This window comes from Lissotriton helveticus, chromosome 12, assembly GCF_964261635.1.
Source record: "Lissotriton helveticus chromosome 12, aLisHel1.1, whole genome shotgun sequence".
In the NCBI taxonomy this organism is placed as follows: Eukaryota; Metazoa; Chordata; class Amphibia; order Caudata; family Salamandridae; genus Lissotriton; species Lissotriton helveticus.
The window spans coordinates 609,909,975-610,863,622 of NC_136073.1; the positions used below are offsets into that span (position 1 = coordinate 609,909,975).

General features: G+C 46.9%; 2 protein-coding genes across 2 annotated transcripts; one reads left to right on the forward strand and one right to left on the reverse strand.

The window, feature by feature from the left end:
• Positions 1 to 1,769: 1,769 nt before the first annotated feature.
• Positions 1,770 to 776,987, reverse strand: HASPIN (histone H3 associated protein kinase). The gene is made up of 16 exons (XM_078671435.1): positions 776,796 to 776,987; positions 690,189 to 690,406; positions 607,644 to 607,877; positions 575,936 to 576,053; positions 541,019 to 542,140; positions 539,600 to 539,786; positions 532,456 to 532,610; positions 506,751 to 506,957; positions 476,208 to 476,293; positions 341,913 to 341,975; positions 231,146 to 231,237; positions 177,833 to 177,912; positions 177,611 to 177,699; positions 153,520 to 153,662; positions 68,657 to 68,759; positions 1,770 to 2,434 (listed from the first exon to the last, which is right to left on the reverse strand). Exons 2-16 carry the CDS (start codon positions 690,383 to 690,385, stop codon positions 2,227 to 2,229), a joined length of 3,084 nt encoding a protein of 1,027 aa, XP_078527561.1. The 5' UTR covers positions 690,386 to 690,406; positions 776,796 to 776,987; the 3' UTR covers positions 1,770 to 2,226.
• On the forward strand, positions 91,742 to 92,139 carry LOC144799254 (eukaryotic translation initiation factor 5A-1-like). Its single transcript, XM_078670505.1, has 2 exons — positions 91,742 to 91,906; positions 91,990 to 92,139. Exons 1-2 carry the CDS (start codon positions 91,742 to 91,744, stop codon positions 92,137 to 92,139), a joined length of 315 nt encoding a protein of 104 aa, XP_078526631.1.
• Positions 776,988 to 953,648: the final 176,661 nt, after the last annotated feature.

Consider the following 953,648-nt stretch of genomic DNA (forward strand, 5'->3'; position numbering starts at 1 on the left):
GTGGTCTTTCAATCCTTGGCGATAGAGTTTCACCTTGTAGTCCTGCATGGCCTTCAGTTTTATTGACAGGCACTCACTGCAGAACTTAAGAGTTGTTTTCTGACCCCAAGCAAATTTGATGAGGATCTGTCATATAATTATGTTTGCAGCAGTCCTTAATGGGTTTAAAATCTATTGTGGTGGGAACTGACAGTCCCTTGAACAATGAACTATAGAATTTTGATTGGGGTAAGGGTTTCAAAGAGAAGGCCTCGCTCCAGATCCATGGCTGGTGGTGCAGAAAGAAAGGAACTGACGTCAGTGTGAGAGTTTATTTATTTATAAAGTTTTATATAGAGCAAACAAGATCCCGAAGGATATCAGAGCGCTTTACAAAAGGATGGAAGGACAAATGCAATATCGACATCAAGTAAGAATACAAAACAGGAATAATCGCATAATTACAGGACAACTGGTTTAAGGAGAGTAATACAATAAACAGGTACGAGGCACCTATATGGGTTCTGCATGTCATTTCCGGAGTGTAACAGAGTCAGCGAGGAAGCATACAGCGCCACATACAAGGGATAAGAGGTACTGCTGAAAAGTTTCAGGATTTAGTCTGATACCTAGGACATATTCAAAAGTTAAGGAATTTGCAGCTATAAGTCTGTCTCAGAATGCACGTCACAAAGACTTGATGCACAGTCAATGCATCACCAAGAGTGCCCTTATAAAAGGGGAAAAAGGGGTCCCCTTGACAACTAGATATCTTACTGTAGGTGGGTGTAGTCACTGACTGGACACTCCTGTAGAAGGATCTCGGTCGCGCTTTGTAATGCAGCTGGCGATGTAGCCTGCAAAGAAAAGACAGACCAGCTGCTTCAAACAGTCCCCTTTCACGAATGCCCTGCCCGCCGGGCAACTGCAAGTTTCATTATCTGTAATAGGGTGCATTCTTTCTGTTTGCTCCAGGCGCACCTAAACTCAACCATAACATTATAGTAAATTCTCAAATATTTCTCCAACACCTCATGCTTATGCACAGGTGCGAGCTTGCTGACCCGTGATTAGAACACAACATTCCCAATCCTCATGTTGCAAACCCTACACTTCCAGTTTTGGTCAAAATAAAATTCATACTATCCATTACACTTTGAACTCTCCAGGGTCCCAAATGTGAATCAATAACAACCTCAGGCTATCAGTAATTGTAAATACTTTAATCACCCACTTTTCCTGAACTGGCAGACAAGTGCAATCAGTACACGACTGAGCAATAACGCCTTCAAGGCATCTGTGAGGACCAGCAATGTCTAATCTAATAAAATAAAAGTGTTGTCTTATGGTTGCTTTACTTTACTTGTTTTCCAGTCAAAGAACTGATAGTTTAAAAGAGCAATATCATTATACTACAATGAACACATCTTGGCATATACCTAAAAAAAGTATTTGTGCTTTATAAGTGATCCCATTTGCTGCCACGCGAGTGGCGGACCGACCGTATTTGTACCCTATCTGTCCACCTGTTTTGTTTTAGAAAATAATGCATCATCACATGCTATGCCTGAAAAGCTTTACTGCCACGGTCCATCATATTGTGCCAGTGGAAAGCATATGTGTTGGCCCGCTGGGCAACCAGGACCGCTATGAACCTCCTTGGACCAGTCCCTCATTTGCTTCCAGGGTTAAGGGGACTTTTAATTTGAAATGCTACACATGCTCCATAGCAGAATGGCTCTTTGTGTTTTAAAGTACATAGGTACAAAGAAATGGGCAGGCCAGAGGCATAATGATTCACTTCCCTTTTATTGTATATAAAATAATACTCAGATTATGTTTCTTTGCACAAATTTTGCACTTTTAAGCGTGTCTTCTGTGAAGCTGGTCTGTCACTGCAGAGGCCATTTATTATATTAAAAATATGCGAAGTCGAAATTCATCGCCATCTACAGAAGCCCAGGTCCATTTCTAAAAATAGGAATGGCCCAACCGTAGGAGTCAGCTCCTGCTAGGTGCAAAAAAGGGCACAAAGAACACACCCGCTTGTGCTCACTGTAATGAAAAGGTCTAGTGAACTGCAACTATGGTTGCTTCTAAAAATTATTCTCTTGATTGATTTATTCTTTGACTACTTGTTATAATCTGAGTTTATACAGACATAAGAGGTTTGCTGCCAGAAGATCCTGGGAGTGCTTCTGCCTCACCAAAGTCCAGCTGGTGAGCACATGGCAGCTTCTGCGGATGCTACTGGAAGAGGCCGCTCATGTGAAGCACATCTCTGGCAGAGTGGAACTTGAGCACCTCTTTGTGAAAATGTAGCAGTTTCTTATGTGTGCTCTTCATCAGTGGGGTGGTCGGCTTCTTTTTGTATTTCATTTCTTTGATTAATTTGTCTGCCACATAGTGAAGCCAGAGGACGTTCGTGTGTGGGTGATATCCTGACCAACAGTTCCTGCAGAGACAATCAAATAAAAAATGTCAACACAAAACAACAAATAGGAACATTTGAAAGAAAAGAGGAGCAGACATTCCATATTCAGCAAGAGAAGACTAAGAAACTAATTATAAATAATCAAAACAAAACGGAACCGTTGTTTTAGAATACTACAACTTGGATTACTAGTGCCGAGGTGGCAATGAACAGTATGTGAAAATCTACTGCAGATATTTGTTTTGTAATGACAAACTATATAACAGACTACCAACAATTTGCATAAATATCTTCATACAAAACAAGCATTGGAAAAGCCAATAGATCACACCTTTGGGCAGTAGTGGATGCTATGGGGCAACAGTAGTGGGACGGGGGGGGAGGGTGGGGGGTCTTAAAAACAAAATATAAAATGAATTTACTATACCAGCAGCCGCCTCTCCTCCGTGCTTCTTTTCACAATGCAGGAAACTGGAAGCACACAGGCTCCTAGACTCTTTTAGGAAATCACGACGCTGCTGAGCGAGTGTCGAGGGTCGGCGCTTAGACAGGGACTGGGGGCCTGGCCATGTTCTCCACCCAAGCAGTGCATTACAGTGGGTGGAGAATATACAAAGTGTGCATGACTGTTTAACTGGCCCAAGAGGGCATGCCAAACCGTCATGTGCACTTGAAGTGTGCCTACCACTCCTACCTTGTGCAAGCCACTGGTAAAATAAAATGGCATCGCAATGCCATTTCATTTATTTGTGTTTGCCTGTTGCACTTGCAGCAGGTGAGGCGATGCTCCTCCGCCCTTTAGGAGGAACTGCCCCTGTAGGTAAGTGTAAAAAAATCCCTATTTTTCGCATAATCATTCCCAAAATTATGGACTGATGCTGCTGGTTTTTCTACTCTGACAATGCAGAGGTCTGCTAACCAGACCTCAGTGCTCCAACACGTTTGCTGAATTGGCTTATAACCATTGGAATAAATTAACTTACCTATAAGGCTGGTGTCAGGCACAAAGAGGGGAAAACAGTTGCTAAACTGCTTTTCCTATGGGTGTTTGGCTCTCAGGTAGCCACACACCCCGGGTGGCTACCAAGATTCACATACCGAGAGAGGAGTCATGCTATCTAGGGAGCGTGTAGAATGTTGCACTCTACGATAGCTAGATGCCTTATCTTGCAGGAAGTAGTCTTCAGGCAGGAGGGGACAACTAGTAACCCATTGGCTAGTAGTCACCACATTACCAAAGGAAAAGTTGTGGGCTTAAAAGTGACACCCATTCCTCCGATCACATCAGCACTGGAGAGAGGACCAAAGAAAGACTGCTCTGCTGTTCCCTGGCAAAGATAGGCTGCATTAAAGACTAGACTGCACCTGTTGCTTCTAGGCTAGCAAAAAGAGGACTGTGCCTGTGGCACCCTGCTAAACCAAAAGTTGCCTCAGACAGATGAGGTGAACTCCAAGAGTCATTATGGCTGACTTCTTGTTGCAGCTACAGGGCCACAAAAGCTGAAGAAGCCACATAGGCCGAGTTGGTAACCACAATTTCTTGATCACTGCTGACTGCTAAAGTGCAGCCTAGGAGACCTAACCCCGACACTCAAAAGTAGCCCCCGAGGCTGCCTGGAACTGGCATCAAATTCCTAAATTGCAGTTTGGTCAACCAGGATGGACACAAGCCGCAAGAAAAGGAAATCACTGGTTTTGCTGTGGCTGAAGACCAGTGGCAACTGGCTTTTGGCGGGACTTTTAGGGACATCGACAACTCAATAATTACTATGGTGATTGCCCATACAGTCTGGAAATGGACTGGACACTGCTCTTATACTTATACTCAGTTTAGGGGTTGGACTACCTGGAAGGTCCCTCCAATGGGTGGACCTGAGAAGGGGGTGGTTACACCCCTTTCTCCAGTTTCGCGCCAGAGCAGGGCTGGAGTGCCCCAGCAACTGGTTTGAACCGGGCTATGCATGGAGCACCTTGTGTGCCCCAGGCAGTGTCTGAAATGCATTCACTGAATAAAGCCCTTCCTGCCCCAATACACATAAGCCTGTCTAAGGTGGTGCTAGCACCTCCCTTGACAGGAAACCTATTGTCCAGGCCTCCCCTGCCAGAGTTTCGTCCATCAGCAGGAGGTCAGACTCGTGTCTGTGGCAGCAGCATCCATTTTGTGATGCTGAGGCTCTGTTTAACTTTAGCCAGGTTGTACAGTAACTATATGTCTTCTACCTCTAGAAGGGTGGAATGCTACCCCCGCCACCAGGACTGGTGGGGAGGGGGGGTAGTAGTATTCCAAAGTGTTTGATACCATATACGACATGTTTTGATAAAGCCAAACCAAAGTTAGCATTAACCGCGAGGATTATAATGCACTTAAGAGTATATGTATGGCTATATCACAGAACAGCTATAAGGAGATGATCCCGAAAGCTGCAGAGAGCTCAGCTCATGCGAGGGCACCCTCTCACATAAAACCAAGCACTCTGCCTCCAGGATTAATAAGGCCTGCCGTAGGAGTGGCTTATATGTTACTATGTGTCTATATATAAGGTAGATATAGTTATACTATATCTAAGTAAGGGGTGATTACACCACCTTCCCCAGGCTGTGTGCACAGACCTGTGGTGTCAGTTTGGAGGGCCAGCCAGGGGTGGCATAATACATGCTGCAGCCCCTGGTAGGCCTTGGATGCACCTATGCCCTGGGTACCTATGGTACACTATACAGGGGCTCACAAAGGTGACCCAATACCCAATCTGGTATGTACCTAAAGTACATGGTATCAATTTAGAGAGAGAACAGCTAAGCTGTGGTCCTGATTAGCAGGGCCACAGCCAGTCTAAAGTAAAAAAAAACAGAAAATCACAGCAAAAAGAGGGGGTGACCATAGGAAGCAGACCCTACTCTCCTACAATATGTAAGAGGCGCTTTGTGTTATCAGCTAAAAGGCGGTTGGGCACAAAGCCCGCTTGATCCGGGTCTATCAAAACCAGAAGGAGAGGGGAGAGGCGCTGCCCTAGTATCCCTGTGAATAGTTTGAAATCCACGTTGAGGAGGGAGATTGGCCTTTAGGACTCACAGTGTCTCCTATCCTTACCGGGCTTCGGTATCACCACTACTGACGCTTCCAGCATTGTTCGTGGGAGTGCAGGAGAGATCCTGATGGAGTTGTACACCTTCATGAGTACCAGTGCCAGCGTGGTGCAAAAGGTTTTGTAAAAAAGATAAGGGAAGCCCTCTGGGCCGGGGGACTTGAGCAGTTTCAGTCTGGAGATGACTGTCAGCACCTCCTCCATTCTGTTCAGGGCTTCGAGTGATTCAGCCTGGTCTGGCTAAAGCTTTGAGCTGTTGACCCCTTGCAGGTACTGGGCCAAAGTGGTCTGAGGGAGTTGTTGCGCTCCATAAAGCTTTGCGTAGTGTTGGCCGAAAGTTTCGGCAATGTTCTGATAGGAGGCCTGTTCCTGCCCAAGCGAGTTGACCACAGATGAGACACCGGAGGCTTGCCTCTGTACTCTAGGCTTGTTGGCTAATAGTCTCCCACTTCTGTCTCCTCCTGTCTAGAAAGTGTGCTCAATCTCAGTGCTGCGTATTTGGCCCTGTCTGGATCTAAACCCGCTAGTTGGGCGCGAGCGGCCTCTAGTTGTCGCCAAATCCTAAGGGCGCCTGTCCTTTGGTGCATGTGCTCTTGAACTTCCTGTGAGAGTAAGTCTCTCTTCTCCCGGCGGATCCAATTGTCTGATGAGGCAATGGCAATAAATTCACCCCTAATAACCGCCTTCAGGGCATCCCAGAGAATTGCTATGGGGGTTTCAGGAGTGTTGTTTGTGTCTAAGTAATCTGCTATCGGTTTTGTGACTTGCTTTACAACTTCTGGGTAGTGAAGCATAATTTCTCTAAGCCGTCAGGTACGGGGGAGGACGGTTGTCTGGAAAGGCTAGTGGCAGACTCAATGTGGAGTGGTCAGCGCGAGCGAGGCAGGATGTCTATCTGTTGTACCTGATGCAAAACAGCCACCGTGGCTAGAAAGTAATCTATCCTGGCATAGGTCTGTGAGGTTGGGAATAAAAGGTTTATTCGCGGTCTGAGGGGTGAAGTTTCCGCAAAATATCGGCCAGTCTCGCGTTCGCAAGCATGCGCTTACCATTGTTTGCGAGGGCTCTGGATTGCCCTTGACGTTAGGCCAATCTGTCTGCATCATTGTTGAAGGCCAAATTGAATTCGCCCCCATTACTATCATACTGTCAAGAGATCTAGTCATCTTGATTACCGCCTTGCTTAGGAACCCCTCCTGACCCTTATTTGGTGCACATACAGAGCCTATGGTAAGATTGTGAGGGCCTAGCTGGATTGTGTGGGCCAAAAGTCTACCCTTGAGTTCAGCCTGCATGTGGCCTTTTCGCCGGTCAACTTGGAGGAAATGAGGAAGGCCACCCCGTCAATTTTGTAGTATGCGAAAAGTTGGCGAGGGAAAGCTTTGGAGCGTAGCCTAAATGTGTTCCCGAGGAGTAGGTGTGTCTCTTGAAGGAGACGTGCACTCCTGTGTTTTCAAGGTAGGATAGTTGGGGGTATTGAGGCCCTTCACATTCAGAGAGACTATTCTGAGTTGTGTGGTCATCTAGTAATACTGCAAACTTTAGTCTGTGGGTTAAAACAACAAGGACTGCCCTGGGAGTATTGCTGGGAAGGACTAAGACCAATGGCATAGACTTGTGGGAACTCCTACATTCTGGGTCTCGCGTAGCTGGATCGGGAGGAGGACGATTGCTTGAACAACATAACTAACAAATAACAATAACTAGTGAACATATAGTGTCCTGGGTGGTTAGAATCATGAGTGAGGGTGTGAGAGATCAGCAGGGTACGCTCTGCTCCCCGCCGGTGCTCCCCCCACCGTCAGAGGCAGGGTTTACAAGAAGAAGGCCGCAGGGCTACAGGTCGACCTCTTCATGGACGCTGTGCTGTTCATTCAGGGTGGCCAGTGTCCTCTACCAAGGAGGCCAGCACCGCTTTTCTCTCCCTGGCGATCGTTTTAGAGTCTGAATCGGTGAGTGGCTCACTATCTGCCATTTACAGTCGTTTGGAAGCCTGGCTCTGTTGCTGAGCGGTAGATTCTCCCCTCACACCTCCTCCTTGATGTTCAGTAGCTGCCCAGCTTCCTGTAGTGAGCAGATCTGGTGGGTCTTTCCTTCTCATCGGAGTATTAGCCTGAATGGGTGGCCCCAGGAGTATTGTACCTGCTTGGCTCGCAAGTGGAGAATGATTGACGGAAACTCTCTCCTTTTTTTTGCTATGTAGAAGTTGCGAGGTCCTGATAGAGTAGGGGTCAGTGGCAACAGAACTCAACTGGGTGGTTGTCTCTTGCTTTCCGCAGGATTCTTTCTTTGAGCTAAAAATCGTGGACAAAAGAATGAATGTCAGTTGGTGGGGCCAGGGGTGGCCTTCTCTGGCCAGCCTGGTGCGTTCAGTAGAGCTTGATTTTTTTACTTGTTTTGGCTCCAAGGATAGAGAGGAAGAGCTCCTCCACCAACAAGGCAATGTCTTGACCCTCCGCCCCATGTGCAACACCCCGGATTCGTATGTTGTTCCGGCGGGATCGGTTCTCCAAGTCCTCCGCATACAACTGTAGATCCAGGTGCTGGTCTCTGAGAATCTCTTGTTGTAGTTGCTCTATCTCCTGGTCTCTGGTAGTGCGTTGTGTTTCCAACGAATCCACTGTGTCGCCCAGCGAATCAAGATTCTTAAGCACCACTCTAATTTCTAGAGCCAGTTCCTTCTTCATTGTCTGCAAGTCATCTATCAGGAAGGCGAACAGTGTTTCCAAGAAGGAGCGTGTAATAGGGGCCTCGGTCTTTCCCCCCGCATCCGTTGATAGCCCCAATAGGGGTTCTGTGTTTCGGTGATGGTGGAGGGTGTTTTAAGAAGCTCCTTTACTGAGCGTTCCTTCTACCCTTTTCCAGTTGCCAACTTGCTGATCTTGGGGCTTCACCCCCGTTGCGGGTAGGTGATTTGATGTGATTGAGGACACTGCGTGTGGTACTCAGCGTGGCTATCACTGGTTCAGTGGAGAATTCCCCACAGCCTTGAAGCAGATTCAACACAGATAGCGGGGGCCTGCGGAAAGATGTTACTTTCAGGTGCAGTGCAGGCCGGACCAGTCTCTTCTCCACTCCCCAGGCGTGGATGGTCTGTTGGCAGGCCTCAGGCCCATAAGGGGCAGGGAGAGCCATCAGTATCTCTACCACGCACAGCTTAGGAAACTCAGGTGAGGCCTTTGTGCCTGCTCTCAATGTTTACGGGGCCGCAGTGTTCCTCTCCGCCCCATCTGTCGGGAATCAACTCCGCACTCTTCACCTCTGAGCCCGCTAGCCAAGCCAGGGCCTCTTGCTAGATGCAAGGACATCGGCACCCTGCAGCGCCCCACATCCAGGGGGCTGCACGTTAGGCCTTGAATGCACAAAAGTATGGCCGTCTGTTTCCCCGGGCTTCCTGCCCGTGTGCCGCGCCCTTCGCTTGTAGTCAGGCTGTTTCCAGACCCACCCCGACCCCATAGGGAGCGCAACTGACCTCTATCGGAGCTCCTCAGCAAAGGGGGTTCGCCGTTCGGCCATGGATTCCGCTTTGCTGGAGTCTCCTCTACAGCGGGGATCAGGGCCGCCAGCTCCCAACAGTTGCTCTCCAGGGAGGTGCCACTTGCTGCCGCTGGTCTTGGCCATACTTCCTTCCTCACCGCTCTGCTGCAGGCCCCGCCTACGCACAGGCCGCGCAGCCCGGGCCTGTCGTAGGCGACTCTGCCCGGCTCTCGCACTCGCACCGGCAGGAGAAGCCGGTGCGGTATGATGCCCTTATGGGGATGCCCTACTGCACTCCAGATCGGCTCCGGTGCATCTCAGGGGAAGAGGAGGCCCAGTTTCTCTCCCCCAGTCCAGCTAGTCGGTGCTTAGGCTGTGGGTCCGGTCGGCGGAACGGAGCGACGAGCAGGCCCGTCCTACTCTGTCGCCATCTTGGCCATGCCCACGTTTGTACATTTTTTGGACCAATAGTATGCAGGTCCAATTGACTTTACGTGGGGTCATTGCAATCATCCAACACAAGGCCAGTAGGGAGCCTCGGGTCAGGTGATATCCACCCCATGTGTTTACCACTGTTTTTGTATTGTGGGTTTTGGTTAAGTCCCTCAATGGGCACACAGGGGAAGTTGTTGGAGGGTCAATGTTCAGCCAAGCAGAATTTGTATGCTAATGGCATGGGAGGGGCTTTTTTGGGAGTTTTGTTGTGTTTGTTATCACAAAAAATAAGTGAATATATTACTGGACCAAATTCAACCGATAGTCACACATTAGGATACTACGCAACACAATATGGGCCATGACAGATAGACAACAGGACACCACACAGATACGGTTTCCTACATGGAAATATAGAGGACTTAATGATCAAAGGAAAGTTTGCAAGGCTGTGGCATATCTCAGAAGGCACTCGGTACAGGTGGTGTTTCTTCAGGAGACACATCTAGCAGAGAGCAGCAGTACATTAACACGGCAGTGACTACGGGGGTCGGTACTGCGCAGTGGAATTTACTACACATGCCCGGGCGTCTTAATATGGGTAGATGGTAGATACAAGATATAGATACATGAGGTGTATGTTGACCCGGGAGGCAGATATGCTATAGCCTGTTGTAACACAGGTCAAAGGGAAGCAGTGCTAGCTCAAGTGTCATTGACTACATTCTAGTGAACGTCAGATTGTGGGCCTTGGCAAGCGATATGACTATTAAAACTAGGACTGGCAGTGACCATAATCCCCTTCTTCTCTCCCTGGCCGGTACTCTCCTTTCCAAGGGTGTCTGGTAGCTGTACAATGGAGCAAGAACCCCTAATTTCTAATAACTCCAGAAGTGTTCTGTGGCCTAGATTCCAGAATGATAGCGGATGGCAAGCAGAAATATATGATCGGTTTGTTTAACATCTTTCCAGTCTTGACGCAGCCACATTATTGCTTGACCAAGTATTAACTGCTCACCTAAGGTTTTTTAAAGAGTTGAAAGGAATGTTCCTAATACAACCCGCTGCTAAGAAAGTAAGGGTGCTGAAGACTAGTGCATGGTATAACTGATTGTAAAAAGGCAAAACTGAACCTAAAAATAATAATTTGCGGGGGTAAACGAACAGCTATGGCCCAATCACGTAATAAGTTTAAAACTGCTTTAGGAAAAGCCTAACGTGACTGGGCTGATGAGAATTGGCAGGATCTGTTGAATGCTGCTAGATGCAACGATGATTGAGCATTTTGGCATATTATATCACACGGGAGCTCAAAAGGGGTTAACACCGGATTACTTTATCCAACCTGAGAAGTAGGTTGATCACTTCTCCGTACTATATGAGAAGAGGGAAGTAATCACTTGTTTGGATGACAGTGAAAATTTGCCTGTTTGCATTTTCAATGAAATAAGGAGGGGCACCGGTAGCGAGGGATCTCTCTTTAGCCTGGACGACACACTCAGAGCGATAGAGAAGATGCAGCCAGCAAAAGCCCCTGGGTCCGATAGGATACCGGGTGACTTATACAAGTCTAAACCACTTGTCTGGGACCCTTATTTAAATCTTGTGTCCACTGTAGTTGCCAATGGGGGAAAAATATCTGAGACTTGGAGAGGGGCGGAAATAATAACTACATACAAAAAAGGAGATGCCTCCACCCCATCAAACTATAGGCCGATTAGCCTGCTAGACAATATGCAAAAAATCTTTTCCAGACAGGTTCTGGATAAATTATTAATTTGATGAACGAGAATGAGATTCTGTCGCCATATCAAGCAGGTTTTCGCTTTAAACTAGTACATGCAATCAGGTGTTCAGCATCATCCTACTTATTTGGAAATACGTGCAACTTAAAAAGCAAAAACTGTACGTAGACTTTCTTGACCTTTGTGCTGCCTTTGATTAGGTACCTCTGTAAATGCTTTCGCTAGTTTTAAAAGAAATGGGAGCCCTGGAATAATTGGTGAACCTGCTGGTAAGGTTGCACGAGCATAACTATGCACAGGCCCGCTGGAGGAGATCAGGTGAATTAACTAATAAAATTCCAATTCTGCAAGGGGTACGCCAAGGCTGTGTCCTTGCGCCCACGCTGTTTTCCCTTTATGTAAACAGAGTAGTCAACGAACTGCTGGTTTGCGAAAACAACTCTTCAATGTTGAATGGTGGGAAAGTCCCGATCCTGCTGTTCGCGGAAGAGTCGCTACTTATATCCAGGTCCCCAATGGGACTCCAGAGGTTAATTGACAAATTTTGGGGTTTCTGTGAGGCCAGGGGCTTTGAACTTAACACAGAAAAGACAAAATATAGGATATTTGGCAAGGCTAAGGGGAAATGCAGAACAGTAAAGATAATGGGGATGCCACTTGAGAGGGTGTCTACATTTGAATATTTGGGTGTAAGATTAACAGAAACCCTGAGTTGGGATCCCCAAAAAGACAAGTCAATTAACTATGCTAAAAGTCTAAATCCACATTGCTCTTTCATAAGCATTCTTGGTGTCTAGGTCAATTACTCCTGCTCTAGAGATTTACTAAAGGAAAGCGCAAAATGCTGCACTTTACGGTGCTGAGCTTTGGGGCATGAGAACTTGCATAAGCTAGCGAAGAGTGAAAATATATTTGCTAGGGCCCTGATTGCAGTGCCAAATAGGCTCCACTGGTTTTTGACCTAGGGCTAAAGAGAATTGGTGATGTGGCAGCAATTAAACCACTTACCTACTGGCTATGTAGTTGGTCAACTTCAGAGATAGCCCAGTACTTTGAATCACTGAAAGAAGTCCTGAATCTTAGTGGTGGTAAACGGATCCCCTTGTTTAGACACAAAAAATCCTGGGGTAGATTTTTGGGGATGACTCATTTGTGGGAAAGCCTAGAATGTATCAGTAAGAACGATATTGGTATAGTGAAAGCGAAGTACTGGGCATATGTAAAATAACAGTATGTGACTAACAGATCAGCGGGGCATTTGACTACTGAGTTCCTAAATATCAAAACCTTTGCAGAATTTGAGCTGTTCTGTGACCAGATCTCACCATGCATGGCGAAAAATATCTATGTGAGTTTTAGATTTGGCTGTTTACCTTTAAGGCCATTTACTGCAAGGGAAACACACTCAGCAATAACTGCATGCAAGCCTGTTGCCACGCACAGGAGACAGTGGAACACATCCTTTTCTTTTGCACTGAAAATTCTTTTTACCGCAAGAAATGGATTTGCCCCATTTGCTGTAGACTGGGAATCAGGCAACACAGGGTGGTTCTGAGAATACTAAGATCTGACACTACACCTCATTATATTTGCTGTGAGCAGATGTTTGCTGAGCTTTTGGTTCCGGCATCAGAAGTTCATGTCCCCGGCTGTACGCGAGTTTCCTGTACTAACTTACTCTATGAAATTTATACAGGAATACTGATGTCCTGAGACACATAGCACTTTATGGTCCTTAGTCAGAATGTATGAGGCTATAATGATCATTATTGTTATTTGGCACCCTGTAAGTCTGAGGATGAATATTGTTACCCATTGCACTACTTATATGAAGGATCATGAATGTACATAGACAATAATATCCTCGGTCAGATATATATGTATCATACTGATTTTAAGGAATCCATAACCGTGTTCAAATTGTGTACTGGTGTACTCCCTACATTTAGGCCTGATGTGAGAAAGAAGAATTACCTTGCGTCTACTTACTGATAAGTGGGTATTGCCCCCAGACAAATCAACTCATTTTATCATTGTATATATTGATATCGATGACATTTTTAATGTGATCTGTAAGAGTCTTTAATACGTTATAAATGTATTTATTACTGTACACTTTTATGGTCTTTGACCAAATAAAGAGAGATTTAACAAGTGAATATATTACTGGACCAAATAAAACGGATATTCACACATTAGGATACCATGCAACACGATGAGGGACATGACACAGATAGACAACAGGCCACCACACAGATACGGTTTCTTACATGGAATATTAGAGGACTTAATGTTGAAAGGAATGTTTGCATGGCTGTGGCATATCTCAGAAGGCACTCTGTACAGGTGGCGTCTCTTCAGGAGACACTTCTAGCACACAGCAGCAGCTCACTAACACTGCAGTGACTACGGGGTCGGTACTTGCAAGCGGGATTTACTACACATGACCAGGGTGTCTTAATATGGGTAGGCGGTAGATCCAAGAAACAGTTACAAGAGGTGTAGGTTTACCCGGGAGGCAGATATGCCTCTCCATTGTAACACAGGTCAAGGGAAAGCAGTGCTGGTAGGGGTGTATAGCCCGAATTATGAAGACATGCATTTCTACTGTGCACTCAGTACATGCCTTTCACAATGGAGCCCATTACCGCAAATTTGGGGTGGAGAGTTCAATTGTATATTGGATCCTGCGCTTGACCGATCCAGGGGCCTATATGCTTCTGCCCATGCAGTCAGTGACATGATGGAAACACTAGATCTCAGACATATGGAGACATCAAAACCCCCAAGGGGCTGGATTCACACATTACTCAGCAGCACACAATACACACACACACATAGAGACTACCAGCTGATATCCACGGACCTGACGTTGTGGGTCTCAAGATGCGGGTCACTACACGTACTTACTCTGATCACTCACCCATAGTGCTCTATTTAGAACTCAAAGGACAGAGGGCAGCCCGTACACATGGAGGTTCCCCCCCATACTCGCAATTAAACCCAGTGTTCAAGGCCAAAATAGAGACAGAAATAGAAGGCTTCTTTATCAACAATGTGAGGACAGTAGAGAGGTTGGCCACGGTGTGGGAAACACTTAAGGTCTACATTAGGGTATCATGATTTCCAAATGCTCGACGTGTTTAGATCTCTAAGAGGAAGACTTTCTCTCTTGGAAAGAGAGCTAGCAACACTAGAATCAAGATAACAGAGCACAGGTGACAGCAACATAATGGATGAGCTCAAAAACAAAATAATAGAATACCATGACATAGCCGATAGTGAAGTGGTGCAAATGAGTAAATATGCCACAGCATTTGCATATGAGTAAATATGCCACAGCCCGAATAGATGGCAAGGGAAATGCCCCAGGGCAACACTAGCAGCCCATATGCGTCGTGAGTCTTGGGGGGGGGGGGGGTATGACATTACTAGATGAGCAAGGGAGATCGATACAGGACAAAGCCAATATAGCAAGGAGGTTTCTCCGCTATTACATGGACCTTTATAATACAATATCCCCTGACGAGGAAGCTACGGAAGATTACTTAGGGCATATATCCATGACATGCCTCACTAAGGAGCACAAGGAACACTTGAGGGCTCCATTGAGTACATCTGAAATAAGGGCTGCACTTGCGGGCAGGCAGGCTGTTAAGGCACTGGGCACGGATGGCCTCGCGGTCGCCTTTTATAAGACCTACCAACACCTCATACCACATTTGATTACTCTTTTTGAAGAAATGGAGTACGCGGGTACCATGCCTTCCACTATGAGCGAAACAATGATGATCACTTTACTAAAACCAGGCTAGGATCCAACAGATTGTGCCTCATACAGACCCCTTTCTTTGTTGAACGTGGACACCACGCTATACGCTAAGATATTGGCGAATAGACTAGCTCCTTTATTACCTGGAGTGATAAGACAAGCGCAATCTGGGTTTGTTCCTGGGAGTAGCACCACATCCAATCTTCGAACCCTCTTTGGCGCTACACAACAGATCAACACGGAGGTGAGGACCACGGCATTCTTCCTAGATGCAGAGAAGGCCTTTGACTCAGTCGAATGAGCAATTGGGGAGCTTTTTCTAAGCCTCATTGATCTACTATACTCTGACCCTGTGGCCATATTGGTACCTCTGTTTCGCCACTGCGGAGGATCTCCAGAGGCACCAAGCAGGGATGCCCCTTATCGCTCTTACTCTAAGCCTTGATAGCGGAACCTTTAGCAAGTGCCATACGAGAATACCATAGCTACAGAGGTATATGCTTGCTGAATTATTATCCTATTATTTCAGCGGATGCAGACAGCACACTGATATATATTCAGGACACGGAAAATAATCTCTCCACGGACCATAGAGGGGTGGTACGCTTCGGAGCCTTGTCAGGACACCGCATTAACTGGGAGAAGTCCATGGTGTTCCCCCTCACCCCTGCTAGGATGCCAGTCCCCCTAGAGCTCCCGTTGAGGTGGATGACGGCTTCGGTCCAGTACTTGGGATACAGATTCACACAGATCCCACGACGGTTATAAGAGACAATAATGGGAAAGCAATAACTAAACTTGAGAAGGACGTTGATTGTTGGATCAAACTCCTGCTGTCATTAATGGGACACATCGCCATCATGAAAATGTTGGTCGTCCTGAGATTCATTTTCTTATTTCAGACTATACTAATCCTATTAACGCACTTATTTTTCACCACATTATGCTCAATCATGATTAAATTTACCTGAGCCGGGAAACAACCGCTTGCGAAATGGGAAACTGTTACCATGCAACACGACATGGGGGGCCTCAGAACTCCGGACCTCGAACTATACTATAAAGTGGCACAAAGCTCCTTTGCGCTCTATATGATCCACGGTCCACAGGACTTACCACATCTATGTATAGAAAGATGCAGCTAACCCTGATACGCTCCCCCAGACGATATTTTCCTCCCCATAGAGGAGCCATGGTTATTTAAACCCCTTAAACACCTCATATGTTGACAGATTGGAGTCCGTGGTTCAAAACTGGAAAAGAGAGAGAGGGGTTGCTGAGGCCCTAACGCCATTGCAAATCACAAAAATTAGGGATTTATTTACAGATGGAACGGTGAAGAGCTGGGAAAAGATAAGCATAGTCGGAATCTCCGATGATTATGGCTTGTTTCCACTATTTCACAGTTCGACACTCGTTGCTTGCACTCTTAGGTGATGACATGCTAGAGCCCCCGAACATGTCAGCACTATTTTCCTTGAAAAAAGAAAGGGTACATATCAAACTGGTTACTAAACTCTACTCTTCTGCACAAGAAGTTCGCAGACTGTCCATGACTAAGGTGAGATAAGATTGGCACAGGGAGCTGGGGATAGTCATAGACGACGGAAGCAAGGTGCATTGTTGTGCCATGATTTAGGATATTTCACAAAACAGGAGACATAGACTAATATAGTTCAAATATATCAACCGGATATACTATACCCCTGAAAGGTTATACAGATATGGGCTTCAAGATACAGCAGCACGGGACAGATGTTCACAACAGAGAGCTAATTTTATACCACTTGCCTGGTACTGTCCTAGGGTGTTTGCTTTTTAGAGGGCGGTCATTCGGTAGCTAGGGTGCATAACCAGCACTACATTAGTGATGGAACCTCATACGGCTTTACTAGGTTATACTAAAAAGATAGAGAAAACATACCGTAAACTGATAGCTAGAGGGCTATACTGGCAATAGTCGGGTGGTGGTGAGATGGGCCAGGTGCCCAACGTTGGAGACTTGGCATAGCAACATGATTTATTGCATCACGCAGTCTGAGGTATATAACAATTTACTCCCCTAGCGGAGTCGAGCTAAAAATATTTGGGAAACTTACCTGACATACTCAGTAGGGAAAGAGACTGGTGAACCAGTAGGTGTGAAAACTCTGGCTTAATGAGATGTGTTAGCAACAGAGAGAAAATGGCAATAATGCGGAGTATACACAACACAGGGGCAAAATTTATGATGTCTCAGTAGCAAAAATTTCGGAAAGTAATGGATTATGCAGATACGACTGAGAACCATGGATAGTACATTATGTGGGTATACTATGTAAGGAGGTCACAACACTATGTCTTAATCAAATAACAGCAAAGTGAAAGAACAATGTACTTATGTCAATTGTATGCTTGAGGAGATGTATTGCATGGTTTTATGTATGTTACTGGGACCATCCAGTCATTTGACCCACATTTCTAATAAAAAAAAGAATAATACAAAAAAGAGCTTTTATTGTACCTGTGATTATAACAATATTCACATTTACTCCCCCCAAAAAAGCCTCTCCCTGTGTCCTGCCTATAAACAATTTTGGAGGATGGATGACTGGCTGCCACGATGACCTAAATCCCTTCAGATCGAAAGTCAGTAACTGTTGCCATTCAATCTTCACACATGGAGGTGTAGGTTGTGCACACTTGAGTGCAGGACCAGTCTTAGCTGCTGCAACATGAGGTCCTCTCGAAGGTACAGCTGGATTGGAGGACAGGAGCTCATAACCAGAAGTTCCATATACCACACATCCCTCGCCCAATCTGGGGCCACTAGGATGACTTGGGTCCTGCCTTTCTTGATTTTTCCAGCACATTGCGCAGGAGAGGCAGGGGTGGAAAGGCGTAGAGGAGTCATAAACCTCAATTTTGAAAGAAAGTGTCTCAGAGGGAGAACTAACTTGGGAACTCCCAGATTTTGACACTTTGTTCTCTGCAGTGGTTAACACACAAAGTCAGGATTCTCCTGATTGCTAAAAGACGCCCCATACCACATCCTAGTGTGATTGCCATTTGTGATCTACTAGTCAACGTCGGCTGAGTTTGTCTGGCATGGTGTTTTAAAGGTCCTGCCAGGTGCTGAGCACTCAGGACAATGCTCTGAACGTTCAGCCACTTAGAGACATATTGCGTCTTAGCACCAGTCACAACCCCACCCTGTTTGTTGCAGTACTACATAGCGGCTGCGTTGTTTGTGAGAACCTGCAACCCTTCCCCCTTGATGGATCGGAGGAAAGCCTTCAACATCAAGCGAATCGCTCGTAACTCCAGGAGATAGATGTGGAGGTGAGCCTCCGCTGGAGACCAGAGTCCTCTGACTTTCACCTCTCCCAGGAGAAACTCTTACCCAGCAAACAACACATTGGACACAACAATGCATCAGTCATGACAATCAGCTCTGGGTTGGGTATGGAGAGGGGTCTGCCGTTGGTCTAATTGTTTCAGCAGCCACCACGGCAGGTCTTTTACAGTGTCCTCAGACTACTGGATGGACTCTCACAGGTCCCTTCGGTGCTGCACCCACGAAGACTTCACATCCCAATGCAGAGCTCACATGTGCACCTGGTGTGATCCATTAACAGGATGAAGGGGGCCTCGGAAGCTGCAGAGCTGCTCTCACTGAGACCAAGGTCAAGGGTTGAAACATATGGATCACAGTCCGAATGTCCTTGACTCGTTAAGGCAGAGGAAAATCTTGTAAAAGCAGCGGGTCTAGGGTGGCTTCAATGAAGGGGAGCCCTTGTTAAGGAGTCAGGAGACACTTTGGCACGTAGATGGATTAGCCTAACAACGTCAACAGAACGGCCGTCGTCTAGAGGTGGCTTATAAACTGCTTGAGGCAAGCCTACCTTCAGTAGCCAGTCATTGAAATATTGGAAGACTGGTATTCCCAACCTCTGCTGTTGGTCTGCAACCACCAGCATGAAGTTTGTGAAGACCTGAGGTGTACTGGCAAGGCCGAAGGGGAGCAGAGTGAGCTGAAAGTGCTATTGGCCTACCTGAAACCACAGGTAGCATTCATGGGATTGCAGGACCTGAATGTGGAAATAGGTGGACTGCAAATCCAATGCCACTACCCAGTCTCCTGGGTTCAGGAGAGAGAACTCAAGCCAATGTGAGGATTTTAAACTAGTCATTCCAGAGGAAGCAGCTTAAAGGGTGTAGACTAAGTATGGAGACCTACATCCTTTTTCGGCACTACAAAGTAACAAAAGTAATGCGTACTGATCTCTGATGCTGGGACCCTTTCTATAGCTCATTAGGCTAGGAGAGCTTGAACTGCCCTGTGAATTATGGACAAGTAGTCCTGACCATCTAAAACGTATTTATTTATAAAGTTTTGTATAGCGCGAACAAGACCCTAAAGGGTATCAGAACACTTCACATTATAGGGTAGGTAGGATACAATTGTAAGAAAAGACATTCATGACATATATATATATATATATATATATATATATATATATATATATATATATATATATATATATATATTCACTGAAAAAACCATAGGTTATAGACCATATATAGTTAGGAATTAGCATTTACAAAACCTTGAAAATTCACTGAAAAAACCATAGGTTATAGACCATATATAGTTAGGAATTAGCATTTAAAAAACCTTTTTTTACTCACACAAAACCATTGAAATTCCATATATAGTTAGTTGTACTAACTATATATCGCGCACCCGCAATCCACTGCTGATCATGTCACATATTACATCATTCATGACATGGTCAGTGACATCACTGATGACATCACTGATGACATCTCAAATGACATCACTGATGACATCACTGATGACATCTCAAATGACATCACTGATGACATCACTGATGACAACATCCAGTGACTGTATGTTTCTGTAAAGTTAAAATATGTCTTACATATTGAAGAATGAGTGGATGTATAAGTGTCTGGATGAAGGATTTATTAGGTGCATGATTGACTGTATGAGTGAGTGAATAAATGTGTGTCACTGAGTGCATGAGTTAGTGACTAAACTGTCTTAATTTGTGCATCGTTATGTCTGTTGTTCTGTAAACTGCTGCATGTGTTGATCAGTAGCTATATGAGTAAGTATATGGGTTATTGATTGGTTGCCCAAGTATTGGTATGGGAGACTGAGTGTGTGTGGGTGGGTGGCTGGGAGGTGTATGACTCTGTGCATAGATGTGTTAGCAGTTAATTCAATAGATGTATGGGTTCAAAAGTGCATGTGGAAACACCTGTATGGGCGGTTAACTGAGTGCATTGGTGAGTGAATGGATATCTCAGTGCTACATGTCAAAGTAAGTACATATGTAAAACACAGTACATGTGACAGTTGACATATATAAATAACTGTGCATAAGAGCCAGTGAATGTGTGAGTGGCTGTATGGATCATTGTGTACTTGTATCAGGCATTGTAAAAGAGAGTAAATATGTGTTAGTATATGTTTGAATAAGTAAGGTGTGTATAACTGTATAGTTGAGGAAATGGAGGTGTGATTGATTCTTTGCATGACTGACTGGGTGTGTGAGTAACTCCATGGATGAGTGACAGTCTGTGAGTGTCTGTTTACACTGAGTGTATCTAAGGTTATATTAGAGTCTGAAGAGGTTCATCGTATTATCACATGAATGATGTCATCAGTGATGTGATCAGTAATGTCAAATGAGATGTCATCAGTGATGTCATTTGAGATGTCATCAGTGATGTCATCAGTGATGTCATTTGAGATGTCATCAGTGATGTCATCAGTGATGTCATCAGTGATGTCATTTGAGATGTCATCAGTGATGTCACTGACCATGTCATGAATGATGTAATATGTGACATGATCAGCAGTGGATTGCGGGTGCGCGATATATAGTTAGTACAACTAACTATATATGGAATTTCAATGGTTTTGTGTGAGTAAAAAAAGGTTTTTTAAATGCTAATTCCTAACTATATATGGTCTATAACCTATGGTTTTTTTCAGTGAATTTTCAAGGTTTTGTAAATGCTAATTCCTAACTATATATGGTCTATAACCTATGGTTTTTTCATTGAATTTCATTGGTTTTTTAAAAGCTAATATCTATAGCTGTAAAATGTATTTTTCTTTAAATCAAAAAATTTATTTTATATGTTGATTAATATTTTTTATTATTATTATGCTTTGGTTCGCTCCCGGTTCGCGAACCGGGAAGCTTCCCGTTAGCTTAATTTGGTGCCGCGACCCGGTCCGCGAACCAGTAAACGTTCCGTTTGCGCAACTGCCGTGTTAGAAATCAACATCGTGACGCGTCGCGGAAGCGCGACGTATCACGTTGTCGCGTAATGCGTCTTATGACGCGCCGCGTTAGCGCACCCGGAAGTGCTCCGGAGCGCGAACCGAGGCGCGAAGCGCAGCTCCCGGAAGCGATCCGGGGCGCGTTCCGCAGCGCGTAACATAAGCGTAACAGGTCATGTGACTTGTTAATAAAACTTTTCATTGGTTCATTTCACTTTTGGTTTCCTAATGATGTAAGGCTAGGTCATGTTATCTAAAAATAACACTTTTCATTGGTTTAGACCTATTTTTTTTCCAAAATGATGAAAACCCCTCCTTCTTTCCTCACTCTGACTTTCATCTTTGTGAGAGGAAGACCCTTTGTGATCACTGAGCAATGGCTTCATTGGTAGCTTCAGCTGGTGCACCCCCACCACCACCACCATCTCCTCATGGGAAGAGAGGACCACCTCCACAGTTCATTAGCAACACAGAGGAGGAAGAGGATGAACAAGAGGAAGAAGAGATACAGGCACCACAGTTTTTACAAGAGGAGCCCCGGGTTTCTCATCGGAAAACTAGTTTCATTTGGCAGTTTTTTTCAATCCCTGAAGGGCAGAAAAAAGTTAATGCTCGATATGTGACGTGCCTGATATGTAAAGAGGACTTATCTAGAGGCACCTTAAAGAAGTATAGCTTCGGCAACTACACCATGCACCGTCACATGCAGAGGTGGCATCCACTAAACTACAGCCGGGCAGAGATTCGTGACCTTCAGGACAATCCTCCAACTCCTGTGGCCAGGACATCAACACAGATATCTTTGTCAGGGCCAGAGGCACGGGAAACTGTGACAAACATTCAGGACAACTTTGTCCATATGAAGTTTACCTGTTTATATTGCGGTGCATTACTCTCATGTGCCAATATGAGCATTAACTTAATCAACAGAGTATTTGAAAACCACAAGTGCTCTAAACGCCTCAGAAAGTAAAAAAATTTTTTGCTCCTGTTGAGCCCTTTCCAATGCCTGTTTTTTGTTGTTTCCCCTCCAAAAAAAACAAAAAAAACATAAAACTGTTCAAAAAATACAAAAAAAAACAAAAAATGTTCAGAAAAATAAAAAAAATATATAAAACAACAAAAACATTAAAAAAAAAGTTCTTTTCAGAACTACCTCCCCTTTCAAAAAAAATTGCTAGAATGTTTAGCACTCTGGCAAGCTGTATTTCTTTTGGTTCGCTTCCTGGTTCGCTCGCCGGTACGCGAACCGGGAGCGAACCAAAAAGAATTAAAAAAAAAAAAAGAAGAGTAAGTATAAGGGAAGTAAACAGAGAGTAATGTTAAAACAAAGACAGCTATAGGGTCTAAACCAGAGATACTGTTTAATAGATTTATTTACCGAAGAAAAGAGGGAAGAGGATATAATTGTGAAAAACAAAATAGATAAGGAAGTGAAAGAAAAAAAGGAGAGTAGAAGAATAACAAAGAAGATTTTCTTGGAGAATGTGAGTGAATGTTCAAAATAAGATTAAAACATGTGGAATAACAGAGAGAAAAAACAGAAAACAGAAAAGAAGAAGTAACACAAAAAGAATAATTGAAACAGCAAAGAAATGTAAATAACATAGGGCCATATCATCAACATAGGCAATAAAAGTTTTGCAGCTTTTATCGGCAGAAATGTGTCGCTAAAGCCGCTTTTGCGGCAGAAAACTGCCGCTAAAACCACTTTAGCAGCAGTTTTCTGCCAATAAAAACAGCAATAATTTTATTGGCTGTGTTCATAATATGCCCCTTAGTGTGCTTCAACTACACAGAGAAAGCATAATGAACAAGTAGTCAAAGAGTGATCAGTCAAAGACACTAAGAGTAATAGAGACGGAGTGAGTGAACAAGAGTGAGGAACTATGAGAAGAGAGGGACTGAGAAAAGGAGTGGAAGGAGTAGAGTAAGTAGGTAATAGAGAAAGGAATGAGGGAAGTAGCAAAGGCAGGAAACTGAGGGTTAAAGAAATAAAGCTGTGGAACTAATAGTAGGTGAATGTGATAGAAATGTAACAAAAAGAGTACAAACATTTACCTTATAATTGTCGTTAACTTACTCACTTTTTATTTTTATACTTTCAATCTGTGAAAGAGAGAACAAACATTTGAAAAATATTAAAACATGTATTTAAAAATTAGAAAAGACAACGGAAAAGATTGAAGGACAAACAGTTTTTCAACAACTTTGACACTTACAGAAGCTTCTGCTTCTCCAGGCCCCCTACACAGTCCTAAAGATATACATTTTAAACTAACAGTATCTTGATGCAGATGAAGTGAGGCCTATCTTAAAACATGGTGCATCTTTTGCACTGCTGTTGTCTCACAAAAGTGTCGCAAGACACTAACATTTTAAATGATTGTTTCAGGATGCCAATAAGATGTGTCCTATCCAGAGGTTTGTTTGAGGTGAGGCCTACTCAGGGTTCCAAATGAAATTTCGAGTTGTTGAAGAGAACAGAGGACATAATACATGTGAAGGTCTACCAATGAAGTAAGTCATGTCCACTTCACTCTTGAACAAACGCCAGACCTCTTCTGTGTCCGTGGACAGACCTAAACTTCATCTGCACAATGTCATTGGTAAACTTAGGAAACACAGGTGATGTAATTGAAAAATGTGGAGTTTCTTTTCCTCATTTCACAATCACATCACCTGTGTTTCCTTTGCTTAGGTACCTCATAGTGCTGATGGAGTCTAGCATATCAAAGAGTACACATAAGTTGAGCAGTGTATACAACAATTTTGACATTTACAGAAGACTCAGCTTCTTATATTGTTGGAGATGAAGTGAGGCCCGTCTTGCAACATGGTGCATCTTTCGCATCACTGCTGCATCGGTTTCATGTGGCACGGGTTTTTTACAGCATGACACATATGCCTAGATGCATCAATTTGTAATTTTGTCGCCTCATAGCAAATCTTTTCCACCGCCACTGCGTCACAAAAGTGACGCACAGTGGCGCAAAAGAGGCATACACCTATCATAAATCTGTCCCTAACATTTTAAATGATTAATTCAGGATGACGATAAGGTGTGGCCTCTCCAGAGGTTTGTTTAAGGTGAGGCCTACTCAGGGTTGCAGATCAAATTTACGCTTGTTGTAGAATACAGAGGAGATAATACATGTGAAAGCCTACCAATGAAGTAAGTCATGTCCACTTCACTCTTGAACAAAGGCCAGACCTCTTCTGTGTCCGTGGACAGACCTTAACTTCATCTGCACAATGTCATTCGTAAACTTAGGAAACACAGGTGATGTAATTGAAAAACGTGCAATTTCTTTTGCTCATTTCACAATCACATCACTTGTGTTTCCTTTGCTTAGGTATCTCATTGTGCAGATGTAGTCCAGCATATGAAACAGTACCCAGAAGTGCAGCACTGCATGCAACAACTTTGACACTTACAAAAGCTTCAGCTTCTGCATGCCCCCTACACAGTGCTAATTATATACATTTTAAACTGATGGTATCTTGCTGGAGATGAACTGAAACCTATCTTGCAACATGGTGCATATTTTACACAAAAGTGACCCACAGCGGCGCAAAAGAGGCGCACGGCCATCATAAATCTGACCCTAACATTTTAAATGATTGTTTCAAGATGCCGATAAGGTGTAACCTATCCACAGATTTGTTTCAGGTAAGTCCTACTCAGGGTTGCAGATGAAATTTAGGTTTGTTGAAGAATACAGAGGAGATAATACATGTGCAGGCCTACCAACGAAGTGAGTCATGTCCACTGCACTCTTGAACAAATGTCAGACCTCCCCTGTCTCCTGGAACAGGCCTAAACCTCATCTACACAATGTGATGTCTAATGTTAGGAAACACAGGTAATATAATTGAAAAACGTGCAATTTTTTTTGCTCATTCCACAATCATATCACCTGTGTTTCCTTTGCTTAGGTATCTCATTGTGGAAATGTAGTCTATCATATGAAAGACTACGTAGAATGTGAGCACTGTATGCAACAACTGACACTTACAGAAGCCTCTCCTTCTCCATGCCTCATACACAGTTCTAAATGTACATCATAAATTCAAACAGTACAGAATTAATTATACATGTTAAATGGTTTATTTTTGCTGTTCTCAGAATGTATCAAATTTCACTAAAAACAGTGACTTGAAGGTATTCATCATATAACAGCGGGGAAAAAAAACACAATCAAAATGATTGTGTTTAAAAAACCCATACAACATAACAAATCAGAATTCAGAACTCCTTAAAATTAACTTACTTCCCATGACGTCGAAGGATGTCCTATGAACAGCTTACACTCTGTTGTGCTGTTATTACTTTCAGCCCGCCACTTTCTGAAAGAAAACCTCCATCGTTTTGAAAAATATGTTACATACAATAAATGACTTCTCGCTCTCTACCACACGTTTCCACAAGGCCAAATCATGTAAGAGCCATTTATAACTCTTGGAATTCTTGTAAGCCAATCCCGTCATTTTGTATTTCCGCAACTTTCAGAATTAAAATGTTGAAGATCATTTTCACAATCCTGGACTAGTAATATCTTACCCTTCTTGCTCACTCATGTTCTACATTTCCTATGACACTGATACTGCTTACTATGAAGCAGACTTACACTACCTCTATGACTACTACAATTATTTAATTCTGTACATCACTTTTAATCACAAAGCAATATAAAACAGTAGACAGCATTGCAGACTTACATTCCCTCTACTCCATGTTTTGATTGGCTGCTTCAATTAGCTTATAAAAAGAAACAGTTTTTCTGAACTCATTCAAAGTGCAGTTATTTTTCCATGACGTCAAGTGTTATGGTAAGAAGTTATGTCTCTGTACTACACTTATCCTCAAAGCCAAATCGTGTAGGAGCCATTTGAACCTCTTGAAATTCCTCAGAGCACATCCCGAGATTCTTTCCCTAAAATTTTGGTTTTAAAATCACCAGGTAAGAATTTTTAAGGTCATACGGCAATTTTTTTTTGAAAGTTAAAACAGAATCGTTGCAGAATGACCAGCCATTTCTAGACTTTAAATAAGCTGTGTAATGTCCTGATGTTATTGAAGGACCGTCATGATATATAATTGCTGCAGTTACAAATGTCCTTCCTGATATTGACAACTGTGAAGCCACAAAATTTTTAATTAAAGTTGTCAATTTTGTTCCATCAGGCCTACATCGTTGGAACATTAAAATGACATACTGGCCATATGTTCGTATAAATAATGTGGACAGCATTGCAGACTTACATTGGCTACACTCCATGTTGTGATCAGCTGCTTTTACTAGCTTATTAAAGGACACTGATTTACTGTCTGGCAAAGTTAAATATATAAATCTTTCTGAGTCTACACTAGTAGTACTTGATACCCTACAGTTCTCGCAGTCATGCTGCCATTGATAAGAAAGCCCAAACAGGTGATCTACATCTACACCTTCAGCATGCAATACATCAAGCATATACATTAAAAACTCCTGACAATCTTGCTGAATATTTTGAGAGAATTGTGTTTGACCTGAACATCTGTCTAACAGATTTCGAATTTCAGACACACTTTCTATTTTTGTTCTATCAGTGCTACATTTCTCTAACACAGAATTCAACAAACTGCAAAATCTTTGATCAGAATTGACCACAATCTCTTCTTTTACATTTTCTAGAGAAAACAAAACATTAACCACTACATTAGCATAGCAGTTGACACCAGAACTGTTTTCAAATTGAAAACCAACAACATCTTCAACAGAATCCTTTTTCTTTCTGCTTATAACTTCAGGTTCATCGACTTTTCGTCTTTTTGCTACAACCTCTCTACTATTGGTCACATTTCTTCGTTTCCGGCCTACCACACGTTTCTCCAACAAAGGATATTGAGGCAAATGTGGCGCATACTCTCTTCTTAACCTATTGTATTCCTTAACACAATCTAGATCCGCACAAATGTTTGTGACATCACACTCAATCAAGTACAATCCCGATAAAGTTCTAACTCGTGACAATGCCACATATGCCATACCCTCCTTGAACACAGAACTGCCAATATTCACCAATGCACTGTCTACACTTAAACCTTGCGATTTATGGATTGTCACCGCATATGCCAAGCAAACAGGAAACTGCTTACGGCGAACATATAAGTCTTTTACAAGCAAAAATCTAGCAGAACAACGACCAATTAGCTGTACTTCCTCAATGCCATCAAATTTAATTTTTAAAAATTCAATTCCATCTCTATTTCTGTATTTCACAAAATCAACAACATTACCCATTGATCCATTTACCAGACCTCTTTCAACATGTAAATTCCTTCTTAAAATTATACGGCAGTTTAAGCACACATTCAGAGTCTTTTCAAAACCTGCAGTTTTAGATATAGTCTTCTCTAATGAATCCAATTTTGATTTCAAATTCTCAGACAAAATAATTGTTGATCCCATATGCTCTACTCTGTCAATAGCTTCCAGTTTCACAATCTCTTGGTTTTCTAAATGCAACATTTTGTTGTTGAAGATGGCACATTCTGCAAGAGTTGGCATCAAACATATTCCAGATTTCTTCTCAGTAATTTTCTGAAAAATATTCTCAGGCACAACATCTTGTTCTGGATATAAATTTGACAGTAATCGTGCATGTAAAGCTTCTTTCCCATGCTCGGTCACTTTTCCAATTCTAACATCTTGTAGAATATTCTTGTAAACTTCATCCTTCGCCTGACGCATATTTTCATGCAGTTCAGCATAATTGAAGTTTAACCATATATTGACGTTGCCAATGCTCCCTAGGCACTTCCTGGTATCTTCATGCGTGAGCATTTTGAACACAGGTTGTCCTTTCACTGGTGTCAGCTGCAGAAGATCTCCGAAAACAATGATGTGTTTGCCACCAAATAACACATCATACTCTGTTTTGAGAACTTCTTGCATTCTCAAATGCACAAAGGCAAGCATGACATTGGAAACCATGCTTACTTCGTCAATGATAAGAAGTTTCATTTTCCTCAAGACTCTTGAAACTTCACAACAAGCATCTCCAGATAGCTTGTGATATTGTAATTTGTTGTCATGCTCCACTGGCAGCATCAGTAAACGATGTAAAGTAATCCCTTTAATGTTATGTGCTGCCAGTCCAGTTGGAGCGGTGACAACACAAGACAGCGATGACTCAGTCCTTTCCTGCAAATAACATGAAATTGCTTTAATGAGGAAACTTTTTCCAGTTCCCGCTTCTCCACTCACGTACAGTCGGACAGGCTTCAACGACGTACATGAGCACTCTTTCTTCTCATGACTTAATCCATGATCAATTTGCTTGGTAACTTCGTCATATATTTTCCTCTGCTCAACGTTGAGTTGTCTTTCCAAGTCTTCTAAGTTAACCGCATCCTCCTGAGCATGTGCCATGGCTCTTTCCACTTCATTCATGGCAGTGGCAGCTTCGTTTTCGATAACAGGTCCTCCTAGTGGATCCTGACTCAATGAAACAGAACTCTGACTGTCCTGAGAACTGTCTCTGGCAATCTCGGCTGCAATCGTTGCTTCCTGCTCGATTTCCGCATTCAACATTTCTACATATTTGGGAAAAGCAGGACATTCTATGGTCTCCTTGGCGGCAGTGAAAGAGTCTTCGTAACAGAGGAAATCTCCAAGCAGTTCCTCTTCTGCACGCCAAGGCTTGAAAAGTTGCAAAAGTGCTAAATAGAAAAACTCCTTTTTTTCAGGAGATTCGCCACTCAATTTTCGATGGTTTACCAAGTGGCATTTTCTTTGCTTGACCAGACATCCCTCACTTCCAATTACAGCATACACTCCTTTCTCAGTATCTTCTTTGATGTTCCTCTTGAATATGTAATTTTGTAGAACCTCATACAGACAAACATTCTCGAGGTGACTGCTTCGATTTGGATAATATGTATCCAACATGTTGGTCTTCAAAATGTCGGTACTGTTTGGCTCCTTTTCCGCCAAATACTCAATTTCCCGCACAGGTTTCAGAACTCGATTACGCGTTGCAGCAAGACCAAGACTCGCCCAAACGATACTCCTAGATTTGGCATAGAGACTTGCTGAAGACAACTGGTCAGAACATTCGTAAGCTCCGATTTCTCGATGCGACAACATCTTCAGACTGAAACTGTACAACTTCTTACTGAGGCTCTTTTCATGGGAAATGTCCTCCCACATATCCTTCAATTCTGTCTTTTCTTTTTTGGTGATGTAAGATGTCACATACCGAGCCACAGCCATACAGTTATCAGCCACAAACTGTATATCCATGTTAGCATTCCACATGGACAAAATCACTGGGTTGTAGTCGATGTACTTGGACTCTTCATTCCTCTTCAAATTGTATGTGTTTTTAGGTGATTTCTTCATCACATTATGTCGCAGCGAAGACATCAAACTGTTTACTCTTCCTTTAGAAATCACCGGTCGTGGAAAGCCGAAACGACATTTGGTGTAGAACTTGTCCTTGTTTCGGAATTTACGACGACAGTACTTTCCACAACGATGGCTTTGGAAACGTAGAACTTTTTCTCTTAGGTTTTTCTTCTCCTTTGCGTTTGGAACAGCACACGTAGAATACTGTTGTATGAAACTCATCACTGAGTCTTCTGGATCTGTTCCAAATGTAGGTGCATCCTTGATCCACAGCAGCATATGTATATGAGGAGCACCTCTTGCTTGGTACTCCTTTCTCCAGAAGAAATCCAACACCTCTCCAAGAGGTGGATTCTTCTTATTCATGATGAAAGACATCATAGCTTCAAATCTATGATTGAAGTACCTGCATACATTGACTGGATCCAAAGAGCACAGTTCTCCGGGTGTCTTGAATTCGATGTTTTCAATGTTTCCATTTGCCTCTCGTAGAAATTCAAGTAAGTCTTCCCAGCCATACTCTGCACAGCTCAGAGTGAGGAACCATGTGGGACTTCCTAAGTTCCTCAGCATACATTTTAAATCACCATGGCGACGGTACCAGTACTCATTAGTACCACGCTGACACGCCATGAGATTAATCAGGTGACAATCCAAAATACTGTCTTGGACATTGACTTTATCCATAAAGTCACTTGCCGAGATGTTTTGCATGTGTATACCACTTTTCAAGATGTGGTTCACTGCATATGACAGTCCAGACAGATCGCTTTCAAACAGGAGATGAAACAAATAGGGAATACATTGTCGAAACCTAGCATCTCCTGCATACAATCGCAAAGTCCGGTATTCAGAAGCAGGAATTTGATGAGGTCGCTCATCATATCTTCCTCCCTGACCTGTTGGAAAAAGCTGTGGGAAACACCGAGCTTCCAAACTTTCCTCCCAAACACTAATGGGACTCCCTTTGGCTTGTTTCATTTGAAACAACTCAATAGCATTCCCCATGACTTCCTTGGAATGCAAAGGATGAACACTATAATGTTCATATATTTCTTCACTAGTAGAGGGTTCTACTTTCTCAATTTGACCAGCACACAAATCGCTATCCTCTTCCTCACTTACTTCCTCTTCTGCAACATATACATTCTTATAGTACTTATTATTTTTTTTCAAATACAATGTTGCCTTTTTGACTTTCCTAACATCCACTAAATCTTGCCATATTTTCTTATTCTTTGTCGGAACCCCATTAACTAAGATAACCAGAGGTTCCTCTTCCACTTTTTCTACTCCAATTGTGTTAATGTTTTTCTTCAAATCTAGAGGCAAATAAACAACTCTTCCCTTTAATCCTCTCTGTAAATCTGATGGAGGCAATTTCCCTGTCTTTGGCTCCATTCTTACAATAGCCTGAAAGGGATGGATACTTTGAATCAAAATAGATTCATAAGTATTTAAATCCTTCAATTCAGAAGGAATCTCAACCAATTCCAGATTATTATGAACTGCTCTAGCAGGCATCTGGTTTTGATTTAATTTGTTACAACAATAAGTACACACACGTTGATCCGATCCCAAATCAAAACAATTTTCTACCATCAAGTATGTTGTGAAATCCTTCCATTCACTATTATTTTCCCTTTCACTTTTTGGATATAAATCCACTAACTTAGTCTGATTCTTATAATAAGTGCGTCGACAACACACGCAAGTGAAATTAGGCCTCTCACTTGATTTCACCTGAAACGTCGCAATTTCCCTCTGAAAATTATCTGTACTGGAAACCTGTACACTATCTTCCACATTACCCTCTTCTTCTTGGTCAATTTCAACATTCTCCTCTTTACTTCCAAAGTAACAAAACTCAATTTCTGCACAAATATTCTTCACATCTACTTCTGAACCATGCAAAAGAGCAGCGCATAATTGTTTAAGCATAATTGCTGGACTCTTAGCATAATACAACATTCTAACTAATTTCCTCACTTTATTATGATGCACTGCTAGCATCCTGAAATGATGAAAAACACTCTGGCATACTCTCCTGGAAAGACAAGCCAGTGAATGACCATGCAAACCTGTCACTTCTCTCACTCTGCAAGGATCTAATTCTTGCAACAACTTCATTTTCTGCTTCAAACTTTTCTTATTAAATGTCCGTACAAAATCACAAAGCAAATTGATGGAATCCTGTCGCACACTGCAAATACTACTACACTTCCAGGTGTACACAGGACCCTTAGGATGTCTTCCTAAAACCTCATTACCTAACACCTCTTCTATCTCTGTTGTCACAAGTTTTTCTTTTTCAACTGGACAACCATCTTTCACCTCATAAGCTCGACCGCTGGTGTCAACTGCATGCACCAAATCATTATCCTGGAAATAACTCTCCTCATTGAAAAATGCCTCACAACTTGAACTATGCATCCATTCTCCGGAAAAAACTTCACAAAAATTACTACGATTAACTATTCTCTTCCATCTACTATTTCTTTTGAAATCATAAATTGCCTTGTTTAGCTTCCTAATTCTATTGATTATCAAAATAAATAACTTACGTTTAATTTCAAATGCCTGATCAATAACTTTCTCAACTTTTTTTTTTCTCTTATAAAAAACCACTTTCTGTTGACCTTTCTTAATATTTTTTAACAAATTGCCAATTATCCTGTTGCGGAACATTCGTTTACGAATGTCCCTAAACTGTTGTTTCCTTCTACTATCATGCACAGAGTTATCTCTTGCTCTAGCAGTAACATTTTTCACTGGCCTTTCCTTTCCGTTTAAATTGCTTCTCTTTTTCTGGACTGAAACATTTTCTGTAGTAATACTTTTTTTACTACAAATATTACTTATGAATGATTTCGTGGTCTTACCCGGTGCTTTCTTGGTGACTTGACAACTTTTTTTTGTAGAGGACTGCTGCAGTATTTGATACACCTGCTGTCTTTGACGTTTTGTAGCCTAATTCGAGCCTTAGTTGGCATTTTCAAATTTTGAAATGGTCTGCAGTTGAATCTGTGGTAAAATATAATAAAAAATGTTATTAACCACTATTACCAAACAGTAAATCAATAACAGTTGTCAAAAACTTAACACACTACTTGACATTTTTACATAGAATATTTTTTAGTGCGTTGGCAAATTTAGAATACACAAATAGCAGAAAAGAAATGGAATTCTTCTTCATTTACCTGTCCTGTTTTATATGTGAATCTGATCTAATTTTATGAGCATATTTTAATATTTTATTGAAGACACTACACATAACCTGTTTTTGAAGGTGTGTTTAATTTAAAATTAAACAGTTTACATTTTTACTTTTCATTTATTGTAAATTTTAAAAATAAATGTTTATAGTTCCATAGGCTCAAGCAGGTCAGCTTCCCACCCTATGTCATACAATTCTGACAAATCTGCATCCTCATCATGTTCTTCTTCATCCTCAGGATTTAAATCATCCAAGGGATCTACTTCCACTGATGTTTCAATTATGAGTTCAATGATGAGGTCGAGATCAACTGATTGCTGATTGTCGCTCATGTTGATGTTGTCGTTATCTTTAAAGAAAGATAACAACAATGAGATGTTGCAGAGTAAAAGACAAATCTCAGAGATTATAATAGTAAAATTGTTTAACAAGAGTAACATTTTGCAGCTATTATTTATCCATGTCCAGCGATGCTGAGGAGGTGAGGCCTATGTCCAATTTTTCAGTGAACAGGACTCATCTCTTCTTAACCTTGGATAAGCCTCACCGACTCTGTGTCCCCTGCTCATACTTAAATGTACAGGGGCAGATTTATGCTAAGTGGCGCATCCCCACGGATGCACCAGTTAATGTGCACCGCTGCTCTGCCAGCCATAGTGTGCCGAATTTACAATGTGGAGCACCATTGAGCAAAAACAGCACAGATGCGTCACACATCTGTGCCGCAAAAGCAGCACATTGCAGGAATCACGTCATAAGCGCGACATGTCTACTGCAATGCACAGGAGGAACCCTCACATTGCATGGTGTATCACTTCTTATGCCTGTTTCAAACAGGCGTAAGGATTTGATTCAGCAATGCTATAAAGCTGACTCAGTGAAATCTTCTAAATTTCACTATGTTAGTTTTACAGGGCTTTCTTGCAAATTAATGCATACCATGCAACAAAACACCTATATGAAAACTGACGCAGGTTTCATGTGGCACAGGACTTTACAGCATGACACATCTGCCTAGATGCATCAATTTTTAAATATGTTGCCACATAGCAAATCTTTTGCACCACCGCTGCGTCACAAAAGTGACGCACAGCGGCGCACAAGAGGCACACGCCTATCATAAATCTGTCCCTAACATGTTAAATGATTGATTCAGGATAATGATAAGGTGTGGCCTATCCAGAGGTTTGTTTAAGGTGAGGCCTACTCAGGGTTGCAGATTAAATTTACGCTTGTTGAAGAGTATAGAGGAGATAATACATGTGAAGACCTACCAATGAAGTAAGTCATGTCCACTTCACTCTTGAACAAAGGCCAGACCTCTTCTGTGTCCGTGGACAGACCTAAACCTCATCTGCACAATGTCATTCGTAAACTTAGCAAACACAGGTAATGTAATTGAAAAATGTGGAGTTTCTTTTCCTCATTTCACAATCACATCACCTGTGTTTCCTTTGCTTAGGTATCTCATAGTGCAGATGGACTCTAGCAATGAAAGAGTACACAGAAGTTGAGCAGTGTATACAACAATTTTGACATTTACAGAAGATTCAGCTTCTTATCTTGTTGGAGATGAAATGAGGCCTGTCTTGCAACATGGTGCATCTTTTCCATCACTGCTGCATCGGTTTCATGTGGCACGGGACTTTACAGCATGACACATCTTCCTAGATGCATCAATTTTTAAATATGTCGCCACATAGCAAATCTTTTGCACCGCCACTGCGTCTCAAAAGTGACGCACAGTGGCGCAAAACAGGCATACACCTATCATAAAGCTGTCCCTAACATTTTAAATGATTAATTCAGGATGACGATAAGGTGTGGCCTATCCAGAGGTTTGTTTAAGGTGAGGCCTACTCAGGGTTGCAGATCAAATTTATGCTTGTTGAAGAATACAAAGGAGATAATACATGTGAAAGCCTACCAATGAAGTAAGTCATGTCCACTTCACTCTTGAACAAAGGCCAGACCTCTTTTGTCTCTGTGGACAGACCTAAACTTCATCTGCACAATGTCATTCGTAAACTTAGGAAACACAGGTGATGTAATTGAAAAATGTGGAGTTTCTTTTCCTCATTTCACAATCACATCACCTGTGTTTCCTTTGCTTAGGTATCTCATAGTGCAGATGGAGTGTAGCATATCAAAGAGTACACAGAAGTTGAGCAGTGTATACAACAATTTTGACATTTACAGAAGACTCAGGGGCAGATTTATGAAGGCCTTGCGCCGCCGGTGCGTCACTTTATTTGACGCAACGGCGGCGCAAACAATGCGCCCTATTTACAACGTGACACATCTAGGAGATGCGTCACGTTGTAAAACCCTGTGCCATAAGGAGGCGTTCCTGCGCAGGGGGGGGGCGTTCCTGCGCAGGAACGCCTCCTAAAAGTGGCTCACTCAGTCACTTTTAGGACAATGCTGCGTCAAAACCCTGCGCCTGCTTGAAGCAGGCATAGGTCTTGACGCAGCATTGTGGAGATGGGGCACCCCTGAGCCTTGCTGGAGCTGCGTCGCGCTTGTGATGCAGCTCCAGCAATGCACCACCTTTACGGCACAGATGCGTCACACATCTGTGCCGTTTTTGCCCCATGGTGTGCCGCATTGTAAATGTGGCGCACCATGGGTGGCGGAGCAGCGGCGCAGGATGACTGGCGCATCCCTGGGGATGCGCCAGTCATCATAAATCTGCCCCTAAGCTTCTTATCTTGTTGGAGATGAAGTGAGGCCTGTCTTGCAACATGGTGCATCTTTTGCATCACTGCTGCATCGGTTTCATGTGGCACGGGTTTTTTACAGCATGACACATCTGCCTAGATGCATCAATTTGTAATTTTGTCACCTCATAGCAAATCTTTTCCACTGCCACTGCGTCACAAAAGTGGCGCAAAAGAGGCATACACCTATCATAAATCTGTCCCTAACATTTTAAATGATTAATTCAGGATGACGATAAGGTGTGGCCTCTCCAGAGGTTCGTTTAAGGTGAGGCCTACTCAGAGTTGCAGATCAAATTTACGCTTGTTGAAGAATACAAAGGAGATAATACATGTGAAAGCCTACCAATGAAGTAAGTCATGTCCACTTCACTCTTGAACAAAGGCCAGACCTCTTTTGTGTCCGTGGACAGAGCTAAACTTCATCTGCACAATGTCATTCGTAAACTTAGGAAACACAGGTGATGTAATTGAAAAATGTGGAGTTTCTTTTCCTCATTTCACAATCACATCACCTGTGTTTCCTTTGCTTAGGTATCTCATAGTGCAGATGTAGTCCAGCATATGAAACAGTACCCAGAATTGCAACACTGCATGCAACAACTTTGACACTTACAAAAGCTTCAGCTTCTGCATGCCCCCTACACATTGCTAATTATATACATTTTAAACTGATGGTATCTTACTGGAGAAACTGAAACCTATCTTGCAACATGGTGCATCTTTTACCCAAAAGTGACCCACAGCCATCATATGCATTTGAATGACGCATTTCTGGGTCACTTTTAACATGGCTATGTTAGTCAAAGAATTAAAATCTAAATTTGCCAAGCACAGATGGGGGCATATTTACAAGGACCTTGCTCCACGGGGAAAGGTCTTAAGTTAAAATGGGAAAAATAAAATCAGAGAGACTCAAATGCCTTATAAATATGCCCCAAGCAACCTATGAAGCTCTAACAGGAAAGTATTAATGCAGTATGGGTTTAGAGAACGCTTCCTCAGAGGTATACAGGCCATATACAGGGATCCTAATGCTAAAATCAGCTATGCAGGGGCACTTTCATCAACTTTCACAATATTAAGGGGGACTCGACAGGGGTGTCCACTTTCACCCCTGTTGTTTGCCCTCTCTATGGAGCCTTTTATAAATGCCTTACAGAACCAAGAGAAGATAACGTCGGTAGAACACGAACATAAAACTCTTAAAATTACTGCATATGCAGATGACTTAGCTATATTTACCACTAATGTAATAGATGCTCTATCAGGAATTACAGAAGAAGCGGAAAAATTCGGTGACATTTCCGGTTATAAATTAAACTTTAATAAGACCCAAACTATTATGAACTATCAAACTAACCAATCAGTCACTGGGCTATGTAAGTCGGCTGTTTATTTAGGGGTGACTATATCTTCTAAAATAAATGAAATAACCAAACTGAACTATGAACCTTTACTTAAGCAGGTTACATCAACGCTTAAAAAATGGCACAAAATCCCATTGAATATTCTGGGGAGAATTAATTTGATAAAAATGAATATCCTGCCCAAATTCTTATATTTTTTTCGTTGTATTCCCCTCCGAGTTAATAATATATTTTTTAAGAAATTAGAAGGAATATGCAGTAGCTTTATTTGGAGCTACAAAAAACCCAGGAGGTCTATGGCGATACTAAAGTTACCCCTAGAGAAGGGCGGATTAGATTTTCCGGACTTTAAGTCATATTATTTTGCATCTTTTATAGAACGCTTTAGGAGTTTATTAAATAGGAATAACATTTTTTTCTTTCACCAATTTATGTTAGGCATTAATTCATCACAATTCTTAACAAGAATACAGGACCCAAATTTTTTCAAACGCGTCAAATTTAAGACCGCAAAGGACGTGGTAGCGATTTTTAAATTAGTTATGAAATTTTGTGACACCACATATTTTCACTCAGACTTACCATTGTGGGACAACCCAGGGTTACCTGGTATTTTTAACGATAAAGCCGGGAGAGAGTGGGCTAACTATGGGATTAAGAGATTGGGAGACCTATATGGCCCTGAGGGCTTTCTACAGTTCTCGACTTTACAAGTAATATATTCGCTACCAAGTGAAATGATACTCAAATATCTGCAAGTAAGGGACTATTTTTTACGGAAAATGAACCTGAAAAAAATTACTAGCTCGGACATTTGGGAATTTTTGTACAGCTCTAAAGAGAAATCACTAATTAGCACAGGTTACAAACATTTAATCCAGCATAACTTGGATGACTGCCCTCGACTGTCCCAAAAGTGGACGCTTGAATTAGGAATCAATGTGACACCACAGAATATCTCAAATGCTTTAACAATTCTTAACAAAATGGTTTATTCTTCGAGCTTAAAGCTTCAATTATACAGGACGGTCAGCCAACTTTATCATACGCCCCAGATTATTGCCAAATGGTCCCAAGATATTGAACGTACCAAATGTCCTAAGTGCGACCTGGTGGCAGCAGATCTTATTCATATGATCTATTCCTGTCCAGCACTGAAATCGTTTTGGCAAGAAATAGAAATTATTTTATATCAAAAACAACTGATTAGTTCTCCACTTAATTTACCTATGGTTTTGCTTTCTATACATGAGAGCAGCAAAAATAATCTAAATTGGTTATACATAGCAATTTCATGTGCTAGATTGGTAATAGCTAGAGCCTGGATATCACCGAACCCACCTCATAAGAGTGAGTGGCTAATGTTATTACATGAGATATACACTATGGAAAAAGCTCTTGCTAAGAACAGGAGCCGGAAATCTGTAGATAGAATGGAAAGGATTTGGGCTAATTTTGTATAAAAGTTAAGTGTTATAAGATGAACTTTTATGTGTAAAAAGTCTTTTTGTTAGGCTGAAGCTGTAATATCTAAAGAATACTGGTTTAATTTGTACTTTGATGCTATCCCTGATATCACTCTAAATTATGGTATGTTATTTTTTTTGCTACATTGTCTTTCAGTTGTGACTTGTCTGCCAAATAAAAAATTTAAAAAAGTAAACTGATGGTATCTTACTGGAGATGAACTGAAACCTATCTTGCAACATGGTGCATCTTTTACCCAAAAGTGACCCACAGCCATCATATGCATTTGAATGACGCATTTCAGGGTCACTTTTAACATGGCTATGTTAGTCAAAGAATTAAAATCTAAATTTGCCAAGCACAGATGGGGGCATATTTACAAGGACCTTGCTCCACGGGGAAAGGTCTTAAGTTAAAATGGGAAAAATAAAATCAGAGAGACTCAAATGCCTTATAAATATGCCCCAAGCAACCTATGAAGCTCTAACAGTACATTTCAAGAAACCTAATATTTTTCAAAAAACGATTTTAAACACATCAACAAAATCAATGATATACCTACATTCAAGGGGAAATGACTTACAATGCCCTAAGACACATGAAAGCGTTGTTTTAAGGCCCTTGCACCATTTCTGGGTCACTTTTAACATGGCTATGTTAGTCAAAGAATTAAAATCTAAATTTGCCAAGCACAGATGGGGGCATATTTACAAGGACCTTGCTCCACGGGGAAAGGTCTTAAGTTAAAATGGGAAAAATAACATCAGAGAGACTCAAATGCCTTTATAAATATGCCCCAAGCAACCTATGAAGCTCTAACAGTACATTTCAAGAAACCTAATATTTTTTAAAAAACGATTTTAAACACAGCAAAAAAATCAATGATATACCTACATTCAAGGGGAAATGACTTACAATGCCCTAAGACACATGAAAGCGTTTTTTTAAGGCCCTTGCACCATTTCTGGGTCACTTTTAACATGGCTATGTTAGTCAAAGAATTAAAATCTAAGTTTGCCAAGCACAGATGGGGGCATATTTACAAGGACCTTGCTCCATGGGGAAAGGTCTTAAATTAAAATGGGAAAAACAACATCAGAGATACTCAAATGCCTTATAAATATGCCCCAAGCAACCTATGAAGCTCTAACAGTACATTTCAAGAAACCTAATATTTTTTAAAAAACGATTTTAAACAGCAAAAAAATCAATGATATACCTACATTCAAGGGGAAATGACTTACAATGCCCTAAGACACATGAACGCGTTTTTTTAAGGCCCTTGCCCCATTTCTGGGTCACTTTTAACATGGCTATGTTAGTCAAAGAATTAAAATCTAAATTTGTCAAGCACAGATGGGGGCATATTTACAAGGACCTTGCTCCACGGGGAAAGGTCTTAAGTTAAAATGGGAAAAATAACATCAGAGAGACTCAAATGCCTTATAAATATGCCCCAAGCAACCTATGAAGCTCTAACAGTACATTTCAAGAAACCTAATATTTTTCAAAAAACGATTTTAAACACATCATAGAAATCAATTTTATACCTACATTCATCGGGACAAGACTTACAATGCCCTAAGACACATGAAAGCGTTTTTTTAAGGGTCACTTTTAACATGGCTATGTAACTCAAAGAAACAAAATCTATTTGTAAAACACTTGACACAAAGCAACATTTTTAATACACAACTTTCTTCATAATTTTCTCCCTAAACCATACTATTCTCTATCTAAATTAAATGAATCTTTTCTCACCTTAGCAAATACTTTATGAGTTTCAAAATAGTCTCAGAAATACACCAATTTGTCTTCAGCAGAACAAAGGGTATGCACTCCAGAGGCTGCAGATATAGAAAGCACAGAAATGCTGTAATTCTTCACACATATCCCTCATGTCACCCAATCAAAACTCTTCCCTCACTTTTTTCAAATCAAAACCCTTCCCTCCTCTGCCCTTTCTGCCTTTTTTGCATAGCAACCACCTCCTGGAAGACCTCTGGTGTTTGCAAGTTCACACAACAATGTTTCAATTGAACTCTGAACTCTCAGTGCACCTGCGTATCCAGTGCAATCTTTCATTAAATGATTTTTTTTGACCATTCAAATTACATCTTTCAAAGAACTCATCCATGCACCCTAACTTTCTGTTTTCAGCAATCAAAATCCACCAATCACTGTTACTGCTTCATTAACACAGAAACTCCACCGTTTTTTTCATTTTAAACTCTTATTTTTTCAACTGCCATTTCATTACCACACTTCATCTGACTGCAGCAGAACCTTCTCTCACCATGTTTTCTGTCTGGATTGTTGGACATAGTTACATTTATTGGGCTCAGAGGTATGCTGAGAACAGAAATTTACCTAACCTCAATTTACAAGATGTTGAAATTAAGTGGTTTGGCCACAGAGGATTAAAATGTCACCAATTGATACCATTGGTGAAAACCTTTATGCATTTGCCAAAACCTGACCTGTTAATTGTGCACTGTGGAGGTAATGATTTGGGCACTTTGACTGGAGTAGGTCTGGAAATGCTTTTAAAGGACACCTTTGAGCAATTAATGGCACTTTTTCCTCAAACTGCCTTGGTATATTCAAATATATGCCAAAGACAGAAATGGAGGTGGTCGAACCAATTTTGTCCACAAATTGAGAAATTGAGGAAGCATGTAAACAAATCTGTTTCAGCTTACATGAGAGACCATGGAATGGGCTCCGTGTACAACAATAACTCGCGTTACTACATGCAAGATATCTACAGAGGAGATGGAGTTCACTTCTCAGATGAAGGGAACAGAGTTTTCATTCTGAATTTAAAAATGTGCATTGGTACCTACTTATAAGTACCTAAATGTACCATAAACCCAAAAGTTCTTCTCAGAGCTACCCTACATCTGATCACTCACAATTATTATTTTACTCTAACTTTTTTTACTAATTTTCAACAAAGTACGCTCCCCGGAGCGCTACCCGGTACGCGAACCGGAAGCTAACCGCGCGAAATTTTTTAAAAAAATGTTTTTTTTTCGCACATATGGGCCTCCTCAGCCATCCTCAGAAAACCTAGGGGGTCAAAATACGTCTACCGTGTCCCCTTCTACCCATTCTGAAAATTATGTGCCCTCCATCTTGTATCTTAATTCGACCGAAACACAAAATGGTGGACTCCCGTAACGCTTAAGGTTCGCGTACCGGGGCGCTCGCCAGTTCGCGTACCGGGGCGCTCCCCGAGAAGCGCTCCATTAAAAAAGGTGGGAAAGTAATTTACAGAAGAAACCCTTGAGACACTTTCACCAAATATAGATTTGCTCATACTACATACCAATCCTTACCATTTTCACAAATTTTGTTGAAATTCCATTTAGCCATTTAGCCTGTAGACCTCTCTAAATACCCTGAGGTAAATTACTTCACAAAACACATCTGAAGTGTTGGAATTCACAACCAATTAAAATGTTACTTTCATTTTCTATTTTTTTTTTACCTGACATTTGATTGGTTATGTACCTGAATATATATAAAGGAAGAGAAGGAAACACAGCCATTTTGACTACTACTTCCTGGTGTACATTTCAATAGGATTTTCACTAATCACTTCAACTTCTTTGTAAAGGTAAGTTGTTATTTTAAAAACTGAAGTATATTGTGCACTATAAGTAAGTTGTTATTTTAAAAACTGAAGTATATTGTGCACTATAAGTTAATATGGTAAACTTTTTCTGATAGTTATATACTATACCTCTGTAGTAGTTATAGGTTTAGATAGACTTCTCTGTTATAGTTATGGATGGAGTTAGGTTTCTCTTGTATAATTATGAATTTACTTACGTTAAATCACATACACTTTTTTATATTCCTACTTCCACTCTGATACTATACACTGCCCAAAGATAAATTCACTGTTAAAAACTGCCTATCTAAAATTAATCCCAACAGTGCCCTATCTCTACTAATATATTTTTTATCCAAATTTCAGACAAAATGGAAGGCGAACACAAAGTTTCATTTGAAATTGTCCTGCAAGAGACCAACCAAGAAATAATTGATCCAAATTATGTAGAATTTATGGATGAAACTTGGGACCAAGAACTACTGCAATGTGTGCAAGCAGTAGATGTCCTCCTTGAAAATGAGGACATTTTACACACTCAAACATTACAAGCTATGTTCAATGAAAATAACGACATTTCAGACAGTGAAATGTTAGACATTTTATTAAATTTTGAAACACAATAAATAATTGCTTAAAAAAAAAAAAAATAATAATCAACAAAACCAACAATCAATTAACATACAGTATTTGAAAAGTCTATCATTCTTTTTTCCTCATAGTACGCTCCCCGGGCCGCTTCCCGGTTCGCGAACCGGGCGCTATCCACGCAAAAAAAACATTAATTTTTTTTTTTTTAAAGTGTCGATTATGTCTAAATTATCCCGATCTTCCTGTGTGAATTGTGTTGCCTCTCCTGTATTGCGGCCCCATACCCCCTTATTATCGCTGAGGCTGGTTCTGGGACTTCGGACGTCTCTATATTGAGAGTGAGCCTGTCGTATGGCTTATCCCCATATTATAAAATTAACCTTTTTTGCTCCTGTGTCTTGGCCCTCTGGTTCCTAGGTATATTCCCCCTTTTTACGATTGTATTGCCTCTGCTTCTTGCTGATTGACTCTGTAATGTTTGCCTTGGAACTTCTGATTGCTTTACGTATTGAGGCCGGCCGATTTGGTTGTAGGCCTAGACTTGTATATCCTTTTGACGCTAATAAAGGTTTAAAAAAAAAAAAAGTACGCGAACCGGGGCGCTGCCCGGAGCGCGCTTACAGATATATATCTTTTTTTGAACGTTAATTTCTCAAAATCCACTGGAGCACATATATTGAGACCTAGCAAAGGCACATCGGGCTAACAGTCCCTACAATTTTGCCAAGTTTCGTGCAAATCCATTCAGCCGTTCGGGCTAAAAGTGAGGCCAACCGCCCTATGGAAATTAACATGGGAAAAACGCGTTTTGGGACCCCCCTTTTTTCTCGGCCCCCCCTTGACGAAACCCCCCCAAATTTTCAGGGGCTGCTCAAAAACAAAATGTTCCATTTTCCTGAAAATTTCAGCCAATTCCGTCCACAAACGCCAAAGTTATTAGACATAGAATTTTCAAAAATCCCATAGAGAAAAAATCCTAACTATATATATACCTACTGGCGACCGCCAGTAGGTAATAAATATATATATATATATATATATATATATATATATATATATATATATATATATATATATATATATATATATATATATATATATATATATATATATATATATATATATATATATATATATATATCAAGGTAACGCTGGAGTTTATGGTTTCATATCAATGCAATGGTCAACCAGGGTATCGGGATAGTCGGCAGTTGAGTAAACAATAGGACCTAAAGTCACTTAGGGCAGAATTTGTTGAAAAGTATTGTTTTCACTTCTTTTTTTTAATGAAGAGGTAGATGAGATTCGGAGGACATCCAGTGGCAGTGAGCTCCATATCTTCAGAGCGATGCCCGAGAAGGCTGTAACTTGTTCTCTTTTGTGGAAAATCTGTGGTCTCAGTGGCAGTGAACTTGCACTTCGCGAGGATCTGCATCTCCCGGATAACTCTAGCTTTTGAGCTAGATCTATGGGGGTCTTGAGATGTAGGGCTTTATGAGTCATGCAAGCAATCTTTAGCTGTATTCTGGTTTCGTACGGCAACCAGTTTAAGATTTTTAGTGCTGGGGATATGTGACCATTTGTTTTTATACCAGTTATCAGTCTGGCCGCGGCATTAAAGGAAGCACTCAGTGGGGCCAAAATGTATTGAGGAAGGCCTCAAAGAGTGGAGCTTCTGTTATAGAAGCCGCCTTTATAATGTGATACAAAATATCTACTTTAAAGGCCTGTAGAATGTTGACACAAAATAATTAATTAAAAGTTACTGAAGCTGCTGAAAGTAAAGATGCTTTTGTAATGCAATGCTTGCTCAAGAACCACTTTCAGACAGTACATAGCGCTAGCTTAGCCACAGGCATATGGACACACCAAATGTGGAAGTGGCACAGTCTAAGTGCCCGGTACTAGAACAGATGTCGCAAATGACTTCTGTAGAAATTACTGTTACTGGCACATTGCATTATGTTGGGCAGACCCAAAATGTCCCGAACAAAGATCACGGGGGTAGCAACAAGTCACAGCATCTCAGACCATGCAGGTACCACGCAGTGTTCGCATCTTCTGATTAGCCTAATATTCTATACTTGTGTAACTTGCTGAGGCTAGGCTACTGAAGTGTCAATCCTGTACTTTTCCTGAATATAATGCAAGAATAGTGATGATTTTCTTTCTGTGGTTTGTACCAATAAAAGCTGTCAGAAAAGTCACCTCTTTGGACACTCAGCGGCTATGCTGACTGTCTCCGTGCTGCACGTATTTGTATTATCTTGTCATCTATATCAAATTTTCTCTATCATATGTGCTGATTGCTAATATTTAATTTAGGCTACCACATTTGGTGAGAGAATGAGACTCCAGAATGCATGTCTTCTGCTGCAGCGGGCTGCTGCCTTCCCCTTCAAGAAGAGGTCTTAGGTCCAACCACAACGTTTCCCTGCCTTCGAGGTCTCTCTCTCTTCCTCTGCTCTGGGCTGGATGTTGCTGCTAGACGTGAGCAGTTGTCACATCTCTTGTTGCCTCTAGTCTCTGAGGGACACTAATGCCGTCTGCCTGCGTATTTCCCTTCGGTTGTCCCTGGCGGTGGGCCAGTTACAAGGGGGAGGAGTATTTGTTTTGTTCTCGGTTTTGGGTTTCCTCTCATGTATATCCTCTGATTGTGCTGTCCTTTGTTTTATTCCCTCTCTTTTTCCGTCTGCTATTGTTGCCGCTGGGTGACTGTTGGGTCACAGGCCCCCATTGATTTTACACTACTGGTACAGTTCTCTCCGTCTGTGCTGCCTGACCATGTTTACTCAGGTGCGTTTCAATTTGGATTTTACTTACTGAGCTGTTGCCTTCACTCCTGGGCAGAGGGGACAAATATTCTGCATTTTCCATACCAGCAGTGACTCTGATTCTAAGCAGCCCTTTGACTGACGGTGAGTCGTAGAGGGTGAAGTACTGCAGTTCCCTGTCTCGCCGGCAGAGACTCCCCAGCTAGGGGTCTAAGGCTTCAGCCGTGAGTAGCGCAAGAGGTTGGTGGGCATCCCTGGACAGGACGTCGCTAGGCGAGTGCTGGGAAGAGGTTTCCTCTGATCAGATTTTGGGTGGTAGCAAGTATTGCTTCGCGTTGTAGAGATAGCAGGTAGTGCTCCCCAGGTTTAGGGTTGATGCAGGAATTGCTCCCCGGTTTGGCACTGGTATTGAGTGCATGACGATATTGTAGGGGGCTAACAGGAGGTGCTGTCCCCTGTTTGTTGCAACAGGTATTTTGGCGCTGATTTTTGTGACAACCCTAGTGTTAGAGCTGGTAGCCACACTATAGTGTGGCCAGAAAGAGGTCGGCTCTGGTGCACTGCCTCCTACTGGACACCAAGGGTGGTCTCCAGATGCGAATAGGTGTCCACCTACTCACAACAAGGAAGGGGTTGATATTGAATTATATGCATTCATTTGAAGTACTGTTATTGTATGCATTTAGTTGAAGTGCTTTTATTTTTTGATATGCTGTGTTTGATTGTCACATAATGTATTGTGATTCATTGACATTCTTAGTATTTTGCGGCTGACCTGTCATATGCTGTTACATGTCAAATGACTGATTGCCAGCCGCCTTACTACAAATGTTTCTTTGAAATGTCACAATGCTATGTTGATGCTATGTTATTTTGATACAGACTGTCGATTTGACTAACATACCTCCTGACGTTTACTTTGTATTGGACAGATGAGCCTCTGCCTGTGTGATATTTCTTATCGCACTTGAGGTCCCCATTATCCTCTTCCTGTTCTATTACTATTATTTTGGGACTGGGTTGGTAATACATCACTGAGCCATAGCGCACAGTACAACACAGCGCCGCTGTGCAGGGACTGAATTCCTGCTTCTGTATTTCATGTGTATACCCGTCACTTTCTATACTGTCCAAAGAACGTCAGTACTCACGTTTCTTTCCCTTCCAACTTGTGAATGCTTTTGTTAACCAACAGCAATTGCATTGTACGTTGAATGACGGACAGCTTCCTCTGCTTTTCCAAAGGCTGCAGGCTCGTCGAAAAGTGTGCGATACCGTTTGTCCTTCCTATTGTGTCACTTTGTCCAGTATAACTGAAATGTTGGTAACGAAGGTAGGGTCAGCGCTTTTGCACACACAGTCAACAGGACACAGAAGGGAAGGGACAGCTAACTCCTTCGCACAATGACTTAAAAAGAGGAATAATTGGGGTACAAGTGCCTTAAAAGTAACAGACTGCATTACTGTTTTCTCTACTTTAAGGATTGTGGATGAAAAGAGGAAAAAAGAATGTATAGTACATTTAATGCACCACAATCTCTTTATTGTGACAGTTATTAGTTTCTTAGAAGGATTGAATAAATAGGTTTAAGACTGAGGATGATGGTCAGGGATGAATAGCATTGCATATAACTATAGACAGGTTAAAATAAGAAGAAGGGACCGGCCTACAGTGGAAAGGAGGAGGGATAGGGCCAAGAGTGGTGCAACTTGTTTCAATTGCCACCAACAAGGCCATCGAATTGACACCTGTCCCCATCCACATTGGCGGAGACACCACTTCAGAGGACCACCTCCACCTTATGTCCAGCAGGTGGAGCAAGGGATACATAGTATAACATATGCACAAGGTGGATGCATGGATAGGGAGAGTGAGGAGTTCCTAGAAGAATGTATAGTTGTTGAAAGAATTAAATAGCATAACTCAGTTTGCATGTGAGATTATGAACAAAGAAAGGGGATTGTCAGATATAATGCATCTGAATTCAGGAAGGGAGCACTTTGAGGGCAGGTTACAAAGTGCTGAAATAGGCATTTCCCTTCGTCCTCCAATGTGCAGCATACAACTGAAAAATGACAGGCAGGAAATGGACCGGACACAACAACAGGTGTTCACAGACAAACACGAGAAGTACTGAACGGTGTAGCACTCTCCGCCACCGGAGCATTCCACACTGAGCTAAAGGAAGACAGGGGCACAGAGAGCAATTCAGGGGCTCTGGCGGGTGAGGAAGATGAACTAAAAGGAGTGGTGCTATGCAAAAGGCAAGGACTTAGTGCATGGACACTAAACAGATGTTTGTAAAACATTTAATTATTTAGTGAAAGGGGAACTAGCAGAACATAACTTCCACGACTTAAAAGATAGTGTAACATTATGTAAAATATTCCATACTGCACACATTGTATCCTAGTCGATACAGGACAAGCTATGCGTGATATCATCTGCCAGTGTTCACAAGAGGAAAGTAAAAGTACGTATTCAAGAACATAAGAGTACTATTAGATGTGGCAAACGATCTACGAAATTGACCAACCATTTTCTTGACAAAGGCCATACTGACAATGACTTAAAATGGGTGGTGTTAGAGAAACCCTGGATTCCACCATACATGACGGACCCCACTAAATTACTGTTTCGTAAAGAACAACAGTGGGTATATAAATTGAAAACGGACATCAAAGGTCTAAATGACGAAATACCCTGGACCCTAATCTGACAATATGACAGCCGTCTCTAATCAATATAAGAAATCACAAGATATCAAGGGTACGCCAAGACCTATCCAAGTATATAAGGGCCACAATATCGATAGAGATGGCCTGCATGAGCATCACTATTACACAGATAGTTTGATAGGGATGGGACCTATACTAAGCATAATTCACAAATGTTGCCTAAGTATTGATAATCTCCATATACCTGGTCCTATTAATGCACACACTTGGGAGACAAATTTGAGCCAGTATAGACAACATCTTGTTTGGCCCCTCACATTATACACCCAGTGGGAAGAACCATTCTAATAAATTGAACACTCCCAGCCCACATTATACACCTAGTGGGAAGAACCATTTTAATAAATTGAACACTCCCAGCCCAGCAGTCATAGGGAGTAAGAGCAACTTGTCACGATCAGCGCGAACACAAACAAGCAGTGTTTTGTGCATAGATGTGAGCTACTTAATTATGGAGACACTGACCCATGAATTCGTTTGGCATACATTATGCATTAGGAGCTCGTTCCGATACACTATAATATCAGAACAAAATATGAAAGCTTTAACGCAATTTAGCCTTACACGCATGCTATACATAAAAAAAAAAAGTGTTGAATGCTGACACATGCGCACCTTAGTACTGCGCATAACATTGGATTTCAGCGTTCCGCTCATGAGCGAGGAAACATGGTTAGCTTATCGGCACATGCGCATAAACGGCGTATTACAAAGAGTAGACGGCAAAAAATTAATAGCACTCGCCCATGTGCGAGTGAATAGCATCACATAACCCGCACATGCGCACTGACAAAATATCGCACAGGCATTAGCATAGACGACTGGGACTAAGAGTGTGAGAAGTTGGCCTGATATGCAGTGCTCACTATTCTAGTGATCACTATGTATCATTCCAAACGACCCTTATTGATGATTGGTTGTAAGTCAACCTGATAGACCAGCTATCCTAGTAGCATGGACAAGAGCAGTCTTTAGGCTAAACTCTAGAGGGCGTGTTAAGCCAGCTGTTTTACCATCACCTTTACCCCTTGAACACCAAGTGAAAGGACACCACACAAGTTGTTATGAAAATAAAGTATTTTTTTTTTTAACAAGACTACCCTGAACTCTTTATGAGTCAGGGAGCTAAGCACAATACAAAACTCTTTAAGAAAACACTTTAAGTTGCACAATTTACACAAATGCCCGAGGGGCACGAAAAACCATATACTACAAAAGTGGAATGCGAATTACTAGCAGGTAAGTAACTATTCTCAGAGGCTTTGGGATCGCTAGGACTATACTACTGAACCTTCAGATTACGAGCAGGAGGCCTAGGGAGATCGGGTGCAGAGTGTGCACTCTCACGCGGGATGCGGGACAAAGTCTATGGAGGCTAGTAAATGCAAAGTTAGTGTTCTCGGGCGAACCCGACTAGGTAGGTCAAAAACGAAAGTGGATCTAGACACTTAGAGAGTTGTTCTACGCTGGAGCACTGTGGTACTCGGTTTACCTAGCCCAGGGGCTGCGGCTGCAGAGGGTTCAAGTGTCGTCGGAAACCCTCGTTGACGAACCAGGAGCCTGAAGTAAAAGTTGCTGGCAGGCGACCAGTGAAGATGTTCCGGGCTGATCCAAGGATGGGATCAGTGAAGAAGGATACCTGTAAGCAGAGGAGACCAAGTTCTGAATCACTAGCCAGTGATTCGGTGGGCACCAGGATGGCACCGGACGAGGTCACTCAGTCAGGTGAAGAGGTGACACTGGAATCTGCTGCTGCACGGACCAGGGCGCTGATGTTGACCAGGCTGGAGGTCTGCGAGCTGTCCCACGACGGATGTCTGCTGCTGGCGATGCTGGATCCGTTGAAGGAGGCAACAAGCCTTGGCTAAGGCAATCCCACGTGGTGACACAAAATGGCGTCTGGAGTGGATCAGGAGGGTCCGAGGAAGTTCCCCTTCAAGAGGAGACAAGGGCCAGTCTAGAGGAGCTAGACCAGCAGTGAAATAAACGTAGGTCGTCGTCTGGAGGGTCACTAGCCAACGGGCAAGTGACCGGACAACGTGGCAAGCAGCGCAGAAGAAAAAGGGCCCCACGCAGATCTGGAGGATACTGGGGGGCTGGACTTCGGTGCTCGTGCTGCTTGGGGTTGGGGCCTCTCTTACCCCAGTGCACCCACTCGAGGGTCCCTCGGCGGTCGTGCTGGGTCAGTGTCGTACTGGTTCTGATGGTCGCCGGGTCCTCTGGTCTCGTCGCACCCACGGTTCTCAGCTGTGCTGTAGAGGCAGGTAGAGGTCAGAGATGGCAGGGAGTCCGGGTCTCGTCGTGCTGGTCGGTCTGGTTCCGGAGGAAGGACGGGCAGCAAACCGCAAGATACTTAGTTGGTGCCTGCTGATGCAGGGTGACTACTCCTTAGTCACAAGGGAGAAATCTTGAGAAGAAGTCGAGAGTTCCTTTCGTGGAAAGTAGTTTCAGGATTCAAAGATGATCTAATTTGGAAGGGTCCCCGCTCCCACCTTTATACTAAAGAAAGGGGCTGGTACGGGACTAGGTCCTGCCCATGGGTGGGACCAGGAAGGGGGGTGGTTACACCCCTCTCCCATGCCGGACTTTCCCCAGCTCAGGGGCTGGTGTGCCCCTGGAACTGGTTCTAGCCGGCCTATGCATAGTGAGCACCGGGGTGCCACTTGCAGTCACCTTCCTATTCAGCCCTGCCTACCTGGGATACACAAAACCCTGTCTGGGATGGTGCTGGCACCGCCCCTGACAGGAAACCCTTTGTCCAGGCCTCCCTCGCTGGAAGGACTCCCAGCAGCAGGAGGGCAGACTTGTGTCTCGGTGGCAGCATCCATTTTGTGGAGCTGAGGCTGTGTTCAACTTTAACCGGGGTTACAGCTACCAACATGTCTTCTCCCTCTAGAGGGGTGGAATGCTACCCCCGTCGCCAGAACTGGCGAGGGGGTAGTATTCCAAAGCGTATGACACCTTACACGACATGTTTAGATAATGTCAGGCCAAAGTTACCATAACCGCGAGGATTATAAGGCACTTAAGAGTATATGGTCTGACGGTATCATGGAAACGGCTAAGGGATAGATCCCGAAAGCCGTAGACAGGCTCAGCTCATGCCAGAGCACTATCTCACACGATTCCAAGCACTCTGCCTCCAGGATTGTTAAGGCCTGCCATAGGAGGGACTGATAGGAGATCTGTGTGCCCATTTTAGGTTTAGATATAGGTATACTATATCTAAAGCAAAGGGTGATTACACCACCTTGCTCCCAGCTGTCAAGCAGCCAGTTGTGTCTGTTTAGTTAGTCAGCCCAGGGGTGGCATAATACATGCTGCAGCCCCTGGGAGACCTCTGGGTGCACCTCTGCCCTGGGTACAGGGACTCAAGAGAGGGCCCAGTGCCAATTCAGTACCTGGGTACAATTTGGAATAGAGAGAACAGCTAGGCTGTGGGTCTGATTAGCAGGCCCACAGCCAGGGAAAGTCGTAAACCAGTGAAGCAAAAAGCAAAAATCTGGGTGATCATAGGATTGCAGACCCTACTCTCCTACAAAGAGGACCCGGTCCCCGGCACAGCGGAACCCAATCAGTTAATAGACTATAAAAAGATGGGTTTACCTGCCGATCGGTACCTCCCGGGGCAAGCTCATTCCGTGAAGAGGTACCGACAGACAGGTGAGTTGATCTTGTTCTTAGATGGTCTATTTTGACATGTGCTACCTCCCAGATAACTAAGGGCTCTACATTGGTTTTTTGAAGGAGCTAAGATCTAGTTGGCTATCCTCAAGAGTTAACCATAGTAAGAATTGCCAACATAATAACACTTTCTGTTCTGAATGCAATTGTGGATCTCGATTTCCTTTCTCTCTAACCTGTGGTGTGTGTCTCTTGTAACAGAGAAATTAGTTCTAATAGGTAGAAGTCAGTGTAGCGAAGCTTACTACAGTGCCTTCTTCTTCCCGCAGTGCGTGGCCTCCTCCCTGAGCGGTTTACAGGTAGAGGTGAGGCTGGGCTATCCAACAATTGTGGGCAAGTCCATACACTTATATAATCTTAATATAAGAATTAACTACTGTGACATGATGACTTACAGCACAGTGTACAGTCCAACATGGGTTCAGTTTACATATAATTTGACGTGCCTCTTGATTTCTTTTCTCTCCTTTTCTCTTTTCTAAATAAACCGCCTTTGTACTTTGTGTTTCTTTCACAGATACCCAGAGTATAGCCTGACATGAGGAAAAGATTTGAGCAGGAATACTGGTGGTGTATTATTTATTTTTTGTATTATTTACACAACTATTGCAGCAGCATTGTTAAATACCTGGTCCTAAAGAAAGCCGCTGATACATACAATTGATCAACAGGGTGAAACATGTCGACCTATCACTAACAGTGGTTTAAATCCATACCACTGTGCTGTTACACTTTTTAACCCTATCAGGTAGAACACAAAAATAAAGTTAATTGGTGATTCTATCTAGTCAGTTTTAATTCACACCCTTCCTTCATACAGCGCTGCATAACTCCTCACTACAACCATTACACATATGGGATTACCATCCTACCCTTGTAAAAAACATCCCTGAGCTCCTTCCTTAATTATCCTGAAGTAGTAGCTCCCAGTGGCGACTAGGCTTTCCCCACTGGTAAGGAGGCCCCATATGATGAAGCATGTCACCCTCGGGTGAGTGAGGGGTCTTATCCTTAAGGGATGCCTTCCCCTGTGTTATAACACATTGAGAGATGAGAGATAAATCAGGGCACGTCTTCTAACGTTGTACACACATGTATAAGACTGTATGTGCATAGTATGTTTTTTCCAGTATATATGAGGGAATATACACTTACATGTCTATAAACATTCCCTCCAGACCCCCAATCCATGGTAGTATTTTCAGAGATTCAGGTACCACCATGGGTAATAATAAGTATTTCCGGGCTTCAAAAATGAGATAACCAACACGTCCTGCCCACTCTAATTGTGTCTGCTCTTAATAGCCTCATTCGGATGATGACAACTAAAGTATGAAAATGGGAAAATATATAAGTATGGTTTGATAAGAGTAATAAGTGAAAAGAGAAAAATTAAAGGGAGAGAGGACAAGTATAGAGTAAGTGAACAGCAACAGTTACTCACCAGCACCAATATCATGGTTTGCTTAATGTTGCTTTACAAATTGACTGACCCCAAAATTAATGGGAGTGAATGGCCTTTACATGTCTGTTCAAAAGAGCAGTTGATTGAAATACGATACCTCACATATGATGGAATGGAAAAGGACACATTTATTTTTTGGCCTCTATGAGCAATACTGCAGAATATCAGACACAGTGTCTGAGGTTCGCATTTTAGAAAAGAATATGTATGCGGCACACAACACAACGCAGGAAAGGTTAGACAGACTTGATCCTAATTGGGATGGAGGAACATGATTGGCAGACAAATTAAGTTATTAAGGCTCTAGGATATGGATGAACTGAGAAATGTTCTGTCCAGCAAGGCTTTTAATATCATGATATATTGAAGGGTTAAAAGAGAATATTGTGGGCTGCCTTTGAAATAATGATCCTGGCTGGCCACAGGCTCTGGGCATTGCGCCAACACTAAACCACACTACAACAGTTTTCTGTAGGTAAGAACAGAACTGGTTAAAATAAAATGTATTCTTCGCAGCGGAGAATAGAAAGGAATGCAAATACTTAAATGTATATTAATAAAATAGGATTGAATAACTGTTACAATTTATAGTTGTTTAAAGTTCATTTACTGTTATATGTACTCAGAATTTGGAGCGTAAAAATCAGCGAATGTATTGATGGTTTGGTATCCTTAGCGCACAAATGCACTTCCTTTCTCCTCACTACATGCCTTGTTCCTACGCCGCCCAGCCTCCGGGATGTGGGCCTTATTTGGCTGTGCATTATTTTGGAGATGGCATGTTGTTATTCCTCCTGCGTATATGCTCGGGGTGTCATTGTAAGATGTGCATACTCTATATTTTCGCAATAAAAACATATTTTCAAAAAAAAAAGTTCATTTACAGATTGACGAAGAGAAGTGTTATTTTGTGTACATTCACTTTAATAAGGTTCGTTTCCTAGCATTTTCATTTTCAGATGCAAGAACGTCGGAGAAAAGATGTTTGTTTGTCATATGTGTCTGCTGTATGTCTTGTTTATATCATCTTCCTTAAAGCAGGTCTTAGCCGATCGGCCGCAATGTAAACTCCTTAGGTTCACGATGGAACCACAACCATCCGTCCTGGTGCTCGATCGCGCCTAGGCGCAATCGAGCACCAGGACGGATGGTTGTGGTTCCATCGTGAACCTAAGGAGTTTACATTGCGGCCGATCGGCTAAGACCTGCTTTAAGGAAGATGACCCCCTCTCCCTGATACCGCCGACCCTGACGGGCGCATTATCTGTTTATATCTTAGTACTTGGGCTTATTTTAGACCGATTCCACAGACGTCCCTTCAATTCCTTCTACCTTCCTGGGTCAGGACAATTTCCAGGCTCTGTACATTCAGGCTGATATTGAAAGTCCTGATGATGATCCATTAACACAATTGGATCGAAACGCCGTCGACATTTATGTGGGCTAAACATTAAGCGTACTACTATGTGCCAAAATTGTATGTTTCCCGCATATGTGAAGCAAGTGTATGCTAAACAAACTCCTTGCTCACGATCTCTAATTGCCTGAAATACCACTGTGATTATATGTTTGAATGTATGTGCAGCATCGTGGATGCAGGACTGTGTCCCACTGCTTTATTGTCTGTTTTTCTGATTTAAGTACAATTTTTCTATACATTGAATTAAATTTTAAGTCCGGCTGGACTTTGTTCTTGTTATAGAGTTCATTGTGGCCTATAATTATTACACAGTTTTTATTCCCTGATGTCAAGGACCTCTTGTTCACATGTTAATTGATACCCAAGGTCCTTGGTTACCTAGTGGGTTCCCTTGTTCTTTATAATAGTATGTCTTGTTTATGGTATGTTTGTTGTCATTTGAGATTGTAACGGTCAGAGAAATGGCCTAGGCCCCACTTACCCCATATCTCACAGATGTACTTTACAACAGGAGACATTTGTTGTTTTAAAGAACAAGAGATTGCATTACATTGCACTATATAGCTACTTAATTAAAAAGTAGGGGGCATGTTTTATAGGAAATATACATTCAAACATTTGGTGAAAGGCAACTGCTCTCATAGTGAAAGGGCAGCCCAGGAGCCACATACAGCCCTCCTGCCGGTGACATCCAGGCCCATGACCAGCAGAAGGGTGCTGTTTTGACAACTAAGTGCTGGAATAAGAGAGAAGTTAAGATAAGGAGGCAAACATTTGCTTAAAGGACAGGTTACGCAATTGAAGGGTGATAGCCAGAGTGCCCTGTACAGCATCACTTTCAGGACAACAGTCTACAGCAGAAATGTTAAAGACAGTCTTGTAAAGTTCTCCAGGTTCATAGAGTATTTCATGAGCATGCAGAACTATTTCCTTTCTGTACATTAGGTTATTTCAGTGCATTGAGAAGTATCACCCCTGTTTCAAGTGCTGGTTTTGAAAGTATGCATTTGAACATATTAACTCTCTCCCCACCATGACAACAATGCAAGTATTGCACTAAGATATGAATGATCTGGATGGCCTGGGTTCCAATTATACAGAAAGATGTTGTAAGTTGCAAAGTTACTAAGTCCTATATTTTCTTGTATGTGATAATTCTTTTTGTATATATGTATGTATATGTACGTATATGATATATATATATATATATATATATATATATATATATATATATATATAGGAACACACTCCTCCGAAGAAAGAGATGAGGCCCGTCTGGGGAAACAAATGAGGACTTTATTCACAGCATCAGCATGGAAAAACAGCACAGCAATATGTACGGCGTATGCATTTCGGCTCCTGCCTCTTCAGCGCCTGTTGTGCAATTGGGATGAGGGCGCTCACTCTCGGATATAAATATCCCGCCCCATCTCTCTACTGACGTGCCGCTCCGCCCACAGGTGAGTGTAATCAACACCTTCAATTAATGTAGCGCGCCTGGGATGGTTGCGCCTACAAGTCCCAAGATGCAATGTTGTTGCAGCAATCTTGTAGTGGGGCAAAACGAGCGTGCACCTGAATGGCTGGGCCACAAAGCAAAGTCCCCCGAGTCCCCATGACCACACCAACCCCCAAAGTCACAGGGATCCATCTCCGCGGGGGTAAAGCATAAGTATGCCTCACCCAGCGTGCAGTTAATAACTGCAACACCGCTCCAATTCATCCCGGTGTGTGGAGGTGGGCCAAGGTCCATCCAGTAGCCTGGAAACAAAAACAAAGTCCACCGCAGCAGAGGGGTCCACCGCAGCAGAGACCAATAGGACCGAGGCCAACTTGTAGTGTGGGGGCCTCACGAGCGCGATACTGGTCACTCGCGCTGAAATATAGGAACACACTCCTCCGAAGAAAGAGATGAGGCCCGTCTGGGGAAACAAATGAGGACTTTATTCACAGCATCAGCATGGAAAAACAGCACAGCAATATGTACGGCGTATGCATTTCGGCTCCTGCCTCTTCAGCGCCTGTTGTGCAATTGGGATGAGGGCGCTCACTCTCGGATATAAATATTCCGCCCCATCTCTCTACTGACGTGCCGCTCCGCCCACAGGTGAGTGTAATCAACACCTTCAATTAATGTAGCGCGCCTGGGATGGTTGCGCCTACAAGTCCCAAGATGCAATGTTGTTGCAGCAATCTTGTAGTGGGGCAAAACGAGCGTGCACCTGAATGGCTGGGCCACAAAGCAAAGTCCCCCGAGTCCCCATGACCACACCAACCCCCAAAGTCACAGGGATCCATCTCCGCGGGGGTAAAGCATAAGTATGCCTCACCCAGCGTGCAGTTAATAACTGCAACACCGCTCCAATTCATCCCAGTGTGTGGAGGTGGGCCAAGGTCCATCCAGTAGCCTGGAAACAAAAACAAAGTCCACCGCAGCAGAGGGGTCCACCGCAGCAGAGACCAATAGGACCGAGGCCAACTTGTAGTGTGGGGGCCTCACGAGCGCGATACTGGTCACTCGCGCTGAAATATAGGAACACACTCCTCCGAAGAAAGAGATGAGGCCCGTCTGGGGAAACAAATGAGGACTTTATTCACAGCATCAGCATGGATAAACAGCACAGCAATATGTACGGCGTATGCATTTCGGCTCCTGCCTCTTCAGCGCCTGTTGTGCAATTGGGATGAGGGCGCTCACTCTCGGATATAAATATCCCGCCCCATCTCTCTACTGACGTGCCGCTCCGCCCACAGGTGAGTGTAATCAACACCTTCAATTAATGTAGCGCGCCTGGGATGGTTGCGCCTACAAGTCCCAAGATGCAATGTTGTTGCAGCAATCTTGTAGTGGGGCAAAACGAGCGTGCACCTGAATGGCTGGGCCACAAAGCAAAGTCCCCCGAGTCCCCATGACCACACTAACCCCCAAAGTCACAGGGATCCATCTCCGCGGGGGTAAAGCATAAGTATGCCTCACCCAGCGTGCAGTTAATAACTGCAACACCGCTCCAATTCATCCCGGTGTGTGGAGGTGGGCCAAGGTCCATCCAGTAGCCTGGAAACAAAAACAAAGTCCACCGCAGCAGAGGGGTCCACCGCAGCAGAGACCAATAGGACCGAGGCCAACTTGTAGTGTGGGGGCCTCACGAGCCATATATCAGGGGGGGGAATTAAATGCCCAGGATCACACAATTTGGTCAGGTTAGGTAACTGGCCATCCCCACAAGCACATATGGAATAGCCCAGAATATATTGAGTTCTAGCGGGGTTTTGCCTAATCAGTGGGGCGAGGAGAAATATTATTTAATGTATGTATCTAAATGAGAGTTGCAGAAAATATTATTATAACAAATTACATTGTAAGGTGGGATGCACTAAAATGCATCTTGATGCAGTGTATTTGCCAGGGACTACCAAGGATGGATAATAAGTAGTAATACTATGTTTTTAGGGCTCGGCTGAACGCGCGGAAGCGCGTCTCCGCCGAGAACCCTATTGTGGCCGTGTCTGCTTCCCAGGAGACAATCCTGGCCACGCGCATGGCGATTTGAAACTGCCACGCGAACGCGCGCTGTGGCCAGGCGCTGTCTCCTGGGAAGCTCGAAACACCACACGAAACACCACACACGCATGCGCATACACACAGACACAAGCGCCCATGCACGCATGCACATACATACAGACAACCCCCCCTCCCCTCCCCGCCGCCGTCACCGTCGCACACATACATACACGAGCATACACACACACACACACACACACACACACGAGTGCACCAAGCCCCCCCAGCCCTTTTGTACTTACCTGGCTCTCCGCACGCGGCGCACAACCTCCGGCTGGCGCGGACCCGGGGCTCTCCACCGCTCACAGGAGCCCCGGGCGAGACGCATGGAGTCCGCCTGCCTCCTCTTCGGTCTGGACGCGGCCCCGCCTCCGTCACAGGCGACCTTGCCTGACTTCCGTTTTTCCGCTTCTTGTTTTTCACTGCCGCAAGTTCTTTCACAATCTTCGTCAGGACTCATAATGCAAGCAAGATTATTGACTTTGTCAACGCTAATAAGTCTTTTTACATCGGTCAGGTCTTGAGCCCACGTGGTGCTGCTTCTCTGTCCGTAATTTGTTAGTGTCCACGTCTGACTTCGGAATGCTCAAGTGCACATATTTATTTCTGGCGCTAGCGATAAACCGGACCATGGATGAAAGAGAAAATTCAGTCTTGCTTTCGCCAGTATTATCTCTTTGATCTGCATTGGAGCAGACGCTGCCTTTTCTGTTGTGCTACAACTTTGTGTACACGCCGATAACTCTTCCGAGACCCCTTTCATGTTGCATCTATCCAAGCTGCATACCTGTATGTGGCACCCTCACAACGCGCGCTGCTTTGTTCGGGCCCCTCTGCTCTGCTGGACTCCAGGCCTTCAGATGGCACCTATCTCCGGATCTATAAATAACCTGCCGCAGTAATGGCTCCCTGTGCGACAGACAACGCAAGCATCTGCCTTTGTACCGTAGAGCAGGTACCGCTCACTGCATTCAGCCGTAAAGAGTGCGCTTAGCTACAGGTCTCATGCCAGGCATCCGCCACAAGGCACGGTGCCAGGCGGCTGGTACTGTACACTTCACAGAGCAGCAGGTATGCCCTGTGGCTGACAGTGCGCAGCGAACACATGACTGGCACCGCTTTGTGAATGTGAAGGTGGTAGGGCACACTGTGACCACTGGCTAGCACTGCCTACTGAAATCTAAGGCTGGCACTGTACATGGGACGTAGCAGAAAGGATTAGATTTGTTGCTGGTAAAAGGCACTGCACCCGGATCTGAGCCGCTTCTTCGCACTGCAGCTAGCTGCTGGTGCCGGGCACTGTGCCGAAAACCAATGTGCTGTGCCACTGCATGCTGGTTGTGTGTACTGTCCCAGGGGCTGCTAATGTGAACCACGCTTCCTGCTGGTACTATGTAGACTGGGGCCGTTAGTGTGCACTGTGGTAGGCTCCTGGTACTAGGCACAGCCCCTTGGCTGCTGCTGTACACTGCAGCCGTCTACTGGTTCTCCTCTCCACTGTACCTGAGGCTCCTCTGCACAGTCACTGCCTGTGGGAACTGTGCACTACAGCTCCCGCTGGGATGGTGTGCGCTACACCCAGGACACTTACTGCACACCACAGTTGTTTGCCAGCACTGCGCTCGTGGCTGCCTGCTCTCGTGCCCTGCGTCCAATGAATGCACATGTGCAGACCACTGTTTGCCAGTCGAAGGGCCGGCATTGTACTCTCTATCAAAGCACACACCACACTGCTCAGCGACGGGTAGTGCAACGCTCTAGGATTCATATCCGACTGTAATTGGTACCTAGCATTCACACTGTATCCAGTACCTGTGCCCGAGCACTGTGCCACCTGCCTGTAAGGTGGAAGGCGCAGCAAGCGCTGCTAAGGGGATGATCGCTGGCCTCGGCCTGTAGGGGGTGAATGTTGTGGGTTGCAGTCTAAAAATGGTCTACCTCGTTGTTTTTTGGTGACCGGGGGCCTCTCCTCTCGATGCACCCGTGCCGTATTGCAACCTATACTGATAAAGGCACAATTTGTGGCGCTAAGGATCACATCACATCAATATTCATTCTCACTCTCTCACACTCTCTCACACTCTCTCACTCGTACTCTCTCATTCTCTCTCTCTCTCTCTCTCATACTCATTCTCTCTCTCTCTCTCACCCTCTCTCTCACCCTCTCTCTCACCCTCTCTCACACCCTCTCTCACACCCTCTCTCACACCCTCTCTCACACCCTCTCTCACACCCTCTCTCACACTCTCTCTCACTCTCTCTCTCACACACTCTCTCTCTCACACACTCTCTCTCTCACACACTCTCTCTCTCACACCCTCTCTCTCTCACACCCTCTCTCACACCCTCTCTCTCTCACACTCTCTCTCACACTCACTCTCTCACACTCTCTCTCTCACACTCTCTCTCTCACACTCTCTCTCTCACACTCTCTCTCTCACACTCTCTCTCTCACACTCTCTCTCTCACACTCTCTCTCTCACACTCTCTCTCTCACACTCTCTCTCTCACACTCTCTCTCACACTCTCTCTCTCACACTCTCTCTCTCACACTCTCTCTCTCACACTCTCTCTCTCACACTCTCTCTCTCACACTCTCTCTCTCACACTCTCTCTCTCACACTCTCTCTCTCACACTCTCTCTCTCACACTCTCTCTCTCACACTCTCTCTCTCTCACACTCTCACTCTCTCTCTCTCACACTCTCTCTCTCTCACACTCGCTCTCTCTCACACTCGCTCTCTCTCATACGCTCTCTCTCATACGCTCTCTCTCATACGCTCTCTCTCATACGCTCTCTCTCATACGCTCTCTCTCATACGCTCTCTCTCATACGCTCTCTCTCATACGCTCTCTCTCATACGCTCTCTCTCATACGCTCTCTCTCATACGCTCTCTCTCATACGCTCTCTCTCATACTCTCTCTCTCATACTCTCTCTCTCATACTCTCTCTCTCATACTCTCTCTCTCATACTCTCTCTCTCATACTCTCTCTCTCTCATACTCTCTCTCTCTCATACTCTCTCTCTCTCATACTCTCTCTCTCATACTCTCTCTCTCATACTCTCTCTCTCATACTCTCTCTCTCATACTCTCTCTCTCATACTCTCTCTCTCATACTCTCTCTCTCATACTCTCTCTCTCATACTCTCTCTCTCATACTCTCTCTCTCATACTCTCTCTCTCTCATACTCTCTCTCTCTCATACTCTCTCTCTCTCATACTCTCTCTCTCATACTCTCTCTCTCATACTCTCTCTCTCTCATACTCTCTCTCTCTCATACTCTCTCTCTCTCATACTCTCTCTCTCTCATACTCTCTCTCTCTCATACTCTCTCTCTCTCATACTCTCTCTCTCATACTCTCTCTCTCATACTCTCTCTCTCATACTCTCTCTCTCATACTCTCTCTCTCATACTCTCTCTCTCTCCCTCCCTCCCTCCCTCCCTCCCCCAGGGGGGAGCTCGAAACTAAGAAGGGGTCAGGCGAAGGTGTCGTTTGCTCTCCCTGTCACCTTTTACCTAGCCCTGATTTTGGACACCCCTGGCAGCAGAACGCTAAGTCAGCAGACACGTCCCACCTCTATAATTCTCACCCTGTTTTCAGGCACTTTAATTAAAGGGGCCTCCCTACTCCCCCCCAATGGCCTCAGTGTCGTGTGTCTCAGAGACACAAAGCGGCACTAAAAGATGAACTGGGACACCCTGCATAGCTCTTTGCTGCCAAGGCGATCGTCTTTGCGATGAGAGGCCCTGGCACCAGCAGGGCCCTGTGAAGGACCCTTCACAGACAACCTGCCCGCTTTTTGTTTGGTTTCTTTTACTAGATTGAATTTAATTACATTAAACAGCAGTTGAATTAAAAAGACATCCTGTGCATTTGAAGGCCGCAATCACCGGAGGAACGCCTGGCCAACCTTTCAACGCAACCACGGCACAAGTTTTCACGTTTTACAAATTATGCTTAATTTTTTTGTTATTATGCAACAATACTGTATCCTGGCGTCGAGATGGAGAGAGTAATGAAACATTTTACGAATGTTCGACCTGGCACCCCATGACCCTCACGTTAAGCAATTCCATTGGTTGGCATTGGAGTCTCGAGCTTGTTGCTTTCTATTGAGAGTGATTTTTGTGTTGATCGTTATTTTTGTGTAGCTGTCTGTTGGCAATAGGCCTCGCATTACTAATAATTTGGGCTATTGGGCTTGCATTATTATTTGCAACGCCAAAAGCTCAAACTTTTACTAATGCGAGACATATTGCATTGCAGCTCTCTCTGGCTACTGTAGTTAGCCATACACATTACGCGACTTTGAGCTATTGGCATTGTAAATGACAATGACTTTTATTTATGTTTTTGTTTTTAAAACATAAATAAAAGACCTTGTCATTTACAATGTCAAGACCTTAAACTCGCGTTCATGTACAATGCTAATAGCTCTAACTTTTGCAATGCCGAGACCGTTGCATTGTAAATGCTTGTTATATATTGACGTTTAGTAATGAGTATATGCAAATGCAGAAGGATCGTGTGCAATGAACAACTGTGCTTCGTATTATAATTATAACGTTTTCAGGATACAATGTGTACAGATTTAAGATGACTTTAGATTTACAAGTGCAGTCTTTAGGGGTGATTTCAATTATTTTTTAGGAGTATTTTGATTCCCAAAAGTGTTACTGGGACAGAGAAGCTTCCAGTATTCGAAAATGTTTGCCTTCGTGTGCTTAATGATAACTTTTTCACCTTCTCATATCTGGTGAGGAAGCTCCACTGGTGCAAATGTGTTCTATATTACTGACAATTTTGCCCACACAGTGCACCACTACTGATTTCACACCTAGCAATGGGCCGTAGACAAGGAGTGTTTGGTAAAGAATAGTCCATGTGTGCTAGCCACAGATAAGTATACAAATGTTCGATAGCGGAAAGACGTTGGTGGAAATGTACTGTTTGCACACAATACAACACTGGGAAGAGTACACCAACTACACCTGGCCACTTTCCACCTCCCCACAGACCCTTTGAGAGTCTCCAGATGAACATGCCCCCACTAAGAAGTACAAGTATGTGTTGGTAATAGTGTGCAAGTTCAGCAAACGGACTGAGGCATACCCATCAAGGAACTGTGATGCACAGACTCTTGCCAAATGCCTCCTGAAAGAGTTCATTCTGTGCTTTTAAGTACGTATGCTTTTGAGTTCTGACAATTGACTGGTGTTCATCTCACATGTGATTGAGGGGTTGTGCACGGGGCTAGGAGCTACACAGAAACTACATTGTGCCCATCATCCACCAGCAGCGGGCGCGGTTGAGAGAAATAATGGAGTGTTGAAAAACAAGATAGGGAAGATTTGGGCATCCACTGAACGGACCTGGATTGATGCACTACCACTGGCTCTGTTGTCCATGAGAAGTATCTCAGACAGAGTGACAAAGCTCAGCCCACATGAAATAGTGTTTGGACGGCCCAAAAATATTCCAGACCACATGTCTATTGTCCATCTGTCCGTATCTAATGATCTGCTTCTTCAATACTGCAAAAGACTAACATCGTCAGTTGCTGTGGGCCATTCCTGAAGCAGAGACACCCGCAGCCCACGGCCTCCAGCTAGGGGATTGGGTTTGGTAAAAGCCCACAATAGACGGCACTGTCTCCAACTTTGGTGGTAGGAGCCATAACAGGTCCTTTTGACAACAGCAATAGCGATCAAGTGTGAGGTCCTGACTTCCTGGATCCATGGCTCTCATAGAAAGAAAGAAGTGACACCACCGCCACCAGAGGAGCCTCCAGTGCCTTCCCCTACATCACATCAAGGACAGCCTCCTTACAACCTGCGTCCCATGAAAGGCACCAAGTGAGAAAGGTACCCAAGCTCATCCTGAAGGGTTGCGCGTGCTGCACACAGCAGAGAATGGAAGTGTGTGTAAGCCGGCCCCAACGATACATCAACTAAAGACTTATGAAACATCAACGCCCCAACCCCTCAGCCAACAAGCTGTAAAAACAAGACACCTTTACCTTCCTCATCACTTTGTTTACTTCATATTAAAAGTGTCTAAGTAATAGAAGTGCTTGATAACCTCTCAAATTACTTGAAGACAGGCACTAACGGTTACTTTCCTGTTTACAAGTATCATCACTGAGGCTCGGCATCCTTCCTCAGCAGACTTTTGAAAAGAGTGAAAGTGCAACAAAAGATAAGACATTCTTTCAACTATTTACACTAGCCAGACATACCAACGACTGGAACTATGCCTCAAGACTTTCAGAACAATGAGCGAAAAAGGCCAGCGGTGATACTAGCAATATTCACCCCCATTGCTGCCATTATAAGGACTACTGCCTAGTAGATAATAACATGCAGAATAATAGGGGACATCACATTTTGTCATCTACAACTATAGAATAGATACACTTACCTTAAAGTTCCTTTGCCAATGTTACAGACCACAACATTTAGAAATAGCATTAGGAAAGGTTAAAAAAAAGTACACACCACAAATATAATTAAGGAATGACTAGGTTTGATAGGGCACAAATTGCAAAGAATACAATAGAAAGGGAACATATTGCAAAAGGCCACCAATGATAGTGCTGCATAGCAGTGTTAGTTGTCAGAGGTTCGCAAGGTTTAGAGTAGTGGGTTGCACTGCGGTTAGGATAATTGCACTAACTGGGCACAATACAACTGTACTAGTTACAACACCCTGCCTACTAAGGAGTCATTTTTAGGTACCAACATGATGCTGGGGAAGTACTGCGAATAAGATGTAATGATTTGGTATCTGATGGAGTAATGTAGAAGCCGCCTTTATAATGTGACACCAAATATCTATTTTAAAGGCCTGGAGAACGTTGACACAAAATAATTAAAAGTTACTTAAGTTGCTGAAAGTATAGATGCTTTTGTAATGCAATGCTTTTTCAAGAACCACCTTCAGACAGTACACAACGCTAGCTTAGCCACAAGCGTATGGACACACCAAATGTGGAAGTGGCCCAGTCTACGTGCACAGTACTAGAACAGATGTCACAAACCATTTCTGTAGAAATTACCGTTACGGGTACATTGCATTATGTTGGGCAGTTCCAAAATGTCTCGAACACAGATCACATGGGTAGCAACAAGTCACAGCACCTCAGACCATGCAGGTACCATGCAGTGTTCGCATCTTCTGATTGGCCTAGTATTGTGCAACTTGCTGAGGCTAGGCTACTGAAGTGTCATAATCCTGTACTTTTACTGAATATATTGCATGAATACTGACGATTTTCCTTCTGTGGTTTGTACCAATAAAAGCTGTCAGAAACGTCACCTCTTCGGATACTCAGTGGCTATGCTGACTGTCTCCGTGCTGCACATATTTGTATTATCTTGTCATCTATATTACATTTTCTCTATCACATGTGCTGATTGCGATTATTTCATTTAGGCGACCACACCGTAATCTAGGCTCGGCAATACAAGAGCTTGAATCGCCATCTTGAAGACGTCCTGTGGTAGGAAAGGTTTGAGTTTCCTTAGTATACTCATCTGGTATTTAGCTCCCATGGAGGCATTGCTTATTTGATTCTGCATGTTCAGGTGTTTGTCTAGTGTGCTTCCAAGGGATTTAGCAGATTCAATAATGTGAGGAGAACAATTGAAGGCTGTTAGCTGTTTAATCCAGAGGTTGATCTTGACAGAGTGGTTAGGAGAAGCGATGAGGAGGAATTCCGTTTTGGAGGTGTTGAGCATGAGGTGGTTATCAATGAGCCAATTCTGAGTATTCAACAAGGTAGAGTTGAGTGAAATTAAGTTTTCTGGGGAGATATTCAGATACAGTTGTGTCATCTGCATACATGTAATAAAGAATGTTCGGAGACTTCAGTGCATTTGCAAGTCCATGAATAAGTTGAAGAGTATGGGTAACAATCAAGTGTTGTAATGTTGGTCAGATTTCCTCTGAGACAGCTGACAAGATGTGTGCCACTCTGACCCACAAAGCATAGGGGCACCCACCCAAGAGGCACAAGGGATTTATGCACCTGAGTGTGAGGCTGGCAGAGGAGAACATTCTTGTGGCAAATATCTTCATTTAGTTTCCACATTAGGGGACGTCATGGGGAATGATTTCGGGTTGAGAGGACTTGTGGATGTCTTAAACAACAACCTCTTTAGGGTGGGATTCTGGAGTAGAAATTCTGGGACCGGGTCTCTGCTGGCTCATCACTTACCTATTCACTAGGGAAGGGAAAGATTCTGGTTTCGTCCAAGTGGCCACCAGGACATCTGTCAAGGACTTAAGGGGTGGGGGGGGGTGGGGGAGGGAGGTCTTGAGGCCACTGGCATCACAAAGGTCATCAAATATATTGCCTTCATAATCATGGTCTTGGCTCCCCCAACACACAAACAATAGTGAGGCGCATGTGTATCAGGATCTGATTGGGCATATTTTCGAGGTCTGGGCGGAAGGGGATGGGTTTCAGAGTCCAATAAGATGATCGCTCTTCTCCCAACTTCAGTACTGCGGCGTTGCCCATGATACTGAAAGCAGCATTTGGAGTGGCATTGTGGATGGTGCCAGAGTCAGCAGAGCTGAGCATGAAGAAGGGAGTGGGACTCCAAATGGAATCAAAGGCCTGTTTGAGCTCTTGTGAACTCACCGATGGCCCGGGAATTCTGGGCACATCGGGACCAGCACAAGATAGGTTAAAAAATGGAGGGCTCACTCCACGGTTTAATTGTGTCCCTGGCGTTGTGTGACTGAGTGGTGTGAGTAGTGGGGCTGACGGAAACCAAAGCCTGACTACGTATGTTTCTTGGTCTTTTCTGACCGAGCCATGTTTAGTGCCAGAGATACACATCTACATGGTGTAAGTCAGTCACTGACATTTGATGACAGTCACAACACAGCTTAAATCCTGTTGTTTTAGGGGGAGACATACTGCACACTGACATGTTTTAGAAGGAAACAAGTCTGTCAAAATGACAGGACTCAAAAGCTCTGGATACGCATTAGAAGGTGCAAAGAGAATGTAACAGATGTCAGAGCGGGGAAGTGGTGCAAATATAGGGGCCCTGATGTCATATCCTGGGTGGAACAGATCAGATGCGGAGCCGCACAATGCCACCTGCTGATGCATATGGGAATTCATAGCAAACGTTTCCGGAACCAGTCTGGTGCACATAGAGAAACTCACAAGGTGAGGAGTCTGCCTTTTGAAGCCTCTATCAGAAATGAATTTACTGAAATGCACCATGGCATATGAATGCGTATTGCAAGCTGGCAAAGGATAGAATGGAGAAGCAAAGGGCGTTGTTAACAATGCAATCATTTAAAAAAAATATATATATATATTGACTGGGCAAAGAGACTCAACTATTGTATCACTCAAAACTGATTTTTCTATTAGGCTAAAGGTTGATTAAGCATTGCCACTAACCTTTTCTCAAATTTGATTTAATCAGCAATCATTCTGAATATTAAGTTGAGATGAAACTTGCAACTGTACATCTGGACTTTGTGAATTTTTCTCCCTCTGTGCATGCTTACTTGTGGGCTATGTGTCTATATATGTGTGCTGTGGTACCATATTTGTACCTGCATTTTTATTCCCTGTGAGTCAGCCTGTGAGTGTTGGTTTGTAAACATATTAAAATAAGACTCTCACTGCCTTTCCATGGCATCTCGATAATAGTTTAACAATCCAAACTGTCCATTAAAATCGGATTCATCACACTGTTGTCCCCTTCCACCAACTGATTTAACACTCTTATTTCCACTTGCTTATAAGTTAGCTTAGTTTAGCTATTGACCAGCACTCCACTTTGAGGAAGAACATCCTAGCTACAAAGCTCGGTCCTCACTCTCTTCTTTTCACCTTCTCTGACATCTAGTAGTTTATAGGTAGCTTTATACAGCATTAAGGGCTGTATGTGCAACCAACATAACGTGTCTCAGACTCTGAATGGATGAAGGAATATCAATTAGTCAAGATCCTGAGGGGCTTGTAGATCTGGGTGACTTTATCCGCTGGTCTATGTACGTTGCTGGCAGAAGTGTTGCTCTGTACATTCATGGATGTCCACAGGTATTTTACTCTGTATATTTACTTGCATGAGTCATCTATGGTACTACATGCATGATGTGTGCCTGCATGTGTGTATGCCATACATTGGATTTGTCAATGTTGGTTTCTTATGAAAGCCCTGGTTAACATAAGGATAGCAAGTATTTAGAATATATGGTATCTTAATGTTTTCAATGTTAGTCCTGAATTCATAATCAAGGGCATTGTTGTATATATCCCATGTATTGAATATTATTAATAATAAAACGGAAGCAAGTCCATTAAAAAGTGAATACATAGCAAGTACTTTGAGACCAAAATCAAGGTAAATGTTTCACTACATACCCGTTCTCCTCTTTCATGGAACGATAGATGTCAAACTGATAGTCTCCTTCTCCATGGAAAAGCTCCTCATCCGAAGAAATGTCACAAAACACAGTCAGTCCATCTTAAAAAACAATAATACTGAATTAAACCTCAATCCATGTAAATGAGCAAAACATTTCCAAGTACTCCGCTTTGTTCCTTGAGGGCTTAACTTCCTTCCCCCTGCCCACTTAAGATTTACCTTCTATAGTTAGTGAATCAAACTTGGGCCTTAGGTGTTGTAATGCAAAAGTCTTTTGCAAAGACAGACCCATCCTCCTTCCCCCATGCTGTCTATTATCTGCAAGCATTGGCTTTGACCACAAAAGTAGACTTAAATTCTCAGATCTGAGCTCAGTCCTATCTATACATTGGTCAGCCTTTGACACAAGGTTAGGCAGTGGTAAAGTGGGCCAGTGATAGAGGATCTCTTACCCAACTGGAGAAGGAAAAATAATTTTGGGATGATTTGCCTCCATTGATATAAAAAGCTTTCACCCCCTTAAAACACACAGGTCAGACTTTTGAAAAAGAAGCAGAAATGCAATGCCTCTTCCTGATAAATAGAAAATTGAGACAAGACTGTGGTACAAAGTCTTACAAGTTAATTTATTAGTCAATCATTAACGGGGCTCCGTCTCTTCAGGGATTCAACGTTTTGGAAGAGACAACTACTATGGCAGTGCATTTCAGTATATTAGGAATAATTATTATTATGGCAACTTGATGGATCACGTCAGTCAAGGTTTATGAATAAGAATCTCTAGAAATTGGGATGGTTGCGCTTGTGAATTTCTGAAGTATAGCCATAGCAAAGAAAATAAATGCAACTAGTCAAATAAATGGTATACAGAAGAAATGTTAGGCTGTAAAGAGCGGAACTGGCAACTAAGCTTCCAATGCATTTGGAGTTAACTGCTTGTGACTTCATACCTCTCTAACCTACTACTGCACGCAACAAACAAGTTACTTACCTTCAGTAATGCTCTTTGTAGTGAATAATCTGTCTGATGGCAGATTCCTTACCTTTGAATATACCCCAGTGTTAGAACTGGGGGTGTCTAGTTGGCAGTGGTTTGCACCTATGGCCAAATAGGGACCCTTGCTTCTAGTCAGGGTAAGGGGGCTACACTCCTAAAATAACCCCTGCTCAACCCTGTGGTAGCTTGGCACGAGCAGGAAGGCTTATCTCAGAGGCAGTGTATAAAGCATTTGTGAACACATACAGTAATACAGTGAAAACACGACAGATGAACACAGATTTTATAAATATAAGTATTCTTTTATATAGACTTAACACAAGACCCAAGCGACAAAAATCCACAATACAGTATTAGAAAAATAACTCTTAGATGGTAAAAATAGCTTAGTTCACAGTTGATGGAAAATGCAACACGTTTCTCACAAAGTACCTTTGGATGCGTAACGCAAGATAAACAAAAGGCTCGCAGGGAGAATGATGCGTCGGTTCCTTGCTTCGAGGGTGGGAGCGATGGGTCTGTTCCTGCTTGCGCAACGTAGGCGTTGCGACAAGATGGCGCCTCGAAACGATACGACAATATGGCGTCTTTGATGCGATGTGAAGACGTGAAGGCGATCTGTGCACGCCCGTCAGCCGTGCAGCGGCTCTGGAACTTATGAGCTGCGACAGGACCTGCGACACACTTCTTACGGTGATGCGACAGCTGCGGATGCGACACGCTTCTTCTCATTGAGTCGTGCTTTCAGCTCCCTACAATACGCAGGCCTCTGCAGACAGAATTCCCAGCAAGGAAATTCAGGGGGGGAGCTGGTGGTGAAGTCTTGTATCCCTGATACTTCAGCAGGAGGCAAGCACAATTCAAGCCCTATGAGATTCTTCTTCAAGATGATGAAAGTTCAATAAAAGTTCCTTCTCCTTTCATTGGCAAATAAGCAACCACTGCAGGCCAACCCCAGAAAATAGCACAATGGCACAGGGGCAGTCAACTCCTTCAGCTTCTTTGGGTTCCCCTCCTTGGCAAAGGTTTGTCTTGATTCCCAGAAGTGATCTAAAGTCTTGGGTCTGAGCCCCAATATTTATACCAGTAAATCCATTGAAGGCATAGGGTGTCTGTGCCCAGCCAAAAACTGTTATGTGCAGCTTCCTGGCAGGAGGTGGACACAGCATTGTTGAAAGCAGACCTGGCCCAGGTAGCTGAAAGGAAATCTGATCCCCCCTACTCTCTATTCTATGAGGGCTCAGGGGAGTGAAAGGAAATCTCCGCCCCCACTCTATTCAACCAAGGTCCTATTCAGCCCAACCCTGACCCATCAGACTGCTGGAGCCCAAGCCCACCTGTCACTCACAAACCAGAAATGCAATACACAACCTAGTAGAGGCAGGCTGGATGGTTAGGTAAAAAAAATACCTACTTTCTAAAAGTGGTCTTTTCAAACACAGAATGTAAAAATCACCTTCACTAAAAGATGTATTTTAACATTCTGAGTTCAGGCATACTAAATTTGTTTTTCTACCATGTTCCCTGGGTCCGTTAGGATTATAAGATGTTATAATCAAGCTGCCCATTCTGGCCTATGGGGACAGGTAGCCTTGCAATAGTGAAAAACTAAATTGGCTGTAATTCACTATCAGGACATGCCAGACACATCAGGGCATGTCCTACCTTTTACTTACAATGCACCCTGCCCTTGGGCCTACCTTAGGGGTGGCTAACATGTAGAAAAGGGAAGGTTTAGGAACTGCTAAGTGGGTGCACTTACGAAGTCGACATGGCAGTACTAGACTGCACACAGGTTCTTCAATGGCAGGCCTGAGGCACACTTTACCAGCTGCTTCTGTGGGTGGCACAATCAGTGCTGTAAGCCCACTAGCGGCATTTGATCTACAGGCTCTGGGCACACATGGTGCACTCTACTAGGGACAAGTAAATCAAATAAGCCAATCTTGGAGTCACTAATCGATTACAACAATGTACAATAGGGAGCACTTGCACTGTGGCACTGATAAACCTGGTAAACCAGCAAAAACATATAAAAAACAGAGTAGACAACAGCGAAAAATGGAAGGGAGACCCACGCCAATGGTGCTAGGTCTAACACCCAGGAACCAGACTCAATAAGGTAAAGTTTCTTCAGCAACGCTCTGATGTGCCACTACATGGCGCCATGCAGCTCAGTACTGCCCTGGAAGTGACGAAGAGGAGACGTGTATAACCACCACTACTGCAGGCATTTATCAATTCATTTTTCGCCTTTAGGTGCCCTTACACATGGTATGTTAACCATTGTTGACACCAGTGTGATCACTCTTAATTTGGGTTCTTTTTATATGTTAAAAAGAGGCCACTCCACAGAACAGGAAAGTTAGGAATCTGCAGCTACATAAAATATCCACTATAAAGAGTGCGGCTGAATGTAAGTAATTTGGTCTTCTGATGGATGCTTCTAACCACAGATTCCTCACCTTAGAATAGATACCAAAGCAGTACCTCCTCAAGTGTAGGGTCTGCCAAGAGGACTCAGACCAAAGGGTCTTGCAGGAGTGCCTTTGCACATACGCCCACGATGCAGCCAGTCATATGTCAAGGACAGGTACTTAACATGCCAAAACTGAGGTAGCAGCCTTAGCCATGGTGGAATAAGATCTAACACATTCCATCTGCTGCTTTTTGACCAGTGGGTAGCCTACGCTATTTCAGAGGACTCTCAACCTCGACAGGGTCCTCTTTGGCACAGCACACTTACTTTGCACCAGAGAACCCCAGAAAAAGCTGATAGTCCACACAATATTCTTTAGTAAGATCAATATAAAAATGTAAAGCGCTTTTGGGGTACCACCAATGAAGCCTCCCCTCTTTGGATATGTGAAGGGAGGACAATAAAAGCTGGCAGGATGATGTATTGTCCAAGATAGAAAGGAATCATAACTTTAGGCAATAAAGCCGCCCCTTTCCTCCTTACCAGTTAGTCCAGAAAAAAGTGTTTAGGGTAGTTGAACCAACAGTGCCGGAAGCTCACTAACACAACAAGCTGAAGTACTTGTGATGAGGAAGACAGTCTTTAAATCATGCGACGCAGTGAGGAACCATACATCAGTTCAAGGGGCGTACACGAGAAATGTCAAGACAAATTTTATATCTCATGAACGGCCTAGAAGGACACGCATGTCAAAACTTTAATCATCATCATAGAAGGTGATCTAAACAAGGCCCATTGATTTGGTAAATAGGCTGAAAGGGCTGACAAGTAACCTTTTAATAATGCCCACTGCAAGACCATGCTGGGCCAAAGACAAAACTAATAAAAGAACATTTAACAGCTTGGCTTGTAAAGGGCCAACTTTGCAGAAACCACAGTCAAGACACAAATTTGTCCCAGGGCACGACTTAAATGGACTTTGTGTAAGGGCAACTGGTGGCGAGAACGACTTCCACCACTTTGGCTGGCACATCAAAAGCAGTCAACTGCTGCAGCTCAATCTGCATGCATGGAGGTGTAGATTGCACAAGTTCAGGTAAAGCACCCTGCCCTGATGATGTGAGAAAAGATCCTTCTAAAGTGATACACAGAACAGAGGGAGGGCTCATGCCCAAATGCTCCAAGTACCACACCCTCCTGGCTCAATCCGGAGCCACAAGGACTTTCGCCTGGTCGTTTTCATCTTTTTCAGAACTCTGGAAGGAGAAGCAGGAAGAAGTACCGAAATCAAGTGTTCTATTCCAGTAGGAATGCATCTCCCAGTGAATATTCTTGTGGAAACTAATAAAAAAAACAACTAGCCAGGCTTCTCCCCCACTCCTGGAAGATGACCTGCACCACCTAGGTATTTAGACTGCGTTTTTCATTTGCCCTGGCATTCAAGGAGTCCACCAGGTGGTTTGCAATTAGGGAAATGCCCTGTTGCTCCAACTCCAAAGGTGCTGATCCTCCTGGCACAGGGCCCTGAAGCCCACTCCATTCTGCTTGTTGGAGTAACATTAGGCCGTGGTGTTTTTATTGTGAGAACCTGCACCTGCCTCCCCTTCATGGACCAAAGCAAGGCATTCAGAGATAGATAAATGGCAAGCAACCCAGCCAAGCTTCTTCTGGAGACTAGAGTCCACTGAGCTCCACCACCCACATTCAGAAGTAATGCATCCGTCAACACCGTCTGTTGTGGCTGGGGGAGGGAGAAGTCCCTGCCACTGGATTTGAGCAGCCACTACTGCAGATCATGAGCAAAATCTGGATGGAATTGAATAGCCTTCCTTGAAGCTGGGCCCATTAGGACATTGGATTCGTTTGTAGAGACCGCATATGCCATCTGGTGTAATCGACGAGGAGAATGCAGGAGGCTAAGAGGCAAAAAGACTTTCTATTACTGAGACCAAGGCTGAAACATTGGAATCGTAGCTCAAATGCAATGTCCTGTGTTGGTTGCATGGAGAAAAGGTCCTGAATTGCATTGTATCCAGGATAGCTTCAGTGAATGGAAGCCTCTGCAAAGGAGTCAGGTGAGACATCTGCTGATTGATTGTGAACCCCAAGAATAACTGGAGCAGGGGTCTTAAACCTTTTCTGTAACAAGAGCTACTTTTGTTGAATTAAAAAATTGACCCAGAGCTACTAATAGTGATGTAATAATGACCACACCAGACTAGTTTAAATCAGTGACCACCATGTGAGAAGTCAGCCTGGCATATGATGTCTACTAGTTGTAGTGGGCACCGTGCACCAGTCTAATCGACCCTTATTGATGGTGGTTGTAAAGTCAACCTTATAGAAAGCTATCCTAGTGGTAGCATGGACCAGCAGTCATCAGGCTAAGACTTCAGAGAGCGCATTAAGCTAGTTGTTTTACCAAATATAATCCCTTGAGTACCAAATGAAAGCACACCACACAAGGTATATATCAAATATATATGTATTTATTCTAAACACAACCCCTTTGCACTCTTTATGAGGTCAGAGGTAAAAGTACAATACAAGGAACTTAATTAGCATACAATAAGTTGCACAGTATACGTTTTGCCCTAGGGGCCTCACAAAACATATACTAAAATAGTGGTATAAGAACCACGTCTGAGATAGAAAGCAGGCCTAGGGCCTGTGGAATCACTGGGGCTTCTACGAACAACCAAGGGTTAGGAAGTAGGAGGCCAATGTGAGACACGTGCAGAGTCTAAACACAGCCGCGGGTTACCATTGACAATTTACAATTTAAGGACACTTCTAAATGAACTACGATGGAACCCTTTTAGACTTAGACACTAGGAAGGCCAATACCCTCAAGACTACCAGATTACTCGTGTTACCTCACCCACAGATGCCGGGTGCTTAGGTGTCCTTTGGTGTCGGGTTTCGTCGTCGATTTCAATGGAGATCTGCAAAGAAGTGCTGCAGGCGACCAAAGGAAAAGTGTCTGGGTGGATCCAACGGTGGATCGAAGATCGAAGATCTGAAGAACCAGAAAGCAGAAGGGACAGAGTCTGGGTCACTTGCCAGTGACCAGGATGGCTATGGAAAGCTGCCAGCCAATGTCGGGTGATTTCAGGTGAAAAGGTGAAGTTTGTCTCTTCAGCCACGAGGTCCAGGAGGCGTCGACGACAACCAGGAGCTGGATTCGAGCTGTCCCACGAAGGATCTAGTTGACTGCAGTGTCGGTATCCGGATTGGACCCAACAATCCACGCAAGATGTCGAGATTGGCTTTGTTGCAGACCAGCAAGGTCTGTGGTGCTTCTACTTTGTACGGAAGCTGTAGCAAGCCTGAAGCAACCAGGAAAGCAAGTTAAATTCAAACGTAAGTCTTCAGGGGACTCACTAGCCAACGGATTAGGAACCGGGAAGACATGTCGAGCTGAAATGCAAAAGCGGGGCCCACGGGACCCTCGTGGAGTGTGGGCCTCTGAGCTTCGGTGCAAATGGTGCTCGGGCTGGGGTTTCAAGCACCCCAATGCACAACTTTGAGTTACCTTGGGAGTCGATGCAGCTTGCAAAATGCAGGATGTCCAGGAGTTCCGGTCCCACGTCTCGCGTGTCCGCCACAGGTCTCAGCTTTGCTGTGAGCGAAGGTCGGGGTCAGAGATGTCTGGAAGTCTGTGTTCTGTGTCGCAGATTCTTCGGGATCTGGCGGGAGCCTCGAAAATGCAGACCGGCAAAGTTGCTGTTGGTGCCTGTTTGAACAGGGTGGTCAATACTTGACCACAAGGGAGATGTCTTCCGTCTTCCAGTCAAAATGGAATGTCGAAGGTCCAGGATATATGTTTCAGAGTTTCGTCCAGGTTAATCTAAAGTTCTAGGGACTGAGATCCTATACTTATACTAAGTTTAGAGGTTGGACTAACTTTAAGGTCCCTCCTATGGGTGGACCTGGGAAGGGGGTGGTTACACCCCTTTCCCTTTGTCGAGTTTCGCGCCAGAGCTGGGGCTGAGTGCCCCAGGAACCGGTTTGAACTGGGAAATGTACGGAACACCTTGCGTGCCCCAGGCAGTGTCTGGAAAGCATTCACTGAATGCAGCCCTCCATGCCCCAATACACAAAAGCCTGTCTGGGGAGGTGCCAGTAACTCCCTGGGAAGGAAACCTATTGTCCAGGCCTCCCCTGCCGGTGTTTCGTCCAGTAGCAGGAGGACAGGCTCGTGTCTGTGGCAGCAGCAACCATTTTGTGATGCTGAGGCTCTGTTTAACATTAACCGGGTCTACCAGTAACTATATGTCCTCTCCCGCTAGAAGGGTGGAATGCTACCCCCGCCACCAGAACTGGTTGGGGGGGGGTAGTATTCCAAAGTGTTTGACACCTTACACAACATGTTTTGAGAAAGCCAACCCAAAGTTAACCGTGAGGATTATAATGCACTTAAGAGTATATGGTATGGCTATATCATAGAACAGCTATAAGGAGATGGTTTCGAAAGCTGCAGAGGAGCTCAGTTCTTGCTAGGGCACCCTCTCACATAAAACCAAGCACTCTGCCTCCAGGATTGTTAAGGCCTGCCATAGGAGTGACTTATAGGTTACTATGTGTCTATATATATGGTAGATATAGATATACTATATCTAAGTAAGGGGTGATTACACCACCTTACCCAGCCTGTAAGAACAGACCTGTGGTGTCAGTTTGGAAGGCAAACCAGGGGTGGCACAATACATGCTGCAGCCCCTGGTAGGCCTAGGGTGAACCTATGCCCTGGGTACCTATGGTACACTATACAGGGGCTCACAAGGGTGACCCAGTAACCAATATGGTATGTACCTAAAGGACATGGTATCAATTTAGAGAGAGTACAGCTAGGCTGTGGGCCTGATTAGCAGGGCCACAGCCAGACTAAAGTCGAAAAACCAGAGAATCACAGTAAAAAGTGGGGGTAACCATAGGAAGCAGACCCTACTCTCCTACACAACCCAACCCCCCCCCCCAAACGCGGGGACATTAAACTGACCGTGACCAGTTGAGTCTTCATGTTCTAAGAGGAAATATCTGGAGAGTCCATTGGCATTGTTATGGTTACTACTAGTTCTATGTTCCACTGTAAAGTCCATTCCCTGTAGGGAAATGGACCACCTGAGCAGTTTGGGATTTTCACCCTTCATCTGTTTTAGTCACAAGAGGGGCTTATGGTTGTCTGAACTTTGTAGTGAGTACCAAACAAGTATGGTCTCAGCTTCTTCAGGGCCCAAACCACAGCAAAGGCCTCCCTCTCAACAGCTGACCAACGTTTCTCTCTAGGGGTCAGCCTTCTGCTAATAAAAGCTACTGGCTGGTCTTGACCATCTTTATTCAATTGTGATAGCACAGCCCCTACCCCCAACTCAGAAACATCTATTTGAACAATGAATTCTTTGGAGTAGTCTGGACTTTGCAGAATTGGTGCAGTGCACATGGCCTGCTTCAGGTCATCAAATGCCTTTTGACAGCTGACTGACCACTGAACTTTCTTAGGCATTCTTTTGGAAGTTAAGTCATTAAGGGGTGTCACAATGGAACCATACCCCTTGACAAATTTCCTGTAGTACCCAGTCAGGCCCAAGAAAGCTCTGACCTGAGTCTGGGTGGTTGGAGCAGTACAGTTCATTATGGTCTAAATTTTGCTCTACAATGGTTGAAACTGGCCTCGAACTACCAGGTGGCCAAGGTATACAACCTGACTCGGCCCTATCTGGCATTTGGTAGCCTTGATAGTTAGGCCTGCCGTATGCAGGGCCAAAACATTTTTCAGGTGGATCAGGTGATCTTCCCAGGTGGAGCTAAAGACAGCATTATCATCTAGATAAGCTGCAGAGTAGTCATCCAGGCCTGAGAGGACTTGGTTCACCAACCTTTGAAATGTGGCAGGTGCACTTTTCAGACCAAAGGGCATTACCACAAACTGATAATGTCCACTAGGGGTTGAAAATGCGGTCTTTGGCTTTGCATTATCAGCTAGCAGCCAGCTGTCAGGTCAAATGTGCTCAGAAATTTGGCAGATGCCAACCTATCTATGAGCTCATCTGCCCTGGGTATTGGATGGGCATCTGTCCTAGTGACAGCATTGAGACCTCTGTAGTCCACACAAAAACTCATCTCTCTCTTACCACCCTGGGAGGGAGGTTTAGGCACAAGGACTACTGGACTGACCCAAGGGCTCTCTGAGGGTTCAATAACTCCCAATTCCAACGTCTTCTGGACCTCTGTCCTGATACAGTCCCTGACATGATCAGGTTGCCTGTAAATCTTACTTTTAACAGGCAGACTGTCCCCAGTGTCCACCTCATGAGTGCACCAGGTAGTCTGACTTGGAGCCAGCAAAAACATATGTCTGTAGGCCTGCAGATCTTGTCTGCAGTCATTCTGCTGTTGGTCATTGAGGCTGCCTGCCAAGGCTACACCATCAACTGAACCATCATCAGGGTTCTGAGAGAGCAGGTCTGGGAGAGGGTCACTCTCTTCCTCCTGTCCTTCATCAATAGACATGAGCAAGCCCATGTCTGCCCTGTCAACATATGGTTTCAGTCTGTTCACATGAAGCGCCCGGTGGGGGCTTCTGTGAGTTCCAAGGTCAACCAGATAGGTGTCTTCTCCCTTCTGTTCAACAATAGTGTGGGGTCCACTCCACTTGTCTTGGAGAGCTGCTGGGGCCACTGGCTCCAACACCCACACTTTCTGTCCTGGCTGGTAAACAGTCAGTACAGCCTTTTGGTCATGCCAGGCCTTTTGCAATTCCTGACTAGTCTCAAGGTTTGTGGATGCCTTTTTCATGTACTCTGCCATCCGGGAGCGGAGACCAAGTACATAGTACACAATGTCTTGCTTGGGAAGTTTGAGAGGTAACTCCCATCCTTCCTTCACCAGACAAAGGGGTCCCTTACAGGATGCCCAAACAAAAGTTCAAAAGGGCTGTAGCCAACCCCCTTCTGTTGGACTTCTCTATAAGCAAACAAAAGGCAGGGCATTAGGATGTCCCATCTCCACCTGAGCTTTTCAGGGAGACCCTTTAAGGTCATGTTGAACCTCTCAACTAGACCATTGCATTGTGGGTGATAGGGTGTGGTGAACTTATAGTTCACTCCACACTTCTTCCACTTGCAGTCAGGTAACTAGACATGAAGTTTGCACCTCTGTCTGATACAACCTCCTTAGGGAAGCCCACTCTTGAGAAAACTCCCAAAAGGGCTCTTGCCACAACAGGTGTTGTAGTGGTCCTAAGTGGAATAGCTTCTGGGTATCTGGTGGCATGATCCACTACCACCAGAACAAACCTGTGCCCAGAGGCTGTTTGGGGATCCATTGGTCCAACAATGTCAATCCCAACTCTTTCAAAGGGAACCCTCACCACAGATAGTGGTATAAGGGGGCCTTTGTAGTGCTGACAACAAGGGGGTGACTGGGCTGTTCCTAAAAGAATAAAGAGAAGAAAAATATAAAAGGAGGAGAGGAGGGAAAGTGTCGGTCACGAGGGAAGGGTATGTGCTCAAGTGGACAAACACCCCTGGGTATCCAATTTGTTGGATGTAATGGCCTCACACACCCTTGCGAGTGTCATGCTTCATCATCGGCATTGCTCCTCGTCGGGCAGGCGGTGCAATGCCCAACGGGCTCACCTCAAGGAGGGGCTCTTTATCGGAGATCTTTTATCCAACTGCCTTATGGTGAAGTGCGGGCGAGGGGCCAGAAATGAGTAGAATGTGCGGGTGAGAGTAAAAAGTGGCTCGGGGTACCGGAGACAATTTTATTCTGGTGGTCCCCTGCCACTAGTAAAATCAGGGATAGCCGGTATTCATGGGAACAAAAGTTTCCCAGAGTGAACCAGGGCTAAAGGTGCAAAAATTGTGGTCAACATGTTTCTCGCATCTAGTTTATTAACTGCGATTCTTCAGGACCTATATACAAAGAAACCTACAATCTACTTAAACATGATCTAGTCATAAGTATCAGTTTAAAAAAGACACATTTGTTGTACTACCTGTCTGACACTGTTCTTACCTAAGGGTTAGGATTGAGGGGTGTCAACAGTACCCGGCGGATCTGGCATCGGGCATGAAGCCAATGTATTTGGGTTCTAGATGCCTGTGCCGTAGCCTGCAGCGCCTACCCTTCACACCGGGTCCGGACCGATGCCAGATCCGCCGGGTACTGTTGACACCCCTCAATCCTAACCCTTAGGTAAGAACAGTGTCAGACAGGTAGTACAACAAATGTGTCTTTTTTAAACTGATACTTATGACTAGATCATGTTTAAGTAGATTGTAGGTCTCCACATTTGGGGCTGAGACTGTGGCAGGACCTTCCATTCCTCTTCTTGTGAATGGTAATTTCAGCCCGACTGGATCGCAACTGGTCCCATCCTCTACCCTACTTGTTGCTATGCCTTTGTAGTGCTGCCTGCTTTGCCACTGGCTTGGCAGATCACATAGGAGTGACAAAACTCCTTGGTGTCTTCTGACATGTGAGGCCAGTGAAAGTGAGGGACAAGCCTGTCATAAGTCTTGTTCTGGCCAAGATGTCCTGCAAGGGGAATATCATGGGCTAGTGTCAAAAGGAAGCCCCAAAATGCCAAAGGTATGACCAACTTCCTGGAAGTACCAGGCTTGGGGTCTCTAGCCTCTGAATACAGGAGCCCTCCATCCCAATAAACGTTATAGGTTCCGTAGCATTCCCTGCAGCCTCAGCCGCAGCTTGCTGTCTGAGGGGTTCAAGAGAAAGGCAGTCCAACTGCGCCTGCCTCAGATCTGCCCTTGAAGGTCCCCTTGTCCCAAGAAACTCAACCTGATCAGGCTCAAGCTCTTCTAGGACAGTTCCTTCTTGGGTCTCACAATCAGCTTCCTCAGAAGGCTGATCCTTATCCTGAGGCAGGGGGAAGGCAAAGCCTTAACCCTACTGCTTCTTTTCCTGGTAGGCAACTGGTCCATTATTCCAGAATCCAGTGCCTGTTCAGTGTTGCAATTTTTGACCTGTGACCTAGTCACAGCAGGCACATGTGCGGAGATGCCTAACATTTCTGCATGTGTCCTATACTCCACTTCAGACCAGGCTGAGCATTCTAGGTCATTGCCAAGCAAACATTCTACAGGGAGGTCTGAGCTAACAACAACCTTCTTAAGGCCAGTTACCCCTCCCCAGGAGAAATTAACAACTTCCATATCATGTGTGGTAGTGACATTGCTGGCATTGGTCACTAGATACATTTTACCTAGCATGATCTGTCCAGGGTCCACAAAGTTGGGTGTCACCATTGTGACAATGGCACATGTGTCCCTGTAGGCCTGAGCCACTTTATTATTGATTAAAGGAGTTTGTTTGTACTTGCCCAAGTTATTGTGACTCACAGTAGAGGACATGTATATGTCCCCATGAAAGATCAACACAGCTTGAGTTGGTATTCTGACTAGGCCAGAATCCATCTCAGTTCCCAGGGTTAACCCTACTACACCCTTCTGTTGAGAACCACCACTTGGAGCTGAACTAGGGGGAACAGTTGCCTTAGGGGCAATGGTGGTCGGAGCAGTTCCTTCTTGGTGCATTCACTGGTCCAGTGAGTATTAACTTTAACTTTACAAATCTTGTACCATGGTTTCTTTGGACCTTCTTTCTTTTTGGATTGTTGGGGACCCCCACCATTAGAAGATTTTTGGGGACCTTGAGAAGACGTCTGGTCTTTTGCTTTCTCCCCACCCTTTTGGTCTTGCTTCTTCTGGTCACCACCTTGGTTCTGTACCTTCTGCTTCACCCTGGTTCTGACCCATTTATCTGCCTTCTTACCCAATTCTTGGGGAGAGGTCAAAACAGAGTCAACCAAGTGCTGATGCAATAACTGGTTCTGACAATTATTAAGAATCTGTTCTCTCATTATAAGGTTATACAATCCTGTATAGTCACTTACTTTACTGCCCAGTAACCAGCCTTCCAGAGCCTTAGTAGCACAATCTACAAAGTCTGTCCAGTTCTAAGTCTGTGTCTTCTGGGTGTCTCTGAACAGCAACCTGTACTGCTCAGTGGTTAAGCCAAACCCATCCATCAGAGCACTCTTCAGGACATAGTAGTTGTCAGCATCCTCTTCTTTAACAGTGAGGAGCTTTTCTATACCTTTGTCTGCAAAGGAGAGCCACAAAATTGCTGCCCACTGACTTTGGGGTACCTGCTGTACTTTGCAGGGCCTCTCCAAAGCAGTTATCCACTTGTGGATGTCATCCCCGATCTGATAGGGAGGGACAAGTTTGTTCAGGTTTCTATGGTCATGAGACCTATCCCTACCACTAGGGATATTGCTGCCACCAGTAGGCTCAAGCCCACACAATTTTCTATCTCTTTCAAGAGCTAGGGTCACTTTTGCAAGGGCATCTTCTTGCCTCTTGAGCCTAAGCTGGACTTCTTTAATTCTAGCTTTGTGCTCTCTTCTCTGAGGGAAAGCCATTCTCCTTTGAGCTGAGGCAGAGGTCCCTACTGACGAGTCAGAATGCCCAGATTCTCCTGAGAGAGATCTGTGCCTTCTGGGCTCACCATTAGGCCTGACTGGAGGAATAGAGGGAGGCCTTCTTAGGCCCTCTCCACCCTCAGGTAGTCCTGTGTTTCCCAGGTAAGGTTCATTAACCTCATCCTGGTATGCATCCTCATCATCTTCATCATCCTGGTTGGGAATCCCACTAGGATCTTCTTCTGATGAAGGATGGCCCCCCTCCCTGCTACCATGTGCCTCTGGGTCTGATGCTTTTTCTAAGTCATCTGCCACTAAAAGATTTACTAGGTGCTAAGTGGTTGGACTCTGTCCTTGCCTTAACTTTCTGACTACACACAAGCTTCTCAAATCTTGAAAAGTGAATGTACCATACTTAGAAGGCAGCACTGGGCTGTCTTCTTGCAAAGGCACACTAGGACCTGCCTTTAAAGCCATGACTAGTGTGGTGTGGTGCGTGCACCTACCTACACTACTTGATACCTACTAGAACCTCTCTAGAAGTTTTAGTCAGGGTGTGCTAAGCCCTTACCACCTACAACTGCTAAGTGCAGTAGAACTTATGTATTATAAGACTTGATTCATATGTACCTACAGGTACCTTGATGTGATTTTTCAAATGATATTTGCAAGATTATTTGGTAAAACAATGCAAGCTCTTATCCCATCCGCTGCACACCAGTGTGAGAAGTTAGCCTTGCATATGATGTCCACTAGTTCTAGTGGGCACCTTGCACCAGTCTAATCGACCCTTATTGATGGTGGTTGTAAAGTCAACCTTATAGAAAGCTATCCTTGTGGTAGCATGGACCAGCAGTCATCAGGCTAAGACTTCAGAGAGCGCATTAAGCTAGTTGTTTTACCAAATATAATCCCTTGAGTACCAAATGAAAGCACACCACACAAGGTATATATCAAATATATATATATTTATTCTAAACACAACCCCTTTGCACTCTTTATGAGGTCAGAGGTAAAAGTACAATACAAGGAACTTAATTAGCATACGATAAGTTGCACAGTATACGTTTTGCCCTAGGGGCCTCACAAAACATATACTAAAATAGTGGTATAAGAACCACGTCTGAGATAGAAAGCAGGCCTAGGGCCTGTGGAATCGCTGGGGCTTCTAGGAACAACCAAGGGTTAGGAAGTAGGAGGCCCACGGGAGACGCGTGCAGTGTCTAAAAACAGCAACGGGTTACCGTTGACTTTCTATGGGAAACGAACAAGTTACAAATTTACAATTTAAGGACACTTCTAAATGAACTATGATGGAACCCTTTTAGACTTAGACACTAGGAGGACCAATACCCTCAAGACTACCAGAGTACTCGTGTTGCCTCACCCACGGAAGCCGGGTGCATAGGTATCTTTTGTTGTCGGGTTTCGTTGTCGATTTCAATGGAGATCTGCAAAGAAGTGCTGCAGGCGACCAGAGGAAAAGTGTCCGGATGGATCCAAGGGTGGATCGAAGATCTGAAGAACCTGAAAGCAGAAGGGACAGAGTCTGGGTAACTTGCCAGTGACCAGGATGGCTATGGAAAGCTGCCAGCCAATGTCTGGTTATTTCAGGTGAAAAGGTGAAGTTTGTCTCTTAAGCCACGAGGTCCAGGAGGCGTCGACGACGACCAGGAGCTGGATTCGAGCTGTCCCACGAAGAATCTAGTTGACTGCGGTGTCGGTATCCGGATTGGACCCAACAAGCCTTGGCAAACGCAATCACGCAAGATGTTGAGATTGGCTTCGGAGGAGACCAGCAAGGTCTGTGGTGCTTCTCCTTTGTAGGGAAGCTGGAGCAAGCCTGAAGCAACCAGGAAAGCAATTTAAATTCAAAAGTAAGTCTTCAGGGGGCTCACTAGCCAACGGACTAAGAACCGGGAAGATGCGTTGAGCCGAAATGCAAAAGCGGGGCCCACGGGACACTTGTGGAGTGTGGGCCTCTGAGCTTCGGTGCAAATGGTGCTCGGGCTGGGGCTTCAAGCACCCCAATGCACAACTTCGAGTTACCTCAGGAGTCGATGCAGCTTGCAGGATGTCCAGGAGTTCCGGTCCACGTCTCTCGTGTCCGCCACGGGTCTGAGCTTTGCTGTGAGCGAAGGTCGGGTCAGAGATGTCTGGAAGTCCGTGTCCTGTGTCGCAGATTCTTCGGGATCTGGTCGGAGCCTCGAAAATGCAGACCGGCAAAGTTGCTGTTGGTGCCTGTTTGAACAGGGTTGACGACAAGGGAGATGTCTTCCGTCTTCCAGTCTAAATGGGATGTCGAAGGTACAGGACATATGTTTTAGAGTTTCGTCCAGGGTAATCTAAAGTCCTAGGGACTGGGATCCTATACTTATACTAAGTTTAGGGGTTGGACTAACTTTAAGGTCCCTCCTGTGGGTGGACCTGGGAAGGGGGTGGTTACAGCCCTTTCCCTTTGTCCAGTTTCGTGCCAGAGCTGGGGCTGAGTGCCCCAGCAACCGGTTTGAACTGGGAAATGCATGGAGCACCTTGTGTGCCCCAAGAAGTGTCTGGAAAGCGTTCACTGAATGCAGCACTCCCTGCACCAATACACAAAAGCCTGTCTGGCACCTCCCTGGGCAGGAAACCTATTGTCCAGGCCTCCCCTGCCGGAGTTTTGTCCAGCAGCAGGTTGGCAGACTCGTGTCTGTGGCAGCAGCATCCATTTTGTGATGCGGAGGCTCTGTTTAACTTTAACCGGGTTTACCAGTAACTACATATCTTCTCCCTCTAGAAGGGTGGAATGCCACCCCCGCCACCAGAACTGGTGTAGTATTCCAAAGTGCTTGACACCAACACGACATGTTTTGAGAAAGCCAAACCAAAGTTAACCGTGAGGATTATAATGCACTTAAGAGTATATGAACTTCTCAGAATTGAAAAATCTAAATGCAAAGCATTAGAAAGGAAATGGCGCAAAGATTATAATCATGAAAATAAGAAAACATACAATAAGGCAAGAAATGCATATCACTCCTCCTGTATCAAAGCGCGGGCCCTGTACGTGGCAAATTCCATTAACAATGCCACTAACAAAGCAAAGACTCTATTCAACACAGTGAAGGACCTAGCAGGCGCTCAAACAACGGCTACTACCCGCCCTTTAACAAAAAACAATGTCAAGACCTTGCGACATTTTTTAATGATAAAATTGAAAACATTATCCTCAACATCACTACCAGGCCCTATGATAATTGTTCACAGCAGGATGTCCATAGGCCACCGGGAAAAGGGAACTCCCTTGAGAAATGGCCCCTTGTAACTATGGACTCTCTAAAAACATCCCTGAAGTCCATCTCATCAGGCTCCCCTTGCGATCCTCTACCTGTATGCATCTTAAAACAACTTGACACCTCCCCTCTGAGCACGATAGCAGACATGCTAAATGCGTCCCTCCAAGCTTCCACAGTCCCGTCAAGCTGGAAGCACGCTATGGTAACCCCACTATTGAAAAAACCATTAGCTGACCCCACGGTTCTTTCCAATTATCGACCAATATCTTTACTCCCCGCATTTTCCAAACTCATGGAAAGGCATATCCATTCCGCCCTCACTACCTTCACAGAGGAAAATAATCTTCTCCACCCATCCCAATCAGGCTTCCGAGCAGGATACTCTACGGAGACCACCTTGCTGAGTGTAACCGAAAAAATTCGCCAACTCCTGGATGAGGGTCAAACGGTCGCACTCATTCTTTTAGACTTGAGTGCGGCGTTTGATACCATATCACACAATACTCTTCTGGCAACTCTAGAGAGAAACGGCATTCGTAGTGATGCCCTACAGTGGATCAAGTCCTTTCTCACCAAGAGAACCTTCCAGATCAAATCCAGTATTGCATGTTCAGACACGTTTCCCGCCCCACATGGAGTCCCACAGGGCTCCATCCTAAGCCCGTTGTTTTTTAATCTGTACGTTAGACCATTGGCAGACTTGGCGGACTGCGCAGGCCTGACTTTAATGTCCTACGCTGACGACTCTCAAATCATCTTTTCACTATCAGAGTCTAATTCCTCAGCCCCTTCTCTACTCAAAATTGGCCTCAAGAAAATTTTCAACTGGATGACCACCAACCAGTTGAAATTAAATGGGGATAAAACAGAGGTCCTCCTTCTAGGGAAGAATAAGGAGCTCTGGAGTCCCTCCCATTGGCCACCTGAGCTGGGTAATCTTCCCTCCCCAGCTACACAGGCAAGAAATCTAGGAGTCATTATTGACAATACTGTCAATGAATCAGCAGGCAAACAAAGTCGCTGGCCTCTGCTTTACCATAATAAAATGGTTGAAGAAAATCATTTGGATGCTGCCCCTAGACACCCAAAAAACCGTAGTAAACGCACTAATAACATCGCGTATTGACTACGGAAACATCCTCTACCTAAGCTCGAACCTAACAGTGATCAAGCAACTCCAAATGATCCAAAATTCTGCTGTACGACTCCTGTGTAGGATACCAAAGTCAGAAAGAGTATCAAAACATCTGAATGATTTACATTGGCTCAGGGTAGAACATCGGATCAGTTTCAAAACCCTGAGTTACATGTTTAAAATCAAAGCCAAAACTGCACCTACCTATATACAAGCCTTGGCCTCCCCCTACCTGCCAACAAGAAACCTTCGCTCCCAAACTGCAGCAAACTTCGCTGTTCCCAGATTCAAACTGCAAAGAACTGGCGGGAGATCGTTTTCTGTCAGAGGGCCTATCTTATGGAATTCACTCCCCCCACATATCCGGAAAGAGGAAAGCTACGTCCATTTCCGGAAACTTGTAAAAACCTGGCTTTTCCAGAAACAACTGTGCTAAAACACAACTCAGCATATTCCTTCAATCACAAGTAATGTCATAGGCGCCGGGAAACCCTTGTTGGGTAGCTGAGCGCCATACAAATGGAAAAAAATAAATAAAAAATAAAATAAAAAATGGTATGGTATGGCTATATCATAGAACAGCTATAAGGAGATGGTTCCGAAAGCTGCAGAGGGGCTCAGCTCATGCTAGGGCACCCTCTCACATAAAACCAAGCACTCTGCCTCCAGGATTGTTAAGGCCTGCCATAGGAGTGACTTATAGGTTACTATATGTCTATATATAAGGTAGATATAGATATACTATATCTAAGTAAGGGGTGATTACACCTCCTTACCCAGGCTGTAAGAACATACCTGTGGTGTCAGTTTGGAAGGCAAACCAGGGGTGGCACAATATTTTGCCATTGTGCTACATTCCGTCCATCATCTTGTGTGTTTTGCTGTTCACCCTATGTGGGAAGGGTATGCCCAGACGTGGGTCCCATGCTCACCACACCACTGGAGTCAAGCTATCCTGGCTGAAGATGGCTGATAGCCAGAAACCGGTCCTAGGATGCTTGATTCCGGTCCAGGGAAGACATGGCTTGGCAGTTCAGTCTGGACTGTTCCCATGAGGCACAGGGTCAAGACTGATTTGCCAATGGCCATGTCTGAACTGGGGTGGCTTGGTAAGAAAAATAACGATGGATTAAACCCAGATCTGTGACTGGGGGTGAATGTTTTGCCATTGTGCAACATTCCGTCCATCATCTAGTGTGTTTTGCTGTTCACCCTATGTGGGAAGGGTATGCCCAGACGTGGGTCCCGTGCTCACTACGCCACTGGAGTCAAGCTATCCTGGCTGAAGACGGCTGATAGCCAGAAACCGGTCCTAGGATGCTTGATTCTGGTCCAGGGAAGACATGGCTTGGCAGTTCGGTCTGGACTGTTCCCATGAGGCACAGGTTCAAGACTGATTTGCATATGGCCATGTCTGAACTGGGGTGGCTTGGTGAGCAAAATAACGATGGATTAAACCCAGATCTGGGACTGGGGTGAATGTTTTGCCATTGTGCAACATTCCGTCCATCATCTTGTGTGTTTTGCAGCCCCGGGTAGGCCTAGGGTGCACCTATGCCCTGGGTACCTATGGTACACTATACAGGGGCTAACAAGGGCGACCCAGTAACCAATCTAATATGTACCTAAAGTACATGGTATCAATTTAGTGAGAGTACAGCTAGGCTGTGGGCCTGATTAGCAGGGCCACAGCCAGACTAAAGTAAAAAAAAACAGAGAATCACAGTAAAAAGTGGGGGTAACCATAGAAAGCAGACCCTACTCTCTTATACACCATATGCAAGATTACTAGCAGCAGTGATATCAGTCAGGGTTTCCTGTCATAATGTAAAAAATGCTTGTCAGTTGTCAATCAATAATATGTATTCCCAATGCCATAGGGTTTATCACTCAAATATCAGCTTCAAATTTATTTTGGAAATTGAGCTGTTTTTTCTAAATGTCAGCTTATGAATTCTGAAAATGCAAACATTTTCATCTTGAATACATACTCTTAATGTTATTAGACATATTAATTCAGACAAGCTAAAGCTTCTAACTGCATTGGACTGCACACAGGAGAGCTACTTAGAGGTAGCTGGCGATCTACTAGTAGCTCACAAGCCACTCTTTGGAGAAGGCTGGCTGGAGGTTGACGTTGAAGGTGGTCTACGACTCACTGCCAGTTGCCGAAGTAGGGAAAATCTGTTATCCCGGACATCCGAAGGTAGGCACCGGCCACTGACATCACTTTTGTGAAAACCCAAGTGGCGCTGGTGAGGCTGAAGAGGAACACGGCAAACTGAAAATGATTCAGGTCAAACATGAGCCACCCTTACCATCTGTGGGACTACAGGACAGGTATTTGAAAATGTGTGTCCTCTAGCTCCAAGGGCATCATCCAGACCCTTGAGTCCAGAGCCGGCAGGATCTGGGCTAGTGTAAGCATTATAAATGTATCCTTATGCTCGAAGGCATTCGGAGGTCAAAGTTCCAAAATTGTCCAGATGCCTCTGCACTTCAGCACAAGCAAATAGAAAAAGTAACAACCCTCTCCCCTTAAAGAGTCCGGGACGCTGTCAAGATCAGCTTTGAAGAGTAACACTTGTATCTCTAGAAACAGAATAGACAGGCGTTCCTCTGAGTGTCGCTCCTCTGATATGGGTGGAAGATTTGGCAGGGCAAAAATCAAGATAAAGCATAGTCATGATGAATGGTTTGTAGGATTCATCTGTTAGACATGAGGGATCACCTTTCAGTGAGGAAGTGTTGAATCCTGCCCCCAAGATTGTTGTGTGCCAATAAGGGCAAACTAAAGCCGCTTGGTGGCTGCTACTGCAGGGAAAGAGGTCTGGTGCCCCTGAGACCTACACTTTGCCTGCCTTACCCACGACTCCGGCACTGAAAGGACTTGAGTCACTGCTGGAGTGGCTGGGGAGACTGTTGTTGGCTAGATGCCAACCTGATAGATTACCTTCCAAATTTTCTAAACTGATGCAGGAACGGCTTGTACGATTTCAACAGACCCAGGGAGCACCTTGTGGTTCTACTGTTGTTGAAGCGCTTCAAGGCAGAATCTGTTTTTCACCAAAATGGCAGGAGCCATCAAAGGGCATATCAATGAGGCTTGTAGATCTCCAGAAAATTCTGTAGAACATTTTTATGAGTCTTTGCGGCAAATATTATTGTTGATAACCTTCCTTCCCACGCAATCAGTAAAATCTAGTTCAGCACTAATTATGTAATTGGCCGCCTCTTGTCATCATGAATTTCCTGAGAGGGTTGAAGATTTTTCTGGACAGCTAAGATCTTGTTGGTCATCTTTCAGAGGCCATGTATACAGCAACCTAATAAACAGCAGTGATTAATCTCAATGCAAGGCCAGTAGAAAAGAACACATGCTTTCTAAACACTTCAGTCCCCTTGGAGTCCATGTCCGGAGGAGCCACGAAGAATGAACTGAGGTTTACCTTGCTGGTTGAAGCCTCACCCACCAGGCTCTCTGAAGTAGGATGGTTAGTGAGAAAACCCGGATTGCTCTGTGAAGCCTAGCTAGCTGCCTATTCACACGTGGGCCTCGACAGGTCTTTGACCAAGTGCCCATCAAGATATCAGCGATTACCTTGTTAAAAGGGAGCAGAGTGCTCAGAAGTTGCTGGGCCAGGCGATAAAATTTCCATAAGGATGTTCGCATTGGTGTCGACTGAAGGCAACTACAATTGCTGAACCAAGCTGCCTGTCACACCACTGCTGCAAATGAGTCAAACCCTATTCCAGGGGAGGTAACCAAGCAGACTGGCCTGTGATTAGTCCATGCAAAAGTTGTCATTTGTATAGTGGAGTGAGAAAACCATCCCCGCTTCCCAGCAAAATCATCTTCCTCTTGGGGTGTATCTTGCAGAGTCAGATAAAAAAACATAAAGAAGCCTATGTTGGCACGTCTAACCCAGGTAGAGGTACAGGTTCAAAGTCAGGCTGCATGTTGACAAGTTCAACATCAAGAAGCGGCCCAGGCAGCAGATGACAAGCGCGCCGCAGCCCGCAAACCGCAACCCGAGGCCTCAGCCCGCTCGACATCAGGATAGGAGAGATGCCCAGCAGAAAGGGAGATTGGGCAATGTGGGCAGAGGGACGTGCCATCGGTTCGTCGATGGGAGCGCCCTGAGCTCCTGGGGGACGCGATTCGCGAGACGCTGCTAGAGCCGGGGAAGACGGAGTGAATCACCGCGAGACTATAACTTCCACTCGCCGTCTCGACATGCTATCTCACCCCCCTGCTGGTGAGGGAATTGATAAATAAGGCGACAATACTGTATTATACAGCGGGGTAAAGCAGCAAACTGGGAAAGCAGGACCCACCCCGCCTGACTCTAAAATGGCGGCCGCCGCGGACAAACGAGACCGGGACTATAACAATTTTCTCTAATCAAGGGGCTGTGGCTGACCATCTCCCCTCCTCTGCTGGTGAGTAATGCATTACACTGAGCCAGAGCATAATTGAAGAGAGGGGGCTACAATACCATTTGAATTGGTGAAAACAGCAAACTGGGAAGACAGGTCTCGCCCCGCCTGACTCTAAAATGGCGGCCACAGCGAACAAACAAGACTCCGGAAACATAGAAAATTTCTAATCATGGTCAGTTGCTGGCCCCCTCCCCTACCTAGCTGCTGAGAAAATCATTACTTCGGAGGAGGAGTATAAAGGCAAGAAAAGGGATCTACAATTGATCTCAACACAGCAAACAGAAAATAGGACTCGCCCCGCCTGACACTAAAATGGCGGCAGCCGCAGACGTCCTGATAGGAGTATAACTTCAATCAAGCCCATGGCTGATGACATTGACTTCACCACTGGAGATGCTGGGGCTTCCACCACTTTCCCTATGCAGTGCTCTGCACTGCGCAAAAATGGGCTTGTGGTCCTGAAGGGACGTCCCTGCAAGATAGTTGAAATGTCAACTTCCAAAACTGGCAAGCACGGACATGCCAAGGTTGCCATTACCAAATATGTACGTTGGGCCTCTGGTGCGTTTGTCGGAAGAAACCAAGCTTTCTTCATGAAGCAACAATGTAGATGGTTCACCTGGTTGGCATTGATATATTCAGTGGTAAGAAATATGAAGATATCTGCACTTCCACTCACAACATGGATGTTCCAAATATCAAAAGACAAGATTACCAAAGATGTTGGACTGGGTTCAATAGGGGAGAGAGGGGGCACTAGTTTTTACCTACCACGGAGCCTGAGCAACCTTGGCCGATGCCCGGTGGAGCTGTCCTATGCAGCTATAGAGGAGTCTGGCCCCTTGGCCGTCACCTACCCAGCCGGTCATCTGACATTGTTTTTCCTCGTCTCCTCATTCAGGTCTACTTCTCTTCCCCTTCGATGGAACGATGACGACGCCCCTTGGGTGGATACCAATACTGTTTGTACCCTCCGCGGAGACCGAGCAACCTTGGCCGATGCCCGGTGGAGATGTCCTATGCAGCTAAGGAGCAATCTGGCCCCTTGGCCGTCACCTACCCAGCCGATCATCTGACATTGTTTTTCCTTGTCTCCCCGTTTGTGTCTCTTTCCCTCCCCCTTCCATGGAACTATGACGACGCCCCCTGGGCGGACCCCAAAACAGTTTTTACCTACCGCGGAGCCCGAGCAACATTGGCCGATGCCCGTTGGAGCTGTCCTATGTATCTATAGAGGAGTCTTGCCCCTTGGCCGTCACCTACTCAGCCGGGCATCTGACATTGTTTTTCCTCGTCTCCCCATTTGTGTCTCCTTCGTCTCCCCATTTGTGTCTCCTTCTCTTCCCCTTCGATGGAACGATGACGACACCCCTTGGGTGGATACCAAAACTGTTTGTACTCTCCGCAGAGACCGAGCACCTTGGCCGATGCCTTGTGGAGCTGTCCTATGCAGCTATAGAGGAGTTTGGCCCCTTAGCCGTCACCTACCCAGCCGGTCATCCGACATTGTTTTTCCTCGTCTCCCCGTTCGTGTCTCCTTCCCTCCTCCTCCTCCTCCCACTGTGATTCTTTGATTCAAATTGATGTAACTATGTAACCTGTAACTCGCTGATTCAAGTGATATAACCATGTATCCTGTAACTCTCTGAACCTCATGTAAAGCGCTCTGATACCTCCGGGTCTAGCCAGCGCTATATAAAACTTTTCAAATGACTAAAATAAACAAATAAAAAATAAATGCTCTTCTGGTGCCGTTGATACTAGTATTGAAGAGGACAGACCTGGTGCAGGTCTTGGAGCTGGAGTGGATGTCTGTACCAGAGTCAGTAGGGGACCTGGAGCCTGTTGCAAAGGGTCAGACAGTGTTGAGGACGAATCCACAAATGGTAACCCAAAACAGGGACTGGAAGGCATACCAGAGGGAGATGGAAGTGTACCAAAAACCTGCAGCATGATGTCCTTGAAGGCATCAACCTTTTGTCCAACAACACAAGGTATACCTATAGTCAAGGAAATGTGTGAATAAGCATAAGTAGTGTCTCTCTCAAAATTAACCACAAGTGAAACAAAGTTATGGGGGAGACATCCCTTAAGGATAAGAACCCTCACTCACCCGAAGGTGACATGCTTCATCATATGGGTCCTCCTTACCAATGTTGAAAACCTAGTCAACACTGGGAGCTACTACTTCGAGGTTATTTAAAGAAGGAGCTCAGAGATGTTTTGATTGGTAAGGAATAGGATGATAATCCCATATGAGAGCTGTAAGGTGTAGTGAGGTATGCAGCGCTGTGTAAAGAGTGAGTAGTGAAGTTAAAACTATCTAGGTAGAATCACAAGGAAAACTTTAATTGTGTGTTCTACCTGACAGGGTTAAAAGAAGAACAGCACAGTGGTATAGCTTTAAAACCACTGTCACTATGTCACTTATTCACACATTTCCTTGACTATAGGTATACCTTGTGTTGTTGAATATGTATTAGGGAATGTATACCTAGTGGTCTATAAACTTTCCCTTCTGACCCCCAATCTACGGTAGTGTTATAATATCAACCTTTTGTCACCTTACCCTTGGCCTGGGAAACTCAGGGCGCACCGGAATAAGTTGGGGAATCGGCCCCACAACTAGGGACTTGGAGGAAAATTAACTGGAATTGTGATAACCTGGCACCTTATCTTTGGATTCAGAGTGGTAGGATGAGGTAGAGTCCTACTTCCCTTTTTTGGATTGTATTTGGACTTAGATTTAGACTTACCGTAGGACTTCAACCGCAAAGTTGACCTCTTGTTGGAACTGCTTCCAGAGCAAGATAGAGTCTGTGCCCATAATCTGGTGTTAGACTTAAGCAAGGGCTGTGACTACTTATTATGTTCGGCAATGTACAGCTCTGCTTCTCTGTCTTCGATCACCTTTGGGTGCATTTAGTGCACAACTTCGAGTCGTACGTAGAGCCCAATCATGAGAGGTGTACCTCATGTGGGTCTGTTACTGATATCAGCTTTCTATAGTCACGGCATGGCTTGAAGCCTGTCAACTTTTGGAGGGGACATCATTTCATATCATGCTAGACTTCTTTTTGTAAATCACTAGAAGGCTGACAAAACAGGACAGAGCAACAGACCAACGCTTGAAGGTGCAGAAAGGAAATAATCAGGTTAGAGAGCAGGTGTGGCACTTATATGTAGTTCCGCTCTGTCACTTCAGGGGTGGTATAGAGCCAACACGGATTTGCGCAGTGCAACCTAGTGGCGAAATGGAGCATTGCTGGAGAAAAGTTTCAGGATCCAGTATTGAGTCTGGGGAGTAATCTAAGGGGAGGAATCTGCAGTTAGAAATATCCATCAGAAACTTTTATCACCAAGCAAGAGACTGGTGGTGTGGGGTTCGTTAGACTCAGCAATCAATCAATAAAGGCATTTATAGAGAGCGCTACTCACCCGTAAGGGTCTCAAGGTGCTGTGAGGGGAGTGCTGCTACTGCTCGAACAGTCAGGTCTTGAGTAGCCTCCAGAAGGTCTGCCGTAGGAGGATGGGGAGGGTGTTCCAGGACTTGGCGGCGAGGTAGGAGAGTGATTTGCGACCGGTGGTCGTTCTTCGGATGCGGTGGCGAGGGTGAGGTCGGCGGAGCGGAGCTGGCGATTCGGGGTGTAGAAGGGGAGTCGTCTGTTGAGGTATGTTGGTCTGATGTTGTAGAGTGCCTTGTGTGCCTGGGTGAGGAGCTTGAAGGTGATCCTCTTGTTGTTGGGAAGCCAGTGCAGGTCTCTCAGGTGGGGTGTGATTTGGCTGTGGTGAGGGATGTCAAGGATCAGGCGTGCGGCGGCGTTCTGTATGCGTTGCAGTCGTTTCAGCAGTTTGGCCGGGGCTCCCGCGTAGAGGGTGTTTCCGTAGTCCAGCCTGCTGCTAACGAGGGCCTTGGTGACCGTTCTTCTTGTGTTGGTGGGGATTCACCTGTAGATCTTTCGGAGCATGCGGAGGGTGTTGAAACAGGAGGCTGAGATGGCGTTGACTTGCTTGGCCATGGACAGTGTTGAGTGAATCCCAGGTTGCGTGTGTGGTCGATGGGTGTCGGTGCTGTACCCAGGGCAGTCGGCCACCAGGAGTCGTCCCAGGCTGAGGGGGTGGAGTCGAGGATGAAGACCTCCGTCTTGTCCGCGTTCAGTTTCAGAAGACTGTTCTTCATCCATTCGGCGACGGCTTTTATTCCTTTGTGGAGTTTGGTTTTGGCGGTGCGAGGGTCTTTGGTGAGGGAGAGGATCAGATGTGTGTCCTCGGCGTAGGAGATGATGTTGAGGTCGTGCAGTCTGGCGACGCGGGTGAGCGGGGCCATGTAGATGTTGAACAGGGTCGAGCTGAGGAATGATCCTTGGGGTACGCCGCAGATGATCTTGAATGCTTCGGATCAGAAGGGGGGGGGGAGGCGGACGCTCTGTGTTATGTCAGAGAGGATGGAGGAGGTTCAGTCCAGTGCTTTGCAGCGGATTCCTGCATCATGGAGGTGAGTGCGTAGGGTGCGGTGGCAGACCGTGTCGAACACGGAGGAGAGGTCCAGGAGGATGAGGGCTGCGGTCTCGCTGTTGTCCAGGAGGGCCCTGATGTCATCGGTGGCGGTGATGAGGGCTGTTTCGGTGCTGTAGTTGCTGCGGAACCCGGACTGGGATGGGTCCAGGATGTAGTTCTCCTCGAGGTAGTGGGTAAGCTGTTTGTTAACGGTCTTCTCGATGACCTTCGCCAGGAACGGGAGCAGGGAGATGGGCAGGAAGTTCTTGAGGCCACTCTGGCCTGCCTTTGGTTTCTTGAGCAAGGCGTTGATTTCGGCGTGCTTCCAGCTCTCTGGGAAGGTCGCGGTCTTGAAGGAGATTTTGATGGCCTTGTGGAGGTGGGGTGCGATGGTGGCGCTGGCTTTGTTGAAGATGTGGTGAGGGCATGGGTCTGACGGGGAGCCTGAGCCGACAGTAATCATGATTTTTATGGTGTCGTCGTCGTTGATGTTAAACCATGTGAGCAGGGGGTCGCTGTGGGTGGTGGCCGTGGGGTCCGAGATGTCGTTGGCTGCCGTGGTGGTCTGGTTGTCGAAGCTGTCGTGGATGTCTGCGATCTTGCTGTGGAAGAAGGACGCAAGGGAGTTGCACAGGTTTTGCAATGGTGGGATGTCGTTGGTGTTAGAGCTGGGGTTGGAGAGTTCCTTCACAATGTTGAAGAGCTTTTTGTTGTTTGCGCTGTTGTCAAGGTGGTCCTTGAAGGAGGTCTTTTTGGCAGATCTGATGAGGTGATGTTGGCGTATGGCGTTCTTGTGGGCTGCTTGGTTCTCCGGTGTCTGGGGCGCCATTTCTTCTCCAATTTTCGGCGGTTTTGTTTGGAGGTCTGGGGTGAACCAGCTGGCATTCCTGTTGGTGCGTCTGTTGGAGGGGTTAGTAACAAAGCGAGGGTGTTGGCGCAGTCGTCGATCCAGCGTCTGAGGTTGCTGGCGGCGGAGTCAGGGTCGGTGGGGTCGGCTCCGGACGAAGGTGGTGGTTAACTGGTCTTCGGTGGCTTTGCTCCAGCAGCAGCGGGGATCTGTTGGGTGCGGTGGTGCGTGGTGGGTTTCCGGAAGGTGAAGTGAATGCAGCGATGGTCGGTCCAGTGGAGTTCGGTGGTGTGGCTGAAGGAGACGTGGGAGCTTGCGGAGAAGATGGGATCCAGCGTGAGGCTGGCGGAGTGGGTGGGCGTTGTCACCAGCTGTCTGAGTCCGAGGTTGGCGAGGTTGTCGATCAGGGTGGTGGAGTTGGAGGTGGTGTTTTCGAGGTGGAAGTTCAGGTCTCCTAGGAGGATGTAGTCCGTGGATGCGAGGGCGTGCATGCTGACGAAGTCGGCGATGGAGTCGCTGAACTGTGGTCGCGGTCCGGGGGGTCTGAGGGTGGTGTTGGGATCGGTGTGGATGTGGAAGTGTAGGTGTTTGGCGGTGTTTAGGGTGCCGTCGAAGTTGGTAGAGACATTGAGGGTGGACTTGTGGACGATGGCGATTCCTCCTCCAACTCCATTGGTGGGGTCTCTGCGGGTGATATTGTAGTCATCCGGGATGGCTATGGCGATGTCGGGTTCATCCAGGTCTCTGTCAGGAAGGCGACGTTTGGGGAGGATGTGTCAAGCAGGTCCCAGACGGCATATTTGCGTGCCGAGCGGGTGTTCAGAAGTATGCGACGGAGGTGGTTGAGTCCTGTCCTGGTGGGCGGATTGGCGGCTCTGGTGCTGGTGAAGCTGTAGTTCTGGCAGGAGAAGGGTCCTTGGGTGCGCTCTGGGGCGGCCTGGAAGCAGGTGTGTTCTTGTCCGGTGTGGAGTGTGTGGAGTGGGCTGGCATCGTAGCGGAGTCGGGCGATGTGGTGTTCGCGGGGGCCAGGGGTTCTGGCGCTGGGCGAGGTCCAGGCGCGGACGGGCACGGAGCGGCTTGCCTTAGACGCACCTCCGGCGTGGCAGCTGCGCACGTTTGTGCATCGGCCGCCATAAGAAGGGGAGGTGGGAGGGAGCAGCAGCAGGGAGGGGGAGCGGACAAATGGGCGAGCGGGGGGCGGGGCCGCATCGGCTGGAAAAATGGGAGGGGGGAACGGCGAAGGAGAACAGAAAGCAAAAAGGCACAGAGTAATCGGAAGGAAAGGAAACGATCACAGAACAACAAAATAACAAAATACAGTACCAATGACAGAAGCAATTACACAAGAACAGTGCAAATACAAAAAACGCAAACCTACGGCCTACCGCTGGCCACCAGGGATGAGGCGCAGGTGGTAGCCTGCGGATGGAGGCAGGCCTCCAACTCGGTCAGCAGCAGCGCCAGCTGGGCACTGAGCACGGGCGCAGACTTATGGAGCTGCGCGGCGTGGGGAGCAACCTACCTGGAAACAGGGTCAAGGGTCGCTCAACACGCATTAAACAGTAACATATTCTTACTTACAAAATTAGAAATACTTTGCATAATTAACAAAGGGCATTGCTAACGGGTCTAATGGGAAGTTGACACAGGTACCATCAATGTGTCACATGGATGCGTGAAGGAGAGGTTGCAGGGGACTGTCAGATACACTCAAAAAGGAGATGTCGGCAGGCCTGTTCCTTAGCATGTGACAGATAAAAAAGGCCTGCTCTGATGACATGCTCCTCTCTATCACAGGCCCCCAAGTTCTTATTGGAGGGCCTTGTGGTTTAAGATCAACACATCCAAATCTGAGAACTTGAACAGATCTATACCCCAACCTCTCACTAAACCAGGGGTCTCCAACCTTTTCTGTAGTGAGAGCTAATTCTGCTCAATGAAAGTCCTGCTGAGCTACTAGCATATTTTATCACTGTCAAATGCTGATGATATGTATTAACATTACACTATGACCACCCTAAGCACCATTATCAGTATTAACCACCAAAAAATTCCAGGTGAAGCTATCAGCAGAATGCTAGGAAAACGTTTATCAATATTAAATGTTTCTAATCAAGTAAAATTCCACTCATCACATGCAGTGTGCTACAAACGGTATTACCACAGCAGTAAGTCTCCCCAACTCAAATTGAATTATCATTCAGCTAACAACTTTAAATGTGTTTTAGAATTGCAATATTCTGTCGTCATTAGCATATTAATTTTTGAAAATACACATTTTTCTATCAAAACCCCTTTCCACTTTTAGCAATCAAACTCAATTTTCCAGAAGAAAAACCTTTTCTGAAAAAGCATAATTTTTCCTTTAAAAATCAAATCAGTTTTCATTGTCAGAAAATACACAGTACCTAAACATCAGCGTTTTGTTTTCATTGAGTACCGCCATGTACAAATGCCTCTCATGGACAAATTATGCTTCAAATACCCAGGTATTGGAATCATAGGCCATGCTTCCTCACCATAACACTAAGAATGCCTCTGTTATGCCAATAATGCCAACCTTTAAACCAGGGCTACCACTGTGCCACAGCTGGATGCCCAACGTACATCAGTTATGGCCATTGTTATTGGAGAAGCGGTTGCCACTCTGTCAGGAATGGCTAAAAGCAGGCCAGTCATGCTCTTAATATGTCAGTGATGGCAGCAAGTATGTAATTACTAGAGTTGTGTGCCCAAAATAGTCAAGGACGAATATATTATGGCTATGGCAGAATTATACCATGAATGGGCACAATTTTGTCAAAGAGAATACTCTTATGATGGAGACCAGCATACATATTTGGCAGTTCTTGATGCTAGGAGTAGCTTTCAGGAATCAACACTGTTTATTTGGGAAGGACACAATGTTACACACCCACACAAAAATGAATGTGATGCTTTCAATTTTTTCTGCCCTGGATGCATACTCTCTTCTCCTCAGCTCTTTGGTTGATCATGCTCCCAACTAACACATTTTCACTCTAGTTCTTGCAGTCACACCCTTTGGTGGGTTAGCCCTCCTTACTGCTGCTACTATTCTTTGATGTCACACACAGTGCGACTGACCGAGCAGGGTGGACAACATGGCAAATCCCCTTCTTAGGTAGATTTAAAGTGGATAAAGATGGTTCATGTGGCAGACCCATAGGCCAACGCTGCAGCTTCCACATGCTTCAACACCCTCCGCATACTCAGCAAGACCTTCAAATGGACCCACCCCCAAATCAAAGAAGACCGTCACCCATGCACTAATCACCAGCAGGCTGGACTACAGGAACGCCATCTATGCCGGAATCAACAAATCTCTACTCCACAAACTTCAGACTATCCAGAACAACGCAGCCAGACTCATCCTCAGCATCCCACGACAAGACCACAGTACCCAGCATAAACGAGTACTGCACTTGCTCCCCGTCGAAAAAAGTGACCTTCAAGCTGCTCACACACACCTATAAAGCCCTCCACAACACAGAACCCCAATACCTCAATCTCCTTCTACACCCACAAAAGAAACCCCTGCTCCGCTGACCAGGCCTTGGCCGAAATTCTCTGCATCAACAGAACCAGACAGGAGGCACACCCTTCTCCTACATCATGGCCAAGACCTGGAATGAACTACCCCTCAGCATCAGATAAAGCCCCACACTGAAAGCATTCAGGAAGAGCCAAAAGACCTGGCTTTTCAAATGATCAGAGCTGCACAAATCCCCCCACACAGTCCCCCAGCGCCTGGAGACCCTCACAGGTGAGTAGTGTGCTCTATACATCCCTGACTGATTGATTGATAGGCCACCACAGTGTGTGTTTGAGTGTTATCAACAGGCCCTGCCATTGGTTTGGCTGTCTAACTCTTAAGGGTAGTGAAATGAGCATTGCTGCCTTCTTTAATATACACAGAATCTCTGAGATTGGCTTGGCTTCACCTCTGAGAGCTACTTTGAGGGTGCTGGTGACCTACCAGTAAGCTCCCGAGCTACTGGTTGGAGACCCCTGCACTAAACACTTGAGGACCCTGACTCTGTTCCACTGGTCGTCAGATAATATAAACTATCTGGGATTGGCACTGGCCCAACTCTTGACAAAACAAGGGACATCAATCTACAGTGGCTGCGGCAGGGTATGAAGAAAGAATTAAATAGCTTGAAATTCAAGACCCTATCCCTGTTGGGGCACATAAAGGCATACAAAAGGACAATTCTACCTAAGATCATCTACATCTTTAAGACCCTATCCTTTCGCATACTCAAAGATTATCTCAAGGACATGCAGGAAATGTGTAATATATTTGTGTTGGAGAATAAGAGAGAACGCTTAACCAGAAATTTAGTTTCCCTTTAACCGGAAAATGTTTTCTCTACGCCCGCGTCAAGGGGGTTGGGGATCCTAGAACTGGCTAATTACTAAGTAGCAGCCTACCTACAATATTTGTTCCACTGGACCTGTAGAGAAACTAGCAAAGGGTGGAGCTTGATTGACCATAAATGGTGGCAGGCCAGCTATAGGAGATCCCCTGGCAACTGAAACCTTACTGGACCGGTTACGCTCTAGCGATCTGCAGTAATGAGGGCCACATTAGAGGTGGCGACATGAAAAGGGCTCACATCTTTCCCATCCTGCTTCACCCCCTGTGCGGTAACCCTGAATTTCTGCCTGGTGTAGATAGAACCCTCTTTGAGGTGGGCAGAGGTAGGCCGCAAGACCCTTAGAGATATGTTTGCCAACCAAACGATCAAAACTTTCATTCAGTTACAAACTAAGTTTACACTGGCAGAGTCAGAGCACCTCCGCTACTTACAGGTCCAAAATTGGCTTCAGACCCCAGTGATAAAAGAAGGGCCTAGTCGTCCCTTAACTCCATTTGAAAAATACCTATGACACAGAATACAAAAGGACCGTGCCATATTCCACATATACAAGATACTGAGCACGAGGGGTGGGAATCTGAAGCTACGTTTCCAATGGCCTAGGAGAGGGAGTTGGGCATTACTCTTGACCACAATTAATGGGGAGAAGTGATGGACTGAGCTACTAACTTTACCTCCCAAGCAGGAGCTATAAAGGCCACCCTGAAAATATTGTACTGATGGCATTATACTGCATAGAGCCTGGTGAGAATGGGAGGGCGGAGAAGCCCTCAATGTTGGAGGGGGTGCAGAGAAGAGTAGAAACTGACATTTTGTGGCTGCACCCTGAACTGAGGAGCCTTTAGTCGACGGTCCTAACATGAGTGGAAGCCATCACTGACTCAGCTTTGGCCCCATGCCCGGAGGTAATTTTACTGGGCCACCCAGCCCCAGATACCTTCCAACGATATGGCACAGGAGGACGCTTGATCTTCCCCTTGCCACTGACGGCGAAACAACTATTCTTGCCCAGAGGGGACAACATAGCCCGCCATAGGAAAGGAAATGGATAGATAGACTGTGGTGGACTTTAGGCATGGAGAAATTGGCAAGTCATGCAAAAAAAAAAAAGGAACGGATGTTTGCCAAACAATGGAGACCACTACTTGCCTATTTCTGCACAGACTATAACAAACTTACATGCCCAAAGAGGCTTAGAGCGCTAAATATTCTGAATGCTTCCAAAGTGAATGCCTATAATGCAGCAATATGCCCACCCTACAGCTCTCAGCCAGAGGTCTGATCTCGGTATTCAGGTTGCAATGGGAAACCACACCTCATTGACCTGGACATGGGTCCTGCAGCTGATGGAGGGAGAGGGAGGATGTTGGGTGGGGGGAGGTGTGGGGGTGAGCCACTGGAGCAGAGAGGGGAGTTGGGGAGGTTGGGGCTTTCTCTGTTCTGCTGCATATGTCTTATTGTTCAAACAGGTGGCCCAGTGCCCTGGAGCTCCAAGATGGTTGTATGGCAGATGTTTAAAAAAACTGTATTCTATAAACAGAGGTTACCCAGCCCGTACGATTAAACAATCCTATAAACGGGCCATGAATAACCCAAGGGAGGCTATATTACAGGGAAGGAACAGGGGGAATACTGACAAACTCACCTGTGTAACCTCCTTTACGTGCAACTCAAATTTGATCAGAAACACGATAAATAGACATTGGGGTATTGTGAACACGTGGGACCTGGATATCCCTATACCCAGATTCGCGTTCAACGCACATCGAACCTGAAAGACTCACTAGTCTATACTAGACCTAGGACTAGGGAAGTGAGCATCTAGAGGAATCTCTGGGATTTGCCACCAGTGGTTGGCCACTATCCCTGCGGCAAATGCACTGTTTGTACCCAGGCTAACCCATGTAAAGAGGCCCAATTGTCAGACACTTTTAAGTGGCACCTAAAAAGACACACGAACTGCAACACAACCAAGTGCATCTACCTGCTCTCTTGTCCCTGTGACATGAAGTATGTAGGTATGACAATGAGACAGGTGAAACTAAGAATAACTGAACATAAGAGCAATGTCAGGTTCTTGAAGACTACTACTAAGCTGTATGCACACTGCAGGGAGCTCAATCACACAGCAGACAGCCTTAGGTGGCTGGTGCTCGAGGCACATCAGAGCATTACACAGAAAGCACTATTTAGGATTGAGCAGAGATGGGTGCATCGCCTTAACACAGACAACACTGGTCTGAATGATAGTATACCTTGGGCTGCACTTAACAACAATTAGTGCCCATACTTTTGAGGCTGTCCCTTTACCTGCCACCCCTTTCCCTTATTAAGACTGGTTTACTAGCTCTTGGATCCAACACAACAACACTGTGGCCATACCAACTTATATCCAGACATGACACAGATCTTTAGCCACTTTATAGATCACCAGATAGAGGTTTTTAATGGGCCACGTGTGAGACACAATATAGACTTGGCATAGGTTACATGCACCAACCCGCGTTGGTATGTCATAGGCTACATGCGCCTACCGTCCCTGAGCACAATTGCGCAGTACCAGACCTCTCTTGTTTCACACCACCGTGCAGGACTCACTGGGTACGTCGACTATGGCGTTCGCTTAGTGGGACCTCCTATACCTCTGATTACCCCCCCTCCCCCCCAGGCTGGCCGCCTGAACTACCTATGGCGCCATATCTACAAGCGCTAGTCCTGTCCTTAATATAAACACAAATAAACCATGAATATTAATATCAAATAATTCATGTTTTACCGCCCACTATCTCCAGGCGTGGCCATTAACCTCGACCATGATACTAATCATTGGGTACCAGGAATATATTACCCAGCGGACTCCGCATGCCACTCTTGCCTATTCCATGACATACTCCTTTCCAGAGTACTTTGACTGTTCCAAGATGGCCGACACTCTAGCCGACAACCCGGCTGGCGTAATGCCGCACCTCCCTTTAGCGCGACGGCTTGCACGTACACTGATGACGCAACGCCATGATCGGGTTATAATGAATGCAGGCACGACCCTGCACTGCACGGGATCCTCGGCAGAAGTGGTGGTTAGGAAGCTGGCGTTGGTACCATCGTGGACAGGTAAGCATTGTGGGGTGGGTTGATTCAGCTTAGCCCCTGTTGTTCACCTAATCTAGTTATGCGCTGTAGTAGTTGCACCCGGGAACTCGTTGTTGCAGGACGGTGGTTTTCACGGGACACACGCTGCTCTAAACACTGTTATTGGAGGAGCGGACGACCGGCTGGTATGGGGCCCGGCAACCCGCCCACTTTATGGGGAACTTGCGGGTGATCAGCCACTGTGCTGGCTACATCCGTCTTATTTGAAAGGATTGTGAAGATAGAGATTAATGATTGCTTAAATTCACGACATGGTTACATGAACAAATTGCCCCAAAACCAGAAAGCAGCTTTAAAAAGTTTACAGGACTGCACCCGGATAATTATAAAACCGGCGGACAAGGGGGGTGGCATAGTGGTCCTCAATAGTTCAGATTATGATCGGAGGATGCAGTCCCTACTGTACGTTGTGGACCACTATGCCCCTGCCTCCTTTAGAATGCTAGATAGGCTTAAAAAGGATGTGTCCAGTTTTTTAAATCAAGGTAGGGAAAATGGGTACATCTGTGAGGACGAGTACAAATTCCTACATAACAACGATCCCATAATCCCTGCAATATACGGATTACCTAGAATCCATAAGAGCACATCTAATCCTCCAATGAGGCCTATCGTGAGTAGCTTAGGGTCCCTATTGGAACCTTTGAGCAAGTACGCTGATTTCTTCCTACGCCCATTGGTACAGGTCCAAAAATCGTACCTCAAGGATACATTTCATACCATCTCAATCTTTGAGGGACTCTGCTTCGACAAGGTGACACAGGTTCTGGTCACCTTGGATATCGAAGCATTATATTCAAACATCCTACAGGACGACACGATCACTGTCATATCCTCCATTTTAGAACAAACTGATTTACATGGTGGCAATATAGGATTCATCATGGGATGTGTAGAGTTGGTCCTAAAAAACAATATCTTTTTGTTTAAGGAAAGCCTATACAAGCAAGTCAAGGGGACCAGTATGGGGGCCACCTGTGCCCCCAGCCTGGCCTGCCTTTACGTTGCAAATTTTGAAGACAGACATATATACAACGAGATGGCACCCTATTATGAGAACATAACCCACTGGCACCGTTTCATAGACGATATCATCTTCGCGTGGAACGGTACCAGTGATGATTTGGCCTCTTTTCTTGAGTGGTTAAATTTGGGGGACAAAAACCTCAAGTTCACCGCCCATTACAGTGATAGTAGTGTAGACTTTCTGGATATAAAAATAAAAGAACAAGAAGGCAAACTAAATGTAGAACTTTTTACAAAACCGACAGACAAAAATAGTCTGTTGGAATATCGGAGCAATCACCCACGTTCCCAAAAGGATAACATTCCTTTTGGAGAATTTTTAAGACTTAGGAGAAACTGCACAAACCTAGAAGATTTTTATTTTCATGCAGACATAATGGAGAAGAAATTGCATAAAAGAGGATATCCAAAAAACTGGTAAAACAATCTCTAAAAAGAGCCAGGTTTTACAATCGAGATGCTCTGTTAGATACCAATAGACAAAAAATAAACAAAACAGACAATAGAATAGTTTTCGTTACTCAATACTCGGGCTTAAGTAAAAGGATCAAGAATATCGTGAACCGAAACTGGAAAATCCTAAATAGCGAATTAGAGACGCCAATGCCGAAGCCTATTTTCTCTTTCAGACGGAATAAGACCCTGCGCACTGCCTTGGTACACACGTACAATAACCAAGTGACCACAACCCAATCCACCCTCACTGGAGAGAGACGGGCGGTGGGTAATTACAGATGTGGGTCTTGCTCAATCTGTCCAAATTGCATGGAAAGTAAGACCTTGAATTTTAATGGTAAAACCATGACCCCGAAAAATCGGACAAACTGCAGAAGCAAGAGCGTGGTATACCTCATAATCTGCCCCTGCGGGCTAGGTTATGTGGGTGAGACAGGGAGAGAACTGCGTATAAGAGTACAAGAGCATAGATCTGCCATTAAAAATAAAAAGGAGAATGCCCCTCTCACTGAGCACTTCGTAACAAGCAACCATGACTGCAACCAATTCACATGGTTCATTTTAGAGAAAGTGAGTATAAGCAGAAGGGGGGGGCAATCTAGAAGCCCTGAGAAAGAAACGCGAACAGTGGTTCATATGCCACCTTGACACTATCAAGAGAGGCTTGAACTCCAGAGAGGACTGGATGTCCATAGTAACCCATAATTAGCATACACCAACATCCGTTGTGGGCAACCATCAGAAATACCATATTTAACCTAATGCAAAACAATCCCATCAAGGGATGGATAACATTAAAAGAAACAAAATGATTCCAGATAGCGCTACACAAGTACCGGGAGAGGCTTAATAGAATAGATTAGGGCGATGTACAATATGAAATGAGAGGCCATACTAACATCCGGATATTAAATAAAATGACTCTGCACAACGCAATTGCTGGGGAAGGTTTAATATATAAAATAATAAAAGAATAATATATAAAATTAGAAAAAATAACATGGAGCTAATACCTTTTCATAATATTCAATTTTGCACAAAATTACCGAGGGTACAAGAAAACTGCACTGTTAAGTTGCACCAATGCGCGATGGCATACACAGCCCTAAAGGGAGTGCGCTTTCACGGTGTTTTGTATCACAAACTCGTCATAGGCAGAAGATAGGAGCGAGACGAGATTGGTAAACATCCATAACAGTGAGGCTTGAACCGCACGATCCAAAACGAGGCTTGTACTACGCGATGCAGGAAACCAAAAGAAAAGAAAAAAATGCAGGAAAAAAACCGACGATACAAGCATTAGAACCAGCTGTAAGGCATTACAATAGAGCCAATGAGCGAGTGCCTTACAAGTTTAAATAGGGACGCAATCGGCATCGGTTGACTCAACATTTTTCACCGATGCCGAGCCGCCAGAGCTGAATCGGAAGCGAAAGAAGGGAGTGGAACGCGGATGCCCCTAAGATAGCCGGTAAGATCAGCTGCCCCTCGTTGCTCCCACATAGGACATCACACAAGGGAAATTCGAGAACTAAAACTCTTTCCCGCCCTCTCTATCTTTACTATCACACCCCAGGGTCTGCCGATATAGCCTGCCGATTTCATCTCAAGAAACCGGACACTGATACCACTACCCACCAGGGGGGTCACCCACTGTTGAGAAGGTAAGAAGTAGAGTAGAGATCAGTTAATATGAAAGGCAGAAACAAATAATCCTAAACAATCCTTCTGATAACATATCTCCTTATACATCATAGAAAGAAACAGGGAGGCTCCTTACCCACGGGAGTTATCCAGAACAAAGAACTAGAGTCCGTCAGAGAAGATACCTCTAGGAAGATCTTTTAAATACGAGTGGTAAGGAGCAATGCCCAACCTTTTTGTGTTAAAGGATGCTATGAGAATAGGATGGCGCTTTAATAAAACAATACATAATATATGTTTTAGGACAAGCAGTCTGTAGGAACAGCAGCCTGTGCAATAAATGAAACATAAAGAAAGGTGGACTCGAAGAACCCTGTTCATCAAAATAAGGTACTTGTCTATCCAATATATTGTAAATCCTGCAATGACTGCTTAAAGTCATAGATTTACTGCAGAGAATTGAAATGCTCTATTTTTGCCCTCAAGATTGCCGCTTCTTTAGAGGAATTAAATGTCCGGAGCATCGAGAAAACATCCTTCTAAAATGCTAATTGTCATATGAAAAGGTAAACAACAGAAGAAACCTTTTTTGAGTTAAAATTGTATTTGAGATATCAAAAGAAATAAAAGAAATATGGACCGAATATAAAATGCCCCCCCTGTATGATATAGCAGTATAATAATTTTTGGGTAGGATTTTTTGAAATTAAAGAACAGCAAATAAGGTCCTTGGGTCTGAAAAAGGAAATTAGAAAAATAGACGAGGACAACTGTAACCAACCTAGTCAGCACAATATAAAGTGTTGATCAGTAATGTGATAAAACTCTTTTAGGTGTCTGATAATATTAACATGACTCTGGTTCTTATAATTGAATAGCATATCGTTTTTTCCCAGGTAATTATTTGACAGTGGCAACTATCCAGTGCCCAGAATACAGGAGAGACTAATTATGAAGTCTTGAAAAAGATGGCAGCATATCATTAAATCGCCATCGAAACGCGTCGACGCAGGATAATACACAATCGAGAGAACCTATCTGACCTGGAAGTCTAGAAGATATTAGGCCTAGGTTCAGATTTCAAATAAGGAGGTTCCCAGAGGTGTAACTATGATGACTAAAAGTTGATGTCTTTTGTTTGTCTCTCCCCCAATGTGATTTTTATTCTGTCTATAATTGAGTGGAATTTTGTGTAAAAAGTTTATAATTGTTTTTTTGTTTACTTTTATTGTATTAAATTGTGTCAATGAATTGTTTTTAAAACTGTATTGTAATTATGTTATTCATGTGAATGTGGTTTATGATCATGACTTACTAGTTTCACATGTTTTAATCAAATGTGTATTTGTATATAAACATCTGTTCCCTCTCATTTACAAAATAAAAATCTTTTTTGTAAATTTTCAATAGAAGTGTGGATAGTTTTGGAACCCATACAGTTTAGTGTGTATACAAGAACGTATGTGCATGAGTATGTAAATACCAATACGCTAGCCAAGGGATAATCTCTACTTTACTGTCGAAGTACTCCAATCCCCTGGTTCATAAGGGGTCTCTCTCTCTATATTTTTAACAAATACATCCGTCTTCTCACAGGGGACCGAGCATCTACTATTTGGAGAGCATGTCATCCGCGCACTGTGTTTGATGTCGCCGTGATCGTCCAAGTGATTAACCGCCCCTATGGTAGCCTGTATCCTCATACTGCACCCTATTACACTGGGTGATTGCCTAAGCCTCAATGAGAGTTCAAGTACTCTAATCTTATACAACCTTTACTGCTTAACCACAACCCTCGCTGTGGCTTTCCTGTCTACTTTCCACCCCCATACAGGACATCTACAGGGAGGTGTCTAGACGCTCGGGGAATCTGTTGAAGCACACGTTTCTTGTGATGCGGGTGAGTCACACCAATAGCACCCGTCATGTGTAAATTAATCTAACACGTCTTACCACCTGTGATCCTGATACCAGTCATCAGGAATTTTTAAAGAATTTTAAAACTCTGATTAGCTTACGTTGGAGAGGTACATCCACAGCCTTTCCTTGTTGACAGTTGTTGTGTATAAAGTGAGCACATATTGGATGACACCACTTTCCTATGTTTATGTCATCCTCTCCAGGTTTCAACAAGGCGGAACCCGGCACACATTATATAGTAATAGGGTGCGAACAACCAGTAGTGTAGATAGTTTCACTTGGTCCTGAAGAAATGCATAGTATCGCTTTGAACACAATAGCATGAAACATGTCGACCATCACTATATAGAGTAGTTTTCTGCTTCCACGGACCCTTAAGCCTGAGAAGCAACCCCTCTCCCCGTTTTTAGTGAGGTGAGTTACCACTTTATTAAAATTTAATTGTGGACTACCCAGCCACTTTTAAAATCACCTACACACATCTACACCCTTCACTGTTGTCCCCTAGGGCCCTCACACCCACAGCACCAAAAGGCAGGAAAAAAAGATCTCCGCCAAAGCGCCTCTTTATGGGTGCCCGTCGGGTATTGCACCACTGACCCGACAAGGAGCGAGCTCATATGATGAAGCACGACACCTAGCTTGCTGGGTGTGTGAGGACTCTAGATCCGAAAAGGAGAACCCCCCCTGCTGTGTGCCTTCACTTACTTTCGTTTTCAACTGTCTAATTAGGTTTTTTATCCAGGGGAACTGCGTACTCTTTCTTTTTAATACTCAGATGTTAAAATGTTTAATAAAAACTGTATTTGAACCTAAAGAGGTCTGTTCTCATAATTAAAATTGGTATTGCTGCCATCACTGTCAGTCCTCTACAGCCGAACGAGGTAAAAGTAGTCACCCTTGTTCAAGGAGGGTGGAGAAGGTGCCCCCCTCCAACCTCTTCACACGCTCTGGATCTCACTCATGTCATGGAAGAAATGCCCCTGTACACCTGCATGAGCACCAAAGTAGAAGCCAACACACTATGGCTTTCTAAGGTGAATCAGAGGCACCTGTGCACTCTCCAGAGCAATGTAGGGGGACTTTTGTACGCCCCAAGCGAGAATAACCTTTGACCATAACATATTTGGTCAGGGTGAAGTAACGGAGGAAATAAGAGGAAACAAAATTAAATATAAGGAAGATGTGCTCGAGTGAGTATACATGTTCTAAATTACAGAAGGGATGGGTTCCATAGACTTTGGGGAGTTGCAGAAATTCCTCTTAATGACAGTTAAAAGGAGTGGGATAAATCCTGGGCAAAAAATGACAAACAGATTGAAAGACAACAAATGTTTTTCTGGATCTCGAGAGTTTTACCTGCCCTTAAGGAGGAAAGTGTTGTTTTTGGTTATTTATGCCATTGAGACAAAGGTAGGCAGCCACAGGTGGTCTTCAGAGCATAATTATGGAAACTAAGTATATCTTATTAGACAGAATAAAGGCTCTATTGAATGGCAAATTTTGGCAGAAGATGATGGGTGTGCCCTATTCATTTATCTACTCAGAACTGGACTTTGTCTCTTGATTCACTGTAGAGGTTAGATATATGGATTCCAGTCTGCAGAAGAGATCTTGGGAGAAGGGCAACCTGACAATACCGGAGTAGGAAACCAGCAAGCCTCTGAGGATGGGCGAAGGGCTAGCACTACTTGAACCTCTTAAGAAAACACGGCCAGTTTACCTACATGTAACATACGTGCTCGAATTGCACAAGGGCATACTAAAAGAAGTGTGTCAAGATTTCAGCTTTAAGCATGGCCAGGCATCCAATAGTTTAAAGACATAGAAATCTAATCTGGGCATTAGGCAGCAAAGCTATCTTAAGCTGGTGCTAAGATTGAGCAAGACATTGGTGTTTTGATAGCAAGGCATTTAGCAACACTTGTTAATGTCTCACCTTGAATAATGCTCTTTTTTTCAGATTTTGAAAACGGAGTTTCAATCACTCATTTGATAATAGTTCCAAATTCTGATGTATTATATTGTATATGATTAGAAATAATCTTTGTGAGAAAGTGCCCCCACTTTTTTCTGACTGCTGATGTGCTTTGACTAAGTGTGCCCTGGGCTCCTGCCAACCAAGTACCCAGGGCCTGTGTTCCTTCCCTAAAACTGTGTTGAAACTAAAACCCAATTGGCATCTCTGGCCACCTGTCAGCCCCTAGTAAATGGTACCCTAGGTAACCAGGGCATGGTGACCAGAGACGACCCCTAAGGACTGCAGCACTTATTGTGCCACCCTTAGGGGCCCTGTACCCTGGCACCCACACACTGCCTTTGCAGGCAGAGTGCCTAAGTACAGAACTAAACAAAGAGTCGACATGGCACACATCCCTGGGTTCCATGCCCACAAACCCACTGCTGTGGCATACATCAGTCACCCCTCTAGCTGGGTGCCCTATGCCAGTGGTGTGGGCACAGGTGCATGAACCTTGTGCCCCTACAGTACCCAGGGCCATTCCTGGGCACTGCAGCGATGTCATTAAGAGTATATGGTGCTGGGAGGTCGACATTACGAACTCACAACACCATAATGGCTAAACTGAAGACTGACAAGTTTGGTATCAAACTTCTCAGCACATTAAATCCACACTGATGCCAGTGTGGGATTTAATGAAAAATGCACCACAGAGGAAATCTTAGAGATGCCCCCTGAAACCTAACCACAATCCACGTCTGGACTGAGAGGCTGCCTAGGCTGCCACACAGCAGACATGTTGCTGGACCCCTGGATGGAGAGCCCCCGCTCTTCTGGGCCTGCAACAATGCACATCCTGGGCGAGGTGCTAGGTGTCCTCCCCAGGATGGGCATGGGGAAGCTTCAAAGGCCTGCCGCCTCTGTGAGCTTCTCCAGACCATTTGCTGTACCCAGCAACTGGCCCCCCACCAGTCCTGACCCCCACTCAGGCAGGAAGACAAGCGGGAAAAACTGCGTCAGGAAGGGGGGTGTGCCAGCCTGTGCCAACCCCACCCCTCAGGTGGGGGAGACGAGGTGAAGCACAATCCCGGGCTCCGGCCATCTTGAAGATGGGGAGCCCTGCCCAATCACATCTAGGCTCCTGCCCCCCTCCCCCAGGAGAGGAGCAGGCTAGGGGGTGTACCCACCCCAGGACAGGGACCTATTGGTCCCTGCCCTATCTGTAACGCCCCTAAATTCAGTATTTAGGGGCTCCCTGAACCTTCTTTCCTCAGATCCCGATAAGAAAAGTAGAAAGAAGATCAAGAAGAAGACCCGCCGTGCAGCTGCTAACAACAGGACGACAACAACTAACATGGCCCCAGCCCTACTGGCCTGTCGATCCTGGAACCTACTCCTGCCTAATCCGGGCGACTCCTGCGGAAAGCAACCTTGGGAGACCCAGAGAACCTGCCTGCCTTGACCCTCTCGAAGATTGGGACTCCCATCAGCAGAGGCTCTGCTGCAACAACAACCCTGGTGCCAGCCAGGAAGCTCCGGACCAGCCCACTCTGCACCCGCCGTGCCCGGCCCGTGCCCGAGTGATCACAGACCACAAGGACGTCCCCCAGGCGACTGGGACCCAAAGTCCAGTGCCCAAAGACCCTCCTCGACGACCCAGACGACGCCTGTAGACTCAGAACCAGGCCCCCCCCAACCACGACCAGATGAGGGTAAGCTTTTCCGACACCCAAAGACACCCCTGCACCCGGCGCCCTGCAACCCCCTGTGCCTTCCTTTGGGGTACCTACCTGTGCTCCAAGATCCCAACTTACCTCTGGAAGTGGTGGTCGCCCCTGAAGAGTCTCCGTCCCGAGCTGTTCATTTTTTATCTTTCCCATTGAATAACATTGAGCGCCCGACGGCGCAAAAGCACCCAGCAGCCCAAGCGTCGCTGGCCGTGCCACCTTTGCCCTATCCTACTTCCCCATTTGCCCTGAGCAAGTGATCAGGAGCCCAGCTCCCACAGCCGCATTGGCCTGCTAGCCAGCAGCCACCAACCGGAGGCCCCCTGCCCTTCATTGGATAACATTGGGCCTAACTACCTCTGCACCCGGCCGCCCCCGTGCCACTGAGGGTGAACAAACTGTACCTACCTGACCCTGGGGGACCCCTGAGTCTATGCCCAGAACCTTAACTTCACCAGTCGAGTACTAATCTGGAAACCGGTAACTCACTTACCTGCCATTGGATAACATTAACCGGCTTGACTTGAAAAATCTTCTAAGTGTGAAGTTTTGGAAACTTAAAGAATTCATATAAAATCATCCGAATTCCTAAGTACTCACCTGTGATCAGGGGAGAATCCAGTATTGTACCTTGTAGCCCAGTACTGAACCGCAAAAGTAATCCTTACCGGGTTTACTAGTAATCTGTATTTTCTCCATAGGAATCCATTGTCTGCTTTTCTATGAAATCTAAGTGTCTACTTATGAAAACTTGAAATATTCTTTAATAATCATACGAAATACTGAAACAAAATTACTTACCTGTTTTAAGTTGAGACCCCAGTGCTGGACCTAGGAGCCCGTACTGGATTACAAAAGTAACGAGACCATACTTTACCTGCAACCTGAATTTTTTCCCATTGGATAACATTGACAGGTTTCTGTTGAAAAGTTTCAAAGTGTGAACTTTAAAAAAAGCTTTATATTCCTGAAAAATCACTGCAATAACTAAAAGTTTTTACTAAATTGTTTTCAGCTTAGACCCCAGGACTGAATCTAGGATCCAGTCCTGGAACTACCAAAGTAATCTACTAAGTAATCAACTGTGTTTATATAGGATAACCCATTGAGCTAAATTGTGTGTAGATTTGTGTTGCCTACTGCAACCCCTGTACCTATTGTACTTACAAAGTTTATTGCCTTACTGCAAAGTACTCATCTGAGACCTCTCATATTGAGAGCAGTATATTTTGATACCTGTTGGTTCTAAAAATAAAACAACTATATCTTTGATATAAAAACAATTGGCCTGGAGTTCAGTCTTTGAGTATGTGAAACCTTTTGCTGACTGAGTGTGTACAACAAATGCTTTACACTGTCCTCTGGTACTGCCTTACTGATCGACTAAGCTACCACTTTAGAGAGTAAGGTCACACCTGGCTTTAACCTCTGTTATACCACTGGAGTTTGTGGACTCTATACACACTGTACCTTATTCTGGTCCAGTATATATAGAGCCACTTTCTCACATTGGTGGATTAGCGGTGGGATAAAAACTTGCATTTGTTGGACTACTTGGCTACCATCTGATCACACGACAGAACTCATGAATTGCCTTTAGAATTCTGAAATTGTTTTTTTTCCAAAATACTAAAAGTCTGGTAGGGCCTTGCTTAAATCCCATTAGAATTTTTGAAAAATAAAAGTCACTATAAGTTAGGGTAGAGGGTTAGAACTGTCAGGTTAGAATGTCTCAACAGAACCCAGCTATTAGTGGCGATACAATGGACCTGGTTGAGGAGCTCGACCTCACACCTTACTTGTACTTGAATTGTAAGGAATTTAGGTCCTTATGCAAACTTAAAAATATAGTCATGGGCCTGCATCCAACCAAACAAGGGCTCCAGGAGTTCCTGGCTGAGTATGCAAAAGGCCACCCCTCTGAACAGGGTGACACCAGGTCAGAGTAAGAAGTGGAGGAGGAGGAGGATAACACCAACCCCTCCCCCCCATCTCTAGGGCGGTAGGGATCTCTGTACCCTTATCTCCAAGAGTCAACTTCTGCGAGCCTAGGAACCACACAGGTGGACTAGGCCCCAGAGAACACATTGGGGAGAGCCCCAATGAAGAGACAACTTTTTAGCAAAGTTGGCCAAGAGATTAGACCTAGAGTCCAGACTCCTGGCTCTGGAGAAAGAAAGGAAAGAGATGGGCTTAGCCCCCATCTCTGGTGGCAGCAATACCAATAATAAGGACAATAAGCAATCTTATGATCCTAAAATCCCCAAAGGGATTGTCCCTAAATTTGAGGAAGGTGATCATATCACCAAGTGGTTCACAGCCTTTGAAAGTGTTTGTTACATCAGAAGACTAAAGAAACCTCTCTGGGGGCACTCCTGTGAGACCTGTTCTCTGGTAACTGCAGAGACAGGCTTCTGACCCTCTCTGGGACAGATGCAGGGTCTTATGACCTCATGAAGAACACTCTGATTGAGGGACTTGGACTCACTACTGAGGAGTACAGAATTCAGTTCAGGGGTGCTCACAAAACCCAGACCCAATCCTGGATAGATTTTGTGGACTACTCAGTAAAGACACTGGATGGTTGGTTAACTGGACACAGCGTGCATGATTTTACTGGACTTTATAATTTGCTTATGAAGGAACACATTTTGAGTAATTGCACAAATGAAAAGTTGCATCAGCATTTGGTAGACCTAGGTCTAATTTCTCCCCAAGAATTGGGAAAGAAGGCAGCCCATTGGGTCAAGACTAGGGTGACAAAACAGCCACTGGGGGTGACCAAAAGAAGGTGGTTACAAAACCTCCCCAGGGGAAAGGTGGTGAGAATCTCCAAGATAAAAAGTATGAGTCTTCCAAAAGGCCCCAAAACCTGTACAGGTGGGTGGGTGGGTCCAAAACTACTCCCTATGTGCCTCAGCCCTATAGGGGGAAGAACTTTGATCCTAACAAGGCCTATTGTAACAACTGTGAAAGGTGGGACAATTAACTGTAGACAAAAACTGCCCCTACAATAAAGCCCCTAAGTCACCCAATACAGCTACTCCAGGGACAGTGAATCTTCAGATGGGATCAGAGGAGTGCCCAGAGCAAATCTGGGAATACACTCAAGCTAGTCTAGTCTCCTTGGGGGAAATGGAGTTTGCCACTGTAGCTGGTTGGCCACCCAACTGTAAAGTATTTGCAATACCCCTCCATTAATGGAACTAGAGTAGAAGCCCTGAGGGATACATGTGCCAGTATCACTATGGTGAAGGAAATGCTGGTTTCCCCAGAGCAATAGTTGGTTGGGAAAACTTACCCAGTCACCAATGCTGACAGCATTACCACCCAACGCCCTATGGCTATGGTGACATTAGGTTGGTGGGAGGTTACTGGCCTGAAACTGGTAGTGGTCTCTCCACAATTGCCAGCTGACTGTCTGCTTGGAAATGACCTGGAAACCTCAGCCTGTAAGTAAGTAACCCATGCAGACATGCATGGTATCCCTAGACTGGTGTGTGTGCAAACCAGAGCACAGAGCAAAAAGAAGGGTGAACAAGTAGGTTTGGAGCCTGAGAGTATGGCCCAACCAACCAAGAGAAAAAGCCAGAAGACTGGGGGACCAACTTCTACACAGCAAGTCTCTCAGGGCCCCTCTCCTCAGGGAGAGGACTTGGAAACCCTAGAGGGAACTGAGCCCACGGAGCTTGAGCCTTACCAGGTTGGACTCCTGGGCCCAGGGGGACCCACTAGGGAAGAGCTGTGCCAGGGTCAGCGAGACTGCCCCACTCTTGAAAGACTGAGGCAGCAAGCTGTTTCAGAAGCACAGGGAGATGTGAGTTATACCCACAGAGCTTATTGGGAAGAGGGATTACTGTATGCTGAGGCAAGAAACACCAATCCTGGAGCTACCAGGAGGGTGGTAGTGCCACAGAAGTACAGGGAGTTCCTCCTAACTTTAGCTCATGACATCCTCCTAGCTGGACATCCGGGGCAGACCAAAACTTGGGAAAGGCTAGTTAGCCACTTCTACTGGCCCCAAAAGGTGAAGGTGTTTGTAAGCTCCTGTGTTACCTGTCAGGCCAGTGGCAAGACAGGTGGCAAACCAAAGGCCCCCCTGATACCACTGCCAGTGGTGGGGGTACCCTTTGAAATGGTAGGTGTGGACATTGTAGGTCCACTTGAACCTCCCACAGCCTCAGGGAACAAATTAATTCTGGTAGTAGTGGATCATGCTACTAGGTACCCTGAAGCAATTCCCCCTAGGGTTACTAAAGGCCCTGCAGTAGCCAAGGCCCTCCTGGGTTTCAGACAGAGGTTCCAACTTCATGTCTGCTTACCTGAAACACATGTGGAAGGAGTGTGGTGTGCAGTACAAGTTTACTATCCCATACCACCCACAACCAATGGCCTTGTTGAGAGATTCAACAAGACATTGAAAGGTATGATCATGGGACTCCCTGAAAAACTGAAAAGGAGATGGGATGTCCTGTTGCCATGCCTGCTTTTCACTTCTAGGGAAGTGCCACAGAATGGAGTGGGGTTTTCAAACTTTGAACTTCTGTTTGGTTATCCTGTAAGGGGACCACTTTGTCTGGTGAAAGAGGGTTGGGAGAGGCCTCTCCAAGAACCCAAGCAAGACATCGTGGACTATGTGCTTGGCCTAAGGTCCAGAATGGCTGAGTATATGGAAAAGGCCAGCTGCCAGGAGCTTCAGAAGCACTGGTATGACCAAAAAGCTGCCATGGTTGAATTTCAACCTGGACAATAGATGAGGGTTTTGGAGCCAGTGGCACCCAGGGCTCTCCAAGACAGATGGAGTGGCCCTTACCCTATCCTGGAGAAGAAGAGTGAGGTCACTTACTTAGTGGACCTAAGCACCAGCAGGACATCCAATAGGGTTATCCATGTGAACCACCTTAAACTCTACAATGACAGGGCTGACCTCACCATGCTGATGGGGACTGATGAGGAACAGGAAGCAGAGAGTGAACCTCTCCCTGATCTTCTCTATTCCAGCCCAAAAGATGGGTCAGTGGATGGAGTGGTCTTTTCAGACACCCTCTCTCCCCAACAGCAGACTGACTGCAAGCAAGTCTTGCAACAGTTTGCTAGCATCTTTTCCTTGACCCCTGGTCTGACCAGCTGGTGTACCCATGATGTGGACACTGGTGACAGTATCCCTGTCAAGAACAAATTCTATCGACAATCAGACCAAGTCGAGGAAAGAATCAAAGCTGAAGTCAGCAAGATGCTGGAGCTAGGGGTGATTGAACCCTCTGAGAGCCCCTGGGCTAGCCCAGTGGTTCTGGTCCCCAAACCTCATCAACAGGGTGGAAAGAGAGATGAGGTTCTGTGTGGACTATAGAGGACTCAACTCTGTCACCAAGACAGATGCTCACCCCATCCCAAGAGCAGATGAGTTGATAGGCAAGCTAGGGGCAGCCAAATTCCTCGGTACCTTTGACTTAACTGCAGGGTACTGGCAGATTGGCATGGCCCCAGGAGCCAGAGAAAAAACAGCATTCTCCACCCCTGATGGGCACTATCAGTTTACTGTAATGCCTTTTGGGTTAAAGAATGCCCCTTCCACCTTCCAGAGGTTGGTGAACCAAGTCCTGACTGGATTGGAGTCCTTTAGTGCAGCTTATCTTGATGATATTGCGGTCTTTAGCTCCACCTGGCAGGATCACCTGATCCACCTTGGGAAGGTTCTACAAGCCCTGCAATCTGCCGGACTGACTATCAAGGCATCAAATGCCAGATAGGGCAGGGCACTGTGGTGTACTTGGGCCACCTTTGTTGGTGGAGGCCAGGTCCAACCCGGACAGCCCAAGATCCAGAATAACATGGACTGGGCAGCTCCAACCACCCAGACCCAAGTCAGGGCATTCCTTGGCTTGACTGGATACTACAGGAAGTTTGTGAAGGGATATGGGTCCATTGTGACTCCCCTCACAGAACTCACATCCAATAAAATGCCCAAGAAAGTAAACTGGACTGTTAGCTGCCAAAAGGCTTTTGACACCCTGAAAGAAGCAATGTGTTCAGCACCCATTCTAAAAGCACCAGACTACTCCAAGCAGTTCATAGTGCAGACTGATGCCTCAGAGATGGGGATAGGAGCAGTCCTCTCCCAGATTAATGAGGAAGGCCAAGACCAACCTGTTGGTTTTATAAGCAGGAGGATACTCCCCAGAGAGCAGCCTTGGAGTGCCACTGAGAGGGAGGCCTTTGCTGTGGTTTGGTCCCTGAAGAAGTTGAGGCCCTATTTGTTTGGAACTCACTTCCTGGTTCAAACTGACCACAGACCTCTCAGATGGCTAATGCAGATGAAAGGGGAAAATTCAAAACTATTGAGACGGTCCATCTCCCTTCAGGGAATGGATTTTGAAGTGGAACACCGACCAGGGACTGCCCATGCCAATGCAGATGGACTTTCCAGGTTCTTTTACTTAAACAATGAAGACTCCCTAGGGCAAGGTTAGTCTCATCACCTTTCGTTTTTTTGGGGGGGGGGGGGGGGGGGGGGGGGGTTGTGAAAAAGTGCCATCTTTCTTGCATTAGTATGCCCCCACTTTTTCCTGACTGCTGATGTGCTTTGACTGAGTGTGCACTGGGCTCCTGCCAACCATGTACCCAGGGCCTGTGTTCCTTCCCTAAAACTGTGTTGAAACTAAAACCCAATTGGCATCTCTGGCCACCTGTCAGCCCCTAGTAAATGGTACCCTAGGTAACCAGGGCATGGTGACCAGAGACGACCCCTAAGGACTGCAGCACTTATTGTGCCACCCTTAGGGGCCCTGTACCCTGGCACCCACACACTGCCTTTGCAGGCAGAGTGCCTAAGTACAGAACTAAACAAAGAGTCGACATGGCACACATCCCTGGGTTCCACGCCCACAAACCCACTGCTGTGGCATACATCAGTCACCCCTCTAGCTGGGTGCCCTATGCTAGTGGTATGGGCACAGGTGCATGAGCCCTGTGCCCCTACAGTAACCAAGGGCCATTCCTGGGCACTGTAAGTGGAGTGATGTCATTAAGAGAATATGGTGCTGGAGGTCGACATTACGAACTCCAAAACACCATAATGGTTACACTGAAGACTGACAAGTTTGGTATTAAACTTCTCAGCACATTATATCCATACTGATGCCAGTGTGGGATTTAATGGAAAATGCACCACAGAGGGAATCTTAGAGATGCCCCCTGAAACCTAACCACAATCCACGTCTGGACTGAGAGGCTACCTAGGCTGCCACACAGCAGACATGTTGCTGGACCCCTGGGTGGAGAGCCCCCCGCTCTCCTGGGCCTGCAACAATGCACATCCTGGGCGAGGTGCTAGGTGTCCTCCCCCAGGATTTTGCAGGGGGATGCTTCGAAGGCCTGCCGCCTCTGTGAGCTTCTCCAGACCATTTGCTGTACCCAGCAACTGGCCCCCACCAGTCCTGACCCCCACTCTGGCGGGAAGACAGGCGGGAAAAACAACATCAGGGGTGTGCCAGCCTGTGCCAACCCCACCCCTCAGGTGGGGGAGACGAGGTGAAGCACGACGTGGGCTCCGGCCATCTTGAATATGGGGAGCCCTGTCCAATCACAGCTAGGCTCCTGCCCCCCTGCCCCAGGAGAGGAGCAGGCTAGGGGGTGTACTCACCCCAGAACAGGGACCTATTGGTCCCTGCCCTTGCCCTACCTGTAACGCCCCTAAATTCAGTATTTAGGGGCTCCCTGAACCTTCCTTCCTCAGATTCCAATAACAAAAGAAGAAAGAATATCAAGAAGAAGAAGACCCGCCGCGCAGCTGCAAAAAACAGGATGACAGCAACTGACTTGGCCCCAGCCCTACTGGCCTTTCGATCCTGGAACCTGCTCCTGTCTAATCCCGGCGACTCCTGCGGACAGCAACCTTGGGACACCCAGAGGACCTGCCAGCCTTGACCCTCTCTAAGATTGGGACTCCCATAAGCAGAGGCTCTGCTGCAACAACACCCCTGGTGCCAGCCAGGAAGCTCCGGACCGGACCAGACCACTCTGCAACCGCCAAGCCCAGCCGTGCCCGAGTGATCCAAGACCACGAGGACGTCCCCCTGGTGACTGGGACCCGAAGTCCAGTGCCCAAAGACCCTCCTCAACGACCCAGACGACGGCTGCAGACTCAGAACCAGGGACCTCCCAACCGCAACCAGCTGAGGGAAAGTGTTTCCGACACCCAAAGACACCCCTGCACCCGGCGCCCTGCAACCCCCTACGCCTTCCTTTGGGGTATCTACCTGTGCTCCAAGATCCCAAATTACCTCTCGAAGCGGTGGTCGCCCCTGAAGAGTCTCCGTCCCGAGCCTGCAGCCTTTGTTCATTTTTTACCTTTCCAATTGAATAACATTGAGCGCCCGACGGCTCAAAAGCACCCTGCACCCAGCAGCCCGAGCACCGCTGGCTGTGCCACCTTTGCCCTATCCTACTTACCCGTTTGCCCTGAGCAAGTGACCAGGAGCCCAGCTCCCACAGCCACGTTGCCTGCTAGCCAGCAGCCACCAACCGGAGGCCCCCTGTCCCTCATTGGATAACATTGGGCCTAACTACCTCTGCACCCGGCCCCCCCGTGCCGCTGAGGGTGAACCAACTGTACCTACCTGACCCTGGGGGACCCCTGAACTATGCCCAGAACCTTAACTTCAACAGTCGAGTACTCACCCAGAAATCGGTAACTCACTTACCTGCCATTGGATAACATTGACTGGCTGGACTCGAAAAATCTTCTAAGTGTGAAGTTTTGGAAACTTAAAATATTTATATAAAATCATCCGAATTTCGAATTCCGAAGTATTCACCTGTGATTAGGGGAGAAGCCAGTACTGTACCTTGTAGCCCAGTACTGAACCGCAAAAGTAATCCTTACCGGGTTTACTAGTAATCTGTATTTTCTCCATAGGAATCCATTGTCTGCTTTTCTATGAAATTTCTTCTGTCTACTTTTGAAAACTTGAAATATTCTTTAAAAATCATACGAAAGGGGGCGTGGCCAAGATGGCGGGCTAGGAGGTCGCACTCTCTGAGAGCTCCGACGTCCCTGAGGCCCTGCACCGTTTCCCAGCCGCTGATCTCCCCCGGATCGAGGGTGCTGGAAGGTCGCCGCTACCTGGAGCTCCGCTGCGCTAACCGGAGCTGCTGGACCTCGCTGGGTGCCGGTCAGGACTGTCGGAGGGACGGGGCCCTGGGACGCGGCCGGAGGCCCGGAGCGCGCCGCCCCGGGTCTGCTGTGGACACTCTGCTGTGAGGACGCTGTGGCGGCGGCCGGACCGGGGGTGCACCCGGATCGGCTCCAACTCCACTGCTGAAGCGGTAACTGGCGAGGCGGACAAGTGAGCCCAGCGAGCGGACGGGCCCGCCGAGGTGAGGAGCCGGCGGGGGAGAACTACGCGAGCCCGGGGATTCAAGGGCCGGCTAGGCCGCGAACATCACCCGTCTCCCGGGCCCGCCCCCTCCGGCCCGGGTGCTGCCGGACCTGGGTCGAGTGCCGCACCGGGGGCCCCGGGAGTGAGAATTTGCATTTGGGCCCGCTCGGCCACATTCGCCGGCCCCGAGGAGGCGGTTGACTGTCTGCACCCGGAGCCCGGTCCAGATCTGGGGCGCGAACACTGGGCCTTCATAGACTTCCGAGCTGGCGCCGGGCGGGGGTGTAGCCTTCAGCCCCTGACATCTGCCTTGGCTGACCGGGCCCGCCCCCCCCCCCCCCCCCAAGAACGGTGCTACTGGATCGGGCCCGGCTGCTATTCCGTGGGCCCCCGGAATTGTGAGACTGCTCTGGGCCCTGCTCGGCCGCAATCAATGACCCTGGCGTGGTGGCCGCCTGCGCATGTTTGGAGCGTGATCCCGGCCTGAATCTCGGCCCCCTGGGCCCCCACTGACCCCTGGCGCGGCGGCGCCGTGTTGGGGCCGGCCGTGTGTGTCGCCCTCGGCAGCGCGGCCCTCGTGGGTGAGGCCTTGACGACTTCCATGGCGGATCTGGTCGCATGACCGAGTAGGCGAGAGTGGTGGTGGCGCACCTCGAGATTGGGCCTGGAGCTGGGGGCTATTCACCGGGGGAGTTTCTCCGGCTGCTGACGCGCTCCGCGCGGGAGTCATATGCCCCTGCGGGCCCTGCAACACGGCACCCCCCCCATGTCATATCTGGACGCCCGACCGGCGGATCTAGGTGAGGAGGTGGCACAGGTGGGGTGCACCCGGAGCACTGAGATAGCACCCTGCCTCGCCGTTCAATTCCCGGGTGACTCCGCCGGGTCTGCTGCTTGACTGGGGGCCTCGAGATGTCGGGATCCAAGGGAGGCAAAAAGGGAGACCGCACCCTTACGGAGATGTTGGGCCGAGGGACTCCTCGCCAGGACAGAGGCCAGACCAGCACCGGTCTTCCATCGGGCTCGAGAGGTGCGGAAGGCGGGGAACCCCCTGTGACCAGGTCATTTCTGGAGTCGCTGTTTGGCACCCTTAGAGAGGACTTCCAGGCGCTGAAGCAAGAAGTGGCTGGAGAGGTCCGCGAAGTGCGTAGGGAGGTCGACTCGCTGGGAGAAAGGGTGGCCACGGTGGAGGAAGCCGGTCACTCCAGAGATGAGGAGATAGTCCACCTACAGCAGGAGGTCCTACGGCTCACTGAACAACATATCGACCTCCAGACGCATAATGAAGACCTCGAAAACAGGTCCAGGCGCAACAACATTCGCGTCCGCGGCGTCCCATCTAAAGAGGAAGGTGAGGATGTGGCCGCCTACCTGATGGCCCTCTTCCGAGATATATTGGGGGAACCCGACGACTTCCCGATGAGAATCGACAGGGCGCATAGAGTGGGCCCCCCGCGAAGAGCCTCGGCGCCTCCACCGGACATCCTGGCCTTCCTCCCGGATTTCCCCCTGAAGGAACGGATACTCCGAGAGGCCCGCGGGAAGCAGCCCCTCTCGTTCCGTGGACACCAGGTGGCCCTGTATCAGGACTTATCAACCATCACCTTACAGAGGCGCAAATCCTTTAAGCTTGCCACGGACTTCCTACGGGAGCATAATACGCAGTATTCCTGGGGCCATCCCTTCAGACTCATTTTTCGTTGGAGCGGGAGGTTACATCAGCTGCGGTCCCTGCAGGATGTTTGCGAGGTGCTGGGCCTCACGACCGCTGAAGGAGAGACTCCCACGCCGGAGCACCGGCGGCCCAGCGGAGACGGCTGGCAGTCGGCCCGGAGGCGGCGCTCCTCGGCTCGGCCCTTGCGACCTGATCCGCCCACGATCAGAGCGGAGATGGAAAGTGCGCTCCAGGAGGTGGCACGAGAGACGACGACCGCGGAAGTGGCCTTGACGGCCTAATCAGACTCCGGGGGGAGATCGACATAGCCTCATCATCACAGCAGGTGCGAGGGTTCCGGGGACGGGAGGGGGCGGAGGGAGTGGGTAGTGGCTGGACGTTCACTTTACAAACTTTCCACGGCCTTGTCCGCTAGGGACCGGACTGGGACAATGGAGTTCACTGTGGGGGCGGGAGGTGGAGGAGGTGGGAGAGTGGAGAAAGGGTTGGGGAACCATCGGCTGATGGCCTCCAAGGGCGCATTGAAAGGCTGCTTGCTGTGCGAGGCATCTGGTTTGTTGGAGGGGTTCGAGGGAGTTGAGGGTCAAGGGGTGGAGTCCTGGGTGTTGGGGGATGGGGAAGGGGGAAGGGGAGTTCTGAGTTCGGGGGGGTTGTTACTAGGGTGGGTGAGGGGGGGACTGGGAGACCGTACTGTGCTGTAGTATTGCTTACTTTTATTGCGTTTCACTCATCTGTGTTGCTGATTGCGGGGCCTCCCCTGCACTGTCTGTCCAGAATGACTTTGCTTGACCTCCGTGTCCTTCTCAGATGGCCCTCAAGATTTTGACTCTAAATGTGAAAGGGTTGAATAACCCAGTCAAGCGCAGGGCAGTGCTTTCCCTGCTAGAGAACGCCCAGGCAGACATCTGTCTTCTACAGGAAACACACCTCTTAGCTAAGGATTGTCATAGGCTGCGCACACCGAAATTCCCCACACAGTTCTTCTCTTCTGACACGTCTAAAACTGCAGGGGTTGCTGTTCTGGCCTCCGGGAGGTTCAAGGGGGAGTTCTTGCACAAGGTGGCTGAACAGAAGGGGAGACTCTTAGCATACAGGGTTCGACTGGGTAGCCTGGTGTTCACGATAGGCACGATCTACAGCCCCAACGACCGACAAGAACGATTTCTGCTTCAGGCTCTGGAGGAGGTGACGACCTCCCCTGATAGGCATGTTATCCTGGGGGGAGACCTGAATATGGTCTTCGATGCACCCCTGGATAGGTCGGTTCAGAGACGCTCGCAGGCGGGCGAATTCTCTCAGACGCTCAGGGCCCGTATGGGAGACCTTGACCTGCACGATTTGTGGCGGCGGCTTCACCCTACGTCTAGGACGTACTCCTATTTTTCCCATGCCCACCGGTCCTATGCGAGGCTGGATCACTTGTTGGTCTCGGGCCCGGTCTGCGGGCTCGCTCTGTCATCCGAGGTCGGGGTTCTCTCCCTGTCGGACCATGCGCCGGTGGAGGGCGTCTTCCGCCTTCCCCCCGTCTCCCCCTCCAGAGGGGTTTGGCGTCTTAGGGACACCCTACTCCACAGAACCTCGGTGGTCGCAAGAATACGGGACTCCCTGTCTGAATTCCAACGCAACAATGATAACGGGGACACCACCCGGGCGACACAATGGGCTGCTCTGAAGGCGGTGCTCCGGGGCGAGTTCGTCGCGGTTTCCGCAGCGGAAAATAGGGAACGCCGTGCGAAGCGAGAGGAGCTCACGAGTAAGGTGAGGGAATTGGAACAGGTACACCAAAGGACAGGGGCACCCAGAGTCTGGCGACAGCTCAAGGCGGCCAGGAAACTCCTTTCCGCATTGGACATGGACAGGGCGGAATATGCGGCGTTACGGCTAAAGCACAAGTATTATAGTGGGGGGGATAGATGCGGCCGCCTTCTTGCGAACAAACTTCGCGTGCAGCACCAAAGGCACCGGGTGAAAGAACTGTCTGTCCCTGGCGGGGGGACGGTGACGGAGGATGACCAAATAGCGGAGGGGTTCCGCCGATATTACGAGGGCCTCTATGAGGGGCAGGCCCCCTTGGCACAGGAGGAGGATGACTACTTGGATGCGGTTACTCTGCCCTCCCTTACCCCGGAGCAGGCTCAGTACCTGGAACGTGATATCAGACCCGAGGAGGTGATCTCGGCGATTTCCCGACTCAAACTAGGGAAAGCCCCTGGCCCCGATGGATACACCCCCCTCTTTTACAGGACGTTTTGCCAGGAGCTGACGCCGATTCTGACGCGCCTTTTTAATTCGTTCGCGGAGCCTGGGGCCATCTCCCGGGACCTGCTCCTGGCGACGATATCAGTAATCCCCAAACCTGGCAAGAACCGATCGGAGTGTGGGTCCTACAGGCCGATCTCGCTCCTGAACACGGACCTTAAACTTTATACGGGGATCCTCGCGGCACGGTTGGCACTTCACATGCCGGGGCTTATCGACCCAGACCAAGCGGGATTTATTCCGGGCCGGCAAACTGTAGACCACACCAAACGGGTGGTCCACCTGTTGGAGAAGGCCTCCAGAGTCCCTGGTGAACGTATGCTACTCTCCATCGACGCTGAGAAGGCGTTCGACCGGGTGCATTGGCCATACCTCGAGAAAGTGCTATGCAGGATAGGCATAGGGGAGAAATTTCGCACCCTGATATTTAATTGCTACAGGTCCCCTTCCGCGGTAGTGCGCGTGAACGGCTATAGTTCTGGTGCCTTCGGGATAGAGCGGGGTACCCGGCAGGGGTGCCCGTTATCGCCACTCCTGTTCGCCCTTTATATGGAGCCTTTCGCCCACCGGATTCGTGCCAATCCGGCGGTGACAGGCATTCGAATGGGGGGATTTGTACATGTCCTTAGTCTCTACGCGGATGATGTCATATTGACACTGGACGACCCAGGTCGTTCTCTTCCCGCATGTATGGACGAACTGGCCTGCTTCGCCAGGGTGGCAGGCTTTAAGATGAACCTGGGGAAATCGGCGGCTCTTGACATATCCCTGTCCCCCTCTACGAACTCTGCCCTGCAGAGGCTTTATCCCTTGAGCTGGTCTAAGGACCTGGTGCCATACCTGGGCATTCTCCTGGCACCCTCCCTCCCCGCCATGGTATCGGCCAACTACACAGCTATGGGCAAGAAGATTAAGGATGAACTCGCCCGTTGGGATAAGGGGATGCTGTCGCTGCTCGGCAGGATAGCTGCGGTGAAAATGACCCTCCTCCCGCAAGTTCTATATCTCTTTCGAGCCCTCCCGCTTCAGCCCCCTAAGGGTTGGATACGACAGGTCCAGGCGGATGTTGCTCGTTTCGTCTGGCAGGGCCGTAAACCCAGACTTAAGAGGGCTCTCTCTACGCTGGCGCCTGAGTCCGGTGGCCTGGGCGTACCGGACCTGACCAAATACTTTCAGGCGGCGCAGCTCCGCCATCTAGTGGAGTGGAGTAGGTGGGAGTCCGACAAACCCTGGTTGTTCCAGGACCAAGCTGTAGCGGGGCGTCCGTTGCAGGAGATACCATTCTTGCGTAGGCCCCACCGCCCGCCCAATCTCTACGCTTCCTATGTCACGAGGGTCCCGTTGCAGATATGGGATGCGGTGAACGGCAAGCACGAACTTACTACCTTCCCGTCGCCGTTCACTCCGATAGTGGACAATCCGGACTTTGGCCCCGGCATGGAGCCTGGCGCATTCGCGCGCTGGCGCGCGGCTCGTTGCTCGGCATTGTTCCACATGTATGGCCCGGAAGGGGCCACCCCCTTCCAAGACCTCCGGCGGGAATATGCGCTGCCCGAAACGGAACGCTTGCGATACATGCAGGTGCGCCATTGGGCGCTCCACCCACAGGTGCGGGGCTCGGCCGATCGGACTCTCACGTCATACGAACACTGGTTGGTCTCACGATCCTCGGATGTCAAGCTCATCTCGGACCTGTATAAATTTCTGCAACCCCCCTCGACACACATCTATAATCCTGGTCGTGAACGCTGGGAACGAGAACTTGGTAGACAACTGGGACACACTGACTGGGAACGCATCTCATACCGAGCACGACACTCCGCTTACCACACAGGGCTCACCGAAACATTCACGAAACTTTCCACTTACTGGTACTACACCCCCGCCCGGCTCCACGAGATGAATCGTAATATCCCTCAGACTTGTTGGAGAGATTGTGGTCAGATCGGGACACTCACACATGTACTCTGGGACTGCCCCTTATTGAGCCCCTACTGGGAGGAGGTATTAGAGGAGGTTGACCGATGTTTTGAGATTGAGCTCCCCCGATTCCCCGCTTATGTCCTGCTGGGTCTGCCTAACGACCTGATGTACCCGTTGAAATCTAAAAAGGGTAGGCAAATTGCGATTGCATTGGGCTCGGCAGTCCAGAATATTCTTATTCATTGGCGTACCACTACCCTTCCCACTGTAGTTGGCTGGTTACACAGGTTGTGGCATGTCTTGGGGATGGAGAAGATGTCCCTGGTGGCAGCTGGGGAGATTGACACCTTTGAGGAGTTATGGCTCCCCTTTCATACTCTGCTGCAGTCGGAATTCAGAGAGATCACTTGCCCAAGGTACCTCAGACTGCTGCGTCTGACGTCCCCGACCACCTGATCTGCCACTGACTGTGGAAAGGCTGGGGGCTCGGACACTCTTTTACTTTAATGATACAGGGCACTTTCAGCACAGTACGGGGGTGGAGGGTGGGGATTGGAATGGGGGGGGGGGAGTTGAGTTTTGACTATGTCTCACTCGATGGTGCACCTGTCATACCACCTGAAGTAGCGTTGCCCCCCTTTTTTTTGTTGTAGCCACAAGCCGCATTTCTATCCCTTATTGCTTGCACTATTCTTGTTGAGACACCTGTCTTTGTTGATTTGTTTGGTACTGTATTTACCCTTTTCGAAACTGCAATAAAATACTTTAAACCTAAAAATCATACGAAATACTGAAACAAAATTACTTACCTGTTTTAAGTTGAGACCCCAGTGCTGGACCTAGGAGCCCCATACTGGATTACAAAAGTAATGGGATCATACTTTACCTGCAACCTGAATTTTCTCCCATTGGATAACATTGACAGGTTTCTGTTGAAAAGTTTCAAAGTGTGAACTTTAAAAAAAGCTTTATATTCCTGAAAAATCACTGCAATAACTAAAACGTTTTTACTAAATTGTTTTCAGCTTAGACCCCAGGACTGAATCTAGGATCCAGTCCTGGAACTACCAAAGTAATCTACTAAGTAATCAACTGTGTTTATATAGGATAACCCATTGAGCTAAATTGTGTGTAGATTTGTGTTGGCTACTGCAACCCCCTGTACCTATTGTGTTTACAAAGTTTATTGCCTTTCTGCAAAGTACTCATCTGAGACCTCTCATATTGAGAACAGTATATTTTGATACCTGTTGGTTCTAAAAATAAAACAAATATATCTTTGATATAAAAACAATTGGCCTGGAGTTCAGTCTTAGAGTGTGTGAAACCTTTTGCTGACTGAGTGTGTACAACAAATGCTTTACACTGTCCTCTGGTACTGCCTTACTGCTCGACCAAGCTACCACTTTAGAGAGTAAGGTCACACCTGGCTTTAACCTCTGTTATACCTCTGGGGTTTGTGGACTCTATACACACTGTACCTTATTCTGGTCCAGTATATATAGAGCCACTTTCTCACAATCTTTCCAATAAAATAATCGATGAAAAAATAAGTGTTTTTACTATAGTGACTCCCATACAAGTTTTATCCTCCACTCACTTAGACAAAAGTATCTTACACAGCGAAGTTAAAAGAATTCTTCGAGAGAAAAAAACCCATGTGCACCCAAAGTCTGGCCTTACGTGGCCTCCAGCTACTCATGAATCAGTCCTTTATAGGTCTGCAAATAGACAGTGTTATCTGTCTGAATGACCAACTGTTAGTAATTTCTTAAGTTTACCTAAAGGTGTCTTCTGCTTTTGGATAACAGGATAATTACTCCGGCCAATTACAATTGGCTATCTGTTGCATCATTCAATCTCTTATATAGTGATGGAACTGGCATACATGAGAGATTATTGTACATCTAAGAAGTACACTTATCATACATTATATAGGTCATATAAGTATTATATAGAGAAAGCAATCCTTTTTGTTTTACTTTAGCAACCTTTTATGAATGATTTTATTCAGGACAAGTGTGCAAACTTCACTTTAAGATGGTACCTGTAGGAACATGGAGTATTATGTAGTGAGGCTGGTTAGGCTTCACTATGCAATATTCTCACAATAACTCAAAGATGGATCCTTTGGATTCACAATAATAAATCCCTAGCTCATCCCCGGTTGTGTGGCACAGAGCAGTCAGGCTTTACCTGAGGCCCGTATTAAGCATTTCAGACTAACAACATAGATGTGTAATAGACACGATTTGAAAGAAATCAGACACAAATTTATAAAAATAGAGCAGACTTTATAGCAATGTAGACACCAAAACTAACACTAGTTATGGATTTCAGAAGGAAAAATAAATCAGCGAAATTCACAACAGCAAAACTTTAAATTTGCTCTCAATGGAAAAAATTATGAGTGATAATCAGCCACTTGCGGGTCGAGACCAGTGGAAACCACTAGGGGTTAAGCTGCTGCGGGTCCTAGGACCGAGCCACAACACTCAGCTGAATTTTACCTGTCTTGTAGAGCCAGTGTGCCGACTTGTGCTGGCTGTTCTTGATGCTGAAGGAGCTGCAGGTTTGCTGGTTTTACAGTTAGGCTGTGCTGTTGAGGAAATGGATACAAGAACTTGACAACAGGGCCACGGAGGTGACCAGGTGAAGGTGTTGCGGAATTCCCTTGTGGCACAGCGTGAAACAAAGCTAGTGGTAGCTGGACTGACAACCAACAAGCCTTGGCAGCGGAAAGCTCAGTCTAGGGTTACTACAACATCTTGGAGTCTGGAGGAAAACAGTGGTAGCGGCCTGAAATTTTCTGGAGATCAGGACTAAGTGTCCAGCAATGCACTAGAACATTTACTTTTGGTCAATCTCTTGGAAGGCCCGATAGACATGGATTCTTTAGGTCTGGGAGCAGGCTTTTATCTGCCGGCTGGGGGGGCTGGAAACTAGAAGCTCTAGCCGAAGGGAGTTCTGGAATTGCCTTTGCTGCTCAGAGAGGTTCCTCATGCCACCCAGAACCCTCCATTATGCTACTTTTAAAAATAGCAGAACCCTTCTGAGGCTGCACAGATCCGGTAGCCAACACTAGAGGCGTGGCTAGCGTTCTGTGGGTGTATACCTACTGACTATTTTATTTTCCTGCCTGCCCAAGAGTAAATGTGCCTGGGGGCAGTAAGAGGGCCGTTTTCCCCTTTGTGAGGCAGCTTGGCTGCATATCAGATGCAGTGAAAGCTTTGAAGCTCATTTCCTTGATGAGCCACTTCACTAGCCAGCCTGTCAGGGAGGGAGGTGTCACCTCCTTCAGGCAGGCCTTTGTTTCTCACTACTGGGAGTATTCACACCTCCTGGCAGGAGGTCAGATTCCTGTCTTGGCTGTAGCAGCTGCAGGCAGCCAGGGCAAAGGAAAGGGTGGGACAAAGCAGTGGGCAACCAATAAGGTAGCCACTTGGGTGCATGTCACAATAAATCTGACTTTGGGGAAAAGTCGGATTTAACGAGACAAGGTGTCTGATACCAAACTTGACAATTTTTAGTGGGACAATAATGAAACTGGCAACATCGGGTTGCCCGGGTGCCAGACTATGTTAGACTATGGCCCTGTGCACATTTATGGTAGACTTTAATGGAAAAAGGCTACTATAGGGACATATAAGCTTGCACTTATATGTCCACACCTTTAATATAATACACCCTGCCTTCTGGGCTCAGGAGGCCTACCTTAGAGGTGACTGATATATATTAAAAATAGTGCTTTGACCTTTCCATTCTTGATAAGGGAAATAGCTAGTCTGAGCAGTTTGCACTGCTCATGTAGTCTGCAATGGTAGGACTTCTATCATCTGTTTACTTGGGTCACTCATGGTGGCAGGGTTAGTGCTTCAGGCCCTGGTAACCCCTTTAGCTCCCATGCCCTGGGCACTCTTGGTACCACTTTCCAGAGACTTAGAAGGTGTTAAAGTTCTTGCAAATTGGGGTTGCCAATTCACAAACATCAGCACTGCCACTGGGGCCTGGGTTCTGTCTTGATGCTCCAAACCTTTTCCACAGTGCCATGATGATCCTTTTTCCATATTACACAAGCAATGACAAGCTTATATGCATGTCATTGGCTGCCAGCCTTTGGGTTTTGCCAATGCTTCTTCCGTTATGGTTTTTGCAAAAGTTTGTTTCGCAAGCCGTCAACCACTCGTCAATCTAAAAAATTAACAGATTGTGAAGAGAACTACAGCGTGTGTGGATGTGTGCTTTGCGAAAGGGCTAATAGCCACAACTCACAGTGATATTAGCCAATGGCTAACCCACTACCTCATGCTGTATGCTCTAGCAGAGGGAAGCAATATGAATGACAATAACAGATCAACTGGTCAAGAGGGCTGGCTGAAAGTTGCTATGAGTAAGAATATGACACAGTGATGGTCACCATTGGGTAGTTGTAGTAAGGATCATGTTCCCATAGGAAATGCCTTTTTGTGTTGGTAACAACTTTGGCGCCATTTGATGAATCTACACAAAACCTTCTGAAATAGTGCTACTTTTTTAAGACTTTGCATGGGAAGTTTCTGGGTGATCTTCAAGAAGGGGCTGAGAAAAGAGGGCAGGGGGTTTCCAAAACATGTTTTCCCTATTAATTTTTCAATAAGAATTTTAGGGCCAGATGTAGGTAATTCATATTTACCGACTCTTAAATACCGAATTTTACCGATTCGGTATTTAAGAGTCGGTAAATATGAAGGGGGGAGATGTAGGTATTACAGATTCTGTAAATACTGAATCATTAAGATTCGGTTTTTACCGATTCTGTAAATGCCGAATCGGTATTGCCCATTGATTCCTATGGGCCTTGAAGCCCATAGGAATCAATGGGCAATACCGATTCTGTAATTACAGAATCGGTAAATACCGATTTTACCAAGGGTGCAGGGGGTGTCACTTTGACACCCTCTAGCACCCCAAAGACGGGCATGTGTGCCATGTGGCACACAGACATGCCCTAACGGCATGTCTGTCTGTCACATGGCTAGGTGTGCATGCACACATGTGCATGCACACCTGGAATCGGTATTTACCACCCAATTGGATTGGGTGGTAAAATACCGATTCTGTAAGGCCTTAGGGACTCTGAAGAGTCCCACCTACATCTGGCCGTTACCGAATCGGTAAAAATACCGATTCGGTATTTTACAGATTCGGTAAATTTACCGAATCTGTAAAAATGGCCCCCTACATACCAAATACCCATTTACCGGTCGGTAACGGCCGAAATCGGCCGTTACCGGTCGGTAAATGGCCTCCTACATCTGGCCCTTAGACAGCTATAGCCCACTCCGCTGAACGGTTTTACAACAAATTTAGAAGAAAGCTAGCTCATAGTCCAGAAAGAGTGATGTGTTTTGTTGTAAATTTGTTCAGTAGTTTCGAAGAAATTAATGTTAACAAAAATCATATTATTATTATACATATATATATCTCCAACAAAGAGTTGCCTGTAATGAGAGGGCCCACACAAGAAAGTTTATTTTGCCGCTTCTTTAATAGAGGATGCAGCTAAAAATATCAGTCCAGCCCAACAAGTTTCGTTCCGAGCACACTTCCTCATGGGCTCCGGGTTTAATTACTGAGGGCAGTCTAGGGCAGTTTTATCCAGCATGCTGACCCGGAGACTACCACCTCCCTTGGACATTGATAATAAACTGGGGAGGGCACGCAGTCTCCCCCGCAGCCCCGGGGACCATCATCTCCCCAGGGCTCTGTTTTAAAATAAAAATTATATGTATGGGGAAAAGAGCCCCCCCACACGCCCCGGGGACCACCACCTCCCCGGGGTACTTAAAATTGAAATTCGGGGGTCCGTTACGGACCATCAAGCCGCGGGGACCACCACTTCCCGGGGCTTTAGAAATCCTGGAGCCCATAGTGGCTCTAGGGACCGCCACCCACCGGGGCCGGCTCCTGCAATGTCCCGGGGTGCACACACTGCTGTTTGCTGTGGCAGGGCGGGAGCCATGCAGCTGACGCCCTGCCATAGCAAACTCTGCTTTGCTTTACTGAAGCAAGAGCAAGGAAACATGATCTCGCTTCAATGAAGCTAAGCAGGATTGCTTTGGGGAAAGGGGAGCTGCATGTGAGCAGCTCCCCTTGCTCAAAAGCAATGTTAGCTCCCGCAGGAGGCGGGGAGCCGGTGGGACAGTGGGGGCATTGGGGCTCCCCACACGGTCCCTAATGAGTAGCCATGCCCCGGGGGATGGGGTCCCTGGGGTCACAAATGGCCCGGGTGGGCGGCCACTCGGTCCCTCTCCTTTTAAAAAAAACAAACATTTGGGGTGCCCCGGGGGATGGGGGTCCCCGGGACGAAAATAATTTAATGGAAGTAAACAATTTGTTTTTCGCCAAAGTTTGGAGTCGCGACCTGAGCGCTGCGCTCGGTGTGGGCCCCTAGTGTGAACGCGATGGGTGTGCGGCTCGAAGCTAAAATAATTACGATTTTTTAAAAAAAGCTTGGTTATATGTTGGATTATTGGGTGGCTCTAAAAAGAGCTCTTGTTTTCATTGGGAGATTGTTGTAGCTACATGTAAGTGCAGATGCACAGTGTTGAGAAACACTCTGTTGCCTTGATCAGTGAAATGTACTCCATCACGTCTGTAGATGCCATCCATATGGAAACGTAGATTGTTGTTCTAGATGGAGCCCATCCTATGGTCTCTGAAGTAAGCAGAAACAGCTTTATTGACATTTTTTCTAGCTTTCTTAATCTGAGAACAAAATTGATAGGACCAATTCCATTTCTGTCTTTGGCATATGTTGGAGTACAAAAAGACCGTTTGGGGGAAAGCAACATCAATTCTGCAAAGGTGTCCTTCATTAGCATTTCCAGACCTACCTCAGTCAATGTGCCTAGGTCATTGCCACCACAGTGCACAATCATGTAGTCAGGGGGTTGGAGATGCAAAAAGTTCTTAACCGAAGGCATCAATTAATCCTCTCTGTCCAATCCATTTAATGTCTACATTTGGCAAAGCTAGGACTTTGTCAATACCTCTGCGTTCAGTATACCTTTTGCACCAGAAAACATGGCAGTGCCAAACAATCCACACTGAAAGCATCTTGAAGGAATGACTGAAAGTAATGAAAAGATGTCTTACAGGGAATGAGAAAAAGGCGGAATCAGTCCAAATACTGCTTTAAATCGAGTCACTAGACCAGATCCTATGTTCTTAAAATGATGCACAACACCAGTTGTGACAGATGAATTAAATATCATATGCACAATATCTTTAAAATGTGTTGGGTATTGTGTGTGTAACAATCACTGAATTTCTGAAGCAGTCATGGCTGTCGTCAGATTATAAACTTCAACCACTGAAGTCACAGGGACTTCTTTTGTAAGAATAAATAATAGTTTGTTCAACTCACCAAAACGCATAGATTTCATACTTATACTAGGCCAAGGGATGTTCCTAACAACATTTCTAGGCAGAGAATGCAAGCTCCTCCCACAACACTGTATTGTTTCAGACACCGTGATCAGGTATAGCTCGCCAGGTTCCAACCCACATCAAGTAACATTTGTTAAGAACAAATAGGAGCCGTTATTCAAAAGTTCATGATGTAGGGGAATGAATGCAAGGGAAAAAAACATAAGATACAGCTTAACCCTAGCATTAAAGAGCTACACAATCTGTGCAAGGATATGGTGTCACACAGAAGGGCACTATCTGAGAGAATTCCTGCAATTTGCTGTTCTGATATACACAAGGTCATTCTCATTCTCATTGAAACAGATATGTTAAAAAGAAATTTACATGAATGGAACAGTTGTAAATTGTGCATGGTTTTATACCAACCAATGGATTTTATATTTTTCACAATTATGAAAATGAAAGGCTATTATGGGTAAGGAAATAATATCATGCATTAACCAGGTAACAGGTTACGTGTCATTGACTGTAACTGGTTCATCGTTGTCTTGTTCTATACTAAATAGTGTGTATACTAATTATTTCATTGCAATTGAGAGGCAGATTATATGGTTAAAAAAACATAATCATTAAGAATTTGGCAAGGCACAAACCTGATATAAGGGTTTGTAATGCCCAAATCAGTTGTATGATTGCACTTAACTGAGCCTGCCCATGTTGTAACAAATTCAGATCTCCTTTCCATAGGTCTAGGGCAGAGGGCAAAACGCAACTTAAGAAGTACACTCGTTTCGAACACATGTGTATTCCATTGTTGATAACTTTAAAAACTGTTTGCATGTTTTCCTGCTCTATGTGCCTAATTCTTTTGCAGATTCTTTTTCAGGATATTTCATTCATTTTAGATGGCATACATTTCTGTAGCCAAGAATCTTATTTCTCTTGGATGTTGATCCAGAAGAAAGTCCAAAAAATCCATATTTTCAATAATGGAAGAAAAGTGTTCTTTCAAAGCTGAGAGACTAGGATGCTCTGGTCATCGCTGGCATAACCTGCCTACACTGTATGTGGTAACCATTGCAGGTGTTTGTATATTATAACGTGGATCAGGACAACTACTTTTGGGTCCTGGAGTATTGGAAAAGAAACGCTGCATGCATGCTGTTGAATTATAAGACCATACGGCCAAACCTTCAACAGAAAACTTTACTGAGTTATAGGTTTCGTTCTGTATCATATTATTTATGACTATTTCAGACATGTTCATAGGAAATTGCCAATTAGTTAACAAAGACAAATTGACTTTTGGAGAAGAAGCTTTCTTTAAATATTTCACTGTTCTGAATCACAGAGTCTGCTAGGTAGTTTTGTTTAGAAGGATAATTTCTTTTGGAACTTTTAACAGGCTTGAAATAAGGCCAGTTACCTTGGTTCTGCCAGCATTTGGTTCCCCAAAATGCCTTTTTCATCAACATCTGCATTCCAATACTAGCCAGAGTTTGACTAACATTGGTGGAGTAAATCAGCTTGTTGGTAGTGATTAGATTTTTCAGGAGCTGTGGCTTATGTGTAAGACAGAAGGCTGGGACCTGTCAACACTCTGAAAGTAAGAGAATTTCTTTAGGAAATTGAAATGACTCAGGAGGCAGAGCCTCAATGTTCCCATTGGGTGCAATTGTGAAGTTCTCTACAATAACTAGTCCTATGTATGAAGTAATGTGCATAGTGATAACAATACTTTTTTGAAGTTTGCTGAAAATTGAAATAAGGATTTTCTTTATTTAAAGTAACACCCCAATCATCTGACAGAGAACAGGGTATTATAACATCATTCATTGAAACCTTTATCACATAATGCAATTGCAATGTGTCAGTAGGTCAAGGTCCCATAATCTGACATGGAAACTTTTCCACGGCTATGCTCTTGGGTACCGAATTGGCTGTAATGTTTGCAGCATAGTGGCTCAATGGTTAGAGCGGCAGACCCTGATGCAGAGGTCTGGCCCGGGAGCAGGGTTCAATTCCCGCCTCGGCGGGTCTTGGGCTCAATTTCCTCGGACCTGATAATTCTCGCCTCGGTGCCTATTCTAATCATGGGTCCCACTCTGCAACTCTGGGCAATAGCTTGCTTAATCTCCACAACGGCCCCAACAGCGCTGGGATGCCTGGCTTCACCTTGAGGGTGCCCAGGAGTGGACATTTCACAGGGAAAAGCCAGGAAGGGTTCCACAGCGGTATGCGTTACAGCGCCAGGAAACCCCAGTTGGGGTATTAGTGCGCTTTACAAGTACAAATTACATTACATTACATAGAAAGCTCTTCGGGGGCAGTGGAATGATGGGTGATGCTGTCATTCAAGAACCACAGTGGATGCAATTGTTCTTGCAGGGACATAATGTCTGTTAAGTGGCAGTAGAATGACGAATATTGTTGACAAGCACATGATTAAAAGAAAAGTTCTTAAAGTGTTCCAGTCAAAGGACCACTGAGGAATCATACTTGTCATTGAACAACTGACAAGCACAAAGCAATCCCCAGCAATGAGGAATTGTAGAAGGGGTTGAAGAAAAAAAAATCTTTTGAGAAATATCTGGAGTCATTTTTAGGTCTCGCCTACGCAGCACGCATTCACTGCATAGGAAAGAGACCTTTAGGAAGCGGCACACCTTTGCGGGAGCGAGCAGCAAGGCGCCATATGTTCTCAATTATAGCGCCTTGCTGCTCGCTCCCACAAGGGAAACGCTTTCACTTTTGGTGACAGTCTTGTTTTTACTTGCGGCGCGCACGCTTGTTCTATTTCGTCTGTCATTTCACAACAATTTGCCATCTGTGAGCCGTCGAGTTCTGCTATGGTAAACATTTCAAGTTTTCATTTCATGTGCATTTTTTCATGTTATTGATTCTCTGTAGACTGTCCCATTTTCCTTTATTTCGTGTTTTTTAAACTTCGTGTTTTACATGTGTGTAATACCCCCGATTGTCTAAATGTTCGCATTGTTGCATCACAGATGTCATTGCCAATTTGTGTAAATAGCTGTTCTCTTCAGTGACAATTAAAGCACTTATAAAAAGAAACAGTGTCACCTATTCACAGTACTAATTCTCGTGTATGCGATATGGTTAAGATTGATATGTATCACTGCTGCCAAAGAGATTGTAATATTAATGTTGTAATATTAAAATATGTCATTTGTTGAATCGATTTTACACTTGCTTGGATGTACAAAAGCAAGTATTTAACACAATTGTTAATGATATTAAGAGATGTGAAATGCATTTTAATTGCAATACGCGTTTCAGCTGCAGAACTTAAAGAAATGGTACATGGTTCTAAGCCGAAAAGAGATGAACAGAATACAGGGACTCAAACATTTATATAAATGGATGCTCATTGGTATGGCAGATATATTTTCTCTGGCAGTATCTTTCTACAGCATTTCCACGCATCAAATACTTTTCACATTGTCTTTGTTACGTCTGTTAGGCACACATACGTTCATTGCTTGAAAAGTTTGCTACATAAATGCACGCACAAGGGGGGGCTGCGGAAGTGTGCAATCTGTTGTAAATAATTTCTACTAATTAAATGACAAAAAAATAAAATACATTTCACTAATATTAGCAATCAGTTAAAGGAAATAATTGCCATAAAACCATTTATTTGCAACACTCGTCAAGAACTAGAATTTTAGTGCAGTATGGAACTGTAGCTGAAGTATATATTGTTTTGCTAGCTATACAATGAGGTGCAAATTTCGGTCTGTCATGGCATTGACACCATGCACACAAATCATGCACACACCACATCCGTGGTACATTGCAAATTGTTTAGAGTAAGACAGGACGCTGGTCATCCAGTTTGGTCAATATTCAAGGCAGTCTTTGAGGAAAACACGTCCTCATGAAAGGCCCTAAAATTCGCGAAAGAGGATTTATTATGCTCCGGTTCTTTATTGGTACTACATGTCATCATAGTCCTTAAAATGGCCCCCCTTTATGAGTATGCTACTTAGTTTCATCTTGGCAGAACACATTTCCAACTCTGGTCTTTTTAGCCGCAAAATCTTTGGCATCAGGTGTGCTGTCAGTAAAGTACTATTAAATGCCCCCGACTTCAACTTCCAGAACACTTGTGGTGGTTTGTCAGATAGAAACCTAGGACTGGAAATATAGCGCCTCGACAAAATAGAGCTATGTGGTAATCCGCAACTCATTCAGAAACATTGCTGCATAACCTCTCATAAATAAAAATTATCATATTTTTTTTTCATTTAGCAGCTAAACCTTATGTTTAGGTTCAGCTTATGGCATTCGCACAGCACAACTCTACGCCACCACAGCAACACTCAGCACCACCATAGCTTCACACAGCAACACCACAGCATCACTCAGGGCCAACACTGCATCACCATCACTGCATTACTCAGCACCACCACTGCATCACTCAGCGCCACCACATCACTCAGCGCCACCACAACATCACTCAGTGTCGCCACAGCATCACTCAGCGTCACCACAACATCACTCAGCGTCACCACAAAATCACTCAGTGCAACTACAGCAACACTCCGTGCCATCATAGTGTCACTCAAGCACACAACAATATCGCTCAGGGCCACAACAGCAACACTCTAAGCAACCACAGCAACACTCTATGCAACCACAGCAACACTCTATGCAACCACAGCAACACTCTATGCAACCACAGCAACACTCTATGCAACCACAGCAACACTCTACGCAACCACAGCAACACTCTACGCAACCACAGCAACACTCTACGCAACCACAGCAACACTCTACGCAACCACAGCAACACTCTACGCAACCACAGCATCACTTAGTGCCACCACATCACTCAGTGCAACTACAGCAACACTCCGCGCTACCTTAGTGTCACTCAAGCGCACAATAATATCGCTCAGGGCCACAACAGCATCACTCAGCGCCACAACAGCATCACTCAGCGCCACAACAGCATCATTCAGCGCCACAACAGCATCATTCAGCGCCACAACAGCATCACTCAGCGCCACAACAGCATCACTCTACGCAACCACAACACTCTACGCAACCACAACAACACTCTACACCACCACAGCAACACTCAGCACCACCATAGCTTCACACAGCAACACCACAGCATCACTAAGGGCCAACACTGCATCAACACCACTTCATCACTCAGGGCCACCACAGCATCACTCACCTTCACCACAGCATCACTCAGCGTCACCACAGCATCACTCAGCGTCACCACATCATCACTCAGGGCCACCCCAGCATCACTCACCTTTACCACAGCATCACTCAGCGTTACCACAGCATCACTCAGCGTCACCACCGCATCACTCAGGAACAACACAGCATCACTCAGGAACAACACAGCATCACTCAGGAACAACACAGCATCACTCAGGAACAACACAGCATCACTCAGGAACAACACAGCATCACTCGGCGCCACCACAGTTTCACTCGGCGTCACCGCAGCATCACTCAGCGCTACCGCAGCATCACTCCGTGCTACCGCAGCATCACTCCGTGCTACCGCAGCATCACTCCGTGCTACCGCAGCATCACTCCGTGCTACCGCAGCATTACTCAGGAGCACCACAGCATTACTCAGGAGCACCACAGCATCAGTCAGGAGCACCACAGCATCAGTCAGCACCACCACAGCATCGCTCAGCACCAGCACATCATCGCTCAGCATCACCACAGAATCACTCAGGGCCCCACAGCATCAGTCAGGGCCCCACAACATCACTCAGGACCACCACAGCATCACTCAGGACCACCACAGCATCACTCATGACCACCACAGCATCACTCAGGACCACCACAGCATCACTCAGGACCACCACAGCATCACTCATGACCACCACAGCATCACTCAGGACCACCACCGCATCACTCAGGGCCACCACCGCATCATTCAGGGCCAGCACAGCATCACTCAGGGCCAGCACAGCATCACTCAACAACACTACAGCATCACTCAGTGCTTCTTACACTTTTCAATTATAACTACTCAGCATGCTGCACAGCAGCCACACTTCTCTCCAACACAGCTTAGAAACATTTGCAAAGTCAATAGCTCTACCTAAACACTTATAAGGCCCCCCAATGCATAGCCAATAGGTCTCGCCGTTGGGACATTATAAGAGTTTAGGTATCCAGCACAATTCCTTGATAAAACAACATCAAGTGTTGCATGGCTATTCACTTATAAGGTCCCAAAAGCAAGACCTATTGGCTATGACAATGCTTGTTAGTATTGTTGGTTTCTTGGTACTGTCGAAAGGGTGCCAGTCCCAATACCATTGCATTGGGCGGCATTTCATAGTAGATATAGGAATTGTGTTGGACAGTAGCCACTGTCATACTGGCAGCATCAACAGGGCTGCTGCACTTAGTGTTCTGCGCAGCGTTAAACTCAAATATCCCTGATGGGAACTTAGGGTAGGAATGCTACTGCTTTTGTTCAGGGGGTAGGGTATGGAGAGTAAGGAGAGGTTGTGAGGCAGTACTCTGAATCCTTCTTAGTGTCTGCGGCAGTCCGCTGTAGAGGACTAGCCACATTGTGTTTTTTTAACATGGTCGAGAAACACCGGTCTGTTTCCTCTTGGTCCCTGCAGAGGAGGCAGGATAACATATCTGTTGCCTTTTACATCGGTGGTCTGTGGAGGATTTAGAAGCTTGATGTTGTGGATTTTTTCCCTGAACTAGGTTCTCAACTTTTGGAACCCACCTGTCGGCAGCAGTAATAAACGTCTCTTCATAAGTGGGATCATCAGATTGATTTGTGTTAGACAGCTTGTTTCTGACTTATTAGATACTGTGCAAAACAGTCAAACGTTTCTCCAAGTCAAATGTATCTTCATCGGCCACCGTCCCAAAATTATCTAAGACAGGCATATGCATAGAAACTCTGAAAAGAACCTTATAGGGACTGCGTCCTCCCGATTCTCTTCTATGCAAGTTGTTTAAAGCTCTCTGAACTCAATACAGATTATGGTATCAACTAAGACCTGAACGAACACCCTAGAAATCAAAGCTTGCTTAATAATGCCATTGGTCCTCTCTACAATCTATTCAATTCAGCTTTGAACGAATGGGTTGCTGAATTGCTGATAAATTACAAGAGCAGACACTGAATCCCTGTAAGCATTGGAGGCAAACACAGGCCCGTTTTCTGAATGAAATGAATGAACTGCGGCATTGACACTAGGCACTGCAAATCTTTTACGACTGATGAAGCATTTCAATTTCTTTGTGGACAAATCCATAAACATCGAGAACATTAATCAATAGGTCCCATCATGTACTTACATAGGTTAGCTGAATTCAGGGGACCGATGTGGTCCAAATAAATCACCCAGAAGGGGATCATTGAGATCATGAAACTGGTGAGGATCTTTGGACAGTGGAGGGTTTCATCTGCTGACAAATATCACATTGCCTAATGTATTCCATAGTTTGTTTATAAAGATTGGGCCACCAGTAGCGTTACTGTAGCATTGCTATAATTGCATTTATCCCTACATGTGTAGAGGACAATCCCTCATGAGCTTCTTTAATTGATTCTCATCTAGACAGATTATTAGGTATTGTTCTGTCTCCAGCTCCTGGTATTTTAACTACCGGAATATTATCTGAATTAAGGGTGTATGAGTATTTGGGAGGAAAACCTGCAGGAGGTTTCCTATCTTGCTTAGTTGTAGTTATGGCTGTTTGAGTATTTGTGTTGATCTTTGTTTGAGATTTGGTCAGGACTGCCTCTTGGACAGTCAGATCTGCAGCTTTTGCCGCTTGGTCAGCTGTGCAACACCATAAAAGGACTGCTTTTACGCCCTGTAGGGACTGTCACAGACAAATGTCTGACATATCTCCATCGGATTTGTAACATCCCTTGCACACTGTAGGTAAATTTGGTGAAATATTGAGGTAAAGTGTTTCTGAGAGAGCAAAGAGAGCCCCGGATCCGCATCTGGTGGTGTAGAAAGAAGGGAACTGAAATTAGTATGCTGCTTTGTCATCTATTTACGCTCTGCACATCATTTCCAGAGCAGAACGTGTCAGTGCGGAGCTGCACGGCACAACCTACAGGAAAGCAGAGGTACAGTCGGAAAGTTACCAGATCCAGTCTAATGCCGGGGAATATTTAAAATGCGAGGAACCTACAACTAGAAGTCTCTATCAGAAAACCTGCTTCTGTAGTAGTAGCCCCTTTACTTCCCAATGCAACAGCTTTCTTCTTCTTTGTAAAGTTCTCCTGTGGTTTCACATTTGGTTGTTTTCCTCTTAGTTCTATCCAGTAACCATGGTTTCATTATTTTAAACAACCACTTGACTGATTCTTTGATGGCTGGGTATTTGCCTCCAGCTCTGCCCCGAAAGGGTTGTCTCTGGTATTGCTAGTACTGCCATGATGTACCTTTTTCATGAGTAGCAGTGGGCTGTGGTAACAGTCTGTTTTGGGAGTTAGTTTCTCCTATTTTCCTTTTGCTAGGTATACATTTATTTTTCTGAAAAAGCCTCTACACTGAACAAGCTGTATCACTTTGGCTGTGTCATATTATTTCTTCACTTTCTATGGACAGTCATAGACAACTGTACTCAACAGGCTCTCGCCTGTGAAGGGTATGTTTATGATAGAGGCTTGAACCCCTTACTTGAAACCGGAGACCTTCAGTTTATTATGCCTCCTCAAGGTGCTGCTGTACACATTTGTCTACAGGTAGTGTCTACAGCATCAAAGTTCAATTTCAGGCATGTAATTGGCTTCCCATCCTGGGAAAGCTCATTGCCTGCTTTTTATTATTCTGGTCAGTGAGGTGCTGCATCAGTTCTTTGATCTTCTCCCATTGTTAGTAACCATACATGTTGACCATGGCTTTAGAGTTTGCAGTCTTCAACTGCATGGCTGCTGTTCTTTCCATCTTACTTCCCAAAATCTGATTCTTCTTGTTTTCCTTGTCTGGTGATGGATGAGAGGAGAAGGATGAATTGGTCTTAGACAGTGTTGTTCCTTAAAAGCCTCCCTGACTCAATCTAGTGTGCTGGGCAGGTTGGTTAGGAACTGCTTCTACGCAGGTAGCAGCGTATCCAGGAGGAAGCACATTTCTGACTCATCTTCCTCTAACTGCAAACCATAAGTGTCTGCACCTCTTCTGATAAGGCTGCTATAAAGGAGGTCGGTGTCTACTGATCAGGGTCTCAAGGGCTACAATTAAAACACATTTTCAGGTGAGTCTGCATCCATATCTTTCCACGCATCCCGCTCTTGGTGTGCTTCTGACACTGCTTACTCATCCCTCTTTGTAGAAATTCTCCTGTTCTTCCTCTTGCTTGCTCCTCTACTGTGACTATTTTGGAGAGCTTTGCGGAAATTAAAAAAGGCTTTATTGAATCATTGAAGCTTTTCTTGTTTTGCAGGAGAGCGTTCCTTTCAGCTTCAAGCCCCATTTTTGTCTTTTGACATCGAGCATCTGTGTTTGGTGTCTGACCAGGTGTTTATTTAACTTTGCAATACCCTTCCCCTTTGGAACGCTGCCCACCATCACTTCTCAGGGCAGGGTATGCCCCAGTAGGTTTGTCTACTTTGGTATCCTTTGTCTTGGATCCATGGGGTTCTTTGGACTTGGTCTAACTGAGCTTTGGCTTGAGTCCAAATCTTTAGGCTCAATCTAGTTGCCCAAGTGTGTGCTCATCTTTTTAGTACTTCAGTGACTTTCGGTAACCTTTTCAATGCTGCTTGATCCTTCTGCCATTGGCAGCATGTAGTTCCTTAGTCCTTGAATTCTTGATCTGCCTGTTCGTCCTTTCCTTCCTGAATGACTTCTTCATGCCTAGACAGCCCCAGATCTTTCAATGAGCCCTTCTTCAATTTCATCATTGCATAGATTGCCAGATTTTGCTTTTACTGTACCTTGATTGTCCTGCACACATTGAATCTCCACAGCTTGCGGTCCTTGGATACCCACAATTTGCACACCACATGCTGACCCTTCAAGTCTGAATTTGTGGCAACACTTCGGGCAAAATTCTAAAGGATCCATTTTCTACTCTTTACAGGTTTGTTCCGGAGTTCGTGGTAGACATCAATCCCCCCCACTACGCATTCTTCTACCACATGGTTGAAGTCTCTGTGAAAAAACATGGATGGCTTGTGGTTATCTGAGTCTTCTGCTCTGCCTTGATGTCCCTTGACTTAGAAACCAACATTCTCCTTTGTGGTTTAATCTTTCTCTTTGCTCCAGGTTTTAATATTAGCTGATCAGATTTTGTGGACACTGCTTCAAGACCCAATGACAGATAAAACCATTGTAAGATGGCCAACATGCATAAGGACTTTATGAGCATAGGTCAGATGTCATATTGGAAGTACAGACACTAAATTGTCGACGATACAAGGAAAAAAAAATAATGAAAATTCAGAACCTAACCACTAGATAGCAGAATAATGTACAGCATGTGAATACTGACAAAATTCATGCTACAAAAAATGTATTTATTTTAGCACCTCAATGCTTTAATGTTAAAACAAATTCACTAATACAAAAAAAATCCCTTTTCTTGACATTCATTCACTGACTCATACCATCTATACAGGATAACTTCTATTTGGAAGGTACAACCCTTCATGCCAGTTAGCATGTATGCGCTTTCAATAAACACCTAACACTTTATCATGTCAATTCAATTCATGAAGCTTAATTCGGTGCATACAAGATGACCATAAAAGCACAACAGCAAATAAAAGACAGATAAAACATGATTACAATCAAGGATTAGAACATGATTCTTAAAATAACATACTCTTACGTGCCCTAATAGACTGATTTAAAAAAGTAGCAGTAAAGAAACAAATATCGACAGTTTCCAGATTAAATAACAGACTCATTGCCTGGTTCACTGTACATACACCATGATTTAAAAACAAGGGCTTCATGTAAGCTATCCTAAAATTCATATACAATTTACAAATCAGTAAAAAGTGCAGGGTGCTTTGTTTGGTGATGCCATCACATTGGCACGGCCCTATTGGATGTTTCTTAATACTTGGCTGGGCCACTAAGTGGTGTGCTACACCAAACCTCAGTCTTGTTAGCACAAACTTGTGGGATGGTCTTGTCACCAAACATAGATATCTGGGAAAACCTTCGTTGATTTTGTATTTACTAAAGAGCTTACCAGTGGACAGAGAACCGTTTACTGACCCCCGTTTCCCGGCCTGATGTGCCATAAAGGTTACTTTCAACTCGGCTTTTGGGATCAAAGAAGCGGCACCCGGGTCAGTCAATACGTTTAAATTAAAAAAAATTAGTAAACAATCAGCCACATATCTTAACCAAGGAATATTGCGATATTTATCCAAAGATAGACAATTCTCGATGACTGATCTATTTAACAGCTTCTCATCCTGTAGCCAAATTGACCGCCAGATCATAAGTGGCCTCAAGAATAAGACATCAGCCAGATAGTTAATATCCAATTCCCGGTCAATCAGCTCCGTAGGGGCAGATTTTGGCAAACATAAAAGCTTTTTTAGGAAGGATTTTTCCTTCACCTGTAACTTATGATTGCAAGTATAGCCCCATAATCCTGCTCCATACGTTGCAATGCTAACACATCTGGATTGATAGATATGGAGCATATCCTTTGTACGTCTGTCCCGGACTTTTGCCGCAAATCTAAAAACACCATATGCATTTCTAGCTATTTTATTACTAATATTCATAAATTCATTTGTCCACTGTCTGTCTTTAGAAAAGGTAATACCAAGATAATAAAATGTACCCACATCTTGCACCTTATCCCCCTCAATAAAAAAGGCCATAGAGGTCCTACTTCTGTGCCCATATGCCATAGTATGCGTTTTCCCCTTATTGATGGAAAGTTTCCTATCCTTAATAAAAGTCGAAAATCTGTCCATCAGACGCTGTAATCCAATAGGGGTTCTAGAGAGAAGAACAGCGTCATCGGCATACAATAACACTGGGACAGAGTTGCCTTTAATCTTGGGTGCATCCGCATTTATAGTTTTTAAAATGGTATCTATTTCATTGATAAACAGTATAAAAAGTAGAAGGGCTAGTACACACCCCTGCCTTATCCCTCGCTTAACACTGAACTTAGGGGTGCATTCTCCTTTAGTGCCGTAGCGCACACAGGTTTCTAGCTTTCCGTATAACCTAGCTAAAAAAAAAAGATTATACCCTCCGGCGCTCCAAGCTGTAGCAATGTTGGCCATAATATAGAATGGTCCACCATATCGAAGGCACTACTAAGGCCAGCAAAACAAAGGTATAATGAACCCTCCTTAGCTTCCGTATATTTGCCAATCAATAATTCAAGGTTAATGCACTGGTCGAGAGTACCCCGACCCTTCCTAAATCCATACTGGCTGTCTGCCACAATACCTTCTTGTTCGACCCATTCTTCTAATCTAACCAGCATGACTCGGCTCATGATCTTTACTGACGAGTCAAGGAGAGATTGGGCAGTAATTTTTTGCGTCTGCCCCGGCTGCCCTTTTTATATATTGGGATTATGATGGATTCCCCCCATGTATTAGGCGCCTCTGCTCCCACAGCCGCGTTAAAGACTTTGGTCAGCACAGGGCTCCACATCTTTGGGGCGGCTTTATAGACATCGATCGATACCCCATCGGGCCCCTGGGCCTTGCCCCCCTTACTAGCTCCAATGCCAGATTCCACCTCTTGGACAGAGATGTCCAATGGGATAACAGGCCAGGCATTATTACTACTAGCTTCGCAGTTAGCAGATCCAAAAATCTGAGAAAAATGGGTAACCCAACCCTCACTAGATACATTGGATGTTAATACGGGAATATTATCCTCTTTAAGGAAGGCTGAGTTTACCGTTGCCCAGAACAAGGTGTTATCGGATAGCTCTGCGGCCTGGTTAAGTGAGTCCCATGCCTGCTGCTGTAGTTCACCATTTCTCCTTTTTAAAGCATACTTGTACTATAACCTTAATTTGGTAATATGGTCAGAGTCCCTAGGCTTTTTTGCAAGAGCCTGTTTTAGCTTAGTTAACAGGCTGGTACATGTATGGTCAAACCAACCCCGGCCTTTTCCACAGTGGGCATTTTTAGGTCTAGTGAACTTGGCATTAATAGATTTGTTAATGGATTTAAAAGCAGCTAAAACTTGCACATTGTCAGTGCCGTGAACCAATATGAGGGTAATATCTGTCAGACTCTCACTGACAATGGAGTTTAGCAATTCACTGGCTTTCTCCCCTATCCATCTGATCCTTACGCCGTTAGTTCTATGGGGTTCTACATTGGTAAGAATGTTACCTACTTTAACAGTGCTACTCCCCCATAAAGTACAATCTAAGACTATATAATTATGGTCACTTAGGGAGCTCACCTCTATCCTAGGAGAGGCACAGTAAGGGATGATATTAGATGAGACAATCACATGGTCTATAACTGAACTACTATGCCTGTTTTTAAACGTAGGGATAGTCTAACCAAATTCATCTTTAGCGAAATCCAAGATTTCCAGGATATGACATCCCATAAACTTGTTCAGTATTTCGGCATAACTATTATGTTTAAAGTGAGAATCATCCATATCATCATTATTAAGAACCCCACATTCCTTTTGGGTAGACAATTCACATAAAGATAGGTTAAAATCACCCACCCAGATAAACTCAAACACGACATTAAATTCTGTAATGATATTCTCAATTGCACTGGCCAAGTTATGGACTACTGCCGTCCTGGAGTTATCAAACAAGTTATTATAGTAGTTGACCAGTAGTACATTACAGCCCTGGTCTGCGGTTAGCCAACGAATCTGTACATGAGCACCTACACACCAATACCTTTTCACTATAATCTGTCGCCTGATAGAGACCAAAATCAGGAGGCCCCCCCTTTGCTCTCCCCGAGGTGGAATCTTGTGCCAACAGATTGTATGAGACGAAACCATCATATTTAACTTCCTCCCTGCAACAAGTTTCCTGGAAACAAAGAATGTCATAGCTATTGATAAAATCATTCCAGCCCAAAACATTCCCCTTGGACTTAAGTCCAGCAAGATTCCAACTCACAATTTTAATACCATTAGTATACGTAATATTATGCATTGTAATAGGAGCAACTGGGGCGGCTATTACCATAGCACTATCCCCCATCATTACATTCCCCTTTGCTATACCCCCACATCTATTAAACTCAGATCGTTCGCCCGGTTGGATTTGCTCCGGAACTAGATTTTTATTATTTAATTCAATATCCAGGCTTATAGACCTTGCCGTTTTAGATGACCCACGGCCTTCGGTATGTCAATCATTAGAATCTAACGAGCTTAAGGCTTGGAATCTGTTGTGCGTGGGGATTTCAAAGCCGTGGTGTTGTAAAGGTAAATTAGGTCTAAAGTGTCTGCTCCTATCATTATTGGGGGTACGTTAATATGTTGTCTATAAAAGTAGCCTAGTGGGCGTACACAGACGCTGTCCTCAGCATAGACTAGTGAAGCCGCCCTTAGCAAAACGGTAGCTACATGTTGGGGATGTTTACAATTTACTATAACGCAATCACCCCTACAGGACTTTCTAGACTGACTTATCCAATTCGTCCTCGTGGTTAAAATTTGGTCAGAAAATGTTATCGGGGAACCACATTGCTTATTCAGCCACGAAACGATCTTATTTTTAAGTGAACTGTGGGTTTCCTGGGGGGCTGGGTTGAATGACTATCTAGGGGGGGAACATTTGTCAAGACAACCACGTATGGGGCACAATCAGGTGGCAGATTAGTCGGGCGATTATTCCTTTTTTCTCTAACAGGTGAGATATTCTCATGAACTACGGTATTCTGCGGGTTCACACACTCCAATGGTCTCGGATCAGGCATGGCAGGTTCAATTTCCGTTGTTCGGTTACTTAGAGACCTAGGTACGGCTTCAGGAGCACCCCGATTTAAAATCAGCTGTACTCCTAACGTCACACCTAGGTCTTTCAGTTCGGGCCATGTATGTCTCCATAAGACCACCTAGTCTTTTAACTTCAGCAGAGATGGAATCAAGTTTGGACACTAGGGGTTTAATGAGCCCTTCTAATTTTGAGTCTATAATACTCGCTAGTAGTTCCATTTGATTGGCATTAATACTAATTAAGCCTTTACTTCTAACCGGCTAAGGGTCCTCCACTGGGCGTTTTGGTGGGGTTTCCAATCTAGAAGCCCTGGAAGCTCTAGGTGGGGGTGAACACAACTCCTGAATATCATTGTTTGGGGTGTCAAGAATTTCATTATTGGATGTAACTGAGGTGTCCTGAACATTTTCTGCGTGGACCTGAACATCCACGGATACCACTGCCTGATTCCCCTGGCCACAACTATCCGATGATTTTGTTACGTCCACTGGTATAGGTGAAGTTGGAATAGTGACAGGAGAGCTCCCCCGCCCTAATGATGCTCTTCTATCACTATTAATTTTGTTAACAACTTTCACCAGATAATTATCTAATGTGGCCATTGCAGTAGGCGTCTTATCATCTTTATGTTTAGACATGGTTGTTTCTTATAGTTAAAACCACAATAATTAAACTTTAAAAAATAAAGGCTATCATGAATTGACAAAAACTTAAATATAATACTTAGGTTACTCTCCTATTAGCATAATATTTTAAGTTCCATAGGATAAAAAACGAAGTCCTAAGTCAATAAAAAATGCCCGCTATATACACAAGGCCAATAGTAAGACTAGACCGTGATTTTATCAATCACTTTCCATATATAGGGACCCACAGTAATAATAGGCACAAGTCTCACGGTCTTCGGCGCCGGGAAACCCTTTCTGGGTAGCTGTTGCGCTTTACAAATGGAAAAAATAAAATAAATAATAAATAAATAAATACGGGTAGATGACGGGGGGGGGGGGGGGGGTCGCACAGCCCAGCCACGTCCAGCCACGGACTGTCACAGACTGTCCGCCCTTTGTTCGGGCTTCGTGCGGCTCGTCATAGGATATGATATTATACACCGGTGGGCTGGGTGCGGGCCTCCTCGCAGGTGTTAAGCACGCACAGGCTCCTGGTCCTTGGAGTCCCGTGCGGCGTGTGCTTGTTGATTGTGACCCCCTCCGCGGCAATTCCAATCGGTGAAGAACACCACCAGGGGTTTTAGCAGCACTCTGGACAATTGCGCAATGCAGGACCCGCGCCAGCGGGTCCGGCGAGGTCTCTTAAAGTGCCGGTGGGCTGGGGGCGGGCCTCCTCGCAGGTGTTAAGCACGCGCGGGCTCCTGGTCCTTGGAGTCCTGTGCGGCGTGTGTTTGTTGATTGTGACCCCCCTCCGCGGCAATTCCAATCGGTGAAGAGCCCCACCAGGGGTTTTAGCAGCACTCTGGACAATTTCGCGATGCGGGACATCATCATGTAAAAAAAGACTAATTTATTGTATTTAAAATTACAATATAACATGTACAATATTGTATTATACTGGATTAAAAAGATTTTAAAAAACATTTTTTATCTTGAATTTTAAAATTGTTGATGAATATTCAAATATCAAAATACAAAAATTCCATCATAATCTGATTAATTTCTTCTGATTATTATAAACATAAATAGAAATAAATACAACAAACCCAAAATTAAAAAACAATTAAAATGATGAAAATATTCTTTCTCAAGTTACATCAAAGTCAAAACAATGGCTCAAGTTGTGGACACATCGTTTTGGTGGTTTCTTTATTGAGTCTCTCCACCTTCTTCAGGACAAACAATTATAGTAAGAGACATGAATATAGATAAAAAATAAAGAATTCATGTTTACACCTATTAAATCCAGTATAGTAATTAAGACACAATTTACATAGCCAGGTTCAGTTTTTTCCCAATTTCTATAACTAGTCCAATCTCCATTCATAATCATATTGTACCTATTATCCATTCATTCATTCCTTCATACTAGGTTTGTTACACACAATGCGGTGTCCCACTCATTCATTATCCATAAACAAAAGCCTTATTTGAGGGCTCAAGTGTGTTTTCAATCATTTTCTATTTATGGTCCCTGTTCTTAAATGAACAAGTCATGGGACTTTTGTTGCTCTACATTACAAAATTATTCAAAATACTTTAGTATAGGAAGGGGCATTTGTTACAAAACCCACCAAAATAATATTTTACCTACCCAAAAAACAGGGAAACTATTTTCTCCTTCTACGCTTTTCTTAATTGAGTCATCATAAGAGTACAATTTTCTTTGTAGGACCATTCTAAAAGGAAAAATACTTCCATTTACTTCCATTACATAGTCTAAAATGATCGAAAACATGCTTGAATTTAAGAACATTGAAGCCCTCGAATACGGTATCCAGTATAATACGATATTGTACATGTTATATTATAATTTTAAATATAATAAATGAGACTGTTTTACATGATACAGTGTTTGCATATTCCTGCTAACCGGCAAGAAAGGTTGTACCTTCAAAACAGAAGTTATCTTGTATGGATGGCATGAGTCAGTGAATAAATGTCAGGAAAAGGGATTTTTTTTATTAGTGAATTTACTTTGAGACCCTGCTCCCTTTTCAAATAATAGGGTATCCCTCCCATCTTTAGTGGAGTTGATGTTAAAACAGCCTATTTCACAGAACGTAAAGTAGAAAAACTATGAAAATCTTACTTTCAGAGATTTGTCTATCAGTATTGGAATTTTGTCTGCTTGTGCAAAGAAAATATTAAGTTAAAAGTTCTGAGGCTCAACATTTGGTCAAATAGATGTTCTCAGGCAACAAAATAAATGTAAGTCATAATATACTCTATCTCATCTTTCTTTTATAGTACATTGGTCATCCAGTTACCTTTTTCCAGCCGCGATAGTGTGTAGTCTATGATGTTCACTTCAATTTTGTGAGTTGGAATCTGAAGAGTTGAACCATTAAGCTTGAACTTTATTGTGCTGACAGATGTTTTTTTCACCAGAACGTTGCCCCAGTGAAGGTCTCTGAAATGATGCAAATGCAAAGAATAGGTAACAATTTTCAGGAACCTGTTTCAAGAGGCCTCAGGTGGACACCAAAGGGAAATTAAGAGACATACCGAAAATACAGTAAAATGTGCTTAGGGAAGGAATGAGTCTAAGAATCAGACAAGTTGCATGAGAGACTGATGAATTGAGAAACTTGGAGGACGAGTAGGGTTAAGTTCACAAATAGGATTATAGACAAAGGAACATAATTTGCAAAAGGAGATTGGGGAAAAGAATCAGAAAAGGGAATGTGGATTATCACTAGAAAATGATTATTATGTGAAGGAAAACAGGTCATAAAGAAACCAAGATTAATCTCTTTGAAGGAGAATAACCACAAAGCTAGAAAGCTTGAGTTAGAGTGACCATATGAGGGACAGGGACATAGAGCAAGAAGGTGAGACATTCATGCACTAAACATGGAGAGAAGAGAATTAAAGTAAGAGTCAAGCTGGAAACTGAGTAGAAGAAATCTGAAGCGAGGGGAGAGGCATAGTAAAGGCAAGTACCAAAATGTGGGGAGTAAAGCAGAAAAGACCGGCAGAAAAAGGAGACAAGATAAAATTCATTTATAACGCCAGGTCTCCACTAACGGTATTTACTATTATTTTATTAATAAAGAATATTTCAATGTAAATGCGAGATCCCCGAAACAATGTTCAATACTCATATTTCATTTCTGAAAACTAATTCATTAAAGAAATAACATCTGGATATGTTAATATTTTCTTAAATTAATTACTAAATATTCAAGTGAATTTGAATGAATTCACAATTCCCAAATTGACCAGTCTAAAAGAAAAACAGTTAGTCATGGTAATTCTAAACCTTCCAGACAACAAGGGTTTTAGTGATTTGATAGGAAGCATGACATAAGCCAAGATCTAGCTGAACTAGTTTCAGGATCAGACACCAGAATTGGAGCTGGGTCTGGAACAGGCACTTCTGGAGTCGAAGTCAGAGCCGAACCGGCAAGAAGTAGCGTGGCATGCTGTAAGGGTGTTGAGGCGTGGGCAGAGGCCAAGAACCTTGAACAAGCTATGGGAAGGCCCATCCAGCAGCAGCCTGATTGAAGCCTGGCAAATCTTGCCAGCGTGACGTATAAACTCCTTGAAGACTTCAATCTGCAGCAGGGTCTACATTGGCTGGGGAAATGTAGCCCCATCAGTTCCAACGGGCTCCGAGTTGGAGACCACTGCTGGAGTCAGTATGATTTCTCTGGACTGGTGAGGAGTGGATTTCCACTTGGGTGGCTTCTTCTTTCATTTGGACTTGTCTTTTGACCTCAGCCTTGACTATTCAAGAACAGTGACATGGATCAACAACAGGAGCAACCCCTGGAATTTGAGTGGGACTAACCTTACTTTCTATGTTTGGCGACATACAGCTTTTGCACTCCCTGATAGCTTAACAGTGCATTAGGGAGCATTTTCACAGGGTTTCCAGTTCTGCATGGTACCCGAGCCCCAAAGATCTTTTGTGACCTTTAGATACTGCATAGTTTAGTATCTGTAGTTCTCCGAGAGAACATTTCCCTAGCACAACACCAAAAATAATAATTTGGAATTTTGTAAAATATCTAGAAAAAGTTGGGAGTGGAGCTCTCGATCTGAAACGTAATGCATGGAAAAAGAGGAAGTGATGTCAGTGGTGGAACAACTACTCAGCTCCATGTCTGTACTTCCGGAGGCAGAACAGTGCCACTGAGCCTGGAGGTGCCACCTGCCATTGCATAGAAGCTAGTGCAAGAAATGTTTTTGGATCCAGTCTGGCACCTGGGAAATTCAAAAGATGAGGAATTTGTAGTTACAAGTATCCATCAGAAAGGATACATAATTTTTTCACATTGGTTCTGATGAACACTGTCTTCCATTTACTGATTTGCAGATGGAAATCCTAGAAAGCTTCAACACAATGCTTTTGCAAAGCTGTATGAAGGTCACAAATATCATCATGTTGTGAGACACCAGAAAACAGTGAAAACAGCATGCATACATCGTGGTCTGTGCTTCAATTTCTCTTTCAGGAGAGAGACTGAATCCGGAACTATTTTTCCGATCAACAGCTCTCTAGTGCCACCAGATGGTGCCAAGTTATGCAAATAGCAGCTTCAGAAAACGTCATCACTGTGTGAGCCACAAGACAGTAATTTTCTACACAGGTGTGCAACAAAGATCAAGTGGCTGCAAATTTCAGCCAACAGGACACCGCTGGGAAGAGCAGTAAAATCTGCCGTTAACCTCAGTGAGGGTTTAAGGAATGCTAGTTGGAGAAGGTTAGACAGGACACCCATAGTATGGTTTTCTCCCAGACATTTTGCCTACACTACTGTATTTTTGCTGAACCTGTTTTCGTTAGAATTTAGAGTCTGTGCACTTTACCCTTGCTAAGAAGCAATAAAGTACATGCGCTCTTTCCTTTAAAACATGGTAAAATTGAAATATACCCGACTGGCATAGTTAATGTACTGATAAGTCCCTAGTATAAGGTACCATATATACTCAATGTCTGTAAAGTAAATGCTACAAGTGGCATGCAGTACTTATTGTGCCGCCCAGTAAGTAGCACTCGAAAACAATTCTCCTGCTGCCACTGCAGCCTACAACTACCATTTCGATCTGGCAAAATAAACCATTGCTAGGTCAAAACCTTCCTTTTCAATACTTACAAGTCCTTCCAAAGGCTCATAGGGCAGGGTGCATATTATTTAAAAAGTAGGGCATGTGTACTTAAGTTTTACATATCCTGGCAGTGAAAAAATGCCTAGAGTTGTTTAACCCTGTAGCAAGGCTATCTCTCCTATAGATGAACTCTTGTTTACCGTATTACACCTCATAAGTGATAACACCTGTTTGGGAGCTGATAGAGACAAACTCCTTCCATGTATTTGAAATTTAATTCAAAATCCTCTCAGATTTTAAATTGCTTATCTGAAAATGTCACTTTTAGAGAGTTGGCATTTTCTGACTAAAGCAAAAGTGCCTTTCTGCCGGTGTCACAGGACTTTTAATGGCTCGTCTGCGGTATAATGTTTATTCCTTCCAGACTGGGGACATAACGGCCTTGGGTGTGGGGAAGTGCTCCCCTTCTGAGCAGGATGGCCTGGGGGGGGGTTCTACTCGGGAAGCGCCCACAGCATCGGAGTCAAAACCTCGCCAAATGTGTCAACAAAATGGAGCAAAAAGGAACATTAATATGGGCGGAGCTACAAGGAACATTATTATGGGTGGTTGCTGGGGATGGGTGGATGTGTGGCATACTGCATGGATGGATGAGTGAATGGATGGGTGATGGTGGATGTTGCAGAATGTATGGGTGATGGTGGCTGAATGTATGGCTGGGTGGTTGCTAGGGGATGGGTGGGTTTATGAGTGGCTGGATGCGTGCATGAAGGATGGATGGATGGAAGGATATTGGTGGATGAATGGATGGGTGAATGGAAGGATATTGGTGGATGAATGGATGGATGGGTGGCATTTAACATGGGCGGAGCTACAAGGAACATTATTAGGGGTGGTTACTAGGGGATGGGTGGATGTGTGGCATACTGCATGGATGGATAAGTGAATGGATGGGTGATGGTGGGTGTTGCAGAATGGATGGGTGATGGTGGCTGAATGTATGGCTGGGTGGTTGCTAGGCGATGGGTGGATGGGTGGGTTTATGAGTGGCTGGATGCGTGCATGAAGGATGGATGGATGGATGAATGGAAGGATATTGGTGGATGAATGGAAGGATATTGGTGGATGAAGGGATGGATGGGTGGGGGCTCACATGCCGTTTCACAATGTAACTCGGGTAATCCAAAGTCCTTTTGTATTGCAACTGGTACTTTTGTAAAGCGCCTTGACACCTTCAGGTAATGTTCGCGCTATATAAATCCGCATATCTCAGCTGGACGGAGGCGCCCTGCCCTTTCTGAGCAGTTTCCATTATGAATCACGCCGCCCTCTGGAGTGTAGGCAGAGTGCTTGGCGACTAGCGGCCGATGGGTGGGGCACGTGCTGCCTCCCAGTCGGTCACCCACCGGCGAGCAGGAGGCGTGCCCAGTGGTGGGAAGTGAAGCTCAGCCCTGGCTAGGGAAACATTGGGCATTAAGGCACACAAAAACAAGGAAACATAGGGCAGATGGGCACACAAAAACGAGTGAAACATAGCGCAGAGGGGCACGGAAAACGTTTGAAACATTGGGCATTAAGGCACACAAAAACGAGGTGAACATAGGGCAGATGGGCACGAAAAAAAAGGGAAAGATAGGGCACAAGTGCACAAAAAACGAGCGAAACGGGCATTAAGGCACACAAAAACGAGGGGAACATCGGGCAGATGGGCACAGAAAAACGAGTGAAACATAGCGCAGAGGGGCACGAAAAACGTTTGAAACATAGGGCTGAGGTGCACAAAAAACGAGGGAAACATTGGGAATTAAGGCACACAAAACCGAGGTGAACATAAAGCAGATGGGCACACAAAAACGAGTGAAACATAGCGCAGAGGGGCACGATTATATGATTATATGATACAACACAAAAATTGGAAAGGGCCCTAAATAATCGGATGAAATATTGGGCAAATGAGAACTCCATGCTTTAGATCTAAGAATCAAGCTATCCTGGCTGATGAGGGCTGAAAGCCTGAAACCACTCCTAGGATGCTTGTTTCTTTTTTATGTTGCTGATTTATGTTTTTTTATGCATTTTAATCAGAAACATAAAAAAAAGCACTTGAAAGTTTCTTGTTTTTTTGTGGATTAGGCGAGGCTCGGACCTTAGTTCCCAGCACCAAAGTCGGCAGCGCTATTTGTGTGGCCACATCCTCTCCCGTAGTGCGGGGCCTGCATTTTGCATGTATTTCACATATTCCCCTGCTGTACACCCCACCAAAATCCAAATCAGCCTCCAGATGTACTTTTATTTATGCAAAGCAGTTAATCTCCCTTAAAAAGGTTGCCTTCCCTGTACAATGTAAACAGTAGCATGAATTACCCCCATGTCACCGGAACAATGTTACAAGCAGAGATTACGCAATATCTGCCATTTAAAATGTTATCAGTCGGTCTAAGAGTTGAAATGAAGACTGCCGAATGCGCTGGGGTACAAGCAGGTTCACGCGGCAAATAAAAAAAATGCGTTGTTTTGCCCTGCGACGTGATGTTCTGCGGGGTGATGTTCGGGCCAATGGGAAGCAATGCAGTCGCGTTGCAAAAGTCGGCGATGTCTTTCTTCACGATGTAATGGACGGGGCGATGTGACAGACGCGATGTTACAGCGCGCGATCAGTGTGGCCGCGATGTAACGTCATACATCCCTACGCAATGCTTTAGTTATATTAAAAAATCGCCTGGCTCATGTCCATTAAAGCTAGGTGGGTTGTAAAGTTTGCCGTTATAAACATTGGGCTGTGGTTCTAAAAATGTTGGGAAGCCACGGCTTAGATAATGGTAGTAGTGTGGCTGATGAGTAGATTGGTTACAATCAGGTTGTTCTGCATGATTTGGGGGGCTTGTTACATTTTTGCAAGTAAGCATCTATATTGTCCGTTTTTTTACTTGGTGACCTTGAAGCTTTGTCTTTTTTAGATAGCATTTTATCTGCACTTCTTATTAAGCTTATCCATGCCCACCAAATGGGGAAGGCTTTGTACTTTTCCTTGGGCTACCAGAAGATTGAGGAGTAGTTGGTCTTGAACTAAAACTACTTACCCTATCAACATCTGAACGTTGGTTAACATTCTCTTAAATCAGCTCTTTCCATCAAATGCTCCTACATTTTGACTACAGTTACAATTGCCTTAACAGTGGAGGCTTTGTTTTGTTCATAGATCAACTTACAACCTGCACCTTGTACTCTGTCTAACTGTATTATTTTATTCAAAGCAAATATAAATCTTTGAAATTAAAAGAAGTATCTATAAGAACCTGTTCCCTTTCCTTCCTTTAATTATGATCTTTCTGGTAAATAATCTATTTGCCCTGTTACTTCTCTGTTCATTGTAATGGCCTCTTTTACATCTAAGAACGTCCCAAGTTAGAAATCCAGCACACTGTCTCAGACTATGGTTTGCACTCCACTTCTGAGGGCACGAAAAGAAAAACATACAAGAAATTGTCATAAGTGTGCGGGTGACAATTATATGCGGCTACTTTAGGACACCTTTTAAGTCATACAGAGTAACTGTGGAGCTGCACAGCGCCACCTAATGGAACACAAGAGCATTGCTGACGAATCCCATGTATCCTTTGAGGTACATAGTTATATTCTAAAGGTGAAGAATCTACAGTTAGATCAGGTATACCACAAAAGGAGTATTTATGAACCTTTTCTTTGCTGCCTTGTCTGCCTTCATGTCTCTCCCTGGTCAACACTCTATTTTTTAGGTCAGCTTTAGTGGTGTTTTCTCACAGGTCTGCTTTATTGGTTTTCTCCCACTCCTTTGGCAATGGGATTTGAGTTTGGTGTTAACCTTGCTAATGGCTTCACCAATTGACCCAACACAATATTTACTTAGTTTGTTTGCTAGCTTTCTATACTTCTTTCTCACTCCACTAAGGTGGAGGAGAACTTCCATAGATTGGACCTCAGGGGTGCTTGATCTTACTGCAGTGACTGCACAAGACAGGACACAGTGGATGATACGTTTTTCACTGGATTTGTTGGTCTCAAGAATTCCAGTCAGTCACCATATGTGCAATTTAACATTGAGACTCTTTGTGTTTAAAGATCTGTTTATGCTTTGGCCAAAAAAGATCCTCTGTAAGAAATTGGGTTATTAGTTGAGAAGGGTGTTAGCTCGGCTCAGATAATAAACCTAATCCTGGTCAAGGTGAACCACAAAAGACACTAAATAAACCTGTGCTTAGCCTTCGGGTAGCTTGGCAGAAGCAGTCCGTTTTAACTTAGAGGCAATTTTTAAAGTAGGTTCAAAGGTTCAAAATATGCTTTATTCGATATTCAGCAATGAAATATCATATAAGCGAAGAGTTTCATAAAATATCATACAAACATATAATTACAAAAATAATTTAAAACAAAGAATTTGGTCAATTCATTAAAATAAGTAAATGGTAACCAATTAAAAAGCAAGAACTGGAAAACCAAACTTAGAGTGATAACTTAAAAAAAGGAGCAATCAATTAGGCCTTGATGCATAGCATGTACGACAGGATACATATATACAATTATTAAGAACAAAATGGGCTTTTTCCATTTTACATGTCTGAGTAGAACACATGGTGGAGTCCCCTTTCACCGATTGTTATTGTTCATTACTCTGGGACCCGGGTAAAAATCGAACAAGTCCCAAGTGGAAATAGGGGCATCACCGGGTTTTGATTGAGAATGTCTTAAAAAGGGGACAATGTTCCTGTGTTTAAATCTGATCAATATCAGATCTCCCGAGATGTCTTTAGGCAGTCTGCCTAACCACCCCACCCTCCTGACGCTCACAATTCCGCCATCTAGGGCGGGCGGCAGCGGTCTATTGTTGTGAAGCCAAAAGATGGTCTTATTTAGCAGCTCCTCGGTTGTTTCGTGATTTCCCTGGCCAAGTTCAGGCACCCCGGAAAGAACGGACACGTAGGGGGCAGCTTCAGGGGGTAAATTAATTCTATGCCTTCTTGGCTGAGGATATCTAGGGGCTTTAAAATGGGCACTAGTGGGGTTAGGAGCGTTAATATGGCCCCTTGGGAAGGGTATACTCAGGGCAGGGTCAATTGTTCGTGCTTTTCTGAGTTCAATAGGAATAGGCTTGTCCGGGTTTATACAGAGCGTGGAACGTGGGGAAACAACAGAATTTGCAGTGGGTGGATAAGACCTTTTTACTATTAGTTCAACACTGGTCAACCTGTCTCCCAACTCCTTAATTTTAGTGACCAGAGGTAGCAAAGCAGCATGCAACAATCGCTCAAATTCGGCCAATAGGGTCGATTGAAAGGGGGAAACAGGATTATTTAATGTAGACCCTGCTTTATGTGGCGTTAACAGATTTGGATTGGCAGGGAGGGAAGGGGAGCTACGACACATTAGGTTAACATTTAATGGAATTTCCTCATTGTTAAATTGGATTAAATCAGGGGATACAGGCACAATCTGGGTGGTACAGTTTATGAGATCATTGTCTTTGCCCAGTCTGGGGGGAGTTAATGTATCAGGGACATAGTTAGTGCCGCACACGACATTGAGCTCTTCCCAAAAAGACATCATGGGAGGACTATGTATGGCCCGTCGACGACACTGGACAATGGAACATAGATAAGTAAACTGTCGTCTGTACCTCTTATGTTAGGACCAAATGGGGTGGCCCGCCCCGGCCTCCTCTGGCCTCCGAGGGCCACAGAGGGCCCGCCCTTTGCCCGGGCTTAGCCCGGCGCCCGCCCCCGCGCGCGTCCCGCGACGCGGAGGGAGTGTCCTCTTCAAGTAGCGCCTCCGGGCGCGCTGTGGGCGGAATCAGGAAGTGGGCGCTAAGCTCCCTGGGAGCTGTAGTCTCAAGCCGCGAGATGGAAAGCGGTGGCGGCGAGACTGCAGCGTCAGGGACCCAGGAGCTACTGTGCCAGCATCCACCCTCCGGTAAGAAGCCCTCCGGCTGGATTTACAGTATTTACGCAGCTCTCAAACAGTAATAACCTAAAAAGGCAAGATTCATTCCAAACAAATAAAAAGAAAATAGAAGATACTTCAATCAATAAAATAACACCAAAATTATCACTACAGCTGGAATATCAGTTTTCTAAGTTTAAAGACAAATAGCACCAAAAAGGTGTAAAGCACCAGCTGGTGGCATCTGATTGTGCCAGACTGGGACAAAGTCACATGTTCAGGCCAACCGTAATGGAGCACCTGCCAGGTATGGAACCAGGTGCAGCCTACTGGAAGTTGTACCTTTTGCACTTGCTGCTGGAGCTGCATGGTGCTGTGATGCAAGACTCTGCTATGAGCTGTGTCGAGTCCTTGAGGCCGCTATGAAGAGCTGCATGGTGCTAGGATACAAGATCCTGCATCAGTTTGTGCCGCAAAGCGTCACCTCTGGTGAATTAGTCAACCAGGAGCTGCAAGGTACTGCACTTCAAGGTCCTGCATCAGTCTGCACCATGCTACGTCACACCTGGTGAAAAATCTTCATTTGCACAGGGATAAGTTTACTCTGACTACAGCCAATGGGCCCATTACATTTGGGGAAGCTCTAGGGTTAGGTCAGAACTCACTTCCACAGAGGCAACCAGTTCAGGTCTGGTCAGCTGGGAAGGAGAAACTCCCTCTGGAAGCTTGTTGTGTACCTGCACAAACATGTCGGCGAACTGTCCCTGGGAGTAATTTCTAGGGATCCTGAGTTGAAGGCAAGCAGGTGCATTCTTACTTATTCAGACAGAAGGGCAGTTTGTCTGAATCTTCCATAGGTTCAGGAGTGTTCTGATGAGAAAGAATCAGGGTGCCACTTTTGTGTCCAGTTCCTGCCTTTGTGATGGGGTCCCTCTTTTTGTCTACCCTTAAACTGGTTCGGGTCAGTTCTTCCCCTGGGTTTGACTCCAAACTTTCTAAGTGGTCATAGGGCAGGACAGCCCAGGTGTGAGAAGCAATTGCGAGTGGCTGGACAGGCAGCTACAGAAGTCAAGAAAGGGCTAGGCACAGCTCCCAAGCTACTATTTGAAGCTCAGGAAGAGTGAGAACGGATGTATGACGTTACATCGCGGCCACACTGATCGCGCGCTGTAACATCGCGTCTGTCACATCGCCCCGTCCATTACATCGTGAAGAAAGACATCGCAGACTTTTGCAACGCGACTGCATTGCTTCCCATTGGCCCGAACATCACCCCGCAGAACATCACGTCGCAGGGCAAAACAACGCATTTTTTTTATTTGCCGCGTGAACCTGCTTGTACCCCAGCGCATTCGGCAGTCTTCATTTCAACTCTTAGACCGACTGATAACATTTTAAATGGCAGATATTGCGTAATCTCTGCTTGTAACATTCTTCCGGTGACATGGGGGTAATTCATGCTACTGTTTACATTGTACAGGGGGGCAACCTTTTTAAGGGAGATTAACTGCTTTGCATAAATAAAAGTACATCTGGAGGCTGATTTGGATTTTGGTGGGGTGGACAGCAGGGGAATATGTGAAATACATGCAAAATGCAGGCCCCGCACTACGGGAGAGGATGTGGCCACACAAATAGCGCTGCCGACTTTGGTGCTGGGAACTAAGGTTCGAGCCTCGCCTAATCCACAAAAAAACAAGAAACTTTCAAGTGCTTTTTTTTATGTTTCTGATTAAAATGCATAAAAAAACATAAATCAGCAACATAAAAAAGAAACAAGCATCCTAGGAGTGGTTTCAGGCTTTCAGCCCTCATCAGCCAGGATAGCTTGATTCTTAGATCTAAAGCATGGAGTTCTCATTTGCCCAATATTTCATCCGATTATTTAGGGCCCTTTCCAATTTTTGTGTTGTATCATATAATCATATAATCGTGCCCCTCTGCGCTATGTTTCACTCGTTTTTGTGTGCCCATCTGCCCCATGTTCACCTCGGTTTTGTGTGCCTTAATGCCCAATGTTTCCATCGTTTTTTGTGCGGGAAGCGCCCACAGCATCGGAGTCAAAACCTCGCGGTGCCATCGCAGCGCGATTTTCACATCGCATCTTCGTTCACATCGCATGCAACGACTTCGCGATGTCATTAACATCGCATGCAACTACAACGCATGCGATGTTAGACATGACAGTGCGATGCGATGTCGGAAAACATGGTGGAAAACATGACACATTGCCAACTGTGTCAGAAAATGATGCAATGCGAATGTTGAAATTTATAAAGCACAGCGCGATGCAAAACATGACACATTGCCGATGCGAATGGTGAAAAACATGACAAATTGGCAAATGTAGATAACAAAGGCGTGTACATTGGCAAATTGGCAAATGTGTCAGAAAATGTTTCAGAAATCACAGCGCCAATGGTGAAAAACATGACAAATTGCACATGACAAATTGGCAAATGTGTCAGAAAATGTTTCATAAATCACAGCGCGATGCAAAACATGACACATTGCCAACTGTGTCACAAAATGTGTAATAAATGACAGTGCGATGCAAATGTTGAAAAACATGACAAATTGCCAAATGTGTCAACAAAATGGAGCAAAAAGGAACATTAATATGGGCGGAGCTACAAGGAACATTATTATGGGTGGTTGCTGGGGATGGGTGGATGTGTGGCATACTGCATGGATGGATGAGTGAATGGATGGGTGATGGTGGATGTTGCAGAATGGATGGGTGATGGTGGCTGAATGTATGGCTGGGTGGTTGCTAGGGGATGGGTGGGTTTATGAGTGGCTGGATGCGTGCATGAAGGATGGATGGATGGAAGGATATTGGTGGATGAATGGATGGGTGAATGGAAGGATATTGGTGGATGAATGGATGGATGGGTGGCATTTAACATGGGCGGAGCTACAAGGAACATTATTAGGGGTGGTTGCTAGGGGATGGGTGGATGTGTGGCATACTGCATGGATGGATGAGTGAATGGGTGGGTGTTGCAGAATGGATGGGTGATGGTGGCTGAATGTATGGCTGGGTGGTTGCTAGGCGATGGGTGGGTTTATGAGTGGCTGGATGCGTGCATGAAGGATGGATGGATGGATGAATGGAAGGATATTGGTGGATGAATGGATGGATGAATGGAAGGATATTGGTGGATGAAAGGATGGATGGGTGGGGGCTCACATGCCGTTTCACAATGTAACTCGGGTAATCCAAAGTCCTTTTGTATTGCAACTGGTACTTTTGTAAAGCGCCTTGACACCTTCAGGTAATGTTCGCGCTATATAAATCCGCATATCTCAGCTGGACGGAGGCGCCCTGCCCTTTCTGAGCAGTTTCCATTATGAATCACGCCGCCCTCTGGAGTGTAGGCAGAGTGCTTGGCGACTAGCGGCCGATGGGTGGGGCACGTGCTGCCTCCCAGTCGGTCACCCACCGGCGAGCAGGAGGCGCGCCCAGTGGTGGGAAGTGAAGCTCAGCCCTGGCTAGGGAAACATGGGGTACAAGCAGGTTCACGCGGCAAATAAAAAAAATGCGTTGTTTTGCCCTGCGACGTGATGTTCTGCGGGGTGATGTTCGGGCCAATGGGAAGCAATGCAGTCACGTTGCAAAAGTCGGCGATGTCTTTCTTCACGATGTAATGGACGGGGCGATGTGACAGACGCGATGTTACAGCGCGCGATCAGTGTGGCCGCGATGTAACGTCATACATCCGTTCTCACTCTTCCTGAGCTTCAAATAGTAGCTTGGGAGCTGTGCCTAGCCCTTTCTTGACTTCTGTAGCTGCCTGTCCAGCCACTCGCAATTGCTTCTCACACCTGGGCTGTCCTGCCCTATGACCACTTAGAAAGTTTGGAGTCAAACCCAGGGGAAGAACTGACCCGAACCAGTTTAAGGGTAGACAATTCGCATCGGCAATGTGTCATGTTTTGCATCGCGCTGTGATTTATGAATTTCAACATTCCCATCGCATCATTTTCTGACAAAGTTGGCAATGTGTCATGTTTTCCACCATGTTTTCCGACATCGCATCGCACTGTCATGTCTAACATCGCATGCGTTGTAGTTGCATGCGATGTTAATGACATCGCGCAGTCGTTGCATGCGATGTGAACGAAGATGCGATGTAAAAATCGCGCTGCGATGGCACCGCAAGGTTTTGACTCCGATGCTGTGGGCGCTTCCCATTGCGTAGTAGTGCACTGTGGTTTACAAATAGCTCATTTTCTTTGGAAACGGCCACTAAATCTGCAGAGACATACAGTTTTACTGACAAAACAATATGGCACACAAATGAAAATGTATGGCAATTGGGATTCAGTGAATATTTATAATGTATGAATCCTTCATAAAGTAGTGTCTGATTTTGTTTTGATCTTAAACATTTTGTTTCCATCATGTTCAGAACTATGAAAAAAGTGCTTCATTTTTGCTTTCCTAACTGCTAAAGTGGGAAAGTTCATTTACAGCTATGTATATTTCGATGTGAGTTATAAAAAATGAAATCCTGCAGCCTTTGCTTTCACACGATTTATACCCCAGCAAGATTGTCACATAATTCACTTCACTTTTCTTTCTCTGACTGCAAAGTGAAAGAAGTTTGTAAACATTAAGACCCATGTTAAATAATAAGCAGCAATTTGTCAGAAGACAAGGCCTGGCATTTGACATATGTCACTGAAGAGCAGCAAATGTGACAAGATAAGTACAGAATTTTAAGGTATGTTTATTTATTGCTTGCACTATCTACCAAAATTGGCTTGTGACCCACCATTGGATCGCGACCCAGTAAGGGCAACACTTATCAAGAACATCCCCATATACACTTAGCCATCAAACGTATACTGACTCAGTGCTACCCTGTCACAACGCAATTAGTATCTGTGCTTTTCCTACAATATTCCTTTCCCTCCACCTTTACCGTCCAATTTGTCTTTTCTGTCTTTACCCCTTAACTTTTACTTTTGGTTATGCCCGGATACATGACCAACAGATACTCTACATCTGTCTCCTTCCCTCATGTGCTACTACATTAAATTATCAACAGAACTGATGGGTTCTTCTAAGCACCCTCTGTCAGAAAATAGAGGCCTCTGATCTCCAATTTTCCCAAATGGCCACCCAACTCAGAAGAGCCACTCTGAGAGGGAGAGTGGTGTCCATTAGTTACAAAAGCAAATCCTGCATCTCATCCCAAGAGATCTGAATGAAGTCAGAGGTGCATCCCTGATGGTGGGACATCCAGGATCTGATGATCCTCTGCAGGACCTGCATGTGCCATCTTCCATTTGGGATGATAAAGATGCAGAGGAAAGACCTTGAAAACTACCTTGAAATAGCCCTAATGTATGGACGTCTTTGAGTGGGGCACAGGTGGGAATTTGGCTTGTTGAACATGATCGCCAGACCTAAAGGATCATGCCGACTTCATGGGGAGTGGCACTGAAGGTTGCAGGCCTTCCTTAAAAATATCGAACATGCCCTGTGGGATTGCGTCTGGAAACTCCAACTTCATATTTTCAGAATTGAAATTGGCTTTGACAATGACTAGACTGGGTCCCTGAATTCTCCCTTGAGAGAACAACCTCTTTGAGCAGTGTTTGTTAAGTGAGAGCCCCTTGTGTTGTAAATAAAACAACGGTATTATTAAGCATTAGCTGAAGCCATAATGCATCAGTCCAAATATCTAGTATAGGGATTCCATTTTGTATTTCGAGTCCGCCATTTTTCATGCCCTACATTGCCATGTGCTCAATGTTCTGATTGTCCTACCTCTCTGCCAGTTACACTGTGGATTCTACCTAGCAACAGTTAATATTAGTCCTTCTTGAGAGTGTAGCGCATGCTCAGCAGAAGTAACAGTTGTTCCTTATTAGCATAGCCCTCCCATGTTCTAGAAATACTGTTAGCTCCACCCACTGATATATTTGGAAATGTCCTTACGTGGTTGCAACCTCTGTCTAAGCTGTAAGCTGAACCCCTTCCACTGTGTATAAAAGGGGCCATGTGCTTGTATTCAGTGTGCTACTCTGTACAATACTGTAGAAGTGTTGTGGAGGTTGTATCACCACCTTTAAAGGTTTATTAAACTATGTTTTTGTATTTCCAGTTTCCTTGCCAACTTCATTTGTAAGTCTAAGGACTTTGTACACAGAAGGGCGAACCCTTTCGGTACCTTTGGGCCTTGCTGAGGCCTGAACTCATCAATTGGCGCCCGTCACGTGGGGCTCATCGGCGACTCGGAGGCTCGAAGGACTGGTCGTGACGAAGGAGTGGAACTCTGCCGGGGAAGTGATCACTGCCAGCGGCGTCTTTAGTCCTGGCATCCTGAGGTATTTCTTCCTTCCTTCCGATCTGACCATCTGGGTGGCGCCGGTCTTCGACTGAGACCTCTTCTGTCGGTTTGCTGTGGATAAGCTGTTTGAGCAAATTGTGGAACTTGGCAAGTGGAATCTGGACGCTCGTGCTTGGTAAGGACCAATGTATGGTAATTACTGTGAGTGTTTATGGTAGCCAGTGATTAGCAAGGCAGTTTTAGGATACGCTTGCTGTGGCTTATGGATATGGATATGGATATGGAGATGTTTGGATGATCGATCATATTATGATTATGAATATGGGTATATATGCGTTGCAACACATATAGGTAGGCAATGTGGAGATTTTTCTCCAACATATGGTTGTGAGCGGCGCAACGATTAAGTGCCATTTTTCTGTATAATATTGCGTATTTCGCACTATTTCTAGCATGTCTACTTTTAGCGCACTACGTAAGTGGTGCTGCTGTGGAAACCGGTTAAGTCTTGAAGAATCGCAGCCGGCTCCCCCAGAAGGGACGCCGAATAGGGATATGTACATTAAGTTTGGTCTTTCCCCTATAATGTACAGCACATTGTGGAGGAAGTATACCAAGAAGGATCCTGAGTTGAGATGGCCTTTGTATGGTTCGTTTGATGTGCGCAAAATTGAGTATGTGGAACAGTGCCTGTGTAAGCGCCGAGCGAGACAAGATATGTTTGAGAGTGTGCGAATGTGGGTGAAAGAAGTACGTGAGCGTGAGAAACGTGAACATGCGCTGATTGAGAAAGAGCAGAGGAAGAATGTGCGTGAGAAGGCGCAAGAAATGAGACAACGTGAACAAAAAGACGCGGAAGAAAAACGGGAAAAGGAACGTAGATTGCAGATATCTGGCCAATATCCCATTCGTCGGCCTCTTTATCCTGTCCTTAATAATTCTGATGATGATTTTTCATTACTAGATCGTTCTCCGCCTCCGTATGCTGGCCCGTCTGCTCCGAAAGGGGAAGATGAGGATTCTGGATCATTTAAAGATAAGGTAGACACGCGGTCTAAGCTAACATCTGATCGTATGGCGGAGCTCCGACAAATTTCTTATCGTATTCTTAAGGGTACAATTCCTCTTGCTGAAATATTGTTGTCTCTTGAAAAATGGCCGGACAGGGAAAAAATGTATTTTCTTGAAACCTTTTCTGATGAAGTAGTCGGGGCTTTTCGAAAATATTCTCCTGTTCTTGAACCTGATGACATAATACAAGATAAGAAAGAATTGCGTAAAGGTCTCTTTTCTCCTTCCCAGGCAGCTGATGCAGTTCGACGGTTATTCGTATTGCGGGATGAGGCGTCTCGGTTACGAGAAGAAAAGCGACAAAAGACGGTGGACGACAAAGAGACGGGTTTGAGTGGCGACGGGAAACAATCACCTATCTTTTCTTCAGATAAGGTCGATATTGTGCATGTTAAACCTATGCGAGAGGCAGCGCCTTTGTATGTTCCTCCTAAAGGAGCGGGTACTAGTTCAGATAAAGATTCAGCTGATGCCCGAGGGTATTTTATCTATAATTGGGTATATACTCCTTGGAATAGAGCGGATGTTATGGCCTTAAAGAAAGCGTTACCTGACCCACGGAAAAATCCTGCTGCCTTTTATGAGGAAGTTGAGGGGGCTTTGAATTCCTGTACTATGACATTAGCTGACGTTGATTTATTCTTTGGTCTTATATTACCCCCTGACATGTGGAGATCAGTACGGAAAATTGATGATTTAGTGACGTTTAAAGCTAAATGGGAAGACATTGAGGAGGAGGACAGAGCTAGGAAACCTGCGCAGAAACCACCCCAGCTCATTCTAGACCTCCCTGCTGCTATTTTGATTAAATTAAAGACGATTATTCCCCTAAAAAGATTGACTGGACTATGTTAGCGTCTTGCAAGCAAAAGACAGATGAATCAGTTTCTGACTTCTTTACGCGATTTGAAGAAACTTTTCATGATTTTAGTGGTCAGTCTCTGACGGATGACACGGGTCGACATCTGTTTGTAGACAAATATGTTTCAAATTTATTACCGGGAGTAGCAGCTCGGTTGAAAGCGAGTGAAAGCTCCTGGACGACTTCGACTCCGGCATCCCTCCTGACTATGGCTCAGTATTACGAGCGTCAGGAATTAGAAGCAAAAAGTAATGAAGATAAGAAATCTAAGGATTTGAAAACAAAAGTTATGTTAGCACAAGTGTATGGACCACCCCAGAGAGGAAATAATAGAGGTGGTCGGGGTTTTTATGATTCTACATATAACCGCACAGACTTGGCTAAAGATCAATGTGCATATTTTAAGCAACGAGGCCACTGGGCCAATGAGTGTCCTTTAGCGCGAGAACACAGGGCTATGGGACGGGGTAGAGGTTTTGGGAGAAATCGTGGGGGGTTTTCTGGCCCACGAGGTAACCTAAATGACAGGGCTAGATTCGAATCTAGGGAGCAACAACAAGGAGGGTCTAATACCTTTGATAGACGAAATCAGTATCAGATGTCTGACTATGTGCACCCCGAAAGTCATGATTCCCAATATGCATAGGATTGCGTAGGATGGGGGGAGGAATCAGTTGAAGTACCAGTAGATCAGAGGGGTCCTTATGTTACAGCACATGTTTTGGGTTCTACTGATCAGTTTTTGGTTGATACAGGGGCTACTCGTAGCGCTTTGTCTAAACAATTGGTTCCGAGGGCTCCCCTGTCTGGCTTAACGATCACATCTGTAGGGTTCGATGGAACACCTTCTCTTAGCCCATTATCCCAACCCCTTGCATTTCATGTCGACAAATTTACAGCACCATGTCCATTCCTGCTTTCCTCAAACACGCCTGACAACATTGTGGGTCTAGACATGCTGAAACATTTTAGAGCCACAATCCGCTGCTCCCCTGAAGGAGTACGCGTGATTTTAAATGACAATTACCCTGCAAAAGAGAGAGTGTGGATGGTCGCTGAAAGTGCTGCATTAGCCTCTTTACCTCACACGTTGTGGGCTACTTCAGACACTGATGTGGGACAGATGGTCATTCCTCCGGTTCACATTAGTGTGAAGGAGGGAGCTGTGTTACCACGCCTGCCTCAATATAGGATTTCACAGGAGGGTGAGGAGGCGCTCATACAGATTGTGCAGGATCTCATTCGAGTGGGGGTGGTGGAAGAAGTCCCATACAATGTTTGTAACAGTCCTATTTTACCAATCTTGAAGAGGGACACTGATACTAGGGTATATCGATTTATTATTGATTTGAGGGAAGTGAACAAGATAGTGGTGCCCCAATACCCTGTTGTTTCTGACATCACGACACTCCTTACCTTGGTTCCACCAACAGCGACAACATTCTCGGTTGTCGACCTGAAGAACGCCTTCTTTTCGATCCCTATTCACCCTGATAGCCGTTACCTTTTCGGCTTCACTTTGAATAATCGATCGTATAGATTTTGTAGAATTCCACAGGGCTATACTGAGAGCCCTAGTATCTACAGTCAGGCGTTGAAAAGACAGTTGGATTCCTTTGTCTTGCTTGAGGGGGTAGTGCTTATTCAATATGTCGATGACATTTTGTTGGCTGCTGACACCCCTGAGCAATGTGAGACTTGTACGTTGTCCTTGCTTTCCTTTTTGGCTTCTCACAATCATAAGGTATCTATGAAGAAATTGCAATTCTGTAGACCTAAGGTGACCTACCTAGGCCACCTTTTGTCTAAGGAGGGGCGTGCACTTACATCAGATCGTATCCAAGCCATCCTGGACACACCAACACCTTCTACACAGAAAGATGTTCGAGCATTCTTGGGTCTTACGTCCTTTTGTAGGCAGTGGATACTGGGGTTTTCACATATAGTCAAACCACTGTTAGCGCTATTGACAAAAGACACTCCAATTCCCCTTCCTTGGACAGATGAATGTGAAAACGCTTTCCAACAGTTACGTCAGGCCCTTTGTTCAGCACCAGTGTTAGGCACTCCTGATTACACGAAACTTTTCACATTATATGTACATGAGAGAGATGGATGTGCGTCATCTGTGTTAGTACAGATGCACGGGGACAGGCAGCGTCCGTGTGCATATTTCTCGGCATTGCTCGATCCTGTCGCTCGGGCATTGCCGGGGTGTTTTCGTTCGGTCGCAGCGACAGCTGTGTCAATACGTCAGAGTGAGGGAATAGTGTTATCTCACAAGCTGTTAGTGTTGGTTCCCCATGCTGTTGACGCCCTTTTGAATCAAACAAAGACGCAGCATTTAACAAGTGCCCGTCTGACCGGATATGAACTAACGTTGCTGGCTCCCCATATCACATTGAGGAGATGTGCTACGTTAAATCCAGCAACATTGTTACCATTCCTGACGACTCAGCCTGAGGCACAAGAAGCACATGATTGTATTTTTGTGACTGAGGAACAGACAAAGGGTCGTATCGATCTCCAGGATACGCCTTTCTCAGATGTAGATGGAGAATTATGGGTGGATGGCTCCTGTCTGAAGCTACCGGATGGTACGACTTCGGCAGCATATGCCATCACTACTTTGTATACTATCGTGGAAACAGCACGCATTCCACAGAAATCAGCCCAGGCAGCGGAGTTGATAGCATTGACACGAGCATGTGAGCTTAGTGCAGAGTTGTGTGTGAATATTTATACAGATAGCCGCTATGCTTTCGGAGTAGCGCACAACTTTGGCCTGCTCTGGAAGGAAAGAGGTTTTCTGACATCACACGGAACACAAATTATGTATGGAGAATTGGTGCACAATCTTTTGACTGCCCTGACATTTCCTAAGAAGATAGCTATAGTGAAATGCAGTGCACATAAGAAAGTTATTGACAAAGTAGGGCAAGGAAATGCTTTCGCTGACCAAGTAGCACGAGAAGCTGCAATGAGACCTGACTCCACTTCAATGTATGTTGTGAAGTCACAAGCAGAACGATGGCATGATGCTAGGAAAGAAGTGAGGGAAATACAGAGAGTTGCTTCTGATAAAGAACGAGAGCAATGGTCTGAAAATGGAGAACTGGATGATGAAGGTTGTTGGCGCAACAAACAAATGGATAGGTGGAAGTTGCCCACAGCTTTTGTCCAACCTATGGTTCAAATGGCACATGGGCTAGCACATGTTGGAGCTTCAGCGATTGTGAAATTGCTTGCGCAAGTTTGGGAGCATCCAGAGATTGCTAGCACGGCCAAGAGAGTGGTACAGACCTGTATGATCTGTCTTAAATACAACCCAGGGAAAGGAACACGGACTCCAGCAGGAGGATTTGAAATACCTACTGCACCTTTTGAAGTCCTGCAAATGGACTATATCCAACTTGAACGCTGTAATAATCTAAAGTACGTCTTGGTAGTGGTGTGTGCTTTCAGTAAATGGATTGAAGCCTACCCTACTAAGGACAATACTGCAATGACTACAGCAAAGGTGCTACTGAAGGAGTTTTTCCCTAGGTATGGTGTTTGTAGACTATTATGGAGTGATAACGGGCCTCATTTTATAGCAGACGTTATCAAGTACGTTCTGAGAGGTCTGGGGATAAAACAGAAGTTTCATGCAGTGTTCCATCCACAGTCGGCTGGCTTGGTGGAACGCTACAATGGAACACTGAAGCTTAAACTAGCAAAGATCCAGGCTTCCACTTCTCTGACTTGGCCCGACGCTTTGCCTTTGGCATTGTTGTCAATAAGATCAGTACCACACTCCCGAACCGGCCTTACACCGTATGAGGTGGTGTTTGGTCGTCCCATGAATATTTGGGGAGTGCCCAAACCAAGTTCCGTATATGATGTACCTTGTGTATTGATGAATGACTATCTGGCACAATTAACTGATAACTTGGTTTCTATTCATCAACAGGTTTGAGAAGCACTCCCTGACCGGTCCACAGGTGAGGGTCATAGTCTCCGACCCGGTGACTTCGTCCTCATCAAGGCGTTCGAGAGGACGAGTGGCCTGGAGCCCCGATGGTGCGGTCCCGAGCAGATTCTGCTCGCAACAAGAACGGCCGTCCGAGTGACCAACCGGAAGAACTGGATTCACTCCCTTCATTGTCGCAGAGTGCAACCCGGATTGGTGGAGCCTGCCGTGTTGACTGACCATCGAGAAATCCTGACTACAGAGAAAGGCCCTGCTGTGGTACCTGATGAGCAAGAGGAGTTCTTCCCGGACCCGACGACTTCTGGAGTAAGAAGATACAACCTTCGACCCAGGAAGAAGTTTTCTGCTGTTTAGACTGCTGTCAGAACGGCCTCTTGGTTGGTGCAACGGAGAGCCGATGAGGCAAGGGGGGGGGATCAGCCTTGCATTAGAGTAGTGACACCCGTCTTGGCCCGTTGGTGAAGAAAACAACAGCCCCCTTGGGGGAAGTGTTCTGACAGCCTTTTTTTTAGTTTCAGGAAGATTTGCGAGACATTTGTTCAACATGGAGAGAAAGAAAGTGATCTGCGCCTTCGGATTTATTGCTAGTGTGGCAGTTGTTGCCATTATCACGTGGTTTGTTGAGGATGTAATTCCTGCCCGTGATCTATATGTGGTTTCTACAACGGTGCCAGAGGAGCATTTCTTTTATACGCTCCCCTATCAGGAATCAAAACACCGCTTGTCCTTTGTAAATAACACCTTCATTCAGATGCTACATCATACCCACACTGCTACAAATGAAACAAATTGCTGGATATGTGATATGATGCCAGCGCACCAGAAGAAGGGGGGAACACCGTTTATACCTCTCCCTTTCTCTCATAATGGTTCTTGTCGTGCCTGTTATACTCTTCTATTTGCCACAAGAAAGCCTGCTGTTGGAAGATTACTTTTTAGACTAAACAAAGAATGTCACCAGAATAAAGACGGCTATCCACAAGCCAATGGAACTATATGGGAGTGGGAAGAATATCGACCAGACAATGAGTCTACTCCCTACATTTTTACGAACACTAGAGACACTGTCGAAAGTGAAAAATTTGTGATCTCAGTTGCACAAGCACAAGCGGACTTATGCGTACAAAGTGTTGGGAACATCCCTGTAGGTGTTAGTGATTGTATTAAAGTCTTAAATATAGATGGTCTGAATAATAGCACATTTTTAGCATCCCATAATACATATTTTGTATGCGGTAATAGAGGATATTATCGATTACCAGCTGGCTGGTCAGGAGTATGCTATGTATCGTTTTTATTACCACCAGTGTTTTTAGCACCTGCCACTTATCATAAAGACTTGAAATTGTTGAATAATGCCACTGTGAATAGATACAAACGTACTTTATCTATCGATGATGTGGACCAGACCGATACTAGTTTGCAGCAATATGTAGATTTTAACCTAGGGTTATTCTTTTTTGTTGGAGCTGCCCTAAACAGTAGAAAGATAAGAAGATTAACTAGAGTTGTAGAGGCAGTGACCAACCAAACTGCTGCAGCACTAGGAAACGTAACTGAAGAGTTGCAAATTACTAGAATTGTTGCCCTGCAAAACAGAATGGTGTTAGATGTCATATTAGCAGAAAAAGGAGGAGCTTGTAGACTTATTGGAAGTAGCTGTTGTGTCTTCATCCCAGACAACTCGCCTTCTGTTTATAATGCCATAAATAAACTGCATAAAATAGCTGCTGACATACATGTTGATAATGGTACATGGACCTTCTCTAGTTGGTTTTGGACCTTATTTACTACATGGGGTTGGAAGATCCTCACTGGCCTTTGTATAATAGTAGTAATTCTTTTTTCTTGCTGTATGTGTATTCAATGTGGTCCTATGATATGTTCCCTTTGCATTACCTCTTGTATACCCAATAAAAAAGCTGTTTCCGAAGCTGCTTATCAAAAGAGTCTAACTAAAGAGATTTCTAACATTATGAGCATTGATATTCAAGATGAGTTTGATGACTACCCTATGAAATGGAATGGCTTCAGCTAACGCTGAAAGGGTCGTCTGTTGTAAATAAAACAACGGTATTATTAAGCATTAGCTGAAGCCATAATGCATCAGTCCAAATATCTAGTATAGGGATTCCATTTTGTATTTCGAGTCCGCCATTTTTCATGCCCTACATTGCCATGTGCTCAATGTTCTGATTGTCCTACCTCTCTGCCAGTTACACTGTGGATTCTACCTAGCAACAGTTAATATTAGTCCTTCTTGAGAGTGTAGCGCATGCTCAGCAGAAGTAACAGTTGTTCCTTATTAGCATAGCCCTCCCATGTTCTAGAAATACTGTTAGCTCCACCCACTGATATATTTGGAAATGTCCTTACGTGGTTGCAACCTCTGTCTAAGCTGTAAGCTGAACCCCTTCCACTGTGTATAAAAGGGGCCATGTGCTTGTATTCAGTGTGCTACTCTGTACAATACTGTAGAAGTGTTGTGGAGGTTGTATCACCACCTTTAAAGGTTTATTAAACTATGTTTTTGTATTTCCAGTTTCCTTGCCAACTTCATTTGTAAGTCTAAGGACTTTGTACACAGAAGGGCGAACCCTTTCGGTACCTTTGGGCCTTGCTGAGGCCTGAACTCATCACTTGGGGGATTGCCAAGTCTGCTAATTTACCTTAAAGAGGGAAGAGAGCCAGGTTAGAGGTATTCTTGCATACCCCTACCAAAAATAGCTGGGCTTACAGCCCCTAAATAAACTTAAGGTGCATTGACTAGCAACAGTCACAGGCTCATCAATCCTAGACATCACAAAGAGATGTCTTGTAGACCGAAAACGGACAGTTTGGAGCACTGTCAACTGAGGAGAATAGAGATTCATGTTTTAAAAGGGGAGAGAGGAAGAACAAGTGGGAATGAGAGACCTACATACACTGAAGAGAGATACTGTATGCGGACTACTGCATGCATTAATGAGAAGAAAAACAGATGGTATATGAGGTACCGAGAAATCAGAACAGAGTAAGATTGAAGGAACGGTTTACAGGTATCACTGGTACAGTAAAAAGGTTGGCAGACAACAATGACAAAAGTAAAGGAATGTTAAATATTTTGTAATCATTGTTAGCATTCAACTACTAGGATTGTTCTGCAAGGAGAGATTTTTTCTGTTTGGCCCACAGCTTACCTGTGCTCAAAACACAAAGCTTCTTCTGCGACCGCCAGGGCTGCGGTGAGCTGGTGCAAGATGCTCTTGGCCGAGTGGACAGATGTGAGCTGTGGAAAAACGAAAGCAAGACTGACAAAATCTAATCAGAGAATGCCATGTAAATAACAAAAAAGGTTTTCTTAGTAAATGGGGATGGACATCGAAGCCCTAAAACAAGAGCATACACCCTTTTCTTCATACCTCATTCTTCATGTTTTCCAGATCGCGGCCTCCAAATTCAAACTCCAGGATGATAAATAGTTGATCATCTCCAAAAAAATCTAACAAAGAAAAGATAAATAACATCTAAATACACATCATAAGAGCAAAATAACACACACACATATACATACACACACACATATATATATATATATATACATATATATACATACAGATAAACCCATCATGTATAGTTCACAAAACGGATGCAAGGGAATCTAAGACTAGAACATTTCTGGCAGACCTCTGCATTTTGGGTGGTTTTCACAAGTCTAGTTGTCTTGCAAGAACATTTGGGGAACTGTACAAAAAGTAAAGATGGTTAACAGAAGGACCCCAAGGATTCAAGAAATTCAAAGTGAGCTCAAAACCAAAATAGAATCACCAGCGATGTTATAGGATCAGGGTGCCTTTGCAGTTCAGCGCCAAGACGCCTCAGCAATTGTTGTGCTCTATAAATGCTTTCATTCATTTCATTCCAGATGTACAACTGTTTTTAGCAGTTGCAAACGGAAAATCAAGCAGTTTGCGATAGCTAAACATGGTTGTAGCAGGTACAAACAATATTTTGTGAGTCAGTACCCTATTACGACACGCAAAATAGAGTTTGCGCGTCACTAATAGGAAGGGCCGTGCCAAGGGCGTCCCTTCCTAATAGAGATTCGCAGGAGAATGTTTGATTGTTTTGCGACCACAAATGCAGTTGCAAAACAATCGCAGTTACCACCAATTTCATAAGTCGCAAATGGGAAGTGGTCCGCAGGGGATTCCTTCCTCTTTGTGTTTGGCACTGAAAATATTTTTTAAGATCAGGCACCACTGCCTGTACTCAAAAAATGAAAAGAAAACTTTTCCTTTTTATTCCTTTAAACGCATCCGGGTACCCTTTAAAGAAAATATGCTGCATTTGAAAAAATCGTTGCTTTATTTAAAAGGCAAACAGACATGGTGGTCCGTTGTTCCAGTTTCCCAATGGGCCACAAATTGCCCCCTGCCTAATGAATATTGATGAGGCAGGTCATTTGCGACTCAACTGGGTATCGTTAAATGTGTCCGACACATTAGTACATTCCATTTTGCGCGTTACAAACTGCAAGTCGTAAAAAAGAGTTTTCCACTTTTCGGTAGACTAATTTCTTCTGCAACATGAGAGGGGAGACAGGCCTGCTGATTATAAGGGAAACAGAGCTCAGATTGGAGAATCACAGCTGTGCACAACATACCATTTACTTGTGAATTTTCAATATGTTGAATGTGTATTTTCACTGCACGACTCGAAGGACGTTGTAGAATACAGAATTAAGTTCTATATTTTCAGGGGCCCCATATAATTAAAACATGTGCACCACCTTTGGCCATGTATAGCCAAGATGGAGCTCAGGGTCTGATCTTTGGTTCTGTTATATTCCATATAGGTACCCTATATAGGCGCAGGTAACATTATACCTTTTCACCTATATGCTTCCCTACATTACATAACGGTTCTTGGGGACTGACCTTTTACCCAGATATGACACTGCATTCAGAAAGCAGGTTTTCCCTAGTTCGATTCTCATACATCATGCACGAGGCTTCTTGGAAGCACAGCAGGACTAACAGCAGCATTACCATCTCCTGTATAACATCTCTGTATAACGTTCAGGCCCAACGCCATCCTTTAGGCCGACACAGCAAGGTAGGACCCCTGGAGAGACCTATGGGCATAAATACATCACATCTTGCTTGGGAAGATAGAGGAGACAGAGACCTCCCGGCTCACACACTGACCAGACGCGCTGAGGTTCCTGCATACAGACACTCCAGCTAGCAGTGGTCTATCATCCCTCGTGGGGTGCCCAACTCGAGACCAGGACAGGGTCCCATATTCTCTCATTTTCAGGTAATGAGGTGGACTAGATCCCAGAAAGATTCTTGGCATAACACCTACGTGGATGCTAGTTATATGTAGGTACATCTAGTTGGGGAGATATCGTAGGAGTACGCATTTTTTTATCATGTGTTTTATATACTTGTATGTATTCATGATTATTGCAAGAGGGTAGCGCTATACCATCCATTTACTTTATTAGTGCTTCTAATCATATATCTCTGCTACTGTCTAATGGTTGTTGCAGCTCATATATTCTACACTAGAATAGCAACTGTTCAATAAATCCTTATTGACAAACGCCCGGTATGTTTATTCTGAGTATCTCTGAGACGAACTAAGTGAGCACGAGCGACTGAGCGAAAAGTAGTATATTGTTTCCACGATCCTGGGGGATCAGGGTTTTCATGTTCCGAGATAGCCAAGAACTGTTCTCTCGCCGATAAGAGGAGATTCTAGTGGCACTGTGAGCTAGCTGATACAGACAGGCTAACGTATCCGGTGGGGGTTCACAGAATCAGTCTGCCATCAATCCCAAGTTTGTTATCCAAACGTGCAGATCTTGTATAGGGTATATAGGAACTACACGACATGCCGCCGCCAATGTTGGTTGGGTACTTATTTAACAGTAGAATCTGAGAAGTTCAGTCCTGCTATTCTCAGAGACCCCTACTCACAAAACACCAGAGACATCTGGAGTGGATGGGCACAAACTCCGCCACAGCTGAGTAGGCTGAAAAAATCCTATTTATTGGCTGTTGGTTAATCAAGCTTGAAGGATACAGTGTTCCTAAAATCCTGCATACACACCGCATCTTGGTTCCCTTGAAAAATTATTCAGTGTTCTAAAAACAATGACTAACCAGGAGTTAGACCCAATGCAAGAAGCATGCCCATCTCTGAAAGGGAACATGCGGATGCAATACAAATTGCACAGAGTTTTAGAAACACAATCACCCTGAAACTGCTTGTGCATGGTTTATCAGCTAGGGGTGGCTTAGTAGTTTTCGTGATTGAGGTGCACAAATCAAACAGAACGGAGGTATTTTATTCGTGGGTTACGTTCCCAGCAGCAAATGCAAGAACAAAAACATTTCACTCTTACACAGAAGGAGATTCACCCGCGGAATACTGTCCATTTTAGGACATTGAGGTTCCGCTCATGTACCAGGAACACTTCTACTGGTTTAAAGGACCCCTACCCCACATAAGAAAGAGAGTTAGACTCGGCCTGCTCGGAACAGAAGGGGCAACATGGCCATTATTAGCGGCCTTCACACCACATCCTGACATTGACAAAATGCCACCAGGAGACTTACTCACACAACACAAAGATGTAATTAAAATCTATAGAAACTTAACGTCATTCGTCATGAGAACACTTACAGTCCAACCAGCAATAGTTGCAACAAATGAAACTCAAGCTCAGGGTACAGCAACTAAAATCACACCACAAACACTACACACGGTGATGGGTAAAATGCCCTCTAAATGTGAACAAATGCCATTTGGGCTGCTCAGAAAATAAAACAGCTAGAGGCAGTATTCCTGAATACTACCCTGTATGAAAAACACAGAATGCTAACAATCTGCTTGCCCATGGGGATAACATCACAAGTAGATGATTGTACCACTTGTGGTACAGTCTTTGCTGCTACATACACCAGAACTCATGGTATTCCTTCATTACCAGTAGTACCAGACGTATTGAGACAAATACAAAACGAGTCCGGAGCAGAGCCTACCCTGAACTTAGGGATGAAGTTACTAGGTACATATGCCCAAGTATCAGCCATAATAGTAGCTAATATTAAAGAGGAAGCAGCTTCAGTGGCTATCCGCCAACGCCTAAGGGAGTTCAGACCTGTAGAACAGGAACACAAACTACCCAAAATAATTGAAACTGCATATGCAGAATTAGGCAGAGACAGTTTGGGTGGGAAAGCTTTAAAACCACAACTGATGGGCAGTCCTGAAAAGGACACTTCCAAGCAGACAAATGATCCACTAAGAAAAAGAGGGACAATAAAAAAAAAACTTTAAAGTTAACAGATCTCAATCACAAGGTAGATCTCCTCCACAGGAGCCCTCCGAAAAGAGATATAACCTTAGGAATAGGAATAATATTAGGAAACCTGACGGGTATCAGTACGTTCCTCTCCATCCTTTCAGGGTTCATCGAAAAACTCTGAGAGGGAAGGACGGTTAGACAGACAAGGAGAGCGTACAAAATCCAGAGACAAGCAGCACGCTCAAGATTACACTTCTAAGAAGGAAGAGAAACCAAAGCAAAAGCCACAGTTCAAAAAGAAGAAGGTTGCAGGTCTAAAGATCAGACATGCCCAGAATTCTGAGGACTCGACTACTGAACGGGAATGGGCTCCGACGATGCTAGACAGTGCAGCAGAGGTAACAACAACTTGCCAGAACCTGATGGAATTTCTGGTGACAGCGGACTTGAATGATCATATCACAGCAGAAACACCTGATACTAGGATACGTGTCCCACATAAGTTATATTAATTAACACTCCAGATGGAGGGGGACAAATGTAGAACAGTGAAGGGTCTCTTTTGGGAGAACCCGACGTTTGGCTATGACATTTTATTAGCTGAACGAGATTGGCCACCGGCATTCGCCAAGGATAGCCCTAGAGGAGAAACTGTAGTTTTACCGGCATTCTCAGACCATATCCCCAGGCACTTAAAACACACATATGCGCAGGAGTGGGGGGTAGCCCAGGCTCCAGCATTATACAAGAACCATGTTGGATGGGATGAGGATTCAACCCACCACATAATTCCTTCAAAAAATACTCCAACTGCATAAAGGCAGTATCCAATAAAGCAAAAGCTAAAAAACAGGTCAGGGACATTTTAGATAAACTTGAGTACCAAGGTATGATCGAACATTGCACCTCGTAAATGAATAATCCTTTGTTTCCCGTATCGAATCAGACAACACATACCATCTAGTTTTAGATTACAGACATTTAAACACTTGCACTAAGACGTTTGCAGTTCTAAATGCACACAGTGCTGCATTAATGAATAACATTGTGCGGAAAAAATATAAAACACTTGATATCTCAAATGGATTTTTCTGCCAAAATATAGTGCCTGAAAGCAGGTATCTAACAGCATTCTCAGTGATAGGGCCCCAGCTGCAATTTAGTCAACTCCCCCAGGGGTAAAAGAACATCCCAGGGTTGTTTTCGGCCAGAGCAACTGAATTACTTCAAAATTTGGATGTAGAGGTATTTTCCTATGTGGATGACAGTTATCTAACTGACTATGACCTAGAGGAGCACTTGAACAGAGTGATACAATAATTTTAGGTTTTGCATCTGAGGGCTACAAATTTATCTTTAAAAAAAAAAAAATCAATAATCACCCACCTCAGTGTCCGTTTTTTAGGATATGAGCTTCCAAGTAAAGGGGAAAGCCTGGCAGCAAATGTTTTAGAAAAATGTGCGCTGCTCCAACCTCCAAAATCACAAACATTTACAATTCTAGGTATCCTAAATTTTGGTAGAACATACATTTTAGATTACGCAGAAAAAGCAAAACCTTTCTACAACTTAATAAAACCAGATTTTTCAGTAAGACAACGGACACAGGAACACACAGATATACGTCGTTCCTTACAAGCTGACATGATAGCTTCCAAACACTTAGACACGCGTAAACGTACACAACCTGGTGATCCGTATAGTAGCGGGTCAATCTGGGACACCTATCTGACATATAATGAAGGTGAAACAATACCGACTGCATACAAATCACATTTGCACACAAATGCTGAAATGCATTTCACATCTACAGAAAAGATTCTAATAGCAGTACAGACAGCTGTAGTGCGAGAAAGAGCACTGGCTCAGGGGAAACGCATAATAGTAGTGACTCCAGTTCCAGCCTTAGAGTCTGTGACAAAAGCAAGCATTCCTAACGCTAAAGCCTTACATCCAAGATGGATACAATGGGCTAATTCTCTCACTGCAACAGATGTAGAATACAGGTACGAGCCAAATCTAAAGACACAAGCATTTCAGCAATACGAACAAGAATATCCTCTACCAAACAAAATAATGCCTCTAGATCAGTATGAATATTTAATTTACAGTGACGGATCTGCTCAACCAGCCATAGGAAGTAAGCAACAAAATAGCCCAGCATGCGCAATCGTTAAAGGTCGCATGCGGGATGGAAAGTTCCACCCCAGTTGCACAAAACAGTCTCTAGGAGACTGCCCGGCACAGCTGGCAGAATTAAAAGCTCTGATACTGGCACTAGTGAATAGGGATCGGGAATTCCCTACACTAAGTGTGTGCGATTCCTTTTACTGTGTGCAGTCATATAATGAATATTTGCAGTACTGGGTTCAAAACTGGTTCAAAGATGCAAAAGGTGGCACAATTAAGCACAAAATGCTATGGGAACAGGTAGTGGAGTTTAAAACCGAACTACCAAGGGCTCACGTGATACATACACTGAGTCATCCGCATGATGGCGTTCACGGTGAAGGGAATTCATTCGCTGATGAAGCCGCAAAGGGGGCTGTACGCACGGCTTCCGTACTGCAATCACTCGTTCTAAAACGCGAATAGATGGTGAAATTATGGTGGCTGTCATTGCTTCACGCAAAAACAGCAAGGCATTAATGAAAAAGTTTCCACTCAAGTGCTATCACAAGTTAGATGCCAATAACATTCCTTTTGCTCAGATTCCTGGAGTGGGGGATAAAGTAATTCCAAAAATGAATTGTAGGTTAGGTTTAATCCTAGCGGCACACAAAGGGATACGTTCTGCACATGCAGATGTTACGGCAATGGTTTCTTTGTTAAAACAACGCTATTGGTCGCCTGGGTTAACAAAGCAGACTAAAGGCCGTCTTGAAATGCAACATCTGTCAGCAGATGAAAGGTTCCACCGTAACACGTCCAGAGCAGACACCTTTAGTTAATATCTGACAAACCAATAGCGTGTGTTTATTTGGACCACTGTCATCCCTTACAAAGAGATGGGGCTTACAGGTATATCATGGTTGCAGTGGATTCCTGCTCAAGATTCCTATGGGTGTGGCGCTGACGCTCAAACTATCATCAAAGATGTGCGAGTCTTTATAGGGACATACGCAATTGGCACATTACATTCTGACCAGGGCCCCGCATTTAGCTCTAGGGCTAACAAGGAAGCCGAGGAAAATTCAGTTATGGAGAGGAAAAACCGAGACTTAAAGCAGTCTTTGACAGCTAGAGTATTAGGAATAGGTAAGAGTTGGGTAAAACATCTGTATGGAGTGCAGCAAGCTTTGAAAAATATGACAAGAAGTTCTCTAGGGGGGCGGGGGGCCACTCCATATGAGGTCCTATTTGGGACTAGAATGTGGGTACCTGATCTTGATTGTGAAGGCGCTGTGGCGGCTGAAGAGCCTTTTGACATCCATGATCGTTTAGCTGTTTTACAGGATCTAAATGAATCCAGGACACAGCTAAGTAATGTCCACCTGAAGCAAACCACCACTGGGGAATTTAAATCAGTCACGGCAAGACCAGTCTGGATTCCAAAAGTCGGGGACCTGGTCAGAGAGAAAATAGCGGACAAGAAAGAATTTGGGCCATCATACAGAAAGCCTATATCGGTCCTAGCAATTTACGGAACAAGAACTGTACTTCTACCGCCTCTTGCCAGAAAAAAGTAGAAACGATTTGTCTCAATTGGCCTTATCAAACCACACTATGTGGCCGATACTGAGTAGTCTGCCACATAGACTCTAAAGTAGAGGACGCTCTCCTCTCGCTACAATTCAAGAAGTTCAAACAGAAAACATCATCATGTTAGAAGAGTCTCCTGCACAGAATGATGGACTATGCAACAATGCTATGGAACGCGTTCCTCATGAACCTGAAGTTCAACTTCAAAATCAAATTCAAAATGCCAAACAAATTGCTATTCGACCAAATACAGATGTCTACGTCAACATGCCTCGGCAAGAGCAAACTACGATTTCAACAAATCCTGATGCAATACCAACAACGGATCGAACTGCTTCTGGCTACTTCATAAACTTTGATAAGTTTTCTTTGGATCCAAGTGAACCTGAAACGACGCCAGCCCAAAGAACACACATGCAGCAAGTTAAAGACTTTCTCAACTTTCTTAAAAAGACTTACCTGGTATCACCTTGGGTAAAAGTATGAGTAATTACCAGGATACTTTTCTTTCTTTCATGGTTAGGCTTAGTAATAGTTTTTAACATGCTTATTAATGGACAATATATTCGGCAAAGCTCTACAGCCCAAAGGTGAATTTAATTTTAAAACCACATCAATTATCTCATCTAGAACAAAGAGACTTGTCATCAGTGAACATGACTACAATTCCTATACAAGGCAATAAGGAATCGTTGCTTACAACAGCTTTGTAGGAAGCTTGGAACTTCCCACTGCTCACAGGCTTATAGGATTCTAAAATATGATACTGGTTTGCCAATTGTATATTTAGTTTTCCTGTTACCTGTTTTAAATGTGGTGTGCACGCCATGCAGTTTTAAAGATAGATCACGTTTAAATCACCCACTCTATGCCTTTACTGTGACTTGGGACTCTGTATTCTAATCTGTTTTTTAATCACATGATTTTGTACCACATGCTCGAGATACCTAGCGCCTCAGGATATTTAATACTCTTTTTAACATTTTATTGTTCTCATATTTTAATGTGTATAAAAAAAAAAACTTTTATACTGACAAATTGCACTGGATTTGTAAATGTGTTATTTGTGCTTTTATGGTCTTGTGATGCCGAAATGAAGTATTTCTTGACTCGACTATACCGGATGGTATAGTTTGGGACAAGGTTGATTTTGATATATTTGGTCCAACCGAACTTTTAAAGATTCCACATTTATTTAAAATATCATTAAGTGATATCATTACCTTAAGTACATTTTCAGATGATTGGGATTTTGAAACTGTAAATAGTATGTTATCTGATTTGGAAAAATCTGCTGCATTTTCTAATAGTGAAACATTGGAAAGCACATCAGATTTCGAAATGATGTATTGTTATCCACATTTTGGTCATCATTTTCTGCATAAATCTGCTAATCCTAGAAATGTGTTCACATACCACCAGTGGGAACATTACCCAACACCGCCAAAGGTCAGTTAAAAAATATTTACACAAACGTTTCCATATTTTTCAGGGTTTAATATGTCTGACCCAGCCTCATATTATTATAAGGTTGCACCATCAGCACAGAAAAATATGTTAAACACCAAACAGATTTACTCTGCATCCTTTATTGCCCAGTTGTCTGAACAAGGTTTCAACTTATGGAAAGACACCATAGACTTAAAATCAGTCTGGGGTGCTAGGGAATAAAAGCTTTATTTAGAGCATGCCTCATCCCACAACAGATTATGTTTTTGAATGAGGCAGTGCAACAGACGTCTTGCCTTGGACTAGCCAAGAACAAAGACTCGAACACACCTAGGCTGCCAACTCCATTGCACACCAAGGGCAACAAAACATCACAGAATGGGATTACAATAGATGACATCATACAATACAATAGATCAGTCCTCGATTGGAATCAATCAATCAATCAGGACACTTGTAAAGCACACTACATACCCGTGAGGGTCTCAGGCTCTGGAGGGGGGTTGCTGCTACTGATCAAAGAGCCAGGTCTTGAGGAATCTTCTGAAGGCCAGTAGGTCTTGGGTCTGCCGTAGGTTGGTGGAGAGGGTGATCCAGGTCTTGACGGCGAGGTGGGAGAAGATCTGCCGCTGGCGGTTGTTCTCCGGATGCGGGGGATATTGGTGTGGGCGAGACCGGCGGAGCAGAGCTGGTGGGTGGGGGTGTAGAAGCTGAGTCGTCTGTTGAGGTATGCTGGTCCGGTGTTATGGAGAGCTTTTGTGAGCGTGGATGAGGAGCTTGAAGGTTATCCTCTTGTTGACGGGGAGCCAGTGCAGGTCTCAGGTGGGGTGTGATGTGGCTGCGGCGGGGGATGATGAGGATCAGACGTGCAGAGGTGTTCTGGATGCGTTGCAGCCACCTCCGGAACTTGGCCGGAGTACCTGCGTAGAGGGCGTTTCTGTAATCCAGCCTGCTGGTGACGAGGGCCTGGGTGACCGTTCTTCTCGTTTCGGTGGGGACCACTTGAAGATTAGAAGAAATGGTTGATTTGGAACACAGACACCAATAGTTGTCAGTCAAGATTCATGGGTAAAATCGAAGGGTTTAGTATCCATAGGCCATATCAGCGTTATGTACAGAGAGAACATCCAGGGGTAGTGACATCCTTCAGTGTTGGGAAGTTGTGCCTTGATTGGTTAATAACCCCAACACTCACACAGGTGAAACAACACTTATCCTTACTGTCACACGATGTGGATCTTAGGGATGTTTTACTAGGTCCAAGGAAACCACGTCAGAAACGTTTCATATATGCTGCCTACAATGAAATATGGAAAATATAACAACAAGAGGCTGCAGGGAGATTACGGGAAATAGACCGTTTAAATCTTGAAAAATCTCTAGCAGTGGTAGACAATGATTTTTAACAACATTGACCTCCAGGATATATTCCTTAGACAACATTGTATCTTCTGCGATAGACATACTAGAACAAGATCTAGCCATACTACAACACGGGCAATATCAATCACGTTCTATTGTGTTCTTAAACTGGGTGCTGCAATCTTTGTGTGCTGGCTATGTGCCTTGGCGTTTTATCAACAGCACGTCTCGGTTTTCCGAATACAATCTGACAGATAAACAGAAATGGCACAAAGGGGAGCAAAATAATATACAATGCTGTGTATCGAAAAACTGGATAGATTAAAGTTCACAAGTTTATGTAGTATCAAGCAGCAGGGTCCTAGATGACTGCACTACCAAGACTAGTCACAGATTTGGTAAAGTATATTGCCCACCTCAAATGGCCTGCTGCAAATAGACCATAAAAATATCACAAGCTAATTGTATGAGAGGCAACATATACAAAACAAAACAATGTGTAGAGCATTCAACAAGACGATAGCATCTGGTGTAGTTATTCGTCTTTTATTTTCAGCTGTTCAGGGCATGCAGATGTTAAAACCAGCCAACGCGTTTCATCCAAACATGGGCTTCTTCAGGGCATTAAGTTCAGTGAAATTATTTATGCCACAAAAAGTAATCCTTCAGCTGTACTTAAAGTTATAATGATAATGGTGATTTCTAATTTGAGAATCACGAATCTCTGGTTTAAGAAGAAGGGGATTCGTGCTGTGTGGACCCGAATCCCGTGTGAGCAGCAAAGTATAAAAGGAGCCGTGTCCTTACCAAGTAGCGCTACTTGGAAAAACGTCCACCGGACACGGCTCCTTTGATACTTTGCTGCTCACACGGGATTCGGGTCCACACAGCACGAATCCTCTTCTTCTTAAACCAGAGATTTGTGATTCTCAAATTAGAAATCACCATTACCGTTCACAGTGGCAGAATCCCAGACAACGGAATGGCTAATCCATGGCCACATAACTCTACCGGTCACTACTTTTCAGTTTCAGTATTGCCTTGAACAAAAGCAGGCAGGCAGATATGAAAAAATGGGTAGGGAATACATTAAGGAATCATGGGAATTACCATACAGATTTCGATGCCGGAGTGGGGATCGAGAAGAGTTTCTAGGCAGTACAAGCTGTGAGAACGCTTTTAGTGTATCACTCATATGTCGGGTATAATGCTGCACGGGCTTGTAATGGTTCTGTAGCGAACCTGTCCTGACATCTGAGGGGTGCCCCAGCTGCAGTGACTACTCCAGCATTCGGGCCACTTTCAAATGGGAGTTACTTGATGCTGAACAGTCATGGCTGCTGTGGAATGCTCCTGGGCATCGCATATCTGGTAACCGTGAGTTCTAGGGTTACTTGTATGCAAGTATTGTTTCCACTAACACATACAGTCAGGGAGGCGCTGTAATGGCCGTCACTGAATGTTTCTCCAATACGGTTTGATACTCTAAGTAGAATGAAAGCCATGCTTCTACTGAAGTCTATGCCCTTAACCTCTGCTCGAGAGACTTTGATCTCCAGATCGCAAGGTCTTCAGCAGAGATACAGACGCTTATTCATACGAACTGCCCTTGCCATTTTGCAGAAATGGTAAATTGTATCTTTAATATGTCTGATACGAGTGGCATTGTTCACCTATTTAAAACCACAGGTTCTGGACTTATAAGCACGTTTCAGACGGAACTTGGAGTTATACCAAACTTCATTTACTCCGTATTCGTAAGCATCTTTGGAGGACTTACGCTGATCTGGTTTCTAATAGTAGGAATCCTGATTGTTATTTTCCTGCTAAGCAATGGACGTCCCAGTCACCAAGGAGATGGAAAAAGCACTCCTGGAGCGTAAATACCATGACTGCACAGTACAACATCTTGGCACGCCTCGCATCTTGGTTCTTGTCATTTCGACCAGTCTGGATGGACTGCATCTTACCTGTCCTCCGATGCCTGTTTTGCGGAGAAGAATGCGTGTTAGACCTTTGTTTGACACTCCCATCATGTGCTTTACCGGGCATGAATGCTCTACTGGACCCGATAACGGCCCATGTTGTGCAGTGTCCTCAGTGTATTTCAATGTTGATGGCGGCATTCCTTGAGCCAACGTAGGTAGTAACTGCACCAGTTAGTATGGACACCGGCTCCTCCACTGACACCCATGCTTTGGACGGCGCACATGCTAACCCAGCACCAGCTGCGGACAGTGTGGAACATCATCTGTGCTCAATTGACGTACTCTGCGAGGGGCTACAGGAGCAGTCTACTGCGGAAGCAAGAAACAAAATTGTGCGTCTACCGGCCAGGACACAAACATTTGACTCGTCGTGCGCTGGGAAGAAATTTGCCCTTTTTTAAACAAGCTCAAATTTGGAACTCAAAAACAAAATTGACATTCCTTTCATTTTCTGGGCATACATGGCTTTCAAATGGCTTTAGAAATTTTATAAATAAATGCTTATACTAGTGCGAACTATAGCTAAGGACACTTTAGAGCTATGGCTTGCAGGAATTTTTTTTAACATCTAAGTTTTTTTTAGAAGTTTTTAACATTTTTAACAAAATCAATGTTTTTAAGAATTTTTTTGAGTATGCGTTTTACTATCTAGTTAGATTAGTATCACAGTACATAGTAATTTATGTCGTCCAGTCTGAAGAGGAGTGGGTGTTATATTCCATATAGGTACCCTATATAGGCGCAGGTAATATTATAACCTTTCACCTATATCCTTCCCTACATTACAAACATAATGGTTCTTGGGGACTGACCTTTTACCCAGATATGACACTGCATTCAGAACGCGGGTTTTCCCTAGTTCGATTCTCATACATTATGCATGAGGCTTCTTGAAAGCACAGCAGGACTAACACAAGGATTACCATCTCCTGTATAATATCTCTGTATAAAGTTCAGGCCCAACGTCATCTTTTAGGCCGACACAGTAACACAGCAAGGTAGGACCTATGGGTATCACATCTTGCTTAGGAAGATAGAGGAGACCAAGACTTCCCGGCTGACACACTGACCAGAGACGCTGAGGTTCCTGCATGCAGACGCTCCAGCTAGTAGTGGTCTAACATCGCTCGTGTGGTGTCCAACTTGAGACCAGGACGGGGTCCCATATTCTCTCATTTTCAGGTAATGGGGTAGACTAGATCCCAGAGGGATTCTTGGCATAACACCTACATAGATGCTAGGTACATTTAGGTACATCTAGTTAAAGAGACATCATAGGAGTACACACTTTTTATCATGTGTTTTATATACTTGTATGTGTTCATGATTATTGCAAGATGGTAGAGCTATACCATCCTTTTACTTTATTAGTGCTTCTAATCATATATCTCTGCTACAGTCTAATGGTTGTTGCAGCTCATATATTCTACAGTAGAATAACAACTGTTCAATAAATCTTTATTGACAAATGCCTGGTATGTTTATTCTGTTTATCTCGGAGACGAACTAAGTAAGCACAAGTGACTGAGTGAAAAGTAGTATATTGTTTCCACGATCCTGGGGGATCAGGGTTGTCATGTTCTGAGGTTGCCAAGAACTATTCTCTCCCCTATAAGAGGAGATTCTAGTGGCACTGTGCGCTAGCTGATACAGACAGGGTAACGTATCCGGTGGGGGTGCACAGAATCAGTCTGCCACCAATCCCACAGTTTATGTTATCCAAACGTGCAGATCTTGAATAGGGTATATAGGAACTACAAGACAGTCCTGACTTGTGCTGATCCCATGTGTGGACATAACCCACTGTGCACATCCTTAATCCACGATGTCTGATGCAGTCTGAAAATACACAAATTATGCATAGCCACAGTGATCTAATTCCTAGGCTCGATGGAAACAGCACACTGAACAAAGACTTTGTCTTGCATGTCAGGGCTTTAAAGCAGAACCTGGCCTTGTGTTGACATAACCGAATGAAAGACCTTAACCTTTGGGAAAGGAAGGGTATATATGGTGAGCATTATTTGGACGGCACCCAGAAACTGACAATGACCATGCCCACTGAAGGACTTTATCCCTTAAGAGATTGAGCAAGTCCTTTCCATTGAAATGGAGGCTAGAGGTGTTTTTGGGTAGGGGGCACGCCGCTGAAGTCATGGTCTTTTCAACTCTGTGAAGGATATCAATGTCTTATTTGGCACTGTCTCTGCATAATAACTTGTACGCTTCCTTAGCATAGTCTAGGAACAGACAGGTGCTTTCACCCAGTCTCTGTTGCAATCAATAAACCCCTGTGAAGGTGCGAGCAGAAAAACAAGTTACAGACCCTCTGTATCAGTTATTCTGGTAGTTTGTCTAACAGTAGATTCCGCGCCATGTAAATAATCCAGAGGCAACAGACTGGATACGGAAACCTTTAGAGCACTTCTTCTGCACCCACTAGCAGGTGGTATGCTGTTCTGTGCCGACGTTCTGCTCCCGAAGTGAAAAGCATGAATGATGAGGACCGTTGCTGTGTAGGCTGTATAAGCCCGGAGATGCAGAACTCATCAGCAAATTGGTATGACCAGTAAGCAGTTCTCTAGATCAGGGCATTTTTAGATGGAAGCGGCAGTTAAATAGATTATCCACCAGAAATATAATTACCCAAAGTAATTAACTGAAGGATACCTCTAATTGCGGATTCCTCACCTTGTGAACAGATACAATAGCAGTAAAGCCCAAAGTGTTGGGTTTGTGAACTGGCTCAGACAAAAATATCCTGTAAGGTAGAAAGGGCAAAAATGCACCTCTTGGCAGACCTGAATTTCAATGCAGCAGCTGTTCGAAAACATGTGTAACGACACTCAGGTAGCCACTTGACGGATATACAGGACAGGCACTCTGCATGGTAATGCAATGGTAGTAGCCTGAAATGAGCCTGCAAACTTTCTAGGGGCTGCTTTTTTGGTGATGATTAGTAGATTTTTTTTACAGAGAACAATCCATTAGGAAGATGGTCCACTTTGCACTGCTTTGCCCTTCTTTGCTATAGAAAGCCATACAAAGAGCTGATCATCCCATTGGTAGAGTTTTGCTTCCTCCTTAGAGGGATGAGGGTGAGCAGGGGATGCCAGAAGGGTCACAGCCTAGCAAAACTGAAAAGGAGCACCCACTTTCAGTAGAAATGAAACTCATGCCCTCAATACCAACTTATCAGTAAAGGAGAAGGAAAAAGGTGGATTGGCACAGAGCCAGAAATTCATAATGGCAATGAGAAAGACTATGGTCAGAAGTTTCAAGGGAGAACTATACAATGGCTCGAAAGGGGTGGGTGCACACCAAGAATGCGAGGATTGTGTTAAAGTCCCACTGGGGCATCACAAACTGTTTTGGTTTAAACAAATGCCTTGTAGCATCAGTCAGTATCACAGAAATCCTAGATGGAGGCTAAAACATTGGTATTATTGCCTGAATGTTCGGGATTTGCTGCTCAGGAGGACAGGCCCAAAAACTGCAATGTGTTTTGAACAGCTCGAATGAAAGGGAGCTTTTGAGCAGGAGTCTGGTGCGACTTCGGCACATTGACAGATAACCCCAGTGAGAGCAGAAGGTTTGACGCACTCTGAAGGTGGGAGAAGACTGGCTGGGGCGAGCCCGCCTTCAGCAGCCCATCATCGAGGTAGGGAAAGACTGAAATTCCTGACTTTGGCAGATGAGCTGCAAACACTACCATCATTTTCGGGAACACCCAAGGTGCACTGGTAAGGCCGAAGGGGGGCACAGCAAACAAAGAGCTCTTGGCCAGCAGGACAGGGACATGAAAATAAGCGTCCTGTAAATCCAGTGATACCATTCAGTTGCCTGGGCCTAGGGCAGACAAGACTTAAGCGAGCATTTTGAATTTCTCCTTTTTCAGGAAGAGGTTCGGAAGGTGCAGGTCTAGTATAGGATGAAGGCCTCTGTCCTTCCTGGATACCAGAGGGTAACCGGAGTAGCAACCACAACCTCCCTCTGATGCCAGCACCTTCTCTATAGCTCCCATTTCCAAAAGAGCTAACACCTCCTGACAGAGCAAGGAGAGGTGGTTCTCAGTTAGCTGGTCGTTTGGGGGTGGCATAGGTGGTCACAAAGAGGATAGAGTAGTCCCATTAGACAATCAGTAAATTCCAACGTTCTGTTACAGACCTTCAGTGGTGCAGGTGATGGCACACCCTGCCCCCTACTGGATGCTAAGATAGTAGGAGCGCACACTAAATTAGTTTGGAGGTTTCAGCTTTGGCGGAAAAAGGGGGGGTGGAGATGATTGGCATGACCACTGGCAGCCTGTCCCAAGTCTGTGGGGGCGGTTCCTCGGCCACAAAAAGATTGTGCGGTTTGCTGGTCGTGGTGGCTGGGCATGTAAAGATTCAGTTGGAAGCCTCTCTCGTGGCCATGACTGCTGAATTTGGAAACTGGGAGCCCCTGGAGTGGGTGATGGCGGATGGCAACCGTCTTATTCACAGGCGTCCCTGTGCAGGGCTTGGGTCAGGCCCCAAGAAGGGCACCTGTAATTACTTCATTAAAAAGGAGTAAGGGTTTGAATGGGGTAATTCCTGACTGAAGCACTTCATCGTGACTGCCACCGAGGATAGCTGAAGGCCCAAAACCTCAGATGCCCTCCTCACCACCACAGCAAATGAGGCACCCCCCTCTGTAGCCACAGTAGGGGGAGAGACCTAATCAGTGTATGGTGAAGTATCTAAACCCTTGGCATCTGCCATTTCCTCATACCAGTTCTCCTCAACGTCTTCAGCAGGGTACTGAAAAACATAAGGGTCTCAGACCCCTCCCACTTACACCAAAAGTCCAGGTCTATCAAAAGAATAAGGCATTGTCGCCGACATGAGAGGTCTGCCCCGGCAACGCTGCAGCTGGCGTCTGACAGTTGCAGTCCAGCTCCATGTCCGAGTCAGGGATGAGCCAGCCATGGGGCGTTGGCAAGGGAGCAGACACGAGGGAAGGTCGAGAAGCTCCATAAGCGCTGTTCCAGATCCATCAACGGATCCAAGTGGCTCACTGGTCCCCTGGGTGAACCCACCAACTGAAGACCAGAGAAGTTCTTCCCTAGCCAATGGGGCCCGAGGGGCTCCACTGGGGACCGTCAGTCCAGACATGAGGCGAATGGCCTCATAAAAGTCTTGCAACTGGGCCAGGGGGGGGGGGGGGGGGGGCAGAGATGGCCCTGATGCAGGCTCCACCACAGAGCTAGGCCTCAAATGCCAATGCTGCTTCATTTTCTTCGATGACTTTGATGGACGTGATGAAGTCTAAGATCTGACTTCTTGTGTCTGTGGGGCTTATCCAATTTCTTCGATGACTTCGACTACAATGAAGAGCGTCACAAGTGGCTCTGCCAACCATCTCTGGACCTTCCTCTCAATCGAGATCTTGAGCGTTAATGACAGGCACCATAAAGTTTGAAACCAGCTTTCCTAGCCGACATCCTGACGCACCAGGAAACAAGGTCTCAAAACATCTTGACAAAGTCGATAAAGGTCAGTCAAAAAAGACTGGGAGTAGCTCTTTTCTACGTCTGTGCTAACTGGCGCGGAAACAAAAGAACTGCTGTCTTTGCGCTGGGGTGTTTCTATACAGGCACTGCACACATCACTTCCGGCTCAGACAATGCTGGTGACGCCACGTGGTATCAACAACGGCACCTACTAGTGCGCAAAGGGACTACTCACAAAATATTTTTGGGGAATATTCTAAGGTGAGGAATCAGCAGCTGGAAGTCTATCAGATAAGTGATTTTAAGTGTCAGAAACCTGAGCCCTATTTTGTGCATTGTTTCAAAGGGATGTTTCATAAGCTGTGCCCGTACCTGGTTAAAGTTCCACATGGCGGCTGGGACAAGCATTTATGGTAAAACCTTTACAATGCCTCTGTGACCATTTAATTGCCAGCATAGAATAGGGACCCTTCCCTTGTATAGGGGACTACAGCAGGGGGGTACACTTGCATAGACACATATGTGAGTTTTGCATCAAGTTGATGAATCCGGTATCTGACAATCGTTGCAAACCCAGTCAGGTCATGCAACATGTTTTCTTTTGTGCATCAGTAAATAAATCTGATTAATTTAACAGCACAGCATTTGCATAAAGTCTGCAGTCTTTGCTCCCTTATTACTTCCATGCACCTATACAGTATGCAGAGGTGGTTAAAGTCTTAGGGCCTGATTACAATGTCAGGTGGGCCACCACCGACCGGCCATCAGTCCACCTGACAGACAGCCCTTCATTCCGACCGCCGCATTTCGATGCATGCGGTCAGACCATCAGCAGTCAGGGGGAAGACCACAACCTCTGCCAGGATCTTAGATCTAGACAGGCTGGCGGTCGGAATCGTAGTCCAGACAAGAGACGGTGCAGAGGCAGGCACCGCCGTAGGGATTGCGATGTCACTTTCCAACAGTTTTTCATGGCAGACAAAAGTTGTTGCAAACAGACTTTGGGGGCATTAAACAGCAACCCTGACCCTTGTGGGCCACTGTAAAGTGCCCTGGGTACACATGTAGTGCCCCCCACGCAATTCCATGTGCCATTCAACACATGATGCATGGCACAGTGCATGGATGTGCAAAACGTGCTAATTTACACAGAGGCTTGTGCTGCAGCCTTTTCCTCGGCCACAGCACAAGCGCAGTACAAATGAGTGCTTTCAAACCGCAATCCAGGCGGTTGCATCGTAATTGGGTGGTCGGACCACCGACCGCCCAATATCGCAATCAGCGTGTTAGTCTTCAAAAGCCACATTGCTAGGCAGATGCTGGTCGACTCCATGAGGCACACTTTCCCCTCTTTTAGGATTACGATGTTTTGAAATACTGATACTTTTCACCTTCTGTTGGATGTTATTTCAATGAGGTCTGAGTAACATCACTGGCAGGCCCACTGTGTGACTATTAAGATCACAGTCATTCTGTCTGCTAGTACTTTTGTTTACAAACTCTGGTACCAGGGGTGGGAGTGGTAAATCAATGGAAAAGTGGAGGCAATTATGCTTGACTAGTCTATATGCCTTGCAATATGTGGTAAGGGTAGCTGGATGCAAACCTTTGGCATTCTGCATGTTCTTGTATGGCAAACAGATGTCCCCAAGTTTTGAAGATTGTGTCCACTACGCTTTCGTATTTACTGGTGTAAACCTACTAAAAGGATATTCCTTTGAGTTGCCCTGCTCACGATGTCCTGTGCTAGATTGAATGGGTCATTTAATTTTCTGCTCCCTGGCTTGTTCAGATACAAAATTGTGGTTGTATTATCTGCTTAGTTTTGTACTGCTTTCTCTGATATATATATATATATATATATATATATATATGTCCAACAATTAATAAAGTTATTATATATTCTATTTTTGAATTATTCTAAGTGTGTCTTTCCCCTTTAAGACATACATAAAGTTCTTTTTTCAAATTGGTGATGGAAAAGGGAGCCGCTGTCCCTTTAAAAGACACTCTGTGCACTGAAATCTATGAGCCAGTATGGCCTAAACAAGTAGGTCTGACTTGGGGTATACATGCACCTTGCACTTTGCCTAATTATTGCTTGAAAAAAACAATGGAAGCTGTTCAAGTCTAATAAACTGCTCTTCTAAAGATTCCTGTGTGCCGTCCTTTGGTTTCGTCCTGGAATATGGAAGTCTTGCAAAGCAGGGCAGGATCAAAAAGCTTTCACAAGTTTGAACCTAGAGTCGGTCTATGAGAGAGGTGCACCTGGAGTGAATTGACTCCCGCAGTATCGGCGTGTTTGGCAGTGGTGTGGGGAGCTGACTCTGACTGACCAGCCACGGCGGAATAAGGAAAATGCTCAGGAATTTTCCTAGACAAAAACGGGCCGGTAAGAGGCTGGGCGGTAGCAGGAAGTGGGACAATGTTTCTGGGTTGGTTGGTCCAGAGCGCACGCAAAAGTGTCCCGTCAACGCGCTCCCTTCCTATCCAGTTTGCCGTATCCAAGCAACAGCCCGACTTTTTACAGTGTAGCCGCGAAAGGATTGCAGGGTTGACTTCTGTTGTTTTCTGGTTGCACTGCAATTTGAAACAAGTGAGATAACAGTACATTGAGGTGGGTTGGGAGTCCCGACGAGGAGCTGGCTTCATATTACTTATATAAAAGTGCATGCATATCCATAATCTCAAAGGGGATTACTGAATTAAAACATAAAAAACTTTGTTTTGAACGTGAAGGCAACATGGCAGATAGATGGAGTAAATGGGAACTACTCCTAAGGGACATGTTTAGTGATAGTGGAGACATCAACGAAGGACATAGTAACAGCCAAGGTCCCAATGTTACTACTACACTGCGACAACAGTCGAAAGATCTAGAGCAGGATAGAATAATAGAGATCAATAAGTGGTGGGAGAGCGTAACCTTAAAGAAATATATAGAATGCAAACACATTTCCAGGGGCCTGAGAATTTTTGTCCTGCCAACCCTAAGTGATCTGGATTCTGACCTGCTCCTAAAATGGCAAAGTGACACAACTGATTGTTCTATGAAACTGATAGATACACTTATAACACATGCAGAGAGGAGATGGCCATCTGCATTGGAGATATATCGCTACCATTGAGAAATCATTGGAAAAATTCTTTGAAACCCCAGAAGGGAAGAAATCATCTGAAGATTTGGAAAAAAGGCTGGACAAACATGAGAAAGAAGTACAATGAAAGAAAATGAAAAAACTTAAATAGAGACAGAATTGATTATGCCTCAGGAAGAGTTCGTCCGCCGCTATGATGTAAATTTCAAGAAAAACCATGGACCAAATTCAAGAATGTGAACAAATGAAACTCAAATGCAGAAAGCTCCGAGGTCTGTCCGGGGGACGAAGGTTCCTTGGGTAGCAGACCAAGGATGGATTTTTCAGAAGATATGTGGCTACTACAAATGACAACCCAGGGAAGAGGGAAGGGAGTGGCAACTACCCCCCCCCCCCGTGGGAGAGGAGTAAAAAGAACCATACACAGCAGGAAGAGAGAAAGGGAAAGGAAAGAGGGGGAAAAGATAAAGGAAAATAACCCAAACAACAAGGAAGAAAATCTTGAATGTCAAACACATCAATTTACTAAACAAAGGACTCATGTTTTGCCCTGATGCTGGGATGGATCATCTAGCCTCAGCTAGATTAGACCTCTATAAATTCTGCAGGAAACTGAAATTAAAGAAGTTTTTTTGCCACAAAGCCTACAGTAAAACTAAAATCTGCACCATCACAACAATTACAATTATCAAACCAAACCATGGAAGATATTGACCGACTGAGAGCCCTACATAGTCTCGTAAATGAAGGAGACCAAAGTAACACCGAGCAGGATGGTGCATCTAATCTTGAGTACTGTGCGGAAATGGGCATAAAGACTGACAAATCTGTGAGTAGCAAATGTAAAGGAAAATCTAAATTTTGTCCAAAATTGCCACCATGTAACAGAATTGATGTCTACCAGGAACTTGTGACAGAAGACCTGAGGGACATCTATGTCAAAGAAAAGAAACATCTGAACCACGAAAACTCTAATATGAGAGCTGAGGACTGGTGGGCACTCACGATTTGAGCAGGGATGACAATATCATAATTAAACCTATGGACAAAGCTGGGAATATTGTTGTAATGGACCACACCAACTACCATCAAGCGATCAGGAGGCAATTGGGCGATTACACCAAATATGAAAGGCTCAAAAATAATCCTAGCAACCAAATCATGTTAACCTTTCATATGAAATTACAAAAATGGCATGACCAGGGTTTGCTGAATGAGGATTTATTGCAATATCTACATCCAATTGTCCCTACCCTATATATATTACCAAAAGTGCATAAGAGCCTAAAAAATCCCCCAGGCCATCCGATCATAAGCTCATGTGGCTCTCTCCTGGAGAACACTTCCAGATTTATCGATATCTTCTTGTTACCTTATGTAGCCGACCTGCGATCCTACATTCGTGACTCTATGGATTTTCTTAATCGCATCGATGGCATTCCTTTGAAATCAAGGTATATTATGGCCACAACTGACGTGGTCTCACTTTATACCTCGATTGTCCACAATGATGGTATATAATTATTTCAAGAGATGTCCCTTGCTGAGCTTACTTAGCCACATGCAAATGCTTTTAGAAATGATGTCCTTTTGGCTTATCAACAATGTTTTTATCTTTGGTGGCAGAATTTATAAACAAAAGCAGGGCACAGCCATGGGCACCTCATTTGCCCCGACGTATGCAAAACCTTCTGGGAGGCAGAATGCTTGTGGTCAGAGAATGTACTTCTCTCACCACAAGCACTTCTCTTATAATGCACTTAATGGGATGGCTATATCATAGAACAGCTATAAGGAGATGGTTCCGAAAGCTGCAGAGGATCTCAGCTCATGCTAGGGCACCCTTTCACACAAAACCAAGCACTCTGCCTCCAGGATTGTCAAGGCTTGCCATAGGAGTGACAGGTAGGTAGGTAGGTAGGTAGGTAGGTAGGTAGGTAGGTAGGTAGGTAGGTAGATATATATATATATATATATATATATATATATATATATATATATATATATATATATATATATATATATATATATATATATATATATATATATATATATATATATATATATATATATATATATATATATAACACCTCCTTACCCAGGCTGCATTTGCAGACCTTTGGTCTCAGTTTGGAAGGCTAACCAGGGGTGGCACAATACATGCTGTATCCCCTGGTAGGCCTTGGGTGCACCTATACCCTGGGTACCCAAGGTACCATATACAGGGGCTCACAAGAGTGATCCAGTAACCAATCTGGTATGTACCTAAAGTACATTGTATCAATTTAGAGAGAGAACAGCTAGGCTGTGGGCCTAATTAGCGGGACCACAGCCATACTAAAGTCGAAAAAACAGTGAATCACAGTAAAAAGTGGGGGTAACCATAGTGTAGTGTAGTTCCTATATTCCCAATAGGCTCTGCGCATTGGAATAACATAAACGATAGTTTAGACGTAAGACTGAGGTCGACTAGGTCTCTACTGAATATGTTAGACTTAATTATGAATGCCAGCTAGCTCAGAGGTCACTAGAAACTTTCTCGAGTAAACAAGAAGGTGTTAACTTTTCAGAATAGACAAGAAGGGATTAGTTTCTGACAACCGCATAAACATGACAACTGTGCTCCCTCCAGAATAAGGAGTATATCTCCAGAGTCGCGGAAACAATAGACAGCTATTTCACTCAGTCAATCGTGCATGCTTAGTTTCACCAGGAGTACAGAGAAATAGAGAGACGGGCGTTTTCAATAAAAGTGGTTATTTATTGAGCAGTCTTCTTTCTCATGCAAGAGAAGTGAATTGCCACAATTGCAATACTTGTCATAAAGTAAAGTGCATACAGTAAAAGGAGTATTATGAAATAATGCTGTAAAAGCATTTATATGGTTTCTAAGCCATAAGATACTTAAAACGGATAAAATACATACAATGATAAAAGTTGACTAAACGTGCTCAACTGGTGTTTCTAAAATACGCCTACCCCGGTGTACCTAACCTAAGCCTAGTACGGGGGAAGGAGTAAGTGAGATATAGTTTTAGTTAAGATAGTTTTGCCAAGAATCTGAATCAAGAATTCTCTAAGGATCTAATCAGCTCCGTACCTTGGTTATAGAATGAAGGAGGTCTTGTATCTCTTTCTCAGGACTCGATCTCCCAGCAACCTGCAAGGGTGACTGGAAACACTGGAGCTGAATTTCTCGGCAGGAGAAAAGACAGCGTCTCTCTCAGTGCGTCAATGGGAGGGTCGGCTTCCTTCGGCACTCGTTACAGCAGGGCGTTGGGTAAGTAGATAGCCGATCTGCTCCAAACCACTGTGTGTTTGCTAAGGCAGATGCTGGTATATTTATACCTGGAAGGTGCTGAGTTTGACTTAAGGTTGGACATAAGACGTCACTAAGAACTTGCAGTTCTTTCAGGACTCCAGAAGTTCTTGGACAAATCAAAGCAGAAGCTGGGGGAATTCCCGGGCTGTTGGAGGCTTGGTTTGTTTAAAGAACGTGTTGTACTTTCTAGGAGTCTATGGGAGTAGCCTTGCCGTATTTGGACTGCATTGGCTATGACTAAATATGGATATGATTCTTATGCCTTTATAAGGATATGATTTGTTATAACCACATAAGGGCATGAATCTGGAATATTTAAATAGGGTCCTAGATACGTTCACAACAATAGGAAGCTGATCCTACTCTCCTACACAACCCCCACCCCACCCCCCAATGCAGGGACATTAAACTAACCTTGACCAGTTGAGTCTTCATGTTCTAAGTGGAAATATCTGGAGACCATCTGCATTGGCATGGTTACTCCCAGGTTCCACTGTATAGTCCATCCCCTGTAGGGAAATTGACCACCTGAGTAGTTTGGGATTTTCACCCTTCATCTGTTTTAGCCATAAGAGGGGCTTATGGTCTGTCTGAACTGTGAAGTGAGTACCAACCAAGAATGGTCTCAGCTTCTTCAGAGTCCAAACCACAGAAAAGGCCTCCCTCTCAATAGCTGACCAACGTTTCTCTCTAGGGGCCAGCCTTCTGCTAATAAAAGCTACTGGCTGGTCCTGACCTTCATTCAATTGTGATAGCACAGCCCCTACCCCCAACTCAGAAGCATCTGTTTGAACAATGAATTCATTGGAGTAGTTAGGACTTTGCAGAATTGGTGCACTGCACATGGCATGCTTAAGGTCATCAAATACCTTTTGACAGCTGACTGCCCACTGAACTTTCTTAGGCATTCTTTTAAAAGTTAAGTCATTTAGGGGTGTCACAATGGAACCATACCCCTTGACAAATATCCTATAGTACCCAGTCAGGCCCAAGAAAGCTCTGACCGGAGTCTGGGTGGTTGGAGCAACCCAGTCCATTATGGTCTGGAATTTTCTCTACAAGGGTTGAACCTGGCCTCCACCTACAAGGTGGCCCAGGTACACAACCTGACTCTGCCCTATCTGGCGCTTAGTAGCCTTGATAGTTAGGCCTGCCTTTTGCAAGGCCTCCAAAACATTTTTCAGGTGGATCAGGTGATCTTCCCAGGTGAAACTAAAGACAGCAATATCATCAAGATAAGCTGCACAAAAGTTTTCCATGCCTGTGAGGACTTTGTTCATCAACCTTTGAAATGTGGCAGGTGCATTTTTCAGACCAAATGACATTATCACATACTGATAATGTCCACTAGGGGGTTAAAAATGCTGTTTTTGGCTTTGCGTCATCAGCTAGTCTGACCTGCCAGTAGACAGCTGTTAGATCAAATGTACTCAGAAACTTGGCAGAGGCCAAAGTATCTATGAGTTCATCTGCTCTGGGTATTGGATGGGCCTCTGTCTGTCTTAGTGACAGCATTGAGACATCTGTAGTCTACACAAAACCTCATCTCTCTTACCACCATGGGTGTGAGGTTTGGGCACTAGGACTACTGGACTAGCCGAGGGGGCTATCTGAAGGTTCAACCACTCCCAATTCCAACATTTTCTGGACTTCAGTCTTGATACAGTCCCTGACATGATCAGGTTGCCTGTAAATCTTATTTGTAACAGGCAGACTGTCTCCAGTGTCCACTTCATGAGTGCACCAGGTAGTCTGACTTGGAGTCAGTGAAAACATATGTCTATACTGCTGCAGAACTTGTCTGCAGTCAGATTGCTGCTGATCAGCGAGGCTGCCTGACAAGGCTACACCATCTACTGACCCATCATCAGGGTTCTGAGAGAGCAGGTCTGGGAGAGGGTCACTCTCTTCCTCCTGTCCGTCATCAGTAGCCATGAGTAAGCCCATGTCTGCCCTGTCAACATATGGTTTCAGTCTGTTGACATGAAGCACCCTATGGGGGTTCCAGGGAGTTCCAAGATCTACCAAATAGGTAACTTCTCCCTTCTGTTCAACAATAGTGTGGGGTCCACTCCACTTGTCTTGGAGAGCTGCTGGGGCCACAGGGTCCAACACCCACACTTTCTGTCCCGGCTGGTAAACAATCAGTACAGCCTTTTGGTCATGCCAGGCCTTCTGTAATTCCTGGCTAGCCTCAAGGTTTTTGGATGCCTTTTTCATGTACTCAGCCATCCTGAAACGGAGTACATAGTCCACAATATCCTGTTTGGGAAGTGTGAGAGGTAAATCCCACCCTTCCTTCACCAGACAAAGTGGTCCTCTTACAGGGTGCCCAAACAGAAGTTCAAAAGGACTGTAGCCAACCCCCTTCTAGAAGGCAGCCTAGGACATCACTTGTGGGCCACCCTCCAATCAAACACATGGCGAGCAGGCCATGATTACTGGTTAAAATGGCTAACAACCCTATGCCTAAAGGGTCTTTGGAGCATGCACGCAAGTCAGAAGGAATTCAAAAGGCTGGCGAAAATAAGCACCAAACAACTTTCAATAGTCGAAGACAAGGCACGCCTAGCTAAAAGAAGTCACGGGTGTCTGACCCTGCAATCCTATTCCTCGTTGATCCCACATCAGAGTCTAACTGTATCCTTCACTGCACGAACAAAATTAAGTTTTTTTAAATTGAGACTGGGAGTTTTTAACTTGTTGGTTCATTTGCCAAAATGGAAAAGAGAGCAAGGACGAGACTCATGCCGACTCTTTTGGGAGCATAAAGAAGACATAATACACATCATTTGTCTTTGCCCAAAGCTGTTGACTGAAAGACGGGCCCTTTTGAAGCACCTCTGGAATACAAAAATTATTAGAACATGTAGGGCAGCAGTCCTAGCTTGCTTCGATCCTAGGAACACTAAACTAAACTGTGCCCTTGTAAGATTTATGGATCACGCAGCAAAAAAACTTTGTGAGGGACCCACAGTCTGTGGTCACTCGTTGGCATAAGGTCTTGGCAGACTTCACCTGTCATTCTCACCCATATAGGACATTATTTATCTCCTCTTTTAAACAAACTTTTAATGTATTTTAAATGAAACTTTTTGATATCTTCTAAATTCTGTACTTGCAATGTTTTTTTTTAAATCACGCAAGTTATTATACTCTTTGGAAAAAAATATATATATAAAAACCCATCTGTGGGACCTCCCTGTATGCAAACAAAAGGCAGGGTAGCAGGATATCCCATCTCCGCCTGAGCTTTTCTGGGAGACCCTTAATCATACCCTTTAAGGTCTTTTTTTTTTGTCCTCATTTGCCGAACCCTTATGTGTGCTTGAAGCAACCACCGACCACCATATTATGCTAACTTGTCCTGCCCACCAGAAAACTGTAGTGTGCATCAGACAATTGCACAAAAAGAACATATCTTAGATTGGCGGAAGAAGGAGAAAAACCACACACAAAGAGGGGGACCTTTAGAAAACTCCATCTAGGCATATTTCGGCCTGTTGGACCAGAGATTCGGAGAAAGACCCTTGTTGTAGGTCCATGGAGCAGGGAAGCCGGCATAATCATACCCTTTAAGGTCTTGTTGAACCTTTCAACTAGATCATTGCATTGTGGGTGATAGGGTGTGGTGAACTTGTAGTTCACTCCACACTCCTTACACATTGCAATTAGGTAACTAGACAAAGTTTGCACCTCTGTCTGAAACAACCTCCTTAGGGAAACCCACTCTTGAGAAGACTCCAAAGAGGGTCCTTGCCACAACAGGTGCTGTAGTGGTCATAAGGGGTATAGCTTCTGGGTACCTGGTAGCACGATCCACCACCAGGCTAAACCTGTGCCCAGATGCTGTCTGAGGATCCATTGGTCCAACAATATCAATCCCCACTCTTTCAAATGGAATCCCTACCACAGGTAGTGGTATAAGGGGGGGCTTTGTAGTGCCACCTGCTTTGCCAATGGCTTGGCAGATTACACAGGAGCGACAAAACTCCTTTGTGTCTTCTGACATGCGGGGCCAGTGAAAGTGAGGGACAAACCTGTCCCAAGTCTTGTTCTGGCCAAGATGTCCTGCAAGAGGAATATCATGGGCTTGTGTCAAAAATAAGCCCCTGAATGCCAAAGGTATGACCAAGCTCCTGGAAGCACTAGGCTTGGGGTCTCTAGCCTCTGAATACAAGAGCCCTTCATCCCAATAGATTATATGGGTGTCACCAGCATTCCCTGCAGCCTCAGCAGCAGCTTGCTGTCTGAGGGGTTCAAGAGAAGGGCAGTCCAACTGCGCCTGCTTCAGATCTGCCATGGAAGGGCCACCTGTCCCAATAAACTCAACCTGATCAGGTTCAAGTTCTTCTAGGACAGTTCCTTCTCAGGCTCACAATCAGCTTCCTCAGAAGGCTGATCCTCACTCTGAGGCAGGGGGAAGGCACTGCCTTAACCCTACTGCTCCTTTTCCTGTGAGACAGCTGGTCCATTATACCAGAATCCAGTGCCTGTTCAGTGTTAGACTTTTTGACCTGTCACCTGGTCACTGCAAGGACATGTGCTGAGATTCCTAACATTTCTGCATGGGTCCTAAACTCCACTTCAGACCAGGCTGAAGTCTCTAGGTCATTGCCAAGCAAACATTCTACAGGGAGGTCTGAGCAAACAACAACCTTCTTAAGGCCAGTCACCCTCCCCAGGAGAAATTAACAACTGCCATACTATGTGTGTTAGTGACATTGCTAGCATTGGTCACGTGGTAAGTTTCACCATGTATGATCTGTCCAGGGTCCACAAAGCCAGGTATCACCATTGTGACACTGGCACCTGTGTCCCCATAGGCCTGAGCCTTTTTCGTATTGACTAAAGGAGTTTGTCTGTACTTGCCCAGGTTACTGGGACTCACAGAGGAGGACATATCCATGCCTCCATCACAGATCAAAACAGCTTAAGTTGGTATTCTGACTAGGCCAGAATCCATCTCAGTTCCCAGGGTTAACCCTACTACACCTTTCTGTTGAGAACCACCACTTGGAGCTGAACTAGGGGGAACAACTGCCTTAGGGGCAATGGTGGCTGGAGCGGTCTCCTTTTTGGTGCACTCACTAGTCCAGTGAGTATTATTTTTACAAACTTTGCACCAGGGTTTTCTTGGACCTTCTTTCTTTTTGGAAGATTGGGGACCCCACCACTAGAAGCTTTTTGGGGACCTTGTGAAGACTTCTGGTCTTTACCTTTCTCCCCACCCTTTTGGTCTTGCTTCTTCTGGTCACCACCTTGGTTCTGTACCTTCTGCTTCACCCTGGTTCTGACCCATTTGTCTGCCTTCTTACCCAATTCTTGGGGAGAGGTCAGATCAGAGTCAACCAAGTGCTGATGCAATAACTGGTTCTGACAATTATTAAGAATTTGTTCTATCATGATTAGATTACACAATCCTGTATAGTCACACACTTTACTGCCCACTAAACAGCCCTCCGGCGCCTTAGTAGCACAATCTACAAAGTCAGTCCAGTCCTGAGTCTGTCTCTTCTGGGTATCTCTGAACTGCAACCTATACTGTTCAGTGGTTAGGCCAAACCCATCTATTAGAGCACTCTTCAGGACTTCATAATCATAAGCATCCTCTTCTCTTGACAGTGAGGAGCTAGTCTCTACCTTTGTCTGCAAAGGAGAGCCACAAGATTGCTGCCCACTGCTCCTGGGGTACCTACTGTACTTTGCAGGCCCTTTCCAGTGCAGTGATCAATTTGTGGATGTCATCCCCAGTCTGATAGGGAGGGACAATCTTGTTTAGGTTTCTATGGTCATAAGACCTATCCCTAACACTAGGAATATTGCTGCCACCAGGGGATTCTATCCCCATCCCTTTTCTCGCTCTTTCAAGAGCTAGGGTCTCCTTTTCTAAGGCAATCTCTTGCCTTCTGATCCTGAGATTGACTTCTTTCATTCTAGCTTCATGTTCTATCTTCTCAGGAGAAGTTCTTCTCCTATGAGATGAGGCAGAAGACCCTATTGATGAACCTGAATGGTTAGTTTCCACTGAAGGTGATCTTTGCCTTCTAGGTACACCAGTAGGCCTACGTGGGGCGATGGAAGGAGGCCCATTTTGGCCCACTTCATCTCCAGGTAGCCCTGTTTATTCCAGGTTGGGTCCATTGACACCACCCTGGTCTGTATATTCATCATCTTCAGAGTCCTGTGGGGAACCCCACTAGAAGCCTCTTCAGTTGATGAATGCCCCCTACTACCATTACCTAGTCTATCTGGATCTGATGCTTTTTCCAAGTCATCTGCCACTAAAATATCTATCAGGTGTTGGGTGTTGGGGCTTTGTCCTTACCTTAATTTCCTTATGGCACACAGACCCCATACCTAGTGGAAGGAGAATGTGTCTTATTTAGATGGTAGCACTTGGCTATCATCTTGCAGAGGCAAACTAGGCCCTGCCTTTAAAGCCATGACTAGTGAGGTGTGTGCACCTACCTATACTACTTGGTTTCCTACTAGAACCTCTCTAGGAGGTATAGCCAGGGTGTGCTAAGCCCTCAACACCTACAACTTCTAACTTCAGTAGAACTTATGTATTTTAAGCTTGATTTATATGTACCTACTGGTACCTTAATGTGATTTCAAATGACACTCTCAAGATTATTTGGTAAAACAATGCAAGCTGTAATCCCAATGGGAGAAGTTGGCATGGTATATGATGTCCACTATTCCAGTGGGCACCTTGCACCAGTCCAAACGACCCTTATTGATGGTAGGTTGTAAAGTCAACCTTACAGAAAGCTATCCTAATAGTAGCTGTGGAGAGCAGCCTTCAGGCTAAGACTTAGAGGCGAGTTAGGCAAGTTGTTTTACCAATTATAATCTCTTGAATGATCAAATGAAAGCACACCACACAAGGTATATATCAAATATATATGTATTTAATCTAAACACAACCCCTCTGGTCTCTTTATGAGGTCAGAGGTAAAAGTACAATACAAGGAACTTAATTAGCATACAATAAGTTGCACAGTATACATTATGCTCTAGGGGCCTCACAAACCATATACTAAAATACTGGTATAAGAACCACGTGAGAGTTAGAAGCAGGCCTAGGGCCTGTAGAACCGCTGGGGCTAGCTGGAACCACCAAAGGTTAGGATGCAGGAGGCCCACCGGAGGATGCCTGCAGTGTCTAAACACAGTCGCGGATCACCATTGACTTTCTATGGAGAACGAACAAGTTACAATTTTGAAGATTAAGGGCAATTCTAGGTGAACTACGATGGAACCCTTTTAGACTTTGACACTTCGAGAGTCAAGACCCACAGGAGCACCGGAGTACTCGAGTTACCTCACCCACAGAAGCCGGGTGCATAGGTGTCTTTTGGTGTCGGGTTTCGTCATCGATTCCAATGGAGAGCTGCTAAGAAATGCTGCAGGCGACCAGAGGAAAAGTGTCCAGGTGGATCCAAGGGTGGATCGGAGATGTGAAGAACCTGAAAGCAGAAGGGACAGAGTCTAGGTCACTAGCAAGTGACCAGGAAGGCGATGGGAAGATGCCAACCGATGTCGGGTGATTTCAGGTGAAAGAGGTGAAGCTTGACTCTTCAGCCACGAGGACCAGGATGCGTCGACGACGACCAGGAGCTGGATTCGAGATGTCCAACGAAGGATCTGGAGTGCTGCAGAGTCGGAATCCGGATTGGACCCAACAAGCCTTGGCAACAGCAATCCACGCAAGATGTCGGGATTGGCTTCGGTGCAGACCAGCAAGGTATGAGGACTCCTCCTTTGGAGAGGAGTGAGAGCAAGTCTGGAGCAACCAGGAAAGCTCAAGAAGACGACTCTTTGTGGGGGCTCACTAGCCAAAGGACTAGGAACCGCGAAGGGGCCTCGACCCGAAATGCACAAAGCGGGCCCACGGGACACTCGTGGAGTGTGGGCCTCTGAGCTTCGGTGCAAAAGGTGCTCGGGGCAGGGGCTTTAAATACCCCAATGCACAACTTCGTGATACCTCGGGAAGTAAGTGCAGTTGCAAAAGTGCAGGATGTCCAGGAGTTCCGGTCCCACGTCTCTCGTGTCCGCTACAGGTCTCAGCTTTGCTGGGAGTGCAGGTCAGAGATGTCGCGAAGTCTGTGTCCTGTGTTGCAGATTCTTTGGGATCTGGCGGGAGCCTCGAGAATGCAGACCGGCAAAGATGCAGTTGGTGCCTGTTTGAACAGGGTGGTCACTCCTTGACCACAAGGGATATTTCTTCCGTCTTCCAGTCGATATGGAATGTCGAAGGTCCAAGATATATGTTGCAGAGTTTCATCAAGGGTAATCTAAAGTCCTAGGGACTGGGATCCTATTGTTATAGCAAGTTTAGGGGTTGGACTAACTCTAGGGTCCCACCTATAAGAGGACCTGGGGAGGGGGTGGTTACACCCCTTCCCCTTTGTCCAGTTTCGCGCCAGGGCTGGGGCTGAGTGCCCCAGCAACCGGTTTAAACTGGAAAATGCATGGAGCACCTAGTGTGCCCCAGGAGGTGTCTCAAAAGCATTCACTGAATGCAACCCACCCTGCCTCAATACACTAAAGCCTGTCTGGGGAGGTGCCAGTACCTCCCTGGGCAGAAAACCTATTGTCCAGGCCTCCCCTGCCGGAATTTCCTCCAGCAGCAGGAGGACAGACTCCTGTCTGTGGCAGCAGCATCCATTTTGTGATGCTGAGGCTCTGTTTAACTTTAACCGGGTTTACCAGTAACTACATGTCTTCTCCCTCTAGGAAGGGTGGAATGCTACCCCCACCGCCAGAACTGGCGGGGGTAGTATTCCAAAGAGTTTGTCATCTTACACAACATGTTTTGATGAAGCCAAACCAAAGTTAGCATTAACCACGAGGATTATAATGCACTTAAGAGTATATGGTATGGCTATATCATAGAACAGCTATAAGAAGACGGTTCCGAAAGCTGCAGAGGGGCTCAGCTCATGCTAGGGCACCCTCTCACACAAAACCAAGCACTCTGCCTACAGGATTGTCAAGGCCTGCCATAGGAGTGACTTATATGTTAATATGAGTCATATATATATATATATATATATATATTGTCACTCACATCCCTCACCACTGCAGAGGGAAAAGAGCACCACGGCAACACAGGTGAGATGTCAAATTCCTTTAATTCAGGCGTTGTGCATGACGCGTTTCGTTTTATGTAAAAACTTCCTCAGATGCCGCCCGGAATCTTGCAAGTGCATCTCCCGCCCACATTTAAAAGCAAATTGTCCCGCTACGATTGGTCAGAACACTGCTGGTCACGATGTGCTGGGTAGCCACAAAAACCAGAACCTGGATTCGCGTGGAGCAGAAACTTGAAGTAAGTACGAACCCAAGTGGGCGTGGTCTGGAGAAGTGAGCAGACCACGCCCACTTGGGTTCGTACTTACTTCAAGTTTCTGCTCCACGCGAATCCAGGTTCTGGTTTTTGTGGCTACCCAGCACATCGTGACCAGCAGTGTTCTGACCAATCGTAGCGGGACAATTTGCTTTTAAATGTAGGCGGGAGATGCACTTGCAAGATTCCGGGCGGCATCTGAGGAAGTTTTTACATAAAACGAAACGCGTCATGCACAACGCCTGAATTAAAGGAATTTGACATCTCACCTGTGTTGCCGTGGTGCTCTTTTCCCTCTGCAGTGGTGAGGGATGTGAGTGACAATAGTTTGGGGTGCAGCCACGAGCGCCCCTTTTGAGCACCCAGCCCGAGAGAGTCCGGCGCAGTCTTGTGGCAATTTGGAGGTTCTTTGTAGAAGCGCCAGGACACGCCACATGCCCGAGACCAGCCCAACCGCTTCACAGTGGACTATGACTTCGTGTGGACATACTGCTTACTTAGGCGGTATGCATGGGCTCTATGGGATTTTCAGCGGTGGCGTGAGGCACACGGAGAGCTGTCACATCGCCCATTCAAAACAAAGGTCAACGCTGGGGAGAAGTGAGCAGACCACGCCCACTTGGGTTCGTACTTACTTCAAGTTTCTGCTCCACGCGAATCCAGGTTCTGGTTTTTGTGGCTACCCAGCACATCGTGACCAGCAGTGTTCTGACCAATCGTAGCGGGACAATTTGCTTTTAAATGTGGGCGGGAGATGCACTTGCAAGATTCCGGGCGGCATCTGAGGAAGTTTTTACATAAAACGAAACGCGTCATGCACAACGCCTGAATTAAAGGAATTTGACATCTCATCTGTGTTGCCGTGGTGCTCTTTTCCCTCTGCAGTGGTGAGGGATGTGAGTGACAATAGTTTGGGGTGCAGCCACGAGCGCCCCTTTTGAGCACCCACCCCGAGAGAGTCCGGCGCAGTCATATATATATATATATGTATGTATGTATAATATATCTAAGTAAGGGGTGATTACACCACCTTACCCAGGCTGCAATTGCAGACCTGTGGTGTCAGTTTGGAAGGCTAACCAGGGGTGGCACAATACATGCTGCAGCCCCTGGTAGGCCTTGGGTGCACCTATGCCCTGGGTACCTAAGGTACCATATACAGGGGCTCGCAAGGGTGACCTAGTAACCAATCTTGTATGTACCTGAAGTACATGGTATCAATATAGAGAGAGAACAGCTAGGCTGTGGGCCTGATTAGCAGGACCACAGCCATATTAAAGTCGAAAAACTAGTGAATCACAGCAAAAAGTGGGGGTAACCATAGGAAGCAGACCCTACTCTCCTACACTAATCATCTGAAAACCCCAGCTCCTTAAAGGACACTAGCTTTGCCTGGGACATGGCTATTGCCTTCCCAGCGTTTCAAAGTTCTTGGTAGAAAGACCGCTGAGGATATTTGTCTTTAAGAACAATGGGGCGTTCCACATCTGCTGCCCGGGTAATGTTGATGTTTGATCAGCCACGAATGTTCCAGGTAGTTTGTATCCTGGTGCTTTCTGGGTGAGTGGTGAATAAACCCTATTCATTTATTTGAGTCAGTTCGGTCAGCAGAGATTTCAAACTTATGAGAATTTCTAGTGGCAGGTGGGGCAAAATCTAAATGGAGTTTTTTTCCACCAGGTCTTTTTGTCAGAGGAGGAAAAGGAATAGCTTACACACCTCACTATGCGTTTACAGCACCCATGGTCAAGCCCAACAGAAAAATCTGGTCTCCGTGCCTTTTTTCAATCTTGTTTTCCATATTTGGTTGATTCATCTATGCTTTACCTCCGTCCTGTGCACCTTATCTCATTTCCTCAATGAACGTTGGCCTGGAGCACTGGTCACCATTTTCAAACTCAATGGCTGAAAAAAAGGATATGTTGATGGTGAACTTTCACTTGTGTACTGTGGGCTTACCATTGATCAAACGGTGGCTGGCCCTGCTCAAATTTGGGTGAAAAGAAAATAGAGCAAGTTCCAGACCCAACCACTAGATGGTGGTATAATGCACAGCTTGCAAATGCAGAAGGTAGTCACGCTGCAATCATTTAGCAACACAGCCCTGATGAAATATATATAATTGAGCTGTCCGATATCTATGTCTGGCAAATCATGGCTTATCTAGCAGATTTTAATAGCAGCTTCATGCAGACATGCGTGACAAAGCACTAATGCACGGTCAAAGTGTTGCTAGCCGCCCAGGTCGCAATTTTGCAGATGTGCGGCACCGGAACACTTATAGCCAAGGCCATAATGACTGGTTTGGCTACAGCAAAAAAAGGCTGAATGCCTTCAGGGCTCTGTTTTGGTCATAACACAGCACGTTTTTATACAGAGGATGTTATATGGACAAGATTATTAAGCAACAAAGGTCCTTAATCTAACAAGATAATCAAAAATGATTTATAGACAACAATCTGTACTATAAGGAAAAAACGTGTCCAGCCGGACACTGATTTAATTAATGTAAAGTTTTGCATAAGATAAGGTGAACAATTATACAGTGGGATACAGTCCTGTATCCAGTACATAAAACATACAAGGGACAAACCAAAGAAATACGGGGGGTATTTACAGGCAATTAAGAAAAGGGGGAGGACGATATTGTAAGGTTATGAGTTAGCCTAGCTGTCCTCATGTAGTATACACAATTGAGTAACACAATGGGAAACTAGTGTTGACTACACAAACTTCGATGGCGTTTTGATCCTATATAGAATAAAGGATCATCATCAGGACTAACAATACATTGCCTGAATATGCAAGCCTGCGATGCGAGTTCCTACCGATCAGTTCCTTGGATGGGGTAATTAGATCACGCAGTCGATGGCCGGTGACCTGAGGGTCCGGACCGAGAGGAGGTAGTTAGATGAGGATGTTGCCAGATCCACGACTGCCTATAACAAAATCCCCATTGGTTAGGAATGTTATGTTATTTTAATTTATAACGCGCACGGATACTCACGAGTGTCCCAGCGCGATACCAACAAAAGGGGAGAGGTGTCTGTTTAAATAAATAGATGTGTTTTCAGATGTCTCTTAAATATCACTGGGTCCTGAATATTACGTAGGGCATGGGGCAGGGCATTCCAGGAGGCAGCCGCCTTCCTTGTCAATGAATTACCACCAAGCCTCTGGTATTTAAATCGAGGAACCAGCGCCAACTGGAGGGAAATGAACCAGCGCCAACTGGAGGGAAATGGAGCGCAGCTGTCTGGAAGGAACATAAAAAGAAAAACGTTTTTGTAGATATAATGGTCCAAGCCCATGCAGCGCTCTGTGAGCCACGACCAATGACTTGTACTTAACCCGTTCCGCTATGGGAAGCCAATGCAGTGAATATAGATGATGACTGTGAGGGGTTTGGCGACCCGACCCAACCCAAGATGGCCGCCGGACAGATCGACACCGGAAGCGAGGTCGGCGTCCTAGGTGCGCGAGCACCAACAACCACAACTCCATCCGGTCTGGGGATTCAAATGGCCGACTACGCGGGGAAGGAGGTGTGTACGCCGGAGCCGACGTCTCATGACAAGGACCTGGAAGCCGAGAACGAGGACGGAGAGGAGGACGTGGAGAAGACCGCGAATAGCCCGAAGGAAGAGGAGAACGTAGAGAAGATCGCGAATCACCCGGAAGAGGCGGACAGAGCGGTAACTGGGAGGCTACCCAGTGTATGGAGAAACTCGAGCATTTACCCCCCCGAAGAGAGTGAATAAAGCATTCAAACCGTACCCTACGACTCGCTCTTACCTTCATACCACCAGGGAGCGGGGCGGAGTTCACCACAATGACGCACACGGCTCCTGGTAGAAATACCCAGAAGTAGTCTGGCCGCCGAGTTTTGGACAACCTGCAGCTTTTTCAGTAAGTAGCGCGGGATGCCAATGTAGTGCATTAGCATAGTCCAACCGGGACAAAATAGGTGCGCAGGTCACCGTTTCTCTTGCTGCCTGGGGTAGAAGAGGGAAAAACTTCCTCAGAGTTTTGAGGAGGGCAAAACAGTTGCCGGCCAGCTTCTTAATATGGTATGAGAAGGACAAACTCTCATTGAACCATACCCCCAAATTCTTGGCGGGTTTCCCTAGGGAGGTTGGCACTGGGGAGCTCAGGAGGCGAAAAGAGAATCTCAGAAATTAGGAGAAAATGTCCTGAAGAGAAGAATTTCGGACTTCTCCTCATTGCACTTTAGCTGTGCAGCTGCTAACCCTTTAAAGATGGATGAGAGGCAATGATGGACCGAAGAGCCCACCTCATCGTTATTATTCCAAGTAAATAGCAGCTGGGTATCGTCAGCATAGGCCATCACTTTGGCTCCCAAGCTCTCTGCCAGGTAGACTAATGGTGTAACATCAATATTAACAAGCATTTACAATGCAATGGTTTCGCCTTTGGAAAAGTTAGAGCTATTGGCATTGTAAATGAAAAAATTTGTATTTATGTGTTGGTTATGAAAACAGATAAATAAATGGCATTGTCATTTACATTGCCATTAGCTTAATCTCTGCAGTCACTCTGCACTCCCTAGTCACTCTGCACTCCCTAGTCACTCTGCACTCTGCACTCCCTAGTCACTCTGCACTCTGCACTCCCTAGTCACTCTGCAGTCACTCTGCACTCTCTAGTCACTCTGCAGTCACTCTGCACTCCCTAGTCACTCTGCAGTCTGCACTCCCTAGTCACTCTGCAGTCTGCACTCCCTAGTCACTCTGCACTCCCTAGTCACTCTGCACTCCCTAGTCACTCTGCACTCCCTAGTCACTCTGCACTCTGCACTCCCTAGTCACTCTGCAGTCACTCTGCACTCCCTAGTCACTCTGCAGTCACTCTGCACTCCCTAGTCACTCTGCACTCTGCACTCTCTAGTCACTCTGCAGTCACTCTGCACTCCCTAGTCACTCTGCAGTCACTCTGCAGTCTGCACTCCCTAGTCACTCTGCAGTCACTCTGCAGTCTGCACTCCCTAGTCACTCTGCACTCCCTAGTCACTCTGCACTCCCTAGTCACTCTGCACTCCCTAGTCACTCTGCACTCCCTAGTCACTCTGCACTCCCTAGTCACTCTGCAGTCACTCTGCACTCTGCACTCCCTAGTCCTAGTCACTCTGTAGTCACTCTGCACTCCCTAGTCCTAGTCACTCTGCAGTCACTCTGCACTCTGCACTCCCTAGTCACTCTGCACTCCCTAGTCACTCTGCACTCCCTAGTCACTCTGCACTCCCTAGTCACTCTGCACTCCCTAGTCACTCTGCACTCCCTAGTCACTCTGCACTCCCTAGTCACTCTGCACCCCCTAGTCACTCTGCAGTCACTCCCTAGTCACTCTGCAGTCACTCCCTAGTCACTCTGCAGTCACTCCCTAGTCACTCTGCAGTCACTCCCTAGTCACTCTGCAGTCACTCCCTAGTCACTCTGCAGTCACTCCCTAGTCACTCTGCAGTCACTCCCTAGTCACTCTGCAGTCACTCCCTAGTCACTCTGCAGTCACTCCCTAGTCACTCTGCAGTCACTCCCTAGTCACTCCCTAGTCACTCCCTAGTCACTCCCTAGTCACTCCCTAGTCACTCCCTAGTCACTCTGCAGTCACTCCCTAGTCACTCTGCAGTCACTCCCTAGTCACTCTGCAGTCACTCCCTAGTCACTCTGCAGTCACTCCCTAGTCACTCTGCAGTCACTCCCTAGTCACTCTGCAGTCACTCCCTAGTCACTCTGCAGTCACTCCCTAGTCACTCCCTAGTCACTCTGCAGTCACTCCCTAGTCACTCTGCAGTCACTCCCTAGTCACTCCCTAGTCACTCTGCAGTCACTCCCTAGTCACTCTGCAGTCACTCCCTAGTCACTCTGCAGTCACTCTGCAGTCACTCCCTAGTCACTCTGCAGTCACTCCCTAGTCACTCTGCAGTCACTCTGCAGTCTGCACTCCCTAGTCACTCTGCAGTCACTCTGCACTCTGCACTCCCTAGTCACTCTGCAGTCACTCTGCACTCTGCACTCTCTAGTCACTCTGCAGTCACTCTGCACTCCCTAGTCACTCTGCAGTCACTCTGCAGTCTGCACTCCCTAGTCACTCCCTAGTCACTCCCTAGTCACTCTGCAGTCACTCTGCAGTCACTCCCTAGTCACTCTGCAGTCACTCTGCAGTCACTCCCTAGTCACTCTGCAGTCACTCTGCAGTCACTCCCTAGTCACTCTGCAGTCACTCCCTAGTCACTCTGCAGTCACTCTGCAGTCACTCTGCAGTCACTCTGCAGTCACTCTGCAGTCACTCTGCAGTCACTCTGCAGTCACTCTGCACTCCCTAGTCACTCTGCACTCCCTAGTCACTCTGCACTCCCTAGTCACTCTGCACTCCCTAGTCACTCTGCACTCCCTAGTCACTCTGCACTCCCTAGTCACTCTGCACTCCCTAGTCACTCTGCACTCCCTAGTCACTCTGCACTCCCTAGTCACTCTGCACTCCCTAGTCACTCTGCACTCCCTAGTCACTCTGCACTCCCTAGTCACTCTGCACTCCCTAGTCACTCTGCACTCTGCACTCCCTAGTCACTCTGCACTCTGCACTCCCTAGTCACTCTGCACTCCCTAGTCACTCTGCACTCTGCACTCCCTAGTCACTCTGCACTCTGCACTCCCTAGTCACTCTGCACTCCCTAGTCACTCTGCACTCCCTAGTCACTCTGCACTCCCTAGTCACTCTGCACTCCCTAGTCACTCTGCACTCCCTAGTCACTCTGCACTCCCTAGTCACTCTGCACTCCCTAGTCACTCTGCACTCCCTAGTCACTCTGCACTCCCTAGTCACTCTGCACTCCCTAGTCACTCTGCACTCCCTAGTCACTCTGCACTCCCTAGTCACTCTGCACTCCCTAGTCACTCTGCAGTCACTCTGCACTCTGCACTCCCTAGTCATTTTGCAGTCACTCTGCACTCCCTAGTCCTAGTCACTTTGCAGTCACTCTGCACTCCCTAGTCCTAGTCACTCTGCAGTCACTCTGCACTCCCTAGTCCTAGTCACTCTGCAGTCACTATGCACTCTGCACTCCCTAGTCACTCTGCACTCCCTAGTCACTCTGCACTCCCTAGTCACTCTGCACTCCCTAGTCACTCTGCACTCCCTAGTCACTCTGCACTCCCTAGTCACTCTGCACCCCCTAGTCACTCTGCACTCCCTAGTCACTCTGCACCCCCTAGTCACTCTGCAGTCACTCCCTAGTCACTCTGCAGTCACTCCCTAGTCACTCTGCAGTCACTCCCTAGTCACTCTGCAGTCACTCCCTAGTCACTCTGCAGTCACTCCCTAGTCACTCTGCAGTCACTCCCTAGTCACTCTGCACTCCCTAGTCACTCTGCACTCTGCACTCCCTAGTCACTCTGCACTCTGCACTCCCTAGTCACTCTGCACTCCCTAGTCACTCTGCACTCTGCACTCCCTAGTCACTCTGCACTCTGCACTCCCTAGTCACTCTGCACTCTGCACTCCCTAGTCACTCTGCACTCCCTAGTCACTCTGCACCCCCTAGTCACTCTGCAGTCACTCCCTAGTCACTCTGCAGTCACTCCCTAGTCACTCTGCAGTCACTCCCTAGTCACTCTGCAGTCACTCCCTAGTCACTCTGCAGTCACTCCCTAGTCACTCTGCAGTCACTCCCTAGTCACTCTGCAGTCACTCCCTAGTCACTCTGCAGTCACTCCCTAGTCACTCTGCAGTCACTCCCTAGTCACTCTGCAGTCACTCCCTAGTCACTCTGCAGTCACTCCCTAGTCACTCTGCAGTCACTCCCTAGTCACTCTGCAGTCACTCCCTAGTCACTCTGCAGTCACTCCCTAGTCACTCTGCAGTCACTCCCTAGTCACTCTGCACTCTGCACTCCCTAGTCACTCTGCACTCTGCACTCCCTAGTCACTCTGCACTCTGCACTCCCTAGTCACTCTGCACTCTGCACTCCCTAGTCACTCTGCACTCTGCACTCCCTAGTCACTCTGCACTCTGCACTCCCTAGTCACTCTGCACTCCCTAGTCACTCTGCACTCTGCACTCCCTAGTCACTCTGCACTCTGCACTCCCTAGTCACTCTGCACTCCCTAGTCACTCTGCACTCCCTAGTCACTCTGCACTCCCTAGTCACTCTGCACTCCCTAGTCACTCTGCACTCCCTAGTCACTCTGCACTCCCTAGTCACTCTGCACTCCCTAGTCACTCTGCACTCTGCACTCCCTAGTCACTCTGCACTCTGCACTCCCTAGTCACTCTGCACTCTGCACTCCCTAGTCACTCTGCACTCCCTAGTCACTCTGCACTCTGCACTCCCTAGTCACTCTGCACTCTGCACTCCCTAGTCACTCTGCACTCTGCACTCCCTAGTCACTCTGCACTCCCTAGTCACTCTGCACTCTGCACTCTCTAGTCACTCTGCACTCCCTAGTCACTCTGCACTCCCTAGTCACTCTGCACTCCCTAGTCACTCTGCACTCCCTACTCTGCACGCCCTACTCTGCACGCCCTACTCTGCACGCCCTACTCTGCACGCCCTACTCTGCACGCCCTACTCTGCACGCCCTACTCTGCACACGCCCTACTCTGCACACGCCCTACTCTGCACACGCCCTACTCTGCACACGCCCTACTCTGCACACGCCCTACTCTGCACACGCCCTACTCTGCACACGCCCTACTCTGCACACGCCCTAGTCTGCACACGCCCTAGTCTGCACACGCCCTAGTCTGCACACTCCCTAGTCTGCACACTCCCTAGTCTGCACACTCCCTAGTCTGCACACTCCCTAGTCTGCACACTCCCTAGTCTGCACACTCCCTAGTCTGCACACTGTGTGTAAAAAATTATATGAAGTAATCTTCCTCGAGTTTTTCTAGCACCCGATTCTCTCCCTTCCGTCCCCCTTCTAGCTCCCCACCTCACCTTCTGCCCACACTTTTTCAGATTATGCTGTGAATGGGTGCAAGTATTTATTTTACTTAATGCAGTTTTATATAGGGTAAACTTTTCTAGCACCCGATTCTCTCCCTTCCTTCCCCCTTCTAGCTCCTCACCTCACCTTCTGCCCACACTTTTTCAGATTATGCTGTGAATGGGGGATGGCGGGCAAAAAGATGGGGTGAAGGAGGGACGAGGGGGTCGTAGGGAGGGGGGTGGGGCGCCAAGGACGGATGGTGGACGTGGTATACAAGGACGAGGGAGGGATAGAGTTATTGGGTGTAGGGATAGGGAGGGTCGTAGGAAGTGGGTACGAAGGGAAGGGGCCGGAATGGAAGGGGGGAGACGAGGGAGGAGATGAAGAGAAGAAACGGCAGGAGAGCTGAAGGAAGGGGGCCGGACAAGCTGGCTGCAGAGGGAAGAATGGCTGAGTGAAACCGGGTAGCGGAGAGAAGGAGGGACGTAGTGAAGGAGATGTGAGAAGGATAGGATGAGAGGGTTGGAAGGGAGCCTGGCTGAGGCTCGGCAGGGGCTGGAGCTGAATAACAGACGGGATGCAGCGGGGGTCTGTGTGGAGTGATGGAGGGGTAGGTGAGGCGAAGGGTCGTGAACTGATGGTGGGAAGAAGGGGCACCAGAGGAGAAGACGGACTCAGGAGAGACCGGCAGGGAGGAGGAAATGAAGGGGAGGTGGACTGAGAGATTGGGGTAACTGGAAGGCGTCTTGGAATGAAGGTTTGGCAAGTATAGAGCTGAGACAAGAGTGAAGGGATGGGTGAAAGGGGCTTAGGGGGTCGTGGTAGATGACACTCAGGAGGGGTGGTGTTCGAGGTGATGTAGAAATGACCACACATCATTGATAGGCTGGTGCAGACGAAAGAGGCATATCTATGTGTGAGCAGAATGCAGACATAGAAAAGCTGCTGGACATGTCATCATGGACATCCACAAAAGCGGTGAGCAGGGTTGTACTATGCACACGAGTACACAGTGTGATTATTTTGTCGTTTTATATAGCGCAACCTCGACCCGAAAGTATCAGTATCAGCTTATAATCGTTTCAATAATGCACAAAACTGAGGCTTTCTTTAAAATAGTTCAGTGATGAAAAAAACGAGGCTTTCTTTAAAATACTTCAGGGATGTAAAAAACGAGGCTTTCTTGAAAGTACTTTGAGTTCCTCCTTAAATGCTTTACCAATATTTTACTTTCCCCCAACTATGCAGTTCTGGATTAAGGGCGCCCCGAGGGGGTACAGTACAGCTCTTGCTGCCTTGGAAGGAATGCCCAGTACCTGTTGATGCGCGGTACACACGGGGTGCGGGGTGGGCTCTGGATGCTGGTCTTGTCGAGCCGGTCCGGCTTGGGGCAGACGTCCTCTCTGGCAGGCAGATTCCCCCAGAGGCGGCAGCGGCACGGGGCGGCCTGTACTTAAGTACAGTGCGGCTCTCGGGTGCGGTGCGGCCTCGGGGACAGGTGCGGGGCCAACGCGTACGGTTCAGGCGTACGACGCGAACCTCTACCAATGCAGGCTCGCAGGATCAGAGGTGCTGTGCTTTAATGCGGGCAGGTTGGTGCGAGGCGTACGGCCGCAAGGCGGTACGTCTCGCAGGGGGGCTGAAAATCAAAGGCTGGTGCGAGGCGTACGCTTCTGGCGTATGACGCGTATTTCAGTCGGGGCGAGTCTGAGCGGGGAACTGCTTCTGGGGATAACGCGGTGCCGGGGAGAGGGTACGCTGTGGCGTATGCGGCGTCTCCACAGGCAAAGGGCGAATCTCTCGAGTTTCTCCCCCCTGTGGGGATACAGCAGGCAAATCAGGGCGTCCTTCAGGAGGGTGAGGCGGGTGTGGGCAGCCCAGCTTGGCAGTGTGAAAACGGCTCGTGGTCAGAGCGGGTCACACGGGGTGGGCAGGCACAGGACAGCCGCGCAGCAGTCCCTGCAAAGGACACTTCCGAAATGGCGAAAACAAAGCTTTACCAAGAAAAAAACACACGCCCACAGCCGTATGACGTGTGAAAAGGGGCAGGATGAGAAAAAGATCGCCGGAACGCCCACAAATCGCCTCGGAGCGTGACGGACAGATCTCACTTCCAATGGCTAGCCTCCATTTATGGAGCTAGCCAATGGAAGTGAGAGGCAGTGACCAAGCCACATACTCTTCTCAAAAGTTTTCGCCTGCGCCGAAAAGCCGTGCGGTGCAGCTTTCGACGAGGCGACACCTAAAAAGGAGGGGACTAAGACAAGACCCCTGAGGCACCCCTGTGGGCACAAACTGGGTAGAGGAGGAGCAAGGGGGCAACCACATTTGTTGGGCCCGGTCTTCTAAGTAGGATCTGAGCCAGTTCCAGGCAGTGCCCGACACACCTATCTCGTCGCGTTGTGAGAGGAGAAGAGTGCGGGCCCGCGTCGAATGCCACAGAGAGGTCCAGCAGGATCAGTGCTGCCCCCCCCCCCGCCGGCGTCCAGACACTCCTGAATGGCCTCCTCAACCTCCACCAAGACCGACTCGGTGCTAGGGACAGCCCGGAACCCAGATTGTGCAGGGTGCAAAATACCCTCCCTCTCAATAAACTCAGTGAGTTTATTGACAACCTTCTCACACACATTAGCCAGCCCCGGCAAGAGGGAAATAGGTTGATAGTTTCCCAGATTGAGGGGGATCAAGTGATTTTGTTTTTTATAAGTGGCAAGATCCCAGCCTGCTTCCAGGCCGCTGGAACACTGGCTGTCTGGAGAGATAAATTGACAATGCACTTTACCTCTGTGTTGATAGTTTCTGCTGCTGCAGGAAGCAGTCTAGCAGGACAAGGATCAGAAGGTGAGCCCGATTTTAAGCTCCTGATAATTTTGAAAGAGTCAGATCCACCGCCTTAAACGCATCCAGGCAGTGTTCAGCCCTGGGTTTAGAGGCAAGGCAGATACCACAGTCTCATTAACATCGTATAAAAAGGGCGCTTGAATAGTACGGATCTTATCTAGAAAGAAATTTGATAAAGTATCACACCAGGTGTCAGAGGGTAATAACACACTAGCCTGGGCCGAGGGAGACTTAAAACTCTGAACAATCGAAAATATTTCTTTTACGTTGTTTTTATTCAATTCGACTGGAGTAGAAATGCCTTTTGGCAGCCACTATAGCCTCATAATAAAATTTCTGTTTGATTCTGAGCTTCAACTTAGCAGCCGAACAGTAGTCACTGCAGCGCCACGCTCGCTCAAGAATCTTACATCCATGTTTGAGTATTTTTTTAAAATTATTATTATTTTTTTTTTTTTAAGAACCTTTATTGTTTCAGCAAGGAAATACAAACATGGGCCTACAACCAATCCGGCCGGCCGCTATTCAAGTCGGGAAAATATCAATGCAGTATAGAAAAATACAGCGGCCCGGAGATCGAGGTCTGATGAGCGTCCAGGATATAACATACATTAAAATTCACCATGTGAGAATAAGGATCCAAGAAGGTTCATTTTACAATAACAAAAAATAAATTTAGAATCAATGCCATACAGTCATACACGCCCCTACGATAGCTAACTAAAAGCAAAAAATCCGCCAGAGATGCACATATATTTGAAGTGACGGAGGATAGGGCATAGGAGTCAGGATAGATTAAAAAAAAAAAACATACATTTCGTAGCGAACTAGCCCCACCCCTCAAGGCGAAACACACTATAGGAAACATGGAAGACGACGACATTGAAAAAGGAGAAGGTCAAAGTGCCATAGAAACAGAGAAAGAACAAATTAACAATCCCATCCCCCAACCCCCCACCTTGCACCCCTGCAGAAGGCTACGGCCTACCCCCCCAGCAGCGTGCCTGTCGCCCTAAATAAGAGACCCGAAATATAGGGAAGAAAAAGGGAAAAAAGAAGAAAAAATGTTGGAGAAGGGCCATCGACCCAGCCACCCGGCCCCTCCCACCACCGCGTGCAATAATCATCTGAACAGCAATGGTAGAAGAACTACGAAAAACAGCAATCACTTATAGCGCAATCAATTACATCCCCGCTAAGTGTCCCTTAAATCACCATCAACCAACAATGAGTTACTCCATGTCCCAAACGGTCTCACCCCTGGCCTCTTCTATCAATATTACCAACATATGTCCACCTCTCAAACGGAATACAAAATAGAATGAAGGGTCCGAATGTACCGGGAGGATCAGGCCGTGTCGTTGCTCCATAGGACTTTAGCCACCAAAACCCCGCCGATGATGTATGGCGGAAACCTGACTGCGTCAATATCAACACCGCTAACAATCTTAAGTCCGAACACAGTCCCGCCAGCCATGGAAAAGGAATCACACGATGCGGTAAGCGCCGAAACCCCGCCGGGGCCGCCCAAACCATGGGTCGATGCTGGTCCTTCACTCGCCGATCAGACAAAGGCCCCGATGAGACAATCACATGTGCGACAGGTTTATGCACAGCAATCTCATGAACCAAGTCTATCCGCGTCTCCACGAATGCAGACTCAGCCGAGGAGCTCGGCGATGACACAGAGGCAGACACATCGGCGCCTCCTTGAGACTGATCCATGCCAATATGGAATGATGGGACAACAATGGCGGCCATCCTTCTTCCCAATTCCCGGGCCTACCGGACCAGGGTAATCTGCAGGGTTGTTAGTGCAGCCAGTATGTCTCTGGACGTGGGCTCTTTCTCGTGTTGCCAAACCCCAGGACTCCCTTGTACAACGGTTTCTCTGCCCGGATGAGGAGTACGTAAGAGGGTGCCATCCGCCATCTTAGCCGTTCCGGCCTCTTCCTTCTCCACCTCACCTTGGGACCGGGCCCAACACCTGGATGTAGCAGGATTCACAGAGGCATCGCAATAGTCAAAGCAGGCATCTCAACGGAGGGCCACCAAAAGGCTAAACAAAATCCCCGCCGCTCCCCGGGAGCCTTCCGACGGTTCCTGGAGGAGTTGTTAATATGCCCGGGCATCACACCGAAGGGGGGCTGGGTATCATGGATTCTCTCCGGTCCAGCTATACCGCACTTCCCGCAGGGTAATCCGCTATTTGGAGTGGGTCAGCACTATCGCTTTTGGCCCGCAGATCTCAGGTTCCCTCCGACCGGCTTCCCACCGCAACCAGAGGCCGCTGTTGTTGCAGTCGCGGCCGGATACTCTCCTCACTCGAGATCCCGGTCCCGGCACCGCGAAGGCCGCCAAACAGTCGGGGACATTTCTTCGGGTCTACCGCACAGAGAAGCCTCAGAAGCAAATGGTAAGTGAATGATTTCCTTCACCTACTTATATATGCAATCACTGCTCAGGATAGTTGCCAGGATATATGTGCGGGGTGAGAGGGCTCACAGAGCCGAGCGTTTATGCAGCCATCTCGGTCGCCATCTTGGCTCCTCCATGTTTGTTTGAGTATTTTAAGCTCGGGCTGAACCAGGGTTTGGAGAGAGAGTCTCTGGATCTCCTAGAGGTGCGCTGTGGAGTAACAGTAGTGACTGCCTTGGAGATCCAACTGGAAAAACCATCAAGGCGATCAAGGTCACCTGTTAAAGTAGGTCTAGTGGTCTCCAAAGCTAGTTTAAACGCACCTGGGGCAATTCTGCTAAAGGCAGGTTTGCAAGAAGACCGTGCTGCAGGTTCTATTTTCCTAATGTCCCATAAAAAATATGTGATAAAATGATCAGACCAAGAGACCGGACATGGGTCTCTGCTCGAAATAAGAAAGTTGCAGCAGATAGGGTCCAATAAGTGGCAAGCCTGATAGGTAAGAAGATTAACCCGCTGGACAAGTTGGGCCAAATGGAGGGCATCCAGAAATTCGCACTGATCCTTAGCATCAGCGTGGTCAAGATGAATGTTGAGATCCCCTAATAAAATGTAATGTGATAATCTCAATGCCCTAGACACAATGGCATCCCCACAAGCGTGATTAAATGAACTAGCCTGGCTGGGGGGGCCTATAAATCAAAGAGCCACCCACAGAAAAGTGGTCTGAGAAGCAGATACTAAAGTCGAGATTCCCCCCTACATAGATCCCACTTACTCTTATAGAAGATGGCAACCCCACCCCTCTTTCCTTCTGGACGGTCTGCTCTAATGATCTCATATCCCTCTGATGTGGCAAGAGTAACAACGGGGTCTGATGAGGCATCTAGCCAGGTCTCCGTTACAAACAATACATCAAGCAATCTATCATCAAGAAGGTCAAACACTTTCAGATGATGCTTCCTAAGGGAGCGAACACTGATTAATGCTCTAGTAATGGGGGGAGGGGGGGCGGGTCCTAGGAGAACTATTGGGGGGGTTGCTTACTTGTTCCATAACAGCAGGTCCCCGGTCCAACCTAAAATCGCAGGTCTGGCATACATCATTTCTACAGACATTCACATCCCAAATTCCTTGGGCAGGGCATGTGGGAGGATTAAGAGCCTGTAAGACACTGACAGGGCGCAGATGGGCTTGCCTTAGGCGCAGTCACAAAATTAAAACAAACAGCAGTATACGTCAGCAGCTGAAATAGCTCTGCAGAAAATCGGATGGCAACACTACAAACGTGGGGAGAAAGCTGGGTAGCTGCTGGTCTTTCAACTTAGACAACGGACACACAGAGAGCACTTCAGAGACACCCACTGCATAGCGGAGGACTCTGCCTCCTACTATGAAACACTATATGCTGCCTTTACCTCACGAAACCATAAATAAGAGGATGCTTTCCTGTGTTCATGCCCCATACCTGCTCTCTTTGATGAAGGACGGGTACTTTTGGAGGATGAGATCACGCCGGAGATCAATGAAGCAAAATCTAATTTCCCCACCTGCAAATTGCAATTTGAGGATATATTTCTGGGGGAATTTTATAAAACCTGCGAACCCCTGATTGCACAGATGCTGCGTGGAGCCTTTATGGAGGCAGAGACCACCAACTCTCTAGGTACCATCTCTAACAAAGCCATCATTATCCTTCGGCCAATGGATGTTAAAAGCTCTCTGGACTGAGGAAGTTATTGGCCCATATCTTTGATCAATGTCGACATCAAGGTCCAGGCTAAAATCTTAGTGAACAGGTTGGGTAAGGTTATCCCCGTACACAGTTAGTACCAGGAGGCTCATTGAAGAGCCACCTTTGAACTCTTGCATACCTGTTGTGTGCCTACTCTTCCTGATCAGGAGACCACGGCAATTACCTTTGACACGCAGGCCTTCGAATGCGTGGAATGGCCCTATCTATTCAAAGTACTTCTGAGGTTTGGCCTGGGGCAGCAATTTATCTCTAAAGTGGGATGGCTCTATCAAAAGCCAGATGCCAGACTCAACTGTGGCACTTTTCTGTCTTGCAGCATCCTGATCAACTGTGGGACACGGCAGGGATGCCCCCTCTCACTGTTCGGTTTACTGGACATTGAACCCTCGGTCGTGGCGAGACAATGTGGTGCTGGTTGGTGTCATGGTAAATATTCTTATTAGTAGCAGATAATATCCTTATGGCTGTGACCAAACTAGGGGCCTCTCTTGCGGCCCTTACTCGACTAATGAATACCTTTTCCAAATTTTCAAGCTACAAAAGTTAACTGGGACAAGAGCCATGTGATGCCAATGTCCTGGATCTCTACCAGAGCCTGTGTTGAGGGCTTCAAATTCTGATGGGTGCCCAAAGGAATGAAGTATCTTGGGATATGGATGAGCAAGGGCTTATCACACATTGTAGAAAACAACACACTCCCCTTCCTTAATAAGATCTGGACACTTTTCGCAAGCTGGTCGGCCCTCCAGCTCTCCCTCTGGGGCAGATTTCAGGCCTTGAAAATGGTCATTGTGCCCACTTTAATTATGTGTTCGGAATGCTTCCGATCCTGATCCCCCAAGGCCATATTTTCACAAATCAGGACCACAATCAAAGCCTTCAATCTGGGGTGGAATGCAGCTTGATTGAAGCTGCACAAGCTCTATGCCCACACAGATTCTAGTGGCCTTCGTTACCCCCACATGTCTTTGTACTACACAGTAGCTCACCTGTTGGCTGACCCAGACCTCACTCGCCCATGTGGGTTACTATTGAAAAAAGCCTTCTAAGCTGCAGCAGGTCCCTTGGTGTTATATATCAACATAAGGCTGGCACACTGCAGCCAGACAACCCAATTCTCAAGGCTATGATGTTCATTTGGCAGATCTCACACACCCTACTATCAACCAACCCGGGGTTCTATGCCTCTGCTCCCATCTGGAAAAATCATGGGATGCGCATCGGCTGCCAAACAGTCTCCTGCCTTCCAAGAAGAGGGCGGGGATAGTGAGTTACTTGACGGGTTAAACTTAGTCATTTGTATCATTCTGATCAGTATTTGGCCTCCCCACATCTCAACAATGGTCCTATGCCCAATAACACCATTGTCTCAGAGGGCGCCTGGGCACAGCCCCCAAGATTCTCTGCTCCCCCATAAGACACTATCTACAAACCTGGGGTTGACTCATGGGGAGTGGGGTGATCAGTGGCTTATAAAACCTCCTTATAGATAACCAATTGGCCATGCCTAGCAGAGGACAGACATAATGGCAACTCCTAGTAGCCAGAGACTACACAGACTATGACTGGCAGATTCTTCTCCACACACATTGCACTCTCCTGCAAAAAGCCAAACTGAAATTCCACTATTCCAAAGAGCTGCATGGCAGGCATTGGACGCCACAAAAGCTGCAAAGAGCTGGCCTTTTACTGCATGCCTCGTGTTGGAGATGCTGCGTCTGGGACTCTCACATATCCTGTGCATACTTGGCCCTCCTACATGTCATGGTTGACTATGTGAACCCCTCCAAACACATGGAACGCTGGTTAGTCAAAGCCCTCACGTCAGCCAAAGAGTGCATCATTCGACACTGGAGGCAACTCTGTCCCCACTTCTTCAGAACAGCTCACAGAACTGGCACGAGTGGCGGACTGTGAATGTTTGACCTACAAATTTGATGATCAAATTGGAGTGTTTTAGGCCGTCTGGGAGCCCTTCCTATACCAACATCCTTATCTAGGGATGGTACCACTTGATAGTGTGTTTGGGGAATGTGTACATAGAAGCTATCCCAATCCACCCTTCTTGGGGCACTGTGAATGTAGTGACCTCCTCTGCGCTTATACACGGATAGGCCCATAGTTGCCCTTGGAAGGGTCAACTGTAGCTGAATGTAGTCCCAGCGTCATGCCTAGTTCCAGAATAATGGCCCAGATCACTCTGGTTAATGGTTGTAGTAAGTATGCTGCACTGTTACCCGTTCTTAACTGGTTGTGCATTGCTTTATGCAGTAATCGCTTACTAGGTTTCATCTGTACTTGACCCAAATGGCTCTTTTCTTTATTATGTTTGCCTTCATCTTTGATACGGATTGTGCATGGGCCATGAAAATGTCAAAAGAAATGTTTTTTTTTTTAAAGAGGAAGTGACTGACTCCACACTACATAGACCTAAAGCAATAGAAAAAACTACACGTCACATGGATCAAAAGTTCCCATTTACAGACAACCAGTCTACCTTCTCACCTCACCTGCCCAAATATTCTGAATTTCAAGAAGGATGAACGGCAGATATTTTTCTGCATATGTTCTTTTGGGAATCACTCCTAGTTCGGTTGACAGAGCAGCAAGGGGTGCCTGCTCTATTCTTTTTCTCCATAAACCATGGTCATGCATAGCCACACCCATAAACACACTACTGGGCATTATTTGGGATGTGATCCCAGGCAGACCGATGGCAGCCATGCCAAATCACCATGGCATGGTGGACAGACCGGAGTCAATTGAGAAAAGTACCCAAGAGTGGATGTCCTAATCCATCATTGGACAGCATGGATTGTTACAATAAAAAGTATTTTCTAAAACATCATTAAAGTAATTCAATTAATGTAGCAGAGAGGCGAGCTGTGCCCTTGCAGAGAAAATCTAGGTCAATGGGAAGAAGGTCCAAATCTACTAAGTAGGAGTTTAATCTTTGGTGAAGAATTAGGGATCCAGAATAATGAGCAGAAGCCCCATATTCCTCAATCTGGTCACAAAGAACCTGGGCTAAAAGCTCAGCCACAAGCTTCCCAATTTGAAAGAACAAGGGTGAAACTAGTAGAAGATAAGTACAGCAGGAGTCAAGGAAAAGCGCAGACTACTAACCTGAACATAGATCCTGGGTGATGACCTTTACCTCATGAAGGTGCAAGGAGGCCATTCGAAAGCCGATCTCAGCAAAAGTGTCAACCAAGGGAAAAGTGTGTACTGCTTAAACTCCTAGACCTCAGAAGTCCTCACAAGAGTACTCTAGATGCTTCTATAGTTTGCTACTATTTGAACTAAGCCCTGTGGCTACTACAGATGGTAAAGCCACATTTGTGGAAGAATATTTGATTTATTTACAAGGCATATACTAAAAATAAATTTGCCTCTAGGCACCAGAACCCAACTTACCAAGTCAGTTGGATGATGTGAAATAGTGTAGACGAGAGCATCTCATGGAATTTGTCTCACTAATTTGAAAACAGCGACGCGTTGACTGCCTCTATTAAGCTTATTTGATTCGGAGAATCTCTTATTTCTAAATTACGTGTATTTCAAAGTCCTGGACTTATTGCTGAAGCTCTTAGACACCCTTCCTTTACAAATTCATATTTATAAAGAAAGCAGTGTATCAAATTTACCATTTAATGCCAGGCCATGTAAAAGATACGCTTCCATTGGTTCTCTCACCTGGACGTTCATTTTCAGAGCCTTTGTCCTGATTATAATTATCCCAGGCTTGAAGCAGATGCTTTGGATAGGAACCTTTTACACAATGTACTCTGAAAAGCAAAAGTAAATACATTATTCAGAATAATGGCACTATATCTCAAAGAACAAGGGAGGTAGAAAGAGGTTAGGGATGCTGTGGACTCGGCCTCCTTGGGAAATTATGGAAAAATAAAGGAAGTCCACAGTTCATTCATGAAAACCTTCACTCAGTGAACAAATAATATCCTTCCAGTGATTGCTACCAGTGTTCCCAAGAAAAATATATGGATTTCCTCAGGGAAAAAGATAACTTTAAAAAAAAAATAACCCTCACCCACCAAAAAGCCCATTGGTGGCATGCTTCATCATCGTTTTCTTCCCGCCCTGCTGCAAGATGGGGCGTGCTACGACCGACGGAGACGTCGGAGCATTTTTCATGAAGTAATACTATTTAATATTGTGAGAGTGGAAGGGTCAGAAAGAATAGCGAGTCTAAAAAATACCTGGATACACAGAACCTACACTTTATTAATTCCTATAGTTGGTATCAGTAAAATGGGTGTTGGAAAACTATGCACTGTGATGAGTGAACTTCTCCCTGGTCTAAATGTTTCAACCCTTCTCCTAGGCTTTTCCTCAGGATCAAAATAAATGGTCCCTCTAACCACTCTTGGTTATCCTAATAGGTGTCCCTGATTATTTTCCAGGTATAATGTGCCATGCAAAAATACAATACACAATCGGTGTTAACTTTTCTATGAAATATGTTCGTAGGCTAAGTAAAGCCCCATGAGCTGTTCACGGGAGGGGAGAGGCGCTTGCAGTTAAACAATTGTCAAAGCTGCCCTCTCACCCATTACTTGCCTGCCCGTGTCCACTGCATAGAAAAGTTATACCGAATGTATTTGCAATTGCAATCCCATATACAACGCATTACTAGACAGACTGGCACCTCATGTCCTGAATACTAAAAATGTTTTATTGATATGAGACCTGAACCATCACTTAGAGCTGCCTTCTAATCCGGATTGCGCCAGCCTAATTGCAGCGATGGAATCTCTGGGGCTACCACAGAGTTACCAGCCGTACGCATAGTGCAGGCCACATGTTAGATGCCATCTTTTCCAATATATCGGACTTGGCAGTCGAGCCTCCTCAAGTACTTGGCTGGAACGACCATATGGCACTGAGTTTCTCGGTGTCGCCTGTTCATCCAGTACAGCGGGCGCAGGGTCAGAAGAGTCTTCGAAGACCCTGGGCGAGAGTAACCACCTCTGCCTTTAGCCAGGCTTATCGGGATCCCTCGTTTGATCAGGATATGGACCCTGACTCGGACTGGGAAAAACTGGAGGAAGCGATTCAGATAGCCTTAGATACCATAGCCCCCCTGAAAAGGGTCACTACTCAGAAGAGGGCAGCTCCTGCCCCCTGGTATTCGGGCAGTCTTAGAAAGGAGAAGTCCAGGTGCAGGGTTCTGAAGAGGAGATAGAGGAAGTCAAGGGGGGAGCTAGACAAATTATTATATCGGAAAGCACATCGAGCCTACCTGAACAGCTGTAATACAGCAAGGAAGACACATCTGGGTGTACACATTACAGAGGCCAAAAACTCCTCCAGGGAACTATATAGGATCCTGACGGAATTTACAAACCCCAGGACGGATAATGCGGCACCCCCTCCTACACAGGAACTATGTGAAGATCTAGCCAGGTATTTTACAAACATGATTGACCTGATCTATCAGTTATTTGACGCTGCGAGAGAGGAATCGGTTGAGGGAGACATATCCAGAGATGCCTCGCAGGAAAAGGTTTCTTCCTGTGGGCTTGATTCTTTCGCCAACATAACTAGAGAGCAAGTAAGCTCCCTATTAAGCCGCGTAAAATCGGGCTCGTCATCTGATCCTGTACCACCGGCGGACATGTCAATACTTAGCTTAGCCCGGTTTTAGCAGAGACGCTTTCTAAAATATATAACATCTCGTTGGAGAAGGCTATAATTTAAGAATAAGTGGAAAAGCGCGCGGGTTAAGCCACTTCTAAAGAAGGCATCAGCTGACCCGCTTGAGTTGCAGATTTACAGGCCAATTTCGCTCCTCCCCTGTTGTTCGAAGGTTCTGGAGACCCTGGTGAACCAACAGCTTTCCTGCTATCTGGAACAAAATCATCTCCTGGATCCCTCGCAGTCCGGATTCCAGGCATCACATAGCACGGAGGACGCACTGTTAGAAGTGACGGATACCATCAGGATGACATTAGATAGAGGGACCCAGTGATCCTAGTCCTCCTTGATCTGTCGGCAGCGTTCAATACTATTTCACATCGGACACTGCTGGACAGATTAGAGGGGATTGGGGTGAAGGGCAGGGCTCTTGAGTGGATTCAGAGCTTTCTTTCGGGTCGTACGCAGAGCATCCAGCTGGGTTCATTTGTATCGCAGACCATAGGGGTGGACAGGGGTGTTCCGCAGGGGTCTGTGCTGAGTCCTACCCTGTTTAATACATATGTGACACCCCTGGCAGATATCAGAGGCTATGGCTTTGAGACCATCTCGTATGCGGACGACATGCAGCTAATTGTTCCCATTGGGGAAGACATTATGTCAACTCAGTGGAAATTCAGACGCTGCATGTCCAGCATCGCCATCTTGATGAGGAGGATTTGTTTTACAACTTAATTCCTCAAAAACTGAAATTCTGCTATTCGGGAAGGCGGAGGCAATCTGGTCTCCAGAGTGGTGGCCAGCCAAGCTGGGTGAAGCCCCTCCACCCAGGAGTTGGGCTAAGAATTTGGGTATCAGGATAGATGATAAACTATCTATGGAGGAGCAGGTCAAGACAGTGTCAGGCATGTGTTTTGGCACAATGAGGATGCTCAGGAAGATCTTTCTCTGGATCCCTTTGTCAGCAAGGAAAACCCTAGTCCAGTCACTCCTGGTGAGTCGGCTGGATTATGGCAACGCGCTGCTGGTAGGTGCCAGGGAGCATCTACTATTACGGCTACAGGTGGTGCAGAATACTGCAGCTCCGTTGCCCTCAACAAGCCGGTACGGACCCCGTCTGCTCCTTTGTTGAACCAGCTACATTGGCTCCCGGTAAGGAAATAAGCTATCTTCAAGATGCTCTGTGTGGTTTTAAAATCACTTCAGGGGATAGGCCCTGTCTATCTCAGTAATAAACTCAGGCGGTATCAACCGGCTAGGAAATTAAGATCTAGCAATGCCAACCTTTTGTGTATCCAGAAGATACAGAGGGTAAGAAAGGGTGGTAGAGCCTTTTGTTATTTGGCTGCGAGCCATTGGAACAAACTGCCACAAAATATCAGGGCCTGCAGTGAGCTAATTAACCTCAAGAAACTTCTAAAGACATGGTTGTTTTAGAGGGGTATGCCCAATACTTACCTTCTCCTATAGTGCCGAGTGATCCCTTCGGGGATGATTTGTTGCGCTTTATAAATCCACACAGTAAAGTAAAGTATATGCCAAGAGGGGGACCACTGAAGACTGCCAGGATCATCCCTTGTTATAACTGAGACCTTGTGGGCCGACGCCCAGGGCAAAGAAGGCCTTAGGCTGGCCCTCTTGTCTAGGAACACACCCCCCCCCCCGCCGTCCCCACTATTCCCTGTGTGCCAGGAGGAGGCCACCAAAGATGGTAGGGGCGGTTGCCTTCAGGATTCAATCACATCAGCTCTGTTGCTCATACCCGTGATTCTCAGGTGACAGGAGTGGGCACTAGAACTGATAGAGCTGTCACTGTATCGGAGGAGTCCCCCCAATCAGAAAAGGTACTTAACAAAACCAGAAACTGCTCTGTCAAAGGTCTCTGCTTTTTTTCTGATTACTTGTTAGAGCAGTTAAGTAGCTTCTATGCCAGGAGGTCGCCACCTGCGACCTCCTTCTAGGCATTGCCTCCATTGAATGCAGGAGAACTCAGTATATGCTACTTGCTGTGGGAGCTCAGGGTGGGGAAGAGTGGTGGGAGAAACCCTCCGGCTCTGGGGCATTTGAGACAACTCAGTTGATTAAGACTTACGCAGGGCTGCGGACCCTTCATGGAGACATGCGCTAGCTCAGCAGTGTTCCAGCTGAGAGCTGATTTTTCATCTGGATGAGGAGCCATCACCTAGAAGCCAATAACCCATTGGCCTGTGCCTGGAGCACCAGCAGTCTGCTTGCCTGAAAAAAAAGCAGCCCCAGTGAGGAGGAGGAGAGCACTTAGAAGCCTGCCTGGCAAGACTGATATTGTGATGAGGCAGAGAAAGCCTGGAGGGAGCAAAGTACAGCTGGAAAGTCGTGTCATTTTCCTCCCCTAGGGGCAGAATGGGAGGCCCTGGCCTAGAAAGACCAGTAGAGACCAGCAATTTCCACATGTAATAAAATCAAGGCAGTGGAGGTGGGCCATTGTGGCATCGGGGCAAATAGTCTTTCTAAACCCGCTCCCAGAGGAAGTTGGTTGAATTCCGCGTAGTTGGACAGATAGGCTAGCAGTGTTGGTAAATACCAATTTCCTCTCAATAGCCTGCTGAATGTTTACATTATTAGGGCCAGTGGTCAGCCGCCAACCACGGATCCAACTTAATCCAAACATTTCTGAAAGCCAGACACCCAAGGGAGCCCAGAGTGTTGTGACTTTTGTAGATCCCACTAGGTTTTCTTACCCAGAATGCACTGCAATCCTAAAAACGTTGCCTACAATCACATTTTCCACGCATTTTCATTAAGAAAACAGAGAATGTGCAGAGGTCCACAAGATTCTACCAAACAGCATTTCCACACTCTCCTAGTAGGAAGGGCACCCCACTTGTGCAGCTAAGCCTAGTGCCTGCGACAGGAAAGCCCTGAAAAATGCAACATAGAGACATCAAATTTTCCCCACAAAATCGACCATCTTTGGTAATATGGATCGGCTGTGGTATTTTGGCCCGGGCTCGACCCCCACCCATGGAAACCTACCAAAACCAGATATTTCTCAAATGTAGCTACCCTAGGTGGTGGATTCCACTATGTTTTCTTACCTAGGATGCTATGCAGGTCTCTACAAAAAATACCCCTTGCAGTATTCAGATTTCTGTTTAGTTTTCAGAAATACATTTTTCAGAGATCACCAATGGGCTTTACACCGGTTTCCACCACAAACTGCTAGTAAGTTGAAACCACAAATAGAGAAAATGGACTACCACTTCTAACAATGCAAAAATCTTGGCTTTTTTTGTTTGCTTTTGTTTTTACAGCTCTGCTTGTTCCTGACAGCTGGGAAATTAGTTATACTAGCACTACCAACCTTTCGTTGATGCTGTCTAAAAATAATAATAGAAGAACATATGCTTTCTTGCACAGCACTTTTTCCCATAAAACTAAAATGTATCTATATTTTGACTTATCTCTGTTCGTTCCAGGGAAATCCCAAAACTGTGGGTACTTTAAGATTCCATAGGATTGCGGAAAGGAGAATGCAAATTTGGCAGGCCTACCTTTTATGGTGAGAAAAAAGTTATGAAGGCATCAAAAATGACTGAAAAATAGTTAATCGTTTTGATCAAAATTTTAAGAAAGGTTTTTTGTTTTCATTATTTAATAGTTTTAAGTGATAATTCAAAGTTCTTTATCCCCTTCGCTCCTAGGCCTCTTAACCCCCTGTGCTAAGCTTTTTTTGGCTATTTGGGGTAGTTCGCGCTTAGGCCCTTGTAACTTTTTGACCACATAAGGTATCAATGCCAAAGTTGCGTCCTTTTTTTCCTACATCAAGGGGATTCTAAAGGTACTGAGAGAGTTTGTAGATTCCCCTGGAGGGGACCCAGAAATTAGCCAAAATACAGCTACATTTTGTTTTTTGGGGGGAAAAAATGGGAAAAAGGGCTACAGATGAAAGCGTCTGGGCTTTTCCCTGCAAATTGTATCAAACAGGGGTTGTGGTGCTGAAATCACCATTTTCCCAGCTTTCAGGGACGAGCAGACTTTTGTCATGAAACCAAAATATTTTACACAGTTTTGGCTTTTTTCTGGGACATAGCCTATTTTTGGTGCTTTCAACCTCTTTCCAGTTAATGGTAGAAATGGGTATGAAAGCAATAATGGATCCTGGAAAGCTATACATTTTAGAAAAATAAACAACATTCTGAATTCAGCATGGGCTGTGTAGATCCTTCAAGGTTATATAGAAACTAACCGTTGAATATAGGAAAAATTGAAAATAAGTTGAAAAAAACAGCCATTTTTTCACCTGTAACTTCTTCTAATTATGACAGCTGTTTGAAAGCAATATACTTTTACATTCGCTGGACCTTTCTGGTTGTGGGGATATATAGGACCGGTAGGTTCACCAAGAACCAGACGAACCCAGAGCCAATAACTGAGCAGCGACTTGCAAAGGGTTTTTATTATGTATTGGGTATATAGCAATTATTCTGGGAAAATATATACATGGAAAAATCAGTATGAAAGACACCTATGTATTTCTGAAATGGGAACAAAATTTAGAGTTAGAAACAGTAAATATTTGCACATTTCCAAAATTGGGAATACCCATACTAGCATGAGAATTATAGGTCCATTTTTAAAATGACTTCTTTTTTACACATTGTCTTTCATTTGGAAGGAAGTAAAGCATCGAAAGTCAATAGGTAATAACAGTTGCTCTACAATTCTGTGTTGCCCTAAGTCTCCCGATAAAAATAGTACCTCACTTGTGTGGGTAGACCTAGTGCACCCTAGCTCTGCCGGCACCTAGGGAAACCTAGCAAACCTACACATTTTTGAAAATTAGACATACAGGGGAATCCAGGATGAGGTGACTGGACTGGCTCTCAACAGGTTCTGTTACCCAGAATACCTTGCAAACCTAAAATATTGTAAAAAAAAAAAACACATTTTCCTCACATTTCTGTGGTGAAAAGTTCTGGAATCTGCATGGATCAACAAAATTCCACCCACCCCGTGTTCCCTTAAGTCTACCGGAAAAATGGTACCTCACTTGTATGGGTGGGCCTACGGCCCGCAACAGGAAACAGCGCAAAATGCAACTTGGACACACCACAATTTTAGTGGGAAAAATGACCCTTTTTTTGCAAAGTGCCTAGCTGTAGTTTTTGAACCCTAGCTCTGGCACCTAGGTAAACATAGCAAAGCTATACATTTTTGAAAACTAGGCACCGAGGGGAATCCAGGATAGTGTGACTTGACTGGCTCTCACTAGCTTATGTTACCTGGAATCCCTTACCTACCTAAAAAATTGTCCAAAAAAACCACATTTTCCTCACATTTCTGTGGTGGAAAGTTCTGGAATCTGTGTGGATCCACAAAATTCCACCCACCGCGTTCCCCAAAGTGTTTCGAGAAAAATGGTACCTTACTTGCGTGGGTGGGTCAAGTACCCGCAACAGGCAAGGGCCGAAACCTATTGAGGCGACATCAAAATTACGTATCACAAACCAACCTGTTTTTGCAAATTGGGTCCCATGAGGTTTTGGCCTTGGGCTCGGCGGCCATCTAGGGAACCCCACACATTTCCGGAAACTAGACACCCGGAGGAGTCCAGTGAGGTATGGCTTGTGTAGGTCCCTCAACATTCTCCTACCCCGAGTCCCCGGCAAACCTCAAATTTCACTGAAAAAAATCACTTTCTTCTCAAATATCTGTGTGGGAAAGTTCTGGAATCTATGTGGATCCACAAATTTCTTCCCACTCAGCGTTCCCTCAGGTCTCCAGATAAAAATGGTACCTCACTTGCGTGGGTGGGTCAAGGACCCGTGACAGGCAAGGGCCCAAAACCTATTGAGGAGACATCAAGATGACCACCTGGGTCTCTAGTTTTCAGAAATGTGTGGGTTTGGTAGGTTTCTCTAGATGGCTGCCAAACCCAGGGCCAAAAACTCATGGGACCCCCCTTGCAAAAGCAGGTCATTTTCAGATACATAGGGGACATCTGAGTTTTTGGTCCCGATTCGGCAGCCATCTAGTGGCAGAATGACTGTGGCTATTTTTTTGGTGTTGGTGGTGGGGGCATTGGTATGCAGATTCTGGGCATCCCCCACCAGCACGCATAAAAAAAGGCAGTGGCGCCTATTGGGCTTTCTGCCCCCCCTCCCTGGGGCAGATTAGAGGGCCACTGCCCCCATCCGCTCCCCGGAGGGCAGAAAGACTGTGGCATTTTTTGGAGGAGATGTGAGCATGCCCATTCTGGGCTGACCTCACCCCTAAATAAAAAAAAAAAACCTGAGGCCTAGTGGCCTTTCTGCCCCCCCCCCCGGGGGGCAGATAAGGGGTTATTGCCCCAATATGCCTTCGGGGAGGGGCAGAAAGACTGTGGTAATTGTTTTTGGGGTGGGGGCATTATCATGCCCATCCTGGGCAGCCCCCACCCCAACATTATTAATACATTTAAAAAATCCCTGGTTTCTAGTGGGCTTTCTGCCCCCCCCCCCCCCCCAGGGGTAGATTAGGGGCTGCTGCCCCGTCTGCCCATTGGGGGCTACTGAAATTTCTCTGGAGGCGGGTGGGGGATTGTCATGTCCTTTTCGGGAAGCCCCACCCCAACATCAATAAATTATAAAATCCCTGGTTTCTAATGTGGGCCCCGGCACAACTGACACCAACACGAACAGGGGATGGTGGAAACTCCCCCCTCCTCCACCTACCGTCTGAAGCCTGAGAGGGAACGGTGAGCCTGATCTGGCTGGGGCACGAGGCCGATGAGAGAGTACCTGGCCTGATACAGAATATTGGAAACTAGAGACCCTAGCGACGGTCCCCATGCCCAAGACAGCCGGAAGACGCCAAAGCACCCCACGCTGCCCCACAGCACAAGTGATAAGGGGTAAGCGCACGCTTTGGTGAGGTCTGGGCAACCAAGCAGGGCGGGGTACCGAGGACTGGGGAAGCCTGGTGTGAGTCCACCCCTAGCCCCACAAAATCACGGAGTGGACTAATACACATTGACATAGGGGAAACGACCTTTACAACGCAACTTTTACAACGAACTACCATTACAACGCAACTTTTACAACGAAAACTATTACAACGCATTGCCCTGGGGGGCGCTCTAGGATAGGGAATAGGTTAATTTACTATCCAATAACCTTCCCTACTATCCACGGGGACTGGAGTTGGAATAGTAAATTAAACTATTCACTATCCAGCGCCTAAAAGCATTATGCGATGTAATGGTATGCGTTGTAAAAGTTGCGTTGTAATGGTAGTTCGTTGTAAAAGTTGCGTTGTAACGTCATACATCCTGACATAGGGTGTCAGGCCTGGGTCCCCCACACAGGCCCCTGCAAGAGACCCCACATAACGTGCCAGAGAGCCCATCAGAGAAGAAACAGGTTTGGCTCCCAAGCGCAACGGCGATAAGCCGTGGGGAGGCCCCTCTCACGGAGAGTCAAGAAGCTGGACTAACAGGCAGCGAAACCCCGCAGCCCCATCGGCCCGTAGCTATCCATCAGCATTGGGGCAATAGTAGACGTGGTGCACCCCGGCCACCACACAGGCGACCAAGTTCACAGATTCATCTGCGTCTTGCCAGGACAGGGGTTTCCCCCATCAGCTGAAGAGCCCCAGACAAGCCTCCCACCCGACTGACAAACCACACGCCAGATGCTGATCACAAGTCTTGGATCAGCAGCCTGCCACGCGGCTTTGGGCCTACCTCGAAGGGAAGCTCCTCAATTCACCTCAAATAGGCCCGGTCCTGCGGAGGGTGTCGGGGAGAAACCCACCCTCCCCGAAAGGGACCTCACCACAATCCTCCAGGCCATCAGCTCATCACAGACCTCAGTCGAAAACAAAATCAGTGAAGTTCAGGTGAACATGGCCCTCATACGGCAGGACCAGCGCAACGCCAAAGCCCTCATCTAAGAAGAAGAATCTCGCCTCTCCAGGTCGAAGACGACGTCCACCACCTGAAAGAGCAAGTAGCCCAATTGGGGACCCACACAAAAGAACTACATAGAAGGGCCGAAGATGCCGAGAATTGATCAAGGCGTAATAACCTACGACTGGTTTGGTTTCCAGAAGGGGCGGAGCAAGGCCAAGCGGCGACTCTCCTTGAGAGGTGAGTCAAGTCATGGATGTCCGAGGACGCACTATTGGCATGATTTGCAGTGGAGCGGGCACACCGATCCCTGGCACCCAAACCAGCCGGGCGCCCCACATAGGACCATCATCGGCAGGTTCCTTAACTTTAAGGACAGAAACGCAATTTTAGGAGGCGCCCGCTCCCTGAGTGCCCTGACCTACCAAGGCCACAATATACTGATTTTCCCCAATTACACCAGGGATGTCCTGGCCCTGCGGTGCTCATACACGGACATCAAACAAAAATTACATGCCCTAAACCTCCAATACAGACTGCTCTTTCCGGCCCGCCTTACAGGACAAGGCCCTCTTCTTTGATTCCACAGAGTTGGCCTGGACCTGGCTGACGGAAGAACGCCCAATCAGACCTCAGACCTCAACCTCCCCTCCAAGACCCCAGACCGGAAGTAACTCACATGTACCCCCTGGAGCCCGAAGAAGAAGAACACGCACGCGAAGGGGCCACGGCATCCGTTGAGATGTATCAGCATCACCTGCCATGGCCACCCAAGGCCCTGAGAGCCAACCTGAAACATCACACCCCCAGACTCAACAGAGCCGATCCTTGGATGGACCCCTCGTCTGGGGCAGCCCCCCCCAAAGACACTAAGCATCGCATCCACAGACACAGACCTCTCAAGAAGCCCGGCGATGTGAAGGAGTGTGGCCTAGCCTTGGGGTCATATGAAACTGCCGAAAGACTTCCCGGGAACTCAGGTTAGACTGTCCTATTAGTTCCATAAACTCAAGAGAGGTTGTACCGATGCAAAAGTCATATCCTGATTCAAGGAGGGATCGACCACGCAACTTCCACACTAGGTACAACAGTATAGCTTGTTAACTTTGAAGTTATTATGGGGAGAGTTGCTTCCGTTACTCAAGTATGGGGGAGCGGGGGGAGGAGGGGTAAAGTTTTGGTTCACCTCGGTTAGATTCCCACAGCACTCAACCAGTCCACCAGCGCGAGCACACATGAGACCTGCACATCAAACCTTAGGAGTGCAATACACACCTGCCACTGGCCCAACCCAGTCCTTTTGGGAACCAGTGCAGCAGACCCCCTTGGTCCCAAAGCAATACTCATGGCGCACACACCACATAAGGAGGAGCTCCTACGGGTCACATCATGGAACGTCAATGGCCTGCTGGACAGAGTTAACCACACAGCAGTCCTGAGATACACCCACAGGCACCCTCTCGATGTACTTTTGCTCCAGGGGACTCACCTGCTGGGAAATCACTGTCCCTTACTAACATGATATGGATTCGATAGAGCCTGGCACTCTGCTTTGAATGGGGCTCACGCGAGGTGGCGATCCTCCTTAGACAGAACCTTCCCTTTGTACTCACTCACACCACTAGAAGAAAATAATGCCACACAGCTTGCACTATTGAGAGATGTGATCAAGCAAATTTCGCTAGACTCAGCTAAATTGTTATGGAGGTCCTCCATTGTCCGGGTATATGGCTGGGGTGACACAAATTGAAAGATACTACATGGATTGGCTTCATACCCCCTTGCAAACCACATAGCCCCGGCGGTCCAAGACTCATACGGAGTTACCCATCGCAGGTCAACCACAATAGCCCAAGCCTTTGCTAACTATTACTCCTGGGTTTACTCAGCCCAAGGTCCTAGGGCCTCACTTTACGAGCTGACTAACCTGGGAGGGATTTATTTTCCCCAACTCCATGCAGTTGAGGCGGCCAGCTTGGACCTTCCCATCACATGAGAAGAAATAGGCAACGCCATCTCCCTCGTCGCGGCCGGGATATCTCTGGGCCTGGATGGGTTCCCACAAGAGTACTACGCCACATACGGGACATATTAATTCCCCCAACTCCGCGACCTATTCGCAGAGGTCACGGAGACAGGGACATTCCCTCCTGAGACTGACGCAACAACCGTAGTTGTCATCCCTAAAACATAGCCGCCCTCGTCCTCCTGTGCAGACTACCGCCCAATTTCATTTATAAATACAGAGGTTAAGATATACTGCACGATCCTGGCCCAACGGTTGCGACCCTGCCTCTGTAAGTTGGTCCACCCGGACCAATGCAGCTTTATGCCAGCACGTAGCACAAGACACTGTCTCCGGCGACTTTACCTGGCCCTTGAGAATCGTCATTCACCAACCCCTTATCTAGCACTCCTGCTAATAGACTTCGAAAAAGCCATCTATATGGTTGCTTGGCACTAACTGCATAGTGTCCTGACTGCAACTTGTCTGGGTCACCATTTCCGTCACCTCGTCCGGATTCTATACTCCAAACTTAGGGCAAGAGTACTCATAAACAGAACTCTATCAGAGATGTTCCCGATCCGAAGGGGGACGAGGCAGGGATGCCCCCTCTCCCTCTTTGCCCTAGCGACGGAAAAACTGGCATGCATCATCCGAGCGGATGACCGAGTGCTAGGCTGGAAATGGAAGGGTACCTACGAGGACAAGATCACCCTTTACGCAGATGATGTCTTGCTCTTTCCAGCGGACCCAGAGCAGTCCAGGCCCAGGTGCCTCCAGCTCCTCTGCACCTTTGAACAGGTATCGGGGCTGCGCCTTAACCCCGCCAAGTCGAGCTCAGTGCCTCTCCACATATCACGGGAATGCTTCGACTGGCAGTGAACCATCCCCATAAGGCAACAATCATTCAAATACTTAGGGGTCTAGGTTGCATTGCTCCCAGACCTGGCATGGTCACTCAACATCACCCTGCTGGTCAAAAAAGCCAAAGAGGACCTCCGAGGATGGCACACACTGTCACTCAACCCTCTTGGGAGGACAGCCCTATTTAAAATGATGATTCTTCCCCGCTTCCTATATATTATCTAAAACACCCCCATCCCACCTTCCCCGTAACTGGTTCAGGGAACTTGGACAGCATGGCCACAAGGTTCCTTTTGGGACATTCGAGACCAAGACTGGCCCTCTCCCATTGCCAGATACTGCCCTATGACGGAGGTATGGGAATGGCCAATCTTTATCTAGACTACCTACCAACTCGACTGCTCATCCTGCACGATTGGTTTAATGGCGGCTGGTCTGACCCAGCCAATAGGATTGAGCTGATGGAGCTGGGACTACTGCAAATCCTGACAGTGATGTACAGAGGCCCAAAACCCACTGCCCTACCAACGGGGACCCGAGCAGTCCTGCTAGCCTGGTGCTCAGCCCTATGCCACACCTGCTGGGATCATAGACTGACACAGCAAACACCCCTCTGGCATGGCGCCTGGCTTGGGAAGGTGGGGGCTCTAGAAGGCTTCAGGAGGTGGGATCTCATTGGTATCTCGCTATTAGGAGATGTGTGGGTGGGGGAATCACCTACGTTCATTCCAAGACTTACAGACTCGCTACATCGTCCAACCATCACTATTCTATAAATACCTGCAGTTATGTCACACTCTTAACTCCCACAAACCAATAGGCACAACACTGCCAGAGTTCAGCCAAACAGAAGCACAGGTTTTAATGGGATACCTAGGGAAAGGAGGGGTCTTGAGGATTTATCGTTCCCTGACCAACAACAGTCCCGCAACACTAGACCAGCTTTGACTCAGATGGGAGGTCTGGCTGGGTCCATTGGAAGACAAGGACTAGCAGGACAGCTTGATGGCTCTTAAAACCATTACTACTCCAGCCAAGCTCTGCCTAGTCCAGCTATGCTACCTTCATTGCGCATATCTCACCACCAGTCGCCTGCATCAGGCGGGACTAAGAGCCAACCCATCCTGTACACAATGTGGACTAGAACCAGAAGACTTCTTCCACATGGTGTGGAAGTGCACGCATCCCACCCCATACTGGGAGGCGTTGGACTCTGAGTTGGCGGGAGTCCTGGGCTGAAAGGTGCCACATAAGCCCTCAAACTTACTCCTGGGTATAATGGACGGCCTGGATGGGAACAGGGCAGATCAGATCTTCCTGGGCACCACCATCATGGTGGCCAAGCGGGATATAGCGGCCGCATGGAAGAGTCCTACCCCACGCAGCATAGTCAAATGGTGCTAAGGCGCTGACAGGTGCGCGGCGCAGGAAAGACCCCCTGTATGAGGCTAGAGGATGCCCAACTAAACATGGAAGGGTCTGGGGTAAGTGGTTGGGCCAGGTGGAGTAGCAGGCTCCATTTCCCCCCATGGGGCGAATTTGTGTGCGAAGCTGGCACCTGGAGTTGGTCGCTAGATGTGCTAGTGCATAAATGGTGACAATAATCAATCAATGTACCAAGCTTGTACTGAATTATCAGTCCTGTTTTTTGTTTTTCCTGTTCTTAAAACTCAATAAAATTGGTTATCTTTAAAAAACAAACCAAAAAAAAAAACAGGATTTCACTGTAAGAATCTAGAACCCTGTGCCATATTTACATATGTACATGGGCAAAATGCAGATCTATGACAGATCCTGCGCGGTGAAAAACAAAAGAGGGGAAAAATCAGTTATCTGCTAAGGACAGAAAGACAGGAGGTTATTAGACAATGTTACCCATCTACAGTAACCCAGGCACCCTAAAGACTACTGTGGCATTCTCTATTATCAATTCTGAGAAATATTTACCACCTCGTTGTAAGAAAGTAACTTTCTGCAAGAAAGACATAGCATGTTCTCTTCACTGCGGTCCAGTGCCATGGCCATACTCTAATAACAAGAATGGTTCCATCATGAGGTATGTGAGTTGTGCAGAGTCGTATTATAGATGACAAAAAGAGTGAGGTCAAATAGGGTAAGAAAAAGATATATGCAGGGTTAGGGTAGACTAATCAGTCCCTTGACGGACTTCCCTGCTTGAGGCGATAGAACAGAGACATGGTCTATAACAGCGGGCACGTTCTGGTTCAACGCCTTGCTGAAACCTGTTCGATCCCTCTCTCTATACCCTCAGGGCCCACCAAGCTAACCCATGGGGAACCTTTCTCCTCGCGTGTGGACACGATCTGTGCAGCACGTAACCATACAGAACCACCACAGCCAAACAAGTGGTATCGCCTAGTCCACCCCTGAGGTGTGACCCCAGGGGTGGACTGGGCACCTCAGGCCACCAGGACAGCAAGCCACAGAGGCCACTGCCAGCTGTCAGTGCCGAGAGCCAGGCCTCATGCCTCTCAGGGCCCTCTAACCTCAGTGGTGTTCGAGAGTGGGGGGCGGTAGCCCCAGGTGCGTGGCAGGCTTTGTCCACTCTCCCTCCTCTTAGGTCAGGTATGGCATCCTGAAACTGACCCACCAGCCCAGAATCTGTACCCTGAGGCTGGACAGAAGACTGGGGAGGGCTCTTCCCTACCCTGCACTACTCCATGGGGCTCTGCACTTTCCCACCTGGAGCGGTACACCCTAGCTCCAGAATTGTCAGGGCACCCGTGGTAGGTGTCCCTTACGTTTCTCCCACAAGTTCAGGGGTGCTATTCTGCAACTGGTTACTCCGCTCAGTTTTTGTACCTGGAAGTGTACCAGGAGACTGGGGTTGGCTCTCCCACACCCAGTCTTCCCTCCTTTGGTCCTGTACACTCCACTGTGGAGATATACCCCCAGGCTAAAGAAATGTCAAGGCGACTGGGCCAGCCATCCTGCACAATCCTCCGACCGGTTCAGGGATGCTATCCTGCAACTAGTTTGCCAGCCTAGGGTCTGTACCCTGAGGCGGAACAAGGAACTGGGATGGACTCTCCCACACCCTGTCATCCTCCCTGGGACTCTGCACCCTCCCACCTGGAGTGGTACCCCTAGAATCCAAACCGGTAGGGGCACTGTTAGTGGTCGCTCCTTCCCCCAGGTCAGGGGAGACACCTTGAACCTGGCCCTCCAACCCAGGGTCTGTACCCCTCGGCTGGTTCTGTGCCTGGCAATCCAGGACTTCCTGGGTATGCACCCCCACCCCCTTCTAAGGGAAACACCCTCCTCTTGAGTTGGGCAAGAGTTTGCCTGGTGCAGGTCTCCTGCCTCCTTCCACCTGACAGTGCATGAAGACCCCACCCAGGTCAGAAGTGGCCTCACCAATGTTAGCAATGGGGGTCTCTAGTTAGCAATGGTTTGGAGCTTTGCTCAAGTAGGGACCCTAACTTCTAGTCAGGATAAAGGGGATACACAACTAAAATAACCCCTGTTCACCCCCTTGGTAGCTTGGTACGAGCAGTCAGGCTTATCTTAGAGGCAGTGTGTAAAGCCTTTGTACATAACCAACAGTAATATAGTGAAAACACAACAAAAGGACACCACATCAATTTAGAAATATAACCAATACTTTATATATTAAAAATAAGACCAAAACGATAAAAATCCAACATACAGTACTTGAACATATGCACTTTGCAAGAATAATCTTAAAATGCAGTTCCTTGAAGTCGGTAGCACTGACAGTGCTACAGAGATACTGAAAACAACAGAATCCAACAGTTCTGTCAGACCGTGTCGGTGGTGGTGTCAGCAGACTCGTAAACCGTACCTTTTCTTTGCGGCTGATCACATTTGGACAAGTCGGTCGTGGCAACCGTCGTGGTTGCAATGAAGTGAAGAGGGGTGGTGTTCGGTGCCCTCAAGGCGCAGTGCAGGCAATGGCACAGTGAAGGTCGTCCAGCAGCGTTGCGGAGCGAGGCGGTGCTTGTTGTGGTGCCGACAGATCAAGAGGCAAGCGACAGAGCCTGTTGGTGGGAGCTGGCATTGGTCGGCCCAGAGTTAGTTGTGGGACTAGGCGGTGCATTGCGAGACTTTCGAGCGGTGCCCCCAACCACGATGCGGTCAAGGGTGTCGAAGTCAGCAGGCAGTGACAGCACCTGTGAGGCCAGGGTGGCGTAGTGAAACAAGGCTGTGCAGAGTGCAGTGCCCACAGGTTACGGTGCAAGCAGCAGATCGGTGGCAGCGGTCTTCAGTGAGACCAGGGTTGCAGTGCGAGATGCAGTGGTGCCCTCTGTGATGCCGTCAGGACATAGAGTCAGTGACTGATTCAGTTTGCGGTCCCTGAGACTTCAGAACAGGAGGCAAGCTCTACTTCAAGCCCTTGGAGATACTCAGCACAAGTAAAGAAAATTCAGTCCAGTCCTTTCACTGCCCAGGGCAGAAGCAGCAATGGCAGGCCAACCCAACAAGGCAACAACACAGCAAAGAGGCAGTACTCATCCTGGCAGTTCTTCAACCTCTTCTTCCTGGCATGTTCCTTGATTCCAGCGAGATCTTAAGTTCTGGGGTTTGAGCATCAATATTTATAATCCACTTCTCTTTTGCAGAGAGTGTCTGTACCAAATCCAAACCAGTTTTGTCCTATCTGTCCCTGATTCCCGACAGGAGATGAATACAGAATTGTCTAAAGCAGAGTAGGCCCATTCAGGTGCAAGGAAATCTCCTCCCACTACTCTAAATGCATCCCAGGTCTCTTAAGCCCGGCCCGACTCATCCAGGAAAGGCAGGGAACACCTTGAACCTCCCCCCCCTACCCCAGTGGCTGCCTGAAAAGACTGCACAGCCCTGTCACTCCAAAGCCAGTCAATCCACAAACCCAGTAGAAGCACACAGGATGGCTGAGTAATAAAATACCTATTTTCTAAAAGTGGTATTTTCAAACACAGAAAATAAAAAGATTTACTAAAAGATGAATTTTTACATTCTGAGTCCAGGCATACTAAACTCCATTTCCCTATCTTGTCCCAATGGGAAGTTATGAGATGTTATAAGTAAACTCCCATTCTATCCTATGGGACAGGTAGGCTTTCTATAGCAAAAAACAAAATATACAGTAATCCACTACCAGGACATGTCACACACACTAGTACATGTCCTACCTTTAACACACCCTGCATCTTGCCCACAGGAGTACCTGGAGGAGAAGGGGGGTGGGGGTTTGATCTATGTAAGAAAAGGGACGATTAGGGCCTAGCAAGTTGGTGCCCTTGCCAATATGCATGGTTACAAACTGTGCACAGACACTGCAGTAGAAGGTCTGCAGGCCCACTAGCAGCATTTCATTTGCATGCCCTGGCAGTCTCAGTGCACCTTACTTGGGACTTACTAGTAAATCAAATATGCCAATCATGGAAACACCATCCATATACACAATTTATATGGAGAACATATGTACTTTAGCACTCATTAGCAGTGGTAAAGTGCCCTGAGTCCTAAAACCATCACAAACCGGGTATAAAACAGGAGGACAAAAACCTGCTGAAAAAGCCAAGCCTAACACATCTCATGCTGCTTAGCATTAGAAATATGCAAACCATTAGTGAAGCAACATACTGGCCATGTTAAAGCATGGAAATTGTAGAGGATTCTGTTCCCAGATAGGAACAGTGAAGGTGGTGTGACAGCGCAGGGTCAAAAGAAGTTCATTTCTGAATGGGCTAAAACTTAATTCTGGTTTATAGATGAAAAGCAGGATGGCTAAAATGTCCGGTGCAATTCCTGATCTGTAATACTACTTTTAAAGGTTACCAACTTACATAGTAAATGTTAAAACTTTTTTTTAATAAACATCCACTTCATTTCACTATTGCGCAACATCAAGGTTGTGCACCCTTGGCCTTGTTTTGAATTAAAAATTGATATGATGCCTTAAACCATAGTTTGCCTCAGAAGGGGAGCTATCAAAATGTTTAGCAAACAGATACTGGCCCATCTAAATTGTTGGCTATAACACACAATATCTTGTCCCAATTCTAAACGGGTCTGTGCCCTAAAACTAGTACTTTGGACCAAGTCTTCAGTAATCTTTTCTGCACCAAAAATGCATTAGACATTAACACCAACAAAACCAAATTCATGGCAATTCACCCTTATTGTAGATTTTGTGGGATGGTGAGACTGGGAGGACAAAAAACTGAAGAGAGTAGCAGTCGTTGACTACTTGTGTATTTGCCAATCTTGGTATAGATAATGGTGTAGCCAGTTAGCTACGAGCTTGCTTCTTTTGAAACAAGCAGCCGCCATGATGAACTTCACAAAAAACCTCACATTCCAATCAATGTCCTCCCTGTTGGACATTAGGAGAGTCAAAGCAGTGGCTGCCGCCACCTGTGGCTCAGAGCTCTGGGACCATATCAGTGCAGAGGCCCTAGTAATGGCCAACAACAAGTTCTTGAGGGCTGTGTTAAAACTCCCCCAGAGTATGTCCCTGGTCTTCTTTCGAGTGGACCTGGATATCCAACCAATCATTGCTCAAGTCCGGCTGTAACCAATCTTGTCCATGGCTTGGACTCTGGGTTATCCCTGAGCTGGAACCCTTTAGAATAGTGCTGAAAGAAATTCTTGGCTTACCTCAGAGTACTACCATCCTGCCATGGCTGGCTGAAGTATGTAAAAAAGTCCCCCATGCATTGGGATTGCCTGACCTGTGGCATCACATTGAGTCTATTTCATCTTCTGCTGCCAAAAAACTTAAAAACCAGTGTTCAGGGATAGCGAATGGCCGAACAATATCTTATTAATAAACAAAAGGAGACGGCCAGGAGCAATTACTGTCTGACGTGTGTGTTTTAGCACCTCTAAGGTTTGTTAATAAAACCCTCACACACCAACCTGGTTGGTGTCATGCTTCATCATCGGGTCCCAGCCAGGCAGCCGAATGCTACCTGGCTGTGCTGCGACACCTGGTTACAGTGGAGCGGGTTCTTTTGAGGTGATGTGATGTGCGACTAAGTGTGTGAATTTACTATTAAAAATACCTCCAGATTACTGCCTGTTACTTTATTCTTGGAGTTCTGGGGTATGGTTAAAATACATTAGAGAGTGGATAATATATTACAGACACTATGTGTAACTGTATGTATCATCAGATGGTCGACATGTTACAGCCCAAGGGAAAAAAATAAGGTGGGCTTTCTGGTGTATATAAGTGAGGAAAAGTGAGTCAAGCGAAAGCACTAACCACTAAACTCAGTCAACGTGGTTACCCAGGCAAAATTACTAGGAAAGCGGAAAAAAGAGCCCGCAACCAAAATCGCGATGGCATTTTGGAGCCTAAAACACCGGGCGATAACACAGTCCAACTAACCTGTGTAACAACGTACAACCCTGTTTCAAATGAAGTATCCAAAATAGTCCAGAAGCACGGGTCAGTACTGAATTCGGGGACCCTCAATTGGGAAAAACCCTTATTCTCTTACCGCAGAGGCAGGAGTCTGAAAGACACATTGGTTCACACAAGACCTCCACTACCCTTTACTGAAGAAAACACCATAACCAGCACATGGGGTCTGCCCAAGATAACGGGACACTACCAATGCGGAGATTGCAGCGTCTGTCATTTGACGATAACTACTAAAACGCTGAACCTAGAGGTTGGCAAGGTCTGGGATATACGCAAACACACTAATTGTAACTCCCAGAATGTGGTTTATCTAATAACCTGCCCTTGCAACCTTAGATATGTGGGGATGACAAGTCGCAAAGTCAAAACCAGAATTGTCGAACATAGAAGTAACATCCGCTGCAAGCGCAACATCTCACGTATGACAAACCACTATCTGGAAAAGAACCACACTCCTAACGATATGCAGTGGGTGGTCATCGAACAATTACACCATAATACCAGCAACATCCAACAGGGCTCTGTTGGATAAAGAACAGAGATGGATATATCGTCTGTCCACTTACACCCAAGGGCTCAACGATAATATCCCCTGGAAATCCTTGAATCAGAAATATATCCAGTTGCACAATGAACTTAGTTATTAACCCCTTAACTAGTATAGACATCTAATCACTTGTCCTGTACTGCTTTTCCGCAATTTCATGGCGTCCCTAAAGCTCCCAAGGACTCGCAGATAACATCCCCTGGAATTGCTTTAATCAAGGTTAAATCCAGTCGCACTATGAACTTAGTCTTAAATCTCATAACTACTATGGACAACGTATCATTTGTCCTGCACTGTTTTTATGGTGTCTCTCTAACATTTAGATACATTTTCTGACATACTTTTTCCACCATCTGTAGTATTAGTGGTTACACGGATGTTATTATCCGCTAAACTCTACCTCATCCCTGGCTTCCATTGAACCATCTTATTACAAAACTAAGTAACAGATAACCCGCGGGGGCTTAGTCCGCCACATATGCCACCCGGTTTATGACACAACCCAACATGGACGCTACGTCTGTACTGAACGAATCTTACGTAGCACAGTCAGTGGTCTAGCATTCAGAGGTGCGGGCCTCGTCACATGAGCGTGATGCCGCTTTTCCAAACACGGAAGCGGGAACATCCTTTTACTTCCCCCTAAAGAACGCTCCAGGGCGCCAGCACTTCTCAGCCTTTGCCCCGCACTAGGTGACATGGCGACTACCTTTGAAATATCAAGTAAGGTCTTCCGTGAGTACAGGGGTCTTTTACCGCTGGGTTCACACCACCGGCCAAACTTCACTATTTCTTTTTCCACCTAATAATAAATGCCGCTGTTTTAATCTCCCACGTTTTCTGGGACTACCCGTTCTTCCTTTAGATTGTTATTGACCAAGGCAACATAAAAATTCTTCGTTCCCCCCAACCCCGGGACAAGATTAGAAAACATAACACTAGACAAATGTAAATACAAGTGTTATGTTAATTTGGTTTTGTGGTGCATGCCTTGTGTAAATACATGTATTGTTATGCACACGTAATTAAATCTCTGGGTTTATTTAACCTTATACAATCCGTATATATTTCCAGGAGTGTATATAGCACTGACTGAATGGTCATTGCGAAATGTAAAGGCACACATTGTTTTCCACGCTAACCAGGATACATCGAGACACGAGCACGTATTTAGCTTATATTAAGTTTTGCATGCCTATTTTGTGTGTCCGTGTGCATGGTATGACATGTCTCAGTAAACAAGACATGGTAGTCTGACATTTTGACATGTACTTAGCACCAGTTACTTACCACAGTACTGTCGATATCCACAGCATGACTGAATGTTCACCGGATATCACAAGCCAGCACTGGCGATAAAAGAGGCATGAACACCGCCTATACTAGAAGCATATATTTAATGCCACTGTTTCTATTTGTATTTTCCCTTACAGATATTCTACATTTTTGTGAGGACATACAAACGGTCAGTCCTCTATGCATGACAAACATTCATTAGCGTGAGTTTAAAAATGCTATTCACGTGGTAATTATTTACCACTCACTTTTCCTCATTTATATACACCATTCTGGAGAGGTCCTGAAGAAAGCCCACCTTATTTTTTTCCCTTGGGCTGAAACATGTCGACCATCTGATGATACATACAGTTACACATAGTGTCTGTAATATATTATCCACTCTCTAATGTATTTTAACCATACCACAGAACTCCAAGAATAAAGTAACAGGCAGAAATCTGGAGGTATTTTTAATAGTAAATTTGCACACTTAGTCGCACATCACCTCAAAAGAACCCGCTCCACTGTAACCAGGTGTCGCAGCACAGTCAGGTAGCATTCGGCTGCCTGGCTGGGACCCGATGATGAAGCATGACACCAACCAGGTTGGTGCGTGAGGGTTTTATTAACAAACCTTAGAGGTGCTAACACACACACGTCAGACAGTAATTGCTCCTGGCCGTCTCCTTTTGTTTATTAATATATCGTTTGGGACTCAGACGGCTGTCTTGTAGTCCTAACTCTCTTTTTTGGTTTCGAACCATATCTTATCCACAAGCAATAGCAGGGTCGCAGAGTTCCTCTTAAACCACAAGTACGAACCAAAGTATGAAACAGCTGCTTCTCCCGTGCATAAGGTCTAATTACAAAAAGTATCTCTTAGTTTCTGTTGGGTCTTATAGTCTATGAACTGTGCCACCTTAAAAAGAATTATTAAAATTGCGATCATTTGTTGTCTACATAGAACCACTCCTTTTAGACAAATGGCCGATTCTTACCTTTTGGACAATTGCTCTTTTAAGCACTTTTATAAGTCAGCTATTTTATAACTCCAATGGATGTATCATTGTATATTTCATTGTTTTGTATTTTGTTTAAATTTGGCAGCATCTTTTGTATAAGGCTTGGAACCTGCAAAAAAACTTTTAAACAGTGTTATTTGGCATTGTTGTACTGCTGATTTCTAAATCATGTGACAATGTTTTTATATTCTGCCACTTTTATGGTCTATACGCCTTGTGATTTGGCCAGCACTCCACTCTGAAAAGTGTTCTAGTTCTAGTGAAGCTCACCATCTGCCACATTCATGGGCAGATTGATATATTTACCACAGGCAGATAAAGACCTATCATAGGGCATGGCCAATCTTGTGACATTTTCACACAATTACTGTTAGAGAGGAATGTAAAAGAGTTGGAAAGAGTAGGTTATTTGCTAATTCACAACATTTTGAAAGCATTTCTACTATTACATTTAATAATTTTAAAAATCCAAAAATAAAATAATCAACCATTTGTTAAAGCTGGGTGGGTTGGGAAAGTTTGCTGTTCTAAAAATGGGTCATGGTTCTAAAGGTTTGGGAAGCACTGTCCTAGTGAGTGCTCCTGTGCAACCTCCAGTGGGCAAAACCTGTGACACTGCAAGTTCTTGACAGTGGTGTAAAAAATCTATCTGGGATTCTCTCCATTGTCAGAAGATGCCCTGTGCCACCACAGGATGTGGACGCCACTTGTGATCTGCTGGTCACTGCCTGCTTAGCTCATCAACTATGGCATTCAAGGACACCTCCAGGTAATCTGGGACCAGGGAAATACCCTGATGCTTCAGTGAACTCCAGAGGCACAAAGCATCCTGGCACAGGACCCAGTAAACCACTCCACCCTGCTTGTTCCAATACCACATGGAGATGTGGTTGTCTGTGAGAACCTGCAGCAACCCTTTACTGATAGATGGCAGGAAAACCTTTAACACCAGATGAGTGGCCCACAACTCCAAAAGACTAAAATGGGGTTGGGCTTATATCAGATAAGGATGACCAGAGACCTTTGATCTCCACCCCCACCCCCCGATGATCTCCTCATTCCAGTAGTGAGGCATCCACCAACACAGACAGCTCTGGTTCGGAGAAGGAATACAGTCCTGCTGCTGAGCCAACTGAGTTCAAGTAGCCCCCTCTGTAAATCATAAGCTCTCTGTTCCGAAATCTGGATGGCATTCAATACAGTCAGTCAGTCAAAATACTTTATTGCGATAACTTAATATCATATAAAGACAATGGCAAAGTACAAACATACATATACAACAAATACAATCTTCTAAAAACAGTTAAGATACAGTTAAGATACAGTACTATAAAAATCATACATCAATTTATAATTCATAATGATGTAATGATACAAAGTGCAAAATGCTAAAGTGCTAAAAGAGCTACAAAGAAATACTAAGAAGGGAAAATCCCCAGACAAATAAGCATTACTAACACCAAAAAGTCCCTGTGAAAAAACCTCATATGATTACAAATCCTAACATAGATACATATAAGTGCATATAAGTGCATATAAGCATATAAGGATATAAGGTGCCTAATTAGGGGAAATAGCCGCGTTTTTTAATCTAACATTCCTACTCCTAATAGCTCTAACCAAGAAACTAGCTACATAAAACATGATCTTGGGAGTCTGTAGAAGCTGTAAATAAATAAGAGCAGGTTTAACCTGGATAAATCCAGCTTCCCTAAGAATAGGCACCAACAACTTTCTCCTAGCATCAAGGTAATGACTACAAAACATCACAAAGTGCATAGTATTTTGTTCGGAGAAATGATCACAAGAACATGGTGACGCCTTATCAGGGGTACTCCATACAGGATAAAAACCAAGATTAAAATGTATCAAGTTAAAACGAAAACGAGTTCAAATAAACCTGTGGTATGGATAGGTCACCGTATTCAAATAATTCTCTGGGCCATCGGGTATGGACAAAATTAAGCTAGCCCTAACACTGGGTTTTTTCAACTCACGTTCTTCCCTCTCCAGAGATAAAAGCTCTTTCATTGCAAATTTTATAGACTCTATATCTTTAGATGTTATAGAATCTATTTCAGAATAAAGCTCAGGCCTCCCCAGCCTTATGAAATTTTCCTTGATGTATGTCAACCACCTAATGTTATTAACTTTGTCCAAACACAAACAATCTCTCATAATGATATGGTTTAAGGGGATTTCCTTGTTAAGCCACAACCTCAGCCAAGCAACTAACGGTGCTGTTTTTATTAGGTCTGTGATGTAGCCTTCCCCTAATTCCATATGAACAGTGTAGGACGGGGTTGACTGTGGAACACCGAGGACGGATCTGAAGAATTTATTTTCCATCGTCTGTAAGGGATCCAGTCCCCTATGTCCCCATATCGAACCACCATAAGATGCCACTGAAATGCATTTGGCTTTATAGATTTTCAATATGGCTGCGATTGGCCTACCCCCGAGTTTCTTAGAAAACCCCTGAAGGGCTGCAGATGTTCTAGCTAACGAGGTTGCTCTATTCTTTACGTGGGGTCCCCAGTTGCCCTTCTCATCAAAGGTAATCCCTAAATAGGGAAAGAAAGTTACACGAGCAAGTTTTTCTTGTCCACAGAGAAAAGTTTTATGATAATTTTTTCTAGCTACCCTACCCATAAGCATAATTTGGGATTTTTTCGCGTTTATTTTCAAGTCAAGTGAGCCCATAAAGGATTCAAAGGCATCCAGGAGGCGTTGGAGTCCCACCCCGGTACGCGCAAGAAGGACCGCGTCATCCGCGTAAAGGAGAACAGGGATCCCCTGCTCCCCTGCACGCGGAATGTCGAGGGTCACGTCCCTAAGGGCGGGCTCCAAGGCGTTCACATATAATGTAAACAGCAGAGGTGCCAAGATGCACCCCTGTCTAACTCCTTTTTCAGAGGCGAAAACATCAGTGCACCTTCCGTTTGAGGAAACTCTAATTTTTGCAGTAAGGCCAGAGTGCAGGTCAGCCAATAAGTTGACTATTGACCTATCCAAGCCCATTTCCAGTAATTTCGACCAAAGCTTTGATCTATTAACCAGATCAAAGGCTGAGGAGAGGTCCATGAAACCAAGGTACATGGACCCCTCCTTAGCCCTGGTATATTTCTCAATCAACAAGTGGAGATTAAGGCATTTGTCCAGGGTACTTCTTTTAGGTCTAAAACCATATTGCACATTTGTCAAAATGCCATTCTCATTGACCCACTCATTTAGTTTTACTAATATAACTCTTCCTAAGATCTTAACAAATGAATCAATCAATGAGATTGGTCTATAACATGCGGGGTCCTGCCTGTTTCCCTTTTTAAACACAGGGATAATTATAGATGATTTCCATGACTCGGGAATGTTGTCATGATTTAGTACATTAAAGACCCTGCAAAGTAGTCTTGACCAAAAATTAGGAAAGCATTTAAAGGCGTCTGCAGGAACACCATCGGGTCCTGGCGCCTTTTTCTTCAGGGTACAATCAATGGCATGTAAGACTTCTGATACTTCAAAGTGCAAATGATTCCCAATAGCATTAGTGTCAACTACCTGAGCCCCAAGATCTCCACTGGTATGATCAGAATAAATATCACTAAAGTGTTTGATCCAACCTTCATCAGGAATATTATTTTCAAGGGGCGAGTTTTCCTCTCCTGTAAATAGAGGTTGATTGACAATCTTCCAAAATTCTCCACTATTTTTCAGTATTACTGGATCTGAGAGCTGTGTCCAGGCCTCATCTTTAATCTGTTTTTTTCTATCTGCTATGGCCTTTTTATACTGGGCTCTACAAATGGTAATAAGTTCACGATCTTTCGGGACAACTTTTAAAGCATTTAACAATGCAGAATGTGCTTTTGAACATCTGCGATCAAACCATCTTTTGATGGGCATTTTCTTAGGTCTAGAGCCAACAGAAAGCCTACAATTAATCTTACTACATATACTAGCGAATGCAGATATCACTTCCCTGTCTTCTGATTCACTAGATAGGCACACTCCAACCTCACTCTCGGCCTCAAGGAGTACCTCTTGTACGAAGGATTCCGGAATTATACTATCCCATTTCAGTCTGCGTCCTTGGTCTTTAGCCTCAAATACATGTTTAAAACTACAAGGGCCATATTTTCGCCCTATAAGATCTGAAGCCAAAAGATCCAAGGAGACAGGATTATGATCACTGAAAACGGAAACCACAGTTTTATACATTAAAACCTTAGCTAAAAAACATGCTGAAATAAATATGTAATCAATAATAGAGCCATTGTCAGTTCCCTTAAATGTAGGGACCCTATCCCCCCCCTCCCCGCAACCCGACTCGTATAAGTTCCATCTTGCTAAAAAGTTCTCTAAACATTCCCCCTGTTTATTATGTTCAAGATGAATAGGCAAACAGTTTGGGGGGGGATTCTGCATCATCGCAAACACACATTAGTGAACACGGGTGTATATTGAAATCTCCCAAAAAACCAATTTCAAAAGAATTAACGTCTTCACTATAGACTGACAAGAAAAAATCCAATCTATCTAGACTATATAAAGTACCATCAGATGCATTGGAATTATAAAAATTTATGAATAAAATGTTAGGGAATTCTTCCGAGGAAAGTTCAACAATTAAACATTGCTCGGATCCCGAGTCACATTTCTTTAAGCTTCCTTTGATATTCAATTTAAAGAGGCTTAACAATCCTCCCTTGGCTCTTCCTGCAGGTCTAGACACTGCAGGTATACAAAAATGGCTATAGCCATCTAAGGAAAAGCTATTGTTTGTGTCCCATGTTTCCTGCAATGCAATAATGTCGAACTTATCCATAAAATATGACCATGCCACATTGCCAACTTTAGCCTTAATTCCTGCAATGTTCCAAGTAATTATACTAAATACTGGTGGGTAGTTCTCATCGCAACTTATGTGTTCAGGCAAAAGTCAATCATTATGATCCAAAGAGGATAGAGGTGCATATCGATTGGACAACAAAAGGGGTTGTACAAAAGGATTTTGGTAAATGGGAAGAGCTGGATGGTTTGAAGTATTTCGGTGTTGTTCTCGACCCCATCTGTTGTTTGTATCCCAGTTGTTATCCCACCCAAAAGCTGGAGTCCTAGGGTAGGTGACATTCTGTTGTTCTCCATAAAAGAATTTTAAAGTTAAAGGGACAACAGTACCCTGCCTGCGTTGGGGCGGGAGTAGGTTAGTGAGGATGTTTGGCAAGACGCCTATGTGTGAAAAACTTACTGCCACACAATCCCCTTTAAATTTTTTGGGGCGCTTTCCTAGCCAGGAAACCCTTTTTGCATTCTTAATCTCCTGAGCCAGTTGCTGAGCCCCCCTCCCTGGGGCTAGCCTCGTATTATTTGTGAGCCATTGCAAAGCCTTATTAGATAAAGTGGTGGGTGTTTCTACTATGCCAGCTTCTAGAGAAGGAACATTTGCTAGTACTAGGACAACAGGTGAAGCTTCCACTATAAATTGTAAAGGGTCCGTTAACTGAGGCTGTACTGGGGGAATTTCAACTGTTAGGGGAGCATCCCCTTTACCAACTGTTTCATTAGCTTTTGAAGCCAGTAACTGCGTTGGGGGGTTATTAGAGGATAATTCATCTGTAGCATCACCCTCAGAAACAACATGCTCTCCATAATTATTGCCCATGTTAACGACCAAAGTGGTAACATTTTCAACACTCTCGACTAGCTTGTTTTGCTGGCCACCTAGCTTTTTAACCTCAGTTTGTAATTTGTCTATTTTAGCAATTAGAGGTTTAACAATGGCTTTAATTTTACTTTCAATTAATTCAGCAATTTTGAGAAACAAATCATCATCAACATTAAACGTTGCCCTTCCCTCTCCATGATCCTTTAAGTTGACCTTAGGATTATTTGCCCTCTTCTTCCTTGCCCTCGATCTTAACCCTCCCCGTTTTGGCTGGGTTTTTGCCCTAGAGTGTTCAGACCGGGAGGCCTGATCAGATATCGACTGGTCTTCATCTGAAAGACAAGCCTGTGTCTCTACTTCATTGTCACTGTCTATATGATTTACAGGGTCCACGATGAGTAACTCAGGGCTTGGCACAATATTTTCAATAAAGTTGCCGTTATCCTGAATAGCGGGAGAGATGGGATGAGCTTCAATATCAGTTTCCATAGATGTAATATCATCTGTGGGGGAAGGTATGGTAGGACTCAAAAGTCTTAAGTCTGGTGATTGACTCAACCCCAATGATTCTCTCCTCTGTATATTGATTTTTTTCACAGTTTGGACCATATAGTTGTCCATCGTATTTGCAGTAGAAACAGCACCTTTTTTTGGCATCCTACCACTGAAGACAGAAAACTATGTCCACAATCAATGGTAGATGAAACAATGAGTACAACAGTATCTTAGTTGAACAGTGGTATTTACCACAGGCGTCCAACAGAGTTTCTGGCCCTGTCCCTGTCGCCTCCTGCCGCTGAGGGCCGTAGAGGGCCCGCCCTTTGCCCGGGCTTAGCCCCGGGCGTCCCGCTCGCGTCCCGCGAAGCTGGGTGCAGCGCTGCTTATCTGCGCCTCCTGGCGCTCTCGCGGTGTCAGAAAGCGCGCCGCCGCATAGGCTGCCGGGAATTGAAGTCCCGGAGCGGCGGCGCGTGTTACCAGCTGCAGATTGACTCCTGGCGGTGGCGGCGTTCTCCTAGGTGACTGGCTGCCCCTGTATGACTCCTGGCGGTGGCGGCGTCTTTTAGGTAAGTGGCAGTGCTGGCAGTGCTCGCGTTCGTCTCCCCCTCTCCGCCGGGTGCAGCGCTGCTTATCTGCGCCTCCTGGCGCTCTCGCGGTGTCAGAAAGCGCGCCGCCGCATAGGCTGCCGGGTATTGAAGTACCGGAGCGGCGGCGCGTGTTACCAGCTGCAGATTGACTCCTGGCGGTGGCGGCGTTCTCCTAGGTGACTGGCTGCCCCTGTATGACTCCTGGCGGTGGCGGCGTCTTTTAGGTAAGTGGCAGTGCTGGCAGTGCTCGCGTTCGTCTCCCCCTCTCCGCCGGGTGCAGCGCAGCTTATCTGCGCCTCCTGGCGCTCTCGCGGTGTCAGAAAGCGCGCCGCCGCATAGGCTGCCGGGAATTGAAGTCCCGGAGCCGCGGCGCGTATTACCAGCTGCAGATTGACTCCTGGCGGTGGCGGCGTTCTCCTAGGTGACTGGCTGCCCCTGTATGACTCCTGGCGGTGGCGGCGTCTTTGAGGTAAGTGGCAGTGCTGGCAGTGCTCGCGTTCGTCTTCCCCATTCAATACATTTCTTTGGTGCTGGGTACACTGGAAATTCAGATTCAAATGCAAAGTCCACCAGTGCTACATGGGTTAGTACAACAGGAAGATGCAGGAGACTAAGAGGCCAAGAAGACTCAGAACTGCTCTCAACAAGATCCAGGACCGAGGCTGAAATATCAGGATCATGGATCTAATGACCTGGACTCGTTGATGTAGATGGAAGACCTGAACTGCACTTTATCCAGGATAGCTCCCATGAATGGCAGCCTCTGCAAAGGAATCAGGTGCAACTTTGGCTTGTTCATCATGAACACCAGTTATGTCAAGAGGTTTGACATCGTCTGGAAGTGGTCTACGACGGACAGTGGTAGCCTGCCTTCGGCAGCCAGTCCTTGGGAAAAGGGATAACTGGTATACCCAAACACAGCCTTCACTTTTTTGAACTCTTGAGGGGCACTGGTGAGGTAAATGGGAGGTACTCCAAACTGAAAGAGCTCCCACCTGGCATTGAATCACAGCTAAAGTCTGGGTGACTACAGGATGGATACAGGAAAATACGGGTCCTGCAGATCCAATGACACCAACCAGTTTCTAATGTCCAGTATAGGCGATATCTGAGCCAACATGAGAATTTAATTTGTTCTTCCACAAGAAGGAAGTCAGGAGACAAAGTTCTAATATAAGCTAGACGCCTCCATCCTTGTAGGAAATCCTGGCACCCAGTATTTTTCACCTTGTGCTGAAGCCTGTATTTTGCTGGCTTTAGAACTGTGCGCACTTTAACCCTGCTAACCAGTAGTAAAGTGCCCGTGCTCCGCTTTTAAACATGGTCAATTTGGCATATTCCAAATGCCACGGAGCAAGTGGGGACACAACACAGTCCCCTGCAACAGTCCACACAGCCCTACGCTGTGTGGCCAGGCCCCTCAGCACGGACCAGGGATCCTCCGTCCTCGCACCCAGCGCACACCTGGGATCCAAAGATGTGCACAGAGAAGGAAAGGGGAGGCAGTGTCTCGGGGCTTGAATGCGTGAACTTGGGTTGGTGTTTGAAGGCACCACACCTGCTGCCAGAACAAGTGAGCTGCTGCGATGGCTTGCAAAGTTTTCTTTAGCAGATCTCTTGAGGATCCTCCTAGATCCATGGTACACTCGAGTGCACAGAATCTTTGAGACAATGCAGTTATCCTGACACTGCGAGCCAGCGTAGGCTCGCAAACGTGCCAGCTCTTCCAATGTCGCAGGCGGACGGACTCCGGTAGTCTGCAGGACAGGACAACTCTCCTCTCCCATGGGGGGCTGATTATTCTTCTGACCCATAGTCACTTTCTGAGCAGGGCTCGCTCACACGCAGTAGGCAGAGGCAGCTGCACCCCTCGCTGCTCTGTGTCGTCAAGACGCTGTCCCGCAACTACACGTGCCCAGCCGTTGACTCCTCCGCCACTCCGCAGTACTCCGGTCAGATCCTCGTGGAGGTTGGGGCGAGCGGCCTATGCTGGCACAAGCGATGCTTTGTTGTCCCGCTCGAATCTTGTTGATGATCCTATGGTAAGCTTCTTCCTCAAGATGCTCTCCCAGCTCCACAATGATAATAATGAGCTGCAGTGTGGTGAGCGGCACCTTATAACCCTCCGCAGCTTTCCCGCCACCAAAGGAGGTTTCCCTCCATTAGGGGGGTCGAAAAAACACAGGTAGCTCCCAGCTAGCATTAAGTAGGTATCCTGTAAACAACCCAGCCTACGAAATTTAGAAACTTTTGCTTGGTTGGATTAATAAAGGTATATCAAAATTGAAATATTTTTCACAAAAATGTATTTTCAGAATCCATTACTGATATTTGGAGAAGAATGGCTGCATTTCCAAAATAATTGTAAAGCTGATATTTGAGTGAAATTATGTGACATTTGGGAGACCTTTTACAAATGTTACAATCTTGAGTCAGAGATATTGCAGCTGTGGCTGTTATTTACTAACCATGTGGAGGCATTCTATTTAGCAATGATATTTTTACATTACTGTTCGCAACCAAGCCTGGTTACTGGTAGTGATCTTGCCTGTGGAGGGCACTAATGTAATCTTGTCTGAGGTGGTCACTATTACAACACTAGTAATGAACAAGTTACTTACCCTTGGTAACGATATATTTGTAAGAGACATATATTAGTTATAGATTCCTTACCTTAGAATTACCCCCAAGCAACAAACTGGATCCGGAGGAATTTTCTTCAGCAGTACCCCTGTGCGTTGACTCCGAATTCGTCATAGTGGTCGCCGGAAAGACGTCCCGGTATCTACTTAGACGCCGCCCCTGCGTGCTGACATCAGTTCTTTACACGACATTCCACGGCAGAAGCGCAGAGCCATGCAAGACACTGACCACTGATGCACAAAACTAGGACCCTGAAAGCGAGTCCCTTACTCTAGAAGTCAGTTCGCAGGACGGGGAGGATGGGTGGGGCAGTAAGGAATTTATGACTAATATATACCTCTTACAGATATATTGTTACCGAGCGTAAGTAACTTGTTCATTTGAAAGAGACTATTATAGAGTCCTTACCTTAGAATAGATACCCCAGGTATACCAACCCCGGAGGTGGGTCTGTGAATCAAGTTCAACCAGAAAGTCCTGGAGAAGTGAACCGCCAAAGAAGCCGTCTCTCAGGACTTGGCTATCCAGGCGGTAATGTTTAGTGAACGTGTGCAATGATGCCCACGTGGCTGACTGACAGATGTCATTGAGGGGGGACTCCACGTCCCAAAGCAGTAGTGGCAGCAGTCGCCCTGGTGGAATTGGCATGCAAACCCTACTTTGAATGCAAAGAACAACCCATCGAGAGCTGGTTCGTTTTTGCACAGCCGGAACTTTCTTGGCACCCACATAGCCAAAAAAGAGCTGATCAACCAGCCGGAAGTGTTTTGTGCAATACAGATAAAATGAGAGCGCACGTTTTGGATTCAGACGTGGAGCCTTGCCTCTTTAGAAGGATGCCGGGGGAGAAGGTGGGCGAAATGATGGTCTGTCCTATGTGAAAGAGGTAACAACTTTGGGGAGAAAAGAAGATCTAGTTCAAAGGACAACCATGCCTGGATGAACAGCAAGGAAAGGAGGTTTAGAAGAAAGAGCCTGAAGCTCACTCACTCTGCGAGCAGAGGTGATGGCAACCAGAAATGCAGTCTTCAAGGTTAAGAGTCTGAGTGGACAATTATGTAGCGGCTCGAAAGGAGCGCACATAAGGCAAGTCAGAACAAGGTTCAAGTCCCACTGGGGCATGACGAAAGGAATAGGAGGAAACAGGTGAGAAATGCCCTTAAGGAAACTTAGGCTGATCTGGAAGGCGAAGAAAGGCCGAAATGTCAGAAAGATAGCCCTTAAGGGTGTCCACAGCAGAGCCCTGATGGATCAAAGAAAGCATGAAGAGGAGAATCTCAGAAAGGGGGATCCACAGCCTTTGCTGAGCACCATGCCACAATTCTTTTCCATTTACAGGTGTATGCTGTTTTAGTAGAGGGACGCCTGTCTGCCAAAATAACATTACAGACTTTGGAGGAAAGTCGAAGCCTGCCAACTGGCGAGAGGCTCTTGACATCGGGTCCACGACCCCAACCCACACTGTTTGTTGCAGTAGCACATGGCTGTGATGTTGTCCCTGAACACCTGCACTACCCTCCCTTTGACAGAAGGAAGAAATGCTTTCAGTGCAAGACGGATCGCCCGGAACTACAGCAGGTTGATGTGGAGCCCGGACTCCGAAAGAGACCAAAGGCCTCTGATCTCTGTCTCTCCAATGTGGCTGCCCCATCCCAGAAGTGGCTCATCTGTCACCACTGTGAAGTCTGGTTAGGGAACGGCGAGATACCTGCCGTCGACCCAATCCTGGTTCTTTAGCCACCACTGCAATTGGTGTACAGTGCCCTCCAGGATCTGGACGACATTGGAAAGATTACCCTGATGCTGCGCCAACTGGTACTTCAGGTCCCACTGCAGAGCCCGCATATGCCACCTGGCATACTCCACCAGCAGGATGCATGAGGCCATGAGGCCCAGCAGCCTCAGGGTCATCCTACCAGAAACTTGGGATAGAGGCTGAAACATCAGTATCACAGCCCGAATATCCCAGACTAGCACCTCAGGAGGATAAGCCTGAAACTGTGCTGTATCCAGAACTGCTCAGATGAAAAGGAGCTTCTGAGAGGGAATCTCATAGTTACACATTGATAGTGAACCCCAACGAGTGCAGGAGGTCCACCGTAGTCTGGAGGTGGGAAACAACAGCCTGGGACGAACTTGCCTTCAACAGCCAGTCGTCGGGATAGGGGAAGACTGGAACCCCTGACCTGCGCAGATGAGCTTTGACCACTGCAATCACCTTAATGAACACCCGAGGGTTGCTGGTAAGGCCAAAGGGGAGCACGGTAAATTGAAAATGCTCGTGGCCTACTGTGAACCCAAGCAATGCCTGTGGGCCCGGCAGGACGGGGATGTGAAAATAAGCGTCCTTCAAGTCCAACACTACCATCCAGTCTCCAGGCCCAAGGGCAGACAAGACCTGAGCCTATGTCAACATTTTGAACTTCTCCTTTGGAGGAAGAGGTTGATGTCCTCAAGGTGTAATAAAGGACGCAAGCCTTTGTCCTTCTTGGGCATTAGAAAGTACTGGGAGTAGTAACCACAACCTACTTCTGTCACAGAGATTCGCTGGATAACTCCCTTGGCCAAGAGAGCTGCAACTCTCCTGATGGAGAAAGGTCAAGTGATCCTCCGACATGCGATGGAGTGTTGGTGGCATGGAGGGAGGGGTAGTCTCCAAGGGGTGGGAGTATCCCCCTCAAACTATCTGCAAAATCCACCTGTCTGACGTGATTTTGTGCCAGTGGGGAGGTGTACGGAGCTGATTAGACCCTTAGAGAATTTTTGGTGAGATTCTTGGCAGAGAAATACTAAACTTAAGCTCCCCCTTACTTACTTCTTCCCTTGTACTAGACTTAGGTTAGGTACACCGGGGTAGGCGTATTTTAGAAGCACCAGTTGAGTACTTTTAGTCAATATTTTATCACTGTATGTATTTTATATGTTTCAAAGCAATTTATGGCGTAGAAACCATATCATGCTTTTACAGTACTACTTTATAATACTGTTCCTATTATATGCCTTGTACTTTATAACCAGTATTACGATTGTAGCAGTACATTTCTTATGCTTGAGAAAGAAGACTGTTCAATAAATACTTTTTATTGAAAATGCCCGTCTCTCTATTTTCTCAGCAACTCTGGTGAAACGAAGCATGCACGATTGACTGAGTAAAATAGTTATCTATTGTTTCCGCAACTCTAGAGATTGATTTCTTATTCTTGGGAAACAAAGTTGTCATGTTTATGCGGTTGTCAGAAACAAATCCCTTCTTGTTTATTCGAGAAAGTTTCTAGTGACCTCTGAGCTAGCTGGCACTCACAATTAAGTCTAATATATACGATAGAGACCTAATCGACCTCAGTCCTACGTCTAAACTATAGTATATGTTATTCCAATGCGCAGAGCCTATTGGGAATATAGGAACTACACTACATGGTGCCCAACATTTGGTAAGGCGATAACTTAACGCTAGATACTAGAGTAACTCAGTCGTGCTTTTCACACAGACCCCTTTTTCCCCGTAAAATACTCCAATAGACGTCTGGAGTGGGTGAAAGGATAATATCCGCCAGAACTGAGTAGGACGAAAATCCTATGTATTAGTTTTTGGTTTATTCAATGTTGAAGGATACAGTGTTCCAAAATATTGTGCACCTAATCTTTGTTTCCTTGAAACCTGTTCTGAAAACTCTTCAGTCAGTAAAACAATGATTTCTGACGAAGAATTAGCTTCAGCAGCAGCACAAGTAATTTTAGATGACAGAAATAGGCTACAGAATAATCCGGATGCTATAATCATCCCGGTAAACGTAAGAAAAACTATAACTTACAAACTCATAAATAATGGGGTACAATCGAGAAGTGGTAAATAATCTTTGTTATAGAGGTACATGAATATCGGCAAACAGAGGTATTCTATTCATGGTTTCACTTTCCTCCAGCAGATTGACAAACACACGAGTTTCACTACTACAAAGTAGAGGAACCTCCAGAGGAATATGTTCCTTACGAGGATATTGAAGTTGCATTAACTTACCAAGAGCATCAGCTCTGGTTTAAAGGCGCCCTAAAACATGAAAATCACAACCAGGCTCGGTCCACTAGGAAGACCAGGAGCTACATGGCCGGTACTAGCCAGCTACACACCACATCCTGACATAGAAAATATGACAGGTCGAGAACTGTTAGCTCAGCTGAAACAGTTAATCAAAATACATAGACAATTGGTTCAATATGTCATGTGTACATTAACAGTGCAGCCTACTGTAAGGATTCCACAGCATACCCCTCACCAGGGGAACACAAACAAAATCTCACCACAGACTATACAATCAGTCATTGGTAAATTGCCTGCCAAAAGGGAACAAATTCCGTTTTGGTTAGCACAAAAAATTACTCAAATTGAGGTAGTATTCCCTGATAGTACACCTCATGAGAAACACAGAATTCGGACAATCTTTTTACCAATGGGGATAGCACCACATGTGGAGGACTGTGACACTTGGGGTACAGTCTTTGCTTCAATCTACACAAAAACACATGGTGTACCGTCCATGGTGGTAATACCAGACATTCTGAGACAGTTTCAAAATGAATACGGTCCAGAACCGGCCTTAAATCAGGGTATGAAATTACAGAAAGATTTCAAACAGGTCTCAGCTATATTATTAGCTAACATTAAAGGTGAAGCAGCATCGGTGTCAATCCGCCAAAAGTTAAAAGAAACAGATATAACAGACCAACCATATGAGCTTGCAAGAATTATTGAAAAATCATATGAAGAACTAGGAAGAGATAGTTTGGGTGGGAAACCAGTAAAACCTGAATTAACAGAAAATCCTGAAAAGGCGTTTATTAAAAATAATCTCACTACTGGGAAAATACTAAATGTAAATGTAAATGTGGGTGTACTTGTAAAGCGCACTGCGACTCCATGGAGTATCCTGGCGCTGAAGACCGCTGGGGAACCCGTCCTGGTTTTCCCTGTGAGATGGTCCCTTTCTGGGTATCTCCAAGGTGAAACCAGGCATCCCCGGCATCTGTGGGGGGCCGTTGTAGAGATGAGGCAAGCTTAATGCCCAGAGTTGCCGAGTGTGTTCCCTGGTTAGAGTAGGCACCGAGGCGAGAATTATCGAGTCCGTTTTGACCCTGGTCCACAACCCTGCCGCGTCGGGAATTGAACCCTGGTACCAGGCCGTTCTCTGCTTACGGGTCTGCCGCCTCTAACCAGTGAGCCACACCACTCCACTAACCAGACACTTCCTAAAGAGAAACATTCTCAGTCCAGAGGAAGATCTCCCCAAAGGGGAGGTAGGTCTCCCCAACGGAAGCCCTCTGAAAAAATGTATAACCTTAGAAATAGGGATACTTTAAGAAAACCTGATAGTGTCAGATCCCGTTTTTACCCTCACAAGATTCCATTCGAGCATTATAAATGTACCACCCCCTCTCTATCTAGCTGGAGCTGGCGGGAGAGAGTTGCTCAACAGAGGTCAATTGGGGTGTAGAGAGTTCCTGGTTGCGCCACCTGAGTTCGTTGGTCAGCGTTCTAGCGTTCAGCTGACAGTCCGCCATTTCGTGCGCGAGAGCTCTCTGCTCTGCGCACTTCAACTGTATTTTTGAAACGGAAGGTTGCGTCTCCTCAGCGCTTCCGTGCTTTGAGTTAAAATTAGCGTTTTGAAGCCAAACTACTGTTCAGGGCTTCCTAGCTTGGTGGGACCTTTCCCTAGCACACTCGGCAAGTTTGTTAGTTAATTCTGGTGCCGTGGTGTAAGTTCGTCACAGTCCGTTCCTGGAGGCTTTCTTTCCGGCCTCGCCTCAACTTTAAAGCTGTTTCCTTTCTGACTCCGTGCAACATTCAGCAATTCTTGTTCTGGACTTGTTCTATGGCGTTTGGTTCCTGGCAGCAACCCCGGCGTCAGAGGAATTCATGGGCATGAGGTTCCTGACAGCAGTCCTGAATAACCGGCAATGCAGTAGGATTGCTCCTTGTTTATTTCATTATTTATAGAACTCTCATGTGATAATCTGCCTGCATTTACCTCTGTGAATTCCGCTCTTAGCATCGTTCTGTGGGCCTTCCAGTATTTCATAGAACTTTTGAAGAGTATCATCTTCTGGAACATTATTCAGTATTCTTCTCAGCTTCCTGCATTCTTACAGCATCTTAGTGGTTGAACTCTGTAAATGGGGGTATTAATTGTATGCATATGATTTATACTACTGTCTACCTACATTTCATAATCCTACAACTGTCAACCCCAGAACTCAGATCTGAATGCATGGACTATTAGAAGAAGCTAGTTCTATTATTTGAACAATTAGAGAGCGGCAAATTCCACACTGAAGCAAGGTAAAGAGAGAAGTCAGTGGATAACAAGTAGTGTAGGAAGGCAATCTCTGTGGGAACTGTATTAATGATGTTCTTAATATTTTAGGTGCAGTTGGGCCAGAGTAGAAGAGTCCTTAGGCACCCGTGTGGCAGTCTCTCTTGTCTTTCCACTTCCCCTTTCCCTTCCGTTCCTGGCCTTGGAGAAATCCGGGTCCAGGGAGGTGAGGGAATTAGGAAATATTCAGCAGGGCACCTCCCTCAAGTCATCAGCTTCCACGGAAAAGCCAAGAATTCAGGTACACTTCTGACAGATAGATATCAAGACACTGATACACGTTCCTCTCGTACCTTTCAGACTTCCTCGCAGAAATCCGAGAGGAGAGGACGATCAGAACAGAAAGAGGAATGCGTGAAGTCCAAACAAGAGCAGAACGTTCCAAAAAATAAGAAAACACAATTCACCAAAAAGAAGGTAGCAAGCATAAAAATCAGACATGCCGAGGATCTTGAGGACACAACTCAAGAACGGGGAGTGGGCCCAGACAATGCTAGACAGCGCAGCAGAAGTCACCATAGTTCGCAGGATCCTGATGGATCATCTGGAGACAGTGGACTTGAATGAATGCATTCAAGTTGAAACTGCCGACACCAGGGTTAGTGTACCCCACAAGTTATATGAAGTAACACTCCGAATGGAGGGGGACATAACTAGAAAAATAAGAGCACTCTTTTGGGAAAAACTCTCTAAGGGCTATGACATTCTTCTAGCTGAACAAGACTGGCCACCTGAATTTGTCAGGGAGTGCCCACATGGCGAAGAGATAATTATGCCAGCATTCTCAAATCACATTCCAATTCATAAAAAATACACATATGCTAGGAAATGGGCAGTAGCTCAAGCTCCGGCATTATATAAAAATCATGCAGGATGGGATAAGGACTCTCCTCACCATAAAATCCAGTTAAAAAAATCAACCTACTGCACAGAGGCAGTATCCAGTTAAGCAAGAAGCTAAAAAACTAGTCAGGGAGATTTTAAATCAACTTGAATACCAAGGGGTGATTGAAACATGCACCTCGTCAATGAACAATCCTTTGTTTCCTGTCTCCAAGCCAGACAATTCATATCGTCTAGTTTTGGATTACAGACACTTCAACTCTTGTTGCAAAACATTTGCAGTACAAAATGCACATAGTGCAGCACTGATGAATAACATCGTGCGGAAAAAATATAACACCACATTTGATATTTTGAGGGTTTTTCTGTCAAAACATTGCACCTGAAAGCAGGCATTTGACCGCTTCCTCAATTATGGGGACACATTAACAATTTTGCCGTCTCCCTCAAGGATTCAAGAATAGTCCAGGGTTATTTTCAGCCAGAGTAACAGAGTTACTACAAACGTACGATGATGAGTCATTATCTTATGTCGATGACATCAATCTTGCAGATGACGACTTGGACAGGCACTTGAAAAGAGTGAACACCATAATACTTGGGTACGCTTCTGAGGGCTACAAATTTAATTTTAAGAAATCACGAATTGCCCACCTCAACGTTCTATTTCTAGGCTACGAGTTATCAAGTGAAGGAAAAAGACTGGCAGCTAACTTTCTAGAGAAATGTGCGCTGCTCCAACCTCCAACAATGCTGAAAAACTTACAATCAATTCTAGGTTTCCTGAATTTCGGAAGAACTTATGTTCTGAACTACGCAGAAAGGGTTAAACCTCTCTACGAACTAATCAAACCTGATTTCAAACCAACTAATTGGACTCAAACACACACAGAAATGTTGCATTCAGTGCAAACAGACATGTTCGCAAAAACAAAGTTAGAGACACGCGACAATGTGCGCAACCTTGTGATCCGAATCATCCCAGGGAGATGCGGATTCACATACCTGACCTTTAATGAAGGTGAAAAGGTACCAATAGCATACAAATCACACTTGTATACAAAAGCTGAAATAAAATTCACTTCTATAGAAAAAATTCTGACAGCAGTTCAAACTGAAGCAGCAAAAAAAAGAGCCCTAGCGCAGGGTAAACGCATAATGATTGTTACACCTGTACCTGCCTTAGAGGCAGTGACAAAAACAAGCATTCCCAATGCTAAGGCTTTACATCCAAGATGGATACAATGGGTTAACTCTCTTGCTGCAACAGACGTTGAATACGTCTTTGACCCCTACTTGAAGACACAAGAATTCCTACAATACGAACACGAATGTCCTCTGCCGATTGAAATTCTGCCTCTAGAACATTACGAATGTATAATTTATACAGACGGATCAGCACAGCCCGCAATTGGGGGTAAACAAGCCTATAGTGCTGCGTGCACGATTGTTAAAGGTCGCTGGCGCGAAGGTAAATTTAGACCTATGGTCACTAAAACTCATTCACTCTCAGACTGTGCAGCTCAGTGAGCTGAACTACAGGCTTTCAAGATGGCGCTTGAAAATACCGATCGCGAATTCCCCACACTCAGTGTGCGATTCGTATTTTTGCGTTGAATCTTACAAAGAGCACTTGCAGAACTGGGTTCGAAACGGTTTCAAAAATGCGAAAGGTGGAACAATAAAGCATAAAATGCTTTGGGAACAAGTAGTTCTTTGGCAGAAAGAACTACAAAAGACTCACTTGATTCACACACGGAGTCATCAACGTGATGGCGTTCACATTGCAGGGAATTCATTGGCTGATGAAGCCGCGAAGGCAACTGTGCAAACGGCTTCCGTAGCTACAATCGCTCGCTCAAAAGGAGTAATAGACGGTGAAACGTTATTAGTAGTAAAAGCCTCAATGGAAGGCAATCATTCAGCGTTACCTCTAAACTATCCACTCATGTATACATACATAATTGATGCAAACTCCGTTCCTTTTGCTCGAATCCCTGGAGTGGTGGACAGAGTAATTCAAATGAGGAAATGGAGAGCTTACTTGGTTCAAGAAGCACATATGGGAGAGGGTCTGAGACATCACGGGATCTTAGAATCTCTAATAGAATTAGAAGAGATGTACTGGTGGTCAGGAATGAGCATCGAAGTTTACAAATTCGGAATTAACTGTAACACCTGTTACAAAGATCATAGCTTTGAAGACCATCAGATACCTGACTACAGTGTAGCCAGCCCAGTTCAGGTACCTTTGTTAGACAGCATTAGACTATCTACACGCAGACGTCATCATGGACAGATGCGGTCTCACAACTACTAGGACAAGATTTATTTGGATGTGGCCCCAGCGCTCGGCTGATGCCAGAACTGTTATAAAGGATTTGTGAGTCTTTATCGGCCCATATGCAATCGGCACGCTACGTTCTGACCAGGGTCCTGCGTTTAGCTCTCGAGCTTACAAAGAGGCCATGGCTAGCTTGGGCTTGCATAGCGGTATTCTAGTCCCTTCCATCCGGAGGGTAATGCAGTAGTGGAAAGAAAAAAACGTGACATAAAGCAATCCATAACAGCTATGGTATTAGGTTCGGGTGATGGGTGGGTCAAACATCTGATAAGTGTCCAACGTAGTCTTAACAATCTGCCAAGAAATTCTCTGGGTGGAATCACTCCATATGAAATACTATTTGGTACTAGAATGATAATCGAAGACCTCGATTGTCAAACTTCAGTGGTGGAACAAAAACTCTTTGATGTCAAAGATCGTTTGGCTGTTTTACAGGACTTAAATGAAACAAGAAGTCTGAGTCACACAATACAGTAACCAACGACCACTGAAGAAAAACCACCTGTCCCAGCAAGACCTGTCTGGCTTCCAAAGGTTGGGGATCTAGTCAGGGAAAAGATCGCGGTGAAGAAGGAATTTGGGCCTTCTTACAGAAAAGCAGTACATGTCTTGGCAATCCAAGAAACAAGATCAGTAGTACTACCGCCCCTTGCTGGCAAAAGGGAGAACAGAGTTGTGTCCATCGACCTGGTCAAACCACAACATGTGGCCAAGAATAAGTAGTAGGCCCAGTGGACTCCCAAGATGTAGCAGAAGACTAAATCTCGCTACTATCCAAGAGGTTCAAACTGAAAGGCTTATCACCTTTGATAAACCTGCAGTAAGAAAAGAAGGACTATGTAACAAAGCCATGGAACTCGTGCCCCCTGAGACCCAAATAACAGTTAGTCAAGAAACACCTGTCTACAATGATGCAGCCTCTGACTATACCAATATGACAAATGAAGAAGCAACTCCAAATATTAATAACAATCCTGAAGCAATTCCGACAATTGACAGAACTGCCTCTGGCTATTTCATCTACTTCAATACCTTCTCTGAGGATCCCAGTGAACAGGAAGAAACGCCAGCAAATTAAACTTTCAAAGAAAAAATAACAGAACTCTTTCATCAACTTGAGAAAACATATCTGGTTTAACCATGGGTTGAGTTTTGGATTGTGTTAGGTGTACTTTTCCTCCTGCTCTGGCTCATTCTGGTTTTAAGTTTGGGAAAAATGATAGATGGAAAATATAGTACAATGGACACAGCAAGTCAGAAAACCAACTTGGTCCTGAAACCTCACAAATCATCCCATCGTGAAAAAAGAGACCTGTCATCAGTAAACATCACAGCCGTTCCTATACCTGGTGGTATAGCATGAGACAGAACTGATTATGACATCTATGGCCCGGTAGAGCTGCTGAAGATTCCACACCAGTTCAAGGTTTCTTTGAATGACTTTGTATCACCCAGCACGTTTTCTGATGATTGGGACTTTGAAACTGTTAATAACATGATGACAGATTTAGAAATGTCAGCAAAATTTACAGAACATGATTACTTAGAAGGTTCATTAGATTATGAACAAATGTATTGTTTTAATCATTATGGTCACCATTATTTGCATAAATCTGCAAGCCCTAGGAATGTTTTTACATATAATCAATGGGAACATTGTCCAACGCCGCCAAAGGGCAGCTCAAAAACATTTTATGAGAAGTTTCCATACTTCACAGGGTTTAATGTTACAAATCCAGAAACGTTTTATTTCAAAAATGTAAATAAGACAGGAATGAAAACGATGTTGACCAATACTAAACAAATTTATTCTGCAAACTTTTATGCTCAGCTGTCTACATTAGGTTTTGACTTTTGGAAAGACTACATTGAGACAAAAACTGTCTGGGGCACGAAAGACTGGCAGGTGCAAGGTTTAGAAGCCCTGTTCAGAGCCTGTATTATACCAGAACAAATAATGTTTTTAAATGACACTGTTCAACAAACTTCTTGTCTTGGCCTGGCTAAGATAAAAGATTTAAATAAACCGTCTATACCTAAACCCACATCTGAGAGTAATGATACTACAGAAAAGGAGGTAGACATACCATATATCTTCAAACAAAACAGAACTAATCCTGATTGGAGAAAATGGTTAATCTGGCCCACACACACTAATAACGGTCATGATAGATTCCTGAACAAAACACAGGGGTTCAAAATGAACAGGCCAGATCCAAGATATTCCCAGAGACAACATCCAGGGATAGTAACTACATACAGTGTAGGAAAACTATGCCTCGAGTGGCTACAGACATCCACACTTCCGGAAATCAAACACTTATCTTTACTTAAAAAAGGCAATGATTTGCAAGATTTCTTAATGGGGCTTCGCAAACCACGTCAAAAACGTTTCATATACGCCGGTATATACGCTGCGTACAACGAAGCTCGGAAAATAACGCAAATAGAAACTGGAGAAAGAATACGAGAAATTGATCGTATTAATTTAGAGAAAGCTCTCTCTGCAGTGGACAATGGGTTAACAACTGTCCTCCAGAATATATTCTTTGGACAGCATTGTATCATCTGCAATTGACATAATAGAGCAGGACTTGCTAATGTTACAACATGGCCAGTTTTAATTACGTTCTATAATGCAGCTAGGCTGGACGTTACAAAATCTTCGTTCAGGCTACGTGCCATGGCGTCTAATCAACACAACGTCATTGTTTTCTGTATTCAACCTTACAGATAAACAAATCTCTTTGGCACAAAAAGGAGCAGACTATACGGTGCTGAGCATTGAAAAACTGGAAAGATTACCATTGACAGTTTCTGAGAAGCCTGTCCCTGAATGGATAATACATGGCACCATTACGATACCAGTGACGATTTTCCAATTTCAGTATTGTCTACAGCATATACCAGCGGGCCTGTATGAAAGGTTGGGTAAAGAATACATTAAGTCGACCTGGACTTTACCGTACACACATAAATGTTGGAATGGGGGAAAGGAGGTATTCCTTAGTGGTAAAAATTGTAAGAACTCACTAAGTGGTACACTTTTGTGCCAAGGTATTAATACACGGAGCCTGCAACGGTTCTGCAAATAACCTCTCTTGCCACCTGCACGGTACACCCTCCACAGTGATCGAACCAATTTTCAGGCAGCTATACAATAGCAGCTACGTTATGCTCAATGACCACAGCTATTGTGGCATGCTGCCAGGAAAAACTTATTTCGTTAGTATGTCATCCAGGGTCACTTGTTGTATGCAAGTATTGTATCCAAAGAGCAAGACAGAAAGGGGGACGGCATTATGGCCTTCACTGAATATCTCTTCTATACGAATTGATACTTTAAGCCGAATGAAAGTTATTCTTTTGCAAAAAACTGTGCCACTGACCTCGTCTAAAGAAACGTATGATCTGCAAGTTGCAAGGACTTCTGCAGAGATACATGCCTTATTATCAACAAACTGGCCAGTACATTTCGCAGAAATGTTAAGTCAAATCTTAAATATGTCTGATACCGGTGGCATCGCACATGTATTTAAGACGATTTTTTCGGGACTGTTAACACCATTTGAAGCAGTCCTCTGCATTTTTCCAAATTTCATGCACTCTGTGTTCGGCAGTCTGCCTCTCATTTTGGGACTCGTAGCAGGAATTCTATTTTTATTCCTTCTGCTCCGATACGGCAAGTGCGGTCACCAGCGATACTTAGAATACCAATGAACAATGCCTCCTTGCCATGAGGTATCGTGAGAGAATTACACAGATTCTTGGCTAGGCTTGTTTAAGAGATCTGAACACAACCTGGTTTCTTTTGTTCTGACCAATCTGGCAAGATTGCATCTTACCTGTTCTACGATGCCTGCGGAGAGGAATGCGTGTTGGACATTTGTCTTACACTTCCATCAGTCCTGCTATCGGATGTTGACGCTTTGCTAGGTCCGGTAACGACTGCGGAGAGGAATGCGTGTTGGACATTTGTCTTACACTTCCATCAGTCCTGCTATCGGATGTTGACGCTTTGCTAGGTCCGGTAACGACTCATCCATCGTGTTGCCCCCAACGGCTGCCAATTCTGATGACGGGATTCATTGAGGTCTCACCGGCAAGTCTAACTGAGGGTGAGATACGAGAAACTACAGGTGTACAGGTACCATCTACTACGGACAATGCTAATGCATCAAACGCTGACGGCAGTGATCCTCACTTTTGCACATTTGACCTGCTAACTGAAGTAGTTCCACTTTCGCCTACTATGGTAGACGGTTTCTTTGCCAGCCTAGACGATCTGATGTTTTCTCCTAACACCGAGAATAACTTTTGATTCATGCACACTGCGTTCCCTGAACTCTGAAATTCGGCCTTCATTGTTTAAAAACAAACCATCCTACTTGAGAACTTTCCTGCGATAAAAATTTGAACTTTTTACAAAATAGAACTTTTTGGCACAGGGTAATCTGCTTAAAGTAGAACTAATCTTAGAGAACAATATTTCTTTTGAAAACTTCCTAAATTACAATATTTGGCCTAATCATCATAACAAAAATGGTTTAGATATTATGCTATGGGACGGTCTCGATTTCTTTTCTGTAAAACTCGAGAGACATTTCATGAATGTAAATTTTATATTTTATGCTAGAATGTATGCTCTCACACTATGCTACATATCTGTTTGAGAACTGCTTTTTTTATACAATTTATACTACTTTCATGTAAAGAAGCCTTTTCAAATGCAAATAATATTTTTGTATTTTGGGTGGGATTGTAAACCGTAGCCTTAGATATGTTCAGTGCTTATACGTTTAGTCTTATTGAACTTAAAATCGTGGAGTGGGTGTTGTAAATTAATCTAGGACACTAGAGTAATTTTTCCAGATTCATGCCCTTATATAGGTATACATTATCCAATCCTTATATAGGCATAGAAATCATTACCATATTTAGACTGAGCCTATGCAGCCCAAATTCGGCATGGCTACTTCCACTAAGTTCCAAGAATCAACAACGATTTCTTAGAGAAACCCGCCTTCAGCAGCTAGGGGCATCCCCTTGCCTGAATACTAATTTATCTAGGAAATCATGGAGTTTTCAAAGAACTGAGTCTTTGATGACGTTATTAAGTCCAATCACACGTCAAACTTGGCACCTTCAAAGTATAAATATGCCTAGATTTGCCCTGACAGACACACGGTGGTTTGGAGCAGATCGACTAACTACTTCCCCGACGCCCTGCAGCAGCAAGTGCCGAAGGAACCCTCCAGCTGACGCACTGAGAGACGCTGTCTTTTCTCCTGCCGAGAAATCCAGCTCCAGTGTTTCCAGGCTACACTTGCGGGTTGCTGGGAAATTGAGTCCTGAGAGAGAGATACAAGACCTCCTTCATTCTAAACCAAGGTACGGAGCTGATTAGACCCCTAGAGCATTCTTGGATAGATTCTTGGCAGAGAAATACTAAACTTAAGCTACTCCTCACTTACTTCTTCCCTTGTACTAGACTTAGGTTAGGTACACCGGGGTAGGCATATTTTAGAAGCACCAGTGGAGTACTTTTAGTCATTATTTTATCACTGTATGTATTTTATATGTTTTAGGCAATTTATGGCTTAGAAACCATATCATGCTTTTACAGTACTACTTTATAATACTTTTCGTATTATATGCCCTGTACTTTATAACCAGTGTTACGATTGTAGCAGAACATTTCCTATGCTTGAGAAAGAAGACTGTTCAATAAATACTTTTTATTGAAAACGCCCGTCTCTCTATTTTCGCAGCACCTCTGGTGAAACGTAGCATGCACGATTGACTGAGTAAAATAGCTATCTATTATTTCCGCGACTCTAGAGATTGATTTCTTATTCTTGGTAAACAAAGTTGTCATGTTTATGCGGTTTTCAGGAACGAATCCCTTCTTGTGAATTCGAGAAAGTTTCTAGTGACCTCTAAGCTAGCTGGCACTCACAATTAAGTCTAATATATACGATAGAGACTCAGTCGACCTCAGTCCTACGTCTAAACTATAGTATATGTTATTCCAATGCGCAGAGCCTATTGGGAATATAGGAACTACACTACGCAGCATGTATTGTGCCACCCCTGGTTAGCCTTCCAAACTGACACCACAGGTCTGCAATTGGAACCTGGGTAAGGTGATGTAATCACCCCTTACTTAGATATAGCATACCTAGATCTATCGATATATATAGACACATATTAACCGATAAGTCACTCCTATGGCAGGCCTTGGCAATCCTGGAGGCAGAGTGCTTGGTTTTGTGTGAGTGGGTGCCCTAGCATGAGCTGAGCCCCTCTGCAGCTTTCGGAACCATCTCCTTATAGCTGTTCTATGATATAGCCATACCATATACTCTTAAGTGCATTATAATCCTTGCGGTTAATGATCACTTTGGTTTGGCTTTATCAAAACATGTCATGTAAGGTGTCAAACACTTTGGAATACTACCCCACTCCCCTGTCAGTCCTGGCGCGGGGGTTGAATTCCACCCTTCTAGAGGGAGAAGACATGTAGTTACTGGTAAACCTGGTTAAAGTTAAACAGAGCCCCAGCATCACAAAATGGAGGCTGCTGCCACAGACACGAGTCTGCCCTCCTGCTGCTGGACGAAACTCCGGCAGGGGAGGCCTGAATAATAGGTCTCCTGTCCAGGGAGGTGCTGGCACCTCCCCAGACAGGCTTTAGTGTATTGGGGCAGGGTGGGTTGCATTCAGTGAATGCTTTTCAGACACTGCCTGGGGCACACTAGTTGCTCCATGCATTTCCCAGTTCAAACCGGTTGCTGGGGCACTCAGCCCCAGCTCTGGAGCGAAATTGGACAAAGGGGAAGGGGTGTAACCACCCCCTCTCCAGGTCCACCCATAGGGAGGGACCTTAGAGTTAGCCCAACCCCTAATCTTACTATAAGAATATGATCCCAGTCCATAGGACCTTAAATTACCCTGGATGAAACTCTGCAACATATATCTTGGACCTTCGACATTCCATATCGACTGGAAGACGGTAGAAATCTCCCTTGTGGTCAAGAAGTGACAACCCTGTCCAAACAGGCACCAACTGCATCTTTGCTGGTCTGCATTTTCGAGGCTCCCACCGGATCCCGAAGAATCTGCGACACAGGACACAGACTTCCAAACATCTCTGACACTGACCCGAGCTCCCAGCAAAGCTGAGACCCTTAGCGGACATGAGAGACGTGGGACCGGAACTCCTGGACATCCTGCATCTTTGCAACTGCACCTACTTCTCGAGGTATCCCGAAGTTGTGCATTGGGGTATTTGAAGCCCCTGCCCCGAGCACCTTTTGCACCGAAGCTCAGAGGCCTACACTCCACGAGTGTCCCGTGGGCCCGCTTTGTGCATTGCAGCTTGACGCACCTTCGCGGTTCCTAGTCTGTTGGCTAGAGAGCCACCTCGAAGGCCAATCTTTGATTTCTTAAGCTTTCCTGGTTGATCCAGGCTTGTTCCCACTCCTCTCCAAAGGAGGTGTTCCTCAGACCTTGCTGGTCTGCACCGAAGCTAATCTCGACATCTTACGTGGATTGCTGTTGCCAAGGCTTGTTGGGGCCCATCCGGATTCCGACACCGCAGTCAACTAGATCCTTCGCGGGACAGCTCGAATCCAGCTCCTGGTCATCGTCGACGCCGCCTCCTGGACCTCGTGGCTGAAGAGACAAGCTTCACCTCTTTCACCTGAAATCACCCAACATCGGCTGGCATCTTCCCATCGCCATCTGGTCACACACTGGCTAGTGACCTAGACTCTGTCCCTTCTGCTTCCAGGTTCTTCACATCTCGGATTCACCCTTGGATGTATCTGGACACTTCCCCTCTAGTCGCCTGCAGCACTTCTTCGCGGCTCTCCATTGAAATGGACGACGAAACCAGACACCAAAAGACACCTATGCACCCGGTTTACGTGGGTGAGGTAACTCGACTACTCCGGTAGTCTCGTGGGTCTTGACTCTCGAAGTGTCTAACGCTAAAAGGGTTCCATCGTAGTTCACCTAGAAGTGCCCTTAATCTTTAAAATTGTAACTTGTTTGTTTCCCCATAGAAAGTCAATGGTGATCCGCGGCTGTGTTTCGACACTGCACGCCTCCCCCGTGGGCCTCCTGCATCCTAACCTTTGTGGTTCCAGGTAGCCCCAGCCGTTCTACGGGCCCAAGGCCTGCTTTCTAACTCAGACGTGGTTCTTATACCACTATTTTAGTATATGGTTTGTGAGGCCCCTAGGGCATAATGTATACTGTGCAACTTATCGTATGCTAATTAAGTTGTTCCTTGTATTGTACTTTTACCTCTGACCTCATAAAGAGTCCAGAGGGGTTGCATTTAGAATAAATACATATATATTTGATATATACCTTGTGTGGTGTGTTTACATTTGATCATTCAAGAGATTTTAATTGGTAAAACAACTTGCTTAACTCGCCTCTAAGTCTTAGCCTGAAGGCTGCTCTCCACAGCTACCACTAGGATAGCTTTCTATAAGGCTGACTTTACAACCTACCATCAATAAGGGTCATTTGGACTGGTGCAAGGTGCCCACTAAAATAGTGGACATCATATACCAGGAATACTTCTCACAAGCGCCAAAGCCCCATTGTTTGTGTTGACTTTTGTATTTATCGGTAGAGCAATGGTAAAGCATAAGGTCCCTGGGGATCGGGAGCAGTTGGACGCCAATGTTAAGCAAGTTGGTGGAACAGTGACAACACTAACTTTCTTTTAACACAGGCAGTGGGTGTTCTCACTAAAGAAATTGATTTTGCTGAGTGACACCTCTCCCTTAATCTGAGAGGCTCTTAGTTCCATCCCTGTTCTCATAGTGGACCAATCAGACCCATTTGTGGCAGATAATCTGGAGGGATTCTCCGAGTCTGTGCTATGTGACCAACAGCCTAGCATGCAGGCCTACCAAGTACCAACTCATGGACCTGTCAAACCAATCAACCCTGCTTCAGTAACCAATATTATTAACAGCTGCCCTGCCAGTGGCCCATTAGCTAATAGAAGTGCAACACCAGATTAAGGACTCCTTTCTAATCAGAAGAAGCTCAAAGGGTTCTTTCCAAAACATCAGTGTCTACCATGACAGAGTGCGATCAAGTTTGTTCAGCTGTGACTTCTATCCCCAATGTAGCCAGAGCTATTGTCTCCCTTGACCGCACCAGGTTGTTGGATTTTATAAAATCTACAGTGGCTGATTCTTACCTAATGACTCGGCTTCAGAACTTCGAGGATGCTATAAATCGGTTATCCTCATCAGAGGCTAAATTATTCACTCAGTCGAATGCTGTGTAACTACAAACAACCTAGCAATGCCACCATTCTTGACTACTGTCCCTGCCCTCAGTCTTACCATCTCGCGTTGCGCTCCATCTACTTATTTTGTGCAGCTCCTCCCCGTGAACAATGTGGGAGCCCTGCCTGCTGTTACCTCGAGTGCGGGGAACTTGACCAACCTGAGGCTCGATCCGACTCTCAACAAAGAGGAACTGCCAAGGGCATCAATACACTTCCTATCAAGTCCTACCATAATCTTCCACCTAAATGTTGCCCACAACTAGCTGTACTAGCTGGCTTCCTGCATCAGCAAACCTCCAGAGAGGAACACGCTCTGGAACTCAAATACAATTTTGTCATTGGTTGTCTTGTAACTGTGATTTTAAATCTAATGAGTACAATGACATTCTGTTTGTTACGAGGGTTGGCCCTGAAAAAAACCCCATCCTAATGGGGACTGTGAGGTTATTAATTGTAAATATCCCAGCCTAAGCCAACGGCTAATACAGACTGCTGCTAATAAGAATTTACTGGGAGGGGGCGCTAGGTGGCGCACAACTGTGATGGCTGCTGTTCTGTGAGGCTCTGGTAGCACGGCCTCATGATCCGACATTTCTCCTTTGTTAACCAGGAGAAAATTACCCACAACGTTTGCCACCTGTGTGGTCAGGTGTCCTCCAGCTCTGGTACCGAACTCTGCCTCCTCAGAAGTCCAGAACACTCCAAAAAGCGGACTCTTGGCCGCGGCGGGAGATGGGCGTGGGACTGCGAGGTGTTCCCTGCGGCTGCTGATGCAACGCAAGTCCCTGGCCTCACATGTGACGCTTGGCCCCGGGGAAGGACTAACGCCGCTGCACGGAAACCGCTCACCCTGCGCTCTTAAGCGGACACACGGCACATTACTGGCTTCCTGCTGCCAGGGTGGCTATATGGTGGAGGAGGCGGAGACAATTCCATCTTGGGGCTGAATTGGACGCCCGAGGTGAGTGAACGCAGCAGCCGCGTTAGCGAGTGGCGGCCTGGGCGGGGGCTCGGGCCCTCCCCGCTGTCTGTGCTTCGCCCTCCGGGTTGAGAACTCTGCTCCTCATCCAATACCATAGGAAAGAGCGGACGTGCTTCTACCACGGCCCCGAGTGAAGCCTGTGTGGCGCTGTGGTGAGCCAACGCTAGCGACCTGCTGTAGAGGTGGGGAAATATCGCCACGCATCCTCGCCACCTTTCCACCCTTCCTAACTCTGCAGCGTGCGGTCTGCCTCTTCTTCAGTGGGGCACACCACTTATTATAGAAGCCTGCGCTATTATTGGAACCTGCTACCTATCCTTGTTATAGCTCCTCCTCAATGCAGCGAAGGCACTTAGAGTTGACTAGCGGCGAGACTCCAGAGCTTCCCACGGGTGGTGGCACATGCCTGATACTTACAGCTTAATCTACTGTATGGACCTCAGCTACCACTCATGCTGTGACGTTTGAGCTCGCACCAGCTCAGCTTCTTCTGCTAAAAGACTTGGCATCAACACCCATTGTCTCCTACTACTTTCACCCCTCCTGCTGTAAGGGTGAGGTCTTCTCTGGCCCTGGATTTGGGACCTTCTTTATTGCTTACCACATGGCCTGGCCAAGACGGAGTACAGACTGCACTCCAGAACACAAAGACCATGCAACCTGAAATTGCTAACTTGGGGAAGCCAGAAGGCCGGCAATCCAAGCTGGTATTCGATGCAAAGAAGACAGTTACTCGCTCAAGCGCGGAGGAGCAGGCCCAAAACGTTGAGGTTTCCTCTGAAGCACAATCTTCTGCTCCGGATGAGGAGGTAAAAACGTTGATGCTGGTAATGCAGCAAAGTCTCACGGCCTTGTCAGGCAAGATGGACACGTTGAACAGTCGCTTGGATTTCCTGGTGCTAAAGGTAGATAAACATGATGACCAAATTAAGGAGGCAGAAAGAAGGATCTCAGATACAGAAGATACTACATCCCAAGTCCAGCAACACATGACAAATGGACAAACTCCTGAAAATAAAAGCCTCCAAGAACGAAGATTTGGAGGCTAGAAGTCGCAGAAATAACATACGAGTCATAGGAATCTCGGAAACCACAAACACTGGGCTTTTGGAAGACTACAATGAATGCCTCTTACGCGACACCTTAGGAGCAGGCGCCTTATCCCCACATCTGACTATGGAGCGCGCACACCGGTCTCTCGGCCCTCATCCACCTACGGGTAGCGTCCCACGTCCTATAGTCGCACGGCTCCTTAACTATCGCGACAGGGACACCGCACTCTGGTTGGCACGTGAGTGGAAGACACTGTCATATGAAGGCATGGACTTCACCATCTATCCCGACTTCACTGTGGTGGTTCAGGAAGCTCGCCGTAAGTTCCTCACAGTGAAGCAGAAGCTCCGTAAAGCGTAAATTGACTTGCACTCCTGTACCCAGCGCGCCTAAGGGTCACTCATCAAGGCAAGCAGAGCATATTTGTGAACCCGTAACAAGTTGACGAGTTCCTCAAACTCACCAATCGACCGTCACCTCTTCGGGATTCCGATGATCATTCCTCCATTTCACACTCTCAGGAAGCTAGTGGCTCCTTGTAGCAGTGAAAGTGGTTGGTACACTCCGAAGCACCTCATTCTTCAGAACATTCCCTGTCATGCTGTTACCCTACGAATCTTCGTCCTACGGGCAGCAGGACAGTCCTGGTGGCTTGATCTACAATCAACTAGACGGCGAAAGCTAAGTATAACATTGCACCCTTGGTGCATCTTCTTGTCACAGTGGAGAAGTGTCCTAAAATGTCCATGGACTTGACAATTCTCGCTCCGGTGCCTACTCGATTCACGGGTTCACACTCTGCGACTCTGGGCAATAGCTTGCTTACTCTCCACAACAGCCCCTTGCGGCGGGATGCCTGGCTTTCACCTTGCGGATACCCTGCCGGGGTTATCTCACAGGGGAATACCAGGACGGGTTCCCTAAGCAAGCGCTTAGAAACTTCTCGGTGATTTGCGCTATATAAATTCCTGTACATTTACATTTACACACAGTGGGATACACATGACGTTGGCATATGTACTTCTTCCTCCACGGTGTAGCGCTGAGCACCCTCCCACTGTTTCTGTGTCCCCCTGCTATTGCGGCAGGAGGTGGACACTGGAGGGACAGGAGGTAATTGTGGCCCACCAGCGTTCCCCTTCTATGGGTGATCCCCCACAAGACTCTCTTCTAGGTTGGTCTTAGTTAGCCTGTTTTGATCAGTTTGGGTATTGTTGGGCACTGTTCGGGAAATGTCATTCCGGCTCAATTGGGGTGCTGTTGTGATGAGGAGGGGGGGGCTAAAGACCATGCGTTTATGTTCACTGTTAACTATATAGCTGCATCACGACAAACCGACATACAGTATCACACTGCTTCTAACACACAGTTCATAAAGGGCACGCAGTCACTTATAACACTCCTTTGGCACCTATGGTTGACTTGACGGCTCATCGGAGCTTACAAATTGTCACTTGGAATGTGAGAGGGCTGGGGGACCCGCGAAAGCGTCGCCAGCGTCTAGCGTATTTAGATAGGCATCGCATACACATAGCGCTACTTCAGGAAACTCCTAATAATCCCTTGCATCCTACTACATTGGCCACTAAGTGTGGAGTTCACAGACTATTCTCCTCATACTCTTCCTATGCCAGAGGCACGGCTTGTTGTGAACGTATCTAGGACCCTATTTAAATATTCCCGATTTATGCCCGTATGTGGTTATAACAAATCATATCCTTATAAAGGCATAAGAATCATATCCATATTTAGTCATAGCCAATGCAGTCCAAATACGGCAAGGCTACTCCCATAGACTCCTAGAAAGTACAAGGCGTTCTTTAAACAAAACAAGCCTCCAGCAGCCCGGGAATTCCCCCTGCTTCTGTTTTGATTTGTCCACGAACTCCTGGAGTCCTAAAAGAACTGCGAGTTCTTAGTGACGTCTTATGTCCAACCTTACGTCAAACTCGGCACCTTCCAGGTATAAATATACCAACAGCTACCCTAGCAAACACACGGTTGGTTTGGAGCAGATCGGCTAGCTACTTACCCGACGCCCTGCTGTAACGAGTGCTGAAGGAAGCCGACCCTCCCATTGACGCACTGAGAGAGACGCTGTCTGTTCTCCTGCCGAGAAATCCAGCTCCAGTGTTTCCAGTCACCCTTGCGGGTTGCTGGGAGATCGAGTCCTGAGAAAGAGATACAAGACCTCCTTCATTTTATAACCAAGGTACGGAGCTGATTAGATCCTTAGAGAATTCTTGATTCAGATTCTTGGCAAAAACTATCTTAACTAACACTATATCTCACTTACTCCTTCCCACATACTAGGCTTAGGTTAGGTACACCAGGGTAGGCGTATTTTAGAAACACCAGTTCAGGACGTTAGTCAACTTATCATTGTATGTATTTTATCCGTTTTAAGTATCTTATGGCTTAGAAACCATATAAATGCTTTTACAGTATTATTTCATGATACTCCTTTTACTGTACGCACTTTACTTTATGACAAGTATTGCAATTGTGGCAATTCACTTCTCTTGCATGAGAAAGAGGACTGCTCAATTAATAACCACTTTTATTGAAAACGCCCGTCTCTCTATTTCTCTGTATTCCTGGTGAAACTAAGCATGCACGATTGACTGAGTGAAATAGCTGTCTATTGTTTCCGCGACTCTGGAGATATACTCCTTATTCTGGGGGGAGCAAAGTTGTCATGTTTATGCGCTTGTCAGAAACTAATCCCTTCTTGTCTATTCAGGAAAGTTAACACCTTCTTGTTTACTCGAGAAAGTTTCTAGTGACCTCTGAGCTAGCTGGCATTCATAATTAAGTCTACCATATTCAATGGAGACCTAGTCGACCTCAGTCCTACGTCTAAACTATCGTTTATGTTATTACAATGCGCAGAGCCTATTGGGAATATAGGAACTACACTACAGACTATACTTCTAAAAAAAAAAAAAAACGGACTCTGTTTGCCCTGGCAGTCGATAGATCGAATCCAGCACCACATCATTATAACAGGTCATACCACGCCCTGCAGAGTATCATGACGGAAACTGGTTTACTGGAAGCTTTGCGTCATTTTCACCCACTCACGTGGGAAGGCACACTCTTCACAACACAAGCTGCCTCATGGGCCCGTTTAGATTACTACTTACTATCTCGTGGTCTTGGTCCCTTAATAAAAGATGTAACACAACCGGCCAGAAAATATTCCGACCATTTTCCGGTTAAACTCACAATTGCCCCACCTGGGTATAATAAAACACACCACACTTGGAGGTTACAGCCTTTAACACTACTTGATGCTGTATTTCACAGCGAATTGGGAGGTGAAATTCTAGACTTCTTTCGATGCAATAGCGGCTCTGTAGACGCTGTGGAAACTATCTGGGAAGCCTTTAAGGTGACAGTCCGGGGGTTCTGTATCTCCAAAGGTTCGGGAGTCCTCAGAGACATACAGGGTACACTCAGACGGGTGGAGGCAAAACTTAAAGCCCTGGAGTCACAACTAAGCATGGGAGGCGGTACAGACATCCAGCATGCCTTCTGGGAAAAGTTGTCGGAATACACAGAGACAGCTGATCGGGAAACAAAATTTAAAGGGAAATATTGAGTTGCCCGACGCTACGGAGAGGGGGAGCGCCCTGGGAAGGACCTAACCATAACCAGACGCCGCCCACGTTTATCCAATTATGTCCTGGAGATAACTGGTCCTGGAGAGACATTACAAAGCAACACTGCTGACATACTTACGACATTCACTGCCCACTATGCTGCGCTCTATATTTCACAGCGCAGAGATCACTTCGAACTTTACAGCTTTCTAGGGGACGTAGCCCTTGGGTGGTTAGGTGATTCGCAGAGGGAATTTCTATGCGCCCCCTTAGAAATAGACGAAATCCGAGAGGCCATCATGCAGATGCAGTCCCGGAAGGCCCAAGGTCTCGACGGGCTGCCTGCTGAATTTTATTAAACGTGCATTGATCAGTTAGCCCCTATCTTCAAGGAAATATATGAAGAATCGCTAAGCTAGCACCCACCCCCCTCCATGACAGAGGCACTAATCACATCCCTGCTTAAACCTAGGACACCTTCTATTCATTGTGATTCCTATAGGCTGTTATCCCTTATTAATTGTGACACTAAAATGTTGGCAAAGGTTATTGCAAATCGCCTAACCCTATTAATGGAAAAGTTAGTACTACCTGATCAGGCGGACTTTGTCCTTGGCAGAGCGACCACACACAATCTTTGTACTTTATTTTCCATTCTGTAGAACGTTGCTCCTGAACTGCCGCTAGCTGCGGGTTTTTTGGACACCACTAAAGCATTCCGACTCTGTGGAATGGGATTATCTGCTCGGGGTACTGCAGCACATGGGGTTCCCTCCTTTATTCCTGTCTTGGATACGCCTGCTGTACCAACTCCAGACGGCAAGAGTTCTAATTAATGGTCACCTGTCGGATGTGTTCCCCATATCTAGTGGCACCCGGCAGGGGTGCCCCTTCTCACCTCTACTTTTTGCACTCGTAATCGAACCCTTGGCGTCTAAACTGCGGCAACATCACCAAGACAAAGCTCTGCGATGCAACCTACAACAAATCCTTGTATCTTTATATGAGGATGACATCACCCTCTATGTAAGGAATACACAGGATAACTTAAACCCACTCCTGCGAGAATTTATAATTTTTGGGAAGCTCTCTGGGATACACATAAATTGGGGGAAGTCGCAGCTATTTCCCTTAACACCTGCAGCCTCTCGATTCTCCTTAGACTTCCCACTGGAATGGTGTGAATCCGACCTACGCTATCTCTGTGTTGTAATATCTAGAGACAGGGACGAGCTGATGCGACTCAACTATGGCACTGCTATAAATCGTATTACAGACAATGTTAATAGATGGATCTCCTTGCCGCTATCCATGGCAGGGTGGGCTGCCTTGGTTAAAATGGTGGTCCTTCCACAACTCCTCTATCTCTTCTTAAATGTCCCATATTATCCAGCTCAACACTTTTTCCGGACACATCGGTCAGACATGATTCGATATTGGGGGGGGGGAACAAACGCAGGTACAGTACAGTGGAAAGTTCTTACACAGTCATATGCCCAGGGGGGCTTTGATGTACCAGATTTCGAGTTGTATTACACATGTGCACAGGCCCATTATGCCTTTTACTGGTTCCATCCCCCTAGATATATGCCAGAGGTTGCAGCGGAGCATTGGCTAGCGGACCCCATCCCGTTGGATGGCATGCTGAGCACACCCACCTGCAAGCATGACACTGCGCCTACCATGATTACATGTACGGTGGACACCTGGCGGCGCATTCTAACCCTCCTTCAAGGCCCAATATTGTACTCACGGCTCCTCCCGCTATCCTATCATCCACGCATGCCACTGCTGCGACAAGCAGGATTCCTTAAACTCGGAGTGCACCAAAAGTTCCACTTGTGGGGGGATCTCTATCACAATGGGAAATTTCGTACCTCTGAGCAATTCTTTCAAGGGCGGCAACCCTCCTCGCTAGATGTTTTCCTTTATGTCCGGCTCCGCCAAGGCATACGATCCATCACCCCAGAGTTTCCCCAAGAACCTACTACCTTTGCTCCCTTACTTACGCTGATCCACGTTGCCTCGCCAGGGCAATTGGTCTCCACGCTCTATCATGCTATACGCATGCAACGTGTAGTCTCCACTAACTTAGAACGCACGCACACCCCGAACAGCATTGTTAGGTTACACTAAACATATACCCAATGCATCTCGCAAATATATCGCCATTGCATTCTTTTTTTTATAAAAAAAAAATTTTACTGAGTTCATAGACATAGAATAAAACACATAGGAAACTTCATATAAAATACCAGCAGAATCGGCAATTAACACAGCATATAAAGTGCAGCAAGTTTTCCAGTACATTTTTTCTAACTACATCTTTAAGAGTGATCCCCTTCTTTAAAGTGCCAAGTGCTAAAACGGATACATACATTCCTGACCATTGGCATTGCATATATAGTGCAACAAATTTATCAAAACACTTTTTAAATACATCTTTAAAAGTGCTCACTAGCACAATCACCAGATACATATTATTCTGAGGGAGAGGCCTTCCGTAGGTTATAATCCAGAACTTATTTCAATAAAAGACCTGACAATAATCCAATCATGGTTCCTATAGTCTAGAAGGAAGATCTTTTTCATTAATGTGCCAAGTGCTAAATAAGATGCTTACATTCACAATGGAATCCTAGACCTATCGAAAAATATAGTTAAGATCTTATTTTAAATAAAGTGCAAAAAGATATCCAAAGATCTAGGGTTCAAACATGTAATCACTGTTCCTGTTATCAACAAGAGGATCATTTTCAATAAAGTGCAAAGTGCTGAATGAGGTATATACATAGAGAAGTAGAGAAAAAAAAATACAATTTTCAGTCTTGTTGGCTAAGCGCAGTGTGGCTTGCAGATGGGGAAGAGGGCGATCGCCAAAATTCAAGGAGTTGCTTGATGACTTGATATATTGCCAGGACCAATTGACCCTGTACGCTGAAACGCTGCCACAAGCCTCGCAGCCAAGAAATATCTGGAGTCCCCTACAGGGCTACCTTCTTCGCACGCTTGGCAGTATCACCGCATCACATAACGGAGGCGGTGACGCAGTAAAGGTCCTCACTTTTGCAGAACTGTGCTACATGCAGGACACTCATGCCGATTTCATTGCTTGTTCTGTATATTATCACTCATGCCGATTTCATTGCTTGTTCTGTATATTATCATTCTATCGTACCCACTGTGATGTGCGCCACGGCTTACTATCCATTCGTGATTATATTGCGGTTTCCACAGCGCTACAGAGTATCTCTGTGGGTTTCTGTAAATAGCGCAGTGGCTGATGCTTTTGTTGCCAAATAGGTGCCTTTAACTTGATATGTAAAGAGCAATCAGAATGTAAGTATGAGGTACCGAATACATATCCCAGCTAAATGTACTATATTTTATGTACTCACCTGTGTGAAGATGCCAATGATCCTATTTTATATCCTTCTATGTCTGATGATTGCTGTTATTAACAGTTTTGAGATTTACCTGTATTAAAACAATTCTAAAAAAGTAAAAACTAAAAAAAGAATTTACTGGGAGGTGAAATTAAAATTGTCCCTTTAGGTTACTTTTGTCAGCTTTTACAACCTGAGAGGGGGCGGAGACCTGTGTCGTTTAGACCAGACAAGTTGCTTGGCCATGAAGTCACCATTTCCAATCGCTTTTTTGCTTTGTCTGACCTGTGATATATAGATTGACGCCGCAACCATTTGTGGAACATTTTGACCTTTGTGTAGCAGAGCCTGTTTAGCAGGGGGACAACATAATTGACATAAGTTTATTACCAGCACTTGTGTGGCAGATAGCACAACACATCCTTGGTCCTCATTTGTAGAAGTATTCGCACTAGGTATTAACAGGGACTATCTGGGTTCTAGCGTTGCAGTTTGGACTTCAAGGGAATAATTGCATCTTGTCTGCATTTGGCACCAGTAGCCCTGTGGCAGTAAGCTCAATCCCTTCTAGTACTCCTACTGTTGAAGATTCAGCTGTAGCCCCTACTAGGCTGCTCTCTTGGAATATTGCAGGCCTAGCCTCCAAACTAGTGTTATGAGTGGTGTAAGTTTGTTAGTATATTTTGCATATCCCTTTTTCAGAAGACTTGAGCTTTATCCCCTTTGTTCTATCCTGGTTACGTACATTTTTCTAAGAGCCACTTCTAAAGGGAAGGGACAGCCCTCTGGTGGGTTGACTACCTGCGTTAAAAATAACCTAAATTGCACTATTGCGGTTGTATTGGTGAGATTGCCCGACATCTTATGTCTCAGCCTGCAATTCTCTGCCAAAGCGACATACTATGATTATAATGTATATCAAAGGCTAGGGGGTAGAGAGTCGGAGTCTATCATTATTGGTGCGTTGAACACTCACCTGGCAGCCCTTCTCCCAGACGCCTACAAAATCTTTGCTGGTGATTTTAATTGCCAATTTGAGCCACTGAGCACCACTACTAAGGAGGACCTTGTCTTCCAAGAAGATCAAGGTTGGCTAGTCCCCCCGGTTAACCCTCCCTCCTGTCAGGAGGGGGACAGCTATTGTAGTTCAGCTCAATGTGCTTAGTTTAAATCAAGGCCTTCAAGCTTGCAATGGGAGAGCCCCCTCCGACAAAGAAGGGATGCATACCTTTAACCGTCCAAACCACACTAGTCTCATAGATTACATACTGCTAGATCTTAAGACTCTGGCCCAAATTGGTCGATATGTACATTGTCTCTCGACAGGATAGTGAACACAATGCCCTAGATTTCTTATGAAGCCCATTGGGGATTGCACTCACCAGCACCTGCATTGACCCCTTTGGCAGGTTGCTTAGTTTTTCTAAAAATAGGTGCAGACTCAAATGGAGCTCGGTAGTGGATCCCCCTATTATAATCAAAAAGGTTTATAGCATAGTGGCAGCAGGGTTTGGGGCTCGGCAATCACTGACCCAAACCCAGGCAGACGCGTCTAAGACATAGTCTATCTGTACTGTTCATAATGCTATGTTTACATCACTGAGGGATATTTTCTTTGTGGAGTCTGTAGGAGAGTAGGATCTGCGTCTTATAGGTACCCTCACGTTTTGCGGATGTTTCACAGTTTTCAACTTAGTCTGGCTGTGATCCTGCTATCCAGGACCCCAGCCTAGTTGCTTTCTCCTCTAAATTGATGACATGTACTTTAGGTACACTCCAAATTGGATTCTGGGGTACCCTTATAAGTCCCTAGATTATGGTATACTTTGTACCCAGGGCATTGGTACCCCAGAGGCCTCCCAGGGCCTGCAGCCTGAATTATGCCACCACTGGAGACCATTCAAAATGACACAACAGGTCTGCTATTGCAGCCTGTGTAAGGTGGTGCATGCACCCCTTACTTATATATAGGTTCACTATACCTACCTTATATCACTGAATATATAAACCTAGCAGTCACCCCTATGGCAGGCCTTACCCATTCTGAAGGCAGGGTGCTGGGTTTTGTGTGAGAGGGTGCCCATGCATGAGCAGAGCCCCTCTGCAGCCTTCGGAATCTATTCTCCGGGGTTGTTCTGTGATGCAGCCAACCATATACTCTTAGGTGCATTATAACCTCGCGGTAAATGCGAACTTTAAAACGGCTCCAAGGAAACATGTCGTGTTTGGTGTCAAACACCTTGGAATCATACCCCCACACCAGTAACTGGTGTGCGAGGTATGATTCCACCCTCTTAGAGGGAGAAATATGACAACACCGGAACACCTGGTACCAGCTTTCTCGGCTCTGGCATCACAAGATGGATGCTGCCCGCCACAGACACGACTCTGCCCTCTGCTGCTGGACGAAACTCCGGCAGAGGAAGGCTTGACAATAGGTTTCCTGTCACAGGGAGCTGTAACCTCCTCCCAGACAGGCTTTAGTGTATTAGGGCTGGGTGGGTGCACTCTCAGAGTGCTTTGATGTCTGCACTGGGGGCACAATTGGTGTCCCTGTGCATAGTCCTGCTCAAACCGGTTGTAGGGGCTATCAGCCCCTGCTCTGGCGCGAAACTGGACAAAGGATATGGGTATAGCCACCCCTCTGTCCTGACCCTCCCATAAGTGGGTCCCAGAGTTTGTCCCTCCGATTCCTTGTGAATAAAGTAGGAACCCCTGACTACAGGACTTTGGATTTTAACTGGACTAAACTCTGCTATAGAACCCAAGTATCCTTCGATGATCTACGCTTTGCTGGACAACTGAAGAATCTACCTTGGAGTAAAGGAGTTACTCCCCTACAAGGCAGGCAACTCAACGCATCTGACCGGTTTGCATCTACGCAGCTCCTGAAGAACTCTGAAGATTTTGCAACACATGAGGTGGGTTCCTAAGCTTCCCCGAGACCGACCAATGCTCTCAGCAAAGCTGAGACCCGCAGCCCTCGTGGGGACCGTGCAGCCCGAACCCCTGGACACCGTGCACATTTGCAGCAGCAGCATATGCTTTTTGGCGATCCCTGAGGCTGTACTTTGGGCTACTGGTAGTCCACGCCCAAAGCAGTGTTTTCACTGAAGATTATTAGCCTACACTCCACGAGTGTTCCGTGGACTGGTATTTTGGGATTCCTCTCAAGGTCCCTTCGCGATCCTGGTCCGCCGACCTGTGGGTCCCTGTGAAGGTAACATTGACTTTCCGATGGCTTTCCTGGTTGCTCCAGACGTGCCCTGACTCTCCATAGCTTGGGGAGTCAAAAGGACCTTTCTGGGCCTCACCAAAGCATCTTTTCTCTAACCGCGTGGGTTGCAGTTGCCAAGCTTGCTGGTCTCCAATTCGGACACTGACCCCCCAGCACTCGACATCCTTCGTGGGACAGCTCGCCTGCGGACTTTGGTCGTTGTCGACGTCTCCTGGCACCCGTGGCAGCAGAGTCGAACTTCACCTCTTCGCACCTGAAGCACCCGACACCGGTGGGCATTCGTCTACCAAGGCCCTGGTCACTGACAAGTGACCAAGACTCTGAACCGTCTGCTTTCAGGTTCTTCACAGCTCCGATCCAGGCTTGGATCACACCGGACACTTTTACTCTTCACGGCAGCCGCACTTTGCAGCATCACGCCATTGAAAACGTTGAAGATTCCTGACACAATTTGACACCTATGCATCCGGCTTCCCGGTGCTCACATGGGTGCTGGCCTTAGAACCTTCTAAGTTCGAAAGGATTTGCTCAAAGTCTTCTCCTAAGTGTCCTTATTCTTTAAAATTCCAACCACGACTTTCCCATTGGATTGTACAGAGCTCGCGGCTGTGTTCTCACACTGTGCGTGTCCCCCATGGGTCCCCTGTGTCACTACCTTGGGTGGTTCCTTGGGGTCCCAGCGATTCTACGTTTTCTAGGCACTGTGTTTAGTCAAGTCGTGGTTGTTATACCACTTTCGTAGTAGATGGTTCGGTCTCCCCCTGGAGCCAGCTGTGTATTGTGCTATTTACTGTCGTTCTAGTACTGTAATATTGTGTGCCTTGTTCTCTAATCTCATAAAGAGATTAGTAGAGAATGTTTAGTAATAAATACATATATTTTATATATACCTTGTGCGGTTCTCCTTTCATTTGGTCATTCAGGAGGTTATAATCTGGTAAACCAAGCTGCTTTACATTCCTTCGAAACGTAGCCTGAAGGCTGCTTTCCAAAGCTACCACTAGGTTAGCTTTCAATAAAGGTTGTCTTTAACCTAATCATAAATAAGGGTCGCTTGGACTGGTGCAAGGTGCCCACTATAACCAGTGGACAGCACATATGAGGCCAAGATAAAGTTAGCAAATCATGTTATAATAAGTCATGTAGGGCCGCCAGGCACTCTCTAACGCCATTCAGGTCCGGGATAGGCCATTGTTATCAGAAGCTAGGTAAGTTTATAATGTCATTGTAGCCCGTGCTGAGAAAGATGGAGTCTTTACTAGCTAGGCCTCCATGCTCCCCGCCTTTAAGGAAAGAGACCATAGTTCCCTTTGGCATATCTTAGCCAATTAAGGTCTTGAGAATCCTCCTTCCCTGGAAAATAATATCGCAGCAACAGATTGGGGTGCTCATTTTTCAGAGCTCTGTTCTCCTGCTTCTGATTTTGACAAGAACGTCATTAATGGTTGTGGACTGGTGGGTGCTGGGCCAGTTTATGCTCCACCCGACCTCCCTGATTACGACATCAATCTTATGTACTCAGCTGACTGAGAATAAGGCACCAAGCTTTGCTGATGTTAAGATCGCACCCCTACTGTTTGTGGACGATACCCTACTGATTTCTAGATCTCTGATGGGGCTCCAGAACATCTTGGTTCAGTTTAGGGGGTTTCTACAAGCAAATTACTTGGGGGTCAACATTGCAAGACAAAGTATATGGTCCTCAATCCTTGTTGAACATCTAGGGCCAACCCTGAAATTCATGGAGTACGGTTGGAGCGAGTTCCAAACTTTGATTATCTGGGGGTTACACTTACCAAACATTTTGATTGGGCTTCACACGTTGCAAAATTTCTAATTTCTAATTTAAAATACTTGTAAAGCGCATCATACACCTTGCGGTTTCTTGGCGCTGGGGGGATCGGCAACTGAGGTAAAAACAAAAAGACCAGGAAGAGAAGAAAGGGGTATTTGAAGGGGTTTAAGTGGGGAAGGCTAGGCTGAAAAGAAACGTTTTCAGATCTTTGCGAAAGGGGAGATACTGAGTGGCAGAACGGAGGTGGTCAGGAAGTGAGTTCCAGAAGGTTGGAGCTAGGGTGGAGAAATTAGCCCCGCCCCACTTTTTGCGAGTGAAGCGAGGGATCTGGAGGAGGGACCTGGAGGAAGATCGAAGTTCTCTTGTGGGTACATAGGACTTGATTAATGAGGAGATGAAGGCAGGGGCAGAGCCCTGGCGGGCCTGGAAGACCATGCACCCGATCTTGAATAGGGCCCGTTCCTTTATGGGGAGCCAATGAAGCTCTCTAAGAAGGGGGGTGGAGTGGTGATAACGAGGGAGGCCGTACACAAGCCGGGCTGCTTGATTCTGGACGGTCTGGAGTCTACGCAAACTATAAGCGGGGATACCGTGGTAAAGAGCGTTTGCGTAGTCCAATTTTGATATCACGAGTGCGGCCATAATGATCCTAAGTGCCTGGGGGGAAAAGAAGCGGGAGACAGTGCGGATAGTGCGGAGAGAAAGGAAACAGGAGGACACCACAGAGCTGATTTGTGAATGGAGAGTGAGTTGGCTGTTTATTTTGACACCAAGTGTTTTGACCGTGGTGGAGGGGGTCGGTGCAGAGCCAAGAGAAGGGGGCCAGAAGAAAGAGTTCCAGGGACTGGATGAACCACCGGTGAGAACCAGCTCGGTTTTATCCGGGTTCAGCTTAAGGTGGTTGTGGTTCATCCAGTCACTGATGAATGTCATGGTTGACTGGAAATTGGAGACCGAGAGAGGAAAAGGGGACAGATCAAAGATGAGCTGGAGGTCATCCGCGTAGTTATAGACGGTGACCTCCAGCTGCTGTAGTGCAAAGATGAGAGGAAAGATATAAAGGTTGAAAAGTAAGGGGGAGAGCGAGGATCCCTGGGGAACACCGCAAGTGACAGGGAGGGGAGTGGCCGTGAAGTCGCCTAACCGGACCGCCTGAGTGCGTTCCCTCAGAAAGGAGGAGAGCCAGATCAAAGCTGATCCCCCGATACCGGCCGCCTTGACACGGGTGAGTAGGATGGTGTGGTCCACCGTGTCAAAGGCGGCGGAAAGATCAAGGAGGACCAGTGCCTGGTGTTTATTTTCGTCCATACCCTTTCTGAGTTTGTCCAAGACTGAGACCACGACTGACTCGGTCGAATGCCTGGGACGAAACCCGGCTTGGCGGGAAGCCAGTCCCCCATTTGCCTCAACATGGGCGCTGAGCACCGCGGTAACATGGCGTTCCATCACCTTGCCCAGGAAGGGTAGCAGGGAGATGGGGCGATAGTTAGCCGAGATAGAAGAGTCAGCGCCAGCTTTCTTCAGGATGGGCACTATGGTAGCTGCTTTAAGCGAATCGGGCACTACGCCCTGTGCCAGGGAACTGTTGAGGAAGGCAATGGGGGGGTCAGGGCAGCTGGAGTATATTTGCTGCAGGACTCGTGCTGGGCAGACGTCCGCGGGAGATCCCGACTTCACTTTAGGGAGTATCTCCAGAAAGGAGTCCTGCGTGAGGGGGGGGATAGAGGTAAGAAAGTGGGGAGGGGAGGGGGGGCGGGATCGACGAAGACAGAGGAGGGTGGAGGGATATTAAGCTTGATGGTTGCTATTTTATCTAAGAAGTAGGTATTGAGCTGGTCGCAGAGAAGTTGGGAGGGAGGAATAATGGGCGAGGTTCGGTCTGAGAATGCCAGGTCATTCACTAACCCGAAGATTGCCCTGGGTTTGTTTCCGGCGGAAGTAATTTTGGACGAAAAGTAGGTGGACTTAGCAGCCAGGATTGCTGTTTTATATTTGTCCAGTGCTGATGAGAAGTGGGTTTTTAATAGGGGATCGTAATTTTTCCTCCATTGCCTTTCTGCCTGTCGGGCGCTCAGTTTGAGAGCTTTTAGGTGGTCGTTGAACCATCTATTAGAGTCCTTTGGTCGGCGGATGGAGATGCGGCGTAGGGGTGCCACAGAGTCGCAGCCATCCGCCAGCCAGGTGTTAATGGCCTTGGCTTGAGAGGTAGATGTTAAGCCAGTAAGAGTAGGAGTAGAGTCGCGGAGCATGGAGGACAAGGAGGGGTAATCCAATCTATTCCAGTTCCGTGCCCAGGTGTTTTTGGCATACGGAATTTTAGGTATCACGTTGCGGGGAATAGAGAAGGAAATAAGGGCATGGTCGGACCAAGGGCACGGCGAGACAGTGGCCGAGGCCACGGGGAGGTTGAGGGACCAGACCTGGTCCAATGTGTGCCCATGGGAGTGAGTGGGGACGGATATGTGCGACACGAAATTAAGGGTTGAGAGGCAATCTGTAAACTCTTTTGAGGCTGAGCACTCGTGTGGGTCAGAGGGCCAGTAATTGAAGTCCCCTATCACCAAGACCGAGGCGTAGTTGACCGCCAAGTTGGCCAATAGGTCTTGAAAGGCCGGCAAAAATGCAGGCGAGGGCTGGGGAGGCCGGTACATTAATGGGCAGGTGATAGGGGGGGAAAATAAAAGAGAGCGGGCTACCAGGAAGTCAGCAGGGGGAATGGGAGGTGAGGGAAGTGGTTGGAAGTTCAACTCCGACCGAGCGATCAGGGCAACCCCACCGCCTGCCTTGCCCGCCGGCCGGTCGGCTCGAAGGGCCACATAGGAGGAGGGTAGGGTGGCCAAGAGAACGGGGAGGGAAGTGTCACAATACCAAGTTTCGGTCAGGAGCAGTAGGTCCGGTTTCTCAGAATCGAGTAAGACGAACAGCTCATGGTGGTGCTTGACCGCTGACCTGGTATTGAGTAGAAAGACAGACAATGCCGGCGAACGGGGGGGGAGGTCAGGGGGAAGGGGGCAGGGTAACGGGGGAACGTGTAGCGGGGGATGGGGGGCTATGGGGGAGGTGGGGGCAAGGCCTAAAGAGGAAATCAGGCTGCGGGTGGGAACTGGAAGTAGCCATTTACCTTGAAGGGCAATAAGATCCTTAGAAGAGTAGGAGGTAGGTTTAGCATGGAGTAGTGCCCCTAGCCCCGTCCGGCCGCGTACGGGCGCAGACGGGCTTGCCTTAGGCGCGCCTTCGGCGCGCAAACGTCGCGCCCGCTGCGCTCGTCCGCTGCGCTTCCTACCAAGACACATACTTTATACCGGTGGGTGAGGAGGTTGGAGGGGGCGTGTCTCGCCTCGCCCTCGGGAATGGCGACTGAAGGGAAGAGGTCGTTGCAGCGAGAAGCGCTGTTCTAAGATGCCAAGATGCAGGTGAGGGTGGATGGCAGTTTAAAAGCACAGTGAATTATACACAAAATACAATTTTTAAAAATCGTCCCTGCTCCCGGCTTTCCGCCTCAGGAGCCAATCAGCAATGCAGCGCCTAGGTTGACGCGCGCTATTTGTAGTCGTGGCGGGGGGGCGTGGCCAGCCGAGGGGGCGTGTCTCGCCTCGCCCTCGGGAATGGCGACTGAAGGGAAGAGGTCGTTGCAGCGAGAAGCGCTGTTCTAAGATGCCAAGATGCAGGTGAGGGTGGATGGCAGTTTAAAAGCACAGTGAATTATACACAAAATACAATTTTTAAAAATCGTCCCTGCTCCCGGCTTTCCGCCTCAGGAGCCAATCAGCAATGCAGCGCCTAGGTTGACGCGCGCTATTTGTAGTCGTGGCGGGGGGGCGTGGCCAGCCGAGGGGGCGTGTCTCGCCTCGCCCTCGGGAATGGCGACTGAAGGGAAGAGGTCGTTGCAGCGAGAAGCGCTGTTCTAAGATGCCAAGATGCAGGTGAGGGTGGATGGCAGTTTAAAAGCACAGTGAATTATACACAAAATACAATTTTTAAAAATCGTCCCTGCTCCCGGCTTTCCGCCTCAGGAGCCAATCAGCAATGCAGCGCCTAGGTTGACGCGCGCAATTTGTAGTCGTGGCGGGGGGGCGTGGCCAGCCGAGGGGGCGTGTCTCGCCTCGCCCTCGGGAATGGCGACTGAAGGGAAGAGGTCGTTGCAGCGAGAAGCGCTGTTCTAAGATGCCAAGATGCAGGTGAGGGTGGATGGCAGTTTAAAAGCACAGTGAATTATACACAAAATACAATTTTTAAAAATCGTCCCAAAATGCAGGCTGAAGCTTGAAAAGTACTCTGGTGGAATCACAATGATCCTGAGGGGGGGCCTATTTCCCCTGATCTTCAAATGTATAATGCGTAGACTGTGGGGGCTGCATCATATGGTGCAGAACTTTGGGCCATAAAGATTGCAGCTCATTGGAGAAAGTTGAAAACTTTTATGGGTTCACTTACCAACCTTTCTTTTAGCACCTCGCTATTTCCCTGCTTTTAGACCTGGGACAGAGAGCGCGCAGAGCAAAAATAGGGCTTAGGACACTTTTGTATTGGCACAGAATTCAGGTGACCCTGAGCTTCTTCTCTATTGGCAAGTTCTAGAGGATGTCCTGAGCTCACCTGGTGCTTTAAAAATACCATGGGTTAGGTATATCAAGCAATCTTTTATACAGCTATGCTGCAAGAGTCTTTGGACTACCCTTCGGTATCTCAGTTGTGTAACCAAGGTTGCCTTAAAGAGTTTGTATTGGCAGCATAAGTCAACCACATATTTAGGGCGAGTGGGAACAGGCTCACAAGCTTCTGCATTCCTTGATTTTGAAGTCAATTTTAAACTAGAACTCTTCCTTGAAGTCATTGTACTTGAAATTCCATTGTAGGACTCTCCCATTATGTTCCTTTACTTACAAATGGCAGTGCGCATCAAGGGATCTGGAAGGGTCCTGTCCTTTCTGTGCTGAAATCAATGAGACCATCGAACATGTTCTGCTTTTCTGCCCAGCGTATACAGGATATCGAAAAAAATCATTCTCCCCGTTTGTCGGCTTGTGGGTACACATGATTATGGAGTAGCGATAAGGATACTGAGAAGTGACAAGGCAATTTATAGCTTTTGCGGCCTCGCAGTTTCTGTTGTGTGTGTTGAGACTAGTTTATTTATTTATTTATTTTATTTCGGATTTGTAATGCGCATGGCTGCCTCAGCAACGAGGCGTCCCAGCGCAACCAGAGACCGGAGACTGGAGACAGGAACCTGAGAGTGCAACATAAAGATTAAACAACAAGAGTAGGGAAAAGCTAGGTCTTTAAGGCTTTTCGAAATGCCAGATGGTTCAGAGGTTTGTACTAGGGTACAAAAAACTGCAGTTCAGGTATTCTGTTTTTATTGCTGCTTGATTTAGTTTATATTCTGCATGTAAACTTGCTGCTAAACTACATTGTTGCAATGATCGTACGAACTCACCGATTTATGTACCGCACAAATTGATTTTAACAGAAATTACATGTTCTTTTAATGCACTTTTATGGCTTTGTGCCAAATAAAGATTTTAGGTAAGTAAGCCTCGGCAGCCTTTATCCAGTCGGCTACTCTCTTGTTGCTTGTGGTGGATTCCATAGAGACCCATACAATCAAACACAATAATAAATTCATGTAAATTGCAAGGGTTCTATCTTTCACTCCTCTTCCCGTTGTCACAAGCCTAGACACAGCAACCAAAACAAAATAAAACTACCACTCTGGACACTCAAGTGACACACCAAAACGTTTCCCATCCAGGCCACATTGCAGAGTTCAACACATCCAACCACATAATGGTGTTGCAAACTTACTGTCTGCTAATGTGCTTCGGCACCTCGTTGAGGGTATGAAAAGCTAGATAAATGCGATTACAATACCATTAGATCTCTTGGATTCGAAGCTAGGAAAATAAATCAGCTACTGCAGTGAAAATTCCTCATACCATTTGTTCATTTGAGTTTTTAAATGTGTTTCAGAAGAACTGGTTAATCAAAGCAGTTATACACAAGAAGAAATACTCCATGCCAAAATTACTGAAATTATTGACTGAGAATTGGATTAACATTTCATCACTGGCTTTGCTGAAAAGGTAATTTTCCGCATTCCTGAACAGGGAGGAACAATGAGCTGATTTGAAACCACGATTTACATCTCTAGGATTGAGAAGTTCAAGTTCAAGTTCATGCATTTATAAAGCGCACTACTCACCCAGAGGGTCTCAAGGCGCTGGAGGGAGGGGTTTACTTTTTATCGAATAGCCATGTTTTCAGTTCTTTTCTGAAGGAGATGTGATTCTGATTAAGGCGGAGGTGGGTGGGGAGTGAGTTCCAGGTCTTGGCAGCCAGGAAGGAGAAGGATCTGCCACCCATGGTGGTTTTTCGGATGCGCGGGACTGCGGCGAGGGCTTGATTGGATGATCTTAGTTGGCGGGTGGGATAGTAGAAAGACAGTCGGGTGTTGAGGCATTCGGGTCCTAGATTATAAAGGGCCTTGTGTGCGTGGGTAAGAAGGCGGAAAGTAATTCTTCTGTTGACGGGAAGCCAGTGGAGGTTTTTTAAGTGACCGGTGATGTGCTCTTGGCGCGGGATGTCTAATATGAGTCTCGCTGATGCGTTTTGGATGCGCTGGAGCTTTTTCTGCAATTTTGTTGTAATTCCTGCGTAGAGTGTGTTGCCATAGTCCAGTCGACTCGTGACCAGTGCATGGGTGACAGTCTTTCTTGTTTCGAGGGGGATCCAGCGGAAGATCTTTTTGAGAATGCGAAGGACGTTGAAGCAGGAGGACGATACGGCGTTGACTTGTCTGGACATTGAGAGGGAGGAGTCTAGAATGAAGCCAAGGTTACGTGCATGGTCTGTGGGTGTGGGCGCAGATCCCAAAGCGGAAGGCCACCAGGAGTCGTCCCAAGCTGAGGGGGAGGATCCTAGGATGAGCACCTCAGTTTTGTCTGAGTTGAGTTTTAAGCGGCTCTGTTTCATCCATTCGGCTACTTCTTTCATACCTTCGTGAAGGTTGTTTTTGGCGGTGTTGGGGTCTTTGGTGAGGGAAAGGATTAGCTGGGTGTCGTCGGCGTAGGAGATGATGTTGAGGTTGTGTTGACGTGCGATGGAGGCGAGGGGACTCATGTAGACGTTGAAGAGGGTGGGACTGAGTGAGGAGCCTTGAGGTACGCCGCAGATGACTTCGGTGGGCTCTGAGTAGAATGGGGGGAGTCGGACTCTCTGTGTTCTCCCGGATAGGAATGAGATGATCCAGTCCAAGGCTTTACCTTGTATGCCAATGTTGTTGAGGCGTTGTATGAGGGTGTTGTGACAGGCAGTGTCGAAGGCGGCGGAGAGGTCGAGTAGAATGAGGGCCACTGTTTCACCGTTGTCCAGGAGTGCTCGGATGTCGTCGGTCGCCGCAATGAGGGCGGTTTCGGTGCTGTGTTTGGCTCGAAAGCCGTTCTGTGAGGGATCCAGGGAGTTGTTGGATTCAAGGAAGGCTGCTAGTTGGCTATTGACGGCTTTCTCGATGACTTTGGCCGGGAAAGGGAGGAGGGAAATGGGTCGGTAGTTTTTCAGATCTGAGGGGTCTGCTGTTGGTTTTTTCAGAAGGGCGCTGAGTTCGGCGTGTTTCCATATTTCTGGAAAGGTGGCGGAGTCGAAGGAGCAGTTGATGACATCGCGGAGTTGGGGAGCGATGATGGAGTCAGCTTTGTTGAAGATGTAGTGGGGACAGGGGTCAGAAGGTGAGCCAGAGTGGATTGAGTTCATGAGGCGAATGGTGTCTTCAATGGTGATTGGGTTCCAGGAGTTGAGGTAGTTAGTTGGAGGGGTGGGATCTGAAGGGGGTGGGGTGAGTTGGTCATTGGGAGTGTTCTTGAAGCTGTTGTGGATGTCGGCAATTTTGTTGTAGAAGAAGGAGGATAGCGCATCGCAGAGGTCTTGGGAGTTAGTGATGTCGTTGGATGCTGCGGGAGGGTTGGTGAATTCTTTGACGATATTGAAGAGTTCCTTGCTGTTATGAGAATTGTTGTCGAGACGGTCCTTAAGTGCTGATTTCTTGGCAGATCGAATCAGTTGGTGGTGTTTGCGGGTGGCTGTCTTGAGGGAGGCCATGTTGTCTGAGGTTGGTTCTTTTCTCCAATTCTTCTCCAGTGTGCGGCATGTCTTCTTGGATTTTTTAAGGTCATCATTGAACCAGGGAGCTTTTTTGCTGGAGGATTTCGACTGGTGTTTTTTCAGGGGTGCTAGTTCGTCCGCACTGTGGGTGATCCATTGCCTGAGGTTGGTGGCCGCTAGGTCTGGGTCCGTTGCCAGGGTGGGAGTGTTTTGGCTGAGTGATGTGAGGAGTTGTTCGGTGGTGATTTTGTTCCATTTTCTTCGGGGAATTGGTTGTGGACGGTTGTGGGTCAGGGTTGTTTTGTAGCTGAAGTGAACACAGCTATGATCCGTCCAGTGGAGGGCTGTAGTATGATCGAAGGAGATGTGCTTGCTGGAGGTGAAGATAGGGTCGAGCGTGTGTCCGGCTATGTGAGTGGGGGTGTCAACAAGTTGTTTGAGTCCGAGATTGGACAGGTTGTCCAGAAGGGTGGTGGTGTTGTTGTCGAGAATGTTGTCAAGGTGGTAGTTGAGGTCTCCTAGAAGAATGTAGTTCTCGGAGGCGAGGGCGTGCGGGTTGACGAAGTCAGTGATGTCGTCGCTGAATTGAGATCGGGTGCCTGGGGGCCTGTAAATGAGGGTTCCTCTAAGTGTGGTCCTGGGGTCGGTGTGGATCTGAAAGTGGAGGTGTTCGGCGGTTGCAAGATTGACGTCAGAGCTGGTTGTAATTTTGATGGTGTTTCTATGGACGATGGCGATGCCTCCTCCAGTTTGATCGGTGCGGTCTTTTCGAATGATCTTGTAAGTGTCCGGTATGGCTATGGCGATGTCGGGGGCAGAAGAAGCATTCATCCATGTTTCAGTAAGGAAGGCGATGTCAGGTGACGCAGTGTCGATTAGGTCCCAGAGTTCGGTTGCATGTCTGTGGACCGAGCGGGTGTTCAGTAGGATGCATTTCAGGTTGTTGGGTTCGGAGCTGTGTGTGGGGGAAGTGTGTTTGGTGAGGGTCCTGACGCAGTTGAACTTACAGGAGAGGCAGGAGAATGGGCCGTGGGTACGTCCTGGGGTAGCTTCGCAGCAAAGTGGGGTGCGTCCGGCGTTGAGGGCGAGGAGAGTAGCGGCATCATAAGTTACTCTGGGGGGTTGGGAGCGGCATAGAGCAGGGGGACGGGCGCTGGGCGCGGTCCAGGCGCGGACGGGCGCAGACGGGCTTACCTTTGGCGCACCTTCGGCGCGGCCGCAGCGCGTGGACGCTGCGCGTTGGGGCATTCGACATAAATGGATAGTGGAGGGGACGGGGCGTGGGAGGGTCAGCTGGGAGGTGTTAGCGGGGAGGGTAGGCGGGACAAGGGAGTAAACAACAAACCAGGTTACAAAATGGAGTTTGGAAAGTGAAACTTGGACAGACTTTGGTTAGTTAAAAGCTAATTCCACAATGTAATGCACACAGTCGAGGTGGCACAAAAATGCAGATTATAGATGGCGGCAGTAGCTACAATCACATGAAGTTGCACCAAAATGCAGACAATAATGCGAGGTACGGCGCTAATAGTCAATGCGCTATGTTCAAATTACAATTTCTATCGTGCGCGATGTTACCAAGTCAAATACACTCAGGCGCTGTGTATATATGTCGAGCGCGATGTTGAGAATGCAATTTAAATGCAATTTAAATCGAGTCCGGTGTTGAAAGCTACTTTCAATCACACGCGAACTTCAATATGCTAATTCAGTCGAGCGCGAAGTTAAATGCTGCTTTTCAGATACGCGCGATGAAAAAATGCAATTGCAATCAAGCGTGATGCTCAGATGTCTACGATACCACAGAGTGCAGCAGATATCTTTGGTCAGGGAGCGTGGGGGGAGCGACCGTCCAGGATCAGAGAGAACACATATTGCAATTCATTACTGTACATTCTTTCACTAGGAATTCTCATCTATTGGCCCGATTGTTTCAACCATAGTGTGCTATTCGGTGTAAAACCTGCTTGATATTCTGTTAGACTTGGCATCTTTTGGGGTGTTTCCCCTGAGTTTTTGCTTTCTGACCTCCCGGTTTTGACTCTGTTTTTGCTGGCGTAACGTTTCTGCGCACTTTTCGCACTGCTGATCAGTGGTAAAGTGCAGGTGCTCCTGTGGTAAAGTATGTTATGGATTGAAGTTTTCCCGATTGGATACTTGATTGGCATGTCAGTCCCTAGTAAAGTATACTACGGGTGCCGGGGCTTGTGAATCCAATGCTACTCGTGGGCCTACAGCACGGATTGTGCCACCCATGCACGTAGCACGGAAAAAGGTATCTCGGACCTGCCATCGCAGAGTCTGCGCGCAGTTGACACAGCCATGTTGACGCGGCCCGTGCCCTCACTGGCCCGTCACGGAACCTTCCCTTTTCTTACATGTCGGACACCCCTAAGGTAGGCCCAAGGTACCCCTATGGGCAGGGTGCATTGTATGTGAAAGGTAGGACATGCCCAAGTGTATGTGTGGCGTGACCCGATAGTGAAGACAGCCAAATTCGCTCTTCACTATTGTAAGGTCCCCCCTCCCCCCGTAGGATGGATCGGGCCATTCGTTTATAACATCTTATAAACCCAACGGGCCCGGGGTAGGAGGTAAGGAAATTAAGTTTAGTATGCCTGAACTCAGAATCTAAAGATGCAGCTTTTAGCGAGGGTGCCCTTTTCGTTCTGAGTACATAAAGGCCACTTTTAGAAAGTGGGTATTATTTTGCTTTGCCGTCCTGTGTGCCTCCGCTGGAATGTGGATTGCCTGTCTGGGTTTTGGATGACAGAAGGCTGGGGAGCAGGTGTGACTCCAGATAGTCTAGGTAGGTCAGGAAGGGGCTGAATAGACCTGGGCTGCGATGGGGGAAGAGGAGGGAGATTTCCTTGCACCTCAAAGGGCCTGGTCTGCCTCTGACAATGCCGCCTCCACCTCCAGCCAGGAAATCACACCAGAGTTGGCCAGACTGGTTCAGGCACCCTCTGCCTGAAAGATCAAAGGATTTTTGTGTACAAATACTGGGGCCCAGAACCCTGAACTTTAGAACTCATCTGGAACAAGAAGACTGCCAAGAAGAAGAGCCGGAGAAGCTGCGAAAAGGAACGACTGCTTTGCTGGGCTGACCTGCAGTGGCTGCTTCTGTCTTGGGCAGTGAAAGGCATGGAATGGACTTTCTGCAACCTAATTTGAGAGTCTCTCCAAGGGCTTGAGGTAGAGCTTGCCCCCTGTTCACTAAGTCTCAGGAACCCCAATGACTTCAAGCTCTTCTGCCCGCAGCACAGGGGACTGTGTGTTTTGTGCTGCAAACAGAGGAAAAGCATCTCGACGACGTCTACGACGAAGCTGCCGAATCCGTGTGCTGATGGCACCGCCACACTGCAACCTTGGTCTCACCGACGACGCCTGTTGATGCCGCCATCGAGCCGCTGCTTGCACCGTAACCTGTGGGCACCGCACTCAACACCGCCTCGCTTCACGCCGAAACTTTGGCACCTCCACAACGAGACCCTGGTCTCACCAACAACGCCTGTTGATGCCGCCACCGAGCCACTTGTCACACCACAACCTTTGGGCACCGCACTCTGCACCACCTGGCTTCACGAGGACGCCTTGGCCTTCCTAACAACCCCGCTCCACACCGAAGTCTACGCCGCTGCTTGCACTGTGGTTTGAGGGCACGCTCATAAGTCACACAACGAACCGCCCTCATCCCGCATCGTAGCCTTAGCCTACCGACGCCGGTGCCATCGACTCCCGTTTGTCAGCCGACAACAGCACTTCAGCGATGACGCTGCTTGTACCGTGACCTGCTAGCACCGTGACTAGCACCGTCTCCATCTCACAACGCGACCCTGGTCTCACCGACGACGCCATCTGACGCCGCCACCTAGCAGCTGCTCGAAATGCAACCGGAGGGCACCACACGCCGCACCATTGCACTTCGCACCGCAGCACCCGACACCTGTCAGCACCAGCTCGCCTGGGTCCATCAGAGAGGAGCTCGACCTGCAACGCGAGTGACTTCAAGGGCGCCATCGCCCTGCATTTCTCACAGGTACTGTTGGCGTGTCTTCCCGACACCGTAGCTGGCCCGCGACCAGCCAGAACAGTTTGATTTGTTGTTCACGACGCCGTGATAGCCCACACGGAGCTATCAGAATCAAGGAACTGTGTTTTGAAACTTATTTTGCTAACAGCAGATTTTTAAGTATAGTATAGTGGATTTTTATCGTATTTGATCTTGTCTTAAAGTATATAAAAACACTGGCTATTTTTCTAAACTGGTGTGGTGTCCTTTTGTAATGCATACACAATATTACTGTTGGTTAGGTGCAAACGCTTTACACAGTGCCTCTAGGGTAAGCCTGGGTGCTCGTGCCAAGCTACCAAGGGGGTGAGCAGGGGTAATTATAGGAGTGTAACTCCCTTATCCTGACTAGAGTGGTGGTTTCTGCCTCACTTTGGGGCAAGTCTTGCCAAGCCAGAAATCCAATTTCTAACATTCATATATTAAAGAACGAGTTACTTACCTTCGGTAACGATGTATCTGGTAGAGACACAGTCTAGCAGCAGATTCCTACTTAGACTATCCCCAGGCGTCAGACTGTATCCGGAAAAGATCTTCAGCAGTACCCCTGTGCCGGGAGACGGCGTCGCATGGCTCCGCCCTGACGTTGTCCACGGATATAATGTAAATTGAGCCATTTTAGTCCCTCTCGGTGCGCGGACGTCAGTTTTTCTACTTTGAAACTTTTCTGCACCACAACGTAGAGCCACTTTTAAAACTGTGAGAGTGCGGGAACAGAGTGACAAAAAAGATAAAAAATCATTGAAACAATGACAACAAACAACAGAAATGGTGAAAAACAACACCATGCACGACAGTGAAAGAGCACTTTATACTGTAAGGAAATGAAGGGAGAAAGCAGAGTATCCGCTCTAAGAAACAGTCTTGCAGAAGTGGAGAAGCATGCCCTACCATGAGGCAAAACGGCACCGGAAATTAAAGTCATGGTAAACGATAGGCAGTCTGCAACCACAGGATGCAACTGTAAGGGGCAACAAGACTGGAACAATAGGACCAATGGTAATAGACCACATCTCTGCCACACAGAGAATGTGCAACCATACACCGTAAAATGGGCTTATGGACTGTAGCATAGGCAAATAAACCCCCATCAATTGACTGCAGCACAGTCAAAGAGATATCAAGTAATGGATAAATAAATAGACGAGGGAGGGAGGAAAGGAGGGGAAATAACATCATTAATCCCACAAAAAACACTGGAAGAACCAGGGTGTAGGAGCGTGAAAGGATATAGGAACCTACCACCCAATACGAGAATGGGTGGAGATGCAACAGATAAATACAGAATGAGCCATTCTGACCAGTAGGGAGGTGAAGTAGACCACCCCACAGGAAGACAAAGGCCACCTATAAGGAGGCAAGTGGGTAAAACCCAACCTGAAAAGTTCTTCGCAGAACAGGGAGGATGGATGGGAGTTAAGGAATCAGCAGCTAGACTGTGTCTCTACCAGATACATTGTTACTGAAGGTAAGTAACTCATTCACCTGATAGAGACATCTAGCCGCAGATTCCTTGACTTAGAACATATACCAAAGCCATACCCCATTGGAGGAGGGTCTGCAAATAAAAACCCACCAAGTTGCAAAGAGAACAAAGCTGTCAATAACACTGACTAAAACAAGGTAGGGACTGCAAATGCCAGTGCGGCTGACACCAGACCTATGAAGCTCTGTAGGGGAGCAATAAGGGGAGGCAAAGGCACCACAACCCGTCAGAGGACGGACAAGACCTCCCTTGTCCAGGCAGGAACGAAAGGAAGACACAGAACCAAAAAGGTAAGCACATAATGGAAGAAAGTGTATAAACTTCTGCAAAAAGAAGTTCAACTGAGCACCAGGTCCCATGGAATCGCAAGAGAGACAGTACCAGAGAAGGGACAAGACAGTATGACAACGTCAGAGCATACATCACAGTGGATGCCAAAAAAGAAAGGTGAGGGAACAACATCATTTTGCCGAGATGTACAGAGCCATGACTATCAGGAGATACATGTATGTGAAACTATGCCACACCTATGCAAAAGCCCAAGAATTGAAGCATCAACCGCACACATGCAGCGGCAAAGAAAGACAGGCGCATCATCAGGTAGTCAAGCCGCCAACAGTCCCCCAGAGGAAAAAACAGCAAGGTAGAAACTGGCAAAACCGAGAGACAGAGACAGAGACAGAGAGACAGAGAGAGAAAAAGAGAGAGAGAAAGAGCGAGAGAAAGAAAGAGAGAGAAAGAAAGAGAGAGAGAAAGAGAGAGAGAGTGAGAGATAGATATCTCTATCTGGGGTAAAGACCCCCAATACTAGGCAAGGGAAAAGCTAGTAAGCGTGCTCTCTCACTGTGGATAAGCTCAAGACATACATACATATATACATACATACATATATATATATATATACACATACATACATATATATATATAATTTTTTTTAAACAAGCATTGAAAATGCAATAGGTCGCGCCTTTGATTAGGTTAACCACTTGCATGCTAATGACAAGGTGAACTCGTCATGAGGCACACTGGAGCTGTGCTCATGACAAGGTCAACTCGTCATGTATAATGGGAAACATCAAAGCTCAGCGCAGGAGGGGAAAACCCCTTAGCAGCCAAGTGGTTGAAGCCATTTGCTTTCCTAATGGTATTATGCAGCAAAGCAAATGCCTTTAACTTAATAAAAGGCGAGACCTATTGCATTTATAATGTTTGTTTAGGACTTATGTCCTGCTTGTGTGGGAGTGTTTTTAGTTGCAGAAGGTTTTTGTTTATCACAGCTTAAAGTGGCCCCTTCACGAGCGGGCTCTTCCAGAAGGGTCCCTTAGGAATGGCAGATGAGCAGGGCCTCTGACGCTCTAATATTGAATATGAGGGGCGTGGCCAAGATGGCGGCGGAGTAGGACGTGTTTCAGAGTCCCTCCTGCGCCACGAGTTGCTTAGCATTGATTAGCCCCCTCTCCGGAGCCCACCCGGATGCCGATTTGAGGTGCCCGGTGCTTCTGCTGTGTCCTGCTGTGGCTCGCTGCGGTGGCGGAGGTCAACGGCCTCGCTGAGCGCGTGGAGAGGAGAGTGCAGTCTGCGGCCTAACAGCGCGGCTGGAGTCGCCTGGAGCGGGCGGCGGGACCGGCGAGGGGCAGCGGTGGTGTGGTCTGCCCAGCAGCTGCGGTGAGCGGCGAGGCCCGGTTCCGGGGATAGCCGCGGGTGACACTGAGGAGGGCCCCCCACCGCCATCGGTGTGAGGCAGCATCGACCAGGAGTGTTGACGGGCCCCGGCAGTGATCGCCGCCCGTCTGGAGCTCGCTGCAGCGGTGGGGGACTGTGCTCGCGTTGATCGCGCAGCGAGAAGGAGGGAAGACTGAGGTCTGGCGAGATTACTGATGGCAGGAGCAGAGGGAAGATGACGGCAGAACGGTCTGCCCGGCGCATAGCGGTGAGCGGCGGGGCCCGGCCCCTGGGGATAGCCAGCGTGAGGAGCAGCGGTGAGCCCCTGGCCCCCACTGAGCGGTGACGATCTTGCCTGGGAGCTTCTGCGGGACTCGGAGGAGGTGGCGGCCTGGCAGGGAGTCCAGAGAGGAGTTTGTCTGGCGGCAGAGTGGAGGCGGCGCCTGGAGGGCACCGGATCCCTGGGCCGGTACCTGTCCATATCGGACGGCGAACGGAGGCAGCCGGTGGAGTGCTGAGACGTGCAGGTCAGGAGTTGGTGGACTAAAGTGGGACGCTAACTGTTGGTACCTCTGGGATCCCTTGACGGGCGGCGGAGGGGCCCGAAGCAGTGAGACCTGAGCCGCCGTTGGATTGGGGTGAGGCGTGTGGCGTAAGGTCTGACAAGGCTGCGAGGACCTGGGAGCAGCTGTCGACTCCAGCGACGGCACGGCCTAGAGAGGCCTGGTGGGCCGTGGCGGCGGGGCACCCACGTGGCTGTTGCAGCAGTGGAAGGAGAAAGAGGAGATAACTGCGTAGAAGCGCCTAGGCTGTGGCCCTGCGATGGAGGAGGGGTGTCTGTGCCGGCGCCGGAGAGTGGCGTGGGCAGCTGAGTAGGTCGGTGGTAGATATCCCCCTCTGGACTCGTGGTGGTGATCGGGGGGCCTGAGCGGAGCCTGGTGGAGGTGGACGTGCTTGGTGACCCTGCCCACGTTTGCTTACGAAGGTTGGCGTGGGTGTGCCCTGGCCCGGGACAGATTTGCTCAGGCGGACTAGCGGCCACCACGGGGCGGAAGAGTGGTGGAGGGGAGCACTTCGGCTGCGAACTGCACTGTGGTGAGGATCGGAGGTACCCAGCAGTTGCCGGCGGGTGTGTGTGGAGGTGCTGGTTCTCGGGGCTGTGGCAGTGGTCAAGATGGCGGCGGCCAGGTTGAAGAAGGAGAAGCCAGTGAAGGACGGGGCAGTGAAAGTGGCGGTGCAGTCGGCCTCGCCTGGTGCGGATAAGTTCCCGTGGAGGACTGATGCTGAGGAGCCTGCGACTAAGGCCTTCATGGTAGAGTTATTCTCCGCCATCAAGGAAGATATTGCTGCGCTGCGATCTCAGTTGGCTTCGGATCTCCGAGAGGTGCGACGAGACTTGGATGGAGTAGGGGAAAGAGTGGCGACGCTAGAGGAGCACGACCTGAGCAGAGCGGAGGACATACATCGACTCCAACAGGATGTGATCCGCCTCACAGAGCAGAATCTGGATTTACAGGCCCACACTGAGGACTTAGAGAACCGGTACCGCCGCAACAATATCCGGTTCGGGCAGTGTCATGGAAAGGGGAATCTTCGGACCTGCGCAGCAATGTACAGGATCTCTTCAAGCATGTCCTAAATGAGGACGACCTGGGGGATATACGCATGGATAGAGTGCACCGAGTGGGGCTGCCTCGGGGCCCCAAGGCCCCTCCTCCGGATATTTTGGTGTGTGTTCACGATTTCCAACTCAAGGAAAGGATCCTAAGGAAGGCGCGAGACTTTGATCCCCTTCAGTTCCGTGGCCACCATCCCTTGCTCTTCCAGGACCTTGCGGCATCTACGCTAGTAAAAAGGAGGGAGTTCAAACCTGTTACTAACTTCCTTAGGGAGCAAGGGGTGCCCTACTCCTGGGGTCACCCGTTCAGGCTGGTCAGATGGAAAAATAAGTTGGTTCAAGCCCGATCATTGGCAGCGACTCTGTCCATGCTGGGGTTAGATGAGCCCAGCCCCGCGTCGGGTGATAATGGGTCACCCTCCAGGCGAAGACGGCGGTCCGCAGAGTGGCAGAGAGTCAGCAAGCTAACACCGGTGGTGAAACCGGACATGTCCACGAGCCTACAAGAGAGGTGGGCGGCGGTCGCTTCGGTGGCCCAGGTGACCGAGGCGGTGGTGGATGCTGGCGATGCGGATTCCAGGTGGGGCCCTGGGAGGGCTAACAGCAGGCGCCGTAGGGAACTGCTTCTGAGCAGGACTTGATTGGTACCTACTTGTCCCTCTTCGATGGTGAGTCCTGTGTCAGGATATGGATGGTTGGAGAGTGGTGCCATGTTCCCCTGCCCTCGAGGCCTGTTACACGAACTGTTCGGTGCTGCTGTTTCTGACATGTGTATGTTTTTCCTTTTTCTAGTTGTCACGTTGTGGGAGGGTCTGGGGAGGGGTGGTGGGGTTTCCGCATCAGCGCTCAAGGGAATTGGAGGGGGGTGGGGAGGACGGGGTGCAGTGTTTGGGCCCTTAGGGAGTCAGTTCAGCCTGCCCCACCTGGTGCAGCCTTTCCCCGTGGGTGAGCATGGGTAAGGATCTTAAAATTGTTAGCTTGAATGTTCGGGCCTCAATATCCCGGTTAAGCGTGCGGTCATTTTGTCGATGTTGGAAAGTGTGGATGGGGATGTGTGCTTGCTATAGGAGACTCACCTCCTCTCTAAAGACACTAAGAGAATGCGAGACAGGCGCTTCCCAGTGCAGGTGTTATCCTCATGTCCAGCAAAAAAGCAAGGTGTGGCTATTCTCCTCAGCGCCAAGGGTCACTGTAAAATTTTATCCCAGGTCTGTGAGATTAAGGGTCGTTTGCTAGCGGTTCGAATTCAGTGGGGGTCTACGTCCTTCACAGTGGGCTCTCTGTATGCACCGAAAGATCACCAAGAGGCCTTCCTACAAGCAGCCCTAGCGGAGGTGTTGGCTTCCCCAGATACTTATGTACTGGTGGGGGGGCAACCTGAATTTGGTAATGAACCCGGTGCTAGACAGGTCGGCTGCGCGTTCAGGGCAGGCGGGGGCCATGTCCCGGGGGGGGTAAGCAATGGCTAATGGAGGGGGGATTGCATGATGTTTGGAGGACCCAGCACCCATTAGAGCGCGACTTTACTTACTATTCGGCAGTGCACAAAACGTATGCTCGCTTAGATCACTTCTTAGCTTCATCCCTGCTCTTGCCCCACTTGTCAACAGCTGAGATAGCTCTGCGCGCCTTGTCAGATCATTCCCTCATCTCAGTGTACCTGGCTGCGGCGGGTCAGCGTCCGCCCTCGGCGGGATGGCGCTTGTGAGACTCGCTACTGAATATGGGGTCTATGGTGACCCGAGTTAGGGCCACCATTACTCAGTATGTGAAAGATAACGACACAGAGGGCATGTCACTGGAGTCCATATGGGAGGCGCTCAAGCTGGTAGTCAGAGGAGATTTCCTGGCGGTGTCTGCGTCACTGGCGCGGAAGCGTAGAGAGAAGCGCGAGGAGTTAGAGAGAGATGTGGGGGCCCTGGAAGCGATACATAAGCGGACCGGTGCTCCACGCATTTTGCGGGAATTGGAATCGAAACAGCGCATGCTTAGACACCTTGATCTTGATCGAGCAGAATATGCCCTCTTGCGCCACAAATTCTATCTTAGTGGGGACAAGGGGGGCCGTATGCTAGCCCATAGGCTCAGGGCTCAGACGCAGAGATCTGCGGGTGAGTGCACTACAGATACGCTCATCGCCAACGCTTTCCGGAGGTTTTATGAAAACTTATGTTGTGAGGAGCGCACAGATCTGACGCGGGTGGAGGAATACTTGGAGTCGTGTGGTGTGACTCCGTTTTAGCAGGCCACGGCGCAAACGCTGGAGTCGGAGATACGTATAGAGGAAGTCATTTCAGCAATTGCCCGTCTGAAGTTGGCCAAATCGCCTGGTCCAGAAGGCCTTCCGGACGTTTTTTATAAGACGTTTTGCGTGGAGCTGGCGCCCCTGTTGACTCGCCTTTTTAATTCTTTTCTGGAGACTGGGAGGGTTACCCCTACTATGGCGGATGCCTCGATTTCGATCATCCCCAAGGCGGGAAATGACCCCATGGACTGCGGCTCATACTGCCCGATTTCGCTTTTGAACGTCGATGCTAAGCTGTTTGCCAGTATTTTGGCGGCCCGGCTTAATCCCTACATGGACGGCATCATAGAACCGGATCAGGTGGGGTTGAGGCAGGGGGGCGAGAACACGAAAAGGTTGTTGCATCTTATGGACTCGGTGCATCGGTCACGCAAACAGGCCTTCTTCCTGTCTATAGAAGCGTAGAAGGCCTTTGACCGCGTCGACTGGACTTATTTGTTTGCGGTATTGAAGGCGTTTGGCTTGGGTCCGAATTTTTTGAGGTGGGTGGGCTGCTTGTATGCGGCGCCAAAGGCGACAGTGCGAGTAAATGGCTGTAGGTCTGCCCCTTTCTTCATCACGCGAGGGACGCGACAGGGGTGCCCCCTGTCGCCGTTGCTTTTTGCGCTCTATATGGAGCCCTTTGCTCACAGAGTGCGGTCTAATGACGGCATTGAGGGGATACGATTTGGGGCGGACGTGCATAAAATCTGCCTCTACGCGGACGATGTCATCCTTTCGCTTGCGAACCCTCCTTCTTCCTTGCGTTGCCTTTCCGGGGAGCTGCAGGTATTTGGCGCAGTTGCAGGCTTTAAGGTGAATTTCACAAAGTCCCAGATCCTTAATATAGCGGTCCCGGCTGCAGAGGTACAGGATCTGCAACAGGATTTCCCCTTTCAGTGGGTGCAGTCGGACATGCCATACCTGGGAATTCGTCTGGCCGCGTCTTTGGCGCGGACGGCTCGCTGAACTACAAACTTCTGATAGATGGCACAACTAAATCTCTGTCTGACTGGTCCCGCCTTCGGCTGGCGTGGTTCAGCTGGCTGGCGGCGGTCAAGATGACGGTCCTTCCTCGCATCCTCTACCTTTTCCAGCTCCTGCAGTTGAGCCCCCTCCCGGGTGCTCTACGGACGCTGCAGGGGTTGCTCACTAAATTTTTATGGGGCGGCAAAATGGCCTTGAATAGCTGCCTCGCTCCTTACGGTTCCGAAAGCCAACGGAGGACTAGGTTTCCCTGCGCTGCGGGCATACTATCAAGCGGCGTGTCTGCGCTTTATCCTTGAGTGGAACAGGCCATGTTTCTAGTAAGCATTGGCTCTTCATGGATCAAGCAGTGGCTGGCTGTAACATCTGGCGTGAACTGTGGCTCCCGCGGAAGCATAGGGCTTGGGGCCTGTACTCTTCTCCGGTGACCTCGCCGACTGAGGGCGTGGGACCAGTTGGCTCTGCAAAAAGGATGGACCACCTTCCCGTCGCCTATGACGCCGATTGTCGATAATCCGGACTTTCCGCCTGGTTGTGATTTCCCCCTTTTCCAACGTTGGAGGGAGGTGGGGTGCAAGAGAGCGGGTCACCTTTTTGATTTTAACAGGCTGCGCTTTTCTTTTCGTCGCTGTGCTGGGACTATTATGCCATCCCGAAGTCGGACGCCTTCGCATATTCCCAGGTGGCCCATTGGGTCACGCAGGCCCCTAATTGCGCCAACATGTCCCGTCCATTGACGGCCCTGGAAAGGTGGGTGGCTTATAAAGATGATGTCCGCAAGGTGATGTCCAACTTGTAGGCTATGATCATTGCGCGGCATAAAGCACCGCGCACTAAGGCTCAGGTTCGGTGGGAGACGGAGTTGGGGCACCCACTGTCACATAAAGAATGGGAGAGAGTGTTTTACCGCGCGCACCACACGGCTACTAACGTTGCGGGAGCTGAATCGCTCTATAAGATGTTATCTTATTGGTACTACACCCCGGCTCGTCTTAAGTCCTGGGTCCCAAGTTGTTCTGGTTTGTGCTGGCGTGGTTGTAGGGCACCGGGCACCTTGACACATTTGCTCTGGCATTGTTCGAAGCTGGAGCGGTATAGGAAGCAGGTACTTGATATCGATGAGGCTTTTCACATTACCTTTCCTAGGGCTCCTGAACACGTGTTGCTTGGACTCCCCCATGCGAGAGCGTTTCCCTTACGTTCGTTGCGAGGCAAACAGATCACCCAGGCGTTATTGGCAGCACGCTTAGTTATCCTGGTGCAATGGCGTACTACTGCTCTACCGGATCCCAGGGATTGGGTCCGACGGCTCTCGTTGGGGGTGGAGGGCAAAGGAGCGAACTATGCAGAGTTGTGGGAACCCTTCCTTCATCTCCTGTCACGGGATATGCGGGAGGTTACGTGCCCAAAGTTCTTGCAGATTCTGCAACTCATCCCGGTGGAGCCAGGGGGAGTAGCGCGTTAGGGGACAGCGGGGGCGAGGGGCCAAGCGGGCGATTGGGGTTGCTGTTTGGGGTGCTGAGTGGGTAGATGAGGCTGATGCTGAAGGGATGGGGGGAAAGGGGGGGTTTAGGGGGGAAAGGGGATGGGGGGGAAGGGGGTTTTCTTTGGTTGTTTTGTCCTTCTAAAATAAGTGGTATGGTGGTCTCGGCTGCCTGTTCCTTCTGGTGCAGTAGTTATCCTCGCCGGGTCGCCCCCCGGGGTGTAGGCCCATAAGGCTGTGTAACATGTGACTGTACTTCGCTCTGCCGGCCGATGGATGTAGGCAGCCCAGCTATGTTAGATGCATAATTGCCACGTAATAAAAACGATTGATTCCTAATAGTGAATATGAGAATGTTTGTAGTGCTAAGTATGTGTAGGAGTGGCGTGTGGGGGTGCTCACCCCCAGTAGTGATTGCAAATGTGCAGCAGTACTAGTAACAGCGCGTGTAAATAGCTACTTGTGAGTGTAAAAAGTAGTTTGCACCATTTGCGTTAGGGAATATTATAATATTTTCAGCATTCATTGTGTGCACATCTATGAATGTGTGGGTGTCATGTTTAGTGAACACTCGGGTGTAAGAATTTTTGTTGTACTAAAAGTGAACGCGTTAGAAAGTTTACAGTGGTAATTGTGAGTATAGGGACATCTGTAACACACGCGAGGGCTGGAGGGCACGTTTCACTATAGTGAGAGCTGTTGTCTGCACATTGTGGCAAGTCAGGCCATTCTCCGTGAACCCTGACCTCTGAAGCCCCTTGTTTTGTTTCGTGGTCATACGCACAGGCCACACTTCGCCAATCTCCTGGAAGCAGGACCCGTGCGCCTTGTCACTGTCCGAGGCCGTGAGCAGTGACACGCTGGTGGTTTTGGGGGTGCGTGCAGGGGGAGGGGGCAGTACACAGGCTTTCTGAGCGGATGTACCTACGCTTCAGAGATAAAGGCACCACGTTCAGAGGAGTCTGGCAGCGAGCTTTGTGCCGAGGAGCAGGGCACGGGGGCAGCAAAGGGGGCACTGCCGGGTGGAGCTGAAGGTACAACCAAGAGGAGAGGGCATTGCCAAGGAGAGCAGAGGGCCCGGTCAGGGAGAGAGGGCACTGCCATGGAGAGGAGGGGTTACTGCCAGGTATAGAGGGCACTGCCAGGGCAAGCTGAGGGTACTGCAAGGGAGAGAGGGCACTGCCAGGAAGAGAGAGCTCTGCCAAGGTACAGGATTCTGCCAAGGTGAGTGAGCACTGCCAATGAGACAGGATACTGCCAGGGAGAGAGAGCACTGCCAGGGAGAGCAGAGGTTACTGTCAGGGAGAGAGGGCACCACCAGGGAGACAGGGCACTGCCAGGGAGACAGGGCACTGCCAGGGAGACAGGGCACTGCCAGGGAGAGCGGAGGGCTCTGCTAGAGAGAGAGAGCCTCAATGCCAGTGAGAGCAGAGGCTATTGCCAGGGAGAGAGGGCGCTGCCAGGGAGAGAAGGCTCTGCCATGGAGAGAGGGTCACTTCCAGGGAGAGCAGAGGGCTCTGCCAGGAAGACGGGGCACTGCCAGGGAGAGAGGGGCACTGCCAGGGAGAGAGGCAGCGTTGCCAGGGAGAGAGGGAGCGTTACCAGGGAGAGAGGGAGCGTTGCCAGGGAGAGAGGGAGCGTTGTCCGGGAGAGAGGGAGCGTTGTCCGGGAGAGAGGGAGCGTTGTCCGGGAGAGAGGGCACTGCCAGAGAGAGAGGGGCACTGTTGGATAGAGGGGGCACTGCCAGGGTGAGCAGAGGGCTTTTCCAAGGAGATACAGTGGCATCGGGTAAAGTGGGCATTGCTGCTGTACAGAGTGAAGGAAAGCCTCACTCTGGAGGGAGAGAGGGCAGAGGCTGGGCGCTGCAAGGGGCCCAGTGCAGCTCTGACAGCAGCAGGATTGGCCCCCGTTGCTCCCCCTCAATGGAGCTTCCTCGTCTTGCTAGCCGCAACTGGGCTCACAGCCCTCGGGGCACTGCCCACACCTGTGACTCATACAGGTAAGAACAGGACTGTAAATAAATACATTGTGTAATGAATAGCGCATGATGACGCCTTCCTCCGGCTTCCTAGCACCATAAAATAAGGGGTAATCTCCCAATGTCCTTGTTACCTGGTCTGCAGAGGAGCGGGAGTCCAGACGCCAACAGGGGGTGCCTTTCAGCATTACCAGCCATTTGCGGGGGTCACTGGGACTGGGCAGTGAGGGGTAGGTTGCGCCAGGAGCTGTCCAGCAACATATTACAAGTGCCTGTGGGGTGCGCCGGGGCTACCGGCCACCAAGAACGCTGGTCGTGGGGACCGCAGAAACGTGTGGCGCTATTTACATGTATGACATCACATGTGCTAAATATGGGTCCATCGTGTGTCCTTATCCTGCACCTGTCCTTACTGGACCAGGGCCTCTCCAGAGCATCTAGCTTGATTGGCGGGAGTGAGGGTTAGCGCGGAGAGGCCAGTCAAGGCATGGGCTCATTAGTGATAATCAGTCGGGGGAGGGAGAAGGGGGGTGAATCTTAAATTGCAACTAAACTAGCGCTGCCCGTCATGGGACGTCTATGTGGCAGCCATTTCTGCTGGCGTTTTTGAAGATGAAAACACTGTTTATTGCAAAGAAACAGGACTGTGAAAACTGCGGTGCAACCCACGCATCATGTCCGCTATCACTGCTCCAATCGTCTGATAAGGGGCAACTCTCCCTTCTTTAGTATAATTGCTGTTACACAGCAATTTAAACACAGGAAAACGAAAGGCAGGACAAGCGCATCCTTACCTAGTTCAGGAGAGGGATGCTCCCAGCCCTAGCTGTAGGGAGGCGTGCTGGCTGCTTCTTTGTGCAGAAGAAATTGGAAAGTAAAAGTAATGGCACTCCCAGCACAAATGAGCAGCCAGATTAGGAAAGCGCTCTGTGCTGCGGTAATGATAGTAAGCCCTATACAAATGACCATAGCGCAGCATGCTAGTAAGGCCAGTATGTATAACACTGCCGCTTTACAAGGGGGACCACGGACCCCGAAATATGCTATGAGAGCACAGAAGGGACAGCGCTGCATAATACTGTCCTGAAACACTGCTTGAGGGTGCGCAGAGGCTGTGGACGCGAGGTGTGCGAGACCGGGCACAGACAGGTCCATGATCCCACGCGGCCCATGGGGGTGTCGAGACAGGGGAGGGGTAAGCCGCAACTATGCAGCCCCTGAACTGTAGCTGAGGTGCTGTGTCGCCGTCGGAGGCAGAGATCGACGATCAGGAGCCTGAGACCGGTGAGCTGGGCGGACGCTGCGAAGGGGACCGCAGGAGCGTGCCAGGTTGTGGTTGCCGGTACCGTGCGGCGTCTGGCCTACCTGCTGGGGCTTAGCCTGGAGGCGCAAGACGGTTTGGGCTGAGGCACGGCTTGCCGGCTCTGGGCAAAACATCTGAGCAGGCAGACGGAACCACTCTGCTGCATACAGATAAAGATCATTGCCGGTCGCGAGAGAAGCGGCCATTTTGAGGCCAAATCTAACAAGCGGCCGCACAGAACGAGGGAGAGGAGGGGGACACGCCCCCAAACAGATGTCACACTGCATGCAATTAAGTGCGAGTGGAGCGAAACTGTAGTTAGGCGCCGCTGCCTCGGGACTACACAGACGTTACCATAGGGGCAACAGAAATCAGTAAAACAACAGCAATGCCAGAGTTAAACCGATCGCGAGGGGCAGGAGAAATTACACAGAGTTGAAGCCAATATACAGATTATTTTAAGTGCCACTCTGAGAGCGAGGACAAATTGCTGGCCGAAAACGGGCTGCTTTCCACGGCCCGAGAATTCTATTTGTTTGGGAGCTATCGTCCGATGCGGGCTGCGTGAGCGCCCGAGAGTGCTTTTTCTCTGAAGCGGGCTGCCTGCGCACTTGAGAGTGCTACCCACTGTGACTGCACCTGGGCCCAGGACTACATCACCCAGGGTGCACTGCTACACCACACCTGCCGCGACTGAAACGGGAGGCGTTGCCTTGCGCTTAAAAGCGCTGCCTCTCTCCCAGCTGTGTGGGTGCCACTCCGAGAGCGAGGACCAATTGCTGGCCGAAAACGAGCTGTTTACCTTGGCCCGAGAATTCTATTTGTTTGGGAGCTATCGTCGGATGCGGGCTGCTTGAGCGGCCGAGAGTGCTCTTTCTCTGAAGCGGGCTGCCTGCGCACTCAAGAGTGCTACCTACTGTGACTGCACCTGGGCCCAGGACTACATCACCCAGGGTGCACTGCTACACCACACCTGCCGCAACTGAAACGGGAGGCGTTGCCTTGCGCTTAAAAGCGCCGCCTCTCCTTCCGAGGCGCGGGTCGCGGCGCGCGACGAAGCTGGGGACAAAGGGCGGGCCTGTTTGTGCCCGTTAGTGACTGGACTGGGCCACCCCCCTAAGCAAAAGGTACTTCCATGGGCTGAGACAGCCCGAATACACTTGTCAAAAAAATTTTGTCAGTCATTGACCATGTCATAATTACATTCTGAAGCATTGTTTTATAAGGCCTCGTATATTTGTTGACCTAATATCTCATTTGTTGTTTTAGTATATGTGAGGTGTTTAATTTTTTTTTTTATTTCCATAACCCCCTTCCTTTTAATATATCCCGGAACTACACAAAGTGATTCGAATATGGGGAAAGGTTTGGTAGCACGAGGGCGCCCACAAACATGGCAAAAAACGTTAGAAACTGGCACTATCCCCAACGCAACTGCTATTGATAGAATGTTGCAGAAAGCACTGGGTGCAGTATCGTCAGCCATAGAATCTACAGAGAGACGTCTCTCACTCACTCCCGGTAATTTTATTGCTCCAGCTCCCCAGGGTTCACCAGATTTGACGGTGTCTGTCCCTTTAGTAGCCTTGTCTGACTATTAGCACTGAGATTACGTGTGCCCAGCCACGAATACATGTATCCACACCTTCCCAATCCCCTACGAATAAAGGCCCTAAACGCATTAAGCGGACATATAAGCGCTCTTTGGGCTCTAAGAAACTTAGACCTTCTAAATCACAACAATTATTGGTCCCCGAAGATCAAGGGAATACTCATGAGGATATAGGTTCTGCCAATGTTTTTGCCCCGCCGGTTTGGGTTACCCATCTTCTAATAGATATACAGTCACAGATTGAACAACTTATTAAATCCCAGTTCAAACTAGTGACTAGTCGACTGGACAAGGTGGTTTCACTGTTGAACAGCAAAGGTGTGGGCGGATGTAATACTCTTGTGACCAATGGGGCCAAAGGGATCGTTCATAACCCGCCCCAAATACATCAGGAGCCCCGAACGAGTCCTCCCACAAATGGTTCCCAAACTAGTATTAGCACTTCTACTACTCACCATGTAAACCCCTGTTCTCATGTTTCTGAGCCAAGGCAAGATGGACGAATCAATCTACCCTCTATATGTCCTCCACGTCAGAGAACTAACACTTAGGTACGAAAATTGAACCAAACTCTGCAGCCACTAGCTCCCTAAGTCACCGGGGTTACTGATGAAAACTACCAACCCCAGTCCCCTTTGCCCTGCTTACATCTGCCCCCGGCTGCCTCTCCATATGTAGTGGTTCTTGCCGGAGTACCACCACTGGCTTCCGAGCAGAGTGAATCTTTCCCGGAGCTAAAGAATAAGATCATACATTGGCTAACTGGGAACAGACCACTTACCAGCTCGACACCGGGGGAAATACTCTTCGCACGAAGAGTCAGATGGTTAGGGATTAAACATAAGGACATTACAGGGGATGCTGTGGTCGTCAACTTCAGAGATCCTGGGGTGGTGAATCATATTCTTGATTGGGGAGGTTTAGATTCAAAGGGCACAATTATTTCACTCCCTTTGGGTTATTTTTACCCCCCAGGAAAATGGTATGGAGGTAATGGTTTAAATTTACAGACGAACAATCAACAAGGAGGGGGCTGTAATGTTACCCTGGAAAACAGATTTGGTCCTCTATCCCTTGTAGATTGACTACCATCTGCTTTGTTACCAGGACGTGGCTTGATTGAGATGGATGATGAAGGTTTAGACGCGGTGGCATATGGGCCATTGGGAGAGCCTCCCCCCAATGCCAATGGAGACTCTGAAGGGAGACAGATCATTACAAACCCACCTATAGACCCCCAATGCCCAGTTACTTCAGCTGATCTATCTGGTTGCAGTATTGATGGGACAATGGGGATAGGGAGTTCTTTGCCCCATTCAATACTCCCTCAGAGGTGTCTTGTAATACCTTCCTTTGTTCTTGGAATGTGGCAGGGATAGCAAACAACTTGGATGATCCAGAGTGGGGGGCACTTATGGACAAATATGATCTCTGTCTATTTCAAGAAATGTGGGCTCTGGGATATGCAACCTTCCACATACCAGCTTGTCAGGGAATGAGGGGGAGACCTTATGGGGGTCTCTGTATCTGGGTGGGTACTCACTTGGGTTGCTCTGTTAGGCAGCTGGAAACTCACTACCCAGACATCCTTTGTATTTCTCTTGGTTTTCCAGATGGTCGAAAGATCGTACTGGTTAATGTCTACTTATGTCCCCCTCCCCCCTCGGAGGACTCGCCTACCTTGACTGGTCTTGATGAATTACTTTCTGCATTACCAGTTAAGTCCCACAAAATCATAGGTGGCGATTTCAACTGCCACTATGACCCCTAGATGGGACTTCGTCGGTCACTCAGGAAGAGGACTCTGTATGGTCCATTCCTGATTGCTCGATGTACCCAACTAATGGGTGGACGTCTCTTGTTCGTAAGAACAATAGGTTTACCATATCTCACTCGCTCAGAGCGTGTAATGGAAGATTTCCAGCAAATTCTCCAGGAAAGGTCACCTATGATGGACAAGGGAGAGGAACCACTATAGATTACCTTTTGGTTAATGTAGAATTTTGGTAACACATAAATGCCTTTAGTGTTATGCCGAGGATTGACAGTGACCACAACTTACTGTCAATGGGACTCAAGTACCCACTGGGGCAATTCTTAAGCACGACCACTGGGGAGCCATCCCCCCCCCCTCCAAACTTGGTTACGGTAGGAGCTGGTAGACGTATCAGATGGGGTAGCATTATACAATCAGCTGACAAGCTTGCTGATGTTTATATCCATGTTGTTCGAGTTTTTCAATTAGTGTTCAATCTCACAGTGGATAATTTTGGCCTCACTCACCACAAGGCATTACTGGATATCCATTCTGACCTTATGACCAACTTGGCATCTCATTTTTTTTCATCTTCCATTACCAAAAAATGGTCCACTACCAAAACCCAATGGTTCACAAAAACCTGTAGGCTGGCAAAAAGAGCTCTTGTAAGCGAGATGAAGCGAGGTACCAGTGACTATTAGAAAGGCACAAACTTTTTACAAATAGACAGTGCTTGAGGCTAAGCGAGACTGGGAGTCCGAGAGATGGGAAAGTATTCTGGGGACCTTGACCGCAAGAGACTACAGGGCATTCTAGAATTTGGTAAGGAATGGTACAGTACAGGGACCATCAGCTATAATTCGAACATAAGTGAGGAGACCTGGATTCTGTATTTTAAATCCTTGTATTCCCAAAGACACAGCCCTTTAGCCAGTGAGATTCTTAGTCTTCCCCAGGAGTCTTTATCCACCAACGTCTTAGGCAATCCGGCCTATGAGCTTCCACCCTGCACTATGCCTGAGGTTCTTGTGGCTCTAAGGTCATTACTGTCTGGGAAAGCGCCGGGCCTGGATAGAATTCCGGGGGACCTGTTTCGAAGTGAGCAGAAGGTATGGGTTCCTTATATCTTGCTCCTGTTTAATGCTATACTCCAGGGCATGGAGATTCCACATACCTGGTTAGGAGCAGAGATCATACCTATATTCAAAAAGGGTTCCCCTCTGAACCCGGCAAACTATCGCCCAATTAGCTTAATTGACATTCTGCAGAAATTTTTCGCCCGATTCCTGCTCTTAAGGATCCAGGCCTGGATCTACGAGTATCAGATCCTTACCTCCCTACAGGAGGGATTTCGCGCCAAGGTTTCAACAACTGACAGACTTTTTAGACTCCAGTTGGTCCACTGGAAAGTGGTAGTGTTGGGGGGAGGCAGTTTGTATCTGATATTCGTGGATCTAAGATCTGCATTCGATCTGGTCCAAAGAGACAGGCTTTGGGCCATACTGCAAGAAATTGATATCCCTCCTCATCTTTGCCACATGCTACAATGACTTCACCATGGTAATTATGCAAGGGTGCGGTTTGGGAAAAACGGAGAACTCTCCGCGAACTTTCCCTGTAGAAAAGGGAGTTAGGCAGGGGTGTGTGTTGGCCCCTACCCTTTTTTCCCTTTTCCTCAACGGCCTGATAGCTCATCTCCTAGGCACAAAGGACATGGAATCCCCGGTTCTAGCTGATCACAAGATACCAGCTCTAATGTTCGCTGATGATACGCTCCTTCTCTCTAAGTCATCTATGGGTATTCAGCGAACATTAGATGCGTTCTGCAATTTTTGCAGAAACAGAAATCTTGAGATCAATCTATCTAAAACCAAGTACATGGTTTTTCACGCCAGAACTGTAAATTGTCCACATCCTCATATGGGGGGTTTGGCTCTGGAAAGAGCCTCCAAGTTTGATTACCTTGGAGTAACATTGAATGACAGGATGGATTGGGGGACTCATCTAACTAAAGTAAATTTGAAGTTAGCTCAAGCCTCCGGGGGTATACTAAGGGTGTACAAATATTGCACATTTAAAACCTTGGGACCCCCGGTGGAAATCTACAGGTCCCAAGCTATGGGTGGAGCCCTTTAAGCTGTTGAGCTCTGGGGCCATATCAACGCTACTTCATTGGCAACAATAGAGAACGCCTTTTTGAGACGTCTTTTAAAACTTCCACAGAGTACCCCATTACTACCTTTACGCCTAGATCTGGGTTTGGTCTCTATCAGGGACACAATAGCAAATCGCCCTCTGCTCTATTGAAGACGTCTCTGGAGCACTCCAGAGCTTATTTGCTACAAGGAGGAATTAAGGGATCTTTTGTCCAAACTGAGTGTGGGGAAGATCCCATGGCTAAGTCATGTGAAACAGCTCTGCCATGCAATAGGGAGGGCAGATATCTGGCTAGTACCGGAGGAGACATGTCCCCTTATTACTAAAAAGGAACTCACCCAAGGTCTTGAGGAATATCGGTTGGCTGTCACGATTCAATCTGGCCCTCTAGGGACCTTGAGCTTTAGATTCCTAGACGTTAAGGCCAACTATTTCTTTGAGCACTTTATGGACTACATCCAGCCCCTACTGGCAAAAAAACTTTATGTCCAATTTAGATAGGGGACCTTGCCAGTGAGGGAGCACACTAATAAGTGGTCGGGATCCCGTTATTCCTCCTTGGGTTGTCCAGGATGTGACATCAGAGTGGAAACTGATTTGCATGTTCTATTATTCTGCCCCTTATACACCAAAATCAGAGTTAAGTGGATTCTTCAGTTTTGCAAGAACTTGGCCCTCAGATTTTCGGGAGGTTTATAGAATTTTAAAATACGACACTTCCCCTCTGACGGTATTTGTGACTTCCAGATATTTATATGCAATATGCAATGTGGTGTATCAGAAGTGCTGGAATAGAACTATTGAAATCGAAGGAGTAAAGGTAGTGACTCTTATGCGACCCTCTGCTAATCTAACTGGGGTGTTATGTACCTCTCTTTTATAATTGTGACAATTATGTTAAATTTAACCTTTTTAGAATCTTGTGAAGACTGGTTTTTGGGATGATTTTTAATTTTTTTTTATTCAGCTTGACAGCTGAATCAAAAGTACAATAACAAAGAGCTTAATCATGGGAATCAATTCGGATAAACAAATATGTACAGTGTTCAAAGTAAATAAGAAAAGAATACAAAAGCAGAGAATCACACCTGTCCCAAGAAGACAGGGGGCATAGCATACAAACACTGTGGCCCAGGTAGCTCCTTCAATCAATTATTCAACCATTGTGTAAATGGAGCCCAAATTTTCGAGCCCTTCTCACGCCTCCTCTTGCCCCCTCTTAAAAACACAGCTGATTCCAAATTGTGGAGTGCTAGAATCCTTGCTCTCCAATTTACAAAAGTGGGGGGAACCGGACTAATCTATTCTGACGTTATACACAACCGAAATAACGACATGGCACTACATAGTAAGGCAGAGACATGAGTTGATCTAGACAGCAAACAGTCAGTTTCGCAACCAGTTATTACTAATTCAGAAGATAAACCCACCGGAATCTTAAGGCAAATGTTAATAAATGATTGATCATCCTGAAGAAATAAATCCAGTTTAGGACAAGAAAAAAACATGTGTACATCATTAGCTGCTGTTAAGCCACATCTTGGGCAACAATGACCACCACTACCTCCCCATTTAGATATTTTTACCGGAGTATAGTAAAGATCGAAAAGGGCCATATAACTTTGGGAACGAAGGCTCCCGGAAATTAGCACCGAATTGGATAATTGCTATGCCGAATAGATATCTATACCAACCGTGCCTAACTTGGAATCCAATTTAGTGTTCTGAGAAGGGAGATCATCTGGAAGGCCCGACAATAGATTTTGATAAAGGGCTCCAATTCATGCCTTCCTCAAAATCAGTTCCATAAGTGTGTTTTTAGCAAGCACGGTGGGGGTGTTATGCAAAAGCGTATCAAGATAACTACGTATCTGTAGGTATTTGAAAAATGGTGTATATCCAAGGCAAACTTATCTTTTAGAAATGAAAAAGAAGCCATATTGCCCTCGTAAACTAAATCGCCCAAAACAAAAATACCCTGCAGCCTCCACCTGATTGTAATCTGGTCTTGGAAAATAGAGGGTAGCAATCTAGCAGCACCCAAGGGTGTGTAATAGTTGATATTAGGAATTACACATTTCCGGCGCACCTTCCTCCAAACTGAATGCATGGCTAAAATAACCTTGAACTTAGTTTTTTTTATAGTAACTGGGCTCAAGGACCGAAAGCAGAGTCCCCTTGCAATCCTCTCCTAAACCAATCTCAAAGATAGATGGACTGCATGCTGGTGGAAGTATAGCTCTCTCACCAAAAAGTGGCACAGCAAGGTGTTGGAGTAAGGCTGACCAGTTATAAAGCAGCAGGTTGGGCACTGACCACCCACCCCTGTCCAATGGCAAATGCATCCATTTTGCGGCCCTTCGGGGTTGATGATAGCCCCACAAAAACCTGTTACAGCATCTTTCTGCAAGACTAGACTGAGCAAATTCCAACGGAATAGTCCTAAAGATGTATAAAAATTTTGGTAAGATCAACATTTTTAATACATTCCTCCTACCAAACAAAGAAAGATGTAGATTATCCAGCCTGCGCAGGGTGGAATTTGCCGTATCTATAATAGGCAAAATGTTCAGTTCTGCTAGGTTTTCTACTGCAGCTGTAATCTTAACCCCTAGATACGTCGCGCTTTGCACGACTGGCACATCAGAGGGACCCATAGCAGTAGATTGAACAAACTGGGTCTTCTGAACATTGAGTTTATAGCCTGACAATTGACCATACTATTCCACCAAGTTTTTAATAGCTAAGAATGAGGTTTACACATAGCTAGATATAACAATAATATCATCGGCGTACGCCAGAACTTTAAATTCGAGCACATTGATCTTGACAGGAGATATATTTGGAGAAAGCTCAATTTATTTATAAACGGATCTATATAAACAGCGAATAGCAGGGGCGGACAGGGACACCCCTGTCTAGTGCCCCTGCTAATATCAAACGGTCTTGAAAGCAGCCCTGATATAGATGAAGTTGCTTGGGGGCCATATAAAATGACTGTAGGGCCTGTATAAATTTTGGACAAAACCCCTTCCAATGCAGGACTTTCCACAAAGATCCCCAGGCAACCCTGTCAAACGCCTTTTAGGCTTCCAACAGGATCGCACCGAGGGGAGATTTTGTTACTTGGGCCCAGTCCAGAAGTGCTATAACACGGCGGACGTGGTCCTCCGTGTCCCTTCCAGGAATAAATCTGTGTTGACGAATAGAGACCAATGGGATATCACTGATGCCAATCATGCAGCCATAATTTTTGAAAACATGTTGCTGTCCGTATTAATCAGTGATATCGGACGAAATGAGGCAGGATCTAGCTCCGGCTTATATATATATATATATTTTTAAACAAAATGATGGTTGTATAGCGCCAGGAGTCAGGAATAATACCAAGCTGAGCGTCTCTAAGAGTTGTTAAAAGGTCCTCCCGGATCTCTGACCGGAAAGTACTATAAAATTCCAAAGGAATAGAATCCGGTCCGGCCGCCTTACCGTTAGCCAATGAATTTAAAGCTAATTACACTTCATCCCACCCTATAGGTGCGGCAAGAGCGGCATTCTGATGACCCGGGATTTTTAAAGTATTGAGCTCCTCAACAAAAGCCCCAAATTCAAGGTCTATATTAAGAATACTAACTTCCTTTGGGTATAAAGCACAATAGAATTCAGAAAAGACCATCAAGACCCCTTCGGGAGTGTCATGAATATAGCCCTGGGAGTCCTGGATCTTAATAATGCGATTAGCCAGACTACGCTGCTGAAGTCGCTTAGCAAGGACCCTGCCAGATTTTTCGCCAAACTCGAACATCGAGCGATACTGTAAGTATTTAGCGGCAAGGTCCTTTATATTATGGTCCTCCATATTACTGATAATGGCATAGGCCATTATCAGTAATATGCCCTGAAGGTGATAATAAAGCTTACCTGATGTACCGTCGAGCATGTGTCAGCCCGTTTTGAACGGAAGCGGGATTGGTGGAGTATGTAGTCAGGCGGTTGGTGCCTGACGACTGGCACGCCTCTCGTTCTGGAGCTCTGCGCAAAACCAACAGACCTGTGGTGAGAGCGTACCAAATACGCAGCGCTGCGCCCCCCCAGCAGGAGCTTTCACGAGACCCAGCAGGCGAGAGAGCGGCGGATCGTCCGCCGTAAGACGAGTCTCCAGGTGAGCAGAATCACCTTCAAAGTGCAGCGACAGGAAGAACACGACCGGCTTGCTGACAACGTCAGGGCACTACACAGTTTGCTTGGTACATAGACACTGGACTATGTTCACAGCCTGGACGAGTGTTTTTCCTTTGTTGTGCTGCATGAGAAAGAACGCATCCTACTGACTGAGTGGGGGCTTGGAAGTGTGCGAGCTGAAACGGACCCAAACTACCAGCATGCAGTGAGAGGCACCGACCGGATCCTGCAGTCTGTTTTCTGTGGCCGCACAATAGCATCCAATAGGATCAATACAGTGGACTTTCAAAAGACCCTCACCAGTGCACCCTGTCACACTGAAGAGGCAATCCAAGCCGAAACGCGTCTGCCAGAGGGACAGTCATGGCGATTGGCCATTATCAGTAATATGCTCTGAAGGTGATAATAAAGCTTACCTGATGTACCGTCGAGCATGTGTCAGCCCGTTTTGAACGGAAGCGGGATTGGTGGAATATATATATATATATATATATATATATATATATATATAAAATCCACCGCTCCAAAGGACACCGCAGAACGCCGCACCCTCTCGGAGAAAGAACAGACAACAGTCTCAGGTAGCAGATTAGTATCTTTTTTCTTTATTTAATTTTCTTCATAAAGTGCAGCAGTAGTGCCCTAGACCGGACGCGTTTCGGCGACCCTGTCGCCTTGTTCACCGGAAATAACGAGTGTTTGCCATTACACTTATATTGGTTGGTTGGTTGATTGCTTTATTTCGATATGCAAGTATCATAAAAGCATTACAAAAGTATATAAAAACAGCACATCGTAAAAGACTGTACATTTTAAAAGCAAACAGATAAAAAGTAGCAATTAGATCAGGAATAAATTAATTAAAAGGTAAATTAAATAGATATGGACAGTCTTTTTAAACGGATCAACCAAGCCCATTTTAAAAATTTGGATACAGCACAAACGATGGGAGAGGATGTATCAGTTAGTAAAATCCGTAGAGCCACCAGATGCTGGCGAGTACCCACTTGTCTGCAAAGTGGTTTAAGCCAGGGGGATCTTGGACGGGCGTAATCTGGACATTCAAAAAGGAAGTGGACCACAGTTTCGGGCCTATTTGTACATAGGGCACAGTGGCGTGATGCCTGCGCAGGCATATCCCATCTAGAGAGGAGGTCAGCTAGAGGTAAAGTGCCTAGTCTAAATTTAATGAAAAGTGCCCGGTCCACAGGTACTGTAATTATGTCCAGATAAGGCTCAAAGGCAACAACGTCTTTTATTTGCAAGTAAGCTGCGGTGGAATTGCAGTGACGCTGGTTGCTGATGAGCTTGGCAGAGACCCATTCCCAGTATAGTTTTTTTAGGGTCGCCTTCGGGGGGGCACAGTGGGTGGACCAACACGACCCCAAGCCTAGGTCCCCTAGGAGATTTTTAATGTCCCTAAGCCATTTGATCTTGTGCCAGCCGTCCGAGCCCATCACCTCTGACAGCCCGCCTGCGTATGATTTTAGTTCCGGAACCCTCCACAGACGAGCCCAAAGGAGAAGAGGCCGTAAGCGGGCCTGGTCCTTGATTGCTTTACAACCCGTATCCAAAAGCACCGGAACTGTCGGGGTGCTCATCGGGATGGCCAAGAGGTCCTTTAGAAATTTGTTCTCTGCCTTGGTCAAAGCCTCCATGTTACGTAAGCCCCAAAGCTCAGCCCCATAAAGTGATGCGGTTACAGCTCGGGCTTTGTAGATGTCTATTATTAGAGCTACACATTGTTTAGATGAGTTATTATACTCCTTCAACAAAGCTCCCCCCACCCTTTTATGGCTGATGGTAATTTTGTTTATATGGGGAGTCCAGCTCATGACATCGCTCATTCGAATTCCCAAATAGTCAAATTCTGACACTCTTTCAAGAGGGATAGAGTTCAGAATAGGAGGGCGGCCAAGCTTACGGGGTGGGTGCATAATTAGATATTTGGTTTTATCCACGTTGATGACAAGTCCTCTTTTTGCACAAAAGTCCTGGAAGCGGTTCAAGAGCTTCTGAAGGCCCTGGGGGGTTTTGGAAATGAGGAGGGTGTCGTCGGCAAACAACAGGGTTGGAATCCTAACGCCCCCCCAAGGAGGGAGCGTCTGCTGGTTCGCCAAGCTGGTGCTCTACCACCCCATTCACGTACAGGGAAAATAAGGTGGGAGCTAGTACACAGCCCTGCCGGACGCCCCAGACGACCGGGATCCTATCGGTCTTTTCCCCGTTCAGTCCCCATCGCACCTGAGCATAGTTGTCGTTATGCAGTTTGATGAGGAGCATTAAGATGTAAGGGGGCATCCCAAGACCATACAACACCCTCCAGAGTTCCTCCCTAGGAACCAGGTCAAAGGCAGTCTTCAGGTCTATGAAGGCCAAGTAAAGACTGCCTTTGCCCAGCTCCACCACCTTCCAGTAAAGTAACAGGAGTCTAAAGACTTGCTCGATAGTTCCTGTACCTGAACGAAAACCGGCTTGCATATCGGACAATATGTGGTTGTCATCCACCCACTGGAGAATCCTCCCTAGAATAGCTTTGCCCGCCACCTTCTGGGTTGAGTCAATGAGGCTTATTGGCCTATAATTCCCCGGTGAATCCCGACAACCCTTTTTAAAGATTGGGACTACCTCTGCCCCTTTCCAAGACTCCGGCACAGAACCTCCCTCGATGATAGCATTAAGAAGGACAGAGATCAACACCCCCCATTCGCCCGGGTAGGCTCGAAGAAGGTCCCCTGGCAACCCATCTGGACCAGCTGCTTTTAGAGGTGTTAGAGAATTAATCAGGTTCGTAACCTCCCGTGCGGAAAAGAGGTCAGTGCCTCTGTCCAAGGATGAGGGGGGAAGGGAAAAGGTGTCATTGAGTGTGCCTTCTACGGCAGAATAAAGAGCCTTAAAATGGTTAAACCACGCCTGGGCAGTGATAGTGCAGGTCCTCAAGGTGTCATCTGGACGGTTTCTACTACCCACCAGGTCCCAGAACCCTTTGGCGTCTCTCCCTCGACTAGCGGCCAGGAGGTCCTGCCAAAAGCTATCCTCCCATGGCATTTTTTAAACAGTGTGAGTAAAGCCTTCTGGCCTCCCTGGTCCTGGTTTGTGATTTGGATTTAACCGCTTCGACAAGCAGTGTCTTTGCTTCCCTGCAATTACGATTAAACCAGCCCTGTCTGGCCCGGGGACGTAGTTTCTTCCCGTTGGGACTGGCTGGGACAATAAAGAGGTTGCTTAGAGCCTGAGTTAGATTACAAAACCTGTCGGACACCCCCACCACCCCACCCTCAAGAGAGTCAGAATTATCTAGGGCTGCCGCTAGGAGCTGCGTTATGGAGGATATTTTCTCAACTGAGAGCGACAGCTTGGCCCACTTTAGCCGTCGTCCACAGTAAGAGACAGATGACAGGTCCGGGACGGTGGCACATGGGGTTCCACTCCCTATACCTTCTAACCACCAAGGAGTCAAGGCGAGCGAGAGCAGGTTGTGATCTCTCTCGACGGAGGGTATAATCTCCATGTCTTTGACCGAACTCCATAGGTGGACGTCAAGCAGAATGTAATCGATTCTTGACGTATGGCTGGGTCTATTGTATGTATGTGCTCCCTTTTTGTCAGAAATAGTCCTACCATTAAGGGCCCTCAAGTCAAACTCCATTGATAGGGAATTTACCTGGAGCGCCACTTCCGTCCATCTTTTAATGGGGCTAAGCTCTAGAGCCGGTATCCCCCTCCTGTAATCAACATCCTCTTGATCTTGGGTGACATCCGAGTCGAGAGGCTCAAACGTGCAATTGAGGTCGCCCGCTACCAGGGTACAGGACTTGTAGGGAGAGGATCGAAGCAGGCCCTCAAGGCGGGCTATAGTGGGGGATTCTCTACCCCCCTTGGTGCCTCGTGCATAGATGTTGTAGATGTTTAAAATAACACGACCCTTGGGGGATTTTAGGATTATGTTAAGGAGATCCGGACAATTTGTGTCGTGCTCCTCCACCCTACAATTAAGCAAGGAGGCTACCCAAACGAGGAGGCCACCCGAGGGACGACCCCTGCCAGTCACTGAGGGTACAGCTGGTATATGAAGGGAAGAATATCCTACCTTATGAGGGGGCTCCCTACTCCAGGTTTCCTGGAACAGACATATGGAGTACTCCTCCACAAGTGCGTTCCAGTCGAGCAGGGCCAGTTTCCTGTCCAGACCAGCCACATTCCAACTGAGAACCCTAACAAGTGGGTCCGCCACAGCCGCAATGCTACAGGGCTCGACAGGGCCATCCGTGACTGTGTCTCCCAAGGGAGGACAGACAATGGCAGGCTCAATTTGGACCCTCGCCACCCCTGGTTCCCCTGTATCTACTGGGGCGACCTGCTCCCCTGGGGTAGTCAGGGGGTCATTACCTACTACGGATTTAGAGGACTGGACATCAGATGTTCGGTCCACCCTAACCTCATAAGTGGAGTCAGGGAGTCTGTACCCCATAGGGCCCTAGCTCGACAATGGCCAAGCTGCATGTGGCTGGGCTACAGTTGTGGCTAGATGCCATTAGCCACAAGTACTGTTTTGGAGGGTATACATGGGGGGTTGGCCTGAGCAGTTCATGGCCGGCCGCGGGTAGAAGTATGTTAAATCAACTGCTTCAACACCAGAACCCGACATGGCCTGTCCTATGCTACATATTGTGTGGGCAGCTCTCACGTCTTGGAAATTAACCACCACACAATCCCCCTCAACCAGTTTTTTCCCCTGACCAATCCATCCCACCCTGCGCACGCCAAGAATCAAGCCATCCACTCCCAAGGGAAGGGGTCTGTTGGCTTTCAACCAGTGGATGACTTTATTCTTCAGTGCCTGATGGGTTTCCTGCTGGTTGTCCCTCAATGCGGGAACCTTGATAAGGACAACAACATACGGGTGACACTCAGGGGGAAGATTAACTGGGGGACACTTTCGTGCCACCTTTTGTGGTATAACCACCGGGCTAGGGATTTTAGGTTGGCAAGTAGTTGGTTTTGCCTTTAGGACCGTGGCTACTCCCCTGGCTTCAGTGAGTAGAACAGCTGGTGGTTTAGGCTTAGAGCTGGTCACTCCCTCTTGCAGCTTCTTTTGGTCAGATTTAGGCTTTACAGTCCTCGCTACTGGGGGAGTACTGGCATGGACCTGGACAACATGAATAGTTGGAGTCGACTTTGCACTAACAGGAGGTGCAGATATCAAAGCCTTCCCAGTGGCTTGTGCAGGAGCGGACGTTGATGGTGAGGTTCCCTGTATTAGGCCCCCTGAATCCCCTTTCCCATCATTCCCATCCGCAGTATCCTCCCTGAGCTTAGACTGTAGTTTAATTAGGGTTTTCAGGGAGAAAAAATTGTCCCGGGTGGTCTGTTCAAATCTGTCTAGCCTGTCCCCCAAACTCTTGACTTGGTCAATAAGCGGTACCAGCAAAGACTTGACCAGTTTCTCAATGAGCTCGGGGGAGGGCGCCTCGTGTGGTATTGTGGGTAATGCCGGGACCGAGTAATCTGACAAAGAGTATCTGCCCCTGGTACTATAGGAACAGTACCCACAAATAGTTCTGGCCCTCCACCATCCAAATGAGTAGAACCTCTGGGGACATTTTTCCTTGGTCGCTTGTGTAGCGAGGAGTAACTCCCCTTCCGTGTGCTGATAATCCTTTTCCTCTTCTTGCGAACCAGACAAGCTCGCGCCAAGGGCGGCGGGTTATGAGCTAGTGGAGGAACCCGAGAGGATAGTTGGGAATTTTGGCCGGGGGATGTAGTTGTAAGTGTGACAGGACGGGGATCAGCAGCCACTAGGCTAGGGCTGGGGGGCAGGGGATTTATTATTAAGCTTTCCAGCCTATCAATACTTGCCCCTATGGCTGCAATCCGTGGCTGTACGGACAAGTCCCCTGACAAAGGGGAGACAGGGTAAGTGGAGATTGGAGACATGGCATGTGCAACAGCTCCTAAAGAGGAGCGTTTGGAAGGGAAGAATTCTTGTGAAAGGCGCCGTTCCGTCATCACAATCTCCTTTTCAATAACCGCTGCTACCCTTGTGATGAATTTGTCCATTGTGCCCATCATTGTGCTCCCCGTGGCACTTTCGCTCCCACCCCTCAGTGCTTTACCAGAACGGGTAGACATGTGGGCCGCTCTACCCGCAAGGAGAAACCAGGCTGATGGGCCAGAATTGGTGGATGAAAGTAAGGTGGCCCAGCCCAGCCTCTGTCAGCCCCTGACTGCCACAGACTGCCCGCCCTTTGCTCGGGCTTCGCTCGGCATCCCGCTCGCGTCCCGCGGAGTGGCTGTCCAATAGTCAAATAGGGAGCGTTGCAGTCAGGGGTGCGTGTCTTGGTGGGGGCGCGGCCGAGCACACCTGTGCAGCGCAGGGACTCCTGGTCTTGTGAGTCCCTGCTGGAGCGCTCTCGGCAGACTCGCGGTGTTCCCTCCTCCTTCCTGGGATCAGTAGTCGCTCCTGCAGCCTCTACCCCTCGCCACTCGCCGCGCAGCGGCACCCGCGAAGCGGGTGCTGCAAGTTGTTGACAAGCGGCAATATATATATATATATATATATATATATATATATATATATACACACACCCACATATATAGAGGTATATATAAACATATATATATATATATATATACATATATATATATAGAGGTATATATAAACAAAATTGTGAAAAAATGAAAAGCAAGGGGAAGAACTCTAAGAGCATGCCCCAGGTAAAAAGAGACTCCACAAGAGGTACCAACAGCACCAGTGTGAAGCAGCGCAGGACACAACAATGTCAAGATACCTAAAAAGCAACAGCATCCCCTCAACGGGGATGGAACCCTGGCCTCCTGTGAGTCAGGCAGGGACACGGACCACTACACTCATGAGGTAAGAGTGAGAAATACACAGACGTAAGTCTGACAGAAAAATAAAGCAAAATCGCCTTTTGTGTTGACTGAGAACCCACAACCAGTGAAACACCTGGAGTGGAACACATAACTTTTGGAGTAAGAGACAGAGACCTCAATCACTTGGCCACAGTGGGTCCGAAACAGCAGCAGAGACCAGTAGCGGAAGCACCTAAACCTCTGCATAGCAATAGCAAAGGGACCGGAGTCCCTGCCAGGGAAGTGCAGATGGAAATAGAAAACAAGGCAATACACAGCAGTGACATAGCTGGCGGACATTCCACCGCCTATAGGCAAAATTCCTACCGGGCCCGAGCCATGACGGTAGACGTAACAACTTCCTCACTCCAGGAATGGACCAGAATAGAACGCCGCCAAGACATGGGCAAAGGAACACCACCGGCACCCTGTGACAGCGAATATATCCTATGTGTGTACACATGTCGAAGCCACACAGAACACAGAAGAAACAGTTCCAGAATGGAACAGAACAACATGCCCCCAAGGGCATGTTGTTCTGTTCTGCACACACCGGGGAGAGCCAGGCATAGCAGAAACCCAAACAACACTTTGGGGAGGTGTGCCTCCACAGAGGCAGGAGAGAGCTACAGACCAACCGCAGACGACAACCCAGAAGCCCTAGGAGAGAGTCACACCAAACCCGTGGGTCTCACGAGAGGGGATGTCCTACCACAGTAGGAAGAGCGGGACGAATCGGGAGACACGGAGTATAGACCAAAAATAAACATTCCGCAGGAGCCTTCGAAACTTCCTGTGCCAGGAAGAGCAGCTATACAATAGCCAACAAGTACCCCACATAGGGTATGGCACAACCCTATAAAAGCACCTCTTGAGACGAGTTCTTAGGCAGAGGGCTAAAAAAGAAATGCAGAAACAGCTGGCCAGCTGTAGCAAAATAAGGACAAGACGAGAAAAGCTGCACAGTCCATCTGGGCAATAACGTCTTGAACCCAGAGACGGAGGACCAGAAAAGTGACAATACTGCAACTAAAAGCCAAAGTCCACAACAAGGACCATGGAACTCAAGGAAACTCAGACATGAGATGTTGAACCGCCGAGTCAGCATGTCTGTCGAACAAGGTGACCCCATCAAAAGGCAAATCCCTAAGACGCTCCTAGACATTGGCAGGGAAACAGCCATTGCGCAGTCAGGCATGGCGACGCAGAGCAACTGACCAGGCCATAGCTCAACCCACCGATTCAGTGGTGTCCATGGCCGACCGAATGGAAAACGGCACCATTTCCCACCCATCACGAATCAACCGATCCAGGTCAGTCCGAAGACCCTCCGGAAGAGTGGGAAGGAGGCGCTCGACCGAGTCCCGAAGGGCAGAAGTAGCCTGTGCAAACACGCAAGACATTTTCAGGGATCTAAGGCCTGCACTGGTGGATGCAAATACATGGCGGCCACTCAACTCCAACCATCGAGACTCCCAAGTGGGAGCGAGTAACGGAGATGGGGCAGAAGGCAGCGAGACGGTAGCCGCCTGAATTATCAGCCCTTGAGCCCTAGGATGGAGGGACAAACAGACAGATTCATCTGGAGCAGGGCGATGTCGATGTGCAATAGCACGATCCACAGGTCCCCCGAAGAGGGCCTCTCCCAAGTCCCCAGAAGAGTGTTGTATAACGACTCACCAAAAGCAACAAGGGCTCCACTTCCATGGTGCCCTGGTGGAGCAAATCCAGCAAGGGATCATCGGGCAGAGGGACTGAGGGTGGCTGCACTTGTAAAATGTCCGTAGACCTGCGAACTACAATCGCAAAAGTCGCACTAGCCACCATGGCCATTTGCGTTAGTGACAACAGGTCATCCGTAGGGGACGGCATGAGGCTAATCCTGCCAAGAAAACGTGGGGGCTCTACAGCCCAAGGACATCTTTGGCCCTGCCAGTGCATGGGGGTTCTGCCCAGAGGGACAGCGAAACAACCATGGGGGTGACCAACCTCCACATCCTCCACCAACCGATGAACGGCCAGGGATGGTACCGGCATAGTCTCAACGTCTATGATCCCCGAAGGAGCCTCGTCTGTCAATGCGACCTCCACCGAGGTGGGAACCTGCAGAGAGGAAAGGTGTCCACTCGAGTCGAGCACTGAGCTGCAGCCTCAGCCGGCGTTGGCGCAGGGAGCCTCACAGGGCTATACGGAGACCACATGGAAGGCTTGTACCGGAGTCAGGGTGCTTGACCTGCGCAGAGGGGGAACCTGCCGGCGAAATCCCGATCTGAGTCCCTACCCCGTCTGTGGGGCCCGAAGGTGCGAGAGGGGGAGACCCAAAGATGGCTAGTAAGGCCCGAGAATAGGCCTCCATCTGGGCCCTAGTCGCCCCAGCCTCAGGAAATGGCGGGTAAGTGGGGGTCGACTCCTGAGGGCCCGTGTCCGGTGGAGACCGGGAGCAGCGGGCGCCGTCGTTGCGTGAAGTCGGCGACCTCTGTGACTTTTTTCTTGTGCTTACCTGCAGCAGGAGAGCGACGTCCGCAGGAACGACTACGTGACCTGTCCTTAACTGACCGCCCAGCACGAGGAGACCGACGGTGTAAGGACTCCAAACGGGACTTCCGGGCAGACAACAAATTCATGCGACGTTCCCACAGGGACTTCGTCTTCAGCCATCAGCAGGCGTCCTACTCCTCGGAGTCGTGTTGCTCTCCCAAGCACCACATACAGATCGCGTGTGGATCGGTCGTCGACATCTGCAGCTTACAGGATTCACATGCCTTGAAATGCTCCGTCCATCATCCCCTTTTGTATCGCTTTGTTCGCCCTAAGTGTGGCAGGGTATGCTCAGACGTGAGTCCCTTGTTCACTTGGCCACTGGATTCAAGATAGCCTGGCTGATGAGGATTATGAATCCGAAACCGGTCCCAGGATGCTTGTTTCCGGTCCAGGGAAGACATGGCTTGGCAGTTCGGGCTGGACTGTTCCCACGAGGCACAGGGTCAGACTGATTTGCATATAGCCATGTCTGAACTGGGGTGGCTGAGTGAACTAAAGAATGGTGATAGATTAAACCCAGATCAGTTGACTGGGGGTGAGTGTTTCATTTGTTCAAGCGCTCCGTCCATCATCCCCTTTTGTATCGCTTTGTTCGCCCTAAGTGTGGCAGGGTATGCTCAGACGTGAGTCCCTTGTACACTTGGCCACTGGATTCAAGATAGCCTGGCTGATGAGGATTATGAATCCGAAACCGGTCCCAGGATGCTTGTTTCCGGTCCAGGGAAGACATGGCTTGGCAGTTCGGGCTGGACTGTTCCCATGAGGCACAGGGTCAGACTGATTTGCATATAGCCATGTCTGAACTGGGGTGGCTGAGTGAACTAAAGAATGGTGATGGATTAAACCCAGATCAGTTGACTGGGGGTGAGTGTTTGATTTGTTCAAACGCTCCGTCCATCATCCCCTTTTGTATCGCTTTGAAGCCCGAAGGCAGCACACACTTTTACCGGTCGCCGAAGGCCTGAAAAACAAAAAAAAAACAAGCGAGAGGCAGCCGCTTCTCCGGATCTGCGTTGGGATGGGGAAAAGAAGTAACCTGACATCAGCACGCAGAGAGGGACTTATATGGTTCCACTGATGTCATATCCGTGGATGACATCAGGACGGAGCCATGCGATGCTGCCTCCTGGCGCGCAGGGGTACTGTTGAAGATTTTTCCGGATCCAATCTGACGCCTGGGAATATTCCAAGTTAAGAAATATGCGGCTAGATGTCTCTATCAGATACAGGTTTCAATATAGAATGCTCATATTTTTCTTTGTAGATGTATTTTGGTTTACATTTTGATTGTTTGCTAATGCCATAGTTCATTGACTGCCGACCTGTATATTCTCTTGTCATTTAATACGGTTCAAAATGGAATTGAAAAATTGAAAAAAAGTGTAGATACTCACGAGTGCAGCTTTATAAATCCCTCAGTGACATTCTCTCCCTCTTCACACAACAGACTCAGCTCCCTGTGAGAAACATTGAACATATTAACACCTAAAATGACAAGCAATTAAAAATGATATGCCTGTATTATGCAATCTGAGTCAAGGGATGAATTCCTCAAAGTTTGTCGTAAGATAGCATTTCAAAAGCAGAAAAACAAATCAGATCGTTCAAATAATTAATTGGCAATTATTGTTTTTTTCATTTACTTCCCATCCATCCCTCTATGTGCTTTAACTCATTTGTGAGTTCTGCTAGTTCTAGCTCTTTGGCCAAAATAACTTTCAATTTCGACCCTAATTGTTCTCATGGCAAGTTCAGGTTAGAAAATAGCAGCATGCAAAATGTTCAGGCAGAAAACCCATTCCTCGCTGAAGGGGTCAAATATAACATGGGACCAAAATTCGTTTTTATTTGGATTAAAATACAGAAGAGCGTCCAACCTCTTGGACCTGGGTGCGCAGTTTTTTCTTCTTTGATGTTAGCCATGGAAGAATAAAAAGTAAAGACTCTCCTTGGCAGCTTTCAACAACGTACCAACTGTTTTTACTCCGTATGGAGCACCGCTCTAACACGTGAAAGACATTGCTTTAAAAGATCTTTGTTAAACTGCGGTTTTCTCTTTAACATCCTCGACTGAGTGTTTCTCGGTGTTAACCATTACTTTAGGAGGAACCAATACAGAGGGTTTGAAGTATCACTGCTTGCCTCCGAATTTGTCTGCGCCTGTTAAACAAATTGAACATGTCTGCAAGAGTGCTACTGCATTACCTGCATACAGATGTGCTTGTACAAAAGAAGATGCTTTAAATGTGCCATATTTTAGAATAAGTAGTTTTATGATCTTTAAAAGGCTTAAATGCATTACAATGAAAAACCCCACCTCTAAAACTCACATTACTTTAAATATTCTGGTCATTGTGGCCAGGCATTTATGATGGCTACATCCAACAAGTCTGTTCTGTGGCCAGCGTATGCTGGGGTACTACACCCCTATGCTCCCGAAATCCCACTGGGGATGATAACAGCGATACCCCATGGTGGAGATTGGACTCCCCTGTTGGAATGGGAAAAGTAGGGATTCAGGCATTGGGCGACCTATACGAGGATGGTGAGCTACTGACCTACCAGGTGCTGCAGGAGGGGTATGATCTACCAGGGGGGGGGGGGGCGGGGGGGGGTTGCAGCCCTGGTAGCAGCAATTAGGAAACACAGGAAGGAGGGAACAGTGGAGCCCAAAACAACTATGGCATGTCAGTATGCAGTGATGGTGGCAGGGACTTTCAAGGCAGTTACATGCCTCTATTCCAGGATGCTCAAAGAGAAGCTTAAACCACTAGATAAGCTAAGGGCAAAATGGGAGACAGGCATTGGGAAGCTCATACCGGAACCCGCATGGGGACATATTCTTCGCAGGGCCTGGAAAAGCATTAAAAACCTCCTGTGATTCTGGGCAAATCACTTAATCTCCCCGTGCCTAAAATGAAAGCGTGTCCTCATGTAACGTAACTGGTGCTATGTAAAGCGCTCTGATACCGGATTCAGTTCGGGTCTAGTTCGCGCTATATAAAACTCTGCAAAAAAAACTAGGAACGCACGGTTCCAGCTGGTGCACTTCTTCATACTGCACAGAGCATACTTAACGCCGGGTAAGATTCAGAAATACTTTCAGGTAGAAGATGCAGCATGTCCTAGATGCGCGAGAGAGGGGGTGGAATTGGAGCACATGCTGTGGAAGTGCCTGAGGTTAGGAGGTTATTGGGAGGAAGTGGGAGACCTGTTAAATGGAATTAATGATCGAAGATTAGATTTTGACATAGCTACATGCTTACTACATTGGTTTCCCCACACTCCCAAAACGAAGGTGACCAGTAAATTTGTGGACATGGGATTATTGCTAGCAAAATGAGAAATAACAATGCACTGGAAGTCGAGGGAGAGCCCCAACAGAAAGAGATGGAAAGCTGAGCTAAGAAAATGGGCCAGTAGTGAGAGTGTTATTAGATTCCAACAGGCACGACGCTCGAACAATGAGAAAGCGCTGGAGACAGCAACAGCATGGGAGATGCTGGTGCAATTGCTGACTGATCAGATGACGGAAGAAGAATGAATGGAGAGTGTTGTTACATTAGGAGACCTTGTACATTGATGCTATTAATATGCTAGCATTGCAAGGGGCCATGAGACGTGTTTTAGGTTTGTGCTTCATGTACTACACACCAGTGGCAGGGGGAGGGGTGTGGGATGGTAGTTGGGGTTAAATATAGAGTAGTGAGTAGGTCAGCTGTATACAGAAAGAAGGGTGAAGGGCATGAGTGGATTATAATGCCATTATCGAGTTGGAGAACTGGTGTGATAATTGATCATTTTACTGTGATGTAACGTAACACTTTTTGACATTGATTCGATGAATTATGGCGTGACCTGTGATGTATCTTGCAAGTTAATAACAAACTACCAATAAAATATGTTTCCAAAAAAAATTGAAAAAAATAATTAGAGAAGTTAGCTTGTGTAGACATTGCTAATCTGGGCCGAATTTTTCTAGTCGATATTTTTAAAAATAGCGTTTGTGTTGCTGTGATAATGTAATATTTCAGGAACCATGAGACCTATATGCTACATTTTAGTGTCAAAACATAGGTTTTAGGGTCAAGTAGTCTTATAGAGACAGAAAATAGAAACCCTCTAGCTTTTTCCAAAACGGCAGCTCTATGTGTTTTAGCCATCATTTTGGTAATGTAGTTTCATATTGTTTTTGTTTTAGGTTTTCCATTGATTCAAATTCGTATACATGAGCGATAGGAGGTAGCAGAGGATCTTTACCTCCTGACAGTGTGTCTCCAACTACACAACCTGAGGACTCCTTCAACGAAGAAAAATGTGTCATAAGCCAAACCAATCCGAAAGAAAGGCTAACATTAACTGCGGTTGGGCAAAAGAGAGTTCAAGCTGCTCCAGAAATACGGCAAGAGGAAGTTCACAAAATACTGAAACTGACGGGTGAAGAGGATAAAATATTTTATCACTGTAGGAAGTGCTACAAGTCATTTACAATGAAAAAGAGCCTGTAAAAATGTGTCAAAAAATTGCAGAAACCAGTGAATCACAATAAGAATCAGTCTTCTGCGAAAGAGATGACAACCAAACCCAAAGCCCATCCACTTAGATCAATGGCTACCCCTCGTCCACCTCCAACAACTGATCAGAAAGCAGAGGCTATTTAATGTGTTATCTGTGGTTTAGCCAGAACAAGGGCCAAAGGTATTGACAAAAGAACAAAGGACAAATTATTTAAGTCTCAAAGGGCAAACATGTTTTTATTTGCAGCTAGTTTCTTCCAATATGAAGTTGTCAGCCGAGTAGCTGATCTAAACAGCAAGGTGAATGTATTTACAGCTGATTTGTATGCCCACCCGAAACGCATGCGGGCATACATTTGAAAATCTAAATGTAAAATTTTCTCCTGGCAGCAACATAACCGCCAGCCTTCAGTTAAGCTTGCACTCTTTGAAAGAGCAAATTCAGTTTTAAAGTAACTCGAGTGCTGGCTACAGGTTCACGTTCAGTGAGATCAGGGAAATAATGGTAAACATCGATGAAACTATTGATCCATAATAATGAAATTAAGATTTTTCTGGTGAGAATGTACAATGACAGAATTTGTTTTTCTCAGTCTTAACAAAAAGAATGAGCCACTTCTGGTGTTCAGCTGGTTTGACTCCTGAAGTTCTTGCTGCTAAAATAGGATCACAGGGTGTAGTAAAAATCAGCAGCAACGATTTAAGAAACGTCCTGAAAAAGTTAGATTTTTGGACTTCATGACAAATTTTGTGATGCCCCAGACTCCACAAATCAAGGGAGTCAACAAGAATGCCTGATGTTTTCTTAACATTTTTTACATCATTGTTAAATATCAGCAGATCAAAACTGTTACTAACTACAGTTCTGGAGTTTGGAACAGAAGCAGACAACCTCGTTGATGGCTTTGAAGATCTATGCGAAGAAATGAAAAACAATCCATGAACCGACAGTCTTGTGCTGTGCAAATGTACAGTCTTTTCCAGTTCATGCTTTAGGAATTACATCACAGCAAGAAGAAAACCCCACTACTCATGATGACTGCTCACGCAATCTAAAACAAGTGCACAAGCTGAGAGCTAATCACTTCAATGAACAGGACTGGTGTATCAACAACTCAGAATTACATAGTATGGAGCAGAAACTTCTTAGCTCATTCTGCAAAAGCTTGTGAATCAGACAGCACATCAATTCCAAGTCACTTCACCAGGAAATGATTTACAAATGCTGCTCTTGATAATTTTTATTTTATGGTTTAAATCTCTATTGAAATTTCAGACAAAACAAGAAAACAGGACCTCATGCTCCTTTTTAGACATTGCGATACAGGCTTCAAGTCGGCAAAGACAATTTTACCAAGTAATTGCTAGGAGCTGGTCTAGAGTACAGGTCGTGTAAAACACCTAAGAATGAGCCAACACGCCCCCCCCCCTTCCCCCTCTGTCCAAAAATCAAAAAGAAAAACCCACAAGAAGGAAAAAAGGGAGGTGGTGGAGAAATCAACGAGGTTCGGCTATCCGCGGGCGTGCAGATCGCCTCTGCTCTGGGATAGGGGTGTCGAAGGCGCAAATATCGGGGACAACTCAATTCTCGAAACTACCCTGTGAGTAGTGTCAGAAAGGGCCGCCACAATTCCGGGAATTCCTCCCCTCTGCCCGCTAGCACATGCGACAATTTCTCCATGCCGAGCACCATCCACAACCGATGCAACCAACCTGTGTGTGGGGGGGCCTGCGGGGACCTCCAGTGGGCTAAGATGTTTTGTGTGTCTGCCCCTAGTGCTATGGCAATGAGGCGACCTCTTCGTGATTTCAAGGGATACATCAAGGCGTTGGGCAGCCCTAGAAGAATATATGCTGGGAATCGAGGGCGCTGAGTGTTTAGATGTGAGTCTATGTCATCCAGAATTGTGTTCCAGTACCCCTGCAGCCGGTCGCAGCTCCAAATCAAATGTTCTAATGTGCCTAGTTCCCCACACCCTCTCCAACAGAGATCACTAATGCGGGGGTCGAAATGATGAAGGCGCTCAGGTGTATGGTACCAGTAGGTGGCCACTTTAGTCAGAGTTTCGGTGAGGCCTGCATGATATGCGGAGTGTCTAGGCCTGTAGTAAATGCCCCGCCATTCTTTTGGTGTGAGTGCCCTCCCGAGTTCCCGCGCCCACCGACATCTGCCAGCATTGTAAGTGTAGAAGTTTGCAACAAGGAGGTGTTGGTACAGGTCGGAGATTAACTTTTTGTCAGATGTGCGCGTGACAAGCCATTTCTCGTATGGAGTGAGAGGACGTTGTGCTCCTGGCCTAACCTGTGGGTGAAGAGCCCAATAACGAACCTACATGTAGGATAGCCTATCGCCCTCTGGGATGCCATATTCCTCTCTCATTTTCTGGAATGAAAGAATACCATCCAGGTTAAAAAGATGCCCTAAAGACCTGCAAAGGGAGTGCCGCCAAGCCGCGAACTCCTTAGGTTCTAAGCCCGGGGTGAAGTCAGGGTTGGCAAACAAAGGGGTCAAGGGGAGGGGAAGGATGTTAATTCGTGTTTGGTGGCAACCCGATCCCACGCCTCCATGACAGTCCTGGTGATATGGGACGCGTATAGATTAGGCGGCCGATGGTGCTTCGGGAGGAAGGGGATTCCTTGTAAGGGCCTTCAAGCCACTGCCTGGTCCTGGAAAAGCAAGTGTTTACCAGACTCCAACTGGTACCATTCCACCAGACTACTGAGCTGTGCCGCATAGAAATAGAGTTGCAAGTCAGGTACTCCCACCCCACCATGCTCAGGCGGAAGAACAGCGATGGACTGCTTAAAACGTGGTCTACGGCCCTGCCATATGAAACGCGCCAATTCAGACTGCGTCTGCTGAATCCAGCCTGTCGGAGGACGCAGGGGAAGGGTCTGAAACAGGTATAATATCTGTGGCAGAAGTGTCATTTTGGTGGCTGCTATCCTCCCCAGCCAGAAAAGGGAGTGGCGCTTGCATCTCCGGAGCTCTCCGCGAAGTTGCGTGCGGAGTCTAGTATAATTCGCTTCGATGGTGGCTGGGACGGTGGGGCCCAGAAGGACACCCAGTTAGGGGACCGTGGTGCTAGACCACTGCACAGAGTGCTCCTCTTGAACCGAGGTAAACGTCTCGGCCGACAGGGAAATATTGAGGGCAATTGACTTATCGGTGTTAATCTTAAACCCGGAGGCCAGTGCGAAACTGTGCAGTTCAAAAAAAAGGGATCGGTGAGGGAAAGTAAAATATCGTCTGCGTACAGGCTAATCTTGTGCATGTCCCCCCCCAAATTTGATTCCCGTAATAAGCGCATGTTGCCGAATCCTCTGTGCTAACGGGTCCATATACAGAGGAAACAGGATAGGGGAAAGGGGACACCCCTGTCTGGTCCCTCTGCAGATCGGGAAGCGGGAGGACGTGTGGCCATTAACGTGCACCATGGCATCAGGCAGCTTGTAACAGTCTAGGATACGGGTACAGAGAACGTCCCCCAGTCCAAAGAGATGCAAGACCTGTTCAAGATAGGGCCAGTGAACCCTATCGAAGGCCTTTTCGGCATCAATTGCCAGTAGCATGCAGTTCCGTCGAGTGCGCGACCCAGCTTCAATGAGGTGGAGGACCCGCCAGGTGTTGTCGCTGGTTTGGCGCTGCAGGATGAAGCCGGCCTGGTCCGGTTCCACCAGTTGTGGCATGTAAGGTGCTAGCCGTCCTGCCAGAATGCTCGTATACAGTTTGAAATCAATGTTGAGGAGCAAGATCGGTCGATACGAGCTACAGCGGGTTGCGTCCCTTCCGGGCTTCGGTATGACCGTAATCGACGCTTCCAAGAGTTCCGTAGGTATCGCGCCAGGTTGTGCCAAAGAGTTAAAAAGATCTCGCAACAGGGGGGCCACCTAGTGGCAGAACATTTGGTTAAAAACTGCCAGGTACCCATCTGGGCCGGGGGATTTACCAAGTTTAAGGCGCGAGATTGCGGACACCACCTCTTCCAGGCCGATTGCTCTGTCCAGGAACGCCGCCTGTGCTGGATTCAAGGAGGGAAGGTGCGCTCCCCTTAGGTATCCCTGGCCTGTGGGTCAAGGGAGTGGCCCGCATATAGGGTCTCATAGAACGCCCGAAAGGCCTCCGCTATTGCCACATCGTCTGAGGCCAAGTTGCCCTGGGCGGTATGTATGGCCTGCACCACTAGCCTCTGACGCTGCTCACGCAGCTGATTCGCTAGCAGGTGTCCGCATCTATCCCCCCCAGCGTAGTAAGCGTGGCGGAGGCGAAGGGCCGCATATTCCGCCTTGTCTTGGTCCAGGGCTGTCAGCATTTTCCTCTCTAAGCACAGTTGGCGTCATGACCGCGCGGCTCAAGTACGCTTGTTCCAGCTTGGCTACCCTCTGCGCAATCTCCGCCCGTTTCTGCGCTCGTTCTTTGTTATAGGCCGCAGCGATAGATATAAATTTGCCCCGCAAAACGGCCTTAAGGGCGGACCACTGCAATGCCCGCGAGGTCTAAGAGTTGGCATTGTGGGATAAGAATGGTGGATTTAATCCTGTCTACCGTTGACGGAAGATGCAGGAGGGACTCCCTAAGGTGCCAGTGTCGCTGCGGTGTCGGTGCGGCTAGTAGCGAGAAGGTGGCGACCATCGGGGAGCGGTCTGACAGCGATGCGGGTAGGATGTCGACCTCCCTTGCTCGCGGCACGAGCGGGGAGGAGCAGAGAAAGTAATCCAGCCTGGCATATGTCTTATGGGCCCCGAGTAATAGGTGTAAGCTTTACTGTGTGGGTGTAGGTGTCTCCACAAGTCAATGAGGCCCAGATCCCGGAGGTGAGCAAGTACAGACTTGGAAATAGATCCCACCTGACCCGACCTTTGGCAGGAGCGATCCGTCGTGTTATGGAAAACTAGGTTAAGGTCACCCCCTAGCAGTAAGTATCGTTCAGTGTTGGCCGTGGCTGCTGATAACGCTTTCTGGAGAAAGACCTCCTGCCCCTAGTTGGGTGCATATACAGAGCCCACCACCAGGATCTGGCCCGCCACTAGGAACCGGTACACCAGCAGGCGCCCTTTTATCTCTGCCTCCCGGTAAAGCACCTTGCCCGGGAATGATCTGGACACCAGTATCGCCACACCTGCAGTTTTCTTGGAGGAGGCCGAGAATAGCTGTGTGGGAAAGGCACGGGACTTAAGTCGGTGCTGGTCTTTAGGTAGCCGGTGAGTCTCCTGGAGGAGGCAGAGATCGGCTGTGGAGTGCTCTAAAAGGGACAAGCTGTTAACAAAGGGGGAGGGAGAGAATAATCTTAGAATGGATTCGTTCTCCCTGGGCTAGTCTTTATAAACAAAATGAATCCATCAAATAAAAAACGGGGAAAGTGTCCCTACGATGGCTGGGAACACCCTGGTTGTTTTTGGTACCCCTCACACACCAACAGGCCCCTTGGTGTCATGCTTCATCATTGGGGTCCTCGCACCCCTCTACGGGATGCGGCGTGGTGCGACCTACGGTTACGTGGGAGCACTTATGACGGCTATGTGTGGTGTAGGTGAGGGAATTTTATGTGAGTGCGTGGTGGGGTTCTTAGTAGGTGATGTTAAAAAGTGCCTGGCACGTGGGGTGTCACAAAAAACTTTATTTGGCCCCCGGGATGGTACTGTTAAAATGGTGAGAAAAAATAGGTAAATTGCGCAAACAATGTGCGCCACCTCCTATGTGTGTGTCAATATGTTTCGGTGTAAAAACACCTTCTTCAGGACTGGGGTACACAAATCCCCACCTTACTCACGTTTTTCTACTTTTTCAGAATGTATTACTAAAAAAGTGAGATTTACAAGTGCAGGTAATACAATGTACCTACTAGATATCCGCTATTTAGCTGAACTGTAAAGGAAAGGGCCAACATTTTTTTTCAGGTGGTCCATTCCTTAAAAACCATAGGTATAGTGACCTGTGGATACAGTCAGAAAGTGTGCGGCTCGGATTCCTAGACACGTTGGTGGGGCAAGACCACTCGCCGTTTTATGGGGTTGTTTAGCCCTTGCACGTTAAGGGAAAGAATCTTAAGTCGCGGGTGAGTCATTTCCTTCAACCACCTACTCGTAGCATGGTGTGCCGTCCACAGGCCGAAGCCCGGGAGGAAAGGGGCCGACAGCCGCCATGTGTAGCTTGTGGGAACAAGAACAAAAAAGGATGGACGGAGGAGTTCCCCCCAAAACAACCCCCCTCCCGGAAAGAACACCCCAGAAGAGACCCCCACCACCGCCTCCCACCCCCCTTCAACCACCCCACCCAAACCCACCTGGGAGGCATGAAATCAAGAGTCCAATTCTTAGAGCCATAGCCAACAGGTGCCCTCCCAGAGGGCCCCCTCCCCCCCACCCAACCCCCAAAACCCAACATGAAACCAGAGAAAATGCCTGTCGCCCAGGGGCGTCCAGTAGGTATGTCCAAGTAGGAAACATGGTCAGGTCGGAGAGGACCAGAACACTCAGCCGAGTAAAGGATGAGACAAGTGAGGAAAAAGGACCCTCCCGCCGCCCACCAACTCGACAGAGATCAATCAACAAGTGGCCAGCGTTGTCCCGGCTCAGATCTTAAGTTCCCTCCGAGGACCCGCCAGCGAGGGCCTCCACGGCGGTCGCCAATGCATCATGCTGACTCTGCGCTATCTCGGAGGCAGGTGGCTTCCGCTGGCGTCACCTCCTGGTCTATCTTGTCCAGCCTGACGGAGAGACTGCAGGTCTCACGCTCTTGCCTCTTGCGACCTCTTCAGCGCCCGAGGGCGCTAGACCCAGCAGGCAGCAAGCGTTCTCCAACGAGCGGAGTTGATGGACTTTGTTGTTGGGACAGAAGATGAGGCGAAAGGGATGTCCCCAGGAGTAAGCGATTCCTTGCTGTCGCAGGTGGTCAGTCACAGGCCGGAACTGCTTGCGTCTTTGAAGCTTGAGGAGCACCAGGTCTTGATACAGGACCAGTGAGTGTCCCTGGAAGGAGATAGGGTGCATTACTCGTGCTTTAGATAGGATAAGCTCTTTGGTCTTAAAGTCCTGCACACAAACTAAAATGTCTGCGGGAGGTGCCTGGGGGCCGCGGGGTGGGCCCACTCTATGTGCTCCGTCCAGGACAACTTCTGTTGTGTGGGAGGCGCCCAAGATATGGCAAAAGATGCCTAAGGTGAACGCAAAGAGGTCCTTGGTATTGTCGGTAGTTTTCACTCCTCTAATACGGATGTTATGCCTTCGCGAGCGGTTTTCCACATCCTCAAGGTGTAGCTGCATGTCCATATTCTGGTCCTGAAGGCGGAGGACCTCCTGCTGCAGGGTCGTCAGATCCGCGACCGTGGTGTCGCTGTTCTCCTCTAGCGTGGCATCCCATTCCCCTATGGCGTTGACATCTCGGCGCACTTCTTTGAGCTCCGCTTCTTACCGACTGTATATCTTCGCGCAGGGTGAGAAAAAGCGACTCCAAGAAGGCCTTCGTTATGGGCTCATCGCCAGACGCCGCAGGTGGTTTGGGCGCCGCCACCCCAGGGGCCACAGCCGCCATGCCTGGATTGGGTAGGGTGCGTCCGAATATGTCTTTCAAGGGATTCACTTTCGCACTCCGGGTTTTGGACATGCTCCTCTGCGGCCCGCCCCCAGTCGTGACCAGAGGCACACCCGAGCGCCCGGTTGCGGCAGTGTTGTAATGACAATGGCAGTCCGGAAAGACAACAAGATGGCAGAGGAGGCGCTGGCACATAGAGACCAGGGCAGGCAGCGTGTGTCCACCACCGTGATCGGCAGATCTTCACGGGCAGGGTGATGCGGTCGGGAAGGCAGCCTAAACCCCTTCAGCACGAGGTGCAGGCTAAGGCCTAGGCGGGCCTATCTCTTCCTCTCCGGAGTTCGTCCAAACCAGGTCAGGAAAAGGCTTCGGGTGCACAGCCACCGTTCCAAAATAACTCCACAGGGTAGCGCGTGGCCCGTCTTCCCCACCTGTGGCCGAGGATCTGCACGACAGGCCTTCCACTATCCAGGCCGGCCGCCGCAGTGTGGAAAAGTAAATTTTGCCATGTTCTGTGTCCCTACGTGTTCCCCACCTTATGTTATATGTGCATGATTAATATGCATATGTATTCCCTTATGATCGATTAAAGACGCAATTCTAGTTGTGTCCAACTCTAGTATGCCAGTTTCCAGTTCTCGTGATAGCTACGAGTATTAGGCCTATGTAAAGTTATGTTGCCACGTTTCACAGTGTGCACGTTATTTCATTGTAAAGTCCCCGTTTCTAGGCCTCAAAAGGGCCCGGACTCAGATTCAGCTCCTGTCTCCTGAACCCTCGCTGAGGAGCGATACAGCCCCCACCTGTATCCCTGACCCTTCACTTACTTCCTGCCTCACAGTGCCCGGCTCGGCCTGGCTCTGCCTGCCAGTCTGCCAAGAGTATGTTATGATTCTAGTTATCAGTCCAGCTCTCCTTCCCTGCATTCCTAAGCTACTGAATCGCATCAATAGTTTCAGTCATCGTCTAGCCTTTACGTCTCCATGTAAGAGAAATACTGTATTTATGGTCATTTAATATTCCTCAACACGCACTACATGTAGAATAATGCATGCACCAGTCTTAGTGTCTGTTAGCCTTTGCCCTGATAACTTTTGGATTCTATCAACATGTTCTCTAAACATCAGATACTAGATAGTGTTTAGGTACATGTCGCTCTGACTCTCCAGACTTTCGTCTCTCCTTCTAGCGCAGAAGTCATAGCCCCCAGCTTCTCCTAGTAACACGTCATTGCCAGTTTGCGCGCACCACTAGGTCAGAGGTCCCGGCTCCTTAGGTAGCCCCCTCCATGTTTCCGCCCCATTTATGACATATTCTGTTACGTTTACATCACATGTCTATGTTCACGCCTCTTGTTACACCTACTTTCTGCCTTATCTTTCGCGACTGCTACAAACCCCACCCACTGCTACGCCTACTGTATGTACTGTAATGCAATTGTTTTAGTATATATACTTGTGTACTGTTATTAAAGTCAGCGCGCTCATCCCAGACCCTGCCCCGGCAGCTGCCGGGCCCTGCCATCCCATTCCCGTGCAGGTTGTCCTGTTCCTGTCCTTTATGCTGTATTAAAGCCTGCAAACTCAAGTTACCTCGAATCTTGACTCTTATTTATTGAGCTATCTGTTATTATATATCTAGTCAAAAATAGAACAGGTATTTAATTATTTATTTACCACATAATGGCGCCAGAATAGGGACTTGCCCTTTCCCCACGCGCCGGAGAAGCCACGCCAGCCCCCTGACCCTCTGCAGCCGTGACGGAACCATACCGTGCACGTGCAGATATTTCTGCTTCAAGTATCCCTCAGGCCCACGGAGGAGACGGAGGTTGCGGTCCAGCATCCAGACGAGGCGGTGGAGGAACGCGGCGAGTCCCGACCAGAGCCCAAGCCGAGAGTCCAAGGTCCGAGGTATCCGGAGGCCCACCTGTAACTGAAGTCCGAAGTTTGTCCGTCCGTCGTCGTAGCAGTCTAGTCCAGTGCGAGGCCTTCCGTTCTTGCTGCCCGGTGAGTACCGTTGCTGGGGTAGTATCTAGACAGGGTCAATTGCATTGTCTCTGGTCCGTGGGTTTGGGTACACAGATCCAACACGAAGTGTCCACTTAGGTGGATGCGGGTCCTGACGTGTCTCTTTATGAGACCGGTAAGTTTCGTACTGTTTCAGCAGTGCATCTAGTAATTCTAGTAAGTTCTGTTTCTCGAGAAATTCACGTGTTTCTATTTTCAAGTATTCCAGGTAATGTTTCTGTTCGAACTGTTATTTTAAATGTCATTTCAATGTGTTTTTAATGTCGTGGTATGAGTGATCAGTCTTAAGTCATTATTGTGTTCATTGTGTATTGTATTGTGTCCAGATCTCAGTATAGTCATGCCTCTGTTTTCCAAATTACGTCAGTTAAAAACTAGAAAAGTTCTGCTCGAAGAAGCAGTTCCTGTCCCGTCTAGGGACAGTCCAGGTCATTTTATGTATCAAAAGCATGGCATAAGTGCCATATTGTATCTAGATTTATGGGTGGAGTACACCAAACAGTTAGAAGAAAAGTATAGATGGCCCGTATCGGGTACATGGGATGCCGAGTGCATCATGCGAGTAGAAGAAGCATTATGGAAAAAGAAAGCCAGACAGTCACAGAAAGATGCCATCGAGTTATGGCGCAAAGAATCCCATAAAAGAACCGAAAAAGAAATCAGGAAGTCAGAATTAAGTAGAGAATCCTCAGAAAGAGCCCAAGAAAGGGAATTAATCAAAATAGGTGAACGAGTTAAAACCGAACAGTCAGACAAGACAGAGGAATGCCCTTATTAAGGGTATGTACCCTCTTCTTGCCGAGGACTTGCCAAAAGCAACCCCGGAGGCATCCAGTAATTTTCCGCCACCCTTAGTTCCGACCAAGCTACGTCACAAACCGACCGCAGCTGATATTTTTCTCTCGTCCTACTTGGACGACACAGTCCCAGAATATGCAAATCCTGCTCCGCCAGCTCCTGTAAATAATGTAATTCCTGCTCCTCCAGTCACCGGGGCACCTGTTACAGCACCTGTTACGGTACCCCCGGTCCAGCCTACATTACAAGTTCCCGCTACACTGGTCACTCTGCCAACACGAAGGGTATCAGTCGACGATTCCAGTTTAGGGGCCGCGGGAGGAGGTCCTCCGGGAACCCCGCCGGCACACAAACGTGTAACGTCAGTCGAGTTACATGAACGTGCGTTACAGCGTACGCCCAAACATCAGTCCGTTGCAGATATTAGGCGAGCTCTTACCGAATGCCGTTATGATCCAGTCCCAGGTGATGATAGTATGGTTATATATTCATTGCGTGTAAGACGGGTGACCGAGTATTTGGACACCCTACCGAACATGAAAGAAGATCTAGACAGAATATATCGTTTCATTCGTACAGGAACAGATTCAGAAAGTATTGGAGAAGTCATGTCTCTAAGGAAAGCTGAGACCCAGCTCATACTATTAAAGTTTCTAATTAATTGTTTAATAAGGGAACAAGATTATCCGACTAAAGATCAGACCGAAATGAAAGTTCTGACAAGGTGGAGTGATAATATAGCCGAGGGTAAACACAAGACACTCAGTAGTATAGAGAGTATGTACAAGAAAATCCGTAAAGAAATAATAAGGTTACACGAGAAACGCAAGGCAGCACAAGTAAGCGAGAAAGAAAATGACTCTTCTACTGAAGAGGTAGACGACGAGAATCCTTCCAGAATAGCGTATGTAGGTAGAACTAGACTTTCCGACCGACATTCACGTCTAGACTACAAGAAAACTGTTCCTCTTCCAGCACCAGAACAAGGTTCTCTGGAGCAAGTATTTCAAGCTACCGATCACATTCTGAAATCACGAATCGGTTATAGTGAACTTAGTACTATGCATGAACAAGAACTAGCCCGATCAGCAGTCCGATGGGCTACTGATTCTACCACTTTTCCAGACGAAATAGTGGCACAAATGTTTCTGAAACTGCCCCCAGCCGAGCAGCGACTGGTGGGTATGTATATGATCCAGCACCTCATTACTCTGTATGAGGGTCAGCATTCCGATCCAGGTCCGTTACACGATGTCCTGAACGAGTTACTCCAGTATAAATGGAAAGGTCTAGGTACTGATTTAATTAGTATCATTCTAGAACAGCGCCACAAATACCGAACGTTCCTGAATCCGCATTTTGTTCACATCTCACCCCCAGAAAGTAAACCGTTTTACATAGACAGACAGCATCCGTTACGAGAAGTACACCCAGTTAGGACACCAGCTGGTGAAATGCAACGAGTATTTGTTTACACCCCAGTTACCAAGATGGAACTCTTAGAAATGAAGAAGTTAATTCCCTGTCACGACAAAGATCCAGCAGGGTTCCACCGTGAATTAAAAGACATGCTCCGTATGGGAGAATACACGTATCCAGATATAATTAAAATGTTAAAGGTTCTGTTGCCTGCGGGCATATATGAAAAACTCAAGGAAAAAGAATGGGAGGTGGGAGAGAAAAAGATAGATTGGACAGCTCTAGAAACTGAAGATAATGCACGTGTACCAGGTACCGGTCTAGGAGATAAATGTAAAGAATTACCCGAACTGTTAATACAAGTTTTGCCAAGATTACTAGCCACGAAAAAGGAAGACTGGGATGCAATCTCAGCCTGTAAACAGAAACCAGACGAAGATACTAGTGATTTTTATTCTAGGTTTGAGAAATGCTTTAGCATTAACAGTGGTCTCAAGACGAGTAGTGAGTCATACCCTCATCTTTTTGTTACTAAACTAGTCGAGAATTCAAGTCCACAAGTTAAAAACCGAGTTTTGAAAGTCGAAAGTACCTGGCAAGCTAATACTCCGTCCCAAATGTTACAGATGCTTCAGTATCACCAGAATAGAATCAGAGAAGAGCAAGATCATGAAAGGAAACGTATGAAAGACACGAAAATGAAAGTATTAGTTGCACAATCTGTTCCTCAAGACAGTCAGAAGAGGGGTCCGAATCAAGCCAGTCATCCTGCAGTTCCTGTTAAAGGGACCTGCAATTATTGTAAACAGCCAGGTCATTTCATAAACGAGTGTGCAGTTCTGAAACACAACATAGCTACCGGTAAGACTAAAGAAAGACCACGTCTGCCTAGACAAGAACAAGTTTCACAGACTTCTCAGCCACCACAGAATGCACAACAGACAGTTACAGTACCGCAGCCTATTGCTGCAACACAGCATGTTACACAGCAGATGTACCAGTATGCACAGTCCGAGTATCCAGAGTACCAGCAGTATTCATGAAACAGCCTAGAGAGGGAGGTAGGCTTGCCTCTCATCGAGATACCTGTAGATCAAGAGGGTCCCTATGTTCACAGTCAAGTATTAGGGAAAGACAGAAAGTTTCTGATTGATACAGGGGCAAGTAGGACTACTATAAGTCATGACGAGGTTCCAGGGGCTCCGCTCTCAGGCTCTAGAAATGTTTCCCTTGGATTTTCAGGAAAGCCAATTGTAAACGAGATATCAAAGCCAGTTACTCTAGAAGTAGGTCCATTGTCCCGAACTACTGACCTGCTACTCACGAAATCATGTCCAGAAAATTTGTTAGGCATTAAGACACTGAAAGAATTAGGTGCAGTTATATGTTGTTCCCCAGAGGGAATACGTTTGTTTTTGCGTGACTTCAAGGGTCACTATGTATTACGTGATTTTGATCCAAGATTGTCTAATGTTCCGCAGCATCTATGGGCGCAAGGTCCAACTGATGTTGGTTTTATGCATATCACACCCCATCGTGTGACTCTCAAGCAAGGTGTAGTGTTACCACGAATCAGACAGTACAGATTGCCACCTGAGGCTGTAGCAGCCTTATCCAAAATTATTGACGAGCTCATTGCTCAAGGAGTGGTTGTAGAAACTGACTCCAATGTATGTATTTCTCCTATCATTCCAGTCATGAAACGTACTGATCCAAATGCACCTCCAGTATATCGATTAGTGATTGACCTTCGAGAACTTAATAAATGTATTATTCCTCAGTACCCAGTTGTTCCAGATATTTCTTCCCTATTAACAGCTATTGATTCTGAAGCTGTATTTTTTACTGTAATCGACCTCAAGAATGCATTTTTCAGTGTTCCAATTCATCCAGACAGCCAGTACCTTTTCGGTTTTTGTTTAAATGGAAGGAGCTATAAATTCACACGAGCTCCTCAAGGTTTCACAGAAAGTCCTAGCATTTACAGTCAAGCACTTAAGAGACAACTAGACAATATTCACATGCCAACTGACACTGCCCTGCTCCAGTATGTCGATGATCTACTGATCACAGCCCGTTCTGAACGTGATTGCGAGCGAGCGTCACTTACAGTTCTGTATTTCCTAGCCGAGATGGGGCACAAGGTGTCCCCTTCGAAGCTTCAATTCTGTGTCCAGCAAGTGGTCTACTTAGGACACTTACTGTCCAAGAGGGGTAGGCAGTTGACACCTGACCGTATCCAGTTAATAGCGAGTCTTCCTCAGCCCAAGACCCAGAAAGAGGTACGAGCTTTTATCGGCCTCACTTCTTATTGCCGACAATGGATTCCCCAGTATGCATTCCTAGCCAAGCCACTGATACAGTTAACGACACAGGAGGCAGCCGTATCGACTGTCCTCCCTTGGACATCTGAACATACACTTGCTTTTAATGAATTAAAGAAAGCCTTATGCCAAGCTCCTGTTCTAGCTACACCGAACTACAGTAAGCCTTTTACGCTTTTTGTCACAGAACGTGATGGTACAGCATTATCTGTTCTCACACAAGATCAAGCAGGACAATACAAGCCTTGTGCTTATTTTTCAAGCACACTAGATCCAGTAGCCCAGGCTCTGCCTGCGTGCCTCAAGTCAGTTGCAGCCACAGCACTAGCTATCAGACAAAGTGATTCCATAGTGTTAGGACACTCCCTGACAGTACAAGTTCCACACTCCGTGGAAGTTCTTTTAAACCGAACACAGACTCAGCACTTGACAATTGCACGTTTAACAGGTTATGAATTGACACTGTTCCAGCCACACATAGAAATCAGACGCTGCAACGGTCTAAATCCTGCTACACTGTTACCGTCAGTTACTTCAAATCCTGCCACACATGACTGTGTGGAAGTAGTTAACACCATGACGAAGCCAAGACAAGACTTGACAGATATTCCATTACCAGATCCCGACCTGACACTTTATGTGGATGGTTCATGTACGAGAACTAGTACAGGAGAACTAGTAGCCGCGTATGCAGTGACTACTGACACTGAAGTTATAGAGACACACCGTATTGACACCCTGTCCGCTCAAGCAGCAGAGCTAGTCGCTCTGACCCAAGCCTGCATACGTGCCAAGAACCTGAAAGTTAATATTTACACAGATTCACGTTATGCATTCGGAGTCGTACACGACTTTGGAGTGCTCTGGCAGGAGAGAGGTTTCATGACTTCTCATGGAACCAAGATTCAGCATGGTCTCCTGATTCAGGCTCTGTTAGATGCAATACATTTACCGACAGCTATCGCTATCATGAAGTGCAAAGCACATACGAAAGTTACTGACATTATTTCCCAAGGTAATGATCTAGCAGATCAAACAGCCAAGCTCACAGCTCAGACTCCAGACATTCCAGTTAACACGACACAGACAGACATTCCAGATCAGACTACTTGTATGACAGTTAAGGACCCCACTCAAGATGTCATAGATATCCAGTCACATGCCACTCCCGATGAAATCAAGAAATGGTCCGAACAAGGAGGGGTCCAGACAAATCAGGGATGGTTGACGAAAGGAAAAGCCACATGGTTTCTCCCCGACTCAATGGTTCAAGTCATTATTAATACCGCACATAGTCCTGCACATTTAGGAGAAAAAGCCATGTTAGACAGTATCCAGAACATTTGGTTCAACAAGCATTTACAAGCTGCAGCTAAGCAGAAAGTCCGTACCTGTATGATATGTTGCCAGTTCAATCCAGGTAAAAGTGTCCCGGTGGAACAAGGGGGATTCCAGCCTCCTGACCACCCTTTTGAGATCCTCCAAATGGATTATATTCAGATGGAGCGATGTCGAGGTTTCAAGTATGTCCTTGTAGTTGTATGCGCTTTGTCCAGGTGGACAGAGGCATATCCAGTCCCAGATTACACAGCCGCGACCACTGCCAAGCAGCTGGTTCGTGAATTCTTCCCCCGTTATGGACTCCCTAGGGTCGTGTATTCAGATAACGGCCAGCCATTCTCATCTGAGTTAATGAAACATGTTTCCCTTCTGTTAGGGTACCAGTGGAAGTTTCATTGTGTACACCATCCTGAAGCAGCAGGTCTCGTAGAGAGACATAATCAGACCCTGAAAATCTGTATTGCCAAAGTCTGTAAAGAGAAAGGAGTAGACTGGCTAGTAGCTCTGCCAGTCGCTCTGTTCTATATGCGCATGATCGCACATTCCAGATCAGGTCTGTCCCCCTACGAGGTCGTATTCGGCCGCCCCCCGAACATGTGGGGTACACCTAGACCCCGAAGTATTACAGATGTTTCCAGTAATATGCTGACAGATTACCTAGCTTCCTTGATGTCTGCCCTACACTCTTGTCGTTCACAGGTCGCCGCCGCATTTCCAGACAATACCGAGGTGAAACCGCATGAAATCGTTCCAGGATGCCTGGTCCTCGTCCGCAATTTTGATCGTTCAAGTCCGCTGGAGCCTCGCTGGAAGGAACCGAAGCAAGTCCTTCTGACCACCCGTACTGCCGTCAAGTTGGAAGGCAGGAAGGGGTGGGTGCACCTGTCACATGTCAAGAAATTTCACGGACTCCGACTAAAAACTGTTTCCAAGAACATTTCCAAGGATTGTCAAGATTTTAAAGACTGCCAAGATACTATTCTTAAGGACTGTCCCGCAAATGACATTGATACCAAGCCCTCCCTGTTAGAGAAAACTCCGCAGCAGGAGTATAAAAAGAAGCTTCGGTCTAGTAAAATAAGTCAGCCAGTTTAATTGTCTAAGTCCTCCCCTAGGTGAAACGGTTAGACAGGTATCTGACATGTATGAGATAGACCCCCATAGTGAGAGAGTTAGTCAAAACTCTATCCGATGTATCGTCTTTCTAAGTTTTATATTGTTTTTGAGTTTGATGATTACCTGCACAAGTTATGCATTGCATTTATGTTTTTCAATTTCTCATGTAAATAAGTTTTCTAATGCTACAGTAGAGCACACGTTTAGTGATCTGCCTCCTCACGAGCTATCCTATCGTCTTGCTATGCGCAATAATACATTTATCAGAATGCTACATTATTCACACCAGACCAGCAATGCCACTAATTGTTGGGTGTGTGGTCGACTCCCCCCTTTCCAGACACCGAAGGGAGTTCTGCCACTCTTTCCTTATCCATTTTCACATAATGGTTCGTGTGGAGCGTGGTCCACGTTAACGTCATCCTCAACTGATATGTCCCTTCTGAACAGTACATGTTTTCCAGACAAGCAAGGTCTTTCCCATAGAACAGGGTTAGATCTAGAGAATGAAGTTTATGATTTAGGTAACTATTCTTCGAATTTTATGGTCCTGAATGTTCAGTCTGATACTACTCCAGATTTACCTGCTATTTCAGTACTACCAGTCAAAGGTGAATTATGTGTCAGAAATAATGGTTCTGCACATGTAGGACATAGTGATTGTACTACTACTGTCGAGTATAGTGACAGTGGGAAATCTATTTTCAAAGCTTCACGTCATTCTTATTTTATTTGTGGTCAGACCGCATATGTTCGTCTGCCCCTCGATTGGGATGGAACATGTTACATTGCCTTTCTACTGCCACCAGTTTTCCTAGCCCCATCTGATTATCATAGAAACACGCATCTAGTACACGTTAGACATAGAAGAGAGATCGAGTCCCCGATTGTCGATCAAACTGAAACTGCTCTAGAACAGTATACAGACTTCAATAGAGGTTTCTTCTTCTTTATAGGACCTATCCAGAATAGTAAGTTAATCCGTAGGTTAACCAGAACCCTTGAAGCAGTAGTGAATGAGACTACTTCTGCCCTAGGTAACTTAACCGAAGAGCAATCTGCTATGAGATTTGTCGTGCTCCAAAATCGTCTCGTTCTTGACGTCATACTGGCCGATAGAGGAGGAGCATGTAGAGTCATCGGATCTAGTTGCTGCATTTTCATTCCTAATAACGCGCCGTCTGTTTATTCAGCTATAACCAGACTTCATAAAATTGCCCATCAGTTACACCAGAATCCAGGCACCTGGACATGGTCCGGTTGGTTTTGGAGTATAATTTCTGCCTGGGGATGGAAAGTATTGTCATTCCTAGGTATAGCAGTAATGATCATTTTCAGTTGCTGCCTCTGTTTACAATGTGGCCCTGCGATTTGCGGCATTTGTGCTACATCCTGTATTCCTAGTCTTAGTCCCCGTCCTAAGTCCCGTTCCAAGACAATTCGAGACGAGCAAATGATACTGTATGAAATGATAGATGGTATCATGAATATTGATGTTTCCTGATGGAAACGTAGTGACAAGGAGGGAATGTGGAAAAGTAAATTTTGCCATGTTCTGTGTCCCTACGTGTTCCCCACCTTATGTTATATGTGCATGATTAATATGCATATGTATTCCCTTATGATCGATTAAAGACGCAATTCTAGTTGTATCCAACTCTAGTATGCCAGTTTCCAGTTCTCGTGATAGCTACGAGTATTAGGCCTATGTAAAGTTATGTTGCCACGTTTCACAGTGTGCACGTTATTTTATTGTAAAGTCCCCGTTTCTAGGCCTCAAAAGGGCCCGGACTCAGATTCAGCTCCTGTCTCCTGAACCCTCGCTGAGGAGCGATACAGCCCCCACCTGTATCCCTGACCCTTCACTTACTTCCTGCCTCACAGTGCCCGGCTCGGCCTGGCTCTGCCTGCCAGTCTGCCAAGAGTATGTTATGATTCTAGTTATCAGTCCAGCTCTCCTTCCCTGCATTCCTAAGCTACTGAATCGCATCAATAGTTTCAGTCATCGTCTAGCCTTTACGTCTCCATGTAAGAGAAATACTGTATTTATGGTCATTTAATATTCCTCAACACGCACTACATGTAGAATAATGCATTCACCAGTCTTAGTGTCTGTTAGCCTTTGCCCTGATAACTTTTGGATTCTATCAACATGTTCTCTAAACATCAGATACTAGATAGTGTTTAGGTACATGTCGCTCTGACTCTCCAGACTTTCGTCTCTCCTTCTAGCGCAGAAGTCATAGCCCCCAGCTTCTCCTAGTAACACGTCATTGCCAGTTTGCGCGCACCACTAGGTCAGAGGTCCCGGCTCCTTAGGTAGCCCCCTCCATGTTTCCGCCCCATTTATGACATATTCTGTTACGTTTACATCACATGTCTATGTTCACGCCTCTTGTTACACCTACTTTCTGCCTTATCTTTCGCGACTGCTACAAACCCCACCCACTGCTACGCCTACTGTATGTACTGTAATGCAATTGTTTTAGTATATATACTTGTGTACTGTTATTAAAGTCAGCGCGCTCATCCCAGACCCTGCCCCGGCAGCTGCCGGGCCCTGCCATCCCATTCCCGTGCAGGTTGTCCTGTTCCTGTCCTTTATGCTGTATTAAAGCCTGCAAACTCAAGTTACCTCGAATCTTGACTCTTATTTATTGAGCTATCTGTTATTATATATCTAGTCAAAAATAGAACAGGTATTTAATTATTTATTTACCACAGCAGCACTGGACCCACACTCCAGGGGCCTCGGCCAAGCCTCTCTCTTCACCGGAGGGTCTCCGGGATGTTCCACTCCGAAGCGCCGCTCTCCTGCCGATTAGGAAGGCACCACCACCGTCTATACAAGTCGAGTGTCTCCACCAAGCGTTTCCGACGCGCAACCGGTGGGGAGACCCCGATGCATGGCTCCGGAGCAGGCCTACGAGGCTGAGGATCTGCGCGCCCTGCCGCCACGGTTCCCGCGCAGCACTCAATGCAGGGCCTGCTTCTGATGTAGGGAGCAGGTGTCGTTCTATGCCCTCGCGTTGGATCCGCTGCAGCCTCCAAGTCCTGTCTGGGGGTCTAGGGCCCGCTGCTAGTGTGAGCGCCCCGAATCCTGGACCCCTGGTCCTCTCTTAGACCGATCCGTGTGCACCGGCCCCCCGCGTTGATCCTCCGCGCGTCAGAGGCCGGCCGGGGCTCACGCGATATCGGTGCCTCCCTGCACTCCTCGCCGCCGCTAGGCCCCAGCGCTCACTCGATATCGGGGTTTCCTTGTGCTCCTCGCCGCCATTAGGCCCCAATGCCGCAATGCTGGCCGCGCCGGACGGCCGCCACCACAGACCTGCAATACCCCTCTACCACCGCTGACCAGGTGAGTGCCTCGGGGTGTAGATGGGCTGACGACTGGAACGGGCTTATCTAGCCCCGGTTGCCGCCGAGCAGCACTGCGTTGTCGAGGCCCCGCGGTAATTGCGGCCGGAAGGTCCCTCGTCTGCCGCGGTCCCAGCGCCTTTGCTCCCGCCGGTGCGGGTCACCCCTGGGCCGCTGTGCTCTCCGTGGGCTCCCTCGCCGAGATCCGTGCCAACCCGGACTCGGGGGAGCCGTGCTGTGCCGCGTTTGGTGAGCGGCGGGCAGGAGCTCCGGGAGACACGTCCTAACGCTTCGCCATCTTGACCACGCCCCCATAATTTTTATTTTAAAGAGAGCTCTTCCTTGTCTGGAACATACAGCACAAACATACAGCACAAATGATGCTGCCATGGTGCTTTTTCAAGACTGCACCAATGAACTAGCTACTGGAAAACAAGCTGCGGCAGCTGTAGGCATAAACACACGAAGTTGCAAACTTATAACCCAACTGCCTTGCTAACAAGTGCAAAATCAGCGGAACCTCCTTGCATATAGTGAGGATTAATGGGTGAAGGTGCAAATCTTAACATGCACTAACACTCACAGAGGGATCAAATAGCACAAAAGCTCATCCTTGGGTGTGTGTGGCTGTTCACCAGGGACATGTGAATAACAGTAGATGTTGTAGCACCCAGGATAATATGCTGCATGGTTAAATACTTATAAGGTCCCAAAGACGTCTCCAGACCTATTGGCTATGCCAATGCTTATTTCTGTTTGTATAGGTTTAGGTGACACAGTAATTCTTAGGCCGTTTGACACCATTCTTAGAAAGGACACATGAAATATAGAATGTATTTTTAGATGTTGAGGTAATTTTAATTTGTAGGTCACTGAGTTTTTCTTCTCTATTGGGTATGGATCCATGAAACAAGGATTCAACTTTCAATTGGCTTCAAGTATAAGGTTTTTTGAGTTGAGCCAAGTCTTGTCTCCTATTTTCAATTCTGGTTCCTTCCTTATTTTCTTATCTGCGCATAACTTGTAGCATTCCTTGGCTTTCAATGAGTTTCCTGTTACTGATTTGTGAATGGTAACCAAGTACTGTACTATGTCCCTTACAGCTGAAACTGCAACGTCTTGAGAATTCACAGAAAAATGAGGATGTCTTCCATAGTTTAGGTAAAAAGGGGACAAACCGGTGGGTGCATTCTTAGCATGGTGTTCAAACTTAGCTGTCCAAAGTTGTTCAGGGAAATTCCCTTCCTGGTCGAATTAAATACTATCCAAGCCATTGTTCTAACTCTTGATTTGTTCTCTCTGTCCATTAGTTTCAGGATGGTAACTACTGGAATACTTTGTTTGAATATTTAACTTATTAGTAAATGCCTTCCATAAGTGTGACAGGAACTGAAAGCCTCGACCTGAAACTATCACTTTTGGAATTCTGTGCGCCGGCACTATGTTTTGACTAAAAACATGTGCCAGTTTCTTGGCGGTAGGCCCTCCCTTTAAGGGAAAAACATCGTCATTTTAGTGAAGGCGTCTACAAAGACTAATATTGTATCAAAACTCTGACTAGAGGAGAAATCTATCAAATCTAGGGTCTTAGTATGCCAAGGATATGGAGGGGGTTAGATAATGGTTGTAATAGCCCTTTAGGAGAATATCTCTCTGATTTTCTCTCAGCACAGACTTCACAAGTGGTTATATACAGGTAAATGTCCTTAGTCATCTTAGGGTACCAAAATCTTCTCTTCACTAGACCCCCTGTTTACTAAAGTTCTTTATGTCCAACAAGCAGATTGCTGTGACAATCATACAAGGCCTTGTAACTCTTGAGTTGGTAGATACAGAGTTCCATCATAAAAGGGCAAATTTACTCAAACTTCCCTTGCTGGATCTTGACTTTCCCATTCTCCAATTTCCTCTACAGTCATCGATTTATGCACAAGTTCTTCAAATGATTCTTATACACTGCCCCAATGATACTCGTCTCGGCAACTATGCTTTGGTTCTCTACGGACCTTTGTGAACTTTCTGTATCTATTCTCAATAATGCATCCGCTTTTCCATTCTTGGTTCCTGGTATGTAGGTGATGATGAAGTAATAATCCGTGAAATACAAGGACCTTCGAAGTTGTCTTGGGGGTAGTGGTGTTGCTGATTTCAAGAATGACAAGTTCCGATGGTCGATATACATTGTGATGGTGTGTCTAGCTTACATGAGGTAGTGTCTCCACTCTTTGAAGGCATCTTTAATTGCAAGTAACTCTTTTTCCATGATTGTATAGTTCACCTCCGCTGGTGTTAACGTTTGTGACCGATAAGCCAGTGGATGCAACTGCCCTGTTTTCTTGTGCCGTTGTGACAACACTCGACCCAAAGCTAAGCATCAGTTTCCGCAAAAAAAGGCTCAGATGGATCAGCATGAACCAGGATGGGCGCAGTAGTAAAGGCCCTCTTTAAGGATCCAAAGGCCCTTTCGCCATCTCCAGACATATAAGAGGAATCTGTTCTCTCGAAAAATCCTCTAGAGAAACTTGCAAAGCCTATGAAGCTTTAAACCGTTTATCACCGTTCTTGGAGACTTCCATTCTGTTACTGCATTTATCTTTTGCTCATCCATAGTTACTTCTGTCGGGGATAGGAAGAATCCCAGGAATTCCACAGAACTCACATTGAAAAACACATTTCTCCAATTTTACAAATAAGCTGTTTTCTCTTAGATTCTGCAACACTCCTCTCACGTGCCTTTCATTATCCTCCTCTGAGTCTGAAAATATCATAGATACAAACTATGGCACATTGGTCGATAAACTCTTTCAAAACATCAATATTAAAATGCTGAAAAGCAGCTGTAGCATTGCAGAGCCCATAGGGCATTACCTGGTATTAAAAAACCCAACATTTTGTCCTGAAGGCTGTTTTCTATTCATCTTTCTCGAATGGAAATTTCGATGATAGGCTCCTTTCGTATACAATCATGCTCCCTTAACGTGATATCTCAAGATGGAAATCAATAGTAGACACATTTTTTTTTACTGTGATTCGATTGATGGCTCTATAATCTACGCATGTCCACAACTCTCCCTCTTTTTAGGCAACGGAAAAGAGTGGCAAAGACACAGGAGATTGGGATGGCTGAATGAATCTGTTGTCTAGGTACTTCTTTGTGTAATCCCTAAAGTGCTGGTTTTATTTTTCGGTTAAGGCATATATTCTGCTGCAAAGTAAATTGGAGCCTAGTTCGAACTCTATTTTGCAATCGTAGGTTCTGCGTAGTGGTAGTTTTTATGCCTCAATTTCACGAAAAACATCTTGGTAGTTTGCACAATCTAGAGGAATTTCTGTAGTACGGATAACAGACTGAAGCTTCTCCTTGACAGTAAAGTTGAAGGAGTTTTCTCTTGGTGAAATTCGTCTTTTCTAAAAGACTTTTCTTTACAAAATTCTGACTACATCACAATTGAGCTGAAACTCCAGTTTATTGTAGGATTATGCTCTGTGAGCCACGGAAATCCTAAAATAAGTTAAAACTGTGGGGCGTCTATTAGGTCAAACTGCAGGGTCTCATGATATCCTTCCAGGGATACCAACTCTACTAGATCAGTATGGCTTGTTATGGGGCCAGATGAAAGATTTGTCCCATCAACAGCAGGCACAACTTCACTCTGAAAAGCTGAATGCACTTTATTGTTTCATTTAATAAAAACGATAATCTCCCAAAGGAAAATTATTTCCGCATCATAAAATTATTTAAATTGAATTTCATAACACAATCTAAGTCGTTGCTATAGTTTCTAGTATCAATATAAAATACAATACATTAGGTCCATTTAAAACCAATCTGTGGATCATTTATCATACCTGGAATATTAAAAAACAAACTAAATGATCCAATTCCTAAGAAAGCATAACATTAAACCAAACTTCCACTACTATCTTTTTCAATCCCAATATAAGGTCCATTAATGCAATTAAAGATCCCATCCTATACAAAAAAAAAAAGAAAAAAAAGAAGGGTCTTAGAATTCCAGTACTCAATCACTATTCCGTCAATGAAACAGCTTCCCTCTTATCCCACGCAGAGCCTTCAGCCCGATTTGTTCAACAAATTTCAGGTCGCAAACATTTCCAGTAGCACCAGAGTCTATCATTACTTAGATTTCCTTCAACTTGGTTTCTCTAAACTGGAGGGTCATGGACATAACCAGATGAGGATAGGAGGATTGGAAAGTGTTAGCCAATTGGTGGTTCTTATGAGTTGTATCAGAATCTGCACTCATCAGTGCAACTCCTCATACTGATGATGCTGCAAGTTTTCCTTTGGGGGTTGCTTGGGCTTTTTTGAGCAATTCCTCATAAAATTTCCACTAGCACAATAAAGACATTGTTTATTTACTCTTCTCTTTTTCATCCTTTTACAGTGGTCCCCGGATGGTTCCCATTTCCATAGGTTGTACTTAATGCTGACCTCCTTCCTCAACCTTGGAACGCTGTTTTAACATGATCAAATCTTGGTATACTGGAGCAAAAATCTCATTTTCTTTCTCCTCTTTTCATTTTGGTGAAAGTGGTAGGATAGTATGAAAGCCACTCGAGACTGCATCTGGGAAAATCACAGGATGGCACATGAAATGTAGAATAAATGGGGTCAAGAAGATCTGTGCCTTCTGGGGGTCCCCAATGAATCACTAGGGAGTGGGGGCACATGAGAAATCACCGGGGATAAGAAATGAATGACCTGAGTAGGGACCTTGGGCAATCAATCAATCAGGGGTTTGTTAAGCTCAATTAAAGGCGCTGGCATTGGATTTGAAGTGGCACTAGTACCTTCTTCTTCGGGCAAAGGAAACCCCAAACCAGTTTCAGCTGCACTTCTATTTATTTTAATGGCTAGGTCTGAAGTTTCTCTTCTGGAAGTCACTCGGTATTGTCTTAGATTTTTGTTTTGGTCCCGAAATGCCATCAATTCTTTTTTAATTACCTCTAGAATCTTTCCAATTCTTTGTTTTTTTATTTTTTTAAATCGAAGCTTTCCTCCATTCTGTTCAGGTGCCAAACCCATGTGGGCACTTCACTGCATCAGAACTCTCACCTGAATTCTGCATGGGAGCAGAATGTCAACTTTTACCAATGCCCCTTTCCAAACCCATCTGTCATAAGGTATGTCTTTGAGTGATAGGAGAGCTCAAAATGGGGAAAGGGGATGGGGAGAGATAAGAGACAGTCTGGTCTATATTCAGTTTGTCTCTTTATTGTTTACGCAAGACACCGACTGGTTGCTGTTAGATTGTCTACAGTACTTCATTGGAGTAGGAAACTGCAAGAAGCATGCACAGCAAACACCAGCTTACCCTAACAACTCTTAGATCTTATGTATTCCTTTTTCCTCTGTTACCTTCAAGTCTAACTAGTTCACATACCCTAAAAGACTGACAGTTGTCTTTCTTCTGTTGTCTCCAACAGTGCAGTAGAGTACTTCTTATGAGATTGGACAGTGTTGAAGTTTTAACACAATATGCATATGAACGTAATTCTAAAATAACAGAGTTCACCTTTTAAGAACAACAACTTGAACCTATTTATTTTCTTTTTTTTGTCTCTAGGGTGCAGAGAGCTGTCAAGAACGAGAAGAAATGAATTATGAGCCCCACAGGAACTCAGGTAAGTGAGGACTCAGTCCGGAGGCACTAGGGGGCGCACAGCGGAATGGCTGGGTGAGATCGCAGCTCCGCAGGGCAGACACGAACATTGCGGGATTTGAGATACCCAATGCCCGAAATTAACGGACCCGATCATCGGAACATGCTGGGAAGGTGCCAGGACTAATGCGCACTAACTAGGCTGATTAAAGAACGGCGGATACTAGCGTTTTTAGCTGCGGAGACTGGAAGCGCCCGGAGAGTAAAATGGCGGACATCGGACGCGAGACGACCGGAATGATTTCACATCGGCTCCAAGTATGCTACCGAATGACATTATCTGGCCTCGAGAGGGAGAGCGATAGACTGATGCAGCACCAGTGCACTGGCGACACAGCGGTAAGCTCATGGTTACGCACCGCGTTATGCCGAGAAGTAAAGAGCTAAACCGGCACGGTCGGACAAAATGGCGGCGCCCGTAGCTTTGGGATAAAAACCCATGCAGAACTGTAAATAATCGGCACTACGTTGCAAGCGAGGTTCGTGATATTGGGTGCCGGGGGCTGCCATCCCTATCATCAGAACTACATGTACTGGCGGTGAAGAGAGGAGCTGGGGAGGAGAGGCTAAACCGACAGTTGCAAACAGCACACAGGAAGGTAAACACGTTGGAGGCAACGGCATGCGGGCTGGGAGGCACAAGTACGGACAAAGCGAAGCGGCTGGAAGACTCGGTGATGTCTGGGAAGAATAGTTTGAAGCGCTGACAAACGTATGGCTATTAGCGGACAGCACTGCTGACAGAACGTGGAGTATACGCAACATAAAGGAGAAATCACGACGTGTGGGGTTCTGGTGATGTGCTGATATACAAATATCAGCAAAAAGAGGCTAGAGGCATCTAGGTGCGGGTCACCTCACAGCGTGGTCTACTAATACAGTTGGTACAACAGGCACGCCAAATACGATCTGGTACAGCGGTGGAGGCGTTGGGGGCTGCTGCCGGTGTGGAGAAGGGGAAGTGGCGAGGATTGGGATCCCAGACAGCCTTGCAATGCAACTAAGGCATAGCTACCCAGGCCACTCCTAGCACCACGACGGCGGCGCATAACAGGCAGACTCGCTCCGCGGCACACATCAGCATAGTCGAAGCAACGCAAGTAGCCACCATGGTGCGACCAGACAAGCAACAACCCAAGATAACGTTTGAGGCAAAAAAGGCGCCAAAGGGCACCGAAGAACAGGCTGAGGGCGAAGCCCCCACAGAACAACAAGCAAGTAGCAATATGAAAAATGTTTACAAGCCACGCAGTCAAATTTACAAGATATAAATGCGAAGTTAGATCATTTGACGTGTCGTATGGACAGCATGGCGGCCAAAATGGAAAAACACGGCGAACGGCTGGAGACGGCAGAAACACGCATATCAGCGGTGCAAGACGAGGCGCACGCAACTACCAGCAAGTGCACTGGCATGGAACGAGTTCTGGACGTCATAAAGGCCAAAGCGGAGGAGTTGGAAGCACGATCCAGGCGCAACAACGTTCGAATAACGGGGCTGCCAGAAGCGACAAGCACAGGCCGCATGGAGTCGTACGTTGAGAAGCTATGTTCAGACATATCTGGAGCAGAAGCACTATCACCAATCTTCATAGTCGAGAGAGCGCACCGGTCGCTGGCACCTAAACCGCCAGCAGGGGCTACACCACGGCCAATTGTAGCGCAAATTTTGAACTACAGGGACCAAGATAATATATTGAGACTCGCGCGAGAAAAAGGACCGATAACGCATCAAGGAAACAAACGTGAATTTTACCCTGATCATACCGTGGCAGTCCAACAAGCACGGAGAGAATTTTCAGCGGTGAAAGCGAAACTACGTGACCTACAAATAAATTATGCTATGCTGTACCCAGCCCGTCTGAAAGTAACGTGGGAAGGGAAATCAATACTTCTAACAAGTCCCAAAGCAGCACAAGACTTTGTAAAAAGAATATCGAAACAGAATAAGGCCGCAGCAAGGAGAGATCAACAGCAGGACTCGGACTGAGCGGTTGATAGCAGGAAATAAACTGTGTGGAAAGACTGCAGTAAGGTCAAATATTGTTGGTAAAGAGATGGATATCGTTCTCCCAGTGGTGGGCTATGAAGGGGACGCAGACGGGGTCTCTGAACAATGTACGGGACATACGAGACGACCCTGTTGTACTTTAAGCGTACTGGTCTCCTTTAAGAATAGCCATAAGTAATGGGGCAGAGATCACGGAGGTGCAGATTCGTATGGACCGAGTGATTTATATTCGGGAACATGAGAATTTGCTTTATGTCGTAACTATCCCCTGTATGGAGGGTACAGACTGCTACCGAGATGAGACCTGAATGTTACAGTTGTGCACTATGGGGGCAACGATGTTGAAATATAAGGGTGAAATACGTATATAGCACAGTTATTGGGATGTACATAATGTTGGAGGTAATATGTTGATGCTAGGCGACTAATTGTTCTGCATTCAGTAGCTAAAGCCTAAACTGGTGGCAAACGTGTTCTTGTTAATCACGGACAGTCTCTTGGGCGCATAGATCAGAGTTACTAAGGGGTACTGTCAAATGATCGAAATCAATGCATGCTGTTGTATTACGTGGCATTGGGGAAAATCCTGCACTGCACGTTTAGGCATCGAGGAACAGGTCTGCCCACATCCATTCAGTTGGGTGGTGTGGTGTGCCCTCAGCAGACCTCTGGAAGGGTGATCCCCACTTTTATGTTACGGAGGGGTGTTACGCGGGGTATGCGGCTTCGGCAGGATTGGGTTGCTGAAGTGGGTGGGATGGGGTGGGGGCAGGGTGTTGTTCAAGTTCAGAGGAGAGGGCATTTGGGATGCATTGTTGTTCTGCATGTTGTACGGCAGAAGGTAACAAGGACAATTGAAACCGAACATCATCATGTCAATTACGAGTTAAGACAAGCTTACACTAGAACTGTTATTATTATATGTTTGAACACTAAATGGCGCACAATGTGAAGAGTTCCGGTAGAGCCAACTTAAACCTCCTCACGTGGAACGTGAGAAGTGTTACATAGCCCAAGAAAATTAGGCAGATATTTGCCTGCTTGAATAGGTGGGAAATTGATATAGCTTTCTTACAGGAGACACACATAGCGCCTAACACACATCAGACTATTGGGGCGAGATGGGCGGAATCAACCTATACAGCCAATTACTCATCATACTCAAGAGGGGTAATAACATTGATTCGGAAGGGCAAGAATTTCATAATAAGAGAGGTGATATCGGACCCAAATGGTAGGTATATTATAGTCTCAGGGACATTACGAGGGCAGAAAATGACTTTGGTGAACATATATGGGCCAAATGTGGACGCACCAGAATTTTTTCAGGGACACATGCATGCACTGCAGGATACACAGATCATATGGGGAGGGGATTTGAATATAGCCCTGGTGGACCACGAAGACCGAGCTACAAATTTACAAAGAACCGCACAAGAAAGCTAGGGCGAAAGTTTTAGATATAATGGAAGATATATCATTGACAGACCTCTGGAGACACACATACCCAGACATACCAGGGGCGACGCACGTGAATGTGATCCACAACAGCTGGTCCCGTATTGATTACTGGCTAGGTACTGATAACATTGTGTTGTGGTCGGAGGAATTGCGTACTCTTCCTAAAACGCTGTAAGATCATAATCCGATTCTACTGAAGCTTCAAATACCACACTATTTGCCGCTCCCATTCCAATGGAGGTTCAACACTCAAGCACTAACAGACACAGTGTATGCTGACACTATTCATACGGCGATAAAAATATTTTCAGTTAAATGAAGCAGCAGTGGAGGATCCGGGGCTATTATGGGAGGCGTTTAAGGCCACAATAAGAGGAGTCTGCATGGGTACCACAGTGGGCAGCAAATTAGGAGATGTGAGGAGCGTATGAAAGAACTGGAGGCGACTTATGAAACTTCACATGACCCAACACTGTTAGGAGACTTGCGACAATTAAATACAGAACATCAAACCTACATCGAGGATGAGCTAAAATATATTAATAAAAGACACATAGCCAGGAACTTTGGGGAAGGGGGTAGGCCAGGGAGAATATTGGCGACTAAAATATGTGAGGGTAAAGGACATAAAGCAATCCTACAAGTAAAATCGGAGGATGGCACGCTGAAGACGCAGGCGAAGGATATATTACAATGCTTTGTGGACAATTAAAGTGCATTATATACATCGCAGTCCACAGCTTCGTCTACAGAAGTTCTGACATATCTCGAAGACGTAACCATTGCGTGGCTATCAGATGGTCAGAGGGAATACTTGGCGTTGCCAATAACGGTAGAGGAAGTGACAGAAATAATACAGTACTTACCGAATGGGAAAGCTCCCGGCCCAGACGGATTCACTTGCGAATTCTATAAAAAGTATGTTGACATACTGGCTCCCCATCTGGTAGCACATGTATGGCGCCGCATTTGATCAAGCAGAACTACCACCAACGCTTAGAGAAGCGGTAATAATAGCCCTTTTGAAACCGACTAAGGACCCAGAGATATGCGAATCCTATAGGCCCTTATCGCTGATCAATGTTGACTCAAAGATTTTAGCAAAAATACTAGCAATGCGGTTACAGCCACTAATGACGAATCTGGTGCTCCCTGATCAGGCAGGGTTTATACCGACAAGAGCCACATCTCATAATACTAGGACACTGTTTGCCCTCTCCCACTATCTTACACCATCTACGAAGGCAGTGGCGGTCATGCTAGATGCTGCCAAGGCATCCGATTCCATAGAATGGCGCAACCTACTATCTATACTGCAGAGAATGGGCTTCCCCCAGAGATTTATTCAGTGGGTGTCCTTATTGTACACGAAGCCGAGGGCAAGAGTGAGAATAAATGGGTATATATCGGATGCATCTGTCATTGAAAGAGGGTCTCGGCAGGGGTGCCCCCTTTCGCCATTGTTATTTGCACTAGCCTTGGAACCGCTAGCTTGCCTTGTCAGACAGAAACACAAACCCTCGGCCTTACCACTCCCATCCAGACCCCTACACATATCCCTACATGCAGACGACATGCTTTTGTATGTACGTCATCCCGAGAAGTATCTGGACCCTCTATTAAGGGAATACATCAAATTTGGTAGGCACTCTGGTTTGGCCATAAATTGGTCTAAATCATCCATCATCCCCCTGACAAACACTACCACGCCACATGAAACTGAATTCCTGTTAGACTGGCAGACTGACCCTATAAGATACCTGGGGGTGTGGTACCATAGAAACCCGGCAGTGGTAATACGCTCAAATTATGGACGTACTATCTCAAAGCTGGAGGACAAAATTAAACGTTGGTTGCACCTACCACTATCGTTAGCAGATCGCATTGCGATTGTAAAGATGAATATCCTACCTAAATTCCTCTACCTTTTTAATAACATTCCCATCCCGCCCCCAGGGGTGGTTTTTAAACACATAAAATCACTAGTGTTACAGCTGATATGGGCGGGCAAACAGGCACGCATAGACCTCAGAACGCTGTCCTATGACAGGTGAGGATTTGGGGTGGCGGACTTCTTATTGTGTTATTTATGCGCCCAAGGACAGTATGCTGCCTACTGGTACCTTTACGGTGCCATATCTTACACACACTGTGGAAGAGGGGGACGCTGCGCCGATACCACTGATGGCAATTCTGACCCATAGACGACCGCCTTTACACGCAGAAGACATAAATACTATTGACACTACGGCGAAAGCATGGCAAAAACTAGTGCACCTGGCACATAAGGTCCCACTATATGCGCCGGCATTGCCATTACACCATCATCCGGAATTATCAGTCACTGGTGAAACGGTGGGTATGGATCTACTGCGCCAGGTAGGCATAGACAAAATGGGAGATCTCTTTCATGAAGGGGAGTTTAGAGGGACGGTGGAGCTGACGTACATCCAAAACAAGACGCTACTGTTCCGCTTTACATATTACAGACTGCAAAGAGCAATGCAGAAGTTATACCCAACCTTCCCCTGCGAACCGGAGAGCCTAAATACACTCCAGCTCATAGTAACGACCTTGGATACATCACACCTGGTATCAAGACTATACTCAACAGCGCAGGCAGAAATTCCATATAATGCTGATAAGGCTAAATCGAGATGGGACTCATGGCTAGTAGACCCTATAACGGAGAAAGAATAACAACAAACATGTGCATTAGAACAAATACTCACTCCCAACGGCAATTTGCGTAAGCATGGGCGTAAAATCCGTTCCGCTCGCGGATTTTGCGGATTTTCGGTAAATTCGCAATCCGCGAACTCTAGCGAACTTGCCGTAAAATCCGTGCGAAGCGGATTTTTTGCTTGCCAATTAGAATACTATACAATTTCGCGGGAGTAAATACTTGCGAACACGTAGATGCGGCGGGCAGCGACAATCTCGCAATTGCGAGATTGCAAAATTTGCAATTTCGCACAAGAAATCCACCAGCAGGCAGCTTAAACCTTGAAAATTATGATTTTTATCAGAATAACTCCTCAGGTTGACATTTGCCTGCACTTTTTCTTTGCAAGGAGTCCATTTTGGGGGGTGGGGGTGGGAGGAAGGAAGTGCCCCACAGTCTCCAACTTCCTGTTCCTGTCCACCAGGCTCCTCCCAGTGCTTTCTTCATGTGCTGGTCACTTTGATTTGGATCTTGACCTGGAAGGATTACTTTTGTGGATGCTGCTGGATATTTGGATTTTTGCAATACTGAAAGCACTCAGCAGGTGCAAAAGTTCAATCTTATCATTAGTAACCATTCCCTGTAGTGCTTCCTGAGGGGCCGCTTCAGAGTTCATTTGCCTACTTGCAACTATTCTATGACCCTGCTCTGACCCTCACAGCAGGCTCAGAGAATAGCGACAAGTATACAACAAAGGTCCTGTTAAAAAAATTACACTGCAACAGAAAGCAATTACAGACAATACTGAAAGCACTCAGCAGGTGCAAAAGTTCAATCTTCTCATTAGTAACCATTCCCTGTAGTGCTTCCTGAGGGGCCCTTCAGAGTTCAGCAAATTACAGATAAGGAAGCAGGTGCCAGCCAGACTGGAAGTTTAAATTCAGTGACACATTAATCAACCCCAAATTAATTCATGTCAGTTGAAGCAGGGCAGGTGTGCTTGCTTTTTTTCACCCCCATAATCTACAGTGATAAACCAACCAGAGGGTGGCAGGGATGTACCTGAGGGTGGCATGGGTGTACCAGAGGGTGGCAGTGGTGAAACAGAGGGTGCTGTGAACCTGTGATGATGAACCAGATGTAGAAACAACATAGTCGCGGTCGTTGCGAGCCGACAAGTAAGTTCGCAATTGCGAACTGGTACAGAATCCTCGCGAACTGGCAAAATTCCTTGCGAACACAAAAAAAAAAAAATTCGCGAGAGTTCGCGGATTTTGCGGATTGCGAATCCGTAAATACGAAAGTTCGCGGATTGCCAATTCGCAAAATCCGCCCATGCTTAAATTTGCGCATCATACACTACAAATATATCCACCAGGCATATTACACACCAGTCAAACTACAAAGATATGGATTACAAGAAGAGGCAACATGCAAAAGGTGTGGGGGGGATGGAGCGGATTTTGTACATCTAGCTTGGAGCTGAATGAAAATACAAGAATTTTGGAAGGAAATCACAGCCAAACTCACTGTTATGGTAGGGGCGGAAATAGAATGCTCGGTGAGAGCCTGCTTATTTGGTCTACTAACACAAGTACAAGCAGAAAAACGCAAATTTTGTGCCGTATCATTGCTGTTAGCTAAACGCCAAATTGCGCTATGTTGGAACAGTAAGAATGCGCCTACAAAGTCCCAATGGTTACGAGATATGACTAGATGTCGAGATAGGCTTTTGACATATGAGGAGGAGCTACCGACCCGATCCAGGCCGAAGGATTACTGGAGATTCTTCACGAATTATATAAGAACATTAGAAACAGATGAGGGATTGTAAATTTAAACACTGCATAAAAATACATGTTTACTACTACATTGATATATGTTGCCCTTGAGGAACCGGCTGTAAAGAAAGGACATGTACTATGTAAGAACTGACGATGTATGTGAGGATGTAATGGTCTCAGTTAATGGTTGTCAATTGAGGTTCTTTTTTTGTACTTTTTGAAGAAAATCAATAAACCGATTGAAACAAAAAAAAAAAAGTGAGGACTTAGTCCTCTCTTTACAGAGCAGTCCCTGGCTGTGTTCTAGGTCTCGCCTGGCCAAAGCAGCGCGAAAGCGCTGTATCGCCAGCGAGATCTATTGTTGCTGACTTGCCTCGGATGCGGGACAGGAGATGGGCATGCTCAGGTTTTTTTGCGATTGGAGTCTGTAGACGCACTTGTGAAGACTTGCTTGCATTTAATGTATCAGACGTGTACGCTGGTGCTTGGCGCCGCGTTAAGTAGGCTCAAGGCGGAAGTTAACTAGTGAACGTGCACACACACACGCACCAGCCGCCCCCAGCCAGTGCACGCGTACTCGATCACTGAACAACAAACACATGCACCAGCCCCCACGGTACAACTGAGCCCCACTCACCAGGCTCTTTTGTGGCTGCTACAGGCTCTGTCCCAGGACTCCCCTGGTCTCATCTCCTCCGCCTCGCATTACCTGGCACACGCGGGGCTTTCCTCACTCATGGGAGCTCCGCACTTGCATCGGTGGCCTCAGCCGCCACTTTTGACCCAGGGCTTCTCCTTACATCTGCCGCCACCGCGGGGCTCTCCCTCCGGCATGGGAGCCCTGCGTCACCACTTCTCCTCTCGGCCAGCCACTTTGTGGGCTCGAGCTTCCCGCGGAAGTCTCACCCCACGACAGGTATGACGCTGCCTGACTTCCGGTTTTCGCATCAAATCGGGCCGGCGGCGGTGAAACTGTCACTCCGGGCAAAATGAGGGGTAGGCTCCTTCTTCACGAAAAATATGAAGCGGGGTGGGACTGCCGTTTATAGTATGTTGTTTTTGTCTCATTAATCAAATGTACTGAGAGGAAGTGTTTTTGTTCTTGTTAGATCTGCCGATGCTGATCACCGGCAGAACCCGGCCCACTTAAAGCCCTGGGTCTTGCTTAGGATTGGATGTCCCCCACTATGTAAGGAGAGGGCCTGCAGATGTAACTTTTAACCTCTGTATATGACTATTAATGCGTCAGCGGGTGTCCCCGTCTTGCATGGCTGGTAATCCAGTAGAGAGAGACTAATTTGGCACTAATATTATTTCCTGGGTGGTTTTTCCACGGCGCCAGAATAAGTGCAGCCTCTGTGGCTGCTCCTTATAAATTGCAAAGTGTCACATAGTTTTTTATTTCTGACCGAAACCTCAATTTACTTTTTTGGGGGGCAATGACCTGCAATCACTATATCAGTTCAATTTAATAATAATCTTTAATGCATGATTCCTTATAAAACTATTGCAATTACATACACAGTAAAACATTGATAACATTAATAAAATGTGTATAATAATGGATTTATTTATCATGCGTTACCAGACTAAATACTAGTGCAGGGTTCCATTGCCCCACCACTTCTTGCCCCACAAACAGAGTAGGTGGTGCCTTAGAGTAATACGAGGCAGACGCCCCAGCACCGCAATGATAAACTGCCCTTAGACGTATCAACTACTATGAACCCATTGCCTGGGGAGGTGGGATTGAAAATGTCAATTTGTGAAGACAACCAACTTCATTGCCGCGGCCCTGGAGAGCCTCAGTGACGTAATAAAAGGTGGGCGGTTCTGACCTTCCAGCGGAGGCCACGGTTCCAGACACGGAGTCCTGATCTGAAAGAGATCAATGCACGCGGCGGCCTCCCGATGGATGTTTGCTCACTGCCGATGCTGCAATGACACTCGTCACCGGACAAAGGTCCCCAGGGGTCACTGCTGCAAGATGAGTCACGAGACCCCATAGATCGGGCAAAGTAATTTTATTTATTTTATTTTTATGTTATGCGTTTTTACAGGAACAGCTCGCGCACACGGAAATTCAAGTTTGCAAGACTGCCAGAGGCACGGAATTAATTCAGGACATGCAAAAAAGTTGGGGCAAAATCAGTATGGCCTTGGTGTAGAATTTTCAGCTTTCTAAATAAAGGAGGCTCGAGTCAGGCATGTGATTGACTTTTCCCCAGCCCTCTCAACTACCAGACAAACTCTCCTGTCAATGCACCTTCCCTTGCCTGGGCGTTCCTTACGCAGGGATACATAAATCATCACTCAGGGTCTGATTCGCAGAACAATTTGCAAACCTCCAACTGCAGGTGTACTACCTCACATGGGCACAGAGCTACAAATTCTTAGAACTCACAAAGGTTTCCAAGAGCAGTACGAGGAAACATTCCTTAATTCTGAATTACAACCATGCAGAGCTATTTGGGCGTTCTTGCACGTCTCTTCTCCACCTGGAAATTATTCTTCTCTGTCACCATATCTGATACCGTTGGAGCGCTCATCGCCCTTTAGCTGCCATAAGGGGGTGGGGGGTGAGGAGAGGGGGGGCTGGCATAACCTGGAGTCCATATTCTCAGCAGAGGCCACTCCATCACCATTCAACCATCTGTGACTTGAAATCATGAGACTTCTTGCAGACTTCTTGATGGATACATTATTTTAGTCTCTCTTGTTCAATATTTAACTGTAGACACACCTATGGCTTCAAATTTTAGACACTGAGGTCCTTGTCTGTCTGCGCAGTAAGGAACCAGCGAGAAATGGCACCTTGCTTCCAGGGTTGCTTTGCTGAAATAAAGCACTATTTCTTAATCAACAAGCATTTGCAATGCAATAGATCTCGCATTTGTGAGTTTGAGCTATTGGCATTGAAGATGACAATGCCTTTTATGTATGTGTTTTAAAAACTTTCGAGCAGTCGTAAACTCACTTTTATACTTATAGTCGTTGCTTATGAGAACCAAGGCTTACAGTAACTGCGCCTTGTTTGCTGACAGACTTGCTTGCCCTAAGCAAGGACTACAATTACAAAGTGCTTATTTACGCACCGCTTTCAAGTTTTCAAAACACATAAATAAAAGGTATTGTCATTTACAATGCCAATAGCTCAAACTCTCGCAAATGCGAGACCCATTGCATTGCAAATGCTTGTTTTATTTTGCCTGAGAAATGAATCACTACCGTTCAGTAGTCTTGGGGGATTGTCTTTGGGAACGCCTCTTCAGTAGAAAACAATATTTATCCTTAAAAGTCTCTTGCTTGTGCTGACACTGGGGTTGTGGGCAGGCTTAATACATAAGAAATACGACACTAATCTGTCAAAGCGCTGCCCACAGCCTACTACTCTCTTTAGGAGGTTCCTTAATTCACAGGCGGAGACTCGAGACACTAACTGTCACACAACATCTGTGACTTACTTTAAACAAAACTTAATGAACTAAACGTTGCCTTCAACACAACACAACTACCCTGACTACCTTTCAAGGAGATACTTAAAAATGCGGCCTAATCCAGAGTCTCTTCTGGTGAAGTGCGCGGTTCTGAGGGAGAGCACACTGTACATTCGTTCTTGGCCTCCTGATCTGCAACACTAGTAAGTTAACCTGAGGGTGGCATTTTAGCTGCCATATTGGAATTTCTCGCATTCCAATTCAGACTCCAGCAGGCATTACTGTAACAATTGGTCTTAGGGAAATCGCATTAGCAGATTTCCCTTCTGACTGGTCAGAAAACTGCTGGGTTCTGACATCATGCACATGTCTGCCGAAGTTTGCCAAGTACAAACGGAAGCAGGGGGAGAGGTGGAAAAGCACAAGCAAATATTCCTGACCAACTCATCAATGATGTGTTGCCCTTGGACTATGGAAACCTGGAGAAGTTTGGGCACTTGAAGTATCGTAGGAGGACATGCAGTTGGAGTTCTCAATCCGAGGACTTGTCATCTCCTACTGAGGAGATCAGCAAAGTCGATGTCCAGTCCCTGTAGGTACTCATCTAACAGTTGAATGTTGAGTCGAAGGGCCCACCTCCAAATGATGTGGACTAAATGAGAAAGCGGAGGGGATTTGGTGTCCCAATACTTTTGGCGATAGTACATGGCTTTATATTGTCAGTTTTGATGAGGACTACTTTGCCGATCAGGTGAGGAAGGAAGGCTTTTAGTGCTAAGTGAACAGCTAGTAGCTCTAGATGATTTATATGGGGACCTGGTTGTTTTGGTGTCCACTGGCCGCCTCCCTTATGGGATGGGAATTCCCCATCCCATAAGGGAGGCGTTCGTTGTTATGGTCCTCTGCAGAACTGGGTCTAGTAAAGGCGTCTTCTTTTTTTTTTTTTTTCCAAAAACCTTTATTGATGGCAATCACTGTTAAAGACGGCAAGGTTCCTACAACTCTGGTAGGGCCTGCAGCGTAGGGGTTAACAAGGACATCAGTGTGAGAAGTTGGCCTGGTATATGATGTACACTATTCTAGTGGCCACCTTGCACCAGTCCAAACAACCCTTATGGTGATGGTTGTAAAGTCAACCTTATAGACCAGCTATCCTAGTGGTAGCATGGACAAAGCAGTCTTAGGCTTAAACTTCAGAGAGCATGTGAAGCAAGCTGTTTTACGAAATGGAACCCCTTGAATATCAAATGAAAGGACACCACACAAGGTATATGTAAAATATATATGTATTTATTACTAACACAACCCCTCTGGACTCTTTATGAGGTCAGAGGTCAAAGCACATAACAAGTTACTTAATTATCATACAATAAGTTGCACAAAATACAGTAATGCCCTAGGGGCCTCACAAACCATATACTGAGTAAGTGGTATAAGAACCACTTCAGGAATAGAAAATAGGCCTAGGGCATCGCTGGGGCTACACTGGACAACCAAGGGTTAGGAAGTCGGACACCCACAGGAGGCGTGTGCAGTGTCTAAACACACATGCGAGATACCATAGGGATATAATGGGAACGTAAAAGTTACAAACTAGTTGATTTGGGACACTTCCGGATGGACTAGGATAAAACCCCTTTAAACTAGCATACTTGGATAGTTAATACCTACAGGAGCACCGGATTACTCGCGTTACCTCACCCAGGGAAGCCGGGTGCATAGGTGTCTTTTCGTGTCGGGTTTCTGTGCTGTATCCTATGGAAAGCTGCAAAGAAATGCTGCAAACGACCAGGAGAGAAGTGTCCGGTTGGATCCAAGGGTGGATCGAGGATGAAGAGTACCTGAAAGCAGAGGGGACAGAGTCTGGGTCACTAGCCAGTGACCAGGAAGGAACCAGGCGATGTCCAGTGATTTCAGGTAGAGATGTGAAGCTTGTCTCTGCAGCCACGAGGACCAGGAGGCGTTGACGACGACCAGGCGCGGGATTCGAGCTGTCCCACGACAGGTCTAGTTGACAGCGGTGTCGGTATCCGGATTGGACCCAACAAGCCTTGGCAAATGCAACCCATGCAGGCATCAAAGATTGGCCTCAGTTCAGACCAGCAAGGGCTGGGGAGCTTCTCCTTCGCCGCAGGGAAGCTGGAGCAAGCCTGGAGCAACCAGACCAGCAGTGTAAATTCGATGGATCGCCTTCAGGGGGGCTCACTAGCCAATGGGCTAGTAACCGGAAAGGCGCGGCGAGCTGAAACTCAGGAGCAGGCCCCACGTGGCACTCGTGGAGTGTGGAGGGCTGTGCGTCAGTGCAAATGCTGCTCGGGGTTGGGGCTTATCAAACCCCAATGCACAACTTCGAGGGTGCCTCAGAAGCTGCACAGGTAGCAAAATGCAGGATGTCCAGGGTGTCCGGTCCCACGTCTCTCGTGTCCGCCACAAGTCTCAGCTTTGCTGGGGATGTGGATCGGAGTCAGAGAAGTCTGGAAGTCCAGTTCCTGTGTAGCTAAGTGCTCGGGCTCTGGCGGGAGCGGCAACAAAGCAAACCGGCAAGTTACTGGTGGTGCCTGTTTGCACAGGGTGGTCACTCCTTGGCCACAAGGGAGATTTCTTCAGTCTTCTAGTCGAGTAGAACGTCGAAGGTCCAGAGTTTCATTTCAGAGTTTCAGTTCAGGATGATCCAAAGTCTCTAGACACAGCTCCTAGCTTTATATGAATTAAAGGGGCTGGATTACCTGCTAGGTCCCTCCTATGGGTGGAACCTGGGAAGGGGGTGGTTACACCCCTTTCCCTTTGTCCAGTTTCGCGCCAGAGCTGGAGTGCCCCAGCAACTGGTTTGAATCGGGCTATGCATGGAGCACCTCCCCTGACAGGAAACCTATTGTCCAGGCCTCCCTCGCTGGAAGGGCTCCCAGCAGCAGGAGGTCAGACTTGTGTCTGTGGCAGCAGCATCCATTTTGTGATGCTGAGGCTCTGGTTAACTTTAACCGGGATTAACAGGAACTACATGTCTTCTCCCTCTAGAAGGGTGGAATGCTACCCCCGTTGCCAGAATTGGCGAGGGGGTAGTATTCCAAAGTGTTTGACACCTTACACAACATGTTTCGATAAAGCCAAACCAAAGTTAGCAATAACCGTGAGGATTATAAAGCACTTAAGAGTATATGGTATGGCTATATCATAGAACAGCTATAAGGACATGGTTCCGAAAGCTGCAGAAGGGCTCAGCTCATGCTAGAGCACCCTCTCACATACAATCAAGCACTCTACTTCCAGGATTGTTAAGGCCTGCCAAAGGAGTGACTTATAGGTTACTATGGCTCTAGATATACACGCAGGCCTGCACTGCCCCCCACCTACCACAGCCCACGGTGGGCGACGATGAGGCTCCTCAGCTGCAGATAATAAAGTTCACATGCTTTAGCCCCCAAAAGCTGAGGGCCCTGCAACTTTTCCCAAGTGATTGAAAGGCATCTATGCTCTACCTGCGTGGGTGGACCCAGGCACCATGGTTGTCGACCACCCCCTTCCCCCCACACTCCACCTGTACAGTTACTACTACCATTATTGTTACTGTTCTTTTTTCTGTCCTAATGCCACCCTGGCCTTATCAAATATGCACACAAACACATAGGACATCGGTCACAGCGGGACAACAAGGACTACATAAGTCGCTTAGTGACGGCACCCTTGCGGGGTTAACGTCCACAACCCTCGACCCCACACATTTAGTTGTATCCTCCTGGGGCCCGTATAATTGAACTACCAAGCTCCTGATTACACTATATTGCCTCACGCTTCGCATGGCCTGTAGGCCTCCCTACAACTTGATCAGTTTTTCTTGGCAATGTTTAACCTGACGTGGACAGCCCGGAATGGTTGTAGGCGGCTTGCTGTGTACTCGCACACTGGTTATACTGATTGTAGGAAGGTGGATATCTGACTATGGTTACCCCCACCTTTTTGCCTAGTGTTTAGCTGGTTTTCGACTTAGTTGGCCTGGGATCCTGCTATTCAGGGCCCCAGGCTATCTGCTCTCATTGTAAAATGGACTCCATGTACTTTAGGTACATACCTAATTGGATATTGGGTCACCCTTGTGAGCCCCTGTACAGTGTACCATAGGTACCCAGGGCATAGGTGCATCCAAGGCCTACCAGGGGCTGCAGCATATATTATGCCACCCCTGGCTGGTCATCTAAACTGACACCACTGGCTGATCACTCAGCTGGGGTAAGGTGGTGTAATCACCCCTTACTTAGATATAGTATATCTATATCTGGCATTAGGACAGAAAAAGAACAGTAACAATAATGGTAGTAGTAACTGTACAGGTGGAGTGTGGGGGGAAGGGGGTGGTCGACAACCATGGTGCCTGGGTCCACCCACGCAGGTAGAGCATAGATGCCTTTCAATCACTTGGGAAAAGTTGCAGGGCCCTCAGCTTTTGGGGGCTAAAGCATGTGAACTTTATTATCTGCAGCTGAGGAGCCTCATCGTCGCCCACCGTGGGCTGTGGTAGGTGGGGGGCAGTGCAGGCCTGCGTGTTTGGCGTGCGCAAACCTGACTGCCTGGGCCTCCCCGCTCGCGCTGGATGAGTGAGGGAGAGAGACCGACCAAGTGACATCATAATCTGGGGGCCCTCGTTTTAGTGGATTGGCCCCTTTGAGACTTGTGTTTTTGCGGAAGGGCTGTTGGGGGCTCGCTGTGCAGCTTCAGGTGGATGGCGCTCCCCCCTGCTGGGATAAGTGGAAGACAACGGGACCGGCGCTGGCCCCCCACGCATCTCCTTCTGCGCTGGGTGTCCCTGTGTTGCCTGAGGGGGGGCAGACTGATGGAACATACCTTTCCCCCCCCCCCTCAGCGTGGGGTTCCTGAAGATGTGGAGACCCTGTTGCCCCTGTGTGAAGGGGGATCGTCTCTGTGGTAACTTTTAGCGGCCTGTGGTGAGAGCCCGGCTGTGTGGCGGCGCTACCCGACTGCATGCCCCTGGTCTCCACCCAACCGATAGGACCTGGCCTGACTCTGTGGAAGCAACGAGCTGCATGCTGGCTGAGTGTTACTTACTGGCGGGAGCACCACAGGGATTGTTCCTGTTCAGCAGCAGTTTCTATGTCTTTGGGCAATGTGGGAATGTCAAAGCAAGATCCAACAGGAGGGCTGAGACACCACCTCTCTTCCTCAAAGTAGTTAGACTGTCAGTGTGCACTTATGTCACCAAAGAAGGCGACAGGCAAAGTCTCAACCTGCTTTAACTCCCCAGCTACGATGTATTCACCCCACACAGTGATCGCTCCTGAAATACTGCCTGTACCTGCCTAAAATGACGGCTGCAACAAACCCTCATGCGCCTCTCCTGACCTTATCTCCCTCCTCCTGCTACCCCCTACCCCTCTCCACTCTACTCTACTCTTCTCCACTTTCCTGCTACTGACCTTTGCCCTCACCTGTCCTGGCCCTTAGTCCCCACCCTATTTATCTGTGAATTTTCCCTCGTCAATTGAGATCTAGCTATTTTGTCTGATGCCCGATGGAGTTACCTGGTTTAGCTATAGGGGAGAAAGGCCGGGGATTCCCTCCTTGGACGTCACCTACCCGTCTTTAGACAGAATTCCTTTCGTCTCTCCTGTCGTCTCTTTCTGTATCCTCCCTCTATTTTTGTCTCTCCTCTTTCAATGTATTGAGGCTGAACTATTTTGTCTGATGCCCGATGGAGCTACCTGGTTTAGCTATAGGGGAGATGGGCCGTGGATTCCCTCCTTGGCCGTCACCTACCCAGTCGGTCTTTAGACAGACTTCCATTCGTCTCGCCTTGTTGGCTCTTCCTTTCTCACCTCCCCTGCCCCCTCCACTACTTTTCTTTCTCCTTTCTCTCCTGTCGTAATGTATTGCCTATTTTTTGATGTACTGTGTAATTGTCGATCTCTTTCTGTTACATTGTTGATTCTCATGTAAAGCGATCGAATACCTTAGGGTCTAGCAAGCGCTATATAAAACTCTTTAAATAAAATAAAAAAATAAAAAAATAGGAAATCAATGGCTGCCAAACGCGTTGGAATTTCTTTTCAGTGCTCGCTGTGTTATGAGAGAGTCTCTACATAGCCAGTATGTGCCACACTCAGACGAACCACTGAGCTATCTCTATAGAGGCAGAGGTCTGTTTCCATATGCACGCTATGAGCTGTCGCACTGCTAATAGTAAACGGCTGATGCGGGCCCAATCCGCCCCGGTCACTGCCGTTAGGGTAGAGGGGCGTATACCCAGGACCACCACAACGCCCTTAATGTGTCCCAGGACCTCCTTCCAAAAGGTGGCTATCACGTGGCATCATCATCATATGTGGTAGAGAGTGCCTTCTTCCTTCCCACATCTCCAGTAGAGATTGAGACTGTGCAGTATTTGGTTGCAAGACAGGAGGGCGTATAGTACCATTGGAGCAGTAATTTGTATGCGCTTTCTCGGGAGGCAAGTTCTGTGGTATGTTTTGGGGCTATCTTGCCACAGTCTGTCCCATTGCTTTGGAAAGAGTCCTCCCGGGGTTGCATCCTGTCATGTGGTCTGGGAGCGGTGAGTGCGCGTCGAAGTGGAGTGTTGTAACATCTGATAGGTCTTAGAGATAAGATCTCTAGTGCCCTCAAAGGCCCGCACCAGTTTTTCTAACAGAGTAAAAGGTTGAGTCGCTGCAGCACGGATCTCAGGAGCAGAGAGCCAGTGTCTCCGTTGAATGTATTGATGGTGTGACGTGCGGGATAGCGTAAATTCGGACCTGAAGTCATCAAATGACTTGATGGTATCGCCTATAAATAAGTTGTGAATCATACAACACTCCCCATCGCTCCATACACCAAAGCCTGCTTTGGCAAGCCTGGACAAAATTCTGGGCTGCGCACGATATGAGTGTTTAGGGACAGAAACGCTGTCAGTCCCTTTTTGACCGCTATTTTGTCCTATATTTCAAGGACTGTTTTAGTCGGCTCCGCGACATACGCACTTCGGGGTCGGGCATGCTTAGGCAACCAAGCAAGGTCCCACAATGGCCGACACGCCACCACATGGTCCATATGGAACCAAAGCTTCTCACTCTTCAGCACAACCCACTCAGAGATGTACCTCAGATGTGCTGCACAATAGCATTCCTGTAGGTTTGGGCATTCCAGACCTCCTCTATCCCACGGGCGCATCAGTAGTGAGTGCGCCACCCACGGTCGCCTCCCGTTCCACACAAAGGCACGCAAGTCTCCCTGGAGGCGCTGAATATCCGCCTGTGGGATCGGGATCGGCAGTGTCAGAAACAGATATAGGACCCGTGGCAGAATATTCATTTTAATTATGTTGATGTGTCCCAGTATTGAAATATGAGGGGTTTCCATCTTTGAAGGTTGACTAGCACCGAGCGGTGCAGTATCGCACAGTTTATACAGGTCCAGGAGGCGAGTGTGGGGGTAATTTGGAGCCTTAAGTACTTGGAGTCCCCCGTTCACTGGAAGGGGGTCAGCACTTGTAGCATTCTGGCCTCAGGGACCGGGATATTGATGATGAGGACAAATGATTTAGAGAGGTTGATTTTGAAGCCGGAAACAGCTTCAAAGGACTGCAGATTTACGACCACTCATGGGAGCGATAAACAGGCTGAGTCAGCGTGAGCAGGAGGTCATCAGCAAATAGGTTGATCTTATGTATTTGGCCTCCAAAGGTTTAAGCCTTTGATCCCCTCTAGCTCCCTCATCCGTATGGCCAACGGCTCTACTGCTAACGCAAAGAGAAGGATTGAGAGTGGACACCCCTGCCTTGTGCCCCGATGTAATGATATTGGCCTTGTAACCCGTCCATTGAGTCGGATGCAGGCTGTGGGGGCCACATACGACACCATGATCTTCGAGATGAACTCTGGCCCCAGGCCTATTTTACTCAACACGGCGAGGAGATAGGACCAGTCTATCCGGTCGAATGCCTTCTCCGCATCGAGCGAGAGGAGGCATGTAGGGATGTTCAGCCGTCGCACTTTTTCAACAAGGAGCGGTTTGTGACGGACATTGCCCCTACCCTGCCGGTGATGGATAAACCCCACCTGGTCGAGATTAATGAGGCAAGGAGGGTGTGGCTAGATGACGCAATACCAATATTTTAGTGAAGATCTTGGCATCAGTATTGAGCAAAGCTATCGGGCGGTAAGAAGAACACTGCGCCGGGTCTTTGCCTGCCTTAAGGAGCAGGGTGATCCCCACCTTAGCCATGGTGAGGGTGAGGCCTGTATCTCCCATGAAGGAATCATACACTCGCAGAAGGTCTGCAGCTGCAGGAGGAAGAGCAGTAAAATTGTACAGGCAGCCCATCTGGTCCAGGGGCTATACCTAGGGTGGAGACTCTTGATAGCTGCACCTAATTCCTCCATTGTAATGGGTCTGTTTAACAGGGACGTGTGATGTGAAGACAGGGGCTCCCATTCACAATCAGATAGGTAGGAGTGGAGTTTCGTGGGAGAGGGGTCCTCCCAGGAGTATAGCGGCTGATAAATAAAACACAGAATGACTCCGCTTTATCCTTTTCTGCCATTGCCCACGTGGCATCACCTGTCTGAATTTTGGCAATGTGCACTTTTGCCTGGCGCTGTCGTAATTTACAAGCCAGAAGTCTGTCCACCTGGTCCCCCCTTCATAGTATTTCTGCTGCAGGGACAGCAGGGCCCGCTCTGCCTTTCCCGTGCGATGTGCATGTGTCACAATGGACCGCCCCTGGACACAGAAGAGGGTGATGGTGACACCATAACACCTTACATTTCCCCTGTGTTTCATTTGCAGTCACCCGCGATAGGAAATGGTGTGGAGCCCTTTAATTTCCAAGGCTTCCTGGAACCTATCTCCTGTCATGTGACGGGGTCACATGCTCCAATGGGTGACGCCATAACAGAGGAGACCGGCTTTTTAATGAACCTGCACTGGACGGAGGACGCTCGACGGGAGTCGCAAGGAGGAGAGAGTTCCTACCCAGATGATCCGGAGTGGAGGAGAAGCGGAAACATGACGCGACCAGCGGCCTCGGTGGTGGTGAACCAGGAAAAAGCGTCATCCGCAGTACCCGAACACCAGGACCCAAGGGAGCACAGCAGGGAGTCGGACCCAATCAGACATTACCCGCTGACCAGCCGCGCTCATGGAGAAGCGTGCCTACCCGAGGTACGTGGCCGTATCCGGGAGAGGTTTGGGAAGGAGAGACTTGTGGGAAGAATCTCCGTAAGCAGGGAGGGGGAGGGGTAACCGATCCCCGTATCACGGGCTGCAACAGCTGATTGGGTTTTTGACCAAAGACGGAACATGCGGTGGTGGTTTATGGGTGATCTCCCCTCACTCCCTTTTTCCCTTTTCACCCACTAAGGCAAATGTATTGATTCCTTAAAATTCCTTTTTGTTTGTTTCTATTATTTCTATGTCGGGCTAACACTGAGGTCCATCATTCCCACGAAAGGACGAAGACATTCACAGCATTTCCTCCGGAGAGAAGATGGAAGCTGTTGAGATTCCTTTATTTTGTTTGCAACACCAATACCATTAATAAAACACTTACTTTTGAACCAGAAAACCCTCTCTGTCCCTCTGTGCCCATTACAGTACGCAACTGGTTATGCAGCAGGGCTAGTTGCCTTTTGATACGGTGGGTGGGGGCCTCTTTGTCCGTACGCTCTAACCGTTTGATCTCTGCAGTGAGTTTAGATTCTACAAGTTTCGCTTCCATCCCTCTGGCAATGGCAATGGACGATATTATGCCCCGGATCTTTGCCTTGAACCCATCCCACAGAGTGTGCAGAGAGATGTCGGAGGAAGCGTTAAGATGAAAGTATTCCTTTATACCCTTTCGCATCTCATCCACATAAACCGGGTCTCGCAACAGATGTGAAGGCATATGCCATCAGGGCAGGCTGGTCAGGCGGGAAGTTCGATTCTCCCATGGTGCGCATGATCAGAGATATAGAGAGGTCAGAAAGCTCCGCAGAGTGTAGGCATGTGAAAAGAGATTGTGTGACGAAGGCGTAATCGATGCACGAATAGGAAGTGTGTACAAGTGAGTAGTAGGAGTAGTCCCCGACGCCTGGTTTGTACTGCCAGGCATCAATCAAGCCCCATCCTTCAATGGCCCTCTTAAGATGTGCCGACATTACCCCCACATTTGATATGTTGTATTGCTTCTATCCATGGTAGGGTCCCACATTAAATTGAAGTCCCCACATACCACCACGTCCCTGTCCACCCCCTTGAGTTGTTCAGAGTACGCGCCGGATGTATATGTTTTAGGCGGTGTTTGGCGCGTAAACATTAAGCAGCATCAACTGTTGCTGTCTCCGTAGCAGTTGCACTCTCAAGCAGCGGCCCTCCTCATCCCGGGACACATGGACTACAGAGGTGCAATAGTTGGCCTTGCACAGCACCCCCACCCCCAGGGACTTAGAGTCCGCATAAGCCCAGTAACGGAGTGGATACTTCGAATGTGTCGTGCGGTGTAGATCTGCCTTCATCAGATGGGTCTCCTGTAACATCACAACGTCTGGATCATGCTGTGAATGTACTGCCATATTTGCTTACGCTTGTTTGGGGAATTCAAGCCTCAGACATTTAGTGAGAGCAGTTTAGTGTCTCCTCTAGGTAGGGGTTGATCAAGGGGGCAACCCTGTCCGTTATAGAAGGTCTAACTGTGCGAGGTTAACAGAGGTTGCATTGCAGGCAAAAGACACTGTCCCCGCACCAGGCACCTGCCCTCCCACCTCCGCAAAGTTATGTGATCCCCATCCCGCTGAACTGCCACCGATGTGGCCCACCCATTTATGGAAAGGAAAGGGGAGCGGCTGTTTACCTGTGGTCCCCGCACTTCCCATGACTACATGTGCCCCACTACCAGTGTTACTGGTGGCGCCACAATCGACCTGTAGGAACATCAAAAATAACATAAAAACCAACAGCAGGCCAAGTGAGCTCAACAAGTCCTTCTCCCGTGCCGGAGATTGGCACCGAGGTGGCTCTGGTCCCGCTGGAGGAGTCACCCTCTGTAGGAGAAGGTTCGGGGAGGCGGGTCATCAAGGGCCCAGGTAGAGTGACGGAGTACTGTCAGGGCAGGCCACGTGCGTCCCCGGGGACCACCAGTTACCTCTTTAGGTCCCGAACAAGGGACCCCTCGCCACCCTCCATCGGATGGCAGTACCGCTGACCGGTCTAGCTCGCTCTGGGCTCAGCTTGTCTGACAGATGTGCTCAGAAGGACTACTATCCTGGTTTGTCGCTTGAGTCTATAATTTTGCACATTGTTTAGTGGGGCAGCGCTAAGGCACTGCGGGCGTATTGCATATATTGAAAGTAGTCACTTCATAGAGTCTCATCCTTACATAGTGTCTCACCCTTATATAGAGCCAGCGGTTGAGTGTGCAGGCAAGGGCCCCCCGCTGAGGCTTCGCAAGTGGTTGATAACATCCTTCTTGCCTCCTGGGACGATAGACCTGCATGTTGCTTATTTGAGCGTTGTGGAGGAACTGTGGCCCACCTGGGCTTAAGATCACAGCCCAAGGAAGAAGAGCTGCCGTCCGCCTGGTGATCATCAGGTATACCCAGTAGGGTCTTGGCCTCCACCAATGAATGCAGTGATAGGCGTTGCCCTCCCACTGGAACAAGAGCACAAAGGAATGGCCCCACTGGTAATGGACGTTCTGCGCTCTGAGTTTGTAAGGAACAGGCTTAAAGTCATGCCGTTTACAGAGAGTGACAGCGGAGCGGTCCTGATGAAGTTGAATTGTGGGCCCCTGATATTTGATCTCTGTCTTGCAGGTCGCCTACATGATCGCTTCCTTCGCTGTGTAAAAGTGCACCCTGGTGAGGATATCCAGACCACTATCTTTATGAGCCACTCCCCTGCGAACTCTGTCGGCCCAATCAAGGGCGGGCGGAGAAGCATTGTCGTCTCCTCGCACCGGCTGCAGTAATTCAGCAGTAAACGCCACTATGTTTGCACCTTCGGCACCAATCGGGACCCCCGTATGCAAATATTGTTTCACCGGCTCCTATTTTCAAGGTCCTCCTGCTTGGTCTGAAGTTCAATGTGCTGGTCTTCTAATGTACTAATGCACCAAAATAGCATCTTGTGGTCTTCTGACCGGGCATCAACAGTCCGCTCTAAGTCATCAACCCGGTCTCCAACCTATGTTACCTCCCTTCAAGTATCGCAGAGACCAGTCTTAAATTCCTCTTTAAGAGAAGAGATATCGGTGCGTATCTCCTGCAAGAACCGGTTCATGTAGCCTTGTGTGACCGGTGCGGAGGGATCCCCGCCCATCTGACCGGCGTTGAGGCCGCGGGCTGCATCTCCACTTCTGGCTGGGTGATCTTGCTCCACAGAGTTGCCACAGGGTCTCCTTACGTGCCTGAGAGCGCAGCATAGCTGGAATTCAGAGGCGCGGGAATTATGCAATCTTACATAGGGGATTGCGGCTGCAGTGTAGCTCGCCCATCCAGCGCGCTGCACAGAGGTTGTGGGATCGGCACTTCCTACGCCGTAAGTTCTCATGCCCATATCCGTCAAATAGCTCCAGTCCGCTGTCGCTATGCCAGGGCTAGTCACACAGCCAACGTCTGCTGTATTGGCGGGCCCCCCTCCACAGCCACACAGCCACTGTACCCGCTAACCAGGTGAGGGGGAGTCCTCCCCCAAGGTCCACCACCCAAACGTCTTCCGTATGCTGAGGGAGGGGGGGTGTTGCTAGCTGGCCCAGACGAGGCATAGAAGAGCATGGGGTGTGTGAGGTCACTCACTCTAAGGACTAGATGCACCATGCGAACTGCGCCCTGGTATCAACAGCGGTCCCAGGGCCCAGTCCAGGCCCGTTCAAGAGGTCGCCGCCCCAGATTTGCCACCGGAAAGCCCCCAAGAAAACGAGTGCCAGCTCCCACCGGCGCGTCAGCCAAACAGGTCACAGAGCCTGCATGATGAGAGAAGAAGCAGGCCTGCCGCACATGCCCGTTTAACGATGGCAGCCCCCGGTCTCCTCCTCAGCTATTTAGGGCCCAGAGGTGTAGGGTGTTGCCTACCTGAGGAAACAAGCAGGCAGACAGGCTTCAGGCAGGTTGCGGCAATGTCCTAAATGAGCTTATGGTGTCCAGGGGCCGCCAAGAACTCCCAGGTGCCGATTACAAGCCACGAGCTCCAGCACCAAAATGGCCACCGACGATCACCTCTCGCAGCGTAAATTCAGCCATGTGCAGGCAGGCCCCCACAGCGCCCAGGAACAGGCACCAGCACCCCCAAGCATCTACCCTGGAAGAACGGGCACGCGCTCACCTCCGGGACGCTGGTCCGATGGGCCACTGTATTGGTGCGTTGGCAGAGGGGGCGAGCTCGCCACGAGTGCCTGCTGGAAGATGGCGTGTATATATAAGGGGGTTTACCCAAACAGTCACTGGGACCTGGGTTCTGAAAGTACTAGGAGGAAGGGGTCCCAGTGTAAACAAGGAATAATGTACACAAATCACAAACTTAATCTCACAAAACACTGAATGTATCCACACGGTTTAATTCACAATGGGATAAAGTATATTAAATATACAAAACAATTTATCAGGCGCTATTAGGCGGTTGTGCTGTGCCCCGGGGGAGGAGAGGGAAGGGAAGTGGTAGTCAGGTGAGGATGTGGAGGTGAAAGGAATTAGTGACAGTAAAATCAGTCAATTAGCAAATCTATATTGACGAATTAAATACAAAACAAAATGACCAAAAGTTCGGCATTTAAATCAAGACGGCATACTTCACAAAATACAATTAATGTTACAATGGTGGCGTGAAGTTGACACAATGAAAGGTGGTTGTCGACGTTTCGACCCTCTGATATACGCAGGGATAAGTTGTGCCCTTGCTGTGGGGTCTTCTTCAGGACCAGAAAAGATGGGGCAGGCAACCTAATTAAAGTGTGTAAAGGGAAACTATGTTATTCAAGGAGGTATGATTCTTCCCTAAGTAAAATCAAAGTAGGCACACAATGGACAATTGGAAAATAATCGTTAACTGCATGTATTAATTACTCCACAAGCGTAGACAAGTAGTGCCACGACAGAGCATAGATAGTGTTGGCATACCTGTACAATTAAAGAATGTAACAGTGAGTAAACATCTTAGTGGCGTACAGGAATTATAGACCGGAGCGTGGTGGTCAGAAAGCTGGCACGTGATAGGGTGGGGGACACCCTCTAAACCAAGGTATGGAATAGTAAGTAAGTCAAGGGTACCTGAATTTTTAGAATCGCAAAGTGGTACGTGATGACATCACATGGGGTTCTTTTATTTGGTACGTGTCTGCAAGGAAACACGCAACATTTAAAAAGGAATCATTTAGCTTTGTGCAATGTAAAGGTTTCATCGACATATGGTCAAACAGGCTTACCCGCTGGATGAAAGTGGTGGAGAATGTATAGGTGTCGGTAAACCGATCCCGCCTGAAAATAAGCAGACAAACTGATCACTGTGGGGTATTGCAAATGGACAAATACAGAAAACTGTGTAAATAGACCATTTTCACACATTGGCATGTTGTCGGGGACTCACCGTCAATAATGCGGTATCGGGGCGTCTCCGCCTGTGAACCGCGGGTAGTGAAACTTTGTGGTGTCTGTTGGAGAAAAGTGCGGAGATATGTTGTTAGACGCCCGTAAGTAAAAATCGGATGCAGTTCTAGAAGGGTAGATAAGAAAGGGAGCAGTAAAGTACTCACTAGAGCCGAATCAATCGGGACTGGAAACGCCACTCAAACTAGCCGTGGCGGGCCTGGTTTCCTGATAGTAAAATCACCTAGGCAACTGAACCATGTGACGCTCGACAAGCGTTGAGGACTAGAAGAAAGACTACGATGGTTCTCTGGTTCCAGTGTGAATAATCCAATGACAAATTTAGTTGCAATCTGGAGTCAATGTTAATAGATTCAATAAAAGGACTGCGGTAGTGGTAATACCCGAGGTGGGACCGGGCGCGATATAGACTCGATACAAATTGTGGTGTGTCAGGACATATTGCAGTGCAAGTAATAGATAAAGACCATTGAAGAGTCATAAGTGAGAAAATAGAAAACAGCATAATCGGGACAATATAGTCTCAGTATTGTGATGCAAATCAACAGTACAAGTCATATAAGAATGCTGTGTATCGGGATCTCATCAGAGATGAGATTCAACAAAAGATGGACATTACATTGTCAGGGTGCAGCACCCTGATGTTTGTAAATATAGACACAAAAGTATGGCGTACGAAGGAGGAGCTACGCGGGCATCCAAGATGGTCGCGTGAGCACAGAGCTCCCCGGACCCGTGCCGCCCCTGATGATTATCCTGGCTACATCCTGATTTCATCGACGGGCTTTTGTTCGCTAATCCTTGCTGATCATTGAACTCTTTGAAAAATCGAAATCGGACTTCGGGGTCCACTTTTACTCCGTTTCTACATTCTGAGGCCCACCCCGAAGCAGACCGGGGGTCCGGATTTGGAACAGGCCGTGGAGCAGTTGATCAACAACGGCCACTAGGGTCCCTGCAGGGTCGGCCCCTCCTGAGTTTCAGTTTCGGTTTCCTGACTTGCAGGGGCTCGGCTTCTTCTTCTTCAAGACTGGCCCGTTGTTTTTTCCCTTGTGTGGGGTTCCCCGGCCGCCTGCTCACGGCTCTGTCTACTTTTGTTTGCAAAGTCCGGACTTGGTCTTATTGATTCTGCGGACATTTCCACCAGGCCATTTTCACCAGGTCGCAGGGACCCCTTTGGGGTCCCTTTTTCAAGATGGCCACTGGCCTGCCTCTCGAGAAGCGGAAGACTAAGGCGCCTCTACGGGGCGGTCAACAGCAGACCAACACCATGGATCACTACGCACATGCCAAGGGATCGCCCGGTGCTGTGAGCCGTGTCTCAGACACTTCTAAGACCCTCTCTCCGGAGGCCCCGGACCCGTCATTGAAGGATGTTATGGGAGCCATTGCCGCCATGCAGGCCTCTATGGGGCAACAATATGAGGCCTTGGCGACTAAGATCGACACGGTGGCCATCGATATCACGCTGATTAGAGCGGATCTTTCGAAAACTAACGAAAGAGTGGAATCGTTGAGCCTGAAGACCTCTAGTTTGATCACCGATGTCTCGGATGCTCAAGCGGAAATTGGTAACCTTCGGTCCTCACATGACCTCATGGCTCGCCGTCTTGAGGATTACGAAAACAGGGCCCGCCGCAACAACGTGCGCCTTATTGGTGTGCCGGAAGACTCAGAGACTGAAGGGGTTGATCTCCTGGTTGAGGACTTGATATCCAACCACTTGGCCCCCGCGGGACTTAGTAAATTCTTTGCAGTGGAACGTGCTCATCGTGTTCCCGGCGGGAAGGCCAAGCTGGGTGCCCCTCAGAGACCCATCATCGCAAGGCTGTTCCATTTTCGTGATCGGGACGCAGTGCTTCAGTCTTCCCGAGACAAAGGACCGGTGAAATTTGAGAATGCCTCCGTTTCTTTTTACCCGGACTATTCGCCTCTTGTCCAGAAGCAGAGACTCGGATTTCAGGGTGTCAAGAGGCGGTTGCGAGACTTGGGCTTGAAGTACTCCTTACTTTTTCCTACCAGGCTGAGGATTGTGTATCGGGACCGTACTTTCTTTTTTGACCGCCCTGGTGATGTCAGTGACTGGCTCGATACTCTGCCTGAAGGTCAGGATCGCTCCGGACGCCCTGGCGGCGCTGAGGGAGGAGTAGCCGAGTGATGACTTCGTCGGTGGACCCCGTCATCTGGACTTTAATCTGCTGTATCAGCTGAGTTTGTCCTTGGGACTTATTGGACCTTGATCGGCCTGGGGGTGGCGGGGGGGTGAACGGGGACTCTTCCTCCTCCTGGGTTCTTAGCGTAGCTTAGTTTAATAATGGGGCGACGGGCACACTGCAAGTTGGGGTGGCTTCTTAGTCTTATGCAGGGGTGCAGGGTGGGGGGTTTGCCACAGGTTAGTTTGGGGGTGGGGGGGGTGTTTGTGTGTTTTTGTTTCTTCGCAAGGCACCGTATTGATTATTGTGTTCTATGTGGGTCATGCTCCTTTCGTGCATCGGGGATGGGGGGCGGTGAGTTGAGACTTTTATCCTGGAACGTTAATGGTTTGGGAGATAGGATTAAACGGGGTATTGTTTTGAGGTACCTGTGGCGGCACTCCCCCGATAGTCCTCTTGCAGGAGACCCATTTAATAGGTAATGCTTGTCAGGCTCTTAACCGACGTGGTTACCGCCTCGTGGCCCATGCGGGGTTTACTTCTGGGTCTAGGGGGGTTGGCATCCTTTTTCGGTCCTCCCTCCCTTTTGCTGTTGACGAGATTAAACTTGATGATAGAGGGCGCTACGCCCTGCTCACCGGGAGGTGGGAGGGGAAGACCTTGTCCATACTTTCGGTCTATGTCCCCCCCGGCTTACAGACCTCAACCTTCGCTGACTTGTGTGGTGTCCTTTTGGATCTTCCGGAAGGGCTCCTGATCATGGGGGGGGGGCTTTAATTCTGTTGTCTCTGGCACTTTGGACCGACATCCACCCAGAGACCTGCCTAGGGCGCACGGGTGGCTTAGCGACTTTTTGGAGACCTTTGGGCTTGTCGATGCTTGGAGGTTGTTGCACCCCACGCAGTTACAATACACTTTCCACTCTGGGGCCCATGGCAGCTTGTCCAGGCTTGACTATTTTTTATTGCCTGCAGTTCAGTCCACCGCCATCAGGGACCTTCGTCTGCTTCCTAGGGGAATCTCGGATCACTCCCCTTTGTGGCTCCAATTTGAGGTTGGTGTGGGGATCGAGGGTAGAGTGGCTCCGATTAACTCGTGGTATCTCCATGACCCCCTGATTCGTTCCAGCCTTGTTAAAGCCATTGAGAACTACTTTGATGAAAATGTGGGGTCTGTCTCATCTTCTGTCACGTTGTGGGAGGCCTTTAAAACTGTGATCCGTGGTCAGTCCTTATCCCTGATTGCTGCTGCTACTGAGGAGGTGGTGCGGGTGGAATCTGAGATTGCTACCCTGGAGGCTGATCTCAGTCTTGGTGTGTCTAGCGCAAAGTTACACTCCCTCGCTTTGAAACAGGCGGACTACAAGGCTCTTGTTACGGATGCAGCTAAAGTGATGTACAGGGAGCAGCAGGGGCGATTGTATGACGTTGGTGATAAAGCGGGCAAGTTGTTGGCTTGGTTGGATAAGAAAGAGAGAGTGAATCGTGTGGTACCAGTGTTGGAGATGCTTGATGGTGAGTGCGTCACGGACCCTGTTGGGATCGTTCAGTGCTTCGCGAACCACTTTGAGACTGTGTATACCTCAGTCTGTGATCGAGACGAGGAAGATTCTCATTTATTGTTGCGGGATATCGCTTTGCCTCGCCTTTCTGATTTGGATAGGGACCTCTTGGATTCCCCGTTCACTGTGGACGAGATCGCAGTGGCGATCCGTTCACTTCGTTCGGGTAAGGCGCTAGGCCCCAATGGTTTGCCTATCGAGCTATACAAGCTACGGCCCGACAAAATGGCGCCTCACTTAAGAGATATGTTCCTGAAGGCCCGGGAGGTGGGCTCCCTTCCTCTGGACCAACGGCTTGCCACCATTGTAGTCATTCCTAAGGAGGGTAAGCCTCGAGACCGCTGTACCTCATACAGGCCTATCTCTTTGCTTAACGCCGAACCCAAGATACTGGCAAAGACGCTGGCTAACAGATTGGTCACTGTGATCGGAGACCTGATCCATCCGGATCAGTCCGGCTTTATCCCGCACCGCAACACTGCATTAAACCTGCGTAGACTCCACGGAGTTCTCGTGAGAGTTGGAGCGCTTATGGAACCAGCCATTTTGGTCTCTCTCGACGCTACCATGGCCTTCGACACGATCGAATGGCCCTACTTGTGGGCAGCCCTCTCGAAATTCGGGTTTGGGCTGGGATTCATATCCTGGGTGAAGCTCCTTTATGAGACTCCCCTTGCCCAGGTAGTGGTTAACGGACGAGTCTCTAGCGTCTTTGAACTTGGACAGGGGTACCCGGCAGGGCTGTCCGTTGTCTCCATTGCTCTTTGCTCTCGCTCTTGAACCGTTGGCGGCATGGCTCCGTTGGGAACCGTCCATACGGGGCATTCGATGGTCCCCTGATTTCGAGGATCGCATCTCTTTGTACGCAGATGATATCCTCCTATACCTTACGTCACCGCAGAAGTGCCTCAACGTGCTTTTCGACGTTCTTGCCTCCTTCGGCAGGAACGCCGGTCTCGTTATCAATTGGGCTAAATCCTGCATCTACGTTTTGGCGGGAGATCTCCCTCCGTTGCCGCGTAGATTTCCAATTCAGGTGGCGAGTACCGGTTTTAAGTACTTGGGGATTTATGTTTCCGTGGATCCCGTTATGACCTTAATTTGTTGCCCCCTCTTCAGCGACTTAAACTTGATGTTGCTCGCTGGCGTAGGTTGCCCCTGTCACCCCTTGGCAGAGCGGCGCTCTTTAAAATGATGTCTTTACCCCGTTTCTTGTATGCGCTACAGAACTCCTTTGACCTTATTCCCTCCAGTTACTTCCGTGAAGTGGAAACTTTGCAGAGGCAACTTGTTTGGGATGGACGTGCTCGTATCGCCCTCTCCAAGCTCACGCTTCCATGGTTTGTTGGTGGCATAGCCCTCCCAGACATCAGACGTTATTATTGGGCGTCCCAGCTCAGCGCAATCAATCATGCGACCTACGCTGCGGGCCCTGCCCCGGCTTTTTCCATGGATAGGCATATCCTTCCGGGAGGATCTTTCAGTAGAGCGCTGTACTCTGGTGTTCGCCGTGGAGCACTGACCGGTCCCACTAAGATTGCTGTGAGAGTATGGCGTGACGCGACTGCGGCCTTGGGTTGGAGTGGTAAATTTACTCGAGCCACCCCCCTGTACGACTCGGAATGCTTGGGTTCTCTGTGGCGGACAAAAGGGTTTGATAAATGGGACATGATTGGCATAAGTAAGGTTGGCGACTTGTGGTCAAAGGGGACGGTCAAGTCCTTCGACGCGCTGCGTCTGGAGTACGACCTGGGCGGCACTGAATTCTTCCGGTACGCTCAGGTCCGTCATGCCTTGTTGTCGGTGTTCCCAGTGGGCACCGATATTCCTGAATCCTCCCCTTTGGAAGACCGCATCCTGGATGGACATGTACCCGACAGTACGATCTCCTTAATTTACAAAAAGCTTATTAATAACAATGCAGACCTACTGATTCGCCTTAGAGACGCCTGGTGCTCTGATGGCTTGGAGTTAGATGACGAGGACTGGCAGTCAGCTCTGTCTTCGCCCTAAGAGGTCGCTATCCCCGCACGACTGCGATTTGTCCAATTGAAGATACTGCACAGAGTGTATGTTACTGGGCCTTGTTTGGTTCGTATGGGATTTTCCGTGGATGGATTGTGCAAGCGTGGCTGTGGTATGACTGGTACCTTTCTCCACATACTGTGGGAATGCCCGGAGATGGTACGATTCTGGGCCAGAGTGCATGATGTTATGAGGAATGTCACGGGTGTGCCCCTGCTGCCCGAAGCCAGGCGTTGTCTGCTCAATGTTTGGGAGCCTAATGACTGCAACACTGCGCAAACTAGATGGGCTACCCTTGGTAACATGGTCGCCAAGAGAGACATTGCTCAGATTTGGGGTTCACACAAGCCACCTACCCTGTCCGCTTGGAAGGAAAACATGGATTGGTGCATGTTTCGAGAGAAGACTGTCTACCTATCCCGGGGACGTCCCAGACAATGGGGTCGTATCTGGTCCCAATGGAATGCATATCGGGGTAATATCTGTACTCCCCCTAACGATTTGTCTACCGAAGTGTCTTTGTCCCCCTAACCTGACGTTCACTTGTTACCTCTGATCCATTTGCTGTTTGTCCCCTCACTTGCCCCTACCCCTATTTCCATCGGTTGTCATATACTGATCTGTTTTGAGCCCCGCCCATTTATCATGTATAATTTTATGCCTTGTGAAGTTTTGTTGCTTCTGTATGTCTGTTACTTTCAATAAAAGTTTATTAAAAAAAAAAGAAAAAAAAAAAGTATGGCGTACCTCCCGAACATGGGGGTAAAGGCCATATCACTGGTTATGACAAAGATGTAGTTACCATGGCGTACCTCTCGTATGAGGGTACGGCCCGTCAAGAAGGTGTTTGACTGTTATCTAATATGGCATCTCGCTCCCAGCCGGGTAGGACCAATCAGAATACAGTTATACATTACATATTGAATACAGAGGGGCCTCAAGGTAGTGTAGCCAGTTGTGAAAATGAACTGTCATGCTCATTAAGACCAGTGTCGATAGAGTCAAAGAAGTACATCCACTTAAGTTTGCGTGTGTTGAGGATACTGGAGATGTTACCCCCGCGGGGTCCCAGGACAGCCTTTTCAATTACCACCCATCTAAGGCTATCTGGAGAGTGTGATGCCAACTTAAAGTGGTCCACTAGGGGTGCGCCCTGTACATCACTCACACCTGATCCTGCTCATGTGCTGTAAAATCCTTGCTTTGGCTTTCGGTTGAGTTTGCCCAATGTAGATCTTCTGGCATGGGCAAATTATAGCATAGATAATGTTAATAGAGTTGCAATTACTGACAGTCTTTAACTTGATTTTGTGATGACGGTATTGGAATTCCTTGATCTGGATAGTCGAATCACAGGCTTTGCATTGGCCACATTTGAAATGTCCCACAACTGGTGGCAGATCCCACATAGATGTAATAGTGGGCTGGTCTGGTGTCGGTAATAGTGATCGTACAACATAGTTCTTGATGCTTTTGGCTTTTTTGAAAGCATGTAGGGGTGTGTCGGGCTGGTTAACATCGTCTGATATCAATTGCCAGTGGTGGTTGATGATACGTTTGATCTTGTTACTCTTGGTATTGAAAGTAGTTACGCAAACAATGCGTTGTTCTTGTTGGTTGCTTTTGTCTCTAGGTGAGAGTAATTCCTCTCTGGGGTAGAACCAGACACGTTTGCGTGCTTGCTTTACCAGACGTCTGGGGTACCCTCGTTGTTGCAGTCGGTTGGCCAGATCCTCTGATTCCGAGAAGTAATGTTCTTTATTGGAGCAATTCCTCCGGATTCGTAGGAATTGCCCGAAGGGCAAGTTGTCACAAAGAGCTTGTGGATGGTGACTGTTGTATTCTAACAGAGAATTTCTTTCAGCGGGTTTTCGATATAGTCTGGTAAGTAATGTTCCAGATTCCTCATAGATGGTAATGTCCAGGAAGTTGATAGTTTGATTGTCGTATTGGATTGTGAATTTCAAATAGGTGGATTGTTGATTAAGCCATGTGAAAAAGTAACACAATTCATCCTGATTGCCATTCCAAATCAGAAGAATATCATTAATGTACGCATCCAGAGACCAACCTTTTATTGAATCTATTAACATTGACTCCAGATTGCAACTAAATTTGTCATTGGATTATTCACACTGGAACCAGAGAACCATCGTAGTCTTTCTTCTAGTTCTCAACGCTTGTCGAGCGTCACGTGGTTCAGTTGCCTAGGTGATTTTACTATCAGGAAACCAGGCGCGCCACGGCTAGTTCGAGTGGCGTTTCCAGTCCCGATTAATTCGGCTCTAGTGAGTACTTTACTGCTCCCTTTCTTATCTACCCTTCTAGAACTGCATCCGATTTTTACTTACGGGCGTCTAACAACATATCCCCGCACTTTTCTCCAACAGACACCACGGACTTTCACTACCCGCGGTTCACAGGCGGAGACGCCCCGATACCGCATTATTGACGGTGAGTCCCAGACAACATGCCAATGTGTGAAAATGGTCTATTTACACAGTTTTCTGTATTTGTCCATTTGCAATACCCCACAGTGATCAGTTTGTCCGCTTATTTTCAGGCGGCATCGGTTGACCGACACCTATACATTCTCCACCACTTTCATCCAGCGGGTAAGCCTGTTTGACCATATGTCGATGAAACCTTTACATTGCACAAAGCTAAATGATTCCTTTTTAAATGTTGCGTGTTTCCTTGCAGACACGTACCAAATAAAAGAACCCCATGTGATGTCATCACGTACCACTTTGCGATTCTAAAAATTCAGGTACCCTTGACTTACTTACTATTCCATACCTTGGTTTAGAGGGTGTCCCCCACCCTATCACGTGCCAGCTTTCTGACCACCACGCTCCGGTCTATAATTCCTGTACGCCACTAGGATGTTTACTCACTGTTACATTCTTTAATTGTACAGGTATGCCAACACTATCTATGCTCTGTCGTGGCACTACTTGTCTACGCTTGTGGAGTAATTAATACATGCAGTTAACGATTATTTTCCAATTGTCCATTGTGTGCCTACTTTGATTTTACTTAGGGAAGAATCATACCTCCTTGAATAACATAGTTTCCCTTTACACATTTTAATTAGGTTGCCTGCCCCATCTTTTCTGGTCTTGAAGAAGACCCCACAGCAAGGGCACAACTTATCCCTGCGTATATCAGAGGGTTGAAACGTCGACAACCACCTTTCATTGTGTCAACTTCATGCCACCATTGTAACATTCATTGTATTTTGTGAAGTATGCCGTCTTGATTTAAATGCCGAACTTTTGGTCATTTTGTTTTGTATTTAATTCGTCAATATAGATTTGCTAATTGACTGATTTTACTGTCACTAAATCCTTTCACCTCCACATCCTCACCTCACTACCACTTCCCTTCCCTCTCCTCCCCCGGGGCACAGCACAACCGCCTAATAGCGCTTGATAAATTGTTTTGTATATTTAATATACGTTATCCCATTGTGAATTAAACAGTGTGGATACATTCAGTGTTTTGTGAGATTAAGTTTGTGATTTGTGTACATTATTCCTTGTTTACACTGGGACCCCTTTCTCCTAGTACTGCTGGAAGATGGCGGCACCCGGTCCCCTCTGCAGTTTTCCAAGGTTCCAGGACGTAGGCGAGCACCCACCAGCCCAGGCGTGGGTCATCCTTAAAGAAGCTGCAGCAGGATTCTGAATGATTTTGAGGCGCCAAGGCACTGCCTACGCTCTCTCGAGCCTGTCCACAAGCCTCCATTTCCCTGCTCTGAAACCACGGCTGCCAGTTACCTTTCTCCGTCGCGGGGCATCACCACTGCACTGTGCCGGGAATACAGCCGCCCGGGGCACGATTCGTGTGCAGGCAAGCCCCCACTGCTGTCAGGAGACGAGCCTCCCAAATTGCATCGGCAGAGGTGGCGCAGAATCGCTGCAAGTGCCTGCTTGAAGATGGCGGCCGCCGGCCCTCCCCAGCAGTTTCTCAAAGTTCCAGGATGCAGGGGAGCGCCCGCCGGCCCAGGCGAGGGTGAAGTCGTCCTCAAGGAAGCTGCAGAAGGATTCTGAAGGCTCTTGAGGCGCCCAGGTACAGCCGACGTTTCCCCGAGCCTGTCCATGAGCCTCCGTTGCCCAGCTCCAGAATGGCAGCTGCTAGTCACCGCTCTCCGTCTCGGGGCATCGCCACTGCGCTGTGCTGGGAATCTGCCCGTCTGGGGCACGATTCACGTGCAGGCAAGCCAACACTGATTCCGGGAGCCGAGACAAGCATCCCAGAACGCCTTCAAAGGCACGTCTTACTCCATGGCTCCTGTGACCAAGCACCCAAGGCAGTCTTTTTAACAGGTTGCTGGCGTTCCACCATTGCACTGAGTGGCAAGCTTGACCACCGACCAACACCAGATCTTCCCATTGCCCCTCCGCTTGAGTCCATTGGTGCACGTAGCACTCCTGTAAAGGGTGCATGTTTAGTCTGGCATGAGGTACTATGGCAATGCATGAAGCCATCATACTGGAGAGGGGAATAACTGTCCGAACTGTCAATTGTAAACTTGGTTGAAATCAGAGAATGAGTGCATCCTAGCAGTATTTGGATATGCCATTTCTAGTTCTGAGTTGAGAATTGCTCGTAGATACGGTTGGATCAGAATTAGTTAGAGGTGGGGTTTTAAGTCATTGATTGTGAAGCATAATTGGTGAAGTCAGTTTATGGTGACCTGAGTAGGTTGGTAACATTTTGGGCGAGTCGCAATTTTGATGAGCTGGTCGTCTAGGTATGGAAAAACTTGTATGCTGTGCCTGAGGAGGCGAGCTGCTTCTACTGCAAGACATTTACAAAGACCCTGTGTGCGGTAGTGACCCTGAAGGGGAGCACTATGAATTGGTAATGTTGGTTATTTATGTGAACCCTGAGATAGTGGTGAAGTGCCGGGTGAATAGGAATATGTAAGTCAGCATTCTTGAGGTACAGTGCAACCATTAAGTCGCCATGTTGTAATAACAGGATGACATCTTGAATCAATCAGTCAATCAATCAGGGTCTTCTAAAGCGAGACTACTCACCTGCGAGGGTCTTAAGGGGCTGGGTCTGCGGTGTCTAGGGCACAACATATAGTTGTTTTGGATATTATTTTACCTCAGAGGCTATTTGGAAATTTCGCAGCTCAAAGAGGCCATAAAAAGAAGGGCGACAGCCATGGCACTAATAAATCTAAAACACAAGATATCTGGTACAAGCTTCTAATCGCTAACTGGGGTGATTCAGTCAAAACCTATACCGTCTATCACCTACGGAAGCGAGGCCATGAGAGGGAGGGATGCAGATACACCGGATGGACCTTTATCAAGAGCATTATGGATGATCTTTGGCTTGCCAAAATACACCCCTCCCCCCTCACCCCCCCCTACCCCCCTGCACAACTGAGACTAGAATTTGGGATTCAAACGCAAGAGTTGGCCCGTTAAGGAGCATACATCAAAAGCTGGTACAAGTTTAAAAAGAAAGAGGGATCCAGGGACCTTAAATGCCCACCTACGGAAAGAACTGCAAGCCAGGAGATGGGTCTAGCCAGACGTTGCCTGGAAGATTCATTAGAGCAACTAGGTCTACGAGGCCTCTGGGAGACATCTAGGACAAGTGAGAGCTTCAAAAAGCTAGTAAATGAAACCATTGAAAGTCTCCCTAATGGAGGACAAACGCACAAGTTACTACTTGTGTAACGATATATCTGTAAGAGACATTCGTTAGTGATAGATTCCTTACATTAGAATATCCCCAGGCGTCAGACTGGATCCGGAAATTTTTGCGTAGCAGTACCCTTGCGCGTCGGTAGGCGTTGTCTGCGGCTCCGCGTCCGTCGTCGGCGCCGTGATGACATCGTCGGAGAACTTAGACGCCGCCTCCGCGTGCTGACGTCCGTTCTTAGACACAGCTTTTCCGCGCCAGAAGCGCTGAGCCATGTTAAAAACCAACACTGGTGCCATTGAAACTAGGGCCCTGAAAGGGGATAACCCTAACCCTAGATATCGGTTCGCAGAACGGGGAGGATGGGTGGGTCGGTAAGGAATCTATCACTAACTAACGTCTCTTACAGATATATCTTTACACAAGTAGTAACTTGTGCATCTGAATGAGACAGGTTAGTGATAGATTCCTTACCTTAGAATAGATACCCCAGCAATACCAACCCGGGTGGTGGGTCTGCGAACCTATAATCACACCAGAAAGTCCTGGAGGACAGAACGGCCAAAGAAGCCATCCTTCCGGACTTGGCTGTCCAGGCAGTAGTGTCTTGCAAACGTGTGCAGCTATGCCCACGTAGCTGCCTGACAGATGTCTTGTAAGGGCACTCCCCGGCCCAGGGCAGTTGTAGTCGCCATGGCTCGGGTGGAATGAGCCCGCAATCCAACAGGGGGCTCCTTCTTAGCCAAAGAGTAACATGCCTGGATACACAAGATGATCCACCGGGAGATGGTCCTCTTGTGCACCGCTTTCCCCTTCTTAGCGCCCACGTAACCAACAAAGAGTTGGTCATCCACCCGGAACTGGCGTGTGCGATATAAATAGAACGAGAGCGCACGTTTTGGGTCCAGACGGTGGAGCCGCTCTTCCTCTTTAGAGGGATGCGGTGGCGGAAAGAAGTTTGGCAAGGTGATAGACTGCCCGATGTGGAAGGCTGTGACAACCTTGGGCAGGAAAGATGGCTTAGTACGCAACACAACTTTGTCCGGATGGACAGAAAGAAAAGGTGGAGTACAAGAAAGGGCCTGGAGCTCACTCACTCTCCTGGCAGAGGTGATGGCAACCAGGAAAGCAGTCTTCAGAGTAAGAAGGCATAGAGGACAGTTGTGAAGTGGCTCAAAGGGAGCGCACATCAGAAATGTAAGAACAAGGTTCAAGTCCCACTGAGGCATCACAAACGGAACAGGAGGGAACGTGTGTGTGATGCCTTTCAGAAATCTATTTACAATAGGGGACTTGAACAAAGAAGGTTGATCAGGCAGCCTCAGAAAGGCTGAAAGTGCAGAAAGGTAGTCCTTGATAGTGCCCAGAGCAGAGCCCTGCAAGAGAAAGAAGGAAGAGAAGAACCTCAGAGAGAGGGGCAGCAAGAGGATCCACAGCCTTTGCTGTGCACCATGCCACAAATCTGTTCCACCTGCAGGCGTATACCGACTTTGTGGAGGGACGCCTGGCTGCCAGAATGACATTACAGACTTCAGGAGGCAAGTCAAAGGGCCTCAACTGTCGCCGCTCAATCTCCAAGCATGGAGGTGGAGACTGGACAGGTTCGGGTGGAGGACCGTCCCCTGCTGCTGCGACAGAAGGTCCTCCCGAAAAGGCAGACGAACCGGAGGATCGACTGACATACTGAGTAGCTCTGGATACCAGTACCTTCGTGCCCAGTCCGGAGCCACAAGGATGACTTGGGCCCAGTCGCGCTTGATCTTCTTCAGCACTCTGGGCAGAAGTGGTATAGGCGGGAAGGCGTACAATAGATCGCAACTCCACTCGCAACGAAAAGCGTCTCCGAGCGAGTGCCGCCTTGGAAATTCCAACGCGCAGAACTGATGACATTGCGCGTTCTCTTCGGTGGCGAATAGATCTAACCAAGGCTCTCCCCATTGCTGAAAGAGGCCTTGCGCCACGTCCGAGTTCATACGCCATTCGTGATCCATCATGCACCGACGGCTGAGCTCGTCCGCCCTGGCGTTCAGAGAACCTGCCAGGTGTTGAGCCACCAGGGTCACGCCCTGGCGTTCCAGCCATTGCCAGAGGCCAGAGCCTCCTGGCAAAGGGTCCACGACCCCACCCCGCCCTGTTTGTTGCAGTACCACATGGCGGTGGTGTTGTCCGTGAACACCTGCACTACACTCCCCTGGACAGTGGGGAGGAATGCCTTCAGTGCTAGACGAATCGCCCGTAACTCTAACAGGTTGATGTGGAGCCGGGCCTCCGCCGGAGACCAGAGGCCTCTGATCTCCGCCTCTCCCACGTGGCCTCCCCAGAAGCCGCAGCGTCAACCTGAACGAGACCCGGGATAACGGCTGAAAGATGGGAATCAGAGCCTGAATATCCCGGACCCGCTGTTCGGGTGGATAAACCCGAAACCGCGCCGAGTCGAGAACCACTCCGATGAAGAGGAGCTTCTGAGAGGGGCACAGGTGTGACTTTGGCACGTTGATGGACAACCCCAGCTGGTGCAGGAGATCTGCCGTAGTCTGGAGGTGGCTGACGACTGTCTGGGGCGAGCCCGCCTTCAACAACCAGTCGTCGAGGTAGGGGAAGACTGAAACCCCTAACCTGCGCAGATGAGCTGTGACCACCGCCATCACCTTTGTGAACACCCGTGGGGCGCTGGTAAGGCCGAAGGGGAGCACGGTATACTGAAAGTGCTTGTGGCCAACCGTGAACCGCAGGTAGCACCGGTGGGCCGGCAGGACGGGGATAGGGAAATAAGCATCCTGCAAGTCCAACGCTACCATCCAGACTCCTGGGTCTAGGGCAGCTAAGACCTGAGCCAGTGTCAGCATTTTGAACTTCTCCTTCCGGAGGAAGCCGTTGACGTTCTGTAGGTCCAAGATAGGGCGTAGGCCCCCTTTGCCCTTCTTGGGTACCAGAAAGTAGTGGGAGTAGCAACCACACCCTACTTCTGACCCAAGAACGCGCTCGATGGCCCCCTTGGCCAAGAGGGCCGTAACTTCCTCCTGCAGAAGTCGCAAATGATCCCCCGATACATAGTGGTTCTGCGGTGGCATGGCTGGAGGAGTCGCCTTGAATGGGAGGGAGTAGCCCCTTCGGACGATCTGCAGCTCCCACCTGTCCGATGTGACAGTGCGCCAGTGGAGGAGGTGATGGCGAACCCTGCCCCCCCACTGGCGTCACATGGGCCTGAAAGCACGGACTAGGAGGGTTTTGAGGTGGATGCTGCGGGGGAAGGTGGGGACTGACCTCGCCGTTGTCACCGACTGCCGCCACGGCGGTTTCCACGGCCGCCACCGCGTTGGGTATAATTACCCTGCGGAGCGTGGCTGGCAGCACGTGTGGGTACACACCTTCCGTGGCCACGAAAGGAATGAAAGGCAGCAGATTGCTGGCGCGGGGCCGAGAGGCCCAAGGACTTGGCTGTAGCCCTGGAGTCCTTAAAGCGCTCAAGCGCATGGTCTGCCTTGTCGCCAAAAAGGCGACGACCATCAAACGGCATGTCCATCAGTGTGTTTTGGACATCGGCAGAAAAGTTGGCGGACCTCAACCAGGCGTGACATCTGACCGCCACCGTCGTTGCCATCGCTCTACCTAGTGAGTCGGTGGTATCCAGCCCGCACCGGATAGAATATCTGGCTGCATCCCGGCCCTCCACAAGGGCTTGGCCGAGTTTGGCCCGTACCTCCAACGGGCACTCTGGCAGCACTGCCGCAACCGTATCCCACAGAGAGTGGGTGTAGCGGCCCAAGAGGCATGCGGTGTTGGAAGACCGCAATCCCAGACTAAGGGTGGGAGAAGATCTTTTTACCGTACTGCTCGTATCTCTTGGATTCCCTGTCCGGCGGAGCCGACGGGAATGCGGTCTGGGAATTGGAGGCCTGGCTGACCAGGCTCTCGGGGGTGGGGTGGGTGGACAGGAAACATAGGTCGCCCGGGGCCGGGCAGTGGCGTCTGGCCACGTTCCTATCTACGGGCGAACCCGTAGTGGGCTTGGACCAAGTGCCCAAAAGAACGCCGGTTAAGGCCTCGTAAACGGCAGCAGAGGCTCGGCTGAGCATGACTGCGGCTTAAGGACCTCGGTGAGGAGGTTAGTCCTCACGGCCGCGACGGAGAGCTTGAGGCCCAAGGCCTTGGCCGCCCTCATCAACACCACACTATAGGTTGCCCCCTCCTCCGTAGCCACGGTAGGAGGCGAGACAAAGCCAGTGTCAGGCGAAGTGTCTATACCACTGGCCTCCCCAAGTTCACCTGCCCAGCCCTCTTGAGACTGGCATTCACGTGCCAGAGGGTCCTCAGACCCCTCCTAATCCTCCTCATCACCCATCTCCTGGTACTCAGGGTTAGCAAAGGATGGGGCCGGTTCATGGAAAATGAACATTCCGAACGGCGTCTGAAGCGACGCCCAGCGGCGCCGCTCCGGCGCCGGTACCGGGTCGAGGGAGGCGTCGGGGACGGCGCCGCCCGAGGACGGTGCCGGTGGTGACACCTGAGGGGCCGGCGCCGGGGAGGTCGTTAAGTCCACCGGCGACGACCCGGATCCGGAACCGGATCCAGTGGGGCCCTGCGGCGCCGGGCCCGAAGGCACCGGCAGCGGCAGAGCCGAAGCACCCGACGGTGTCGGGACCGAAGCACCCGACCCGCTTGGACCCCCAGACGGGTCTGCTGGGCCCGAAGGCGCCGCTGAGCCCGTCAGAGGAGAGAGGGACCTCATCGCCATGAGGAACCGCGCGATCTCCTCCGGTGCCGCGTTAGGCCCAGGGACCGGAGGGTATGAGGCCGGACGCGGCGCCTGCGACTCCGACGGAGCCGCGTGGGCGGTGCCACCTGAATTCCCGGCCGCGTCGCGCGAGCGTCGGGGGGGAGTCAGAAGAGCGATGACGCCTCTTCGACTTCTTGTGCTTACCTGACGACTTCGACCCTGAGGAGTGATGTCGACTACCGGAGCTATGATGGCTCCCCTCCCGCGACCGGTCCCTCGACCTCCGTCCGGACCGGGACCTCTCTTGGCGCAGGGCCGACTGCCGGAGTTCGAGTCGCTTACGGGACCGCTCCCATCTAGCCTTCGAAGTCAGGGCCCAGCAGTCAGAACAGGTCTTGTCGTCGTGGTCGACGCCGAGACAGTGGAGACACCGACGGTGAGGGTCCGTGACCGACATCAGCCGGTCGCAATCCTCACAGGGCTTAAAACCAGGCATCCCTACCGGCACCGTTCGGAGTCGAAGACTCGAAAAAGGATGATCAAAAAGATCAAAAAGTTTTAGTCAAAAAGTGACTAAGGTACCATTTCCGGACCTGCGCTGCTGGCGCGGAAAAAAGAAGAACGGACGTCAGCACGCGGAGGCGGCGTCTAAGTACTCCGACGAAGTCATCACTGTGCCCACGACGCCGACGACGGACGCGGAGCTGCAGACGACACCTACCGACGCTCAAGGGTACTGCTACGCAAAAATTTCCGGATCCAGTCTGACGCCTGGGGATATTCTAAGGTTAGGAATCTATCACTAACGTGTCTCTTTCAGATCCACCCTTTCAGGAAGAGCACACGGCTGGTTCACCAAACAGAGCTACACTAAGGCCATGCCACAAACATACCTTTGCATTAACTTCTCCAAAACCACGAAAGAGAAGCTCCTTAAGTTCCGACTATAAATATTACCACCTGCACTCAATCTACCACTGTGGCTACGATCCCGACTTCAACAACTTGTAGACTCTGTGGGGAAGGAAAGTTAGACATTCTGCACTTGCTATGTACATACAGGGAGCTTCTAAGAAAACGGTGAGTATTACTCAGATCACTCTACCAGCAAAAAAAAATACGTTTGGGCAGACAAACGGTGAAAGCTAGTTTTGCTGAAGAGGATGTCCAGCAGAGTTACCGCCTGATTAAATTCCTGAGTATAGTGGAAACAAGGATAAAAGACAAAATTAAATAACAAAGGTCAACATAGTGGAATGACTAAGAATCTCAAGGAAGACCACACGTGGTGGGTGCTATAACCAAAAGAGCGGAAAATTAGCCAATCCAGAAACAACTCCAAGATTGCCTTTCAATTAGACAAACTGGGCCCTTAAACCCAATCACTGCTAATTTTGCACATACATTATGCAGTCACTGTTTCTATTGTCTGGGATCTGGTGCCACAACACCTTAGCGACTACACAAATCTTACTTTGTACAATTTTTTTTAACACTTCTTTCTATGTGAACTTTTGCTTTTTAATCTCCCAGGAACCTGGCTAATCTACTAATTTTAAAACCTTGAATTAGAAATTGTTAACATTTTATTTTTATCCATTTTTATGTAATTTATTGCAACAGTTTTTTATTAATCGTGCAAAAAAACAATTACTTATTTACTCAGAGACTATTTGGTAGCCTCTTTTCGTATGTTCTTCTCAGAGGTATTGGGGGATATCCTCCATTGTCGTCCCAATGGTCTGGATTATATTACGATTAGTCCAATAGAATTAGCGATAGCCCAAAGATGGGCCAACTGTGAGGTGTGGGAAGGTGGAGCATTATGTGGCGATGCTGGTTAGGCTTCACCACGGAAGACTCAAACCCCAAAGATAATCATTGGATTTATAATAATAAATCCTCAACTCTGTACTGGTAGAGTGGCAAAGCACAGTCAGGCTTTACTAGAGGAACATGTTAAGCATTACAGAGTATGTTATAGTGGCCAGGTTTTCATCACCTGGACTCAAGCATGCATTGCTATATTGATATACTTCAATGCATTGCTAGTTTTGTTTGTGTATTCTTTAGCACAATTTATTTTCATCTGCTATCTTTACTTCATAAACACAACATCATCATAATATGATGCATTTGTTTTTCACAAAACACTTGTGATTACAATACAATCATTGTATTTAACAGGCAGTAAACCTAATGTCTGTTAATAAATCAGGTATCTATTAATAAATCTTCGCCCTCGCCCAATGCATTTCGGGATGGGCAGTACCTTCGTCAGGGGAAAAACACCTGTGAATAAAACACAATATAAGCTATTTGTGCTCAAACTAAGGCATTAAGTACAGCAACTTAAGTATACATTCAATTATGCCACAAAATATATTAGTTATTTTGATGTATTAGTCCATGTCTCCTTCTCCACCTTCCAGCAGGTGCGTCAACCACCAGAAACATAGTCAGGCTAAATTGTCCAAGTCAAATAAGTCATATGAAGTGAATTCCAAAAACCTTATTAAACAAAGCCTCCACCACACCCATAGTGTAGCGTGTATATCCATGCTCCTTTGTCCATTGTTTGTGATAATTCGCTTTTGGTGTTATGAATTTGTTCCTCTAGGTCATGTATAGTTTTTGACAGCTCCTCAATCAAGAGTAAAATGAGATCAAGAGAACATTTATTTAATATTGCAAACCATTTTCCATGAATATATGGTTATGCTGCCATCTGAAGAGCATTGGTTTTATTGCTAGACTTAGTCAAAAACTATACATGCATTTTTTTATTTTGAAAGAAGGAGTCCCAGCACTTCTAAGTAGTAAACAGGTACTCTGGAATCACTTGTGACAGGCACTACCTTATTAACATTTCAAGCACTGAATAGATTCACGTATAGAAATATGTCAAGTTATGGGGTGTGTCAAATTTGTGTAATTTGCTTTCACGTAACTACGCAAAATTTTCCAAACGTTCTGCAAAATTAAAATACAGCATTTAGATTTTTTTTTTTTTAAAGGGCTAAAACCACGTGCCTAGAACAGAGCATTGTGTGTTCTGGTCCTTCATAGTGTCCCAGAACTCCTCTACTAACATTTTTCCGCAAACTCAACATTATTACACCCTGCTGCTTAGTGTTATTAGGAATTTCGCTTAACAAGGGTAATGCGATATTCACAAAATTACACCAGTGCCACTGGAATTTTGCCGAAGCCCACTGGAGTTTTGAAGCAACGTCCATTATTACCCATTAGTGTACGAACATGTAATGTTATCGTTATGTGATCTGAAGTGAGAATACGTGACCATTTAGTGTTTCACCTTCAGACGGATCAGAGATACACGAAGGAATTAACAGCAAAGCTGTGCTCTTCCTCTCCACCAGTGTTCAAAATGAGCTACAAATTAAGGGGTTTTTCCTCCCCAAAAAGAAAGTTAAATATAATAATTCATAGATGTGTTCCTTTGTAGATCCTATTACAGTACAGATTGTTGTGAATCTATCTAGGATCCTAATCAAGATATCCCCGATACATGCCCTTATATGGTTATAACAAAACATATCCTTATAAAGGCATATGAATCATGTCCATATCTAGTCATAGCCCATGCAGTCAAAATACGGCAAGGCTACTACCATAGACTCCTAGAAAGTACAACGCGTTCTTTAAACAAACCAAGCCTCCAGCAGCCCGGGAATTCCCCCTGCTTTTGTTTTGATTTGCACAAGAACTCCTGGAGTCCAGAAAGAACTGTTAGTTCTTAGTAACGTCTTATGTCCAACCTTACGTCAAACCCGGCACCTTCCAGGTATAAATATACCAACGTTGCCTTAAGCAAACACACGGTGGTTTGGAGCAGAGCGGCTATCTACTTGCCCGACGCCCAGCTGATGAGAGTGCCGAAGGAAGCCCACCCTCCCATTTGATGCACTGAGAGAGACGCTGTCTTTTCTCCTGCCGAGAAATTCCAGCTCCGGTGTTTCCAGTCACCCTTGCGGGTTGCTGGGAGATCGAGTCCTAAGAGAGATACAAGACCTCCTTCATTCTAGAACCAAGGTACGGAGCTGATTAAAACCTTGAGAGAATTCTTGATTCAGATTCCTTGGCAAAAAAACAACTTAACTTAAACTGCAACTTACTTACTCCTTCCCACGTATTAGGCTTAGGTCAGGTACACCGGGGTAGGCGTATCTTAGAAGCACCAGTTGAGTACGTTAGTCAATGTTTTTATGTATGTATATATTTTATCCGTTTTAAAGTATCATATGGCTAAGAAACCATATCAATGCTTTTACAGTATTATTTCATAATACTACTTTTACTGTACGCACTTTTCTTAATGATAAGTATTGCAATTGTGGCAACTCATTTCTCTTGCATGAGAAAGAAGACTGCTCAATAAATAACAACTTTTATTGAAAACGCCCGTCTCTCTATTTCACTGCACTCCTGGTGAAATTAAGCATGCACGATTAACTGAGTGAAATAGCCGTCAATTGTTTTCACACGACTCTAGAGATATACTCTTTATTCTGAGGGAGCAAAGTTGTCACGTTTATGCGTTTGTCAGAAACGAATCCCTTCCTGTCTAATCAGGAAAGTTAACTCCTTCCTGAACATTTGAGAAAGTTTCTAGTGACCCCTGAGCTAGCTGGCAAACCTAATTAAGTCTAATATAGTCAGTAGAGACCTAGATGACTTCAGTCCTACGTCTAAACTGCTGTTTATATTATTCCAATGCGCAGAGCCTATTGGGAATATAGGAACTACACTACAAGATATTACTATCACCACAACCGTTCTTTAGGGGAAACATTAAAAAATTTGTATCAGACGCGTGTCTAACTTTAGCATCCGGGTTATTACTTAGAGAGGGGAATAATGTAACGGAATATAAGTGACTTTGGTTTTCACATGATCTATGACCTGATATTTATAAGGAAGATTTGAATCTTTGTATTGGCAAAGCAAGGGAAATTACAGGAAATAAAGGTGGAAAGCCTCCATCAAACTTACTAAAAAAATGTCTTTCTTTATGTGCAACTCGAGCTCCTTCTCCAGCTCCAGGGTGAGCGTCTCCAGCCTCCTCTCCGCCTGGCTGGGCCCAGCCTCCATGCACGGGGTCACCTGGTAGGGGAGCTTGAACCTTTGCACGGTAGCAGAGCTCTTGGCGGAGCTATAGCTGAGGTGGCCAGGGCCCCCAAGGCGTACTCCGGGCTGTACTCGCTAGGAGGCTGCTGCTCTGCTCTGACTGGGTAACGAGCCTTGGGTTGGCGAGCATCACCCAGTTCGTGCAGGCTGCCCTCCTCCTGGAACAGCGTGCCCAGTATGGACAGCAGGGACGAGGGGAGCGAGAGCTCCGTGTAAGCACCCATGGACCCCCTGGATCTGCGAGAGCTGATGGAGTTGAGGCTAGAGATGCTGGACCGGGGGCTCTTCTGGCAGCCCGGCATGCCAGGTCCTGCTCTAGCTCCTCCATGGGTCTCCGTTAGCCCAGGACTCCCTGATTCACTCCTGCAGCGGGAGAGTCCAGTGACTCACACCATGCTCACTCGCAGTGTGCAGAAATCACAAGAGTGCGCCAGATACTCTGATCCGCTCAGCAGCTGCGAGGCAGAAAACCAGCCCCGATGGTGATGCTCCACGGGCGGCGGGCACCTTCACCAGCAGCCTTGGTTATGCTCCACCGCTAGCCAACTTCTTCCCTGGCTCCTGCCTGGGTCACATCCCCTTCAGCTCAGCTTGTAGTGTACCAGGGATCCAGAGCCTCCTCTTCTGTTTCCTACGGCGCCTGGATCCGCACGCCCGGCTCACTTGTTCCTGGACACTGAATCTCGTGGAAGCTGGCGCGAGACGCCTCACTTCCGGTCTTAGTGGCAGCTGTAACTCTCCCTACCAACTACTGCTCCACGGAATGATAGGGCCTCCGATGCCACCCACCAGAGCGGTGTGTGTACTTAACAGAAAGGCAAGAGTGCGCTCTAATAAAGTTAAAATACGTAATAAAAAAAATAAATGGTGGTGGTGGGCAGAGAAGTTACAGACTGTGGGAGGGAATGGTGGAGGCAGAGGAACAAAAGGGTTTTAAAGTAAAGGGGCTGATAGCCGTGGAAGGAGAAAAATGACAACATGACCATCAGGAGGAGGGATTAACAAGTCGAAAACAAATGAGAATGCAGTATTTACAATTTAAGCCAATGGAAAAGATGTGTGGAAAGTGGGCGAGCTTCCCCTCACTATACTGTATACTACATGCCTTGCAAAGCGAGCAGTGCATTCGCTGCACGCTAGGCGAGACCTAAAAAGGGAAGGTTTAGGCATGGCAGTTTTGCCAAGTCGACATGGCAGTGTGGAATTACCCACACATACTCTGCAATGGCAGGCCTGAGCCATGGTTAAAGGCCTACTCAAGTGGGTGGCACAATCATTGCTGCAGGCCCACTAGTAGTATTTCATTTAGTGACCCTTATTACATCTATTACCACTTTACTAGGAAGTAAATGAAATATGCCAATTGGGGATGAACCAATATTACCATGTTTAGGGGAGAGAGTGCAAGCACTTTAGCCCTGGTTAGCAGTAGTAAAGTGTGTAGTGTCCTAATAAAAGCCAAACGAGGTAAGACAAGTGGAGGAGGAAGCCATGGATTGTGAAGTGGTCTTCTCCTTAGGGTTGGGCTCAGCTTTCTTCAGGCATGTTTTCAGGTCATTTGTCCACTCTGACACTTTCCCTATTTGGTGCTATGCCTGGATTGTTCCCTGTGTGTTCTTGTTTTTCTTATCAACGTTTTAGGGCCGTCACCTGATTGGTGTTCCATTTTATTCTTGTCATCAGGACATGTTCTTCGGCGCCTGTTGATTTGGAGACCGTTGTAATTTTTTCTCGTTCTTTGATAGGGACATTGAGCTCTACCTGGAGTAATGAGTGATCGCTTGTGTCGTCTGTCTTCATTTCAAAGTCCTCAATTTTGGGGACTAGCTGGTCAGATAGAAATATGTAATCAATTGTGGAGCTGTTCCTAAATGTAGTTCTCATTTGAATGTTTAATACTCAACTGAAGTAAGTTCGTAATCTAGTAAAAAGTTTTAAAAAATTCTTTTGTCTCTAGTTAGGTAATTCCTTTCGGACTGGATTATTCCTAAGTGGTGCCAGTTGAAATCACCCGCAAGCAATTTCACCGGTGACCGATGTGTGCATAGAGTTTCCTGCATTGTTGTAATCATCTGTTGTGTAGCCTTTAGTTTCCATTGGGCTGATGTATTTAAATATACATTAATTATAAGCAAAGAAACACTGTTTTCCTTCCTGCTATTTCCTTCTAATAGCAGTGCTTGTAACATATTTGAGTTGGTGTTTATATTCCTGACAGTTAGTTGTTTTGCATGCTTAACATATGTCGAAATCCCACCTGATGGTCTTCCATAACGGTTGTGTTTGGTTGCAGGTTGGTGTACCGGTTCAATGGCCCAGGTTTCTTGTAGGCATAAGATGTCGCCCTCTAGCAATTTGTTTTTGCTGTCACTTGTTTAAGGGTTTTCTGTAGACCAGCCACATTCCAGGATACAACTTTGAGACTTTGGTGTACTTTGCTGGTGTTTCCCTCTGTTAACGGGTTTGTTCTGGACTTAGCTTTAAAAAAAAACCCGAAGAGTCCACCTTGTACTTTTTTGGCATCAGGTATAGTGAGTAGAATTTCGGAGTGTCACTGTGATTCCCATTGTAATTCTCCCTCCATTGGGTTGTTTGGGGTGCCTCTTCTTTTATAGTTCTATGTGTAGTTTCTTCCCCCTCGGTACCTACAATGATGCTTAGGTTAATATATTTCTGTTCTAGTTTGTTTGAGGTGCCTTTCAATATACTGCGCGGGTGTTGCTTTACTTTCTTTATGTCATTGGCCATGTTTGATATTTCAAGTAAAATTTGCGGGTATTTTTCTTGCTCAGGTGTCAGCGATGTAATGATTTATCCATGTCACTACTGTGTTTTCCTGGTTGGGGTTTTCGTCCCTTGATTCGAAATGAACACTCTCCATATCAGCACTTGTTATGTTCGACAACGAAGGAATGTGTTGTAGGAGCCTTAGTAGATTGCTCCTATTTATGATGTCATGCCTGCCCTTTGATTTATAAGATGGCTGGAAGATGCTTCGACGTGCGTCTCTTCTATCGGCCGGGAATGAATTGTTGAAAGTTGTGTTGCGTGGGGATTTAGTTACATCGAGCATAGTCTCAACTGAAGGCTTAGATGTAGACACTTGTAGTTGGGTATTTCCTTCCCCCATTTTGTTTTTGGGATGTTCTTTTTGTTTTTTATCCAGGCTGAGTGTTGTTGTGTCCTTGAGATCCCTCTTTGCTGACTCTTCTTGCTCGAATTTCTTCTGAGTTTCTCTAATGGCCAGATGTTCAACTTTCTTCTGCTTTTCTCTAATCGCTGGTTCAATTGAACTATTCACCGTCACCTGCTCGTTACCTGATTTTTTGTTTACTTTTGTCTGTTTGGAGAAAATTGGGTATGGTTTTTTATTTAATTGCTGGTCCTGTTTCTGTTTAAATGTTGTTGCTGGTTCGTTTGAGCCATGTGTAGTCTGTCCCCACCTTATCTTTAGTTGTGTTGTCTTCTCAGCTTTTTTTTGTTTCTTTTGGGTTTTTTTCCATACGTCTGGTCATGTTTAATTGTGTTGATTGAGTTGAAGCTCCTTCGTTTTCCTCCAGATTTAAATTTAATATGGTAACTATTGATTGATTGTCCTGGACTGAGTCAGTGACTACGCTTACTTTATTTGGTTAATCTTCTCTGTTGTTTTTCTGAGGACATACTAGAATATTATCGGGCTTATTGTCTTTGATTGCCCTGTTTTTAGGTCCTCAATGAGGGTAGTCAGAACTTCCGGAATAGTTGCCAGTTTGTCAATTGTTGGGCAGCAGGCACATTTCGCGTTTAATGTGGTCGCGTAGGCCTGAGCTCGCTTGATTAAAGAGTTTAGATCAGCCAGTTTTTGGTCAATCCATGAAATTACATTGACCATGATGTTTAGCAGATCGATTTGCACATCCATCTTATTTGAGTGGTAGTTTAGTGCCTCCAAGGTGAGTTAAATGTAAATGTAAATGTCATGGTACTTATAGAGCGCACTGTCACCAGACGGTCACCTTGCGGTGTCACCTATTCGGCTTTCTGGTGCTGATACTCATACCGCTGTGGAACCCCTCCTGGCTTTCCCTGTGAAGTGTCCACTCCTGGGCACCCACGGGGTGAAGCCAAGCATCCTTAGCGCTGTTGGGGCCGGTGTGGAGGCTAAGCAAGCTATTGCCCAGAGTTGCAGCGTGGGGCCCATGATTAGAATAGGCACCGAGGCGAGAATTAACAGGTCCGAGGAAATTGAGCCCGAGACCCACCGAGGCGGGAATCGAACCCTGGTCCCTGGCCAGAACTCTGCATCAGGGTCTGCCGCTCTAACCATTGAGCCACACTCCTCCAGTTGTGATGTTTTGAAGAAGATGTCCCATATTGTCTCTGAGTCGGTTGATGATGCTATTTTAGCTGTTAGTGCTGGCTCGTGGGTGTGAAAGCTATGGTTGATATTTGCTCCTTCAGGCAATTTTATTATTGGAGATGATTTTATGGATTGTGAGGTTGCTTCTGGTGCTTTGATGTTCTGGTCTGCTTCCTCATGGTACGCTTGCTTGGGTGTTTGGTTAAGAATGTTTACCTGGACCTCTATTGGTTGTTGAGCCTTGGTGCTGGTAAAATGTTCTTGTCCTTTTTACCCAAGACCTTTAATGTTCTGATCTCCTTCCTCGTCGTATGCATGCTTTGCGGTTTGGTTAGGAGTTTGGTTAAGAGTTTTTGCTTGGGCCTCTATAGGTTGTTGAGCCTTGGTGCTGGTGCATTGTACTTGCGCTTTTTGCCAGAATTAACTATCAGGCACCTCATGTGGGCATTCTGTCTCGTGCGGCGATTGTTCTCTAGATGTAATTAGTTCCAGATCTGTTATGGACCCCCATGAATTGTCATGACGTTCCATTAGTTCTTGATGTTGCATATGCTTGGTTGGGCCCATAGCAGTTCTTGGGTCTTTTACATTGTCCAGGGCCTTCATATCATATACACTGTTTGTGTCTTTTAGTTGGATGTTCCTAGCATTCTTGTTTGTTGGTGTGATTGGTGGGGGTAGTTGGTTATCTCCCTCTTGTTTGGTGAGAAATATACCTGCTGGGTCTTTTAAGAATTCATTCTTACTTGGTCCATTGTTTGTTCTTATAAAGGGGCGAAAGATTGGCGATATTAGTGTTTGCGCCTTCCCTACTGTTTTTGCTTTGTTGTTGCTTGCCGATATTCCTTGCGCTTTTCTTTTCCTTTTTGTTGCCAGGAAAGGGGCTCGATCTCTTCCAGACCTCATATTTTATTGTGTTGTGTTATGTTATGTTATGTTATGTTATGTTGTGCACACACAGCACGCCAACCTAGGGCTGGGAGCCTTGGAGTCAAAGGGCTGCAGTCCTCGCCTCGCCCATACCTGCGCGCCTCGGCCGGGCGCGCAGGTATGGGCGCCGTGAGCCAAGAACCAAGAGCCAAGAACCGGGGGGGAGCAAGCAGAGATTCAAGCGCTTTAAAAAGTTTTGACAGTTGCACTAAACCTCCGTACTCCACTCAGTGATTCTGCGTAGTCTGCAGCGGTGCCAGAGTAATGTCAGAACAATGGATGCTAAAAATCGTTTCGCTGTTCAATGAATGAGACCTTTATAAGTGGTGGGTGTCCCCCTTTTTGAGCGCCAGATGCAAAACTCAAATGTTTAGGTGGTTTTTGTGTTTTGAATATTGGGCGCCATACAGGACACGGAGCTTGCTATGGTTATTTCTTTTTCAAGTAACACCAGAGGGAGTGGCTTGGGGCTTCACAGATCACATTACAGTTTTATGACCTTTTTTGTGTCAACCCGGTGCCTCCAGTGCCTTCAGTATCAGTGTCTGCCCAGTCCCAGCCCATCCGAAGAAAGAACTACTCTCCCCTTTCTCACCTTCAGCCGCCTAATCCGGACTTGCTGAGCAGCAGACTCCCTCTCTTTTGGTGCTCCGCTTCGCTCGCACTGCTCACTCTGGCCAGCCACGGGGGTCACGTAGCTTTCCTCGCAATAGAGGAGGTGAAGGCTCACCTGCTTTGCCCCCCCTCGCACTGCTCTCACTGTCCCGCACACTGGCGATGTTTGGCATGGGGTCTCCTACTTCTCCGCCTTCCCAAATAGGCTGTATAGCGCAGGGGAAAGTGCAGAAAACGTTGTCCTGCCGAATGCATCGTCCTGAGCCCTGTGGCGGTGTGTGATTGACAGTTAGCTCCCCGCTAGCCCCCCCAATACCAGTGCGTGCTATCCGTGCTATCCGGAGCACCTCTGGGGCCAAAGGGTAGAATCCTCGGTGAGAGGCAGTGCGGCGTCCTCACTCCTGCTCCCCACACCTCGCCTCTCGGTCTCACTCAGTCTCATTCTGCACTCAGCAAACACGAAAGCCTGAACTGGATCACAGCCACAGTGAAATTGCTTCTGAGGACTCATGTGGCTGTTGCAAGTTGAAAAGCCATAGTGATCAGCTACAGTAGGCAGATGCAGTGAGTGGATGATGCAGATGGTGGGGCCACGTACTAAAAAGAAGAGTTGTGCAAAGGAGAAGTAGTTGAACTGAGGTGCTGTGACTAAAAAATGGCCAAGTAGAATTGACACTTTCTGATGACTTATGATGCCTAGCAGGATGTTGGATTTAGGTTAACATGACTGATTAGGGTGACGTTTTTTGGGTGGTGGTGTGGGTCGTCTATGACAGCGTTTCCCAAACTGTGGTCCGCGGACCCCCAGGGGTCCGTGAGACATTCCCAGGGTATCCGCAGGACTAGAGTGCCTGTCGTAGTGAAAAATGAAACGCCCATGCGTCATCACAGCACTCAAGAGCTATGAATGTTGGCGCAGGGGCAGCGAGACCACAACAATACAATCGGGAGGCGAGGGCAGCGAATGGGCAGTGGGCAGTCAAGGGGGCACAGCAGCTGGCGAAACGAGCGGAACAGAAGGCAAAAGGGACACAAAAACAAGGAAAGAACGAGTGGAACAGAGGGCAGAAGAGCACAAAAAACGAGGGGAAAACGAGTGAAACAGAGGGCAGAAAGGCACAAAAAACAAGTGGCACAGAGGGCAGAAGGGCACAAAAAAATCGAATGGAACAGAGGGCAGAAGGGCACAAAAACAAGGGGAAAACTAGTGGAGTGTTTTGGAGTAAGGAGGACAACGGACTTTTTTATCATGAAAGATCGCTAGCAGGTATGCGGGAAAGTCTGAAGAAAATACGAGCGCATAAACACAGTGGAGGTGGGTGAAAAACGGGAGGTTTTTTAGAATAATGAGCTACAAGGGAAGGAAGGTGATAATGTGCGCAGCTTGCAAGCCATGAGCATAAACGCACGAACTGGTAGTTTCATTAAGGGTGAGGAGGGAGAAAACAAGTGCACTCAAGGGAAGGCGCAGCATTGATAGAAGTGTAGCAAGAGAGCATGTGTTTTGGGATGTTAAATATGCCGGTCACCAAAAAGTAAACATTTAGGGATGAGCAATAAGTTATGAGTATGTTTGTATAAACGTGGGAGACATTCATTCAGTTTTAAATGATTAAATGATAGCAAGAGACATAGAACAAACTGCACATGTTAAAATGGATGTTACATTAATACTCATGTATATTGCTATTTACAGTTACCCCTGACGAAGAGCCTGGTTGGCTTGAAATGCATTGGGTTTGAATAAACTGCCTTTTATGAACTTGGCCTTTATCGTGTTTTTGAAGAAGGTTCGGAAGACCCATCTTAAACATAAGAAATTTGGAAAATTGCCTCTTTTCCTTGCGTGTGGATTTGATCAGTGTAATTGAGTACTAAAACGTGGTGAATATACGGACTAAAAAAAGAACAGCATTCAAGAAACGATAAAATGTGAAAAGGTTTTGACTGCGTTCAGCAGGAGTTGGCTGTGACATCGGTTTGGGACCTACTGGTGTTCCATTTAGGATGTGATTACAGAGGGCAGAAGGGCACAAAAAAATCGAATGGAACAGAGGGCAGAAGGGCACAAAAACAAGGGGAAAACGAGTGGAAAAGAGGGCAGAAAGGTACAAAAAACAAGGGAAAAACGAGTGGCACAGACGGCAGAAAGGCACAAAAAAACAAGGGGAAAACGAGTGGAACAGAGGGCAGAAAGGCACAAAAAACGAGGAAAAAATGAGTGGAACAGAAGGCAAGAGGGGCACAAAAACGAAGGAAAAACTAGTGGCACAGAGGGCAGAAGGGCACAAAAAACAAATGGCACAGAAGCAAAATACAGAATGCAGAAATATAGGGGCAGCTAAGAACAGAAGGCAGAACAGGCAGAGAGGCACGGGGGCAGTGAGGGGAACAGAAGGGAAAACCGGGCAGAGACACGGGGCAGCGAGGGGTACAGTAGGAAAGACGGGGGATGACAGACAACAGCAGTCACAGACACAACAATAAAAATACAGGCAATACAATAAAAGCAATAAAACGTTGAAAGGCACATGTGTATAGGTTACCGTTACTTGGCAGGCAGGTAAAAATAGATGCAGCCAGGATCAGCAGTACGATTTTCGTGCTGCTGTCTGATTGCCCACTTTCCACAAGCCCTTGGGTACCACTAAATAATACACTGCTGTATGCATACATGTCCATGCCAATAGACCCAATTCAGGCTCTCTCCCTCTTGAAATGGCCTTTGCTTCAAAAGGAGTTTTTAAAAAGAAATTTAAATTGTACAAATTGCTTGGGGGTCCCCGGCTTCCAGTAGTGATTCAGTGGGGGTCCTCAGGAGTCAAAAGTTTGGGAACCACTGGTCTATGATATTGGTGAGATAAGTGTATTTTCCAGGTTGTACTGGCTGGTGCCAAGATAATTTCCAGTGATGTGGCAAACTCCATAATATGAACTTCTCCCATCCCTTGAAAGGTGGTATTTCACTGGCCTAGGGGGTCTTTTTGCAGGTTTCAAATGTTTCCCATCATTCACCAAATGCACGTGAAATACATACAGTGTGCTATACATATTCCGCACTTCAGAAAAGCAAGGCATCCTATTTATGGTGACAGGGCTAACCTTTAACTGAGGCGAGCCATTGGACATTCTCCTCACAGGGTAACAATTAAAGAGGTTGTTGATCATGAACTACAAATCACAGTCACCATGGCCATTGACCACGTAGCTTGGGAACAGAGTAGCTACATTCACTCGGAATGAGGACATGCTTTGGGTGTGTCCTTGCCATCAGGGCAAACATTTGTTCGTCAACAGTGAAGAAAATGGCGGAGCACCTCCAGTGAAGTTCAATGGAGGAAAACCACAGGAAAACAAAGAGGGCTGGAGAGAAACCACTTTTCAAACCGTATACCTGGGTAAATTTAACTTGAAATCTTTTCTGAACAATTTTGAATCTCCTTAGATTTTCTGATAAGGGAGAAAAGCTCATGCAAGGAGTTTAGCCTCAACCCGCTAATTCAAGCTTGATCCAGCCAAGACCCATTGGAAGGTATTTCGGTAGAGCATGGTTACTCTTCCTCTGAGATATGACTACTGCTGGATCAATTCTAAGGCATCTAGTGTCATGCTCGGCTTTGTAGGTGATAGCACCCCTCTATTTTGAAGTAAATGCCCGCAGCCTACGACCCTCCTCTGCTAGGTTGGTGACAATACCTGGGTTTAAGAAAACCAAAGCAGGAGGAAGATCGTTTGCCGTAGCCGCGGCAAAATTGTGGAATGCCCTTCCGGCTGAGCTTAGATATATCTCCGGTCTCATCCTGTTTAGGAGGAGATTGAAAACACTACTCTTCCCAAAATGTTAGCTTGCCACTGGCTGACTTTGTTGTTATGAGTCTGTCAGCGCAAGGATGCCTTTTCTAGGTGACAGCTGCGCTCTACAAATGTAATAAATAAATAATAAATAAAAATAAAATAATGCCAAACAGGTGCTTAAGTAATTGAGGATATGAAGGTTTTCTGGTCAAGTGACCTGGTCTATATTAGCATACCAGTATGGATAAGTGCCCTCTCAGTGATGGCCAGGAATAAAGAGGTGATGACTGACTCTAGGGACTCGCTTTTCAACCTGTTCTTAAGAGTTCTTTTTACAGTAGCAATTGAGAAAGTCAATAGTCTCCAGATGGGTTCTCTTATTTCTTTATTTCTGCAGCTGTTGAATATGTTGAAACACCTCAATGAAATACCAGAACCTTGAACCCGCAAAGCACAAAGACGTTCTGCAAATTCACAAATGGAGCCACACAATGAGGCAAGAGAAACAATGCTGACTGCTACTCACACAAAGTTAGAAAATGCTATTGAGAAAAGTAATTTCTGAAAGTATGTTGAAAGAAGCAACCCTAAGCAATGGTTCATAAGTAGGCAGTAAAAAGTACAAACCAGGCGGAATCTAGGCAAGCTACTTTTAGTATCATAGCTTGTGGCCTCTTCTACATAGGTTTAATTCAACAAAGGTGGAGCCTTTCCAAGAAGACGTTTGTGTACAAATATCTTAATCAGTGGATTATTTTGCTGCAGCCAATAGGTGCAACAACTTGTGACATAAAGGTCTGTTCTCCGATAGTTTTTGCAGCTGTGCTGTTTGTATCACTATTGTATATAGCAGAACCTATCCCACACTCCTTTATTTATCAAATGCTTATCGGCATACTACATTCTGACGAGGGTCGTGCGTTTAGCTCAAAAGCTTAAAAGGAGGCCATGGCCAGCTTGGGCGTTATATTGCAGTTTTCGAGTCCCTTCCATCCTGAGGAAAAGGCGGTAGTGGAAAGAAAAAACCGTGACATAAAGCAATCTATAACAGATAGGGTATTCGGTTCGGGTGACGGGTGGGTCAGACATCTAAATAGTGTCCAAAGCAATCTTAACAATCTGCCAAGAAGTTCTAGGGGGGGGGGGGGGAATCACTCCATATGAACTATTATTTGGTACTAGAATGCTAATCCAGGACCTTGATTGTCAAACTTCAGTGGTGGAATAGAAACCCTTTGATATCAAAGACCGTTTGGCTGTTTTACAGGACTTAAATGAAACAAGAAGAAGTCTGAGTAACTCAACACAAAAGCCGACGACCACTGAAGAAAAAACACCTGTCGCAGCAAGACCAGTCTGGATTCCAAAGATTGGGGATCTAGTCAGGGAAAAGATCGCGGTAAAGAAGGAATTTGGGCCTTCTTACAGAAAACCAGTACCTGTCTTAGCAATTCTTGAAACAAGATCAGTGTTACTACCGCCGCTTGCTGGAAAAAGGGAGAACAGAACAGTATCAATTGACCTGGTAAAACCACATCATGTGGCCGATAATAAGTAGTAGGCCCAGTGGACTCCCAAGAAGTAGCAGACGACCAAATCTAGCAACTATTCAAGAGGTTCAAACTGAAAGACTTATCACCTTTGATAAACCTGCAGTGAGAAAAGAAGGACTTTGCAATACAGCCATGGAACTCGTCCTTCTTGATACCCAAATATCAGTTTGTCAAGAAACTCTTGTCTACAATAATGTAGCATCTGACTATACAAACATGTCGAAGGAGGAAGCTACTCCAGTGATCTAAAAAAATCCGGATGGCATACCAACTATTGACAGAACTGCTTCTGGCTATTTTATCAACTTCGATGACTTTTCTGAGGATCCCAGTGAACCGGAGACAACGCCAGTAAATAAAACTTTTAAAGAAAAAATAACAGAACTCTTTCATCAACTTGAAAAAACGTATCTGGTTTCACCATGGGTTGCATTTTGGATAGTGTTAGGTGTACTTTTTCTCCTACTATGGCTCATTCTTGTTTTAAGTCTGGGAAAAATAATAGATGGAATATATATTACAATAGACACAGCAAGTCAGAACATCAACTTACGGCTGCAACCTTACAAATCATCTCATCGTGAACGAAGAGACCTGTCATCAGTGAACATCACAGCCGTTCCTATACCTGGTGGTATAACATGGGACACAACTGATTATGCGCGTATTAAGAGAGAGAGAGGACTAGAAAGCTAGTGTAGTGAAGGTTAAAAGGAGTGTAGCTACCGGAGTACGAGGACGGTGCAACAGGTACAAGGCAGGCTCTGACCAGAAAAGCTGGTCAACCCCTTACCGCTTCACTCCTGGAAGCATTGGCTGTAAAATCTAAGCGCATATATGAGAAGGGAATCCCCCCTCTCACACTTAGAGAAACACCTTAGTGAGTGTAACACATAGCCTGGATTACACTTCTTTTTAACCTGCACTACACTCTATTTTAAAAAGGTCCTGAGGAAAGCCAGATTTAGTTTAAGGCACTGGCTGAAACATGTCGACCAACTGATGGATGTAGGAGGTAGTAACTCGCCTCCCTTAAACATCCCCAAGCCTTATTCTAACCGCTGACGGGGGCCCAGTTATTAAAATGTAATTTACCCTCGGGTACTGGGACCCTCGCCAAGCCGTTTTAACTCACACTTCATTTTACACCTCACACTGCACTCTCAGTAAAATACCAGCTCCGCTGTAATCAGGCGTCGCAGCACACCCGGGACACATTAGGTGTCACTGGGTGGGCCCGATGATGAAGCATGCCACCAACCAGGTTGGTGGGTGAGGGCTTCATGAACTCACCAAAAAGGTGCCCATGAAAAATCTAATCAGAGTCCTAACAATATTGGTCATATTTAAGCTAGTCTCTTTTGATAACACACACAACTGATTATGACATTTATGGCCCGGTGGAATTGTTAAAGATTCCACACCAGTTCAAGGTTTCTTTTAGTGACTTTGTCTCACCCAGCACATTTTTTGATGAATGGGATTTTGAATCTGTTAATAATATGATGTCAGACTTAGAAATGTCAGCAAAATTTAAAAAACATGAACATCTAGAAGGTTCAACAAGTTATGAAGAAATGTATTGTTATAATCATTTTGGTCACCATTATTTACACAAATCGGTAAATCCAAGAAATGTTTTCCTTTATAATCAATGGGAACATTGTCCGACGCCGCCAAAGGGCAGCTCAAAAATATTTTATGAAAAGTTTCCATACTTCTTAGGTTTTAACGTTGCAAATCCAGAAACGTTTTATTTCAAAAATGTGAATAAGACAGGAATGAAAACAATGTTGACCAACACTAAAATGTATTCTGCAAACTTTTATGCTCAGCTGGCTACATTAGGTTTTAACTTTTGGAAAGATAACATTGAGACAAAAACTGTCTGGGCACAAAAGAATGGCAGGTGCAGGGTTTAGAAGCCTTGTTCAGAGCCTGCATTATACCAGAACAAATTATATTTTTGAATGGCACAGTTCAACAACCGTCATGTCTTGGCTTAGCTAAGATAAAAGATTTAAATAAACCGTCCATACCTAAGGCCACACCTGACAGTAATGACACTGCAGATGAGGAGGTAGATGTAAAACAGATTTTAAAACACAACAGAACCGATCCTGATTGGAAACCATGGTTAATCTTGCCCGTAGACACGAATAACTGTCCAGATAGATTCATGAACAAAACAAAAGGGTTCAAAATGAACAGGCCAGATCCAAGGTACTCCCTGAGACAACATCCAGGGATAGTCACCACATACAGTGTAGGAAAACTATGCCTTGATTGGCTACAGAAATCCACACTTCCAGAAATTGAACAACACTTGACTTTAATTAAAGAAGACGTTGACTAACTAGACTTCTTACTTGGGCCTCGTAAACTACGCCAAAAACGTTTCATACACGCCAGTATATACGCTGCGTACAACAAAGCTTGGAAAATAACACAAGTGGAAACTGCAGAAAAAATACGAGAAATTGATCTATTTATTTAGAGAAATCACTCTCTGTAGTAGACAATGGGTTAACGACTCTGTCCTCCAGAATGTATTCTTTGGACAGCATTGTATCATCTGCCATTGACATAATAGAGCAGGACTTGCTAATGCTACAACATGGCCAGTCTCAATTACGTTCTATAATGCTGCTAGGCTGGACGTTACAAAATCTCCATTCAGTCTACGTGCCATGACGTCTAATCAATACTACGTCATTGTTAACTGTCTTTAACCTTACAGATAAACAAATCTCTTTGGCACAAAGAGGAACAGAATATACGGTGCTGAGCATTGAAAAACTGGAAAGATTACCATTAACTGTTTCTGAGAAGCATGTCGTTGAATGGATAATACATGGCACCATCTCGATACCAGTGACGATTTTCCAATTTCAGTATTGTCTACAGCCTATACCAGCAGGCCTGTATTAAAGGTTGGGTAAAGGATACATTAAGTCAACCTGGACTTTACCATACACACACACAGATGTTGGAGTGGGGGAAGGAGGTATTTCTTAGTACAAAAAATTGTAAAAACTCACTAAGGGGTACACTTTTATGTGAAGGTATTAATTTACATGGAGCCTGCGAAGGTTCTTTATATAACCTTACTTGCCACATGCACGGTACGCCAGCGGCCATGATAGAACCAATTTTCAGGCAGCTTTCCAATGGGAGCTACGTTATGCTCAATGATCACAGCTGTTGTGGCATGTTGCCAGGGAAAGCCCATCTGGTTAGTGTGTCAGCCTGGGTCACTTGTTGTATGCAAGTATTGTATCCAAAGAGTAATACAGACAGGGAGACGGTGTTATGGCCTTCACTGAATGGCTTTTCTATACGAATTGATATGCATTATTATCAACAAACTGCCCAGTACATTTCGCAGAAATGTTAGGTCAAATCTTAAACATGTCTGATACCAGCGGCATTGCACATGCATTTAAGACAATTTTTTCAGGACTGTTAGCACCGTATGAAGTAGTCCTCGTCATTTTTCCAAATTTCGTGCACTCCGTGTTCGGCGGCTTGCCTCTCATTTTGGGATTCGTAGCAGGAATTCTATTTTTGTTCCTTCTGCTCCGATATGGCAAGTCCAGTCACCAACGATACCTAGACTACCATGGAACAAGCCCTCCTAGCCATGCGGTATCGTGAAAGAATTACACAGATTCTTGGCTTGGCCCGTTTAAGAGATCTGAATACCACTTGGTTCCTTTCATTCAGACCAATCTGGCAAGATTGCATCTTACCTGTTCTGAGATGCCTGCTTTGCGGAGAAGAATGCGTGTTGGACATCGGTCTTACACTTCCGTCAGTACTGCCATTGGACGTTGACGCCTTGCTCGGTCCGGTAACAACTCATGCATCGTGTTGCCCCCAACGGCTGCCAATCCTGATGACGGCATTCATTGAGATCTCACCAGCGAATCCAGCTATTGGTGAGGTACGTGGAACAGGCACACAGGTACCATCTACATCGAACATTGCTAATGCGACTGATGCTGACGGCGATGCTTCACAACTATGCACATTTGATCTACTTGATGAAGTAGTTCCACTTTCACCAACTGTGGTAGACGGTTTCTTTGCCAGTTTAGATGATTTGATGTTTTCTCCTGACACCAAGAATAACTTTTGAAAGTGCATACAGCGTTCCATGAACTCTGAAATTCGGCCTTCGGTTTTTCAAAACAAACCCTCTAACTTGGGAACTGTATGTTTCGGCAATCTACATTAGAATTTATTTTTTCCCTTTTTCAGAATAGAACTTTTTCTCTTGGCACAAAGTAATTTGCTTAAAGTAGAACTATTCTTAGAGAACAAGAGATTCATTTGATACTTCCTATTGACAAATATTTGGCCTTATCTCATGAAAACGATAACAGTTTATATATCATGTTATGGAATGGTTTCAACCTTTTTTCTTCTGTAAATTAAGAGAAATTTCATAAATGTAATTTCATGTTTTCATTTAGATAGCATTTTTTGTAAGATGCGTGCAAGAAAAATACTCGTGTATGTGTATAAACCATGTTTAATGCATTTCATGTATTTTGGGTGGGATTATTAACACATGCTTTAGTTATGTTTTTTATGCTTATAGATTTAGTAATATTAGACATAATACGTGGAGTGGGTGTTGTATTGCGTTTTAGGACCCTAGTGTAATTTTCACGATGCATGCCCTTATATAGGTATAAAATACTGTATCCTAATATAGGCATAGAAATCAGAACCATATTAAGACATAGCTCAAGTAGTGGCTACTTCCACTAGTTCCGGAAATCTACACTTGGAAAAACCCGCGTTCAGCAGTCAGGGACTTCCCCCTGCATGAATATTAATTTATCCAAGAAATCATGGAGTTTTCAGAGAATCAAGTCTCTAATGACGTTATTATGTCCAATCTTACCTCAAACTCGGCACCTTCAAGGTATACATATGCCCACACTTGTCCAGACAAACACACGGTGGTTTGGAGCAGTTGGACTATCTACTTGCCCGACGCGCCCTGCTGCTGCAAGTGCCGAAGGAAGCCGACCCTCCAGCTGACGCACTGAGAGACGCTGTACTTTCTCCAGCCGAGAAATCCAGCTCCAGTGTTTCCTGGCTACCCTTGCGGGTTGCTGGGAAATCGAGTCCTGAGAGAGAGATACAAGACCTCCTACATTCTAAAACCAAGGTACGGAGCTGATTAGACCCTAAGAGAATTCTTGGAATACATTCTTGGCAAAAGAATACTAAACTTAAGCTACACCTCACTTACTTCTTCCTTTGTACTAGACATAGGTTAGGTACACCGGGGTAGGCATATTTTAGAAGCACCAGTTGAGTACTTTTAGTCATTTATCACTATGTATTTTATGCATTTTAGGTATTCTATGGCTTAGAAACCATGTCATGCTATTACAATATTATTTTGTAATACTCTTTTTACTGTCCGCACTTTATTCCATGCTAAGTTTTGCGATTGTAGCAGTTCATTTCTTATGCTTGAGAAAGAAGACAGTTCAATAAAAACCCTTTTATTGAAAACGCCCGTCTCTCTGTTTCTCTGCACCTCTTGTGAAACAAAGCATGCACGATTGACTGAGTCAAATAACTATCTATTGTTTCCGCGACCCTAGAGATTGACTTCTTATTCTTGGGAGACAAAGTTGTCATGTTTTAAGCGGTTGTCGGAAACTAATCCCTTCTTGTTCGTTCGAGAAAGTTTCTAGTGACCTCTGAGCTAGCTGGCACACACACACACAACTAAGTTTAGTATATTCCGTAGAGACCTAGTTGACTTCAGTTCTACGTCTAAACTACAGGATACACTATTCCAATGCGCAGAGCCTATTGGGAATATAGGAACTACACTACAGTAGGTGCTGTTTAGCTTAAGTTTAGTTTTACCAAAAATTTGCCAAAGGTTTCTCTAGGTTTTAATCAGCTCCATACCTTAAAATGAGAGTGGATGGTATCTCTCTCTCGGGACTCGATTTCCCAACACCCCGCAAGGGGAGTCAGAAACCCTAGAGCTGGAGTCTCAGCAGGAGGATGACAGCTTCTGGTCAGTGCGTCAGCTGGAGAATTGGCTTCCTTCGGCACTTGCTGTAGCGAGCTGCGTCGTGCAAGTAGGTAGTCGAACTGCACCGAACCACCCAGTGCTTTGCCATAGCAAGTGAAGGTATATTTATACCTTAAAGGTGTTTAGGAATGGCAGTATTGACGTAAAGTCGGGCATATGAACGTCATGAATGAACCCCTAAGGAATAGATGTTCATTCATAATAAATGAGTTCTTGGAGAAATCAATATCCTAGCAAGTGGAAGTCCCTAACAGCTTAATTGTCTGGTTTTCCAAGAAATCGTTGTGACGTAGATGAACGGATGGAAGTAGCCATGCCTGTATTTAGGTAGCATGGGCTATGCCTAAATAAGGACTGGATTTCTATGGCTCTATAAGGGCAATCTGAATTGAACCTATATAAGGGCATGAATCGGGAAAATCCATACAGAATCTAAATCGACATACAACACCCGCTACACTTTCTTATGTACGACATTACTATGTTCTAAACATGTTAAACATATCTAAATCATATCTATACATGAAGTGCTAAAAGCATGTTTCGAATACATTGTTTAAATAATGCATTCAAACTATTGCATTGGTGTTGTACACATTAAAGCAAGTATTCATTCTAAGCACATGTTGACATTTTTCAAATGCTCACTGAATGAATGAATCACGAAAATATACATGTATGAAATGGCTCATTAGATACAGAAGAGAAAAGCGCTGAAACCATTTCATGTCAGACTACATAAAACTGTTTGTTTGTGGACAAGGTCAAATATTGTCTCTGGAAGTATTTCAAATAATTCTTGTTCTCTAGGACTAGTTCTACTATAAGCAGAGTACTTGTGCCAAAAAATGAAAAAAACAAATTTGGAGAAAAAAAACTTAATCATAGGAAAAAGAGTTCCAAAGTTAGAAGCTGGTTTTGAAAAAGTCTCAGAACACTGTGTGTCAAAATTAAAAGTCAGTGTTAGGGCTTGGAGAAAACATTAAATCTTCTATGTCTGTCTACAAAAATTTGTCTACCATTGTAGGTGAAAGTTGGATTACCTCATTTAGAAGATTAACCGCACACAGATGTGAAGCATCGCCGTCAGCAATGGTCGCATTAGGTATGTTCGAACTGGATTGTACCTGCGCCCCTTTTTCCTCTCGTACCTCAGCAGTTGCAATTTGCGTCTGTGAGATCTCAATGAATGCGGTCATCAGAATTGGTAGCCGCTGGGGACAACACAGAGCATGGGCCATTACCGGTTCAAGCAAAGTATCAACATCTGTTGGCATGACTGATGGGAGTGTGAGACATGTTTCTAACACGCATTCCTCTCTGCATAGCAGGCAGCGTAGAACAGGTAAGATGCAATCTTGCCAAATTTGTCTAAATGACAGAAACCATGTGGTATTTATTTCTCAGACTAGGTAGTCCCAAAATTTGGACGATGCGCTCACGACACTTCATCGCCAGTAGTTTGCTCCATGGAGAACTGGGTGTCACTGGTGAATTGGCTTGCCATATCGCAGCAGTAGGAGCAAAAATAGTATCCCTGCAACGAGTACCAAAAGGAGGGGCAGTCAGCCAAACACAGAGTGCACAAAGTTTGCAAATATTCCTAGGACTGCTTGAAAAGGTGCTAATAGTTCAGAAAATACGGTCTTAAATACATGTACAAAACTGCTCGTATCGGACATGTTTAAGATACGACTTCACATTTCTGAGAAATGTATAGGGCAGTTTGTAGCCAAAAGGGCATGTATCTCGCCAGAAGTCCTTGCGACTTGTAGATCATAGGTTTTTTTGGCCGAGGTCAGTGGCACTTTTCTTTTTACAAAAGAATGGCTTTCATTCTGCTTAGAGTATCAATTTGTATAGAAGAGATGTTCAGTGTAGGCCACAAAGGCGACTCCCTGTCTGTCTTCATTTTTGGAAACAATACTTGCATACAACAAGTGACCCAGGATGACACGGTTACTAGACATGGTATACCTGGCAACATGCCACAGCAGCTGTGATCGTTCAACATGAGGTAACTTCCATTTGAAAGTTGTCCAAAAATTGGATCAATTACCGCAGCTGGTGAACCTTGCAGGTGGCAGGATAAATTGTTAGAGGAACCATTGCAGGCAAGTTTATACCCTGACATTTGCCACACTAGCTTGGGACTCCTGAGGCGGAAGCCGGGAGCCTTTGGTTTTTAAATATTTTGTGTTCTTGCCTTATTTGCTTTTTAATTCGCATGCACACTCTTGACACTACACGTGTTGTTGTAACCTACCTCACTCCGTCGACTAGGTACTGAGCAGGGACGCTGGGAACACTCGGGACCGCCGCCATAAACCGCCGCCATCTTAGAGGTAGCGGAGCGGGCAGCGTGCTAGTTGTCTGACACAGGGAGGCTTAAAATGGTTCCCTCAGAGAGGACGCGCAGCGGGCTCGCCAAAGGCCAGCCCTTCTGCGCCCGTCCGCGCCTGTACGTTTCCTCTCGCCAAGACCCCTGGGCGGAAGCTATGCTACGATAGGGAGGAACTCTTGGCACTGAATTTAGGGACTAGTGTATGTGGTGAACCTCCGATTAACGTGGGGGGCTACACAGCTGAAATATTCAGCGTGTAGCTTAGGCATTCCTGCCCCTGACCCCTCCCGGCAAGCAGTGGATAGGCAATCACAGGCCCTGCTAAAAATACTTCAATAGAATGTGAGGTCACAAGTTAAACATTACCTGCAAGTTTATGACCTTGTTTCAGAGGAAAGTCCTGACTTATTTTTTTATATGCGAGACTTGGTTGAGGGAGGACATGACAACAGAACCTAATCTCGCTCTCCCCTCGGACTATTCCATTTACACTATAAATAGGGACTCCAGGGGGGGGCATTGGTGTAATCTTTAAATCCCGCTATTCCTGCTCGCTCATTAAGGAAGACATTGAGGGTTGTGAATGTGCTCGCTTTAGGGTGTCTATAAGCCCGCACTTGACCCTCTCGGGACATTTGGTCTACCGCCCTCCAGGGCCGGCTACTAAATTTATAGATGCTTTCCTGGAGATTGTTAGTACGCTTGTGGTGGGATCTGCCAATTTTAGTATTTTTGGAGATCTTAATCTCCATTTTGATCTTACACATGATAGTGCTATCTGCAGTCTACTAGCTGGCTTGGACGCTCTACAGCTGGTCCACGCAGTGTCAGGCCCCATGGATGTAGCTGGTCATCTGCTAGACCCTATTTTTTCCAACATACAATCCATGAAGGTCGAAGTGCCTAACCCCATGGGCTGGACCGATCATTCCTTGGTAGAGTTGTCGGTACCGGTCACAGAGCCTTTTAATTTAGATACAGGCAAACCGGTCTTTAGACGTCCATGGCGTAAGCTGAGGCTAGAAGACCTTCATGCCTTCCTCACTGCCAACCCCATGGGAGACTTGTCGGATCCCGAGGTGGACTATAATTCGTTTTGCAACTGGATTACAAAGGGTTTAGACACTTTCATTCCTGCAAGATGGGTCAAGGGGCGCACTTCTAACACCAGTCCCTGGTACAATGACTCACTGATTGCTCTTAGGAAAGCATGCAAAACAGCTGAACGAGACTGGACTATGAATATGAGAAAAAAACTACGCTATCTTGCTAAAATTAAGCTCTATCATAGATCTATTTGTACTGCTCGTGCAGCTTTTTATGCAAATGAAATAAGGTCAAGTCCCAACCCGGCGAAATGCATTTTTAAGATCTTTAAAGATCTCAGGACTAAGAAAGCGACTATGCCTGTTCTAGTGTCTGAGCAGCAGCGTGATGAGCTTGCGACATTCTATGTGGAAAAAGTACGAACCATCTATCAATCTTTTCCACACGTTCCTTTGTATTCCGTCTCCTCGTCTTTTTTTGATGGGACTCGTCTGATGTTATCTGCAATTCCGAACATCTCCGAGGAGGAGTTCACCAGACTGAGTGGAAGAATTAAAACTGGTCACCCTCTGATCCTCGGAGGCCTTCTCAATTTAGTGAGTCGCTCCCGATTTTTCGGGAGCCGCTTTGTCAAATACTTAACTCGTCCTTTGCTACCGCTACTGTTCCGGTTTCATGGAAACAGGCATGGGTGTCACCCATTCTTAAGAAGCCCACGTTAGACACCTCTAAACCCGAGAATTTTAGACTTACATCTCTTCTCCCTTGGGTGGCCAAGATTGCAGAAGCGCATGTCAATAATGTGCTGACTCAATTCTTGAGCTCCAATAAGATCCTGGACCCATCGCAGAATGGTTTTCGACCGGGCCATAGTACGGAAACGGCTCTTTTGGCTACAACTGAACATCTCTGGTCCATTCTTGATGTTAGATCTCAGAACCGCCTTTGATATGGGGTCACATGGCATCCTTCTTCTGCGATTAGCGGCAGCGGGGGTCACTGGGTCGGCCTTGGAATAGTTCAGATCTTTTGTTTAACCTCTATGTCCAGCCTCTGGCTGCTGTTGCTAAACAGTGGTACCTTACTATGGTCTCATACGCAGACGACACGCAGCTTGTTGTTAGCTTAGCTGAGGGGCCCGCTACAACGGCCACCAGATTTAGAGATGGGATGGCGGCGGTAGCCCAATGGATGGCCACCAATTGTTTGCAATTAAATGCAAACAAAACTGAGATTTTGTTGTTTGGAAAAAATGCTACACTGTGGAGTGAGCATTGGTGGCCGTCGGCCCTAGGAGACATGCCTACGCCCAAGACGGTGGTTAAAAATCTTGGTGTCTGGATGGATTCTACTTCTTAGTTTCCAGACCCACACAAAGAAAGTAGCCGCCACCTGTGTCGGTCTGCTACGAGGTCTTAAACCTCTTCTGAAATGTTTTGATCCATCAGTACGACAGCTAATCGTACAGGCAACTATATTATCGCGCTTGGACTATGCGAGTTCCCTTCTTTTAGGGGCTAATAAAGCGGAGATACTTCGGCTGCAACTTGTTCAAAACTCTGCAGCTAGAATGTTGATGGGTCTTCCGCACTCTTGTCCTGTGGGTGCCACCATTCGAGGGCTGCACTGGCTTCCTATGGAGAAGCGTATTCATTTTAAATCACTATGTCTATCCTTCAAGATCCTGAAAACTGCCAGCCCTGAGATACTGAGCGAACTTCTGATTCCTTATGTCCCCCCCTCGCCAGCTTCGCTCGTTGGGGCAACACTTGGTTGTTGTCCCTCGGGTCAAACTATGCCGTGTAGGTGGGCGTTCGTTCCACTGTCTGGCCGCTAGGATATGGAGCTCGCCGCCTGTACAAATTCGGGGTTTGGACTGCTTGCTCGCCTTGACCTGCTGTGTGTGTTTTTCGATCTCTTGCAGCGCCGGTACGCCCCTTTGCTGGGGCAGCTGTGCACTGTAGAAAACTGTTTAACATAACATAACAAAGGAGAGAACCACTTAGTGCGTTTGTACAGTTTTTAGCGCTAAGAAACAGTTCACACCCCCCACTCCAACATCTGTGTGTGTACGGTAATTCCTAGGATGTCTTGATGTATTCTTTACCCAACCTTTCATATGTGCCTGCTGGTATGTGTTTTAGGCAATACTGAAAATGGAAAATTGTACCAGGCAGAGTGATTGTTCCATGTATTATCCATTAGTAGCTGACTTCTCTGCTACCGTAAACTGCAATCTTTCCAGTTTTTCAATGCTCAGCACCGTATAGTCTGCTCCCCTTTATGCCAACTTAATCTGTTTATCAGTGAGATTGAATTCTGAAAACAGTGACGTAGTATTGATTAAACGACAAGGCACATAGCCTGAATGAAGGTTTTTGTAATGTCCAGCCTAATAGCATAATGGAACGTAGTTGCGACCATGTTGCAACATGACCAAGTCCTGTTCCATGATGTCTATGGCAGTAGACACTATGCTGTCCAATAAATATATCCTGGATGACAGAGTGGTTAACCCATTGTCAACCACAGAGAGAGTTTTCTCTAAATGAATACAATCAATTTCTCGTATTCTTTCTGCAGTCTCTGCTTGCGTAATCTTCCATGCTTTATTATGTTATGTTATGTTATATGGTCTTCTATAGCGCACGGCTGCCCCAGCAAAGGGGCATCCCGGCGCTTTTCCAAAAAGGAAGAGAGTACGTCACAACAGATGGAACAGTGGTAATCACATAATGTAACAGTCTAGCAGAAGAGATGGGTTTTACTGGCCTTTCTGAATGGCAAAAGATCAGTTATTCCACGAATCCGGACATTCCAAAGCTTAGCCGCAAGTTACCGGAAGGAGCGGCCTCCCATCCGGGATTGTTTAATACGGGGGACCACTGCTAGGTTCTGGCCCTCAGAGCGGAGAGTGCGTCGAGGCATGTATGCGGTCAAGAGAGGGCATAACATGGGTGGGGAGGTGGTTTTCAGAATTCTGAATGCGAGGCACAAGGTCTTAAAATGAATCCTCTTCTCCACCGAGAGCCAGTGGAGTTTGGTAAGTGTATTTGCCACCGAGTGATGACGGGGAGACCTGTCAAGGCTCTCACTGCAGTATTCTGAACTCGTTGCAGCCTTGCTTTCTCAGCCTGGTTAGCCCCTAAGAGTAGGGAATTCGCATAATCCAGCCGCGAAAGGATTGCAGACTGTATCACGAGCTGGCGCGTCTGGGGATCGAAAAACTTTAGGATCTGCTTAAGGTTCCGAAGGATCCCGAAGCACGAGGCAGCAACCTTTTTAGCATGGTGGGTGAAGTTGAGAAAGGAGTCAATCCAAACTCAAAGGTTTTTCACCTGGCTTTTAGGCTCAGGGAGCTTACCAAGAGTCTCAGGCCACCATTTGTCTCCCCAAGCCGCCACCTCTTTACCTACAAGTAAGACCTCGGTCTTGCCCGCGTTTTGTTGTAGGTAGTTAGCTGTCATCCAGCTAGTTATGGCTGTAAGGCCCTGTTTGAAATTTTGTGCACTCAGTCCAGCTTCGTCTCTCAAGGTCACCACTAACTGAGTATCGTCAGTGTACGATACTAACGATAGTCCCCATCTCCTGGCTATCTCAGCCAGTGGTAGGACGTGTATGTTAAATAATGTTGGACTGAGTGCAGATCCCTGGGGCACTCCCTGTTTGATCTACTGTTATTTAGAGAGGAACGGAGGAGTGGAAACCCGGAATGACCTTCCAGACAGAAATGCCTTAAACCAGTCCAGGGCCTGTCCCGATATTCCTACCTCCTCTAGCCGAAGTAACAGCACCTCGTGTGAGACCGTATCGAAGGCAGAACTGAGATCTAATAATATCTGTGCTGCCGTCTTGCCGGAGTCCTAAATGGTCCGGAGGTGTTCAGTCACACTCAAGAGTGTCATTTCGGTGTTGTGGCCCGCACGGAAGCCATGCTGGGATGCTTCCAGAGTGGTATTGGACGTAAGGAATTTCTTCAGAATGGTATTGACATGGGACTCGGCCACCTTAGCTGGCCAGGGGAGCAGCGAGATAGGCCGATAGTTCTCGGGCGGCGTGGGGTCTAACGTTGTTTTTTTTATAATTGGAGAAACCCAAGCCTACTTCCATCTAATGGGTATGATGGCAGTGGTGAACGAGGAATTTATGATGTCTCGGAGGGGGTTGAGAACCGTCCGTCAAATCAGCTGCTCTAAATTGCGGGTGTTTTAGTGGGTCTGCAGGTGAGCCTGATTTGACTTTTTCACAAAGTTTAGGAAAATCCTCTTGGCTCATCACAGGTATGTTAGTGAGTTTAGAGTTAATCTTAGTGGTAGAAGCATTGAAACAAAGGGTGGTTGGGAAGGAATTATAAATTTTCTGAATTTTATCAATAAAGAAGGATGCCAAGTTCTCACAGTGTGTAGGAGAGGTATGTGACTCCGCGACAGCTTTTTTTACGCTGAGATCTTTTAATATTTTAAAAATGGTTTTGGAGGGATTCTGACTAATCCCAATTTCATTAGCGTAGTATGCCGCTCGCGTCCTACAAATGTTTCTGTGGTAGTTTTTTTGTGACTGGACATATTGGGCCTTAAGTGCAGAGTCATAGGTCTTTCTTCATTTTCGCTCTGCGACTTTACATTCTTTCCTGAGGGAAGTGAGCGCTGCATTGTACCAAGGACTAGATTCCTGGGAACGTGCCCTAATCCAGGCCGCCGGAATAAAAAGTATCCAGAGCCTGGGCGATCCAGTTACAGAAATCCTCATAATTCAGGTCAGGGTTTTTGTTAACTTTCGTGGGATTAGTTTTAAGTAGTGCGTGAAATTCTTCGAGATGGAGTTTCCTCCCAGGGCGTTTCAGCGCTCGTTGGACATACCTCGTGTTGGATGCAACGCAAATAGTTAGTGTCATGATCACTAATAAGTGGTCCGTCCAAGTCATAGGAATGGGAGCTCCCACAGCTACTCCTTCTAAGTTAGAAAAAATGGGGTCTAGGAGGTGTCCACCTCTATGAGTAGGGCCACTGACCAGCTTGCAAAGTTGGAACGCGGCAAGGTCAGCTAGCAGATTGCTGAGCTTTTTGTCCGCGGTGAGATCAAAGTGGATATTTAGATCTCCAAAGATAGAGAAGTTGGCGTTCCCAGCAACCAACGAACAAACAATCTCGAGGAGGGCTTTAATAAAGCTGTTGTCCTGCCCCGAAGGTCTGTATATCAAGATACCGGATAGAGTTAAGTGTGGGTTTATCTTGATATTATAACGGGCGCATTCGCATCCTTCGATGTCGAGTTTGGTAAATAGGCATGAATATTGCGACTTAGCTATCATCGCTATCCCTCCACCCATCGATTGTCTATTTAGCGTGTATGTGGAATATCCTAATGGGGTGGCTAGGTTGATAACAGAGTTCATATCCTCTTGCAACTAGGTCTCCGTGAGGAATAAGATGTCTAATGAATGATTAGTAACTAGGTCATGGACTTCTAAATGATGTTTTGTCAGGGATCTTATTTTAAGCTGTGCTACCACAATTTGTTGATGGGGGCAGGTGGTCGTGAGGGACGGGAGTGTCCTGGGTCTGGGAAGGGTAAACCCACATGAGCATTTAGAGCTGCCTTTCCGGTGACTTAAGGAGATCTTGTTACATGAGGCAGCAGAGTTATTGAGGCCCACTAGGTCTTCCCTGGTATAGACAACAAAATCCCTACCCTTTGGGCCAGGGTCCCTGGCGAGAGGCGAGAGGCGACGTGCAGGCGCGGACGGGCGCAGACCGGCTTGTCTTGGGCGCGTCTTTGGCACGTCTTTGGCGCGCTGAGAGGGCGCCCGCTGTGCGCGTCCGATGCGCGCCTGTAGGGACATCCTCTTAAACGCTCAGGGGCCCGTCTGACTGGTGCAGGATGCACAGCGGAAGTCGTAGTCACTTCCGGTGTGCTCCTGTACTCGTCCTCCCTCCACAACAATCTGAGCAGGTCAGTGGTGGACCGGGGAAGCGAGATACGTGAATTAAAAATCGGCGAAATAGACAGAGTTAAAAAATAGAATTGCCACACTGCTAGGTCACACAAAAGGATTCAATAAAGCGCTGCGCGCCACTCCTTACTTTCAATCAGCTAGGGAGTGCGTGTTCTGCTGCTGCTTTATAGTGCCGGGCCCCTGACTGGTGGAGGATGCACAGCGGAAGTCGTAGTCACTTCCGGTGTGCTCCTGTACTCGTCCTCCCTCCACAACAATCTGAGCAGGTCAGTGGTGGACCGGGGAAGCGAGATACGTGAATTAAAAATTGGCGAAACGACAGAGTTAAAAAATAGAATTGCCACTCTGATAGGTCACACAAAAGGATTCAATAAAGTGCTGCGCGCCACTCCTTACTTTCAATCATCTTACTTATAAGCAGCATACATACCGGCATATATAAAACGTTTATGACGCGGTTTTCTTGGTCCTAGCAAGAATTCCCTAGGATCAGTGCCATCGTTAAGTAAGGAGTAGTTTCTGTCCTGTAACTCCAGTTCTGTAGTAGGGGTATCTCTGTTATAGTCATAATCTAGTGAATAGTCCCGCCCATGTGCGTGGACCCCGGCAATCAAAAATAATCTCTTAAGTTGTCAAAATCATGCAGAAACTGCAAAGACACTTAAGAGAGAATTTAAAGACAAATAATGCAGCCTATAGCACAGGCTACATTGTCCAGCACTTCAACTAGAAATTCCACCAAACAACACCACACATAAGAAATCCAGCCCAGTTTCTACCAAGAGAAACTTGCCTCTACCCTTAAAAACACTCAGGAATGATAGAGAGGAAGGCATGGACAGACAAGCCCCATAGGCTGCCATTATGTGGCTTAAACAGGATACTGTGCCTTCAAGGAAACCTTCTAGAACCTTCTCCCAGTATCCCAGAATGCATAGCAGGTCCAACTGACTTCAGTTCTTTTTGAAGGCGTAAAAACGCCAGACCTGTAGCATTACTTACATGAACAATTCTCCACCGGGGAGGAGGGCGGGCGCTTATGACTATAACAGAGATACCCCTACTACAGAACTGGAGTTACAGGACAGAAACTACTCCTTCTGTAGTAGGGGATCTCTGTGTATAGTCATAATCTAGTGAATAGAATGGCAAGCCCATCCCCACACCAAAACGGCGGTGGAGAAAAAACAGAACGCCACTACTGTGCGAACAAATTCCGCAGCGAAGCCTGCCCAACCTGAGCGTCTGCCCTGGCATCAGAGTCCAGGCAGTAATGCTTAGCAAAGGTATGAACCGACTTCCAAGTGGCGGCCTTGCAGATTTCTGCAATCGGCACATTACGGAGCAAGGCTGTCGTGGCAGCCTTGCCCCTGGTGGAATGAGCCTTAGGCTTACCTCCTACGGTCTTATTAGCTTTTTGGTAACACAATTGTATGCAGGACACAATCCACCTAGAAATGGACTGCTTAGAGGTAGCAAGACCCGTCCTGACTGATCCATAATTGATAAACAACTGGTCTGACCTACGAATATCTTTGGTCTTATCCAGATAAAATTTCAACACCCTCCTCACATCCAGGGAATGCAAAGACCGTTCCGCCGGAGAGGAAGGATTCTGAAAAAACGTAGGCAAAGTTATGGTCTGGTTGACATGAAAATCAGAAATAACCTTGGGAAGAAATTTAGGGTGAGTACGCATCACAACCTTAGCAGCATGAAATACAGTATAAGGTTCAGTACAACACAACGCCTGAATTTCACTCACCCTGCGGGCCGATGTAATGGCCACGAGGAACGCCGCCTTCCAGGACAGGTGCTGCAACGAAGCCTTGTGAATGGGTTCAAAAGGCTCCTTCATCAATCTGGACAGCACCACATTCAATTCCCATGAAGGCAAAGGAAGCCTGACAGGAGGGAACACCTTCTTCAATCCTTCCAGAAAGTCTTTGATCACAGGGATCTGGAAAAAAGAAGTCTGTGAAGGGCATTTCCTGTAGGCAGTCAATGCAGCAAGATGAACCTTAATGGAATGAACATTAAGGCCGGACTGCGCCAAATGTAAAAGGTAAGGAAGGATGACATCTTCCTTGCAGGTTGTAGGGTCATGGTTCTTAGACTGGCACCAGATACAAAACCTCTTCCACTTGTAAGCATATGAAGTCCTAGTGGAAGGCCTCTTAGACTCCTTCAGTATGACCATGCAATCTTCGGGCAGATTCAGATGGCCATATTGCACTATCTCAGGAGCCATGCCGCCAAACTCAAAGACGAGAGGCTGGGGTGCAACATCCGCCCCCCGAACTTCGTGAGAAGGTCCGGCCTGCACGGCAACCGAATGTGAGGAAGGAGAGACCGGTGAAGCAGGTCCGTGAACCACCACTGCCTGGGCCACTCCGGGGCAATGAGTATCATCCGAGCCCTGGACCGGGCCAGCTTGATGAGCACCGCCGGAATCAGGGGAATGGGTGGAAAAGCGTACAGAAAGCTGTTCGACCAGCTGATCCATAGCGCATTCCCCAGCGTCCCCTGCTGGTAGTACCTGGAGGCGAAGTCTCGGCATTTGCTGTTTTCGGCGGTGGCGAACAGATCTATGTCTGGGGTTCCCCACCTTGCGAAGACTTCTCCTAGTACTTCGTCGTTTATGACCCATTCGTGGTTTTCCTGAATCAGTCTGCTCAGTGCGTCTGCCTGAACATTCTGCACACCTGGCAGATGGGTAGCCGTCATCGTCAGTCCTCTGGCCAGGAGCCAGTGCCAGATCGCCTGCGCCTCCTGCGACAGAGTGCGAGATCTCGAGCCCCCCTGCTTGTTGAGGTAGTACATCGTAGTAGTGTTGTCCGTTTGCACAAGCAGGGAGCTGGTCTGGAAGGACGGCAGAAAGGCCTTCAGTGCCAAGTGAACAGCTCTGAGTTCCAGGAAGTTGATGTGATACGTGGCCTCCACCGGAGACCACGTTCCCTGAATCTGTAGAGTCCCGGAGTGCGCTCCCCATCCCAGGAGAGAAGCATCCGTCACGACAGTCTGCGTGGGAATGTCCTTGTGAAAAGGAACCCCTCTGAGGAGATTCCCCGCCGAACACCACCACTTCAGAGACTGAAGAGCATGCAGAGACAGTCGTATCCTGTCGTCCCAGGATCCCTTCCTCTGATCCCACTGGTCTTCCAAGCACTCCTGCAGCAGTCTCATGTGCAGTCGTGCATGCGGCGTCAGGAAGATACAAGAGGCCATCGATCCCAGTAGAGAAGACACCGTCCTCACTGTTGTAGATGGAGTCGTCAGAAGAGCCTGAACCTTCTGAAGGAGAGATAATCGTCGCTCTTCCGAAGGAGACACGCTTGCTGACAGCGTATTGATGGAGGCTCCCAAGTACTGTATGCATTGGACCGGAGTCGGGACAGACTTGGCCATATTGATGTGCAACCCCAGCTTGTTCAAGAGAACGCACGTCTTCTGGAAGTGTGCTTGCGCTTCCGAGAAGGAGGATGCCTTGATCAACCAATCGTCCAGGTACGGGTAGACAAACACCTTGTTCTTCCGCAGGTGCGCTGCCACCACCGCCATGCACTTCGAGTACGTTCTCGGCGCAGACTTCAGTCCGAATGGGAGTACTGTGTATTGATAATGATTGGTGCCGACTTGGAACCGCAGGAACTTCCTGTGTTTGTGTGCAATGGGCACATGGAAGTAAGCATCCTGTAGGTCTATAGCACAGAGCCAGTCTCCCCGTTGCAACTGAGGATAAATCTGATGCAACGACAGCATGCAAAACTTTTCCCTGCGAATCCATTTGTTTGCCTGTCGCAAGTCCAGAATGGGCCTGAACTCGTTCTTGTCCTTCTTGCGAACCAGGAAGAACCGGGAGTACAGACCTCTTCCCCTTTGAGACAGAGGTACGTCTTCTATCGCCCTTTTCCGTAACAGGATATCGGCCTCCACCTGGAGCTCTAGCAGCTGAAACCGCGAGCTGACCGGAGGAATCGATGGAGGCGGGCTGGTGAACCGAAGACTGTATCCATTGCAAACAATATTCAGCACCCACTTGTCCTGAGTAATTTTTCTCCACTCTGCCAGAAAAGATTGAATGCTTCCCCCCTACCGGAGTGGGTAACGGATCCGGGGGAAGTAAGTACCTAGGGCCTAGACCCAGCTTGGCCCTTGGGCGCCGGAGCCGACTGCTGGCCTCCCCTGCCCCTCTGGCGCTTCTGGAACGGCTTACGGAACTGTTGTTGTTGCTGCGATTGTCCCGAAGCCTGGCCACGTCCACGGCCTTGCCCACCGAACCGCTGTTGGAAAGGGCGGTACGCCTTCTTCGCCTCCTTAGGCTTCTCGAGGCCCACAGCCGTGAGCGTCTCGGCCTCCGCCTTCATGCGGGCCATCTCATCGTCCGCATGCTTCCCAAAGAGAGTTTTGCCGGAGAACGGCAGGTTGGCCACCCTCTGCTGTGCGTCCGGTTTCAGGGACGTAAGACGGAGCCAGGCGTGACGTCTTTGGTTGATTCCATGGCAGAACCCATGAGCAGCCAACAGGGAAGAGTCCGCCGCAGCGCTGATGATCTGGTTGGCCACCAGCATCCCTTCACTCAGCACTTCCTGAAAGTCCGCACGCTGCTCGCGAGGCAAGTGCTCCGCAAAACGCTCGAGGGAGTCCCAGAGGGCGCGGTCGTAACGGCCCAACAGCGCCGTGGCACTCGCAGCCTTCATGGAGGTAGCGGCTGTTCCACAGACCTTTCTCCCTGCCGAATCCATCCACCTGGACTCCTTATCCGGGGGAACCGTGGACGACGGTGTGGCGGCATGTTGTTTGCGTGCCGCCGTCACAATTACAGAGTCCGGAGGGGGTTCCGCTCTCAGAAAGGCCGGATCCGAATCCGGGGCCCGGTACTTCCTCAGCAACCTCGATGGCGCCGCCTTCGTCACCGCGGGGGTGAGGAAAAGGTCCATAGCTGGTTCCTCCAGGCCTGGAACCAGAGGCAGGAGAGGGCGAGACAGGTGTTTTTGGTGCAACGTCTCAAATATCACTGATGTTTTAGGCGTGGGCACCGTCAGGGGTATGCCCAGCTTCGCAGCGCCTCTCAAGAGGACATCCTGAAACGCCACCAGGTCATCAATCGCGGACACCCTCGTGTCCGGTGATCCCGACAGGGTAGGAGAATACTCCCTGGAACCAGAGGATCTCGTGCGGGATCGAGATTTGCGCCTCCTATGGCGGCGTCTCGACCGCGTGGACGATCTGTGTCGCGATCTGTCCCGCCTTCCAGAGCGAGAGCGAGATCGAGACCTGCCAGCCCGTGGCCGCCCCGCCGGTTTCCGCGGCGGGTCTTCCTTGGAGCCTCCTAGGGTGCAGGTTTTGGGGTCCCCTTAGGAGGTACAGGCAAATACGGCAGCGAAGTGGACCTCGGCGGAGGAACCATCGGCTGCGGGGCGGGCCCATGCGGAGGGACCGAGTGTACACCGCCGAGTACACCGAGCCCGGTGACCCCTTAGGCGAAGGGGGCTGAGAGCCCGCCCCTTCAGCTGGTGATCGCTTCCTCTTGCGTCCCCCACTGGAAGCAGCGTGATTTCTGGGACTAGAATCCCTCTTGCGCCGCTTTGGAGAGACTGAACGACTCCCAGACGCCGACCTCCGTCTGCCCGACGTCGAGCGTCGCTTTTCAGGCGTCGAAGGACGTTTCCGGGACTCCGGCGTCGAACACCGCCTCCGCGACGTCGACCTCTTCTTCCTCGGCGTCGAACGCCGATCCCTCGACGTCGACCTCTTCCTCCGCGACGTCGAACGATCCATCCTCGACGACGAGTGTCGACGCCGCCGTCGAGATGCTCTCGACGTCGAGGAGCCCCTCGACGTCGACCGGTGCTTCGCCGGCGACCGGCGGTGTCGCCTCGACGGCGAGCGCCGATGCCTGCTCCGTCCATGACGTCGGTAAGAAGACCTCGACGTCGACGGTGAAGATGACGTCGACGGCGGCTTCGTCAGCGGCGCCTTCAACGTCGAGTCGTCACGGCGTCTCGACCCGGAGCCCCGGGGAGAAGGGGAGCACACCGCCGTCATCCCTCTCGACGTCGATGCCACCGACGTCGACGGAGACCGGGACCGCTTGCCGGACTTCCTGCCCCTGGGGAGCCCCCCAGAGGCCTCGGCAGAGGCAGAGGGAACCTTCCCGGACTGCCCAGACCCACCTGCAGCCTGCAGACGCCTCTCCTCAAGGCCAGACAGCCTGATCTTCGCCCTTTCCTTCAGAGTACGAGTGGTAAACTGCTGGCAGATGACACACGCCTCAGGGACATGATCTACAGGGAGGCAGACAATGCAGACCTCATGTGGATCACCCTTGGCCTTCTTCCTCCCACATGCTGGACACTTCACAAAGAGTCCAGGCATTTTAGAGCCCTAAAATACCTGAAGCAGCACACAGAAGAGAAAGAGAACACCAAGAGAGTAAACTGCAACACTTTTAAAACACAAAAGTGCCAAAATATGCAAGAAACCCTTGAAACAAGGGAGAGCTCAATGCCAGGGTCCTGTAAGCAGGAGCCGGAAAAAAGAACTGAAGTCAGTTGGACCTGCTATGCATTCTGGGATACTGGGAGAAGGTTCTAGAAGGTTTCCTTGAAGGCACAGTATCCTGTTTAAGCCACATAATGGCAGCCTATGGGGCTTGTCTGTCCATGCCTTCCTCTCTATCATTCCTGAGTGTTTTTAAGGGTAGAGGCAAGTTTCTCTTGGTAGAAACTGGGCTGGATTTCTTATGTGTGGTGTTGTTTGGTGGAATTTCTAGTTGAAGTACTGGACAATGTAGCCTGTGTTATAGGCTGCATTATTTGTCTTTAAATTCTCTCTTAAGTGTCTTTGCAGTTTCTGCATGATTTTGACAACTTAAGAGATTATTTTTGATTGCCGGGGTCCACGCACATGGGCGGGACTATTCACTAGATTATGACTATACACAGAGATCCCCTACTACAGAAAGATAATTGTTGTTTTACATCCTTTAGTGTAGATCTATGTAGCCAATCAAGGCAAAGCTTCCCTACACTATATGTTGTTACTATTCCAGGATGCTGTCTATGAACATATCTTGGGTCTGGCCTATTAAACGTGAAACCCTGTGTTTTGTTCAGGAATCTATCTTGACAGTTGTTTGTGTCTGTGGGCCAGATCAAACCATTTATTCCAATCTGGATCGGTTCTGTTGTGATGCAAAATAGTATGTACATCGACCTCCCCCTCTGAAGTTGTGTCACTATCAGGTGCAGGTGTAGGCATGGACGGATTGTTCATGTCTTTGATCTGTGGAGAAGCGTGGCTTAATGGTTAGAGCGGCAGACCCTGATGCAGAGGTCTGGCCCTGGACCAGGGTTCAATTCCCGCCTCGGCGGCTCTTGGACTCAATTTCCCAAACCTGATAATTCTCGCCTCGGTGCCTAGTCTAATCATGGGTCCCACTCTGTGACTCTGGGCAATAGCTTGTCTAATGTCCACAACGGCCCCAGCAGCGCTTGGATGCCTGGCTTCACCTTGGGGGTGCCCAGGAGTGGACATTTCACAGGAAAGCCAGGATGGGTTCCACAGCGGTATGAATACAGCGCTACGAGACCTCTGGGTAGAAGTGCGCTATATAAATACAAACACATTTACACATCTTGGCTAACCCAAGGCAAGACGTCTGTTGGACAGGGTCATTCAAAAACATAATTTGCTCAAGGATGATACAGGCTCTAAACATGGCTTAAACACCCTGTACCTGCCAATCTTTTGTACCCCAGACAGTTTTTGTCTCAATGTTGTCTTTCCAAAAGTCGAAACCTAGTTTAGACAGTTGGGCAAAAAAGGCTGCAGAATAAATCTGTTTGGTATTTGTTGACATACTTCTCATTCCTGTTCTGTTTACATTTTTAAAGTAAAACAATTCTGCATTGGATACATTGAACCCTGAGAAGTATGGGAATTTCATAGCAAATGTTTTTGAGCTACCCTTTGGTGGGGTAGGACAATGTTCCCATTGGTTATACATTAATACATTTCTAGGATTTGCAGATTTGTGCAAGAAATGATGACCATAATGATTATAACAATACATTTGTTCATAGTCTGATGAACCTTCTAAATATTAATGATTTGTGAATACTGCAGACATTGCTAGGTCTGACATCATATTATTAACAGTCACGAAGTCCCAATCATCAGAAAAGTTACTAGATGAAACAAAGTCACTTAATGAAATCTTGAATAAGTGTGGAATCTTCAACAGCTCGGATGGGCCAAAAATGTCACATTCCGGTTTTGTCCTGTCACGGGTCTGACTGTCAAGAGACCTCTGAATATAAAGACTGGTGGTGCGCCACCCACCTTTCACCTTGCGTCTTGTCTCAACAGCCGCAGACATCTACGTGGCGTGAGGAAGAAGGAGACCCCGACACGGAATGGCCATCAGGCGTGAATGTATACGGCTCCTTTAAGGCCGACGGCTGGGATTGTGGAGTCACGCCCCTAGTGACGACAAAAGCAGGAAGCACGGCATCGAGGACGAACGGCGTTTCCCCCGCGGAGGAGATCGAGGAGGAGAGCAGCGCGGAACCAAGTCCAGGAAGAGAAGCAGACGGAAACGACAAGCCAGGAGGCCAACGGTCGGACGAGTCGCCCTGCCACGCGCCCACGGGAGGAGCGTGGCTTAAAGAGGTACGGGGCCGGGTCGCGGATTGGGTTGGGAGGCGGAGACAGCCCCCGGTGTAACACTTCCTGCAACCAAACCCTTCCCTGAGCACGAGCACCTTCCGTCACTCCCGTTGTTAACTGGAGCACTTCACGGGGTTTGCGTGTCCCTCACTCCCGGTCCTTGTGTGTGTCCAACCAGAGTGCAGGCAGTAATTCGCCTTCTCTTGATTTCCTTTGTCTTTCCGGTACCACGTGGAATCCTGTTGTTGAGACGTATCAAGATAAAGACTTCCACGACCAGAAGGCACCGCGGCATTCAGCGATACCCAGAGACTAAAGACTACTTACCTGTTCATGAAGAAAACGTATATAACAATAAAGCCCTCCTTAAAACCTTTAATCAAAGCCCCAGTGTTTCTCTTTGAGCCTGCCCCTCCCACTCCAGTGGTCGAACCTCCAATCCTTCCTGAGCCCCCGGGACATGTCCCAAGCTATACCATCTGGTATAGGAACGGCTGTGATGTTCACTGACGACAAGTCTCTTTGTTCACGATGGGATGATTTGTGTGGCTTGAGGAGTAAGTTGACATTCTTACTGTGGCCATTTGACATATCTTCCATTTATCAGCATACCCAGAGTTACTACCAGAGCTAACCAAAGTAGAAGAAAAAGTATTCCCAACACAATCCAAAGTTCAATTTATGGTAAAACCAGATAAGTCTTTTCCAGGTGATGAAAAAAGTCAGTTACTTGTTCTTTGAAAGTTCTTTTGGCTGGCGTCGTTTCAGGTTCGCTCGGATCCTCAGAAGACGTATCAAAGTTAATGAAATAGCCAGAGGCAGTTCTGTCAATGGTTGGGATTGCAACAGGATTCGTTGAAATGGCTGGAACCACTTGATCACTTATTACTTTTTAGCAGACAGGTGCTACTTCGTTGTAGACGGGCGTTTGACGAACTGTTATTTGGGTCTCAAGAGGTACAAGTTCCATAGCTTTGCTGCATAGTCCTTTTCGTGCTGCAGATTCCTCAAAGCTGATGAGTCTCTCAGTTTGAACCTCTTGGATAGTAAGAAGCTAGAGGAAGTGCGTCTGCTACTTGGACGGAGTCCACTTGGCCTACTGCTTAGTATCGGCCACATTGTGTGGTTTAATCAGGTCGATGGACATGAACCTGTTCTCCCTTTTTACCAGCAAGGGGTGGCACTAATACTGTTCCTGCCCCGTGGACGTCTAGGACTGGTACTGGTTGTCTGTAAGAAGGCCCAAATTCCTTCTTGTCCGCGATCTTTTATATGATTAGGTCACCAAGCTTTGGGATCCAGACAGGCCTTGCTGGGACGGTTGGTTTTTCCTCAGTGGTGGTTGGCTTCAGGATCACATGGCTTTGTTTCGTTCTTAGTTCATTTAAGTCCTGTAAAACAGCCAAACTGTCTTTGATATCAAATTTCTTTTGGTCCCCAACTGATCTGCACCTTTTAAAAATTTTAAAAATCAATCAATGTTGAAATCCTGTGCATCTCCTTCCGCCCCGGCCTGTCACGGCGTGTTCTGTGCCGGTTGAACAGAGGGAAGGAAGGAGGGGTACTTCCGGTCTCCCAGTTCTAGACCCAGTCAGCGGTCTAGTATGGAGGCAGGAGGGGACTACTTAGCGCGCATGTTAGGAAGGACGCGCGCCGCCGGTGCGACAAAGACATGCCCGTCTGCACCCGTCCGCGCCCAGGGGCCATGAACCCTGGCAGTTTTCAACAAACTTTTACTTATAACGCCCAGACACTACTTAACCTGCGTGGAGTTACGGGCACTAAATGCCTACACTCACTGACCCTCACTAACAGTCCCGCCAATTGCCCTCACTGCGATTTTAAGTTCCAACCTAATAGTAAGGCTTCTCAGGAGGCTGACCCCTCTCTAAACCTCTTTCTTTTAAACTGTCGCTCTCTCCCAAAACACTCAGTCGAATTGGCCCTTCTCATTGAAGATCTTAAACCTGATGTTTTATTCCTGACAGAGACCTGGTTACAGGATGAAGCTGATCCAGCCATCATCCAGTTCCTGCAATGAGGGTACTTAATATATAGAGTGGATCGCAAGATAGGAAGAGGCGGAGGGCTAGCTATTATCTTTAAAGATAATTATTGCTGCCGGTCTTCTACAGAGCATTTACCTGATGTTGAGAGCATGATTTTCACCTTAGAACTCTGACCTACCAATTCTTTCTCCGGCCTGCTACTCTACCGCAGCCCTGGTCCCTTAGGTCAGTTTCTTAACTCACTTCCCTCTTTTGTTGCTGATTTAGCCTTAACATCTGCTAATTTCAAAGTACTAGGTGATCTTAATATCCATCTGTACGACCCCTCCGACCATATGGCAAAAGACCTACTAGCTAGGCTCTGAGCACTCCATTGTGCAGAAAGGCTTTGCCCCCGCACACGTCAACAGTCATCACCTTGATCCGGTGCTCAGCAATGATCGGGCTCTGTCAGTAGGCTCCCCCATCCCTCTCTCCTGGACTGATCATTTACTAGTTCCCTTGGTTTGGGAAACTGCAGTCTCTCCTCCTTCGCAGAGTTTTACTCCGCAGCTGGAAAGGAAATGGGCAAATTTGTCCTCTAGCCAGTGGTCTACGACTTTAGCTGCCACTACCCCCTCTGCTGATCTGGATCCAGAAAGGGCAAATAGCAACTTCAATTCCTGGATCCAAAAATCATTGGACACACTATTCCCAAAAAAGCTTTCCTGGAAGAAACCAAACAAAAGCTGGCACCTTGGTTCCCCCCCAAATTAAGAGAAATTCAACAAACATGTAGGAAACTTGAAAGGAGTTGGAGACAGAACCTAGCAGACCAAAGGAAACATGTTTACAGAGGCGCAATAAGAAATTATAAGGCGGAAATCAAAATCGCTCAATTCTCATTCTACGAGGATAAGATTGGTGTAGCTGCGAACTCACCCAAATAAATCTTTCCTATTGTCTAATCTCTCACTACCATACCACACAAAACCCCCAACTCAGACGATGCACAAGTCTGTTGTGATAACCTGGCAAAATATTTCCATCAAAAAATTCACTTGATATTCCAATCCTTCCTTCCCCTCGTGAATGGGTCTGTAGTCTCCAGCAGCAAGAGTTCCTTCTCCAAACCACAGTGTTCACAAGCTGAGTTTCCACTGTTAGAGGAGGTGACGCTGAACACACTCATCTCTAAGGTCACCTCCGGTTCACCTGTGGACCCGGCTTCTCCGCAACATCTCACTCTAGTCACGGAAGCCATCTGCCCAGTAATTCTGAGGACCCTAAATGCCTCTACCAACACGGGAAAGGTACCCTCAGCCTGGAAATGTGCCCAGGTCAGAGCCCTCTTGAAAAAAACAAACCTAGATACCTCCAACCTGGCCAATTATCGACCCATTTCTCTTCTCCCCTGGCTGAGTAAGTTGATTGAGAGACACAAACTCTACTTTAGTCCACTACCTGGAGTCAAACAATCTACTCCATGAGTCCCAGACAGGGTTTTGTCCTAAGTTTGGGACAGAGACTGCCTTACTGGCAGTAACAGAAGAGGCCAGGAGACTGGTAGACCAGGGCGGCTCAGCAGCAATCATTTTGCTGGATCTCAGTGCAGCTTTTGACATTCTTGATCATACCATCTTGCTTGAGCGTTTAAAAAATCTTGAAGTGGCGCATATGGCTCTCATTTGTTCCAGTCCTTTCTAAACGATCGATTCTTTCAGGTCACCAAGGATACGGTAACATCTAACCAATGGCCTCTTAGTTGTGAAGTCCCCCAGGGCACCTCCCTGAGCCCCACGCTTTTTTTTTTATATATATTTTTATTATTATAACACAAGAGAAGAAATATACATATCGGGTGTCATTAAACGAAACACAGCACAGCTGTGGACGGGCAAATAAAGAGAAGAAACACCATACAGTCATGAGCAGCAGAGAAATCAATACCAATGACAGCTGAAGCGAAGCAGTTAAACAGCAATGAGCGCAGGCATCCCCCCACACCATCCACCCACCGGAAATACAGGATATACGAAGCGTACATGTGACACCCAGATATGATGACGAAAAACAGGAGAATACGCCACAGCTCTTGTGAAGAAGGGAAAAGGGAATAGAACGGTCATAGAAAATAAAGAATTTTTTTTTTAAAAAACACGACCCCCCACCCTACACCCCTGCAGATGGCTACGACCTAACCCCACTGGCAGTGTGCCTGTCGCCCCCTAAACTACACCCCAAGGAAGGGAAAAAGGTGGAGGAGGAGAATGTACAATACGATAGGAGCTCCCAGACTCCCATCCCCCCGCCAAAAGCAGACACCCCCTATCGTAAGAATAGCAAGTCATAGCAAATCAAGAGACAGTCTGTAGGGAAGCCGCAAACAGAAAAAAGGGGGGACATCCCGTCTAACCCCGGCACCACAGAAATAGCAAACCCCGTCTCAGGCACATCAGAAAGACAGTAATCAGAATAATCAGATACACAACCGGCCCCGCTCCCACAGATACAACCCAGCAAGAACAAAAGGAACATTGCATCAAAGCCCAATCAAGTTCAGCCCAAACCCTCGCGATCCATCACGTAGACTCCTTCAAGAACAAACAGGTCGCCGCGATTCTCCACGTCGGTTACATCCATTCGATCCGCCAGCACAACAAGAATATCCGAAAATAGTAGAGTGTCAAAGTCAATTCGAAGGGAGGGACAGCATGATAAACGTTCACAGAGTTCAAAAGTCAGAGCAAGTCCACTGCCCACCAGCGATAAAGCATCAAAGCGGTGTTGATCGCTCACCGAAAGAGGCGAAGGTGTAATTCGGTAGTCGTAGGAGAAGGCACACTGTCTCATAAGGGTAGTCACATCCAGCTCGGGCGGTGTCGATATAGGGCCAAACCCACATCCAGTCCTTTCGGCTTCGATCGCCGCCATCTTAGGGTGGCGGAAAGTTTCAAAATCAATATTCCGCACGGGGTCCCCGGTGTCAATCAAGACGTTATCCGCGGGTGGAGTGTCTCGGCTTTCTAGTAACAAAGGGTCGGAGTCCGGTCCCAGGCTAATATGGTCAACAGTCACGACCATCCCCTGGAAGGTGGCGGTGAATCGTTTGTGGAGCTCCAAAATGGCGGCCATTACAGTGCGTAGCGACTGTGTAGTGTCAGCCCGCTCCATCGCCCCTCAATGAGCGACAGGGCGGGTGTCAAAACCCCAGAGGTCGACTTCTCCGGGGCACAGGGCAGAAGCAATGTAGAAACCACTGTAAACACGGCCAAATCACGATAGTTGCACCGTCACCGCCCACGAGGAACCAAGCCCAGAGAACCTCCGGGAGCTCAACGGGGTCTCCGGACATCGGATCCCCGAACAAATGGTCGGTACTAACAGGCCACCATAGGTGCAGGGCACAGCTGTCACCAGAGCACCGTCCAATAGGGAGAAGAAAAAGGGCCACTTCGGGAGACCGGATCCACCCACTTTTTACAGCCGATGTTGTTCGACTCCTACCCGGCCAAGTTGAAACTCGAGGCCCCGGCGTCAGATCAGGGTTAGGCCAAGAATGGCGCACAGCATATCTTCGCCGTCCGAGCCGCTAGAATTTTCGGGGTGGCACCTTTCAGATCAGCCGCAGTTCATCTGCACGGGAGTCCGGCGGGAAGGCAGAATGAGAGTCAGGATTTATGAGCCTCTGGCGGAGGTCGGCAGAGCCGGGAGCTTATGCGGCCATCTTGGTTACGAGCGTAGCTCCTCCCAGCCCCACGCTTTTTAACACCAACTGGTGTGGGCATTAAACCACCCGGAGGGTTCATATTGCACTTTAGGCACTTGCCTAGAGGCGGTAGCCGAATGGATGGAACTATCTCACCTTAAGCTAAACGGGGACAAGACAGAACTAATGTTCCAGGGCAATTCACCCTCACCCCCCTTAACACTATCCTAACTGATCCGTCTTGGCACCATGCCTGTTCCAAAGCAGCAGATTAAGAGCCTAGGCATATGGTTCGACAGTTCCCTCTGCTTCAACCATCAAGCCGCCAAGCTCTCAGCTACGTGCTTTGGCCTTATGAGGATGCTAAGGAAAATCCTACCTCTACTCCCCTTTCAGGCACGCAGGATCTTGGTGCAAGCCCTTATCCTGTCCCTATTGGATTATGGGAACGCCCTATATTTGGGCGCCCCTCTTGTCACGGTCAAAAAACTTCAAGTGATCCATAATTGTGCGGCCCGCCTACTCCTCCAGATCCCTCGGAGGCAGTCTGCGAGCCCCGCACTGAGGACACTTCACTGGCTTCCCATCCAGTCTAGAATACATTTCAAGGCTATGTGCCTTGCCCATGGAGCTATTCGGAAAACTGGACTGGCCATTATCCATCCTCTGGTATCCCCCTACCTGCCCGCCTTCCTTGCTTCTACAAGGAGGGTTCGAAGATCCAGATGGGGCGGCAGTTCCTTCTCTGGAACTCTCTTCCCCTTACTCTCCCATAGGGAATCCAATTTACCAATCTTCCTTAAATTGCTTAAAACCCACCTCTTCAGTGCCACTCACTAACTTGCTGTGCTCTCTTCTGCCTGATCATAAGCGCTACGAGGCCTCAGGGTAGCTACGCGCTAAAGAAAACCTATTTAATTCATTCATTCATGTCTGACAATCAAGGTCCGCGACCAACATTCTTGTCCCAAAAAGGACCTCATATGGAGCGATGCCCCCTAGAGAACTTCTTGGCAAGTTATTAAGACTACATTGGACACTTATTAGATGTTTGACCCACCCGTCACCTGAACCGAATACCCTAGCTGTTATAGATTGCTTTATGTCCCGGTTTTTGTTTTTCCACAACCAAATTTCCCTCAGGATGGAATGGACTAGAAAACCACAATGCAACGCCCAAATTGGCCATGGCCTCTTTGTAAGCTTGAGAGCTAAACGCAGGACCCTGGTCAGAAAGTAGTGTGCCGATTGCGTATGTGCCGATAAAGACTCACAAATCTTTTATAACAGTTTGAGTGTCAGCCGAGCGCTGAGGCCACATCCAAATGAACCTTGAACACTAATCCACTGCGACCATGATGTATTTATAGTTACCATCCCTCTGTAAGGGACCGCAGTGGTCCAGGTAAACGCAAGCTAATGGTTTATCTGAAATTAACAGGGGCGTCTGCGCAGGACGTTTCACTGTAGAGACTTTCATCTTTTGGCATATTTCACAATCCAAAACGTAGTTTCTGGTTTGTTTCCTCATGCTTGGCCACCAATATCTTTGATTTGATAATGATACCGTGGCGGAAACACCTGCATGTGCAGAGGCGAGCCCTTCATGTGCTGCTAGGGTTAGTCCTAATCTATGTTCCATGTTTGTAATTACTCTATCCCCCCCACTCCAGGGATTCGAGCAAACGGAACATTATTTGCATCAGTTATATACACGAGTATTTGAGTTGAAACACTTTAGGTAATATTTTACCGCTGTCCTTGCTTCAAGCATTGACAGACAGCATTATTTCACGGTCTATTTTCGTTTTTTGAACAAGTGATTGCAGCTACAGAAGCCGTTTGCACAGCTGCCTTCGCGGATTCATCAGCCAATGAATTCCCTTCAACGTGAACGCCATCACTCAGCGTGTGTATCACGTGAGTGTTTTGAAGTCCTTCTCATAACTGAACTACTTGTTCGCAAAGCGTTTTATGCTCGATTGTGCCACCTTTTGCATCTTTGAAACCTTTTTAAAGCCAATTCTGTAAATATTCATTGTAAGATTGGACACAATAGAAAGAATCGCACACTATGAGTGTGGGGAATTCGCGATCCGTATTTTCAAGTACCATGATGAATGCTTGGAGTTCAGCTCGCAGAGCTGTACAATCTCCTAGAGATTGGGTTTTTGTGACCATAGGTCTGAATTTAGGCGTTTTTACCACCCGAGGATCATCTGAGTGATTCGGGATACTGTTCCAACTGTTCCCAATTGATCGCTGATTATAACATCGCTGCCGAGTCATATATGAATCTGTTGGATTTGTTTGATTTGAGGTGTATGCATGTTGATATGAGAGTGCTGTAAGGTGTGTGGGCTATGGTGACGATGTAACTGTTTTATATATTTTTTGTATTTTCCCTATATTGAATAGTTATGATTTATATGTAATGAATTTATCTTGATTATGTTTATGAATTGGAAAAATATTCTCATAAAATAAAAAATATCTTTTATATTTTTGCAAATATGTGTTCAAGAATCTCTTATGTGGTTCGAGGCTAGCATAAATATATTTGGACCTTTTTTGGGGCCTTTCTTTTGAATATAATAGGCAGGTATCTCTTCTTCGCCTTGATCCATAGGTCTGAATTTGCCATCGCGCATATGACCTTTAACGATCGCGCATGCAGCACTGTAAGCTTGTTTACCCCTGTAGCGGGTTGTGCTGATCCGTCAGTATAAATTATACACTCATACTGGTCTAGAGGCAGAATTTCAGTAGGCAGAGGACATTCTTGTACGTATTGTAGAAATGCTTGTGTTTTTAAATAGGGATCAAAAACGTATTCAACGGAGGAGCTTCGCGCGTATCCAAGATGGACGCGTGAGCGCAGGGCTCCCGAGACCCTTTCCGCCTCCCGAATCTATCCCGTAAAGAATCCTGATTTGGACGACGGGTACTTTTCGCTGATGCCCTGCTGATACGCAAACTTTTTCCGAAAATCGAATTGGCTGCCGGGAACCGGACTTACTGCACTTTGAAATTTGCGGCCTATACCGAAGACCATCCGGGGGCTTGAGTCCCCGAGGTACCCAGGTGGCAATTGAACAACAACGGCTGGTGCGACACGTCCGCTGCCCCTGTGGTACTTTCGGTTTCGCTCTTGGTCATTGTTGACGGCGACTTGCTGCCGATCGGCACGGCTGCCCTGGTTCTGCTGCCAGTCCTACGCCGGCCTTTGATCCTCGCCCTCTCGCCTCTACAGGCTTGCCACGAAGGTAATCATTCTGACCAGATCCCAAAGGTTCCGTCAGAGCTCGTCGTCCATCATGGCGGGCAGGGCGGATGTCGAGAAGCGTGCCACCAGAGGCCCATTCCGAGGAGGGGTTGCCCAATCTCAGACCATAGATTGCTTTACTCGCCCGAAGGGATCCCCAGGCGGAGCGAGCAAGGTCCTTGAGGAAACTGGTGATGGTCCTCCTGAGACTGAGGAGCCAACTTTGAAGGATGTTATGGGCGCCATTGCAAGTGTTCGGACTACTATGGGCCAGCAGTATGAAACCCTGGCAGCTAAGATAGACACGGTGGCGATCGAAGTCAATCTTATCAGGACAGACTTGGGGAAAACCAATGAGCGGGTCAAGTCCCTTGATATCAAGACCGCGAGCCTGACCACGGATGTCTCGGATCTCCAGACCGAAGTCCGCAATCTCCGAACGTCCAATGACTGGTTTGCCCGTCGGCTGGATGATTTCGAGAGCCGGGCCAGACGCAACAACATCCGCATCGTAGGTGTTCCGGAGAACTCCGCAGACTTGTCTACAGACATTCTGGTGGAAGACCTTGTTTTGAATCACTTGGCACCAAAGGGCCTCAGTAAACTTTTTACGGTGGAGCGGACTCAGAGTCCCTGGTGGGAAGCCCAAGCTGGGAGCCACTCCGAGGCATAAAATAGCCAGGATTTTTAATTTCAGGGACAGGGATGCTATCCTGCAAGCCTCACGTACCAATGGTCCCACTAAATTTGAGAATGCGTTGATCAGTTTTTACCCGGACTTTACACAGGCGGTGCAGAAACAACGTATGGGTTTTACGGGGGTGAAAAGGCGACTCAGGGACATGGGACTAAAATACGCCATGCTTTTCCCGGCCCGCCTGAGGATTGAACATGGAGAACGTGTGCTCTTTTGAATGCCCCGAGGTGGCCAGTGACTGGTTGGACACTTTGTCGACGCGCCATACCAGCCCGGAGAGTTCGAGGGGCGCCGAAGGCGGCTTGGAAGAACAGGAGTAGTGAGTCTAAGCCGGCGAGCCCAACTTTATGGCAGTGGCTCTGTGACTATTATGTCTATACAGTGTGGATACCCGGGGGTGGGGGGATTCGGGACTCTTCCTCCTTTGGGGACTTTTTTCTCTCTTCTTGTAGGTTAGTTTAATGGGGAGACAGGCACACTGCAAGTTGGGGTGGCTTTTTGGTCTACCGCAGGGGTGCAGGGTGGGGGGTGTGTGTTTTGAGGGTTCTTTTGGGGGTGGCGGGGGGGTCTTTTCTTTCTTGTTTGTATCGAGGCTGCGCTTTGTTCCATATTTTCTGCTATGTGCCTGTTTTGTGGCGGGGGGGCAGAGTGTTCATTTCTGGGATGGGAGGTAGGGGGCTGAGGGTACTGAGCTGGAACGTCAACGGTCTTGGTGATAGGATAAAACGGGGGATAGTTTTGCAATATTTGAAACGATGCTCCCCGGATATAGTTTTACTCCAGGAGACACATTTAGTAGGAAATACGTGCCAAGCACTGAATAGACGGGGCTAGCGGTTGGTGGCCCATTCTGGATTTACCACTGGGTCGTGGGGGCGGGCGTCCTGGTCAGGAACTCCCTCCCCCTGGAGATAGATGACACGGTGCTGGATGATAGAGGCCGCTATGCGGCTATTACGGGTCGGTGGGAGGGGAAGACTATCTCCATTTTGTCTGTGTATGTTCCGCCTGGTCTACAGTCCACCACATTTACTGATTTGGGTAGGGTGGTCCTGGGGTTCCCTGACGGCTTGTTGGTAGTGGGTGGCGATTTTAATTCAGTTGTCAATGGGGAGGAAGATCGTAGCCCCCCCAGACTCCTTCCCACATCGCAGCTATGGCTGGGAAATTTTTTGGACATGTTGGGTCTAGCGGATTGTTGGAGGCAACTGCACCCTGGGCAGCTCCAGTATACCTTCTACTCGGGAGCTCATGGGAGTCTCTCGAGACTCGATTATATCCTCGTACCGGCGGTGCAGATGGTCTCTGTAAGGGAAATCAGGCATTTAGCTAGGGGGATCTCAGACCACTCCCCACTCTGGCTCACTGTTGACGTACAGCTGGGGGCCGGGGGTCGGATTGCCCCGATCAATCCATGGCACCTTCGTAACCCCAAAATTAGAACGGAGGTGGTTAAGTGTATAGATTTCTATTTTGCTGAGAATGAGGGGTCGGTGTCCTCCCCTGTCTCCTTGTGGGAGGCTTATAAAACTGTGATCCGTGGTCAGACTCTGTCCTTGATTGCTAGCGAGAGGAAGCGCAAAAATGAGGAAGTGGTGGGCTTGGAAAATGAAATCACTGGGTTGGAGGAACGGATGGAGTCTGGGGTTACACCTGAGGGACTGCACTCTTTGGTTCTTTAACAGTCTGAATATAGAGCTCTGGTAACTGACGCGGCCAGGGCAATGAATTGTGAGCAACAGGGGTGTTTGTATGATGTGGGTGACAAAGCGGGAAAGTTGATTGCTTGGATAGACAAAAGGGATAGATTGAATCGGGTGGTGCCTGTTGTTGAGAAAGTGGATGGAACGCGAGTGGTGGACCCGGTTGAGATAGTCGAGGTCTTTGCCCAGCATTTTCAGAAGGTTTACGCGCCGGTCTCGGATAGACCGGAGGAAGACTCTCACTTGTTGCTCCGGGATATCGCGTTGCCTAGCCTGTCAGAATCGGACAAGGAGCTTATGGAGGCGGAATTTTCCACCGATGAAGTTGCACTCGCTATCCGCTCACTTCGCTCGGGGAAGGCCTCCGGTCCGAACGGTATACCCGTCGAACTGTACAAGCTGTGCCCTGACAAAATGGCGCCGTATCTTCGTCGGATGTTCTCGGCATCGCGAGACCTTGGATCCCTTCCCCGGGATCAGAGATTGGCGTCCATTGTGGTCATCCATAAAGATGGCAAGCCCCGTGTTCATCGTATCGGCCGATATCGCTTTTTAATGCGGAGCCCAAGATCCTGGCGAAGCTTTTGGCTAAACGGCTGATTGCGGTGATCAGTGACTTTATACACCCGGACCAATCTGGCTTTATCCCCCATCGGAACACCGCGCTCAATCTTCGCCGTCTTCATGGCATCTAAGCGAGAGCGGGGTCTCTTGACGAGCCGGCCATCTTGGTTTCTCTTGATGCCTCGATGGCCTTCGACACGGTGGAATGGCCATATCTGTGGGCTGCCCTTGCTAAGTTTGGTTTTGGCCCTAAGTTCATCATGTGGGTCAGACTTCTGTATGAGCAACTGCTGGCTCAGGTGGTGGTCAACGGCAGGGCCTCGGAACCCTTTGTTCTCGGACGCGGCACGAGACAGGGGTGCCCTTTGTCGCCACTCCTTTTTGCGCTTGCGCTTGCCCTTGAACCCCTTGCCGCGTGGCTCCGCTGGGAACCCTCGCTCAAGGGCATTCGATGGTCCCCTGACTTAGAGGATCGTATATCGCTATATGCCGACGACATATTGTTGTACCTGACCTCTCCCCGTAAGTCAATGGGAGTCCTATTTGACGTCTTGAGTTCCTTCGGGAGGAACTCCGGTTTAGTTATCAATTGGGCCAAGTCCTGTATCTACCCACTTACTGGAGAATTATCTTCTCTGCCCCGCATTTGCCCGATACCCGTTTCTAGAGGCGGCTTTAAGTACTTGGGGATCTACATTTCATTGGACCCCACAGTACGCTATGAGCGTAATTTATTACCTCCACTTGCCCGGCTTAGGTCGGATGTTGCGGCGTGGTGTGGCTTGCCTTTGTCCCCTTTAGGAAGAGCGGCCCTGTTCAAGATGATGTCTCTTCCCCGATTCTTGTACGCCGTCCAAAACACACTTGATCTGGTGCCGGCTAGCTATTTTCGTGAAATTGAGGGCCTCCAGAGGAGACTGATGTGGGGCGGGCGACCCCGCATAGCATTGGCAAAATTGACTTTGCCCTGGTACGACGGTGGTATAGCGTTGCCTGATATTAAACAATACTACTGGGCATCTCAACTGAGCGCTGTTAACCATGCCATGTACGGTCCTGTTCCGAATCCCGCATTCGAGATGGATAGGTGGCAGCTGCCCGGGGGCGACTATAATAGAGCGCTCTATTCTAGAGCCGCCAGGAAGAACCTGACGGGTCCCACTGGGGTGGCGGTGCGAGTGTGGGGTAGTGCAACTACGGCTACGGGGTGGACGGATAGGCTGACTAGAGCGACCCCCCTATATGCTGCGGAGAGACTGGGTGGTCTATGGACGTCGAAGGGATTCGATAGATGGGACCTTATTGGCATCAGTAAAGTGGGCGATTTCTGGGCCAAAAATAGAGTCAAGACTTTTGATGAACTGAAACAGGAATATAAGTTGAGTGATAGGGAATATTTCCGATATCTCCAAGTCCGTCACGCACTTGAATCGGTTTTCCCAGCTGGAACTACGATCCCGGAGTCTTCTCCCCTGGAGGACAGAGTGCTGGACGGACACGTCCCTGACAGCACTATCTCTCTTATCTATAAAAAACTTATTAATGACCGTTCGGACCTCCTTGTACAGCTTCGGGGTGCATGGACTGGCGATGGACTGGAATTGGACGATGAAGACTGGCAGGCTGCGATGTCCTCCCCTAAAGAGGTCGCGATTCCGGCGCGTCTCCGACTGGTACAGCTGAAGATTCTGCACCGTGTCTATGTCACGGGTCCACGATTGATACATATGGGTTATTCTGCGGATGGGCTGTGTAGGCGTGGCTGTGGTATGCTTGCTACCTTCCTCCACATTATATGGGAATGTCCGGAGGTAGTGGTTTTTTGGACGCGAGTGCATGCGGTGATGGGTGAGGTGACGGGTGTTGGGTTATTGCCTGAGGCCAGACGCTGTTTGTTGAACATTTGGGAGCCGAATCAATGCACTGTTGCTCAGACTCAATGGGTCACACTGGGCAACATGATTGCGAAAAGAGACATTGCTCAATTGTGGGGATCTCAGAGGGCACCATCAGTCCTAACTTGGAAAGAAAACATGGACTGGTGCATGCTTAGAGAAAAAATCGTGTATGTTTCCCGTGGTAGGCCCAAGAAATGGGGAAGGATATGGGGTCAATGGAATTCGTACCGAGGAGAGATATGCACTCCCCCCCTTACTGAAGCTCTCGACACTCCTCAATTTCCTTAACTGTACGTTTCGGCTTCCCAGTTTCCCGTTGTATGCGATGTATTGCTTGCTCTCGGCCCCCCCCTCTCCCAAGATCTCTCCTTCTTCGTAGCAATACTTATTATTCGCCTTTCTCCCCCTGCCGCATGAGACAGTCATTACATTGCATGGTACCGCCTCGACTTCTTTTTGTGTTTCAATTTTTGTTATTTATAATATATAAAATGTGAAACCTTTTATGTATCCTCTTATTGCCACGAGCTCTATATAACATCGTGCCTTTTCGCTGCCGGGCCCTCGGGTTGTCGGCTGATGAGCTGTGTATTATTGTGCTACTGTTATTGCGTATAACTGACCAGCCATGGTGGTTGTAGGTCTGTAACTGTATTCCCTTTCTTACAAAATAAAGGTTTTTGAAAAGAAAAAAAAATAACTTTTTCAACATCAGTTGCAGCAAGAGAATTAACCCATTGTATCCATCTCGGATGTAAAGCTTTAGCATTTGGAATGCTCGCTTTTGTCACTGCTTCTAAGGCAAGTACAGGAGTTACGATCATAATGTGTTTTCCCTGTGCGAGGACTCTCTCTTTTGCTACAGCAGTTAGAACAGCTGTCAGAATTTTTTCTGTAGAAGTGAATTTCATTTCTGCTTGTGTGTACAAATGTGATTTGTAAGCTATTGGTACTTTTTCACCTTCTTTAAAAGTTAAGTACGTGAATCTGCATTGTCCTGGAATGATTCGGATCACTAAACTGCGTACGTTTATGCGTGTTTGCAAATGTTTTGTTGCTAACATGTCTGTTTGAAGTGAAAGCAAAATTTCTGTGTGTTCTTTTTTCCAATGAATAAGTTTAAAATCAGGTTTGATTAATTCGTAGAGAGGTTTAACCCTTTCTGCGTAGTTTAGAATGTTAGTTCTTCCGGAATTCAGGAATCCCAGAATTGACTACGTTTTTCAGCGTTTTTGGAGGTAAGAGCAGCGCACACTTTTCTAAAAATTTGGCTGCCGGGCTTTTTCCTTCACTTGATAACTCATGTACTAGAAAAAGGACTTTGAGATGGGCAATTCTTGATTTCTTAAAATTGAATTTGTACCCTTCAGAGGCGAAGCGAAGTATAATGGTGTTCAACCTGTTCAAGTGCCTGTCCAGGTAATCGTCTGTCAGATAGATGACATTGACATATGACAATGCCTCGTCATCATAAGTTTGTAGTAACTCTGTTACCCTTTCTGAGAATAACCCAGGACTAATCTTGAATGCTTAAGGGAGGCAACAGAAGTGACGCTGTGTCCCCATGATTGAGAAAGCGGTCAAATACCTATTTTTCTGGTGCAATGTTTTGACAAAAGAAACCATTTGAAATGTCTAATGTGGTTTTATATTTTTTCCCGCACAATGTTATTCATTAATGCTGTACTGCGTGCATTTTGCACTGCAAATGTTTTGCAAAAAGAGTTTACATATCTGTAATCCAATACTAGACTATATGTATTGTCTGGTTTGGAGCTAGGAAACAAAGGATTGTTCATTGATGAGGTGCATGTTTCAATCACCCCTTGGGACTCAAGTTGATCTAATATCTCCCTGACCTGATTTTTAGCTTCTTGCTTAACTGAGTACTGCCTTTGTGCAGTTGGTTGATTTTTTAACTGGATATTGTGGTGAGGAGAATTCTCATCCCATCCAACATGATGTTTATATAATGCCGGAGCTTGAGCGACTGCCCATTTCCTGGCATACGTATATTTTAAATGTATTGGAATATGATTAGAGAAGGCTGGCATAATGATGTCTTCATAAAACAGAACAGTTTGTAAGGGATGCACTTTCCACAAGCCCTTACGGTGCAAAGTATATTCTATTCATTAGTATACAATGCTATGTTGCAAGTATCAGCCACTTTTATCACAAAACATTATATCTATTCAAACATTCCTTTTGTAAAATCTACTGTCAAAAATAGGGAAATTAAAAATCCGAATGCTTCCTGGTCTTCATTCTTGGAACTGTATTCTGATTCTTGTTTATATCGTGAACAATGATCCATATATGATAATCATAGCAATCTCACCTCTCCCAATGCATTTCAGTAAGTACCTTCATCAGGGGAGCACTAAAACAATGAAAACATTCCTTGTAATCAAAACAAATTATAACATTAGGCTCTTTATACACAAGTCATTAGGGATAGACCCTTCCGCTCACACAGAGCGTATTACAAAAATTTCCTGATGCGTTCACTGAACAAAGAGTCCAACTGAATCCCATGTAAATGATTCAGACCTTGTGGTATGTGTCAAAGAAAACGAATGCAAAGTGCCGTGCAAATTAATAAGTGCCCCTCTCTCCCTGTGCTCAATCTCGGTGCTGGTTAACACACAAACACTCACCTATGGTGAAACGCTCAAAAGAATTTGGACTAAATATGACCACTGCCTGTAAGAGCCAACGAAACAGATAAGTATATATCAATCATGTTTGTGCCACTTAAAAAAGCATCTGGCCGGTATAAAATTAAAGGCCACCTACTTTAAACCGCTGGTTGCAATCTTCGAGCGATTGATTCTCCAATAATCGATATATATATAATATTCTACAAAATAAACAACAAACGAAACAGCCATCATGTAGTCACTAGCGTTTCCGAATTACTACTCCAAAAACCATGTCTCACTGCTAACTTCCAACGCCATCGTACCTGGCAAACAAACGCCAACTTCTCCTCGCTTTCTCCTACTCCTTGATGTGTACGTCTGCGCGACAGCGTTCACCACGTCAAGGCCCTAAGCCAGGTATTATGAACGTTTCTAAGAACAGACATAGAAGACAGACTATGCTGCTCGTACTTCATACTTTAATGTCTGTGGCGTAACAATGGTCAATAAACTTTAGTGAATTCCTACTTTTCTATTCAAAAAGTGACATCATTGCACTTACTCAACCATTATAAAATAAAATCCTATCTCCTATGAACAAAAGTAACTAATCTTCCTGCCGTCTAATAAACGACCAATGAAAAAATGAGATAATAATAGTGCACATATGAAAAAACGTGTCACTAAAAGTACCTTATTAACTTATGTGTGTGTAATTACGATTGTCATTATTATAGATGACCCGTTGTTTAAACCACCCCTCGTGCACTCGTTGTTCAGTAAACCAGGCAGTTAATTTCCTGAGTTGTACATGGCCATCTGGGCACTCCCTGACAAATTCTGATGGCCAGTCTTGTTCAGCTAGAAGAATATCATAACCCTTAGAAAGTCGCTCCCAAAAGGGTGCTCTCACTTTTCTTGGTATGTCTCCCTCCATCCGGAGTGTTATTTCATATAACCTATGTGGAGAACTAACCCTCGTATCTGCAGTTTCAACTGGAATACATTCATTCGAGTCTACTGTCTCCAGAAGATCCTTCAGGTTCTGGCGAGCTATGTGACTTCTGCTGCGCTGTCCAACATTGTCTGAGCCCATTCTCCGTTCTTGAGTTGTGTCCTCAAGATCCTCGGCATGTCTGTTTTTTAGACCTGCTACCTTCTTTTTGCTAAATTGAGATTTCTTGCTTTTCTGAACGTGTTGATCGTCTTTGGACTTTGCGCGTTCTTCCTTGTTTTCTGACCGTCCTCTTCCTCCGTATTTCTGTGATGAAGTCTGAAAGGTACGAGAGGAACGTGCATCAGTATCTTGATATCCATCAGGTTTTCTCAAATTATCCCTATTCCTGAGGTTGCACCTCCTTTCAGAGGGCTCCTTTTGAGAAGACCTACCTCTGGAATGAGAAAACTTCTCTTTAGAAGTTTGTTTGCTATTTTCCCACTTCTTTTTAGAAGGAGTAGGAGTGTTTTTAGTAAAGGCCTAATTAGGACTTTCAGACAGTTGGGGTTTCACTGGTTCCCCACCCAGACTGTCTCTGCCTAATTCTTCATAGGATTTTTATTCTGGCTAGTTCTTGTGGTTGCTCAGTTACGTCAAATTCTCTTAATTTCTGGCGGATCGCCACAGATGCTGCTTCTCCTTTAATATTAGCTAATATTATTGTCGAGACCTGTTTGAAATCTTTCAGTAGTTTCATACCTAAATTTAGAGCAGGCCCAGCCCCGTCCATATTAGTTTTGAATCTGTTTCAGGACGTCTGGTATTACCTCCATGGACGGAACACCATGTGTTTTAGTGTAGATAGCAGCAAAGACTGTACCCCAAGTGGTGCAGTCCTCCAGATGTGGTGTGATCTCCATTGGTAAACAGATTGTTCAGATCCTGTGTTTCTCATGGGGGCTAGTATTAGGAAATACTGCTTTGATTTAAGTAATTGTTTGAGCTATCCAGAATGGAATTTGTTCACGTTTTGCAGATAATTTACCAATGACTGAGTGTAAAGTCTGTGGTGTAATTTTAGTGTATTTCCCTGCTGAGAGGTATGTTGTGGAATAACTATTGCAGGTCGGACAGTAAGAGTCTGCATGACATATTGGACTAATTGTCTGTAGATTTTGATTAACTCTTTGAGTTGAGCTAGTAATTCTACATCTGACATGTCGTTAATGTCAGGATGTGGTGTATAGCCAGCTAAAACCGGCCATGTAGCTCCTGGTCTACCTATTGGACCGAGCCTGGTAATGTGATTTAAATGTTTTAGGGTGCCTTTAAACCAGAGCTCATGCTCCTGGTATGTAAGTGGAATTTCAATATCCTCTAAAGGAATATATTCCTCTGGTGGTTCATCTTCTTTGTAGAAGTAAAACACGTGTGTTACTGGATTTGCTTCTGGGAAGACTATCCATGAATATAATACCTCTGTTTGGTGATATTTATGTGCCTCTATCACAAAAACTGCCCTACCACCTCTTGATGTTAGGCCATGTTTTATAAGTTTTATGATGATGGCTTTCCTTAAATTTTGAGGAATGACTACAGCATTCTCATCAGTTTCTTGGAAACCTGTGAAGTTAAAAGTTGCATCGGCCGGATAAGTCGCAGCTCCACCGGTTTCGGTGTTGTTATCCCCGTTTAGGGACATTTTTGTTTAATGAAAACTGCAGAGCAAGTTTCAAGGGAACAAAGATAAGGTGCACAATATTTTGGAACACTGTATCCTTCAACGTTGAACAAACCAAAAAGCTAATACATAGGATTTTCTCGTCCTACTCAGCTATGGCGGATATTGTCCCTTTACCCACTCCAGACTTCTATTGGAGTATTACAGAAAAAGGGGTCTCTGAGAAAAGCCTGACTGAGTTACTTTAGTATCTAGTGTTAAATTAGTTCCTTACTAAACCCTTGGGTGCCATGTAGTGTAGTTCCTATAGTCCCAATAGGCTCTGCACATTGGAATAATGTACACTATAGATTTGACACAGGACTGAGGTCAATATGTCTCTATCGAGTATACTAAACTTAATTGTGTGTGCCAGCTAACTCAGAGGTCCCTAGAAACTTTCTTGAATAAACAAGAAGGGATTAATCTCTGACAACCGCATAAACATGACAACTTTGTTTCCCCTAGAATCGAAACGATATCTTCAGAGTCGTGGAAACAATAGATAACTATTTCACTCAGTCAATCGTGCATGCTTTGTTTCTACAGAGTTGCATAGAAATAGAGAGACGGGCGTTTCAATAAAAGGGGTTTATTGAACAGTCTCATTTCTCATGCAAGAGATATGAACTGCTATAATCGTTACACAGAATGCGAATTATAATGCGTACAGTGCAAACAGTAATATAAGATAATACTGTAATAGCATTGTCTGTTGCTAGGACATATATATAAATACATACATAAATAACAGGCTAAAATACTCAACTGGTGCTTCTAAAATACGCCTATCCCAGTGTACCTAACCTAGGTCCAGTACGAGGGAAGTAGTAGGTGCTGTTTAGCTTAAGTTTAGTTTTGCCAAGCATCTGCCAAAGGTTTCTCTAGGTTCTAATCAGCCACATACCTTAGAATGAAAGAGGTTGGTATCTCTTTCTAGGGACTCGATTTCCCAACACCCCGCAAGGTGAGTCAGAAACACTAGAGCTGGATTCTCAGCAGGAGGATGACAGCTTTTGGTCAGTGCATCAGCTGAAGAGTTGGCTTCCTTCGGCACTTGCTGTAGTGAGCTGCGTCGTTCAAGTAGGTAGTCGTACTGCACCGAACCACACCGTGCTTTGCCATAGCAAGTGAAGGTATATTTATACCTTGAAGGTGTTTAGGAATGCCAGTATTGACATAAAGTCGGGCATATGAACGTCAAGAATGAACCCCTAAATGAATAGACGTTCATGCATAATGAATGAATTCTTGGAGAAATCAATATCCAAGCAAGGGGAAGTCCCTAACGGCTCAAGAGTCTGGTTTTCCAAGAAATCGTTGTGACGTAGATGAACGGATGGAGGTAGCCATGCATGGACTATGCCTAAATAAGGACTGGATTTCTATGCCTATATAAGGGCAATGTGGATTGAAACTATATAAGGGCATGAATCGGGAAAATCCATACTGAATCTTAATCGACATACAACACTACCTACTAGCAATTGCCAGTAGGATGGATGGATAATATTTATATATGGTTCGGGGGACACGTGGCCTCCCCTCTCCTATTTAAAGAAGGCCAGGCCCCGGGGGATGGGGTCCTAGGGGCCAATATCGACCCAGGGAGGGAGGCCAGATGGCCCCTGCTTCCCCATTAAGTTTGTTTTCTGGGCAATTCCATGGACACCACTCACAGACCCAATGAGACACTCATGCATGCACTCACAAACCCACTCAGGGGCCTACGCATCCCCTCACAGACCCACTCAGGGGCTTATGCACCTACTAATACACCTACTCACGCTCTCACATCCACTCACAGATAGACTCTCACTCATAGAGGCAATCACAAACCCACTCATACACTCTCACATCTACTCAGACCCAGCCAGATACTCACACACCCAGTCAAACACTTATGCAGGCACTCACACACCCATTGATACGCTCTCACTCGCACATCCACAGAGAATAGCATGGACACACACTCATTTTCACAGGTTACAGTTAGCAAATAACATTATAAAAACTTTGAAATTCACTGAAAAAAACCAAAGGTTACAAGGATGTTATAGTTAGGAAATAGAACAAAGAAAGGCTTAGAAATTCACTGAATAAAACAAACGTTACAGGGATGTTATGGTTAGGCTCAGAATTAAATTGTACAAAACCAGTGAAAGTCTGCAGTTATAGTTACCTGAGCTAACTATAACTTACACCCCAGGAGCAGGCATATACTGACTTGCTGGAGAGATGCCTGGCCATGAGAAAGCGTTGCCAAAGGGGATGATGGACGGAGCGTTTGAGCAAATCAAACATTCACCCGCAGTCACCTGATCTAGGTTTAATCCATCACCCTCTTTAGCTCACTCCACCACCCCAGTTCAGACATGGCCATATGCAAATCAGTCTGACCCTGTGACCCATGGGTACAGTCCAGCCCGAACGGCCAAGCCATGTCTTCCCTGGACCGGAAACAAGCATCCTGGGACCGGTTTTGGATTGATAACCCTCATCAGCCAGGCTATCTTGAATCCAGTGGCAAAGTGAGCAAGGGACCCACGTCTGGGCATACCCTGCCAACTTAGGGCGAACAAAGCAATACCAAAGGGGATGATGGACAGAGCGTTTGAGCAAATCAAACACTCACCCCCAGTCAACTGATCTGGGTTTAATCCATCACCATTCTTTAGCTCACACCACCACCCCAGTTCAGAGTGTCAGACAGGGTCGAGCTGATTTGCCAGCCAGCAAGAATCTTTCGTTATTCTGATTGGTGTAATCAAATTGTTCAATGACTGTCCATGACATGTCGTTCAGAGTGTGTCCATGTTGTATGTAGTGGTCCGTGAGGCTACTGATTTTTTTTTTTTGCATCATATTGTGCTTCTGTGTTCGACTATTCTTGTCCTGACTTTGCATGTTGTCATGCCTATGTAGTGGAGGCCACACGGGCACTGGATTAAGTATACAACATTAGATGAGTTGCAGTTAGTGTGAGGGGATGCAGGAGTTCCCTAAATAAAACTCCACCTACATCCGCTGCCTAGTTTTTACTGCTGCCAGAGGCCCAAATATTAAAATTAAATCCCTTTGGATAATGGGACCACTGGACAGTTTTTAAATGTCACTTTCACATCACCTACAGTGCACACTCAGTAAGCATACCAGCTCAGCTGTAACATAGGCATTGTAGCACACCAGGGAAACACTTGGTGTCAGCAGGTGGGCCCGATGATGAAGCAAGCCACCAACTAGGTTGGTGGGTGAGGGCTTCATAAAAAAGAAAGAAGATTTTTTCATTCCAGCAACAATACACGGCTTTGAGTTTCTCATCAGGTATTGACAGACTAGTTCTCATTGATTTAACATATAACCTAGGGGATAAGGACTAACTCTCTAATCCTCACTCTCCCTTGGTAATTATATTGATCCTTTTTAAATCAAGTAGTGTACATAGGTAGGAAGTCTTATTTTGCACACATGAGTAGTAGGAGGATAGAATATTTTTGTTAGTTACTGTAAATAACAAGCTATGTTGACAAATGTGGCAAACATGCTGATATGTGTTTTTGAATTTCACAGCCCTGGTGAAGTCCGCTAGGACGAAACGCTTTGGCTGGGGTGCTATTGCTACAATTAATAAACTTCAATAAACTGGATTGAAACTCATGTGCAAGTCTCCTGAGGCATTTGATTGGATATGTAATCTTCAAAATTGGATGATAGCATATTGTTTGGAACTTTTTGTACTGCTGCTAATTGAGCAAAATTGATTGATTAAATACCTATATGCTCCTTTTCATGTCTGTTAATTTAGCATGTCTAAATCTGTTCATTTGAGATACCAAAGTTAATATATTGAAGTATGCTTTAAACATTACACAGTGGCAGATGAATGGGTCTAACTTACTTGGAAATTATGATTTCAGGAAGAATCTCTCCAAAGCTTTTTTGAACCTCACCATTCACCTTCTTGTCGCCTTGGATGGGGATTATCTATAAGAACAAGTGGAGCATTGAAGATAAACTACATTTTTGATTCTTCTATTCGACAAATTGAAGAGTATGAGCAAATACCATTACCAAAAAGAACAAAGAAGTTCCTTTCTGAGATGTGCAGACAGACGCACACAATTATCGTTCAAACCACAGAGAACAGCAAAGCTTCTCCAACACAAATTAACTACTGGTTACTTACTTCAGTAATGTCAGCAATCTTTCCAACTCAAGTAATAGGCTTCTGTTGACTGAGGGGACTTGAGCAGGTTTCACAGTAATGAGAAGCAAAGTTTGTGCTGAGTTGTTTCACACACTTCTGTGGTCTTACGTGCAAAATGGATTTCAGCTTCTAAACAGAAAACCAAAACATATTTGAGCAGGCAGGACGTCAGGTGACTTCAGGCCAGGTACTAAGCCGACCACCCATGGGCATACAGCTCCCAATGTGCACAGCCTTTGTTCATATGGAGCAGGGTAAGGAGGTGACTCACCCCTGCTGTGCATTCCCGTTGGCAGTATGCAGCATAGAGTGACACTCAGGGCCTGCCCTGTAGCGTAGACCTGGAACCAACCTACGAGAGCTGCTGAAGCTTTTATTTGGTCACCTTTTTTATTTCATTTTTATGACACCATATTTTCCTAACATTTTTTAAGATGGTCATTGATTGCCTGCGAGATACATTTTTATTCATCTCTGTGCAAAATTAACTGTTACAGCAGTTACTGCAGTTCGAAGTCTTTCTGCTCTTCAATCTTCTGGTGGACGACTTGAGACGGAATTATTCTTCATCCCTCCCCCTGCTGCTTTACATGCCCATCAAAGAGAATTCATTTGGGTGCATGGCCTGGAGATGTTTCCTCATGCCATGGTTCCCAAATGTGGACAACAAAAGATATCCTCTTTGCAGCAGATGATGACATAGGCAACAGGTCAGTTTCCGGGCATTCATTTTTTTCTGCTCTGCTGGGTAGGACTACATGCCTGCTCACAGGGTGAGTGACAGCAGAAGCCCTTAAACTTAAAGAACAAGTTACTTACCTTCGGTAACGCTTTTTCTGGTAGATACAATATCTGCCTGTGGATTCCTCACCTTGTGAATATCCCCTTGAGTCAGCAACATTCAGAAATTCTTTTTGTAGCCTCGCGCCGACGTGGACTCGGACGTCATAGAGACACGACATCGCTCGCGACTCCGCTGACGTCACCGACGCCTACAATAGGCCCACGCCGGCGTGATGACATAGTTCCGCCCTTTTTTCCGTGCCATCGAGGCACACGGACGGACCAATGACAGTAGAAATGTACACAGTATACACAGTACACCATAGTCAAGGTAAAACACACAGTGAAAAGCAAATGCAGGAAAGCAATTGAAACATTACCTTGACAACAAAATAAATATATAATACATTACAGTAACTCTGGTATAGAAGAGTGGACAACGGGGAGGCGGGTGGGTCAGTGAGGAATCCACAGGCAGATATTGCATCTACCAGAAAAAGCGTTACCGAAGGTAAGTAACTTGTTCTTCTGATAGATACATCTGCCGTGTGGATTCCTCACCTTGTGAATAGAGTCCCACAGCAGTCCCCACTCCCGGAGGAGGGAGTCCACTCTTCTAAACCAGGAAATCCTGGAGAACAGAGCGTGCAAAGTGACCGTCCCTCCTCACTTCGGAATCCAAGCAGTAATGCTTCGCGAAAGTGTGGAGGGAAGACCAAGTTGCCGCTCTACAAATATCCTCTACAGGAACACCTCTAGCTAATGCTGAGGTCGAAGACTTAGCTCTTGTAGAATGAGCCCTTATACCCTCTGGTGGTTCCTTACCGGCCAAAGAGTAGCAGATCTTAATGCAGAGGACAATCCATCTCGACAAGGTTCTTTTACGGACCGCTCTTCCTTTCTTGCAGCCAGCAAACCCAATGAAGAGCTGGTCATCCAAACTAAAGTCTTTAGATCTGTCCAAGTAAAAAGACACCGTCCTCTTGGGGTCCAGACGGTGCAGTCTCTCTTCCTTCTTAGAAGGGTGAGGGTGAGGATAGAAGGTAGGTAGGGTAATGGACTGTCCTAGATGGAAAGGAGTTATCACCTTAGGCAGAAAAGCAGCCCTGGTCCTAAGAACCATTCGATCAGCATGAATGGTCAAGAATGGGGGCTTGTAACTAAGAGCTTGAAGCTCACTTACCCTCCTTGCCGAGGTTATAGCAACGAGGAAGACTGTCTTGAGAATCAGAAGCCTCATAGGACATTTGTGAAGAGGCTCAAAGGGAGCACCCATCAAAAAGGTCAATACAAGATTTAAGTCCCACTGAGGCACAATAAAAGGAGTAGGAGGGAACTTATTTGTGAGGCCCTTCAAAAAATCTTAAAACCACAGGAGATTTAAAAAGAGATGGCTGGTCAGGCAAGCAGAGAAATGCCGACAGCGCTGAAAGATAGCCCTTCACTGTGGCAACAGCAAGTTCCTGTTGTGCCAGAGAAAGGGCAAACTGGAGAACATCAGACAAATGGGCTCTCAAAGGGTCAATAGACCTTTCCCCACATCACGTGACAAATTTTGACCATCTATAAGAATAGATGGACTTAGTGGAGTCACGCCTGGCTGACAAGATGACATCCACAACGTCAGGTGGGAGGGAAAAGGAATTCAGGTTGCCCCGTTCAATCTCCAGGCATGAAGGTGTAATGTCTGGAGGTGGGGGTGTAGAACCTGCCCCTCCATCCGAGAGAGGAGGTCTGCCCTGAGAGGGAGACGGAGCGGCGGGTGAGAGGAGAGGTGGAGAAGATATGTATACCACACCCTTCTTGGCCAGTCCGGGGCGACCAATAGGACTTGGGCCCGGTCTTGGCGAATCTTCCTCAGAACCCGAGGAATCAAGGGTATGGGAGGAAACGCGTAAAGGAGTTGATTTTCCCAACTCAACTGAAACGCATCCCCCAAGGCTCCTTGCAACGGATACTGGAGACTGCAGAACGACTGGCAGTGAGCATTCTCGCGAGTGGCGAACAGATCCACCCGAGGAGTCCCCCACATCCGAAAGATGTTGTGAACCACCTCCGGGTGAAGCCTCCACTCGTGGTCGGCGGAGAACTGCCGACAGACTGTCTGCACGAACGTTCAGAACTCCGGCCAGATGATTTGCCATCAGACAAATCTGATGGTCCTGAACCCAGGACCAGAGACGCAGAGCCTCTCTGCAGAGACACTGCGACCCCACTCCTCCCTGTTTGTTGATGTACCACATCGCAGTCGTGTTGTCCGTCAGGACCGGGACTGAACGACCGCGAAGGGAAGGAAGGAAGGCCTTGAGCGCCAAACGTATCGCCCGCAATTCTAGAGGGTTGATGTGAAGCAACCTTTCCTCTGGAGACCAAAGACCCTTGACCTCCAGATCCCCCAGATGAGCACCCCACCCGAGAGTGGATGCATCCGTTATCACTGTGGCTACCGGAGGAGACAACTGAAAAGGCTTCCCCTGAGACAGGTTGCCTTCCATGCCCCACCAAGATAGATCCGCCGCAGCTTCTCTGGAGATCCTCACTGACTCCCTGAGATCTCCGTTGTGCTGATACCACTGCCTGCGGAGGCACCAATGGAGCGCCCTCATGTGCCAGCGTGCATGGTTGACCAACAGAATGCAAGAAGCCATCAGACCGAGCAGACGAAGGACCTTCAGGACTGGAACGACCGCTCCATTGTAAAATAAAGGAATCATTTCCTGTATGTCGCGAATCCTTTGAGGAGGAGGGAATGCACGACATACAGTTGTGTCCAGTACAGCACCTATGAACAGGTTGCGCTGGGAGGGCACCAGGTGAGACTTGGGTACATTTATCGAAACACCCAACCTGAACAACAACTGGGTTGTCTCTAGCAGATGATGAAGCACTCTCTCCGACGACTCCGCTTTGATCAGCCAGTCGTCCAAATAAGGGAATACAGGAATCCCTGATCTTCTGAGATGCACAGCCACCACCGCCATCACCTTGGTGAAGACTCGAGGCGCAGTAGTAAGTCCAAACGGAAGGACCGCAAACTGATAGTGCTGCGAACCCACCGTAAAACGGAGATACTTCCTGTGCGACTTCAGGATTGGGATGTGAAAGTACACATCCTGCAAGTCGAGCGACACCATCCAGTCTTCTTCCAGCAGTGCCTGAAGGACCTGAGCAAGGGTGGGCATCTTGAACTTCTCCTGCTTCAGATAAAAATTCAAGATCCTGAGATCCAGGATTGGACGAAGTCTGCCATCCTTCTTGGGTATCAGGAAATACCGGGAGTAGCATCCCTGACCCCTTTCCTGCTTTGGGACCACCTCTATCGCACCCTTTCCTAATAGAGTTTGAACTTCCTCCTGAAGGAGTAACAGATGTTCCTCTGAGCAATATCCCTGGCAAGGAGGGTAATTGGGAGGGAATTCCCGAAAGGGAAGGGCATACCCATTTTCTACGAGATTGAGAACCCAAAGATCGGATGTAACCGATTCCCAATCTCGTAGAAAGTGGGTAAGCCGACCCCCCACCGGACCCACATGATCCTGAATGGCGGATCTAGGGCTGCTTTTCTGTGGCTGGGGGGTTGGAGGAGGTGGAGGAGGAAGAGGCTTGACGCCCTCGAGGACGTGCCCTTTGCTTTCCCCTGTACGACCTATACAAGGTATTTTGCTGCTGCTGCTGCTGTTGTTGCTGCTGCTGACCTTGTCTAAATGTACGAAAAGAAGAGCGACCAAAGCCTCTGAATTTCCTGGTCGCAGAACCTCTAACTTGAAGACCAAGAGATCTAGCAGTCGCCCTGCTATCCTTAAATCTCTCCAAGGCTGTATCTGCCTTCTTGACAAAGAGTCATTCACCATCAAAAGGCAGATCTAACAAAGCAGACTGTACATCAGCAGAAAAATCCGAGGATTTTAACCAAGCTGAACGCCTTGTGGCAACAGCAGTGCCCATGATCCTTGCCACAGAATCTGCAGTATCAAGGCCGCTCTGGATAACCTGACGAGCCGCCGCCTGAGTGTCAGATAAAACTTCCTCAAAGTCACCCCTAGAGTCCATAAGAGCGTGGACATATCTTCCCATAAGGCAAGTGGCATTTGTTGATTTTAACGCCATACTCGCGGAAGAGAAAGTCTTCTTGGCCACTTGATCCTGCTTTTTAGCTTCCTTGTCACCAGATACCTGTGGAAAAGCACCAACTGACTTCTTTGAACATGCCGCTTAATTCACCAAACTTTCCGGAGAAGGGTGAGATGACAAAAAGGCAGGGTCCTCAGGAGACACTCTATACCTCCTAGCCACACCTTTCGAGACAGCAGGAGCAGAAAGAGGCTTCTTCCACACCTCCATAATGGGCTCAGTCAAAGCATCATTAAATGGGAGTAATGGCTCCACAGCTGAGCTCGGAGAATGAAGAACCTCAGTAAGCAGATTCGATTTAAATTTAACAGTAGGCAATGTTAAACCTAAAAGTCCCGCTGCTTTTCTCATAACCACATGATATGGCGAACATCTTTAGACGGTACATCAGGACTTGATGGTAATACCCACTCTGGGGAAAATTCAAGACCACTAGCCTCTGCTAGATCCTCAAAATAATTTTCATCCAGCTCACCTTCTTCCAAGTCAGAATGAGACTCACAATACCTCCGCTCTTCCAGGAGACGTTGAGCCTCTCTCCTAGATCTCTGCTTAACACGAGTGCAGCCGGATCCACTGTCGACTCAGACGGCGCCGGAACCGACGTCGGAATCGAATCCGAAGGCTTAGAAGGACGTTCCATAGATTTGCTTGGAGCGGGCGACGCCGGTGCTGGAGTCGTCGACTTCGGACGAGCCGGCGTCGACATCGGCGTCGACCTCGGTGGAGCCTGGTACTGCCACAGCGGGGTCAGGGCTGGCATATTCGGCATGAAAGGTGCCGGACATAGGATTGAGGTACACCCAAATTAAATGCCATTGGACCCATGGGACCCGAAGGCGCTCCGGAGGGGTACCATGACCTCGAGAAAACACCATACATAGCGTTGAGAAACGCTGAAGGATCCTGACCTGGAGCTGGAAAAGGTGGATGCTCAGGTCGACCTCGAGGTAGATTCGAATCTGTCTCAACAACAGGAGTCGATTCTTCTTCCTCAACAGGAACTTCACCGACCTCTTCTTGAGATGGAGAGGGAGCCGTGACTCCGAAGGCGAGGCCTCGCCTTCTTGATCCGAAATCTCTTGTGGAGGAATTACTTTCGATTTTACCTTCTTGGGTGACCTCGACCTAGAGTCAGACTTGTCACCCGAATGACGTCGAGACTCATGTCTCCTCTTCTTATGCTTCTTACGTGACCTCGAAGCATGATCCGACGAAGACCTTAAAGCCGACGCCTCTCGAGACCTTGATCTCGACTTTTTCGAGTGGGACTTCGCAGATTTCCTAACCTTATCGGCCTTCAGCTTAGCCACAAGAAGCTTAGACTCCCTTTCTCGCAGGGCCTTTGGATTCATCTTTTGACACGACGAACACCCATCCACGTCGTGGTCGGAGCTCAAACACCAAATACAGTCTTGGTGTGGGTCTGTAACGGACATCATCTTCCCACATTCCCTGCAGGGTTTAAAACCAGTCTTCTTTGTCGACATATCAAAAGAACAAAGAGGCAAGAGAACGGAGAAACGAAGAAATACAGTAACAGAGTTACTAGAAGCTACAGAGTATCCCGAAACCGTTTGCGTCGACGACACGGAAAAAAGGGAACTGATGTCATCACGCCGGCGTGGGCCTATTGTAGGCGTCGGTGACGTCAACGGAGTCGCGAGCGATGTCGTGTCTCTATGACGTCCGAGTCCACGTCGGCGCGAGGCTACAAAAAGAATTTCCGAATGTTGCTGACGCAAGGGGATATTCACAAGGTGAGGAATCCACACGGCAGATGTATCTATCAGAACAACCACTACAACAGTCACCCTGCTGTGGCTGTGCAGATTATGGTAATATGCGCCCCTGCTTGCTTTTTCCCAGTGGGCTGTGCCACTGGATTCAAGATAGTCTGGCTGAAGGAGGGTGACATACCCTGAAACCGGTCCCAGGATGCTTGTTTACGGTCCAGGGAGGACCTGGCCTGGCAGTTCGGTCTGGACTGTTCACATGAGGTACAGGGTCAAGACGGATTTGCATATGGCTGGGTCCAAACTGGGGTGGCATAATGGGCAAAAGAACAATGGATTTAACCCAGATCTTTTGACAGGAGGAGAATATTTGCATTGTCAGAAAAATTAATGGGCATTCAAAAAGACAGGAATGTTGAACCGTGTCTGCCTGCTAAAGAATAAATTAAAGACATGACACCGTTGAGTGCTCTGTGTCGTCCTTGTGGGGACATTTGGTGTATATATATATATATATATATATATATATATATATATATATATATATATATATATATATATATATATATATATATATATATATATATATATATATATATATATATATATATATATATATATATATATATATATATATATATATATATATATATATATATATATATATATATATATATATATATATATATATATATATATATATATATGTATGTATATTTATGTATATGAATTTGCCACTGAAGTTGTGATGTCTATTTTCTTCTAGAATATTTGATTGATGATACAAAACAATTTTCCTGATTTTGAAATAATTGATCTATTATGGATATGATTTTAAACCGCCCTATTTATATTAAGTTTTGAATGATGAAATTTTATGATCTCTCTAATGACTCGGTGTGGTACGTGCGTACCTTGTTCTAAAGGAATAATCATAATGGGATGGATTAGCCGATCCACGGCTTTATGAACTGTTTATTATTTAAACTTTTGATGTAACCAATACCCTCCTGCTCATGGTTAATAGCCCATCAGTGGGCAGACTATGTGTTTTTACATGGTGCCATATAGTTTTGTGATTACACTCCAATATGGCGCGCATTGTAACCCTAGGAAGGTTAAGTCCTTTGTTGATTCCTATGATCCATGAGAGAAAAACTTTATTAACATGTCGACTGTTGTTGTTGTGCCACACACACTGACGAAGGCAGCACGCCGAAACGTGTCTGTGCGAGTCCCCCGCGAATAAATCGCTTGTGGTTGACACGAACTCCTCGAGTGCTGTCTTGTTTCTTTTTGAAGTAAAGGAAAAACCGAGCGAGATATATATATATATATATATATATATACACAAACACATATACAGGAACAACTCGCACCAACAACTCCAGCAGTCCCACATGCAGCAGGACTCCGCCAAAGAAGGAAACGAGAGCCGACCCAGACTTGAAGGTGAATTATTTATTTTGGTATTTTCTCGCCACCAGCATAACGTTTCGGCCTACCCAGAGGCCTTGATCATATATATATATATTCACTGAAAAAACCATAGGTTATAGACCATATATAGTTAGGAATTAGCATTTACAAAACCTTGAAAATTCACTGAAAAAACCATAGGTTATAGACCATATATAGTTAGGAATTAGCATTTAAAAAACCTTATTTTACTCACACAAAACCATTGAAATTCCATATATAGTTAGTTGCACTAACTATATATCGCGCACCCGCAATCCACTGCTGATGATGTCACATATTACATCATTCATGACATGGTCAGTGACATCACTGATGACATCACTGATGACATCTCAAATGACATCACTGATGACATCTCAAATGACATCACTGATGACATCTCACTTGACATCAATGATCACATCACTGATGATATCATTCATGTGATAATACAATGCATCTCCTCACACTGTAATATAACCTCCGTTACACCCAGTGTTAAATAGAGAGTATCATTTTTGAAACCATTGACACACCAATACTAGTTACTACATACGCACTCACTGATTCCTATGTCTACACACACATTCACTCATACAATCATTCATACATACAATCACTCATCTTTACAACACTATCATATGCACTCATACACCTATACAGACACTCACACTCTGCCACTCATCCATGGAGTTACTCACACACCTAGTCAGTCCTGAAAAGAATCAATCACACTTCCATTTTCTCATCTATACAGTTAAACACAGAACACCTTACATTTTTGAAACATATACTAACACATAGTTACTCTCTTATAGAATCACTGATACAAGTACACATTGATCTGCACAGAGTCACACACCTCCCAGCCAGCCATACACACACTCAGTCTCCCATACAAATACTTGTGCAACCAATCAATAACCCATATAGCTACTTATATAGCTACTGATCAACACATGCAGCAGCTTGCACAACAACAGACATACTGATGCACACTTTCAGACAGTTTAGTCACTAACCCGTGCATTCAGTAAGACGCATTTAATCACTCACTCATACAGTCAATCACGCACCTACTAAAACCTTCATTCAGACACTTATACATCCACTCATTCTTCAATATGTAAAACATATTTAAACTTTACAGAAACACATAATCACTGGATGTTGTCATCAGTGATGTCATCAGTGATGTCACTGACCATGTCATGAATGATGTAATATGTGACATCATCAGCAGTGGATTGCGGGTGTGCGATATATAGTTAGTGCAACTAACTATATATGGAATTTCAATGGTTTTGTGTGAGCAAAATAAGGTTTTTTAAATGCTAATTCCTAACTATATATGGTCTATAACCTATGGTTTTTTCAGTGAATTTTCAAGGTTTTGTAAATGCTAATTCCTAACTATATATGGTCTATAACCTATGGTTTTTTCAGTGAATTTCATTGGTTTTTTAACAGCTAATATCTGTAGCTGTAAAATGTATTCTTCTTTAAATCCAAAAATATATTTTATATGTTTATTAACTTTTTTTTTAAATATTTTTTTTTCTTCGTTCCCGCTTCGCGAATCGGGAAGCTTCCCGTTAGCTGACCTTGATGCCGCGAAATAGACCGCGAGCCGGTAAACGTTTCTTTACCGCAACTGCCGCGTTAGAAAACAACATCGTGACGCCTCCCGTCCGCATGACGTTTCGCGTTGTCGCGTGATACGTCATATGACGTGCTACGTTAGCGAACTCGTACGCTTACCGAGTCGCAATGCACAGGTTTCTGGAAGCAAACCGGGAGGCCCTGCAAAGCGCGTAACATACACACAGCAGGTCATGTGACTTGGTAATAACACTTTTCATTGGTTCATTTCACTTTCGGTTTCCTAATGATGTAAGACTAGGTCATATGATCTAAAATGAACACTTTTCATTGGTTGAGAACTATTTTTTTTCCCAAATGGTGAAAATCCCTCCTTCTTTCCTCACTCTGACTTTCATCATTGTGAGAGAAAGACCCTTTGTTACCAGTGAGCAATGGCTTCTTTACTAGCTTCAGCTGGTGCTTCCCCACCACCTCCACCACATCCAAGGAAGAGTGGACCACCTGCTAAAGTTATAATTCAGCAAGAAGAGGAAGAAGAGGAACAGGACGACCTAGATAATCTCCCTATTATGGCCAGAAGATCTGTTGTACCGGAAGTAACGGGACCAGAGGGCAGGGAGATGGTGCCAAATATACAAACGAGATTTCGTGAAGTAAAACAAGTCTGCGTACATTGCAGTGGATTCATTTGCTACGCAGAAAGTAGCATCACTCTGATCAACAGAGCTATTGACAATCATGCTCATGTTTGTCCGAAACTCCCCAAACAATAAATTCTTTTTTTTTGTTTTCTTGCTCCTGTTGAGCCCTTTACAATGAATCGTTTTCGTTGCCCCCTCCGAAAAAAAAACAAAAAAAATATAAAACTGTTCAGAAAAATTCAAAAAAAGTAAAAAAATGTTCAGAAAAATAATAGAAAAAATATAAAACAACAAAAACAATTTAAAAAAAAGTTCTTTTCAGAACTACCTCCCCGTTATTAAAAAATTGGTACAATATTTGCAACTGTGCCAACCTCTATTTCTCTTAGTTCGCTTCCCAGTTCGCTCCCCGGTACGCGAACCGGAAGCGAACCCAAAAAATTTTTTTTAAAAAAAGAACAGTAAGTATAAGGGAAGGAAACAGACACTTATGTTAAAAGAAAGACAGCTATAAGGGAGTAAACTAGAGATACTATTACCCGTAATCCACTGCTGATGATGTCACATATTACATCATTCATGACATGCTCAGTGACATCATCAGCAGAGGATTGCGGGTAACAGTATCCCTAGTTTATTCCCTATAGCTGTGTTTCTTTTAACATAACTGTCTGTTTCCTTCCCTTATACTTACTGTTCTTTTTAAAAAAAAATTTTTAGATCAGTCAGAAACAGTGAAAGTAATGAAATATAAAAGACTACGTAGAATATGAGCACTGTATGCAACAACTTTGACACTTACAGAAGCCTCACCTTCTCCATGCCTCCTACACAGTTCTACATGTACATCATAAATGCAAACAGAACAGAATTAATTATACATGTTAAATGGTTTATTTTTGCTGTTCTCAGAATGTATCAAATTTCACTAAAACAGTGACTTGAAGGTATTCATCATATAACAGCGGGGAAAAAAAAACACAATCAAAATGATTGTGTTTAAAAAACCCATACAACATTAGAAATCAGAATTCAGAACTCCTTAAAGTTAACTTACTTTCCATGACGGCCAAGGATGTCCTATGAACAGCTTACACTCTGTTGTGCTGTTATTACTTTCAACCCGCCACTTTCTGAAAGAAAACCTCCATCGTTTTCAAAAACATGTTACATACAATAAATGACTTCTTGCTCTCTACCACAAGATTCCACAAGGCCAAATCTTGTCAGAGCCATGTATAACTCTTGGATTTCTTGTTAGCCAATCCCGTCTTTTCGCATTTCCACAACTTTCAGAATTAAAATGTTGAAGATCATTTACACAATCCTGGACTAGTAATATCTTCCCCTTCTTGCTCAATCATGTTCTACATTTCCTATCACACTGATACTGCTTACTATGAAGCAGACTTACACTACCTTTATGACTAGTACAATTATTTAATTCTCTACATCACTTTTAATCACAAAGCAATGTAAAACAGTAGACAGCATTGCAGACTTACATTCCCTCTACTCCATGTTTTGATTCGCTGCTTCAATTAGCTTATAAAAAGAAATAGTTTTTCTGAACTCATTCAAAGTGCACATATTTCTCAATAACGTCCAGTGTTATGGTAAAAAGTTATGTCTCTGTACTACACTTATCTTCAAGGCCAAATAGTGTAGGAGCCATGAGAACTTCTTGAAATTCCTCAGAGCACATCCCGAGATTCTTTCCCTAAAATTTTGGTTTTAAAAACACCAGGTAAGAGTTTTTAAGGTCATATGGCAATTTTTTTTTTTAAATTAAAACAGAATCATTGCAGAATGACCAGCCATTTCTACACTTTAAATAAGCTGTATAATGTCCTGATGTTATTGAAGAACCATCATGATATATAATTGCTACAGTTACAAAAGTCCTTCCTGATATTGACAACTGTGAAGCCACAAAATTTTTAATTAAAGTTGTCAATTTTGTTCCATCAGGTCTACATCGTTGGAACATTAAAATGACATACTGGCCATATGTTCGTATAAATAATGTGGACATCATTTCAGATTTACATTGCCTACACTCCATATTGTGATCAGCTGCTTTTACTAGCTTATTAAAAGAGACTGATTTACTGTCTGGCAAAGTTAAATATATAAATCTTTCTGAGTCTACACTAGTACTACTTGATACCCTACAGTTCTCGCAGTCATGCTGCCATTGATAAGAAAGCCCAAACAGATGATCTACATCTACACCTTCAGCATACAATACATCAAGCATATACATTAAAAACTCCTGACAATCTTGCTGACTATTTTGAGAGAATTGTGTTTGGCCTGAACATCTGTCTAACAGATTTCGAATTTCAGACACACTTTCTATGTTTGTTCTATCAGTGCTACATTTCTCTAACACAGAATTTAACAAACTGCAAAATCTTTGATCAGAATTGACCACAATCTCTTCTTTTACATTTTGTAGAGAAAACAAAACATTAATCACTACATTAGCATAGCAGTTGACACCAGAACTGTTTTCAAATTGAAAACCAACAACATCTTCAACAGAATCCTTTTTGTTTCTGCTTATAATTTCAGGTTCATCGACTTTTCGTCTTTTTGCTACAACCTCCCCAGTATTGGTCACATTTCTTCGTTTCCGGCCTACCACACGTTTCTCAAACAAAGGATACTGAGGCAAATGTGGCGCATACTCTCTTCTCAACCTATTGTATTCCTTAACACAATCTAGATCCGCACAAATGTTTGTGACATCACACTCAATCAAGTACAATCCCGATAAAGTCCTAACTCGTGACAATGCCACATATGCCATACCCTCCTTGAACACAGAACTGCCAATATTCACCAATGCACAGTCTACACTTAAACCTTGCGATTTATGGATTGTCACCGCATATGCCAAGCAAACAGGAAACTGCTTACGACGAACATATAAGTCTTTTACAAGCAAAAATCTAGCAGAACAACGAGCAATTAGCTGTACTTCCTCAATGCCATCAAATTTAATTTTTAAAAATTCAATTCCATCTCTATTTCTGTATTTCACAAAATCAACAACATTACCCATTGATCCATTTACCAGACCTCTTTCAACATGTAAATTCCTTCTTAAAATTATACGGCAGTTCAAGCACACATTCGGAGTCTTTTCAAAACCCGCAGTTTTAGATATACTCTTCTCTAATGAATCCAATTTTGTTTTCAGATTCTCAGACAAAATAATTGTTGATCCCATATGCTCTACTCTGTCAATAGCTTCCAATTTCACAATCTCTTGCTTTTCTAAATGCAACATTTTGTTGTTGAATTTGGCACATTCTGCAAGAGTTGGCATCAAACATATTCCAGATTTTTTCTCAGTAACTTTCTGAAAAATATTCTCAGGCACAACATCTTCGTCTGGATATAAATTTGTCAGTAATCGTGCATGTAAAGCTTCTTTCCCATGCTCGGTCACTTTTCCAATTCTAACATCTTGTAGAATAGTCTTGTAAACTTCATCCTTTGCCTGACGCATATTTTCATGCAGTTCAGCATAATTGAAGTTTAACCATATATTGACGTTGCCAATACTCCCTAAGCACTTCCTGGTATCTTCATGCGTGAGCATTTTGAACACAGGTTGCCCTTTCACTGGTGTCAGCTGCAGAAGATCTCCGAAAACAATGATGTGTTTGCCACCAAATAACACATCATACTCTGTTTTGAGAACTTCTTGCATTCTCAAATGCACAAAGGCAAGCATGACATTGGAAACCATGCTTACTTCGTCAATGATAAGAAGTTTCATTTTCCTCAAGACTCTTGAAACTTCAAAACAAGCATCTCCAGATAGCTTGTGATATTCTAATTTGTTGTCATGCTCCACTGGCAGCATCAGTAAACGATGTAAAGTAATCCCTTTAATGTTATGTGCTGCCAGTCCAGTTGGAGCGGTGACAACACAAGACAGCGATGACTCTGTCCTTTCCTGCAAATAACATGAAATTGCTTTAATAAGGAAACTTTTTCCAGTTCCCGCTTCTCCACTCACGTACAGTCGGACAGGCTTCAACGACGTACATGAGCACTCTTTCTTGTCATGACTTAATCCATGATCAATTTGCATGGTAAGTTCGTCATATATTTTCCTCTGCTCAACGTTGAGTTGTCTTTCCAACTCTTCTAAGTTAACCGCATCCTCCTGAGCATGTGCCATGGCTCTTTCCACTTCATTCATAGCAGTGGCAGCTTCATTTTCGATAAGAGGTCCTCCTAGTGGATCCTGACTCAATGAAGCAGAACTCTGACTGTCCTGAGAACTGTCTCTGGCAATCTCGGCTGCAATCGTTGCTTCCTGCTCAATTTCCACATTCAACATTTCTACATATTTAGGAAAAGCACGACATTCTATGGTCTCCTTGGCAGCATTGAATGAGTCTTCGTAACAAAGGAAATCTCCAAGCAGTTCCTCTTCTGCACGCCAAGGCTTAAAAAGTTGCAAAAGTGCTAAATAGAAAAACTCCTTTTTTTCAGGAGATTCACCACTCAATTTTCGATGGTTTATCAAGTGGCATTTTCTTTGCTTGACCAGACATCCCTCACTTCCTATTACAGCATACACTCCTTTCTCAGTATCTTCTTTGATGTTCCTCTTGAATATGTAATTTTGCAGAACCTCATACAGACAAACATTCTCGAGGTGACTGCTTCGATTTGGATAATATGTATCCAACATGTTGCTCTTCAAAATGTCGGTACTGTTTGGCTCCTTTTCCGCCAAATACTCAATTTCCCGCACAGGTTTCAGAACTCGATTACGCGTTGCAGCAAGACCAACACTCGCCCAAACGATACTCCTGGACTTGGCATAGAGACTTGCTGAAGACAACCGGTCAGAACATTCGTAAGCTCCGATTTCTCGATGCGACAACATCTTCAGACTGAAACTGTACAACTTCTTGCTGAGGCTCTTTTCATGGGAAATGTCCTCCCACATATCCTTCAATTCTGTCTTCTCTTTTTTGGTGATGTAAGATGTCACATACCGAGCCACAGCCATACAGTTATCAGCCACAAACTGTATATCCATGTTAGCATTCCACATGGACAAAATCACCGGGTTGTAGTCGTTAATGTACTTAGACTCTTCGTTCCTCTTCAAATTGTATGTGTTTTTAGGTGATTTCTTCATCACATTATGTCGCAGCGAAGACATCAAACTGTTCACTCTTCCTTTAGAAATCACCGGTCGTGGAAAGCCGAAACGACATTTGGTGTAGAACTTGTCTTTGTTCCGGAATTTACGACGACAGTACTTTCCACATCGATGGCTTTGGAAACGTAGAACTTTTTCTCGTAGGCTTTTTTTCTCCTTTGCGTTTGGAACAGCACACGTAGAATACTGTTCTATGAAACTCATCACTGAGTCTTCTGCATCCGTTCCAAATTTAGGTGCATCCTTGATCCACAGCAACATATGTATATGAGGAGCACCTCTTGCTTGGTACTCCTTCCTCCAGAAGAAATCCAACACCTCTCCAAGAGGTGGATTCTTCTTATTCATGATGAAAGACATCATACCTTCAAATCTATGATTGAAGTACCTACATACATTGACTGGATCCAAAGAGCACAGTTCTCCGGGTGTCTTGAATTCGATGTTTTCTACGTTAGCATTTGCCTCTCGTAGAAATTCAAGTAAGTCTTCCCAGCCATACTCAGCACAGCTCAAAGTGAGGAACCATGTGGGAGTTCCTAAGTTCCTTAGCATACATTTTAAATCACCATGACGACGGTACCAGTACTTATTAGTACCACGCTGACACGCCATGAGATTAATCAGGTGAGAATCCAAAATACTGTCTTGGACATTGACTTTACCCATAAAGTCACTTGCCGAGATGTTTTGCATGTGTATACCACTTTTCAAGATGTGGTTCACTGCATATGAAAGTCCAGACAGATCGCTTTCAAACAGGAGATGAAACAAATAAGGAATGCATTGTCGAAACCTAGGATCTCCTGCATACAATCGCAAAGTCCGGTATTCAGAAGCAGGAATTTGATGAGGTCGCTCATCATATCTTCCTCCCTGACCTGTTGGAAAAAGCTGTGGGAAACACCGAGCTTCCAAACTTTCCTCCCAAACACTAATGGGACTCCCTTTCGCTTGTTTCATTTGAAACAACTCAATAGCATTCCCCATGACTTCCTTGGAATGCAAAGGATGAACACTATAATGTTCATATATTTCTTCACTAGTACAGGGTTCTACTTTCTCAATTTGACCAGCACACAAATCGTTATCCTCTTCCTCACTTACTTCCTCTTCTGCAACATATACATTTTTATAGTACTTATTATATTTTTTCAAATACAATGTTGCCCTTTTGACTTTCCTAACATCTACTAAATCTTGCCATATTTTCTTATTCTTTGTCGGAACCCCATTAACTAAGATAACAAGAGGTTCCTCTTCCACTTTTTCTACTCCAATTGTGTTAATGTTTTTCTTCAAATCTAGAGGCAAATAAACAACTCTTCCCTTTAATCCTCTCTGTAAATCTGATGGAGGCAATTTCCCTGTCTTTGGCTCCATTCTTACAATAGCCTGAAAGGGATGGATACTTTGAATCAAAATAGATTCATAAGTATTTAAATCCTTCAATTCAGAAGGAATCTCAACCAATTCCAGATTATTATGAACTGCTCTAGCAGGCATCTGGTTTTGATTTAATTTGTTACAACAATAAGTACACACACGTTGATCCAATCCCAAATCAAAACAATTTTCTACCATCAAGTATGTTGTAAAATCCTTCCATTCACTATTATTTTCCCTTTCACTTTTTCCATATAAATCCACTAACTTAGTCTGATTCTTATAATAAGTGCGTCGACAACACACACAAGTGAAATTTGGCCTCTCACTTGATTTCACCTCAAACGTCGCAATTTCCCTCTGGAAATTATCTGTACTGGAAACCTGTACACTATCTTCCACATTACTCTCTTCTTCTTGGTCAATTTCAACATTCTCCTCTTTACTTCCAAAGTAACAAAACTCAATTTCTTCACATATATTCTTCACATCTATTTCAGAACCATGCAAAAGAGCAGCGCATAATTGTTTAAGCATAATTGCTGGACTCTTAGCATAATACAACATTCTAACTAATTTCCTCACTTTATTATGATGCACTGCTAGCATCCTGAAATGATGAAAAACACTCTGGCATACTCTCCTGGAAAGACAAGCCAGTGAATGACCATGCAAACCTATCACTTCTCTCACTCTGCAAGGATCTAATTCTTGCAACAACTTCATTTTCTGCTTCAAACTGTTCTTACTAAATGACCGTATAAAATCACAAAGCAAATTGATGGAATCCTGTCGTACACTGCAAATACTACTACACTTCCAGGTGTACACAGGACCCTTAGGACGTCTCCCTAAAACCTCATTACCTAACACCTCTTCTATCTCTGTTGTCACAAGTTTTTCTTTTTCAACTGGACAACCATCTTTCACTTCATAAGCTCGACCACTGGTGTCAACTGCATGCACCAAATCATTATCCTGGAAATAACTCTCCTCATTAAAAAATGCCTCAGAGCTTGAACTATGCATCCATTCTCCAGAAAAAACTTCACAAAAATTACTACGATTAACTATTCTCTTCCATCTACTATTTCTTTTTAAATCATAAATTACCTTGTTTAGCTTCCGAATTCTATTGATTGTCAAAATAAATAACTTACGTTTAATTTCAAATGCCTGATCAATAACTTTCTCAACAATTTTTTTTCTCTTATAAAAAACCACTTTCTGCTGACCTTTCTTAATATTTTTTAACAAATTCCCAATTATCCTGTTGCGGAACATTCGTTTACGAATATCCCTAAACTCTTGTTTCCTTCTACTTTCATGCATAGAGTTATCTCTTACTCTAGCAGTAACATTTCTCATTGGCCTTTCCTTACCATTTGAATTCTGTCTCCTTTTCTGGACTGAAACATTTTCTGTAGTAATATTTTTTTTACTACACATATTTCTTATGACTGTTTTTCGACTCTTACCCGGTGCTTTCTTGGTGACTTGACAAATCTTTTTGTTAGAGGACTGCTGCATTCTTCCATGGTCCTGCTGTCTTTGACGTTTTGCAGCCTTTCTTACTCTTTCTTTGCTAGGCATCCTAAAATCTTGAAATAATCTGCAGTTGAATCTGTGGTAAAATATAATAAAAAATGTTATTAACCACTATTACCCAACAGTAAATTAATAACAGTCATCAAAAACTTAACACACTACTTAAGTATATAATATACTGAAGCCTATCTCCAATTTTTCACTGAACAGGACTCATCTCTTCTTAACCTTGGATAAACCTCACCTACTCTGTGTCCCCTGCACATAATTAAATGTAAAGGGGCAGATTAATATTAACTAGCACATCCCCAGGGATGCACCAGTTAACGTGCACCGCTGCTCTGCCACCCACGGTGTGCCGCATTTACAATCAGATAGGACAAAGCTACATCAAAACCCTGCGCCTGCTTGAAGCAGGCATAGATCTTGACGCAGGTAGGCTGAAAGCTAAAGCAACAACTAAGTATCGTGTGCAGAAGTTACAAAAAAGGAAAAATGGCGTTTAAACCAGTAATGAGCCCATGCTAACGTAACACAGTGTAAAAATATCCAGGATCTACATCAGTTTGGGGTTCACGAACCTGGCAGGTACAAGGCACTGAGGCTTTCCACCGTGCATGTCTCATCCCAAATCATATGTTGTTTGTGAATGAAACAATTTCCCAGACCAAATGCTTTGGATTGGCTACTTCTAAAAAATTAAACACCCCTACTATCCCGGAGTTAGAGGAATATGATGGTTGGAGTAATTTTACTCGTTGTCCATTAAAGATTTACAGGCCCTACTCCGTAATTCTTCCTTTAACATTTCCAGTATAAATCCAAAAGGTTCACTGCTTTGGCAACGTGCCTTATCCACGGTTTAATAACGCTGCCTTTTGCTTTATATAAGTTTTCAAATTGTATGAAATATATACCAATAGGTCGTTATTAACCTTTAGGTAGTGGTTTTCTTCATGAGGTCTGGTCGCTTCCATACACATACAGATTTTCAAAGATGATCAAGACCTTTATCTGAATGGAGAGGAATGCACTGAGACGCCAGATCATTCACTAATGTGTAGGCACATACAGTTACACGGTTCATGCAACAAACACCGACCAAATATGGCTTGCGTGTTGCAAGGCACGCCAGTTCCTGCTATCATCCCCACGTTCAAGTTCTTGGAAAATGGTAGTTATTTGATGCTCAATAATGAAGATTGTTCTGGGTTAATTAAAAGTATTCATTTTATCGTAACAGTAAATGAACGGGTTATTTGCTGCAGAAATGTTCTATTTCCTCCCACACATGAACATAGGGAGTTTTCAATCTGGCCACAAATACCAACCTTGGGAGCACATTTCAACGGCATGGCAAGAATAAGAGCTCTTTTGTCTCAGAGAGAGGTGGCCTTGAGTTCGGCCCGTGAAACTTTCGTGCTTCACATAGCGAACACCCGTACAGAGGTGCAGACCCTTTTAAATACAGATTCGACTTTGCATTTCAGCAAGATTACCCATTCATTTCCATGCAGCAGGAGGCCCATAGGAATGAAGGTGCAATTTGCGATTAGCAATTACCTCATCGCAAATTACGAATTTTTCCGACGGTGCAGGGGTGTCTCAAGAACACCCTGCTGCACCCCTGAAAAAAAAAATTGGGGTCACATGGCGCACATAAATTTTGAAAACATTCCTTTACCTCAAAAACGATTTTCAACTCATAATTTGAAAACACTGCACATGGGGAAATGACTTAAAATGTCCTTAAGACACATAAAAGCATTTTTTGATTGCCTTTGCAGCATGTTTCAGTCACCTTTAACATGCCTATGTAACGGAAACATTCAAAATCTAAATTTGCCATGCACAGGTGGGAGCATATTTACAAGCAATTTGCTCCACAGACAAACTTCTTACATTGAAATGGGAAAAATAACATCAGAGACTCTCAATTACCTTATAAAGAAGCAGACACCATTATGTCCTTCTCATCAATATTAAAACCATTGCTTTTTCTCAAAAACGATTTACAAGTCATAATTTGAAAACACTCCACAGCTCCTATGCACATAAAAGCCCTGTCAGTACTAATACTTCACATTTTCTCCAATTACAATTTCTCAAAGAAACAAAATCTATTTGTGAAACACTTGAGACAAAGCAACATTTGAAAAACACAACTTTCTTCATAATTTTCTCCTTAAAGCACACTATTTTCTATCTAAATTAAAGAAATTTTTTCTCACCTTAGCAAATACTTTGAGTTTCAAAACAGTCTCAGAAACACACCAATTTGTCTTCAGCAGAGCAAAAGGTATGCACTCCAGAGTCTGCAGCTATCAAAAGCACAGAAATGCTGTAATTCCTCACACAGATCTCTCATGTCACCCAATCAAAACTCTTCCCTCACTTTTTTTCAAAGCAAAACCCTTCCCCCCTCTGCCCCCTCTCTGCTTTTTCTGCATAGCAACCACCTCTTGCAAGACCTCTCACACAACAATGTTGCAATTGAACTCTGAACTCTCAGTGCACCTGCATATCCAGAGCATTCTTTCATTTAATGATTTTTTCTTCGCCACTCAAAATACATCTTTCAACGAACTCATCCATGCACACTAACTTTCTGTTTTCAGCAATCAAAATCCACCAATCACTCTTACTGCTTCATTAACACAGAAACTCCTCAGTTTTTTTCATTTTACACTCTCATTTTTTCAACTGCCATTTCATTGCCACACTTCATCTGACTGCAGGAGAACCTTCTCTCGCCATGTTTTCTGTCTGGATTGTTGGACATAGCTACATCTATTGGGCTCAAAGGTACGCTGAAAACAGGAATTTACCTAACCTCAATTTACAAGATGTGGAAATTAAGTGGTTTGGCCACAGAGGATTAAAATGTCACCAATTGATACCATTGGTGAAAACCTTTATGCATTTGCCAAAACCTGACCTGTTAATTGTGCACTGTGGAGGTAATGATTTGGGCACTTTGACTGGGGTAGGTCTGGAAATGCTTTTAAAGGACACCTTTGAGCAATTGATGGCACTTTTTCCTCAGACTGCCTTGGTATATTCAAATATATGCCAAAGACAGAAATGGAGGTGGTCGAACCAATTTTGTCCACAAATTGAGAAATCGAGGAAGCATGTAAACAAATCTGTTTCAGCTTACATGAGAGACCATGGAATGGGCTCCCTGTACAACAATAACTTGCGTTACTACATGCAAGATATCTACAGAGCAGATGGAGTTCACTTCTCAGATGAGGGCAACAGAGTTTTCACTCTGAATTTAAGACTGTGCATTGGTACCTACTTATAAGTACCTAAATGTACCATAAACCCAAAAGCTCTTCTCAGAGCTACCCTACATCTGATCACTCACAATTATTATTTTACTCTAACTTTTTTCACTAATTTTCAAGAAAGTACGCTCCCCAGACCGCTTCCCGGTTCGCGAACCGGGCGCACTCCACGCAAAAAAACTAAAAAAACTGTATATTTTTTTTTGCCCTGCGAGACCCTTTCAAAGCCTTCACATCAAACCTAGGGGGTCAGGGAGGATCTACTATGCCCCCTTATGGTCATTTGCCCCTTCGCTTTGGCCTCCTCTTGTCTCTCGATCCTACCGAGAGACAAGATGGCGGCCGCTACGGACTGTTTGGAATGTTTACAGACGCCGAAAAACCAATCAGCTTCGCAAACCTCCGTAACGCGAAAAGTACGAGAAGCGGAGCGCTGTTACAGATATATATCTTTTTTTGAACGTTAATTTCTCAAAATCCACTAGAGCACATATATTGAGACCTAGCAAAGGCACATCGGGCTACCAGTCCCTACAATTTTGCCAAGTTTCGTGCAAATCCATTCAGCCGTTCGATTATTATTATTATTATTTTTTTTGCCCCGCGGGGCCCTTTTAAAACCTCCACATCAAAAGTAGGGGGTCACCGACGATCTACTATTCCCCCTTATGGTCATTTGCCCCTTCGCTTTGGCCTCCTCTTGTCTCTTGATCCTACCGAGAGACAAGATGGCGGCCGCTACGGACTGTTTGGAATGTTTACAGACGCCGGAGAGCCAATCAGCTTCGCTTCGCAAAGCTCCGTAACGCGAAAAGTACGCGAAGCGGTGCGCTGTTACAGATATATATCTTTTTTTGAAAGTTAATTTCTCAAAATCCACTGGAGCACATATATTGAGATCTAGCAAAGGCACATCGGGCTACCAGTCCCTACAATTTTGCCAACTTTCGTGCAAATCCATTCAGCTGTTCGATTATTATTATTTTTATTTTTTTTTGCCCCGCGGGGCCCTTTTAAAACCTTCACATCAAACCTAGGGGGTGAGCGACAATGTACTATGCCCCCTTATGGTCATTTGCCCCTTCGCTTCGGCCTCCTCTTGTCTCTCGATCCTACCGAGAGACAAGATGGCGGCCGCTACGGACTGTTTGGAATGTTGACAGACGCCGGAGAACCAATCAGCTTCGCTTCACAAAGCTCCGTTGCGCGACAAGTACGCGTCCTGGGCCGCTGCCCGGTCCGCTGTTACAGATATATATCTTTTTTTAAACGTTAATTTCTCAAAATCCACTGGAGCACATATATTGAGACCTACAAAAGGCACATCGGGCTACCAGTCCCTACAATTTTGCCAAGTTTCGTGCAAATCCATTCAGCCGTTCGGGCTAAAAGTGAGGCCAACCGCCCTATGGAAATTAACATGGGAAAAACGCGTTTTGGGACCCCCCTTTTTTCTCGGCCCCCCCTTGACGAACCCCCCCAAAATTTTCAGGGGCTGCTCAGAAACAAAATGTGCCATTTTCCTGAAAATTTCAGCCAATTCCGTCCACAAACGCCAAAGTTATTGGACATAGAATTTTCAAAAAACCCATAGAGAAAAAATCCTAACTATATATACCTACTGGCGACCGCCAGTAGGTAATATATATATAGTTTAGGCCCTCACAAAGTGTAATCTTATTGACAGGGAAACTTTATTGAACAAAAAAGCTGAACAAGCTACTCCTGATGAGACCGTAAGCAATTTCAGGTTTATTCTGGAATATAATCGACAGGAGGCCGCAATGAGAAAGATTATCAATAAAAATTTGTATCTCATAAACCAGGACCCTGTAATTGGTAAAACAGTTCCCAAACAGCCCTCCATAACATACAGGAGAGGTGTATCCATGAAAGATACGTTAGTGGATAATGACCCATGTGGCCTTAAATTGTAAGACGGACCATGTGGTGTATGTTTTGGAATGCCCGTGTAAACTAAGATACATCAGAAGTACCATCCCACCGGGGCACAAACGGGTACTCCAACACATACGAGCCATCAAAAACCATGATCAGGCGTATCCAGTGGCACGCCACTTTCAGGAACCGCATGATGGTAATCCAAAAGATCTCAAATATTTCCTCATTGATTCAGTTCCAAAAAACAAAAGAGGAGGTGATAGGGAAAAATCCCTCCGTTTATTAGAGATGCATTATATTTTAAATCTAGATAGCAAGCACCCTAATGGGCTGAATAGCTCGGAGGAATTGCATGCAAGTCTATGAGGTTAACGGTGGTTGCCTCGATCATTAAAATATGGTCAGTCAAGATCCTCAAGCAGTCATAAGTCACTTTAAGATAAAGCGTACATGATTCAGTCCTGTTTTGAAACGTGAGAAGCATAAGTCCGTTTGGAGTATTCATACTTAATGTAACAGAAAGATTCTCCCTATAGTTTTTTTAAAGTCACCATTTCTTTTAACTAGGCACAACTCTCACTATTTTTTGCACAAGCACTTTTTGCACAACTACATCCATTTACTGTAATGTCAACCACTTTGGGCATGATAATTATAATATAGACTTAGGTCATGCCAGAATGCATATATATTAAGGCATACAACTAATCGATAATATGCAACCATAAGAGATTAGGCAATTGGGTAACCTGATGGGTTAAAAGAAAAGACAACATATCAAGTAGATGAACCTTAGACATAACCAACAGGGATTTATCCCAAAACTTCAAATAGGTGGTGTTGCCTTGGATATTGCGATGTGTATATATATTATATATTTATTTTTGCGCACAACAACAATATTTATTTATTTATATTTATATATGTATAGTTGTTTATAGATACATATTTATTCATATATATTTATTGATGTGTATTTATATGTTTATATAGTTAGTCAAGGAAGTGTGACCCAATTGCATACATAATCAAAAATTAATATGGTAACCTATTATCTTGTTGCAGAATGAACAAAGCTCTACCTGGTTACTTACAATATGTATTTAATAGCATTGTTTGTACATTATGAAAGCTAGGTGAATATAGTCCATTCAATATTCATTTACCATGGAGATTATTCAACTAAACCAGTGACACTAAGTACTATGTATATATAGGCGCTGTTTAATAATGTGCGGAAAAACGCTACGAAAGCCACCGCAGCGGTGAGTCAGCCCAACAATGCACAACTGAATGTAAAACAACTAATGAAGACCCTAGAAAAAAAGACTAAATCGGAAATCACCAAGTGGTGGGAACATAAGTCGCTTACCAAGTATGTGGAGGCAGGAAGAATACCACGCGGCTTACGTATTATGCTGGCGCCGAGTTTTGAGGATCCTAACCTGGCAATGCTGAAGAAATGGGGCGAGTTAAATCTAGACGCTTCAATGAATTTGGTGAAACTACTAATTGAGTACGCCGTGATAGATCGTGACAAATTACTGGAGGAGATAAAAAGCCTAAATGACCAATTAAATGCCTTCGTTGAATCTGACATTAAAGAGCTGATAAGAACAACACGCATAGAAATAAGTGAGAGGCTCCGCAAACATGAGGAGCGCATCAAAGTAAGGAAAATCCACAAGTTTGCAAGGGATTTAAATGATTATGCAACTGGTCAAATATATACATTCTCCCGCAAATTTGATAAAGCAAGACAATCTAAGCTGGCAAAACAAACGGTCAGGAATGAAGTGGCAGGAAGTTCCAACCAAGTGGATGTAAATGGTGAGCAATCTGATGCAGACTCCGTTTCTTTGGCAAGTATGTCAAGTACTTCGAGTATATCGCTTGTTGAATTCAATGGGGCGGAAGGCGGTGATTCTGGTAGAGTTCTTAACCTTGCGGAAGAAATTGATTTTTTAGTAGAGGACCGGCTGCAAACATTACGGCCCAGGACGAAAAAGAATCAAAACGCAAGAGAAACAACGCAAAGCGGAACGCAAGGCGAAAAAAGCGAAAAGCCTCAGCAGCAGCCGCAAAAGAAAAAGAAGCAATGGTACAACAAGAAGAAATATTAAAAGATTGTACCATTACAAATCTCACCAGTGTCACTCTGTCAACGGCAGAAGAGCAGCTTTTAGCCTTAGGACTTAACTTTTGCCCTGAGAGTTCTTTTAATTATACGAACACCAGAGCGGATGTTTTTAAATTCATTCGCAAATTGAAGTTGAGAAAATTCTTCGCATCAAAACCAGCCAGCAAGGAAAAAGAAAAAGACAGAACCACCAAACGATTGACAAAAACTACTGGTAATGCCACAGTACCAGCAGCGCGAGATGCTAGATTGCTTCTTAACCTGTGTAGCTTGGAGGACTCCAGCAGTTTGGGTGAACCATCCACTGGGGAAGTGCCATCGACACAACGCGAACTTTACAATGTGGACATCTGCCAAAAAGGAGCGGGTGATAGTCCTTTTAAACCGGTAAGCACGTTTTTGCCTGTAATGCCAAAAGATGCGGTAGACATCTACCATGACTGTGTCATTGAAGATCTGAAAAAGTTAAACCGCACAGTGCAAACGCAAACCTATAAAAACAATGCTAAGATTAATCAATATAACATGTTAATGAAGAAACTAAGTCAGAATCACGAAGTGGTGATCAATAAGTCAGACAAAGGTGGTAATATTGTGTTGTGGAATAAGGAGGAATACATCACTGAGGCCATGAGACAATTAAATGACACCTCTTGTTATGAGCGATCGAATGGAATGGCATACAAAAGGGCAAAGGATGAGGTGAAAAAAATGCTGATGTCGTTCAAAAGAAACAATTTGATCTCACAAACTGAGTATGACTTTTTGAATATAGAGCACCCAGTGATACCTATACTATATCTGATTCCTAAAATACACAAACAGAGAGTTCCAACACCTGGCCGTCCAATCATTGCGGCTATCAACAGTGTAGGAGAAAATATTTCCAGTTATATTGATTTTTTCTTACAAGACATTGTGAAAAACTTACCAAGTTATATTAAAGACACAGGGGACTTTTTAATGAAATTATCCTCCATTGAATGGCAAGAAAATTGGTGTCTTATAACTCTTGACATAGAGTCATTGTATACGTCTATAGATCACGTTAAAGGTTTGGAGGCAATCAAGCATTATCTTGGTCTACGGTCGTGTGAATACTATGCGCACAACAAGATGTTGTGTGAATTAATACACTGGTGTTTGCATAACAATTATTTCATGTTTGCGAAGAGTATCTGGAGACAGGTGCGGGGTGTGGCGATGGGATCGTGCTTCTCCCCCAGCTACGCGTGTCTCCACGTGGGCTGGTGGGAGGAGCGCGGTCTCACTTCCACACCGGGATTTCAACATGTGCAATATTGGAAACGGTTTATAGATGATGTTTTTTGTATATGGGAGGGGGATGAGACTAGTGCAAAGGTTTTTATTGATGCACTGAATGACAACCAAGAAAATCTTTTCTTCACCTCCAACATCAGCAAGGTACAAGCGGATTTTTTAGATGTTCATCTGATAATTGAGAATAACGCTGTATCTACTTCCCTTTTCCGTAAGCCAACTGCTGGAAACAGTATATTGCACGCTAGCAGTAATCACCCGAAGCATGTGATTAATAATGTCCCGTATGGAGAATTAGTGCGGGTTAAGCGAATCAGTAGTACCCCTGAAATATTTGAGCAAGAAGCTATAAATACCATCAATAGACTCAAAGTCAGGGGGTACAGTGATAAGGTTTTAAACAGTGCCTTGAAGAGAAGTCGTGAAAAATCGAGAGAATCTTTATTAAGATCTGATGCACTAAAGCCTATTTTAGAAAACAATACTCCCCGCCTGATTCTTACCTACAGCAAACAGGAAAAACAAATTAGGTCCATTGTCAAAAGACATTGGCCAATCTTAATGACTGATGGTTTTTATGGTGAGATACTACAAGGTACTCCCACGATAACCTACAAAAAATCTCATAGTATGCACAACAGCCTAGTGAAAAGTAGCCCTGAGTTAGGTGGTGGCAGCACCTGGCTCAAATACAAAGGTTTTTTCAAATGCTCCACATGTAGGGCGTGCAAGTTTGGAGTTAACACCACTCACTACAGCACCCCTTTCTGTCCTACTAGGAAGGCCATTCGGGGCAATTTCAATTGTCACAGTGAGTTTGCTATATATGTCCTGACATGCACCTGTGGTCTGCGATATGTGGGTAGCACTAAGTTACAGGTGCATGTCAGGATTCTGCAAAACTTGCGTGCAATTGTCAACAACGACAATACATACCCCGTGGCGCGCCACTTCAAATCAACACACAATAATGATTTGTCTCAGTTGACATATTTTGTGATTGATGTAGTGGCCCCTCTCAATCGTGGAGGTGATAGAGAGGGACTTCTGAGAAGAAGGGAGACAGAGTACATAGTTGAGCTGGATAGTAAATATCCGAACGGGCTCAATACAACTGAAGATTTGCATCATCTGTTATGAATTGTGTACAACATGTATATCAAGACGTAGATCATATAGAGAATATGAAATAAATCCTGATGAGGATTTCTCTATTTTATTTCTTTGATTCTTTAAGGGCCGGTATGGATTCAAGATCACTATATCGTATATAAAAAGAAAAATTTAAGGCAAGAAGTTGTGCATCTGGGGAAGTAACGATTGAAAAATATTTAATCGATAAAGATTATGAACTGACTTCCAGCTGTCAATACGGTTAAATTCTCTCCAAACGATTATGTATATATTCACAAACAAAAGTAAAAAGTCACAGTTTTTTTTTTTTTTTTTTTCTCATTTACCAAACACAAAGATTTTTTTGTACTTTGTTGTTTTTTTAAGTGTTGTTATCACTATTATATGTATTATCACTTATGGTTTGAGTGTGGATTATAGGGGAAAAATAGGGAAGAATAATAAGCCAAATTTTTGGGGAAAAAATGCTGATTTATGATAAATAGTCCTTGTTCGCGTATATTCAATAGACAACAGTCAACAACCTTTGGATTGTAAATATTTGTAAATAGTGTAATTGTGTGTATATAGGATTCACATGTAGATATATATTTTTATATATATATATATATATATTTTTGTATTGAAACAGAGATTAGATTTACAGTGTGGGGATGTTGGTCTGATTGGATATGTAGGAGTTAATATTTGAACCCTTATATGATGAATTGTACAATAATTGTCTTTTGAGAACTTTTTTGGCTTAATGCATGTATGCAGTTATGTATTCCCTTTTTTCCGTGGTTCCTACTCGTTGAGGGTAAGGTGGGTGTCGTGAAGTATTTCATCTATGTTCATGCACCATGTGACTCACTGTGGAGGTGGAGCACTGCAAAGAGAAATGTATTTAAGAAAATGTTGACCAGGTGTTTGGTGTGTGATCAAGGGCACAAGTTGCTCGAAACGCGTCGCCTGAGGGGAAAATAAAACCTACCTAACTGCAGTCTGAGGGTCCGTGTTTTCTGTTGCTGTGGCTGGATGTTCGCAGTGCTGAGGACTTGGTGTTTATATATATATATATATATATATATATATATATATATATATATATATATATATATATTTGTGGATGTTTAAGTGTATTTTATTATATTGTTTTCAGCACTTAGCACTTTTTGTACACAAATCACGTGGTACACATTTGCCCAACGAAAATCAATGACAAAAAATGAAAAAAAGTGTAACCTTTAAAATGAAATGCTTATGGTTGAGGCGCATCATGTGATCAAGTCCACAGGGAGGGATGAAACGCGTTATGGCTGCAGTTTGTTTGTGAGCGTCCTGAGTAAACAAACTGGTATTTAACAAGAATCCTGTGGTCCAGGAGTATGTTAAAATTTAGAGAAGCTACTCCTTGAATCTTCTGTTGGACTGCCAAGATTGGATAATTGCATGAGCTGCACCACACCCACTCTCAAATGTCATCAATACCTATTTGCCTTCAGACAATACAGTTTGAATAAAAACATTTAAGGACATCATTTACCATTTAGTTTATTTGTGTAAAAAACAAAATTAAACAGTCCTTTCACCTGATCACCCCAAAGGTATCCGGCACGCTGGCATAATGGTTCATGGTAAGTTCCATTTGCGCACACATCTCAGAATAGTGTGCACAAAGACATTGCCTTGCCGCTCGCCAGGTTAGGTTAGGGGTATATTTAGGCTTAAGGTTTTGGGTGGGAGTTTTGGTAAGGAGTCTTACAGTTACAGCAGTTGCCAAAAATGTCTCAATTCTGGTATTCTCCACAATGGTTTCTTCATAATTGTCAATCCAAAATAAACTGTTTATTTTGGCAATAGGTTCTTAAAGAGTTTATTCATTTTTGCATTCTTCATCATTACGTATATCCATGTAGGACGTATAGTTTTACTTCAACGTATTCCCTCTTTGCATGTGCAGTATGCACTACCTTCCCAGTCATGTGTTGCTTTTGTATGCAAGTATACACACCTTAAGGGCAACCTGTTCTCCATTGCTGACTGTATGGAACACTTCCCCGAAAACACCCTCGCCGATCTTCACACAGTGCTGCATTTTCATTGAGCCAATGCAACAGCTAAAAGAGATGGGTCCATCTTGCATGCACTCCTCATACACTTTTTCAGCATCAGTGATGACATCACACAATGATACATTTGCTAGTGGAGAGAGTAGACTCTGCATTGTGGAGAGAAAAAAGATAAGATAGATAAAAGGAAAATTATTTCATGTAAACAATGTGCTGGAGGTAGAAGAAACTTTGCTCAGGGAATGCTAACATTTATAGAATGGTAAATATTGTAATAACCATATACAAGTATATTATGTAGTGATTCTACTACATTATTTAGGCTCCCTTTCAAGTCGATAAGTTTACAAAAACACACCAGTGATTCTCATTGTTGGGGGGGGGGTGGGAGGGGTGGGGGGGGCACAAGGAGGAACCACTGGTGAGTGAGCTAACCGGTCGAGACACCGCCAGCATTGGATCGGTCTTGCGGGTCAGGGATTTCGACCCCTAAGCATCTCTATATTATTCGAGGCTGTGCTACAAAACAGCATACAGATTGCTGTGACCGCCACAGGCACAGCAGCAGCTTAGCTGTTGAAGTAGCCGGACCGCTAGGTCAGCGTATATCAAAGCGGGTTTCGTGGCTTGGCTTGCAGTCCTGCTCTTACCCCGTTCGGCCTGGAATACGCAGAGCATAGTCAGCTGGCCTGCTGCAGACTCCGGCATTCAGTGGGGTGGGGACCGGCTGGTGACCCCCGCCCCCCCACACCGTGGGGGGGGAGGGGGGGGTCACCAGCCAGGCAACCTGCTGGCAAATTAGAGAGATCGAGATGAAGAGTAACTGCAGCTTGGAGGTAGCGAGTAAGGAAGGTGTGATGTGGCAGAAGGGAGCCGGTAGAGGGGGAGGTTACAGCAGCCTATCTGATGGCGCTGCAGTTCTGGAAAATCTGGCTAGCACTAGATGTGGCAGGCAACACATTTTAGTTAACTCTGCGAGCTCTGTCAGCCAGCTAAAGCCCCCAGAGTGCTGGTGCCAGTATTAATATACTATTCGCCGCCTGCCACCCCAGCAACTCTTTGCTCACCATTTGCTGTTTGACTCCTGCATTATATTGGTTCTCACTGCTACATGCTGTTACTTGATACTGCCATGCGGTCTCATCCAGCAGTTTTCTTGCCTGCAATCCGCCACACCTGAACTTTCTGCACTGAGTTGGGGTGGGACTACATCCCCAGTCGTCACCCCCTTGGCTCTCTTGGCCGCCGATCAACACTGGCGAGGCCATTTGGATTGTAAGGCACTGGATGCTGTTCAGCCCCTATCTGGTCAGGAGTCATGGATAAGCAGAGAATGGCTGGAGGGAAGGACAGTACTACTATAAACCACAAAGAGGCACTACGCTGGACTAATACCTGGCACAAGCAGGGAGTTTGCAAAAGAAACGGACTTGGCTGAGAATCGCTTATTCCTCGATATGGGGTGAGGTATAGAATTCCTTCACCGAATAGCTGGGCCCCATTGGCTGGTAGGTTCATCTGAGGAGACTCGTGGTAGTTGTTGTAGACCACCGAACCCGGAGGTCACTGCACATACTTTACTGCGGGGCACAGATAGGGTGCCTTCCATGGATAAGTATGAGATTACTAGTCCCTGCGAACCCACAGCTAGGAAAAAGCCAAAAACTAAGCAAGGGCCTATCCCTGGACACTTTACGAGGCAGGGGACCACTGCCCATTCTCTAACCTGTGCCTGCAAATCAACAGACCTAAGGCCACTGCAGGTAGAGATGTTATCAACCTTCATCTCTAGTGAAAAAGATGGGGTACAAAGCCTGGAAAAATGCAATGAACAGAGTCAAATAAATGTTTTCAACTTCAATTCTACCCTTAGTGGATGGGTTATGCGCTTTGGATGGGGCCTTTCAGGACTGATCTAAATTAAAATTCATATTGGCATCCCCAGCACCCACCCGACCCTATGGCCCTCCCAATGCTGGGAACAGCCACACTGTCACCAATAGTCATGTTGAACAGAGTGCTTGAATACTAATTGAGCCACCTGCTTCCACTGCGAGAATCATCAACAATTGCTTAACCGGGAATATTTCCAGAAAAACTAAAAAAAGGCACATATACGCCCATTACTGCAGAAAACAAAACTGGTCCCACTTAACCCAGACAACTACAGACCAATTACAAATTAACTCTTCCTGAGCAAACTGATCGAAAGGGCAGCGTTCGCCCACATGTCACAATTCATTGAAGATAATGCCATAGTTTCAGACTTCCAAACATGATTGCATCCAGGAAGAGGCACAGAACCTGCCCTTGGTGCCATCTGGAATGACCTGAAGAACACAGTTGACAGGAACAAGAATGCTGCACTACTTCTCTTGGACCTCTCAGCTGCTTTTGATATGGTTGACCATGGCACTCTAATATAAAGACTCTATGAAGCCGGCATAGAGGGGACAGCTCTAGACTGGATCACATCCTACTTTCACAACAGAAGAAATAAGTAACTTACCTGTCTCTGTAGTTCTCCAGTGTTTGAAGCTTTCATTGATTCGAATGCTTGAATTATTCCCGGCCATCATGATGGGAGTCCCCGGTACTTAAAATAGTAGTAGTAGTAGAAGTAGTAGTTGACTTAAATAGTCATAATAGACTAATGGGTATAGATTAAAGAAGGACTAGGCCTCTTAGTTTAATAACCGATCATAGTCCTTATAAAGAAAAGTACCAAGATTTTGCCCCAACCAATCAGCATCAATCACCCTCTAGAACCCTCCGGATGGAAGCGCAGCCTCAGATTTTCTTCTGCACGTTGTGCTAGGGAGTCTGCTCAGCTTTAATTTGATAAAAAAATTGGATTTTTTCTACAGGAAGGTACAATTGTATGATCTTTTCTAAAACATCTTCCTGTTCTCCTACTTTTGGTGGATCTTCATTCTATCTGGACTATGTCTGACAAGGCTAAGAAGGCTTTCTTCAGAGAATGTGCCACTTGCATGAAGAAAAGACTGTTGATGATCCTCACAAAAATTGCATTAACTTAATAGCAAGCAGTTTGGTAGAACATTTACCATAGTTTTGAAGCTTAACAGGAATCTGAACAGTGTAATCTGCAAGAAATCATCAAACATTATAAAAGGCATAACCATACCAGTAATAGTAAAGGGAACAACTTCCATACGCATTAAAGACAATAACCAACTTACTATATGGAAATGTGGTTCAGTTGAAAATAGGTAGGAGGGTAGGCAGGGGTGGCTCATCTTAATGGAACTGATGCCGAATGTCTGACCCACTGCTGTGTCATTGAGAACTGATGAATCCAAACAGTAGTGTCGGACGAAAACGTGTCTATTCTTCCACGTTGCTGACGGGCAAATTTCCAGAAGTGACACTCCCGCAAATAAAGTTGTAGATGTTGCCACTCACCTTGTGGAATGGGCTCGGACACTTGCAGACAGAGGTCTGCCTGCCTTCTGATTACAAAATTGTATTGCACTTGCGATTCAACTGGAAATAATTTGCTTGGAGAGTGGGAAACCTTTCCTTGGTGCACTGTATGCCACAAATAGTTGAGAGGTCTTACGGAAGTATTTAGTTCTATCTAAATAAAATATTTAGCCAACATTTTATGTCCAATGACTGTAAAGCTCTATTCACCGACGTCGTACGATTTGGGAAGAAAGTTTTAAGTACCACCAAAATCTGGTGGAAATCAAATGGCACATTGGGAATGAACGTCGGATTTGCTCGGAGCAGAACTCCATCTGACCTAAACTGCAAGAAAGGTTCCTATATTACCAAAACCAGTATTTCACTGACCCATCTGGCTGAGGTCAAAGCAAGTAGTAAAGCCAACTTCCACAATAGGAATTTGATTTCTGCAGTGTGAATCGGTTCAAAGGGAGCTTACATGAATTGGGAGAGAACGGTGTACAGTTGCCAGGCCGGTGGTGGAGGTCTTCCAGGTGGAAACACTCGAAAGAGTCCTTTGAGAAACTCTTTAATTAGTCTAGACGACCATAGAGGTGAAGAGGACGGTGATCTTCTATAAGAAGAAATGGACGCTAAGTGAACTTTTATTGAACTGTATGCCAAACCTGATTTACAAGAAGCAGAAGGTAAGGTAGGATTTGTTCAGGAAAGGAAGACAATGGATGTAAACTCTCCCGGTGGCACCAGATGCAGAAACCCTTCCACTTGAGGCGGTACATCTTGTTGGTACTGTCCGCCCTTGCTTCGGCTAGGATATTGCGGCATTCACCAGAAATGTTTAAGTGTCTGAACTCATTGTATTTAGCAGCCAAGCTGACAAATGCAGGCTCTTGAGGTCAGGGTGTAGTATCTGCCCCTGGTTCATGGTCAGGAGATTGGGAAGAACTGGAAGTTTGAAATGAAGGACCTGTGATGGAGGAAGCAGTTCCATGTACCAGTGTTGACGTGGCCATACCGGAACAATTAGGATCAGTTTGCATGGTCCGATCTTTACCCCTCTCAGAACTCTTGCAAGAAGAGGAATGGGAGGAAAAGCGTAAGCAAAGATGCCGGACCATGCAATTGAAAAGGCATTCCCCCATGACACCAGTTGGGGATGCCAACTTGCATAGTACCAACATTTGCGGTTCTGGGGAGTTGAGAATAAGTCCAAGTACGGTGTGCCCCAGCGCAGGAATATGTTCATCAGAATTTGATGGTGCAGCTCCCATTCGTGACACGATGATGACAATGTGCTTAGCGTGTCCGCAATCGTGTTCTGCCATCCTGGAACATGTTCTGCTCGGAAGCACATTCTGGGATCTATGACCCACTCCCACAACTGTTAGGCTTCCATGGAGAGATAGCAAGATTTCGTGCCACCGTGCTTGTTTATATAGTGCATTGTCGGGGATCGTCCATTCGGACTAGCACTGATGAATTCTGTATCCTGGGAAGAAAAGCCTGGAGGGCTATATGCACAGCCTTCATCTCCAGCAAATTTATGTGAGATTGAGTTTGATGCCACTTTCTGCTTACTTGGAGCTCTTGAAGGTAAGCTCTGCATCCCTCGAAGGACGCATCTGTTGTGATCACTAATGGTGCAGCTTCTTGATGCAAGGAAATTCTTAACGATAAATAGTCTGTGTCTAACCACCACTCTATGGCCTTCACCATACGTGGGGTTACTCTGATGATGCAGTTGAAGTAGCCTACTGACTGTACCCACGGTTTGTCGAGCTCCTCCTGAAATGGGCGCATCCTGAGACGACTAAACAGGATTAGTGGTATGCATGATGACATCATCCCTAAAATGCATTTGACAAGTCGGACCGAAAGAGACTTTCTTCTTTTGATGGAATTTGCCAGAACAAGAAATCGCCGCTGGTGTTCCTCTGCAGGGTATGCTTTTAAGCAGATCATGTCCAGTTGCGCTCCTAGGAAGGCAATCTTTTGTGACTGATTCTGATTCGATTTTTGCTGATTTATAGGCAGACCCAAACTTTTGAAGAGAGTTGTGCAGGCCTTTGTGGACACTCGCTTTTCGATCGGACGGAACCTTGAGGAGCCAGTCGTCCAGATACAGGAAGACTTGATGTTTCTGCTGTATGAGAAATTCTGCAATCGTAGGGACACTTCGCAAAAATTCTGGGAGCAGACTTGAGGTCAAATGGGAGCACTCTGAACTGGTAGTGGCATCCGGCTACCACAAATCTCAGGTATTTTCTGTGTTTTGGGTGAATAGGTATATGGAAATAGGCGTCTTGGAGTTCTAATGTTGTCATGTAATCTTGTTGGTTCAGGAGCTTCAGTACCTCTTGCAACGTTATCATTCTAAAAGATTGTTTTTTCAGATAAAGATTGAGATTTCGAAGGTCCAAAATCTGTCTACACTGCCGTAACTTCTTTTTGATTAAGAAGAAACTGGAGTATACACCTGAGCCCCTGCTTGAGAATGGTACTTTCTCTATTCCCCCTTTATTCCGCATGTTTTTACCTCTTGCTGAAGAGCCCTGAGATGTTTGTGGTGGGCGGCTTGAGCGGGGGTTTGTAGACGGTTCTTGGGTGAATTCTAGAGTGTGTCCAATTTGAACTAGGCGCAGAACCCACTGGTCTGTACTAATGGTTTGCCACTAGTGGAGGAAGTGTGAAATGTTGCCTCCCAAGCAGGTAGGATGAGATTGAAAAGATTGGCTTGGTGAACTGAGAGTTGGAGCTGGAGCCAGAGGTATATCATTGGCGGCGGTTAGTGTCCTTGCCGGCCCGTGATGTCTTTCCTCTATTTGCTCTGACATAGGATGTCTGAGGCGGTTGTCATTGGTACTGAGGCCTGTATGACTGTGAAGTAGAAGAATATGCCGGATAACGGTACTGCTGGTTTTCTCCTTTATAGTACCTGTACCATTTGACCCCTGAAAGGAAGCTTTTCTGAACTGCAGTGATCCTAACAGCTTGGCAGTGTCTGCCTTGATGGTTTTAAGCCATTATATATATAAGGGGTAACCCAAAAGAAAAGTCCACGGACCTGGGTAATGATTGGTATAAAAAACAGTTGGTCCTAGACCGATTGAACATACAAAGGAATTGTTACGTATTCTTAATTAAAAAAACACATTATAAATGCATATCATTTTCGTATAGTCATATAGTACAGATCCTTTTCAGCAGGAAACACATGCACACTCAACAGATACACGGGCACTAAATCGAAATGGAAAGAACTGTTTTATTCACAAGTTCTCCTTAAATGAACAAATTGTCATATTCAATACATAAAGAGCTTGCTCCAAGAGGGATAGAGGAAAAAGAAGATGCGCTCATGTGTGGGACACCTCAGGTCACGGGTCTTCCTCAGGACAGGGGGAGAGAAGGGCAACCTAAGGTATAACCATATAACCTAATTAGTGCCATGTACAAGGAAATTAAAAAGGAAGGAACCATAAGTGGAGTGGTGTGGCTCACTGGTTAGAGGCGGTAACTGCAAACACAACAATGATGGACAGAATGTGGATCAATGTCACACATTCACCCCAGTCCAAAGATCTGGGCCCAAATCCATCGTTTTTCCCACTCCACACCACCCTGGGTTAGACAATGGCGATATGCAAATCAGCGCTGACCCTGTGCCCCATGGGAACAGTCCAGTCCGAACTACAAAAGCCATGTCCTTCCCAGAACGGAAACAAGCATCCGAGGACCGGCCCGGTTTCGAGGTAACACCTCTCTTCAGCCCGGCTAGCTTGATTCCAGTGGTGTGGAGTGCCTGGGACTCACGTCTGAGCATCCCCAGTACACTTAGAGCGGTAACTGCAAACACAACAATGATGGACAGAATGTGGATCAATGTCACACATTCACCCCAGTCCAAAGATCTGGGCCCAAATCCATCGTTTTTCCCACTCCACACCACCCTGGGTTAGACAATGGCGATATGCAAATCAGCGCTGACCCTGTGCCCCATGGGAACAGTCCAGTCCGAACTACAAAAGCCATGTCCTTCCCAGAACGGAAACAAGCATCCGAGGACCGGCCTGGTTTCGAGGTAACACCTCTCTTCAGCCCGGCTAGCTTGATTCCAGTGGTGTAGAGTGCCTGGGACTCACGTCTGAGCATCCCCAGTACACTTAGAGCGGTAACTGCAAACACAACAATGATGGACAGAATGTGGATCAATGTCACACATTCACCCCAGTCCAAAGATCTGGGCCCAAATCCATCGTTTTTGAATGTGTGACATTGATCCACATTCTGTCCATCTTTGTTGTGTTTGCAGTTACCGCTCTAAGTGTACTGGGGATGCTCAGACGTGAGTCCCAGGCACTCCACACCACTGGAATCAAGCTAGCCGGGCTGAAGAGAGGTGTTACCTCGAAACCGGGCCGGTCCTCGGATGCTTGTTTCCGTTCTGGGAAGGACATGGCTTTTGTAGTTCGGACTGGACTGTTCCCATGGGGCACAGGGTCAGCGCTGATTTGCATATCGCCATTGTCTAACCCAGGGTGGTGTGGAGTGGAAAAACGATGGATTTGGGCCCAGATCTTTGGACTGGGGTGAATGTGTGACATTGATCCACATTCTGTCCATCATTGTTGTGTTTGCAGTTACCGCTCTAAGTGTACTGGGGATGCTCAGACGTGAGTCCCAGGCACTCCACACCACTGGAATCAAGCTAGCCGGGCTGAAGAGAGGTGTTACCTCGAAACCGGGCAGGTCCTCGGATGCTTGTTTCCGTTCTGGGAAGGACATGGCTTTTGTAGTTCGGACTGGACTGTTCCCATGGGGCACAGGGTCAGCGCTGATTTGCATATCGCCATTGTCTAACCCAGGGTGGTGTGGAGTGGAAAAACGATGGATTTGGGCCCAGATCTTTGGACTGGGGTGAATGTGTGACATTGATCCACATTCTGTCCATCATTGTTGTGTTTGCAGTCACTGGTTAGAGGCGGCAGACCCGGGAGCAGAGGACGGCCCAGGACCAGGGTTCAATTCCCGACGCGGCAGGGTCTTGGACCAGGGTCAACGGACTCGATAATTCTCGCCTCGGTGCCTACTCTAACTAGGGATCACATTCGGCAACTCTGGGCATTAGCTTGCCTCATCTCCACAACGGCCCCCCACATATGCCGGGGATGCCTGGTTTCACCTTGGAGATACCCGGTAGGGACCATCTCACAGGGAAAGCCAGGACGGGTTCCCCAGCGGTCTACAGCGCAGAGATACTCCTTCGGGAGTCGATTCTAGCGCTTTAGAAACCCACAATCAATCAAGTATATCTGGCCATTATTACGAGGTTTAACATTGAAGCAGTTGTCAATCAATCAGGATTTATAAAGTGTGGCAAATCGGGGAATTGGAATTGTTGTATCCTGGCCCTGCTCCTCCTCAGACAACTGTGTGATCTTCCTCAAGCCGTATGAGGCCCTGCTCCTCCTCACACAACTATGTGATCTTCCTCACTCCCTAGAAGGCCCAGCTCTTCCTCAGTCAACTGTGTGATCTTCCTCACTGCCTTTGAGTCCCGGCTCCTCATCACACAGTCATGTGCTCTTCCTTACACAGGTAAGTCTCGGCTCCTCCCACAACAACTGTGCAATGTGTCTCATATCTATGTACATTGAACCCTGCAAGAACAAGCATTTGCAATGCAATAGATCTTACAATTTTGAAACTTTGACCTATTGGTATTATAAATAACAATGCCTTTTATTATTGCCGTTTTTTTTTAACACATACATAAAAGGCATTGTAATTTACAATGCCAATAGCTCAAAATCTCGAAATTGCGAGAGCTATTGCATTGCAAAATGATTGTTAGACTGGCAGGGGCTGTTGGTGCATTCATTCCAGACACTCACACAAAGGGGGCGGAGGTGTGCCCTGCAAATGCTGATGAGCCATCCTGTGCTAGAGTGGTGGGAGGAGTTGTCACTAGCACCTGACTAGGCTGTGGCTGCCCTGCACAATGCTGTCTCCACCTTCTGTAGTGAATTTGGAGCAGGGAGAACAGAACTGGTTTAACTGAGCAGAGAGAATTTCTGAAACAAGCATTGAAAATGCTATAGGTCTCACCTCTGATTAAGTTAAAGCCATTTGCTTTGCTTATGGTATTGTATAGCAAGGCAAATGGCTTTAACTTAATGAAAGGCGAGACCTATTGCATTTTTAATGCTTGTTATAGTTGTGTGGCATCTGTGTAAGTTACTCGCTGAGGTGCCATTGTCCTGGTAATAGCGACATGTTTGAATAATCTTGTGCGTGTGCTTATCTTTGTTTTCATTTGTAGAGTCTCGGGCCGTGTGGTCATCTTCAACTTTTCCTCCTTGACATGCGTTATTGAGTATGTTTCCTGATCTAATATAAGCACAAACCATTTCCTCAGTTCCTAATCTAATAAAGGCTTTAGACATGTGTTTCCTTTAGGAAGGAGACAGTAACTGAGCAGAATGTCCTCCCTGCCTGCCAGGCGCGGTGCGTCCATAGGGGCTTGGGGGCGTAGCCCCCCCCCAGCCCGCAGCCGCCCGCAGGAGACACCGAGGGAGAACTGACAATGCATGCCAGTCAGCATGACGTCGGGAGGCGTCATGTTGATTGACATGATTGTCACCAGGCAGGCAGCTACACGAGTGCGCATGCGTGGGGACGGAGGGTGAATTTTTTACCCGTGCCCACGCATGCGCACTTGTGTTCGTGCTTTTTTGCGCATGCCCATTAGGAGCCCTTTGGTCTCCTAATGGGCATGCTCTGGGCGTAGAGTAACCTGTGCCCCTGCAGCGCCAGGATTGTCTAAAATATGGAAACAATTAGTGCGGACATGGTAGCCTGTTGACACGAGCTGTGCAAAAGAGTGACCACACGCAAGTAAGGAGGAAAAAAGTGTTTTGACCTGTTTTATTTGTTAAAGATGCCCGACAGCACTGCAGTGCTGAAAGAAGAAAAGCGTGCAGTCTTAAGTAAAGAGTGCACCCTGTACGGATGTGTGCAATGTGGCTATTAATCAACAGTAGACAGTGTGAAATAAGTTCAGTGGGGATGTAAATCACAAACTTATAGCCAGTTTTCCTCCAAAGATACCACGGATGTTTACAGTAAGGGTAAAATGAATGTGAATATATTAGATGGTGGAGTTGGGGGACCCAGCTTAAACGTGATTGGCCAGTTTCTAAGAGCCGCAGCAAAATAAATTGAACAGGGAGAGTGGGTGCATGGATGGATGCATGCATGATGGGTGGATGGATGCATGAATGATGGATGCAGGTTGGATGGGTGGTTGGATGGGTGGGTGGATGCATGAATGATGTATGGATGCAGGATGGGTGGATGGGTGGATGCATGAATGATGTATGGATGGATGCATGGATGCATGCATGATGGGTGGATGCATGATGGATGTATGGGTGGATGCATGAATGAATGATGTATGGATGCAGGATGGGTGGGTGGGTGGGTGCATGAATGATGTATGGATGGATGCAATGTGGTTCGGGCTTGCTCGCTGCGGTGCAATATGCAAATTAGTTTACGCCTCACCACTTTCAAATGTCACCAGCCGCCCCTGCTGCCTGCTCCTTAACAGGCTTTGCCCCCGAGGCCTGTGCGTCATGGCCTTTGGGCACGGAGAGACGAGCATCACTTTAGGCACACATATTCCAACAAGAGATTCTGCTCACCCAAAGAACACTATGAGCACACAGACGACAACACAAAAGGATTGTTTGTGATGTGTTCAGATGGAAGGAATTAAAGTGAACCAAATTATAAATGATAGTTCGTGCCTCCCTTTGACGCAGGTAGGAACATGGGAAGGAAAGGGTACATTTTCACGCTGCACCTCACAAGTCTGCCTTGATTACATTTTGAGAAAGATATAAATGGCCACAAAAAAGCACACTTCTTAAGCTAGTTCAGGATGTTTATTTTTTAAGGACCGATATATTTACGTGTGCAAGATGCGCTCTACCCACTAAAGTTCATCCTGGATTTGTTTTTAATTTTAAGCAACTTTACAGTGACTGCAGGCAGAACTTTTGTCCCAAACGAATTTGTCTAGAACTGGAATCGTTTGAGTAGTGTTAAGTTGCGTAAAATATCCGTTCTGAAAAAGCAGATATTCTGAACGGAGTCTGTGTCCGATAAATCCCAGTTTCCTCACTGTGGTGGGCTCATCGTCTCGGCTCTGAATGAATGATTCCCTTCTGCTGACAGTTCTGCAATGGCGTCCTGATGAACCTGCGGCTTCTTCGTTTTCTGTGTGAATCAGGCTGTTGTTGTTAATTGCTTGCCCATAGCAACCAACATTTAACACTAATCCGATGAAGATTGTTTTTTTGTTCACAAATTTAGTACTACGCTTGACAAAATAGCATAAATATATATCATTAATATAAGCACGCTGTTTTACCACTCAATGTATTTAGTGGTACCCTGACTCGATATAAGGTGACAGAAGGCTGGTGTCCTTGCCAAAGCACATACAGAAGCCACACACCACTGCAGATAGGAGCGGCACGCTATAAATTCATTTCGCCATCTTATCAGCTAAAGGACAGTCATGTTTTTATGGAAGTGGAAGGACAGACTGGCTCTTGCTTTTCCCCATAGTTGATCGTAGTGCTGTTTGAGAGGGCTGCACTTAATCATTAACCAGGCGGGCGAGCCAACCAATCAACAACACCGAGCCAAGGGCCGGGCTTAGCGCTCAGAGCCCGTACAAGAGGCGGTCAAGCGTGCAACAAACATGTACAGGCTGCTGCGGACATGTTCACCCCAGGGGAAGTAGAGGGCTGGAAGAGGCAAAACGGTCCGGGCAATCCGGCGGTGCGATCACTAGAGGGCTGCAGACTTAGACCTGCCTGGGGGTCTCGGTCACAGAAAAAGAGCACAAAACGAGTGCGGTGTGCCTAGCGTGCCCATCGCTTATTAAAGTAAAACGAGCATTTGCAATGCAATAGGTCTCGCATTAGGAAAGTTTGAGGTATTGGTATTGTAAATGACAATTTTTTTATTTATGTGTTGGTTTTGAAAATAGCGAAATTAATAGCTTTGTCATTTACAATGCCAATAGTTTTAACTTTCGCAAACGTGACACCTATAGCATTTGTAATGCAATTTGTGTTGTATTTACAGGACTTAGATGTATTATTACAAATAACAATGGCTTTTATTTTTTTAAAATAATTAATACAGAGTGAAAGTGACTGCGTGTGCATTGTCCGAATGGCACGGGGTGGAACCAACTGCACGTGCATTGTCAGTATGACACAGAGTGAAAGTGACTGCGTGTGCATGGTCAATATGGCATTGTGTGCAACGAACTGCACGTGTATTGTCATAATAGCCCCGGGATTGAACCGGCTGCACCTCGATTGTCAGGATGGCACAGGGTGGAAGAAACCAACTGCACGTGCATTGTTAGTATAGCACTGGGATGGAACTGATGGCACGTGGATTGTCAGGATGGCACAGGGTGGAAGAAACTGCACGTGCATTGTCAGTATGGCACAGAGTGAAACTGACCTCACGTGCATTGTTAGTATGGCACCGGGGTGCAACTGACTGCACGAACATTGTCAGGATGGAACCAACTGCACGTGTATTGTCAGTATGGCTCGAAGTGAAACTGGCGGCATGTGCATTGTCAGGATGGCACAGAGTGGGACCAACTGCACGTGGAGCATCAAGATGGCACGGGGGCAATTGCCTGCACATATGTTGTCATGCTAGGAGCGTGGTGCAATTGCCTGCACGTATGTTCTCATGCTGGCAGCATGGTGCAATTGACGGCAAATATACAGTCAGAATGGCAATAGGATGCAATTGGCTTTAACTGCATTGGCGAGCAACAGACTGCACATGTACTACCAGGATAGTAACAAGATGCACTTGGCACCACGCATATTGTCAGGGGCATGATTTTGGCAAATCTAAGACCTGGGGTAAAGAAAATAAAGAAAAACAGGGTCTACCTATGGAATCATAAGTGGAGCACCACAAAAGAAAGAATAGAAATGGTCCCGTCCATGCTCATTGAATAATACTCCTGTTGCAATAAAGACAATGAGTGGTTGTGCAAATCGCGCTAGTCACGTAACTTGAAAGGTGACCCCGTGTGGGAGTGACTCAACATAAAAATCAAAATGAAAGACTTCAAGCCGATGAATTAGTAGTACTGAAAAAATAAAGAGTTAAACTGTAGAATTCCGAAAGTGCCATTAACGTCCAGTGCAACGCGTAGTAGCGAAACATTATTAGTCCTTTAAACGCCCGTGATGTGCACCTAAGCTCTTAGCTAAAACGCCATTCGAAGGGCAAAACTATTAATCTATAGAACGCCTGTGGGCGGGGGAGAAAGGAGGGGTGATTGCAAGCAAAGGTTTCGAGATGGGCTGGAGGAAAAGGGAGGGTCGAATGTGAGCGGCAGGGGGGAGTGCAAACAGAGGAGCCTCATTACAGCTGGTGGGGGGGCGGGGGAGCAAAGAGCGCGCTGGTGAAGCGTCGAGCTTCAAGAGCCAGGCTTACTTGCAAGTAGGATGGGGGTGGGGTGTGGTATTCAGGTCCTTGGAGAGCAGTACCAGTGCCTGCCAACAGAACCGTAGCCTCGTGGCTGAGTGTGCACATTATGGCTGCTGATTGCGGTCTGACAGTGTTTCCACGGTTCATACTGAGCTATTTTTGTTCGCATCTGTTTTGAGTTACATGCTTTGCTGCATGCAGTATGTAATCCCAAGTCTTTTGCCTGGTGGTGCGCCAACACTTTCAGTGCACGCAGTAACGTGCCCAGACATGTGTGGAAAGTGCCCTTCTGAGTTCCACCCCAGGTCCTGTAAACTGCCGGATTGTCTGTGTGTTTGAGGAAATTGGGGTGTATCAAAGCCATATGTCACCTGCATCAGCTGGCTGCAGTTGCAGCTGCCCTACAACTGTGGCGTTTGATTTTGGTGTCTCTTGAACGCGTCTGAACGAGCGTGTGTTGTCCAGAGCATTCCCTTTGTACTTATGTTTGTCTGTGTGTTTTACTAGACGTCTTTGCAAATACGCCTGGCAATTTGCAGGTAATTGTGTATTTCTGCGAGGAGCTGCGATTTCCGCCGGATGTTTCAATGGCCTACAGCAAAGTGGAGCGACGGGGGTAGGTGGCAGCACCCTGCTGGAAGTATGTGTGTGTCCTGGGGCTACGTCCTATCAAGCAATAATTCATTCACAGGATTACCCTTTCTAACAACTTGCGCTGTTAACAAAGCTTTTAACTTGAGGTTTTCCATTATTACGTCTGACACCCGCTTCCGCTGTCCTCGTGGTTGACTGCACGTTTCAGTATTTACATAGTTTGCGCAAAATGCCTTCTGAAGTTTACTGTGGAAGTAATTTTGTACAAAATAAGCAGTATGCCCCGCTCTCGCATGCCATCCTTCTAAATCCTGTCACTAACAGACAACTGCCAATCAAGAAGTGGAAGGAAAGCGATTGTTAATTAAACCAATGCAAACCCTGTCAAAAAGGTACGGTAAACAACGGCAGTGCAAAAGACCATGCGAAGAGCCAAATTGCCAACGGTGGCTAAACTAAACGGTAGCAGATGGCCAGGGTGTCCCAGGAGACGGTAGATGTTCACAGCAGGCCGCTGAGTGATTCAGTACAGCAGTGGGTGCTGGGGCAGGGTTTAAAGTGTCTCCAGCTACAGAAGCAGCTGTCACGCTATGAACCTGCGCACGGCCAGTTCTAGCGATGCACGGGCCCGGCACTTCGTTTCACTGGAAGAAGTGCATTGAACCAAGAGACGTGTATAATGCGACCGTATGCCTCGACTGAGCTCTCCAATCACAAAGAGAGTATATTTTGCTAACAGTGGTGGAGATTCCTCTGGGCCGACAGCAGACCTCAATGCATACAATCGCTGGTGTACTAGGTTATGGAAACCTACAAAGAATTATCAGTATATACACTTTAGACAGAATATACAGGCCTCTCACGGTGCATGTTCCAATGCCAGCGTATAGCATGATCAGAATCTTCCTTCACGTTATGGGACATGTAGTCCAGAGTGAGCAGCCTTTGATGAGCGAGGGGGGGGGGGGGGGGGGGGGGGGGGAGAAAAAACGAGAGACACGGCCCCCCAAAAAAATCGGCGCGACATGAAGACAAGTCGGATGGGGTGGGGGGCGGGGGAGAAGGAGAGTGAGCAGCCTTTGATGAGCGAGTGGGGAGGGGGGAAGGGGGGAGGAGACGAGAGACACGGCCTGGCGGCCGTGAAAGTGAAAGCTCTTGGCCGAAAGCCTTTGATGCAGCAGGGGGCGGAGCGGATGCCTTTCAACTGAAGCTGCTGGCGGCAGATGGCTGGCTTACATGTGCACGCGCATTTTAGGTCAATGCGCTTGCGCATTGAGCTTGCTTTTCACGGGCACTGCATGGAATCGCCCCATGGTTAAGCTCCGGTTAAGCCCCTATATTCTCGCATGCTCAATGCGCAAGCGCATTGACAGGCGAGACCTAAAAAAAGAAAACATGAGAGCACAACAAAGGGCTCCTCCACAGCGTACAAAACGAGCGCGGTGTGCCTAGCGTGCGCCGAGCTTATTAAAGTAACAAGCATTTGCAATGCAATAGGTCAGATTGCATTGAAAATGCTTAAGTTTAAAGCTGAGCGTGCTTCACGGACACCGTGCTCGGTTTCTTTATTTATTTCTTAACTTTAACACGGAGCATGGTGTCCTAGAAGCAGGCACTGCGCTCAGTGTTAAAGTTAAGAAATATATAAATAATCTGAGCGCGGTGTCCGTGAAGTGGCGCAGCGCTCAGTTTCAAAGTAAATATATTTTTTTTAAACACAGAGCGTGTGCACTGTCATTAGTACCGCGCTGAAAATGAAAATAAAATAGTGCTTACTGAGTTATAAAGGGGGACATGTAACTCTGCCAGTACACAATCCAATTCCCGGTGGGCGGGGCCAAAAGTGGACAGGGTGGTAACTAGGATGGACTTAGAAGCCTCATTTACAATAGAAAGCTAGCGGTTAGCCGGAAATATGATGCTAACCAATGGGAAGAGGGGGCGGGGCTTCAAGTCCCCTTCCTCAACCGTATTGATTTCAAGAAGCTTTCGAATGCCAAGAGCAGTGCATGCGCGCTGCTATTGCCAGCCGATACCTAAAAAGAATGCATAAGGTAAAAGGGGTATGAGTGGTAGACCTTACACCCCAGAACTTTAGACTATTTCTGCAATCAAGAGGAACCTCTGCCAAGGAGAAGAACTGAAGAGCTGTAAGGAGGAGTACTGTCCCTTTGCCGTGTGTTGTTCTGCTGGGTTGGCCTTTAGTTGCTGCTTCTGCCAAGGAGAGGAAAAGGACTGAACTTTGCTGATTTTCTGCTTGTGAAGTTTCTCCAAGGGCTTGTGTGTGCTTGCCTCCTGTTCTAAAGTTTCAAGGACACAAAGAATTCACCTGCAGCATACTTGAACTCCACTGCTGGAAGTTCTGGCCTGCCTTGTGGTGCCAAATCCAGTTCTGGGCCCTTGGAGGTTGTTTCTGCTGCAAAGAGCTACACATCTGAAGAAATCGGCAAAATCAACACTTGGCTCTTCTTGCAGCTGAATTTTTCAACGCAACACCACAGTGCGGGAGAAAATCTTGACGCACAGTCCTATGCGCCCGAAGAAATCAACGCAACGCCTGACCGAGTCTTAAAGAATCATTGCACACCAAAGTCAACACAATGAGTCTCTGAAATCCAAGAACCCCAAACCGATTCAGACACATCACCTATGTGCGGCCACAAAAATCGACGCAGCGCCCTGTACTGTCGCCTTATCAAACCATAGCGCCAGAATTTTCTCATGCATGGCAACCGTGCTGTCAATTGTTACGATGCAACACCCACAGCATAGAATCTCCTTGGAAATAGATGCCTCACTTCCCTCTGCAGTCTGGATTAATGCTCCACTTCCCCTGTATGAAGCAGAATGATCGCCCCGCCTCCCGAAGGACTCTGACACCTTGCTGTGTTTTCCAGCGCTTTCCCTCTCTGCAGCGGTTTTGCCTAGTGGATTTTGATGCAGTTAGGTATTTTGTGTAAAAATTACGCATCCATTGATTTCAATGGACAGAATTGCTTGAAACCTTTCCAAATTCATATTTTGAGTTCTGTTTGTTTGATTGGCATTTTGGTCTTGTTGGGTTTAGATGAAGATACTACATCTTTTTAAACTGGTGTGATGTCCATTTGTAGTGTTTTCACTGTGTTACTGTGTGTGATCTGGACAAATACTTTACACATTGCCTCTGAGATGAGCCTGCCTGCTTGTGCTAAGCTAAGAAGGGAGTGAGCAGGGTTTATCCAAGTGTGTGATCCCCTTACCTAGACTAGAAGTAAAGGTCCCTTCTTGGACAGGGTGCATATCACTGCCAACTAGAGACCCCCATTTCTAACAGCCCCTCCCTCCTTAAGAAGTCCTATATCTTTAGAAACCTCCCGTGGGTATGTATTCTAACTCTTGCCTTTATGTGCCTGTGCAAATAAGCTAAAACCTGCACCAGTGATTCATCCATCCCACATGAGAAAAGGTTTAACCATAGCTTTGAGTGGTTTACAGAGTCAAATGCTGAGGTCAAATCCATGAATGACTGCTGCAATGGGGATTGCCTGGACACAGTGTACTTCCCAACAATCCAGGTCAAATGTAAACATTGCTCTATTGTCCCAACCAGACTTCTAAATCCATACTGTCAAGGGTATATGATGAACTTCTCCCCTGTCCACTCCTTAATTCTGTTATACAGAACCCTTCCTAAAAATGTTTATATTGTCGATTAAGGTGATGGGCATAAAACAACCTGGCTGCATTCGGTCCCCCTTTTTAAAAATAGGCACTATAATTGAGGTCAGCAATGAAGAATGGGCAAGATTATTAAAAAAATTAGTTAACTGAGCCCAAAATTCAGGATTATGCTTAAGATCAAATGGGATCCCATCCGGGCCAGGGGCCTTACCACCAATTCTCTGTTCTATTGCACCCTCTACATAACTCAATATAACCGCGGCTCCCATGTAACTAGGCACTAAAAAGGTTCCAAATTCCTCTTGGGTAGCACTGCAAATTATTGTAAAAGTGCTCCTGCCATGCCTCACCAGTGACGTGACAAGAGATCAGCGTCAATCCTTGGTTCATGCATCTCATGTTGAACACAGCAGACCAAAAAAGTCTGCTGTTCTTTCATTAGCCTCTAGCACCAGTGAATTCCACTGTTTGGCTAAAACCTCCCTCATTCTCCTGGTGGTGACCACTTTATATTACTTACATAGGGATGTAACTTCCTGTGGGTCCCCAGGTTTAGCCATAATGGCCTTACGCAACGGTCGATTAACCTTGAAACATTTGTGGTTGAACCACCTGGGCTTGTTGTGAACGGGCGCAAAGGTCTCAATAACTTCCCCCTTATGTGAGAGCAAAGTTGGTACTAGCTACTTGTTGTTCAGTATCAAGCGCAGTTAGAAAAGCCTCAATCAATACTGAATTCTCCCTAGTCACTTTGTAAAAGAGTTGGGCAGGTTCCTCTATCCTTCATACCAATCTCACGGTCTGTGGTCAGTTGCAGGTTTCTAGCTACACAGTCAATCCTATAATTTGTCTTGGGAGATAGTTGAAATACCTCCTCAATAGGGTTGTGGTCCCCATAATGTGATAAGACAACTTTCCCATGTAGCAATATCTCCACCAGACTAGATGATGTGAAGAAATAATTTATTGAGGCGGAACAGCTTCACCCTCTATAAGTGGGATTAGGAAGCTCTTTTCCACCTGCTATATCCATTACGTTGTTTAAATCATGAAAGGCCAAGTGCTTCAACTCAAACACTCTAGAATCAGTGTTATTTAAAAGAAATTCTGGTGTATCTAGAAAATCAATAAAGGGGGTACTCGTGGAGGAAGCCTACAGGAGCAGCTCAACATTGAAATCTCCTGCTAAGCAAACCCTATGCTGTGCCCTTTGTCCTCAGCAATACTTTTCAGTGAGGAATTATAGTCAAATACAATAGGGAATTTAATACTTGGAGTATTGGTAAAAAAATTGTTGTAAATATTAATTAGGTACAGTCTGACCCCTTTGTGTATCTCACAACCTGAAAGTTTTCATTGGGATTCTCAATTACCTTGGTGTGCCCCCCAGCAGGGCGGCTCTCCCAAATGGCCAAACCACCTGATGCCCACCCTGATCAGGATAGAATAGTCAGATTACTATAGCACTCAAAACCATCAGACAATTTCTGTGTTGCCCAAGTTTCTTGAAACAAAAGTATATCATTCTTGTATAAAAGTAATCCATTCAGGAAATAAGATCTTCGATTGCAGACCTACAACATTACGACTCAGAACTTTCAGCACACGTTTGCCCAAGGTATTGCCCATAGATGGGGGTCATCATGCAACTGTTAATGCATTCACATCTACAGACCTAACCCCCAGTCAATCTGGTCCATCGAGACCACCAAGAGCAGAAAACCTATTTCAAAGTGGGAATGGTACTTGAGGGATAAAAGGATTTATGGAAGCCATTGGGACGCTAAGGGTTTTGTGCTTATAAATATAGCCTAGCAGGAGTGAGTACATTTTACAGTTCGTGGTCCGTGGAAAATCACCGCAACACAACCCCCCTCAATACTTTTCTCCGAGCAGCCCAGCCAACCTAGCCTCCACACCATTACAATCTCATTCATGCTTTTTGGATTCAAGCGTTTATTTTTAATGAGCCAGTCAGAACTTCCATGTCAGAGCGTTGATTCAGTTTGGGTACCCCCTAAGAGGTGTAACTCCAGCCACGACTAGAACGTAGGGACATGTTGCAGGGGGAAAGTGTAATATGTTCGTATTTAGACCGGGGCAGGCTCAGATATCAACTGGTTTAGGGGTCCTGACACCAGATAATCTGGGATTTGAGATGACTACATGGCACGCCGGAGGAGAGCCGGTTTCTATCCCAAATGGGCCAGGTGTGGTGTTATCCTTATATTGATCCTGAGAAGCTTCCGGCCTTTTACAGTTGTGGAACCTGAGCAGCTCTAGCACAGACAGCTAAATCATTTGTGTGAAGCAATGAAGTCAAGCCACTTTCAAAGGCAGTGCAAAGTGTACTTCATATAAACAAGGTAGAGGCTGAGCGTAACTATTGTAAGTTGCAGACGTACGTTACAAATAGGTTGTGGCTCAAATCAAACTTCTGTTGCCAAAATATGTTAGAAAAACTAAAGCTTATCCTTACAAAACATTATCAACCTGTAAAATCTATGAAAATGTTGACGTTAAAGAGTTATCATGTAGTGCTATGGACAATTTCTATATTAACTGGAGATTTATAAGGCGCAGATATTTATTTCTGGAAATTCACTTCGGAGACATTGAACATCGCTGAAGAATGAATAATGTATGGCTGACTCACAAACGGTCAAGTCACATTATGATGGTAAGCGTTATTGTACACCATTTTTCTTATTTTAGGAATAGGCATAAGGTATTTATATAAACTGTAGAGGGCGTGCATAGGACCTGGTTGTGAAAGCCCCATCTAGGGTTAATGCATGGATGTGATGCAGTTGACTTAAAATACTATGTAGGAAGAGTTATTCAGCAGGTACATCTTGATATAAATAATAAAACTCTCTTTTGAACAGAATTCAAGGTTTAATAAATTGCTGATCGTATTAATATGTACAGAGATCATACTGGGACAATTCACAACTAACAACTTATAATTGTGAGCAATTTACACATGTAAGTTTATTTTTACATAAATTGCTGACCACATTAATGTCTACAGAAACATTATGTTTCTTACACACTGTAATACAAGGAAAACAGAGGCAAAATATCTACTAAACGTAGAGGATTTAAAAGGGGTGCTTCATTTTTTTGCATGTTAAGTTACACCCTTCAGCACTACAGAGGTTAAAGAAATGTTGGTCTAGATTTAACTCTCTGAATACTTTCTGGTATGCAAAGCATACATCAAACTGTCACATTCATTGATGAAGTTATCATTAATGTCAAAAATGATGTAATTTGAGATGTCATGTGCCATGCACTACTTACGCAAGGTCATAAGTAGTACAGGGAGGGGGCGCAAGGTATAGTTAAATTGCTTAATGCAAACTGGTGAATGCCAGTGGATTTTTGGATTTATAAACATTAGTTTTTAACCTATTTCAACAATACATAACTATAACATCTAGCATTTTTATTTTTGTGTCTATTTCTGGGGTTCTTTATTCGTATTCAGCCAACACTCTGACTTTACACGCCTTCTAGCCACGCGCAGTGAGGGTATATCCGAGGCTCACCATTCAGGGGTGGACAATCCACAGCAGTGTTTTCAGCTTGCTGCCCCTGCCTCCTCCTGCCGATCCTTCATTCCCCATCTACATGCCCCTACCACTTCCTTTCTGTCCTCCGTGGTCCATGGTGTTCACCTTGCTATCCACGCACAAGTAGACGTACCATAAATAGTCAGCTTGTTACCCCTGCCCGCGCACCAATCCCGCCTACCCTCCTATTTTCTGATTTATTTCATATCCCCCTCCCATCTGCCCTTCACAGTCGGCTTGTTAGAAATGGCAGCTTGTCCTCCATGGTCAGCTTGGTTTATTGTGCTTCCTCCTGCTTATGCTGACCTGCTTTCCATGTTTAGGTTGTAGACACTTGCCTCCCACCTCGCCCCTCCGTTCTCCATCTACATGCCCCAAGCACCCTCTCATGGGTTCTCCAGTTTCCGTGAGAGTGCCCCTACTCCTCTCCCACCGTGGTCTGGTTGTGCTGCTTATGCCAACCTGACATGAATGATCAGTAAACAGTGCCCTTTGTCCAGTCATCAATGGTCAGCTTGCTGTTCTTGCCCATGTCAGCCTGCGGTGAATGATTAGCATGCTGGCCCTGCACTGCCACCCCACTCTTGCCCACCGTGGTCAGTTTGCCGCCCTGGACCCCAGCACCCTGAAGCCTGCCTGTCGTTCTAAGAGCGCCGGCACCTGTACTCTCCCATCTGCACTCCATGGTCAGCTTATTGCCTGTGCTGATGCTCGCCTGCTCTCTGTGGTCAGCTTGATGCCCCTGTCCCTATCCCCTCAAACCTTCATGAGTACACCCGGCCCTCTATGGTGCGTTGTTCTGCCCCAGTCTATAACAGCCTGCCTTTTGTGGTTAGCTTGGTGCTTGTGCTCAATCTCCTCTGCCCACTATTATACATGTGTGCCCCAACCACACCTCCAACCTGCCCTCTGATCTGTTGTGCTGCCCGCCCCCTCCTCCCAGCATGCCCCTGCTTACTCCTTCCTGCACTCTGTGGTCTGTTGTGCCCGTCTCTCTCTCTCCACCCACCCTCCGTTGTCCGTCTCTGTGCTCAGGCACACTCCCTTCCTGCTCTCCTCGAACTGTTGCTCTGCCACCGTTTTGATCTCATTTTAGCTTTCTAGAGCACTAGTCAATTTCTACGACAAAAAGAATCCACACATTTTTTTAATCTCTAAAGGAAATGGTTTACGGTTTACAGATGGTATGTTAATTAGCTAGGTGGAATTAATTATTTGGGGGAGCTTCCCAACCTGCACCTCTTTCTTGGCAACCGCTTGGCACAACACCACAAAACCTTCCAGGAAGGAGCTGAATTGGAAGTACTTTTTTTTTTAAAGGTTTGTCAAAAGGCACCAATTTTACTCGTGTAACAACGAACGTTCTTTCTATGAAAACGCGGACCCAACTATAATTACACAATGACGACCACCTCTATGAGATATTCATTACAGTGGCAGTATCCACTCTGTAATTAATCTCAAAAAAACTTTGCAGACAGATTTCTTAAACATTGGTGGATGATGCAAAGTTTTGCAGTGATTGGTCAAGGAGGTGCAAAGATAAAAGGGGGGTTCATAAAACATTAATACACTTTTGCACTAATGCATTTTCCATAGACTTTTTGTACCGAACATAGCGTGAAAACACTGAACGGATTTACATGAGTTAAGCAGGATTAGACAGTGTGCACAGATCATTTAAGGTAAATATGGTAAGTATTTTTTAATTTAGAACGTATTTTAACTTAGTGATATCTTATGTTGAAGAACTTGTACAAAATGTTGCAGTATTTCACAGAAGTAGGAAGGTACATAGCAATGACAAGTCATAGGTGACTGGCTAATGACTGCCTTTACAAAAGTTAAAGTCAGCCATGTTTTTAGGTACAATTCAGCTGTATTCTGCGTTACACCTTCATTTGACTTTAGTAAAGCGGTTAAAAACGATGAAAAATACCTTATCTAATACTTACCTAAATCTGCAGGCACAACGAGGAACAGTTATTACTAGAGAATTTCTAATGTTTGTCTAGTTTTAGGTGGCTTTCTATAGATTCAGCAGTTTTAGTTTTCTAAAGGTAACTATAACCCATGCCATGCACAGTTTTCAAATCAATAATTTCACTGCAAACGTTGCAGTGATAGCAACAATGTCATAGAAAATCAGGGCTCAAAAAAGAATAAATTGTTACTAGACCTGCAGGTCTAGTAACTTAAAAAAATCTACTCGACTTAACTGTAATTCACTTGATCTCGGTCTATGAAAGCGGAGCAAATGTGACAAATTACCAAGATTGAAAGCCATTTTTATTGCTCATTCACTTTGTGAGCAATAAGGATGCCTTTAAATCTTGTTAGCTCGGCTTTCAGATACAGAGATCAAAAGTCAGTTTATCTTCCTACTCGCCAGAAAGGGCGAGTAGGACCTAAAAATAGCTCGTCCCAAGTAAATCTGGCTCGTAAATGCGAGAAGGCGAGTGGATTTTTCGAGCCTAGAAGATGTTGTGAGTGTTGTAATTTGTGGGGTAATTAGCAGTGCATTGAGAGTGCATTTGTTCTAGTTAGCCTAGGGACGAGTTAGTTATTTGAGATAACTAGAATGTGTGGTAAAGCTGCGTGGGTGCAGGAGTGGTTTTGAGGGTCTGTGAGTGGGTGAGTGTGTTGTGTGGGTGTGTAAGTGAGTGTGGTGTGGGTGAGTGTGTTGTGAGCAGGAGTGTGGATCTGTGAGTGAGTGTATGTGTTTTTTTATTAAGGTCTAGATTAGCGAATCCACCAGCCTCTGGGAGGATCCAGGGAGACTCCCCTGGTAAAAAACAACAAAAAACGACTTAGACAATTTCTTGCCCATGAGGAGTCCCCCTCACAGACCCCTCCACTGGTCCCATGGGGGTGGGGTACCTCTACTCTAACCCCTTCTATCTATACATTTGTAACTATTTTCCTTGCTGGGAATAGAGTCCCGATGAACAAAATGGTGGCCTCAACTTTCCTCTCAGACTGCAGCCAACTAATCGCAGCATTGCTTCTGGCATGTTTAATTCACCAATCTAAGGAGGATCCATGGAGGATCCGCCTCCCTATATATACAAAGTTGGATTTCAGTAATACTACGAAAACTACATAACGGATTTACAGTAAATCACAAGAAGGTAACTTTCTGGACCAAGATCTGCCTTTCTACCAAAATTGGTCTAATTCTGCTCAGCAGTTTGGGCAGTAGTCGTGTCTAAAATCCCTATGGTAATTAACATTGGTAATGTACTTTTTTTGACCTCCCCACAGTTTTCTCGGCCCCCACTTGATGGATCACCCTGAAAGTTTCACAAGAGTCACCGGGGCACTTGTTTAGGAAAATTTCCTGAAGATTCGTCAAATGGCACCAAAGATATAGGCAAGTCAAAAACACTATGGAATCTAAGTCCTAACTATAACTACCTACTGGCAACCACAAATAAGTTATATATATATATATATATCGAAATAGATATATATTTCAGTATCTTCCTGTGAACCTCAGGTGGCTGAGGGTATTTTAATCAACATGATTTAGCCTTGCTGTACTGAAAGTGATCTTTTCAAATACTTCAGCAATGTAAAAATTGAGGCATTTTGAAATTCCCTGCCTCTTTCTCAATCACATAAAAACGCAATATGCTCATGACAAAACCTGCCATGCTCAACCACCCCATCCCTTTCAGTGTAAGAGTCTATGCTATGAAAGAAGTGCCTGTTCTAGATTTGAAATGTTGACCTCTTCCTTATTTCATGTTGGCTAGAAAGTGAGTGCTGCCATGGAACATGCTTGAGGAGAGCCATCCTACATTTCTTGTGCCATCTCAATGCTGCTTACCATAGATGATTGTCCTGGACGATGTTCCCAGTTAAGTTGTTGCCCTGCAGGAGTCTTGAGGATTCCAAGTTTTTTGACATGTGAAAATGGAGTGGATGGTGCAATTAAGATGTCTCTCTTGGTTCCCTCATCTTCTGATTGTGCTTCAACTTCCACTGTTAATGAGAGAAAGACCACTCCAGTTAGATACTCAACCAAAAGCTGAAGACATGCAGAAAAAGACTTGAAAAATGAATCTAACTATGTATAAACATGTCTGTGTGAGCAGAGAAAAGAAGCGAATAAGTTGGCAATCAGGAGAAATAATATGGAAGGTTGAAAAACAAATTAAAAAAGGAAAAGCGCAGAGTAAATATAATGTAAACATGCACAGTGGGAAGGAGTAGAGAGAAGAAAATAGGCATGCAGAGCAAAATGAGAAAAAGCAACACTGGAGGGAAGAGCACAAAAGAAAGCAAACAATCTCCAGTATCATCCACTTCTTACTAAGCAGAAACCCCAGATCTTTCCTAAATGTATAAGATCATGGCACACAAAAAAGAATAATCAAGAAGTCGCAAAACTACACACGTTTGGATTCATGAGGAATCAAACACCTAATATAAGGATTGCATATCTGTATATCATGCCTCAAATACTTATTACTGCTATTCTGAGCTAGTGTACAGGTTTCATTAAATCAATGCTTTATAACGTATCACATTTTCTACTTTGTAACTGACAGACCCTGCAAAGGCAATGATTGACTGGAGCATGGGGGATAATAATGCACATGACCACGTATAACTAGAACTGGGACTAAACGGTAGCTTCAAAATATCAAGATTCTGACAGTTTTGAGGTAGCAGCCACCGTTCTAAGAAGGCATCTTGTCAGTGGTATCTTTTGGGAACTGCTACTATTCCACTACTTATTTTTCCTTTTAATCTTTGATGGGAGCTATGAATGTTCTTTTCATTTGCAGTGAGAGGTGGTGTCACCTCAAATCCAACCCACAAGTGGCAGACCACTCTTTCTATGGAACCCCAAAACTGCCCTCGTCACTTATTGAGAAAGCTTTTTCGGATACAATTAACCTATCAGGATAGTCCATGACACCCTTTAAAACATCAAAATTAGGTGTAAACACTAAGATGCCAAACTCTGTCATGCACAGTGAATTCAAAAATGGCTTCTGGGAGCCTAAAAACTGTCTCAAAGAGGAACCTTTCTTGACTCATCACCAATAATCTCCACAAAACCTTAACCCCAAACATTGGTGATTTGCAGCTACCACCCAAGGGGCTGAGACCTCTTTTCAGAGAACCAGACTGAGCTATAGGCCTTTTCTGTCCCTTGCACTCCATAAAGTCTGCTTACTGTCTCACTCAAGACATGACTGTAAAAGGGTCCACGTAAAGCAGGTTAGGAACGTCTCATCTAAAGACAATGTTTAAGTAAACTGCAAAGGTTTTTTGTTTTTCTACTTTTAATTTAGAACATTGCATGCACAAATAAATATATTCCAGGGTCTTGGCTTTGTCCCTTTAATTGTATTGTATTGTAATTGCATTTATATAGCGCTTATTACACCAGACGAGGCGTCATAGCGCTTTTTTGGCGAGTAGCACACTAATCCGGGACCCATTGAGGATTAGTGTTGAATTAGTATAGTGAAACATGCAAGTATATTTTAAGCGGTGGATAGGTTAGTCAGTTATTTGGATTCGGAATGATAGCAGAAGGATAGAGAGGAAAAAAGGTTTGTATTTATATAGCGCTTGTTACCCCTGATGGGGTGTTGAAGCACGCTACTCCGGAAGCCCATAAAGGATTAGTGGTGAATTAGTATGGTGACATATTAAAGTCATTTCAGTGGTAGATATTAGTCAGTTATTCGGAGTGAGAAATGGGAAGAAAAGGAGGGATGAAAGGGAAGAAAAGGTTTGCATTCATATAGCACTTGTTACCCCTGATGGGTGTTGAAGCGCTTTTCTGGCGAGTAGCACGCTACTCCTGAACCCATAAAGGATTAGTGTTGAAAATTAGTATAATGAAATATGAAGCTTTACAAAGCAATACCAGGAGAGGGGCTTTGGCTCCATCCACATGTTGTTTGTCAGGAATACATGTTTTGATCATGCAGATATTGTGTGCTTCCACAAGAAAGTGCTTGCCCTCCGCAACCGCTGAAATCATTTGATTTATTCAGGTTCCTGACCATTAACTTTCAGGACCACAAACATGACCCTGTAATGCTATTAAAGTGTCTTAGATAACTAGATAATTTATTTTTAAAAATCATACTCTGGCAGCTGCACAGATGGGAGGAGGGCTGTTATTAACTTTAGAGTGCCGTTTTGAGTTTGAAAGCCCAGGGCTAAAGTAATCTACAAGTAGGTTTGGCTCCGGCTTGACAGTGCGAGCACTGCCTGCCCTTATGTGGTCAACATAAAAAGGGGACTCAGTACAACTGAGAGAGGGCCTTAAGCTCCACCCAAGCTAGTTCCCCTGAGTATAGGATCTGACTGGGATTTGTGTGCTCTCACTACAAAGGCCTGTATTTCATTTTTTAGTTTGTGGCAAAGTTTGAAATCGATAAAAAAACTGACTGAGTTGGTTATAGTGACAAGCTCATGATCATGGCAATATGGCTCATCTATTTATTATGATTTATTATGATAAAGGCACTAGCCCTGATGTATTTATTATAAAAAGCATATGTTAAAGTCAGCAGGTATCTCAGAGTGGATTGTTAATCCATACTAATATTATTAAGAGAGAGCCCAAACCTTTGAGGCGGGTAATCTCAGTAACCACAGCACCAATCACAACACCCAATACAGCGTTGGAAAGGGCAGTAGCAGCAGAAGGACATAGGCTATGCAGACGGATAAAAAAATGTATTAAAAAAATTGCAAAAAACTACATCATCCAGAAGGCCGAGGGACAAAATAACATCAAACCGGAAATGATGTAATAATGTGACTCACTATATTGAGACAGAGCCTGGAGCCAAATTGATCTTGAACAAGGGATATGCTATCCCGAAAGGCGTAGGTTTGTGCCTGCCTGCTTGAGAAACTCCATGCTGTGAGGATTAAATAAAAAAGCACATAAGTGAAGACAAACGCGAGTTCGTCACGTTTTTCTCCCAGCTGGGGGAATTGGTTGTGGATTTAAATGCGGCGTGGTTCTGCCACGGGGATATACGAACCGGCGAGAGAGAGCTGCAAATTCTGGCGAAAAGGAACCGAGGGGTATATGGGTATGTGTGTGTGTGTGTCAAACATTTTTTATTTATTTATGTATTTATTTATTTTATGCGTTTTTATATAGCGCGGACTTTACCCGAATCTGTCAGGGCGCTTCACAGTAGGAACAGAACTGATACATGAAGGAGAAACATTACAAGTTTACAAATTTAATTAAAAAGCCAACGTTAAGTTACATGAGGCAACAAGTCAAATACCGCTGCTTCCTGAAATAAAGCCTGCCTGTTTATCAGTGCCGCGCGCCCCTCTGCAGACTCCCCCTGCATTCCAAAGTCAGTCACGTGACATCTTCCCGAGGCGCGCGACGTGATTCGATTCTTTCTGCCATGCTGAAAACAGCAGAAGTTCACGGGCGCAATGTAATACTATGGCAAAGTGATGCGCGCGGTCAGCTCTTGTCTCCACTTTCCTCTCGTTGTCGGCTGAGCCAACAGCTATAGTTCTCTGGCGAGAACGCGCTTCGCGCGTTTCTAGCCGAGACCTAAAAAACGTCCTTCTCATTTAAAGGGTGATGTCAATATGCCCCGCGCAGAAAATTATTTCAGATTCATTTAATACAACAGGCAGAAAGAAGGGCGACATTCATGAGCCTTGAGAATGTATAATTCTATAACAGACTTATGGGTGTATATTTGCACCTTGGGTAGGAGGGTGCATTAGTCATTACAGCACCTCTACACTTTTACTATGTCTGTGTTATAACTGATTATACTTCCCACACAATTGTCTTCAAGTCACAGCAACGGGGTGTAATAATTCTACCACTACTCTCATTGTGTTTAACAGATCATTTGATGCCTGCATGCTTCGAGAGGGTGTTTAGGAGAATGTCATGGTTAACAGTATCGAAGGTGGCATGCCTGTCCATTGTTTAGAGATCTGTGCAAGTCGTCTACGATGTTCAATATAGCTGTACTGCAGCCTTTCCTAAACCCCAATTGGAAGGTGTTGTGTATGTTGTATTCTTCAATATGAGTGTTGAGTTGTGTAAGCACACATTTTTCAATGGTTTTGTCGAGGAGAGTGAGGTTGGTTATGGGTCTGTAATTATTAAGGTAATTTGGGTCGGTCTGAGCCAAAATACTCTTTTATTATGGTGGACCAGCAAAAACTCATTTAAGTATTAAAGTGAAGCATGCACAGCCCTCCGGTACCTTGGAATCCCACTTTGTGACGGTATCCAAGGAGTACAACCAAAATAAAAATAAAAAAGATCAAAAAATGTGGGGTGGGTGTCTATGGGGGATTGCCTGGCCGTGGCCGGTTGGCCCAACCCATGCCACCCACAGCCATAGGGACATGCGCTGTGGGAGCTGGCCGTCTGCGGACGAACCCCACCTCAGATGGGCGCTGCTGGGGGTGGTCGCTTGCAGGGTTTGGGCGCATGGCCTGGCTGCAGTCCAAGCCTTGCATCCCACCCCTTACACCATGCAAATTCAAAAGCTATACTCAGTGAAGGAGCTATTCTCACAGGAAGAGGATGTGGCCCAACAGCCTGAGCTGCTGACTTCGGAACCAGTGGGAACCAGGTTCGAGTCTCAGCCTCTGTGTCAACATCCTGCGATTCTGGGCAAATCACTTAATCTCCTTGTGCCTACAATTCTGTGCCTCCGGGCCCTCACGGGTGATTTGCCGCACTTTTCAAATCCTGGATTATTATGAGTTGGGTGAATAGGATCAAAAAAATGCATTGAAACAAGGATTAGTGACATTTTTGTTAGGTATGGTGATAGGGTCTTTACGTGAAAAAAAGAAATCCTCACTGGGAAAAAAAGGTCCTAACCAGTGGATGTTGTGGGCACAGGTTATAGTTAGCTCAGTAAACTGACTGTTGATTTTCAGAGTTTTCTGTTTTTTGTTTAAACTGAAGCGTTTATATTATTACAAATTCAAATTTCAAATAAAAAAAAACTTTAGACAATAAAGTCTATCAAAGTACCTAAAATTACAAATAACCTTAGCGTAACTGTTATTATCACCAAGTTTTCAAGGATCTCCATAATTAAACAAGTGGTTCATAATTCATTATCAATACACACTGGTAAAAACAGGTAAAATACATTTCAATGTAAGATTGAAAAGCTCAATAAAAATGCTTTTGGTTTAAAAGAGAAGCAATACTGTCAAAGCATTAGAAGATTAAATGATTAAAAGTGCAAATATTCAGAAATTCTCCACTTCCTCGTTTTGGGATTCAGAGTTTATTTTTAATTGCTTCTCCACGCATCCTAAGAATTTTTATCAGTTTTGTGATCACTTGCGGCTACTCATTTTTCAATAGAAAACTAACGGCGGATGGTAATGTCTGTGTCCCCTTCTTGAGCCATAGGAGCCTGAGGAATCTTCTGCGCTCAACCAATAGTATGGGACATATACAGAGCATATGCGTTATTGACTCCTGAGATAGGTTACACAGCCGACAAATTGTTGACTCTGGTTTGTCCACCCAAGAGAGAGAGAGAGAGAGAGATCAACAGATGTAAAAGTTCCCATCCGAAGCTGCAGAAATGTCTTCTTATGGTAGGTGGAGAATGGTTCGTTAATATAGGTTTGCAAGCCTTTACTGTCATAACTAGTGAGGACCAGGTGAGCATGTTTTCTTTTTGAAAATGCCCTTTGATCCAATTTTCATATCATTTTTAAATTTCTGATCAGGAGTGTTTTGAACTTTAAATGAGGTCATTTTAAATGCCATAGCTTCCTTGATAGAGTCTGAACGAGGGCTACGTCTAGGGCCTACGACCAAATGTTTGTATGGTTTGTGCTGTTGTATCCCGCGACTTCAAGCCAGAGGAGATGTTTTAATGTTCCTTGCACAGCAGATCTTGTAGAGTGCAGGTATTTTATTATGCTGGCCATTTGTACAAACGTTTGATCCTGTGGTGTGAATTCCAGCCTAATTCGCGCTGGCGAGGTGTTACATGGCAGTTGGAATAAAGGCTTGAATACTGCGCTCTGTGTCATATTCAAAAAGGATCCCAGTTTTCCCGGGTAAGCCTCTGAACCATATGACATTGGTTATATTATTACAAGATCTAATTAGAACGTTACTTTAACCTTTGCTTTTTTCAGTGACTTTGAGTCTTTTTTTAACGTAAAGTAAGAACTTATTACCATACCTAACTCAAATGTAACTTTAACCTTTGGCTTTTTCAGTGAATATATGTTGATATACATACCAGCAGCTTTATATGGTAACAGTACGCGTTTTAGTACAATGCACTGTAAAGGTCACCGCACTTTATTATATCCATTGTAATGTGCTGCGTTGTAAAAGTCTGGGTGGTCACAACTGATATTCCACTGGGACATATGATTTTACAGTTGCATGAGGTAGTTTCAGTCCTTCACAGCTTGCCAAACTTGATTCTGCATTTTCACAAAATAATTGTTAGCCACAGTTTTTTTAGAGAGTGATCGAGATTTTGGAAGAAGATCGCATTCTTTAACCATTACAATTGTATGGTACAGTAACTTCAATTTCACAGCAACTCCTTTGAGATTGGCCTTGAATGACCAACCAAACAGAGCCTCATGGAGGCTTTGGATGCCATTTACCGTGACAAACCGAGTGGCCAGGTTATTGGGCAACACATGCACTCACACCTTTCAAACTGCAAGGATGTATTTGAGACTGCAGGAATACCTACCAGCATTTGTTTTAGTCATAGTATTTCTTTCAATTAAAGACCCAACTCCGAAGTCAAAGGCAATGCGTAGCAGTTGGTGTCACTTGCTGAAAGCTTTAGTATAAGATGTGCCTTAAACACCTTTGTATGCAAGTTAGTGAGACAGCAAAACAGAGGGACAAAATACTCTATCTTTTCTATAAAATACCAGTCTTCAACACTTAAAAGCATGAATAAATAGGAAAAAGAACCTCTCATTACCTTTTTTTCTTTTATGCAAGCTGAGGGCGGCTCGTAGACGAGCATATTTCTTATTATCACGAAAAAACGATGAGTTTGAGGAGAGGTTCAAGATAGCAGATGAATTGAGACAGGAGTCTAGCATATTTGCAGGCACCATGCATTCCAACATCTCAGAGCTGTCCCCAAGGCCAAGGGAGGGAACCACCTGAAGAACAAGAACAGTGAAATTGATGCATCCCTAACTCTCAACACTGCTGTAAAAAGTAAGGTTGTGGTGGTCGGATAACAATTAAAATGCATTACTCTCATTAACTCCAGTACATTTTGTTAGGATTATTTTGATTAGGTTTTCAACAAAACAAATATACAAAAATAAATATGATCAAGCACATCCTGCTCTTTCCTGTGGGGATACTTTCCGTTCATATTAAGTTAAGAGTAATTAGCTAAATCAATGCATCCTCATGGAGACGCTGGATGCAATAGAAATTGAGTATTACAGATATAACCTAGCAAGTAATATACTTTAGATGCCTCTGTAGCAAAGCCACATCAAACCCACTGAACTCGGTTAGGTGTTACATTTAAGGCATTCACTTTTCCCAAGCTTTCCAAAATAAAATGTGTTGGTTAAGGTTTGCCTCTTAAATCTCTGAGATTTCGATCATCAATCCTTTTAAGACACCCAACTCCTCAGGGTCCAAAGAAAACAATGGAAAATGAAGGCACAGGTTCAGGCCTAATTGTGCATAGTTTTGTGTATGGTGAAGTCCCACCAAGCAAAGGGGGCACCATTTGTATGTATTCAGTAGATGTTCTACTGCTAGTGCGCCCCAATCTTAGGGGTGAACCAGTTTAACATGGGCACATCAGTTATGTATGTTTCTGGTGTACAAAATCGGTACGAATCATTACATTAAGAATCAAGTGATACCCCATCCCAACAGAACCTGTGCAAATAAATGAGGGCAGAAAGGCTAAAAAAATAATAATAATTACTTGCACGAAAGACTAAACTGACTGTTTCCTTGGCCCCTTGTGCACATTTATTCTGAACACTCTCAAAGTGAATAAAACACCATTTTAACTCGCATCACTGTCCAATCTAAACCATGTTCAAATCGATTTTTGACATTTCTTTATTAGAGTATTTAATAAGTTTGACATTCCAACCCACGCGCATTTTTCCTTGACAAAGTTTGCCTTTTTATTATGCATATATTAAATAAAACTGCACTTTAACACTGCTAATCAATCAAAATATAGTGACTTACAGCTTCTTTCATAGGGGTCTTCGAAGACCACGTCAGATAAGCAGTATTTAAAGTTGTGACCTACTGTAATACTAATAGTCTTATGAATACACATACACAACCTTTGGGCATTTGTTGCAGCTACAGCTCTAAAGATCATTCAATTTACATCTGCAGATCTTACCTCATTCGGTTTGTGCTTCCAATATTCAAGACCATATTCGAGGAGTAGGGAGGCGCTGCTGTGCTGGGCTCGAAATGAAAGCTGCCGATCTGTTTTGTTGGTTTTTGCGGTGCGTGTTCGATTGCCCCACCTTTTAGAGCTGAAACCGCTGATGCAAACTTTCCTCCCAGTACCAACAGCACACGCGCTGCTCTCCGGGGGCAGCGTGCCACACGGGTTGTTCTCGGAGATCTTACTTCGTTTTACAGTTGCTGCGTTCACAGTTGGAGTGTATTCCTTGGTAACAGAGGTGGTAATCGCTACATCTTTGCAGCTGTAGAGGGTGCTTTTACGGGTACCCGCACGCGCGCCTTTCTCTGTCATTTCTGCTCCCGGATATCGTATGTCAAGAATCGGACTGTCCAAAATTAAACTGCGTTTTGCCTCCTTGAGGGGTAAGTGTGCCTTTGAAATCAAAAAGTATCTACTAACTATATCACTATTCAAAGTGACCACAGGCTGAAAAGAAGGATCTACCTGAAAAGCTTGAAGTGAGATTCGATCTACTTGAGGGTGTGGCTTCCTAAGACACATATTAGGAGAGCAAGGAGTAGGGGTGAACAGCTCTGAACTGATACAAAATATGCTTGGACTACCCTGGGCATTTTCCTGGCTGGGGGGTGGTGTACAGGACTTGCTGGGCGTGCAGTGTGAAATGCACAGTAAGGACTTTGAATCAGAGAAGATGGAACTTGGGACACGATTAGGAGAAGAAGCACGAGATCTCAGCCCCCCTGGAGAGTCTGGAAGGCACTGCAAAGAGTGACTTGCTCTGGGAACACTCGTGTCAGCGTCACGTTGAAAACTATGCATTTCACCATCAAGTACTTCTGTGTCTGCATCAAAAGACACATCAACAGGTTTTGCAGCCATTTGTTTTTGGATACTCAGAGTTACACTTGGGGTGCTACACAGCAGTGGGAGTTTGTGGATAGGCCTTTGCTTAGGAGAGGTCCTCTTTCGAGACGAAAATGTTGAGCTAAAACTCGTAGGTGAATTCAGTCTTTGCCTCCTAGTCAATGGCTTCCTCCTCAAAACCGGTGATTGCGCAGGGGATACAGAACAATTTGTCTGCAAAGGCACCTATGATGTGATAAAATACAAAAAACAAAAAAACATTAAATTCCTTTCAAAAGAGGGAAGACACTTTTGTACAGGCTATGCAGAACTTTATAATAATACACTTTTAATTCATTAGTATATAAGCAGTTGGGTCTCGATCCTAAAAGGTAATACAAAGATGAGAAAGGGTATTTTGGAGAAATACTTTTGAAAAGATAGGCAAAAAAAAAGACACAGAGTTAAAGTAGGTACTGGAAAATGTAGCTTTGCTCATGTACCTGCACTTGTTATCTAATTCTGGTTTGCCCATATGAGAAAGTTTCATCCCAATGTTTGTTAGAATCTGCAGAAAAAACGAAATGTATCAAGTTCTCAGCAAAATGTTTTTACTTCCTACTGTTAGGACGCTGGGTTTTCGTTGCTACCGGGTAGCTTTGGATTTCCTCCAAGCTCTGCAGATCCCTAGTTTTGTGTAAATGTATGTTCTTTTTAGGTCTCGCCTTGGCAGTGCATGCGCTGCTTGCGTGGTCTCAGCGAGACCTAAAGTAATCTGTATGTTGGCTTAAACTTCATGTAATCTGTTTTTCCGCTTCCTATTGGCTTACTTGTGGTAGTGTTGGTGTTATCTCCCTTTCTGTTAGCTGTTGGTCATTTGCTAACTTCCTTGTAGTCCCGATACAGCAGCCCTAACTACAGTGTTAGTTTGCTCTGCTTGCCCTTCTTTTAATTGAAGTGCAGTGTGCCATCTGTTTTTCACACTGTAGCCTGCCTTTGTAATTGGAAACTTTTGAGCAGCTGGCTAGTTTTTGCTGTGTGATTCCTATGCTCCTCCACCCCACCGTCTCTGCTGTCACTCCCCCTCAGTCACAAAGAGGGGTTGTGCTTCTGTATGAGGCATTTTTATCATATTTCATATTTTATTTTATATGTGTCCGCCCTGACTGCTTCGGAAGCGGACGCTCCCCACGACCCCTGGTCCACCTGGGTATCGTTACTATACTATCTTACCGGCCACTGTATTGCTCTGCATCTTAAAGTTACTGTGCTGCTCGCATTGCCTCCCCAGCTGCTTCCGCCATCATAGCGCTCACTATTCAGCCGTTTTTGTTGTAGTGGGCTGCTCGCTTTATTTGGCCATATTTATATTTATATCGCATTGCCTCCGCTGTGATTACCTAGAGTTTGCCCGCTTTGCCTTCAAAAGTGTGTAGCCTATTTGTCCCAGTGCCCCCTCCGACAGCGTAACCCTGTGTGCCCCGGCCTCTTCCAGTTTCATTTCACCAGCCATCCTGTTGTTGTGCATCGGAGCCCATCCCCTCCACCACGATCCCGCCTCCCAGCAGCCCCTCCCTCCCACTGTGTGCCTAGCCTCACTCCATCCTGTGCTGTGTCCGCCCTGACTGCTTCGGAAGCGGACGCTCCCCACGACCCCTGGTCCACCTGGGTATCGTTACTATACTATCTTACCGGCCACTGTATTGCTCTGCATCTTAAAGTTACTGTGCTGCTCGCATTGCCTCCCCAGCTGCTTCCGCCATCATAGCGCTCACTATTCAGCCGTTTTTGTTGTAGTGGGCTGCTCGCTTTATTTGGCCATATTTATATTTATATCGCATTGCCTCCGCTGTGATTACCTAGAGTTTGCCCGCTTTGCCTTCAAAAGTGTATAGCCTATTTGTCCCAGTGCCCCCTCCGACAGCGTAACCCTGTGTGTGCCCCGGCCTCTTCCAGTTTCATTTCACCAGCCATCCTGTTGTTGTGCATCGGAGCCCGTCCCCTCCACCACGATCCCGCCTCCCAGAAGCCCCTCCCTCGCCCCTCCCCTTCCACTATCCATTTATGACAGCTGCATTTGCGCGCAGCGTTCACGCGCAGCGGCCGCGCCCCATGCGCGCCGAAGGTGCACCAAAGGTAAGCCCGTCTACGCCCGTCCGCGCCTGGACCGCGCCCATCGCCAGACCCCCTGGCCCCCGCAAACCGCACTCATCCCGCATAACGTATGACGCCGCCACCCTCCTAGCCCTTAACCCCGGACGCACACTACAATGCCACGAGGCTGCCCCAGGACGTACCCACGGTCCCTTCGCCTGCCACTCCTGCAAGTTCGCCTGCATCAAGACCCACACCAAATCCACTAACTCCAAACACAACTCCAACCCGAACCACCTGAAGTGCATCCTGCTGAACACCCGCTCAATCCACAGACACGCCACTGAACTATGGGACCTACTGGACACTGCCTCACCGGACATCGCCTTCCTTACAGAAACCTGGATGAACGCCTCTTCAGCGCCCGACATCGCCATAGCCATCCCGGACGCTTTCAAGATCATCCGAAAAGACCGCACCAACCAAACAGGAGGAGGCATTGCCATCGTCCATAAGAACACCATCAGAATCACGACCAGCCTCGACGATAACCTTGCAACCGCCGAACACCTCCACTTTCAGATCCACACCGACCCCAGGACCACACTTAGAGGCACCCTCATCTACAGACCACCAGGAACCCGTAAACAATTCAGCGAAGACATCACTGACTTCATCAGCCCACATGCCCTCGCCTCCGAGAACTACATTCTACTGGGAGAACTCACCTGGAAAAGAAAAACGACAGCAACACCACCACCCTTCTGGACAACCTGGCCAATCTTGGTCTCAAACAACTTATTGACACCCCCACCCATATAGCCGGACATACGCTCGACCCAATCTTCACCTCCAGCAAGCACATCTCCTTCGATCACACCACAGCTCTCCATTGGACGGACCACAGCTGCGTTCACTTCAGCTACAAAACTACCTCGACCCACAACCCCCCACAACCTATTCCACGAAGAAACTGGAACAAAATCACCACCGACCAACTCCTCACATCGCTCAAACAAAACCCTCCCGCCCTCTCATCGGACCCAAACCAAGCGGCCACCAAACTCAAACAATGGATCACTCACAGCGCCGACGAAATAGCACCCTTGAAAAACCACCAAACCAAACAGAGTAGCAAAAAGGCCCCCTGGTTCAACGAGGAACTTAAGAAATCCAAGAAACTATGCCGTACTCTCGAGAAAACATGGAGAAAAAACCCAACCACTGACAACCTGACCACCTTCAAAACAGCCACCCGCAAACACCACCAATCGATCCGATCCACCAAGAAATCAGCATTCAAGGATCGACTCGAAAACAACGCCCAAAACAGCAAGGAACTATTCAACATCGTCAAAGAATTTACCAACCCCACCGCAGCCTCAAACGACATTACTCCCTCCCAAGACCTCTGCGACTCGTTATCCTCTTTCTTCTACAACAAAATCGCCGACATACATAACAGCTTTGAGAACATTTCCAAAGAACAGTCCACTCCACCTACCTCCGAACCTAAACCGCCCTCTAACATCCTTAACGCCTGGAACCCAATCACCACTGAAGACACCATCCGCCTAATGAACTCCATCCATTCAGGCTCGCCAACCGACCCCTGTCCCCACCACATCTTCAACAAAGCACGCTCCATCATTGCACCCCATCTCCGTGATGTCATCAACTGCTCCTTCAACTCCGCTACCTTCCCAGCAAGCTGGAAACACGCCGAACTTAACGCCCTCTTGAAGAAACCCACAGCGGACCCCTCTGAACTTAAAAACTACCGCCCCATCTCCCTCCTCCCATTCCCCGCCAAAGTCATTGAGAAAACCGCCAACAGACAGCTCGCCGCCTTCCTTGAATCCAACAACTCCCTCGACTCCTCACAGTCCGGCTTTCGAGCCAAACAGCACCGAAACCGCCCTTATTGCAGCGACAGACGACATCAGAACACTACTGGACAACGGAGAAACAGTTGCCCTCATCCTACTCGACCTATCCGCCGCCTTCGACACAGTCTGTCATAGCACCCTCATACAATGCCTCAGCAACATCGGCATACAAGGAAAAGCCTTGGACTGGATCATCTCGTTCCTCGACGGGAGAACCCAGAGAGTCCGACTCCCCCCTTTCAAATCAGAGGCCACCCAAGTCATCTGCGGAGTACCACAAGGATCATCACTCAGTCCCACCCTCTTCAACGTTTACATGAGTCCCCTCGCGTCCATCGCGCGACAACACAACCTTAACATCATCTCTTACGCAGACGACACCCAGCTGATCCTTTCCCTTACCAAACACCCTAACACCGCCAAAACCAATCTTCATGAAGGCATGAAAGAAGTAGCCGAATGGATGAAAAACAGCCGCCTAAAACTTAATTCAGACAAAACGGAAGTCCTCATCCTAGGATCATCCCCCTCTGCTTGGGACGACTCATGGTGGCCATCGGCCCTGGGCACGGCACCCATACCCACAGACCACGCACGTAACCTAGGCTTCATCCTAGACTCCTCCCTCTCGATGACCAGACAAGTCAACGCCGTCTCATCCTCTTGCTTCAACATACTTCGTATGCTCAAAAAAATCTTTCGCTGGATCCCCACCGTAACAAGAAAGACTGTCACCCACGCACTGGTCACCAGCCGACTGGACTATGGAAACACCCTCTACGCCGGAACCACAGCCAAATTACAGAAAAATCTCCAACGCATCCAAAACGCATCAGCCAGACTCGTATTGGACATCCCGCGCCAAGCTCACATTACCGGTCACCTGAAAGACCTCCACTGGCTTCCCATCAACAAGAGAATAACGTTCCGTCTCCTCACCCACGCACACAAGGCCCTCTACAAACTAGGACCCGAATGCCTCAACACACGACTGTCCTTCTACACACCGACCCGCCAACTAAGATCCTCCAATCAAACCCTCGCCGCAGTTCCGCGCATCCATAGATCCACCATGGGAGGAAGATCCTTCTCCTACTTAGCGGCCAAAACTTGCAATTCTCTCCCCACTCACCTCCGCCTTACCCAGAATCGCATTTCCTTCAGGAAGGAACTCAAAACCTGGCTATTCGATAAATAATGCACCCCCTCCCCCAAGCGCCTTGAGACCCTCTGGGTGAGTAGTGCGCTATACAAATTCCTGAACTTGAACTTATCAGCTTTGGCTCCCTTTCATGAGCGCCTCACTGGTTCCGCTTTCATTCTTGTATTTATTTACCGTGCTCCTCCACCCCACTGCCCTCTCTCCCCCTCCATTTCAATCAATCACGGGCTCCAGCTTATACTTGCATCACAGCGGAGCCACGTGGAGAGGAACGGAGGGCTGTGCAGGTAGTCTACCATGCCCTCGCTATAAGGCTGAAGAGCTGCCAGCAGAGACCGGTGTCCCTGCCTCGCCCCCCGTTGCTGAAATTCACCGCTCGCAGAGCTTGATAATCAGTGTTCTCTTCCACACAAAGTTATTGTTTCTCAGAAGCACACTCAATTCCGCTGACAAAACCAGCTCATTTTGCTCAGTATACGCTCATAAAGATCAGTAATCAGATCAGCCTGAAGTACAAAGCCAGCGGGGCTGCGATCCGTCAGTATATCAGATACGGGGTGTCAGAACTTGCAGACAAACTCGTTCATTAAATATATAAAACTGTCAGTGGAGTGGTAACGTTTGCGTTTCTTTTTTTTCTCCTAAGGTACGCCTGTATTTCAGAGCAAAGGACTTTAAAAGGCGTTGACGTAGTACATGGCTTGTGGTAAATGTCTGCAAAGACGGAAGTTGTAGGTGAGTTTGTGAAGCTTTACCCAGTGTAACCCCCTCTCTAAAGCACTTTCTGCTGCATTGGCAAATTAATCAAAATTCAGTCACTCTCGTATCTGACCAATCACGCCGAGCCTCCCCATCTAATAATCAAATCAGCAGACCATTATTTAATTCGAGTCTTTCAAGCCAGGAAGGTAATTCTTACAGATAGTTTTTTTCTTGTTTTAAGAGGGAAAGGGAGTACCAATTTAAAACCAGCACAAAACTTGGGGAACCGGTTTGAAGTCTCTGCAATAACGCTCAAGAACCTGTGATTCTGGGCAAATCACTTAATCTCTCCGCATTACGCTATTTATCCGTGGCTTATTTAACATACGTATTGCAGTTATTTCAATGCAAATCTTGCCTTTTACACTTGGGGATTGTCTTTATTTATTACTTTGTAACTGTTCAGCAGTTGGCGTATTTCCTTCTTTGTCCATATGTTATGTGTGTTTTGTTGGTGCCCACAACAGTGTCAAAGCATTGTAGTTAGCGGGATGCAAATGTCGCATTTTACATTGGGGGATTGACTTTATTGATTAGCACAAAACTTGGGGAACCGGGTTGAAGTCTCGGCAATAACGCTCAAGAACCTGTGATTCTGGGCAAATCACTGAATCACCCTGTGGCTAAGAAATAATTAATGTGTCAATCTGTAACGAAACTGGTGCTGATGTAAAGCGCTCTGATAACCGATGCATGGGGTCTAGTTCACGCAAGTTAAAACTCTTTCCCAAAAACCCAAACCTAGCGCAAGTATGTAACGGGAAGGCAGGGTGAATGGCAGCAAGCCGTAGTTAGGAACACGTACAGGCTATTTTTTTAAAGCTGGATATCGCTTACTATTGTGTCCTTTTTTAGGTGGCCCAAATTGTAGCACTGCACTCGCCTTTGACATTAGGGGATTGACTTCTCATGAATACTTCTCAGTTCAGTACTAAGACATTTACAGGACTGGCATATTGCACCACTATTTTGAAATGGACATGCACCACTATTAAAGCCAAGTGCCTATTTTAAAACGTACATAACATGCAGAGGGGTTCTTGTGCTTTGTTACCTCATGCTCCTGTGATGTTCCTCTGTTTTCCTGTAAGTCTTTATTCTCAATTCAATCTCTGACATCATACCAAGTGAAACCAGAAGTGTAAAACCTAGATCAAGTGTGATGACAGAGTGAATTTGAGTGACGGCAAAACTCAATCATTCACTTGTCTTAGTGAATTAGTCCGTGGCATGTGGATTACAGACAGCTCACTGCAGCAAGTGATTAACTGAAATACTTGCTGCAGTGATCGATCTGTAATCTACATGCCACTGAACACTGAGCTGAACGCATTCTGTGCGGGATTGAAGCTTGCACTATTGTTATAAAACTACCTGTTCTGGCAGGAAAGGGCACGTGCGCTGCTGCTATCTGAGCTCTATCTGTGCTATGAAGGAGAGAAGCTTGCACTGCTGCCAGGCTCGAAACACCCATTTGGGCTCAAAGGGCTTCTGCGATCCCTGTCGTGTGGCAGCCCGGGGTGAGACAGCTTCCCGTGCACACACACAGCCGCACCCGAGTACTTCGTTTGCTTGTTATCGAGGCTTTGTTGTTTTTTCACCCCTTCTAAGAGCCCCTTCATCTCCACTCTGGCTATTGGTGGAAGAATTAGCCCCCCCCCCCGAATTTGTTTCTTAGACCCGCCCCCCTACCCCCTCTCCCCTTAAATTTGGCTCTAGTTGCACCTCTGACTGCTGCTGCTCTGCTATACCAAGGGCCTCTGGAGTTACGCGATCTGCAGAGTTTTCTGCATAATTATGGATTTTTAACATTTGGGCATAATCTCCCGCCTTCTTATAGTCGGCGTTTCTGCATAATTATAGATTTGCCTCATTTGAGTATCACCTTCTTATAATCTACAGATAAATATATATATATATATATCGTTAATGGCTTAAACGCATCAAATGTTACTCAAACCGCTGCAGTATGTTCCTGCACAGTAGAAGACACTTTGCAAAAATTGACTAATTATTTTTCAGTTGTTTATTGCTGCTTTTGATTATTAAACGGGTACTAATGAGGTGAAATCTTTGCCCAGACAGTGTTACCATGAGCAACAAGCATTTGCGATGCAATAGGTCTCGCATTTGCGAGACTTTGAGCTACTGGCATTGCAAATGACAAATGTTTATCTATGTGTTCGTTTTAAAAACATATAAATAAAAGGCATTGTCATTTACAATGCCAATAGCTTAAAATTTCTTAAATGTGAGACCTATTGCATTGCAAATGCTTGTTTTAAGAGGTGCCACCAAATGCATTGATTGCTATTTTAATCTATTGGTATCCAGTTTGTACCTGCATTGATAGTTGTGCCGTGATGTTACTTATTTTTCTTGCCACAAATTAGCATTTGCACTTTACTGGTCCACTCGGACAAGTGTTTATTGGGCTAGGCGATGCACCTCTTTTTCTCTTCTGTGTATAGATTTGCTGCTAATATCTTCAGAACTGCACATTTCTGCTAGTAGAGTTTATCTTGTACACATTTTAAAATTATTGTGGTCATTAATATGTGATGAATTCCTATCATTTAAGGTGTAGAATTCTGGTTGTACTTTTATGGCCACGGTTGTGGTCGAAATAGAGGTTTAATCTAATCTAATCGTTTGTTGTAGAAAACAAGGTCTGGGCGGGGGCTGTATCAGTGAAAGGGTCTTACTCAGAAGTTTCCATTTTCTGGAAAAAGAGTGCTGAGGGTAACACAGAAGGGAGTATATTGGCCTCTGGAGAATGCAGACGACCTTTAATGAGCACTGGCTCATACTCCAGTGGTGCAGACCGTGTACTGTATCAAAAAGACGTGTGCTATATTGGTGTGACAGGTGCTTCTACATGTACTAATGACACCTAACCAAACGGAATCTTTTCTGTAAATATCATGCTTGTAAATGACCACCTTATTATAACACAACATTTTAAGACCCTGCAAACTACATGCATCTGTCGGTTAAAATAGATAAATAAAAATAAAATGTGAAATTCATATTAACATCTAATCTTGTGTCGACCTGATGGTTCTCTGCACATAATATCTTGAGAAAACTGCCGCTGTAAGACTCAGTTCAGGGGTGCAACAGGGTAGACGGGGACTACTGGACACCAACCATGGCTGCTGGGCTAGTTGCCGCTGTTGTGTATCCTACTATGGCACTGCAAACTGGTTCAAGTTCAAGACGTCCACACTTGACTTAGCATAGCAAGGGAGAGCAGTCACAGGCTTGTCAAGGAGGCAGTGAGTTAGCAGGAGCTCAGAAGTGACAAACAAAAAATGCAATAACTTCAACGTCCAGCATGGTGAAAGTCTTTTTAGAAAACAAAGTACTTTTTAATCTCACAGCAGCAATAAATACTACATGTTGCACTTGGCTCTCTCTAGGGGGTTACTCCCAAACCTTTTGCCTTTACCCCTCCTATTTTCTGCACCCATTTGTGTTGGCTTTTAGGACACTGTGCACTTTACCACATCTAAACTGCTCTCCGCTAAACATGGTAAAATGGTCTTGCACCCAAACTGAAAATTTAATTTAACTAGTAAGTCCCTAGTAAATTGGTGCTACATGTTACAATGCTACTAGTGGGCCTCCAGCGCTTATTGTGCCACCCACTTAAGTAGCCCTTTTAAAAAGGGTCTTGGGCCTTCTATAGCAGCCTCAGCACAGTTTTACACAGCCATTTCAACTTGGCAAAATAAATGTTTTGCCTGGCCTAAACAATCCTTTTTAATACATATGTCACCCCATAGGGTAGGCTCTAAACAACCCATAGCGCAGGGTGCATTGTATTTATTAAAGTGGACATGTACTTTTACATTTAAAAGTTCTGTGGCCATATGTAGGTAATCCAAATTAACCAATTCTAAAATACCGAATTTTACTGCTTTGTTATTTCAGAATCGGTAAATGGTATGTAGGCATTGATTCGGTAAATTTGACTGAATCGGTAATATTCGGTAAACACCGATTCGGTATTTACAGATCCGGTAATTCCCATTCATTCCTATGGGCCTGGAGGCCCATAGGAATGAATGGGAAGCCATTCACTATTCCCGATTCGGTAAATACCGAATCGGTAATAGGGGGTGCATATACAAGGGTGGCAGGGTGTCACATTGACACCCTGTGGCACCCCTGAATCGTGCATGTGTGCACATGTGGCACACAAACATGCCCTAAGGGCATGTATGTCTGCCACATGGCACTTTTGGAAAAGCACAAATTTGCTTTTTCAAAGGTTTTCGATATTTACCACCAACTTTTAGTTGGTGGTAAATACCGAATCCTTAACTCAGAAATGTACTCACTTGAGTGCTCCCTACATTACGGATTCAGTAATTTACCAAATCGGTATTTTAAGGATTCGGTAATTTACCAATTCCTTAAATTACCGATTCGGTAAATTACCGAATGCTTAAATTTGGCCCCTACATCTCAAATGCCTAATACTGGTCGGTAACGGCTGAAATTCGGTAATTTTGGCCGTTACCGACCGGTATTGGGCTACCTACATCTGGCCCCTGGTGTTTTACACATTCTGATAGTGAAAAAATCTTACATTCGTTATTGACTAATGGAAGGTCTACCTCCCTCATAGGATAACATTGGGTTACCTTATTACATTTATTAGGTGCTAACATTTGCTTGGAAATAGGTAGAATGTCATGTGTAACTTCTAAAACATTGTAATTTAAAATCTTCTTAAATGGCAAAGTCTTATTTTAAGTCGCAATTCTGAAAATGCCCCTTTTAGAAAGTTGGCATTTTCCAGTCCTAACCATTTGAGGTCTGTGTCATGGGTCAGATGACATGGTGTGGTTGGCAGTTAGCCTTTATGTATTCCTCCCACACAGTGTAACAAAGAGGTACTGACAAAGACAGAGGGTGCTAGCAGGATGAGCCATCTTGACAAGATTGGTGGGATGGAGCGATCACCTACCACACTTGCACTTCAATAGAGGCTGCCTTCTGCATTCACACCTAAACTTCACTAGCCTTTTGTCATCCCAGACATCTTGACACCTGGGCAGGAAAAGGAAGGACATTCCAAAACTAGGTGTGTGTGTGGGGGGGATCTAGAAGATTCTCCCACTTCAAAGCTGACACCAGGTATAAATATTGGACCTTGAGACCCACTCTTCAGATCACTTCTGGACCTGTGGAAGACTCATAAGGAGGACTGTTCTGCTGCTTTGTAGTGAAAGGACTGCCCTGATGCAAGAAGGTCTGCCCTGCTCCCTGAAGGAGGAAGTTTGGACTTGCTCTTTGAAGCCAGACCCTCCAGGGCGATTTCCACAAGCTCGTTGACTGGCCTGATGTTCGGAGCTAAAGGAACATAAAGGGATGTGAGTGAATTAATGTAAAATGTAAACTGAGAAACCACACTGGAGGAAATCAAATAATAGAAAAACAACTTTAAGGAAAGACAATTTTAATCAAATGCAAAAAAAAATCCAAAATTAAATAAAACATGTTAGAAAAGATAATTTTAAGGGAAATCTAACATTACATTAAACAGGTTGAGTTTAGGACTTCTTTGGAAATATTGGGTTCAGGGATGAGTAATGTTTAGGGTGATGAGTGCTTTTTAGGGCTCAGGAATAATTGGAGTTCAGGCATAGAAAGCCGTTTTTAGGGTTCAGAGATGGGTGTTGTAGGGATGGTGAGCAGTTTTTAGAGTTCACGGATAAGTGGTGTTTAGGTGTGTGAAGTATTTTTAGGTTTCAGGGATGGGTGGAGTCTAAGAGCAAGAGCAAAAGAGGCGCGTTTGCAGAGTGGTGTAAAAAGGGGCTTGGCCTCAGACCACCTCCCAGCAATCCCACTGTGTGGGGCTTACTGGAGGTACCTGGTGGGCTAGTTGGCCCCCAGGGACCCTCAGGATTCAAGGCGACTTAATCCCCCAACTTAGAACGCGCAAGGAGGCGCATTTGCAGATTGGTACAGGGAGGGGGCGGGCCTCTGGGAGATGCTGCTTTTCATTTTTTTGTTGGAAGGTGGGCTGTGTGGCCCCCGTCTCTTAAGGTTTTGTGGGTCCTGAGGACCCCATGCCCCAGGGTCTGACCCCATTAAAAAAAAAAATTTAAAACGCGATGGGGGCCACGCAGCAGGTTTCCTGCTCTTGCTTTCAAGAAGCAAAGCAGTGTTTGCAATGACAAGGCGGGAGCTGCGAGGCTCCCGCCCTGTTATTGCAAACGGCAATGTCCCGGGGGTGGGCATCCCATGACATTGCAGGAGCCAGCCCTGGGGGGTGGCGGTCTCCAGGGCCATCGAGGGCTTCAGGAGAGAAGCCCTGGGGAGGTGGTGGTCCCTGGGGGGGGCCTGCAAGTCCCCCCTCATTAATGAAAGAAGCCCCAGGAGGTGGTGGTCCCTGGAGCTTGTGAGGGCCTGCAAGGCCCCCCTCATTAATCAAGGAAGCCCCGGGGAGGTGGTGGTCCCCGGGGCTTGGGGGGCCACGAGGCCCCCTGCCTCAATTATAATAAAGCCCCAGGGAGGTGGCGGTCCCCGGGACAGTGTTGGGGGTTGCGACACCCCCACACATTTATTGTTCAAGCTCCGGGGAGATGACGGTCCCCAGGGCTACAGGGGGGCCGCGGGCCCCCACATACAATTAACTAAGCCCCGGTGTGGTGGTGGTCCCCGGGGATCCGAGGCCCCCACGGGCCCCCACTAATTAATTAGGCATTGCCCCCTGGCCCACGCAGGGGCTTCTAGAAAACAAAGCGCGGGAGCCTGTGCTTCATTTTTCTTCATGGTCCAAGAGGATGAGAGCCGCGGTTTTTCTGTTGTCCATCATGGCCCTGCTGTAGTCGGTGGCGGCGTTGAGGGCTGTCTCGGTGCTGTGGATGCTGCAGAATCCAGATTGGGACAGTCCAGGATGTTGCTCTTGTCGAGGAAGGAGGTCAGTTGCCAGTTGACAATCTTCTCGATGACTTTAGCCGTGAACGGGAGGAGGGAGATGGGCCGGAAGTTCTTGAGGTCCTTGGGGTCTGCTTTGGGTTTCTTGAGTAGGGTGTTGATCTCGGCGTACATCCATCTCTCCGGGAAGGTGGCGGTCTCGAAGGAGCTGTTGATGATCTTGCGGAGATGGGGTGCGATGGTGGAGCTTGCTTTGTTGAAGATGTGGTGAGGACAGGGGTCAGATGGTGAGCCGGAGTGGATGGTGTTCATGATTTTGATGGTGTCTTTGTGGTTGACGTGGGTCCAGGAGAGCAGGGGGTCGATGTGGCTGGGGGGCAGTGGGTCTGGGGTGTCTGTGTCTGCCCGGGGCCTGGTTGCTGAAGCTGTCGTGGATGTCTGCGATCTTGCGGTGGAAGAAGGTGCCTAGGGAGTCGCAGAGGTCTTGTGATGGTGGGATGTCGTTGGAGTTGGAGCTGGGGTTGGAGAGTTCCTTCATGATGTTGTCGAGCTCTTTGCTGTCGTGTGCGTTGTCAATGCGCTCTTTGAAGGAGGTCCTTTTGGCGGTCTGGATGAGTTGGTGGTGTCTGCGGATGGCGCTCTTGTAGGCTGTGTTGCTGTCCGGTGTCTGTTCGTGGAGCCACTTCTTTTCGAGTCTACGGCAGGCTTGTTTGGATGCCTGGAGGTCGGCGGTGAATCAGATGGCTTTTCTGTTGGTGCGTCTGTTCGAGGGTTTCTTGATCGGGGCGAGTATTGGCGCAGTCGTCGATCCATTGAGGTTAAGGATGGCGGAGTCGGTGTCGGTAGTGTCCGTTGGTGGGTTTCAGGCGAGGGTGGTGATTAGCTGGTCTTCGGTGACTTTGCTCCAGCTGTGGTGGGGGGCCCGTTGTGTGCGGTGGTGCATGGTGGTGCATGGTGGGCTTCTTAAAGGTGAAGCGGATGCAGCGGTGGTCGGTCCAGTGGAGTTCGGTGGTGTGGCTGAAGATGACGTGGTTGCTGGCGGAGAATATGGGGTTGAGCGTGTGTCCGGCAGAGTGGGTGGGAGTCGTGGCGAGCTGTTTAGAGTCCGAGGTTGACAAGTTTGTCGAGCAGGGTGGTGGAGTTGCTGTCGCTGATGTTCTTGAGGTGGAAGTTCAGGTCTCCGAGGAGGATGTAGTCTGTGGACGCAAGGGCGTGCATGCTGACGAAGTCAGCGATGGAGTCGCTAAACTGCGGCCAGGGGCCGGGTGGTCTGTAGATGAGGGTTCCTCTGCGGGTGGTGTTGGGGTCGGTGTGGATCTGGAAGTGCAGGTGTTCGGCAGCGATCGGCGTTTCGTCGATACTGGTCGAAACTCTGAGGGTATTTCTGTGGACGATGGCGATTCCTCCTCCTGTTCTATTGGTGCGGTCCCTGCGGGTGATCTTGTAGCAGTCAGGGATGGCTATGGCGATGTCTGGAGCCGAGGAGGGGTTCATCCAGGTCTCCGTCAGGAAGGCAATGTCTGGAGAGGTGGAGTTGAGTAGGTCTCGAGTTCGATGGTGTGTTTGCGGGAGGAGTGGGTGTTGAGTAGAAGGCATCGGAGGCTGCTGCGTCCCACACCTGTGGGCGTGGTGGTGGTTTGTAGGCTGGTGTAGTTGCAGTTCCGGCAGGAAAATCGTCCATGGGTGCACTTCGGGATGGCACGGAAGGAGGTGCGTGATCGGCCGGCGTTGAGTGTGCTGGCGTCGTAGCGGTATCGGGTGTTGTGGCGTTCGCAGGGGCCAGGGATTCTGGCACTGGATGCGGTCCTGGCGCAGACAGGCTTGCCTTAGGCGCGCCTGCGGTGCGGCCACGCAGAGGCCGCCATAAGAAGCGGAGGTGGGAGGAAGAAGCAGCTGGGAGGTGGGAGCGGGACAAATGGGCGAGCGGGGCCGATGGGGACGCAGCGGCGGGAAAAATGGGAGGTTGGAACGGGCGGAGGATACAGAAGGCAAAAAGGGCACAATAACGGAACAAAAAAAAAAAAAAGGAGGAAGGAGGAATAAAACCAATTACAATACAAGAGCAGAATGCACGAATGGGTGAAAGCATGAATGGGCGAGCGGAGGGGTGGGGCCGCAGGGGATTGCCACATTGCCAAGAATGTTTGGCTTTGCCAAGGAGTGTTGGCAGTAGTAACTTACACATGAATTTGCTCAAACTTCCTATTTCAGGGGTGGAGATCTAAGGCTAAACTTTTAGCTAAATTTACACTTTTTTTGTGAATAGCCAAAAGTAGAAAAGTTACTCAAAAGGTAAGAATGAATTACACGTGTAAATTACTCACAACTTGAATTTCCCTTTTGAATAGCCCTGATTAATGCCACCAAAGCAAGACACCCCAGCAACCATTGCACCTGCCTTTATGAACAGCTCTCAGGATTACAGTTGTCCAAACCCACTGAAAAAAACTATACGGTAGTGCTTATCGTCAAAAGCTGCTTTAAATCCATCAACACCTTCATGTAGTCAAATGCCCAATGGAACTATAAAACTTTTTTTAAATCCCACATTGAAGGCAACCCAATCAGAAACCTGGCACCCACTAATGTGGTTTTTGACAAAGACAACTTTAATAAACAACTGGGACTACATTCTTTAAGTAGAAGAGCAGGGTTCCCAGAACATGCAGAGCTTGATCAATCAGTCACCTTTAACACCAGAGAAAAACAATACCCACTACAATACCTACAATCAGTGGGCAGGTTCTAGGGGAACGCGTTCTGATGGCTTAATTCCTCCCAATCCATCTTTAGCTAAAGACTAAGATTAGGTGACCTATATTTCCCAACATACACAGCTGAAACATTCTCTCTCCTTATATATTAACCCCGCCTCCTCCAAGTCCCCAAACTCCACTTCCACTATGATGAAATACAAATGTACTAATGGGTATCGGGGGAGGGTATGCAAATTGCAACTGTATCTGTGAGGAAATGCTTCTTTTTGCATCATCTCCATCAAGGTTTTGGGCCGAAAATGCTGTTTTTTTCTGATCTGAGAGTGCTTCGAGGCCTGCTATGCGGACCTCAGTGCTCTGACCCTCAAAATAGTATGTTTGATTGGCTGATATCCAATTGCCATAAACCAACTTACTTATAAGTGCCTAGTATACGGTACCAGGGGCCCCCAGTGTAAGGGTTTTCTCATGGACTGCAGCACTTATTGTGCCACCATGAGTGTGAAAGTAAAGCAGGTCTTCCAGCCTGCCACTGCAGACTGGTAGAGCACTTTTAAACTGCTAACTCGACTTTGCCATTTGAACTAATGACAAACTCCATACGTTTCTTTTTAATATACATAAGTCACCGCTAAGGCAGGCCTATCAATTTGTAAGGCAGGGTACTTAATATTAGAAAGTAACACATTTTCATATCCTAACAGTTCGGACAGAGGTGGGAAACGGTTGCCACACCAGTTTTCCTGTGGGCATGCAGCCCTCAGTATCCAAACCTCTCGGCTGAGCTACCAAGCTCCATACAGCAAGAGAGGGGTTCTGCCATCTTGGAAGTGGACAGAATACTGCATTCTGTGATTGCTAGTTGACATGTCTAGCAGGAAGTCTACGTTTGATGGGAGGGGACCTGGTGGCCCATTATATAGTAGTTACAACATCCAAGGGTAAGTCGTAGCGATAAAAGTGGCACCCCGACACCCAGGCCTCAGATCACTGGAGCTGTACTGTAGAGAGGACCAAAGGAAGACTGCCCTGTTGTTCCCTGGACTTGGCAATGAAAACTACACCAAAGACTGGACTTCCCCACTAGCTCCTAGGTCAGCAAAGATGACTGAGCCTGTGGTATTATGCTCAAAGAGAAGCCTTTACCCAAGCACTAGACAGAAGAGTGACTTTCTGTTAGATTTCCAGGGCCACAAGAGCTGAAGAAGTTGTATTGGCAAAGTTGGTAGCCACAACTGCTTGTTACTCAATGTCCACGGAAGCGCAGCACAGGAAACTGAAACCTGACACTCAAAAGTTGCATTCGATTCTGTGGACCCGGGAGAGTCATCTAAGTGCCGTTTGGTCACTCAAGATGGACACTAGCTGCAGTTAAAGGGAACTGCTGGTTTTGCTGTGACCAGAGACCAGTGGCAACTGTTTTTTGGATGGACTTCATATGGACTTCAAGGGACCTCTATGGCCAAAGTCGTCCCGGCAAGAGCGTGGACAGAAGAGTGACCCTACGTAAATCCCCCATCAACTGGATCAGCATCTTGTATCCATTGCACAGGACCACTCCATTAAGGTCTATGGCAGTCTGACAATTGACCCTGAACAGGACTGAACACTGCAATGGAACTAATTCTTACTGGCCCCCATGACAATACCACTTGCCAGACTTGGTCGCCCAAAGCAGCTGGAGCACCTATACAACATTAAAAAAGGTTTTCAGAGTAACCACTGGAGTTGGCAATGTTTGTTTACATATTGAGTGAAAAGCAGTGATTTTGGAGTAGGTTTAAAGAACAAATTAGTTTAATTCAGTAACGCCTCATTTGGTAGAGACTATCTAGCCACAGGTTCCTTACCATTAACTTGTTCCCAGGAATTAGACTGAATCCGGAATTTTTTTTGGAGCAGTGCTCCTGCTCGCCGGTAGGTGGCAGCATTCTGCTCCATGTGGCATTGTACGCACTGGAAGTGATGAGTGCGGTGCCTATTTAGGCGCCACTGCAGTGCGCTGACATCAGTTTCTCTACGTGACTTTCCACACCAGGAGTGAGGAGCCATATCCCTAGAAATCCATTCACAGAGCGGTGAGTCTCTATCAGATGAGGCATTACCAAAGGTAAGTTGTTCATCGGACAGAGACCTCTAGCCTCAGATTCCTTACCTTAGAACAGCTACCCAAGTAATACCTCCACAGAGGTGGGTCTGCAAACTGTTTCACACTAGAATACCCGCTGAACCGAACAAGCAAAGTGCCTGTCCTGACTGTCCAGGCAGAAATGCTTCATCAACGTTTGTAGAGAAGCCCATGTTGCTGCCTGGCCGATATCCAGGACCGGAACCCTGTGTGCCAAAGCAATGGTCACAGCTTTGGATCTGGTGGCATGAGCACGCAAACCCTTAGGTGGTTCCTTCATGGCCAAAGCATAGCAGATCTTCATGTCGAGCACGAGCCATCGCGATATAGCCTGTTTCTAGACAGCCTTTCGCTTCTTCGCACCGACATACCCCCACGAAGAGTTGGTTGTCGTCCTGGAACTCTTTTATGCGGTTATAGTAGAATGACAACCCTCTTTTTGCTGACCAGTCACTGAAGTCGCTGCTCTTCCTTAAAGAGGTGTGGTGGAGCGTACAAACTAAGCAGAGTGATGGACTGGACTACATGACAACTGTCGGAAGAAAGGAAGCTCTAGTGCAAAGAAACAGCTTATCTGGGTAGATGTTCAGGTATGGAGGCTTGGATGACAGCCTAAAGCTTGTTGAAATGTAAAATCTGAATTCTCTTGTTTTTTTATTAAGCTGTGCTTCATCCATTTTTTTCACCCCACCCCTGCCCTGCTTTCAGCCTGGCTCTATCCTGGACACCGCACCTGTGTAAACATGCAAAGTCAGCAGAAAAGAACAGCTGGCAATCTGCTTGAGAGTTTTCAGGCAATGGCTAATCCTCAAGTAAAGTCTACTCAGATAGCATATCTTGTTGTTCAGTCTTAGGACGTAGCAATCGCACAAGACACTGAGGCTGTCGATTCTTGCCTTTCTCATTTGTGTGTTTTTCCCAAACTCTATTGACCTCTGGGCGTCCCTTGTTTGTGATCTCTTGCTATAAAAACCCATGTAACCCATTGTTCAGTGTGCTCTCTCCTTGAGTATCTCTATGGTGCTTATCGGATGGAGCCCCATTCATGAATGATAAATAAATGACCTATGGTTTTTACTTCGCTCCACTGTTGATTCCTCCTTACTTGTTAAGAACCCGTGGACAAAGTGGTGACCCTGCACCAGTGGATAATTAATAATCCACTTCCACAAATTGGCGCCAGAACGTGAGCCCCATCAAGGGCTTGCAGTCGGACCAGGGTAGGAGATCGGGTCGGTCAGACGAACTTCGCTGAGGGGCGCACCACCTGAAGAGACTAGTGTTTCTCGTGGCCCAAGGTGATTTTTCAGCTCTCTGATCTTCCTGGCGGCTACTGGCCTTGACTGGGGCCTTCGGACAGTCATTTTTTTGGGATCAAGGAGGATCAATAGGTGGGAGGTGAAGACTACACATGAGGTAAATCTGTATTGAACTGGTTCATTCCGTTATATGTTGTCTTGGTATTTGGAATCTATTTTTGACTTGGTATTTGGAATCGATTTTTGATTTGGTATCTGGAATCTGTTTTGAAGCTTGCCATTTGTTTTGACTAAACATTTTTTCCTTACAGGTAGTGAGAGTATATTTTTTAGTTCCCTCTGTTGATAAGGTTTTTATATCTTATATAACATGCCTGTACTTAGTACGCTTTGGAAGTTTTGTTGTTGCTGCTGTGATAAGCAGAGCATTTTGGAAGCAAGTTAGCCGGCGCCACCAGAATGAACGTCGAATTTTGAGATGTACATCAAATATGGTATTTGTCCCAACATGTAAAATGCATTGTGGAACACATATACAAAAGGGGATCCCCAGATGCAATGGCCATTAGAGGGAACCATGGACCCTCACAAACTCTAGTATCTAGAGAAATGATTGTTTAAAAAATAAGTTAGGCCAGCTATGTTTGACAGTTTGCGTATGTGGAGGAAAGAGGTAAAAGAGCGGCAGCTCAAGGCAGAGAAGGTACAAAGGAAGTAAGAAAGGAAGACAGAGTATCAGAAGTATAAAGAACTGAAGGATAAGGAAGTTCAGACGAAAAAGACATGTTTAGATAGAGAGCATAGATTATTAATATCTGAGGAATATATCGTTAAACCGACAGTAGCGGTTCAGGTCCACCAAGAAGATGTGGATTTAGATATTGACGGAGTATTGATTGAACGACCTCCACCCCATATGTACCTTTGTCACCCCTTCCACCTGGACCACCAAACGTCGTTCCCCTTGTACCTCCGGCTCCACCTCCTTTGCCTGTGGTTGTCCAGCTCCCTATTTTCCAACCAGTACCGGTACATCCCTTACCTCCCCCATCTCAGGCCACTGCACCCCATCCCAAGCCACAGCACCTGAAATGACTGATGATCCTGTACTTCCTGTATCTGTCTCCACCCCTCGAATTCTTCGTTTTACTGTATTTTAGTTTCATCAGGACGCAATAAGGTTGATAGTACTGGAGTGGTTAAGTGATTTAGAAATGGAAGTAGAAGAAATGATAGATCAGATACAGGATTTTTCAGAGGGCGAACTTCTTTGTCTGATAAATAAGCTTTCTCATCCACCTATAGTCCAATGGGAGATGACTACAAGACAGAATGTCCCGATGAAATTAGAGCTATTAATCGACAGTGTCAGATAGGGGCCTTCCCTGTAAGTAGAGTTAATAATGCTATAGCAGGTTATTACCTGGGGGGAACTATGAGGTTGCACTCTACTCCAAGCCAGGAACGCACCGACTCACTGGACCAACACAACACTCGGTGCAGATATGGCATATTGCACAGAAAAAACTAGGTTGGGCGGGTGTCCTCACGATGGCCACACCACTATGGGCCTCTGAAACACTGGGGAACTTGAGACACACTAAGGGGTTCCGAAACTGGGACTTGATTGGGATCTCCCAGATAAAGGACATATGGGGACCTCAGGGGATCCACACGTTTGCCCACCTACAAGACACGTATGAATTGGCACAAACCGAATTCTTTAGATATTTACAAGTGAGACACTCCCTACAGGCCAACATTCCACCAGAGACCAAATTGCCACAAGCCTCCCCACTAGAAGACAGACTACTCGATGGACACATAACTGAACACGCCATCTCCCTCACATACAAAAAGTTAATTAACAACCCCCCTGACGTGCTCCTGCCCCTAAAGGAGAAATGGGTCGCCGACGGGTTAGAGATAGATGAAGAAGAATGGACATATGCTCTTGCCTCCCCACGGGAGGTGGCGATCTCAGCCCGCCTGCGACTAATTCAACAGAAAATAGTGCACAGAATATACATTTCATGTACGAGATCGCAACTGATGGGTGGGAGGGGCGAGGGACTTTGCAGGAGGGGGTGTGGCGGAATGGGCACCTTTTTTCATATAGTATGGGATTGCCCGAAGGTGCAAAGGTACTGGAGACGGGTGGTGCATTGTATGCAGGAGGTGTGGGAAGTAGAAATACGACCAGAGGCCAAGCGGTGTCTCCTGAACATCTGGGAGCCCACGGACCTGTCCTCAAAAGGGAAATTGTGGGTGACACTTGGTCAAATGGTGGCCAAACGGAACATTGCCAGAATGTGGGGAAACCCTAATCCGCCAAAATTGATAGACTGGCAAAACGATATGGACTGGTGTATGCTGCAAGAAAAGACTGTGTACGAGGCAAGAGGGTGCCCTCGGAAATGGGTAGAAATATGGACGCGTTGGAATGACTTTAGGGGGAATATCTGCGAGCCCCCGCACGACACACAGACTAGCTCAGAAGATATTGAATAAGATGATCTCATAACGGCCTTGTAGTAAGAGACGTGATGCACTGTCAATGTATTGTTGGTACTGCTACAGATTCTAATGTGCTGTAACTGGATGACCGGGTTTGTTTGTTGGGGTTTTAATTTCTTTCCTTTCTGTTTTGGTTCTACTATTATATGAAGCGTATTTAGAAATGATATTACTGTTTACAATATAACTATAAAATTGGACCTACATTACTCCACTGCCTACACATACCATGTGCACGCGCTGATTTCTGACGCCGCCGTACCCCCGGGTTGACGGCACGGGGGCTGTGTATTCTATTGATTACTATATGAAGAGAAGGAGTGTTGCGGCCGGCCCGATGGGTTGTAGGCCAAAAAGCTGCGTACTGACTAATGGTACAATAAAGGTCTTTATAAAAAAAAAAAAAAAAAAAAAAAAAAAATATTGACTGAACATAAAAGAACTATCCGCACACACAGTACAACATCTAGTGTAGCGGTCTACTGGCAAGAGGCCAAACACACCATCTTGCAACTACGCTGCCAAATAGTAGAGGTAATTAAATTCATGGAAGGAATTGACAACCACAAGAAATTGCTACAAAGGGAGATCTTTTGTATAGACTCACTTGAAACACTACACCCAAAAGGTTTAAATGATCAGATTGAATATAGCTGCTTTCTGTAATGTTTTTATACTGGTTAGCCACTGTGGATATGTAATATATTGTCAGTTATTACACTGCAAGACTTCCGATTATTCTTACAACCACCCACCCATAAGCCCTCACCTGGGCATCCTGACCTTTGGGCAACACTCCTTTCCTTACTCTCTTAATTTTTATTCTTCAATTTATACTTTTTATTTTGCACTTGTCCACAAATCCACAATTAACTTTATTCACAATTACAAACTCGAATTTCGTACACTCCAGCACATCCGCGTAGTCCTCTTTCTATGATGATGTTTACCAGTCCGCTTTTAGTATTTACTGACGCTTTTGTCTGCCGTTCCGGCTCACTTGACTGACAATACAGAGATCGCGCGGTTAAAAGTGGCACGAATTTGAATCACGTTAAGGTCTTGATTAACTATGGGGCTACCGTAGGGTTTAAAGCCCACTCGAACTAGCATACAGCCGTTTTAAACCTGGTATAATTCTCTTCTTATCAGGTTCATTATACTGTGGCTTGATCACCTACTTCAAACACCGGGAAGACATTACTCTTTTTCGGTAAGTGAAAGCGCCGGGGCCCCCTCCCGAAATTTTCCCAACACTCGTTTAGCAATATACTAATCGCCCAGTACTCTATACAGGAGCTGTCCACTCAGCAATTTTCCGATACTGAATACAAGCGTCTAGGTAAGAACTCACTCTTATTGATAACACAGATCACTTCCCCGAGCCGAGCCTCATGTTCACTGTGCACTTTTATTTTCACAGTACGCTTAGGATCTTGAATATTATAACGGTCGCAAATCTGCAGACCTCCTGTTCCACTTTTGAATCAGGTGAGCACCGTGCCCACCTATATATTTTCACCAGCACTAACACTGCGGGTGTACTTCGCTCTCAGGTCCTACCACCTTTTACCATAACATGCGGCTATCACAAATATGAGAGTTCACTCATGGGGTGCACGTGACTTCTTTACTTTTAATCACCATTTGGAACTTCACTATTCACTCTTACGTTTGTCTTGCTCATTTGACAATGTGAACCTGATTTTGGGCATACCGCTAACCAAATGACTGTTGAGGAGTATAATCCCCCATGTATATACACAAATAAATTATGGTATTTATATATTTTGTTTACAGATATGCCCCTGAGGAAGGGACCCCCAGAGTCCCGAAATGCATAGGGATTACTCATATATGTTTTTCAACATTTGCAACGGATTCAAATGTCTAACAAAAAGATTATAATTTAATGTATTTGAGAAACATTTATTTGGAAACGGTCTGCTAAATATGAAACTTTATATTATATAAGAACCCATCGTGATATAACGATTGTAAATTGTTTATTTACTATATGAAAATTCGCATTTTTTAATGCTATATAAAGAACACAGATACTAGTAAACCCTTTATTATTTGGAACAGTGTGTTTAATTTAACCTAAAAATTTTTTTTTTAAACAACTGTTTTGTTTAGGAACAATGCGACTCACACACAGGGATTCAATCCTGCTTAAACGAATAGAGATGTTGATCTGCCATTCAGGCCCTTTGGGAAGGTGTTTTTTTTTTTTTACCTATTAGGAGGAATATAAGAACTTGCCCCGAATGCCCCCGCTAAAAGCTGACAATTTTGGATTAAAAAGAGAAAAATTGTGATACTTGTATGTTTTCTATTGTTAGTATTGGGATTTTTGGGTCTATTTTGGAGGCTTGAAACATATTACTCTGTTCATAGCCTAGTGCCCCCTACTCCTACCGCATCTGAACATTATCACTTCACCTTGTCCTCTTCTTAAGGATTCACACTGCCAAATATATAAGCACAATACATTTGTTCAATGTGTGCATAAAACACCCTTAATGCCAATTGAGCCACACAATTCAAGATAAGCTTTATTCGATTTTTTAGATTAAAAATCATAAAAGCATCAACAGTACAGAGATAAAAAACCGTAGACATTTCATTTCATAGACACAATAAAAACAATCATTACAAAATTAAGTAAAAACACAAGAATCAATAAATACAACTATTCGGCTAATCAATATGAGGGGTTTCATTTTCAAGAATTTTTGTACGAAATTCAAATACCATTAAAGGCTTAAGAATTAGTTCTATGTAATATGGGGGGAGCTCGGGTAGAAATCGTACAGATCCCAAATACGGATGGCGCCTTGTCTTTCTTTGGGGGGGCAAAATCGTAAAAAATTGAGCCACACAAAAGCTTCACCAAATAGCTGCAGAAATACACCAGGCAAAATGAACGTGGACTTGGTCAGAATGGTTTTGGGGTATTGTTTCTGCTTGGGGCTGGAAATTAATAATGGGAATAGTAATTATAGGAGCCATCTTTCTCACCTGCTGTTGCTGCATTCAGGTGGTGTCCCTGTGATATGCACAGCTTGAATAGCAAATTGTAACAGTATCAAGCATTCCCCAATTAATGTTCATGAATCAAATAGAGAAATGATGATGCAAACTGAAATTTACGAACTTATGAATATTGACATCAGACTTTGAAGTTGAGAACCCGCATTATGACCGGCCCGGTGAACCATGGGAGAGAGAGCCCTCAGGGACCCACGATTGCAACCACTTCTCCAGGAAGACCACCATGCGGCCCTGTTCCGCTCCCTCCAGAAAGCCCATCAGGCGGAGGTTGTGGCGCCTGGACCGGTTTTTCGCATCCTCCGCCCGGCGGTGCAACTCCTGGGTGCGACTGGAGACGAGCCACCTGTCCCTTAAGTTAGTGGACGTCGTCTTACACAGTGGAAATTCGGGTTTCAGTCTCTTTGATCCAGGCTGTGGCATTTCGGGGGTCCTGCCGGATGAGGGTCATGTCCACTCGTACCTCCGTGATCTTGCCCTCCACCGAGGATTGTGAGGCGTGGATGGCCTGTAGGATAGTGGACAAATCCGCGGGAGGTGGAGGCTTCTGTTCCGCGGCACCCCCGGTCACCCCCACATCCGAGGTGGTGAAACGGTCCATTTTTGTTTGGGTGGCAGGAGTCTTGGTCGGTCTATCCGTTCTGTCCATGGTGGCACTCTGTAAGGCAGGGGACTCCCAGAGTCCCTGTCGATAGGCCTTGCAACAGGGGGGTGGTGGTCCCCCCCGGGCGGGCCAAGATTAAATAAGGGGGGCAGCCAGGCCCCCGCCCGCAAGGCCCACAGAGCACTCAGACAGGGTGGCAGCGAAGGGGAGGCCGCAGAAGAGGCAGGGGCCCGCACCACCTGGGGCCAGCGGTTGGTTCCACCCCTTTAGGCTACAACTCCAATGTGCAGTGGTACGGGGAGGGGGCCACTCCAGAACACCGACCCCAGCGAGACGGGCCCAGGGACCCAGGATATGCAGGAGGGTCACTGATGGAGGTCTTCACGAGCAGCTGGGCTCCGCTCAGCGTGTGCGGCCGAATGCCCCTGTCACCGGAATCTCCGCCTCTGAAGACGGTGAGTCGGAACCAGGGTTTTGGGGCCCGACGAGGGGGATCGCCCCCGCAACCGCTCCGGTGCTCTCCTCAAGCCAGGCGGCAGTAGGCCAAGGGGGCAAGAAGGCGGCTGAGGGGCCAAGTCACGGGCTTCCTGCAGCTCGATTTATGAGGCCGATAACACCCCTCGGGCCACCCCCAGCCAGGGGACCACTGTCCGCCGCCTCAGGATGTCCCCAAGGTCCCGGGGAGTCAACCCAGATACCACATAGATCAGGAGGGGATCCAGCCGGGCCAAACGATGGGGGAAACCGCCCGGGGCCGGTCCACACCTCGGTCAGCCTCCCGTGCATGTGGGGGGGGCCCGCAACAAATGTCCCCAGACCCCCTCCACCGCCAGGACTCACCCACTCGATGATCCGCCACGCCGCGGCTCCGGGATTGTCACAAAAAATGTCCCTAAGTACTACAAAAGCTAGTCCATCTCTATCATCCCTCCCGGACTCTTCGATCTGCAACAGCTAATTACTTTGTGATCCCCAAAATAAAATTATCACGCATGGGTGGAAAATCCTTTGCATTTCTTGGACCTTCACTATGGAATGCTATGCCACACGCGATACGTAATGAGGTGAGTTACATGAAATTCAGAAAAGCCTTAAAAATCTGGCTGTTCAACATTTGAAAATGCCTTGTCCTGTAACATACCATTGAATCACTAGCGCCGGGAAACCCTTTGTTGGGTAGCTGTTGCGCTATATAAGTGAAATAAAGAAATAAATAAATAAATAACCACCTTGCGGCAAGCAGGAAGCGGTGGCAAGCAGGAAGCGGCAGCCTCTGTCCTCCAGCCCCCGCTGCCCGATGTGGCAGCCGGTGTCGTGGCTGCGGCGGGGGGGGTGGGCGAGGCACAGTCCCGAGTCTCGTAGCAGGAGCAGGCAGCCGAGTCGCTGCACACTGGGCCCGCTCCCTCCAGTGCCAGCAGGGGAAACCAGGAGGCGGGGAGAAGGAGGCAGGCACTGCCTTGGGCCGGCGGTTTCCTTCGGGCGATCCAGCAGCAGAGGGGCCCCTCCGCTCACCCTGGTGTATGAATAAGGGGCCAGGCGAAGCACACCTAGGGCAGCAGGCACCGCATCTTGGCTGCGAGGCACGGCCCGCGGTAGGCAGCAGCGAGACGATCAGGCTCGAGACTCCACACAGCCAGACGCCCTGCGCTAAGAGACCAACACAATTCAGGACAGGATGGCACCCAGAACGTGAGGATTGTGGGCAGATGGCGGAGGGGTCCGGGAGCACTCTCAAGGTGTGTCCACCATCTTGGCTCGGTAAGCCACGCCCTCCCAATACATGTACTTTTAAAATGGATTCAGCAGAGCTGAAAAGGAAGGACTGTTGAAATGTAAAATCTGAATTCTCTCATTTTTGAATTAAGCTGTGCCTCATCCATTTTTTTCACCCCACCCTTGCCCTGCTTTCAGCCTGGCTCTATCCTTGACACCGCACCTGCGTAAACATGCAAAGTCAGCACAAAAAAACAGCTGGCAATCTGCTTGAGGGTTTTCAGGCAATGGTTAATCCTCAAGTAAAGTCTACACAGATAACATATCTTGTTGTTCAGTCTTAGGAAGTAGCAATTGCACAAGACACCGAGGCGGTCGATTCTAGCCTTACCTCATTTGTGTGTTTTTCCCAAAGCTCTATTTACCCATGTAACCCATTGCTCAGTGTGCTCTCTCCTCGAGTATCTCTATGGTGCTTGTCGGACGGAGCCCCATTTATGAATGATAAATAAATGACCTATGGTTTGTACTTCGCTCCACTGTTGATTCCTCCTTATTTGTTAAGAACCCGTGGACAAAGTGATGACCCTGCACCGGTGGATTATTAATATTCCACTTCCACAAGCTTACTGATCGTCTGGACAAATGTTAGTCCCACTAAGAAGGCTGTTTTGATGGTAAGGAGCCTAAAAGGACAGTTGTGCAGTGTCTCAAAGGGAGGGCACATCAGAAATGAAAGTACGAGATTGAGGTCCAACTGAGGCATGATGAAGGGCGAAGGTGGAAAAGTGATGCAAACCTTTCATCTATTTCAAACAGTGGATTTTAACTGGGATGGCTGATCTGGCAACCGCAGAAAGGCTGAGATGGCAGAAAGATAGTTCTTTAAGGTGACCAAAGCAGTGCCCTGCTCGGCAAGAGAAAGGATAAAAAGGAGGATCTGAGAGAGGGGAGCTGAAAAATGGTCAACTTGTATCTTTGCACACTATACCATCAACTTGCCCCAACTGCAGTCGTATGCCATCATGGTAGAGGGATGCCTAACTGCCAAGATAACATTGCAGACTTTGGACGGGAGGTTGACTGCAGTCAACTGTTACCACTAAATCTCCATACACGAAGGCAGAGCATTGACAGGTACAAGTGGACAACACTCCCCTGCTGCTGCAAAATAAGATCCTCCCTAAGGGATGCCTGATCCGAGGACCGAGGGCCATGCTCAATAGCTCGGGATACCAGTCTCTCCGAGCCCAGTCCGGAGACAAAAGGATGACTTGGGCCCAGTCGTACCTGATGTTCTTGAGAACTCTGAGAAGGAGTAGTATGGGCGGTAAGGCGTGCAGGAGGCCAGAGCTCAACTTGAGAATAAAAGCATCTCTGAGCGAGAGAAGTCTTGGAAACTCTAGCATGCCAAACTGCTGAAATTGCAAGTCCATGGCGGTGGCGAACAGATATGCCCAAGGTTCTCCACACTGCTGAATAAGGCCTCGCACCACTGCAGAACGAAGATGATCCAAAAGGCATCTTCAGCTCATTTCGTCCATCCTGGCGGTCGGAGAGCCCACCAGGTGTTGAACCACAAGAGATATGTCCAACTTTCCAGCCATGTCCAGAGGCACAGGGCCTCTTCACAAAGGGCCCATGACCCCACCACCCTGCACTGCTTGTTGCAGTAGCACATAACGGTAGTGTTGTCCATGAAAACCTGCACTAGCTTTCCCTTGGTAGAGGGTTTGAAAGCCTTTCAATGCCAGCCGGATTGCCATGAGCTCCAGGAGGTTGATGTGGAGTTCGGATTCTGCGGGATACCAGAGGGCTCTGACCTCCATCTCTCCCAGATGGCCGTCCTATTCCAGGAGGGACGCATTTGTCACCACGGGCAAATCTGGTTGGGAAAGGGAGAGGAGTCAGCAACTGAACAAATTGCGGTTCGTTAACCACTGCAGACCTTTTACAGTTCCCTACGAGATATGGACCATGTCAGGGAGATTTCCCTGATGCCACGCCCACTGCAACTTCAGGTCCCACAGCAGAGACCGTATATGCCAGCAAGCACGTGTCACAAACAGGATGCAGGAGGCCATGAGGCCCAACAGCCTCAGAGTCAGTCTCACCAAAATTCAGGATGGAGGCAAAAACATTGGTGTCATAGCCTGAATATCCTGGACTTGCCGTACTGGAGGATAAACAGAAACTGCACTGTTCAGAACATCTCTGATAAAAGGGAGCATCTGAGAGGGAGACAGGTTTGACTTCGGCACGGTGATAGTGAACCCCAGCAAGTGCAGGAAGTTCATCGTAGTCTGGAGGTGGGAGACACCAGCCTTTAACAGCCAGTCGTCTAGATAGGGAAAGACTGACACCCCTGATCTCCGCAGATGAGCTGCAACCACCACCATCACCTTGGTGAACACCTGAGGGGCACTGGTAAGGCCAAACGTGAGCACGGCTAACAAAGTGCTTGTGGTCTCCAGTGAATCACAGGTAATACCTGTGGGAATGCAGGACAAGAATGGGGAAGTCCAACCATACCATCCAGTCTCCGGGGTCCAGGGCAGACAGGACTTGAGCAAGCGTTAGCATTTGAATTTCTTTTTAGCAAGAAATTAAGAGGATGCAGGTCTAGGATAATATGAAGGCAGAACAATGAGGGAACAACAACCATGACCTTCTACTGGCGTCAGCACCCTCTTTATGGCTCCCTTGGCCAAGAGCCGCCACTTCCTGGTGGAGCAAGGAGAGATAGCCCTCCGTCAGCCTGTCACAAGTGGGTGGCATGAGTGGAGGGGCAGTCACGAAGGGGCGGGAGTAGCTTCATCGGACAATCTGAAGAACCAAGCGGTTTGATGTTATCGACCTCCAGGGGGCAGGTGATGGGGTATCCTGCCTCCAACCGGGTTCTCATGATCATAAGAGTACAAACTAAAGGGGTTTGGAGGCTGAGACTACTGGAAGGGTGGTGGACTAGCCTGAACTCTGGCTGCCCAGCCCACTGGGTCTGTGGTTAGAGCGTTGTCAGCCACGCAGAGGCTGGGAAGCTTGGCTGCTGTGGTGGTTGAGTGGGTAAAGCAGCGGCTGGGGATTGGGGATTTAGAATTTCTTTTATGATAGCTTGCTTAGATGGAATCTACAGCTTTATTAACAGTTAAACGGCTTCCTCCATTCACTACTATTTGCAGTATCATGTCATACTTCACATTCATAGAAGGTGTGTGATAAATATCGGAAATGCCAGAATTCTCTTAGTAGATCTACCTCTCCTTTATTGAAAATATTTGAAGCACAAGACAATTTTAGGTTTTGCCTGCATGAGCAGTCACTTGCAGGGTCAGTATTTGTACCAACACCCCACCAGACTAGCACTACCACCCCTTATCACCATCCTACGACACTATCCTACCAACACCACTATTCTCTTACCACCCTAACCACCACCAACCCAACAACCACTACCACCATCATAACCCAATCCTAACCAACACCACACTACCCTAACCATAATACTTCCCTAACCACAACAAACACCCTAAACATAAACACTAACCACCACTTTGCCAAAACAACAAGTATGCTATCACTATACTAAACACCACCAGCCTATTCTAACCATCATCACCACCCTAAACACCATCACCATCACCCTAATCACCACTGACACCATTATCACCACCCAAAAAGCACACTAACCACCATCCTACTACAACCACCCTAAATATTACCATCACTCTAACCACCAACACCCTACCACCATCACAATCACCTTCGACACATAAACCAGACAATCACCACCATACCACAACCACCACATTACCCTAACCACCACCTCCATATCCTAACCACCACCGTACTTTAACCACCACAACAATCGCCCTATCCTAACCACCACAACCCAAATGAGCATACCTCCACGACCACTACCAACCTAAGCAGCCTACCACCACCATACCCACTACAACCCTACCACAATCTCCATAACCACCACTGAACCCTCACCAAGACCCTATTATAACCACCAACCCCACCCTAACCCGCACCCCCATAACCACCAGCCTCACATCAGCAACACCACCCCCTTCCAGCATCAGTATGTGTAGCACTCTACCACCACTTCCACTCTTTCACCCCTACCAACATCACCCCAATACTACCACCCTAAATACCACAACCCCACCACCATCCCCACCAACAATATACTACTGCTCCATAACCAACAACACCACACTATACTAACTACCAACCTAACCAATATCACTATCCTGAACACCATGGTACCCTAACCACCACCTTCCTTGACAACCACCACCCTACCTACCACCATTATAACCACCACTACTCTACCACCACCTTAATCTTCCTACCCAACTATCACCACCCTTTCACGAAGCATGGCTCTCAATTCCTGTAGAAGCTCTTCACTGTTTAGCAACTATTCACTGCTTGATTGTTGTTTTAATGAAAAGATGTAGCCTTCATTTGTGTTTGTTTACCCTCAAGTAACTTGTTCTCCTCTGAACTTATGCATCTAGGTATCCAGTAAAGCCAAGCCATATCAAACATTATGAAACATTTACAGAGAGTCTATAGCTATCTATCGGCCTGTTTGCCTTAGCAATAGATATTATGTGAACGATGAGAAGGAACTCTATGGTAGGATGTTGCTGTGAACCTTAGGGCGAGTGCCAGCTAAGCAGATTCACATTTATATAAACTTCATATTGGAATGACCTGCACATTTTAATGGCTGAACAGTGGGAATAAAAACATGTACTGTTAATCGCATTACGTGGCATGCTTTTAATAAAGCAACCTACAAACAGTCAATACTACTTCTTGTGATTTTCCCTCCCCTGGTGCATGGCTTCATTACTTGTCTCTTCTCACTGCTTACTTTTTAGACACTTTTTTTTTTTGGTTAGGTGCTCAACAGCAAACTGGACAGGATTGCACAAGTCAACGCCGTAACTGCATCCTGCTTCAACAACCTGATGATGCTGAGGAAGATCTTGAAATAGCTCCCAAGCAACACTACAAAACTGCCACCCACGCCATAGCCACCAGCAAATTGAACTATAAGAACACCTTCTACGCCTGGATCACCAAGCAACTCACTTGAAGACTATAAACCATCCAGAACCTGGTAGCCAGACTCATTCTCAGACTCCCACATGGAACTCCCATCGCACAACACTTAATGGAACTACACTAGCTTCAGATACACAAATGCCCTCAAATCAAACACCTCTCTCACACACACACACACACACACACACACACACACATTCAAGGCACTATGCAACCCAGGTCCCATCTACTTGAACAGTTGCATCTTGTTTCAGCAAACACCCATAAACCTTTGCTCCGCAGGACTCCTACTCGCACACATCACATGAAAACACAGACTGGATCAGGAGGATGGGCATTACCCTTCATCTCTACTAAAGCATGGAACAACCTCCAGCAGCACATCAGTCTCCTCCTCTATTTTTGAATTCCGCAAGAAGCTCAAGACCTGGCTTTCCAATTAAACAACCCACCATAGGCAGGGCTAGGACTGCACTCACACACCTGTTTTGTGCAAGATACCTGCGGTCGATAGTGTGCTTCACAAATGCATATGAGTACATGTGTTTTCCAGCGGTCTCCCTCATGTACTTATTTGCCCCTGCGCCACACTCCATGATGCAGTTGCCAGTGTGCATCTCCCCCGCCCCTTTATGTTGTGCTTGCTCTTTTGCTTCTCCGCCTGTATCACTTTCTCCTGTGTGCTTCTTCTTGTTCCACATTGCTCACATTCAACTGTGTACTTCTATTCCACCGTGCTAATGTTGCTGTCTTGACCATGGTGTGTACTTCTCCCACCATCCTCTGATTTACTTCCGACCTGTCCTCTGTGATCGTTCCCCAGCACTCACCATTATTCTTCCACTCCTCCTCTCAAGCCTCTTTTTCTTTTCAAATAAATACAAAAAAAAGACCACCACCTTTGACACTAACTTTTATCTTTATTTGCCAATCTAATAAGTAATTAAAAAGAAATTATCCCTATCCAGTGCATTTTGTAGGTGTGTGCATGCGCAGTGCAGACACAAACAAAATGGCACAGCCACTGCGGATGAGTCATAGTACCTTTTTTTTAAATTTCCTCTTTAGCCATACTGCAAGGCGTTGCTAAAAACGATTTGCAAAGCCAGAAGTTTCCAAAGCCACAACCTATTGCCTTTGCCAATGCGTATTAAGAATTAATATGATTAATGAGGAGTTTGTTATCCTGTGACGTTTTTATTACATTAATCACAAAACATTCTCTGGCTCTACTTGACTTTTTAGGTCGAGCCTCAGGCATTGCTTTAGCAATGCTTGTTTACATTAACAGCTGACAAGGTTGTGGACACACATAACATGGAGCAAAAGGAGAAACATTGAAAGTAAGGAAAAACCTACGAGTCCAAACAACCCAGAGGCTGCGTTGATCACCAGGACATTCACGACCATAACACTTCCACAGTTTGAACCGTACTCTACTCTTCTGACAAGATGTCCCTGGAGCCAGGATACCGACATAAGGGGTAATGTAGGCTCCCATGTTCGCGCCTGAAACACCCCGCAATCAGCAGGAATGTGGACCAAAATAATTGAACATTCAGAATTGCCACATACAAAGTTTGCACAAAGCATTAAAAGCACCTTTCAGATAACAAGGTACTGTTTCAAATGAATGTGCTCCTGGGAATCACAGAGGGGATGGATGGTTCCAGAGCTGAAAAACTCTTTCTAAACACAGCTATGATGATGGCCAAAAGAGACAATACGGCCAACTGGCTTAACTCGGCTGCACCCACCATGGCGCGTTGGCGCAGGAGGGTGGATCGGTGCGCTGCACAGGAGCGGCCCATGTACGATGCCAGAGGCTGCCCGAAGAAGTTTCATAGAATGTGGGGCAAGTGGGTGAGGGTGGTAGAGGATTGATAATCTCAGAGGAGCACTTATGGAATGGGACGGATGTGATGCTATCTACTCCTTGCCTGTCAGTTTCTGTATGCTGGTGTAATATTCTCTGGTCTTTGTTTTGCACGGATAATGTACTAATGGCGGGTATGGTTTTTCCTTTGTTGGTCTTCATAAAATCAATAAATTTGATTATCAAAAAAAGGTACTGTTTCAATATCTCTACAAATAAAATGTGCAACTATTGAATGTAAATAGAAGTAGTATCCAACACCCGAGGCAAAGTCATTTTGTTGGGGTTACCTTTGTAAGAAAATTCTGTTTTCTTTCACCTGGGGTAGGCCGGCCACGATCTGCAAGCAAGGCAGGTTTTCGTCGCTTGGTTATGAATTTCTGCTGAGGGGTGCCATTGATAAATGATCTGTAAAAGGAGACAGCAGTAAGGTCAAAGCGTGTTTTTCATATAGCTCACCAAATCGCACTTCTACTGTTTCGAAGCGCTGTAAGTAACAGATGTATTTAATACCTACTCACTGTACTTAATTTACCGATCTTCTGGAGGATGACCAGCTGAGTCTGACTCACCAGTATTCAAACTCGTGACCCAAAGAAACTGCTTTGTTGCAATAGGAGACATTCAGCTTTTGAACTATCTCTCCAGCTATGAATGAAAACGCATTATATTTTGATGGGTTTAGGAACTCAGGGCCATATGTAGCCCCATTGCGATAGCAAATACTGAAATTCGCAGAATTTGAGCGTTTGCGATCGCAATTTGGGCAGTGTGCTATGTAGCACACAAAAAGCCACACGCAAAATAAGGAATCGCAAAATTTGCGATTCCTTATTTTGCTATTGCATTTAAGGAATAGCAAATTGCGATTCCTTAAATGCAATGTAGGAAGGACGCAAGTTGTGCGAATTGTGGCTTAAGGAATCGCAAAATACTACCAACTTCAGGTTGGTGGTAATTAGCGATTTCTTGGAAAAATGCACTTTTTGGCATTTTTCAAAGTGCCATGTGGGTCACATACATGCCCTTAGGGCATGTATGTGGGTCACATGTGCACACATGTTAATTTCAGGGGTGCAACAGGGTGTCCTATTGACACCCTTGCAACCCTGAAATTGCATTCTTAATTTGCGATTCTCTAATAGAGAATCGCAAATTGAGAATGTCTTCCAATTCATTCCTATGGGCCTTTTAGCCCATAGAAATGAATGAGAAGGTATTTCTTAATTGCGAATCGCAATTTGCGATTCGCAAATACGGAATAATTGGGATTCGCAAAAAAAATGCTAATCCTACCTACATTTCGTTTTGCGATTCTCTAATTGCGATTCCCCCCAAAAAAATCGCAATTTGAGAATCGCAAAACAAACATTACCTACATATGCCCCATAGTCACTCATCTTTGATGAATGGATGCATAAGTGCAATATACGGACTCATTCTTGCATTCACCCTCTGACAACCACAATAACATAAATAAACTCAACTTATGCAAAATAAATATAAACAAAACTGGAAAAAAAGAAAACAAAGCTGCTCTAAGCACAGGGGCATAGGCTTGCAATACCAAAACCAAACAGACCAACAGTTGTCCGCCTTGCAAAGGTATTATACATTGTCTATGCTGTTTTAAGATCAAGCTTGGACGCCACACTTCGAACCAACGTGTTGACTGTCTTGGAATGGTAAAACAATGATACAGTCAAAACAGCCTACCATAATGGTCTCCTTGTTTAGAGAAAGTGGACATGTAAGATGTGGTGCACTGCAGTTGAAATTAGTGGCATGGAAGCAACCTGTTAGGACTGCCTGGAGAGCAGTAGTATCCGCTTAAGAAACATCAATATAAAAGGAGGACAAGCATGGAAATGAAAGGGGAATTATAAAAGGGAGAGAACTAAAAACGAAAGGAATGGCCAACCAGCCCTGACACTAAAGCACACTCATTTTCAGGTGGATGTACACATGTGATCAGAAAAGGGCTCCATTCACAGGGCAAGAAAGTCAATAACTGATGGGGACTGAACCATTATCACATGCAATTAGCTGTCATGGATGGAAAGGACTATAAAGGACAGCAACAGACCCATGGCAAAACAGAGCCGACCCAAAGGCCCTGTATGTATCTATATGGCTATATATTTATTTATATGGATGGATGCATTACTTAATTATTTTTTTTACTACAAGATCTTGGTAAACCGCTACGAAGAGATTTTAGCAATACTTATTACAGGGAAAATCGTACCCTTAGGGCAGAGTTTTTCAAACTGTTTTAAGCTGAGCTCCCCTTAGAAAAATGTTTGGGAGCTGGTACTCTGCATCATCAACAGGCAGCCACACCCCCAGAGTCCAGGTCACACATGGCAAATAATGAAAAAATGTGAGGTGCTTAGTGAACTGAAGGTTTTGGTCACCTGTGGTAAGGTGACAGATGCTTACTACACAGTTCAAATGAAAAGTCCCAAAGAAAGATATTTATTTATTTATAAAGTTTTATATAGCGCGAACAAGATCCCGAAGGATATCAAAGCAGTTTACAAAAAGATGGAAGGACAAATGCAAAATCGACATCAAGTAAGAATATAAAACAGGAATAATCGCATGATTACAGGACAACTGGTTTAAGGAGAGTAATACAATAAACAGGTACATTGCGGGCTATAAAGGAGGGCACACAATGAGGTAAAGAAGATCAGCATCAAATGATGGTACAATGGTTGGAGGATCAATGACTTTAAGCAGGTGAGCCTAGCCCAGGTAAGGTAAGAATTTGTTTATTAGGAATAGTTTCGCTTCCAGTTTGAAAGCAGTCATTGAGGACTTCCGGTGGAAGAGAGTTCCATATCTTAGGGGCAGCACCAGAGAAGGTTGGGTGACAAGTTCTCTTTTTGCTAAGGATCAGTGGTTTCAGGAAGAAAGTGTTATATTGTACAGAAGAATAAGATACTTAGGTTTGGTAACGCCTTATCTGGTGAGACAGGATCTATATGCAGATTCCCTACCTTTGAATTATCCTCAGGCATCAGACTGGATCCGGAATATATATTTATATATATATTTTTTTTAACAGCAGTACCTCGCACGTCAGAAGATGGCGTCGAGCAACACCGTAGCGAGGTCGTCTACCGGATGGAATGTTGACAGAGTCCATATAAGTGCCCCTCTGACGCACTGACATCAGTTTCTTCAGTGACTATTTTCTGCACCAAAAACGCAGAGCCACTTATAAAAATTACTTATGGAAACAGTGTGCCCAAAAAATCATCTTTTTGTCAATACAATTACTCAGACCTGATGAACGTATTAATTATTTTCTTTCATTCTGTTTCTGGCAAAGAATCATCATTGTGAGGATTAAAAATACTTGCCTTTTTCAATTAGTTGTGAGAGAATTGTCGACCTTTGAAGAGGCCGCTGTCTTTCTTCATAGGCAGCTTACGTTTTTTCTATCTCCATGTTTTCAAGTGACTTGTTGTTTTTCCTTCTAAAGATCGGTATCTTTAGCAACAACGCAGTGTAGCATTATTTGCCTACAAATTTTGTGGGGGGTTTTCACTAGCGAGATGTAATCTAGCCAAGTAAATAAAGCATTTGCAATGCTTCAGGTCTCACCTTTGGAACCGGATATGTATTTAGCCATGCTGCACATTAGCCTGGGTGCTGAAACATCTACTGTTCTTTAACATGGAGGGAAAGTAAGCACCAAACTGCGTGACATGCCAGGTATGGGAGCACATGGAGAGAACGTCTTTCAGCGGAAAATGGTACAGTCCAAAGCTCTGTTTTTAATATAAAATCAGGGCCTTCGGTGGTCATATTACTGAAAATACAAGATTTGGAAAAATATTATTGTCTACGGGTGCTCGTGGAAGACAATTTCTATGGACTGGAATCTAGAGAATGCTAAAGTGATTCTGGTATTTTACTGACCTCTGCTGGTCGTTTTCTATCAAGATAGTTAAATAGAGGCAGTTGAACAGAAAAAAAAGTTCCTAAGCGGAAGCAGACTAGTCCTAGGGCTGATCTTCAGAGCCCACAAAGTACATACACATATAAGTATATAATAACTAAATACTAAAGAATATACAAGCGGTTTTGAATGCTCAACCTAAAAAGGGGAAGAAAATCGAAAAGGAGGGCATGATGTTTCCGCCAAAAAAGAAAATAAAGATGGAAGTGAAAAATGAAACAGAAGTAAAAAAAAATCCAAGTGTTGAGATACCTCAGGGGTAATATTAGACCATGGCTGTCAAGATGGCATTGCCGGCGGCAAGGAGGCCGTGGGCTGCAGACGGAAGCCGGGACCCAGGATGGGGTGCAGACCGGGATTGAAGACACGAGTTACGGGATACAACTCGCGAGCCTGCGGACCTGCAGCGCAAGTGGGGGAAGACATTGGCCCCCACGCGGGAAGCACTACTTGGCGTCATCAGCCATGGGGAAGAAAGATACGCTCCTCAAAACTGCCAAACAGGGCCCCATGGATAACTTTGCTTCACCGCGGCCGTACACCGAGGCTGCGGCTGCGACCAACGGCTCGAGATCCGACACAGACCTCCTGATGGCCGCTATCCAGGCGTCCAGGGCCGACATTCAGGAATCCAGGGCGGCGTTAGAGGTTAAAATTGGCGAAGTGGGGTCGGAGGTGACGCTACTGCGACAAGACTTCCGGAAGTTGTCGGACCGGGTGACCGCGGCAGAGACACGAATAGGAGAGGCGGAAGACTATCTCCACGCTGAGAAAGGACATGGCGGAACTCCAGGCCTCGCATAGTCAGCTACTGTGGAAGGTCGACGATGCAGAAAATAGGGCGCGACGCAACAACCTGCGCTTTGTTGGATTTAGAAAAGGAATTGAAGGGACGGACATGGTGGCCTTTCTCCACTCTTGGCTAACGACAACCTTCCAGGCGGTGCACTTCTCGACTTGTTTCATCATCGAAAGGGCGCATAGAGCCTTATTGGTTCGACCACCTGAAGGAGCGAGACCCAGACCCGTCATTGCGCGTTTCCTCAACTTCGCAGACCGGGACCTGATACTGCGGGTATCCAGAAAGCTGGGAGAAATCCGCATGGAGAACGCAACTATTATGATCTTCCCTGACTATAGCCAGGAAGTGCAAAAGCAACGCCGATCCTTTGACGCAGTCAAAGAAAAGCTAAGAGACATGAACATTACCTATATGCTACTATTCCCGGCGAAATTGAAGGTGATCTACAAAGACAAAACACACTTCTTTAACCATCCGGAGGATGCCTGGCAGTGGCTAGAGGAACTTCCCATATTCCACAGACAAGAGAACAACAGAGGGGGCGGCCCAGATAGGCCGACTCCGCGCAGGCTGCAGTGGGAACGGCCAAGGACCCAGCAACAACAGGCACAGAGGAATAGGAAACAGACTCAGACTACGCCTTATCCGGGACGCACCCAGGTGAACAGACGGAAAGGACAATCGGCATCGCCCGGAGGGAGAGGCGCAACAGGACCTGGACTCAATCGTCTAAGCAGAGCCTCCCGCTCGGAAGGAGAAGAGAGAGAAGACTTCGAAGTCGACTCCTCGGGAGAGGAAGAAGGAGAGGCGCATTCCGTCCATCCACTCCTATGTAGGGGTACGGGGGTCATGGAGAAGACGGGAGTACACACTCATATCGGCCTATGCCCCGCCCAAATTACAGACTGACACCATGAAGGGGGTATCAGACATAATTCTCAACCCATCGGATACGATCCAAATCCTTGGGGGGGACTTTAATGATGTGATGAGCTCCTCCGCAGACCGGACAGGTGAGCGAGATAGATCTCGAAATAGGACCCCTCTAGCTAAATCTATGGAGATACTGGGCCTCCTAGATGTGTGGCGCTGGCTACACCCAGATACCTGGGCGTTCTCCTTCTCTGGGGCGCACAAAGTCTACTCTCGCCTGGACTATATCTTCATGGTGCGACAGGCATTGCAAGTATCAGACTCGGCGGAATACTATGCCCGAGGGGTGTCTGACCACTCCCCCCTGGCGATTCAGACAGGTGGACGAAAGAGGAGGGGTCCCGCGACCCTGCGACTCTCGGCCTGGGATTTACAAAACCCGGACATTAGGAAGGGGCTCAGGGCAGACGTGAAGGTGTTCTTGAGAGAGAACGAGGGATCTGTAGACTCCCGAGTAGTCCTGTGGGAGGCGCTCAAGGTGGTGCTTCGTGATAGGGCCCACTGTAGACTGGCGGAAACCAGAAGGAAGAACCAGACTGAGGTACAGACCCTAGAAGCGCAAATATTACTGCTAGAGCAGGAACATTTACTCACGAGAGATATAGGGACGCAAAGACGCCTTGCAGATACTCAGGCACAATACAGGCAGCTAGTGACGGGAGAGGCCAGGACGCAAGCATTGGCAACCTTGCACCGCATATATGATGTGGGCGATAAATCTGGGAGGCTATTGACCTGGCTCAGTAGGAAGGAGAGAGACGAACGCTGGGTGGAGAAAATAAAGGTGGGTTCAAACTCTTGGGTCTGCGCTGACGATAAGATAGCTGAGGCATTTGCCGATTGTTATGAAACTTTATATAAGGCCCGAGATCTGGGTTCCAAAACAGAGGCGCTGCAATATATGGAGCCCGTCACCCTTCCAGTACTTGAGGAAACTGACACCACGGATTTAGAGTCCGACGTCACGGAAGACGAGGTCCGAGAGGCGCTGGCCAAACTTCACACAGGGAAGGCCGCGGGTCCTAACGGCTTTCCTGTGGAACTCTTTAAGAGCATGGCTGACCTCATACCACAACATTTACTGGGCATGTTCCAGGATGCCGAAGAGGAGGGACAGTTCCCACTGGATCTTAGACAGGCCACGATTGTCCCGATCCACAAACCTGGGAAGCCCCCTGAGGACTGCACCTCATATCGTCCCATTTCCCTACTAAATGTGGAGGCCAAGATATATGCAACCATACTAGCCTCGCGCATGAGAAGAGTTATCCCAGGCCCAATACATATGGATCAGACTGGATTCATTCCAGAAAGGGCCACCAGATATAATTTAAGGAGGACACATAACTGGCTGCACATGGTAAAAGATAGAGTTGAACCACATTGGTTCTTGTCCCTAGACGCCGAAAAGGCGTTTGGCGCTGTTCATTGGCCCTTCCTGGAGGGAGTACTGGAACGCCTGGGTTTTGGACCCAAATACAGGAGGAAAGTCGGTCTATTGTATGCAGGCCCTGGGGCCCGGGTTCGGGTCAATGGGGTGATGTCGAGGACTTTTTCCATACAACGGGGAACCCGGCAGGGATGCCCCCTGTCACCCCTGCTATTCGCTCTGACAATTGAGGTGATGGCCTATGCGGTCAGACAAAATGAGAACATCACGGGGTTCTACATCAGTCAAACGGACACGCGAGATGAAAAACTAACCCTCTACGCCGATGATGTCCTCCTCTATATCACGCAGCCGGAAAGTACAATACCGGCGCTGTTTGATGAGCTAGCAAAATATGGCGCGAGGTCAGGATACCAGATTAACTGGCACAAATCGACACTCTATGTCCCCCAAGGGCGCGAGGAATGGCCTCAACTGCCGCAGAATCTACAGACAACCGAAGAGGGCTTCCGGTATCTGGGGATATTCATCACCGCTGACAGAGGCATCTCATACGATCGTAATATCGCTCGGATCATACGTGATTTCAAGGCCGACGCAGATAGGTGGCGATCCCTCCCCCTGACATTACTTGGTAGGGCAGCAATGTTCAAAATGATATCTCTCCCAAAAATCCTCTATGCCTTCCAAAATGAATATTTCCAGATACCGTCCAAGACTTTCCGAGACATACACGTGGACCTCCGGTCATTTCTGTGGTTTGGGAAACACCCCAGAGTCGCACTGACAACGCTGCAGAGACACCAATATGATGGAGGGGTCTCTCTTCCTGACCTAGAGACTTACTATTGGGCAAAACACCTAGCCCCCATTAATGACTGGCTTCACGCACCCGCCAATCACCCCACATATGCTCTAGAACGATACCAAATGGGTACACACTCAAGTCTACACTACATATATGGGGGGAGGGGACAGGCTGGACTACTGACGGCCACAAAGAATGCACTGGGGGCGTGGAATAGAGCCACAAATGTCACCGGATGGGCCCGCAGGGCTACGAAGCAAACGCCACTATGGGAATGCTCCTGGCTCAAAGAGCTACGCAAATTGAAAGGGTTCCAGGGATGGGACGACATCGGCATCTCTACACTAGGGGACGTCACCAAAAACGGAGCGCTGAAACCCTTTGCTTCCTTACAGGCCGAATTTGGGCTACAGCGCTCTCAACTCTTTAAATACATACAATTAAGACATGCTTACCTGGCGGAAGGAACACAGCGAGAGCCACTCCCCGAATACGCACCACTAGAGGGCCGTCTACTGCAAGAAAAGATCCCAGGGAAAGCGGTTTCCCTAACATACAAAACAATTATGAATAATAGACCAAACACACTGGCGGGCCTCCGAGGCACATGGGAACAGGAAGTGGGTGAAATGGATGAGGTAGATTGGGGGGGGGGTACTGATGCATCCTAGAGAAGTAGCCATCAAATCACACCTACGCCTAATCCAGTTCAAGATCTTGCACAGGGTGTATTATGACAGAGTGAGGCTATGCAAAATGGGGCGGGTGTCAGACCCCAGCTGCTTACGATGCAGGCACGAGAACGGGACTTTCTTCCACATATTATGGTCATGCACACATATACAAGCCTATTGGAGCGCGATCACCACTGAACTGAGCAACGTACTGGGGATAGACATACCACTAGAACCGAAACTGGCCCTGTTGGGAATGACCAATGATATAGACCTGGTCCGCCCACTACTAATATTTCTGGTGCTGGCCTTGGTGGTGGCCAAGAGAGACATAGCTAGGAAGTGGGGAGCGGCCGACACGCCTCAGATAGGGGAATGGAGGAAGGGCCTAGACATCTACATGGCGGCAGAAAGAGTCACATATAAAGCAAGAGGCTGTCCGAGGAAATTCCGCAAAGTGTGGGGTAAATGGAGACATTACCATGGCCTGGACGGGGGTCTCTGAAGGGACCAAAACGACTATGAGTTGGCCAGCGGAAGTGGGGGAGATCGTGGGAATCAAGATGATGGGTGGGGAAACACAGAGAGAACTGTGATAGATAAACGTTTGGACTGTGAAACCGAGGATTTACACTTTGACGGGAAAGGGCGGGTTGTGGGGTTAGGGACGCAGGGTTGCTGCCTGATGACATACATGTTTTAGATACTACATTGTGGGAAAAATAATACAATTGTTTTACAAAGATTGTACTGACAATTTCCTATTGCCTCTTGGGGTTATACCAGTTTATATGTTGGGGAATGGGTGGAGGGGGGGGGGGGAGGAAAAAGCTGATGCAAAAACTTCCTGCCGAACAGTTGCAGCTGTCCTTTGTTTTTATGCTTCTATCGCTTTTCCGGTTAGTGCCACCCGACCTCCGGGATCTGGGTTTACTGGCTGTGTAATGTTTTGTCTAACGACCCGCGCATAGCTACTGTCGGAAACAGGACTGTCGAAAAATGTCTGTACTATACAAATCTGCAATAAAAATATTTTCCAAAAAATAAAGCTTATGTAATACCTAGGTGTACAATAAAATTTTTTTTTTTTAAAAGATGGCATTGCCAACAGAGAAATGATGGTAGAATTTGAAAATATGATATCAAATGATCTCAGTCGTCAACATAGTTGGTGGCATGGACAAAATGGGATATCATACCTTAGAGTGATTTGGTTTATGGCATAGTGATTAAAAACACAGTGGACACTGGAAGCATGTATGATTGTCATGTCCCTCCATTTCCAGAGCTCACCATGGCCCAGATTATCAAAACATTCACACAGCGTAGCACAGCAACTCTGTGGAAGAGAGCAGGAACATGTCATTTCTACAAATATATGGCACTATCCTGCTCTCTCCCTAGCACAGATGCACAATTAGACTGCCAAGCACCACACACACACACCTTTGCATAATAGTACCAAGGTGTCTGCGTGAGTATAGTATAGGTTTTGTACTGGAGGGGTGGCCTTCCAGTACAAAATACTGTGCTTTAACTAACTTTAAAACTTTTCCTACTTTATATGTATGCTGTACAGTGCAGCACACATGCAAATTGGGAAAAGTTAAGAGAAATGAAACAATTCTCCTTTTCAGAGCCTGCTTTCAAGTGGCGTAATTTTCCGGTGCAAAACCATGTTGACTATTATTAGAAAATAGGGTTGTGTGTCAAAACCCATAGGTTGTTACATGAGAACGCCCACATACCGCCCATGGAATGCCCCTTGAAGCAGAATAAAGGAAAGCAGTGCTTTGCACTGCTTTGCGTTACTTTTAGGCAACTTTTGAGTACAAAACTTAAAATGTAAATAAAAAAGCATTTTGTACAGGTTTCTGTCACTTTAGTGACACAAACAGCACAAAATGTTTGTCAATCTGGGCCCATGTATCCAGGGGCATGTTTACAAACATTTCATGCAACTCAGTGCAGCAAGAGAAGATGCTGCACTGTGTTGCATGAAAGGAAGAGAGCAGTACTGTGCCACATATACGAAGATATGGGGCAGTTTGCTCTCTCCTAGTGCTGGCACACTTGTGGCTGCCTAGCGCCAATGCACGCACTCTTGTGCTATGACACAAAAGTGCTTGCGTTATGCAGAACACAGCCCACATACAAAGAGGAAGTAACAAGGAGAAATAAATATGTTTCCTCCTTACACCAGCCTCTGGTAGCGCATCATTTGGGGGCAAACTCAGGTTTACTGACTTTAGTAAACATTGTTTTTTGTCAAAGTACACAGGTGGATGCATGAGAACACCCATGTTCCACCCATGCAATGCTTCTCCGATGCAAGTTAATGTGGACTTTGCACAGCTTTGTTAATTCTAAAACAGATTTTGCATGGGCTGCATCAAAAAAGCGACGCAAACCCAACAAATCGTAGTATCTGGTCCCCTGTTTCTTAATTTAAGTTAACAGATTAGTGCATTTTGTAACTTATAGCCTTGTTTGTTTCAACTGTGTTAGACCACCTACTAGAAATGAAAGGAGTTCAAAATGTGATGTATTGTGCTTTGCCATTGAGCGGTAGGCCTACCCGGTACACAGTACCCCCCTCCCCCCCCACACACTATTTATTATGTGACATCTGCAGAATTATATGAATGTGACCTGGTCAAATAGGAAGTCATCAGTGTAATGAGCTATTAAAGAAGCATTCTTATGTTTGTACATCCTACACGCCAGTAAACAAGAATTGTCACAGCCCATCAGTCTGGAACTGCTTACCGCCCTTTTGGCTTTGTCAATTTTGTTAGAAGGGGCGATCTCGGAGGGCCAGGTTGTGCTCACCCGACCACCCCAGGACCCACCTCTCCCACAGATCTTGCCGAGTATTATCGTGAGGTCCCCACCGGGGAGGACTTCGAGTCTAGGATCGTACACGCTGAGCTCACACCACACTTACGAACGGACAGCACACCGTTGGATTTCAGTAACAAGTTCTTTATAAGCAGTAAAAAGAAAGAAGCACTCTTATGTACAAATGATCGAGGGATCACAAAGTCTTTGAGGATTCGGGAGGAGGGAACCGGGAGTCTTTAGTCTTTGGGCCAGTACGAGCGTACCCTACGCACAGCTCTCAATCCTCAAGCCGGGGGATACGGGAGATGATGGTGGTACTGGCTGCTTCACTCACGTCGAGGCGGTTCAGGTCGTGATGGTAGCTTCGATGGTCCAGCCGGACCAGAGTACTCCTCGAGCCGCGACGAGGTCAGCAGGGCTCGATCTGGAGAAGTCGGGAAGAGCCGCGACAGCGCCAGCAGGGCTCAGATGGTTACAAGATCAAACTCGAGCCGCGACCGCGTCAGCAGGGCTCCGAGGTCTTTGAGAGGACGAGCCGCGACAGCGTCAGCAGGGCTCCGAGGTCTTTGCAAGGTCGAGCCGCGACAGCTTCAGCAGGGCTCCGATGGTTAGAGATGGCGAGCCGCGACAGCGTCAGCAGGGCTCAGGTGGTTCAGTTCCGGGTTTGCAAAGAAGGAGCCGCGTCAGCGTCAGCAGGGCTCAGCGATGCAAGGTTGAGTTCACCTTAGGATCAGCCGCGATCCGATCAGCAGGGCTTCCAGGTCCAAGATACAACTGCCCGCTAGTTGTAGGGCGGCCCTTGATATAGTTCATGGGCCCTTTGATGTCCGGACCCTCGCAGGCGGAGGTCTCATGCCTTGGGGGCTGGTCGTTGGCGAGGTCCGGCGGTTGGCTCTTTGATCCTTTAGAAGATGCGTCCGGAATTTCCCAGACGCCCAGCAGGTCTGGAGCCAGCACTCGGGGAGGCCAGAGGGGCCATCGAAACGGGCCCTCAGGGGGAGGCCAAAGGTGTGACAGATACCAGTCTCTCAGGGGAGGCCGGAGGTGCCATCAAACTCCCTGGCTTATCTCACTCGGGGAGCCCTTTACCCCCCAGCCGGGACTGGCGCGCCTTTGGAGTCTGGGTTTCGCTGGGGCCGGGTCACGCTAGGCCCAGGGAGTCAGGGATCTCGGGAAAGGAAAATGGCTGCCGGGCCTTGTGGGGCATGCAGGTTCTAGGCGCTCGGAGCCGGGAGTGGACGGGACATGTGGAACTGGTCGTCGGTTACAGGGTCTGGGCGTACAGGGAGCAGGACGACCAGGGACTCGGGGTGCAGGCTACGCTAACGGGATGCTGCGCAGGGAACCCAGGGTGCAGGGCTACGTTAACAGGGTGCTGAGACACGGGGGGAACCACGCCACGAGGCCAGGTCCAACACGCGTCCCCCCCAGCTGAAAGGCAGAGAGAACTACCCATCCTCTTGGGGGTTCTTTTCGCTGAGGCGGAAGAATCGGGACAGGCCGTCTGCGTAGGCGTGGTCAACACCAGGCCGGTGCTCAACAGTGAAATCCATCCCCTGGAGGGAGATGGGCCAGCGCAACAGTTTGGGGGTTCTCCCCTCTCATCTGCATTAGCCACCGGAGGGGTCGGTGGTCGGTCTGGACCTGGAAGTGAGTACCGAGCAGGTAGGGCCTCAGCTTCTTCAGGGCCCAAACCACCGCGAAGGCCTCCCGCTCGATGGTGCTCCACCTTTGCTCTCGAGGGAGTAACCTCCGGCTAATGAATGCCACTGGCTGGTCTAAGCCGTTTTCGTTCACCAGAGATAGGACCGCTCCGATGCCGTGCTAGGACGCGTCCGTCTGGACCACGAACTCTCGGGAGTAGTCGGGGGCCTGAAGGACTGGGGCCGTACACATAGCGTCTTAAGGTTTCGAACGCCTCTTGGCATGCGGGGGTCCAGCTGACTTTCTTCGGCTGGTTTTTGGAGGTTAACTCCGTGAGGGGGACTACGATGCTACCGTATCCTTTGATAAATCTTCGGTAGTACCCCCTGAGCCCTAGGAACGCCCGCACTTCCGTCTGGGTCGTGGGGGCCTCCCAGGTCACGATCGCATCGATCTTGGGCTGGAGGGGGGCTACGAGGCCGCTTCCGACCTGGTGCCCGAGGTAGACTACGGACCCTTGTCCGATCTGGCACTTGCTTGCCTTAATGGTGAGACCGGCCCTCTGCAGGGCCGTCAGCACCGCCCAGAGGTGCTGGAGGTACTCGGGCCAGTGGGAACGCAATACTGCGATATCGTCCAGATACGCAGCGCTGAACTCCTCCAACCCCTGGTTGACCAGCCTCTGGAAGGTGGCGGGGGCGTTTTTCATCCTGAAGGGCATCCCCCAGAAATGGTAGTGACCGTCCGGGGTGGAAAAAGCGGATCTGTCTCTGGCCCCATCGGTGAGGGTGATCTGCCAGTACCCGCTGGTCAGGTCGAACGTACTGAGAAAGCGAGCAGCTCCTAGGCGGTCAATAAGCTCATCTGCTCGGGGAATGGGATGCGCGTCGGTTCTAATGACTGCGTTGAGCCCGCGGTAGTCAACGCAGAACCTCACCTCGGGAACAGCACCGGGGGCGGCCGCCTTCGGAACCAGGACCACGGGGCTGGCCCATGGGCTGTCAGAGGCTTCGACCACTCCTAGCGCTAGCATCTTAGAGACTTCGGCCTTGATGCAGGCCCGGACTCTGTCGGGGACGCGGTAGGCTCTGTGCCGTACCGGAGGGCTGTCCCCGGTGTCCACGTCGTGGACGCACCAGCTGGTGATGCCGGGGACGAGAGAGAAAAGGTCCGAGAATTGTCCCAGTAACTGGCGACAGTCCTCGCGCTGCTCGGGAGAGAGGGAGGAGGAGAGACTCACCCCCTCTACGGAGCCATCTTTTTCCTTTGCGCACAGGAGATCGGGGAGAGGCTACGTTTCCTCTTCCTCTCCATCGTCAGTGGCGAGGAGCAAACTCAACTCGGAACGTGCGAAGTGGGGTTTGAGGCGGTTCACGTGGAGGACCCTCAAGGGGTTCCTGGGGGACTGCACATCGATGATATAGGTCACCTGGCTCTTACGCTCCACCACCTTGAAGGGCCCTGTCCACTTGTCTTGCAGGGCACAGGGCTCCACGGGGGCCATCACCCAGACCTGCTGTCCGGGCTGAAACGCGACCAGAGTGGGATTCTGATCATACCACCGTTTCATTTCTTCTTGACTGGCCTCGAGGTTTGCCTCGGCCAGTTCTCAGAACTTCCTAGTCTGGTTCCTGATGGCCAGGATGTATCGAAACACATCCGGAGGGGGCTCTGGGGCCGTCGTTTCCCAACCTTCCTTGACCAGGCTGAGGGGCCCCCTGACGGGGTGCCCGTAGAGCAGCTCGAAGGGGCTGAACCCCAAGGATTTCTGGGGGACTTCGCGGTACGCGAAGAGGAGACAGGGAAGGAGGACGTCCCACTTACGCCTCAGGGGCTCTTTGAGACCCATGATCATTCCCTTGAGGGTCCGGTTGAATCGCTCTACCAGACCGTTACCTTGGGGGTGGTATGGGGTGGTGAACTTGTACGTCACCCCACATTGTTGCCAGAGGGACTTCATGTACTTCGAGATGAAGTTGGTCTCTCGGTCGCTTACGACTTCTCGGGGGAATCCCACCCGGGAGAAGACCCCCATGAGTGACCGCCCCACTACGGGGGCCGTCACCGTTCGGAGGGGAATGGCTTCGGGGTATCGGGTGGCATGGTCCACCAAGACGAGGATAAAGCGGTGACCTAAGGAGGTCCGGGGGTCGAGAGGCCCCACGATATCTATTCCCACCCGCTCAAAGGGGGTACTAACCACGGGGAAGGTTTGGAGGGGGGCCTTGAGCCTTCCTCTGCTCTTTCCGCTGGACTGACACGTGGGGCAGGACTTACAGTGGGCCTCCACATCGGAGCGCATGCCGGGCCAGTAGAAGTGCGTGACCAGGCGGTGATACGTTTTGTCTTGTCCCAAGGGTCCCGCCAGGGGCACGTCATGGGCCAGGTTCAGGAGGAAGCCGCGGAAGCGTAGGGGTACCACCAGCACTCGGGCTGACCCTAGCTCGGCAGACTTCTGTTCGCTGTACAACAGGCCGTTTTCCCAATAGACAGATTGTGAGCCGGACTGGTCACCGGCGGCCTGGGCGGCGGCCTGCTCCGCGGCCCAACCAAGGACGGACAGGAGGTCTGTTCGAGGCAAAACTCTTCTCGGGACGGCCCTCCCTCCTGGCGCCACTGGGCCAACTCAGGGAGGCCATCGAGGCTCGGGGTCGGTTCAACGTCGGGCCCGAGGGGACCTGCGTCGGAGGCTAGGCCTTTCCCGGGGGGCAGCTCGGGGTTTCAGATGGCCCGGGGACCTCGGGGTCCTCGGGGCGGGCTGTGCGTTCTCAAGGTCCACCCTCTCGGGGGTGGCCACTCGGGCGGTCATGGAACGGGTGCTCACACAAGCCCATTCGGACAGTCCCACCATCTCCAGGTGGGTCCTTCGTTCTACCCGCTTCCACGGGGAGCTCTCCAGGTCGTTACCCAGTAGGCAGTCCACGGGCATGTTGGTGCGGACCGCTACTCGTAACTCCCCGGAGACGCCCCCCCATTCGAACGAGACCTGAGCTATCCGGCAGGTGCGGACGGAGTTGTCAGCTGCGATCACCCTGCAGGAGATATGGGGTACAATTTGGGCTTCGGTGACCAAGTGACATTTTACCGCAGTGATGCTGGCCCCTGTGTCTCGGAGCGCCCCTATGCGGTGGCCGTTGACCTCTGTTCCATTGAATACCTGACTTCTCCTCCGGGAAATTTCTGCCCCCCTTGAGGTACTTTTGAATTGACCAGTAGAGGTTTAGAACCTAGTCTGTCCCCAAAGAAGTAGTACTTTTACTAATACTCCTTCTCTTACACTTTTTTACTCTTTACTATGTGTAGGAGCCACCACCTTCGGCGGCGCACTTGTTAGGTAAGCTGTCTGTGGATTCTGTGGTGTTGCAGCACTTGAGAGGTTGTTGTTTTTTCGTTATCTAAAGAAATTGAATCAGATACTCAGACATGGCTCTTTTTGTTTTTCATTTTTGTCTTCTCTACAGAGCGCCCTATGGTCCTGACGAGAATCCTTGGACTAGTTAGGATTCGAAACGCGTAGACCGTGTAGGGTCAACCGTTGTTACTCTGGTGCCTGAAGTATTAGGCACTTGTAGGTTCACATACACCTATCAATTGTGATTTGTTAGTGTGACAATAAGAAAATCTAAAAATGAAATGTTAATGGTGTATATATTGTATTTCTGATCCTTCAACCCTGCATTTGAATTGTACAGTTGACCCTTGTCCTTTTTTCCTTTTTTCTTTTCATTTAATGTTCCCTTTCCACCTTGCTTACCCCCTTCCATTCCCGGTGTATCTTTTGAATGTTTGAATGAAAGCGGTATGAATGTGACATGCCTGTATAGTGTTGACATGGTGTAAGAATTTGACATTGTCCTTTGGTGTCCCAATTTTATATGTGTGTTTAAAAAATCTGTAAAAGCACAAGAAAATTTAAACTAGTGCTATCCTTGAATAATTTTTGAAATAAAACAGCTATTCCATAGCCATCCCAAGTATTGAAGTGGCGTCTGTACTTTGGTGCATTTAACTGTTCTAAAAAAGGATACATCAGTATTGGCTATTCTCTCTTTGTTGTTGTTCTCTCCTGCTCTTGGGCACGGGTTTCGGTCAGTGGTCCTCCCTCTCCACCGTCTTCTGTTGGCGGGGGAGGATGGCCTCCGGCCTCGACCCATGCTGTCAGGGCTTTTTGAAAGTCCTCTTTGGTGCTTAACCCCGTTGTCGGGATATGGAGATCTTTGCAAAATTGCTTCAGCTCTCAGTGCGTATACTCTTCCAGACGCTCCATCTGGAAGGTGGTCTCGTCGTTCGTGAGGCTCATGGTTGTTCTTCGTTCGGGTAGTGTGTCAGTACTGTACAATCCCTAGACGTACGTTCTTATTGCGACGCTGCCACCAATGTTAGAAGGGGCGATCTCGGAGGGCCAGGTTGTGCTCACCCGACCACCCCAGGACCCACCTCTCCCACAGATCTTGCCGAGTATTATCGTGAGGTCCCCACCGGGGAGGACTTCGAGTCTAGGATCGTACACGCTGAGCTCACACCACACTTACGAACGGACACCACACCGTTGGATTTCAGTAACAAGTTCTTTATAAGCAGTAAAAAGAAAGAAGCGCTCTTATGTACAAATGATCGAGGGATCACAAAGTCTTTGAGGATTCGGGAGGAGGGAAGCGGGACAGTCTTTAGTCTTTGGGCCACTACGAGCGTACCCTACGCACAGCTCTCAATCCTCGAGCGGGGGGATACGGGAGATGATGGTGGTACTGGCTGCTTCACTCACGTCGAGGCGGTTCAGGTCGTGATGGTAGCTTCGATGGTCCAGCCGGACCAGAGTACTCCTCGAGCCGTGGCGAGGTCAGCAGGGCTCGATCTGGAGAAGTCAGGAAGAGCCGCGAAAGCGTCAGCATGGTTACAAGATCAAACTTGAGCCGCGACAGCAGGGCTCCGAGGTCTTTGAGAGGACGAGCCGCGACAGCGTCAGCAGGGCTCTGAGGTCTTTGCAAGGTCGAGCCGCGACAGCGTCAGCGGGGCTCTGATGGTTAGAGATGGCAAGCCGCGACTGCGTCAGCAGGGCTCAGGTGGTTCAGTTCCAGGTTTGCGAAGAAGGAGCCGCGACAGCAGGGCTCAGCGATGCAAGGTTGAGTTCACCTTAGGATCAGCCGCGATCCGATCAGCAGGACTTCCAGGTCCAAGATACAACTGCCCGCTAGTTGTGGGGCGGCCCTTGATATAGTTCATGGGCCCTTTGATGTCCGGACCCTCGCAGGCGGAGGTCTCATGCCTTGGGGGCTGGTCGTTGGCGAGGTCCAGCGGTTGGCTCTTTGATCCTTTAGAAGATGCGTACGGGATTTCCCAGACGCCCAGCAGGTCTGGAGCCAGCACTCGGGGAGGCCAGAGGGGCCATCGAAACGGGCCCTCAGGGGGAGGCCAAAGGTGTGACAGATACCAGTCTCTCAGGGGAGGCCGGAGGTGCCATCGAACTCCCTGGCTTATCTCACTCGGGGAGGACTTTACCCCCCAGCCGGGACTGGCGCGCCTTTGGAGTCTGGGTTTCGCTGGGGCCGGGGTCACGCTAGGCCCAGGGAGTCAGGGATCTCGGGAAGGGAAAATGGCTGCCGGGCCTTGTGGGGCAGTACAAAAGGGGGTGGTGATGGACGGAGCATCTGAATCAATCAAACACTCGCACCCAGTCAAAAGATCTGGGTTTAATCCATCACCGTTCTTTAGCCCACTCTGCCACCCCAGTTCAGACATGGCTATATGCAAATCAGTCTGACCCTGTGCCTCATGGGAACAGTCCAGCCCGAACTGCCAAGCCATGTCTTCCCTGGACCGGAAACAAGCTTCCGAGGACCGGTTTCTGGCATTCCAGCCGTCTTCAGCCCGGCTTGCTTGAATCCAGTGGCAAAGTGAGCAAGGGACTCACGTCTGAGCATACCCTGCCACACTTAGGGCGGCCAAAAGCGGTACAAAAGGGGGGCCTTGTGGGGCATGCAGGTTCTAGGCGCTCGGAGCCGGGAGTGGGACGGGACATGTGGGACTGGTCGTCGGTTACAGGGTCGGGGCGTACAGGGAGCAGGACGACCAGGGACTCGGGGTGCAGGCTACGCTAACGGGCTGCTGCGCAGGGAACCCAGGGTGCAGGGCTACGTTAACGGGGTGCTGAGACACGGGGGGAACCACGCCACGAGGCCAGCTCCAACAAATTTGTTTTGTGTATTGGTTTTGAAAAACCTCATTTTTAAGGCAGCTGCTAGACCCTGTCAATCTGAAAAAAATGGCTAAAAGCAAAAATATGTTTTGGTCCCAAAAATCGCGCATTGCCACAATAGTTCCGAACACAGAAGGAAACTACTGGTGTATGGATATGCTCCTTGCAAAATGGCAGAATGAATGGCTTCACTCACAGGGATATTAGCCAGCGACTGAAGTGGGCTGAACCGTTGCCACTGGCTGTATGCTGTATTGGGCTTCGAAATATGTGAATGATAAAATAACAAACCAATGGATGAAGAGGGATGGCAGAAAGCCACTACAAGTAGGCATATTATTCATATACTTTTTTTTTTTTTTACAATTAAATGATCTTGCCTAACACCAGACCTAAAAAGGACACAACATTGCTTTGGATAAACCTATGTGTCAGTCAACATCAAAACTTTCCTGTCAGCCAGGCACAATGCGCTAAGAATGGAACTGCAACTGCAAAATAAGACCATTTTTGTGTACAACCAACACAGAGTAGCTGCCAAGTTTCCCCAAGTCCACACACGATATTCTGCACCATTCCAGATTTTTTTTATTCTGGAATTTGTAGTCCTGGTATATAATGAAATATACAAGACAAAGTCCCAGAATTCAAAGGAAAAGCCCGTACTGGAGCAGCGCATCACGCATAGACCTGAGAAACTTGGCATGGCTGACACGCCTATGGATCTGCACCCATGGAAACCACTGTCAACCAGAGGTAGCACACACTGCATTGGTTTAATGCAGACAGAGGTAGAGTGGAGGGGTCCCCTTCTCCCAGAGCAAACATCTACACTCCCACCCGCCCCACACACAAAGGTCCTGTGCAACATGAGCGCCACTAGAGCTCAGTACCCATGTAATAGAGGCAGGTCTAGTTGTGCGTATCCCACATACATCCCCCACTCATCCTTACTCTTTAACATCCTTTAAGTGGACAGAAATACTTGAAGCGGGGTGCGCTGATAGGCTGAGGTTATGATACTTGATTTTTTTTTATCCTAGTTAAACTACAAATAAAGAAAATATAATTTTGTATTGCTGCATCATGGTGTGCCACAAAGGCTAACGTTTGCGACTTAGCTTTACAAATTACTTTGTGTGAACTTATGTGCTAAATGTGGGTATTATTCAAACTGAAAATCTGCTTCCGAGTAGGATGATATTGACAATGTTCAGACAGCGTGGAGAACATCGCCAAATATCTCAAATGAGATCCTTCCCTTTAGTATTTATTTCCTCCAGAAATTTGAGTATTTACCGCTACCACCCAGGAATGATGCCCTGCCCTTTACTAAACACCTAGGGTTTTCAGTCTCAATTTCAGGCATTTTTTATGAACTATTTGAGCCTTAGGAACATTTTTACTTACACAAAGATCTATCGTTTATGGATACCTTCATGGGCCTGGATTTTGAAGAGGATTGTTCGAGAGAGAGCTAGGTGGTGTGCGGGGAGCAGTTTGTCTGCTGACGCAAGCCCAGGCTGCCCCCAGCTGTCATTAACCGCTTTCGCGAACCCCCAACACTCACTGACACTAAGTGGCGTAGCAGAAAGAGTTCTAAAATCACTTTGTAAATGGTCAGGCGACAAACTGCAGTCTGTTAGAATTTGGACATTTGTGGGAAGAAATCAAATAGTGCCCAGAATAGAACACCGGCTGGTGCGTGACATTCTTCAGCGGCAGCTTTAAGGGAAATCTCTATCGGCAGCAAAGAGGCCTGCTCGTCACTGACACCATAGGGCACTGTGAGCCGATAAAACAAACGGCTGGCAGCCTCAAAGGCGCAGGGTACAGATACTACGGTGATTATCCACCCTGCTGGTGGTAAATGCAATGCCTGTTGTCTGAGCTATTAATACCTGGCCTGCTGCGGGCAACGTAGAGTTCAATGGGGACTAAACACAAAAGTAAACTCCGCCGCCCTCTCTCTCACTCTGAGAGGTGGGGTGAGATTGCCAGGAATGTCGCATATGACTGCGAGCTGCCAGGCGAATGTGAATGCTTGCCCAGGCACCATCTGTTGCTCAGAAGACACCCAGCAGCAAGTGTCACAGATAGTCGAGGAATGTCATTGGATTAAACGCAAGGGGAAGTGGCGGGGACTAATGAAGACAAGTAGATAGTAACCTGACCCCCACGAGGAATGCAGCTGCCTCCCTGCCGCCGCTGCTTGCTCCCGCAGGCAAAATGCAGTGGGAGTGAACATTAGGAAAGAGGTGGGACACGCACCCGCCTTTAGCCATTTGCGTGCTTTCATTATTGAAAGACACACGCAAAAGCCAACCCAATACGTGGGGGGGGGGAGTCAGACCCACACAGAGCAGTTACAAGAAGCCTCGCAGAGCAACGCATGCGCGCTGTGCTAGGCTCGACCTAAAAAGTGTATACAAGTTGTGTACATTTTGGAGTGCTCCATCCTGTTAGTATATTTGTAAATGTACCCTATTGTTTTGAGCTAAAAATACCCTCTGTCCCCTTGCCCACTACACCCTGATGAAAAGTCTAAATATTAAAGAGTGTTGCAGCCTTTAACTTAAATACCAGCTTAACTTTCTTTTATTGAAACCTCTAGAAAAAAAGATTAAAACAGGCTCACCAATTGATCCTTTAGACTGAGTAAAAGTTTTTTAAAATTCATAAATAGGAAGCAATAAAAAGTACTTTTAAATATAGCAAACACTTGCTTCCCTCTAACGATTCACTGCAAATTAAAGCAGGTAAACTGTACTAGAAATAATTTCACATGAGTAATGAAGGTGGAGAGGACGGAAGTAATTCTTCACTTATTGCACAACAGACCAGATGCCTTATTTAACAGTCGAACAGACAAAATAGCGCCAATTACTGCACATCAAAGTGACATCCTGTGAACAGCTTGGGACATATACTGGGAATAGATTTAACTGCAACTCAAGGGGTAACTGTGTCAACTCTGACCTTGACATGACTTCCTGTACAGTGCATTGGCAATATATGCTCCAGTGCAAGCCCCGCATTTCCAGCTTCTATCTGCCCAGATCTAATTTGGCCAAATTGCTCACTGGAGTCTTCCACTGCTAAAAGCTCACAGGATACACTATATTCATATTCACCTGTCTCTCCAGTAGTGTCTGGAAATTGGTGGAATTCTCCTCCAACAGAGCCCCACTATTTGGAGGAGTCCATAGAGGGAGCCTACCATTCAGACACCACATCCTCAGGCACACAAACTACATTCACATATCACTCTGACAACATGGTAGAACAAACAGACTCCCAGTAATCCAACTCACCAGGCACAAGGGGTCAGCCACAACAAGAGAAACATTCATTCATCCCAGAGTTAGACTACACCTACCCAGAAAACCTAACTAACTCACCTAGCGCCCTCTAACATCGCCTGTAGAGCAGAATGCAGTGCACAACATACAAAGAGGTCTACAACATCTGAGAGACTAGGGAATGAACGGGACATCAGCAGAATTTTGTAGTTCCACAGATTGTTGTGTACTTCATCAACGACCATGTCATAGGTCTCTCAGAAGGTGACCCTTCCTCATTCATCCCAGCAACACCTTTAACTAGTGCTGTCCTCCTGACAGTGTTCCAGATTCTAGGCATTTAAATCAGACAGGAACAGCACATAAGGTTAAGAATAGTCCCGGCTTACGTCTCCCAGATATATACAAGAACAGCCCTATAAATAAAGGTCACTATGGGTACTCCACTTCAACATGTGCTCAAGAGCTTCACAGGGCAAGAGCAGCAAATAATGAAACACTGCAGGGAGCTAATCAAGCACACAAAGAATCTTACACACACCTGGCCACCTTGGACTGTGCTACACTAGACCATGATACTATTTCCCTAGAGGCTAAATATTCAGGAAGCAAGCTTCAAAAGCGCAAAGACGCCTTACCATTGTAGTGTACCTTCAAAGAATACACAGAGTCAATACCTATACCTACAGCTCCACCTACGTATCTTGTAAGCAGCGTATACCCTAACCTTATCACTTCCTCTGACTAAGCTCCAACTTCAAATGACCTGACAGCCGCTGGTTTCTATAAAATACAAGACAACTTACTCTCTCCCTCCACCACCTACCCTAATGGACAATGACATAACGGATAAAACGCAATCACTGCAAATTGTTAGCAGCTCAAGGTCAGTGGTAGGAGATGTAGTTCAAGGAATACCAGGTCAAATAGATGCACAGTTCACATTGAAGCTTACACCTGAGCTCGTCCGTAGGGTACAATAGGTCTCACGTTTGCGAGAGATTAAGCTATTGAAATTGTAAACAACAATGCCATTTATTTATCTGTTTTCAAAACCAACACATAAATACAAATTTTGTCATTTACAATGCCAATAACTAACTTTTCCAAAGGCGAAACTGTTGCATTGTAAATGCTTGTTTTTAAATCATAGTATTACCTTAATGCTAGTGCTGCCGTCAGATGTTGTTTGTGCTGCAGCTCTTTACACAGGGTCCAAACTATCCTCATTTTTTACATCCGCAAGTTTTAAAAAGTAATGGCACGCCTATTCCAAATATGAAGCAACATAGATATAAGAATAGTCTACTTAAGTATTTGGCAGAACTGATTACCAGGGTTGTAATTAAGCCTTTTACTCTAGGGATATTACCCTGCCAGAACTTTGTATTTTTTCTGTATAAGCAATCATTTGTAACGTTGGTCACTGGATGGCAGCAGAGGGCTGCAATCATCTAAACAAACATCAGCGCTGTGATAACCTCATTTTTTTTTTTATTGGATTTTTTTATTTCCATACAACATAAAACTTTTAACATAAATCCAATCAGCACTTTGTCGGTACAGGGTAGCAGCCCAGCCTGGTTATGTTACTGGTATTAGTGGTTAGCAAAATCTATGTGCGGAAGCCTCCCTTTTTACTGTCCCAGAGAGAGGAGAAGGAGGAAATTAAGATGGAGAGGAAAGAGGGGAGCATACCCGCAGAATTGTAGTATCTCGGTGGAGACTTGATCCAGTGGGGGTGTGGTTGCGATTCCCTTGTCTACAATTTGTAATGACTCAATCCATGCACACCAAAGTTATGTCTAGCTCGTTATGTCCTAACTAAATGTAGTGAGCAGCAACAGCCTGCTGTTGCTCACTGTGGGCCTCGCCGCCTTACAGGACACCCACCACCATAGAAGATCCAGAACAGACCAAGACGACTTCAGGAGAAGAGTATGCCAGGTACAGTCCCCTCTCACATCTGCAGGATAACGCTTCGGTCACAGACCAAAGCAACTCAAATCCTCACAACTCTAACAAACATTTGCAATGCAATAGGTCTCGCATCTGCAAAATCTCTAGCTATTGGCATTCCAAATGACAATGCCCCCCATTTATGCGTTTTGAAAACCTGCATCAACTAGAAGTACAAAATGCACATAAATAAAAGGTACTGTCATTTACAATGCCAATAGGTCAAAGCTTCGAAAATGCGAGACCTATTGCACTGCAAATGCTTGTTTATTTACTGCTTCAAGTGCAATCAGACATCTTGAAATAGTAAATAAAAATTGGATATGCATGCATGCATACATGGTGATACGTGAATGTGCATAATCCATCATGCTTGACCACGACAGACTCCATCTGTAGGCACCAGGAACTTAATTAGGCAATTTTTATTTTATGTCAATGCTGTATAGCCTTGTCAAAAAGTATTTTTCTTTGCCAATGCTGATGCCAATGCTGCACAGCCCTGGAGAGGAAAACCGCGGCAAATAATAGGTAGAAAGGTGAAAACTATTGCCGTGGTCACCTTTTTTTAACTTCATTTCACAATCATCCCTTCTTCTCATGGTGATGCAGTCAACCCTTGTGGGTAATCTGGACACAGTTCATATATTGCTGTCCTTCTAATTTCCAGTTATTCCTTCTGGTTCAGTTGGGGACAATAGCTTGTGGCTGCACTTTCTAAATTCAACACTCATTTTTGGTTGTCTTTGGTCCAATCATCCTATTGCTGGACTTTTTAAAGCAAGTTGTCCTCCTGCGGTGTACTGGAACCAAGGCATCACTTGTTCCACCATCATGAACACCACCAGATCATCTTCCTGGTGACTGTAATATAGGACTGGGATTCAAGACTGCGAACCATCATTTATCTCACAGGCACACTTACTCTTCCTTGGCTCCCAGGCACAGAATACTCTTGTTGGGACTCTAAAGACAATCAACAGCTGATGGTCAATAAGACAAGTGACCATTTGCAGGCTTTGCTCGCTTGCCCAAAAAGTATAATCAACTAAATTCTGAACCCTTAAGGTGAACCCAGTCATCATTCACCACCAGACTGTCCCACACTGGATTTATAGGGTTCAATCATCTTGTGCTGATAATAAAAGCAGAGTTCGTCAGGATTCAGGTGGGCTAGGCATCCTTCTTCTGCCTGGCTCATTCAAATCCTATTTGCCTTGCTGTTAATCACTGCTGTTCTACAAGGCCAGACATTTTTCACTAGCTACCCTAATCCATGGCAATGATTCCAAGTCTGAACTCAGCCATCAATCAATCAATCAGGATACTTGTAAAGCGCACTACTTACCTGTGAGGGTCTCAAGCCGCTGAAGGGAGGGGGGGGGGGGGGGGTGTTGCTGTTACTGCTCCAAGAGCCAGGTCTTGAGGAGTCTTCTGAAGGTGAGCAGGACTTGGGTCTGCCGTAGCTGGGTCGGGAGGGTGTTCCAGGTCTTGGCGGCGAGGAAGGAGAAGGATCTGCCACTGTAGGTCGTTCGTTGGATGCGGGGGACAGCGGCGAGGGCAAGGCTGGTGGAGCGGAGCTGGCGGGTGGGGTGTAGAAGCGGAGTCTGCTATTCAGGTAGGCTGGTCCGGTGTTGTGGAGTGCTTTGTGTGCGTGGGTGAGGAGCTTGAAGGTGATCCTCTTGTCGACGGGGAGCCAGTGCAGGTTCCTTAGGTGGGGGGTGATGTGGCTGCGGTGAGGGATGTTGAGGATCAGGCGTTTTGGATGCGTTGAAATCGTTGTAGGTGTTTGGTCAGGATTCTTGCGTAGAGTGCGTTGCCGTAGTCCAGCCTGCTGCTGACGAGGGTTCAGGTCACCGTTCTTCTGGTTTCGGTCGGGATCTACTTGTAGATCTTGCGGAGCATGCGGAGGGTGTTATAGCAAGAGGAGGAGATGGCGTGGACCTGTTTCGACGAGGGAGGATTGGAGGATGAATCCTAGGTTGCGTGCGTGGTCCGTGGGTGTCGGTGCTGTTCCCAGTGTGGTCGGCCACCAGGAGTTGTCCCAGGCAGAGGAGGTGGGGCCGAGGATGAGGACCTCCGTCTTGTCCGAGTTCAGTTTCAGACGGCTGCTCCTCATCCACGGCCTTCAGTCCCTCGTGGAGGCTGGTTTTGGCGCTGTGCGGGTCCTTGGTGAGGGAGAGGATGAGCTGGGTGTCGTCAGCGTAGGAGTTGATGTTCAGGTCATGCTTGCGGGCCACTTGTGCGAGGGGGGCCATGTAGACGTTGAACAGGGTTGGGCTGAGGAATGAGCCCTGGGGTACGCCGCAGATGATGTCGGTGGCTTCGGATCAGAAGGGTGGGAGGCGGACTCTTTGGGTTCTGCCAGAGAGGAAGGACGTGGTCCAGTCCAGGTCCTTTCCCTGGATTCCGGCTTCTTGGAGTCGTGTCCTTAGCATGCGGTGGCAGACCGTGTCGAAGGCGGCTGACAGGTCCGGGAGGATGAGGGCTGATGTTTCGCCGTTGTCTAGTTGGCGCCTGATGTCGTCTGTGGTGGCGATGAGAGCTGTCTCGGTGCTGTGGTTTCGTCTGAATCCGGACTGGGACGGGTCTAAGATGTTGTTGTCCTCAAGGTGGCGGGCTAGTTGCATGTTGGCGATTTTCTCGATGACCTTCGCTGGGAAAGGGAGCAGGGCCGGAAGTTCTTGAGGTCCTTGGGCTTCCTGAGGAGGGCGTTGATTTCTGCGTGCTTCCAGCTATCCGGGAATGTCGCTGTCTCGAAGGAGATGTTGAGGATCTTCCGTAGTTGGGGTGCGATGGTTGTGTCTGCTTTGTTGAATACGTGGTGTGGGCAGGGGTCTGATGGTGATCCTGAGTAGATGGAGTTCATGACCTTGCGTGTCTCGTCGTCGTTGACGTATGACCAGGAGGTCAGGCGGTTGGTGCAGGTGGGGGGTGTGCGTTGTTGTCCAGGCGGACTTTGAAGGAGGATCTCTTGGCTGTTCTGATAAGTTGGTGGTGCCTGCGGGTGGCGTCCTTGTGGACTGCGTGGCTGTCCGGTGTGCGGTCGTGTAGCCATTTCTTCTCCAGTGTCCGGCAAGTACGTTTGGAGGTCTGGAGCTCTTCGGTGACCCAGGTGGCTTTCTTGTTGGTGTGGTTGTAGGAGGGTTTCTTGAGCGGGGCGAGGGTGTTGGCGCCATCTTCAATCCACTGTCTGAGGTTGTGGGCAGCGGCGTTTGGGTCGGTAGGTGGGTTCTGGGCGAGGGTGGAGGTCAGCTGGTCTTCGATGACTTAGCTCCAGCAGAGGCGGGGTAGCTGTTGGGTGGGTTGGTGCGTGGTTGTTTTTTTAAGGTGCAATGGATGCAGCGGTGGTCGTTCCAGTGGAGTTCGGTGGTGTGGTTGAAGGCGACATGAGTGCTTGTGGAGAAAACGGGGTCAAGCGTGTGGCCGGCGGCGTGGGTGGGTTCGGTGACGAGTTGTTTGAGGCAGAGGTTAGCAAGGTTGTCGATCAGGGTGGCGGAGTTGGCGTCGTTGTGGTTCTCGAGGTGGAAGTTCAGGTCTCCGTGGAGGATGTAGTCCGTAGAGGCGAGTGCGTGGGTGCTGGCAATGGAGTCGCTGAACAGGGCCCAGGGTCCGAGGGGTCTGTAGACGAGTGTTCCTCTGAGGGTGGTGTTGGGGTCGGTGTGGATGCGGAAGTGCAGGTGTTTGGCGGTGTTGACGGTGTCGTCTGCGTGGGTGTAGACCTGGAGGGTGGACTTGTGGACGATGACTAAGCCTCCTCCAGTGCCATAGGTGCGATCCCTGCGGGTGATCTTGTAGCCATCCGGGATGGCTATGGCGATGTCGGGTGCCGAGGAGTCGTTCCACCAGGTTTCGGTCAGGAAGGAGACGTCTGGGGTGAAGGTGTCGAGCAGGTCCCAGAGCTCGACGGCGTGTTTGCGTGCGGAGCGGGTGTTGAGGAGTATGCAGTGAAGGTGGTTGGGTCCGGTCCTTGGGGGTTTGGTGGATCTGTCGCAGGTGAAGTTGCAGGTGTGGCAGGAGAAGGGTCCGTGGGTGTGTTTCGGGGCAGCCTGGAACCAGTGGTGGTCTCGGCCGGTGTTGAGAGCGCGGAGGGTGGTGGCGTCATATCAGAGTCTGGCATCGTGGTATGTGCGGGGTCCAGGGTTTCTGGTGCTGGGTGCGGTCCAGGCACAGACGGGCTTGCCTCTGGTGCACCTCTGGCACGCCAGCGGCGCAGCTGACATTTAAGGCGTGGAGGGAGGGAGGATCAGCTGTGAGGCGGGAGCGGGGTGGCGAATGGGATGCAAGGGGGCGGGCCGCAGGGGAGAAGCAGCGGGAACAGCGGGGGTACAGAAGGAAACAAGCATTTGCAATGCAATAGGTCTCGTATTAGGAAAGTTTGAGCTATTGGTATTGTAAATGACAAATTTTTTATTTAGGTTTTGTTTTTGAAAATAGCTAAATTAATAGCTTTGTCATTTACCATGCCAATAGTTATAACCTTCGCGACAAGCTCTCAATTGAGCACGTATTATAAGTGCTTTTTTTTAACCCTTGATGCAGTTGAACATCTTATCAGAAAGAACAAAATAATAACCCACCTGATGATTACATCAGGGTCAAATTGCATTATAAAAGCTTTGCTTCTAAGGGCCTGCATTCTTTTTATAATAATATCCTGCATTACAGGCAAAACAAACGTCACAACATGAGCAGCAAACACTGCAATTTCTAGAATAGTGCTTCAGTTGCCAACGTTTCTAAGAAGCACATTTTTAAAAAACAACTAATCTCTAGTTAACACATGATGATTCCAAGATAAAACAAGATACATGTTGTGTGTGGAGACCTACCAAACACTACATAATTCTGCTTGATAGACGCGGCTGGTGATAAACAGCCGATTCAAAGGGCATTGTAGCCGTTATTTCCTAACCACAGCCCACATAATTAGCAATAGCAGAGCTTACAGTGTGTGATTTAGCCAGTCCTATTTCTTCAGATGTCCTTTTGGGGTCTTTCAAGCCTCATTCTCAGCGAAATGAGCTGCCGAATGAAGGAAGCGAGCTAAGTAGCGCCACAGAGAAGTATTCACAATGTTGTTAACTTACCTACACCTCAGACAAGTGTGCCAACATTAACAAACACGAGTCCTGGGGTCATTCATTAACAATAGTTTCCCCTAAGGTGCTGCCACCAGGACCAGTGAAATTCACTATTTCATTTCTCCTGATGTAGCATATATGCAAATCGGAGAAGGGACAATAGACCGAGATTTCTAATCTCGCCCATTTTATGATCTTGCCCATTATGAGCTCCTGAATTCGGCGGAGATGTGCAGGCTTTAACTTTTTTAATAGCCGGCTGAGAAACAATCATTTCTCCATCAGAAATACAGAGCTCGGCTGCCTACAGCTGCAAATGGTTTCTTCCCTATTACAAGGCAGAAGGTGAAAATGCGGGCAGTGCCAGTTGTCACTTAGCAACAGGAGTCTTTCAAGGGTGAATGCGGGCAGAGGTAAGGATGGTGACCGTTAAGGAGCATAACAAGTAACAAGAGTGAGGCTCACCCCAAACACAGACACACAGTCTCTCACACACGCAAACCAATAAGCATCAGACACAAACACGCACAACCAAAGACACTATACAGAAATGCAACTGAACTGATTAAAAAAGTGTGATTAATTAACAATATGTGAACTTACAAAGTGAAGGCAGATTTGTGCCATGGCGGAGCGGGGAGAACTCTGGGGGTGGAGGGAGGAGGTCGGGCAGAGCAGCAAATGCTGCGGAGGAGGAGTGAGTATTGAAGAGGCATTGCCGCCTCATTAAGGGAAAGGTTGTGTTTGCGACGAGTGGGGAGGGGGGAAGGCTCTTAATGCAAAGCAAGAGAGGAAAAGCAAACAACTTTAACAAGGGATTCAAAGTGACAACGCTGCTGTGCGCGTCCATGCTATGTTGGAGGTGGGAGGGTTGTTCTTAATGATGAAAGTGGGCGCCGTGGCACCCATGCATATTAAATATATGCGCATAGCAGCCAATGAAGTGGGCAACGTGGCATTTAGAAAAAAAAGGGAGAGAACAACACGAGTGGTGGGGGAACGCACGCACGTATAAATAAAAACAAGCAAAAGCAAATGGTGGGGGCCTGAAGGAGGAGGGGGTGCGAGGGATGAGTGAGGATGGGGTAGCAGGGGATGGAACACGCCCTGGGGGAAGCTGGTTGGGGAGGGGGAGGAGAAATCCAAGGAAGGCTGTGTGCGGGGAGAGAGGGGAGGTGCTGGGGGTGGAGGGAGGAGGTCGGGCAGAGCAGCAAATGCTGCGGAGGAGGAGTGAGTATTGAAGAGGCATTGCCGCCTCATTAAGGGAAAGGTTGTGTTTGCGACGAGTGGGGAGGGGGGAAGGCTCTTAATGCAAAGCAAGAGAGGAAAAGCAAACAACTTTAACAAGGGCTTCAAAGTGACAACGCTGCTGTGCGCGTCCATGCTGTGTTGGAGGTGGGAGGGTTGTTCTTAATGATGAAAGTGGGCGCCGTGGCACCCATGCATATTAAATATATGCGCATAGCAGCCAATGAAGTGGGCAACGTGGCATTTAGAAAAAAAAGGGAGAGAACAACACGAGTGGTGGGGGAACGCACGCACGTAAAAATAAAAACAAGCAAAAGCAAATGGTGGGGGCCTGAAGGAGGAGGGGGTGCGAGGGATGAGTGAGGATGGGGTAGCAGGGGAGGGAACACGGCCTGGGGGAAGCTGGCTGGGGAGGGGGAGGAGAAATCCAAGGAAGGCTGTGTGCGGGGAGAGAGGGGAGGTGCTGGAGCTGAAAGTACGGCCGGCCATCCAAGAATAATTAGGGGAGGAGAAGCCGAGAAGCCGCAGAGCGCACGCTGGGCGAAGCCCTTTGATGTGCTGCGAAGATGAGCGGCCGGGAAACTGAAAGTACGGCTGATAGGAGGGAGGGAGGCTGATGCGCGTGCTTGTTTGGTCACGTGGTTCACGTGAACGTCAAGAAAACTGCAGCAGAAAGCCCTTGGTTTGACGAGGATTTTGGCTACTTGAATTCTCGCTCACTCAATGCGCTTGCGCGCATTGTAGGTCACGAGACCTAAAAAGGGGGGAGGAAGGGCGTGGAAAACGAGACGGCAATGGAGCAGAAAACGGGGTTAAAAAACAAGCACAATGAAAATAAACAGGACACAATTTATTGGACCTGAAACAGAGACAGTGAATCACTCACACCAGGGGAACAGCAGTAGCTTGCGCCGGTCAGGGGGACAGCAGGCAAGAACTCACGCACAGAGCAGCAGCGGGGGAAGAGACGCTGGAACACAAGTGGAGCCTTCTCTTCAGTACAAACTCTAGATCTAGGTGATCTGTGTTGGAGTGCTGCCTGCCCCCTTATGAAATAGCAATATCTGGTTAAAGTCGGACCACAACCTTACCATTCTTTGTGGTTCCCGATAGTGCCATATTTCAGACTTTGTGATTTTACCTTTTAAACCCAGAGATGCTATTTTCTTTTCCTTCTTCAAATACATCCTCCATGTTTTTGTTACTCATCATCTTCTGCTCTGAAATGGTAGATTCTTTTTTTACTGCTCCGGTCAGAGGTCGAAACCCATACTTGATCTTTTTCTTTAACTTCAAGGCTTTTCTGCCCACTTTTGATTTCGCCACACTGCGATTTGCAGAAATTGGAACAGCGACACTCTGCTTTCTGAGCCTCCTACAATGAATATAGAAAAAGTGAAATAGACGTTTGAGAGGTGCAGTCACTGATCAGGAATGTAACACACTTATTAGCATTAACAAAGCTGCCAGTGTTAAATGTGCTTTTACACATAAGCCAAGGCAATCCTAGTATTCAATTTGAGATCATTCCACTACTTTAGTGGTGAAACTGACAAATGCTTTTGTGGATAACATACAATTCTTTACACAGATAAGGTTGCGGATATCCTCCGCAAGGCAGCCCAACTATAAATCAGAAATCATACATAACTGGCTACTGACATGAAGGATGGGAAAGTTGTGCAGGTTAGAGAAGAAAGTTTGGTAGTACTGTAGTAAAAAAAAAAAAACAATCTAAATAGTTAACGCTTCTGTATCTTGACCATTGTCCCAAATTACCATGTCAAAAACAACATGTACTGCAAAGCCAAAAGGTTTCGCTCTATTGGCTTTGCCGAATTCTTTTTTTTGACTAGTTGCACAGCAGCAAGGGCTAGAGTACAACAGGGCTTAAAGTAAAGAATAAATCATGACTCGGCCAGCATTGGCCACGTCATGCCATTGTTTTCTTTATTTTAATCCATGTTGAATAGCACTGGATAACATTCATATAGATCCTCTTTTTCTTTGTGTGGAAGGTCGCTGTGATGATTCTGGTACAGAACTTCACAGCCAATCGAGGCTCCTTTGGCATCAGTGCTACTCCTTGAGTATGTGGGGCATTCTCTTCCTTGTGGCCAGAATACAGGCATTCTTCCTGGAGCAGGTCTTTTCTGCCTGGTCTCGCTGATGCCAAGCGGGGCAAGTTTGTATTTTTTCATCTCCAATGCCACTTGGGCTGTCTTGCGCGCCTCATACATGGTTCTCATGTTCCATGCCCCTCAGGTGGTGGTCGTAGTCGAAAGAAGATGGATCGCCTTTGTAGCTTCCAGGGAAATCTGGCTTTCACCACAAGGCATCATAGGTCTCTGTGAAGGACATTCCTCTCTCCCCAAGGCTAGGATGTCTTTTGGTCGACGTTTCTGTACCTAGCATTTTTTTTTTACATGGTGGGCTAGCCCCGCGCATAACCCTCCTCCTTTCGCAGCTGGGCTAGGACCGGTAATGTTATCCAGTGCTATGAGCCTACAAATGACTGTAGAGGAAAAAACTGTTTAGCAACAGATTCCTGTCCGTCCTGGAGAAATGCCTTGCGAGACATCATACTGATGAAGAACATAAATGGCAAGATCGGAAGCAACAAAATTAGGTACGAAGAACCATGGTCTCTAATGAGAATGGTGAAATGCTCGCAGAACTGTCCCCTGAACACTCTGGTAATAGGTTGTAGTGTGTTCCCACACAAAAGAATACACAAAGTGATGTGGGTGTCACCAGACCATTCAACAGAGAATCAGATTAACCACGGCTGCAATGCCAGGAAGTTCTAGAGGTCCCTGAAGGATGTGAGTGAATTGAGAACGGCGGACACAGGTTTAGACCATCACCTTGTTGTGGTCAGGTTAGAGATAAAGCTGAAGAAAGCATGAATTGAACAGATAAAGAAACCCCAGTGATGTAACAACACTCCCTCCTCAAAGATGCACAGAAACTGAATGAATACTCAGTCACCCTCTGTAATACGGTTCAAGTCCTGCAAGAACTACAGGATGATAGACTCAGTAGAAAGTCAGTGGAAGAACATCAAAGAAATAGTGACTTCAACCTGCCAAGAGGTACTGGGTAGCAAGAAACATCAGCATAAAAAATGGATCTTCACTGAGACTCTGCAAAATCCAAGCGATAAAATTGCAGTTACACCAGCGGAACGAGAGCAGAAAAAGCAAAAGCTCAAGTAAATACACCAAAACCAAAAAGGAAGCAAATAGGAGCTTTAGAGCAGACAAGCGAACATTCATTGACGGTCGTGCCTCAGAAGCCTAGGAAGCAGCAAGCCATGTAAACTTGAAAGAACTCTACGAGCACTCTGAGGGATCGCCCAAAAGTAGATGGTCCAGTGCATTGTGGGAAAAGTAGCACTGACCTCCAGCAAGTTTCATGGGGCTACCGTTTTCCCCAGGACCTCCAGATGTTAAAATATCTTCACGCTGACCTTACCGCTGCCAAGGCTTGTTGGTCTCCAGTCAGATTATCACCATTTTTGTTCGACACTAACTTAAGGGAACTTCAAAGCACCTTTAACCGACCACTGCAGTGGCCCAGTTGTTGATCTTTTGCACCTGTTTCCTCACCAGCACCGTCTAAGCGGTAAAACCAGCTTTCCCGCAGCTCCTGTTTCAGAACCCAGAGAGCCAGGACATCTCTGCGTCAGGACCTTTCAGACCTGGTAAAACTGAACTGACGGTTGTGGCTTGGTCCTAAGACCCGTATCACCTTAACCTCCTGCAAGTTGCCAATCGTCACTAGTGCTTTTTACCATTATCCACAATGTTAAAGTGCTGTAGTATTAAACTGCATTTATTTATTTTTTTCTTCTAAAATAGATAACTCCTGTTAAACTCATCTGATTGTGTTTGTTTTGGAGTCTAAATTATTGCAAAAATCTGGTTTAGTTTTCATAAATTGGTGTCGTATTCTTTCAAAATAACTCAATTACTTATCATCCATGTCAGTACTCTGAAATGCTTAACATATGTTCCACTAGTAAAGCCTCACTGCTCTTTCCCACAGTAACAGAAAGGAGCTAAGGATTTGTTATTGTAACTAGTCTCACTACATAATACACCACTTTCGTACAAGACAATCATGGGAAACGAATGCCAACAATGAAGATGGTGTGAGAAGTTAGCCTGGCATATGATGTCCACTAGTTCTAGTGGGAACCTTGCACCAGTCTAATCGACCCTTATTGATGGTGGTTGTAAAGTCAACCTTATAGAAAGCTATTCTAGGGGTAGCAGTGGCGAGCAGTCTTCAGGCTAAGACTTCAGAGAGTGAATTAAGCTAGTTGTTTTACTAATTATAATCCCTTGAGTACTAAATGAAAGCACACCCCACAAGGTATATATCAAATATATATGTATTTACTCTAAACATAACCCCCCACTTTTTGCTGTGATTCTCTGTTTTTTTTAACTTTAGTCTGGCTGTGGCCCTGCTAACCAGGACCACAGCCTAGCTGTTCTCTCTCTAAATTGCTACCATGTACTTTAGGTACATACCAGATTGGTTACTGGGTCACCCTTGTGAGCCCCTGTATAGTGTACCCTAGGTACCCAGGGCATAGGTGCACCCTAGGCCTACCAGGGGCTTCAAATACCCCAATGCACAGCTTCAAATACCCCAATGCACAACTTAAGGATACCTCGGGAAGTAGAAGCAGTTACAAAGATGCAGGATGTCCAGGAGTTCAGATGTCCAGAACGATGCACTGTATTTTATGGGCGGGTGTTATTACTCACCCTAGGACGGCCACGGTCACACAGCATCCAAATGTGAGCTCCAACAGCACATTTGGATGCTATGTGAACCACAAGACATATACCCCCCCCCCGCCCCCACCCCCCCTAGACCCCCTTTTAATCACACTGGCAACCTGTAAATACCACCGCACTAACCCTTTGATCCAACACACTTTCGATGGTTTCTGTAAACCGCACACGTATGTGTTTACAGTTCATTGCACTAATGAAACAGGGCACTAACCATAACCTCTCATTTGGCTGAGTATCACCGCCAATCGAGCTTGCACTGCATCCCGCGCTGCACCCCCCACTAGCACACCGCCTGAAGCTACCACCTTTTAGATTCAATAACAACACCACCACGGGCTGTATATATTTGTGCTATATGTGAGAAGTCCATGTTTTCCGTGGGCTTTGCCATAGCCTCCTTACTCGTTTTGTGGCCTGGCCCTCAATTCATTTCGGCCATTCTTGTTTTTTTAATTTCTACTTGTAGAACTTGTCCAGCTGTGACTCAACCTGAACATTCCTTTAATCCACGTATCATGGCCACGATTAGTCCGGCCATCCTAGGGTGAGTAATAACGCCCGCCCTTATAATACAGTGCATCGTTCTGAAGCACACCTACAACCTCGCTCATACATGTCTCCATTTACATTTTTAGGCTCTCTACCAGGCCCCTGTACCCACATCTTGTCCTGATGAAAACCCGTCGTGACCTCCAACTGGGGCACTACTAGGGTTGAAACGTCGACGCATACTTCGCTCCAGAACAACCAGGATTCCAAACAACGAAGGATAGGAGTCACTGGAGCGAAATCGTTTTCTGGCCTCCGAACTTGTACATACACAATAATGACCACACTGTATATATTGTACACTCGTTGAGCACTGAACCACTATTGTCACAAATATTTTATGTTGACAGTCCTTGTCTTGCTTACTATGTATATCATTGAATGAAGTAATTCTGATAAAAGCAACAATTTCAAGTGCATTTTCTTAGTGATTATTCCAGAAGAATTTTGTGTCTTACCGCACTGGCGTATCCCAGAGCCTGTGCTAGGTTGTTACCGTTACATTTTGAGCGATTTTACTTGCGTATTTTCTACCCGACAGAACCACCTTTGTTTAATTGCAACAGCCATCTCAGCAGATCGCACAGCAGGGTGGGAGGGGCACACTCAGCCAGTGGGTTCTTGGAGGGTGACCCTGAGCCCTCTAGAGCAGAGTTGTTGGCAGCCATTGAGGTTCCTGCACAGCGCTCAAAAAGAAGAAAGACACAGTCTTGATAGATGTGAATCTACTGCGAGCGGATTCGAGGAAGGTGGCGGACAAGGTTACTGCTGCTGAAAGTAATATAGCAGATATCCAGGTCGCAGACTCAAGAGACAAATGGCCAAGATTAACACGGTCACCGGCGATTTGGAGTATAAGGTTGTGGATGCGGAGGGCCAGGCACAGTGCAGCAGCGTTTCTGTGCTGGGGTTTCCCAGAGCGAGTGAAGGGGGCCCCAGCCGAGACTTTCCTAGAGGAATGGGTTAGGCAGCAGCTCTGTACGAGGGGCCTATTGGAGTTCTTTGTGGTGGGGAGGGCGCATAGAGTGTTGGTGCCCTCTATGCCGCCACGTGTCCCACCGAGGGCCATCCTTACATGGATACTGAACTAACAAGACAGACAGTATCTTGAGAAAGTATCTTGAGAGCAGCTAGGAAACAGACGGTGCCGATGTTCGAAAACTGTAACAGTGCTACCTACCCTGATTACACCAAAAAAGTGCAGGAGCAGCAAAAATGTTTTCTGGCAGTCAGGCAGAAGTTGAGAGCTGTGCAGCTGGAATACATGTTCCTATAGTCATCAAAACTGAAGGTCATTTCCTAGAGCCGGGAACATTTTTCGAGCGCCCCAGAGAAGTTTGGAAGTGGCTGGAATTTTGGGACAAGGCTGCGTTGCCTCGCTTTGCGGGGGAGCCTAGAGGGGCCCCAAGTGCTGTTCCCCGGTGTGGGCGATCTCAAAACGGGCAAGTAGGGTCAGGTCTCTAGGATGCACACAGTAACAATCCAGGATGATGGTACTATGCAGGTTGAGGGAGACTTAAGAGTCAGAGATAGACAGAGAAGCCTGGCAGAGGGACAGTGTCCACGCCTGGGCTAGATCAGAGATTGCTGACCAAGGCTCTACTGTGGACTATGTCCAGGATAGATTATGCATAGGCACACTGCTAAACTAGCCTATACTTCTGTTTGTGTTCTGCACATATGTGGATTCACTGGTCCCATGCCAGGGTGTGAGCTCAAGAGCTGTGTGAAATGTTGCCTGCCGGACGTATGGGTATTTACGGATGTTCTGCAAGGAATGTTTGTGTTGGTCAAGGGGGGGGGGGGGGGGGGGGCGCGATTCTGGACTGTGGGACTCGCCTTAGATACCTGAAATGTGTGGAGGTAACTGAAAATGTAATACCACTGATGGATGTTTGGAGCGAATGGGCTGGGAAACGGCAGGCCTCGAAAAATCTGAAAAATATTGCCAGACCTGCAGGTCTAGTGACTTCGTCCATCAAAAACGTAAACTATGAAATATGTACTAGATCGCCAACACATCAGCCAGGTGGACAAGTTCAGGTACTTAGGAATCCAACTGGATTCTGAATTTAATTGGCACTCACTAACAGATCAGAAAGTTTTGTCTTTTTCTAGAGCGATATTCAGCATTGAAGATTTTTCACGCCAGCTCGGGCACACTCACATTCAATCGGTCCTGGAAATGTACAGGGTTAAGTGTATCCCACAAGTGTGCTATGGCAGTGGAATATGGGGATATCTCCGGGTTGCTCCGAAAGTAAATTAAGGAGCCTTTTGGGAGTTTCTCAAAACGTACCTTATGAAATTGTTCATGAAGGGGTAGGTTTAGATTGTTTAATTGACTAGCTCTGCCTTTGCCCTTTAAAACTTTGGAATTCAATTTGATTAAAGGAGGAACTCAGTTTCAGTAGATTAATTTTGCAGGATTGCTTGAAACTAGAAAAATCCTCCCTGATTCCCAGCTGACATATGTGGCGCATAATTTGCAGGCCTTAGAGAGGCCAGAAATGTGTGTTAGCCCTTCTGAAATAACTCGTACTGATAGCAAATGGATCGAAATTGCCTTTAGGGACAAGTTGGCATCAGGACGGGAGGACTCTGCACTAATGAAACACTATGCGACATGCAATATTAGTGAAAACAGTCAGCAATATTGAACCTTATCTGACCTGGAATATGTCTCGCCACCAACGCCGGTTGAGGACTCTTTCAGGTTAAACTTATTTCCCTTACTAGTCCCTTTTAATCATGGATGTTCTACGTACTTGGATTTGCCCTTTTGCAATTGCGACAATACATTGATTAATGATACCTTACATGTTATGCACTCCCCAAAATAAGTTCATATGTCCAATTTTAACACCCTAGAATTCTACCCACTTCAGGTCAGACTTACTGTTTTTACAGCTGTTAAATTCTCCCTCTTTTTTTTCTTGTACGCTTTTTGATGGGGGTTTTAAAACAAGAATGATTTTGGTACTGAAAATCTGTATGCTATTTTTAACAATGTGATTTTATGATTTTATTTGTAAAATCGAATAAAGATTGTAAACAAGACTTGAATAATCTATTCGACCCAATTATAATGCGCCTGACCCATAAACTCCTCACTTCCTGTGTTCCTAGGCAAATATTTTATTTCACTGATTCACATTTTACTTTAGTACCAAAAACAAAACCAACTTCAAATATGAGTTCAGCATGTCTACTGTATAAAAATCTCTTGATTTTATAGGCTATGGTTTTGCTCCTTGCATATTAAAAATGTAGTGCACATATATACAATGTTCCCTGACTTGACTGTTAGTTCACAACTAGAATTGCCATCAGGGCCAGTGTTATATTCCTTATAGGTACCATAATATAGGCCCAGGTAACTTTGTTACCCGTCACCTATATTCTTCCCTACATCACACTTATAACGGTTTACAGGGACTGACCTTTTACCTAGATACGACACTGCATGCAGAACGTACGTTTTCCCTAGTTCAAAATCTCAAACATTATGCATGAGGATTCTTGGAAGCACAGCTGGACTATCATCTCCTGTATAATACCTATGTATACCGTTAATACCGGACGTCATCCTCAGGCTGACACAGTAAAACAGAGGTAGGATCCCTTGGGAGCCCTATGGGTATATATAGACATCACATCTTGCAAAGATAGAGGATACCAGGACTACCCGGCTGACATACTGAACAGAGACGCTGAGGTTACTGCATGCAGACCATCCAGCTTGCAGTTGTCTAAAACTTTCCTTGTGGGATGTCCAACGCCAGACCAGAACGGGGTCCCACAATCTCTCACTTCAGGTAATGGGGTTGACTTTATCTTAGAGGGATTCGTGGCTTAACACCTACACACATTCTAGGTACACTTAAGTACATCTAGTTAGGGAGGAATCGTAGGAGTACGCATCTTTTTAGTGTCATGTATTTTAAATACTCTGTATGTATTCAGGATTACTGCAAGATGGTAGAGCTATACCATCCGTTTACTTTCATAGTACTGCCAATCATTTATATCTTTTACTGCCTAACGGTTGTTGCAATTCATCTATTTTACACCAGAACAACAACTGTCGAATAAATACTTCTTGAAAACGCCCAATCTGTTTATTCTGTGTATCTCTCTAAGACAGACTAAGTAAGCATGAGTAACTGAGCGAAAAGTGGTATATTGTTTCCACGGTCCTGAGGGATCAGGGCTGTCATGTTAGATTGTTGCCAAGAACTATTCTCTCCTTGATACGAGGAGATTCTAGTGGCACTGTGAGCTAGCTGGTACAGAAGGCCAACATACTCGGTGGTGGTGTTCAGAATCAGTCCGACACCAATCCACCAGCGTATGCTGTCCGAACGCGCCAATCCTGTATAGGTCTTATAGGAACTACACAACATGGCACCGCCAAAGTTGGTTGGGTACATATTTAACAGTAGAATCGGAGTAGTTCAGTTGTGCTAAGTCTCAGACACACCTACTCACAACTCCAAGAGACGTCTGGGGTGGGTGGGTGGTTACAAACTCCGCCACAGCTGAGCAGGCAAAAATCCTATTTATGGCTATTGGTTAATCAAGCTTGAAGGACACATTGTTCCGAAACTGTGCAACACACCTTACCTTGGTTCCCTTGAAAAGCTCTTCTTCTCAATAACAATGACTGAAGAAATAGGAAATGTAGATAGAGTTGCGCAAGAACTAAATAGCTCAGAAGTGGAAAAAGATGCAATTTCCATTGCAGAAAATGTTAGAAATGTTGTTACCATAAAACTAGGTGCACACGGTCTAACATCCAGGGGTGGACCAGTAGCTTTTGTGATTGGGGCGCACAAATTATTTAGGACAGAGGTATTCAATTCATGGGTTACATTCCCAGTTGCAAATACAAGAACAAAAACATTTAATTTCTACACAGAGAGTGAAATACCTAACAAATTTGTCCTTATGAAGAAACTGACGTTCCGCTCACTTACCAGGAGCATTTATAATGGTTTAAAGGCGCACTCCCCCATAGAAGTAATAAAGTAAGAGGACATGGCCAATATTATTGGCCTACACACCACATCCTGACATGGAAACAATGCCAGGAGGAGACTTTAAAAAAATGTATTTAGGTTTTTAAAGCATATATCCAGCATAGCACATACAGTAAATAGGTAGATACATGCTTAATATTGGAATTTATGTAGCATAGAGATACAAAATAGTGTCCGGAACGACAAACCGCAGGAGGCATTTCTTTACATTAAGCATATGCAACAAATCCAAAGATGTTGCCCAGAAACTTACCTGAGTAGGTATAATCCCTAATTTTGGCTGTAAAGTATGTATGCATCATGAAGAGGCGACAGGAAGTCAAGTATTTTTGTTCAACTGCTGGCATAGCTTGTAGTGTTTATAGCATCAAGGAGATACGCCTTTAGGGGGGCCCAAATATCTCGAGGACGCGATGCACGGAGGAGACTTACTAAAAACTTCATAAAGAATTAATACAAATTTACAGAAATATTACACAGTTTGTTATGAGGATACTTACGGTCCAGCCGGCAACTATTCCAGCAAACACAAATACAGTTCAAAATACAGCAACGAAAATGACACCACAAACTTTACATGCAGTAATGGGTAAAAAGCCCGCAAAATTTGAACAAATGCCATTCTGGGTGGCTCAAAAAATAACACAGGTAGAAGCAGTATTCCCTAATACTAGCCCTTATGAAAGACATAAAATACTGACAATATGCGTGCCCATGGGGATAACACCAAAGATAGAGGATTGTACCTCTTGGGTACAGCGTTTGCTGCCATATATACCAGAACACATGGTATCCCATCATTAGCAGTAGTACCAGGTGTATTAAGACATATACAAAATGAGTACGGAGCAGAACCTGCTCTGAACTTTGGGATGAAATTACTAGGTAATTATGCTCAGGTATCAGCTATAATATTAGCAAATATCAAGGGTGAAGCAGCATCAGTGACAATCCGTCAACGCCTAAGGGAGTTCAGTCCTTTACAACAGGAACATGAATTACCTAAAATAATGGAGACTGCGAATGCAGAGTTAGGCAGACAGCTTGGGTGGAAAAGCATTAAAACCACAAATAATGGGTAGTTCCGAAAAGGACACTTTCAAACAGACATCTGCTTCATCAAAGAAGTGGGACAATAACAATAAGAAAAAAGTTCAAGAAAACAGATCTCAATCCAGAGTGGGATCGCCAGCACAGGAGCTTCCCGTAAGAAGGTACAACCACCGGAATAGGGACAATATTTGGAAACCTGACAGGTATCAGGATACTGATACACGTTCATCTCGTTCCTTTCAGGGATCAACGTAAAACCCCGATCGAGAATGACGGTCAGACAGACAAGAAGAGCGTACAAAGTCCAGAGACAAGCAGCACTCTCAAGAGTCTCCTTCCAAAAACGAAGATAAGTCTAAACCAAAACCTCAGTTCAAAAAGAAGAAGGTTGAAGGTCTAAAGATCAGACATGCCTAGAATTCTGAGGACTCAACTAGTGAACGGGGAATGGGCTCTGACGATGCTAGAAGTAACAATAGCTCGCCAGAACCTGATGAAATTTCTGGTGACAACAGACTTGAATGATTTATCACAGTAGAAACACCTGATACTAGGGTACGTGTCCCACATACATTATAGAAAATAACACTCCAATGGAGGGGACAAACCCAGGAAAGTTAGAGTTATTTTTTGGGAGAACCAGACGTTTGGTTATGACATTCTGTTAACTGTACAAGATTGGCCGCCAGTATTCGTCACGGACTTCCCTAAGGGAGAAACAGTAATTTTACCAGCCTTTTCCGACCCTGTTCCAATATATCTAAACACACACATATGCACAGGAGTGGGTGGCATTATATAAAAACCATGATGGATGGGATGAGGATTCAACGCACCACATAATTCCATTTAAAAATACTCTGACTCCTCAGGGACAGTATCCATTAAAGCAAGAAGCTAAAAAACAGGTCGGGGGGCGTGGCTAGCAGCCGAGGCAAATGGCTGCGTAGCAGAAGAGCTCCGTGACCTAGGCGGCCTTATCAAAGCAATCCGTCCACTGATCCGATAAATTCCTCGCCGCAGACGGCGGATCCCGAGGTGTGAGGCTGTGCGCCACCTTCCGCTGCAACTCCGGCACTTATCAGCCGTGAAGAACCGCACGAAAACCGAAGTGAACGGAGTGGGTCCTGGTAGGCCCTGGCGACACCGGACTAGCGTGGCCGACTGTCCGGGCGGAAGTGCCTGTGAGTTGAAGGCAACCGCCGGAAGTGCCCGCTGTGGGGAGTGCCGACGGAAGGCCTGGAAAGCGACGGATCGCAGTGAGGGAGGCGGATGACCCTCGGCCTCCTGGAGTGGGGATCTGTCTGCACCACCCGCCGGCCCCGAAGCACAGGAGCGACTAAGAGAGGCCCCGTAACAGAAGTGGTTGGGGCGCAGCTTCCGTCCACAGAGTGTGGCAACGGGCGGATCGCGGCTGCTCCCCCATCCTTGCCGGCGCTCGGGTCCGGCGCCCCCTGGCCCCTCAAAACGTATCTGGACAATAAAGACCGGTGTGGTAAGATACACACGCTCCGGTCCCAGGGGGGTGCTGCGTTGATGCGCAGAGCCGGGAACACACACCGGACGGCCGGAATGGAGCAAATCTGATTGTTTACAATAACAGAGGCACAATCTAACGCTTGCCTGAACCACCGGCTCCTGCAGGGCATGCACAATGGATAGCGCGGACGCCCAGCCGTGCGGGTGACGCAGCGCGACGACCCGGTGCTGAGATGGGGAGATACAACGCCTAAGGCAGCCAAACCACACGGACTATAACCTGAGGGAAGTATTTGGAGAAAAGGGAGAGGTCCCACAATGTGCACGCTGACAAAGAACTGAGATTGCTGCTCCACCGGAGTGTTACCATCGGTGGCCCAGGAAGCGCCCCGGGGTGTGTTGCCATTTTGATTTCGGGGCCTGATCGAGGCTACCGCAGCGCATCGTGAAGCCACAGCCAGTGGCCGAATCCCGGAGTTACCTCCCTATTGTCGACTACCTACACGGCGCCTACCAGGCCAGCGGCGCAGAAGGGGTGGAAAACATGATGGGCAAGCATTCACGAGGTGGCACGACGCAATCGAAATTGGACAAATTTGCATATGACAAGGCTACAGCACTGCAGTCAGACGGACGCCCTCCCACGGGAAAGAGCCTGGAGAAAGATGGTACCAAAAAAGTGACGCTGGAGGATCTGATGCACACGCTGTCAAATGTGCAAACGACAGTGGGGTCCATCTCAACAGACGTAGGCCTTCTAAGAGCGGATTTACACAAAATGACGGAGCGGGTGGTCCAGGTTGAAGTAGTTACGAAGTCCCTGGTTACAGATACCTCGGATCTACAGCTAGCAATGGAACGTATGGAGGCTGTCACCAAGAAACTTCAGGATAAACTGGATGATCAGGAAGGGCGTTCTCGAAGAAATAATGTACGAATCCTGGGAATACCAGTCGGAGGGCAAGAGAGCAATGGATTTGTACATTGAGGATTTAATTAAGAATCAGCTGCAACCAAAGGGACTCTCGCACTTCTTCTCTGTGGAGAGGGCACACAGGGTCCCCGGTGGAGTACCGAAACCGGGGGCCCCACCAAGACCGGTGCTGGCCAGGCTCTTCAACTTCCGAGACCGTGACGCTATACTCCAGACGGCACGGACCTCACCTCCTATTAAACTGCAGAACTCCACCATTGCCTTCTTCCCGGACTACACGGCTGAGGTGGCACGACGTCGGAAAACCTTCGCGGATGTTAAAAAGGCCCTGAGAGCAAAAGAACTGCCTTGCTCCATGCTATTTCCGGCGAAACTGAGAGTAGTGGACAATCATAAAGCGTGGTTCTTCGACACCCCTGAGGCGGCGCGGGAGTGGCTTGACGGATGGCGACGGGTGGAACCGTCTCGTCGCACGGGCAGGAGCCAGCGACACCAGCACAACGAAACCCACATGACCTCACAGACATCGCCAAGACACGACTCAGATGCTGTCTCGGACACGGGGCAGTTGGATGCCGACCAAGAGTCAGGATCCTGAAGGACTGGACAGAGCGGCTCAGCATCTACAGTGTACTAGAGTGGACGTGTTGCCCTTGGCCTCAACACGGGATAAGGTGACATGGACAGATGGGGCCGCTGTCACCACGGAACTTCTTACCCCCACAAGCAAGTACAATGGGTTGGGATGGGTATATGCACTCTGCTAAGTTGGGGAGGCGGGCGGTTTTGTGTCCGTACAGCAGGGGGGCAGGGAGGGGGGTGGGGAGAGGAACTTTGTTAATTCTTGTTTTTGTTCAAGTTCGACACGTAATGACACGACACATAGGAGAGACCACAAGTAACGCGCACACGACCGTTCAGTTTATGAGGCCCTGGGGGACGTCACAGAGGTTCCCACCTACAATACCTCCCAATGTCACAACGCTCACAGACTACAGGGTTTAGTGATGCACCGCAGTTCACCGCGGTCCCGCCCTTAAGGGTGATGACCTGGAACGTGCGAGGACTGGGAGACAGAATCAAGAGGGGTCTGGTGATACAAGCGCTCATGTGACAGGGTCCGCACCTGGTTCTTCTGCATGAGACGCATCTCACAGGTGGGACGGTTCGGGCACTGGACCGTAGAGGTTACAAAATGGTGGCACATTCAGAATTTTCCTCTGGGTCCAGGGGGACGGGCATACTGATGAAGAAGACCTCCCCCTTCATTCTCCTGAACCACAAAATAGATGATCCGGGTAGATTTGCATCAATACACGGGCAGTGGGAGGGACGCCTACTTTGTCTCAGTTTATGTTCCTCCAGCGCTTCAGACAATGGCACTTACGGCGCTGGGAGAATTTTTACTTAACCTTCCGGTGGGAGACACCTTCATTGGGGGAGACTTTAACGCAGTGGTTAATCCGGCGCTGGACAAATTCCCGGTGAGGGCGCACTCGCCCAGCCTCACCAGCCTGCACAGCTTCCTAGAGGCCTTAGGCCTGGTAGATATCTGGCGACACAAACACCCGACTGCACAGCAATACACCTATCATTCGGCGGTGCACAACAGCCTCTCTCGTATTGACTACATCTTAGGGCTGGGGACGGTGAACAAGACGTGGAAAACATAGAAATACAGTCCAGGGGCATCTCAGACCACTCTCCGGTAGTAATGACACTATGCAGTCGGACTAAAACTCGCAAAAGGATATATCCACTAAATCCTAACTTCCTTAAAATTCTGGGTACCAGGAAGGCCCTAAAGACTACGATCAAGTTCTACTTTGCTGAAAACACAACATCTGTGCGCTCCCCATCGACCCTGTGGGAAGCGTACAAGACGGTCCTCCGCGGCCAGGCAATGGTCTCCATTGCGGGCCACAGAAAATCGCAAAGACAGAATCTCCAGGAACTGGAGCAGTCTGTCCACGCCGCCAATGAGGCCCATGCACTAGATCCCACGGTAGAAACAGCTCACACCTTGCAGCTCTGTCAGCAGAAGCATAGGGAACACCTCCGACTACAGGTGCTACATAACATGTCGGCCACGGCCCATAAACTGTATGAAGTAGGTGACAAAGCGGGGAGGATGTTGGCCTGGTTGGAAAAGAGAGGAGGGAGTCATAGGGGCATTCAGCAACTGCACTCTGCTGCGGGCTGTCCACTGACGCACCCAGAGGAGATTGTAGACGCCCTGGCGTACCATTTCGAGGGGGTATACACCCCAGATAGAGTGGTCACCGAAGTTGCAGCCTTAGACGCTCTGGCCCATATAGAGATCCAAACTCTCCCACACGGCGCGGCACAAGATTTGGAGGCCGACCTCAGTTGAGAAAATCCAGCTCGCAATACAGGCGGTACAATCAGGGAAAGCGATGGGCCCAAATGGGATCCCTATAGAATGGTACAAGCAGACACCGGAAACACTCGCCCCCCCCATTGTTGGCCATGTTCAGAGATTCGGGAGAAAATGGAACTCCCGCTGGATCAGCGAACGGCCACAATAGTGGCGATCTCCAAACCTGGCAAGCCGCTGTCGGCCTGTACATCCTACCGCCCGATCTCTCTCCTCAACGCGGAAGTTAAAATCCTCGCGAAGCTATTAGCTACAAGATTGATGGCCCATCTCTAATTCACCACGACCAGTCAGGTTTCATGCCACACAGGAGTACGACACTCAACCTCAGGCGGGTACATGGAGTGATAGCACGGACCGCGTTGTTAACGGAACCAGCTGTAGGATGGCATTTGACTTGGTGGAATGGGGTCACCTTTTTGCAGTACTGACACGTATGGGTTTTTGCCCCAACTTCATTGCCTGGGTGCGGCTGCTATATACGAACCCAATGGCACAGGTGACTGCCAACGGTCACATTTCGCGTGCATTTTGTTTGAAGAGGGGAACCCGGCAGGGATGTCCCCTCTCCCCTCTACTGTTCGCCGTAGTCCTGGAACCGCTGGCAGCGCTGCTGCGGACTACTCCGTTACTAAAGGGCATTGGTTGGAAGGAGGGGTGGGAGGACCGAGTCTCCCTATACGCCGACGACATGTTGGTATATTTGACGGACCCGAACAGGAGTGTGCCAGCCCTGCTGACGCTCTGCGACGACTACGGAACAACATCTGGGTGCACCCTTAATTGGTCGAAATCAGTGCTTTATGTCCTAAAGGGTCAGTCGCCCCAACTTGACGCCGACTGCCTGCTACAGCTGGCAACTTCCTCATTCAAATACCTCGGGGTTCATGTGACAGATAATCAATCGGAATTCTTTGATAAAAACCTTGCCCCTCCCTTGGCCTGCCTCCGCACAGACGTCAAACATTGGGCGTCACTGCCTCTGACGCTCCTCGGAAGGGCGGCGCTTTACAACGTAGTGCCACTTCTCTTACTTACAAAAAACTACTGAACAATCAAGTAGACCCTACACTAAAACTGCGCGAAAGATGGGTGGAGGATCTGGGAGACATGGACGAGACTGAGTGGAACGAGGCGCTGGCATCCCCGAGGGAGGTGGGCATTTCAGCAAGGTTTAGACTGGTGCAATTGAAAATTTTACACCGTATATATTACACCAGACCCACACTCCATATACTACAGAGAGCTCCACATCCTTATTGCTTTCGGGGTTGTGGGGAAGAGGGCACATTGTTACATACCCTCTGGGAGTGCCCCCTGATCGCCGCGTATTGGCGTCAGGTGATGCGCACGATGTCACAGGCACTACAGATATCTCTGACCCCTGAGCCACGTAAATGTCTATTGAACATTTGGGACCCGAACGATCTAACTAGATATGGTCAGATATGGGGAACTTTAGCAATCATGGCGGCAAAGCGAGATATAGCGCTGAAATGGGGCGCATCTGACATACCCACAATGGGGCAGAAACCTGGACTTGATAATGTGTACAGAGCGGGCGGTCTATGCAAGTAGAGGATGCCCGCGCAAACGGAACAAGGTCTGGTCGCCATGGAATAAATATCGAGGAGACCTGTGCGACCCATTACCGGAGGACGAAGCAGACAGCTCTGAGGAAGAGTTGGAGGACGACTGACTGAATGTGCCACACTAATTTCCGAAATAGAATGTGGGGGAAACGTCATACTGATGGCAGGGATTGTGGTTTGGGGTCTCAGAACCAATTATACTCCTACACCCTATGGATCAATAGTCGTGTACTATAGAGTCTGAAAGCAAGTATTTAACCGTATTCTCCGTGTTAGGCTGTGACACGGAGAATGCGGTTAATTACCTACTTTCAGCGTCAATTTTGTAGACTCTCCCAGGGGTATAAGAACAGCCCCGGGTTATTTTCGGCCAGAGTAACTGAATTACTTCAAAATCTGGATGAAGAGGCATTGTCCTATTTGGATGACATTTATCTAACGGGTGATGACCTGGAGGAACACTTGACCAGAGTGAATACCATATTGGGATTTGCCTCTGAAGGCTATAAATTAAATTTCAAGAAATCAAACATATCACACCTCAATGTCCTATTTCTAGGATATGAGTTCTCAATTGAAGGAAATAGCTTAGCAGGCAAATATTTTTAGAAAAATGCACCCAACCTCCGAAATTATTAACCCCTTGTATGCTCATGACTAGTTCAGCTCGTCATGGCATACAGTGCTCGGGTGCTCATGACGAGCTCAGCTCGTCATGAGACCCACCCACGGGGGGAGCGCTGGCGCTCCCCCCGTGGGTGCCAGATCCTAATGTTTCTTAGGGGGAAGGCAGGGGAAGACCTTCCCCTGCTTCCCCCCGCCCCCCTCCCTTCCGCGTCTTCAATGATGTCAGCACCCTAACGTCATTGGAGGTTCCCTTTCGCCTTCGATGCGCATGGAAGCCATTTGCTTCCTGCGCGTCGAAGGAGAAACTGGTACGTTTTGGGGCTGGGGAGGGGGGGGATTTAAACTAAAGAGGCAACTGGGGAATGGAAAGGGTTTTCCTTTCCCTCGATGCCTCTTTTGAGCATTTCTGCTGCACGATCGTGCAGCAGGAATGCCCACTAGACGCCAGATTGTTTTTTATTTTTACTATTTTGGCAATGTTTGTTAGTTTGGGGAGCGGCCCCTTGGGCAAGGGTCGCTCCCCTTTAGGGGGCACTAAATTTCGCAATGTCTGCCACCCCAGGGGGCAGAAATTTAAATATTTATTTTTAAAAAACGGCACAAAACCGGGCATGTTTTGGGGAATGGCCCCTTGGGCAAGGGCCACTCCCATGGTGGCCATTTTAGGGATGCCTCAAAGTATTTAGTCTTGGGGAGCGATCCCTTAGGCAAGGGTCGCTCCCCTTTTGTGGGCAATGTTTATTGCTTGGTCTGCCCCCCTGGGGGGCAGAATTTTAATTTTAATTTAGAAATGTTGCTATTGTGCTGCGGAGTGGCCCCTTGGGCAAGGGTCACTCCCATGGGGGCCATTTTTGGGTGCATATATTTTAAAATTTAGTCTTGGGGGGCATTATAAATCGCTTTGTCTGCCCCCCTGAGCGGGGCAGAATATATATATATTTTTTTTTAATTGGGCCAATGTGCTGGGGAGTGGCCCCTTGGGCAAGGGTCACTTCCATGGGGGGCCATTTTAGGGAGCCCAGTTTATAAAATGTAGTTATGGGGAGCGACCCCTTATGCAAGGGTTGCTCCCCTTTTGGGAGCCTATAATTTTTCTTTGTTTGCCCCCCGGGGGGCTGATTTAAATGTTTTGAACTCAGGTGGTGGAGTGAGCTAAAGAATGATGATGGATTAAACCCAGATTAGTTGATGGGGGTGAGAGTTAGATTTGCTGAAGCGCTCCGTCCATCATCCCTTTTGATATCACCCTGAGGGGCAGTTCGGCATATTTTTTTTTTTTTGTAGGGCCAGTAGCTCACCAAGTTTTTTTTTTTAATAGTGGGGTGCCGCCTTTGGACATGGGTTACTCCTCTCTATGGGAGGATGATTGTGACCATTTCTGCCCTCTTTGGGTGGCAGCGTAGCAGTATGTTTTTAGGCCCATCTGCTCCCAAGGGGGGCAGAAGCCATTAGACACCAGAGTTTTTTAATTTTTTTTTCTGGGGGTGGCCTCAAGGGCAAGAGTTGCTCTCCTTTTACGGGGGTGAATATTTAATTTATACTCCTAGGCCCACCTACCCCTTAGCTTGGATGGTGGTTTGGTGCATTGTTTGCATGTGTGATTGTAATGTTTTGTTCTCCTTTTTATTCTAGTGTAAAGCTTTTGATTCCTGTTTGTGGTTTCGACAGTGGTTTTTGTGCAGTTTTGCGTACTTGCAGTTTTTGGGTAAGTAAAATATTTGTGTTGTATTTGCTCCAATATTATAATGTAGGAATGATTTTTTTTGTAAGTGGTCTCAGTGGCAGCATATTTAGTTAGTGTTTTGAGCAAGAAAATCTTTGTGATGTGTTTTGCATTGTCTAATGTGTAATTTTCTTTTCTCTTTTTTTAGTGGGATATTGTTGATCCATACTGTGTCTGTGCAGAGTACGTGGTGTAACTCCTTCTGGTAAGTGAGTGGTATCGTTTTGGAGTGTATAGGTATTTATGATAAAGGTGAATTTTGTTCACTGCTTATTTTACATAGTGTTTGTTGTTGTTGACTTGTGTGACAAGTTAGCTTTATTAGTAATTATTATGGCTAGCCGTAGAATGACTGCTCAGCAGGTGGTTGGTATTCTTCTTGAATCTTCCTCTGAGTCGGATTATGACACTGAGTCTGAGGGAGAGGAGCTGGGGGGGGAGATTCTGGCAGTGAGTTTTCTCTCCACATGGAATCATCGGATGATGAAGGTTCTCTCAGTGCAGATGAAGTGCCTGTTTTAGAGGAGGATACTGCTGTGCCGATGGTGCAAGAGGCATCTGGATTGCGGCCTGAGGCTGCTAGGCTTCTTACTGGAAGTGCTGGACTCTGGGTTGATCCAAACATGGTGCAGCCGGTGTTGCCTGCCTTTAGCGGTGATGCAGGGTGTAGAGTGGATTGTGAAACTTTTTTGCCTATACAGTATTTTCAGTTATTTATGGATGATGTCTTTTTGGGTGAGATTGTTGATCAGACTAATTTGTATGCTGAACAGTTTTTGAGGGACAACAGTGACAAACTTAGGCCCCACTCTAGAGCTACGCGGTGGAGTCCCACAAATCTGGAAGAGTTGAAGAAGTTTTTAGGTTTGACTTTATTGATGGGTTTGGTAAGGAAGCCGATCCTGGCTTCATATTGGTATTCCAGTCCCTTGATGGCACCAGCCATATTTCCAGCAGTTATGACTCGTGTTTGGTATTTACTTTTGCTACGCATGCTGCATTTTGTGGATAATTCTTTGGCGTTGCCACGTAGTCACCCTGACTGTGACCGCCTTTTTAAGATTCGGCCTGTTCTTGATCACTTTGTTGATCGATTTTCAGACATTTACATTCCAGGGAAAGAAATATCTATTGATGAGTCTTTGGTTTTGTTCAAGGGTCGTTTGGTTTTTAGGCAGTACATCCCTAGCAAGAGGGCACGCTATGGAATTAAACTGTATATGTTGTCTGAGAGTAAGACAGGATATGTTTTTAATTTTCGTGTGTACACTGGTAGAGATTCTTCTATTGACCCCCCTGGTTGTCTGTCAACTTTTGGGGTTTTAGAGAAAATTGTGTGGGATCTTGCTAGAAGACAGTTCAACAGAGGCCACCATTTGACCCTTGATAACTTCTACACTGCTGTGCAATTGTTTAAGGAATTGTTTAAAGTGGACACTTTTGCATGTGGCACAACCGCTCTAACCGCAAAGGTTTTCCGAAAGAGCTTGTTTGCAAAAAACTTCAGAGGGGTCAGTGCAGTTCCTTGCGTAGTGAAGAACTACTAGCAGCGAAATTTGTGGACAGGAGGGATGTGTACATGTTGACTACCATCCATGATAAGAGTACTTCACCTGTGCCTGTTTGGGGTCAGGTTGCTGAAGTGCACAAACCTGTGTGCATTCAGGACTACAATAAGCACATGGGTGGTGTTGACAGTTGATCAGAGGTTGGAACCTTACACTGCTATTCGGAAGGCTTATGTTTAGTATAAGAAGTTGGTCATCCATTTTTTTCAACTTAACAACTTTCAATGCTTTTATTGTGTTGAAGGAGTGTTCTCCTGCGTCAAAGTTGCCATTTCTTCAGTTTCAGCACTCTGTGATAGCTAGCCTTGTTGTTGTGGAACAGGTAAGTGTTCCTAGATTTGGAGTGGTGGAGGATGTGGCTCGATTGAAAGATCGCCACTTTCCTGATTACATTCCTCCCACATCTTTAAAAGACTTTCCCACTAGGAGATGTAGAGTCTGATGGCGAAGAGGTTTGCGGAAGGAGACTCGTCTTTTCTGCCCTGGTGACCCCCCTTGCAAAAGCTGTGGGTTTTGACATAGGCAATTTTGAAGTCGCCTCACTACGTTTCGGGCCCTTGCCTGTCGAGGGTACTTGGGCCTCCCACACAAGTGAGGCACCATTTTTATCTGGAGACCGGGGGGAACGCAGGGTGGTAGGAAATTTGTGTGGGCATGGTGATGCCACACATTCCCACACAAAAATGTGTGAAACTGTTTTTTTCAGCTAAAATTGAGGTTTGCAAGGGTTCCTGGGTAATGGAACATTGGGGGATCCACGCAAGCCATACCTCCTTGGAAGCCCCCGGGTGTTTACTTTCAAGAAATGTGTGGATTTGGTAGGTTTCCCTAGGTGCCAGCAGAGCTAGGGTTCCCAAACTACAGCTAGGCACTTTGCCAGAAAAGGGTTATTTTTCATTGTTAAATTGAGGTATGACCATGTTGCGTTTTTCGCCGTTTCCTGTCGCAGGCATTATGCTGACCCACACAAGTGGGCTACCATTTTCCTCGGAAGACTTTGGGGAACGCAGGGTGGAATTAAATTTGTGGATCCACGCAGATTCCAGAACTTTCCACCACAGAAATGTGGAGAAAATGTGTTTTTTTGGACAATTTCTTCGGTTTGCAAGGGTTTCTGGGTAACAGAACCTGGTGGGAGGCAGTCAAGTCACCCCATCCGGGATTCCCCTAGGTGTCTAGTTTTAAAAAATTTATAGGGTTGCTAGATTTCCCTAGGTGCCGGCAGAGCTAGGGTTAAAAAAACTACAGCTAGGCACTTTGCAAAAAAAGGGCAATTTTTCACTGTGAAATTGAGGTGCGACCATGTTGCGTTTTGCGCCGTTTCCTGCCGCAGGCACTAGGCTGATCCACACAAGTGAGGAACCATTTTTCTCGGAAGACTTTGGGGAACGCAGGGTGGAAGGAAATTTGTGGATCCACGCAGATTCCAGAACTTTCCACCACAGAAATGTAGGAAAAATTAGTTTTTTTTGACAATTTTTAGGTTTGCAAGGGATTCTGGGTAACAGAAGCTGGTGGGAGGCAGTCAAGTCACCCCATCCTGGATTCCCCTGGGTGTCTACTTTTCATAAATGTATAGGTTTGCTAGGTTTCCCTAGGTGCCGGCAGAGCTAGGGTACAAAAACGACAGCTAGGCAATCTGCCAAAAAAGGGTCCTTTTTCACTGCGAGATTGAGGTGTGACCACATTGCGTTTTGCACCGTTTCCTGTCGCGGGCACAAGGTCGACCCACACAAGTGAGGTACCGTTTTTATCGGGAGACTTAGGGTAATTCAGATTTGTAAATCAACTGTTATTACCTATTAAGTTTTCATGCAATTCTCCCTTCCAAATGAAAGACATTGTGTAAAAAAGAAGTCATTTTGAAAAATGACCAATAGGTCTCATGCTAGTATGAGTATTCCCAATTTTGAAAATGTGCAAATATTTACTGTTTCTAAACTCTATCATTTGTACCCATTTCAGAAATACATAGGTGTCTTTCATACCGATTTTTCCATGTATACATTTTCCCAGAATATTTGCTCTATACCCGGTACATAATAAAATACCATTGCAAGTTGCTGCTCAGTTTTTGGCTCTGGGTTCGTCGGTTTCTTGGTGAACCTACAAGTCCTATATATCCCCACAACCAGGAAGGTCCAGTGGATGTAACGGTATATTGCTTTCAAAGAGCTGTCACAATTACAAGAATTTACAGGTGAAAACGTTGACACAAAAGGCTGTTTTTTTCAACTAATTTTCAATTTTTCCAATATTTAACTGTTAGTTTCTATAAAGAAACCTCCATGGATTTAGACAAATGACCCCTTTCTGAATTCAGAATTTTGTCTACTTTTCTAAAATGTATAGCTTTCCATGATCCATTATTGCTTTCAAACTCATTTTTACCATTAACTGGAAGGAGGTTGAAAGCACTAAAAATAGCAAAAATAGGCTATGTCCCAGAAAAATGCCAAAACTGTGTGGAAAAATGTTGGTTCTCTGACAAAAGACTGTCATTCCATAAAAACTGGGAAAATGGTGATTTCAGCCCCACAAACCCTTTTTTGATAACATTTGCAGGGAAAAACCCAGAGGCTTTCATTTGCATCCCGTTTTTCCCATTTTTCTGAAAAAAAAACATTTTACTGTATTTTGCTTAATTTCTGGGACCCCTCCAAGGGCTTCCACAAACCCTGGGTACCTTTAGAACCCATGATGTTGGAAGAAAAGGACGCAAAATTGGCGTGGATACCTTATGTGGTCAAAAAGTTACGGGGGCCTAAGCACGCACTACCCCAAATAGCCAAAAAAAGGCTTAGCACAAACGGGGAAAAGGCCTAGCAGCGAAGGGGTTAAAGAACTTACGAACAATACTGGGATTCCTGAACTTTGGTAAAACATAAATTTTTGATTACGCAGAAAGGGACAATGGACACAGGAACACACAGATATTCTTCGTTCCCTACAAGCTGATATGATAGCTTCAAAACAATTACAGACACACGTAAATGTACGCAACCTAGTGATCCGTATAGTTGCGGGTCAATCAGGATACACCTACCTAACATACAATGAAGGTGAAACAGTTTCAATAGCATATAAATCACATTTGTACACAAATGCGGAGATGCGTTTTGCATCAACAGAAAAAATCCTGACTGCAGTACAGACTGCTGTAGTGAAAGAGCACTGGCTCAGGGAAAACAAATAATTGTCGTGACCCCGGTACCGGCCTTAGAGGCTGCTACAAAGGCTAGTGTTCCCAACGCTAAAGCATTACATCCGAGATGGCTACAATGGCCTAATGCTCTTACGGCAACAGATGTAGAATTCAGGTACGACCCTAGTCTAAAAACACAAGCATTCCTGCAATACGAACAAGAATATCCTTTCCCTAATGAAATAATGCCTCTAGATCAGCACGAATATAAGGTTGCATGCAGAATGGAAAGTTTCATCCAAGTTGTACAAAAACTCAGTCTCTTGCAGACTGCACGGTGCAACTAGCTGAATTAAAAGCTTTATTACTGACACTGGTAAATACGGATCGAGAATTCCCCACACTAATAGTGTGTGATTCCTTTGACTGTGTACATTCATACAATGAATACTTACACCAGTGGGGCAAAAAAAGTTGAAAGATACAAAAGGTGGCACAATTAAGTAAAAAACGCTATAGGAACAGATAGTAGAGTTGAAAAACAAACTACCAAGGGTTCATGTGATACGCAGACTGAGTCATCAACATGACGGCGTTCACGTTGAAGGGAAGTCATTGGCTGATGAAGCCGCAAAGGGGGCTGTACGCACGGTTTCCGTAGCTGCAACCATCTGTTCAAAAACTAGAATAGACTGAGATTATGGTTGCGATTATTGCTACATGCAATAAATCACCAGTACCGAAAAGATTTCCACTCAAGTACGCTACAAGTCAGATGCAAATAACGTTCCATTTACTCAGATTCCTGGAGTGGTGGATTGAGTAATGCCAAATATGGATCGTAGGTTAGATTTAATTCTTGCAGCACACAAGGGAATAGGTTAAGCACACGCTGGAGTTCCAGCAACTGTTTCTCTACTGAAACAATGTTACTGGTAGCGAGGATTAACAAAGCAGACTAAGGACAATGTCTTGAAATGCGACATCTGTCAGCAGATGTAAGGTTCCACCATAACACGTCCAGCACAGACACCATTGCTAATATCAGACAAACCACTTGCGTGTCTTTATTTGGACCACTGCAGCCCCTTACAAACAGATGGGGCTTACAGGTATATCATGGTTGCAGTGGATTCCTGCTATAGACTCCTATGGGTGTGGACCCAGCACTCGGCTGCTCTCAAACTGTTATAAAAGATTTGAGAGTCTTTATAGGGACAAATGCAATTGGCACCTTACATTCTGACTGCGGACCAGCGTTTTGCTCTAAGGCTTACAAGGAAGCCATGGGAAGTTTGGGTGTAGTATTGCGGTACTCCTTTCCGTACCATCCAGAGGGAAATTCGGTAGTGGACAGGAAAAACCAGGACTTAAAGCAGTCTTTAACAGCTAGAGCATTAGGCTCGGGTGAGAGTTGGGGAAAACATTTGTATGGGGTTCAAAGAGCATCGAATAACATGCCAAGAAGTTCTCTAGGGGGTGTCACTCCTTATGAGGTCCTATTTGGGACGAGAATGTGGGTACCTGATCTTGATTGTGATGGCAGAGTGGCAGATGAGAAACCTTTTGACATCCATAAACGTTTGGCTGTTTTACAGGAGCTAAATAAATCCAGGGTACTACAAAGGAATGTCTAGGTAAAGAGGACCACCACTGGGGAAGTCAAGTCGGTCACGGCAAGACCTGTCTGTGTCCCTAAAGTCGGGGACCTGGTCAGAGAAAAAATAGCAGACAAAAAATTATTTGAGCCATCATACAGAGAGCCTGTACCTGTCCTGGCAGTTGAAGGAACAAGAACTGTACGTATGCCGCCTCTTACGAGTAAAAAGGAGAAAAGATTTGTCGCAATTGATCTAATCAAACCACACTATGTGGCCGATACGGAGTAGTAGGCCGCCTGGACTAACAGTAACAGAAAACCTCCTCTTGCTACTATACAAGAAGTTCAAACAGAAAGACTCATCACATTTGAAGAGTCACCTACACAGAATGATGGACTATGCAACAATGCCATGGAACTCGTTCGTCTCGAACCTTAAGTTCATAATCAGAATCAAAGTCCAAAATGAAAGACAAATTTCAATTCAACCAAACATGGATATCTACGTCAACATACCCCAACAAGAGCAAGCTACAGTTTCCACAAAACCTGCGGAAATATAAAAATTGATCACACTGCATCTGGCTATTTCATTGACTTTAATACCTTTTCATTGGATCCAAGTGTACCTGAAACGATGCCAGGCCAAAAAACATGAAACCAGCAAATTAAGGACGTTCTAAACTTTCTTACCAAGACTTACCTGGCATCACCTTGAGTAACTACTGGGATACTTTTCTTTCTTTTCTGGAAGGGCTTAGCAACCTTTTAGTATGCTTATAAAGGGAACTTATCTTCGAGAAAGCTCTGCAGCACAAAAAGTGAATCTGATTCTCGAACCGCATCTATCACCACATCGTGAAAAAAGCGACTTGTCATCAGTGAACCTTACAGCAGTTCCTATACCTGATGGTATAGTGTGGGGCAAGGTTGATTAATATATATATTTGGTCCGACTGAACATTTAGAAATTCCACATTTATTTAAAATATCATTGAATTATATCATTACCTCCAGTACATTTTCCAATGATTGGAATTATGAAACTGTAAATAATATGTTGTCTAATTTAGAAAAACCTGCTGCCTTTTTTAATAGCGAAATGTTGGAAGACACATCAGATTTTGAAACAATGTATTGCTATCAACATTATGGTAATCATTTCTTGCATAAATCTTCTAATCCCAGAAATGTTTTTACCTACCACCAATGGGAACATTGCCCTACACCGCCGAAAAGCAGTTAAAGGACATTTGCACAGAAATTTCCATATTTTTCAGGGTTTCAGGGTTTAACACATCAGACCCAGCTGCATATTATTACAAGGTTGTACCAACATCAGCACAGAAAAATATGTTGATAAACACCAAACAGATTTATTCTGCTTCCTTTATTGCCCAGCTGTCTGAACAAGGTTTCAACGTATGGAAAGACACTATAGACTTAAAATCTGTCTGGGGTCCGGGGTACTACACTGGCAGAGGTCCAGGGAACTGAAGCATTGTTTCGAGCATGCCTCATTCCTCAGCAGATCATGTTTTTGAATGAAACTGTGCAACAAACTTCCTGTCTTAGAATAGCCAAGAACAATCAATCATGGGTTTGTTAAAGCGTGACTACTCACCTGTAAGGGTCTCGAGGGGGGGAGGGGTGGTGCACGTTCCAGTCCATCAAGGAGGGGGTCTGTCAGAGAGCCAGGTCTTAAGGTTTCTCGTGAAGATAGGGAGCAATGTTGTCTGCCTGAGGTGGAGCGGTAGGTCGTTCCATGCACTGGCCGCGAGGAAGGAGAAGGAGCGGCCTCCTGATCTGGTCTTTCTGGTGTGGGGAACCACGGCGTAGGAGAGCTGGGCTGATCATAGGGTTTTTTGGGGTGCATGGAAGTTAATTCGGCTGTTGAGGTATACTGGTCCGGTGTTGTGGAGGGCTTTGTGTGCGTGGGTGAGGATCTTGAAGGTGGCTATTGCCTCGATGGGGAGCCAGTGGAGAGTGCGCAGGTGTTAGGAGATGTGGCAGTGACGTGGTAAGTTGAGGACCAGTCTTGCGGCGGTGTGCTGGATGTTTTGTAGCTTGTGGGTGAGGTTTTTGTTTAAGGCAGCGTAGAGTGTGTTGCCGTAGTCGGTTTTTCTGTGCTCGAGGGGGATCCATTTGAAGGTCTAACGTAGGAGGCGGAGGATGTGAAATCAGGAGGATTTGACGGAGTTGATCTGGTGGTCTATTTTGAGCCCAGAGTCTAGGATGATTCCGATGTTGCGTGCGTGGGGGCGGGTGGGCTGCTGAGGGCAGTGGGCCACCAGGTGTCGTTCCAGGCGTCAGGGTGTGGGCCCATGATGAGTACTTCTGTTTTGTCAGTGTTGAGTTGTACAGTAGAAAGAGGTGTGGTCGTGGTAGCAGACTTCTTTTTGTGGACAGTAAATAGTATTAGCAAAACATAAAACAACTTCGTTGTGGCATAAATCTAATTTAGTTACTTAGAGGGGGGGTGAAACCCCTAATGCGATTGTATTCAAAACATTAGCAAATAAAGGCAACACCGTTGCTCATTATGTTTTTTTTTTTGCAATATATTACATTGCTCTAGGTGCAAAAGGGAAAAATGGGAGAAGGATAGGTGTTAAGTGGTAACGTGTGGGTAGGGGACAGGAAAAAGGTATTTGTTACTGGGCTGAGAAGAGCACCTTGATCAAGGCGACGGGCATCCTCCGCCGTTCAAATAGAGAAAGTGGGCCTGTAGATGCTCTCATCCAAGTAAGTGTGAAAAGCAGCAGTGTCAGCTTTCAAGTGTGGAAGGAAAAGCAACTTGCAAGCTGACACTGCTGACACACACTTTCTTTATTTGAACGGGGGAGGATGCCCGTCGTCTTGATCAAGGTGCTCTACTCAGCCCAGTCCTGATGAAGACCCTGCTGCAAGGATAACATTCAGTCCTGCCCACAGGGGTCGAAACTTCGACAATACTCATACAACACAGACTCCGGAGACATTGTAAATAAATAATTACTTGTCCATTAGAGTTATGTGTATTGTTGGGAACACCTGACCGACTTAAAGCTGAAAAAGCTGATACCGTGCAATGTTGCTGTATATATGTCACGAATACCTTTTTCCTGTCCACTACCCACACGTTACCACTTAACACCTATTCCTCTTCCATTTCTCTCTTTTGCACCTAGAGCACTGTAATATATTGCAAAAAAAAAAAAAAACATAATGAGCAACGGTGTTGCCTTTATTTGCTAATGTTTTGAATACAATCGCATTAGGGGTTTAACTCCCCCTCTAAGTAAATAAATTGAATTTATGCCACAACTAAGTAGTTTTATGTTTTGCTACTACTATTTACGGTCCACAAAAAGAAGTCTGCTACCACGACCATACCTTTTTGTACTGTACGTATTGACCCTGGTCAGGTAGTATATATGGGTTGCCCCCTTTATACTCCATACTCTTAGGTGTTGAGTTTTAAGCCGCTGCTTTTCATCCATTTGGCGACAGCTTCCATGCCTTCTTGGAAGTTGTGTTTGGCTGGGTTGGCTTCCTTTGACAGGGAGAAGATGAGTTGGGTGCTGTCGGCGTATGAAACAATTTTGAGTCTGTAGGTTCTGACAATGGGAGCGAGGGGAGCTATGTAGACATGGAAGAGCATTGGGCTGAGGTTGGATCCCTGGGGGACTCCGCAGGTGATTGATGTAGGGTTCGAGAGGAAAAGGGGGAAGGTCTGACCCGTTGCGTTCTGCCGGAGAGAAAGAGTAGATCCAGTCAAGGGCATGCGTCGTGGAATCTGCGTATTCGGGTGCAGTGGGATACCGTGTCGAAAGCCTCTGAGAGGTCGAGGAGGATGAGGGCTACTGTTTCTCCTTTGTCCAGAAGCAGGGGATGTGGTCTGTTGCGGAGTGGAGGGCGGTTTCTGTGCTGTGTTTTTTTTCTGCAGCCGGATTGTGACGGGTCGAGGATGTTGTGTTCTTCAATAAAGGTGGCGAGTTAGCTGTTGATAGCTTTCTCTATGACTTTCGCTGTGAACGGGAGCAGGGAGATGGGTCTGAAGTTTTTGAGGTTGGTGGGGTCTGCCGAGAGCTTCTTCAGGAGGGGGTTGATCTCTGCGTGTTGCTGGTTGTTGGGGAAGGAGACGTTCGCCAGGGAGCGGTTGATGGTGTCGGCGGCTCTGTTGAAGATGTGGTGGGGCAGGGGTTCGTGGGGGGCCTGGAGTGGATTGACTTCATTGTTTTCAGTGTGTCTTTCGGTCTGAGGGTAGTCCAGCTGTTGATTGTTGGCTTCAAGGCGTCGTGGGTGGTTGCTGGGGGTTCCGTGTGTTGGTTGTCGAACAAGGACTTGAATTTACCTTGGATACCCACACCATCACACACAGAGTAACACAACATCACAAGAAGGGATAGTGCTAGATGACATCATGCATTACAATAGATCGGACCCCGATTGGAAGGGATGGTTGATTTGGCCCACAGACACAAATAGATGTCAGGGAAGATTCATGGGAAAAACCAAAGGGTTTAATATCCATATGCCAGATCCACGCTATGTACAGAGAGAACATCCATGGGTAGTGACATCATACAGTGTTGGGAAGTTATGCCTTGGTTGGCTAAAAACCTCAACATTTACACAGGTAAAACAACACTTATCCCTACTTGTAGAGGATGTGGACCTATAGGATTTTTTATTAGGTCCTAGGAAACCACGTCATAAACGTTTCTATTATGCTGTCTATTATGAGATTTAGAAAATATCACAACAAGAAGCCGCGGAGAGATTACGAGAAATAGATTGTATAAACCTAGAGAAAGTGCTACCAGTGGTTGACAATGGTTTGACTACACTAACATCCAGGATATATTCACTGGGCAACATTGTTTCTTCTGCAATAGATAAATTAGAACAGGATTTGTCCATATTACAACACGGGCAATTACAATTGCGTTCTATTATATTGTTGAGCTGGCGCTACAATCTTTGCGTGCAGGCTATGTGCCTTGGCGTTTCATTAATAGCACATCTCTGTTTTCTGGATACAATCTAACTGAAAAAAAGATAGAAATGGCACAAAGGGGAGCAAAGAATACAATGGTGCGAATTGAAAAACTCGACAGATACACTTTTACAGTGGCAGAATCACAGTTCGCAGAATGGTTAATCCATGGCCACATAACTCTACTGGTCACTACTTTTCAATTTTAATATGGTCTTGAACAAAAACAGGCAGGAAGATATGAAGAAATGGGTAGGGAATTCATCAAGGAATCCTGCGAATTACCGTACAGATTTTGATGCAGGAGTGGAGATAGAGAAGTGTTTTTAAGCAGTACAAACTGTGAAAACATGTTAAGTGGATCACTCATATGTCAGGATATAATGCTGCATTGGGCCTGTAACAGTTCAGTAGCGAACTTATCCTGCCCCAGTGTTCATGCTACTTTCAAATGGGAGTTACTTGATGCTGAACAATCAAGGTTGCTGTGGGATGCTTCCGGGCATCGCATATCTAGTGACCGTCAGTTCCAGGGTTACTTGCTGTATGCAAGTATTGTTTCCACGGACACATACAGTAAGGGAGGCGCCGTTATGGCCTTCATTAAATGTTTCATTAATACGGTTTGATGCTTTGAGCAGAATGAAAGCAATGCTTTTACAAAAGTCTGTGCCCTTAACCTCCACTGGAGAAACTTTTGATCTCCAGATCACAAGGTCTGCAGCAGAGATACAGGCGCTCAAACGTACAAACTGCCCTTTCCATTTCGCAGAAATGGTAAATCGTATCTTTAAAACGTCTGATAAGATGGGCATCGTCCACCTATTTAAGAGCATAGGTTCTGAACTATTAAGCACCTTTCAGACAGTACCAAACTTTACACACTCCATTTTTTTAAGCATTTTCGGAGGACTACCGCTGATCCTGTTTCTAATAGCAGGTATCCGGATTATTATTTTTCTGCTACGTAATGGACATCCCAGTCTCCAAGGAGATGGAAACAGCACACTTGAAGCAAGAATAACGTGATCGCATGGTACAACATCTAAGCACACCTCGCCTAAGAGAACTAAGTGCGTCTTGGTTCAGGTCATTTAGACCAGTCTGGAAGGACTGCATCTTACCTGTCCTCCGATGCCTGTTTTGCGGAGAAGAATGCGGGTTGGATCTCTGACACTCCCCATCATGTGCGCAACCGGACGTTAATGCTTTACTGGACAATAACGGCCCATGTTCTGCAGTGTTCCCAGCATGTTCCAATGTTGATGGGGGCATTCCTAGAGCCACCACAGGTAGTATCATCTCCTGTTGGTATGGACATCGGCTCCTCCGCTGACACCCAGGCCTTAGATGGAACACAGACTACCCCAGCATCGATTGTGGACAGTACAAAGAATCACCTGTGCTCGATTGACATAATCTGCGAGGTGTTAAAGGGACCGTCGTCTGCGGAGGCAGGCAATGAGAATGTTGCATCTACCAGCCAGGACACAAACATTTGACTCATTTTGGCTCGTCGTGTGCTGAGAGAAATTCGACTTTTTGAAAACCAAACAGAAAATTGGAACTCCATAACATAATTGACATTCTTTTGAGCATGCATGTCTTTCAAATGCTTGTAGTAGTTCGAACAATACCTACGGACACATTAGAGCTATGGCTTGAGTGACAATTTTCTCCTTTTTAACATTTTGAACCTTTTTAAAATGTTTCAGAACTTTATGTATTTTTAAGCAAAAACTGATGTTTTCTTTTAGAGTATTTGCGTACCAGTATCTAGTCAACCTAGTAGTACGTTAAGAATTCAAACTGTCATCCATTCGGAAGAGGAATAAGTATTATATTCCTTATAGGTACCATAATATAGGCCCAGGTAACTTTGTTACCCTTCACCTATATTCTTCCCTCCATTACACTTATAACGGTTTACAGGGACTGACCTTTTACCTAGCTACAACACTGCATTCAGAACGTGGGTTTTTCCTAGTTCGAAATCTCATACATTATGCAGGAGGATTCTTGATCGCACAGCAGGACTACCATCTCCTGTATAATATCTACATATAAAGTTCATGCCCAACGTCATCCTCAGGCCAACACAGTAATTCAGCGAGGTAGGACCCCTGGGGAGATCTATGGGTGTATATATACATCACATCTTGCTAAGATAGATAGAAGGGACCAGGACTTCCCGGCCAAGACGCTGAGGTTCCTGGATGCAGACCATCCAGCTTGCAGTGGTCTAAAACATCCCTTGTGGGGTATCCAACTCAAGACCAGGAAGGGGTCCCACAAACTCACTTCAGGTAATGGAGTTGGCTTTATCCTAGAGGGATTCTTGGCTTAACACGTACACACATGCTAGGTACACTTCAGTACATCTAGTTAGGGAGTCATCGTAGGAGTACGCATCTTTTTAGTGTCATGTATATTATATACTCGTATGTATTCAGGATTACTGCAAGATGGTAGAGCAATACCATCCGTTTACTTTCATAGTACTGATAATCATTCATATCTTTGACTGTCTAACGGTTGTTGCAATTCACCTATTTTACACCAGAATAACAACTGTCAAATATTTGTTGAAAACACCCAGTCTGTTTATTCTGTGTATCTCTCGAAGACAGACTAAGTAAGCATGAGTGACTGAGTGAAAAGTGGTATATGGTTTCCACAGTCCTGAGGGATCAGGGTTGTCATGTTCGATGGTTATCAAGAACTATTCTCTCCTTGGTAAGAGGAGAATCTAGTGGCACTGTGAGCTAGCTGGTACAGAAGACCAACATACTCGTTGGGGGTCTTCAGAATCAGTCCGACACCAATCCTACAATGTATACTGTCCGAACGTGCAGATCCTGTATAGGTGTTATAGGAACCACTCAACACCAGGGAGTGGGGAATGGGAGGTGAGGGGGGAATGTTTCTGAGTTTATATTTAAAAACTCTTGCTTTTAATAAAAACATCACTACAGCGTGATGTGGCAGCACACTGTCATTTACAAACATTTTCCATTGAAATGGCCACAAACGTTTCCACTGACAAAATGATATAGGTACCAAGAATGTGTTGAAATCGTGCAATAGCAAATATTTATCATGTCCACATTGCCAAGTAAAGTATTCCGATTAGTTGTGATCAAATTAACATTTTGTAATTCTTAAGTCAGATGGAAACTACTAAGTGTTCATTTACAAGCTACTTAATTGGGTGCTCAGCAGACTTGACAGACAGTTCAGTTTACAAAATCCTCTAACTTTCCAGTCAGAGAAAGAAAAGTAAGCATCAATTTCCAGGATAAAAATAAGCAGCGATTTGTCAGGAGACATAGCCTGATATGTGTCCTCTGTCTTTAGACCCCCCCAGGCCCAGCAAATGTGACCAGATGAAAATTATATTTATAGGCATCCTTATTGCCAAATTACTTGCCGAATAATCAGAACACTTATTTACCAGCCCGTCAGACGTGGCCAGTAGGTCCTAAAATACCTCGACCTGATAAAATCGGACTCATCATTGAGAGTGGGCAAGTTGATTTCTAGAGGCCGGAATGGGATGAGCAGGGCCTGTCCCTGTTATACATGGTGAGATCACGTGCAAGCCCCAGCACTTAAATAGAGTGGGCTTATGTAGACCTGATGTTGCACTATATTTGGCCGTGGGTTGGGGATAAGTTAACGCAGCACGGTTGGGTCGTCAGAATGCAGAAGGGTTTAAAAGGTGATGGGCAGAATCAGGTACAAGATGAGGGGGAAGTAGTTATTGTGTCATGGCATTTGAACGTCCAGGGGCGGGGACCTATATCAAGCAGTATAGGGGTTTATCCTATTTGAAGCACCATAAAATCAGCATAGAATGCCTACAGGAAACACATTTGGAGGATTCCGGGGCTAAACAGATGGCTCGGAAGGGGAGCTCTATCACACCTCCTACTCTACGTACACTTGGGGTGGTCATGATCTGTGTGGGACCGAGCACACCATTTTCTCTCATATATGTTGAGACTGATGTGGAGGGTAAGCATGACCTCCTACAGGTTAATTTGGATGGCAGAGAGATTTCTATGCTTAACATATATGCCCAGAAGGTAGATGACCCTCGTTTTATTTCATGTGATTAAAGACTTGGTGGCCCAGGAAGCAGATTCTGTGGCTGGGAGATTTTAACTGTGTCAATGAGGGAGCACTAAGCCTCAAATTACCAGGGCCCTTGGGAAGGTGATGGACAATCTGGGGCTGGTTGATGCTTGGAGGGAACTCCACCTGCAGCAGGAGATGTACATGTGTTACTCCCCGACATACAACACTCATAGTAGGCTGGATAAAATACTGGTGGACGGTATACCTGTGACAGACTATTACAGGAACATCTAGCTAGATTCCTCTTGGGCCACTCCCTAATCTTTAGATGACCCTGCGGAGAAGACATAGTTGTGCCGATTACCAATGGCGGTTTTGACTGATGCAATAGGGTAGGGAGGCCCCGTCGAGGGTGCTGACTGAGTACATGGGGACAAATTAAGGCTCTACAGCAACCAGAGGGATGGCATGAGAGGTGATTAAGGCTGTGATGCGCAGAATGTGCTTAGGGCCGACGTGCAGTGTGTGGCGACAGCTGCAGGTGGAACTAGCGACATCCAAGGCAAAACTGGCAGAGTTGCAGGAAGGTGATCTGGCTGATCCAGGTGTAAGAGGGGAGGAGGCAGATGTGCGGCAGCACACAGTAAGCACATGGGTCAGGCTGGACAGGTACACCCCACAGCAGTATAGGTAATTGCTGCACCAGGAGGGGAATAAACCGGGAAGGCTCCTGCGCTGGTTCTGGCATAGACAGGTTATGACCTCACCAGTCACATTTAGTGACCTCCAGGACCTGCAGTGACTTCTCGCTCAGATATAGTAGCCACCTTCAAAGGGCACCTGGAGGCGGTGTACAGGGCAGAACAGAGAATCACCCAAGCTCGATATCGGGCTTTTTTGGGCAGATTTGGAGCTCCAAGGTTTGGGGAGGTGGTAGCAGGAGAGCTGGATGTCGGGCTTGAACGAGTGCTCCTGTGGTCTAAGACTCTGGGTGGAGAAGGGTTCTCTGTGGAGTTCTACCAGGAATTTTTGGCAGGTGTCACCGAGGGCATCATGGAGGTTTTCTTGTAAGCAAAAGGAAAGGGAGTGTTGTTGCCCTCCATGCGGGAAGTGGAGATTTGCATGCTGTCCAAGCTGGACGGGGACAGGAGTGACCCGACAGCATACAGACAGCTCACCATGATTAATTGCAATATCAAGATCCTTTGATAACTTTTGGCGAAATCGCTTGAACCTGGTGATGATGGAATTGATGCATGATAACCAATGCGGGTTCATAACCGCCCATAGCACGGAAATGAACCTTAAACGTTTGATGCATATTCTGCACAAGGTTGACGGTAGCCATGGAGAAAGGAGTTTGGTTTCAATAGATCTGGAGAAAGCTTTTAATACGGTTAATTGGGGTTACTTGCTGAAAGCTATGAGGCTTATGGGGTTTGGGCCCCAGTTTCAGGACTAGGATAAACTGCTTTGTACCGAGCCAAGTGCCAGGATTCGGGTGGCTAGTCACAGGTCCAAAAGGTAGGATCTGGTAGAGGGACGTGGCAGGCATGTTCCCTCTCACCGCTTCTGTTCCCTCTCATGATGGAGCCTCTTGCAGTGTGGGCTCATCAGGAGTTGCATTATTGGGAATAATGCTGGGAACGACACAGCATGTCTTATCACTACATGCTGATGATGCATCAGTGCCCCCGCCATGCCCCCACCCCTTAGGACTCTTGGAATCCTGCCCCGGTTACTGGAGGAGTTTGGGGCTACATAGGGCTATACATAAACCGCAGTAAGCTCCTGTTCCCTGCTGGCCAGGTGGGGTATGCTACCCGATATTGGTTTACGGTGGAAACTACCTGCACCACTTTCGTTAATTAGGTATCATGGTGGCACACTCATAGGACAAGCAGCTTCATCTAAATGTCAGAAGGGTAATCTATTCATTGTGCACATCACTCGCATTTTGGAATACACGGAGAAGATCACTGATTGGGAGGTTGGCGATCTCAAAAGTGTGGTTTCTGCCATGGTGCCTATATGTGGTGTAAAAGTTACTTTGTCTGCTACCTGCTAGGGTTTTTCGTAAGCTGGACTCCATTTTGATTTCGCTTCTCTGGGCTTGGTGGCGTAGTAGGCTGGCGTTGTCCACCCTGACTCGTTACGAAGAGGAGGAACTGACAGTGCATCGGTTGGAGTTTTATTATTATGCTGCACAAATTTAGCTAGGTGGCTGGATAGTGGGGCTACTTATGAGAAAACAGTGTTGGCAAGAGTGGTGGAGGTTGCGGATAGCCCAGCTTTGTTGATGGAGAGTGATGGGGTCTCTCCTGATTTGCCTTACGTGGTCCGACTGACAGCACATATTTGGCAGAAACTAGTGAGGTTTGGGCTTTGTAGGGCCCCCTTTCATAGGAAATTACCAGTGTGGATACTTGCAACGGTCAGGCGCATGGTTGACAACATGGCCTTTCAGGCCTGGAAGGAGGGTGGTTGTGAAACACTTGGGGACTTGCACCCCAATGAACATTTTATAACATTTGAAGATGCATGGGGGAAGTTTGGGTTGGGCCTGGGGCACTTCCTGTAGTAAGCTGGTCTAGTCAAGTTGGCCAGGAAGGCCTGGACCACCTTTCTGGCGATGCCCTACTCCACACTGGGAATCCTACTTACCTGTAGGTCTGGTTGACACTTGCTGTCCTTATTATACAAAGCAATGGTGTCTGATGCTACCGGATGCCTTTTACGGGCTCGGGCGACTTGGGAGACTGACCTGGGGCACCAATCACTGACACAGACTGGCTGCTCATATGTACTCTCACCACAACATTATCTAGAAATGCTTGATTTAGGCTGGTCCACAACAACTTCCTGCATCACACTTACATGACTCGCCTGAAGATGCAAAAAATATCCCAGACCCGGACTGACGCATGTCCACGTTGTCTGAGTCCATGGACGGATTTTCTACACTTGACCTGGGGGTGTTGGAGGGTGCAGGATTTTACGGTGCAGTTAGTCGGGACACTAGTACACACCACCTCATTGCAGCGCTCACTCACCCCGCAGTCTTGCCTCTTGTGTAATATAAGCAGGCTTAAAGGGTGCAAGATGGCATAAATACCTCCAGCTTGCGCTGGTCTTTGCCCGCCGTAGCGTGCCCCCAAGACTGAAAGCTGGTGCAAGGACATTAAGGAATTGACACAAGCAGACGAGATTCACAAAAAACTAAGCCGGAGGGTTGAGAAAGTAGAGGATGATGTACAGCTATGGAGAGCCCTGGGAGACAGGTTTTGGGCTAGTGAGGGCATTTCATTGAGTGATTTATCTACTGACATGGAAAACTGAAGCCCGTGTGGACTGTGTGGAGTGGGGAGGTACCACACGTTTGGGCAAAGTGGGTGCCCTGTTTTACATAAATCGGTATACTGCCCCTGCGTGGCCAGCTGTTGTTGCATTAACTGCTGTGATTCTGTTCTCTTCTTGGCATGCTGCATGCCGTGGTGAATGCTCATTACTGCAATGTTGGTTAATTTGAACTCATAAGTTTCGTTTCAAAGCTTTATTCAATTTGTGACACAAATCATACAAGCAGAACACATACGAATATAACAAACATTACTAAAAATAAGGCATCAAGGACATGACAATTAAAGCGCTCAGAAGAGAACCATCGGATGCATAGTAGGCGGAGATTCTAAGAGCATAATAAGACCAAGCTTGAATATATACAGTACAAAAGCTATTTAGACCAGATTTAAAAACAAAAAATAAAAAAATTAAAAAAATGTAGCATACATTGTACATACGATAAGTTGCACATAAATAAATAAATAAATAAATAAATAAATAAATAGGTATACAGACAGGAAACCAAGATAGGACAAAACACAATCCGGGATATCATAAGACTATGGTTATCCTGGCAGCTGTATATCTAGTAAAATATACAGACAGGGAGCCATAGTGGAACAGGACATAGTCCGGAATATCATAAAACTCATAAAACTATGGCTTTCCTGGCAGCTGTACATTTTAATATGTATGTCGCTACAAAGAAGCAAATATCCAAGTTCTCTAGGGAGCTAAGCAAATGTAAAGCATTCTTTGTAGAGCGAACGTTGAATCTTAAAAAGATGGGTTTTAAATATGTTACCCTAAAGAAATGGTAAAATTTACAAAACAATAAGAAATGACAACAGCTCTGGCGAGAGACATTGTCACAAGGGCATGCTAGAGCGGATCTAGAATTCATTGTGGGGAATGCAACAAGGTGGTGAACGATACCCAATCGTAAGCGAGTTAAAACAAACCGGTGGGAATTACGAGTGACAGAGAGATAAGGTTGGAAACCAATAGGTAAATTAAGGTCCCGATAAAACATCACAGATTGCAACTTTCCAGACACCTTTGCACGACCTTCTTTTTTATAGCTTAGAAACCTTTGTTTGATGACTTTTTTAGGAATTGATACCACGGATTTGGGGTCAAGAAAAGTGTCAAACTGAAAGAGGAGGTGAAACCAATGATGTATATACTTAAGCCAGGATATTCGTGTAAAATGATCCAGCCTGAGGCAGTCAAGGATTATCTCCTGGGTGAATCCGGTTTCCGGCTTGGCCCAAATAGAGCGCCAGAGCAGCAAAGGGCGTAATGCTGCCAAATCCGAAATAAATTCTATTCCCACTTCTTCATGGATCAGATCCACTGATGCTGAGGGTGGTACACAACAGTTTTCTAAGGAACTTATTTTCGTCTCTCTGTGCATTTGATCCAACACTATGACCCCAAACCCCCGCACCATATAGGGCTGAGGACACACATTTTACGTTATAAATGATCATCATATCTTTAATGCTCCCCACCCCAAGTTTGCATGAGAATCTAAAGATGCTATTGGTGGATCTCTTCGTTTTTAGGCTGATGTTATCAAACTCGGGTTGCCATGACCCATTATTAGCAAAGGTGATTCCTAGATAACAAAACGTTTTTACTATTGACATTTTGTCCTTATCAATAAAAAAGGTGGGATTGGATTTCTTAGCTTTCATCCCGCAGGACATTACAAAGGTTTTAGATTTATTTACAAGTAGCTTCCTACTCTCTATGAACGTCATAAATCTATCAATGAGGCGCTGTAGGCCAATCTGTGTGCGGGATAATAACACAGCGTCATCCGCATACAATAAAATTGGCACCGGTTTGCCTCCAATCAAAGGTGCATCGGCAGGGGTCTGACACAATATAAAATCAATTTGGTTAATAAAAAGAGAAAATAAAAGAGGGGCCAGAACACAACCCTGTCGGATGCCTCTTGAAACTTTGAAGAAAGGGGTACATTCACCTGAGGATCCATAGCGCACCTTACATGACAGTCTCTCGTATAGCCTGGCCAAAAAATGTACAATCTCCTTTGGTGCTCCAGCGTCTGTCAGGACCTGCCATAGTATACAATGATCAACTAGGTCAAACGCACTACTCAAGTCCGCAAAACATAAAAACAGGTTCCCTTCTTTAACTTTTGTGTATTTATTAATTAAAAGATCTAAGTTTACACACTGTTCTAGTGTCCCCATGCCTTTTCTAAAACCATATTGGACCCTAGTTAAAATTTCCTTTTCAGTTGCCCAGGTTTCCAGCCTCTGCAGCATAATTCGACTCATCACCTTTACTGAGGCATCAAGTAAGGAGATGGGACGATAATTACCTGCCTCCGATTTACTGCCTTTCTTGAATATGGGAATGATGACCGACTGGCCCCAAGATGGTGGTGGGCATCCCTCAGCTGCAGCATTAAAGACCCTCACCAAAATGGGTGCCCACAGATTCGTTTCAGATTTAAGAAGATCTATAGGGACTCCATCGGGGCCAGGGGCCTTACCTCCTGTACTGTCGGACAGGCCTTCATAGACCTCCTCCAGGTTGATTCCCAATGGTAGAGGCAACCAGGCTGATACCTCCTGGACCGAGGTTTCTAGGGGCTTCCCTTCCGGGTTAAAAATGTTAGAAAAATGATCAATCCATGCATTACATGCTACATACGATGTCAATTCCGGAATCCCATCATTGTTTAAAAAAGGACTATTAATAGTCTCCCAATAAAGTTTACTGTTTTGGGTTTCCGCTGCTCGGTGAAGATTGTCCCAGGCTTCTTCTTGCAGGGCCTTTTTCCTTTTGGAGAGGGCCTCCTTATATTTGACACGCAGAGTTTTGATATTATTAGGGTCGCGTGGTTTAAGACACAGTGCCTTTTTAAGTTCACGTAAGGACAGTGTGCATGATTTGTCAAACCATCCCAGCCTAGCTACTCTGGTTTTAGACTGCTTCTTAGTGAAGGCAGCTTCTATAGCTAGGTTTATCATAGTGTAGCTTGTCAACAGAGTTGCTGGGTTAGTGACTTGTCCAAGGCAATAGGAAATCTCGTTCCTACATTTTTCCACGACCTCCTTAAGTTTTATCACAGGGTCAATTCCGGCCCATTTGATTCTTGGGCCGTTCGGTCTCGTAGGGGCAATATCAGTAGAACAGAATTCTATATTGGATGATTTAAATCTCCAGCCCAGTAAAGTTAAAAGGATACTATTATGGTCACTAAGGGATTCTTCCCTGACCCTCAGGTTATTAAATTCACTGGTATTTGACAATAGAATGTGATCGATGTTAGAGTTAGCATGCCTGCCTGTAAATGTAGGGCAAGTATGGTTAAACTTATTTCTATTGCAACTAAGCAGATCTAAGTCGAATTTGGCCAACATATTATTTAAAAGACTGCCATAGTTACAATGTGGGAAATGAAGAGATTCTACTCTGTCTGCCGCCCCATTAATGCCCGACTCTCTCCTAAAACCACATGGGTTACCTGGTGCTAAAGGGCATGGCTGGATGTTAAAATCGCCTGCCCACAGAATGGCCGCCACTCTACGGGAGGATGCCAATACATCTTCGAGAACGGCTTCCAGGGGAAATAAAATATTTCCCCTGGAAGCATCAAAGATGTTATTATAAAAGTTAACAATGATTAGATCTCTATATTTACTGGCCTCTAACCGTAGCACCTGACTATGTGGTTCAATTAAAGAGTAACTTTTGATAATAAAGTTAGTCAACTTATTAGAAATTAACATCAGTAGGCCGCCCTTGGCTCGACCTGATGGGGAATTTGATGCGGTAAGGCAGTAGGAAGTATAGCCCTCAACGTGGATAGGATCTTGACACCACGGCTCTTGAAGACAGATTATGTCATACCCGGCCCCAATAAATTCCTCCCAAAAAGGGGTGTTCAATTTACCTGTAATACCTGCTATATTCCAGGTGACAACATTTATCCCCGCCGATACGGCTACTGTGTGAGCAGCCCTGTCTCGTTGTGGAGCGGGCGGTATATCAGAGGCAAGCTGCTTATCACCCATAGACACTTCAGATGGCTCCTGATGAGGCACTAAAAGAGTTACTTCTACATCAGGGGTTCTGCTTAGAATATGGGTACCTGCTAAATTTATAATGGAATTTGGGTCGATATGTAAAACTGGGGCTATACAAGTTACTTGATTGGGCGCTAGAATACTGTCAATCGTTACATCTGTCCCCTGGTCCCCCTGGGTAAGATTATCCCTGTCAGGAGTGGCCAAAGGTCAATCGACCATTTCCAGGCAATCAAATCTGTTACTAACGGGGATGCCCCGCCACCCCCCCGCAGAAGAATGGTCACTATTAGGGTGCCATGGCCGCTGAACCCACTCTCTACTCCTATTCTTCTGTGGGTACCAAGAACCTATGTTGTTCCACATGCGCTCGGGTGGTTGCGCCCAGTTAGAAACTGGCGGGTTTTGGCGCACGGGAGGTTGCACCCAGTTAGGGGCTAAAGGGGGCTGACGCTCATGTGGTTGCACCCAGTTTGAAACTATCGGGTGCTGGCGCTCAAATGGTTGGACCCAGATTGGAACTGTCGGGGGCGGACGCTCAGAAGGTTGTGCCCAGTTTGGTATAGTCGGATGCTGACGCTCAGGGGGATGTACCCAATTGGGAACTGGCGTATTCTGCTGGCTACGTTCATACGGGTAAAAGGAGGAGAGGCGGTGTGCATCAATCCCCCCCTTCTTGGCCAAGGCAGGCCAAGAACAAATGTAATCCACCATGTCTGGATCGTCACAAGTCACTATAATACAGTCTCCCTGTATATTTTTTGGTTCATCCCCAATCCACGGGACTCAACGTACTGCTGAGATTCGGCTATTATAGGGAGGATGAAGGGACCTGTTCATTGTGAGCCACTGTAGGACCTTGTTCCAAAGGGACCAAGGTGGCTCCTCTTTATTTGTGGATAGCTCAGGGACCCCTGTAAGAATGATGGTATAAGGGGACATTTCTGGAGATAAGTGAATTGGGTGCTTAGATCTGGGGCCCCTCTTACCCTCCTCTGGTCGAGTCAGTGGTGGTTGCTGGGGCAAAAGTGGGGTGATAGGCCTTTTATTGGAAGTGCGAGACAAACCCTTGTTGGGGGCAGACTGGTTGGGCTGAGTAACAATGGGCTGGGAGGAGGGAGTCGACTGGGCAACAGTAGGCTGAGAAGAAGGGGTGGCCGTAGTTTCAGTCATGCGCACACTCCCAAGGGCGGTTGACGATGAAGTTTCTGGCTTTTTACACTTGGTTAGAATGGGCTGAGTTATTGATGACATAGAACCCGTAGCTCCGCTAACCAAGTGCACCCCTAGGGCACCTGATCCGGAAGGGATTGATATACCCGCCCCAGGTTTTGCTTGGGCCAGGCTGAGCTGAGTCGATGGCTTCTGAGTGAGAATGGCAAGTTGTTTTTCTATCGCCATGATGCTCAGTTCTAGGGGTTTCAAAACATGGTGAAGTAGATGCCTAATAGTCGCTAGAAGCAGGGAATTATCATCACTCAAAGTACAAACACCCCCTGCTTTTGCCATAGGCGCTGAATTGACTGTGTGTTCCAATAAGTTAATAGATGACAGGTTGGAATCAGTCGGGGCGACCTGTGATGGAATAATGTGTACCCCCTTCTTGTTAGTATTAGCAGATTGGTAGTTCGTAAGATTGCCTTTCTTTAAGTCGGTGACCTGTTTGGGGACCGCTCCTTCCTTTGCCCCCGTTGACTGAGTCTCAGGGCAGGGATCTTGAGATATCAATAGCTGTAGATCTGGGGAGTTCTCGAGGTTTCCCGTAGAATCAAAGTCAGAGATGATATTCGTAGCTGACAGGTCGACCATATTTGGGATAGAATGGATCTCAGCGATAGCATTTGGTTGTAAAAGGAACGGGATCGATTTAGTCGACTGAAGTGGCGATTGTACTAGTGCTAGAGGGCCCAGAAAGGATTTCCTAGCGATAGCCAGATCCTTTGACACCCTCCGCTCCAATAAAGAAATACTTAAATTAATGGCCTCATTAGTTCTGGTAATGAACTGATCAAGGGGCCCAGTTAGCAAAGCAGTTTTCATGGCCGTCTTACTTCTAGATCCCCTGGTCATAATGGGGAGAGATGGTTAACTTCAAGTCTCGTTAAATGGCAAGAATGAAAAGCTGGCAAATGTACCTTGGATGGTAGACGTGTAGAGAAGGTCAAAAGGCCAAGGGGGGTGGCCCAGCCCGGCCTCGCTCGGTCTCGAACGGGCTAAAACGGGCCCGCCCTTGGCCCGGGCTTCGCCCGGGCTGCGACCCGCGCGCGTCCAGCGATGCGCGTTAAAGGACCTACATATATTTAGGAGGAGGCGTGGCACTGGGAGGGGGCGCGGCTCGGCCGGGAAGAGGAACCAGCTGTTGGTGATTACAGGAATGCTGGTCCTCGCAGTCCCGGTCGTCGCGCCTCTCGCCTCCTCTGCGGCCAGGAAGATGTTGTTCTCTCCTCGAGGGTCCAAAAGAAAGCAGGGGGCTCGGTGCGCTACTCCTGTAGCGATCAGGAAGGACAAATGTTCAGAAACCTCTCGCCTCCAAAAGAAAGCAGGGAGCTCGGTGCGCTACTCCTGTAGCGAAGGGGAAAGACAAATGTTCAGAAACCTCTAACGAGCGGCACCTTTATAAGTAAAGGTTTGGAGAAAAAGCACTTGCAGCTCGATTACTTCTCTATTGCCCTGAATGTAGCCATTTGGCAAACAATCTCGAGTGGCTTTCAATTGAAAAAGTCTAGACTTGCATTAGAGGAGCAGATGTGATATGAAAAAGGCAATTGAGAGAACAATTCAAGATATTTACTTACAGTACACACAAGACTGCACTAGCTGAGAATAGTATCATTCTAGATAGGGCCCTGATTTTGATAATGCATCAACATTTTCCATTTATTTGCTCACCAGCCCATTTAATAAACAATGATTAACAAAAATGGTCTTGGAACTACAAATCCCATGTCTCCAAAACAAGAATAAAACAAACCACTGATAATCTTTCTCTTCAATATGAAACAGCTCACAGGGAAAATCACTTCCTCTTTCTTCAGTGCTCAGCAGCTAGATGAGTGGCTTTTCCTTGTTTTTATGGATGTTTTACTGGAAGAGTTTGTTATAGATGATTAATATTAAACAGGGTGGCTTGAGAAATCATTTGCTTAGATTCTTAGTTGAAATTCTGATGTAATTTTCACCACTAATCAAACAGTTACCGAGTAGGCGGAATCAGAAATAAACATGGAGCGTATTCTTGAGTTTTTCACAGGGAATCTCACTGATTTACTGCCCCTATAGATATTCTGCCATGGGCATCCAAGGGTATAATTTGGGTGGCTACTCTCATTTGGTACATCAAGAGGACCACTGTCCAGGTATTTTCAGACCTTTTTACCAGTATAAGCCCTAAACCGACCTGAGCAGTACAGCAGGTGCTCACAGGAAGAGGATACTGAGGACATGGTAGGACGCCAGTTGGTCCTTCCTCTTGAGGAGGCATTTGTGGATGCCATAGATGCATTGTTACGAATAACATTCTCTCTCCTCCTTTGGAACCCTTGAGGCAAAAACATTATTACTGACAGCAAGAGGCACAATGAACACCCACCAAGGGAAGGTTGGGTGCCCAAAAGACCCGGTGCTCTAGGAAGCCAGAGAAAGGTCAAAGCCAAGATGCTGACAAAAACTCCTCCTTCTAAAACCTTTAAAATTTTGAGGCAGGCCAATTTTCCTTAAATGGTATAGGACAGCCTTGGATAAATTTAACTCTGACAACACCATTGGAGAGCAGAGCACTTTCCAGATCTTAATTTTTAAAATAATAAGTGCTGGGGATCTTGTCAGGAGGCCGCTGCAACTTGCACCACAGATTGCCCCTGCCATGCTACCAATGAAAGTAACACAACTACTAACAATTACACTCACAAATGTGACAATTCCAGGCCCCCAAAGCCTTAAGAATGGCTTGGGTGGCAGGTAAGTAATCTTTAATGTATATTCAATTAATAATTAACTGTTGTTGTGGTAATCTCAAAATTAGCCAGACAGCACAACCTTCTGGCAGACGGTCACAAGCGCCAGTGTTGACAAAGCACTGGTGCTGAGCACCAGAAATAACCAGCTCAAATTAAGCACAGACTCTTCTGCTCAGGAAGACCTCGTACGGAAAATATTCTGAGACCCAGGACCCAGATGACGATCGGGGGAGGAACCAAGCCCTAGTAGACACTTAAACGACCAGAAGGCGGCCTCAAACTGCCCACGATAAACACAGACCCTGCAGGGGATAAGCCAGGCACCTAAGAATCAGACATGCTGGATCCACACAGCATTTACCAGCTGTATTCGGCAGAGAGGAACTCTAAGCAGGCAAGTGGGGCCAGTATGCCAGCAATAAAATTAGGAAGCCACTTGACAAAGAGCTCAGTGGTTGCCTTAAAGTGGAATGTCCAAGGGCCAGCCCTCACAGCCAAAGTTGCCCTCACCCCAGAAACTGATGGCAAGATAGCCACATTTATCATCAAATTAGTCAAATATCTCAATAAATCTACTGATCACCTTGGGTGGGGAAGCTAGGATAAGCTCCTGGATACCCATGGCCCGCTCAAATATCCTGGACATTGCCACAGAAAATGGCAATTTAATATTCCGGGACATATTGTCTGGGCGGGCGCCACAAATGGTGGGTTTCCTTGGAAAAGCCAACTGCGTTCCATCTACTGAAATAAGACATTCCCTATTATATTTATTTACTTTTTAAAGTTTTATATAGCGCAAACATGACCACCAAGGGTATCAGAGCGCTTCACAGATTATGCATCACAAAGTTTATAAGCAAACAAAACAGAATAAACAAGGCACCAAAATCTAATTGACAAACATTATCCTGAGGGAAAAACAGACAACAGAATCAACATCGCAACAATGTCACAATCTAGAATTGTCTAAGAAACTAGTGAACCAGGAGGCTGGGCCAGAGTCAACAGGTATGTACCCAGAACCAAATGAAGGAACCATGTTAAGGAAGAAATTTCTTCATCAAGAGTCCTTTGACTTCTTTTTTGAAGAAGAGAGTGGAAGGGTTCCACCCTGACTTCCGGTGGAAGGGAGTTCCAAATCCTCAGAGCCATCCCTGAGAAAGTTCGGTTATATGTCTTTTTTTCTTGAATTTTTGTGGTTTTAGCAACAGGGTGCTGGCACTTCTGGAGGCTCTAGAACCGCAGGAGAGCTGCAGTTTCCGAGCGAGGTACAGTGGGGTCTTGATGTGGATGGCCCTGTGAGCCACGAATGCAATTTTTAACTGTATCCGACCTTCGGTCAATTCAGGTCCCGCAATTCCGGAGAGATGTGGTGGTATTTATTTGGGCCAGTAAAGAGCCTAGCAGCAGAGTTTAGGGAAGCCCTAAGAGGAGATGTCCTCATTCTAGGCAGGCGCAAAGTGTTGCACTACCATAGTCCAGCTTTGAGATCACTAATGCTTGTACTGCAACCTTTAAGTCATGAGCAGGAAGAAAGGGTTTGAGTTTCTTGAGTAGGCCGAGTTGGAAGTTCGCTCCTTTGGTTAGGGAACGGATGTGCTTCTGCATGTTCAGACTTTTGTCAAGAATGATACCCAGAAAAGATGCCGAGTCCACAAGGTGCGGTCTACAGTTAAGAGCAGTCAGTTGATTCAGCCATTGCTCCATTGGTTGTGGTGTGAGATCAGTAAGAATTCAGTTTTAAGAGCATTTAACTTCAGGTGATTACTTGTCAACCATCTCTGTGTTTCCAACAGGACTGAATTGAGGGACTGGATGTCTTTGGGGAAGGGGATCTTCAGGTATAGTTGGGTATCATCCGCGTACAAATGATAATGAATGCTGGATGATTTTAGAATTTCTGTCAGGGGTTCCATGAACAGGTTAAAGAGCGTGGGGGCAGTGCTGAACCTTGGGAAACCCCCAAAGTGACCGGTGCAGGATGTGACCAGGAGTGGTTCACCTTGAAGCTCTGGGATCTGTTGTGAAGGAACGAAGAGAACCAGTTTAATACCAGCCCAGACAGCCCCATCCTATGTTCCAGAAGGTCAATTAGGTGATCGTGTTTGATAGTATCAAATGCTGACGAGAGATCAAGAAGGATCAATAGGCACACTTCATTGTGATCCAGCATTCTAAGCACATCATCTACGATGTGCGTTAGCGCCAACACTTCACTGTGACCTGGGCGAAAACCAGATTGGCATTGGTCTAGGAGCTGGAAGTGGCCGATGTGATGACAGAGTTGGGCGAGCACACATTTCTCCAGGAGTTTTGCTAAGGTGGGGATGTGTCATGTTCCCTGGTTCTGGGATGGCTGGTGCGTGAGGTGTTGTGTGTATGCGCGCGCCAGCCCCCTTTTCTTCCTTCCGAGGTCGGCTGAGCAGGTCGGCCGTCTAGTTGTTCTAGACAGAACTAGCCGTAGCCAACAGCTGACCCGCACTTCCGGGGGAGGACCTTTAAGTGTAACGAAGCTACCGTAAACGGCGCTTCGTATTGCTGCACTGAGCTTCGCAGGAGCGAAGGCTCTACCTGCAACCGGAATTCCTACAGACCGCGCAAGGGCGCCTTCACAAGCCTAGCAAGTCCCCCAGCGCAGGAGCGCCTGCACCGACTACCCGCGACCCAAGTAGAGTTCACAGGGACACGCTTACTAGTTTCCACAAGCGCTGGAGCGCCTGCATTTGGTATCTCGCGACCCGTGTAAGAACAAACTGGGTCGCGTTTCCTTTTGTTCCCCAACGAAGGAGAGTCTGCACTTACTACCCGCGACCCGTGTAAGAACACACGGGGTCGCGTTTACTTTGTTTCCCCCTAGCGCAGGAGCGCCTGCAGTACCTTATCGCGACCTGTGTAAGAACACGGAGTAGGGTTTACTTTGGTTGCACAAATAAGCATCGGAGCGCTCACCAGCACTCGCGACCCATGTAAAGGCACGGGGTGGCATCCTTTTCAACCTTACTTCCGCCAGCGCAGGAGCGCTTTTCTTGGGTTTCCTTTGTTTTTCCCACAGAGCACAGGAGCATCTCTGTTCACTTTTATCCAAGCAACCACAGCTGTTCTTTCTTGAACACACTCCCGAGCGCAGGAGCGCGTACCCTTCTATTGTTTCCACGGCCACGCTTGTAAGGGTAGGATTATGCCATTGGACTAATTCTGGACTAGGGATTATTTGCAACGCTGAGACTATGAGGATCTAGAAACCTGCTGACTGGTCTTCCTGCTCTTATGTGCTGCGTCTCAGGTGTCTACACCTTTTTCTTCTATTCTGTGTAGTTTCTCTTTCACTGCCAGTGTCTGGTGTGTGTGTTACCCCTCTGTTCTATCTCTTTAGGCGGTGTCCACCACAAGACCCCCAGAGGATCCGAGGGCAGATCACTCCCAGCATCCTAAATACGCTTTTCACACCCTATCCTGGTTGCCTCCCCCAGTCCCCTCTTCACCCTGGTTAGTATTTTAGTCCTTTCTAAGAGACATGGGGAGCCGGAGGGGGTTGTCCACGTCGTCCCTGCGGGATCACTCTACAAACAGACGGTGAGTGTTGTGGGGTCCTGACAGGATATTGGTGATTGGGCGAAAGTTAAGAAGGTCCGTGGGATCAGCATATAGTTTCTTGATGATCGGGGTAACTTGACCTGATTTAAGGCAATCATGAATAACACCTTGCATAAGGGAAGCATTGACGATCGTCGTCCAGAGTGTTAGTAAGAAGATCTCACTTCCGGGAACAGGTTTGATGGCAAAGGGTCGTTGTAGTGATTGGATGGTTTTAAGGTCAACAGCATTTTGCGTATAGTGGGTTCATCCAAGGTTTAGAAGAGACTCCAAGATGCATTGTTTTTGGGGAGGAAGGGCTGTGAATGTCAGTGTTAGTCAACTCTGAAGGGCGAAGGTTGTTCAGAGGACCACTAGGGAGGAGAGCCAAGCTTAATTCCATCTCAATCTTAGTAGACTTATCAGTGAAGAAAGCAGCAAATTCTTCGCAGTTCGGGAGTGTCACTTGACCCAGAGAGGAGAGGTTAGGATTATTGTTAGCTTGGGACTTAATGAGTTTGAACAGTTTTTTTGGACTTTTTTTGCTTGATCTAATGGAGTTCTGAAGAAGGTGGCCTTCGAGCATCTGATGCATTTATTGTATGTGCTTCGCAAGGATCTCAAGTGACAGATGTTCAAGGGAGGGATGCGATCGCCATTTCCTTTCTGCAAGTCTTAGATTTCTTTTTTCAGCATTAAGACTATCATTAAACCACGGTTTGGAGCATTTGGAGGACACTCATTTAAGCTGAAGTGGTGCTACTGAGTCAAGTATATTAAGCATTGAGTGGTGATAGTGGGCCTTTTAGGTCATGGACATCAGACATGTTCAAAGGGGTGGCAAGATGCTATCACAGAGCACCGTCAGGTCTTGCGAGTTGATGTTCCTTAAACATCTTTTTAACTGTTTTGGGTTCTTAGGTTGGGATCTGCTTGCTCTTAACGATTCAAGGATGAGTAAGGTGATGCAGTACTGGTCCGTCCAGTCACCTGGAAGGATCGACTCCAGTAGGAGAGAATTGGGCTTGCCAATGACCAGATCTAGCATGGCTCCGTTGTTATGCGTAGGGCTGTCACATAATTGGGAAAGGTTAAGGTCAAGTAGGAAGGATTTGAGGCTGTTGACAATTCCAGTGGAGGTTGAAATCTCCCAGGAAGATCTGAGTGCCCTGGAAATCTGCATTCGATGAAATAATATCCATGATCTGTTCTGTGAAGGGAATGTTGTCGTGAGGGGGGTGGTATAACGTATGCAGTTTGTATTTGTGATTGTTGCTGGCAGTCACTTCAACGCATAGATATTCACAAGACGGCAGGAGGTCCGCATGAATGACTTTCACTGTTCGATTACTACGATGTAGGCATGCAATGCCTCCCCCTTGACCACTAGTTCTATCCAACCTAATGATATCAAAGTTGGGCGGCATTAAAAGGTCCAGGATAGGAGCAGCTGTGTCATTTAGCCAAGTTTGTCAGCATTAAAAGGTCAACATCTTGTACAAGGATGAGATCTGCAATATCCGCAGCGTGTTTAACAGCCGATCTGCAGTTTAGGAGCGCACATTGTATACATATTGTCTGGGTGGGTGCCACAAACGGTGCCAAGACATTCCTTAGTCAAAATTATTCCAAAACTGGGGGAATTCACAACAGAGGCAGGCTCAGCAGATGATGGGGACCTCTTTGGGGGCCCATTCATTAAAGAGCTCAGTGAGTTTATGACAGCATTTTCCTCGCTAGATAAACTTTAGCAGCCACTTAAGCGTTTCTTCGGACAGAAGATTTTGGGGCAGTGGAGTCGGGGTGGATGGTGGGGGGGGCGGAGGACTCAAAAGTGGGGGATTTTGCACCATACGTGAGACCAGCAGAGGCAGTAGCCTTTTGCGAAGTCAACAATGATCCAGGTGGAACTACAATTCTTCCCAAACAAGAGTGTGTGGGGGGGGGGGGGGGGAGGGTTAGCAGGCTTCTATAAGCTCCAAAGTCAATCCTTCAAATTGTCAAATGTTAATGCATCCAGATACGAGAGATCTCTTCTTCTTCTAATAGACCTTTGTAAAAAACAGTGACTGAATTCATGATTTTTAGATTATCCAAACTACATATAAAAGTTAAAGGTATATATATATATATATATAATGGAAGAGCCTATTCGATAAAAAAGTGGTTTTAAAATTAACTTACAAATATTCTTGTAAAAACTGCAACAAAAAAAAGCATAAAGTGCATGGTGGACTGGGGGGGATTTTCCATCACATTGGCATCAGGGCAAAATATTGGACCACTTTTCTGTTCTAGTGAATGCAATTAAATGGTGTAAAGTACCGAACCTTCATCTGGTTAAATAAAATCTATAATGCGTATTTCTTACCAGAATTAAGTATGTTTGAATTCCCAGCTCAAGTGGGCGTTCACAGTATGCAACAACACTACGCTTACTGTCTGCGACCTGCATTCTTACACATTCATTAGCTGTAATATATTTAAGCCTCAGATCGCTTTTACTATGTTCTGGAATGTGTGCTAGGTTCTTCCTATCAAGATCTATCTTGCAGTTTTTTAGCAAATTGCATATGTGTTCTAACCATGGTATTTTCTTACCATGATCGAGGGCCAAGCAATCCGTAATTAGGTCTTTGGTGAATTAGGTTTCATCCAATGCCCATATCCCTCGCCAGAAGTCCCGCTATGTGAATAGAATCGCTTAGGTATGCAACAGACAATTATTTGTGCACTATATAGTTAGCTGTAGAGCTTGGGGCTGCCAATAGTCTTTTTGAAAATGTATTTTCTTGTATTTGCAGAGAATCAGTGTTAACTCTCCCCCATATAGCTGCGCCATAACAAACACCTGCCATACATTTGCTTCTACACTATCTTTTGCTTCTGTAAAAAAGGATCTACATTGTTAATATATAAAGAAAAAAGGAGAGGCGCAAGAACGCATCCTTGGCGAATACCCCACATGACGCTAAACTCCGGGGTACATTTACCCATAGTGCCATAACGTACTCTCGAGGTGAGGTAAGTGTAAATCTGGGATAAGTAAGTTATAATTTCTACTGGTGCACCTAGCTCTCATTGTTTGCCATAATTTGGCGTGATTAACCAAATCAAAAGCGCAGGTAAGATCCACGAAACAAAGGTGTAAAGCACCATCCTTGGCTAGGGTATATTTTCCAATCAGTAGCACCAGATTTACACATTGCTCCACCGTCCCAACAGCCCTTCTGAAACCATACTGAGCCTCCGTTAAGATGTTATTGGCGTGAGCCCAGCTTTCCCAACATAATTCTACCCATCACTTTGGACGTTGAATCAAGAAGGGATATTGGGCGGTAACAATTAGCCATAATTCTATCCCCTTTTTTAACAAGCATTTACAATGCAACGGTTTCGCCTTTGGAAAAGTTTGAGCTATTGGCATTGTAAATGACAAAATTTGTATTTATGTTGGTTTTGAAAACAGATAAATAAATTGCATTGTCATTTACATTGCCAATAGCTTTTTAAGTTTTCCAAATGCGAAACCGTTGCATTGTAAATGCTTGTTTATTTATGTGTTGGTTTTGAAAACAGATAAATAAATGGCATTGTCATTTACAATGCTAATAGCTTAATCTCTCGTAAATGCGAGACCTATTACATTTACACCCACACATAGATGTGGTGGTGTTGGATCTGATGGATGTGGTGGTGTCGGATGTGGTGGTGTTGGATGTGGTGGTGTTGGATGTGGTGGTGGTGGATGTGGTGATTGTGGATGTGGTGATGGTGGATGTGGTGATGGTGGATGTGGTGATGGTGTTGGATGTGGTGATGGTGTTGGATGTGGTGGTGGATGTGGTGATGGTGTTGGATGTGGTGGTGGATGTGGTGATGGTGGATGTGGTGATGGATGTGGTGATGGTGGATGTGGTGATGGTGGATATGGTGGTGGTGGATATGGTGGTGGATGTAGTGGTGGTGGATGTAGTGGTGGTGGATGTAGTGGTGGTGGATGTAGTGGTGGTGGATGTAGTGGTTGATGTGGTGGTTGTGGTTGTGGATGTGGTGGTTGATGTGGTGGTGGGGCACACCATCTTCACAATCTCTGACACCATGCCATTAACATTGATAAAATGCTGTCAAGTTGTGCGTTGTGCCATGACTTTCCACCAAATGCGGCCAAAAGCCACAACACACCATTATCTTTGGTCAGATGCTTTCGAGGTATGCACCGCGGCCATATCTTTTTATCCGATGCTGTTGAGGTGCACCATGCGCCAGTATCTTTAATCGGGCACTTCGAAGAGTACATATTGAGCATCACCTTCGATTGATTGCTTTAGAGGTGCAAACTGTAGGAAGAAGGTCAGCGGCAGCAAAGAATCATCTAGAGAAGGCCTCAAGCCTTGACCCTAAACGTTTCTGGAACGTGTATATACTCTTTATGTTGCCTTACTTTTTCTGAGCTTTGGTGCTTCGATAAAGTTTGTGGGGACTTGTGTCCCTGTATATATATATATATATTTAAAAAATCTATATAATTTCTCATTTCAGAACATCAATCTGGCACCGTTTTAAGTTCTGCATAGAGAGTGTTTTCTGAAAGTGGCGCTTGCTGCGCTCGGACTCATCCAGCCATGTTCCTGGCTGTCCCTGTGCCCTCGCCAGCCTCTGAAAGCCGCCTTTGTTTGCTTGGGGTGGGTGAGGGCCCCGCTTTGCCCCCTCCTGACCCACGTGGTGAATACCACTCTTGTGCGTGGCGACCCCTCAGTGACCGCCCTGCGCAGATGCAACCAGAGAGTGTGCGTTTGGATGAAGACCCCGGTCACCCTGATGTGCCCAGTTCGCTCTTTTCTGTTCAACAGCGCCCCCTGGCCCGGCCGAGACAGTCCAAAGACTGTAGATATGACGAGCGTCATCCCTGTTGTCCGACCAACCCCCAAAAGCAGATGTCGGCAGGGTACAACCACTGAAATATCGACTAAAAAATATCCCAAGGCCACCTAACGGTCTTCAACCATAGGTTTATTATTCCACCTGCGGTCGTAGCTTTAGAGTGCTGCTACGCACGTCACAGCGCTCAGTCAGTGGGACATGGACGAAGCTAACGAAACGTCACTTCCATGACACAACACAACCGGAGCATCAGTTCTTTCCTTTCTCGCTTTACAGACTAAGGTAAACGCGCCAGCAGACAGGATAATGGTGATAAATCAACTGAAACACCAGGGCAGTAAAAGAGTAGTGTAAAAACAGCATAAGGCGCGCAGTGTAACAAGCTACGAAGGTGCGCTCTCCAAAACGGACTGAATAACCCCTTCACAGAGGGAATTTACATCTCAAGGGGTAACCCAGCGTGAGGGTCAGGGGCTCATTCCAATGCTAAATACAATTATCTCTGCAAACAGAAGGATAACATCTTGTCCCTGTGGAAAGAGGGGAGGCTGTTCTTCTGAAAGGGCCACGTCTTTTAAATGTTAAACTCATCAACAGGAGTTAAGTGGGCACCCCCGGGTGCCGGGCGGGCTCCTCTGCCCACAGAGGCTGCTAATGGCGGGGTGGATGGCTTTCAATTAGACGGATGGCACCCGCATCGAGATGCCATTGTTCGCCCACCCCAAGGTAGCGGCCCCACCCAGGAACGCCCATTGTCGCCTCGTCCTTCCCACGGAACCCTCCCCGCCCCGTGCGGCGGCCCTCGGCGGTCTGTTAACCAGCCTGCAGGCCTGTGTGACCGGAGGAACCGGAATGAGCCGACCCTTGACCGGACACTGAATGCACACCTGCCATCCGTCATTCCTGAACTCGGGGAACGGCCTCGCTGACCAGAGGGTCGCCAAGTGCACTTCAACCACACACACAGACAGGCGATATATAGTGCTGTCTTAATAAGGGGTGGTAGAAACGTCCTCTTAACGTCAAAAACAATACAGTAGTGACCATTCGTACAATCTCAAGTGCCCATCTGGACCACATAGGCTCTGGAGAAAACTCCTAAATTAAGAATCACAGATCTTGTTTTATATATCTTTTGGTTACTCTCTGTAAACACTCAGGCATTATTATTTTAAATAATACTGAACGCACCCAGCTCTCAAGGGGCGATGCCAGGCAGCCCTTTCTACTGTATACCCGAGGCTGAGTCTGTCCTTCCAACCTTTCTGTCCTGTATGTGACGCATGTGGATGTGGGCAGGTAGCGCGGGGCACGCTTAAAGGCCTCTTGGCGCTTTAATGACATATTCCGTAGCTAATTTCTGGCAATATTTTGGTAGTCTGCAAGGAAAAGCAGATTACAATCCTTAAATTTGCAGTTCCACATCGGGGGCAGACACCGCTGCAGGCCGCAAGCACTCATCACACACACTCATATCACACACTCATATCACACACTCATATCACACACTCATATCACACACACACTCATATCACACACACACTCATATCACACACACACTCATATCACACACACACTCATATCACACACACACTCATATCACACACACACACTCATATCTCACACACACACTCATATCTCACACACACACTCATATCTCACACACACACTCATATCTCACACACACACTCATATCTCACACACACACTCATATCTCACACACACACTCATATCTCACACACACACTCATATCTCACACACACACACACACACACACACACACACACACACACACACACACACACACACACACACACACACACACACACACACACACACACACACACACACACACACACACACACACACACACACACACACACACACACACACACACACACACACACACACACACACACACACACACACACACACACACACACACACACACACACACACACACACACACACACACACACACACACCGGGGGGCAGACACCACTGCAGGCCGCACGCACTCATCACACACATATCGGGGGCAGACACCGCTGCAGGCCGCACGCACTTATCTCACACACAGAGTCACACACACAAGGACAGACACCGCTGCAGGCCGCATGCACTCATCACCCACATAGGGACAGACACCACTGCTGGCCACAAACAACCATCATGCACACACATCGGGGGCAGACACCGCTGCAGGCCGCACGCACTCATCACACACACATACAGGCCCGACCCGCCATCTCGAGTCTCCGCAGCTCTCCGGTGTTCACCTCGATGGCCGGCGGCATAGGTGGGCCCGGCACCAGATCAGGGCAGGAGGGCACAAGTGGTCTCTGGTCCCACAGCCCCGCCAAGATGCCCACTTGCACACCAAGAGCAGAGACCCGGGCAGAAGAAGGGTGCAGGCGCCGAGGCTGGGGACATGGAGCTGCGCCAGAGGGCACAGAGGACGGAGCAGCTGACCGAGCCCGGGCACCATGAGCTCGCCCTTCCCTCTGCCCCGGCCGAGGCCGCTTGTTGCGAGGTGCTTGGGTGTCGGGCGAAGGAGAGGGTTGTGGCGAAGGAGGAGGGAAGGTCGGGTCAAGGTGTTTCGGCTGTTTAAAAAGGGAGAACATTCCTAGAAAACACGAACAGGCAACTCACGTGGTGCAGTGCATTTCGGTTTTTGAAAAGAGAATATGTCCGTGTTGCAAGTCTATTTTAGTTAAAAAAAACAAGCAACGGAGAGTGAAAAGGGAGGGGGGGGCGGGAACGGGCACACGGGGAGGGGGGCGGAACGGACACAAGGACAGCGGGAGGGGGCGGGAACAGGGACACACTAAAATACCTAAACTTACAAAGTGAAAACACATTTATAAACAAAATACTCCTTACCTGATCCCTGATCGCTTCGTGGGAACTCGAATCTTGAACTAACTCCAACAACAGACGCATGTAAAATGAAGAAAAAATGGCGACTCGAAAAAAAAAAATAACACACACCCACCGCCGCGATGACGAACAGAAGTGGGTGGAGAGGGAAAAAATCGCGGGAACGCCCCCGAATCTGGTCCGGCTTTGACGGACAGATCCGGCACCCAATGGCTAGCCTCCATTTATGGAGCTAGCCAATGGGAGCCGGGGGACGTTCCTGAAGTCCTTATTGTAAACAAAGGATTTCGCCTGCGCCGAAAAGCTGCGCAGAGCGCAGCCTTCGGCAGGCGAAACCCAAAAATGGGTACAATGGTACTCAGGATGTGGGCATTATCCCTCCTAAAGTGGCATTAAAATCCTTTAATCTGGTTAAGCGGATACGCGCCGACCTCCTTAAATGGCGCACGCTGCCCCTGAACCCTCTGGGCAAGATTGCCCTCTACAAAATGATGATCCTACCCCGTTTTTTGTACATGCACCAGAACACACACTTCTCCTTTGATAGATCTTGGTTCCAGGACATGGATGGCATGGCCACTAAATTCCTTTTGGGGGGGGTCGGAGGTCCAGGCTAGCCCTGGCCCACTGCTGAATCCCACCTTTTGACGGAGGTCTCGGAATGACGTACCTCTACCTCTACTACTTCGCGACTCGTCTACTCACGATCCACGACTGGTTTAATGGCGGCTGGTCTGACCCAGTGTATCGCTTGGAGCTTCACATCTTGGGCTTCTCCTCTATCCAGGGGATGCTTTATGGGGCCGCTATTCCCCGAGGTCACGCACAGAGTATTCCTGGCTTGGCATGCATCATTACGTCATACTCAATGGGCAGGTAGGCTTACTCGCTACACTCCCTTGTGGTGTGGCACCAGGCTTCGTGAAGTTGCCTCCCTGTCAGGGTTCCGGCAATGGGATCTCATCGGGGTAACCTTGTTGGGTGACGTCTGGAGCGGTACTCATACCGAATCCTTTCAAGACTTACAGGTTAGTCACTCCCTCCATCCCTCTCAATTCTTTTGCTACTTACAGTTGCGCCAGGGGCGCAAGTTCTGCCCGGGGATTTGGGGAAGGGTAGAGTTTCTTGGATCTACCGCTCACTTACCAACAATACCCCCAACTCTCTTTCCCTGCTCCGAGAGAAGTGGGAGGGCTGGCTTGGGGCTCTGGAGGATGAGGATTGGAGGGACACCCTGATGGCACCTAGGACAATTGCGGTATCGGCAAGACGTCGCCTGGTACAAGTATATTTTCTGCACGCCGCCTATCTTACACCCCTGCGTCTCTACCGCGCTGGGCTTCAGCCTGATGCCCACTGCCCCCGCTGCTCCCACCCCCACACTGACTTCTATCATATGGTGTGGTCATGTACTGCGATTCAGGGGTATTGGGAATCTTTAACACAAGACCTGACAGGAGTCCTGGGCTGGGAGGTTCCTGACGATCCTATACGTGTTCTGCTGGGCGTCACTGACGGACTGGACGGCTCCAGGGCCGAGAAGCTCTTCCTCAATACTGCGTTGGTGGTTGCCAAGAGGGACATTGCTGCTCACTGGCTGGACACTGTCCCTCCCAATCTGGGGTGCTGGCGCCAGGGGCTGGATTGGTGCGCTGCGCAGGAGCGGCCTCTATACATAGCCAGGGGGTGTTCCGGGAAATGATTTCTTTATGTATCCTTGATGTCACTGCGACGTGTGTTTTTCCTCCCTATTCTGCCAATGTACAATGTAGCTCTGAATAGTGCTGTTTCTTGTTAAATCCAAACCTCAATAAAATTGATTGTCAAAAAAACCTTTAATAAAATTGGTGTCCGAAAATCGATGTCGTGTTTAAAAACGTCGATGGCTACCCCAGCCGGTGCCGCTGCCTTCGCATTAGCACTTTTTTTCAAGGCTATTTCAATTTCCACTGACATTATTGGGGATAAGTTTACCTGCTCAACCAAAATGATATTACAATTATTACAAATCAGGGTTTCAATATCCTGGGGGTTAAAATGTGTTCAAAATGTGTTGTCCAGTCTTCTAGAGGAACTACAACATCAATTCTCACCGAGGAGTTCTCTCTAAAAAAGGGTTGGTCAATTATTTTCCATAATAAGGCTGCATCTCGTGTCTCTGCAGCCTGGGATAATTTATCCCATGCCTCCTATTGAATTTCTGTTTTCCTTTGCTTTAACATATTTTTGTTTTCTTTCCTAAGAGTAGATATTCTGGCGCTATCCCTAGGTATATGTTTCAATGCACATTTTAATTCCCTGTTTAACCTGGAGCAATCTTGGTTGAACCATCTGGGATTAATGTTACGGGCTTTTTCCTATTTTGGGATTGTGAGATCACCTGCTATTTCGCTTGTACTTTTGCAGAAGGCATTTATTACAGCTTCATCTGGGGAGCAGCTATCCAAATAAATATTTAACTCAGTGAGTTTTTTTCTCTTTGAGGTTCTCCATAAATGTCATTGGGTTAACACCTGTCCATTTGATTGAAACTCCATTATTACCCTGTTGTTCGATATTAATATCTGCTTCCTTGCCCCGACCTTGACGTATCGAGCAAAGCTTCAGGGACAGCGATAACATGGAATGATCACTTAGCAGGTTTACACTGATTGACAGTTTTTCTACCAATCCCTTAAAGTTGTCTGACACGATGAAATGATCAATATTAAAGGATGATCTAGAACCTACATAGGTGAACATAGCACGCTCTCCTTCGCAGTTATCAGGTTCCATAACTGCTAGAAGGTATTTTTGAGTGATGTTAATAATTGCCTCCCCATAGTGGTCACATGAAAAATGTGGAATTCTTTCCCCGATACGGTCACAATAACCACACGATTCTCCCTCTAGAAAAGTGCACGTCTCACAATTAAAGTCACCCACCCAGATGAGCATGTTCTCTCCCTCCCAGGTCTTTATAAAATGTTCAAGGTCGGTTTCAAGACATTTTTATCACCCCAGATATTGTATCATCAAATATATTGTTATAATAATTTATTATAACTATTGGTTGATTCCCCTCCAAATAGAGGTACAAAAGCTGATAGTACTTTGACTTAACGTTTGATTTCCTTAAAATTACAGGTGACGTGACGGATATTAAAACCGCTAGACCTCCTTTTGTGCTCTCTGCCTTCTGGAGGGGCTAGCGCATGTAAAAGTTACCTGAAAGCCATTAACAAACAAGCATTTACAATGCAATGGTTTCGGCATTCTTAAAGTGAGAGCTATTGGCATTGCTCATGACATTATTTTTATTTATTTTTAAAACAAATAAATGGCATTGTCATTTACAATGCCAATAGCAGGGCAGGAGAGCAAGCACAACGAACGAGGGGGCAGTACAGCAGGCACAACCAACTAGGGGGCAGGAGAGCAAGCACAAGCAACGAGGTGGCAGGACAGCAAGCACAAGCAACGAGGGGGGCAGGAGAGCAAGCACAACCAACGAGGGGGGCAGGAGAGCAAGCACAACCAACGAGGGGGGCAGGAGAGCAAGCACAACCAACGAGGGGGGTGCAGGAGAGCAAGCACAACCGAGGGGGGGGCAGGAGAGCAAGCACAACCGAGGGGGGGGGGGCAGGAGAGCAAGCACAACCAACGAGGGGGGGGCAGGAGAGCAAGCACAACCAACGAGGGGGGGGGGGCAGGAGAGCAAGCACAACCGAGGGGGGTGGGGCAGGAGAGCAAGCACAACCAACATGGGGGGTGGGGCAGGAGAGCAAGCACAACCAACGAGGTGGGGGGGGCAGGAGAGCAAGCACAACCAACGAGGTGGGGGGGGGGGCAGGAGAGCAAGCACAACCAACGAGGGGGGGGCAGGAGAGCAAGCATAACCAGCGATGGGGGGGAAGGAGAGCAAGCACAACCAGCGATGAGGGGGGGGGGGGGGGGGGGAGAGCAAGCACAACCAGCGATGGGGGGGGGGAAGGAGAGCAAGTACAACCAGCGATGGGGGGGGGGGGGGAAGGAGAGCAAGCACAACCAACGAGGGGGGGCAGGAGAGCAAGCACAACCAACATGGGGGGGGGGGGGGGAGAGCAAGCAGGAGAGCCAGCACGTCGCTCGGTGTAGCCGCCTGCGCCACCTGTGTATTATCCTGTAATTATTTGTTTCCCCGTTGCCTATTTTAGACATTCTGCCCCTTTTGTTTTGTCTTTCTGTGCCCCCTGTGCTGTGTTTGCCTGTAGTGCTCCCAGCGCCCATCCGCCCGCTTCCCGCCGCCGTGAGAGCGTACACGCCCTCTTTTCCTTCTGTGCCCTCCCCGCTCCCGCTTCCCAGCTGCTCCTCCCTCCCTCGCACTTGGCCATAAATGGCGACCGTGCGGCACAGGTGAGTGTGACCTATTCTTAGGACACCCCCGCGCCGCACGGCCACCAGCTGCTGCGTGTGCTCCCTGCCTGCCGCTTCCCTCAGCCTCGCTGAGTCTGCCTGCTGACCACGCCCCCCGACGTCGCTCGGTGTAGCCCCCTGCGCCACCTGTGTATTTTCTGTAATTATTTGTTTCCCCGTTGCCTATTTTAGACATTCTGCCCCTTTTGTTTTGTCTTTCTGTGCCCCCCTGTGCTGTGTTTGCTGTAGTGCCCCCAGCGCCCACCCGCCCCGCTTCCCGCCGCCGTGAGAGCGGACACACACCCTTTTCCTTCTGTGCCCTCCCCGCTCCCGCCTCCCAGCTGCTACTCCCTCCCTCGCACTTGGCCATAAATGGCGACTGTGCGGCACAGGTGAGTGTGACCTATTCTTAGGACACCCCCGCGCCGCACGGCCACCAGCTGCTGCGTGTGCTCCCCGCCTGCCGCTTCCCTCAGCCTCGCTGAGTCTGCCTGCTGACCACGCCCCCCGACGTCGCTCGGTGTAGCCACCTGCGCCACCTGTGTATTTTCTGTAATTATTTGTTTCCCCGTTGCCTATTTTAGACATTCTGCCCCTTTTGTTTGGTCTTTCTGTGCCCCCTGTGCTGTGTTTGCCTGTAGTGCCCCCAGCGCCCATCCGCCCGCTTCCCGCCGCCGTGAGAGCGTACACGCCCCCTTTTCCTTCTGTGCCCTCCCCGCTCCCGCTTCCCAGCTGCTCCTCCCTCCCTCGCACTTGGCCATAAATGGCGACCGTGCGGCACAGGTGAGTGTGACCTATTCTTAGGACACCCCCGCGCCGCATGGCCACCAGCTGCTGCGTGTGCTCCCTGCCTGCCGCTTCCCTCAGCCTCGCTGAGTCTGCCTGCTGACCACGCCCCCCGACGTCGCTCGGTGTAGCCCCCTGCGCCACCTGTGTATTTTCTGTAATTATTTGTTTCCCCGTTGCCTATTTTAGACATTCTGCCCCTTTTGTTTTGTCTTTCTGTGCCCCCCTGTGCTGTGTTTGCTGTAGTGCCCCCAGCGCCCACCTGCCCCGCTTCCCGCCGCCGTGAGAGCGGACACACACCCTTTTCCTTCTGTGCCCTCCCCGCTCCCGCCTCCCAGCTGCTACTCCCTCCCTCGCACTTGGCCATAAATGGCGACTGTGCTGCACAGGTGAGTGTGACCTATTCTTAGGACACCCCCGCGCCGCACGGCCACCAGCTGCTGCGTGTGCTCCCCGCCTGCCGCTTCCCTCAGCCTCGCTGAGTCTGCCTGCTGACCACGCCCCCCGACGTCGCTCGGTGTAGCCACCTGCGCCACCTGTGTATTTTCTGTAATTATTTGTTTCCCCGTTGCCTATTTTAGACATTCTGCCCCTTTTGTTTTGTCTTTCTGTGCCCCCCTGTGCTGTGTTTGCCTGTAGTGCCCCCAGCGCCCACCCGCCCCGCTTCCTGCCGCCGTGAGAGCGGACACGCCCCCTTTTCCTTCTGTGCCCTCCCCGCTCCCGCCTCCCTGCTGCTCCTCCCTCCCTCGCACTTCGCCATAAATGGTGACCGTGCGCACGCGCAGCGTTGACGCGCAGCGGGCGCGCCGATTGTGCGCCGAAGGCGCGCCAAAGGTAAACCCGTCTGCGCCCGTCCGCGCCTGGACCGCGCCCAGTGCCAGGACCCGTGGACTTCGCAGACACCAGCCCACCCGCCGGACCTACGATGCCACCGAACTCAACGCACTCAACACCGGCCGATCCCCGGGATGCTACCGAGCCACTCCGAGACGCACCCACGGACCCTTCAGCTGCCACTCCTGCAAGTTCACCTGCTACCGGACATGCACTACACAAGCACCCAACAAACCGAACTCCAGCAGCAACCACCTGAAGTGCATCCTGCTCAACACCCGCTCCGTCCACAGACACACCATCGAACTCTGGAACATCCTCGACACCACATCGCCAGACGTTGCCTTCCTCACGGAAACCTGGATGAACGCCTCTTCAGCGCCCGACATCGCCATCGCCATCCCGGACGGATACAAGATCACCCGGAGGGACCGCACCAACCAGACGGGAGGGGGCATCGTCATCATCCACAGGAACACCATCCGCATCACGACCAACACCGACGACACCCTCACAACCGCCGAACACCTGCACTTCCAGATCCACACCGACCCCAAGACCACCCTCAGAGGCACCCTCATCTACAGACCCCCGGGACCTCGCACACAATTCAGCGAAGACATCGCCAACTTCATCAGCCCGCACGCCCTCCCCTCCGCCGACTATATCCTCCTCGGGGACCTCAACTTCCACTTGGAGAACAACAACGACCGCAACACCGCTACCCTGCTGGACAACCTCGCCAACCTCGGTCTCAAGCAGCTGGTGACCACCCCCACCCACTACGCCGGACACACACTTGACGCCGTCTTCTCATCCAGCAAGGACATCGTCTTCAGCCACGCCACCGGACGGACCACAGTTGCGTCCACTTCACCTTCAGAAGAACCACGATCCGCCACCACCAGCAACAGGTTGCACGCAGAAGCTGGAACAAGATCACAGCCGACCAGCTCGCCGCATCCCTGAGCCAGCACCCACCCACCAGCTCAGCAAACCCCAGCCAAGCCGCCAACAACCTCACGAAGTGGATCAGCAACTGCGCAGACGACCTCGCCCCACTGAGGACCCCTCCCAGCAGACCCGGCAGCAAGAAAGCACCCTGGTTCACCGACGAACTCAAGAGCTCCAAGAAGAACTGCCGAGCCCTCGAGAAAGCATGGTGCAAAGACCCGACACCAGACAACATGACAACCCTCAAGCTCGCCACCCGAAAACACCACCAACTGATCCACACCACCAAGAAAACCGCATTCAAGGCACGACTGGACAACAACGCACACAACAGCAAGGAACTTTTCAACATCGTCAAAGAGCTCTCCAACCCCAACGCCGGAAACAACGACATCACCCCATCTCAAGACCTCTGCAACTCCCTCGCCTCCTACTTCCACAACAAGATCGCAGACATACACAACAGCTTCAGCACACAACCGACGCACCCCACGACCGCACCAACGCCCTCCACCACCACCGTCTGCGCCTGGACCCCGATCAGCACCGAAGACAGCATCCGGACGATGAACTCCATCCACTCCGGATCTCCAACCGACCCCTGCCCTCACCACGTCTTCAACAAAGCTGACGCTATCATCGCACCCCATCTGCGGGACATCATCAACACCTCCTTTGACACCGCCACCTTCCCAGAGAGCTGGAAGCACGCCGAACTCAGCGCTCTACTGAAGAAACCATCAGCGGACACCACCAAACTCAAAAACTACCGCCCCATCTCGCTCCTCCCGTTTCCGGCCAAAGTCATCGAGAAGACAGTCAACAAGCAGCTGGCCGCCTTTCTCGAGACGAACGGATCTCTCGACCTCTCGCAGTCTGGTTTCCGGGCCAACCACAGCACCGAAACCGCCCTCATCGCAGCCACGGACGACATCCGAGCCCTGCTGGACAACGGGGAAACAGCGTCCCTCATCCTCCTGGACCTCTCCGCGGCGTTCGACACGGTCTGCCACCGCACCCTAGTGCAGCGCCTCAGCAACGTCGGAATCCAAGAGAAGGCACTAGAATGGATCATCTCCTTCCTCGCCGGAAGGACACAGAGTCCGCCTACCACCGTTCAGATCAGAAGCCACCGAAGTCATCTGCGGCGTTCCCCAAGGCTCCTCGCTCAGCCCCACCCTCTTCAATGTCTACATGAGCCCCCTGGCGGACATCGCACGCCAACGCAACCTCAACATCATCTCCTACGCCGACGACACCCAGCTGATCCTCTCCCTCACCAACGACCCCGCCACCGCCAGAACCAACCTACACGAAGGGATGAAAGACGTAGCCGAGTGGATGATGAACAGCCGCCTGAAACTGAACTCAGACAAGACGGAAGTTCTCATCCTGGGCTCCTCGCCCTCCGCCTGGGACGACTCCTGGTGGCCCCCCGCCCTGGGCAGCGCACCCAAACCAACAGACCACGCACGCAACCTGGGCTTCATCCTGGACGCCTCCCTCTCCATGACCAGACAAGTCAACACCGTCTCCTCGTCTTGCTTCAACATCCTACGCATGCTACGCAAGATCTTCTGGTGGATCCCCACCGAGACCAGGAAGACGGTCACCCAGGCCCTCGTCATCAGCCGACTGGACTACGGCAACGCCCTCTACGCCGGAACCACCGCCAAGCTCCAGAAGAGACTCCAGCGGATCCAGAACCCCTCAGCAAGACTCATGCTCGACATCCCCCGAAACAGCCACATCTCCGGACACCTGAGAGACCTGCACTGGCTCCCGGTCAACAAGAGAATCACTTTCCGTCTCCTCGCCCACGCACACAAAGCCCTACACAACCAAGGCCCAGGATACCTCAACAGCCGCCTCAACTTCTACACCCCCACTCGCCAGCTTCGATCGACCAGCCACGCCCTAGCCGCCGTCCCCCGCATCCGAAGAGCCACCACAGGAGGAAGGTCCTTCTCCTTCCTGGCCACCAAGACCTGGGACTCCCTCCCGACCCACCTCCGCCTGACCCAAGACCACCTCGCCTTCAGGAAGCAGCTCAAGACCTGGCTGTTCGAGCAGTAGCGCACCCCCCTGCCCCAAGCGCCTTGAGACCCTCCGGGTGAGTAGTGCGCTATATAAATGTTCTGATTGATTGAGCACAACCAGCAAGGGGGGGGCAGGAGAGCAAGCACAACCAACGAGGGGGCAGGACAGCAAGCACAAGCAACGGGGGGCAGGACAGCAAGCACAAGCAACGAGGGGGCAGGACAGCAAGTACAAGCAACGAGGGGGCAGGACAGCAAGCACGAGGTGGCAGGAGAGCAAGCACAACCAACGGGGGGCAGGAGAGGAAGCACAACCAACGAGGGGGTGGGCAGGAGAGGAAGCACAACCAACGAGGGGGGGCAGGAGAGCAAGCACAACCAACAGGGGGGGCAGGAGAGCAAGCACAACCAACGGGGGGGGCAGGAGAGCAAGCACAACCAACGAGGGGGGGGCAGGAGAGCAAGCACAACCAACGAGGGGGCAGGACAGCAAGCACAAGCAACGAGGGGGCAGGACAGCAAGCACAAGCAACGAGGGGGCAGGACAGCAAGCACAAGCAACGAGGGGGCAGGACAGCAAGCACAAGCAACGAGGGGGCAGGACAGCAAGCACAAGCAACGAGGGGGCAGGACAGCAAGCACAAGCAACGAGGGTGCAGGACAGCAAGCACAAGCAACGAGGGGGCAGGACAGCAAGCACAAGCAACGAGGGGGCAGGACAGCAAGCACAAGCAACGAGGTGGCAGGACAGCAAGCACAAGCAACGAGGGGGCAGGACAGCAAGCACGAGGTGGCAGGAGAGCAAGCACAACCAACGAGGGGGGGCAGGAGAGGAAGCACAACCAACGGGGGGCAGGAGAGGAAGCACAACCAGCGAGGGGGGGGGGGCAGGAGAGCAAGCACAACCAACGAGGGGGGCAGGAGAGCAAGCACAACCAACGAGGGGGGGCAGGAGAGCAAGCACAACCAACGACAGCGAGGGGGCAGGGGAGCAAGCACAGCGATGGGTCAGGGGAGCAAGCACAGCGAGGGGGCAGACGCACATCAGAGGGGACAGACGCACAATGATGCACATATCCCTTGTTAGGTATACACCGAGTAGGCTGGTGGTAGCATCTTTAATTCACAGCGCTACAAAGCTCTTGAAGCTGTGAAGCAGACACGTGAAGACGCGGACGCCGTAGAAACTAACATTCACGTAACTCCAATGCAGGAGCCAGCTTTTATTAGTAGTATTTCAAAAGTCACCCAGGCTCGCTGGAGCCCAGATAAGTCCCCACTGCGCTGTCTCAGGTGAGACGCCCGGGTGTCGTCCTTCGGTCTTTGAACCGTGAAGGTGCAGAGATCTCTCCCGGTGCTGGAAGTGCAGTACAAGGCTGACAGGACACGAGGTGCCAGCGTCCTGATAGATGTATTTATACCAGCTCATCGGAAGTGGGAGGAATGCGGGCGACAATCGCCGTGCTGCCCCTTGAGAGATGTTCCCACTGGACACCGGCCATGGGGGGGCCAGAGGCCTCCCCGCGGGGGGAGGAAATAGCCGAGACTGGAGGAGGAGTTCACCTTGACATCTAGCAGGGCCGTCCGAGCCCTTATAAAAAGGCAGCCGAGAGGGCTCGCGCACTGCACTCAGCGCAGCATTGAACCTGCTTCCTGCACGGACCGGCCTCAGGTACACAGATGATGAAAGTCCCGGCGCTCCTCCTGGCGCTGCTCTGCAGCCTGTGCTCCGAGGCAACCAGCGCGGAAGGTAAGGCGCGCGCTGCTCTGTATTCTACGTATGTAGCTCTTAGAAATGAAGTGACACATTCTAGGCGCTATTCATTTTAGTTTGTCTTTCCCTTATCATGCGTCATCTGGCCATGACTCGAATAGTCTGCTTTCAGAGGTTTATAGGACATCACTTTTGACAGAAGTTGGCGGTGCTGCTACCGAGTCCAGTTTGGCCTATTTTCGGAAGAAGTCCTATCATAATAGAATTCAGTCATGAGGTCAGTTATCGATCTAGTAAAGAGGAAAAGGGAAGTCAATTAAGTGAAATGCGAACGGCGAATTCCAGGTATTTGAGGGCAACGAGGGGGAAGGACAGCAAGCACGAGATGGCAGGAGAGCACAAGCAACGAGGGGGGCAGGAGAGCAAGCACAACCAAACGAGGGGGGTGGGCAGGAGAGCAAGCACAACCAACGAGGGGGGGAGGCAGGAGAGCAAGCACAACCAGCGAGGGGGGGCTGGAGAGCAAGCACAACCAGCGAGGGGGGGCAGGAGAGCAAGCACAACCAACGAGGGGGGGGGCGGCAGGAGAGCAAGCACAACGCAAGAAGAGCGAGCACTCACCGGAGGACTCGGCAGCTTCTCGACTTCTTCCAGCAGCGGTCAGGCAGAAATGGCGGCATTTTCGCATTCGGGCGCGTGGTTTTTGCTGTTGAGTGACGGATGACGTCACGGAGTTAAAAACTGCAAAACACACACCCCCGAATCTGAAAAAGACGGGGCTTGAACGGAGTGACGCCCCTCTACTCCAATGGCTGGCTTCCGTTTAGGAAGCCAGCCATGGAGAAGAGGGGCGGGTTCAAGCCCCAGTACTAAGAAACATGAAATCTCGGCTGCACGACACTGCTGCGCAGTGTACGCTAGGCCGAGACCTAAAAAGGGCTCGGTGTGCCATGTTTCCTGCAGCACAATAAGTGCGCAACCCTCAATTGCTTTCAACCATGTTTCATTATTCATCTTGTGTTTAATTCCAGCCACATTCCACAACATAATAAGTAATAATTATTTTGTTCGTGTCAGTGTTTCCCCTTCCGGCGGATTAAAATTAGTGGGGTTGCCTTGGTTATTAGTTATTCCCTTGGGCAGAACCTCCCTATGAACTGAAACATGGTGACTGTCAGCTGACTTATTCTCAGTTCTAGGTCATTCTAGACCGCTTTCTGAAATTGAACCCGTAAACTCCCTGTCAATCAATATCGCTACACTCTCTTCTACGGTGGTGATTAAACAAGCCGACAAAGGCGGAGCGGTTGTAATCTGGCCCTGCGAAACGAACTTGAATGAGGGACTTAAACAAGTCAACAACAATATATGGTATTGGAAATTGCAGGAAGATCCTGTTAAACAGATTCAAGGAACGATTTCTGATATCTTGCAAATGGGGAAAGACGGTTGGTTTCTAGGTCCTAAAGAAAGTGAGTTTTTGGTTAAAAAATTTCCTAGAACCCCTGTCCTATACTTTTTGCCAAAGATTCACAAAAATCTTAGTGATCCCCATGGACGACCAATAGTATCGGGGTGCGACTCCTGTCTTGAGCCCATTTCCAAATACGTGGATTTTTGCCTAAAGCCATTCATTAAAGAAGTCAAATCGTATCTTAGAGATACGACCGACTTTTTAACCAAAGTAGAAGGCACCTCATTTGACCAGTCAACACAAATAATGGTGATAATGGATGAGACATCCCTCTATACACAGATCCCTCAGGACGAAGCGTTAGAGGTGATGGAACTATACCTAGAAAGCAGAGAGAGACCACATAGGGTGCCAACGTCATTTATCTTGAAATTGGCTGAAGTGGCTCTAAAGAAGAACTATTTTTGCTTCAATTACCAATTTTTTATGCAAATAAAGGGGACAGCCATGGGTTGTCCTTATGCTCCAGAAATGGCCGTGCTGTACATGGCCGAGTATGTGAAAAGATTTGTGGAGAATAACAATCTATTTAAAGAGCATATCAACCAGTGGTTACGCTACATTGACGACGTCTGGCTCCTGTGGCAGGGGAGCCGGGCAGAGTTAATGGCGTTCCAAGAATGGCTGAATGCGAAACATCAAGATATAACATTTTCAATTGACTACAGCTGTACAAGGATTACATTTTTGGACGTCGAAGTCACATGTGTGGATGGGCAATTAAAATCATCTTTATATAAGAAAAATACTGACAAAAACACGATCCTCCATCATAGGAGTGCGCACCCCAGGAACCTTAAAGCTTTTCTCCCATATGGGCAGCTCCTTCGAATAAGGAGAAATTGCACGGAAATGAGTGACTATGAACAACATGCCCATTCTTTCTGTGGAGAAATGATCCATAGAGGATATCCCAAAAAACTTCTCAAACACTCTTTTAAAAGAGCCTGATTTACTCCACGGGAATGCCTACTTCAGGTTAAAGAGAAGCGCGAGCTAGACAGGCTGGTATGTGTTACAACTTATGGGCCTGGCACGCACAGAATGAGACAGGCAGTACTTAAACATTGGCACCTTCTGGAAGAACTAGAATGCCCCTTTCCACGTCCCATTTTTGCCTATAAAAAGAACCAAAGTATAGGTCAGCAAATTGTGCGAGCGGACGTCTCATTACCCAAACCAAAAAACTACTTGGTGACACAATGGAGCCTTAAGCCAATAGAAGGTCATCATAGATGTGGAAATTGTGTGTCATGTTCAAATACCATTGAGGGGAATGAATTCAGCCATCTAGTTGTTAAATGGAAACATGTTGGATTTTCAAACTGCAAAACAAAAAATGCAGTGTACGTTATAATATGCACATGCATGAAGATCTATATTGGGAAAACGAATCAGCAAGTCAATATGAGAATTACTCAACACAGGTCTTGCATTAAAAAGAAAGTAATGACTGCACCCATGGTCGAACACTTTGTACAAAAAGCACACGGTGAAAATGGATTTAAATGGTCAGTGTTGTTTACCATGAACCAAATGAAACGCCCCTCTGATGTTGACAAAGTATTGCTCCAAAAGAAATGCGTTACTTACCTGTAACTGCAGTTATCCAGTATTGGTGTCTTTCATAGATTCACATGCCTGAATCATTCCCCGTCGTCGAGACGTGAGTCTCTGGTACATAGAAAAGTAATGTCCTATAGACATACATAGAGAAAAGTAGGCCTAAGGGCCTAACCTTAGTAGCCTATCTATGTCCTTTTGTAAAAAGGACCAAACTCTAGAAGGTAGCTAATCAGCTACCACCTCCCTCTAGAACCTTCCTGTCAGGAGCCTCAGTCTCTCAGATTTTCGTACGCACCAAGCTAGATAGGCGTAATACATGTTAGAGAGAGAAGTGAGACCTTCCAGGGGAGGCGGGAGGGTTGCATGTGAATCTATGAAAGACACCAATACTGGATAACTGCAGTTACAGGTATCGGAGTAGCAAGCAATACATTATGCACATTTCTGATGGAACAGCATAAGCAGTCTGAGATAATACATATCATACGACCAAGAACCATCAACAAGTAACAAGAAGTAAGTAAATAAATGTGCATACCAGTGAAGGATGGTGGGAAGGAGGAAGGCTCACCTCACTGGAATAGATGGCGAAGCACAGCCTGGCCCACAGCGGCATCCTGCATCAGTTCCGTATCCAGGCAGTAGTGCCTGGTAAAGGTGTGCGGCGACTTCCAGATCGCTGCCCTGCAAATGTCCAGTATTGGCACCCCAGCGAATAGCGCTGCCGATGTGGACACAGCTCTTGTAGAATGAGCTCTTACTTTGGAGTGCAATGGCCGTCCGGCTTTGTCATGGCGAAAGGCAATTGCAGAGGATATTCAACGTGAAATACTTTGTTTGGAAAGTGGCATGCCTTTCCTCGGTCTGCTGAAAGCGAAGAAAAGCGGATTCGTTTTCCTGAAATGTTTTGTTTTGTCAAGGTAAAATTTAAGACACCTTCAGGTCCAAAGAGTGCAGGGATTTTTCAGCTGCAGTACTGGGATTTGGGAAGAATGATCGGAGGACTAGGGGTTCATTTAAATGGAAGTCCGACGGGACCTTAGGAATAAATCGAGGATTAGTTCTTAAAACCACTCTGTCTTCCTTGAACTGCATGAAGGGATTTTGTATGGAAAGAGCCTGTAGTTCGCTGACCCTTCTAGCTGAGGTCAGAGCCAATAGGAGGGCTGTCTTCCAGGAGATGTATTTGACCTCTTCCCTGTGGATGGGCTCGAAAGGGTGTTTCATCAATTGGTTGAGCACCACATTGAGATGCCATGTTGGTGGAACTCTCCGTGGCCGAGGAAAGGATCTGTAGAGCCCCTTAAGGAATTGCTTTATTAACCTGTGGGACCAGAGAGAGGGCCCTTTTGAAGTTCTCGTAAACCGGGAAATTGCTGCCAGATTAACTCTGATAGAGGCATGCGCAAGTCCCGATTGTGCCAGGTGTAACAGATATGGTAGGAGCTGCTCCGGAGTAACCCGAAAGGGATAGAGACCTTTGTCCTTACACCAAATGCAGAAGCGTTTCCACTTTAAGGAATAGGTCTTGTTTGTGCTGTCTGCTCTTGCTTTCGCGAGGACATCCTTGCACTCCTGCGGAATGTCTAGTTGGTAGAACTCTCGGTACTCAGGAGCCATGCCGATAATCTGAATGATTTCAGATTCGGGTGCAGTACTTGGCCGTTGGACATCGTGAGTAGGGATGGATGTTGGCCCAGACGGATTGGCGTTTGGACTGAGAGGCGATGGAGGTCCGTGAACCAATGCTGCCTCGGCCAGAACGGGGCAATCAGAATCAGGGTGCAGTGCTCCATTTTCATTTTCTGAAGGACTCTTGGTATCAGGGGAAATGGCGGAAATGCGTACGCAAACACGTTGCGCCAGGCGATGGAAAATGCATTTCCGAGGGACCGCGACTGGGGATGCCAACTTGCGAAGTTGCGGCATTTGGCATTCTCCCTGGTGGCAAAAAGGTCGATCTGCGGTCTCCCCCATTCCGAAAAGATGCGGTTCAGCACTTTTTGTTCGAGTTCCCATTCGTGGGACAGCGATCTCCGTCTGCTTAGAGCATCTGCTATGACGTTGTCCTTGCCTGGGACATACTCCGCTGTCAGCGTGATATTGTGGAGCACAAGCCAGTTCCAAATTTTCTGCGATTCGCGAGATAGTGTTAGCGAACGTGTCCCTCCCTGCTTGTTCAAGTAGTGCATTGTCGTGGTGTTGTCGGTCCTGACAAGCACTGGGGAGTTTTTGATGCGCGGGAGGAAAGCCTGCAGAGATAGAAAAACTGCCCTCAGCTCTAGGAGGTTGATATGGAGCTGCTGTTCCTGGTCCGTCCATTTGCCGCTGATCTGCAATTCTTGAAGGACCGCTCCCCATCCCTCTAGGGAGGCATCCGTAGTTATCACGTGTGGAGCTGCAGGCAGCAAGAATGGAAGTCCTTGCGAGAGGTTCTTGGGCGACCTCCACCAGAGCAAGGCCTTGGTCATTTGCTGAGTTATCACAATGTGATCTTCGAAAGAGCCTGTGCTCTGAGTCCACTGCCTGGTCAAGGCCTCCTGCAGAGGGCGCATTCTGACCCGACAGTGTGGAATAAGCAGGATACACGAGGACATCATCCCCAAGAGGGACTTGAAAGTACGGACCAGTAGGGTTTTCTTCGAGGCCACTGCGGTGGCCAGAGTAATAAGCTTGTGCTTCCTCTCCTGAGATGGGAATGCCTTTGAACATTCCGTATTCAAAGTTGCCCCGAGAAAGGTAAGAACTCGGGAGGGCTGTAAGGTAGACTTCTCGTGATTGAGCGTCAGGCCCAGTTGCTGGAAAAGATTGAGACAGGCGTTGGAGGACTCGGCTGCGCCTTTCATAGATGGTGCTTTCACCAGCCAGTCGTCCAGGTAAGGGAAGACTTGGTGTCCATGCTGTCGTAGGAAAGCTGCCACAGGGGAGAGGCACTTGGTGAAAATTCGAGGTGCCGATTTGAGGCCGAATGGGAGGACACAGAATTGGTAGTGCTGACCCGCTACTGCGAATCTGAGGAATTTCCTGTGGCGTTTGTGAAAAGGGATATGATAATATGCGTCTTGCAGGTCTAAAGACGTCATAAAGTCTCCTTCCTCTAGTGACCCCAAGATCTCCTGGATAGTCACCATACGGAACGATTGACTCTTCAAGAATGTATTGAGTGCCCTGAGATCCAGGATGGGCCTCCATTTCTTCCCTTTCTTTTGTATTAGAAAGAAGCGGGAATAAAATCCCTTTCCTTTCTGAGCTGATGGGACTCACTCTATTGCTCCTTTCTTTAACATTGAAGAGACCTCTTGAAGGAGTAATCGTAAATGTCCGTGTTGAAGCTTGCGAGGAGGAGTTATCGGGGGAATTGAATTGAATTCCAACGAATGTCCGAATTGGATCAATTGGAGCACCCACCGATCCGTTGTTATTGATCTCCAATTGTGGAGGAAGTGTGTTAGTTTTCCTCCAACTTTGAAAGAACGAGATGGTGGACGGACTGGCTGCTGGAAACGGTCATTGGCGTCTGCCAGTGGGTTTCCTCCGGTTTTTTCCCCTGTAGTTGGACTTCCGTACGAGGTCTGGCGACCTTGTTGCTGTTGTCGCTGTTGGTATTGCGATCGGCCTTGGTTATAGGAGTAGGAGGATTTGCTCTGGTACGATCCTCTGTAAGAGGGCTGACCTCTACCCCTGTTCCCTCGAAAGGACTGGTTTTTGAACTGCAACGTGCCAAGCGCTCGTGCCGTGTCCGTATCTTTTTTGATTGTTTGTAAGGCCTCGTCGATTTTCTCCCCAAAGAGATGCTGGCCATCATAGGGCATGTCCAGTACTTTAGTTTGGACTTCTTGACGAAAGGATGTTGCTTTAAGCCACCCCTGTCTTCGCAAGACCGCAGCTCCTGCTAGCTGTCTGAAGCTGGTCATTGCAACATCTATAGCACAATCAATAAATTCTGATGCCGATGTTTGGCCCTCCTTAAGGAGTGATTGAACTTCTTCTTTCAAATTGTCAGGTAGTTCCGTCAGATATGGGGCAATATCCTCCCACAATTGCCTGTTGTAGCGTCCTAGTAGCGCAATGGCATTAGCTACTTTGACAGTCATGGCCGACGTGGTGGAAAAGCGTTTGCCAATACTGTCTAGTTCCCTGCCCTCCTTGTCTGGTGGAGCGGACAAGTGGGATGACGGATTCCTAGAGTTCTTTTGAGCCGCCTGGGTAACCACAGAATCTGGCTTGGGATGCCCAGTAAGGCAGGCTGGTGCGGTCGTTGGTGCCTTATACTTCTTGTCCAGTCGTGGTACCACTGCGGAGACCGAGGCTGGTGTCTTCATCAGTTGTTTCCCGTGTTCCCATATGTGATCAATGATAGGAATTGATCTGGTTGTCTTCCGAACCGGGTCTTTAAAATCATATAGGAAAACAATCTGTTTCTTGGGATTCCATAGTCATATGGAATCTTGTGGCCGCTCTCTCTACTAAATTGTGAAATCCGCCAATGTCCACTGGCGGCGAGTCCAAGGTAGTGGGCTCAGGTGTGGCCGGAGAAGGAGCGATGTAGTCCTCATCGTCCCTATGGTCGGACAGGTCGTCCCGTACCTCCCCTTCTTCTGGTTCCTCGCCCTCGTCGTCAGAAGACGGGATATGTTGTACTGGTTCTCTTTCCTGACGGATCACCAAAGGTGACGGTCTAGGTTTTGAGGATGGGGTCGGTCCAGATGTAACTGGATTCTTCTCCGTTGATGGGGCCGATGTCGATTCAGGAAATCGTTGTTTGTAGTCTTGGATCAAGAACTGTAGGTCTGAGACTATAGACACCGGAAGGCATACCATAGGTGTGACTTGCGTCTGGACCTGTGAATGTACAGTCTCCTCCGTAAAAAACACTTCATCGCCATCCTCATCAGTGCTTTGGCACTTTACTATGAGATCTGAAGGACTGGTGGCCTGACCATACTGGTCATCGTCAGATTCCTCGTCTTGCAGTAGACAAGATGGGGGTAACTTTTGCACCCTGCTTGGAGACGTTAAGTCTGGTGTCATCGGCTTTTTTGCACTCTTTTTCGTTGGAGGAACCGTAGACAGCTGACTGGCCGCTGACGACGGAGAAATCAAGTCTGATTGTTTCCATAGCGTCGACGGTGGCGTCGTCGACGGTGTCGTCGTCGACTGAATTTCGATTGCCGATGGTGATTTCGTCGACGGCACCTTAGTCGACGACCCAGTCGTTGATGGTGCGCTCGTCGACGGTATCTTAGTTGTCGATGAAGCGCTCGTCGACAGTGTCTTCGTCGTCGACGATGTCTTTACCGTCGTCGATGTCTTCGTCGACGGCACGCTTGTTGACGAGGGTGTCTTAGTCGACGGCGCGGGTTCGACGCTTTTGGTTTCGTTGTCGACGCTGATGTCATCGTCGCCGTCTTCGACGGAATCTTAATCAACGTCGAGTGCTTTTTAATGAGAACAATCGACGACACAGGCTTACCCGCCGTCGACGATGGAGTAGTCGTCGTCGTCGATGAAGATGCTGACGACGCCGTCGTCCTCGACACCGCCGTCGATGTAGAAACAGACTGTCGAGACGGTTCTCTTCATCGCTGAGGGAAACGTCGACGAAATCGTCGTCGACGATGGCGCAGGCTTCCTGAAGGCAGGAACCTCCTTGTCAGACTTTTTGGTAGTCTTTTTAGGAGGAACGTCTGTAGGGCTAGGGGAAGCAACCCTTGGCCTCTTCAAGGATAATTTAGAGGAAACTGAAGCCATCTCACCGTCCTCTGAAGACTCCAAGTCGTCTCTAGTTTTCAGCCTGTTCAACCAGAGGAGCAGTCGTCCTTCTCTGTCTTTTAGAGTTTTTGTAGAGAATGTTCTACAAATTCTACACTCCTTAGGAGAATGGTCTGGATAAAGACAGTTTTCATGCTTGTCATCGACGTGGAGCCTCTTCTTACCACAAGAAGAGCAAGCTCTGAAGAGACCCTTCTTCTGTTGATCAGCCATTGATGTTTTATGAAAGAAATATCCAATTTCTGTGAGGAAAAGAGATAAAACTAGGAAACCTAAGGAGAACTCAGGTGGAGACTCCCTAGCACAACGTGCGGTAGAAAATCTGAGAGACTGAGGCTCATGACAGGAAGGTTCTAGAGGGAGGTGGTAGCTGATTGGCTACCTTCTAGAGTTTGGTCCTTTTTACAAAAGGACATAGATAGGCTACTAAGGTTAGGCCCCTTAGGCCTACTTTTCTCTATGTATGTCTATAGGACATTACTTTTCTATGTACCGGAGACTCCAGTCTCGACGACGGGGAATGATTCAGGCATGTGAATCTATGAAAGACACCCATAATACTGGATAAAGAGGCATATTTCATTTTAAAATTCAACAGCACACAAACAGGTCTTAATAACCTATCAGAAATTTCCAGACTGTAATAGGCACCCAGGTCATAATACATGAATATAAAATGTTAGATGTACCACTTCCAAAGCCCGCTGCAAAGCTGCCACATGCTATTCAAATAGAAACTACAAGTCCCAGAATGCCCTAGTGGGGAGGAATATACATATTGACTCGGTTCAAAATGGCCGCCACTGCGGTTGAGTGAACTGGAACAGCCCGGCTGGTGAGCGAGCAGGTAATGCGGCCACTTCTAACATTGGTCGGCATAGTAATCTTTTGCCTACACAAGCGTTAAGAATCGCTAATGGTACACTGTTTTACACCAGGGAACGTAGAATACAGGATTGCAGTGGGCCTCTTCACGGTGAAGTGTTGGAAACTGAGACCAGGTAGGGAAGCGAGACGAAATCATGACTTTGAAAATATCAAGTAAACATTGAGGAGGAGTAAGGTGTTCTCCTTTTTCTCCTCCTTTGACAGTTTGAAGGTACAGAAGCGGCGCGGGGCTTGCTGCTAAACGCCGTGTGAATAGAATCAGGTCGGCCCTTCATAAGATTGTCAAGGTACGTCTTTTGCGCTTTGTAAGTTTCTGATAAAATAGTTGGAAAAAGTATGTCAGGGGTTTAGTTTCTTAAGGATTACAATTTATTTAGGCACATTGTGAAGACCGGCTCCATAACCTCTTCCATTTTGTTGAATCTGATAACTTTAAATCAGAAATACAGGTATGCTCCGAGATTGCCATAGCATGCAGTGCCAGCTAGGTATAAGAGAACAGCTTGAATAGATATTCCAAATTCCTTTCTTCTAGAAATAACATCCCAGTCGAGTAGGATGAACCTCCATGCAATAAATACAAGGAGTGATTCAGTGTAATCAGAGGAACATCAGGAATTCCGGTTAGCCTAATTGAAGCAGGTACATTCTTGCTCCATTAAGTATAGTGTGAAAATTATAGAGAGTGAAGCAGTTTCAAAATCATTAAACAAAACTTTGTTTTTGTACATCTTACAGACATAAGTGACAAAGCCCTGAAGAGAATCCGGGAACTTGTTTCCCCGGATTCGAAACGTGTCGGCATATTTGAAGGAGGGAGTAACATCATTCATTGTGGAAACCAGCAAGTGCTGGGTTCGCAATTGGTAGCCTTTTGGTGAAATTACCTCCTTTGTTTTGACTTTGTCTTTGAATTGTTTGGACATTGTTTTGGACATTGGTTTGTCATTTGAATATAAAATTCACAAAGATTAATTATTTGTTTGTTTAAACTAGTACACGTAGGATGTATTTCGTCTAAGTCTTATTAATGAAGATGTGGATTGTAAATATGTGTTTGTAAATATTGTTGTAAATGTGTAGATTTTGTTGAATGTATTAGTGTTCCTTTTCATACACAAATACGATAAAGAAAATATAAAAAGAATTGGATAATTCAAAGGGTATAAATAAAAGTACCCGGACAAACTAAGAATTAATTTTGTTTGTTCCTTAAGTATATTGTTTGAAAGTAAGAATGGTGTAGGCATTTTGTGTGTTGTTTGATCCCCTCGTTAGCGGCAGCTGTGTCTGGCGCTGTGCATCCTGGACTATGGAGTCCACTCTTCAAGGCGGGTGAAAACAAAAGCCTGGTGTGGATTACGCAAGGACGGTCTCACTCCAGGACTGTGAGCACCGCAGGAGTCCCCTTGATGGCAGCGGAACAAAGGGAGAAGAAAGATCCAGGCAACAGATTAGGCAGCATGCACTGCACAGCACGTCCCTAGAAATTCACTCTCAGAGCGGGGAGGACAGTGGGTCGGGTAGGGAAAGTGTGGCTAGATAAGAGTCTTTTCCAGATAAGGCAATACCGAAGTTAAGTAACTTGTTCATCTGATAGAGATTTCTAGCTGCATATTCCTTAATTTAGAATACCACCTAGAGGTGGATCTGTGGACAAATTTCATAAGAGGAAGAAATGCAGGACAGAACAGGCAAAGTGCCCATCCCGACAGACCTGACTGCGCAGGCAGAAGTGTTTCGTGAATGTGTGCGAGGAAGCCCAAGTTGCTGCCGGTCATATATCCAGGACCTGAACTTCGCATGCCAACGCAGTGGTGGCCGCTTTAGCTCTGGTAGAATGAGAAAGCAAACCATCAGGGGGGTGCTTTTTGGCCAATCCTCATCAGATCTTGTTACAGAGCACGATCTATCGAGAGATGGTCCGCTTCTGCGCGACTCGTCCTTTCTTCGCTCAGAAATACTACACGTAGAGTTGCCATCCACCCAGAACTCTCATGTGCAGTCAAGATAGAATAACAAAGCTTGTTTTGGGTACAAACGGCGAAGTCGCTCTTCATCCTTGGAAGCAGGTGCCAGAGAGTAAAAGGAGGCAAAGTGATGAATTGGCCTACGTGAAAAAGGGACTGACCACTTTCAGTAGAATGTAAGCTCTCGTACGAAGCACCAGTTTGTCTGGGTAGATATATAAATATGGAGGGTTGGATGACAAGGCCTGAAGCTCACTGGCCCTCAGGGCAGATGTTATAGCCACGAGAAAGGCAGTCTTGATGGGAAGAAGCCTGAGAGGACAATTGTGAAAAGGCTAGAAAGGAGCATACATGAAAATAGGGAGGACAAGGTTGAGGTCCCACTGAGGCATAATTAAATGAGAAAGTGGAAACAAATATTGCAACCCTTTCAAAAATCTATTTACAATAGATGATTTGAAGAGGGATGGCATGTCTGACAACCTCAGAAAAGCTAAAATAACAGAAAGATAGTCTTTCAGAGTGCCCAGAGCAGTGCCCTGCTGACGAAGAGAAAGAATAAAGAGACGAACCTGAGAAAGGGGGTCAGAAATGACATTTATCTGTCTTTCTGTACACCATGCCACAACCTTTCTCTAATAGCAGGTGTTTACCATCTTAGTGGAGGGACACCTGGCTACCAAGATAATGTTGCAGACTTTGGGAGGAAGGTGGAGAGCTGCCAACTGTCACTGCTCAGTCTCCACGCAAGAAGGCAGCCTGATCAGAGGCTTGATGGCCATGCTCAACAGCTCGTGATACCACACAAGACGCCTCCGTGCCCAGTCCGGAGCCACGAGGATAACTTCAACCCGATCGTTCCTAATCTTCTAGAAGTCTGGGCAGGAGAGCTATTGGCATACGGGAGGCCTGGGCTTCACTAAACACAAAAAAGCATCTCCGAGACTCGCTTTCGAAATGCCAGCATGCAGACCTACCGACACTCCACATCCTCAGTGGTGGTGAACAGATCTAACCAAGGCTCTCCCACTGCTGAAAGACACTGCAACACCTCAGGAAGAAGACGCCATTTGTGATCAGCTAGGCAACGTCGGCTGAGTTTGTATGCCCTGGTGTGCCCAAAGCCCAGCAAGTTTTGAGTCACCAGGGATATTCCCTGCTGTTCCAGCTATATCCAGAGGCACAGGGCCTCCAGATCAAGGGTCCACGACCCCACCCCACCCCGTTTGTTGATTGATTGATTGTGGGTTTCTAAAGCGCTAGAATCGACTCCCGAAGGAGTATCTCTGCGCTGTAGACCGCTGGGGAACCCGTCCTGGCTTTCCCTGTGTGATGGTCCCTACTGGGTATCTCCAAGGTGAAACCAGGCATCCCCGGCGTATGTGGGGGGCCGTTGTGGAGATGAGGCAAGCTAATGCCCAGAGTTGCCGAGTGTGATCCCTAGTTAGAGTAGGCACCGAGGCGAGAATGATCGAGTCCGTTGACCCTGGTCAAGACCCTGCCGCGTCGGGGATTGAACCCTGGTCCCGGGCCGTCCTCTGCTCCCGGGTCTGCCGCCTCTAACCAGTGAGCCACACCACATGTACCGCATGGCAGTGGTGTTTTCAGTTAACGCCTGCACTAGCCTTCCCTTGATGGAGTGAAGAAAGACTTTTAATGCCAACCGGATTCCACAGAGCTCCAACAGGTTGATGTGGAGTCCCAATTCTGCCGGAGACCACGGTCATGTAGTTTCCAGGAATCCCCAGGATCTATGCGTTTTGGATGACCTAAACTTAGGGCTTGGTCTCCCAACCGCTTCGAGACACCCCCACAGGATATGTCAGCCATTAGACCAGCCAGCTCTACAATGCCCTGTATCTTACAATGGTGTATGTAGTCTCTGGCAACCACTGAACAAGACAACCCTGATTCCTCAGGGATTGTGGAAAACAGTACAGTACTTTTTCGCTCAGACACTCGTGCTCACTTATTCTCAGAAAATACACAGGATGGCAGTTCAGATAAAAACAGTAGCACTTGAATAGTCCTAAAATGCGCACCCTAAGTAATTTGCCAAAATGTACCTATCCTAGATCTGTATGCATAGTATGTATATGCGTATAAGTAGCCAAGAAACCCCTAGGGAAGAACCATCTCCCTCACCTGATGTTGAGAATGCCCTGTCTCTGCTTCGAGGATGACGCCCCGCAAGGGATGTCAGACCGCAGCGTGTCGAGGATTCAGCATGTAGGACTCTATGTCAGCTTGGAAGGAAGTCTCCTCTAATTTGTAGGGTGGGGAAAGCCCTCATCACATCATCTCATTCTGGGGGAGGAACAACTTACACATGGCAGATCTTTGGTAGCTATACAAAGTTGAACAACACTAGCAAACATCCACAGCTTATTATGTCATGTTTCAAAACAAAGAAAAACAAAGTAGATTCGTCGAAGGGCTGTAAAATTGACTTCCGAAAGCAACCATTCATGCCCCCTGCTGCAAATATTTTCCCAGGTAAGCAAAGAAAAAACAAAACGAGGATGCTACTACCTATGTGTATCAACCTCACAGCTTCATCAACGAAATGACAACATACATGTGAAAAGCAAAACTTCATACATCAAGAAATATATGTACAATCAATCAGTCGCCGATCAATTAAATCCAAAAAATGACTGGTGGGCCTATAACCATCTCTATTAGAGTGCATGAGCAACAACTTCGCACTTAATTTCGTTTGAGACAACACCGAAAGCAGGTTTCAAGAAGCGTGTTACATTAAAAAAAAGGAAAAAGAGGTTATGAAGTAACAATTTAAAAGTGCCTTAACTTTTAATGATCTAATCACACAACCTTAGAGCAAGTCTTATAAAGTGTAACGTTGTATTTCATAGCACAAATATTATGCAACCGATGTGCAGTGAAATGTCAACTATAAAATTAATTTTCTTCTTGGTAGGCAATCCTAAAAATCTTTCATGAATCCGTGTTAGATACTCAGATACCACTTTTAGATGACTTTTGCATGTAATAAACTCACTTGGTTGCAGGCTGAAAGTCGGGATCAGTGGAATCCTGTTGTTCAAAGCAGGATGATGAGGAAGAGCTGCTGGAGAAGATATGCTGCTGGCGAATGGGTGGAGAGAGCCAGGTCTGAAGCTGGATTTTACTCTGAGGTTGACGGCGAGCGTAAGTCCGCATGGTGTGCCCTCGGGCTCTCGGAGCCTGGCTGGCCATGATGTGACAAGGAGGAATACACTGGCCAGACAAAGACAACACAGGAACAATGCTTATTTAAAACACAAACTTTAATGATGGCATTTTAGTACATATTAGTCAAGCAACACTTGCAGTGAAAATCATTGAAATGAAGACGAAAAACATACTCCTCTAACTTCTATTGCTTGTCTGGAATGTATAATCAAGTGAGTTTGAAGAGTGCAAATGGAGCAACAAAGTGCAGACTAATATTTTGCATTTTTAGTACTTGCAGCAAATGTGTGCTATTTTAGTAAACACCCAACGCATGACTAACCATACAAACAAAAGAACCCAGCAGCACGTCATAGCTTTAGGCATTGTAATGGCAAAGCTTTTTACTTATGTAATAGGTCTTGTATTTGCTGGAGCTATTGGCTTTGTAAATAGCAATGTTTTCTACTTATGTGTTATGGAGTGTATGTATGTTGTGGAATTATGTGAGTTGGTTTGGATTAGTTAGTTGCGTAATTGTGTGGCGTTGAATTGTGTGGTGTGGAGTGGATTTGTGTATTGAAATTGTGTGGCATGGAGTGCTGCGGAATTATGGGAATGGTAGTTATGAGGTATTAAGTTTACTGGAATTATGTGGAGTGGGATTGTGTGTTTCGGAGCCTAATTATGTGGAATGGTATTATGTGTTGTGGAGTGGTGTGGATTTTAATGATATGGTGTGCTGTGGAGGGCTGCCTTCCATGGTACAAAAAGTCTAGAAATAATACTTATAAAATTACATAATACATGATGTAAACGTCCGATCATTAATGCACTTGGTAAGGATCTGCCCACCTTAAAAAAAACAAAGAACTCCGTTGTATGTTTTTCTGTAGAAATTTCTACATAATGCTCATTACTTACAGAGTCACAGGTTACAGCTGCAAGTGTCATAAAAAAATAGATGGACTAGGTTAATGTAAAAGGTAACAATGCATTTTATGTTTTTTACTTCCCTTCTCCTTGCTTTCTTCACAAGGAATAAAAAAAATGTAGGGCTCTGCCAGTGCACCTCAAACATGACCAGTAACACAGACTATTCCTGTGCTGGGAATTTTACACAGCTCTGCCAATGCACCTCATAACTCTGAGAACTGGCACCAACATCCTCAGCTATTCAGGACATGAACATCACATAACTGCCAGTGAGGTACGGCGTGGTCTTCAGCATTCCTGCAATTTCAACCCTGGGGCAAGACGTCACTCGACTTCGTCCTGAATAGCCAAGGGTGTTTGAGGTGCCCATTTAGATTGTGACAAGAGGTTTGAACTACCATTTCTTACCAATCAATCAGACATTTATAAAGCTCACTACTCCCCCGTGAGGGCCTCAAGACGCTGGGGGGCGTGAGGGGGGGGGGGGCAGCAGCTACTGATCAAACAGCCAGGTCTTGAGAAGTCTCCTGAAGGTCAGCAGGTCCTGGGTCTGTCGTAGGAGGATGGGGAGGGTGTTCCATGTCTTGACAGCGAGGTGGGAGAAGGATCTGCCGCCGGTGGTGGTGGTTCGGTAGATGCAGAAAAGGTTTGACAATTTCTGCCGTGTTGGGGCAATTGTTACTACAACAGCTGTGTGTGTGTGGGGGGGGGAGGGGAGGCAGGAGAACGAGGGCACTACAAAACCGATGCACCCCAGAGAATGCCAACTCTGAATGACTGCCCCAGCCCCCCCTTCTCCCAGCCGTTCCTTCTCAAGCCCTGGTGATCAGTTCACACTCTCCGTTTGAGCAGCGACGGCAGAGCACATAGGGAGAGCGCCTCTGTGGCAGGCTGGCACGTTGGTATTAGGTGTGAGGAAAATGTCGGACTTGAGGAGGCAGAAGCCGCAGCAGCCTCTGTCAGCGAGCACACAGTGGTGCAAAGAAAAGGCATAAGCAACAGGTTGCCAGTGAGCAGTCTTGGGCACCCACCAGCAGCATCGGCATAATCAGATATAATCCTAATGCTCAGATGTCCCACCCACAAGTTACTTTGACATGGGATCTGTGCAGTGAAGAGGGCCATCACACGCTCTAAAAGAAAGAAGCCTTTTAACGGGGTGGATGGCCGATCACAGGGAGACACTGAGGAAGTGGCCGAGCCCAGGAAGGTTTGGAGGGTGGGGCTGGCCGCCAAGTGGGAATAATGAAAACAAGATAAAGTCATGCAAGCAGCGTGTGCGCTGCTGCTCGCTCCCGAAAAACAAATACAATCCCTGTAGAGGAAAAAAAGGAACAGGAAGAAGGGTCGGTCACGCGCTGTACTGTGTGATGACCGGCCAAAATGCTTGCAGAGTGAAATCGCCAGTAAGAGAGCTGAACACACAAAGGAGGGACTTTAACAGAAATGCACCAATAAGAAGCCAGCATTTCAGAATGCCACAGATAACAACCAATGGCAATTGGTGGTTTTGCCAAACCCCACAGAAGAGATACAACAGGTCGAAGCTCAACCTAAAAGTGACAAAACAATGAACTGATACTCAGCCGCAGCCCGCGTAGGTAGGAGCGGTGGGGCAGTGTGTGGATTTCGACAGAGGAAAACGAGGGAAAAATTATTAATTTAATTTTCCTCCTCGTCAATCGAAATCCTACCCACACCAGACCCCACCAATCTTACCTGCACAGGCCGCAGCTGCTGATACGATCACAAATGTGCTGCATTATGCCACATCAATTAAATTTTCTGGCCGCATATTTTAGTAGTCTATGCTGCATAATTTGTTCCTCTTGCCACATAATTTCAGTGGACCTGCTTATAAAAGAACCAAGCTGGCTGCTGTTTAAAAGCCTCAAAACAGATCAGTGTAAACAGTCAGACTTGAAGTTCTGAGCCAGGCTAGACTTGAAGAATGTCAGGCAGGGTGACTCCGGGTCACCTAAGTGAACTCTGCCTGTAAATGTTGCCTGCAAACCTATGAATATGATCTTCTGATGAACGCTATGCAAGTCGTCTTACAGCAACATGTGATACTGTACAAAACATCTAAATAAATAAATGAGGGTAGAGCAACTTATGTGGGTCCCGTGCTCACTACGCCACTGGAGTCAAGCTATCCTGGCTGAAGACGGCTGATAGCCAGAAACCGGTCCTAGGATGCTTGATTCCAGTCCAGGGAAGATATAGCTTGGCAGTCCGGTCTGGACTGTTCCCATGAGGCACATGGTCAAGACTGATTTGCATATGGCCATGTGTGAACTGGAGTGGCTTGGTGAGCAAAATAACGATGGATTAAACCCAGATCTGTGACTGAGGGTGAATGTTTTGCCATTGTGCAACCTTCTGTCCATCATCTTGTGTGTTTTGGATTTCACTGCATTACATTAATGCCTACGCTGAACAGAATGAAGCGGATAAAGGCCGGTGATTTCCAAGAAGCGCTTTCTTTGGTGTCCCAGGAACAATGCGTCTGGCGCTTGTACAACAGCTTAACATTCTAACACGCATACCTGATGAGTTGTCTGAATAATTTGTAATTAGATGCATGTTATTAATGATCTGCTTACTAAAGGCAGCGAGGCAAAGAGAAGCCACGGGTAAATTAGGCTCATCAATAACGAACAAAGATCCAAGCTCATACATCTTAGACGCACGTGTACACACACTCAGAACATCTAGTACAAGCACGCCTATGCAGTTTAATATACACAGCCATTCTACATATATACATATTTATAAATGCTTACACTCCACTAGGCTCCTCAATTGTATTGCCATAATTAATATGCTTTTTGTTAATTTAATTAAGGGGTTCACTAGCAGCGGGGGGAGGTTAAAGTACTGTAGACCTGTACTTTAAATCTGTAACGAGTCCTGCACTAAACTAACCATAAAAAACAGCACCAAACGTTGGGTGGTACACATTTAAATACAGAGGCCCTCTGAGATTCCGGATTATTCATTCGTGTAACAGTCCTAACAAAATAGTAATTTAGTATTTTGCTAGAACTAAAAGCAGTCTAAATGACAAATGTAGCCTTAAACCGTGGTAGCTGTGGAACAAACAAGCAGGCTATTCTGCAGAGAAATTAGTGTAAAGTATATAAGCAACATTAAACAACATTAAAGTGTAGTAACAAAATACAATGGCATAATCGGTTTAAAAAAAGGAAACATAATAAAAACAAGCATTTGCAATGCAATAGGTCTCGCATTTACAAGAGTTTGAGCTTAATGACAATGCCTTTTATTTATGTTTTGTTTTTTAAAAACACAAATAAAAGGTATTGTCATTTACAATGGCAATAGCTTAAACTCGCGTAAATGCGAGACCAATTGCATTGCATTGCATTGGGGAGAGGTGTGGCGCCACGGCCAGGGCGACTGACGCTGTAGATCACCGTTCGATCCATGGCTTTGGCGGCAGGGGTCTGCACAGCACCATGTGACTCTGGGCAATAGCTCGCTTAAACTTCCCAACGGCCCCCAGCGCCTTGAGACCCCTTCGGGGGTGATTTGTGCGCTATACAAGTACTGAATTTACATTTACATTGTAAATGCTTGGTTTTAAACTCGGTAACACTGTGAGAATTGGGTGCAGTGGTACTGCACGAAACTGATTCGTGTATGGGAAGTGCATGACCTGATTTTGCCCTATGCACATTTTCTATTGACCTGCTTCATGACTGTTTTCAGACAAATCATACAAGGTACAAAATTTAGAGACACCGAATTACCCTGAACCTAGATCACAGAGAGGTAAGCCCAATTTGAATATAATCTGCAACATCTGACCAGTACAGTCAGTTTTTGACCTGCCTAATCATGCGGTTCACAACACGATTCCTTCCAAAGCCACCATTAACTGTTTTTAAATATTGCCCACCATAGCGGGCTATACCGGCTATTAAAGGCGCGGGCCTTTAATAGCCGGTATAAGGCCCAAGCCAAAGGCGAGGGACTTTAACAAGGGACCGGAACTTTAATAGCCGGTATAGCCCTGCTAAGAAGGGCTATAAGGCTATTAGAACATTCTGCCACTAGAAGGCAGAATGTTCTAACAAATAAAACAAAGGCCTCTCGAAGCTCGAGGGGATTTAAATCCCCTCGAGCTCCGAGAGGCCTTTGTAAAACATTGGAATGTTGCTCTGTGGGCCTTTACCGACCCATAGAAGCGTGGAGCTCTCCATTGTCTATAACGGAGCTCCCAACATTCCAATGTTCTCATAGATGTTAAGAAACATTGGTTTTATTTTAAGTTAAAGTTTGCGAATATTTAGAACATTAGCCAAAGAAGTTCTAAGAATAAGGGTTTTATTAAGATCCTATTGCACCCATTTTTGTACCAACTAGATTACCATGAAAAGGATTTTGAAATATGACAAAAAATCATTAAAATGTTACCAGACATGCAGCTCTAGAGACGTTAATAATCTACTCAGCCTAACTGTAATGCGCTTGACCCTGAACCTGTCTAAAATAATACAATCTTAGGAAAATATTTTACACACCAGATAGAGCAAGCTTCGCATCGCGACTTGCTCGAGTCATGAACCTCGCCCGTGTGTAATCAATTAATAAAATTTGTACGTCTTACTAATCTTTTATTTTTTATATTCGAACGAAGTAGAGGAAGCTTGCGTACGTGTATTTCTAATAAAACTAATCCGTGTTCCTAAACATGGCCGCCGCTTGGTAAATGGCTTCTGCGCATGCGTCAGTCACACTCACGTGACCTGACGTAGTTATAAGTTTGGTGGGAAAGGGTGCGCATGCGTAATACACAGCTTTCGTGAATAACGTGGTGATGCTCTTGTGAGTGTGTATATGTTGCTAACATTTAAACTGCATAGTATATTTTAATAATGATAAGTTTAAAGTACAAAACCAATGATGTGTTTTTCATACCGTCACTTCTATGTTTTAATTTGTTTTCGCTTACTTTTCATGTATCCTCGACTCGGAGGGGTGCTGGGCTGGGGAGTCCATCTTGGAGGGTATTTCTGCGCAGAATCGCTAGAAGCTGACATGGCATTGAACTCAGGCCAAAGAAGGTTGATGCCAGAGCCACCCTGGGAAAGAGCACCTTCACCCAGCAGAAGCATCATGATTATGTTCTATTGTATCGAAATGTATTCTTTTCATTGTATTCTGTGCGGCTTTCTCATGGGAACCCCAATCTTGCTAGGCGGTGCCCAGAGATGTAAATTAGGCCTCCAAATAGTCTATTCTGATTGGTGTGTTACCCAAACCCTACCTTAGGACCAATCCAAATTGAGGGATTCTGACACTTTGCAACATTGGGGGGTGGTACACCGTCCCAAAACAGTATATCTACCCTGGGTTCACCTAGGGAAATTGTCCGACTTGTCTGGTTTAGCTGACCTGTCACTGACCCAACGCACTCAATAGGTGACTGAAGATACAGAGTACTGCGGAGCACTCTGTCCGAAATTGACCATAGACTAAGGTTTTACTAAAACCCTTAAAGTGCTGGCGGAGCACTTTGCTGGGAGTTCGCTGACCCAATCGGGGTCGTGATCGATAGCTGCAGAGAGGGTGGAGCGCAGGCGTTGCTTCCGAACTGCGGGTGCCGGTCCTGTCCTGAGGGTCCTGTCCTGAGGGTCCTGTCCTGAGGGTCCTGTCCTGAGGGTCCTGTCCTGATCCTAATCTGGTCTTCCTGTCCTGGGTGTCCATTCTGCACCTGCTGTCCATTGAGGGGTATCCTTCCTTGAGGGGTTCCTGTTCTTAACTGACCCGTGGCCAGGGTTTGGTTTCCACACCAGTCTAGGTAAATATCACTCTGAAAGCTCTGAACCTTGCACCTTTCTGAATTTCTGTCTTTTGCTTCAATAAAGACATACCTTTGCATATGTTAATTTTCCATGCTTTCCGCAACCATTGAATCATAAAGTCATTGTTCCTATGTTACCCTACCTGTTAGAAATTATATTTTGCATTGCAGTTTGTCATTTCCTGATATGGTCTAGAACCTCCTTACTTAAACTGTCTAAAGAACTTTTGCCTTAAAGCATAGCGTGTCTCTCTTCATAGACTCTCCTATAGATATAAATGTCCCGAACTCCTGTCTCATTCCCTTGAAATAAATCTAGAATACTAGTCCTAATCAAAGCCTATCCCATCTTTAGTGACTCATCTTAAACGTTCTAATTCCTGATCCTTCATTTAAGTGTGTCCTGGTTCCATTAGTTTATAAATGGTTGCACTGACCTATTTGCTATTCAGCTATGTACTTTCTGTTATTCTGATTATCGATTGCTTAATTACTGTGAATTGGATGAATTTTGAATTTTACTAAATTAGATAAAGACTTTAAAACTTTCAGTTGTCCGTGGTCATTTTACAAAGATTTATTGAATGTTATTTGTTGGGTTTGTATTTTGCTGCCTTTCCTTTTACAGCTAGCTCCCTGATCCATTGTGGTTATAGGTACCCGCATCGGTGGATGGTAAGTCGGGTACGCTGAAGAATAACGAAAGGAACTCCCAAATTATTGATAGCAGACCGTGAGGTCATCCGATCAATGTATATGGTGATTTGAAATATATGGGCCCGAAGCCGGAAGTGGCGAAATTATTGGTCGGGTGACCTGCGCGCTCTATCAGTATTTTTCTGGTAGCAGAGTTATGGTTAGGGAATAGTTAAAGGTTAGGTAGGACTAGTTAGGCTAGCCAAGTCGGTAGCTGCTAACATTACTGCTGCTATAAGAGCGGCCATTTCGGGGGACCTGATCACTCTCTTGAGGTGCGTTGCTTTTGAAATTTATGAATTGTTTGAAAATTGTTTTTCTTGTTCTTATATTGTTATATGTATTAATCCATGCGTATGTGAAACGTTTTGTTAAATGTTGTCGGAACTCCCCGGGGAATCGAATGGCAAGTGGTGAATAGAATCCATTTGCCTTGAGGTCGCAGGCTCAAGGAAAGTTAGGTGCAGGTTAGGTAGAACCGGAAGCACTAACTAGGGCTTTTCCTGAATACATGTGTGAATAAATGTTAGTAACGAGGTTCATTGGCAAAATTCCAATAGTGGCGTAACCTAGTAAGGGCCACATCGGAAGAGTAGCAGGTTCATCGGAGCTTGGGTGAAAGCAAAGGGGTCCGCTGGGAAACCTTAGACTCGGATATATCCCGGAAAGAGTGGATGGGTCTAGGGAAGTAACAGGTTCACTGATGCTAGAGTGAAGGGTAGGCGGAAGAGATCTACCCGCAGCGTGTGAAAAGTAAATGGAAGTAGTTTACTTGCAGTAAAACAATTCTTTCCTGTCTAGACACTTGAGCACTGTGGCGAATGTGTATTCGTTGTAAAATAACCAAGCACTAGCACTTTAGAAAGAAAGAAAGTTTCCGTTACCTTGTGAAGGGAGGGAGTCAGTCGCGAAGCGTCTCTGACGTCACTCCGAGCCGCGCTGGGATTGGTAGAAACAGCGGGCGGGTAGCGGGGCTGGAATTGTGAAGGAGGGGTGAGCGCCGAAGCGTGAGAACTGTCTCGCGAAAAGGCCGCGCACCCATTGGCCGAAATTATTTGAACTCGTGCACCCCATTGGTCGCACGGAATTGCAAGACGCATTCTGATTGGAGGTAATTTTGTAAACAAAGTTAAGCGTAGAAATCGTATGTGGCCCTCGTATACTCCAGAGACTAGACCCGATCCAAGAAACCTAGGTTTTGAAAGAGATCAGTGGAAGGCTAATAGATACGACATTATGTACGGAAATAAGCGAAAAATGTCCCTTGTAAATAAGGTAAAGAATTACTTCAAAAAGGACAAACCGATCAAAACTAGAGAGGGCATTGTTATTCCACCACCAAATACTCCCGCCTCTTTCATGATGTTTGATAGAGGGTACAATACATGTGTGTGGTTAGAAAATTGGGTGAAATACACAAAAGACGACGGAATAATGGCCTTTCCGTTAAAGGTACCTTTAATGGTAGGATCTTATTCAACTTAAGAACCCGAATGAATGAATTACATCCCAGACCGAGACTAACGCAGTATGAGGCATTAGAGGAATGGGAGATTGAGGCTTTCCAAAGAGAAAAGCCCCAAATGGATAAAGGGCTGACAAAGTATTACCCAAAACTGAAACAAGAAACCCGAGACAAAAAAATTAAACAATGGAGACAGAGCATGATTGTTGAGGGACTGTTTCCCATGATGCCAGCAGAAGATCCTCCTGGGGGGGGAAAAAAGAACAGAAAAGACCAAACATTGGGGGCCCCTGGGAGAATCAGATGACGAATTGTTAGATGACATATGCATGAGAAGTCCGCCTCCTTATAATGAGGGACACCGACCTTCGAGTGCAGGAGATATTCCCCGGAGACCCCTACAAAGGGAGGAGGTCAGGTCCGCAAGTGTAGGAGGGGATTATCTAATTCCTCCTTATACTGAGAATCTGGGACCCGTAGAAACCAGAAGTATTTACCCCAGGAGACCCGTGGGTGGGGAGACGGGATATTCAAGTGAAGGAGATTTTTGCTCTCGTCCCCCCTACGGAGGTGAGGTGAGGTCCTTGAGTTCAGGAATGCCACGATTACAGTCCCGGGATGAGGAAGATCAGAGAATTCTAGGCACAGGAAGTCTGTTTCAGAAACCTAATTATGGTGGAGGGCCGAGTGAGACTCATCCCACTGCCCCGAGTTATGCTCCCATTCTAACCCCGCAGGTGTTACATGGAAACACTTTGGACAGGTTATTAGAAGAGAAAGAGCGGGAAGCGCTAGGAAATCAGAGAGCTGAGATAATACAGAAAATGTCACAGCTAAATGCAAGTCCTGAAGCCTTGACGATCCCAGTAACGATCGGACCGGTGGTTCCGCTGTACGGGGACCGTCAAGGAAGTCCGAAACCTCCCGTAATTACTCCTGTCATTGCACCGACCAGACCAGAACCCTTAATTATAGATGACCAGACAAGTGAGTGCGAGTCCGAGGTCTCGCTACTAGATCTGCCCGTTAGAAATACAGGAAAAAGGATACAGAAAAGACATAATCCTTTTAACGCGAGGGAAATTCAGATGGAATCGACCTCAGGTACGAAGAGTGTCACATTGGTGACTCCTGAAGAAATCGAAAGATGGAGTCAAGAATTGGAAAAACAAGCGTCCCCAACGAAACCTTTAGATCTCTACAAGCTGAGAATAGAAATAGAGGAATTGATGGCAGGAAACGTAGGATTAGACAGATTAAATACCTACTCTGAAGACGAAATGCTGTTTATCTGCAAGAGTCTCACCCGAAGTACCAGAGTACTTCATGAAAAACTGACAGACACGGCTGCTAGCATGGGGAATAGATATTTCGAGATCAAAACCGCTGCGAAAACCATATAGGGCAGATTTCTCAGACAAAGATTTGGAAAACTTGAATATGTCAGGGAAGAAAGCACAGGTCAAAGAATTATTGACAGTATTGGAAAAATGGGGAGATGTGGAAAGGTGGAAAGCCAGATGGGCCAAGAAAAAGGATGAGGCCAGGTCTAGGCAGCCAACTCCGGAATTCTTGCTAAAAGAAGCTGAAAAACCCGAACAGTTATGCCCTATGCGCGAAGTACCAGGTGGAAAGTATGTGCACGTTCCATGGTCCAGACAGGATATTGTGTCCTTTACTAACGATTTCCCGAAATTGCGCGAGAAGCCAGTTGACTGGTATAGGCAGGTGGAAAGGTTCGTAAAGGTGCAAAAATGCCTGTGGAAAGACCTGGATGGGTTTTTCGACATTGTGGTCCCGGTAGATCTGTGGACCGAGTGTAAAATAGCCATAGCTTGGCCTAGTGAAGAATACCCGAGAGATGACAAAACAGGGGAACCATCGAAAGAAGTGATGAGAAAATATGAACAAGTAATTCAGCATCTGAAACTAAAAGTGCCAGCAAAGGAAACTGATTGGACCAAGATAGACAGAACCACGCAGGAAAGAGACGAGACAGTGCACTCCTTTTATGAAAGGCTGTTGCAGGTGTTCAAAACATACAGTGGTATAGATAACATCGAGATGAAGGATATGACACATTTTATTTACAGGTTTGTAAATGGTTTAAGACCCGAAATTTGTCAGTGGATAAAAGATAACAAAATCTGTTGGCATACTAAAAAGATGGATGAGGTCCTACGGTACGCAAAGTACTGTGAGGACGAGATGGCAGAAAAGAAAAAGGCTCTCAAGGAGAAGGTTATGTGGGCTCAAGTGAAGCTCGCAGAACAGCAGGAAAAACAATTGAATAAAATGGCCAAAACTACTCAGAACCAAGGTCCTGGGGGTGGAGGAAAGCCCCGGCCCAAAATGAGCAGGGAGGAGGCTAAGAAGAAATTTCCCTGCCATCAGTGCGGAGAAATTGGACACTGGCGAGACGAGTGTCCCTATTTGCCGGATGATAACTCCAAAACACCTGATTTAACTCCACAGACGCAGAATGAAAGACCAAGAAAGACCCAACAACAGGTAAAAACGATTCAGTTGCCCCGAGCACCAAAGCAAGTATTTAAGGGAAAATCCACGCAGGGTGATGACGTAGAAGTCTGGGGAAGCGATGAGAACAGAAATACAGCAACTTCGCAGTATTTACTAAATGATACCTTCTTTTGTGATGACCAGTACTGACGGGGCCTGAGAGGGGAGGACGAGGAGTGCGTACTTGGCGCCTCCTTACCGGTAGACCAGTCGGGGCCATACATTGAAGGAAAGGTTGACGGAAATGATGTCACTTTTCTGTTGGACACTGGCGCTACCCGTTCTACTGTGAGAACAGTGGACGTTCCAAACCTACCCCTCTCGGGAGAAGCCTTCCAAGTAGTGGGTGTATCTAATCAATTGATTAGTACTCCTGTTACCGAGCCCATGGAGATCTCAATTGGAAACTTTAAAGAAATGCATAGATTTGTCGTCTGCGACACCAGTCCAGTGAACTTACTGGGACGTGATTTGCTGTGCAAAATGAACTGTACCATCTTTTGCACACCAAAGGGTGTTGAAATTCAGACCCCAGATGAAGATGGCATTTATAAATTAATGTTAATCAGACCTGACTCAGAAATTAAACGAATGACTATGCAGAATTTGCCCAAAGAACTCCAAGAAACAGTGAAGCCAGAGGTATGGGACTTTACCGGAAAAGATGTAGGATTAATGAAAAACGTAGACCCCATACAGATAGCCATCAAGGACAATGCAGTATACCCTAATACTAAACCCTACAGAATGAATGCAGAAGTGAGAGCAGGTGTTGCCCTGGAAATACAAAAATTGCTAGAAGGAAACATCATACAGGAAGTAATGAGTAGCCCATGCAACTCACCGATTATGGGCATCAAAAAGCCTAGTGGCAAGTACAGAGTAGTGCAGGACCTAAGAAAGGTAAACAAAATAGTGGTTCCTTGCTGCCCTATTGTCCCGAACCCAGCAGTGATTCTGTATCAGATTCCCTGGGATGCTGAGTGGTTCACTGTGATAGACCTGTGTCATGCATTCTTTTCCATTCCCTTGCATCCAGACAGCAAATTTCTTTTCTCATTTGCTTTCAACAGTCACGTGTATGTCTGGAACAGGGTCCCCCAAGGGTACACAGAGAGCCCCTCTATCTTTAATCAGATCTTGAAAAAATGCTTGGAAACTTTGGTCTTACCTGGAAATTCTGTCTTGGTGCAATACATTGACGACCTCTTGGTGGCGTCCAAAAGTCATAAGGACTGTGTGATTGACACCATTGCTCTACTGAATCACCTGAGTGAGAAGGGACATAAAGTGGCCCCTGAAAAATTACAGTTCTGTGCAAAATCAGGTGATAGGATACTGCAGGCAATGGATTGTGGGATTTGCAGTCCTAGCTAGGCCTTTGATAAAAATGACCAAGAGAGGAACACCAGATATTGTAGAATGGGATGATGAAAGCTTAACAGCCTTCACAAAATTGCGAGATTGTCTGTGTACAGCCCCTGCGTTGGGAATGCCAGACTATTCCAAGGAATTTGCCCTGTTCTGTGACACTCGCGATAATTGCGCGTTGTCAGTCCTAACCCAAGAACATGGCACAACCAGAAGGCCAGTGGCATATTTCTCTGCCACCCTGGATCCAGTGGCTGCTGGATTACCAGGATGTCTGAAAGCAGTAGCTGCTACTTGCACAAGTTTAGAGCAGAGTGAATCCATTGTCATGGGACATCCTGTAACTGTGTATGTTCCACATGGAGTGGTAATTTTGCTAACGAGAACGAAAACTCAGTATCTCACCCCTAGTCGGCTGAATAAATACGAGAGGATTCTCGTGGGTGCTGCAAATATAACAATTGTCAGGTGCAACATTCTGAACCCCGCCACTCTGCTTCCCAACTCAATGGATATGGAAGATGGGGAGGAAGATGAGCATAACTGCATTGATTTAACAGAATTTTGCACAAAACCACGGCCAGACATTAAAGAAACACCTTTGCCTAAACATGACATGGAATTGTTTGTGGATGGTTCATGCCTAAGACATGAACAAGGAGGCTTGAGTGCTGCCTATGCGGTAGTCTCCTTAACCAAAATTGTAGAAGCAGGTTATTTATTTGAAGTAAAGTCTGCACAAGTAGCCGAATTGATCGCTATGATAAAAGCTTGCAAATTGGGGAAAAACGTACGCCTAACAGTGTATACTGACAGTCAGTACTGTTTTGGAGTTGTGCATGACTTTGGCCAATTATGGCTACAGAGGGAGTTCCTGACTTCATCAGGTACCCCTATTCGAAATGGAAAAGTTGTTCAAGACCTTTTAGAGGCAATCCAATTACCAAAGGAATTGGCAGTGGTCAAGTGTGTTGCCCATAAGAAGGACTTTGACCCTGTATCTTTGGGAAATGATTTTGCTGATCGAGTGGCACAATTATGCGCCAGGGATCGATATATCATAAATCCAAAACGGGGGGGGGGGGCCGGAAACAGCTGCCAACTTCGAGTGTTTGAAGAAGTGCCTACATGGGATGAAGTGAGAGAATGGCAGCAGGCGGCACCCTGGCAAGAGAGAGAGAAGTGGAAGGAAGAAGGGTGTAGACCAAGACGTGAGGATGGTGTCATCTTGGGCCCAAATGGTATGCCTGTGTTACCCAGACACTTGCTTGGCACAATGGCGAGATTGATACATGAGGGATCACACATTGGTAGGGACGCCATGATTCTGGTATTCCAACAGACTTGGTACAGCAAAAAATTCAGGAAAGTAGCAGAGTCCCTCTGCCAGAGGTGCCTGTCATGTCAACAGATGAATCCAGGCAAGAGAACAATGGTGGAACTGGGGAAAATTGGGAGGTCAGCGGGTCCCTTTGTAAGAATACAGGTTGATTTCATCACCATGCCACGTTGTGAGGGGAAGCGTTATGTCCTTGTCATTGTCTGCCTATTTTCAAAGTGGGTGGAAGCTTACCCTACTCCCCAAAGTGACGCACTGACAGTAGCAAAGTGTTTACTGAAAGAACTGATACCTAGATTCGGGGTTCCAGTCACTATTGAATCAGATAGAGGCCGACATTTTCAGAATGATGTGATCGACCAACTCTGTAAGGCATTTGGGTTCTCGCAAAAACTCCACTGTGCATATCATCCAGAGGCATCTGGAGTAGTGGAACAAATAAACGGGACTATCAAAACAAGACTAGCGAAATTGTGTGATGCATCTGGCATGACCTGGGTAAAGGCCCTGCCTCTGGTTCTGATGGGACTCCGAAGTATTCCAGACTGGAAGACAGGCCTGAGCCCTCATGAAATCCTGATGGGAAGAGTGATGAGACAAGCATGGGTACCAGGAAGCAAATTGTTGAGTATTACTGATGATTTGGTGCTTGAACACTGCAAGAGATTAGGTGACCAAGTGCGTTATATCTCTCGCCAGATCGGAGAAGACGCCGTCGCCAATCCAACGACTCCTCTCCACAAACTGGTTCCCGGGGACTGGGTCAAAATAAAGAAGCATACTCGGTCGAGCTGCCTGGAACCAAGGTGGGGACAGAAGCGCCAAGTAATCCTGGTAACGACCACAGCAGTGAAGTGTGCAGGTGTTCCCCATTGGATCCACGCCAGCCACACCCAGAAGGTACTACCCGACAAGGAGCCTGGAGAAGAAGACCGTCCAGCAGAGGGGCCTGCAGAAGCAAGACCAGAAGTAGCTGACGACGTACAGCCCAGTACCAGTCAAGCTGAGGGGTCCGCCGACGTTGGTCCAGGGGTAGCTGATGACGAGCTACCAAGAGTCAAGCCTGCTGAAGGGTTCCCAGAAGTTGGTCCAGAAGTAGCTGATGACGAGCTGCCAAGCATATGGCCAGATGAGTGGATACCCTTGATTGACCTCACCGAAGACCCCATCAGAACAAGAGAACGAATTTGGAAAGGTAGAGAGTGGAATAGAGAGGAAAAGCAAGGCACAGGCAAAGAACCTCAGACTATTGAGATTCACGTCAAAACTGAGGAAGGAGAAGGTCAGACAGGGACTGAGCAAATAATTGATACACCTCCCCAAACTCCAGAAGTCGAAAACAAACAGATTAGACCTAGTAAAGAGATTCGAGCGGAAGAAAGTCAAGAGAACGAAGTGCTCGAACAGGATCAGATAGGATTAGAAGAACGTGTTCAGGACACAGAAACAGAGACATTTGAAAAGCAAACACAAAACTCTCCTGAACAAGGCCAGATTAGTAACCAGGCAGAAGAAATAGATGCAGGTCCTGGAACTAGTGAGATAGGAAGGGAAGAAGAAGAAGCAGAATTGCCACAAACTAATGAAAATAAAAGGGCAAGAGAAGAGAACGAAGTCCCAGTGCCAACTAAAAGACTTAAGAAAAGAAAGCATATTGAGCCTGGATTCATAAAGAAATTGAGACGGAGGATAAAAACGGTAGAAGAAAAACGTGCAGAAGAAAGGAGAAGTTCTCGCATAGCAGAGCAACCAGAAGACACTTCCAAAAGAAGGAGCGATCGAATAAAAAGACAAAACAAAAAGTACAAGTCTCCTGAATGGACGCTCGTTTTGGAAGAATTTGAAGATCTTGATATAACTGACGAAAGCGACGGAGAACCAGTCGCTGAGTACTCTGCCGAAGAAGAAGACGAGCCACCGTGAATTTGCACAAAGTAAGCTACTCGTGTAAAGACACAAAGAGGGGTCGAGAAACTTCTTCTGAGCCAAAATGTCTGATTCAAACGTGAATGGTAGACCTAGTCGCAGTTGTTGCAAAACATGCTGCAAGGTATGTGTATGTAGTATAATTATAGTGATATTAGTTTGGATAGGACTAACAGTTTTCATTCCTTTTGCGGTGAGCAAAAATACTAATGTTGACCCTACTGAGATTGTAAATACTGACAATGAAGAGCTGACAACACAGAGTGTAGCAAGACATGAGAGAGCACTCAGACAAACAAAACGAGACCTAGAAGCATCAGATGAGGGAGGACTACATCATCATGGAGTTAAGAATAAGACACATTTAAATGTTTTCGCAAACTTGTTAATACACTATGTAGAGACTATGGAAATTGAGGATTGCTATGTCTGCATGAAGCTACCTACCTCTGTGGCTGAAGGCGTGACATACCATCACCTGCCCCTGACATACGGAATATCCTGTAGCATTTTAGCAAGCTTATTTTACAAAAGAGGACCGTTACAGTACTATTACTCTAACAATGACGTGATCTTTTCTGAACTTCCTATACGTGGGAACCTGAATCCTGTACATACTAAAAGTGACGTTACTCGCTACATGGGCGAATACTTTCTGACTATAGGTAATATAGACATAGGTGACGCACACAGAGATAACTTGACCTGCTCTTTGCGTGAGCAGGAAAAGATGTTCCTGAACATGGCAGAGAAGAGGAGAATAAAAATACAAAGAAAGGCAGATGACGAAAGACAGAAAACGCCAAAATGGGCTGAGAACATGGAAGGCACCTCAAATGGTGGGGCGGGACCTGCTCTGTTGCTGGATTTTGAAAAGAAAGGAAAGCTATGTCTTCACCGCGACAAGACTAGCTATTATAATAACATTTTCATTGGTTCCAGTGAATGCGAACATAATTACAAGGTAATTGGAGGATGGAGTTTCAAAAATGGGTCAGAGCCTGTGTTTCCTGGAATTTATTATATATGTGGAGACGAGGCTTATTTCAAATTGCCGGATCACTGGTATGGAAGCTGCTATTTTGGCATTGTCTTCCCGAAAATATACCATGTGAATGAAGTTGCTGGAAGCAGTGAAAATACTAATGGCTTAGTGAGTAGTAAAAGAGAAAGTGTAGGTGAAATAATGGGTAGTATTTTTAGTGCATTGATACCTGGAGTGGGAGTGGTTCTGAACACTCACAGAATTTGCAAATTGTCCACTATAGTGGATGTGTTGTCTACGGGCACAGCTCATGGATTTCTGCTGGTCAATACCGAAATGGTTGCGATCAGATCAATGGTTTTGCAGAACAGACTTGCTCTTGACACCTTATTAGCAAAAGAGGGCGGAGTCTGCCGGATGTTGAAGGCGCAACATTGTTGCACTTATATTCCGGACAAAAGTGTGCAGCTCAAAATATATGTGAAAAACATTACTAATATGGAAAAGGAACTCAAACCACTCGAGGTTGACAGTGCCTGGAAGAGACTGGTAGATGGTCTCTCAAATGTAGGTCATTGGCTTGCTAGTTTAGGTAAAAGCTTATTGTTCAAGGTACTGATGCCAATTGGAATTATAGGTCTTATCCTATTTTTCATATTTGTCTGTTGCAAATGCCGTAAGCACACCAGAAAGCATCAAGTGAATGCCAGAGGAGTGAAACGAAGTGTGGGTGAGCTTGAACTAGAGGAAATGAATAATCAGATATACAAAAAGGTGAAAAATTCTCACCCTACCAAAAATGAGAAAGAGAAGCTGAATCGCTTGTTGAAAGAGATAGAGTTGTATAAAGTGTGAAGAAGTTGGCATCTGGTTCCATTATTTTTGTGATGATAGTAAATATCATCAAAGAGGGGATTGATAGATCAAGCTTCGCATCGCGACTTGCTCGAGTCATGAACCTCGCCCGTGTATAATCAATTAATAAAATTTGTACGTCTTACTAATCTTTTATTTTTTATATTCGAACGAAGTAGAGGAAGCTTGCGTACGTGTATTTCTAATAAAACTAATCCGTGTTCCTAAACATGGCCGCCGCTTGGTATATGGCTTCTGCGCATGCGTCAGTCACACTCACGTGACCTGACGTAGTTATAAGTTTGGTGGGAAAGGGTGCGCATGCGTAATACACAGCTTTCGTGAATAACGTGGTGATGCTCTTGTGAGTGTGTATATGTTGCTAACATTTAAACTGCATAGTATATTTTTATAATGATAAGTTTAAAGTACAAAACCAATGATGTGTTTTTCATACCGTCACTTCTATGTTTTAATTTGTTTTCGCTTACTTTTCATGTATCCTCGACTCGGAGGGGTGCTGGGCTGGGGAGTCCATCTTGGAGGGTATTTCTGCGCAGAATCGCTAGAAGCTGACAAGCATTGAACTCAGGCCAAAGAAGGTTGATGCCAGAGCCACCCTGGGAAAGAGCACCTTCACCCAGCAGAAGCATCACGATTATGTTCTATTGTATCGAAATGTATTCTTTTCATTGTATTCTGTGCGGCTTTCTCATGGGAACCCCAATCTTGCTAGGCGGTGCCCAGAGATGTAAATTAGGCCTCCAAATAGTCTATTCTGATTGGTGTGTTACCCAAACCCTACCTTAGGACCAATCCAAATTGAGGGATTCTGACACTTTGCAACATTGGGGGGTGGTACACCGTCCCAAAACAGTATATCTACCCTGGGTTCACCTAGGGAAATTGTCCGACTGGTTTAGCTGACCTGTCACTGACCCAACGCACTCAATAGGTGACTGAAGATACAGAGTACTGCGAGCACTCTGTCCGAAATTGACCATAGACTAAGGTTTTACTAAAACCCTTAAAGTGCTGGCGGAGCACTTTGCTGGGAGTTCGCTGACCCAATCGGGGTCGTGATCGATAGCTGCAGAGAGGGTGGAGCGCAGGCGTTGCTTCCGAACTGCGGGTGCCGGTCCTGTAATGAGGGTCCTGTCCTGAGGGTCCTGTCCTGAGGGTCCTGTCCTGAGGGTCCTGTCCTGAGGGTCCTGTCCTGATCCTAATCTGGTCTTCCTGTCCTGTCCTGGGTGTCCATTCTGCACCTGCTGTCCATTGAGGGGTATCCTTCCTTGAGGGGTTCCTGTTCTTAACTGACCCGTGGCCAGGGTTTGGTTTCCACACCAGTCTAGGTAAATATCACTCTGAAAGCTCTGAACCTTGCACCTTTCTGAATTTCTGTCTTTTGCTTCAATAAAGACATACCTTTGCATATGTTAATTTTCCATGCTTTCCGCAACCATTGAATCATAAAGTCATTTGCATTTGTTTCGTAACGTGTTCCTATGTTACCCTACCTGTTAGAAATTATATTTTGCATTGCAGTTTGTCATTTCCTGATATGGTCTAGAACCTCCTTACTTAAACTGTCTAAAGAACTTTTGCCTTAAAGCATAGCGTGTCTCTCTTCATAGACTCTCCTATAGATATAAATGTCCCGAACTCCTGTCTCATTCCCTTGAAATAAATCTAGAATACTAGTCCTAATCAAAGCCTATCCCATCTTTAGTGACTCATCTTAAACGTTCTAATTCCTGATCCTTCATTTAAGTGTGTCCTGGTTCCATTAGTTTATAAATGGTTGCACTGACTTATTTGCTATTCAGCTATGTACTTTCTGTTATTCTGATTATCGATTGCTTAATTACTGTGAATTGGCTGAATTTTGAATTTTACTAAATTAGATAAAGACTTTAAAACTTTCAGTTGTCCGTGGTCATTTTACAAAGATTTATTGAATGTTATTTGTTGGGTTTGTATTTTGCTGCCTTTCCTTTTACAGCTAGCTCCCTGATCCATTGTGGTCATAGGTACCCGCATCGGTGGATGGTAAGTCGGGTACGCTGAAGAATAACGAAAGGAACTCCCAAATTATTGATAGCAGACCGTGAGGTCATCCGATCAATGTATATGGTGATTTGAAATATATGGGCCCGAAGCCGGAAGTGGCGAAATTATTGGTCGGGTGACCCGCGCGCTCTATCACACCTTTTTCTACATTATCAGGAGAACGAACTTTCAAATATTCAAGTTTAGCAGGGCTCCTGTACAAAAACCTCTTGTTTAATAGAGTAAACCTTTGCTTCGTGACCCCTGGCTTGCCTCTTAGATCATTAATAGCATTGTCATCAGGGTGGGGGCAGGAAAGTTTCTCAATTTAGGTTTAAAAACTCACTTTTAATAAAATGTATTACCGAAGCTTGATGTGATAGCTCACCAGCATTTATAGACAGCACATTTTCTATTGAAATGGCCTCAAACCTTTTACCTAGCATGCAGTTTTACTGATAAAACTATACAGTGTACAATGTGTGAACATTGGGTTTCACCAAAAATATTTATTATTTGCACATCACCAGTAAAGTGTTCTCATTTGTTTTGATCCCATTTAAAACTTTGTTTCCATTACACTTCATAATCACAAAAAAGTAACTTCACTTACTGCTGAAATATATTTTGAAATATTTGTACAGTTCATTTATAAACCATGAAATTTTTGTGTGTTAGAAAAAAAACTGTCCTGCATCCTTTCATAGGACCTGTAACCCAGCCCATTTGTCAGACAGTTATTAAAACAAACTAACTCGGTCAGAGAAAGACAAGTAAACACCAATCTCCAGTATAAAACGAGTAGCAATGTGTAAGAAGGCATAAAATGACATTTGACCTCGGTCTTTGAACACACAGAAAATGTAAAGATATAAACAAGGTTTTAAGCCATCTCTAGTGCTCATTCACTTTCTGAATGAACAGAGCGCCTATTCTTTACAGAGCGCCTATTCTTTGCAGAGCACAGCTCCGCATCCAGAACACGTGAGTAGGCCGTAAAAAGAGCTAACCCTGAACATCTGACTCGCCATGGCGGGTGGGGACAAAAACACTGAAGTAGTTACAATATTGTCCTAATAAAGCACTTTAAACGAAGTCATCAATAGTGCTCATGACGGTTAATTCCACGTTGTACTGGTGTAGAATGTGAACCTACCTATGGAAATTAAACTTTAAGGAATGTCTGCAAGTGACGTCACAAACCAGCATTTTTTTTTTCCATCCAGCAAACAGTGACTGTTCAACTGCACCACATCCCATGTCAGGAAGATATTGTAACCGAATATTAATCCCAAAGGAGCCTGTGGAGAGTTCCACGTTTCCGCACCTATTCATGGTTGGTCACACCTGTGGCTTTATTCCACTGCAAAATATACGCAAACAGATTGCAATTAATAGGAGCCCCACAGAGATCAAACGAAAATTTCCAAAAATTGAGAATATTATGAACACATTTTGACATATCTTTCCTTTAAGAAAAATTTTGAGAGGCAACTACCTGAATGAGCATAGTCTTTCTACCATGGCAATGAGTCAGCGTGAATTTAATGGACGCTCCAAACGGGCCCGCGTCGCCCAGGGCACCTTAGGAAGAGCGAGCACAAGTTGTGCAGCGCGTGCAATCAAGGTAAAAGAGGCAGATCCCGCGCCGAGACCAGACTTCTGTCTCCAGTCACGTATCGTATATCTTTGGTTTTTACTAATGTTCTAACAGTAACCTTGTCTTTAGCAGGCCACAAAAGCCCGTTGGCACCCCGAGGAAGTCTGTAGTTGTGGACTGTAAGGTATGCCTTTTGAAAATCTACTGAAGCGAATGTTTGATATAAACACGCCCAAAGCATACTTAGAAGTATGTCTGTGTAAATGTTAATACGGCACAGATATGCACTATTGCCATGTGCAGATGTGCTTTCTGAATTTAACTACACAATCCCTTAAAAATACACCTAACGTACTAACACCGTACGGACTAACAGTGTGCCCTAATACCTAGACAACTGTATTTCACAATGCAGCCCAAAAATCCACACGATAGACACGCGCCCGTATTACTCTCTCTTCAAGCGTCTTAGTAACAGCACTGGTCAAACATTATTAATAATCTGTTACGTGGCGAACATGGCGGACGCATCTCCGTAGAGCTCTGCAAGTCCGCACCGTATCAGGGCCATTATCCTGCTTCATCCTGACCCCAGCCGCTGCTATTGCGGGGCACTCCGTGTGGAGCACACCAGGACCCTGGTGGCGAAGGTCTGCGGCAGTGGTGAGCCGGTAAGATCCAGACCTGTTGCTGGGTAGCTGCGGCCGTGTGCTGGGCCACGTGAGGTCGTGCTGGGAGGTCCAGACCGCGGTGGCAGATTGTGGCGGCTGCATGAAGAGATTTGGCAGCGGCCGCCGCCTTGCCTCGTGGTGTCCTGGGTTGGTGTCGGCCGCTGACCTGAAACTGTGGAGCGGCTGCTGGCGAGCGGACCCCGCTGACTGCCTGCAGCGCTGCTGCGGCGCCATTGTGGAGGCCCACCCCCACCCCCCCCACCTCCTGGGGAGCGGCAGGTGCTGCGCGAAGACCTCGGGCCTAATGGGGATCCGAGCGGAGCCCTGGGCTTAGCGGCCACCCGCATCGCCTCGACTGGCTTGTGGAGCTGCTGGAGACCGATTGATCCGCCTTGATGCCGACGACCCCACTGCTGCGGGTAGGGCCGCAAGAGGGATCGCCAGGAGGCCCGTGCTGCGGCGGCAGCGGTCCGTGGCTCACCCAGGGGGGCCTCGCTGAGGCGGCCGCCTCCTCTCTGCTGGGGTGCTGGTGCCGACTGGTGACTACAGGGACCTGCCAGTGAGTGGCCTCGGCCTGACCCGGCTACATAACGTCCCTTTGTTGTAGCCCCCTGCGTCCCGGTTAGAGGTGGTGCAGCGCGGAGGCCCTGTGGCCCGTGGCTCTCCAGCCGACTGCGCACAGCCCCGGAGTGCGCCTACGTCTGCCCTACCTGTGGCCGGGGTCGCCGGCGGGAGCCCTGGACTCCGTGGCTGCCACGTATCCTAGACCCATCGAGCACATTGGAGGAGACGGGCAGGCTTGCCCTGGGACCCGTGGGTGTGTGGAGGTCTGCGAACGTTGGCCGTGGCCGCCCAGCTATGCGGGCAAGGAACCATCCTGCGACGACTTGGCTGCTCTGGGGGCCGGTCCTCCCCGAACTGCCTGGAGCCCCAGAGAGCGTTTTCCGCATGCCTGCTGTGGGTTGCCTTGGGTGAGACCGCTGGAGGTGTTGAGTGTTGGACCCGGCCTCATGGCGTGGTCCTACCCCTCCCGCATGGCGGGCCACGGACGACACCAACCCTCCTCCGGACCTCGGGCGGCCCATTCTGCCCGACCCTGCACGCCCCAACACCACCGATCCGGCTACCATCCCGGACCCCCATCATCGGCCTGGCCCCAGCGTAGGCCCCTCACGACCTAAGCACGAGGCCGGGCCCGACTCCATCTTGGGCCCACCACGTCACGACCGCGTGGCCTCGGCCCCAGCCTCGGCCCCAGCAAAGTCCAGACATCGAGGCACCAAGATCCACCCAGGTGGTCGAGTGGCCACTCGACAGATCCCGGAGGGAGAGGAGTTTCGATGGCCCCCCAGCCGTCCCCGGACGCCTGGTATCGATCGCCCTCCTGTGATGTATTCCTATAGGTTCTGAATCGATCCCCCTATTCCTGACCCTATTCTGGTTAGCAAACTAACAAGTTAACTAAGTAATCAGCCCATGAGGCAGAAAAACCCCATGATGCAGATACCGTTATCTGACGCAGTCACACTGCGGCACAGGAACGTGTTATCTGATTAGGTCATAACGCTTGCGATCTAATTAGACAAGCGATATTCCTCCAGCCCCTGATAAGGCATACGGAGTTCTCATAACAAATCAAACCTATGACAACCTGGGCAAAACCCTGCGGCCATTATTTTGATTTCACCGAGAACTTCAGCAAAAGAATGTGCTAACGAGCAAGTCGTATGACATCCTTATTGACGTATCTATGTCCATCCTTACGTCAATCTCGGCACCTTAAAGGTATAAATATTACCGATCTTGCCCTATGCAAACACACGCGTGGTGACGAGACGGAGCAGCCATACTTGCCGAAGCCCAAAAGCAGAGCAGACCCCGCTGGCAGCAGCCCCGCCTTTCTGACGCGCTGAGAACGAGAAGCTGCTTTCTCCTGCCGAGAAACCAAGCACCGGCGCTTCCGGGTAGCCCTCGCAGGCAGCCTGGAATATCGAGACCAGAGAAAGAGATACCATTCCTCATTCATCCTAACTTCCAGGTACAGAACTGAATAACCCCTCACAGAGAATTCTTAAGTTATTTCACTTGGCAAAAACAAACTTAACTTAAACTGTAACTTTCTATTCCCGCCCTCGTATTAGACTTAGGTCAGGTACACGGGGTAGGCGTATCTAGAAACACCAGTTGAGTACGTTTAGTCAAATGTATATGTGTATGTAATATATTTTATTCATTTTAAACATCTTATGGCTTAGAAACCATATCAATGTTTTTACAGTATTATTTTATACTACTGCTTTTAATGTATGCACTTTACTTAACTATAAGTATTGCAATAATATCGATCCATTTCTCTTGTATGAGAAAAGAGACTGATCAATAAATAACACCTTTTTATTGAACACGCCCGTCTCTTCCTTTTCTCTACAATCTGATGAGACTAAGAATGCACGTACTGACTGAGTAAAATAAATTGCCTTTTGTTCACACGACTCTCGAGATTTACTCTTGATTAGGGGAGAGCAAAGTTGTCATGTTCTATGGTTGTCAGAAACTAAATCCCTTCTTGTCTAATCAGGGAAGTTTATTCTTTCCTGAACATTCGAGAAAGTTTCTAGTGAACTCTGAGCTAAGCTGGCAAACCCAAAACTTTAAGTCTAATATCGACAGTAGTAGACCTAGTTAACGTCTGGTCTAGGCCTTTACTATTGTAGGTATTATTCCAATGCGCAGAGCCTATTGGGATGATAGGAGCTACACTACATGGCGCACAACGCGTTTGGAAAGGGCGATAAAACTAACGTAAGACATTTAGAGTAACTCAGTCGTGCTTTCTCACTCAGACCCCTTTTCCCACAATACTCCAAAGACGTCTGGAGTGGGTGAAAGGTAATATCCGCCAAACCTCGCAGGAGGAAACTCCTATGTATGGTACTTGGTTTAGTCAACGTTGAAGGATAAAAACAGTTCCAAAATATTGTGCATCTAATCTTTGGTTCCATAAGAAACCTGATCTGCAAACAAACAAAATAACCTTTTGGACAGTAAAATGTCAGACAATGAGGATGAAAGAGAGGCAGTTAGATTAGCAACTGAACTCGCAGCAGCTGATGCTACCATGCAGGCAGCGGACGAGGATATAATACTCATCCCGGTCATCAAAAGGAGATCTATAACTCTAAAACTTATAGAAAATGGACTGACACCTAGAGGTGGCACAGTCATATTCGTAATTGAGGCACACGAATATCGGCAGACAGAGGTATACTATTCATGGATACATTTTCCAGCAGCAAATGCTGTAACAAAGTACTTCCACTATTACAAAATAGAGGAACCTCCTAATGAGTACACTCCTTTCGAGGAGGTGGAAGTACCACTCAAATTTCAAGAGCATTTGCTCTTATTTGATGGCGCCCTAAAACATAACAATCACATTACAAGGCTCGGTCCTTTAGGAAGACCAGGAGCAACGTGGCCGGTCCTAGCCGGATACACACCACATCCAGACATCAATGGGATGTCTGCAGCAGAGCTGTTAACACAGCTAAAACAATTAATAAAAATACATAGACAATTAGTCCAGTATGTGATGCGGACTTCAACAATTCAGCCAGCGATTAAACTTCCACAGCTGACCCCTCACCAGGGGAACACAAATAAAATTACACCACAGAACATCCAATCCTGCCTAGGTAAAGTACCGACTAAACGGGAACAAATACCATTCTGGTTGGCGCAGAAAATCACCCAAATAGAGGCGGTGTTTCCAGACACCACCCCGCTAGAAAAGCACAGGATTCTGACTATCTGTCTCCCAATGGGAATCGCACCACACATTGAGGACTGTGACACTTGGGGTACAGTCTTTGCTTCCGTCTACACAAAAACGCACGGTGTTCCATCCATTTCGGTAATACCAGAAGTGCTAAAACAAATTCAAGACGAATACGGTCCAGAACCCGCTTTAACTCTTGGTATGAAATTACTAAAAGACTTCAAGCAGGTCTCGGCTATATTATTAGCCAACATAAAGGGAGAAGCAGCAAACGTGGCGATCCGCCAGAGGTTAAAAGAGACAGATATAGCAGACCAACCAGCTGAAATTGCCAGAATCATAGAAAAATCCTATGAGGAACTAGGTAGAGATAGTTTAGGTGGAATACCAGTAAAACCACAACTGATTGAAAGTCCTGAAAAAATATTTTTTACTAATAATTCAACGTTACCAAAAAAGAACTGGGATGGAAACAAACGATCCAATCCTAAAGAAAAGAAATTCCAGTCCAGAGGAAGGTCTCCTAGGCGAAGAGAAAATAGGGATAATATAAAAAAGCCTGATAGATATCAAGACATATCACAGTCAGAACAGCAGAATCAGCCTTTGAGGCACTAACAACACCGTGTAATTTACCAACAACAACATTGAATCCGGAATGGATACAATGGGTGAATTCAATTACAACGGACAAAGTATACTACTACTTTGATCCAGAACTAAAGGAATTGAAAAATCTAGAATATGAAAAAACATTCACTCTGCCTATCGACATTCTGCCTTTACGACATTACGCCTGTGTAATTTATACAGACGGACATGCTGAACCCCCCGTTTGGGGAGAACAGGCATACAACCCAACATGTGGGATTACAAAAGAAGTGTGGCGCGGAGGTAAACTAAAACCTCTATTAACAAAAACACACTCAGTAGAAACTAATTCAGAACAACAGACTGAAATATTAGCATCGAAAATGGCGCTAGATAATGCGGATCGCGAATTCCCGACACTTATAGTGTCAGATTCATATTACTGCGTCAAATCATATAACAAGGATTTGCAGACATGGATTCAAAACGGTTACAAAGATGACACAGATGCACCAATAAAGCAGAAACTGCTCTGGGAACAAATAGCTCTTTTACAAAAAGAACTACCAAAGACTCACGTGACACACTCACTGAGTCATCAGCGTGATGGCGTTCACGTTGCAGGGAATTCATTGGCTGAAACGGCCACAGCGGCAGCAACTAAAACGGCTCCCGTAGTTCGAAAAAAAGCGTACATTAAAATACATTGACGGTGAAACAGTGCTGGCGGTGAAAACGTCATCAAAAGGCGACTGCTCAGCGTTACCGATCAACTATCCACTCAATTATACATACATAATCGATGCAAACTCCGTCCCTTTTGCTCGAATCCCTGGAGTGGGGGATAGAGTGATTCCAAACATGGACAGGAGAAACTTGTTAATCGCAGACGCACATATGGGCGAGGGTCTCAGACACCTCAAACTGAAAGATTCTCTGGAAGAATTACAATCACGGTACTGGTGGCCAGGCATGAGCCTGCGTCACACCATGTTTGTAAAAAACTGCCCAAACTGCAACAGAGATCGCAGTGGGGAGAGAAACAGTTTAATACCTCGCCGTTTTGCTCCAGAAAAAATCAAGAGTAAAAAGGAAGGGTTGCGATTAACATATACAGGCTAGTTTCCACTTATAATGTAGATCCTCAGCACTCGGCTGACGTCTGGACTGTTATACAAAGATTTGCGAGTCTAAATGGCATATACGCTAAGAGCATGCTACGTTTGACCATTGTTTTCACTCTAGCCCTCCAGCCTGAGGGGAAACATGACCAAATGAGCATAGCCCAGCGGGAATCTTCTCACTTCCTTCCTGAGGGTACGGGATGGTGTAAAGAAAAAACCAAGGCATAAAGCAATCTATAACAGAAAGGATATTAGGTTCGGGAGCTGGGTGGGTCAAACATCTAATAAGTGTCCAACGTAGTCTAAATAACTTGCCAAGAAATTCTCTGAAGGGATTCAGTCCGTACGAATTATTATTCGGAACTAGGATGTTGATCTCTGACCTTGACAGTCAGACTTCAGTGGTGAAAGAAAAAAGCTTTGATATCAAAGACCGTTTGGCTATTTTGCAGGACTTACACAAAACAAGAAAAGACCTGAGCAACATAAAGTTGAAACAACAGCCAACAACCACTGAAGAACCACCACCTGTCCCAGCAAGACCTGTCTGGATTCCAAAAGTCGGGGATCTAGTCAGGGAGAAGATCGCGGTAAAGAAGGAATTTGGGCCTTCTTACAGAAAAGCAGTTCCTGTCTTGTCTGTCAACGGGACAAGATCAGTTGTACTACCGCCACTTGCTGGTAAAAAGGAGAACCGAGTTGTATCCATCGACCTGGTAAAACCACAACATGTGGCCGATAACAAACAGTAGGCCAAGTGGACTCCCAATAAGTAGCAGAACACCAAGGTTTGCTACCAGTACAGAGGTCCTAACGAAGAGGCTCATCACATTTGAAACGCCTACAGAAGAACAACAAGGACTATGCAACAATGCAATAGAACTCAGACCTCTGAAAACCCAAATAAAAACATTTAGCAGAGACACACCAATTTATAGTGAAGTACCAAGTGAACATGCAAGAAACAGAAATCCTGAAGCAATTGGAACAATTGACAGAACTGCATCCGGCTACTTCATAAACTTCGATGATTCCTCTGAAGGCTTCAGTGAATCAAAGACACAGCCATCATCAAAAACCTTTAAAGATAAAGCTAAAGAACTTTTGAAACAACTGAAAGAAACATATCTGATTTCCCCATGGATTGAATTTTGGGTGGGTTTTGGTGCATTTATCCTCATACTTTGGCTCATCATGGTACTAACTTTGGGACGCTTCATTGAGGGAAAATATGCTAAAATGGACACAGCAAGTCAGAAAATCAACTTGATCCTCAAACCACACACATCTTCACACGTCGAGAAAAGAGAACTTTCTTCAGCCAACTTCACAGCCAATCCTATACCGGGTGGGGTAGCATGGGACAACACTGACTATGAAATTTATGGTCCGGTCGAAATCCTGAAATATCCACACCAAATTAAGATCTCCTTGAGTGACTTTGTAAAACCAAACTCATTTGCCGATGATTGGGACTTTGAAAGCATTAATAATATGATGTCTGACTTAGTAATGTCTGCTAAATTTACCAAACATGATTATTTGCAGGGTTCTACCAATTATGATAGTATGTACTGTTATAACCACTATGGTAACCATTTTCTACATAAATCTGCACAACCTAGAAATGTTTTAAATTATAATCAATGGGAACATTGTGCAACACCTCCAAAAGGAAGCTCAAGAACCATTTACGACAAATACTCATATTTTTCAGGGTTTAACACAAGTAATGCTGAAACATTTTATTTTAAATTATCAAACAAGACAGGGACAAAAACCATGATAACCAACACAAAATTGATATATTCGGACTCATTTTTTGAAAAAATGAATACTTTTGGTTTTGATTATTGGGACAAAAATGTTGAATTGAAAAGTGTTTGGGGTACAAAAGATTGGCAAGTACAGGGTATAGAAGCTTTGTTTAGAGCCTGCATGATCCCAGAACAAATGATATTTTTAAATGACACTGTTCAACAAACCACCTGTCTTGGCCTAGCCAAAATCAAAGATTTAAATAAACCGTCTATTCCAAAGCCAACAATGTTTAGCAACACTTCTACAGATGAAGAGATAGACGTAAACAATATATTAAACCAAAACAGAACACATCCTGATTGGAAACAATGGTTGATCTGGCCCACAGATACTAATAACTGTCAAGACAGATTCCTGAACAAAACACAGGGGTTCAAAATGACCAGGCCAGACCCTAGATATCCCCAAAGACATCACCCAGGGATAATAACAACCTACAGTGTGGGCAAATTATGCCTTCAATGGCTACAAACTTCCACACTGGCAGAAATTAAGCAACACCTAACTTTACTTACTGATGGTGCTGACTTGCGTGATTTCATAATGGGACCACGCAAACAGCGTCAAAAGCGTTTCATAGCAGCCTCTGTATATGCAGCATACAATGAGGCCTGGAAGGTTACTCAAATTGAGACAGCAGAGAGAATACGGGAAATTGACCGTATTAATTTGGAAAAATCACTTTCTGTAGTGGACAATGGGTTAATGAATCTGTCCTCCAGAATTTTTTCTTTGGACAGCATTGTGTCTTCAGCAATCGACATATTATCGCAGGACTTACTGTTGCTACAACACGGTCAGTCCCAATTGCGTTCTATTGTACAGCTTGGCTGGACGTTACAAAACCTGCGTTCAGGCTATGTGCCTTGGCGTTTAATCAACACAACGTCACTATTCCAAATCTTTAACCTTACTGATAGACAAATCAGTATGGCGCAAAGGGGTGCGGATTATACAATCTTGAGCATTGAAAAACTAGAAAGATTACCAGTGACAATGTCAGAACGACCTGTCAGTGAATGGATAATACATGGGATAATTAATATTCCAATCTCAACCTTCAGGTTTCAATACTGCCAAAAATATATACAGGCTGGCATGTACGAGAAATTGGGAAAGGGGTACATTAAAACAACATGGAACCTGCCCTATTCACATGCATGTGTCAGTAATTAAGGACAGAAAGTGTTTCTTAGTGGCAACAATTGTGCGATGTCACTAAGTGGCACACTTCTGTGTAACGGAATTAGTTTGCATGGAGCCTGTGAAGGGAATTCATACAACCTTTCATGTCACCAGCAAGGCACACCTGCAACAGAAATAGAACCATTCTTTCAAAGACTCTATAATGGGAGTTACATTCTAATTGTAGATCGCAGATGTTGTAGTCTTATGCCCGTTATCTTATCTCGTACCTACGACTGCGAAGGTCAAGTGCTGTGGACGCTCATTGTTCCCCAGCTCCTTTCCAGACAGGGAGGCAAGGGCATGGCCCAATTTGAAAATTACTTCTATTCGAATAGATACTTTAAGCAGAATGAAAACAGTGCTTCTTCAGACGCCTACCAGGCTCTCGTCATCAAAAGAAACATATGATCTACAAGTCGCAAGGACGACTGCAGAGATACATTCGTTGTTATCAACTAATTCCCCCATACATTTCGCAGAAATACTAAACGAAATCTTAAATATTTCTGATACCAACGGGGTCTCAAAGGTATTTAAGACAGTATTTTCGATGGCATTAACACCATTCAAAGCCATACTGGGTATTTTTCCAGATTTCGTCCATTCGATTTTTGGCGGACTTCCCCTGATCTTGGGACTAATTGCAGGAATACTATTCTTGGTCCTTATTTTTCGTTATGGCAACCCATGTCACAGACAAAACTCTTGCGACAAGGGAAGAAACAATCCTAGCCATTGGATACCGGGACCGGATATCAAAAATCCTGGGACTCTCCCGGCTTAGAGACCTGAACATGACTTGGTTTCTATCATTTCGACCAATGTGGCAAAGATGTGTTTTACCTGTATTAAGGTGTCTGCTATGCGGAGAAGAATGCGTGTTAGACACCTGTCTGATGCTACAATCGGATGCGCCAATGGATGCAGAAACATTGTTGAGCCCGATCAAGGTTCATGCTTTGTGCTGCCCTCAAAGGCTACCAATCCTGATGACGGCATTCGTGGAAGCTTCACCACTACGATTGATGGGTAGTGAAGTTCAAGATGAAAGCACCATCGATCAGGTACGACCTTCTGTCAGCAATGCGAATCAGAATGTCAATGGAGACAATCATGCGCACGAATGCATGATTACACCTATTTCCGAGTTAGTGGAACTTTCCCAGGAAGCTGTTGACAGCTTTTTCGAAAGCCTGAATGATATGATGTTCTCTCCAGAGCAGAAATAGAGACTTTTGAGCAAGCTCGCACACGGCGTTCCCTGAATTCGGCCTTCAACTTTAAAAATAAAGTCACATGAACAATTTTCCCTCCAGTTCACGGACAGCAAGTTTTTCAGCAGCCCCAAAATATTTTTGCATATTTTTCGGGGCACTATCTTCTGCTTAAAGTAAGAAACTATTCTTAAAGAACTAAGAATTCTAAATTTTAGATAGCATATAGACATTAGCTGCCCGCTGGTATGTTCATAAATATTTTATTCTGTGATGGAATGGTCTCGAACTTTTTTTCTGTATTAAGAGCCATTTTCATGTGTAATTTCTCATATACCAAATAAGCAATAATGTATACAAATGCGTGATTACTTTAGCATTATTCCATAGCTTGAGTGCATGCAATACATATGACTGCAATTTTTCTGTATATTTGAAAATTTCAAAATGCATTTATGTATTTTGGGGTGGTAAGGTATACACTATACTCTATAGTATGTTGTAATATGTTATACTATGCATAGATTAGTAAATATGACCATAGTTAGCGTGGAGTGGGTGTGATGTATTCCTATAGGTTCTGAATCGATCCCCCTATTCCTGACCCTATTCTGGTTAGCAAACTAACAAGTTAACTAAGTAATCAGCCCATGAGGCAGAAAAACCTCATGATGCAGATACCGTTATCTGACGCAGTCACACTACGGCACAGGAACGTGTTATCTGATTAGGTCATAACGCTTGCGATCTAATTAGACAAGCGATATTCCTCCAGCCCCTGATAAGGCATACGGAGTTCTCATAACAAATCAAACCTATGACAACCTGGGCAAAACCCTGCGGCCATTGTTTTGATTTCACCGAGAACTTCAGCAAAAGAATGTGCTAACGAGCAAGTCGTATGACATCCTTATTGACGTATCTATGTCCATCCTTACGTCAATCTCGGCACCTTAAAGGTATAAATATTACCGATCTTGCCCTATGCAAACACACGCGTGGTGACGAGACGGAGCAGCCATACTTGCCGAAGCCCAAAAGCAGAGCAGACCCCGCTGGCAGCAGCCCCGCCTTTCTGACGCGCTGAGAACGAGAAGCTGCTTTCTCCTGCCGAGAAACCAAGCACCGGCGCTTCCGGGTAGCCCTCGCAGGCAGCCTGGAATATCGAGACCAGAGAAAGAGATACCATTCCTCATTCATCCTAACTTCCAGGTACAGAACTGAATAACCCCTCACAGAGAATTCTTAAGTTATTTCACTTGGCAAAAACAAACTTAACTTAAACTGTAACTTTCTATTCCCGCCCTCGTATTAGACTTAGGTCAGGTACACGGGGTAGGCGTATCTAGAAACACCAGTTGAGTACGTTTAGTCAAATGTATATGTGTATGTAATATATTTTATTCATTTTAAACATCTTATGGCTTAGAAACCATATCAATGTTTTTACAGTATTATTTTATACTACTGCTTTTAATGTATGCACTTTACTTAACTATAAGTATTGCAATAATATCGATCCATTTCTCTTGTATGAGAAAAGAGACTGATCAATAAATAACACCTTTTTATTGAACACGCCCGTCTCTTCCTTTTCTCTACAATCTGATGAGACTAAGAATGCACGTACTGACTGAGTAAAATAAATTGCCTTTTGTTCACACGACTCTCGAGATTTACTCTTGATTAGGGGAGAGCAAAGTTGTCATGTTCTATGGTTGTCAGAAACTAAATCCCTTCTTGTCTAATCAGGGAAGTTTATTCTTTCCTGAACATTCGAGAAAGTTTCTAGTGAACTCTGAGCTAAGCTGGCAAACCCAAAACCTTAAGTCTAGTATCGACAGTAGTAGACCTAGTTAACGTCTGGTCTAGGCCTTTACTATTGTAGGTATTATTCCAATGCGCAGAGCCTATTGGGATGATAGGAGCTACACTACACTCCGGCCTCCCTGGGCGCTGGCTCCACCCCCCTGCTGGGTGTCTGGACACCATCATCTCGGCCCCTCTGGCCCCCAGGCGCGAGGGTCCGGACATCAAAGGACCTCCGTCCTATATCTGGGCCCGCCCCGGAGTAGGACGCCAGTTGTATCCTGGACTGGAAGCCCTGCTGACGCTGTCACGGCCGACACCAGACGAACTCATCCGTAACCCGACGACCTTCTGAGAGCCTGCTGGCGCTGCCGACCTTGCTGAACCTTCAGAGAGCCTGCTGGCGCTGCCGCGGCCTACCTTGCTGAAACCATCTGAGAGCCTGCTGGCGCTGCCGCGGCCTACCTTGCTGAAACATCCGAGAGCCTGCTGGCGCTGCCGCGGCCTACCTTGCTGAAACCATCTGAGAGCCTGCTGGCGCTGCCGCGGCCTACCTTGCTGAAACATCTGAGAGCCTGCTGGCGCTGCCGCGGCCTACCTTGCTGAACCTTCCGAGAGCCTGCTGGCGCTGCCGCGGCCTACCTTGCTGAACCATCTGTTAGCCGGCTGGCGCTGCCGCGGCTCGACCTCTCGGAACCCCCCGGCTCGAGGATTGAGAGCTGTGCGTAGGGTATCCCGTCCGCCGCCCAGAGTAAGACTGTCCCGCTACCTTACCCCTCTTTACGAGACTTTACAGATCCCTCGATCTGCTTGTACATACTACCAAAAACCCGCAACCTTTTACTAGCTATAAAAGCTTAAGAACTTGACCTCTTGTGTGGTGTCCATCTGTAGTGTTGTGATTACTCTGCTGTACGATCCTAGGAGAGGACCCTCATTCAGGAGGCCTCTCAGTAAACGCTCGGCTACTTCTTGACGGAGAGGTGGACCTAGGGGTGGTCAGTCAGACATCTTCTGCCTCCCCCGGGGTCGCCTTTCTAACATTGGTGGCAGCGGTGGGATCCGAGCCCACGCAGATCGTACAGGGAGTGATTCACTCGCTACCCAGAAAAACCCACTGCGACCATGAGCACAGAATTCCAGAAGGAGAAAATGGAAGACTACAGTCACAAGGAGCTGAAGCAATTCTGCAAAGATCTAGGCATCGCTACCACTGGCTTAAGTACTAAAGAAGACTTTAAAATCGGCCCTGCAGGCCTGGGTGGACGCCGGCGAGGCGCCACCCCCGAGGGAAGATAACCCGGGCCCGAACGGAGGCACGGAGGCTGCGACGAACCCAGCGGGAGGGAGACCCGCGAACCCAGACACGGGCCTCTCCCACGAAGATGCCAGAGAGCGAGAGAAGAACCGGCTCCACGAATTGGAGCTCGTTCGACTCAGGCAAGAAGGAGAGATCCAACTGGCAGAAAGGAAGCTAGCCCTCGAGCAGCTACGGCTAGAAGGAGACCTGGAAGAAAAGCGAAGACAAAGAGACCTCGAGGAGAAGAAACTCATGCTCGAGCACGAGCGCGTCCTCAAAGAACTAGAATTTAAAGCCAAGGCAGGCGAGACTACCACCTCCGGGAGTAAGACCTCACCTCCCCCGGTGGACACCAAGGTGCACATACCCAAGGATGTCGTCAAAGAGTACTATAAGAACGACGACATCCAGCAGTGGTTCAAAGCTTACGAGGTCGCCATGGCCGCCCATCGAGTACCCCTCAGGGACTGGGGTGCCGGCCTGTGGGGGAAGTTTATCAACGAAGGGAGAGACGCCCTGCTGGAGCTCCCTGATGCCGAGAGGACCTCGTACGAGCACATGAAGACCGCCCTCCTCACTCGCTACGGACTCACCCCCGAGATGTACCGGCAGCGATTCCGAGACTGCAAAAAAATCCCCGGTACCACGTGGGTAGAATACGTGAACTATTACAGTAGAGCCTTCGAGGGGTGGACTCGGGGCTGCCAGGTCACCACCTACCAGCAGTTGGTCGACCTCATTCTATGGGAACACCTGTCCAATAACTGTTTCGTCGAACTCCGGCAGCACCTCCTCGACAGCAAATTGACTGAGCCACGAAAACTCGCTGTCGAGGCAGACCGATGGGCCAGCACCCGAGTTCCCCGGAACATGATGGGAGATTACGGCCGGGGGTCCCCGGGGAACCACCGACCACGAGGTGGCGGAGTAGGCCAGAGCCGGGGTCGAGACACCCCCCAGGGGTCATCCCCTACCTCCACGTCGCCATCCCTGGCCCGGAGAGGGGGCCCCCCAGCCAGGCCGGGGCCCCGCCCGAACGTTACATGCCACAGATGCCAGCGACAGGGGCATTATGCGAATGACCCCCTCTGCCCGATGAACCAGCGACCCGGCACCAACGGGCCCCCAGCCCGCCAGATCACGGCAGCTACCCTAGGTGAAGAAAGAAGGGAGGAAGAGGACGACGACCCCGAGCAGGCCGAGTGGGAGCCCGCCGCCATGACCTTAGCCTGCCTGGGTACTCTCGACATGATCCCCCGAGGGCCGATCCCCGGCAACACCCAGAAGTACCGCCAGTGGGTCACCATCAACGGTCGCCGGACCGAAGCCCTCCGTGACACTGGGGCCAGCGTGACAGCGGTCCGCTGCCATCTGGTGACCCCGGAACAGATCCTCCCTAACGTCCTGTGCCCAGTCCGATCCGCAGATAACTCCGAAACTATGTGTCAGATGGCCCGCATCCCCTTCGAGTGGGGGGGAGTGTCGGGCGTGCTGAAAGTGACTGTCCGCGACGATGCCCCCGTGGACTGCCTCCTTGGGAACGACCTGGAAAGTTCCCCATGGGCTGGCGTTGAACGAAGAGAGCACCTGGGGATGCTAGGCCTTCCCGAGTGGGTCTGTGCGACCACCCGCTCCATGTTCGCCCGAGCCTCCGCCCCAGCGGGGGAAGCTCCAACAGAGGAGCCAGAATGGCCCGCACCTCCGCCGCCCGTCGTCCCCGAGGACGCCGACACCGGGCCCGGCCCCCAAGGGCCCGACCAAGAAGATCTCACCGAGATCGACCGCCTCCCGGAACTCGCTCAATGGCGCCAAGAAGGTGTCCCCACCCGCGAACAGTTCTGGCAGGAACAGAAAACCTGCCCCTCCCTCCAGGGGATGCGACAGCAAGCCGCCCCGCAAGCCGCTGGAGACCCCGCGGGGTCCCACTGGGTCTACTGGGACAACGACCTCCTTTACAGTGAGCAGAAGATTGCCGAGCTAGGGGCCGGCCGGGTGCTGGTTGTACCCCTCCGGTTCAGAGACTGCCTCCTGAACTTAGCACACGATGTGCCCCTCGCCGGGCACCTGGGCCAGGACAAAACTTATAGCCGCCTGGTGACCCATTTCTACTGGCCAAAAATGCACACTGATGTACAGAACCACTGCAGGACCTGCCCGACCTGTCAAGCCAGCGGGAAGAGCGGGGGGAAAGTCAAAGCCCCGCTCCAGCCATTCCCTGTGGTAACCACCCCCTTCGAGCGAGTGGGAATAGACATCGTAGGACCCCTGGATCCTCGCACCTCGCAGGGGCACCGTTTCATCCTCGTCCTGGTGGACCATGCCACCCGCTATCCTGAGGCCATCCCTCTCCGAACAATCACGGCCCCCGTGGTGGGCCGAGCCCTCATGAGCATCTTCTCCCGAGTCGGCTTCCCCCGAGAAGTCGTGAGTGATCGGGGGTCCAACTTCATCTCGAAGCATATGCGGTCCCTATGGCAACAGTGCGGGGTCGCGTATAAGTTCACCACCCCGTATCATCCCCAGGGAAATGGACTAGTGGAACGCTTTAACAGGACACTGAAGGGAATGATCAAGGGCCTAGAAGAGCCCCTCCGGCGCAAATGGGATGTCCTGCTGCCCTGCCTCCTGTTCGCCTACCGAGAGGTACCCCAGAAGTCCCTGGGGTTCAGCCCGTTCGAACTCTTGTACGGACACCCGGTTCGAGGCCCCCTTAGCCTGGTCAAGGAAGGCTGGGAGACAGCAGTTCGAGATGCCCCACCGGATGTCTACCGGTACCTCCTGACACTCCGCAATCAGACTCGGAAGTTCAGGGAACTTGCCGAGGCCAACCTGGAGGCCAGTCAGGAGTAGATGAAACGCTGGTATGACCAGAACGCCTCGTCCATCGAGTTCGAGCCGGGCCAGCAAGTCTGGGCCATGTCCCCGGTTGAACCGTGTGCCCTCCAGGACAAATGGACGGGGCCCTTCAAGGTGGTGGAGCGCAAGAGCCCCGTCACTTACCTGGTAGACATGGAGTCCCCCAGGAACCCCCTCCGGGTTCTACACACTAACCGGCTCAAGCCGCACTTTGCACGCACCGAACTGAGCCTGCTGCTGGCGAACGATGACGGAGCTGAAGACGACTCCGAGCCACTACCAGATCTCCTCAGCACCACCGAGAAAGACGGCTCCTTCGAAGGGGTCCGGCTCTCCTCTACCCTGACCCCAGAGCAGCAACAAGACTGTCGGAAGCTGCTGGGGCAGTTTGCGGATCTGTTTTCCCTCACGCCGGGGGTCACCCGGTGGTGTGTCCACGATGTGGACACCGGAGACAGCCCCCCTGTGAAACAACGAGCTTTTCGAGTGCCCGACCGGGTTCGGGCCTGCATCCAATCCGAGGTGGCCAAGATGTTGGCCCTGGGGGTAGTCGAACCCTCCAACAGTCCCTGGGCCAGTCCCGTTGTCCTGGTCCCGAAAGCTGCTTCCCCCGGAGCAGCGCCCGAGCTCCGGTTCTGTGTTGACTACCGGGGACTGAATGCCGTCACCAGGACCGACGCACATCCCATCCCCAGGGCGGATGAACTGATCGATCGCCTCGGGCCGCCAGATACCTCAGCACCTTCGATCTCACGGCGGGGTATTGGCAGATCGGCCTTACCCCTGGTGCCCAAGAACGATCGGCCTTCTCGACGCCAGATGGCCACTATCACTTCAAAGTGATGCCCTTCGGCATGAAAAATGCGCCGGCCACCTTCCAGAGGCTAGTAAATCAGGTGCTGGCCGGACTAGAAGAATACAGCGCCGCCTATCTCGATGACATTGCGGTGTACAGCCTTCACTGGGATGAGCACCTGTCCCACCTCTGGGAAGTCCTGACGGCCCTCCGGCGGGCCGGACTAACCATCAGAGCCAGCAAGTGCCAGATAGGCCAAGGGTCCGTGACCTATCTGGGACACCAAGTAGGGAGCGGTCAAGTAGCTCCCCTCCAACCAAAGGTAGACGCCATCCGGGCCTGGGAGCCCCCGGTCACCCAGACCGCCGTCCGAGCCTTCCTGGGGCTCACCGGATACTATCGGCGATTTATAAAAGACTACGGGAGCATTGTGGGGCCCCTCACAGAACTGACCTCAAAGAAACTACCCCAGAAGGTGCACTGGACCCCTGCGTGCCAAACAGCCTTTGAGACTTTAAAGACTGCCATGTGCACCGCCCCTGTGCTCCAGGCCCCCGACTACAGCAGAGAGTTTGTAGTCCAGACCGACGCCTCGGAGCACGGCATCGGGGCGGTCCTGTCCCAAGTTAACCCCGAAGGAATCGACCGGCCTGTGGCCTTCATCAGCCGACGCCTCCTGGCAAGAGAACAGCGGTGGAGCACCATCGAGAGGGAAGCCTTTGCCGTGGTGTGGGCACTCAAGAAGCTCCGGCCCTACCTCTTCGGCACCCACTTCCGAGTCCAGACCGACCACCAGCCCCTGCGTTGGTTGATGCAGATGCGGGGAGAAAACCCGAAACTGCTGCGCTGGTCCATCTCTCTACAGGGGATGGATTTCACTGTGGAGCATCGCCCCGGCAACGACCACGCCAATGCCGACGGCCTGTCCAGATTCTTCCGCCTCGGCGAGGAGAATCCCCAAGAAAATGGGTGACTCTCCCCTGCCTTCAGCTGGGGGGGGGACGCGTGTTGGACCCGGCCTCATGGCGTGGTCCTACCCCTCCCGCATGGCGGGCCCCGGACGACACCAACCCTCCTCCGGACCTCGGGCGGCCCATTCTGCCCGACCCTGCACGCCCCAACACCACCGATCCGGCTACCATCCCGGACCCCCATCATCGGCCTGGCCCCAGCGTAGTCCCCTCACGACCTAAGCACGAGGCCGGGCCCGACTCCATCTTGGGCCCACCACGTCACGACCGCGTGGCCTCGGCCCCAGCGAAGTCCAGACATCGAGGCACCAAGATCCACCCAGGTGGTCGAGTGGCCACTCGACAGATCCCGGAGGGAGAGGAGTTTCGATGGCCCCCCAGCCGTCCCCGGACGCCTGGTATCGATCGCCCTCCGGCCTCCTTGGACGCTGGCTCCACCCCCCTGCTGGGTGTCTGGACACCATCATCTCGGCCCCTCTGGCCCCCAGGCGCGAGGGTCCGGACATCAAAGGACCTCCGTCCTATATCTGGGCCCGCCCCGGAGTAGGACGCCAGTTGTATCCTGGACTGGAAGCCCTGCTGACGCTGTCACGGCCGACACCAGACGAACTCATCCGTAACCAGACGACCTTCTGAGAGCCTGCTGGCGCTGCCGCGGCCTACCTTGCTGAACCTTCCGAGAGCCTGCTGGCGCTGCCGCGGCCTACCTTGCTGAAACCATCTGAGAGCCTGCTGGCGCTGCCGCGGCCTACCTTGCTGAAACATCCGAGAGCCTGCTGGCGCTGCCGCGGCCTACCTTGCTGAAACCATCTGAGAGCCTGCTGGCGCTGCCGCGGCCTACCTTGCTGAAACATCTTAGAGCCTGCTGGCGCTGCCGCGGCCTACCTTGCTGAACCTTCCGAGAGCCTGCTGGCGCTGCCGCGGCCTACCTTGCTGAACCATCTGTTAGCCTGCTGGCGCTGCCGCGGCTCGACCTCTCGGAACCCCCCGGCTCGAGGATTGAGAGCTGTGCGTAGGGTATCCCGTCCGCCGCCCAGAGTAAGACTGTCCCCGCTACCTTACCCCTCTTTACAAGACTTTACAGATCCCTCGATCTGCTTGTACATACTACCAAAAACCCGCAACCTTTTACTAGCTATAAAAGCTTAAGAACTTGACCTCTTGTGTGGTGTCCATCTGTAGTGTTGTGATTACTCTGCTGTACGATCCTAGGAGAGGACCCTCATTCAGGAGGCCTCTCAGTAAACGCTCGGCTACTTCTTGACGGAGAGGTGGACCTAGGGGTGGTCAGTCAGACATCTTCTGCCTCCCCCGGGGTCTCTGCCTCCCCCGGGGTCACCTTTCTAACATGGAGGATACATCCGGAGATCAGACCCGGTGCAGAGGGACCCTTAACCACCTATTGCAGCCCGTCATCCTCCAGTGACCTTCCCTTCCGTATCTACCTCCTGTGGTTCCGGATCCGGTGCTGGCCCCTCGGTCTGCTCCTCCAGCTACCATGGGCAAGGACAAACACGGTGCGGAGACCCCTAAACAGCACACCATTGACCATTACACCACCGCTCCCGCTGGGAAAGAGGCTGCTCTGTGCCTGTCCTCTGACACGGCGACGCTGCTTGCAGCGATTAACCAGTCACGGACTGGTCTTGCGGCCCAGATCAGTGCTGTTGGTTCCGAGGTGTCGTTTCTCCGCTTCGGAAGGTAGTCAATCGAATTACCGAAGCGGAGACCAGGGTCTCCTCGGCGGAGGACACTGTCTCTAACCTCCAGAAGAAAGTGGATAAACTTACCATGGTCTCAAGGGAGCTGAGGGAAGGGCTCGTCCCAACAATATCCGCCTGGTGAGCTTTCCGGAAGGCTGCGAAGGGATGTCGATGGATGATTTCCTTTCTGGTTGGCTTAGGACACTGCTGCCGCCCGAGGCCATGTCTCCGTGTTTTGTGATCGAGAGGGTCCTGACCAAGAAGCCACCGCCCAAGGAGCGTCTGAGGCCTATGATCGCCAGGCTCCTCAACAATGCAGATCGAGATGCCATCCTTCGCTATGCCTGGCTCCATAAAGACAAAATGATTTTGGATTCTCATCCTATCATGGTCTTCCCTGACTATACCAGGCTAGTACAGCAACAACGTGAGTCGTTTGTGGCAGCCAAGCGGCGGCTCCAAGAGTTGAATTTATTCTACGCGCTGCTGTTTCATGCCAGGATGAAAGTGATCTACAATGCCAAGACTCTTCTTTTTTCGCGTGGACAGATGAGAAATGCAACCTCAAGCCACACTCACCGCCCCCGCTTCATTCGGACTCTTCACAGGGCTCACATTGGAGCAGTTGGCAAGATAGAGACACTACTGCAATGCGCCACAGATCCTGTTCTAATTGGCGACCCCATTGTCAATTGGCACTGCCGACTGAGATTGCTCTGGCCTGAGGACATATCCTGCTTCTCTTCAACTGCAGGGCACTGTCAACGGCGGTGGTGGTTCCCTGATGAGTTGTATCAGCTTCTGACATGTTGAGGTCCTCTTCACCTGCCCTGGAAGGTGTCGGACATTGTAAGCCCTGAACGTTTTGGGTAATGTTGGGTGATTTTGGGTGGGGGGGTGGGGGTCCATTGGGGGAACTGTTTGGGTCATCATGTTTGAGGCCTGGGACAGGGTTCCGCCGCGACAGATACTCCTTGTTTTTGGAAGTATGGGGGTGGGGGAGCGGGGTTGGACATGTGTTTTCTGTTGTTCATTCTAGGTTTTGCGCACCATGCACACGCTTTAATGCGCAGTCACTGCTGCACCGTCACTCACTACACACTTTGAGGACTAGGGATGACTCACGCCACAGGTACATCTCCGTTGGGGGAACTTAATATTCTTGCTTGGAATGTACGGGGATTGCTGAACAAGATCAAAGGGGGGCGGTGCTCCATTTAGAGAAGCGCTATTTGGTGGATATCCTATTATTGCAGGAGACTCACCTTCTGGGCACTGAAGCCCCCTTCTTCTCCCGATATAGGTTTGCCACAGTGTACCACTCCGGTTTTGCAAGGGATGCACGCGGCACGGCGATACTCATTCACTGCAGAGTACCGCTTCAAATCACACAGCATTGGTTAGACCCGGGCAGGAGCTACACGTTCATATCTGGCACCATAGCTGATGAACAGATCACACTTGAGAGCGTCTATGCCCCTCCACCATTGGGTCAGGCATTCATAGATAAACTAACACAGCTTTGGGGGGACCTCCCAGGCGGTTTAACGATATTGGGGGGATCCTGGAATGACATTATGACCCCGCTTGACACGTGGCATGCAAGACCGCCTGATGTACCTCCTCCCAGATCCAAACTAAATATATTGGCACATACAATAGGCTGGGCGGACTCGTGGCAGGCTTTTCAGCCTTCAGGGCCGGGTTCACCTACGCATCGTCTGTCCACCCCACTTTTTCATGTTTGGATTGTTTGTTCCTCCCAAATAGCTACATACACAGAGTGGCACACATATCTATTATGCCCCGGGGTCTCTCTGATCACTCGCCGGTCCAACTCGGGCTGTGCCTGCAGACTCGTCGAGCCCCTTATCGGTGGCGCATGTCCCCGTGGCTTCTCAGGGACGCTGATTATCAGGAAATGATATATCGGGAGATCGCCGATTATCTCAGTTTCAATGTCGGAACTTCCCCATCCCAAGTTACCCTCTGGGAAGCTTTCAAGCCCACGCTTAGAGGTGCAGACATCAGTTATCGTTCCGGGGAAAAACGGCGTGCTTGGCACATGTAAGGGAACTGGAGGATAGCCAGGTCCAATTGCAATCCCAAATGGTGGAGGGCTCGGACTCCAGCACCCGCCGGAACCTACTGCATATCCAGCAGCAGCTCAATCAGCTGCATACAGAGTGAGTTAAGGAGGCGTGGCTGGCAAACCAATACAGGATTTATCAATGGAGCGACAAATCCAGTCAGATGCTCCATAGGCTATGCCAGGCCCGAACGTCACTGACGCAGGCCCCCCTTTTGAGGTCCCCAGACAGCGAGATGTGCGCCTTCCCCGAAGCTGTGGTCCAGGCCTTTTCCAGTTTCTATGCGACCTTGTATGAGGAGCGTGAGGTAATATCCGAGTCCCTTATTGACAATTTTTTCTCGGATATCCCTCCTCGCCGACAATCCGATGACTTGTGCGATGACCTCGATAAACCCATCTCCCTAGACAAACTGCGGGCGGCGCTGTCCAATACGCACCCGGGCCGGACACCAGGTCTGAACGGGTTCCCATGTGACTTTCTACGCCCACATATGGGCACCTCGGGCCTCATTTGCTAGGGGCACTTCAAGAGGCCTCGGAGCAGTGTATTTTGCCCTCGGATTGGCGGCACGCCTAAATAGTGGTCTTCCTCAAGCCCGGTCTCCCTCCGGAGGATCCGGGCTCGTATTGCCCCATCTATTTGTTGAATTTTTAGCCCAAACTTTTGGGAAAGGTCCTGGCCGACCGCCTCCGCACCTATATTCAAGATCTGGTCCATCCGGCTTCATGCCACAGCGCTCCACCAGACAAATTATCAGACAGGTCCATAATGCTGTTGCGGAGGCCCCTTGTCTGGGTCCCCCAGTGGCTGTCCTGTTGGCGGACAGACTAGGCGTTTGACTCGCTGAGCTGGACCTACCTTTTAAAACTTTTAGAAGCTATTAACTTGGGACCAAGGTTCCGGGCTTATGTGAAACTCTTATATACGGATCTCACTGCCTCTGTTCACGCGGCCGGGTGCTGTTCGGCTCCCTTCCCTATCCGTAGGGGCACGAGGCAGGGGTGCCCCCTATCCCCTCTCTTATTTACCTTAGCAATTGAGCCCTTAGCTGCATGAGAGCTTCAAGACCCTGTCCTCCGGGGGATGGACTGGTCGCCGAGGCACTCAGACAGGATCGCGCTCTACACCGACAATGCCCTGTTTTTCATGTCAGACCCTTGGGCCTCCGGGCCCGTGTCCTCTAAATCCTTCGGATATTCGGGGAGACTTCCGGGCTATGCGCTAACCAGTCCAAATCTATCCTGTTTCCCATCTACGTCGAGCAGAGGAGTCCGGCTTGGGCCTCGCAGCTGATCATTGCAGACACGGGCCTCAAGTTCCTTGGGGTATACATAACGCAGTGTCCCGGCGCAGCTTAGACGCATAACATAGCCCCACTGCTTCCTGCCTTCCGAGACGAAACGACGATGTGGTCACAATTACCCCTATCGCTGTACGGCAGGTCCGCAATCTTCAAAATGGTGTCCCTACCGCGCTTGCTTTACAGGCTTTAGAACTAACTCTATCCTATCCCCCCGTTGTGGTTTCTCCAAATAAATGCACTGCTGAATAGGTTCCTGTGTCAAGGAGGTACGATATGGGTGGCGCTCGCCATGTGCATTCAGTCCATGTATTGAGGTTCTATTGCGGCAGCTGACGTCCATGCGTATTATTGGGCTTCGCACCTCCTGGTGATCAACGAATGATGGTACGGTTCCTAGACAGATCCGGCTTATGCTGTGGAAAGGCTCGCCATGGCGGCTACTCTGCTGCTCCATCTCCTGTATAGTTGCTCCTCCCCGGAGGCGCTTTCCCCGGCCTGCTGTACAGTTATTGAGACATGGAGGCGGGTGGATCGGTCCATGGGTTGGTGGGATACGTTGACGGGCGCCACTACCCTCTGGCAGGGAACACATCTCAGGCCTGTCTCGGCATTGTTGGGGTTTCGCAGGTGGGATGATATTGGGATATACACTCTCGGAGACATTATGCAGGGGACCACTCTTAAATCCTTTCAGATTCTACAAGCGGTTTTTGACCTTCACAAATCACAGTTTATTTTTTTGGCTGAAACATGGTTAAATGTTAGCTCAGGCCCGGACGTGGCGATCGCCCTTCCCGACAATTATTCCATAGTGAGGAGAGATAGAATCCTTAGGAAAGGAGGAGGTATTACGATAATTTTTAAAAGAGGCTATTCATATAAATTGGAGGATCTTACTCTGGCCGATTGTGAGGCTGCCCTTTTTAAACTTACCCCGACTCCTCTGGGGCACTGATCTACCGTCCCCCAGGCCCGGCTGGTTCTTGGGTGTCCTTACTCCCAGACTTGATAGCTATCTGGCTACTCAAATTGGCTAACTTTACAGTTTTAGGTGATCTAAATCTCCATTTTGAAAATAATGAATGCGCCGCAAGTAGGGCACTAATTGCAGACTTTTCTGCAATGAGTTTACTTCTCTGCAATAAAAGCCCTACACATATAGCTGGTAATTTATTGGACCCAATTTTTTCTAATTTGTCCCATATTAACTGCCCACCTGCACTTCCTTTATGTTGGTCTGATCACTTTGCTGTTAAGTTTCAATATACAATTCCATTAAATTCAGTCCTATTGTCACCTGGTATATTTGCCCGGTCCAGGAACTGGGGTAAATTGGACCTAGAAATATTTAACCAATTATTGTTATGTAATGTTCCCAGTCGTAACTCTATATCACTTTCTTCTTTGAAAAGTATCTACAACTAATGCTGGTCTCCCACCTTCTGTAAAAAAATGTAATAACCATCATCCCCCTGCCCCCTGGTTTACAGAGCAATTAAAATGTGAAAAAAACAAGTGCAAGGCTATGGAAAGACGTTGGAGAAGGAACTACTCCTCTGAATCCAGCTACGTTGAAAAAATATCATGCCTTATGCTAAATAGCTCGAGCCGAGTATGTCTCTTCCACTATTTCTGGGGCGAAGAATTGCCCTTGTACTTTGTTCTCTATGGTCAAGAGGTTAGCTGGCTCAGGTACGCAACCTAGCCCACCTGTTCTAAATGAACTGCAATGCAATACTCTTGCTAACTTCTTCATAAATAAAGTAGAACAAATGTATTTGACATTAGGGGGAACCAGTGCGGTGTCCCCTGCTCAGCCCCTTCCTTCTTTAGAACTCATTGTGTAAGCTGAACCTTTGATTAAACTAGAGAAGTGGGTACCTCTTGATATGTGTTCTTTTATAAAAATGTTAGCGAGCATCAAAATCAGGCTCTCCTTGTGATCCTCTTCCGGCTTCGGTGCTCCTGCAAATTGAACAGCCCGCTCTGGGAGTTGTTATGGAGTTATTGAATGCATCGCTTAGCGAGGCAGTGATGCCATCTGTCTGAAAACATCCTATGGTCCTGAAAAGTCAAATGCGGATCCTGCTAAGCTGACTAATTTAGGCCCATTTCCTTACTTCCGGTGTTTTCCAAAGTTTTGGAAAAACACGTGAACTCCCAGTTGTCTTTGCTAGTGGAATCCTTTAATTTTCTGCATTTTTCCCAGTCGGGCTTTAGAGCAGGGTTCTCAACTGAGACAACCCTGCTGGGTGTCACTGAAATGTTACGCCAGCGTTTGTATGCAGGTAACACAGTGGCCCTTATATTACTAGATTTAAGCGCCGCATTTGATACGGTTTCTCATACCGTATTAATCAAGTCTTTATACTCTTTGGGCATTTCCGGATCGGCACTTGGCTGGTTTTCCTCTTTTCTATCTTAACGGACATTCGAAGTTATTTCCCCTAGGGCTGCCTCAAAATCTTACTCTTCCCCGTATGGGGTGCCACAGGACTCAATTTTAAGTCCTTTTTTTTAACATCTATGTACAAACGTTAGCAGTGATTGTTGAAGAGGCAGGGCTGGCGCTCTTCTCGTATGCCGATGACACTCAGATAATCTTTTCCTTATCGGCTGACAATAGATCGGGTCCTTCTACCCTGCAATTGGGCTTGTGTAATATTGCATCGTGGATGCAATCTAACTTTCTCAAGCTCAACGGGGAAAAAACAGAAGTCCTCATTTTTGGGAAAAACACAGATCGTTGGGACCCTCAACAATGGCCCGCTGAAATGGGGCCTTCACCTATACCCTCCTCTCAGGTCCGCAATCTTGGCTTTGTCATTGACAAATTATCAATGAAACAGGCAGTACATACTGCAGCCACCTGTTTTACCATCCTCAAATGGTTAAAGAAAATCATTTGGATGCTCCCTGTTGCTACCCAAAGGACGGTAGTCCAGGCACTTGTAACATTCCGCCTGGATTATGAAAACATCCTTTTTTTGGGTGCAAACAGGGATGTGCTGTGTAACCTCCAGGTGGTGCAGAATTCCTCAAGAACGGTACTGCACCCAAATACTTACAATATCTGGTATGTCCCTATCAACCCCCTCTGTTACGTTCTTCTACTGAAGAAAAGTTTGAAATTCCAAGGATCAAACTGGTGAGAAAGGGCGGTCGCTCCTTCTCCTACCTTGGCCCAATCTTGTGGAACTCGCTCCCTGATGTGATGCATAAAGAGAGACTGTACTCTAACTTCCGTAAACAATTAAAAACTTGGTTATTTAATCAATGATTCTAATTTTGGTTTTCAGAGTTTCTTTCTGGGTCTGCGCTGGGAAACCCTTTTTGGGTAGCTGTGCGCATTAGAAAAATAAATTAACATAACATCGCGATTTGCAGCTCCGTCACGCATTGACCCCCTTGATACGGCATCTCGAGTCGTTACCAGAGTTCCACCCACTGGAAGGTCGGGTATTGATGGGAGACTGGGGGGGGGGGGGGCACAAAATCCGGCAAATGTATCAAACCTTCACTACACACTCCAAGAACACTATACACAGAATTCAGGCGGCGTGGGAGGCAGACCTGCCTGCCACGACTGACGATGATTGGGCCGAGGCGCTGGCTAGCCCTCGGCTCGCCGCCGTCTCCACCAGATATATTACACGCATCTTCGCCTCTGGAAGATGGGGGCTATTCAGTCCCCCATCTGTCTACGCTGTGGCACAGATGAGGGGTTCTTCCTTCACACGGTGTGGAGCTGCGGGTCATTGCAGCTCTTCTGGTCGGGTGTGCTATCTTGCATTGGGCGGGTTCTGGCATGGGACAACCCGGCGGACCCTAGACTAACGCTTTTACACAGCAGAGAAGACATGGGGGGGGGGAAGGGGGGGGCAGGTTTAAAAGACACCTTTTGTTCTTGTATCTCACATTGGCCAAGCGCGACATAGCACAGCATTGGAAAGATACGTCCCCGCCCTGTATGGTTAACTGGAAAAAGGCCATGGATAGGTGCATGTCGGCGGAGGTTGTGGTGGTTCAGGCGAGGGGCTGTCCACAGAAGCATGGGAAGATCTGGGCACGGTGGGCTAAGTACAGGGGAATTGACTTGTCCTTAAGGGTGCAGCCAGTCACCCGAGACCCTATTGTACGGCTGGTGGTGAATGATTTACCAGTTTAAAGTGTTGGTGTTACACGGACACAGACGGGAACTCCTTCGCTATGTCCATATAATGCTTTTCAAGTATGTGTGGTGCGTGTTCGGGGGGGTGTGGTGTTTTCATTGGTCTGATGTTCCGCAGACCCCAAGGGTGGGTGATTTACAGTACCTAGGGATTTTACAGTATACATTTCAAATGTACTTTGCTTGCTGGGCTTGGCCCATCTGGTACTATGGAAAATCAATAAAATCTGTTGTCAAAAACATAATAATAATCAGGTAAGCGATATTTAATAAACACTACAACCAATCGGTATGCGGATGATATCGCACCAGATTTACGCTACGAAACTGTGCTTAGAATACGATTGAAATGTTGCCATACTTTATAATAAACTAGACCATTTGTAAAGAACAAGGCACACCATGAGGTGTGCAATACTATTCAGGTACGAACACAATGACTTGATTTAATGCAAAATCTTTATGCAAAACAGACACCTTGCACAACACTATATACAATGGTTTGAGTTAGTCCGGTTCCTAATGCAGGGATGTTAACCCTGTGACATCCCTGTAATCATTCTGGCACAAAACGGGCTTGGAGTATTACCATTTCTTCAGTTGTTTATTGTCCTATGAAAGAATGCATTGTATTATTTTAATGTTTTTAATCTTTTTCTACCTTGTTTGAAGAAGTGTGACGGCACAGAATTAGCAGATGGCAACTTAAAGCAAAAGATACCTACCCTTGCTGTTCTTTGTTTCTTTTTCTCCTATATCAATAGGTATTTTTTTTAACCTTCATTTATGTTAGGTGAATTGAAAACAAACTCACCTAGACTGCTACAATTTGCAGCCTTCACTCTACATGGTCCTGAAGAAGGCCCTATCGACCCGTTAGGGCAACGTAAAGGGGCTGAAACATGTCGACCTTACACATGGACACTCTAGTGCGTTAGACCGGTAACAACTCTTCCCACGCACACCACTGTTTTTACTTGCCGCTATACCGAACTGAATAAAGGTACAGTTCAGGTGATAAGTGGCCAATTTTTTAATTCACTTCACCGGAACGCACACCACTTGAGCACCCCACACTTTTTTATTGCTGATCACCACTGTAATAACCAGTGGTTTCTCCACCAGGGGGAGGATAGCATACTAAAAAGAAACCCAATGATGATTCTGTCACGATCTTAGGGCGGAGAATCAAGATATACCGCCTCACGACCTGAAACATGAATGAGGGTTTTCTATTGAAAGACGGTAAGAACGTAGAACCCTGGTTACTCAGGTACAAGTGATACATTCCACATTGATATATTGTCTGACAACAGGAAGCTGATTGGATCACAGCCCCTTCTTCCTCCCTCTTTCGGATTAGATTTAGCTTTATTCCACTGACCATCATGCACAGACTCAAAGAAATGCCACACCTAGGAATCCCGAAACCCAGATCTAGCATTTGTCACAGTACATTACAAAAGACTGCTTAGCTGATCTCCACTTTTACCTACGACACATACTTGGTTCGATGCTTCATGGTTTGGCGTATCAAGTGCTACGGGTATTAGTAATCCCTCTTCGTCTTTCCTGACTCCTATCTGTCCTATGTGCTTCTATGAGCAATAGCCATTGTTCAAAACTGGAATCAAAGCAAGCTGAATATTAGCCACCTCACATTTATGTGAAGCTTAAGTTGGCTCTTCTGCAATAGCTGAAAGAGGGAAGCATTTTGATGGAGGGAAGCTGCACTTCTGCACATTAGTTTCTTTGTCTACATGTAAAAGTTGATTATTAATTAATGTGAGCAGTATGAGCTCTTGTATTACAGGGTGTATGTATACAAAGACATGCGCTTTAATTTAAGTGTGCCGGGCCATGTGCTTCACCAACGTCTACCATCTGTGTGCGTATTCTTTTTTTCTGACATTTGAGATCATCTGTGTGCAGCATCACATGTTGTATTGCGGGATGTGTGCATACTTGCACTCTAATTGTGTTGACCACCGCTATTGTTGCGGGTCCGGGTCCCGGGGTGGGAAAAACATCGGCCGCCATCTTTGAGTGGTGTTTTGCCGAGAGGGGGGCGGTGACTACGAGCGGACTAGCGCTCTGTGGGATCTGATGCTCGCCTACATAAGGCGACCGGTCCTAGGCTCTTCCCTGCCAAGGTAAAGAATTCCCTGCATAGCGCCTCGCACCTCGCGCTTTTTACATCGCGCTGTCTTTTAAAACTTACCTTTTGAATATTTGCTTTTGCTGCTGTTTCTTTTGTTATCCCCTGCTTTTAACGTGGGGCTCTTCTTCCCCTCATACTTGCACTCTAATTGTGTTGACCACCGCTATTGTTGCGGGTCCGGGTCCCGGGGTGGGAAAAACATCGGCCGCCATCTTTGAGTGGTGTTTTGCCGAGAGGGGGGCGGTGACTACGAGCGGACTAGCGCTCTGTGGGATCTGATGCTCGCCTACATAAGGCGACCGGTCCTAGGCTCTTCCCTGCCAAGGTAAAGAATTCCCTGCATAGCGCCTCGCACCTCGCGCTTTTTACATCGCGCTGTCTTTTAAAACTTACCTTTTGAATATTTGCTTTTGCTGCTGTTTCTTTTGTTATCCCCTGCTTTTAACGTGGGGCTCTTCTTCCCCTCATACTTGCACTCTAATTGTGTTGACCACCGCTATTGTTGCGGGTCCGGGTCCCGGGGTGGGAAAAACATCGGCCGCCATCTTTGAGTGGTGTTTTGCCGAGAGGGGGGCGGTGACTACGAGCGGACTAGCGCTCTGTGGGATCTGATGCTCGCCTACATATAGCTCCCTTGTGAGCGCAGCGGGATCGCGCAGCGGGGGCGCCTACGCAGCGCCGGAGTCACGCCTGAGTCCAGCCCGTCTGCGCCCGTCCGCGTCAAGGACGCGCTGGGCGCGGCAGGACATTATCGTGCGGCAAGTATGATTCTGCAGTACTCTAGTCAGGCTCTTCACTTGATTAGAGGTAGACTGCCCTCTTGTCTGCACTCGGCACAATATCCCCTATGCGGTCCGCATACCTGCCCGTGTGGTTGGTGGGAACTATCGGCATCGACGATGGCTCCCAGTCAGACACTGCCACATCGCAAGAAGGAACCTCCTCCTCCTTGTGCCATTAAACTCTGGCACCATAATGTCAGATCCCTGTCGAAACACCATCGAGATATTTTTGAACTTATCTCGCTAGAAGGCCCTGATGTCTTCTTTATGACGGAGACCTGGCTTGGCGATGAGGACTTGGCCATTATTAATCTGGCCCTCCCCCCGGGCTACGCAATCCATACTTTAAACCGCAAGGGGAGAGGTGGAGGTATAGCGGTGGCTTTTAAATCCTGCTTCACCTGTACCTGGAAGCCTATGGACTTGGCTGGCGCAGAGTGTGCCCATTTTTCCATTAGCATTAGCCAGCATCAAACACTGTCAGGTCTTCTGATATACCGCCCTCCGGGGAATGACAGTGCTTTCAGGAAAGCTCTTCCTGAGCTAGTAAGCTCTCTTTCTCTGTTCTCCTCCAATATTACCATCATCGGCGATCTAAATATACACTTTGATGCCATGGAGATACCAGCGGTTAGAGGTCTGCTGGACGACCTTGAAGCAGTACAGCTACCCCAACTGGTCCGTCATCCGACCCATGAGGGTGGTCATATTCTTGATCCGGTCTTTACAAACCTTCAATTGGCCGAGGTCTCACCCCCTAGACCCATGGGATGGAGTGATCATTACCTTATTGAGCTTGTTATCACAATGGTGATACAATCTACCGGGAAGCCTGATAAAACATCTTTTAGGCGACCCTGGAAAAAGCTCAAATTGGAGGATTTCCATCGTCTCCTGATCACTACACCTCTGGCTCATACGGATAACGTTGAAACCGGGTATAACATCTTCTGCGCTTGGATTGTTCAAGCCCTTGACGTACTAATCCCGGCCAGATGGAGTAGGAATCGATGCTCTCAGCCCAATCCCTGGTACTCGGAGGCACTCAGGTGTATTAAAGCTACCTGCCGACAAGCCGAAAGAGCGTGGAGGAAGAACTATGATAAAGACCTGAAAGTATGTTACCTGGCTAAGGTAAAGGCATACCATAGAGCTGTCTGCCGGGCCCGTGCTGACTACTATGCACGGGAGCTTCAGGCGAGTTCCAACCCATCCAAACTGGTTTTTAAAATCTTGAAGGAGCTCACAGCGAACAGACTTCCTACTATGGAGATTTGCTCCCTTGCCCACTGTGAGTCGTTAGCCAGCTTCTTTGTGGAAAAAGTAAATGCCATATATCGCTCTTTTCCCAAAGTCGACCCTGATAGTACGATCTTAGCATTGCGTACTTCCCAGTGCCTGGCCTCTCTTCCCATACCATCGGAACAGGAGTTTAATCTCCTAGCGGCCAAGGTCAAGTCTGGTTCTCCGGACGACCCTTTGAGACCTGCCCAGTTTTTGGACTCAGCGCCCGTTTGCCTTCCTCCTATTCGCCATCTGGTGGAGCTATCCCTTACCACCGGTTCAGTTCCACCTAGTTGGAAGGCTGCCTGTGTCATGCCCATCATAAAAAAAACCAGCTCGGATCCGTTGAAGCCGGAGAGCTATCGACCTATCTCCCTCCTTCCCTGGGTGGCAAAGATCACTGAGGCCCATGTGAATAACATCCTAACAAAACATCTGGCTTCTGCACACCTACTTGATCCTACACAGAATGGTTTTAGATCTGGACATAGTACAGAGACGGCACTCCTATATATGGTTGAACATCTCCGCTCTGTACTAGATGCAGGTCAAACGGCGGCACTGGTCCTTTTGGACCTTAGTGCCGCCTTTGACACTGTATCTCACACCATTCTCATACGTAGGCTGGGTGAGGCTGGTATTTCAGGCAGGGCGTTGGATTGGTTTCGATCATTCCTTTCGGAACGATCCTTTCAGGTCGTAGTGCCACCGTTCAGATCTAAGCCTCATGTCATCACCCAAGGAGTCCCGCAGGGTTCGGCGTTGAGCCCTACTCTCTTCAACCTTTACGTCCAACCTTTGGCGGAGGTTGCGAAGAGCTGGGGACTCACTATGGGATCATACGCCGATGATACCCAATTGGCGGCGGCTCTTGATGGGGGCTCCGACCAACTGGCATCTAACTTTGCGGATGGTTTGAGGGCTGTTGCTAGTTGGCTTACCGCCAACTGTTTACAACTCAACGCCCTCAAAACTGAGGTGATGGTACTGGGGAAACATCCTGATCTGTGGGGTGCTAGTTGGTGGCCTAAAGAGTTGGGACCTCCCCCAAAACCTGTTTTAGAACTGAAAAACCTTGGCGTATGGTTGGACTCCAAGCTGACGTTTTTGTTCCATACCAAAAAGGTGGCATCCATGTGCTTTGGCATTCTGCGCGGTTTGAGGCCTATCCTCAAATTTTTCGATGCCCCCACCCGCCAGATGGTAATACAAGCCAGCGTATTATCAAGTCTCGATTACGCGAGCTCTCTGTTCGTGGGCGCCAATCAGGCGGAAATCCTGCGACTCCAACGGGTTCAGAATGCGGCAGCCAGGACCCTAGTGGGCTTGCCGCGCTTCTGCTCAGCCCGTAGTACAATCTACAAATTACATTGGCTGCCTGTAATTAGACGCATAGAGTTTAAAACCCTTTGCTTTGCTTTTAAAATTCTTAAAACTGACACTCCTGCCATCCTTCAGCACCTTTTGACCTTGTACACCCCTTCGCGCAGCCTTCGTTCTGCCGGCCAAAATTTGGCACTTGTTCCTCGTTTCCAAAGATGTAGACTGGGTGGCCGATCATTTACGGTTCTGGCCTCAAAATTGTGGAACGCACTCCCTCTCTACATTCGGTCTTTAGAAGACCTTTTGTCTTTCAGGAAAGCTGTTAAAACTTATTTTTTTCCTTTGCCTTATTAATTACCCCCCACTTTTTCTGTGTTGTTAGTTATGTTACCTTCTCAGATATAGCGCCGGGACGCCCCTTTGCTGGGGCAGCTGTGCGCTCAAAAAATTCAATTAACATAACATAACATAAAAGCCTGGGCTTCACAATGCTTTTGCGCATTTCAGTGTGCATTTTATCCTGTATGTTCACAATCACTTATTGATGTATGTAGATAAGGGTTCTCCCTGCATGAAGTGAATCTACTGGACGCACTCCAACTGCCACATGAAGCACACAGACATGCATATGGACCAAGTAGATCATCTAGAGATGCTGAGCTTGAAACACTCATGAATGTGAAAAGCCAAATATTTCAGGGTACCATGATCACATGGAAACTACGTGACTGATCGCACAGGACAAGCAAAGCAGAAAGTAAGAGTGTGTGTGCGCGATAAAGATTATTAGGCATGGCTGTTCGACCTTACCGTGTAATACACTGGCAAAACTGTCTTAGGTCCAGTTAGGTCATTTGGAAAAACTTTTGGCTCAGCCCTGGGTAGCTGGGTCTATGAGCAAGCAGCAAGACTTAAAGAAAATAACTAGTGTAGAGCATTCAGAAGTATCAAACAACAAAATAAGAACATCACAACACAAAAGAAAACAAGCATTTACAATGCAATGGTTTCGCCTTTGGAAAAGTTAGAGCTATTGGCATTGTAAATGACAAACTTTGTATTTATGTGTCGGTTTTGTCATTTACATTGCCATTAGCTTAATCTCTCGCAATGTGAGACCTATTGTACCCTACGGACGAGCTCAGCAGACAGCAATTACTACCACACACACCCAGAGCCACACACACACACACACACACACCCAGAGACACACACACACCCAGAGACACACACACACCCAGAGACACACACACACACCCAGAGACACACACACACACCCAGAGCCCCCCCCCACACACACACACCCAGAGCCCCCCCCACACACACACACCCAGAGCCCCACACACCCACCCAGAGCCACACACACCCACCCAGAGCCCCACACACACACACACCCAGAGCCCCACACACACACACCCAGAGGCAGGGCAGCCCACATCTCACTTCTTGCTGTTTGAACTATATATTTGGGGACTAAGAGTGTATTGCTACGTTCTCCCTACCTATCTTTGTTGAACTGCATCTTCAAACCACACCAAACAAAATAATCTGCTATAGGAATACTTCCAAATAAAATGTTATGATGTTATGTTACAGATTAGCAGAGGTTATATACTGCATTACAGCGACGCAGCAACTTTAAAAATTACGGCTTTACCACCAGTGATGGGACTTTCAATATTTAGGACTGGCCACAGAAGGCACGGCTCGAACGGAATTAACAGTGCTTACTGCACACAACTTACAAGTTGGAACCAAAGTAATGCGGGCACATAACGTGTTCTGACGTGCGAGTTTGACTTTCATTTGTACCGATGCACGTCCAGGACATAAATAATTCAAATTAATAAACAGAGCACCTGCGTCACGGGGCTGGGCGCTGAGGGGGAGGTGTGTGAAAAATGGTTTGAACCAATACACCTGCCACGATAGGGAATGCGTGCCCTGCTGCCCTCCACAAACATGGACCACGCTAACAGGGGGGTGAGGGGGGGTTAGCCGGCCCAGGCAGGGCTTCCGGCTCTCAGGGCTGCGGTCACTTCCTTCAGATGCAGTTTATTTTACCCGGCGATACATCTGCTTGCTGGAACAGCTGGGTAAACCAAACCATGCGGGCGGGGCGGAGAGGTGCTCACTACACAAACAATCTTAAACTGGCACCAAAGTGAGAGAGAGGCGCGAAAGCGGGCTTGAGCTGCCTGTCGTGTTAGATGCCAGACGCTCACTTAGCCCTGCTTCCTTCACACTGCGTTCTACATGAAGCCTTTAATTTAAAAAACATAATATACAGATTCCAAAATAAGGAGGAAAAAAAGCATAACTAGGTGACCTATTACTTTCACCATAACTTTTAAGCGCGTATCAATAAAAGCAAAAAATACCATGTGTGTGCACGAGAGGATCAAGAAAGTGGTAAAAGAAGTTATTAAACTAAACTGTGCTTTGAATTTTCCAAAACAAACTATTTACAGGATTATGCAGTAGAAACTAGGAAACGTAAACCCAGTGTATCTCGTACCTTCAAACATGCTGGCAGCTGTGCGTGCCCTCGCGGAGGGTGGCACGGATTGGTAATCAGCGGCGGGTTGGCATGTTCCTTGCAGCTGAGCTCTGAGGTTCCGGATAAAGTTCAAAAACTCCTCACGCACTGCGAACCCGCGGCTCCACTGCTCCCAAAGTCCAGGCGGTCTTGCACGGCTCTCCCACGAAAACACTGAAAAGTGCAGGAGGCGGCGGCGGCAGCTAGACTGGAAGCTGAGCCCTGAGCCAGGCAGTGCCTCTCCGGGCAGGAGGACTGGGACTGGGCGGGGACGCACAAGCACAGCAGGCGGGGAGATGGGGCTGCCGGGATTCAGCTCAGCCTGACTGAAATGCCTCTCGGAGATAGTGCTTACAGAGGAAACAAAATGGCCCGCAGCGCCGACAGAATTAAAAGTAAACATTTGCAGGCAGTCTGTGGTAACCCCGCGATAATGATTCACAGCTTCTAGATATATTACCAAAAAACATCCTGTCGGAAACATGTCTCCGTGGTTCGCAGGGACAGTGGCCGGGGGGGCAGTGGCGCGGGCGGCACACAAACAGCAGGGGGGGGGGCGAGCAAACGGACAGAGGGGGAGGGGGCGGCAAATGGACAGCGGGAGGGGGGGCGGGAACGGGCAAACGGACAGCGGGAGGGGGGCGGGAACGGGCATAATAAGGCAAGTAAAATAAAACAGCACTCACCTAGACATTGATCCGGCAAATGATCAAAACATGGCGTCCAAAAAAAAAAAAACAGCCGCATGACGTGCTAAAAGGGGTAGGATGAGAAAAACATCCCCGGAACGCCCACGAATCGCCTCGGACCATGATTGACAGATCTCACTTCCAATGGCTAGCCTCCATTTATGGAGCTAGCCAATGGAAGTGAGAGGCGGGACTTTTGTCCATACTAGTAAACAAAAGTTTTCGCCTTGCGCGAAAGTGTGCTGCGCAGCTTTCGGCGAGGCGAAACCTAAACAACACAAATTTAGACACCAAGGAGAGAAAAGCCTACAGAGGGTTGTAGAGATTTAGATTTTCAAGTAAAACATATCTCCGCTTTTTAGTCCAAAGCGCATGCAAGCATTTGTAACCGTAATGTTTAGCAACCTTTGAAAAGTTTTAAAGAGTTGCGTTCGCCTAATCCAGCCCGAGTAGGGTGACCAAATTTGACTGGGAGAGGCTCAGGGGCCCACTAAAGAGTATTCGGATAGTTACCTGGCCACCTAAGCAGTCTCAAGTCCAGTTACACTAACATCAAGACTGCCCAAGACTTCAATGGAGTGGTCCAAACGCTGTGGATGCAGGATGCTGAAAGATGCTCTGGGTGCTGTGCGGTCGACGCACAGGGGTCGGTATACCTCAAAGTCCTCTTTGAGCCAGTAGAAAGCCAGATACAGCTGAGCTACCGATCCCCGTATACAGCGGATCCAGTAGTATCTTTTGGTAAAGGCTGGTGTCTCTCTTTAGCGACCACTCTGGACTCCAACGTCACTCCCGGGTCAAGCATACTCTGGTGCGACTTTTGGCCGTTAGGGATCAGTCTCTTGAGTTGCCCAGCGGCAATTCGCAGAAAATGTCTACTGACTAGCTTGAGTGGAGACTTCAGCTTTGATGGCCCTGGTACTGGTTCCAGGATGTCAACTGAATTACCCGTGGAGTCACTGCTTTGGTCTGGGGCTTAGGAGCAACCTTTCCACAAGCCAGGAGCCACAAGCCCAGCCCTCTTTTGGCTAGCCCAAGGTGAGGCAGATGCAGCCCAGCAATGAGTGCAGCAACTCTTGCCAGCAGGGCAGGTCTTCCTCTGTCGTTTCTCCAGTTCCTTCATGATCAGAGGTTCAGGGTGCCGGGGATGTCATTTACACCCAGAAAAGTGCCCTGGAGGGATGATGCAGTCACTAGCCAATGAGCTACCAGGATCCCTCTCACACTGTGACGGCGTTCAACTGTGTGGCATCTAGCAATCCCAGGTTGAGCTATTCTGCTCACTCCAAAGAGGTCTGGACCGTTTGTTGGATGTTAGGAGCTTGGAAGCACACCCTAGAGGTGTGGCTACCTATGGGCTACACAGCCACAGGAAAATTGGTTTGAGCACTAGATTCTCATCTCTGTCAGGTAGACGGGCTGGTGCGGGAACAAAGAGGCAACTCTTCAGGAGTGTGATCACCATTTACCCACCAAAGGCGCCTTCGCATTTGATGTTCACCTTTGAACAACACCCCCAGCATCACCATACTACTTTGAAGGGCACATGTGGTGCCCTCCTTGAATACTCTAGTTTAGACAGTAAAGGGAGCACCTGGTTTCCGCTCTGGCGCAAACTGGACAAATAACATGGGAGTATCCTCCCCCACTGTCCAATCCCTCCTCTGGGAAGGACCCCCCCAGAGGCATTCTAACACCTTTCCTGGGGAATTGAAGGGCTTACCTGCGGGTGGGTCCTCAGACTCATCGTGGGACAAGACTCAAGCCTGAAATAGCGTCACTCTTCTACTTTTTTTTTTTTAACTGAGTTTTTTATAGCACGAACTTGACCCAAAGGTATTGGGTATCAAAGCACTTTACATAGCACCATTTGCGTTACAGGAAGACACATTCATTTTTGTTAGGCACAGGGAGATTAAGTGATTTGCCCAGAATCACAGGATGTTCAGCAACATTGCCGAGACTCAAACCCAGATCCCCCGATTCGAGGTCGACCGCCCTAGCGGTAAGGCCAATTCCTCTTGAGGACACCCCTGTTACATAAAGTAAAGTCCACATTTGTAAAGCGCACAATCACCCGTAAGGGTCTCTAGGCGCTGGGGGGCCGTCGGGAAGATTAAGCGAGCTATTGCCCAGAGTCACATGGTGCTGGGCTAACCTGCCGCCGGAGCCGGGGATCGAACCGTGGTCCCCAGATTCCAGCGTCAGTCGCCCTGGCCGCGGCGCCACACCTCTTCCACTGTGTTTTGTTACGCTCTAGGTTTTAATTACAGCCTCAAGGCACTACTTTCTTAAAGGCCTTCAACTGTCTGGACACTTGGACTTCACCTGGAACAAAGACTGCACCACAGACGACTCATGCTGCTCCTGATCTCGCTGCTCTGAAAGTCTTCTTAGTCGTATGTGCTTCATACAGGATCTTCAACAGACCTGTGGGCATCAGGGACGCCAGAGAGTAATCTCCCTTGAAGTGAAGGAGTCACTCCCCTGCATCTGCAGGCACCGCAACAGAGCTGACTGGTCTGCTGTTCCGGATGTCCCACAGACTTCGAACGTTTCAGCAACACAGGTGGTGGTTCTGCAATTCTCTCTCGCCTGACCTGTCCTCCCTGCAACCTTTAGGCCAGTATCCCTTGTCGGAACAGCTGGGACCAAACACCTGTGCATCGTGTTGACTTGCGATTGCTTAGGCTTGTTGGCTTTGCACTACAGAGATCTTCAGGCTACAGGAAGCACCAGCATCTCTTCCTGCCAAGATCATCGTCCTCACCACATTCTCCTCATCATGGGCCTTAATCTTTGGTGAGCTGCTTTAGGTGCTCTTGCAACTCCTGTGCCTTTGGCTCCTCTTGAGGATCTTCTACTTCATTCGGCTCCCCTGCTTGCGGCAGGTCTATTGGACCTTGCACGTCCCAACATTTCTCCTTTGCTTTCAATGCCTGTTGCGGCTGCCAAGGCTTTTTGGTGCTCCCGCCGGACAAGGACCCCCTGGTTCTCGACTTCTGCCATGCGACAGCGCATGCACGGCTCCTGGTCTTTCTCAGGTTCGCCTGGTCCTCACAGCTGCAGCGACAAGGCCACCATCATCTCTCCTGCACCTTCCGACATCAGTAGGCATTGCTCTTCCACACCTCCTGGTTACCTCCGAGTGGCATAGACTGTACACTCTGCTTGCAGGTTCTTCTTTTCAAGAATCCACCCCTAGATTCCACCAGACTCTTGCACAGTCTTCGCCAGCAGCATCTTTACTGAAGTCCTCCATTGTGGTCTACAGCGGTTTCCAACGTCACTTTGCACCTATGCCCCCGGGTTTCATGGTGTAGGTATCCTTGTTCCTGTGGTATACAAGGGTGGGGTGACTCTCCAACCTTCTGTCTTCCACTGGGTTTCTTCAGAGTCCTCCTTCAAAACTGCGACTGTCCCATTGACTGTTAATGAGTATGCAGCTGTGTTTCCACTCAGCACACTGCCTCCATGGGGTTCCTTGGTACTTACCATGGGTAGTTCCTTGTGTCCCCAGCACTTCTAAGTCTCCTGGTCCAAGTCGCGACTGCGGACACAGTTCGCATTCCACTTTTTAGGCCTCGCCTAGGCAGAGCTTGAGCTGTCTCTTCAAGACATGCTGTATTCAGGATATGTGCATAAAGCTCCACTTACTTCCCATCCATCTTTTTAAATGGCCCCTGTCCCGGTCCTTTGTAAATGGTGGGTTTTAATTGGTCATTAGGCTTTGTAGTCCCTCCTTAGTACCGCCTTGTCTCTTGTAACCTCCCATGAGGACACCCCCTGTTACATGTGTTGTTATGCCATAGGTTTTAATTACATCCTCAAGGCACTACTTTCAGACAGGACACTCACTTAGTACTAAACTAGATTGGCAGTGATTACTTTACACGCTAGCACATCTCACATTTATATTAGACCTTCTATAAATTCCTCTTCATCAGATCCACAATTTATCGACGAAAACTCCATCCTCGACCCCTCCCAATCCGGATTGCGCAGAAACCACAGCACCAAGACAGCTCTAATCGCCACCACAGACGACATCCGCACCATCCTCGACCAAGGACACACCGTGGCCCCGATTCTACTCGACCTCTCTGCAGCAGTTCACAACGTCTCCCACCGCTCACTCACCGCCAGGCTCTACGACGCCAGCATACAGGAAACCGCCCTTCCTCCCAAAGGATCAGACTGCCACCTTTCCTCTCCGAACCCACACAAATCAACTGTGGAGTACCCCAAGGATCATCGCTCAGCCCCCGCTCTTCAACATCTACATAGCCCCCTCGCCGCCATTGTCAGACAGCACAGACTCAGCATAGTATCCTACGCCGATGACACCCAGCTCATCTTCTCCCTCACCAAGGACCCAGACACCGCCAGACTCAACTTCCAGGAAGGAAGTCGCATCCTGGATGAGCAACAGTTGCCTCAAGCTCAACTCAGAGAAGACAGAGGTCCTAGCCCTCGGACCCTCCCCCTCTGCATCGGACAAAACATGGTGGCCCAAAGCCCTCCACAACCCTCCCACCCCCACGGACCACACCCAAAGCCTCAGCATTGTACTAGACTCCTCTCTCTCTCTCCATTACCCGACAGGTCAACGCAGTCACCTCCAGCTTCTTCAACACCCTTGCATCCTCCGAAAGACCTTCAAATGTACCCCCTGAATCAAGGAAGACCATCACCCATGCACTCATAACCAGCAGATTGGACTACGGAAACGCCCACTACGCCGGGATCAACAAGTCTCCGCTCTGCAAACTCCAGACCATACAGAACACCGCAGCCAGGCTCATCCTCAGCATCCCCCGACACGGACACATCACCCAACACCTGCGTAACTTTCACTGGCTCCCCATTGAGAAGAGAAACCTCCGATCTGCCGCCCTCGCCGAAACCCTGCACATCCACAGAGCCAGAACAGGTGGAAGAGCCTTCTCCTACATCGGTGCCAAGACATGGAACAAGCTCCAGATTGACATCAGATGCGCACCCTCCCTGAACATCTTCAGGAAGACGCTAAAGACCTGGCTCTTCGACTGAGAGGAGCTGCTCCCACCCACCCACCCCCCGAGCGCCTTGAGACCCTCGCGGGTGAATAGCTCGCTTACAATTCTCCAGATTTATTGATAGTTGTTTAGATCTGGTGAGACAAGCTGCTTAACACTCCTTCTGGATAAGCCTAAAGGCTGTTCTCCTTAGCTACCACTCTGAGCTTTTTATGGTTATCGAAGACTGCTAAAATCACCATAAAGGTTGTCTGGGATAGTGAAAGATGCTTTGCTTAAATAAGTGTTTACCATATACTAAGCCAGTCTGCTACATCAGTGTAGTCCCATTCAGTGCCACCTTCCAATGAAAAAGTAGTCCCAAAAGGATTTGCTAAAATGGCCTCTGTGTATGGCGATTAGCAATTGGCCAGTGCTCTCAGGGAGGGCTCAACACTGTAAAAGGCATGACGCAAGCCTGCCATGGACCAATGGAGAAAAAGAACTGAAGAGTGACAATAGTGCCAGCAAATGGGAAGACATGGACGAGCTATTACACCACAAAATAGATACATCATGTACCGGTTCAAGACCGCACATGTGCACAATCTAGAGACGAGACCTAAAAAATAATGGACACATTGTACATGTTGAAAATGCTTTATATAAGGATGGTTATGCAAGGACTTGAAATGCTTTGTTGATAAGTGTTATCCATAGTAGTTTGGCAATATGTTGTTACAAAGTAAAATGCACCATGATATTTGCCAATGCTTTATTCAAAGATGTCAATCACAAACTTTTACCGGAAGGGTTGTTAATGCTGGCAAGGATTTATTCTCAAGAGGCTGCAATGTTTATTACTGATGGTGCATGCACTTTATTGTAATGCCTGGTTACTTATACATGCAGAAGGGGGAAGTCCTGATGTATTGTTGATAATGCAGGAATGTAATGCCCTATTACTGGTGATGTGGGCACATGATTGCAATACTAGACTATTCTTAAGTGCAGAGGTATCATGGTAACTTAAGTCTGGAGAGGGGACAATTACCTAATGCAAACCGACATCCCCATATGTGGTTAAGTGTTGTACTGTACATGAAGGGGGTGGCCTGTGAATGTTGTGGTCATGACCCTTTAGGGAATCAAAGATAATGTTATAAATGGTATTTGCCCCAGCCTTATGTATATCTGTAAATTACTGTGTAGTATTGAGTAAAGTGTGTGTGTGTGTAATAAATGTAGTTTTACTTTGCTAAACAAAAAGCACAGAATGGACAATATTGGTTGAATGTTATTTCATGTCAGCAAATGGCAATTACACCCACGCCACCTCCCTTGAGTAGGCCATAGACTGCTCTACTCCCCTACACTGAGAGAGTCAACGTGAACCCATTAATTGTGCACCCCACACTGCTGATGGCCCATTTCCTCACAACCACTTTTTTTTTTAACTCAAATTTTCACAGTACAGAGTAGGTCTACGTTTTTTTCAATCATGAAATTAAGAATGTTTTAGGATAGGGTCCTTTCTCAAATCTACCCATCATTGTCAGAACTCAATATTTTATAATTATTGCTGTTAGTTTTGTTTGATTATCACTGTACGCATATATCATGTGCATCAATATGTCAGTTTTATTTTGCTTGCATTTGTTATGAATGTTGAAAATCAAAGTTAATTCAGATTTGGATTCAGAATCAGAATTTTCATTATCCGGCTGTGAACAGCCATAAAAGCGTGCAAGACATGCAAAAATAGAAGTAAAATACATACAAGTTATTAAAACATACAGGTAAAATATATAAAATCATCAGGTTTGAGATACTAATGACCAACAATCAGGATATAAACAGGCTGGGAAGAATAAAACCGAAATTAAAACAGACAAGTACTGATTCATCGATGTCCTGAAATTAATCTAAATGACCTCTTGGGGCGGACTGTGGCTTTAAGAAACAGAATCACGTGACCACGTTTCGTCATCTGGTAATGCCAATAAAAAGTGATATGCCTGCATACAAAGTCGTAGATACCTAAACTTCAAAATCGGTATGAGGAATTTTTTTGGTATACATTTTACAATATTCACAGAAGAAGAGGAAATGCACCATAGTTTGTTTATGCAAGTTAGTACATGGGCATTCTATAGAGTCGAGCTGGGGTTGGTTTCCGGTCAGAAAACAAAGTAAATATTTCATAACAGCCTGGAATCTGGACAATAGAGGACTATCCCACCTCGTATTAGGGTCCTGCAGGTAGTTGGTAGAGTTAACCCCTGGATTAAGATATAAATAATGCTTAACACTTGATTTTTTTCTTTCAGACTTGATCCTCTCTTCTTTGGTTTGATCCAGCAGCAAGACTAGCACTTGCTAACAGAGGCTGCCCGTGGCGTTCTATCTAAAAACATATCAGCCTTCCAGAGATTTTTTGACGTACACTAGCCAGGGGATCGAAAGACCCTTATTGCAAGCCAAGCAGTCTAAAACTATCTCTAGTTAATTTTGCTTCTTCTGAGCTCCAGATAGAAAGTTTCAAGAGGAATGGCCGGCTACAAATAAAGTCGCTTAGAAAGGCTAAGCCTTGTTCATTGTGGCAAATGAAGCTGGACTGTGACTGACCGTACTCTCCGACAAAATCAAGTTTCCTCATTTTGGAGGGTAGCCGAGTCAGTTGCTATTGGGACGCATTGTGCCGAATATATTTGCAAAATCGTTGCAACAACCCTTTCTCCCTTGGGTGATGGGAGGCTTAGTGAGACAACAGCCCTTGATAACTTGGTCCTACTTTGTGCAATATGTGCAGACCATGTCCCAGATGAGCTGAAAGTGACCCCCAAGTAAGAGAAGGAGATGGTACTTAATAGCACTTCGTTACCCACTGCAATTGTTAAGGGTTGCATGCGCTTTGGGCCACAAGTCATTATGAAAGCCTTAGTAAAAATAAGTTGATAAATCCAGATTGGCCATAACATTGACAAATGGGTGTACTAGATGAAGGAAGGCTTTGGGGGTCCAAGAAATTAAGACTGCATCATCCCCGTACAATAATGCTGGTGGGGTGCACCATATACCACGGGCATGTCTGCGGTGCACTTACTAAGCTCCTTAGTGAGAACATTTATGTACAAAATAAAGAGAAGTGGGGCTAAAACGCACCCTGGCGAACCCCCCCCCCCCTGACCGATACTAAATTCATCAGTGACTTCTCCTTTGTTCCCAAACCCGACTCGGGCCTTAGTGTCCATAAGCAAGGAGACCAACAAGTGGACTAGGGATGGATCCATTTGCAGATTAATGAGATTGCTACAGCTTAGCCCAATTAACACAATCAAAGGCCATTGTCAGATCCATAAAGGCTAGATACAGTGCAGACTGCTTGGCCACTGTATATTCCCCAATGATTAGGTTTAAGTTGAGGCATTGATAGATCGACCCTATACCACCACTGAATCAATAATGACATTTAACACGTTATTTTCAGTGACCCAATCTAAAACTCTATTATACATGACTGTCTAAAATTTTGGCTGGTCTATTTAACAGGGGAATCTGGCGGTTACATTTAGGCTCTGCCTTGTTGCCTGTTTGAAAGATCAAAACTATGACTGGGGATGCCCAGGATGAGGTGATCAATGACCTGTTCAGGCTGTTATAAACGTTTGAAGACGTTATATGAGGGTTGGCTGCGCACAGGCTTTTGCAAGATAAAGAAGAAGACAAACAACTAAAAAAACTCAGAATTAAAAGCACTTATCAGGCACTCATGAGCTATAAGACACTAGACTCTTTTGAAAATATTGTAAAGAATGATATCATGAAACTGGATTTTAAGAAACGATCTAAACTACAGAATTGGTCTAAAAAAGAATTTAACACATTGAATAAACTTGCGAACAACACCAACATCATTTGCCAAAGAGCAGATAAAGGGGGAGCCCTCGTTATAATGGATTCAAGTTTCTACACTACTCAAGTTAACGAACACGTAAATGACAGAGTGACATACATTCCATTAGGATATAATCCAACTGAAAGCTTTCAAGAGCAATTACACCAAATTCTAACCAAAGCAAACGAAGAAGGAACAATAACTGAGAAAACCAAACAATACTTAATACAGGAACATCCAAGAACATCCACCTTATATATGATCGACCGATTGTGACAACCAGAAGGAGTATACATGAACCTATTGGTAAATTTCTGGACACACACTTGCAGGAGTTCGTGATAAAGATGAACACTTATGTCAAAGATACTACTGACTTTTTAAACAAAATCGAGCCGATTCAATTATCAGACAATCAGGAAGTATGGATGTGTACAATCGACATCAAATCCCTCTACACCTCCATCCCCCACAATCTAGGGATTGAGGTAGTTGAAGAGACCTTATTAACATAACAACTGGATCTTGACTTCCAAGTATTTCTCATGGAACTCCTGACTCTTACATTATACCAAAGTTAATTCAATTGGGAAGATGAGGACTATTTGCAACTAACAGGCACTTCGATGGGCAATTGTGCCGCCCCTGTATATGCGAACACCTTTATGAACGTCTTCGAGAACAAACACATTCTAAGTTTGGATACTAAGAACAAACATGCACTCCTATTCTTACGATATATCGATGACATCTTCGTACTATGGCATGGTACATATCACGATTTAACAATGGCTCTTTAACATCTCAACACCATTAATGAACAAATTCAATTTACATATCAGATAGACAACACCTCCATTTCATATCTTGATGTACTTCTTATAAGAAATGGGAACAAAATTAAGACTCCCCTATTTAAGAAGTCAACAGACCGTAACAATCTTCTGCATTCTAGAAGTTTCCACCAGCTTCCATTGAAGAATCACCTACCACGCTCACAACTTTACAGAGTAAAAAGAATAGTATCAGAACCCAACAATTACAGATACAAACTGAAAACATGATAAGCCGATTTCAGGAACGTGGAAACCCAGGCGAAATACTCCAACAAGTGAATAAGAAATGTTCACTCAAAACTCGTAAAGAATTGTTACAACCCTCAACCAAGACCAAGCAATCCAGAATAGAGGTACTATCAAGATATTCCACCATGAGCTACCAATACAAACAAATTATGCGTGCGCATTGGCCATTACAAGCAGGAGAACCGGACATCAAAGGAATCTTTACCAATGAACCATTGTTTGCCTATACGAGAAGTAAAAACATTCAAGAACTGCTCAAACCCACTTTGAAATCAAATCTGATTATTCATAAAGGGACAATCCCATGCCATAACTGTAGTAACTGCCACAGTATAATCAAAGGCAACACAATTACGCATCCAATGCGAGTCCCACCTATCAAGTTGAATGCCACAGCCACTTGTGACACTTTAAATGTAGTTTACCTCTTGAAATGCCCCTGCGGCTTAGTTTACGTCGGAAAAACTAACAGGAAAATAAAGACCCGCATATTGAAACATAAGAGCAACATAAGGACGAAAAACATGACATCTGCAGTAGCTGCTCACTTCAGTGAGAGACAACATAACATTGCACAATTGAAATTTACAATCTTGGAAGTTGTGGAGAAAGCAGATGGGAGAGACAACAACAAAATCCTTTTACAGAGGGAGACTCAATGAAACCGAAAGGACTCAATGACCGCGTGGAATTAGCTTGCTACCTGTGATTAACGCTGAAGTACAATTTGATTAATCACATACTATTTTACATTGTTTTCATATGTTTCATAAGTCTACATATTCTTTTTCAGTTTTTCTTTTTTACTTTGAACGTACCATGTCAACACATGTGTACACCTGATGCTTATGTTTCACATTATGGTGATACCCTCACCTTGAGAGCAATCCTTTGACATTTTTACATACCATATTCTTACTAGGTAACTGATCCTAATTGCAACATTACAGTCACATATATAGGTTTTCTGATATTGATTGGCCATTCACAATTTAATAGCTCTCTTTATACACATCGGTTCTTTCCAGCAAATGTAACATAACGTTCATATTACAAGATGGCGCCTATGTAGATGCACTCTTAAGAAACTGAGTCACATGACTGTTTAGTCCGCTTTCTATACTGATTGCACTCGCCGATAAGCATGGAGTTTCACCAGAACTCGTACGCCGAGATTCCTAACACACACTGCTGAGACGCGGTTACACTTGCTGAAAGGTAAGATTTAAACCGATGGACTTAATCCACAAATAATCGGTTATATTTTCACTGGTACAACATGGAAGTTTGTAAACGAGTTCGCTCGTGCATCATTCGAGCACCCGGTAATAAGACCTTTTGATTTACTTTTTAAACGGAACTGTTTCCCGCCTACAACGGCTTGACTGTGCACACGCCCACAACCGTTTAACTTTTCTTCTGGGACACCGTGCTATTCACGCGGCAACTTTGCCTCACAATATTAATTCACCCTCAGAGAAGAGCCATTCACTGAGTGCATGATATTTCAAACACATTGGTACACAAATCCAGGCACCAACTACAATCTAATATGCCTAAATATATTTATGTTATTTAGAGTGTGGACCCTCATGTAGTTATTTTTGGTTTGAATTTAGATTTCCCCTGAAGAAGGGTACATGAGTGCATGAAATGCATTGGGAATACCTTTCAATGAATGATGTTACATTATTAGAAGATGATTAAAACAACATAATCGATATGTGGGATATATTCATAGACTGAATTAAACGTTACCATTTTTGCAACAAACATTGCTTTCAAAAATATTGAGGACATTAAAACTTTAACTGAATAATCGCACATGTGATTCTTGCAGCGCTCAGAGGGTCGTCACCTAAATGTAGAGGACGCATATATGGTTATATGTTATAAACGTTTGTCAACAGTGGGGCCCAAAGATCCATTTATTTATTTATAAAGTTTTGTTGCACTTAATGTCAATTCAGGGCACCATGCGGCCCGGTTGCTTTCCCTCCCTCTCTCCTGGATGGCAGCCTTCCCTTCCGGTAAAGAAATGGATGGAGCTTCCCAAGGCCATAGCTGCAAACATTTTTCTAACGTGTGCCACCAAGTCCTCCCAATTTATGTGACAACTAACTGCTGATACACCTTGATCTAGGGAATGCATACAAGAGGCAGCCTTCCAGAAAGACTTGCTATCCTTTGTGTGGGCTGTGCAACTTAGAAGTGACCACTGCTGGGAGATTATTTCTTTCCTCATCCTATTTATAGTTAAGTTAGAGGCTTTGCGCCAAGTGGTCAATAAGCTACGATCACAGGCATGTGTCTAAAGCCCTTCAAAGTAGTCTACCTGTGAACAGCTGTGATGAAACCATTGAGGGCACCCAGACTGTGGTCCGAGAGGGAGACATATCCAGTCACAGAGAGCAACAAAGAAGATTACAATTGCTTCTCCAGTATCATTCTTGCATAGGCAGTCCAAAACCTTCAGATTTGGATCCATATGGCGACATGTGCAAGGCAAAGATGCTATTGAATGGGCAAGAATGGGAGCTGGTGACATAGGCAGTAGCCATGCATTTTTAAAGGGAGAAATACTGTGCATACTGCTGTGCAACTACACCTCGAGAACGAGAAAAGCTGTGGAAGAGGCATCAAAATTGACAACCCGAACAGAAACAGCCTTTAATGGATATTGATCTATTCTCCTACACTAACTTCATCTTAATTATGCAGCATGTTTTGGTAAGAACTCATACTTAAGTGTAAGAAAATATTTTTCCTTCGAGTGTGGTCAGCATTTCCTGAGGGTTTGCCGTTGAACGCAGCTGTCTTACTCCCTTTCTGTCTACCTTTTGGTTTCAAGGGAGTATACTTCTGTAAAAAAAAGTATGTTATATCACATTTCTGTTTCACTCATACCTCACACCATCTATCAGTTCCAGTCAGTGTTAATCTGGCAAATAAGGGAAAGACGGTTACTTCAATGCTGGCTGAATTGTGAAATCCTGGTAGTTCACTTAAGCCACTAATTTCATGAAGAGCCACCATTTACCCAGCAGCAAATCGACTAAGGAAGTGAGCTTGATTCTCTGAATATCAATCAATTAATCATATTTATTTCGGTTTAAAAAACCATAAAAGATATACAAGAGCATTTTAAACATCATAATATTAACACATTTCAAAAGCTACCGCCAAGCCAAAAGTTAAAAACAGATAATGTTTAAATCTATTACATAAATTAAACATACTGAGGAGAAGCAGCAAATACCGTTATAGGAAGCCAAAATCTATTTGCATATGGCTTGCAGACATTTTGATAAGTTGCTTGAATAAAAAGATCAATAGAAAAAGTGCAAATGCTTTAGTGCAATAGGAACATCAATCTATCAATTATCTTGTTAAATCTTAAAGTGCAAGTGCAGTCAAGTAAAGTAACATTTTTACTTAAATTGGTAGAAAAAAGTACAAATTCAAAGCAGAAATAGCAACATTTCTAGTATCATATGCTAAAAGTTCAATCCTTCCTTTGCCCTTATTAAACCTGTATCAAACAAATACCTACCAATACTAACAAGCACTGGCGTTGCCAATAGGTCTCGCATTTACGCGAGTTTGAGCTATTTGCATTGTAAATGACAATTACTTTTATTTATGTTTTTGTTTTTAAAACGTAAATAAAAGACCTTGTCATTTACAATGCCAATAGATCTAAATCTCGCAATTGCGAGACCTATTGCATTGCAAATGCTTTTTGTTTCTGGCTTCTTTATGGTGTTATCAGTCGTTGGTAGGAGTGCGCTTTACCTCCGAGATGAACGAGTACTTAAGATGGCCATGATGTATGCCTATGACTATGCTGACTTACTGCAATGTCAATTGAGATGTTGTTGGTGCAACTATGTGGAGGTTACAATGTGACAGACCGCTCTGACCCAGCTGGGTAAATATTATAACCTACAACAGTGACAAGATGTGGATTATATCTGCAAGACGAGAGCAGTCTCCTACAATTCGTGGGTTAAAAAAAAACAAGCGCCAAAGAAAGCAGGAAACAATTAACAAGGGGGATTGCCTGTTGTGAGCAGAGCCTGGTGGGGGGGCGGGAATGCGAGCGAGGGGAGGAGAATGGAGGGGGAGGCAAGACAGAGGCAAGGAGTGTGGCAAATGGCCGGAGGAAAGCCGGAGAGACATGGGAGAAGCTGCTAATTAGGGGAGGAGAAGCCGCAGAGCGCACGCTGGGCGAAGCCCTTTGATGTGCTGTGCGGCCGTGAATGCGCGTGCTTGTTTGCTCACGTGATTCACGTGAACTTAATGAAAACCGCACGAACGAAACCCTTGGTTTCACAAGTTTTTTGAGCACTTGAATTCTCGCTCCCTCAATGCGCTTGCGCGCATTGATAGGTCGCGAGACCTAAAAACCATTTGGGAGGTATCGGTTTTCAGTAGTCTTGCTGCCTCGTGGCCAGATCTAATACCCAGTAACCAACAAATATGTTTGGTCCATTTCTGTCTAGATTTTATATAAGCTGGGCAGAAGAATAATAAATGGAAATAGTCTTCTCTTACACCTGATTGGCAGAGGGCAGTAGTTACCAAACTGTGCGCCGCGGCACCCCAGTGCGCAATCAGAACTTGCCTGGGGCGCTGCGCGGCTCATGGGGACTTGGGAAAGGATCTCCTCTACTGTAACTAACCCGATGCTTTCCTTCCATTGGTGATGTTGAAATCCAAGGTAGTGCGCAACTACAGCTGAGCGTGGCGTCTTTTAAAACCCACCATGTTTGATTTGTTTGCAATGCTATTCCTTCATTTGCATACTACTGTACAGCTTCATTATAAATACATGTTGTTACGTTTTTGGAATGTGCATTTGTGGGCCCGAGCAATCCATGTGGGAATACTATACAGAGGAGTTAGGAAGCCTCACCTGTCAGCATCTGGAATGCTTTGAACAAGCGTGATTGAGAGCAATCAGTACAGTGCTGCCGAGTATTATTGCTGCCCTGTTCTGCAGCCCCTCAAGTAATCACTTCTACGAGGGAAATCAGGTAATTATGATCATGTATAGCGAAGGGGTCATGTCCAGATCAGATGACTGGAGAACTAAATGTGTTATGTGCTTTATAATCTTTCCTGCCACTTATAAAAACAAAATACCACGTCGTCAGTTAGCTTCCAAAACAGTGACTCCAAACTGCTTACGCACCCTCCCCGTTCTTTCACATATTCACAACTCTATAAAGCACAGCATTGTAATACAGTGGCACACGAGTGTTCATAAACACACATCTATTGAAACGTGCTCACACTTATGACACACCAATCTGCAAGATTCTGTTCAAAGGTGTTTTTTCCTTCTTAATCAAGGAGGGGGACTGAAAGGGCTGTTTAACGGGGTCCAGAGTACATGCCCCAATACTGAGAACAAAGAAAGGTACGCAGTTCCCCAAGGCGAATGGAACAACGTGAGTGGAGACAAATAGGAGGGGAATCCGCCTAAACGGAACTAGAGTCCTCACACACCCAGTAAGCTAGGTGTCATGCTTCATCATATGGACTCGCTCCTCGTCGGGGGGCTCTTTAGCGGAGATCTTCTGTTACTGCTGTATGGTGCAGTGGGTGCGAGGGCCCTAGGGGTAAGTGTAGATGTGAGTGAGTGATTTTAAAAAAGGATGAATAATCCACAAGAGAAATTTAATGAAGTGGTCATTCACCTTATTAAAAATACAAAGGAGAGGCTGCTCGCTGGCTCAATGGGCCAGGGGAGCAACGCTCTGCTCTAAAATTGTGGTTGACATGTTTCACGGAGTGTGTTCAAAATGATACTGTGCATTTCACTAGGACCTATAAAAGCTATCTACACACGGAGGTAAGGTGGATGAGTTCCTACCTACCACTATTCTTACGTGCGAGCACGTTGTGCTGCCAGATACAGGAGTAACCTAACTAGGTGATGGTGCTGGCTTCTACGATATTCTCAGCAATTGACACCACAGTGTTGGGTGTCCTGTCCTTAGCCTTTGGGAGTTTGGAATATTAGAATGGTGTTGTCTGCAGATAAAAGGGCGGGCGCTGGCACCCCACCTAACTTGGGAGAATCATGTTTGCAGCCCAATAAATATTCCAGTACGTCATTTACATACAGTGAGAATAAGGGGGAAACATCCTTTACAACGCAACTTTTACCACGCAATGCCTTTACATTGCAACTTTTACAATGCAAACCATTACAACGCATTGCGCTGGGGGGCGCTCTAGGATAGGGAATAGATTTAATTTACTATCCAACACCTTCCCTACTATCCACGGGGACTGGAGTTGGAATAGTAAATTAAACTATTCACTATCCAGCACGCCAAAGCGCTATGCTTTGTAAATGCATGCGTTGTAAAACTTGCTATGTAAAAGCATGCGTTGTAATGTCATACATCCGAATAAGGTGGGTGCCAGTACACATCCCTGCCTTACACCCTTGTTTACTTTGATTTGCTCAGTAAGCTCACCATTCGGACCCCATCTGACCCGTGCAAAATTATCCTCATGTAATCTCATGATTTGCATGAGTATTTCCCCCGGTACCCCTTGGTTTTTTAGAGATTTCCAGAGTAGATTTCTAGGGATTGAATCGAAGGCAGCCTTCAGATCAACAAAGGCGATGTACAGATGACCCTTATTAAGCACTGTATATTTCCGACTCATGCAGAGGAATTTAAAAACCTGGTCAATTGTGCTTGTTTTAACTCTAAAACCAGCTTGATAAAATACTATTCTCCTCAATCCAAACATTTATTCTCCTCAATCCAAACATTTAATTATGTTAAAATTTGTCAGGCATATATTTTTTGTAAAACGTCTATTAAACTAATTGGATGATAATTTGAAGGGTCTTGGCGATTACCTTTTTTTAAAATTGTTGTAATATCAGCCCCTTTCTATGACTGGTATGGCTGCACCTGCGACTGAATTACAAAAAAAGTTGATATAGGGGCCCCAGATCTCTTTATTGTGCCTCAGTAAATCTCTGGGTATTTTATCTGAACCTGGAGCTTTTCCACGTTTTACCGCATCCATATCTGACAAAGTGTTTTCCAAACTAAATTGTAGAGAGGCTGTGATTGGGAGTGTGACAATCTTGCATTTCAAATTCTGTGTCACTCATAGATGTTGAATATAGGCGGGAGAAATGGCTGACCCATGTTTTCGCATCTAAAAAAAGGTCTTAACTACATCTCCCTGCCATATTTCCTTTGGATATCAATCGCCAAAAGCTGGAGTGGTCCTTCGCTTTGGCTGCACTGATCAGTTCTGTCCGTATTCTATCAGCCCCATTTTTCTTAGTTTGCTCTAACAATGTCTTGTACCTATTCCATTTCTCTCTTAAGGACATTATATGTTTTGCTTTTGTTGCCAAGATAAGTTCCTTTTTTGCCTCACAGCATTCTTTATTATACCAGGGATTTTCTAAATTATTTATATTAGTTTTCCCCCTTTTACAATCCTTAGGAATCTTACTTGGGATAGGTGTCAAAGCGTCTACCAATGCGTGATGTATATTCATAATTGGGAAATCTGCAACAGGAAGATCAACGTATGGTGCAATAATATCTGCAAAGGTATCATATCTGCTTCATAGCTTCGTCATTTCCCCCTATAGAAGGCCACTTTAAGGCTCTGCAATTATTACTTAATAATGGTTCTGTGACACTAGGGTTAATATCTCCATTGTTCAAAGTGGTTGGGTGAAAAAAAAGGGATAGTAGTGTCAAGCATAGGGGTAATGATCACCGTCTGATCTATCCTCAACAACCAGATCATGTCAAATTGGCCAAGGGTTAATAGATACCAATATATAATCAATACAACTCTTGTAGTTATTCCTGCTAAATGTGGCTGCGCTTGGGCTATCAGAAAGCAGTCGACCATTGCAGGCTCTGAGTCCATGTCCTGACACTAATCTCATTAGTTGTACAACAGCAGCTGAACAGGGTACTCCAGGCTACTTTCCAACGGGGGAATCTTATTTGCCATGTCTTCTTCTTTGAAAATATTTTCAAAACCAACAACAGGTTCAAATTTACAGTTAAAATCTCCACCCACAACTACCCTTGCCCTTGGGTCAATTGAACATAGAAATTGGTCAAATTATTCTATTGCAGGTGATTCTTTACTAACTAAGCTCGGTCTGTTATATTTTATTTATCAGTTTTGTGCTGCGTTTGGATCTTCACACCAACTATATCCTGTGAAGGAGAATCCAACTGATATATCAATACATAGGTGATTTTTATCCATAGGTGATTTTTATCCATATAACAAGACCTCCCGATGGCCCCCCTCTGACCGAAGGAATAGCATTACCGCTATATGTTATGAATCCTACTTTATGAGGAATTTCCAAAGCCCAAGTTTCTTGCAATAGTATTATTTCACTTAGCCCGATGTACTCCTGCCACTCTACGTCCACTTGTTTGCTTGTCAGTCCTGCTATGTTCCAGGAAGTGAATTGTATTTTTGATTGCCCTTTGTTCCTTATTTGCTGATTGGTTGCTATTTCTGTCTCATTCCCTGGTTCTAAACTTCCATCGCCCATATTCTCAACGTGGCAGTTATAATTAAGGGAATCCATTCCATTAGGGTGCAACGGCTGGTTGACCTAAAAAACAACCACACTATTGCTAGGCACAAGTACTGGTACCACATCCAATATATCATGAGGCCTAACCGCTTCTTGTTTGTCAAACCTAGCCTGTCTCGAGCCCTATCTGGAACTAGTTATCTTGAATATTGGATAAGGAAGCAAGTATTAGAGTCGGATACTCATCGGCTAAATGTGGTTCATATTGTGTTGCAGATAATTGTCAGTCTTGGGCATTTACATCTGACAGGGCATCAAACCTATTGAACAGCGAGGGTGGAAAGGGGTTATTTGTAAGTGAACCAAGTGCATGTTTGTAAAAATATCCCAGAGGAAGAACAGATACCACTACTCTGGGGGTGTAATGTCTCACAGTGGTTTAGTAAGTAGCGAACCATCTGTGGGTGGCGAAAATTAACTACAATACAGTCGCAATCAATATGCTTGGGGCATGCACCCACCCACCCAACCAACCCTACGAACCATTAACATCTCTCTAGTAGCAGACGGATGAAATCTTTTATGTTTTGTTAACCAATCCACAGTTTTGTTACGTAACTCAGCCCGCGTCTCCCTTTGGCCCTCCCTGAGGACAGTTACACCAGCCAAAATTAAAACGTATGGGTACGCGGCTGGCAGTAAACTCAACACATCAATGCTATGTTTCAGGTAAGTGTTAGTTGAGTTATCTACTGGATTATTGGACATGGTGCTTGGTACGGTGCCTGAATCGAAGTGTTCAGAATAAGTATTATGCGAACCCCCACATTTCTCACTCAAGCCTTTAGGATCTTTCTGTGTTTTACCTTTCAGAGCAATGTTATTTGTCATACGGCCATCCTTCACTTTACCATCTGGGTTTTACAAAATCCTACTTTGGTTACCATCTACTACAATATTTGAACCTACTTTTTCTATGGTATTTGGTTGTTGGATTGTGTTCGTACACTTAAAGTTATTTATAGAAGTGCCCATACGTTCAAGTTTTTCCCATAATAGGGTAACTTTCTTTTCAATCAGTACAAGGACATGAGCTGTCACGGATCCCAATACAGAGCCCTCGACAATAGCATGAATTACGGTCGAAGCGTCCACAGTACTTCGTGATTTGGAATAGGATAGAAGAGGGCCAGTTCATTCTGAGTGCCAACCAAAATAGTTTTCATTGGATCATATGGATCTGTATTTTTAACACGATTTTCAGGTTTCTAAAATCAGAGGATTTGCAACCCCGTGCTCTGGTGGTTGTGCCGGGTACTTCAGGGGCCATAGATTGTGGTTGTTCTAAAATTATCACGGAGCGATTTAATGGGACATTTGAGGGCTTTGTGAATAACGATCTTTGTGTAGGATCCCCCAAAACAGGGTCAGAAGTACCCAGTGAAGACCGTCTCTGAAAATTCGATGGATCCAAGGAGAGACGTTGTTCTGTTATTTCCATTTCATGGGTCAATAATGACTCTGCCCGGAGTAAAAAAGCGTCCAGTGTACCCAAAACTCCTTTTAGTTCATTCCTTATATTGCCTTAAACGCTGGGCATCGCAAGAACAGACAAATGGATCCCCACCGATGAACACAAATGTTGCACAACAATACCTGCCCGCTACTGCTTGTAACCACACAGATGTCCAGATGTCAGGGGGGTGCCCCAGCCCAGCCTCCTCCGGGCACAGACTGGCACGCCCTTGGCCAGGGCTTGGCTCTGGCGCGTCCCGGGCACGCCCCAGCGCTGCGGGAGGCCAGCAAAGATTCTTATTGCGCCTCCATGTGGGGCGGGCCAACAGCGTCACGTCAGGCGCCAATGGGGGGCTACTGGGTAGTGTAGGCTGGTTCCCCTTACGGCGGGAGAGTGGTGAAAGCAGTGGCAGTTCCCCTCATGGCAGGCAGCTGAAAACTGGTGGCTGTTCCCCTCACAGCGAAGGAATCCACTGTCTGCTGGCGTTCTGCGCTGCAGGAGGCCGGCAAAGGTTCTTATCGCACCTCTGGGGGCGGGCCAACAGACTCGCGTCAGGCGCCAATGGAGGGCTGCTGGGTAGTGTAGGCGGTGAGGGCCATTCCCCTCACGGCAGGAGAGTGGTGAAAGCAGTGGCCATACCCCTCACGGCAGGCAGCTGAAAACTGGTGGCCATTCCCCTCACGGTGAAGGAATCCACTGTCTGCTGGTGTCTGAATATTGTCTCTGGGACCTGTGACCATACTGTGGATAAGCCCAAGAGGCTCTTTGTAACTCTCAATATAGTCGAACAGAGCTCCAAGATGGCCGGCTGCCTAAACAGAGTTCCGAGATTGCCGGCTGCCTAAACAGAGCTGCGAGATTGCCGTTCCTTAGGATTCCGAACAGGGTCTTTCAATTGGCCGCAGCCGCGAGTGCATCAAGGAGTCGCTGGCGCTGCTGATCTTGCTGTACCCCCGCTGTGTCTCCAACGCCCACGCCGTCCCCAGAGGATCTCTGCTGGCCTGTGGACCCTCGGGGAAGAGAGGGCAGGAGGCGAAGGCGCGGTGCGGTGGCCAATAGGTTGGCGGCGGCTGCCCAAACGGACAAGAGACTGCTGTTCAGCACCCAGACAGCACAGGCTGCGCCGTGAAGTGGGGAAGCAGAGTAGCCGGACGCGTGTGGGAGCGGGACACAGGTTACCACTAGTCTTACCTGCTTCCAGAACAAACTAAGATCCTGCTTACCGAACGAACTTCTCCTACTTGGAAGTGGTCTGAGTGGTGGAAATACACCAGTAGTGGAGCTGCGGGCCGTGAGAACCACTAAAACACGGCCGGGGGCTATTCCCTAACAACACAGGAGCCGCGGGGCTATTCCGGGCAGAAATGGGGGGGGGGGATCACTGTTAGCGCCCCCAGCTCACCTTTTGCAGTAGGCATCGCCCAGGTAGGAGAACAACAGTGCCAAGAGACTCCCTAGATAAAAACAATATATATATGTCCAACAGGAGATTCTGATAGAGGATTCGCTGACTCCGGGTGTCATAGCAGTTTACAGAGGCTTTATACCAGCACTTTGACTCTTGTACTCCCTTGCCAAGTGTTTTACAAGGCGGCTAATATAAAGACATAGTCTACGCAACTTTAACACGAACCTTGCTTCCAGACTCGGGCATCAATGTGCCGACTTAAAGCATTCTGGGTGCTGTAGTCTCAGTTGGTGTTTGCTGATGAGCTAGCCTTTCAAACCAAGCCCAGGTGATATATATTAACAAGGGGGTCTATAAGTACTGAATAGCACCGAATAGATCCTTCCTGAGCCCCAGACACCGGAGCTTAAAGACACAGCCAGGCATGGAGGTGGAGTTGGAGGTTGACCCCGTAGGTCCAGCACAAAGAAGGATAACAAGGAGTATAACTTCTCAACAATCCCAGGAACTAATCAATGGTAACACCCTCCCCCAAGGACTCATCACTCACTTCTTTCAGGTCACCAGTGATCCAACAGCCTTGGACGAGGGGCAAGTGGAGACAGAGACCGTCTCCAAACTATCAGGAAACCCAAAGACCAACAAGGGTCAGAGGGGGCACTATTCCTGTGAGCCTGCCACCACACAGAAAACTGGGAGTCCTGAGACTAGTCCTAAGCCCACTGCCAGGGCAAAAAGCCCAATATGGATCACAGCTGATATCCATCAGTGGCCCATAGTGGAAGAGGATGATGAGCACAAGGAGGTGGTCGCAGCTAATCCCTCAATGAGCACATGCAAGAGAATGAATCCAACAATGACACCCTGGGTAAATCAGAAGATAACTTCCCCTGGAATAGATGCCTTAACTACCTCATTCCTGCAAAAACTAGAACAGTCCATCGAACGAACACTGGATGCAACACCAATAAATCCAGGAAGAACCGCTGACCTGAGAACGCTCCAAATAGAGGTTTGGAGCTCAATGGGCCTAGCAGATCAGCAGGACGCAACGGAAGAAGCTACTCTTAAAGAGTTAAACCTGTCAGCAATAAGAGAAGTACAGGACACAATGGCTAGGGCGTTGCTATGGCAGTCCACAGAGATGGAAGTACAAATTGATTTACTGCACTCAATGGCTCAGCACCTGGTGCGCCAAGACGACAAGCTGGCAAAACTAGAGGCGTCACTTGAAGTCCATAATGCCAATTCGGCAAATACTAACTCCTGTGCCGCCATCATAGAAAAATGGTCAGGGCTACCAGATGTATTAAAGGACATGCTGGCATTTGCCAAGGGACAAAGGGAGACGCTCCCTTTAGAACAAACAATCCTAAAGACATCAGCTGCGAAGACGGCGCTACCAGATATTACCAACTATTGCCCAGCAGATAGCTGCCTACCCAAGGAGCCACCAGCAGGGCCAAGCAATAAGAACACCACAGAAGCACAAGGGAACGGGGACTCTGAGGCCCTACCACTTGACACAACTATTGACGTTTCACATGGTGTTGCTTCTCCGGCGGAGAAGGTGGATGGAGTATTGGCAGGAGCAGAAGCACCGCTGTCAAGGAGGGCGAAGAAAAAGCTGAAGAAACAACTGAAAAAATCCAAAGCCAAAAGAAGACAAATATTACCAGCAATACCAACTTCTGGTGCCACAGAGAACAAAAACAGCTCAAAGCCACTTTTCCCCATTTTTAGCTTCAAACAGGTAACCAAGGCCAACATGACAAGGGACGAACTCTCTGTGTCAGGGGAGGCCCAAAGCCAACAGAATACCTACTGGGAGGGCCCACAAATAGTCGGGCAAACTTTAGCGAGGACCTATGATGAGGAAGTTCAGCAGAGCACATCACAGGAGGAAGCCTGCACACAATCCAGGGCCTCTAGCTCCTCAGGTTGGGAACAACACAGGACTGAAAGAAATCCTAAAACAGACCAGGACGAGCCGCAAGAAGAACAAATAGAGGCAGAACCGCCAAACAGGGTGACAGGCAGACATCAGCCAGGTGACATCCATAAAAACCTACTAAATCTGAATTTCCAGAGGTATACCATCTCGGGAGAAGGGCCGACATTGCGCACCTCTAAGCATAAAAATCAACCTGCAATACATGAGGTGTTGCTTACTCCCAGATATACAGCCAAAGGCTCGTATGACATTCTAAATAGGTCTAACATTGTCCGCCTCTTTGGTCACATTGAATCCTTGGCACAAATCACCTCAGATAAGACAGAGTGGGTAATGTTTAGAAGTCTGGAGAAGGATACCCATGGTGACTCCACTCAGGTCGGATTCTTACAACAGCAGGCTCAACATGCCATCCTCAAGGAAGCGCCACATCTTGCAGAATGGGGTATTGAAGTTACTGTCCTCAGTGCGCCAAAATATCCACACGTCCTTACGCCTAATCATGATCAGCAAGAATCTTCATCAGTCCTCAAAGGTACAATGACCAAAAGCCTAGGTGGGGGGCGAAAACAGGGAGGCCAAGAACCCCGTTAAAAATTAATATCTTGCATAGAGACATGCAGCGAAGAGTGCAGCCGCTCCAGCAAGTACTGGCCCACACGGAGGATATATGGCGACAGGGTCCCTAATCAAATATTCAGCAATGAAAACAGAAGATGTTCAAACCTAATTAGTGGCCAAGATCGCAAGCTAACCCTTATCTCATGGAACATTGCCGGGTTAAGTAACATTTTTAGAGACAAGGCCTCACTAGATTATCTCGCAAAGGGGGACGTATTGTGCTTTCAGGAGACCTGGGCTAGGTCAACTACCCCAATTGGCGGCTTCTACAAACATTACATACCAGCGACCAAAAGGACTATCCTTGGACGCCCGTCTGGGGGCTTATCCATTTTTTTAAGTCACACTTGCAAATTTAAAATCAAAGAAATAAAAGTAGAGTCATCTGACCTTCAAGCCATTACAATAGAGGGGCTGAAAACGGGACAACAGCCCCATCCTCTGTTATTAATCAATTGTTACATTAATCGAACCAAACTTCAAACGCATCAGGCCATGGAATCCCTCACCAGCATTCTGGAAGCCATACTCATTAGATTTGAGCATTATAACGTGATAATTGCGGGAGACTTCAACACAAGAGGTCTGGGTCAGACCTCTGTCGCACCCCAAGGGAAGAAGTCGGGCCCACCGATTTCACTTCTCACAAACTTTAACTTACAATCAACTCATGGGACAAAAAAAATCAGCCATCCCTTATGGATCGCTAAACCGACCTTCAGGAATGTCTCCACCATTGACTATATTTTCATCAATGAAGGGCTGGCCCTTAAATTATGTGACTTCACTGTGGACGATAGAGACGAAAGCGATCACAGGCCTCTCTGCGCCTCCTTTAATCTGGCGCAGGAACAAGTGGACCCCCAGTAAGTAATTGGTGCAACCACAGGCGATGAACATCATCTAGTCCTCAAAAGAATAAAATGGACGGCCAACCTCAGTCACAGCCTGACGAATTATTTAGCCAAAATGGAGGAAGAACTAAAGACACAAGATATAAAGAACATCACACATTTTTGGGAAACACTGGTAATGGATTTACAGAAGAACTTGGGTAACACCAACCAATCAAGAAGCAGCCAAAGTCAATCCAGGTCAGAACGTCAAAAATCGTGGAGCCTGACACAAAGCAAACAAGTCCTTAACAAGGCAATCAAGGCAAAAAAGAAAGGCATCGACTTGTCACAGATGCCCCCGATCCCTGCCTTGCGAGCCACTCATACGAAGAAAGTCTGGGAGTTGAAAAGACAGTGGACAGAAAAGAACTGGCTTAAAGTATTCTCCCTAATTAAATAAAAAGACAATAGCAAGCTATGGCGATACATTAACAGTCTGAGCTCTGGAAGCCAGAGCAAAGAAAATGTGTTGCAGGCAACGTGTGGGAAAAGTATGTGAAGGGTCTGTACACCTGTGGAGTAAATAAGATGGACTCTCTCAGCTCAGAGTGGTCGCAGGTGGCAGCTGTAACCATTAAAACTAAGAGCGCGCTGAAAGATATTACAGTGCCCAGTCAGCCCGTAAATTTATACAGAGGAGGAGACTGTAAGGTACATTAGGGCTACAAGAACAGATGGGGCCCCTGGCCCAAATGGTATTCCCGCCCAGGTCTTCAAAACTGCCCCTGCCTTTTTTGCAACCATACTTACCCCGCTATACAATCATTCATTCTCCACAGCAATCTTACCAACATCCTGGAAAGGCTTGGTCTTATTTCCAATACATAAGAAGGGAGACCACTCGAACCCGGCTAATTACAGGCTCATAGCCCTTCTTGATATAGAAGCCAAGGTATATGCCCGCCTATTACTAAGGGACCTAGAGGCCTGGGTGGACAAGAACGGCATTCTCCCGCCTTTTCAGACTGGCTTTAGGGCCAATAGCTCCACCATGGATAATATCATAGCGCTCTCCTACTTCTCGAAGCAATATGTTTTGAGGAATAAGCTGCCCCTGTTTTGCTGCTTCATAGACTATTCCACGGCCTTTGACCGAGTCAATCGAAGACGGTTATGGGCAAAACTCAAATCTTGGAGGATCCCTCAAACCCTGCTAAAAGCTATAAAAGCCCTCTATGAGAAGACATGGGTCCAGGTCAAATTAAGTCCAACAATCACAACATCAAGATTTTAAACTAATACCGGACTAAAGCAGGGTTGTGTTTTGGCCCCCCTACTCTTCAACTTGTACACAGCAGACATGGGGCAAGCCCTGAAAGACGCCAACTTAGTACCTCCGAGATTGGGGAAGTTTGTCCTGGGAACTCTCCAGTATGCGGACGATACGGTGGTCATGGACCACACCAGGGTGGGGCTCCAAAGAGCATTAAATAGTCTTGCAATATACAACAAGGAAAATAGCCTACGGATTAATGAGAGCAAGACCAAGATAGTAATGTTTGGTAAATACCCCCACAAAAAACAAGCAACATGGTCTTTGGGTGAGCACTGAATCAGGACAGCCACATCCTACAATTATCTGGGGGTATGGGTGTCGGAGAGGGCCACTGCAGTCAAACACAAAGGAGTTAACACTGAGAATTAACAAAATAATCCTGTCTTTCAGATGTCTAAGCCATCGCCTAGTTAGTCCATCAATAGAACCCATGTTGACTGTACTTAGGGCAAAACTGATTCCCGCTATCATGTATGGTCACTTAGCCTTCCCAGGAGCACTCGAGAAAGTCATCAATGCGGCCCAGATGAAAGCTTACAAGACTGTGCTACAAACTCCTAGACAAGCAAGGAACACCAGGCTAAGGCTGGAAATAGGTTTGAACCGCCCGGAGTTGGTACTACAGGGGGACCTAATAAAATATTACATCAGAGTACTGAAAGCCCCTGAAAACAATCTTAAACACTTTCTAAAAATTATTTTCAGAGTAGCGGGCTCCCCATGGCACCCCAAGTTGGAACAAGCAATCGACCTATTGAAAATCGAGGGAAATACCATGCCCCTTCAGGAAATCCCTTATTCTGCCTGGGCCCAAGCTGTAAAGCGCCAAGTCCAGACCATCTCATTTGAACTGCATCGCTCATCACTCCGGTACAACCCTCTCACATTGGCCCTGGCCAAGTCATACACTCCTGGCAAATTGCAACCATATTTGCAAGACTCACTTTCAACTCAAGCAAGAAAGAAAATTCTGTATTTACGCCTCCTGGCCCTTAAGATTTTGGATTTTAACCCAAAATGGGCCCGAACTGACAGTACCATCTCCTGCCGGTTATGCAACTCCCACATCGAATCTTGGCTACACCTTTTATGCTGCTGTTCAAAGCTGGCCAGCGATCGTCATCGTCTGCTGCGCCCAGCCCTAAGGAACTTGGGCTTCAGAACTTGCAGAGAGGCCTCGGACTGGTGCTTTTTAGAAACCACAACTTGTTTACTTACCAGGGTTGGCAAGTTTATCCATCAAGTTAGAATTGCACTTGGCTTTCATCAAAAGGCCACAGAACTGAGGGGTCCTGTCATTCTGCAATGAAAATTATCTGGTGTCCTAACCCTGTTAGTCGTCACCTAATTTAGGGATTTCTTGCAAGGCCACTGGAATCAGAAATCCAATTTGGGGCCAGACAGGGGGCTCGTTAAGAATTTATCTTAATGACAATTAGCATTATGGAGAGAATAACCCTGCTGGACTCTTATACAACTATTTGATCCTTGGAGGTGCAAAGATGCAAAACACTGCCAACTCATCATTTTAATTAAAAAATATATATATATTTTAATTGAAGTTTTAACGGACACAAAGTAGTAAATAGAGCCTGCGTAGCCACAGTGCTATTTTAAAGCTGAACATTGGGTTTTTACTGGGGGTGGGGGGTGTTGTTTATGTGTTTTATACTGTAAAGATTTTAAGTAATCGCACAGTTAATAAAGTTACTTACTCTAGTCGAACCATGGACAAATTGCACAAAGGTTCCTATCGAGGTTACCATCATCATCAAACTGCAGCTTTGCATCTCCATCCGTTTCTGAATCAATACTCAACTCCTCTCTCGTGCATATATCCGATTCTCCACGAGCTTCAATAACTGATAACTCATCTTTTCAACAAAAAAAATCCTGTCTTGGCGACTTTATTCTCTGTCTTGTCCCCTATTACTCAGTACGACTAAAATTACCTCTGAACCTTTATTTATAGCCATTCATACTGCGATCACTGTTCTATTTTGCCATATTTGATAACTTTCGTTATTAACTTTCCTGTCAAACTGATGTAACCCACTTAAGCTATTTGTCTCTAGTTTTATATTAAACACTCATACTTCGAAGGTCTCTGTGGCTCTATATAAGTTTAAATAAATAATAACCCAATATCGACCTCGCAAGCGCTTCAGTCATGTTGGGACTAGAACATTTTGCGTCACAAAAAATCTGTATTGCTGCTAAGAAGTGGAATCCCTAATCAGGGAGGGGAAAAAATGAAGGGCACTGGGAATGCAGCCTTCACTAACTGAGGCTGAGGCACTCGAAAGGAATACAACCATCGCTCCTGCGTAAACAGTCTTCCCGTGTAAGCAACATTTGTTTTTTAGCTATATAGGGGCTCCAAAATGTATAAATTAAGCAATCGCCCAACGCCCATACTCATATAGCCTATAGGTTAAAAAAAATGACATCGGCCCAGCCACAGATCGGAATATTTGCGCCCTTTTCGCGCCTTACCTGAGGTCGCTCTACCGCCTCCTTGGCGCTCTCTTTCCGTCTGCATCCAGGTTGAGGTCCACAAACTTGAGTGCCACACAATGTAGTGTGTCAACAGACGCGCTGTGAAAACAGCGGCTGAGGCCGAACGTTCTGGCCGACAAACTTCAAGTCTGCCGCGCAGCCTTCTCGAGCAAGGGCCGACCTGCCAATGGGTGAGCCGGTGACGCAGGGTGAGAAGTCCTCCACTGGTTGTTTCTCTCGGCAATAGCCATTGGCCATTTTCAAGAGTGACTCCCTCCGTCCCGAGACGTCACGTCACAGTGCATCATTCTGAATGCATTGCCCCGGCTGTGAATCATGTTACAGTGTAGCCTTTATGAGCCAACCATCCCCTGAGCCTGCAACAAGCAGCGCTTCCGCACCTGGCTGAACTTCACAGTGAATACGTATGAATTGTCCCGGGCTGAATTTTATTTAGTTATGTATTTTTATAGAGCGCGGACTTTACCCAAAGGTGTCAGAGCGCTTACAACCAGTTATGTTGCAACAGAGAAATATTACAAAATAGAAGTTACAGCCCCAGTAGGCAGAAGCAGCAGCGCTCCGAGCAGAGGTGCTAGAAATGCACACATTACAGACGGGGGTCCTTACACAGACATTGATTCTACCTCTTGGAGACCGGGGAGGAAACAATTAATGAAAGAATGCATGCTGAAATGAGCTGACATTACAGTTCGTTTCTGGGCCATCTCCTACCGCTGGCTAAACATAGTCTTATTACATTTCCGGAAGGAGAGTTCTTTTAGGAAGGATGATTAAAAAGTGATTTACAGTGAAATCTTTATTGACATTTCATTCACGTTTTTGTGCGCTAATATGTGTTTTGTGTGTGAGCATATATTTGTGTTTGTGCGTCTGAGAAAAAGCATGTATGCCTTTGTGCCACTTTCATCGTGAGCTGTGGAGGGCACGCATGTTTGTATGTCTACATATTTTAGTTCAAGCACCTACCCTTGCTTGTTTCTGTAAGTGTCTATGCGTTTGCCTTTGTCTTTCATGGCACGTTTCAGACTGTTTGCATGTGTGTGTGTTTGTGTGTGCATTGTGAGGGCATGCCTTAGGTGGATGTGCATGTGTTTGCGCACCTGCATGCTTTTGTTTTGTTTTAGTATTTGTGTGTGCCCTTATCTTTCACAGCAGGTCTCTGGGTTAATGTATGTGTTTGCATCTGTTTGGGCATGCAATGTGAGTGTGTGGGTGGGTTGTGTGTGTGTGCCTCCTGTTTAGACTTGATTGCTGCAATGTATCTTTCAAAGTTAAGATGTAAGATGCCAAATAATATTCTGAACTGCCCAATTCTGGTAAATAAGAGCAAAAACAACAGCCTAAACAGTATGGGTCTTATTTAAAGTTTTAAAATGGATGGAGACATGAAGGTTCCTGCTCTCCTGAAGATTAGCTGTTCCACACAAAACCAAATGAGATGCTTATTAACCCCTCCACTGCGCTGAACATTCCGCGCTGGTGCAGAACGTTCTATCGCGCGGGCGGGGCCGAGACTTTCAACAGACGTGCGCAGCACAACCAAGGTAGTGCACGCGACGTCCGCTGAATGTGGCCAGCATTCAAGGGGTTAAATGTTTCATATGGAAATGATTTAGATGATTTGTACGAAAAGAGTCGGAAAGGAGAGATTCCTTTTTATCAAGTATGTTAGTGGCTCTAGGTGTTGTGCTCACAGAGTTTCTTGTGAAGTGATTGGCATTTAGCCATGAATTATTTTTTATTTTAAGAGGTTTATATAGCGCTGGCTAGACCCGGAGGTATCAGAGCGCTTTACATTAGGTTCCACAATGTTACAAGGTCACATCAGTTACAAGTTACATTTGTTGCAAGAAAACATTTAAAGAGAATAGAAGACGAGATAAAAGGAGTGTAGAAGGGTAGGGGAGTAAGGTAGATGGGTAGGAGGGAGGTACGGCAGAGAGACAAAGGAAAGTCTGTCCAAAGTCTGGCTGGGTAGGTGACGGCCGAGGGGGAAGCCCACAGCCCATCTCCTCTATATCTATCAAGGTAGCTCCACCGGGCATCGACCAAACTGCTAGGTCTCAACAGTCGGCGGCAAGTTCGCAGATTCAATGTCTTGAGGAGTGAGCCGGATAGGGGATATGCTTGAGGACTGGTCAATGTCCAATAGTAGTAGCACAACGTGGTAAAGGACTACTAAGGGTCCGAGGGGAGTCGCTGGTGTCTTGATGAGGCGTAGGTATTTGGTAGGTTTTCTGGTGTAATTTCTGGTCCCATCGCGTTCTGTGAGAACTTTGGTTTCCCCATTATGCTGCGTAGAGTTGGTGCCACCTGATGGTCCAGTGTAGTGGCCTCCCCCTCAGTAGTCACTTCCGGGCTAGCGTAGTCCACACCCCAGTTCCCCGTGGGTACTCAATGCACAGGTGATTAATTGCGCCCCAGGAACTCAGTCCATCTGGCAGGCGCTGGGAGGCCTCATTCCAAAGATATCAGTGAGGAGGGAGGTTGATCAAACTGGTTGCAGACTGGATGGTCCGGCGGCCATCTTAAGGTCAGGCGATGACCTCCTGCCGTGCTTCTGACCGGCCTAGGTCAGGAAAGGGGGGGGTTCATACGGGAGACAGCAGGGGGGTCTCACAGCCTACCTCCCGAGCTCCGCAGCGGTGTCCTCGTGGAGTGGGCTGTATCACCTCTCCCGGTCCGTCTCAGCCTCGGGCGCCATTTTGAGTCCAGGTAGCACCAGTGTTGGATCACGTCTAAACTGATGCTGGGGCCGGGGGTGAGAGTGTGCTCCGTGCCCTCAGATGAAGGATGCTGAAATTACCAAGTGTCCGTGGTTTGTACTGCAGGTATGCAGGGGCCTTATGTGCCCCTGGACGATGGCGCTATGGGGGGAGGGGTTCGACGGCAGCTCTGGATCGCTGGCCTGATTTCCGGCTTTTCCCCCGAGCTCGCGGTGGCCTCCTGCGGAGTTTATGCTCAGATTGTCGCCTCCTCAGTCCTCTGCTCCTTGTCTCCCGCTGCGAGGGCCGAATCACAGAAGCCCGATGTTTGGTGCTAGTCTGGCCGATCAGGAGAGGGTGTCAGAGACGGGCCATTTTGACTTGACGTTTCTGGTTCGGGATAGACTCATCACCGGTCTGCTTGCAATGGGGAAATGTTTCAAAAGCAACAAGGATATAGTGTGTACCTGTCTGAGCTGCAGATCTGAGCACCTCTGGGTCATGGACCTTAGAAGGGACATCGGCGACGATATTCAGGGATGCCCTCAGCAGCAAAGTTTCAATATGGCAGAGTTCGCAGGGCTGGGCTGTAAGAAACTGCACGGGCCAACAGCGGAACTCCAGCCGCTCTCTCAAGCCAACTTCTTTATATCCATCTTGTTCCAGTGATGGGCATTCCTCCCGGTGAACCAAAGAATTGCCTTGGTCGTTGCTTGTACGAAACTTCATGGACTTTTCAGCATGGCTCCAGAGCTTACGCTGGTCCAAGCCGAATTCCATCTGAATCGAGAAAGCAACTGGTTTCTGACAAACACTGCATTCAAGATCTCGCCACACGTGCCTATACGGACACTCTCCGTGTTAAGTTCCTTTGGGAAATCCCTGCTCCTATCACACCTGCAGTGCCCCTCCACATGTGGGCCACAGAAGAGGTCCCCAGGCCAGCGAAGCCCAGCTATTTACAAGATGCTAGAGTGATGAATTAGAAAACCCTTTCATGCTGCACAAAGCTCTCTCGTATTTCAGAATGTTGGGAGCAGGTGTGAACCTGGACTTCCATGGGCATGTGCAGAGTCAAGGAGTTGGGTGCTTTAAGTGAAACTAGATATTCAAAGGTAGTGCTGCCTGTTGCAATCCGGTTTGGTGGGCTACTGCACCTGCCATAGAAATCTGTGTATAATCAACAAAGCATGTATTAGAATCAAGTTGGAACTACTAAACCTTGTATTGTGGTGCCTGCACTATGAGTCAATTAGTCTGGCTTATAACTAAAAGTACCTCAATGCTTTCATCCATGCAATCACTCATCCGTACTCACATGAAAGTAGTCACTCTTTATCATGCAATCGAGCATTGAGCCTCACCATACCAACCTATGAGAACCTCAGGATTGGGCAGTTCAGCACAGCTCATTCATTACAAGCCCGGAAGACTGACAAATAAATACGGGAGATGCTTGATATGTATGAGCCCTCAATTTGGGAACAACCATGACCCTTTTTTTTATAAGAAACCTGGTAAAGTGTCTTCAGTTCAGAAAACACCTTAGAACTTGCATTTATTTCAGAGATGCATTCAATGTTCTCCCTTTAAAACATAGTCAGTATAAAAACCAAACAGAATTGTACTTCAAGACCTTTTCCTAGGTTGACTATTGATGTGTCTCCTGATGTTTACCATATCCCGGTGGTCCAATTCCTTTCATCGCTATATAATGCTATTCCTTTTACCTTCTTTGCTTCCAAAGTGCTCTACAGTAGTTATAGGGCAACATTTAAGAGCTTTGTAAAACTATTAAATGTATAAACACATCTGCACTTTAGTTCCGCTTCCATACCAAAAAAAAAACTATATAAGTCCTGTTGGTCATGCTTGCAGAGGGGCTCAGACTCTGTAATTCAGTACTTTGCTTGATCAGCCAACAAGTGTGGAACCTGCTTTGTCCACCCACAAGTCCTTGCTGCCAGCCTGGTTGGATAGAGTTGGAACTGCGCTGCCCATAGTCATCCATTCACTGTGGTTATGTAATGACTGCTGGTGCGGCTTACATAGGCGGGGCCAATGCGGGAACAAGGAAAACACAGGTATTTCTGCTGACCTCCTCAAGCACTATAACATGTGGTGCCAATGTGTGCTGCCTTAGCCATCCCAGAAGGCACAAGTGACTTACAGTCACTGACACTTGTCATCCTATTTTTTTTAACAGATTTTATTGGCATTTGGTTCATATAACATTAAATTGAGCAGTCCTCATAACGTTCACATGTTTACATTGCATTGCTCTTCCTCTTTGCTGTTTTAATGTCTTTGCAGAATAACCTGTTCAACATGTTCAACCGGTTCTAACTCCTAATTCCCCTACCCTCACCCCTGAGCGAGTCGCTTAATTTCCAGTTTATAAATATCTGCGGTGTGTGTTGCTTCTTCATCTATCTGTGCAAGCTTTGTTTGTGGTCTGTGTGTGGCAAGGGGGGTGGGGGGTGGCGGTCCTCTCAGTTCTCGTCTTTTCTAAGGCCCTCTGTGTTCCCTTCTCATTGTCCCTTCCTTGTGGTGGCAAATTTGGCGGATCGTCTGTTGTGTCATCTAGGTCTGGTGTTCTTAAATCATCCACTAGACTACCCCATGCTCTCACTGTGTCCAGGTCCCCTATACCTCTGTTCCCTGTGCACAGCAAGATTCTATTTTCTGCGTCTGCCCATTTCTCCAGTTCCCTTTTCCAGCTCTCTATTCGTGGGCCTCTCATGGACTTCCAATTCCTCGTGATTTGCCTTTTCGCTAATACAAGTGCTAAGTCTTGAAATCTCACAGTGACCTTTGTCTTGGCCGTGTGCAGAAACAAATGTAGTATGCAGCGACTTGGTGTGTGCGGAACTTCCTTATCTATTATGTTCTCATCTGTTGTTAGTACCTCCTCCCAGAATCCCCTCAGGCCTGGGCAGTCCCACAGCATGTGGAGGACATGCGCCTCTCTGGCCCCGCATCTTGGGCAAGCCGCTTCCTCCGTTTGGAAGTAGCTCCTGATTCTGGCTGGCGTGAGGTACGCCCTATGGAGTACGTAATAGTTTATGAGCTTAAACATTTAATTTCTAGATTCCTTCAAGGTGTGTTCTACAATGGCGTCTCAGTCTTTTTCTATGATCGGTACCTCTAAGTCCTCTTCCCGTTGTGCTCCTAGTCGCTCCATGGGTTTCTGAATGTCCCGTCTGATGGCTCCATAGATGCAGGAGCCCAAATGTTATCCTACCTGCAGAAAGGACCACATATCTGCAAGAGTCCAATGCTCCGGATTCTGTCGCTCCCGTAGTCTAATGCTTCTGGAATGCCGCCGTAACGGCTCTATATAGTAGGAAATGTCCCTGCGGGAGATCAAACTCCTCTCTGAGGTCCTCAAACTGGAGCATTTGGGATTCTCTGCTTTTTTCCAGTCACCCAGTCCAGCCCAAATCCCCCCATGCGGTAGCAGTCGGAGTATTTTGATGGGTATGTCTGGGAAGTAGGGGACCCTGCAACTCGTCCTTAGTAGCCATCTCGCCCAGCACCGCATGATTATTGTCTCTTCATCCATTTTCCTGCGTGATCCCTGCTTCAGCCTTAATAGTATTTTTATTAGGACTGGGAGTTCTGGGCCAAATGGTGATTGTATCCTGTCTGGGTTTTTACTGTCTGCCAACCATCTCCCAAACCACTGCAGTTGTCTAACAGATAGTATGCCTCAAGGTCGGGGACTGCCAGCTCCCCTGTAGATGTGGAGCGTTGCATTGTACCCAGGGCCACTCGTCTGTGGCCCGTCCCCCATAGGAATGCTATAATCTGTGAGTTTAGGTCACAGAATGTCGCACTAGTTAGCCATAGCGGAATTGTTCTGAATATGTATAGCAGGCGCGTCAGTCCACCATTTTCAGGAGGGCCACTCTGCCTGCCACCTATTGTGGCAGAGATACCCAAAAGTCCACAGAGAAGCGGAGTGCCCGTATCCCCTACCCACGTTGCCCTCCACCAAGTCCGCAGTGTCATGATATATCATCACCCCCAAGTACTCAATGCAGGTGGGTTCCCATTGCAGGGTCTCCAGCCCCTCTGGAGGGCGTCCATTTTGCGTCATCAGGAATACCTTAGATTTCTGCCAGCTTACTCGCAGCCCTGAAAGAGTGCCAAATTCTTCCAACATGCCATTAGCCCCCTGAAAGATAAGTGTCTTTGATCGCCAACCCCGCATAGTCCCGTCCAATTTTGGCCCGTGTTGGACCCGGCCTCGTGGCGTGGTTCACCTCTGTCCCTCCACACCCTGTGAGCGTAGGCCTGTACCCCGAGTCCCCTGCGCGGCCACCCCGTTAGTGTAGCCTGCAACCTGAGCCTGGTCGTCCTACCCAGTGACGCCTAGATCCCCCGAGAACCTTGACCAGGCCTGCCTTTCCCGCTCCTCGCCCGGCTCCTCGCGCCTAACCATACATGCCCCACAAGGCCCGGACGCCATCTTCCCTTCCCGACATCCCTGTCTCCCTAGGCCTAGCGTGACCCCGGCCCCAGCGAAGCCCAGACTCCCAAGGCGCACCCGTCCCGGCTGGGGGGTAAAGGGCTCCCGAGTGAGATAAGCCAGGGAGTTTCGATGGCACCTCCGGCCTCCCCTGAGGGGCTGGTTTCTGTCACACCTTTGGCCCTCCCCTGTGGGCCAGGTTCAATCACCCCTCTGGCCTCCCCGAGGGCTGGCTCCAGACCCGCTGGGCGTCTGGGAATTCCCGGACCCATCTTTCAAAGGGATCAAAGAGCCCACCGCCGGACCTCGCCAACGACCAGCCCCCCGGGCAGGAGACCTCTGCCTGCGAGGGTCCGGAGATCAAAGAGTAGAAGGACTATAACTGGGCCCGCCTGACAACTAGCGGGCAGTTGTATCTTGGACCTGAAGCCTGCTGATCTGATCGCGGCTGACCCTAAGAGAACTCATCTTGAACCTCTGAGCCCTGCTGACGCTGTCGCGGCTCCTTCTTCGCCTTAAGGAACTGAACCATCGGAGCCCTGCTGACGCTGTCGCGGCTCGATCTCTAAGACCATCGGAGCCCTGCTGACGCTGTCGCGGCTCGATCTCTAAGACCACCGGAGCCCTGCTGACGCTGTCGCGGCTCGACCTCTAAGACCATCGGAGCCCTGCTGACGCTGTCGCGGCTCGACCTCTAAGACCATCGGAGCCCTGCTGACGCTGTCGCGGCTCAAGCTGAACTTGCAACCATCGGAGCCCTGCTGACGCTGTCGCGGCTCGACCTCTAAGACCATCCGAGCCCTGCTGATGCTGTCGCGGCTCTCACGAACCTCTCCCGATCGAGCCCTGCTGACCTCGTTGCGGTTCGAGGAGTACTCTGTTCCGGCTGGACCATCGAGACCACCATCACGACCGAGCCGACTCGACGAAGGTGAGGCAGCCAGTACGACCACCATCCCGTACCCCCCGGCTCGAGGATTGAGAGCTGTGCGTAGGGTACGCCTCGTACTGACCCAGAGACTAAAAGACTGTCCCGCTTCCCTCTTCCCGAATCCTCAGAGACTTTGTGGTCCTTTGGCCACTGTGTATATAAGAGTGCTTCCTTCGTTATTTGCTTATATAAAGAACTTGTTCCTAAAATCTAACGGTGTAGTGTCTGTTCGTAGTGTGGTGTGAGCTCAGTGTGTACGATCCCAGACCCAAAGTCCTCCCCGGTGAGGACCTCACAATCAAGACACGGCAAGTTCTGTGGGGGAGGTGGATCTTGGGGTGTCTGGGTGAGCCCAACCTGGCCCTCGGAGATTGCCCCCTCTAACATTGGTGGCAGCGTCGCGATAAGAACCTACGTCTAGGGATCGTACAGTACTACACACTACCCGAACAAAGAGCAGCCATTAGCGTCACGACCGACAAGACCACCTTCCAGATGGAGCTTCTGGGAGACTATTCACACCGTGAGCTCAAGCAATTCTGCAAAGATCTCCATATCCCGTCAACGGGATTAAACACCAAAGAGGACTTCCAACAAGCTCTAACAGCCTGGGTGGAGACCGGAGCCCAACCTCCAGCACCGACAGAAGCCGATGGAGGGGGAGCACCCCTGATCGAAACCCACGCCCCAGAGCAAGAAAGAGCAAAGTCCCCGACGCGGACTTACAGCCCCGAGAGAGGTCTGTCTCGAGAAGAGATGACCGACCGAGAGCGCAACCGAAACCACGAGCTAGAACTAGCCCGTTTGAAAATGGAAGGAGAACTCAAGCTGGCCGAGAAGAAGCTAGCCATCGAGCAGCTGCGGCTGCAAGGAGAACTGGAGGAGAAGAAGCTCCAGCGAGAACATGACGGAAAGAAGCTCCAGCTGGAGCACGAGCGCAGCATATTGGAAATCGAACTAAAGGCCCGGAACGAAGGCAACAAAACAGCAGCGACCCGAGAGTCTGGTCCCCCAGTGGAACCCAAGGTCCACATCCCCAAGGATGTAGTCAAAGAATATTATAAAAACGATGACATCCAGCAATGGTTCAAGGCCTACGAGGTAGCTATGACCTCACACCGAGTTCCACAGAAAGATTGGGGAGCCGGGCTGTGGGGTCGATTCCTGAGTGAGGGGAGAGACACCCTACTCGACCTACCGTCTGCCGAACAGACCTCCTACAGCCACATGAAAGAGGCCCTCCTCACAAGGTACGGGCTCACTCCAGAAATGTACCGCCAACGCTTCCGAGAATGCAAGAAGATCCCCGGCACCACGTGGGTAGAATATGTCAATTTCTACAGCCGGGCCCTGGAAGGGTGGATCAAGGGCAGCAAGGTATCCACCTTCGAGGGGCTCATCGACCTCATTGCCTACGAACATTTGTCCCTGAATTGCTTTGTGGAACTCCGACAGCACCTCCTGGACAGCAAGTTGGCCGAGCCCCGGAAGCTGGCCGTCGAGGCCGATCGCTGGGTGAGCACCAGAGTACCCCGGGGGCCCGGGGGGGACACTGGCCGGAACGAACAAGGACCATCCCGCCCGAGGGGAGGAGGGGGTCAGAATAGACAGAGGGGTTCCCAGGTAGGGTCCCCGCGCAGTCCCCCCAGAAACCAGCCAGGTACCTCGCCTCCCACAGCGCGCGCAGGGTTTCCCCCAGCTAGGCCAGGGCCCCGGGTCAGCCAAGCCTGCTACCATTGCCAGAAACCCGGGCACTATGCCAATGACCCCCGCTGCCCCTTGTTCCAGAAGCCTGCCGCTGCAGGGCCCCCAGTGCGCCACATCACCTCCGTAGCCCTAGAAGAGGAGGGGGAGGAAGAGTTCGAGGGAGCTGAACCCGCAGCTATGATGTTAGTCTCCTTGGGTGATAGGGAGATGGTCCCCGGAGCTCCCCTACCCGACAACACAGAGAAGTACCGGCAGCAGGTGACTATCAATGGCCATCACATAGGGGCGCTTCGAGACACTGGGGCCAGTATCACCGCCGTCAAACGGCACCTCGTCACCGAAGCCCAGATTGTTCCCCACATCTCCTGCAGGGTGATCGCAGCCGATAACTCCGTCCGCACCTGCCGGATAGCTCAAGTCCCGTTCGAGTGGGGGGGCGTCTCTGGAGAGTTACGAGTGGCGGTCCGCTCCGACATGCCGGTGGACTGCCTGCTCGGCAACGATCTAGAGAGCTCCCCATGGCAGCGGGTTGAGAAAAGAACCCACTTAGAGATGGTGGGCCTACCCGAGTGGGCCTGTGTGAATACCCGAACGATGACCGCCCGAAGGGCCACCCCCGGAGAGGCGACCTTAGAGGCAGCACCGGTGACCCCCGAGGACCCCGAGGTCCCTGAACCCTTTGAGACCCCTGAGCTATTCCCCGGGGAGAGCTTCCCCCCCGACGCAGGGCCCCGCGGCCCCGACGTCGAACCGACCCAGAGCTTGGACGACCTTCCTGAGCTGGCCCAATGGCGCCAGGAAGGGGGACCGTCCCGAGAAGAGTTCTGCCTAGAGCAAACATCCTGTCCATTCCTGGTGGGGCCGCGGCAGCAGGCCGCCGCCCAGGCCGCCGGTGACCAGTCCGGCTCCCACTTTATCTATTGGGAAAACGGCCTATTATACAGCGAGCAAAAGTCCGCCGAGCTAGGGTCCAGCCGAGTGCTGGTGGTCCCCCTACGCTTCCGCGGCTTTCTCCTGAACCTGGCCCATGACGTGCCCCTGGCGGGACACTTGGGACAAGACAAAACGTACCAGCGCCTGGTCACCCACTTCTACTGGCCGGGCATGCGCTCCGAGGTGGAGGCCCACTGTAAGTCCTGCCCCACTTGTCAGTCCAGCGGAAAGAGCGGAGGGAAGCGCAAGGCTCCTCTCCAACCCTTCCCCGTGGTCAGTACCCCCTTTGAGAGGGTGGGAATCGACATTGTGGGCCCACTCGACCCCCGGACCTCCTTGGGGCACCGCTTTATCTTGGTGCTGGTAGACCATGCCACCCGATACCCCGAAGCCGTTCCCCTCCGAACGGTGACCGCCCCCGTAGTGGGGCGGGCCCTCATGGCCATCTTCTCCCGGGTAGGATTCCCTCGAGAAGTCGTCAGTGACCGAGGGACCAACTTTATCTCGAAATACATGAAGTCCCTTTGGCAACAATGTGGGGTGACGTACAAGTTCACCACCCCATACCACCCCCAGGGTAACGGTCTGGTGGAACGCTTCAACCGGACCCTCAAGGGAATGATCATGGGACTCGAAGCGCCCCTGAGGCGTAAGTGGGACGTCCTCCTTCCCTGTCTCCTCCTCGCGTACCGCGAAGTCCCCCAGAAATCCCTGGGGTTCAGCCCCTTCGAGCTGCTCTACGGGCACCCCGTCCGGGGACCCCTCACCCTGGTCAAGGAAGGGTGGGAGACGGCGGCCCCAGAGTCCCCTCCCGATGTGTTTCGATACATTTTGGCCCTCCGGAACCAGACGAGGAAGTTCCGAGAGCTGGCCGAGGCAAACCTCGAAGCCAGCCAAGAAGAAATGAAACGGTGGTATGACCAAAATGCCACTCTGGTCGAGTTTCAGCCCGGACAGCAGGTCTGGGTTATGGCCCCCGTAGAGCCCTGTGCCCTGCAAGACAAGTGGACAGGGCCCTTCAAGGTGGTAGAGCGCAAGAGTCAGGTGACCTACCTCATCGATGTAGAGTCCCCCAGGAACCCCTTGCGGGTCCTTCACGTGAACCGCCTCAAGCCCCACTTCGTCCGGTCCGAGTTGAGCTTGCTCCTAGCCACGGACGACGGGGAAGAAGAAGAAACGGAGCCTCTCCCCGATCTCCTGTGCGTGAAAGAAAAAGATGGCTCCGTAGAGGGGGTGAGTCTCTCCTCCTCTCTCTCTCCCGAGCAGCGCGAGGACTGTCGCCAGTTGTTGGGACAGTTCTCGGACCTCTTCTCCCTCACCCCCGGCGTCACCAACTGGTGCGTCCACGACGTGGACACCGGGGACAGCCCACCGGTCCGGCACAGAGCCTACCGCATCCCTGACCGAGTCCGGGCCTGTATCAAGGGCGAGGTATCAAAGATGCTAGCTCTCGGGGTGGTCGAAGCCTCTGACAGCTCATGGGCTAGTCCCGTGGTCCTGGTTCCGAAGGCCGCCGCCCCCGGTGCTGTTCCCGAGCTGAGGTTCTGCGTTGACTACCGCGGGCTCAACGCAGTCACCAGAACCGATGCTCATCCCATCCCCCGAGCCGACGAGCTTATCGATCGCCTCGAGGCTGCTCGCTTCCTTAGCACGTTCGACCTGACCAGTGGATACTGGCAGATCGCCCTCACCGAGGGAGTTAAGGAAAGGTCCGCTTTTTCCACCCCGGATGGTCACTACCATTTCCGGGTGATGCCCTTCGGGATGAAGAACGCCCCCGCCACCTTCCAGAGGCTGGTGAACCAGGTACTGGCTGGATTGGAGGAGTTCAGCGCTGCGTATCTGGACGATATCGCCGTGTACAGTTCCCACTGGCCCGAGCACCTCCAGCACCTCTAGGCGGTGCTGACGGCCCTGAGAAGGGCCGGTCTCACCATTAAGGCAAGCAAGTGCCAGATCGGACAAGGGTCCGTAATCTACCTCGGGCACCAGGTCGGAAGCGGCCTCGTAGCCCCCCTCCAGCCCAAGATCGATGCCATCGTGGCCTGGGAGGCCCCCACGACCCAGACGGAAGTGCGGGCGTTTCTAGGGCTCACGGGATACTACCGCCGGTTCATCAAGAGTTACGGCAGCATCGTAGCCCCCCTCACGGAGTTAACCTCCAAAAACCAGCCGAAGAAAGTCAGCTGGACCTCCGCCTGCCAAGAGGCGTTTGAAATGTTGAAAGAAGCCATGTGCACCGCCCCCATCCTACAGGCCCCCGACTACTCACGAGAGTTTGTAGTCCAGACGGACGCGTCTGAGCATGGCATCGGAGCAGTCCTGTCCCAGGTGAACGAGAACGGCCTAGACCAACCAGTGGCATTCATTAGCCGGAGGCTACTCCCTCGAGAACAAAGGTGGAGCACCATCGAGCGGGAGGCCTTCGCGGTGGTTTGGGCCCTGAAGAAGCTGAGGCCCTACCTGTTCGGTACTCACTTCCGGGTCCAGACCGACCACCGACCTCTCCGGTGGCTAATGCAGATGAGAGGGGAGAATCCCAAATTGCTGCGCTGGTCCATCTCCCTCCAGGGGATGGACTTCACTGTCGAACACCGGCCGGGCTCTGACCACGCCAACGCTGACGGCCTGTCCCGATTCTTCCGCCTCAGCGAAGAGAACCCCCAAGAGGATGGGTAGTTCTCCCCGCCTTCAGCTGGGGGGGGACGCGTGTTGGACCCGGCCTCGTGGCGTGGTTCACCTCTGTCCCTCCACACCCTGTGAGCGTAGGCCTGTACCCCGAGTCCCCTGCGCGGCCACCCCGTTAGTGTAGCCTGCAACCCGAGCCTGGTCGTCCTACCCAGTGACGCCTAGATCCCCCGAGAACCTTGACCAGGCCTGCCTTTCCCGCTCCTCGCCCGGCTCCGAGCGCCTAACCATACATGCCCCACAAGGCCCGGACGCCATCTTCCCTTCCCGACATCCCTGTCTCCCTAGGCCTAGCGTGACCCCGGCCCCAGCGTAGCCCAGACTCCCAAGGCGCACCCGTCCCGGCTGGGGGATAAAGGGCTCCCGAGTGAGATAAGCCAGGGAGTTTCGATGGCACCTCCGGCCTCCCCTGAGGGGCTGGTTTCTGTCACACGTTTGGCCCTCCCCTGTGGGCCAGGTTCAATCACCCCTCTGGCCTCCCCGAGGGCTGGCTCCAGACCCGCTGGGCGTCTGGGAATTCCCGGACCCATCTTTCAAAGGGATCAAAGAGCCCACCGCCGGACCTCGCCAACGACCAGCCCCCCGGGCAGGAGACCTCTGCCTGCGAGGGTCCGGAGATCAAAGAGTAGAAGGACTATAACTGGGCCCGCCTGACAACTAGCGGGCAGTTGTATCTTGGACCTGAAGCCTGCTGATCTGATCGCGGCTGACCCTAAGAGAACTCATCTTGAACCTCTGAGCCCTGCTGACGCTGTCGCGGCTCCTTCTTCGCCTTAAGGAACTGAACCATCGGAGCCCTGCTGACGCTGTCGCGGCTCGATCTCTAAGACCATCGGAGCCCTGCTGACGCTGTCGCTGCTCGATCTCTAAGACCACCGGAGCCCTGCTGATGCTGTCGCGGCTCGACCTCTAAGACCATCGGAGCCCTGCTGACGCTGTCGCGGCTCGACCTCTAAGACCATCGGAGCCCTGCTGACGCTGTCGCGGCTCGAGCTGAACTTGCAACCATCGGAGCCCTGCTGACGCTGTCGCGGCTCGACCTCTAAGACCATCCGAGCCCTGCTGACGCTGTCGCGGCTCTCACGAACCTCTCCCGATCGAGCCCTGCTGACCTCGTCGCGGCTCGAGGAGTACTCTGGTCCGGCTGGACCATCGAGACCACCATCACGACCAAGCCGACTCGACGAAGGTGAGGCAGCCAGTACGACCACCATCCCGTACGCCCCGGCTCGAGGATTGAGAGCTGTGCGTAGGGTACGCCTCGTACTGACCCAGAGACTAAAAGACTGTCCCGCTTCCCTCTTCCCGAATCCTCAGAGACTTTGTGGTCCTTTGGCCACTGTGTATATAAGAGTGCTTCCTTCGTTATTTGCTTATATAAAGAACTTGTTCCTAAAATCTAACGGTGTAGTGTCTGTTCGTAGTGTGGTGTGAGCTCAGTGTGTACGATCCCAGACCCAAAGTCCTCCCCGGTGAGGACCTCACAATCAAGACTCGGCAAGTTCTGTGGGGGAGGTGGATCTTGGGGTGTCTGGGTGAGCCCAACCTGGCCCTCGGAGATTGCCCCCTCTAACAGCCCGGCATACTAACGGCTCCATGGCCAGTGCGAACAGCAGTGGGGACAAAGGACATCCCTGCCTAGTCGCCCTCTCTACCCTCATGCTCTGGGAAATACCTTTCCCCGTCCGCACCCTGGCTCTGGGGTCAGCATAATAGCAGCTTTACCCATTCCACAAATCCCTCGCCTAGACCCATCGCCTCTAGGACTCTATAGAGGTATTGCCATTCTAGGCTGTCACAGGCCTTTTCGATATCGACTGTAACATTGCAGCCTCATCTTTGGCATAACCCTCCGCTCCCATTATGGCCATGAGGCGCCTGATGTTAAGGGCAGTGTTCCTGTGTGGTATGAACACCATTTGGCCCGCGTGTACTAGCTGGGGCATGTGGGGAAACAGTCTGTTCATTATGATTTTGCTCAATATTTTATAGTCCATGTTCAGCATTGACAACGGTCTATACGCATCTCTGTTGTGGGCTGGTTTTCTGGGTTTGAGTATAGGAATTACTAGGGTTTCCTTCGTGGTGTTGGGCAGCAATCGCAGCTCTCTTGCTGTCTGGTATATCGCGACCAGCTGAGGAGCAAGTTTCTCAACATGTGTCATGTAGAACTCTGTAGGGAGTCCATCTGTCCCTGGCATTTTGTTGCGCGCCATATGCTCAATAGCAACTTTCCCCTCCTGTAGAGAGATGTCAGCCCCTAAGTCCTCTGCCTCTTCCGAGTCCAGACGAGGCAGTTCTAGTTCACCTGGGTACTCTCCTAGTGTCTCACCACTGCCCCTGAAGGTGCTACTGTACACTTTGGTGTAGTATCTGGTGAAGATGTCATTAATACCCCCTTGCGTATATTGTCTGCACCCAGCTTCATCCTCCAGTTCTACTATTGGTAACCCCCTGTTGTTTGGGTTGGTGAGCCATGCCAGCAAAGAGCCAGATTTGTCACGTTCCGCATGTGTGCGGTCCAGGTATTGCTTGTAGTCAAAACTCCACAGCCTCTCTGTCTGGCATGCCACTGACTCTTGCGCTTCTAGGAGTGCATCCTGCCGTTCAGGGTGCTCCGGTCTTTTCTGTTCTAACTGTCTAAGCTCCCTTTCAGCTGTTTTGACTTCTGCTGTCAGTGTACGTCAAAACCCTGTCATCTCCGCTATACAGTGACCTCGTATAGTTGTATTAAAGGCATCCCATTCTGGCAGCGGAGAGGTTGCTGTCCCTTCTTTGTCTTGGAAATACTGTGTGACATTTTCCCTGATACTTTCCTTAAAGACCTGATCCTCCAGCGTCTCAGGGCGCAGTCTCAAAGTAGGAATGGCCGCAGCAGGGCTTGCTCAATAGAGGCCCAGTAATGCGGGGTTATGATCTGATATCGTCCTAGCCAGGTACTCAACATTGCCTACCTGTCCATGTATATCCGGGGTGCATAAGAATGTGTCCAGTCGAATTTAACATCATGTTTCGGCGAGAAAAATTAATAGTTTTTATCCTTAGGGTGCAGAGTCCTCCAGGAGACCACCAGCCCCAATGTCTCTGCCAGTCTCCGAATGCCCGCACATGGCGGACTGTTGGGTAGTCCAGTAATGGCGGGTGTGATCTATCCAAGTCAATGCCGGCTATAGAATTGAAGTCTCCCCATGAGCACTGCGGACGTCAGGTATAGGGTGAGCTGTCGGGATGGCCATGCCAGAAATTGTGTTTGGTCCATATTTGGGGCATAGACACTTATAATGCTTACTTATTTACTCTCAAGCCTCTCTCTCACGCCCCACTACATGCCCTCCAGATCTATTAGCTTACAGGTGACCAGGAAGGGAACTCCCACCCTCACCCAGATCATAACACTCCTGGCATAGGCAGAGTATGTAGTGTAGAATGTTTGTTCCCGCCATCTCTTCTGCAGGGCTTGGCCCTCTTTAGCTGTGAGGAGTGTCTCCTGGAGGAGCGCGATTTGTACCCCCCCCTTCTGTTGAGATAAGAGAAGACTTTATACTGTTTAGCCATCGTATACATGCCCTGTATATTCCAGGTTAAGCACTTATACTTCATATAATTCTCCATATCTGTATCCCTTCTTTTGTCGTCTCTCCTCCCGCTCCCATCTCCTCCCCACACAGACCTGATGTGTCAATCCACAGCCACTGGAAAGAGTATGTGATGTGACCTGTGTTTTTCCACCCCAAAAATTCAGCAACATTATAACAAGTTCCAAAATGCCCCTTCCCCAGGACAAGTAGGTGGTACCCTCCCATCCAAACTAGCAGTCTCAGTCCCTGGACTATCGTCCAGAAAGTTAGGGGGTGAGTCTAGTGATGCTTCTGGCACGTCTGCCCACCAACTCATTATCCAGCACACTTATTGCATTAGTTCAACCGTGTGTCCCACTGTCTCTCTCTTGCCGTCCCCCGCTCTGGAACCCTCCTACCTGCATCTTCAGATGATCTCGTCTGCAATACCAGGCTGCATGATGGGGAGCTCACTGCTCCGCACCACTGAGATGTTTGAGTCTTGTTCAGAGCTCGAGTCCGTTACTGATCCGCCCGCCTCTAAGTTGTCTTGGGTGGTTTCTTTTCCGCTGATCAGTGCCGCTACTTGCATGGCATGTCGCCTTTCCATTTGTGTCTCCGTGTGTGATGGTGCCAGTACGCCTCTCCTTGCTTCCCTGCTGCAAGATCTTCTGCGTTGGCCTCCCGGCGTCTCTGGTCCTTTGGTGGCCATATTCCTCGGTGCTGCTCCTGCCAGGTCCATGCTTCTTGTGACAGAGTGAGGAATTCCGTTCTGTCCAGGGTGGACACCCGCAGTTTAGCTGGATATTGCATTCCATACGTGTATTCCAGTTGTCGGAGTTTGGCTTTGACGCTCATGAAGGAGCTCCATTAGTGCTGAACAAGATTAGGAAAATCCAGGAAGAGGTGCACCACCACACTGTTGACTCTTATTTCTCCCTTCCGCCGAGCTTGCGCCAATATATGGTCTCTGTCGCTGTAGTGTGGTAGCCTTGCTCCGGGTGCAGGCGGCCTTGTTGGCAATCAGTGAACTCTTTCAAAGGCGTAGAATGGCAAAAGTCCCTCTGGTGCCATCGTTGTGAGTAGCCAATCCTCTAGGTACCCCTCCATGTCCGTTCCTTCTATTTTCTCGGGGAGACCAGTCACTCTAATGTTGTTCGTTCTCGAGCAGTTTTCTGCATCCTCCGCCCTGAGTTCTAGCACTCTCACCTTCGATTCCAGCCCGGCAAGATGTGCTTTAATTTCTGTGAGTGCCGGGTCGGTTTCAGAGATTTGGTGTTCATTTGTTGTGACACTTTCTGTGAGTCATCTGTGATCGGTGCGTAGCGATCCTAAATCCGCCCAATCGATCAATTTTGGTCTCGAGCCTCTCACTAGAGGCATCGATGGCCTGAGGGATATCTCTGGTCCTTCACGTTGATTGCCTCCCTGCTACACCGGCCCTCACGCAGCTTTCCAGCTGGTCATGCTCTGTTTCCTGTGGTCGACTTATCTCGTCGCGTCTCTTCAGCAGCTAAGTGTGGCGGGTGTGCCCGGCATTTTGGAAGAGCTCATGTCCCCAGCAGGCGCCGCCATCTTGTTATCCGCTTCTTCCGCCGTTCACGCTTTGTCTGTGGGTTTCTCTGCCCTTTGTGCGCTGTGGTCGCACCTCTGGCCCGGTTCAGCTGTTTCCTCACTGCTTGGTGCTGCAAGCGTCCTGGCTTTGGGATAGGGGCCCCCCAGCACTCTCTCTCTAAGCAGACGGCGTTGCCGATGCCCTTCCCGGCACACCGCTCCTCCGTGGCAATTGGCCGCTGTTGCAACAGCCCTCTTGCTGCTTACCGGCTGTCCTAGTGTTGACTGTTTACAGCATGCTTGTCCTGCCGCGTCTCTGCAGCATCTTTTCAGCATTGAGGGGTTTTCGGCGCCAGTGTGTGCCGCCATTTTGTCTGCCATTTTGTCTGCTCCTCTGCTCGTCTGCTCCGCCTCACCCGTTTCTTCAGAGTGATGTCACATCTAAGGGGTCCGAGATGTCACCTCTCTGCTACTGGGGTGTAGGGCTATATCTGCTGTACTTTTTATACTGTGTAGGCAATCAGGATGGGTCTAAACAGCAGCAGGCGGGACGGAGCTCACAAGCTCTGCCGCTTACTCCATCGGCGTCCAGGCCACGCCCCCAACTTGTCATTCTACCTAACAAGTCCCACCATCCATCATAACATTCACTCAGCAAATAAAGGCTGAGCCCCAGTATATGTCTGTGTAGCACCGGCGAATGCCATGACTGGTCTGTCTGTGTTGAGTGGATAGGAAGCAGGCTGGCATACAGGCACCTAACGATTGACAGCACAGAAGAGCAGTACAAAACTAAATTCATCATTTTAAATTGGCAGTGATGTTACTACTTAACTAGTAAGCTAAATGGGCTGGGCCATCTCTTGCACAGTGACAGTCTTCTAACTGGAAGAACAGAGGCATCCCAACAAACACCAGCCCCGTGCTTGGCCATGGTGACCTGTGACCCAAGCTGAGGGTATAACACTGGAGTGTCATTAGCACAAGAGATTGCCAAGGCACACCTGCATCAATTGTTGCACCTGTTTTAGGCACATTGCATCAATCACAGTAGAGCTACAGATGCCCCATCTGAATCGCGCAAAATTACCCTCAGGAAGAATGGTACCAGCATATTGTTTTTCCTAACCAAATATGTCTTCAGACACGCCCAACTTCTGCTACTGTTGCACTGTTCTGGTAAATAGCATCCTTTGTTAGCATTCTCATTTCCAGCGAGTGTTAATGCTAACCCATTAGCACTGAGTAGCTTGTATTTGCCTTTGAAAGGCTATCTCTGTCCTCTCACCTACTTGGCTGTTGATGCCCTGCAAGAGAAAAGTCAGTCAGGATGTAATTTTCCTTTTGCATTCACAAGCCTGCCAAGTAGCACTATGATATAGCCTGCCAGCCGTTCCTGGCTTTTCAGACCACATCACTGGGTCCTTTGTAGTTTTCCTTTTTACACTTACATTAAAGGGCTCATAATACTTGCATCACAGTGCTGCAGGCTAAAACGCCAGAATTGGCTGGCGTTTTTATACATGACCACCAGACACTTGTCAGCTATGTTTAAAAATAAATTCAAAGCGACATAGATGATTGGTTCTAAACCTGTGGTCCGAGGACCCCTGGGGGGGGGGGGGTGAGGGGGGCAGGGAGGCAAACTCAGGGGGTCCATGATTGTGTTACAAAATGAAATACTATTAAAATGAATACAGTATGAATACAGTAATGTTGGACCCGGCCTCATGGCGTGGTCCTACCGCTCCCGCATGGCGAGCCCAGGACGACATCGGCCCTCCACCCAGCATCGGGCAGCCCTTTTGCCCGACACTGCACGCCCCAACATTGCTGGTCCGGCCACCATCCCGGACCCCCACTACCGACCTGGCTCCATCGTGGGCCCCTCACGACATAAGCATGAGGCCCGCCCGACTCCATCTTGGGCCCACCACGTCACGACCACGTGGCCTCTGCTCCGGCCCAGGCCCCAGCGAAGCCCAGACATCGAGGCACCAAGATCCACCCAGGTGGTCGAGTGGCCACTCGACAGATCCCGGAGAAAGGGGTGTTTCGATGGCCCTCCAGCCGTCCCCGGACGCCTGGTTTCGATCGCCCTCCGGCCTCCCTGGGCGCTGGCTCCACCCCCCTGCCGGGTGTCTGGACACCATCATCCCGGCCCTTCTGACCCCCAGGCGCGAGGGTCCGGACATCAAAGGACTCCAGTCCTATATCTGGGCCAGCCCTGGATTAGGACAGGAGTTGTATCCTGGACTGGAAGCCCTACTGACGCTGTCACGGCCGACACCAGACGAACTCATCTCCAGTAACCTGAACCATCTGAGAGCCTGCTGGCGCTGCCGCGGCCTACCTTGCCGAACCATCCGAGAGCCTGCTGGCGCTGCCGCGGCCTACCTTGCTGAACCATCCGAGAGCCTGCTGGCGCTGCCGCGGCCTACCTTGCTGAACCATCTGAGAGCCTGCTGGCGCTGCCGCGGCCTACCTTGCCGAACCATCCGAGAGCCTGCTGGCGCTGCCGCGGCCTGCCTTGCTGAAACATCTGAGAGCCTGCTGGCGCTGCCGCGGCCTACCTAGCTGAACCATCTGAAAGCCTGCTGGAGCTGCCTCGGCTCGAACCTCTCAGAACCCCCCAGCTCGAGGATTGAGAGCTGTGCGTAGGGTATCCCTTCCTCCGCCCAGAACTAGACTGTCCCGCTACCTATCCCCCTTTCCGAGACTTTACAGATCCTTCGATCCATCTGTATATACTGCCAAGTACCAGCAACCTTCATTACTTATAAAAGCTTAAGAACTTGATCTCTTGCGTGGTGTCCGTTTGTAGTGTTGTGATTACTCGGCTGTACGATCCTCGGAGAGGGCCCTCATTCAGGAGGCCCCTCCGTAACGCTCGGCTACTTCTCGAAGGAGAGGTGGACCTAGGGGTGGTCAGTCAGACCTCTTCTGCCCCCCAGGGTCGCCTTTCTAACATTGGTGGCAAGCGCCGGGATCCGAGCCCACGCAGATCGTACAGAGAGTAATTCACTCACTACCAAGAAAAACCCACTACGACCATGAGCACAGAATTCCAGAAAGAGAAAATGGAAGACTACAGTCACAAGGAGCTAAAGCAATTCTGCAAAGAGCTAGGCATCGCTACCACTGGCTTAAGCACCAAGGAAGACTTTAAATCGGCCCTGCAGGCCTGGGTGGACGCCGGCGAGGCGCCACCCCCGAGTGAAGGTAACCCGGGCCCGAACGGAGGCCCGGAGGCCGAGACGAATCCAGCGGGAGGGAGACCCGCAACCCCAGACACGGCCCTCTCCCACGAAGACGCCCGAGAACGAGAGAGGAACCGGCTCCACGAGCTGGATCTTGCTCGACTCAGACAAGAAGGGGAAATCCAACTGGCAGAAAGGAAGTTAGCTCTCGAGGAGAAAAAACTCATGCTCGAGCACGAGCGCGTCCTCAAAGAAATGGAACTTAAAGCCAAGGCAAACGAGACGGCCATCACCGGGGGTAAGACCTCACCCCCGCCGGTGGACACGAAGGTGCACATACCTAAGGATGTCGTCAAAGAGTACTATAAGAACGACGACATCCATCAGTGGTTCAAAGCCTACGAGGTCGCCATGACCGCCCATCGAGTACCCCTCAAGGACTGGGGCGCCGGCCTGTGGGGGAAGTTTATCAACGAAGGGAGGGACGCTCTGCTGGAGCTCCCTGATACCGAGATGACCTCATACGAGCACATGAAGACCGCCCTCCTCACTCGCTACGGACTCACCCCCGAGATGTACTGGCAGCGATTTCGAGACTGCAAGAAAATCCCCGGTACCACGTGGGTGGAGTACGTGAACTTTTACAGCAGAGCCTTCGAGGGGTGGGTCAGAGGCTGCCAGGTCACCACCTTCCAGCAGTTGATCGACCTCATTCTATGGGAGCATCTGTCCAATAACTGCTTCATTGAACTCCGGCAACACCTCCTCGACAGCAAATTGACTGAGCCACGAAAACTCGCTGTCGAGGCGGATAGGTGGGTGAGCACCCGAGTTCCCCGGAGTCCACTGGGAGACTACGGCCGGGGATCCCCGGGGAACCACCGACCACGAGGCGGCGGAGTAGGCCAGAGCCGGGGTCGAGACGTCCCCCAGGGGTCCTCCCCCACCTCCACGTCGCCATCCCCGGGCCAGAGAGGGGGCCCCCCAAGCAGACCGGGGCCCCACCCGAACGTTACGTGCCACAGGTGTCAGCGACTGGGTCATTATGCGAATGACCCCCTCTGCCCAATGAATCAGCGACCCGGCACCACCGGTCCCCCAACCCGCCAGATCGCAGCCGCTGCCCTGGGGGAAGAAAGGAGTGAAGAGGAGGACGACAACCCCGAGCAAGCCGAGTGGGAGCCCGCCGCCATGACCTTAGCATGCCTGGGTACTCACGACCTGATCCCCCGAGGCCCAATCTCCGGCAACACCCAGAAATACCGCCAGTGGGTCACCATCAATGGACGCAGGACCGAAGCCCTCCGTGACACTGGGGCCAGCGTGACAGCGGTCCGCTGCCATCTGGTGACCCCGGAACAGATCCTGCCTAATGTCCTGTGCCCAGTCCGGTCCGCAGATAACTCAGAAACTTTGTGCCAGATGGCCCGCATCCCCTTCGAGTGGGGGGGAGTGTCGGGCGTGCTGAAAGTGACTGTCCGCGACGATGCCCCCGTGGACTGCCTCCTTGGGAACGACCTAGAAAGTTCCCCCTGGGCTAACGTCGAACGGAGAGAGCACCTGGGGATGCTAGGCCTTCCCGAGTGGGTCTGTGCGACCACCCGCTCCATGACCGCCCGAGCCTCCACCCCAGGGGGGGAAGCTCCCACCGAGGAGCCGGAGTGGCCTGCCCCTCCGCCGCCCGTCGTCCCCGAGGACGCCGACCCCGAACACAGCCCCCAAGGGCCCGACCAAGAAGATCTCACCGAGCTCGCCCACCTCCCAGAACTCGCCCAATGGCGCCAAGAAGGTGGCCCCACCCGCGAACAGTTCCGGCAGGAACAGAAAACCTGCCCCTCCCTCGAGGGGATTCGACAGCAAGCCGCTACCCAAGCAGCTGGAGACCCCGCGGGGTCCCACTGGATCTATTGGGACAACGACCTTCTCTACAGTGAGCAAAAGATTGCTGAACTAGGGGCCGGCCTGGTGCTGGTCGTTCCCCTCCGATTCAGAGACTTCCTCCTGAACTTAGCACATGATGTGCCCCTCGCCGGGCACCTGGGGCAGGACAAAACTTACAGCCGCCTGGTGACCCATTTCTTCTGGCCAAAAATGCGCACCTATGTGCTTAACCACTGCAGGACCTGCCCGACCTGTCAAGCCAGCGGGAAGAGCGGCGGGAAAGTCAAAGCCCCGCTCCAGCCTTTCCCCGTGGTAACTACCCCCTTTGAGCGAGTGGGGATAGACATCGTAGGGCCCCTGGACCCTCGAACCTCGCAGGGGCACCGCTTCATCCTCGTCCTGGTTGACCATGCTACCCGCTATCCCGAAGCCATTCCCCTCCGAACCATCACCGCCCCCGTGGTGGGCCGAGCCCTCATGAGCATCTTCTCCCGAGTCGGCTTCCCCCGAGAAGTCGTGAGTGATCGAGGCTCCAACTTTATCTCGAAGCATATGCGGTCCCTATGGCAACAGTGCGGGGTCGCCTATAAATTCACCACCCCGTACCATCCCCAAGGAAATGGACTAGTGGAACGATTTAACAGAACATTGAAGGGGATGATCAAGGGCTTAGAAGAACCACTCCGGCGCAAATGGGATGTCCTGCTACCTTGCCTCCTGTTCGCCTACCGAGAGGTACCCCAGAAGTCCCTGGGGTTCAGCCCCTTTGAACTCTTGTACGGACACCCGGTCAGAGGCCCCCTCAGCCTGGTCAAGGAAGGCTGGGAGACAGCAGTTCGAGAGGCCCCACCTGATGTCTACCGGTACCTCCTGACCCTCCGCAATCAGACTCGGAAGTTCCGGGAACTTGCCGAGGCCAACCTGGAGGCTAGTCAGGAGGAGATGAAACGCTGGTATGACCAGAACGCCTCGTCCATCGAATTCGAGCCGGGCCAGCAGGTCTGGGTCATGTCCCCGGTCGAACCTTGTGCCCTCCAGGACAAATGGACGGGGCCCTTGAAAGTGGTGGAGCGCAAGAGCCCAGTCACCTATCTGGTGGACATGGAGTCCCCCCGGAACCCCCTCCGGGTTCTGCATGCTAACCGGCTCAAGCCACACTTTGCACGCACTGAACTGAGCCTGCTGCTAGCGACCGATGACAGAGCTGAAGACGACTCCGAACCACTACCAGATCTCCTCAGCACCACCGAGAAGGACGGCTCCGTCGAAGGGGTCACGCTCTCCTCTTCCCTGACCCCAGAGCAGCAACAGGACTGCCGGAAGCTGCTGGGGCAGTTTGCGGATCTGTTTTCCCTCACTCCGGGGGTCACCCGATGGTGTGTCCACGATGTAGACACAGGAGACAGCCCACCTGTAAAACACCGAGCTTTTCGAGTGCCCGACCGGGTTCGGGCCTGCATCCAATCCGAAGTGGCCAAGATGTTAGCTCTGGGGGTAGTCGAACCCTCCAACAGTCCCTGGGCCAGTCCCGTTGTCCTGGTCCCTAAAGCCGCCCCCCCCCCGGAGCCGCTCCGGAGCTCCGGTTCTGTGTTGACTACAGGGGACTGAATGCCGTCACCAAGACCGACGCCCATCCCATCCCCAGGGCGGATGAATTGATCGATCGCCTAGGGGCCGCCAAATATCTCAGCACCTTCGATCTCACGGCGGGGTATTGGCAGATTGGCCTTACCCCTGGTGCACAGGAGCGATCGGCCTTCTCGACACCAGATGGCCACTATCACTTCAAAGTGATGCCCTTCGGCATGAAAAACGCACCCGCAACCTTCCAGAGACTAGTGAACCAAGTGCTGGCCGGTCTGGAGGAGTACAGTGCCGCCTATCTCGATGACATTGCGGTGTACAGCCGCCACTGGGATGAGCACCTGACCCACCTCTGGACAGTCCTGACGGCCCTTCGGCGGGCCGGACTCACCGTCAAAGCCAGTAAGTGCCAGATAGGCCAAGGGTCCGTGACCTATCTGGGACACCAAGTGGGGAGCGGCCAAGTGGCTCCCCTCCAACCAAAGATAGACACCATCCGGGCCTGGGAGCCCCCGGTCACCCAAACCGCCGTCCGCGCCTTCCTGGGGCTCACCGGATATTACTGGCGATTCATAAAGAACTACGGGAGCATTGTGGGGCCCCTCACAGAACTGACCTCAAAGAAACTACCACAGAAGGTGCACTGGACCCCCGAGTGCCAGGCAGCCTTCGAAACTCTGAAGACTGCCATATGCACCGCCCCTGTGCTCCAGGCCCCCGACTACAGCAGAGAGTTTGTGGTCCAAACCGACGCCTCAGAGCACGGCATCGGGGCGGTCCTGTCCCAAGTTAACTCCGAAGGCATCGACCAGCCCGTGGCCTTCATCAGCCGACGCCTACTGGCAAGAGAGCAGCGATGGAGCACCATCGAGAGGGAAGCCTTCGCCGTGGTGTGGGCCCTCAAGAAGCTCCGGCCCTACCTCTTCGGCACTCACTTCCGAGTGCAGACCGACCACCGGCCCCTGCGGTGGTTGATGCAGATGCGGGGAGAAAGCCCGAAACTGCTGCGCTGGTCCATTTCGCTGCAGGGGATGGATTTTACTGTGGAGCATCGCCCCGGCAACGACCACGCCAATGCGGACGGCCTGTCCCGATTCTTCCGCCTCGGCGAGGAGAATACCCAAGAAGATGGGTGACTCTCCCCTGCCTTCAGCTGGGGGGGACGCGTGTTGGGCCCGGCCTCATGGCGTGGTCCTACCGCTCCCGCATGGTGAGCCCAGGATGACATCGGCCCTCCACCCAGCATCGGGCAGCCCTTTTGCCCGACACTGCACGCCCCAACATTGCTGGTCCGGCCACCATCCCGGACCCCCACTACCGACCTGGCTCCATCGTGGGCCCCTCACGACATAAGCATGAGGCCGCGCCCGACTCCATCTTGGGCCCACCACGTCACGACCACGTGGCCTCTGCTCCGGCCCAGGCCCCAGCGAAGCCCAGACATCGAGGCACCAAGATCCACCCAGGTGGTCGAGTGGCCACTCGACAGATCCCGGAGAAAGGGGTGTTTCGATGGCCCTCCAGCCGTCCCCGGACGCCTGGTTTCGATCGCCCTCCGGCCTCCCTGGGCGCTGGCTCCACCCCCCTGCCGGGTGTCTGGACACCATCATCCCGGCCCTTCTGACCCCCAGGCGCGAGGGTCCGGACATCAAAGGACTCCAGTCCTATATCTGGGCCAGCCCTGGATTAGGACGGGAGTTGTATCCTGGACTGGAAGCCCTACTGACGCTGTCACGGCCGACACCAGACGAACTCATCTCCAGTAACCTGAACCATCTGAGAGCCTGCTGGCGCTGCCACGGCCTACCTTGCTGAACCATCCGAGAGCCTGCTGGCGCTGCCGCGGCCTACCTTGCTGAACCATCTGAGAGCCTGCTGGCGCTGCCGCGGCCTACTTTGCCGAACCATCCGAGAGCCTGCTGGCGCTGCCGCGGCCTGCCTTGCTGAACCATCTGAGAGCCTGCTGGCGCTGCCGCGGCCTACCTAGCTGAACCATCTGAAAGCCTGCTGGCGCTGCCGCGGCTCGAACCTCTCGGAACCCCCCAGCTCGAGGATTGAGAGCTGTGCGTAGGGTATCCCTTCCTCCGCCCAGAACTAGACTGTCCCGCTACCTATCCCCCTTTTCGAGACTTTACGGATCCTTCGATCCATCTGTATATACTGCCAAGAACCAGCAACCTTCATTACTTATAAAAGCTTAAGAACTTGATCTCTTGCGTGGTGTCCGTTTGTAGTGTTGTGATTACTCGGCTGTACGATCCTCGGAGAGGGCCCTCATTCAGGAGGCCCCTCCGTAACGCTCGGCTACTTCTCGAAGGAGAGGTGGACCTAGGGGTGGTCAGTCAGACCTCTTCTGCCCCCCAGGGTCGCCTTTCTAACAAGTAACAATAAAAAAGTGTATACAAATAAAGAAACAACATTAATTTAAAATGTAAAAGTTTATACTGATTATTAATTAAACAGAATATTTCAATATTTGAGCATTTGTTTGGTATATGTTTGTTTTTGTATTTTTGTGCATTGTTTGGAGGTTTAAATCATGAAAATTCCTTAGGCTGGGGGGACCCCATCTTCCAATAATAACTCAGTTGGCGTCACCACATTCCAGTAACTGTTCAGAGGGGGTCCACAGAAGTCAAAAGGTTATGAACACCATATCTATATAACTTAAAAACTGTTTGTTTCCCATATAAGACCAAAAGTAAATTCTGTTCACATTTGTTGTGAGGGTTCACTTCTATCATGCATTAAAACAAGCATAGGCAATATACATCGTTTTGTTCTTTGTATAGTGGAAGGTATAATACTACACTTCATAAAACAATAAAAGTACCACATGGACAGTAGCAGCTCAACCTTTTCTAAATGTGGAAGAAACTGAAATGATATCCCTTTAAGGGGAGGCGGGGCATTCTTTGTTTGGATGCTACTTTATAATTATGACAAATTGCTGTAGTGACCATTTGACGTAATGTATGCAGGGGTTTTTATGCCAGTGGACTGTAATGTTTTATGTATTCTCAGCTTTGCAGGGCAGTTCTGCTTCGTGCGTCTATGTGGCATACAATCCTAATGTGTAGTGCAGAGCAGGTGTTCTGGAGTCAGCTGTGGATGGGCAGTGTAATAGCAGCCTTGTTGTTTGTGGTCCAGTTTCACAGGGAGATCTGTGCGTGTAATCATGTGTTGGGGGTACTTTATCGGTCGGGTAGATGCATGTTTTGTGTGGTTGCGCAGTGAAACTTATATTCGAGATCGCTTCGTTGCATGCCCGTCCCTCTTCTCTTCCATCACTCCATCTGCACACTGGCCCCTCTTCTGCTTGCCTCTCCACCCACTTGCTTTCGTCTCTGTCGCCTCTTTCTCTTCGCACTTGGTTCCTGCATTTCTTGATCTTTTCTGCCTCAGTTCCATCACTGTGTCCGGTTCCTACCCCTCAATCCTGTTGTCTGCCTTTCCTTTCTGTGGGCCTCATTTATTTCCATTTGGCAAGGATTAAAGACCCCCCCATGACTCAAGAGGCTATAATTATGCTGCATTCACCGGGATGTTGCCCACTCTTCCTGTCCCCACTTAGCTCCCTGTTGGTAAACAACCTTTACAACGCAACTTTTACATCGCAGAGCCTTTACAACGCAACCATTACAACGCAAACTATTACAAAGCATTGCTCTGGGGGGCGCTCTAGGATAGGGAATAGGTTAATTTACTATCCAATAACCTTCCCTAGTGTCCACGGGGACTGGAGTTGGAATAGTAAATTAAACTATTCACTATCCAGCACCCCAAAGCACTATGCGTTGTAATGGACTGCGTTGTAATACTTGCGTTGTAAAGGCATGCGATGTAAAAGCATGCGTTGTAATGTCATACATCCTCCCTGTTTCTTTACATTGGTGTCAGGGCCTCCTCCTTACCTAGAATTGGGGGGTTGAACCAAGATCAGACCGGAGGGGGGAACAGGCTAATCAACTCAGGCATCATCTCGCCCCTACCCTCCAGGGCACCCTCCTGCAGAAACCCCCAACAAATGGCCTCCCCATCAGCCTCTTAATCAGCAAATCTCCGGCCCCACTTCTGCATAGTCATGGGGTCTGCCTCCCTTTGTCTTTCATATTGTATAGCGCGAGCTCGACCCAGTTGCATTGCACAGGGACACACCAGGTTTATGGAGTGGTTTGCCCGGAGTCACTGGATGTTGGGTCGATGTGGAGACTTGAGCCTTGAATTCAGCATCTCCGGCCATTGCCTCACAGCCTCTCTAAGCGTGAATGAAAGAGGGCATTACACAGTGTACTAATTTTATTTTACAGTTTTATATAGCGCAAACTTAGTTCGGGGCACTAGAGAAGTTTAAAGAGCATCACCCTTTTTTCTGCAATATCTAGGGCTCTTAATGTGTGAATGATGTATATGCTTGCAATCACACATTTAAGCTTTTTTGCCCTGGATATAAAACACTATGTATAAAGTTACTCTCTACACCTTACATTATTTGACTACTTGCTAACTCAGAAAGCCTTCTCCCACTACACTCCTTAACAGTAAATGAAAAAAATGGCATTCATATCCTCTCACTTGATTCCTTTCTTTTCTTTCTTCAGAGTGACCCTCTTCTTGGCTTCTATCCTCTGCATATGTTCGATTTCTGAGAACAGTAGTTTAATTAAACAATAGTCTCCTCTGTTTCTTGCCTGTCTGCCTCAATCGTTCTTATTGTAATTCTGCATTTGTCTGATACCTCATTTCATAGATCACAATCTCTCCTCTTTAAATCCCTATCCCTGTAATCTAACATTAACTAATCTCTGTTAGTCTATCTATCCCACCAACCATTCACCTGAAACCACATCGCCCTACTTACCTGGTATTAATATATAACAAAGTAACTGGAGTAAATGGATGTAATTTCTCTTGAGAGCACATGACTAATTAAAATACCCAACAATAACCACTGGACTAACCTCTAGCCTTAGGTTCGGGAGTAGCATGCAATTCGTCGTGAAATTCTGCGACGCCTCGTCAGGGGTAGTAAGCGCTATATAAATGCAATTACAATTACATGACAGCCATGGAAGATTTCTCATTCACCTTATTACAAAGTGCCTTACAGCCTATGTTTGGCACTTGTAATATGAAAGAGGGGATATCCGTCATGTTTTGTTAAAGTTTCACATCTGAGAAATCCTAAATACGATCCTGTATGTCTCAGGTAAGAGAATGTGTAGTATTTTAGTCAGGAACACAGGAAACGTTATTGTTGAAGTTGTGGTTTAATACAGCTTTCAGTGAACACAGCGACACGAGAGAACACCAGGCTTCAACTGACAAATCTTAACATTCTACCCAATAGCCCTAGAATCCTCATGGTGGAGAATTCTATCTACAGGTGTCAGTGAGGCACAGCACAGAACACTACATTATCCTCTTTCCTAAAAACAAAAGAGGAAGAACTCAGAGAAGAAAAGAAAAGAGAAAATGTGAGGAAGGAAAAGAAGAAAGAAAGAAAAGGAAAAGAGAAATGACAGTGAGGAAAAGTAAAGTAAGAACTAAAACAGGAAACAGGAACTGAGTGGAAAACTGAGTGGTTACCTAAACCTGGCAGGAATTCTAGGGACTCTCGAACTCCTGCGAAGTCCAGAAAATCCACCACCATCATTGTTAACATCGTTAGAGCACTTGGCATCATGGCGAGAATCAGATAAAAGGTCACGGTTAACAGAATCAGGTTCCCTGACATTGACTTTCACAACTTTACTGACATTCCACCAGTGATTATTATTAACACGTACAGCATTGCCACAAACCTTATCGACAACTAAAGACTCAGAGAATTTACTTCTTCCCTTGGTGACATGAACAGGGCTCTTAATACGAACAACATCTCCAGCATGAATACTATGCGGTACAGCCCTATTTCTTTCATCAAAATAGGCTTTCTGTTTTGCTTGAACCTTCGTAACATTGTCCCTTACAAATCCATCTAACCCGTCCATTACATTCATCTTAACCCATTTCGACATCCACCCTGGACAAATTTTTGTGGAAGGCTTTCTCCCTATTAGAAGTTCGAACGGAGACACACCAGTAGACGAATGAGCAGTAGTGCGATAAAACCACAACATGGAGCGAACAGCATTTTCAAGAACACACTTGCAGGCAATAGCCCATTGCACACAATTGTTCAACACACGGTTCATCCTCTCAACAAGGCCATTAGCCTGAGGGTGATAAAGTGAACTCTTCTTATGAGAAACACCACCTTGTTTAAGGAACCCTTCAAATTCAGAACTTACAAACTGCACACCATTATCCGTCACAACGACAGAAGGAAACCCTTCCCTAAGGAACACATCTTTAAGAAAAGAAATGACATTGGCTGAAGAAGGCTCACTGATAAACCGAATCTCTGGCCATTTGGAGTAGTAATCAATGGCAACGATGGCAAAACGTGAAGAAGAGGGTAAAAGATTAAAAGGACCAACTAAATCAACCCCAATCCTTTCCCACGCCCTCTCGGGAAGAATAATAGGTTCCAAAGGGGGTGTTCTAGGTTTGTGGCTTTTGTCAGACGATCTACAGATGACACAACCATCAACTAGAACATCCACACACACATCCATTAGTGGCCACCAAAATACATCCCGTAGTCTGCGTTTGGTGAATGTTTTCCCCAAATGGCCTTCATGCGCACCATCTACAAGACGTTTTCTTAAACTCTCGGGGGGAATGAGCCTACCACCCCGCATAAGGATGCCATCTTCAACCGTGAGCTCATCAGCAACTTTAACAAAAGTCTGTAATTGTCCTGAGACATTTTTCTCTTTAGGCCAACCTTTTTTTAAGAAACTTAGGACCTGGACAAGTACCTCATCTTTCACCAACTCTCTTCTCCATTCTGCTTCATTGACAGCACACATCCCCTCAAGATCCAAAGCAGCAACAAAACAATCTTCTTGATCATCATCCTTTTCAAAATCAGAGTCATGACCAGAAATAGGGAAACGTGAAAAATAGTCTGCCCTGACATTCTTCGAACCAGGCAAATAGACCACATCAAAATTGTACTGGAGTAGCTTAGTCGACAACCTAGCAATCCGCGGGGTATGTTCTTTAATCTTCTCACCAGACACAATAGAAACTAAGGGATTATGATCAGTACGTATGACAAAGTGACTACCCCAGAGAAAGGAGTTAAATTTCCTCACAGCCCACCAGCAGGCTAAAAGCTCTTTCTCTATCACAGAGAAATTCACTTCAGCACCACGCAACACCCTTGAAGCATACGCAATGGTGTTGTCAACTTGGCCACTCTTCTGAGTGAGAACGGCTCCAAGACCAAATCCACTTGCATCCACAGTCACCACACACTCCTTATTAGGATCAAACGCTTTAAGAACACTGTCACTCACCAATTGAGACTTAATCCACAGGAAGATTTCTTGGCAGTTCTTATCCCAAACAAAAGGCACATTTTTCTTCAACATATTGGTAAGTGGATGGACCTTTGATGCATAATCCTTGATAAACCTGGAGTAGAACTCACTGAGTCCTATGAAAGACTTCAAACCTGCCTTATCGACTGGGGGAGATGCATCCACAATTGCTTTTACTAACCCTGGACGTGGTTCTACCCCATTGTGTGAGACAACATGACCAAGGAATTCCATCTTATCTTTTAGAAAGACACACTTTTCTCTTTTAAGAACAATGCCCTTGTTTTGCATTATTTCCAAAACCTGATTCAAAGAACTGTCATGATCCTCTTTGTTTTCGCCAAAAATTAAAACATCATCCTGGAAGACAATTACTCCAGGGGTATCTTTAAACATTTGACTCATCAACCTTTGAAAAACAGCTGCCGCCGACGCAAGGCCGAACGGCATTCTGCAGTACTGGAAACTGCCAAATGGAGAGACAAATGCAGTCAAATGTTTAGAGGACTCACTCAAAACAACTTGATGGTACGCAGAAGCTAGGTCCAACTTAGTGAACCACTTTGCGCCTCTGGTAAGGGACAACAAATCTGTAATTTTTGGCAAAGGATGTGAGTCAATCCAGATGTTTTTATTTAGGCTGCGCAAATCCACACAGACGCGCAAATCACCATTCCTTTTTCTGGCGACAACAAGAGGAGACAACCACAAGGATGACTCAATCGGTTCAATGATCCCCTTCTTGCATAGTTCGATAAGTTCGGCCTCTAGACTATCCCTTACACTAAATGGAACGCTTCTGACTTTGTGTTTGATGGGGATGGCACCATCTTTAACTCTGATCTCATGACTAAAGTCCTTGATCCTCCCAAGTCCCTTTCCAAAGACAGTTGGAAATTTTGAAGACAGACTCTCAACGTAGTCATCAGAATCAACAACGGCAAGACTAGCAATACAGTTATCAGGTTCAGCTAAGCCAACTTGCTCTTTTGCCCCTGGTCTCAGGATCAATCCGAACAAATCTCCATGAAACCACCCCAAAATGTTCAACCCTTTAATTGCGACATATATTTTTCCAAAAATGTTCCTGCCCCTGAACTGTAGAACATCCTCAAAATAACCAAGTAGAGCTATTCTTCGTCCTTCAAAAGAAACAGGAGCTCTATCAGGAGGTTCAAGTTTTCTCTCTGGCCATGTTTCCCCAAATAATTCTTGGGTGATCATGGTAACTCTTGCTCCTGAATCTACTAACAGGGAAACTACTTTATCACCCACACCAAAATTTTCGTAGGGATCAACACAATCAGAGGGGTCACCAACAATGACTCCATCCTCACGCACAGCTATGACCCTCACCTTTGCATCACCTTTGACATTATGAATCAAATGTGAATTTTCATGTACCACCACAACCATATCTCTGAGATCGTCTTGGATGCTGTTAACTGGACTTGTACCCATACTTGTATTATCTTGCATATCTGAAACATTTCCTACTCCATTGACATTGCCTAGACCCTGAGACTTACTGACAAATGTAGAATTTCCCTGCCTAGGATTCTGACAAATTTTGGCAAAATGACCAAATTTTCCACAATTACGACAAACAGAACTCCTGGCAGGACAAAATTTGTTATTCTTGTTGTGTGAAAGATTTCCACATCTATAACAAATGTCACTCCTAGAAAACGGATTTCTTTCAAAACGTTGAGAATTGGGAACATTGTTCTTCTCGAAGCGTTGTTGACCAGAGACTGATCTGTTGTCCCTGTTCTCCTTAGTTCTAACTACAGAAACTGCTTCATCACTCTTCTTTTCGAGCTCCTTAACTTCTTTCTTAGATAACTCAATGCTTTTGGCAGTTCGGATAGTCTCTTCAAGTGTAGGATTTCCTAAGGTAAGCAGTTTTTGTTGTATCGACTTGTCAGTGCATTTACATATATATTGATCTCTGATTAGCTGCTCTCTGAAACCCTCAAATTCGCATTCTGCACTCAACAGTCTCAGGCTAGATACATAGGTCTCAACGTCTTCCCCAGGTAATTGTTCTCTCTTAAAGAATTTATGTCTAATTACTACAAGACTGGGTTTGATGTCAAATCTTAATTCTAGTCTCATCCTTGCTTCGACATATTCATCCACATCTTCTTCTGCGTTATTCCTTATTAGAGGGGGTAAATGTTTATAAATCTCTCTACCTTCTGTGGTAAATAAATAAATAATACCCTATTTTTGACTAGACATATATCATAACAGATAGCTCAATAAATAAGAGTCAAGATTCGAGGTAGTAGGAGTTTTGCAGGTTTAATACAGCATAAGGACAGGAACAGGACAACCTGCATAGGAATAGGATGACAAGGCCCAGCAGGGCGACAGGGGCCCAGCAGCTGCTGGGGCTGGGTCTGGGATGAGCGCGCTAACTTTTAATAACAATACATGAGCATTTATACATAACGCAAACACATAGCATTACATTGCAGTAGGCGTAGCAGTGGGTGGAGCAGAAGACGTGACGCGTAGCAGTCGCGAAAGATAACAGTAAAAGTAGGTGTAACTAGGCGTATACATAGACATGTGGTGCAGACGTAACAGAATATGTCATGAATGGGGCGGAAACATTGGAGGGGGCTACCTAAGGAGCCGGGACCTCTAATCTGGTGGTGCGCGCAAACTGGCAATGACGTGTTACTAGGAGAAGCTGGGGGCTATGAACTCTGTGCTAGGAGCAGAGACTAAAGTCTGGAGGGTCGGAGCGACATGCACCTAAACCTTATCTAGTATCTGATGTTTAGAGAACATGTTGATATAAACTAGAAGTCAGGAGGGGAAAGGCTAACTTGACTTTAAGACTGGACCATGCATTATTCTACATGTAGTGCGTGATGAAGAATATTAAACGACCAGTAAATGCAGTATTTCTCTTAACATGGAGACGAGAAGGCTAGACAATGACGGAAACTATTGATGCAGTTCAGTAGCTTAGGAATGCAGAGAAGGAGGACTGAACTGATAACTGGAACTATAACATACTTTTGGCAGACTCAGAGGCAGAGCCAAGCTGCACCGGGCACTGCGAGGCAGGAAGTAAGTGAAAGGTCGAGGATACAGGTGGGGGCTGTATCGCTCCTTAGCGAGGCTTCAGGAGACAGGAGCTGAATCTGATGTCCAGGCCCTTTTGAGGCCTAGAAACGGGGACTTTATAATGGAATAATGTGCACACTGGGAAACGTGGCAACGTAGCTTTACATAGGCCTGGTATTCGTAGTATTCACGAGAACTGGAAACTGGCATACTAGAGGTGGACACAACTGTAATTGCGTCTTGAATCGGACATGGGGAGTACATATGCATATTGGTCATGCACACATAACATATGATGGATGAGGCGTAGGGACACAGAACATGACAAAATTTACTTTTCCACATTCCCTCCTTGTCACTACGTTTCCATCAGGAAACATCAATATTCATGATACCATCTATCATTTCATACAGTATCATTTGCTCGTCTCGAATTATCTTGAAACGGGATTTAGAACGGGGCTTGGGACTAGGAATACAAGAGGTAGCACAAATGCCGCAAATCGCAGGGCCACATTGTATACAGAGGCAGCAGCTGAATATGATCGCTACTGCAATACTTAGAAAGGACAGGACTTTCCATCCCCATGCGGAAATTATATTCCAGAACCAACCGGACCATGTCCAGGTGCCTGGATCTTGGTGTAACAGATGGGCAATTTTATGGAGTCTGGTTATAGCTGAATAAACAGACGGCGCGTTATTTGGAATGAAAATGCAGCAACTAGATCCGAGGACTCTACAGGCCCCGCCCCTATCGGCCAGTATGACGTCAAGGACGAGACGATTCTGGAGCACAACAATTCTCATAAAGGATTGCTCTTCGGTTAAGTTACCTAGAGCGGAGGCAGTCTCATCTACTACTGCTTCAAGAGTTCTTGTTAACCTACGAATTAGCTTACTGTTTACAACTGTACCTAAATAAGGGAAAACACCTTTATCAATATCAATGAATTGTTCTGCAGCGGTTTCAGTATAATCGACAATCGGGAGATTTCTCTTGTGTCTAGTATGTACTAGGAAGGAATTCCTATGGTAGTCAGGTGGGGCTAGAAAAACAGGTGGCAGTAGGAAGGCAATGTAACAGGTTCCCTCCCAACCGAGGGGCAGACGAACATATGCAGTTTGACCACAAACAAAATAAGAATGACGTGAAGCTTTAAAAATAGATTTCCCACTGTCACTATACTTGACAACAGTAGTACATTCACTATGTCCTACATGTACGGAACCCTTATTTCGGACACATAATTCGCCTTTGACTGGTAGTACTGAAATGGCAGGTGAGTCTGGAGTAGTATCAGACTGAACATTCAGGACCATAAAATTCGACGAATAATTACCTAAATTGTACACTTCGTTTTCTAGATCTAAACCTGTTCTGTGGAGAAGACCTTGTTTGTCTGGGAAACATGTGCTGTTAAGAAAGGACATATCTGTGGAGGATGACGTTAACGTGGACCATGCTCCACATGAGCCATTATGTGAAAAGGGATAAGGAAAAAGTGGCAGAACTCCCTTTGGTGTCTGGAAAGGGGGGAGTCGACCACACACCCAACAATTTGTGGCATTGCTGGTCTGGTGTGAGTAATGTAACATACGGATAAATGAATTGTTACGCATAGCGAGGCGGTAGGAATATTCGTGAGGAGGCAGATCACTAAACGTGTGCTCTGCTGTAGCATTAGCAGACTTATTTACATGAGAAACTGGAAAATACAGGAAAAATGCATAACTGGTGCAGGAAATCATAATGCTGATGAATAATATGAAACTTAGAAAAACGATACATTGAATTGAGTTTTGACTGACTCTCTCACTATGGGGGTCTATTTTATACATGTCAGAAACAGTCTAACCGTTTCACCTAGGGGAGGACTTAGACAATCAAACTGACTGACTTATTTTACTAGACCGTAGTTTTAACTTATACTCCTGCTGCGGAGTTTTCTCTAACAAGGGAGGGGTTGTAGCAATGTCTTTTGCGGGACAGTCCTTTAAAACAATATTTTGGCAATCCTTCGAATCCTGGGAAATGTTCTTGGAAATGTTTTTAGGTTTTAGTCCGTGAAATGTTTTAACATGAGACAGGTGGACCCACCCCTTCCTGCCTTCCAGCTTGACGGCAGTACGGGTGGTCAAGAGGACAAGCTTCGGCTCCTTCCAACGGGGCTCCAGCGGACTTGATCTGTCAAAGTTTCGGACCATCACCATGGAACCTGGAACGATTTCATGCGGTGCCACCTCGGTATTGTCTGGAAATGCGGCGGCAACCTGTGAACGACATGAGTTGAGGGCAGACATCAAGGAAGCTAGGTAATCTGTCAGCATATTACATGAAACATCAGTAATACTTCGGGGTCTAGGAGTACCCCACATGTTAGGGGGGCGGCCGAATACGACCTCATACGGGGACAGACCTGATCTGGAATGTGCGACCATGCGCATATAAAACAAAGCGACTGGCAGAGCTACTAGCCAGTCCACACCTTTTTCTTTACAAACTTTGGCAATGCGGATTTTCAGAGTCTGATTATGTCTCTCGACTAGACCGGCTGCTTCAGGATGGCGTACACAATGAAACTTCCACTGGTACCCTAACAACAGGGAAACGTGCTTCATCAACTCGGATGAGAATGGCTGGCCGTTATCAGAATATACGACTCTAGGGAGTCCATATCGAGGGAAGAATTCACGAACCAACTGCTTAGCAGTGGTCGCGGCTGTGTAATCTGAGACTGGATATGCTTCTGTCCATCTGGACAAAGCGCATACAACTACAAGGACATACTTGAAACCTCGACATCGCTCCATCTGAATATAATCCATCTGGAGGACCTCAAAAGGGTGGTCAGGAGGCTGGAAACCACCTTGTTCCACCGGGACACTTTTACCTGGATTAAACTGACAACATATCATACAGGTACGGACTTTCTGCTTGGCTGCAGCTCGTAAATGCTTGTTGAACCAAATGTTCTGGATACTGTCTAACATGGCTTTTTCTCCTAAATGTGCTGGACTATGTGCGGTATTAATAATGACTTGAACCATAGAGTCGGGGAGAAACCATGTGGTTCTACCCTTTGTTAACCATCCTTGATCTGTCTGGACCCCTCCTTGTTCAGACCATTTCTTGATTTCATCGGGAGTAGCATGTAACTGGATATCTATGACATCTTGAGTAGGGTCCTTAACTGTCATACATGTAATCGGATCTGGAGTATGTGTCTTGTTAACTGGAATGTCTGGAGTCTGGGCTGTAAGCTTGGCTGTGCGATCTGCTAGATCATTACCTTGAGAAATAATGTCAGTAACTTTCGTATGTGCTTTGCACTTCATGATAGCAATAGATGTCGGTAAATGTATGGCATCTAACAGAGCTTGAATAAGGAGACCATGCTGAATCTTGGTTCCATGAGAAGTCATGAAACCTCTCTCCTGCCAGAGCACTCCAAAGTCGTGTACGACTCCAAATGCGTAACGTGAATCTGTGTAAACATTAACTTTCAGGTTCTTGGCGTGTATACAGGCTTGTGTCAGAGCAACTAGCTCTGCTGCTTGAGCGGACAGGGTATCAATACAGTGTGTTTCAATAACTTCGGTGTCAGTAGTCACTGCATACGCGGCGACTAGTTCTCCTGTACTAGTTCTCATACATGAACCATCCACATAAAGTGTCAGGTCAGGATCTGGTAACGGAATGTCTGTCAGGTCCTGTCTTGGCTTTGTCGTAATGTTGACTACTTCCACACAGTCGTGTGTGGCAGAATCTGAACTAACTGATGGTAACAGTGTAGCAGGATTCAGGATGTTGCAGCGTCTAATATCTATGTGTGGCTGGAACAGTGTCAATTCATAACCGGTTAAACGTGCAATTGTCAAGTGCTGAGTTTGTGTTCGGTTTAAAAGAACTTCCACGGAGTGTGGGACTTGTACTGTCAAAGAGTGTCCTAAAACTATGGAATCACTTTGTCTAATAGCTAGTGCTGTGGCTGCAACTGACTTGAGGCACGCAGGCAACGCCTGGGCGACTGGATCTAGTGTGCTCGAAAAATAAGCACAGGGCTTGTATTGTCCTGCTTGATCTTGTGTGAGAACAGATAATGCTGTACCTTCGCGTTCAGTAACGAAAAGTGTAAAAGGCTTACTGTAGTTCGGTGTAGCTAGAACTGGAGCTTGGCATAGGGCTTTCTTTAACTCGTTGAAACTAAGTGTATGTTCAGATGTCCAAGGGAGAACAGTCGATACGGCTGCCTCCTGTGTCGTTAACTGTATCAGTGGCTTGGCTAAAAATGCATACTGGGGAATCCATTGTCTACAATAAGAAGTAAGGCCGATAAAAGCACGTACCTCCTTCTGGGTTCTGGGCTGGGGAAGACTCACTATCAACTGGATACGGTCTGGTGTCAACTGCCTACCCCTCTTGGACAGTAAGTGTCCTAAGTATACCACTTGCTGGACACAGAATTGAAGCTTCGAAGGGGACACCTTGTGCCCCATCTCGGCTAGGAAATACAGAACCGTGAGTGACGCTCGCTCGCAGTCACGTTCAGAACGGGCTGTGATCAGTAGATCATCGACATACTGGAGCAGGGCAGTGTCAGTTGGCATGTGGATGTTGTCTAGTTGTCTCTTAAGTGCTTGACTGTAAATACTAGGACTTTCAGTGAAACCTTGAGGAGCTCGTGTGAACATATAGCTCCTTCCATTTAAACAAAAACCGAAAAGAAACTGACTGTCTGGATGGATGGGAACACTAAAAAATGCATTCTTGAGGTCGATGACAGTAAAGAACATGGCTTCGGAATCAATGGCTGTCAATAGGGAAGAGATGTCTGGGACAACTGGGTACTGCGGAATAATACATTTATTAAGCTCTCGTAAGTCAATCACTAATCGATATACTGGGGGTGCATTTGGATCAGTACGTTTCATGACTGGAATGATCGGAGAATTACATACATTGGAGTCAGTTTCTACAACTACTCCTTGAGCCATGAGCTCGTCTATAATTTTGGATAAGGCTGCTACAGCCTCAGGTGGCAATCTGTACTGTCTGATTCGTGGTAACACTACACCTGGTTTGAGAGTCACACGATAGGGTGTGATTTGCATATAACCTACATCAGTTGGACCTTGCGCCCATAAATGCTGCGGAACATTAGACAGTCTTGAATCAAAATCTCGTAATACATAGTGACCCTTAAAGTCACGTAGGAACAGACGTATTCCCTCTGGGGAACAGCATATGACTGCACCCAACTCTTTCAGTGTTTTAATGCCTAATAGGTTTTCTGGACACGACTTAGTAAGTAACAGATCAGTAGTACGGGACAATGGACCTACTTCTAGGGTAACTGGCTTTGATATCTCGTTAACGATAGGTTTTCCTGAAAATCCAAGGGAAACATTTCTTGAGCCTGAGAGCGGAGCCCCTGGAACTTCGGCATGACTAATTGTGGTCCTACTTGCCCCTGTATCAATCAAAAACTTTCTGTCTTTCCCTAATACTTGACTGTGAACATAGGGACCTTCTTGATCTACAGGTATCTCGATGAGAGGCAAGCCTACCTCCCTCTCTAGGCTGTTTCATGAATATGGCTGGTACTCTGGATACTCAGACTGTGCATACTGGTACATCTGCGATGTAACATGCTGTGTTGCAGCAATAGGCTGCGGTGCTGTAACTGTCTGTGGTGCATTCTGTGGCTGAGGAGACTGTGAAACTTGTTCTTGTCTAGGCGGACGTGGTCTTTCTTTAGTCTTACCAGTAGCTATGTTGTGTTTCAGAACTGCACACTCGTTTATAAAATGACCTGGCTGTTTACAATAATTGCAGTTCCCTTTAACGGGAGCTGCAGGATGACTAGCTTGATTCGGACCCCTCTTCTGACTGTCTTGAGGAACAGATTGTGCAACTAGCACTTTCATTTTCGTGTCTTTCATACGTTTTCTTTCGTGTTCTTGCTCTTCTCTGATTCTATTCTGGTGATACTGGAGCATCTGGAGCATCTGGGACGGAGTATTTGCTTGCCAGGTGCTTTCGACTTTCAGAACTCGGTTTTTAATTGGTGGACTTGAATTCTCGACTAATTTAGTAACAAAAAGGTGAGGGTATGACTCACTACTTGTCTTGAGACCACTGTTGATACTAAAACATTTTTCAAACCTAGAATAAAAATCACTAATATCTTCATCTTGCTTCTGTTTACAGGCTGAGATTGCATCCCAGTCTTCTTTTCTAGTTGTCAATAATCTGGGTAAAACTTGAATCAATAATTCCGGTAATTCTTTACATTTATCTCCAAGACCGGTACCTGGTACTCGTGCCTTGTCTTCAGCTTCTAGAACTGCCCAATCGATCTTTTTCTCTCCCACCTCCCATTCTTTTTCCTTTAGCTTTTCATACACCCCTGTGGGCAGCAGAACCTTTAACATTTTAATGATATCTGGGTAAGTGTATTCTCCCATACGGAGCATGTCTTTTAATTCTCTATGGAACCCCGCTGGATCTTTGTCATGACAGGGAATTAATTTCTTCATCTCGAGGAGTTCCATCTTTGTTATTGGGGTGTAAACAAATACTCGTTGCATTTCGCCACCCGTTCCTTTAACTGGGTGGACTTCTCGTAACGGATTCTGTCTGTCTATGTAGAATGATTTACTTTCTGGGGGTGAGACATGAACAAAATGCGGGTTCAAGAATGTTCTATATTTATGGCGCTGTTCTAGAATGACACTAATTAAATCGGTACCTAGACCTCTCCATTTATACTGGAGTAACTCGTTCAGGATATCATGTAACGGACCTGGATCAGAATGTTGACCCTCATACAGAGTAATGAGGTACTGAATCATATACATACCCACCAGTCGCTGCTCGGCTGGGGGCAATTTCAGAAACATTTGTGCCACTATTTCGTCTGGAAAAGTGGTAGAATCAGTAATCCATCTGACTGCTGATCGGACTAGTTCTTGTTCATGCATGGTACTTAACTCACTGTAACCGATTCGTGATTTCAGAATGTGATCGGTAGCTTGAAATACTTGTTCTAGAGAACCTTGTTCTGGTGCTGGATGATGAAAAATAGACTTGTGTTCTAGGCGTAAATGGCGATCTGGAAATCTAGATTTTCCTACATACGCTATTCTGGCGGGATTCTCGTCCTCTACCTCTTCAGTATCAGAGATACTTTCTTTCTCGCTTACTTGTGCTGCTTTACGTTGTTCGTGTATCTTTATTATTTCCCTACGGATTTTCTTGTACATACTCTCCATAGCACCAATGGTATTGTGCTTTCCTTCGGCTATATTATCACTCCACCTTGTCAGGATTTTCATTTCGGCAGGATCTTTAGACGGGTAATCTTGTTCTCTTATTAGACAATTAATTAAAAACTTTAATATCATGCGCTGAATCTCGGCTTTCCTTTGAGACATGGCATCACTAATGCTTTCTGGATCATCCCCTGTACGGATGAAACGATATATTCTGTCTAGATCTTCTTTCATATTCGGCAAGGTGACTAGATACTCGGTCACCTTTCTTACGCGGAATGAATATAAAACCATATTATCCTCGCCTGGGACTGGATCATAGCAGCATTCGGCAAGGGATTGCCTGATTTCTGTAACAGACTTATTACTTTTAGGAGTACGCTGTGATGCTTGAGCATGTAATTCGAGGGCTGATAAACGCTTGTGTGGCGGCGGGGTTTGAGGAAGACCTCCTCCTGCGGCCCCTAGACTGGAATCATCAACTGATGCTTTTCGTCCTGGCAGGGTCGGTAATTGTAACGTGGGCTGGACTTGTATGGCGGGCTGACCCGGGGGGGCTGTTATGGGCACCCCGGTATCTGGGGGAGCAGGAATTACCTGATTTACAGGGACTGGCGGAGCACGAACAGGATTTGCATATTCGGGGACTGTGTCGTCCAGATAGGACGAAATAAAAATATCAGCTGCGGTCGGTTTGTGACGTAGCTTGATCGGGACTAACGGTGGCAGGAAATTACTGGATGCCTCCGGGGTCGCTTTTGGCAAGCCCTCAGCAAGAAGAGGATACATACCCTTAATGAGGGCATGCCTCTGTCTGTCTGACTGTTCGGCTTTGACTCGTTCACCTATCTCGATTAATTCTTTTTCTTGGGCTCGTTCTTGGGATTCTCTACTTAGTTCTGACTTTCTGATTTCTTTTTCGGTTCTTTTATGAGCTTCTTTGCGCCATAACTCGATGGCATCTTTCTGTGACTGTCTGGCTTTCTTTTTCCATAATGCTTCTTCTACTCGCATGATGCACTCGGCATCCCATGTACCCGATACGGGCCATCTATACTTTTCTTCTAACTGTTTGGTATAATCTACCCATAAATCTAGATATAATATGGCGCTTATGCCATGCTTTTGATACATAAAATGACCTGGACTGTCCCTGGGCGGGACAGGAACTGCTTCCTCTAACAAACCCTTTCTAGTTTTTAACTGACGTAATCTCGAAAAGAGAGACATTGTAAACTTGAATCGGAACACAATACAATAAACGAGGAACAATAACAATTGGGAGAACAATTCAGGCATACCACGACATTGGACTATACATTGAACAACATCATAACATTACAGTTTGGACAGAATATTACCTGGAATACTGAGAACAGAAACACAAGAATTTCTCGAGAACAGAACAGACTAGAGTTACTGGATGCACTGCTGTAACAGTACGGAACATACCGGTCCCATAAAGGGACGCATCAAGACCCGTATCCACCTAGGTGAACACTTCGTTTGTGGGTCTGGGTACCACCAACCCACGGACCAGGAGTCAATTTAGACTGACCCTGTCTAGATACTACCCCAGTAATGGTACTCACCGGGCAGCAAGAACGGAAGCTTCGGACTGGACTGGACTGCTACGACGACGGACGACGAACTTCGGACTTCAGTTACGGGTGGGCCTCCGGATACCTCGGACCTTGGACTCTTGGCTTGGGCTCTGGTCGGGACTCGCCGCGTTCCTCCACCGTCTCGTTTGGATGCTGGACCGCCTCCTCCGTCTCCTCCGTGGGCCTGAGGGATACTTGAAGCAGAAATATCTGCCGGTGCACGGTATGGTTCCGTCACGACTGCAGAGGGTCAGGGGGTCGGCGTGGCTTCACCGACGCGTGGGGAAAGGGCAAGTCCCTGTTCGGGCGCCATTATGTGGTAAATAAATAAATAATACCCTATTTTTGACTAGACATATATCATAACAGATAGCTCAATAAATAAGAGTCAAGATTCGAGGTAGTAGGAGTTTTGCAGGTTTAATACAGCATAAGGACAGGAACAGGACAACCTGCATAGGAATAGGATGACAAGGCCCAGCAGGGCGACAGGGGCCCAGCAGCTGCTGGGGCTGGGTCTGGGATGAGCGCGCTAACTTTTAATAACAATACATGAGCATTTATACATAACGCAAACACATAGCATTACATTGCAGTAGGCGTAGCAGTGGGTGGAGCAGAAGACGTGACGCGTAGCAGTCGCGAAAGATAACAGTAAAAGTAGGTGTAACTAGGCGTATACATAGACATGTGGTGCAGACGTAACAGAATATGTCATGAATGGGGCGGAAACATTGGAGGGGGCTACCTAAGGAGCCGGGACCTCTAATCTGGTGGTGCGCGCAAACTGGCAATGACGTGTTACTAGGAGAAGCTGGGGGCTATGAACTCTGTGCTAGGAGCAGAGACTAAAGTCTGGAGGGTCGGAGCGACATGCACCTAAACCTTATCTAGTATCTGATGTTTAGAGAACATGTTGATATAAACTAGAAGTCAGGAGGGGAAAGGCTAACTTGACTTTAAGACTGGACCATGCATTATTCTACATGTAGTGCGTGATGAAGAATATTAAACGACCAGTAAATGCAGTATTTCTCTTAACATGGAGACGAGAAGGCTAGACAATGACGGAAACTATTGATGCAGTTCAGTAGCTTAGGAATGCAGAGAAGGAGGACTGAACTGATAACTGGAACTATAACATACTTTTGGCAGACTCAGAGGCAGAGCCAAGCTGCACCGGGCACTGCGAGGCAGGAAGTAAGTGAAAGGTCGAGGATACAGGTGGGGGCTGTATCGCTCCTTAGCGAGGCTTCAGGAGACAGGAGCTGAATCTGATGTCCAGGCCCTTTTGAGGCCTAGAAACGGGGACTTTATAATGGAATAATGTGCACACTGGGAAACGTGGCAACGTAGCTTTACATAGGCCTGGTATTCGTAGTATTCACGAGAACTGGAAACTGGCATACTAGAGGTGGACACAACTGTAATTGCGTCTTGAATCGGACATGGGGAGTACATATGCATATTGGTCATGCACACATAACATATGATGGATGAGGCATAGGGACACAGAACATGACAAAATTTACTTTTCCACACTTCGAAACCTAACGAATGTAGTAATAAAAATTTCTTCCTTTCCGCGCGATATCTTGACGCGCCAATTGCTCCTAAATAGGTTTCGAATGCGTCAAACCACTTCCTCCAAACAATTGGTGGATTACCCGGTGTCTCAAGAAAAGGTGGAGGAGGAGAGACTGACTGCATGGTACACAAAAGGGTTTATTTACATATATATTTATCCCAAATCAACAATTTATCCGTGTTGTGTCGCTGTGTTGAAGTGATTTTTGGGATGAACACAAACCCTATAGTTGCCTGCACAGAGAACAGAACACTGGCTTGAGAGAAATTCACTCTCTTTCCAAAGATGCGTTTTATTTCCTTTTTTTTTAAAGTTTATGCCTTAATTATTTGTTCCTTTTGATGATAGACAATACTGTCTAAAAACGGATTTCTTAGTGAACTTGCAATGTTACTATAGCAACGTTGTCAATGACATCAGTCTTTGCGTGTTGAAAAAAAACTGTAATATACGCTGCCAACCAAAGCTTGCGCACAATGAGAATGAAGACTTGACGTGAGGCTGTCACACGTTGCCAACCAAATGCGTGCACTGGAAGCGATGAAAACGGGAGGAACACACAAAATGGCTGACTTTCACGTAACCGACGTGTGACGACGTTGCCAACCATACGTGACTTCGGAATGCCAATCACGCAGACAGTTCCTCTTTTATTCGCAACACAGGAACAGACAACGAGTCGCTCAAGGAATTAAAACCGCGTTTTACGCGCTGCAGACTTCTCACAAATGCGCTCGTGTCTCTTCGAAGTGAAGTAGATCTCCGCAGTCTCCGCACTTTCGATGAAAAGGATCAGCTGATCAGCGCCTTGCCTGACAGGTACGAGGTGAATGACGTGGTTTCTCGTCCGCAGATCGTCGCCATCAAATTTGTAGTATTTTAGTCAGGAACACAGGAAACGTTATTGTTGAAGTTGTGGTTTAATACAGCTTTCAGTGAACACAGCGACACGAGAGAACACCAGGCTTCAACTGACAAATCTTAACATTCTACCCAATAGCCCTAGAATCCTCATGGTGGAGAATTCTATCTACAGGTGTCAGTGAGGCACAGCACAGAACACTACAGTGCTCTAACGATGTTAACAATGATGGTGGTGGATTTTCTGGACTTCGCAGGAGTTCGAGAGTCCCTAGAATTCCTGCCAGGTTTAGGTAACCACTCGGTTTTCCACTCAGTTCCTGTTTCCTGTTTTAGTTCTTACTTTACTTTTCCTCACTGTCATTTCTCTTTTCCTTTTCTTTCTTTCTTCTTTTCCTTCCTCACACTTTCTCTTTTCTTTTCTTCTCTGAGTTCTTCCTCTTTTGTTTTTAGGAAAGAGGATAATGTAGTGTTCTGTGCTGTGCCTCACTGACACCTGTAGATAGAATCCTTCAATGTCTGCTATTAATTTAGCATACTAATAGTATACTCCCAATTGCAGGACTGTATTATGTTTATACTTTTCAGTAGTAAGGCACCACTGGAAATCATCCACTGTGCACATGTGAGTAGCGCACAATTTATAAAGGCATCAAAACAAGATGCGTTGGGGATTTCAGAGATAAAGCTGAGAAATTAGGTTTCTGTTAAACTCAGATGGTGAAAAGAAGTGAGGCATGCATTTGCAGTAGGATGGTAAATAAAAAGAATCAGGTAGGAAAGGAGACTAACGGTGAATAGATTTCCGAAAGGAAGAGGGATAGGCAGTTCTTAATTTGTAAAAGAATAAGTCCCAGGACCCAAAGCTTTGCTCAAATGTCCGCCACTGACATTATTAAATGTTAGAAAGCGAAATTCAACATTGCATTGTTTTGCTTTCACTTCACTCCCTCTTCATCTCACTCTTGCAGGTCCTTGTTTATCCCTCTGTCACTGTTTTTCTGCCTTTCTCTTCCACCTTTCCTTCTTTTGGGGTTTTTCTCTCCCCTGCTTTGGATCAAAGTCTGTTGAGGAAAAATAAATGCGCATCCCAAAAATAAGTGCATCCAAGCAGTGGGTAGGCACCATGTGTCCACTAAACAGTAAGGACAGATAATCCATAAACAGAAAGTAAAATTGAATGGAAGAGAAAAGAGGGCTGCCAGACTTTGAAATAGGCCTAGAATATATATATATTGCACCACTGACATTACACAACAGAATCAAGAATTCATGGTTTGCAGTGGAGAGTCTGACGCAGGATGTAGGAAGCAGAAGCAGAGGCAGGAGCTTGGAGGGCACAGTTTGAGTGTGCAGCTTGTGAGGTTTGCGGCTGCTGAGGTGAGGCTGAGGAGAACAGTGCCACAAGAAGCAAGTGGAAACACAAGAGACATCTGAGGTGCAGCAGGTGGTCCACCCAGGGTCTCCCAGTCCACATGGGCCTCTGGAGCTGTGGCACCCAGAATGCAGCCCTGCTGACACCAATCCCTTGCAGCTCTTGACTTCCACGTCACCGGGGAGCACACGAGTTCCCACAGTACTTGATGGTTACTAATGCCAGTGATCAATATTCCTGCCAAACAGGCACCCCTTCACCCTGACCGCACTTTGAATTCTGGGGCTGTTGTCCCATCGCGTTACCGCTGAACATTCCCACTGGCCAGCTGGGAGGGGGGGGGGGGTAGGGTGTTCCCGGTTGCTCATTGCAGCACAGAGGCACCATATCAGACAGAGACACATACCATGCTGCAGCCAGCTCCCAGGAAGGCGAGGTTTGTGCTAGGACTGCCAGGACCTTCCGCATAGCTCGCAGGCCTGCGTCTGCCTTGAAGGTCGGCAGAGCACGCATTGGAGATACTGAGCCTGCATGACAACAGGGATGCAGTGAGAAGGTGGCAAATCCTTCATGGAGAGCGGCACAAGCTAAGGGTCAGAGAAGGTCCAAGGAAGAAGGAAACTAGGAAGGCAGAGATTGCTGAGCTCTGGCACGGATGGTGGAGTATGAGCTACGGTAAGGCCATAGTGCTGTGGCACACAAATGGTAGGTGCAAAGGTGGCCAGCTTTAGGTTGGTGCAGCTTGTGTCTTCCTTTTTAGAACCATATATCAGCTCCACCATTACTGTTTTTACTACAACATTGCCACTATTCCCGCCGCTCTTGCCCTTGATCTCAGCCAGTAAGCTCAGTTTTGGTTGCAATTCCCAGCTGGAATGAGCTCAAAACAGCCAACTGAGAGCGATTGTAGGGAGATCAGATACTTTAAAGACACCATAAAGTACCTAACAAGGACAAGAGGCTCAACTCTTATTGGGTACTGGTGTGCTCATGCCTCTCCCAGTAGGCAGTGAACTGTAAAGCTACAGGAGGAAGACAGCATTTTACTGTAAGACAACTGGGATCTGGTCCCGCATAAATCAATGGGAGGCAGGGCCTCCTGATACCCGTTGGAATAACTTGAGGAAAAAGATCACAGCATGTGATCAGGGAAATCTGGCGGTCCAGTGGTGAACCAAAAGAGGAAAAGGAAGAAGCAAAAGCAGCCAGGCCAGCCATTGGTACTGACACCTATAGCGGTACCTACACACTAAACTGCAACAATTTCACTCCTGGACTCCTCCTGCTTCTCTAGGGAGGCCAATAAGGGGCTGGTACAGCCAAAGATTCCGTCTAAATTTACCTTCTCGAAAGACGCAGGGGGAGTCCTATTTTCAAGCAACATGAACATCAAAGGGCTTCCTGCTCCCCTAAGCCCCACAGGACTGGTACAAAATCCTCTGGGAGGACCAGCTACCCCCCGGCAGGAGGTGGGTTCCACATCCAGCAATAGCACCATGATACTTAAAGAAATCCATAGGTCCCCTGTTAAACAGTACAATTCCGATAACTAGGGAATGGTGCCGGTAGCATGAGAGTCAAAATCAGCCCTTTATGCCTAGTGCTCTTAGAACACTCTGAGCTGACTGAGGAAATAGTGTTTATAAATGATTTCCCTCTGACAGCAGAAAAGTTCTCGCAGCCAACGCTCAGTCAACTGCTGGGGGGCGGGACAACCTGCTACAGTTAATAAACCAACTTGAAGGAGGAAGAAAGGAAATGTCAAACGCTCAGGACTGACTCACCGCCAGGGCTAGGAATGGGATCTCATAGCAACTGTTCAACTCTGCCGGGTCAGGCTGTGGCTGCGACTATCCCCCCCCACTGTGCTGAGCCTGCAGGAAACAACTGACAATTTGGCATGTACGGATAACGAGGACTCAATAGCTTCTGTGAATAATACCTTATATCTCTCTTTGAATGAATGGGAGAGGATGCTTGCCTCATAGGGCAACAAGGCACCAACAAACTCCAGTCCTACCCCAAAAGGAATCAAAAACTTACAAGGGGCCTCTTATGGCCAACCATGTTAAGAATTCTGCAGAACTCAGAAGAGGTACTCAATTTTCAGGCAAACAAAATGGACATACAAATTATCCTCCTGAATACTCTAGCAATGTACGTGTCAACACTTCTGGTGATTATGTTGAATATGATGGTTGAACTCAAAGACATGATTAAAGATAGGCACCAAACGAGGATAAGATCCCTGAGCACCGAGAAAGGCCACTCAGAGGCAACACTTCCAGAAGAGTCAGAGGGGATCAAGTCCAGTTACCCTTCTGGCTGAAACAATGAAGGCTGGGGACTGCTGGATCCAACCCTGGGGTAGCACCTTCACCAATGGCAGACTCACCAGATCTGACAGGACCCAATAAAACATGGACAGACCACCAAAACAGCAGAGAGCAAGGAAGAGAAAGGGTCACAGCTAAAAGCTACTATGGCCTACCTGGCTGGCAGCCTACCCATTCTTCAATACAAGACTCAGGCCACACTCTACCCCCAGGGACGCAGATCTCTGAGAGAAACTGATGACTCTGGACAGGGTTGACGTTCCAACATTAATGACCACTTTTAAACAAACCAGCCCTGCAAACAGTTTTATGACTTAACAACTACTGCCTAAACCACGACTTCCTGAACAACGAAAGTTAAACAACGAATTGTCCTTAACCACTACTTTTTTAACAACTACTTCCTAAACCACAATGAAGCCGGAAATAAACCAACATATTTGAGAGATCTTAATCTAGGATAAAAAAAAACGTTTAAAGAGCAAGGTGTCACCTCACGATGACTTCAGAGCAGATAAATGAGACAAGCAGAATAAAGGAGTAGAAAAACGTAAACAATATTTAAAGTAAATGTGGCGCTGGTGGATGAGGATAAGGAAAGGCTCCTTTCGTGTTTCCACACTGTCAGAGACAGGTGTGGTTTCCCACAGTAGTTTAGAAGTTGAGGAATGTGAGGCAGTGTTTTGCCAGTTCTCCCTGGAATAATACTGATAAAGAAATCCTCTGTCTAGCTCAGACCTGTACCCCGAGGTTTCCCTTTGTAAAACACAATGCTTTTCAGCAATAGATACATGAAGGGGGCAATGATATATTAGTTTCTTATAATCAAAACTCTTTATTTGCAGTGAAAAAAACACGGTCCTCCAAGACCACACAAGCCAGACTTCCCTGCAGTTCCTACGCCCCTTCCACATTGTTTTTATCAGGGGTCAGGGGGCGGAGATGAGTGACGTAACACTCCAACATTTTTCATGACTTCCTTAACACTAATTCCAAAAGACACTTTTCCCACGTCGTGCTACCAAGCTTGGAAAATGCAATCTGCTTCCAAAAACTCTTTTTTCAATATGCCGAAATGTTTGCAGCAATGCCTTTTAAAATCCATGGATGTCGAAAAATAATTATTATGCAAAAAAAATTGCCATGTCTGTTATGTGGTCAGCAGTCTAGTAGTTGAGTGGGTGGAGCTAGCTGGGGATGAGGGGAAGAGGAGGAGGATAGACAGGATAAGGGTAGTCAGAGTAGGGACAGGGACCGACCAAGAGGTAGCTAATAAAGCTGTACATTAAAAGTATCTGTCGTGTCTGTCATCATTGCATTGAAGACACGACAACTGGCGACGAGGATGGGATGGGTGCATCTGCCACCCACAGGACCCTGAAGGAGTGCCCTGTCCTGAGCAGCGTGAGAAAGAGAAGAAACGCTGCCGTGGGAAGCGAGGCTGCCGCCTAGATTGAGAGGCCAGCAGCACATGCCCCTGCTCCACAGTCAAGCCACTGTGTAGAGCCCAGAAGGAGAGGAAAATAAGAAGCGCTGGAGCGCTGAGGAGAGGTGAGGTCGATCGCGCCAAAACGCGACTCACCCCCGATGCGTGGGAGTTGGCAAGGTATTGCCGAGTGAGCGCGGGACCCAGAGGAGCCCACTGGGAGCCCACCCCAGCCTTCATGAGACGTCTTGTTCAAGTGAGGAGCGCAGTGAAAGGCAAGTGAAGCCTGCGGAGGCGCCAGAACGAAAGCGCCGATTTCACCGACATCGGGTCTCACCCCCGTTGCGTGAGAAACGGCACGCGGCGAGCGGAAGACGCTAGAGCCTGCCCTGGCCTACCTGAAGGGTGGAAAATGGCCCAGAAGTGGATGTGGAGCTGCCAAATCCCTGCTGCTGGAAGAGGGGACCCTCGGTGAGTGTAGAAAGAGCCCGAGTGTGACTGAAGCTGAAGAGGAGCTCAACCCTCGTGGATGACTGGTGGCGGCCATCTTGAAGTCAGGCAGAAGTCAAGGACATCCCTGTGAAGTGAATGGGCGGCCATTTTGAAGTCAGGCAACATTGGAAACTGCAAAACAGGCACTGACAATTGCAGAAACAAGTATTGGTACATGCAAGATTGAAGTAGTGACAATAGCCAAACAACCATTGACAACTGCACAGCAAACAAACACGCGTAAAGGCAGAAAGGAAACGAGAGAACAAACCCAAATAAACGCAAGAGGCGCGACATGAAAACGAGCATTGGCAAATGCAAGTGAGTGGAAGAACAAGCACCGGCAAGCGCAAGGTGACGAGCAAGCCTAAGCAAATGCAAAATACAACAGTGGCACAAGCTGAAGAGAGCAGAAGGCAGTGCCAGAAACAAGTGAAGATCGCGAAGATTGCACTTAATGTAAACCCGATTGTAAATGAACACTGCAGACACTGGTAAGTGCAAAGGATGCACTGAAGACATAGACTGAAAATGCATGCACTGAGAATGCAACAAACATAGGCAAAGGCAAGTACCAAGGTGCATGTTCAGCACCATGTGAAGACCAACAATTCAAGAGCAACAGAGATTAATAAAACAAACGTTCCAGAAGCGTGAGTGGACAAATATCAAAGAAGCCTTCTCTCATCAACGAAGTGGAAGCGCGAGAAGAAGAATAAGGGAACAGTCCTGCGACATTGTCATGCCAGCACATTCCACCATCATGTCGGTGAGAGAAGAAACACATACATCGAGCCCCTGCATTGGAGTGCCACCCCCAGTGACGCAGACCGGCAACCAGAGTCTGGCTCCAGAATGGAACCGGTGGCTGGAATCACTGGATGCATTTCTTGACATTACCGGAGAGCGAAGAGATAGCAAACGTCTACTACTACTGCTCCAATTGGTGGGTCACGAAGGCCGACGCCTGATCAGAACCTTTTCAGCAAAGGATACAGGAACATATAGAAAACTCAAAAGAACGATACGTGCTCATTTCACCACAAAGGAAGATGTCGATCATGAACGCATCGTTTTCAACGCAGCACGGCGGGAACCAAGGGAATCACTATCAGACTTCATAACGAGATTACAAAAATTAGTACGGTACTGTCAATTCAATACATTCACAAATGAGGAAGCGGTCCGTCTCCGGGCGATTGAGAGCTGTTTAAAACCAGACGCACAGCGCAAGATACTTCGAAGGCAATTCCCGTTAAAGGAAATCATCAGGAGGGCTAAAGCTGGAGAGCGAGCCGAAACAAGAGAGCTGTCAAGAGAATTGCATGTCAATGCAAGAAAAGAAGATAAGTATAAGGAGACATCCCTCGTGTCAGAGCATCAAATCCAAGAGGCAACTGAAACCCGAAAGAGGGAGGATGAAGGTAGACCAGCGACAAGACAGCGGGAAAAACAAAGTGACATGAAGTACTCTGAGTCAACAAAGCGAAGACAAAAGACTGAGATGATCCAGGATTATGACATCCCCACCGACATAACCTCAGGGAGTTATTCAACTTCAAGGAGCCACTCAACAAATGATACAAACTATTCTAAAAAGGTGTCAAGTGGGATGGATCACATGGATAGAACCGAGGTCAGCCTGCTCAACAAGTATGAAGGAAAGACAAGCCACAGAACGCCGGACCAGTCATGTCAACTCTGGGAGCCGCTACACAAGCACGCCCGAGCAACGCGCGGGTCAACAGAAGAACCATGTAGCCGAAGAAAACAACACTCCCAGGACACAGACACCAGGGCCCTCAACAAGCGAGAAGAAGAAAGAGACCTCACGAAGCTGGGTGATTCACTACGGCACCAGAAAATGATAGGCAAGCACACTCATGATACCAGTGAAAATGAGGAAACTGGGAAGGGACAAATGACATCATACGAGAGGGGCAGCGACAAAAGGCCCTGGGATCGAACAAAAGAAATAAACGCCTGGTTGTCAGACAGTCTCTCCACGGACACAGCATGGGAGACATGTCGAGAGACATATGTCAAGAAATGTCCCAAAGACACTTCTGACTCTAAAAGCAGTTTGTCACAGTCTACCAGCTCAAGAAGTGTATCAGTCAAACCACACTTGAAAGAAGGGTCCCGAAGGAAATCAGCGAGAGACTTCTCTGAGTCAAAAGACATGTCGGTACGATCACTCGGATCAACGGACTCAAGCTCACGAAAAACCCCGTGGTATCGATCACCTGAGCGGACAGTGGACTCAGAGACTGGTCCACCCATACAAAGCGACACATCCCACGCCGATGGCTCGGAACAATCGATCACCTCGTCAAGCAACTTGTCCGCTCCGTTGCAGTCTTACCCGGACCTGAGGAGGATACCGTCACCCCTGAAGGGGTTTGCGAGGTTGACTCCAAGGGATTTCGGAAGAAAGACAACCATATGGGACACTGTACATTGGCGGGAAAAAGGACCGTCCCATCACTCCGTCAAAAAGACAAGGTGTGGTGGCAAAGATGGATCAGCATCACGAAGACAAGAGGGGACGAGAACGGAATGTGCCCATGCCCCAATGCTCAAGGAGTTCAACACTGACAAACGAGAGTGGGAGCAGACAGGACTGATAGATCCTGCATATGAGTCCCAAAACCGAACCAGGACACTCAGTGCTCCATTGTCCGATATGCAGGGTCGTGAGCACGAGAGCATTGATGCCCTTGAACTAATGGACCAAAGAAGTGAACTCACAAACGGATGCTTAGAAAAACAAGTGCCACAATGGAGAACAGACCGCCACTGCCACGCCGAGATATCAGTAGTCACACAGCAAAAAGAAATCGTGACAACTGTGGACTCTGAGAACGAGCGGTTCACACACAATGTCCCACATCTTCAAGAAAGCGCTCCTGTGGTCAAAGACGTCTGTGTTGAGACAACAGAAGGATCAACCAAAGACAGGCCCATCACTGATTCGACTCTACTGATGCTTGAAGACCGGATTGAACCTGGACTCATGCATGGAGACACCTTCCTGTGGCCCAAACAGACTGTCTGCCGATTCATGGGGCTGAACGGACAAGTGCGAACGTGGTCGAAGTTAATTTCATTTTGTTAAGAAAGGGGGAGATGTTATGTGGTCAGCAGTCTAGTAGTTGAGTGGGTGGAGCTAGCTGGGGATGAGGGGAAGAGGAGGAGGATAGACAGGATAAGGGTAGTCAGAGTAGGGACAGGGACCGACCAAGAGGTAGCTAATAAAGCTGTACATTAAAAGTATCTGTCGTGTCTGTCATCATTGCATTGAAGACACGACAATGTCCAAATAATGTGAGGCATTTCCAGTTACTATACTGTTCAATTCAGTAGAGTTGGGGGGCGGAGAATAGTGACGTTATACTCTAACACTGGCGAATCAAAGTTCAGATTAGGTTTGTTGGGGGCGGAAAGAAGTGACGTACCTAACATTCTTTCCAGATACAACCAAGACGTCAGCATGGATCCGGACTTCGTTGAAGAGTCGTGGTTCCAGACTTCGTTGTTCCAGATTTCGTTGAAGTGTCGTGGTTCGTTGTTAAGACTTTGTTATAAAAGTAAGTTGTTGTTAGAAATTCGTTGTATAGGATGTTTCCCCTGCAAACGTTAGGCATAATAGTCCGGGAGCGAACCTGGAGACCATGGCCCCAGATGCGAAAACTATCTTGAACCACAAGACATACGGACACAGGCCACTTGTGCCAATGAACACACAAGCAGGAAGGATAGCCACGCTATGGGGTCCCCCTCAAATATTAGGGCTAGATCCTGCAATGAAGAAGGAGACATAATCACTTGTACCCTTAACTTGCACAGGCCTCATACTCATCCAGAAACAGACATTCATGAAATAAGAAAAAATGCAGTCATCACCGGCTGGGATAGACGAGAGCAACAAGACCCACCCAATAAGGAACTTAGGCACACACAAATGTGGCCTAAGACATTATTCCACCCGGAGTATATTTCCAGGGGCCCTTTTGATATCCTAAATGTAGGTAACATCCTCAATCTCATTCGGACATTGGATGGGATCAGGGAGGCCGCCTCACATGACATAGTATCAATTGAATGTATTGACCCAGGCAATGGTCAGTGAAATCAATCAACTAAAGTGGCGTGGGGCTCTATTGAGAAGGCTAAGAAGATCCTGTGTGCAGTGATATACTCCAGGGCTGGGGGATTACCAGTACACCATTTAAGGCAACAGATATTCTCATGTCCTGAGTCTCAAGAAAAGGTTGACTTAACATCAGCCTTACCGAGAACTGTCTACTTTGATCGGAGGAACACAAGAAGCAAATCTGCCACAGAACCAGATGCGGCACAGAGTGGATTTGGCTGTCTGGTGCTTTGAACACAACCAGACTTTTACAATGACAAGACACGGCTCTTACTACCTTCTGGTATTGACAAAGCACTTAGGATCTGCTCTTGGAATAATAATGTCTTGGTCAATAAGCTTGAAAAAGCAGACACCTACCAAAACCTTTGCACCTTCCACATAATTCTTCTCCAAGAAACCTGGGCTCAGGTAACACCTCAATTGAAGAGCTTTATAAGCTTTTATACTCCATCAGTCAAAGCACACAAACATGGCCTCAGTAAGCGTGGTCTGGATATATACGTCTCAGCTTCAAGCAAGATTAAAAGCCTAGAGCAAGAAACGATGAAGCGTACCTACAAATTATAGTAATGAGCGTTTAGACTACAAACAGCCCACCCAAGAAAATTATAACGGTAAACGTTTACATTCACCCCAACACCGCTGCCAGGGCTATGCTAACAGATAAGTTGACTGAGACAATCTTGGCTCTAAGGCTAAATGAATAAGGTTATGAAAGGCTAGTTACAGGTAACTTCAACATGTGGCTATTGAGCATGCTGCCAAAAAACGAGGTCACAGAAGCCCAAGAAGCCCTTTGGATGATACCAACTCAGGTGGCCTCCAGTGGCAAAATGAAGACGGGAGAGGTCAAATCCTACAAGGAAACCTAGATCATTTAGGCCTTAGAGCACTAAACGGCCTTTACAACCCTGGAAAACCACCTGAGCCTTCGTTTCTGTCCAGATCTGGTGCATTGCTCATTGACTACACATTTGTAAGCTTCTCACTACTGCAGGTTGTTAGTGCTTATGGGGTTGATAAGAAATTGAAAAGCGACCACCAGTCCCAAGAAATAATTCTAGGCTTAGGCTTAGAAGCACACATTCATACAACGATAAGGGAACTCCAGGTTACATGATCAACTTTAAATGCATAAAATGCATGGTCGCCTCCCTAACAGCACTGGCACAACCTGCCAAACTATTAGTGATTAATTATAATTCTAAAACAACTGGTAAAACCCATTGATCAGCTGGGAAAGATTCATTATGAAATGAAATGATTACGCACTTATATAGCGCACGACTACCCGTAGGCATCTCGGCGCTTGTACGAATACCGCCGAGGAACCCTTCCTGGCCTTTCCCTGTGAGGAGCCCACTCCTGGGCACCCCCAAGGTGAAGTCAGGCATCCTCAGCGTTGTTGGGACCATTGTAGAGATTAAGCAAGCTATTGCCCAGATGTGCAGAGTGGGACTCATGATCAGAATAGGCACCGAGGCGAGAATTATCAGGTTCGAGGAAATTGAGCCCGAGACCCACCGAGGAGGGAATTGAACCCTGGTCCCAGCCAGACTACTGCATCAGGGTCTGCCGCTCTAACCATTGAGCCACACTTCTCTACTTGCAGATCAAACTGCAAAACCAGTCCAGTTAGTCTCAATAAACAGGCAACAGCCAGAGAGTAAGGTCAACTCCCTGGAGAGGAGGGAGTGTAACCCAGTGATCTGGATGGCCAAAAAGGAAGTCAGCCACCGCTGGTGAGCCCTCAAAAGGTCACCTATGGAACCTGTCATTCTGAAAGGTCTCAGGGCTTCAAGGAAACAAGTAAAAAGGGCAAAATGGCAGCTTCAAAGGGAGTCCCAGGATCGATTCTGGGCTAAGCTGCTGATTGACACAAGGGAAAACAACTCCACCAACTTTTGGAAAACATTAAATGGATCAGCAATCCCCTCCCAAAAAATCAGCATCCAACATCTCTGAGACAATCTGTTATCATTTCTTGAGCCGTCACTATAATCAAGGGGCACTGGAGCTGCAACAAAGGTGCAAATTAAATGACCCGGAAGCAAGCACATCTCAAACCCTACAAAGGAGGAGGGCCTCAGCATCAGCCAGGTGCACAATCAGCCTTTGCGCCGTGCAGAGGCAAATATCATGGGGACGTAGGGAAGGGGTGCCGGCCTGAATGGCATTCCACCAACCATCTACAAGGAGGACCCACTTTTCTGGACTGCTCAACCTGCCTCGGTTTTCAATGCCGCCATTCAGCTGCATGGTACTCCTTCCTTATGGAGAGGCTCAAATCGTACCCCAAAATACAAGGGGAGATAAGGGCGACCCCAAAAATTACTGTTTAATAGCCTTAATTGATAATAATGTAAAATACTATGCAGGAGTTCTATTAGAGGAATTACAACATCGGGCTGAGACATACTCCATTAATCTTGTGAATCGAGCCGGCTTTATTAAAAAAACCAGGACCTCAACAAACATTATGGTGCTTTTGTTGCTGATTGATTCTATAAAAATGAATATGAACTCTGTCCACCTTGGTTTTATTGATTTTAAATCTGCTTTTGATACAGTGGATCAGGGTAAGCTCTGGAGGAAATTGGCAATCCTAAACATGCCAAAGGGTTTGTTAAAAGACCTGGAATTTCTGCACACAGACACCTGGGTCGTGATCAAGGTAGGGGACAGCTCCCATTTATCAAGGAAAATATAAACCACACAAGGGTTGAAACAGGGATGTGTTTTGGCCTCAAACTTGTTTAACCTATTTCTTGCAGACCTCATGCCCTCACTAAATGAAGTGAACTCACACTCACCAAAAGTGGGGAGCTTCCAGTTATTGAACCTACTGTATGCAGATGATTTAGTCCTTGCAAACAAAACCAAGGTCGACCTACAGCACTTGTTGAATGAAACCCTCACCTATTGTGAAAGAAATGGACTGACCAATAACAGAAAAATATATATATATATTACAAGTGCAAGAAAATATGGCAAGCAAGCATATCTGGGAGATTAAATAATTGAATCATTAAAAGCTTCAAGTACCTTGGAGTTTATTTCAATGGGAATGGAAGATATAGTGACCAACTGGAGGAAATCAGGAAGAAGGGCAAAGCGTTGGCCTTTGGTTTAAGGTCTCTTTATAACAAGCTTAAAGGCCCCATGCTTACCCCCATCTTACAGGTAGTACAAGCTAAGATCCTTCCCACCTTGGCATATGGGAGTGAGGCTCACAGGGGCAAGGACAGTGCCACTCTGCACAGAATAGTCAGAAAGAGGCGAGTGGCCGTTGAGTATTGATATTTGAAAATAAAGTACAAAGAACGAAGCAATATCTTAAAATCTTGAATGAAGTGTCTTTAAATTAAATGTGCACAGAAGCAATTAAACAAAATTGCGGTGCTGAGCCAAATGCGTTTAACGTGCCTAAAGTGCAAAATAAAAAGACAAAAGTCAAAAAAGCGCGTACACGCCCTACCAGATAATAGAAGATTACTTGCAGGAACAGCACGGTTTGAAGGTGCAGCAGCTAGGCAGATCAAAAGGTTTTCTTCAGCGTGTAGTACAGATCTGGTAAAGTAGTTTTGAGCGTGTAGTGGTCTCTTGAAGAAGTGTAGCATGCAGGATTCGTAAGGTTGTGACCGCGTAATTAATTAATTGTCGCCAAGATTTTTGTTGTAACTGACCCAGAGGCGGAACATATTCAAACAGGGTTTATTGAATTAGACGGTGGTGGAGAAGAAGAGAGAGGCTCCACCAGGCTCAGCAGTTAGGACAAAAGACAAGGTACATTCTATGTGGCTAGGCAACAGTAACCACCTAGCAACCCCAGTATTCTGATGCACATGAAATGTATACACAATACTGTTGTAAACGTATCTAGGACCCTATTTAAATATTCCCGATTTATGCCCTTATGTGGTTATAACAAATCATATCCTTATAAAGGCATAAGAATCATATCCATATTTAGTCATAGCCAATGCAGTCCAAATACGGCAAGGCTACTCCCATAGACTCCTAGAAAGCACAACGCTTTCTTAAACAAACCAAGCCTCCAGCAGCCCGGGAATTCCCCCTGCTTCTGTAATGATTTGTCCTAGAACTCCTGGAGTCCTAAAAAGAACTGCGAGTTCTTAGTGACGTCTTGTGTCCAACCTTACGTCAAACTTGGCACCTTCCAGGTATAAATATACAAGCAGCTGCCCTAGCAAAACACACGGTGGTTTGGAGCAGATCAGCTATCTACTTGCCCGACGCCCTGCTGTGGCAAGTGCCGAAGGAAGCCGACCCTCCCATTGACGCACTGAGAGAGACGCTGTCTTTTCTCCTGCCGAGAAATCCAGCTCCAGTGTTTCCAGTCACCCTTGCGGGGTGCTGGGAGATCGAGTCCTGAAAAAGAGATACAAGACCTCCTTCATTCTATAACCAAGGTATGGAGCTGATTAGATCCTTAGAGAATTCTTGATTCAGATTCTTGGCAAAAACTATCTTCACTTAAACTGCAGCTCACTTACTCCTTCCCATGTACTAGGCTTAGGTTAGGTACACCGGGGTAGGCGTATCTTAGAAGCACCAGTTGAGTACGTTTAGTCATGGTTTTATATATGTATATATTTTAATCTATTTTAAACACCGTATGGCTTAGAAACCATACCATGCTTTTACAGTATTATTTTATAATACTCCTTTTACTGTACGCACTTTACTTTATAACAAGTATTGCAATTGTGGCAACTCACTTCTCTTGCATGAGAAAGAAGACTGTTCAATAAATAGCCTCTTTTATTGAAAACGCCCATCTCTCTATTTCTCTGCGCTTCTGGTGAAACTAAGTATGCACGATTGACTGAGTGAAATAGTTATCTATTGTTTCCGCGACTCTGGAAATATACTCCTTATTCTGGAGGGAGCAAAGTTGTCATGTTTATGCGGTTGTCAGAAACGAATCCCTTCTTGTCTATTCAGGAAAGTCAACACCTTCTTGTTTACTCGAGAAAGTTTCTAGTGACCTCTGAGCAAGCTGGCATTCATAATTAAGTCTAACATATTCAATAGAGACCTAGTCGACCTAAGTCCTACGTCTAAACTATTGTTTATGTTATTCCAATGCGCAGAGCCTATTGGGAATATAGGAACTACACTACAATACTACAGAATTCTCTAATTTGTAGGGGGAGTGAGGGTCTTTTATAATAAAGTGGTCACTTAAGGGATTTTTCTAGAATCAATATGTTTTTAAAACAACCATGGATGTTTTGAAAACAATCATAAATATTTTGAAATTAATCATCAATGCATTTTTAAACAAATGTGATCATGCACAGCTGGCTGTTGGACAAGGATGAAAAAAGTGGTGACCCTTATACAGAATAAATCTGCTATGCCTAGGGACATGTTTATGTATGTCAGGTACAGGGATTTTAGATAGAACACGAAGAGCCTGGTGTCGAAGAGACAGGAGCAAGCTATTAGGTAAAAGGTCACCTGTTTAGAATTGTTTTAGTCATGTGGATGGGATAATGTATATAAAATGGGGTATACATGACAGGGATATCCTAAAGGACACAACACCCACTCCTCATCAAAAGGTCAACAAGGTCAGCTAGGCCATGATAAAGCTAACCCTTTAAAAAGGCATACAATAATTCATAATAAAACATACTAAAAAGCACTTTGAAAGCTTGAAAAAATGTCCTTAATAGAAAAGTCATTTTCCCCTAAAAAAACGCCCAAAAGTTCCTCTAAACTTGTATATATTCTGATTATTACATGGATCACCTGGAAAGCCATGAAGCTCAGTTAGAGCCGAGAAGAAAAAATAAAACAAAGTCAGTTTCAACCTTCAATTTTAGTAAATGTTAAAAAAATTGGCAAACGGTTCCCAGCACAGGAGAGGCCATATTGTTTCAAGAATCCTGCGCTGAAGACTCAACATCACTGAACGCTGAACATCGTATCTGCAGATGGCAGTCCCTCAAGGACTTCCAGTATCATGTCCAATGAGCAAAGATGGTCATCTCTGGTACCCACGGCAGCTGCTGTGGAAGAGTTAGATGCCTGCACGCCTGATGTTGATGCCTGTACGTCCGGGTCAGAGGCGATATACCTTCCAACAGGGGTGGAAGCATCACTTGGAGGCTCTAGAAATGCTGTCATCAACATGGCAATACGCTGTGGACAACTGCACGTGTGGGCCTGCATAGGCGCCAGTAGTGCTTCTATGTCCGGCGGCACAACCGATGAAAGTGTTAGACACAGGTCCAACACGCAGTCGAATCCGCAGAAGAGGCAACGGAACACAGGCAGGACACAGTCTTACCAGACTGGACTGAAAGACAGGAACCAATGCTCACTCAGCTCTCGGAGCCGAGGCGTAGTCAGGTAGAACACCATGCGCTCACACAACGTCGTTCCAGCAGTGTTTTCTCCATTTCCTGAGGGACTGCGACGTCCATTGCGAAGCAAGAGTATTAAAATCAGGACGCCAGCTACTGAAAGCAGGACCAAAGGAAGCCCTTCAAAAACGCTTCCAAGTACGGAGTGTATGAAGGCTGGGGTTACTCCGAAGATGGTATGAAAGGTGGTTAAGAGACCTGATCCAAGTAGCTTAAATATGTGTACGATCCCACTCGTATCAGACATGTTAAAGATGATGAACCATTTGCCCTGATTGGTTTGGGAAGTTCATATGGATCAGGGCGTGTATCTCTGCGGAAGACCTTGCAACCTGGAGATCAAATGTCTTTCAGTCTGAAGTTACGGCCACATTTTGTTGAAACAACATGGCTTTCAGTCTGCTCAGCGAATCAAACCTTATACTGAAAACATTCAATGAAGGCCACAGTAGTGCCTCCCTAACTGTGCGAGCCAGGTGAAACAATACTTGCTTACAGCAAACAAACCAGAAGATTGTTGGGACTAGATATGCGATGCCTGGCGCCATTCTACAACAGCCTTGATCATTCAGCACTAAGGGCCCGATGTAGGTGGCAAATACCGGTCGGAAACGGCCGAATTCGGCCGTTTCCGACCGGTATTTGGCATCTTGAGATGTAGGGGGCCAGATTTTACAGATTCTGTAAATTTACCGAATCGGAAAATTTACAGAATCTGTAAAATACCGAATCGGTATTTTTACCGATTCGGTACCTTCCAGATGTAGGTGGAACTCTTCTGAGTCCCAAAGGCCCTACAAATTCGGTATTTTACCACCCAATCCAATTGGGTGTTAAAATACCGAATTCAGGTGTGCATGCACATGTGTGCATGCACACCTAGCCATGTGACAGACAGACATGCCCTTAGGGCATGTCTGTGTGCCACATGGCGCACATGCCTATTTTTGGGGTGCCAGAGGGTGTCAAAGTGACACCCCCTGCACCCTTGCCAAATTCGGTATTTACCGATTCTGTAATTACAGAATCGGTATTGCCCATTGATTCCTATGGGCTTCAAGGCCTATAGGAATCAATGGGCAATACCGATTCGGTAGGTATTTACAGATTCGGTGAATACCGAATCTTAACGATTCGGTATTTACAGAATCTGTAATACCTACATCTCCCCTCTTCATATTTACCGACTCTTAAATACCGAATCGGTAAAATTCGGTATTTAAAAGTCGGTAAATATGAATTACCTACATCTGGCCCTAAATAACTTCCAAACCGGATGAATCATGTCAGCTGTGGAACCCTTCAAGTAACAAGATAAGTTTGCTTTTGACACATTACATGTTCCTTCAAGCAACACTTCTTTGCACACTAAAGACCCACTTAAATCCTTCCCGCAGTCTTTACCACTTAAGAAAACTTCAGTGTCCCTATTTCTGCACCTATATCTATACGGTAACTCCCAGGTTTCCTGTATGAGCCCTTCACTCAACGATTCATATCTGCATGCTTGGATGTATCTAAGGCAGTATTGGAACTGAAATGGCATGATAGGCAGTGTGATATAGCCATGAATTAACCATTCAGTAGATGATGACTGCTACAGTGTAAGGTAACTTCTCCATTTTCTCAATGAGCAGCATGGTGTACTTTGGGTCTCTGCGTGCCATAGTCAACTGTCTGTCTATTGCAGCATCCAGCTTAAAAGCATATGGGAGTGCAATTTGTAGAATAGACAAATCCTGTTCCATTAAGTTGCTTGCCAAGGACACAATGTTTCCCAATGAATAAATACATGAGGAAAGTGTGGTCATACCATTGTCTACCACAGCCAGAGCCTTTTTGAGGTTAATCCTATCAATTTCACGTAATCTCTCAGCAGCATCCTGCTGGGAGACTTTCCATAGTTCATTGTAGATGGTATACAAGAAGCATTTCATACGTGGTTTCTTGGGACCTTACAAGAAATTTCTAAGATCCATGTTGTCTGATAGAAGGGACAAGTGTTGTTTAACCTGTTGTAGTGTTGAGGCTTTTAGCCATTCTAGGCACAACTTCCCAACACTATAAGAAGTCACTACCCCAGGGTCGTCTGTGTGTACATAGCGTGGGTCACGCCTGTGGATACTAAACCCTCTTGTGGTACCCTTGAATCTTTCTTGACATCTATTTGTGTAGATAGGCCAAACCAACCATCCCTTCCAATTGGGAGCTGAAGAATTGTATGTACCATTCTGTAGCATTGCACCCAGTGAATACACGCTAATCAGTGTGTTATTGGATATACCGTCAAATAGGTGGGGAGAAGGGGATGCGTCGTGTTTTCAGGTCTTTAACTTTTGAAAACCCTTAGCAGGTAGTCTGTTGCACTGTTCTGTTCAGGAATATTATCTGTAACTGTATGAGGCAAGCTCTAAATATAGCCTCTGTTCCCTGAACCTGCCAAAGTTCCCCAAATATATTTTGTGTCCATCATGTCCCTCCAATAGTCGAAATTTTGTATAGATAGTCGGGAGATGAAAGGTGCTGAATATATGAGCTTTTGGTTAGTCAGCATCCTTTTCTTTGCAGTTATATAGTAGTATAACATTGGGTCTGATGTATTGCCCCCTGAAAAATATGCACATTTCTGTGTGAATGTGACAGAACTACCTTTCTGTGGTTTTGGGCAATGTTCCCATTGATGGTAAGAATTTATAGTGCATGGAACACTAGTTCTGTGCAAAAAGTGATAACCATAATGCTGGTAACAAAACATACTATCATAGTCAGGCGTATCTTCATACAATTCCCTGTAAGAAAATGCAGCAGATTCTTCTAATTCTGAGAGCATAGTATTTACAGTCTCAATGTCCCAATCATCTTTGTTCACAGTGTGATTATGTATGTGGTTTCAAGACCAAGTTCACAGGTTGGACTGCAGAGCATTGTGGGAGGTAATATCCATTTAGTAGTAGGAAAATCACAGTTACTATACCAATCCAAATTAACAGGAATAGGATCCCTAATGCAAGCCAAAGATGCAGCCAAGGGGGGCACAAAGAAAGTCTTTTTCAGCCAGAGATAGAATTGTCAAAATTGTTCTTTCCTGGGAATGGGTGGCGATTGCTCAGGTTCACTTGGATCTGAAGAAAAGTTGTTGAAGTTGATGAAGTGTTTTCTTAGATGGGCCGGTGAGTCAGTGAGGGGATGCAGGCTACCAGCTGAGCACGCCGTAACCACACCCCCCTTCCTCTTTCGATGTCCGACGTAGACGCAAGACGCAAGACGCAGGCGGGCCGCTCAACTGCTGAACCGCTGACACGCTGAGACGCCTGAGCTCCGCCATCGCGCGAACACCAGAGTGAGTTCGGGAAAACGGGAGACGGGGAGCTGGCGAGATACAGGAACCAAGCAGGCTAAGGTGAGCACCGGAGGGCTTCTTGTGAGTTCCAGTGTGGCTTTTTTCTGGTTTCTCCAGCCCTGACTTACTAACTGGAGGCGTCCATCTTGCTACATTGTCTACACTGTCTACATGTCATAACACCACAGAAAAAATGGGGTCCAAGGGATATTTTAAGACCTGCCTTGGTTCGTATCCCCATACATCAAGTCATAACACAAACCGAGAACCAGGGGTCTGAGAAAAACTGGATATACTAAACCATTCAATAGGCGCAACTGTTATCAAATCAGTTGAGGATGCAAAATTCCTATGAAGCCTATAAATGAAGGACGTAACAGTGAACCGTGATCAAGAACCCAGGTGGTTGCCAGTGAGACTCAAAGAAAGAATGGATTCCCATCAAATGTCTTGTGATGATCTATATTCTCATTTGGTCATCCATGGTCATGGGGCGGTCTGTCTCTAGATCATTGAGACCATTACCACACCCAATCTCCGAAAAATTCAGTGAGTCCAGCTCACAAACACTGTGCTGACCATGAGATAGATAGAGTAATATGGGAATATGTGCAGTGCAAAAAAAGGGGGAACGTGGTGAGATAAAATAGAGTGGCAAAGACAGACGAAAGAACGTTTTATTCAGAAAGCTGTCTTACCCTCAAGAGCAGTGCAAAACGGCAGTCTCAAACAAATATTTGACTGCCACAAAGAGGGCCAACATGTTTCAGCAGACAGGGAAACGGGATCCCAAGGCTTTCTTCAGGGCCTCTGTTCTAATGAATTGCTACCGCTAGTGTGAATACAAAAAATGAGAAAAAGAATGAAGTGTTATTATTCAAATGAAAAGGATATAGATGGACATTTTAGTCCATAATCATATTCCTCCGTTTCAAAACTGGTGTGTCTCACATCCAGATTGACCGGGGACTAGACCTCACCTCTCCTGGACCCTGCTCAGGAAGATGGAGGCCCCGCTCTGTCCGTTGTTGCCTCTGTTCAGACGCCGACTCGGCTTCATAGGAATTTTGCATCCTCAACAGATTTGATAACAGTTGCGCCTATTGAATGGTTTAGTATATCCAGTTTTTCTCAGACCCCTGGTTCTCGATTTGTGTTATTACACTTTCTGCATTGCCAGCAACGTGCTATCATTAGTCTGGCTCCAGCCTGGCTCCATATGCACCTGATAAGGGGTATCAGCTAATCTCCATTTTTCACAAGCCTGGACAATAACTAGGCGCGGTATAGTGCTGGTGCCGCCCCCACGATTCAGCCATCCCATTTTGCAGTATTGGGGCATTGGCTAATATCACTATATATGGTGTAGCGGCTGGAGGTAAATCCAAATATGTAGTATGCCTTTCTGCCTCATTTTTGTGCCAGTAGCTAAGGGTGTTAGAACTGTTGGCGGCTAAGGTATTCATAGGCATGATAGGAACTGAGGGAATTGTGGATGGATGGGCCTCAGAGTTAACAATGGGGGTTTGTTGGACTTGTTGGGCTATATTATGTGGGGCATGTGTTGTTTCCTCATGACAGGCAGGGACAGCAGCAGGATGAGTAATACGGCACCCCACACTGTTGATTCGATGATCCCGATCTATTGCTTGGACAGTTATTAACTCCTGTCCAAGAGGCTGATGTTTATCCAAGCATTTGGATAATGCTTCTTCCATTGTGCCAATTCTATGTGTTAGGCTACTTAGGCTTTCCCTAAGAAAGGTGTCTAAGACTTCCAGCTTAGCTTTTATCTCCATCCCCTCGTTCTGTGTCCCCATATTAGCGCTAGGCAGCGTTCTGCTTTTTATGGCGTCTCTGCCCCTTCAGGGGCCGTGAACAAAGTACACTGTGCGTTGAGGGTCAGGGACCTGGGACAACAGCAAAGTCCAGATGCGAGCAGTCTCCCCTACATGTATAAAAGAATGAAAACGAAGAGCACTTACTCCAAGAGTGTCCTTCAGTTCCCCAAGTCAATAATCCTTTGGGGAAACTCTACCTGGAATACTTACTTTTGTATATGATCTGGGTAATGTAGGTTATATATGTTTTTTTCAGCACCAGCTTTGTTTATTGAACAGCAATTTAGAAAGCATAATACTCTCCTCTTAAATAAAATCAGTGCTATTCTTTAATGTCAGCTAGAAAAATTACATCCTTATAAACAATAAAAGAAAGGATTTCGCTTAAAAGTAGTCTTGACGTCTTTCTTGGTAGATGAAAGCTACATCCATTAATTCAATTCAATTGCTTTATTCGGATAAAAGCATATCCATAAAAGTAGAATTTGCATTACAGCACAAAAAATGCACACATTCATAATAATCATAAAACCAATGTATAAGACCAATACAATAAAGTATTATTCATACAGTGCACATTGTGTTGCGGGCACGCACAGCAATTTTCCGGAAAGCGCCGACACAAAGTACCAATTCAGCGTCTTCCAAATTAAGGATAGTTTTATATGCGGCTACAAAGTGACCAGGTGAATATTTTTTTTAAAGGTTTTAAAAACCATTTGGTATACTGCATATAGAATTTACAAAATAATAAAAAATGTAGGGTAGTTTGCCTACTCTGGTCGTCACAAGGGCATGGCAAGGAATCTAGATTAGCATGAAAACAAAGAGGGAAATAGAGTAAAAATGTCACTGTGCCAGCCCGTAGACGAAAAATGAGTCCCTGTTTATAATTGATCCTGCTTAAACTCAATCTCACCTCGGCTAGCCAAGGAATGTCCATTCCCTTTTCACACTTAAGGCAATCTCTTATAATACCTCTTGTGAGGGACGCCGCTGGATTTTTCCAATTAGCTAGCCAGAATAGAGCAGGGCGAACATTTATATAATCTTCAATATGGTGTAGATTTAATTCACTATGACAAACGTATTGAGACATAGAGATAGGGGCTTGGGGGCGGGCCAGGCAGTCCAACATGGTGGACGCTCCGTAAAGGAGCTCCCGTAGCCCACCAGAAATCCGTTAATTATCCTGCTGTATTGGCCCTTTGAATTCCACCTCTGCCCCATGCGGCTAACACCTTTGCTCCGCTGAGCCCTAAAATTGTTCTGAAATCGCCCCTCGAGCTGGTGAAGCGACACAGAGCGGCGATACTGCAGGGGTCTTGGGATTCACGGCCTAGGCTGGGAGGCGGCGCCTAGGCGTGCGACCACAGACACGACGAAGACCCGGCGTGATGAGGTGCTCCTTTGTTGCACTCACAGGGAGTGGCAATTGATGTCTGGGACGCCGGGGGCACCACAGCCATGCTGGGGGAGATACTCACCTAGCAGATGGCGGCTGAGTCGGGCTGCCGAGTGATCTCCCTGCACCTGAGCAGCTGGATGTGGTGGGAGGTAAGGCCTGTTTACAAGTTTACAATCGCCACCACAGGAAACATTGCCGCTCGCCTCTACATCGGCGGCCATATCGTCCACGAGGCGTGACACGCAATGGTGCGGGGGGCCAGACCTGTGTATGGGCTGTGGCTCACAGATACCATTAGATGGTGGGCGGACGGTACTGTGATGCAGCTGCAACCACACAAAGCATTTCCCCTCGCCTCTACATTGGCGGTCGGGCCGCGAGGAGTGACACACATTGGTACGGGTGGCCTTCCAAGAGGTAGCTCAGTGTGTGGAGACTCCCTGCCCATGGGATAGACACTGCAGGTGTGGGCAGGGGGCCACAATGAAAATCGGGGGCTGGAGACACTGATAGACAGCCCACTTGTGTGGCAGTTATCCAGTGATACAACCGTTGCTAAGGAGCGGCCCCCACCAGCGGTGGGACACCTGCCTACTTGGTGACCATTGCGGTACAAAAGGGGGTAGTGATGGACGGAGCATCTGAACCAATCAAACACTCACACCCAGTCAAAAGATCTGGGTTTGATCCATCACCGTTCTTTAGCCCACTCTGCCACCCCAGTTCAGACATGGCTATATGCAAATCAGTCTGACCCTGTGCCTCATGGGAACAGTCCAGCCCGAACTGCCAAGCCATGCCTTCCCTGGACCGGAAACAAGCTTCCGAGGACCGGTTTCTGGCATTACAGCCGTCTTTAGCCCGGCTTGCTTGAATCCAGTGGCAAAGTGAGCAAGGGACTCACGTCTGAGCATTGGTGACCATTAGCAGAGGGTGAGTTGGCATGTATAAGATATCAAGCGCCCCTGGGGATCCACTACTTTGGATGTGCGACTGAGACAGCAGGGGTGGTCACTAAACTAATAGACCATATTTAGCTCCACGCAGCATTGAGGGCAGGGCCTCCGGCACGGGTACAGCCGCCGCTCCCTAAGGACTCCTCATTTTGACTGTGCCCGGGGCATCCTGTAACTTGAGATTCACCACTACAATCTCAGTACATATACAACTAAGGCTCCCCACTGAATTTGTGCCCTAAACATTCTATGCGTTTGGGCCATTGTCTTGGCCGGGCCCAGATTCACGGATTAAACTCTACAAATATCCATAGGGACTGCTCCCCTTGCCGGTGTCTACAATATGACCAAGGATAACTCCCAATCCAGGGGATCCGACGGTATTCATGCCTGACAATGCAGCCATACTGGCAGCAATACCGCAGTCCAGAGATGCGCTAGAGACTAAAATTGGAGCTCTTGGCTCGGATGTCATGCTACTCAGGCAGGATCTTCACAATGCAGTACAATGAATAAGTGAAACCGAAAGCAGAATATCCATGGTGGAAAATACGGTGGCTACCCTTTATAAGAAGGTGTCCACCTTTGAGAAGCTTACAAAAGGTTTGGCTACACGTGCCAAAGATGCAGAGGGGCGAGCACGCAGGAACAATCTCCGATTCGTGGGGTTTCCTGAGGGCTGCGAGGGTGACAGCATGGAGGACTTCCTTGTTAAATGGCTAACCGAGTAGCTCCCCGCTGGTGTGCTGTCGTCCTGCTTCATAATTGAGCATGCACACCGGACCCTACAACAGAAACCACGCCCGGTTCCCGCCCGTGGCCTATCATTGCCAGGTTTTTAAATTACAAAGACAGGGATGTCATTTTGCAGCAAGCCAGGCTCAAGGAGACTCTTAACTCTACCTCACATCCTATAGTTATATTTTCTGACTATACAAGGATGGTTCAACAGCACCGGCAATCGTTTATAGAGACCAAAGCCAAACTGCAGAATCTAAAAATCCAGTACTCCCTCCTGTTACCGGCCAGGTTGCGGGTGTCCTACAAACTGTGGACGCACTTCTTTGAATCACGAGAAGAGGTGTTCAACTGGACAGATGCAATCATAAGATTAAAGCCACACACTCCACATAGAACAGATTCAGACTTGTCGTCTGGAGGCCCGGGCCTTAAGACCTCCCAGGCTAACGGAAAACAACGTCACAGGTCATGCTCTAATGGATGTATGACGTTAGAACGCATACATTGACAACGCGTACCTTTACAACGCGTTCGTAACAACGAAAGTTGTTACCACGCATTGCACTGGGGGGCGCAAATTTGATTAATTTAATTTACTATTCCAACACCAGTCCCCGTGGATAGTAGGGAAGGTGTTGGGATAGTAAATTAAATCATTTACTATCCTTGAGCGCCCCCCAGTGCAATGCGTGGTAACAACTTTCGTTGTTACGCCCGCGTTGTAAAGGTATTCCGTGGTAATGCTTGCGTTCTAAATGCTGCATACCGCTCTAATAGACGTTCTAAACCTTGTAGCGAATCCCGTATTTGATCGACAGAGGATAATGTATGAAAGACAACATCCTAGCTAATTCTTGATACAAAAACACAATCCATAATGCAGACGGCACTGTAATATGGGCTACTCTTAATAGCGTTTTCCCTTGATACTGAGGACACTTGTATGTACAAGGTATTTTTTTTAGGAATCCATTGGCAGTAAGTGGTTCCTGACCCCCGTTGGAGTTGGGATATCCACCATTCCGCGACAGTTACTTCACTGTTCATGAAGTATTGGGGTGAGAGGGAGGGGGCGTGGGGCTTGGGACAGTTACTGTTTACTTTTAGTGACATACTTTCACATACTACATACATCAGCTCAATTAAATATATTGTTCATGCATTAGCTCCCATCCACATATACCGCAGCCAACTATGCCACTAAATATGCCCAAGTTTTATAATAGACAACTACACATCATCAGCTGGAATGTCTGTGGCCTGTTAGATAAGGTTAAGAGGGGTATTATGACAGGCTAGGCAATACGAAGCTAACATTTTACTTCTGCAGTAAACACATTTAATGGGTAACAAGACACCATGCCTGGCACGCTTTGTTTGTTGTAATTAATTGGTTCTTGGTCCCCTTCCGGCTTTTTAATCACCAGATTTGTTTGTAATGAGAACGCTTTGGATGCATCCAGACTTTCCACTCCGGTTTTGTTAAGGGTTCTCGGGGCGTAGCTGTTATGGTCCATCAAAGAGTCCCTTTTGCTCATGTCAAAACATGTTCTGATCCCCAGGGTAGATATATCATAGTCACTGGCACGTTGATGGCAAGACTCTCGTGCTGGGCAGTGTTTACGCCCCTCCAGCCCTGGCGTGGAGCCTAGTAAAATGCCTGCTGACAATATGGACAGAGATTCCCCAAGGTCTAACAATAGTTGGGGGCGACTTGAATGATATCATATGCACTCATGCAGACAGAAGACGCTCCACAGCGAAACCACTAGAAACAAGGGAATCAAGGCTACGGTCCCTAATACAGAAGATGGACTGGGTGAATACCTGGCGGACACTTCAACCAACAGGTCAAGTATATACATACTTTTCTAGTACACATGGGTCTTTCTCCCGCATAGAATATATCTACCGCCCACATACATAGACTCGAGGTGGCAGAGATTCTACCTAGAGGCCTCCCTGATCACTGCCCAGTACCGCTAGATCTGCAACTAGACTCTAAACGACCCCCCCTTCCAATGTAGACTGTCACTGTGGCACCAACAAGATGAACAATACATACCACATATGCACACTGCCATCACAGATTATTTCACTCTTGATGCTGGAACAGCGTAGACAACACCATGAGAAACTGGTACAGATGGAAGCCCAGCTAATAACAGAAGCAGAGGGGTGTGGTGGCGCAGTGCTTCAACAGTTGCTCCATACACAGCAAATATATGCTAACAAACTTATTGACGAGGCTAGAATGACATGGTTAGCTACACATAGTAGGACATACCAGTGGGGGGACAAATCCAGTGCATTGCTACATTGTTTATGTCAACGGGCGCGTTGCCCATTAATCATTCCAACTATTCGCAGCCCTCCCGGGGAGATATTTACCGGTCCACTTCAAATTGCAGCTAGTTTTGCAGATTATTATGCAGATCTATATGCCTCCAAAGAGACCATTTCACTACCCCTTATTTATACATTTATAGACAATATGCCTCCTCTTAACTTGCGGACTCAGTAGGAGGGGAGCTAGATGTTCCGATAACGGAAGAGGAACTTCAAAAGACACTTTCTGAAATGTGCCCGGGCGAGGCACCAGGCCCAAACTGCTTTCCGTGGGAATTCCACAAACAATACCAGTCCTTACTAATGACCCCATACTTGGCGGCACTTAACGCTGCTGTGGACAACCAGCGCCGTCCAAGAGGTTGGCGTCATGCAGAAATAGTGGTCTTCTTAAAGCGTGGCCGACCCCTTGAACACCACGCCTCATATCGGACAATATTATGTTATGTTATAAATGATTTGTAGAGCGCACAAATACTCTGGAATGTCCTGGCGCGTAAGCAGACTGTGACCTAGAGAGTAAAGATAAATTAATTGGGTTAATTGAAAAGGTGGGTTTTAAGTAGTTTCTTAAAAATACGGAAGTCCTGGGTGTGCCGCAGCTCGTCAGGAAGATTATTCCATAAGATGGATACTTTTACCGAAAGAGACTGGCCCCCCCCAGCCTAGTGCTACGAAACCGAGGAGTAATCATCCGGCGAAGAGAAGCAGAACGCAGAGAGCGGCTGGGATTATAGAAAGCAAAGCGCTTCTTGATGTATGGAGGCCCCAGGTCATGCAGGGCTCTGTGGGCAAGGGTGAGAGCCTTAAACTGCACCCGCTGAGCCACAGGAAGCCAGTGCAGATCACGCAACTGCAACCTTACACTAGATCTCTTAGAGATATTAAATAAGAGTCTGGCCACCACATTTTGAATCATTTGTAATTTATTCATCAAATAGCCGGGGATGCCGATGAACAATGCATTGACGTAATTGAGCCGGGAGAGGATAAGGGCCCGAGCAACCATTTCCTTAGCCGGCCGCGGTAGCAGAGGGAAAAACCTTCTAAGGGTCTTAAGGTTCCCGAAGCAGACACTGGTGAGTTTTTTAATGTGATCTGAAAACCGGAGATCATCTCCGAACCTTACCCCTAAGTTCTTCGCTAGGCCACCTTCAGAGCAGGGGCATGGGAAATCCGGAGACCACAGGGCTTCTCTGAAAAACGGAGGAAACTGGCCATACAAAAGTACCTCTGACTTCTCCTCGTTGCACTTGAGTTGGGCCCATGCCAGCCATGTAAACACGGCTGATAGGCACCTCTGGGAAATGCCAGTGTCCAGGTCGGAGCCTTTCCAATTAAATAGTAGCTGGGTGTCATCAGCGTAAGCCAAGATTTTAGCGCCCAGCTCCTCAGCCAGGAAGATCAGGGGGGTCAGATAGATATTAAAAAGCAAAGGACTCAAAGAGGAGCCCTGAGGGACCCCGGTTGATAACATCCTAGCAGAGGATGAGAAGGGGGCATCCAGACCTGCTGGGAGCAGTCATCTAAAAAAGATTTTAACCAATCCCAAATGGAACCGGCAATGCCGATGGATGAGAGCCATATTTACAACAAGGGGTGGTGATGGACAGAGTCTCTGAATTAAGCAGAATACTCTCACCCAGTCAAGAGATCAGGGCTAGATCCAACACCGTTTTTTAGCTCATTGCACCATCCCAGTTTCAGAACCTGGCTGTATGCAAATTAGTCTGTCCCTGGCCCAGTGCATCATGGGAACAGGGCAGACCAGACTACAAAAGTCAATTCTTACACTGGGAAGGAAACAAGCTTCCGGGGACCGGTTTCTGGCATTTCAGCCGTCTTCGGCCCGGCTTGCTTGAATCCTGATGGATGAGAGCCAGGCGAGAAGGAGCTGGTGAGGCAACGTATCGAAGGCAGCAGAGAGGTCCAACAAAATCAGGGCCGCTCTGCCGCCCCCGTCCAAGCACTCTCGAATCGCCTCTGCCATATCTACCAGCGCCGTCTCTGTGCTGTAAGATGTTCTAAAACCGTATTGGGCTGGATGAAGAGTCCCAGAGGTTTCTACAAAGGCCTCAAGCTGGCGGAAGACCACCTTTTCGCACACTTTAGCCAGGACCGGCAACACAGGAATAGGGCAATAATTGGTGGGTTCAGAGGGGTCTGCAGTAGATTTTTGAGGAGAGGAAGAAGTTTGGCCTGTTTCCATTGCGCCGGAACACTAGCAGACTGAAGAGATAAATTAATAATAGCAGCAGCTTCTGAATACACAATCTCAGCAACCCCCGCTAAAGCTGTAGCTGGGCACGGGTCAGAGGGGGAGCCAGACTTAAAAGATTTCAGAATGGCTAGAATGTCAAGCCCCTCTGCCGGCATAAACTGAGAAAATGAGGGGCTAATGAGCTCACCAGGCAGGGGAGAAGTAGGGGAGGAGATCCACTGCTCCTCCGAGAGCGTTCCTAAGCTGTTCTGAACGGACTGTATTTTATTAATAAAAAAGGAGGATAGCTCCTCACACCATTGGGTCGAAACTGGAAAAGTCTTTTGTTCAGCACAGGGGGACAGAAAGCTTCTAACAACAGAAAAGATCTCCTTACTATTATTGCGATTTGTTCGGCATAGAAATCACTCTTAGCTTTTCTAACAGCTACGTAGTAATCTCTCTGAGCAGAGCGAAGTGCAGATTTAGCAGCAGAACAATATGCCACACGCCAATGACGTTCCAGTTTTTTACAACCCAGTTTCGTTTCAACTCCTTTATAGTCGTCGAAAACCGTGGGTTAGAAGGAAAGGATCGATGATGACTATAAGCGGGGGGTTTAGAAGAATAGTCAACCCCCTGACTAACCCAGGCATTAAAACAATCCACCACCCCCCCCCCCCCGAGGTCATAGGCAGGAGCCGAGTGTGTGTGTAACAGAGCCTCAGATAGCGCCGGAATGTTGATCTTCTGGGAGGGAGGGCCAAGAGTCAAGGCTGAGTTAGAAAAAGGCTTCCCCATGTCCCACGAAAACCTTATAAAAAAATGACCAGACCATGTAACTGGTAGAGGATCCATGACAGAAACATCAAAATTAGAGCACACCAGATCGATCACGTGCCCCCCCCCCATATGTCACAGCACCTTGACCCACTGAGACAACTGTGCCAGATCAAATAGATCCAGCAGGGCTGCAGAATCCGGAGCCTCTGGTGTATCTAAATGAATATTAAAATCACCCAGAAGTAAACACTTGGGAGAGTGTAGAACACAGGGGCAATGGCATCATCCAGTGTCTTCAGGAAAGCTCCAGGAGGGCCAGGAGGACGATACACCAGCGTGCCCCCCAATGTAAAGTGGGGTGACAAGGTAAAGGTAAAATCCAGGGCCTCCCCTTCCACCAACTCCTTAGATGTTTCACTCGTAAAAGACCAAGCCTCCCTGAATACCACTGCAGTGCCTCCCCCTCTCCCAGTTAGGCGATCGGCACGAGCTATACAGTATCCCCAAGGGACGGCAAGCTCGACCACCGGCGCACAAGGCTCACTTAACCTGGTTTCAGTAATAAATAGAGCATCTAACTTTTCGTCCAAGATTAGCTTATAGATATTAAGAGCATGTTTAACCATAGAGCGAGCATTAATAAGTGCCTCAAAGATTCTAAGCTCCCTGATAACTTGAGGAACCGGGCAGGGCCGTTTAGTGTTAAAACAAAAATTGCAAACGGGACACGTTCTAGAAAGATTGTGTAGGATAGCCCACTGTTTGTTTCCAGCACAAGGCGGTGAATCTAGAGCCAAAAGTTCATCACGGCTATAGGGGCGCCTGCCACCCAAATCGGCTGGCCCTAAACCGGTAGCATGACTGGGACTGGGCGTACCCGGGACGTGGACGGGCGCAGACGGGCTTACCTTTGGCGCGGCGCGCCCACTGCACGCGTCCGCTGCGCGTCCGAGGGAGCATGTGCGTTTTATGCGTTTTCCCTCCCCCAGCTAGAGCGCTAACTTGCGTCCCACCGGGATCCGGGACTCCCAAGATGGCGCCCTGCCCTTCATTCAATCGGCACTAGGAGCCGCGGTGGACCGGGACAGGGACAGCACACCTCCCTGGCCAAAAACCGGGTAAGTGCGAGCCAAACAAAGGGGTGCAAAAGAAAATATAGCAGCAGTGGAGAGTATTTTTTTTAAAAGCAGAGCACTTTAAAACAAGTAAAATAAAGATCACTCAATAGAGCTTCAGTGCACAGTTTAACAAATAATTAAGCCTTACAGACAGCCTGAGTCCAAAACAGTTCGAGCAGGGACTGCCACTACCTGCTCTAGCCGCCATATTACTTCTTATTGTGGATGCCAAGCTCCTAGCTAAGGTTATAGTCAACCACATTGTACCACACATTACAGGCCTGGTACACCCTGACCAAGCCGGGTTTATGCCAGGCCGTGCTACTCAACACAATATTCGCCATACACACAATGCCATTGCGACAGTGCATCGCCTTGAGGAGCCAGTGGCACTCTTGCCGGCCGACATTGATCGGGCATTCGACTCTCTTAGCTGGACTTACCTTTTCGCACTCCTGGGTCGACTAATTTTGGGCCCGCCTTCTCAAATATAGTCAACTTCTCTACACTGACATTACCACCTCTATCCACGTTGCAGACTCAAGCTCTCACACCTTCTCCATTGGGTGGGGCACCCACCATGGTTGTCCCTTTTCCCCGTATCTATTCACACTGACTATGGAGCCTCTTGCAACCTGGGTACGGATGGACGCACATATCTGAGGTTTTGAATGGTCCAGGGAAATCTCCGACCGCGTAGCACTCTGTGCGAATGATAGTTTGTTCTTTCTTACACAACCTAACCGGTGGGGTCCAAGACTGTTCACGATAATGCAGATCTTCAGTGAGACATCTGGGCTGTATATGAACACCTGGAAATCCTAACTATGACCCTTGCATGGTGGATGCCACATGGGCAAATGGGCAATTGCGGTAACGATGGTCCAGGATGTGTTTAAGTATCTTGGAGTTTTTCTGTCATCCTCCCAGCCCATATCTTGGGAAAGGAACTTGGCCCCATTATTGGTGCAGATTAAGGCACACCTACCGCTCTCCCTGTTTGGCAGATCAGCCATCTTCAAGATGGTCTCCCTGCCCCGCCTGTAATACCAACTTCAAAACCACCCATACCCGATACCGCCCACCTAGTTTAGGCAAATTAATGCAACTCTTAGACACTTCCTCTGGGGTGGGGGCTCAGCCCAAGTAGCATTGAGAACATTCTTCCAATCTACATATTGTGGGGGTCTCAGTCATATTATGCGGCCTTGCATCTCCTCATCTTGAACGATTGGTGGTATGGAGATAGATGCGATCCTGCATATGGAGTTGAACCCCTTACCTCACACGCCAGGAAGTTATACCCAAGTTTAACCCTATTGAGGCTAAAGTATTTATGAGAGAACTTGGAGAACATAAGATCTCTAAGATATACAGAACACTAGTCACAAATTACCCCACCACACTCAGCAAAACACGCAAGGCTTGGCAGGAAGATTTGGGCCTGCCTGGTTGACAAGGACTGGGCCGAGGCACTGGAGTCACCATGTTATGCGGCTATTGTGGCACGATTGCGACTCATACAATTTAAATACCTTCATGAGGTATACTATACTAGATATAGGCTCTGGCACGCTGGGTAATTGATTCTCCTATCTACCTACGTTGCCAAAGTACAGTTGGTACCCTTATACATACAGTGTGGGAGGAAAATGGCACTTTCTAAGTTCTGGCAGGCTGTACTTACATGCATGTCGGAGGTTTTGGGGTGGGACATCCCACACTCACCACGTTTGATCTTGCTCCACATCACTGATGGTATGTGGGGCAACATATGCAAACAGTACCTTTTACTCCTTGGCCTTACACTGGCAAAACGAGACATAACGAAGGCATGGAAGGATGCCTCCCCACCACCAGTAGTAGTATGGAAAAAAAACGTGATTTCTGTATGTGATTGGATTTACCAGTATCTAAAGCAAGAGGTTGCCCCCACAAACATCTCAAGATTTGGAAGAGATGGGCATATTATAGGGGCTTGTATTTGGAGCCCATTCCAGCTGCATCAATAGATTAGTAATGGACAAAATGATAAATTATGTGGGATGAACAGGATTGGAAATGTACTTCTATTCTATACGGGTGGTTGAGTAAGGCATGCACTCGACTCTATACCAAATGTATGACCCTACTATTTATTGTTGGGGAAATATGTTTGATTACATTAGTTTTTCAATTGTTGCATTCGAACCAAAAAGTTGACATCATTAATGCTACTATGTATACTATACTACTTGGGAACCTGGTCATACTAGATCAGTTACGTCTGTCGACAATAACATTTGTTGTGAAAAAAAGAGATACGGGCTCCCAGAAGTTTCCGACAGAACGTATTTTCCTCGTACTGGATGTTACAACTCTTTGAGAAGCCCAATACTCCTGTACCATAGGTTGCCGTAGGTATACACTGAGATTTTACATTTTATAAAATAGCTAAAATACACCCCGACGTCCTAGGTTGGGGGAGACTGAAAACTAAATTAATAGCTTTGGAAAACTTGTTTCTAAAGTATACCATGTGATCAGACCATGAACCATTAGCAGCAAAAACCAACCCCAGATAGGAAAAAAAGCTATTGCATTGTAAACTTAGATTACTCACGGAGATGGTATTTAAAAGGCGCTTCATCTGGCCCGGAAGCCATTATAAAAGATTTTTTAAAAATGTTGCATAGGTCTAAAGAGGCCATGAATTCAACAAAATTCTGCCCTAAAAGTCATAGGGCATTAGGTGTGCGACCCATCAATACAGCATCATTGGCATATAATAGAGCTGGGAGTATATTGCCATTAACTCTAGGGACGTCATTAGTGAGAGCTATCAGGAATTTGTGTAAATTGTTAATGTGTAAAATAAAGAGAAGCGGGGCCAGAACACATCCCTGCCTGACCCCTCTGCAGACTCTGATGTCATAAGAGACATCCCCACCAGTGTTGATCCTGACAAGAGCTTTTAAATTCCTATGCTGATATGCAAAAATATTTACTAAAACCTTGTCCAACCCATATTCTAATAAAATGGACAATAGTTGTGACCAGTTAACATAATCAAAGGCTGAAGTCAAGTACATCAAAGCTAAATATATTGAAGATCGCTGCGCAATAGTATATTTCTAGATTATTAGATTGAGGTTTATGCATTTTTCAATAGTTCGCACTTTTCTCCTAAAGCCAAGTTGGCATGGTTGTAGGACAGATTTATCTTCAGTCCATGTTTTTTTTCAAAACCGTATTTATTAAAAGTTCAAGCAGATCAAGTGTACAGCACCCCAAGAGCAGGGGAACACGACAATATGCAAAGTACAGTAGAAAAGACGTATGGCTCAAACTTTCGATTAACCCCCACCCGCCCCTGTATCCCCCCCACAATCCCAACAGTACCAACTACCCACCCCTTATCCCACCCTAACCCGATGCACGTGATCACAATTAGCTGCAGAAGACAAGAGAAAACACACTAAGTGTCTTGGAGCTATCCGGGCCCCGAGGCTTCAATCATCAGACAGACCATCATCCGTTACAATGGGAGGATCTAATGTCAGGTCTCTGTAGTCCGCCCACCGCTTCCAGATCTTGTAATGTTTCCTAGGGCAGCCCCTGGCCTCAAACACCGGCTTTTCCAGCCCCATGAGGAAGTCTAAGCCCGCCTTCCAGGCGCCAAGTGGGGGGGCACGGTCACTCTTCCAGGCCCTCGCCAGGTCTCTCTTGGCCACAACAAGGCCCAACAGCAGGAGATGGCGCTTATAGGCGTTACCACCCACTTGATCTAGGACATGAAGAAGACCCAACCTAGGTGTACGAGGTAGCTCCCACCCCAGCACCTCCGACAGGCAGTCCCACACCCCACCCCAGAACCGGACCAGGCCCACACATGACCACACAGTATGCACTAATGTGCCCCTCTCGGCCCCACAGCGCAGGCAATCTGGGGAAGCAATAAGGCCCGCCCTCCACAGTCTCTCCCTGGTGTAATAGGCCCGATGTAGGTATTTAAATTGTATGAATCTCAACCGTACTGCAATAGCCGCACCCCGGGGGGATTCCAGCGCCTCTCTCCAGTCATCCTCATCCAGCGGTCCAACATCCATCTCCCAAGCGGCCTTCAACGACACCAGGGAAGAGGAGCAGTGAGTGACCAACGATTGGTAGATTTTCGAGACTTTTTTATCCCCAAGGTCTCCCATGAACAGCTTAGCCTCAACGGGGCTGAAGTCTGGAAGCTGGTCCAGCTCCACTAGGCTCGGCGCCAGCGCATGACGAAGCTGTAGGTACTTAAAAAACTGGGTCTTGGGCATCGCAAACTCACCGCTGAGCACTTCAAAGGACTTAAGGGAAGTCCCGGTAAGTACGTGACCAAGCGACGAGATCCCTATGGAGTCCCAGCCACCAAACCCTTGCAAAGAAGCCAGCGCCGGGAGTCGCCCGTTGTGCCACAGCGGAGTTTCGGCCGTCAGCCGTCCCCACCAACCCATTCGACGTAGTGCCTGCCTCCAAATCAGGAAGACCACTTGTGTCGCATGTGGCAGCGACTTCCGCCGCCCCGCTGAATACAAGAGGGTATGGAGCGTGGCATCTCCCATCAGAAAATGTTCCAGGGCATACGCCGGGTCGTCGCGGCCCCCGTACCACCACTCATTCAAGACCAGCAAATGAGAGGCTTGATAGTAGGACAATATGTCTGACGTCGCGAGGCCTCCACAGTACGTGGACAAAAAGCAGGTCCGCAGTGCCACCCTAGAAGCACCCCCAGCCCACAAAAACCGGCCTAATAGGGAGTTCACACGCCGGAACCACTGCGGGTCTACTCTGTATGGATGGTTCTGTAGTTGGTAAAGTAGTCTAGGGAGGGCCACCATCTTAAAAATGGCAGATCTGCCATAGATGTTCAGAGGCATGCGTGACCATGTCTTAACGTCGGATTGAACCCTGTCCCACACCGGTTGTATGTTACGCTCCCAGGCAACAGCGGCAGACTCCGACAGGAAGACTCCGAGATACTTCAGGCCACCAACCGCCACCTGCAGATCCACTGCCCAAGGAGACACCTCGCGCCGGCCCCCCAACAACCAGAGGGTCGATTTGCGTGGGTTAAGGTATAGTCCCGAGACTTCCCCAAACACACGCATTATCTCCAAAATACGCGGTCCTGAACGATCCAGGTCTGTCAAAAAGAAAAGAACATCATCCGCATACAGTGCGATTCTGTCCGTGAGGCTCGCACTCCACACAAAGCCACGAAGCTGTGCATCAATGCGCACCCAGGCCGCCAGCGGCTCCATGGCTAGCGCAAAGAGATACGGGGACAGGGGGCACCCTTGCCGGGTCCCCCTAGCAATCGGGAATTTCTCCGAAATGGCGCCCGAGACACGCACCGAGGCTGTGATGTCGGTGTACAGCAGTCGGACGTACGAGACAAAAACTGGGCCTAAGTTGAGGCGCGGCAACAGAGCAAAGAGGTATGTCCAACTGACAGAATCAAACGCTCTGTCGATGTCCGCCAGTAAGAGCGCCGCCCGCTCCCCAGTCGCCCCCATCGCACTAACCGCCACCTGCGCCCGTCTGATGTTGTGCCTTGTCGCCCTGCCCGGCATAAATCCCGCCTGATCCGGGTGGACCAGATCCGTCACATACGGGAGAAGGCGATTTGCCAACGCCTTAGCCAATAATTTGGCCTCAAAATTAATAAGAGAAATCGGGCGATACGACTCGTGCCTGTCAGGGGGCCTACCCGGTTTCAGGAACACCACTATTTCAGCCTGACGCCAGTCGACCGGCAAGCAACCACCCTCTCGCGCCGCCTCCAAAGCCTTCCGATAGTGCGGTCCCAGCTGCAAATGAAATTTCTTGTAAAATTCGCTAGGGAAGCCACTCGGTCCCGGCGCCTTGCCTGTGTTAAGCTGTCCCAGCGCATCGCCCAGTTCCTCCGCCGACAGGGGAAGGTCAAGGGCTGTCCTGGCCTCATCCGATAACGCCCGGGGGGGTAGGTCAGCTATGAATTTGTCAATCGCCTCCGGTGGGAGACAATCACGCGAAGCGTATTGTACCCTATAATAGTCGGCAAAACTCGCCGCAAGCGCAGCAGGGTCCGTCATAGCAATCCCCTCCCTGTCCGTAAGGCCCGGCAGAGAGATCGGCTGTAGAGTTCGCTGACACAGGCGGTGGAGCATGGTGCACGACTTGTCACCCCACTGATACACCCTACTGCGCGTGGCCAGCCAGGCCTGACGAGCCTCGTCCAGCAGGATCGAAGCATAGGAACGCTGCGCCTGGAGAAGTAGCCTAAGCGCCACATCCCCTGCATTGTCACCACACTGCCCCTCCAAAGTTCTCACCGCGGCCGCAGCCGCCACAGTGGCCTCCCGACGCCCCCGACGGGCGGCAGCACACCAGGCGATGTCTACGCCCCGTAGCGTGGGTTTCATGGCCTCCCAGACCGTCACACTGTCCATGCCTTCGGTCAAATTCTCCCGCCAATATCGGGCTATCGCACCGCGCAAGTGGGTCGTATATTCCGCCCGTTGGAGATGCCACGAAGACATCCGCCAATGGAACGGCTGACGGGGTTTACATAGTGCAATCCGCACTGCGACCGGGGAATGATCTGACAATCCACGGGGCTGGATCACGGCCTGCTGCACCCTATCGAGGAAGGCCCCGGATACAAACACACAGTCTAACCGGGAAAAGGAGCCATGCACCGCCGACACAAACGTGTACTCACGCGCCCTGGCATGCAGATGTCGCCATGCATCCACCCAACCGAGCCCATCACTCATAGCTCTCAGACGAGTAGGGGCAGGCGCCCCCGCGGCCACTTGCAGTCTCTGCCTGTCTAGATTCACATCCATCACATCATTCCAGTCACCCCCTATGACAGCTAGGCAGTCCGGAATATCGGCCCACAATTCAAACAGGCGCTCCGCTAGAGACCACTGCAGGGGAGGGGGAGCATACACACTGCCGAACACCACAGGTTCCACACCAATCATGCCCTTGACAAACACAAACCGACCCTGGGGATCAAGCCAATGGCGCTCGTGAACATAAGATAAGCGTCGATGGATGAGGACAGCCGCCCCTCTCGACCCCCTGGTAAAACCTGCATGGAACACCTGGGTATAACCAAAACGTTGTAGACTCAGCACCTTCGTTCCTAACATATGTGTTTCTTGCAGCAACATGACATCTGCCGAGTCCCTCTTACCCCAGCGCAGCACTGCCCCCCTTTTAATTTTGTCCAGCATGCCCCTGACATTCCAGCTAAGAATCCTCATGGAGCCACTAACAGGCGCCGCCCCTGGAGAATCACCCATAGTCTCGGTGGGAGAGCATCTGGAAATCCCCGGACCCAGCCCAAGCACCCAGTAGTACAAAAACCACAGCAGCAAAAATCACGTGCATCCCTATCCAACCACCCTGCACCCCCCCCCACCCGAACACCCACACAACATCCTCAACTACCAAACCCCCGCCTATCCCCCCTCCCCCACCCCTATACCTCATGAAACAGTGAAGTACCTGTCGCGGCATAAAGAGCCCCGGGCCCAAAACAGAGCGCCCAAGGTCCCCCAGGCCAATGGATCCCCCCACACTCCCCAACTAACAGTACCTCCCCTTTGGGCCCCCCTCGAACATGGGAGGAATGGGCCGCCCATGGGTCAGCACCCCGAACCCCATTACTCACATGTGGCCCACCGCTTAAGCGCAGCGGGACAGAGCTACTATAAACATCACGCCCATCCCCTGTGGGACCAGCCACGACCCAGACCACCCCACACCACACACCAGCCCATCAATCAATAGTGTCACCCCTATGGCCACCAGCCCAGGCTAGAAACGAAGGACATGCAGGAGATAGGAGAGGGCCCTACGCCCCTCAGGTCCCAGTCCCAGACTGAGCAGTATCTGACTGTGCACCATCCAGTAGGTCACCCCCGGATCGGGAGCGTCGTCGCGATCTGGACTTCCGGCGTCTCTTGCTCCCGTTGGAAGAGTCGCCCCTCTCCGGCGACGACCCACGCGATGCTCCGGAGTTCAGGCCCGGCTGGGCATTCGGACGGATCCTGACAGTCTCATCTGTCCATTGAAAAACCGCCTCCGGGGTGTCAAAGAAGTGGGTCTTGGAATGAAACACAACACGCAGACGTGCAGGGTACAACAGCGAATACTGAATTTTCAGTCCACGTAGCTTGGCTTTCGCATCCTGGAAGGATCGGCGCTGCTGCTGCACCAGCCTGGTATAGTCCGGAAAGATCATTATCCTGTGACCCTCAAACGACAAGTCCTCCTTCGCCCTTGCTTCCCTAAGGATCACATCCCGGTCATGAAAATAGAGGATCTTAGCGATGACCGGACGCGGTCGCTCCCCCGCCGGTGGTTTCTGCGCCAAGGCTCTATGGGCACGCTCCACCACAAAGCAGCGCGATAAAGCGTCCGGGGGAAGCCAGCTCTCCAACCAGTGCGCCAAGAATGAATCCATGGACCCCTTCTCACAATCCTCCGGAAAGCCCACAAAGCGCAGATTATTCCTTCGCGCCCTCCCCTCCGCATCCTCGACACGGAGCGCCAGCCCTTTTTGGATCCTGGCCATGTCCTCCACCTTCTTTTTCAGGGCCACCACATCGTCCTCCACTCCAGTAATCCGAGTCTCGGTTTCGGTGATGCGGGCCACAGCATTGCGGAGATCTTGACGCAGCAGCATGACATCGGCGCCGACGGCCCCAATCTTGGCATCAAGCATGTCTCTGGACTGCGTAATGGCGGCCATCAGGGCCGCATTATCAGGGCCCGCGTTCTGGCCACTACCGGAGGCCCCGGATCCTCCACTGGGCCCCGTGAATTTATCAATCGTCCCTTGCTTGGTGGACCCAGTGCCGCCCCCTCCTCTCGTCATGGTTAGCGGCAAGGAAAATGGCCACACTGCCCCAGTGGGGGGCCCCTCGTCGACAGCAACGCAACAGGTACGGCCACTCAGGGGGGCCAGGGAAACTCCGTCGGGGTTCAAATGCCGTCTCCAGTGAGCACCCCCAGCACGCCAACACCGCAGCCCAGCTCCAGGCAGCAAGCCCCAGCGGGAATGCCTGGCAGGATAGTCACGGCACTAGGGAAGGGCTTCCAGGATCGCAGACTGGACCCTACCCCGGACCTATGAGCCGGGACGCGCAGAGGAAGGTTCCAGGAATCGGGGACGTCCAGCCCCGTCGACCGCCCGGCCACTCCACACCCCACCCGAGTCACAAAGCAGCGGCTAATGCAGAGGAGGGGGGGGGGGGGCACTCACAGTTCGTCTCGGGCTATCCGTAGGAGACCTCCACGCACCATCCGGGCAGCAGGCTTGTCCCTCCAGGTACCACCAGCTCTGGCCAACCAAGACCGACGTGGCGTGCAAATCGCCAGGACTTTATCTGCTCTGAGCCCACCTCTCGGTCCAGGAGCCAGGGAAAGCACCATCCGGCTAAGGCCCACCAAACTCGAGGCCCCGGCGTCTCCAGGGCCAGGCAGGCAGCAAGGACACTCCAGCGCCCCAGTATCCGAGGCAGGATCCAGCGGGGACTCCCTCCGTCGTCCCACCGGCCCCAATCAATCCTGGGAACAGGCCCGGGGAGTCGCGCCTCAGAGCGCACGTCACGAGGAGATTGCAAGGCCACCGGGCAGTAGGGGGCGATCCGCGACCCAGTCCTTCAGGGTCCCCCTGGATGATGACAGCGGTCACCGCTCACAACAGGTGCCGCACTGACCCCAGGAGCCAACTTCCGCGACACCCGGTCGCACAGACACGGACCGGCCCGGGGTCGCAAAACTCGAGGCCCCGGTCTCCCGGGGTCCACACAGGCCGCGGCGTCCCCACACCGTCCCAGGAACACCCCAGGGGTAGCCTCCGATGATTCAGGCACTCTCAGTGGTCCCCGCGGGTTCCGGTGCCGATGCTGCTGGGTGAGGGTTCTCCCGACCGGCTCAACCGCCGGCCGACGGTCTCGGGTCGCGAAAATCGAGGCCCCGGCTCTACTCGTGGGCAGTAGGCCGCACCTCGTCGCCAGCAAGTGCGGGTCGCCGGAGCAGCTGAAGAAGCGGGGCGGCACACCGGACAGGTCTCGGTGCCACCCGGAACACTGCCAGCACAGGTAGGGTAGTTTGCGGGGCTCGGGGGCCAGGATAACAGTCGGATAACGTATGGGCCGGCGGGAGCTCTTCTAAGCTGCGACCGCCATCGACGCCCTCCAAGCCACGCCCCTCCAATTCAGTCCATGTTTTAATCTTGTTATATAGAACCCTCCCAGAATTATCTTCAGTCCATGTTTTAATCTTGCTATATAGAACCCTCCCTAAAATGTTCAGAGTGGTATCGATCAGGGAAATGGGTCTGTAACAGCTAGGTTGGGAGGGATCACCCTTTTTAACAAGCATTTGCAATGCAATAGGTCTCGCATTTGCTAGAGTTTGAGGAATTGGCATTGTAAATGACAATGCCTTTTACTTATTAGAAGCAAATCCATTTTTGTGGGAAATGAAGCTAATGGGAAGAGAGGAGAGGAGAGGATGTGATGTGTAAAACTGTGCCTGTACAGGAGAGGAGATGCTAGAGAGGGGTGTTGGACTTGGAGGTGCATGATGAAGGTCGAGGAGGGACAGTGGGGAGGAAGCACATAGGGTGAGCACATGACGGAGGGAAGTGTGGAGGAAGTACACATGGGTGAGCACATGATGGAGGAAAGTGGGAGGAAGCACACAGGGTGAGTACATCACGGCGGGAAGTGGACTGTAGAGGGCTGAAAAAGCACAAAAATGACATGCAGCCCAAACAAGTGTGGCCTTGCAGATAAGCATTCTTAGTAGGACTCGCTTGCCAGGGAATAATAAAACACGCACTGTACTCTGCATGCCCATGTCATATGATGTCCGAGCATGGAGAACAATTTTAGTTACAAGTCTGCATTTCTCTTTCAAAACAGAAAGAGCAGTGCATTCTTCCTTCAAGTGTCTCAATGAAAATATGTACGCATTACGCCTTTCACAAATACTGTGGTATACTGGTCTAAATTAACAAGTTTGTTTTAGCACTTTCAGCAACTTGCCTTTCGAATCAGAAAGACAAAGATAACATTTTATTAATCAAATACGGTAACATTTGAAGCTATAAACATTCATAGCCTAAACACCAAGAAATTGTATTTTTACAAATCTTTAGCACACATTCACCTGTAAATTTGTTTCACTTACAAAACATGCAGCCTATTTTAGCTTATTTTCTTTAATACAGCACTTGGGCCTTCCCCTTTGATAAAAGGGGCCGAGTGCACATTCCTGATTTATACAGTTACGCCCCGTTTAAAACGCCCAATACATTACCGTTGTATTTCTCAGTCTACAGGAGTAAAACAGCCAGTAATTACTCCAGTGGTAGAGCAGACTGGAGTAATGGATTTGGCAATGTGAGCACAAATTGGCTCTAATATGTGACGAGGGGATGCAGGACCGCAAATGTGCTTTTTAGGTCTCGCTGAGTCAGCGCGCATGCGCTGCTCGGAGAGACATTTAGGAGGGCTTTGAGAAGTGCTCCCAAAGCGGCGATCAGCTTGCCAGAACGCACACAGGCGCGCGCGACCTGCACTGCACTTTTTCACGCCGCACGCGCGCAGCACTGGCTTCACCACTCGCGGTTTTTTTTAAATTAATTTTTGCACGCGGTTAATGCTTGTTTTTGTTCACAGTGTGGTTTAGTTGCACAAATAACTGGTGATTGCATGCTTATTTGGGCTGTCGCTGCAGTGTAATCTAACTGCAATGTTGTTGCAATGCCTCTAGTGCGGGTCTCCCAGTGCGGAATGCTTAGAGTCGAGGCATCCGGATCTTCCCCATTTTTTTGTTATCTCAGCTCACAGCCTGCTGCCTTTCATTCACTCCCAGCACATGTTGCCAAGCAATCTTACCTCCCGGTTTACCTCCGAAGGCAGCGGCATCCTCCGACTCCACCTCTATGGTTTGAACCGCTCAGTTTGACCGCTTGCTATGCTCGGTTGATTCTCTCCATGAAAGTCGGGTGAGTCTGTCTTCCGTTGTTCAAATTGCCGAAAGGGGTTCACGGACTGCAATGTCGATCGTTTGTGCTCGTCCCCACAATACCACCCAGGCTTTGTCAGGATTACTCCACGGGATCCAGTCGCTGCAAGTATGGTTCCACCTCCAAATGTCACCAACACCCTGAAGTGTAAACACAGGGTGTTCGAGCCATTAGGCGAGGGAGAAAAATAACAAACTAAAATAAAAAAATGTGGGATGGGTAAAGGTAGGGTCAGCAGGGAAAGGACGCCTGTAACAAAAGACAAGACAGGCATCAGTTAAGTGCTTACTAGCATGTAATACTACTCTCATATAGTCTCACTAATAAACCAAGAAAATAGGTAAGTACCTGAGCAGAAAGAAAACCCGACCTTGGATAGGAAATAACTACAGCCCTTCTGCCACAATCTGTGAGGAAGGCCTAAGGAACACATAGACATATAGTTAAAGAAAACAGTCCTGTCATACCAGACACACACACGCTGTACTGAGACACCTAACCCACCACTCACAACATACCACAGATTTGTCAGAGGACTCAATGTACAAGGGGTGTCCAAGGTATCCAACGTAAGGATGTTTGCTCCAACACAAAGTAAGAGGGATACGGTAGTGTGTAGGAAGCAAAAACTACAACACTCCGCTCTCTAAATAATGACCCCACAGAATATGCTTGGATAATGCCAAACAGCAAAACGTAGTTGCGACCACCACTGAATTCTGCCAACAATACACCCAATGGATGACCGCACAATGAGAACTGGGGTAACCTGTAGTTTCCTCACTACATGCCCAGCTCTTTAGTTCCTTGTAAATACCCAGTTCATAACGGAGACGCGTAGTTGTCCTCACTACAGCGCCCCACTTTCTTAGTACCAAAACAATACCAGGGTGTACGGTAACACGTGGTTTCGACCGCCACTGTGTTCCGCCACACCCAATTAGCCAAGAAAGTATCAGCAAGTATATGATCTGTGAGCAACAGACTCCGTACTTCCCCGCGCTCACTAAACAGGAAAGTAAACAGCTGACCGCCTGAGCGGCCGGAGATAAGAGAACGGCAATACCTGCTGGCGCTGTAGTCTGTCAACTGCAGGGACAGAACGTAGAAGTTCTCCCCACGGAGCCTTAGGGGAGGGGGCCAACAGGAGACACGAAGGCGGGCGTGCAGAGCGGCCGCTCTCACGCCGAGTGCAGAACAAATCCAGAATAACGCGCAACCGGAAGCGCTTCTGTTTCCAAGATGTACTTCCTGCGGGACTCCGCCGGCTCATGGGAAGTGTAGTTTCCGAGCGAGGCAGGCGCGGTCGAGCGGCGAATCCTGACAGGCTTCAAGTTGGGCACTACTGCTCTTCTTTAATTATGCCACAAAATGATTCCTTTGACAGTGCACTCGTGATCGGTGCGAGTGAAGCAGCAAAGAAGTCGAATTCCTCTAATATTATGACCACAAAGAAAGTTTCACTCGCACTCCAGGAGATTGCTTACAAGGCTTATCTAATCCAATAGTTTGCACCCATCACCATTACCAGTTCCAAAACCAACGCGTTTTGACCAGATTGGTCTTGATCACGGTTAGCGGTGGTCCACCTATTGTGTCTTTTTATATAAATGCCCATGTAGCCCATAATGAGGCATTATTGGAAATGTGGTTCACTGAGTAACAAAATCATTTTTTAGAAACACAAAAAAAATATTTGTAACAGAAAAAGTATTTTTGTAAAATTGATCACACTGTTCCTTAAATGTTGTGTCGGAGTCATTCTACAATCAAGTGTTTCATCAAGTAGCACCCATTCTTGATTTCGAAAAGGTCAGTCACATCCAATATTTGATTACTCTATGATTAATTAACTATTTAAAAAGGGCACTGAGCCACTAATTATAGAGTAATCAAATAATGGATGTGAGTGACCTGTTCAAAATCAATAATGGGTGCCACTTGATGCTTGATGAAACACTTGGTTGTAGAATGACTCTGGCACAACTTTAAGGAACAGTGTGATCAATTTTACAAAAAGACTTTGTCTGTTACAAATATATTTTTTGTGTTGCTTGATGTACTTACCTGCAATGAAATGTCCCAGGGTGTATGTAATAACTGCAATGTAATGCTAACATATCCAAAATACATGTGATGGATGCAAAAATATATTTAACAGCTGCAACCCCAATGGTAATATTGCACTGATTGATGCATACAAATTAGAAGGAGCAAAGTGCAACATAAATTAGCAGGAAGCATTACAATAATGTTATAGCAGGTACTGGGCACACGTGTACGATAATGGCTGGCGTTATATGTTTATGAAAAAGAAAGAAACCTACATAAAAACAACGTATTTTTTTACCACCGGTGTCGACCTTACAATCTTGTATTAGATCCTCAGTAACTGTATTGTTTATCGTACACGTGTGCCCAGTACCTGCTATATGTTTATCTGGCACCAAGGTTCCTCATCTTTGGCGCCTTGAGGGGTTTTAGGGTATTCCCCTATACTGGCTGCACCTTGAGAACTCTATACAATCTTACTACTCACTGATCTATCACTCACCCATCTGTTTGAGCACCAGCGTCCTGTTCCTCTCCAAACCCTACGTAAGCCTTCTAGCATTACAATAATGAAAAAATACAAGATGGCAGTAACACTTTATGTGACTGGGCCTGCTGACAAAACAGTGATAACTGCATGCAGTAAAACAACACAGGCCAAGTGCATGTTTTGTGAGCCACCCCATGTCATCTGAACGTAAGTGTTCGACTGTCTTTACTGCATCATTAACAGGCATTGGCATAGCCAATAGGTCTCGCCTTTTGGACCTTATAAGTATTCAGTTATGCAGCACAATATCCTTGATGCAACAACATCAACTGTTGCATGGGTAAACACTTATAAGGTCCCAAATGCGAGACCTATTGGCTATGCCAATGCTTGTTTACTTTTAGGTGACTAGCATTGAAAAGGTTCGAACAGAGGACTAAGAACAGCTGGTGGAAACAAGGTTAGTGAATGAGATGAAGATTATAGCTTTTCACCATCTGACATCACTCGATTCAATCCCCGATAGTAGTAAGACCTGGCAAACTGTCAATCTGGGTTGCAAACTGTTCTTTGAGTAGGGATTTTGGAGCCACTGAAAGTTAGTAGAAACCTGGGAAATACGATATTGCTTGGGGGTAAGTACAAGCAGCAGACGACTACAAGTGCCACTTTTCTGACTTACAATGTATATCCTACACTGCATTATAGAGGCAGTAAATATCAAGATACCTTACTGTTAAATGTTGCAACAGTGCACCATAACACCTCTTCCTTTTCAAACAAGATTCCTCATGAACCACCCAGACACTTTTCCACGTTGATCGGTAGGTTCCTCTCCACCACCACTCTTCTGACATAGGAATCCCTCTTGATCACTATCCTGTTTCATTTGGGGTTTTCTCCCACTTTTCTGCAGAAGGAGTTCCCATACTCCATTTTTTTCTAGGCTACACCATGAAACAAGTATTGCAAATGTGAAACCCCCAAAACCAAACCCTCTGGGGGAAGACACACCCCAGGTGCTCTTCATTGTGGTCCACTTTGCAAGGCGTATGCTCTTCAAAAGACAATTTAATTAAGGACAACGAGTAACCACTACACAAAGCTACCCCTGTGAGAAGTTGGCCTGGAATATGATGTCCACTATTCTAGTGGGCACCTTGCACCAGTCCAAATGACCCTTATTGATGGTAGGTTGTAAAGTCAACCTTATAGAAAGCTATCCTAATGGTAGCTGTGGAGAGCAGCCTTCAGGCTAAGACTTAGAGGCGAGTTAAGCAAGTTGTTTTACCAGTTATAATCTCTTAAATGACCAAATGAAAGTACACCACACAAGGTATATATCAAATATATATATGTATTTATTCTAAACACAACCCCTCTGGTCTCTTTATGAGGTCAGAGGTAAAAGTACAATACAAGGAACTTAATTAGCATACGATAAGTTGCACAGTATACGTTTCGCCCTAGGGGCCTCACAAACCATATACTAAAATAGTGGTATAAGAACCACGTGAGGGAAAGAAAGCAGGCCTAGGGCCTGTAGAACCGCTGGACCAACTAGGAACCACTCATGGTAGGGACGTAGGAGGCCCACGGGGGACGCGTGCAGTGTCTAAACACAGCCGCGGATCACCATTGACTTTCAATGGAGAACGAACAAGTTACAATTTTAAAGATTAAGGACACTTCTATGTGAACTACGATAGAACCCTTTTAGACTTACACACTTCAAGAGTCAAGACCCACGGATGCAATGGAGTACTCGTGTTACCTCACCCAGGGAAGCCGGGAGCATAGGTGTCTTTTGGTGTCGGGTTTGGTCGTCGATTCCAATGGAGAGCGGCGAAGAAGTGCTGCAGGCGACCAGAGGGAAAGTGTACGGGTGGATCGGAGATCTGAAGAACCTGAAAGCAGAGGGGACAGAGTCTGGGTCACTAGCCAGTGACCAGGAAGGTAATAGGAAAATGCCAACCGATGTCGGGTGCTTTCGGGTGAAAGAGGTGAAGCTTGACTCTTCAGCCACGTGGACCAGGAGGCGTCGGCGATGACCAAGAGCTTGATTTGAGCTGTCCCACGAAGGATATCGGGTGCTGCAGCGTCAGAATCCGGACTGGATCCAACAAGCCTTGGCAACAGCAACCCACACAAGATGACAAGATTGGCTTGGTTCAGACCAGCAAGGTCTGGGGGACTCCACCTTTGGAGGGGAGTCAGAGTATGTCTGGAGCAACCAGGAAAACTCAGTAAGTAAAAGAATGTCCTTCGTGGGGACCCACTAGCCAACGGACTTGAGATCGCGAAGGAGCTTCACGTGGAAATGCACACAGCAGGCCCATGGAACACTCGTGGACTGTAGGCCTCTGAGCTTCGGTGCAAAAGGTGCTCGGGGCAGGGGCCTCAAATACCCCAATACACAACTTCGGGAAACGTCGGGAAGTAGGTGCAGTTGCAAAAATGCAGGATGTCCAGGAGTTACGGTCCCACGTCTCTCGTGTCAGCTACGGGTCTCAGCTTTGCTGGGATCTCGGGTCAGCTTCAGAGATGTCTGGAAGTCCATGTCCTGTGTCGCAGATTCTTCGGGATTCGGCGGGAGCCGGTTCCCGAAAAATCTTTGCCAGTCTGCGGGAGCCGCAGACAGGCAAAGATGCTTCTTGGTGCCTGTTTGAACAGGGAGGTCACTCCTTGACCACAAGGGAGATTCTTCCATCTGAATGTCAAAGGTCCAGGATATATGTTGCAGAGTTTCGTCCAGGGTAATCTAAAGTCCTAGTGACCGGATTCCTATTCTTATAGTAAATTTAGGGGTTGGACTAACTCTAGGGTCCCACCTATGGGAGGACCTGGGGTGGGGGTGGTTACACCCCTTCCCCTTTGTCCAGTTTTGCGCCAGAGCTGGGGCAGAGTGCCCCAGCAACCGGTTTGAACAGGTAAATGCATGGAGCACCTTGTGTGCCCCAGGCAGTGAATGAAAAGCATTCACTGAATGCAACCTACCCTGCCCCAATACACTCAAGCCTGTCTGGGGAGGTGCTGGCCCCTCCTGGGACAGGAAACCTATTGCCCAGGCCTCCCTTGCCGGAGTTTCGTCCAGCAGAAGGAGGGCAGACTCGTGTCTGTGGCAGTAGCATCCATTTTGTGATGCTGAGGCTCTTTTAAACTTTAACCGGGTATACCAGTGTGTACATGTCTTCTCCTTCTAGAAGGGTGCAATGCTACCCCGGGGCCAGAACGGGTGGGGGGTAGTATTCCAAAGTGTTTGACAACTTACACAACATGTTTTGAAAAAGCCAAACCAAAGTTAGCATTAACCGCGAGGATTATAATGCACTTAAGAGTATATGGTATGGCTATATCACAGCTATAAGGAGATGGTTCAGAAAGCTGCAGAGGGGCTCAGCTCATGCTAGGGCACCCTCTCATACAAAACCAAGCACTATGCCTTCAGGATTGTCAAGGCCTACCGTAGGAGTGACTTATAGGTTACTATGTGTCTATATGTAAAGGTAGATATAGGTATACTATAGTAAGGGGTGCTTACGCCACCATACCAAGGCTGCAAGTACAGACCTGTGGTGCCATTTTGGAAGGCTGTCCAGGGGTGGCATAATACATGCTTCAGCCCCTGGTAGGCCTTTGGGGCACCTATGCCCTTGGTACCTAAGGTAATATATATATAGGGACTCACAAGGGTAACCCAGTAACCAATCTAGTATGTACCTAAAGTACATGGTATCAATTTAGAGAGAGACCAGCTAGGCTGTGGTCCTGATTAGCAGGGCCACAGCCAGACTAAAGTCGAAAAACCAGTGAAACACAGCAAAAAGTGGGGGTAACCATAGGAAGCAGATCCCACTCTCCTACACAACCCCCCCCCCACATACGCAGGGACATTAAACTAACCTTGACCAGTTAAGTCTTCATGTTCTAAGTGGAAATATCTGGAGAGTCCCCCTGCATTGGCATGGTTACTCCCAGGTCTATGTTCCACTGTATAGTCCAACCCCTGTAGGGGAATGGACCACCTGAGTAGTTTGGGATTTTCACCCTTCATCTGTTTTAGCCATAAGAGGGGCTTATGATCTGTCTGAACTGTGAAGTGAGTGCCAAACGAGTATGGCCTCAGCTTCTTCAGAGCCCAAACCACAGCAACGGCCTCCCTCTCAATAGCTGACCAACATTTCTTTCTAGGGGTCAGCCTTCTGCTAATAAAAGCTACTGGCTGGTCCTGACCTTCATCATTCAATTGTGATAGCACAGCCCCTACCCCCAACTCAGATGCATCTGTTTGGACAATTAATTCTTTGGAGTAGTTAGGACTTTGCAGGATTGGTGCGGTGCACATGGCCTGCTTCAGGTCATCAAATGCCTTTTGACAGTTGACTGTCCACTGAAATTTCTTAGGCATTCTTTTAGAAGTTAAGTCATTAAGGGGTGTCACAATGGAACCATACCCCTTGACAAATCTATAATACCCAGTCAGGCCCAAGAAAGCTCTGACCGGAGTTTGGGTGGTTGGAGCAACCCAGTCCATTATGGTCTGGATTTTGCTCTGTAATGGTTGAACCTGGCCTCCACCTACAAGGTGGCCCAGGTACACAACTTGACTCTGCTTTATCTGGCACTTAGTAGCCTTGATAGTTAGGCCTGCTTTTTGCAGGGCCTCCCAAAAAATGTTCAGGTGGATCAGGTGATCTTCCCAGGTGGAAGTAAAGACAGCAATATCATCAAGATAAGCTGCACAGTAGTCTTCCAGGCCTGTGAGGACTTTATTCACCAACCTTTGAAATGTGGCAGGTGCATTTTTCAGACCAAAGGGTATTACCACAAACTGATAATGTCCACTAGGGGTTGAAAATGCTGTTTTTGACTTTGCATCATCGGCTAGCCTGATACGCCAGTAGCCAGCTGTTAGATCAAATGTACTCTTGGCAGAGGCCAAAGTATCTATGAGCTCATCTGCTCTGGGTATTGGATGGGCATCAATCTTAGTGACTGCATTGAGACCTCTGTAGTCTACACAAAACCTCATCTTTCTCTTACCACCCTGGGTGTGAGGTTTGGGCACTAGGACTACTGGACTAGTCCAAGGGCTATCTGAAGGTTCAATTACTCCCAATTCCAACATTTTCTGGACTTCAGTCCTGATACAGTCCCTGACATGATCAGGTTGCCTGTAAATCGTATTTTTAACAGGCAGACTGTCCCCAGTGTACACATCATGAGTGCACCAGGTAGTCTGACTTGGAGTCAGGGAAAACATATGTCTGTACTGTTGTAGAACTTGTCCGCAATCAGTTTGCTGCTGATCAGTGAGGCTGTCTGCCAAGGCTACACCATCAACTGATACATCATCAGGGTTCTGAGAGAGCAGGTCTGGGAGAGGGTCACTCTCTTCCTCCTGTCCTTCATCAGTAGCTATGAGCAAGCCCATGTCTGCCCTGTCAACATATGGTTTCAGTCTGTTGACATGAAGCACCCTATGGGGGCTCCTGGAGTTCCTAGGTCTACCAAATAGGTAACCTCGCCCTTCTGCTCAACAATAGTGTGGGGTCCACTCCACTTGTCTTGGAGAGCTGCTGGGGCCACTGGCTCCAACACCCACACTTTCTGTCCTGGATGGTACACAGTCAGTACAGCCTTTTGGTCATGCTAGGCTTTCTGTAATTCCTGGCTAACCTCAAGGTTTTTGGTTGCCTTTTTCATGTACTCTGCCATCCTGGAGCAGAGACCAAGTACATAGCCTACAATATCCTGTTTAGGGGGTTTGAGATGTAACTCCCACCCCTCCTTCACCTGAAAAAGTTGGCCTCTGACAGGGTGCACAAACAGAAGTTCAAATGGGCTGTAGCCAACCCCCTTCTGAGTAACCTCCCTGTATGCAAACAAACGGCAGGGTAGCAGGATATTCCATCTCTGCCTGAGCTTTTCTGGGAGACCCTTAATCATACCCTTTAAGGTTTTGTTGAACCGTTCAACTAGACCATTGCATTGTGGGTGATAGGTTGTGGTGAACTTGTAGTTCACTCCACACTCCTTCCACATTGCAGTCAGATAGCTAGACATAAAGTTTGCACCTCTGTCTGAAACTACCTCCTTAGGGAAACCCACTCTTGAGAAAACTCCCAGGAGGGCTCCTTCCACAACAGGTGCTGTAGTGGTCCTAAGGGGATTTGCCTCTGGGTACCCGGTGGCATGATCCACTACCACCAGGATAAACCTGTGCCCAGGTGCAGTTTGGGGATCCATTGGTCCAACAATGTCAATCCCTACTCGTTCAAAGGGGGGCCTTTGTAGTGCCACCTGCTTTGCCACTGGCTTGGCAGGTGACACAGGAGCGACAAAACTCCTTGGTGTCTTCTGACATGTGAGGCCAGTGAAAGTGAGGGACAATTCTGTCCCAAGTCTTGTTCTGGCCAAGATGTCCCGTTAAAGGAGTATCATAGGCTAGTGTCAAAAGAAAGCCCCTGAATGCCAAAGGTATGACCAACCTCCTGGAAGCACCAGGCTTGGGGTCTCTACTCTCTGAATACAGGAGCCCTTCATCCCAATAGATTTTATGGGTGCCACTAGCATTCCCAGCAGCCTCAGCAGCTTGCTGTCTGAGGGGTTCAAGAGAAGGGCTGTCCAACTTCGCCTGACTCAGATCTGCCCTGGAAGGGCCCCCTGTCCCTAGAAACTCAACCTGATCAGGCTCAAGCTCCTCTGGGACAGTTCCTTCTTCAGGCTCACAATCAGCTTCCTCAGAAGGCTGATCCTCACTCTGAGTCAAGGGGGAAGGCACTGCCTTAACCCTACTGCTACTTTTCCTGGTAGGCAACTGGTCTATTATTCCAGAATCCAGTGCCTGGTCAGTGTTCGACTTTTTGACCTGTGACCTCGTCACTGCAAGGACATGTGCTGAGATTCCTAACATTTCTGCATGGGTCCTAAACTCCACTACAGACCAGGCTGAAGTTTCCAGGTCATTGCCAAGCAAACATTCAACAGGGAGGTCTGAACTAACCACAACCTTCTTAAGGCCAGTTACCCCTCCCCAGGAGAAATTAACAACTGCCATACTATGTGTAGTACTGACATTGCTTGCATTGGTCACTTGGTAGGTTTCACCAAGTATGATCTGTCCAGGGTCCACAAAGTCAGGTATCACCATTGTGACACTTGCCCCCGTGTCCCTGTAGGCCTGAGCCTTTTTCTCATTGATTAAAGGAGTTTGTCTGTACTTGCCCAGATTACTAGGGCTCACAGAGGAGGACATATCCATGCCTCCATCACAGATCAAAACAGCTTGAGTTGGTAGTCTGACTAGGCCAGAGTCCATCTCAGTTCCCAGGGTTAACTCTATTACACCCTTCTGTTGAGAACCACCACTTGTAGCGGTACTAGGGGGAACAGTTGCCTTAGGGGCAATGGTGGCTGGAGCTTTCTCCTTCTTGGTCCAATCACTAGTCCAGTGACTATTAACTTTACAAACTTTGCACCATGATTTCTTTTGGGCCTTCTTTCTTTTTAGATTGGGAACCCCCACCATTAGAACCTTTTTGGGGACCTTGTGAAGACTTCTAGTCTTTACCTTTCTTTTCTCCCCACCCTTTTGATCTTGCTTCTTCTGGTCACGACCTAGGTTCTGTACGTTCTGCTTTACCCTGGTTCTGACCGATTTGTCTGCTTTCTTTCCCAATTCTTGGGGAGAGTTCAGATCAGTCAATCAGGTGCTGATGCAACAACTGGTTCTGACAATTATTAAGAATCTGTTCTCTCATGATTAGATTATACAATCCTGTATTGTCACACACTTTACTGCCCAGTAACCAACCTTCCAGAGCCTTAGTAGCACAATCAACAAAGTCAGTCCAGTCCTGAGTCTGTGACTTCTGGGTGTCTCTGAACTGCATCCTATACTGTTCAGTGGTTAAGTCAAACCCATCTATTAGAGCACTCTTCAGGACATTGTAATTGTCAGCATCCTCTTCCCTTACAGTGACAAGCTTGTCTCTACCTTTGTCTGCAAAGGACAGCCACAAGATTGCTGCCCACCTGTTTCTGGGGTACCTGCTGTACTTTGCATGCCCTTTCCAGAGCAGTGATCCATTTGTGGATGTCATCCCCAGTCTGATAGGGAGGGACAATCTTGGTTAGGTTTTTATGGCCATAAGACCCATCCCTACCACTAGGGATTTTGCTGCCACCATGGGACTCTAGTCCCATCTCTTTTCTCTCTCTCTCAAGAGTTAGGGTCTCCTTTTCTAAGGCTACTTCTTGTCTCCTTATCCTAAACTTGGCTTCTCTCATCCTAGCTTCATGCTCCCTCTTCTCAGGGGAGTTCTTCCTCCTATGAGAAGAGGCAGAAGACCCTACTGATACACCAGAATGATTAGACTCCCTGGAAGGAGACCTATTCCTTCTTGGTACCACACTTACGCTACCTGGGAGAATAAAGGGGGGCACACCTTGGCCTTCCTCATCTCCAGGTAAGTCTACATTCCCCAGGTTGAGATCTTCCTCCTCATCCTGGTTTTCATCATGTTCAGAGTCCTGGTGGGGTAACCCACTAGCATCCTCTTCTTCTGATGTGTTAACCCTATTACCATTGTCTATCCCCAAGGGATTGGATGCTTTTAGGAAGTCATTCAGCAATAACACCTCTATACGGCATTGCGTATTGGGATTCTGTCTTGTCTCCAATTTTCTTTTCTTTTTTCTTTCAACATTTTTTTAGTAAACCATGGTGAAAAAAGAATACATAGATATGAAATTTCAACCCCCCACCCACCACATTAAAAAGCAGCGTGTTGAAATGGCAGGCGCAGAAAAGAGAATGGGCTAAAGAAAGGAAGAGAGATAGAAAGAAAGATAACTGAGTGGCAAGGATAACGTAGAGAGGAAAAAAATGAAAACTGAAAACTTTAAACGAGCAAAAAAGAAGGAAGAGAGAAAGAAAAGACAAGAGAAAGAGAAATAGAAAAAAGCAGTACACCATAAAGATTATCCTAATTGCCCCGGTTGCTCCAGCCAAGAGGATAGTTTTTCCCACACCTCAAGGCCCTTTTCCCGACTCTTACGCCCCTTTTTGGCATAAATAGCTTTTTCTAAATGGTAAGTGGCTACTAGCCTGGCCAGCCACTGAGAAAATGAAGGGGGGTCAGAATCCAGCCAAGCGGAGGCAACACAAATCCTCCAAACTGCCATTGCAATGAAGACTAATCCCTCGCTTTTGATCTTAGGGGATTCAGACTGAGTCCCCAGCAAGATAACTGTGGGGTTTAATGAAATGGACTGATTAGTGATTTCACATAGCAGTTCCTGTACCCGAAAGAGTGTTGGGGCAAGTTTCGGACATGTTGCAAAAATGTGGATTGAGTCCGACCCAAAGTCCGAGCACCGAGGGCATAGTGTCCCTTTGCCTGTTCGCCACATGGCAATCTTACTAGGGGTAATGTACAGAAAAAAAAATAGTTTTGAAATGTTGTGCCTGCAGCTTGGCCGAAAGTAAGATTTTTTGAGAGAGGGCTAAAGAGTTGTAAAAAATGCTGTGAGGGAATTCGAGTTTTACGTGCCATTTGTCTGCAATAGTATGTAAGTCGTCTGGGGTTTGTCTATTAAGAGTGTTATATATAAGACCGATTTGGGGGGTCTTGGCATTGCGCAGTGCATTGAGGAGTTCAACTTCCGTAAACCCAATAGTACCCCCAACCTTCCTAGAGAGAAAATCATAAATGGAAAGATACTTAAAGGCGTCTTGGTTTTTCAAACTAAATTTAGATTGTAAGTTTGCAAAAGATTTGACTCCCTCACTGGTGATCAGATCGCCTAGTTTCGTAATGCCAGCCTTATGCCAGTCAGAAAAGTAGGATTATTCAAAGATAGCTGGTAGATTGCTATTGTTAGAAGTGGGAGAGTAGTGGTTGAATCTACCCAGCCCGAAGGTTCTCCGGATGTTGCGGAAGACTTTGTACGAGTTCATTAGGGTCTTAAACCTCACGCGTTTGTAGTATCCATAGGAGATCTCACGGAGCAAACATCCCCAGTGCTGTTCGCCCAGCAGAAGTTGAAAGGGCGAGGGAAGCCCAGGTGCGGGAGGGAGGGGTGGTTCCCTCACTAATTCAGAACTGTACTGCAACACTGAGGCCCAGTAATATAATATGATGTTGGGAAAGGACCAGCCTCCTCGTTCTTACGGGAGTGATAGCTGGCTTAGTGCCCGCCTAGGTTGGGAATAGGCCCAGATGAACTGTGTGAAGATCTGTTGAAATTTGAGCAGGTTTGCTTTGCTGAATTCCAGAGGTATGGTACAAAAGAAGTAGAGAAGTTTAGGGAAGTATGTCATTTTTATGATATCGCATCTGCCAACAAGGGTTAGGTGCAAATTGTCAATTTGTTTTAGGGCCTTCTTAGTATGAGCCGCAAGAGGTTCTAAATTGTCTGTTACAATTTCGTCCATATTGGATGAGATGAGAACCCCCAGGTATTTAGCCTTCGGTACTACCCTGCTGTCTGTCCAGGCAATTTGATTGTTTACTATTATTTGTGTTTTATTTTTATTCAGGGCATAGCCGGATAGTCTCCCAAATTTTTGAGCCTCCTTTTCTAGAGCTAGTATAGTATTCGCAGGATATGGGGAAGTGATGGCCAAATCGTCAGCATAAGCCAACATTTTAGTGTTGATGCCCTGGAAGCTGACTGGTAGGATGTCATGGTTTCTTTCAATTTGTTTGATAAATGGGTCTAAGTAGAGAGCGAGCAGCAGAGGGGAGCAGGGGCAACCCTGCCTGGTACCCCGAGAGATGTTAAACTGACCGGTGAGTTGCCTGTTTATAGATACACTGGCCGTAGGTTCAAGTTAGAGTGCCTGCACCGCCTGTGTAAGTTTCATCCCAAATCCCATCCTGCTCATAAAGGCCCACAGGAATCGCCAGGAGGCCCGGTCTAATGCTTTTTCAGCATCGAGCAATGTTAGTGACATCGGGTCTCCGGCCGCTTGTGCGGCATCGAACAAGGTGATGGCCCGCCTGACATGTTCCGTTGTGCCTTTTTTGGAATAAAGCCATGTTGCCATTCTGACACTAATGACTCGACCACGAGGGAGATTCTAGATGCCAGTACTTTGGAAAAGATTTTGGAGTCACAGTTGATAAGAGTGATGGGCCTGTAAGAGCTCATCTCTAATGGAGATTTATCTTTTTTTGGAAATATAGATATTCTGGCATTCGACCAAGAAGGAGGAGGGGGGCCCGGTTGAAGATAGAGGTTACTACACCTGTGAAAATTGTTTTAATTTGAGGAGCAAAGGTCTTATAAACCTCCACTGGGATACCATCCAGACCTGTGGCTTTCCCATCTGGGAGACTTAGAAGGGATTCCAGAATTTCCTCCCAGGTTGGAGTGAGGTCTAGTAGCTCGCTATTATCAGGGCTGAGCCGCTTAAGATCAATCTCGCTGAGATAATTAGTATTCTCACTTTCGAGTGTTTCAATGGCCCAGTGATTTTCTTCTGTGTACAGCTTGGTATACAATTCCTGGAATCCCTTCCATATGGAGTTAGGATCGTTGATCTCAGCCCCAGAAGTACGTTTTATTGCGTGTATATCGCTACTGGTAATCTGTTGTCTGGTCCTAACGGCCAGGTGGTGTCCAATACTATCACTGCACTCATAGTTTTTTTCATGTGCACTTGCCTACTTAGCTGCGTTTTTTTCGGCGAAGACTGCCCCTATCTCAGCCTTAACAAGAACTACTTCTTTTTGGACAGTTTTGATGTCCTGCTTGGATCAGTTGGGCCAGTTTAGTTTCTGCTAGCCTTAGTTTGCCCTGTAAGTCACTGTTAGAAGCTTCTCTTTTTGTTTTTACAGACTGAGAACCTGAGAGTTTCACCCCTAAACCCTGACTTTAAGGTGTCCCAGACAGTCATTAAGGAGGCAGAGACAATGTTTATTTCCAGGAATTCCTGGATCCATCCTTGCATGTGTGTTTGGTAACTGGTATCATAAAACAGCGCTTTCTCAAAGCTCCATTTGGGCGCCTCCTTCCATTTCCCAAATCCCTTGATATTAAGAATGAGAGGATTGTGATCAGACATAAAGCGAGGTGCGATATCTATAGTGCAATTGTTGGCAAGTAGGGATGAAACAAAGAAGTGATCTAATCTGACTAGTGAATGGTGCGGGCCGAGAAGAAAGTGTAGCCGGGCTGAGTGGACCTGAGCAAGATTGGCTAGAGCCTGAAAGACCAGGGGCTTCCTACCTTTATATCTCCATTTCTTGTCGGCCTCCCAGTTGCAGGGTAAATGAATGTTAAGGTCACCACACAAAATGATAGGGGTAGGCCAGTGTGCTAGTTCGCCCGAGACCAGGTTAAAAACCCCTGGGTCATCAGTGTTACTTCCGTATATTTAACAAAGAGTGAAGGAAAGGTTGTTGGGAAGCTGACACTCGGTGATGACCCATCTACCCAGTGAGTCGGATTTAGTCTGGGGAATGTTAAGAGGGAGTCTTCTATCCACCATGATTCCGACCCCTTTTGTTTTAGCACCCTGTGTAGTGGCCCCGGCTACTTTAAACCCTAATGTGTCTAGTAGGTGTTTTTGTGAGCCTTCTATGTGGGTTTCCTGTAAACAAGTGATGTTCCCCTGAAGGGATCGTAATCCTTGGGCCACATTTTGCCTTTTAGAGGGCTCATTCTGCCCGCAAATATTAACAGAGACAATTCGCAGTGAATTTACATTAGCCATCTACAAAAAGGATTAAAAGAAGTGAGGGTCCTTTGATTTTGCTCTAAGCAATAATTTGTAATTATGAGTGTACATATATGTGAGTTACACAAAGTGCCCTTGAAGTTTCTGCGCCCGGTCTGTTTCTTTAGGTGCCCATCCCGCCCACCCCGCCCACCCCACCCACCCCTTCTTTGAGCAATCAGGAAAAACCTGAATGATGGTGGTCAATCATGAGCCCCGGCTGCCTGCCACGCCAGAGAGAAACCAGTTAAGTCTTCGATCGGCTAGTGGCCCTATAGAAGAGAGGGCAGTATAAGACAGAGAAGTAGTTTGCATTTAACCAGAGTCTCCGGTGCCTCAAGAAAGAAAGGGCAAAATTGTGCAGAGAGATAAAAGAGAAAAAAGATATGTCCCATCGGTGAAGAGTTAAATACGACTGTAAAAAGTCAATAACAGAGTTTGGGTAGGTCTGCCGTATTTATAGCCATTGTCCCGACCTATAATAGCGTGGAACTTTGGTAAGAAGATAGTAAATAAACTGTTCATCTGTTGTTCTTCTTGTTTTTCACCTCTTCCAAATATTCACCGGCTTTTATTTCGGAAAGGAAGACCTTGGTAGCACCATTGAAGATTACTTTAAGCCTGGCAGGATTCATTAGGTAAACTTCGGCCCCCTGCTGCTGAAAAGGAGAGATCAGTTGCCTCAGGTGCCATCTCCGCTCCACTGTCTGGTGGCAAAAATTTGGCTTGGCGAAGAATGTTATCCCGTTTGCCCCTTTCTTGGAATTAGGGCGGGCCTGATCGTATATTAGCTGCCTGAGGAGGAAGTTTCCAAAATACACAAGAAATACCCTTGGCTGACCTCCAGTTGTGTTGCTGCTGTTGTATTGCCGTGTCTGGTAGAATGGAAAGCGGTGCGCCCTCTGCACCTCCCGGTCCCAATCCCAGCCCTGGTGTTCCGGAAAAGAGTCTTGTAGTAATTTAACAATGAAGCGTCGAGGGTCGTCCCCTTCTTGCCCCTCCGGGATGCCAAGCAAGCGGAAGTTGTTCCTGTGTTGGCGATTTTCCTGCTCCTCCATCTTGGACATCAGGTCTACAAGGCAGGCGGTGTTGGACACGGTCTGTTGTTTAGAAGCCCCGGCTTCGGTTTCCAGATGCTCGGTTCGAGCTTCCACCATGCTAACCCGATCGTTGATATCCGTGCAAGTTTTGTTCAGCCGTCTTAAGCCGCCCTGAAGTTTTTTGCCGCGTTTTTGGCGGTGCGATTGTCAGCCCGCACCTCCTCCTGGAATTCTTTGATTGAGGCTAATAAAGAGGCTAGGGAGGGCTCGATTGTATCTGCCTGCAGGCTTTTTGAGCTCCCCCACTGTGTTAGGTTGGGATCGTCTTATTCCAAAGGATAGGACATTTGGGAGTCAGAGTAGTCCCATTTCAGCTGGCTGCGCCGCTTGCTCTTACTTCTAGGTTTTTTAGGGCGCAGGACTCTGCCAGTGTCATTGCCAGTGTCATTGCGAGAGACCTCACTGTCTCCTTCACTAGCGTAGTTGTCGGACGTCCGCTCACCAGATGAACTGGGTGTGCTATCTGAGACTGAGTAAAAGTGCTTGAGCCCTGCTTCAGGGGTCCAAGGGTTCTGCGCGCCGGTGGGGACCACTAGGCCTTGAATGACGTCATTTGTACCTGCCATCTGTGTCTCTAAGGTGGTGAGCGGAACGCCAAGGCTACCATTGCTGGGTCCCTTGTTCGGCTCTTGTTGTTGAGTGACAGGTAGAGACCGAGGCGGAATGCCTTGTTGTGCAGCAATCCCAGTAGGTTGATCGATATCAAGTGCCCTGGAAGAGGTATCTTGGGTTGAAGCGGGTTCAGGTGGTGCGGCAGAGGAGTCATTAATGCTCATGTTGTTGTTGGTGCTAATGCTGATGGATAAAGTTTCCCTTGGGTTGCCTTCCACAGTGGAGTCCTCCTGCTGCGAGCGTGGTTTGGGTGTATCTGAGGGGGGTTTCCCTGTGAATGTCTTAAGATTGGCGCTGATGGACTGATTTTTTGCTCCCATAAACATATTTTCTAGGGTACGTGGGTCCAGGGTTTTTACTGTCTCTAGGCAGAGCCCCCCCCTGTTTTGCCCAAGTTCGGTTTTTATAGCCACTAACCTCTTGCTTTGATTTGGCAGCTCCTTCGTTCAATGATGTGTCCTTGGCGTCTGCAGGTGTCTTCGGTTTGCCCCCTTTCCGGGTCCCCGGGCACTCATGTCTGGACTGGGTCTAAGAGTTGAAGCGGGGAGCAGCCTTGAGCGGTCAAAAAGTCAGAGGGCAGCAGCGGTACCTGGGGTCAGAGGTACTAGCGGCAAAGCGACGATCACAGCCGCGGTTGCCAGCAGGAAGGTCCAGATGTGTGGATCCAGCAAGATCGAAGACAAAGATAGAGGAGCTTTGCGGGTTGCCTCGTTTCCACTCACACGTCCCAAGCGAAGTTGAGAAGAGTCACGGCCCCAGGGAAGCAGAATCGCGGACAGGTAAAGAAAAGTTTTGCAGGTCGCCTCGTTGCCGCTCGCACGTTCGGAATAAAGTCAGAGAAAATCACGGCCCCAGGGAAGCAGCCACAGCGTTCTCTGTAGTCGCTGAGTTTGGTGCGTTCTGTGTGTTCGGCAGACCGGCATCTCTTGCACAACGCAGGGCAGCTAGCCGATCAATTACGCTTCTGGCGTGAGCAGCCGAGCAGCATGAGCACTCACTTTGACTCCATCTTGCCCACTCAGGTCCCTGATCCTCCCAAAGCCTGTCTTCAATTTTCTGAATGAACACAGAGCCCTTAACTCTTGAAAAGGGAATGAGTCATACTTAGAATGCTATGAGTCATACTTAGAATGCTGTACTGAACTGCCATCTGGAACAGACCCACTGGGTCCCTCCTTTGAGGACATGACTAGTGAGGTGTGGTGTGTGCACCTACCTACACTACTTGGTTTCCTACTAAACCTCCCTAGTAGTTGTAGTCAAGGTGTGTTAAGCCCTTACCACCTACAACTTCTAAGTTCAGTAGAACTTATGTATTATAAGCTTGATTTATATGTACCTATTGGTACCTTAAGTGATTTTTCAATTGATATTCTCAAGATTATCTGGTAAAACAATGCAAGCTTTAATCCCACACGCCGCACACCAATGTGAGAAGTTGGCCTGGTATATGATGTCCACTATTCTACTGGGCACCTTGCACCAGTCCAAACAACCCTTATTGATGGTAGGTTGTAAAGTCAACCTTATAGAAAGCTATCCTAGTGGTAGCTGTGGAGAGCAGCCTTCAGGCTAAGACTTAGAGGCGAGTTAAGCAAGTTGTTTTACCAGTTATAATCTCTTGAATGACCAAATGAAAGTACACCACACATGGTATATATCAAATATATATATATATGTATTTATTCTAAACTCAACCCCTCTGGCCGAGGTCAGAGGTAAAAGTACAATACAAGGAACTTAATTAGCATACGATAAGTTGCACAGTATACGTTTCGCCCTAGGGGCCTCACAAACCATATACTAAAATAGTGGTTTAAGAACCATGTGAGGGATAGAAAGCAGGGCTAGGGCCTGTAGAACCGCTGGGGCAACTAGGAACCACCCAAGGTAGGGACGTAGGAGAGCCACGGGGGACGCGTGCAGTGTCTAAACACAGCCGCGGATCACCATTGACTTTCAATGGAGAACGAACAAGTTACAATTTTAAAGATTAAGGACACTTCTAGATAAACTACGATGGAACCCTTTTAGACTTAGACACTTCGAGAGCCAAGACCCACGGGAGCACTGGAGTACTCGTGTTACCTCACCCTGGGAAGTCGGGTGCATAGGTGTCTTTTGGTGTCGGGTTTTGTAGTCGATTCCAATGGAGAGCTGCGAAGAAGTGCTGCAGGGGACCAGAGGAAAAGTGTGCGGGTGGATCCAAGGGTGGATCAGAGATCTGAAGAACCTGAAAGCAGAGGGGACAGAGTCTGGGTCACTAGCCAGTGACCAGGAAGGCGATAGGAAACTGCCAACCGATGTCGGGTGCTTTCGGGTGAAAGAGGTGAAGCTTGACTCTTCAGCCACGAGGACCAGGATGTGTCGATGACAACCAGGAGTTGGATTCGAGCTGTCCCACAAGCATGTCGAGTGCTGCAGCGTCAGAATCCGGATTGGATCCAACAAGCCTTGGCAACAGCAACCCACGCAAGATGACAAGATTGGCTTCGGTTCAGAACAGCAAGGTCTGGGGGGCTACACCTTTGGAGAGGAGTCAGAATACATCTGGAGCAACCAGGAAAGCTCAGTAAGTAAAAGATTGTCCTAGTTAACGGACTAGCTTTGAGCAGAAATGCACACAGCGGGCCCACGGAACACTCGTGGAGTATAGGCCTCTGAGCTTTGGTGCAAAAGGTGCTCGGGCAGGGGCTTCAAATACCCCAATGCACAACTTTGGGAAACATCGGGAAGTAGGTGCAGTTGCAAAAATGCAATATGTCCAGGAGCTCCGGTCCCACGTCTCTGGTGTCAGCTACGGGTCTCAGCTTTGCTGGGATCTCGGGTCAGCTTCAGAGATGTCTGGAAGTCCATGTCCTGTGTCGCAGATTCTTCGGGATCCGGCGGGAGCCTCGAATATGCAGACCGGCAAAGATGCTTCTTGGTGCCTGTTTGAACAGGGAGGTCACTCCTTGACCACAAGGGAGATTCTTCCGTCTTCCAGTCGATATGGAATGTCGAAGGTCCAGGATATATGTTGCAGAGTTTCACCCAGGGTAATCTAAAATCCTAGTGACTGGGTTCCCATTCTTATATTAAGTTTAGGGGTTGGACTAACGCTAGGGTCCCACCTATTGCAATCGGTTTGAACTGGGAAATGCATGGAGCACCTTGTGTGCCCCAGGTAGTGTCTGAAAAGCATTCACTGAATGCCCCAATGCACTAAAGCCTGTCTGGGGAGGTACTGGCACCTCCTTGGACAGGAAACCTATTGTCCAGGCCTCCCTTTCCGGAGTTTCATCCAGCAGCAGGAGGACAGACTCGTGTCTGTGGCAGCAGCATCCATTTTGTGATGCTGAGGCTCTTTTAATTATTAACCGGGTATACCAGTGTGTACATGTCTTCTCCTTCTAGAAGGGTGGAATGCTACCCCCGCCACCAATACTGGTGGGGGTAGTATTCCAAAGTGTTTGACACCTTACACAACATGTTTCGATAAAGCCAAACCAAAGTTAGCATTAACCGCGAAGATTATAATGCACTCAAGAGTATATGGTATGGCTATATCATAGAACAGCTATAAGGAGATGGTTCCGAAAGCTGCAGAGGGGCTCAGTTCATGCTAATGCACCCTCTCACACAAAACCAAGCACTCTGCCTTCAGGATTGTCAAGGCCTGCCATAGGAGTGACTTATAAGTTACTATGTGTTTATATGTAAAGGTAGATGTAGGTATACTATATCTAAGTAAGGGGTGCCTACACCACCTTACCCAGGCTGCGGACCTGTGGTGCCATTTTGGAAGGCTGTCCAGGGGTGGCATAATACATGCTTTAGCCCCTGGTAGATCTCTGGGGTACCTATGCCCTTAGTACCTAAGGTACTATATATAGGGACTCGCAAGGGTAACCCGGTAACCAATCTGGTATGTATCTAAAGTACATGCTATCAATTTAGAGAGAGAACAGCTAAGCTGTGGTCCTGATTAGCAGGGCCACAGCCAGACTAAAATTGAAAAACCAGTGAAACACAGCAAAAAGTGGGGTAACCATAGGAAGCAAATCCTACTCTCCTGCAACCCCATCTCTCCTTTCACCTCGCCAGTGGTCTAAGTTTTCTCGGGTAGGACTCCCTAGACCTATTTCATGTGGTTTTCTCTATGCCACACCCACGCCACAGGAATCATTACCATCCTACTACTAAATCACCTAAACTAGCGTCTCCACCCCTTTAACCTGGTTGGCCCCCATATAACATTTTCCTTATGGAATTCAACATAAAGCACCCTGCCTCTTGTTTTTTTTTCTTGGGGTTCTTCCTTGAGCATTTTCGTAGCGGAGCAAGACAGAGGGAAGTCAAGAAGGGGGCAATCCTGCTTAAGTTCTCGCTGCCTTGTTCTGGCTCTTGTGGAAGTACCCTGTAGACCTGGTCGCTTTCCTACCAAATTATTAGTTATTTTCCTACAGGGCTTCCCCGGTACTCCATACCCCTTTACTCAAGAAGCTCATCATAATACGACCTTTTTAGCCAGGGCCTCTCCGGATACACTGCAAGCTTAGCAGATGACTCCCATGGCATTGGTGACACCATTTTCTAGCCCTGTATGGTTGTTTAACAACCTACTGCATTCTGGAAGCTGTATTGTTTCACTTCAACTGAACCAACCAGATAAAATATGAAAACAATGATTTGCAAAAGGAAAGCTAAATCAGTGGACCGGGGGTTCCCGCATGACAATAAGTCCTCAAGTAACCGTGTCCATGAATTTCTGTCTAGAACCTCTTGCCCACAACTCCCCTAAAGCATTCACCCTCCTCCTCCGCCACTTCTATTTAGACCTTTGCTGTAAATTTTCGTTGAATTTGGCGTATTCCCTACAGTGACGTTTTAAAGACATATACCCCGCCTTTATGAGGTTATATGCGCTAACCCCTACCCCATCCACCCCACTCGTTTCTCAGGACTGTGTGACCTCTTCCAGAACCATCCATCTTTCTCCTCCGGAAAAGATAAAAACCCTGAAGGTTCTTCCATGACTAACCTCACTACCTCTGAGTGGGTTTCCATCTAGAAAGGACGTTTCGTGAAACCCCTCTACTCTTGCATAGTTATTGCCAGGACTCCTTATACACCTGGTGCACTTCTTGACTCGACTCAAGTAAACTATCACAACTTTCTCCTTTTTGTGGCTGTTTTTTAGGATAACCCTACTTCCACATTTCTTCGGGCAGTTCCAGAAACTCTCTTGTTCCTCGGGGTGGGCTGAATGCCCCAAACCACACCCCCTGGGGTTTCAAGTTAGGAGCAGCCCGAGCAAACTATGGATATCCTCCCCTTGCTTATGCACCACTCGAAATTGGATTCCTCCTCACCTAGCTCAGTAGCTGCCATGGCTGGCGCTATATCAAAGAATACCGGACCACAGAATGAAGACCGGACACAAAAAGAATGAAAAATCACTCGGTGAAAGAGTTATAAGCGTGATGAGGAGAAGCGGCCTAGGACGAACGCCCGGAAGGCCTGCCTTCTTCTGACTCCTATCTCGGTTCTCTGTAGCGCTGTAGCCGCGCCTCCTCTTGCGCATAAACCTTGAGACTCAAGTGTTTCAGTTTCCAAAGAGCAGATACAGTAATATCTCCGTTGCATATAAAAGCCAGAGACACCAATAATCAACAAGCGGCAGGGAAAGCGATTGCTTTCACTTTCCCAATCGCTTAAAAAAAAAGAAGCCCGCGGTGGTGCGCACGCCACTGCGAGCCATGTGGTTTCAATTATCGTGCCCGTGTCTGGGCACCATAATTGAAACCACATGACGGTCGGTGCTCGTAACAGACACCAATAGGCCGTGGGCAGAGCAATGCACCCGCCTTAGGCCAATTGCGTGCTGTCTTTTATAAAAAGACACACACAAAGGCCAATAGCCTGACACAAAAGGAAAAGCACATGCTCGTGTGTGTGCCATTCCTATGTCAGCTTCTCAAACCCCATTTTTACCTACTAAATGTCTCGTGCTGCACGAGCAGTGCTGCGCACTGCAACGCTAGGCGCAAGACCTAAAAATCAGGACAATAGTACTAATTGACCAGATGCTTGGTAACGGGGCATTGGTTAGATTATTAAAAACATTTAGCAAAAGTTGGCCCCAAAAATCTGGTTGGTGCTTACTGAGATCAACGGGCAACCCATCAGGGCCTGGATATTTATCATGCAGGCTCTAGTGTATAGCTTCCTCAACTTCAGGTAGGGATATTGATATCCCTATAGGGGCTAGGAGCTCAAGCAAATCTTCATCATGTGTGGGAGCTGTAGATAGAAAAATGAGCTTCCCAGGCCTCCCTGGTTATATTAAAGCTGATCGTTGTTAGTAGTTGTCCCATTGCTCTCATATCTTTAACAGCAGCCCAAAAGATGTTTCCATTCTTTAAACTAGTGGCAGTAGTGAGAGTGTTCCATCGTTCATTTAGTAGTTATTCCTGGATACAGTGAATCTATCCCAAAATGTTTCTACTCCAGCATACCAACTGGGTCACATCTTAGACCCAATCTTCGCTAATTTCTCTAAAATAAAAGTCTTTGACGCATTAGTAGTCCCCTGGTCAGATCACCATGCGGTGCCTTTTCCTATGATGCTTCAGAGGACACCCTCCAATTCACAGTGGAATAAATTGAATTCCAAAACCTTCAATGATGCCCTCTTACGTAACCCACCCCAATTGGGGAGAATGCTAATATAGCAAACAACCAGATCGAAAAATGGATAACAGCTGCACTAGATGAAGCTGTACCTTGGACATCAGGAAAAAAAACCTAGAGCTCAGACTTCCGCACATTGGTTCACAGTAGAACTTGCTGTTGCCAGAAAAGCGTGCAAGTGCCTGAAACGCATCTGGATGATAGACTATAGCCCTAATAGCAAAAAACCCTATTCGGAGGAGTTAAAAAAAAACCTAACGGCTAGGGTGCTCGACCTCGGACCTGGGGATCTGGGTTTGAGTCTCTGTAACAAAGCCAAACATCCTGTGATTCTGGGCAAATCACTTAATCCCCCCGTGCCTAACAAAAATGAATGTGTGTCCTCTTGTAACGTAACTGGTGCTATGTAAAGTCCTCTGATACCCGATTCGGGTCAAGTTTGCGCTATATAAAACACTGCAAAAAAAAAAAAAAAAAGATGTCATTTTTATATCGGTAAAATTCTTTTCGAAAGGAACTTTATTCGGTTCTTTAAATCTTTAACGTCACTGGATCTCACACTTGCCTGCTACAGCATGGGCGGAGAACCGTAATAAGATTGCACATTACTTTTCATTCAAAGTAGCGAAAATATATGAGACCTTCCCCCTGGAAGCGCGAAGTCCCATGAGCCTTGACGCTGTGTCGACCAATCCAGCAAGAGCGTTCAATCTCATAGAATTCATAGCCTCGAACTAGGATGATTTGAAAAACATAGCAGCCGGCATTAAGTCGGGCTCCCCTTTAGACCCTGCTCCACTCAAGGTCTTGGTCAAGGGCTTAATGTTATCTCTCCATTTATTCAACAACTACTAGCACTCTCCTCCAGTGCTGGAGAGGTTCCTTCAAAATGGAAACAAGCCATTGTTTTACCACTACAAAAAAGCCTTCAGCTGACTTCACAGCATCAGATAATCTTCGCCCCATCTCTCTACTCCCGATCTTTGCCAAAATAACAGAGGTGGTAAACAACCAACTCACCGACTACATAACCACCAATTATCTTTTCCATCCTACCCAGTTAGGGCTTCTTATTCCATGGAATCGACTCTTCTGCTAGCCACGGAAACACTAAGGAAGTGTGCAGATGCTGCTCAAACGGCAGCACTGCTCCTGCTGGACTTAAGTGCGGCCTTTGACACTGTTTCACACAGCCTCCTCTCCCAAAGACTCAGTCAATGCGGGATTGAAGGAATCGCGCTCCACTTGCTATGTTTTTATCTCCAAGAGAGGAGCTTTCAGGTGTCTCAGAAACCTTTCTTCTCGGAAAGTCCACCTCTAGCGCAAGGAGTCCCACAGGGCTCTATCCTAAATTCAACTTTGTTTAATCTGTACATTGGCCCCCTTGCAGATATTATGGAATGACACAAGGTGACAATTGTGTCATATGCAGATGACACGCAACTGATAGTCACGCTATCTTAAAACCCTGAAGCCTCAGCCACTCGCTTTTCCCTTTGCCATTTGGATGGCAAATCATTGCCTCAAATATTGTAATTTTTATGCAATTTTATGAACATTTTTTGCTGATGAATCATATATGTGCTGCTGACGCTTTTTATGCTTAATTTTATCATTGCTCATATGTAATGTCTGATAATATGCACTGGTTTTTATGGATCCTTTTGTATTGTACTTTTGTGATTTTAATTAATCAAATAAAGTGGTAATGTCTGTCTGGCTGTCATTGCCTCAAAAGTAATGTCGATAAGATAGAGGTGCTATTTGTAGGGAAGTCGCCACCTATCTGGTCATCTGCTTGGTGGCCCATATCTCGGTCTGATCCCCACTCCTAAAAAGGTAATTAAAAATCTAAGGATCTGGTTCGTCTCAGAATTATCTTTTGATCATCAAATTAGAATATTTGCGGGCAAGTGCTTTGCGATCCTTAAAATGCGAAGGAAACGGATTGCTCTCCTCCCTCTATCAGCCAGGAAGACCAGTGTGCATGCCTGGTTACGTCGCAGCTGGACCACGGCAACATCCTATATCTAGGTGCAATGAAAGGAAGTCTGGTTAGGCGTCAACGCATTCAGAATGCAGCAGCCCGCCTGGGTCTCCCTTAGTGACATTTACCAAACAACACAAAGCAACTTACATGGGTGGCCCTGCGTGGCTTTGGAACTCTGTAACCCAAGGCAGCGCAGGTCGCTGCGTTGCGTTACCCTGCCCCAGGGATGCATTCCATGGGTGTTCCTGCGCATCCACCCATGGATTTTGACGCATTTCCAGATTTACCTTTAGTGGTAAACCTGGGAATTTGTCAAAATGCTTCTTTTCTATGTGGAACCACCTGCCCTGTATGGAAATAGGGAAATGTAACTGCTGGAGTCCCTTTCTGCGATGTTAGAGGGTTAACAGCAAGTCTTTCACGTCGGGTCATGTCTGCTACCCTCATAATGCCTGATCCATAATTTCAGATTTAAATAGTTTTGGATGCAAAATGTCTGATTTTCTACATCGTTCAATCCTTTAATTTCGGGGACATGAGTTTAATATGTTTAGATGTGGAGTGCGATACAGGGATAATCAACTGAAATATAATAGGTACTGAGAATGCCCTAATTAGGAGGATAAGGTCCAGACCCCCTGTCACATTAGTAGAGTATGTTCATTAAGTCAAACACAAGTGAGAAACTATTAGATATCATGCTCTCCAGAGGCGTAACTAAATTTGAGGAGGCCCTCCTGCAAAGTACATGGAGGGGCCCCCTTCCAAACTCCACCAGAAGATATCAGGCCACAGTACTGCGCACTGCAGAGGGCTGCGGGGGCCTTTGTTATGGCACTGACGCTCTCGGGATCAATATGAACACAACTGAGGTGTTTCACATATGCCGCAGCAGCAAAGCCTGCGTGTACATATATAACTGCAGGTGGTGTTCAAAGCATAAAGAAATACAGGCACATCAGGGAATTCATTACATGTACAAACCATACATGGTTTACATTTTGGAGTGCCCACGCCTACATGCCAAAAGACCCGATTAAGGCGGAAGACAACCGATTTTTTTTTAAAGCCAAAAATGGCTTTATTTTAGCGCTCTCCCGCCTGAAATTGCATTTTCTTATATTTTGTTGTAACTACACCTCCGAGAATAGCGCCACATAGATGCCAGGGTTTCAGATTGTTGTCTATAATTTTAGTGATACCGCTGTCAGGGGATTTACTCAATGTGACAGGATATCGCAAGGACGGGCTTCTGGTGGGGTCAGTTTTGCCAGTCACTGTCTTTGTTACAACAGATTCACAATTGCTTTATTAACCTTCCTGCTTTCTCAAATTTGCTTGGAAATGCACCATTTGCCCACTATTTTTTTTAAAAGTTTCCCGGGGGGGAGAAAGTCCCTCTTCGGTGGTTGCATCTCGCTCGCTACGCTCGCTCGCGTTACCGTGTCGCTCTAAAAACGGTTGCCAAAAAGGTGTGTCACCAACAGGAAAAGTTTGGAAAGCTGTGCCCTAGAAGATCGTCAGCCTCCAAAGCACTTAATACCCTTCATTGGCTACCGGTCTAGAAAACAATCACGTTTAAAATGATGTGTTACTGTCACACAACCTGGTGGAATAGGGGCCCCAGTTACCTACGTTCTTTAATTACGTCCCATATTCCTGCTTGCACCCTTAGGCCAGGTGGAACCTCGCAAGCTATGGTTCCCAGAATCCGGAAAGCAAGAATGGGTACCCGTTCGATCAGCTATCTGGCTGCAAAAGCCTGGAACTCTTTACCCGTTCCAGTGAAAACATGTTTGGTAGAACAAAACTTCCCCAACAATTAAAAACATGCCTATTTAGGATCTACTTTCTGGCTCTTTTGTGCTGTCACTCTACTGCATGCTCTCTCTTCCTTGGACTGATTCGAGCGTGGGGACACACCGTTGGTGTAACCAGGCCTTTTATAAATTGTATTTGATTTGATTTGACCAGATAGATAATGATTCAAACAGCGGTAATCTCCGATTGCGTATTGTCATATGAAGGGCATGACAGTTTCCTTCACTTAGCAATAAAATAATTGTTATTTCTACTATGGCATACACCACAGAGAGATAAATAACTATGTCTATCTCATATGAATCAAAGAACATACTAGGTATGGCATGTTGTCTGCTGGGACAGGACTGCCCACTGCATGGCACTAAAGAAGCAGAACCTGCCATGAGTGACCCCAGGTGTAAATGATCTTGTACCCTGACAATTTAGGCCAGTGCACATGATAATCCATCATTGGCATGCAGGCCTAGACCTTGTAGCTGATCATGATGCCTAGGACCTGACTCTGAGGAATGGAGGTGCACACAAGGGGCACTCCCTAGTCGACATGAGACTGACATCCATGTTCCTGGACATAAACATTAAGCAGGGGTGGCAGTGAAAAAAAATTCAGATTGATAATACTAAACAGACTTTTCTCCTGTTCTGGTATGAGTGTAGTTCTGCTTGAATGTAATGCCCTGACTCTGCATGGACATCCCTGTAATTGTGTCATGTGCATTCTGTGCGTAAGGTGAGAAGTAATAAAATCCCATCGTTATTGAGTGGGTGTATGGTTATGATTGCTAATCTTCACGTCCTGAGCACTTCTATTTAGCTGATTCTGGATGTAGGTAACAGATGGGGCTCCCCTTTGTTATGCAGAGGGAATCTTCTCAGCAAGGTTTGATCCTTTGTGTCTCCCTAGAGTGCTTCTCCAAAAGGCTAATGACAACCAGGTGTAGAGTCTTGACACTTCATTCTGCTTATACTTGGGGCGCTTCAGTTTGGAGACAATGCCAGTACCTGCTGTCAGTCATCGCCTTCTTTTTTGAAACACAATTTTATTGAGTTTTTACAAAAGGTTAAATTATGATATTATCATTTGCATAATAACATAAAAATATGTGTCGGTATCCAAGTGCCATAATATAGTCAAATCAGAAACGTATATATACGCAATCATACATAACGGTATCTTGCAGTATAGCGGTACATCTGTCATATTTATTTATTTTATTTATAAAGTTTTATATAGCGCAAACAAGATCCCGAAGGATATCAGAGTGCTTTAAAAAAGGAGGGAAGGAAGGATAAATGCAATATCTACATCAAGTAAGAATATAAAACAGGAATAATCGCATAATTACAAGACAAATGGTTTAAGGAGAGCAATACAATAAACAGGTACATAGTGGGCTATGAAGTAGGGCACACAATGAGGTAAAGAAGAGCAGCATCAAATGATGGTACAATGGTTGTAGGATCAATGTCTTCGAGCAGGTGAGCCTAGCCCAGTTACGGTAAGAATGTGTTTATTAGGAATCGTTTGGCTTCCAGTTTGAAAACAGTCGTTGAGGAGATTCTGCGTACTTCCGGTGGAAGAGAGTGCCACATCTTAGGGGCAGCACCGGAGAAGGCTCGGTGACCACCACAGGATAATTCAAGCTTTTGCGCCAGGTCCCCGGGAGTTTTGAAGTGCAGGGCTTTGTGCGTCAGAACGGCAATCTTTAACTGGATTCGAGCTTCATCGGGCAACCATTTAATATTTTTTTTGTAATTTGCGGCACGGTCCACTTTAACTTTAGCCGCTGTGCTGCTTTATTTATTTTACTTACACCGCAATCCGCTTTCACTTAGGCGGCCACGTTTTTTATTTAATTAATTTGCAGTGCTGTCCGCTTTCACTTTAGGGACCACTCTACAGAAACTTGCTGCTTTTTGCATCCTCCGGACCAGTGCAGGATCTGCCACCGACTAGAAAGTAGGGACAGAGGCCTCCCTTCAAGTTAGGGAATTAAAGTTACAGTCGTACCTAAGCAGCTATCCTGTACAATACTAATCTCTACTCAATAAAGTATAAACTACTACTCTTTAAACTAAGAAGACCCTCCCTCTCCCACTTCTCTGGCATCCTATATAAATGAGTTTTCACTGTAGATTGTGGTCTCATAGTTGAGAACATACCATTCCCTTATTAAATTATATGTGTATGATCCTGTGCATTAAGACAATTCAAACAATTTTTTTTTAGAAAAGTGACATCACAATACATCCACAATAAACATACAAATAATCGTGTAGCATGTTGACACTATGTATGAATAATCATAATCATACATTTCCCCACAAATCCAACAAAAAAACACAAAGACAACAAATTATAAAATTAAGACAAACCCCCCCCCCCACATCCTTCCTGAGCATTATTACAAAGTCGTGTTGGAGTAATAGAGCATCTCCCATCCATTCACTCATATCACACATCCAGGCCGCACACTACTCCCTCCTGCGTCGCCTAGTTCGCATCATTCTGCTCAGCTTCAGCTGCCCTTTTCAGAAGAAAGTGTCTCAGGGGCTCCCAAATGTCCTTTGGTCTCGAAATTGTAGGTAATTCTTCAGCTTATGTTTCCATGCTACCTTTGCAATAGACCTAGTCCTTTATCCAGTGTTCCACTTTCGGCATACGCCTCCCACTCCACGTAATTGCCACTCTCCATGTAGCCATGAGCAAGGCCAATCGTACAAATTTACCACTCACTCCCCTGACGTGGGGCACACAACACAGCAGACAAACAAGTGGAGTGCACTGTAGCACTACATTTGCCATGGTCTTTATGTCTCTAACCACAGACTCCCAGAAGTCAGCCACCCTCCTACATCCCCAAGTGAGAGGCAGAAAGTCAGCATCCTCCAGTCCGCATCGTGCACAGCAGCCAGACTCACGCAGTCCAAATCTATGCAACCGGGCAGGGGTATAATACACCTGGTGTATATATTTAAAATGTATGATACGTAAGTTTCCATTCATGATAAGTATACCCGGTAATTCGCACTCATACTTCCAATCTTTCTCCAACATCGGTTCAGGTAAACAGGCATTCCATCTCTCCCAAATCCTGTCCGGCTGACTTATGCATTCTTCCTTGATCAACCTATACAGTCTGGATATCAGTTTTTTATTTGTGGGAGTAGTAAGCACGAACTGTAGGGACAGCCATGTGGGAGGTTCCAGAGGGTAGGTGTCGTAGTGAGCCATGACCGCATGCCTCAGTCTGTGCATCGCAAATCTAAACAACAACGTTGGGTTACTGATATATTGCAGGGCGTCCGGTGTGAGAAACGACCCGTCTGGATAGATATCCTGCACCAGTTGAAAGCCCGCCTCTTTAAGCAACCGCATCGATGGCGCTTCATGGGTCACCGATAGCGCAGCATGATGTTATATGAACATGGCTGGTGCGTACAACAGCAGTTTGTGCGCCAGACGCCCTATCTCCTGCCAGGCAGCTATTGTCGTGTCCACTGCATTTATGTCCGTTCTTGGGGTTCCACATGCCCGGTACGTGATCATGCTGTGTAATGGCACTGGATATACGTCCCCCTCCTCTACCGCGATATGTGAAGTAAACGCATGCGGTCTCATCCAATAAAACGCATATTGGGCTTGCGCACTCAAATAATAAGCATAGAAGTCTGGTGCCCCAAACCCTCCTTTATCATAATCACTAGTGAGAACCGACCATTTTACTCGGGCATGTGTGCCTACCCAGACCAACCGGAGCAAGGTCCCTCGAAGAGTGTTAAAAAATCCCTTCGACAGCACAAACGGGATGTTAGTAAACAAGTACAGAAACCGCGGCAGGACCGCCATCTTAATTAGCGCAATACGATCCGCCAAGAAAAGCGGCACGGTCACCCACACATCCACCTGCTGCTCTAGTTTGGTGTATGTTCTCCCATAGTTCTCACGTATCACTGTATCCAGATCTCAGTGGACCCAGACTCCGAGATATTTTACTGGGTCCACAGACCGTACCAGCGGGAAATCCATGTCCGGCTGTACCGTGGATTTCGTCAGAGGAATAACAATGGACTTATCCCAATTGACGAGGAGGCCTGACAAACGGCCAAACATTACATACTTCCGCGGTACAAAAGGGGGTGGTGATGGACGGAGCATCTGAATCAATCAAACACTCACACCCAGTAAAAAGATCTGGGTTTGATCCATCACCATTCTTTAGCTCACTCTGCCACCCCAGTTCAGACATGGCTATATGCAAATCAGTCTGACCCTGTGCCTCATGGGAACAGTCCAGCCCGAACTGCCAAGCCATGTCTTCCCTGGACCGGAAACAAGAATCCGAGGACCGGTTTCTGGCATTCCAGTCGTCTTCAGCCCGGCTTGCTTGAATCCAGTGGCAAATTGAGCAAGGGACTCACGTCTGAGCATACCCTGCCACACTTATGGCGGCCAAAAGCGGTACAAAAGGGGATGGTGATGGACGGAGCATCTGAATCAATCAAACACTCACACCCAGTCAAAAGATCTGGGTTTGATCCATCACTGTTCTTTAGCTCACTCTGCCACCCCAGTTCAGACATGGCTATATGCAAATCAGTCTGACCCTGTGTCTCATGGGAACAGTCCAGCCCGAACTGCCAAGCCATGTCTTCCCTGGACCGGAAACAAGCTTCCGAGGACCGGTTTCTGGCATTCCAGCCGTCTTCAGCCCGGCTTGCTTGAATCCAGTGGCAAATTGAGCAAGGGACTCACGTCTGAGCATACCCTGCCACACTTATGGCGGCCAAAAGCGGTACAAAAGGGGGTGGTGATGGACGGAGCATCTGAATCAATCAAACACTCACACCCAGTCAAAAGATCTGGGTTTGATCCATCACCGTTCTTTAGCTCACTCTGCCACCCCAGTTCAGACATGTCTATATGCAAAACAGTCTGACCCTGTGCCTCATGGATACAGTCCAGCCCGAACTGCCAAGCCATGTCTTCCCTGGACCGGAAACAAGCTTCCGAGGACCGGTTTCTGGCATTCCAGCCGTCTTCAACCCAGCTTGCTTGAATCCAGTGGCAAATTGAGCAAGGGACTCACGTCTGAGCATACCCTGCCACACTTATTGCGGCCAAAAGCGGTACAAAAGGGGGTGGTGATGGACGGAGCATCTGAATCAATCAAACACTCACACCCAGTCAAAAGATCGGGGTTTGATCCATCACCGTTCTTTAGCTCACTCTGCCACCCCAGTTCAGACATGGCTATATGCAAACCAGTCTGACCCTGTGCCTCATGGGAACAGTCCAGCCCGAACTGCCAAGCCATGTCTTCCCTGGACCGGAAACAAGCTTCCGAGGACCGGTTTCTGGCATTCCAGCCGTCTTCAGCTCGGCTTGCTTGATTCCAGTGGCAAATTGAGCAAGGGACTCACGTCTGAGCATACCCTGCCACACTTATGGCGGCCAAAAGCGGTACAAAAGGGGGTGGTGATGGACGGAGCATCTGAATCAATCAAACACTCACACCCAGTCAAAAGATCTGGGTTTGATCCATCACCGTTCTTTAGCTCACTCTGCCACCACAGTTCAGACATGGCTATATGCAAATCAGTCTGACCCTGTTCCTCATGGGAACAGTCCAGCCCGAACTGCCAAGCCATGTCTTCCCTGGACCGGAAACAAGCTTCCGAGGACCGGTTTCTGGCATTCTAGCCGTCTTCAGCCCGGCTTGCTTGAATCCAGTGGCAAATTGAGCAAGGGACTCACGTCTGAGCATACCCTGCCACACCTATGGCGGCCCAAAGCGGTACAAAAGGGGGTGGTGATGGACGGAGCATCTGAATCAATCAAACACTCCCACCCAGTCAAAAGATCTGGGTTTGATCCATCACCGTTCTTTAGCTCACTCTGCCACCCCAGTTCAGACATGGCTATATGCAAATCAGTCTGACCCAGTGCCTCATGGGAACAGTCCAGCCCGAACTGCCACGCCATGTCTTCCCTGGACCGGAAACAAGCTTCCGAGGACCGGTTTCTGGCATTCCAGATGTCTTCAGCCCGGCTTGCTTGAATCCAGTGGCAAATTGAGCAAGGGACTCACGTCTGAGCATACCCTGCCACACTTATGGCGGCCAAAAGCGGTACAAAAGGGGGTGGTGATGGACGGAGCATCTGAATCAATCAAACACTCACACCCAGTCAAAAGATCTGGGTTTGATCCATCACCGTTCTTTAGCTCACTCTGCCACCCCAGTTCAGACATGGCTATATGCAAATCAGTCTGACCCTGTGCCTCATGGGAACAGTCCAGCCCGAACTGCCAAGCCATGTCTTCCCTGGACCGGAAACAAGCTTCCGAGGACCGGTTTCTGGCATTCCAGCCGTCTTCAGCCCGGCTTGCTTGAATCCAGTGGCAAATTGAGCAAGGGACTCACGTCTGAGCATACCCTGCCACACTTATGGCGGCCAAAAGCGGTACAAAAGGGGGTGGTGATGGACGGAGCATCTGAATCAATCAAACACTCACACCCAGTCAAAAGATCTGGGTTTGATCCATCACCGTTCTTTAGCTCACTCTGCCACCCCAGTTCAGACATGGCTATATGCAAATCAGTCTGAACCTGTGCCTCATGGGAACAGTCCAGCCCGAACTGCCAAGCCATGTCTTCCCTGGACCGGAAACAAGCTTCCGAGGACCGGTTTCTGGCATTCCTGCCGTCTTCAGCCCGGCTTGCTTGAATCCAGTGGCAAATTGAGCAAGGGACTCACGTCTGAGCATACCCTGCCACACTTATGGCGGCCAAAAGCGGTACAAAAGGGGGTGGTGATGGACGGAGCATCTGAATCAATCAAACACTCACACCCAGTCAAAAGATCTGGGTGTGATCCATCACCGTTCTTTAGCTCACTCTGCCACCCCAGTTCAGACATGGCTATATGCAAATCAGTACCTGGAGGTTACACGAACAAAAAGCACCATATCATCCGCATATATCGAGATGGCAACTGGGCAAGAGTTAAAATGTAGTGCTGTTTCCCTATGTCTCTGACTAATAACGCACGCTAGTAGTTCCAATATAATCGCAAAAAAGCAGCGGAGATAAAGGGCAGCCCTGACGAGTACCCCTCTTTATTTCAAATGGGTCGGAGGTCAAACCGTCAACACGAACCCTGGCTGATGGATCCGCTTACAGCACCCTTATCCACTGTATAAATAGAGGCGGGAATCCCATGCGCTGAAGGATAAAAAACATATATTTCCACTCGACCGAATCGAACGCCTTAGCTGCGTCCAGCATTACTGCCGCGGCCGACATGCTTAGCTCTAAGATATGCAGCATAGAAAATATAGTCCGAAGATTGTGGGATGTGGATCTATCAGGTATAAAACCTGACTGGTCAGGCAGCACCAGGCACGGCATCAGGGGTTGTAATTTAACTGCTAAAATCTTGGCATCTATATTAATCAGTGACAGGGAACGATAAGAGCCACATTTATCTGGGGGCTTATCTTTCTTAAGCAGTGTTATAATCAGCGCCTGCCGCAGCGATGGCGTTAATTTCCCCGACTCGTGTGCCTCAGCATACACCCCTAACAGATTTGGAGTGATCAAATCAGCATAAGTTTTATAATATTCAACTGTGAGGCCATCGGGCCCCGGCACCTTCCCATTGTGAAGGGCTAGTATAGCAGCTTTAATATCCTCAACGTCAATAGGTAAGCTTAAGTATTCTCTATGGGCATCCGACAGCCAGGCGCAAGCCACGTCCTCCAAATAACCTTCAAACTCAGCTGTTGACGCTTCCCCTTTGGAAGTATATAGGTCCGCATAAAAGTCGCGGAATTGCACGGTAATGGCAAGTGGGTGATAATGCTCCTGCCCCTATGGGTCAGTGATCCTGTCTATATGAGGTTGCTCCATACGGTCCTTAATCTTGCTTGCTAGTGTACGCCCTGGTCACCCTCCCTCTCTGTATCTTCGTGCCGTGTGTCTACGAGAAAGGTATCGTATTTCAGTTTCAGCTAAAGTATCATATTCCAAGATCAGCTTGTGTATGCGGGCCAGGGTATGAGCGGATAGAGCCACTGTGTAGCTACGTTCCAATACCTGAAGCGTGGTCTCAGCTTTGAGAAGCAGTGCTCTAATATTTTACAAAATGCCCGCCGTGGTAACAATCACACACCCCTGATTATTGCCTTGAGAGCCTCCCACAGAGTGGAGGCATCATCCACTGAACCCTTATTGAGTAAAAAGTATTGTTCCATGGTTTCCTGCACTGTAGCTTCATACACCGGATCAAGTAATGCCTCCGAGCGCAGCCGGCACATGATTGGGCGATGTATTGCCGTTGGGACCTTTATGTCTAACTACACCGGATTGTGATCTGATAACGTGCGCGGCATGTTTGCGACCTCCAGTACCCATTCTATCACATCCCCACCCAGTAGCCAATAGTCTAGTCGTGACCAGCTGTTGTGTAGCGGTGTCGCATGTGTTCCCTTCTTCACTAGGGCATTTCGCAACCTCCACACATCACTCAATCTAAATTCTACCATAGCACTCTTCACGCACTGGGCTACTCTGGGAGTTCGGTGTGACAGTGGACTGGACTTATCAAGTTCAGGATTCAAGTATGTGTTTACGTCCCCTCCCCACAGAATATCTGCTTCCGACCAGACCCTCAGTTTAGCATACATCGTAAAAACACTCCGGGTCATCTACAATAGACCCGTACATGCTGACTACAGTTACCAACGAGCCTCCCAGTTTCCCCTGTACCATTGTGCATCGCCCTTCCTCGTCTACATATGTCCTGGCAGGTATAAATATGACACCCCGTTTAATCAGAATCATCGTACCTCCGGCATATGATGAAAATGAAGACGCCAGTTTAAATCCCGCCCATCTTCCAGCAATACCTCGCTCTGTATTTTTAGTCAAATGTGTTTCCTGCAACAAAGCTATATGTATATCATGGCGAGTCAAATAGGCCAATACCTGGCGCACTTTCTTAGGAGAATTGAGGCCCCTCACATTCCCAGTCAACAACCGGTATCGCTCATCCATAACGGAACTGAATGACCCTTGACAATTCAATAGTTAATGCGATCCAGAGCAGAAGGGCAACTTCCATTGCCACATACAGCCAACTCGCCATAATGATCAGCTCTCACTCCAATCGACATCAATGCAACAATCACAAAAATAAAATACAACACATACCCCCATCACCCCACCCACTGCCCCCACCCACTCCAACCTCCCAATTAGGTCGAGACCAACTCCATCCCCCCTTCGACACATTTACCCCATCTTCCATACAACTCAACAAGTGGGGAACACACGCTAGGGGGAGGGAACGGCAGCGAACACTCACTCTGTGGTGAGATTTGCCAGACTTTAACTGTGTGGCACACCTGTGCGCCGCCAACCAATAATATAGTCAGCATCTAATACACTGACACAGCAGAAGTCAATATAATTACATGCAAACATATGACATGGGTATAGGGGAGTCATCCTCTATCTGCAGCTGTTCAAATGCAGAAGATCATATTAGTAATCGCCTGCAGCTCTACTATAAATCCACCCATTTCCATCAAAACTAAAACAATGTCACCATCACTAATCTGTGTCCTCTAAATTTGGTGAGGCTGATGGGTTCCCAGTCCAGTTCTGTCGGGCCTGGATTTGCAGATATGTTTTGAAAATTTCAGGGCTGACTTCGAGTCTGTGAAGAAATGTGCTTGACCCTCGTGAGAAATTTTCAATTTGGCAGGGTACAACATTGCATATGGTACAGAGGCAGTCTGCAGCAGCTTCTTCACTGGCACAAATTCTCTACGTGCTGCCTGCACCGCCGGGGTGTAGTCTGGCAAAAAGGACAAGTTGTCTCCCTTATAGTTAATGAAGGCCTTAGCTCTGGCCTCCCTCAGAATGGCGTCCCTGTCAATATAGTTCAGTAGGCGCACTATTATCGGGCACGGCGGCGCCCCCAGTTCAGGTCTGGGCCCAGCGAGCGGTGCGCCCTCTCAACGATCATTACTGTGAATAACACTGAGCCAAACAGTTAGCGCAGCAGGCCATCAATGAACTTCTCCATTTTGGATATGGCAGTGGATTCGGGCAGGCCAATTATGCGAAGGTTGTTGCACCTAGAGCGCGCTTCTAAATCCTCATTTTTTGCCTTTATGGCTTCTACAACCTTCTCCATTTCTAGAATTTGGGTCCGGGATTCCACTTGCGAGTCCTGCGTGTTCAATAGTCTGTTTTCCAGGACATCTAGTCTATGCTCATGCTTGTCCACCTTCTTTTTCACCACATCGAGGCCAGTCGCTAGCGCATCTATTTTACTGTCTATTGATTTCATCCCAGAGCGTAGTTCTAGCAGAATAGTCCTGGTGTCGTCCTCCGAGTCTTCCACCGTCACTGAAGCACCCTGCGACTAAGGCTGATCTCCCATGGCTTCGTTTGCGTGTGTGTTACGTTTATTTTCAAACTGGATTTTCGGCTGTTTGGGTCAGATTTACCCATAATGGTGGCAGTATGTGAGCAGAGCACAATGCGCTGTCCCCGCTGCGTCTCTCCTTGTGGTCAAAGTTCCAGTGCTCACCTCCGCCGTGTTAACAGACCAGCTCTCGAGCAGTGTAACAATTTCGCAACACCCACAGCAGGCAGGTAAATATAACGACCCGTAGAGGTGCGCACCACGATCAATCTCTGGGGGTCACCGTGGTTGTGAACATAGCCTTCAGTCAACTCCTGCAATCACTACCGCCTGAGCAGCGGCCAATCAGTCCTCAGAAATCACCCCCACACCGAATGAATCTATGGTGTTATTAACATATACCCAGCAGCGCCACAGCGAAGTCCAATAACTGCCACTTCAGCTCCCCTCTGATTTAGTAGGAGTACGGCCGCTCTGCTATGTACGAGGTCCGCCGCCAGTGACTCAGTCCGCACCACCCAGGATGCTCCCAGGCCATGCCAGTACTCTCACGCATTCTCAGGGTTCGAACACGACCCGCCCCTTGCAGCCCAAAAGCACCAGCAGAGCCCTGTACACCCCAGTCACTAGAAGCAGGCTAGGTCTTGCAACAGGGCGTTCAAACCTGCACCTCCACGCCACGGGCGTCAAGCCTGCCCAACTCCCCTCTAGCAAGCAGTAGCGGTACCGCCACTCTGCGCCCAGTATAGTCAGCCCTTCCTGGTTTTCTCAAATACTGCCGTATACTAATGCAGGGGCATCTAAGCAAGACCACGCAGCCCGGCCAACACCCTGCCCAGTATGTGGCCCCCGCCCCACTTACCGCACCTCCACCGGGTTTCCAGACGCGCCGATCTCCGTCTCGGGTCGGGTCTGCAGGCCGCTCTCAGCAGGGCTCCTTCCATCTCACCACGGCAGCTGCAGGTCTCCGGGGCTAACACCGCCTCAGCTGCGGCTCCAGCCACACTAGTTGTAGCCCCGACTCAGCAATCACCCACAGCCCGCAAAGCGTTGTCTCGTGTGGTGGAGTACGCCGTCTCTCAGGAATCGGCACAGCAAGTGCGTGCACCTCACCGCTCTCCCTTTTTAGCTTTGCTCTCTTGCAGCGGAGTCGCGGGCGGGCGCCATTTTCTCAGTGGCCGAACAGGAGAGACAACCGTTGATTCCAGTGGGTTCCTCCGCACTGATGGGCTCAGAAACTTCCCCGATCTTGCCATCGCCGCATGTCGTTTTTTAACGGCACAGGCGCCTTAAACACATGGTACACGCCGAATAAGTGGATATGGCGTCCGGAGCTCCCTCAAGAGGCAGCCATTCCGCCTCATGCCGTAACCACGCCCCCAAGACAATGTAAACTATGTGGAGTGGATTAGATGGGTGTAAATATGTTAGTGGGTAGGGGGTGTAGGGGATGAGGTTCCATCCGGGATGGTGGAGTTGCTATTGGATCTACATCCTTAAATGATTTTAACATTTGGTCCTACTCCATAGAAATTGGTATTTTTCGGAGTCCACAAAGTTCTTCTTGCCTAAGAATCGCACTTTCTGTGGAACCCCAGTGAACAATTTCTGTGTGCCATGTAAGCGGTAAAGGTGGGGAGGCAGATTGCCATCTTATAGTGACGGCACGTTTCGCTATGAGAATGGCCATATCCGCAAACCTCTTGACATCTAGGGCAAGGGATCTGTGTATTCGGATACATTCGATTGAGGCGGTGTGGTGTAAGGTATGCCCTATGCAGTATCATGTATTGTATATATTTAAATTTAGCATTTCTGGGTACTTTTCTATGGAATTCCAGTATGGTAGCCCATTCTTTAGCCGTTAGGTCCTTGCCCACATTCTCTGAACATTTAGTTTGGAGTAGGGTGAGTGGTGTTCCTGAGTGCGCCCTAATGCTCCTGTATAACCAACGGGTAAGGTGACGTCCTGCTCCCATTAAATGCATTGTATGTATGAGCTCGTTGGTAGGGCCAGTGATGTTTAATATAGTTGGAGATGGTGGTATGGAGGATAAACATGGTCTGAGGGATCCCTTGAGCGCGAGCAAAATTATTGTGATCTGCTAGCATTCCATCTATAAAGAATGTCCCAACTGTCGTCACCCCCTCCTGTGCCCAGTCGGACAAAGCACGTTTAGGTGTGACCCCAGTGGCGGTGGGTATCCCAAGTAAGGGGATATTAGGGGAGTATGGTGAAACTATTTTAGTGTATTGCACTGCCCGTTTCCAGTAACGCAGTGCCGTTTTAATAGGGAGGGGAGATTGGGCGGCAGCCTAGCATTTGGCAACAGAAGCGCATGTAGAGTACCCTAATTAAGGAGTTGCGATGGATAGCCTATCTCATGTATATGTCGCCCTGCCAGCCAGTATGATAGCCATTGCAGTTGGGTGGCCATGCAGTACGCACAAAAATCCGGGGCGCCTAGATCACCCTTTTTGGGTCTCAGTTGTAGTTTAGCCAAGCTCACTCTCTTGCGTCCCTTGCCCCAGATGAGTTCTGACAGGAGTGTATCCAGTGTACGAAAGATTGTGGCCGGAATTATTATCGGCAAGTTAGTAAAAAAATATAAAAGCAGTGTGAGCATCACCATTTTACAGATGGCCATTCTACCCATCACTGATAAAGGCAAAGACACCTGCGATCGCAGTGATCTAATCATTTTCAATAGATTACCGTCTAGCAGGTCTTGTGGGGATCTATATATTTGTATGCCCAGATATATATATATTTTTTATAATTCTTTTTATTAAACACAAACAAAAAAATAACACACTTACAATAAGTGCACTGGACTGCCACTCTGCGCAATAAATCTGATCACATTCTCCTAGTGAATAAAGATCAACAATGATGTCTATATTCGGGTTCAGGGATCCTAAATCACTTCCGGGTCTTCCATTGCCACCGGGGGAGTGCATATTTCACCCCTATAAACATTCCAGGGCCCCCAAATCATCCCCCATTTCTTGGGCCTACCCCTTGCCACATACACAGCCCGCTCTCTAAACATACACCAATCCAAATCGTCCATCCATTTCCCGACCGTCGGTGGCTGAACCGCCCCCCCCACAGCTGAGCTATATTACGCTTCCCAATACTACATGCCAACGTTGCCCACATCTTTCCATGGGAGGTGAGATCAGTTGGGTCCCAAACATTCAGGATGCAATGCCTCGCCTCCACCTCAAACCCCACTCCCCACACCTCCCTCACCTTGGCATGAATAGCAGACCAATACCCCCGGATGAGGGCACAATCCCACAACACATGAAAGAACGTTCCTGACTCACCACACCCTCTCCTGCAGTCGCCACTCACAGCCAAACCCATTCGCACCAACCGTGGGCCAGTCACATAGCAGCGATGGAGAATCTTTAATTGAACCAGCCGAAGCCTCATCTGAATGGCCACGATCCTCGGAGAGGCCACTGCCTCCCTCCAGTCCTTATCATCCAGAAGCAATCCATCCGCCGTCCACTGGTCCCTCAGGGCCACCAAAGGATCCTCAGCGTGGTTAACTAGCTTTCTATAGATCAGGGAGATCGTTTTCATCGGGAGATGACCATCCAACACTCGATCCTCCAGCGGGGAGGCCTCTGGGAGCATCGCGCCCAGGGGGATGTTAGCTAGCAGTGCGTGCCTAATCTGAAGGTAGCGGAACCTCTCGCTCCCCTGCATCCGATAGCGTTCCTGCAGGGTCTCAAATGGAAGGATACCATCCTTGCCCCATAGATCCCCAACTCGGGAGATCCCAATGAGGTCCCATTCATCGAAACCCTTGGATTTCCATAGGCTGCCCAAGCGTTCCGAGTTCAAGAGGGGGGTTGCCAACGTGATCTTCCCCTCCCACCCGAGGGAGCGGGTAGCCTCGTGCCAGACCCCAACTGCCACCGCCGTCGGTCCCACCACGGGAAAGCGTTCCCGTCTTGCATATAATGCCCTAGTAAATTCTCCCCCGGGAACCTGGCCATAGTCCATACTATAGCCGGGGTCCAATGGCAAACCGTAAATAGCCTGATTAACCGCCGCCAGCTGTGACGCCCAATAATACTTCCTAATATTGGGCAGACCAATCCCACCATCGTACCACGGCAGAGTCAATTTCGCAAACGCAATTCGGGGCCTGCCCTCCCAGAGAAGTTGTCTCTGGAGAGTCTCGACCTCCTTGAAGTACGACGGCGGAACCAGATCCATAGAGTTCCGGAGCGCATAGCGGAAATGAGAAAGGGCCATCATCTTAAACAGAACAGCTCGACCAAGAAGAGAAAGGGGAAGCGACCTCCAGCGATCCACGTCGCGCCTAAGCCGAACCAACGGAGGCAACAGGTTATGGGAGTATCTGCTCCGAGGGTCCAGGGATATAAAAATACCAAGATACTTAAATCCCTCCACTTTCAATTTAACCGGACAGCATATGGGAACCTTCGGGGGATCACCGCTCAAAACAAACAAGACCGACTTTGTCCAATTAATGGCAAAGCCTGAGTATCTACTGAACACCTCCAGGACGTCTAGAAATACCATAAGCGAAGCTCGAGGGGAGGTTAGGTACAAGAGAATATCATATCGTCGAACCAACGCCCCCCACCGCCACCCTTCGCACCTGGACCACGGTGACCACCGAAGACACAGCCCGCACGATGATCACCATCCACTCCGGATCACCGACCAACCCCTGCCCACACCACGTCTTCAACAAGGCCGAGTCCACCATCGCACCCCAACTCTGGAACATCATCAACACCTCCTTCAACACCGCTACCTTCCCGGAGAGCTGGAAGCACGCCGAGATCAGCGCCCTCCTGAAGAAACCTACAGCGGACCCCACTGATCTCAAAAACTTCCGCCCTATCTCGCTCCTCCCTTTTCCTGCTAAAGTCATCGAGAAGATCGTCAACAGACAGCTGACCGCCTTCCTCGAGACGAACGGATCCCTCGACCCCTCGCAGTCCGGCTTCAGAGCCAACCACAGCACCAAGACCGCCCTCATCGCAGCCACCGACAACATCCGGACCCTGCTCGACAAGGGGGAAACAGTGGCCCTCATCCTCCTGGACCTCTCCGCTGCGTTCAACACGGTCTGCCCCCGCACCCTAGTCCAGCGCCTCAGCAACATTGGTATCCAAGAGAAGGCACTGGAGTGGATCATCTCGTTCCTCGCCGGAAGAACACAAAGAGTCCGCCTCCCCCCGTTTCGCTCCGAGGCCACCGAAGTCATCTGCGGCGTCCCGCAAGGATCTTCACTCAGCCCCACCCTCTTCAACATCTACATGAAACCTCTCGCAGCCATCGCACGCCAGCACAACCTCAACATCATCTCTTACGCCGACGACACCCAGCTGATCCTCTCCCTCACCAGAGACCCCGACACCGCCAGAACCTGCCTACACGAAGGGATGAAAGACGTCGCCGAGTGGATGAAGGACAGCCGCCTGAAACTGAACTCGGACAAGACGGAAGTCCTCATCCTGGGATCTTCGCCCTCCGCCTGGGACGACTCCTGGTGGCCCCCAGCCCTGGGCACCGCACCCAAGCCAACCGACCACGCACGCAACCTGGGCTTCATCCTGGACCCCTCCCTCTCGATGACCAGACAAGTCAACGCCGTCTCCTCATCGTGCTTCAACACCCTGCGTATGCTTCGCAAGATCTTCCGCTGGATCCCGACCGAGACCAGGAAGACTGTCACCCAGGCACTCGTCACCAGCCCTCTGGACTACGGAAACGCCCTCTACGCCGGAACCACAGCCAAGCTACAGAAAAGACTCCAGCGCATCCAGAAAGCCTCCGCCGACTCATCCTGGATGTCCCCCGACGCAGCCACATCTCCAGCCACCTGAGGAACCTGCACTGGCTCCCCGTCGACAAGAGGATCACGTTCCGGCTCCTCACCCACGCACACAAGTCTCTCCACGACCTGGGCCCCAAGTACCTCAACGACCGCCTGACCTTCTACACGCCCACCCGCCAGCTACGGTCCACCAGCCTCGCCCTCGCAGCCGTACCACGCATCCGAAGAGCCACCGCCGGAGGAAGATCCTTCTCTTACCTGGCTGCCAAGACTTGGAACTCCCTCCCCATCCACCTTCAGCTGACCCAGGACCATCTTGCCTTCAGGAAACAACTCAAGACCTGGCTGTTCGAGCAGTAGCATACCCCTCCCCCCAAGCGCCTTGAGACCCTCCCGGGTGAGTAGTGCGCTATACAAATGGCATGATTGATTGATTGATTGATCCGTGTAGAGAGATATCTTGTCCTCCCAGTCGGGTGTCCATCGGAGCCCCCTTATCGATCTATCCCAACGAACCCAGGCCGCTAGCCGGTCAAGCGCCAATGCAAAGAGCAGCGGGGAAAGAGGACAGCCCTGCCTGGTGCCTCTCCCCAGCGCAAAATCAGCCGATCTGTGATTATTGACAATTACTCGGGCCAGTGGACCAGAATATAGGAGGCAAACTCCGCGACTAGACCCATCTTACCAAGGGCAGCAAAAATATACCGCCACTCCACCCTGTCAAAGGCCATAGTGGCGTCCAAAGATAGCAATATCGACGGTTCATGTATCTGAGAAGCCCCACCAATTACCCCATGCAACCTACGCAAATTAAGAGCTGTGTTCCGGCGGGGCATAAAGCCAGATTGGTCTGGATGTAACAGCGTAGTAATCACCTTGACCAGGCGGTTCGCCAACAGTTTCGCCAAAATTTTAGGCTCAGCGTTCAACAAGGAAATCGGCCTATAGGAGGAACACTCGGTCTTCGGCTTACCCTCCTTATGGAGGACTATGATATTCACCACGCGCTGATCATAAGGAAGCCGACTTCTCTCCCTACTCGCCATAAACATATCTTTGATAAAAGGAGCTAACTTATTCGCATTAACTTTATACAGCTCAATAGGAAGCCCATTAAGGCCTGCCGCTTTACCCGACCGAACCCCTCTAATCGCCTGTGCCACCTCATCATTAGTGAGAGGAGAGTCGAGGAACTCCCTATCTTTGTCCGAAAGAATAGGCATCGGAATGTCAAGGATCATATCCGCATTCTCGGCCTCCGAATACCGACACTCAGCTGCGCAGACCTTCTCATAGTATCTGGCAAAGACGTCCACAATCTCCTGCGGGTCAGTGACCCTGTCAGCCCCATGGGACTGCTGCACCGGAACCAGCCGCGACGCCCAATCCCCCTTTTCCAACCAAGCAATCAGCTTCCCCGCCTTATCACCATGCTCATATACTCTACTCTGGGTATCGGCCAATTGTGATTTAGCGTTGTCATGGGCCAGGCACCTGTAGTCATCCTTAAGAAGATTCAAACAATGCAGTCCCTCCAGCGTGGAAACAAGCGGCATCTCTCGCTCCAGCACAAGCAAGTCAGATTTCACCCTGTCAACCTCAGGGCGCCCCTCCTTTTTCTTTCCCGAAATATACGAAAGCAACCCCCCTCTAAGGACGGTCTCCTATGCTTCCCATAGGGAGCACCGGGAGGCTACCGAGTCAACGTTCTCCTGAAAATACCTGTCTGCCACACGTACGATCTCCTTCTTAGCCGCTGGGTCCCGGAACCTCCAAGCACTTATCGGAGCAACCCGGGCCACATCGCGCCTGCCAAGATCTAAGCTGAGCCAAACAGGTGAGTGATCCGAGACCCCTCTGGCCAAGTGCCACACCTCCTGTAGCCACGCAGCCTGGGCCGCCGGCACCAGGACGTAATCTATTCTAGAAAAGGATTTGTGCGTAGCCGAGACGTGCGTATATTGTGTCTCGTCGGGGTGCTTAAGCCTCCAACCGTCCACCAGCATGTAGTGCCCACAAAATCAGCCAACCACCTCTGGGAGGACAACAACTCATGAGCCGGGCATCGATCAACATTTCCATCCATAACTGCATTGAAATCCCCACCAAGAACCAGCAAACCAACCGGCAAGGACAAAAAAATCTTACTCAGATCGTGGAATGTGTCCGTCTGAAGGGCCGGAGGAACATAAACAGACAAAAAAGTCACACTTCTCCCCTCTCACAAACCAGAGACACCAACGTATCTCCCCGTATTGTCAATCCATGTGGCCTGTATGGCTAAAGGGAAGGCATTCTTGACCAAGATCCCGACCCCTCGTGACCCAGTCGTAAAACCAGCGTGAGCCACCAACTTATATCCCCCTCTGTGGAGTGCCATACACCGCTTACCCATAAGGTGGGTTTCCTGCAATAATACCACATCCGGGGAATGCCTACGTATCAATTGGCCCACCAAACGCCTCTTGATCTTGTCCCTCAAACCATTGACATTCCAGCTCAGTGCGGAAATCCCCACACCCCCTTTAACGGAGGACATTAAGGAAGCAAAAGCAAACATTGTAATGCAATGGCACCCAGTGCAAAAAAAAAATACAATAACTAACCCCTAATCCCTCCAACCCCCCTCCCTGCACCCCTGCATATAGCTTGCGCTCATCCCCAACTAGCAGTGTGCCCGTCACCCCTAACTAGCTATGAAAATCTAAAAGTAGAACACAGAGGAGGGCTCACGGACCGGCCCACCCAACCCCCACCCACCGGCACAATAAATGTAGTTGGACGCCATAATTACTCAACAAAATCTCTAACAAAAAGTCTGCCCAAGGTCCAAGCACCACTACCCGGAAAAACCAACCCTCGCTACTATCCGCTGCCCCCCATTAAGCCCCACTCAACCACATCATTGTTCCTCAGCCTCCTCCCGATCGGCAGCCTCCCGGTCCGGGCGTGGGAATGTGTCCAGCCAGTCCGCCGCCAACTCAGGATTGTCAATAAACCAGGCCTTCCCATCGAGTTCCACACGAAGGCGGGCTAGAAACTTCATTGCATACCGCATGCCTGTGTCCCTCAATTTCCTTTTAATCGCGATGAACCTCTGTCTTTGCTTCTGAACCGCCTGAGTGAAGTCAGGAAAGAACAGGATCGTCGCGTTTTCAAATTTCAGGGGGTCAGCCGAACGGGCCACCTGCAGGATAGCGTCTCGGTCCCGGAAATTAAGCACGCGGCAATTATCGGCCGAGGAGGCGCCCCCACCCGGGGCCTGCCACCCGGCACTCGGTGGGCTCGTTCCAGGGTGAAGAACTTACTAAGCCCCTTCGCCTTAAGATGGTCAAGGATAAAGTTCTTCACAAAGAGGTCCGTGGCCTGCCCCTCCGCCTTCTCCGGAACCCCTAAGATGCGGACATTATTGCGTCGGGCCCGCCCTTCGTATTCATCCAACCGCCGATCCATGTTCTCCCCCGAGGATCTAAGATCACCCACCTCCCGCTGGAGCTGGCTCACATCGTCAATCAGGCTAGTCGTCTTAAGCTCCAGCGACTTAACCTTCTCGTTGGCCTTCGACAGATCAGCCCCATCTTAACTGACACCGTGTCAAGCTTGGCATCCAGAGTCTCCATCTGCTGCCCCAAGGATGTACGGACCCCGGTGATGGCCGCCATCAAATCCGTTAACGTAGGCTCCTCCACTGCAGGATTATCACCGGCGCCCCCACTCGGGCCCCTCTTAAGTTCTGCCGGTGAACCCTTAGGCAGGGTATATCTGTCGAGTTTGTTAGACTGGACCTGCCGGGCCCCCCTGGTGATCTTGGGGCCCTGCCGCTCGGAGTCCGTCTTCGTCGCCATTGCCAACAGCTCTAGCACCCGACTCCTCAACGCGGGTTCAGTCCCAGGCAGGATAAGCCAACCACAGCTGAGGCCGAACTCACCTCCACAACAGTCTCAGAGCAGGGGTCTGGCCACGCACCGACCAAGGCCGCAGTGAATGCCAATGCACCAGGCCAGGCAGCCGTCCATTCAGGGCCACGCCATCACCAGCAGCCAAACTACAGCGCTCCCACAGGGCCGGGCTCCCCCTTCAGGCGGGGTCCCACTCCTCTCATATGGGGGCCCACGCCACCTCGAGGATCCTCAGGGGTGCCGGGCAGGGCCTCCACCAAGGTCCGGCGCCGACCCCGCGCTGACCTTCAGGCGGAGGGAACCGCCTGTCCCACACCCCCGCCAAGCCACAACAAGGGCAGGCCAACGCTGCTGAGGAGGCCCACTCCAGGCCCCCGGGCACCTCCCCAGACCCCACAATGGCAGGGACAAAGCTCCGGCGCCAATCCAGTCACAGGGGCTCACTGAGGGCTATTTGCAGCCCCCACCGATATCTGGGATCCCCCCCCCCATCCAGCGGGGGTCCCGCACTGCAAAGAAATGCTCCCGGGGCGATTCACCAACCAACCCCCCGACCGCCGGCCGGGCCGGCAACAGGCCGTTCCGGCGGCCGATGTTGTTCCACTCTGGTCGGGGGGCCTGGCTACCCGAGTCCCCGGCTTCCGTTGCGCGCCAGCCGCAAAACTCCAGTCGGCGCTGCACGGTCCCGGGGGCTCGCAGGACTCCGGGGATGGTCTCTCCCGGCACCGCTGGGCTTCCCCCGCCTATTGCACTAAGCGGGGGACAGGATTATGTGCAGGATAGTGGGCTGGTGGAGCAGGGTCAGCCGGAGCCGGTCGTTAGGCGGCCATCTTGGTCGCCAGCAGTAGCTCCTCCCGTATGCCCGGATATTTAAAGGTTTGTGGGGCAGTTGTTAAATGCAAGTCTCTGAATTTAATAGAATCTGAATGTTCGTTATTCCGCATAAAAAAAGCATAAGATTTATTAGTGTTTATTGCTAAGCCAGAAACCAGTTTGAATTGTTTAAATATATATGGGATAGGTTCAATGTCTGTTGTAAGGTCTTTTGGGAAAAGTATAAGGTCGTCAGCATAGGCGGACACTACGTGCAAAGAGTTGTTTATCCGTATCCCCATGTTTATGGCCTCTTGGCGGAGCTTGATGAGCAGGGGTTCCACAGCTAGGACAAATAATAATGGTGACAGAGGGCAACCCTGTCTAGTTCCCCTTGCTACTGGGTAAGGAGAAGATATCTGGGAATCAGTTATTGCCAGTGCCGTGGGGGCGTGTATAATAATTTCACCCATTGTATATATTCTCTGGGAATGCCATATTTTTCTAAAGCTGTCAGCATATAGTTCCAGTTAAGGGTATCGAAAGCCTGCACCCAGCTATACAGGAACACCCAGCTATACAGGAAGGGTCTGACAGGGTTTCCATTATATAATGTAAGCATCTGATGTTAACCGCATACGTGCGGGCGGAATTCCGCTCGCACGCTGAGATTTCCGAAAGCGCATGTTACGTGACGAGCTGGGCTCGTCATCAGCGTGCGAGGAGGCTACCTGATGACGAGCCCAGCTTGTCATCAGCGTGGAAGGGGTTAAAGGAGGCTCTACGACCAGGTACAAATCCGCATTGATCAATGTGAATCAGTTTTGGAAGATAGGGAAGGAGACGGTTAGCTAATATCTTGCTGAGTATTTTATATTCGGTGGGTAGCAATGAGATAGGGCGATAGCTCGACATATTTCGGGGATCCCTATCTGGTTTGAGGAGGGAAATGACAAGGGCTTGCTTTCGTAGTAGTTAATGGAAGAGTTCATTTTTCATAGGCCGTTTTATATACATTTTCTAGGCTTTGGACCAGTTTATAAGCGTAAGTCGACTAAAATTCAGATGGCAGGCCATCCAATCCCGGCATCTTGTTATTTGAGAGGTCCTTAATGGTCGCTTTTATTTCAGTTCTGGTTATAGGGTGAATGTTTTGCCATTGTGCAAGACTGATTTGCATATGGCCATTTCTGAACTGGGGTGGCTTGGTGAGCAAAATAGCGATGGATTAAACCCAGATCTGTGACTGGGGGTGAATGTTTTGCCATTGTGCAACATTCCGTCCATCAACTTGTGTGTTTTGCTGGTTATAAGGGATGCCAGTTCTTTTTGAGCATCAGCAGTCAGTTTGGGGTACGGGAGGGTATTCAAGAAGGTTACCATGTGTTCCTGCGATGTATCGACTGGGGCACTATATCATGTTTTATCATATGCACAGAATGCAAGGTTGATCTCTGCTTGAGTAGAAACTACAGTCCGGTCAGAGAGAGTAATGTCCGGTGGAGGGGCGCTTCGTATGAGACATGCTAAAACAGTGCCTGATTTATCCACCTCCTCATGGCTATGCTGAGTATAGGCAGGGTAGTCTATTCAGCGAAGTTGCTCTAACAGTTCAGCGTGTTTGATCCTGACTTCCTGTAGTTGTGCTTGTTAGGTCGGGTCTGCAATGACATCTGTTTCCAAGGCATGAAGGGTGTCTTCCACTTTAGTAATGCTCTTATGCGTTGCCTGCAGGGCCCCAGCGTTGCCCCAATCGCTATTCCCCTGATCATGGATTTAAAGGCATTCCATTCAACCAGGCGGGATGATGCAGAGTTGTCATTGTCTATAAAGTAGTTAGTAATGCCAGTGCCTAATTTATCCTGAAAGACCGAGTCTTCCAGAACCTGTGACCATAATCTCAATTCAAGAGGGTTATGATCAGAGAGTATTTTTCCACGGTATGTAGATTCGAAGACCTGCTATATTATGGATATAGAGCAGAATACTCGATCTAATCTGGTGTGCAATTGATATGGGGGGGAATAGAATGAATATTCCCAACTGGTAGGATTCAGCATAGGCCATATGTCTTGAAGTGTCCATCTCAGAGCCCACACTTGGAGAAACTCTGCATGTTTAGTGGAAGCCGCTCTGTGGAGGGTGAGAACGATCTAATTGGACATCGAGAACAGAGTTGTAATCCCCACCCAGGACCCATGGATATATATCCCAGTCGGTTAAGACTGTATTCAGGTTGGTAAGATATGTGTTTTGTTTGTAATGTGGGGCATAGATGCTGCCAATAACTATTGGAATACCTTCCAATCTACCTTGCAGTAGTACATAGCGCCCTTCAGCATCTATATGCTGTTCCCCCAGAACAAAAGGCACCCCGTGCCTGATCCAAATTAGCGTTCCTCTGGCAAAGGCAGAGTATGAAGTATTACATATTTGGTCTTTCCATGTTTTGTGCATTTGATCATTTCTGAATTGGTTAGGAGGCTTTCTAGAAGTAGGGCTATATGTAATTTCTGTCTATTCAGTTGGGCGTAAATTCTGTGAAGCATGTGTACTGACCCCATGCCCCGTACATTCCATGTTAATATTTTGTATTTACCCAACATAGCCATTTAACCGTGGTGTGAACACAAATAATTGCCTTAGGGAGGTATGAGGAGAGTTGTACACTATATATAGTAGGAGGAGCCAGAGATCCTAGAACCTTCATTAAACTACTAAACCCAATACTAGGGCCAACCACTGAACTATGTTGGTCCAAACATTGTACATGACAAACTAAGTCCAAACGGCTACTTAATGCAGTAACTGCAGGGGTGGTGGGACCGGTGCCGTGCATGGCGTTACGGTTCCGGGCAGAGCCACACTCGGGACGGGACCCTGTATCACTAAATAAAAAAGGAGAATTGGCAGGAATCTGGGGAGGAAAAAAACCAAATTAGTCGTGCATTAATAACAGCTTACATCCATCTGGGAGTCAGGGTCAGTTCTGCAACGATAGTAGGCCTTTGCGTGATCATACCATGATGACGTACATCAGCCACCACATCGCCAGCCCTGTCTGAGTATGCCACACCACCTCAAAACATTGCTTGTTAAACTACTCATTGCATTCACAAGGCTCTAGCATATGGGGAATTAAAAAGAAGATGGTAGGAACCTGTCAACGGCCGTTCTGATCCTCTTTGCAGTGTCCATGCCCGCACAGATTCTTGAAATACATGTGTATCATACCGAAGATATTAAATGTTGTTTTTGGCACAAGCTACAACACGTTTCCTTTTGATTTTTATTATATGCAATCTAACATTGTCAACAAATAAGAGCATGAAATAAAAAAATTGGTTCCCAATTACATTTCGAGGTAAAGTAAAAATTTTATTTAAATATTTTCGTTCTGTTTGTCGTTGTAATTGATAGTTGCAAATCTGCGATTTATTTCTGAGTTTGTGACCCCCACGGCACGACAACAGTGCTGCAGTCCTAGATGTGTGTTCAAAATAATGAGAAAGGGCTGACCTCTGTGATGTCCATAGCTTCATTTTATCTAAACATTAATTCTGATAATATAGATAGTGTGACTTTCTGATTTGAAGATTTTGAAGGTGGCTGATTAGCATGTAACAACAATTGAGGGGTGATCTGAAATCCGTTTTAGGACCTGAAACAGCCACTTTGCACTCCATCTCGAGCACACTTAATCTCCTTCCTGTTTATCCTTCTACAGAAAGGAACAAAGGCTCCTCAAACTTCAGGGAAGATACACACTGATTTCCGAAAGGGCTTCATAATGGCAGAGGTCAAGAAATTTGACGATTTTAAGGAAGAGGGATCTGAAAATGCCTGCAAGGTGAGTCCTCTTACGTCACATTTTCCCACCGTGCTTTCATCGGAGAAAAGTTGATTGCGACAAGGAAGCTGGCAGTCATTTCGAATTGTAGATTAATACAGGGACTGCAGCTATCCTTTGTTTTTTACTCATGGGAAAATGATTAACATCGGCACTTTGTGTCACTAAAGTGTGACAGCTAACCAAATCCAAAGACTGTCAGTGTGAGAAGTTGGCCTGATGTGTGATGTCCACTATTCTAGTGGGCACCCTGTATCAGTCCAAACAACCCTTATGGTGATGGTTGTAAAGTCAACCTTACAGACCAGCTATCCTAGTGGTAGCATGGACAAAGCAGTCTTAGGCTAACACTCAGAGAGCATGTGAAGCCAATTGTTTTACCAACAATAATCCCTTGAATACCAAATGAAAGGACACCACACAATGTATATATCAAATATATATGTATTTATTTCTAACACAACCCCTCTGCACTCTTTATGAGGTCAGAGTCCAAGATACAGCACAAGTGACTCAATAAGCATACTATAAGTTGCACAAATACAATTCTGCCCTAGGGGCCTCACGAACCATATACTAAGTAAGTGGTATAAGAACCACTTCAGAAAAGGTGAGTAGGCCTAGGGCCTGGGAAATCGTTGGGGCTACACTGAATAACCAAAGGTTAGGAAGCAGGAGTCCCACAGGATGCGTGTGCAGTGTCTAAACACACACGCGGGTTCTCATAGACTTTCAATGGGAATGTAAAGTTTACAAAGTAGTTGATTTCGGACACTTCCGGGTGGACTACGGGAAAACCCAGTTAAAGAAGAACACTTGGATAGTTATTACCCATGGGAGCACCGGAGTACTCGAGTTACCTCACCCAGGGAAGCTGGGTGCATAGGTGTTCTTTCGTGTCGGGTTTCGTCGTCGAATCCTATGGAGAGCTGCAAGAAGATGCTGCAGGTGACCAGGAGGAAGATGTCCGGGTGGCTCCAAGGGTGGATCGGAGAAGTGAAGAACCTGAAAGCAGAGGGGACAGAGTCTGGGTCACTAGCCAGTGACCAGGAAGGAACCAGGAAGGAACCAGGCGATGTCGAGATGCAATCAGGTGAAGAAGTGAAGCTTGTCTCTGCAGCCATGTGGACCAGGAGGCGTCGACGATGACCAGGAGCTGGATACGCACTGTCCCACGAAGGATCTCGCTGTTGGCGGTGTCGGCTTCCGGATTGGAGTCAACAAGCCTTGGCAAAGGCAACCCACGCAGTAAAGGAAGATCCGCTTCTAGTTCAGACCAGCAAGGTCTGTGGAGCTTCCCCTTCGCAGGAAAGCAGGAGCAAGCCCAGAGCAACCAGGCAAGCAGCGTTGATTCAATAGGGTGTCTTCAGGCGGGCCACTAGCCAACGGGCTAGCAACCGCGAAGACGCGTCAAGGAGAAATGCAGGCACAGGCCCCACGCGGCACTCGTGGAGTGTGGAGGGCTGAGCTTTGGTGCACTTACTGCTCGGGGTTTGGGCTTCTCAGGTCCCAATGCACAACTTCGAGGACGCCTCAGAAGCTGCACAGTTAGCAAAAAGCAGGTACTGCAGGTTGTCTGGTCCCACGTCTCTCGTGTCCGCCACGGGTCTCAGCTCTGCTGTGGATGTGGGTCGGAGTCAGAGAAGTCTGAAAGTCCAGAGGCCGCGTCGCTAAATCTTCGGGTTCCGGCGGGAGTGTCGACAAAGCAAACCAGCAAGTTACTGGTGGTGCCTGTTTGCACAGGGTGGTCACTCCTTGACCACAAGGGAGATTCTTCAGTCTTCTAGTTGCAGTAGAATGTCGAAGGTCCAGAGTTTTGTTTCAGAGTTTCAGTTCAGGATAATCTAAAGTCTCTAGACTCAGCTCCTAGCTTTATACTAATCTAAAGGGCTGGATTACCTGCTAGGTCCCTCCTATGGGTGGGACCTGGGAAGGGGGTGGTTACACCCCTTTCCCTTTGTCCAGTTTCGCGCCAGAGCTGGGGCTGGAGTGCCCCAGCAACTGGTTTGAACCGGGCTATGCATGGAGCACCTTGTGTGCCCCAGGCAGTGTCTCATTTCATTCAACCCACTCTGCCCCAATACACTATAGCCTGTCTGGGGAGGTGCTAGCACCTCCCAAGGCAGGAAACCTATTGTCCAGGCTTGCCCTGCCGGAGTTTCGTCCAGCAGCAGGAGGTCAGACTCGTGTCTGTGGCAGCAGCATCCATTTTGTGATGCTGAGGCTCTGTTTAACTTTAACCGGGTAAAGCTACAACTACATGTCTTCTCCCTCTAGAAGGGTGGAATGCTACCCCTGCCGCCAGGACTGGTGGGGGGGGGGGGGGGGATGGGGGGGTATTAGTATTCCAAAGCGTATGACACCTTACACGACATGTTTTGATAAAGCCAAACCAAAGTTAGCATTAACCGCGAGGATTATAATGCACTCAAGAGTATATGGTATGGCTATATCATAGAACAGCTATAAGGACATGGTTCCGAAAGCTGCAGACAGGCTCAGCTCATGCTAGAGCACCATCTCACATAAAACCAAGCACTCTGCCTCCAGGATTGTCAAGGCCTGCCATAGGAGTGACTTATAGGTATATATGTGTCTATATAATAATGGTAGGTATAGGGATACTATACCTAAGCAAGGGGTGATTACGCGACCTTGCCCCAGCTGAGTGATCAGCCAGTTGTGTCAGTTTGGCTGGCCAGCCAGGGGTGGCATAATACATGCTGCAGCCCCTGGTAGGCCTTGGATGCACCTATGCCCTGGGTACCTAAGGTTCACTATAAAGGGGCTCACAAAGGTGACCCAATACCCAATTGGATATGTACCTAAAGTACATGGTATGAATTTTGAGAGAGAACAGCTGGGCTGTGGCTCTGATTAGCAGGCCCACAGCCACACTAGAGTCGAAAAACCAGTGTATCAGAGCAAAAAGTGGGGGTGACCATAGGAAGCAGACCCTACTCTCCTACACAGCCCCCCCTCCCCCAAACGCAGGGACATTAAACTAACCTTGACCAGTTGAGTCTTCATGTTCTAAGTGGAAATATCTGGAGAGTCCATCTGCATTGCCATGGTCAGTTCCAGGTCTATGTTCCACTGTAAAGTCCATAACCTGTAGGGAAATGAACCACCTGAGTAGTTTGGGATTTTCACCCTTCATCTGATTTAGCCACAAGAGGGTCTGAATCTTGAAGTGAGTACCAAACAAGTATGGCCTCAGCTTCTTCAGGGCCCAAACCTCAGCAAAGGCCTCCCTCTCAATAGCTGACCAACGTTTCTCTCTAGGGGTCAGCCTTCTGCTAATAAAAGCAATGGGCTGGTCTTGACCATCTTTATTCAATTGTGAAAGAGCAGCTCCCACACCCAACTCAGAAGCATCTGTTTGGACAAGGAATTCCTTGGAGTAATCTGGACTTTTCAGAATAGGTGCAGAGCACATGGCCTGCTTCAGGTCATCAAATGCCTTTTGACAGCTTACTGTCCACTGACACTTTTTTGGCATTTTCTTTGAGGTTAAGTCATTAGGTGGTGTCACAATGGACTCTTAGTTCTTAACAAATGTTCTGTAATAACCAGACATGCCCAAGAAAGCTCTGACCTGTGGCTGGGTGGTTGGAGGAGTCCAGTCCTTGATGGTCTGGATCTTGCTCTCCAGTGGTTGAACCTGACCCCCACCTACAAGGTGGCCCAGGTACACAACCTTCCTCTGCCCTATCTGGCACTTAGTGGCCTTGATAGTTAGGCCTTCATTTTGCAGGGCCTCCAAAACCTTCTTCAGGTGGATCAGGTGATTCTCCCAAGTGGAGCTAAAGACAGCAATATCATCTAGATAAGCTGCACAATAGTCATCCAGACCTGAGAGAACTTGGTTCACCAACCTTTGGAAAGTGTCAGGTGCATTCTTCAAGCCAAAGGGCATCACCACAAATTGGTAATGACCTCCTGGGGTTGAAAATGCTGTTTTGCCTTTTGCATCATCAGCTAGCCTGATTTTCCAGTAGCCTGCGGTCAGGTCAAATGTGCTCAAAAACTCGGCAGAGGCCAATCTGTCAATGAGCTCATCTGCCCTGGGTATTGGATGGGCATATGTCCTAGTGACAGCATTGAGACCTCTGTAGTCCACACAAAACCTCATCTCTCTCTTACCATCTTGGGTGTGAGGCTTTGGCACAAGGACTACTGGACTGGCCCAGGGGCTCTCTGAGGGCTCAATAACTCCCAGTTACAACATCTTTTGGACCTCTGTCCTTATACAGTCCCTGACATGGTCAGGTTGCCTGTAGATTTTACTCTTGACAGGCAGACTGTCACCAGTGTCCACCTCATGGGTGCACCAGTTTGTCTGACTTGGGGTCAGGGAAAACATATGTCTATAGGCCTGTAGAACTTGTCTGCAGTCCTGTTGTTGCTGGTGAGTGAGGCTGCCTGCCAAGGACACTCCATCAACTGAAACATCATCAGGGTTCTGAGAAAGCAGGTCTGGGAGAGGGGCACTCTCCTCCTCCTGTCCCTCATCTGTAGCCATGAGCAAGCCCATGTCTGCCCTGGCAACATATGCCTTCAGTCTGTTGACATGAAGCACCCTGTGGGGGCTTCTGGGAGTCCCAAGATCAACCAAATACGTTACCTCTCCCTTTTGCTCAACAACAGTGTGGGGTCCAGACCATTTGTCTTGGAGTGCTGCTGGGGCCACTGGCTCCAACACCCACACTTTCTGTCCTGGCTGGTACACAGTCAACACAGCCTTTAGGTCATGCCAGGCTTTTTGAAGTTCCTGGCTAGCCTCAAGGTTTTCAGAAGCCTTTTTCATGTGTTCAGCCATCCTGGAGCGGAGATCAAGTACATAGTCCACTGTGTCTTGCTTAGGCTTTTTGAGAGGTAACTCCCATCCTTCCTTCACAAGACACATGGGTCCTCTTACTGGATGCCCAAACAAAAGTTCCAAAGGGCTGTAGCCAACCCCCTTTTGTGGGACCTCTCTGTAGGCGAACAAAAGGCAGGGCAGAAGGATGTCCCATCTTCGCCTAAGCTTTTCAGGTAAACCCTTGATCATGACCTTCAAGGTCTTGTTGAATCTTTCCACAAGGCCATTGCATTGTGGATGATAGGGTGTGATGAACTTGTAGTTCACACCACACTCCTTCCACATAGCAGTTAGGTACCCAGACATGAAGGTTGCACCTCTATCTGAGACAACCTCCTTCGGAAAGCCCACTCTTGAGAAAACTCCCAGAAGGGCTCAGGCCACAACAGGTGCTGTTGTGGTCCTTAGGGTAATAGCTTCTGGGTATCTGGTGGCATGATCCACTACCACCAGAATAAACCTGTCCCCAGATGCTGTTTGGGGATCCATTGTTCCAACAATGTCTCTCCCAACTCTTTCAAAGGGAACCCCCACCACAGGTAGTGGTATAAGGGGGGCCTTTGTGGTTCCACCTGATTTGCCACTGGCTTGACAGGTGTCATAGGAGCGACAAAACTCCTTGCTATCTTCTGACATGTGGGGCCAGTGAAAGTGAGGGTCAAGCATGTCCCAAGTCTTTTTCTGGCCAAGATATCCTGCTAAGGGAATATCATTGTGGTAGTGTAGAAATAATTGGATTAAGCATTAGCAGAAGACATGTCGTATTTAGAGCCTATCTTTGCCGTTTTACTGAATCCATTTTGTATTTCTTTCGGCCATTTTGTATGCCATGTGCTCTGTCCTACCTCCCTGTCAACTGCTCTTGAAATCTGCCTAGAGACAAGATATGTTTAGTCTCCTCTTCTTTGCACATGCTCAGAAGAGCATGCTGCTGTCTCTGGATTGTAACTGTCAAGATGTGTCCACCAGAATAGCTGACTGTTAGCCCTTCCCACTTGCTGAAAGCACACTTTCTGTATGACCTTGTATGTATTGAAACCTACACTCTGTGCTCTGTACCGCCTTCATTTCAGCCCCTGTGTGGGTATAAAAGGACCAAGCTCCTTCTAGTCAGTGTGCTACCTCATACTATACCGAAGGGTGTTGTGTGATTGTAGTTCCACCTCAAGAGGTTTAATAAACTCTGTCTTTTCTATTCCAGTTTCTGTGCCAACTTCTTCCTATTAGTCTGAGGACTCTGAGCAGAGAAGGGAGAACCCCTAGCACTGGTAGGCCTTGCTGAGGCCCACCACATCAAATTGGCGCGTCCAACGTGGGGCTCATCGGCGACTCGGATGCCCGAAGGACTGGTCGAGACGAAGGATTGGAATCCCGCTTTGGACGTGATCACTGCCAGAGGAGACCCGAGTCTTGGCATCCACGGCGTTTTCCCTTTCTTTCTGATCTGACCATCCGGGTGGTGCCGGTCCTCGACTGAGATCTCTTCTGTTGATCCGCTGTGTAGTGACCGTTTGGTCGATTTCAGAACTTGGCAGGAGGAACCTGGACACTATTTCACTGGTAAGAGCCGTTTTACGGCACTTGCTGTAAGTATGACGCCTTGTAATTAGTAAGGTAGTTTAGATACGCTTACTACGGCATTTCTTTTATGTATTGGCCAAAAGTTTGAAATGATTCTATGTAAAGTTGATATATGTCTTGCAAAACATATAGGCAGGTAATGAGGAGATTTTTCTCTAATCCTATGAAATTCGAACGGCGCAACGTACAGAGTACTTTAAGCACCACTGTTTTTTATAATACTGCATATCTTGCACTATTTTTGGCATGCCTGTTTTTAGCACACTTCGTAATTTGTGCTGCTTTTGTAGTGGTACCAATTTGAAACTTGATGAAGCACAATCAGCCCCCCCGGAGGGGACGCCTAATAGGGATATGTACATTAAATATGGTATTTGTCCATAATGTACAGCAAATTGTGGAATAAATACACTTGCAAGGATCCTGAGTTGCGTTGGCCTATGCATGGGTCATTTGATTTACGAAAGATTCAGTATGTGGAGCAACGAATGTTTAAGCGAAAGGCTAGGCAAGATATGTTTGACTGTGTGCGAAAATGGGAGAAAGAAGTGTGTGAGCGAATGAAGCGTGAACAGGCCTTGATTGAAAAAGAACAGCGAAAAAGTGTGCATGCGAAAGCGCTGGAAATGAAAAACAAAGAAATTAAAGAAAGAGAAGATAGGGAGCGTCAGTTACAGGTAAATGGCCAATACGCTGTTCGTAGGCCTCTCTATCCTATTCTTAATAAACCCTAAGATGATTCTCTCTTATTAGATCGTTCTCCACCTCCGTATATTTTCCCTTCTGCTCCTACTGAGTCAGATGAGGACTCTCCTACAGATCAGGATACAGCCCGAGACACTCGCTCAATGTTAACTACCGAACGTTCCTCTGAGATTAGATCTGCGGCGCGAAAAGCCAATCGTGGTACTCTCACTGCTTCTGAACTTATAGATACTATTAAGAATTGGTCAGAACAGAAATATTTTACTGAGATATTGGCTACAGAGGTTGTTGAGCGATTTAGGAAACATTCGGTGGAAGTAGAGCCAGATGATATAGCAGCTGATTGTAAGCAATTACGTGAAGGTTCTTTTGTCTTTTCCCAGGTGGCTGACACGATCAGACGCTTGGGTAAACTACGTGATGAAGCAGTCCGTTTGCGGGAGGAGAAAAAGGCCGCAGACGCAGCTGCACAAATATCTCGAATTAATATGGCACGAGCCCCGACGCCCGACACAGATAAGAATGTTGTAAATGTGAAACCCATGCGGGAAGCCACGCCTTTATATGTTCCTCCTAAAGGAACAGGTACAAGTGATGATAAGACTTCTATTGACGCGAAAGGGTATTTTATTTATAATTGGGTTTACACTCCTTGGAATAGAGCAGACGTTATGGCTCTTAAAAATGCATTGCCTGATCCGCGAAAGAATCCAACAGCTTTTTATGAAGAAATTGAAGGTGCCATTAGTTCTTGTACTATGACTTTGTCTGACATTGATTTGTTTTTTGGATTAATATTACCACCTGATATGTGGAGAACTGTGCGTAAAGTTGATGATCGTGCGACATTTGGGGCATTGTGGTCAGATATAGAACAATTAGATAAAGATAAAGAGCCTGCACAAAAACCATGTCGACTAATTTTAGATCTTCAAGCAGCTATCTTGGTTAAATTAAAGACGATTATTCCCTCTAGAAAGATAGATTGGACTATGTTAGCGTCCTGTAAGCAAAAGGCAGATGAGTCAGTTTCAGACTTATTCACACGCTTTGAAGAAGCATTCCACGATTTTAGTGGCCAGTCATTGACAGATGACACGGGTAGGCATCTGTTTGTCGATAAATATGTCACAAACCTGTTGCCAGAAATAGCTAGTCGCCTAAAGGCGAGTGAGAGTTCATGGACTACCTCCTCTCCGGTTTCTCTTCTAACTATGGCTCAGTATTATGAACGGCTAGAATTAGAAGCGAAAAGTAAGGAGGATAAAAAATCTAAAGAGTTAAAAACGAAGATTATGATGGTTCAAGCTTATGGCTTGCCTTATAGAGGTGATAATAGGGGTGGACATGGATCTTATGGTTTGTCTTTTCCTTCCTCTACTCGTGGAGATTTGTCTAATCAGTGTGCGTATTGCAGACAATTTGGCCATTGGATTTCTAATTGTCCGGTACTACATGCCCAGCAGGGTTCACGTGGTTGGGGACAAAGGAGAAATCGTTCAGGATCTTCAGGGCCTAGAGGAAATACAAATAATCGTGCTCGGTTTGACACTAATATAGGTGGACAAGAAGGGGCTAATTCTTTTGACAGACGGAATCAATATCAAATGTCCGACTATGAGCCATCTGATTTGCAAGATTCTGCTTATGCATAGGATTGCCTAGGATGGGGTAAGGAATCAGTTGAAGTTCCAGTAGATCAGAAGGGTCCCTATGTTACAGCACACGTTTTGGGTTCTACTGATCAGTTTCTGGTTGATACAGGAGCTACTCGTAGCGCTATGTCTAAACACTTGATTCCAAGGGCTCCCCTGTCTGGCTTAACTATTACATCAATATTTGTCGATGCAACACCTTCCCTTAGCCCATTGTCACAACCACTTGCACTCCATGTTGATAAGTTTACTGCTCCATGTCCATTTTTGCTTTCCCCAAATACACCAGACAACATTGTGGGTCTTGACATGCTCAAATATTTCAGAGCCACGATACGATGTTCTCCGGAAGGAGTACGGGCTATATTAAATGACAACCACCCCATGGTTGAGAGATCCTGTATTGTTAAAGAGGACATTGCCCTAGCTTCACTCCCTAGTACTTTATGGGCTACTTCAGATACCGATGTAGGACAAATGGTTATTCCACCAGTGCATATTAGTGTCAAGGAGGGTGCTATACTGCCAAGATTGCCTCAGTATAAAATTTCTCGAGAAGGAGAGGAAGCACTTACACGTATTGTTCATGACTTAATTAAAGTGGGGGTTGTGGAAGAAGTTCCTTACGATGTTTGCAATAATCTGATTCTTCCTATTTTGAAAAAAGATACTGACACTAAGGTTTACAGATTTATCATTGACTTGAGGGAGGTCAATAAGATTGTAGTACCGCAATACCCTGTAGTGTCTGACATAACGACATTGCTTACCTTGGTCCCTCCAACAGCAACTACATTTTCAGTAGTAGATTTGAAGAATGCTTTCTTCTCGATTCCTATTCATCCTGATAGTCGATATTTGTTTGGTTTCACTTTAAATAACAGATCCTATAGATTTTTTAGAGTTCCTCAAGGGTACACTGAGAGTACGAGTATCTATAGTCAAGCCTTGAAAAGACAATTTGATTCTTTTATTTTGCCTGGCGGAGTGGCTCTCATACAATATGTCGATGACATCTTGTTGGCAGCTGATACACCTGAACAGTGTGAAACATGTACTTTGTCCTTGCTTTCTTTTCTTGCGACACATCACCATAAAGTGTCACGGAAGAAATTGCAATATTGTAGACCGAAGGTGACCTACTTAGGACACCTTCTGTCTAAGGAGCGCCGTGCACTGACATCAGATCGCATTCAAGCAATTCTAGACACTCCAGTACCTTCCACGCAAAAAAATGTCCGTGCATTCATTGGTTTAACTTCATTTTGTAGACAATGGATATTGGGTTTTTCACACATTGTTAAACCACTGTTAGCACTTTTGACTAAGAACACTCCGATTCTTCTTCCTTGGACAGATGAATGTCAAAATGTTTTCCGCCAGTTGAAACAAGCTCTTTGCTCTGCACCAGTGTTAGGTACACCAGATAATACGAAAGCTTTTACACTCTATGTGCATGAGAAAGATGGATGCGCATTGTCAGTTTTAGTACAAACACACGGTGACAAGCAACGTCCCTGTGCATATTTTTCTGCAGTTCTTGATCCTGTTGCTCGTGCGTTGCCTGGATGTTTTCGTTCAGTGGCAGCCACGCTGTGTCCATACGTCAGAGTGAAGGGATAGTTTTGTCACACAAACTGTTGGTGCTAGTACCCCATGCAGTAGATGCCCTTTAGAATCAGACTAAAACTCAGCATTTGACTAGTGCTCGCCTGACAGGATACGAATTGATACTGTTAGCACCTCATATTACATTGAAGAGGTGTGCTACACTAAACCCAGCCACTTTGTTGCCATGGATCACTGACTAAATATCGACGGACACAATATCGACTACCCAAAACATCAAGGCCAAAATATCAACGGACAAAATTCGAATTCCTACCTACAAACAGGTAAGTACCAAAATATCGAGTCCAAAATATCGTTTATATATATATATATATACATTGTAAAAATATCGAATTTGTTAAAAATAATGTAAAATAATAAAATTATTAAAAATAAATAGCTAAAATATGCTTAAAAATACTTAAATTACCTTAAAATTATTAAATAATTAATTTCACTTATAAACACAAATATATAATCATATCTGTTAAAACATATATATATATAAACATAATATTAATACAAAATACACAATATTATTACCGTAGGATAGCGTAGGGGTAAAAATTACTATTCCCACTCCTGGAAGTGCAACAGTAGGGAAAGCGTTGGATAGCGTAGGGCCAAAAATTACTATTCCAACTCCAGACAGTGTAACAGTAGGGAAAGCGTTGGATAGCGTAGGGGTAGAAATTACTATGCCCTTCTCCAGTGAGTGCAACAGTAGGGAAAGCGTTGGATAGCGTAGGGGTAAAAATTACTATTCCCACTCCAGAGAGTGCAACAGTAGGGAAGGCATTGGATAGATAGCATAGGGGTAACAATTACTATTCCTACTCCAGTAAGTGCAACAGTAGGAAAAGCGTTGGATAGCGTAGGGGTAAAAATTACTATTCCCACTCCAGAGAGTGCAACAGTAGGGAAAGCGTTGGATAGCGTAGGGGTAAAAATTACTATTCCTACTCCAGAGAGTGCAACAGTAGGGAAGGCGTTGGAGAGCGTAGGGGTAAAAATGACTATTCCCACTCCAGTGAGTGCAACAGTGGGGAAAACGTTGGATAGCGTAAGGGTAAAAATTACTATTCCCACTCCAGAGAGTGCAACAGTAGGGAAGGCGTTGGATAGGTTAGGGGTAAAAATTACTATTCCTACTCCAGTAAGTGCAACAGTAGGGAAACCGTTGGATAGCGTAGGGGTATAAATTACTATTCCCACTCCAGAGAGTGCAACAGTAGGGAAAGCGTTGGATAGCGTAGGGGTAAAAATTACTATTCCCACTCCAGAGAGTGCAACAGTAGGGAAAGCGTTGGATAGCGTAGGGGTAAAAATGACTATTCCCACTCCAGCAAGTGCAACAGTAGGGAAAGCATTGGATAGCGTAAGGGTAAAAATGACTATTCCCACTCCAGTGAGTGCAACAGTAGGGAAAGCGTTGGATAGCGTAGGGGTAAAAATTACTATTCCCACTCCAGAGAGTGCAACAGTAGGGAAGGCGTTGGATAGCATAGGGGTAAAAATTACTATTCCTACTCCAGTAAGTGCAACAGTAGGGAAAGCGTTGGATAGCGTAGGGGTAAAAAGTACTATTCCCACTCCAGAGAGTGCAACAGTAGGGAAAGCGTTGGATAGCGTAGGGTTAAAAATTACTATTCCCATTCCAGAGAGTCCAACAGTAGGGAAGGCGTTGGATAGCGTAGGGGTACAAATTACTATTCCCACTCCAGTGAGTGCAACAGTAGGGAAAGCGTTGGATAGCGTAAGGGTAAAAATTACTATTCCCACTCCAGAGAGTACAACAGTAGGGAAGGCGTTGGATAGCGTAGGGGTAAAAATTACTATTCCTACTCCAGTAAGTGCAACAGTAGGGAAAGCGTTGGATAGCGTAGGGGTTTAAATTACTATTCCCACTCCAGATAGTGCAACAGTAGGGAAAGCGTTGGATAGCGTGGGGGTAAAAATTACTATTCCCACTCCAGAGAGTGCAACAGTAGGGAAAGCGTTGGATAGCATAGGGGTAAAAATGACAATTCCCACTCCAGCAAGTGCAACAGTAGGGAAAGCATTGGATAGCGTAAGGGTAAAAATTACTATTCCCACTCCAGTGAGTGCAACAGTAGGGAAAGCGTTGGATAGCGTAGGGGTAAAAATTACTATTCCCACTCCAGAGAGTGCAACAGTAGGGAAAGCGTTGGATAGCATAGCGGTACATTTTAATATCCCCACTCTCGTGAAAATAAATTAATATAAATTACATAATTTTAAATTAATCAATTAAAACATTTTAATTACCAATTAAAAATGTATTATTACCAATTAAAAATTAATTAACAATTTATTCTATATAAATACCAATTAATTAATTAACATGTTTAATTAATTATATTAAATTACTTCCCACCCTATTCCCCAATAAACCCACAACCCGCTACTAAAAATAAAATAATATTCACATAATTATCAATTAATCAATTAATAAAAATGTATTATCAATTAACAATTAATTAATTAACAATTACAAATTAATTGACAATTTATTCAAAATATATACCAATTAATTAATATGTTTAATTAATTATAATTAAATTACTTCCCACCCTATTCCCCTATAAACCCACAACCCGCTACTAAAAAAAATGGTATTATTCACATAATTATCAATTAAACAATTCATAAAAATTAATTATCAATTAACAATTAATTAATTACCAAATAAAAATTAATTGACTATATATTCAAAATAAATACCAATTAATTAATTAACATATTTATTTTATTATAATTAAATTACTTCCCACCCTATTCCCCTATAAACCCACAACCCGCTACAGAATTAAATTACGCAAAAATTAAATAACATAAAATTAATTACTTACAATAAATGACAAATAAATATAGACTTTTCACACATAAACTAACATATAAAACACTTTAAAAAATTCGATATTATTAAAAAGTAGATCATTTTAATCACCTATATTATGTACTTCGATATTTTGACTGTATATTTTTAAATTCGATATTACAGTACTTACCTTCAAAACGATATTTTGGATGTCTATATTCTGTCCAGTCGATATTTTGTCCATTCTATATTTTGGACTCGATATTTAGGTTACTCGATATTTTGGAATCGATATTTAGCCCATTTACCGTTGCCATATCCTGTGACTCAGTCTCAATCAAAGGAGCCTCATGATTGTATATTCCTTACTAAGGAACAGACAAAGGGTCACATTGATTTGCAAGATACGCCCCTTTCAGATGTTGATGGGGAGCTGTGGGTTGATGGGTCCTGTTTGAAGTTACCAGATGGCACAACCTCAGCTGCATATGCAATTACGACACTTGAAACAGTAGTGGAAACAGCTCACATACCACAAAAGTCGGCTCAAGCAGCTGAACTAATAGCTTTGACACGAGCATGTGAGCTTAGTACTGACTTATGTGTGAACATTTACACGGATAGCCGCTATGCTTTTAGAGTGGTTCATGATTTTGGCTTACTCTGGAAGGAAAGAGGCTTTCTTACAGCCCACGGGATGCAGATAATGCATGGAGAATTAGTGCATAATCTCTTGACTGCACTCACATATCTGAAGAAAGTTGCCATTATGAAGTGTAGCGCACATAAGAAGATCACTGATAAAAATAGGGCAAGGAAATGCCATCGCAGATTGCGTAGCTCGTGAAACTGCGATGCAGCGAAGCACTACATCCATGTACGTAGTGAAATCACAAGCTGAGCGTTGGCATGATGCTAGAGAGGAAGTATTGGATATACAGAGATCTGCCTCTGTGGAAGAACTTGAGCAATGGTCTAAAGAAGGAATGTTAGACGATGAGGGCTGTTGGCGTAACAAAGAAACGAATAAGTTGAAATTGCCTGCAGCCTATTTACAATCTATGGTTCAAATGGCACATGGGCTGGCACATGTTGGAGCTCTAGCAATAATTAAATTGCTTACACAAGTCTGGGAGCATCCTGAAATTGCCAGCACAGCTAAAAGAGTGGTACAGTCCTGTTTGATTTGTTGGCAGTATAATCCTGGAAAAGGGACACAAACTCCTACAGGAGGGTTTTCTACACCGACTGCACCTTTTGAAGTTTTACAGATGGATTACATCCAACTTGAACGCTGTAACAACCTAAAGTATGTCCTAGTGGTGGTATGTGCCTTCAGTAAATGGATAGAGGCGCACCCTACAAAGGATAATACAGCGCTCACTACAGCCAAGGTGCTTTTAAAGGAGTTTTTCCCTAGATTTGGTGTTTGTAAACTTTTGTGGAGTGACAACGGACCTCATTTTATTGGGCAAGTTGTTGAGCATGTCCTGAAAGGATTAGGGATCAAACAGAAGTTCCATGCAGTCTTCCACCCACAATCAGCAGGATTAGTGGAACGGTATAATGCTACCTTAAAATTGAAGCTGGCGAAAATAGTGGCTTCTACGTCCGTAAAAGTGGCCAGATGCCTTACCTCTGGCTTTGCTGTCCATAAGATCGGTGCCACACTCACGATCTGGGCTCACACCTTACGAGGTGGTATTTGGAAGACCGATGAATATTTGGGGAGTTCCTAAGCCACGCCCCATACATGATGTACCTTGTGTTCTGATGAATGATTATTTGGCACAGTTAACCGACAGTTTGATCTCTATTCATCAACAGGTTCGAGAAGCTCTTCCTGACAGATCCGAAGGTGAGGCCCATGATCTCCGACCTGGCGACCACGTGATGGTCAAGGCCTTCGACAGATCCAGCAGCTTGGAGCCGAGGTGGTAAGGACCCGAGCAAGTGCTTCTGGCCACGAGGACAGCAGTTCGAGTGACGAACCGGAAGAACTGGGTCCACAACACACACTGCAAACGTGTGTTGCCTACCATGGTGGAGCCTGCTGCATTGACCAACCATTGAGAGATTCTGGAGACGGAGAAAGGCCAAGCCATCCCACCTGACGACTCTGCAGAAGTCTTCCCGGACCACACGATTCCTGGAACAGCGCGATATAATTTGAGACCGAGGAAAGAATCTGCAGTTTTGAACAAGACTGGTTGAGCTTCCGCCCTGGGTTGTGAAACGGAGAGCCAATAAGGCAAGGGGGGAGGATCAGCCCTGCATTAGTGTAGTGACACCCGTCTTGGCCTGTGGTGAAGAAATCAACGGCAACCCACGGGAGAAGAGCTCCAACGATTGTTTTGTTTTTTAGATTCTTTGAAAGATTGATCATCATTGCTATAGAAGATAATTAACACCAAGAAAATTATTTGTGCTGTAGGGTTTGTTGTTGCCCTGGTGGTTTTGGCAATAACTACTTGGTTCATTGAAAAAGCAGTTCCTGCTCGACAGCTTTTTGTTGCAACTTCTCCAGCTCCACTGGAGCACTATTACTATACTCTTCCTTATCATGAACAGAAACATCGACAGTCCTATCTAAATAATACATTTATTCAGATGCTGCATCATACCCATAATGCTACAAATACTACCAATTGTTGGGTATGTGGGATGATACCTGCACACCAGAAGAAAGGGGGGACACCTTTTATTCCTCTACCGTTTTCTTATAATAGTACATGTCAAGCTTGGTATGCTCTTTTGTTTGCTTATGGAAAGCCTTCAGTAGGTGGAATCATTTTTCGATTGAATAAAGAATGTTACCAAGATGAGAACGGTTATCCTCAAGCCAAAGGGACTAAATGGGAATGGGATGAATACCAACCGGACAATATTTCAACACCATATGTCTTCACAAATGTGAGGAATATGAAGAACCTTGGACCCTTTATGATATCTGTAACCAGAGCAAAAGCAGATTTATGTATTGGCAGTGTTGGGAGAATTCCTGTAGGATGAAGCGAATGCATTACTGTATTGAATATTGAAGGCGTGAATAATAGTAGCTTTACATCATCTCACAATACCCATTTCGTATGCGGTAATAAAGGATATTACCAATTACCTATTGGATGGTCAGGAATATGCTACATATCGTTTCTGTTACCCCCTGTGTTTTTAGCACCTGCATCATATCATCTTGATCTGAAACTGTTTAAAGATATCTCAATGAATAGATATAAACGGACAACAAGTACTGGTGAGATTGACCCGACAGATACCACTTTGCAACAGTATGTCGATTTCAATTTGGGTTTGTTCTTCTTCGTGGGTGCTGCATTAAATAGCAGAAAGATCATACGATTGACTCGTGTAGTGGAAGCTGTTACCAATCAGACAGCTATGGCACTTGGGAAAATTACAGAAGAACTGCAAATTGCGAGAATTGTAGCACTCCAAAATAGAATGGTGCTTGATGTGATTTTGGCTGATCGAGGTTGTGCATGCCGCATCATCGGAAGCAGTTGCTGTGTTTTCATACCTAATCACTCACCTTCAGTTTATGATGCAATTTCTAAGTTGCAAAAAATAGCTGCAGACATTCACTCAGAGATTGGTACATGGACATTTTCAAACTGGATATGGACACTCTTTGTTACTTGGGGCTGGAAGCTGCTGACTATTCTATGTATACTACTAGTAATACTTTGTACATGCTGTACTTGTATACAATGTGGTCCCATGATTTGCTCTATGTGCATCACTGCCTGTACACCTGCTAAAACAAATGCTACAAAAGAACAGCAAATGTGGAGTAAAGAAATTACTGATATGATGAAAATTGATGTACAAGATGCAGATCCAGATTATCCTAGACAGACGAATGTCTTCAGCAAATGCTGAAAGGGTCGTCTGTGGTAGTGTGGAAATAATTGGATTAAGCATTAGCAGAAGACATGTCGTATTTAGACCCCATCTTGGCCGTTTTACTGTATCCATTTTGTATTTCTTTCGGCCATTTTGTATGCCATGTGCTCTGTCCTACCTCCCTGTCAACTGCTCTTGAAATCTGCCTAGAGACAAGATATGTTTAGTCTCCTCTTCTTTGCACATGCTCAGAAGAGCATGCAGCTGTCTCTGAATTGTAACTGTCAAGATGTGTCCACCAGAATAGCTGACTGTTAGCCCTTCCCACTTGCTGAAAGCACACTTTCTGTATGACCTTGTATGTATTGAAACCTACACTCTGTGCTCTGTACCGCCTTCATTTCAGCCCCTGTGTGGGTATAAAAGGACCAAGGCCCACATGCATCAAGCATTTTTGTAGTCGCAAACGGTGCGATTCCTTAAAATCGGCCGTTTGCGAATGCAAAAGTGCTTTTTGGGATGCATGAAGCAATTTTAGAATTCGTAACATGTGTGCGAATTCTAAAATTGCGGGTGCTTTTAAGAAGTCACAGATGTGCGATTTCTTAAAAGCAATGCATCATTTTTTGAAAAAGTGAAAATTCGCAAATAGGGTGCCAAATTTACCAAGTGGTTGAACCACTCGGTAAATTTGGAAAAAGTGTGTAAAATGTTGAAAATGGTTTTTTTTCAACATTCATGATACGGACACACATGTCCTTAGGACATGTGTGTGTGCAACATGATGCGAAAAATACATTTCAGGGGTGCATGGGGGGGTCCTTTGGACCCCCCCCTGCACCCATGAAATTTTCTAAGTGCCACTCGCAATTTCCATTGACTCCTATGGGCCTTTTGGCCCATAGGAATCAATGGGAATTGCGAAAATTAAGTTAAGAAATCGGTATTTCTTTGGGATTCGGTAAAAATTGCGATTTTTACCGAATCCCAAAAGAATACCGAAAATATTGATGCATATCATTTTGCATTTCTTAATTTGCGATTCCTTATTTTTCGCAAATTAAGAAATGCAAAAAGACACAATGATGCATGTGGGCCCAAGCTCCTTCTAGTCAGTGTGCTACCTCATACTATACCGAAGGGTGTTGTGTGATTGTAGTTCCACCTCAAGAGGTTTAATAAACTCTGTCTTTTCTATTCCAGTTTCTGTGACAACTTCTTCCTATTGGTCTGAGGACTCTGAGCAGAGAAGGGAGAACCTCTGGCACTGGTAGGCCTTGCTGAGGCCCACCACATCATCATGGGCTAAGGTAAGAAGAAAGCCCCTGAATGCCAAAGGTATGACCAACCTCCTGGAAGCACCAGGCTTGGGGTCTCTAGCCTCTGAATAAAGGAGCCATTCATCCCAATATACTTTATGGTACCTGTAGCATTCCCAGCAGCCTCAGCAGCAGTGTCAGGTCTTCTGTTGTTAATCCTCAGGATTGTATTGATGCTATAAAAGGGGCCTTCCTCTAGATCATCCCAAGTCTGGCAATCATGTTCACAGACTGTTAAGGAGATCAAGCGGGGGAAAAAAGAGGTCCGGAGGGGAACAGCTGGGCTGCTGGAACTGGAGATCTGAAAATATACAAAGCACGAAATAAGTGGTACTGTCACCCTAGTTCTATAACACTATGCACTTAACATGATAGGCAACGCCTCACCTGTAATACAAAACAGGAATACCGAAGTAAGAGTGCAATAGAATAGGCTTCTTCTCATTCCCCAGGTTTTCCTAATGTGATAGATAAATGAGAACATGAACATTGGACTTCCCTTCCACAACTGGTGTAAGTAAATCAGGTAGAGAGTGTATGGTAGAGCAAACCTACCCTAATTAGAATGAGGAAGACAGGGAAGCCCTGAAGACTACTTGCATAGACTTCTATCACTCTTCTCCATGAACTAGATAATCAGCTCTCGGAACGTACTGGTTACTTCACCAAATGTTCTTCATAATCCCCTCCGAGGTGGAATAATCAATAGATATATCAGGGGTCAAAACAGTGCGTGCAAATGAGTTCAAACACCCTTCCTGATTCATACACCACCTACTCATTGAAGTCTGTAGGTACCGTTCCTCTGCCAGCCAACAAAAGAAAAGAAAAGCAGCCCAGCACAAAACAAAATCAGAACACGGTTTTGCTGCAGATACGTCTCTGCAATATCAAAGCAGGGACATGACACCCTCAAATGTCAATGGCACCAATACACTAGGTGTCCGGAAAGAACAGAAACAGACCCCAATTTGATGGAGGCAATTGGAAATACTGTACACCGTACTTTGCTTTTATATCCAGAAAAGAACCCCCCCCCCGGAGAAAACCTGATACGAGGGTTCTGTCACGAGCTGCGGGCGCTTCCTAAGCCCCACCAAGTAATCCAAGAGTTTTGAGGCACAAAGTTCAAAGTGCTGCGGGTGTATCCAGGGCCCCACCCGAACGATCCAAGAAGGCAAGCACCCTGCAAACAACACCGCGGGCGCTTCCGAAGCCCCACCAAGTAATCCTTTAGGGAATGCACCAAGAACAGACGACGTGAGCTTACCTCCGCCCACGCTCTCAGTAATAGCCAAATCCAGGAACACGGAACAACACTAGCTTGCCAGATACAAAGAATAATCGGCAGCGCGTCTCTCCGTTAGTGCCGTATTATCCTGTTTCCTGTCGCCTGTCGTCATACCGCCGCGCCGCGCTAGGAATCATGGGAATTGTAGTTTCGGAGCCCGCAGAGTACTTGGACCGCAGGCAGTGATTTACCAGCGGCCGGGGAATCCTGACAGGACACCCCCCCCTTGCAAGATTCACTGACTGCCACCAGGTTTGCCAGGATGCGAGAGGTGGAACTTCCGCACAAGTCTGGGGGCATGAACAGCTGCCACAGGCTCCCAGGAGTCCTCCTCCGGCCCATAACCCTTCCATGACACCAAATATTGGAGCTTACCACGCACTCTACGTGCATCCAAGATGCACCGCACCTCATACTCCACATCTTGATGCACTCTCACAGGCGTAGGGGTTTTACTACGGGGACACTTCGCCGGTTTGAGCAGAGATACATGAAACACCGGATGTATCTTGAAATGTGCTGGAAGACGCAATTTTACAGCTACGGGGTTGTGTCTGATCACTTGGTAAGGGCCAATAAACCTGGGGTTGAATACACTATACTTGCGGAAACGGATGTTTCGCGTAGACAACCACACCCAATCCCCTTTGCTGTACTCTGGACATGATCGGCGATGTTTATCAGCCTGAGCCTTATACTTCTGCTTTGCTTTCTCCAGGTTATTTCGTGCTTGTATCAGGGTTTTCCGTAAATGTACCAATCGGGAACGCAACTTAGGGATCTTAACCTCAGTGGAAGGGACACTCAAAGGGGCAAACCGAGGGTGAAACCCATAGGTACAGAAAAACGGGATGTACAACGTAGAGGTATGTATAGCATCGTTATACGCTACCTCAGCGGCCCATAACCAGTCAACCCATGCCTCGGTAGTGGTATCTACAAAACATCTTAAGTATTGCTTGAGGGTTTGATTTAATCTTTCGGTCTGACCGTCCGTTTGGGGATGGAAGCTGGTGGATAGGGAAGAAGCAATGCCTAACTTATCACACCATGCCTTCCAAAACCGTGCTGTGAACTCTGCCCCCCTGTCTGACACTATGACCCTTGGGAGTCCATGTAACCTGATTACATGAAGGAGCAAGAAATGGGCTGGCTGGCTAGCAGTAGGTACCCCTTTACACGCAATGAAGTGGCCCATCTTGGTTAAGTATTCTACAACCACTATAATAGCTGTCATGCCTTGATCTTTAGGGAGACCCACTACAAAGTCTACAGAGAAGCTCTCCCACGGACTCACAGGAGTGGGCATACTTTGCAGAAGCCCTTGTGCAGGACGATGATCACTCTTGGCCTGAGAACAAGTGGTACACCTTTGTACCCATGCAATCACATCAGGGCGAATGGTAGGCCACCAGAATGTTCGAAGCATTTTCTCTAGGGTTTTCTTTCCTCCAGTATGTCCGGCACAGGGAAGATCGTGACACCACTGGAAAGCCTGTTTTCGCAACGCTAGCGTAGGAAGGAGCAACTGTGGGCCTTTCCTCGGCAACCCTTGTCTGATTCTCCACTCCGGATGTAGTCGGATCCATGTTTTCCAAGCAAAAGTTTGTATACCCCTTTTGATCTTGTGAAGAAAATACTCCATGTGTATCACTCCCACCACCTTCTTGGGTTCAATGATGCTTTTCTCTGGTGCACATGTTATCACGGGGTTATTCTCTTGACGAGTTAGAGCATCCGCCTTCCTGTTTTCGCATCCCGGACGAAAAGTGACAAGAAAATTAAATTCAGCAAAAAACAACATCCAGCGGAGTTGTCTGGGGGTTAGATGTCTGGCTGCTCGCATGAACTGCAAGTTTCGATGGTCGGTATACACCGTGATTTGCTGAGAAGCGTCCATCAACCAATGCCGCCATTCGGTGAATGCGTCCTTTATTGCTAACAGTTCTTTTTCAGCAATGGTGTAATTTCGCTCTGCAGCGTTCAATTTGCGGGACATGAAGGCAATGGGATGAAGATGACCTGTACTCTCGTTTCTTTGTGAGAGGACTGCCCCTACTGCAAGTTCTGAGGCATCGGCTTCCACCACAAAGGGGAGCTTTGGATCGGCATGTGTTAGTACTGGTGCGGAAGTGAACGCGGTTTTCAGTCGGTCAAAGGCGGTTTGTTCTGCAGTGCCCCAAAAAAACGGGATGTTTTTTCTGGTCAACCTAGTGAGCGGAGTCACCATTTCAGAGAAGTGTGAGATGAATCTCCTGTAGAAGTTAGCGAATCCGAGGAGGCTTTGAATGTCTTTGATGCTTTTAGGTCTAGGCCACTCCACAATTGCTTGTACCTTCCGTTCTGCCATCACTTGACCTGATGGAGTGAGCATGACCCCTAAGAACTCTACGGTGGTAACATGGAATTCGCATTTGGTCAGTTTGCAATACAGATGATGCTGTTGTAGTGCTTGGAGAACTTGGCATACATGTCCTTGGTGTTCCCGTTCATCGTTTGAATAAATCAGGATGTCATCTATGTAGACTACTACAAAGATGTCTAAAAAGTCCCTTAAAACCTCGTTCAGGAAGAACTGGAAGGAGGCTGGGGCATTACAGAGCCCAAAGGGCATCACAAGATATTCGAAGAGCCCATACCGCGTCTTAAAGGCGGTTTTCCACTCGTCGCCTCTTCGCATGCGTACTAAATGATATGCTCCTCTGAGGTCCAATTTCGTGTAGATGTTGGCTGCTCGCACTTGTTCCAATAGCACCGGTATCAGGGGGAGCGGGCACTGATTCTTTATAGTTATGGCATTTAATGCCCTGTAGTCGATGCAACAGAGTAACTCCCCATTCGCTTTAGGAATAAAAAAAAGCGGGGAGGCCGCGGGAGACCGTGAAGGTCGAATGAATCCCAACTTAAGGAGGTTGTCCAAGTAGTCCCGGAGATGCTCAGTTTCGGGTTGGGAGAGAGCGTATATCCTACCACATGGAATCACAGACCCCGGTACCAGCTTGATACGGCAATCGTATTCCCGATGCGGTGGGAGCACCTCGGCCTTGCTCTTACAGAAGACTTCCCCATACTCCCGGTAACAACTTGGTAGTGACACTTCCTTTTCTGCTGCAGTAGAGACGCAATGAGTAATTGCCAGAACCGTGGAAGGTCGGAGATCTTCATCGATGCATTGTTCTTGACAATACTTGGATAGGAAATCCAAGGACTGTTCCGTCCACCGAATGGTTGGTTCATGTTTCTTCAACCAGGGGAGTCCCAGGATCACCCCATAATGAGGTGCATAAATAAGGTTGAATGAGAGATATTCTTTATGGTAACCCCCATACCATAGCTCGTACTCAGGAGTATGTTGGTTGATCAGGCCAGATTCCAATTCATGTCCGTCCACAGCGAACGCCGCTTCTGGGACTTGTTTTGTGACAGGAGTCACCCCCAATCTACGAGCTTCTTCTAGATCCATAAAACAGCCTGTAGCACCTGAGTCCACCATAGCTCTAATGTTCTTTGGGGTTTGGTCTATCCACAATTCCATGTCCAGGAAGAACAGACGGTTTCCCGCGCAGTCCTCTTCTGTCACTGAAGGGATGAATTGCTTGCTTGAGTTACTCCCTTCTGATAGACTCAAGCTTTGGAGTTTTCCGACCCCTTTTCCACTGAGGACACTGCCACTTGTCCGGTACGATAACGACCTCCCTTAGGCTTTACAGGGCATTCACGCAAGAAGTGTCCTTTTTTCCCACAATAAAGACAAAGCCCATATTTGCGGCGATGTTCTCTTTCACTAGGAGTCAGAGACGCTCTTACAGCTCCAATTTCCATCGGTTCCGTTTTTCCCTCTGGTTTTTCCCCACTGGCCGGTTTGTCACCCAGGACTAGCGGTCTATCTCTTCTTCCTTGCTCTCCCTTTCGTTCTCTTAATCTGTGATCCAATCTCAAGGCCAAATCAATAAGAGCAGCACAAGTTGTAGGTTGGGGTTCAACCTGTGCTATGACGTCTTTTAGATTCTCTGTGAGTCCCTGGTAGAACAAGACTGTTTGCTTTGCTTCAGGCCATTCAGTGTCCGCTATTAATCTCCGAAAGTGATTCAAGTATGTGACTAAATCGGAAGATCACTGTTTGAGTACGAGCAGTTCCTTATCAGCTGAAAAGGTTTCGGCTCTCCTATTAAACGTTTTTTCGAATTCTGCTCGAAACAGATCCCAATCATACAGGATGGGGTCATTACTCTTAACTATAGGGACTGCCCACTGTGCTGCCTCTCCGCCCAGATATGATATCAAAAAGGAAACCCTTGCTTGATTAGTTAGAAAAAATTTGGGTTTACAAGTGAAATGTAACATTACCTGGGTCATGAATACCTGCACCTTTTTTCTATCCCCTAGAAAACGTTCAGGGGGAGCTAACGGAACAGGAGAAGGCATTTCCACCACTACCGAGGCAGGCTGGGGGGCACCCACATCAAAAGGGTTTCGCTGTAATGCGTCAACCCGAGCTTGCAGTGCAGCCGTTTCTTGACGAGAAGCAGTGAGTTCTGCCTGTACAAGGCCTAAGGCCTCCAGCACATCATCAAGGGAGGCCATCTCTTAATCAATACAACCAGGAGGATAAGAACTCTTGGGCCAATTATTCTGTCAGGTCTTCTGTTGTTAATCCTCAGGATTGTATTGATGCTATAAAAGGGGCCCTCCTCTAGATCATCCCAAGTCTGGCAATCATGTTCACAGACTGTTAAGGAGATCAAGCGGGGGAAAAAAGAGGTCCGGAGGGGAACAGCTGGGCTGCTGGAACTGGAGATCTGAAAATATACAAAGCACGAAATAAGTGGTACTGTCACCCTAGTTCTATAACACTATGCACTTAACATGATAGGCAACGCCTCACCTGTAATACAAAACAGGAATACCGAAGTAAGAGTGCAATAGAATAGGCTTCTTCTCATTCCCCAGGTTTTCCTAATGTCATAGATAAATGAGAACATGAACATTGGACTTCCCTTCCACAACTGGTGTAAGTAAATCAGGTAGAGAGTGTATGGTGGAGCAAACCTACCCTAATTAGAATGAGGAAGACAGGGAAGCCCTGAAGACTACTTGCATAGACTTCTATCACTCTTCTCCATGAACTAGATAATCAGCTCTCGGAACGTACTGGTTACTTCACCAAATGTTCTTCATAATCCCCTCCGAGGTGGAATAATCAATAGATATATCAGGGGTCAAAACAGTGCATGCAAATGAGTTCAAACACCCTTCCTGATTCATACACCACCTACTCATTGAAGTCTGTAGGTACCGTTCCTCTGCCAGCCAACAAAAGAAAAGATAAGCAGCCCAGCACAAAACAAAATCAGAACACGGTTTTGCTGCAGATACGTCTCTGCAATATCAAAGCAGGGACATGACACCCTCAAATGTCAATGGCACCAATACACTAGGTGTCCGGAAAGAACAGAAACAGACCCCAATTTGATGGAGGCAATTGGAAATACTGTACACCGTACTTTGCTTTTATATCCAGAAAAGAACCCCCCCGGAGAAAACCTGATACGAGGGTTCTGTCACGAGCTGCGGGCGCTTCCTAAGCCCCACCAAGTAATCCAAGAGTTTTGAGGCACAAAGTTCGAAGCGCTGCGGGTGTATCCAGGGCCCCACCCGAACGATCCAAGAAGGCAAGCACCCTGCAAACAACACCGCGGGCGCTTCCGAAGCCCCACCAAGTAATCCTTTAGGGAATGCACCAAGAACAGACGACGTGAGCTTACCTCCGCCCACGCTCTCAGTAATAGCCAAATCCAGGAACACGGAACAACACTAGCTTGCCAGATACAAAGAATAATCGGCAGCGCGTCTCTCCGTTAGTGCCGTATTATCCTGTTTCCTGTCGCCTGTCGTCATACCGACGCGCCGCGCTAGGAATCATGGGAATTGTAGTTTCGGAGCCCGCAGAGTACTTGGACCGCAGGCAGTGATTTACCAGCGGCCGGGGAATCCTGACAAGCAGCTTGCTGTCTGAGGGGTTCAAGAGAGGGGCAATATAAGTGTGCCTGCCCCAGGTCTGCCCTTGAAGGTCCCCCTGTCCCAAGAAACTCAACCTGATCAGATTCAAGTTCGTCCAGGACAGTTCCTTCTTGGGTTTCACACTCAGCTTCCTGTGAAGGCTGATCCTCAACCTGAGGCAAGGGGGAAGACACTGCCTTAACCCTTTTGCTCTTTCTGTTGGAAGGCAACTGGTCCACAGTTTCAGGATCCAGTGCCTGTTCAGTTTGGCACTTTTTGGCCTGTGACCTGGTCACAGCAAGGACATGTGCTGATATGCCCAGCATCCCTGCATGAGTCCTATACTCCACTTCAGACCAGACTGAAGATTCTAGATCATTGCCCAACATTCTACATGGAGATCTGAACTTACAACAACCTTCTTGAGGCCAGTTACCCCTCCCCAGGAGAAGTTAACAATTGCCATACTATGGGAGGTAGTGGCATTGCTAGCATTGGTCACTAGGTAATTCTCACCTAGTATGATCGGTCCAGGGTCCACAAAGTTAGGCGTCACCATGGTGACACTGGCACATGTGTCCCTGTAGGCCTGAGCCACTTTATTATTAATTAAAGGTGTCTGTCTGTACTTGCCCAAGTTATTGGGGCTCACAGTAGAGGACATAGCCATGTCCACATCACAGACAAGAACAGCTTGAGTTGGTACTCTGACTAGGCCAGAGTACATCTCAGTTCCCAGGGTTAACCCTACTACACCCTTCTGTTGAGAACCCCCACTACTAGCTGCACTAGGGGGAACAGTTGCCTTAGGGGCAATGGTGGCTGGAGCTGTCTCCTTTTTGGTGCAATCACTGGTCCAGTGAGTATTACATTTACAGCTATTGCACCAGGGTGTTCTTTGGCCTTCTTTCTTCTTGGATTTCTTGGAACCCCCCTCAGTAGAAGCTTTTTGGGGACCTGTTGAAGACTTCTGGTCTTTTACTTTCTGATCCCCACCCTTTTGTTCCGGCTTCTTCTGATCACCACCTTGGTTCTGGTTTTTCTGCTTCACCCTGGTTCTGACCCATTTGTCTGCCTTCTTTCCCAATTCTTGGGGAGAGGTCAGATCTGAGTCAATCAGGTGTTGGTGCAACAACTGGTTCTGACAATTGTTAAGTATTTGTTCTCTCATGATCAAATTATACAATCCTGCATAGTCCTTACCTTTACTGCCTAGTAACCAGCCTTCCAGATCCTTAGTGGCACAATCTACACAATCAGTCCAGTCCTGAGTCTGTGTCTTCTGGGTATCCCTGAACAGCAACCTATACTGTTCAGTGGTTAGGCCAAACCCATCAATCAGAGCACTCTTCAGGACTGTGTAGCTGTTAGCATCTTCATCACTAACTGTGAGGAGCTTGTCTCTACCTTTTTCTGAAAAAGGAGAGCCATAAGATTGCTGCCCACTGACTTTGGGGTATCTGCTGTACTTTGCAAGCCCTCTTAAAAGCAGTTATCCATTTGTGGATGTCATCCCCAACTTTGTAGGGAGGGACAATCTTGCTTAGGTTTCTAGTATCATAGGACCTATCCTTATCCTTAGGGATATTGTTGCCACCAGTGGGTTCTAACCCACTTAACTTCTGCTCTCTTGCAAGAGACAAGTTCTTGCCTCTCAATCCTCAGATTGACTTCTCTCATTCTGGCCTGATGTTCTCTTCTCTCAGGGGAAGACATTCTCCTGATAGCATCTGACCCTAATGAGACACCAGAGTGCTGAGAGTCCCTGGATAGGGATCACCTCCTCCTGTGCTCAGAGTTAAGCCTGCTTGGGGGTCTGTAAGGTACTATGTCCTCTCCATTCCCATGTAGGCTTAGGTTAGCCTGGCTAAGTACTCCCACTTGGACCTGCCCATTGTCATCCCCCTCAGAGTCCTCCTCTTCTTCATCCTCATCAATTAGATTGTGATCAGGGGAATCCTCTGCTGAGGGCTGACCCTCATCTGCATTACCTGAAGGATCTGTGTTAGAGGCTTTCTGAGCATTATATTCTTCCATGAGCTCTATCAGGTGCTTGTAGGTAGGGTTTGAACCCTGTTTTAACCTCCTAGATGTGCCCAAGTGCCTCAAATCATGGAAGGTTAGGGTATCATATTTGGAAGATATCCTTGCAGGATCTACCTCCACTGGGAGAGATCCACTTGGTTCTGCTCTCAGAGATATGATCCAGTGAGGTGTGATGTGTGCACCTACCTACACTAAATGTTATCTACTAAAACCTCTCTAGGAGTTGTAGTCAGGGTGTGCTAGGTCCTTTGCTCTACAACTAAGTTCAGTAGAACTTAAGTATTTAACACTTGAATTATATGTACCTCTAGGTACCTTAATGTGATCTTTCAAATGATATCTCAAGATATAATGGTAAAACAATCAGCAAGCTCTTATCCCAACCGCTGCACACCAATGTGAGAAGTTGGCCTGATATGTGATATCCACTATTCTAGTGGGCACCCTGTATCAGTCCAAACAACCCTTATGGTGATGGTTGTAAAGTCAACCTTCTAGACCAGCTATCCTAGTGGTAGCATGGACAAAGCAGTCTTAGGCTAACACTTCAGAGAGCATGTGAAGCCAATTGTTTTACCAACAATAATCCCTTGAATACCAAATGAAAGGACACCACACAAGGTATATATCAAATATATATGTATTTATTACTAACACAACCCCTCTGCACTCTTTCTGAGGTCAGAGTTCGAGATACAGCACAAGTGACTCAATAAGCATACTATAAGTTGCACAAATACAATTCTGGCCTAGGGGCCTCACAAACCATATACTAAGTAAGTGGTATAAGAACCACTTCGGAAAAGGTGAGTAGGCCTAGGGCCGGGGAAATCGTTGGGGCTACACTGAATAACCAAAGGTTAGGAGTCCCACAGGATGCGTGTGCAGTGTCTAAACACACACGCGGGTTCTCATAGACTTTCAATGGGAACGTAAAGTTTACAAAGTAGTTGATTTCAGACACTTCCGGGTGGACTACGGGAAAACGCAGTTAAAGTGGGACACTTGGATAGTTCTTACCCACGGGAGCACCGGAGTACTCGAGTTACCTCACCCAGGGAAGCCGGGTGCATAGGTGTTCTTTCGTGCCGGGTTTCGTCGTCGAATCTTATGGAGAGCTGCAAGAAGATGCTGCAGGCGACCAGGAGGAAGATGTCCGGGTGGATCCAAGGGTGGATCGGAGAAGTGAAGAACCTGAAAGCAGGGGGGACAGAGTCTCGGTCACTAGCCAGTGACCAGGAAGGAACCAGGAAGGAACCAGGCGATGTCGAGATGCAATCAGGTGAAGAAGTGAAGCTTGTCTCTGCAGCCACGTGGACCAGGAGGCGTCGACGGCAACCAGGAGCTGGATACGGACTGTCCCACAAAGGATCTCGCTGTTGGCGGTGTTGGCTTCCGGATTGGAGTCAACAAGCCTTGGCAAACACAACCCACGCAGTAAAGGAAGATCCGCTTCTAGTTCAGACCAGCAAGGTCTGTGGAGCTTCCCCTTTGCAGGAAAACAGGAGCAAGCCCAGAGCAACCAGGCAAGCAGCGTTGATTCAATAGGGTGTCTTCAGGAGGGCCACTAGCCAATGGGCTAGCAACCGCGAAGACGCGTCGAGGAGAAAGGCAGGCACAGGCCCCACGCGGCACTCATGGAGTGTGGAGGGCTGAGCTTTGGTGCACTTACTGCTCGGGGTTTGGGCTTCTCAGGTCCTAATGCACATCTTCGAGGACGCCTCAAAAGCTGCACAGTTAGCAAAAAGCAGGTACTGCAGGTTGTCCGGTCCCACGTCTCTCGTGTCCGCCACGGGTCTCAGCTTTGCTGTGGATGTGGGTCGGAGTCAGAGAAGTCTGGAAGTCCAGAGGCCGCGTCGCTAAGTCTTCGGGTTCCGGTGGGAGAGTCGACAAAGCAAACCGGCAAGTTACTGGTGGTGCCTGTTTGCACAGGGTGGTCACTCCTTGACCACAAGGGAGATTCTTCAGTCTTCTAGTTGCAGTAGAATGTCGAAGGTCCAGAGTTTCGTTTCAGAGTTTCAGTTCAGGATAATCTAAAGTCTCTAGACTCAGCTCCTAGCTTTATACTAATCTAAGGGGCTGGATTACCTGCGAGGTCCCTCCTATGGATGGGACCTCGGAAGGGAGTGGTTACACCCCTTTCCCTTTGTCCAGTTTCACGCCTGAGCTGGGGCTGGAGTGCCCGAGCAACTGGTTTGAACCGGGCTATGCATGGAGCACCTTGTGTGCCCCAGGCAGTGTCTCATTTTATTCAACCCACCCTGCCCCAATACACTATAGCCTGTCTGGGGAAGTGCTAGCACCTCCCAAGGCAGGTAACCTATTGTCCAGGCCTCCCCTGCCGGAGTTTCGTCCAGCAGCAGGAGGTCAGACTCGTGTCTGTGGCAGCATCCATTTTTTGATGCTGAGGCTCTGTTTAACTTTAACCGGGTAAAGCTACAACTACATGTCTTCTCCCTCTAGAAGGGTGGAATGCTACCTCCGCCGCCAGGACTGGCGGGGGGTAGTATTCCAAAGCGTATGACACCTTACACAACATGTTTTGATAAAGCCAAACCAAAGTTAGCATTAACAGCGAGGATTATAATGCACTTAAGAGTATATGGTATGGCTATATCATAGAACAGCTATAAGGACATAGTTCCGAAAGCTGCAGACACGCTCAGATCATGCTAGAGCACCATCTCACATAAAACCAAGCACTCTGCCTCCAGGATTGTCAAGGACTGCCATAGGAGTGACTTATAGGTATATATGTGTCTATATATAATGGTAGGTATAGGGATACTATACCTAGGCAAGGGGTGATTACACGACCTTGCCCCAGCTGAGTGATCAGCCAGTTGTGTCAGTTTGGATGGCCAGCCAGGGGTGGCATAATACATGCTGCAGCCCCTGGTAGGCCTTGGATGCACCTATGCCCTGGGTACCTATGGTACACTATACAGGGGCTCACAGAGGTGACCCAATACCCAATTGGATATGTACCTAAAGTACATGGTATGAATTTAGAGAGAGAACAGCTGGGCTGTGGGTCTGATTAGCAGGCCCACAGCCACACTAGAGTCGAAAAACCAGTGTATCAGAGCAAAAAGTGGGGGTGACCATAGGAAGCAGACCCTACTCTCCTACAGTCAGCTCTAGCGTTAGTTCCTTAGTTGTATGCTTAATAATGTTTTTCAACCCCCACTTCTCTTCCCTACTACCTCCGCCCCACCTTTCCCATCCCAACGACAGAATATGGCACGGTTCATTGCAGGGTGGCCTAAGGAACACACACATCTATTCTTAATGATTGTTTTTTGTCTAAGGTTGCATTTACAATGATGGTATATGCCTTGATCTATTAGAAATACGTCCACACTTTTCAAAGTCATTTGTTCTAAATTAAAAAAAAAAACTACTATTAAAAAGAAGTCCATCAGTAACATATTAAGTTTGTAGACGCTTGTCCAGCATATGCTAGCTAGATAAACCCGGTTACTTGCAAGCTTAAAAGCGTTATTAAGAGGGCTGTAGAGTTGATCAGTGAGAATCGTGGTTTACTTTGTTGTCCTTGATCAACAATTCAGAGATACAGTGGAGAGCACGTGCATGTATGCTTTGCAGAGCGGGCCCATGTTAACAAATGCATTCCTCTCCCCGTGTTCTTCCTCTTATTCCCCACCCTCCCCCACATCTCCCAGCTCTTTAATTCCCTACCCCCCTCTTACCTCTCCTGGTGGTGGTGGTTAAGGTTACATGCGCGTTCCACAGGTAATTGGATGTTTTGCTTGGTTCATAACTATGGCAGTTAAAAATCACTATATTCTAATCTCTTTCCTAATTGGACATATGGATTGTGGAGAATGTTGGTTAAGGATTTCAAAGTTTACATTGTTTTTTGAGGGATGGCATGAGGAACACTTCAGTTTTAACACAGACCCTCGGTCAGAAATAAAGAGTAAAGTAGTTATTCAAAGTTCACCAAATTTTACACGTACATAGAACCCAATGAAACACCCAAGCATAATTCAATATGTTATAAAGTGACACGCCCGTTTTCAAGACAAAAAAACCCTCAAAGTACTGAACAACTGAATTCTTTCATTCCCTGTATTTGTGGGTATCGGTGGATTTACCTCTAATTTGAGCATGTACAAAATCGTCAGAGTGCTTTTAGGTCTCGGCCTAGACAGCGAATGCGCTGTCTCGTCGAGAGATGCTGTATACAGTATAGTGGGGGAAGCCCCGCCCACTTTCTGCCTATCTTTTTAATTGGCTGGTGGATTTGGTTTTTCTAAATGCTGCCTTCTGATTGGTTTAGAGGCTGCTAGTCCCGCCTTATGACGGCCATGTCTGCTTCCACGGCTATTATCCCCTTTACTGCGTGCTTGCTGAGCACTACTTTGTGCCGGTGCCACCCCTACCGCTGTCCGAGCCTTCTCTCCCGCTCCCCCCACACGTCTCATCGTGAGATCACTGCCAGGGGCCCAGGGGATTCCTGTGCCATTCCTCCCGCTGTCCGAGCCTTCTCTCCCGCCCCCCCCCCCCACACATCTCTTTGTGAGATCACCGCCACGGGCCCGTTGGATCGCCTCTGCTTGTGTGGGAACTGTGAGGGCACTGCGTGTTATCACCACTGCAGGCTTGTGTTCATGCAATTTCAACTTTTAAACATTTAAACCAGCTCAGGAGCCTCAGGAACCCTGTGCGCTGCACCCCTAACGTCAGGGAAGAGCCGCGCTGGGATTGGTGACCACACGGGGTTGCCCGGCAACAAAGGGCTCGTCCCGAAGAGGATCTGCTGTGAATTTCAGGAAGAGTATAAGACCCTTAGACAGATCCCCAAACATTTTGTGATATGCAAAATAATCGCGAAATCAGCGTAGGAACTTGATGACCGCAATATTCACCATTTTGGCCACAAAAAAGGTTTCCAGCAGATGCCGAGGGCAGAAAAAGGTCTCCCGGCACATGCTGAGCGCGTGCAGCCCTATCTCTGTGCCGGGGTCCTAGCAGCCAGTGCAGAGAGCCATTTCTATCACCGCCGCTCAGACACACTATGGTGAGTGTAAGAGGCGAGGATGTGGCTTTACGGGCAGAGCTGTTGACTTTGGAGCTAGGGAACCAGGTGCAAGCTACGGAGTCAATTAAGGAGTCTGTGATTCTGGACAAATCACTTAATGTCCCAGTACCTATCAAAAATGAATGTGCCTGGCGCATGTGTCGGCGAACGGTCATATCTCCCGCACGATACCGCTGGCTAGGGGGACGAGACAGGGTTGTCCGCTGTCGCCCCTACTATTTGCGCTGGTCCTGGAACCACTAGCCACCTTAATCAGAACTACTCCGTTGTTGAAGGGGATCTGCTGGGGGTAAGGCTGGGAAGACAGAGTCTCTTCCTCTACGCCGATGATATGCTGGTCTATTTGATGGACCCGGAGGAGGGGATCCCGGAACTTCTGGCGCTATGTGACAATCACGGGAAAGTGTCCGGTTACACGATTGATTGGACAAAATCAGTGATCTATATGCTGAAGGGCCCGGCGCCGACCCTCCCCCCTAGCTGTCCGCTGGAGCTAGCAGACACCGCCTTCAAATATCTAGGAATTCATGTCGCGCGGAACGCAACCGACTTCTATGAACAAAATCTAAAACCGCCACTTGTTCGCCTACGGAGCGACGTGCTTCACTGGAAGGCCCTGCCCCTGACGCTGCTGGGAAGAGCAGCGCTATTCAAAATGATGGTGTTGCCGCGCTTCCTGTATGTACTTGAAAATACCTCTACCTAGTGCCACCACGCTATTTCCAACAAGTGACAGCTATGATAACCAGTCTGCTGTGGGGAGACCGCCCGGCACGAATAGCACACATGAAGCTGAACAGGAGCTGGTACGAGGGGGGGATAGCCTTGCCAAACATACAGATATACTACTGGGCAGCACAACTTAAAGTCATTAACCATTGGTTGCACGTCCCCCAGGACGATCCGGCTTATCAGGCAGACAGAATACAGCTGGGCACGCATAGTTTGCTGGCGACGCTTTACCACAAGGGGCGTGCAGCGAAACTGATGGGACCAACAAAACAACAGTGGCGCTGTGGTATAGAGCACAGGTGAAACTTAAGTGGGATGGTGTCATCACGAAACTCGCCCCTCTATGGGACACTAATGCGCTGGGTCATCTGCGACACAGCAAAGGGTTCACACAGTGGGATAATATTGGCATTTCCACGGTGGGAGACATGTGGACGGACGGGGGTGGTTCCCTTCTCCCAACTCCAACAGCAATACGACTTAGGCCCCAATGAAACTTATAGATATGTCCAAATTAGACATGCACTATTGACAGCCATACCTGAGGGCACCGAGGTCCCCAAAGCCTCCCCATTGGAGTATCGCTAGCTTACTGACTTCATGCAGTCCAGCGCCACTTCCCTTACATATTGTTAGCTATTAAATAACCTACCGGACCCCATGGAAAAGCTACGAGAGAAATGGGTGGGCGAGCTGGGAGACATGGACGAAACGGACTGGAACGCGGCACTGGCGTCCCCGAAGGAAGCGGGCATCTCGGCTAGGTTCAGACTGGTGCAGCTTAAGATACTGCACCGGATTTTGTTACACGAGGACCACACTACATAAGCTCCACGGGGCGGACCACCCATACTGTCTCCGAGGGTGTGGGGAGGAAGGCACTTTTCTACATACAATCT

Coding starts and splice junctions, on each gene's coding strand:
- HASPIN (XM_078671435.1), bottom strand. CDS start 690,385: ATGGCCAGCCAGGCTCCGAGAGCCCGAGGGCACACCATGCGGACTTAC. Junction 341,976..476,207: donor CCTGAAATCATAATTTCCAA/GTAAGTTAGACC, acceptor TGTTTCTCACAG/GGAGCTGAGTCTGTTGTGTG. Junction 68,760..153,519: donor ACTATCGCGGCTGGAAAAAG/GTAACTGGATGA, acceptor TTGTTTTTTAAG/ATGGACTGACTGTGTTTTGT.
- LOC144799254 (XM_078670505.1), top strand. CDS start 91,742: ATGGCTGATGACATTGACTTCACCACTGGAGATGCTGGGGCTTCCACC. Junction 91,907..91,989: donor GCAAGCACGGACATGCCAAG/GTTGCCATTACC, acceptor GCAACAATGTAG/ATGGTTCACCTGGTTGGCAT.